At 43.7% G+C, this 1,096,045-nt stretch overlaps 14 protein-coding genes across 35 annotated transcripts; 5 read left to right on the top strand and 9 right to left on the bottom strand.

The window, feature by feature from the left end:
- Window positions 1–14,788: 14,788 nt before the first annotated feature.
- JTB (jumping translocation breakpoint) lies at window positions 14,789–54,610 on the bottom strand. Of its 4 annotated transcripts, none has more exons than XM_033924877.1 (6): window positions 54,480–54,610; window positions 48,872–49,026; window positions 46,459–46,499; window positions 40,295–40,383; window positions 35,532–35,611; window positions 14,789–16,303 (listed from the first exon to the last, which is right to left on the bottom strand). In XM_033924877.1, exons 2-6 carry the CDS (start codon window positions 48,955–48,957, stop codon window positions 16,147–16,149), a joined length of 453 nt encoding a protein of 150 aa, XP_033780768.1. In that variant the 5' UTR covers window positions 48,958–49,026; window positions 54,480–54,610; the 3' UTR covers window positions 14,789–16,146. The 4 variants fall into 4 exon arrangements, with proteins under 4 accessions (XP_033780768.1, XP_033780769.1, XP_033780771.1 ...); XM_033924878.1 differs by having other exon boundaries at window positions 48,872–49,051; window positions 54,480–54,555; XM_033924880.1 differs by lacking the exon at window positions 54,480–54,610 and adding an exon at window positions 51,621–51,759.
- Window positions 54,611–59,865: 5,255 nt separating this feature from the next.
- On the bottom strand, window positions 59,866–94,802 carry RAB13 (RAB13, member RAS oncogene family). The gene is made up of 8 exons (XM_033923578.1): window positions 94,573–94,802; window positions 80,977–81,037; window positions 77,588–77,648; window positions 76,112–76,189; window positions 75,385–75,474; window positions 73,232–73,297; window positions 63,196–63,243; window positions 59,866–62,005 (listed from the first exon to the last, which is right to left on the bottom strand). The coding sequence occupies exons 1-8, from the start codon at window positions 94,694–94,696 to the stop codon at window positions 61,934–61,936; spliced, it is 600 nt and encodes a 199-aa protein (XP_033779469.1). The 5' UTR covers window positions 94,697–94,802; the 3' UTR covers window positions 59,866–61,933.
- Window positions 94,803–101,281: 6,479 nt separating this feature from the next.
- Window positions 101,282–110,312, top strand: RPS27 (ribosomal protein S27). Its single transcript, XM_033923579.1, has 4 exons — window positions 101,282–101,430; window positions 101,740–101,848; window positions 103,227–103,337; window positions 110,100–110,312. Exons 1-4 carry the CDS (start codon window positions 101,425–101,427, stop codon window positions 110,126–110,128), a joined length of 255 nt encoding a protein of 84 aa, XP_033779470.1. The 5' UTR covers window positions 101,282–101,424; the 3' UTR covers window positions 110,129–110,312.
- A 324-nt stretch (window positions 110,313–110,636) lies between these two features.
- LOC117349890 (nuclear pore membrane glycoprotein 210-like) lies at window positions 110,637–292,533 on the bottom strand. 3 transcript variants are annotated; one of them, XM_033923574.1, is made up of 40 exons: window positions 292,402–292,533; window positions 282,430–282,561; window positions 282,242–282,335; window positions 273,296–273,446; window positions 262,280–262,412; window positions 258,653–258,811; window positions 257,645–257,713; window positions 248,331–248,440; window positions 241,418–241,558; window positions 226,504–226,641; window positions 225,894–226,049; window positions 216,566–216,761; window positions 215,452–215,597; window positions 215,005–215,226; window positions 214,584–214,757; window positions 204,010–204,202; window positions 203,523–203,611; window positions 201,955–202,059; window positions 197,854–197,955; window positions 197,602–197,730; window positions 197,280–197,407; window positions 196,071–196,203; window positions 194,747–194,809; window positions 192,620–192,799; window positions 192,361–192,441; window positions 188,719–188,850; window positions 188,473–188,631; window positions 171,150–171,241; window positions 165,957–166,131; window positions 165,160–165,335; window positions 155,059–155,279; window positions 154,836–154,972; window positions 154,634–154,757; window positions 154,389–154,538; window positions 132,884–133,134; window positions 132,110–132,311; window positions 125,590–125,694; window positions 115,460–115,525; window positions 113,668–113,797; window positions 110,637–110,917 (listed from the first exon to the last, which is right to left on the bottom strand). In XM_033923574.1, exons 1-39 carry the CDS (start codon window positions 292,499–292,501, stop codon window positions 113,703–113,705), a joined length of 5,409 nt encoding a protein of 1,802 aa, XP_033779465.1. In that variant the 5' UTR covers window positions 292,502–292,533; the 3' UTR covers window positions 110,637–110,917; window positions 113,668–113,702. The 3 variants fall into 3 exon arrangements, with proteins under 3 accessions (XP_033779465.1, XP_033779467.1, XP_033779468.1); XM_033923576.1 differs by lacking the exons at window positions 262,280–262,412; window positions 282,242–282,335; window positions 282,430–282,561; window positions 292,402–292,533 and having other exon boundaries at window positions 273,296–273,402; XM_033923577.1 differs by lacking the exons at window positions 248,331–248,440; window positions 258,653–258,811; window positions 262,280–262,412; ... (2 more) ...; window positions 282,430–282,561; window positions 292,402–292,533 and having other exon boundaries at window positions 257,645–257,657.
- Window positions 292,534–309,944: 17,411 nt separating this feature from the next.
- Window positions 309,945–400,842, bottom strand: LOC117349776 (nuclear pore membrane glycoprotein 210-like). Its single transcript, XM_033923370.1, is given in 40 exon segments — window positions 309,945–310,475; window positions 318,355–318,420; window positions 318,789–318,893; window positions 323,066–323,270; window positions 325,354–325,604; window positions 329,765–329,914; window positions 330,010–330,133; window positions 330,212–330,348; window positions 330,435–330,655; window positions 331,403–331,578; window positions 332,684–332,858; window positions 338,737–338,828; window positions 342,586–342,744; window positions 342,832–342,963; window positions 343,355–343,435; window positions 343,615–343,794; window positions 344,091–344,153; window positions 347,525–347,657; window positions 348,516–348,643; window positions 348,834–348,962; window positions 349,100–349,201; window positions 352,230–352,334; window positions 356,693–356,781; window positions 357,182–357,374; window positions 358,809–358,982; window positions 359,239–359,460; window positions 359,686–359,831; window positions 372,665–372,860; window positions 373,863–374,018; window positions 374,452–374,632; window positions 379,030–379,160; window positions 381,483–381,592; window positions 383,236–383,307; window positions 383,974–384,132; window positions 385,462–385,594; window positions 386,186–386,336; window positions 387,504–387,597; window positions 387,706–387,837; window positions 394,866–395,002; window positions 400,700–400,842. Coding segments are annotated over 40 exon segments (5,610 nt in total). The 3' UTR covers window positions 309,945–310,398.
- A 12,947-nt stretch (window positions 400,843–413,789) lies between these two features.
- ATP8B2 (ATPase phospholipid transporting 8B2) lies at window positions 413,790–521,716 on the bottom strand. 2 transcript variants are annotated; one of them, XM_033923723.1, is made up of 28 exons: window positions 521,560–521,716; window positions 514,229–514,296; window positions 510,534–510,592; window positions 508,707–508,820; window positions 508,503–508,601; window positions 496,714–496,775; window positions 496,210–496,282; window positions 495,921–495,991; window positions 495,556–495,635; window positions 486,432–486,590; window positions 486,164–486,252; window positions 471,932–472,128; window positions 468,117–468,325; window positions 466,522–466,565; window positions 465,537–465,702; window positions 454,964–455,152; window positions 454,377–454,492; window positions 454,115–454,279; window positions 453,173–453,284; window positions 451,743–451,848; window positions 445,673–445,817; window positions 432,300–432,483; window positions 431,377–431,600; window positions 430,113–430,196; window positions 426,308–426,553; window positions 426,080–426,218; window positions 417,517–417,647; window positions 413,790–415,544 (listed from the first exon to the last, which is right to left on the bottom strand). In XM_033923723.1, exons 1-28 carry the CDS (start codon window positions 521,682–521,684, stop codon window positions 415,272–415,274), a joined length of 3,729 nt encoding a protein of 1,242 aa, XP_033779614.1. In that variant the 5' UTR covers window positions 521,685–521,716; the 3' UTR covers window positions 413,790–415,271. The 2 variants fall into 2 exon arrangements, with proteins under 2 accessions (XP_033779614.1, XP_033779615.1); XM_033923724.1 differs by lacking the exon at window positions 521,560–521,716 and adding an exon at window positions 521,006–521,088.
- Window positions 521,717–528,276: 6,560 nt separating this feature from the next.
- Window positions 528,277–548,912, bottom strand: HAX1 (HCLS1 associated protein X-1). Of its 2 annotated transcripts, none has more exons than XM_033923726.1 (7): window positions 548,361–548,912; window positions 541,814–542,010; window positions 536,949–537,142; window positions 536,648–536,708; window positions 533,903–534,018; window positions 531,171–531,324; window positions 528,277–528,772 (listed from the first exon to the last, which is right to left on the bottom strand). In XM_033923726.1, the coding sequence occupies exons 1-7, from the start codon at window positions 548,408–548,410 to the stop codon at window positions 528,657–528,659; spliced, it is 888 nt and encodes a 295-aa protein (XP_033779617.1). In that variant the 5' UTR covers window positions 548,411–548,912; the 3' UTR covers window positions 528,277–528,656. The 2 variants fall into 2 exon arrangements, with proteins under 2 accessions (XP_033779617.1, XP_033779616.1); XM_033923725.1 differs by having other exon boundaries at window positions 541,805–542,010; window positions 548,361–548,682.
- Window positions 548,913–555,616: 6,704 nt separating this feature from the next.
- UBAP2L (ubiquitin associated protein 2 like) lies at window positions 555,617–764,688 on the bottom strand. 8 transcript variants are annotated; one of them, XR_004537187.1, is made up of 31 exons: window positions 764,531–764,688; window positions 746,230–746,359; window positions 737,137–737,214; window positions 730,506–730,616; window positions 729,768–729,933; window positions 729,157–729,252; window positions 728,265–728,310; window positions 727,271–727,380; window positions 726,468–726,527; window positions 724,612–724,664; window positions 714,014–714,099; window positions 708,663–708,834; window positions 697,344–697,545; window positions 696,931–697,202; window positions 687,212–687,384; window positions 677,400–677,589; window positions 675,220–675,259; window positions 668,715–668,859; window positions 668,513–668,588; window positions 652,333–652,528; window positions 640,133–640,221; window positions 625,688–625,741; window positions 625,140–625,221; window positions 603,644–603,861; window positions 601,757–601,862; window positions 599,972–600,039; window positions 599,662–599,853; window positions 599,402–599,455; window positions 598,150–598,191; window positions 587,683–587,797; window positions 555,617–556,211 (listed from the first exon to the last, which is right to left on the bottom strand). XR_004537187.1 is itself a non-coding variant. In XM_033923051.1 (30 exons), exons 2-29 carry the CDS (start codon window positions 746,317–746,319, stop codon window positions 558,077–558,079), a joined length of 3,252 nt encoding a protein of 1,083 aa, XP_033778942.1. In that variant the 5' UTR covers window positions 746,320–746,359; window positions 764,531–764,688; the 3' UTR covers window positions 555,617–556,211; window positions 558,045–558,076. The 8 variants fall into 8 exon arrangements, 7 of the variants coding, with proteins under 7 accessions (XP_033778942.1, XP_033778944.1, XP_033778941.1 ...); XM_033923051.1 differs by lacking the exons at window positions 587,683–587,797; window positions 598,150–598,191 and adding an exon at window positions 558,045–558,106 and having other exon boundaries at window positions 599,402–599,452; XM_033923053.1 differs by lacking the exon at window positions 587,683–587,797 and having other exon boundaries at window positions 599,402–599,452.
- On the top strand, window positions 764,081–796,383 carry C16H1orf43 (chromosome 16 C1orf43 homolog). 2 transcript variants are annotated; one of them, XM_033923054.1, is made up of 7 exons: window positions 764,087–764,764; window positions 767,601–767,702; window positions 787,453–787,570; window positions 788,914–788,967; window positions 789,244–789,410; window positions 789,918–789,976; window positions 794,958–796,383. In XM_033923054.1, exons 1-7 carry the CDS (start codon window positions 764,231–764,233, stop codon window positions 795,154–795,156), a joined length of 1,233 nt encoding a protein of 410 aa, XP_033778945.1. In that variant the 5' UTR covers window positions 764,087–764,230; the 3' UTR covers window positions 795,157–796,383. The 2 variants fall into 2 exon arrangements, with proteins under 2 accessions (XP_033778946.1, XP_033778945.1); XM_033923055.1 differs by lacking the exon at window positions 767,601–767,702 and having other exon boundaries at window positions 764,081–764,764.
- Window positions 796,384–804,771: 8,388 nt separating this feature from the next.
- C16H1orf189 (chromosome 16 C1orf189 homolog) lies at window positions 804,772–815,318 on the top strand. Its single transcript, XM_033925195.1, has 4 exons — window positions 804,772–805,057; window positions 808,399–808,439; window positions 809,176–809,305; window positions 814,854–815,318. Exons 1-4 carry the CDS (start codon window positions 804,953–804,955, stop codon window positions 814,953–814,955), a joined length of 378 nt encoding a protein of 125 aa, XP_033781086.1. The 5' UTR covers window positions 804,772–804,952; the 3' UTR covers window positions 814,956–815,318.
- Window positions 815,319–841,381: 26,063 nt separating this feature from the next.
- Window positions 841,382–899,472, top strand: TPM3 (tropomyosin 3). 6 transcript variants are annotated; one of them, XM_033923150.1, is made up of 10 exons: window positions 841,382–841,610; window positions 843,606–843,731; window positions 870,302–870,435; window positions 870,965–871,082; window positions 871,356–871,426; window positions 873,593–873,668; window positions 875,030–875,092; window positions 877,157–877,226; window positions 877,470–877,548; window positions 877,984–878,140. In XM_033923150.1, the coding sequence occupies exons 1-10, from the start codon at window positions 841,497–841,499 to the stop codon at window positions 877,985–877,987; spliced, it is 855 nt and encodes a 284-aa protein (XP_033779041.1). In that variant the 5' UTR covers window positions 841,382–841,496; the 3' UTR covers window positions 877,988–878,140. The 6 variants fall into 6 exon arrangements, with proteins under 6 accessions (XP_033779041.1, XP_033779040.1, XP_033779038.1 ...); XM_033923149.1 differs by lacking the exon at window positions 873,593–873,668 and adding an exon at window positions 874,230–874,305 and having other exon boundaries at window positions 841,383–841,610; XM_033923147.1 differs by lacking the exons at window positions 841,382–841,610; window positions 843,606–843,731 and adding an exon at window positions 856,845–857,058.
- A 5,382-nt stretch (window positions 899,473–904,854) lies between these two features.
- Window positions 904,855–987,164, top strand: IL6R (interleukin 6 receptor). The gene is made up of 10 exons (XM_033925695.1): window positions 904,855–905,498; window positions 919,585–919,830; window positions 923,262–923,385; window positions 934,501–934,679; window positions 940,939–941,099; window positions 947,073–947,214; window positions 956,446–956,492; window positions 970,191–970,263; window positions 972,606–972,711; window positions 984,936–987,164. The coding sequence occupies exons 1-10, from the start codon at window positions 905,417–905,419 to the stop codon at window positions 985,090–985,092; spliced, it is 1,317 nt and encodes a 438-aa protein (XP_033781586.1). The 5' UTR covers window positions 904,855–905,416; the 3' UTR covers window positions 985,093–987,164.
- A 23,924-nt stretch (window positions 987,165–1,011,088) lies between these two features.
- Window positions 1,011,089–1,053,124, bottom strand: SHE (Src homology 2 domain containing E). Of its 2 annotated transcripts, none has more exons than XM_033925201.1 (6): window positions 1,051,990–1,053,124; window positions 1,044,161–1,044,287; window positions 1,022,179–1,022,523; window positions 1,021,544–1,021,703; window positions 1,021,034–1,021,153; window positions 1,011,089–1,011,266 (listed from the first exon to the last, which is right to left on the bottom strand). In XM_033925201.1, the coding sequence occupies exons 1-6, from the start codon at window positions 1,052,401–1,052,403 to the stop codon at window positions 1,011,251–1,011,253; spliced, it is 1,182 nt and encodes a 393-aa protein (XP_033781092.1). In that variant the 5' UTR covers window positions 1,052,404–1,053,124; the 3' UTR covers window positions 1,011,089–1,011,250. The 2 variants fall into 2 exon arrangements, with proteins under 2 accessions (XP_033781092.1, XP_033781091.1); XM_033925200.1 differs by having other exon boundaries at window positions 1,011,089–1,012,538; window positions 1,051,990–1,053,121.
- Window positions 1,053,125–1,057,323: 4,199 nt separating this feature from the next.
- On the bottom strand, window positions 1,057,324–1,087,188 carry UBE2Q1 (ubiquitin conjugating enzyme E2 Q1). The gene is made up of 13 exons (XM_033925136.1): window positions 1,086,885–1,087,188; window positions 1,077,492–1,077,596; window positions 1,076,783–1,076,887; window positions 1,076,323–1,076,373; window positions 1,075,892–1,076,032; window positions 1,074,346–1,074,430; window positions 1,073,870–1,073,930; window positions 1,071,598–1,071,688; window positions 1,071,447–1,071,505; window positions 1,070,536–1,070,584; window positions 1,067,657–1,067,752; window positions 1,060,003–1,060,069; window positions 1,057,324–1,057,724 (listed from the first exon to the last, which is right to left on the bottom strand). Exons 1-13 carry the CDS (start codon window positions 1,087,047–1,087,049, stop codon window positions 1,057,693–1,057,695), a joined length of 1,107 nt encoding a protein of 368 aa, XP_033781027.1. The 5' UTR covers window positions 1,087,050–1,087,188; the 3' UTR covers window positions 1,057,324–1,057,692.
- Window positions 1,087,189–1,096,045: the final 8,857 nt, after the last annotated feature.

The raw sequence follows: 1,096,045 nt of genomic DNA on the forward strand, positions 1-1,096,045 counted from the left end.
CTGGCCCCTCCCATGTCCAAAAGGTGTTTGGGACTTGGACAATTTTTGGGACGAGAACGTGGTATAAAGATAGAAATACTAGCAATCTGGATGATCAAATGGCTGGACGTAGAAATAGAAGATAAAAAAAAAATAATAATAAATTTTGGACATACTTTTCGACAATGAATTTTTGCCACTGCCAACTTTGGGCGACTAGCACCCTAGGTCCAAATTTTGTTTATGCCCCTCCATGGTCCTACGTGTTTGTGTTACAAGACAAAGTAAAAAAAAAGTCTTAAGAAGTGTTTTTTAAATTTAGGAAATGATTGTTTGGCTCATACATGTGGGGGGAGATAATTTTGTAACTTAGGCAACAAGAAGAAGAAAAACGCTGACTGATGAGGCAATATTTGAGTTCAGAGATTGTATGAGGAGCCGCTGAAAAGTTCTCAGCCCAACCAAGAAGAGAATGATGTGGAGCCATGGTAAAGTTGAGTTATTCCACAGTTTTCTTTACACTTTTCGTTTCAATGAGGCAAATGCATCTAGTAAATGGGCACAAGTATAGGGAAACTAAGCCATTGTGACATCACTGATGAGATTGGCTCTTAGGCATTGGTGGAATGAGGATTATGACATTACAATACGATGAGCCGCTGAAAGGTTCTCAGCCCAACCAAGAAGAGAATGATGTGGAGCCATGAAACTTACGAGTTATTCCACACTTTTGACATTTTTTGTTTCTCAATGATATGAAATGAAATGAAAGTGTGGAATAACTCGTAAGTTTCATGGCTCCATATCATTCTCTTTTTGGCTGAGCTGAGAACTTTCCAGCGGCCTCTTGTAATGCATGTGATGATGTATATGGGATAGTGAAAGATAACAGATATGAAGACTGGCCAAGGTAACAGACTTAATGGTCCTGATTCTAAACGGCACCGGCACCGCTCAACGCAGTTGTCAATCAATCACTAGGCCCCGTTTGTAGAATTGCAGCACCTAACAACTCAAGCACCAGAGGGCCTCATGATTGTATAATAGGTTTTGTTTTTTTTGCTTCATTTACTGGAACTTAAGATTGACGCCTACCAGCACCCCAGGCAATCCATACCCAAACTCTACCCCTAACCACACCTACTTTTTGGGTAGGTATGAGTTGGCGTCTCATTGCAAATGCCTACTTGGTACCTACCAAGTTAGGCACCTACCCAAAAATTATTTTTAATTGGGTTTCAATGGCATTGTTCAATTAACAGTGCTGATTGAACCATTTAATTTAAGTTAGGTGCCTAGATCAGTTAGAGTAGGCATTTTTTATAGAATCAGGGCAGCTAATGAAGATGAGAGAGGAGAGGAGTAACATTGATCTGATTTTCTTGCTTTACAAAGTACCCTAATTGCTATGTTTTGAATCGTTTGAAGATGTTTGATTTACAGTGGTATTAATAAATAGATGATATTATAAAGCCACAAAGAATACCAGATATTTACAATAAATAAATACAGCAGGTGGTAATATAAAACCACAAATGTACTAGATATCATTGAACTTTGTTAATCTTCTGGAATGAGAACTGCACCTCAAACAGCTGCAGGTTCATGCAGGCTATCAATATTGCTCTGGGAAAAGAGACCATTCCCAATCCCAGGATGAAAGTTTGATGCTGCATTTTTTCCCAGCACATCCAGGAACACAAGACCGTGTCCTTCCATGAGCTCTGCCCAGGTACTTCTGTCCTGACCTTCTGTGATTCACACACACAAGGTATCTCAGTTCTGACTTGCGTGCCCTGACAATTACTTTTACAACTTGTTCCCAGTCAATCAAGCAGGTGGAACAGAACCTGTAAGTTGTACATGAAGCTCGCAGTGTGCTCACTGTTTGCATCCATCTGGGTTCAGAACACAGTTCTAAATATTTCCCTTCTTTGCTGAGATATGTTGCTGTCACCACTGCGGTACTCAAATGAGATGGAGCTGATGTAAGGCAGAAGAAAAACAGATGCATTCACAAAACTCTCCTGCTCCATCATGGACTGACCTCAATGTTTTGCAAGGGACAGCAAAGAAATCCCCTTTCAAGTTTTTATTTAAAATTTGATATACCACTTTAAATAAATTGTTTAAGCGGTTTACAATATTAAGACTATTAAAATCCAGGAGAATACATTAGATAACAAGACTTTACTGACTTACAAGATTTAAATTGGATTTGGGGGGGGAAGTACAATTTATAACAGGAAAGAAAGAACGCAAAAGGTCAACACACCAGGAAGGGGATATGATCTTCCTTCTATATGCGATCTAGCATCTACTTGTTATATACATCTTTAAAGAGGAAGGTCTTTAAGTTATTTTTGAATTTGTCCAATGAGATTTCTTCTCGAAGGTGAGAGGGCAGGGAACTCCATATTGTTGGTGCAGTAACCAAAAAGATTTTCTTTCTGGTGGTTTCATAGAATAAATGCCACGGGGAATGGACCACCAGAAGATTCTGGTTGCTGGATGTTAGTGTTCTAGTTGGGCAGTGTGGGATAAGAAGTCTATCTATGAATCCCGGGGTATGTGTTAACTTTGTTTTGAAGATAAGTAGTGAGATTTTATATGCGATTCAATGATTGATTGGGAGCCAGTGTGGTTTTATAAGCAAGGGGTGACATGATCACATTTTTTTTGCGTTATATATTAGTTTAACTGCTGTGTTTTGAATGATTTGAAGTCTTCTTATCTCTTTTTGAGAAATACCTTGATACAGGGAATTACAGTAGTCAATTTGGGATATTACCAAAGATATTGAGAGAAGAGGTTTCTAGAACGCTCATAACTGATCTAATCATTCTGTTTGTAAAAATTTTCCTGACCACTCTGTTGGTGGAAGTATAATTCAGACAGTATTGTTTGTTTCTAAATTCAGCATGCAATATTTACACTAGAAAATGACATAGGGAAAATATTTATCACCATTCCAACCCCGTCAAGTCTCCGAGAGCTCAGTCCCTGTCCTGCAAACTGTCAGATCCCATCCACACAAGCTTCAAATAGTTATGATTTTATACTGAACTTATTTTATTAACGTATAAAGAGACAATATTCTGTACAATTGTCATTTTATAAACACAAATAATACAGAACAAGGATCAACAAAACCCTTGTCTTCCCTCCCTTTCACAAATATCCCCTCCACTATTGTGAAAACTGAACAAACCAAATTACTACAGAATGTTACACAGAAAAATCAAGTTAACAGAATACTTCAGTCACAGGAATAGTGTTAGGGGAGAGCAACTAGGGCAACTGCCCCCGGTCAGAGAGAGCCCTAAGCCAGCTGGCAGCTAAAGAAGCACAGCCTGAAATATTCTAATCACAAAATATAAAATAAATTTATTTTTTTCTACCTTTTGTTGTCTGGTAATTTTATTCTTCAAATCACATTGGTCGCAGGCTTTGGTTTTGGGTTCCTTCTGTCTTCATCATGGCATGGCTGGCTCCTGAAGGTAAAATAGGCCCAAGAGGAGCTGGGGAGGAGATGCCGAGTCTGACATGGGCGCAGTTTTTTTTTACCACAGAAGCAAGACTTTTCACCACTCCCACGGGGCAGTGAAAGGCCTTGTCCCCATTCCTGCGGTAAACCAGTTGTAAATGTCTCCATTCCTGCGGATTTACTGTGGTGACCACAGTTTACTGCAGTAAATGGTCCCTGTCATTCTCTAATTTACACCAGACAGGTTAGTCATTAGCCATCAAGTTGAATAGAGGGTGTTCTCACTTTTCATATTTTCACAACTTTCTAGTCACTCACAGGCAACAGATCAGCATGGAGGCATCAAACGTGAACTTATTTCACCCACATTTGTTTGTAATTATAGATTGTTGCTATTTGTTTAGATAGTTGTGCTTTTACAAATAGGTCACAATTCCAGACCATTAAATGCAACCGAGTTGACATGCAAATATAAATGCAATCATATTTAATTCCCAACCTTATCAGCACCCTCCTGCTCCACCACCCTTCATCATGCTCCTCTCAGCCCCCCTCCAGCTCTTGATCTCCTGCTAATTGTCAGGCATACTTTCTTGCAGGCACGTTCTCCTCTCAATGTACATGCCCAGCAAAATCACTGATATTTCTTTTTATCACATTCCAGTCTCACTTGCAACCTCTTCTCTTTAATCTCTAGCACTGCTTGATAAAGGGGTGGGGTGGGGGTGGATATATTTATGGGGATATTTAGATTAATAAGAGAAAAGGTAGATTCCTTTTTTAAAAAATAAACAAAAAACATTTTTATTAGAATAACAGCAAAAGAACCAATACAAAACCAGAATACACTCCAACAGCCACAAACAACAATATAGAAACATAGAAACTGACGGCAGAAAAGGGCCACGGCCCATCCAGTCTGCCCACAACAATGACCCACCCCTACCTTCCTCTATGAAGGGATCCCATTCCCACGTGCCAATCCCAATATATCGCATATAAAAACCAACAGGGTCACACATAATACTAAAGATGTACCAGAACTCTTTAGTACATGGCTCAAAACAACCCCCACCCCTAGCCTAGTCTTCAATCAAGAGAAAAGGTAGATTCCAATAGAATTTGGGTCAGTGTCTCTTTGCTAGTCCTCCTAAAGATCTGTTGATAGGGAACTTGGTAACTTTCAAGGAGAAGAGTTTTTGAAAAAACTAAAGAAAACAGAACAAGAGAACTGCATTCAAGACGTACAGAAAAGATTACCAGATTAAACTCAAAAGATGCGAACGGGGAATAATGCTGAAGAAAACATGACTAAAGATGTAGAGAGAGGTATTTTCATTTTAGGATGATGATGTATGACATATAAAGCAAGCCACAATTTTGCCTGTCCATGATGGTAGAATATAGATAGAGCTGATTTCCTAGTTAAAATTCTGGCGACCAGTATAATGTGGACCGGATCATGGTGGTTTAATTACCTTAGATATGTTTCAATGTATTCTATGATATTCATTAGTATTTGTTATATTGTAACGAATAATCAAAATAAAAAATAATAATAAAAAAAAAAAAAGATGTAGAGAGAGGCGACAAGCAAACAACAAACCAAAGAAAAGCACACGGAGGAACACAAGTCTCTGGAGGTCCAGGAAATATAAGTTTATTCAAATGAATTAAATAAAAACAATCTCAGGATTTATATCAGGTACAATATTAATTGTCGCTGATGTTTAGTGCTCACGAAGTGAGGCTTGAAGCCTACATAATCTGTGTTTTGCTACATTCAGCCTTCCTCAGGATTCAGAGGTGACACAAATTATGCAGTACCTGAAGCCTTGATAAACCATTGAACAACCTCATTAAACTCTCCAGGAGAATGAATGATGAACTTTGCTGTGCCATGTACTTTCACCTCAACATCTGTCCTCATACTCCTTATGACAAAGACCACCGACCATTTTAGTAGCCTTCCTCTGAACCAACTCCATACCGTAAATGGCAAGACAGATCAGGATGGGCTGGAGTTAGCATTTGACAGCAACTCCAGCAGTGAGGCCGTGTAGCCCATGTCGGACGGATTTCTACAGTCTATGTCCTATATGTGGGGAAAGACAGATCAAAAGGTTTTGATAGCACTTCGGTAGCTGGGGAAGTAGGGCTAATGCAGAGCAGACATTTTTAAAGATTGAGCCCTGAAAATGGCAAGGATGGATCAGGAGCAAGTGTCGTCGGAGGACAGGTCTTGAATATCTTGGTGGGGGAGGGGAAGACATCTTATAGTGGAACTTAGTAAGGACAATGTAATAATGTTGGTCCACCATTGTCTTGAGAATGAATGTGACTGTTGGGCAGACTGGATGGACCAAGCAGGTCTTATCTGCCATCATTTGCTATGTTACTATGAAGTATGTGAGAAATAGATCAGCAGCATACAAAGAAACTCTAGAAAGTGTTTGGTAAGTATCAATTTATTTTCTTCCTGGCCAGAAAGGTTGTCTGGTTTGCATCACAAGAATGACAAAGAAGGCACATGTTTTCTGAATAATAGGAGGGGTGCTGAAAAGGTCTCAGTCCACCAACCAACTTCCTAAATTCTGAGTGTTATTTTGCCATTATAGCCGAAGAGTGTTCTTATTTTGTTAAGTGCCAATTTGCAGAAATGAAATTCTCTGTTTTGACATTGTTTCATAGTAACATAGTAAATGACAACAGATAGAGACCTGAATGGTCCATCCAATTTGCCCCTTAATCACACGCATTACCACTTCATGATTAAAATTAAATATATTGTTCTTTGTTATTTCTGGGCCCTAGACCTTAGAAGTCTACTGGTACTGTCCTTAGGTTCCAACTATTGGAGCTGCCTTTGAAGCTCTCCAGCCTAGCCAAACCATCTCCTTTGCTGGATGCAGACCATGAAAAGTTTGCTCATTCATATTCTAATTAGCAATCCTCTGTATTCATCCCATGCTTTTCTGAATTCCATCATAGTTTTCCTCTCCACCATCTCCCTTGGGAGAGCATTCCAGGCATCCACCACCCTCTCCATGAAAAAGAATTTCCTACGGTTACTCTTAATCCTACCATCTTCTAGTTATACCAATTTCTCTTCTCTGAAAAAGATTTGGTCTTATAGTAATACCTTTCAAAAATTTAAATGTCTGCATGAGATCACCCCTGTCCCTTCTTTCCTTCAGAGTATACATGTTGAAGTCTTGTAATTCTTGTAATTCTTATGGCGCAAATTCCCTACCATTTTCATTGCTTTCCTCTGGACCACTTCAAGTCTTCGTATATCCTTGACCAGATACAGCCTCCAAAGCTGAACACAATACTCCAAGTGGGGTCTTACCAATGACCTGTATAGCGGCATTAACACCTCCTTTCTTCTGCTGGATATGCCTCTCTCTATACAGCCTAGTATCCTCCTAGTTACAGTCAGCACCTTGTCCTACTGCTTTGTCACCTTCAGATCTTCAGACACTATCACCCCAAGCTCCATCTCCCCATCCGTGCATATCAGTCTCTTGCCTCCCAGCACATACATCCCCTCAGATTTCTACTCCCCAAATGCATCATTCTGCACTTCTTTGCATTGACTTTTAGTTGCCAGACATTAAGACCATTCTTCCAACTTTTGCAGATCCTTTGACACGTTTTCCATTCTGTTGCCAATCTTGGTATCATCCGCAAAAAGGCAAACCTTTCCTTCGAACCCTTCAGCAATATCTCACAAACATACTGAATAAAATCGCCCTAGCACCAATCCTTGAGGCACTTCACTACTCACCTTTCCTTCCTTTGACAGAAAGGGTGGTAGATGCATAGAAGAGTCTCAAAGAAGATGTGGTTGAGACTGTGTCTGAATTCAAGAAAGCCTGGGATAGGTACGTGGGATCTCAGAGAGAGGAAGAGATAATGGTTACTATGGCTGGGCAGAGTGGACAGGCCATTTAGCCTTTATCTGCCATCATGTTTTCTCTGAGCAATTTCCATTGATTGAACCATATCCATATCAATCTCTTTTTGGCTGGGCTGAGAACTTTTCAGCACCCCCTCGTAATACCAAAAAGTGAGCCTTTAAAGAGGTAACTGTAGGGCTCTGTTGATGCCTGCTAGAGAGCCCCTCCAATCTTTATTGAATATCATTTTTGTATATTTGTTTGCTTGGCCATTTTCTTTTCATGCAACATAAATTCAGCACAGTAGAAACTTTCCACCACAAAGTTCTGCTTTTTTTTCTTAATTCCTTTGCCTTGACAGGTTTTCATTCCAATACCCAAAATCAAATTGGTGGCTGCCAAAAGGTACTTTTCTGGCGATTACTGAAGCAAGCCTTTCTCATTTCTGCTACAGTAATAAGTACTCGATTCTGGAATCAAGCTGTTGCACTCAAGCATGAAGTGTTTGCATAAGAGAGTTGCACGGGGACAGAAATCCCACCCGTCCCCACCCTTCCCCGCCAAAGTCCCACCCGTCCCCGTGAGGACTCCTACCCATCCCCGCAAGGAATCCCTCCGTTCCCGCCCGTCCCCACGAGGAATCCCCTACATCCCTGCCCGCCCCTATAAACTTCAGAAATAGTTATTTCAGTTAATTATGCTACTGAATTAAAGGCTCTGGTAGAAACCCATTTAAAAATAAGCAAAAAGACTTTATTAATTTGGAAATATTAATTGGGAAGAATACATACTTTGTAAACAGGTTTCTACCAGAGCCTCTAATGTTTATAAATTTTTATCAACACAACTAATATACTACTTTATCCTGAAGCAAAAAAAAAAAAGAATTTTTTTCCCTACCTTTGTTGCCTGGTTTCTGCTTTCCTCATGTTCTCATTCAATTCCTTCCATCCACTGTCTCTCTTCTCTCTGCGTCTTCCATTTGCTCTGTTACTGTGCCTCTCCCTTTCTCCCCCTTCCAAATTGGTCTGGCACCCATCTTCTTCCCTCCGCTTCCCCCATAGTCTTGCATCTCTGTCTTCTTCCCTGCCAGCGTCTTCTCCCCACTTTCTTCCCCATTTTCTTTCAGCATCCTTCTCTCCCCTCATCTTCCCCATGTCCTGTCAGCATCCTTCTCCCCCCCTGTCTTCCCCATGTCCTTTCAGCGTCCTTCTCCCCCCCCCCCGTCTTCCCCATGTCCTTTCAGCGTCCTTCTCCCCCCTCAGTTTTACCCATTTCCCTTAAGCGTCTTTTCTTCTCCTCTCCACCTTTCCTCCCTTTCTCCCTCCCTGCCCCTTACCTTTGTGGCGCTTCCCCACCCGACCGACAACAGAACAGGCCCGGTCTGACAAACCTCCCTGCCCTGTAGCCGCGAATCTAAATTACTTTTACACTACTGCCATTGACTATGACACACCAAATAAAATTGACAATTGGGCTTTTACTGAATTTGCAGTTAGGCCTACTGCAAGAACACACAGATCATCACAATACTCAAGGAGAATTTTTAAACCCAAAGTAAACTTTGCCCTCATAGATGACTCCCACTCCATTATTCGGGGGGGGGGAGGGGCATATTTAGCAACAGGGTAAGCAAACACATATGGGTAGACACAGCCCTACAAAATGTACAATGGCAGGGGTGGGTTTTAGCCACACAAGGCACTTCTGGCAACATTCAAGAAACACTCCAGGTTAAACAAACTTACTATTTTGCAGGTATGAACCCCATCTGATACTCGGAAAGAATCAACAGGTGCCCTAACTGGTAATTGACCACTGGAGAGATTAACAAAAATGATTAAAAAAATCCTTAAAGATAATAAACAGAGCATAAAATATCACAGAGAGAATAAAAATGCGATGCACTACTTAAATCTTAGCCGAAAGCTTTCTGAAAATCCCAACGGTCGGGGGAAGCGCCACAAAGATAAGGGGATCTGACCGGCTGTGCACACTTCCCCCTATGGCTGCACCCGGGGCAGACCGCCCCCCTTCGGTACACCACTGCCTTTTTCCTACCTGTCCTGCCGCACACAGCCGACCAGAAGTCTTCCCGATGTCAGCGCCGACGTCGGAAGAAGGGAGGGCTTTAAGCCCTCCCTCCGACGTCAGCGCTGACATCGGGGAAGACTTCTGATTGGCTATGTGTGCTGCAGCAGGGCAGGCAGGAAATGGAAGAGAAGCCTCGCAGCAGGACAGGTAGGAAAATTAGACGAGCCTCCTATTGAACCCTGAGGGATCCCCGAGAGCACAAGGGGTGACCCCACGGGATCCCCGCGACCCTAGGGGGTGTCCCCACGGGATCCCTGCGACCCTAGGGTGCACGGGATCCCCGTGATCCGAAGGGGGAACCCGTGGGATTCCCGCTGTCCCCGTTCCCGTGCAGCTCTCTAGTTTGCATATAAGTGAAGAACAGCGCAGCTCCTTTCCAATCTAACACTAGACTTTAGGGCTGCTCCCCACTCCTTGCCTGCTCTTCAGCACTGGGGACAGCCCTGCTTCCAACTGGGGTTTTGCATCTCTTTCCCTCTAGGGGTCTCTACAGGATGCGTAAATCAACTTCCAGCCCAGTAATCCTGGACTTACTGAACATAAAAGGGTGAGCATAACTCTCTAGTTTTTCTAGTATATTAGAACAGACACAGACTCGGCCCTGGGCTACTCACAGATTTAATATCCAGTGCTATGGAAGAAAAGCAGAAACGGTAGGTGGTGAAATTTTTACTGCTCTAACAATTTAGTGGTAAGAGGCTTTAGTTTGTATAAAAGTGGAGTGGAGAATGACACGGTGACAAAATTCATCACCGTTCCCGTCCCCGTGGATAACCGCAGGAAACCATCTTCATGTCACTCTTTAAGGAGAGAGGGAAGAATTGGAGTATGAATGGGCCCAACCACTAATCCTCAAGCCTTGCATTGAAGAATGCTGGATTGAGGTTGAGAATGACTACAGAATGACAGTCTTGGGTATCCAGAGCAGATTTTGTGATGTCATAATGCCTCATTCCACCAATAAAAGCCAAGCTTATCAGTGATGTCACAATGGCTTCATTGTCCTATACTTGGCTCAGATAAGAATCAGAGTATGAATGGGCCCAGCCACTGACCCTCGAGCTTTGCTTGGAAGAATGCTGGTGTAGAAGGACCGAGGTCGAAATACACACTAGAAAATGACATGGGATTATTTCCCGCGGCTATCCGCGGGGACAGGAATGGTGATGAATTTTGTCACCCGTGTCATTCTCTATGGTTCAAACAATTTTTATTGATGCAAACAACAAGGTAAGCATAACAAAGCACACAAAGGGTGCACATCACATATTTAACACTATATCAAGCAGCAAAAGGAATGAGTTACAGCAACAACCCCCCCCTTCCAATTACTCATGGCAACGAGGCCAGAGTCGACGGAATGGAACTGCGAGGCCCTGGACTCTGATGGGCCCCTAAGATGCCACTCCACCTCCCGCCCCCCACTCATCCCCATAGAACATACCTGACTAAGTACCAGAACCATGCAAAACACCCCCCTCCCCTTCCCACGTCTCCCCCATCCTCCCGCAGTACTCTCCACCCCGCCATTGCTCACCATTGCCCTCTCACCCCTACAAACTGAGCGCCCAATTAGGGACATCCATTGTAGAACCTCACTACGTCCCTTTGGATGCAGGGAATGGAGATATGGCTCCCAGATATTCAAGAACACCATCTTTCGCTTCTTAGACCCTCCCGCATCCCTCGCCTCCAAAGTAACCATGTCATTCTCTAATGTGGAAGCAGTGCAGCCTAATCGCATCTTCTGCAGAACATTTCCGTCTAAAGAGCATAATTTCAAACTTCTTGTGAAATCACAGAACTGGAAAGATATAATCAAAAATCTAGATTCCACAGGGCTTTACTCACCATGACCCTGCTTGTGTTCGAGAGATTTTCTTTGTTAAAGATGAAACTAAATCTTTATTGGTTGCAGTTTAAACCTTTGCAACATGTTAAAGCTTGCTATACCAAAACTGGAACTTGTTTCTGAATGAAATGCCTTTTCTGTAGCAACAACCTTTTTGTTTAAACGACTTTGCAAAGAATGCACTAGAGTTAAGTTGTTGGTTTTTATTCTTGTACACAGGTAAAAAAAACAAGATGCTGTACTGTACTGGGTTATGAGGCTGGACAGGACCATCCTGAAGCCAGAATCGCACGATATTAGAGAGGTGTAATGAGCTGAAAGTGGTAAAATTGTCATGATTTCAAGAGAATGTCAGATGTAAAAGCAGGGAGCACCTACAGACTAGAGGTCCGTGTTCACCTGGACAACAGAACACCAAACCTCATGACACATGGATAAGGAACATGTGTTCAATAAACTAGAACATGATATGGACACAAAATTTTCCCCATTCTCTAATACAAACTTTATGACAATGGTTTGAAAAGTTTGGTAAAAAAGGAAGTTAAACAGTCTCCATCGAGGGCTATACACTTAGTCCAGTGAGTTTCCAGTTTTTTCATAAGCTATTTTTCCTACAATATGAAAAAAACAGGAGACTTGCTGGACCCCATATATACTCAAATATAAACAGACCCGAATATAAACTGAGGAAAAAAGGTTGACTCGAATATAAACCGGGGGAGGGGAGGGGGGGTTAATAGTCAAGTGTAGTTCCTTGCCTTGCCCTTCTAGTCTCTGTACCCTGTTCCCCCTCCCTCGCTGCTCTGCCAGGCTCTGCATCCAGCCTCCTCACTCCCTCCCTTCCTGTCTCTGCACCTAGCCCCCCTCCCTGGTTCTGTTCCCTTTCCCCCTCCCTCCCCGATACCTTGCAGGCCTCAAGTTTATTTATTTTTGATATACCGTCTATCAAAACAACTGTCTAGATGGTGTACAATATAAAAAGATAGTAAGGGACAGTTAAAATAATAAATAAAAGCAATATTTTATCATATATTAAAAAAAACCCAAAAAACTACACGAATTCGGATTAACTTTCAAGAAACGGAAGAAAAGTAGGGGAGGGCAAGGAGGTTTAAAATACATCAAAGTAAAATTAATAAAAAAGGAACGGGAAATGGGAAGTGGAAAAAACATTGGGAGGGGAATCATTTCAAAAGAAGGATTAGATGTTTCATAGCTTCACATGAATCAAGAAATTAAGAGGCTGAAGCTGACATTAAAGAATAAAGAAATCTTTAAAAAGGAAGGTTCTAAGTTTTGCTTTAAATTTTTCAAGCGAGTTCTCTAATCGAACATCTAATGGGAGCGCATTCCACAAAGAGGGGGTGGTAACTGAAAAGATGGATTTGCGAGTAGTATCATAAAATAGTTCCCGTATGGAGTGTATTCTATTGTGTATTCTACTCCCAATAAACTAATTTGGTTTCCCTTACCCTTTGTATATTACCCTTAATTGTTCTTCCTTTTCTATCAGAAAATGTAGTTCTTTCCCTTCCATCCTAATGTTTCCCGTTGTATTTTGTCTATGTTTAAAGATTTTATCTTTTTATTCAATTTTGTTCTTGTTTACCCAATATTAATATTTTATGTACATCGCTTAGTAATTATTGATAGGCGATTGATCAAATAATGAATAAACTTGAAACTTGAGTAAATTTTGATTATTTGATCGGAGGGTCTTGGATGATGAATAAGGGATCAAAGTTTATCTATGAATGCCGGTTGGTTAGAGTTTTTTGTTTTAAAAGTGAGGAGGAGTATTTTATAGGAGAGACGATGAGTAATAGGTAGCCAATGTGCTTTGCGGAGGAGAGGAGTGACATGGTCCAGCGCTGGCAGGGGCAAGAGGAATCCCTCCTGCCTCCTGTCCAGCCGATTCTACGTACTAGAGAATGACACAGGGACTCATTTTTCTCTGCCCCCGCGGGAACTCATTTTCCCATCCCGGAGAGTTCTTTTCCTGTCCCTGTCTCATTCCTATAAGCTCCATCCTCATCTGCACAAGCCTCAAACAATTTAAAATCCTAAGTTCCAACATTCTAGAGCTCAGATTGTGATGTCATAATGCCTCATTCCACCAATGCCTAAGCTCCGTTCTCATCTGCACAAGCCTCAAACCCTTTAAAATCATAAGCAACAACATTCTAGAGCTCAGATTGTGATGACATAATGCCTCATTCCACCAATGCCTAAGCTCTGTCCTCATCTGCACAAGCCTTAAACACTTTAAAATCATAAGTGTTCGAGGCTTGTGTGATTAAGGCAGAGCTTACAGGAATGGGGCAGGGATAGGAACAGGGACAACACTAAAACTCGTGGGGATGGGGAAATTGAGTTCCTGCAAAGATGGGGAAAAATTTGTTCCTATGCCATTCTTTACTGCACACCTTTAGTATCCCTGGTGGCTAGCTGATTGACTGCTGTGATTCTCGCAGTCCCACGAGAACTCACGACAGCCAATCGGCTAGCGACTCTGCTTGGGCAGGAGCAATGGAAGGTCACTCCTGCCGTGGTTCTCTGCTGGACCACCAGGGATACTAAAAGGTGCGCGGGGGAGGCGGGAGGGAGGTAAAAATTTTTAGAATCAGCTGGGACAGGAGGTGGGAGGGATCGCGCCTGTCCCAGCCACCGTGGACCACCAGGTCTCACGGTAGGCCCATCAGAGGCATGCAACAGGTTCAGAAGTGGAGGGGAGCGAGTCAGCGCTGACCCAAACATAACTGAGACACTTTTTTTGGTTTATATTTGAGTATATACAATGAGACTACATCGTTTAACTTGCTTTTTTATCAAACTTTTCAAACCACCCTCAATTTATTCTAGACAATTTGCTACATATTGGCATCACTTTAAACTGCATTCTTAAAATGTGCAAATACTTACATAAGAATAGCCCTACTGAGTCAAACTGGCCCATCTAGCCAGTATCCCATTTCCAACAGTAGCTAACCCAGGCCACAGTACCTAGCAAAAAACCAAATAAGAGCAACAGTTCATGCTACCAATCCCAGGGCAAGCAGTCGTTTCCCCATGTCTGTATCAACAGCAAACTATGGACTTTTCCTCTGGAAACTTGTCCTAACCTTTTTTAAACCCATTGCTGGGCAAAATGGTAGAGACTATTATAAAAACCCAAAATGACAGAGTATACTGTATATATAAGCATGGATTAATGAGAGCCAACATGAATTTAGTCAAGGGAAATCTTGCCTCACCAATCTACTATATATTTCTTTGAAGGGGTGAATGAACATGTGGATAAAGGTGAGTCAGTCGATATTGTGTATCTGGATGTTCAAAAGGCATTTGACAAAGTACCTCATAGTAAATGACAGCAGATAAAAGACCTGAATAGTCCATCTGGTTTGCCCAACTGTATACACATTATAAATTCATGATTTAAATTGTCTTTTTTCTTAGATATTTATATTCCTGAAGTACCTAGACAACTGACCCGCACACCTCTCTCAATAACGGTTTTCTTGACCTATTCTCACTCTCTTCTCTCTTAAGTTCTCTCATTTTGTTCCTCTTATAATCTTTTGTAAACCGCATAGAACGTCACGGTATTGCGGTATATAAACTGTTATTATTATTACAAAGAGGTCTACCCAGTACTGTGCTTAGGTTCCAACAACTGGCATCGCCATCAAAGCTCATTCAAGCCTATCTAAACCATCCCAGCCATCGAATCCTTCCCCAGCCTATCCTCAACTTAATGGCCATATACGTGACAGACCATGGAACTGAATAAATCTCACCAATCTGGCCCCTGGTGAGAAGAGGTGAGGCATGAGATCAGCCTTTACCTTCTGGAGGACATTTCCCCCCCCACATGTGACTTAGTGGATTCTTCCTGCTCATGCGGGCTTCCAGCTGGGGGTCCCACAACAGGTCCCTCCAGAACCCTGCAGTCACAGGTCCTAAATGTGCCCAGTAGTTGCTGCTATTGGGTGATGGCCAGTTCCTCCCATAGCATTAGAAGAGAGAAGATTGAAGAGAAAGACAGAGAAGGAAACCCCAGAGTCCTTCCCTCCCCACAAAGGAGGACATTGAACAGGCCCCTGGGTTTTCGCTATGTCTTTTAAAATATTTTTGGAACACATTTTTTTCCGCGTGATCCCATAGCATAAGGGCCTCAATTAGCAATAAAGCTGTATGATTAATCTGCCATAGGCATTGAGTCAATGTCATATACTCCTATTCCTGGGCTTCTGTGTCTAATCTCCTCTACATGTTGCCAATGCTTTCAGACTCCCTCCAAGACAGATGTACAAAAATAAAAAGGGGCTATGAAAGTGTGATACAGACAAGAGGAGTACATTCCAGCTCCTACAGATCATCTGTGGCACCTCCCAGGTTAACAGATGCACCGAATTCTGAAAGATGGACGTGTAGAAGGTTGGCTCTTTGCATTCAGTTTCTAGCATCTATTGTACATGCTTCAGAGCTGGATTACCTTCAGCAGTAGAGTGCTGTGATGCAGAACGAGAAGCCTGCTGTCAACTAGCCAGGCCGTTCTGAATATACCATGTACTTGTCACCATTTTAATGCTCCACAGTGGGATCAGATCAGTCAGCACTGGCTATTCTGTTCTTCAAATCACGAGTCAAAGCATGGTGTGCTGTGAAAGAGAGAAGTCCCTCCTCCACACTGCATATGTCACATGCTTGCTGTCATAGGTCTAGTTTAACATAGGAAAAGGAACCAGGCAAAGCCGTGCATCTTTCTTCATTCAAGAGGGAGGCCACAGACACAGAGCCACCAGAAGTCATATGAAGTCCAGACACTAAATGGACTCAATCTGCTTGCGCACTTTCTCCAAAGCTCGTCTGTCCAGTGTCCGCTGCCGAAACACAACCACAAGGGCAAAGAGAAAGGAAGCACCAATCATACTCCCCACAAAATTCCAGAAGGCATGTCTCTCCATCAAAGCTGAGCGGCAGCTGCAGAGCAAAAAAAATAAGAAAACAAATTAAACAGCTGGGTCCCCTCAGTTTCCCCCTCCATGCAGGAAGCCCCAAGGGAAGATAGATCCAAAGAGCTGCCCTAGGGGCCATCTAGCCTGGTATCCTGTTTCCAACAGTGGCCAGACTGGGCCGCAACCTAGCCAATAGGGGTGTTTGGCCAGAGATAAACATGTACAGCAGCAGTCAGAAATAAACAGGAAAGAAATGTTTATTCTCATAAAAACACTCTCAGAACTATAGAGCATAGATGAAGGCAGCACCAACAGCCAATGCTATCACTAAAGGTATCACTAATTCATGGGGCATCCATGCCAAACCCTCATCCTACTCCATTACCCCTCCCCATATACACAGAGAATAATGTCAAGGACCCTCTAGACCAGTATTCTTCAACCTTTTGACACCTATGGACCGGCGGAAATAAAATAATTATTTTGTGGACTGGCACCGGTCCGTGGACCAGCAGTTGAAGAACACTGGCCTAAGTCGTGGGCCAGACCCTGCCCATCTCCACCCAATCTCTGCCCCAGACCCCACCCCCATAATAGTACTAATTGTAACACCATTTTTCCCATTCATTTTTCATATATATATATATATATATATATATTAACACATAATGGTTAACCACAAAATTAAAATATACAAAGAACAATGTATGCTTCTCAACATTCATTCCTACCAGAAAACAGATAACCCCATGCAAATGCAGGACCAAAAACTAAAAGTACTAATATTTACAAACAAACCCTAAGATGCAAGACTCTGCAAGCAGTACAACCCCAGAGGAAAAGAAACAAATGCATTTCTTCCTGAACAGACAGCAGATGTAAATCATCAATCACTAAATAAAAAAAATAAAAGCATTCCCCCTACCGTTGTTGTCTCTCTCCCTCCATGCCTTGCCTTCTGGCCTGCCCCCCCAGTGTTATCTCTTGGGCAAAATGTACCCGGCAAAAGCTAGCGTAAACCCGCTCTCCCCGTGATTTAAAAAAAAACAACCTTATTTTTCAGGGACACACCATTACATGCAGGAAATCAACCTGAGTAGGTGCCCCCAAAGGCCCTTCAATCCCTTCGCTAGCCGCACCTCCTTATTATCTAGTTGCACTAGCTGTCACCGCTGGTCGCTATCCTCGCCAGTACAAAAATCAGAAAGCCATGGTCAATGTATTTGGGGTCAAGGGTGCGAGTTTGGATTAGAGGGATATAAAACATGTGAAAATACATGGGAAGGGGAGAGTTACGGCTCTAACATGCTTAAGAGCCAACTATTACAAATGACTGGGGGGGGTGCTAAACCCAGTGGAAATTACCCCCTCCCCAGCCACAGTCAAGGAGTTTGCTCCATACTGGGGGAGGGGGAGCTCAAGAACCCAGCAGAGCTGCCTCCTATGAACTTCTGGGGCCGAGGTAACCAGCGGCCTGGGATTGCGCATAGTCTGGCCTCTTCCTTTAACCTTCCACTAATCAAAAATGAAAATTGCTATTTGTGCTTTGAGATGGCAAGGGGAATGCATCCAGTGCCTCATCTGGAAGCCTTCCCTCTGAAGTTGCGACGTCAGAGAGAAGGCTTCCGGGTCAGGTGCAGGACGCGCGTAGGAGCCTTTTCCCACAGCTTTGTGCACTGCAGCACTCAGGGAGCCGGCCCGATGGACGTGCTGGCCTTGTGGACCAGCAGAAAATTTCTGCTGACCGGCACCAGTCCATGGACTGGCGGTTAAGAACACTGCTGTAGACCAGTGTTTCTCAACTCGGTCCTGGAGTACCCCCTGGCCAGTCAGGTTTTCAGGATATCCAGAATGAATAGGCATGAACGAAATTTGCATATGATGGAGTCAGTGTATGCAAATTAGGTTTATGCATATTCATTGTGGATTTGTTTTTGGTTTGTTTTTGTTTTTTTTATAAATCTTTATTCATTTTTACATCTTACAATAAGTGTATCAATAATTGAGTTGAAATGAAATAGATCACTTGAATTTCTATCATATTTAACAATACATAAAATTTAACTCCTTCCCTCCCACTCCTACCATAACATATGCAATCAAATATATCTTCAAAAATATTCTTTTCTGCTGATCCAAACATTTAAATAAAATTCAGAATTCCCCCCCTCCCACCCTTCACTTATATTGTACATATAATGGAAAAATGGTTATCTATTCATTACAATAATTTGTCAATGGCCCACATAGTAGATGATGGCAGATAAAGACCCGAATGGTCCATCCAGTCTTCCCAACCTGATACAATTATTTTTTAATTTTTTTTCTTCTTAGCTATTTCTGGGCAAGAATCCAAAGCTTTACCCTGTACTGTGCTTGGGTTCCAACTGCAGAAATCTCCGTTAAAACCTACTCCAGCCCATCTACACCCTCCCAGCCATTTAAGCCCTCCCCAGCCCATCCTCCACCAAACAGCCATATATAGACACAGACCGTGCAAGTCTGCCCAGTACTGGCCTTAGTTCAATATTTAATCTTATTTTCTGATTCTAGATCCTTTGTGTTCATCCTACGCTTCTTTGAACTCAGTCACAGTTTTACTCTCCACCACCTCTCTCGGGAGCTCATTCCAGGCATCCACCACCCTCTCCGTAAAGTAGAATTTCCTAACATTGCCCCTGAATCTACCACCCCTCAACCTCAAATTATATCCTCTGGTTTTATCATTTTCCTTTCTCTGGAAGAGATTTTGTTCTATGTCAATATCTTTCAAGTATTTGAACGGGTTCATAGACAGTAAAGCGGAAGACAAAGGCGCGCGCCGACAACTGAGCGCAAGACAGAGCCGCGCGCCAAAGAAAAAGACTGTTTTTAGGGGCTGCGACGGAGGGTTTTGTTGGGGAGCCCCCCCACTTTACTTAATATATATTGTGGCGGTGTTGTAGGGTTGTAACCCCCCACATTTTAGTGAAAACGTAACTTTTTCCCTAAAAACAGGGAAAAAGTTAAGTTTTCAGTAAAATGTGGGGGGTTACAACCCCCCAAACCCCCCACAACACGGCACGATATGTATTAAGTAAAGTGGGGGGGTTCCCCCCCCCACACCCCCTGTCGTAGCCCCTAAAACAGTCTTTTTCTTCGGCGCGCGCCTCCACACTGCGCTGTTGTCTGCTCGCGCCTTTGTCCCGGCGCGCTTTTGACCTGACACCATTTGAACGTCTGAATCATATCTCCCCTGTCTCTTTCCTCTAGGGTAGACATATTCAGGGCTTCCAGTCTCTCCTCCTATGTCTTCTGGTGCAAGCCTCCTATCATTTTCGTCGCCCTCCTCTGGACCGCTTCAAGTTTTCTTACGTCCTTTGTCAGATACGGTCTCCAAAACTGAACACAATACTCCAAGTGGGGCCTCACCAATGACCTGTACAGGGGCATCAACACCTTCTTCCTTCTACTGACTACGCCACTCTTTATACAGCCCAGCATCCTTCTGGCAGCAGCCACTGCCTTGTTACACTGTTTTTTCGCCTTTAGATCTTCGAACTATCACCCCAAGGTCCCTCTCCCCGTCCGTTCATATCAGCTTCTCTCCTCCCAGCATATATGGTTCCTTCCGATTATTAATTCCCAAATGCATTACTCTGCATTTCTTTGCATTGAATTTTAGTTGCCAGGCATTATTAGACCATTCCTCTAACTTTTGCAGATCCTTTTTCATATTTTCCACTCCCTCTTCGGTGTCTACTCTGTTACAAATCTTGGTATCATCTGCAAAAAGGCACACTTTTCCTTCTACCCCTTCAGCAATGTCACTCACAAACATATTGAACAGGATCGACCCCAGCACCGAACCCTGAGGGACTCCACTATTCACCTTTCCTTCCTCCGAGTGACTTCCATTAACCACCACCCTCTGGCGTCTGTCCGACAGCCAGTTTCTAACCTAGTTCACCACTTTGGGTCTTAACTTCAGCCTTTCAAGTTTGTTCAACTTGAACTGTATGAGGAACTGTATCAAAGGCTTTGCTGAAATCTAAGTAAATTACATCTAGCATATGTCCTCGATCCAGCTCTCTGATCACCCAATCAATAAATTCAATCAGGTTCGTTTGGCACGATTTAGCTTTTGTAAAGCCATGCTGCCTCGAATCCTATAACCCATTAGATTCAAGGAAGTACACTATCCTTTCTTTCAGCAACACTTCCAACAACTGAAGTGAGGCTCACCGGCCTGTAGTTTCCTGCTTCATCCCTGTGACCACTTTTATGAATAGGGACCACATCCGCTCTCCTCCAATCCCCAGGAATCACTCCCGTCTCCAGAGATTTGTTGAACCAGTCTTTAATAGGACTCGCCAGAACCTCTCTGAGCTCCCTTAGTATCCTGGGATGGATCCCATCTGGTCCCATCGCTTTGTCCACCTTCATTTTTTCAAGTTGCTCATAAACACCCTCCTCCATGAACAGCGCAGAATCTACTCCATTTTCTCGTGTAACTTTGCTAGACAATCTCGGTCCTTCTCCAGGATTTTCTTCTGTGAACATAGAACAGAAGTATTTGTTTAGCACATTCGCTTTCTCCTCATCACTTTCCACATATTGGTTCCCAGCATCTTTTAGTTTAGCAATTCCATTTTTCATCTTCCTCATTTCACTAATATATTAGAAAAAATTTTTGTCTCCCTTTTTTATATTTTTAGCCATTTGTTCTTCCGCCAGACTATCTCTCTCTTGGCTTCTTTCAGTTTCACCCTGTAGTCCTTTTTGCACTCCTCTTCTTGGGTTTCTTTATATTTCACGAACGCCAACTCTTTCGCCTTTATTTTCTCTGCCACTAGTTTGGAGAACCATATCGGCTTCCTTTTTCTCTTGTTTTTATTGATTTTCTTCACATAAAGGTCTGTAGCCATTTTTATCGCTCCTTTCAGCTTAGACCACTATCTTTCCACTTCTCTTATGTCCTCCCATCCTAACAGCTTTTTCTTCAGGTACTCTCCCATTGCATTAAAGTCTGTACGTTTGAAATCTAGGACTTTAAGTATCGTGCGGCCGCTCTCCACTTTAGCCGTTATATCAAACCAAACCGTTTGATGATTGCTACTTCCCAGGTGAGCACCCTCTCAAACATTAGAGATACTCTTTCCATTTGTGAGGACCAGATCCAATATTGCTTTTTCCCTCGTGGGTTCCGTCAACATTTGTCTGAGCAGGGCCTCTTGAAAGGCATCCACAATCTCCCTACTTCTTTCCGATTCCGCAGATGGAACATTCCAGTCCGCATCCGGCAGGTTGAAATATCCCAAAAGCAGATCCTCCTCTTTCCTTCCAAACTTTTGGATATCCACAATCAGATCCTTATCAATTTGCTGCGATTGAGTTGGAGGTCTGTAGACCACACCCACGTAGATAGAAGTTCCATCTTCTCTTTTCAGAGCGATCCATATCGCTTCTTCCTCTCCCCAGGTCCCTTGCATTTTGGTGGCTTAGATATTGATCTTTACATAGAGAGCTACTCCTCCACCTTTTTAACCATCTGTCTTTTTATATTATTTTAATTTTTTTATAATTCCCTTTTTGTACTGCTATTGTTTTCTCCATCTTATAGATGGGTTATTCCATGTCAAGTGATCAAGGGCTCCCTGCATGACCATCACGGATTTTGATAAAACTTTATGCACAAAGTCCCACATGTATCAAATGAACTTTGGTGAAGTTTTAGTTTCGCCTGTGGAATATTTGTGGAGATATAGCCATTTGTTTGACCCCATACAGCAATGACATACAGTACGACAGTGACATTCTGACAACTTTGAGACACAATATCTCACGAGCTATGTTTCCAAAAAACTGAAACTTAGCTACCCTGCACAACTTTTGGAGCTTGGCTTAGATATTGATCTTTACATAGAGAGCTACTCCTCCACCTTTTTAACCATCTGTCTTTTTATATTTTTTTATAATTCCCTTTTTGTACTGCTATTGTTTTCTCCATCTTATAGATGGGTTATTCCATGTCAAGTGATCAAGGGCTCCCTGCATGACCATCACGGATTTTGATAAAACTTTATGCACAAAGTCCCACATGTATCAAATGAACTTTGGTGAAGTTTTAGTTTCGCCTGTGGAATATTTGTGGAGATATAGCCATTTGTTTGACCCCATACTGCAATGACATACAGTACGACAGTGACATTCTGACAACTTTGAGACACAATATCTCACGAGCTATGTTTCCAAAAAAACTGAAACTTAGCTACCCTGCACAACTTTTGGAGCTCTATTCAGTGCTACCAATAATAATTTTTGTCGAGCACTGAGTGAATGGCTGAAATACAGTAAACTTGGCCGAAAAAATTAGTGCTCCAAAAAAAGTCAAAGTTTGACATTACTTAGCTCCCACAATAATTGAGTAATAAATGCAAAATTTGGCGCATAATGTCTCAGTACAACGTTGTTTTCAAAAGTACAATTTCAACCTCCAAGCTCTTTCCATTAGTTTACAAATTAAGTGTAAAGTTGCTAATTTGTGTAAAAAGGCCCAAAATAGGGGATTTTCAGCCTGTTTTTACAGAAAAATACCTTTCAGAAACTCTTTCAAATCAGTCTCATTAGAAAGAGCATATTTCAAACCCCATAGAAAAGTGGGCTTCATTTTTCAACACAGGTTAACAATGCCCGAAAAGGGGGACAAAGTTGGGAGATGTCACCATGGCAACGGCCTACGTTAAAACTTACAATTATGTCATTTTTCACACTGTTTTTCCCTGTTTATTTTTACTCAAGCTTTGGGTACAATTATAGTGTTCTTAATTAATGATTATTCCTAACTAGAAATTGAGGTGATAATTTTGTTGCATGCAGATCACAAATTACAACTTGTTTTTTTTTTTCAGATCCACATTATTATTAATTCAGTTTAAAATGGATACCAACGAATCGATGCCAACAAAGTGGACTTCACTTCGGCTTGGGAACCATATAAGATACCCAATTTAGGCTTGGGAACCTAGGATAAGACACCCTAATCATTGGCTTTGGAACCAGAAAGATACCAACAAAAGGCTTTGGAACCTTGACAAAGAAACCAAATGCGAGGCTTGGGAACCTGGATAAAGTGGTCCACCCGTGGCTGGTATTGCACAGCTATCGGGCGTGACCCCTATGGCGATGGGATTGCCAGTTCAAACTCTTGAATTGGTAGTGACAATGTCACCATGGACCAACGCAATAGAGTAGTAGTAATACTACGTCAATACAAAACTGTAACTTTAAAAATGACAGAACTATGTTGAAATAGAGGTTGTTGCCGTGGCAACGTCTCTCAACTTTGTCCCCCTTTTTCAGCCATTGTTAACCTGCGTTGAAAAATGAAGTCCACTTTTCTAGGGGGTTTGAAATATGCTCTTTCTAATGAGACTGATTTGAAAGAGTTTCTAAAAGGTATTTTTCTGTAAAAGCAGGCTGAAAATACCCTATTTTTGGCCTTTTTACACAAATTAGCAACTTTACACTTAATTTGTAAACTAATGGAAAGAGCTTGGAGGTTGAAATTGTACTTTTGAAAACAACGTTGTACTGAGACATTATGCGCCAAATTTTGCATTTATTACTCAATTATTGTGGGAGCTAAGTAATGTCAAACTTTGACTTTTTTTGGAGCACTAATTTTTTCGGCCAAGTTTACTGTAATTCAGCCATTCACTCAGTGCTCGACAAAAATTATTATTGGTAGCACTGAATAGAGCTCCAAAAGTTGTGCAGGGTAGCTAAGTTTCAGTTTTTTTGGAAACATAGCTCGTGAGATATTGTGTCTCAAAGTTGTCAGAATGTCATCGTCGTACTGTATTTCATTGTGGTATGGGGTCAAACAAATGGCTATATCTCCACAAATATTCCACAGGCGAAACAGCACAGTTACTTACCGTAACAGGTGTTATCCAGGGACAGCAGGCAGATATTCTTAACACATGGGTGACGTCACCGACGGAGCCCTCGGTACGGACCTTTTTAACTAGAAGTTTCTAGTTGGCCGCACCGCGCGTGCGCGAGTGCCTTCCCGCCCGACGGAGGAGTGCGTGGTCCCCAGTTAGGATAAGCCAGCTAAGAAGCCAACCCGGGGAGGTGGGTGGGACGTAAGAATATCTGCCTGCTGTCCCTGGATAACACCTGTTACGGTAAGTAACTGTGCTTTATCCCAGGACAAGCAGGCAGCATATTCTTAACACATGGGTGACCTCCAAGCTAACAAAGAGGGAGGTGGGATGGTTGGCCATTAGGAAAATAAATTTTGTAACACAGATTGGCCGAAGTGTCCATCCCGTCTGGAGAACGCATCCAGACAGTAGTGAGTAGTGAACGTGTGAACTGAGGACCAAGTGGCCGCCTTGCAGATTTCCTCGATGGGCGTGGAGCGGAGGAAAGCCACAGAAGCAGCCATAGCTCGGACTCTGTGGGCCGTGACAGTTCCTTCCAGTGAGAGACCGGCCCGAGCGTAGCAGAAAGCAATACAGGCAGCAAGCCAATTTGAAAGTGTCCGTTTGGAGACAGGACGACCCAAACGGTTGGGGTCGAAAGACAAAAAGAGCTGAGGGGCTGTTCGGTGAGCTCTGGTACGATCAAGATAGTAAGCAAGGGCACGCTTACAATCCAGCGTGTGCAACGCCTGTTCCCCAGGATGCGAGTGAGGCTTAGGGAAGAAGACGGGCAGCACAATGGACTGGTTGAGGTGAAAAGCTGAGACCACCTTGGGAAGGAATTTAGGGTGGGTACGCAGAACAACCTTGTCATGGTGAAAAACAGTGAAAGGTGGGTCGGCAACCAGTGCATGCAGTTCGCTAACCCTCCTGGCAGAGGTGATGGCAATTAGGAAAAGCACCTTCCAGGTAAGAAGCCTGAGAGAAGTTGTGGCAAGAGGCTCAAACGGAGGTTTCATGAGAGCTGAGAGAACCACATTCAGGTCCCAGACGACAGGAGGAGGCTTGAGAGGCGGTTTGATGTTGAAGAGTCCTCTCATGAATCTGGAAACCAGAGGATGAGCCGTGAGGGGTTTTCCGAGAATAGGCTCATGAAACGCAGTGATGGCACTGAGGTGGACTCTGATGGAGGTAGTTTTGAGGCCAGCGTTGGACAGTGAGAGCAAATATTCCAAGACAGTTTCCACCGCTAAGGAGGTGGGTTCTTGATGATGCCGGAGACACCAGGAGGAAAATCTGGTCCACTTCTGATGGTAACATTGGAGAGTGGCCGGTTTCCTGGAAGCGTCCAAAATGAGGCGGACCGGTTGAGATAGATTCTCCGGAGAGGTCAGCCCGAGAGAAACCAAGCTGTCAGGTGGAGCGAAGACAGATTGGGATGTAGCAGAGACTGATGTTGTTGCGTAAGTAGAGTAGGAAACACAGGAAGTAGAATGGGTTCCCTGGAGCTGAGCTGGAGCAGGAGTGAGAACCAGTGTTGGCGAGGCCACCGAGGTGCGATAAGAATCATGGTGGCGTGGTCTTTGCGGAGTTTGGACAAGGTCCGCAACATCAGAGGAAGTGGAGGGAAGGCATACAGGAACCGATCCCTCCAATCGAGCAGGAATGCATCCGGGGCCAGACGATGAGGAGAGAAGAGTCTGGAGCAGAATTGGGGCAGCTGATGATTGTGAGGTGCTGCAAAGAGGTCCACCTGCGGAGTGCCCCATCGAGCAAAGATGGAGAGCAGAGTCGGAGGGTCCAACTTCCACTCGTGGGGTTGAAGGATGCGACTGAGATTGTCGGCCAGAGAGTTCTGTTCGCCCTGGATATAGACCGCCCTGAGAAAAAGATTGCGGTCCGTGGCCCAGGTCCAGATGCGCAGAGCCTCCAAACAAAGGGGGCGAGATCCGGTGCCGCCTTGCTTGTTTATGTAGTACATGGCGACTTGATTGTCCGTGCACAGGAGGAGGACTTGAGGGCAGAGAAGATGTTGGAAAGCCTTGAGGGCATAGAACATGGCTCTGAGTTCCAGGAAATTGATGTGATGACGACGCTCCTGTGGGGTCCAAAGTCCCTGGGTGCGTAGATCTCCTAGGTGAGCTCCCCACGCGTAGGGGGACGCATCTGTGGTGATGATCATAGAGTGGGGGGGCAGATGAAAAAGCAGACCCCTGGAAAGATTTGAGGAGTTCAACCACCATTGGAGAGATTGCTGAAGAGATGATGTCACAGAGATGGGATGAGAAAGAAGGTCCGTAGTCTGTGACCATTGGTTGGCGAGAGTCCACTGAGGCGTACGAAGGTGGAGGCGTGCCAGAGGAAGGACATGCACCGTCGAGGCCATGTGACCCAGTAGGACCATCATCTGTCGGGCAGGGATGGAGGGGTGCATGAGTACCTGACGGCAGAGATGGAGCAGGGTCCGCTGGCGATCTGAGGGGAGAAAGGCCCTCATTAGCGTGGTGTCCAGAACTGCTCCAATGAATTGAAGTCGCTGGGTGGGAAGCAAGTGCGACTTGGGGTAGTTGATCTCGAACCCCAGGAGGTGGAGGAGAGAGATGGTATGATGAGTGGCTTGTAGCACGAGTTGAGATGAAGGTGCTTTCACCAACCAATCGTCCAAGTAGGGGAACACCTGGAGGTTGTGAGACCTGAGGAAGGCCGCTACCACTATAAGGCACTTGGTGAAGACCCTGGGTGAGGAAGCTAGGCCGAACGGTAGCACCTTGTACTGATAGTGGTGGTGCAGTACCTGGAATCGTAGGTAGCGGCGAGAATTCTGATTGATGGAGATGTGAGTGTAGGCCTCTTTGAGGTCCAGGGAACATAGCCAGTCGTGTTGAGAAAGAAGAGGGTAAAGCGTGGCAAGGGAGAGCATTCTGAACTTCTCCTTGACTAGACACTTGTTGAGGTCCCTTAGATCGAGAATGGGACGGAGGTCTCCCGTCTTTTTGGGGACCAGGAAGTAGCGGGAGTAGAATCCCTGACCCCTTTGATCTGGAGGTACTTCTTCGATGGCATTGAGAAGGAGGAGGGATTGAACCTCCCTCAGGAGGAGGGGGGTTTGAGATGAGTGTGAAGCAGACTCTACGGGAAGGTTGTCCGGAGGCAGAGTCTGGAAGTTGAGAGAGTAGCCGTGGCGGATGATGTTGAGGACCCACTGGTCCGACGTGATGACTTCCCAACGGCTGGAGAAAATGGTGAGACGACCTCCGATGGGTTGTGGAAGAGGTAGCAAGGGTGGATGACTGGCTATGCCCTGGAGAGAAGAGTCAAAAGGGCTGAGATTGTTTAGCAGGCTGAGGAGGCTTAGAGGGTTGAGTGGCCTGAGATCGAGCCTGAGCATGATGTTGCTGTTGACGGGGTCGCCGAGATTGCTGGGGAGGCGGGTTGAGTGGTCTGGCTGAGAACCTCCGTTGATAAGATGTTTGTGGCCGATAGGGTCGGGCAGGCGGTGCCTTCTTTTTCGGCTTGATCAGGGTGTCCCACCTGGTCTCATGGGCAGAGAGTTTCTGGGTGGTGGAATCCAGTGACTCTCCAAAAAGCTCATCCCCGAGACAGGGGGCGTTGGCCAGACGATCCTGGTGGTTGATGTCCAGGTCGGAGACTCTGAGCCAGGCCAAGCGACGCATGGCTACGGCCATGGCAGAGGCCCGAGAGGTGAGCTCGAAGGAGTCGTATATCGAGCGGACCATATACTTGCGCATTTGGAGAAGGCCAGAGATGTGCTGTTGGAATAGCGGGACCTTGCGCTCAGGAAGGTACTTTTGGAGGGCAGACAGTTGTTGGACCAAATGCTTCAGATAGAAGGAAAAATGGAAGGAATAGTTGTTTGCCCTGTTTGCAAGCATGGCATTCTGGTAAAGCCTCTTGCCAAACTTGTCCATGGTTTTACCTTCTCTGCCAGGAGGGGTAGAGGCATAGACACTGGAGCCCTGAGTCTTTTTTAAGGTGGATTCAACCAGAAGGGACTCATGGGGCAATTGAGATTTGTCGAATCCAGGAATGGGAATGACACGGTAAAGGTTGTCCAGTTTACGGGGGGCTCCCGGTACCGTGAGGGGATTTTCCAAGTTTTTGTAGAACGTTTCCCGTAGAATGTCATGCACGGGAAGCTTGAGGAACTCCTTAGGAGGTTGCTCAAAGTCTAAAGCCTCTAGAAAGGCTTGAGACTTTTTTGAGTCCGATTCCAGAGGAAGGGACAGGGCAGCAGACATTTCTCTCAGAAATTTAGAAAATGAGGACTGCTCTGGTTTAGAGGTGGCATCGGGTGCCGATGGTTCCTCATCAGATGAGGAGGGATCATCCTCGGTACCGAGAGGAGTTTCCTCCCATAAGTCAGGGTCCCTGACTTCTGGTGCATGTCGAGACACCGGGGTGGAGGGCGCGGTATGGCGAGTTTTGGACAAGGACTTTCCAGAGCGCACCGAAACGGTACCAGGGGAGGACGACCGGCGTCTATCTCGGTCCCGAGAAGAATGCCGTACCGCCTGGTGCCGAGGAGGATCCAATGTGGCCTGAGAATGAACCACCGGATCGCCTTGAAGTTGTTGGGCCGAAAGGATCGGCATGGATGTGTTCACTGGTACCGAAGGGGTGGACACCGGGGGCTCGGTACGGGGCTCGGGCCGGTCTGGTACCGGAAGGAGCGGTGCCAGGATAGTGGGCAACAGTTGTTCAAGTTGTTTCTTCAACTGTTCTTGGAGTTGAGCCTTTAAGATGGCCGAGATACGGTCATCTAAGGGTGGCATCGGAACCGCTTTCTTTTTCTTCGGTTCCTTGGATGCCGCTCCACGCCCCGGCGATGAGGAGGCCGATGACGAGGCACTCACCGAGATCGGGGCGGAGCGTTTGCGGGACCGGTGCGATGCCGGTAGGGACGGTGTCGCCACCGTAGCTGGAGGGCGCTCGAGGGAAGAGGAAGGCTTCTTAGCCGGCTTACCTGGCGCCAGTGACGCCGATGCGGGGTCGGTCGGTGTCGAGGACGACGGTGCCGATTTTTGAGGTACCGCTGTTGAAGGTGAGGAGTCCATCGCCGACTCGGTGCCGAAGAGGAGAGTTTGCTGAATTCTTCGGTTTTTAAGGGTTCGTTTTTGAAGAGTAGCACAGCGGGTGCAGGAGTCCGCCCGATGCTCCGGACCCAGACACTGCAAACACCAATTGTGTGGGTCAGTTATGGAGATCGGGCGTGCACACCGCTGGCACTTCTTAAAACCGACCTGCGGGGGCATGAAGGGGAAGATAGCCTCCGCAAAATCGAAGCCCGAGGCCTGTATACTGGCAACAGGCCCCGCCGGGGCAAAAACGAAAGAAAAAAGGGAAAAAAGCAAAGTTTTTTTTTTTTTTTTGCAAATCAAAGAAAAATAAACCCGAAGGTAAAGAAAGAAAAAATAAGGAAAAAAGCGCGAGCGGGAAGGCAAAAAAGTGGTTTCAACGGCCGTTGAAAAAACACACGCGTCTTCTTCGCTCCGCGGAAACGAAGAAACTGGGGACCACGCACTCCTCCGTCGGGCGGGAAGGCACTCGCGCACGCGCGGTGCGGCCAACTAGAAACTTCTAGTTAAAAAGGTCCGTACCGAGGGCTCCGTCGGTGACGTCACCCATGTGTTAAGAATATGCTGCCTGCTTGTCCTGGGATAATAAAACTTTACCAAAGTTCATTTGAGACATGGTGGACTCTGCATATGAAGTTTCATCAAAATCCGTGATGGTCATGCAGGGCACTTTCCAAGAATCTGATCACTTGACATGGAATGACCCAGATATGACACAACGAGTTCCACCAAAAACTATAATTAAGTCTGCTCCAATTTTTCCAATTATTTGTGATCTGTTGTATGGCGACTCCTGTCATAATCAATAAAAGCTTATTATTATTTGATGAAATTTGGCTTTTTGTTCTCACTGACATCCCAAATAGGATCGGATCGTACGATAAAGCCACGGGATTTATCAATTTATACCACTGTGCAGCCTGGTGTCCCAAAAAGTCCACCTGAAAGCATAAAAACTCCAAACTATATTGATTGTTAAGATTTTTCCATTCAGGGAACCCCGCCTGAATGGCCTGCTTCAGTTGCAACCATCTGAAACTTTGTGATTTATTAAGACCATATTTATGTTACAACTGTGAAAAGTCAAGCAGTTTACCATTAGAAATAATATCATCCAACATCCGTATCCCTGCAATCATCCAATGCTTCCAGATGACCTTAAAACCGCCAATTTGAATCTTGGAGTTTAGCTATATAGTCTGATTTGTCGATTTATGTACTGGAATAGGTGTTAAGTTACTAACATATAGTAATGTTTTCCATGTATCCATGAATATTCTGTTTTCTTTATATAGTCTAGGCCAGTGTTCTTCAACCTTTTTACACCTGTGGACCGGCGGAAATAAAATAATTATTTCGTGGACCGGCAAACTACTAAGACTGAAATTTTTTTTTTAAAACCATCGCCGCCCCGTCCCCGCGAGCCCGGTCCCACAAACCATCTGATCCCATCCGCACAAGTCTCAAATAGTTATGATTTTATATTGTACATATTTTATTAAAGTATAAAAAGAAACAATATTCTATACAATTGTCATTTTATAAATACAAATAATACAGAGCAAGGATCAACAAACCCCCTGTCTCCCCTCCCCTTCACATATATCCCCTCTACTATCAAGAAAACTGAATAAGCCAAATTTCTCTAATCTTTCGCTGTATGGCAGCTCCTCCAACACCTTAACCATCTTAGTCGCTCTTCTCTGGACCCTTTCGAGTAGTAGTACCGTGTCCTCCTTCATGTACGGTGACCAGTGCTGGACGCAGTACTCCAGGTGAGGGCGTACAGCGTCATGATAACCTTCTCTGTCTCTTCAGTCCAGCATCTGCCCCTTCCATTCACTGTCTGTCTTTCCCTGCCATTTCTCTTCCCCCCCCCCCCCAATTTGGTCTGGCATACATCATCTTTCTTCTGTTTCCCTCATGGTCTGGCATCTCTGTCCTTCCCTTCCCCCTGTGGTTTTTAGCATCTCTCTCTTCTCATTTCCTCCACTCAGATCTGATATCGTTCTCTGCTCTCTCTTCCCTTTTCTTCTCTGGTCTTCCTTCTCTATTTTCTGCCTCCATCTAAATTAAATTCTTTCTTACTATTTAGTCCTGTTTCCCTCTTTTCACTGTGTCTACCCACAGCTTGTCACCCCTCCATTATCTTACTATTTTCTTCCCCCTTTATTTATCTCCTCCTTCCATCCAGTATGTGTTCTTTCCCCACTTCCAATTCAACATCTGCTCTCCCCTCTCAACTGACATCCATCTGCCTTCTGCTCTCTCTCCCTTCTTCTCACTTCCATCATCTGTCTCCTTCTCTCTCTCATCTCCTCCATTCCATCATCTGCCCCTTCTCTCTCTTCCCCCCCCAACTTCCATCATCTGCCCCCCTTCCCCTCACCTTTGCGGGTCACTTTCTTTCCCCTGAGGGTGGTTCATGTCAGAGGGGAAGCTTTGGCCGAGCATAACTGCTTGCAAGGAACAGTGGAACTTACTTGATGTCATGCTGGGGCCCGTTGCCGTTTGAAGAAAAAAAAAAAAAGGGACCTCCAAAGGTGAGAGGAAGGGAAACCTCCAGGACAGCTGCTCTTTGCCCTCCTTCAGCAGCCCAAGAGTCTTTAGGCAAGCGGCAGCTCTGTGTGCTTTTAACTTCGGCACAGAGCTGCCTCTAAGCAGTAGTTTAGCGCGGTTTCATGAGGCAGCCTCGAGGCCTCTGCTAGGCCGGCCCACATCGCATCATCGAAGCGGGCCGGCCTAGCAAAGGCCCCGAGGCTGCCTCATGAAACTGCGCTAAACTACTGCTTAGAGGCAGCTCTGTGCCGAAGTTAAAAGCATACAGAGCTGCCGCTGCTGGTCGGGAGGTGCGAAGACAAGGCAGGAAGCATACGCTGCAGGAGTCCCGGCGAAGGCAGAAGTCCCGGCACAGCGACGGCAACAGGAAGTTGCAAGTCAGCTGACATCGGCACTTTTCGTTGCGGTGGGGACCCGAGTCCTTCGCGGACCGGCAAGATTTTTTTGCGGACCGGCACCGGTCCGCGGACCGGCGGTTGAAGAACTGTGGTCTAGGCCACAGTTCTTCAACCGCCGGTCCGCGGACCGGTGCCGGTCCACAGGAAATTTTTGCCGGTCCGCACAGGGCCGGCAAGACTGACTGACTTCAACTTCATGCCGGTCCGCGCAGGGCCGGCAAGATCAACATCCGAAGTCTGCGCTGGGACGGAAAGATCTTGGGGAGCCTCCGACAGTGGCTTTCTCCCCTCTCTGCAGCTCTCCTTTACTTCCCAGTGCAGCGATTCACAAAGGCAGCCTCGGGGCTTTTGCTGAGTCGCGGCTGCCTCTGATGATGCAACTTCCTCTTTCCTCAGAGGTGGCGCGACCCAACAAAGGACCCGAGGCTGCCTTCATGAATCGCTGCGCTGGGAAGTAAGAAGAGCTGCTGGGAGGGGAGAAAAACACTATCAGAGTCTGGGAAGCTGCTGGGCAGGGGGGGGGAAAAAGGGACAGCTGCTACTGGAGAGGGAGGAGAGATGCTTCTGGGAGGGGAGGAGGGAAAGGAATCTGGGAAGCTGCTGGGCAAGGAAAAAAAGGGACAGCTGCTACTGGAGAGGGAGAAGGAGAGATGCTGCTGGGAGGGGAGGGAAGAGAATTACTGCTGGACAGGAGGAGGAGGGAAGGGAGAATGAAAAAAGGAAGGAAACAGCTGGCAGAGAGATTAGAGGAGGGGAAGGGGAGACCCAGGCATGAGAAAGTAGAGAGATTGGTGATAGGAAGGGGTCAGCAGAAAAATAAGCAGAGAGGGACAACGATGATAGATCTGGTGTAGAAGAGATAAAAATGAAGAGCAGTGAAGCTGGAATGAATCATGTAAAAAGGAGAGAGGGGGCACAAGCTGGATGGAAAGGGGAGAGGGGCATAGAAAGAAGACAGATACCATATGGAAGGGGGAGAGGACAGACAGTGGATGGAAGGGGCAGATGCTGGATTGAAGAGACAGAGAGGGCAGATGCTGGAAGGAAGAGAGTGAAAAGAAGATTGAAAGCAGAAACCAGAGACGACAAAAGGTAGAAAAAAATAATTGTATTTCTATTTTGTGATTAGAATATATCAGATTTGAAATATATATCCTGCTAGAGCTGGTGTTAGACATAACTGGGGACTGCAAAATCAGCTGGCTTAGGGCACTCTCTGACCAGGGGGCAGTTGCCCTAGTTGCACTCCCCTAAAACTATTCCTGTCATGTGTGACTGCAGTATTCTGTTAGCATGATATTTCTGTGTAGCATTCTGTAATAATTTGGCTTGTTCAGTTTTCTTGATAGTAGAGGGGATATATGTGAAGAGGAGGGGAGACAGGGGTTTTGTTGATCCTGCTCTGAATTATTTGTATTTATAAAATGACAATTGTACAGAATATTGTTTCTTTTTATACTTTAATAAAATACATTCAATATAAAATCATAACTGAGGCTTGTGTGGATGGGATCAGATGATTTGTGGGGACCGAGCTCGCGGAGATGGGGCGGAAATGGTTTTTTAAATTTTAATCCTAGTAGTTTGCCGGTCCACAAAATAATTCTTTTTTTTCTGCCGGTCCACGGGTGTAAAAAGGTTGAAGAAAACTCGTCTAGGCATTTTGATACTGAGAACATGACATAAACGCAAAGGAAACATGAGTCGCCATTCCAACCACAACTAATCTGGGATATTATCAATGAGCTCTGGGAGGACCCAATACATACCTTGGCGAAGAATATAGACTTGATGATACCTATAAAAATTGGGAAAATTTACCCCCCTCTTTGTAATTGGTTTTTGTAAAGATACTAAAGCGATTCTAGGAGTTTTACCCAGCCAAACAAATACTGTTTAACTTTTTATAAAAGGACCCCAGTGGGCCTGTTAGGAGAAGGCCGAGCAATTTAAAAAAAAAAAAATACAGCGAAAATTACATTTCAATCTATAATAATAAAATGCTAAGCGCGCATGCGCACTCTTACCGCGTGTTCCCTGATCTGTAGGTCAGTGGTCGGTAGAGTGCGCATGCGCGACACCAGGACTCCTCCTCCCGAGCCCCAGACATGCTGATCGCCTTCGGTCCCGCAGGCCTCTCAAGCAGCGGCGGTGGCAGGGATGGCGGAATCGTTAGAGGCGGCTGTCGGCACCTACAGGCCGCAGCGGCTTGAGGCGGCTGTCAGTGGAGGACAGACCCGAACGGAGGTAAGGGGTGCTGCTGGACAGGGGAAGAAGTGCTGATGGACATGGGGGGGCAGAAAAAGGAAGGGAGGCGTACTGCTGGACAGGGGGAGCAGGAAAGAGGTGCTGCTGGACTATTGGAAAAATGAACAAATGAATTTGACATGTGGATCTGTTAGAACAGTACAAAGAAAAATGTGAAACCAGGTAGGAAGGTGCCATACCAAATAGTGATTTAAAAACAGATACAAGAAAATGTAAATAAAACACAGAAAAACAGTACAATATTTCAATAGTGAAAAATACAATAAGAAACTAAGAGGTCCTTTTATCAAGCTGTGTTAACTGGGTTAGCATGGACATTTCATCATGCGCTAACCTCCACGGCCGGCTAAAAAAATAACGCGTTAAACCCCTAAGACACAGTCATCAATCAAGTAACAAATTTTTTGAACGAATAGGTCTTAACCAGTTTTTTAAAGGTGCAATAAGATGCAGGTTGTTGAATCAGGTCACCTAACCATACTTGAACTTTACCTGCTTGATAAGCCAAAGATCGATCAAAATACAATAAAAACAAACAAACAAACACACTGTACCAATTACTAACTTACATATAAAGTCTATCTGGAAAACCGAACTGGCAAGGGGGTACTCCAGGACTGGTTTGAGAAACACTGTTCTAGACATTTCCTCCACTCCACTCACCCCAGAGAAAGCACGAGATCCTTTATCAACTCCAAACCACCCCCTCTCATCATCTTCCAATTCCACCCTTTGCAAACAATTCTTGCACAGAGCAAGGTGGCGGCAATGGCAGAAAATGTATTATGTTTATACACTTCAGGGACTGGACTATGCCGGTGGTTCTCAAACCAGGTCCTGGAGGCACCCCAGCCAGGGTATCTATAATGAATATTCGTGTACGAGATCTGCATGCACTGCCTCCATTGCACACAAATTTCTCTCATGAATATTCATTCATGACTGACCGACTGGGGTGCCCCCAGGACCAGGTTTGGGAACTACTGGGCTATGCCACCATCCCAGACTAACTGAGGCCTTACCTCCTGGTTTCTTCTCTTTTTGAATGAACACAGTTGATTTTCTCAATGAAGTTTGTGGTTCGGCATTCCTCTATTGTCTTCTGCAGACACAAAAGAATCAAATTAAGAGCTGACATCCAACTGTCCGACAAGAAGAGGCCTTCCCAAACCCAGGAGCCACCTTCTCTCTTCAGAAATAACTTTCACATTTTGTCAAGCATAGATTTGATAAACCTCCATTCTATGGTACAAGCAAAGCGGTTTACATATATGACATGCAGGTGCTGTTTTAACAGTTTACAATAACAATATCAGCAACAGCAGAGAAAGGAGATGTTACATCTCAATTCAAGAAAAGGTAAGATGTAAATTATGACATCCACAACTTAAAGTATCAACTTTTCTGGCTTCTGAGAGTACAAGCAAAACTTAAAAATTTACTCTCTCCCTGCTTTCCCAATTTATTACTGATGCTTCCACATGTATTAATTAGCCAGGTATTAATCACATGTATTAATTAGCCAGGATATCAGCCAGTACACAGCTCAGTAACTAACAAAAGCAAAATAAATTCAGTGTCAGAATTTGTATTTTTATGGGGCTTATAATCAAAAAAAATGAAAGACTTTAAAAAACAGCCTAAGTTGGCGCTGGGACATCCATGTGCCAATAATCAAAGCCCCTTTTCTGGACAACTAGCGAGACATTTCTCCTGCTGTGCATCCAGAGTTCCAGAGGGCGGGCTGGGAGACGTGTTTTGGGCAAGCTTTGGGTGTGCTTAACTTGGATGTCTTGCGGCGATAACTGAACCTTTCCCAAGACATCCTGGACGGAACTTAGATATTTGGAGCTCCTCCCAGTGTTGAAGCATCTATTTTTATTTATTTATTTATTCATTCATTCATTCATTCATTCAATTTTCTATACCGTTCTCCCAGGGGAGCTCAGAACGGTTTACATGCATTTAGTCAGGTACTCAAGCAGTTTTCCCTCTCTGTCCCAGCGAGCTCACAATCTATCTAACATACCTGGGGCAATGAGGGGATTAAGTGACTTGCCCAGGGTCACAAGGAGCAGCGTGGGTTTGAACCCACAACCTCAGGGTGCTGAGGCTGTAGTTTTAGCCACTGCGCCACTCTAGAAACCAAAATGTAGTAAAAGTGAGCCAAGTAAAGGACAATGAAGCCATTGTGACATCACTGATGAGGTTGGCTCTTAGGCATTGGTGGAATGAGGCATTATGACATCACAATGCCAGCTCTGGTTATCAGAGGCTGAAACTGTTCACACTATTTATTCAATTTTCTATACCGTTCCTCCTAGGGAAGCTCAGAACAGTTTACATTAATTTATTCAGGTACTCAAGCATTTTCCCTCGTCTGTCCCGGCGGGCTCACAATCTATCTAAAGCACCTGGGGCAATGGGGGGATTAAGTGACTTGCCCAGGGTCACAAGGAACAGCGGGGGTTTGAACCCACAACCTCAGGGTGCTGAGGCTGTAGCTTTAACCACTGCGCCACACTCTCCCCTAAATGCCACAAAGGTACCCAAACTGACCAGATGACCACTGGATATATTAAGGTATGACACCTCCCCCCCCCCCCACTGCTCACTAATCCTCTCTCACTCCCTAAAAATCTGAATGAAAAAGAGTACAAACCTGTCTGTAGGCCAGCAGCAGCTTATGGGAAAGCCTAGTAAAGCATCACATCGATGTCTTAAGTAACCTGGTGGATGGGCTAGTGAACCATAGAGAGGAGGAGCCAGGCCTATAAGTCACTCTAACCACTACATTTATGGTGGGACAATATAAGCTCACCAAAACCCTATTCTACTCTCCATATAGGTACCACCTGTAGCCATGAGGGCTATTGGGGTGGTAGACAGGTAGATCTAGTAGGTTTGGGGGCGAGGTTTAAAGGGCTCACCATAAATTATAAGGGATATATGGCGAGACAGAGTTAACGGTAGGCTAGAAGAGGTATGCAGGCAGATTGATAGGCTTAAGAGCGATAAATCCCCGGGACCGGATGGTATCCATCCGAGGGTCATCAAGGAACTGAAAGGGACTATAGCTGAACTGCTTCAACTAATAGCCAATCTGTCGATCAAATCGGGAAAGATTCCGGAGGACTGGAAGGTGGCGAATGTTATGCCGATCTTCAAAAAAGGTTTGAGGGGAGACCCAGGAAACTATAGACCGGTGAGTTTGACCTTGGTACTGGGAAAGATGGTAGAGGCGCTGATAAAGGACCTCATCATTGATCACCTTGACGGACATGGTCTGATGAGAACCAGCCAATATGGTTTCAGCAAAGGCAGATCTTGTTTGACAAACTTGCTGCACTTCTTCAAGGGAGTAAACAGGCAGTTAGACAAGGGCGACCTGGTCGACATTTGTATATCTGGATTTTCAGAAGGCGTTTGACAAGATTCCGCATGAACGACTACTTCGGAAAATTGCGGGCCATGGAATCGAGGGTGAAATACTCACGTGGATTAAAAACTGGCTGGAGCATAGGAAACAGAGGGGGGCAAATGGACAATACTCGGACTGGCAGAGCTTCACCAGTGGGGTGCCGCAGGGCTCTATGCTTGGACCCGTGCTCTTCAATATCTTTATAAATGATCTGGACATAGGTACGACGAGTGAGGTAATTAAATTTGCGGATGATACGAAGTTATGCAGAGTAGTGAAGACACAGGGGGATTGCGAAGATATGCAACGTGACAATCAGGCTTGAGGAATGGGCATTGACATGGCAGATGAGGTTCAACGTGGATAACTGTAAAGTGATGTATTTAGGTAACAAAAATCTCATGCACAAATACAGGATGTCCGGGGCGGTACTTGGAGAGACCTCCCAGGAAAGAGACTTGGGAGTTCTGATCGACAAGTCGATGAAGCCGTCCAAGCAATGTGCGGCCACGGCGAAAAGGGCGAACAGAATGCTAGGAAAGATAAAGAAGGGTATCACAAACAGATCATAGAAGGTTATCATGCTGCTGTACCGGGCCATGGTACGCCCTCACCTGGAGTACTGCATCCAGCACTGGTCGCCGTACATGAAGAAGGACACAGTACTACTCAAAAGGGTCCAGTAAGAGCGACTAAGATGGTTGCCGTACAGTGAAAGATTAGAAAAACTGGGTCTCTTCTTCCTTGAACAGAGGAGATTGAGAGGGGACATGATCGAAACATTCAAGGTACTGAAGGGATTAGACTTAGTAGATACAGACAGGTTGTTCATCCTCTCCAAGATAGGGAGAACTTGAGGACACACTCTAAAATTGAAAGGGGAAAGATTTTGTACGAACATAAGGAAGTTCTTCTTCACCCAGAGAGTGGTAGAAAACTGGAATGCTCTTCTTGAGTCTGTCATAGGGGAAAACACCCTCCAGGGATTCAAGACAAAGTACAGACAAGTTCCCGCTGAACCAGAACATAACCAGGTAGGGCTAGTCTCAGTTAGGGCTCTGGTCTTTGACCAGAGGGCCGCTGCGTGAGCGGACTGCTGGGCATGATGGACCACTGGTCTGACCCAGCAGCAGCAATTCTTATGTTCTTATGTACCTCTGGCACTCTTTATGTGACGTTCAGAGCAGTGTCCTAAAAGGTGTCCCACTGCTCTTTTGGCACATCTGTATGACCAGTCCATCACAATGAGGGCCACTCCCACATCAAAACGGTCTGGATTTGGACACTTTCATCTTTGATGTTTATTTGCTCGAAAATGGGGTATAAAGTTAGGCGTCCTAACGGTTGGACTTCCTGTCGGCCTAGATGCCCAAGTAGACGGTTTTCATTTAAAAAATAAAAATGGATGTTTTTGTGCTTCCGACTTTGGATGTTTAGCGGGAAACTTCCAAATCGAACTTAGACGTCCTTTTCTTTTTTAAATTTCTTTATTCATTTTTTCATATTACAAGTGTATCAGAAAAATACATATAATCTTATAAACACACACTTGATTTTCCTTCATGAATACTTTAAGTACAATATATCATATTCATATTTTTATAATGTTTTAGATAATATGTAAATCATTTAATATGTATGACAAATATAAATAAAATACCCCCCCAAGCCCTCCCTTCCTATTTCAGAAAATCTAACCTAATACTTCAAAATGCATTAATTAATTCATACATATTATGAGGTAAATACAATAATACCCACCTAGATCCCCACTTAACAAATCTCTTATTATGGGAAAATGTTATTAATCATTACAAAAATCTGCTAATGGTCTCCAAATCTTCAGAAATTTACCAAAATAACCTTTTTGTGTTGCTATTGTGCGCTCCATTTTATATATGTGGCATACCGAATTCCACCAAAAGTTATAACTTAATCTGTCATAATTTTTCCAGTTACATGTTATTTGTTGAATTGCTACTCCAGTTAATATGAATAAAAGTTTATTATTATGTGACGAAATTTGACTTTTTGCTCTCATTGTTGTACCAAATAAAATAGTATCATAAGTCAAGGTTACTGGATTATCCATCATCCTATTGATTTGAGGCCAAATTGATTTCCAAAATAATAATATATATGGACAATAGAATAAAAGATGGTCTAATGTCCCAGCCTCAAGATGACAGTGCCAACATCTATTAGACTTAGAGCTATCTAATTTTTGTAAACGAACAGGGGTCCAAAAAGCTCTATGCAAAAGAAAAAACGGCCTCCTACTTCTTGTTTCTACATACAGTATTTGGAAGCAGAAATGTAGGTCGAAAGCTCTGGTTCTCTGGGTGCAATGCGAGCAGTACTTACAGACTCAAACGAGGTACACAAAGCACACTCTTTGGAAACCACATACTCCTCATCACGCCAGCACTGTGTTGGTGCCACCACCATACTTTCTGTAAAAGAAAAGGTCAAATCTAAGCACCTGAAATCCTAGTCACCCTGTAAGCCTGAAAAGCCCAGTAACAATACAAGAGAGACCATTCAAAAGCAAACTTGTTACCAGAGGTTAAAACCTTCCTCAAAATGGTATCGTTAAGCCCATGAAAAGGCAGCATCCTATATCTTTTCTACGTTTCTGTATTAACCTTTAAAGTGGGCTTCTACTTTATTCTGCAGGATATTGAAAACCCAAAATGACAGATGTGCACAACACCCTTGCGGCTTTCTGTTCAGCTTCCTTTTCCTCTAGGGCACATCTTGGGACACACCCAGCCAGTTAGGTTTTCAGAATATCCAAGGAAATTCTAACAGGTTTTCCTTGTGGGATATATATTTCTTGAATTAATAAATTAACCCACATTACCAAGATAGTCTAAGTGGGTTACAATCTCACATACATAATTAAAACCAAACAATTACAAAATGTTATAAATATTTTGAAATATCAAAACTGGCAACTTTTATCATTCACTAAGCCTAATGGTACAATATTGCCAAAAAAAAGTCTTAAGATGGTTCCTCAAAGAAAGTAAAGGTTTTTTGCATGAACTCCAAAGTTGAACATGCAATAAACATGCAATGAAATATACTGTCATGCTCAAAGATGCATCATTATGCAACATTTCTTTTATTTTTTATTTCTTTTATTCATTTTTAAAACACATTCAGTAAGTGGAAAACACAATAAATTAATCATTTTAAACTATAGACATCACTTAAATTTTTCAAGATTCATACATATTAATATCCTCCCCCCGCCTAACCCAATCTTTTCCATTAGAACAACTATAAAATTTTCCCATAAGTTTAGTATTATATTATACATATTTTAAACAGAAAATACATTTATATATACATTCAGACTTATTTTTCAAACCACAAAATTTATCATCCTTCCCCATTACCATCCGTAAAAATAGTCAATTAAAGACCTTGTATACCTCCCACCCCTCCCCCCTCTCTGGATGTGCATATTATCTAATAACAGACCATAATTATAGAGATTCTTCAAAGGACATCAATGGGCCCCAAATTAATTTAAAATTTTCATTATTCCCTAATATAACAGCGTTCATTTTCTCATATTTATATATTAGACATAAACTTGCCCACCAGAATGTAAAGTTGAGACGATCCCAATTTTTCCAGTTTCGTGTAATCAATTGTATAGCTGTACTTGTCATAATTAAAAAGAGACGTTTTTCATGTTTATTATGCAACATTTCAAAAAACTGATACCATAATTTTAAACTGTATTCATCAAATAGGCAACCAATGAGATTTTTAAAACAGACCTAATATGGGTCATCCTAGACCAGTCATGGGCAAACTACGGCCTGTGGGCCATATCCGGCCTTCTGACCATCCGAACCCCGTCAACTGCAAGCCCTACATTTCTCCCTCCAGAGCAGTGTTGGGACGGCAGCATTCTAAACAGGCTGCTTCGCTGCCTTCTCTCGTTGGGGAATTCCCTCTGCTGCATCACTGATGATGTCAACAGTAATGTGGCACATGGAAGGCCCCAACGAGAGAAGGCCGCGAAGCAGCCTGTTTAGAGTGCTGCTGGCCCGATGCTGCTCTGGAAGGAGGTAAGTAGGAATCGTGGTTGGCGGGGTTCGGATGGGAGGGAAAGATGGAGGGTCAGCAGGGGTTCAACTATGCAGCGGGGGCAGGTGCTAAAGGGTTCTGCTGCTCAAGGGATGGGAGGGAGTGAAGGAAGCATGGAAGCTGGGCACGGGTTCTGCTGCACAGGAGGATGGGAGAGATAGAAAGATAATTTGGTCCAGCCCTTCTGTCAAATTTAAGAATCAATTGTGGCCCACGAGTCAAAAGGTTTGCTCACCCCTGTCCTAGATCCACCAATAATTAATCATACAAGTGGCAGCATTTTGGGGAACTTGCAGAAATTTTCAAAGTTTATGTTCAATATATAAATACTAGTGTTTAAGCCCGTTCCATTAACGGATGCTAGAGTAGATGTCTGTCTGGGTTTTTTTTTTTCTTTGTCTCTCTCTTCTTGGACGCTGTCTGTCTGTCATTATTTCTGGTTGTGTCTCTCCCTGGCCCCCTGTCTGTCTGTCTTTCTGTCTCCCTGCCTGCATTTCTCTGTTGCGCAATGCCTGCCTGTCTCTCCGTGGTCCTCCTTCCTATGTCCAAAGTGTCCCATCCTATGTCCTTAGTGCCCTCAGCGTCGTACTTAGTGCCCTCAGTGCCTTCTATGTCCTTAGTGGCCTCAGTGCCTCCTTCCTATTGCCTTAGTGCTCCCAGTGCCTCCCTCCTGTGTCCATAGTACCCCCAGTGCTTCATTCCCATGTCCTTAGTGCCCCCAGTGCCCCCTTCCCGTGTCAGTGTCCGCTCTCTCTCTCTGTTCTATATGGAATCTCCTCCTTCCTTTTCCCTTGGTCTGGCATACCTTCCTCCTTCCCTCCATGTCTTCTTCCCTCCAAACCATTCTCTCCCCCTCTGCTCCCTTTCCTCCTTGAACTTCATCGGGCAGTAGCAGCAGCATTCACAATTCATTGCTGTTGCTGGCTTCAGGTCTTCCTCTCTGGCGGGTCCTGTCTTTATGAAAACAGGAAGTAGTTAGGACCCGCCAGAGAGGAAGGCCTGAAGTCAGCAACAGCAGAAAATTATAAACGATGCTGCTGCTGTCCGAAGAAGCCAGGCCTTGAAGCACTCAAGGCAGACCGCTTCTCTCCCCTCCCAGCCCAACCCCCGCTGACTCTCCTATCTCTCCCTCCCAGTGAGTGACTTTAACAAGAAACCTCCCTCCAGCGTTGGCAGCCGCAGCACACTAAACAGGCTGCTTCGCGGCTTTCTCCTGCCGTTGAGTCCCTCTGTCGCGTCACTGATGTCTAAGATGTAAAATGTTTAATTTACTCTATTATCACTTATTGAAAGTGTTTAAAAAAATATGCAGATGTTACTGATTAGGGAGGATAAATTCTGATATGGATTTTAACAAAATATTAAGTATTGTATCTAAGTTTAAAATGTTATATATGCTGTTACATTTATTGTAAAGTTTTTAAAAATGAATAATAATTTAAAAAAAAAAAAGAATTAAGAAATTCTCAAAGGAGATTGAGGCAATCCACAGAAGAAAGCATTATAACAGTCCACATATAGCATTTCCAAATTTGTATCACTACATGAAACTTCTCAATAGATAAGCAACTCAAGAGATCATTCTAATCTTGAGAAACTGTTTATGATGGCACAAATCTGGGGCATAGAACAAAGATGAATCAAGCAATTCCTAGACCATGAATGGGCAACCTCGATACTTGGTGGCCACAATGAATATGCATGAGATCTATTTGCATGCAATGCCTCCACTGCATGCAAACAGATCTCTCACACACACACATATATATACAGTCATGTGAAAAAATTAGGACACCCCATGAAATATTCAGTTCTTTCTTAAGAAATGTTCACATATCAATGTCAATTTTTTTTTTTTATCTCTGGAAAAGAAAGTGATATAATTGCAGGTAAACAACAAAAATTTTCCTTGATTTACTCATGAAGTAAGATATTCACAAAAATGTGTATTCTGAGTAGAGAATGACACGGTGACAAAATTCATCACCGTTCCCATCCCTGCGGATAACCGCGGGAAACCATCTTCATGTCGTTCTTTAAGGAGAGAGGGAAGAATCAGAGTATGAATGGGCACAACACTGACCTTCAAGCTTTACTTTGAAGAATGCTGGTGTAGAAGGACTGAGATTGAAATAGACACTAAAAAATGACATGGGATTATTTCCCGCAGTTATCCGTGGGGACGGGAACGGTGATGAATTTTCCACCGTGTCATTCTCTAATTCTGAGGAATAAATTAGGACACCTCCACATATCCTCCCACTTAAAGTGGCTCAAATCACACACAGGTATATCACATCAGGTGCACATGATTAGAACACCAATATTCAGCATTTGAAAGAGGTTTGCCCTCCTTAAACCTGAGACATTTAGTTTGGTGTGCTCTTGACTGCTGAAGTGAGAATCAAGTTTAAGTTTCAAGTTTTATTAAAATTTTGATTAAATTGCAATATCATAATTCAAAGTGATGTACAAATAATGAATCCATCCTGTTGGTACTTTGTTCCCACTTATCAACTAATTTAGCTTCCAAATGTTTAATTTCTTTCTCCAAATCTGAAAATTGTTTTTTAAGAATTTTTTCTAATATATGCCAAATACAAAATAATATTTCCTCTCATGGTAGTCTTAAATGCATCCCATAATGGTTGGATTGGTAATTTCTTCTGAAGTATTAATTTGAAAAACTTCAATCATTTTTAATTTAAATTCTTCAAGGAAATTTGAATCCCCAATCAATGTATTATCGAATCTCCAAATAGACCTGCTATACTCTTGCTGCTCAAACTTAAATTCAATCCATACACCCCCATGATCAGACAAAATGATAGGGTCTATGGATGCTTTTGTCACTTGTTGTACTATTTGATTTGAGACAAAAATATAATTTATTCTTGAAAAGGATTTATGAACTTGTGAACAAAAAGAAAATTCCCGCCTTATATCTCAAATCACAAGATTGTATCAGATTATCTAATCCTAAGGACTTCATAATTTTACTTGTTTTTTTATCCATTAATGAATCTACCACAGCATTGATATCTCCAGCCACTACTAAATTAGAAGCAGCCAGTGGGAGTAATAATTGTTGTAACTTCTTAAAAAATTCATTTTGATTCATATTTAGGGCATACACATTAAACAATTCCAGGGTATTATTTCCCATGCTCATTTTCATATGTACCCACCTACCCAAGGGATCAGAATCAATCAATTGAAAATTACCTGAACATTTTTTTTATTTATTGGTATGGCAACCCCAGCTTTTTTCCCAATTGCAGAGGCAAAAAAAACACTGTTTAACCCAACCCCCTTCCAACTTTTTTGACTCTAGCATTGAAAGGTGTGTCTCCTGTATATAATATATATCAGCGTTTTGTTGTTTCAAGAAGGCAAGCATTTTTTTCTTTTTATTTGATGGTTAAAGCCATTAACATTTAATGAGAAAATTTTAATCTCCATTATAAGTTTTTATTTCCAAAAATGTAATCCAACATAAATATTTAGATTTATTTAATATGACTAGACACCATTACCCATTTTTAAAATACATTTAAATTGGATTTTTTAAATAAATGCTTTTTTGAGGAAAAATCTACATCAACTTATGCCTAGATTACTGCAACTCGCTACTCTCAAGCTTTCTGCTTAGTGATCTCGCTCCCCTCCAATCTGCCCAGAATTCAGCTGCACGACTCATATTTCAAGAGAGCTGCTATACTTATGTTACCCCTCTCCTAAAGTCACTTCATTAGCTTCCTATCCATTTCAGAATACAGTTCAAACTCCTCTTACTGACCTACAAATGCACTTACTCAGCTGCCCCTCACTATCTCTCTTCATTTATCTCCCCCTATGATCCCCTCCTCCCATGAGCTCTGCTCAGCTGGTATGTGTCTCCTATCTATGCCCTTCTCTTCAACTGCCAACTACAGACTCCGTCCTTTCTGCCTTATGCTTGGAACAAGCTGTCTGAATTCCTAAGACAGGCTCCATCTCTGACAGTGTTCAAGGCCCAGTTAAAAGCCCACCTCTTTGAGAGTGCTTTCAACTCCTAACTCCTTTTTACCTTGGGCTCTGCCTTATATGTCATGTGTGTCTGTCCAAGTTAGACTGTAAGCTCTTTCAAGCAGGGACTGTCTATAAATGTCAAAACGTACAGCGCTGTGTACGCCTTTCAGGGCTATGTAAGTGATAAATAGTAGTAGAAATCATTTGTTTTTGGGAAGGAACTTTTATTACTGACTACACTGAAAACAGAATGAGATGAGAAATGTGTACGGGAGAAGGGGATGATCCCATTCTTGCAAACTGCCTGTCCTCCCCACCCCCAGGAGCATAAGGGTTGAGCCCAATCTAAGTGATCCTCAAAGATCATAAGTCTACCTGTCTGAAAATATTCAGTCACTGCATTCTCTTACCTGACTGCATCTTGTCATCTGATACTGAACCCTTGGCAAATCTGTAAAGAAATAACACACAAATTCACTTGTGGGTTAATGCAAAGTGAATGCTAAAAGCATGGCCTGTTTCTCACTCATCCCTCCACTGTGGAAACCCTGGCATTTTATGTTTAAACATTTTTATTGAGGAGAGTCAGAAAGTACAAACCACAGCACAGTACTGAGCAACCATTATCATCTTTGATAAAATAAAACCCAAACTACCCCCTTCGAGTTATTCCACCAACTTTAGTAACATAATAGATGACAGCAGATAGACCTGAATGGTCAATCTAGTCTGCCTATCTCCTTAGCTATTTCTGGGCAAGAATCCAAAGCTCTGCCCAGTACTGTTCTTAAGTTCCACATACCGAAGTCTCCGTCAAAGCTCACTCCAGTCCATCTACACCAGGGGTCTCAAAGTCCCTCCTTGAGTGCCGCAATTCAGTCACATTTTCAGGATTTCCCCAATGAATATGCATGAGATCTATGTGTATGCACTGCTTTCAATGCATATTCACTGGGGAAATCCTGAAAACCTGACTGGATTGCAGCCCTCAAGGAGACTTTGAGATCCCTGATCTACATCCTCCCAGCCATTGAGGCCCTCTCCCCAGCCGATCCTCCTCCAAACGGCCATATACAGACACAGACCGTGCAAGTCTGCCCAGTACTGGCCTTAATTCTTCAATATTTACTATTATTTTCCGATTCTAGATCCTTTATGTTCATCCCACGCTTTTTGAACTCAGTCACCGTTTTCCTCTCCACTACCTCTCTTGGGAGTGCATTCCAGGCACCAACCACCCTCGCCGTAAAGAAGAATTTCCTTACATTGTTCCCCAACTTTATTGCAAAACCTCAATAAAATTCCAACCCATCAGCCCTCGCTCCACCTCCACCCCATATAAGAGAAATTAAAATTCGAGAGTCATGTCATCCTGGTAACAAGGAATAATCATCCCCCCTGCACTGGTAATCAGTCCTGGTAAGCAGATTCATTAATAGTGATCATCATGACATCATAATTGGTTTACAAGGATACTTTGTCCCTGGCACTTAAAATACTCAGATATGATTCTACTGTACTTTCTCTGTTCCTAGAGATAAGAAAATGTGGTAAGTGTTTGTGTCTGGCAATTACAATTTGACAAGAAGATACTTTACGGCTTAAAGTTCTTTTAAGATATTCCCAGTGCCCATGTCTTCAACTTCTGCTGATATCCTAGATTTCTCTGAAATTATTAGTCTATAGTTAATTTTTTTAATTTCTTCCTCACTAGTCTCTGCTCTTGCTTGCATCCAGGTTAACATGGCCCATGACATGAATTTCCCTGGACCACATAATCTAGCAGAACATGAAGGCTCCAAAATTTATATCAGGGTTGTTCAACATCGGTTTCTCAAGGGCCACAATCCAGTCGGATTTTCAGAATTTTCCCAATTAATTTGCATGAATTGCTTCCACTGCATGCAAATACATCTCATGCAAATTCATTGGGGGGAAAATCCTGAAAACCCAACCTGGCGAAGGCCGAGGATGGACACCCCTGATTTAAAATTCCATCACATAACACTCAACATAGAAGAATTTTAAAAATTTAATACTGAATTAATACTGAATTTAATACTGAAGATGAACCCAAGCAAGAAACAACTGCTACAAACTACTGAGTAAGAACAAAAAAGATCCTGGGCCAACTTCCCCATCTATTGCTTTCAGATGAGAGAAATCCATGAGGCATTCAGTTAGCCTAGAAAGAGTAGGATAAAGGCAGTGTTTCACCTAAAGTTAATTTTATCACCTGAACAGGGGAGGGGTGAGGGGCCCATGGCAAAAATCTCTGGTGTTATGCATACAAATTCCCATAAGGAACCCAATTCTCCAGTGGTAAAATCGCTGCTGGGTAGACTTTAAGGGCCATTTTGGTCTTTATCTGTCGTTACCTACCTAAAAGATGATGTGGGGCCATGGGAAGAGCATAAATTGCCCACACCACTTGCTGGCAGACTAGAAAGGCCATTTTGATCTTTACCTGTTATTATCTATCATTACAAGAGGATGTGATGCAGTGGGAGCAGAGCACAGATGACCCACTCCACTCGCTACCTCACTGCCATTCAGTTTTATAGAAACATAATGACAGATAAAGGCCAAATGGATCATTCAGTCTGCACATCCACTATCTCCTTCTCTAACAGATCTCGTGTGCCTGTCCCAGACTTTCTTGAATTCAGACAGTCTTTTGTCTCCACCACCTCTACCAGCAGATTATTCCACACATCTACCACCCTTTCTGTAAAAAATTTCTTCCTTATGGCAGGATCAATATAAAGACCTTTCCAAACTAATTCCTGAGTAGCAAGACTTCTTGCTTATACTTCCACCTACCTCATATGAAGCACCATCATACACAGTACTATGTATTGCAGAATATTTTCCAGAACCAAGGGGGACATGGCCAAAAGCAGCTTCATCCTTTGGAGCCAGGAAATGCGTTCTCAACCACGGGCACCAATCACTGGTTTTCTCACAGGGAGAAAAGACTATGCAGAGAAGAGAAGAAAAAGCCTAAAGCAGGATACAATAAGAAACCATCACAGGCCAGAATGTCTTATGTGAGACACCCAAAAAGGCAATATGACATCTACAAGCTTTTATAAAACTGGCTCCCCACACACACTATTACATCAAATCCCACACAGAATTAAAAAAACAGATGCATTTATGGAAATCCACTCCATGTCCCTGGAAATGCCCACGTGTGGCAGACTCAGAACTATGTATCATCTCATTGGTACAAAGGAGAAGATCACAGTGGACAGAGTGGTGTCAGAAAAGGAGAGTGTGCTCTCAATTCAGGAACAGATACAGTTTGAATTGTTAACATTGACATTTAAGATTTTGCTGATAAAGAAGCTGTGTTGGTATCAGCTGGGTAGAGCCGAAAGATGAGCCAAGCAGCAGAGGTTGAGGGAGGATTCCATAGCTCTCCAAAGAGTGAGTTTCCAGCTGAACTAAAGCATATGGTAATTTATTGATGTTTTGGAAGAAACTGATGACTGACTTTCCTGGGACACGATGCTGATCAGTCATATGTCATGGAAAATGGTTTTTAAGGCTTACATTCAGAACTGGGGAGACCAACACCTATCCATGTGTCAGGTTGCACAAGTTGACTGGGGAGAAGTAAGGTTACAATCCTTGTCTTTATTGTACTGGTTTGTATTGTAATATTTTTTACTGATGAGATGTTCTTACTTTGTCTTTAAATTTTTTTTATCATAGACCACATCAAAAAAGGATCCAGCTTTTTGCAATAATCTAAAGAATTACTTTTTTATAGAAAGGTTGGTAGAGATTTTGTTAACATTAGCTTGTGGCAAAGAATATGGGTGCATCATGGTTTATTGTACTATTCTGTGTTGGTTGGTTCATGCAATTGTACTGCTTTTGAATGGCTCAATAAAAGTTTATGAAAATAAATAAATAAAGGTTGGTAGATACAAGGAATAGCTTCTCAATAGAGGTGGTGGATATATGAAATTTCAGCATTTAGCAGATGAAGCACCATTTTGATATAGCTGCGAGTTTGGATTCTCTCGTATTTCCCCCCAATGCATTTTTGCAAAACAGGGTATACTCCTGTCAGTTTTGGGGGCTGGTTTGCTGAACTGTGATTTGAGACTCGTGCTATGAGGATGACAGATGAAGATTTCTCTGCAAGTTAAGTACTGTTTTATGTCCCTGTTCTGCTGACGTGCGAGAGAAAAGTCTTCCTGCAATTTCTTCCCAGAAGTTGTATTAATAACTAAGCTGTGTTCTTGGAAGTGTTTTTGTGGAGTTTTATGACCTATTTTAAGCTGTGCCTGGCTAATTTGGAGTTTATGCTGGTATTATCAGAGTGCAGTCTGTACCGAGGTCTTTTTCTCCACATTTACATGTTGCAGCAGTCCTTCAGCCTTTCTGGAAGTGAGTGGTGTTACAGTGTTTAAGTTACTGATAGGTTTCCCACTCTGACCCTACGTAAATTTCTGTGGTAAGTTTACCATTCCCATGTGCTCCTGACACTTCCTTTAAAACACATTTATTGTAGAACTATGTTCCACTGTATATGTACTGACAAAGAAGCATGTTTAGCAGATCCCTAAACTTACCTAGGAAGATTCCAAATGGAAAACAGAAGAAAAAAGTATTTTCCATAAACAGGAAAGATGTAAAAGATGGCACTGTCAAGCAGAAATCCATCAAGTTTCCATAGAACAGGAGCAACACTGTATGCACGTTGACAAAGTAAAATTTTTAGCAGAACCCTAAAGTTCATCTAGGTCAGGGGAAGGCAATTCCGGTCCTCGAGAGCTGGAGCCAGGTCAGGTTTTCAGGATATCCACAATGAATATGTATGAGATGGATTTGCATGCACTGCCTCCTTGAGAAGCAAATCTATCTCATGCATATTTATTGTGGATATCTTGAAAACCTGACCTGGCTTTCGAGGACTGGAATTGCCTACCCCTGATCTAGGATGATCACAAATGAAGAACAGAAAAAAAAAATACCTTTCTATAAAACAGAAGCAACAAAGAATATAAAAATAGCTATACCGGGTCAGACCAATGGTCCATCTAGCCCAGTTTTGTTTCCAACAGTGGCCAATGCAGGACACAGAACTGTCAAGAAGGAATCAAGCAAGTTGCACAGGGAATACAGTCAAGGAGGAAGGAATGATCAGATGATAGGATGGTGAATCCGTTTAAAGCTCTTTGGGTAATAGTGAGAATGAACTAGCAGTCAGTGCTCATGGTACAAAAAGGTGCCATGATTTAATTTATATGTAAGTCCTTAAGCTTCAAACAGCCATATTTTGAATTCACTAAAGTCATTTGATCTAAGTGGGAGACCTGCATTTACAGTTAGTAATACAGTGTTTCCCGAAAATAAGAACTAATGTATCCCAAAAATAAGCCCTAGCATGATTTTTTTTAAGATGTGCCTAATATAAGCCCTAGTTAAGATCGAACCCCAAACCCCCCCCCCCAAATGTTCCCAACACTCATGCTGCCCGATTTGCCAAAACAAACAAAAAAAAATATCAGATTTGTCAATTCAGCGACCCCCCACCCGGTGAGACCTGACATACCTCCACTCTGATGCCTCTTAAAGCAACAGCGGTGGCAGCGCTCTGAACGAGCTGCTTCGTGGCCTTCCCCACCAGTGCCTTCCCTCTGCCGCGTCACTCTATGACTGTCGAGCAGAGCATTCAGTGTGCCAGCCGGCACTAGAACCTCTTCCGCACTTTTGTAAAAAAAAAAAAAAAAAAAGGAGGGGGGTTAGTTCTGCAGTAAGGAATGTTTCCATATGGTGCTCTGGATCGAATCCTATTGGACGCAGGTGAACTATGTGTGTCCAATCAACATACTGAAGCAACTGGGAGAAGATAAGGTTTTTGTAATTTTGTACAAATAAGCTAAATTAGAAACAGAACAAAAGTTGGTAGGTGAGGTGGGACTAAACCAAATTTCTGGTTCCTTGACTTTTATTCTATATAACCAAGTGGATTAACATGGCAATCAAAACCTTCTGCTCAAAAGCAAAAACAGGACATATATTTTCACAGAAAAGAATGGTGGATGCCTGGAACTCTGTCCTGGCGAAGGTGCTAGACAAAACTGTGATAATTCAAAAAGATATGCGATAAATTCTTTGGGATATACTGTAATTTAAAACTATTTATTCCACGCACTTTATGCACCACAAGCAATCCAAAACAGCAACTAAGAGGTTTGCAACTAAATAAAATCAGTGAGGGAGCAGACATAGGTTGGAGCAGTGGTTCCCAACCCTGTCCTGGAGGAACACCAGGCCAATTGGGTTTTCAGGCTAACCCTAATGAATATGCATGAAGCAAATTTGCATGCCTATCACTTCCATCATATGCCTCTTCCCAAGGTCGCTTCCGACACCATCATCCTCAGGAAGGCAACCGCAGCGGTCACTTCGCCAGATAACGAGGAGTGACGAGGATGCACGTCACAAGAGTGAAATCGAAACGCCAAATCTCTAAGCCCTAGCAGAGATAGGGTTACCTGACAGCTCCAGGAAAAGGACGACGGATTGAGGCATCTGGGTTTTACTTCCTTTGCTTTCAGTGGAAAGCAAACTCGGATGTCCTCAATCTGTCCTCCTTTTTCTGGAGCAATAGGGGTAAAAGCTAAAAAAGTATTGAATATGAACAGTGAGGCAATTTGGAAAACTCCCACAACAACACAGAGCCTCACAGGGTTCAATTGCAATGCCGCTTTATAGAGCAATGGTCAGACCACACTTGGAATACTGTGTCCAACATTGGTCTCCCAACCTAAAGAAGGATATAAAACTGTTGGAGAGGGTGCAGAGACGAGCAACGACGTTAATAAGAGGTATGGAGAACTTGGAATATGAGGAACGACTCAAGAAACTGGGACTGTTCTCCCTTGAGAAGAGGAGGCTGCGAGGGGACATGATCGAGATGTTCAAAATGCTGAAAGGCATCGATAAAATAGAGCAGGAAAATAAATTATTTACACTGTCCAACGCGACACGGACAAGAGGACATGGTTTGAAGCTAAGGGGGGACAAGTCCAGGACAAATGTCAGGAAGTTCTGTTTTACGCAGCGAGTGGTAGACGCCTGGAATGCTCTCCCAAAGGAGGTTATTAAGGAATCCACTGTGCTAGGATTCAAAGGCAAATTAGATGCACATCTCCTTATGAGAGGCATAGAGGGATATGGGTGACTAAAACTACATCAGGTGTATACCTGACTGGGCCTCCGCATGTGCGGATCGCCGGACTCGATGGACCATGGGTCTGATCCGGAGATGGCAGTTCTTATGGCATATAAGCCATCAATTCTACTAGCGCGTAGCTTATATTATTGTCTTTCTTCAAAATAAATAAAGACTGGATAACAACATACGTTTCATTTTTTACTTATCATTACATGCAGTGCCACTAGCTAGAGGTAAAAAGCAACAAATGAAACATATGTTGTTATCCAGTCTTTATTTATTTTGAAGACAGACCGTAATATAAGCTACACCAGGGCTGCCTAAGTCCGGTCCTCAAGGTCTACTGGCAGGCTAGGTTTTCTGGATATCCACAATGAATATGCATGAGAGAGAGATTTGCATCCCAAGAAGGAAGTGCAGGCCAATCTCTCTCATGCATATTCATTGTGGATATCCAGAAAACCTGGCCTGCCAGTAGACCTCGAGGACCGGACTTGGGCAGCCTTGAGCTACACACTCTTGGACCCTAGCCAGTGAGGCTGTGTTGTAGCAATAGGGCAGGGGTGTCCAAGGTCAGTCCTCGAGGGCTGCAATCCAGTCGGGTTTTCAGGATTTCCCCAATGAATATGCATGAGATCTATTAGCATACAATGAAAGCAGTGCATGCAAATAGACCTCATGTATATTCATTGGGGAAATCCTGAAAATCCGACTGGACTGCGGCGGCCCTCGAGGACCTACATTGGACACCCCTGCAATAGGGGTAACTTTAAGCAGAGAGAACTTAGAGGGGGGGGGAGGAGCAGCCAAAACAAGTTCCAAGCCAGTCAGCTGATTAACCGTTCCAGTTTGTCTGTCTTGGCTGTTTAGACTGTAAGTTCTTTGGAGCAGGGACTGTTTGCTTGCGCTTTGTGTCTCTGTACAGCGCTGGTGGCGCTATAGAAATAAAGAACGAAGCCAAAACGAACGAAACGGTGGGAACTCAACCGTTCTCGAACTCTGGGGCCGATTTGATTCGAAATCTTCTCGACAAAAGCGAGCGCGGCAATCTCCAAAGTTCGAGAACGTTCAGTTCCCACCGTTTCGTTCGTTTGGAGGGTCGAAGAGGCCAGGCTGCGGCTCCCTCTCCCTCGGGTGTCTTTCCTCAGAGGCCACGTGACCTCACACGGCTCAAGGAAAAAAAAGGAAGTCGGGGACTTAACAAACGGCTTCTTCCTCTTTCCCACCTACCGGCAACCCCGCGGCTTCTCTTCTCCGCTGCACGGCCCCCTCCGGCTCCCAACCTCTCAAGTCGGACGTCCCGCCCTGCCGGAAATAGAAAACTACGGGCCGCCTCTTTTGTCCCGTCATCTAGTCTGCGCAGTCGCAGTAACTCTCTGACTTGGGCTGACGCGTGCGCGCCGGTCTGGTCTACTACGCGTGGCGGTCCAAACTCAGGAGGTGGGGGGGGACTAACACGCATGCGTAGACTTGGAGGCGGACTTAATTGAGTCCCTCCTTGTATAGAATTTAAGCCAACTAAATAGACAGGAATGGTGACTTTATAAAGTTTAAGTTAGTTTAGTCAAAAAAAGGTATCTTCTTGTACTTTCTTCACGCCTCTGACTTTGTGTGTCCAAGTGACCTTTCAACTTTCTTATCTTTACTTCTTATTTATTAACATGTCCCTTCCATGCCCCGCCCCTTTCCCCGCCCATGCTCCTTTCTTGCTCCGCACCCTCCCTTTCCCAGCCTCACTCCTCTTCGGCTTATTGTCCACCTCAGGATTCCCATCGTAGCAGAAAACAGCATGTCCTAATCTACACTATAATTACTTCACAAATACTCAGAACGTTGTTGTAATACAGGGGTGTCCAATGTCGGTCCTCGAGGGCCGCAATCCAGTCGGGTTTTCAGGATTTCCCCAATGAATATGCATGAGATCTATTAGCATACAATGAAAGCAGTGCATGCAAATAGACCTCATGTATATTCATTGGGGAAATCCTGAAAATCCGACTGGACTGCGGCCCTCGAGGACCGACATTGGACACCCCTGTTGTAATATAATGCAGCTCCCTGGACTCACATTGCAACAATCCTACCTAGGGTTACCATATGGCTCCAGCAAAAGGAGGATGGATTCAGACATCCGGCTTTTACTTCCATTTCTTTGCTGTCAGTGGAAATAAAACTCAGATGTCTCAATCTGTCTTCTTTACTTCCATTGCTGTCAGTGGAAGTAAAACCCAGAAGTCTGTCCTCCTTTTTCTGGAGCCATATGGTAACCATGAATGGTGGCCCCTCCCACATCTAAATGATGCCAATTTGGACATTTCTAACTTGGATAGCTTTGTGGTCAAAAATGGCGAATAAAGTTAGGCGCCCAGGTGTTCTAGACATTTTGGCAGCCAAGGCATCCAAATAGGTGATTTTCAGCAGAAAAAAAATCATTTGGATGTCTCTTTCAAAAATGAAAGGTTTTTCTGCCTTCTGTCTTTGGATGTTTAGCAGGAAACGTCCAAGTCGGACTTAAACATCCTTTTTGAAAATGATTCCTCACATCAGACACAGAGATGAGGGAATGGAAGACACCACAATGGCACCTCACAAAAGTGGAAAACTGAGACGGCTGTAGATGCCATAAGAAAAACTTTATTGTGGAACTCGGGTCAGTTTTGGATTCTACATTAAAGTTTTTCTGTTTGGATCTCCAGATTTTACAATAGTTAATTTGATTCTAGCTGTCGTAATTTTAAGCAATTCAACATACTTTTTTCTAACTTTTTCCATCCATCTAATCTAACCAATTTCTGTTTTTATCTCACAGTTTTTACTTGTTATGTTTCATTTTTTTAACGAACTGTAAACCGAGTCGAGCTTCTTAGGGAGTAGATTCGGTATATAAAATGAAGATTAGATTCTTCCCTTCATGGAATGGGTCAGGAGGGAATAATGACACATGAACAGCAGCCATGGGAAACAGCAGAAGACAGACAGGAAAGCAGAAAAGAGAAACAGGGACTGACATTATTGAAAAAATAGAATGCTCAGACAATAAAGGTTGAAAAAATATTTTTTATTTTTTAAATGTATTAATTGGAATGTTAGCTTTGAGGAAACATGCATCAGAGATGTTTTTGCATTTTGTTCAGTACAAGAGGAAATATATTTCTGTTGAACTTCAGGACTTCTAAGAAAGGGCTAAAGAGCTATTGTTTTTCTTTAGTCTTTAATGATTTGTAGACTCACCCTTCTGTGCAGGATGGGGAGAGAAATGCAAGGACCAGGTTACAGCACAGGAGACGTACTCTTCTTTTTTGTTGGGGGGTATTCTTTCACAGTAATTGTAAACTGTTATTTCTTATATAAACTAGGTCTGTTTTTATTTGTAAACCACTCTGATATGTTTACAGTTCAGAACAACAGGTGTAACAATAAGAAATGCTAGGTATGATATGCATATAGCTGCCATGCTGTGAATAAAGCATAAAAATTCATTGGAAAAACTGTTCACATTAGCACACAAGTAAGTAGGTAAGTAAAAAGTTTAATGCACTTCCTGCCACTTACATTTAGTTATCTGCTTTGTAGCCCTTATAGGTGAGAAGATCTGTCAGACTTTGAAGTCCGGTCTTTCAGCCCCCTATTCCGGGCCTGCCACTGTCAATCCTTTCAAGAAAACGCAAACACAGCTCTGTCTCCCATCTGGCACCTCCCAGCTTGAACACAACCCAAGAGATGAGTGAAATCATGTCACCCCCCCTTCCACCCTAGCACCTCATTCCCAGCTGTTGCCTCATCTCACCTCAGCCCCAGCCTTCTAGTCAGCATGATTAGAACACCTAGGGATGCCTGTACTCACCTCCAGGGACAAGTAAAACTAGGGTTACCAGAGGTCCGGATTTCCCCGGTCATGTCCTCTTTTGGGGGGCTCCGTTGGATGTCCGGGCATCTTAACCACTGGTTTCTTAGGGTGCAGTTTCATTGTTGTTTACATATTCTATTTTTAGTTTGCAGTTACACTCTCACCCAGTATAGAATAAGTATCTGTGTTCTGTGTGTGTGAAAAAATACATGCTTTTCTGTTGGAATTGACTGTGAAGGATCAATTTGTACTCATCTGGCGTGTTTAATTTTACAATGGGTTCTAGTGCTCACGGCAGTGGTTAAGATGCTGCATTTTCCTAGGTGTGGCTCGTGGATTATTACAAAACAAAAATTTCATATAGAGGAAAAGGTGTTAAAAATGATTGGCCCTGGGTATCAAATATGCTAGATACGCCACTGCCAGCTGGACTTGTAATTCCAGACCCGATCCTGCAGTAGTAGAAGGTTTTTGGTTTTTTTTTTTGGGGGGGGGGGAGGTTGACAATCACTTTGGAAAGAATTAACAGCAGAAAGCCTTTAAAAATAATAAAAATTAAAAACCCTATGCATTGCTCCAGTCTGCTGTAGAGTTTTTCTGCTTCTGTTTTGGAGCAGGGAAAAGAAAGGGGACATAATTGTTCTGTTGTGTGGTTAAAGTAAGGGACAATTTAATGGATTAGCAGCCTAATAGCGTAGCTGATTGTGTTCCAGGAGAATCAGGTTCAGTTCCCACTACAGTCACTTAATCCTCCATTGCTCCAGGTAGAGAACTTAGATCGTGAGCCCACTAAAGACAGAGGAAGTGCTTGCATACTGTAAATGTCAACTCCTTTGGTTTTACCCACAGAAAGGTGGTATAACAAACCCGTGACCATTTACCCAACTTTAGGGTCAGGGTGGTGATTAAGCCCTGGTAGACTGGGTTGTGAATGATGTCTGTAAAGGCTCCTCTTCAAGTGCCTCCATTTTTTTTTTATTTAAGTAACGTTGAATTGATTCTTAAACATGTCCCAACTGAGTTTCTAGAGGAATCCCAGGATGTAATTCAGCCTAGATCTACCTTGATAATATCGTGTGCAAGTGAGGTTGATAAAGGACTGATCACGAGAACCAAAATTTTGTGGAGATACCGTGTTAATATTTCCAGACGTGGACAGGGCCACACAGTTGAAAAGAAAAGCATTTCTTTTATTAAACACTAGAGTGTTGGCACTGGGAGCCACGTATTTCTTAAAATTTCCATGTAAATGTCTTCTTCAGTTTAAAGATAAAAATATATGTTCTGGGATTCACTTCAATTAGAGACCTTCTTGAATTTACATGAGCAGCATAAAGAATAGAAGTTTGACTGTTATTTGAGGAGTTAATAAAGTAATTACCAAGAATTTGGAGGATTCAGATCTAAGAAAGTGAAATTTACTATAGTATTGTTATTTTACTTGTTTCATTTCAATTAGAGAGGTTTCCTCTATTTCCCTTTTGTTTCCTATAGAAATGGAAGTATATCCTCTCATAATGTGGGCTAGATGAAAAATTTGAGTAAGAAATATTTTGTTTTCTTTTATTATTCTTAAAAATTAATTCTTTACTGTTCCTTAAAATGAACTGTGCTGTGAAAATTTATTTTTAAAAAAGTCCCAAATCCTCCCCTCAAGAGAATAAAACAAGAGGCTGCTGGGTGAAAACGTTCATTATTAGACCCAACAGTTGAAGAGAAGCAGAGAGTAAGAGTGAGAATCCCGGGCAAGGCCATCTCACCTGGAATTACAGCTTTTCTTAAAAATCTCAGACATTAAAGAGCTGAAAAGCCCCAGGTGCCTCCCCTGGAACCATACATCCCTTCTATTAAAATGAAAAGTGTCACTATCACAGGGGAAATAAAACCTAAACTTTTACTGTTGCTACTCCTTAAAAAAAAAAAGAAAGAAAATCTCCAAGTTTCTGCCTGAGATATAAACTTGTAACAGATATGAATTGTTGAACATTAAAAAGTTTCCTATCAGTAATTAGCAAGACAGTAGATCTACATTGCTGGTCCTTCGTCACAAGACCTAGAAAATACAGCAATCTGGAAATACCAGTAGCTAAAAACAGCCCTACAGAAAGAAGAGGGAATGTGGTAGAGCTGTTTTCCTCACAAAGTCTGACTTAAAAAGCAGCCTTTTGCTATGTTGTGTGGCAGAAGTTTTGGTATAGATAGATTAAGATAATGATTCAAAATGTTGTGTGATCGTGGCACCAAGGTACCCTCCTCTTCAAACCCAGCATGCACCCAAAAAGAGGGAGAAAAAGCCTCAGACTAATGTAGCAGTATAAAACCAAAAGGTACAAATCATAACTGCTTTTGATACTATCAGTGGCAAAAAAAAAACTCCCTCACAGAACAGCTCAGGTTTAGAAAAGGGCAAAGTCACCCGGAGGCAGGTTTAAGGACAAAAGACGACTTGAGCTCCAACGCTGTCACATCTTCTCCAATCTTCCCAACAAGCGACCTTGTTTCACCAATGTTTGGCTCATCAGGGGAACAAACAATACCGCCTTGAAAAGTGCACCACGCTGAGACCAGCCCCAGAACAAAGGAAACAGACAAGTGCTCTTTTGTCAGCTAAGTCCTTGAACGTGCCTCCGGGTGACTTTGCCCTTTTCTAAACCTGAGCTGTTCCTTGAGGGAGTTTTTTTTTTTTTGCCAGTGGAAAGTATCAAAAGCAGTTTTGATTTGTACCTTTTGGTTCTATACTGCTACATTAATCTGAGGCTTTTTCTCCCTATTTTTGGGTGCATGCTGGGTTTGAAGAGGGGGGTACCTCGGTGCCACGATCACACAACATTTCGAATCATTACATGAACATATTATATGTTGTGCGTCCTCGTATAATTTGTTAATATATAGATTAATACAAAGGGAGCAGAAACAGGAGTGTTACATGAGTCACTGCAATGGGCGTAGAAAGGGGGGGAGTCCGCCCCCGGGCACCATCTTCCTTGGGGCACCGGCACCCTTCCTCCTCTCACTGCCACATGCATGCCCCTTCCCCCGTACCTTTGTTTACTTCGGTGCAAGCTGACTGTGTCGGCTTCGACGCTCTCTCTGACTCCATTCCCGGGACCCGCGCCAAGGAAGTGATGTCAGAGAGAGCGCCGAAGCCAACGAGGCTGGCTTCTCGCAGTGAAGTTAAAAAGATATGCGGAAGGGGTGGCGCCGCCACTCACCGTATCTTTAGGGTAATATCCAGGAAACAGAGGCAGGGGTGTTACATGGGTCACTGTTTCAATGGAAGTAAAACCCGGATGTCTCAATCCATCCTCCTTTTTCTGGAGTCATATGATAACCCTATCTAGGGAAATACCCAGGGAGCACAGACAGGGGTGTTTAGGTGGGTCACTGTATCTATGGAGTCATTCTCAGGGAGTGGAGGCCATCGAGCTATTTATTTAGTCATTGGTTACAATGTCTGAATCTTTCCCTCTTCCCAGAAGTGTGTCTAGTGTTGTGAATCGGGGTTATTCTCTCACTATTGCAGTCACTGATTCCCTCTGCAATCATTATTCCTATGTGAGAGGGTAAGGATGGAGCCTGGCACTCACGTATTGGGCTGTAGCCTGCCTTTCCACTGCTCCGGGAAGGAAGCGGTTTCTGATCTCAGCACTTTCTGAATGCAAGCTATAAGGTGACGTCAATGACATGGATAAAGCTGAGGAACCAGTGAAGCTCCCACCCCCCCATTGAAAGAATTCTTGTGAAGAGCAAACGTGTTGGGCTAAGGAATTCTAATTCTTAAACTAAACAAGGCTCCACCATGGGTTCCAGCAGAACCTCTCACTCCCCAAGTCCGACAGCAGAGTCTAGGAAGCAATTCTGCCATTTCTCGTATTGTAGGAACAGAGACAAATGTATCCCATATTAGGGACCTTGCTATTTGACCTGGGCCCCTCCTCCGCCATGCCCTTTCTTGAGTTATTCAAAGCAACTGCAGGCCCTCAAAACCAGGCTTGTACCCTATTACATCCAGGACCTCATTCTTATAGAAAACAGAAGCCCCCCAGTGTCCTGGCGTATCCCAAGTTGCCATCATACTTCCCACTCCAGCACAGGTCCAAAGAGCCCTCCTACTCTCTTCCATTCTGGTTGCAGCCAGGGCTTTCCCTTTGTTTCCAAGACCCTGCGAATTGTCCCCCAGGAGTTCTCCTCTGTCTGCTCACAGCATATTAAACTGTAGGAGGGATGCCGAACGCTCCACTAACAGCAGACAGTGGGATCAGTTGCTCTGGCTGCTAATGTAGAAGTCCTCAAGGAAGGCTTGACCAAGTGTGGGCAGTGCCCCAGGTGCTGCTTATTGTGTCTTTCGCATTCCTAAATAGCAGGAAATGCTATCATTTTGACGCATTTGATACTCAGGTTTCTGTTGGTCCCTCACTTTAGTGTTCAGTGCTCTCGAGTTTCAATAACAAAAAAAAAAAAAAAAAAGAAATTCAGAACTACCAAAAAGAAAAAAAGGCTCCCAGCCAGCAGCTGCTCTAGTTCTGTGTGAGAAGTGAAGCTGGATATGTGCTCAGAATAAACAGGAAGGTGTTCCAGGGATTGAATCCAAACCACAGATTCAGTCCAGTCTCTTCTCCCATCCATGCCTCAGAAGAACGATTCATTTCTTTTGGCAAGCTGCAGGATACAGACCGACATATTCACCCTGTGACCTGCACAGGGACGGAGGAGGTCAATGTTTTGGAAGAATCTGCAGCAGCATTGTGTGATAGGAATAGAAACTCGGCATGGAAGATTTTCTCCTTCATTCAGTCCCTTGACTTTCAGCTCTCATGAGTGGCTGTGGGCTACTGCCTCAGAGCAACAAACATTTACCGCTTCTCTTCTGAGGACTCTTCATGTCCAGCTGAGCCTTACTGCTGGGACCCTGTTGGAGAGAACCAAAGAAAAATAAAGTGAGAAAAGACATGACACGAACGCGTGTATTAAAGCAAGAGGATGTGTACTAGCCCCAAACCAGAACCAACATCTCTCTGCTCCCATCATCAACTTTTCCTCAAAATGCAAAGACCCCTTTCAAATCCTCTATCATCCCTTCCACCCCATCCAAAATCTATTAACTTCTAGCTCCTTAGTGGTCACTCCATGATCCCTTCTCAACAATTTCCTACACCCCAAAATCCATCTCACACCTCTTTGCTCCCAATTTCTCAGTGACTACTCCATCATCCCTTCTCAAAACTTCTTAACACTTCATTGACTGTGCCATCATTCCTTCTCCACATTTCCTTTACACCCTGAAATCCATCCAAAATCTCTTCACTCGCACTTCCTCAATGACTGCTCCAATATCCCTGGTCAACTCTTGCATTACACCTCAAAATCAAACTCTCATCACTCCCAGCCTCTCTTCAACTGCTTTGTCATCCCCTGTCAACACTTTTTTTATACTCAGAAATCCATCTAAAATCTCTTCACTCGCACTTCCTCAATGACTGCTCCAATATCCATGGTCAACTCTTGCATTACACCTCAAAATCAATCTGACATCATTCCCGGCCTCTTTTCAACTGCTTTGTCATCCCCTGTCAACACTTTCCTTATACCCAGAAATCCATCTAAAATCTCTTCACTTGCACTTCCTCAGTGACTGCTCCAATATCCATGGTCAACTCTTGCATTATACTTCAAAATCAATCTGACATCACTCCCGGCCTCTCTTCAACTGCTTTGTCATCCCCTGTCAACACTTTCCTTATACCCAGAAATCCATCTAAAATCTCTTCACTCGCACGTCCTCAATGACTGCTCCAATATCCATGGTCAACTCTTGCATTACACCTCAAAATCAATCTGACATCACTCCCGGCCTCTCTTCAACTGCTTTGTCATCCCCTGTTGACACTTTCCTTACACCCAGAAATCCATCCAAAATCTCTTCACTCCCAGTACGCCAGTGGCTGCTTCATCATCGCTTTTCCCCTTCCACATAGGAATGTGACATCTCTTCACTCTCAGCCCGCCATCGACTGCTCTGTCATCCTATCTCCACAATTCCCTTCCATCACAAAATCTGACTGCAGTCCTCTAAACAAGCCTCATTCCTACAGTACTCACCCTCTTCGATGTCTTTTGTAAAATATCACGAGCCAGTGCATTGAAAGCCTGGAAAAAGAAGAGAGGCCGAGGGGTTAGGGTGAGGTCATGATGCTCTGCGGGAACCTAGCTAGTCATCCTTGTGCCAGTGCTGAATTTCTACCTATAATGTGCTCAGTAGAAGTTACAAAAAAGTTGGATTTGAAATTTCACAGTACAAAAATTCAAAATTAGAACCAGAAGTGGAATTGTCTAATTCAATAAGTGATATTTATTGTTATTTAATGTGCCCAGAAAGGTTATCTTAAATAGTCATTTATTATATTAACCAAATGTCTTGTAATGTTCTGGAGCAGGGGTCTCAAAGTCCCTCCTTGAGGGCCGCAATCCAGTTGGGTTTTCAGGATTTCCCCAATGAATATGCATGAGATCTGTGTGCATGCACTGCTTTCAATGCATATTCATTGGGAAAATCATGAAAACCCGACTGGATTGCGGCCCTCAAGGAGGGGCTTTGAGATCCCTGTTCTGGAGGGAAAAAATACCTCAGATTGGCTAGTCTTTACAAACCAGCGAAATAGCTGTTCATCTAGATTGAACCATATGGTCTCCCTCCACCTCCATAACTCATCAACTTTGCAGAATTTTAGGTATACACTTCAAATTTATAAATTAATGGAAGTATCTAGACAGCTTATCTTGTGGTTGAAGAAACATTCGTTCTAAATGCTGATTCTGACGGGCCCATTTCGCCCACTGCTTCGTCAGAGAATCAGTACCAAAGGTCAGAACTGCAAATATTACAGTCTGCCTGCTTCAATGGCACCACTCCCGCCGTGAAAGCACTCTTCCTCTTCCTCCCCACCACAAAGGCCTGCTCCCCCAGCAAAGACCTGCCCACTCCGTCACAAAGGCACTCTTCATCCTCCTCCCCGCCGCGAAGGCCTGCTCCCCCCCACAAGCCTGCATGTTCCCTCAGCTTCCCTGCTCTTACTTTAAACTGCTTTGTGCTATAGCGGCACATTTTCTCTGCCACGATCCTGCTCCTGACATCAGAGTAGGGGCAGGACCGTAGCAGAGAGAACATGCCGCTGAGGACGACGGGCAGCTGCAGGGATCGCTATAGCACCAGCGATCCTGTAGGCTGCTGTATTAGCTGCTTAAGGTAAGAGTGTGGAAGCTGGGGGAACATGTAGGCCTTTCTGACTGACCCTTCCCCCTCAAGCAGGAGTGGCAGCGGACGGTTAGCAAGAGGCAGCGCTGCCACTCCTGCTTTAGGAAGGCACGGGGGAAGGGTTGGTCATCGAATCGGGAGGCTGATTTTTTTTTTTTTAATTGAATTGATTAGAATTGATTCACCCGATCCGAATCGGTGAATTGATTCGACTCGTGAATCGGGCAGCACTAGTAGACACCCTTCCACCACCTAACAATGGTGATAAATAGCGTAGTGATTGACATCATTTATAACCAATTAAAATCTAATTTAAAAAAGAAAATGTAAGTGCTTTCAAGCGCCTACAAACGACAGTATCCAACTCCCGTCCATACAGGCACCTAAATCTTTTTACACTGGTAAATGGGAGTAGGCATCAGTAGCCGCCTCTATGGTCACAATTCTCATCAAAAGTAGGCACCAGAAATGTAAGCCTGTATAACCCTGACTTACATTTCCGGTGCCTACTTTTGACATGGCTGCGATTCTCGAAACGGTGCAGTCACGTGACTGACGTGGTCAGCGCTGCTTTGTTGTGGCCACCGCCAATGGCGTCTTTAGAGAATCCACACCAAAATAACTTTTTTTTAAAAAATAAATCTTTATTGAGTTTCTAAAGCTAACAAAAATACAATACAGACACTTCCCCCTCCCTATTTGCAGTTTTGGCACTTGTGGATTCACATATTCGCAATTTTATTTTTTTTGGGGGGGGGGAACCAAAAAAAAACCATAGTTTATGACGTTCCTGCCTCCCTCCCGGCATCCCGGCCTTACCTGGTGGTCTATTGGGCTTTCAGGGCAGGAGCGATCTTCCTACGCTCCTGCCCCGTGTCAATCGCCAATAGGAAATGGCTGCCGTGAGCTCCTGTCATAGTCTCGAGAGACTACGGGAACTCATGGCAGTCATTTCCTATTGGCGGTCTCCACGGGGCAAGAGTGTAGGAAGATCATTCCTGCCCCGAAAGCCCAATAGACTGCCAGGTAAGGCTGGGATGCCGGAAGGAAGGTGGGAGGGAGGCGGGGGTGGGTCAGAACCAGACGAGAAGTTATTCACATTTTTTCTCAATTCGCGGTCCGGCTCTGCCCCTATCCCCCCCGAATACTGAGGGAGAAGTGTATCTATACAAACAATATTAATCATATATGCATTTATAATCAATCAAAATCTATACAACAATAAAAAACCCCACCCAACCAACATTTCATAAGGGAATAGAACCATACAAAGAAATACCCCCCTCCCACCCTCCTTCCCCCTGGATGTGTGTGCAATATACCAACAGGAACAAAGGGAAAACCAATTATAATTAATCCATAAAAGATGTCAAAGGGCCCCAGATTAACTTAAATCTCTTAGTATGGCCCAGCATATTCGCATTCATTTTTTCAAATCTATGAATTAAACATAAATATTTGCCTACCAAAAATTAAAGTTAAGGCGATCCCAGTTCTTCCAATTGTGCATAACTATTTGTAACTTAATTTCCTCAGCGTATTTCATGAGGTAATTTGTCGCATGCCTTTCGAAAATCCATATACACAATATCGACTGGCTCACCTTTATCCACATATTTACTCACCCCCTTCAAAGAAATGTAATAGATTGGTGAGGCAAGATTTTCCTTGACTAAATCTATGCTTATATCTATGGTCTGTAATTTTGTTATTTATAATAGTCTCTACCCATTTTGCCTGCCGCCGACATCGAACTAACTGGTCTATAATTTCCCGGATCACTTCTGGAAACTTTTTTTTTTTTTTTAAACGAGATATTCTGGGACATGATGTTAGTGGATTTGATTCCAAATCATAACATTAAAAAAATGTTCTTGTAAAAGTTTCAAGTTCAAGTTTATTAAAAATGTGTTATACCGCCAAATAATAATAATAATAACAACTTTATTTTTGTATGCTGCTATACGACAAACAGTTCAAAGTGGTTTACAGGGGAAGCCTTCAAGGCTGTGTACATCTAATAATTACTGTTGTACTAATCACCTTTGTTTTACTTCAAGCACAAATTACAACACAAGTTGATGTGGTTAAGTGAACACTCAGACCCACAGCTGAGGTCCGGTGAAACAAGTTCACGGAGCAGCTATTAAGGAGACCATCATTGTTGATCACAGTCTCCTCCACCAAACAAAGACTAAATAACAGCACATAAACTTGAAGAAAATAAAATAATAAATTACAACAGTGATTTATAAGTATCACCTTGGATAAAAATATTCCCTTGCTGTTTTTTGATTACATCTAATAATTAAAATATTAAAAATTATTGAATTACCTGTAAACCGTGCCCAGCTCTATCTTAATGGAGATGATGCGGTATACAAACTTAAGGTATAGTTTTAGTTGAAATAACTTAACTTAAATGGAAGCAAAACTGCAAACAAGATATCTCTAAGTTCAGATCTTGAGCAGTTTTTTGGGTCTGTTTTTGCCATAGCTAGGGTTTCCCTGGACACCTCTTCCTTTTGCCAGAGGATGTGGTTACAGCTGTTAGGGGGGTCTTTTACTGAGGCACGCGAGCCGATTCAGTGCTTGCTAAATATCTGCATGCGCTAAATGCCAATGCGCCCATTATATTCCGTGGGTGCGTTGGCATTTTGCGCGCGCTAAATTGGCTAGGGCGCCTTAGTAAAAGGAGCTCTTAGTAGCAGGTTTAAGAAAAGTTTGGACAAGTTCCCGGAGGAAAAGTCTCTATTGAGACAGACATGGGGGAAGCCACTGCTTACTCTGGGATCAGTAGCTACTATCTGAGCTCCACGAAGAAAACTATCAGAAGACTCAGAATGATCCAGAACACCGCTGTCCGCCTTATATTTGGCCTGAAAAAATGGGAACCATGTCACCCCTTTTTACCACAAACTTCATTGGCTGCCATTGGAATCCAGAGTCCTATTTAAATTCGCCTGTTTCTGTTACAAAACAGTATTCGGTCTAGCCCCAAACTACATCGACCCACACTTCTTCCTGAATCACAGAAACAAGAACTCCCGCAGAATCCAGCTATTCGCCTTCCCCTCCCTAAAACTCTTGTCACTCCAATAAATTCCTCGACAAAACCTTCGCCTTCCAGGCCGCCAAACTAAACCCATGGATAGCCCAATTAATAATAATAATAACTTTATTTTGTATACCGCCATACCCAGAGAGTTCTAGGCGGTTCACAGCAATTAATAATATTACAAAAGAAAATAACATTGGGAATTAAACATTTTTTGGAATGAACATGTCATTTAAGTTGACAAGAATTAACATTTTTTGGGGTGTACAGGTCAATGAAGTTGACAGAATATACAATGAAGTACAATTGGAATATACAAGCGTGTACAATAGGAGGGAAAAATACCGGTCCGTGAAGTTAGTTGGTTTGGAGGGTACATTAGGAGGGGAAGGTGGAGGTTCATGTGTATTGAAGGGAGTAGAAGGAGCGAGTGGGAGTGTTAGGGATTCTGTCTAATCTAATCTAATCTAATCTAAACCTTAAGTTTATATACCGCATCATCTCCATGAGAATGGAGCTCGACACGGTTTACAAGAACTTAAAATAGTGGGTAGAGAAGAAGAAAAAGGATTACATGAACCAGTGGCGTACCTAGGGTATGTGGCACCCGGGGCCCATCATTTTTTGACACCCCCCCCCCCCCTCATGTAAAATTTTTTTTTTTTTTTTTTTTTTTTGCAATAACCATGAAATGGAATAAATGGTCAGAATAGAAACAGGCAGTGAAAATTTTCTTTTTTTTTTTCCAAAGTATTTTTATTGAGAATGGCAAAAGGTCCAGACAAGCAACCATGGTCTGTACAGAAACTTATACATTATCAAAAAGAACACAGAATGAGAGTAACAGCAACAACAAGCATGAACAAGCCTCTCCCAAGAGAAAATTGCCAATGAGAGGCATAGCAATACACAACAAAAGGCCAAAACTTGGGGCAAGCAAACAAATCCCACCCCAGAACCCACAAGAATAATAAGCCGGACTAGACCCTCAGCCATATTTTATAATGAAAAAAACCCCCACAAGCAACAACACCCAGACCGCTCACCAGACACACCAATCCGCACAACAAGCACCCAAGAAACACCCAGCCACCACCCAGACAAAACTACCAGACACACCTACCCCACCAAGCCCAGACCCAACCCCCCCTCCCCAGAGAGTGCAAGCGCAAAGTGGACCGTGAAAAGGGCAGCTGCAGAAGTGGAAAGCCCCAGATAAGTAGGTTAGCTAAAGAAAGCCCACAGATAGAAGAAATCAGGATAACAGAAGTTCCAACAAATGCTCCCACAGAAAATTTTCTTTTATTGAACCTCATTTATGTAACCATTATTCCAAACATAACATAACATAAATTATGTCTGAATTGTCATGACATCAGAAGTACATATGGAGTAGTTGCAGGTGATGCTTGGGACAGTTCTGATTATGTTAGTTTGGTTTTATGTGTTTTTTTAATAGAAGGGTTTTTATTTCTTTTTTTAAGGTTTTGTAGTTTGTGGTCGAGGTCAATAGGTTGTAGAGTTGGGGGTCAAGTGTTGCAGCTCGAATGGCTAGGAGGTTGTCGAACAGTTTTTTTCTTTTGACGTTTTTGGTTGGAGGGTGTGTGAATGGTGCGTGAGTTCTCCTATGTCTGTTTGAAGTGGATTGAATTATTTAGCTGAAGAAATTAGTTACCCCCCCCCCATTCCACACACATTAATTCTCTTCCATTTTTGTTCCCATTATAAAAAAACACTGATAAGTTCCCAGGAAAAAAATACATTAAAATAAGAAGTGAAAACAAAGGCCCCTACAGATGAGAACATAACATAAGAATAGCCTAACTGGGTCACACCAATGGTCCATCATGCCCAGTAGCCCATTCTCATGGTAGCCAATAGTGCTGCCCGATTCAGAGAAAAATATTTCATTCGATCCGATTCACCCTGTTGAATCGATTTTTCGATTAGATTCACTGTTAATGACACCGCTTTTTAAGTTTAAACAAAGTATAACAATAAATTTCACAACAACAATAAATTTCACAAAGTACTTAAAAAAAAAAAAATCACATTTTTCCATTAAAGCAGTTCTGGAGACATTTGCTTGAACAGTCTTTTTTCCCAGTCCATAAGCAAGCAATATGAAAAAGATTTCCTTAATTATCTACTCAAACATTTTTGCTATTTACTTTCATTGTACCTATACTATTATTCAGTAGAAAAAATGGACTTAACTGTGCAGGAAATGAATCTCCTCATACACCCACCATATAGTGCAAAAATGTGCAAAGGTCTGTTTTTTTCTTTCGATCACTACATAGCCTAATGCCACACAAGCAGCGCTGTTACAAACATATTCTGAAGGTCAATGCTAAGGTTGACAAAGTTTCCTTCCTTGGACCAGAAGGAGATACTGACAAACCACTGGAAGAGATTCTAAAACAACTACCCAGAAATAACACCCAAAGACCCACTCAGTGTGTGAACCAGTTGAGTGGAGTGGACTAACTGGGGGTGGAAATGGGCCCAGAGTTTGCTCAGCAGAATTTCCCAGACTACCTCTTCCTCTCAACACACTGACATGCTACCACCACCACCAACACTAGGAACACCTCACCGAGTATGCCAGCAATGCTTATAAACTTTATAAAACACATTATTATATTTTCTTATAAAGCATATATTTTAACTGAACTCAGCCTTGCCATTCACAAAAATAGAAAAGTTCCCATTTCAAGCTGTCTCATGTACACTTTTCAAATCTAACATATTGTAATCACAAAACAGAAAATAAAATTATTTTTTCTACCTTTTGTTCTCTGATCAATATTCAAATCTTGTTGGTCCCAGGCTCTTGTTGTCTTGCTTGCCAGGGTCTCCTTTCTCCGTGCTAACCATCCGTCTGCCATCTCTGTTCTCCCCTTCCGTTTCCCTTCCCTCTCCCGGAGATCTGGCATCTTTCCTTTTTTTTGTCTCCATCCACAGATTCACCTTTTCTCAACTCCCCACCACCCCAGGATCCACCATCTCTCCCTTTCTGTTCCCAACTATCCTCCTATCCAGTATCTCTATCCCCCCTCCACACCATCCCCTGTTTCCAAGTTCTCTCCCTTTCTGTTCCTTCCCTCCCTAAATCCCATTATGCACCATCTCTCTCCCACTCCTCTGTTTTTAGACCCATTATTTCTAACCCCCAAAGTCTGGCATATGCATGTATCTTTGAACCCCCCCTTCCCTCTCTCCCTCTGTGTACTTTTACACCAGGACCCCCCTCCCCCGAAGGTCTGTCCCCCCTCCGAAGGGCTACACCCCACCCCTGAAGACCTGCACCCCCCGAAGGACTTTACCTCCCACCCGAAGGTCTGTCCCCCTCTGAAGGCCTAAACCCCACCCCTGAAGGACTGCACCCCCCCCCCGAAGGCCTGCACTCCCTTGAAGGTCTGCACCCCCCCGAAGGCCTGTCCCCCCCTTGAAGGCCTGTCCCACCCCCTTGTAGGCCTGTCCCCCCTTTAAGGCCTGCCTGCCTGCCTTTCCCCCCCTTGAAGGCCTGTCTCCCCCTTGAAGGCCTGTCCCCCCCCTTGTAGGCCTGTCCCCCCCCTTGTAGGCCTGTCCCCCCCTTGAAGGCCTGCCTGCCTTTCCCCCCTTGAAGGCCTGCACCCCCCTTGAAGGCCTGCACCCCCCCTTGAAGGCCTGCCTGCCTTTCCCCCCTTGAAGGCCTGCACCCCCTTGAAGGTCTGCACCCCCCCAAAGGCCTACACCCCCCCCCGAAGGTCTGCACCCCCCTTGAAGGCCTGCACCCCCCCTTGAAGGCCTGCACCCCCCCTTGAAGGCCTGTCCCCCCCCTTGTAGGCCTGTCCCCCCCCTTGTAGGCCTGTCCCCCCCCTTGTAGGCCTGTCCCCCCCCTTGAAGGCCTGCCTGCCTTTCCCCCCTTGAAGGCCTGCACCCCCCTTGAAGGCCTGCACCCCCCCTTGAAGGCCTGCACCCCCCCTTGAAGGCCTGTCCCCCCCCTTGTAGGCCTGTCCCCCCCTTGTAGGCCTGTCCCCCCCCCTTGTAGGCCTGTCCCCCCCTTGAAGGCCTGCCTGCCTTTCCCCCCTTGAAGGCCTGCACCCCCTTGAAGGTCTGCACCCCCCCCAAAGGCCTACACCCCCCCCCCCGAAGGTCTGCACCCCCCTGAAGGCCTGCCTGCCCCCCTTGAAGGCCTGCACCCCTTGAATGTCTGCACCCCCCCCGAAGGCCTGTCCCCCCTTGAAGGCCTGCCTGCCTGCCTGTCACCCCCTCCCCCTTGAAAGCCTGCTTGCCTGCCCGCCCGCCCCACCCTGAAGGCCTGATGCCCCGACCCACCCCGAAGGACCGCTCGCCCCCCTGGCCTCCCCGCACCACCTATGAACAGCCGCAGCAGGATCGCGAAGTCAGCGTCGGGTACCAGCCCTAAGGGGGTGTTCCCGGCCTTGCCGTTCAGTCCCCCGCCACCCCCGAAGGACCGCTCGCCCCCCTGGCCTCCCCGCACCACCTATGAACAGCCGCAGCAGGATCGCGAAGTCAGCGTCAGCGATCCCTGCTGCTTCCTGCGCCACGGTCCCGCCCCTCCTCTGACGTCAGAGGAGGGGCGGGATCGCGTCGTAGGAAGCAGCGCAGGGATGCTGACGCTGACTTCGCGATCCTGCTGCGGCTGTTCATAGGTGGTGCGGGGAGGCCAGGGGGGCGAGCGGTCCTTCGGGGGTGGCGGGGGACTGAACGGCAAGGCCGGGAACACCCCCTTAGGGCTGGTACCCGGGGCGGCCCGCCCCCCCCGCCCCCCCCCTAGGTACGCCACTGACATGAACTTATGTGTAGAAGGGGTTAGGGTTAGGGTCATGGAATAAGTGAGTTTTGAGTTTTTTTCTGAAGTCCAGGTAAGTGGGGGCATCAAGTATAATTTGGGCAAGCCATGAGTTTAGTTTGGCCGCCTGGAAGGAGAAGGTTTTGTCGACGAATCGTTTGAGTTGACATAGTTTTAGGGAGGGGAAGGCGAACAGATGAATTCTGCGAGAGTTCTTATTGTTGTGATCTAATTTAAAGTGGGGGGATGAGGTAGCTTGGGGATAGACCAAACACCGTTTTGTAGCTGAGGCATGCGAACCTGAACAGGACTCTGGATTCGAATGGCAGCCAGTGCAGTTTATGGTAGTAAGGGGGTGATATGCTCCCATTTGTTTAGGCCAAATATAAGGCCTCGAGGCTCCCACCTACCTCAGTTTTAGAAAATTACTCAAAAACACACCTCTTCCAAGGCCAGGACACTTAATTGCCCCCTCCTCAAAGAACCTAAACCTCCTCCCTCCCCCTTTATTACGCCCCACCCCCACCCCCCCTTGATCCACTCTATCCTGCTCCCCAATTTCATCTACTTCGTTGCCTGCAACTCTGTTCAATTAATACCTAACTGTATGTAACTATGTTTAATTAATGTGAACCGCCTAGAACTCACTGGGTATGGCGGTATACAAAAATAAAGTTATTATTATTATTATCTGGGTTTCTGCCAGTTGCTTGTGACCCGGATTGGCACTGTGGAGATAGAAAACTGGGCTAGACGACCCACTGACCTGACCCGGTACGGCTATTTTTATGTTCTTCTTGTTTTTGGACTGAATAGAACGTGGGAGCTAAAAGCCACTTCTTCAGCTGAGGACAAAATGAGCAATTGGGGAAAGCCTGGTGCACTCCCAACCCTAGGGACACACGAGAATATGCACGATTGTAGAAGCCGCTTCTGTTCCCACTGATTCTGCCTGTTATTTATTTTTAGCGAGAGCGCCGACAGCCTGGTAAAGTGACAACATATAAGTCTTTTGATCTCTCACCTCTTCTACGTTCACGCTGGACTTGGCGCTGGTTTCAAAAAATCGAATCCCGTACTCCTTTGCTAGCTGAAATGAAAGAGAGCGCTGAGGGTCTTGTGTCATTAGTGAGCTGTTCTAGAAAATGACACAGGGACAAATTTTTTTCCCATTCCCGCAGGAACTCATTTTCCTGTCCCTTCCTGGCAAGTTCTTTTCCTGTTCCTGTCCCACTCCTGCAAGCTCTGTCCTCCTCTGCATAAGCCTCAAACTAGAGAATGGCACGGTGGCTGTTACCCGTGGCTAGAGAAAAGACATGGTCGCAGCGGGTAAGGCCATTCACTGCCCTGTGGAGTGGTGAATGGCTTTGTCTCCGCAGTGAAGGGTGGGAACACGTGCGGTCATCGATCGCGCTCCCTCCCTCCATACTGATAGCTGCTGCTGCCAAAACATCTCCCTCCATCCCTTCTGATCGCTGCTGCCTGATTGCCGCTGCCGCCCGATCGCTGACACTGCCGTCTGAGCATCTCCATCCCTGCTCCTTACCTTCGCAGCAGGCAATTTCTCTAAATGTGGTTCCTACCAGCAACTGGAGCGTTGAAATCGCGTGTGGCTGCCGTAAAGGTCATCTCTGACGCAACTGGAAGATACTGAAGGGAACTGGGGAAGGTGGGATGGAGAGGAACAGACACTGAAGGGAACTGGGGAAGGTGGGGTGGGGAGGAACAGACGCTGAAGGGAACTGGGGAAGGTGGGGTGGAGAGGAACAGATGCTAAAGGGAACTGGGGAAGGTGGGGTGGAGAGAAGCAAACACTAAAGGGAACTGGGGAAGGTGGGGTGGAGAGGAGCAGACGCTGAAGGGAACTGGGGAAGGTGGGGTGGAGAGGAACAGACACTGAAGGGAACTGGGGAAGGTGGGATATGGAGGAACAGATGCTGAAGGGAACTGGGGAAGGTGGGATGTGGAGGAACAGATGCTGAAGGGAACTGGGGAAGGTGGGATGTGGAGGAACAGACGCTGAAAGGAACTGGGGAAGGTGGGGTGCGGAGGAACAGACACTGAAGGGAACTGGGGAAGGTGGGATATGGAGGAACAGATGCTGAAGGGAACTGGGGAAGGTGGGGTGGGGAGGAACAGACGCTGAAGGGAAATGGGGAAGAGAAATTCCAGACTATGGGGGGCGAGGAGGGAAGAAGAAGGGTGGCAGACCAATTGGGGTGGGGGTGGAGTGAAATATGGAAGGGAGAGGCATAGTAATAGAGCATATGGAAGAGACAGAGAAGGCAGATAGTAGATGGAAGGAAATGAATAAGGAGAAGAGGAGGAAAGCAGAAACCAGACAACAAAGGTAGAAAAAGAAATTTATATTTATTTTTTTTTTTGCTTTAGGATTAAGTAGTATATTAGTTGTGTTGATAAAAATATTTATAAACAAAGCCCTGCCGGCTGAACATCTCTTTCTCTAGTTCAGCAGCTAGAACTTTGATTTATAAGGAATAAGCTAAATATTGCAGTACTGAGGCTTGTATGGATGCTGCAGGGTTAGTTGTTGTGGGGATGGGGCGGAGACAGAGGTCACGAGGACGGGGCGGGGACAGGACATTGACAGAGACGGTGGTCGCAGGGATGGGGACAAATTTTTTCCCCATGTCATTCTCTACCTCAAACCCTTTAAAATCCTAAGTAGCAAATTCTAGAGCTCAGATTGTGATGTCATAATGCCTCATTCCACCAATGCCTAAGCTCCATCCTCATCTGCACAAGCCTCAAACCCTTTAAAATCATAAGTGTTCGAGGCTTGTGCAGTTAAGGCAGAGCTTACAGGAATAGAGAAACTCATGGGGACAGGAAGGAGAAATTGAGTTCCTGCTGGGATGGGGACAAATTTGTCCCCGTGTCATTCTCTAAGCTGTTCCCCCCACCCACCCCATGGAAGAAGATACTTCCTGGCCTCATTTCCTTCTCTTCCCTACTCTCTGCCCATCCCCTTTCCCCCACCTCACTCTTTTGCTTTTTCTCTCCGCCTCACTTCCCCTCCTTCCCTTCTCTTTCCCCCTACCCCATCCTTTCCATCCTCTTGTCTCTGCACCTCTCCTATCCCTTCCTTTCCCCACATCCTCACCAACTTTGTCCTTTTCTCGGTTTCCATTCTCTGCCCTCTGCTCGTACACCAACCTTCTCTGCTCTTTCCATGGGAACCTTCCGTTTGTTTTCAATATCGCACTTGTTTCCCAGCAGAAGTCTTTCCACTCCTGCTGAAGCATTCTGTGGAGAATAAAGGGTACAGCAAGGGGGTCAGCTCAGCCTTTCACAGGGGGGGCCCCCAGGCACCATGGGGGTTCTTTTTTAGGTGCCCCTGACACTGCATGGTGAAAACCATTTGATAACAGGATCTGGGTACTTAATCCAGTTTTGGGGCGCTGCCATGTTTCCTTCCTCAGTTACAGCAGCCATAAACCTGGTGTAAATGCAGCATGGGTGACAGAGTAGTTACTCATGTTACATGGAAGCCTCACCCATATGTCCCATGTGCATGCCCCCCCTCCGTTCCCAGCAAAAGGGCTAATATTCCATACATTTATGTGCATCTGTTCTGCTGGACTCAACAGGACAACAAAAGAATTGACCCGTTATATCCACATAGGGGTAAGAGTCCAAACCAAACAGTGGAGTCCCGATTCAAGTTGTGGATGTACTTAACTGATTCTAAGATGGTGAACACCTTCCTTCTCATCTTAATAACGCCGACATCAGTAACATCAGACTCCACTGTTTGGTTTGTTTTGGACTCAACGGGACACCATGAATGGTGGTGGTTGTTCCCACATGCTTCCCTCCCAACTCACCTTGCCGGAGTAACGTTTATTCATGCTCAGTGGCACCAAATACTGTGTACGCTCACCTCTTTTATGCTTTTCATCCAGTTCTGGATATTTTCGTAAGATTTCTCATCTGTGATGTCATACACAAGGATAATTCCCTAAAACAAACAGAGAAACTGCTGTCGGATAACATACCACCTGGCCTGTCCATCCGCACCAACTACTAATCTCTACAATCCCTTCCTCTCCCTGACAGATCATAGAAACAGAGAAATATTAAGGCAGATAGAGATCATATGGCCTATCTAGTCTGCCTAACCATGTCGTCTACTATCCCCTCCTCTCCCTTAGAGACAATGTACTTGTCCTAAGCTTGCTTGAATTCAGATACACTTTTTGTCTCCGTCACCTCCTCCATACATAGAAACAGAAAATGACATGGATAAAGACCATACAGCCTATCCAGCCTGTCCATCCACACCAGCTACTAATCTCTCCAATCCTTTTGTTTCCCTCGGAGATCTTTTATACATACTAACATGCAAATGAAGATCATGGGGCATCCAGTCTGTACATTCACACCAGCTCCTAAGATCTACAGAAACATAGAAACATGATGGCAGATAAAGGCCAAATGGCCCATCCACAGCATCCACTATCTCCTCTTCTCCCTATTGGCTAAGGCTCTTAACATTTGCATCTCCTCTTCCTATAGGCTAAGGCTCTTTACACCTGCATTGTGATGTCATAGAACTTTATGGCTAAAGAAACATGATGGCAGATAAAGGCCAAATGGCCCATCTAGTCTGCTCATCCGCAGTAACCATTATCTCTTTCTCCCTCTATAATCCCTTCCTCTCCCTGACGGATCATAGAAACAGAGAAAAATTAAGGCAGATAAAGATCATATGGGCCTATCTAGTCTTATTAGCAATTCTTGCTTGTAGTCGTAAATAATTTCGGCTCCAATCAATCCAGCAAAAAAAAATTCCCAACGGGAAACCAGCAGCATCTCCGGGGGAACCGCAAGCGAGAGAAACATTAGCACACTGCCACATGCAACTAAGTGTTCTTCCCCATGTCCTGTACAAGTAAGCCCCTCTAAATAATTTGATAGCTCACCTTTCTAGTTTTGCAGTGTTTGGATATTACTACAGTGCCTTCGTTCAAGAATAATTTCTTTCTTTCTTTGAAAGACATTGAGCTGTTTTGCACTAGAACATAAGAAGTTGCCTCTGCTGGGTCAGACCAGAGGTCCATCGCGCCCATCAGGCCCATGACCTGTATGGTGATCTTTGTCTGAACCCTTATATCCCCCTTGGTCTCTATCTATACTCTCTCTATATCCCATCTCTACCTCTATCTGTATCCCTCAATCCCCCTATCCTTCAGGAATTTATCCAATCCTTCTTTAAAACCCCGTAGTGTACTCTGTCCTATCACAACCTCATATTACTTCTAACACCAGCAGAGGCAGGAATCTTTGGCAGCCAGCATCAAGCAGGCTAGAAATGCCTCCGCTAGACTTATCCACAAGTGCACTGTAACCTACGTACCATGGCTCCCCGGTAATAAGCTGTTGTGATGGTTTTAAATCTCTCCTGTCCTGCTGTGTCCCTGAAAAAGACAAGCAAGAGTTACAAGTTCGCAGAAAGACTGTACGATAGTTATTTACCTTGTCAGCATGCTGAGTTCAGTGAGCTAGCAGTGAGGGATACCAGTACCAGTGAGCTGCTGGTGAACTAGCAGTGTGGGATACCAGTGTCAGTGGCCAGTGAAGAGAACTAGTGCCAGTAAGCTGGGGAACACCAGTGCCTCTGGTCTACCTATCACTCATTCTGTGACCTTCAAGAATTCACTTAAATGCCAGCTGCTTTAGGATATACAACTTTCCCAAGGGCTCACATAGTGCTCATGGCATTCACATTGAACTTTAAATTAGGAAGAATTATGGTCAGAGACATGAAGGTAAAAGAGGAATGACGTCCCCCAAAAACCTCACCACCCAATCGTTGCTCGTTCTTCCAAAACAATGGCAGTTCTTAATTGTATTCGTTCTGGTAATGCAGAATGGTTACTTTTAAAACAACTCAAATCATTTTCCTCTCTTAGGTTTCAGATTTTTATTTAAATTTGATGGATCGCTTATTCAAAATGATTAAGCGATTTACAGCTTCATAAAATGGGTTACAATGAGTAAGCAACAAACAATAGTCTTAGAACTAACAATTTTTAAGACGAACATGAAACGTAAGGATAAAGGGGTAAAGTTACATCTTTATAGCTTGAGAGAAGAGAGAAAATAAGGGATGAAACAATGGGAAGGGGTAAAAGATCTGAGCCCTCATGTTTGTATCTAAAGATGATGGCTAAAGATTGAACGCGTCTTTAAAATGACAAGTTTTAGGAAGTTTCTTAAACTGATTGAGGTCTTTTTCTTCTCTGATAAAGTGAGGGAGAGCATTCCACAGTTGTGGAGCCATTACTGAAAACATATCAATGTGAAAGCGACGAGCACTAGGTGTGCCCTTGGGAAGTAAGTTCCCTTTGCATTCAATTACATTCAATCTTCCCATATCAAGAAGTAATTAGTATTTCCTCCTTTTTGGATAAGCAGGAATCTTGCAATCCTGGGATCTACAGAGCTCTCTGGGGCTGTGTATCTTTATTTGGTGACAGATCAAAAGCACGCACCGACAAAGGCGCGCCAAGACCCTGAGCGCAAGGCGGAAGCCCGCGCCGAAAAAAAACAGTGTTTTAAGGGGCTCCGACGAGGGTGGGGGGGAACCCCCCCACACACACTTTACTGAATACAGATTGCGCCGGCGTTGTGGGGGGCTTGGGGGGTTTTAACCCCCACATTAAACTGAAAACTTCACTTTTTCCCTAAAAAACAGGGAAAAAGTTAAGTTTCCAGTATAATGAGGGGAGTTACAACCCCCCAAACCCCCCCACAACACCGGCGCGATCTGTATTCAGTAAAGTGGGGGGGTTCCCCACCAACACCCCCCGTCGGAGCCCCTTAAAGCACTGTTTTTCTTCGGCGCGGGCTTCCGCCTTGCGCTCAGTGGTCTTGGAGCGCCTTTGTCGGCGCGCGCTTTTGACTATGAACCCTTTATTTTCACGCTCCACAAAGTTTTAACGTAGAGAAATGCAAGGTCATGCATGTAGGGAAAAAGAACCCGATGTTCAACTACAAAATGGGGGGAACACTGCTAGGGGTGAGTAACCTGGAAAGGGACCTGGGGGTGATGGTCGACTCATCACTGAAACCATCGGTGCAATGTGCGACAGCCTCAAAGAAAGCAAACAGAATGCTGGGCATCATCAAAAAGGGTATCACAACCCGGACGAAGGAAGTCATCATGCCGCTGTATCGCGCAATGGTGCGCCCGCACCTGGAGTACTGTGTTCAATACTGGTCGCCGTACCTCAAGAAGGACATGGCGGTACTCGAGGGAGTGCAGAGAAGGGCGACTAAGCTGATAAAAGGTATGGAAAATTTTCCATACGCTGACAGGTTAAAAATGCTGGGGCTGTTCTCCCTGGAGAAGAGGAGACTTAGAGGGGACATGATAGAAACCTTCAAAATCCTTAAGGGCATAGAGAGAGTAAATAAGGACAGATTCTTCAAACTGAGAGGAGCCACAAGCACTAGGGGTCACTCGGAGAAATTGAAAGGGGACAGGTTTAGAACAAATGCTAGAAAATTCTTTTTTTACGCAGAGGGTGGTAGACACATGGAACGCGCTTCCGGAGGAAGTGATAGGCCAGAACTCTGTACAGGGATTCAAGAAGGGTTTGGATAGGTTCCTGGAGGATAAAGGGATAGAACTTGAGGTAGGTTATAGAAGTGGTCAGAAACCACTTCATAGGTCGCAGACCTGATGGGCCGCCGCGGGAGCGGACCGCTGGGCGAGATGGACCTCGGTCTGACCCAGTGGAGGCAACTTCTTATGTTCTTATGACAATGAAGCCGACGCGGACGCTAAAAGAGCGAATAGAATGCTAGGTATAATCAAGAAGGGTATTACTACCAGAACGAAAGAAGTTATCCTGCCGTTGTATTGGGCGATGGTGCGTCCGCATCTGGAGTAGTGCGTCCAATATTGGTCGCCGTACCTTAAGAAGGATATGGCGTTACTCGAGAGGGTTCAGAGGAGAGTGACACATCTGATAAAAGGTATGGAAAACCTTTTCTATGCTGAGAGATTGGAGAAACTGGGTCTCTTTTCCTTGGAGAAGAGGAGACTTAGAGGGGATATGATAGAGACTTACAAGATCATGAAGGGCATAGAGAGGGTAGAGAGGGACAGATTCTTCAAACTTTCGAATAATAAAAGAACAAGAGGCCATTCGGAAAAGTTGAAAGGGGACAGATTCAAAACAAATGCTAGGAAGTTCTTCTTTACTCAACGTGTGGTGGACACCTGGAATGCGCTTCCTGAGAGTGTAATAGGGCAGAGTACGGTACTGGGGTTCAAGAAAGGATTGGACAATTTCCTGCTGAAAAAGGGGATAGAGGGGTATAGATAGAGGATGACTGCACAGGTCCTGGACCTGTTGGGCCGCCGCATGAGCGGACTGCTGGGCATGATGGACCTCAGGTCTGACCCAGCAGAGGCATTGCTTATGTTCTTCTTATGTACCCACGTTCTCAGAGCTGGCAGCAGACAGCTCTTTGAGCGATGAGTTTTATGTCATTTGAAGCGAGCCCTACGTTAGTGTATTTCCCTTTTTTTATCTCAACGTATTTACAATCTTACCTTCCCCCATTTCCCCCCTCGTCTCATGTACGTCAGTGTGATTATGCCCCTGTACATTTTAACTCATGATATATTTCTTTTATTTTATGACATTTTATTTTTTAAACCTCATTTTATTGTAAACCGTCTGATCAAAAATAAGGAAAACCTGAAACTTGTCTTCCGACTCTTCCACTTACCAGACCTGCAGTTTTATTTTTTTACCCTCAATGTCAACTGTTCGGATCTTGAAATCGATTCCTGTAACGTACAAGAAGCAAAACTGAGTCTGGGCTAAAAAGTTCCACACAAACATCCCATGATGCTGATCACTGAGTTTTAAACATAACAAACAATACATGAAACAGAACGAAAACAGAGATCACCCCTTTATTTCAGGAAGATTTAGCACTGTAGAGCCCCAGATTTGCATTCAAATGTAAATCACTATTTGACCAAATATGAATTATGTATTGGGGCCATATCGAATCAAATATGAATATTTGGCACAGGCCTAATATTCATACTAAAATGATTCTTGCTGTCAGGTAATATTTCCGAGTCACCAAGGGGTGACCATCCGATAGGATAAGATTCAGCGCCAAAAGTGTGAGATTTTTCACAAAGTGTATTGAGTGCTTTGAAAATGAAAGATATTTGTCTTTCTTTGGTGTACACACAGAGAGCAGCCAATGTGAGGAGAAGTTTCAAAGGAGTTTGTCCAAGGAAGCAGTTTCTGTGGATATGCAATTCCCCTCCAATCGGTGTCTTCCAAATTGTGAGCATAGGTGCTTTTGACCATTCCTCTTACAAACAACAGAACAGGACGTTTCTCTCCTACAAGCGCACGGAGAAAAGAGAGGCAAAAGTAGAATATAGGACCAGGTCTACAGCGGTCAAAATGGCAGTTAGGGAGGCAAAACTTCGAGTGGAAGAAATTCTGGCAAAAAACATTAAAAAGGGGGATAAATCCTTCTTCAGGTATATTAGTGACAGAAAAAGGAACACAGGCAGGATAGTACGCCTTAGAAGACCGGACGGAAGTTACGTGGAAGCAGATTCCGATAAAGCCGAACTACTGAATGAATACTTTTGCTCAGTCTTCACCTGTGAGGCACCGGGACACGGTCCGCAGTTGAAGGCAACACAAAGCACAGAAGACCCGTTTCAGAATTTTGAGTTCACACCAGGTGAAGTTTACAGTGAACTGGCAAGACTCAAGGTGAACAAAGCCATGGGACCAGACAATTTGCACCCAAGAGTGCTCAGAGAATTGAGCGATGTCCTGGCGAAACCGTTGGCTGAGCTATTCAATCTCTCCCTAAGTAAGGGGAAAGTTCCCCTGGACTGGAAATTAGCTAATGTCGTTCCTCTGCATAAAAAGGGTTGCAGGGCAGAGGCTGCGAATTATAGACCGGTGAGTCTCACATCAATAGTGTGCAAACTCATGGAAACACAAATTAAAAGCAAATTGGACACGATCTTGAATGAAGGGAATCTTCGGGATCCCAGTCAGCATGGATTCACCAAGGGTAGGTCCTGCCAATCCAATCTCATCAGCTTCTTTGACTGGGTAACAAGAAAGTTGGACTTGGGAGAGTCTTTGGACGTCGTTTACCTGGACTTCAGTAAAGCTTTTGACAGTGTCCCACACCGCAGGCTGCTAAGCAAGATGGAATCGATGGGGTTAGGAGAGACACTAACTGCATGGGTCAATGATTGGCTGAGTGGCAGACTTCAGAGGGTGGGGGTTAATGGTACCCTCTCTAAAACATCGGAGGTGACCAGTGGAGTGCCGCAGGGCTCGGTCCTGGGTCCACTCCTTTTCAACATATTCATAGGGGATCTGACTCAAGGGCTTCAAGGTAAAATAACACTATTCGCCGATGACGCCAAACTATGTAATATAGTAAGTGAATGCAATTTACAGAATTATATGGCGCAGGACCTGCTTACATTGGAAAGTTGGTCCTCAACCTGGCAGCTAGGCTTCAATGCTAAGAAATGTAAGGTCATGCACCTCGGAAGCGGAAATCCATGCAGGACGTACTTCTTGAACGGAGAAACTTTAACTAGGACTTCAGCAGAACGAGATTTAGGAGTAATCATCAGTGCAGACATGAAAACTGCCAATCAAGTGGAGAAGGCTTCATCTAAGGCAAGGCTGATATTGGGTTGTATCAAAAGAAGTTTCGTCAGCCGAAAGCCTGAAGTCGTAATGCCGTTGTACAGGGCCATGGTGAGACCTCATCTGGAGTACTGTGTGCAATTCTGGAGGCCACATTACAGTAAAGATGTGCGCAGAATTGAATCGGTTCAACGGACGGCCAGGATGATCTTGGGGCTCAAGGGTCTCTCGTACGAAGAGAGACTGAACAAATTGCAGCTCTACACTCTTGAGGAACGTAGGGAGAGGGGAGACATGATCGAAACATTTAAGTACCTCACGGGACGTGTCGAAGTGGAAGATGATATTTTCTTTCTCAAGGGACCCTCGGCCACAAGAGGGCACCCACTCAAACTCAGGGGCACCCACATTTAAGTGGCGACACCAGAAAGTATTTCTTCACAGAGAGAGTGGTTGATCATTGGAACAAGCTTCCAGTGCAGGTGATCGAGACAGACAGCGTGCCAGACTTTAAGAATAAATGGGATACCCATGTGGGATCCCTACGAGGGTCAAGATAAGGAAATTGGGTCATTAGGGCATAGACAGGGGGTGGGTAAGCAGAGTGGGCAGACTTGATGGGCTGTAGCTCTTTTCTGCCGTCATCTTCTATGTTTCTATGACGTGTGAGTGATCACATCTAGGGTTGCCAGATTTTCCGATCGGTAATCCGGCCTCCTAGCCCCGCCCATCCACGCCCTAATCTTGCCCCCAGTCTCATCCTAGCCCCGCCCCATGCTGACTGCTCTTGTCGGGCAGGGGGGGGGGAAGACTGTGCTGCCTGACGCGATTTGAGGAGGCTTTTCAAAACTCGGACAAAGTGCCGGGTTTTGAAAAGCTGTCCAGACCTCTGGACGTGTCCTCAAAAGAACGACATGTCCGGGGAAATCCAAATGTCTGGTAAAAGGAGGTATTGATGCCCCTATATAAGACTCTAGTGTGACCTCATTTAGAATATTGTGTACAAATTCTGGAGACCACACATTCAAAAAGATATAAACAGGACGGAGTCAGTCCAGAGGAAGGCTACTAAAATGTTCTGTGGTCTTCATCATAAAATGGCTATCAGACTGGCGCATAGTTTACACCATAAGCCTGGTGAAATGGGACTTAAAGAGGGATTTGATAAAAACCTTAAATAGTTAAAGATTTTAGAACGAGGGCTGAAGGGGCAAGACTCGAGGGTGATGGTGGAGGCAGAAACTGAGAGAACATTCAGGAAAAACCAGGACAGGCTCGGAAGAGGTTCAAAGAAAAGTTGTACCTGCTATCCCTGCATCCAGACTCCAAAGGACTGAATTTCACCCTAAGAACATAAGAAGAGCTGTAGTTCTAAGTCCACTAGGCCACTTCTTCCTCCTATCAGCCGTCTCTTTTCCAAGCTGAAGAGCCCTAACTTTTTTATTCGATTTGAAAATCTTTTCGTTACTTCATAGAAAAGTACAATATCCAACCAGAACAGCAAAACCCAATCCCATCCCCTCCCCAAACTCCATCCCCACCGAACCCCTCTACTTCACCAACCTTCTCCCCCCCCTAAATACTTACCCTCCCATCCCAATAAGATACAATAGGCAACCCAAGCAAACAGTCCAGAAAAAAAAGCACAAAACATCCGTTACAGCAGTATCATCATCAAATCACAGAGTATTGAAAATCAAAGTGCGACCTCTCGGAGTCAGAACACTCAAATAGGGAGTCCACACTTGTAGGAAGGCCTTACGTCGCTTCTGGGAGCAGCTGGCTACTACAGCAAGGTATGCAGTTTATTCCTCCTGTACCAGATAGGAGGCTGATCAGACAGCCAATGATTCATAACACTTTTTTTTTCCCTCTGAACTGATAAAACTTTTGAAGGGGATGCGTGTAGATTTAAAAATTCTGTTCCAGGAGCAAAGATAGATCCCCATACTTTGTCTAAAAGCAAACTTCATCACAGCAACTAGAGAACTAAATTTCCCCCATCCCATCCCTGTGCATTTTGTCCCTGTCCCATTTCTGTAAGCTCTGCCCTAACCGCACAAACCTCGGACACTTATAATTTTAAAGGGTTTGAGGCTTGCGTAGATGACAGAGCTTAGGCATTGGTGGAATGAGGCCTTATGACATCACAATCTGACCGCTGGAATGTTGCTACTTATGATTTTAAAGGGTTTGAGGCTTGCGCAGATGAGGACGGAGCTTAGGCATTGGTGGAATGAGGCATTATGACATCACAATCTGAGCTCTAGAATGTTGCTACTTATGACTTTAAAGCATTTGAGGCTTGCGCAGCTGAGGACGGAGCTTAGGCATTGGTGGAATGAGGCATTATGACATCACAATCTGAGCTCTAGAATGTTGCTACTTATGACTTTAAAGCATTTGAGGCTTGCGCAGCTGAGGACGGAGCTTAGGCATTGGTGGAATGAGGCGTTATGACATCACAATCTGAGCTCTAGAATGTTGCTACTTATGATTTTAAAGGGCTTGAGGCTTGTGCAATGAGGACGGAACTTGTAGGTATGGGGCGGGGGCTGGAAAAGAATTTGCTGGAATGGGATGGAAAAATGACTTCCCATGAGGATGGGGAAAATTTTGTCCCCATGTCATTCTCTAACAGCTACCTCTGCAGCTAACACTAATCTGCTTGTTGTCTGCAGCCCGAGGTGGGCTGTGAAATGCTGGACCTCACACTGGCTCTACACTGCAGTGTGGCAATCTGGATCCTGCAGGACTGAAGGCCTCCTCCTGTGCTTACGGTCAGTTCTGCCTTCTCGTCCACACAAGGACTCCTGGGGCTTTGGTTTGGTCCCTTTTGCTCTTTATTTTCTACAAATGCATTCTTTCTTTAAATATCAGACATGTGACATTACTTCCTGCACATCTACATCTCTCACCCAAAATGACTTCTGGACATTTCCTCGCTTTGTGAGACTCACTGTCTGTTTGTCAGCATATGGGAAATGTGTTGGCTTCCAGTTGCAACATCTTCAGGAACTCTTCCAGTTTCGTGTCATGTGGTTTGCAGTGGGCACACGTCAGCTGTGGCTGGATGTGGAAAAGGAGCAGCTCCCCCCCCCCTTCCCCACCATCTTGTTTAGTGCAAGCCACCATTTGCCAAGCTGCCATGAGCAAACAGAAAGCAGCCATGTGGCAAATGATACAGGCTTCAGACATACGGAGATAAGAGTGCAATCAGGAAATTAAAGCTGCCACCCCCACTGTTTCCTAGCTGATGCTTAGGGTGTCCTTAATAAACACAAAAATTGAATGCTAAGAAATCTAATGCATGTTGCAGCTGTAAGAAGGAAGTGGGTACACTTGGCCATCTTTTGTTTTCCTGCCCACTGGTTCAAATATTTTGGCTATTGGATGTTTGTATACCTTTTTCATATGGCTTGGTGATGTGGAGCACGTTATACTTAAACTGTTCTTGATACTATCTGGAGTGGCAATACATAGAAACATAGAACATGACGGCAGAAAAGGGCCACGGCCCATCTAGTCTGCCCACACTAATGGCCCACCCCCTAACTACCTCCATGAAGAGATCCCACATGCCAATCCCATCTTTTCTTGCAAAGACTTCACATTTTTATTTATTTGGATTTCTATCCTGTTCTCCCGGGAGCACAGAACGGGTTGCAATTGACATTCACACAGTAAGATGCAGGACAAAATTTGTAGAGAATTTGTAGAGAGATAGGTGAGAAGAGGGGGAACAAGGGGAGTGCGGCAGATAGTATGTCTCTTTTATAGATATGAAGCTAACTTAGCTGAAAAGTCTGGGAATATGGCCTCATTTAAGGATGTATGGAGCCCTTTAGAGGGTTTTATTAAGCTGTATGAATGACCTGCCAGACAAAGGGTGGGGGTTTGGGTAAGGGAGGATAAGATATTGATGTGTTATTGTTAAGAATGTCTTAATGTAAGTATACATAGTAACATAGTAGATGACGGCAGATAAAGACCCGAATGGTCCATCCAGTCTGCCCAACCAGGGATTTCCTTCAGCTCCCATACGTTAGGGTTACCAGATTTTCCTTTGGGAAAATCCAGACCCATGGCCACGCCCCCAAGACTGCCCAGTTTCGCCTCTTTCCTGCCCTGTTCCGACCCACCTCCAGAGGACATCCACGGACCTATCATATCTGCCACTGGTACACTCACACAGAAACTATCTGGACTTATAGAGGGGATTTGTTTTTTTTTGTTTGCTGTATTTATTTATCCAAGCCCTTATCCCGGCTGAGTTACACACTTACATACAAAAATGTAAAATTACATATAACAGAAAAGTCGAATCAACGACAAACATACCTACAAACGGGGAAAAAAACAATCTGGACAGTAAAATACATCAGTGACCATCAATCTCTACTCTTCCTCATTCATTCAATCTCAGACCCTGTATTTCATCTAACAAAACAAATGCCTTTTGAGCAATCTCTTGAAATTCTGTATATTCTCCTATTGGCGAATGTACTCAGGGAGGTTATTCCATTCCCTGGGCCCAATACAATGGAGAATACTATTTCTGGAGAATGTTAACCTCAGTCTCTTAATTTGCAGATCAAAATGTTCTGCTGGCCGCAGCACGTGGCAGGATACTCTGGAGGAGAAGTTTGGGGGCCAAGTTGTGTAGGCACATGCAAACGGTAACCAATAACTTATAACGTACCCTGTCCTTCAGAGATTCTTCTAGAATTCAGGGGTGTCCAACCTTTTGGTTTCGCTGGGCCGCATTGGCCGAAAAAAAATGTTTCTGGGGGCCGCACAAACATGCAAACGCTGCAGCAAGACAGAGGAAGGAGCCGGCAAGACGGTAAACACCCGGGGGCAGCAGAGGAAAACACTGCATCGCCCTCGACCAGGGCCGCACAAAATACTTCACTGGGCCGCAGGTTGGACACCCCTGTTCTAGACTCAAACAATTTTTATTGACGATACAAAAATACAACCATGAAAACAGTTGAAAAGTACATATCAAAACAAGAACGTTGACAAGAACTGCAAATAACTATAGGAATATCATCAAATTTTGAACCCCACATCCACCACAATAATTCCCACCCCCCCTTGAACAAAAAGAAAATCCCCTCTCCCCCATGACAACAGGCCAGCAGGTTACAGCAAATGAGAAGTAGCCAGGGTCCTGGTTCCTTAAAGACCCCGGCCCAGGAAGAAAGGAAAAACAAAGGGTCACAGAAGTCCCAAAACATAAACAAATCCCAAAAACAAGGAAAAAGAAAATAAAAAAAAAAAAAAAGGGGGGGGGGGGAGGTGGTCCGCCTCTTCCGCAGCAACCGCCCCCCAACCCATGACGGGTGGGGAGAGTGCTCACCTCCGGAGTGAAGGGACACAGACCAGCAATCATACTAGTAAGAATCCAAACGAATTAAGCACTCAGGCCCAAATTCTGTAACCAGCGCCTAAAGTTAGACACCAATTTCCAAGGCGCCTATCTAAATTGAAGAACGCACCATCGCTCGATACAATGGCATGATGACGCGGGAAGTCATCATGCCATTGTATCGAGCGATGGCGCGTCCACATCTGGAATACTGCGTTCAGTATTGGTCGCCGCACCTCAAGAAGGACATGGCGGTACTTGAGAGAGTCCAAAGGAGAACAACGAAACTGGTAAGAGGGCTGGAACACTGCCCATACGCCGAGAGATTGGATAGGCTGGGGCTCTTCTATCTGGAGAAAAGGAGGCTCAGGGGAGATATGTTAGAGACCTTCAAGATCATGAGGGGCATAGAGAGGGTGGATAGGGACAGATTCTTCAGACTGAAGGGGACAACAAGTACGAGGGGGCATTCGGAGAAACTGAAGGGAGATAGGTTCAAAACAAATGCAAGGAAGTTTTTTTCACCCAGAGGGTCGTGGACACTTGGAATGCGCTACCGGAGGAAGTGATCAGGCAGAGTACGGTACAGGGATTCAAACAGGGATTGCACGGATTCCTGAGGGATAAAGGGATCGTGGGATACTGAGGGAGGAGCTGGGATGTAACACAAGTATAGAAAGCTAACCAGGTAATAAGTATAGAATAGAAACCCAACCAGGTCGTGCATGTGCAAGACCAGAGGGTTAGGACTTCGATGGGAAGATAGGACTCAATGGGAAACCAAGGTGGCAAGGGAGCCCCTTCTGGTGATTCAGACAGGTCGTGACCTGTTTGAGCCGCCGCGGGAGCGGACTGCTGGGCAGGATGGACCTATGGTCTGACCCGGCGGAGACACTGCTTATGTTCTTATGTAACAAGCTCAATTAAGCTTTTTAATTAGCACTGATTGAAACCTAGGCGCCTATCAAGAAAGCGCGATTCTGTAACAAGGCGCCTCTAAACACCGAGGCGGCCTTCAAAAAAAAAAAAAAAAAAAAGGCGCTGTGCATGGTAGGTGTGGGCGTGGCTACATGTTAGGCGCCTTGTTGCAGAATCGCCGCTCTTAAGCGTGCTTAAGCGTTCGCACGGGCGCCTAACTTTGAGTTGTGCCTAGAGCTGGCCTAGTTCTTGGGCGCCTCCAAAATAGGTTCCGCTCAGCGTGATTCGCTAAACGGCGCCCGATTTTACTTGAATCGCGCTGAACAGCGCCTAAGTAGGCGCCTAACGTTTGGGCGCTTCTTATAGAATTTGCCCTTAAACTTCTAGCTCTGTGTGGCAAAGAATCAAGGTAGGGACCCAGATTTTCAAAAAAATATATATATATTTTTCTGTTTAAAGGAAGTATGCCTCTGTTCCCTTTCCATCAACATGAGAGCATAAAGGCGATTCCGCCAAGCCCAAAAGGAAGGGGGGTTCAGCAACAGTCCATACCTGAAGGATCACCTTCTTAGCCAATACCCCGGGGGTTCATAGACTACCCCGCGAAAGACAAAGGCGCGCGCCGAAGAAAATTACAGTTTTTAGGGGATCCGACGGGGGGTTTGTTGGGGAGCCCCCCCCAGTTTACTTAATAGAGATGGCGCCGGCATTATGGGGGGTTTGGGGGGTTGTAACCATCCACATTTTACTGTAAACTTAACTTTTTCCCTAAAAACAGGGAAAAAGTGAAGTTTTCAGTAAAATGTGGGGGGTTACAACCCCCCAAACCCCCCACAACGCCCCCACAATGCGGCGCGATCTCTATTAAGTAAAGTGGGGGGGTTCCCCCCCACACCCCCCCGTCGGAGCCCTAAAAACAGTAATTTTGTGAGGCGCGCACCCCCGCGCTGCACTCAATTGTCTGGGCGCGCCTTTGACCTGACACCTACCCCGGGCCTTCTGTACCAAAAGCCAGTGAAAACGATTAGAGTCGGAAAGTCTCATATTTATCTAACACAAAACCAGCCGGAGAAAACACCAAAGGGAAAGCCAAAAGACCCTCCCAATAACGAACCGCTCTCCTCCAAAAACCACGCACCACATTGCAGCTCCAAAAAAGCGTGAAAAAAAGGACTTCACCCCCTTGCCCGCATTTTTCACAATCAGGTGACTCCGCGAGACCCGCCTTAAAAAGACGGTCTCTAGTAAAAATAAGCCCGATGTATCACTCGGAATTCCCTCAGGGGCTGATCCTATAAATGGTACCTAAATTGGCCAGCGCCTAAAAAAAAAAGGTGTCTGGCTGCAGATGAATCACGCTTAGGCGCCATTTACGGAATTGTGGCAAGTTCCGCCCACTGGCGTAGTAAGGGAGGGCGGTCGACACCCCTTCCCCTCTCTGCCTCCCCTTCCCCTCCCCTGTACCTCTTTAATTTCGGTACGAGCTGCCACCAACTTGCGGCCCGCGTCAACTTCTACGGATGTCGCTTCCGGGAAGGAAGTGACATCAGAGAGAGCGTAGAAGCCAATGCGGGCCGCGAGTTGGTGGCTGCTCGTACCGAAGTTCAAAAGATACAAGGAAGGAGCGGGCGGGTGGGGGCAGGGAAGGGCGCAATTCAGCCTCGCTACGATGCTGGTGGCGCCTATATAAAAACTTAGGTGTCTGAAAGGTAGGTGAGGGTTTTAAAGGCGTATATTTCAGGCGCCTAAGTTTTTGGAGAATCATGCTTAGTCACGCTCCACCCTTAGAAATGCTCACTTAGGCATTAAGAACATAAGAAACGCCTTCACCGGATCAGACCCTAGGTCCATCTAGTCCGGCGACCCGCACACGCGGAGGCCAAGCTAGGTGCTCCCTGATGGAGACCTTGATTTCCCGTATCCCTCAATGTGATTTGCAAGAAGGTGTGCATCCAACTTGCGCTTGAATCCCAAAATGGAAGTTTCCGTCACAACCTCCTCCGGGAGAGCATTCCAAGCGTCCACCACTCTCTGTGCGAAACAGAACTTCCTGACATTTGTCCTGGGCCTGCTGCCCCTCAGTTTCAGTCCATGACCTCTTGTCCGTGTCACATTTGAGAAAGTGAATAACGATGTTTCTTGCTCTATTTTGTCAAATCCTTTTAATAGACCAAGAAACATCGTTATTCACTTTAGGTGCCGCTAAGCGCGTTGCAATAGGTGCATATCTTTTATAGACTCGGATAGGTCCCTATCATTCAGCTTCCACCCCTTGCAGACAAAAAAAAAAAATTCATTATATACTGCTAAGCCACATGATACCATCGTATCTGCTCTGACGGCCCAACAGACAGAGACAAACGCATCAAAATTCTGACTGAATCCTTCCAAAAAGTTACAACCCCAAAATAACCTCCAAGAATATTGTCTCTTCCGTTTAAACGTCCAGGAGCAGATACACAAAACCTCGGTGCACCGGAGAAACGGGTCTGATTTTAGCCAACACTAACAGCATGTAAATTATATGCATATTTTTGGTTTTCAGCATTGGTCAATAAAGGGGTCGGAACTTCCTGGGGCATGTCCATAAGAGTTGTGCAGGAGGCACAACTAGGTGACACTGGGACAAATTTTTCCCCATCCCTGCGGGAACTAATTTTCCTGTCTCGTCCCCCGTCAGTTCTTTTCCTGTCCTTGCCCCCATTCCTGCAAGCTCCGTCCTCATCTGCACAAGCCTCAAACTCTTTAAAATCATAAGTGTTCGAGGATTGTGTAGTTAAGGTAGAGCTTACAGGAATGGGGGAGGGACAGCAACAAAACTCATGGGGATGGGATGGAGAAATTAAGTTCCTGTGGCGATAGGGACAAATTTTTCCCAGTGTCATTCTCTAGGCACAACTCTTGTGTGCATATCCAGAGACCCTGACTCCCCCCCAACTAAAAAAAAAAAAATCCCTGGTAGTCCAACAGCCCCCCACCCAACCTCCTCCTAGCCCGTTCTCTCATTGCTTACAACCCCTCTGGTAGGCCAGTAAATCCATCCCAAACCCCTCCTGGAACCCCCTCCTCAAGTTAAAAAAAAGTCCTTATGTCTGCTACGGGAGGGGGGGGGGTTAGCTTGGCAGTGGGATTGGGTATATCTTCCGCTTCAGGGAGGTGTTGTGTGGCAGCAGGAGAGAATGGCCATCTCTCCCTCTGCTGAGGGGGCCAAGCAAACTCCCCCCTCCGCAGCAGGAGAGATGGCCATTCTCTCCCATGCCACACAACACCCCACCCTGCAGCGAGAGATATGCCTACTCTCTCCCAATGCCAGTGACCCCCCCCCCCCCAGCATCAGGAGAGATGCTCACTATTCCCTCTGCTGAGGGGGATGGGTTGCTTGGCAGCGGAAGAGAATGAGCATCTCTCATTCCGCTGCTAAGCGACCTCCCCAGCATCGGAAGTGGGCATCTCTTCTGCTGCAGGGGGGGGGGGGTTGCTTGGTACCGGGATGAGAGATGCTCATTCTCTTCCGCTGCCAAGCCACCCATCCCCCTCAGCAGAGGGAATAGTGAGCATCTCTCCTGATGCTGGGGGGGGGGGGGTCACTGGCATCGGGAGAGAGTAGGCATATCTCTCGCTGCAGGGTGGGGTGTTGTGTGGCATGGGAGAGAATGGGCATCTCTCCTGCTGCGGAGGGGGGGGGGGGAGTTTGCTTGGCAGCAGGAGAGAATGGGCATCTCTCCCGCTCCTGGGGGGGGGGAGAGTGTTGGTTGGCAGCGGGAGAGGTTGAACATCTCTCCCGCTGGGGTTTTTTTTTTTCTTTTTGCGTTTTTTTTCTGCACATGCAAATTTAGCGAGTCTTCGCTACTCTCCGCCAAACTCATTGACATGAGCGTTTTTTTGTGAGAATGACTCGCTTTTTTCAAATTCGTTACCAGAACAGCTGCGATAGCAGCCCATCATTTTTTTTTTTAATGTGTTTTTTTGGTTTTTTTTAGAATCTAGGCCTCACTGATAGCACAACTGTGCGTAATACTGAAATATAACTGGATGTGGGGTATCGGGTTTTGGAGAGGGGGATTTCGGTAGATCTGGGTTGGACTCGGTCTTACTTGCACAACAGTGGAAGATGATATTTTCTTTCTCAAGGGACCCTCGGCCACAAGAGGGCACCCGCTCAAACTCAGGGGCGTTAAATTTCATGGCGACACCAGAAAGTATTTCTTCACAGAGAGAGTGGTTGATCATTGGAACAAGCTTCCAGTGCAGGTGATCGAGGCAGACAGCGTGCCAGACTTTAAGAATACATGGGATACCCATGTGGGATCCCTACGAGGGTCAAGATAAGAAAATTGGGTCATTAGGGGGTGGGTAAGCAGAGTGGGCAGACTTGATGGGCTGTAGCCCTTTTCTGCCGTCATCTTCTATGTTTCTATATTTAGGTACTGCTGGTGGAAAGAAAAGGAATTTGGAATTTAGCTTGTGTCTTTTTCATTAGTCGCTACAAGAATTCCTCTCTCTCCAGAGGCCTCACCATCTCACCAGATGATAATCAAAAGTACACATCCAGTTAGTGGGTGCTGCTAAGGTGGTCCATGGATGGAGCCAGAGGAGATTCAGATAGCCAACCATCAAATTAGGACAGCAAAAAAGGTAATGCTAACTCTGGCTGGTAGGCAGTTTAAACAATGCCGTTCACGGGAAGGGCCAGCTGAAGGGACTATGGCATCCTGAGCCAACTTTTCTATTGGCGCTCCCCCACCCTCTCCACCTGCGATCCAATGTCTCCCCCTCTCTCTCAAGTCTCCCCCCTCCTACTGGACTAGGGGTAAGGCACTGGTGACAAAGGGTGCCAAAATCCCAGCCCAGCATCTATATCTTCCAGGATAGGTGTCCAACTTCGACCCTCGCCCGGTCAGGTTTTCAGGATTTCCCCAATGAAGAGGCATGAGATTTGCAAACAATGGAAGCAACACATGCAACTAGATCTCATGCAAATTCACTGAGGAAATCCTGAAAACCCGACTGGATTGCAGCCCTCGAGGACTGGACTGGGACTTTGTCACCTTTTGTGACCAGTACCTCGGGCGGCCTGACTCTGGGATCTTCAAAACTGTTCAGTTTTTGGACCCTGCAGCTTTATACCCGCAGTGCCTGCCACTTTTACGATCGCTGGCTGCCGTGGCCTGAATTTCAGCCTCTAAATTTGTTCTGAAACCAGTGAAAGGGTTAAGCGACTTGCCCCAGTTGCCAAGGAGCTGCAGTGAGATTCAAAGCTGGCTCCCCTAGTTGGTAGCCCTCTGGTCATTAGGCGACTCCTGTACTCCAGCCAGCATTGCTGGGGGAGGGGAGACTGACTCAGAGTTTGGGAAGGCAGATCTCAGTCTCACTCACCGATGGTGGAGATGTAGGTGCTGTTAAAGTTATCCTCTGCGAAGCGGATGATAAGACAAGTCTTCCCAACTCCGCTGTCTCCGATTAAAAGAACTTTGAATAGGTGATCATAAGCTTTCGCCATTTTGCTCCGGGATCCTTTTTTTCCCTTTTCAGAAAATGAAAAACTTTCAGCGGCTCCTCCCCTACCTCCCACTCCCTGAGCTGCTGGAATGAGGAACTCCTCCCTAGGAGCAGAGGAAGCCCTCCCTAGCAGGGAGAGGGGCTGATCCTCTGCAGAGAAATCATTCCCCAGCCAGGGAGAGGGGCTGACCCTATGCAGAGAGAGAGAGGGAGTCCACAAGCCAGGGAGAGTGGCTGACCCTGTGGAGAGAGGCCATTCCTCCCTGATCACGAACTCCTCCCTAGGAGCAGAGGAAGCCCTCCCTAGCAGGGAGAGGGGCTGACCCTGTGGAGAGAGACCATTCCCCGCTGATCACGAACTCCTCCCTAGGAGCAGAGGAAGCCCTCCCTAGCAGGGAGAGGGGCTGACCCTGTGCAGAGAAATCATTCCCCAGCCAGGGAGAGGGGCTGACCCTGTGCAGAGAGATCGTCCCCCCAGTCAGAGAGAGAGGCTGAGCTTCTGCAGAGAGACAGTCTACCAGCCAGAGAGAAGTGGGAGGCTCAATTTTACATTCAGACTCGGGTATCTTTATTGACTGGAAAATGAACAGTGAGGCTAACAATTCCCAGGTTTTGGTCTTCATTGTTCTGGTCACATTGGTCAGGTCACATTTCTTGGCTAGTGGCAGGATACAATGAAGTGTTGCAGCTAGAGCTGAATTGTCTTCTCTCCCCCCTCCCCCAAGGATTATACACAGAGTTTTTCCTCTCTCAATTTTAGGAAACGTACCTCTCTAATCTCTTTATATTTTGCCAAGTACAGGAAGAATCGCACGTCTATTTACGTTTCTCTAAACTAAAACTAAACTAAAGCTAAACTAAAGCTTAACTTTGCATACCGAGTCATCATTCGGAGAAGGCTCGACTTGGTTTACAGCGATTACAGGGAATGATTTACAAATGATAAATAGAAGATGATAGCAAAATTTCAAAAGAATTAATTTTAAAAATGTTTGGCAAATAGAGTAGTTTTTAAAGATTTATGGAACAATTGAAACAAACTGGAACTCCTTAAAAAAAAGAGGAGATCATTCCAGAGTTGAGAGAATTTAAACACCAAAAATTGACTGAAGATCTTGACTTCTTTAATCCCTTTTTTAGAAGGAAGGGAAAGTTTAAATTGTTGGATACCTCTTGCAAAGGAGAATCGGTAAACGTTCCAAAATAAAGGAATAAGAGGATTAAAGATACCATGTAGAATTTTAATTGAATTCTAAAATAAACCGGGAGCCAATGAAAACGCTGAAGCAAAGGGGTCACATGGTCAAATTTACGTTTTCCAAAGATCAGCTTTGCAGCAGTATTCTGAATTAATTGTAATCTATGAAGACAAATTTTTGTAATGCCAAGGTAGATAGCGTTACAGTAATCAAGACGAGATAATATAATTGAGTGAAGTAAGATAGAAAAATGACAGTGATGAAAAAGATGTTTAACCTTCCTTAGCATTCGCAAACTAAAGAAGCATTTCTTGACCAAGGAATTTATTTGGTCCTTAATGGAAAGAGAGGAATCAAAAAAGGACTCCCAATATCTTGGCGGAGAACTCAGTTGGTAAGGAAGACCCAGATACCAGAGCTACAGTAGGAGGAAGACAGTCCAATCTCAGACCTAACCACAAAAGCTCCATGGTTATACAGAGTTTACCTGCTCATTCTTTGAATTTCTGTCTCTGATTTGGGAAATATGCATCTCTGGTCTCTGTCATTATCTCTGCAATATTTTCCCATAATTCAGACTAGGTACTTAATTTCCTTGTAACTGTTTCATATTACTTGTGATCAGGTAGTCACTATCTTACGCCATCTTTACTTTTCCATATTCTTTCTGTATCCTACCCTCTTGTTTCTATACCGTTTGGGGTTTTTTTCCCTTAAGATATTATAAACCTTTCCTGCCCCTTTGTGTCTAGTTTGGTTAATTTGTTTGTGTACTCTTCCTCTTTTTTTATTTTAGCATTGCCCACTGTTTTTTTAAATTAATTATTAACACTACTTTGATTTGACGTTTTGCTAAAAATGGCTGGCTGTATATAAAATAAAATACAGTAACTGTAAAAAAATAATAATAAATAACTGTTTAACTGGAGGAAATGCATTTCTGTTTCTCCTTCCCCCTCAGGATTATATTTACATAATACTTCTTCACAAAAAGGGTGGTGAACTCATGGAATGTTGACCCAGCCGACATGAAGATTATCTGGATTGAAGAAAGCTTGGGACAAGCGGGAGTAGATGGATGGCCTGGATAGACAGAATGAATAATATTGTCTTGATCTGCCTTCATTTGTTCCGTTAGGAATTGTATTTGTTTGTGAGTACAGCACAGAACGGTTTGCTAATGTTACCAATGACACACGTCCCTCTGTAATTATTTGGGGTTAGTGGTGCCTTCTGTTTATAAACTGGTGTAAATTCAGATAATTTCAACTTGTACATGTAAAAATAAAATTAGAAACATAGGGGGACCCTGTGCTGGGACTCTTCCCCAGCCCAAAGATTCAGAGAATTTGATTGCAGGGGTTGTGCGAGTTCAAGTCTATAAAACAGACTCTCCAAACTATTCCCAGTAGTGTTTAAAAAGCATAACTTTGTGCATGTATGAATGTAATTTAGAAATCGGCATGAATAACACTACTGTATCACAGCTCCCCCCCCTCCAAATGACACCCCTAAGAATGCCTGTCAACATCTTATTTATTTAAGCATTTATATACCACTTATAGGGCCTGTTTTACAAAGCTGCGCTAGCGGCTGCAGCGCGGTAACGGCCCCGAAGCCCATAGAGATTTAAAGTGCTTTGGGGCTGTTGCCATACAGCGTGGCTTTGTAAAACAGGCCTATAGTCTAAGTGGTTTACATTCAGGTATTCAAGCATTTTTCCCTCTCTGTCCTGGCAGGCTTTCACTCTATCTAATGTACCTGGGGATTAAAGGTGACTTGCCCAGGGTCACAAGGAGCAGTGCGGGATTTGAACCCACAACCTCAGGGTGCTGAGGCTGTAGCTTTAACCACTGCACCACTCTAGAAATCAAAATGTAGTATAAGTGAGCCAAGTAAAGGTCACTGAAGCCATTGTGACATCACTGATGAAGTTGGCTCTTAGGCATTGGTGGAATGAGGCATTATGATGTCACAGTACTAACTCTGGTTATCAGAGGCTGAACTTGTCACACTATTTAATTTTCTATACTGTACTGTTTTCCCAGAGGAACGCAGAATGGTTTATATGAATGTATTCAGGGACTCAAGCAGTTTTCCCTAACTGTCCTGGCAGGCTCCCACTCTATCTAATGTACCTGGGGCAATAGGGGAGATTAAGTGACTTGCCCAGGGTCACAAGGAGCAGTGCGGGATTTGAACCTACAACCTCAGGGTGCTGAGGCTATAGCTTTAACCACTGCACCACTCTAGTAATCAAAATGTAGTATAAGTGAGCCAAGTAAAGGTCACTGAAACCATTGTGACATCACTGATGAAGTTGGCTCTTAGGCATTGGTGGAATGAGGCATTATGATGTCACAGTACTAACTCTGGTTATCAGAGGCTGAACTTGTCACACTATTTAATTTTCTATACTGTACTGTTTTCCCAGAGGAACGCAGAATGGTTTATATGAATGTATTCAGGGACTCAAGCAGTTTTCCCTAACTGTCCTGGCAGGCTCCCACTCTATCTAATGTACCTGGGGCAATAGGGGAGATTAAGTGACTTGCCCAGGGTCACAAGGAGCAGTGCGGGATTTGAACCTACAACCTCAGGGTGCTGAGGCTATAGCTTTAACCACTGCACCACTCTAGTAATCAAAATGTAGTATAAGTGAGCCAAGTAAAGGTCACTGAAACCATTGTGACATCACTGATGAAGTTGGCTCTTAGGCATTGGTGGAATGAGGCATTATGATGTCACAGTACTAACTCTGGTTATCAGAGGCTGAACTTGTCACACTATTTAATTTTCTATACTGTACTGTTTTCCCAGAGGAACGCAGAATGGTTTATATGAATGTATTCAGGGACTCAAGCAGTTTTCCCTAACTGTCCTGGCAGGCTCCCACTCTATCTAATGTACCTGGGGCAATAGGGGAGATTAAGTGACTTGCCCAGGGTCACAAGGAGCAGTGCGGGATTTGAACCTACAACCTCAGGGTGCTGAGGCTATAGCTTTAACCACTGCACCACTCTAGTAATCAAAATGTAGTATAAGTGAGCCAAGTAAAGGTCACTGAAACCATTGTGACATCACTGATGAAGTTGGCTCTTAGGCATTGGTGGAATGAGGCATTATGATGTCACAATACCAGCTGTGGTTATCAGAGGCTGAAACTTGTCACTGTATTTAATTTTCTATACTATACTGTTTTCCCAGAGGAACTCAGAATGGTTTATATGAATGTATTCAGGGACTCAAGCAGTTTTCCCTAACTGTCCTGGCAGGCTCCCACTCTATCTAATGTACCTGGGGCAATAGGGGGGATTAAGTGACTTGCCCAGGGTCACAAGGAGCAGTGTAGAAGGAGGGGCAGTCTTGTGGCTTTACACATCATGTATCTCATGGGCAATGTTAAAACAGCACTTTATATTTTTTTCGGGAATTTTACAAGAAAATAAGGCCATCTTTTACAAACTTAATTACTGTGGCAGCCCACGGTAATTGCACAATAGCTACTAGTGTGTCTTTGTGAAAAGGGAAGGGGTAAATCATTTGATTAGGAAAAGGATCACAATTTATATTATTAACAAGAAGCAAAATATTTGCACTTAATCTTAGCCAAAGGGCCGAGAAGCCATGAAGCAAAATATTTAAACAGGACAAAATGTTTGCAGTAATTATCCTGATATCAATGCGAGAAATTCCAAAAAGAATTTGAGTTCACTAAACTTCTGTACGTCTTCGTCCTCTCCCACGCAGATTACTGCAATGCACTGTTCAACTGTCTCACAGCAAAGAATATACACCGTCTCCAACATGTTCAAAACACAGCAATCAGACACCCCCAGGCCATGCCCTTCAACTACAGAATGCCAGATGACGATCCAACTCCCATTTCCTACCAAACTACTGGAACCAACTACCCCCCCCCCCACACACACACAGACAGATCAGATCCCTCAAAGGGCTCCTGAACTTTAGAAAAGCAATAAAAACACATGTCTTCACTTAATTCCTTGCCTACTACTGTATCTTTATAAAAAATAAAGGTACAGTATACTGGAACCGGTCTCTCTGTATATGGTATACTAAGACATTCACATTGTATCATAAACATGACATATTGTAACCATTCAGACTGTATTTTATGTATCTACGTTTAACCTGTAAACCGTCTTGACTGTATGCATGTTTAACCTGAGCTTGTTGGGGGAAAACAAAATAAATAAAGATGAGACTAATTTCCTTTTTTATTATGAAACTAAGAGAAAAAAAAAAGAGAGAAAAAAAATGTAAGCAGCGCCAATAGGAGAGGCAAGCCAAAGGGATTTGGAACAGTCCTAGTATCTGGAAAATGTTGCGGACATATTGGATCAACACATAACTACCGTATTGCTCTGGTATTTCACAATACATTTGCAAGGAAACTGTAGGAAATAGTCAAGCTCTGGGACTGTGTGCCAGAGCAAGTGGTAAAAAGCAATGCACCTAGATGGGTTTAAAAAGGTTTGGATCAACTTCTCGAGAAGTCTGTGAGGAAAAAGCAGCCGTTTGTCCTTGGGATTAAGTGCTATGGAATGTGCCATGGATTGATGACTGTTGGTCTGACCCAGTAGTTTTTGTTTGTCTGTTTATATATATATAGTGGTTTTACATTTAGGTACTTTATCATATTTCCCTATCTGCCCCAGTGGGTTCAAACTCCATCTAGTGTACCAGGGGCAATAAGGGGATTAAGTGACTTGCCCAGGGTCACAAGGAGAAGCGAGGGATTTGAACCCACAGCTCTAACCCCTGTGCCACATTTAAACGCCAATGCCATAAAATATTAACTCAATATATATTTGAGCTCTGGAACTCATTGTGAAATGATGTGCAGCGGGGTTTAAAAAAATTGGTTTGGACAAGTTCCTGGAGGAAAAGTCCATAAACCATTATTAAGACAGACCTGGGAAAGTAGGTTAACGAGGTATCTTGCTGCCTTTGGGGTGACCGAAATTATCTCTGCTCCTCACCCTAAGGAAAAGGAGAAACGATGTTCCTCCTTTTTCCTCTTCGCTAGTCCAATCTTCATCGTGACAGAAGAGAGGCTCCCCCAAATCCTTCGTGGCTGAGGCAGCCTTTGCACTCCTAAGGAGGAAACGGTGGGGGGGGGGGCCCTACCTGCACCGTCAGGCAGTCTCGTCGCCCCAGTGCGAGTAGCATTGCACGAAAAGAGAGCACAACGATCCGCAGACTGGGGAACGGTGTTCAGAAGCTGCTGCCATTAGCGCGCGCCTTTCTACGGCGAGAACGGCAGGGAGGGAACGCGTGCTTGCATTGTCGCGCGCGCGTTCCCATGGGAAAGGAGAGGGGGCGGGGCAAGCGACGCGACGCGCTTCTTGCGCCTCGAACGCAGCGTCTCGGGAGCGAGGCTGCCCTTCGCAAGATGGCGGCACCGCTGCTGCACGACGTAGCTTCCGGCGGCGCGGCGCGTGCTATATAGGGGCGGCCGCTTCCGGTCTCTCTCCTTTTCAGCGGCGGCCTTGCGTGAGTGAAGATGCCGGTGAGTGCGAAGCGGGAGCAGGGGGGGGCTGCCTGGGTGGGGGGGGTGATGCGTCTGTCCGACACGGTGAGCCACAGCCGTTGGGGGAGCTACTGGTGTTGGTCTGAGAAGCAAGATGGCGCCGGGGCCTCGGCCTGAGCGACGTTGGGGGAACCGGGACTACCGCTGGGGGGGAGGGGTTAAGGAGCCAGCTCGAGCGCAGCTATTGACTGTATTGCATATCAGAGTTTAGCACCCCCCATTCTTTGAGACAGTGGGCTAGGAAATGGGGGTGTTCCTCCCCCCTCTTACTCTCTCCTCCTCTTGCAGCTGGCCAAGGATCTCCTGCATCCGTCCCCCGAGGAGGAGAAGAGGAAGCACAAGAAGAAGCGGCTGGTCCAGAGCCCCAACTCCTACTTCATGGACGTCAAGTGCCCAGGTGAGAAGACAGGTCCCCCCACCTAGTACCTTGTGTACAGTACACCGTAGCTGGTAGGGGCCTCCTGGTCCTTCTTGTGGACTGCTTTTGTGAAATTAAAAAGAAGCCCTTCCTTTTTTACTCTTTAGCATCAGAGTAAAGGGGGCAAATACCCTCTGCGCTTTCACTATTACTGTTCATGATCAGGTCAGACACAATGCCTTTACCCAAGATACCTGTCCTTCCACTGCACTGGTCCTTAAACCTGTCCTGACCCCCAGCTAGTTGGTTTTTCCAGATATCCCTAAACTATGCATAAGGCAGATTTGCATACAATAGAGGCGACAGGTATAGATATCATTAAGGATATCTTAGACGACACTCTCATAATGGAACCACATCTAGCCTTCGGAAAAAGACCATCTACACAATGCGTCAACTGTGATTCACAAGATCATACTTCTACCCACACCACTTTGCTCTGATTGTCCAGATGATGATTCTGCCTCAACTAGACTATTGCAACTCCGCCTACCTTGGCATCAACACTACTTTAATCCACAAACTGCAACTAATCCAGAGCACAGCCGTTATACTAATCTACAAATTAAAGAAATTTGATTCAATCACAACCTTCATCAGGCAACTACAATGGCTTCCAATATCAGCCTGAATAATTTTCAAATCGTCATGTATCCTACACCAGATTCTATAAAGAAACTCAGCAGCCCCTCTCATCCAATTATTCTCTACTGTTTGGTCGATATCATAAAGAATCCTTAACAGAATCCAACTAAACCTGCCGTCCACAAAATACCTTCACTACAAGCAAATTTTCCACTCTTAACTTATCTGGGGGTAAAAGCTGGAATGACCTACCTGAAGCTATCAGGAAAGAGACAAAATACACCACATTCAGAAAAAACCCGAAGATTTCACCTCTGATCATTAACTGTCTTAGTTTCTGAACAGCTCCCCCTACTTCCATATTCACTCCTCTAGCTTCTCCATACCCCCTTCCCCCTCTACTTTCCCTTCTCTTAGATCCGTCGCCTTGAGCCTGCATAGGTATGTGCGACTCAAAAATGGAAGATTAGTTTAGAAAACCCAATTAGCTGGGGGTTCCCAAGGACATGTTTAAGAATCACTGTTCAACTGTACTTCATCTCTCAACATCTAAGATCCACAGTGTCCCTATACCAGCAAACATTTTTAGGTAATTAATTTGCTTCTCTTGGAGAAGGCATGGCGCAGGGTAGTTGTACTCACCACTGAACTTTCACCTCTTTTACTTTGGTGCATTAAACTAGTTTTAACCTTGCTTGAACTTAGGCACTGGACACAATAGCACAGTGTTAGCTGTGCAGAAGCTGCTAATTTGTTCTTGGTTGCTTTTCAGGTTGCTATAAAATCACCACTGTATTTAGCCATGCCCAAACTGTGGTTCTTTGTGTGGGCTGCTCAACTGTGCTTTGTCAGCCCACTGGTGGAAAAGCAAGGCTCACTGAAGGTATGGTTCTTCTACTTGAAACTCACAAACTTCCATATATAAAACGTTCTGAAAGAATTGAAACTTGTCCTGGAGAAATTGCTTTTGAAAGTCTTATTGTGTGAAGAGAGATAAACAAAAGAGGGAGGGGGATTACAATACTTTACTAAGGAGAAATTAGGTTCTTAACCTGCTAATTTTCTTTTTTAGTCCCTCCAGACTGCCATAGAAACTGATGGGTTATTGCTCACCTCAACTAGCAGGTGGAGACAGACACAAACTTTTGGCTGTCGTATAAGTAGGCTGTGCAGTCCCAAATACAATCAATCTGACGAATAGCCAAGCAGAATTTAAACTAATTAACTGAACTATAACATTAACTTCATCAGGGGGCTGGGATTCTGGAGCTATATTTCCTTAGCTGGGTAAGTCATAAAAGATGGGCTACCAGTGCTTCGGAGTTTGTTTTTTGTACGAGTCAGCTCGAATCCAGGGATTGTTTCTGGTAAGGGTTCTTTATTTTGTTTTGGGACTAAGGGATTTTTGAGGTTTTGATGGGGATTGTGGGTTTTGTTATGGGAGTTGTAATGATGTATAAGGTGGATGGGCTGTACAAACCATGTAGTATTATTGTTTGTATTTATTTGGATTCCTTTCTATGCATTAATATGTTTTGTCTATCAAAAACAGATTTGACAGCAACAGCAATTTCACTCTCAGGAGAATAGCAGCGAACAGAGAGAAATAGTGTTGGATATTGATTAGAATAAGAATCTTCAAAAACATCCACACAGCTCACCAGCTACGCTAGACAAACCAAACGCTGCTGTTCTTTTAATCTCCCCTAACAACCCAGACAGACATCACAGGAAAAAAGTACTCTTTAGGCAAAACTCCAAATAAAAACGACAGGCAGGTCTGTGCCGGTCTGGAGGGACTAAAAAAAATTAGCAGGTAAGAACCTAATTTCTCCTTTACTGTCCCTCCAGACTGGCACAGAAACTGGGAAGTGCCCATCATAGGTGGGACCCCCGAAGGGCAGCCATAACAACACGCTCACTGAACACCGTGTGCAGATGCGTCTGAATACAAGATAGTATCGCAAAAAAGAATGGAGAGAAGACCAAACCGCAGCTTTACAGATATCCGCTGGAGATACGAGAAGACTCAGCCCAAGAAGCTGCCTGACCCCGAGTGGAATGAGCTTTGAGAAATTCCAACACAGGCTTTTTTTGAAGAAGGTACGTCGACAAGATAGCCACCTTGGAAGCACTGTCCCCCTTTTTGAGGACCCGCTAAGAGGACAAAAAGATCAGATTTCCGGAACTCCTGGGTCCACTGAACTGTGTAACTGTCTCTGCTTCAAAGAGCCCTCCAGACTACCCAAGACGGAGAGGACCGCGGACTGGTTGACATAAAAAGACAAAGCCACCTTCGGCAGAAAAGAGGGAACCAGCTGCAATATGATCGCTCCCTAAAGAACTCCAGGAAGGGAGGACAACACGAAAAGGCCTGCAGTTGGGAAATGTGTCTCGCAGAAGTAATGGCAACAAGGAAGACAGCCTTAAGAGTAAGGTCTTTCAATGTGCAGGAGCCAACAGGCTCAAAAGAGGGTGCACGAGCATGGAAAGAACTAGAATGAGATTCCATGCTGGAACCGAAGGCTGCACTGGAGAATGGAACAATTATGCTGCTCTTAAAAACTGAATCGCATCTGGAGAAGAGGCCAAACCCGAACCATGGAACAAACCGTGAAACGTAAACAAAGCCGCAAGCTTAACACAGGGAGGACCAGGCAAGTCCCCCGTTCAGACCATCCTGCAAGAACTCCAAGATGTAAGGCAAGTACGAAGGAGAACCACACCACATATGGAACACCACTACTCAAAGAAACGCCAAACTTGCATGTAAGCCCGAGAGTGGAAAGTCTCCAGGAACTCAAGAGGGTGGAGATCACCTTATTTGAATAAGCTTTTTTAGTTAGATGTTCCCTTTCAAGAGCCAAGCCTTAAGACAAAAGGGACTCGGATCAAACATTGTAATGGGAGGGACTCTACATCAGAAGATTGAGCGAGAGGGGCAGCAGAAAAGGATCTGCCACGAGATGAACCAGATGTGTACCACGGGTGCCTGGGCCAATCTGGAGCTACCAGGATCACATGGCCCATGTGATGAGCAGTGTGAAGGAGGACTCTGCCCATTGGCCATAGGGGAAAAATATAGTCGGCATCCTTCGGCCAAGGCTGCACCAGAGCATCCAGCCCCTCAGCTTGGTAATCTCTGCACCGACTGAAGAACCTCAGCGCTTTGGCATTGACATTTGTGGCCATCAGGTCCATGGCTGGTTGGGCCCAAGCCTGCACAATCAACTCTGCTGCAGAACTGAGACACCACTCGTTGGGATCCAACACGTGATGACTATGGATGTCCGCCTGGACATGCTCCACTCCCGCTATGTGGGAAGCCAAGAGGTCCAGAAGATGAGTTTCTTCCCAAGCCATGAGCAGAGAAGCCTCCTGCGCTACTAGACGACTCTTGGTTCCCCCCTGACGATTGACATAAGCTACCTCAGAGAACCAAACCAATTTGCCCTTCAGCAACATCTGGAACGCTAGCAATGCCAATGGGATGGCTCTGGTCTCTACAACATTGATCAACCAGGATGCCGCCTCCAGAGACCAGCTGTCCTGACCCAAGCAACTGAGACATTGAGCTCCCCAACTAAGGAGACTGACGCCACTGAAGCTGATTCTGAATCACTCCCTGCACCAGACCAGACTAAGACTAGCCACCAGCGAAAACTGTGACTAACTAACCCCTGAAGAGGAACGAAAGAGGCCAGATCGTGCATTTAAGGCAACCACTGCCGAAGAGCATACTGAAGTGGGCGCATGTGAACCCGAGCCCCCTTTACCATGTCTAGGGAGGCCGCCATCAACCCCAAGATATGTAGAAAATCCTGTACCCGAGGACACCGAAAGTCCATCAGGAAGCGAATCTCGGACTGCAACTTGCACACTTGGGCATCTGGAAGGAAGACTCTTCCTAGGCAGGTATCGAAGAAAACTCTGAGGTACTCTAAGCGCTGAGATGGAGCCAACTGGCTTTTGGACAAGTTGACCACACATCCCAGAGATTGCAGGAACTCCATAACCTGAGTCATAACCCGGGAGCTCTCCTGAAAGGTCTTTGCTCGAATGAACTAGTCCAGATAGGGATGAACCAGAATGCCCTCCTTGTGTAAAGCTGCTGCTGCCACCACCACCATAATCTTGGTGAAAGTCCGTGGAGCCTTGGCCAGACCAAAAGGAAGCGCACCAAACTGATAGGGCTTTCCCAAAATCACAAAGCAAAGGAAATGCTGATGGAAGGCCCGAATCAGAACATGCAGGTAGGCCTTTGTTAGATCGAGAGAAGTCAAAACTCCCTGGGCTGGACCGCCAGAATGACAGATCTCAGGGTCTCCATGTGAAAAGACAGAATCCGGAGTGCCCTGTTCACACCTTTCAGATCCAAAATGATCCAAAAATACCCCTCTTTCTTGGGCACCATGAAGTAAACGGAATACCTGCGGGGGTACTGAGACCACCGCTTTAAGGTCAAGCAACCTTTGCAGTGTCTGACAAAAAGCCTGCTTCTTCCAAGCTGCCTGATGAGAAGAGATGAAACAATCTGGCAAGGGCCAGGAAAACTTCAGAGTTATATAACTAGGACCCACTGATCCGTTGTGATCTCAGCCCACCCCTGGTAAAACTCTCGCACAATGGCTCAAACAAGGGGAAGGGCCCGCAAGAAGTCATTGGGTGGGCAGCGGAGGGGCCTCTGGAGGATTCACAACCCCTCCCCAGTGGGCACCCTGAAAGGACTGCATGCGCTGAAATAAAACGGCACCTGGTGGGAAAATCATGCAAACATCCCCAGGCAAAGACGGGGCACCTTAGTCAGTCAAGGCCTGAACCAGCATGTTCAAATCCTTGCCAGAGAGCCTCAAAAAGGAAATTTACTAAGCTTAGCCTTAGATGCCGCATCTGCTTACCAATCTCGGAGCCACAGCGTACAGCAAGAAGCCACTTTGAGAGTCATAGACTTGGCCTAAGTCCACAACAGATCATACATGGCATCTAGATGATAAGAAGTGCCAAGCTCAATCTTAGCCATCTCCTCATCCACTAAGTACCAGTCATCAGACTCGTGGTCAAGAACTCGATTGGACCACCGAAACGAGCCTGGGCCACCAGACTGTCACAAATCACTGCCTAGACTACCAAGACAGCTACGTTAAAACTTTGCTTAAGAAGAGACTCAAACTTTCAAGGCTGAACCACCTTAAACATAAATAACATAACATAAATGTTTCTTTATATACCGCAAAAGTCTTTCGGTTCTATGCGGTTTACAAAAGAGATGGGCTGACTATTGACAGTGAGCTACAATAGATAGAATATTGGCATCAACAAGTTAACAATAGTTTCACATCAGTATGCTGCTTTGAAGCGATTACAAGAATTTTGAGAACAGATGGGTTTTTAATAGCTTTCCAAAATGCATATATGATATTCTAACCATTTGGCTCAGAGCAGCTTAGTATGAAGAGTCGATTAATGAAGCACCTTATGCCTGTATGTGATAGCAGAAACCACCACAGGAGATTTAAAGATATCCCTTTCCCCATCAGGAATGGGATAAAGCCGAGCCATGGACTGCGCCAAACGAAAGGGTGTGTCTGGTGACTTCCACTGCGTGTGTACCACATACCGAATATCCTGATGCATAGGAAAAGAACAGGAAGCTGCCCAGATCCCCCGAAGCAGGGGGTCTACGTCACGCAGGGGTTATTTAGCGTCATCCTCGAAGCACAAAGCTGATGAAACCTGAAGAATAAGTTCTTGAAGCTCTTCATGTTAAAAAATGTGAACTATCAACACATCCTTGCCAGCCAGTGTCTCCAACAAACACACGGCGTCTTCTGTCCCGTCCTCCCCCGAGAAGATATTGGAGGTCCCAAAAGGGGTCCAAGTCTTCAGTAAGAGAAAACGCATCCCCAAACAAAAAATCCTCGCCGACGCTGAGGGGGACTGAATGAGAGTAGACGTGGAAGTCAAAAGTCTCCCCTCCCCCCTGAAAAACCAGAGACCCGTGGGGAAGAAACGACCCCCAGCTGCCTGCAAGTATGCCTTGTACATGGCCAAAACAAAATCTGGGGCAAACCCCTATGGCGGCAAAGCAGAACTCGCTGCCAAGGCAGGAAACCCACCAGAAACCTGTTCTTGTCTCTCTAAGACAGGGGAAAGGTCAGATGAGGCTGCAGACAAGATGGATAAGCTTCCCGGCAAAAAACCCACCAAAAAAACTCCCAGGGCCTGCAGTGGCAAAGAGGTCTGAATAGACACAGCTGCTAAACAGGCAAGCTGGCAGTCGCGAAAAGGGAGTTCCCAGCATTCTCAGCGGCTGTGGAAATCCGTCTGGGTGGTAGGGGAAGCCCACTGCTGATGAGCGGTACATGTGTGAAGGGGAACTCTGCTCACCGGCACACGAAGGCGAAGAGGATTCCCCTTTACAGCGGCTGGTGCACTTTGCACAAGCTGGCTGCATCAACTGCGAGCCTAGAGCACAGTGAGCACTTTTTAAATTTCTTGCGTGTTTATTGCAAAAACTGCTACAAGGGAAAATAAAGTGCCGGTTAGCAATAAATCAATTGAAGGCTAAATTAACCTTAATTGAAGGCTTCTCTTCAGACCGGCACTGCCTCAGGACTTTTTTTTGTTCAACACAACTTTAATTTAATTTGAACAAACCACCACTAGCTTCAAAGCTATATACCTTGCTGGTAGTTGGTGGGGGAAATGGGGGTTGGGACTCGACCAGTCGAGTGTGGTACCCCCAGAGTCAGATAAACCCCCGAAAGGGTCCCCCAAACTCAATCTGGCACCACAGCCAGGGACAAGAAGGCCAATTTAAACAACATCCAACAGCCTTGCACCAAGGAAAGACTGCACAGGCTTACCATCTCCACTTACTGGAGACTGAGAGCAGACTGTACTGGGGACTGCACAGCCCACTTATACTACAGCCAAAAGTTTGTCTCAGTCACTTCCTGCTTGTCGAGGTGAACTACAGTCATGTGAAAAAATTAGGACACCCCATGAAATATTTAGTTCTTTCTTAAGAAATGTTCACATATTGATGTCGCATCTTTTTTTTTATCTCTGGAAAAGAAAGTGATGTAATTGCAAGTCAACAAAATAAAAATTTCCTTGATTTACTCATGAAACAAAAGATATCCACAAAAATGTGCAGCAGACTTCGATGGGGCCAGGGGTGGCGGCAGGAGAAATCGGGCATCTCTCCTGCAGCGGCCAGTGTTGGGTGGGGGGTTTGGAGATGGCAGCAGGAGGAATTAGTCATCCCTCCTGCCACGGACAGTGTTGGGGGGGGATGTCTGCTGCTCAATTGATTGCTGCAGGGATTCCCTTGCTGCGATCAACTCAGCGGCAACGCGGTTCTCTAATTGGTGCCTGTGACATGGGCACTGGTTAGAGAATCGGTGGGGTTAGGGCAGATGCAATTCTCAGCCATTTCTTAAGGCAGTTGCAGAAACTGGCGTCATACAGAATTTTCCCCATAATGCAATCCTGTAAGCATAAACAAGATTTTGTAAAACAGAGGGGTATATAGTCCCTAGTTTCTCCATTCACTTTCAGGTTGGATGTGGCTCTTAAGTGATAATTGGTGTACTGGTGGCTTCTTTAGTTGTGCTAAATGAATATCATCTTTCTGTTATAGGATGTTCCTTCAGACGGAAGCAGCACTAAGCCCAGCCTGTGTGTGTACTGTGGAGGGATGGGTAGGACTACTGCACAGTTTGCCCCAGAGCATGTGATGATGGTGGTCCTGAAGTTTAATGTTTTCAGTATCCCATGCTGACAAGGACTTTTGCTTTTCACATACTGTTCCTGTAGTCTTACCTATCTAATAAATTTTGGATACAAAAGCTCACAAGCCTATGTCATACTTTTTTTTTTATCTGTAGCACTGCTGTGGAGACACTATTTAGTATTTGAGTGTGAAATGCCTTAGTAAGGGAAGGACTGCAGCCTGTACATATTTCTGCATAATACAAAGGAAGGTTGTATCTTGTAGAGCTAGGCAGTTGCAGTTTTCTGTTACTAATATGGGTTGGTTGGGGAATACAGTTGGGTTGAGCTTGTAGAAAAGCAGGTACACGGGAAGTTGAGTTACCCTCCATTGTCTAAGAACCAGCAGGACTTTTCTTTATTCTTTGTAACTGTTTATTCAAAGTATCAATCGGAAAATATACAGAACAGGTACAAAATTTTCCATTTTGATGTACAGCTGAAACAGTCTTCGCCTATTGCTGTACAAAAGGATAATAGAGAGTCCAGAACTTGGCTCTTATGACCCAGACTCAACGATAAGAAAAATACCCCTACAAAGAACCCTCCCTTCCACCCCACCGGCAGAACTTTTATTGAAGCTTTCATATGTATCCTCTTTTGCCAGCAGTTACCTTCAACTCTATAGCCAGTTCTGCAGGCGTCCACGTGAGTTGAAGCACACTGGAGTTGAATAGGAGCTGTAACCTGAAAGGGAGGGGATAGTGTGTGCTTAGGTCAGATTCTTTAATTCAGATCACTTACTAACATCAGAATTGCAGCAGCCTAGGTCAGGGGTAGGCAATTATGGTCCTCGAGAGCCAGATCAGGTTTTCAGGATATCCACAATGAATTATGTATGAGATGGATTTGCATGCACTACCTCCTTGAGATGCAAATTATCTCATGCATATTTATTGTGGTCTCGAGGACCGGAATTGCCTACCCCTGGCCTAGGTTAATTTCTCACTGAGCATTCAGATCATTTTATAGATGGCTTATTCAGCTTTAGTTCATGCCTGTTCATTGTAAATGGTGTAACAAGTTTCAGCTATTAGCTGTAGACAGCAGGGGAATGTAGCCACACTTGTTGGGGAAATCTCTTGACTTGTGTCTGCTCGCCCTAGCTATAATAAGCTTTAAGTCCTCGAGACCCCTCCCCTTCTCCTGTCAGTTATGTCTCTAGCAATAGAAGCAGCGGAGATGAGGGAATGGCGGGCAAGTGTGGCTGCATTCCCCTGATGTCTACAGGTAAGCAACTTTGCTTTTCCTAGAGGGCTTAGTGTCTTGCAAAGATTGCTTGATTTGACTTTGTGATGTAAAGGTTGACGGTGGAATTCAAGTTGAAATTTATTCTTCCTGTTCATTCTTTACTTTGAATCCTGCCAGACTAATCCAGATTCGAGTATTATCCCCTTTTTACTTTGGCCCAGTCATAACAAGTGGCATATATTTAAAAATTGTTGCAGTTGAATGGGATCCCAAAAAACGAATTCAGTATCTTGTATCTTAACCAAGCATTTACAAGGAAACTTTAAATAGAATGATGCTTCAAGTGCTAGTATTCTATTTTTCAATTTCAGAAATTCTTTTCTTCTAAACTGAGTAGCTCTTGAAACATCTGGAAATATACTAACCAAATCCCCACAGAACTTGGTCAGTCTATTTTTAAAAAATAAAGTTTCATTAACAGCATTTTATCTGTCTCACTCAAACATGTTAGAATCATTGTGGACCGAGTCTGAATAACATCTTGAGAATCTTCAAAAAACTGTCAAGTTAACATCATCTGTTACCAGATGGTTCACATCCTATACAGTTTCCTTTTTCTTCTGGGGAATATAATAACAATTATTTATTGGAAAACTATCCGCATTGGGTAATCCCAGTATTTCCTTAAAATACTTAACAATATTTCTGGTAATAACAAATGAGTCACAGGGAAATTAACCAAGCGGAGATTCTTTCCCCTGTGCATATTTTCTAACATTTCCATTTTTAAATGCAATGACGTAGAATCTTTTACAGCAGATAGTGAAACAGCTTGCAATGTGTTACTTTGCGTTTCAATCACACCTAATCTAATTTCCAAACAATTTAAATTTGCGTCCACATTCTCAAACTTTTGAACCACAGACTGTGAGAAATCAGATGTTTGTTTCGTTGATTCTCTGAGAAACCCCTCAACTCTAGAAATACCTAACCAAAGTTCCTTTAAAGTGATATCCTGTTTTTCCACAGCTAGTGGTTGGTCATCCACTACACTAGTAAACTCAAGTGATTTACTTGTTGAAGTGGATGATACCACAAGACCTGTGGAACTAGTGGGGGTTATATTCCCACTTATACCTGATATTGGATGAAGGGGGATGTCCTTTGTAGAGGACTCATCGATGCTCCGGCTATGGGAGAATTCAAATCAGATACATTTTGTGCTGGAGAATCTAAGGAAAAAGTCAAATGTTTATCCATAAGACCTGAGACAACAGGTGTCGAACTCTTAGATTTAACTTTCCTTTTCCCCATAATCAATTAGCTTATACGACCTGGTATCCTGCTCCAAGGGGCTCTGTGGCAGCAGACCGCAATTTAAGGCAAAAGCCCGAGGCACAGAAGACGGACCCGATGACGTCAGGGGTCCATCCTCAAGGATGCCTGTCTGTTTTTCAAATATAGTAGGGAATGATTTGGGTTCATTGGAATTCAACCCATTTCTTTGTTTTCCTTTTAAAATTTAGTTGATAAATAAGCAACATGTTTCCCCTCTTAGTGGGCTTGTAAAGGATTGTTTTTTGCATTGTTTGTTGTATTGAAAATTTGTATGGAAACCTTTTTTTCCTTGATATCTTCATGATATTGTAAATGTATTAAATTCAAATTAAAAAAATATATAAACAAACAAAAAAAACATTTATATAACGGCATCCATTCATTACAGTAAGCTGTCAATGGCCCCCAGATCTTTATAAATTTATTATAATTATCTCTTTGTATAGCAATTATGCTTTATATTTTATAAATGTGACATAATGAATTGGTTTTTAATGATTATATTTTTGCTTATTTGCTAGTCCTGTTTTATTTCTTTTTGGTCTGGCATCTGAGTGGAAACCTGTATAGTTGACTGCTTTCCTATATTGTTACTATATCTGTACCTTTTAGTGGTTCTTGTGATTATACTGTTGCACTAATAAAGATATGTTTAAAAAAAAAAAAAAAAAAGAGAGAGGTACCACACTGGAGTGGAAATGGAGGATGATGAAGGGGGAGCTGCTGATGTTAGGGGTGAGAGAAGGGGGAGCTAGAGCTGGTTGGGGGGAGTTGCCACACTGGTCTGGAAATGGAGAATAGTGAAGAGAGAGATCAAATCAGCTATCAGAAATAGATTGTTCAGATCAGAAGTCTATAAGCTAACTTCTCTTAAAAAATTTGCACATTTGGAATTGATGCACACTTACCTCCCTTACCTCTCATGGGACTAGAAGGTACTTCCTTAAGTCTTGAGAGGTGGGGACAACATTAACAGGGCCTTTACAATAGTCTTGTCTGTCCTCACCTTAGGCACCGCTTTGTTGCTGCCTTCAGATCCTGTGGGAGAGAAGTAGCTGGACTTGTGTATTAATCTGCACACCTGCTCTGCTGTCATAAAAACTTAACTCATTGTGGAAAAGTAGCCTAATGGTTAGTGCTATAAGATAAGCACCAGGGAGCCCGGTTCAAATCCCACTGCAGCCTCTTGTGACCACAAATTTAGATTGTGAGTTTCTAGGAACAGGTAAATACATAATATAGGGTGCCCACCAAAACATTCCTTGAGTTTAAATGGTTACAAAACCAAAATTTATTGGAATGTTCTTTCACCTTTGAGGCTACAGTTTCATCAACTCAAGGTTTCATATGGTATCTGTTGATTACATACACTTGATGTGCACCCCACTTGTTACTCGAGCTTGGACAAGACTCTCCAAAGCATATCTGGCGTGATCACATTTATAGATTCAGTGATGCATTCCTGCAGATCAGCCATAGCGGGTAGTGGAGGTACGTACACTCTGTCTTTCACATACCCCCCCAAAGGAAAAAGTCACAAACAGTAATGTCCGGTGATCTCGGGGTGGAGGGGGGGGGGTACTTGAGGAACATCTGGTCATTTTGTCGCATTGTATTGGCTGAAGGTTATAACTTCTGCACCAATTGCAGCTTATAAGGGTGAAAGTGCAAGCGATTGTGTAAGATCTTGCTAACTGTTCTTTTTGGGACTTGTCATCTTATTTATAAACATTCTACTAAGTTTTGATTTTGTAACCATTTAAAATCAAGGAGTGTTTTTGTGGGCACCCTGTATAAGTAAATTTAAGTCACCATGAGTTACAGCTGAAAAGGTGTAGCCAAATCCAAACTGATATCAAAGTAAGTTCGTCCAAGCATTGTGAAGGCATTTATCATCCAGCCTGGAACCTCAGTATGCTTGATCTGATAACATTTCCACCCCCATGCTGCTACAAGTTAGCCTCACTGAGCCTGTCACCTAGGTACAGGTGGTCTTGTGTGACACAATTACCACCACTATCATAACCTTTGAAAGTTGTAGGGCTTGAACTGATAGTACCTATTAAACAGAAAGAGAAGTCATCTTTGAGCCTCTTAAGGCACACTGAAGGATCACGTCTCCATTCAGAAATGAAAGCCATAGATGTTTGATTTAAAACAGGGGATGTCAAAGTCCCTCCTCGAGGGCTGCAATCCAGTCGGGTTTACAGGATTTCCCCAATGAATATGCATGAGATCTATTTGCATGCACTGCTTTCATTGTATTCTAATAGATCTCATGCATATTCATTGGGGAAATCCTGAAAACCCGACTGGATTGCGGCCCTCGAGGAGGGACTTTGACACCCCTGATTTAAAATACCCTTCTGTCCTATTCACCTTATTAGGGAGCAACAGTAAATGGAATTCCACCAACCCTTCCCTCTCTCCTCAGACCACTGCCTTTAGATCCAATAAGTTACATGCCTATTTTGAAGATGCAAAACACAATGATTGGAGTGGCTATAGCTACTGGAAAAGTGGTCCTTTGTCTCCATCTGCTGGTAGGAAGACAACTCTTACCTCTGAACTGGTCAGGCAGGATGATTGTTTTACTGCTGAAAAGGCATGAGCTAAATACAAAGAGATTCTGAAAATATTAGCAATATCTAGCTTTGGTAAAGTAAATTAAGCATCTCTATACATGATCTTGTCACCCACCTGCTGGTGCTGTTGGAATATAAACCACAGGGGCAGTTTGCAGCCGATTCTGAAGTGCAGAGTAGGCTGTGGAAAGAAGCAACATAAAGGGTTTGGTTTAGAACAAAACAGCTCTTCCATAGACTCTGTAAAATTCTGCCTAATGTGTGAGTATCAGAGGTGTGTGCTGGAAAAGTTTTCCCTTTAAAAAAAAAAGAGGGGGGGATAGTGAGAAGCAGAAAGTGCAAGACATACTGGAGCTGAATTTCTTTTTTTTATATATAATCTTTATTCATTTTAAAACATTTTCAATAAGTGGAAACAGAATAGATTAAACATTTAACACTAGACATCCATTAAAATTTAAAAGATTCATACAGATCATTACCCTCCCCCACACAACCTAATTTTATCACCAAAGTAAGTAAAATTTTATAGTTTCAGAAATACATTATATATATTTAAACCTAAATTACACATATATAATCAATCAGACTTATTTATCAACCTCAAAAATATCCCCCTTCCCCCCTATTACCATCTGTATAAATAATTATAAGAACATAAGCATTGCCTCTGCTGGGTCAGACCAGGGGTCCATCGTGCCCAGCAGTCCGCTCCCGCGGCGGCCCCCATGTCCTTTACCTAAATCGTGTATTCCCTATTCATTTAGTGTCCTGTATAGTTACCCTCTATCTGTATCCTTCAATCCCCTGCACCTTCAGGAAGTCATCCAATCCCTTTTTGAAACCCAATATTGTACTCTGTCCTATCACCTCCTCTGGGAGCGCATTCCAGGTGTCCACCACCCTCTGAGTGAAGAAGAACTTCCTAGTATTCGTTTTGAAATTGTCTCCTTTCAACTTTTCTGAATGCCCTTATATTTTCTGAATGACCTTATATTCCTCCCATCCCCCCTCCCTGGATGTGCATTTTCTAACAACAAAAATCTTAGTTATAATAATTCTACAAAAGACGTCAATGGGGCCCATATTAATTTAAAGTTTTTATTAATATTAATGGATACATGGAAAACATTAAGATATATTAGTAATTTAACACCTGTTCCAATACATAAATCAACAAATCAGACTATCTGGCTAAACTCCAAGATTCAAATTGGCAGATAAAAGTATAATTAGAATAATGGGGAAGGGGGGATATATTGCTACATTATTAGTTTATTATTATTTTGAACTTATTACATGTATATGTTTGGTTTACATTATTTGTGGAAAGGGAGGGATTTAAAATATGTATTGAAATAATAAGAAATAATTTTTTTTTTTTAAATCTTTATTCATTTTCCATTCTTTCAACAAGTGTACAATGTTATAACATATAATTCACATAACTCACTTAAAATCCTGACCAATACTGTCTTAAGTACATTAAAATCCCCCTCCCTCCTCCCATCCCTTCCCAAATCAATAATGTACTCAAACAAAACATATATATATACCCCCCTTTTCTTATAATACTTCTAAACCATAAAGGTGTCTAATCATTTGAATATACAATCAATGGCCCCCAAATCTTTTTAAAATTATTATAATTTCCCTTTTGTATAGCAATGACTCTTTCCATCTTGTATATATGACATACAGAATTCCACCAGAAGGTATAATTGAGTCTTGTATAATAATCCTTCCAGTTTCTAGTAATATGCTGAATGGCAACTCCTGTCAATATTAATAACAATTTACTATTAGATGCTGAAATTTGACTTTTATATCTCATTGAAGTTCCGAATAAAATTGTATCATATGATAAAGCAACAAAATTCTCTAATAAAGAATTAATTTGGGGCCAAATTAACTTTCAGAATACATTAATACAGGAACAAATAAATTAAATGATCTAAAGTCCTTGCTTGCTTCCTTATTACAATGCCAACATCTATTAGACTTTGAACTATCAAATTTTTGTAAACGTACTGGGGTCCAAAAAGCTCTATGCAGCAAGAAAAACCAAGTTTGTCTCATAGATGCCGACATTGTAGATCTAATTCTCCAAGACCAAATTCGTGGCCATTGAGATGCAGAAATTTGATGCTTAATCTCAATGTTCCAAATGCCCCTAAGCCCAGTTTTCTGTTTTTTATTCAAATACCCATATAACAATTTGTACCACTGTGCGGCTTGGTGTCCCAAGAAATCCGCCTGAAAGCATAGGGATTCCAAACTAAACTGATTATTAAGATTTTTCCATTCAGGGAACCCCTCCTGAATAGCCTGCTTCAATTGCAACCACTTAAATCTTTGTGTCTTATCTAAACCATATTTATGTTGCAATTGTGAAAAACTAAGCAGTGAACCATTTGAAATAACATCATACAAAGTTCGAATACCACCAATTATCCAATGCTTCCAGACAATTTGAAATCCGCCAATTTTGATCTTGGAGTTTACCCAAATAGATTGATGTAATGATTTAGAAATTGGAATAGGTGATAAGTTACTAACATACCGTAAAGTTTTCCAAGTATCAATTAAAATCCTATTCTCTTTATATTTCCTAGGTATCTTTATGCTAATCAAGTGAACCAGATGTAAAGGAAACAGGAGTCGCCATTCTAAATATAACCATTTTAGGACATTCTCCATGAGCTCTGGGAGGATCCAATACATACCCTGACGTAGAATATAGGCTTGATGATACCTATAAAAATTTGGAAAATTTACCCCTCCCTCCACAATTGATTTTTGTAGTGATACTAAAGCAATTCTTGGCCTTTTACCCAACCAAACAAATTTCGTAAGAATACCATTTAACTTTTTATAAAAGGACCCCTGAAAAAAAACTGGTATCATACTCATTTGATAACAAAACACAGGTAGAATCATCATTTTAACAGTTTGAACTCTCCCCCACCATGATAAATGCAATAGATTCCACTTCTCACACATTTCTGTTACTTTTTTTAACAAAAGCTTCTCATTCTCCCTCACCGTATCCTCAACATTATTTTTAATAATAATGCCTAAATATTTTAAACCATCATCTTTCCAAACAAAAGAAAATGAATCAAATAAACTTTTGGCACTGTGAACATTAAGCGGAAGGACTTCAGATTTACTCCAATTAATCTTATATCCTGAAAACTTTCCAAATTTCTCAATCAATTCAAGTAAGCATGGAATGGTGGTTTCCGGATTCCTCAAATAAAGCAGAATATCATCTGCATAAGCAGAGAGTTTATATTCCCAATTCGAATAAGGAATGCCATGTATCCCCTTCGCTTGATTAATAGCAATTAACAAGGGTTGTAAAACAAATCAAAAAGCAAAGGAGACAAGGGACAACCCTGTCTAACCCCCCTCTGCAAGTGAAACCGATCCGATAAACTATTATTAATGTATAATCTTGCACCAGGAGAGTTATACAGCGTCTGAATCATTTGAATGAATCCAGAACCCATCCCAAACCACTCCAATGCTTGATATATAAAATTCCACTCAACCCTATCAAAGGCCTTTTCTGCATCTAGAGAAACCAAGAAAGTCGGATCATTAACCTTCTTTGTTAAATTTAAAGTATGAAAAGCCAATCTAGTATTGTGAGAAGAATGTCTCCTTGCAACAAATCCTGTTTGGTGAGTATCAATAATAAAAGGGAGAGCTTTTGCCAATCTTAAAGCCAATATTTTGGCAATAATTTTCCCATCTATTAATGAAATAGGCCTTTAGTTTGAAACCAAAGTGGGATCTCTGTTTGGTTTTGGCAAAACAATAATTAAGGAATCTGCCATAGTACCTGAAATACAACCTTTAGTCAGCTGATATTGATATAAATTTAACAAATATGGTAAAAGGGTAATTTGAAATGACTTATAGAATTCTACAGTATAACCATCACCACCTGGAACGGATCCAGCTCTAAGAGATTCAATGCTATTTCTAATTCTTTTAGATTTATAGGTTCTTCTAAACTTCCTTTTATATGCTCAGGAATTTTTGGTCCAATAATTAAATTTAGAAATTCCAAACTATCATGTTCTTTGTTTCTATAAGTCTCAGAAGAATATAGGTCTTTATAATAATTAAGAAAATGTTGTAAAATATTCTCATTTTTAGTATGTACTTCACCTTTATTATCTTTTATTACAATAATTTTTTTTTCTTTCAGATAATTTGCTAATAACTTCCCTGCCTTATTTGAATTTCCATAATACTGAGCTTGCTGATAAAACAAATCATTTCTTACAAATTTTGAAGATAATTCATTATATTTGCCTTTAGCTTTTAATAAAATTTGTAATGTACTCTGATCCCATCTGCTAATTAATTTATTTTCCAAAATCTTAATTTCTTTTTCCAAATCATAAAATTGCTTTTTAAGTTGTTTTCTAATATATGCCGAATAAGAAATATGTCCTCTCATGGTTGCTTTAAATGCATCCCATAACACTTCAATATTAATATCATCAGAGGTATTGATTTGAAAAAATGCAGTTATTTTTAATTAAAAATCTTCAAGGAATTTTGAGTCTGCAATCAAAGTATTATCAAACCTCCAAATCGGCTTAGCATTATCACACTCATCCACTTATAATTCAATCCAAACACCACCATGATCAGATAAAATAATAGGATCTATGATGGCTTTTATCACCTTCTGAGCTATTTTATTGGAAACAAAAATATAATCAATTCTTGAAAAAGAGTTATGAACCTGTGAACAAAAAGAAAATTCCCGATCATTAAAATGAAGAATACGTCAAATATCTATCAAATCACAAGATTGAACCAAATTATCTAAACCTAATGATTTCTTAATCCTACTTGGACTCTTATCTACTATTGGGTCCATTACAGCATTGAAATCTCCAGCCACTACTAAATTAGAAGCAGCCAGTGGGAGTAATAATTGTTGTAAATTTTTAAAAAACTCCATTTGATTCGTATTTGGAGCGTAAACATTGAACAAATCAAGGGTATTATTTCCCATGCTCATTTTGACATGTACCCATCTTCCTAAGGAGTCCGAAGCAATCATTTGAAAATCCTGAACATTTTTTACTTATTAAAATAGCAACCCCTGCTTTTTTTCCAATTGCTGGAGCAAAAAAACTTTCAGAAATCCAGCCCCCTTCCTGCTTCCTAGATTCTATAATTGACAAGTGCGTCTCTTGAATGAAATAAACATCAGCATTTTGCTTTTTAAGGAAATCTAACATTTTCTTTTTCTTAATCATATGATTAAGGCCATTGACGTTTAATGAAAAAAACTTAATTAACATCTAAATATATGTATATACCAATAATAATATGCATATTTGATCAATTTGAAATGACTAGACACCAACACCTTCATGAAATCTAATAATAAATAAGTTAAATATCCAATCCCTTTATTCCCTAAAACCATCTTTATCCATATTATAGAAACCCCCCATCCCCCAGCCCTCCCAAACCCACCCTACAAATGGAAGAACTTGTAACACGCATAGGATAAGTAACCCATACACTCCCCCCAGGCAACGTATAAACCACTTCATCTTTTAATATAAATGAAAATATAAATCATTTCATTAATGCCATAAATATCCATACCTCAAATCATATAATTCATGAGATAAATAACCATAATATAAATCAAATTCATGTACCTATATAAATCAAACTATAAACTCATAGAATAAGTTAATACCCCCAAATACTAATATTTGTCCCAATTCAAGTTATATTTATCTTTTAACAGCAAAATTTTAAATATCCTTATAATATATATTCTATATAATTTGCTTAAAAGCCTTTTTTTTTAAATCTAATACTCACCATCCCTGCCATATTTAATTCTAAATAAATCCTTAAAAACCCTCAGCAAATCCATTAAAATGAAAAATTATATATATATTTCATATCAACTCTCATATCCAAATACTTCTCATACTTTCAAGCAATACAGAAACAATATTTTAATTGCAAAGTCAAATTAAAATTTCATAACTTCCATACTCCAAAATCAATTATTTAGAACAGCAACAATTAACCTTAGACTTATAATTACTAAGGAAATTATCAATGATACCTCCCAATTCCAAGCACAACTGATATATCATACATATAACCGGAATCAAAATCAATATAATTAAATCTCATATGTCTAGATTATCATATAGAAAATAATTAAAATTCAAAATCATATTTATCTATATTTCATTGTAATCTTGTATCTCCAATTAATAATACCTAAACATAGCTCATAAACCAAATAACATACAACATTCATGACACCACCAACACCAACATAACATATCACATACTCAAAGGAAAGAACAAAGAAAGAATAATAAATAAACAAAATCAATTCCTATAACATCTTTGAAAACAAATAATAACTCCCTTGGACATAACAAAAATACAATAATGATGCAGCATTAATCCTGTCCTTCCTCTTCTTTTCTTGAAAAACCTTTATATAGACATTGGTTCTGAAGTGGCCAAGAAATCCCTCAGCTTTTCCGGATCCTCGAAATAAAGAGATTTATTCCCAGTGGATATTCTCATTTTTGCAGGATAGTATAAACCATATTTGTATCCTTTTTCCTTTAACTGAGGTCTAAGTTGAAGAAATTGCTGCCTTAAAGCCACAGTGCTCTTTGCAAAATCCGGCAAGAATAAAAGCTTACAGCCTTTATAATTTAAGTTTTTATCCGCCTTTGCTAAGCTTAATATTTCAAAGGCTTGTTGAAACCGCAAGAGCTTGAAAATAAGAGGTCTGGGCTTAGAGTTGTTAGCAGACCGTTGAAAAGGAATCCTATGTGCTCGTTCAATCTCTAGGGGGTACTTAGAATTCAGTTGCAATAACTTTGGCAGCAAATTCTCCAAGAACTGAATTGGATTTCCCCCCTCCAAATTTTCTGCTAGCCCAATGATTTTTACATTTTTCCTCCTCCCACGGTTTTCATAGTCCACCAGCTGTTTTTGTAGTTCCTTGATGATTTTAGTATCCTCTTTAGACTGAACTGCAGTTATTTGTAACTGCTCTACTCTGGATTCTAAAACGGTCATTCTTTGACTTAACTATCTCCAGCTGTCTATTTGTGTTTAAAACTTCTTCCTTCACCTCTTGTATGCTTTCCGCATTTTTCTGTATCAGCCGTGAAATCTTTTTAAGCTCAGCCATTATATCTTTTTTTTCAATTTCCTCGTCGTCCGGAAGTGGGGCATTAGAAGCTGTAACACGATCCTGTTTGAGATGCTTCGCCGTGCCAGATGTCGCAAAAGCCACATCAATTTTCCCTTGCCGTGTACTGGCCATCTCTGCACGGCACACGAACCCACCAAAACTTATATTTATGGCAAAAAGGTATTTTTATCTTCAAAAACCGCTGCCTGGATAAATGGAGCGACGCGATCACACGTCCATGTTTTGCGCGCGCCAAGCCACGCCCCTCATAAGAAATAATTTCTAAGTGATGCATAGGAATTAACTGATGTAATATTGTCCACTTCGTGTAAGATGAAAAAATGAATAAAGAATTGGAAAAAAAAAACCAAACCCCAACAAATTGGCAGATATAAGGTCATCTGGAAGCATTGGATGATTGCAGGGATACACATTTTGGATGATGTTATTTCTAATGATAAACTGCTTGACTTTTCACAGTTGCAATGTAAATATGGCCTTTTTTTAAAAAAAATTCTTTATTCATTTTTAATCTTACATCAAGTGTACAAATAATAAAACATTTCATATTAAATACATCCCTTGAATTTCTTTCTAATATAACATCAAATATATAAATTTTTTCCCTTTCCACCCCCCCCTTTCCTTTAACATTTAATCAAAAATATACAATATAAATATTTTTCTTTTGATTAAACCCACAGTAAACTATAAACCACCCTCCTCCCCCCATTTGCAAATATACTTTCACTGGAAAATGGTGTCTATTCATTACAATAAGTTGTCAATGGCCCCTAGATCATTTATTATTCTATTGTCCCTTTATCATGGCCTTTTGGAAATCAATTTGGTCCCAAATTAATTGTTTATTAGAGAATCATGTAGCATTATCATATGATACGATTCTATTTGATACATCAATGAGAACAAGGAGTCAGATTTCATCAAACAACAATAAACTTATTGATTATGACAGGGGTCACCATTCAAAATATCACAAGTAATTGGAAAAACTGCAGGAGATTAAATTATACCTTCTGGTGGAATTCGTTGTGTCACATTTATAAAATGGAAAGCATAATTACTACTCAAAAAGGGTATTATAATAAATTTAAAAAGGTCTGTAAATATAGCCTTAATAAATCGCAAAGTTTTAGATGGATGCAACTGAAGCAAGCCATTCAGGCTGGATTCCCTGAATGGAAAACTCTTAATAATCAATATAGTTTGGAGTTCTTATGCTTTCAGGTAGACTTCCTGGGGCACCAGGCCACACAGTGGTATAAATCGATAAATGGATTAGTAAAAAAGAAGCCTAAAAATGGTCTTAGAGACATTTGGAGGATTGAAATTAAGCATCAAATTACTGCGTCTCAATGGCCACGAACTTGGTCTTGGAGGATGAGATCTACAGTGTCTATGAGACAAACTTGGTTTTTTCTCTTACATAGAGCTTTTTGGACCCCAGTTAGATTACAAAAGTTGAATAGCTCTAAGTCTAATAGATGCTGGTATTTATTATTCTATTGTCCCTTTATTTTAGCCTTTTGAAAATCTATTTGGAGCCAAATAAATTGTTTATTGGAGAATCCTGTGGCTCTATCTTATGATACAATTCTATTTTGTACGTCAATGAGGACATAGAGCCAAATTTCATCAAAAAATAACAAGCTTTTATTGATTATGACAGGGGTCGCCATTCAACATATCACATCTAATTGGAAGAATTGAAGTAGACTCAGCTATTGTTTCTGGTGGAACTCGTGTTAAATTTATAAAATGGAAAGAACAATTGTGATATAAAAAGGAAATTATGATAAATTTAAAGAGATCTGGGGGCCAATTGCAATGAATAGATACCATTTTTCCATTATAAGTACAAGTGTGGTTGGAGGGTGAGGGGAAGGATGTCTGAATTTGATTAAATTTTAGTTCATTGGACAAGAATTTTTATATGCTATATTTGAATGGATACAGGGTGGGAAGGAAGGGATTAAATCTTATGTATTAAAGTTGAAATGATAAGAAATTCAAGTGATGTATACAATATGTCAATTATTTATGCACTTGATGTAAGAGATAAAATTAATAAAGAATTTTTTTTAAAAAAGAATTTTACCTCCCTAGCATGCCCCAATATATTCAATGGATAAATGTAATTGGGTTATTGTATTACCCAGTTTGTTAGCACTGGGGTCCGGTTTACATGGTTGCCATTAAAGCATTATTTTCAGCTTGAAAAAAAATATAAAATTAAAAGTTTATAATATTCCCTAACAAATCAGCGTTCATTTTCTCATATTTATAGCTTAGACATAAACTAGCCCACCAGAATGTAAAGTTGAGACGATCCCAGTTCCTTATAATCAATTGTATAGCTGTATTTATCATAAGATGTCTTTTATATTTGTCTAGGGGATCTTTGATATGCAAGATGGTACCACAAATTACAACTTCAAACGTTAAAGGAATCTCTGATTCTAAAATATTATTAATATGTCCCCAAATTGATCTCCAAAATATCAGAATTTTCGGGCAATAAAACAGAAGATGATTCAATGTTCCTATGTCAAGGTGACAGTGCCAGCACCTATTAGATATAGAATTATCTAACTTATTCAATCTAACTGGGGTCCAGAAAGAACGATGTAGCAAAAAGAACAAAGTTTGTTTCATAGATGCTGATGCTGTACACCTCATCCTCCAAGACCAAATACGTGGCCATTGAGATGCAGAAATATATTGCTTAATCTCAATGCTCCAAATATCTCTAGAGCGTTTTTGGTTTTTTTATTCATAAGTTCAGATATTCATTTATACCACTTAGCAGAATGTCTAAGATTCATCGTTTCCATTATGCAGTCACTTCAAGGAGCTGGAGATTGCACCTCTGATGAGTTTGCAAACCATAACCAAAGCTTTCTTGGAACCCAATTTCACACTCTGTAAATTAGCTAAAAAGTTTCCTGAACCGGTCACTTCATTGCAAATAACTGAAGCTGTTGCTGAGCCCTTACCTAGAAAGATGACAGCAGTGGAAGCCAGCACTGCAAAGAGCGTAAAAAGCAGGACCTGGTAGGAATTTATGAGCTGCTGCACAATGCCTGGATCCTCACACTGATCTAAAATGGGAGAAATGATGCTTGCTGACTATCTGTACACTCAAGTTTGTGTATATTTTCCACCCCAGCAATGAACAGTCTATGGTTAGGATAAGAACATAGTAAATGACAGCAGATAAAGAGCTGAACGGTCCTTCCAGTCTGCCCAAAAGTCACATTCATTATACATTTGTAGTTAAATTATCTTTTCTTTAGCATCTCTCCAGACCGGTACAGTTCACTGATAGGTAATAGCTCACCATGACTGGCAGGTGGAGACTGAGACAAAACATTTGTCTGTAATACAATAGCTGTGCTTCCCTCCAAAATAAAGTCTGTTCTCAGTCTCTCAGTAGGTGAGGTAAACTGTTTTCAGTCTTCCCTTGGTTAGTGTAGGGCTGTTGGAATTTGTTTAGAGGCCTTCTTGTCCCTGTCTGGTGCCGTACTGAGCTTGGGGGGACCCTTTCAGGGGTCTATTCGACCTTGAGGACTGTTGCACTTGACAGGTCACTAGTTTAGCCCTCCCCCCATTTCCTCCACATCCCCAAAACTTATAGAGGTGCCTCAGCTGTAAGCCACCGATACTGGCAAGGCATATGGCTTAGAGAGCCAGTGGAGTTGGTTCTGACAGAAAAAAAAAATCCTGAGGCAGTACTGGTTTGAAGGGAGCCTTCAGTTCATTGTTATTGATTTTTATTGTTAAAAGGCACTTTTTCTTTTAGCTAGGTCGCGTATTGCGCAATGAGCACTTTTAAAAGAGAAAAAGTTCTCCAGACATTAGGTCAATGCGGCTGGCCTGTAATGTAATGTAATTTATTTCTTATATACCGCTACATCCGTTAGGTTCTAAGCGGTTTGAAGAAAATATACATTAAGATTATAAATGAGAAGTAAGAAGGTACTTAAAAAATTCCCTTACTGTCCCGAAGGCTCACAATCTAACTAAAGTACCTGGAAATTAATAAAGAAGAGAAAATAAAGATGGTTGAAAAAAGAAAAATTCTATGTGAACTTATAGGATGGAAATTAAACTGACAGTGAAGAACTGTATGAAAAATACATATGAATGCAGTTAGAGAGGGTAGGTTACAATCTATTGATGGTATTTGTTTAATTGGAAGGTGTTAAGGTGGGTAATTTGGGGGAAGGTTATCTGAAGGTAGGTGAATCTTCTGGAGGTAAAAGAGGAGGGGTTAAGATATTTGGATGAATTTTTTGAAAAGCAGGGTTTTGATTTCTTTTCTGAATGTTTTGAAGTTGTCTGATATTGTCATAAGATTGGAGATGGAATGGTTGATTTTTGCTGCTTGTGTTGCCAGAAGGTTGTCAAACATTTTCTTGCGTTGTGTGCCTTTGAGTGGGGGGAAGGCGAAAGGGTTCGAGGTTCTTCTGTGTCTTGAGGTGGAGATTTGGTTTAAGCGGTTGTTTAGATAGGAGGGGGAAGAGCCGTGTAATGCTTTGAATATCAGGCAGTGGAATTTGAATTGGATTCGTGCTTGTATGGGTAACCAGTGAGAGTCTAAGAAGGCAGTTGTTATGTGATCATATTTTTTGAGTGAGTAGATCAATCTGAGGGCGGTGTTTTGTATGGTCTGGAGTTGTTTTATCATAGTGGCTGGACAAGGAAGATATAGGGAGTTGCAATAATCCAGCAGACCTAAGACTAGGGATTGGACGATTAGTCTAAATTGTGCTTGGTCAAAGAATTTTCTGATTTTACGGAGATTTCTCATGGTTAGAAAAGCTTTCTGGGTTGTTTTGTTGATCTGGGGCTGCATTGTGCAACATCTGTCTATCGTAATTCCTAGGAGTTTTAGTTCGGGTTGTGCTGGCCGCCACAAAGGAGAATCCTCATTGGCTTTGGGTGCCGGCATCCATGGAACCCCTTCACGAGTGCCTTGCATGCCGACAGCTGATGGAGGGGAAGCCCAGGCTTCCCTTGCTGCCCGCACAGAGTTCCCCCAGCTGCCGACAGTCAGGGAAATAAGGTTTCCCTAACTGCTGATGGTGCTGGGAACTCCCTTACAGCTGATGCCAGCTTGCCTGCTTTAGCGGCTGGGGTGGTTCAAGCCTCTCAGCCACTACAGGTCTCAGTGGCGTTATTCTCAGTGGGCTTTGCTCTGATTTTGGTGGGAAGCGCCTCCATTTTGACTGTAGCCTCAGGTGACCTTCCCCCCTGTATTTGAGAGATGGGCAGGTTTTTGCTAGGTCTTCTGCTTTGGCAGTGAGTGCCATTGGGCCACCAAGGGGTTTTCCCCTAATTTTGTTTTAATCTTGTGCAATCTTTATCGTCAAGCTGCTGGGGGTCCTGCAGCCGCCCCAGGGGTCATGGGAGGGGGAGGGGTTCCCTCTGCATCCACTCTGGTTCAGCCCCCCTCAGTGCCAATTTCGTCCCCATCTCCTCTTTCGTCCAAGTGGCTGAGGGTCTCTTAGGACGATGATTTTTTGTATGGAAAGTAATTTTTACTTGATGAGGACCTGGACCCCTTTGTGGTCCTCCAGGATCCTCTCGGTGGGATGGATGCCACTGGCGGAAGTTTTTGGGTCCCGCCAGCTGGCGAGGATGTCGGTGGTGCACATCTTTCAGCGGGAAGAGCTCCAGGAGCTTATTCGTCAGGTTCCCTCGTTGTTGTGCTTTGAGGAAGATGCGAAGGAGCCCCCGTGTGTGGTGGACCCCCTGCTTCTGGGGATCCGCTTAGCTTCCAGCTCTTTTTCTATGCATCAGGATACTGTGCTTGCACAGTGGAAGATGCCACCCTTTTGTTTTGCGTGCTCTATGGCCCACCTGTATCCCATCCTGGAGGGGGATAGGAATACCTTGAAGTAGCTGATGGTGGTAGACACAGTGGTTACGGCCATCGCAAAATGGCATATGGTGCCGGTTGAGGGTGGCTCTGCTTTGAGAGTCTCTGAGGAGCATAGGTTGGATTCTCTTCTTAAGCAGAATTTTTATGTCACTGCCCTAGCGGTCCAGGTGGTGATGTGTGGCAGTCTGGTGGCTCAGGCTTGTTTTAGTTGGACCGAGTGTGTTCTTGACTGTGAGTCTGATGACTGGGCCTTGGTAGAACAGAAGTAGCCAAAATTGAGATGGGTGCTTCTTATCTTTCTGATGCCATGTATGATCTGTTGCAGGTGTCGGCCAAGTCCATGGCTCTCGGGGTGGCCACTCATTGTACGCTGTGGCTTCGGGCTTGGTCGGTGGATGTGTCATCTAAGGCTAAGCAGACGAAATTTCAGGAGAGCTCCTGAGTTACGGCTCGGGTTGTGGAGTTCCTGCAGTCGCTGGGATGGGAGTCAACCTGTCCAAGAGTCGGTTGGCTCTGTCTCAGTGCCTGGAGTACCTTGGGGTTCTCTTTGACACCAGCTTGGGGAAGGTCTTCCTGCCAGGGGCCCATGTGGTCAAGTTGCAGTTGCAGATTTGCCTTCTGATGGCTTCGGAAGCAGGATTTTCTCCAGGTCTTGGGTTCGATTGTAGCTTCCCTGGATGTGGTTTGGTGGGCCCAGGCTCACATGCACCTGCTTCAGTATGCTTTGCTGCAGTGGTGGTTGCCCCAGTTGCAGAATATGGACTCTCCCATTCCTCTTTGGGGGTCGGTTTGTTGCAATCTCCATTGGTGAATCTGGATCAGCCCCAGTGGACAGTGCTTCTCATGGACTCCAATCTCCTCAGCTGGGGAGCTTAGTGTCTCAGTCACTCAGCTCAGGGCAGCTGGTCTCCAGAAGAGGCGTCTTGGATGATCAATGTTTTCTCCCTCCCACTCCACTTACCTATGTCCAATAATTTTCTCTTCCCTCACCCACTGCCAGCATCTCTTTCCTTCCCTGCCTAACCCCCAGCTATGCAACCTCTGTCCTTCCCAATCCCCTCCCAGCCCATGCAGAATCTGTTCTTGCTTTCTCAACCCCTCCCAGCCTGTACATGTCCTTCACCATTCCCAACCCTAGCCCTCCCCTCTCAATTGATTCCTACCATATGACAATCCCCAGTTCCTGATTCCCCCACCCACCATCTTCCTGCCACTGAAATTTAAAATCTTTGAGCAACCAATGCGAAACCAGCCTCCTACCGTCAGCCTGCCCTGGAAGTGTTTTCTTCATCACTTCCTCTTGCCGCATAGGCAAGACACTGCAGAAAGAACACTTCCAGGGCAGGCTAGTGGCAGGAGGCTTGCTTTGCATTGGCTACCCGAAGATTTTAAATTTCAGCAGCAGAGAGGTGGTAGATGGGGGAGTTGGGAATCAAGGGGGTTTCTGGAGAGTGTAATGTGAGGCACATCGTGGGCTGCATAAACGGCAGGCGGGCTGGATTTGGCCTACGGGCCTTGTGTTTGACGTGTGCTCTAGATGATAACTCAAAGGCATCATAGGAAGATCTTGCCAAATACTTTCTAGCTTGAGAAGAGTACGAAAGATGTTGTGAAATTCCTGTAGATGTGCAGGAATATATTTATCAAACGAAAGTAACTTTCGTACAAGATGTTTTATGTAGCATGATATTTAGAAATTATAATTAAGGACCCTGTTCGCCAACATGGAATTTTGATAGAGGCAACATCCAAATTTGTCCATAGTATGTCCCTCACGCCCTGGTTGTGTTGAAGCATAGACCATAGAAGCAAAGGACTTTAAAGTTGATTCTACCACCAATGATTGATGCTGAAGCTGTGGTTTATCAAAACCTAGAGAAGAAATGATTCTATACAGAGAATCCAACTTCCTGGGAGCCACTGTAATAGTCAAGGACGTCTCCCAATTCTTATGAAGAGTCTCTGAGAATACCATGCAATGGCAATTTGAGAAGCACCTTGGGAGGCTCATCATAGTCCAAAGCCTCTAGATATTTAGCACTGAAAGCAGAATCAGCTTTCAGTTTAACAGGTAGATCTTTGCCTAAATGCCTTATAAATTTAGTGAAAGATAGTCTCTCTGTAGGAGATCTCGTCTTTGGTGGAAATTTCTGAGAATAAGGATCTGAAGGAGTATCATAAGCCTCATTTGCAGAAGCAGAGAGATCAGCATCTGTATCAGTCTGTAAATCAGTCATAAAAAAGCTTTGGTGATGGTGTGCAACGACGGGATTGACGCTTACAAAGACTCCAGTACCGGTCTGTAGGAGGAGGAGGTCCGATGGGAAGCTCTCTTTCATTTAGAAGTTTGTGATGAAGAACAGTGTTTTCCTGACTTTGAACGTCTAGAGGAAGAAGAGTAATGTTGATGTCTCAATGAAGTGGATCAATGCACCGATGGAGAATTTGACTTCCAATGTGATGATTGATGTCGAGGCGTAGAACGTTGAGAGGAGGGATGGTGCATGGATGAGTGTCCATGCTGATGTTCTACAGGAGAGCTGGCTCCTGTACCACAGGGCCTGGTGGCAGTATGCTCTGACTGGGCCTGTACCGAGGGAGTCGATGCTGGTGCATGGAGTTTGAAAAGATCACTCAGCTTATCGAGCTTTTCCTGAAATGAAAGCACCGGTACCTGTGGCTTGTCTGCCAGTACAAATGGTGCAACAGCTTGCCTCAGACAGGGTGACCTCGACGAGGATGCACACCTTGAAGGAGAGACAAGCCGCAATAGTAAGCATCACTGCTTGTCTGCATCAATGGACTTGATGCTGTTGCGACCTGTGATGCTGGTTGGGAAGCTGGCGGCATCTTAGCTGGCTTACCTGACGGTGCTGATGTTGATTTCTATGTCAATGGTTGCAAGGTCTTATCGATGTCCTTGGAAGCCCTGAACAATATCTCCTGCTGAAGTTTACAACTTTTAATGGAGCACTTCTGCAAGGTGGAACACCGTGCACAGGTTTCCACCCAGTGTAAGTGTGAAGCCTTCAAGGAAGAAGAGAGAGTCTCTTCTCATTTTATTTTTTTTACTGACAAAAAAAGGGAAAGAAAAAAGACTAAGAAAAAATAGAAAAATTTTTTGTGAAGGCAAGGCACAAAAAACTGAGCAAAATTCAGAAACATGACTTTGTTCCGCAGAAAACGAAGAACTGTGGTACCGCAAGCCTACGTCTGGTGGGAAGGTATTTGCACATGCACGGTGTAGGCAGTTGCAAAGTTTCTAAAAACTTAAAGTGGCAATACACTCAAAGCTGTTCGTATTGGGGCTCTGTGGATGACGTCACCCACATGTGATAATATGCTGCCTGCTTGTCCTGTGATAAAAAATGAACTTTTCTCTTTGAAATATAAGGGGACAATGTTAATTGGGGATCCCAGATTACACCCAGGGAAGTCATCACATTCTTAATAGCTGTAGGACATTGCTGAATCTTAGGAGTAAAAAGAGCAGTTTCTGAATCTGGGATTAAATATACATTCTCAAAACATTTTTAGCAGGTAACATCTCTAAATGTGAGAAAGGTAAGATTGGCAGATTTGTTATTGTACATGGCAGTACTGCTCACTGAGAGAATTGTTCCACTTACCAAGCTTGCTGTGTTCCTCTGTTACAGCTGTCACCACCACAGCCACCCTCTGACCGGTAAAGGAGCAGGAAATGTTAACAAAGACTGGCATTGTCTGCTGCAGGGAGCCGAGGTTCAGTACCTGCACCGGGTAGGCATACATGCCCAGGGTGTCGAAAGAATGAGGGCGGCCCACCAGAATGGCAGGGCAATCTGAAACCACCTTAAGAAACAAACAAATCACAGCAAAAATACATTACCTTTGCCTTAGAATGAAATTGAGGGTGATCTAGATCAAACCTGGTTACCCCCTACAGTCCAGCTCATTCTGACACAGGTACTTTAACACACTGAGGGTTACAAGTAGGGTTACCAGATGTCCAGGAAAACCCAGACATGTCTTCTTTTTAGAGGACTGTCTGTGCTCCCGGACAGACTTTCCAAAACCCGGCGAGCGCCAGCCACATCTGGAAGACCTCTTAGCATGCGTGGATGATGTTGCACACATCCGCCTGTGCTCCAGGCCCTCCAGATGTGGCTGGAGCTCATCCAGAAGAATAGAGGAGGGGGGGCTGGGGCAGAACAGATGGGTTGGAGGTAGAACAGGGCGGGGTCATGTGTCTGGGGTTTCCTAGAGAAAAATATGGTAACTGTAGTTACCAGTAGGAGCTTTAGTTATTCACTGGACCGCGTGTCATGCCTATAACACGGTAGGTATAGATTTGTTTCTAGTGGAAGGGGGTGCTACCTGCATACGGGAGGTAAGTTACTAATGGAAGGAGTTGTGTCCTTTACCTCTAATGCCTGGAGTACTTTTTCTCTCCCCAGCACTCGGATATGATCTGTTTCTTGTTGGCTGCTGAAGATCAGCTGTGTCTGGTTGACGAAGAATGCAGGGAGAAATGGGATAATATGTTTCTGGGGTCCCCTTTTGTGGTGATCACCCAGTATGGTGGCACTCAGGATGACCGACGTTCTGGCAGTACTGAGAGCCTGCAGTACAGCTTGAGACTGAGGCCGGGATTTGATCACACACATGTAGAGGCCTGGAGCAAGAAGAAAAGCATATAGTAATTTGCTGCTCTTACAGAAATCCAAAAGCAGTAAAGAGTTAGGACATGAGGGCAGCTGCAGTAATAAGGAAAGGAAGTGACTTGAGATGCTTACTTGTAATGAGTTCTCTGTAGACAGCAGATGATGCATCCACAGAAACAGGTGAAGGTGGCTCTCTGGACTAAGTCCTGCATTCCTGTGTACCTGCAATGTCAGCTCTATGCTGGGTCAGAACGTAGCTACAGGTCCTCTTATTTTAGAGAAGAGGGGTTGGGGAAGAGAAGGAGAAATTAGGTCCTTACCTGCTAATTTTCTTTCTTTTAGTCCCTCCAGACTGACACTAAAACGGATGGGTTTATGCTCCTCTGCCAGCAGGTGGAGACTGAGACACTGACTTTTGGCATCAGTACAAGTGGGCTGTGCAGTCTCTCTTACAATCAGTCTTTATGAATAGCCAAGCAGAAATCAACTAGATTGATTCAGAACATATGACTCCACACTCACATGGAGATAAAAACATAAGCCCAGCCCAAGCAGACCAAGAAAACACTGTTGGATTAGAACAAGAACCTTCCCCAAACATCCCCCAGTTTGCCAGCTAAACCAGCTGAACCAAATGCCGCTGCTTTTGTAACTCCCAGAACAACCAACAATCAACACCCGCAGAAAAAAACCATACACTTCGTGAAAAACACAGAACACCATGACAGGGCAGAGTTCTGTGCCGGTCTGGAAGGACTAAAAGAAAGAAAATTAGCAGGTAAGAACCTAATTTCTTCTTCATTATCGTCCCTCTAAACCAGCACAGAAACTGATGAGTTGTACCAAAGTAATACCCATCATGGGTGGGACCCTCGAAGGGCTGCCACTAGAATGTGCTTACCGAACACTGCTTCTTGACGCGCCTAAACGTCCAAACTGTACTGCCCCACAAAGGAATGGAGAGAAAACCAAACCGCAGCTTTACAGATATCAACTAGAGGTACAAGAGAAAACTCTGTCCAAGAAGCTGCCTGACCCTGAGTGAATTGAGCTTTGAGAAATTCTGGAACAGGCTTCTTTTGAAGAAAGTACGTTGAAGCGATAGTCTCCTTGATCCAGTGCGCAATCGAAGCACCATCTCCCTTTTAAGGACCCGCTAAAAAGATGATCCGATTTCTGGAACTCCTGGATCCTCTGAACATAACAGCGAAGGACTCTACGGTCATCCAGGGAAGAGGACAACTGCTGACCATGTAAGAGCCCACAAAAAGATGACAATGCGGCAATCTGCACCCTAAGAGAGGACCAGGCAAGGCCATACTGCAAAAACTCCAAGATGTGAGGCAAAGCAGCGCGGAGGGGCTGAACCCCCTGCGTGGAGCACCACTCCTCAAAGAGACGCCAAACACACACATAAGTAAATATAATATGAAAAAATCGCATAATATAAAGATTCCTATGAGGACTGCTACCATACGTTAAAATCGTGTGGCACTCTGAGGAATTTATGCGTTACGGCTTGCCTAAAGCCCATTATTTTGGTGGCTAGTTAAAGTTTTGTTAATGGACACGATAATTTGTGCACTAGTTTGTTTTTGAGTTTCAGACCAAAGGGAAGCACACAAAACTGTAATACTCTCCCAAGATTATAAAGCGAAGATCATACATGGCATCAGAGAGATAAGAAGTGCCTAACTCAGTCTTAGCCACTTCCTGATCCACTAAGGACCAGTCAGCGGACTCGCTGTCAAGAACTCTCTCAGACCACCGGAAACAAGCCCAGGCCACCAGACCACCACAAATCGCCATCTGGACAGCCAGGGCAGCAACATTAAAACTGTTAAAACAGAGCCTCCATTTTACGGTCCTGAGGGTCTCAAGGCTGAACCGCTTTCCACTGGCATGGTATATCTGCATGTGATAGCCAAGACCATTGCATCAACCACAAGAGACTTAAAAGTATCTCTATCACCATCAGGGATGGAGTAGAGCCTTGCCATAGACTGTGCCATGTGAAAAGGTGCATCTGGAACTTTCCACTGAGCGTGCATTACATCCCGAATATCCTGATGCATAGGGAAAGAGTACGATGCTGAATGGATCCCTCTCAAGAGCAGGTCTACAGCTTCCTCTTCAAAGTATAAAACCAAAGACACCTGAAGAATGAGCTCCTGCAACTCTTCCCACTGAAATATGTGCACAACAGATGTGTCCTTGCCAATCAGCGCCTCTAAATTCTCCAGCCAAAAAAAATCAGGCCCCCCCCTGACAGATCTGTAAGGTTCTCTCCAAGATCCCATTCCTCATCCGGAGAAAACTGATCAGCCATATAAGAATCCTCATCCCAAGATGCCCGTGGCCACTTGGACGAAAGCTTAAGGGATTGGACAGAGGAGACTGAATGGGGGCAGCCATGGAAGGGACAAACTCCTCAGATGACCCCAAGAACCCCAGCACCAAAGAGCCCATAGTCACCTGTAAATAAGCCTTGCACAGGGCCAACACAGCATTTATGTTAGGAGCAGAAGACACATGTAAGACCTGTTCCTGCCTTTCCAAAACAGGAGGAAAGTCGGCTGAGGCCATGAGCAAATTAGATGCCCTTCCCGCTAAAACTGAGGGAAGGGCTGTTGCTAAACTGTCACCAGAAAACATGCGTGGCACCAAAGCTGACCCCGCTGCTAAAGAAAAACTACCAGACCCAGCTGCAGCTGAAATAGAATCCCCAGCCTCCCTGGTGGACTGCAACACCAAATCCAATAGACCGGCGGCAGGTGAGGAAAACTCGGCGTGGGTGACAGGGGAAGCCCACGAGCGATGCACGTGTGAAGGAGAACCCAGAACGCCGACACCTGAAGCCGGGTCTCCCTCGAGGTGGTTGAAACATTTCATGCAGCCATTAGCCGCATTCACCAAATGGCACCCACAAAAAACGCAATTTTTCAGTTTTTTGAAGTGCTCATAATGAAAGTGTCAAAACCCCACTCACAACAATACCATGTAAAAACAGCAGCCTCAGGCCTTTTTTTCCCCAATATAAAGCTTCTTTTATTTTTTTGTGTATTTTATTTTCTCTTTATTTCTGCCGAAGGTGGTTTCGCCTTTTCATGTCAACCAGGACGTGGTCTGGCAGAAAACAAGCAGACCCCACAGGCACTCTAAACTGTAGTCAGTGCCGGTATTGGTGGCAAGGCGTACAATTGAGGTTCCTTTAGATTCAGAAAACCCTGGGGAGGTGGGGGAAATGGGGGGAGGGACTCAACCCTTGAGGTTGGTAGGACTCCTGAGAGGGTCCCCCAAGCTCAGTCCGAACAGACAAAGGGACAAGAAAGATTCACTAACCAGATCCAACAAGCCTTAACAAACCTCAGCACAGACTGCACACAGACCACTCCACTTGCTGGAGATTGAGAAAAGACTGATTGTAAGCGGGACAGCACAGCCCACTTGCCTTGATGCCAAAGTCAGTGTCTTAGTCTCCACCTGTTGGCAGAGAATCGTAAACCCATCCATTTCTGTGCCGGTCTTGAGGGATGATAAAGAATCCACCTTTGTTCACGAGAAACAAGGACCTAACACAGTCCGTGTTTAGATTAAAACATTTTCCTTTGGGGTCTGAGGCAAAATACAAGGAATCTGGTGCCTCCTTCATGGCTTTTATCCCGACAACATTAGTAGGTTGGTTGGGTTATGGGATAGGCATCATGCATCATGTTCTGACGTGCTTTAGTGACTAATGTGCACAAAGCAAAGGCTTTGATTTTTTTCCTGTGGATATGAGAGGCAATGGCCAGAAACTGTTCAGTTAGACAATCTCTCAGTTCCTATTAAATCACAGCTCAATTACTTATTTGGCTTTAAAACTGAACTCGTGGTTGATCATGAAATCGTGAACTCAGTTATATGCTCTGGTTTATTTGCTTTTTTTTCTTTTTAATGAAAACATTACAGCGGTTACTTCCTCTTTTTGGATCAGTTTCATCTTTATACTGCATTTCAGCCTATGATTTTCCCTTGTCTTGATTATTGTATCATCATTTTAGTAGAGTTGCCTGCATTGATTTTGAAGGCTCTGCAATTCAGGATACTGGGCTAGATGGACCATCAGTCTGACCCAGTATGGCAAGTGGTGCATCTATGTAAAACGTATTTAGACATGTAATTTTGAATAAATATTGGTTAGAGCATGTTACTTTGTATGTGAACTTGACTTTCATATTAAATTTAAAGGGATGATGATGGTATTTAAATTATTACAGGGCTTGTCAGCAGACCCTTTGCTTTTGCAGGCTTATAGTTTTTGGGTTTTTTAAAATAATCTCTTTATTGAGCAACAGGGAAACAACAAACAATAGACAATAACAGCACTCAGAACAAGCACAAAAGGCTCTAAAGGAAATACATAAGAATTATACAACAAAACAGAACAAGTATGATTAACACAGTTCATTACTCGCAACTGCGCGAATAGAATTGAGTGCAAAACAAAAAAGAAATATCCAACACCCATTGCCCAATATAAATTTTTTCCATATTTCAACCCAGCTCCCACCAAACTCCCCAACCTAACCCATATCCCCCCAGTGTGTGACACTAGAAGTGAGCTGATTCACAAAGAACAGTGTGAGGCCTAACCTATCAACAAAAGAGACAGAAAAAAAAAGAAAACAAAATAGAGGGAAAGCAATTCCAGAACCTCCCCCGGACAACATTTACAAATTAAGGAGGAGACTCTGTGCCCTATGGGGTAATGAGGCCCAGTACACCTCCCAAATATCCTGAAATTTTTCCTATCCACCCAGCATCCTACCCGAGACTGCTCTATGCTCAAGCAGAGCTAGTTCGAGGACAAACTGTTTCCACTGACCCACAGAAGGAGTAGCTGCCACTCGCCAGTACACCAAGATCACCTTCTTAGCCAGCAGTAAGGCCTTAGACACCAAGAGTCAGTGACCACTAGATAAATCCCTCAGATCACTCCCAACATAAAAAAGTGCAAACTGGGGCAAACAGACAGGCAGAGAGGGCAACAAGGACACAAGAAAAGCCCACACCCGAGCCCAAAACGTATATTAGGGCAAGTCCAAAACAGATGCCCCAACGTGGTGCAGCTTTGACCACACTTGAGACATTCATCCTGCTCAGCAAACCCAGCCCTAAACGCCCGCCAAGGTGAGATAAAAGCTCTATGGAAAAACTTATACTCCTGCTCCCTATGGGTCATATTACAGGAGACCACTGCAACATGAAAGAGAGTAGTGGGTCTATATCAACAGTTAAATCCACACTCCAAGCCCACGCCAACCTATGGGATAGTGTATCAGGGCGAAGAGTCAAAAGAAGAGAAGTAAAATAACATAACTGAGGTGCAGCCGGTTCCTACATTGCCAAGTACTGTCCCAACCGTTCAGAAATAGTGACCGTCATAGCAGAGCTGGCCAAGCTGGATGCATAATTTTGAAGCTGTAGATATCCAAACATATCCAAAGAATCCAAATCATAAAGAGACATAAGCTCTGAGGGAGTGAGAATACAACCACGTTCATGCAGAACATCCCCAACCTGCTTAATTCTCTTAGCTTGCCAAGCATGAAAAGTATGAGTCCCATTACCCGGGACAAAATCTGGATTCCCCACAAAGGGCAGAAAAGGGGACACAATAAAATTCACCTACAAGGCCTTACACAGCAATTTCTAGCTCCTACGCATAATGGACCAAACAACATGTTCTTTCGGAGCAGTCAAGTGTGAAGAGGGAGAATGTAGAAGATATAACTCTGAAAGGGGTGCCAACAGATCCCATTCGAGCGAGAAATTAAGTGAAACAGACATTTCAAGGCACCAATCGCGCAATACCCGCAGTCCACAAGCTAAATTATAGATCATAAGGTCCAAAAGACTGAATCTCCCCTAGCCACAGGAATCATCAGCACTTGGAACGACAACCAAAGCCGTTTACTCCCCCCCCCTAGAAATACATGAAGTTCTTTATATAAGGCATCCGGATCACGCCGTTTGAGCCATAAGATCAGGGTCTGCATAAGATATAACCAGCGGGGAACCAGCATCATATTATATAGATAAATACGACCTGTCAGCGATATAGTGAGGGAGCCCCAAACTCTCAATAGATTTTTTGAGTAACGGGCCCACATTAAAGTCACATACCTTCCCCAGATCCAAAGGGATGTAAGAACCCAAATATTTATCCTGAATGGGCGCCTCTTTCAAAGGGAAATTGGGCCAAACCGAGGATAGAGTAAGATGAAGAGACAGAGCTTCTGATTTAGAAACATTGAGCTTTAAACCAGAGACCTCACCAAACCTATGGAACAGATCCAATATGACAGACAGAGCACCCTCCGGTCGAGTGAGAAGCATCATTATATCGTCTGCAAAGGCCAAGCAGAGTATCAAAGACTCGCCCACCTCTACCCCCGGCAAGTCGGGATGTTGTCGAATTTGTATCAATAATGGTTCTAGAAATAAAATAAGCAATAAAGGGGAGAGCGGACAACCCTGTCACAATGGGCCATAGTCAATAACAACTTACGGACATTATGCCCCACCTGACGGCCCTTCACAAAACCAACTTGATCCTCACCCACTAGCTGTGGAATAAGAGGGGCCAAGCGATCCGCCAAGATTTTTAAATCAACATTTATTAATGAGATAGGTCGATAGGATTTGACTAGACCAGGGGTAGGCAATTCCAGTCCTCAAGAGCCACAGGCAGGTCAGGTTTGCAGGATATCCACATTAAATATGCATGAGATAGATTTTGCATCACAAGGAGGCTGTGCATGTAAATCCATCTCATACATATTCATTGTGGATTTCCTAAAAACCTGACCTGCCTGTGGCTCTCGAGGACCAGAATTGCCTACCCCTGGACTAGACTATGATCTTTACCTGGCTTAGGCAAAACTGTAATTAAGGCCTGGTTAGATACTGCAGGAAACTGACCCCTCTCAATAGCCTGTTGATAAAACCGATAAAGCGGGTCAGTGATATGTCCCTGAAGGAGCCGAAAGAGCTCACCACTGAATCCGTTGGGTGATATACACAAGGGTAACTGTTTTATGACCCCATGAACCTCCTCCCGTGAGATAGGTGAATTCAAGGATGCAACATCAGGGACAGATAACTTAGGCACACCCAAGGAATCAAGAAAACTATCAATGTCTCCTGATTCACCACCTCAGCTGTATAGAGATATTGATAATACTGGTCAAAGAGGTTCTCCAAGTGGGCCTGCTGGGTAACCACCACTCCTGATGAATTTTGCAATGAAGAGATAGTCGAAGGGCCCATCTAGTTTTTGGTCAATCTGGCCAACAACCTCCCAGGCCTATTGCCCCCCCCCATACTGCCCAAATTACCAGACCCAAAATAACAGAACCCTCCCCAACAAAAAATTATCCAAGACCTTCGGCCGCTTGGACAAATCTGGGGGTGACTGGGTGGGAACCGGCACTGGGAGTGGGGGGCGACCGGGAGTGGACATGGAGGGCAAAAGACTCCCCAAAAATCTGAGATCCCCAGGGATGAAACAGGACCCCCAGCCACTGAAGATAAGCCTTGCACAAGGCTAACACAAAATCTAGGGAAAACCTCCCCCTGGCGGCACTACCAAGCTGGAAACCCAGTAGAAACCTGCCCCTGTCTTTCTAATAGAAGGGGAAGGTTACCTGAGGCTGCAGACAAAATGGAGGAGCTTCCCGCCATAACCAGTGCAAAACCCACCAAAAACCTCCCCCGAGGCCTGCAGCGACAAAGAGGCCTGAACCGCCCCAGCCACTAAAGCAGGCAAGCTGGCAGCAGTGGTAAGGGAAATCCCTGTGTGGACCAAAACAGCATCCTGAGGGGAGGGAGCCATAGATAATTATGCAGCTTTGCTGGTCTTCTGGTTTCCTTCTCAGATAGCTGCAGAAACTGGAAGCTGTTTTTTTTTTTGTCAGACAGGCTAGTCACTACCCTCCCCCGCCGGATCAAAACAGGGCCCTGAGGGGAGCTGAAGAGATATGTTGTTGCTTCGGTGGCTGTTTCACAGGTCTGATGTGTTACCTTGCAGTCGGTGGGAGTTCTCGCAGTTCAAGTAGCCACTGTGAAGAAAAAATGTCCATCAGCAGTGGCGTTAGCCTCTGCCTGTCAGAAATCCTGTTGTTTTTAGTAAGGCGCCACCGGAGTTGAAAACTTTTTAGTCTGTCACCTGTTGCTGTTTGACACTACCCTCTCCTGCCGGTGCCGAAACAGAGCCCTGCTTTTCTAACTCTTCCTTTTGTACCGGCTTGAAGCAGCATTGTGGGTAAGTTGTGAGACTTAGCGGGTGTCTTCGCAGTCTCAACTGCCACTGTGGAAAAAGCCGATTTGGTGCTCTACAGAACTTGGTAGGGAAACTGACAGCCGAGTTCTGCTTTGATCTATTTTTCTTGTTTTGTATTAATTTTTAATACTTGGAGTCTAAAGAGTTGTTCTTCAATAATTTATTTTAGTTGTAGAAGAGTAAGAACTCTGCTGTTACAAACCTCTGATGTTAGTGAGCTTGTATAATAGACTGAAGCTTAACTCAGAAAAAAACAAAATTCTTTGTAACCTCGCCACACCAACTTGACACTAAAGCATCACTATGCATCAATAAACTCAGTTACAATATTCAACCTACAATGAAGGTACTGGGGGTAAGACTGGATCAGGGCCTAACCATGAAAGACCAAGTGGACTCCTTGGTCAGAAAGGGTTTTTTTTACTCTCTGGAAGCTTTGGTCCATTAGAGCATATTTTAAGGCTTCTTCATTCAGAATTCTGATACAATCCCTTATACTGAGCCATCTCGATTACTGTAATATCGCCCATCTGGCAATTTCCCAGAAGAATATGTAGAGATTACAACTGGTGCAAAATAAGGTGGTCAGACTGATTTTTGGGTTGAAGAAGTCTGATCACGTAACCTCTTCCTACAGACTCCTGCACTGGTTGCTGACGGAAGCACGTGCAAAGTTTAAATTTGGCTGTTTTTGCTGCAAGGTACTATTCGGTTTAGCACCCAAATATATAACTGACCTTTTCTCTTTCTCAACCAATAGACATAAGAAAAGCTCACACCTAAAGTTTGTCTCACCACTGGTTAGAGGATGTAAATTTAAGAAACATCATCAACATCTTTTCTCTTATCAAGCTGCATTATGGGGAAAAGATCTGGAACAATTACTTATGCATGCTAATAACTATGGGTAATTTAGGAAGCACCTAAAAACATATCTGTTCCTGAAGTACTTAGGTAGCTGAACTGTACAATCTCCCACAACAAATGATCTCCAGTCACTAATCTCTAACTTTGTTAGTTCTACTCAATCTGTAGCATTTTTAATCATTGTAAACCGCATAGAACTTCAGGGTCCTGCGATATATAAACCGTTGTTGTTGTTATTATTATTAATTAATTAATTTATTTTTAATGGCCTAAAGACAAGAAAGCAAAGGGTTTCTATTCTAAAAAAGTATTATAACTATTATTTAGAATCTAGTTTTCCTGAAGAGAAAGGGAGAGCCACGAAAAAAACTGGCAGGAAGAGGGGAGGGGGATCGAGGGATAGGGCAATCCTGCACATGCTCAGTAAGTTTAAAAGCTTACTATAGCTAGGGAGAGCACCGATGCATTAGGCTCAGTCAGAGACTTCACCATCAAGTGGGGCTGCATATCCCCTGCCTGTCTTCGGAGAAGCCTGGGCTTCCCTCCTGCCTGTCACCGACACACGAAGGAGAACCCTGCTAGCCGGCATTTGAAGCCGACAAGGATTCCCCTTTGGTGGCCAGCACACTGCGAACACACAATGAGCACTTTTTCCCTAAAATGAAAAACAAAGTGCCAGTTAGCAATTAAGGTCAATTGAAGGTGGGGGTGTGGCTTGAGAGTGCTGGTTAATGGATGCATAATTAAGTAGCTCCATCTACACAGGTTACTTTTATTGATTTTCGATTGCGGATAAAACTTTTAAAACTTTTTTAAAAGGCAACAAAACTTTGCTGAATATGGCTGCCTCTAAACCAGCAGTCTCAAACACGCGGCCCGCGGGCCACATGTGGCTCTCCAGATTTTATTTGCGGCCCGCGGTCTGGAGGCGATCATTCTCTTCCTTTTGGAGCAGCAACCGGCTCATTCGTTCAAAGTCGCGGGTTGGCGGCTCCTTGCGCTATCCACTCCTGCATCGGAAGCCTCTCTGATGTCACAACATCAGAGAGGCTTCAGACGCAGGCACGGATCTCGCAAGGAGCCGCCACCTGCGGCTTTGAACGAACCAGCCGGCCAGACACGCTGCTGCTCCAGTGGCGTACCAAGGGGGGGCGGTCCACCGTTCTCCCTAGAGTGCAGCTCGCGGCTCGTCTAGAGCAGTGGTGCCCAACCTGTTTCCCTTCCCTTCTCACTGCTGCCATCGGGGATCAGGCCGGCACCATTTTTCTTTGATCTCCCTGCTTCTCTTCCCTGCGGGGCCGACCAACTCTCGCGGCCCGACGTCAATTCTGACGTCGAGAGGACGTTCTGGCTAGCCAATCGCTGCCTGGCTGCCCGGAACATCCTTTCCGACTTTAGAATTGACGTCGGGCAGCGAGAGAAACTACTCTGACGGAACTTGTAGTCTCTTATTTATATCAACTGTTTATAAGAGTTTGATTACAAGAAATACATTGGATAGTTAAAGTATGATCCAAATATATGTGAGACAAATTATAATAGTTTCGATGGAATTAAATCAGTTCTGCACCAATTTGCTTTACACTGATCGCTACTACGGAAGTTTACCCCCAGGCGCCGGGCCCGGAGAAGGAGACAAGAAGGGACACCGAGAGCCAGTGAGAGCTGGCCAGAACCACGCCTCCGCCACACCGCAGCGAGCGCTGGAGCCGTGAGTGATCAGCAGCTGTGACTGTGATTCCTTTTTGTGATTAAATGTTCTGAGGATGGTATAATTTATAGCATAGTAGGAATGAAATCGGGGATTCCAGAGAGATACAAAATAGATTGTGAGATACTGGAATATCAAGAAATGCAGCGGCTTGAGTTTTATGCCATCCACTTATTGCACAATGCACTACAAAAATAGCATCTTGGTCATAAAGTAATAGATGTCATCTGTTATCTGATCATGATGATTGGCATTCATATGCTTCTCGACTTGGGATCCAAGAATGAAGATGGTCACACATTTATCAACATTATTAAATACTACTTATGATATACTATCTAACATCATTTTATTGAGTTACACATAAAGAAAGGAAGTTCCATTTATAAAAAAATAGTTAAAGCAAAGTGGATAACGCTGTTTAAGGTTCCCAATTCCTAGAAAATATCTATATAAAATTATCACTTCTCAATTAATTAATAATTTATGTTTGTGAGAAGAATCCGAATTTTAAAATTTATAGCAAATGTAACATAACTTTCAATGAAATATAAAATAGTAAGAATGTAAAGATGTATGAAGTAGGATACATAATAAATATATATGGTAACCTTCTTACTATGAAATGGGAAATTGATTTATCTCAGACATTCATTTAAAGTTAAAAAATTGAGGTCGTTTTAATAGGATATGATATTAAGTCATATAATATGGGGTATTTTTATCTTGAAATATAACTTTAATTGATCAATATAATTCAATATTTTAATGACTAAATTATTAATTATAATTTATTATTCATAATTAATTTGAAAGTTTGTTGAATGAATTAATGAATTACTAATATTCAAAGATAACAATTTTAATAATTCTTTATAGAATGATTTTATCTTCTATTTTGATCTGTTTAAATATAAGGATGTAATAGTTTAAAATCTTTTTCAATTTAATTTATTAAAACTGATACGTTATTTTAATTTAATATAAATAATATGTAAGATATTATGGTGAAAATCTTTCAATTTTTCTAATATGATTATTTTTATATGCCTGGGGAACTTGTTAATTGCTAGTCTTGATAAGTGCTTTCAAGTATTTGTATTATTTAATGGGTTGGGGGAAGGGAGGGATGTAGGGAGGGTGGGCCCTGGATGTGTATGGTTTATAATATAAATTGTAGCATGAATAGGAAACTAATTATAAATTTAACATGTATATGAAATTATTTACATTAAATGTCAATGGCCTTAATCACCCCATAAAAAGAAAAAAAAACACTTCATTTTCTTAAAAAACAAAATGTGGATATTTATTATATTCAAGAGACCCATTTGTCTAATATAGAATCTAAAAAGCTAGAAGGAGGTTGGGTCAAACAATGTTTTTATGCTCCTGCTGTAGAGAAGAAAGGGGGAGGTTGCTATATTAGTAAATAAAAAATGTAATGCAAAATTTAACTTGATTTTGGCTGATCTATGGGTAGATGGGTACATGTGAAAAGGATACTCTTGACGCTTTTCAATATTTATGGTCCTAATTCGAATCAAATTGAATTTTTCAAAACGCTCCAACATATTCTTCTACCTCTGGCTACGACTAATTTAGTAGTGGCAGGAGATTTTAATGCTGTTGTGGACCCTATATTGGATTTAAAAAAACCTAGTAGAATGATAAAATCATTAGGACTGGACAATTTGATTCAAGTTTGTGGGTTGAAAGATATCTGGAGAATTTTACACTTTAATGCTCGGGAATTTTCTTTTTGTTCACATGTTCATAAATCATTTTCTAGGATTGATTATATTTTTGTTTCAGATAATCTAGTACAACAGGTCAGAAAAGCTATCATAAATCCAATTATTTTATCAGATCATGGTGGAATATGGATAGAATTTGAATTGGAGGAACAAGATGGAAAGAGACCTGTTTGGAGGTTTAATAATGCATTGCTTGAGGATACAAAATTTATAGAAGAATTCAATATAAAAGTAGAGGAATATTTCCAAATAAATTCCTCAGATGAGATCTCATTGGAAACTTTATGGGATGCTTTTAAATCTACCATGAGAGGGAATATAATTTCATATTCAAATATATTTTATTGAGCTCAACAAAAGCATCAAACATAACATAAAGCAAGAATACATAAGCTCAACATTTTAAGAAACAAAACTCATCCCTACATAAAACCCCACCTCAACACAACCCATCCCAAAGTAAGAAAACCCCCCCAGTGTCCTCCTTCCTAGCACATCTCAACCAGAAAATCATACATGAATTAAGCAAACTAGGTATAGCAAAAAAAACAAAATATAAAGATTCTTCACAACTTCTTCATAACTTCAAGGTTCAACTGTTCAGCAAGCGGCTCCGTGCCAGCGGGGTCATTGTTGTCCAAAAGGGTTCCCAGTTTTTTTTAAAAACTCTGCCTTGAAGAGAAGCAAAGTCCAATACATCCCTCCGTTCCCACATCAATAAGGTAATCATCCGACATCGCCAAAGAGAGTAGTCGGGAGCAGTATCTTCAAGCCAGTTCAGCAAAATACATTTCAGGGCCACCAAGACAGTCCATTTTAGAAAAGCTGCTGCTTCCCGCACACTAGGGAAATAGTGAGTAACAGTTCCAAACAATAACAAAGGGGAGCGGCGAATGTTAATTTTCCAAATACGCTCCACAAAAACAAAAATAGCATTCCAAAAGGTTTGAACAGCAGGGCAAGTCCAAAACATGTGACCCAAACCCGCTTCCGGAGCTTGGCATCGGAGACAGGCAGCAGTTTCTTGAAAATGGGATAAATATGCCCTCTTAGGAGAGATGTACAATCGGAAAATCAACTTATAATGTTGTTCCCAAAAAGTGGTGTATTTTCGAAAGGCCGGCAATCTACGAACACCCTACAAAAGCACATCCTCCGGCAAAGACACTGCAAGATCACGTACCCAAGCCTCCCTTACAGAAGAGTGATCAAACATGGGGGACTCATCCTTCAAATGGCGATGATGAAATGTGAGAGGAACTGGTAGTTGAGAACCAATGGTAAAAGCCGTAGAAAGTAACTCATAACATGAGGCTTTCAAAGAGCTGGAGGGTAAGGAAGAAACATAATGGTGAATTTGCATATAAGCAAAATAATCTGTGGAGGGGATACCAAACTCCTCTTGCAACTGTGCAAAAGGCTTAATTTTGCCATCATCATCATCGACCAAATGAAACACATAATGAATTCCCCTTGTTTCCCACCGAGCAAAGCTCGGCCCATCTATTCCAGGTAAAAAGTAGCTATTAAAGCGGATAGGCAGAAGCAGAAATAGCATGAAATTTACAGACCCAGCGCCAAACTTTCTGCAAGGGACGGTGAAGCACTTTCGCAGAGAGAAATTCAGGTTTAAGAGAGGAAAGAGAATGAAGATAGGCACTAAAATGAGTGGAGCGAAAACAAATAAGTTCCAAAGAAGTATTAGTGAACACTGATATTCGGCACATGTTAATACTCAATCTAAAAAGGATTTCTTTGAATTGGAGAAAAAGATTAAAGAATTAGAAGCAAAATTAGTAGTAAAATGGGAACATGATACATTCAGTCCCTTTTAAAAGCTAAATATAAATACAATAAGATCTCCTCTAAATGGGCTAAGAAAGAATTATTTACTCAACAAGCTTTGTATTATGGAAACTCGAATAAAGCGGGAAGGTTACTAGCTAATTATTTAAAAGCAAAAAAAAGTAAAGTAAAGATTGTGGCTATTGCAGATAAAAATGGGGTTACTCATTCTCAAATTGCTAATATATTAAAACAGTTTTTGAAATATTATAAGACCTTGTATTCTTCTGAGCTTTATTCAAATAAAGAACCTGATGGTTTAGAGTTTTTGAATTTAATCGAGAGTCCTAAAATTCCCGAGCATATAAAAGGATCTCTTGATGCACCTATTACATTAAAGAAGATCCAGACAGCATTTAAGTCCCATAAGAGTTGGATCCGCTCCAGAAGGGGATGGATACACTGTGGAGTTTTATAAATCATTTCAAAATACATTACTGCCTTATTTATTAAATTTATATCAGGCTCAACTGAATAAAGGCTGCATTTCAGGTACTATGGCAGAATCTTTGACCATAGTTTTGCCTAAGCCAAACAAAGATCCTTTATTGGTTTCAAATTACAGGCCAATATCTTTGATAAATGTTGATGGAAAACTGTTAGCTACGTTATTATAGGTATGCACCAAACCGGATTAGTTACTCATAGACATTCCTCACATAACACTAGATTGGCTCTTCATATGTTGACCTTAACAAAATCCATGGAGGATCCAGCCTTCTCTGTATCTTTGGATGCAGAGAAGGCATTTGATCGTGTAGAATGGACTTTTATGTACCAAGCAATGGATTGGTTTGGGGTGGGTTCTGGATTTATACAAATGATCAAAGCTTTGTATAGCTCCCTGTTGGCCAGATTGTATATAAATAATTCTTTTTCAGACGGTTTTCGTTTGAAAAGGGGAGTTAGGCAGGGATATCCCTTATCTCCTCTGTTGTTTGATATTGTATTGGAACCTTTACTATTGGCTATTCAACAAGCAGAAGAGATTCAAGGTATTCCTTATGCTGGTTGGGAATACAAAGTTTCTGCATATGCAGATGATATTTTGCTTCATTTGAGGAATCCTGAATCTACTATTCCACATTTATTGGACTTGATTGAAAGATTTGGAAAATTTTCAGAATATAAAATAAATTGGAATAAATCAGAAATTCTTCCGCTTAATATACATTCTCAAAAATAACTTTTTGATCAGTTCCCTTTTCTTTGGAAAGAAGAGGGTATAAAATATTTAGGAATATGGATTTATAAAACACTGGAAGAAACAATGAAAATAAATGAAAAATCTTTATTGTTAAAGGTTACAGAAATTTGTGAGCAATGGAATCCATTACATTTATCTTGGTGGGGGAGAGTTCAAACAGTGAAAATGATGATTCTGCCTGTCGTATGTTACCAAATGGGAATGTTACCAATTTATTTTCAAGATTCTTTTTATAAAAAACTGAATAGTATTCTTATCAAATTTATTTGGATGGGCAAAACTGCTAGAATTGCTTTAGTATCTCTACAAAAACCAATTGTGGAGGGAGGGGTAAATTTCCCAAATTTCTATAGGTATCATCAGGCCTATATTCTGCGTCAGGGTATGTACTGGATCCTGCCTGACCTCATGGAGCATTATCCAGAGTGCTTAATTTTGGAATGGAAAATTATGTTCCCAATGCGCCTATCCCATGTATTGGACATTAAATTACCTAGTTATGCTAAGGATAATAACATTATTTTGGATACCTGGAAGACCCCAAGATGTATAAATAAATTAACTGAAATTCCTATAGAACAGTCTTTATGTCAATCCTTATGGCTGAACTCCAAGATACAAATAGGTGGGACTAAAATTGCCTAGAAGCAGGGACTTTGGATCATTTAATATTTTATTGTCCCTGTATCATGGTCTTTTTAAAATCAATTTGGTCTCAAATTAATTCTTTATTAGAAAACCATGTAGCTCTTGGATAGATTCTGTCCGGACCCGGGGATTTGTCAGTTTTTAGTTTTTCTATCTGCCTTGAAGATGTTCGCAGGCAGATAGAAAAACTAAAAACTGTCAAATCCCCGGGTCCGGACGGAATCCATCCAAAGGTTCTTAAGGAATTAAAGGAGGAAATAGCGGAACTACTGCAGCAAATTTGCAATCTATCCTTGAATACATGCATAATCCCAGAGGACTGTAAGATAGGCAACGTTACGCCCATCTTTAAAATGGGATCAAGAGGTGACCCGGGAAACTACAGACCGGTGAGTCTGACCTCGGTTCCGGGGAAAATGGGGGAAGCACTGATAAAAGAAAACATCGATGAACATTTTGAAAGAAACAAACTTCTGATAATCAGCCAACATGGTTTCTGCAATGGGAGATCATGCCTAACAAACTTATTGCACTTCTTCAAAGGAATTAACAAATGGATGGACAAAGGAGACCCCATAGACAACATATATCTAGATTTCCAAAAAGTCTTTGACAAGGTGCCCCATGAACGCCTACTCCGGAAACTGAAGAACCATGGGGTGGAAGGAGACGTATATAGATGGATCAGAAACTAGTTGGCGGGTAGGAAACAGAGGGTAGGAGTAAAGGGCCACTACTCGGACTGGAGGAAGGTCACAAGTGGGATCCCGCAGGGCTCGGTGCTCGGACCGCTGCTCTTTAATATATTCATAAATGATCTAGAAACAGAGACGAAGTGCGAAATAATAAAATTTGCAGATGACACCAAACTATTTAGTTTAGCTCGGACTAAAGAGGACTGCGAAGAATTGCAAAGGGACTTGAACAAACTAGGGGAATGGGCGACGAGATGGCAGATGAAGTTCAATGTTGAGAAATGTAAAGTATTACATGTGGGAAACAGAAACCCGAGGTACAACTATACGATGGGAGGGATGTTATTAAATGAGAGTACCCAAGAAAGGGACTTGGAGGTAATGGTGGACATGACAATGAAGCCGACGGCACAGTGCGCAGCGGCCGCTAAGAAGGCAAACAGAATGCTAGGCATAATCAAGAAAGGTATTACAACCAGAACAAAAGAAGTTATCCTGCCATTGTATTGGGCGATGGTGCGAAAGCATCTGGAGTACTGTGTCCAATATTGGTCGCCGAACCTTAAGAAGGACATGGCGTTACTCGAGAGGGTTCAGAGAAGAGCGACGCGTCTGATAAAGGGGATGGAAAACTTTTCATACGCTGAGAGATTGGAGAAACTGGGTCTCTCTTCCCTGGAAAGGAGGAGAGTTAGAGGGGATATGATAGAGACTTAAAAGATCATGAAGGGCATAGAGAGAGTAGAGAGGGACAGATTCTTCAAACTTTCGAATAATAAAAGAACAAGAGGGCATTCAGAAAAGTTGAAAGGGGAAAGATTCAAAACAAATGCTAGGAAGTTCTTCTTTACCCAACGTGTGGTGGACACCTGGAATGCGCTTCCAGAGAGCGTAATAGGGCAGAATATGGTACTGGGGTTCAAGAAAGAATTGGACAATTTCCTGCTGGAAAAGGGGATAGAGGGGTATAGATAGAGGATTACTGCACAGGTCCTGGACCTGTTGGGCTGCCGCGTGAGTGGACTGCTGGGCATGATGGACCTCAGGTCTGACCCAGCAGAGGCATTGCTTAGGTTCTTATGACACTATTCTATTTTAATGAGAATAAAAAGTCAAATTTCATCAAATAATAACAAACTTTTATTGATAATGACAGGAGTTGCCATTCAACATATTACCATGAATTGGAAAAATTATTCTAGACTTAATTACACTTTCTGGTGGAATTCGTTGTGTCATATATACAAAATGGAAAGAACAATTGCCATGCAAAAAGGGAATTATAATAATTTTTAAAAGATTTGGGGGCCATTGTTAAACTATTGTGATGATTAGACGCCTTTTTACTCTGAAAGTATATTTATAATTAGGGGAAGGGAGGCGGTTTTTAGTTGTATTAAAGATTTAATTAATAATTATGAATGTAATATTTATATGATATTTTGACTACAATATCTGTGGAAAGGGTAGGGGTGAAGAAAATAAATTTATGTATGTAAGATGATAATATTAAGAATTTCAAGTGATGTGTATAAGTTCAATTGAAATAATATTTGTGCATAAAGAATTGGAAAAAATGAATAAAGAATTTGAAAAAAAAAATTAACTGAAATTCCTATAGAACAGTTTTTGTGTCAATCCTTATGGTTGAAATCCAAGATACAAATAGGCGGGGCTAAAATTGCCTGGAAGGATTGGATGCAAGTAAGCATAAGAACATTAGAGGATGTTATTTCAAATGGGAAATTGCTTGAATTTTCACGGTTGCAACAATCTTTTGGTATTTCAAAATTTCAATTTTATAAATGGTTGCAACTGAAGCAGGCTATTCAGAAAGGATTTCCTGAGTAGCGTAATTTAAAAATTTTTTACAGCCTGCAATTCCTCTGCTTTCAGGCAGACATACTAGGACATCAAGCCGCTAAGTGGTATAAATTAATATCTGAACTTATGAATAAAAAACCCCAAAACGCTCTTAGAGATATTTGGAGCATCGAGATTAAGCAATATATTTCTGCATCTCGATGGCCACGTATTTGGTCTAGGAGGATGAGGTGTACAGCATCAGCATCTATGAAACAAACTTGGTTGTTTTTTTTTTTGTTACATCGTTCTTTTTGGACCCCAGTTAGACTGAATAAGTTAGATAATTCTAGATCTAATAGATGCTGGCACTGTCACCTAGACATAGGAACATTAGATCATTTGCTGTTTTATTGCCCTAAGATACTGATTTTTTGGAAATCAATTTGGGGACATATTAATAATAATTTAGAATCTGAGATTCCTTTAATTTATGAAGTAGTAATTTGTGGTACAATTTTGCATATCAAAGATCCCCTAGACAAATATAAAAGATGTCTTTTTTTAATCATGACAAGTACAGCTATACAATTGATTACAAGGAACTGGAAAAACTGGGATCGTCTCAACTTTACATTCTGGTGGGCAAGTTTATGTCTAATCTATATATATGAGAAAATGAGAGCTGATTTTCTAGGGAATATTAAAAAAATTTTTTTTTTAAATTTCTTTATTCATTTTATAACTTACATCAAGTGTACAGTAAATATCAAACAATTATAATACAACATCACTTGAAAATCTACAAAATCATACAACAAGATGCACATCTGGGGGGGAGGAATATAATTTTTTTAATTGATTATTTTTAAGGATGGTAATTGGGGGGGAAGGGTGGTATTTTTGAGGATTGATAAATGTCTGAATGGTTATAAATGTGTAATTTATGTTTTAAAAATGTATAGTGTATTTTGGAAACTAAGATAAAATTTATAGATATCTTAATGATAGAGAATAGGGTAGGTGGGGGGAGGGTATTGATCTGTATTAATCCTATAATATATTAAGTGATGTCTAAAGTGTACAATGTTTAATTACTCTAGTCTCACTTGTTGAAAGTGTTTTTAAAAATGAATAAAGATTATTAAATTTAAAAAAAGGTCAATTGAAGATTTCCGTTCAGACCGGCACTGCCTCAGGACTTTTTTTTTTTCAAAGTAACTTTACTTTATAATATAACAGACCCCACTGGTTCTCTATGCCAATGATTCCCAACCCTGTCCTGGAGGAACACCAGGCCAATCGGGTTTTCAGGCTAGCCCTAATGAATATGCATGAGAGAGATTTGCATATGATGGAAGTGATAGGCATGCAAATTTGCTTCATGCATATTCATTAGGGCTAGCCTGAAAACCCAATTGGCCTGGTGTTCCTCCAGGACAGGGTTGGGAACCACTGCTCTATGCCATGTACCTTGCCGGTATCGGTGGCAAGGTTTATAGCTGAAACACCTCTACTGAAAAATTTTGGGGAGGTGGGGGAAATAGAGGGAGGGATTCGACCCATCGAATGTGGCACTCCTGAGGTCAGATGGACCCCAGAAAGGGTCCCCCAAAGCTCAATCTGCCACCACAGACAGGGACCAGAAGGCCCTCAAAACAAAATCTAACAGCCCTACACTAACTCAGGGAAGACTGCACAGGCTTACCACCTCCAAATGCTGGAGACTGAGAGCAAACTGATTGTACTTGGGACTGCACAGCCCATTTGTACTAAAGCCAAAAGTTTGTGTCTCAGTCTCCACCTGCTGGTCATGGTGAGCTATTACCCATCAGTGAACTGTGCCGGTCTGGAGAGACGCTTAAAGAAACTGTTTTGAAATCAGTTGTGATGAGAACAATGGGGATGATTCTGAAAGCTGCAGTCTCTGCAGATTTATGTGTTGCTCCCTTCTCTAATGGCAACATCTCAACCAACCAAGTTACTTTGATGTTTGATGAAAGTAGCTGGATGTGTTGATTCCAGTGGACATTGTAAAGGTCTTCTGTGGAACCTCACCAGTGGAGATGTGGGAATCGAAGTTGACATGCAGCTCGGGATTTTTAAAATTTTGTGAGCTGTGACTACTTTGGCCTTGCAGCGATTGTGAAGATGTTTACTAGCAGCAAAACACCATTACTTGCCCTCAGTTTGGCAGTAGTATGCTCCAATAAACAAACTTATTGAACAAAGTGGAAATGCAGCCCTGAATGTATGTAGTGATGTAACTATTCCAGATCCTCGGGGGGGGGGGGGGGGTTCTGTGGCAACTGGAAGAACATGCTAGTGGTGATCATAATTATAATTAAGTGTATGACCCAATCTATGCTAACCCTGCTACAGGCATTCAACGAGAAAAAGGCTTACCCTTCTCAATACTGAACTGAGACCTGAGGTGAAAGATTTTGCTGGCAGGAACTTCCAGACTGCTATTACTGAAGCGTACAGTACAGCCAAGATGCGCTGCTGGGGTTAGCACAGTCAAAATTATGTTCACCTGGGCAGCACTGCAGACTCCTGTAACAGGGAAGGAAAAAGTTTGCAGTTATTCAGGTACAGGCTTCCTGTATCATGAGGGGACCTGCGCGCTGGCACTACACATGGATACTCACCTTTTAGGCTTTGTTTTCTATTTGTAGAAATGAGGAGATATGATTCAGTGAAATTTGGGGTGTTGGTTAAGTAACTTTTGGGGCCAAATTTGAGATGTAATCCAGAAGAACCATGAACCACTACCTAAAAAATGAAACACAGGCATTGGCACTGGGAGTGTCACAGGCAGAGACATCAGCTCAGAGCAGAGAGCAGCATTACCTCTTTGAATGTCTTAACTATTCCAGGGATATCATGGAAGACTGAAACTGTCCCTGTGCTTCTCACTACTGCCACCCCCGTTGCCACATGCGTGTGAAGGATGTCACCAGAGGAGACCTGCCATGTTCCCATTTCACCTGCAGAGGAATAAAGGTACAGCCGTGTTATTGCTGGTGTTTCTAAAGCTTGGCACCCACGCTCACCCTGTGCTCACCACACCGACCTTCTTGGTTGACCAGGTGAGTGCTGAAACAGATGACGTCCCCAACAGTCACTGGATCGGAGAGGTTTGGGGCAATGGCATGCTCCACCACAACAGGAATGTAATCTGCCATGCCTGGATGCTTCTGATCTGAAATGCCCAGCAGTGTAACACCCTGATTCACAGCCTGGGCAACATAGGTGTAGTTCTGATGGCCCGGTCCAATTAAGAGCAGGTCATCTCTAAAATCAAACAAGATTTTAAATCTGTTAGCTGAGAAAGTCTCAAGAGCCCTATCCATCCCTCAACTGCCTCACCTGATGCACCAAAACAAACCTTATTCCCTGAAACACCAGCAACCAGAAAGCAAAGTTGCTTACCTGTAACAGATGTTCTCCGTAGACAGCAGGGGGAATGCAGCCACACTTGATGGTGAAGTCCCTGGACTGAGCCTGTGCCGTGGCAACTCTCCCATTTTTTTTTATACCTACTGAGCATGTGCAGCAACCTTGCCTGTGTAGCTCCACCCCCGAGTTTGACAGTTTGTCTCTAGCTCATTAATAAGTTGACATGCGGGGATGGAGGATGGGCAAGTATGGCTGCATTCCCCTGCTGTCTACGGAGAACACCTGATACAGGTAAGCAACTTTGCTTTCTCCGATAGACAAGCAGGGTAAATGCAGCCCCACTTGATGGTGAGTAACTAGCCTGAACAAGAAAATGGGAGGAGGCAAGTCAAAAGTTTTGTTTTTTAATTTGACAGTGGAAACAAATTGCAAAGAACAGATTGTCCAAATTGAATGTCTTGTGTGGAACTGTTATCTAAACAATAATGCTTGGTAAACATATAAACTGAAGACCAAGTTGCTGCTTTGCAGATATCTTGTATGGGAACTGCTCTTATGCTCACAACTGAGGAAGCCATCGCTCATAATTGATGAGCCCCAATGTGACCCGAAGGAGACATGGAAGCTTTCTTATAATAATAAGTAATAATAAACTTTATTTTTGTATACTGCCACACCATGAGTTCTAGGCGGTTTACATCAAGAAAACCTGGGCAATCAGTGAATCACATTATACATCACATAAAAGATCTCATAAATACAATGTTAAAATAATTAAGACATAAATTTATCAAACAGGTAGGTTTTAATGCTTTTCTAAAAAGAAGATAAGATTGAGCTTGAGGAATTAAGGTACTCCACCAGGTATTCATTTTACTAGCCTGGCATGCTAAAGATTGATCCAAAAATCTTGTGTATCGACAACTTTAGGTGATGGAAACGCAAACCAATAAGATTTGCGTGTATTCATGTTTGTTCTATGAAATTCAAAATGAGGGACAAGATAAGCTGGAGCTAAACCAAATAGTACTTTAGAGCAAGTACAGCCAAATTTAAATAAAACTCTTGCATCAAACGGCAACCAGTGAAGCTGTCAATAATAAGAACTAACATGGTCATATTTTTTCAGACCGAAGATCAAACGAACCGCTGAGTTTTGTATTATTCTTAGTCTATTAAAGACTTTCTTGTGGGATCCTAAATAAATTATATTACAATAATCCACGATAGACAGAATTGATGATTGAACCAAAAGTCTGACTGACACTGGATCAAAATATTTCTTAATCATGCGCAGTTAAGCATTTTTTTATCATTAGATCTGTCTGATTGTCTAAAGTAAGATGACGATCTAACACAACACTTAATATTTTAATAGTTTTAGATATCGGGAAATTGTGTCCATTAAGTTGAAGTACCTTTACCTTGATATTATCATTTGGACAGGCTAGAAAAATTTTCTTTTTTTTCAGGGTTAAGTTTAAGTTTAAAATTAATGGGCCATTTCTCTAATTGTGCCAGAATTACTGAAATCTGATTTTTTATATCTGCCGTGAATGACATCATTGGAATGAGTATAGTAATATCATCAGCATAGATGAAAAATGTAACTCTAAGATTTTGTAGTAAGAGAGATGCAATTAGCAATCCAAGATGATATAGTTTGTTTAGAAACTGCATGTCCTTGAGTAGCTGCGTTAAAGGAAACAAATAATTGATTGGTGTTACGGATAGCAGCAGTCCTGTCCAGGTAATGTATGAAGAGTTTGCTCCAATGGGATCCCATGCGGAGGAGGAAAGAATGATGGCAAAAAAATGGATTGATTGATGTGAAAATTCGTGACTACTACTGGAAGAAACTTTGGATGTGTACGAAGAAGCACCTTATTGGGGAAAAATGGAAGATATGGCTCATAGATCACCAGAGCCTGCAATTCACTAACTCTTCTAGCCGAAATAAGGGTTACCAAAAAAGCCGTTTTCCAAGTTAGGAACTGTAGTGTAGCGGATCCCAAGGGCTCAAAGTGATCCTTCATCAGTTGGTCCAAAACAAGGTTGAGATCCCAGGCTGAAGGTGGCATACGAAGAGGAGGCCGGAGATTGTTAAGACCTCTCAAAAATCGGGAAACTAGAGGATTTTAAGAAAGAGGTTTCCCTTCCAAAAAAATGGTGGTAGGCTGATATAGCTGAAAGGTGAAGATGTACAGAGTTGGTCTTAAGACCTGAATTTGATAAATGCAGTCGTAAGTCAGAATATGATCCACAGGGCAGCGGAATGGATCTTGATCCTGCGATTCTGCCCAGCTGGAAAACCGTTTCCTTTTCAACTGATATGACTTCCTATCCATCACCGTGTCATTTATAAAACTCTTTTATTTACTTTTAAAACAAGAAACACTGGACAGCCAGAATCCATTAATAAACTTTTGTTTTGTTTTTTTTAAATTCTTTATTCATTTTAAAAATCTTTCATCATGTGTACAATATTCATAATCAACACAATGAAACAAGGCACTTGCATATCTTACATTATAATCTAAACATATAAATGTAACCCTCTCCCCACCCTCCCTCAAAACCCTTCATTCATATAACGAAACCTATCTTTGTATTCCTCCCCCCTCCTATTATTATATGATGTCTGACTAATAGGAAAATGACATTTAATCATGACATTTAATCATTAATAAACTTTTGATACCATACGCTACATCGCATTTTCTACGTTCCTCGGAGCAAAATTTATTAGCAATCCCAACCCTGAACCATATTAATACTAGAAGAAACACTATCTTTTCAGTAGTTGCCCCAACCCTCTAGAACTTGGCACCAAATGCACTAAGAGAGATAACTAATCTTTTTTTTTTTACAAATCTTTATTCATTTTGCATCATATAACAAGTGTAACAATAAATAACAGTTAAAATTGAATACAACACTTGTAACTTTATCATATTCAGCATTAACACATTATAATTTTAACCCAATCCCTAATCTTGAGAAATTTAAATCTCTTCTTAAGACATTCCTTTTCAAAGATGCCTTTCAAGTGTGAGTGTCCTTTTAAGGATTAAAATTTTTTTTTAATCTTTTGAGTCTGCTTGTATTGGACTTACTTGTTTTTAACCCTGCCCTTTTGTTTATACCTTTATATCTTATTTTTCTTTAACTATTGTAGTTCTCCCCTTTTTTTCCATTCGTACCCGTTTGTCCAGTTGTGTATGTTATTTTTTTGTCTAATCGTGTATGTTAATTTTGTTAAAGTTATGTTAAGTTTTGAAAGGTTCTGGCATTTAGCTACAGGCCTGTTCATTAGTGGGTGTGTGTGTGTGTGGCTTCTTCGGGGCTCAACAGAGTCCAGGGTCCCTGAGTGCTCTTCCATCTCCTCTGGCCTCGCTTGCCCTGAGTTGAGTAGAAGAGGGGGGGGGGTTGGCTGTTGTTACACTTATCCTATACATGTTTGATATCATGTTGTCTATGATGCATCATTGTCTGTACTATGCACCCTTTGTGTGCCTTTGTATTGCTTTCGCTGTTGTTTGCCTCAATAAAAATTGTTTGAACCTAAAGTTATGTTAAATTGTTTTATTTAGTTTTATCCTATTTTAAAATGTATAACCACCTTGAAATAAATGATAAGGTGGTATATCAAATTTTAAATAAACTTGAAACTTCCTGGTAGATGGTTTTCTAGTTGCAAGAAGTATGGTTTTTACTGCTGATGAAGCTGCAACATCCATGAGGATTGCCTGCTCAATCTCCAAGCTGTGAGATGTAGGCTGTAAAGATTGGGATGGAGTAGTTAGTTGAGTGTCCTGTTGGAACAAATGAGACAGATGATCCCCTAATGGAATTGGGTGAGCATCCAGTAGGTCCAGAAGGATGGGATACCAGATCTGTCTGGGCCACCGAGGCACTATGAGAATCAGTTGAACTCCGTCTCTGATGGTCTTTTGGAGAGCCTTGGAGATGAGAAGTATTGGTGGAAATGCGTACAACAGATTGGAAGTCCATGGAATTGAGAAAGCGTCACTGGCTACTGCATGAGGAGCTGGTCGTAGGGAGCAATATGGGCACACTGAGAATTGTTTGCGGTAGCAAAGAGATCCATCACGGGAGTGCTCCACTGGTGAAAAATGGATTGTAGTACCTTGAAGAGGCCGCTGCTAGTCCCTTCAATGTACTTTAATGACCTCACACCGACAACCCAATTGCTGTATATAATATATGTTTATTAGTAATAAACAAAAGTCAGCTTACATGGAATAAATTGTATCCAAGCAGGATATAACAGCAGCAGTTAGGCCAACGGAAGAATAACACAGTGCCGGCAGTCTGTTGATATCATTCCATCCTGCCTTTTAAGGAACTAAGCTGGACCTTTTATAACCAAGCTTAGTAGCCTGAGGTTCGGAGTCTTGCATAGCTACTAATTGCATACTTAATTTCCATTGGATTTTCACACTTTATCATGTTTAATGATTGGATGATATATATAATTGCAGTTGAGTCATAATGAAGCTTGGTGCCACCAACTGTCAAATATGACTTCTCTATTTTCCCTGACAATGCATTCTTAATACTAAGGTCAATGATCCCTGAGGGTGGGCACCCTCACCCTCCCTCCTAATCTTGCTTGTAGATTGTCAACAGCTTTATTTACAGATCATGTCATTTTGACCATGTCATCTTGACCTGACATTGTGGCTTTCTTGTGGCCCAAGCATTTCTTGGAATGTCCCAGAATAGAACATTCACAATTTGTCACAGACAGCAGATGTTTGCCATCTTCTAGGGCAAAGATGAAGTCCTCTTGCAAAAGTATTATTTGTGCTGACAGGAAAATATGCACTTTTTGCACAGTTCATAGACCTTATGGTAGGTTTGATTCAGTAGCATAAATACCCTCCTAAGGGTCTTTTTCCTTCTCAACCTCCCTGTTTGAGGTCCACTTGTGAGGGTCAAGCTTTCAACTCAGGGAATCTGCAATGATATTCATTTTCCCTGGAATGTATACTGCTTGTATCTCTGTAGAGAGGGAGAGAGCAAATGTCCATAGACAATGAGCCTCTCTGCAAAGGGGTAAGGATCCTGAACCCCCTTGTTTGTTCAGATAGAACATTGCTATCTGGTTGTCTGTTTGAACTAGCAGTCGTGTGTTGTGGCAGTCTTTATGTCTTCACTAATGATCACCCCCAAGTCACGTTCTGCTACAGTTTAGCAAGGACTGTAGCAGAACGTGACTTGGGGGTGATCATTAGCAAAGACATGAAGACTGCCAATCAAGTGGAGAAAGCTTCATCCAGGGCTAGACAAATCATGGGCTGTATCCGTAGAAGTTTCATCAGCCGTAAGCCCGAGGTCATAATGCCGTTGTACAGATCCATGGCGAGACCCCATCTGGAATACTGTGTACAATTCTGGAGGCCGCATTATCAAAAAGATGTGCGAAGAGTTGAGTCGGTTCAGCAAATGGCCACCAGGATGGTCTCAGGACTCAAGGATCTCCTATATGAGGAACGACTGGGTAAGTTGCAGCTGTACTCACTCGAGGAATGCAGAGAGAGGGGAGACATGATCGAGACATTCAAATATGTCACAAGCCGTATCGAGGTGGAAGAGGATCTCTTTTTCCTTAAAGGTCCCACAGCAACAAGAGGGCATCCGTTGAAAATCAGGGGTGGGAAATTTCATGGCGACACCAGAAAATATTTCTTCACCGAAAGGGTGGTTGATCGCTGGAATAATCTTCCACAACAGGTAATTGAGGCCAGCAGCGTGCCAGATTTTAAGAAAAGATGGGATTGGCATGTGGGATCTCTTCATGGAGATAGTTAGGGGGTGGGCCATTAGTGTGGGCAGACTGGATGGGCCGTGGCCCTTTTCTGCCGGCATGTTCTATGTTTCTACATACTCGCTGAACGCTCTGAGGGCATAATAAATTGCCCGACATTCTAGTAGGTTGATGTGGAAGTGAAATTCTCTTTCTGACCAGACCCCTTGAGTCTGAAGGTGGTTGAGATACGCTCCCCATCCCTTGTTGGAGGCATTTGTAGTCATGATGAAAAGAGGAGGTGGAGGCTGGAATGGGCATCCCTGTTTGAGGGCCGAAGACCAAATCCACCAGGATAGAGATTCTTTTACCTTGTTTGAAAGTGGAATCAAGGTGTTCAGATACTGGGAATGTTGATTCCAGTTGAGTTTGAGATGCCATTGTAGAGGATGCATGTGCAGTCTGGCATGTGGCACTAGAGGAAGAGATGCCGCCATGTGACCCTAAAGACGTAATACGTCGCGTGCTGAAAGAGTGGAAGTTTGTTGCATGTGATGTGCCAGAGTGATGATTGCTTGATGACGTTCTTCTGGCAGATAAGCTCGTGCAGTGGCAGTGTCGAGTCGTGCGTCTATATACTTGAGGCAACGCATAGGTTGTAGGTATGATTTCTCAAAATTGATGAGAAAACCCAGTGCTTGGAGAGAATGCACTGTGTCTTGAATAGTCAGCAAGAGATGCTCCTTGGAGTGAGCTATTAGGAGCCAGTCGTCGAGATAAGGAAACACCATGTGATGTTATTTCCGGACGTTGGCTGCTACCACTGCTAGACATTTTGTGAATAAGCGTATTACTGATGATAGGCCCAAAGGCAAAACTTTATACTGGTAGTATTTGTTGAGACACATGAATCTGAGGAATTTCCAGTGGGCAGGATGAATCGGGATATGTTTATATGCATCTTTGAGATCCAGGGCAGCTAACCAATCGTTTTGGCTGATCAGAGGAAGGATTGTTGACAGAGAACTTCTCTGATATGAGAAAAAAATTCAATGGAAGGAGGTGTAGGATAGGTCGGAGACCTTATGTCTTCTTGGGAATGAGAAGAATTTGGAATAGAACCCTTGCAACTGTTCGTGCTGAGGTACTTCCTCTATTGCGTTGTTCTGTAGCAGTGATGCAGCTGATCAGCTGCGGAATGTGATGATGTGGGATGTTGGATGGCGGAGGAAGATGGGAATTGATGTGACAAAGCTGGAAATTGAGTGAATAGCTTTGAGAGATGATAGTCAGGACCCACTGGTCTGTGGTGATGTTCTGCCATGTGGAGAAAAAATGTGTTAGCTGCCCCCCCCCCACTGAAAGGTGGTCAAAAACTAGGAGTTTTGAGTGGAGGAAGCTGAATCACTGGCTGTTGCTTACGGTCTCGAGGGTGTTGTTTCTGTGACACTGTAAAAGATTGATTTCATAATGCAAGAGGGTCAGAGCAGGGAGTACAACACCTCCTAGGGTAATATTGCTGGAAAAATTGTTGATGGTATGATTTCCGGAATGCTAAAGAAGAGGAAGGTTTAAAGTAAGGTTGCAGATTATCTTGAGCATGTGCAGACAGTTCTCGCATAGCTGTAGAATCCTCTTTAAGTTGCGAGACCGTAGCTTTAACTTGCTCACCAAACAGACTATCTCCCACACATGGAGCATCTACCAGTCTATCATGAAGATCCAATCTGAGGTCCGAGGCTTTGAGCCATGCTGAGCAACAAATCACAAGTGTTATCACTGCTGTTCTGGAACTCATATCATAGGCATCATAATTGGTTTTGAAGAGATAAGTAGATTCCTGCAGTGCGAAGTGTAGATTCTGCACTTCTGCAGGTGAAGCTGTGTCCATTTGTTGCAAAATGGAATGTTGGAAATGCAGAACTTGCAATTGATGTGCTAAGATCTTCGAGTTGAGCATTGACCCTTGGTAAACCTTACGCCCAACTGAGTTGAGGAGGCGGTGATCCTTCCCTGGAGTTGAGTTGAACTGGCTTCTTGAAGATTTGATTTTATGAATGGCTGACTCTGCTACAATGGAGTGGTGTGGAAGTTGTTGGATATCGTGACCAGGTGCTTGTTCAACCTTGTATTTCACCTCCAGGCATCTGGAGAAAGTAGAGATGGATTGGGGTTTTTTCCAATTAGCTAATTGTAGGTCTTGAAGAATGATGCACTGGGAGTGACACCTAGTTCTTTGAAGGAGTTATACAAGACTGCAGGATCGCTTGGAAATCCTTATCAGCTGGAGTCGGTACTTGAGAAAGGCGAATAAGGTTGGAGACCTTTTGAAGAAATTTAGGATATGAATAGTTCCTTGGTCTGGTTGCAGAGCAGGCTGAACAGGAGAGGGAGTATCTGCAGCCGCAGTGGTGACATCAGGAGAATCGACCCAATCATGTGAAGGAGAAGACTGCTGCTGAGGAGAAGGACAGAGCGACATACAAGGGGACCAGAGAAGATTCGGTGGGTCACCAAGAGGGTCTGGACAACAGACGTTTGAAAATACAGACTTGTCTGGCTGAAGAGGAGACTGTTGGACCATCAGTGAAAGTGCTGGAGAAGAAGTGCTGATCTGAGGAAGAGAGGATCTGTCTCTTATGAAATCCTGTAGCAGTGAGAAGAAATCTTGAAGAGTCCCCATACGGGGTTGAGAAACAGCTGCTGACATGATTTGGGGCAGAACTGCCTGTTTAGGTGAGGAAATTCCCTCAACCACAGTGGGAGGAGGAATAGCCCTCTTTCTTGCAGTTGAAGATGGTTAGGACTTTGAAGACATACCTGAAAACTGCTTATCTGTAGCCTGGGCTGACTGCAGTTCAAGTACAAAATTCATTGTCTGTTGAGCTTTACTCTTGAGAGGCAAAGACACAGGCTGAGATTTGGAGCTGTGACTTGCTGTAGAAAGTAGTGAGGAGGCAGTTTTTTCAGCCTTCCCTGTCTTCTTTTTTAAATTTTCCGCTGCAGCCACCTTCTTTTTGTCTGACAGCTGCAGCAAGGAAGACATGCCTGCCTCTGAAGGTGCTATTTGTGAGCCCTGAGGGGGAGGAGGAGTGACAGATGTAAGCAGCCTCGGTGAGCTTCCAGCGCCAGAGGTGAGAAGCGGAGCCGGAATAAAGCACTGTCCATCAGTCCGACTTCACGGTATTGAGGGACAGTTGCCACGATTGAACTATTTATGATCGCAGTACTTTGGCGCTTGTTTTTGTTTTTTTTTTAAGTTCTTTATTCATTTATAATTTACAACAAGTGTACAATAAATAACAAACACGCAAGATACAGCATCACTTGAAAATCAGCAATCTTTCAACAAGAAAATTTAACCCTCCCCCCTCCCATATCACTTTTCCAACAAAATAGATATACCACATAAATATAATATCTTATCATAATGTAGATTATAAATTGATTTGAAGGATTACCTTTCTGTGAGGAAAATCTGATTGTATTTTTTTAGCATTGATCCTAGCGGATGAACTGCTTAGTTGTTGAATGTAATTTTGAGATCGATGTAGTCAGTTGACAGTGAGTTCTATTCTGTTTAGTTTTTAGTCGGGCAGGCAAGGTAAAGGGGAGAGAATGATCTGCTTAGGCTGGAAGGGAAAATAAAACTGTCAAACTCAGGGGTGGAGCTACACAAACAAGGTGGCTGCACATGTTCAGTAGGGGAAGAGAACTAGGGGAGAGTTTCCACGGCACAGGCTCAGTCCAGGGACTTCACCAACAAGTGGGGCTGCATTACCCTGCTTGTCTATCGGAGAAAAGGGATTAAGGAGGCAGTATGAAGAGAATGGATCCCTAGAGGCTGTATGAGGGGAAGCAGTGAGAGGGAACTGCTGGAGGTTCCATAAGGGGAGAAAGGTTTCTTGCAGACTATGGGGAAGAGGAGGAAGAAAGGGGATCATTGGGAGCTGTATGATGCAAAGAGGAGAGAGAAGGGACATCCCAAAACACTCTGCTAACCTGTTCAGAGCAAGCTGAAGCTGTGTGTTTTGTGCATGGAATCTCTCTCCGATGCTGTCATAGAAGTGAACAGTGAAGGTTAATGTGATTCCTAGAGGAAAGGATGATAGGGTGGTCCCACGTGAAGTGTAGAGCCGAGGTGCAGTGCTAATTCTCAGGTACAGCACCGGGGCCACCTATCAGAGGCAAAACTTATGGAGAGTTAGGAGACGCAGAGAGAGCACTTTAACTGCAGAACTGGAGGAGAGCAGAGCTAAGACAGAGCCAGTAGATCATGGAAACATGTAGGATATACTTTAGATACATTTAATGCAATTAACTTATTCTTCCATTATTATTTTTTAGCCCATCCTCCCAAGGGAGCTCAGAAAGGGTTACAAATCAGGTACTCAAGCATTTTTCCTATCTGTCCCGGCAGGCTCACAGTCTACAAAACCTGAGGCAGTGGAAGATTAAGTGACTTACCCAGGGTCACAAGGAGCAGCACAGGGTTTGAACCTCAGGGTTCTGAGGCTGTAGCTCTAACCACACCACTCTCTTATCATATTGATAGAAAATGAATAGATGAGATGAGCTCTAACCACTACACCACACTCTTATCATATTGATAGAGAATGAATAGATGAGATGAGCTATCCAGGAACTTATTTTTCTCCAGAAAAACCTATCCTAAATAACTTGCTCATGGCCCAGACTTCTCCTGTCTCCTTCTGTCTTGGCCCACTCTCTGTTCAGAACCCAGACTTCCCCTGCCTCATTTTGACTTGACCCACTCTCCAATTAGAGCCCAGACTTACCCGGACTCCAGTTATGATGCTCTGATTGACTCCAAATGGCTCCAGCGAAGTCACTTCCAGCACAGCAGAACCAGTTATAGCTCCAGCAGTTAGGAGACCTTGCCCGTCCTCTTCCACCACAGAGGAGTTGGAGGTACACTGGAGAATCTGATAGGTTACAGACGCAACCCCTTCTCTGAAGACCCAAAACACAAGTCAAAACAAGGCTTTGAATACAAACCAATAATATACAGTGACATTACACTAATGTCAATGAAAAAGGTTAATGTTCCGATAGACAAATTACAAACAGCCCAACAATTGGCTAATTGTTTCATAGAAAAATTACAGGGAATTAAATATCACTTTTTACCTGTTCCCAAGGATTGGGGAATATCTATAACAGGGAATCCAAATAATGTTTTGGCAGATCTACATTGGCATACATTTGAAAAAGTAAACTGGGAGGAATTTATAAAAGTATAAATAGATATGTTAAATAATTTTGTCATACTTTTTTTTTTAATATTCTTTATTCATTTTTAACACCTTCAATAAGTGAAAACAGTAAATAAAACATTTTACATGTTAAACAACACTTAGCATCCTTACATGACTTAAAGAGTAAAATCCCTCCCCCCACCCCACATTATCAATCAAATTATTCATTGGTTCTCATAAGTACCCTATAACAAATATGTCTTATCCATATATTACAGTTGAAACACAAAGATAGGCTGAAAAACTTTAGAGCGGGATGAATGAGCGGCTTATGGTGAGTAAATGTAAAAATGGGGCAAAAGTAGGCTTTAAAGTAAGATATTGCTGGTATTGTACTGATATGATCTATCATTTATTTGTAGTATGGATCCCTGACGAAGCGGAAGCAAAACATGTCGAGTCCTACCGCTGCATTTTAGAGATAAGTACAATCTCAATGAGTTAAGTATTAAGATTGAAAGATTGAAAATTTATTTAGAAAAATTTCAAAGTTGGACCGGTGAGGAGATATACACTCAGTACTCCCCGTTTAAAAAGCATATTATAACGGTTGGAGGTGGATGGTTCTGAGGTCCATTAGAAAATCATTAGAAATGCTTATATATCTGAAATAAAAGTTGAATAATACTGTATACGGAGGAAGAAGCTTGGGATGTGAATGAGGTTATCCATATATTAAACATTTAGAAACTGTTATCAGAACCCGAAAAATACCCTCCCCCCTCCCATACCCTCAAGAAAGATAAGAATTCATTTTAGAAACCTATATTCCCACCCTCCCCTTCCCCTGGATAAACACTGATTTTTTTTTTTTCAAATTCTTTATTTGTTTTTCGTCTTACATCAAGTACACAATATTACATAATTTAAAACTTTTACACATCACTTGACAGTGGTATAAATTGATATCTGGATTTATGAATAAAAAAACAAAAACTAGTCTTTGGGACATTTGGAGTATTGAGATTAAGCATCAAATTACTGCATCTCAATGGCCATGATTTTGGTCTTGGAGGATGAGATGTATAGTATCTGCATCTATGAGACAAACTTGTCTTTTTCTGTTACACAGAGCATTTTGGACCCCTGTTCGTTTACAAAAATTAGATCTCTCTAAGTCTAAGAGATGTCATCTCGAAGCTGGGACTTTAGATCATCTATTATTCTACTGCCCATTTATTTTGGCTTTTTGGAAATCAATATGGGCCCAAATAAATAGGTTATTAGAAAATCCGGTGGCTTTAACGTTTGATACTATTTTATTTGGCATGTCAATGAGAGTGAAGAGTCAGATTTCTTCAAAAAAACAATAAGCTTTTACTTATTATGACATGAGTTGCCATTCAACAGATTACATTTAATTGGGAAAATTGGAGCAGATTAAATTACCATATTTTCTCGCATATAACGCGCGCGTTATACGTGGTTTTTACGTACCGCGCATACCCTTGCGCGGTATACACGTGAGCGCGTTGTACAAAATTTTTTTTACATAGTCCCCCCCCCGACGTCCGATTCACCCCCCCCGCAGGACCGCACCCCCACCCCGAAGGACCGCTCGCATGCACCCCCACCCCCACGGACCGCTCGCACGCACTCCCACCCGCACCCCCATCCTGAAGGACCGCTCGCACCCCCACAGCCGCCCGACCCCCCCCCCTCATCATGTAGAAGCTCCTACCGGTGTCCTGCTGCTTCCTCTTGGCGGTCCCGACACCCGACACGATCGGGGCAAGAGGGAGCTCAAGCCCTCTTGCCCCCCCGACTCCTCGACACGATCGGGGCAAAAGGGAGCCCAAGCCCTCTTGCCCCGCCGACTCCCCAACAATATCGGGCCAGGAGGGAGCCCAATCCATCCTGGCCACGGCGACCCCCTACCCCCACCCCAAACTACATTACGGGCAGGAGGGATCCCAGGCCCTCCTGCCCTCGACGCAAACCCCCCTCCCCCCAAGGACCGCCCCCCCCAAGAACCTCCGACCGCCCCCCCAGCCTACCCGCGACCCCCCTGGCCGACCCCCACGACACCCCCACCCCCTTCCCCGTACCTTTGTGTAGTTGGCCAGACAGACGGGAGTCAAACTCGCCTGTCCAGCAGGCAGCCAACGACGGAATGAGGCAGGATTGGCCCATCCGTCCCAAAGCTCCGTCTACTGGTGGGGCCTAATGAGCCTGGGCCAATCAGAATAGGCCCGGGAGCCTTAGGTCCCACCTGGGGGCGGGGCCTGAGGCACATGGGCCCAACCCGACCATGTGCCCAAGGCCCCGCCCCCAGGAGGGACCTAAGGCTCCTGGGCCTATTCTGATTGACCCAGGCGCCTTAGGCCCCACCAGTAGGCAGAGCTTTGGGACGGATGGGCCAATCCGGCCTCATTCCGTCGTTGGCTGCCTACCGGACAGGCGGGTTTGGCTCCCGTCTGTCCGGCCAACTACACAAAGGTACGGGGAAGGGGGGTGGGGGTGTCGTGGGGGTCGGCCAGGGGGGGTTGCGGGTCGGCTGGGGGGCGGTCGGAGGTTCTTGGGGGGGGCGGTTGTTGGGGGGAGGGGGGTTTGCGTCGAGGGCAGGAGGGCCTGGGATCCCTCCTGCCCGTAATGTAGTGCGGGGTGGGGGTAGGGGGTCGCCGTGGCCAGGAGGGTTTGGGCTCCCTCCTGGCCCGAACAACTAGCGGGAGGGGGGGGGGGATGGTCGCCAGGGCCAGGAGGACTTGGGCTCCCTCTTGGCCCGATATTGTCGGGGAGTTGGGGAGTCGGTGGGGCAAGAGGGCTTGGGCTCCCTTTTGCCAAGATCGTGTCGGGGAGTCGGGGGGGCAAGAGGGCTTGAGCTCCCTCTTGCCCCGATCGTGTCGGGGGTGCCGCGGTTGGCTGGGGCAAGAGGGCTTGAGCTCCCTCTTGCCCCGATCGTGTCGGGGAGTCGGGACCGCCAAGAGGAAGCAGCAGGACACCGGTAGGAGCTTCTACATGATGGGGAGGGGGATCGGGAGGCTGTGGGGGTGCGAGCGGTCCTTCAGGGTGGGGGTGCGGGTAGGAGTGCGTGCGAGCGGTCCTTCGGGGTTGGGGTGCGGGTGCGTGCGAGCAGCCCTTCAGGGTGGGGGTGCGAGCGGTCCTGCGGTGGGAGGGGTGAATCAGACGTCGGGGGGGGGCATCAGGCTTTCAGGGTGGGGACAGGACTTCAAGGGGGAGAGGAGAGTCGGGGCGGGGGAGAGGAGAGTCGGGGTGGCCAGAGGAGAGTCGGGGCGGGCGAAAGGAGAGTCGGGCGGTGACGGGAGAGTCGGGCAGCATGCGCGGTATATAAAAATTTCTGTACATAAATTTGTGTTTTTCGCGCGCTATACCCGTGTGCGCGTTTTACACGGGTGCGCGTTATCTACGTGAAAATACGGTACAGTTTTTGGTGGAATTCTTTATGTCATCTATATAAAATGGAAAGAACATTAGCCACACAGAAAGGATATTTTAGTAAATTTCGAGATATTTGGGGACCATTAACAGATTATTGTAATGAGTAGTGAACATTTTCTCTTAATAATACAATTGAAATGATGGGATAGGGATGGGGGGGTTCTGATTCTTTATTAAATGTTTGGATTAATAGGAAAGATTATATTGTATAATATATGTGAATGCATATGATATGGGAGGGATAGGAGGGAGGGGGTTATAATTTCATTAATTTAAGTTGATTGTAATAGAATATGAAGTGATGTTTTTAAGTTCAAATGTTATTTCTTGATACACTTGTTGTAACATGAAAAAAATGAATAAAGATTTGTTGTTGTTTTTTTAAAAGAAGTTTCCGGCTCTTGATGGAACATTTCTGCAGGGTAGAACACTGAGCACAAGATTCTACATGGTACTCCAGGCCAAGGCACTGCAAGCACCAACCGAGGGGCTCAGTGATGGAAATTTGCCTTTAGCACCTGCAGCACTTTTTAAAATCCGTTAACGACCAGGACATCGAAGAAAAGAGCGCCTCAGCCAAATCGAACTCAATGGCTGAGGAAAAGAAAAGGCTTCGTCGGGCAAAGCCTGCAAGACAAAAACAGAGGAAAAAAATTTCCCCACCTTTTTTTTTAAGTAACATTAAAAGAAAAGAAGAATAACGTGTGAGCGGGAAGGTAAAATACACAAAATTTGAACAGCGTTAGAAAACACGACTTTTTAGCTCCATGGAAAACTAACTGAGGTACTGCGAGCCTGTGTCGGGCGGAAAGGCACTCGCGCATGTGCGATGAGGGCAGTTTGTGAACTCTCTTAAGTTCTTTTTTAAATTCTTTATTCATTTTACATCTTACAACAAGTGTATCAAAAAAAATAAAGTAGTGATGCACTTTTAAAGCTGTCTGTACCGGGGCTTCATGGATGATGTCACCACATGTGAGAATATGCTGCCTGCTTGTCCTGGGATAACACTGTTTACATGGCCAACAGGAAGATACTGGACTGGCAAGCTAAGTATTAAAATATTCCCATATATTTTCAGAATACTGCAAATAATATTCTGGTCATAGTGAACTATTACCCATCAGTGAAGTTGTGCCGGTCTGGAGAGATGCTTAAGAAGAGAGAATCTTAGCATTTGTAATGTAGAATGGAGAGGCAGGACTTCTCTCTGCCACTGAAGTTATTCTCAGTAGTACATCTACTATCAGCCTGAGAAGATCCTCACAGCAGTAGAAGGAAATGGCTCCAGAGTGGAGCCCACTCAGCTGTTACCTGTTTGTGTACAGTTTCAGTTGTGAGTTGGTCGACATCAGAATCTGCTCAGCAGGACACTTGGGAGTGAGGAGACGACGCTTATCAAATACCTGGAGGAAAACAAAAGGAACAGTTAACAGGACAGGGCAACAGAGCAGAGAGCAGTCCAAGTACTGAGCGTAGTATCAAAAAGGGCGGGCAGCAAGTTCAGGCAAGAGAGACAGTATATGTAGTGCAGGCAGTCAGCTCAGGTAGTCATTATGTAGCATCTTGGCAGCAGGTTGTATTGAGAGCACTGGTAGCAAGCTTGAATAGGGAAGGGACCTTATTTCAAGGTATTTTTATTTTACAGCTACTGGTAATCTGATTCTTTTTGTTGACTAGATGACCAGAGAGTTTGATTGGAGGAGAGCACTAGTCATGGGGGTATTGTGACTTAACAAAACCCTTCGCACAATGCCGCATTGTCAACGTGTGCATAAACTGGTTAAGAGGGAAGAAACAAAGAGCAATGGTAACTGGCATCTACCTACTCCAAGGACAGAAGTGCCAGTTACTGTTGTGCTGATTTCACCGGCCCCCTTCAACACTTTTGTAGGTTATGTTGCTGAAGGGCTGTCTGCAAGGTTTGCTTCTCTGGGGATGATACCAAAATCTGCAAAAGGATGAGGAATGACCTGGCAAAGCTTGAAGAATGGTCTAGAATTTGGCAACTAAGATTTAATGCCAAAAAATGCAGAGTCACGCATTATGGGCTGCAAAATCCTTTAAAAAAAAATCTCTTTTTTTTTTTTTTTAATTCTTTATTCATTTTATAATTCACAAACAAGTGTACAGTAAATATCAAACAATTAGAATACAATATCACTTGAAAATCTACCATATCATACACCAAAAAGATATAACCCCCACCCCCTCCCACTTCCATATACAACAAAAAATATACCACATGAATATAATATCTTATCATTCATATATATTATTAATAGAAATCCAACCCCCCCAATCCACATGTAAGAATTAAAATTGGGAAAGTGTAAATTATTCATTATAATAATTTAAAAATGGCCCCCACACATCCTTAAATTTCTTATAGTAACCTTTTTGAACTGCCAACGCTATTTCCATTTTAAACACATGACATACTGAATTCCACCAGAAACAATAATTCAATAATTCCTCTCCACCACTTCCGTCTGGGGAGGGTAGGGGAGGGGGAATTCCAGGCATCTGCCAATCTCTCCGTGAAAATGAATTTCCTTACATTACTCCTAAGTCTTCCTCCCTGCAACCTCAAGTTCTATAGAGTGTGACCATTTTCCCTTCTCTGGAAAAGATTAATGCACAGGACTCAAATCTCTTGGGATTAAAAGGAAGCTCTAGAATAGGGGAGTATAGAATGAAGATGAAAGGACACAGACCACCAGCAATCTAAGAAAACACGTCTGTACAGAAAAGGTGATGGATGCAGAGAAAGGCCTCTCAAGAGATGGTGGAGGCAAAGACTATCTGAATTCAAGAAAGCATGGGAGAAGCTAAGGGAGGAGAAGGTATCGTAGAAATTAATAGTCAATATGAATAGACAGACTAGATAAGCCAAAGGGTGGTGGTATTTGCCACCCTTTGCTACCCTTTCTCTGCCTTTATCAAAGGAGGGGCTAGAAAACAGTCCCTTCCCAGTGCTTGCAAATATATCTCATGCATTTGCATTGTGGATAGCCTGAAAGCTAGACAGACTGGGAGTTCTTGGGGACAAAGTAGCCCATTGGTTCTCAACCTAGTCCTTGGGGAAGACTTGTACAATCTTTCCAGTTATACGTTATTTGTTGAATGGCAACTCCTGTCCATATCATCAAAAGCTTATTATTATTAGCAGATATTTGAGGCTTAGCTCTCATCAGCATGCCAAATAAAATTGTGTCGTATGATAATGCTACATAATTTTCCATTAAATTATTTATTTGATCCCAAATAGAAATCCAAAAATTTTTAATGAATGGACAATAAAACAACAAGTGATCTAAAGTTCCAGCATCAAGGTTACAATGCCAACACCTATTAGACCTAGAGCAATCCAATTTTTGTAAACGAACAGTGGTCCAGAGTACTCTATGCAACAGGAAAAACCATGTTTGCCTCATAGAAGCAGACATTGTACACTTCAACCTCCAGGACCAAATACGTGGCCTCTGAGATGCATTAATTTGATGCTTAATCTCAATGCTCTTTTTATAGCTACTGTATTGCATTTTTGTTAGCTTTAGAAACTCAATAAAAAAAAAATCTTTATTGAGTTTCTAAAGTTAACAAAAATGCAATACAGTAGCTATACAAATAATATTACAGAAGTTGGACAGCTCTAGGTCTAATAGATGCTGGCATTGTAATTTAGATGCTGGGACTCTAGATCATTTACTTTTTTTCTGTCCCATTGTCAATGCCTTTTGGAAGTTAATTTGGTCCCAAATTAATTCAATGTTAGAAAATCATGTTGCCCTATCCTATGATACTATTTTATTTGGAACATCTATGAGATTAAAGAGTCAAATTTCATCAAATAACAATAAACTTTTGTTAATACTGACGGGGGGTTGCCATTCAACATATTACTGGAAATTGGAAAGATTATACTAAACTTAATTATACCTTTTGATGGAATTCAGTCATTCATATTTATAAAATGGAGAGAGTGCTTGCTATACAGCAAGGAAATTATAATAGTTTCAAAAAGATTTGGGGGCCATTGATTGCATGTTCTAATGATTAGACACCTTGGACACCTTTTTATTATATAAGAGTATAATTAGTGTGGGATTAGGGATGTATGATATGTGTTTTAATTGGTTTATTCTTTTTTTTTTTATTCTTTATTCATTTTAAATCATAAACAAGTGTACAATAATATATCCATTAAATTTCAATTTAACACTTGAAAATCTTAAATCATATCATCAAGAACAAAAGTATATATCCCCACCCCCCACCCTACTGAAATTGTATGTTTGAAAATGATTCATGAATTGGTTTATTCTTAATGGATGGGATGGGTGAGGGAGGGGTTCTTTTATATGCTTTTGATAATAATAGATAAGACTGTCAAGTGATTTTTTTTTTTACTTGTTTAACATTTTTATTAATTTTTTCATTTTACAACAAGTGTGTCATAAAGATTCATACAATTACCTTAAGTATACACTTGATATCTTCATAACATATTGTACATACAATATATCTTATATAATCCTTACTATAATTTTAGACATCATATAAAATATAATAATTTTATCAACTATTATTCAACTATGAAACCCTTTCCCTCCCCTTATTTTTTTTTTTTTAAGTTTTTTATTGATTTTTTCACATATCAACAAGTGTTATAAATTTTCCATACATTTATCTTAACAATACACTTGATATCTCTATAATGTATTTTATATAAACCATATTTTATATTATTTTTCTTATGAATTTATATAACATATATATTGTAATGATTTTATCAATTATTATTTAATTATGAACCCTTTTCCCTCCCTTTATCACATTAATTTCTCATAGGACTATCATTCATTCATTATGATATATTTTTTATAATGTATAATAAAGAGAATAAATTCTTTACCCCTTCCCTCCCTCCCTTCTTTAACCATTATCTTATTATGGGAAAAAATTAAAATCAGTCATTGCAAAAATCTGTTAATGGTCCCCAAATCTTCTTGAACTTATCCATATATCCTTTTTGTGTTGCAAATGTACGCTCCATCTTATATATAGGGCAATGAGAGCTCGAAGTCAAATTTCATCAAATAACAATAAACTTTTATTTATAATGACTGGAGTAGCAGTACAGCAAATTACACATAATTGGAAAAATTATGACAGATTGAACTATAATTTTTGGTGGAACTCAGTTTGACTGTCAAGTGATTTGTAAGAATTCTCTGATTGAATATTATATACTTGTTGTAAGATAGGAAAATGAATAAAGATTTTTTTTTTTTTTTTTTTTTTTTTTTTTTAAATTTTTATTTATAAATTTTCCATTCTTACAATATTTGAGTAATATAATATACAATAAAGTTTTTTTACATATTTAAAATATTATCATTAATAATACATCATATTTAAAATATAATATGATAAAGATTATACATTAGTATATAAAATATAATTCCCATCCCCTTTTTATATAGTATATTTCCATTAATTAGTCAAATCCCACCCCATTCATATATAATTATTTATCATTGTGCTAAGAACTAATCATTAGAATATTTTGTCAATGGTTGCCAAATTTTGTTAAAATTAAGATGATTTCCCTGTTGTAACGCTATTATTTTTTCCATTTTATAAATATGACAAACAGAATTCCACCAGAACGTATAATTTAATTTGGTGTAATCTTTCCAATTTTGAGTAATTTGTTGCATGGCGACTCCTGTTAGTATTAGTAATAGCTTATTATTATTTGCTGAAATCGGACTCTTAGTTCTCATTGCAGTACCAAATAATATGGTGTCATACGAGAGTCCTACGTGATTCTCTAGTAACTTATTAATTTGGGGCCAAATTAAATTCCAAAATGCGTTTACAAAGGGACAAAAAAAGATTAAATGATCTAACGTCCCTATTTCCAATTTACAATGCCAGCATCTATTAGATCTAGTACTATCTATTTTTTGCAGGCGCGTTGGGGTCCAGAATACTCTATGTAATAAAAATAACCATGTTTGATTCATAGATGCTGACCTTGTAGATCTTAATCTCCAGGACCAAAATCGTGGCCATTGAGATTCAGAAATTGTCTGACCTATCTCAATACTCCAAATATCCCTAAGACCTGTTTTCTTTTTTTTATTTAAAAATCCATATATCAATTTGTACCATTTTGCGGCTTGGTGACCCAACAAATCCGTCTGGAAACATAGAACCTGTAGACTATATTGATTATTTAGATTTTTCCATTCAGGGAACCCTACCTGAATGGCCTGCTTCAATTGCATCCATTTAAAATATTGTGATTTATTTAATCCAAATTTATTTTGCAATTGTGAAAAACTAAGCAGTGAACCTTCTGATATGATATCATTCAATGTTCTTATTCCTGCATTTATCCATTGTTTCCAGACGATTTTAAATCCGCCAATTCTGATCCTGGAGTTTATCCATATTGATTGATTTAGAGATTTAGCAATAGGTTCAGGTGATAGATTACTAATATATCTCAATGTTTTCCAAGTGTCAAATAAAATTCTGTGGTCTTTGTATCTTTTAGGCATTGTTATAGTTATTAACTGTTCTGGATATAAAGGGAACAGGAGCCGCCATTCTAAATATAGCCAATCTGGTACATTTTCAAGAAGCTCTGGGAGGATCCAATACATACCCTGTCTTAAGATATAGGCTTGATGATACCTATAAAAATTTGGAAAATTTACCCCCCCTTCCATAATTGGTCTTTGTAATGATACTAAAGCGATTCTTGATCTTTTCCCACACCAAACAAATTTTGTAAGAATATTGTTAAGTTTTTTATAAAATGACCCCTGAAAAAATATTGGAATCATACTCATTTGGTAACAAACCACAGGCAATATCATCATTTTAATTGTTTGAATTCTTCCCCACCAAGAAAGATGTAATGGATTCCATTGCTCACACATTTCTGTTATTTTTTTCAATAAAAGTTTTTCGTTCTCTTTGACTGTGTCTTCAATTGTATTTTTGATCATAATTCCTAAGTATTTTATACCATCATCTTTCCAAATAAATGAATATGGGTCAAATAATCCTTTGGTACAATGAACATTTATTGGGAGAATTTCAGATTTATTCCAATTAATTTTATATCCAGAAAAAGTACCATATGTTTCTATTAAATTAAGTATACATGGAATAGTAGTTTCCGGTTTTCTTAAATATAATAATATATCATCTGCATATGCAGATATTTTAAATTCAAAATTGTTAAATGATATTCCCTCTATCTCCTTAGTTTTGTTTATTGCAATTAATAAAGGTTCTAGGACAATATCAAAAAGTAAAGGAGACAGAGGGCATCCTTGTCTAACTCCCCTGTGCAAGTTAAATTTATTTGATAAATTATTATTAATATATAATCTTGCTCCAGGAGAGCTATACAATGTCTGAATCATTTCAATAAAACCGGATCCTATACCAAACCATTGTAAAGCTTGATATATAAAATTCCATTCCACTCTGTCAAAAGCTTTTTCTGCATCTAAAGATATTAAAAAAGCTGGATCATTTATATTTTTTGCTAAATTTAATGAGTGGAATGCTAATCTAGTATTATTTGATGAATGTCTTTTAGCAATAAATCCTGTTTGATGTACATCAATAATGAAAGGAAGAGCTTTTGCCAATCTTAATGCTAATACTTTAGCCATTAATTTGTTATCCACATTCAATAATGAAATAGGCCTGTAATTTGAAACCAGAGTAGGATCTTTGTTTGGTTTTGGTAAGACTATAATTATCGATTCTGCCATAGTACCAGAAATTTTTCCATTCTTTATTTGATATTGATATAAATTTAACAGATGTGGTAATATGATATTTTGAAAAAATTTATAAAATTCAACAGTATACCCATCTCCACCTGGAGCGGATCCAACTCTAAGAGACTTCAATGCTGTTTCTAATTCTTTTAAAGATATAGGTTCTTCTAAACTTCCTTTTATATGATCTGGAATATTTGGTCCAATATATGAATTTAAAAAAGTTAATCCATCTTGTTCTTTATTTTTATAAGAATTGGAAGTATATAATTCTTTATAAAAATCAAGAAATTGTGTTATAATATCTTTTGTGTTGGTATGTGTGTTACCTTTTATATCTTTAATTGCAATAATCTTAGATTTTCTTTTCTTTGCTTTTAGAAAGTTTGCTAATAATTTACCAGCTTTATTTGAATTTCCATAATATTGTACTTGTTTATTGAAAATGTCTTTCCTCACAATTTGAGAAGAAATTTCATTGTATTTAACTTTTAATTTTAATAATTCTTGTAATGTATTATTTTCCCATTTCTCAATTAATTTATTTTCTAATAATTTAATTTGCTTTCCCATCTCAATAAATTGTTTTTTTTTTTGTTTGTTAATAAATGTTGAATATGAAATAATATTTCCTCTCATAGTTGCTTTAAAAGCATCCCATAAGATCTCAGCATTAATATCATCTGATTCATTAAATTGAAAGAATTCTTGCATTTTTATTTTGAAATCTTCAAGAAATTTTGAATCCGCTAATAAATCATTATTAAATCTCCAAATTAAATCAGAGTTTTCAGCATCATAATTTTGAAGATTAATCCACACACCAGCATGATCTGAAATTATAATGGGATCAATTACTGCTTTTAAGACACGCTGCGCTATATTATTAGAAACAAATATATAATCAATTCGTGAAAAGGATTTATGGACCTGAGAACAAAAAGAAAATTCCTGATCATTAAAATGAAGAATTCGCCATATATCTACTAAATCACAAGATAGTATCAAATTATCTAAGCCTAATGATTTCATAACTTTACTTGGTTTTTTATCCAATATCGGATCCATTACAGCATTGAAATCCCCTGCTACTATTAAATTAGATGTAGCCAGTGGTAAGAGCAATTGTTGAATTTGTTTAAAAAACTCCATTTGATTCGTATTAGGAGCATATAAATTGAATAAATTCAGGGTAGTATTTCCCAGAACCATTTCGACATGCACCCATCTTCCTAAGGGATCATAATTAATTAGTTTAAAATCTGCATTACATTTTTTATTTATTAGAACAGCCACTCCAGCTTTTTTCTTTAAAGCCGGTGCAAATAAACATTTAGAAATAAAACCTCCAGATAATTTTTTTGATTCAATTTCCGAAAGATGAGTTTCTTGAATAAAATAAATATCCGCATTTTGATTTTTAAGGAACGATAATAATTTCTTCTTCTTAATAGGATGATTTAAACCATTGACATTCAGCGAATACATTTTTAGATCCATCTAATTAATAATTATACTTAATCAATATTCTATGATTGTTTACATGATTAGCTCCTAGCACATTCATTGAAAATTTATCCCTTAACCCACCCATTATTTTCCCTCCCCTCCCACCCATTATCTTATTCTGATTTGGAACACGCATTGGTCATGCAAAATCTACATCTCCATCTCCAGGCAACTAATAATACATTATATTATTTAAAATATATTTCTGAATTCAATACATTCTATATACTTCCACCCTTATATTATTAAAAATTATATTCATTTAATCTATAAAATTTTATAAATTTACTGAGAATTAAATATATTTGAATTATAAAATTAAATTCAATATCATGCATACTTGTAATATAATATTTCTAATAAATAAACATATTTCAAATATAGCTCTTATTCTCTATATATATCTATATCTATATCGTCATATAACTTAAATATATCCAGTATTATATAATATATAATATTAATCTTAATTATAATGCATTTCAATCGTTTTCATAGATCATCTTCATACTGAATTAATTTGAATGAATAATTGATTAAAATATACATTTTATGTCAGTAAATAAGTTTTATAATAAATTCATCTTTTATTAATTATCTATCATTCAAATACATTATTTTCTTATTTTTCATAATAAGTTAATATGACTGAATAATTAAATCAAATAAAAATTTTATATTAGACATCTATTTTATTAATTATTTCTGTCAATAATCAATTATTTTCTTGTATATATTTCATAAAATTATAATTTTCTTATACAGTGTTAAAATATTGTTTTATAATAATTAATATAATATAATATATTTCATTTTTAAATCTTATTCTCAATATAACAATTATAAATTTTTCCTTTCAATATTTTAATGATAATTTCATTGTAAATCATTTCATTAATCCTTTATCATAATAATTTAATATGCTATATAATTGAATATATTATCTATTTTGATTAAAACTTATATTTTATATATATATTTTTTTTTTTTTAAAATAATTAATTTATTTATATTTTGATAATATTAATATATATTTTTTTTTTTTAATAATATTAATAATAATTAATGATATTAATGATTGTGGATGCTAATTTTTAAATATTGTTATATTATTGCATCCATTATTTCAATAAATTATATTTCCAGTTTATAACATTCTTTTAATAATCTTCTTTATTTTCCCTTCTTTCTTCTTTCTTCTTTCTTCTTTCTTCAGCTGAATTGTTCTGTTTTTTATATAAACTTAGGATCTTTTTGTGTCAGAAATTCTTTCAGTTTTTCCGGGTCTTGAAAGTATATGGATTTATTTCCACTGGATACTCTCATAGTGGATGGATAATATAATCCATATATGTATCCTTTTTCTTTCAGCTGCTGTCTGTATGTGAGGAATTGTTTTCTTATGTTAGCAGTATATTTAGCAAAATCCGGTACTAAAATCAGTTTTGATCCTTTATAGTTCAAGTTTTTATTTGCTTTTGCCATTTTTAATATTTCTTGAGCTTGTTGATACCGTAATACCTTGAATATCAAAGGTCTTGGAGCAGCCTGATTTACTGGCTTTCTTGTGGGGATTCTGTGGGCTCTTTCAATTTCTAACGGCCATTTTGAGTTGAGCTGAAGCAGTTTAGGTAACAGATTTTCTAGGAATTGTACAGGATCTCCTCCTTCAATATTTTCAGCCAGCCCCAAAATTCTTATGTTCTTTCTTTTTCCTCGGTTTTCCATGTCCACCATTTGATTTTTTAAAGCTGCTATTTCTTTTTTATCTTTGTCATATTCCTGTGTGAAAGATTCAAACCTCTCCACTTTTTCTTCCAGCACTGTCATTCTCAGTCTCTCAGTCTGGATTTCTTGTTTCATGTTAAGAAGCTCTTCTTTTACTTCAGATATTTTGTTGGAGTTTTCAGTCAGCATAAGTTTTATTTTAAACAGTTCAGTCATTATATCAGCCTTTTCAGTGATTTCTTCAGTCTCCATCGGGAACGGCACACTCGATGGTGACAGGGGAGTAACTTTTGTTCTTTTTGCTGATATTCCCGATGTTGAAGGTTTTTCAGCTTTCCCCTGCTTTATATTCGCCATCTCCGACGTTGTTTAATGTATTTTATTTAGCGATTTGAAAAAGTAGAAGTTTTAATTTTGTTCCGTTTGTTGCCTGGATACGGGAGCGCTGTATATATATATGCATTTATAATCAATCAAAATGCATACAACAATAAAAAAAAAAAACCTACCCAACATTTCATAAGGGAATAGAACCATACAAAGAAATACCCCCCTCCTACCCTCCCTCCCCCTGGGTGTGTGTGCAATATACCAACAGGAATAAAGGAAAAAACAAGTACAATGAATCCATAAAAGATGTCAAAGGATGCAAAATCCTGAGGGAACGGTATAGTTTAGGGAGTGAAGAACTTTTGTACACAAAAGAGGAACTGGACTTGGGTATGATAGTACATGATGATCTTAAGGTGGCCAAATAGATTGAAAAAGCTAGAAAGATGCTAGGGGATACATAGGGAGAGGAATGACCAGTAGGAGAAAGGAGGTATTGATGCCCCTGTATAAGACTCTGCTGTGACCCCCCCCCCCATTTAGAATATTGTGTACAATTCTGGAGACTGCACCTTCTCAATATGTATACTTTGGACGAAAGGTGGGAGAAAGGAGACGTTTAAATATCTATGTGGCATAAATGCGCATAAGGTGAGTCTCATTTAAAAGGAAGCACCATAACGAGAAGGCATAGGATGAAGTTAACTGGTGTTAATCTAAGGAAATACATTTTTACAGAAAGGGTGATAGATGCATGGAATAGTCTCTGTGGTAGAGGTGGTAGAAACATGTGAAATCTCTTAGGGAGAGGAGGATGCTGCAGATGGGCAGACTGGATGGACCATTTGGCCTTTATCTGCCATCATGTGTCTATGTTTCTATAACCATAAAGTTCTATGACCTCACAATGCAAGTGTTAAGAGACTTATCTTATAACAATAATGCTCTGTGACAGTTGTCTCAAACTCAAACCCTTTGCAGGGCCACATTTTGGATTTGTAGGTACTTGGAGGGCCTCATAAAAAATAGTTAATGTCTTATTAAAGAAGGAGAAATTAGGTTCTTACCTGCTAATTTACTTTCTTTTAGCTTCTCCAGACCAGTAGAGGTTAACTTTACGAATGGGTATATATCTAATCATGACCAGCAGGTGGAGACTGAAAACAAAACTTTGGGACAGTATATACTATCCTCCCTTCTCTATTTCCCTCAGTCTGCCGAATAGCCAAGCAGAACCAAGAACTGGAAAACAGGAAGAAAACAATACTCCGAACAGGAGTAACAAATAACATACCCAAATGCTGTTGGAAAATGCAGAGGAGAAATACCCGAAGGAAAATGTCCCCACAGCTCGCCAGCTAAGCCAGCCGAGCCACAGCCGCTGTTCTTTAATTCTCCCCGGCCCTAGAAAAATACTAGAACCCGCAGCAAAAAACAAAAACTGCCCGCGAAAACAGCCCCAACAACAACAACAACAACAGACAGGGTGGGGACCTCTACTGGTCTGGAGAAGCTAAAAGAAAGTAAATTAGCAGGTAAGAACCTAATTTCTCCTTCTTTAGCACTCTCCAGACCAGTAGAGGTTAACTTTACGAATGGGACGTACCAAAGCAGTCCCTCTCACGGGCGGGACCCCCGAAGGGCCGATACCAGAACACGCTCACCGAACACCGCGTCCCGACGCGCCTGAACATCTACCCGATAATGTCTAACAAATGAATGCAAGGAGGACCAAACCGCAGCCTTACAAATATCCACCGGAGGCACGAGCGACGACTCAGCCCAAGAAGCCGCCTGACCCCGAGTGGAATGAGCCTTGAGAAACTCCGGAACAGGCTGCTGTTTCAGAAGATAAGCGGAAGCAATCGTCTCCTTGATCCAGCGTGCAATAGTAGCCTTAGAAGCGCCAGCTCCCCGACGAGGACCAGCCAGGAGGACAAAGAGATGAACGGACTTCCGGAATTCCTGGGTCCGCTGCACATAAGAGCGAAGGACCCGACCGACATCCAACTTGCGCAGCTGCCGTTGCTCAGAAGAGCCCTCCCGACCACCCAAGACCGGGAGAACCACCGATTGATTGACATGAAAAGGAGAAACAACCTTCGGCAGAAAGGAAGGAACAGGCCGCAAGACGACCCGCTCCCTAGAAAACTCCAAGAAGGGAGCCCTACAAGAGAAAGCCTGCAGCTCAGAAACACGCCTAGCAGAAGTAATGGCCACCAAAAAGACCGCCTTCAAAGTAAGGTCCTTCAAAGAACAGTCGTCCAAGGGCTCGAAAGGCGGGCGCACCAAAACAGAGAGAACCAGATTAAGATCCCAAGAGGGAACCGAGGGCCGTAGGGGAGGCCTAAGCAACTTGGCCGCCCGCAGAAACCGAATCACATCAGGAAGAGCCGATAAACGCTGACCTGACACCAACCCTCGAAAGGCCGACAGGACCGCAAGATGAACCCGGAGAGAAGACCAAGCCAGGCCTCTATCCAGGCCATCCTGCAAGAACTCTAGAATGTTAGGCAGAGAAGCGCGAAAAGAGGTCACTCCCCGCGCCCGACACCATTCCTCAAAGAGACGCCAAACCCGCACATAAGCCCGAGAGGTAGAAAGCCTCCGGGACCCCAACAGTGTAGAGATCACCTTGTCTGAATATCCCTTCTTGCTAAGGCGACCCCTTTCAAGAGCCACGCCGTAAGACAGAAGGGAGACGGGTCGAACATGGGAATGGGACCCTGCATCAGAAGGTCGTCCGAGAGAGGCAGAGGAAGAGGAACCGCCACCAGGTGCCTCACCAGATTCGCATACCACGGACGTCGAGGCCAATCCGGAGCCACCAGCACCACCAAACCCGGATGGTGAACAATGCGAAGAAGCACTCTGCCCACCAGCGGCCAAGGAGGGAACACATACAACAGCCCCTCCGTTGGCCACGGCTGGACCAGAGCATCCAGACCCTCGGCCAGCCCTTCCCTGCGACGACTGAAGAAGCGGGGCACTTTGGCGTTGCCACTCGTGGCCATCAGGTCCATCAGGGGCTGCCCCCAATCTTGCACTATCAACCGAAACGCTCCGGCGCCGAGAAACCACTCTCCTGGATCCAGGAAGTGACGACTGAGGAAGTCTGCCTGAACATTTTCTACCCCGGCTATATGAGAAGCCGAGAGGTCCAGAAGATGGGACTCCGCCCAAACCATGAGCCGAGCCGCCTCCTGCGCCACAGGAGTGCTCTTGGTGCCCCCCTGACGAATGACATAAGCCACCGCCGTGGCATTGTCCGACAGGACTCTGACCGACTTGCCCAGCAAAAGGGAGTGGAAAGCTAACAGCGCCAGCCTGACCGCTCTGGTCTCCAACACGTTGATCGACCAGGAGGCCTCCTCCGCGGACCAGGTGCCCCGAGCTGAGTGGCCCATAAACTGAGCCCCTCAACCGAGGAGACTCGCATCCGTAAGGAGCACCGTCCACTGCGGGAGATCCAGACCCACCCCCTGAACCAGGTGAGGGGTCCGGAGCCACCAGCGCAGACTGCAGCGCGCCAAGCCTCGCAAGGGAACCGGAACATCCAAATCTTGCCTCCGGGGAGACCACCTCCGGAGCAGAGCATACTGAAGAGGACGCATGTGGGCCCGTGCCCACCTCACCACGTCCAGGGACGCCGCCATTGACCCCAGGACTTGGAGGAAATCTCGCGCCCGAGGACCCCGGGACGCCAAAAGCAGGCGAATCTGAGATTGCAATTTGCTCACCCGGGCCTCTGGAAGGAAGACCTTCCCCAAGGAGGTGTCGAACATAACCCCAAGGCACTCCAGACGCTGAGCCGGGACCAACCGACTCTTGGAAAGGTTGACCACCCAGCCCAGCGACCGGAGAAACTCCACCACCCGAGCCGTAACCCGGGAGCTCTCCTGCAACGACTTTGCCCGAATCAACCAGTCGTCCAGGTAGGGGTGAACCAGGATGCCCACCGACCGCAAGACTGAAGCGACGACCACCATTACCGTGGTGAACGTCCGAGGAGCCGTGGCCAGACCAAAGGGAAGCGCACAGAACTGAAAGTGCCGCCCCAAGATCGCAAAGCGAAGGAAGCGCTGATGAGAGGCCCGAATTGGAACCTGCAAGTAGGCCTCCGTCAGATCGAGAGACGTAAGAAACTCCCCCGGCTGAACCGCCAGAATGACCGACCGCAGCGTTTCCATGCGGAAAGACGGAATCTTGAGAGCTCTGTTGACCCCTTTCAAATCCAGGATGGGCCGAAAGGTCCCCTCCTTTATGGCCACCACAAAGTAAATGGAGTACCTGCCGGTGCCCCACTCCGTAGGGGACACCGGCACCACTGCCTCGAGATCTAGCAAACGCTGAAGGGTCTGACGAAAAGCCTGCGTCTTCCATGGAGTCTGACATGGAGAAGCGAGGAAAAGGTCCGGCAGAGAGCGGGTAAACTCCAGAGCGTAACCGTCCCGCACCACCTCAAGGACCCACTGATCGGACGCGATCTCGGCCCATTTGGGGAAAAATTTGCGCAGCCGGGCCCCCACCGGAACCAAAGGGGGCGCCGGCAAGGAGTCATTGCGCAGGACGGGAAGCGGGGGAACCGGCGGAGGGATTCCCTGCCCCCCGACGGGCCCCCCGAAAGGGCTGCATGCGCTGGAAGAACCGACCCCGGGAAAAAAACCCTGAGCCGGGAAAGAAGCAGCCCCACGCCCCGGGCGATACTTGCGAAATTCCCGCAAACGCCCCCGGGCAGCCCCACACCTAGACGCAGGGCGGGCACGGTCCTCAGGCAGACGGGGCACCTTCGAGTCCGTCAGAGTCTGAATCAACTCATCTAATTCCTCTCCAAACAAAAAGACCCCCTAAAGGGAACTTTAGTAAACTTAGCTTTGGACGCAGAATCCGCCGCCCAAGCGCGCAGCCACAAAATACGCCGCGCGGCCACGCCATAGACTTAGCCGAAATCCGCACCAAGTCATAAAGAGCATCTGAGAGGAACGAGGCAGCCATCGCAATCTTCGCTACCTCCTGATCCACTAGAGACCAGTCATCAGACTCCCGATCCAGGACACGCTCAGCCCACCGAAACACGGCGCGAGCGACTAGCTCCCCACAAACAGCCGCCTGGACCCCAAAGGCAGAGACATCAAAATCATACTTAAGAAGTGTCTCTAACGCACGCGCCTCCGAGACCCTAAGAGCAGAACCGTCCATAACAGGCACGGTATGCCGCTTAGGAAGTGCCGAGACCACCGCGTTCCCCATTGGCGAAATTAAGGTAGCCCTACCTCCCTCCGGGACGGGATACCCAAGAGCCAAGGCGCACACCAAACGAAACTGCGCCCATAGGCCACTGCGCCAACACAAAATCCCGCAAATCCTGACGCACAGGAAAAGAGCGGGAAACAGGACAGACCCCCTGAAGCAGAGGGGCCCCCATACGCGGGGTCTCCGGCGGCGCCACTGCAAAAATGCAGCACCAAGGAGACCTGCTACACAGGTCTAAAAGCTCATCCCTCTGAATAAAAAGCGCACCACGGACGCATCTGCTCTGGAAGACGGGAAACCCGCCGCCCCGCTGCCAACAGGCGTCCCCTCTAGAGGATCCTGGAAGCCCGCCAAAGCAGCCAGGTCCTCAACCAGGCCAACACGCTCCTCCGCCCACCAATTCGCAATCCAAGCCCCCCCGCGGGCGCTTGGATGAGGGAGGAGGAAGAGGGGACGCCAAACGAAAAGAGGGAGGCAAAGCCATAGGGGGCGTGGAGGGAAACCCCCCCGAAACCCCCCAGGCGCACGTGGGACCCCCAAAAGTCCGCACAAAGAAAGAAAATAAATTGGGGGCAAAAAACCCCTGGGGGTCCCCAGGGACTCCCTGCCCCAGCAGGGGTCCATGCTGAAACCTGCCCCTGTGTTCGCCATACAGGGGGAAGGTCACCTGAGGTTGCAGACAAAATGGAGGGGCCAGACAAAGAAAATGGCGAAGTTCCCGCCAAAAATGCTCCCTCCATGGCCTGTAGCGGCTGAGAAGACTGAACAGTCTCAGCCGCTAAGACAGGCAAGTCGGCATCAGCTGTCAAAAAATCAGCTGAGAGGGAATCCTTCGGGGAATCCCTCCGTGGGCGGTTGTGGAAGACCGGGCTTCCCCACTGCTCCAAGCCGACTCGCGAGGCACCATCGGCGGGGAGCTCTGGGCGCCTGCAGCCGCTGCCGACGGAGCTCCACCACCTCACCGACCCAAACCGCCGAGTTCAGGCCGGCCGCGAGTGCCTCGCGGCTGGACTCAATTGTGTCCTACTCCCCCGGAGAAGGGCACAATTGCTCCATACGCGACCTAGTTATAAAAAAGTGCCGGTTACATGAAAAAATACAGTAAAATACAGTTTTCTTAAAGGGAAACAACCCTTCAGACCAGCACTACCTCAGGATTTTTTTTTTTTTTTTACAGAACAGACTCCACAGGCTCTCGAAGCAATATGCCTTGCTTGACTTAGGGGGCAAGGCTTACTGCTGAGGCTCCTCTAAAAAAATGTGGGGAGGTGGAGGAAGTGGGGGGAGGGACCCCGCTCGTGACCCGCCGGGTTTGACACCCCCGAGGTCGGACGGACCCCCAAACAGGGCCCGACCAAGCTCCGTCCGGCCAAAAACAGGGACAATAAACCCCTAAACAAATTCCAACAGCCCTACCAAGAGAGATGGGTACAGATCACTCAACACCTGCTGGAGACTGAAAGAAGACTGAGGGAAATAGAGAAGGGAGGATAGTATATACTGTCCCAAAGTTTTGTTTTCAGTCTCCACCTGCTGGTCATGATTAGATATATACCCATTCGTAAAGTTAACCTCTACTGGTCTGGAGAGTGCTAAAGAAATGACAATTTTGCATGAGGTAAAACTCTTTATAGTTTATAAATCTTTCGTTTTGGCTAAGTCTTAATAATAATAATATTGTCTTTTATAGCTAAAGAGACATATGATCAAGAAACTGTTTTAGTTTATTTTTGTGATTATGATAAACATACCGAGGGCCTCAAAATAGTACCTGGTGGGCCGCATGTGGCCCCTGGGCCGCAAGTTTGAGACCACTGCTCTGTGATCTCACAATGCAGATGTAAAGAGCCTTGGCCTATAGGGAGAGAAGGAGATAGTGGATGCTGTGCATAAAAATACTTATATCTTAAATGAGAATGACATTACTCCTGAGCTTTGCTTGAGCGAGGACTGTTTCCTGGGATAAACTGGAGAGCCCGAGACTGGTGAGAGTCACTTACCAGTATCTGCACTTCATCACACAGTTGTGTGATATTGCCTTCAAACTGCCCTGTGGACACATTCAGGGTCTGTACCATCACTTTAAGACCAGTTCTACCAGCAGCCACTGTTTGCACGATCATGGCAAAGTTATTCTCTGCGAGAAGCTGTAGAGACACCTGTGGAGAAAAAAATCAATGCTTATACCCCAGGATCTGGAGAGTGCCTATTCGAGGAACAAGCATGACGTCTGGGGGATGGCCTACCTCTTTGTGCCTTGTCACCAGGTTCATGACATCTCGTTTGCTCATTGACCAGTGAAACTTCAACCTTGGTCTTGAATTACTGAAGGAAAATGGAGTCTGGGTGCTGGTTACCCCTACGACATAGACAGGCATCTACAAGGGGAGGCATCATGAAGAGTTTCCAAGTTTTATTTTTATTTTAATTTTTTATTCATTTTTACATCTTACAACAAATGTATCAGAAAATATCATTTGAACTTACACAATAACATTTGATTAGCTTTCATGTACAACTTATAGAATTTAAACCCTCTCTCCCATCCCTACTAATTCATATATCATATTGTATAATATTTATAATACTCTAAACATTTAATATTATACCAAATCAAAAAATCCTCCCTCCCCATCCCTCACTTTACAATTGTATTAATAAGGGAAAAATTATATTTACTCATCACAATATTCTATTTATTGAAATTTCCTTTTTGCATAGCTAATGTTCTTTCCATCTTATATATATGACATAAAGAGTTCCACCAGAAACTGTAGTTAAGTCTACTCCAATTTTTCCAATTAAACGTAATTTGTTGAATGGCTACACCTGTAATAACATTATTTTTTTTGCAGAAATTTGACTTTTCCTCATTGACATTCCATCCAAGTTTTATTTGATTAAATGCTTATATAATTTCTTTTTTTTCCAAATTCTTTATTCATTTTTCCATCTTACATCAAGAACACAATATTACATCATTTAAACCTTATAAATATTACTTGCATTTCTTCTAACATCATCTTAAAAACATAAATTTATACCCTCCCCACCCACCCTTCCCACAAATATTTTATTCAAAAATATCATATATTATATTCTTAATTATTGATCATACCTTTAATATAACTTTATACCCTCCCCCCTATGTATAAGAGTACTTTCAGTGTATAATGGTGTCTAATCATTGCAATAATTTGTCAATGGCCCCCATATCTTTTTAAAAATTGTTATAATTCCCTCTTTGTATGGCAATTGTTCTTTCCATTTTGTAAATGTGGCACAACGAATTCCACCAGAAGGTATAGTTAAGTCTGCTGTAATTTTTCCAATTACTGGTAATATGTTGTATGGTGACTCCTGTCATGATCAATAAAAGTTTATTATTACTTGATGAAATTTGACTTTTTGTTCTCATTGATAATGCTACATGGTTTTCTAATAAAAAATTAACTTGAGTCCAAATTGATTTCCAAAATGCCATGATACAGGGACAATAGAATATTAAATGATCTAAAGTCCCTGCTTCCAGATTACAATGCCAGCATCTATTAGACCTAGAGCTATCTAACTTTTGTAATCTAACTGGGGTCCAAAATGCTCTAGGTAAAAGGAAAAACCAAGTTTGTCTCATAGATGCGGACACCGTACATCTCATTCTCCAAGACCAAATTCGTGGCCATTGAGACGCAGTAATTTGATGCTTTATCTCAGTGCTCCAGATGTCCCTAAGTCCATTTTTAGGTTGTTTTTTTTATTTATAAATCCGTTTATCAATTTATACCACTGTGTGGCCTGGTGACCGAAGAAGTCCACCTGAAAGCATAAGAATTCCAGACTATACTGATTATTGAGATTTTTCCATTCAGGGAACCCCTCCTTTTTTTTTTTTTCAAGATCTTTATTCATTTTTCATCTTTTTTTTTTTTAATATTTTATTTATTAATTTTTCATTCTTACAACAATTGAATCACACATAATATAATTAATAATTTAATTCATTTTTCATCTTATAAAAAGTGTTCAATATTACAACATTAAAAAAATTATACATGTCACTTAAACAACTTTCAATTAAAATCTCAACAAGAAAAATTTATTCCCACCCCCCTACCCAACAAGAATTATGAAAATCTTTATTCATCACTCCATCCAATATTAAGATCACAATATAGTAACATTGATATCATATACACATCTCATGCAATTCTTTAAATCACATCTAGAAACACATTTATACCCTCCCCTCCCTCCCTCCTTCCCACCAATATTATAATCAAAAGATTCATATCAATATTAACAATTGATCATCCATAATCGCCCCTATGCATAAATGTATTTTCTATGAATAAAGGTGTCTAGTCATTGCAAAAATTTGTTAATGGCCCCCAAACCCTTTTAAAATTATTATAACTACCGTTTTGTGTGGCAATAACTCTTTCCATTTTATAAATATGGCATAGCGAATTCCACCAGAATGTATAACTTAATCTATTGCAATCTTTCCAATTGCTGGTAATATGTTGTATGGCGAACCCTGTCATGATCAATAAAAGTTTATTATTACTTGAAGAAATTTGACTTTTTGTTCCCATTGACATCCCAAACATTATTGTATCGTATGACAATGCTACATGGTTTTCTAACAAACAATTAACTTGAGACCAGATTGATTTCCAAAATGCCATAATATAAGGACAATAGAATATCAGATGATCTAGCTTGCTTCAGTTGCAACCATCTAAAGCTTTGTGATTTATTAAGACCATATTTATGTTGCAACTGTGAAAAGTCAAGCAGCTTACCATTTGAAATAACATTGCTCAAAATTCGTATACCTACAATCATCCAATGCTTCCAGATGACCTTAAATCCGCCAATTTGAATCTTGGAGTTTAACCATATAGTTTGATTTGTTGATTTATAGATTGGAATAGGCATTAAATTACTAACATATCGGAGAGTTTTCCATGTATCCATAAAAATTCTGTTTTCTTTATATAATCTAGGCATTTTAATACTAAGTACATGACATAATCATAAAGGGAACATGAGTCACCATTCCAACCACAACCAATCTGGGGTATTATCAATGAGCTCTGTAAGTCAGTACATACCCAATACATACCCTGTCGCAAAATATAGGCTTGATGATACCTATAGAAATTTTATTTATTTATTTATAGAAAATTTTATTTAATTTATCTCATAGAATATTTGTCATTATTTTTATTATAATTGTTATGTGTATTGGGAGGGGAGGGAAAAGAAGGATTTAAATTTTAACAACAATTATTATACATATTAGGTAATACAGATATTTTAGGTATTATTGTTTATAAATACAGAATAATATATTGTATTTACAGTGATACATGAAAGGAATTCAAGTGTATGTTTTATGTGATCTTTTAAAATTTCTCTGTTACACTTGTTGATATATGAAAATAAATACAAAATTTAAAACAAAAAAAAAAGAAATTGGGAAAATTTACCCCACCCTCCGCAATTCTAGGAGTTTTGCCCAACATTCCCATCTGATAACAAACTACAGGCAATATAATTTCTAAGCAATTTACATTAAAAATAATATTTACAAAGAAGACATAAAAACAATACTAATGTTAATACTGACTTACAAGAAGCATAAGGACAGAAGGGGGAGAACTACAATTTTAAAAGTAAAGAAACATTCAAGGTAAACACACTAAGGGAGAGGAGGGTTTTTTTTAAAGCCTTATAAGGCTAGTTTCTGGTATTTTAAAGAGTCTATCTATATATCCCTGTTAATGGAGCAAGGTGAGGGAATGACTGGTCCCCGTTTACAGCATTCTGTGGTAATCTGTCGCTTCAGGGAGGCATACATTATTGCTGAAGGCTTTACTAACCTTGGTTCCTGTTATCAGACGTGTTGCTGGTGTATGAATTCTTACTGCCCGCAGCTGAACAACTTCAACTTCTATAGAATCCTACAAAGGAGAGTGTGAATCAAGCAGTGAATTAAGGGGATGGTGGGTGTCTCAGAATGGACCATATAATCTCACAAAAGGAGTATTGGGAGTATGTCATATAATGTGACCCTCCCACGTAAAAGAGGAATCTCAAAAGAGAAATGAGGGGTAAGAGCAGATCATGACTGATGGCTACCTGTGAGAAGACGATAACTCTGCCCGTGTCCTCATCTACTGCCTGAATGGTCCCATTCACTGTGGCTGTGCCAATCTTTAGAGCTGTGACCTGCCCAAGACGATTCACCACAGCAACTGTCTTGTTACTGATGGAAAAGTGAATGATGGACTGAGGCTGAGGTCCTCCTTCTGACATCACCTGCAACATACAGAACCTTTATTCCAGAGTTGCTCTGTATCCCACAGCTCAGACTTCCTGTACAGTCCTACAAATGAAAACATTTACTCATCAACTCCCTTCTGCAGTGAACATAAGCCTTAATGTGTCAGACCAATAGTCCATCAAGCCCAGTAGCCCGTTCTCACAGTGGCCAATTCAGGTCACTAGTACCTGGCCAAAACCCAAGGTGTAGCAATATTCCATGCTAGCAAGCAGTGGCTAACCCCGTGGTCTTTCTCAATAACAGACTATAGACTGCTTGATTTTTCACAGTTACAACATAAATTTGATTTTTTTTTTTTCAAATTCTTTATTCATTTTTCCATCTTACATCAAGAACACGATGTTACATCATTTAACCTTAAAAACATCACTTGTATTTCTTATAACATAATCTTAAAAACATAAATTCATACCCTCCCTACCCATCTTTCCCACAAATATTTTAATCAAAAATGTCATATAAATATTGTATTCTTATCTATTAATCAAATCTTTTTGTCATGATTAAATGCCATTTTAGTATTGGGAGGGGGAGGGATACAAATATAGGTTTCTTATTATGAATGAAGGGCTTTGAGGGAGGGTGGGGAGAGGGCTACATTTGTATGTTTAGATTATAATGATAAGATATGCAAGTGCTCTGATTAATTGTGTTTATTATGATTGTTATACACTTGATGAAAATTTTAAAAATGAATAAAGAATTTAAAAAAATAAAAAAAAAATCAAATCTTTAATATAACTTTATACCCTCCCCCCTCTCCCCTATGTATGAGAGTACTTTCATTGGCTAAATGGTGTCTAATCATTGCAATAATTTGTCAATGGCCCCCAAATCTTTTTAAAATTGTTATAATTCCCTCTTTGTATGGCAATTGTTCTTTCCATTTTATTTGGAATGTCAATGAGGAAAAAAAGTCAAATTTCTGCAAAAAATAATAAGTTATTACTTATTATGACAGGTATAGCCATTCAACAAATTACATTTAATTGGAAAAATTGGAGTAGACTTAACTACAGTTTCTGGTGGAACTCTTTATGTCATATATATATATATATATATATTTATAAATATAAGATGGAATGAACATTAGCTAAGCAAAAAGGAAATTTCAATAAATTTCAGGAGGTTTGGGGTCCATTAATAGAATATTGTGATGAGTAAATATAATTTTTCCCTTATTGATACAATTGTAAAGTGAGGGATGGGGAAGGAGGGTTTTTTGATTTGGTATAATATTAAATGTTTAGAGTATTAGAAATATTATACAATATATTATATGATATATGAATTAGTAGGGATGGGAGAGAGGGTTTAAATTCTATAATTTAAGTTGTACATGAAAGCTAATCAAATGTTATTGTATAAGTTCAAATGATATTTTCTGATATATTTGTTGTAAGATGTAAAAATGAATAAAGAATTAAAAATAATAAAAAAATAAGACCATGGACTTTTCCTCCAGGAACTTGTCCAAACCTTTCTTAAAACCAGCTACGCTATCTGCTCTTACCACATCCTCTGGCAACACGTTCCAGAGCTTAACTATTCTCTGAGTGAAAAAAAATTTCCTCCTATTGGTTTTAAATGTATTTCCCTGTAACTTCATCGAGTGCCCCCTAGTCTTTGTAATTTTTGATGGAGTAAAAAATTGATCCACTTGTACCCGTTCTACTCTACTCAGGATTTTGTAGACGTCAATCATATCTCCCCACAGCCATCTCTTTTCCAAGTTGAAGTGCCTGTCCCATAACCAAGAGCTCCCCTCTGTAGCACTGTCTTTAATCCAAAACTTACTTAATTCAGAACTCCCTACTGCAATAGCATAAGAGCCATTCATCTCGGGATGAATGGATTAATGATGAAAGGAAATAAAGGAGAGGACGGAGCCCCTGTCTTGTGATTCATTTTTTCAGCCTCACCTGCATCATGTTCTGGGGAATGAGAGTCATTTTCTGAGGGATGAGCCTGAATGGTGGAAAGACCTAGAGAGGAAAGTTGCATAAACTGAATTGGTCAAAGGAATTTAGCATTACCATTGTGCTAGATATCAAATCACCAGGTGCAGCACCCAGTATCTATGGCTGGGAAGTTATGCTGCCTGCTTTACCAGGAGATCAGAGCATGTGCTTCTGACTGCATGTGGGAATTGGAGAGTGGTCCCCGTGGCTGTATGAGGTGAGGGCAATCAGACAGTGGCCACAGTGGCTGCATGAGGCGAGGGCAATCAGAGAGTGGCCACTTTGGCTGCATGAGGCAAGTGCAATAGAGTGGCAACCATAGCTGTATGAGGTGAAGGCAATCAGAGTGGCCACAGTGGCTGTATGAGGTGAGGGCAATCGGAAAGTGATCATATTAGCTGTATGAGGCGAGGGCGATCAGAGAGTGGCCACCGTGGCTGTATGAGGTGAGGGCAATCAGAGAGTGGCTGCTTTGGCTGCATGAGGTGAGGGCAATCAGAGTGGCCACAGTGGCTGTATGAGGTGAGGGCAATCGGAGAATGGCCACAGTGACTGTATGAGGTGAGGGCAATCGGAGAGTGGCCACAGTGGCTGTATGAGGTGGGGGCAATCGGAGAGTGGCCACCGTGGCTGTATGAGGTGAGGTCAATCAGAGAGTGGCTGCATGAGGTGAGGGCCATCAGAGTGGCCACAGTGGCTGTATGAGGTGAGGGCAATCGGAGAGTGGCCACAGTGGCTGTATGAGGCGGGGGCAATCGGAGAGTGGCCACAGTGGCTGTATGAGGCGAAGGTGAGGGAGATCAGAGAGTGGCAACAGTGGCAATATGGGGAAAGGATGAGATCAGAGAATAGTCACCATAGCTGTATTGGGTGAGGGAGAGCAGAGAGTGGCCATAGTGATTGTACATGTAAGGGAGATTGGAGAATGGTGGCCAGTACGGAGTGGGTATGAGGGAGATTGGAAACGATGACTGCACCTGGGAATTAGAGCTTGGAGAATAGTGACAATGAGTACACCTGGGGATCAGAGATTTGCCACAGCGACTGTAGGGGTGGGTACAGAGGTGAGGAAAATTGGAGAGTGGTGATGATGACTGCATCCTGGGATATAAGAGTGGCCACAGCGATACTACAGGATGGGAGTGGGGTGAGAAATCAGTGTGGTGATGGTGACTTCAACCTAGTATTGAAGTGTGGCCTCAGTGGCTATGGGATGGGATGAGAGTGGGGATGAGGGAGATTGGTTATGGTGACAGCATCAGGTGGCTGGTGCTACTGCTGTTACCTCCACTCGTCGCGGAACTGAATGGAGTTTTCTTCCCATCTTATCTCGGGCTGTGAGTAGAAGAGTTGTCTGTCCCACAGACACTGCTCGAAGCAGGAACGCAGATGAGCTTTTATCCTGATCATCCATTGCCCTGGAAAAGAAAGACTTGAGAGCATGTAGGAAACGCCACAAATTTGAAAGGAGTGGGGGAGAGAGTCATCAATCCAAACACAGAGCTGGAAGACAGAATGACATATCAGTTCACAGCCAGATCCAGAGGCAAATGCCATTCCACATCCTGAAGTGGGGGCTCTAAGTCCAAGGACGGGGCAGAGATAGTTCACAATCAGTGTCACCACATGGTGTCATACCCAGAGCTTGGCAAAGGAACAGAAGCCGGAGGTGGAGTTTGAATGGTTACCAAGGGGATAATTTAGAATGACCCACATTTGCCAGTTTTCAAACAGAAACCACTCTGTTATGTCATACGCTAAAAATTAGTGGCCATACAATGTGCACCATTCCTGTCCCCACAAATAATCGTGGGAAACCATCTCCATGTCATTCTTTAAGGAGGGAAGAATCAAAGTATGAATGGGCACAACTACTGACCCTCAAGCCGTGCATTAAAGAATGCTGATGTAGAAGGACTGAGGTTGAGATAACTGAAGAATGACACGGGATTGTTTCCCACAGTTATCCATTTTAATTTCCCCAACCTTTTGTTCTTCTCTTTAAGTCTTTTCTTTTCTTTCTATCAATTGTAGTTCTAACCCCTTCTTCCCTTCTGTCCCTTTTCGTATGTGTCCTCAAATCGTTTTTTCTCTTGGTTTGTTTTAGACTAAATTATATTTTAATTGGTATATAGTTAAGGCATTTTTGAACACCGCCTAGAAGGTTCGAGTAGGCGGTATAATAAATTTGAAATAAACTTGAAACTTGACGGGAACGGTGATGAATTTTGTCACTGTGTCATTCTCTAGTACACTGCCCTGACATCACCTCTTTAATCTGGCTACCTATCCACACACTATGGAGCTTGGCACAGGAGGGAATTTCAACTGAGCCATATTACCCAGGTACATGGGTTGAGAATTATCCTGCCACACATGGCCACATTTTTTGGAAGATCAGCTTTGGCTAAATATCTGACAAGAAAATGTGGCAGGCAGTTATGGATCTCTTTCACTATTCTGCTCAAATGATGTTCAAATAAATCCGACTCACGCCAGTGTAACAATGGAGGAGGCAGCCTGTAGCTTCAAGTACATGTTCCTGAAATATTTATTCAGGAAAGGTTGTTTGTATGTGTCAAGAACTCTCAGGGTGACTATAGCAGTCTTGCCAATTTCAATCTGGAAAATAAATAAAAAAATTTTGCTGGATTTCTCTAAACCAACATGATGATACTGGGCAAAAGATCTGTTCAGGTATCACACAGTGCAGAGGAGCAAATTACAATTGCTCACAAATTATAGAAATTTCAGAGGAGAAAGGATGAATACATACATTGCATAATCTTACAAGAGTTATGCTGAATATGCCTCACCTTGTCAACTACATCCACATCCAGGTCAAATATATCTGAGACACGCAGTGATGCCAGTGCTGGCCCCTCAAAGGCCAAACACAAGTCATAGACAGCCATGGTGAGAGCTCCAGGATGCACGGGCGTGACCTGTAGAGGACAAGACAATGCAACATCTCTATTTAGATTCCCAGATCAAGAGCATCATCACTGACCCTCACTGAGACAACAGCAACTCGGAGCTCACTCCAAACCATCCTCTGCCCATCTCACCTGAACCCAGCTGTCAGTTTCCTTGTAAGAAATGTTCACAATTTCATTGTCACTAACATTCACCAGGAAGTAGCCTGACCCCTCCACCAGCAAAAAGATCTCCTATGACAAAAAAGGACAGTTTTATAAATCAAACACTGGCTCTCCCTCCCCTTTAGTTGCAGAATCCAGGTATGTTTCTCCTTCCCCTCCCCCCAGTTGTGGGATTTAGGCATGGCCTTACCCCCTTGCCATGTGACCCTCTACTCATATCACAGCATCAGTCATGAGATTCAGGCATCCCTCCCCAGGCACATCATCAGATAGTGTCCAGCCCACTTTCCCTTATCAGTTCCTTTATTCAGGGTCTGCTCTTTACATAGCAGTAATGAGATCCAGGTACAGCCTTCCATTGATTTTAAAAACCAGACACGGCCTCTCCCACCCTCCCCTTACTAGGACTCAGGTAAAGGCACCATTTTCCTGTTAGTGATCTGTAACCTATTGCTAAAATTGTCCTTAGTACCTGGAGACTGGCCAATGCTAAGCTGATTTTTAAAAAAGGTTCCAGGGTAGGGTTTCCAGATTTAAAGAAGGAAAAACCTGGACACAAGGTCCCGCCCTGTCTTGTTCTGTTTTCAACCCACCCCGTTCTGCCTCCAGCCCCACCCCCATAAAGCCACTTCTCTTTTACCCGACCTCCAGGCTGCATCTGTAGGGCCTCCAGCATACGCAGAAGCAGGCAACATCATCTGTGCATGCTTGTTGAAGGCCCTCCAAATGCAGCCGGAGCTTGGAGGCTTTCCAAAACCTGGACAAACTGACAGGCTTTGGAAAGTCCGTCCGGAAACCTGGACAGTTCTCTAAAAAGAGGACATGTGCAGGTTTTCCCAGATGTCTGTTAATCCTATTCCAGGGGCGATCCGGGAAATTATAGACTGGTATGCCTGACTTCAGTGCTGGGCAAAATAGTGAAAACTATTTAAAAGATTAAAATTATGGAACATATAGAAAAACATGGTTTAATGGGACAGAGCCAACATGACTTCAGCCATAGGAGGTCTTGCCTCACCAATTTACTGCCTTTCTTTGAAGGTGTGATAAAGGTAAGTTGGTTGACCTAGTGTATCTAGATTTTCTGAAAGCTTTTCACAAAGTTCTTCATGAGAGACTCCTGAGAAAATTAAAGGGAAGGGTTAAATGGCCATTCTTCTCAATGGAGGAGGGTAAATAGTGGAGTGCCAAAGGGATATGTACTGGGACCGGTGCTATTTAACATATTTATAAATGATCTGGAAATCAGAATAAGTGAGGTGATTAAATTTGTAGATAACTCTAAACTATTAAAGGTTGTTAAACACATGCAGACTATGAAAAATTGCAGGAAGACCTTAGGAAATTGGAAGACTGGGCTTCCAAATGGCAGATGAAATTTAATGTGGACAAATGCAATGTGATGCACATTGAGAAGAATAATCCAAATCATAGTTACCAGATGCTAGGGTCCACCTTAGGGATGAGCGCCCAAGAAAATGATCTAAGTATCATTGTAGACAATATGCTGAAACCTTCTGCCCAATGTGCGACAGTGGCCAAAAAAGCAAACAGGATGCTAGGAATTATTAGAAAAGGAATGGTTAATAGAGAATGACACTGGGACAGATTTTTCCCGGTCCCCATGGGAACTCATTTTCCTGTCCCCGTGAGTTCTTTTCCTGTCCCTGCCCCATTCCTACCAGCTCCTTCCTCATCTGCACAAACTTCAAATAATTTAAAATCATAAGTGTTCAAGGCTTGTGCTGGGACATTAGATCATTTGATATTTTTTTGTCCCTGTATAAATGCCTTTTGGAAGTTAATTTGGCCCCAAATTAATTCATTGTTAGAAAATCATGTTGCCCTTTCATATGATACTATATTATTTGGTACTTCAATGAGATTTAAAAGCCAAATTTCAGCAAATAATAATAAACTTTTATTAATATTAACAGGGATTGCCATTCAGCAGATTACAGGGAATTGGAAAGATTATACTAAACTGAATTATACTTTTTGGTGGAATTCAGTGTGTCATATTTATAAAATGGAAAGGGTATTTGCTCTACAACAAGGCAATTATAATAAGTTTTAAAAGATTTGGGGGCCATTGACGATTTATTCTGGTGATCAGACATCTTAAACACCTAAATATTGGACAAGATAAGGGGGGGTGGGATTATGAAGGATAATAATTGATAATTGTTATTTATTAGTATAAGGGTGGGAGGGGTGGGCTTCTTATATAATTATTTATTTGGAATGTTACAAATAAGAATGTCAAGTGATTAATTAAGATATTTATGAATGATTGTTGTACACTTGTAATTTTTGAAAATGAATAAAGACTTTTTTTTTTTAATGTCTTTATTTATTTTCAAAAAATTACAACAAGTGTACAACAATCATTCAGAAAGACCTTAAATCATCACTTGACATTCTTATTTATATTATTCCAAATAAATAATTATATAAAGAAACCCATCCCACCCTCCCAGATACCAATTTATGTTACTTCAAATAAATTATTATATAAGAAGCCCCCCCCTCCCACCCATATACCAATTAATAACAATTGTCAATTACAAATTTATCCCCATATCATTCTCTAATGGTTAACAAAACTAAGGATATTATGCTTCTGTATTGCTCCATGGTGTGATCTCAACTTGAGTATTGTATTCAGTTTTGGTCAGTGTATCTCAAAAAAAGATATAGCGGAACTAGAAAAGGTTCAAAGAAGAGTGACCAAGATGATAAAGGGGATCAAACTCCTCTTATGTGAGGAAAGACTGAAGAGGATTAGGGCTGTTCAGCTTGGAAAAGAGATGGCTGTGAGGAGATATGATTGAGGTCTACAAAATCCTGAGTGATGTAGGACAAGTGAATCAATTTTTTACTAGGGGACACTCAGTTAAGTTACAGGAAAATACTTTTAAAAACCAATAGAATAAAATAATTTATCACTCAGAATAGTTAAGCTCTGGACCTCATTGCCAGAGGATGTGGTTACAGCGATTAACAAAGATGGGTCTAAAAAAAGGTTTGGACAAGTTCCTGGAGGAAAAGTCCATAGTCTTGTATTGAGACAGACATGGGGGAAACCACTGCTTGTCCTGGATTGGTAGCATGAAATGTTGCTATTTGGGATTCTATCAGGTACTTGTAGAAACATAGAAACAAGATTTAATTTAATTTAATTCTTATATACCGCTAATAACCATGAGGTTTCTAAGCGGTTTACAAAAATGATACATTAAAAGATACAATAAATAAAAATAAATAAGATAGGTACTTGGAAATTCCCTTACTATCCCAAAGGCTCACAATCTAACTATGGCAGATAAAGGCCAAATGGACCATCTAGTCTGCCCATTTGCAGTAACCATTATCTCTTTCTCTCTCTGAGAGATCCCACGTGCCTATCCCCAGCCCTCTTGAATTCAGACACAGCCTCTGTTTCTACCACCTCTTCCGGGAGACTATTCCACGCATTTACCACCCTTTCTGTAAAAAAGTATTTCCTCAGATTACTCCGGAGCCTATCACCTCTTAACTTCATCCTATGCCCTCTCATTGCAGAGTTTCCTTTAAAATGAAAGAGACTCGACTCATGCACATTTATATTGTGTATATATTTAAACGACTATCATATCTCTCCTCTCCCGCTTTCCTCCAAAGTATACAGATTGAGATCTTTAAGTCTGTCCCCATACGCCTTATCACAAAGACCACATACCATTTTAGTAGCCTTCTTCTGGACTGACTCTATCCTTTTATATCTTTTTGAAGGTGCAGCCTCCAGAATTGTACACAATATTCCAAATGAGGTCTCACCAGAGTCTTATACAGAGGCATCAATACCTACTTTTTCCTACTGGCCAAACCTCTCCCTATGCAACCTAGCATCCTTCTAGCTTTCGCTGTCGTCTTTTCAACCTGTTTGGCCACCTTAAGATCATCACATACAATCACACGTGTGATCTGGATTGGCCACTGTGGAAACAGGATATTGGGCTAGATGGACCATTGGTATAACCCATTCTCTCATACTCTGGAATCTGGAGGGCTCCACTGCCCTCTTACCTTGGTATCAGGATGGTTGTACAACGTAGCATTGTTGGGTACCACTGTGACATCATCCACCAGCACAAGTTCCACAGCTGCAGAGGCCAGTGGCGGGAAAGGAACCTAGGGAGTCAAAGTCATACACAGAGATGCCAACACAAACATTTCCTTCATAGCACCAAAAACGTCACTATTTTCATTCGGTAAATTATTGATTTTGTACAACATCCACAGCAAATGTCACACTAAGCTTCTTATTAGCGTAAATCAAATTCTATTTACAGACACATAAGTAAAACACACATGTATTCAGTTTCTCTTGGAGTCTCCTTACACACACACACAAGCCATACATTTTCCCCATACATGCACAGTCTTCCTTAATAAAGGCTAACTTAATGAAAAGTTGTTCTTTTAGGCTTCTGGGCTGGCATCATGCTTGTAGTTTTTCAGGTCTTGTTATGTTATATCTGGTCTTATATCCCGCTGAATCCTCCACATTGGAGTTCAAGGTGGATTTACATTCATTATACTTATAGATACATATATAATATACAGAGTTTATGCTTAGTAACTCTACAGTATGGGGTCAGGCTCGGTCCTCAGCGATTTCTGAAAGAACCACTTTTTCAGTTTTTTCTGAATTTGGGGTATGTATTAGTGGTGTCAATCATGAATATGCATTTCCAACACCACAAAAAAACAAAAGGATTTGACCCCAAAATATCCACAAAGAAGAAAATCCAGAGAAAACCAAAAAAAACTGTGGAGTGACGATGTTCCCAAATGGACTTTATTTGAAAGTGTCAAAGTTCCAAAGGTACACTGAAATCATCCACATAAAACAATTCCATCCACATAAAAATAAATCATCCATATAAGAGCCTTAAAGGACCTAGTCCGCTAGGGATACAGGACCCAACATGGTCCGTGTTTCGACAAAAAGTCTTCTTCAGGGGTCCCTGGGGGTCCTATAAAGGTGAGTACGTGGGAAACAATTGTGTGGTGAGCCAGAAGCAGTGTCTCATATACAACACACGGGGATCTGAGGCTCAGCCCCTTAGATAGTAACTAAAAGGAATTAAGTTTATGAGCTATTCATAGTGGATTTACACCTATGGATAACTTGGTCTAAGAAAATTGAAATGACACTTGAGAAGGTATTTTTGGGGATTAAGTGACTTTCCCAGGGTCACAAGAAGGTTGTATTTGAACCCAGAAACTTAGGGTGCTGAGGCTGTGGCTCTAACCACTGCGCCACACATTTAGCATTGTATGGATTTATCTGCATAAAATTTGACATGTTCTAACTGCATAATTTATACATAGAGCAGCTGAATTTCACTACTCTGATCCTGACCCCTCCTCTGCCTTTATGTATTCCTTGAGAGGCAATTTGAAACAACCAATTTGTGTGGTTGGTACAAGTGGTACTAACTATCAGTCTATAGAGTTTTCGATTACTAATATGATCTCTGATGTGTTCAGAGCTCCCTGTACACAAGCATACACTCACTCTAATACCCACGCCCCAAGTGCCTTATGAACTGCAGCACTGCAAGTGAACTGCTGAAAGTATCACTCACCGTGGGGAAGATTCCTTCCTCATATCCCATGCAGCTCACTGTGACTAGCAGGGACCCTTTCATCTGTTTCACCTCCAACTTATGCTGTCCTGCAAGGTAAGGACAGAAAACAATGAGAAATTGAAGTGATCGATATATTCCTCCTTCTGGAAGTGACATCAGGAAGCAGGAAGACCACAGTGTTTCATATTCTCCTAACTTGGGGGGGGGGGGCAGTGGAGCACCTTTTTGGATGATTTAGTTCCCCACCGCACTCTGCTGAATATAGTACAAGATTTCATGTCTCCCTAACATGAGGGCAGGAGGCATTGGTTCTTATGTCTCTAAATGTACACACTGAGGAGGCAGCGGAGTCTGTGTTGTCTTGTGTCCCACTCCTTCCAGAAATTTCTGCAGCTTTCAGTGGTTAGCAAAATGGTGCTTCAAAATTTGCAAAATAAAATTCCCTGAAATCCATGCTCTCCTGTCAGCAGCACATTACACTTGCCATGCAGACGTGTCTGTCCTGTGCCATCATCCTTTGCCACCATCTGCATGGACATGGCTGTAGAGAACTGTGCTAGGGTGTCATTGGAGAGTTTCCATATCAATAACAGTGAGGTGAAGTTATCAAACTTGCGCCGATGCTTATCAAACACAGATAACTCCAGGATGGTATTACGAGAACTGGAGATAGGAACCTGCAGTCACATGAGAGACAATTGGTTAGCACAAGTCTGAGGGTGAGTGATCACTGGCTGAAAAGCAGATAGTGGTAAACAAGCCATGAGTGGACAGTATCTCAAAAAGACAACATTCCCCAAGAGTGGCTCTACCAAAACACAGATCGAAGAGCCTGGCTGAAATCTACATCAGATGTTGTGATTTCAATTTTATGTGAAATAATTGGATGAGCACAGGATTAGCTAAAATTCTCCAAGAGACAAGCAGGGTAATGCAGCCACACTTGCTGGTGAAATCCCTGAACTGAGCATGCCTGACAGAACTCTCCCCTAGCTACAGTAGTTTGCTGGGGGTTATTTTTACTACTGAGCATGTGCGACCACCTTGCCTCTGGAGCCTGTCAGTTTTTTCCCAAACCAACTGAAGCCAGTTACAGCTCTCCCCTTCTCCATGCCTCTTGAAAACAAAAGAAAAGAAACATCAAGACCGATGACAGTGGCTCAATTCCGGCGATACTCCGTGCCAACGGCGCTGCGAGCTTGCCAAGGCTGCTTTTGTCCTTGATTCCTCTTCTCCCTCAAGGCCCAGGAGAGGTTCTGCCAGGGGTTGGCAACTCCTCTTCACTGCAGCCGTAGGACATACAGTCACTGGCTCAGGCGGTGAGTGATGCATACAAGCAGCCAGTGGAGGATGTATCCAGCACTCTCCTGGCTCCAGTAAAAGCAGTTCACAGCTCACAGAAACAGACCGCGACTGCTTCACTACAGAAGGACAAAATCTGTGAGACCTCCTGCGGGCACTGTTCCTGCCTCGCAGACCTCCCAGAACAAAACGTTGGATGCTCCAGGTAAGTCTTTGTGTTATCTCTAAAGATGCCTCTGCCACAAAGAAGTCAGTGTCTCCTTCTAATATTTCTCAGAACTTGCCACCTCCTGCCAGGCTTTTATACTTCAGCTACTGCCAGTAGCAACCCTACATCCTCCTATGGATACTATTTTGGACCTTTATTTTTTCTCTTTTAAAAAAAAAAAATTATTATGACAGGCAGTTCTACATTTCTGTAGTTCACCAATGTTGACCAGTGTGCTTCTGCAGCAAAATCTCCGTACCCTTCTTTTTCAGGAGCAGTTCACCAATGACCTCTTATGTTGACCAGTGTGCTTCCTCATGTATGTTGTGTCCGAACTCTCTATCAGACATATCCCACACATGATTGGTGTGATTCTCCTGTTACTACACTTTTAGACACAGATCCTTCTTCTCACACACCAGACGAAGAATTTTCCTATCCTACGGGTCTTAAAAAAAATAAAAAATTCCAACTTCCTGCACGTTTTTCAGGCTGTCAGGCTGGCAAATAGGAAGGATTTTCAGGCAATCCTCAAATCTTGCAAACTCTCTTGGAAAGATTTGTTACACTTCCAGTGCATTAAATCCTTCAAGATCTTCAATTGGCTAATTGGCAAAAGCCCCAATCCGTGTCCACTTCTTCCAGATGTCTTGATCTGAATCACAGAGTAGTAAAGGCACCTGGACCTGATCTTCAACAACTGACCTATCACTCCATGGTATCTGAGTCAGTCATTCATAAGTCCAAATCCTCAAAGATCCAATTTAAATCACCTCCGGAGAAGAATTTTGGTTTCCTGGATTTGATTAGATGTAAAGTTTATCAAGGATCCATGCTCACATCAAAAATCTTAGCATCAATTGCAGTTTTTACAATTTCAACACTCCATTTTACAGCAATTGGACACTGCCTCGCCTGTAGAAATTCAAGATCTCTACCTGGCATTACAAGAGTGCACTTATCTAAAAAAATGAATAAATAAATAAATTATAATAATCCTTAGAACAGATCTTCATGACGGATTACCAGATTCCCCATGTTTGGGAGATACTCTTCTTAGTGAAAGGGAAAAAGATACGGTCTCGCAGCTCAAAGAGGATTCTATAGACATGCAAGAGCTCTCAGCACATCCTCAGAACCAAGTTCAACTCTTGCACAGGTCTTCTTTTGTTTTCCCATATTATACATCACACCACCAACAATTCTTTTCAACAATACTACCTTTAGAAGCGTCGCTCCTTAGGCTACAGCTTCTAGTTTGAGATTTCAGTCTCTTTTATCGCCTCAAAAACAAGGCTCACGGGATCATAAACAACATCCAGCCAATCCATTTTTTCTCAATATGGCAGGAAATCACCACAGACAATTAGGTCCTCACCATTATGGCTCAGGACTACTCCCGCAACTTTCCTTCCTCACTATCCCCACTCTGATATTCCCCCGCCATCCAAGATTCTGCATCATTACATTCTTCAGCTGAAGGAGAAATTTTCACTATTACTACTGAAGTAATGCCACTTATTTTATCTCAGTGGAATGACTACGAGACGGCATTGTATTTTCCAAAACAGACAATATTTTCTATTGTTAGTATAAAGATTTACAAAATTACAGCAGCAAAGGCATAGTAGAAAGAAATATATTGTCAGTTTAGAATATGCAATGGAGAGTAGAACTTACACTCATATGCTTAGCAGGGGGCTAGCACATCCCCGCAGCATAAGCAAGTGAATCTCTCTCTGGCTCTACCTGTGATGCACGTTTTGTTTTATACAGAGAAATTCTTTCTTCATTCCAAAAAAGCACATCCCCGAACTCTGGTCATGTACTTCCCTATTGGTACAAAAATGTATACCTAACTATTCCTCCCCCCAGTCCACGCCTCTCTCACTTCTCCCCCCCCCCAGGAGGGGGGCCCGAGCAGAAAGAGAGAAATTCTTCGTGAACTTTCTTCCTCCAGCTCTGAGATCCTTATCACCTTGGAGATGCTAATTTGTGGTTTTACAATGCTGTGCATCTTTAGGATGGTGTCCTTGTAGATAGTCTTATGCAGAAAGTTTGCAAGGGTGACCTCCAGCACCCCAGCTGTGCTTGGTTCCCATAACTTGCTTCAGAGACAGGCCAGCCTGGGTAAGAGTTCTGTCTTGGTATCAGGCTCCTACATCTCTTACTCCTCTTTCATCCTGCAGGGAATGTTGCTTGTTATAAATGTTTTATGGCTTTCCAGGGTGCCTGGCATATGTGAAGTCATACAGCACTGATAACAGCTCAGCAGAACCTTAGAGAAGTATCCTCCCAGCAGGGAATGGAGACAGGAACTTTGCAGCAAAGGCCAGCTGGGTTAGCATTTCAAAGGATACATGTGTTCACAGACAGGCTGTTCCATCTGAAAGGAAAGCTGGTTTAGGCTACGGGAAAATATAGGTTAAAAATGTCTATAGTGTCCAGCATACACAAGTGAGGCCAGTATGTCCAGTTTATCCATCTGTATGTCCAGGTTATCCATCTCACTACAGAACAACACAATCAAGGAAGTTCCCAAACAACAACAGTTCCAGGGATTCTATTCCAGGTTCTCTCTCATTCCTGAGGACACAAGGTCTTTGACCTACCCTCAACCTCCATCCATCTCGCACCAGAAAAAGTTCGGTTTTTCAGTCTCTCATCAGCTCCATGGGTAGTCATAAAGGGTTTGGTGGTGGAAGCAGCTGACCTCAAGAAATGATGTCACATATTTCCTTACCGGGATGACTGGTTCCTAGTGGCACACTCCAGGAAGCAGTTATTGCTTATTATTCAAGCCATGGTGCACTCTCTCCAAGCACTGGTTGTTTCTCTTCATTTTTAACAAATCAAATCTCCAGCCTGTGCGTTCCCTTATATATATTGGCGCACAACTCGACACTGTCTCTGCAAGGGCTTATCTACTAGAGAAGCGTCATCTAGCAGTCATTACTCGAAAATCAGATGAACCAGCCTTCCTCTCTCCCAGCATGCGAGGTGTCTTAAGTCACATGGCGGCATCCTTCCTAAAGTGCCACATGCCAGTCTATACATGTGTCCTCTGCAATGACGTCGACCTAAAAGCACAGTTACTTACTGTAATAGGTGTTATCCAGGGACAGCAGGCAGATATTCTCACTGATGGATGTCGTCACCAATGGAGCCCTGGTACAGACCACTTTAAAAGTGCATCGCTACTTTAAGAATTCAAAAGTTAGCGATAGCCTGAACTGCGCATGCACGAGTGCCTTCCCGCCCAATGAGGGCACGTGGTCCTTCACTTAAGATATGCCAGCTAAGAAGCCAACCAGGGGAGGTGGGTGGGTTGTGAGAATATCTTCCTGCTGGATAACACCTGTTACGGTAAGTAACTCTGCTTTATCCCAGGACAAGCAGGCAGCATATTCTCACTGATGGGTGACCTCCAAGCTAACAGACATGGGATGGTGGGAGAGTTGGCCAAAGAAAATATATATTGAAATACAGATTGGCCGAAGTGCCCATCCCGTCTGGAGAAAAAATCCAGACAGTAGTGAGAAGTGAAGGTATGAACTGAGGACCAGGTGGCAGCTTTACCGAGTTCCTCAATGATGTAGATCTAAGGAAAGCAACAAAAGCTGCCAGAACTGTAACTCTGTAGGCTGGGACATGACTTTCTCGTGTCAAGCCAGTCTGAGCATAGCAGAACGAGATGTAGGCAGCCAGCCAGGCGGATATTGTTCCCTTGAATACAGGATACCTTAACTGGTGTGGATCAAAAGAAAAGTAAGGAGAAGGTTGTTGTGGCTTTGGCCGGTCAAAGTAGCAGATGAAAGCCCATGTACAATCCAAAGTATACAAAACAGGTTCTCCAGTAGGAGAATGAGGTGAAAAGTGACAACTTGTAGAAGAAATTGTGGATGTGGACGCAGAACCACCTTATCATGAGGAAAACTGTGAAGGATGAATCTGCTACTAATGTTTGGAACTCACCGACCCTCCTGGTAGAGGGAGAACAGTAAGAAAAAACTACTTTCCAGGCAAGAAACTGAAGAGGATCCATGGCCTCAAACAAACTGGAAAGAACTACATAAAAGTCCCAGAGGACATGAGGAGACTGCAGAGGTGGTTTCACAGGGGAAAAAAGCCTACCAGAAACCTGAAAACCAAGTGGAAAGGACCACAATAGGGCCCAAACGACAGGAAAAAACAGGAGTTGTGGTTACACGTGAAAAACCCCTGTCATGAATCTGGAAACCAGAGGATAAGCAGTAAGAGGTTGACCCTCGACTGACAAACCAAAACTGCAATAGCACTGAAAATAAGTCTGAGAGATATAGACTCAAGACTAAAATCAAATAAAAGAAGAAAATAATCGGTGAGCAATTCCACTATGTAGGAATATGGAACATGAAGATAAAGAAGACATCAATAACAAAAACCTAGATCACTTGTGATGGAAACATTGTTGAGTGGCTGGTTTCCTGGAGGCCCCACCAAGCCTAACCGACGATGGTAAAAGAAAAAATAAAGAAGCTAGAAATGTTTAGTTGGGTTTTTTTTAAATTAAAAATGAAAGAAAATAAAAAACTGACTAAAAAGTCAGAAAACCACAAGAGCGGGAAGGCAGTGAAAAGAAAATTTTTCAACAGCCGTTGAAATGTGACTTCTTAGCTCCACAGAAACCAAGAAACTGAAGGACCGCGCGCCCTCATTGGGCGGGAAGGCACTCAAGCATGTGCGTTTCGGGCTATCGCTAACTTTTTGAATTCTTAAAGTGGCGATGCACTTTTAAAGTGACCCGTACCAGGGCTCCGTCGGTGACATCATCCATCAGTGAGAATATGCTGCCTGCTTGTCCTGGGATAATGGATATTACCATACTCAATCTCTAGCCATCTTGGTTCTTCTATCAGCTAGAATCAATGCTTCCCTGTCTTGGGGGATTCACTGTTCTGGCCTCAAACAAGGGAGTCTGTGCTAGTCTCCACCTCCTCTTCACACCATTACCACAGATCCATCAAATAAAGGCTGGTGAGCACATCTCACCCACCTCCAGATTCAAGGTCAGTGGTCAACAAGAGAACTCCATTTTCACATCACTCTACAGGAGCTTTGAGCAGTTTGGCTTTGAGCAATTTATTCTATACTTTGAACATTTAACCAGTGGGTTCGCAACACACAGCTTCTTATTCAAACAGACAACCAAGTAGCGCTGTTCTATCTACACGAATAAGGCAGTTCAGGGTCATTACCCCCTCTTTGTCTTTGCAGACGGGCCCATTGTCTAGGGGTTTTTGCTCTATCCCCCTCTCCATAGAAGTGCAAGCAATATTCATTCGACAATGCAATTTTTCAACAATGGGGCACTCCTGTGATGAATCTATTTATTTCCGCAAACTAGGTTCAAGTTGTGCATTATTGCTCCTTCTGACCTGCCCCTCATGCAGGTGCAAGATATGTTTTCTCAAATGCCATGTACTTCCAATAGGTTGTACACGCTCCCGCAGTTTTCAATAATCTCCAAAGTTCTTCAGAAGACCATCAGAGATGGAGCTCAACTGTTTCTCTTAGCGCCCTGCTGGCCAGACAAAAGCTTGTCTCCCATTCTTTTGGACCTTCTGGATGCTTCCCAAATCTCTCCCAATGGAACAGTCATCTGTTCCATTCCAATCTTTGCAGCCTCCATCTCACAGCATGGGAATTGAACAACCCATCCTCACTGATGTTTCAGTCTCGTCAGCAGTACAAATGATACTTCTTGCAGCTAGAAAGCCATCTATCAGGTAGTCTTTATCAGTTGAAATGGAAAGGTTTTTTCCATCTGGGCAGGCTCACAAGATCAAGACTCATTCTGCTACCATGAGGATCAAATCTTAACTTACTCACTACACTTATCAAATTCAGGTCTTCAGACCAACTCTGTACGCCTTCATTTTTCAGCTAAATCGACCTATCACTATTGTTGTGAATGGAAAATCACTTTCATAACATCCTCGGGGTTTCTCAGATTTTGCGAGGTCTTCAAAATCTTCGACCTCCATTTCGTACTCCACCTTCAACCTGGGATGTCAACATAAGAACATAAGAAGTTGCCCCCGCTGAGTCAGACCAGAGGTCCATCCTGCCCAGTGGTCCACTCCCGCGGCGGCCCATCAGGCCTAGTGCCTGAACAGTGATCCCTGATTAATTTACCTCTAATCCCATCCCTATAATATACCTCTACTCTTATCTGTACCCCTCAATCCCTTTGTCTTCCAAGTACCTATCCAAAGCTTCTTTGAACCCCTGTAGCGTGCTCCTGTTTATCACATCCTCCGGTAGCGCGTTCAATGTATCCACCACCCTCTGTGTGAAAAAGAACTTCCTAGCGTTTGTTCTAAACTTCTCCCCTTTCAATTTCTCTGAGTGCCCCCTTGTACTTGTTGATCCCCTTAATTTGAAAAATCTGTCCCTGTCTATTTTTTCTATGCCCTTCATGATCTTGAAGGTTTCTATCATGTCTCCTCTAAGTCTCCGCTTTTCCAGGAAGAAAAGCCCTAGCCTTTTCAGTCTGTCAGTATATGAGAGGTCCTCCATACCCTTTATTAGCTTAGTTGCTCTTCTTTGAACTCTCTCAAGTACCTCCATGTCCTTCTTGAGGTAAGGCGACCAGAATTGAACACAGTACTCCAGGTGCGGCGCACCATAGCACGATACAGTGGCAGGATGACTTCCTTCTTTCTGGTCGTGATACCCTTCTTAATGATACCCAACATTTTGTTTGCTTTCCTTGAGGCTATTGCACACTGTGCCGACGCCTTCAATGTTGTGTCTACCATCACTCCCAGGTCTCTTTCAAGGTCGCTCACCCCTAGCGCTGATCCCCCCATGGTTTTGGACTACAGGTAGTTGCTGAAGGATCCCTTTGAATCGTTGGGATCTGCTGCACTACAGTTCTTCACATGGACAACAGCTTTTTTAGTGGCCCTTACTTTGACCAGAAAGTTAGCGACTTGCAAGCACTGATCATCTATGACACATATCTTTTATTTTTTCCCGACACAGTACTTCTTAGTACTCTTCCAAAGTTCTCCAAAGGTAGTTACAGATTTTCACTTCAATAAATCCATTTCTTTGCCATTATTCTTTCTTCTTCCACATCATTCTTCAACGGAGCAAACTCTTCACACACAGGACTGCAAAAGAGCGGTACTTTCCTACCTAGACAGGACTGCTTCTATCTGTACCACCAATCAACTATCTGTTTATTTCAATGCAGTTACTCAAGGACATGCAATTTCGAAACGAGCTATATCTTTGTGGATTGCTCATTGCATCTCTTTTTCTTACAAGATAGCTTCCATGTCTCCTCCAGGTCACATTGAAATGCATCAGGTACGAGCGACAGCTTCATCAGTTGCAGGCTTGAGAGCAGTTCCCATACAAGATATCTGCAAAGCAGCAACTTGGTCGTCAGTTAATATGTTTTATTAAGCTTTATGGTTTAGACCAGAGTTCAGCACAAGATGTTCAGTTTGGACAATCTGTTCTTATAAAAAAAAAACCACCCACCAAACAAACAATCAAAGAATGGATTTACCTCCTCCCATTTTTTGTCAAGCTAGTGACTTATCAACAAGTGGGGCTGCATTACCCTGCTTGTCTATCGGAGAAAGCAAGTTGCTTACCTATAATAAAGTGTTCTCCGTAGACAGCAGGGGAATGCAGCCACACTTGCCCGCCCTCCATCCCCTCTAAACAGCTTTTTGAATGAGCTAGAGACATACTGACAGACTCAGGGGTGGAGCTCCAGAGGCAAGATGGTCGCACATGCTCAATAGTAAAAAAACCAAAACCCAACAAACTATTGTAGCTAGGGGAGGAGTTCCGTCAGGCATGCTCAGTCCAGGGACTTCACCAACTGTGGCTACATTCCCCTGCTGTCTACGGAGAACACCTGTAACAGGTAATCAACTTCGCTTTCCCCGCAGTGTTGTTCAAAGTACTTGGAAGTACTTAAGTATTACAACAACACATATATTAGTACTTTTCCTTAAGTACAGTGAAGACTACATTATAAAACTTACTTAAGCAAAAGTTATTGCTGCTGAATATTAGCATTTAACGGATATTGGCCATATCACGTGACTTAGCAGGCTATCTGTGAAATTTAAAAAGCCAGCCAGTGACATTTATCAGCCAAATTGGGCTGCACAAATAGCTTGCTTATCTTTGGCCACTATTAACTAAGCCAGCCAGTGCTGAATATTGCCTTAGCTGGTTAAATTTATAGCGGCCAAAAATCAACCGGATATTCAATGCCGGTCACCAGAAATGGCCCAGCACTGAGTATTTGGGTTCAGCATCAACCTCGGGAGTCAGCACAGCTAACTGCCACAGTCTGAATATTGGCCTCTCTAGGCTTATCGCAGACTTTACCCTTCACTCACCCCCAGCTAAGGATCCTCTGAGATTATCCTAAACTTTACCCCTCCGTTCTTCCTCAGCTAAGAGTCCTGTGTGCTTCTAAACTAAACTAACTAAACTAAACATTAGGTTTGTATACCGCACCATCTCCGCATGCGCAGAGCTCGGCGCGGTTTACAGAGGTTAGGATGGAAGGAAATTACAAAGAAGGGATATAGGAGAGGGACTGAGAAGATAGAGAGGGGCAAGGGAACCAGAGAACGGGAGGAGATTAGATTTTTGAGAAGAGCCAAGTTTTCAAGCGTTTACGGAAGGATTGGAAGGAGCTAGAATTTCTGAGCGGGGATGAGAGGCTGTTCCAGAGTTCCGTGGTTCTAAAGGGGAGGGATGTTCCAAGTTTTCCTGCGCGGGATATACCTTTTATAGATGGGAAGGATAGTTTCAGTTTTTGGGAGGGTCTAGAAGAGAGCGGGTTTGAGGAATTCCAGAGGAGTGGGATAACGGGAGGAAGGACGCCATGTAGAATCTTGAAGGCTAAGCAGGCACATTTATGGAGGACTCTGGAGTGTACTGGGAGCCAGTGAAGCTTGGAGAGGAGTGGGGAAACGTGATCGAACTTACCTTTTGCGAAAATGAGCTTGGCAGCGGCGTTTTGAATTAGCTGAAGTCTATGGAGGTTTTTCTTAGTTAGGCTTATAAAGATGGAGTTGCAGTAGTCTAGTCTAGAGAGGATGGTGGATTGGACGAGGATTGTGAAATGAGAATGATGGAAGCAGGATCTTACTTTTCTTAACATATGGAGGCTAAAGAAGCATTTTTTTACCAGGGAGTTGAGGTGATCGTTGAAGGAGAGAGAGGAGTCTCCCAGACTTTGTTCCTCTCTCCCCCCCACCCCCCAGTTAAGGATCCTCTGTGCTTAACTCAAGCTTTAACCTTTACCCCACAACCCCACCCCAGCTAAGGATCTTCTGTGCTTCTCCCAAGCTTCATAACTCACCCCCCCCCACACACAGCTATGTACTTACCCCTGATTTATTCCTGACTCTGCATCATAGTACAGGGTCTAGCTGGGACCCAGAAAGAGTAATGAGGGGTAGTTTTCCTCAGGATACAGGGATTGGATAGGGCACTTTTCCTCTGATAAAAGTTATACTTACCAGTTGTTTGTTGTGCTCTGGCAGAGGGCAGGGTTGGGCTCCCACATGCACTTCATAGACTGGTGCCACCTGCATGCTGGAGGGAAATGTGCAAATGAACCTCACTTGTACTTGCTCTGTAGCAGGTTTGGGGTTCAGCACCCCAGGATGGTTCCCAACTCGGAAGGTGAGAACCTGCAAGAAGGAAAATTTATATACATGACTTAGCATGATACTAAAAGCAACCTTCCAGACACTCTAAGTGCTTTGATTTTTTTTTTTAATAAGCGGCACCATGCCGGTCCATCAGAGTGAAAAATATCTATAGACAAAATGGAGAGTTGGGATAAAGTTCATTTCTGTCACCAGGTAAAGGGAAATGGACTTACAAAGGCATGAACAGTCCAGCCCCCTTTCCAACCTCCCAAGACAGGGCTCTCACCTGGTCCCACAGCTCCAGGCACAGGATCCGGTACACATACTGATCCTGTTTTCTGGAGTTGGACAGTCGCACCCGGGTAATGTGAATTTTCTGCTTGTTCTCTGCTTTCAGTTCCACGAAGAATCGAGAAGGTTCCAAAATCCAAGGCCTCGGGCCCCCCTCAAATACCATTTGTTTCACAGACTGCAATGTCACAAGTGCGATTTCCACTGGGTTCACTGCCTGAAAACAAGAAGCAGCACCAGGGGTAACATCTGTGTTGGCTGCACCGACTTTCAATCCTCCCATGTACAGGATGCCTGTTGCTACTCCCATTTTCTCACTTATCCAAAGTCCAGTGTATACCTCCCCTGCCCCACTAGAGGCCTTTACCGAGTCTCTGCCTTGGGCACACAAAGAAAACACAAAGCACCTTAAATCCCCCAAATATAGTAGTGGACCTCTCACCCGTAGGGACTGGTAAGCTGCAAATGTAGCACTGGCATCAAAATACTCCTGGTACACGATGGCACTCACAGTCACCAGAGCATGTCCCGGCGATTCTGCCATCAGCTGAATGCTAGAGCAGAATGTAGGGCCTGGTTTCTGATGACCTGTGCACAAAGGATGATACAATACATTATTTCCTTACTTCCAGCACAATGCATAACCCCCAAAAGATCACCCCTTTTATAAACCCGCCCAAATGGCCACTTAGCAAGTCCAAAACCCTCAAAGTTAGCCTCCCTCTCCCAGAGGACAACAGAAAGACCCCTTCCTTTTCTCCTGCAGTAAAGCCATAAGCAGTGGCATATGAGAGCATCAGACCATGTGTGGTTTTGTCTCCACCATCTCTGAGGACAAAGCAGAGACAGAATTCAAAGATGATGGAATCAAAGCAAATAAACTTAGATGTCCTTTAGGATTTTAGAGAGAGCATTAAGGGGCATAGGTTGCAGAACGGCTAGCTTCTATTGTATTACCATGCTTCTAGGTTACTCTGCTTTTAAGTTTATTTAGGAACTTGGGGAGGGGGAAGATGGTATGTGCAAAATGACGATGACTACTATTGTACTGCTTGAAATTCTTTTGCCGTCATATGCCAAGTCATCAACACAATTGTTTAAAAAGTAAAATAAAAAAATTCCACAGAGAAAGAGAAATTGACGTCATACGTGGAGATGAGAGCTTTATACTGGGCTCCTGAAAGCTCATTACAAATGGTGGAAGTTGATCAGCAATGTTTGAGTCTGATTTTAGATTTCTTATTTCTTTTTTTTTTTTTTTTAATTCTTTATTCATTTTAAAAATCTTTCATCAAGTGTACAATAATCATAATAAACACAATAAATATGTTTAGATTATAGATTTCTTATTTCTCAGTGGAATTAGAAACCAACAGCAGGATTTCACTCACTTGGAAACTTTTAACGTCGTGTCTACAGAATCAAAGGTCTGTGCGGAAATATTTGTTCATTAAACAGACGAGAGAAGCAGTAAAAGGCAGTATAAGAGAAAGGTACAACACTGTTTCTCAGGGGCTGTAAGTAAATAAAAGAGCCTGACTCCACTGCATCCTTACCCTCAATGAAGCTGAAAACACCTTGTTTATCCATCTTGATGTTCAGCGTCAGCAGGGAGCAGTCGGTGAAAGCCACCGTTTGCTTTGTCTCTTTATCTATGTTATACATGACCAATGGGACATCGATAGGATGTCCAACTTCTACGTCAGCATGGACAGGATCCAGCTGCATCTTAGTCAACTTAAGGATGTAAACCTGACAAAAGAAAGGGTGAAGGAAATTCTCAGAGAAGCAGAAAAGGCGCATCTGGCTAAGACTACAGCATAGAGAGAATAGTGAAAGAAAAACAGAACCCCTGACATCTACCATTACCACTTAGATAAAGAATGAAAAAGAACATTCAATATTCAGATGTGTGCACATCAGGAGAGACATCATACAGAACACACTCAGAGAAAGAAGGAGCAAGTCACAATATCCAGCTGTGAACACATCAGGACATATCATACCAAAAATACTCATGAGAAAGGAAGAATGAGTCCCAGCATTGAGCTATGAACACAAGGAGGTACACCATACAGAAAATACTCAGAGAAAGGGGGAGCGAGTCCCAGTATCCAGCTGTGAACACATCAGAAGGCACATCATACATAAAATACTCAGAGAAAGGGGAAATGAGTCCCAGTATCTAGTTGTGAGCACATTAGGACATATCATACTGGGGCGTAGCTTTGGAGCGTTCCGATATTTTTTAATTTTTTTAAAATTTAATTTAATTCTTATATACCGCTAATAACCGTGAGGTTTCTAAGCGGTTTACAAAAATGATGCATTAAAGATACAATAAATAAAAACTAAATAAATAAGATAGGTACTTGGAAATTCCCTAACTGTCCCAAAGGCTCACAATCTAACTAAAGTACCTGAAGAAACAGTATAAAAAATAAAATAAAAAGACAGAGGTAGAGATAGAGATAGAAATGAAATATTCCAACAAGTAATGAATAAATAATTTAAAGATAGAATTAAAATAATAATTAAAGTAAACAAAATAGAGATGAAAATAAGCATAGAGAGAAACAGAAACACACTCCAAAAAAGCATCAAGATCTTTGACTTGTAATTATTATGATTATTTAACACCAGATCTTAAATGCCTTTCCGGAATACATCATATCCCTATCCCTCTCCATACCCACCTCCATCTCCACCCCAATTCACTTCAACCACCATTCCCATTCTATTCTTTAACTGCCGTCAACCCCAGTTCCGATGGCTATCATCTGGGTCCCGAGTTTCCTCCAAGAACAGGCGACATCTCTGGCAAGGTAATCTCCACCGCTGCCGCACATGATGCGAGATCCTCGGAGGTAGACCCTTCGGAAAGGGGATATGGTCGGGTAGTTGAGGAGCTCTGTAAAATCAGGCTATTTATGGTATTTTAAAGTATTAAAAAATCACGAGTCACATCAGTAAAGTTTTGTTTTCGGTAGCGGAATGGCTTCGGGCAAGCAGTGTAAAAGCGCGTCAGCGGGAGCAGGAAGTGTCAAGAGGTCAAAGTTGGAGCCGACATCTCCTGCATTAGTTCCACTTCCAACAGACGAAATAGAGAACAGAGACCTCATGAAGGAATTGCAACAGATTAAAGAGATAGTGTTAAATAATGCAAAAAACATAAAAGAGGTCAAAGAAGAGGTAGAAAATTTAAATAAAAGAATGCAAGTAGTAGATTTAAAAATTGAGCATATAGAAAAACGTGTGGAGAAAACTGAGGCAGAAATAACACAATATAAAAATGATCACAAGGAGATAGAGATATTAAAGAAAGAACTGGAGGATTTGTCTAATTGCGAAAGACGGAGTAACTTAAGGGTGCTTGGGTTACCAGAGGGGATAGAAAAAAATGATCCCATAGCCTTTCTCACTAATTTTCTACCAAAAATTCTGCCAATAAAAAGCAAGTATCCATTGGAACTGGAAAGGGCACACAGGGTCCCAATAAGGAGGTCTAGTAATCAAAAAGGACCGCGTCCCCTGATTTTTAAGATGCTCAGATACCAACAGGTGGAGGAGATTATTAAATTGGCTAAGGAGAACAGAAACCTCAAATGTCAAGATGCAAAGATACATATAGTACAGGATTTTGCGAAGGAGACTTCTTATAAAAGAAAACAACTGTTAGAGTTATGGCCACAGTTAAGAGCGTTGGGAGCCAGATATGGTTTAATTTATCCAGCAATTATGAGGGTTACTCATGAAAATAAGACTTACAACTTTGAAGATTCTGCTAAGTTAAAAGAGTTCCTGGATAGGTGTGAAATGCCTATGGCCACATAGGAATGGAACTGGGTTTTATATCTTTTTCCTATTTCTTTAGTTTATTATAATACTTTGGTTTACTTTTGGTGGTTGGTGAAATATATTTTAAAACCTGGGTAACTCTGCAGTTAATTTTGAATTGGCTCAACATTCTGACAGAGGAATGTAGTCAGTGGAAGCAGCTGCATGGAATGTGGCTGTTTAGTGAGAGGTTTTAAAGGAGAGTTCTTCCTAATGCCAGAACTGAGCATAATAGATGTGAATATGGCATAACATTAAGGGGACTATGTGAACTTTTTCATTTCTCTAAATGGTTGGAGAGAAGATTTTAAAGAAGGCTAAGCTTGGGTTTGAGAATGATACAAGTCATATGGAGCAGGAACAGATTTAACAATGCTCTGGATGTTATTCAGTAATTGGCAATGGTAAGGATGTGCTTTGAGATTCTTCAACACTTTTAGACTCATTCCTCCAAGTGCATTAAAATTTCCTATATGTAGTGTTTTTATTCCTGCAGTACTTCTGTCAGAATTTAAAAAAACTACATTACGAGGTACAGGAGAGTAGACGACAGTAAAGATGTTTGTATACATCTTAATCTGCAGTGGTTTAATTAAAGTACTGAAGGAAGTGGATTCTTATACCTGTAAAGAATGTCAAATGATTTGCAAATTGACATAAAAGGTTGGCAGATTAATGAGAGTTTTCTGTAATATGGTGGGAAGTAAAGGATGTTGGGTATTGTAGTATGAATGGAATCAGTGCATGTATGATACGGTCTGATTCTCATCTTATACCCTGATGATATTTTTTGCTTTCCATGGATCCTAATATATTTTGATGCACAATTAATTTGGAGGAAAGAAGACTATGAGAAATACAGATTTTTAACTCAACAGCTGTATGCTGATTTCCATAAAGTTAATCTTGGGATATGCTATATTCTATAGAGTTATGGATTAATATATACAGATACTATATAAATGTATGATGATTACTGTATTAAAGAAGTCTACTGGAGTAAGCAGTATACAAAGAAGATTTTTTGAAGAAAGAAGAAGGAGGATGATGGAGAGCAGAACTGATGATGAACAGAGATTTGGATATGGTATTTATACCAAGTTGTGGGAATAATTGCATGTTGTTAACATAAGATAGATGGGAACTGATGGCTTGTAATTACTAAAAGTGTACGTGCTGGATGTACTTGGGTTCTGTTTAACTAAATGTGGTGTGAGAAATGAAAAGGAGATTTAATATAATCTTATTTTTATTTTTTTTGGAGAGTATGTTATAGATTATTCTTCGAAAAAAAAAATAGATTTATTAAGTTTTAACTATTTCTTTCTTTTAATAAGTGACTTGTATATATTGCTAACTGTGATTTGAGTAAATACTTATTGGTTTTTGGATATGGCCTGGGGGAGTTTCTCATTTACTTGATCTGATATGGGCGTTTCAAAGTTAGCATTATGGAGATGGGTGGGTGGGGTGGGATGGGTTGAGGGAGGGTGGGGATGGGGAATGGTTAGGGGGTTGGGGTTAAATTTTCAAAGTAGGGGAATTGATTATATAATAATTGCTATATGGTATTGTATATTATTTGTGATTAATCAATATAATGGGTTTTAAAATCTTTTCTTTGAATGTTAATGGCCTTAACCATCCGGTTAAAAGAAAGAAGACGTTATTATATTTGAAACAGCTGAATGCGGATGTTTGTTTCATTCAGGAGACTCACCTGTCTGGGGAGGAATCTAAAAAGCTAATAGGCAATTGGGTGAAAGATTGTTTTTTTGCACCTGCTGTAAAGAAAAAAGCTGGAGTAGCTATCCTAGTTAATAAAAGATGTTCTGCAATGTTTAATATGGTGGCTGCAGATCCTCTAGGCAGATGGCTGCATGTAGACATGAGTATGGGCAATAATACCATGGTGCTTATGAATGTATATGCCCCTAATTCAAATCAAATTGAGTTTTTTAAGACTCTACAACAATTAGTTTTACCACTGGCTGCTAGCAATTTGATAATGGCGGGAGACTTTAATGCTGTAATGGATCCTTTATTGGATAAGAATCCCAGTAAGATTATGAAGTCACTGGGTTTAGATAATTTTGTAAACTCTTGTAATTTAAAAGATATATAGCGCTCCGGTCTGGGACAATTTGTCTCCGGGTGCCCGAAGTGCCCTTCTGAATTTCTGACACTGGAGTGCTTGGGGGGTGTGGGGTGGGGTTGGGGGGGGTTTGGGGGGTGGGTTCTTCTTGGCTTTTGCTGAGTATCTTTTGTCTCCGCGCAGAAACCACGCGGTAGACCCTCTAGTCTGGTGTTTTACTTTGTTCCTGGTTCTTTGTATTCGGATTGTGGTTTACTTCTTTGTATACTTCTTTTCTTAATAAAAAGAAAATTTGAAAAAAAAAAAAAAAGATATATAGCGTATTCTTCATTTTAATGATCGGGAATTTTCGTTTTGTTCGCATGTTCATAAATCTTTTTCTAGAATAGATTATATTTTTGTTTCTGATCAGTTGATACAACGAGTAACGCAAGCTTCCATAGATCCAATAATTCTGTCGGATCATGGGGGTGTATGGATTGATTTAAATTTTGTTGATCAAGATAATTCTAAGCATGTTTGGAGATTTGATAATGCATTGCTTACGTACCCAGAATTTTGTGAAGATTTTCTTTTTTTTAATACTTTACTCATTTTAAAAATCTTTCACCAAGTGTACAATATTCATAATCAACACAATGAATCAAGGCACTTGGATATCTTACATTATAATCTAAACATATAAATGTAACCCTCTCCCCACCCTCCCTCAAAACCCTTCAATTAAAAAATTTTAAATTGATGAGTATTTTCAAATTAACAACACTGAAGAAATCTCTATAGAAACCTTGTGGGATGCTTTTAAGGCAACCATGAGAGGTCAAGTTATTGCATTCTCAGCATATATTAAGAAACAATTAAAAAAGCAATTTATTATTATAGAAAAAGAAATTAAAATCTTAGAATCAAAATTGATTAGAAAATGGGAATATTCTACATTGCAAGATCTTTTAAAATGTAAATATAAAGATCTTTTTAAATGTAAATATAATGAGATTTCTTCTAAATTGGTTAGGAAGGATATTTTTTCTCAGTAGGTTTTGTATTATGGAAGCTCAAATAAAGCGGGAAGATTATTGACAAACTATCTTAAAGCAAAAAAGAGAAAGACAAAAATAAATGCAATTAAGGATGAAAAAGGAGATATTCAATCTCAAATTGAACCTATATTAAAACAATTTTTAAAGTTTTATAAAGACCTTTATTCTTCTGAGCCTTATTTAGATAGAGAAAAAGATGGTTTAGAATTTTTAAAATTAGTTGAGGGTCCAAAAGTTCCTGATCATATAAAAAGAAATTTAGAAGAGCCGATATCGCTAAAAGAACTACAGACAGCATTGAAGTCTCTTAGAATGGGGACCGCTCCAGGTGGTGATGGTTTTACGGTAGAGTTCTATAAATCATTCCAAATTACCCTATTACCTTATTTATTAAATTTATATCAGAATCAACTGAATAAAGGTTATATTTCAGGCACTATGGCAGAGTCGTTAATGATTGTTTTGCCTAAGCCAAATAGAGATCCTGTGTTGGTTTCAGATTACAGGCCTATTTCTTTAATCAATGTAGATGGTAAACTTTTAGCTAAAAGTTTGGCCATGCGTTTGGCTAAGGCTTTGTTGCTCACAGACACTCTTCCAATAATACCAGACTGGCCTTTCAGATGTTATACTTAACAAAAGACATGAATGATCTGGCCTTCTCTGTGTCTTTGGATGCAGAGAAAGCTTTTGATAGGGTAGAATGGACCTTTATGTATCAGGCCATGGAGTGGTTTGGTATTGGTTCGGGATTTACACAAATGATTAAAACCTTGTATAGCTCTCCTGTTGCTAGATTATATATTAATAATAATTTCTCGGAAGGTTTTAAATTGCAAAGGGGGGTTAGACAGGGTCGGCCTTTGTCTCCTTTGCTTTTTGATATAGTACTGGAACCCTTGTTGTTAGCTATTCAACAGGTATGGGAGATTCAAGGTATTCCACGTTCTGGAAAGGAGTATAAGGTATCTGCATATGCGGATGATATACTCCTTCATTTGAGGAATCCTGAGGTAACTATCCCATGTTTACTGGATTTGATTGAGAAATTTGGAAAATTCTCAGGATATAAAATAAATTGGTCTAAATCAGAAGTCCTTCCTCTAAATATACATTGTGTAAGAGGTTTATTTGATTCATTCCCTTTTATATGGAAGGAGGAAGGAATAAAATATTTAGGAATTTGGATAAAAAATACACTAGATGAGACAATGAAAGTGAATGAAAGACTTTTATTGCAAAAAGTAACAGTTATGTGAGCAATGGAATCCTTTACATTTGTCTTGGTGGGGAAGAGTCCAAACTATTAAGATGATGATTTTGCCTGTTGTTTGTTACCAATTGGGGATGATACCAGTTTTTTTCCAGGGGTCTTTTTATAAAAAATTGAATAGTATTCTTACTAAGTTTATTTGTCTAGGTAAAATTGCAAGAATTGCCTTAGTGTCTTTACAAAAGCCAATTAAGGAGGGTGGGGTAAATTTTCCAAACTTCTATAGGTACCATCAATCCTATATTATGCGCCAAGGTATGTATTGGGTCCTCCCAGAACTCATGGAAAAGCTACCAGATTGGTTATGGTTAGAATGGCAGCTCATGTTTCCCATTAGGCTTCGTCATCTTCTCAGTATTAAAATGCCTATGCCTATAGTATTGTTTTAATACTGTAAAAACAATAGAATATTAATGGACACATGGAAAACTTTACGTTATATTAATAATTTAACACCTCTTCCAATTCAAAAATCTAACGTATCAAAATATATGGCTAAACTCCAGGATCCAAATAGGCGGTTTTAAGATTGTCTGGAAGGATTGGATTAAAGCAGGTATACGAACCTTAAATGATGTCATTTCTAATGGTAAACTGCTGGATTTTTCACAGTTGCAATATAAATTTGGCCTTGATAAAAAACAAAGTTATAAATGGTTGCAACTGAAGCAGGCTATTCAGGCAGGGTTCCCTGAATGGAAATCTCTTAATAATCAATTTAATTTAGATTTCTTATGCTTTCAGGCAGATTTTCTGGGTCACCAGGCCGCACAGTGGTATAAATTATTATCTGGCTATTTGAATAAGAAACCAAAGACTGGACTTAGAGATATTTGGAGCATTGAGATTAAGCATCAAATTAATGCATCTCAATGGCCACGTATTTGGTCTTGGAGGATGAGATGTACAATGTCTGCTTCTATGAGGCCCTGTAGAAGGCAGAGAAGAGGCAGAGAAGCGAAAGGAGAACAGGGGAGCAAAGAAACACAACCGGAGGAGAACAGCAGGAGCGGAGGAAGCAGGATCGACTGGGGCAGCAGCGAGAGTTAGCTCCGCCCACCCCTGACGTCATCCGGAGTAGCTACCCCTTAAAAGGGGAGGGGAGGGGCTAACGGCGCTCAGCCGTTCGGCCCTGTAGAAGGCAGAGAGGAGGCAGAGAAGCGACAGGAGGAGAACAGGAGAGCAAAGAAACAAAACCGGAGGAGAACAGCAGGAGCAGAGGAGGCAGGATGATTTTATTGTACACTTGTTGAAAATGAATAAAGATTTATAATGAATAAAGATTTAAAATGAATAAAGATTTATAAAAAAAAAGGACATATCATACCAAAAATACTCAATACAAAGGAGGAATGAGTCCCAGTATCCAGCTGCAATCACATCAGGACACATCATACCAAAAATACTCATGAGAAAGGAACAATGATTCCCAGTATTGAGCTGTGAACACAAGGGGGCACACCATAGAGAAAATGCTCAGAGAAAAGGGGAACAAGTCCCAGTATCCAGCCAAGAACATATCAGGAGACACAGCATAAAGAAAATACTCAAAGAAAGGGGGAGTGAGTCCCTTTATCCAGCTGTGAACACATCAGGAAAAACCACACAGAAAATATTCAGAGAAAGGAGGCATGAGTCCCAGTATCCAGCTGTGAGCACATTAGGACATATCATACCAAAATTACTCATGAGAAAGGAGGAATGAGTCCCAGTATCCAGCTGTGAACACATCAGGATACATCATATCAAAAATACTCATGAGAAAGGAACAATGATTCCCAGTATTGAGCTGTGAACACAAGGGGGCACACCATAGAGAAAATGCTCGGAGAAAGGGAGAATAAGTCCCAGTATCCAACCAAGAACATGTCAGGAGACACAGCATAAAGAAAATACTCAAAGAAAGGGGGAGCGAGTCCCAGTATCCAGCTGTGAACACATCAGAAGGCACATCATACATAAAATACTCAGAGAAAGGGGGAATGAATCCCAGTATCTAGTTGTGAGCACATTAGGACATATCATACCAAAAATACTCATGAGAAAGGAGGAATGAGTCCCAGTATCCATCTGTGAACACATCAGGACACATCATACCAAAAATACTCATGAGAAAGGAAGAAAGAGTCCCAGTATTGAGCTGTGAACACAAGGGGCACACCATACAGAAAATACTCAGAGAAAGGGGGAGTGAGTCCATTTATCCAGCTGTGAACACATCAGGAAAAACCACACAGAAAATATTCAGAGAAAGGAGGCATGAGGCCCAGTATCCAGCTGTGAGCACATTAGGACATATCATACCAAAATTACTCATGAGAAAGGAGGAATGAGTCCCAGTATTGAGCTGTAAACACAAGGGGGCACACCATACAGAAAATACTCAGAGAAAGGGAGAGTGAGTCCCAGAATCCAGCTGTGAGCACATCGGGAGACACACCATACAGAAAATACTCAGAGAAAGGGAAGGAGTGAGTCCTAGAATCCAGCTGTGAGCACCACGTTGGAAACCTAATATATTCATAGCTCCCAAGTAATTTACACAAATGTTGCATTTGTCATTAATTCAGACACTCATTAGTAGCATTGCTCCTCATGGGCTAGAGACCCTCTGTGTAGGAAACGACAAGAAGACTTACCTTGATCTCTCCATAGTGGAAAGGGTTCAGCACATCTCGGGCCTGGATGACAGTCTGCCCTATGATCACACCTGTTGTTACTACACCTCGTACGGTAACCATGGCAACACTCTGATTGGAAGAGATCCATGTGAAATTGCCGCTCCCTCCATTCACCTATTGAGGAAATAAAGCAAGATCATAAAGCTGTACTGAGGAAGCTCACTTCGGTCTACGAGTCTTACTATGTTTCCACTCGCCCAGCTCACGAGCAAAGCCACTATCATATTGAGGTACAGCTAGCTCACCATGTCTTTCTGAGGTACAGCGCACTGTGGCACATGAGAATAGCTCAGTCAGAATGAGACACACCTAACACTGCCTCAAACTGAGATGAAGCCCACTATAGAACACAGGGGCACAACCATGGTACATAGAACAGAAGTACAGCCTATCACTGCGAACAAGAGCCACGGCTGGAATGCAGAGCCAAGTCCTTCGTGGTAGAAAGGACACAGGCGGTGATAGAGCATCATACAAAGGTTTGGCACAATGTAGATATGAGGAGATCCCTTGATGAAGATCTCATCTTCCAAGCGTTACCAGATGATAAACACTAACAGCAGCTTACCTGGATCTGATAGCGATAAGCAACTTCACGATGGTGGTGTGGGAATGCGAGGAAACTAGGCAGAAGGATGATAGGAAGAAAAATTCTCACTTCCTGTTCGTGAGAAATGGGGGATGCTAAAGTGCTGAAAATGCCAATCTGCAAAAACAAGAACCGCACCTCATCATTCTGGAAAACTCTTTACCACACTGGTCTCATTTTTTAATTTCCCTTAGGCAGTGGCCTATCAAAGGACGTGGACAGAGCAGTGTTTGCTTCCCTCATACATATGCACAGACACGCAGTCCCACCATAGAACAGATGCATCACAACTGTACCCTTATATATACAATTATTTGAATATTATAATTTTTATTTGTTTAATACTGCTTTTATCCAAAGCGGTTTATATTGATTAGTAATCAGAGTAAGGAAAAATTATGTTCTTATCTTGCTAATCTGCTTTCTTGTAAATGGGACTGGTTGTCTCAACCATCAGGTTAAACTCCCATTAGTTGCGAGAGTTGTAGAGAGCCACGGAGCACAAGTCGCAGCAAAGAAAAAAAAAGATACATTCCTGCCGGCCCACTGTGGTATTTACAATCAACAGCTAAGAGCATATCACTTCTAACAACAGCAAAGATAAGTGCCGCTAAGTTTCATTATAGTGTTACAATAGTATCCATTAAAGAGTAACAGTTGAAATTAGTTTGAACAAAGGAAGTGAGATGTATTAGGGACTGAAAAGTGACATGATGGTCCCGGTTTTGTTATCCTAGCGGCTCGTGTACGCAGGATACAGAGACACTGAACACTTTTCACAAAACTATTTAAAGTTTGGTATTTCATAGGGTCTTTAGGGGTGGGGGAGGTATGGCTGTGGTATGCTTGGTTCATTTAAAGAGGGATGGCTATACGGGGGACCTGCTGGAGGGGGCCGTTGATTTTTATTGTCTGGGGGAGAGGGGGGTCTTTGCGTGTTGATTGTCGGAGAGTATCAGAGTACAGATCTCTGACGAATATGCCTGCTGGTTTCTTTATACTTGGGAGGTTGGGGATTGTTTAGGGAGGCTATTTCCTTTCTACTGGTTCTTGGGAATTATTACCTGCTGTTTCTATTTGGCTGTTCCTATTCACTGCGTTTGATTGGGGGGGGGGGGGGGTCTCTTCTCTCGTGGGTTGAGGGAGAAACATTACGCTTGATCATTTTTGATGACTGCCTATTAGCCGTATATTACTCCTCACATGTTACATCTGTTCTGTGTTTTTATGGTGTGGGTTTGGTGTTTGTTTGGTTTTGGTTTGTCATCAATAAAAAATGATTTGACCTAAAGTTTGGTATTTATTATAGTTCTAAAAAAATATATGCTTTATTTTGCTTGCACTTTTAGTAGAACATGCTTATGTTGTTTTGGGGAGTTTCCCTGCACCCCTCTTATGTTTGCATTCTAGGACTGGCTAGAAGCTTTGGTACGACTGATGGGGTGGAGCTCATCCCAGAGTGATAAGAGGTGCTACTACAAACCTCAGCCCTGAGAGTCAGTATCTTCTTGCAGCCAGAGATGCCCTGGGGTGACCGGGATCCTCTGTAGCACCGAAAGCCTCCGACCGGATAATAAAAACCCAAAACTAAGAAATATTACACTCAAGGAGGACAGACAGAGTATTGGAAGGTGGAGCATGAAAACAAACAGTGGGCACTCTACAACCCTCGCAACTAATGGGGGTTTAACTCGATGGTCAAGACAAGAGTTTATGAAGCTATTTCAACAAACTGTAAAGTCTTAGCACCATTCTCTGCTATTTGAATATTCTAATGAGAGTTTATTAAGATATTTCATTGTGTTGTAGAAACACAATATATCTCTTATTTGAATATTCTTCCATGCTATCTATAATGTTATTGTTATCACATTTCAGTTATTTGACTGTTCTGTGAGCTCTTCAATGCTTGTATTTCTGATACACTGCCATGTTAGTCCTACTCCTAGGTTTCAATTTGCCATTTCCACATTTATCTCATTGTTTCTATTTATGCTTTTATTTTATCATTTTACTATTATAAGTTGAATGTTAAACTGTATCTGCTGTACAATAAAGGTGATTAATAAATCCCAATCAATTCATAAAGAAACTGCCTTAAAAAGAAAAAAAGGTGCATGTCTGTGCGTCCAGTCAAAAAATTAGCAGTTGCTTACCTGTAACAGGTGTTCTCCGTAGACAGCAGGGGAATGCAGCCACGCTGACTGAGCCTATGTGCCGGAGCCCTCCCCTAGCTAGTTAAACTTTTAAAACTTTCTAGGCATGTGCAGGAGCCCGTATATTCACCGCCCCTCCCTTGTCAGTTTTGTCACATTCAAGAAAGAAAATAAAAGAAGAAGGGATGGAGGATGGGCAAGTATGGCTGCATTCCCCTGCTGTCTACGGAGAACACCTGTTACAGGTAAGCAACTTTGCTTTCTCCATAGACAAACAGGGGAAATGTAGTCACACTTGCAGGTGAGTCCCAGGCTGAAATAATAAATAGTGGGTGGTGGAAAATGAAATTAGAGTGTGAAGAGGTTCCGTAACACTGATTGTCCAAATCGCATATCTTGAGCAAAACTCTGAGCCAGGCAGTAGTGCTTTGTACACCTATGCACTGAGGACCAGGTTGCAGCTTTGCAAATATCTTGAATAGGAATGGATTTTAGAGTTCCAATTGAAGAAGCAATAGCTTTGGCTTTATAAGCTCCAATTTGTCAAGGTGAATGAAGTTGCTGTTTTTTTGTAGCAAAAGGTGGTGCAATGTGCTATCCAGGAGGATATAGCTCTTTTTGATACTGGGTTTCCTTTTTGATACTGGGTTGTAGGAAATGAAAAGCTGATTTGACTGACATAAGGGAGTAGTTGCTTTAAGGTAAAAAAGTAATGCTCTTCTGCAGTCCAAGCTATGAAGCATCTGCTCCACTGAAGAGGAGTGCGGAGGAAGAAAACATGAAGGCAGAGTAATAGTTTGGTTGAGATGAAAATCTGTGAGGACTTTAGGAAGAAATTTTGGATGAGTTCGTAATTGTACTTTATTAGGAAAGAACTGGAATCTGAGTAATAGGTGACCAGTGCTTGAAGTTCACTAACCTGGCTGAAGTTAAAGCTGTAAGAAAAACAGTTTTCCCAAATAAGAAAGGAAAGCAAAGCATATCCTAATGGATTCAAAAGGGTCATGCATTAAAACATCCAGAACTGTTTAGGTCTCATGCTGGAGGAGGATTCCACAGTCGAAGGTTATTAAGACCTCTGATAAAATGAGAAACCAGTAGATGATGTGAAATTGGTTTATCATTTACAAAGGGAATGAAAGCCAAGCTTGCTGCCAGATGAAAATGGACTGAGTTGGATTTAAGTCCAGAATCCGACAAATGTAGGAGTTATGATAAAACAAAGTCAAAAGGCCACAGAAGAGGATGCTGCTGGTGCTGCTGTGACCAGATAGAAAAACGTTTCCATTTGGATTGATAGGACTTGTTAGTAGACGGGCGTCTAGATGCAAGGACAGTCTGCACAGGTTGAGATAGGGGTAAACTTGATAAGTTTGAGGCTTCAATTTCCAGACTGTCAAACTGAGCCTGTGGAGGTTGGGATGAAGTAACTGCCCATTTTGTTGAGAAAGAAGAGATGGATGATTCCCCAAAGGAATTGGAGGAGCATCGAGAAGATCCAGGAGTGGATACCAAATTTGCCTGGCCCAATGAGGAGCAATGAGTATGATGTGAGCTGAATCTCTGGAGGCTTTCTGAAGTACCTTGGAGATGAGCAAAAATGGAGGGAAGGTATAGAGGAGGCTGTTTCCTCAATGAATGGAAAAAGCATCTCTGGCAATGGCTTGAGGAGCCAGGCGAAGAGAACAGAACTTGTTGCATTTGATGTTGAACTAGGAAGCAAATACATCCAGTGTGGGAGTTTCCCAAAGGTGAAATAGTCGTTTCAGGACAGACTGATGGAGAGACCATTCGTGAGGGTCTAGTTTCCTGCTCAAAGAGTCTGCCAGGATATTGTGCTCTCCAGGAATATATACTGCTTGTAGATGGACCCGAAGAGTCAGAGCATAGGTCCACAGGCGGTAAGAGAGGAAGAGAGCCCAAACCTCCCTGTTTGTTTACATAAAACATTGTTACCTGATGTCTGTCTGAATCAGAATGCATTTCCTGCTAATCCAAGGGCAGAAAGCCTGTAGCGCATAATACACTGCCCACAGCTCGATATGATTGATGTGCAGGGAGAGTTCAGTGATGGACCACTGACTTGAGTTCACAAGTGGTTGAGATGTGCTCCCCAGCCCAGATTGGAGGCATCTGTCGTGATCATGAGAAGAGGCGGCAGAGGATGAAAAAGGCAGCACTCCTGCAGGGATGGAGAGGAAATCCACCAAATGAGGGAATCTTGAATCTTTGAAGGTAAGGAAATCATCTTTTAAGAGGGTGATGCTTTTGATCCCAGTGCAACTTCAGGTGCCACTGTAAAGGCCGCATGTGAAGTCTTGCATTTGGCACTAGACTGATTGAGGCTGCCATGTGACCCAAGAGATGTAGAATAGTATGGTCTGGTAGAGCTGGAGATTGCCTGAATTAAGCTGCCAGAGCGATAATGGCCTGATGTCTCTCTCTTGAAGACAGGCCCTTGCTGCAACAGAGTCCAGAAGCACTCCAATGAACATGAGGGAGTGAGTTGGATTGAGGGTGGACTTCTGGTAGTTGAGAAAACAGAGACTGCAGCATTTGGACTGTAGTCTGAATCGTGAGAAGTAACTGATTCCTTGAGTGAGCTACGAGAAGCCAATCGTCCTCGTACGGAAGCACTATGTGGTGTTGTTTTCTGAGATGCACTGCCATCACTGCCAGGCACTTTGTGAAAACTCTTGGAGCTGATGATAAGCCAAAAGGCAGTACCTTGAACTGGAAATGTCAAGTCAAAAACTTGAAGCATAGGAAATGCCAGTGAGATGGATGAATAGGAATGTGAGTGTATACGGCTAGCCAATCGTATTGCTTTAGTAGCTGTAGAATTGTTGGAAGGAAGATCATTCTGAATTTTTCCTTCTTGAGGCAGGCATTGAGTAGATGGAGATCAAGAATAGGTCAGAGACCTTGCGTCTTCTTTGGGATAAGGAAAAACTTAAGAGTAGAAGCCTTGAGTCACTGTAGAGTGTGGAACCTCTTCAATTGCATTGCTGTTGAGAAGAAGAGAGACTTCTGATATAAGTTGCAGAATGTGAGAACAGGGTACATTGGATGGAGAAGGAGGAGGTTGGAAATGAATGGAACCAGGATGAAAGTTGAGGAAGTATCCCTTAGCAATAATGCAAAGAACTCACTGGTCTGTCGTGATAGCCTGCCAGGCAGGATGGAAATGGGATAGCTGCCCATCCACTGGTAGATTGTCAAAAACTGGGGCTAGGTTGAAGTGCAGGTAGCTGAGGTGTAGATGACTATTTTCTATCTCTTGTACGCGGCTTCTGGAGGGAAGGAGTGGACTGTGACCTCTGCAGAGGAGGACGAGTATAAGGAGGAAATCTAAGTTGTGGTTAATATTGCTGGAAAAATTGTTCATGGAAAGCTCTCCTATAAGAAGAAGTAGAAGAACGTTGAAATTGATGACAGTGTTCTGAAGAATGTGCTGAGAGTTCTCTACTTGTCGAGGAGTCTTCCTTAAGTTGAGACACTGTAGCTTGCACCTTTTCTCCAAATAAGCTGTCTCCCAAGCAGGGAGCATCAGCCAACCTATCATGCAAATATTCCCTAAGATCCGATGCTCTGAGCCAAGCTGAACACCAGCTGTGTGGGCTGTCATGTCATATGCATCGTAGTTAGTCTTGATGAGATGATAAGTATATTCTTCAAGAGCAACCAGAAGGGCAGGCATGGTATCTGGGGAAGCAGACTCAATCTGTTGAAGTACAGAATGTTGAAAATGGAGAATTTGGAGTTGGTGTGCAATGATTCTAGAAGAAAGCATAGACCCCTGGTATACCTTACAACCAATGGAATCATCCAACATATTACTAATAACTGGAAAGATCATACTAGATTGAATTTCAATTTTTGGTGGAATTCATTATGCCACATATATAGAATGGAAAGATCAATAGCGATACAAAATGGAAATTATAATAATTTTATTAAAATTTGGGAACCATTAACGTCTTTTTGTCATGATTAAATGCCATTTTTCTATTAGTCATACACCATATAGTAAGGGGAGGGATACAAATATGGGCTTCTTATTATGAATGAAGGGTTTTACCTCCCAGATCTCATGGAAAATGTACCTGACTGGTTATATTTAGAATGGCGACTCATGTTCCCTTTGCATTTAGAACATCTAATTAGTATAACAATGCCTAGGAGATATAAAGATAACAGAATTCTACTAGATACATGGAAAACACTAAGATATATTAGCAATATATCACCAGATCCATTGGCTAAATCATTAAATCAATCCATTTGGGTAAATTCCAGGATCAAAATTGGTGGATTCAAAATAGTATGGAAGCAATGGATAATTGCAGGTATACGATCTTTAAATGATGTTATAGTAAATGGATCAATGCTTAGTTTTTCACAATTGCAACAAAAATTTGGATTGAACAAGTCACAATATTTTAAATGGATGCAATTGAAGCAGGCTATTCAGGAAGGGTTCCCTGAATGGAAGAATCTTAACACTCAGTATAGTTTGCAAATCCTTTGCTTTCAGGCGGATTTTTTAGGACACCAAGCTGCTAAATGGTATAAGATTTTATATGGATTTTTAAACAAAAAAAAAAGAACAGGGCTTAGGGACATTTGGAGTACTGAGATAGGACAGACAATTTCTGCATCTCAATGGCAAAAATTTTGGTCCTGGAGGATACATACTACAAGGTCAGCATCTATGAGTCAAACATGGATGTTTTTGTTGCACAGAGTTTTATGGACCCCTACGCGATTACAAAAAGTAGATAGTAATAGATCCAATAGATGCTGGCATTGTAAGATAGAAGTGGGGACATTAGATCATTTAATTTTCTTTTGTCCCTGTATTAATGCTTTTTGGAAAATAATTTGGCCCCAAATTAATAATTTATTAGAAAATCATGTTGGACTATCATATGATATAATATTATTTGGAACAGCAATGAGAACTCAAAGTCCGATATCTGCAAACAACAATAAACTTTTGTTAATATTGACAGGGGTCGCCATTCAGCAAATTACTCAAAACTGGAAGGATTACACTAAGTTAAATTATACTTTTTGGTGGAACTCAATTTGTCATATTTATAAAATGGAAAAAGTGATGGCATTACAACAGGGGTATATCCATAAGTTCAATAAAATTTGGGGACCATTGACTAATTTCTCTACTGATCAGATATCATAGCACATGGATAGAGCATATAGGGGGGCTAGGGAGGGTAAACTTTTGTAAGAATATTCTGATATAAAATTCTGATAAAAGGGTTTTCTTTAACTTACAATATAAGTATATTTGATTGTAATTTCAAGTGTTTGTTAAAACTGTATGTATTACATATATTTCACTTGATGTAAGTAATAAAAAAGAATAAAGAATTATAAAAAAAAAAAAAAAAAGAATGTTTGGAAATTTGAATGAGGGGGGAAGTATATAATAAAGAATTATAGTAAATATGGGTATTTAGGGTATTGAAGAATGGATTGACTGCAGGAGAATTTAGTGTTGGTTGTTTGAAAGATTAGAGAAAGAAAAATGAGCATGTTATTGCCTGTGGGGAGTTTATTTTTTGCTCAGTAATATGTGCGTTTCGAAGTTTGCATTTGTGTTAGGGGAGGGGAGGGTGGAGGATGGGAATAGGGGGGGATGGGGAAAGAGGGGAGGGGGGAGACTCATATATTGGTTTAAGGAAAAAGAAAAAATGTATATTTTATGTTTGAGTGGATTATATATGTATTTTATATTTTATTTGTAAAATGGGTTTTAAAATTTTTTCTTTGAATGTAAATGGCCTTAATCACCCTATAAAAAGGAAAAAGGTATTGGAATATATTAAACAACAAAATATAGATATATGTTTCTTGCAAGAGACACATTTGTCTGGAACAGAGTCTATAAAGCTGACAGATAAGTGGATAAAACAATGTTTATTTGCACCAGCGGTAAAAAAGAAGGCAGGAGTTGCAATATTGATTAATAAAAAATGTCCAGCAACATTTAATATGGTTAAGGCAGATCCTCAAGGAAGGTGGTTACTTGTTGACATGAGCATGGGCAGTAATACAATGGCGTTACTAAATATATATGCACCTAATTCGAATCAAAGTGAATTCTTTAAATCTCTACAACAATTAGTTTTACCACTGGCTACTACTAATTTAGTGATGGCTGGGGATTTCAATGCTGTTATAGATCCAATAATGGATAAAAAGCCTAGTAGAATAATGAAATCAATGGGATTAGATAATTTGGTACAAGTATGTAATTTAAAAGATATATGGCTTATTCTTCATTTTAATGATTGGGAATTTACATTTTGTTCACATGTTCATCAATCGTTCTCAAGAATTGATTATATTTTTGTTTCAGATCAGATGGTACAGCAAGTTATAAAAGCTGACATAGAACCAATAGTAATATCTGATCATGGTGGTATAAGGATAGAAGTTAACTTAGTAGATCCAGATAATTCCAAACCTGTATGGAGGTTTGATAATACATTGCTTGCTGATTCTAAATTTTGCACAGAATTTCAAAATAAAATAAATGAATATTTTAGACTTAATGATTTAGAGGAAATTTCGATTGGAATTTTATGGGATGCTTTCAAAGCAACTATGAGAGGACAAATTATATCATATTCTGCATATAAAAAGAAACTGTTAAGAAAACAATATGTGAATTTGGAAAAAGAAATTAAGAATTTGGAATTAAAATTGATTAATAAATGGGAACAGGAGACATTTCAAATATTGTTAAAAAAAAATGTGAATATAATGAAATTTCCTCTGGGTTAGTAAGGAAAGATATTTTTGCTCAGCAGGTGGTGTATTATGGTAGTGCAAATAAGGCTGGAAGATTATTGGCAAATTATTTAAAAGCAAAGAAAAGGAAGGAGAAAATAAGCATAATTAAAGATGAGTTAGGAAATTCTCATTCTCAAATTGGAAATATATTAAAACAATTTTTAAAATATTATAAGTCATTGTATTCTTTGGAGTCTTATTTAAATAAAGAGAAAGATGGGATGGATTTTTTGAGTTTAGTTGAAGGTCCTAAGGTTCCTGATCATATAAAAAGAAGTTTAGATAAACCTATATCATTAAAAGAGTTACAAATGGCATTGAAATCCCTTAGAGTTGGGACCGCTCCAGGTGGAGATGGATTTACAGTAGAGTTTTATAAAGAATTTCAAATTTCCCTATTACCGTATTTATTAAAATTATATCAGGATCAACTGAATAAAGGTTGTATATCAGGCACTATGGCAGAATCTTTAACTATTGTTTTGCCAAAGCCAAATAAAGATCCAACATTGGTTTCAAACTACAGGCCTATATCTTTAATAAATGTAGATGGTAAATTATTAGCTAAGATTTTAGCATTAAGATTGGCTAAAGCTCTTCCGCATATAATAGGAATGAATCAAACTGGATTTGTTGCTCAAAGACACTCTTCTAATAATACTAGACTGGCATTTCAGATGTATTATTTAACAAAACAAATTAATGATCCGGCTTTTTCGGTTTCACTAGATGCTGAGAAGGCTTTTGATCGTGTAGAATGGAGTTTCATGTATCAAGCTATGGAATGGTTTGGTATTGGATCCGGATTTATACAAATGATACAAGCATTGTACAGCTCCTCAACTGCTCGCTTATATATAAATAATAATTTTTCGGATGCTTTTAAGTTGCAGAGGGGAGTTAGACAAGGTTGTCCATTAATCTCCTTTGCTCTTTGATATAGTTCTTGAATCCTTATTACTAGCTATTCGACAGGCAAAGGACATACAGGGTATTCCATGTGCTGGAGTGGAATATAAAGTATCTGCTTATGCAGATGACATCTTGCTTCATTTGAGGAATCCGGAAACAACAATCCCATGCCTACTGAAGGTCATAGATACATTTGGAAAATTCTCAGGATACAAAATAAATCAGAGATTTTACCTTTAAATGTGCATTGTACAAAAGGTATACTTGATTCTTTCCCTTTTATATGGAAAGAGGATGGAATAAAGTACTTAGGTATTTGGCTGAATAAAACACTTGAAGAGACAATGAGAATAAATGAAAAATTTTTATTACAAAAAGTTACAGAGTTGTGTGAGCAATGGAATCCTTTACATTTGTCCTGGTGGGGAAGAGTACAAACTGTTAAAATAATGATTTTGCCTGTGGTTTGCTATCAATTGGGAATGATACCAGTGTTTTTTCAGGGGTCTTTCTATAAAAAATTAAATAGTATTCTGGTTAAATTTATTTGGCTGGGTAAAATTGCAAGAGTGGCTTTAGTGTCTTTGCAAAGACCAATTGAGGAGGGTGGGGTAAATTTTCCCAATTTTTATAGGTATCATCAGGCCTATATCATGCGCCAAGGTATGTATTGGGTCCTCCCAGAGCTTTTGGAACAATTACCAGAGTGGTTAAGGGTGGAGAGATCACTTATCTTTCCACTTAGGCTTGATCTTTTGCTTGGTATAAAAGTGCCTAGAATACGTAAGGACAATAGAGTATTAATGGATACTTGGAAAACATTAAGGTTTGTAGACAAATTAACTACTGATTCTATTTTAAAATCGAAACAACAGACTATTTGAGTAAACTCCAAGATACAAATAGGCGGGTTTAAGGTTGTCTGGAAAGATTGGATTAAAGCAGGTATAAGATCATTAACGGAAGTAATTGATAATGGTAAGATGCTTGAATTTTCACAATTGCAACATAAATATGGTCTGAATAAAAAACAAAATTATAAGTGGTTGCAATTGAAGCAGGCTATTCAGGTGGGGTTCCCTGAATGGAAATCTTTAAATGATCATTACAGCTTAGAATTCTTATGTTTCCAGGCAGATTTTCTGGGTCACCAGGCTGCAAAGTGGTATAAAATTATATCTAATTATTTGAATAAGAAGCCTAAAAATGGATTAAGAGATATTTGGAGCATTGAGATTAAGCATCAGATTAATGCATCTCAATGGCCACGTATTTGGTCTTGGAGAATTAAAGGTACGATGTCAGCATCTATTAGGCAAACATGGTTCTTTTTGTTGCATAGAGCATTCTGGACCCCTACTAGATTACAAAAATTAGATTGCTCTAAGTCTAATAGATGCTGGCATTGTAAAATTGAAGTTGGAACTCTAGACCATCTTTTATTTTATTGTCCATGTATTCAGGCATTTTGGATATCAATATGGGATCAAGTTAATATGTTGATGGAGAGTCATGTGGCTTTATCCTATGACACAGTGATTTTTGGAATGTGTATGAGGGCCAAATGCCAAATATCTGCAGCAAACAATAAATTATTGTTGATTCTTACGGGAGTGGGAATTCAACAGATAACAACTAATTGGAAAGACTGTTCTAGATTGAATTGTAATTTTTGGTGGAACTCAGTTTGTCATATGTATAAGATGGAAAGATTTCTTGCGATACAGAGAGGGTATTTTAAAAGATTTCAAGAGATGTGGAGGCCATTAATTGAATATTATAACGAGTAAAGTTTATTCTTTTTCCTTAGGGGATAATATATAGAAATGGGATGGGATGGGAGGGATAGGGAGGGAAAAATATTGGAAATATGTTGTTATGAAAAATAAGGAGATATATGTAATAGGATGGGATATTTATTGTTGTGCATTACTGGGTATAATAAAATGTTTAAAGTGTTTGAGGAAGGATGGTGGGAGGGACAGATTTCATGTCAGATTAATTGTATTATCAAAAAGGGATGTATAATTATATATAAATTTGGAAGGAATATTTTATTGATATGGAAAAGGGTGGGAGGTGGGGGGGGAATAAAAACATGTATAATAATATTATTTAAGAATGCCAAGTGTGTTATGTAAATTAATTGTAATAATACTGTACACTTGTTGAAAGAAATAAAAAGGAATAAAGATTAAAAAAAAAAAAAAGAATGAAGGGTTTTGAGGGAGGGTGGGGAGAGGGTTACATATGTATGTTTAGAATATAATGATAAGATATGCAAGTGCTCTGATTAATTGTGTTTATTATGATTGTTGTACACTTGATGAAAGTTTTAAAAATGAATAAAGAATTTAAAAAAAACAACAACAACCAATGGAGTCCAGGAAATGAAGGTCTTTGTCTGGAGGTGCACTTAGTAGTGATTCTGACACCATTGAGTGGTAAGGCAGCCGATGAAGGTCATGACCAGGCGCTTTCTGGATCTTATACTTCAATTCAAGACATTTTGAATCTGTAGAAACCGATAAAAGGATTTTGCCAGTTAGACAACTGGCAAACTTGTAAAACTTGTTGTACTGAAAAGGAAATCAGCTCTTTTACTGGGGTCTTACAAGAGTGAAGAATTGCTTGAAAATCTTCACTGCCCATAGGTATCGTGTCTTGATTGAGACTGAGCAATGAAGACACCTTCTGTAGAAATTTAGGATAGGAGAGTTCTTCAGTTGGAAAAACAGACTGGTCTGGCTGAATGGATTGACCTGGATCTGAGAGAGGCAGGACTTCTGGAACTGACCAGTATGGTGGTGAAAGCGCCCCTTGAGTTGGTGAGGAACAGATAGGGGTGCAGAGCCCCCAGGCCAAATTTGGATCCTCTGAAGAGAAACGAGCCACACAGGGTGAACAGTGCTGGGGCTACAAAATAGGAGGTTGAGGAGCCTGCTGCAATAAAGTTGAACTTTTTTGAACCAGTCTCTGAAGAAAAAACATTGGAAAGTGCCTGGTTAGAGGTATGGTCCATCTGACTACTTAGTGGAGATGGGTGTTTTGTAGGAACAGGGTCCCAAGGGGAAGGTGGAGAAGCCCCCCACTTGGTCTTTGAAGATTTTCCAACTTCAGCAGACGTACCTGAAATAATAGAAGTCTTCTGCTTCTGGCCAGGAGAGGATCGAGAGGCTGAGACTGAGCCCATGAGAGCCTTCTCTGAAGCCACTTTAATATGTAAATCCACTTCTTGCCCCGTTAGAATAGTGGTGACAGATGAAGGAGAAGGAGTAGTGAACTGATCAGTTGCTAGAGCTTTCCTGCGCTGGCCTACCAATTCTGCCATTTTTTGTGGTCTCGTGGCATCGGAGGCAGGTGGTTTCCCTCCCATTGCAGTGCCGAAACAGAGCCCTGAAGGGTGGGCACAAGCGGCATTGAGTGCTTTGATGATTTCTTCAGTACTGCAGCCTGCAAAGCGCCGGTGTGGGAACCACTATCCATCGCAGTCCCATCAACGCTGAAAAGAAAAAAGGTTCCTCCCGGTCCTAGCGTCTACCTTGTGCAGAAAGCAGTGCTCCATAAAGAGAAGTTTGCTGGGGAAGACGCTATCGGCACAGGTTTTAAAGTATTTTAATTCCGTTGTCCTGTAGACTCGCTTTGCTCCATGAAACTTTCAGGGTTTTTTTTTTTTTTGTTTGTTTGTTTTTAAACAGCTAACTAATTGAAAAAACTGAAAGCCTTCAAAGGCTGAAAAGTCATTTTAACTTAAAAAAAAAAAAAAATTAGTAAAAGGTTCCCTGAGAGAAAATATCTCAGTGAGAGAGGGGAGAGCTTGTGACCTGTCAAGAGTGGTAAGAGAAAAAACTGACAGGTTAGGGGAGGGGCGGTTAATGTAAGGGCTACTGCATATGCACAGTAAGTTTTAAAAGTTTAACTAGCTAGGAGAGAGCTCTGGCACATAGGCTCAGTCAGCGGACTTCACTTACAAGTGTGCCTGCATTTCCCTTGTTTGTCTGTGGAGAAACCCTCTATCTGATCTAGCACAGACTATGTGAGGCATCTGCTGGAGCCGATCAATGCAGAGTAAAAGAAAACGTTCTCTTGTGCAAATGCACGGTCGGGGGGGGGGGGGGGCACTGTTCCCTCTAAGCTGAGTGGGTGTCTTCCAACTCCATTGCTACCAGTAGGGGGGTGCTTCAATATTGTGTTTTCATTCGCTAGAGAAAGGCAGGTTCCATGCAGTCCAGCAGAACTTTCCTGTCCCTCATGATTGAACATGTGATGGTGAAACAGCACCTCCTACTGGCAGGACTGTAGGTGGAAGACTACCGTTCAGCTTAGAGCAGGGGTGTTCAAAGCAAGGTCAGGTTTTCCCCAATGAATATGCATGAGATCTATTTGCATACAATGAAAGCAGTGCATACAAATAAATCTCATGCAAATTCATTGAGGAAATCCTGAAAACCTGACTGGATTGCAGCCCTCCAGGATATACATTGAGCAACCCTGGCTTAGAGGGAACAGTGTTTTTCAGCTACTGAAATTCATCAGCAGAGGCAACAGTAAAAACCCTCCCCTCCCCAATCTGCGCTTCTGAATCAGGCTGCCTAGTTTATTATGTTTTGTTATCTTTGATATTGTTTTATTAATTTAAATTACTTTATGTATGGTTTTATTTAAGGTACCTAGGGAGGAAGGATAAGGCGGAAAATATTTTAAATAGTCTATTGCAAATGTGAATTACTGCACACTTTGGAAACTTCAGGTGAACTTTTTGCTGGAATTGATGAATGTGCCATGGAGAAGTTACCAGATGTGAATGATTTGAATATATGGCATTTCCATTATAAATGGAGCAGGTTAGTGTAATGAGGGTGAAAGAGTATGCCGAACATTTGGGGAGAATCTCAAGATAGTGGTTTATATGCAAGAATTAATCTGACATTTCGTAAAACAAAATTTACACAAAGTGCAGCCCTGGTACTTCAGTGTTCTTGCCGAGTCATCTCAGCCCCCACCTGAGTCAGCACTCCTATCAGTGTAGCTCTAATGATGGTCGTGCCCTCCTGTCGAACAAGGACCACGTGATAGGAACCATTCAAAGAGGATGCCAGCACATCAAAGTGCATAGCAGGAAAGAAAGATTTTATCTTTATATTCTGTAGAGAGAAACACAAAGGATTACCTCAAAACTCCAGGATCTTGCTGTACACAGATTTAAATCTAGCCAATTAGGGTCTGGTTGGCTGAATTGAGGACCTTTTTCAGCAGGAAACCAGCTAGTTTGATTTTGCCCTGCTACCTGGCTGTGGTACCTTCCTCAAACCATACCCAGTTCCCACAATGCTATGGGACAATGCATAACGGCCAACTTTGTCAAAGCCCAATGGAAATTACCCCTCACTGGACATATGCAAGGGGTTTACTCAATATTGTGGATGCTCAAGCACCCACAGAGCTGGCTCCTATGAGATGATGAATAATGCACCCACATTGGTGCTGTGGATCTGGGAAACTCATAGGATCTAGCTCTGTAGGTGATTGTGCATGTCCAAGATTATACAACTCCTTCACTGTGTCCAATGAGGGGGGAATTTGCTTTGAATTTAGCACCCCAATCATTCTGAAAAGTTGGCTCCTGTGCTTTTTGTCAGTGCAAATACAAATGGACTATATTTAACAGAAGATTTACTTATAATCTACTCAGGATAATAAAGATGAACTGAAAATACTTTTGATAAAGGAAATGAAGCAGTGACCTCTCACACATTCACATCTTAATACATTCTCAGTTGTTTGAGCATCCTCTGGAGCCGGTGTCAGGGCTTAAGTCTGTAGGGTCGTTTGGGGTTCTGCAATAGCGGTCACTTAACTTCATCATGCTCAGTGTCCAATCTGTGTAATACAGAGCTTCCAAATTTCACTCTGGCTTCCTCAGGAATTTACACTGTAGCTGAATACGCAGCGGCAAATGTACCATGTGCGGTACTGAGTCAGTCTTCTAACATCGACATTATATGTGAATAATAATGCGGAACATTTGCTGCTGTGTTTTCAGCTATGGTGTAAGTTCCTGAGGAAGCCAGACTGAAACACGGAAGCTCCACAGAACACATAATGGACAATGAGCATGATTACCATGGAAGTTAAGTGGTGATTTTTCTTTTTTTTTTTGCTGTAACGGCTACAAAGAAGTTGATGTTTATTAGGCATTAAAGAGGTTTTTCTGACTGATGATAGCTTCTAAAGGAGAAGACAGGATTAAATACTTGTCACTAAAAAGCACTTGAAGTTTTTTCCTCCTTTTATCACATTTGATTATTTCTTGAGATGATTGCTTGATATATTGAGGACTAAAAGTAAGTGTTAATAAATTTATAAAGAATGACATGGTGACAGAATTTGTCAGCGTCTCCGTCCCCGTAGATAACCGTGGGAAACCATTCCCATGTCATTCTTTAAGGAAAGTTTCAAGTTTATTTAAAAATTTTATAAACCGCCCAATCAGTCTTCTGGGTGGTGAACATTATGTTGTTAAAAACATTTAAAAACAATACAAAAACAGAGTACAGAAGCAGAGTATGAATGGGCAAAGCCACTGACCCTCAAGCCTTGCATTGAAGAATGCTGGTGTAGAAGGACTGAATTTGAAATAGACACTAAAGAATGACACTGGATGTTTAGAACATAGGCGTTGCCATAGTGGGATAGCCTGAAGGTCCATCAAGCCTAGTATCCTGTTTCCAAGTACAGTACCTGGCAGAAACCCAAAGAGTAGCATCAATCCAAAGTTGAGATTGTGATGTCATAATGCCTCATTCCACCAATGCCTAAGAGTCAACCTCATCAGTGATGTCACAATGGATTCATTATCCTATACTTGGTTCAAATATGAATCAGAATATAAATGGGCACAACCACTGACCCTCAAGCCTTGTACTGAAGAATGCTGAAGTAGAAAGACTGAGATTGAGATAGAAACTAAAGAATGACACGTGATGGTTTTCCGCGGTTATCCATGGGTACAGAGATGGTGATAAATTCTGTCACTGTGTTATTCTCATTGGGTGGCCCTAGCCACTGATTATTGTAAGTCAGTTGACTTTTGCCAATAATTCAAGCAAAGATACGTACTTAATTTTGCTGTAATTAGTACCTGAGAAAGATGGTTGCAGAAATCTTCCCCCTCCTCCTCCCCACTTCCTGCAGAAGCTTTTTTCCTTTGGAAACACCAGGAACTCATTTGAGTAAAATACTGCTTTTTTCATGGAAATGGCTTGGAGTGATCACCCTCTAAATTTAGCCACTGGGCAGGAGAAAATGTCACTCAGACAGAATTAATTTTCTAATAGTTGCGCAGATCAGTGTGAGAGAGGCTCTCCAAAGTGTGCAGAATAGAGACAGGGATGCAATGACTTTAGAGGCTCTGAAGGAAAAGCCTGCAGATACAGCAAATGTTCAAAGTTAACCTCTCCATTACATTTCCCTCTGAAAATGTACATAATGAAGTCTCCCTTTCTTCAAGATAACTCATGAAGAAAAGCACCCCCAAAGCACATATAAAAAAGCTCAAACCAGAAAAGTATTACTGCTAGGGGATTCCATCATCAGAGGGATTAACCTTGGAACACAGGACAAGGAACTGAAAATAGTGGAATGCCTTCCAGGATCCTCAGCTAACAGGAATGTAATTACGGAAGAAGCAAAGATTTTGAATCCCAATGTTGTTATCCACCTTGGAACAAATGACCTAGCCAACAATAACCTACCTGCAGCACAGAAAGCTTTTTCGGGAGCTTGGGGAGGGGTTAAAACATTTTGTAAAGACTGTAGCTTTTTCAGAAGTATTGCCTACTTCTGGAAAGGGTGAGCAAAGAGTACAAAACATTGAGAACTTCAATAGGTGGCTCAAAGTCTCGTGTCATCAAGAAGGTTTTAGGTACATAGGAAGATGGGGCAACACATGGAAGAACAAGAGACTATATTGTAATGATTGGCTGCACCTTACCATGGCAGGAAAAAGAATCCTAGCTGAGAAATTCAGGCAATGTTTCTAGGCATTTAAACTAGAAGGTTGGAGTGGTGTATGTATATGGAGGTTACTTCCGGTGGCCACCTCCAACAACAGATAAGATTTGATGATAATAAAGATAGCAATGAAAACAACAAAATTAGCAATTCACTTCCTAGCAATGCAACAGGAAATGAGCTGAAGTTAATAACTATACAAAAAATGAGATTGCTGCGGAATAGTAGCTGGAGAGCAATGACCACAAATGCTCACACTCTAAACAACAAAAATCAGGATCTGTAAGCCCTGATGTTAGAGGCAGACTTGGATATCGTTGCTATCACAGAGACATGGTTCAGTGATTCCCATGGATGGGGTGCCAACATATCGGACTATATTCTTTTTAGGAAGGACAGAAATTATCAAAAATGTGAATGAATAGCTCTCTATGTAAAGACAGATATCCAAGCGACTGAAATGCATGGGGCTTGGGGAAAGAAGAAGCAACATGGATTGTTTTGAAAAGAGAAGATGGAACTTCTATCCACTTGGGTGTTGTCTACAGACCTCTGACTCAATTGCAGCAAATTGACAAAGATCTGATTACGGATATATAAAAGTTGGGAAAGAAAGGGGAGGTGCTGTTGCTAGGTGATTTCAACCTGCCGGATTCGGACTGGAAAGTTCAGTCTACTAAATTGGGAATAAGTAGAGAGATCATGGATGCCTTTCAAATGGTGACAGAACCCAAGAGGTGAAAAAGCAATACTGGTTCTGGTGCTCTAATGTCCAACTGGGAGCCCACCTGGGAAGTAGCAATCATCATACAGTTTGGTTCAATATAACAGCCAAAGAGGAGAATGGCCACACAAAACTCAAAGTTCTGGATTTCAAACATGTGGGCTTTAGTAGCATGAGAGAGTACCTGAAGAAAGAGCTGATTGGATGGGAAGACAAGGGAAATGGAACAACAGTGGTCCAAGTTGAAAGGTGCAATAAATAGAGCTAATGACTTTTATATGAAGAAAACAAATAAAACCAAGAGAAAAAGGAAACCAATATGGTTCTCCAAACTAGTGTTGGAAAAAATAAAGTCAAAAGAACTGGCGTTCATGAAATATAAAAATTCAAGAGTACAGAAAGTAATAACAGATAAAACTGAAAGAAGTCAAGAGAGAGATACGTCTAGTAAAAGTGCAAGCGGAAGAACTAATGGCTATGAATATAAGAAGGAGAGACAAAAATATTTTCAGGTATATTAGTGAAAGGAGGAAGACAAAAAATAGAATTACGAGACTGAAAAATGGTATGAACCACTATGTGGAGAGTGATGAGGAAAAAGCAAATGTACTAAACCAGTGCATTGCAAACTGTGTCCTGCGGCACACCAGGGTGCCTCCTGAGATTTCAGGTGTGCCACAGAACACTGGGGAGGAGGAGGCACTGGCGCACTGCCTACAGGACGTGCCTCTCGCGAAAAGAGTCACATCCTGTAGGCAATCAGCCGGCACCAGCGCCTCTCCTTCTCTCCGGCTGGCCCTTTTCCTTGCAGGTAGCCCCTACTGCTGGTGCAGGGCCCGTTTGTAGGGCCTTTGCACATGCGTGGACATCAACGAGATGACATCACGCACTTCAAGATGTCTCAAGCCGGGGACACTAGGTATAGTGTGCCCTGGCTCAAGAAAGATTGCGATACACTGCGCTAAACAAATACTTCTGTTCGGTGTTCACAGAAGAACATGGAGAGGGACCATGATTGGTTAGCAAAGTTATACCTGAGAAAGGAGTGGATATCACACTATTCACGGAAGAAAGTGTTTACGGAGAACTTGAAAAATTGAAGGTGGACAAAGATGGGTCTGTACGGGATCCAACCCAGGATATTGAGGGAGCTTCGAGAGGTTCTGGTGGGTCCTCTTAATGATTTGTTCAATAAATCTTTAGAGACGGGAGAGGTTCCACAGAACTGGAGAAGAGCGGATGTGGTCCCTCTTCACAAAAGTAGTTGCAGAGATGAAGCGGGAAACTACAGGCCAGCAAACGTTGCTGAAGGAAAGGATAGTGAAATTCTTAGAATCTAATGTATTACAAGATCTGAGGCAACATAGGTTTACTAAAGGTAAATTATGCCAAACGAATCTGATTGAATTCTTTGACTGGGTGACCAGAGAATTGGATCAAGGACGTGTGCTAGATATAATTTATTTAGATTTCAGCAAAGCCTTCAACACGGTTCTTTATAGGATCCATGGGCTGAAGTTAGGGCTCAAAGTGGTGAACTGGATTAGAAACTGGTTGAAAGACAGATGTCAGAGGGTAGTGGTTAATATAATTCTCTCAGAGGAGGGACAGGTGAGTAGTGAAGTGCCTCAAGGATCGGTGCTGGGACCGATTCTGTTCAATATGTTTGTGAGTGACATTGCAGAAGGGTTAGAAGGTAAGGTTAGCCTTTTTGTGGATGATACCAAGATTTGTAACAGAGTGGACACCCCAGAGGGCGTGGAAAACATGAAAAAGGATTTGCAAAAGTTAGAATAGTCTAGTGTCTGGCAACTAAAATTCAATGCAAAGAAGTGCAGAGTAATGTATTTGGGGATATAAATCCAAGGGAACCATATGTGCTGAGAGGTGAGAGGCCGATAAGCACAGGTGGAGAGAGGGACCTTGGGGTGATTGTGTCTGAGGATCTAAAGGCATCTAAACAGTGTGATAAGGCAGTGGCTGTAGCCATAAGGATGCTAGGCTGTATAGAGGAGTAACCAGCAGAAGAAGGGAGGTGTTGATATCTCTGTATAGGTCATTGGTAAGGCTGCATTTGGAGTATTGTGTTCAGTTTTAGAGGCTGTATCTGGTGAAGGATATAAAAAGACTTGAAGCAGTCCAGAGGAAGGCAACAAAAATGATAACCAAAATAAGTATGAGAAGAGACTGGAAGACCAAAATATGTATAGTCTGGAAGAGAGGATGGGACAGGTGAAATATGATACAGATGTTTAAATATTTGAAAGGTATTAATATAGAACCAAGTCTTTTCCAGAGAAGAGAAAATGGTAAAACTAGAGGGCATAATTTGAGGTTGCAGGGAGGAAGACTCAGGTGCAATGTTAGGAAATTCTTTTTTATGGCGAGGGTGGTAGATGCCTGGAATGTCCTCCCGAGGGAAGTGGTGGAGAGGAAAGCGGTGATGGAATTAAAAGTGTGGGATAAACAAAGGATCTCTAATTAGAAAACAAAGAATGTAAATTAAAGAACCAAGGCTGATATTGGACAGACTTGCACGCTCTGTGTCCCATATATGGTGATTCAGTGTAAGATGGGTTGGGATGGGCATCAATAGGAGCTCCATTAACTTGGAACATGAGGATGTTACTGGCCAGACTTTATGGTAGAGATCGTGCAAACAACGGGATGGTTGGATAGGCTAGAGTGAGCTTGGACAGCAACTTCAGCATTTGGAACCTAGGACAATACCAGACTTTATAGTCTACAGTTCAGAAATATCAAAGAGGAGGCATGTTGATTTAATCATGTATTTTTTAATGGGAATAACTAATGGGCAGAGTGGATGGACCATTCAGGTCTTTGTCTGCCGTCATTTACTATGTCCCTTTTATATATTGGGGAACTTTTGCCTGTGGTGAAGAAGATGCCAGTTTTCCCACTTCCTATTTCAGTGGGTAAATTGATGTTCTCTTTGGAAAAGACTCCAAATTTTTGTTCCCATGTTCAGAGATGGGAAGTTGTAATATAGTATATTATATAAATCCTCTGGTCCTCTCTTGCTTCTTCTCCCATACATACAGTGACCTGTTGTATTGGCAGTATGGAGTCACCAAAGTTATGAGGTAACATTAATGTCCATGCCATGTACCCTGCTCTTCTCTCATTCACAGCTCTATTCACGGAGATCAAACACTTACATCTGCAACATAGACTTTCATGCTATTCTCTCGCTCATAGATCTCCACGCTGATTTCATACTGCCTTCTCACTTCAAGAATCCATCTGTCTCCAGGGACAACTACAAACCCTAAGGGGGAAAGAGATGCACATTTCTTCTCAGTACACACTGTTCATGAACGGATATTTCCAGTTGGCTATAGACCTTATTCCTTAGACTCTACAGTCTGTCTACTTATGTCACAGCATTAAACAGATTACTTAGGGTCACTTCTCATCCAAGCACCAAGTCCAGAAAAGTCAATGGAACAAATAGTGTGTCATGCTGGTAACAGTAAAGACCCATTGAACCTAGCATCTCATTTTCAACAATGGCCAGGCCAGGTCAGATCAATAGAAAGTCCTTGAAAGAGCCCAAAAAGAAGATCCATTTCTTGTTGCTTACTTCCAGGGCTAAGCAATGGATTTTCCCAATCAACCTGCTTAATAATTGTTTTTGGACTTTTCCTTCAAGAACTTATCCAAACCCATTTTAAACCCAGCTATCTGCCTTAAGCTAGCTATCTGTGTCAACTATATCTTCCAACTACAGATCAGTCCAGAAATTATGGGTTATGCCCATCTGTCAGTAATTGCTCCAATTCAGTTATCCCTATCTCCACTAGGCAGTAGATGGTTCCCAGTGAAGCTTCAGAACCTCTCTTGAGGCTTGCTCTTGCTTCATTGTTTCCTGGTTTCAGTTGAGCAGGAGGATAGGTGGTCTCCTGACAGACAACTTTAAGGTATACCTGTTTGTGCTGGGTCCCTCCCCTCCTCCTTGTGATGGGCGGAGTATGCCTGCTAGCAGTGTTCTGATCTGAAGCTGATATAAACCATGATTCTTAATTTAAAACAGGAATTGGTGAATCTGGTATTATTCAGCCTAGAAACACCAGAGGAAGCAGGAGCGCAGATAGCTCTCTCATACAGTGCACACGTCCTGCTAGGGACTGGCCCTTTAAACTCCAGGAGGAGTCCAGGAGGAGAATCTCAGAGTCCTGAGACAAACTTCTATACCTGTGGGTTGGGGGTACAGCACTAGGTTCTTAAACACAAGAGCTCTTAGGGAGGAAGGAGGCAAGGTGGAACAGACCAAGGAGAGGTAGAACAGCCCAGACAAAGGAAGCAGTCCAGGAAGATGACAAAGGAACCTTAGGGCTGAGTGCTCAGGTAAAGGGTAAAATACCCATAACCATGGAGCTACAGGAAGCAGGAGAGGAGGCTGCAAGCTATGAGAGCTTTCAAAGCTAAGCCATGGAAGTACAGCCCTATCCAGACCAAACCAATGCAAAGTTGCAGGAAATGGAAATTTGCTGTGCGTATAAGGCAAGTGGAAACTATCACTTAATTACAGAACAGAAGTAAAGTTTTGTGGAAAAGTTAAAATTGTTTTCATAAACCCCTTTTTCTGCTTGTTACCCTCTGCAAGTGACTGTTCATTTGAACCAGAGACTGTTTTGCTATACAGAACTGTTTGTTAAGAAAGTCTGCTACCATTTATTTTTTGTTCTCCTGCAAGTAGTGGGTGAGTTGAAGACTAGATCTCAGGAACGTTGCCTGGGAAAATTGCTGTGTGTTCCACTGAGGTGAAATGTTTGAGGAAAGTTTTTGATTTTACTTTTGTTACCAGTGCTGTAACGGACTAATACTCTTTTGCTGCAGAGCACAGAGAACCAGAACGCTATCTGGAATATTTGCTGAAAAGCTTAACTGTTTTATCTTGTTTGTTTGTTTTTGCACAGGACCTGATGTTAAGCTGTGCTGGATATTGCAAGGACTGACAGAAGAGTCCTGGAATGCTATTGCTGGTGTCAACTGTTTTGTTTGATCTGAAACCATTGCTGGAAGTTTTATATTTGGGAGCATTCTGACAAAAAGAACTGAACTTTTGGCTTTAGGTTTTGATTCCATGCATCTGGTGACTGAAAAACCAAATTCTTATGGATTTTGCACTGTTTGATTCAGCTCCAATACCTGTGTGGTGTTCATGTTTGTACTCCCTAGTCTCCAGAATTCCAGTGCACCCCCTAGAGGTGCGCAACAAAACTGTCACGTGCCACTCGAATTCAGCCCGAGGGTGGCTGCGACACCCTTTACTTCTCAGTCTGGGCTCTCCTTAAAAAAGAGAGAGGTACTCCACACTTGGGCGCTGTTCTATACAGGGAAGCCTTTGCTAGCCGTGCTAAAAGGGTAAAAGGTCATAGATCTGATATACTGTGGTAGGTTATACATGTATATTTCATGCAGGTATTTTCTCTCTCTCTCTAATGGGCCCACAACTTAAGCTGTGTAAACAAGGCAATGGAGGATTAAATTACACTTCTCCCTCCATATTCGCAGGGGATGAGGGCGGACCATAGGCACGAATATGGAAAAACTGCAAATAACTTTTTAAATGTTATTCGCGGTTTTTAGAAAAAGCCTTCATTTTTATTATTGAAACCGCGAATATGGGTTTTATGACATTAGGATGAGTAGTTACAAAAATATTTGGAAAGGGAGGGAGGGGAGGTAATTTATGGTATAAGATGATTGTAAAGTTTCAAGTGAAGAATGTATAATATGACTTGATTTATTGTACACTTGTTTGTATAATGTAAAAAGGAATAAAGATATTTAAAAAAAAAAAAAGAAACCGCGAATAACTTTTCTACTGTTATTTGCGGTTTTTGAAATAAGCCACTATTACTACTATTGAAATTCTCAAATTTTTATTATGCAACAATACCTATACAGTCATATTCTCAGTGCAAACAAAAGTTCAACACAATGTAATGTACTGGGCTTGGATTAGGCAAGCGGTGATTTCTGGGCAGGCAGCGATTTCTGGGCTTGGATTAGGCAAGCAAGCTGGGAAGAAGCCTTTCTCTCTATGGATGCTGGGAAGCAGCATTTTTCTCAGTGCACACTGGGAAGCATGGCACAGCAAATTTGTGGGAGAAAGCATGGAAGCAGCGATTTTCAGAGTGAATGGTAAGTGATAAACTTTTTTATCGGTACAGTAAAAGGAAAAAGAACTTCAGTGATGATGTAATTTTGAGGAGCAGAGTAAGCATCTGAAAAATCACGAATATGGAAACCGCGAATACAGAGGGATAAGGGCCACAAGGAGCCGCAGTGGGAATCAAGCCCAATTTCCCAGGGTCTTAGCCCATTGCACTAACCATTAGGCCACTTGTTTTGCTTCTTTAAGCATCTGGCTTGTTAATCTTTCTCCCTCCCACACTAATGATGGCCCCTGCTGAAATGGCAATATGCTGATCCAAGTGTAGAGCCCAGACACAGCTTCAGGACATTGTACTTCTAGCCTGCTCTCTTCCTAGCATATATATGAGAAGCCAACTACTGAATCAGCTGAGACACCATGAAACAGGGGGATGGGGGAAGAAGGACTTTAGCAACGCTGCTGTTGTTTCAGTTATCTCAGGTAGCATGGGAACACTGACCATCTTGAAAGCTGCTACTACTTATCATTTCTATATTGCTACTAGGCATACCAAACATGGAATAGACAGTACCTGCTCGAAAGACAAAGTGGAAAAAAAAAAGGTACATCTATACACAGTGCTCAGATGGGGAATTACAGAGGGAATGAATAACAGATGGGTGCTAACAGATGGGTTGGAGTTAGGAATTGAAAGCAATTTAAAAGAAGTGTTTTTTGAGCATGGATTTGACTAGTGCCAGAAACAGAGCTTGACATATTGAGTCAGGCAGCTTGTTCCAGGCATATGGTGCAGCGAAGTAGAAGGGACACAATCTGGAATTGGACATAGAGAACAGATGAGAGACTTACCCCCTCTTCTGCGAAACCACGCTAACGGTTTTTAGCGCAGAGAGCCATGCTGAATGGCCCGCGCTCCTCCCTCCGCTCATTGAGTTCCTATGAGCGGCGGGAGCAGCATGGGCCCTTCAGCACGGCTCCCCGCGCTAGAAACCGCTAGTGCGGTTTCGTAGAAGAGGGGGATAATCAATGAACGGAGTGCTCAGTGGGAAGTGTGATGAGAGAGAAGAGATACTGAGGAGCCGCAGAGTGAATACACTTGTACGTAAATAAGAGGAGTTTGAACTGTATTGGAAACTGATAGGGAGCCAATGAAATGACTTGAGGAGAAGGGTAATGAGGGCATAGCATGGCATGATTAATTCTTCGAGGGCCCCTAGGCACACAAATACACTGGGCCCCCCTGGCCCTGCCCATGCCCCGTCCCCATCTATCTGTTTTCTTATTTACTTCTTTATTTCCACTTATACTGTATTTCTTTTTTTAAATTCAAAACAAACAAAGATTAGCATACCAGTGAACAGTTTTTAAGAACATAAGCAATGCCTCTGCTGGGTCAGACCTGAGGTCCATCGTGCCCAGCAGTCCGCTCACGCGGCGGCCCAACAGGTCCAGGACCTGTGCAGTAATCCTCTATCTATATCCCTCTATCCCCTTTTCCAGCAGGAAACTGTCCAATCCTTTCTTAAACCCCAGTACCGTACTCTGCCCTATTATGTCCTCTGGAAGCGCATTCCAGGTGTCCACCATACGTTGGGTAAAGAAAAACTTCCTAGCATCTGTCTCCTTTCAACTTTTCCGAATTCCCTCTTGTTCTTTTATTTTTCGAAAGTTTGAAGAATCTGTCCCTCTCCACTCTCTCTATGCCCTTCATGATCTTGTAAGTCTCTATCATATCCCCTCTAAGTCTCCTCTTTTCCAGGGAAAAGAGACCCAGTTTCTCCAATCTCTCAGCGTATGAAAGGTTTTCCATTAGAGAATGACATGGGGAAAAAATCTGTCCCCGTCACTGCCCCGTCCCCAGTCCCCTTCACCGCTCCGTCTCCATCACCGCCATCCCCTTCACCGCCCCGTCACCATCACTGCCATCACATTCACCGCCCCCGCAGCATCCATATAAGCCTTAGTACTGCAATATTTAGCTTATTCCTTCCTTATAAATCAAAGTTCTGGCTGCTGAACTAGAGAAAGAGATGTTCAGCTGGCAGGGCTTTGTTTATAAATTTTTATCCGAAAACTGCAAGGGAACTTGCTTCTCCAAGGTGATAATATAAATAACTCTATTACTAATCACCTTTCTTCTTTACTTCAAACACTGATACTTATTTCAACACATAGCTGGTATGGTTAAGTGAACACTCAGACCCACAGCTGAGGTCCGGTGAAAAAATCACGGAGCAGCTGTTAAGGAGACCATCATAGTTGTTCACTGTCTCCTCCACCATACAAAGACTAAATAACGTCAAATCAAACTTAAATCAAAAATGAAATAATATGTGTAACAACGACTTAACTTTGAATGGTGTGTGTGATAAACATAACTGCTCCGGGCTCCTCCTTTATTCTCATTACCGACCCCCCTTTTTTTTAACCTAGGTTTCAACACAACTAATATACTACTTTATCCTAAAGCAAAAAATATTTTTTTTTTGTTTTGTAAATCTTTATTCATTTTCTTATGTCACAACAAGTGTTTCAATAAAATTCATTAGAAACTTGAACATACACACTTGGTCATCTCATATATTAACATCAAATTTAACATTTCATTAGAAAGCAAAAAATAAATAAATAAATAGAATTTTTTTTTTCTACCTTCGTTGTCTGGTTTCTGCTTTCCACATCTTCTCATTCAATTCCTTCCATCCATTGTGTGTCTTCTCTCTGCGTCTTCCATTTGCTGTTACTGTGCCTCTCCCTTCACCACCCCCAATTGGTCTAGCACCCGTATTCTTCCCTTCGCTCCCCCATAGTCTAGAATCTGTCTTCTTCCCTTCCAGCGTCTTCTCCCCACTCTGTCTTCCACATTTCCCTTCAGGGTCTGTTCCTCTCTACCCTCTTTCAATGTCTGTTCTATTCCTTTTCACCACCACCCTTCCCTCCCTCCTTTACTATCTGTTCCTTTCTACCACCCTTCAGCTCCTCTCGCGTGGCCTATCTATCTCCCTCCCTCTTATTTTCGTGGCACGTTACAATGTAATTTGTGCAAGCCGCTGGAGCCTGCGAGCTCAGTCCCTGTCCCATCCCCACAAACCATCTCGCTTCTGTGTTCCTATTTTCCCCATTTCTAATATCTCTCCTATGCATCTGGCATTGCCCACCCCCCTGTGTCCATATACCATCCCCATGGCATGTCCCCTTTATGTCTCTGTCCCTATGCCCCCATGCACATAATATCCCCTCTTTCAGTTACCTTCCGGTGTCCAGATTTCCCCTATCTTCCTTTTCCATACCAGTGTCTCTTCTTTTCAACCCCATCTAGCTTCTTTCCCTCTTTCTTTCCCCGCCCCCCTGTTTCCAGCATCTGGCTCACCTGCCTGTCCTCCCCTTTCTTTCCTGCTGTGGGTTTCTTTCTTTCCCTCTTCATTCCCTTGGCCCAGAATCTTTTTCCCTTTCACTCCCTCCTTCCTAGTGTGAGCCGGGAACACGCGCGATCGTGCGGTCCCAGCAGCCTCCACCCGCCCGATTGCAGCATTCAGCCAGTTCCCTCCCTCCACCTCACCTTATATTCCGAGTTTGCCGGCTTTTTTTTTTCGCCGAGCCGCACACTTTCAAAAAGCAGCCCACGCGCGGCTGCTCAGTTGTTCAATCTTCTGCTCTGACGCAACCAGAAACAGGAAGTTGCAGCAGAGAAGATTGAACAACTCCAGCAGCCGTGTGCGCGCGGCTTTTTGAAAGCGTGGGGCTCGGCGAAAAAGAAAGCTGGCAAACTCGGAATATAAGGTGAGGTAGAGGGAGGGAGGGAGGGAGCTGTCTAAACGCTGCGATCGGGCGGTTGGGGGCTGCTGGACCGCGCAATCCTTGATTGCCTCACTGCAGAGACAAGACTATTCATCGCTCCACGGGGCAGTGAATGGCCTTGTCCCCATCCCCACAGCGACTACTATTTTTCTTTCCCCGTTTCGGCGGGTTACCCGCGGCTAGCTGTGGGTAACAACTACCGTGTCATTCTCTATTTTCCATACCTTTTATCAGACATGTCGCTCTCCTCTGAACCCTCTCGAGTATCGCCATATCCTTCTTAAGGTACGGCGACCAATATTGGACGCAGTACTCCAGATGCGGGCGCACCATCGCCTGATACAATGGCAGGATAACTTCTTTTGTTCTGGTTGTAATACCCTTCTTGATTATGCCTAGCATTCTATTTGCCTTCTTAGCGGCTGCTGCGCACTGTGTCATCGGCTTCATTGTCTTGTCCACCATTACCCCCAAGTCCCTTTCTTGGGTACTCATTCAATAACATCCCTTCCATCGTATAGTTGTACCTCGGGTTTCTGTTTCCCACATATAATATTTTACATTTCTCAACGTTGAACTTCATCTGCTATCTTGTCGCCCATTCCCCTAATTTGTTCAAGTCCCTTTGCAATTCTTTGCAGTCCTCTTTAGTCCGAACTCCACTAAATAGTTTGGTGTCATCCGCAAATTTTATTATCTCACACTTCGTCCCTGTTTCTAGATCATTTATGAATATATTAAATAGCAGTGGCCCGAGCACTAAGCCCTGCGGGACCCCATCGTGACCCTCCTCCAGTTCGAGTAGTGGCCCTTCACTCCTACCCTCTGTTTCCTACCCGCCAACCAGTTTCTGATCCATCTATGTACATCTCCTTCCACCCCAAGATTCTTCAGTTTCCGGAGTAGGCGTTCATGGGGCACCTTCTTCTATGCAACCCCCAAACATCTCTGAACAAATCCCCCTTCCTTCCCTTTCCACCTACTTACCCAGGACATTAACTCTGAATCCTTTCAATACGTATATAAAAGCGTCCAAATATATTGTAAAGCAGTAATACTATCCGAAATATAAGTCTATATTAATAACCAAGTTTACATCGCCTAACTGCCTCACTCTACATCAGGGGTGTCAAACTCAATCACATAAGGAGCTGAAATCTGAAAAAAAGGCTGTCGCGGGCTGAATTTTATTAAGGTACACTAAACGATTTTGAGCACACTAAATGTGCACCTTAATAAAAGGACCCCTAAGTGATTAAGGCTTGGTCGATATTTTTAAGCTTTTGTAAAGCCTTACCCGACTTTACTGACACAGTCTCAGGAGATGTATGAGAAGATCGGTGTCGAGATGTTTGCGACATCGATTGTTTGACCAAACGAGGCGGGATCGATGGTGATTCCGAGACAATCAGTACCGACGTGGAAAGCTCAGACCGAACTGGGACTGACACTGGAGGCGCTGGTGTCGCCATTACGGGAAGTAAAAGTTAGAACTGCTCCCGTTCCTCTTGCTGCAGCAATTCCCTAATTTGCTGTTTCAGCGAGTGCGCCGGTACCATTGGCTTTTTCGCCGGTACCGTGGGTGCTGCTCTGCGCTCTGCAGATGAGGAGGCCGATGATGAGGCACTCATCTGAATCGGAGCCGAGCAATTTTTAGGGCGCCTTGAGGTCAACAGGACTTAGCTCACTGCAACAGAGACCTGAGGGCCCAAAGGGGTGGGGGAAGGCTTCTTAGCCGGCTTACCCACTGGTAACGACACTGAGGAAGATTCCAGCGACATCAAAAGTTGCAGCATCGACTTCGATGTAGATCCCGATGTCAGGGCTGGTGTTGGCTCACCCTCCATAGTGACACCAAAAAGAAGACGTTGAATTTGACAATTTTTTAACGTTTGCTTTTGAAGAAAGGACAACGAGTGCAAGCTTCAGCACTGTGCTCCGGCCCCAGACCCTGAAGACACCAGCGGTGCGGGTCTGTGATGGAAATAGGGCGAGCACAGCAACCGCACTTTTTAAAACTCGTTTGAGGTTGGGACATTGAGGGGAAAATCGCTTCAGTAAAATCGAAGGTCGAGGCTGAGGAAGCGGAACAGGCCTCACCGGGCCGAACCGGCGCAAGAGAACAAGTAAAAAAATTTTTTTATTTTACAAAAAGAAAAACAATAAAGAAAGAAAAACAATAATGACTAAAAAGTCAAAAAAGAAAACTGCGAGAGTGGAAAGGCAGCAAAAAATACTAAGAGATGTTGATGAGCGACTTCTTAGCTCAGTCCGGTACCAGGGATGGGGACAAGAAGACCACTAAACAAATTCTAACAGCCCTACACTAAATCAGGGAAGACTGCATAGGCTTACCACCTCCACCTGCTGGAGACTGAGAGCAGACTGAGTGTACTTGGGACTGCACAACCCACTTGTACTACAGCCAAAAGTTTATTTCTCAGTCTTCACCTGCTGGTCATGGTGAGCTATGCCGTTCTGGAAAGATGCTTAAGAAACTTCCTATAACCTCACTAGAGAGCCCAAATCGCTAAGTCAGACTTTAGTTACCTAAGAATCCAGGCTCCACTACGTAAATGGTACAGTTTGGCAAGTGAGCAGCCCCTCGCATGTGCACATCTGAAACATGTTTCAGGAATTCAGACACAGACTTTGGTGGGCTGAATGAGGCCAGCTCCAGCTTACAATAAGGCATAGGATCTGGAGCTCTCACATTCCTGTGTGCAGCATCTCAGCAGAGCACATCATCCCCCTGTACCCATCTCCCCATCCTCTTTTCCCTCCCTCATACACTCTTATCTCCTCTTCACTGACACATCCTCTAGATCAGTGTTCTTCAACCTTTTTACACCTATGGACTAGCAGAAATAAAATAATTATTTTGTGGACCAGCATCGGTCCGCAGACCGGCGTGTGAAGAACACTGGGCTAAATCGTGGGCCAGCCCCTGCCCATCTCTACCCCAATCTCCACCCCAGACCCTGCCCCTGCCCCTATAGTCCTAATTGTAACACTATTTTTTCCATTCACATACACACAATATAATCTTATTAACAACGCATCGATCGCACCGCGGACCGGCAGTTGAAGAACACAGTTTTGGGCCTGATGCACATGCCGGCCCTGTGGACCGGCAGGAAATTTCTGTGGACCAGCACCGGTCCATGGACCGGTGGTTGAAGAACACTGCTCTAGATTAACCCTCATACACCATATGCTCTTCCCCCTTTTTCCTTATTTTCTTTCCCCTCCATCATACATACTCTATCCTTTTCACTCACACATCACATATCCTCTATCCTCCCTCCGAGACCCACATAACCTATTCTCTTTACTCATTCACCTATTCTCGCCCCTGACCCGCCCAGTCCATTAACTTACTCACGCTATATTCTACCTCCGCTTTACCCAGCTGAGTCTAAACCTTAAATGTTTGCATTTCTAAGCAATATTTACGTCCAGAGACGAGCAATCTTGCCTCCTCACTCACACCTTCAAATCCCAGGATCTCACCCTTTCCCCCCAGTTTCCCTATTTACTTTTAGCACTGAAGGATACTCTTGTAAATGAACACCAAGTTAGCATGTCCCAACTGCAGTGCCGTCACCGTCAGGGTCGTTGTATCGAGCCGTGCTACAGACTTGTTAAGATTTCCACCTGGTGCTGCAGTCTGATCCTGCAGCTGAAGGTCATAATTAGCCAGAGGCAACTCCATCTCTGCAAGAAAACCAGAAATAGGAGATGTAAGTGCCCTCACATTCCCTACTGTATCCTCGCATGTCTTTTCTCCCAGGTATATACCTCCCACACATCTGCCAGTGACACATCCCAAAAATCATTCCCCCACCACCACTACACACACACATGTCCTGATTGAGATCAAGTGAGGTCAGGTGGCTTTTAATGAAACAAGAAAATAGCAAGGTGCACTGAATCGGCCAGACAACCAATTTAGTGGTCTATGTTGATCAGCTCTCCAGTACACTTTAGCTTTTACACAACTCTAAATGTGGCCCACAGTGCCAGACTCACCACAGTCTCTTCAGCAAAACTGAAATTTTCCAGGAAACATGTGATGAAGGTGTGCTGGAATGAGGTACCATCAGTACATAACATTAACTGCATTTTTTTTAAGTGGAACAGATAAAGAAAAGTTTAATAAAGCTTTCTCCATGTCATCAACCTCAAAATGAATCCCAAATTCTTTCTCCCAGTTCACTCGATAAAGAGTGTACTGTGGCATTCTTTTCTGCTGATATATATAAATACAGTGGTGCCTCACACAACGAACTTAATCCGTTCCAGGAGCAAGTTTGTTATGTGAAACGTTCGTTGTGTGAAACGCGTTTTCCCATAACAATACATGTTAAAAAAAATAATTCGTTCTGTAGCATAAAATATGCTAAGATGACATAAAAAAAGATAAATTTTTGGTTATTATTTTTATTTAGATACATCTAAAAACATAATTGTTTTTTAAAACAACACACATTTTTTAAATTTAAAGACAGACTAAGTAGAGTCTAATTTTACAGTGAGAGGGCAGAGTCTCAGCGGCAAAAACTGGGACTTAACTGTTCATTTTTTTTTTTTTCTACCGTGTTTCCCCGATGATAAGGCAGGGCCATCAAATAAGACAGCCCCCCCTTTTTAGAAAAAAATGTAAAATAAGGCACCCCCCCGCAAATAAGCCACCCACCGATACCTGCGCTTACCCGAATCGGGTGGTACGGTGGGTGACTCCGTGTAGTCCCTGGCACCCCCGACACGATCGGGGCAAGAGGGAGCTCAAGCCCTCTTGCCCCCCCCGACCACGATCGGGGCAAGAGGGAGCTCAAGCCCTCTTGCCCCCCCCGACTCCCCGACACGATCGGGGCAAGAGGGAGCTCAAGCCCTCTTGCCCCCCCGACTCCCCGACACGATCGGGGCAAGAGGGAGCTCAAGCCCTCTTGCCCCCCCGACTCCCCGACACGATCGGGGCAAGAGGGAGCTCAAGCCCTCTTGCCCCCCCGACTCCCCGACACGATCGGGGCAAAAGGGAGCCCAAGCCCTCTTGCCCCGCCGATTCCCCAACTCCCCGACAATATCGGGCCAGGAGGGAGCCCAAGTCCTCCTGGCCACGGCGACCCCCTAACCCCACCCTGCACTACATTACGGGCAGGAGGGATCCCAGGCCCTCCTGCCCTCAACGCAAACCCCCCTCCCCCCAACGACCGCCCCCCCCAAGAACCTCCGACCGCCCCCCCAGCCGACCCGCGACCCCCCTGGCCGACCCCCACGACACCCCCAACCCCCTTCCCCGTACCTTTCTGTAGTTGGCCGGACAGACGGGAGCCAAACCCGCCTGTCCGGCAGGCAGCCATCGACGGAATGAGGCCGGATTGGCCCATCCGTCCCAAAGCTCCGCCTACTGGTGGGGCCTAAGGCGCCTGGGCCAATCAGAATAGGCCCGGGAGCCTTAGGTCCCTCCTGGGGGCAGGGCCTGAGGCACATGGTCGGGTTGGGCCCATGTGCCTCAGGCCCCGCCCCCAGGAGGGACCTAAGGCTCCCGGGCCTATTCTGATTGGCCCAGGCGCCTTAGGCCCCACCAGTAGGCGGAGCTTTGGGACGGATGGGCCAATCCGGCCTCATTCCGTCGATGGCTGCCTGCCGGACAGGCGGGTTTGGCTCCCGTCTGTCCGGCCAACTACAGAAAGGTACGGGGAAGGGGGTTGGGGGTGTCGTGGGGGTCGGCCAGGGGGGTCGCGGGTCGGCTGGGGGGGCGGTCGGAGGTTCTTGGGGGGGGCGGTCGTTGGGGGGAGGGGGGTTTGCGTCGAGGGCAGGAGGGCCTGGGATCCCTCCTGCCCGTAATGTAGTGCAGGGTGGGGTTAGGGGGTCGCCGTGGCCAGGAGGACTTGGGCTCCCTCCTGGCCCGATATTGTCGGGGAGTTGGGGAATCGGCGGGGCAAGAGGGCTTGGGCTCCCTTTTGCCCCGATCGTGTCGGGGAGTCGGGGGGGCAAGAGGGCTTGAGCTCCCTTTTGCCCCGATCGTGTCGGGGAGTCGGGGGGGCAAGAGGGCTTGAGCTCCCTCTTGCCCCGATCGTGTCGGGGAGTCGGGGGGGGCAAGAGGGCTTGAGCTCCCTCTTGCCCCGATCGTGTCGGGGAGTCGGGGGGGCAAGAGGGAACCAGGCGGAGAGAGGGCAGTTAAGCGCAGTGCCTGCGCGGAAGGATGCAGCTCGGGCGACTTCGTTGTGTGAAACGAAGTTCGTTGTACGGATCAAGACATAAAGTTCGTTGTGCGCAGCGTTCGCTGTGCAAGGCGTCCGTTATGCGAGGCACCACTGTATAAGAAATCAGCCCTCTTAATGCCTCTGGAATCTTCACATAAGTCTTCCAAAAGAGAGTCATCCCATAGCACAATATGCTTGATATGGGCTGCGGTCGAGAAATGCTGCACTTGAATATATGCATACAATGCTTGGAGAGGAAGTTGATAGTCTTTAGAAAGAGTACAACATGGGATCACTGTCTCATCGGCAAAAAACTGCCCCCAAGTTGCCAAACCCAAGACGATCACACCAATTTCTGCAGTGAAATTCATCACCCTGAACCCTATTTCCAGCTACAGTTTCACCTCTGCTCATCATTTCCCTCCTCTAACCCCCCCAAACCCCCATTTTATTCACTTGATTGTCTACCTGTGCCATCCAGTAACTTGAGAAAAAAGGTTCTGGGTTGTTCATGCTGGCACAAACCCTCACCAGCACTAGCTCTGAAAAAATTAGCTGCCTTATTCCTCCTCTGAGCACATGCTAAGTCCACAGCATTAGAAAACTGGATTTAAGGTGAAGGACTTTGTTACCATTGGATTTATATGGGTTCTGTGCCAATTCTTATGCAATCCTCTGTGCAGTTTTCTTTTGCTAAACTCCTCTGTGCATAGAGAAACCACAATTGTGCAGAAAACTTTGAGGAAAAGAATCTGTGCTAAGTCTCCTGTACTTTGTTCCATCTGTCTCAATCTCCTACCGATTAAGGGCCTGTGATATTTATTTCACTACATGATCCAGTAGGAAAAGGTTATCTCCCAGGTACAAGAACAATACAATCAGACGAGACTGCAATTCAGAAAGCAGCCCTCACTGCCTCTACCATACCCCTTATATTCCTTCCCCACTGCCACACACACACTTCTAGATCAGGTACCTGTGATTTTTCCTCGCACTAGTTTTGTGACCCTGAATGTAATGTAAGTCCCAACCAGCAGGTAGGTATCAGCAGATGGGATAAGGAAAATGTTCTCCAGTACCAGCAGACGCACCACAGCAGCCTTAACTCTCTACAGGAAGAGAAAAGAAAAGAAAACCTCACTTGTTGGTGAAGTCCTTAGACTAATCCTGTGTGTTGGTGCTCTCCCATAGAAAAAGTAAGCCTTTGGCTTACTGAGCATGTGCAGGAATTTCTGCCTTCAGTGGCTCCTCCCCTTGATCCCCAGTTTTTTTCTTAGCTGTTCCAATCAGGTCACAGCTCTCCCTGTCTCTCACGTACAAATTAAAAAAATAATAATAACAATAATATCTATATACTTTTGTTATTTCCTCCTTTAGATATAGAGATAAAACCATCATTTCTTGCTTAATAAAAAAAAAAAAAATCTAATATTTTTTCTCCTCAGATGGCTCCTCAGGAGCCCTTACCAGAAAAAGATAAATTAATAACTAAATATCTAGTGATATGAGAACTGGAGGAAGACCAACTTTTTTTTTTTTTTTGGGGGGGGGGGTGGAACAATCATAATTATTTTTCAACACGGCCCCTCAGCCACCCAAGATGTTTTCACCGGCTGCATCATTGGCTCCCTCCCCCAGGGCCTGGTTTAGGCTTCGCTGGAGAAAATGATTTGCCGTTCCCGGCCTTTATATCCAGGTGGTTATGGCACAGCACAGCACAACACAATCTCGTGGCAGAAGATCAGACAAACGCCGCTGGAATTTGTACTCCAGCCTCACTGAGTGGATAGCAGCTGCCCTCAGCATAGCTACACTAGCAAAACACAACCAGCGCTGGGACCCTGCAAAATCCCAAAGCTTTCTCTTCACCGGCATGGCTTCGCCACTCCTGCCAGTTGCGTCAAGGACTCCCTTCCCCTAGGACCTAGTTTTGGCATCATTGGGGGAGGTGAATCGCTGCTCCCCAACGTGCTCAGATCACGCAGCAGAGAAGGCATGGAAACGACCAAAAGCTCCACCTCTTTACTGCCAGCTGACACAGTACTGGCATCAGGAGGAATTCTCTCAGCATATTAAGGAAAGAGGCTCCTGTGGGCCCAGATTAAGCTTTGCAGTCCTCTCAACCTGACCATGAACAGCCTTCATCTGCACAAGGTAAGGTTTCTAACTTCTCCAGGCAGCAGCTTTGATACTAGGTCTCAATACCAGACCTACTTCTTCTGTGGAAGAACATCATCAGTATACAACCCCTCCCTAAATATCATAACTGCTTGCAGTACTATATTGACTTTTTGTTAGAGGACAGGAGGGGTGGGAAGGGAAGGGGGGAGGGGGAAGTGTGGTCTTGTAGGGGTTGGGGGTTTGAGGACATGATGGGTCTGATTCATTGTTACAGAAATTATTGTTCTTGTATGGATGTTTCTACTTTTCTTCGATTTCAATAAAGAATATTAAATAAATAACTGCTTGCAAGCTTCTTGCCCCCACCCCCAGGGCTCAGGTTTGACAATGCAGGGGGTGGGGGGGAAGTGTAATCAGCACCATGCACGGATTTTCAACTTGAGGTGCTAAAAACTTTTCAGCATGGGTCTATACCACCGTCTTTATACTATCGGCATATAGACGGGCTGTCATTCCTGTATGACTCCAGGAAAAGGATGGATTGAGACATCCGGGATTTATTTCCATGGCTTTCAATGGAAGTAAAACCTGGATGTCTCAATCTGTCCTCCTTTTTCTGGAGCTATATGATAACTCTAGTCATTCCTCCATTATGGTTCTCTGTACCAGGGGGCTTAATGAACATAATTGCCACCTGTGTTACATCATATACAATATCATCTGCTTAGCCCTCTAGAAGGGAACAGGACTAGTGGGACAACAATCCTCTAAACCTGTACACTATTGTCATTTTTATTCTGTGTGTACACACTACATTTTTTAAAAATCTGCATTTTTATTTACACTTTATGGACCAGAAATATCATTTGTTAAAGCTCAAGTCATCAGATTCTGTTATATATAAGTGTGTGTTTAAGATTATAGTACCTATCTATAGGTATATCTGTATATATATAGATATATATTTTCTGATATTACAGATTGAATGGACCGTAGGGTCTTTCTCTACCTCCCTTTTTCTATGCATCAATTCTCCCATGTTTTCTAGAATTTTATTGCTATAAAGCACAGTTACTTACCGTAACAGTTGTTATCCAGGGACAGCAGGCAGATATTCTCAACAGGTGGATGACGTCACCGAGGGAGCCCCGCAGCAGAAAGCCTCGCAAGCAGACTTGTTTGAAGATCTTTGTAAGAGCTTCCGAGTGCTGCATTGCGCAGGCGCGAGTGCCTTCCCGCCCGAGTTAGGGCGCGCGTCTCCTGTGAAGTACCTCAGTTCAGATACCTAGCTAAGAAGCCAATCAGGGGAGGAGGGTGAGTTGTGAGAATATCTGCCTGCTGTCCCTGGATAACAACTGTTACGGTAAGTAACTGTGCTTTATTCCAGGACAAGCAGGCAGCATATTCTCAACAGTGGGTGACCTCCAAGCTAAGCATAATGGGATGGAGGGAGAGTTGGCAAGTTAAGAGAAGAGATTTTGCAAAACAGATTGGCCAAAATGGCCATCCCTTCTGGAGAAAGTATCCAGACAGTAATGAGAGATGAAAGTATGAACCGAGGACCAAGTTGCAGCCTTGCAGATTTCCTCAATAGGAGTTGACCTGAGGAAAGCTACAGACGCTGCCATTGCTCGAACTCTGTGGCCCTTGACTCGACCCTGCAGAGGGAGACCAGCCTGAACATAGCAGAAAGAGATGCAAGCAGCCATCTAGTTGGAGATGGTTCACTTCGAGACAGGATACCCCAACTTATTTGGATCGAAGGAGATGAAAAGTTGTGGGGCTGTTCTGTGAGGTTGAGTGCGTTGCAATAGAAAGCCAAGGTACGCTTACAGTCTAAAGTATGGAGCGCCACTTCTCCAGGGTGAGAATGAGGCTTTGGAAAAAATACTGGAAGAACAATAGATTGATTGATGTGAAATTCTGACACAACTTTAAGCAAGAATTTGGGATGAGTACGGAGGACCACTTTGTCATGGTGGAAAACTGTGAAAGGTGGATCCGTAACCAAAGCTTGTAACTCACTGACTCTTCGAGCAGACGTGAGGGCAATCAGGAAAACTATTTTCCAAGTAAGGTACTTGAGATGAGCCTTATTAATTGGTTCAAATGGAAGCTTCATCAATTGAGCCAGGACAACATTGAGATCCCAGACAACTGGAGGTGATTTGAGTGGTGGATGAACATTAAAAAGTCCTTTCATAAAGCGGGAAACCACAGGGTGTGCAGACAGAGGTTTCCCATCAAGAGGCTGATGAAAAGCAGCAATTGCACTGAGATGGACTCGGATAGATGTAGACTGGAGTCCAGATTGTGATAAGTGAAGTAAATAATTCAAAACAGAAGACAAGGAGGTTGACAGTGGCTCCATATGGCAAGTGGAACACCAAGCAGAAAATCTAGTCCATTTCTGGCCGTAACACTGCCTAGTAGATGGCTTTCTGGAAGCTACCAAAATATCCTGTACAGACAAAGAACTGTAGAGAGTCTGTTAGGTTGAAAGGTACCAAGCTGTTAAGTGTAGAGACTGCAGGTTGGGATGTAGCAAGGACCCTTGACTCTGAGTAAGCAGAGAGGGAAAAACTGGGAGAAGGTGAGGTTCCCTGGTGCTGAATTGAAGTAGAAGGGAGTACCACGGTTGTCTGGGCCACCGAGGAGCTATCAGAATCATGGTGGCATGTTCTGTCTTGAGTTTGACAAGAGTCTTGAAAATCAGAGGGGATGGAGGGAAGGCATAGAGAAACTGACCCGTCCATTCCAGGAGGAAAGCATCTGCCTCGAGACGCTGGGGAGAGTATATTCGGGAGCAGAATTGAGGAAGTTTGTTGTTGAGGGGAGAGGCAAAGAGGTCTATTTGAGGAGTCCCCCATCAAGCAAACACTTGATGTAGAGGCGAGGAATTGAGTGTCCATTCGTGTGGTTGCAGAAGACGACTCAATTTGTCCGCCAGACAGTTGTGCTGACCTTGAATGTAGACAGCTCTGAGAAAAATGTTGTGATGGATTGCCCAATCCCACAGCTTCAGAGCTTCTTGACAAAGGAAGTGACATCCCGTCCCTCCCTGTTTGTTGACATAGTACATGGCAACTTGGTTGTCCGTCCGAACAAGGACTACATTGTCGTGAAGAAGGTGTTGAAAAGCTTTGAGAGCATTGAAAATCGCTCTGAGTTCCAACAGATTGATGTGACAAAGACGGTCCGCAGGAGACCAATGACCTTGGGTACGGAGACCGTCTAGATGTGCTCCCCATGTGTAGGTTGACAAGTCTGTTGTGAGAACCTTCTGATGAGGGAGAGTGTGGAACAGCAAACCTCTTAAAAGATTGGAAGAGAGCATCCACTAGTGGAGAGACTGCTTCAACAAAGGAGTTACTGTAATTTGTTGAGAAAGTGGGTCGGTAGCTTGTTGCCACTGAGATGCCAGGGTCCACTGAGGTATGCGAAGGTGAAGTCTGGCAAAAGGTGTCACGTGAACTGTAGAAGCCATGTGACCGAGCAGAACCATCATTTGTCTTGCTGAAATTGATGTGAGATGAGACACTTGATGGCAAAGGCGAATAAGGGTATCCCGACATGGTGGAGTTAGAAATGCTCTGAGTTGGACTGTGTCCAGAGTGGCCCCAATGAACTGAAGAGACTGAGATGGGGTCAACTGGGATTTTGGAAAGTTGACTTCGAACCCCAGACATTGGAGGAACATAATAGTCTGTTGGGTTGCTGCAATAACCCCTTGTTGAGAGGGGGCCTTGATGAGCCAATCGTCCAGGTATGGAAAATATTGAAGACCCTGGGCGTGGAGGGCTGCAACCACCACCACCAAACACTTTGTGAAGACTATGGGGGATGAGGCGAGGCCGAAAGGAAGAACTCTGTATTGTAGATGAAGATTCCCCATCCGGAATCGAAGATATTTGCGAGAGGCTGGATGAATCGGGATATGAGTGTATGGCTCTTTGAGATCCAGAGAGCATAGCCAATCTCCATGATCCATCAGGGAATATAAGATTGGTAAAGAAAGCATCCAAAACTTCTCTGACTAGAAATTTGTTGAGGGCTCTGAGGTCCAGAATGGGTCGCAAATCCCCCGTCTTCTTTGGGACTAGAAAACAACAGGAGTAAAAGCCCATGTCCCGTTGGTTTAAGAGAACTTCTTCGACAGTTCGAAGGCGAAGAAGAGCTTGAGCTTCCTGAAGAAGAAGGGGAAGTTGCGACAAATTTGAAGGACATTCTTGGAGGGTGATCTGGAGGCACCTGAAGAAAGTGAAGTGAGTATCCCTCCCGAAGGATGGTGAGAACCCAGAGATCTGAGGTGATCATCTCCCACTGGTGATAAAAATGGTGAAGACGACCTCCTATTGGCAGAAGAGAAGTCTGATGAAGGGAGGTTGGTATGCTCAGACTGGGAATGTCAAAAAGACTGAGCTGGTTTAGCCGCAGCAGGAGTCTGAGCTTTCTGCTGTTGTTGCTGCTGTGGAGGCTTTTGAGGCGGAGGCCTGGAGAAAACTGGCATCATTTTTTGAGGATAACGACGTGGTGGTTGTTTGTATGGCCGAGCAGGAGGCTTAGGCTTTGGCTGAATCAAGGAAACAAAAGAACGCTCAGTAGCAGCTTCAATAGAATCATCAAAAAGTTCATTTCCCTGGCAAGGTAAGTTGGCTAGACCAGTGGTTCCCAACCCTGTCCTGGAGGACCACCAGCTAGTCTGGTTTTGAGGATAACCCTAATGAATATGCATGAGAGAGATTTGCATATAATGGAGGTGACAGGCATGCAAATCTGCTTCATGCATATTCATTAGAGCTATCCTGAAAACCTAACTGCCTGATGGTCCTCCAGGACAGGGTTGGGAACCACTGGGCTAGACGGTCTTGCAAATTGGGATCTATATCAACAATGCGAAGCCAAGCTAGGCGACGCATGGCTACTGTAAAAGCAGAGACCCTGGAAAAAGCTCAAAGGCATAGTATGTGGCTTACAGCATGAAGAGTCGAAGTTGAGACAGAGTTCTGATAATCTGTTTGAATTCTGGAAGACACTGCTTCTCAAGAGCTGGGTAGAACTTAGGCATCAATTTGAGGAAATAGTTAAAATAAGCAGTGAAAAGTATAGTTGTAATTTAGAATTCTGTTAGCCATCATGGAATTCTGATATAACCTGCGGCCAAACTTGTCCATGGTACGGCCCTCTCTGCCTGGAGGGACCGCAGCGTAGAGCTTAGATGGTTGAGCTTTCTTTAAAGAAGATTCCACAACCAAGGACTGGTGGGACAATTGAGATTTCTCAAAGCCTTTGCAGGGTACTGTGCGATACCTGGATTCCAGCTTGGATGGAATGCCGGTAATGGAATAAGGAGTTTCCATATTCCTGAAGAAAGTTTGCTTTAATACTGGAGTCATAGGAAGCCTCAAGGTCTCCTTGGATGGATGAGGCAGCTCCATGTTGGCCAAGTATTCAGGAGTGTACTTGGAATCAGAGTGAAGATCCAGCTGAAGAGCTTTCCCCATGTCAAAAACAAATCTAGCAAAAGAGGCAGACTTTGAGGTCGAGGCACTTTCAGGAGAAGGAGTGCAAGACTTAGGAATCACCGAATAGGAAAGAGAAGCCTCTCTGGAATACTGAGAAGGAGGCTCAGAATCCAGGCGCACAGTGATTGAAGAAGCTCCACTACCCGTAACAGGAGGAGTTAGAGAGTGCTTGCGCTTCAAAGACCTCGATGGTGAAGTTCCCGGGGTTCGAGGAACAGAGTGGGTCAAGGCAGGAGGAGAAGGCTCCCTCGGAGTCAGTCTCGATGGAGGAGTCTTCGACTGCGAGGAGAAGCAGCCGGTGTAATAGCCTTGCGAGACTTATGTTTAGATTTAGTAGAAGTCTCGGTAGCCTTTGATAAATGAGGCATAGAAGACTCAGTATCCAGATGAGGAGAGGGTTTCTGCTGTAGAAAAGTCTCCTGATTGAGCTTGGAAGTGAGATGCCTCGAATGCCTCGAGCGATGCCTCGATCGAGGCTGAGGAGACTGTGTCCGAGAAGTAGGCGAAGAGTCACTGGATGAGAAACGTCGAGACTTCCGAGGCTTTCCTCGAGGTGCTTCCACAGGGGTCTCAGACTGCCGCTCAGGCTGGCTCGTAGGAAGCAGGGTCGAGGCCGGGAGGAGCTGAGCCACGACCAAGGAAATCTGAGTGGTCAGAATGGCTTTCAACATGTCCTCAAACATGGGCACCGAGACAAAAGGATCAGGTCTCGAAGGTGCAGCAGTGTGCTCCAAGGAGGGCGACCTTGAGGATGAGTATTCCCGATGCTTGGAGGCATGCTTAGCTGGAGGTGTCGAAGAGGCTGGCAGGACCGCGGACACGGCCTGGGATGCCTGAGACTCTGGAGGCTTCTTAGGAGTGGTACCTGAAGGAGAGACAGGAGACTTACCCACCGAGGAAGACTTCTGAGGAACTGCCGACGAGGCCTTCGAGACTGGAGATGTCGAGGTCTAGGCCTTGGTGGAGGCAGATGGGGTTGTCAGGGTCAAGGTCTTGGAAGTCGAGGCTGTCCCCGAAGCTGAGGTCGAGACCCTCTCAGCAGATGGTTCCATGGTGCCAAATAGTTGAAGAAGCTTGGCACGGCGTCTGCAATGGGCCCAAGGTTGAAGGGTAGGTAGCACAGCGCGAACAAGCGTTGGGGCAATGTTCAGGACCCAGGCAAGCAATACACCGACTATGAGGATTGGTTATTGAGATGGCCTTGGCGCACTGGCTACACTTTTTGAACCCGGTAAGAGGCCAAGACACAGAAAAAATAAAGGCCGACGTAATGAACGAGGTAAGCGGCCAGTCCTAGGAAATTAAAAAGTTTTGTTTTTTTTTTTATAGAAAAGAAAGATTAAAAGAAACGTGAACACAGCGACTAACAAAAAATAAGAAAGCTGCGGTGAGAGAAGGCAACGAAGGCTGTAGAGCTGAAGTGAAGAGGACTTCTCGGCTCCGCGGAAAACTTTGAACTGAGGTACCTCACAGGAGACCCGCACCCTAACTCGGGCGGAAAGGCACTCGCGCATGTGCAGTGCAGCACTCGGAAGCTCTTACAAATATCTTCAAGCAAGTCTGCTTTCGAGGCTGTCCACTCCGGGGCTCCATTGGTGACGTTACCCACTGTTGAGAAAATGCTACCTGCTTGTCCTGGGATAAAAATTGTTTGCATGGATAGAACGGGTTCCTACTTCTACCCCTCATCATCACATTCCACTTCTGGCAGAAAACCTGACCCTTTGCTTTCAACGCAAAACAGTACAGAAAGTATCTGAAGATCAGAAAGCAAAGGCTTCTATAAAAAAATAAAATAAAGTACATTTCAGGGTGTTTTCACTCCCAAAGACTTCCAGTCTGCTCTACATCTTACAGATGTCTACAGCCACATCCATCCAACCCACTGGTACTACCTTCTTTTCAGGTTCTTCAACAATTATTCTTAATTCATGCCACTAGCCTGTTATTTTACTTCTACACCAAGTGTCTTCACAAGGTATCTAGCTGTTCTCACTTTACACCTATCTAAGACACACCACTTGGTGTTTCTATACCTAGACAGACTGCCTCCTACTTGTGCAAGCAAGATATTGCTCACTATTCGGGAATCCCCAAACATCTTTCAATCTCTGGGGTTTTATCATCACCTTTCCAGCTTACTCCCTCATATTTATAGGAACAACATCATTTTTCTGCACGCCGGATCTTGTGTCTATAGAGACACATGACAGCGTCTCTCTCTCTCTCTTATTTCGCATACATGTTTCCACATACGACCTTTACAATGATGCCTCAGCCTGCCCTGAAATCCAGATTCAACTACCAAACTCAGTCAAGCAGTCTCTTCAATACTGTCTCCACTCTCCTTCTTGGAAGAAGGATTGCCCTTTTCAACCTCCTCCACCTCAACTCACTTACAACCTAGCTTGAGGAGCACACTTAGGTTCTTTTTAACCCAGTCATTAGAACCCAGCTGGGCTAGGCCTCTTCCATCAATCACCAAAGATTATATGCAATTTTTCTATGCCTTTTCTTACAAGAGGATGGAATTCCATAGACCTGCATGCTAAAATGCGATTGTGCCCGAACTCTCTCTCAATTACATAGGTCTCCTATTCACAGCCACTAGCTCTGCGCTGACATATGCACTCATTGGGTGATACAGACCAGCAGTCAACCTGGGAGTTCATCATTAACCCACATTTTAGCCATAATGAAGAACAATCAACAAACCTCTATATAGTTATGCTAAAACATGGCACCACACCAGTAGGAGACCTTGCTCTCCTGAAACCAGATGGTAAAGAGGCACTTCAGAGAAAATTAGCTCTTTCTCTTTCAGTCCCTAATCCAGACTTGTGCTATCAGGGACATGTCAGGCACAAACAACATGGTTTTTACATTTATTCCCTCAATCCTGTCAACCTTGCAGCTGATACTTAAATCACATGACAGCCATATAGAGGAGCCTCAGAATGAAAAGAGCAGATTCCACTGCTGTTTCCATATAATTTTTTCCCATTGTATGGATTTCTGTTCTTAACATGTCAATCACTTCTTCATAAGATTAACCTACAACAACTTCCTCAGTGGCCTCCACCGTGGACCCTTAAACAGAGCATATTTGTCCTCAGTCCTTTATTTGCAACTCCATTCCAGTTTATACCAAGACATGATATAAGTCATGACTTTCCAATTTTCTGTCCTCACCACTCTATTTTTCTCCTTCATATATCACCATCACCCCTTTCTACAACAAGTAGCTAGGGACTCACCAACAAGTTTGACTACATCTCCCCTGCTTGTCTCCGGAGAAAGTGAAGTTGCTTATCTGTAACAGGGGTTCTCCGTAGACAGCAGGGGAATGTAGTCACACTAACCCTCTCTCCTTCCACTCTAAGATATGTATGTATGACTGCTTCAGCTAGAGACAACACTGAGTATCGAGGGGCCACTGAAGGTGGGAATGCCTGCACATGCTCAGTAAGCCAAAGGATTACTTTTGCTATGGGAGAGCACCGACACACAGGATCAGTCTAAGAACTTCACCAACAAGTGTGACTACATTCCCCTGCTGTCTAAGTAGAACCCCTGTTACAGGTAAGCAACTGCATTTTCTTCTTTTCCAGCTTTTTTCTCATACTCCTTTGCACATCCAGCTTACTCAGAACCAGGAATGATCTCTGGCTCTTCAGCATTCATTTGCAAAAACCCAAAAGCTTTCATCTCATTCCATGTCCCTTCTCAACTCACTTTAACCAGTCCTCAGTAAGGAACACGCACTGAGACACCTTTCATCATATCTAGTCACTAGGTGTCACTGTTGTATGATGATTACAGCGCCCTCATTCTGTGAGCCAACCCAGGGAAAAAAGGGCCTAAGCCAGGGGTGGGCAACAAGGGCTGGAATCTAGTCGGGTTTTCAGGATTTTCTCAATGAATATGCATGGATCTATTTGCATGCACTGCTTTTCATTGTATGCCAATGATCTCATACATATTCATTGGGGAAATCCTAAAAACCCGACTGGATTCCAGCCCTCGTTGCCCACTCCTGCCCTAACCCAAAAATGGAACCCAAGTTTTTATGCATGGCAGAACCACTGGGCATCAGCTCAGTCTTTGTTTCCTAAAACAAATGTAGAGAAGGCAAAGGGGAAGACTAGCAACATGGCGAAATATCCTTTTTGCAAGTGGTATGATAGAAGAGCTGGTGAAACATTCTGAGCCTACTTGTGCTGCTGGGTTCTGGTTGGTAATGGGCTATGAGTAAGTCTAGGTAATGAGTATTTGGAGTTGTTAGGAAGTGGGAAAGTAGGAAAACCTGGGACTGAGTATAAAAACAGATCATAACAAAAGCTTACCTTATAAATTGCTTCACTAATTTTAACCTTCATGACTCCAGCACCAGTTCGAATTCCTGACACCAGGATTTTGTCCCCTTGTTTATCTTGTGATTCCATGAGGGAAATGTAATCTGGCGGGATGTACTCTGCTTCCGAGTATTTTAAAACCCTAAAACCAAATCACAAGTGTTAAATCTAGGTAACCAATCTAATTCCAAAATTGCATAGCTTCTGCCTCCCATGGAATTGAGGCCTACTCATTGCAGGCCATGATCTCTGTGCTTCCTGGGATATAGGGCTACAGAATGCCCTCACGTCAAGACATCAGGGATTCCAGACAAGCCAATTCCTCTATGCAGAGAAATCAGTGTTTCTAGATCATCTGCCCAGTGACAGAATTCTGTATGTTTATTAATAATAATAATAATAATAATAACTTTATTTTTGTATACCGCAATACCACAAATCAGTTCAGAGCGGTTTACAGGTTAAGAGACTGTACATTTACAGCGAAGTTACAGCATATCAGAAAAACAGTTCAGATCAATTTATGCATTGCAGGTGCAGAGAATAGTTAACAATTATTTGGTATAAACCAGTGAACAATTACAAAATGATCCAATAATTGTTGCATGGGGGGTGCAACCGGGGAGGGTAAGGGTAAGGGAGGGAGGCGAGGTTGGGATTATTGGTTTGGTAGGGGGGCGGGGGTTAGAGGAATTTATCAAAGAGGTATGTTTTGAGAGATTTCCTGAAAGATTGATAAGTAGGGGCAAGAGAGATGAGAGTGGACAAGCAGTCATTCCATTTGCCAGCTTGGAAAGAGAGGGTCTTGTCGAAAAATCTTTTGTAGATGCATCCTTTTGGGGAGGGGTAGGCAAACAGGTGGGCATTGCGTGTACGGTTAGTGCCTGGGAAGGCGAAGTGGCGTGACAGATATATCGGGGCTGAGCCAGTTAGGGTTTTGAAGCAGAGGCAGGCGAATTTGAAGATGATCCTTGCTTCGAACGGTAGCCAGTGAAGTTTTCTATAGAAAGGGCTAATATGGTCTGACTTTTTGAGCCCATAGATGAGGCGGACGGCGGTGTTCTGGATAGTGTTTATACACTAATGAAAACTGATTTTATTACCTGATGGTACAGGAAAGGGATTGAAGTTATACAATCACACTCAAAGTGCTTTACATGTATACAGGGGCAATGGAGGATTAGATGACTTGCCCAGGGTCACAAGGAGTAGTCCTGGGATTTGATCCCACAATTTCTGGGGGCAGAAGCAGCAGCTCTACCACTAGGCCACACCTTACCTCTTTGGAACACTGGAAGATGTCATGGGGCAATTCAACAAATTGAAGAGAAGCAAATCACTTGTACTGGATGGAGACAGTACTGATAGAATTGAAAAATTAACTTGCACAGCTATTGTTAATAATCTGTAATTTATCTTTAAAATCCAGCATAGTAACCAAAGACTGGAGGGTGGCCAACATAACACCAGTTTTTTAAAAAAGGGTTCCAAAGGTGATCTGGGATGTTATAGACTAGTGTATCTGACACTGGTGGCAGGCAAAAGGAGAAATTAGGTTCTTACCTGCTAATTTACTTTCTTTTAGCTTCTCCAGACCAGTAGAGGTTAACTTTACGAATGGGTATATATCTAATCATGACCAGCAGGTGGAGACTGAAAACAAAACTTTGGGACAGTATATACTATCCTCCCTTCTCTATTTCCCTCAGTCTGCCGAATAGCCAAGCAGAACCAAGAACTGGAAAACAGGAAGAAAACAATACTCCGAACAGGAGTAACAAATAACATACCCAAATGCTGTTGGAAAATGCAGAGGAGAAATACCCGAAGGAAAATGTCCCCACAGCTCGCCAGCTAAGCCAGCCGAGCCACAGCCGCTGTTCTTTAATTCTCCCCGGCCCTAGAAAAATACTAGAACCCGCAGCAAAAAACAAAAACTGCCCGCGAAAACAGCCCCAACAACAACAACAACAACAGACAGGGTGGGGACCTCTACTGGTCTGGAGAAGCTAAAAGAAAGTAAATTAGCAGGTAAGAACCTAATTTCTCCTTCTTTAGCACTCTCCAGACCAGTAGAGGTTAACTTTACGAATGGGACGTACCAAAGCAGTCCCTCTCACGGGCGGGACCCCCGAAGGGCCGATACCAGAACACGCTCACCGAACACCGCGTCCCGACGCGCCTGAACATCTACCCGATAATGTCTAACAAAAGAATACAAGGAGGACCAAACCGCAGCCTTACAAATATCCACCGGAGGCACGAGCGACGACTCAGCCCAAGAAGCCGCCTGACCCCGAGTGGAATGAGCCTTGAGAAACTCCGGAACAGGCTGCTGTTTCAGAAGATAAGCGGAAGCAATCGTCTCCTTGATCCAGCGCGCAATAGTAGCCTTAGAAGCGCCAGCTCCCCGACGAGGACCAGCCAGGAGGACAAAGAGATGATCGGACTTCCGGAATTCCTGGGTCCGCTGCACATCAGAGCGAAGGACCCGACCGACATCCAACTTGCGCAGCTGCCGTTGCTCAGAAGAGCCCTCCCGACCACCCAAGACCGGGAGAACCACCGATTGATTGACATGAAAAGGAGAAACAACCTTCGGCAGAAAGGAAGGAACAGGCCGCAAGACGACCCGCTCCCTAGACAACTCCAAGAAGGGAGCCCTACAAGAGAAAGCCTGCAGCTCAGAAATACGCCTAGCAGAAGTAATGGCCACCAAAAAGACCGCCTTCAAAGTAAGGTCCTTCAAAGAACAGTCGTCCAAGGGCTCGAAAGGCGGGCGCACCAAAACAGAGAGAACCAGATTAAGATCCCAAGAGGGAACCGAGGGCCGTAGGGGAGGCCTAAGCAACGTGGCCGCCCGCAGAAACCGAATCACATCAGGAAGAGCCGATAAACGCTGACCTGACACCAACCCTCGAAAGGTCGACAGGGCCGCAAGATGAACCCGGAGAGAAGACCAAGCCAGGCCTCTATCCAGGCCATCCTGCAAGAACTCTAGAATGTTAGGCAGAGAAGCGCGAAAAGAGGTCACTCCCCGCGCCCGACACCATTCCTCAAAGAGACGCCAAACCCGCACATAAGCCCGAGAGGTAGAAAGCCTCCGGGACCCCAACAGTGTAGCGATCACCTTGTCTGAATATCCCTTCTTGCTAAGGCGACCCCTTTCAAGAGCCACGCCGTAAGACAGAAGAGAGACGGGTCGAACATGGGAATGGGACCCTGCATCAGAAGGTCGTCCGAGAGAGGCAGAGGAAGAGGAACCGCCATCAGGTGCCTCACCAGATCCGCATACCACGGACGTCGAGGCCAATCCGGAGCCACCAGCACCACCAAACCCGGATGGTGAACAATGCGAAGAAGCACTCTGCCCACCAGCGGCCAAGGAGGGAACACATACAACAGCCCCTCCGTTGGCCACGGCTGGACCAGAGCATCCAGACCCTCGGCCAGCTCTTCCCTGCGACGACTGAAGAAGCGGGGCACTTTGGCGTTGCCACTCGTGGCCATCAGGTCCATCAGGGGCTGCCCCCAATCTTGCACTATCAACCGAAACGCTCCGGCGCCGAGAAACCACTCTCCTGGATCCAGGAAGTGACGACAGAGGAAGTCTGCCTGAACATTTTCTACCCCGGCTATATGAGAAGCCGAGAGGTCCAGAAGATGGGACTCCGCCCAAACCATGAGCCGAGCCGCCTCCTGCGCCACAGGAGTGCTCTTGGTGCCCCCCTGACGATTGACATAAGCCACCGCCGTGGCATTGTCCGACAGGACTCTGACCGACTTGCCCAGCAAAAGGGAGTGGAAAGCTAACAGCGCCAGCCTGACCGCTCTGGTCTCCAACCCGTTGATCGACCAGGAGGCCTCCTCCGCGGACCAGGTGCCCCGAGCTGAGTGGCCCATAAACTGAGCCCCCCAACCGAGGAGACTCGCATCCGTAAGGAGCACCGTCCACTGCGGGAGATCCAGACCCACCCCCTGAACCAGGTGAGGGGTCCGGAGCCACCAGCGCAGACTTCAGCGCGCCAAGCCTCGCAGGGGAACCGGAACATCCAAATCTTGCCTCCGGGGAGACCACCTCCGGAGCAGAGCATACTGAAGAGGACGCATGTGGGCCCGCGCCCACCTCACCACGTCCAGGGACGCCGCCATTGACCCCAGGACTTGGAGGAAATCTCGCGCCCGAGGACCCCGGGACGCCAAAAGCAGGCGAATCTGAGATTGCAATTTGCTCACCCGGGCCTCTGGAAGGAAGACCTTCCCCAAGGAGATGTCGAACATAACCCCAAGGCACTCCAGACGCTGAGCCGGGACCAACCGACTCTTGGAAAGGTTGACCACCCAGCCCAGCGACCGGAGAAACTCCACCACCCGAGCCGTAACCCGGGAGCTCTCCTGCAACGACTTTGCCCGAATCAACCAGTCGTCCAGGTAGGGGTGAACCAGGATGCCCACCGACCGCAAGGCTGCCGCGACGACCACCATTACCGTGGTGAACGTCCGAGGAGCCGTGGCCAGACCAAAGGGAAGCGCACAGAACTGAAAGTGCCGCCCCAAGATCGCAAAGCAAAGGAAGTGCTGATGAGAGGCCCGAATTGGAACCTGCAAGTAGGCCTCCGTCAGATCGAGAGACGTAAGAAACTCCCCCGGCTGAACCGCCAGAATGACCGACCGCAGCGTTTCCATGCGGAAAGACGGAATCTTGAGAGCTCTGTTGACCCCTTTCAAATCCAGGATGGGCCGAAAGGTCCCCTCCTTTATGGCCACCACAAAGTAAATGGAGTACCTGCCGGTGCCCCACTCCGTAGGGGACACCGGCACCACTGCCTCGAGATCTAGCAAACGCTGAAGGGTCTGACGAAAAGCCTGCGTCTTCCATGGAGTCTGACATGGAGAAGCGAGGAAAAGGTCCGGCAGAGAGCGGGTAAACTCCAGAGCGTAACCGTCCCGCACCACCTCAAGGACCCACTGATCGGACGCGATCTCGGCCCATTTGGGGAAAAATTTGCGCAGCCGGGCCCCCACCGGAACCAAAGGGGGCGCCGGCAAGGAGTCATTGCGCAGGACGGGAAGCGGGGGAACCGGCGGAGGGATTCCCTGCCCCCCGACGGGCCCCCCGAAAGGGCTGCATGCGCTGGAAGAACCGACTCCGGGAAAAACCCTGAGCCGGGAAAGAAGCAGCCCCACGCCCCGGGCGATACTTGCGAAATTCCCGCAAACGCCCCCGGGCAGCCCCACACCTAGACGCAGGGCGGGCACGGTCCTCAGGCAGACGGGGCACCTTCGAGTCCGTCAGAGTCTGAATCAACTCATCTAATTCCTCTCCAAACAAAAAGACCCCCTAAAGGGAACTTTAGTAAACTTAGCTTTGGACGCAGAATCCGCCGCCCAAGCGCGCAGCCACAAAATACGCCGCGCGGCCATGCCATAGACTTAGCCGAAATCCGCACCAAGTCATAAAGAGCATCTGAGAGGAACGAGGCAGCCATCGCAATCTTCGCTACCTCCTGATCCACTAGAGACCAGTCATCAGACTCCCGATCCAGGACACGCTCAGCCCACCGAAACACGGCGCGAGCGACTAGCTCCCCACAAACAGCCGCCTGGACCCCAAAGGCAGAGACATCAAAATCATACTTAAGAAGAGTCTCTAACGCACGCGCCTCCGAGACCCTAAGAGCAGAACCGTCCATAACAGGCACGGTATGCCGCTTAGGAAGTGCCGAGACCACCGCGTTCCCCATTGGCGAAATTAAGGTAGCCCTACCTCCCTCCGGGACGGGATACCCAAGAGCCAAGGCGCACACCAAACGAAACTGCGCCCATAGGCCACTGCGCCAACACAAAATCCCGCAAATCCTGACGCACAGGAAAAGAGCGGGAACCAGGACAGACCCCCTGAAGCAGAGGGGCCCCCATACGCGGGGTCTCCGGCGGCGCCACTGCAAAAATGCAGCACCAAGGAGACCTGCTACACAGGTCTAAAAGCTCATCCCTCTGAATAAAAAAGCGCACCACGGACGCATCTGCTCTGGAAGACGGGAAACCCGCCGCCCCGCTGCCAACAGGCGTCCCCTCTAGAGGATCCTGGAAGCCCGCCAAAGCAGCCAGGTCCTCAACCAGGCCAACACGCTCCTCCGCCCACCAATTCGCAATCCAAGCCCCCCCGCGGGCGCTTGGATGAGGGAGGAGGAAGAGGGGACGCCAAACGAAAAGAGGGAGGCAAAGCCATAGGGGGCGCGGAGGGAAACCCCCCCCCGAAACCCCCCAGGCGCACGTGGGACCCCCAAAAGTCCGCACAAAGAAAGAAAATAAATTGGGGGCAAAAAACCCCTGGGGGTCCCCAGGGACTCCCTGCCCCAGCAGGGGTCCATGCTGAAACCTGCCCCTGTGTTCGCCATACAGGGGGAAGGTCACCTGAGGTTGCAGACAAAATGGAGGGGCCAGACAGAGAAGATGGCGGTTTTCCCGCCAAAAAAGCTCCCTCCATAGCCTGAAGCGGCTGAGAAACCTGAATAGTCTCAGCCGCTAAAGCAGGCAAGCCGGCATCAGCTGTCAAAAAATCAGCTGAGAGGGAATCCTTCGGGGAATCCCTCCGTGGGCGGTTGTGGAAGACCGGGCTTCCCCACTGCTCCAAGCCGACTCGCGAGGCACCATCGGCGGGGAGCTCTGGGCGCCTGCAGCCGCTGCCGACGGAGCTCCACCACCTCACCGACCCAAACCGCCGAGTTCAGGCCGGCCGCGAGTGCCTCGCGGCTGGACTAAAATTGTGGCCTACTCCCCCGGAGAAGGGCACAATTGCTCCAGACGCGACCTAGCTATAAAAAAAAAAGTGCTGGTTACATGAAAAAATACAGTAAAATACAGTTTTCTTAAAGGGAAACAACCCTTCAGACCAGCACTACCTCAGGATTTTTTATTTATTTATTTTTTTTTTTTACAGAACAGACTCCACAGGCTCTCGAAGCAATATGCCTTGCTTGACTTAGGGGGCAAGGCTTACTGCTGAGGCTCCTCTAAAAAAATGTGGGGAGGTGGAGGAAGTGGGGGGAGGGACCCCGCTCGTGACCCGCCGGGTTTGACACCCCCGAGGTCGGACGGACCCCCAAACAGGGCCCGACCAAGCTCCGTCCGGCCAAAAACAGGGACAATAAACCCCTAAACAAATTCCAACAGCCCTACCAAGAGAGATGGGTACAGATCACTCAACACCTGCTGGAGACTGAAAGAAGACTGAGGGAAATAGAGAAGGGAGGATAGTATATACTGTCCCAAAGTTTTGTTTTCAGTCTCCACCTGCTGGTCATGATTAGATATATACCCATTCGTAAAGTTAACCTCTACTGGTCTGGAGAGTGCTAAAGAATGGTAGAGATTATTATAAAGAACAAAATGACAGAACATATACATAAGCATGGATTAATGAGAGAAATTCAACATGAAATTAGTGAAGGGAAATCTTGCCTTACCAATCCACTTGCCTTCAAAGAGGTGAATAAACATGTGAATAAAGATGAGCCGGTCGATATTAAGTATCTGGATTTTCAAAAGGCATTTGAAATGTACCTCATGAAAGACTTTTAAGAAAATTGGGAAGGTAATGAGATAGGAGATAATTTCCTACTATGGATTAAATACAAAAAGGAAGCAGCAGATATGACTAGAAGACTCAAGCTATCAGAGATGTAAATACTCATGAACATTATTTATTAGAAACCAACATGTACAGTATAGTGTTCTTAAAATATAAAGAGAACCCAACATAGGCCGTGTTTCAGCATGTGTGTCTGCAACAGGGGTCCAACATAATGGTTTAGATCTGGGGTCTCAAAGTCCCTCCTCGAGGGCTGCAATCCAGTCGGGTTTTCAGGATTTCCCCAATGAATATGCATGAGATCTATTTGCATGCACTGCTTTCATTGTATGCTAATAGATCTCATGCATATTCATTGGGGAAATTCTGAAAACCTGACTGGATTGCGGCCCTCGAGGAGGGACTTTGAAACCCCTGGTTTAGATGAATGGAGAACAAAATTAGTTTGCTGAACAGATATAAACAAACCTGAAGGTTTGGTTGAATTTGATATGGCAGATAATAATTAATGTGAGTAAGTGCAAAGTGATGCATGTGAGAAAGAGGAACCCAAACTATAGCTACATGATGCTGGGTTCAATGGGTTCTATGAAGAGAGTGTGGCGCAGTGGTTAGAGCTACAACCTCAGCACCATGAGGTGGTGGGTTCAAATCCCACGCTGCTCCTTGTGACCTTGGGCAAATCACTTAATCCTCCACTGACCCAGGTACATTAGAAAGACTGCTGGCTTGTCTTGGATAAGAAAAGTGCTTAAGCCATTATTAAGATGGACTTGGGGAAATCCACTGCTTATTCCTAGGATAAGCAGCATAAAACCTGTTTTACTACTTGGGATCTTGCCAGGTACTTGTGACTTGCATTGGCCACTGTTGGAAACATGATACTGGACTTAGACCTTTGGTCTGTCTCAGTACGGCAATTCATAGGTCATCGGCCTAGTGATAGCATTCTGTACATTTAGGCCTGGATTCTTCATACGGCACTGATATTGGTGGCTGCCTAAAAAGTGGCTGCCAATCATGTGTCAATCATGCAATGGTTGATGCAGGAAATGTAGGCCAGGGTTTTCCAAGCATACATTTCTGACGCCTATTTTTATCACAAACTGCGCCTACTTAGGCGCTTTACGGCGCCTAATGCCACTTCCAGCGTTATCCACGCCCATAGTGGTGTTAAGTGCAATAAAGTGCCTATGTAGGTGTGATTCTGGGGCCTATTATTTGGTGCGGGTAGGCGCTTTAATTTTGCTCCTTTTTGGCATTTTAAATAGCGTGTCAATTAACTTGTTTCTAGAATTTCCGCCTTACTGTATAATACTTAAGAAAACAGAGATTTTTATTACCTGATGGTAGTGGAATGTTCTAGATTATCTGCCTCTTTATCCTTGACAACATTCCACTCAAATGTTATCCCAGCCAGGCTGCTGAAGGTGTTTCCTGCACAAAAAGTTAATCAGACTGTTTTTCTAAGTTAACTGATGTTTGCTATAAAACATTATCTAGGTCTTTGCAGATGATGAACTGTCCCTACCTTCCTGGTCTAAAGCTCTCACAGCTAGCTCTACTGGAGAATTGTCCACATACAGTTCTCGTGTCCTGGAGATGATTTCAATGCGGTTCACAACATCGACAATCACCTCACAGCGCACTAAGTGACCGGTGACTGGATAAAGAGAGAAAAGAGGTTAATAGTAGGTCAATCTTTATAAATCACATTCATACTTTTACCTACTGGCTCATGTCTGACCTCTCTCATCGCCTCAAAAGCCCATTACAGATAAGAAGGAAATATATTGCTAGGGCATCATTTCTACTCTATGGTCTGCCATCAGAAATGTACACAAAGGAGAAATTAGGTTCTTACCTAATAATTTTCTTTCTGTTAGCTTGTAGACTGGTATAGTAATATGCCTCACTGCTACCAGCAGGTAGAGACTGAGATCAAACTTGTATATCAGTATAGCATGCCCCTCTTGCTACTTCAGTTTGCCGAATAGCCAAGCAGAACCTAGAAAATTTCGTAATTGAAAAACAGTAAATGACACGCCAAACAGGAGTGTAAGAAAACAACAAACATCTTTAAACAACTGTTGGAACATATATAGAACTTGATCCTGAAAGTAAAACATCCCCATAGCTCACCAGCTAAGCTAGGTGAGCCATCGCCGCTGTTCTTAATTCTAAATACTAGAACACGCAGAAAAATTCAAAATCTGCACACGAGCAAAAACCCACAATCACCACACAAAGACAGACAGTCTACAAGCTAACAGAAAAAAAATTAGCAGATAAGAACCTAATTTCTCCTTCTGTATCGCTTGATAGACTGCTATAGTTCTTATGAATGGGATGTACCAAAGCAGTACTCATCAAGTATCATAATAGTTGTTACATTGTGTGCAATTAACAAAATAAGGGGAGGGAAAGGGTTTCATAATTGAATAATAGTTGATAAAATTATTATATTTTATATGATGTCTAAAATTATAGTAAGGATTATATAAGATATATTGTATGTACAATATGTTATGAAGATATCAAGTGTATACTTAAGGTAATTGTATGAATCTTTATGACACACTTGTTGTAAAATGAAAAAATTAATAAAAATGTTAAACAAGTAAAAAAGAAAAAAAAAGAAAAAAAAAAAGAGTGGAACCCCTGAAGGACCGACACCAGAACACATTCACCGAATACTGCTTCTCCACGCATGTGAACATCCACACGGTAGTGTCTGACAAAGGAATGTAGAGAAGACCAAACTGTAACCTTGCAAATATCCACTGGAGGCACTAGAGAAGACTCAGCCCAAGAAGCTGCCTGACCCCTAGTGGAATGAGCCTTGAGAAAGTCAGGAACAGGCTTCTTCTTCAGAAGCAATAATCTCCTTGATCCAGCATGCAATAGTAGCCTTAGAAGCGCCACCCCCCTTACGAGGATCCGCTAGAAGGACAAAGAGATGATCTGATTTCTGATCTCCTGGGTCCTCTGCACATAAGAGCGAAGGACCTGACTTGACATCCAACGTGCGCAGCTGTCTCTGCTCATTAGAGCCCTCCTGACAACCCAACACCGGGAGGACTACAGATTGATTGACATGAAAAGGAGAAACCACTTTTGGCAGAAAGGAAGGAACAGGCCTCAAGACAACCTGTTCCCTAGAAAACTCCAAGAAGGGAACCCTACAAGAGAAAGCCTGCAGCTCAGAAACACATAGGTCCTTCAAAGAGTAGTTACCCAACGGTTCAAAAGGAGGGCGCACCAGAACCAGATTCAGATCCCAATATGGAACAGAGGGTCGCCCGCAACTTGGCTGCCCACAAGAAGCAAATCACATCAGGAATGGTAGTCAAATACTGACCTTTCAAAAACACCCAAAAGGCTGAAACCCAGAGAGAAGAATAAGCCAGTCCCCTATCCAGGCTATCCTTTAAGAACTCTAAGATATTAGGCAGGGAAGCGTGAAAAGAGACCACTCCATGCGCATCACACTACTCCTCAAATAGACACCAAACCCTCACATAAGCCTGAGAGGTGGAAAGCCTCCGGGACCCCAAGAGCGTTGAGATCACTTTATCAGAATACCCCTTCTTACCTAGGCAACCCCTTTCAAGAGCCAAGCCATAAGACAAAAGGGACCTGGATCGAACATTGGAATGGGGCCTTGAGTTAGAAGGTCGTCCAAAAGAGGCAGAGGAAGAGGATCCACCATTAGATGCCTCACTAGATCTGCTTACCACAATCGTCGAGGCAAATCCGGAGCCACCAGAACCACGAGGCCTGGATAGCGAATTATGCGGAGAAAAACTCTGCCCACTAATGGCCATGGAAGGAACACATACAACAGCCCCTCCGTTGGTCATGGTTGAACCAGAGCATCCAGGCTCTGCGACGACTGAAGAAGCAGGGCATTTTGGCATTGATACTTGTGGCCATCAGGTCCATGAGGGACTGACCCCAAGACTGCACTATCAACTGAAAGGCCACGGGGCTTAGATACCACTCTCCGGGATTTAGCATGTGACTTAGGAAGTCTGCCTGAACATTCTCCACTCCAGCTATGTGGGATGCTTAGATCTCTTAAAGGTGCGACTCCGCCCAGACCATGAGCAGAGTCGCCTCCTGCGTCACTAAAGTGCTCCTGGTGTCCCCCCCTGATGATTGACATAGGCCACCACCATGGCATTGTCCGACAGAACCCTGACTTAATAGAAACATAGAAATAGACGGCAGATAAGGGCCACGGCCCATCCAGTCTGCCCACCCCAATGACCCTCCCCTACCTTTCTCTGTGAATAGATCCCACGTGTCTATCCCATTTGGCCTTAAAATCAGGCACGCTGCTGGCCTCAATAACCTGAAGTGGAAGACTATTCCAGCGATCAACCACCCTTTCAGTGAAAAAGAATTTCCTGGTGTCCCCGTGCAGTTTCCTGCCCCTGATTTTCCACGGATGCCCCCTTGTTGCCGCGGGACCCTTGAAAATGAAGATATCTTCTTCCACCTCGATGCGGCCCGTGAGATACTTTAATGTCTCGATCATGTCACCCCTCTCTCTGCGTTCCTCGAGTGAGTACAGCTGCAACTTATCCAGCCATTCCTCGTATGGGAGATCCTTGAGTCCCGAGACCATCCGGGTAGCAATTCTCTGGACCGACTCCAGTCTCAGCACATCCTTACAGTAATGCGGCCTCCAGAATTGCACACAGTATTCCAGGTGGGGCCTCACCATGGATCTATACAATGGCATAATGACTTCAGGCTTACGGCTGACGAATCTCCTGCGTATGCAACCTATGATTTGCCTTGCCTTGGATGAAGCTTGCTCCACTTGATTGGCAGTCTTCATGTTCTCACTGACGATCACCCCTAAGTCTCGTTCTGCTTCAGTTCTTGTTAGGATCTCGCCATTAAGGGTGTAAGTCTTGCATGGATTTTGGCTGCCCAGGTGCATGACTTTGCATTATTTGGCATTGAAGCTGAGTTGCCAGGACCTAGACCAGCGCTCCAGTAGGAGTAGGTCGTGCATCATGTTGTCGGACTTTGAACTTATGTCTGTTGTGCTTTTGCCCACTACATTGCTTAGTTTGGCATCATCGGCAAATAATGTTATTTTACCTCGCAGCCCTTCGAGGTAAAATAACATTATTCGCCGATGACGCCAAACTAAGCCCATCAGAAAGGGCTGGAAGGCTAGCAACGCCAGGCTCTGGTCTCCAAAACATTGATCGACCAAGAAGCCTTCTCTGTGGACCAGGTGCCCTGATCCAAGTGACCTAGACACTCAGCCCCTCAACCGAGAAGACTGGCATCTGTGAGCAGCACCGTCCACTGCGGCTGATCCAGACTTGTCCCTTTTACAAGATGGGAGGGTCTGAAGCCACCAGTGAAGATTGCTCCGAGCTAAGCCCGAAAGTGAAACAGAGTGATACAGTCTGTGTCTCTGAGGTGACCACCTGTGAAGAAGAGCATACTGAAGAGGAAGCATGTGGGCCCGCAACCACCTCACTACATCGAGGATGTGGAGGAAATCCTGCACCCGGGGATGCCATAAGCAGGCAAATTTGAGATTACAATTTGCTCACCCGGGCCTCCGGAAGGAAGACCTTCCCCAAGGAGATGTCGAACAGGACCCCAAGATATTCCAGGCACTGAGATGAAGACAACCGTCTCTTTGCAAGGTTGACTACCCATCTCAGTGACTGCAGAAATTCCACCACCCAAGCTGTGACCCGAGTGCTCTCTTGGAACGACTTGGCTCGAATCAACCAGTCATCCAGATAAGGATGAACAAGAATGCCCTGTTTGTGCAACACTTCCGCAACAACCACCATCACCTTGGTGAACGTCTGCGGAGCCGTGGCCAGACCAAAAGGGAAGTGCACAGAAATGATAGTGTTGCCCTAAAATTGCAAAATGCAAGAAGCAATGATGAAAGGCCCGAATAGGAATGTGTAAGTAGGCCTCGGTCAGATCGAGAAAGGACAGAAACTCCTCCGGCTGAACCGCCAGAATCACAGACCGCAGAGTTTCCATGCGGAAGGAAGGCAAGTGAAGAGTCCTGTTGATCCCCTTCAAATCCAGGATGGGTCGAAAGGTCCCTTCTTTCTTTGGCACCACAAGGTAAATCAAGTACCAACCTGTGCCCCACTCCCGAAGGGGAACTGGAACCACTGCGTGGAGAACCAACAATCTTTGAAGGGTTTGACGAAAAGCCTGCTGCTTCCACGCCACCTGCGAGGGAGAAGTGAGCAAACGGTCTGGCAAGGACCGGCCAAACTCTAGAGCATAGCCGTCCTAGATCACTTCCAGAACCCACTGATCAGACGTGATGTCTGCCCACTGTGGATAAATGTCTCTCAACCGGGTGCCCACCGGAACCAAGACGAGCGCCAGCAAGGAGTCATTGTGCAGGATGGGCAGCAGGGGACCCGGCGGGAGCGCTACCTGCACACCGGCGGACCCACGAAAGGACTGCATGCGCTGGAAGAACCTGCTTCTTGAAAGCCCAGGAGACTGAGAAGAAGCAGCCCCTCAACCGGAGCGAAAACTGCGGAAATCACGCCCACGAGCAGCGCCGCTTCGAGTCAGCGGCCTAGGCCAATCCCCAGGCAAATGAGGCACTTTAGAATCAGTGAGAGTCTGAACCAACTTGTCCAGGTCCTCACCAAACAAGAAAGATCCTTTATAAGGAAACTTCGGCAACTTAGCTTTGGACACTGAGTGCGAAGCCACAAGATACAGCGTGCTGCCACTCCTAAGCCCAGAGACTTGGCAGAAGCTCACAAGAGGTCATACATGGCATCCGAGAGATAAGAAGAACCCAATTCAATTTTGGCAACTTCTTCAGGCAAGTCCCAATTCTCAAATTTATCATCAAGTACATGCTGGGCCCAATGAAAACACGCCCGAGCCACCAGTCCGCCACACATAGCCGACTGGACTGTAGAAAGATTTATAATCCACTAATCAGTTACATAACAAATACGTGCCTGTTAGTTTCTAGGGAAGACCATATCTCATCCAGGTTCAACTTTCTTAGCCTACTTACACGACCAGACCCAGGCTAATGAGAAATATTTTTATTATGAAAATAGAAAAATATAATTCACAAGCCAGCAGCAATATCTAAATATTGTTCACAAAATATCTGATTAAATATATGAAACTCAGTACATAATTATCACAAAACACTTGCTAGATAAATAAGTAACTAATTCTTACACACACTAAACAATTCCTTATAATAACAATTCCTGATTAGCAGCAATCTATTACAGTTATCACCAAGAGTAGCTTTACAAACCTTTTCCTATATCACAATAGGATACTTTATCTAACCCTAGCTGATAAGATAAGTTCCTTATCTCACCATTCAATTAGGCCTTAGCACAGAATCAGGTGAAATGGAAGACGTCTCTCCTCAGCTCAGCAGATAAGAAAATCCTTCTGTTACAGGAACAAGCGTTCATCAGCCACTGGCCCAGCTGTAAATTTAGGTTGGCAGCTGTAAATTTAGGTTTCCTTGATGTGATGGAATTCAAATCTGTTTAAGGTCCGATTCACTCTCTCTCAGACAGAGAGTCACATGAGGTAACTGTTCAGGTCTTAATTATTATAAAAGAGGTGTGTGGAGAACACCTGTGATGAGATGCGAGTTCAACCACATCCTAACACAGACTAAATTATAATTAGCACCTTTTCACTTGGATCTCGTCAGATGACTTCTCCGGACCAATCCAAAAACAGAACTTAGATGAATAGCCTTTCTGTATAAAGTCTCGTACTATCTGGGAGACAGAGGCGCCTTCGATAGATAAGCACCCCGAGGTTAGATGGATCCCCAAACAGAACTCGCACAAGCTCTATCTGGCACAAAAAGGGGAACCAGGAGTCCACAAAGTTCTAACAGTGCTAAGTGGGGAGCTGAAAAGCCTTACCACCTGCTACCGGAGACTGAGAAAAACTGGAGTAGCAAGAGGGGTATGCTATACTGATATACAAGTTTGATCTCAGTCTCCACCTACTGTTAGCAGTGAGGCATATTGCCCATTCGTAAGGACTATACCAGTCTACCAAGCGATACAGAATATTGAATCGGATGGCAGTCAAAGATCTCGAGACCCATCTAGACTATGCTATATAAAGATACAGACCTCAGCTGATTCCCTGCCACCCCATCTTCTGACCACCAGATATCCTCTGGGTTTTCTTCACCTCTCCTTTTGTCTCACCACCACAGCTCCTGGGTGGCCATTTCAGGCACTTAGCACCCTGTCTGTGACAAAACCATTTCTAATGCTGCTCCTGATTCCCCAGAGCAGCTAAGTTACCAAGATCCAAGAGGGAAGTTTGAGGTCAGCCTGCCCTAGATCTGTAACGATGCTATCTTGAAGCATTCTGGAACTGAAGCACCAATTTCACTGGACAGTTTCAGGGACCATGACTATTACACACTTCCTTGAGTTATCTGTCTTGTATGCTTTATTCCATGCTTTTATTGGTCCTTGACTTAATTACTGTAACATTGTGTAGGCAGGAATTTTCAAATCTAATATTCATTTTTCTGGCACCTTGAATACAAAATCTAAAGGCCTCAGTGATGCCACTTTTTAGGACACAGATTCAGCTTACAGTTTTATTGTACCACATGACTATCCTAATGGACTTGGCACAATTGGTAATTAAAAAGAACTATTTTTGGTATCAAGAGGCTTTTTATCAGCAAATCATGAACATAAGAATAGCCTTACTAAAGCACAGTTACCAGACCGCTAGTACATCTATCTTTGTATTACATTCTTGTACAAAAAATCATCTTAAGTCCCAAATGCCTAGAACAAGACCTTTTGGACATGGGAGGGGTCAGCAAAGTGATGGACTGGCCACTCAGACATGGCAACAGAGTAGGGGGGCACCTTACATGGCACTGCTGTGAACTTCACAAAAAGGGTGCCACATAAACATATCACCACAACTCCCTTGCAGATCATGGTAATCCCCCAAAACCTACTATACCCACCTGTCTACAACCCCAATAGCCCTTATGGCTGCAGGTGCTATCTATATGACAGTACAGTGGGGGTTTTGGTGGACTCACATTTTCCATCATGAATGCAGTGTCTTATGGGCCAAGGCCCTCCTCTCTATGGTTCACTAGCCCACCCCGCAGACTACTTAAGCCAACTCTGTGCAGCTTTAATAGGCTTTCCTATGCAAAGTGTTGATGTTCTGGAGACAGGTATGTATGATTTTATTCCAATTTTTATGGCGGTGTGGTGGAGGGTCAGTGATCACAGGGGGAATGTGTGGGGGTCTGTACTTTGTGTCTGCAGTGGTTACCTGGACCCTTTGGATACCTTCTAGGCACTTGGATTTGTTTTTAGATCACCTAAGTCACAACATATGAGTTCCATCCAGGCAGTCTCCTAAACTTTTGAAAATCCCTGTAGTACAACTAAGTCTAGGTCGGCCCACATCCCGCCCTAACCACTCCTTCAAAAACGCCCCTTTCAGCTCTAGGTGCACAGCAGGATTCAGAGGCCTAAAAAGTCTCTGGATATGTCTAAAAACCCGTTTCAATTATCGGCACTTGGACGACCTGTCTTTTAGATTGGCCAAGTGCCGATTTGGATGTGTTTTTAGATGTATTTCTGTTTCAATTATGAGTCCACTAACCTCTGATTTGTGTAGTTCAATTTAAAACCCAAAAAGTCCTCATATTCCCGAAAGCTCTGTAAAAGAGTTGCCAAAGATAACTGGGGACTGGTAAGATGCACCAAAAGGTCATCTGCAAAAGCAGCTATGGTAAATTACTCCCTTCCCAATCTCACTCTAGTAATCTCTGGGTAACTGTGCATTTCTCGTATCAACGGGTCCAGCATCAACACAAAAAGCAGGGCAGAGAAGACATCCTCGCCTAGTACCCTGACCTATGGTAACGGGATCAATAATGATTCCATTAACCCACACCACATCCTGAGGGCTATGAAGATACTGGGTGTAATACTGGACCAAAACCTGACCATGAAAGACCAGGTTGACTCCTTGATCAGAAAAATCTTTCACACCCTCTGGAAACTTCGGTCCATCAGAGCTTACTTCGATGCCTCATCATTTCGAATTCTAGTACAATCCCTTATTCTGAGTCAACTCGATTATTGTAACATCGCCTACTTGGCACTCCCCAGAAATACATGTGGCGATTGCAACTAGTTCAAAATACAGCAGTTAGACTACTTTGTGGACTGAAGAAGTTTGATCAAGTGACACTTTCCTATCGACTCTTACACTGGCTACCGATGGAGACACGTGTGAAATTCAAGTTTGGTTGTTTTTGCTTCAAGGTACTCTATGGCTTAGCCCCCAAATACATAACAGATCTTTTCTCTTTCTCAACCAACAGACACCAGCGACGCTCACGCCTGAACTTCGTTTCTCTATCGGTTAGAGGTTATAAATTTAAAAGTCATCATCAACATCTTTTCGCACATCAAGCAGCACTATGGAGTAAAGACCTTGAACAATTGCTTGTGTCTACTACCTATGGAGAATTCAGGAAACGCCTGAAAACACATCTATTCCTGAAATACTTAGGAAACCAACCTATTCAATCTTAGTCCTTAACAACCGAGCGCAAGAACCACCTGTCGCTAAATCTGTACTTTGTTTATTCATTCAATCTGTAACTTTGTTTATTCACTCAATCTGTAACATTTCTAATCATTGTAAACCGCATAGAACTTCACGGTTCTGCGGTATATAATCTGTTATTATTATTATGATAGAGGGCCCTTACCACATACTGAAAAAGGCCTCGCATACCATAAGCCTCCAAAGTCCCAAACAAAACAAACCCAAGAAACTGTATCAAAATATTTTCTAGAATTGAAACTTACATCTCTGAAGAAGTCAGGTAGCAAATCTGCTGTCTAGGTTGAGATGTCTTGCTTTTGATTTTGAATAAGAACACAAAATGAATTCTTTAAAAATTTGCAGAAAATAAAAATTTGGAGGAAGTTTTTGACAATGAAAGTGATACAAGAGCCTAAGAGGGAGCTACATATCAAGTTCAAGGTGGCTTCTGAGGTCTTGTTCTCCCCGATAAAATGCAATTTAAACACGTATACAAAAATCCTCCTCTTGGCTATGCACAATTAGGACTTACTGTAAGGGTTTTTGGTGCAGACCACGCACTCATGATATTGCATAAGGTGAAACCATGGAAGCAGTGGTTATTATAAAAATGACATAGAAATAGAGGGAAATACAAATTGCGAAAAAAAACCAATCTTTCTCTGGACCACATCTGCTCTTATCTATCCCACTTTACTCATTCAACCTCTAGGTCTGGATGCAATATTCCACGCGAGCCCTCACCAGTAACCCTAGTACATAAGACTGCATTTTAAACAGTGAACAGTCACTTTAACTCTGTTCAGAGTATTACTTCTGGATAATGCAGTAAATTTAATGCTGCTGGGATTAGGAGCATTTCACCTACCTATTTCCTCTGCTATAATAACGCTGCTGAGTCGTATGGGCTGTGTGGACTGGGCAGACAGAAGGGCCTTCTGGGAACACAGGCTATTGTTTTCAGGCATGGGTGAAATAGACACTATGTCAGGACGTGTAGACAACCTACAAAACACAGAAATATAGGTCTAATTCCACATACGATGGAAGACAGAGAGCTGCTACACTGCAGGGTTATTGGAACAGAGACAGAAACCTAAAGATAGAGAATGTCACGGGGACAAATTTTCCCTGTCTCCGTAGGAGCTTATTTTACCATCTCGGAAAATTATTTTCCTGTCCCTGCCCCATTCTTGCAAGCTCCGTCCTCATCTGCACAAGCCTCAAACACTTTAAATCATAGGTGTTTGAGGCTTGTGTGGTTAAGGCAGAGCTTAAAGGAATGGGACAAGGACAGTGATAAAATGCACAGGGACGGGGAAATTGAGCTCCTGCAGGGATGGGGAAAAATGTGTCTCCGTGTCATTCTCTACCTAAAGAATAAGATAGGAGAGCTAGAGCACATAACATGAAAAGGTAGCTATAATAGGCATCTCAGAGATCTGGTGGAAGGAGGACAATCAATGGGACACTGTGTTATCAGAGTACTGTACAAATTATATATCAAACTGAAGGTGGGGTTGCGCTATATACAATTCAATACAGAGAGGGACAGACGTGGAGAAGAATTCTTGATGGGGAGAGAAAATGGAAACAGGGACATTGCTTGAAAAGGAGCAATTCTGACAGAGGGATGATGGAAGCAGGGGAATGAAGAGGAACACAGAGGAGAGAAGCTCAGGATAGAGATGGTAGGGGACAGATGCTGGACAGATGGGGACAAAATGTAAAATAGGTGATCCTGGAAAGACAGTTAAAAAGCCCCCCCCCCCAAAAAAAAAACAAAAACCCACAAAACAAAGAAAAGCAGAAAAGGGAATCTGGGACATAAGTGAATGGACTGGACAGCCTTCCTGCCAGTGCCAGGGAATGTCTTGGGGGGGAGGGTGATTCAAGCAGGAGGGACTGGGCATCCCTCCTGCCGGGGGATGTCTTGGGAGGAGGGAATTGGTGGCAGGAGGAATAGAATACTCCTGCCACAGACATTAGTGGGGTTGGGGGACTTTGGGGTTTCTGGCAGGAGGGACTGGGCTTCCCTCCTGCTAGTCATCTTCATGGAGGGACGGGTTCCCTGCCGCAGCCGATAAACTGATTGCGGCAGGGAGATTACCTTGCTGTGATCAGCTCAGCAGCAACCCGATTCTCTAACCCGTGCCTGTAACATGGATGCTGGTTAGAGAATCGTGGTGGTTAGGCAGGCTTAGGCTTCTATCCGTGAGGATAGACACGTGTGCAATTCTCTAAAGCAGCTAAGGCTGAGACTAGGTGTCATATACAGAATTTGGCCCATTATGTTCAGAAGTTTGAAGAGCTTTTAATTTTGGGAAGTACTTTTACATTAAGTGCTTGTTTTTATTGTGTTTTTCCTGAATGTTTTGTATTTGAGTTTTGGTCTTTTGTACACCATTATGGGATACATAGTAACATATTAGATGACGGATGGTCCATCCAGTCTGCCCAACTGATTCAATTTAAATTTATTTAATTTTTTTAATTTTTTTCTTCTTAGCTATTTCTGGGCAAGAATCCAAAGCTTTAACCTGTACTGTGCTTGGGTTCCAACTGCCGAAATCTCTGTTAAAACTTACTCCAGCCCATCTACACCCTCCCAGCCATTGAAACCCTCCCCTGCCCATCCTCCACCAAACGGCCATACACAGACACAGACCGTGCAAGTCTGCCCAGTAACTGGCCTAGTTCAATATTTAATATTATTTTCTGATTCTAAAACCCTAGGAAGGCTTTTAAGGTGGACATTGAAGGACTGGAATTGCAGACTTATGCACGGCCTTACTGACATCTGAAGTGATAAAAAATCCTATATAGTAAAATGTTAGTGGCGCATGCGCTTTTAAAAAAGCGTGATCCCTGCCGCAGTGGTGTGTGATCCGTGGCCGTGTTCCATTTTAGAACTCGGCCAGGGATCACTCAGGCCACTCCCCGCCCTCACTCACCAACCCGAAGCAAGCTCGAACACACCTCCCGCCCCCACTTCACCAACCCGAAGGAAGCTCACCTCGAACACACCTCCCGCGCTCGCTGCTGCCGCTGGTCCTCCTCTTCGGGGCAGCCTGCGATTGTGGCCAGCTTTGGTGGGCCTCGTGGGACGCTTTCCGGCCTCTGTGGCACGTTCCCTCTGACGCACGCGATCGCGTCGGGAGGGAGCATGCTTCCGGGTTGGGGAGCGGCCGGGATGGAGGGAGGGTAAGCAGGGGGATCAATACAGGGGGCCAGAGGGAGAGGGAAAGGGGGCTGCTTTGGGGGGAGGGATGTGCTGAGGGGAGACAGAAAGGGCCATGGAGAGATAGGGAGAGAGGGCTGCTTTGGGGGGAGGTGTGCTGGGGACAGACAGTTTTGCTCTGGGGGGAAGACAGAAGGGGCCATGGAGAGACAGGGAAAGGAAAAGGGGGCTGCTTTGGGGGAGGGGTGTGCTGGGGGGAGACAGAAGGGGCCATGGAAAGATAGGAAGAGGGAAAGGGACTGCTTTGGGTGGGAGGTGTGTTGGGAACAGACAGCTTTGCTCTGGGGGGAAGACGGAGCCATGGAGAGAAAGGGAAAGGGGGCTGCTTTGGGGGGAAGGGTGTACTTAGGGCAAACAGCTTTGCTCTGGGGGGGAAGACAGAAGAGGGCCATGGAAAGACAGTTAGGGAGAGGGAAAGGGGGCTGCTTTGGGGGAGGGGTGTGCTGGGGGCAGACAGCTTTGCTCGGGGGGGGGGAGAGACAGAAGGACACAGACAGCGGCCAAGGAGAGAGAAAGAAACACAGACAGACACATCTATTCTAGCACTCGTTAATGTAACGGGCTTAAAGACTAGTATATATATATATATATATATATATATCCATCGTCCTCATCGTTATAAGAGTCATGAGACAGTGAAATTTTAAAATTTATAGATGATCAGGGGAAATCCAGAAGATCCGTTAAATCCGTGTTTTACCTTTTGCCCCCCAATTATGGCTCTTGATTTTCCATCCATCCCATAGAGCACAGTTACTTACCGTAACAGTTGTTATCCAGGGACAGCAGGCAGATATTCTCAACAGTGGGTGACGTCACCGATGGAGCCCTGCAACGTACAGCCTCGAAAGCAGACTTGCTTGAAGATTTGTAAGAGCTTCTGAGTGCTGCACTGCGCATGCGCGAGTGCCTTCCCGCCCGAGTTAGGGTACGCGTCTCCTGTGAGGAACCTCAGTTCAGATACCTACTAGGAAGCCAACCAGGGGAGGAGGGTGGGTTGTAAGAATATCTGCCTGCTGTCCCTGGATAATAACTGTTACGGTAAGTAACTGTGGTTTATCCCAGGACAAGCAGGCAGCATATCCTCAACAGTGGGTGACCTTCAAGCTAAGCATAATGGGATGGAGGAAAAGTTGTAAAGTTAAGAAAAAAGATTTTGCAAAACAGATTGTCCAAAATGGCCATCCCTTCTGGAGAAAGTATCCAGACAATAATGAGAGGTGAATGTATGAACCGAGGACCAAGTGGCAGCCTTGCGGATTTCCTCACTAGGAGTTGATCTGAGGAAAACTACATTGCTCGAACTCTGTGGCCCATGACTCGACCCTGCAGAGGGAGACCAGCCTTAGCATAGCAGAAAGAGATGCAAGCAGCCATCCAGTTGGAGATGGTTCGCTTCGAGACAGGGTGTCCCAACTTATTTGGATCGAAGAAGAAAAATTGTGGGGCTGTCCTGTGAGGTTGAGTGCATTGCAAGTAGAAAGCCAAGGCACGCTTGCAGTCCAAAGTATGGAGAGCCACTTCTCCAGGATTAGAATGAGGCTTTGGAAAAAATAGATTGATTGATGTGAAATTCTGAAACAACTTTAGGTAAGAATTTCGGATGAGTACGGAGGACCACCTTGTCATGATGGAAAACTGTGAAAGGAGGATCCGCAACCAAAGCTTGTAACTCACTGACTCTTCGAGCAGACATGAGGGCAATCAGAAAAACTACTTTCCAAGTAAGGTACTTGAGATGAGCCTTATCAATTGGTTCAAATGGAGGCTTCATCAATTGAGCCAGGACAACACTGAGATCCCATACCACTGGAGGTGGTTTGGGGGGGGGGAAGAACATATGGAGGGCAGCAGCCACCACCACAAAACACTTCATAAAGACTCTGGGGGATGAGGCGAGGCTAAAAGGAAGAACTCTGTACTGCAGATGAAGATTCCTCACCTTGAACCTTAGGAATTTGTGAGAGGCTGGATGAATGGGGATATGAGTGTAAGCCTCTTTGAGATCCAAAGAGCATAGCCAATCTCCCTGATTCATCAGGGAGTATAGAGTTGGTAAAGAAAGCATCCGAAACTTCTCTTCGACTAGAAATTTGTTGAGGGTTCTGAGGTCTAGAATGGGTTGCAAATCCTCCGTCTTCTTGGGAACTAGAAAATAACGGGAATAAAAACCCTTGTCCCGTTGATGTAAAGGGACTTCTTCGACAGCTCAAAGGCACAGAAGAGCCTGAGCTTCCTGAAGAAGGGGAAGTTGCGACGAATTTGAAGGAGACTCTTGGAGGACGATCTGAAGGTACCTGAAGAAAGTGTAGAGAGTACCCTTCCTGAAGGATGGTGAAAACCCAGAGATCTGAGGTGATCAGTTGCCACTGGGGATAAAAATGGTGAAGACGACCTCCGATGGGCAGAAGAGAATTCTGATGTAGGGAGATTGGCATGCTCAGACTGGGAACGTCAAAAAGACTGAGCTGGTTTAGTTGCAGCAGGTGGTTGAGCTTTCTGCTGCCACTGTTGCTGTGGTGGCCTTTTAGGTGGAGGCCTGGAGAAAGCTGGCGTCGTTTTTTGAGGATAACGACGTGGTGGTTGTTTGTATAGCCGAGCAGGAGGAGTCTTAGGCTTCGGCCAAATCAACGAAGCAAAGGAGCGCTCATGTTCAGAGAGGCGCTTCGTAGCAGCTTCAATGGATTCATCAAACAGTTCATTTCCCTGGCAAGGCAAGTTGGCTAGGCGGTCCTGCAAATTGGGGTCCATATCAACAATGTGGAGCCAGGCTAGGCGACGCATGGCTACTGCAAAGGCAGAGACCCTGGAAGAGAGCTCAAAGGCATCGTATGTGGCTTGTAGCATAAAGAGGCGAAGTTCAGACAGAGTTGTGATAATCTGCTTGAATTCCGGAAGACACTGCTCCTTAAGAGCCGGGTAGAATTTAGGCATCAATTTGAGGAAGTAGTTGAAATAAGTAGTGAAAGTGTAGTTATAATTCAGAATTCGGTTAGCCATCATGGAATTTTGATACAACCGACGGCCAAACTTGTCCATGGTACGGCCCTCCCTGCCTGGAGGGACCGCTGCATAGATTTTTGATGGATGAGATTTCTTTAAAGAGGATTCCACAACCAAAGACTGGTGGGATAATTGAGATTTTTCAAAGCCTTTGCAAGGTACTGTGCGATATCTGGATTCCAGCTTGGATGGAATAGCAGTAATGGAATAAGTTTTCATATTCCTGATGAAAATTTGCTTCAAAACTGGAGTCATAGGAAGGCGCAAGGTTTCCTTGGATAGATGAGGCAACTCCATGTCCGCCAAGTATTCAGGAGTGTATTTGGAATCAGAATGGAAATCCAGCTGCAAAGCTTTTCCCATGTCGAAAACAAACCTGGCAAAAGAGGCAGACTTTGAGGTCGAGGCATCTTCTAGAGGAGTGCGAGACCAAGGCACTGCAGAGTAGGAAGGAGAAGCCTCTCTGGAATACTGAGATAAAGGCTCCGAGTCCAGGCGTACAGTGATTGAGGAAGCTGCACTACCTGCATGAGGAGGAGCCAGTGAGTGTTTGCGCTTCAAAACCCTCAATTGTGAAGTTCCCGGGGTTCGTGGAACAGAATGGGTCGAGGAGAAGACTCCCTCAGAGGCGGTCTCGATGGAGGAGTCCTCGACCTTGATAGACTTTGAGGAGAAGCAGCCGGTGTAAGACCTTTTCGAGACTTATGTTTAGATTTGGAAGAAGTCTCAGGAGCCCTAGATAAACGAGGCATAGAAGTCTCAGTATCCAAAGAAGGCGAAGGTTTCTGTGGCAGAGATGTCTCTTTAAGAAACTTTGAAGTAAGATGTCTCGAATGCCTCGAGCGATGGTTCGGTCGAGGCTGAGGAGACATTGTCCGAGGAGTAGGTGAAGAGTCACTGGATGAGAACTGGCGAGGCTTCCGAGGCTTGCCTCGAGGTGCTTCGACAGGAGTCCCAGACTGCTGCTCAGGCTGGCTCGAAGGAAGCAGAGTCGAGGACGGAAGGAATTGAGCCACGACCGAGGAAATCTGAGTGGTCAGAATGGCTTTCAACATATCATCGAACATAGGCACCGAGACAAAAGGATCAGGTCTCGAAGATGCAGCAGTACGCTTCAAGGAGGGCAACCTCGAGGATGAGTATTCCCGATGCTTGGAGGCACGTTTAGCTGGAGGTCTCGAAGAGGCTGGCAGGACCGTAGAATAGATACGGCCTGGGATGCCTGAGACTCTGGGGGCTTCTTAGAAATGGTACCTGAAGGAGAGACAGGAGACTTACCCAAAGACGACTTCAGAGGGGGTGCCGGCGAGGCTTTTGAGACCGAGGGTGTCAAGGTCTAGGCCTTAGTGTAGGCAGAAGCTGGTGTCAAGGACTTCGATGTCAAGGCCATCCCTGAAGCCGAGGTCGAGGCCTTCTCAGGCGGTTGGTCCATAGTGCCAAAAAGTTGAAGAAAATTGGCACAGCTTCGACGAAAGGCCCAAGGTTGAAGGGTAGCACAGCGCAGACAAGCGTTGTAGCAATGTTCAGGACCCAAACAAACCATACACCAACTATGGGGATCGGTGATGGAAATGGTCTTGTTGCACTGCTTACACCTTTTGAACCTGGTAAGAGGCCGGGACATAGAAAAAATAAAGTCCGACGTACCAAATGAGGCGAGCAGCCGGGTCTAGGCCCAAAGGCCGCTGACCTGAATGACAAGAGAAAAAAGTCAAATAAACCTGGTTTGTTTGTTTTTTAAAGAAAGAATGGTAAAACGCGAGCACAGCAACTTAAATATAAAATAATAAAAAAGCCGCGGTGAGAGAAGGCAACGAAGGCTACAGAGCTGAAAAGGACTTCTTGGCTCCGCAGAAAACGTTGAACTGAGGTTCCTCACAGGAGACATGCGCCCTAACTGGGCGGGAAGGCACTCACGCATGCGCAGTGCAGCACTTGGAAGCTCTTACAAAGATCTTCAAGCATGTCTGCTTTCGAGGCTGTCCGCTGCGGGGCTCCGTCGGTGACGTCACCCACTGTTGAGAATATGCTGCCTGCTTGTCCTGGGATAACGGCTGTTACCACTTCATCCAGTGACCAAGGACAGGCCAGGGCCAGGAAAACCCCCCCAAAATAAGACAAACAAGGGGAGTGGAGGCAACTTCTCCAACTGCCTCTCCCAGCGCCATCTTGAAAAGACTCTCTTCATAGGCCTGGGTCAAGGCTGTCACCACTACCGTGATTGGGAGAAGAACGATGATCCTATTAGGGTAGGTGCATTTTCTTACTTTAGCTCAATCGGGTCAAAACCCAAAAATAAAGTGAGAACATTAAAAACTAGACCCCCCCCCCCAAATAAGACAAACAAGGTGGGAGGAGGCACCTTCTCCAACTGCCTCTCCTGGCGCCATCTTGAAAAGCCTCCCTTCCCAGGCCTGCGTCAAGGTTGTCGCCACGACCGTGATTGGGACAAATACGTGGATTCTCTCTTAGCGTAGGTGCATTTTCTTACTGTAGCTCAATCGGGTCAAAACCAAAAAATAAAGCGGGAACATTAAAAACTAGGAAAAAAAACCCAAAAATAAGACAAACAAGGGGCGAGCCATCTTGAAAAGACTCCTTTCACAGGCCTGGTTCAAGGTTGTCGCCACAACCGTGATTGGGACAAATAAGTGGATTCTCTCTTAGCGTAGGTGCATTTTCTTACTGTAGCTCAATCGGGTCAAAACCAAAAAAATAAAGCAGGAACATTAAAAACTAGGGGAAAAAACCCCCAAAAATAAGACAAACAAGGGTCGAGGAGGCAACTTCTCCAACTGTCTCTCCCGGCGCCATCTTGAAAAGACTCCCTTCACAGGCCTGGTTCAAGGTTGTCGCCACTACCGTGATTGGGACAAGAACGAGGATTATCTTAGGGTAGGTGCATTTTCTTACTGTAGCTCAATCGGGTCAAAACAAAAAAAATAAAGCGGAAAGATTAAAAACTAGAAAAAAGAAACCCAAAATAAGACAAACAAGGCACCTTCTCCAACTGCCTCTCCCGGCGCCATCTTGAAACAAAGCCCCTTCCCAGGCCCGCGTCAAAGTTGTCGCCACGACCGCGATTGGGACCAGCGCGTGGATTCTCCCCTTAGGGCGGGCGCGTTTTCTTACTTTAGCTCCACGGCGGGGGAAACCCAGAGCAGTGGCTGCACCTGAAATCCCTCTTGAGCAGACGTCCAAACGGTTCTTTAAAACCTACGTTTTCTTTCAGCTCTGCGCGTGTGCTCGGATGGCGGCCTGGGGTTTGTTTGCTACAGGAAGGAAAGGTGCTTAGCCCCCCCACCCCTTTTTTTTCATCTATTTGTTTCTTATCTTTGATCTTAGTTGGACTTGTAACTGTTATAGCATTACACGGACGGCGATTTTTATTTTTTTTATTGTGAACTGCTCCGATGTGCCATACAGAAAGCTCGTCATAGACATAAACATTCCCCTCCCCCCCTCCTTTCTTGGACTTAATGGGGCTATGCAGTATATCTAGGCACATGCATACAATTCTTACCAAGTGTAACAGCCCTCAGCCTCTAACAAAAACCCCGACTTCACATCCCTGGAGAAGGGCAGCAGCACCTTCGGCACGTTAAGCTTGCTGGAAAGGGTAGGGGACAGAAGCCCGAGGAGGAGGAGGAGGAGGAAGAACCAATGCTGCCCCATGCCCATGTTTACATATGAAAATCTAGGGAGAGGAATTCACACTCCAACTCCTAGCACGGAAGCTATTTATGACATCAAAGATTCACATTAAGCAAGGAAGGTTGTCCCAGCATGATGTCATGGTCAAGAGCTTGGAACTGGCCCTTTGACTGCCTCTGGGTTCATGTTTTCTCTCACCCATTAAACAACAAAAGGAAGAAATCCAACACAATCTGCAGTGAATAGAAACACAAACCAAAACAAAGAAAACTCCAGACAGATGTACATAGTAACATAGTAGATGACGGCAGATAAAGACCCGAATGGTCCATCCAGTCTGCCCAACCTGATTCAATTTAAATTTTTTAATTTTTTCTTCTTAGCTATTTCTGGGCAAGAATCCAAAGCTTTACCCGGTACTGTGCTTGGGTTCCAACTGCCGAAATCTCTGTTAAGACTTACTCCAGCCCATCTACACCCTCCCAGCCATTGAAGCCCTCCCCAGCCCATCCTCCACCAAACGGCCATATACAGACACAGACCGTGCAAGTCTGCCCAGTACTGGCCTTAGTTCAATATTTAATCATATTTTCTGATTCTAGAAACTTTGTGTTCATCCCACGCTTCTTTGAACTCAGTCACAGTTTTACTCTCCACCACCTCTCTCAGGAGCGCATTCCAGGCATCCACCACCCTCTCCGTAAAGTAGAATTTCCTAACATTGCCTTTGAATCTACCACCTCTCAACCTCAAAGTATGTCCTCTGGTTTTACCATTTTCCTTTCTCTGAAAAAGATTTTGTTCTACGTTAATACCCTTCAAGTATTTGAACGTCTGAATCATATCTCCCCTGTCTCTCCTTTCCTCTAGGGTATACATATTCAGGGCTTCCAGTCTCTCCTCATACGTCTTCTGGCGCAAGCCTCCTATCATTTTCGTCGCCCTCCTCTGGACCACCTCAAGTCTTCTTATGTCCTTCGCCAGATACGGTCTCCAAAATTGAACACAATACTCCAAGTGGGGCCTTACCAATGACCTGTACAGGGGCATCAACACCTTCTTCCTTCTACTGACTACGCCTCTCTTTATACAGCCCAGCATCCTTCTGGCAGCAGCCACTGCCTTGTCACACTGTTTTTTCACCTTTAGATCTTCAGACACTATCACCCCAAGGTCCCTCTCCCCATCCGTGCATATCAGCTTCTCTCCTCCCAGCATATACGGTTCCTTCCTATTATTAATCCCCAAATGCATTACTCTGCATTTCTTTGCATTGAATTTTAGCTGCCAGGCATTAGACCATTCCTCTAACTTTTGCAGATCCTTTTTCATATTTTCCACTCCCTCTTCGGTGTCTACTCTGTTACAAATCTTGGTATCATCTGCAAAAAGGCACACTTTTCCTTCTAACCCTTCAGCAATGTCACTCACAAACATATTGAACAGGATTGGCCCCAGCACTGATCCCTTTCCTTCCTTCGAGCGACTTCCATTAACCACCACCCTCTGGCGTCTGTCCGACAGCCAGTTTCTGACCCAGTTCACCACTTTGGGTCCTAACTTCAGCCCTTCAAGTTTGTTCAACAGCCTTCTATGAGGAACTGTATCAAAAGCTTTGCTGAAATCCAAGTAAATTACTTCTAGCATATGTCCTCGATCCAGCTCTCTGGTCACCCAATCAAAAAATTCAATCAGGTTCGTTTGGCACGATTTACCTTTTGTAAAGCCATGTTGCCTCGGATCCTGTAACCCATTAGATTCAAGGAAGTACACTATCCTTTCTTTCAGCAAAACTTCCATTATTTTTCCAACAACTGAAGTGAGGCTCACCGGCCTGTAGTTTCCTGCTTCATCCCTGTGACCACTTTTATGAATAGGGACCACATCCGCTCTCCTCCAATCCCCAGGAATCACTCCCGTCTCCAGAGATTTGTTGAGCAAGTCTTTAATAGGACTCGCCAGAACCTCTCTGAGCTCCCTTAGTATCCTGGGATGGATCCCGTCTGGTCCCATCGCTTTGTCCACCTTCATTTTTTCAAGTTGCTCATAAACACCCTCCTCCATGAACGGCGCAGAATCTACTCCATTTTCTCGTGTAACTTTGCTAGACAATCTCGGTCCTTCTCCAGGATTTTCTTCTGTGAACACAGAACAGAAGTATTTGTTTAGCACATTCGCTTTCTCCTCATCACTTTCCACATATTGGTTCCCAGCATCTTTTAGCCTAGCAATTCCATTTTTCATCTTCCTCCGAAATATATCTGAAAAAATTTTTGTCTCCCTTTTTTACATTTTTAGCCATTTGTTCTTCCGCCTGTGCTTTCGCCAGATGTATCTCTCTCTTGGCTTCTTTCAGTTTTACCCTGTAGTCCTTTCTGCTCTCCTCTTCTTGATTTTTTTTATATTTCACGAACGCCAACTCTTTTGCCTTTATTTTCTCAGCCACTAGGTTGGAGAACCATATTGGCTTCCTTTTTCTCTTGTTTTCAATTTATTAAACCAAACTCATGAATGCGGTTAATGTTACCACCTTGAACCAAACCAAAGGACCCGACACGGTCCTCGTCGGGTCCTTTGGTTTGGTTTAATAAATTTAGCCTGCATCTTTGTACATCTGTCTGCAGTTCTCTCACTGATTCACATGGCAGATAGTACATACAAGCCTGTGGCCTAAATCACAGACGCCAAATCTTGAACATTAACGGTGGAGAGGATGTCTTCCCTTATGGCACTGGAAATAAACTAGAGGAGTAGGGTTTTCCTTTGGTCCTGCTTCCAGACTGGAGCAGCATCACAAGAAAAAAAAAAAAATCGCCACAGGATTCTTTTCATGTCAACAGTAGAGAAAACAATTTAACAGATTCTACTTAAAGGAGGAAAAGGCCTGTTATCAATCAGTCCTGTGGACGAGAAGATCTTTCTGAAGATAGTTACAATGTCACACAACTGTTGGCAAGATCTTTGGAAGAAGAGTGTATTATATCTATGCTCTTAGTGACTTTTTGTTTTTGAAACCAATAAGGGCTGGCTGATTAGGCTTTATTTTTTATTTTTTTGCATAACCATGATAAATTGTATTTGGGTGGGAAAGTTTAGGGTTTCCCCCCGATATCTGTGGAGAACATGAAGCAGTTTTTGTCAATGTGCCCTTTGGCTTTATCTGTGAGTGTCAAAAATATAATGCTGTAATCCTTCTTATTATTTTTTAAACATATTTTCATATGCTTTCTTAATGGATATAGAGCATTAAGAAATCATAAGAAAATATTTTTTTAAAATAAGAAGCATTGCAGCATGTACCATACTCTCCTATAAATCTAAATCAGTACACTTAATTTTGAACCCTTTTCTTAAACCTTTATCTGACAGTGGTTTAGAAACTACCCTCAGGTAAAATTCAATTTACAAAAATCACCAGCCAGTGTAAGGTCACCACAGGAATAAAAACAGACAACTGGCTATCATGGTGACTTACAATAAAAAAAAATCCCAACCTGCAATTTTCTCCCCCTCCCAACAAGGATACGTAATCCTATGAGGACAAGGACATCCAAAGCATAATTAATAATAATAATTTTATTTGTATATACTGCCAAAGCCATAGTAGTTTGAGGCGGTTTACAATAAGAAGAGCTGGACAGTCAGCGAAAAATAACAATGAAGTCTTTGAATACATGAATATTTGTAGGGAGGGAGAGAGACAGAGTAAAAGTCACAATGTAGGGACATCGAATACATGTAAGAAGAATATAGGGATGAGGCTTTAAGAGTTCTTGGTTACAAATCTGTTAAACAGGTTGGTTTTAACTAGTTTTCTGAAGCTAAGATAGGATGAGGAGTGATTAATTCTGTTGACTTGCTTATAGAAGCAGGTCTTCATGATCTGCTAGCCAATGAAGGTTGGGCCTCATTGAGGAACTCTGAGGTTATGACAACAGTCTTATTACATACTAAATATGCAAACAAAAACAAGGGATAGGTAAATAGGATCTCTCAAGACAGATGGACAGTGTGAGAGAGAGAGGGAGATATGTTGCCAATAGGGGTGGATGAGAGAGGAAGAAAAGTTGGACTCGTGGAGGGACAGAAAGAGATGTTAGGGAAGGGAAAGAGGTCCGGAGGAGAGGAAGCAGAAAGAAAGAAATATTGAATGCAGTCAGAAAGAAGTGCAACCAGAGACTCATTAAATCACCTGCAACAAATGTAGGAAAAATGATTTTATTTTCAATTTAGTGATTGAAATGTGTCGGTTTTCAGAATTTATATCTGCTGTCTATATTTTGCACTACATTTGTCTATTTTTCTATAGTTGTTACTGAGGTGACATTGCATATTTTAAAGTTATCTGCCTTGACCTCTTTGAAAAAAAACCCAAAACAAATATAAATGATACTGTAATTATCTTTTTATTTATCAATTTTTCACATTTCCAAGCATAACATCTTGTACAGTAAGATTGTAATTAGGAACTTCAAAAAGAAAAGAAGAAAAAAACAAAAACAAAATAGGAGAGATACTAACATATTCTCCTTACAATTAAGCAATCAATAGTCTACAATTTGTTGTGATCCAAGACTTCAAAAGAATGACTATATAACAAGTAAGAAAAATCAATTTAAGCAATTAAAAAAAATCTAAGTGACTAAGGTCTAAGTGACATGTGTCTCAATTGTTACTTCCATTATTCCACCTTTCTCAAGACATTTCAAGGCTACAAAATTTGTTAGATGTGTCGGTTCAAAGCAAACATATTTATCTGAACCATAATGAACAATACATTTACAGGGAAACCTAAGAAAAAAATTTCCCCCCCCCACTGAAATTACTCCAGATTTTAATAACAGGAACTGCTTTCTCTGCTTTGAGTCTCTTTGGTAACATCTGGAAAGATTTGTACTTTCTGACCCAGAAACTCTTTGGTTCAACATCTTCATTATCAAGTTCTTATCTGGTGCCAATGCAACAACAGTCACCAACAATGTTGCTGGTATAGCTAGTTCTCTTATTGAAGTTTCCAATAGAGTAGTAATATCTAATTGTGGTTCCTGTTGTCCCTCATTAGTCAATTGCTGGTCCAATTTTCTAGCAGGCAGATAGAATACTTGTGTGAATGGTGGAATTAGTTCCTCTGAAACTGAAAAATTTTCCAGGAAATATTTCTTTAGCATTTCCCCTGGGGGACATAGAAAGAATCCTAGGGAAATTTAAGAACCGCAAATTATTGGCACGGTGGCCATTTTCAATCATTTCCAGTTTCCGCCTAATGTTAATAATGTCTTTAATCACAACTTCTTGTACTTGTTTGACCCCTGTTATTTCAGCTTCATTTTTTTGAGACTTAGTTTTAACTGAGGTCATTTCCAATTGTAATAAACTCAGTTCTTGTTCCTGTTTATCAATTTTCTTTTCCAGCGTTTTAATTTGTGGATTCAAAGAGTTTCCCGGTTTTACAACTAAGTCCCAGAGAGACTCCATTGTAATTTCAGTGGGTTTTTCAACCATGAAAGAAGAAATCTCACCTCCCAAGTTTGTAGTTTGTTTGTAGTTTGTGCCTCCCTCTTCTTTGATGTTCCAGCTGCAGTATCACTCTCCAGACTAAGAAAGTCTTTCAGTGTGTCTGTCGCAAAGATCCCAGATGAACAAGCCTCCCGGGTTACAGGCACTCTTATTGGACGTGCCTGATTCCCGCGGTGAGCTGGTATGCTGTGGTTGGGGGGGGAGTGTCTCTTGCTTCAGGGCTCAGCGTGACCTCTAACCCAGGGATTCTTACGGCGTCACTCTGTACCTACGAATCCAACGGGCGATTCCCTGAAGTTTTCGGCTCCCTTTGAAGATGGTTCAAGAGCTGCTTGATAGTGAAAGGAGGGGGCTTTTCAGAGCGCCGCGAGGCTCCAGCGGCACTTCTCCCTCTCCTCTTAGGCATGAGGAAACACTCAGGCAAAGCTGAGAAGCAATAAGGTAAAAATTTCCAATTTTACCGAACGCTCAAGAGACGCTTCAGCCACTCGCAGCCATCTTGAATCTCAAAACCCTTCTAAATGATACTATAATTAACGTTTAACGTTTTCTCTGTATTCCACAAAAAGGAAAACGCAACCCCACATGATATCAAAACCAAACAAGTGGGGAAGGGACTGAACACATCAGCCTCTAGAACAAATGAAGTTTATTAAAAATAAGCATCTATTAAAATATAACATATATATAAATACAAGCCTATATATAAATACAAGCCTATTATAAAGTCCTTTTTCTATTAGCGTTGGACATGGAAAGCCTTCATCAGGTTAACTGGTGATACAGTAGATGGCACTGAGTTAACGTTTCTCTAAAAGAACAGCTCCAAACTTGTATCTTGAAAATGCAAGTTTCTAACGCTACTTAAGAATTCGTATGCAAGCAGCGTTATTATTTTTAATAAACTTCATTTGTTCTAATCTAGAGGCTGATGTGTACAGTCCCTTCCCCACTTGATTTTTGTTTAATATATTTTCTCTGCATAGTGTGATGGTTTTTTTTAATTTTGTGGTTACCATTATATATTAAGATTATATTGTGTGTACTGTATATGAAAAATGAATGGAAGAAATTGCATTACAAGTGGTACTATTATTAGGGGGGTCAGGGGCGGAGCTTGGGCAGGATACTTGGTTGATATTTGTTAGGGGGTTACTTGGCTTGAAGAAGTTGAGAAACACTGGAGTAGGCGATTCTCCAGCCCACCGTACTACAAAAGGGGTGCTGGATTGTAGTTGGGGGAGGCTTGTTGCAGGGGTTTCGGCAGGAGGGAGTGTCATTCCTTCTGCCGGGAGACTTCGATGGGGGGGGGGCAGGAGGAATTGGGCATCCCTTCTGCTGCAGACAGTGTCGGGGAGGGGGGGTTGTCTCTGCTGCTCAGTTGATCGCAGCAGGGAGATTCCCTTGCTGCAATTAGCTCTGTGGCAATGCGAATCTCTGGTTAGAGAATTGTCGGGGAGAATAGGCTTCTGTCCCTTAGGGCAGATGCAATTTTGTATAGGATGTCAGTGTGCGATTCTCAGCCGCTACTTAGGCGGTTGCAGAAACCAGTTTCTTATTCAGAATTTTCCCCATAGTGCAATCCTGTAAGCATAAACAAGATTTTGTAAAACAGAGGGGTATATAGTCCCTAGTCTCTCCATTCACTTTCAGGTTGGATGTGGCTCTTAAGTGATAATTGGTGTATTGGTGGCTTCTTTAGTTGTGCTAAATGAATATCATCTTTCTGTTATAGGATGTTCCTTCAGACGGAAGCAGCACTAAGCCCAGCCTGTGTGTGTACTGTGGAGGGATGGGTAGGACTACTGCACAGTTTGCCCCAGAGCATGTGATGATGGTGGTCCTGAAGTTTAATGTTTTCAGTATCCCATGCTGACAAGGACTTTTGCTTTTCACATACTGTTCCTGTAGTCTTACCTATCTAATAAATTTTGGATACAAAAGCTCACAAGCCTATGTCATACTTTTTTTTTTTTTTTTTTTACCTGTGGCACTGCTGTGGAGACACTATTTAGTATTTGAGTGTGAAATGCCTTAGTAAGGGAAACACTGCAGCCTGTACATATTTCTACATAATACAAAGAAAGGTTGGATCTTGCAGAGCTAGGCAGATGCAGTTTTCTGTTACTAATATGGGTTGGTTGGGGAATACAGGTGTGCTGAGCTCGTAGGAATGGAAAGGAGAAAACAGTGGGACCGGACAATGGTCTTTCCAACAATCACCAGACATCCGGATTTCCCCGGATGGCTTTTCAAAACCCTCAAAATCGCTGTCGGACAGGAGGGCAACACGATGACGCATATGGTAAAACCTTAGCAAGGACTACAGCAGAACGGGATTTGGGGGTGATCATCAGTGAAGACATGAAAACGGCCAATCAAGTGGAGAAGGCCTCATCCAGGGCTAGGCAAATGTTGGGTTGTATCCGGAGAAGCTTTGTTAGTCGGAAGCCCGACGTCCTAATGCCCTTGTACAGAACCATGGTGAGGCCTCATCTGGAGTACTGCGTACAATTCTGGAGGCCACATTACTGTAAAGATGTACTGAGAGTCGAGTCGGTACAGCGGATGGCCACCAGGATGGTCTCGGGGCTTAAAGATCTATCATACGAAGAAAGACTGAACGAATTGCAGCTATACTTTCTCGAAGAACGCAGGGAGAGAGGAGACATGATTGAGACGTTTAAGTATGTCACTGGTCGTATCGAGGGAGAAGATGATATTTTCCTTCTTAAAGGACCCTCCGCCACAAGAGGACACCGCTGAAAATAAAGGGCGGGAAGTTTCATGACGACACCAGGAAATACTTCTTCACCGAAAGAGTGGTTGACAGCTGGAACAAGCTCCCAGTGCAGGTGATCGAGGCCAGCAGCGTGCCGGATTTTAAGAACAGATGGGATGCTCATGTCGGATCTCTAGGAGGGAAAGGTCATCAGAGAGTGATTAAATAGGGGGGGGGGTCAGCGGTGTGGGCAGACTCGATGGGCCTCGGCCTTTTTCTGCCGTCACTTTCTATGTTTCTATGATGTCATCGCACTGCATGCGAACATGCCCTCCTGCCTGACCAGAGCAGGCAGCAAGGGACAGGGCTAGGGTAGGATTGGGGGCGGGACTGGGGCAGAGATGGGTGGAACTGGGCAGGCCTGGGGGCAGGTCTAAAGGGTCCAGATTTTCCGAACGGAAAACCTGGTAACCCTAAACAGGATGATAAAGTGTTATATTAAAAAACTTTAACATCATCCTATTGGCTTTGATTAGTGGAAAGTCCATTGTCACGTTCCACTGTTTTCTCCTTTCTGTTTTGCCTGCATGGGTTCATTTCCTGCTGGACTTCTTGTGGCATCTGAGCTTGTAGGAATAGCAGGTACACATGAAGTTACCATCCTTCGTCTATAAGTGCCAGCAGAACTTTTTATTGAAGTTTTCAAACGTATCCTCCTTTGCTAGCAGTTATCTGGTGCTCCACAGCACATTCTGTGGACAACCACGTGAGTTGAAGTTCGCTGGAGTTGAATATGAGCAGTAACCTGAAAAGGAGGTGAGAGTGTGCTTAGGTCAGATTCTTTAATCCATATCACTTACTAACATCAGAACCGCAGCAGCCTAGGTCAGTTTCAGATCATTTTAGAGATGGCTTATTCAGCTTTAGTTCATGCCTGTTCATTGTAAATGGTGTAACAAGTTTCAGCTATTCGCTGTAGACAGCAGGGGAATGTAGCCACACTTGTTGGGGAAGTCTCTGACTGAGCCTGGTGTATCTGCTCTCCCTAGCTATAGTAAGCTTTAAGCCCTCGAGACCCCTCCCCTTCTCCTGTCAGTTATGTCTCTAGCAATAGAAGCAGCGGAGATGAGGGAATGGCGGGCAAGTGTGGCTGCATTCCCCTGATGTCTACGAAAACACCTGTTACAGGTAAGCAACTTTGCTTTTCCTAGAGGACTTACTGTCTTGCAAAGATTGCTTGATTTGACTTTGTGATGTAAAGGTTGACGGTGGAATTCAAGTTGAAATTTATTCTACCTGTTCATTCTTTACTTTGAATCCTGCCAGACTAATCCAGGTTTGAGTATTATCCCCTTTTTACTTTGGCCCAGTCTTCCAGTGTGTTATAGCAGTCATAACAAGTGGCATAATTGTGAATAGCTCAATTAAAATCTATAAGCAGAGTGGTATAATTTACCCCAGTGTACTACTCTTCCCCCATCTTTTCCAGACATTACTACCAAGGGAAGCAATGGAAGGGGGCAACCAAAAAAGCAAACAGATGGTAAATAAGACCAAGAATATTATAATGTCTTTGAACACTCTATGGTACAACCTCGCCTTAAACATTGCATTCAAATTCTGTTCACTGTATCTTAAAAAAAACCCCAAAAGATATAAAAGGTTCAAAGAGCATCCAAAATACTTAAGAGGATGGAACTCCTTCCATATGAGGAGGAGGCGGCTCTTCAGCTTGGAAAAGAGACAGCCTGGGGGGTGGGGATATGATTTGAGATCTACAGAAAGCTGTGTGATATAGAATGGGTGAAAGAGAAAAAGACTAGGTACATGGAAGTACCTTTAAAACAAATAGGCAAAATCTTTTCACTCAGTCAATAGTTTAACTCTGGAACTTGTTGCTAGAGGATGTGGAAACAGCAGTTAGCATATCTGGATTTTAAAAAAAGAGGTTGGATAAATCCATAGTCTGCTTCTGAGATCGATATGGGGAAGCTACTGATTTCCAAGGGCTCAATTGCACGGATTGCTGCTATTTGACTACTTATGACTTGAATTTCCTACCATTGGAATCAGGGTGATGGGCCACTAGTCTGACCCAGTTTGGCTATTATCTTGTGACTTTCTCAATTATTCTATTGATCAGATATAATAACACATGTATAGAACATATAGAAGGGGTAAGGAGGGAAAACTATTGTAATATTAATATGATATAAAATTCTGATAAAGGGTTTATTTAATTCACATTGTAAGAACATTTAATAATAATTTCAAGTGTTTTTTCATAATTGAATGTATTACATGTATTTCACTTGATGTAAGAATTTAAAAAAAGAATAAAAAATATTAAAAAAAAAAAAATCTTGTGACTTTCTTATCTTCCATGCTAGATTAGTTCAGATGAGGAACCCTATCAGCAGATAGCAACAGAAAAAAAGCTGAGCCTGACCTCATTCTTATGGGGGGGGGGGGTGGTTGGTGTTGCCTTCATCTCACTGCTATTTCTGTCTGCAAAACAAAAATCTTACACCAGGATTAACTGACATACTACTCATCCCAAGTTTATTCAAGATTTTGATGGATTGCTTAATCAAACTTCAAAGTAGAGAATGATGTGGGGGAAAAAATTTATCACCATTCCCGCCCCTGTGAGCTTTTCCCCGTTCCGTCCCCCGCAAGCTTGGCCCCGTCCCCACCCCATCCCCATGAGCTGTCCTCGTCCCTGCTCTGCAAACTGTCAGATCCCATCTGCATAAGCCTCAAAAAGTTATGATTTTATACTGAACTTACTTTATTAAAGTATAAAAAGAGATAATATTCTGTATAATTGTCATTTTATAAACACAAATAATACAGAGCAAGGATCAACAAAACCCCTGTCTCCCCTCCCTTTCACAAATATCCCCTCCACTATTGTGAAAACTGAATAAATTAAATTACTACAGAATGCTACATAGAAAAATCAAGCTAACAGAATACTTTAATTACACATGGCAAGAATAGTGTTAGGGGAGTGCAACTAGGGCAACTGCCCCTGGTCAGAAAGAGAGCCCTAAGCCAGCTGGAAGCTAAAGAAGCACAGCCTGGGCTTTGCAGGTCCCCAGTTATGTCTAATACCAGCTCTAGCAGGATACATATTTCAAATCTGAAATATTCTAAATCACAAAATATAAAATAATTTTTTTCTACTTTTTGTTGTCTGGTAATTTTATTCTTCAAATCACATTGGTCTCAGGCTTTGTTTGGGTTCCTTCTGTCTATATCGTGGCATGGCTGGCTCCTGAAGGTAAAATAGGCCCAAGAGGAGCTGGGGAGGAGATGCCGAGTCTGACATGGGTGCAATTTTTTTACCACAGGAGCAAGACTTTTCACCACTCCCATGGGGTAGTAAAAGGTCTTGTCCCCATTCATGCGGTAAACCAGTTGCAAATGTCTCCATTCCTGTAGATTTACTGCGGTGACCACAGTTTACAAGTTCAAGTTTATTAAAACTTGATGTACACGCAATGTCAAATATTTCACAGCGTATTACAAATTAAAAGCGTATTACTGCGGTAAATGGTCCCCATGTCATTTTCTACTTCAAAGCGATGTACATAACTAAAAGCCATACATCTTTCGGGGGAACAAAACATGCCACATATAACCTGAGGAGTGTGTGGCGCAGTGGTTGGATCTACAGCCTCAGCACCCTGGGGTTGTGGGTTCAAACCCCGCGCTGCTCCTTGTGACCCTGGGCAAGTCACTTAATCCTCCGTAGCTCCAGGTACGTTAGATAGATTGTGAGCCCACCGGGACAGAGAGGGAAGATGCTTGAGTACCTGATTGTAAAAACCGCTTAGATAACCTTGATAGGCGGTATATAAAAATCCTAATCCTAATAAACCTCAAGGTTCAAACCTCAAACAAGACTTACACATAGTGAGGAAAGAGGGAAAGAAATACAATATTTTAAAGAAAATAAGACAAAAAGGGACTGGACAAAAGGGAGGGTGACAATAATAGAAAAAAAGTCGCATAGCAGACCCTAAGGAATGAATCAAGACAAGTGTACTAGCAGTTGAAGGGATCTTTAAAAAGAAAGCATTTCCACTTACTCTTGCTCTAGTAATCAATTTCTCCTACACGTTCCCTCATGAAGACATATTTTCTACGATACCACTTGGAAGTGAATATTTTCAGTTACCGCCCCTACCCTTTGGAACACACTTCCACTATACTTACGGGAAAAGACCAATCTTGAAAAATTTAAGGGAAACTTAAAAACCTTCCTATTTAAGGATGCTTACGACCTCTGACATCCCAATTCCCACCGATTCCATCAAAGGAAGAGCATAGCTACCCCTCCCTAATGTTCTATCCATTGTCATTCTTCTATTCTCAATTGTAGTTCAGCCTTCCCTTCCTTTTGTTCCTGTACATCGTGCTATGTCTTTGGTTTATTCCCCCCAATTTTTTTTTTAAACTTTTTATATTGTAACCTTGTATACTGCTTAGATAGCTATTATAAGCGGAATATCACATTTTAATAAACTCAAGGAAAGCAAACAAAATGTTGGGTATCATTAAAAAGGGTATCACGACCAGGTCGAAGGAAGTCATCCTGCCACTGTATCGTGCAATGGTGCGGCCGCATCTGGAATACTGTATCCAGTGCTGGTCGCCGTACCTCAAGAAGGACATGGCAGTACTTGAGGGAGTCCAGAGAAGAGCAACAAAGCTGATAAAGGGTATGGAAAATCTCTCATATACTGACAGATTGAAACAGTTAGGACTGTTCTCCCTGGAGAAGCGGAGACTTAGGGGAGACATGATAGAAACCTTCAAGATCCTGAAAGGCATAGAGAAAGTAGACAGGGACAGATTTTTCAAACTAAGGGGAACCACAAGTACAAAGGGGCACTCGGAGAAATTGAAAGGGGACAGGTTTAGAACAAACGCTAGGAAGTTCTTTTTCACCCAGAGGGTGGTGGATACATGGAATGTGCTTCCAGAGGCTGTGGTAGACAGGAGCACTGTACAGGGCTTCAAAGAAGGTTTGGATAAGTTCCTAGAGGACAAAGGGATTGAGGAGTATAGATAGATGTAGAGATGGGTTGTAGGGATAGGAGTAGAGGTAAGTTACAGGAATAGGAGTAGAGATAGGTTATAGAGCTAGTCAGGGACCACTGCTCAGGCAATGGGCCTGATGGGCTGCCGCGTGAGCGGACCGCTGGGCGAGATGGACCTCTGGTCTGCCTCAGCGGAGGCAACTTCTTATGTTCTTATGTTAAATAGTGCAAACAGAGTAAGCTGCTCCCATGAAGACTGTGGAGCACAAAGTCTAGGAGATGTTTTGAAATAAGTGCTGCTGCTTAAGGAGCTGTTTCCTCCTCGCCTTCCCAAATTAAAACAAAAATGTCACTTAGCTAATTGTAAGTATCCATTGTGAACATGGATGTATGGGAATCTTTCATTCCCTGATCTCCTGAAGAAGCTCTGGGTGAAACGGGCCCCGTTGAGATCAGAAACATATTCAGATCAGAAGTCTACAAGCTAAGTAAAAAAAAAAAAAAAAAAAAAATTAAAAAACTGCACATTTGGAATTGATGCACACTTACCTCTCATGGGACTAGATGGTACTTCCCTAAGTCTTAAGAGATGGGGACAACATTAACATGACCTTTACAATAGTCTTGTCCTCACCTTTGTTGCTGCCTTCAGACCCTGTGGGAGAGAAATAGCTGGACTAGTGTATTAATCTGCACACTTGCTCTTCTGTCATAAAAACTTACTGCCTCTTTCCTTTTCCAAAGCTGTGCGGCAACGGCCCCCCAAAGGCCTTTAAATCTCTATGGGCTTTGGGGCCATTAGCGCGGCTTTGTAAAAGAGGTCGTTAGATTGCTCTCATTGTGGAAAAGTAGCCTAAATGGTTAGTACTATGAGCTAAACACCAGGGAGCCTGGTTCAAATCCCACTGCAGCCCCTTGTGACCACAAATTTAGACTGTGAACCTTATAGGAACAGGTAAATCCTATATAATAAAAGGCTAACTCGCGCATGCGCAGTCTTATTTGCGTGTTCCGTGCGCTGTAGGTCTGTGGCCGAATGAGTGCGCATGCGCGCGAATACGTCACCACCCGATCGCCTCCACAAGCCGGACCGCAGCCAGACGACGTTCTCCGTTTCTCCTGTCGCCGCCGCCGATCTCCGTTTCGCCTTTGCCGCCCACCCCCTTCTCTTCCCGCGGGCCCGAATGGCGATTCCAGCAGCGTGTACATCAGTCTCCACACGCTGCTTCGGACCCTTCTGCCCTGATTTGCTCTGTCGCGTCTCTGATGATGTCATCAGGGACGTGCCAGAGTAAATCAGGGCAGAAGGGCCCGAAGCAGCGTGTGGAGACTGATGTACACGCTGCTGGAATCGCCACCTTTGTAGTCCGGCCCGCGGGAAGGGGAAGGGACAGGGACAGGGGGGGGGGGGTAGAGGAAACGCTAATGCTGCTGCACAGGGAACTGGTGGGGGGGGGGAGGGAAATGGAGGGGAAGGGAATGCTGCTTTGGACGGACAGACAGACAGAGAGAGGAAGGGAAACACAAAGAAAATAAGAAATACACAGGGGCAGGTGCTCAGTGAACTGGTGTGGGGGGAGGGAAATGGAGGGGGATGGAATGCTGCTTTGGACAGACAGAGAGAGGAAGGGAAACACAAAGAAAATAAGAAAGACACAGGGGCAGGTGCACAGGGAACTGGTGTGGGGGGAGGGGGATGGAATGCTGCTTTGGACAGACAGACAGAGGGAGGAAGGGAGACAGAAAGGAAAGAAGAAAGACACAGGGTCAGGGAGATACACAGAAAGACAGACAGGCAAAGGGGGCCAGGGACAGAGACAGACAGAAAGGACAGCGGGAGCCGCGTCAGGAGGGGTGCGGGATGCGGCAGTGGGAACTTTTCCAATGGGTGCAACTGGGCAGCTGTCGGGAACCTCTGATCAGGGGCAGAGCAAGGTAAGAGTATCATAGGGATAAGAAGGAGGAGGGAGGATAAAAAAGGAAGGGATGCCTACTGCTGGACAGGGGGAGAAGGAAAGAGATGCTGATGGACAGGGGAGGTGAAGAAAAAAGAACGGAGGACTAATGTTGGACAGGGGGAGAAGGAAAGAGGTGCTGCTGGACAGGGGGGAGGTAAAACAAAGGGAGAAGGGCTGCTGCTGCATAAGGAGAGCAGTGAAGGGGTGGTGGTGGACACAGGGGAGGTAAAAGGAAGGGAAAATGGACAGGGGGAGCAGACAAGGGGTGGTGATGGACAGCCAAGGAAAAAGAAAGGCAGAAAGAAAGAAAGCGGCTAAGGAGAGAGAGAGAAAAAAAGACAGACACACACACATATGTTCTAGCACCCGTTAATGTAACGGGCTTAAAGACTAGCACATAATATAAGTAAATTTAAGTCACAACTGAAAAAGGTGTAGCCAAATCTAAATTGATATCAAAGTAAGTTCCCAGGTAGTCCAAGCATTGTGAAGGCATTTATCATCCAGCCTGGAACCTCTGATAACACTTCCACCACATGCTGCTGCAAATTAGCCTCATTGAGCCTGTTACCTAGGTACAGGTGGTCTTGTGTAACACAATTACCACCACTATCATAACCTTTGAAAGTTGCAAGGCTTGACTGATAGTACCTACAGTACCAAACAGAAAGGGAAGTCATCTTTGAGCCTCTTGAGGCACACTGAAGCAGCACAAAGTCTCCATTCAGAAATGAAAATGCCATAGAGGTTTGATTTAAAAGAACCTTCTGTCATATTCACCTTATTAGGGAGCAACATAAGAAATGCCACTGCTAGGTCAGACCAGTGGTCCTTCATGCCCAGCAGTCCGCTCACGCAGTGGCCCTTTGGTAAAAGACCAGTGCCCTAACTGAGACTAGCCCTACCAGCGTACGTCCTTGTTCAGCAGGAACTTGTCTAACTTTGTCTTGAATCCCTGGAGGGTGTTTTCCCCTATGACAGACTCCGGGAGAGCGTTCCAGTTTTCTACTACTCTGGCTGAAGAACTTCCTTACGTTTGTACGGAATCTATCCCCTTTCAACTTTAGAGAATTCCCTCTCGTTCTCCCTACCTTGGAGAGGGTGAACAACCTGTCCTTATCTACTAAGTCTATCCCCTTCAGTACCTTAAATCTTTCGATCAAGTCCCCTCGCAATCTCCTCTGTTCTCTAATCTTTCGCTGTATGGCAGCTCCTCCAACCCCTTAACCATCTTAGTCGCTCTTCTCTGGACCCTTTCGAGTAGTACCGTGTCCTTCTTCATTTACGACGACCAGTGCTGTACGCAGTACTCCAGTTGAGGGTGCACCATGGCCCGGTACAGCGGCATGATAACAGTAGATTTAATTCTATCAACCCTTTCATCTCTCCTCAGGTGGTACCAGGACCACTACCTCTAGATCCATTAAGCTACATGCCTGTTTTGAAGGTGCAGAGCACAATGATTGGAGTTGCTTTAGCTACTGGAAAAGTGATCCTTTGTCTCCATCTGCTGGTAGGAAGACAACTCATACTTCTGAACTGGTCAGGCAGGATGATTGTATTACTACTGAAAAGGCATGAACTAAATACAAAGAGATTCTGAAATTATTAGCAGTATCTAGTTGTGTTAAAGCAAATTAAGTACAGTATCTCCATGCATGATCTTGTCACCCACCCGCTGGTGCTGTTGGAATATAAACCACAGGGACAGTTTGCACACGATTCAGAAATGCAGAGTAGGCTGTGGAAAGAAGCAACATAAAGGGTCTGGTTTAGAACAACAAAGCTCTTTCATAGACTCTGTAAAATTCTGCCTAATGTGTGGGTATTGGAAGTTTGTGCTGGTGCTTGAAAAGTTTTCCCTTTAAAAAAAGAGGGAGGGGGGTAGTGAGAAGCAGATAGTGCAAGACATACTGGAGCAGAATTTCTAAGGTTCATCGTTTCCATTATGCAGTCACTTCAAGGAGCTGGAGACTGCACCTCTGATGAGTCTGCAAACCATAACCAAAGCTTTCTTGGTACCCAATTTCACACTCTGTAAATTAGCTAAAAGGTTTCCTGAACTGGTCACTTCATTGCAAATAACTGAAGCTGTTGCTGAGCCCTTACCTAGAAAGATGATGGCAGTGGAAACCAGCACAGTAAAGAGCGTAAAAAGCAGGATCTGGTAGGAACTCGTGAGCTGCTGCACAATGCCTGGATCCTCACACTGATCTAAAATGGGAGAAATGATGCTTGCTGACTATCTGTACACTCAAGTATGTGTATATTTTCCAATGAACAGTCTATGGTTAGGATAAGAACATAGTAAATGACAGCAGATAAAGACCATGAATGGTCCTTCCAGTCTGACCAACAGTCACACTCATTATACATTCATAGTTAAATTGTCTTTTCTTTAATATTTCTGGGCAATAGACCCCAAAAGGCCACCCAATACTGTCTGTAGGTCCCCACTGCAAGAGTTGCCATTGAAGTCCACGTCAGCCTATCACTGAAGCTTCTATCAAAGCCCTCCCCAGCTCATCCTAAACCAAATCGCCATGTACGGGACTCAGGACTGCCCAGTATCAGCCTTAGTTTTCTATAATTCATTTTCTAATTAGAGATCCTCTATGTTCTATAAGACATAGAACAAAGTATCAGAGGTTTTAGTTCCCTGTCCCAAAGAGCTGCTTGATAAGCAAGCAAGACAATGATGGAATTTTTTTATACCGACATCCTTTAGTTGAAGGAAAGCTGAACAAGCTATAAGTACTTCGCTGATGTTTGGATCCAACAATGGAGAATGATCGCAGAGGCGGAGCTAATGCTTATTCTAGAGCTGAATCCCAAAGCTTGGCATATCAGTCCTTGGCACTTGTGTTTTTTATGCAGGGGAAAAGCTAACATTTTATTCATTACTTTTCATGTGTTCTACCACCTTTCAATGTGGTAGGTCTACAAAACACATTTAGGTATCTGAAACATTAAGACAACATCAAATGACAAGGAATTAACACAAAATGGAGGGAAATGCGTTGCACAAAAATTTTTTATCGATTCAAGTGATCAATGTCAGAACACATGTAGAATTAATAAAAATGCATAAAACACATTAAAAAAAAAAAAAAGATTAAAATGCAGAAACATTCACTGCTCTTCTCAAAATCAGCAAAAACTTGGCATGATAGGCTCATTCCAATGCATTAAGGAGCTGATTCTATAAAGGTCTCCTAACTTAATAGGCAAAATACCCTTAACAGCCTTAATAATTGGTAAAAAAAAATTTAATTGGACAATAGGTGCCTATCGCAAAATGCTTAGCAAAGCCTAATGCCTAAGTGGGCATTTCTATAGGCAGAGTGTGAGTTAGGTGCTGCTAAGCACGATTCTCCAAAAACGTAGGCACTTGAAATGTAGGCCTTTAAAATCCTCGCCTACATTTCAGGTGCCCAAGTTTTCACATAGGCGGCACTAACCATGATTCTGTAAAGGGCACCTAAGTGTGATTGGCATGCAGCCAGTGCCTTTTTTATGGGCGCTGTCTGACTTGGGCGCCATTTATAGAATCAGTCCCCAAATGCCTGTCTAAATATCCAGGTTTTCAATCTGGACTTAAATTTCTGATAGAAACTTCCTGCTGAAATTTCAGAGCAAAGAGTTCCCTAAAATCAGTTCATAGTAAGAGACTGAGCCACAAGCTTTTGAGTGATGCATGACGGTCTTAGATACTTTGGCCCTGATTCGATATCAAGTCCATCAACAAGCCTAGCCTAGCTTAATGTGCACTGATATTAGCACTTAACAGCTCATAATGACATTAACTGGACTTAATTGAAAGTTAGATTCCTAACTCAAAAAACATAATTCTATAAAAAGTAGGTGTCTAGTCCAAAAAGCCTACTTAAAAGTGGGCATGGTTAGGGGTGGATCACAGGTGTGTTTTCAAGTTAGGCATTTGTTTTTGACTTAGGCATTCAGAGATTAGTTAAGCTCTGGAACACGTTGGCAGAGGTTGTAGTAAGAGTGGATAGCGTTAGCTGGTTTAAGAAAAGTTTGGACAATTTCCTGGAGGAAAAATCCATAGTCTGTTATTAAGAAAGACATGGGGGAAGCCTCTGCTTGCGCTGTATCGGTAACATGGAATATTGCTACACCTTGGGTTTTGGCCAGGTACTAGTGACCTGGATTGGCCACCGTGAGAACGGGCTACTGGGCTTGATGGACCATTGGTCTGACCCAGTATGGCTGTTCTTATGCTCTTATGTGTGCCAAGTATAAGGCAATCAAGGCATTGTAACATCACTGATGAGGTTGACTCGGAGGCACTGTAGAATGAGGCATTATGACATCACAATCTCGGTTTTGGAATGTTGCTCTCATTGGGGTTCCGGAATCTTGCTATTCTTTGAGATGCTGGAATGTTGCTATTCCTTGGGTTTTGGACAGGTACTAGTAACCTGGATTGGCCATCGTGAGAACGGCTACTGGGCTTGATGGACCATTGGTCTAACCCAGTAAGGCTATTCTTATGTTCATTTAGGCCAAGAAAACCCTGGCAAAAGCCGCTTAGGTAGGGCTAAGCGTGATTCTCCTTAGTGCACCTAACTTTTATAGAATCTAGTTGGCGCTGTTATTTTAGGCAACCCATATAGAACTGTGGGTGGGAGGGTGCGACTACTAAGGGAGGAGTCAAGAATAAGGACAAAATGGTGTTCCTGTATAATAGGCCCAATGTTCCTAAACTAGGCCTTTGCATTTCATTCGCGCCACAAGTGGCTATACTCTCTCGAAGAGGGGAGACATGATTGAGACGTTTAAGTATATCACTGGTCGTATCGAGGTAGAAGATGATATTTTCTTTCTTAGAGAACCCTCGGCCACAAGGGGGCATCCGCTGAAAATAAAGGGCGGGAAGTTTCATGGCGACACCAGGAAGTACTTCTTCACCGAAAGAGTGGTTGACAACTGGAATGAGCTTCCGGTACAGGTGATCGAGGCCAGCAGCGTGCCAGATTTTAAGAACAGATGGGATGCTCATGTAGAATCTCGAAGAGGGGATGGGTCATCGGAGTGCGATCTCTCAAAGGGTAGCTAGGGGGGGTGGGTCAATAGAGTGGGCAGACTTGATGGGCCTTGGCCCTTTTCTGCCGTCACTTTCTATGTTTCTATGTTTCTATGTTTAATGATAAGTAACCCTACAGCTGTATTTTGAACCAGCTGCAAATGTTTTCTTTGGTATTCTGAGCAACCCCCAAGCAAGGAATTGCAACAATCAATTCTACTAATCACTCACTAGCCTGTGTAGTAAGATTTCATATCTAAAAATTGCTTTAGGGAATGGAGTATTCTAAGGTTAAAAAAAAAAAAAAGAAAAGAACTTTTGTCTTTGATATATAAGGGGGCAAAGTTGATTGGGAATCCCAGATTACACCCAGGGAAATTACCACATTCTTAATAGCTGTAGGACATTGCTGAATCTTACGGGTAATAAGAGCCGTGTCTGAATCTGGGGTTAAATATCCATAGGGTTACCAGACATCTGGAATTCCCCGGACATGTCTGGAAATCTGGATGGCTTTACAAAACCCGGCACTTTGTCCGGGTTTTGAAAAGCTTCCTCAAAATCGCGTCGGGCACGAGGGCGTCCGTGCATTCGCGGATGCCACGCGATGACATCATGTGCCTATGCATGTGTGCGTGACATCATCGCGTAGCGTGCGCAGATGCCCTCTTGCCCGACGAGAGCAGGCGGTGGGGGGGGGGGGGGGTTGGGCTGGGGCATAACAGGGCGTGGATGAGTGGATCTGGGTGAGCCTGGGGATAGGTCTAGGGGTCCGGATTTTACCAAAGTAAAAACAAATAATAATAATAATCTGGTAACCCTAAATATCCATTCTCAAAACATTCTTAGCAGGAAACATCTCTAAATGTGAGAAAGGCAGGATTGGCAGATTTGTCACTGGAACCTGGCAGTATGGTGTCAGGTCAAAAGTGCGCTGGAACAAAGGAGCCGCGCGCGCTGAACAAAATAACTGTTTTAAAGGGCTCCGACAGGGGGTATGGGGGGGGAACCCCCCACTTTACTTTATACAGATCGCACCGCGTTGTGGGGGCGTTGTGGGGGGTTGTAACCCCCCACATTTTACTGAAAACTTCACTTTTTCCCTAAAAAACAGGGAAACAGTATAATGAGGGGGGTTACAACCCCCCCACAACGCCGCCGCGACCTGTATTAAGTAAAGTGGGGGTTCCCCAACAAAAGCCCCCGGAGCCCCTAAAAACACTCTTTTTCTTCGGCGCGTGCTTCCATCTTGCGCTCAGTTGCCGGCACGCACCTTTGTCTTCGGCGGTTTTGTCTATGAACCGGCAGTACTGCTCACTGAGAGAACTGTTCCACTTACCAAGCTTGCTGTGTTCCTCTGTTACAGCTGCCACCACCACAGGCACCCTCTGACCGGTCAAGGGGCAGGAAATGTTAACAAAGACTGGCACTGCCTGCTGCAGGGAGCTGAAGTTCAGTACCCGCACCGGGTAGGCATACATGCTCGGGGCGTCGATGGAATAATGAGGGAGGCCCACCAGAATGGCAGGGCAATCTGAAACCACCTGAAGGAACAAACAAACCACAGCAAAAATACATTCCAGCTTATGATTTATCTTTAATCTTATCTATTGTTTTGCCTTTTGTCTTTGTTTTGTTCTATTTCTATCATTTAAATTTCTCCAGAATTCTACTGTTCAACGGCTCCCCCTTCTGCTTCTATTCCTTTCTCTCCTCTCTTCTACCTTCCAAAGTATTTAGATCAATGCTGTCTTGTTAAAATGTTTATTTTATTTTTCTTTCCAGCTTATGATTTATCTTTAATCTTATCTATTGTTTTGCCTTTTGTCTTTGTTTTGTTCTATTTCTATCATTTAAATTTCTCCAGAATTCTACTGCTCAACGGCTCCCCCTTCTGCTTCTATTCCTTTCTCTCCTCTCTTCTACCTTCCAAAGTATTTAGATCAATGCTGTCTTGTTAAAATGTTTATTTTATTTTTCTTTCCAGCTTATGATTTATCTTTAATCTTATCTATTGTTTTGCCTTTTGTCTTTGTTTTGTTCTATTTCTATCATTTAAATTTCTCCAGAATTCTACTGTTCAACGGCTCCCCCTTCTGCTTCTATTCCTTTCTCTCCTCTCTTCTACCTTCCAAAGTATTTAGATCAATGCTGTCTTGTTAAAATGTTTATTTTATTTTTCTTTCCAGCTTATGATTTATCTTTAATCTTATCTATTGTTTTGCCTTTTGTCTTTGTTTTGTTCTATTTCTATCATTTAAATTTCTCCAGAATTCTACTGCTCAACGGCTCCCCCTTCTGCTTCTATTCCTTTCTCTCCTCTCTTCTACCTTCCAAAGTATTTAGATCAATGCTGTCTTGTTAAAATGTTTATTTTATTTTTATTTTTCCTCTAACTCTACTTTCCACTTCTCTATTACCCTCCAGGTACTTTAGTTAGATTGTGAGCCTTCGGGACAGTAAGGGAATTTTTCAAGTACCTTTCTTATTTCTAATCTTAATGTATATTTTCTGTAAACCGCTTAGAACCTAACGGATGTAGCGGTATATAAGAAATAAATTACATTACATTACATTACATTACATTACATGGACCATTTGGCCTTCATCTGCCATCATGTTTCTAGGTTTCTATAACCATAAAGCTCTATGACATCACAATGCAGGCAAAGAGCCTTAGCCAATGGGAAGAAGATATGCAAATGTTAAGAGCCTTAGCCAATAGGGAGAGGAGGAGATAGTGGATGCTGCAGAATTCTACTGTTCAACGGCTCCCCCTTCTGCTTCTATTCCTTTCTCTCCTCTCTTCTACCTTCCAAAGCATTTAGATCAATGCTGTCTTGTTAAAATGTTTATTTTATTTTTATTTTTCCTCTAACTCTACTTTTCACTTCACTATTACCCTCCAGGTACTTTAGTTAGATTGTGAGCCTTCGGGACAGTAAGGGAATTTTCCAAGTACCTTTCTTATTTCTAATCTTAATGTATATTTTCTGTCAACCGCTTAGAACCTAACGGATGTAGCGGTATATAAGAAATAAATTACATTACATTACATTACATTACCGTTGCCTTAGAATGAAATCGGGGGTAATTCAGATCAGCCCTGGTTACCCCCCCCCCTATGGTCCAGTTCATTCTGACAGGTACTTTAAAACGTTGAGGGTTACGAGTAGGGTTACCAGATGTCTGGGGAGACCCGGGCATGTCCTCTTTCTAGAGGACTATCCGAGCTCCCGGACGGATTTTCCAAAACCCAGTATCTGTCCAGTTTTAGAAAGCCGTGACGGGGCTCCGGCCGCATCTGGAGGGCCTCTGGGCATGCGCGGTTGATGTCACAGACATCCACGCATGCTCCAGGAACTCCAGATGTGGCTGGATTTTATCCAGAAGAGAAGAGGCTTTGTGAGGGTGGGGCTGGAGCAGAACAGGGCGGGGTCAAGTGTCTGGGGTTTCCCGGAGAAAAATATGGTAACCGTAGTTACAAGTCCAACAGGAGCTTTAGTTAGTCACTGGACCACGTACCATACCTAATACATGGTAGGTATAGATTTGTTTCTAGTGGAAGGGGGCGACACCTGCATACCTCCCCCATAAGTTACTAATGGAGGGATCTGTGTCCTTTACCTCTAATGCCTGGAGCACTTTTTCTCTCCCCAGCACTCGGATATGATCTGTTTCTTGTTGGCTGCTGAAGACCAGCTGTGTCTGGTTGACGAAGAATGCAGGGAGAAATGGGATAATACGTTTCTGGGGTCCCCTTTTGTGGTGATCACCCAGTATGGTGGCACTCAGGATGACCGACGTTCTGGCAGTACTGAGAGCCTGCAGTACAGCTTGAGACTGAGGCCGGGATTTGATCACACATATGTAGAGGCCTGGAGCAAGAAGAAAAGCACATAGTAGTTTGCTGCTCTTACAGAAATCCAAAAGCGGGAAAGAGTCAGGACCTGATGGCAGCTGCAGTAATAAACTTGAGATGCTTTCCTGTAATGAGTTATCTGTAGACAGCAGGGGATGCATGCACAGAAACGTGATGGTGGCTCTCTGGACTAAGTCCTGCATTCCTGTATGCCTGCAATGTCCGCTCTATGCCGGGTCAGAATGGCTAAGGGTCCTCTTATTTTAGAGAAGATGGGGTTGGGGGAAGAGAAAGTTGGATGCATTCCCTGCTATCTAAGGAGAATTTCTGTTACAGGTAAAGGACTTGATAAACCTTTGCCTTTGAATGAAATCAGGGGGTAATTCAGATCAGCCCTGGTTACCCCCCTACAGTCCAGCTCATTCTGACACAGGTACTTTGATTAACACACTGAGGGTTACAAGGCCAGCAGGAGCTTTGGGGCCTGTAACGGCCCCGAAGCCCATAGAGATTTAAAGGGCTTTCGGGGCTGTTGCCGTGCGGCTTTGCAAAACAGGCCATTAGTTTTCCACTACTGCTATTAATTATTTCTATAGCGCTGCACAGAGTCACAAAGAATAATAAAACAGTCCCCGCTTGGAAGAGCTTACAATCTAAACAGACACAAAGGATGTCATGGACACAGTTGAGGTCATCAAAGCGGTTTACATAGGGCAATGAAGAGTTAAGTGACTTGCCCAGAGTCACAAGGAGCTGCAGTGGGAATCGAACTCACAACCTCAGGGTGCCGAGGCAGCTGCTCTAACCGCTAGGCCTTTCCTCTATTGCAAGCAGCTTCCTTTTCTCAGTGACATCACTAGGTTTCAAGGTTTATTAGCATTTGATCAAATCACTTAACAAATGTTTCTAAGCGAAATACACCAATAAAAAATATAAGAACATAAAATTTCCTACAGTCTAAAAAAAAACCCCCCCAAACTAATCTCAATTAAAAAACATTAAAACAAAACGAATACATATACTAACTGGTACGTAAGGAAAAGGGGCGTAGAACTAGAGAAAGAGAAAGATAACATATATGGAAAGCATTGTTCAGAGACATATTGCTTCACGGCTTTGATCCCGACAACATATTTCCCATCATTACAGGCACCAGTAACACCTCGGACCCCTGAGGAAGATGTTTTAATCGAAACACGGCCCATGTTTGGCCCTTGTTTCTCGTGAACAAAGGTGGACTACTTTGTAAACAACATTTTATTGATACAGTAAAGCGCCTGCCTGCATTAAGTACATGAGCTCTGCAGTAGAGAGTTGCACGGGGACAGAAATCCCACCCATGCCTGCCAGGATCCTCTCTGTCCCCACCCGTCTCCACCAGGATCCTCTCTGTCCCCACCTGTCCCCGTCAGGATCCTCTCCGTCCCCACCCATCCCTGCCCGTCCCCATAAAAAGTAGCAATTGCTTCTGACAGGATCATCAATTCCACAGTTTCTTTTGTGTTTGTGCTGCTGTTTTCCTTGTGGAATCTCTTTGGTGGAACACTCTTTTTGTTTTCTGTTCAGGTAATTAACTTATAAACCCCCTCTTTTACTAAGGCTGACGTGTCCCATTATATTATATGGATGAACCCTGCTTCCAAAGCCTTCCATCCCCGTGGGAGTCCCGTTGGCTAGAAGGGGGTCCCCATGGGAGTCCCGTGGGCCAGAGGGGGGTCCCCGTGGGAGTCCCGTGGGCCAGAGGGGGGTCCCCGTGGGAGTCCTGTGAGTTAGGGGGAATTCCTGCGATCCCCGTTCCCGTGCAGACCTCTACTCTGCAGCTTCCGTTTTTAGTTTTCTTTTGGGAGGTTATTGCTGCAAAATGTATTTGCCCGAGTGTGAATGATTTCAGATTGGATGAAAAAATTGGGTTGTGTTTCCCAAAAGACTGTTTGGGTCCAGTGCTGGTGAAATCAACCAAGTTTGACATGGCCAGTGAGATGATACTAGAATTACATTTTTTTTGTCCCAAATGATTTTATGGTTCACACTGATTGATATGAGCTCAAATGAGGATATCAAACCCCCTCCCCCCCTAAAACCCAGAGCAAGCCATGGTTTACGAAGACGGATAAGGCATAACGAGCTGGCCTTTGAGTTTATCTATTGGAGCATCAGAACATTTCTTGTTCTGAGATGTGAAGAGGTCTTCTTCAGGGACACCTCAGTTTTTGAAGATGGTTTGGATGAATGAGTGGTCTAGGAACCACTAGGGCTGATCCAGTCTGTGACTCTGGCTGAGGTGGCTGGGTGGATGGCCAGTCTCTAAACTCTGTTTTGGAATTGACTGTGTTGAGAACGACAGGGATGATTCTGAAAACTGCAGTCTCTTGATGAAAGTGGCTGGATGTGTTGATTCCAGTGGACATGAGCTAACATTGTAAAGGTCTTCTGTGGAACCTCACCAATGGAGATGTGTGAATCGAAGTTGACATGCAGCTCGGGATTTTTTAAAATTTTGTGAGCTGTGACTACTTTGGCCTTGCAGCGCTGGTGAAGATGTTTACTAGCAGCAAAACACCATTACTTGCCCTCAGTTTGGCAGTAGGATGCTCTAATAAACAAACTTATTGTCCAAAGTCATTCAAGGTGGTTTACAAATAGCTTAAAACTGTGGAAATGCAGACCTGAATGTATGGAAACTGTAAGGAATGTGATGTAACTGTTCCAGAACATCAGTTTTTTTTTCCTGTGGCGATTGGAAGAACATGCTAGTGGTGATCATAATTATAATTAAGTATATATCAAATCAGAACCATGGTCCAACCCATGCGGAGTTCCACAAGGATCACCTCTATCACCTACGCTCTTCAACCTCTTTATTTTCTCCCTCGGAGCCACTTTAGATAACTTAAATGTTACATCCTTCAGCTACGCAGACGACATCACCATACTCCTCCCCTTCGACCCATCAGAGCCCAAAACTACAGCAAAACTGGAAATAACCCTAGATGCAGTGGAAAAATGGATGGTAGACCACAAACTGAAACTAAACTCAGATAAAACAATATTCCTTCTGCTCGAAAAGGCCAAAACTCCCACCATTACAGAACTGAAAATTAAAAACACCAAATACCCAATACAGCCCGAACTCAAACTCCTAGGAGTAACGATAGACAGATGCTGCACAATGCAGTCCCAAATCAATAAGACATCCCAGAAAGCTTTTTTAATTATGAGAAATCTACGTAAAATAAGAAAATTCTTCGACCCAGCACAATTCAGGCTAATTGTCCAATTCCTAGTCTTAGGTCTACTGGACTATTGCAATTCCCTCTATCTACCTTGTCCTGCCAACATGATAAAACAACTTCAGACTATACAAAACACTGCCCTCAGACTGATCTACTCCCTGAGAAAATATGATCATATTACATAACTGCCTTCCTAGACTCTCACTGGCTACCTATGCAAGCACGAATTCAATTCAAATTCTACTGTCTATTATTCAAAGCATTAAATGGCTCGCCCCCCCCTATCTAAACAACCACCTAAAACAGATCCTCACCTCAAGACAAAGAAGAACTCCAAACCCTTTTGCCTTCCCTCCACTCAAGGGCACTCAGCGCAAAAAGATGTACAATAACCTTCTGGCGACGCAAGCAGCAAAACTTAACCACTCCATCTCCAACCTGTTGACGGCAACGGGCGACTTCAAAACTTTTCGAAAAGAAATCAAAACCCTACTTTTCAAAAAATTTATCCAGATATCTTAACCCAACCCTTCCCCCTCCTCCTAGTTAAATTCTCCCCCAAAACCTCCACTTAAATAATCTCTTCCTCCCCAAAACACCAACCAAGTATTCAGATCCCTGAAATGTAACGTAATCTTATTTGTACTCTAACTGTAATCTATTTGTTATATCACACAATAACGTACAGTCAATTTAATATCCAATTTGCAAGTTCTTCCGGAATTAATCCAGCTACCTCACCTCTCTTGTAACCCTCCCCCCAAAAAAAACAAAAAACAAAACAAAAAAAAAAACCTGTTGTAACTTCACTGGAAATGTCCAGTTAGCTCTTTTGTAATCCGCCTTGAACTGCAAGGTATAGGCGGAATAGATGTCCCTAATGTAATGTATGACCCAATCTATGCCAACCCTGCTATTGGCACCCAAGGACAAAGAGGCTTACCCTTCTCAATACTGAACTGAGACCTGAGGTGAAAGATTTTGTTGGCAGGAACTTCCAGGCTGCTGTTACTGAAGCGTACAGTACAGCCAAGACGCGCCGCTGGGGTCAGCACAGTCAAAATTATGTTCACCTGGGCAGCACTGCAGGCTCCTGTAACAGGGAAGGAAAAAGTTTGCAGCTATTCAGGTACGGGCTTCCTGTATCATGAGGGGACCTGCGTGCTGGCGCTACACATGGATACTCACCTTTCAGGCTTTGTTTTTTGTTTGTAGAAATGAGGAGATATGATTCAGTGAAAATTGGGGTGTTGCTTAAGTAACTTTTGGGGCCAAATTTGAGATGTAATCCAGAAGAATCTTGAACCACTACCTAAAAAATGAAACAAAGGCATTGGCACTGGGAGTGTCACAGGCAGAGACATCAGCTCAGAGCAGAGAGCAGCATTACCTCTTTGAATGTCTTAACTATTCCAGGGATATCATAGAAGACTGAAACTGTGCCTGTGCTCCTCACTACTGCCACCCCCGTCGCCACATGTGTATGAAGGATGTCACCAGAGGAGACCTGCCATGTTCCCATTTCACCTGCAGAGGAATAAAGGTACAGCCATGTTATTGCTGGTGTTTCTAAAGCTTGGCGCCCACGCTCACCCTGTGCTCATCACACCGACCTTCTTGGTTGACCAGGTGAGTGCTGAAACAGATGACGTCCCCAACAGTCACTGGATCGGAGAGGTTTGGGGCAATGGCATGCTCCACCACCACAGGAATGTAATCTGCCATGCCTGGATGCTTCTGATCTGAAATGCTCAGCAGTGTCACACCCTGATTCACAGCCTGGGCAACATAGGTGTAGTTCTGATGGCCCGGTCCAATTAAGAGCAGGTCATCTCTAAAATCAAACAAGATTTTAAATCTGTTAGCTGAGAAAGTCTCAAGAGCCCTATCCATCCCTCGACTGCCTCGCCTGATGCACCAAAACAAACCTTATTCCGTGAAACACCAGCAACCAGAAAGCAAAGTTGCTTACCTGTAACAGATGTTCTCCGTAGACAGCAGGGGGAATGCAGCCACACTTGATGGACTGAGCCTGTGCCGTGGCAACTCTCCCATTTTTTTTATACCTACTGAGCATGTGCAGCCACCTTGCCTGTGTAGCTCCACCCCCGAGTTTGACAGTTTGTCTCTAGCTCATTAATAAGTTGACATGCGGGGATGGAGGATGGGCAAGTATGGCTGCATTCCCCTGCTGTCTACGGAGAACACCTGATACAGGTAAGCAACTTTGCTTTCTCCGATAGACAAGCAGGGTAAATCTGTTAGCAGAGAAGGTCTCAAGAGCCCTATCCATCCCTCAACTGCCTCCCCTGATGCACAAGAACAAACCTTATTCCATGCAACACCAGCAACCAGAAAAAGGATTATTCAAAAACAGTGCTGGGGAGGGGTAAAGCATGAAGAGAATGGATCCCTAGAGGCTGTATGAGGAGGAAGCAGTAAGAGAGGGAATTGATGGAGATTCTATAAGGGGAGAAAGGTTTCTTGCAGACTATGGGGAGGGGGAGGAAGAAAGGGGATCATTGGGAGCTGTATGATGCAAAGAGGAGAGAGAGGGGACATCCCAGAACACTCTGCTAACCTGTTCAGAGCAAGCTGAAGCTGTGTGTTTTGTGCATGGAATCTCTCTCCGATGCTGTCATAGAAGTGAACAGTGAAGGTTAATGTGATTCCTAGAGGAAAGGATGATAGGGTGGTCCCACGTGAAGTGTAGAGCCGAGGTGCAGTGCTAATTCTCAGGTACAGCACCGGGGCCACCTATCAGATGCAAAACACAGAGAGTTAGGAGACGCAGATAAATCCCTGTAACTGCAGAACTGGAGGAGAGCAGAGCTAAGACAGAGTCAGTAGATCATGGAAACATGTAGGATGCATAATGTGACCATTTATTTTTTTCATCAAAAGGGGACATCTATTAATTGTCAGTCCCGGGAGCTACGCTGTGATTTTGCAGCAAAAATCAAAAGAGGATGGGAGCCATCGGTGTTCTTCTCCCCCGCGCTTCTGATTGGTCGACTAGCTTCCGACACTCCTTCTCAGTGGGAGGCACCCTGTAAGTTTGGCCGCTGGCTGGAGCAGGCTCTTTTCCAGATTGGTCGTTAGCAACAGTCGCATGGATCGACTGGAGAATTGTCAAGCTCCTCCCCCTTCCCCATTTTGTTGGAAATGGAGGCTGACGCCAATCGCCTGGAACTTCCTTTCCGAGGGAGGTAGTTTTTAGCGTGGCAGAGAGGGAAAAAGATCACCAGTCCGTTGTCCTTGCGCACAGCTTCGGGACGCTGTCCCTGAAAACGGGGCATTTCGGCGTCCTGAAGCCGTGGTCGGGATAATGGGACGGTCGGTCCAATAACGGGACGATCCCATTGAAAACTTAAGGATGCACCTTAAGGATGCACTTTAGATACATTGAATGCAACTAACTTATTCTTTCATCATTTTTTTAGTCTATCCTCCCAAAGGAGCTTAGAATGGGTTACAAATCAGGTACTCTAACAGGGCTCACAGTCTATCTAAAAAACCTGGGGCAGTGCAGGATTAAGTGATTTACCCAGGGTCACAAGGAGCAGCACAGGATTTGAACCCCAAACCTCAGGGTGCTGAGGTTGTCGTTCCAACCACTACACCACATTCTATCACATTGATAGAGAGTGAATAGATGAGATGAGCTGGTATGAAAAGATCAACAGGCTCAGTGCTGGCAGTGAATTATCCAGGAACTTATTTTTCCCCAGAAAAATCTATAACTTGCTCAAGGCCAGGCTTCTCCTGCCTCCTTCTGGCTTGACGCACTCTCCATTTAGAGCCCAGGCTTCCCCTGCCACTTCCTGGCTTGACCCACTCTCCATTTAGAGCCCAGACTTACCCGCACTCCAATTATGGTTTTCCGATTGACTCCATATGGTTCCAGCGAAGTCGCTTCCAGCACTGCAGAACCAGTTATAGCTCCAGCAGTTAGGAGACCTTGCCCATCCTCTTCCACCACAGAGGAGTTGGAGGTACACTGCAGAATCTGATAGGTTACAGATGCAGCCCCTTCCCTGAAGACCCAAAACACAAGTCAGAACAAGGCTTTGAGTACAAACCAATAATAGACAGTGACATTACACTAACGTCAATGAGTCGGTTAATACAAAGAAAAAGGTTCAAGTTCCGATAGATAAATTACAAAGAGCTCAACGACTGGCTAATTATTTCGTAGAAAAATTACAGGGAATTAAATATCACTTTTTACCTGTTCCCAAGGATTGGGGAACGTCTATAATTAGGAATCCAAATAATGTTTTGGCAGATCTACATTGGCATACATTTGAAAAAGTAAATTGGGAGGAATTTAAAAAAGTATATAATACTTTTTATATACTTTTTTATATATAAAACTTTTTATATAATAAAATATAAAAAAGTTAAATCATTTTGTCATCTTGATACATGTCCATGTTTTAAAGGAGGCTCCTTTACCATTTAAAGTTATGGTTTTTAACTGGATGAGATGCTAGTAATTTGAAAGATATAATGTTAACACCAATTATCAAAGATACTAAAGTTAGGTTAGATCAGGTATCTAATTATAGACCAGTGGCATGTATACCTTTCTTGGCAAAGTTAATGGAAGACTTGGTTAACAATCAATTGAATCTATATCTTGATACGTTTAATATTTTACATTACACACAATCTGGATTTCGTAAAGATCATAGTATGGAAACCATCTTAGGTTCTATGTTAGACATCTTAAGAACCCAAATATCAAAAGGAACTAGGGTTATAATTTTACAACTTTTCGAGTGCTTTTGATTTATTGGACCACGGTCTACTTTTAAGAGTGATGGATCTCATTGGAATTACAGGAAATGTAGCCAATTGGTTTAAGAACTTTTTGAAAAGAACGTATAAAGTTATAATACTGTCTAAGATATCTGAAAATTGGCAGTCTTCATTTGGAGTCCCACAGGGCTCCCCAATATCTCCAACTCTTTACATCCTTTGAGCTATGAAATGGAGACATTTAATTATACTATATTTATATATGCGGATAACACCACAGTAGAGAGTGGCACGGTAACTGTTACCGCAGGCATTTCATTGTTACCGAGGTAGTTCCCGCTGTAATGGGAAAACATTGCCAATTCTGTCAGGTATTACTACAGCAATGATTGACCGTTCCATGGTCATGCTGCGGGAATGGCAACCTAGGGCACCCTCCCCCAAGCATACCTGTTAACATCCCCAGTGGTCTAGTGGTCAGGGTCACCTGGAGCTGCAAAAAAAAAAAAAAATCCCCTGCCTCACTGACACTTGCCCACCACAGATGAGTCAATTTCTCCTTGCAAATCACATGATCTTTAAGAACAGCACAGAAATAGCTGTTAGTGGTATGGCTCATTGAAACTTAGAGAACTTTAGACCTGTATGTCGACAGAAGGCCTTGCACATATGCAAACCCACAAACTGTTCTTCTGAGGAATGCGGAATCAGCACGGGTATGGGTCGTTCTTGGAAAGGGACTGAGGTCATGCACAGATAACCTCTAGAAAAAGCCCCATAAAGAAGGGTGTGAGGGAAAGATAATTTCAGGTGGTTTTTGACCATCAAACCAATCTGATAATGACATACATAAATGGAAAATGACTTTAAGGACATACGCAAATGCTAATGAATGTCACGTCAATCAGGGATATAGCCAATTATATGTATCTGTAACCACTGAATTAATTTTGCTAATGATGCTAACAAATCAGACTAGCAACTGATCACTTATGCTAATGACCGCTACCTATCAGAAACTTTCCAATAGATTGTAAGATAAGGAAGTAAAACAGACAGGGTATTTTTCTGTTATTTCTGCAGGTGTGGAATTATATCTACTCTCTGTTTCACTTCAAATGCTGTCAATTTATTGATCTGATCTTCCTTGTATGTTGCCATTTACTATAGAATAAATTCCCATTTTCTGAGTAAAAAAAAAAATAGATAAATTAGATTGGATTTTATTAAACAAACCAGCCATTTTATTTATTTATTTTTACCATAAAGGACTCAGACCACACCTGGAATGCTGTTACCACGCAACTGGTGGTCCCTTCAACCAGCCCTGCAATTTCAGTCGGGTAAAGAAATTACCAGACACTCACGCCGCTGAAAACAACCTTCAGGCGGCCCCCGATGGTACTCGCTACCAGGCAGGACCCGAGTTAATGCCCTGCTGAAACTCACTGATCAAGCAGGCACTTTGATACTCACTTATCAAGCAGAGACTCGAGCGCACTGTGTGAGAAGTAAAAGGTTAATAAAGCATGCGCAGGTAAGGGAGAAGGAGGCCAAAGACCCCCCCCTTCACATCCCTTGTTCTCGGCCTGCAGCTCTATTAGGTACAGCTAATACAGAGAGCACATATCTATATTTGCTGTACACTACCTAATCTTTGGCAACTCAGCCACTTACTACAGGCTAGCAGAGCTGAAGTAGAGAATGACACGGTGACAAAATTCATCACCGTTCCCGTCCCCGCGGATAACCGTGGGAAATAATCCCATGTCATTTTCTAGTGTCTATTTCAACCTCGGTCCTTCTACACCAGCATTATTCAAAGCAAAGCTTGCGGGTCAGTGGTTGTGCCCAATTATACTCTGATTTTTCCCTCTCTCCTTAAAGAATGACATGAAGATCGTTTCCCGCGGTTATCCACGGGGACGGGGACGGTGATGAATTTTGTCACCGTGTCATTCTCTAAGCTGAAGCTTGGTGGCCATTTAGCAACCTATCAAAAACACTAACGGCCTCTTTTATTATTATTATTATTATTATTAGGTTCTTATATCCCGCCATACCCAAAGAGTTCTAGGCGGTTTACATCCGTTACATTAGGATCCGGTCTGAACCCGGATTTACAAAAATTTTGTCGGAATTGCAGGTAGCGCGGAAGGAGGCAAAGTAGTTTTAGCACAGGTTTATCATAGTTGGGTTAGAAGATAAAATGGAGGGAGTGGGAAACCAGAAGAGGGGGGGGGAGAGGGAGGTGGGGGTGGGGGGGGTTGGAGTGTGTGCGGGGAGTAAGGACTAAGGGTCTTGTTCGCGGAAGAGGTGTGTTTTGAGAAGTTTTCTGAAGTCTAGGTAGGTCGGGGCCTCTAGCATCATTTGGGCTAGCCAAGGGTTCAGGCGAAGGTTTTGTCGATGAATCTTTTGAGCTGGCATGATTTTATGGAGGGGAAGGTAAACAACTGGATTCTGCGGGATTTCTTGTTGGTGCAATACATATTGAAATGTGGGGAGAGGTATTTTGGTGAGAGACCAAATACTGTCTTGTAACAGATGTAGGCGAACTTGAAGAGGACTCGGGATTCGAAGGGTAGCCAGTGCAGTTGGTGGTAGAAGGGGGTGATGTGTTCCCATTTGTTAGCGGCTGCCACGTGGAAACGGCCCCAAAACCTTTTAATTCTCTATGGGCTTTGGGGCCGCTAGCGCGGCTTTGTAAAAGAGGCTGTAAGGCAGGGATGTCCAACCTCTTGGCTTCCCTGGGCCGCATTGGCTGAAAAAAAATTTCTGGGGCCTCACAAACACTGCAGCAAGACAGAAGAGGGAGCTGGCAAGACAGTAAACACCTGGGGGCAGCAGAGGAAAACACTGCATCGCCCTCAACCAGGGCCGCACAAAATACTTCACTGGGCCGCATGCGGCCCTCGGGCCACAGGTTGGACACCCCTGCTGTAAGGTTTATGGTTGATAGTAACCTCAGGATTTTTGGTTAGTGCTGCTGAAATATCATTGTTTACATGGCCAACAGGATGATACTGGACTGGCAAGCTAAGTATTAAAATACCCCCACATATTTCTGGAATACTGCAAATAATATTCAGTTTAATATGTTGTTGTTCTGAACATTGTTTTGATTTTTTTTGGTACAAATGTTACATCCTTGGATTGTCCCAAAATGTTATTGTGTAAATTGCAAACATTACATTAGATTGATGTAAGGATTGAAGAAAGGAGATGGGATTTTGCCATTTAAGGTGGATGGCGCTAATTGTATTAAGCAGGATATAAGGGGGGGGGGCCCATAACCCAATCTGTATGAGACACCCCTTTTCTGAGAAATATGAAAAACACTAATATATATCTATATAAAAATATGAAGCTGAAGGATAGAAATGCTTCAGAGTTACAGTAAAATAATGTTGCATGGTTAGCAAATTGTTAAAGTTTTAAAATAGATGAGTCCTAGCAGGTCATTATGTTCTAAGTGACTATGTTGTTACCCCCCTTCCTTTGGAAGCTAGGTTTAAATTTTTTTTTTAATGTTGTTTAAAATAAATCAAGGGCTGATATCCGATTATATGCCTCCATTGTTGCATTATACAAAAAAAAGGGATTTTTGAGAGAAGAATCTCCCTTTCGATTTCCTGAAATTAAGGGCATAAAATATACTAGAATGTTTAACTCTACAAAGGACTATCAAGCAGCTAAATCTTGGAAAACCTTATCAGATCAGGCTAGCCAGCATTACGATTATAAACCTTTTTAAAAGGTCTTAAAGACTTATCTGTTTAAGGAATATGTTCTTTAACAAGTTTTAATTCGGATTAAAGTAGTGATCTAACGTATTAGTTTATTTTTTTTTTGTTCTATGTAAACCCCTGTGAACTTCTGTAAGGTATTGGTGGTGTACAAAAAAAAATATTACGGCTCTTCCTGGATTTGCTGCTGGTTATGTTCTCTGGTGATCTGTTCCTGTGTGGAAGCTGAATTGTGAACTTATCTTAGGTGTTAAGTAACCTTCCATTGATCTTCTCCATTCCTACATAATGGTTCAGAAGTATTAAGCATTGTAATTCATTAAATAGCATTTAGCTGCTAGAGCTCCCCGAGTAGTGTGTGGTGTGAAGATTCAGTGGGAAAGATATGTGGACATATTCCTCCTGTAGCCCACTCTGTACACTAGCAGAGTCCATGCTCTGAAGGAAAGAGAGAACCTTAGCATTTCTGATGGAGAGCCAGGACTTCCCTCTGCCACTGAAGTTATTCTCAGTAGTACATCTACTATCAGCCTGAGAAGATCCTCACAGCAGTAGAAGGAAATAATAATAATAATAATAATATTTTATTTTGTATACCGCCATACCCAGGGAGTTCAAGGCGGTTCACAACAGATAGATGAATTACATACAGTGCGATTAGAAAAAAGAAGAACATAACAAAGCAATCGTAGGGTCAAACTCGTTTACATTAACAATTTAGGTGAGGGAAGGGCCAAATACGGGGTACATACAGAGTGTGCTGTAGTAGGATACAATTAAGTTTAAGAGAGGGGGGGAACCAAGCATATTAGCTGGAAAAAAAGGGGGGGGAGCAACAAACTTAGAAGGGGGCGGGCGGAAAAGTAAGGAAGAGGAGAGGGGGGGGTGAGATGGGGGAAGGGGGGCGTTAAGGGATAGGTCTGTTGCAAAGAAGGGTTTTAATCTGTTTTCTAAGGTGGAGAAGGGGAAACGTTATGGCGGAAGAGGGGAGCGTTAGGGATTTGGTCCGTTAAAAAGTAGAGTTTTGAGCTTTTTTCTGAAGGGGGGGATATGAAGAGCAGTCAAGTATGATTTGGGCGAGCCATGAATTTAGTTTGGCCGCTTGAAAAGAGAAGGTTCGTTCGAGGAATCTTTTAAGATGACACGATTTCAGTGAGGGAAAAGCGAACAAAATTGATCTGCGGGAGCTCTTCTTATTATAGTTCAGGTTGAAGTGGGGGTAAAGATAGGCTGGTGACATACCAGATACGGTTTTGTAGCAGATGCAAGAAAACTTAAATAGAACTCTGGATTCGAATGGCAACCAGTGCAACTTGTTGTAGAAAGGGGATATGTGTTCCCATTTCTTCAGGCCAAAGATAAGGCGGATGGCGGTATTTTTGAGTGGAGCCCACTCAGCTGTTACCTGTCTGTGCACAGTTTCAGTTGTGAGTTGGTCGACATCAGAATCTGCTCAGGAGGACACTTGGGGGTGAAGAGACAACGCTTGTCAAATACCTAGAGGAAAACAAAAGGAACAGTTAACGGGACAGGGCTACTGAGCGTAGTATCACAAAGGGCGGGCGGCAAGTTCAGATAGGGTGGACAGTACATGTAGTGCAGGCAGGGGGCTCGGGTAGTCATTATGTAGCATCCTGGCAGCAGGTTGTTTTGAGAGCGCTGGTAGCAAGCTTGAATAGGGAAGGGACCTTATTTCAAGGTATTTTTATTGCATTTCATGGACAGACATGAGGGGAAGCCACTGCTTGCCCTGGATCGATAGCATGAAATGTTGCTACTATTTGGGCTCCTGCCAGGTACTTGTGCCCTAGATGGGCCAACTATAGGACAATTCAGCCATCGGGACATCACCGATGAGTTTGGCTCTTAGGCTTTGGTGGAATGAGGCATTATGACATCACAATCTCAGCTCTAGAATCTTGCTACCCAGAATGGCTAGTCTTATGTCGATATTATTAGGTGTATAGAGTAGAATTCTAAATGGTTCAAGAAGTGCAGAGGGCAGGTGTGGTTCCTCTTCACAAGCGAGGAGAAAGCTGGAAAGTAGAGGTCGGTTACTCTGACCTCTGGTGTGTAAATTAACGATAAAACTAATATGTATAGGGATATAGTTGTAAATATCTAAAAAAAAAAACCTTATTTGTCCAAAAGGACTTCATTCATTCACATCAAAAGATACGACAGACAAAAAAATATAATATAACAAAACGGAGAAAAACAAGCCTCATACACAGGCAGCAGGGACTACACAAATACCCTAAGCCACCTGTATCTTTACTGGTTTGAAAACAACTCCGTACATAAATATATAAATATCTTCTCATTCACTTCAAAGTTTAAACTTCAAAATTCATTTTGTCGTAAGTATCAAAATATGTATAACGAAAGAGATCCAGTCCAATCTGTTTAAAACTAATTGTAATGGCAACAGCCTGGTATAAATATAGATGGAAGCACTTCTTAAGAGTAACGTGAAAGCAGTCAATATAGAACTTGGAAAAACTTATCTCAACTGGCAGCAGCAAAACATATTTTCATCCAAATGGCCGCTTCCCGACAGAAAGCACTTCTGTTTTGCCTTAAAAGGCTACTTCGGGGAAAAAATATAATCATTTAGATAGATGTTTTCTCCAAGCACTTCACCGTACCAAACTTATCGGGCTGCTTCTTCTCAAAATGGATGTGAACGAATGAAGTAAACTACAGTACGTTTTTGGACAAATAAGTTGTGTAAATTCATGAAACACTGCTTACCAGACTTGGTTCTGAGATCCAGTGGATGACAGGATCAGGGCAGCATGCTTTTACAACTAATCTGATTTTTATTTTTTTTTTTACTAGGTGACCAGAGAGATGTATTGGAGGAGAGCATTAGACGTTGTGTGTGATGACTTGACTTAAAGCTCTTCGCACAATGCCGCATTGTCAACGTGTACATAAACTGGTTAAGTGGGAGGCAACAAAGAGCAATGGCAACTGGCATCTACTCCAAGGACAGAAGTGCCAGCTACTGTTGTGCAGATTTCACCGGCCCCCTTCAACACTTTCGTAGGTTATGTTGCTGAAGGGCTGTCTGCAAGGTTTGCTTCTCTGGGGACGATACCAAAATCTGCAAAAGGGTGAGGAATGACCTGGCAAAGCTTGAAGAAGGTCTAGAATTTGGCAACTAAGATTTAATGCCAAAAAATGCAGAGCCACGCATTATGGGCTGCAAAATCCTTTAAAAAAAAAATCTTTATTGAGTTTCTAAAGCTAACAAAAATGCAATACAGTAGCTATACAAATAATATTAAATCATATATGCATTTATGATCAATCAAAATCCATACAACAATAAAAAATCCCACCCAACCAACATTTCATAAGGGGATAGAACCCTCCCGCCCTCCCTCCCCCTGGGTGTGTGTGCAATATACCAACAGGAACAAAGGAAAAAATAATTACAATGAATCCATAAAAGATGTCAAAGGATGCAAAATCCTGAGGGAACGGTACAGTTTAGGGGGTGAAGAACTTTTGTGCACGAAAGAGGAACTGGACTTGGGTGTGATAGTTAGTACATGATGATCTTAAGGTGGCCAAATAGATAGAAAAAGCTAGAAAGATGCTAGGGTACATAGGGAGAGGAATGACCAGTAGGAGAAAGGAGGTATTGATGCCCTTGTATAAGACTCTGGTGTAACCCCACTTAGAATAGTGTGTACAATTATGGAGACTGCACATTCAAAAATATATAAACAGGATGGAGTCAGTACAGAGGAAGGCTACTAAAATGGTCGGTGGTCTTTGTCATAAGGAGTAGGAAGACAGACTTAAAGATCTCAATATGTATACCTTGGAGGAAAGGTGGGAGAAGGGAGATATGACAGAGACGATTAAATACCTACGTGGCATAAATAAGCATGAGGCGAGTCTCATTTGAAAGGAAGCGCCAGAACGAGAAGGCATAGGATGAAGTTAAGAGGTGTTAATCTAAGGAAATACATTTTTACAGAAAGGGTGGTAGATGCATGGAATAATCTCCAACGGTAGAGATGGTAGAAAGAAAGACTGTGTCTGAAATCAAGAAAGCGTGCGATAGGCATGTGGGATCTCTTAGGAAGAGGAGGAGAGAGTGGATGCTGCGGATGGGCAGACTAGATGGACCATTTGGCCTTTATCTGCCATCATGGACCACGACATGGCAAATGAGGTTTAACGTGGATAAGTGTAAGGTGACGCATGTCGGTGACAAAAATCTTATACATGAATACAGGATGTCTGGTGCGGTACTCAGAGACCCCCCAGGAAAGAGACTTGGGAGTACTAGTCGACAAGTCAATGAATATGCGGTGCAATACGCGGCAGCTGCGAAAAGGGCAAACAGAATGCTAGGAACGATTAAGAAGGGGATCACAAACAGATCGGAGAAGGATATCATGCCGCTGTATCGGGCCATGGTACGCCCCCACCTGGAAAATGCGTCCAGGACACAGTACTACTCAAGAGGGTCCAGAGAAGAGCGACTAAAATGGTTAAGGGGCTGGAGGAGTTGCCGTACAGTGAGAGATTAGAGAAACTGGGCCTCTTCTCCCTTGCAAAGAGGAGACTGAGAAGGGACATGATCAAAACATTCAAGATAATGAAGGGAAAAGACTTAGTAGATAAAGACAGGTTGTTTACCCTCTCCAAGGTAGAGAGAACGAGAGGGCACTCTCTAAAGTTGAAAGGGGATAGATTCCGTACAAACGTAAGGAAGTTCTTCTTCACCCACAGAGTGGTAGAAAACTGGAACGCTCTTCCGGAGGCTGTTATGGGGAAAGACACCCTCCAGGGATTCAAGACAAACTTAGACAGGTTCCTGCTGAACCAGAACGTATGCAGGTAAGGCTAGACTCAGTTAGGGCACTGGTCTTTGACCTAAGGGCCGCCATGTGAGCGGACTGTTGGGCACGATGGACCACTGGTCTGACCCAGCAGCGGCAATTCTTATGTTCTTATGTGTCTATGTTTCCATAACCATAAAGTTCTATGACCTCACAATGCAGATGTAAAGAGCCTTGGCCTATAGGGAGAGAAGGGGATAGTGGATGCTGTGATTGGGCTGACTGCATGGACCATTTGGCCTTTATCTGCCCTCATGTTTCTATGTAGTTAACCCTGCATAAAAATTCTTATATCTGAAACGAGATTGACATTACTCCTGAGCTTTGCTTAAGAGAGGACTGTTTCCTGGGATAAACTGGAGAGCCTGAGGCTGGTGAGAGTCACTTACCAGTATCTGCACTTCATCAGACAGTTGTGTGATGTTGCCTTCAAACTGCCCTGTGGACACATTCAGGGTCTGTACCGTCACTTTAAGACCAGTTCTACCAGAAGCCAGTGTTTGCACGATCATGGCAAAGTTATTCTCTGCGAGAAGCTGTAGAGACACCTGTGGAGAAAAAAATCAATGCTTATACCCCAGGACCTGGAGAGTGCCTATTCGAGGAACAAGCATGACGTCTGGGGGATGGCCTACCTCTTTGTGCCTCGTCATCAGGTTCATGACATCTCGTTTGCTCATTGACCAGTGAAACTTCAACCTTGGTCTTGAATTGCTGAAGGAAAATGGAGTCTGGGTGCTGGTTACCCCTACGACATAGACAGGCATCTACAAGGGGAGGCATCATGAAGAGTTTCCAAGTTTTATTAAAAATTTGATTAAACGCTTTTATAATTTCTAAGCGATTTACATGAAAAATAATATTAACAAAGAAGGCATAAAAACAATACTAATGTTAATACTGACTTACAAGAAGCATAAGGACAGAAGGGGGAGAACTACAATTTTAAAAGTAAAGAAACATTCAAGGTAAACACACTAAGGGAGAGGAGGGTTTTTTTTAAAGCCTTATAAGGCTAGTTTCTGGTATTTTAAAGAGTCTATCTATATATCCCTGTTAATGGAGCAAGGTGAGGGAATGACTGGTCCCCGTTTACAGCATTCTGTGGTAATCTGTCGCTTCAGGGAGGCATACATTATTGCTGAAGGCTTTACTAACCTTGGTTCCTGTTATCAGACGTGTTGCTGGTGTATGAATTCTTACTGCCCGCAGCTGAACAACTTCAACTTCTATAGAATCCTACAAAGGAGAATGTGAATCAAGCAGTGAATTAAGGGGATGGTGGGTGTCTCAGAATGGACCATATAATCTCACAAAAGGAGTATTGGGAGTATGTCATATAATGTGACCCTCCCACGTAAAAGAGGAATCTCAAAAGAGAAATGAGGGGTAAGGAGCAGACCATGACTGATGGGTACCTGTGAGAAGACGATAACTCTGCCCGTGTCCTCATCTACTGCCTGAATGGTCCCATTCACTGTGGCTGTGCCAATCTTTAGAGCTGTGACCTGCCCAAGACGATTCACCACAGCAACTGTCTTGTTACTGATGGAAAAGTGAATGATGGACTGAGGCTGAGGTCCTCCCTCTGACATCACCTGCAACACACAGAACCTTTATTCCAGAGTTGCTCTGTATCGCACAGCTCAGACTTCCTTGTACAGTCCTACAAACGCCAGCATTTACTCGTCAACTCCCTTCTGCAGTGCCTGTCCCATAACCAAGAGCTCCCCTCTGCAGCACTGCAAAACCCAGTCTTTAATCCAAAACTCACCTCCACTGTCCCTTAATTCAGAACTCCTTACTGCATCTTGGGATGAATGAATTAATGATGAAAGGAAATAAAGAAGAGAAGATGGAGTCCCTGGCTTGTGATTCATTTTTTCAGCCTCACCTGCATCATGTTCTGGGGAATGAGAGTCATTTTCTGAGGGATGAGCCTGAACGGTGGAAAGACCTAGAGAGGAAAATTGCATAAACTGAATTGGTCATAGGAATTGAGCATTACTATTATACTGGACATCAAATCACCAGGTGCAGCACCCAATATCTATGGTTGGGAAGTTACGATGCCTGCTTTACCAGGAGATCAGGGAAATGTGCTTGTGACTGCATATGGCCACTGTGGCTGAATGAGGCGACGGCGATTGGAGAGTGGCCACCGTGGCGGCACGAAGCGAAGGCGATCAGAGAGTAGCCACTGTGGCTGTGTGAGGCAAGGGCGATTGGAGAGTGGCCTCCGTGGCTGTGTGATGGGCCCCAAAGTGGCAGGCTATGTCAGGAACTGGTTAAGTGGAAGACAACAGAGGGCAGTGGCCAATGGAGATTGCTCTGAGGAAAGGGATGTTACCAGTGGTGTTTCTCAAGGCTCTGTTTTTGGGCCTGTTCTTTTTAACATTCTTACAAATGATATTGCTGAAGGGTTAACAGGTAAGATTTGCCTCTTTGTGGATGATACTGAAATTTGCAATAGAGTAGACCCCTGGATGGTGTGAATGACATGAAGATCTAGCGAAGCTTTAAGAATGGTCTGAAATTTGACAGCTAAAATTTAATTTAAAGAAATGCAAGGTCATGCATTTGGGCTGCAAAAAGCCAAAGGAACAGTACAGTTTATGGGGTGAAGAAATTTTGTACACAACAGAAGAGTGGGACTTGGATGAGTTTATATGTGATGATCTTAAGCTGGCCAAACAGATTGAAAAGGTGACGGCAAAAGCTAGAAGGATGCTAGGTTGCATAGGAAGAGTTATGGCCAGTAGGAAAAAAGAGGTATTGATCCCTTGTATAAGACTCTGATGAGATCTCATTTAGAATATTGTGTACAATTCTGAAGGCAACTAAAATGGTGTGTGGCCTTCCTCATAAGGCATATAGGGACAGACTTAAAGATCTCAATATGTATACTTTAGAGGAAAGACAGGAGAGGGGAGATATGATAGAGACATTTAAATACCTATGTGGTGTAAATGCACATGAGTTGAGTCTAGTGCTGCCCGATTCACGATTCGAATAAGTTCACCGATTCAAATCAGGTGAATCGATTCGAATCGGTTCGTTTTTGTTAAAAACCGGACTTACCGATTCTGCTGCAAGACGAGTTCGGGATATTTCACGCCACTGGCCGCCGGACTTTACCCATCTAATGTAACTTCCGGTTTTGTGAAACCGGAAGTTACATCGGAAGAAATGAAAGGAGTGGGAGAGTCAATTGGCGAGCAAGCGGTCCTCGTGCAGACGACCTCGGCAGCAGCAAATACTATTTTTGGCTGGCTCTTTCCCCGCATTTCTTCTCTCTTCCCCGCAATTTAATATCCAGTCCAGTAAGTAAATGAATCGGAATGGGGGCTGGTGAGTCTTGGGGGCTGGGGATGGTAGCTGAAATTGGCAGAGGGGCTGGTGAGTCTTGGGGCCTGGGGATGGAAGCTGAAATGGGCAGGGGGTTTGGTGAGTCTTGGGGCCTGGGGATGAAGGTGAAATCGGCAGGGGGAACTGAGAATCAGCAGGGGGGCTGGGGATGGAAGCTGAAATCGGCAGGGGGGCTGGTGAGTCTTGGGGCCTGGGGATGGAAGCTGAAATGGGCAGGAGGGCTGGGGATGGAAGCTGAAATGGGCAGGGGGGCTGGTGAGTCTTGGGGCCTAAGGATGTAAGTTGAAATCAGTAGGGGGGCTGATGAGTCTTGGGGCCTGGGGATGGAAGCTGAAATCGGCAGGGGGGCTAAGAATTGGCAGGGGGGGCTGAGAATTGGCAGGGGGGCTGGGGTTGGAAGCTGAAATCGGCAGGTGGTCTGGGGATGGAAGCTGAGAATCAGCAGGGGGGCTGATGAGTCTTGGGGGCTGAGGATTGAAGCTGAGAATCAGCAGGGGGGCTGGTGAGTCTTGGGGGCTGGGGATGGAAGCTGAGAATCAGCAGGAAGGCTGGTGAGTCTTGGGGGCTGGGGATGGAAGCTGAAATCGGCAGGGGGGGCTGGTGAGTCTTGGGGGCTGGGGATGGAAGCTGAGAATCAGCAGGGGGGCTGGTGAGTCTTGGGGGCTGTGGATGGAAGCTGAGAATCAGCAGGGGGGCTGGTGAGTCTTGGGGGCTGGGGATGGAAGCTGAAATCGGCAGGGGGGCTGGTGAGTCTTGGGGGCTGGGGATGGAAGCTGAGAATCAGCAGGGAGGCTGGTGAGTCTTGGGGGCTGGGGATGGAAGCTGAGAATCAGCAGGGAGGCTGGTGAGTCTTGGAGGCTGGGGATGGAAGCTGAAATCGATAGGGGGGCTGGGGATGGAAGCTGAGAATCAGCAGGGGGGCTGGTGAGTCTTGGGGCCTGGGGATGGAAGCTGGGAATCGGACGGGGGCCTGGTGAGTCTGGGGGGCTGGGGATGGAAGCTGGGAATCGACAGGGGGGCTGGTGAATCTGGGGGGCTGGGGATGGAAGCAGGGAATCGGCAAGGGGGCTGGTGAGTCTGGGGGGGCTAGGGATGGAAGCTGGGAATTTTTGATATATTGCCTTGGTTAAATAAAATGTTTAAACTTAAAAAGCTGTGTCATTAACAGTGAATCGAATCGAATCAAAAAAATAATAATAATAATTAAAAAAAAAAAAAAAAAATCGATTCAACAGGGTGAATCGAATCGAATCAAAAAAATAATAATAATTAAAAAAAAAAAAAAAAAAATCGATTCAACAGGGTGAATCGAATCGAATCGAAATATTTTTCTCTGAATCGGGCAGCACTAGTCGAGTCTCTTTCATTAGAAAGGAAACTCTGCAATGAAGTTAAGAGATGTTAGGCTCCGGAGTAATTAAAGGAAATATTTTTTTACAGAAAGGGTGGTAGATGTGTGGAACAATCTCCCGGAAAAAGTGGTGTCTGAATTAATGAAGGCGTGGAATAGGCATATGCGATCTCTCAAGAGAGAGAAAGAGATAATGGTAATGGTTACTGCAGATGGGCACAAGATGTGGCCTTTATTGGCTATCATGTTTATGTATAGGATGAGGGAGATCAGAGAGTGGCCATGATGATTGTACATGGTAAGGGAGATTGGAGAGTGGCCACAGAGAAAGTACAGAGTGGGTGTGAGGGAGATCAGCGACGATGACTTCATCTGGTGATCAGAGATTTGCCACAGTGACTGAAATGGTGGGTATGGAGGTGAGGAAAATTGGAGAGTGGTGATGGTGACCGCATCCTGGAATCTAAGAGTGGTGATACTACAGTATGGAAGTGGGGTGAGAAAGAGTGTGGTGATGGTGACTGCAACCTGGTATTGGTATTGAAGTGTGGCCTCAGTGACTATGGGATGGGAGTGGGGGTGAGGGAGATTAGTGCTGCTGCTGTTACCTCTACTCGTCGCGGAACTGAATGGAGTTTTCTTCCCATTTTATCTCGGGCTGTTACTACCAGAGTCGTCTGTCCCACAGATACTGCTCGAAGCAGGAACGCAGATGAGCATCTATCCTGATCATCCATTGCCCTGGAAAAGAAAGACATGTAGGAAACACCACAGATTTGTAGGGATTTGGGGAGAGAGTCACCAATCCAAACACAGAGCTGGAAGACAGAATGACATATCAGTCCACAGCCAGATCCAGAGGCAAATGTCATTCCACATCCTGAAGTGGGGGCTCTAAGTCCAAGGACGGGGCAGAGATAGTTCACAATCAGTGTCACCACATGTTGTCATACCCAGAGCTTGGCAAAGGAACAGAAGCCGGAGGTGGAGTTTGAATGGTTACTAAGGGGATAATTTAGAATGACCTACATCTGCCAGTTTTCAAAGAGAAACCATTTTGTAGTTTCATACTCTAAAAATTAGAGGCCACACAATGTGCACTGTGGAGAATGACATGGTGACAAAATTCATCACCATTCCCGTCCCCACAGATAATCGCGGGAAACCATCTTTAAGGCAGGAAGAATCAGAGTATGAATGGGCACAACCAGTGACTCTCAAGCCTTGCATTAAAGAATGCTGATGTGGAAGGACTGAGGTTGAGATAGACACCGAAGAATGACATGGGATTGTTTCCCATGGTGATTTGTGAGGACAGGGACGGTGATGAATTTTGTCACCGTGTCATTCTCTAGTACACTGCCCTGGCATCACCTCATTAATCTGGCTACCCATCCACACAGTATGGAGCCTGGCACAGGAGGGAATTTCAACTGAGCCATATTACCCAGGTAAATGGGTTGAGAATTATCCTGCCACACACGGCCACATTTTTTGGAAGATCAGCTCTGGCTAAATATCTGATAAGAAAATGTGGCAGCCAGTTATGGATCTCTTTCACTGTTCTGTTCCAATTATGTTCAAACAAATCTGACTCACGCCAGTGTAACAATGGAGGAGGCAGCTTGTAGATCCAAGTACATGTTCTTGAAATATTTATTCAGGAAAGGACGTCTGTACATGTCAAGAACTCTCAGGGTGACTATAGCAGTCTTGCCAATTTCAATCTGGAAAAGAAATAAAAAATTTTTTGGTGGATTTCTTTAAACCAACATGATGATACTAGGCAAAAGATCAGTTCAGATATCACACAATGCAGAGGAGCAAATTACAATTGCTCACAAATTATAGAAATTTCAGAGGAGAAAGGATGAATACATGCATTGCATAATCTTGCAAGATTTGATCCAGCCTCACCTTGTCAACTACATCCAAGTCCAGGTCAAATATATCCGAGACACGCAGTGATGCCAGCGCTGGCCCCTGAAAGGCCAAACACAAGTCATAGACGGCCATGGTGAGAGTTCCAGGATGCACGGGCGTGACCTGTAGAGGACAAGACAATGCAACATCTCTATTTAGATTCCCAGATCAAGAGCATCATCACTGATCCTCATTGAGACAACAGCAACTCAGAGCTCACTTGCCCCCCACCACTCCAAACCATCCTCTGCCCATCTCACCTGAACCCAGCTGTCAGTTTCCTTGTAAGAAATGTTCACAATTTCATTGTCACTAACGTTCACCAGGAAGTAGCCTGACCCCTCCACCAGCAAAAAGATCTCCTATGATAAAAAAAGGAGTTTTATAAATCAAACACTGGTTCTCCCTCCCCTTTACATTACATTAATGGCTTATATTCCGCCTGTACCTTGCGGTTCTAAGTGGATTACATCAAAAAGATAACTGGACATTTCCAGGAAGAGAAATACAATTAAAGACGTTGGACCTAGTACATCAAAAAGATAGCTGAACTTTTCCAGGAAGAGGAATACAATTAAAGGCGTAAGGTCTAAAACAATTTTGAAGTAAGGATGTTAAGAGGGGGTGAGAGGGGAAAAGGAAGGGGTTAGGACATTTGGGTGTATTTCTTGAATAGTAGGGTCTTGATTTCTTTGTGGAAAGCCTTGAGGTCAGTTGAAGCGGTCAGTAGGTTGGTGATGGTGGGGTCCAATTTAGCTGCATGTGTTGCTAGTAAGTTGTCATACATCTTTTTGCGTTTAGTTCCTTTAAAAGGGGGGTAGGAGAAAGGGGATTGGGTTCTCCTCTGTCTGGTTGAGAGGTTCCTGTTTAGACGGTTGTTTAGGTGGGTGGGTGCCGTTCCGTTTAATGTTTTGAATAACATGCAGTATAATTTGAATTGGATGCGGGCTTGTATTGGAAGTCAGTGTGAATCTAGGAAGGCGTTGGTGATGTGGTCAAATTTTCCAAGGGAATAGATCATTCTGAGGGCAGTGTTCTGGACGGTCTGTAGTTGTTTTATTAAGTAGGTGGGACAAGAAAGGTAGAGGATATTGCAATAATCCATTAGACTTAGGACTAGGTATTGGACTATGAGTCTGAATTGTTCTTTGTCGAAGAATTTTCTAATTTTGCGAAGGTTGCGCATGGTGAAGAATGCTTTTTGTGTGATTTTGTTGATTTGCATCTGAAGAGTGCAACCTCTGTCTACTGTTACTCCAAGGAGTTTGAGAGTGGGCTGTATGGGATATTGGTGGTTTTTATTTCTAGTTCAGTTATAGAAGGGGTTTTATCCTTTTCAAGTAGTAGAAATTTAGTTTTATCTGGGTTGAGCTTCAGTTTGTGATCTGTCATCCATTTTTCCACTGCTTCTAGTGTTTTTTCCAGGATGTCTGTTGTGGTGAGGTCTTGTGTGTCAAAGGGGAGGAGTATGGTTATATCGTCTGCATAGCTGAATGAGGTTACTTTGAGTTTGTCTAACATGGTACCGAGGGAGGAAATGAAAAGATTGAAGAGCATGGGTGACAGTGGGGAACCTTGAGGTACTCCGCAGGAATTGGTCCAAGGCTCCGATATAAAATCCTTTGTTTTTACTCTGTATGTTCTTGTTTTGAGGAATCCTTGAAACCAGTTGTATACTTCGCCTGAAATCCCTATTGCTTCTAATATCTGAAGAAGTATAGTGTGGAATCCAGGTATGTTCCCTCTTCCCAGTTGTGGGATTTAGGCGTGGCCTTACCCCTTGCCATGTGACCCTCTACTCATCACAGCATCAATCATGAGATTCAGGCATCCCTCCCCAGGCACATCATCAGATAGTGTCCAGCCCACTTTCCCTTACCAGTTCCTTTATTTAGGGTCTGCTCTTTACCTAGCAGTAATGAAATCCAGGTAAAGCCTTCCATTGATTTTAAAAACCAGACCCGGCCTCTCCCACTCTCCCCTTACTAGACCTGGGGTAAAGGCACCTTTTTTGCTGTTAGTGATTTGTAACCTATTGCTAAAATTGTCCTTAGTACCTGGAGACAGGAGGATGGCCAATGCTAACTAAGCTGATTTTTAAAAAGGGTTCCAGGTTAGGGTTACCAGATTTAAAGAAAGAAAAACCTGGACACATGCCCCACCCTGCCTTGTTCTGCCTTCAGCCCTGCCCCCCAAAAGCCACTTCTCTTTTTCTTGACCTCTAGGAGGGCCTTCAGCATGTGCAGAAGCATGTGGCATCATCTGTGCATGCTTGTTGAAGGTCCTCCAGTCCAGATGCAGCCGGAGCTTGGGGGCTTTCCAAAACCTGGACAAACTGCCAGGTTTTGGAAAGTCCGTCCGGGAACCTGGACAGTTCTCTACAAAGAGGACATGTTCAGGTTTTCCCAGATGTCTGGTAAGCCTATTCCAGGGGTGATCTGGGAAATTACAGACTGGTAAGCCTGACTTCAGTGCTGGGCAAAATAGTGGAAACTATTTAAAAGATTAAAATTATGGAACACATAGAAAAACATGGTTTAATGGGACAGAATCAACATGATTTCAGCCAAAGGTCTTGCCTCATCATTTTGCTGCATTTCTTTGAAGGTGTGGCTAAACATGTGGATAAAGGTACGTTGGTTGACCTAGTGTATCTAGATTTTCTGAGACTCCTGAGAAAATTAAAAAGTCATGGAATAGGAAGCAATGTTCTGTTGTGGACAGAAACCAGAGGGAAGGGTTAAATGGCCATTTTTCTCAATGGGAGGAGGGTAAATAGTGGAGTGCCACCATTTATAATTGATCTGGAAATCAGAATAAGTGAGGTGATTAAATTTGTAGATGACTCTAAACTATTGAAAGTTAAAATGCATGCAGACTGTGAAAAAGTGCAGGAAAACCTTAGGAAATTAGAAGGCTGGGCTTCCAAATGGCAGATGAAATTTAATGTGGACAAATGCAACATGATGCACATTGGGAAGAATAATCCAACAAGATACTGAGTTAGATGGACCATTGGTCTAATCTAGTGTAGCGGGTTTTCAGGATTTCCCCAATGAATATGCATGAGATCTATTAGCATACAATGAAAGCAGTGTATGCAAATAGATCTCATGCATATTCATTGTGGAAATCCTGAAAACCCGACTGGATTGCGGCTCTTGAGGAGGGACTTATTCACCCCTGCCCTAAAGTAAATGTTGAAGACCAGCCTCTTTGACCATCTCCCGTTCCCTCCCCTGGATCTGGAAGTTCTGCCTTCCTCTGTCCTCCAGACCCTGAATAAGTCCATCTCCCTTTGCATTTCAGATGATCCATCTTTCTTTGTCTCCAAGGATCCAGAGTATTCTCTCATACTCTGGAATCTGGAGGGCTCCACTGCCCTCTTACCTTGGTATCAGGATGGTTGTACAACGTAGCATTGTTGGGTACCACTGTGACATCATCCACCAGCACAAGTTCCACAGCTGCAGAGGCCAGTGGCGGGAAAGGAACCTAGGGAGTCAAAGTCATACACAGAGATGCCAACACAAACATTTCCTTCATAGCACCAAAAAGTCACTATTTTCATTCGGTAAATTATTGATTTTGTACAACATCCACAGCAAATGTCACACTAAGCTTCTTATTAGCGTAAATCAAATTCTATTTACAGACACATAAGTAAAACACACATGTATTCAGTTTCTCTTGGAGTCTCCTTACACACACACACAAGCCATACATTTTCCCCATACATGCACAGTCTTCCTTAATAAAGGCTAACTTAATGAAAAGTTGTTCTTTTAGGCTTCTGGGCTGGCATCATGCTTGTAGTTTTTCAGGTCTTGTTATGTTATATCTGGTCTTATATCCCGCTGAATCCTCCACATTGAAGTTCAAGGTGGATTTACATTCATTATACTTATAGATACATATATAATATACAGAGTTTATGCTTAGTAACTCTACAGTATGGGGTCAGGCTCGGTCCTCAGCGATTTCTGAAAGAGCCACGTTTTCAGTTTTGGTCAGCACGTGATATGTACAAATGAAATTAGAAAATAAGGGACAGCTGCACCTAACTGTATGCACAAGAATTTGTCTTCTAAGTGTCCTATAAACCGCACCTAACTTTAGGTACTGTTTACAGAATAGCGCTTAAACAGTTTTTATAGGTGCTATATAGCACAGTTACTTACTGTAACAGGTGTTATCCAGGGACAACAGGCAGCTATTCTCAGATATGGGTGACGTCATCGACGGAGCCCGGATGCCTCACAAGCAGACTTGCTTGAAGAAACTCGAAGTTTTGAGTCGCCCGCACCATGCATGCGCGAGTGCCTTCCTGCCCAGCCCAGGGTGTGTCTCCTCAGTTCAAATAGCTAGCAGAGAAGCCAACCAGGGGAGGTGGGTGGGTTGTGAGAATAGCTGCCTGCTGTCCCTGGCTAACACCTGTTATGGTAAGTAACTGTGCTTTATCCCAGGACAAGCAGGCAGGTATTCTCACATATGGGTGACCTCCAAGCTAACCAGAATGGGATGGTGGGAATGTTGGCAATTTAGGAGAATAAATTTTGTAATACTGTTTGACCAAACTGTCCATCCTATCTGGAGAAAGTATCCAGACAATAGTGAGAAGTGAAGGTATGAACCGAGGACCAAGTAGCATCCTTACAAATTTCCTTAATAGGTGTAGATCTGAGGAAAGCTACCGAAGCTGCCATAGCTCTGACTTTATGGGCTGTGACTTTACTGTGAAGGGGTAATCCAGCCTGGGCATAGCAGAAAGAGATGCAAGCCGCCACCCAATTGGAGATAGTACGCTTAGAAATAAGATGTCCCAACTTATTTGGGTTAAAGGAAACAAAAAGTTGAGGAGCAGTTCTTTGTGGTTTGGTGCGTTCCAAGTAGAAGGCCAAAGCACGTTTACAGTCCAGAATATGAAGAGCTGATTCTCCAGGGTGAGAATGAGGCTTTGGAAAAAAACACTGGAAGTACGATGGATTGGTTGAGATGAAATTCTGAGACCACTTTAGGTAGGAATTTCGGATGAGTACAAAGAACAACTTTGGCATGATGGAACACCGTGAATGATGGGTCAGTAACTAAAGCTTGCAGCTCACTGACTCGTCGAGCAGAAGTGAGGGCAATAAGAAACACCACTTTCCAAGTGAGATACTTCAGATGAACCTTATCAATTGGTTCAAATGGAGGCTTCATGAATTGAATAAGGACAACATTAAGGTCCCAAACCACAGGAAGCAGTTTGAGAGAAGGTTTGACATTGAAAAGGCCTTTCATGAATCTGGAAACCACCGGATGAGCAGAGAGGGGTTTCCCTTCAATAGGCTGATGGAAAGACGCAATTGCACTGAGATGGACTCGTATAGATGTAGACTTGAGGCCAGAATTGGATAAGTGCCAAAGATAGTCCAAAACAGAAGATAAGGAGGAATGCTGTGGCTCCTTATGATGAGAAAAACACCACGTAGAAAATCTAGTCCATTTTTGGTGATAGCATTGTCTAGTGGTAAGCTTCCTAGAAGCTTTAAAACATCTCATACAGACTGAGAAAACTGAAGAGGGGTTATGTTGAGAGGTACCAATCTGTCAGGTGTAGAGACTGCAGGTTGGGATGAAGCAGAGATCCTTGACTCTGTGTAAGCAGAGAAGGAAAAACTGGTAAAAGGTATGGCTCACTGCTGCTGAGTTGAAGTAGAAGGGAGTACCAGGGTTGTCTCAGCTACCAAGGAACGATTAGAATCATGGTGGCATGATCGTTCTTCAATTTGACCAGAGTCTTGAGAATGAGAGGGAATGGAGGAAATGTGTAGAGGAAAAGATTTGTCCATTCCAGAAGAAAAGCATCTGCCTTGAGGCGGTGAGGAGGGTATATCCTGGAGCAGAACTGAGGCAGAGGGTTTATCCTGGAGCAGAACTGAGGCAGTTTGTAGTTGTGGGAGCTGCAAAGAGGTCTATCTGTGGCATTCCCCACTGTGAAAAAATGTGATGAAGAGGCGAGGAATGGAGAGTCCATTCTTGAGGATGCAGAAGACGACTCAAGTTGTCTGCCAAGCAATTCTTTGCCCCTTGAATATAGACAGCTTTGAGGAAGGTGTTGTGGCGGATTGCCCAGTCCCAAACCTCCAGAGCTTCTTGACAAAGGGAGGCAGACCCTGTCCCTCCCTGTTTGTTGACATAATACATGGCGACTTGGTTGTCCGTCCGAACGAGGACTACTGTGTCGTGAAGTTGATGTTGAAAAACATGGAGAGCTTTGAGGATCGCTCTGAGTCCCAACTGATTGATATGACACTGACGATCCGTACTGGTCCAGAGGCCTTAAGTACAGAGACCATCGAGATGAGCGCCCCAAGCGTAGGTCGAAGAGTCTGTCGTGAGGACCTTCTGATGAGGGGGCGTTTGAAAAAGCAAGCCTCTGGAAAGATTGGAAGATAGCATCCACCAACGGAGAGACTGCTTCAAAGAAGGAGTGACTTTGATGTGTCGAGAAGGAGGATCGCAAACCTGCATCCAATGAGATGCCAGGGTCCACTGAGGAATTCTGAGGTGAAGTCTGGCAAAAGGAGTCACGTGTACTGTGGAGGCCATGTGACCCAGGAGTACCATCATGTGTCTTGCTGAGATGGAAGATCGGGAAGACACTGTCTGACAGAATTGAAGTAGAGCTTCCAGACGTTGCTGTGGAAAGAATGCTCTGAGTTAGACAGTGTCCAGAACAGCTCCAATGAATTGTAGAGTCTGTGAGGGTTGAAGCTGAGATTTGGGAAAATTGATCTCGAATCCCAAACTTTGGAGGAACCAGGTAGTCTGTTGGGTCGCTACAATAACCCCTTGAGACGTGGAATCCTTGATGAGCCAGTTGTCGAGCTAGGGAAACACCTGAAGACCATGATTCTTTAGAGCTGCTGCTATCACTACCAGGCACTTGGTGAACACTCTGGGAGAAGAGGCCAGGCCGAATGGTAGTACTCTGTATTGATAATGCAGATTCCCCACCCGAAATCTGAGGTACTGATGGGAGGCCGGATGAATGGGAATATGAGTGTAGGCCTCCTTGAGATCCAGAGAGCATAACCAGTTGTTCTGCTCGAGAAGGGGATAAAGAGATGCCAGGTACAACATTCAAAACTTTTCTTTGTCTAGAAATCTGTTGAGAGCCCTGAGATCCAAAATGGGTCACAGATCGTCCGTCTTCTTCGGAACAAGGAAGTAACGGGAGTAAAACCCCCTGTTTTGCTGCTCCAAGGGAACTGGTTCGATGGCATGGAGACGAAGCAGAGCTTGAGCTTCCTGAAAAAGAAGGGCAGTCTGGGATGGATTGGAAGAATACTCTCTTGGAGGAAGCTCTGGTGGAACCTGAGTGAAATGAAGATAGTATCCTTCTCTGAGGATGGTAAGCACCCAGAGGTCGGATGTAATTAACGTCCATCGATGACGTCACCCATATGTGAGAATACCTGCCTGCTTGTCCTGGGATAAATATATATACACACACACACAGTATAGAGAAAGAAGTCAGTGTTTAGCATTGTATAGATTTGCATAAAATCTGACAGCTGAATTTCACCACTCTCTTCTGATCCTGACCCCTCCTCTGCCTTTATGTATTCCTTGAGATGGCAATTTGAAACAACCAATTTGTGTGGTTGGTACAAGTGGTTCCAACTATCAGTCTGAATCGAATTTTCGATTACTAATACGATCTCTGCTGTGCTTAGAGCTCCTTCTATTCAAGCATACAGACAGAGCTTCTATAAACACACTCATTCTTAACACCGACGCCCCCAAGCGCCTTCTAAACTGCAGCACTGCAGGTGAACTGCTGAAAGTCTGAAAGTATCGCTCACCATGGGGATGATTCCTGCCTCATATCCCATGCAGCTCACTGTGATTAGCAGAGACCCTTTCATCTGTTTCACCTCCAACGTATGCTGTCCTGCAAGGTAAGAACAGAAAACAATGAGAAATTGAAATGATCAATATATTCCTCCTTCTGGAAGTGACATCAGGAAGTAGTAAGACCACAGTGTTTCACATTCTCCTAACTGGGGGAGTAGTGGAGCACTTTTTTGGATGACCTAGTGCCCCATCTTACTCTGCTGAATATGGTACAAGATTTCATGTTTCCCTAACATGAGAGGAGGCATTGGCTCTTATGTCTCTAAATATACACACTGAGGAGGCAGCGGAGTCTATGTTGTCTTGTGCCCCACTCCTTCTGGAAATTTCTGTAGCTTTCAGTGGTTAGCAAAATGGTGCTTTTGTGGGGCTTCAAAATTTCCAAAATAAAATTCCCTGAAATCCAAGCTCTCCTGTCAGCAGCATATTACACTTGCCATGCAGACGTGTCTGTCCTGTGCCATCATCCTTTGCCACCATCTGCATGGACATGGCTGTAGAGAACTGTGCCAGGGTGTCATTGGAGAGTTTCCATATCAATGACAGTGAGGTGAAGTTATCAAACTTGCGCCGATGCTTATCAAACACAGATAACTCCAGGATGGTATTACGAGAACTGGAGATAGGAACCTGCGGCCATATGAAAGACAGTTGGTTAGCACAAGTCTGAGGGTGAATGATCACTGGCTGAAAAGCAGATAGTGATAAACAAGCCTTGAGTGGACAGCGTCTCAAAAAGACAACATTCCCCAAGAGTGGAAAAGCTACAGGAACTATTCCTCAGTGGCTCTACTAGAACACAGATTGAAGAGCCTGGGTGGAATCTAAACACCAGATGTGATTTCAATATTATATGAAATAATTGGATGAGGATCAAGTTTTTGCCGAGTGTGTCGGTGCGCGATTAATTCCAGATTTATACAGGCTTGTTTCTTATCAATTCATATTGTGGTTTATTTCAAACCTTACTAATCCTGGACCCCTGAAGAAGGCATGTTTACCGAAACACGGACTGTGTCAGGTCCCTAGGTTTGTTTAAAGGGTGGTAATATTAACCACATTTATATCTGATACAATAAACATAGCCTGCATCTTGTATGTTCTTGTCTGCAGTTTTTTTTCTTGTTTTCTCGTCTGTTTTATTTTACTGCAGCCTTTGTTGGATTTTTTCCTTATTTGAACAACAATAATATTGCCACTAGTAGCACAAGATTAGCTAACATTCTCCACAGAGCAGTGTTGTTCAAAGTACTTGGAAGTACTTAAGTATGAGAAAAACATATATTTTTACTTCTACTTAAGTACAGTGAAGAGTACATTAAAAAATTTACTTAAGTAAAAGTTATTGCTGCTGAATATTAGCACTTAGTGGACATTGGCTATGTCATGTGACTTAGCAGGCTATCTGTGAAATTTAAAGAACCAGCTAGCGACATTGGGCTGCAGAATAGCTTGTTTATCTTTGGCTGCTATAAACTTAGGCAGCCAGTGCTGAATATCGCCTTGGCTGGTTAAGTTTATAGCAGCCAAAAATCAACCGGATATTCAATGCCGGTCACCAGAAATGGCCCAGCACTGAGTATTTGGGCTCAGCATCAATCTCAGGTGTCAGCCCAGCTAACTGCCACAGTCTGAATATTGGCCTTTCTAGGCTTATCCCAGACTTTACCCTTCACTCACCCCCAGCTAAGGATCTTCTGAGATTATCCTAGACTTTACCCCTCCTTCCCCCTCAGCTAAGAGTCCTGTGTGCTTCTCACAGACTTTGTTCCTCTCCCCCCCCCCCCCCCCATTTAAGGATCCTCTGTGCTTAACCCAGGCTTTAACCCTCACCCCACAACCCCACCCCAGCTAAGGATCTTCTGTGCTTCTCCCAAGTTTCATAACTTACCTCCCCCCCCACATACACAGCTATGAATCCTCTGTACTTACCCCTAATTTATTCCTGTCTCTGCATCGTAGTACAGGGTCTAGCTGGGATCCAGAAACAGTAATGTGGGGCAGTTTTCCTCAGGATACAGAGCTTGGATAGGGCACTTTTCCTCTGATAAAAGTTATACTTACCAGTTGTTTGTTGTGCTCTGGCAGAGGGCAGGGTTGGGCTCCCACATGCACTTCATAGACTGGTGCCACCTGCATGCTGGAGGGAAATGTGCAAATGAACCTCACTTGTACTTGCTCTGTAGCAGGTCTGGGGTTCAGCAATCCAGGATGGTTCCCAACTCGGAAGGTGAGAACCTGCAAGAAGGAAAATTTACATACATGACTTAGCATGATACTAAAAGCAACCTTCCAGACACTCCAAGTGCTTTGATTTTTTTTTTTTTTTTTTTAAAATAAGCGGCCCCATGCCGGTCCATCAGAGTGAAAAATATCTATAGACAAAATGGAGAGTTGGGATAAAGTTCATTTCTGTCACCAGGTAAAGGAAATGGACTTACAAAGGCATGAAAAGTCCAGCCCCTTTTCCAACCTCCCAAGACAGGGCTCTCACCTGGTCCCACAGCTCCAGGCACAGGATCCGGTACACATACTGATCCTGTTTTCTGGAGCTGGACAATTGCACCCAGGTAATGTGAATTTTCTGCTTGTTCTCTGCTTTCAGTTCCAAGAAGAATCGAGAGGGTTCCAAGATCCAAGGCCTCGGGCCCCCCTCAAATACCATTTGTTTCACAGACTGCAATGTCACAAGTGCGATTTCCACTGGGTTCACTGCCTGAAAACAAGAAGCAGCACCAGGGGTAACATCTGTGTTGGCTGCACCGACTTTCAATCCTCCCATGTACAGGATGCCTGTTGCTACTCCCATTTTCTCACTTATCCAAAGTCCAGTGTATACCTCCCCTGCCCCACTAGAGGCCTTTACCGAGTCTCTGCCTTGGGCACACAAAGAAAACACAAAGCACCTTAAATCCCCCAAATATAGTAGTGGGCCTCTCACCCGTAGGGACTGGTAAGCTGCAAATGTAGCACTGGCATCGAAATACTCCTCGTACACGATGGCACTCACAGTCACCAGAGCATGTCCCGGCGAGTTTGCTATCAGCTGAATGCTAGAGCAGAATGCAGGGCCTGGTTTCTGATGACCTGCGCACAAAGAGTGATACAATATATTATTTCCTTACTTCCAGCACAATGCATAACCCCAAAAGATCACCCCCCAAAAAAATGGCCACTTGCCCGTAAGCAAAACCCTCAAAGTTAGCCTCCCTCTCCCAGAGGACAATAGAAAGACCCCCTCCTTTTCGCCTGCCTTAGCAATCTATTGGTACTGCAGTAAAGCCGTAAGCAGTGGCATATGAGAGCATCAGACCATGCGTGTTTTTGTCTCCACCATCTTTGGGGACAAAGCAGTGACAGAATTCAAAGATGATGGAATCAAAGCAAATAAACTTAGATGTCCTTTAGCATTTTAGAGAGAGCATTAAGGGGCATAGGTTGCAGAACACGGCAGACTGGCTGGCTTTTATTGTATTACCATGCTTCTATATGATTATATTATCCTACTACTATATTTCTAGGTGACTTTAATATCACTATTATTGTATTACTGTGTTTCTATAGTACTATGCCATTATGCGATTATTTTGCCATGTTTCTAGGTTTATGTTTATTAAAACACTTCATATAAAAATGGAATATTCTGAACTATGATCTCTTGACTGAGTATTTTATGTCTGCAGAAGGATGACAGTTAGTTTTTAAAAATATATGCAATTACAAAAGATAGAGTTTGCATACTTGTTTATTTGCTTATAATAACTTTAGGTGCACTGTTTACATAGAAAGGATCTTGAATGAAATTTTTCATATGAAAGGATTTATTTTATTAAGTAATTGAATGTATGTTGTATTTTATACCTAGGGGTATTCAGCTCATATTAATTAATTTTGTTCTCTTGAGTGAGATGGATCAACTTTTGAATTATATATTTATTTATGATAAAATAGGATAAATGAATTTATTAGATCAATTACAAAATGAATAATATTTATGGAAACAAAATTATATATAATAACATATTTTACTTACTAAAACTACTAAAGTAATATATTTCAGCATTAATTTGGTTATAATTTAATAGTTATTTTGAAACAGTTCCTAGGGGCTGATCTTATTTTATTTAGGAGATATAATCTTCAATATTGAGTGAATATAAAATGATAGTAGATTTCAAAGGTTTATTGATTATGATTTCATATTATATTACAAATAGGATTAATATGAAATTGATTATTTTAATATAGAAATGATTTATTTTTGTGGTCTGTTGGGGATTTATCTTGATTTGCCTAATCTTATATGTGCGGTTCCAAGTCTTCAATGTCATTATTTAGGGAGGGTAAGGGAGGGAAGGGTGATAATAAAAGTGGTGGGAATGAATTGATGAGGGGTATTATGCAAGATGAAACAATTTGGAAAATGGTGTATATTTATATTTTAATATTTATTTTATTCTATGATAAATGGAAGTGTTTTATTATATTTAATTTATATAATGGAGATTAAACTCTTTTCTCTTAATGTTAATGGCCTCAATCACCCAGTAAAAAGAAAAAAAAATGCTTGCATTCTTGAAAAAACAAAGGGCTGACATATATTATATACAAGAGACGCATCTTTCGGCTATAGAATCAAAGAAACTCGAAGGGGAATGGGTGAAACATTGTTTTTTTGCCCCTGCAGTTGGGAAAAAAGCAGGGGTTGTCATCTTAATAAATAAAAAATGTTCAGCTTCTTTTCAAATAATAGATTTTGATCCCTTAGGAAAGTGGATTAATGTAGAAATGAGTATGGGAAATAATACCTTGGCTTTATTTAATGTTTATGCCCCTAATTTGAATCAAATTGAATTTTTTAAGAACATACAATTATTACTCCCACTAGCTGCTTCTAATTTAGTTGTAGCTGGAGATTTTAATGCTGTAATGGATCCTTTTATGGATAAAAAACCAAGTAAAAATATAAAATCATTAGGGTTAGATAATTTGGCACAATCTTGTAATTTGAAAGATATATGGCGAATACTTCATTTTAATGATCAGGAATTTTCTTTTTGTTCACAAGTTCATAAATCATTTTCAAGAATTGATTATATTTTTGTATCAAATTCACTGGTACAACAAGTGACACAAGCTTCCATTGATCCAATTATTTTATCTGATCATGGAGGGGTGTGGATTGATTTTAAACTTGAAGATAAGGATAAAAATAGATCAATATGGAGGTTTGATAATACATTGGTTGCAGATTGAATCTTCCTTGAGGAGTTTAAATTGAAGATAATTGAATTTTTTCAAATAAATACATCAGAAGAAATTAGCAAAGAAATATTTAAAGCCACTATAAGAGGTAATATTATTTCATATTCTGCATATATTAAAAAAAACAACTTGGAAAACAATTTTCTAATTTGGAAGAAGAAATTAAACATTTGGAATCTAAATTAGTAGATAAATGGGAACAAGACACTTTACAGGCTCTTTTAAAAGCAAAGGGTAAATATAATGAATTATCTTCAAAACTAGTAAGGAAAGATTTATTTTCTCAGCAAATCATGTATTATGGAAGTTCAAATAAAGCGGGAAGATTACTGGCAAACTATCTTAAAGCAAAGAAAAACAAAAATTATAGCAATAAAGGATGAAAAAGAAATACACACACTCAGATAGGAATTATTTTAAATCAATTTTAAAATTTTTATAAAGACCTTTATTCTTCCGAGTCTTATATTGATAAAACTCAAGAAGGTTTAGAATTTTTAAGGCTTATTGATGGCCCGAAAGTTCCTGATCGCATAAAAAAAGTTTAGAAGAGCCTATATCATTAAAAGAATTAGAAACAGCATTGAAGTCTCTTAGAGTTGGATCCGCTCCAGGAGGGGATGGTTTTACAGTGGAATTTTATAAATCATTTCAAACTTCTCTATTACCTCATTTATTAAATTTATATCAGTCTCAACTAAGTAAAGGTTGCATTTCAGGTACTTGGCAGAATCCTTGACTATTGTTTTGCCAAAGCCAAATAAAGATCCTACTTTGGTTTCAAATTACAGGCCTATTTCTTTAATTAATGTGGATGGAAAATTATTAGCTAAAGCATTGGCAATGCGGTTGGCTAAGGCTCTCACTTTTATCATTGATGTGCATCAAAATTGATTTGTTGCGAACAGACATTCATCTAATAATACCAGATTGGATTTTCACACATTAAATTTAACAAAAGACATGAATGATCCAGCTTTTATGGTATCTTTGGATGCAGAGAAAGCTTTTGATAGAGTGGAATGGACATTCATGAATCAGGCATTGGAATGGTTTGGTATAGGCTCGGAATTTATACAAATTATTCAAACTTTGTATAGCTCCCCTATGGCAAGATTATATATTAATAATAATTTATCAGAACTTTTTAATTTGCATAGGGGAGTTAGACAGGGTTGATCAATATCTCCTTTGCTCTTTGATATTGTTTTAGAACCCTTATTATTAGCTATTCAACAAGCAAAGGGAATACAGGGTATTCCCCGTAAAGATTGGGAATATAAAGTCTCTGCATATGCAGATGATATATTACTTCATTTGAGAAATCCAAGAATAACCATTCCATGTTTGTTGGAATTAATAGAAAAATTTGGAAAATTCTCAGGATATAAGATAAATTGGAGTAAATCTGAAATTCTTCCACTTAATGTACATTGTACAAGGAGTTTGTTTGATACATTCTCATTTGTATGGAAGGAAGATGGACTAAAATATTTAGGTATTTGGATTAAAAACACACTAGAAGATACGGTGAAAGAGAATGAAAAATTTATATTAAAAAAGGTAACAGAAATGTGTGAGCAGTGGAATCCTTTGCATTTATCTTGGTGGGGGAGAGTTCAAACTGTTAAAATGATGATATTGCCTGTAGTTTGTTATCCAATGGGAATGATACCAGTTTTTTTTCAGGGGTCTTTTTATAAAAAATTGAATTCTATTCTTACAAAATTTGTTTGGCTAGGTAAAACTCCTAGGATTGCTCTAGTATCTTTATAAAAAACAATTAAGGAGGGCGGGGTAAATTTTCCAAACTTTTATAGGTACCATCAAGCCTATATTTTACGCCAAGGTATGTATTGGATCCTCCCTGAGCTCATTGATTACACTCCAGATTGGTTGTATCTGGAATGGCGACTCATGTTTCCTTTACATCTTTTAAATATATCCAGAGGTACAATCGTATCTAATCAAAAAAAAGATGTGGTTACAAACGTATTGTAAATAATATGTAGCAGCAGGGAGTGTGAATGTAGTGGAAACAAGAATAATAATGAAATTTCTGTCCATAGGGAAAGTATATAAAAATATGGAGCATTTTAGGCAACTGCTCAAGACTTATTAAGTTGGGAGGGATGTTCTGTTGTGGAGCTCGCTATAAAAAGATATTGGGATTTATCCCAGGCAGATGGGTAACCATATGGGGTCTCGCCTGCATGTTTTTTTTTGGCACGGAAACTGAAGAGGAGATCTCAGTGTCCACAATTTACAAAAGCTTGAGGAAGGTGGAACCCTGTAAGGAGGTGGGAATCTACAGGACGGGCTGGAAGAAGGACTTGCTTGTGCCTTTGCAGGAATGGGATCTTTTGGCACATCTTAAGGGAGTTCCCTTCTCGACACGTTGTGCAGCTTTGCAGGAGTGTTATTATAGGGTGCTGTATAGAGCATACTTAACACCTAAACAATATTTTTACTGTGGGGAGCAGCTAATCCCTTGTGTTCAAAATGTGGGACGGAGGAAGGAAATGGGCATATGTTTTGGGGGTGTAGTACTATTCAATCGTATTGGAGGGACATTTACGTTTTATACGTCAAGGTCTTCACCTTGCCTTGACCGGTACCCTGGAGCAATTAGTGCTGGACCTACCTGAGGCGTTTGGGGCTCTGGGAGGGGCACGTCGATTATTGTGTCGCAAGCTTGGTCTGGTGGCTCATAAACGTATCATGAAACATTAGACTTCAAGTGAGCCCCGTGGGTTTTGGCGTTGGCAGGCAGATGTACATCAATTGGCTTGCTGGAAAGCGAGGGGTTCCAGGAAAGGGGGGTCAGCGATTTTTGTAAATTTGGGATCCATATTTATGACAGTTACATCCTAAGGGTCATAGTCTTATTTTGAATGTACTGTGAGTGTTGTGGTATGCGACTGGTGAGTAATGGTATTGGGGGGTTGGGATTGTTGTGGGTCTCTGGGTGGGAGTGAGGTTGGTGAGGAGGAGTTAATAGAATGTAGTGGCTTTCTATTGAACCATGTGATCTTCTGGGATGGGATCTCTTTTGGCTTGTGGATATTTGGAGCTGGGGAGGGAAGAGGGGGGGTATGGTGGGGTGGGTTGCTACTGCTATTGCTGGTGTAATGTGGTGGCAGGGGGGTACGTAACTTGGTCATGTTTGGTTGTGGGATAGAGGTTTGGGATTATCAGAACACAGATCTCCGAGCCTTTATGTTGTGGTAGGGTTGCAAGTAATGGGTTGTATCTTCTGGATGAGCAGTAGTTGGGGAGGGGGGAGAGTTGGGGGGATTTTGTTCTTTGCTTGTATTCTTGTTTATTGAAAAATTAAATAAAATGTTTCAACACTAAAAGATGCTGGGATTCAGTGTCAATGTGCATAGCTGTAACGCTTGTCTTTTCTCGGAATGAACTGAGTATGTTTCATTGTAACCCATCTAGGTGTTGGGAGGACAAGAGATTTTAAAATAAATAAATAAATTCCCTTGTTTTTTTATATTTCTCACTGTTATCCCAGGACAAGCAGGCAGCATATTCTTAACGCATGGGTGATGTCACCGACAGAGCCCCGGTATGGACATTTTTCACTAGAAAGTTCTAGTTGGCCGCACCGTGCATGCGCGAGTGCCTTCCCGCCCGATGGAGGAGTGCGTGGTCCCCAGTTTCTTCGTTTCCGCGGAGCGAAGAAGACGCATGTGGTTTCAATGGCCGTTGAAAACATCCTTTTTGCCTTCCCGCTCGCGCTTTTTTCTCGTTTTTTCTCTTTTCCCCACTTCGGGTTCTCTTTTTTATTCAATTAAAAAAAAAAAATCTCTCGATTTTCTCTATTTTTTGAAACCGGCCCCAGCAGGGCCTGTTGTCACCATACAGGCCTCCGGTTTTGATTTTGCGGAGGCCGTGTTTCCCTTCATGCCCCCTCAACCAGGCTTTAAGAAGTGCCAGCGGTGTGCACGCCCGATCTCCCTCACTGACCCAAACAATTGGTGCCTACAGTGTTTGGGTCCAGAGCATCGGGCTGACACCTGCACCCGCTGTGCCACTCTTAAGAAACGCACCTTAAAAAATCGGCAGATCCAGTAGAACATCCTTTTCGGTACCGGATCTGATATGGAACCTGCAGCGACGTCGACGGTACCGCAAAAGACGGCACCGACCACTTCGACGACGCCCGATCCTTCCTCGGGGTCGCTGGCACCAGGTAAGCCGGCTAAGAAGCCTTCCACCTCCCTTGAGCGCCCGCCTGCCACAGTGGCGACGCTGGTCCTCCTGGCCTCACGCCGACCCCGCAAACGCTCCGCCCTGATCTCAGTGAGTGCCTCGTCATCGGCCTCATCGCCGGGGCGTGGAGCAGCACCTATGGAACCGAAAAAGAAAATAGCGGTCCCGGTGCCACCCCTGGATGACCGCATCGCGGCCATACTCCATGACAAATTGCAGGAACAGCTGCAGCAACAACTCCAGCACCTGTTACCGACCCTCTTGGCACTACTTCTTTCGGTACCAGACCGGCCCGAGCCTCGCACCATCCCACCGGTGTCCACCCCTTCGGTGCCACTCAACACTTCCATGCCAGTCCTCTCAGCTGAACCACCCCGTTCTCATCCTGTGGTACAGACCCGCTCTGAGGTCGATCCTCCTCGGGACCAGGAAGGGCGCCGGTCTCCCCGGGACCCAGAATGTCACCGCTCTTCCTGGGACCGGGATCAGCACCGGTCTTCCTCTCCCGGTACCGTCTCCATGAGCTCTGGCAAGTCTCTTTCTAAGACCCGCCACCCCTAGCCTTCCACCCCGACATCTCGGCATGCGCACACTGATATCAGGGACCCGGACTTATGGGAAGAATCCCCACCCGGTACCGAGGAGGACGCATCATCCACAGACGAGGAACCCTCAGTGACCGATACCACTTCCAAGCCTGAGCAATCCTCTTTCACCAAATTCCTCAGGGAGATGTCGGCGGCTCTTTCTATTCCTTTAGAGTCCGACTCCAAAAAGTCCCAGGCCTTTCTGGATGCCTTAGACTTTGAACAACCTCCCAAAGAGTTCCTCAAGTTACCCGTCCATGACATACTGCGGGAAACTTTTTATAAAAATTGGGAAAATCCACTCACTGTCCCCGGAGCTCCTCGTAAGCTTGACAGCCTATACAGAGTCATCCCAATTCCGGGTTTTGACAAACCTCAATTGCCCCATGAGTCTCTCCTAGTTGAGTCTACATTAAAGAAAACTCAGGGCTCCAGTGTTTATGCCTCCACCCCTCCTGGCAGAGAAGGCAAAACGATGGATAAGTTTGGCAAACGCCTTTATCAAAATGCCATGCTAGCCAACAGGGCGAATAATTACACATTTCACTTCTCATTTTATATGAAGTATCTCATACAACAACTATCCGCCCTACAAAAATACATCCCTGAACGCAAAGTTCCACTCTTTCAACAACAAATTTCCAGCCTCCTTCAACTGCGGAAATTCATGGTGCACTCTATTTATGATTCATTTGAGCTGACCTCCCGAGCGTCTGCCATAGCTGTTGCCATGCGACGTCTGGCCTGGTTGAGGGTATCTGATCTTGACATCAACCACCAAGACCGCCTAGCTAACGCACCCTGTCTTGGGGATGAACTTTTTGGGGAGTCCCTGGATTCAACCACCCAGAAGCTCTCAGCACATGAGACTAGATGGGACACTCTGGTAAAACCTAAAAAGAAGGCTCCACCTGCTCGTCCTTATAGACCACAGTCCTCTTACCAGCGCAGGTTCTCGGCCAGGCCTCTCAACCCGCCCCAACAGCAGCCTCGCAGACCTCGTCAACAACAACTCAGGCTCGCTCTCAATCTCACCAACCTGCCAAGCCTCTTCCTCCGTCAAACCATCTCAGCCCTTTTGACTCCTTTCTCCAGGGCATAGCCAGTCTTCCACCATCATTACCTCTTCCTCAGCCAATCAGAGGACATCTCCAACTCTTCCTCAACCGTTGGGAGGTCATCACATCAGACCTGTGGGTCCTCAACATCATCCGCCATGGCTACTCTCTCAACTTCCAGACTCTTCCACCAGACAACCCTCCTATAGAGTCTGCGTCCCACTCCTCCCAGTCCCTTCTCCTCCTAAGGGAGGTCCAATCCCTCCTTCTCCTCAATGCCATCGAAGAGGTTCCCACAGACCAAAAGGGTCAGGGATTCTACTCCCGCTACTTCCTGGTTCCCAAGAAGACAGGAGACCTTCGTCCCATCCTCGATCTCCGGGACCTCAACAAGTGTCTGGTCAAGGAAAAGTTCAGAATGCTCTCCCTGGCCACGCTTTATCCTCTTCTCTCTCAACACGACTGGCTATGTTCCCTGGACCTCAAAGAGGCCTACACTCACATTCCAATCCATCTGAATTCACGTCGCTACCTCCGATTTCAGATACAGCACTGCCACTATCAGTACAAGGTGCTACCATTTGGCCTCGCATCATCGCCCAGGGTGTTCACCAAGTGCCTTATTGTGGTGGCGGCCTTTCTCAGGTCTCACAACCTCCAGGTGTTCCCCTACTTGGACGATTGGTTGGTAAAAGCACCTACGTCTCCACTTGTGCTACAAGCCACTCAGTACACCATCTCCTTCCTCCATCTCCTGGAGTTTGAGATCAACTACCCCAAGTCGCATCTGCTTCCCACACAGCGACTTCAGTTCATTGGAGCCGTTCTCGACACCACTCTCATGAGGGCATTTCTCCCCTCCGACCGCCAACGGACCCTGCTCCACCTCTGCCGCCAGGTGCTCCTTCATCACTCCATTCCAGCTCGGCAGATGATGGTCCTCCTGGGCCACATGGCCTCGACAGTCCATGTGCTTCCTCTGGCGCGACTCCACCTCAGGACACCTCAATGGACTCTAGCCAACCAATGGTCACAGACCACCGATCCTCTTTCTCATCCCATCTCTGTGACATTGTCTCTTCAGCAATCTCTTCAATGGTGGTTGAACTCATCCAATCTTTCCAGGGGTCTACTCTTTCATCTACCCCCTCACTCCATGATCATAACCACAGATGCCTCCCCCTATGCATGGGGAGCTCACCTGGGAGAACTTCGCACTCAGGGACTCTGGACCCCTCAGGAGCGTCAACATCACATCAATTTCCTGGAACTCAGGGCCATGTTCTATGCCCTCAAGGCCTTCCAGCACCTTCTCTACCCTCAGGTTCTGCTCCTGTGCACAGACAACCAAGTCGCCATGTACTACATAAACAAGCAAGGCGGCACCGGATCTCCCCTCCTCTGTCAGGAGGCCATCCGCATCTGGACCTGGGCCACAGCCCGCAGTCTCTTCCTCAAGGCTGTCTATATCCAGGGCGAACAGAACTCCCTGGCCGACAATCTCAGCCGCATCCTTCAACCTCACGAGTGGACTCTGGATCCCCCCACACTCCGCTCCATCTTTGCTCAGTGGGGCACCCCTCAGGTGGACCTCTTTGCAGCTCCTCACAACCATCAGCTGCCCCAGTTCTGTTCCAGACTCTTCTCTCCTCATCGTCTGGCCCCGGATGCATTCCTGCTCGACTGGACGGATCGGTTCCTCTATGCCTTTCCTCCACTGCCTCTGATGTTGCGGACGTTATTCAAACTCCGCAGGGACAAAGCCACCATGATTCTCATCGCCCCTCGGTGGCCTCGCCAACACTGGTTCTCCCTCCTGCTCCAGCTCAGCTCCAGGGAGCCCATTCCTCTTCCTGTGTTTCCTACTCTACTTACACAGCAGCATCAGTCTCTACTGCATCCCAATCTGTCCTCGCTCCACCTGACAGCTTGGTTTCTCTCGGGCTGACCTCTCCAGAGAATCTATCTCAGCCTGTCCGTCGTATTCTGGATGCCTCCAGGAAACCGGCCACCCTCCAATGTTACCATTAGAAGTGGACCCGGTTCTCCTCTTGGTGTCTGCTTCATCATCACGATCCCACCTCATTGGCGGTGGAAACCGTACTGGACTATTTGCTCTCTCTCTCCGACGCTGGCCTCAAGTCGACCTCAATCAGAGTCCACCTCAGTGCCATCACTGCGTTCCATGAGTCTATCCTCGGAAAACCTCTTACGGCTCATCCCCTGGTTTCCCGGTTCATGAGAGGCCTCTTCAATGTCAAACCACCTCTGAAGCCTCCTCCAGTCGTCTGGGACCTGAATGTGGTTTTATCAGCACTCATGAAACCTCCGTTTGAGCCTCTTGCCACAACTTCACTCAAATTTCTTACATGGAAGGTGCTTTTCCTCATTGCCATCACCTCTGCCAGGAGGGTTAGTGAGCTGCATGCACTGGTTGCCGACCCACCTTTCACTGTTTTTCACCATGACAAGGTGGTTCTGCATACCCATCCTAAATTCCTTCCCAAGGTGGTCTCGGACTTTCATCTCAACCAGTCCATTTTGTTGCCTGTCTTTTTCTCTAAGCCCCATTCTCATCCTGGTGAACAGGCATTGCACACGCTGGACTGTAAGCGTGCCCTTGCTTACTACCTTGACCGTACCAGGGCTCACCGCTCATCTCCTCAGCTCCTTTTGTCCTTCGACCCTAACCGTCTAGGTCGTCCTGTCTCCAAACGGACGCTTTCCAACTGGCTTGCTGCCTGCATTGCGTTCTGTTATGCTCGGGCCGGTCTCTCACTGGAAGGTGCTGTCACGGCCCACAGGGTCAGAGCTATGGCTGCTTCTGTGGCTTTCCTCCGTTCCACGCCCATCAAGGAAATCTGCAAGGCGGCCACTTGGTCCTCAGTTCACACATTCACTACTCACTACTGTCTGGATACCTTCTCCAGACGGGATGAGCACTTCGGCCAATCTGTGTTACACAATTTATTTTCCTAATGGCCAACCATCCCTCCTCCCTCTCTGTTAGCTTGGAGGTCACCCATGCGTTAAGAATATGCTGCCTGCTTGTCCTGGGATAAAGCACAGTTACTTACCGTAACAGGTGTTATCCAGGGACAGCAGGCAGATATTCTTACGACCCACCCTCCTCCCCGGGTTGGCTTCTTAGCTGGCTTATCTTAACTGGGGACCACGCACTCCTCCGTCGGGCGGGAAGGCACTCGCGCATGCGTGGTGCGGCCAACTAGAACTTTCTAGTGAAAAATGTCCGTACCGGGGCTCCGTCGGTGACGTCACCCATGCGTTAAGAATATCTGCCTGCTGTCCCTGGATAACACCTGTTACGGTAAGTAACTGTGCTTTATATACTGTAAGTGACAATGTTGTTTGGACCGATACCTCTTGTGGTTTATGGTTTCTGTTTACTCTTATTGCCACCTGCTTGTAAGTTCATTTAGGTACTGGAGGAGGGGGGAGATGGTATTATGTACAAAATGACGATGACTACTATTGTACTGCCTGAAGTTATTTTGCCGTCATATTTAACAAGATTTCTATCCCGTCCTTCCAGTAGCTCATAACGGGTTACAAGCAAATATTCACAGAGGAATACATTTGGACAGTACAAAGACTATACAGCAACTTAAATACAGGTTAAGAATGGAGAAGAGAGTGCAGAAAGGAAGGGGGAATTTAAGGGGGCGATGGGGGTTGATTGCAGTTGGAATTTTAGTTGAAGAGAAGGGTCTTTACCACTTTCCGGAAAGTCATCAATGAGTTCTGCCGAGTCATCAATACAATTGAAAAAAAAAAAAAAATTCAACAGAGAAAGAGAAATTGACGTCAGATGAGAGCTTTATACTGGGCTCCTGAAAGCTCATTACAAATGGTGGAAGTTGATCAGCAATGTGTGAGTCTGATCTTAGATTTCTTATTTCTAAGTGGAATTAGAAACCAACACTTAGAAGCTGGAACTTTAGATCATTTATTGTTTTATTGTCCATTTATTAAAACTTTTTGGATGTCTATTTGGGACCAAATAAATCATTTATTGGAAAATTATGTAGCATTATCATACGACACAATTTTATTTGGCATGCTGATGAGAGCTAAGCCTCAAATATCTGCTAATAATAATAAGCTTTTGATGATATTGACAGGAGTTGCCATTCAACAAATAACGTATAACTGGAAAGATTGTACAAGGTTGAATTATTGTTTCTGGTGGAATTCAGTATGTCATGTGTTTAAAATGGAAAGAGCGTTGGCAGTTCAAAAAGGATACTATAATAAATTTAAGGATGTGTGGGGGTCATTTATAAGTTATTATAATGAATAATTTACACTTTTCCCAATTTTAATTTTTTTTTTATTTGTGGTATGGGGGGATGGAATTTTATGAATAATCTATATGAATAATTAGATGCTATATTCATGTGGTGTATTTTTTTTGTTGTTGTTGAAAATGGAAGTGGGAGGGGGTGGGGGTTAAATCTTTTTGTTGTAATATTGAAGATTTTCAAGTGATCTTGTATTTTAAATGCTTGATATTTACTGTACACTTGTTGGTAAATTAGAAATGAATAAAGAATTTAAAAAAAAAGAAACCAACTGCAGGATTTCACTCACTTGGAAACTTTTAACGTTGTGTCTATAGAATCAAAGGCTGTATGAGGTCTGTGCGGAAATATTTGTTCATTAAACAGAAGAGAGAAGCAGTAAAAGGCAGTATAAGAGAAAGGTGCAACACTTTTTCTCAGGGGCTGTAAGTAAATAAAAGAGCCTGACTCCACTGCATCCTTACCCTCAATGAAGCTGAAAACACCTTGTTTATCCATCTTGATGTTCAGCGTCAGCAGGGAGCAGTCGGTGAAAGCCACCGTTTGCTTTGTCTCTTTATCTGTGTTATACATGACCAATGGGACATCGATAGGATGTCCAACTTCTACGTCAGCATGGACAGGATCCAGCTGCATCTTAGTCAACTTAAGGATGTAAACCTGACAAAAGAAAGGGTGAAGGAAATTCTCAGAGAAGCAGAAAAGACGCATCTGGCTAAGACTACAGCATAGAGAGAATAGTGAAAGAAAAACAGAACCCCTGACATCTACCATTACCACTTAGATCAAGAATGAAAAAGAACATTCAATATTCAGATGTGTGCACATCAGGAGAGACATCATACAGAACACACTCAGAGAAAGAAGGAGCAAGTCACAATATCCAGCTGTGAACACATCAGGACATATCATACCAAAAATACTCATGAGAAAGGAAGAATGAGTCCCAGCATTGAGCTATGAACACAAGGAGGTACACCATACAGAAAATACTCAGAGAAAGGGGAAATGAGTCCCAGTATCTAGTTGTGAGCACATTAGGACATATCATACCAAAAATACTCATGAGAAAGGAGGAATGAGTCCCAGTATCCATCTGTGAGCACATTAGGACATATCATACCAAAAATACTCATGAGAAAGGAGGAATGAGTCCCAGTATCCATCTGTGAACACATCAGGACACATCATACCAAAAATACTCATGAGAAAGGAAGAAAGAGTCCCAGTATTGAGCTGTGAACACAAGGGGGCACACCATACAGAAAATACTCAGAGAAAGGGGGAGTGAGTCCATTTATCCAGCTGTGAACACATCAGGAAAAACCACACAGAAAATATTCAGAGAAAGGAGGAATGAGTCCCAGTATCCAGCTGTGAGCACATTAGGACATAACATACCAAAAATACTCATGAGAAAGGGGGAGTGAGTCCCTTTATTCAGCTGTGAACACATCAGGAAAAACCACACAGAAAATATTCAGAGAAAGGAGGAATGAGTCCCAGTATCCAGCTGTGAGCACCACGTTGGAAACCTAATATATTCACAGCTCCCAGTAATTTACACAAATGTTGCATTTGTCGTTAATTCAGACACTCTTTAGTAGCATTGCTCCTCACGGGCTAGAGATCCTCTGTGTAGGAAACGACAAGAAGACTTACCTTGATCTCTCCATAGTGGAAAGGGTTCAGCACATCTCGGGCCTGGATGAGAGTCTGCCCTATGATCACACCTGTTGTTACTACACCTCGTACGGTAACCATGGCAACACTCTGATTGGAAGAGATCCATGTGAAATTGCCGCTCCCTCCATTCACCTATTGAGGAAATAAAGCAAGACCATAAAGCTGTACTGAGGAAGCTCACTCCGGTCTACGAGCCTTACTATGTTTCCACTCACCCAGCTCATGAGCAAAGCCACTATCATATTGAGGTACAGCTAGCTCACCATGTCTTTCTGAGGTACAGCGCACTGTGGCACATGAGAATAGCTCAGTCAGAATGAGACACACCTAACACTGCCTCAAACTGAGATGAAGCCCACTACAGAACACAGGGGCACAACCATGGTACATAGAACAGAAGTACAGCCTATCACTGCGAACAAGAGCCACGGCTGGAATGCAGAGCCAAGTCCTTCGTGGTAGAGCATCATACAAAGGTTTGGCACAATGTAGATATGAGGAGATCCCTTGATGAAGATCTCATCTTCCAAGCATTACCAGATGATAAACACTAGCAGCAGCTTACCTGGATCTGATAGCGATAAGCAACTTCACGATGGTGGTGTGGGAATGCGAGGAAACTAGGCAGAAGGATGATAGGAAGAAAAATTCTCACTTCCTGCTCGTGAGAAATGGGGGAGGCTAAAGTGCTGAAAATGTCATTCTACAAAAAAAACAAGAACTGCATATCATCATTCTGGAAAACTCTATGCCACTCGTCTCATTTTGTTAATTTGCCTCAGGCAGTGGCTTATCAAAGGATGTGGATACAGTAGTGCAAACTTCCCTCATACATACATACACACATACAGTCCCACCATAGTACAAATGCATCACAACTGTTCCCTCATATACACACATTATTTGAATATTATAATTTTCTTTATATACTGCTTATATCCGAAGCAGTTTACATTGATTAGTAATCAGAGTAAGGAAAGATTAGGTTCTTACCTTGCTAATCTGCTTTCTTGTAAATGGGACTGGTCATCTCGACCATCGGGTTAAACTCCCGTTAGTTGCAAGGGTTGTAGAGAGCCCAGTTTGTTTTCATGCTCCACCCCATCAGTTGGTACCAAAGCTTCTAGCGAGTCCTACAGCGCAAACATAAGAGGAATGCAGGAAAACTCCCCAAAACTAGATAAGACTGTTCTACTAAAAATGTAAACATTAAAGAACAATGCTTGTTAACTACAACTAAACAAAACAAACTATTACTACTATCCATTTAGTTGTGTCTGACCCTTGTATATTCTGTAGACCAGTCCTCACCATGTGTCCCTGTTGTCCACGGCTTCTTCTATTGTTTGATGTTCATTCCCATGTTGTTCTTGATGGTATCCAGCAAAAAAAAAAAAGTGTTCAAATGAAAGAAACAAGGTAGTAATAAAAAAGAACCCACCTACCTGTGTGTCAACAGTTCTGTAGCTCTTATGAATGAATTCTTCATTTCTGACCTTACAGGATATGCAACAGAAATGAGACATCTGACTGAACAAGCATGTCTAAAGCAGAAAGCAGGCTAGTATATATCTGACAGAGTGGGCGTTAAGACTACCATACTTGTTTATAAGAAAGAAGATTAGCAAGGTAAGAACCTAATCTTTCCTTCTTGTGCAACAAGCCTGGTAGTCTTAACTAGCGGGACATATCAGAGCAGTCCCAGGTTTCTAGGGTGGAACAGATGAGCCTGCTGTCAGTACTGAGGACCCAACAATAGTGTCTATCCCTGCTGCTACATCCACCCAGTAAAACTTGGTAAATGTGTGAAGATTGGACCAATAGGCTGCCCAACAAATCATTGCAGGTGACACTATTCTAGACTCTCCCCAAGATGATGCAACACTACAAGTGGATAGTGCCTTCACCAACACTGGAGATTGCTTTCCACATCCATTATAGGCAGAAGATATGGCCATCCTGATCTACCTGGATATGGTCATCTTTGATGCCAGTCTCCCCTGACATACCATAGGCTGTAATAGCTTTACTCACTGTGCCATGCTTCTGTGCTGGAACTGCTACTGAGGTGGATCGCGTCAGAGGGAACATGCTACTGAGGTGGACAGCGGCCTGCGAGGTTCACTATAGCCGGCCGCGAACCTCAGCAGGCCATTTTAAATAGGAATGGCAGCGGTGACAGGAACCATGGATGGAGGGAGGGGAAGAGGAAAAAGAAGGGCCATGGAGCAGGCAGGATAAGGGGCTGCTTTGGGGGGAGGGGTGTGCTGGAGGGGAAGAGGAAAAAGAAGGGCCATGGAGCAGGCAGGAAAGGGGGCTGTTTTGGGGGGAGGGGTGTGCTGGAGGGGAAGAACTGGAGGGGAAGAGGAAAAAGAAGGGCCATGGAGCAGGCAGGAAAGGGGGCTGTTTTGGTGGGAGGGTTGTGCTGAGTGCAGACAGCAATCATAGGGGGGGGAGGAACAAAAGGGGGCATGGAGCAGGTAGGCATTGCAGAACAGGGGGAGAGGGAAAGGGAGCTGCTTTGGCAAGCAGGGGGGCCAGGGAGACAGACAGAAAGAAAGACGGACAGACAGGGGACCAGGGAGAGACACAGACACAAAGAATGACAGACAGACAGCGTCCAAAGAGAGAGAGACAAATTTAAAAAACCTAGACGTACAGACATCTACTCTGGGCAGTGGAAGGAAGGCAGTACGGAGTGCTGCTGGAAGTGGCTGCTGGGAGGAGGGCTTCGAGGCGCAGAAGACTGTCCCCAAAGCCCCTGTGGAGAGTTGAGCCAACCTCTCCTTCCTCACCAACGCCGAAGAAGCTGCAGGCCCTGCTCCCTCTCGCGCTCTGAGCACTCACAATTGGCTGAAGGGTGTCGTGCCAGTGCTGCAGGTACAGGGGGATGCTTTTGTTGGAGAGGTGTGCTGGGGGGTAGACGGCTTTGCTGGGGGGGAGGGGGAAGACACAAGGGGGTCAGGGAGAGGGAAAGGGGGCTGCTTTGGGGGAAGGGGTATGTTGGGGCCAGACAGCTTTGCTTTGGGGGGGGGGGGAATGACACAAGGACACAGACACAAACAATGACACACAGGGGGCCAGTGAGACAGACAGAAAGGAAGACATTCAGGCAGCGTCCAAGGAGAGACAGCCAGCGTCTAAGGAGAGACAGCCAGTGTCCAAGGAGAGAAAAACAAATAAACATAGACAGACAGCGGCCAAGGGGAGAGAGAGAAAGAAAGAAAGACAGACACATACATCTATTCTAGCACCTGTTAATGTAACGGGCTTAAAGACTAGTTATGTATATTGGTATTAGATCACTTGTATGTGTTCAGTTAGGATAAAAACTTGTATTGAAAAACTTTGCACTGTATCTATGGCAAACTGTAACCCGTTAACTGTATATTATGTATTCTAACCTGTAACCCGTTCCGAGTTCTTTGGGGAGAACGAGATAGAAAATTAATTTAATTAATTAATTAATTAAATCTGCCTCAGACAAGCCTGGAGTTCAATAGATGGCTTGTTTCTATGGAATGCCAACACATGGAACTGGACTCTCAGACCCCTGCCATGCAACGTTGGGGAGGGGGGGAATGCATTCGGCCCCGATCCTGAATAAAACAGCCACAGGAACCACTCAAGTCTACTGCAGATGAACCTTGGGCGAGATTGCTCCCAAGGGGGTACAGACCATGAGCTCCGAGAACTACCAATTCAGACTGGCCACAGGAATCATGCAAGGCATGTGCCTGTGGGCTACAGACCTCAGCCCTGTATCTTCTTGCAGCCAGAGATGCCCCGGGGTGACCGGGATCCTCTGAAGCACCAAAAGCCTCCGACCAGATAGTAAAACCCCAGAAATAAGAAATATTAAATTGAGCAGGACAGACCGGCTCCCTACTCCTCGTTTGTAGAGAGTAAGACTGAAGGGGCAGAGCTCATCCCAGAGTGATGGGAGGTGGAGCATGAAAACAAATAGTGGGCACTCTACAACCCTCGCAACTAATGGGGGTTTAACTCGATGGTCAAGACAAGAGTTTATGAAGCTATTTCAACATACTGTAGTGTAAAGTGTTAGCACCATTCTCTGTTATTTGAATATTCTAATGAGAGTTTATTAAGATATTTCATTGTGTTGTAGAAACACAATATATATCTTATTTGAATATTCTTCCATGCTATCTATAATGTTATTGTTATCACATTTCAGTTATTTGACTGTTCTGTGAGCTCTTCAATGCTTGTATTTCTGATACACTGCCATGTTAGTCCTACTCCTAGGTTTCAATTTGCCATTTCCACATTTATCTCATTGTTTCTATTTATGCTTTTATTTTATCATTTTACTATTATAAGTTGAATGTTAAACTGTATCAGCTGTACAATAAAGGTGATTAATAAATCCCAATCAATTCATAAAGAAACTGCCTTAAAAAGAAAAAAAGGTGCATGTCTGTGTGCGTCCAGTCTTAAAATTACCCTCTATCTGATCTAGCACAGACTATGTGAGGTGTCTGCTGGAGCCGATCAATGCAGAGTAAAAGGGAATGTCCTCTGAGTGGGTGTCCTCCAACTGAATTGCTACTAGTAGGGGGGTGGTGCTTCAATATTGTGCTTTCATTCGCTAAAGGCAGGTTCCATGCAGTTCAACAGAACTTGCCTGTCCCTCACTATTGAACATGTGATGGTGAAACATCACCCCCTACTGGCAGGACTGTAGGTGGAAAACTACCACTCAGCTTAAAGCAGGGATGTTCAACGCCAGGTCAGGTTTTATTTAAACTACCTACGGTGGAAGGATAGGGTGGGCTAGAAATATTTTAAATAAATACAGTCAATTGCAAACGTGAATTAATGAATACTTTGGAAACTTCAGATGTACTTATTTGCAGGAACTGATAAACCTTAAATAAGTGTGCCACGAAGAAGTTACCAGATGTGAATGATTTGAATATATGGCATTTCCATTATAAACAGAGCAGAAGGTTAGTGTAATGAGGGTGAAAGAGTATGCCGAACATTTGGGGAGAATCTCAAAGATAGTGGTTTATATGCAAGAATTAATCTGACATTTCGTAAAACAAAATTTATACAAAGTGCAGCCCTGGTACTTCAGTGTTCTTGTCGAGTCATCTCAGCCCCCACCTGAGTCAGCACTCCTATCAGTGTAGCTCTAATGATGGTCGTGCCCTCCTTTTGAACAAGGACCACGTGATAGGAACCATTCAAAGAGGATGTCAGCACATCAAAGTGCATAGCAGGAAAGAAATATTTTATCTTTATATTCTGTAGAGAGAAACACAAAGGATTACCTCAAAACTCCAGGATCTTGCTGTACACAGATTTAAATCTAGCCAATTAGGGTCTGGATGGCTGAACTGAGGACCTTTTTCAGCAGGAAACCAGCTGGTTTGATTTTGCCCTGCTACCTGGCTGTGGTACCTTCTTCAAACCATCCCCAGTTCCCACAATGCTATGGGACAATGCATAACGGCCAACTTTGTCAAAGCCCAATGGAAATTACCCCTCACTGGACACATGCAAGGGGTTTACTCAATATTGTGGATGCTCAAGCACCCACAGAGCTGGCTCCTATGAGATGATGAATAATGCACCCACATTGGTGCTGTGGATCTGGGAAACTCATAGGATCTAGCTCTGTAGGTGATTGTGCATGTCCAAGATTATATAACTCCTCCACTGTGTCCAATGAGGGGGGAATTTGCTTTGAATTTAGCACCCCAATCATTCTGAAAAGTTAGCTCCTGTGCTTTTTGTCAGTGCAAATACAAATGGACTATATTTAACAGAAGATTTACTTATAATCTACTCAGGATAATAAAGATGAACTGAAAATACTTTTGATAAAGGAAATGAAGCAGTGACCTCTCACACATTCACATCTTAATACATTCTCAGTTGTTTGAGCATCCTCTGGAGCCGGTGTCAGGGCTTAAGTCTGTAGGGTCGTTTGGGGTTCTGCAATAGCGGTCAATTAACTTCATCATGCTCAGTGTCCAATCTGTGTAATACAGAGCTTCCAAATTTCACTCTGGCTTCCTCAGGAATTTACACTGTAGCTGAATACGCAGCGGCAAATGTACCATGTGCGGTACTGAGTCAGTCTTCTAACATCGACATTATATGTGAATAATAATGCGGAACATTTGCTGCTGTGTTTTCAGCTATGGTGTAAGTTCCTGAGGAAGCCAGACTGAAACACGGAAGCTCCATAGAACACATAATGGACAATGAGCATGATTACCATGGAAGTTAAGTGGTGATTTTTCTTTTTTTTTGCTGTAACGGCTACAAAGAAGTTGATGTTTATTAGGCATTAAAGATGTTTTTCTGACTGATGATAGCTTCTAAAGGAGAAGACAGGATTAAATACTTGTCACTAAAAAGCACTTGAAGTTTTTTCCTCCTTTTATCACATTTGATTATTTCTTGAGATGATTGCTTGATATATTGAGGACTAAAAGTAAGTGTTAATAAATTTATAAAGAATGACATGGTGACAGAATTTGTCTCCGTCCCTGTAGATAACCATGGGAAACCATTCTCATGTCATTCTTTAAGGAAAGAGGGAAGAATCGGAGTATGAATGGGCACAGCCACTGACCCTCAAGCCTTGCATTGAAGAATGCCGGTGTAGAAGGACTGAGGTTGAGATAGACACTAAAGAATGACACGTGATGGGTTTCCGCGGGTACGGAGAAAATGATAAATTCTGTCACTGTGTTATTCTCATTGGGTGGCCCTAGCCACTGATTATTGTAAGTCAATTGACTATTGCCAATAATTCAAGCAAAGATACGTACTTAATTTTGCTGTAATTAGTACCTGAGAAAGATGGTTGCAGAAATCTTCCCCCTCCTCCTTCCCACTTCCTGCAGAAGCTTTTTTCCTTTGGAAACACCAGGAACTCATTTTAAAATCTCATTTGTGGCCCAAACAATGAGGTTCTGGAACAGTCAACTTGACATGCATTGAAGGTGACCTGTTCTGGAACAACCCATTTGCCCAAGTAAAACACTGTTTTTTTCATGGAACTGGCTTGGAGTGATCACCCTCTAAATTTAGCCACTGGGCAGGAGAAAATTTCACGCAGACAGAATTAGTTTTCTAATAGTTGGGCAGATCTGTGTGAGACAGGCTCTCCAAGGTATGGAGAACAGAGACAGGGATGCAATGGCTTTAGAGGTTCTGAAGGAAAAGCCTGCGGATACAGCAAATGTTAAAAGAGTTAACCTCTCTGTGATATTTCCCTCTGAAAATGTACATAATGAAGTCTCCCTTTCTGGGGAACTTTTGCCTGTGGTGAGGAAGATGTCAGTTTTCCCACTCCCTATTTCAGTGGGTAAATTGCTGTTCTCTCTTTGGAAAAGACTCCAAATTCTTGTTCCCATGTTCAGAGATGGGAAGTTGCAATATGGTATATTATATGAATCCTCTGGTCCTCTCTTGCTTCTTCTCCCATACATACAGTGATCTGTTGTATTGGCAGTATGGAGTCACCAAAGTTATGAGGTAACATTAATGTCCATGCCATGTACCCTGCTCTTCTCTCATTCACAGCTCTATTTACGGAGATCGAACACTTACATCTGCAACATAGACTTTCATGCTATTCTCTCGCTCATAGATCTCCACGCTGATTTCATACTGCCTTCTCACTTCAAGAATCCATCTGTCTCCAGGGACAACTATAAACCCTATGGGGAAAGAGACGCACATTTCTTCTCAGTACACACTGTTCATGAACCGGATATTTCCAGTTGACTATAGACCTTATTCCTTAGACTCTACAGTCTTTCTACTTATGTCACAGCATTAAACAGATTACTTAGGGTCACTTCTCAACCAAACACCAAGTCCAGAAAAGTCAATGGAACAAATAGAGTGTCATGCTGGTAACACTAAAGACTCATTGAGCCTAGCATCTCATTTTCAGCAATGGCTAGGCCAGGTCAGGCCAATAGAAAGTCCTTGAAAGAGCCCAAAAAGAAGATCCATTTCTTGTTGCTTACTTCCAGGACTGAGCAATGGATTTTCCCAATCAACCTGCTTAATTGTTTTTGGACTTTTTCTTCAAGAACTTGTCCAAACCCATTTTAAACTTAGCTAAGCTATCTGTGTCAACTATATCTTCCAACTACACATCAGTCCAGAAATTGTGGACCATCTGTCAGCAGTTGCTCCAATTCAGTATATACCTATGTTCAGTAGGTGGTAGATGGTTCCCAGTGAAGCTTCAGAACCTCTTTTGAGGCTTGCTCTTGCTTCATTGTTTCCTGGTTTCAATTGAGCAGGAGGTTAGGTGGTCCCCTAACCACTTTGAGGTATAGCTGGTTGTGCTGGGTCCCTTCCTTCCCCCTTTACTTCTCAGTCTGGGCTCTCCTCTCTCCTTAAAAAAGAGAGAAGTACTCCACACTTGGGCTCTGTTCTATACAGAGAAACCTTTGCTAGCCATGCTAAGGGGGTAAAGGGTCATGGGTCATATATAATGTGGTACAACCAAAATAATTATACATGTATATTACATGCAGGAATTTTCTCTCTCTCTAATGGGCCCACAACTTAAACTGTATAAACAAGGCAATGAAGGATTAAATTCCTTGCCCAAGGTTACAGGGAGCTGCAGTTCCCTAGGGTCTTAGCCCACTGCACTAACAATTAGGTCACTCCTCCACTCAAGTGGGTGAGTACCCTTGTTTTTCTTCACTATCTCTTTAAGCATCTGGCTTGTTAATCTCTCTCCCCCTCCTACACTAATGATGGCCCCTGCTGAAATGGCAAAATGCTGATCCAAGTGTGGAGCCCAGATACAGCTTCAGGACATTGTGCTTCTGGCCTGCTCTCTTCCCAGAAGATATACGAGGAGCCAACTACTGAATCAGCTGACACACCCAGTCTGAGTTTGGACCATGAAACAGAAACAGTGGGGATGGTGGGAGAAGGACTTCAGCAATGTGAGAGGTCGTAACAGCCATTTTAGAAGGCAGGGGCGAGAGGGCTGCGCTCCTGCCTTAAAGACTCCCGCTGGATCACCAGGTACCTCGGTAGGCCTGGGGGAGGGGGAATCGTGGGGTTGGGAGATTAAAAGGTCGGGGCATGGAGAGGTGAAAGACTTGGCTATGGGTTGGGGGAGGGAGGAATGAGAGGTGCAGAGACTTGAAAGGAGTTGGAGGGGAGAGAAGCTACACCTTGTGGCTCTTTGTAAAATTTAGGTCAGACATTTTGGATAAATTGGCTCTTTGCTGAAAAAAAAGGTTGCCGACCTCTGACCTAAACTGAACTTCAGTGAAACTTCCTATGACGACACCTCACCCAAATCGCTAAGTCAGACTTTAGTTACCTAAGAATCCAGGCTCCACCACATAAATGGTACAGTTGGGAAGCAAGTGAGCAGCCCCTTGCATGTGCACATCTGAAACATGTTTCAGGAATTCAGACACAGACTTTGGTGGGCTGAACGAGGCCAGCTCCAGCTTACAATAAGGCATAGAGAGATGACTCCCAATATCCAGGACCTGGAGCTCTGGCATTCCTGTGTGCAGCCTCTTAGCAGAGCACATCATCTCCCTGTACCCATCTCCCCATCCTCTTTTCCCTCCCTCATACACCCTTATCCTCTTCACTTACACATCCCTCTAGAATAGATTAACCCTCATACAAGTTTCAAGTTTATTAAAGTTTTGATATAAACGCAATATCAAATATTTTCAATGCGTATACACCCTATGCTCTCCCCCCATATTCCCTATTCTCTCTCCCCTCCATCATACACACTCTGTCCTCTTCACTCACACATCACGTATCCTCTATCCTCCCTCCGACACCCATATAATCTATTCTCTTTACTCATTCACTTATTCTCGCCCCTGATGCACCCATTTCATTAACCTACTCACGCTATATTCTGCCTCCGCTTTACCCAGCTGAGTCTAAACCTTAAGTGTTTGCATTTTTAGGCAATATTTACGTCCAGAGACGAGCAATCTTGCTTCCTCACTCACACCTTCAAATCCCAGGATCTCACCCTTTCCCCCTGTGTCTCCCAGTTTCCCTATTTACTTTTAGCACTGAAGGATACTCTTGTAAATGAACACCAAGTTAGCGTATCCCAACTGCAGTGCCGTCACTGTCAGGGTCGTTGTATCGAGCTGTGCTACAGACGTGTTAAGATTTCCACCTGGTGCTGCAGTCTGATTCTGCAGCTGAAGGTCATAATTAGCTAGAGGCAGCTCCATCTCTGCAGGAGAACCAGAAATATGAGATGTAACTGCCCTTATATTCCCCCAACAAACAACGAACCCAATAGAGAAAGAATGGTTTAAAACTGTATATAAGGATTATTCTTTCGAAAATGAGTTCACTGGGAGATATCATTCATAAACACCACCCTATTGAATTATATATCAAAAGTTCAAAAAAATAAACAATTCATAAGGTGTAGGGAAAGGTCACTAAAAGAATAATGAAGATGAAAAGTGAGGCAATTTGGAAACTCCCACAACAACTATGAACCTCACTGATTAGAGTTCAATTACAATGTGGCATATGAGCCATCAGTTCTACTTGTATGTAGCTTGTATTATTGTCTTTCTTCAAAATAAATAAAGACTAGGAAATAGCATATGTTTTATTTTTTACTTATCATTTAATGCAGTGTCTCTAGCATGCCCCGATGGAACCAGTTTCGCCTATAAGGGCTTTTTCAAGGGTTCTTTGAGGAACTCTTTTCTTAGCGTCCTCACACTTCTGAGGCTAGGACTATTCTGCCTCTGGAATCTTCACATAAGTCTTCCAAAAGAGAGTCATCCCATAGCACAATATGCTTGATATGGGCTGCGGTCGAGAAATGCTGTACTTGAATATATGCATAGAACGCTTGGAGAGGAAGTTGATAGTCTTTAGAAAGAGTACAACATGGGATCACTGACTCATCGGCAAAAAACTGCCCCCAAGTTGCCAAACCCAAGACGATCACACCAATTTCTACAATGAAATTCATCATCCTGAACCCTTGTCCAGCCACAGTATCACCTCTGCTCATCATTCCCCTCCTCTAACCCCCCCTCCAACCTCCCATTTTATTCACTTGATTGTCTACCTGTGCCATCCAGTAACTTGAGAAAAAAGGTTCTGGGTTGTTCATGCTGGCACAAACCCTCACCAGCACTAGCTCTGAAAACATTAGCTGCCTTATTCCTCCTCTGAGCACATGCTAAGTCCACAGCATTAGAAAACTGGATTTAAGGTGAAGGACTTTGTTACCATTGGATTTATATGGGTTCTGTGCCAATTCTTATGCAATCCCTCTGTTCATAGGAAGACCACAATTGCACAGAAAACTGTGAGGAAAAGAACCTGTGTTAAGTCTCCTGTACTTTGTTCCATCTGCCTCATAATCTCCTACAGATTAAGGGCCTCTGGTATGGATCCAGCAGGAAAAGGTTATCTCCAAGGTACAAAAACAATTCAATCAGAGACTGCAATTCGGAAAGCAGCCCTCACTGCCTCTACCATACCCCTTATACACCCTTCCCCACTGCCACACACACACATCTAGATCAGGTACCTGTGATCTTTCCTCGCACTAGTTTTGTGATCCTGAATATAATGTAAGTCCCAACCAGCAGGTAGGTATCAGCAGATGGGATAAGGAAAATGTTCTCCAGTACCAGCAGACGCACCACAGCAGCCTTAACTTTCTACAGGAAGAGAAAAGAAAACCTCTGCTATCTTACTTTCTTTTTTTTCCAGCTTTTTTCTCATACTCCTTTGCACATCCAGCTCACTCAGAACCAAGAATGATCTCTGGCCCCTCAGCATTTATTTGCAAAGACCCAAAAGCTTTCATCTCATTCCATGTCCCTTCTCAACTCACTTTATCCAGTCCTCAGGGACATGCACTGAGATACCTTTCATCATATCTTGCCACTGTTGTACGATGATTACAGCGTCCTGATTCTGCGAGCTAACCTAGGGAAAAGGGCCCTAACCCAAGAATGGAACCTAAGTTTCTATGCACGGCAGAGCCATTGGGCATCAGCTCTGTCTTTGTTTTATAAAACAAATGTAGAGAAGGCAAAGGGGAAGACTAGCAACATGGCGAAATATCCTTTTTGCAAGTGGTATGATAGAAGAGCTGGTGAAACATTCTGAGCCTACATGTGCTGCTGGATTCTGGTTGGTAATGGGCTATGAGTAAGTCTAGATAATGAGTATTTGGAGTTGTTAGGAAGTGGGAAAGTAGGAAAACCTGGGACTGAGTATAAAAACAGATCATAACAAAAGCTTACCTTATAAATTGCTTCACTAATTTTAACCTTCATGACTCCAGCACCAGTTCGAATTCCTGACACCAGGATTTTGTCCCCTTGTTTATCTTGTGATTCCATGAGGGAAATGTAATCTGGCGGGATGTACTCTGCTTCCGAGTACTTTAAAACCCTAAAACCAAATCACAAGTGTTAAATCTAGGTAAACAATCTAATTCCAAAGCTGCATAGCTTCTGCCTCTCATGGAATTGAGGCTTACTCATTGCAGGCCATGATCTCTGTGCTTCCTGGGATATAGGGCTACAGAATGCCCTCACGTCAAGACATTAGGGATCCCAGACAAACCAATTCCTCTATGCAGAGAAATCAGTGTTTCTAGGTCATCTGCCCAGTGACAGAATTCTGTATGTTTATATACTAAAGAAAACTGATTTTATTACCTGATGGTACAGGAAAGGGATTTGTATATTGCCTTTTTGAAGTTATACAATCACACTCAAAGCGGTTTACATGTATACAGGTACTTACTTTGTACTTGGGGCAATGGATGACTTGCCCAGGGTCACAAGGAATAGTCCTGGGATTTCATCCCACAACTTCTGGGGGCAGAGGCAGCAGCTCTACCACTAGTGAAGTTTGGATAATGGATTATTGTTAAGGATTATGATTGTGGATTATAATTTTTTTCTTTTGATTTTCTGCTTTTTGTTTTGGCGTTTTGACACTAAGCACTTTGGACTTGAAGTGTTGTGAGCCCAGGACGTAACAACTGTTCCAGCTATGATAAGTACTCTTCAGTCTTTTTGAACTTTTTCATCTTGTTCAAAATTGTGAATATTTAGAACGTCAGTAGGGAGAGAGGGGTGCTATGATGTATTCAAGCCTGAGCTGGTAGAGTCCTGTGCCCTTAAACCAAAAGCTTGTTTTGGCTTTCACTGAGCACTATCATTATTTATTAGGCTATGTTTCAATATGATATTTTAAAATTCTCGTTTTAGTAAAAATCACGCAATGGTGCCAGATTGTGAATTCTGCCTCTGGGATAGAAAGGTGCTGGAAACGTAGGCTAGGATTTAACAGGGCCTACATTTCCGGCGCCTATTTTTATCATGAACTGTGCCTACTAAGGTGCTTTATGCCACCTAATGCCACTTCCAGCATTATCCACGCCCATAGTGCCTAGGTAAGGGGGAGTGATTCTGGGGCCATATTATTTGGTGCTGGTAGATGCTTTAATTTTGCTGCTTTTTGGCATTTTAAATAGCGTTTGTCAATTAACTTGTTTCTAGAATTTCCCCCTTACTGTATAATGCTTAAGAAAACAGAGACTTGTATTACCTGATGGTAGTGGAATGTTCTAGATTATCTTCCTCTTTATCCTTGACAACATGCCACTCAAACGTTATCCCAGCCAGGCTGCTGAAGGTGTTTCCTGCACAAAAAGTTAATCAGACTGTTTTTCTAAGTTAATTGATGTCTGCTATAAAACATTATCTAGGTCTTTGCAGATGATGTCAGAGAGATGATGAACTGTCCCTACCTTCCTGGTCTAAAGCTCTCACAGCTAGCTCTACTGGAGAATTGTCTACATACAGTTCTCGTGTCCTGGAGATGATTTCAATGCGGTTCACAACATCGACAATCACCTCACAGCGCACTAAGTGGCCGGTGTCTGGGTAAAGAGAGAAAACAGGTCAATCTTTATAAATCACATTCATGCTTTTACCTCCTGGCTCATGTCTGACCTCCGTCATCCTCCTCAAAAGCCCATTATAGATAAGAAGGAAATATATTGCTAGGGCATCATTTCTTCTCTCTATGGCTTGCAATCAGAAATGTATACAAATATTGAATTGTCAAAGATCTCGAGACCCATCTAGACTGTGCTGTATAAAGATACAGACCTCAGCTGATTCCCTGCCACCCCCATCTTCTGACCACCAGATATCCTCTGGGTTTTCTTCACCTCTCCTTTTGTCTGTCACCACCACAGCCCCTGGGTGGCCATTTCAGGCACTTAGCACCCTGTCCGCGACAAAACCATTTCTAATGCTGCTCCTGACTCCCCAGAGCAGCTAAGTTACCAAGATCCAAGAGGGAAGTTTGAGGTCAGCCTGCCCTAGATCTGTAACGATGCTATCTTGAAGCATTCTGGAACTGAAGCACCAATTTCACTGGACAGTTTCAGGGACCATGACTATCACACACTTCCTTGAGTTAACTGCCTTGTATGCTTTATTCCATGCTTTTATTGGTCCTTGACTTAATTACTGTAACATTGTGTAGGCAGGAATTTCCAAATCCAATATTCATTTTTCTGGCACCTTCAAATTCATTCAGAGTTTGGATCAAATAATGCCTATATCATGTACTCTGAATACAAACTCTAAAGGCCTCAGTGATGCCACTGCTTAGGACACAGGTTCAGCTTACAGTCTTATTGCACCACATGACTATCCTAATGGACTTGGCACAATTGGTAATTAAAAAGAACCATTTTTGGTATCAAGTGACATTTTATCAGCAAATACAAGAACATAAGAATAGCCTTACTGGGTCAGACCAATGGGTCCATCCAGCCCAGTAGCCTGTCTCCTTGGTGGCCAATCCAGGTCACCAGTACCTGGCAAAAAAACAAATTGTAGTAACATTCCATATTACTGATCCAGGGCAAGCAGTGGCTTCCCCCATGTCTGTCTCGATAACAGACTATGGACTGTTCCTTCAGCAAATTGTCCAAACTTTACTTAAAACCAACTACGTTAGCCACTCTTACCACAACCTCTGTCAATGCATTCCAGAGCTTAACTATTCTCTGAGTGAAAAACATATTTCCTCCTATTGGTTTTAAAAAGTATTTCCCTGTAACTTCATCAAGTGACCCCATGTCTTTGTAATTTTTGATGGAGTGAAAAATTGATCCACTTGTGCCCGTTCTACGCCACGCAGGATTTTGTAGACTTCAATCGTATCTCCCCTCAGCCGTCTCTTGTGGTGATAGGGGCCACTCTACATGCAGCAAGATTTCAACAAAGTTTTTTATATCCATCTATACACTTTGCAAAGATTAAGCTGTGGAAGAGGTTTTTAGATTATTTTTTTCTTTGGCATGGATCACTATTGGAATTAAAACTGTTTATTATCTGGTTGAAATTATTGGACTCACATATTTCTTTCAAGATGTCTTACTTACCACGAAAAGAGAATAGAGGTTTTGGATTTCCCGATAATAAAGGACCAGAGTCACTTGTTCACAACTTTATATAGAAAACCAGTAGAGAGAAATAATCTGCTACATTTTTCAAGTTTTCTCTGCCACTGTCTTAAACACAATGTACCAATGTAGTGCAATAAGATGGACAGCTGAATCTGTGTGCTAAGCAGTGGAACTACTACTGAGGTCTTTAAATATCTTATTCACAGTAAATGATATAGGAATTTCCAAATCAAACCTAAAAAGACTTCAGGCACTACAAAAGTCAGCTGCACATGTCCTAACTTCCCTTCTCAAGAAGCTTCATTGGCTCCTGGCTTAACAAAGAGCACACTTTACAGTGTTATCACTAACTCATAAGGCTCTTCATACATAAGGCTTTCAATCCCCTGTACACTGGTAAGCTTCCTCTGCTCCAACAGGAACGAAAGACTCATTCTCCCGAGCCCTGCCAAGGCATACTGGGAATCTACCAGAAAGAGCACCTATTAGTTTTTGGCGCCTTTCTTTGGGAATAATTTACCTCTCCATCTACAATCAGAGTCCTCTTACAGAGAGTTTAAAAAGGGGTTATAACCCACTTGTTTTCCCTGGGCTTCCATTGACCCACAGTATATGTTTTCAGAGTAATCAGTTGTCCCGTGTTTACGGGAGCAGATGTCCCATAGAAGAGTGATTGTTTTTATGAATGGGAGCGCATGGCGCAATGGTTAGAACTACAATCTCAGTACCCTGAGGTTGTGGGTTCAAACCTCCACTGTTCCTTGTGACCCTGGGCAAGTAATTTAATCCCCCCCATTGCCCCAGGTACATTAGATAAATTGTGAGCCCATAAGGACAGGCAGGGAAAAATGCTTGAGTACATGAATGTAATCCACTTAGGCTATAAGTGATATATAAATACGAAAAATAAAAATGTATGCCTATTTGCAATCTAATATAAGATTTCTGAATCGCTCTAATACCATTTAGTACAAAGCGATTTACATCAAAAAGAAGACAATAATTCTATGAGAAAATACAATTCCTTGGATAAAAAGATGTCCTTACAATTCTTTAACTATAAGTATTAACTTTACAATCTATCACATAAAAATGTTTTCATCATTCTACAAAATTTCCAATAACTAACTTTTGTCCTTATTTGTATAGGTAAATCATTCCAAATAACAGTAGCAGCATATGTAAAAGAATTAAATTGATGTTTAAAATGTATACTTCCAAAAGGGGGGAAATGCAATAAAAATGTCCTAGTTGGAGTTCTTTTCTACCTTTAAAATTTTTATTCTACATTGCGTTGATTTATTTTATTTTAAAAAAAAGAGAGGCTATTTTAACAAACAACAATATTTGGATGTACATTAAAAGCAAGACTGGTTGCAAAACTCTCCTCCCAGAACTGGGTAACTTAGTGGCATTGCTCCCACCTTGCAACCTGTTGCTCTAGATTTTTTCACAGTTAAAAACAAGGTTTGTTCCTGGGACTTACACAATACTTTTCAGGTTTCTTAATATCTCTTATCATATCAGCTGTCTCTCTCTTCTTGGGCATTTACTGGCACTCCTAAATGCAGAGACAACTCTCCTCCAAGTTATATAAATCAGTCCTTGTACATGAGCAAAAAAAACTTCTTCAGCCTAAAGACACTTATTTTATTATTTTTAGGTTTATCAGGGAGAAAGAGTCCTGAGAAGCCTTCTTGCAGTTGAAATTTAGCTCCCTTGTAAGCCCTTGCATCTCTTTCATGGTCAAAACCTTTCCCAATTTTTCTCTTCTGCAAATTTGTAAAGCATTCACATTTTGTGTTCTTGCTCAATATAAAAAGCAAAACTTATCTCACATCCAGACAGAGGCTGCTGTTTTGGTACCTGGCTTCTTTAGAGATGTAAGTTAGAGAATGACACTGGGAAAAATTTTTCCCCATCCCTGCAGGAACTCAATTTCCCTGTCCCCGCAAGTTTTGTCGCTGTCTCTGTCCCTTTCCTGTAAGCTCTGCCTTGACCACACAAGCCTCGAACACTTATGATTTTAAAGTGTTTGAGGCTTGTACAGATGAGGACAGAGCTTGCAGGAATGGGGCAGGGACAGGAAAAGAACTCGTGGGGATGGGGGAAAAATTTGTCAAGTTTCAAGTTTATTAGTTTTTAATATCCCGATCATAAAACGAATATCTGACCGGTTAACAATAAAATTTAAAATAGGTAGAAGGGAGAATAGTTAGGTGTATTGAATATTTAGAGTAAACATATATAACGTATACAGACAAACTAGAAAGTGAGGATAAGTGGGGAGGTGAGGAAAAGTTACATAATATTAGAAGAAATGAGATAGAGGGAAGGGGTAGAACAAGAGGGATGAGGGTATATGGTAAAAGTGATATGCGCTGAAGAAAAGTTAGATTTATGAATAGTGAAGGTTTAGAGTTGAAGCAGTGAGTCAGCAGGCATAACAAAAACCGAGCAGTCCCCGTGTCATTCTCTAATGTAAGTTTCAATTCTAGAAATTTTAAAAAAACATCTTACTGTGCCTTCATGAGCCGATTCTAGCTCTCTTCTTACACATTTCCACACCTCTGATATGATATCTTAAATGTTATCAAATTGCTCACATTCAAAATCAGCCAATCGAGGCATTTTGATGTCACATATCAATTCAACTCCTTATTGCAGGATTCTGGAGTTTTACAAAACTGAACTCCATTCTATATTATTGTTTAAACCAATCCATTGTGAAACTGAATTGATATGTGACAAAGTGACATGTGATGACATCAAAGCACTGCGGTAAGCTGTTATTGGAAAGTTATTCTAAGATGTTTTTATCGAGAACCAACAACAAACTGACAAATCCTTAGCAAGTAATACAATTTCTACAGGTAACTCTAATATGTCCTGAATAAGATCTCTGGTCCCAAGGTTATATAACAATTTGTAGTCCAAAACTATTACTCATTCTCCCCTCCCACCTTATTCTAGAGATCAAACACTCCATGTGTGCAACATGTAATGTCCTTACCTCAGCAATAAATAAATTAAAGCTTCATATAACCATTTGTCAAGAAATTTATTGCTTAAATAACAGCCAGACAACGATAGCTATATTCTCTTTCCCTCACCAGGGCTTTTAAACATTCTTCTGTCCCTGCTGATGCCAACAAAAGAGACAAAGGATCTGCAAAAAGGATGGTTGGATAGGCTGGAGTGAGCATGGACGGAAACTTCAGCATTTGGAACCTAGGACAATACCAGGTGGACTTTATGACCCAGAAATATAAAAGAAGAGACAAATTAATTTAATCATATATTTTTATGTATAACTAATGGGCAGACTGGATGGACTGTTCAGGTCTTTATCTACCGTCATTTACTATGTTACTATCTCTCAGTGGCACAGAAGTGCATCAAAGTCCTTTGGGAGAATAATTTCTTACAGAGCTTTATGATAAATAGAGATCTGATCGTGATCTAAATGATCCTCCTTCAATAGCTCATCCAACGGGGTACCTATGTGAACCTGAGACCTACAATCTAATGACTTAATATAGCGAGCCACTTGTATGCAAGCAAAGTGATTTCCCCCTGTCTCATGGTGGAGTCTCTCACTATGAGATGCAAAAGGTATTGAAGAATCATCATCTCTCAAAAAATGTTCAAGCCGGGCAAAACACCACCTTGTCCAGCTCTGTAAGGTTCATGCCCATCCCCGGAAGAAACTGTCTATTACTCACTAATAAAAATAATTCACCAACTCGGAGAACAGCCCCAATGAGACACTAAATAACACCAAAGGTGGCATAGGGGGTTGTAAAAAAACACTATTTTTCTTCTCCATGGGGGAGGGGGGCTAATTGGTCCAATGACACATGGAGCAAAAAGACCAGGTTCCAAGGGTCAAAATATGCTTGTTCAAAGTGAATAGGGATAAGGGTAAGTGGGAATGGGACTTGCTATATTGTTTTTCTGTATGTTTTTACACAATCAAAGTGGTTTACATGGGGGTAATGAAGTGTTAAATGACTTGCCCAGAGTCAGAAGGAGCTGCAGTGGGAATCAAACTCACACAACCTCTAATCACTAGGCCACACCTCCATTGCCCTTACTCCAATCACCAAAATGACGAAGCACACACGTTGACAAAGTGATTCTCAGCGTAAGCTTCCTCCCATCCCACAAACACTTTGCAACAAGCCGCTTCGACAACCACCAATCTTTCCAGAAAAAAAACACAACAGAAGAATCTGAAAAACATAAAGCCACTGGGGGATAACTATATAACAGAGGTTCACCCTACCAGTTAGAGAGCCAAAGAACTCCAACAGGTTAATTGAATTTTAGTATTGCCTAACAGTTTAGCTATGTTGGCCCTATACAACTGCCAAGTATTAGACGTGAGAATTACACCTAAATATTTAAAGGAACCCTGCCCATTGCAAGAGAAAAATACCCTGCCAAGTAGTTTGGACAATCAGATCTATAACCATAGCCTCTCATTTGTGTGAAACCCAAAAAAGTCCCCGTATTCCCAGCTGCTCTGTAAAACAGTTGCCAAAGATAACTGGGGACTGGTAAGATGCACCAAAAGGTCATCTGCAAAAGCAGCTATGGTAAATTACTCCCTTCTCAATCTCACCCTACTAATCTCTGGGTAACTCTGAATTTCTCGTATCAATGGGTCCAGCATCAACACAAAAAGCAAGGCAGAGAAGACAACCTTGCCTAGTATCCTGACCTATGGTAACGGGATCAATAATGATTCCATTAACCCACACCACATCCTGAGGGCTATGATAGAGGGCCCTTACCACATATTGAAAAAGGCCTCGCATACCATAAGCCTCCAAAGTCCCAAACATAACAAACCCAAGAAACTGTATCAAAATATTTTCTAGAATTGAATCTTACATCTCTGAAGAAGTCAGGTAGCAAATCAGCTGTCTAGGATGTCTGATGTCTTGCTTTTGATTGAGAACACAAAATTAATTCTTTAAAAATTTGGAGGAAGTTTTTGACAATGAAAGTGATACAAGAGCCTAAGAGGGAGCTACATATCAAGTTCAAGGCAGCTTCTGAGGTCTTGTCCTCCCCAATAAAATGCAATTTAAACACGTATACAAAAATCCTCCTCTTGGCTATACACAATTAGGACTTACTGTAAGGGCTTTTGGTGCAGACCATGCACCCATGGTATTGTATAAGGTGAAACCATGGAAGCAGTGATTATCATAAAAATGACATAGAAATAGAGGGAAATACAAATTGCGAAAGAAAACCAATCTTTCTCTGGACCACATCCGCTCTTATCTATCCCACTTTACTCATTCAACCTCTAGGTCTGGATGCAATATTCCACGCGAGCCCTCACCAGTAACCCTAGTACATAAGACTGCATTTTAAACAGTGAACAGTCATTTTAACTCTGTTCAGAGTATTACTTCTGGATAATGCAGTAAATTTAAAGCTGCTGGGATTAGGAGCATTTCACCTACCTATTTCCTCTGCTATAATAACGCTGCTGAGTCGTATGGGCTGTGTGGACTGGGCAGACAGAAGGGCCTTCTGGGAACACAGGCTATTGTTTTCAGGCATGGGTGAAATAGACACTATGTCAGGACGTGTAGATAACCTACAAAACACAGAAATGTAGGTCTAATTCCACATACGATGGAAGACAGAGCTGCTACACTGCAGGGTTATTGGAACAGAGACAGAAACCTAAAGATAGAGAATGTCACGGGGACAAATTTTCCCTGTCCCCATAGGAGCTTATTTTCCCATGTCGGAAAATTATTTTCCTGTCCCTGCCCCATTCTTGCAAGCTCCGTCCTCATCTGCACAAGCCTCATAGGTGTTTGAGGCTTGTGTGGTTAAGGCACAGCTTACAGGAATGGGACAGAGACAGTGACAAAATGCACAGGGATGGGGAAATTAAGTTCCTGCAGGGATGGGGGAAAAATGTGTCCCCGTGTCATTCTCTATCTAAAGAATAAGATAAGAACATAAGAATTGCTGCTGCTGGGTTAGACCAATGGTCCATTGTGCCCAGCAGTCCGCTGCCATGGTGGCCCTTAGGTCAAAGACCATTGCCCTAACAGACTAGCCTTACCTGCGTACGTTCCGGTTCAGCAGGAACTTGTCTAACTTTGTCTTGAATCCCTGGAGGGTGTTTTCCCCTATAACGGCCTCTGGAAGAGCATTCCGGTTTTCCACCACTCTCTGGGTGAAGAAGAACTTCCTTACGTTTCTACAGAATCTATCCCTTTTTAACTTTAGAGAGTGCCCTCTCGTTCTCTTTACCTTGGAGAGGGTGAACAACCTGTCTACTACTAAATCTATTCCCTTCATTATCTCGAATGTTTTGATCATGTCCCCTCTCAGTCTCCTCTTTTCAAGGGAGAAGAGGCCTAGTTTCTCTAACCTCTCACTGTACAGCAACTCCTCCAGCCCCTTAAGCATTTTAGTCGCTCTTCTCTGGATCCTTTCGAGTAGTACCATGTCCTTCTTCATGTACGGCGACCAGGCGGGGGCATACCATGGCCCGGTATAGCGGCATGATCACTTTCTCCAATCTGTTTGTGATCCCCTTCTTAATCATTCCTAGCATTCTGTTCACCTTTTTCGCAGCCATCACGCATTGCGCGGATGGCTTCGAGTTGTCGTCCAGTACTCCCAAGTCTCTTTCCTGGGTGGTCTCTCCGAGTACCACACCAGACATCCTGTATTCGTGTATAAGATTTTTGTTACCGACATGCATCACCTTACACTTATCCATGTTAAACATTACATTACCTTAGTGATTTCTATTCTGCCATTACCTTGCGGTTCAAAGCGGATTACAAAAGAAGATATCTGGCAATTTCCAGAGGAGATAAAGAGTAGAGCAGGTTGCTTCGGGGAAATGGGAAGATTCTTGCGGTATTAGTTCGTTTTCAGGGATTTCTTGAAAAGTAGTCTTTATTTCTTTTCTGAACGTTTTGTAGTCTGGGGTCGTTATCAGTAGACTGGAGATTTGGTTGCCTACTTTTGCAGCTTGTGTGGCTAGGAGGCCATCATACAGTTTTTTCCGTTTAACTTCTTTGATTGGAGAGTGCGTGAATAGAGTGTGAGATTTCCTATGTCTAGTTGAGGTAGTTTGGATAAGGTGGTTGTTCAGGTAGGTTGGGCTGTCGTCGTTTATAGTTTAAAATAGTAGACAGTAGAATTTGAACAGTATTCTTGCCAGAATTGGAAGCCAGTGTGAGTTGAAGTATGCCTCTGTGATGTGGTCATGTTTCCTCAATGACTAGATGTCTCAGTTCTGTGTTTCGGATTGTTTGTGGTTGATTTCTCATTGTTGTGGGGCAGGGGAGATAGAGAATGTTGCAATAGTCTAGAAGACTTAGGATTAGGGTTTATACTAAGAGCTGGAATTGTGGTCTGTCGAAGAATTTTAGAACTTGTCTTAAGTTTCTCATAATTGCGAATTATTTTTCTGTTGTTTTATTGATTTGTTGTTGCATGGTGCAGCATCTGTCTATCGTCATTCCTAGTAGTTTTAGGGTGGGCTTGAGTGCAACGTGCAGAAATCACAAGGTGCTGGCGTGCGCCGCAAGAGGCTTGAATATAAGTGACATGTACCGGAGTTAAAGGGGGCGGAGTCCACAGCGTGCTGCCGCTACGCGGCGGCAAAGAGGTCAGAAATCAAACTGTAGAAAAGAATTAAGAGCAAATAAAACAAATAATATCTTAAACAAGCATTAAAATAAGCATTAAACCTTTTAAAACCATTAAAGCAAAGTGCAACGTACAGAAATCACAAGGTGTCTTTCTTCACATAAGGAGACCAGAATTGGATGCAATACTCTAGGTGAGGTCGCACCAAGGAGCGATACAGGGGCATTATAACATTCTTAGTTTTGTTAATCATTCCTTTTTAAATAATTCCTAGCATCCTTTTTAAATAATTCCTAGCTTTTTTGGCCGCCGCCGTTTCATCATATTGTCTACAATGACACCCAGATATTTTTATTGGGCGCTAACCCCCAAGGTGTACCTTAGCATCCGGTAACTGTGATTTGGTTTGTTCTTCCCAATGTGCATCACTTTGTACTTGTCCACATTAAATTTCATCTGCCACTTGGACATCCAGTCTTCCAATTTCCTAACATCTGCCTGCAATTTTTCACAATCCGCATGTTTTAACAACTTTGAACAGTTTAGAGTCATCTGCAAATTTAATCATCTCACTCGTCGTTCCAATTTCCAGATCATTTATAAATAAGTTAAATAGCACTGGTCCCAGTACAGAACCCTGTGGCACTCTACTGTTTACTCTCCACCATTGAGAAAAATGGCCATTTAACCCTACCTCTGTTTTCTATTTGATAACCAATTCCTAATCCACAACTGAACTTTGCCACCTATTCCATGACTCTTTAATTTTCTCAGAAGCCTCTCGTGAGGAACTTTGTCAAAAGCTTTCTGAAAATCTAGATACACTACATTAATCAGCTCATCTTTATCCACATGTTTATTCACACCTTCAAAGAAGTCAAACAAATTGGTGAGGTAAGATCTCCCTCAGCTGAACCCATACTGACTTTGTCTCATTAAATCATGCTTGTCTACGTGTTCCACAATTTTATTTTTTTATAATTGTTTCCACCTTTTTACCCAGCACTGAAGTCAGGCTTACCAGTCTGTAATTTCCCAGATCTCCCCCGGAACCCTTTTTAAAAATCAGCGTAACATTGGCCACCCTCCAATCTTCAGGTACTACAGATTATTTTAGCGATAGATTACAGATCACTAACAGCAGGTCAGCAATTTCATGTTTGAGTTCTTTTAGTTCCCTGGGATGTATACCATCTGGTCCACTTTTTAACTTGTCGATTTGGCTTAGTACATCTTCCAGATTCACTGAAATTTCTTTCAGTTCCTCCTCCACATCATTATTCTTGAAAACCATTTCCAGTTCAGATAGATCTCTTACATCTTCTTTCATAAAGACTGAAGCAAAGAATTCATTCAGGCTCTCTGCTATGGTCTTATCCCTTTTGCTCCTTGATCATCCAACAGTCCCACGGATTCCCTCACAGGTTTTTTGCTTCTGATGTAACTAAAAAAAAATTATGAGTTTTTGCCTCTTTTGCAAGTTTCTCTTCATATTCTCTCTTAGCTTTCTTTATCAATGCTTTGTATCTAACTTGCCAGTGCTTGTGTCTCTTCTTATTTTCTTCATTCGGAACCTTTTTCCATTCTTTATAGGATGCTTTTTTGGCTCTAATAGCCTCTTTCACTTCACCTTTTAACCCTGCCAGCTCTCGTTTCCTCTTCTTTCCACCTTTGCTGATATGTAGCATACATCTAGTATGGGCTTCCATGACGGTATTTTTAAATAACATTCACGCCTGGTTTACAGTCCTAACCTTTGCAACTGATCCTTTTAGCTTCTTTTTAAGCATTTTCCTCATTTTATCATAGTTGCCCTTTTGAAAATTAAATGTCTTTACAGTAGATTTCTTTTGTTACATCACTCCCGGAATCAGGTTAAATTTGATCACGTTATGATCACTGTTTCCCAGTGGACTCAACAGTTAATTCCTGTACTATGCCTTGCATTCCACCAAGGACCAAATTTAAAATAGCTCCCCCACTTGTTGGTTCCCGGACTAGTTGCTCCAAGAAGCAGTCATTTATGACGTCTAGGGATTTTACCTCCCTAGCATTCCCCGATGTAACATTTAACCAATGTTGGGGTAATTGAAATCACACTAGTTATATATAGTTCTTGCTCAAAAGTAAAAAACAGAAGATCGATGTCTAACACTGTGCACTATAATAGTCAAACCAATCTCTAGCAAACCACTGGGTGGGAGGAAAAAAGGCCTCAGTTTGGCTTCATGGGCCCAAAACAAGTCCCAGACTTCCACTGGTACAAGATACACACCTTTGTGCTGTTAGATTTCATACAGTTCAAAAGTCTCTTTAAATCCTTCGGCACAATGCAGGTTTTTACTTCCACAAACGTAGCAATGGTAGAAAAAATTAAACAGTTACATAGCTCGCTCCAATTTCCAGCCGTGCTCTGTCAGACATTATATCCACATTCCAGCAACGGAGATCTCTGTGCTGGATTTTGCAGTTTTTTTCTACTGGAGACGCTGCTGGAAGTCTTCAATGCAAGGCTTGAGGGTCAGTGGAATCATACTCTGATTCTTCCCTCTCTCCTTAAAGAATGACATGAGGATGATTTCCCACAGTTATCCGCAGGAATGGAGATGGTGACAAATTCTGTCATTGTGTCATTCTCTATAGATAGGGTTGCCAGATTTTATATACAGCCTCCACACTCTCCATGATGAGCTACCCACAAATCATGTTGTCTTCTCCAAACAAAAATTAACAAACTAAAAAAACAAGACAATAATAACTGATCATCAGCACAGTCAAAGTAGTGACCACTGCAGGCTGATCATGCTCTTCTGAACTCGATGGCAAGTAAGCAAGGGCTAGAAAGCTCAGGTAGCCGATTACCATATGATAGCTGCTCACGCAGATCTCAACTGATTACTTTCAGGACCTGACGCCAGACTAACTCTAAGGTAGGACAACTGTTTACCCTCCTTGGCAGCACCTGTTGGGTAACTTCCAGGTCCACCCTCTCTCTAGAAGTGCAGCCTCCAAGCTTACTCCCGGCAAGCCAACCACAGGGAGCGGCCTCCACCGCACTTCGCTGCAGCATACCACCAGGTACCGGTAGAATGGCTCTTGATTTTCTGTAAATCCCATAGTGGCTGACACTACTTTATCCAGTGGCTAAAGATAGGCCCACTGCCATTGAGACCATTAGAACCAATGGTCAGACCCCAATGAAATGGAATAGAATTAAATTCCCATCCAGCCTCGACAGTTCAAAATTGGGTCAAAAACAAAAAAATAGACAAAAATAAAGCAGGAAGATTAAAAACTCACTTAATTTGGTGATAAAAACTAGAAATAAAATCAAAATAAGACAAAGGGGGAGAGGCACCTTCTCCAACTACCTATCCTGGTACCATCTTGAAAAGATCGCCTCACAGGCTTGAATCAAGGGTGATTCCTGTTATCACCATTACTGTGATTGGGACACATATGAGGATTCTCTCTTAGATATGATGCTCAGGGTAGGTATATTTTCTTACTTAGCTATTAAAGCATTACATGGATGACAATTTTTTATTGTGAACTGCTCTGATGCTGATGAGCAATATAGAAAGTTCTTCATATACATATATATTTCTTGAAATTAATGGGACTATGCAGTATATAAGAGTTGGTATAGGCACATGTATACAATTCTTACCAAGTGTAACAGCCCTCAGCCTCTAACATGAACCTCACCCACACATCTCTGGAGAATGGCAGCAGCACCTTTGGCACGTTAAGTTTGCTGGAAAGGGTAGGGGACAGCAGCCAGAGGAGGAGGAGGAACACGGGCTGCCCCATGCCCATATTTGCATATGAAAATCTAGGCAGAGGCATTCACACTCTGCTCCTGTCACTGAAGCTATTTATGACATCAGATATTCACATTAAGCAAGAAAGGTTGTTCCAGCAACTAGTTGGTTGGAGAGTGCTTGCATGATGTCATGGTCATAGCTTGGAACTGAATTGATGCATTCTCTCACTAATTCACAGGGCAGATAGTACAAAAAAGCCGATGCTTAAATCAGATGCCAAATCTTGCACATTAACGGTGGAGAGGATGTCTTCCGTTATGGCATTGGAAATAAACTAGAGGAGCAAGGCTTCCTTAGGTTCTGCTTCCAGACTGGAGCAGCATCACAAGAAAAAAAAAAATCACCACAGGATTCTTTTCATAGTAACATAGTAGATGATAGCAGATAAAGACCCGAATGGTCCATCCAGTCGGCCCAACTTGATTCAATTTAAATTTAAAAATTATTTCCTTCTTAGCTATTTCTGGGCATGAATCCAAAGCTCTACCTGGTACTGTGCTTAGATTCCAACTGCAGAAATCTCCATCAAAACCGACTCCAGCCCATCTACACCCTCCTAGCCATTGAAGCCTTCCCCAGCCCATCCTCTCCCAAACGGCCATATATAGATAGACACAGACTGTGCAAGTCTGCCCAGTACTGGCCTTAGTTCAATATTTAATATTGTTTTCTGATTCTAGATCCTCTGTGTTCATCCCTTGCTTCTTTGAACAGTAGAGAAAACAATTTAACAGATTCTAGTTAAATGAGGAAAAGACCTCACTTATCAGTCCTATAGACGAGAAGATAGTTTGAATATCACTCAACTGTTAGAAAGATCTTTGGAAGAAGAGTGTATTAGATCTACGCTCTTAGTGACTTTTGTTTTTCAAGTTTTTTTTAATTAGGATTTTTGAAACCAATAAGGACTGGCTGATTAGGCTTTTTTTCCCCATAACCATGATAGATTTTATTTGGGTGGGAAAGTTTGGGTTTTCCCTCCGATATCTGTGGAGAACACGAAGCAGATTTTGTTTTCACCCTCCTGCTTTAGCTTTGGGCAATCATTTCTTTTAGCATTTACCATGTAAATACTCAATTCAGTTAGGTTTGAATAGATACCTTTTCTACTACTACTTAGCTTTTCTATAGTAATACTAGACATCAAAACAATGCTGTGCATCAAAACAAGAGACAGTCCCTGCTCAAGAGAGCTTACAATCTAGTCAAGACAGACAAATTGGACAAAGGTGCACCTATACACAGTGCTCAGGTGGGGAATTAGAGAGGGAATGAAAAGATAGATATTGGTGCGTAGCAGGTGGGTTGGAGTTTGGAATTGAATTCTGTGACTCAAAACAACCAAGTCTTTTCTTGATAAACAGACATTCTGTTCAGCTCCCTGTGCGCTAAGAGAGTATAGGGTAATGAGATTAGGTCAATATGAGGACATCAAGAATGTAAATATTGCCTAGGATCTGATCTTTTTCCTAAGTTAGCCTCTTTCCTACTGGATCTCTCCCTTTTAATTGTGGGCTTACAGGAAGTTTAGTGATATTATTCTATTTTAGCAGATGTAGCTTGCATATGCTGAGGAAAGTTAGATCACTATTCCATCAAGAGCATTATGCAGTGCTGGTACAGTCTACTATGCTTGCTCAACTAGATTACTGTAATTCTGTTTACTTGGGCATTAAACAGGGTAGTCTAGATCGGCTACAGTTGATACAGAACACAGCAACTAAGCTTATTTTTGGAAAGAGAAATTATGATCATGTCTCCCCGTTGTTGATAAAGCTTCATTAGCTTCCAGTCCGTCTTAGGATACAGTTTAAGTGTGCAAGTGTTCTTTTCAAATTCCTTTACAGAATATTTGACTCTTTAATTCCCCTGTATTGGAATACTACTAAAACTTGTAATTCAAGAAACACACAGATTTACAAATTATCATTTCCCTCTATGAGAGGACTTAAATTTTTGGGGAAGCTTAGTAATCTATTGGCTCCTTTTACAAAGCCGCGCTAGGGCCTTAATGCGCGGAATAGCACGTGCTAAATTTTCGCACGCACTAGCCGCTACCGTCTCCTGAGCAGGTGGTAGATTTTTGGCTAGCATGCGCTAAAACGCTTAGCGCATCTTTGTAAAAGGAGCCCTATGGTGTTCAAATGAGTAGAAATTTGGAATAAACTCCCTGACTCTGCAAGATTGACAGGTCAGCTACAACAGTTTTGGAAAAGATCTAAAAACTTGGCTGTTTACACAATGCCTTAGAGGTTCGTCTAACTGAAATGTCGTATTACTAGTATATTTTATCTTTCTAACTCTCTTTTAAGCTTATATTTTATTATTTATCCTAATCTAACTACTTGTAAACTGAGTCGAGCTCCTTCGGGAGATGACCCGGTATATAAACCGAAGATTAGATTAGATGTCGTTATCTGCTTGTTCTTTATTTATTCAGTTTTCTATACCATTCTCCCAGGAAAGCTCAGAATGGTTTACATGAATTTATTCAGGCACTCGAGCATTTTTCCGTCTCTCCTGGTGGGCTCACAATCTATCTAATGTACCTGGGGTAATGGGGGGATTAAGTGACTTGCCCAGGGTAACAAGGAGCAGCGGGGGTTTGAACCCACAACCTCAGGGTGCTGAGGCCTTAGCTTTAATCACTGGGCCACACTCTCTCCTAAATCTAAATCAGTACACTTTAATTTTGAATCCTGTTCTTAAACTTTTATCCGACAGTGGTTTAGAAACTACTCTCAGGTAAAGTTCAGTTTACAAAAATCACCAGCCGGTGTAAGCTCACCACAGGAATATTGTGCAGCAAAACAGTCTTAGAATGGAACTTTACAAAAAAACAGACAACAGGCTATCATGGTGACTTACTGGAAAAAAAACATGCAATTTCCTCCCCTCCCCAACGAGGATAATCCTATGAGGACAAGGACATCCAAAGCATAATGCATGTAGACGCAGGTCTTCATGATCTGCTAGCCAGGCTTCGTAATGAAGGTTGGGCCTCATTGAGCAACTCTGAGGTTATGACAACAGTCTTATTACATATTAATCCTCTTTACTAATGCGTAGCACGAGTTTTAGAGCCGGCAGTGGCAGTAACTACTCCGATGCTCATAGGAATTCTAAGAGCGTTAGAACAGTTACCGGCGGTAAAACCTGCGCTACGCTTTAGTAAAAGAGGGAGTAAATATTTAAACAAATAAAAACAAGGGACAGGTAAATTTAAACCTTAATGACAAGTCATATCTATCAAGACTTTACCTTACCTCCCCTCTTCGGAACTTGAGCTCTCTACAAGTTTTCCGCAAACATCTGAAAACCTGGCTTTTCTCAAAAAATGTAAGTCTCCCTCCAACTTAGGAATCAAGGAAACTCTTATATCTTGGCATCCCAAGTCCTCTAAATTTTCTTCACACTTCTACCTCTAACCCTCTGTTGTAGTTCCTTCCTATTTCTCCTACTGTAAACCGCGTCGAGCTCTACGAACGTGGAGATGATGCGGTATACAAACCTAAGGATTAGATTAGATTAGATTAGTGCAGATGGCCTTTTAATCTGCTTGGTAATGTCAATTTTTTTACCAAACTAACCTGAATATTATAAACAATGAGGTCCAGTTCAATACCGAATCTTCCACCTGGTAATGAGTTGTTTCTTTGTAATTGTGTAGCATTCACAAGAACATTTTTCCTTGAGTGACATATGCTTGTATGATTTAAAATGCAAATTAAAAATAAAAAAAACACCACCACCACAACCAGAAAACTGAAAGCCTATCAGTTGTGCGGAAACCATTATAAAGAATACAGGACTTTTTATTAAGGTGAACTAACCGATTTAGCTCACGCTAAATGCTACGATGCCCATAGGAATACAATGGATGCCTTAGCATTTAACAAACGCTAAATCAGATAGTGCACCTTAATAAAAGGACCTAAAAATTACTGAGCACAAAACGTGTCTTAATGCGACAGAACCAGCCGGGATTCAGTCAAGGGAAATCTTATCTCATCAACTGAAGGCCTGACCAAACATACTGTGTGAAAAGATACCTAAAATGAGGTATGTGACAAATAGCAAAAGATAGAGGGATATCAACTGCTCTTTAAAAAATGAAAAGTGTTTATCAAATTTTTTAAAAGTATGATTTGGGGGAGAACATTTGAAAAATAAGCTCAGGTATGAACTAAATATATCTTTAAAAAATGAAAAGTGTTTATCAAATTTTAAAAAAGTATGATTTGGGGGAGAACATTTGAAAAATAGCTCAGGTATGAACTAAATATATCTTAAAAAATTAAAAATGTTTTATCAAATTTTAAAAAAGTATGATTTGGGGAGAACATTTGAAAAATAGCTCAGGTATGAACTAAATATATCTTAAAAAATTAAAAATGTTTTATCAAATTTTAAAAAAGTATGATTTGGGGGGGAACATTTGAAAAATAGCTCAGGTATGAACTAAATATATCTTAAAAAATGAAAAATGTTTTATCAAATTTTAAAAAAGTATGATTTGGGGGGGAACATTTGAAAAATAGCTCAGGTATGAACTAAATATATCTTTAAAAAATGAAAAATGTTTATCACATTTTTAAAAAGTATGATTTGGGGGGAACATTTGAAAAATAGCTCAGGTATGAACTAAATATATCTTTTAAAAATGAAAAATGTTTATCAAATTTTTAAAAAGTATGATTTGGGGGGGAACATTTGAAAAATAGCTCAGGTATGAACTAAATATATCTTTAAAAAATGAAAAATGTTTATCACATTTTAAAAAAGTATGATTGGGGAGGAACATTTGAAAAATAGCTCAGGTATGAACTAAATATATCTTTTAAAAATGAAAAAATGTTTATCAAATTTTTAAAAAGTATGATTTTGGGGGGAACATTTAAAAAATAGCTCAGGTATGAACTAAATATATCTTTAAAAAATTTTTAAAAAGTATGATTGGGGGGAACATTTGAAAAATAGCTCAGGTATGAACTAAATATATCTTTAAAAAATGAAAAATGTTTTATCAAATTTTAAAAAAGTATGATTTTGGGGGGAACATTTAAAAAATAGCTCAGGTATGAACTAAATATATCTTTAAAAAATGAAAAATGTTTATCAAATTTTAAAAAAGTATGATTTTGGGGGGAACATTTAAAAAATAGCTCAGGTATGAACTAATATCTTTAAAAAATTTTTAAAAAGTATGATTGGGGGGGAACATTTAAAAAATAGCTCAGGTATGAACTAAATATATCTTTAAAAAATGAAAAATGTTTTATCAAATTTTTAAAAAGTATGATTTGGGGGGGGACATTTGAAAAATAGCTCAGGTATGAACTAAATATATCTTTAAAAAATGAAAAATGTTTATCAAATTTTAAAAAAGTATGATTTTGGGGGGAACATTTAAAAAATAGCTCAGGTATGAACTAAATATATCTTTAAAAAATTTTTTAAAAGTATGATTGGGGGGGAACATTTAAAAAATAGCTCAGGTATGAACTAAATATATCTTTAAAAAATGAAAAATGTTTTATCAAATTTTTAAAAAGTATGATTTGGGGGGGGACATTTGAAAAATAGCTCAGGTATGAACTAAATATATCTTTAAAAAATGAAAAATGTTTTATCAAATTTTTAAAAAGTATGATTTGGGGGGGGACATTTAAAAAATAGCTCAGGTATGAACTAAATATATCTTTAAAAATTTTTTTAAAAGTATGATTGGGGGGGGGAACATTTAAAAAATAGCAAACTGAAAACATCTCTCTAATCCAAATTTATCCATCCAAACTTTATGGGCTCCTTTTACAAAGGTGCGTTAGGTCCTTAGCACGCGCTAGACCTTAATGCCAGCATTGAGCTGGCGTTATTCTAGAAGCGTACTGCGCGGTTTAGCACGCGGTAATTTTGTGTGTGCACTAAAATCGCTAAGTGCACCTTAATAAAAGGAGCCCTATAATCTGTTGTTTGTTACCTTTCTGAGAAAATTAAAGAGCCGTGGGACAGAAGGCAATGTTCTGTTGTGGATTAGGAAGGGGGAAAGGGAGATATGGGCTGAAAAGATACAATAGTGCTTCTATTACTACTACTACTGAAGATTGACTATGGGCTCCTTTTACAAATTCGCGCTAGGGCCTTAATGCGCTAAAATGCCGCACGCCCGAGCCGCTACCGCCTCCTTTTGAGCAGGCGGTAGATTTCCGGCTAGCTTGCGATAAAACCGCTAGCGCGGCTTTGTAAAATTTCCTGCAGTATTTTGCTATCTTTAGTGGGCTAATGTATAGCTTGGTTGTGGTGTACTGAAAGTATTTAATGTATGTTGTCCTCTGAAGCATTGTGAATGTTTTATTTTATAAACCATTTAGTTATAGGCGGTCAAGAAATTTTAGAAATAAATACATTTTATAAGAAACTTCATTGGCTGCCTATAGAGTTTAAAACTGTTTGTCTGATTCATCATATTATACAGGTAGAAGCTTCTGGTCATCTCACTTTGTTCTTTTCATGTTTGGATTAGGGGGGACATGATAGAAACTTTCAAGATCATGAAGGGCATGGAGAAGGTAGACAGGGATAGATTCTTCAAACTACGGGGAACCACAGGCACAAGGGGGCACTCAGAGAAACTGGAAGGGGAGAAGTTTAGAACAAATCCCAGGAGGTTCTTCTTCACACAGAGGGTTGTGGACACATGGAACGCGCTCCCGGAGGAAGTGGTCGGGCAGAGTACGCTACGGGGATTCAAAGAGGGATTGGATGGATTCCTGAAGGATAGGGGGATTGAGGGATACAGATAAGGGTAGATAAGAGTATGGAAAGAGTATAGATGAAAACAAGGAGGCTATAGGGCTAAATCAAGATAACATATCAGGTCATGGACCTGATGGGCCGCCGCAGGTGCGGACTGCTGGGCGCGATGGACCTCTGGTCTGACCCAGCGGAGGCAAATTCTTATGTTCTTATATTCTTATTATTCATTTAATAGATTAATTCATTTTTATTGCAGTTCCCTTTTTTAGAGGTATACGTCTTAAACGTCAATTTAATTCTTCTTTTACATATGCTGCTATTGTCGTTTGAAATGATTTACCTATACAAATAAGGGCAGAAGTTAGTTATTGGAAATTTCGTAGAATGTTGGAAATATTTTTATATGATAGTACTTTTAGTTAAAGAATTGTAAGGACATCTTTTTATCCAAGGAATTGTATTTTCCCATAGAATTATTTTTTTTCTGTAAATCATCTTGAACTAATGGCCTCTTTTACAAAACCGTGCTAGCGGCTGCTCTGCGCTAATGGCCCTGAAGCTCATAGAGAATTAAAGGGCTTTGGTGCTGTTTCTGGGCGGCTTTGGAAAACATACCTTAAATGGTATTAGAGCAATTCAGAAATCTTGTATTAGATTAGACTTGAATGGCACCTTTTTTGTGGTTACATATTCAAAGCGGTTTACGTGTACACAGGTACTTATTTTGTATCTGGGGCAATGGAGGATTAAGTGACTTGCCTCAGGTCACAAGGAGTCGTGCTGGGATTTGATCCCACAACAGCAAAAAATGCAACTATAGGTGCCACAATCCAAAGAGTACAACCAAAGAAGACCCAGTAATTAAAAAGCACGTCAACACAAATCATATACATCAGGGGTGTCCAACCCACAGCCCGGTAAAGTGTTTCGTGCGGCCTAGCTTCAGGGCGATGCGGCATTTTGCTCATTTCCGCCCCTAGGTGTTTACCTTCCTGCCAGTCATTTCTCTGCCTACAGATGCGGGCAGTGGCTCCTTGCGTATCCTGCAGCTGAGCCAGAAGCTTTCCCTCTGACATTGCTCGAGAGGTTTTTGGCTCAGCTGCGGGATGTACATAAGAGCCGCCGCCCACGCCTTTGTGCAGAAAAATGACTGTGGAAGTGAGGAGGAGGGAGCCGGCCAGAAGGAAAACGCCCGCTGGTGGGAGGTACATACTTGAGGCACAGAACGGAGGGAGAGGGGCGTGTTGGGACTTGAGAGAGGGAGCACACGCTTCAGACAAATGATGGAAGGAGGGAGGGGGCATGAGCCATAGGATGGAGTGAGGGAAAGAGATTTCGAGGTGAGGGAGGGAATAGAAAGGGAGAATTGGTTGTCAATAGGGGGAAAGAGATGGTGCATATAAGGAGATGAAGAGAATTGTTGGGCTTAGGGAGAGAGAATTATTGGACATGGTGGTGGGAGAGCAGTGAGGTAGATGCAAGGGGAAGAGAGAGATGAGGGAGTAATGTTGGTTGGGGTGGTGGTGGAGAGGGAACAGTGGGATGGATGGAAAAGGATGCAAGAGGAGAAGAATACTAGGATCTAAGTTACATACAAATTTAACTTAAGAACGGTTTAAAAAAATGGAACCCGTTCTTAACCCGGGGACTGACTATTACTTAGGCTGGGGTAATTTATTAAGATTTGAAGAGGATGTGAGAGCTGAGTTTGGAGAGCCTTGGTGAACCTAACACCCTATAAAGTGCAAAAAAGGCATTTATAATAATAAAATCCCCTGCAGCCAATTGTGATGGGGCAGTTCTACAGGTGAAGGGTAGATTTTTTTTCAATGGGATATTCATTAAAATGCTGAGGGTCAACACGATAATGTCTCTAGCGTTACTGAATATCTCATAGGCTGCTGTTATTTACAAATTTGTAAAAAAAATATAAATAAAAATCTACTCCTCACCTGCAGAACTGAATCTGGGCCCACAGCTACAGTATGAGGGGCCCAGATCATAAACAGCAGGATCATATGGTACCCCTTCCTACCCTTTTTATTCTGTATGTCCCCTCCAAGGCTTCTTGCTGTTTTCATTTCTCTGACTGGAATTCAGTTTATGTATTTATGAATAAGGTTTTTGATTTCTTATACAACTAAAAGTGCTCACTTGACTTAAAAATTAATCTTGGTAAGACATTCTTTGTGTTGGATACCTCCCCATATTGTAAACCATTATCACTTCCAAAGTTGGCTGGAAAGGAGATTTCTATAGATTCTAGTTGACAATGTCAGAGCAAGTACACGGAAAATGACTTATGAATCACATTAACATTGAAAATGTTACAACCAATTAAACATTTTTTTTAGATTGGACAATTACCTAAAAAAAGAAAACAGACTACAATGCTATTAGCTGTCAATTATCTAGCAATCCTAAATATACAATCTCTCTATAGAAATTCAGATGTATCTGTGTGCATGTATATATGTTCCAAGAAACATGAGGTCACCCATATTAGGTGGAGGGTGCTTGAAACCCTGAACACCCAAGGAATGGAGGGAGATTTGGAGGCTAAATTAAATTACCTGGAGCAAAGGTGGATATATCGCCTGGATACTGTGGTTCCCCATGGGTTAAACCTTGAATTAGAATGGTCATCCCTCCTGTGATTCTCATTGGGAGCTTTATGATATCCCCCCCACAAATGTTACTGGGAGAGGTAAACATTGATTAATACTTGGAAAAAGTATCCCTTAGGTCTAGGGGTGATGCAAGGGATCGGGCGATTAGCCCCTCCCCTTTACATCTCACTTCCGGGTTTAGGGGGATATAAGGGAGATCTGTACCACGCCGCGGCCATGTTAAAAGACTCAGTTTAGGTGGTCATATCGTGGATAAAGAATTGGTACTAAAAAGGTAGGCATGTATGGCTATTCATTATAGTGTGCATGGTGTTGATGTATATACTTGGCGTTTCTCTGATTAAAGTGAGGATTTCTTATTGCAGGGATAGTAGCCCTGAAGAAACCCCCTCTACGGGTGAAACATGTTGGCTCTGTAATCCCTTGCTAACCAACAACCACCAGTGAAGCTAAGTATTTAATCTACAAAACAATATTCTTTAAAACTATTTATTGTTTTAGAATAAAAAAAGTCAAAAATAGATAAAAATTAGAGATGGACACACACTATATATTGACCCGATGAGGATCAGGTGCGTAAAGCCAGAGGATATGATAATGTGATCTTCTGGTGGCGTCTCTGAGGGTCTGAAAACAAACGTTACACTTTCCTTTGGATACAAGGGAGAAAGGGTGAACTAACAGTTTCACCTTAGATGATTCTGTATATATGTTCCAGCATAACTCTGAAACACATGGAGAGATTTCAACCAGACTTGGTATACAAATCACTTACTATCTGGGAAAAAATACTGTGGGGGTGGGAAGGGTGTGACATGTGTTTTATATAGAATGGAGCTGCTTTGACCAGTTGTATGAAGCTTGGGGAATGATGTCACACAGTCAGTTAACAGTATATAAGGCAATGCAGCTGTGGTGACGTAATCTTGAATACAAGTCTATCGATACCAGAAGATTGGGATAAATAAATATCTGGGAAATGCCGGGTGATGAGCTAGTATTAAAAAAAAAAAAAAAAGACTGCAGATCATCCAAAATGCTGCAGCAAAATTGATATTTGGTATTTGGCAGTGCCAGTTGTGAACTTGACAAACTTTATTGATGAAATTACACTGGCTTCCTTGTAAGGTCAGGGTTGAATTCTAGTTGTTGTTCTCTAAATTTTTTGGGATTTTTTTAAAATTATATGGGCGCTGGTTATCTTCAAAACTTAATTTATAATCAACCAAGAAGACCCCCTTAGGTCAATTGATATTAGATTGACACTTCCTATGACATCTACATGTCAATTAAATACAACTTAACAGAACTATATTAGGAAATGGCTTTAACTTTGGAATACTTTGCTTAAAATATCATATCAATCTATGTGAGTTTCTGACGTGCTGTAAAGTTATTCCAAACGTTCTTTAGACTCTAATATTATTAATTCTGGAAGTATTTAAGTTTGTTACTTTTTAAAATTTGATGTTTGTGTTGTTTTTCTGTGTGTATATATATTTTATTTTGTTGTGATGTACCCAAAACTATTTTTTGGACAAGCAGAAAATAAGTGCCAAAATTTATTAAACTTCACTCTCTAAAATGACCATCACCTATATATCCCATGTAAGAATCAGTCAGAAATAGTGAATTTTACAGTATTGCTCCTCATTTCATGTCCTGACCTGAGGAAAGGGGTTTTGGTCTCTGAAAGTTAGTAAAAAATGTATTAAAATTAGTTTAAGAAAAAGATTACCGGTACCTTATTTCCATTTTCTATTTATAAACTTTTATCAATACATGTACAATACTACTTTATACTAAAGCAAAAAAAAAAAAAAATCTTTTTTCTATCTTTTACCATTTCTGGTTTCTTCATCTCCTCTTCACTTTTTTTTTCCATTCAGCATCTGTCCTCTCTCCCTTCCATGCAATTGCCTTTATTATGCCCCTTCCATTCACTGTCTGCCCTCTCTCTTTTCCATCCACTCTCCACCCCCTCTCTCCATCTGCTGTCTGCTCTCCCTCTCCCTTCATTTCCTCTTTCTATGCCTCTTCTATAAACTGTCTATCCTGTGCCCTTTCTCTCCTTTATACATGATTGATTTCAGTTTATGCCCCCTCCCTCCATCCTCTGGTATCTCTCTTCTCATTTTCTTTCTTCCTTCCCACCCAACTGTCTGGAATCTCTGCCTCCTTCCCTTCTCTCCTCTGTGCCCTGGCATCCCACGCTGCTCTTGTGACTCTGGGCAAGTCACTCAATCCTCTATTGTCCCAGGTACATTAGATACTGTGTTTCCCCAAAAATAAGACAGTGTCTTATATTAATTTTAGGCCCAAAAAATGCACTAGGTCTTATTTTGGGGGTATGTACATAATCATCTCTCCCTTCCTCTCCTTCACCCCAATTCTTACTCTTTCCTTTTTTCTTCCCTACATGTGCAGCATCTTTCCTCCCCTCCCTCCCTCCCATCCTTCGTGTAGCAGGACCCTTACCCAGCTTCTATCCTTTCTCCCTCCCATCCCTCGTGCAGCAGGACCTCCATCCTTCCCTCCCTCCCATCCGAACCCCGCAGATCGCAAACGAGCTCTAGTACATACCTCCCTAAGCAGCATCGGGCCGGCAGCACTCTAAATAGGCTGCTTCGGCCTTGCAGCATATGAATTCACTCTGCCGCATTACTGATAAGGCCAAAGCAGTCTGTTTAGAATCTGCCGGCCCAACACTGCTTAAGGAGGTACTATATGTAGGGCTCGCTCGCAATCAGCGGGGTTCGGATGGGAGGGAGGGAAGGATGGGGGGGTTGGCTGTGCGGTGGGGACAGGTGCTCGTGGGGTGGTGCTCGCTCAAGGATTCTGCTGCACAAGGGATGGGAGGGAAGGGGTACTGCTGGCGAATTCAGGGACTAGGGTTTATTTTTGGGGTAGGGCTTATATTAAGACCTAACCCGAAAATCCTGCTAGGGCTTATTTTTGGGGTAGGTCCTATTTTCGGGGAAACAGTAGATTGTGAGCCCACCAGGATAGGGAAAATGCTTGAATACCTGCTTTGATAACTTTGATAGACAGTAGATAAATACCTAAATAAATCTCTCTTCTCTTTCCCTTCCATCTCTCCCATCTCCTCTTCTTCCTTTCCCTCCCTCCCTCCTTTCCCCCTGTTATATTCAAACGAACACGTGAACTAATTTGGTTTCCACAGCCGTACTATCACCTCATGGTGTCAGCTGATATGTATGGTACAGTAATTATGTAATAATGAGACACCAATAATGAATACTATGTGCTGGATAATGGTGTTTTGATTAAGGAAATTGTCTTTTGGAATCTGTATGGCATTCCAAAGAGTGGTAACAATGTGCAGGGTTTGAAGGTTATTCTCTTATGGGACCAGCTTAGCTCTGCTTTTATCACTGGTGCAAACGTATGGGTGAAGTCTACACACAATTTGCACTAGTGTAAGCAGACTGATTATATTCACTGAATGCATGTGTTAGGTGCGTTGGCGACAGTTAACCTATCTTCAAATTAACTCCTGCCTAATAAACATGAGAGAAAATATTTTCAGAAACAAGCTTTTTATATAAAAAAAATGCATATTCTACCAACAATACAATATGCTAATATAGAAATATGTAACAAATTATACGGAATGTTCAGTAATTTCAGCCAAACTGAACTTTGCATATACCTCTTCCTCTAAAAACAGAGAGAGAAGCTAAAAAAAAATGTGTTCCTTTATCGATATATACACATAAGAAACATATGAAAAAAGTAATGTACTCTTTGGTATAAAAATTAGAATCTGCCTCTCTTTCAGAGAGGTAGACATTATGAGACCATAGTTAAACTGTATGTTTAGGAATACAGTATATATAGATACCTTTTACTATATTTCTATGTAAGCTCTTAGAAAGATTTTGACACCAACGGGCTGTGATTCTCTCTCATTCCTGGCTTCTTTCCAGCTATGTATTATTTGCCACCATTTTTATTTATTTATTTTTTTAAATTGACAAACCCAAAGAAGAAACGGATGAGGCGATTCCTTTTATTCTCTGCACCTGAGGCTAGGGTGGAAGAGAGAAGGAAAAAAAAAAGGGCCAGCAGTAGCTAACACCTTCCCTTCAGCTACTGAGGCAGGGCTTCAAATCCTGCTCTTCTCCCTCCCCACAGCCCAGAGACCCAGAGGCAGGGCTCAGCTTCCTTTAAGGAGAACAACTGTGGTCCAGTCTTGCCCTACTGATTCTAAATACCTGTATTTGTGTGGCATTAAGCTTTCTCTCCCCAAAGTCCTTGAAATGAAGACAATGTCATGATACTTGGCTCAAAGGTAGAAATGATAATTCTAAGCTGTAGGTGTAGCAACAAACTGAAGGAGGTTTGATTTTGAACTGTTTCTTGCTCGTGAGAGATGAATCACAGTGAGCAGCATGACAGTCATTGTAGATACTGATGTGTGATCAGATCAGGATTGTTCTAGCAGCCACTACAGAGAGAAAAGGGAGCATGTCAAACTAATTTCTGCCCCCTCCTCCTCTTGTTTCAGAGAAATAAGAGCTATCCATTTAAAAGGACTTGCTTTCCTCATCCAGCCTGCAAAACAAAAGCTGGGTGCCTGTGTTTACACTATTACCAGGTGAGTCTGCATGTACTGTGCAACATTTAAGGTTCCCCCATTTGTACCAACTCTCCCTGGGAAACCAGAAACAATCTTGTAATTTGCCTGTTCTGCATTATTACTAAGAAACTCCCATTATCTTGATTTGGGTAGCTAAGCGCGGAGTGAGTGTACTATGATCTGTTGCACAGCACCTGACTTCACTGTTCACATCCCTGAGCTCATCCCATCTTTGGTGTCTGTGATGGTTCATGGTGCACAGTCACTTATGGGACAGAGAAGTTGATAAGAACGGAGCTCACAGGGCAAGAGGATCTGAGGTAACTCTTGCTTCCTCTCCTGCTTTGCTTATTTACTGAGCCTTTCAGTTCCTATCATAGAAACATATAAGGCTTGAGATGCAGCAAGGACTCATAGGAATTCCTTTTACACCTTCACTGTCTTGTCTCCACAGGGACTACTGCTGGCGTCATTCTTCTTCTTCCTCAAGGTGTCTATCCAGCTAGAATTGGATCGGGTGGTGAAGCTGGACAGTGCTAGTGAGCTGAGACGCATGTTCATTCCAGACATGATGAGTTCACCAAATCCTTCCTGGTGGGAGAAAGCATACCCAGAACGTCGGGACCCTGTACGACCAACCCTCCGCATAGCACGCTGGCGTGGCTTCTGTTTCTTTCGGACCAGTTGGGTGTATCGGACCTAAGGAACGAGAAGACAGTGAGTAGTAGCTGCAAACTAAAACTCAAGAGATACTCTTCCGAATTTAGATTTTACAAGCATTTTAACACAAGTAGTAGCCTTAGAAATACACATAAGTGCCCACTCGTACAGCCTAAAGTAAGCTATGTATATCTGTTTTCATGTAACTGTCCTACAAGAAGGCAGAGAAGCCATGACATTCTTGTTGCTCCAAGTTGATATAGTTTGAAAGAGAGGAAAGGACCTGCGCAGAGTCACACAGTGGTAGAAATCCAGAACCTCTCTGCCACTGAAGACCCCTGAACCATGAAAAGAATCAGTACAACTTTAGTGATTTGGGTTAAATCAGGATAAATGTGATGGGAAGTTCCTTTATTTTCATCTCACAGCTAAGATTTGAATATACAGCTTTAAGACTCATCTACTCATTGAGAAAACATGACCATATCACAGAAGCCTACATCAACTCACATTGGCTACCAATCCAAGAAAGAATACTATTTAAATTCTACTGCATGTTATTTAAAACTCTTAACGGAGACAGCCCGTCCTACCTGAACAACCGCCTCATCCCAGCATCCACAACCAGACACAGAAAAACACACTCCCCATTCATTCCCCCCCCCCCATCAAAGAAGTAAAACGATCAAAACTACACGACGGCCTCCTAGCCACTCAAGCAGCAAGACTGGACAACTGGATCTCCAACCTTCTGATGTCCACCCCAGACTACAAGACATTCAGAAAAGAACTAAAAACTATACTTTTCAAGAAATCCCTAACTTCACGTACTCTCAACAACTCTAAAATAGACAAAGGATCTACCCTTTACTATCATAGCAAGGACAATTGTAGTTTATAAATCTTCTGTTAAGCCTCCCTGTTCTTAACTACCAAAGAAATATCAAAAGATCTACTCTCTACCACTCTAGCAAATCTATTGTTCTCCCATTGTAACCCTGTTTATAAATCTTTTGTAAGCCGCCTTGAACCGCAAGGTAATGGCGGAATAGAAATCCCTAATGTAATGTAATATATTTATAAGCATTACAGCTTAGACCAAAAGTCTTAATTATACTGCCCGATGAGGCTAGAGGTGGGATCGCCTTCTGATACTGTATTGCAGTACTCTGTGCAGAGAAAAAACCCTTGTAAGAGCCGAGTATGCTAAAGATATGGACTATCCCCTTGAGCAGAGTCAGAGCCAGCTTCAGTTTCAAGGGCAGGAAGAAGGGAAAGTCCAAAAACAAGCAAACCTTCCAAATTTCCAATTAATCAGGTTTCCCTCTGTTCACACTGTGCAACTGCTTCGGGATTGAAGGCAGACCAGTTCAAACTTAACCCTGGAGAAGACTCCACAATGCCACTCACATGTATTCGGCACAGTGTCAATTATGTTTAATTCATCAGTGAAAGTGCTTCTCTCTGAGGGACTAGTTTATTCCACAAATAATGTGGAACTCTCTGCTTTTAATCTGATCCAAATGTACAGGTATTAATTATGTAAATGTTTTGGTCTGAAAACCCCCTGCAGGGGAATGGATAATTTCTAGCTATAAGTAGAGACCTAGGGCCAAAACTTATCCAAACAGTGGTAATATTCAGCTGCTATTTTAATAAATTAATCTGTTCAGATAGACCTCACCACTAAATATCAAAGATAGGTAGAATAATGATCTGCCTATCTTTATTCAATAAGGGCTCCTTTTACTAAGGTGCGCTAGCGTTTTTAGTGCACGCAGGAAATTACTGCGCACTACGCTTCTAGAACTAACGCCAGCTCAATGCTGGCGTTGAGGTCTAAAGCGCGTTAAAGCCCTAGCGCACCTTAGTAAAATGAGCCCTAAGTGTCTCTGAATACTGGTGTTCTTGAAGAAAGAGAATTTTTTTTGTACATATAATAAATCCCAATCTTTTCTAGTAGCTAGATATGAGATCCATCACTCGGCCACATGCCCATTTTGTCACTTACCGTGTCGGAGAGTTCAGGTTTCAAGTCCAGCTTCAAGAAACGAATTGCCACCACTGGCATTATACACACTACGGTCGTCAGAGCAATGGTGAGCCAGACAGTGGGCTGTGCTAGTGTGTTCTGAGCATTACCTGGAAACAAAAATAACTTTCTTGTTAGTGCATGACAAATGCAACAGAAAGGTGTCCAGAAGAACGACACAAACTACAAGGTAAGTACTGTCCACAACTAGCAGAATAGTATTGGATATTTGATTAATCGCTTATATCAATTTCTAAGCGATGTACAGAAAATAAAAATATTAAATTACATAATCAAAGGGAGACAAAATTATATAAATATGACTTACAAGACAGGAAAATAGGGAAGAAGGATAAGAAATACAAGTTATGAATAGTAAAGAAGACATATAGGGAGAAGAACATTAGGAAGGGAAAGACAAAAAAACACAAGGGAAACGGAGCCTGGGCTGATATAAAGTTCCTGATTCTAATCTGTTGTCAAATTAATAAACTGGAATTAGTTTTATTCATTGTCAAATGCATCTTTAAAAGGAAATATTCAATCATTTAAATCGGGATGCTTCAAGGAGTCATCGGCAGGGTTACTTGCATACTGCACCCAAAACACAAGTTTAAATCCCACATTAGAATTTATGACAGGTAGCCAGACTCTGGCCAGCTGAGTTATCCATCCATTGGCAAAATCACCCTGCTAACAGTCTGCCAAGAAACCATCATGCAAGTGGCAGCTCCAATAAGTTGTTTGCAATTTGGCTAGGGCTGAGCCTAGCATGAAATTCTGTCATCTGTAAAGACAAATGCGGTTGAACACCTGAGATCACTCAAAAGTGCCCGACAGATGAAAGGAGCTGCCCAGCAGCTGCTCAAATAATTCCCTGGACTTACAGTTTAGAAGAAGCTGAATGAAGGAGAAAAAATATTCCGTTGCCTTCAGGGTCCACCAGGTGTAACAGGATTCCTCAGTTTTAAGAATGAAGGAATACACAGCATGAAGGAAGGGGAGAATTCTCAAATTTCTCCGAGTTATCCACTATCTTAGTACCATTTTTAAAAAAAATCGAAGATGTGATTGTATAGCTTTCCTTTTCTCAACTGGTTACCAGTTCTCCAACTGGCCCAGGACCTGCTTCCAGAACTTACCCATAGCTGCACAGTTAGACCATCCTCCATCTGCTGGAGACAGAGAAATACTGAACATTTTGTTGCTGAATGGTGCCCTTCAGAGGGTGAATCACACAGAACTATTTTGTTTCTTTGTCTACATCTTCTTGTCAACAGACGTAATCCACAGGTTCTGGACTAGTCAGGTAAGTACGCTAAGGAACTGTTTTTTAATGGTTCTAGGTAGACCCTTATTTAGTACCCTTTTCACTTCTGTTTGAAAGAAAACCCACAGTATCAGCATATAATTTCAATAAATCATTACCTCATTGAATAAATTTTAAATCAATTTAATTAAATATAAAGTGAAAAGTGCTCAGTACCCTTTGTCTCCTGCAAGTATGGTGCCGCTAGGAGAGAAATTTTGGGACCATCATGCCACTTTTCAGTCCCAATTCAATTATTGTGGTTTCAATATATATCACTACTCCCTTAAATAATAAAAATGTAATGTAGTGGCATTTATCTTTCTGTTTGAGGTAGCTGATTAGTTTGCAGCAATAGAGCTTTTTAGCTGCCCAGCAGGATATTGCTTTTTTCATTCTTTTTTGCTTCACTGTGGTTCGTGCTCAAAAAGTGAGCAGTCAATTTATTCACTTTTTGAGCACGTACCACAGTGAAGCAAAAAAGAAAAATGAAAAAAGCAATATCCTGCTGGGCCGCTAAAGTGCTCTATTGCTGCAAACTGATCAGCTACCTCAAACAGAAAGATAAGTGCCACTACATTACATTTTTATTATTTAAGGGAGTAGCGATATATATTGAAACCGCAGTAATTGAGATGGGACTGAAAAGTGGCATGATGGTCCCAAAATTTCTCTCCTAGCGGCACCATACTTGCAAGAGACAAAGGGCACTGAGCATTTTCACTATATATTTAATTAAATTGATTTAAAATTTATTCAATGAGGTAATGATTTATTGAAATTATATGCTGATACTGTGATTGACATATAGTGATAAGCATGTAAGATATATTTTTTAATATACTCCTATTGGTATTTTGTGTGAAAGAAAACCCAAACGGGAGGAAAACAATTGTAAGTATACTCCAACTCAGACCACAGCTATTGCTTGGTGCAGCTCACTGAGGAACACAAAAGCATCTAGTCTAAACAGTTTGCTTTCTCTTTGCAGTTCCTTAGATCCCAGCCGATTCTGTATTTTCCCTTCATTGCTTTAAGGGTGAGTACTGATGTTTTTGCTACTTGGGAGCCTGTCTGTTTTTCTAGGTTCAATCTTGGCACCACTCCTTGTGACCCTGGGCAAGTAACATAACCCTCCATTGCCCAAGGTACCATTGTGAGCCTGCCGAGACAGATAGGGAAACACCTAAGAGTACCTGATTACCATTCAATGTAAACCACTTAGGATCCCCTTGGAATATATGAACAGAATAGAAATAATAAAACTAAAAAAAAATAAAAATTATAGTAATAAGCAGGACTAGAAAGCAATGTTACTTACCGTAACAGTTGTTATCCAGGGACAGCAGGCAGCTATTCTCACTAGTGGGTGATGTCATCCGACAGAGCCCCGATACGGACATCTTGCAAGCATGTCTTGCTTGAAGAAACTCAGAAGTTTCGAGATGCCCGCACCGCGCATGCGCCAGTGCCTTCCCGCCCGATGTACCGGGCGTGTCTCCTCAGTTCAGGTAGCTAGCCTGAGAAGCCAACCCAGGGGAGGTGGGTGGGACGTGAGAATAGCTGCCTGCTGTCCCTGGATAACAACTGTTACGGTAAGTAACATTGCTTTATCCCAGGACAAGCAGGCAGGTATTCTCACTAGTGGGTGACCTCCAAGCTAACCCCAATGGGATGGTGGGAGAGTTGGCAACTTAAGAGAACAAATTTTGTAACACTGTTTGGCCAAACTGTCCATCCCGTCTGGAGAAAGTATCCAGACAATAATGAGAGGTGAATGTATGAACCGAGGACCAAGTGGCAGCCTTACAAATCTCCTCAATCGGTGTCGATCTGAGGAAGGCAACAGAGGCTGCCATTGCTCTGACCTTATGGGCTGTGACCTTACAGGGAAGGGATAATCCAGCCTGGGCATAGCAGGAAGAGATACAAGCCGCCATCCAGTTGGAGATGGTGCGCTTCGATACAGGTCGTCCCAACTTGTTTGGATCAAAGGAGACGAAAAGTTGAGGAGCAGTTCTGTGTGGCTTTGTGCGATCCAAGTAGAAAGCTAAAGCACGTTTACAGTCCAGAGTGTGTAAAGCAGATTCTCCAGGGTGAGAATGAGGCTTTGGAAAGAACACTGGAAGCACGATGGATTGGTTGATGTGAAATTCAGAGACCACTTTAGGCAAGAATTTTGGATGAGTACGAAGAACCACCTTGTCATGATAGAATACAGTGAACGGTGGATCCGCTACTAGGGCCTGAAGCTCACTGACCCGGCGAGCAGACGTGAGGGCCACCAGAAAAACCACCTTCCAGGTGAGATACTTAAGTGGAGCCTTGTTGAGAGGTTCAAACGGAGGCTTCATGAGATGAGACAGGACAACATTGAGATCCCAAACCACAGGAGGAGGTTTGATAGGAGGGTTGACATGAAAAAGACCTTTCATAAATCTGGAAACCACAGGATGAGCAGACAAAGGTTTCCCCTGTAGAGGCTGATGGAAAGCCGCAATAGCACTCAGGTGGACTCGTATAGAGGTAGACTTGAGACCAGACTGAGACAGGTGTAGAAGATAGTCCAATACAGAAGATAGGGAAGCTCGCTGAGGTTCCGTGGCATTGGAAATCCACCAGGAAGAAAATCTAGTCCATTTTTGGGAATAGCATTGTCGAGTAGCAGGCTTCCTGGAAGCCTCCAAGACCTCCCTCACTGCTTGAGAGAACTGGTGAGGAGTTATGTTGAAAGGAACCAAGCTGTCAGGTGGAGGGACTGCAGGTTGGGATGAAGTAGTGAACCTTGATGTTGAGTAAGTAGTGAAGGAAACAGTGGAAGAAGTACTGGCTCCCTGCTGCTCAGTTGAAGTAGAAGGGAGTACCAAGGTTGTCTGGGCCACCGAGGAGCAATCAGAATCATGGTGGCATGGTCTGATCTCAACTTGACCAGAGTCCTTTGAATGAGAGGAAATGGAGGAAACGCATATAGGAAGCGATTTCCCTAATCCAGTAGAAAGGCGTCTGCCCCGAGGCGATGAGGAGTGTAGATCCTGGAGCAAAACTGAGGCAGTTTGAAGTTGTGGGGAGCTGCAAAGAGGTCTATCTGAGGCGTTCCCCACTGAGCAAAGATCTGATGAAGGGGGTCGGAGTGGAGCGTCCATTCGTGAGGCTGGAGAAGACGACTTAACTTGTCTGCCAAGACGTTGTCTTTCCCCTGAATGTAGACAGCTTTGAGGAAGGTGTTGTGGCGAACCGCCCAATCCCAGACTCGAAGAGCTTCCTGGCAAAGAGGGGCCGAGCCCGTGCCCCCTTGTTTGTTGACATAATACATGGCGACCTGATTGTCTGTGCGAATAAGGACCACCATGTCGCGAAGCAGATGCTGAAAAGCTTGGAGAGCATTGAAGATGGCTCTGAGCTCCAGAAGATTGATTTGATGGAGTCGTTCCGCACTGGTTCAGAACCCCTGAGTGCGAAGACCATCCAGATGAGCCCCCCATGCATAGTTCGATGAATCGGTCGTGAGAACCTTCTGGTGGGGAGGAGAGTGAAACAGCAAACCTCTGGATAGATTCGAAGAGGTCATCCACCAGAGAAGAGACTGCCGTAGAGCAGGAGTGACTACAACGTGACGGGACAACGGGTCGGACACCTGAGTCCACTGAGATGCCAGGGTCCATTGAGGAATTCTGAGATGTAGTCTGGCAAAAGGCGTCACATGAACTGTAGATGTCATGTGGCCCAAGAGGGCCATCATGTGTCTCGCTGAGATGGATTGGCGAGAAGACACCGACTGGCAGAGTAGAAGGAGAGCATCCATGCGTTGAAGAGGAAGGAATGCTCGAAGTTGAATGGTATCCAGGACAGCCCCGATAAAGGGGAGAGACTGGGTGGGCTGAAGATGTGACTTGGGAAAGTTGATCTCGAAGCCCAAACTCTGCAGGAAACAAATTGTAGTCAAGGTCGCCGAAATGACCTCTGGAGCCGACGGTGCCTTGATGAGCCAGTCGTCGAAGTATGGAAACACCTGAAGACCCATGTTCCGGAGTGCAGCGGCCACCACCACCAGACACTTCGTGAAGACTCTGGGAGACGAGGAAAGGCCGAATGGAAGCACTCGATACTGTAGATGTAGATGTCCCACCCGAAATCTGAGGAACTTGCGGGAGGCCGGATGAATAGGGATGTGAGTGTAGGCCTCCTTGAGGTCCAAAGAGCATAACCAATCGTTCTGCTCGAGGAGGGGATAGAGAGAAGCAAGGGTCAGCATACGGAACCGCTCCTTGACCAAAAACTTGTTGAGGACTCGAAGGTCCAAAATGGGACGCAGATCGCCCGTCTTCTTCGGGACCAGGAAGTACCGGGAGTAAAACCCCCGGTTTTGCTGATCTAATGGAACCGGCTCGACGGCCCGAAGCCGAAGCAGAGCCTGAGCCTCCTGGAGGAGAAGAGCGGTCTGCGTCAAGTTGGAAGGATACTCTCTTGGCGGGTGGTCCGGGGGGACCCGTTGGAAATGAAGAGAGTATCCCTCTCTTACGATGGTAAGGACCCAAAGGTCCGTGGTGATTGTCTCCCATCGATGACAAAAATGATGGAGACGACCCCCAATGGGAAAAACGGGAGGAGACAGAACGAGGTCGGTTATGCTCCCTGGAAGAGAGTCAAAAAGGCTGAGTAGCCTTGGGTGCAGCCGGCATCTGAGGCTTCTGCTGAGGCTTCTGGGGAGGCTGTCTCTTCGCAGGCTGCCTCGCAGGAGGAGTCTGCCTCGGTTGATAACGCCGCTGGTAAATCAGAGGCGGCCTAGATGGACGAGACTGTTGAGGCTTGGGCTTAGGCCGCAGAATAGACTGGAAGGACTTCTCATGGTCCGAAAGCTTCTTAGTAACAGTCTCGATAGACTCATCGAACAGATCCGCCCCCGCACAAGGCACATTTGCAAGTCTGTCTTGGAGGTTCGGATCCATATCAATCGTACGAAGCCATGTCAGGCGACGCATGGCGACCGAACAGGCCGCAGCACGTGCCGAGAGCTCGAAGGCATCGTAGGATTGCATCAGCTGCAGGCGTAACTGGGAAAGGGTTGCCACCACCTCTTCAAACTCGAATCGAGCCTGAGCATCGATAAAAGGGATGAACTTGCGGAGCACCGGCAAGAAGAAGTCCAAATATGAAGAGAAGAAGAAATTGTAATTGAGCACTCGAGTCGCCATCATCGAGTTCTGGTAGATACGTCTACCAAATTTATCCATCGTCCTCCCTTCACGGCCCGGTGGTACTGAGGCGTAAACCTGGGAGGGATGAGATCGTTTGAGGGAGGACTCGACCAGAAGGGACTGATGAGATAGTTGTGCTCCCTCAAACCCTTTGTGGTGGACGATGCGGTATCAAGCATCCAACTTACTGGGAACTGCAGGGATGGAATATGGTGTCTCAAAACAACGCATGAAAGTCTGGTCAAGCAGTTTATGCAGAGGAAGCCGAAGCGTCTCCGCCGGAGGGTGAGGCAAATGCATGGTGTCCAGATACTCCTTAGAATATCGAGAACCAGTGTCCAAAGTTACATCCAAGTCATCCGCCATTTGTCGGAGGAAGGAGGAAAAGGACAGTTGGTCCGCCAGCGCCGGCCGGCGAGACGGACTAGAAGACGTGGAAGCCTCCGGGTCCAGAGAAAGCTGGGAGTGGCAAGGAGAATAGGAGGTAGATGGTTCCTCATACTCCGGTCCCTCAGGCGGGGATAAATCCGACGAGGAGTATCCCATACGCTGGATCTTCTTTTGTGGGGACACCTCCGAATGACGTGAGGAGTGTCGAGATGAGTGTCGAGATCGATGCCCCTCCCGGTGACGGGATGGGGAACGAGATCTTCTATGCATTGCACGATCCCCCGAAGCCTCCAAGGAATGAATGGGACTAGATGCAGTGGATCGCAGAGGTGGCAAGGATGCGGACTCACGCAGTGCCACCCAGGTCTGGTATGGAGTGCGGAAGAACTCTTCCTGCGATGCGGCATGCCCAGGACTCCGATTATCAGGGGCTGACAAAGTACTCTGATGTCGAGGAGGCGTGATGGGCTCCAAAGGCGGCATATCACTAAATGAAGCCCGCCTGGAGGCTCCCGCCGCCCTCCGTCGATCCTCCTCGTCGAGCAGAGAGATCGAACGACGAGGAGGAGGAGGAGGGGGAGGTCCGCCCCCGGGACCGGGAGGTCACCCTGAATGGAGGCGATAAGCCGGGGTCCCATGGACTGCATAAGCTCGACAAACTGAGCTTCCAGCAGGGATCGCAGCGAAGCCGATATGGAGGGATCCGCACCGAAAGGGGGTCCTCCAGCACGGTCTTCGCGCTCCTTTGTGGCCAAGTGCTTCTGCTTTCTAGCTTTAGGCACTTTGATGACCACCGGAGGGACAGTGGAAGGCGGTACCTGAGCCGAGGAGACGGGGACAGGCACCGGTGTCGAACTGGAGGCAGAAGTCGGAGTGAACGATGCTGGCTTCACAATGCCAGATGCAGGAGTTGTCGATGCAGGTTTCAAACGGACCGGCGAAACATCAGCAGACGTTGAAGCAGACGGCTCCTTGGCAGTCTCCATCTTAAACATCGACTCCCAGAGCAAGCAGCGCCGTTTGAACGAGCACGCAGTGAGCGTGGAACAAGGCCGGCACGATTTCGGAACGTGTTCTGGACCAAGACACTGAAGACAGCGTCGATGCGGGTCCGTCAACGAAATCGCACGCTGGCACTTGCTGCACTTTTTAAAACCGGTGATTGGCCGGGACATAGGCCGGAAAATCGTCGCCGCAAGGTCGAAGGCGCTAGGCCTAAGCCACGAGGCCGGCCCGGCCGAACCGCCGGAAGAAATAATTTTAACTTTTTTTTTTTTTTTTTTTAAGAAAATATAAAGTAAAATCGAAACAAATCAAATAAACAAAAAACGCGGTACAAAGAAGGCAAATTTACTGAAATTCAGTCAGCGCAGAATGAAGTGAAACTTCTCAGCTCCGCGGAAAGAAAAGAACTGAGGAGACACGCCCGGTACATCGGGCGGGAAGGCACTGGCGCATGCGCGGTGCGGGCATCTCGAAACTTCTGAGTTTCTTCAAGCAAGACATGCTTGCAAGATGTCCGTATCGGGGCTCTGTCGGATGACATCACCCACTAGTGAGAATACCTGCCTGCTTGTCCTGGGATAAATCGGAGCTATTGCTACACCCTGAATTTTGTGACTCTCATACCCACTCCTCTGGCACTCACCTGTGAAGCGGAATTGGTTGGGGAACATCTCAAACAGTCCATTGCTGTGCATAGCAAAGAGGATAGCAAAGTACATAGCCAGGCTGCCCCAGATAAAGAAATGATTAATGGCTGTCCAATAACCTGTGTCCAGCCCAATCTGCAAAGAGGAGAGGAGAAAGGTCACAGCTAATCTGGCACTGTTTATATGATATAATATACTAATTCTGAATTGTGAACTTGGCACACCTGCATGCTGACTACAATCACTAGTGAGGTTGCTACAGTGACAGCAAAAGACTGATAATCAGCCAGCTGAGTCCCATCATCCCGGGTGGCTTCTACAAAGACCCCATAGGGAATGACGAACATAAACACGGATGTGTAAATGCCCTGAGCAATGCAGATAAAGAACTCCTGCTTGTTAAATAGCAAGTTCAGCTGTCCCGGTTCATAGAGCTTTGGGTATTCAAGACTGCGTTGTTCTGTCACATCCTGAAAGAGAGGAAAAATGAGAGTTGAGAGCACACAAACTTAGGGAAAATGGTAGATAAAGACCATCCATACTAACTCTTAAACTCTACAATCCCTTCATCTCCCCTGGAGATCCTCTGTTCTTGTCTCATGCTTTCCTGAATTTAAATGCACGGAATGGCCTCCCAGTGGAGGTGATATAAATGAGAACTGTATCATCACCCTTTCCATAAAGAAATATTTTCTTAGTAGATAAAAAGCAGTACGATCCATTTAGTCTGCCCAAAATTGTACCTTTGCTTTGAGCAGGTTACTTCTATTTTTAATCTTCATATTTATTTCTAGTGCAAAAGGTATATGAGTCTTGAACCAGTGGGTTATTCATCTCTAATCGCAAGTTGTATAAAAGGCTTCATCTATATTATCCAGCTCCACCTCCTATATCTCCTCAGTTTTACCTTCTACTAACAAGTTGTCTGTCTGATCTGATCTGCTCTGATTTGGGCGGAGTTCTGGGCACTTCCGCCCGAGGAGATTTGTAGAGTGGCTAGGTGGTCCACCCTCCATACGTTCACAAAATTGGACAGAGCCAGTTTCTTTAACTTCCCAAAGTCTCAGTTAAGCACAGGTCAAACACAGCACCAGCTCTCAACACAAACCCTTGCTTTCCTTCAACAGAATTTTGTGGGTTGTGCTGGACTTGCCTCAAGGTTTTGGCTCTCCTTCTCTGAGGCACTGCTGCCAATCCCCATTGCTTCAGCAGTCTCTGGCTGTGTATCAGCCATATGTATTCATGCACTCTCAGTCTCTGCCTCTGCGTCTTTAGCCAAGCCCCTCACCTGTTTAAGGTATGTGTGCCATGAACCAAACTCCCAGGTTGGGGAAATGTGTTCTGGGCTCTATGGCTCCCATTCACACTGGGCTTTTCCTTCTTTGTGCTTTGAGTTTTCCCCTCCCCCACCTGTATTTTTGTAACTTAATACCGAGGGGAATACTATGCTTGTAAGGATAGTAGGCTGGATTAGAAGTGATGTGCTTTACATCTTCTCTGGCTGACTCAGCCCCAGGGTCTAGGTGCGCAGGAGCGCCTGGTGTAGTCAGTGGGTGACAAAGTGAATAATCCACTGGTTTAAGACTAATATGCCTTTCTACTAGAAAGAAGATTATTGAGGCAAGAATCTAATTTTCCCTTCAAGTTTCAAGTTTATTAATATATTTGATGAATCGCTTATTAGAATTACTAAGCGATGTTCAAAATCAAAATAGAGAATAATATAATGAAACAAACATTTTAACAATATACTTTCATAGAATACAAACATGAGTCGGGAGGGAAAGAGTAAAAGTTACAATTTTCAATTTATGGTAGAAAAAATGGAAAAAACAAGAGGGTAAGGGGTAGTTAAACCACAGCATGAATTAAAATCTCACTAAAAATTTAAATATTAAAAGCATCTTTAAATAGATAAGATTTTAAAAGTTTTTTGAAATTTGTGACGTCTTTTTCGTTTCTAATGTATTGTGGCAGGGCGTTCCACCATTGAGGTCCCATCACAGAGAACATGTCAGATCTTCTTGTTCCTATAATTTTCAGAGAGGGAACTGTAAGGAGATTTTGACCAGATGAACGGAGTGGGCGTTGAGTACTGTGTGGTATTAATAATCTAGATATAAACTGAGGTTCATTGAAGGCTAGAGTTTTAAAGATAAGCAACATTATTTTAAAAGTGATCCTATGACCAATTGGAAGCCAATGGGCGTCTATTAACAATGGTGAAACATGGTCGTATTTCCTAGCATTGTATATTAATTTAATAGCAGTCTCCTTTAACTGAAGTCTCCTTTTTTCTTTCTGAGTAATGTTAAGGAGAAGTGCGTTGCAGTAGTCGAGTTTTGCTATGATTAAAGAATGAATTAGTATCTTGATAGAATTAGAACTCAGAAATTTGGCGATTGACCGGATCAGACGTAGTTTAAAAAAGCAATTTTTAACAGTAAGAGAAATATGTTCGTGGTAAAGCAGTTTATCATCAATTATTACTCCAAGGATTTTAACAGAGGAAACTAGGTTAAGTGGAGTATTGTTGAGAATGAATGAATTTATCAGGGTTATATCTTTTTTCCAGGTAAATAACATTGATTTAGTCTTATTTATATTTAGTGCCAATTTGTTTGTATTAAGCCAGTTTTGTATTGTTTCCAGTTTGTGATTGATGGATGTAATATCGTTATTATTTTCTGGGTCCAAGGGGTGAATAAGTTGAATATCATCGGCATAAGAGAAAGGAGTGAAGCCTATGGACTGGCAGATGCTTAACAGTGGAGAGAGAAAGATATTAAATAGGAGAGGGGACAAAATAGATCCTTGAGGGATTCCGAAAGTAGAGGAGTAAGTTGTGGACATTTCGTTATTAAACCTGACAGAAGAAGTGCGATTAGCGAGATATGAGGTGAACCAAGAAAGAACTTTCTCAGTTATGCCTATTGATTCTAACCTTTGTAGAAGTAAGTCATGGTCTATAGTGTCAAAAGCAGCAGAGATATCTAATGAAAAAAGAATTGATATACCACAAATCGTAAAGTTAATCTAAGCGGATGGGGCTCTTGGAGTGACAGCATTGGAGAGCTGTATGTGGCTGAGCTGAGAACCCCGAGAGGACATCCAGTGAGCTGTGGAGTGAAAGCAGAAGGTGAAACTGGATTGAGCCCAGCAGTGTTCCAGAAGACTAAGCCAGCTATCTTTCCCAAAGGCCTAGAACAGACATGGACAACTCCGGTCCTTGAGGGACGGAATCCAATCGGGTTTCAGGATTTCCCCAATGATTATGCATTGAAAGCAGTGCATGCAAATAGATCTCATGCATATACATTGGGGAAATCCTGAAAACCTGATTTGATTCCGGCCCTCAAGGAACGGAGTTACCCATGTCTGGCCTAGATTCACCAGTCCGTCGGGTAAGAGTACCTAAGGGAGACTGGTGAAGGATACAAGGGATCGATAGTGTAGTTGGGAGGTGGAAGTTTGGGCTGACCTCTGTGGTGTGCAAAGAAAAGGGAAGCCGCACTTGGGTTTCTCTTCTTTTTCCCTTCCTTCACAGGTTCATGATAGACGCCCAGCAGCTGCTGTCAATATTGGCCTCGGAGTGGCAGAAACAGTCTGAGGACTTTAAAACGGTTTTGCGGAGCAACCAGGAGCTCTGATGTGCCAACTGCGATGTTATCAGATGCTAACATGAGGAACTGGTGCAGGCGATGGGTGACCAAATGCGGACCCTAGCAAAGTGGCTACAGGGAGCAATGACTAGTACAACCAATGAGATACAGTGGCATCAGGACCTCCGGTAGGACTGAACTTTTTATCCAATCTGAGATAAAGGACTCATAAACGATTCAAACACGCAATTCCATGACTGCGATCAAACATTTCACCATCTGAAACTGCCAGTGACAGTTAATGTAGCAATTCAGGGCAAAAAGATTTTTTCCATAAACAGGGTCACTGCTTTCAAATCGCTAAGTTCAAATAAGTGGAGTTGCAGCCCGTACTTTAATTATTAATTTTACCTACACGGTCGCTTACCTGGTCAAACACTCCCATTGCAAGGACAGGTAGCGATGTATACACAATGTTATAGAGCGTGATGAAGTACTGATCATAGACAGTCTGCAAAAAGAAGAGCCAGTGCAACATTTAACACCTGAGTGCTGTCCATTTTTTCTACAACTTAACAATGTCCTTAAAATACAAGTATACTACACTTAGCAATAATCTCTCTCTCAGTACAGAAACTGACACTAGCTCCCCCCCTCCTCCCAGTGTCAGCACACACAAATGAGGAACCATGAAAAGTATCACTAAAACATAGCAAGAGAAGATACTTCAACAAGGCACTAGCGGCGGGGAGCCCTGGACGCCGGCACCCGCTGCCGATGAGGCTCCTCCACCACATTGGCCCATACACCGCTTACACAGGCCGTCCGCGAGTGCTTCGCGTCTGGAGCAAACTGAGCACTTTTTCCCTTGTAAAGTGCTCATTGCTTCATACGCGACCTAGCTAAGCAAAAGTGCCGGTTAGTTGAAATATACAGTAAAATACGGCAAATTTATAGGGAAAGGAACCCTTCAGACCGGCACTACCTCATGAATTTTTTTTCCACAGAACCGACTCCACTTGGTTCTCAAAGCAGTATGCCTCACCTGAACTAGGGACAAGGCTAACTGCTGAGGCACCTCTATAAAAATGTTGGGGAGGTGGAGGAAAAGGGGCGGGAGGGACCCAGCATGAGACCCACCGGGTGTGAACTCCCCGAGGTCGGATGGACCCCAAAACAGGGCCCACCCAAGTTCAATCCGGCACAAAAACAGGGACTAAGATCCCTAAACAAATTCCAACAGCCCTACTAAGGGAGATTGGTACAGCTCAGTCAAACCTGCTGGAATAGGGAGAGACACCTATTATGTACTATTTCAGAGTTTTGTTTCAGTCTCCACCTGCTGGTCATGATGAGATATAACCCACTTGTAAGATTTCTATGCTGGTCTGGAGAGTTGCTAAAGAAAAAGTATTTTCTAATCTCCTGCATTTCTTTAATCTGTGTGGCGCAGTGGTTAAAGCTACAGCCTCAGCACCCTGGGGTTGTGGGTTCAAACCCATGCTGCTCCTTGTGACGCTGGGCAAGTCACTTAATCCCCCCCAATATCCCAGGTACATTAGATAGATTGTGAGTCCGCCGGGACAGACAGGGAAAAATTCTTGAGTACCTGAATAAACTCATGTAAACCTTTCTGAGCTCTCCTGGGAGAACGGTATAGAAAATTGAATAAATAAACAAAGATGACTCACCTGGGCAGAAAATCCACAGAAGAAGCCAAACCAGAAGTGAACCATGGTGAAAGCAAAGTTCTTGTAGAAGAAATAACAGAGGAACTTGCACATTCGTAAATAGGACCAACGACCATGCACCAAGAGCAATCGCTGCAGAAACTTGAACTGGGAGAAGGAGTAATCAGAGGCCAGTACAGCCTGAATCCCCTCCTGACCACTGATTCCAACTCCAATGTGGGCAGCTGCACAGTAAAAAGAAGGCAGTGCTAAAGAAGGCAATGGCTCTTCACTGTTCCACATCCCAACCATAACCCCACAAAACTCCACTGTACTCTCCACTGCCTCAGGTGCAAACTTAGGCCCTCATTTAAAGTGTGTGTTCGTGTGATTTCATAAAATGTTAAATTTAATTAAATTTGGGTACTCAATGTTCATTTAACAAGAAGAATAAGTTAAGGCAGATTGCTTAACAACCAACTAATATACAAATAGCTAGTAATGTTGGGTCTCCAGTGACAGAACATTCTGCTTTGTTAGTGAAGTTTGTATGTATAATGATTGTTATATTATGTATATATTTCTTGTAATCCGTCTTGGACAAAGGTGGACTAGAAATAATAAATTAAACTAAAAAATGAAGAATCATATGAAATAAATGATACATAAACCCAGATACAAGCAGCAATCATTATTTACTCCTTATGCACATGGATCAAAGTGCATTAACTTAATGCTTGCTGCTTAATGAGGCCTTAAGTCATTAAGTCCTTTCGGATGTGCACCTACCAACTGTGCCTAGATTGATAACTCGCCTTGAGCTTCGATTTGGAGAAGCAAGTAATTAGATCCAGTTCCAGAAGCTGTGACTAATAGCACATTCTGCACTCCATACCCACAGCATTTTCCCTTCTCTTCCCTGGTCTTCCTCATCAGCTGCTTACTTTTGATCATGCTGACATCATTGGCTCCATCACCAATGGCCAAGGTCACAGCCTTCTTGTACTTCTTAACCAGCTCCACCACCTGCGCCTTTTGCATTGGAGTCACCCGGCAGCAGATTACAGCCTTACAGGCACAGGCAGTCTCCAGAAACTCCTTCTCCATGTCCGCTTCCAGTGCATGAGCCTAGGAAAAGTAAAAGAAAGGGATAAAGCTGCAATGTCGGCATGCCCAGTAGATTGGCAGGGGAGCTGAAGAGGACCTGCAAGGTCAGAGCATATAAAATAGTTTGGAAGGATCTCCGTAGAATTCAGGGTAATGCTGCCATCACTTGAAAATGATGTCAGCAGAGATAGCCCATTGTGAAAATTTCTCCCAGCTCAAAGAATCAAAACTTGACATCTCTGAGCAAGCACAGGAGTTTCTACCCTGTCTTGCTCTTCCCAGTCTATAACAAAGCTAAACATAAATAAACTTCAGAGTTATTTTTAAATAAATGTGAGGATGGTGGGTGGGATAAGAGTTGTTGAAAATAACTTTTATATAGACAGCCCTTTACAGACGGAAAAGCAAATAGATTGTGAATACACTGTAAACGTCTTGAATTAGTGAACAGAAAATGATCCAAAAGGTAATTGTGTGCAAGACCATGTAAGACCTTATAACATATACAGCCAAATTTGAAAATTACTCTAGCCTCAACTGGGAGCCAATGTAATTTATGATAATATGAAGAAATGTGATTTGATTTTTTTAAATAAAAAAATCAATCAAAGTAAGAGGCCCCTTACAATTTTTAAGAATTGGGGTGATTATAATATGATCATGGTCTAGTAGAAACAGACCTAATTGCAACATAAATTGTAACTATTTAAAAAGTTATCCTTGGAATTGATGAACCTACTTGTAACAGTTTAGGTCAGACATGTCAAACTCTGGCTCGCGGTGTCATACAATTTGGCCCGCCAGACAATTAAACATTTGTAATTAAGCTGGCCTGCCGAGAGGACAAGGCAGCTGGGAGGACTAGGCGGACCCAAACTGTGCCAGAAGCCAGGAGAGTACAGGCGACCGCAAGCGGCAGTAGAGAGCGTCGGGAGCACAGCGTAGCAGTGTGGCAGCCAAGACTTGCCCACTGAAAAGCATCAGCTGTAGATTCACGCGCCAAGTTTGAGGCGCATGAATCTACAGCTGGTGCCTTCCGGCGGGCAAGTCTTGCGGCCGCCACACTGTGCTCCCGAAGCTCTCTACTGCTGCTCATGCTCCCAGTCTCCTCTCTCCCAACCTTCCCCATTATGGTCCAGCAATTCTTTGTCCCCTCTCCCTTTCCTTCCACCCCTATAGTGCAGCAGCATCCTATCCCCCCCTCCTCTCTCTCCCTTCCCCAGCCCCACAAAGATTGCAGCTTCAATGTTCAGCAGGACAGTGGCTCAGAGAGGACAGCCTACTTGGGAATGTCAGCCTGCTCCAGGAGACACAGCTACAGAAATCCCAATGCTGTGTGCCTTCCCAGATTGTGTAAGCAGCAAACTGCAGACCAGAAATAAAAGCCTGCTAAGTGTGTTGTACCGCCTATATAACCCATAAAGGAGTATGGAGACAAAAAAAGGAAAGATGCCAGACCTCTGGGGTAGGGAAGGGAAACGGAAGGAGAGGACAGAGATGGAAGATGGATGGTTAGCATGGAGAAATAAGGAAATGACAAATGGGCAGGAGACCCTGGCAAGCGAGTTATCAGAAGACAACCAGAGCCTGGGACCAACAAAAGGTAGAAAAAAATATTTTATTTTCTATTTTGTGATTACAATATGTCAGATTTGAAATGTGTATCCTGCCAGAGCTGGTGTTAAGACAGCGAGCGTGAACTAGAACCTAAGAGAGAGAGGAAAAGTCTTTTTTATTTATTTTGTTTACACCACAGAGCCGGTGTGGGGTTGAAGATATTGTCACCCTATACTTCTACTAAGACTAAGCCTTAGCCACTTAGAGGTCAATCTATTAAGGTGCACCTTTAGCGCACGCTAAATCGGTTAGCGTACCTTAATAAAAGGACCCCTAAGTATCTTAATTAAAAATTCGGCCCACGACTTAGCCTTTTTTTCAGATTTCGGCCCTTTATGTGATTGAGTTTGACACTCCTGGTTTAGGTGGACAAGAACCAAAATAACAATAGGAGTGAACATATCTTGCATATAACTTTTAAAAAATTTAAAAAGCAGTCAAGAGATTTAAATTAGCATAATAAAAATCTATAAAAGACTGGAGAATATTTCCATGTAACTGGGAATCTATCTGGCATATTTACCTCAAATTATTTACCTCTGAGTGAAAAAAATTGCATTAAGGCTTCTGAGGCAGAACATTCTTGAGATGTATATTTATAATTATCCACATCTATCAATTTACTAACTAAATTAAACAATTTCTTCGTATCTACCTGAGTTTCCTATAAATAAAGAATTTAATTTTCTCTCCACTGCACCTTTATACTTTCAATCCTAACCTGCTCCTGCACACTCTCTGCCAAAAGCTTACTCACTAAGGCAAACAGGAGGGAAGAGAGAGGACAACCCTGCTGAGTTCCTCTATATAACTCTAAAATCTGAGAAGAGCTCCCATTAATTTTAATACAAGCAAGTGGGGCCATATATATACAACACTTAAATCCAGCTCTTTAACCAGGGTCCTTGTCCCAAGTTTATTAAGCGGGTTTTACATTCAGGTACTCAACCATTTTTTTCAGTCCTGTCCTATCCAAGACTTTACACAAAGGGTCAGAAAACCCACTCACAGCCTTTCTCTGCATCTATGGAGAGCAAAAGCAAATCTTCCTTTTATTGCTTGGTCTTCTCCATTAAAATAAGAATCCTCCTCAAGTTGTCCCCCATCTGCCTCCTCTGCAGGAACTTGGACTGATCTGGATATGCCGACCTAAGAAGCCAGTATCCACTCCCAACAAAAAAAAGTGGACAATATGACCCACAAAGAGTGAGATCCTTCCCTTCCTTAGATAGAACTGTGATTCCTGCCAACCTCATAAAATAGGGGAGAAAGCATCACCTTTTTCCAACAAATTAAACTCCTCCAACATAGGTGGAATCAACAAGTCTTGGAACAACTTATAAAACTTAACAGTAAGCCAATCCAACCCCAGCAATTTTCCTAACTTCTTAGTTCTGAGGGCCTACCAAATGTCAATAGCAGTAATAGGCCTGTCAATCCTCCACAGCCTTAAGGTGACCATACGTCCCGTTTTCGGACCGACCGTCCCGTTGTCCCGACCCACAGTTTTACAGTGAAGGACATGCTCGGCCCAGCGAAAACACGCCCGAGCCACCAGCCCGCCACACATCGCCGCTTGGACCGCCAGAGCTGTCACAACAAAACTCTGTTTAAGGAGGGACTCCAACTTACGCTCCTCCGGGTCCTTCCAGGCTGCACCGCCCACAACAGGCACGATATGCCTTTTAGAGATGGCCGAGACCACTGTGTCCACTACAGGTGACTTCAGAGTGTCCCTATTCCCTTCAGGAATGGGATACAGGCGGGCCATGGAGCGCGCAAAACAAAAGGGAGCTTCCGGCACCTGTGCGAGCATAAAGCAATGTTACTTACCGTAACAGTTGTTATCCAGGGACAGCAGGCAGCTATTCTCACTAGTGGGTGATGTCATCCGACAGAGCCCCGATACGGACATCTTGCAAGCATGTCTTGCTTGAAGAAACTCAGAAGTTTCGAGATGCCCGCACCGCGCATGCGCCAGTGCCTTCCCGCCCGATGTACCGGGCGCGTCTCCTCAGTTCAGGTAGCTAGCCTGAGAAGCCAACCCAGGGAAGGTGGGTGGGACGTGAGAATAGCTGCCTGCTGTCCCTGGATAACAACTGTTACGGTAAGTAACATTGCTTTATCCCAGGACAAGCAGGCAGGTATTCTCACTAGTGGGTGACCTCCAAGCTAACCCCAATGGGATGGTGGGAGAGTTGGCAACTTAAGAGAACAAATTTTGTAACACTGTTTGGCCAAACTGTCCATCCCGTCTGGAGAAAGTATCCAGACAATAATGAGAGGTGAATGTATGAACCGAGGACCAAGTGGCAGCCTTACAAATCTCCTCAATCGGTGTCGATCTGAGGAAGGCTACAGAGGCTGCCATTGCTCTGACCTTATGGGCTGTGACCTTACAGGGAAGGGATAATCCAGCCTGGGCATAGCAGGAAGAGATACAAGCCGCCATCCAGTTGGAGATGGTGCGCTTCGATACCGGTCGTCCCAACTTGTTTGGATCAAAGGAGACGAAAAGTTGAGGAGCAGTTCTGTGTGGCTTTGTGCGATCCAAGTAGAAAGCTAGAGCACGTTTACAGTCCAGAGTGTGCAAAGCAGATTCCCCAGGATGAGAATGAGGCTTTGGAAAGAACACCGGAAGCACGATGGATTGGTTGATGTGAAATTCAGAGACCACTTTAGGTAAGAATTTTGGATGAGTACGGAGAACCACCTTGTCATGATGGAATACAGTGAACGGTGGATCCGCCACTAGGGCCTGAAGCTCACTGACTCGACGAGCTGACGTGAGGGCCACTAGAAAAACCACCTTCCAGGTGAGATACTTGAGTGGAGCCGTGTTGAGAGGTTCAAACGGAGGCTTCATAAGATGAGAGAGGACAACATTGAGATCCCAAACCACAGGAGGAGGTTTGAGAGGAGGGTTGACCTGAAAAAGTCCTTTCATAAATTTGGAAACCACAGGATGAGCAGACAAAGGTTTCCCTTGTAGAGGCTGATGGAAAGCCGCAATAGCACTCAGGTGGACTCGTATAGAGGTAGACTTGAGGCCAGACTGGGACAGGTGTAGAAGATAATCCAATACAGAAGATAGGGAAGCTCGCTGAGGTTCCGTGGCATTGGAAATACACCAGGAAGAGAATCTAGTCCATTTTTGGGAATAGCATTGTCGAGTAGCAGGCTTCCTGGAAGCCTCCAAGACCTCCCTCACTGCTTGAGAGAACTGGTGAGGAGTTATGTTGAAAGGAACCAAGCTGTCAGGTGGAGGGACTGCAGATTGGGATGAAGTAGTGAACCTTGATGTTGAGTGAGTAGTGAAGGAAACACTGGAAGAAGTACTGGCTCCCTGCTGCTGAGTTGAAGTAGAAGGGAGAACCAAGGTTGTCTGGGCCACCGAGGAGCAATCAGAATCATGGTGGCATGGTCTAATCTCAATTTGACTAGAGTCTTTTGAATGAGAGGAAAAGGAGGAAACGCATATAGGAAACGTTTGCTCCAATCCAGCAGAAAAGCATCTGCCTCCAGGCGATGAGGAGTGTAGATCCTGGAGCAAAATTGAGGCAGCTTGAAGTTGTGGGGGGCTGCAAAGAGGTCGATCTGAGGTGTCCCCCACTGAGCAAAAATCTGATGAAGGGGGTCGGAGTGGAGCGTCCATTCGTGAGGCTGAAGTAGACGACTCAATTTGTCCGCCAAGACGTTGTCCTTCCCCTGAATGTAGACTGCTCTGAGGAAGGTGTTGTGGCGAACCGCCCAATCCCAGACTCGAAGAGCTTCCTGACAAAGAGGGGCCGAGCCCGTGCCCCCTTGTTTGTTGACATAATACATGGCGACCTGATTGTCTGTGCGAATAAGGACCACCATGTCGTGAAGCAGATGTTGAAAAGCTTGGAGGGCATTGAAGATGGCCCTGAGCTCCAGAAGATTGATTTGATGGAGTCGTTCCGCACTGGTCCAGAACCCTTGAGTGCGAAGACCATCCAGATGGGCCCCCCATGCATAGTTCGATGAATCGGTCGTTAGAACTTTCTGATGGGGAGGAGAATGAAACAGCAAACCTCTGGATAGATTCGAAGAGGTCATCCACCAGAGAAGAGACTGCCGTAGAGCAGGAGTGACCACAATGTGACGAGATAACGGGTCGGACACCTGAGTCCACTGAGATGCCAGAGTCCATTGAGGGATCCTGAGATGTAGTCTGGCAAAAGGCGTCACATGAACTGTAGATGCCATGTGGCCTAAAAGGACCATCATGTGCCTCGCTGAGATGGATTGGCGAGAAGACACTGACTGGCAGAGTAGAAGGAGAGCATGTAAGCGTGGAGGAGGAAGGAATGCTCGAAGTTGAATGGTATCCAGGACAGCCCCTATGAAGGGGAGAGACTGGGTGGGCTGAAGATGAGACTTTGGAAAGTTGATCTCGAAGCCCAAGCTCTGCAGAAAACAAATGGTGGTCAAGGTCGCCGAAATGACCTTGGGAGCGGACGGGGCCTTGATGAGCCAGTCGTCGAGGTAAGGGAACACCTGGAGACCCATGTTCCGGAGTGCAGCGGCCACCACTACCAGACACTTCGTGAAGACTCTGGGCGACGAAGATAGGCCGAAGGGAAGCACTCGATACTGCAGATGCAGATGTCCCACCCGGAATCTGAGGAACTTGCGGGAGGCCGGATGAATCGGGATGTGAGTGTAGGCCTCCTTGAGATCCAGAGAGCATAACCAATCGTTCTGCTCGATGAGGGGATAAAGAGAGGCAAGGGTCAGCATGCGGAACCGTTCCCTGACCAAAAACTTGTTGAGGACCCGAAGGTCCAAAATGGGACGCAGATCGCCCGTCTTCTTCGGGACCAGGAAGTACCGGGAGTAAAACCCCTGGTTTTGTTGATCCACCGGTACCGGCTCGACGGCCCGAAGACGGAGCAAAGCCTGAGCTTCCTGGAGAAGAAGAGCGGTCTGTGTGGAGTTGGAAGGATACTCTCTTGGAGGATGGTCCGGGGGGACCCGTTGGAAATGAAGAGAGTATCCCTCTCTTACGATGGAGAGGACCCAGAGGTCCGTGGTGATCGCCTCCCATCGATGACAAAAATGATGGAGACGACCCCCTATGGGAAAAAATAGGGTAGGCAGAACGAGATCGGTTATGCTCCCTGGAGGAGAGTCAAAAAGGCTGAGTAGCCTTGGGAGCAGCCGGCATCTGAGGCTTTTGCTGAGTCTTCTGAGGCGGCTGTCGCTTTGCAGGCTGTCTCGCAGGAGGGGCCTGCCTCGGTTGATAACGCCTTTGGTAGATTATAGGCGGTCTAGAAGGACGAGACTGTTGTGGTTTAGGCTTAGGCCTCATGATAGACTGGAAAGATTTTTCGTGGTCTGACAGTTTTTTAGTAACAGTCTCGACAGACTCATCGAACAGATCCGCTCCCGCACAAGGCACATTTGCAAGTCTGTCTTGGAGATTCGGATCCATATCAATGGTGCGAAGCCAAGCCAGTCGACGCATGGCGACCGAGCAGGCCGCAGCACGAGCCGAGAGCTCGAAAGCATCATAGGAGGATTGCATCAATTGGAGGCGCAACTGGGACAGGGTCGCCACCACCTCCTCAAACTCAAACCGAGCCTCAGCATCGATGAAAGGTGTGAACTTGCGGAGGACCGGCAAGAAAAAATCCAAATAGGACGAGAAGAAAAAATTGTAATTGAGCACTCGAGTCGCCATCATTGAATTCTGATAGATACGTCTACCAAACTTATCCATCGTTCTCCCCTCCCTGCCAGGAGGCACGGAAGCGTAGACTTGGGAGGGGTGCGAACGTTTAAGGGAAGACTCGACTAGGAGGGACTGATGAGAGAGTTGAGCTCCCTCAAACCCCTTGTGGTGCACGATGCGGTATCGAGCATCCAACTTGCTAGGCACCGCAGGTATGGAATACGGTGTCTCCAAACACCGCATGAGAGTCTGGTCAAGTAACTTATGCAGGGGAAGCCGAAGTGTCTCCGCCGGAGGATGAGGTAAATGCATGGTGTCCAGATACTCCTTAGAGTACTTCGACCCAGTATCTAAGGTCACATCTAAGTCATCCGCCATCTGTCTGAGAAAGGATGAAAAGGAAAGTTGGTCCGCCAAGGCCGGCCGGCGAGACGGACTAGAAGACGTGGAAGCCTCCGGTTCCAGGGAGAGCTGAGAGCGGCATGGAGAGTATGAGGTAGATGGTTCTTCATACTCCGGTCCCTCTGGCTGGGATAAATCTGAGGATGAGTATCCCATACGCTGCATTTTCTTCTGTGGAGACACCTCCGAATGACGCGAGGAGTGTCTAGAAGAATGTCGAGATCGATGCCCCTCCCGATGCCGGGATGGGGAACGTGATCTTCGATGCATCGATCGATCCCTTGAAGCCTCGAAGGAATGGATTGGACTCGATGCAGTGGAGCGCATGGGAGGCAACGATGCCGACTCACGCAGTGCCACCCAAGTCTGGTATGGAGTGCGAAAGAACTCCTCCTGCGATGCAGTATGCCCAGGACTCCGATTATCAGGGGCCGATGTAGTACCCTGGTGACGTGGAGGTGTAATGGGCTCTAAAGGCGGCATGTCAGAAAGGGAAGCCCGCCTAGTGGGTTCCGCCACCCTCCGCCGCTCCCCCTCGTCGAGCAGAGAAATCGAACGACGAGGAGGAGGAGGAGGGGGCGGACCGCTCTCCGGGACCGGGACCGTAGTATCGCCCTGAATATTAGCGATAAGCCTCGGTCCCATCGTCCGCATGAGCTCAACAAATTGAGCTTCGAGCAGGGATTTAAGCGATGCCGATATGGAGGGATCCGCACCGAAAGGGGGTCCTCCTGCACGGTCATCGCGTTCCTTCGTGGTCGAGTGCTTCTGCTTGGTAGCTTTGGGCACTTTTATGACCACGGGAGGAACAGTGGAAGGCGGTACCTGAACCGAGGAGACGGGAGCAGGAACCGATGCTGAACTCGATGCAGAAGCCGGTGTGAACGATGCTGGCTTCACGATGCTCGATGCATGAGTCGCAGATGCAGGCTTCGAACAGACCGGTGAAACATCAGTCGAAGTCGAAGCAGATGGCTCCTTAGAAGACTCCATCTTAAACATGGACTCCCAAAGTAAGCAGCGCCGTTTAAAAGAGCGCGCTGTAAGCGTGGAACAAGGCCGGCACGATTTCGGAACGTGTTCTGGACCAAGACACTGAAGACAGCGCCGGTGTGGGTCCGTCAACGAAATCGCACGCTGGCACTTGCTGCACTTTTTAAAACCGGTGATAGGCCGGGACATAGGCCGGAAAAGTGACGTTGCTAGGTCGAAGGAGCTAGGTCGCAGCCACGAGGCCGGCCCGGCCGAACCGCCGGACGAAATAATTGTAACTTTTTTTTTTTTTTTTTTAAATAGAAATAAAAGTTCAAAGAAAGTAAGTAAAACAATAAAACGCGGGGAAAGAAGGCAAAATACTGAAATTTCAGTCAGCGCAGAATTGAAGAGAACTTCTCAGCTCCGCGGAAAGAAAAGAACTGAGGAGACGCGCCCGGTACATCGGGCGGGAAGGCACTGGCGCATGCGCGGTGCGGGCATCTCGAAACTTCTGAGTTTCTTCAAGCAAGACATGCTTGCAAGATGTCCGTATCGGGGCTCTGTCGGATGACATCACCCACTAGTGAGAATACCTGCCTGCTTGTCCTGGGATAATATCCTGAATTCCTGATGCCATAGGAAAAGAGCGGGAAACAGAGCGGACCCCCTTAAGTAAGGGGTCCACCGTACACGGGGGCTCTGACACGGTGTCCTCAAAGTGCAAAACTGAGGAGACCTGAAGAATAAACTCATGAAGCTCTTCCCGCTGATAAATGCACACCACAGATGCATCTTCGCCAGCTGGGGGGTGCTCGAATCCCTCGCTGGCAGAATCCAGCCCCCCAAGAGGATTCTGGAAATTTCCTCAAGGGTCCAGGTCCTCATCAATAACATCTTGCTCCTCAGGGCAAAAATCCTCATCCCAAGAGACCCTCGGGCGTTTGGATGAGAGAGGAGTAGAGGGGGGCAAAACCGCAGCTGTGTGGGGACACACCAGGGAAGATGTCAAGGGCAAACCTCCGGAGTGGACACAGAACCTCCAGCCACCAGCATATAAGCTTTACAAAGTGCTAACATAAATTCAGGGGGAAAACCCCCCAGCGGCCCCAAGGGACTCCCTGCCCCAGCAGAGTACCTTGCGTCTGGAGCACGATGAGCATTTTTCACTTTAAAAGTGCTCATTGTGCTGAAAACCGCCCTAGCTGAAAGAAAAGTGCCGGTTAAATGAGAAAATAATGAGCCCTTTAGACCGGCACACTTCAGGATTTTGAATTTTTAGGTTTTTTTTTCTTTTACAGAACAGACTCCATGGCTCTCATAGCTGGAGGGCTGACCAACCAGGGGGCCAGGCCACCGGCTGAGGCACCTCTACAAAAATATGGGGAGGTGGAGGAAGGTACCCTGCCGAGTTTAATACCCCCGAGGTTGGACGGATCCCTAAACAGGACCCATCCAAGCTCTATCCGGCACAAAAGGGGAACCTGGGAGCCCAAAACAAAATTCCAACAGTACTAAGAGGGGAGTCAAATTAGTCTTACCACCTGCTTTAATGGAGACAGAAGAAGACTGAATCGCTAAGCAGATTATAGCCTGATATACAACTTTGTGCTCAGTCTCCACCTGCTGGTAACAGTGAGGCATAAAACCATTCATAGGTCTATACCAGTCTACCAAGCGATACAGAAATAAGAATAGCCTTACTGGGTCAGACCAATGGTCCATCAAGCCCAGTAGCCCTTCCTCACGGTGGCCAATCCAGGTCACTAGTACCTGGCCAAAACTCAAAGAGTAGCAACATTTCATTCTACCGATCCAGGGCAAGCAGTGGCTTCTCTCATGTCTTTTGCAGTAACAGACTATGGACTTTCCTCCAGAAAATTGTCCAAACCTTTCTTAAACCAGCTACGCTATGTGCTCTTACCATAACCTCTGAGTGAAAAAAATTTCCTCCTATTGGTTTTAAAAGTATTTCCCTGTAACTTCACCAAATGCCCCCTAGTTTTTGTAATTTTTGACAGAGTGAAAAATCGATCCACTTGTACCCGATCTACTCCACTCAGGATTTTGTAAATTTCAATCATATCTCCCCTCAGCCGTCTCCTTTCCAAGCTGAAGAGCTCTAACCGTTTTAGCCTTTCCTCATACGAGAGGAGTTCCATCCCCTTTATCATCTTGGTTGCTCTTTGAACCTTTTCTAGCGCCCTCTATCTTTCTTGAGATAAAGAGACCAGAATTGAACGCAATGCTCCAGATGAGGTTGCACCATGGAGAAATACAGGGGCATTATAACATTCTTAGTCTTGTTAACCATCCCTTTTTAAATAATTCCTAGCATCCTGTTTGCTTTTTTGATCGCCACCACACATTGGGTGGAAGGTTTCATCGTATTGTCTATGATGACACCCAGATCCTGTCACGCTGGATTTAGATATATTTAGATATATAATCTATGATTATGCACCTAAAGCCAATGAGGTTTGTCGGGTTAATTTTTCCCATTACTTTACCTCTTCTGAGACTTGTAAGATCCATACTGAATGAATGATTGATAATACAGTGAACAAGAGTATTTTTTGAAAGAAGCTATGAAACCTATCATAAATTAATTGCAATTTTCCAGACCATTGGATAATTTTGTCTGCTGGGTTTAAAAGAATTGTATTACCCACATTCAATAGGATTTATGATAGTATTAAAGCAGCTTGTCATAATGTTAGTGAAATGTGTTGCATAGTGTTTTTGAGGCTTTTTCTCCACTGTTGTTGAAAATACCACATACTCCTCAGTGTTCTCCCACTTTTAGCATAGTAACTTTCAGAATAATTTTGTAACAGACATTTAAATACCACCAAGTTATAAATGCACAACAGGCAGGCCTTTTTCAATGGCACAAAGATCTGGAACATAGGGTCATACAAGAGGGTGCAAGGATGTATGCTTAGGAGTAATTTAAGGAAACATTTCTTTACAGAAAGAGTGATGGAAGCATGAAACAGCCTCCTAGTACAGTTAAGGACAAAAGCAGACGTCAAGAAACAATGGACCAGCAGAGAGGGGAGTAGGAACTATAAAGCTTTTAAAGGAACTAAACGCAAAAAGATGTATGACAACTTACTAGCAACACATGCAGCTAAATTGGATCCCACCATCACCAACCTACTGACAGCTTCAACTGACCTCAAGGCTTTCCGCAAAGAAATCAAGACCCTACTATTCAAGAAATTCACCCAAACGTCCTAATCCCTCCCTTTTCCCCTCTTACCCCCTCTTAGAATCATCTCATCAAAATTGCTTTAGACCTTACTGTCAGCCTAGAGGCTTATGGGAAATTATATCAATCTGACCCTGGCATGGGAAGGCAGATAGACCCTTAGTGCAGGGAAACTGTTTTAAGTTTCCCTGATTGAATCATGACTAGCTAAAAGGTGTTAATGTCTGATTAAGAGGGTGCTTAGGTCCAAGTGCACAGATCAAGAAACAAAGAAGCCAGAGACCTAATCCCATCACCATGCTTGCAGGTATTACACCCTCCTTTGTCAATTAAATTAACCATTGTTTCAAACAGTTTGCAAGTTCTAAACAGAAAGATACTGGGAGATACAATATTTTCTCTAGTCAGAATAAGATTCCAAGGTATAAAAGCCTGCTCTCTGCTCTATCAATATCTCTCTCTTTTTCTATGGAGCTATCAGTGTCTCTTTTTCTATCAAGCTATCATGAGAGGGGTCTTGGCTCTCTCTCTCTCTTTCTATCTAGCTATCTATCTCTTGGCTCTTTGCTTGGCACTCTGGTTCTGTCTTGGCTCTTCCTCTCTCTGTCTATCCTTCCCTTTATCTATGGAACACGAAGCTTCCTAGAACTGCAAGCTTCTATGTCCCTCTTTGCCTCTGACCTCTGTAAGGCAGGGAAACTGCTATGCTCTCTATTTAATTGTAATGCTTAATTGTAATGATTATAAATATTGCTTTTCTGTAAGGCTATTTCTATAATATATTCTTTATGCAAACACCTCTGGCTATGCCTTCTTTATTCTTCTTTCTGGTGAGTCATCTGTGAGGGAACTGAACCTGGGACCTGGCGTCTGTCAGTGCACATTTCACTTAACCCCTCCAACCTAACATTGTGGGGGTGCAACCATCCTTACATTTTACGAAACTGACACTTACGCCTTCAATTGCATTCCTTTTACTGGAAAAGTCCAGCTATCTTTTTTGTTTTACTAGGTCCAACTTCTTTAATTGTATTTCTCTTCCTGGAAATGTCCAGCTATCTTTCTAATGTAATCCGCTTAGAACTGCAAGATACAGGCGGAATATAAGCCAGTAATGTAATGTAATGTAAAGCTGAGCAAGTATTAAGGATGTTCTACATTTCTGTGAAAATCCAAAGGAAAAACAAGAGTCCTAAAAAGCAGATATGACAATCACACACCTCCTCATGTGCCAGACACAAGCACCATACATGTCTCTTATAGAAGTGCATATGTTAGTATTACTTGACTAGCGACAGGTCTCTTACCAGGCTATGCCCATTAATGACCAAGGCATACTCTCCAGTGACAGCTTCCAGTATAGAAGTGATCTGGGATGACGACACTTTCTCTGGGTAGGAAAACCCATTTTCAACAGATTGACAGGTATCTATCATTTTCACCTGTGCTTGCCTGAAAGAAGGAGAAATTAGGTTCTTACCTGCTAATTTACTTTCTTTTAGCTTCTCCAGACCAGTAGAGGTTAACTTTACGAATGGGTATATATCTAATCATGACCAGCAGGTGGAGACTGAAAACAAAACTTTGGGACAGTATATCCTAGCCCCTCCTCTCTATTTCCCTCAGTCTGCCGAATAGCCAAGCAGAACCAAGAACTGGAAAACAACAGAGAGAAAAAAACAATACTCCAAAAGGAGTAACAAATAACATACCCAAAATGCTGTTGGAAAATGCAGAGGAGAAATTCCCGAAGGAAGAATGTCCCCACAGCTCGCCAGCTAAGCCAGCCGAGCCACAGCCGCTGTTCTTCAATTCTCCCCGGCCCTAGAAAAATACTAGAACCCGCAGCAAAAACCAAAAACTGCCCGCGCAACAGCCCCAACAACAACAACAACAGACAGGGTGGGGACCTCTACTGGTCTGGAGAAGCTAAAAGAAAGTAAATTAGCAGGTAAGAACCTAATTTCTCCTTCTTTAGCACTCTCCAGACCAGTAGAGGTTAACTTTACGAATGGGACGTACCAAAGCAGTCCCTCTCACGGGCGGGACCCCCGAAGGGCCGATACCAGTACACGCTCACCGAACACCGCGTCCCGACGCGCCTGCACATCAACCCGATAATGACGAACAAAGGAATGCAAGGAGGACCAAACCACAGCCTTACAAATATCCACTGGAGGCACGAGCGACGACTCAGCCCAAGAAGCCGCCTGACCCCGAGTGGAATGAGCCTTGAGAAACTCCGGAACAGGCTGCTGTTTCAGAAGATAAGCGGAAGCAATCGTCTCCTTGATCCAGCGCGCAATAGTAGCCTTAGAAGCGCCCGCTCCCCGACGAGGACCCGCCAGGAGGACAAAGAGATGATCGGACTTCCGGAATTCCTGGGTCCGCTGCACATAAGAGCGAAGGACCCGACCGACATCCAACTTGCGCAGCTGCCGTTGCTCAGAAGAGCCCTCCCGACCACCCAAGACCGGGAGAACCACCGATTGATTGACATGAAAAGGAGAAACAACCTTCGGCAGAAAGGAAGGAACAGGCCGCAAGACGACCCGCTCCCTAGAAAACTCCAAGAAGGGAGCCCTACAAGAGAAAGCCTGCAGCTCAGAAACACGCCTAGCAGAAGTAATGGCCACCAAAAAGACCGCCTTCAAAGAAAGGTCCTTCAAAGAACAGTCGTCCAAGGGCTCGAAAGGCGGACGCACCAAAACAGAGAGAACCAGATTAAGATCCCAAGAGGGAACCGAGGGCCGTAGGGGAGGCCTAAGCAACTTGGCCGCCCGCAAAAACCGAATCACATCAGGAAGAGCCGATAAACGCTGACCTGACACCAACCCTCGAAAGGCCGACAGGGCCGCAATATGAACCCGGAGAGAAGACCAAGCCAGGCCTCTATCCAGGCCATCCTGCAAGAACTCCAGAATGTTAGGCAGAGAAGCGCGAAAAGAGGTCACTCCCCGCGCCCGACACCATTCCTCAAAGAGACGCCAAACCCGCACATAAGCCCGAGAGGTAGAAAGCCTCCGGGACCCCAACAGTGTAGAGATCACCTTGTCTGAATATCCCTTCTTGCTAAGGCGACCCCTTTCAAGAGCCACGCCGTAAGACAGAAGGGAGACGGGTCGAACATGGGAATGGGACCCTGCATCAGAAGGTCGTCCGAGAGAGGCAGAGGAAGAGGATCCGCTACCAGGTGCCTCACCAGATCCGCATACCACGGACGGCGAGGCCAATCCGGCGCCACCAGCACCACCAAACCAGGATGGTGAACAATGCGAAGAAGCACTCTGCCCACCAGCGGCCAAGGAGGGAACACATACAACAGCCCCTCCGTTGGCCACGGCTGGACCAGAGCATCCAGACCCTCGGCCAGCCCTTCCCTGCGACGACTGAAGAAGCGGGGCACTTTGGCGTTGCCACTCGTGGCCATCAGGTCCATCAGGGGCTGCCCCCAATCTTGCACTATCAACCGAAACGCTCCGGCGCCGAGAAACCACTCTCCTGGATCCAGGAAGTGACGACTGAGGAAGTCTGCCTGAACATTTTCTACCCCGGCTATATGAGAAGCCGAGAGGTCCAGAAGATGGGACTCCGCCCAAACCATGAGCCGAGCCGCCTCCTGCGCCACAGGAGTGCTCTTGGTGCCCCCCTGACGATTGACATAAGCCACCGCCGTGGCATTGTCCGACAGGACTCTGACCGACTTGCCCAGCAAAAGGGAGTGGAAAGCTAACAGCGCCAGCCTGACCGCTCTGGTCTCCAACTCGTTGATCGACCAGGAGGCCTCCTCCGCGGACCAGGTGCCCCGAGCTGAGTGGCCCATAAACTGAGCCCCCCAACCGAGGAGACTCGCATCCGTAAGGAGCACCGTCCACTGCGGGAGATCCAGACCCACCCCCTGAACCAGGTGAGGGGTCCGGAGCCACCAGCGCAGAATGCAGCGCGCCAAGCCTCGCAGGGGAACCGGAACATCCAAATCTTGCCTCCGGGGAGACCACCTCCGGAGCAGAGCATACTGAAGAGGACGCATGTGGGCCCGCGCCCACCTCACCACGTCCAGGGACGCCGCCATTGACCCCAGGACTTGGAGGAAATCTCGCGCCCGAGGACCCCGGGACGCCAAAAGCAGGCGAATCTGAGATTGCAATTTGCTCACCCGGGCCTCTGGAAGGAAGACCTTCCCCAAGGAGATGTCGAACATAACCCCAAGGCACTCCAGACGCTGAGCCGGGACCAACCGACTCTTGGAAAGGTTGACCAATCAGCCCAGCGACCGGAGAAACTCCACCACCCGAGCCGTAACCCGGGAGCTCTCCTGCAACGACTTTGCCCGAATCAACCAGTCGTCCAGGTAGGGGAGAACCAGGATGCCCACCGACCGCAAGGCTGCCGCGACGACCACCATTACCATGGTGAACGTCCGAGGAGCCGTGGCCAGACCAAAGGGAAGCGCACAGAACTGAAAGTGCCGCCCCAAGATCGCAAAGCGAAGGAAGTGCTGATGAGAGGCCCGAATTGGAACCTGCAAGTAGGCCTCCGTCAGATCGAGAGACATCCAGGATGGGCCGAAAGGTCCCCTCCTTTATGGCCACCACAAAGTAAATGGAGTACCTGCCGGTGCCCCACTCCGTAGGGGACACCGGCACCACTGCCTCGAGATCTAGCAAACGCTGAAGGGTCTGACGAAAAGCCTGCGTCTTCCATGGAGTCTGACATGGAGAAGCGAGGAAAAAGTCCGGCAGAGAGCGGGTAAACTCCAGAGCGTAACCGTCCCGCACCACCTCAAGGACCCACTGATCGGACGCGATCTCGGCCCATTTGGGGAAAAATTTGCGCAGCCGGGCCCCCACCGGAACCAAAGGGGGCGCCGGCAAGGAGTCATTGCGCAGGACGGGAAGCGGGGGAACCGGCGGAGGGATTCCCTGCCCCCCGACGGGCCCCCCGAAAGGGCTGCATGCGCTGGAAGAACCGACCCCGGGAAAAACCCTGAGCCGGGAAAGAAGCAGCCCCACGCCCCTGGCGATACTTGCGAAATTCCCGCAAACGCCCCCGGGCAGCCCCACACCTAGACGCAGGGCGGGCACGGTCCTCAGGCAGACGGGGCACCTTCGAGTCCGTCAGAGTCTGAATCAACTCATCTAATTCCTCTCCAAACAAAAAGACCCCCTAAAGGGAACTTTAGTAAACTTAGCTTTGGACGCAGAATCCGCCGCCCAAGCGCGCAGCCACAAAATACGCCGCGCGGCCATGCCATAGACTTAGCCGAAATCCGCACCAAGTCATAAAGAGCATCTGAGAGGAACGAGGCAGCCATCGCAATCTTCGCTACCTCCTGATCCACTAGAGACCAGTCATCAGACTCCCGATCCAGGACACGCTCAGCCCACCGAAACACGGCGCGAGCGACTAGCTCCCCACAAACAGCCGCCTGGACCCCAAAGGCAGAGACATCAAAATCATACTTAAGAAGAGTCTCTAACGCACGCGCCTCCGAGACCTTAAGAGCAGAACCGTCCATAACAGGCACGGTATGCCGCTTAGGAAGTGCCGAGACCACCGCGTTCCCCATTGGCGAAATTAAGGTAGCCCTACCTCCCTCCGGGACGGGATACCCAAGAGCCAAGGCGCACACCAAACGAAACTGCGCCCATAGGCCACTGCGCCAACACAAAATCCCGCAAATCCTGACGCACAGGAAAAGAGCGGGAACCAGGACAGACCCCCTGAAGCAGAGGGGCCCCCATACGCGGGGTCTCCGGCGGCGCCACTGCAAAAATGCAGCACCAAGGAGACCTGCTACACAGGTCTAAAAGCTCATCCCTCTGAATAAAAAAGCGCACCACGGACGCATCCGCTCTGGAAGACGGGAAACCCGCCGCCCCGCTGCCAACAGGCGTCCCCTCTAGAGGATCCTGGAAGCCCGCCAAAGCAGCCAGGTCCTCAACCAGGCCAACACGCTCCTCCGCCCACCAATTCGCAATCCAAGCCCCCCCGCGGGCGCTTGGATGAGGGAGGAGGAAGAGGGGACGCCAAACGAAAAGAGGGAGGCAAAGCCATAGGGGGCGCGGAGGGAAACCCCCCCCGAAACCCCCCAGGCGCACGTGGGACCCCCAAAAGTCCGCACAAAGAAAGAAAATAAATTGGGGGCAAAAAACCCCTGGGGGTCCCCAGGGACTCCCTGCCCCAGCAGGGGTCCAAGCTGAAACCTGCCCCTGTGTTCGCCATACAGGGGGAAGGTCACCTGAGGTTGCAGACAAAATGGAGGGGCCAGACAAAGAAAATGGCGAAGTTCCCGCCAAAAATGCTCCCTCCATGGCCTGTAGCGGCTGAGAAGACTGAACAGTCCCAGCCGCTAAGACAGGCAAGCCGGCATCAGCTGTCAAAAAACCAGCTGAGAGGGAATCCTTCGGGGAATCCCTCCGTGGGCGGTTGTGGAAGACCGGGCTTCCCCACTGCTCCAAGCCGACTCGCGAGGCACCATCGGCGGGGAGCTCTGGGCGCCTGCAGCCGCTGCCGACGGAGCTCCACCACCTCACCGACCCAAACCGCCGAGTTCAGGCCGGCCGCGAGTGCCTCGCGGCTGGACTAAAATTGTGGCCTACTCCCCCGGAGAAGGGCACAATTGCTCCAGACGCGACCTAGCTATAAAAAAGTGCTGGTTACATGAAAAAATACAGTAAAATACAGTTTTCTTAAAGGGAAACAACCCTTCAGACCAGCACTACCTCAGGTTTTTTTTTTTTTTTTTTTTTTTTTATTTTTACAGAACAGACTCCACAGGCTCTCGAAGCAATATGCCTTGCTTGACTTAGGGGGCAAGGCTTACTGCTGAGGCTCCTCTAAAAAAATGTGGGGAGGTGGAGGAAGTGGGGGGAGGGACCCCGCTCGTGACCCGCCGGGTTTGACACCCCCGAGGTCGGACGGACCCCCAAACAGGGCCCGACCAAGCTCCGTCCGGCCAAAAACAGGGACAATAAACCCCTAAACAAATTCCAACAGCCCTACCAAGAGAGATGGGTACAGATCACTCAACACCTGCTGGAGACTGAAAGAAGACTGAGGGAAATAGAGAGGAGGGGCTAGGATATACTGTCCCAAAGTTTTGTTTTCAGTCTCCACCTGCTGGTCATGATTAGATATATACCCATTCGTAAAGTTAACCTCTACTGGTCTGGAGAGTGCTAAAGAAATCAAATGGTAAGGCACTCCTGGATGCTGGAAATCTTAGCTGCTTCCCTAAACATCTATCACTATCTTTCAGACCCTCCTCCACTCCCAAAGTCACTGCTTCCCTTCAACTTCTTCTGCTCCCCTAGAGTCACCAATTCAATTTCTCCCCTCTGCTCCCAAAGATGCTACTTTACTTCAGACCCTTACCTCAACTCTTCCCGTACTTCCAGCACTGTATGTCCAGTGATAATAAATATCTCAGTCATGTCATCTGTCAGCATCTTGCATGAGTAGGCAATATTTACTGCTGTTTCTGAGGGAGGAAGAAGAAATGCTGAGACTAGAAACATACAAACAAATGGATTGAAGTCACAGCCTCTCCCCTTAAAGCTGGGTCCTTGCATGTATCTCCTGCTTTTTTACTGTCTTCTTGATCCTCTGTCCCTCCTTAAAGAGCTACTGCTTATAGCAACTAGATGCCTGGCAAGGTAAAGAAAATGCTTCTTTTTTTAAAGACCACAATTAAATGGATGGTATGATTCAACCTCCCCTAAATACCTTCTATATAAATGTTGATTTTTCAGGCCCTCAGAAGTGCCACCAAACGTTCAATAAACTTTCATAACATTTGGCTTTATGCACCCTATCGTCATCGGGTCACTAGTTTGATAATTTATATCTACAATGGCTATATTAAATATTCGATAAGTTAAGTAAAAGCAATAGCTTCATTAGGTTGTAAAGTAAATGTACTTAGCATGGGTGGTTGACCAAGAGGGATAAAGTCGCCAACATGTTTCACCCTTTGGGGGTTTCCTCAGGGCACAATCCCTCAGTTATATTCGTTTTTCACGACGTGGCCACCCAATATATTAAGGTATTTAGGGGAGGTTGAATCATACCATCCCTTTAATTGTGATTTAGGGTTCATCCTTCTATTGAAATTGAATACTTCAAGTCTAACACAGTAATTTATTAAAATCTTTTTTTAAAGATGCATATGATTAAGGTATCCCATCCAATCTTGATGTATCCTATACAATCTTAATATATTCTTATTTTTTATCAATTTTAAAACTCTTCCCAATCCTTTTCCCTTTGTTTCTTTCTAATTTTTTTAAGAATTGTAATTTTCCCACTCTTCCCTTTTTGTTCTATTCCTTCCCCCCCTTAGTATGTCTGTTGCTGTATTGTTTTTGTTCATAATTTATTTTTCATTTTAGTTGTACAACGCTTTGAAATGTAATCTAAAGCATTTTATCAAATTTTTAATAAACTATAAACAATAGTAAGGAAAGGAGATGCTGTGAGATCATAAGATGACAGCAACTTAGGAGTCAGCTCAAAACCTTGTCAGCTGGAGTAAGCACAGCCAAAATATTTTCAGTTTGTTTTCTGATTTTTCTGAAGTGTCCCTGATTTTTGGGGGCTTTTCAATTAGTTCTACACATTGGTTGTTAATGTGTGGACTGTATGTGAAGTACTTAACAATGAATAGGCCAACTTCTAGGTTGCACAAGTGATTCTGTACCCACTGAAGTTTTTAGGATGTCCAAACAAAGGGAATAATGCTACCCCTATTTCTCAGTGGTACATTCAGGCACAAGTATGAAAGGGTGTGTTGGGGAGCATAATACCCTGTTTGTCTCCAGTCAGAACCCAGATCTTGATGTTAGCAAGTGTCAGGATGGCGATGGTTTCAGGCACTCCCTCTTGCAATTTATCTTCAATAGCTGTCGCCCCCAGCAGCTATAAAACAGCAGAAGGAACATTGGGCTACTTGTAAACACAATACCCACATCAATAACCAACCATTTACAAAACTACCCACATACATTCAGTGAGAGCCATGCCAAGGCTTCCCTACTCAAACAAAGCCACACAACCACAGATGACAGAAAACCAATCTTTGTAAGGACACACCCAATACTGACTTAAAAAGATGTACAGCCAGATTACCAAAAGCTCCCACACAAGAATGGATGTCAGACACTCAATACTCATAAATTACATCCAAGTATTTTCCTAGCACTACTGACATACAATAGGAGGTGAAGCTGGTTAACTTACACTCAATTCCCTGATGAAGCTCGGTTGCGAAACAGGGAGCCCTGTTGGAGATTGTGGAGATATACAGCAAGCGGCAAGGAGTTTGTAGCCACTGTGCGGGTTGTTTCCCGCTTCTATACCCCAGCATTACGATGAAGACTACTATGAACACCATTTTTGCAAAGACAAGTGTGATATTCTATAAAAGCAATTGAAACTTGTAATATATTTTTCCGCTTATCTGGGAGTTTTTGACCAAGGATGTGTCTGCCTGCCTCAAAGTTGGTATTTTGAGAGCGGCTTGTCTATCTGGGCAGTATTTTTGTACCCTTTTAGACACTGAGGTCTTTTCTCCATTTGTTGTGTATGAATGTCAGTAGTGCCAGCCAGATTATCATACATTTAAGAAGATGCAAACCGATAATACTCATATAGACATATCCAGTGATGCATCTACCCTCACACTACTGTCACATGTACATTTCACACTGACAAAGATAAGCACGTTCACAATGAAGAAAAGCGTGTACCATCATATCTTGTTCAATTTCTTCATAGATTGCAGTCAACTTGTCATCACAACCCTCCAAGGCTGTACTAGCATCTTGCAGTCTTTCTGCCCAAGCTTCAAAGTATTCTTCCTCCAGATCCTTATAGGCCAGCACCAGCGTCCGCAGACCATCTCCAGCATATTCCTGTGCAAGAATAGCCAGTAGTGAGGCACATCTGGAGAGAGAACAACTGGATAGACACTCTCATCACCAGCAGGTGCCCACAAAGCCAAAAACTCACATTTAGGTGTTCTGTGGTGGCTATCATTAGTTCATAGTTAGAAGCGTGAAGTCTCTCAAACAAGATGGTGTCAGCTCCTTTACAATACAAACGGATTTTCCCCTCTGGATCACGCACTAGAATAGGCCAGAAATCCTATCAAATTCTGCCGTTACATCTTCTCCCTTCTCCCCTATCACTTTTACACTTAATCACTCCACAGCCTTTCCTTATATAAGAACATAAGAAGTTGCCTCCACTGAGTCAGACCAGAGGTCCATCTCGCCCAGCGGTCCGCTCCCGCGGTGGCCCACCAGGTCCGTGACCTGTGAAGTGGTTTTTGTCCACTTTTATAACCTACCTCTAGTTCTATCTGTACCCCTCAATCCCCCTATCCTCTAGGAACCTATCCAAACCTTCCTTGAACCCCTGTAAAGTGCTCTGGCCTATCACCTCCTCCGGAAGCGTGTTCCATGTAAGTTTTACTATCTCACCTTTTTTAAGTTCCATTTCTAGCTCTCACCCAAGTTCTCCCAATTCACTCCCCAGTGCTCTCTCCTTTGACTCTCAACTCTCACAGGGTAGCTCTATTTCTTTCCATGTCTCACCAATAACAGACATCCTTTTTCTCAGGTTGTTGAAATCCAGGATGGCTAGAAGCTGGTAGGTAATTGGTTTTCCCATCTCATGAACAGTGATAGTCTTTGGTGTGCGGGACCGGAACACAAAGCCAAAATTTCGGGCCGCAGTGACTAGTGCACCTTCATCAGGGGATTGTGCTTTGTAGTAGAGTTTTCCTATAACAAAGAGGCAGACAGTAAAGCATCACAACATCCCACTACTTGAACACAATTATGTAATTAGCGGTATATCATTTAAATCAAATCAAACTCTCTAAACATACCAAGGATTCTAGAAACTCCTGCCTACTCCCAAACTCCAAAGAGCCAGAAAGCACTCCTCCATCCTTCCATATTTCTATGGTAAGTAAATTAATGGAGATACTTTTAAAACACAAAATATTAAACTTTCTGGAATCCAATGGATTACAGGACCCGAGGTAACACAAATTCAACTAGAGAGAGTTCTTGTCAGACAAATCCTATCAATTTCTTTGACTGGGTGACTAGAGAATCAGATAGAGGGTAAGCACTAGATGTAGTATATTTAGAATTTAGCAAAGCCTTTGACACTGTTCAACATAGTCTGAAAACATGGCTTTTCAAGATGTCCCTGTTACGGGCTTAACGAGACTCAGATTCTGTCATCAATACTCTATAGAATGATAATGTTTAGAAATAGCTTGCGGATTTAGATGCCTTGTGTGTATAGACTTATGCCAACCCTCCTCCGTCCCTAGCAGCCTTTTCTTCCTTTCCTGAAATCACTGAAGAGGAAACTGCAGATTTTTTTTCCTCCTTCAAGCTCACTACCTGTTCCTCTGATCTGATTCCTACCTGTCTACTCAGCACCATCTCTCCTAATGTCACCTCTTTCATCTACAACAAAAAAAGTGCTTATTGTGTATAAGGATGACACAGGAAAGTAAAAAGAAAAGAAAAATGTATTTAATAGTAGACACCAGTATCAGAACCTGTTCTGGATTTATGGCAAGACGACACACCTCTTCCATCTGTTACATCCTCAATCTATCACTTTCCAACTCAACTGGATTTTCAGAAGGCGTTCGACAAGGTCCCGCATGAACAACTACTTTGAAAAATTGCAAGCTATGGAATCGAGGGTGAAATACTCATGTGGATTAAAAACTGGTTGGCGGATAGAAAGCAGAAAGTGGGGGTAAATGGACAATACTCAAGACTGGAAAAGCGTCACGAGTGGAATACAGTAGGGTTCGGTGCTTGGACTCTCTAGCACGCATCTTATATAGCTTTAAACACATTAAGCCACGTTCTAAAGTAAGGAAATGTTAATATGAACATACCTGCAAATGAAGAAATTTGGAAGTAGTGTTGCTCTCACCAGGGGCGAGTAAAATTCACGCAAGACAAATACCTGTTACAGAGAAAGTTCTAGCGAGACCAGACCTTTACCTATAACAGACACAGTCAGGCAGCGAAAGAAGGGCGGGTTGTTCTCAGCACATATAAAAGGAGCCAACGTCACCATAGTAACGAAAATGCATTCACGTGACTTATATTCTCAGCAGAAAGAGGCCAGGTAACCATAGTGATAAAAAGCACAGTTACTTACCGTAACAGGTGTTATCCAGGGACAGCAGGCAGATATTCTCACATGTGGGTGACGTCATCCACGGAGCCCCAGCGCGGACAGCTTTTCAAGCAAACTTGATTGAAGTTTCAAGTTTGCACACTGCACCACGCATGTGTGTGCCTTCCTGATCCACTAGAGGGCGCATACCCTCCTCATGGTCCTCAGTTCAGATAGCTAGCAAAGAAGCCAACCTCGGGGAGGCGGGCGGGTTGTGAGAATATCTGCCTGCTGTCCCTGGATAACACCTGTTACGGTAAGTAACTGTGCTTTATCCCAGGACAAGCAGGCAGCATATTCTCACATGTGGGTGACCTCCAAGCTAACCAAAAAGGGACGGAGGGAAGTTGGCAATACAAGAAAACAGATTACGCAAAACCGACTGGCCAAACCGGCCGTCGCTCCTGGACAGAGTATCCAGGCAGTAGTGGGAGGTGAAAGTATGAACCGAAGACCAAGTGGCAGCCTTGCAAATCTCCTCGATAGGCGTCGACCTGAGGAAAGCTACAGAAGCCGCCATCGCTCGGCCTTTATGTCCCGTGACTCGGCAATGCAGCGCGAGACCAGCCTGAGCGTAGCAAAAGGAAAAACAAGCAGCCAACCAGTTGGACAAGGTGCGCTTGGAAACTGGGCGTCCCAACCAATTAGGGTCGAAGGACAAAAAGAATTGAGGAACCGTCCAAGGAGACTGAGTGCGTTGAAGACAAAAAGCCAACGCCCTCTGACAGTCAATTGTGTGAAGCGCCACCTCACTAGGAGGCGAGTGGGGCTTCGGAAAAAAGACCGGAAGAACAATGGAAAGATCGAAAGGAAAGTCCGAAACCACCCTGGACAAGAACTGGGGTTGAGTACGCAGGACCACCGTGTCATGATGAAATACAGGAAAAGACAGGTCCGCAACCAGAGCTTGCAGCTCACTGACTCTGCGAGCAGACGTGAGAGCAACCAGGAAACCCACCTGCCAGGTGAAGTAATTCAAAAGAGCTTCATCAATGGAATCAAATGGAGGTATCACCAATTGAGCCAGGAACACACAAAGATCCCAAACCACCGGAGGGATGTACAATGAAGAAATCCCTCATAAAACGGGAAACCATCTGGTGGACGGAGAGCAGCGTCCCATTTAGCGGCCGAAGAAAGGCAGCAAAAGCACAGAGGTGGACTCGAATAGATGTAGATTTGAGACCAGACCGAGACAAGTGCAACAGAAAATTCAGCACTGAAGGCAAGGAGGCAGAGAGCGAATCCATGCGGTGCTCAGCACACCACTCAGCAAATCAGGACCATATCTGGGAAAAGCATTGCCGAGTGGAGATCTTTCGAGAGGCCTCGAGAACACCCCCACCGACTGAGAGAAACAGAAGGAGGGAGGCACGTTGCGAGGAACCAAGCTGATAAGTGTAGAGACTGCAGATTGGAATGCAACAGAAACCGCAACACTGAGACAGCAGAGACGGGAACATAGGTAGAAGCTGAGTCTCCCTGACACGCTGGAGGAGCAGGGAGAACCATGGCCGCCAGGGCCACAGCGGAGCCATCAAGATCCTGGTGGCGCAGACCGACAGGAGGTATATCAAAGACCCGAGAATCAGAGTAAAGGGAGGGAACGCATAGAGGAACCTGCCCATTCCATCGAGAAGGAAAGCATCCACCTCGATGCGAACCCGGGAGAACATCCTCGAGCAATATCGAGGCAACTAGTGAGTGAGAGGCGAAGCGAACAGAACTACCTGTTGGGTTCCCCACCGAACAACCACATGCCGCAGAGTCCGAGAATGGAGCAACCATTCATGCGGTCGAAAAGGGCGACTCAACGTGTCCAACAGACAATGCTGCACGCCCTGGAAAAACACCGCCCGAAGAAAGAAGCAGTGGTGTAACGTCCCCTGCCAATGACGAAGGGCTTCCCTGCAAAGTAACAGGGAACCTGTACACCCTGGCTTGGTCACAGAATAACGCCACCGAGATGTCGGGACGCACCAGGACCCCGCAATCTTGCAACCCATAACGAAAATCCACCACGGCATTGTAAATGGCCCGGAGCTCCATCAGATTGATGCGGCTGCGACAGTCTGCACCCGACCAAGGACCCTGAGTCCGAAGGCCGTCGAGGTGCACCCCTAAGCCCATGCCGAGGAGTCCATCGGCAGAACCTTCTGATGCAGGGATACGAAGTGGTGGCCCACCAACGAAACGAGCGTGTCCAGGAGGGAGGCACCACAATGTGCTGGGAAGCGGGATCCCGATCCTGCCATCACTGAGATGCTCGGGTCCAGCGGGGAACACGAAGATGAAACCAGACGAACAGCGGGACATCACCGTGGAGACCCCTGATCCAAAAAGGATCAGCAACAGCTCAGCCGAGGCCGAAGACCGCTGAGACACCAGCTGACTCAAGCGCCGACAGGCAGCCTGCCGAGGCAGAGGCAGAAAAGACCGGAGGCGGACCGAGGACAGAGGGGCCACCTTCCGGCATAAACAAACAAGGGCCTCCCCCTGAGGCCGAGACAAGAAGGAGCGCAGACAAACTGGGTCCAGGTCCGCCCCGACGGACTCCCGAGACCGGGGTGGGCAGAGTCTGACCCACTCCCGTACTAGAAACTAGTGCAGGTCACGAAGGGCCAGGACTAGACGCAGAAGGGAGGATGGGAATGCCCAACCGACAGAAGAGAGGCAATACTCCCGGTGCGTAGACACAGAGACACCCCTCCCGAAGGGAGGGGAGGAATCCCCAGAAGGGGAGCAACCCAGAGGCTATGCGAGAATAGTCAAAAGGACGGCCAGGAGTCGCCGAAGCCGGCGGCTGAACCCTAACCCGGCGCTGCTGCAGCTATTGCGGCTGCTGCGAAGGAGGCCGAGATAACACAAGAAAGGTATCCAGAGGGCCCCTCCGGAGAAGGAGACCAACCCACCAAGGCAGACGGGATTTAGCTGGAGGCGTCCCGAGGGGCGAAGGACCGGTCGCGGTCTGAGAGGCGGTTAGTGGCCACCGCAAGAGAGGCCTGAAGAAGCGCAGAACTCACGCAAGTAAAAGCGGCGAGACGACCCTGGAGGTTCGGATCCTCAGCCACACTCTGCGCCAAGCGAGATGACGCATGGCGGGAGCAATAGAGCCGGAGCAGGGAGAGAGTCTCCTCCAGGAAACCAAACTCCGCACAACAAGATTCCGTCACGGCTGCCCGGAATGAACCGAAGAGAAAGCGGGGAAGCCTCTCAAACCGGAGCTGGAGACGCCGAGGCGCAAACCCGCAGTCGACGCCGAGGCCCAATACCTCAGCCGCTGCCGAGGTAAAACGGCCCAAGTGACGTCAAGGCACAAAGCTTCCGTCGACGGCACGAAGCCTCAGCAACGACGAGGCACCGAGCTCCAGCCGACGATGAGGCCCTCAGCCTCAGTCGACGTCGAGGCACAAGCCTCAGGCGACGTCAAAGCACCAGCGTCAAATGACGCGGAGCACACGGCCGCAGCCGACGTTGAAGGTACAAAGACACACAGCCTCAGTCGACATCGAGACCCCAAGCCCCAGTCGACAGTGAGTCAGAAATCAAAGCACAAAGCCTTAGACGACGTCGAGGCACCCAGCCGCATACTACGTCGAGGCACAAGGCCTCAGGCGGTGGTGAGGCACCAAGCCGCAGTCGACGTCGAGGCACAAAGCCTCAGTCGAGGCACCAGGCCCCAGTCGACGTCGAGGCACCAAGCCCCCAGTCGACGTCGAGGCACGAAACCTTCGTCGACGTCGAGGCACAAAACCTTCGTCGACGTCGAGGCACGAAACCTCCGTCGACGTACGAAGCCTCCGTCGAGGTCGAGGCACGAAGCCTCCGTCGAGGCACGAAGCCTCCGTCGAAGCACGAAGCCTCCGTCGAGGCACGAAACCTTCGTCGACGTCGAGGTACGAAGCCTCCGTCGAGGCACGAAGCCTCCGTCGGGGCACCAAGCCTCCGTCGGGGCACCAAGCCTCCGTCGGGGCACCAAGCCTCCGTCGGGGCACCAAGCCTCCGTCGGGGCACCAAGCCTCCGTCGAGGCACGCAGCCTCCGTCGAGGCACGCAGCCTCCGTCGAGGCACGCAGCCTCAGTCGACGCACGAAGCCTCAGTCGACGTCGAGGCACGAAACCCCCGTCGACGTCGAGGCACACAGCCTCCGTCGAGGCACGAAGCCTCCGTCGAGGCACGAAGCCTCCGTCGGGGCACGAAGCCTCCGTCGGGGCACGAAGCCTCCGTCGGGGCACCAAGCCTCCGTCGGGGCACCAAGCCTCCGTCGGGGCACCAAGCCTCCGTCGGGGCACCAAGCCTCCGTCGAGGCACCAAGCCTCCGTCGAGGCACGCAGCCTCCGTCGAGGCACGCAGCCTCCGTCGAGGCACGCAGCCTCAGTCGACGCACGAAGCCTCAGTCGACGTCGAGGCACGAAACCCCCGTCGACGTCGAGGCACACAGCCTCCGTCGAGGCACGAAGCCCCCGTCGAGGCACCAAGCCTCAGTCGACGTCGAGGCACCAAGCCTCAGTCGACGTCGAGGCACGAAACCCCCGTCGACGTCGAGGCACACAGCCTCCGTCGAGGCACGAAGCCTCCGTCGAGGCACCAAGCCTCAGTCAACGTCGAGGCACACAGCCTCCGTCGAGGCACCAAACCTCCGTCGAGGCACAAAGCCTCAGTCGACGGCGAGGCACGAAGCCTCCGTCGAGGCACGAAGCCTCCGTCGAGGCACGAAGCCTCCGTCGAGGCACGAAGCCTCCGTCGAGGCACCAAACCCCCGTCGACGTCGAGGCACACAGCCCCCGTCGAGGCACGAAGCCTCCGTCGAGGCACCAAACCTCCGTCGAGGCACCAAGCCTCAGTCGACGTCGAGGCACGAAGCCTCCGTCGAGGCACGAAGCCTCAGTCGATGTCGAGGGACGAAGCTCCAGTCGACGTCGAGGCACGAAGCTCCAGTCGACGTCGAGGCACATCGAGTTTCAGAAGTCGGCACCGTACCAATGAAACTGGTAATAAAGGTGCAGCAGTGCACTCCATAAGGGCAACCTCGATATGAGTATTCCCATGAAAGGAGGCACGCTTTGAAGGTCTCGTAGAGGCGGGCACGATCGCACTCGATGCCTGGAATGCCTGAGACTCAGCCGGTGGCGTTACCGAGGTAACGCACCTAGAAGAAAGAAAGAAAGAAAAACTTACCGGGGATCGAAGCTGCACAGTCCGATTCCAACGAAGGAAAGAGGGTCCCGGCCATTCTGCTCACACGAGGTGAGCCCAGAGAGAGGCCAGGGAAGAAGAAAAATACAGCTGCAGGCAAATGAGGCCTAGCCGCATGGCTGAGGCCCAAGAAGGGCCTGCCCGAGGAAAAACACAATAAAAAGTCCTCTTTTTTTTTTTTTTTTTTTTTTTGAAACAAAGAAATACACGATCAATTAACAAACGCACAGCGACTCCCTAACAAAATAAAGAAGCCGCGGTGCCAGAAAGGCACTTAGAAGAACGCAGAGAAGAGAGACAAGGTCTTTCTGGCTCAGCGGAAAACTAAGAACTGAGGACCATGAGGAGGGTATGCGCCCTCTAGTGGATCAGGAAGGCACACACATGCGTGGTGCAGTGTGCAAACTTGAAACTTCAATCAAGTTTGCTTGAAAAGCTGTCCGCGCTGGGGCTCCGTGGATGACGTCACCCACATGTGAGAATATGCTGCCTGCTTGTCCTGGGATAAATGCACTTACAAAACCGCAGTCACGTATGACAATGACGTTCCTTACATCCTTACGTGAACGTCTTGCGCGTGATTGTGTTGTTAAAATTTCCTGCGCATGCGCGCATGTGTTATAATTCGCTGCGTGCAATTGTCATGAGCTCAATTGTCGTTGCGCTCAAGTGTCATTTTGCGCAATTGTCTTGTGCAATTGTCCAGGCGCTTTTGTCTTGCGCGCATTTGACTTGCCACCAGAAACCCAAACAAAAAAACAACCAGACATCTGGATAGCTCTAACTGCAGGGATAGTGGAAATCAAAAACAGTGACCGAATTATGCAAATGTAGACTTGATACAGAGGGCAGTAGGAAGAACCTGGATATTACTTTCTGTATGAAAACATGCAAAAAGGAAAATGGAGAAACCAGCTTGGATAAGAAGCAATGGCCTGCAGATGGTCAAACTTGAACTGAGAAGGATTTTAGCTAGAATGAAGAAAGCAGACACAATCAGGCAGACTGGTTGCGCCAACTGGTCGACGATGTCCACTAACATCTGCAGCAAGGTCAATCTTGAACAGTGGTCTCAAACTTGCGGCCCACATGCGGCCCTCCAGATACTATTTTGAGGCCCTCGGTATGTTTATCATAATCACAAAAGTAAAATAAAACAGTTTCTTGATCCTATGTCTCTTTAGCTATAAATGACAATATTATTATTAAGACTTAGCCAAAAGGAAAGATTTATAAACTATAAATAATTTTACTTCATTCAAAATTTTCATTTCTTTAATAAGACATTAACTGGTTTTTTTTGAGGCCCTCCAAGTACCTACAAATCCAAAATATGGCCCTGCAAAGGCTTTGAGTTTGAGACCACTGATCTTGAACATACTTAGTGCCTAAATTTTCAGCTGAAAATAGATCTGCTACTTATTTGCTTAGTTTTAGGAGCCAAAAGCGGTTGCTTAATGGTGAAAATCAGCGGTATGTGGCCCTGAAGCAGTGGATCTAGAACAAAGTCCATGAAACGCTGGTCGCGTCGGTACAGGCACTATATAGGCAATATTAAAAGCTAATGGAACGCCTAAATAACAACGGATGATGTTTAAGATAAGTAATAAGAACATAAGAAGTTGCCTCCGCTGAGGCAGACCATAGGTCCATCCTGCTCAGCGGTCCGCTCCCGCGGCGGCCCATCAGGCCCATTGCCTGAGCAATGGTCTATACCTATCTATACCCCCCAATCCCTTTTTCTTCTAGGAATCTATCCAAACCTTCTTTGAAACCATTTAGTGTTTTCTTGTCTACAACAGCCTTTGGAAGCGCGTTCCATGTATCTACCACCCTCTGAGTGAAAAAGTACTTCCTAGCGTTTGTTCTAAACCTGTCCCCTTTCAATTTCCCCCAATGCCCCCTTGTGCTTGTGGTGCCCCTTAATTTGAAAAATCTGTCCCTGTCTACTTTTTCTGTGCCCTTCAGGATCTTGAAGGTTTCTATCATGTCTCCTCTAAGTCTTCGCTTCTCCAGGGAGAAAAGTCCCAACTGCTTCAATCTGTCGGTATATGGGAGATTTTCCATTCCCTTTATCAGTTTGGTTGCTCTTCTTTGTACTCCCTCAACTGTCAACTGTCAACGATTTTTCTAACCAAGAGAGTAATGCAGTTTGAATAAGTTAAATTTTAGATTTTTAGTATACAATTTAAGCTATACAAAAAATTTTATAAAAAGTCTATTAAAAAAAGTTGAAAATAAGTTTTTAGAAAATTAGGAGAAAATACATTGCATAGTTCGGTTTTTTGGCCTATGACTGGAGCATGGAGCTGTAAAACTACGCTGACTGTTCAGTCCATGATAAGACTATGCGTAGGCTCCGATTCTGAGGCCTTTTCCCGAACAATAGTAAATTATAACTCTGATGCATTTCTCATATTAAGTGATATAGGTTTTATTTATGAGTATGAAACATTTTTCCCCCCTAGCCATTTGTTAGTAATTTACATGCTCACAGTCCCAATCGCACAAGGGTGTGGCATGGCACGGTTTATAAAAATCCATACTGAATTAAAATCAAATGAGTGAATGTAAGCTATTAAATTTAGATGCTCCTGGTGAGGATTTGCGTATCCTCATGTGACATCTTCCGAAACTGACTCGCTCGGTGGTGTTGCAGGAACAGCACTATAAATTCTCGTTGAGACTTTACATTTCCCCATATAAGGCCTTGGTGGCCGGTATTGCTACTCATGCTGAATGCCCTAAATGCCGTTCTGCCCCTGCGGGTTTGTTTCATATGTTTTGGTCCTGTGACAGAATACAAACCTTCTGGTCTTTTGTTGGGCTTCATCTACAGACGAAATTAAAGACAAGACTTCCCCTTGGAGCGAAGGTTTTTCTTTTTTATCACTTTACTTCTTTGGGACTTTCTAGGGGTAATTCCCTGTTGCTGCAGAAGGCCTTTTTGTTATCTCGTAAATGTATCCTCTTGTTATGGAGGCAGGCTGAGGTGCCTACCCTCACAATGTGGAAAAATGAACTGTTTACTTTGCTGAAGTATGAATATTTGGATACTAAGAAAAGTGGCCCTGGTCAATGGAGGAAATTCCGAGCGGTTTGGGCTCCGGTCTGGGACAATTTGTCTCCGGGTGCCCGAAGTGCTCTTCTGAATTTCTGACACTGGAGTGCTTGGGGGGGTGTGGGGGGTGGGTTCTTCTTGGCTTTTGCTGAGTATCTTTTGTCTCCGCGCAGAAACCACGCGGTAGACCCTCTAGTCTGGTGTTTTACTTTGTTCCTGGTTCTTTGTATTCGGATTGTCGTTTACTTCTTTGTATACTTCTTTTCTTAATAAAAAGAAAAATTAATTAAAAAAAAAAAAAAAAAAAATTGAGATGCTCAGCTTCAGCCAGTTTTCAAAGGCCCAATTAAACCATTGTATTATCTAGAAACACCCTCCCCCAAGCATTCACATGCTCCTCCAAAGAGACAGAAACCCAGAGATACAAACCCCAGCTCCAGGATTCACATCTTCAGGCCTTTTGGAAAGTACTGTGAAGGCTTGAACAACCCACCTGCCCCCTAAACGGTTATAAACTCCCAAAAAAGGGTCAAAAAAACATCTTGGAGATTCTTATCAACTACAAAGAGAAAAAAAAAATTAAAGACCTTACACAACCCTTTTGAGTTTTACAGTCTCGAAAGGTAACCGAAATTACATGTAAATCCAGCAGGGACACTTGGAACAGGAAACGAAAAATCCTTTAATCTCACCTTCCTTTTTTTCTTCTGACATAACCGTGTGACATAATGAGAGCAGGCGAAAGAAGTCGTGGACTAGAGGGGACCCCACCTTCACTGCCTCCAGTAAATTTGAGTCCGAGAAATAGAAGTTCTCATCAGCCAAAGGGTTAAACGAGAAATCGGCATGTTCATCTCTCTATAGGGAAAAGAGTAACATATGTGGAGCAAAGTCTGCAGATTTTATACCAATTTTCAAAAGGAACATAAATCTGCACCAGCTCCTTGTTTGAATGCCTTGTCCACGTAGTTATGGGTACAAGTTACTTACATTACATTTACACATCCCCCTCCATATTCGCGACTTCAGTTAGTCGCAGTTTTCGTCTGAATTACCCACCTCCACCTCCCGGACCTCTCCACTTACTTGCTTTTTAAAACCTGGTGGTCTAGCAGTGAAGCAGGGCAGGAGTGAACTTCCTATGCTTCTGCCCTATGCAGAACTGGGAACAAAAATGACTGCCATGAGTTTCCATGGTCTCACAGGAACTCACGGCAGCCATTTTTGTTCCCGGCTCTGCACAGGGCAGGAGCATAGGAAAATCGCTCCTGCCCCGTTTCACCACTAGACCACCAGGCTTTAAAAAATAAGTACAGTGAACTGGTCCAGAAAGCGGGGGTGGGTCAGAGTCATCCCTAAAGTTATTCACGATTTTTCCATATTCACGGGCCGGATCTGCCCCTAACCCCCACAAATATGGAAGGAGAGGTGTACTGACTTTTATTCCTCCTTAACATTACAGTTCTGGGCAGATTACAATAAGAAATGTCTGGCCATTTCCAGAGAATTACATTGTCAATCTAGTACAGGGCAGTCATTGGGTTAACATAGCTTGACATATTTCCTTAACTTGTGTCATAGAGAAGAGCATGAAATGGAACAGAGAGGACCGACATGGTCAATGTGAAGCACAGGTAGATGAAAACAGAAGCAAAGAGCAAGGAAAAGAGCACTCACCTCACAGAAGTTGTCTTTGGTTCCCAGAACTTCAATAGCATCACCTAAAAAGCAAAGCTTAAGTGATCTTTGCTGAAGGGGTTCCACAAAAAGAATACTGCAAGCTTTCAGTCTGGCATCATAAGCATATTCACATCCAACTTTAGTAATGAAGGATTTCAGTTGAAAACAATCCTAAATTTAGCAACTTAAAATGTAGGACTGGAATCAGGGCAGGGTGTCAAATCCCCTTGGGCCTAAGTGAACTTCAGATGCACTCTTCCCTACCCTCCATTAAGGATAGCTCAAGGCCTTCAACCCCTATTTCCAGTATCTTCATTTCTCTACCATTTCATGGTCCACCATCATTCCCATGGCATCCAGCATTTTTTTCCTTCCCTAGCTCCCTCCTTCTCCCACCCCTGTGATGTACAGCATCTCTCTTTTTCACTACTTTCCTTCTGTCCATAATCTCCAAGATCTCTCTCCTTCCTTCCCTCTCCCCCACTACCCCACCAATTTCTATTTATTTATTTTCTTTTTTTGCTTTAGAATAAAGTAGTATATTAGTTGTATTGAAAAAAATTTATAAACAAAGCCCTGCCAGCTGAACATCTCTTTCTCTAGTTCAGCAGCCAGAACTTTGATTTATAAGGAAGGAATAAGCTAAATATTGCAGTACTGAGGCTTGTACGGATGCTGCGGGGATAGTAGTCATGGGGACGGGGCGGTGACAGGGATGGTGGTAGCGGGAACGGGGCGGTGACAAAGACAATTTTTTTCCCAGTGTCATTCTCTAGTCAGTAGGCAATTATTGAGATGGCTTGGGGAAATCTACTGCTTATTCCTAGGATAAGCAGCATAAAATCTGTTTTACTACTTGGGATCTAGCTAGGTACTTGGGACATGGGTTGGAAACAGACCGTCGGTCTGTCCCAGAATGGAAATTCTTATATTCTTGCTCTAACCTGGTCCCATAGCTGTGTACTTTGTAGGAACATAAATCTAGGCATGTAGTGAAGTCCCTAAGGCCCCCTTTTATCAAGCATGGAATATTGCTACACCTTGGGTTTTGGCCAGGTACTAATGACCTGGAATGGCCACTAGATTGGCTACTGGGCTTGATGGACCATTGGTCTGACCCAGTAAGGCTATTCTTATGTTCTTAAACCGCGTTAGGGTTTTAATCACAGGCTGCTGCAGTAAAAACTCTGGCTCTCATAGGAATTCTATGAGCGTCGGAGATTCTACCACGGTGGCCGGCGATAAAAAAACCTAATGCGGCTTGATAAAAGGAGGCTTAAATTTGGGAACTCAGTTCAAGATTGTTTTCAGAAGGTTTAAAACCTTTGAAAATTGATACCTAGCTTTCCACTCGGGATGAGTAAGAGACACTACACATTTAAATGAGCCACCATAACACCTCTTGGCTCCCCCAGCTTTCAGATGCTATCAGCTCTCTATTCCCAGCAGAATTCAACTCCCTGTTGCCAGCTCCCACCAAAATGCTACTCCTCAGTACTAGCGTGTGGCATTTTCAGCATCTTTTCCTGGCACAGGGTTCCTCCTTGCTCTGGTCTCAGCAAGGTCAACAGTGTCTCCTAGTGATGACTCACCATAGCTTCTGCCATTGATAGAGCACTTATTGAAGAGCATGATGTTTTGCGTTAGAGTCCCAGTCTTGTCAGAGAAGATGTACTCCACCTGTCCGAGCTCCTCATTCAGGGTGGTGGTCCGTGCCTCGGCGGCAGTGTTCCTTCTCATGCAGAACATCCGACGATCCCAGTTAATGAAGTAACTGTGTCCAAGTCGGATAACTTCCACACTGCAGAAAAATAAGCAAAAGAGAACAGTGTAACTAACCCAGTTAGAAACAACTGTAGAAGACAGACCTAACACAGTATTTATTTCTATTTCTGCTGAAATCTATGATATGCAGTCTGGCAGAACCATGTACGAGGGTCTTAAGAGGGAGGCACACTGACAGAACTGTATGCAAGGATGAGGTCTCAGTATTGTTCTAGAAGACCTGACTGGGATTCTTTGGTTGAGCTCTTGAAAATACTCTGTAGACCATCATAAAGATAGGCATGGAGAATTCCCAGGGGTGAGCTACAGCAGGAACTGTTAGTCTAAAGGTAGCTGCACAGAAGTGTTCTTACCTCAAGGTTAAAATTTATAGAACTCATGAAAAAAATAGGAGGCAGTGGTAGTGAGGATGGGCTCCCACGCACAAAAGAAAGAATGGATAATGCTAAATTAAATAAGAATGAAAAAATGTCTTAAAGAGAATAAAAGTGAGACAGAGACAAGCTCAGTCCGGCAACAAAAAGGGACAAAAATTCCTAAACAAATTCTAACAGCCCTACCAAGGGAGATGGGTACAGGTCACCACACCTGCTAGGGAGGTGTCACATGATATGTACAGTTCCAAAGTTTTGTCTCAGTCTCCACCTTCTGGTCATGATGAGATATATACCCGCTTGTAAGATTAACCTATGCTGGTCTGGAGAGTTGCTAAAGAAGTTGATTTTCAGCTATGTGAAAACATGCATGTACTTTTATAACATACAAGAACAAGAGGCAGTGCAGATGCATGTATTAAATTACGTATATACGTCACAGTCTCAAAGAAACATGATGGCAGATAAAGGCCAAATGGCTCATCCAGTCTGTCCATCAGTAGCATCCACTATCTCCTCCTCTCTCTAAGAGATTCCACTGCCTGTCCCATGCTTTCTTAAGCGGACTTCCCGATGCAGGGGGTCCATCACACGCAGGGGTTCCTTTGCGTCTTCCTTGAAGTGCAACACCAAGGAAACCTATAGAATAAGCTCCTGGAGCTCTTCCTGTTGAAAGATGCGCACCACTGACACATCCTCGCCAGCTGGTGGAACCGAAAAACCTCTGTCAGCGGCATCCATATCCCTCCAAGAGGATCCTGGAGGACCCCCAAGCGAAAATTGCTCCCCATACAAAACATCATCGTCCCAAGAGACCCTTTGTTACTTGGACGAAAGAGGAGACAGGGACAAAACCGGAGTGGATGCAGAGGGAACACCCTCCACGAGACCCCCGGGGTGGAAGCAAGACCCCTGGCTGCCTGAAGATAAGCCTTGCACAAGGCTAAAACAAAATCAGGGGAAAACACTCCTGGTGGCCCAATGGGACTCACTGCCAAAGCAGAGGACCCAGCAGAAACCTGCCCCGTCTCTCCAAAACAGGGGGAAAGATCACCTGAGGCTGCAGACAAAAAGGAGGTGTTTCCCGCCAAAATCAGAGCAAAGCCCACCAAGAAAAACACCCCTGAGGCCTGTAGCAGCTGGGATGCCTGAACCACCCCAGCCGCTAAAGCAGGCAAGTAGGCAGCAGCTGTAAGGGAGCCCCAGCAGCTTTGACGGTAAGAGACTTTCAGTGCATAGACTTACTTACCAGATTTTGCTCTATCTATTTTCTGTTTTCAAACCTTAAAAATAGTTTGAAAGGGTGACAATTTTGAGTGATTCAGAGATGATTGCAGCAGCAGAGCAATATTTCAGTGACTAGACACCAGAGTATTTTTTGGAAGGGTTACAGAAACTTCAGACGTGATGTGCCAAGTGTGTTGAAGTTAGGGATGAATATGTGGAATACTTTGTAAGTTTCATGGTTCCACGTCATTCTCTTCTTGGCTGGGCTGAGAACTTTCCAGCACCCCTTCGTATATGAGACCAAGAAGTCGACAGACCCAGCAGCAATAAGCCTAACATAGGAAATGAATAGCATACCTAAATCCAGATGACCAAGTTTTGGGTATCAACTGTCTGCTGAAAACTTAGAAGCCAACATCAAATGTGAGTGTTTTTTTTTTTTTTAAATCGTCTCTTTGGATTCAGTACTCAAAACTTCCTGCACTGGTGCAAAGCCAATAGAGACTTCTGTGCAGGATTTTGTTTTTGACGATTGCTCCTGGAAAATTTAGCAGAGCTTGTATCCACTTTGTGTGTAATTCTTCCATCATAGAAACGCGTGTAGCTTTTATTATACAAAACCACATACGTATCTCTAATCTTTGCTCTCAGCATCACCCGTTCATTTATCAGGTAAAAGCATGTACATCATTTGACAATGGGCATACATTTTAAATAATAATAATTTTATTCTTATATACCGCCATACCGAAAAAGTTCTAGGTGGTTCACAACAAGATGAGCTAATACGTGGGTTACAGATAAAATACAAATTAGAATAATGGACTTAAAAACAGATAAATGACATTACACTGGGGGTTCCTGAACTGGGCATTAGGGTTTTTTTATCACTGGCCACAATGGTAAAAGCTCTGGAATTCTATGAGCGTTGGAGCTTTTACCACTGAGGCCAGCGATAAAAAAAACCCCTAACACAGCTTCATAAAAGGGGGGAAGTAACCAGTATCTAATTAAAATGCACAGTAAAAGATATAATAATAAGATAACAAGATGACTAGCTTTGACCTCGTTCTGTTCAACTTCCATTGTGAGACCACTCTATGCATAAGTAAATAAGAAAATAAATAAAAACCATCCTATTCAAGACATCCTTGAAGACAAACTAACACCGCAAGACTCATCCCAATTCTCTGTAGCATCTCGCTCTACTCTTCAATTCCTCTGGAAATGGCCAGATAACTTCTTTTGTAATCCGCCTTGAACCGCAAGTTATTGGCGAAATAGAAATCACTAATATAATGTAATGTAATGTAATAAAGACAGAAAGCATTTACAATATAATGCAGAAAATACCGGCATGGCAGGGAAAGAAGTAATACATAGAACAGATAAAATGCATCAAGTTGAATATAAGGAACTTGATTGAAAAAATGAAGCAGAATGCATTAAGATACCAGCCTATCAAAAAGTTGAGTCTTCAACAATTTTCTAAAATAAAGATAGGAAGAGACCTGTAACATCATTTTTCCAAGCCATACATTCAATTTAGCGGCTTGAAATGAGAGGGTTCTCTCAAGGAACTTCTTATAATGACAGGATTTTATGGAGGGATATGAAAACAAGTGCACTCTACGTGTGGTCTTTTTGGCGTGACTCAAAGAAAAATGAGACACAAGATAACCTGGTAACAAACCCGAAACTGATTTATAACAAATACAAATACTCCCTCCTTAACATCTGCTGATAAACCGCTACTGGTTATTGCCCATCCTGTGACTAAAATTTGTATCCTGGAAGGCTGTTTTTAATGTTGACTCTTCCTATCAGCAACTTGAAAACTTACACCCCTCAAGATCTTTTATCAAATATTGTTATTGCCTCTTTTCTGCTATGACTGTAAATAAGATAATATGGCTATGAACAAGTTGTGTCTTAAGGACAACACACCAGGGGCACCCTGAGTTTCCCTCTAACATTAGCGAGAGGTTGCATGCTGACGCAGCCTGGAGAACTTTGCCTACCTGACATAGAGGGAGATTGGAACCACAGTGTTGAGAATAATGATGTAAGACCAAAAGGAGAGGAAGCCGGAGAAGAAGGCACTGTCCACTGCTACATCCCATGGCAAGTAGATCTGGAAATGCACTCCAACTTCATACTCCCAGATGGAATTCCCAATTGCCAAAATAATACCCATGCAAACCAGGAATCCAAAAATCTGTCAATAAACACAGTCAATGAGAAGCATGTCAATGTACAGCCAGCCAATCAGATTTACTCAGCAGCCAACCTTGGTAAAAGACAGTGTTAAAAATTAATGAATCAAATCTAACAGCTGCTTTACATTTCACATTTTATTGTTAATATACTGCAAATTACAAAAGTAGCTAAGCAGTTTCCTGAATGTTTGCTCACTGCAGTTATAAGATATCATTAGTAGGGCAGGTGCAAGGGTATCAGCCACCCAAAAAACCCAACCCAAACCCAATCATGATCACCCCTACACTACCCCCTCCCAAAATAATCGGGGTAAATGGGCCACTTGAAAAGTGCCCACCCTCCAGTTGCTTTTGGATTTATTGTTTTGTTCTGACTGCAGCTACTCGTTGGTGCACCCAGAAGCTGCTGCCCTAGGTGACTGCCTATCCTTTCCTAATGGTCGGGCCGGCCTTGATCATTAGCATATTTCTCACTGGTGGATTCCTGGTGTTCCAAACTTGGGCTGTGAGGAAGCTGTCGACTAATAATCCAGAAGGTGCATTGCAGCATGAATGTGTCACCTCCTATGTCAGTTATTCAGAAGCCCAGTATCTAGTTCGACTGAAAGCATTACTGCAGATTTAACATGGTTTGAACTGACTAAGCAATGCAGGAAGGGTTTCAGCTTGGGAGACAATTCTCACAGAAATCCTTACTGCATATAGCAATTAAAAAAAAATAAAAAAATATATATATATATCTAATATAATAAAAACCTAAGCGCGCATGCGCACTCCCACCTGCGTGTTCCATTTTCCGTGCGCTGTAGGGCTCTTCAGGTAGGAGTGGACATGCGCGCTTAGGCGGAGGCTGTTGGCCGCGGCGGCTGTTAGCGGCTGTAGGCCGCCGCGGCTGTCGGCGGAGGCCAGACGCGAGGTAAGGGGTGCTGCTGGATAGGGGAACAGACGAGGGGGGGAGAAAAAGGAAGGGAGGCCTACTGCTGGATAGGGGGACAGGAAAGAGGTGCTGCTGGACAGGGGGGAGATAAAAAAAGGGAGAAGGGCTGCTGCTGGATAAGGGGAGCAGTGAAGGGGTGGTGGTGGACACAGGGAAGGTAAAAGGAAGGGAGAATGGGTGGACAGCCGAGGAAAAAGAAAGAAAGACAGAAATACAGAAAGCGGCTAAGGAGAGAGAAAGAGAGAGAGAGAAAGAAATAAACACAGACACACACACATATATATTCTAGCACCCATTAATGTAACGGGGTATAAGACTAGTATATATATATTTCACTTTGCACCAGGTTCAGAGCAGTGTAAAAGTTTGATTGAGAAGAGTGGGTATCTAGCAGCATCACTTTATCTCCCTCCATCCCGATCATCCTGCCCAGACTGCTTTCCACAAAGGTTCCACCTACAGTAGTTTCCCTCCCCAACTTAGAACCCCCAATTAAAAAAAACAAAAACCTTTCACTGGTAACCCCCACTTCTCCCTCCATCTGTCTGTCCCTCTGACTCCTTCCTGTCCCTGACATTAAACATCCATGGTAGTTTAATGACCCCTACTCCATCCCTAACCAGGCTCCAGTCCCCGATTTAAAAAAAAAAAATAAAAAAAATCAATAATCTCTGATGTCTAATGCCACCTCTTCCAACACTCTCCCAAGACCCGTACCTCAAGAGGCAGGAGTGATACCCACTTGCCCCTGCCACCTTCAAAATAGCAGCACTAAACCCCTTGTGCTGCATAGAAGCAGAATTGTACACATGGTGCAACTATATATATCAGCTATGATATATCAATAACAGGTGTTCTCCGTAGACAGCAGGAGAATGCAGCCACACTTGAAGGTGAAGTCCAATGACTGAGCCTGACTGGCAGAACTCTCCCCTAGCTAATGGTAAACTTTGAGCTTACTGGGCATGTGCAAGGGGACCCTACTCCTTTAGCCCCTTCCTCTGCCCTGACAGTTGCATCCCTAGCAGTAGAGAATGGAAGAAATGAGGGGACGGTGGGCGGGCAAGTGTGGCTGCATTCCCCTGCTGTCTACGGAGAACATCTGTTACAGGTAAGCAGCTTTGCTTTCTCTGAAGGCAAGCAGGGGATATGAAGACAAGGTGCTGAACTGGTTTCGTGGCTTCCTTACATCCCGCACCTATCAGGTACGCTTCAATTATGAGCTTTCCAATATCTGGAGCAATCCATCCAGTGTGCCACAAGGGTCACCATTGTCTCCATTGCTATTTAACGTCTACATGTCCTCTCTGAGCTTGCAATTAACTCAGCTGGGGATAAAACTATTCAGTTATGCAGATGACTTCACGATTATCTCGGAAACTATTCCCAAGGCTTCAGAAGCCATAAACATGATGGAGCAATGGATGACAAACTTCAAGCTCAAACTTAATTCAGAAAAAACAAAATTCTTCATTGCTTCACCACATCCGTTTGACACCAAAACACCTCTATGCATAAATGAACTTAATCACCCCATCCAGCCCTCCATAAAGATACTAGGTGTAACTCTGGATCAATGCCTAACCATGAAAGACCAGGTGGACTCCTTAATCAGAAAGGGTTTCTTCACTCTCTGGAAACTCAGATCCATTAAAGCTTATTTTGATACGTCGGCATTCAGAACCCTGGTCCAATCCCTTGTACTAAGTCAACTTGACTACTGTAACATTGCCTACTTAGCTATTTCCCAAAAAAATATGCGACGTGTACAACTAATGCAAAATGCAGCGGTTAGATTAATCTTCGGACTAAAGAAATTCGATCATGTATCACCCTACTACTGGCAGTTACATTGGCTACCGATGGAAGCATGCATAAAGTTTAAATTCGCCTGCTTCTGCTTTAAAGCGCTAAACGGACTTGCCCCTAAATACATAATTGATCTTTTCTCCTTCTCTGCCAACAGACACAAGAGAAGCTCTCATTCCTACTTCGTTTCACCCCCAGTTAGAGGTTGTAAACTGAAAAAACACCATAAACACCTTCTTTCACATCAAGCAGCATTGTGGGGTAAAGACCTAGATCAACTGCTTTCGCCCACTACTTATGAGGAATTCAGAAAACATCTAAAAACTCAACTGTTCCTAAAGTGTCTAGATAACTGACCCACTCATCTTCTTTCTCCTCCATAGTGATTCCTCTGTCCTATTAATCTCTTTCTCAACAACGTATTTCCGGTCCTATTAACTCTCCTCTTCCCCCCTCTTAAATTCAATCAATTTGTACCTCGCTTAATCTATTGTAAACCGCATAGAACTTAAAGGTATTGCGGTATATGAACTGTTATTATTATTATTTAAAAGCAAACTTCGTGAACTTAGCTTTGGACGCCAAATCCGCTGACCAAGCGTGAAGACACAAGATACGGCGTGCTGCCACTCCTAAGGCCAGAGACTTGGAATTGCTTGCAAGAGGTCATACATGGCATCCGAGATAAGAAGCACCCATTTCAATTTTGGCAACTTCTTGCCTTAGCAAGTCCCAATTCTCAGATTTATCATCACGTACATGTTGGGCTCAATGAAAACATGCCTGAGCCACCAGCCGGCCATACACAGCTGCCTGGATGGACAGAGCGGTCACATCAAAACTCTGTTTAAGGAGGGACTCCAACTTATGCTCCTCCGGGTCCTTCAAGGCCGCACTGCCCTCAATAGGCGACTTCAGAGTATCCCTATCCCCTTCCGGAATGGGATACAGGCGGGCCATAGAGTGCGCAAAGCGAAAAGGGGCTTCTAGCACCTGCCACTGTGCAAGCATGATGTCCCGAATATCCTGATGGAGAGGAAAAGAACGGGAAGCAGAGTAAATCCCCTTAAGCAAGGGGTCCACCATACGTGGGGGCTCCGACACGGGGTCCTCAAAGTGCAAAATCGAGGAGACCTGAAGGATTAACTCATGGAGCTCTTCCCACTGAAAAATGCGCACCACAGACGCATCTTCACCGGCTGGGGGTTACCCAAACCCCTCGTTGGCGGAATCCAGCCCACAAAGAGGATTCTGAATTCTCCCCAAGGGTCCAGGTCCTCATCAATCACCTCGTGCTCCTCTGGGAAAAAAATCCTCATCCCAAGAGACCCTTGGGCGTTTGGATGAGAGAGGAATAGAAGGGGGAAAAACCACCGCTGTGTGGGGCCGCACTGGGGAGGACGTCGAGGGTAAAACCTCCCCTGAGAACCCCGGAGTGGACACGGAACCTCCTGCCGCCAGCACATAAGCTTTACAAAGTGCTAACATAAATTCAGGGGGAAAAACCCCAGGCGGCCCCTAGGGACTCCCTGCCCGAGCAGGGGACCCTGACATACCTTGCCCCTGTATTTCCAGAACATGGGGAAGGCCACCTGAGGTAACTGAAATGAATGAGGAGGTTCCTGACAAAACTGAACCTGAAACCACCAAAATCAAAGCTCCTGCGGCCTGTCATGTCCAAAAAGCCTGGGACTTTCCTGACGCTGAGGCTGAGGAACCGACCGATGCGAAAAGGGAATCCTGTGCTCCCTGACCATCGGCGGCTGGGGAAGCCCCTGCGTGGGTGTCAGGGGAAGCACAGGCTTCCCCACGATCCAAAGCCAAACCGCGAGGCACATGCGGGGGGGTGCCCTGGCCGCCAGCATCCGATTCAGACTAGGCTTCCCCACTGCTCCGGCTTGCACAACGTTTGTACAGGCTGGCCACGAGTACCTCGCACCTGGAGCACTTTTCCCTTTAAAAGAGCTTATTGTACTGAAAACCGCCCTAGCTGTAAAGAAAGTGCTGGTTAGTTGAGAAAAAAAAGGCAGTTATAAAGGGAAATGAGCCCTTTAGACTGGCACACCTCAGGATTTTTTTGTTATTTCTTTTTACTTAGTCAGAACGGACTCCACAGCTCTCAAAGCTGGAGGCTGATCAACCAGGGGGCCAGGCTGCCTGCTGAGGCCCACTACAAAAATATGGGGAGGTGCAGGAAGGTGTGGGGAGGGACTCAGCATGAGACCCGCCGGGTTTAACACCCCCAAGGTCGGACAGATCCCCAAACAGAACTCGCCCAAGCTCTATCCGGTATAAAAAGGGGAACCAGGAGTCTACAAACAAAGTTCCAACAGTGCTAAGAGGGGAGCTGAAAAGCCTTACCATCTGCTACCGGAGACTGAGGAAAACTGGAGTAGCAAGAGGGGCATGCTATACTGATATAAATTTGATCTCAGTCTGCACCTCCTGGTAGCAGTGGGGCATATTACCTATTCATAAGGACTATACCAGTCTACCAAGTGATACAGAAGAGTCAGTTATGACTTTCCCAACTCGCCCACCTACCTCCTCCCCAACCGTTGTAATTTTAAATCTTTGGGCAGCCAGCAGCAGCAACAAAGTGAGCCTGAAGATGCTGGTAGCATCCTTGAGCCAATGAGGTGCCAGCATCTGAGGCTTAGGGAACCTGATGTAGCTTGCCAAGCTTGGGAAAAAAGATTTTTGGCCACCTTCAGTGGAAGTCTTCAGCTGACAAAGCTTGAGGGTGCTCATCTGCTGGAGAATTTCTATTTTTTTATTTACATTAGAGACTCTGGCAGAGACCCATTTACAAAGTATGTTTTCTTCCCAATTAATATTTCCAAATTAATAAAGTGTCTTTGATTATTTGTAAATGGATCTCTACCACAGCCTCTAATTCAGCAGCATAATTAAATGAAATAACTAGTGAAGTTTACGGGGACAGATGAGATTACTTGCAGGGACGGGCGGGAACGGATTTGATTCCAGCAGGGATGGGTTTGATTTCTATCCCCACACAACTCTCTATCTTGTTTTCCTTTGCCTTGCACACTGCGGTAAAACAGCTGTGCTGAACTGGCCGCAATAATATGGCCACACTGAATAATCCTAGACCCTCTCTAAAAGCCCTCTAAAAAGCTCTACCTAGCAGGGAAAAAGGGAGCCACCACACCTAATTCAAACACAAGAACTCGGTCGTAAAGAAGGAAAAATAAATGACATGTTCACATAGTAAATGACTGCAGAGACAACCAACATGGCCCATCAAGGCTGCCCAGGAAAGGTGTTGAGGCTGTACCTGCTGTGCAGGTTACCTTCTTTATCATTTCTTAGTAGCGCAAAGGTTATTATATAGGTGTTTTGAGCTGAAGTGCTCGATGCTTGGTTTACATACTCTTGCCTTTTAGAGATCCACTGCATAAATGAAAAGCAAAAGGAAAATAAAACCATTACGATTCTCCAAGGAGGTGGCTGGCAAAGTAAGGGTTAAAAGGCAATAAGGAGTTCTGAAATCCACCCCAGCAACTGCAACAAATGCGAAATGGCTTGCCTGCCACTGACTTGGTACCTGTGAGGCAACTATCCACACTTGGATGAACAAATCGATGTGCCATGGTGAGACCGAAGAGCAGAACCTGGAACTGATGGCGGTTTCCCAGAGCCATAAACCACTGATGTACTTTCTAGAGCAGAATGTGTGGGAACATATCCTTGAAGTCCTAGGAAGTCAAGAGCTCCTACTTTTGAACTGCCGCAATCATTGAATGCAACGTCTGTTCGCTTAGCAAGGGAGTTTAAGGGATACATTACATTAGTGATTTCTATTCCGCCATTACTTTGCGGTTCAAGGCGGATTATACAAGAGTTGTCAGGTTACAAGAATTGTAACATTACATAAGAATTGTCGTGAGAATTACATAAAGAATTGGCGAGAAGTTAAGGAGATACATGTTGGGTAATTAGAAAGTCTCTTTCTTAGAACAGAAAGTCTCTGTTACAGTTCTTAGGCTACCATTTAAACGGGCTATTTTAAAATTGCTAAAATATCAGTATAGACTGCAGCTAATAGACACAGGGTGGGTCAAATTGGTGGAGGAGTAACATTATACATTAAGGAGAGCCTTAAATCGAATAGACTAAAAATTCAACAAGAACCTAAACACACCTTGGAACCCCTTTGGGTAGAGATTCCATGTGTAAAGGGGAAAAGGATAGTGATAGGAGTGTACTACCATCCGTCTGCAAGGATGAACGGACAGATGCTGAAATGTTATCAGAAATTAGGGAGGCTAACAGACTGGATTAACAATAATAACGGGTGATTTCAACTACTGCAATATTGACTGTGTAAATGTAAGATCATGGCATGCTAGGGAGGTCAAATTTCTTGATGAAATCAAGGACTGCTTTATGAAGCAACGGATTCAGGAACTGACAAGAGGCGAGGCAATTCTACATCTAGTCTTTAGTCCTTAGTGCAGCACGTGATAAGGTACAGAAGATAACGGTGCTGGGATCATTTGATAATAGTGATCATAACACGATCAGATTTGATATAATCTCTGAAATACGCACAGAAAAGGAGAAGGAGACTATGATAACATGAGGAGAATGGTAATAAAGAAACTGAAAGGAGCAGATGCAAAGGTCAAAAATTTAAATCAGGTGTGGATGTTATTCAAAAAATACCATCCTGGAAGCTGAGACCAGATATATTCCATGTATTAAAAAAAGAAGGAAGCTGATGGGTTGGGAGGCCCGCATGGCTTCCTCCTCTCATCGCAGGAGTCGAGACTTTGTCAACATTTGGTCTCCTTATTTGGACATTTTATTTCCAAGGAGTTGTAGTCATATTTTAAACAGTCTTCAACTGTATCCTCACCTACCTGTCTTATACTAAGTGCTCTTTGTACTGTTGAATTTGGGAATGGGGGGGCAGGCAAAGGTTGGAGGGCTTTGGGGGGGTGGACCATTTCGGGGGGGGTGTCTTTTTCTGTAGCTATTGGGGACATAAGAGTCCAGTCCTCGATGGCAGGTTGCCCTTTTTTTTTTTAATATAACAAAACTTTACTTGTCCTGTTGCTGTTTGTGTTTTCTTTCTTGTTAATAAAAAAAGATTTAAAGTAAAAAAAGGAAGGAAGATTAAACGGCAGTCAGCGTGGTTGACAAGTGAGGTGGAGGAAACTATTAGAGCTGAAATGGAAGAAGGATCTGATTGAAAATAATAGAAAAAGCATAAGGAATGGCAAATCAAATGCAAGATACTGATAAGAAAGGCAAAGAGAGACCTTGAAAAGTGATAGCTTTGGAGGCAAACACACATAGTAAAACTTTTTTAGGTATAAGCAAGAAGATGACAAAAGAATCAGATGGACTACTAGATGACTGAGGGGTAAAAGGGGTACTCAGGGAAGACAAGGCCATAGCAGAGATATTACATGAATTCTTTGCTTCAGTCTTTACCGAAGTTGTAAAGGAGATACTGGTACCAGAAATGGTATTCAATGCTGATGAGTCAGAGAAATTGGGCACAATATTTTTGTACTGTAAGAGCAAGACTTTTTACCACTCCCACAGGGCCATGACCGCACTCTTATCTTGTAATTGGGATTGTGGATAGTTGCGACCTAATAGTCAATTTTGTTTGTAAACTGATGATAATCCTCCGTTACTTAGACAGTTACGACTCTGTTTCTGTTGCTTTTACCATTGTATGGATGACCGCATTTTATATTGTCTGCTTTCCATTATCATCATTAAAAACATTCAAACATAAGACTTAGCAGAGTAGAAGCCTTTTGCAGGAATTTGGGATAAGAATATTCTTCCGGTTGATCTGGTTGCAGTGATGACTGTGCTTGGGAAGGAGCAAACTTAGGTGGATCATACCAATCTTGTGTAGGAGATGTCTGTTGTTGAGGTGAAGGTCAGAACGATGTGAATCAAGAGCAAGCAATATCTGGAGGATTTGATCAAGGTTTTGGGCACAAAAGGGCCGGAGAAGGATGCTGGTCAATGCAGTCAGGGTACTGTTGGATATCCACTGAGGTGGCAGGAGAGGGAGGGGGTTGGTGTAGAAGAGCAGCACTATCCTTCATAAAATTTTGAAAGAGTGAGAAAAAATTTACTACGGTAGTTATGGAACTTTGTGCCTGTGGAGAAACTGTTGGGAGCAAGTGAGGCATAGAGAACTTTTCTGGAGATATGGGGTTGGCAGGAACCTGTGTTGGAGACAGTGGCCGTTTAGACCCCATTTTCTTGTGAGAATAATTTAAAAGTTTACCTGCAGCATCCTGTGTGGGTTGTTTCTCTGGGCCTTGTGCTGGCTTCATGGAAACCGGTGGGGGAGGAGTTTTGCATGCCTCCGGAGCCAGTTGCTTCTTTGTAACGCAGATGCCGTTTTTGTTCTAACGGTGGCAGCAGTGAAGGGCTTCCATCCCCTGGCGGTACCTGACTTGGGCCCTGATGGAGAAAAGCGAGCGGCAAAGAATGCGGCATCGGGGATTTTACGGCACCATTGGCGCGAAGCTCTGCTCCATAAAAGAAGAAGTCTTTGTGGTCCTAGCAACCACCCTGTTACTACCAGTAAAAAGTTTGTCGGCTAGTTAAAAAATATCAGCGGTGTCTTTGTGAGTCTTTCATAAACTACAAAAGATTGCAGAAAGAAGACAGGCAAAAATATCTGGAAAAGTTAAGAGAGGTTGATCAAGTAGTCAGGAAAGCAAAGATGCAAATGGAAAAAAAAAATAGCCAACATGGTAAAACGGGGAAGCAAGACTTTTTTTAAAATATATTAGTGATAGGAAGAAGTGCAAATGTGGCATTGTGAGACTCAAAGGTGAAAGGGAGAAATATGTAGAAGCTGATAAAGATAAGGCTGAATTGATTAACAAATATTTCTGCTCTGTGTTCACAGTTGAAGCACTGGGATCATGGCCACAGAAGACAAAAGCAAATAGGGATGGAGTTGTGGCAGACCCTGGTCAATTTTCAGAGGATTGTATTCGTGAGGAGCTAGGTAAAAGTGGACAAAGCAATGGGGCCAAATGGTGTACACCCGAGGGTACACTGAAGGAATTTAGGGAAGTTCTAGTGGCTCTGCTGATTGACCTTTTCAATGATTCTCTAGAATCGGGAGTGGTACCAGAGGACTGGAGCAGTGCAGATCCCTCTCCATATAGTCCCTCTCCCACAAAAGTGGAAGTAAGGAAGAAGTAGAGAACTACAGTCCGCTAAGTCTGACTTCGATCAATTTTATTGATTGGGTGGACCAGAGAATTGGAAAGAGGGAGTGCACTAGAGTTGGCATATTTATATTTAGCAAAGCCATTGACAGTGTTCCACACAGACATCTGATAAACTGAGTTGCACTCAGGATGGACCCCAAAGTGACAGACTGGGTCAGGAACTGATTAAGTGGAAGGCAACAGAGGATAGCAGTCAATGGAGATCGCTCTGATGAAAAGGATGTTACCAGTGGTGTACCTCAAGGTTTGGTTCTTGGGTATGTTCTTTTTAACATTTTTGTAAGTGATACTGCTGAAGGGCTATCAGGTAAGATAAGCCTCTTTGCAGATGATGCCAAAATCTGTAATAGAATAGACACCCCTGATGGCGTGAATAACATGAGAAAGGACCTAGCAAAGCTTAAAGAAGGGTCTGAAATTTGGTAGCTAAGATTTAATGCTAAGAAATGTAAGGTCATGCATTTGGGCTGCAAAAACCAAAGGGAACGGTACAGTTTAGGGGGAGAAGAACTTTTGTGCACGAAAGTGGAGTGGGACTTCAGTGTGATAGTATGTGATGGCCAAACAGGTTGAAAAGGTGACAGTGAAAGCTAGGATGCTAGAGTGCATAGGGAGAGGTATGGCCAGTAAGAAAAATTAGATATTGATGCCGCTGTATAAGACTCTGGTGAGATCTCATTTAGAATATTATGTGCAATTCTGGAGGCCGCACCTTCAAAAAGATATAAAAAGGATGGAGTCGGTCCAGAGGAAGACTACTAAAATGGAGTGTGGTCTTCGTGATAAGACATATGGGGACAGACTCGATCTGTATACTTTGGAGGAAAGGCAGGAGAGGGGAGATATGATAGAGATGTTTAAATACCTATGTAATGTAAATGCGCATGAGTTGAATCTCTTTCATTTGAAAGTAAGCTCCAGAATGAGAGGGCATATAGAATGAAGTTAAGAGGCGATAGGCTCAGAAGTAATCCGAGGAAATACTTTTTTATAGAAAGGGTGGTAGATGCATGGAATAGTCTCAAGTTTATTAAGTTTTAATATACCGACCATCGATGGACACCTGGCCGGTTTACAATGTTAAAAATGAAAGGTTAAAAATAAATCATTATAAAAAGGGGGGAGGTGTAAACATTAATTAGTCAAATTACAAGAACAAACGTGAGCTTGAGGATAAAGAGAAAAGGAAAGTTAATAAATACATCGATAAAAAGAAAAACAATTTAAAAGGGAGGGAAGATGGGGGGAGGATATAACATCAGGGGAGGGGATCGCTTCTTAAAAGTGGTTTGTATTTAATTTGCTGGCTGTTGGAGAAGAAAAATATTTAGATGGTGCGGTATGCATCTTTGAATACAAACGTTTTTAGTTTAATCCTGAATTTGTCAAGAGAATTTTCAAGACGGAGTTGAAGTGGCATGGCGTTCCATAAAGTAAGAGCTACGACAGAGAAGTTAGTTTTCCTAGTAGAAGTGGTGGAGACAAAGACTATTTCAGAATTCAAGAAAGGTGAGACAGGCACCTGGGATCTTTTAGGGAGAGGAGGAGATAGTGGATGCTATTGATAGGCAGACTGGATGGGCCATTTGGAATTTATCTGCCATCATGTTTCTGTGTTCCCATCTTCACTATTCTATGTCCCCATCCCCTCCTTCTGTGTCCAGCATCACTCCTCTGTGTTCCTATCCCCCCCCAAGTCTAGCATCTCCCTTCTGTGTTCCTATTCTCCCCCCTGTATCCATATACTCTCCAATGTCTGTCATTGCCTTATTTTGTGTCCATTTATTACCCCCATACAGTGTTCCCTTTTGTGTCCCTGTCCCTATACTCTCATCCATGCTCACCATCTCCCCTTTTTTTTTATATATCTCCGTGTCCAGCTTCTCCCCTCTCTTACACCAATGTGTCTCTCATGCTCTCTCTTTCCTCCCTCTCTTTGCTGTGTTCAGTATTTTACTTCCTCCTCCTTCATTCCCTTGGCTCAACATCTTTCTTTCCTTTCCCTTATCTCTCTCCTCCCTGCAGGTCCAACATCTCTCTTCCTTTCCTCCAGCTCGTCCTTTCCTCAAGTCCCACCCAACATGGGTCCAGCATCTCTCTCTTCCCTCCATCTCTAGCACCCCCCCAAACACACATGGGTCCAGCACCTCTCCATTCCTTCCAGATTCAGTCACCACCCCTGCAGGTTCAGCACCTCTCTCACTTCCATCTATCCCCCCCCCAGCAGGTCCAGCACCCTTTTTGTCTCTTCCCTCCAGCTCCAATCTCCCTTCCCCCAGCCCAGGTCCAGGACAACTTTCTCCCATCCCTTCAGCTCTGGACCCAACCAGCCAAGCTAGCACCCCCCCTCCATGGGTCATAGCAGCAGCAGAATTCCCACTCCCATGAGTCCAGCAGCCCTCCTCATGGGTTCAGCGGCATCTCTATGCCTTCCTCCCCAACCCCCCTCTTGTCCTGCGCCTATTTAACCTTCAGAAGACTCAGCAATGGAGAAGAATCTTCAAAGGCCTGCTCCAAGCCCTTTTTTCTGCCGAGTCTCTCCTTGATGTACCGGTAACTTCCTTTGCCGCCCGCACCCCCCAAGTCCAACATCTCCCTTTCGTGCTCCCATTCTCAAGGAAGGACTCTGAGCCAGCCTCTGAAGATTCTTCTCCGTGGCATGGCTGAGGCTCCTGAAGGTAAAATAAGTGTGAGGGGAGTTGGGGAAGAAAGCTTAGAGATGCCGACATGGGCACAAATTTTTTTTAATTGTGAGAATGGTAAACTGGCTGCAATTTTTCCCGTTCCTGCAGTTTACCCCGAGAACCTGTCTTCGTGTTATTCTCTACTACTGAGCTGAGTTTTGGAGGCTGTATCTGCCAACCAATTTCAGAGCAACAAAAGCCATCTAGCCAAAACCACAACCACAATGCCCTTGGCTGAATCAAATCAGGTCATACAGTGCATCTGCAATATAAGTGAAGCTCACCTTTAAACAAACTGCTCTCTGCAGAACTTGATCCTCCTCCTCCTGAAAGTCCACACAATAGAGATGTTTAAATACCTATGTGGCATTAATGCACAGGAGACAAGTCTTTTTCAGTTGAAAGGAAGCTTAGAAATGAGGGAGCATAAGATGAAGGTGAAAGGGGATAGACTAAGAAGCAACCTCAGAAAATACTTTTTCCACAGAAAGAGTGTTGAATTTGTGGAATGGTCTCCTAGCGGAGGTGGTAGAGATGAAGACTGTCTCTGAATTGCAGAAAACTAGGGATGAATACATAGGATCTCTAAGGGAGTGAAAGCGAGAGCAGATGGCATGGATGGGAGACTAGATAGGCCATGTGGCCTTATCTACCTTCATTTTTCTCTGTTTCTATGAATCCTCACCTGAAATACTGTGTTCAGTTTTGGAGGATACAAGAGGCTGGAAATCGTCCAAAGAAAAGCAATCAAAATGGTGTATGATCTGCATCAAAACACATACGAGTACCTAAATTTCTCTAATGTAGAGGCACATAATACAGATGTTTAAATGCTAAAAGAAAAATAAGTTGTAGAGCTGGGGAAAGTAGTATGAAGTTGCAAGGAGGCAAACTCAGGAGCAATTTCAGGAAATACTTTTTCCACAGACAGGATGGAGGATGCCTAAAATGCCCTCCCAGAGTAGGCTGTAGAGATGAAACATTGATTGAATTCAAAAAGGTCACTTAACCCTCCAGATTATGAGCCCTCCAATATCTACTGTACCTGAATGTATACCTTTTTGATAGTTTTCAGGCTGTAGATGGTATATAAGAAAGCTGGTTATGACCCCTTAACAGCAAGAGAAGAAAACCGAGCACCGGGCATTTCAGCTCAGAATATCAGTAAAATGGACTTTTCCGTATGTCACAAAAAGAGGATGGGTTATTTGCACAGATCATCAGTTATGATCTTAACCACCTTACTGTTCAGATTAGGTGAACCATTTTGATCTTTATCTGCTATCACAACTTCTATACACTCAAGATTCCTGGCAAGGGATGTGCCACCATCTTTGAAAATATAATGCCAACATACCCAGAGCACGAGGGTGTTCATCAGACGGTCAATGCTTGTCCGCTTAAACTTAGTCCTCCCACTGTTCTGCATCAATTTGGTGTCAGGACCTAAGGACAAAAGTTGGATATTTGGAAATGCATTCTGGCAAACCTTCTCCATCAGCCCCAGGGCACCCCTAGTGTTGCTGTAAAGCAAGCAAATACTTCTGAACATTTCAGCACAGAGGACTATAGGAGGGTTGAAAGAGAAGGGGATCACACCTGCTCCTCTGCCTGAGATCTCTCACCTGCAAAGATGACCAGGCCAAAGCACCACTCTGTGTTCCTCACCATACAGCCACGAAGGAGCATATTCTGGTTACTGAGGGAGTATTTGCTCTCCTTCCAATACAGAATCCCACAAAATTTATCCAGTTTATTATTAGGAGGTTCACAGACCACTTCCCCTGAAGAGAGGAAAAATGAAAGAGGGGCAGGTAATACAGATATCTTTATAATAAAGTCACAGTAAATTACTACTACTACTACTATTATTTATTATTTTTGTAGCACTGTATATTAAACACCCAAGACACGGTCCCTGCTTGAAAGAGCTTACAATCTAATTATGAAAGATATAAAGGAGCCAGAAGAAGACAAGCAAAACTGTCTGGTGAGAGAGGAAAAAGTATCACAAACGAACCAACCCATGTATTTCAGCGTCAAGTTTGGCAAGACAAAGAATGATATCTCAAGAATATTTGTCAGAAAATTGAATTTGAACATGTAAATGGAAAAACCAGATTAGCTTTTCAAGAGATTGAGGCAGAAATTCCAACCTTGACTGGGGATGCTTATAAAGACGCCAATGGAATGATACTGAATGATCCAGAAAGTATTAAAAAGAGATGGAAAGAATATATGAAAAATTTATACAAACAAGGCAATGGGATAACACTGGGGAAATTGAACTGGAAACTGAAGTTGAAGAACCAGATATTTTAAAAGAAGTCATAGCAGCGATTAAAGCTTTATCAAAACAAGTCACCTAGTATCAACGGTATTCCAATTGAATTAATAAAAGGTTTAGAAGGTGCTGTCATGACCCTCATTCGAGTGTCAACAGATTTTGAAGGAAAAACATGGCCAACCGATTGGAGAAGATCACTGTTCATACCTATACCAAAGAAAGGTGATGCCAAGGACTGTAATAACTACAGAACAATTGCATTAATTCCACATGCCAGCAAAATAATGCTGAAAGTAATACAACGAAGGCTTCAATCATACGTTGAGCAAGGACTACCCAAAGTTCAGGCTGGTTTCAGAAAAGGTTGAGGAACAAGAGACATTATTGCTAATGGATGGATATTGGAAAAGAGCAAAGAATGCCAAAAACCCCTATACCATTGCTTCATCGACTACAGCAAAGCTTTTGACTATGTGGATCACAATAAACTACGGAGAACTCTAGTGCAAATGGGAATACCCAAACACATAATTCAGCTGATAGAGTGCCTAAATGAAAATCAAGAAGCTGCAGTGAGAACTGAATTCAGCAACACTGATTGGTTTCCATTAAAAAGTTACACTACTCCAGATAACCAGCCACTGAAACTTACACAAGATACTCACAAAAAGGCAGAACAAGTCAAAAGGTTCTAAGAGTGGATGTCAACACGACTTCAAACTAAGATAATATAATAAATATTTAGTGAAATTGGGTAACCTCAGTGTGGAGGATCAGCGAAGGGAGAATTTCTCCAGCGCTTCACACAACAAGGCGGAGGCAACTATGCCTCTGCCTGCACACCATCATCGGGTACCTCATGTGTGCCTTAAATCAAAATGTGAATCAAACCACAGTGAAATAACTAATAAAACACAGGTGAAATCGATCATTGAGACCACTCTGAGAACCCCCCAGCCAACTCCCCAAACAATGACAACGGACTTAGCTTCAAGTAGTCTTCATAATTCGTGCAGCAAGGACAGGGGGAAATAGGTAGTCAATACACCACTGAATACCAGGTTCGACCAAGCCCAGTTTCGGGAGCTCAGTGTCCCTTCATCAGGAACCAGCAGATGGAAAAAAATCAATGGCGTAAGTCCGAGCCGCCCTCCTTCCAGCCGGAATCTGGACTTGGAGGATGAGATGTACAATGTCAGCATTACATTACATTATATAGAGCATTATGGAACCCTGTTCGGTTACAAAAGTTGGACAGCTCTAAGTCTAATAAATGTTGGCATTGTTATCTCGAAGCAGGGACTTTAGATCATTTATTGTTCTACTGTCCATTTATTTTGGCTTTTTGGAAATCAGTATGGGGCCAAATAAATTGCTTATTAGAAAATTCAGTGGCATTATCCTATGATACTGTGCTTTTTGGCATGTCAATGAGAGCTAAAAGCCAAATATCATCTAAAAATAACAGGCTTTTATTAATAATGACAGGAACATAAGAAATGCCTGCACCGGATCAGACCTTGGGTCCATCTAGTCCGGCGATCCACACATGCGGAGGCCCAGCCAGGCCTACCCTGGCGAATACCTTAGTTACTCGTATCCCTCAATGTGTCTTTCAAGAAGATGCGCATCCAACTTGCCCTTAAATCCTTGGATGGTGGTTTCCTCCACAACCTCTTCCGGGAGAGTGTTCCAGGCGTTCACCACTCGCTGTGTGAAGCAGAACTTTCTGACATTTGTCCTGGCCCTGTCCCCCCACACCTTCAGTCCATGACCTCTTGTCCGAGTCACCTTTGACAATGTGAATAAAGTTGTTTCCTGCTCTATTTTGTCAAATCCTTTCAGAATTTTAAAAGTCTCTATCAGATCCTCTCGCAGTCTCCTCTTCTCGAGGGTGAATAATCCTAGTTTTCTGAGGCGAACTTTGTAGCTTAAGTTCTCCATACCCTTTACAAGCTTCGTCGCTCGCCTATGCACCCTCTCCAGTAGTATTATATCCTTCTTTAGGTAGGAAGACCAATGTTGGACACAGTATTCCAAGTGTGGTCTTACCATTGCTCTGTAAAGCGGCATTATGACATCATCAGATCTACTCGTGATACCCTTCTTTATCATGCCCAACATCCTGTTTGCTTTTTTTGCCACCGCTGCGCACTGAGCCGACGGCTTCAGGGTCCTGTCTATCATTACCCCCAGGTCCTTTTCTTGTTCGCTTTTGCCCAAAGTTACATCAAACAAGGTATACTGGTGCTCCTTATTTTTCCTGCCCAGGTGCATCACTTTGCATTTTTCTACAATAAACTTCATTTGCCCATTTCTCTAGTTGTCTCAAATCTCTCTGGAGTTCCTCGCTGTCCATCTGTGACCTGATTGTCCGACACAGCTTTGTGTCATCAGCAAACTTGATGATTTCACTGGTCGTTTCTTCTTCCAGGTCATTTATGAAAATATTGAACAAGATGGGCCCAAGAACCGAACCCTGAGGCACTCCGCTAGTCACTTTCTCCCAGTCCGAGAACTTCCCATTTACGCTCACCCTCTGTCTTGTCTTCCAGCCATTTTCCTATCCATACAGTTGCCATACAACAAATTGGACGAGGCTTAAGGAGAAATTAGGTTCTTACCTGCTAATTTACTTTCTTTTAGCTTCTCCAGACCAGTAGAGGTTAATCTTTACAAATGGGTATATATCCAATCATGACCAGCAGGTGGAGACTGAAAAACAAAACTGTGGGACAGTATATACTATACTCCCTTCTCTATTTCCCTCAGTCTGCCGAATAGCCAAGCAGAACCAAGAACTGGAAAACAGAAAGAAAACAATACTGCAGGAGTAACAACTAACATACCCAAATGCTGTTGGAAAATGCAGAGGAGAAATACCCGAGCCACAGCCGCTGTTCTTTAATTCTCCCCGGCCCTAGAAAAATACTAGAACCCGCAGCAAAAAACAAAAACTGCTCGCGAAACAGCCCCAACAACAACTACAACAACAGACAGACAGGGTGGGGACCTCTACTGGTCTGGAGAAGCTAAAAGAAAGTAAATTAGCAGGTAAGAACCTAATTTCTCCTTCTTTAGCACTCTCCAGACCAGTAGAGGTTAATCTTTACAAATGGGACGTACCAAAGCAGTCCCTCTCACGGGCGGGACCCCCGAAGGGCCGATACCAGAACACGCTCACTGAACACCACGTCCCGACGCGCCTGCACATCAACCCGATAATGTCTAACAAAGGAATGCAAGGAAGACCAAACTGCAGCCTTACAAATATCCACTGGAGGCACGAGCGACGACTCAGCCCAAGAAGCTGCCTGACCCCGAGTGGAATGAGCCTTGAGAAACTCCGGAACAGGCTTCTGTCTCAGAAGATAAGCGGAAGCAATCGTCTCCTTGATCCAGCGCGCAATAGTAGCCTTAGAAGCGCCAGCCCCCCGACGAGGACCCGCCAGAAGGACAAAGAGATGATCGGATTTCCTGAACTCCCGGGTCCGCTGCACATAAGAGCGGAGGACCCGACCGACATCCAACTTGCGCAGCTGCCGTTGCTCAGAAGAGCCCTCCCGACCACCCAAGACCGGGAGGACCACCGATTGATTGACATGGAAAGGAGAAACTACTTTCGGCAGAAAGGAAGGAACAGGCCGCAAGACAACCCGCTCCCTAGAAAACTCCAAGAAGGGAGCCCTACAAGAGAAAGCCTGTAGCTCAGAAACACGCCTAGCGGAAGTAATGGCCACCAAAAAGACCGCCTTCAGAGTAAGGTCCTTCAAAGAACAGCCATCCAATGGCTCGAAAGGCGGGCACACCAAAACAGAGAGAACCAGATTGAGATCCCAAGAGGGAACCGAGGGCCGTAGGGGAGGCCTGAGCAACTTGGCCGCCCGCAAAAAGCGAATCACATCAGGAATGGCCGACAAACGCTGACCTGTCACCAACCCTCGAAAAGCCGACAGGGCCGCAAGTTGAACCCGGAGAGAAGACCAAGCCAGGCCTCTATCCAGGCTATCCTGCAAGAACTCTAGAATGTTAGGCAGGGAAGCGCGAAAAGAGACCACTCCCCGCACCCGGCACCACCCCTCAAAGAGACGCCAAACCCGCACATAAGCCCGAGAGGTAGAAAGCCTCCGGGACCCCAAGAGTGTAGAGATCACCTTATCTGAATATCCCTTCTTACTAAGGCGACCCCTTTCAAGAGCTAAGCCGTAAGACAGAAGGGAGACGGGTCGAACATGGGAATGGGACCCTGCGTCAGAAGATCGTCCAAGAGAGGGAGAGGGAGAGGGTCCGCCACCAGATGCCTCACTAGATCCGCATACCACGGACGTCGAGGCCAATCCGGAGCCACCAGAACCACCAGACCCGGATGGTGAACATTGCGAAGAAGTACTCTGCCCACTAATGGCCAAGGAGGGAACACATACAACAGCCCCTCCGTTGGTCACGGTTGGACCAGAGCATCCAGACCCTCGGCCAGACCGTCCCTGCGACGACTGAAGAAGCGGGGCACTTTGGCGTTGCAACTCGTGGCCATCAGGTCCATCAGGGGCTGCCCCCAAGCCTGCACTATCAACTGAAACGCCAACGGCGCCGAGACACCACTCTCCTGGATCCAAGAAGTGACGACTGAGGAAGTCCGCCTGAACATTTTCTACCCCGGCAATGTGAGAGGCCGAGAGGTCCAGAAGATGTGACTCCGCCCAAACCATGAGCCGAGCCGCCTCCTGCGCCACCTGAGTGCTCTTGGTGCCCCCCTGACGATTGACATAAGCCACCGCCGTGGCATTGTCCGACAGGACTCTGACCGACTTGCCCAACAAAAGGGAGTGGAAAGCCAACAGCGCCAGCCGGACCGCTCTGGTCTCCAACACGTTGATCGACCAGGAGGCCTCCTCCGCGGACCAGGTACTCTGAGCTGAGTGACCCAAACACTGAGCCCCCCAACCCAGGAGACTCGCATCCGTAAGGAGCACCGTCCACTGCGGAAGATCCAGACCCACCCCCTGAACTAGGTGAGGGGTCTGGAGCCACCAACGCAGACTGCAGCGCGCCAAGCCTCGCAGGGGAACCGGAACATCCATCCCGTGCCTCTGGGGAGACCACCTCCGGAGCAGAGCATACTGAAGAGGACGCATGTGGGCCCGCGCCCACCTCACCACGTCCAGGGACGACGCCATCGACCCCAATATCTGGAGGAAATCTCGCGCCCGAGGACACCGGGACGCCAAAAGCAGGCGAATCTGAGATTGCAATTTGCTCACCCGGGCCTCTGAGAGGAAGACCTTCCCCAAGGAGGTGTCGAACAGCACCCCAAGGTACTCCAGACGCTGAGCCGGGACCAACCGGCTCTTGGAAAGGTTGACCACCCAGCCCAGCGACCGGAGAAACTCCACCACCCGAGCCGTAACCCGGGAGCTTTCCTGCAACGACTTTGCCCGAATTAACCAGTCGTCCAGGTAGGGGTGTACCAGGATGCCCTCCGACCGCAAGGCTGCCGCGACGACCACCATCACCTTGGTGAACGCCCGGGGAGCCGTGGCCAGCCCAAAGGGAAGCGCACAGAACTGATAGTGCCGACCCAAGATCGCAAAGCGCAGGAAACGCTGATGAGAGGCCCGAATGGGAACATGCAAGTAGGCCTCCGTCAGATCGAGAGAAGTGAGAAACTCCCCCGGCTGAACTGCCAGAATGACCGACCGCAGAGTTTCCATACGGAAAGAGGGAATCTTGAGAGCCCTGTTGACCCCTTTCAAATCGAGGATGGGCCGAAAGGTCCCCTCCTTCTTGGGCACCACAAAGTAAATGGAGTACCTGCCCGTGCCCCACTCCGGAGGGGGCACTGGCACAACTGCCCTGAGATCTAGCAAGCGCTGAAGGGTCTGGCGAAAAGCCTGCGTCTTCCCAGGAGTCTGACATGGAGAAGCGAGGAAAAAATCCGGCAGAGAGCGGGCGAACTCCAGGGCATAACCGTCCCGCACCACCTCCAGGACCCACTGATCGGACATGATCTCGACCCATTTGGGGAAAAAGTCGCGCAGCCGGGCCCCCACCGGAACCAAAGGGGGCGCCGGCAAAGCATCATTGTGCAGGACGGGAAGCGGGGGAACCGGCGGAGGGATTCCCTGCCCCCCGACGGGCCCCCCGAAAGGGCTGCATGCGCTGGAAGAACCGACCCCGGGAAAACCCCGGAGACTGGAAAGAAGCAGCCCCACGCCCAGGGCGATACTTGTGAAATTCCCGCAAACGCCCCCGGGCCGCACCACCCCGAGACGCAGGGCGGGCACGGTCCTCCGGCAGACGGGGCACTTTCGAGTCCGACAGAGTCTGAATCAACTTATCCAATTCCTCCCCAAATAAAAACGACCCCCGAAAGGGAAATTTAGTAAGCTTAGCTTTGGACGCAGCATCCGCCGCCCAAGCGCGCAGCCACAAAACACGCCTTGCGGCCACGCCAAAAGCCATAGACTTAGCCGAGATCCGCACCAAGTCATATAGAGCATCTGAGAGGAATGAGGCAGCCATCTCAATCTTCGCTACCTCCTGATCCACCAGAGACCAGTCATCAGACTCCCGATCCAAGACACGCTCCGCCCACCGAAACACGGCGCGAGCGACCAGTCCCCCACAAATAGCCGCCTGGACCCCAAAGGCCGAAACCTGAAAATTTTGCTTAAGCAAGTTCTCCAACTTGCGCTCCTCGGAGTCCCGCAAGGCAGAACCGCCCTCAACAGGCACGGTATGCCGCTTGGAAATTGCCGAGACCACCGCATCAACGACTGGCGAAGCTAACGTAGCCCGATCCCCTTCTGGAATGGGATACAGGCGAGCCATGCTGCGCGCCAGCCGAAACGGCGTCTCCGGCGTTTTCCACTGCTCTAGAATAATATCCCGAATATCCTGATGCATAGGAAAAGAGCGGGAAACGGAACGGATCCCCCGTAACAGAGGGTCCCCCACACGCGGAGTCTCCGGCGGCGCGTCCTCAAAACGCAAAACCGAAGAAACCTGTTGAATAAGGTCAGGCAGCTCATCTCTCTGAAAAAGGCGCACCACGGACGCCTCTTCACCGACGAACGGGAAACCCGACAACCCGCCGCCAGCTTCCGTCCCCTCCAGAGGGTCCTGGAATTCCTCAGAAGGGTCCAGGTCCTCCTCCAGACCGACACGTTCCTCCGACCACAAATCCTCGTCCCACGAAACCCGCGGACGCTTGGACAAGGGAGGCGGCGGAGGGGACGCCACACCAGACGAGAGAGGCAAAGCCGCAGGGAGCGCGGAGGAAACCCCACCCCCCGAAACCCCCTGGGCGCAACCGGGACCCCCAGCTGCCTGAAAATAGGCTCTGCATAAGGAAAAAAAGAAATCAGGAGAAAAACCCCCCGAGGGTCCCAAGGGACTCCCTGCCACAGCAGGGGACCCAGCAGAAACCTGCCCCTGCATAGACAAAACAGGTCACCTGAGGTGGAAGACAAAATGGAGGGGCCAGACAGAGAAGATGGCGACTTTCCCGCCAAAAAAGCTCCCTCCATAGCCTGTAGCGGCTGAGAGACCTGAACAGTCTCAGCCGCTAAAGCAGGCAAGCCGGCATCAGCTGTCAAAAAATCAGCTGAGAGGGAATCCTCAAAAACCCGACCGTCGGCGGCTCGGGGAATCCCTCCGTGGGCGGATGGAGAAGACCGGGCTTCTCCACTGCTCCCTGCCGACTCGCGAGGCACCATCGGCGGGGAGCTCTGGGCGCCTGCAGCCGCTGCCGACGGAGCTCCTCCACCGCACCGGCCTGAACACTGCTTGCACAGGCCGGCCGCGAGTGCCTCGCGTCTGGAGCACAATGAGCACTTTTTCCCTTTAGAAGTGCTCATTGCTCCATACGCGACCTAGCTGTAAAAAAGTGCCAGTTAGTTGAAAAAATACAGTAAAATACAGTTTTCTTAAAGGGAAACAACCCTCCAGACCAGCACTACCTCAGGATTTTTTTTTTTTACAGAACAGACTCCACAGGCTCTCGAAGCAATATGCCTTGCTTGATTTAGGGGGCAAGGCTTACTGCTGTGGCTCCTCTAAAAAAATGTGGGGAGGTGGAGGAAGTGGGGGGAGGGACCCCGCTCGAGACCCGCCGGGTTTGACACCCCCGAGGTCGGACGAACCCCCAAACAGGGTCCGCCCAAGCTCCGTCCGGCCAAAAACAGGGACAATAAACCCCCTAAACAAATTCCAACAGCCCTACCAAGGGAGATGGGTACAGATCACATCAACACCTGCTGGAGACTGAAAGAAGACTGAGGGAAATAGAGAAGGGAGGATAGTATATACTGTCCCAAAGTTTTGTTTTCAGTCTCCACCTGCTGGTCATGATTGGATATATACCCATTCGTAAAGATTAACCTCTACTGGTCTGGAGAGTGCTAAAGAATTAACATTTTGGAATGTTTTCCCTTTCACCCACCTCTAGTCTGGACACTTACCATCAAACTTGGCGAGTTTATTAGTGTCTCCCAGTTCTGAGGTCATAGGAATAGCTTGACGCACCTTCATATTTGTCTCTCTGAAAAAATTATTAATGAACTGTGTTAGTGAACTGTGATTACAACTCCTAAGATTCATTCCCCATTCTCAGTATATGTACTCATGCATTGGTATTAGTTGGGTGTATATGTGCAGACATGATTGCAAAACTTATATTCTATCAATATTAAGAAGCACCCAGGAATACAGAGCAGTGCCCTTATACTTTTATAGAGGGGTCTGCAAGTTTCTCTCTGTGGATGCATGGATGTTTCCCTAAATGTTTGTATGAGAAAGACAATGGAAAAGTTGAAAGGACACATACCCATCAAGTTCAGCCGTTTCTATGTAACACAGTCCATGAGGTTCAGAACTGGAGAGCAACAGCAGATCCGCCTGTAACCAAGGTATGACCGTTACTCCCAGATCTTCAGCCAAACTCTACATCTAACCACAAGGCCACAGGTCTCATTTGCTTCTGTAAGGCCTGAAGCATCATAGATTACTTTTTTGCTTACTAATGACTTTACTCTGTCCACAAGAGCATTAAGTTATTTTATGCTCCAGCTATTAGTTACCCTCCTCTAGCAGCCCCCCATGCATGCTGTTCTTACCGCCACAAACTGATTGTTTTCTAACTTGATGATATCACCAACTCGTACATTCATCCATCGCTCACTCTGAAGGCTGGAGGGGGAGGAACAGCAAAAAGAAACCTAAAAAGATCAACTCTCTGTACAAAAAGAGGCCCAGTATATCTTTCCCTATAGTCCACATTACTCTCAATGACCTTTCCTTGCTTATTGCCCCATCACTCTTCTACCATTTACCTGTTATACCTCCTAAGCTACACTCACCTTTCAAGTTGATTGATATTCCTATTGCCCCGTCACTCAGTTTCCTTACCACCAGCTTAACTCAGCAAGTAGAAGAACCATATCTCTTTCCATCATGACCGCTAGATTCTAACATCCTCAGTCCCCAATTCGCCAACCAGCATCTTAACGTTCCACATTACAGCCCCTTCTCTCTCCTTCTTGCTCTGTGTGAATCCCACTAGCTTCCCCAAGCAGTTCTCACAGTGCCTGTTGCTTATCCTCCTCCCGCCTCATACTTACATTCCATTCATTAACACCTGGGACCCACGACTGTTCACCTGGTTATCACTCTTGTGACGAAACTGAAGAGACATGAAAGGTGGAGAGAGAATATGAGTTGCACAGTATCTGACACACAAAGAGCCAAAGAAATAAAAGGAAATGGCAAAATTAGAAAACCAGAGACTATGACAACTAGGTCCATCCAGTCGGACAATATTTCATCCTTGTTGCAATATCGCAAGTTCTATTTGCTCTAGGACAGGGGTGTCCAACCTTTTGGCTTCCCTGGGCCGCATTGGCCTAAAAAAATGTTTCTAGGGCCACACAAACGTGCAAACGCTGCAGCAAGACAGAGGAGGGAGCAGGCAAGATGGTAAACACCTGGGGGCAGCAGTGGAATACAATGCATTGCCCTCGACCGGGGCCGCACAAAATACTTCACGGGGCCGCATATGGCCCTCGGGCCACAGGTTGGACACCCCTGCTCTAAGACTTTATCTTTACTTCCTTAAGGCTGAACCTCTGCAAGAAAACTGACTTAAAAAAATAAGAAAGAGAAATCACACAGAGAGAAACATTAACAGCCTGTTTTACAAAGCCGTACGGCAACAGTCCTGAAGCCTTTTAAATCTCTATGGGCTTCGGGGCCGTTACCATGCAGCAGCCGTTAGTGCGACTTTGAAAAACAGGCCCTAAGTCATGCACAGATTAAAAGTCTAGTACAGAGAGAACAAGCAGTAGATACTAGAGTCCAACTGAAAAAGACGCCAAAACTAGGCATTTGATTTTGTACAGAATCAAAACTGAAACAATATAAAAAGGTCTGAGTCAGATTGTGTGGATGTGAACAAATTTATTAAGCAATATTGGACTATTATGGCTTATTAGTATTTGACTAAACCACCTTTTTAACAATGTACAATATGTCAAGGCAATGTACAAGAAAACCAGGAACAAGAAAAGAACTGCATTAAAACATCCATACAATAAAAACATTTAAACTTCTCTACAATTTCCCTTCATACTTCAGTCAAACAAGTGAATAATAAAACTAATAGTGTAAAATAAAACTAATAGCTTTTCAGCATTCTCCCCAAACAAGCTGGTGGAGCAGACAGGTACTTGCTGGCAGCTACTTCCAGACTTGGAAACTGATTACAGTGCCAATAGCCAAAAATGTTGGTGCAAAAACTTTTAAATATGCTTCTAGATCTTGTTCATTCAAAGGTTCCTATTCAGTCCCAGTGATCAGCATGCTGTCATGAGCTTCCCACAGACCTGCTGATATTGATGCAGACTCAGACTGCTGGGTAGAAACAGAGAAATATGATGGCAGATAAAGGCCAAATGACCCATCCAGTCTGCCCAGCTTCAGCATCCACAATGTTTGCATTATCTCTGGATGGTGCTGATTGCAGAAATTCTAGAATTTCAATGTTGGCAGCTTGGTAAGGGATGCATCTTTAAAGCAATGGTGTGAGAAGTTTTTAACACAGACAAAATATCTCTTCATGGCGTCACATGTAGAGTAAGCTTCATCTGTAATAGGCCATGAACATCATCAGAACTCTGCATCCTGACATATTGAGATAGCCCAGTCTCCCAAGGTCCTCTTGCAATTTTTAACAATTCTTTTGTGACTGAACAATTTTGCATCATCAGTAAATTTATTACCCACTAGCTATTCCCATCACTAGGTTCATCCTCCCTGTCGAAGTAAAGGCCAAGACAGAGAAGCTCACATCCTGGAAATGAATGTGTGGCTACATGGATGGTGTCGTTGAGAGCGTTTTGGCTTCCTGGATCATGGGATGATTTTCCTAGAGCTGCTGAGTAGAGATGGTGTGCATCTATCAAAGAAGGGAAGAAGTGTTTTTGGCGGCAGGCTGGCTAATCTACTGAAGAGGGCTTTAAACTAGAAGTGATGAGGCATGGTGATCAAAGCCACCGGGTGAGTATAAACCCTCAGGTAAGTAAATCACTGAATACCTCTAAATGGATGGGAAAAGGGGGCAATGTCTGGAAAGCAGTATATACTAATGCTCGAAGTATGGAAAACAAGATTCTGGATCTAGAAGCTGCGATGAAAGAAGATGAGTTGGATATAGTGGCGATCACAGAGACATTGTTCACGGAGAACCATGACTAGGATATAATTATACCGGACTATAATCTGTTCAGAAAAGACAGGGTAGGAAGAAAATAATAATAATAATAATAATAATTTTATTCTTATATACCGCCATGCCCATCGAGTTCTAGGCGGTTCACAACAATTACATTAGGATCCACATTGACATGCCGATTTACAAACAATGTATTGGATTTACAACACCTTCAGCCGAACATGGCTGAAGAAGCGGAAGTGGGAAGGAGAGAAGAAGGAAAGCGATCAATAGAGGGGGGGGCAGGGCCGAACTGACCGATTTACCACCATTTATTGGATTTACAACAACTTTAGCCGAACTTGGCTGATGAAGAAGGAGGAGGGTAGGGGAGCTGGAAGACAGCGATCAATAAAGGGGGGGGAAAGGGTCGAGCGTGTGGCCAGGTAATTCCGGAGAGGAGGCGTTACGGGGCTTGTTTGTTGAATAGATAAGTTTTGAGTGTTTTTCTGAAGTCGAGGTAAGTGGGAGCCTCTAGAATCATTTGGGCGATCCATGGGTTCATCTTGGCTGCTTGGAAGGCGAAGGTTTTGTCTAGGAATCTTTTAAGATGACAGAGCTTTAGCGAGGGGTAGGCGAACAGTTGAATTCTGCGGGATTTCTTGTTGGAGCAGTAAAGGTTAAAGAGGGGATTGATGTATCTTGGCGAGAGGCCATTAACCGATTTATAGCAGAAGCATGCGAATTTGAAGAGCACTCTGGATTCGAAAGGCAGCCAGTGAAGTTGGTGGTAGAAAGGGGTGATATGTTCCCATTTCTTTAGGCCAAAGATGAGGCGAAGTAGCATTATATGGAGGGAGAGTAGCATTATATGTTAAAGATCAGATTAAAGCCGCACAATTGCGGGTTCTGCAGGGCAAGGAAGAGGCACTATGTATCAGTTTGGAAAGAGTGAATGGTAAATATATTTACAGGCCTCCTTCACAGACAGAACAAGTGGACAGAGATTTAATAGTAAACATTCAGAATATAAAAAAAAAAAAAAAAGGGGAGTTTTACTAATATGTGATTTTAACATGTCGGATGTTGATTGGGGTATCCCTTTTGCAGGGTCTTCTAGAAGTAGGGATATCCTGGATTCTCTACAAGGAGAACTGTTACAGCAGTTGATAATGAAACCTACACGGGATGGGGGTCATACTGGACTTAGTGCTTACAAACGGGGAAAAGTGTTTCTGATGTTATAATGGGTGATCATCTGGCATCCAGTGATCACTGCATGGAACAATTTTAATATTAAGATGGGTATAGAGAGGGCTCATTAAAAAGTAAATGTTCTTGACTTTTTAAAAAACTACAGTAACTTTGTTCAGATGAGGGATTACGTCAAGGAATTATTATCTGAATGGGAATGTCTGGGAGTAGAAATGCAGTGACAAATCCTTTTGTGAGGCAAGTAAGTAAAAGTTCTCAAAAGTAGTAGTTGAGAAAGTAAGGCATAAGAGGTTAGCTTTCATAAACTACAAAAGATCAAAGAAAGAAGAAGACAGGCAAAAATATCTGGAAAAGTTACGAGAGGCTGGTCAAGAAGTCAGGAAAGCAAAGATACAAATGGAAGAATAGCTGACATGGTAAAACGGGGAGACAAAACATTTTTTAGATATATCAGTGATAGGAAGAAGTACAAAAGTGGCATTGTGAGACTCAAAAGTGAACATAAGATTTGCCGCTGCTGGGTCAGACCAGTGGTCCATCGTGCCCAGCAGTCTGCTCAAGCGGCGGCCCTTAGGTCAAAGACTAGTACCCTATTTGAGTCTAGCCTTACTTGTGTATGTTCTGTTCCAGTAGGAACTTATCCAACCTTGTCTTGAATCCCTGAAGGGTGCTTTACCCTATAACAGCCTCCGGAAGAGCGTTCCAGATTTCCTTCTAACTTTAGCGAGAAGCTGATAAAGAAAAGGCTGAATTGCTTAACAAATATTTCTGTTCTGTGTTCAAGGATGAAGAACTGGGTGCAGGACCGCAGATGACAAATGCAAATAGGGATAGTGGAGTGGTAGAGCCGGAATGATTTTCAGAGGGTTGTGTTCATGAGGAGCTAGCTAAATTAAAGGTAAATAAAGCGATGGGGCCGGATGGTGTACATCTAAGGGTGCTGAAGGAACTTAGGGAAGTTCTGGTGACTCCACTGACTGACCATTTCAATGCTTCTCTAGAGTCAGGAGTGGTACCGGAGAAGGTCTCTGTACACAAAAATGGAAGTAAGGAAGAAGTAGGGAATTACAGGCCAGTAAGTCTGACTTTTGTGGTAGGCAAATTATTGGAGGTGGAGGTTTAGAGTCTGAGGCTTTTCCTCCTCTTTGAAAAGAGTTTGGTTGCTGGTAACCCTTTCCTGGAACTTTTGATCTGAAAGGGGATTAGGTTTAATGTGAACCCCACTATCTACCTTTCTTCATTTAGAAAACTGACTATTTAAGCCTACTCTTCAACTTTTAACCAATTCTTAATCCCCAATAAGACATTACCTCCTATCTTTCTAATTTCCTCCAGAGTCATTCATGAGGTACTTTGTCAAATGCCTTTTGAAAATACAGATACATAATATTGACTGGCTCACCTTTATCCACATGTTTATTAACCCCTTTGAAGATTGGTAGTAGATTGGTGAGGCAAGATTTCCCTTGACTAAATCCATATTGGCTTTGTCTCATTAATCCATGCAAATGCTCTGTAATTTTGTTCTTTATAATAGTCTCTCACTTTATTTTTGCTGTTTTCTGCATTCTCTTCATTGCTTGAAACTGTGGATTTTATAAACACCTGTTTTAAGCATAATCTAGACTGGATGAATCATCACTTACTCAAATTGAATACTGAAAAGATAATATCATAAGAGGGTAGGAAATTATACCCTCTACCTTTAAGTTGTCTTACATTAGATGTATTTCTGTCCCTTTTCAGTCCAATGTGTGAAGTTAGGATGCCTAGATTGATTCTAATTTCAAAGATGAATCTCAGATTCATCATGTAAATGTCTTCTGTTTTAAGTAAATTTTGTTTTCTACGTCAGATTAGGGTATTTTTTTCAGAGGATGATTTGCAAAAAATGGCACATGCTTTTGTGTTATCCAGTCTGGATTATTATAATAGCTTCTATTTGGGTAACATCAAAGCTCTTATAATCAGACTGCAATTTCTGCAAAACAGAGCTGCAAGGATAATTTTGAAGAAAATGAAATTTGAAAAACACCAATTTTGATGGACTTCGCACTAGCTACCTGTGGAAGCTCGTATAGAATTCAAGATTTTGTGTTTTGTCTTTAAACTACTGTATAGTCAATGTCCATCTTACGTGATATCCCTGAAAAAGATCAGATCCATAAAAATAATTTTGAATTTTCATCTAATACTCTACTTGAATTGCTGCTACACAAAATAAATTTTTTTTTTCCAGCGATGTGAAATTCTTTACCCTAGGACCTAAGATGAGATCACAATTCTCTTAGATTTCAGAAATTATTATTTGCAAAATTTTCCCATCATATTAATATTCATTATAGATTGCTCCTTATATTGCCACTCAACTGAATAGATTCTTCTGAATTTGTTAGTTTATTCACATACTTGTAAATCATGCTGAGTTCACGACTGAGACAGTTAATAGGATTGCTGGTTTATCTTATTTTATCTTAGGTGGCTGGTAAATTTCATTACATTACATTAGGGATTTCTATTCCGCCATTACCTTGCAGTTCAAGGCGGATTACAAAAGAATTATCCAAGATGTATTACAACAAGAACTTACAAAAAAAAAAAAAAAAAAAAAATTGGTCATTTTCAAAAAGAGTGAGAAATGGGTAAGGTTATTTGTTTGGGGTAGTTGGCTTTAGTGAGAGGTGGAGTTTGAGACTTGTGGTATTATTTCTTTTTTCAGAGTTTTCTTGAAGAGTATGGTCTTTATTTATTTTCTAAAAGTCTTGTAGTCGAGGGATGCCGTCAGTAGATTGGCGATTTGGTTGTCTAGTTTGGCTGCTTGAGTGGCCAGGAGGCCATCATATAGTTTTTTCCGTTTGACCTCCTTAATTGGGGGGTATGAGAATGGGGTGTGAGTTTTCCTATGTCTGGTTGAGATGTTGTGGATGAGGCGGTTATTCAGGTAGTTTGGACTGTCTCCGTATAAAGTCTTAAATAGTAGGCAGTAGAATTTAAATTCTATTCTTGCTGGGATCGGAAGCCAGTGCGATTGGAGATATGCTTCTGTAATGTGATCATGTTTCTTTAATGAGTAGATGAGTCTTAGTGCTGTGTTTTGGATAGTTTGTAGTTGTTTTGTTATGGTTGTAGGGCATGGGAGGTAGAGGATATTACAGTAGTCAAGTAGGCCTAGTATTAAGGACTGAACTATGAGCTGGAATTGAGTTTTCTCAAAGAATTTCCGAACTTGTCTTAAGTTTCTCATGACTAAGAATGACTTTTGTATTGTTTTATTGATTTGCGGTTGCATGGTGCAGCATCTGTTGATAGTTATTCCTAGCAGTTTTAGGGTGGTTTGTATGGGGTTGTTGATTTCAATGTTGGTTATGGTTGGTATTTTGTTGTTTTCTAGGAGGATGAATTTCATTTTATCTGGGTTCAATTTCAGTTTGTGATCTTTCATCCAAACTTCAGTGCCCTCAGTGTGGGCCCTAAAGTGACTGACTGGATTAAAAACTGGTTAAGGGGAAGGAGACAAAGGGCATTGGTAAATGGAGTTTGCTCTGAGGAAAAGGATCTTGTTAGTGGAGTGCCTCAGGGGTCTAACCTTGGACTGGTTCTTTTTAACATCTTTGTGATTGAAATTACAGAAGGACTGTCTGGTAAAGTTTGTCTTTCCCAGAGGGTGGGAATAACATGAGGTGGGATCTAGTAAAACTTGAAGAATAGTCAGGTAATTGGTAATTAAGATTTAATGCTAAAAAAATACAAGGTCATGCACTTGGGCTGCAAAAATCCAAGAGAATGGTATACGAGATGGGGTGAAGTACTTTTGTGTTTGAAAGAAGAGCGGGACTTGGGGGTGACTATGTCTGATGATCTTAAGGAGGCAAAACAGGTAGAAAAGGCAACGGTCAAAGCCAGGAGGATGCTCGGGTGCAAAGGGAGAGGAATGGCCAGCAGGAAAATGGAGGGGATAGTGCAGTTGTACAAGTCTCTGGTGAGGCCCCATTTGGAACACTGTGTGCAATTCTGAAGACCGCACCTTTAAAAAGATCATTCCAATTTTCCAATCATTATTCCAATTTTGAAAGATTTGCACTAGCTCCTAGTTCATGAAAAAATATCACTTACACTTTAGTGCCTTGCTTTCAAAGCATTTCGGTTTTTACAGCCAGGCTATCTCAGGGAAAAGTTGAAATAACTAAGGCCAGGATTCTCAACAATTCGCGTTAAAAAGCGACAGTCTGCTAACGCAGCCGTTTTGATAGCAAATCTAAAAATGGGAGCCTTTCCTGGTCACAGCTCCTGAAAACGCTACATAGCGAAACACAGTCCTGTGTCAGGTGTGACTTTTGAAAATCTTTGTGAATGAATAATACAGTCATTGGATTTTCTTCCTTGAGTGTGGCATCTAATGAATTGCTATCAGGATGATAGAGACATTGTGTATGAACATTTAAGGACTTGGGAGAACAGCTGTCAGCTGGTGGTTCAAAAATTTAAGCTAATGCTTTATGTGAATGTCTGCTGATGTTATGTGGGGAAGGGAAGGGCTTTCGATGTGATTAATATGTGGTGTTGAAACTGTTATTTATAGTAAAGTATTCAGAAATATATTTTTTAAAATTTTATTAAATAAATGAGAAAGTATTAATGCAGATAGTTTTGGGGGCTTCTCTGTTTATAACTGATTAAATCTAAAAAACCACACATGCAAATGAGGTCGGTGGACAGCAACAAAGATTCACTAAATTTGCATATGCCCATCGCTGGTGATAGCGATAGGCACAGGCAGAGCAAAAACGCTATCAACGCTGTCAAAAAAAACCCCAAAACACAACAACAGCGGGAGAGATGCCCACACTCTCCCGCTGGCCTAAAATCCCAGCCACAACCAGCCCTAGCAGCAGGAGAGATGCTCATTCTCTCCTGTTGCACTAAAATCCCCGCCGCGACCCGACCGCCCCCCCACCTCAGGACTTGCAAACTCTCTTCTGCTGCACTAAAATTCCCGCTACCCCGCAGCAGGAGAGATGCCCATCTCTTCTGCTGCACTAAAATCGATGACACGACACGACCGTGCCCTCCCCCCGCAGCAGGAGAGATGCCCACTCTCCCCCCCCTGCTTTCAAGTGACCCCCCTCCCCGTCTCCGCCACCCCTCCCCTCAAAATAGATCTGGAGGGACGTGGACACTCTCCCCCCAGCTGCTGTGTCATCTAAAATGGGAATTCCCCTCCCTGGTGCATCTTGGGATATACCGAGGAGGGGCCTGAGGCTCTGATTGGCTCAGACGCCTAAAGTCCCTCCCATGGGGTGTCTGGGCTAATCAGAGCTTTAGGACCCTTCCTGATGTATCCAGCTCTGATTGACCCAAGTTGTTTAAGGCCCCTCCCCGGTGCATCCCATGTAGGAGGGGCCTTAAACAACCTAGGCCAATCAGAGCCTCAGGCCCCTTCCCGGATGCATTGGGAAGGGTCCCTGAAGAGTCGGAGGGATCCCGAGCCCCCTGCTTGTTTACATAAAACATAGCCACTTGATTGTCTGTCTACATGAGAATTGTTTCTTTTGGAAATTCACAGATGGAAGGCCTGAAGAGCATAAACTGCTTGGAGTTCTAAGTGATTGATATGCAGGGTCTTTTAAGTTTGTTGACCACTGACCCTGAGTTTTGAAGCTGTTGAGGCGCGTCCCCCCCATCCCTGGTTGGAAGCATCAGTTGTAAGTAGGGAAGGTGGATGTTGGAACGGACATCCTTTCTGAACCCACCACAGGAAAGAACCTTTGAACTTTGAAGGCAGAGGAATCAGCTTTGAAAGTGGATGGAGGTGTTGATTCCAGTGTAGCTTCAGGTGCCACTGTAGTGGACGCATGTGGAATCTGTTCGAGTTGGTAGGGAAGAAGATTGCCTTACTTGGTCTGCTAGCGTGATTATGGCTTGATATCTTTCCTGAGGAAGATAGGCCCTTGCAGATATTGTGTTTAAAAGTGCTCCAATGAACGGTAGGGAACAAACTGAAATTAGCTTAGACTTCTCAAAATTGATAATGAAACCCAGTGTTTGCAAGGTGTGCACTGTGGTTTGAATGGTGAATAGCAGACGGTCTTTGAAATGGGCTATCAACAGCCAATCGTCTAGGCAAAGGAACACTATTTGGTGCTGTCTTCGCAAATGCACCGCTACACAGCTAGGCACTTTGTGACCACCTGTGGTGCTGGCGATAGGCCAAAGGGCAGGACTTTGTACTGGAAATGCATGTTGAGAAACTTGAAGCATAGAGAGTGCTAGTGGGACAGATGAATGGGAATATGAGCGTATGCATCCTTGAGGTCTAGGGCGGCTAACCAATCGTGTTGTTTCAGTAAGGGAAGAATTGCTGGAAGGGAGATCATTCTGAACTTTTCCCTCTTGAGATCAAGGATCGGGCAGAGACCTTGCGTCTTCTTGGGAATTAGCAAATATTTTGAATAAAACCCCTGATTTATTTGAAGGAGTGGTACCTTTTCTATAGCATTGTTCTGGAGAAGAAGAAATAACTCTGCTGCAAGTTGAGGAATTCCAAAGTTGCAGCCAAATCTTCCAGCATGGAGCTGGGAGAGGACCGTAAGGCTGGGAGCCTTTCCAGAAGCATCCACTGTTAACAGTGGCGTCCCAGTGCCTCTCTGTGTGGGACATGCTGCTAAAATTGCCACCGGTGGAGAGGGAGTATCACCTCTCTGGATAGGTTTCTTTCTGTGTCCTGCTTTTTTCACAGAGAGATTAGTTGATGCCTGGAATGCTCTCCCGAGGGAGGTGGAAAGGAAAATCGTGACGGAACTCAAAAAAGTATGGGATGAACACAGAAAATCTCTAATTAGAAAATGAATTAAACTGAAGAACTGAGGCCAATATTGGGCAGACTTACACGGTCTGTGTCCTGTATATGGCATTTCGGAGGGCATCAATGGGAACTTTAGTAACTTGGAATATGATGATGTTGCTGGGCAGAGGTTACCGTATGTATCCTGCAAATGACAAGGTAGCTGGATAGGATGGAGTGAGCTTTGATGGCAATTCCAGTAGTTGGAACCTAAGGACAGTAACAGGTGGACTTCAAGGTCTATGGCCCAGAAATAACAAGGAAAAAAAACCCCATTTAATTTAATCATGATTTTATAACGCATGTAACTAATGGGCAGATTGGATGGACCGTTCGGGTCTTTATCTGCTGTCATTTACTATGTTACATACCCTATAGTTGTGGGTTCAAACAATGGACAAGTCACATAATCCTCCAACGTACCAGGTACATTAGATATACAGGCAGTCCCCGGGTTAAGAACGGGGTCTGTTCTATAAAACCGTTCCTAAGTTGAATTTGTATGTAACACGAATTCTAGTATTCTTCCCACCTTCTCCACTTCCTTGAGGCCCCTCCTGCATCCCTTTCCATCCATCCCACTGTTCCCTCTCCACTACGACATCCAATAGTATTCCCTCTCATCTCTCTCTTCCCCATGCATTTCTACCTCACTTCTCTTCCACCACCATGTCCGCATGTCTCTCCTTCCCTATGCCCAACAATTCTCCTCTTTCTTCATCTCCCCATGTGCACCATCTCTCTTTCCCTCTCTGACACCCAATTCTCTCTTTCTATTCCCTCCCTCATCTCAGTATCTCTTTCCCTCACTCCCTCCATTCTTCCATCCTATGGCTCATGCTCCCTTCCCTCCCTCCCTCTGTGTCCCAAGATCATGTCCCCTCCCTCCCTCCCTCCCTCCATCATTTGTTCAAAGTTTGTGCTCCTTCCCTCCCTGGTCCCAACGTGCTCCTCTCCATTCCTCCCCAGTCCCAAAGCGCCCACTCCCTCCATTCTGTGGGTGTTTACCTTCTGGCCGGCTCCCTCCTCCTTCCTGCCGTTGTTTCTCTGCACAAAGCCGTGGGTGGTGGCTCTGCCCATAAAAATGCCCATTTAGGCGCTAGGCACCGTTAAACGCCATGCAATAGGTACTTATTGCCCTATTAAATTTTTTTCCCTAATATTGAGGCTATTGCCAATTAAGTTATAGAATCAGCCCCTTAGTGTATGTGTAGACAAGTATCTATGCTGGGTCCAGGAGAAGCAACAACTGCTTTAGTTAAATTTAACAACTTCAAACATCTGCAGCTTGGGAAGTCACCTTCATCTGTAATGTCTGCCAAATTGCTAACAATAACATTAGCCCTAGTACTTAACTTAGAGATGGGCACTGTTATCCTGGGTAACATTTACCAGTATGAATATTTCTTTTTTTAATTCCTTTGTACTTAAACTGTAATGCTACTTCACATATTTGGTACAGATTTTATACAGTGGGATCACCACCTGAAGGTTTTCACTGAGACTTGATAACAGCAATGTATTCTCTCCCCCTCAAGGATGCAGAGCAGTTCACCAACGTTACTGCTGAATTTTAAAATGTGTTTCTCTGAACTCTTTGTCCAGGGTTTTAGGTATCCATTTGTTTATAAATTTATCATACTCACATAATCATCAGTGGCATCTTTCACAGCTGTAATGGTGAGAACAAGAACCAAAGGCACGATGGTGGTGAACCAGGAAAGAGAAGAGATCTGTGGAATCAGCTACAAAGAAAATAAAATATGCTATCTGTGACATTTTCTAACTTGAGCACTAACAGTATTCATGACATTTCTCACACTGTCTGCACCTCCCTCCAGCTCACTTACCTGCAGGATAAGTAGAAATAGGAAGTATGTGTTGGCCACTTCCTGAAACTGCTCAAAGAGGTTGACTGGAAGGAAGGTCAGGACATTGTACTTAGATGTCTTGATGCAGTTACTCTAGAAAAAGGAGAAGCAATGAATCATTGAAATCTGTAAAGACAAAACACAAAGCAGAGACAGTAAAGAATGGAAGTGTGACAAGTCAAAAATGCAAGATTTTTATTAGCTGGGTCAGCTAATAAAGATCATGCATTTTTAACTTATTGTCACGCCTCCATTCTTTGCCATCTCCGCTTTGTGTCATCTTTGTGGAGGTCTTTTCTTTTTTGTTGCTCATTTAAATCTGTAAGACAAAGCCCTGAAAGACTCTGGGGTAACAGATGAAAACTCCAGCACAAAAGAATTTGTTGCTGCATCACAAAGAATGGAAGAAGCACTCTGGATCTTCTGTACACCTGGTGCTGAGTGTCAAAGCAAGTGCCATAAGGCAGTGAGAGGGGCCAAAAGAGACTATGAGGAAAAAATAGCCAAGGAGGCAAAACATTTTAAGCTGTTCTTTCGATATATTAAGGGGAAATGACCCATGAAGGAAGCAGTGGGGCCGTTAGATGACCATAGAATAAAGGGAGTACTAAAGGAGGACAAAGCCATCGCCAACAAACTGAACACATTTTTTGCATCTGTATTTACCGAAGAAGATATATCCAATATACCAGAAGCCAAAAGGCCATATGAAGGAAATGAAGACGGGAAACTGACAGGGTCGATGGTCAGTCTAGAAGAGGTATGCAGGCAGATTGATAGGCTTAAAAATGATAAATCCCTGGGACCGGACAACATCCACCCGAGGGTAATCAAGGAACTGAAAGGGGTTATAGCTGAACTGCTTCAACTAATAGCTAATCTGTCGATCAAATCAGGAAGGATTCCGAAAGACTGGAAAGTGGTGAATGTTACGCCGATCTTCAAGAAAGGTTCGAGGGGAGATCCGGGAAACTACAGACCAGTGAGTCGACATTGTATATCTGGATTTTAGAAGGTGTTCGACAAGGTCCCGCATGAAGTCTACTTCGGAAAATTGCGAGCTATGGTTGGCGGATAGGAAACAGAGAGTGGGGGTAAATGGATAATACTTGGACTGGAAACGCGTCATGAGTGGAGTGCCGTAGTGTTTGGGCCCGCGCTCTTCAATATATTTATAAACAACCTGGAAATTGGTACAACGAGTGAGGTGATCAAATTTGCAGACGATACAAAGTTGTTCAGAGTAGTGAGAACAAAGAAGGATTATTTAGACCTACAACGAGACATAAACGCACTCGAGGAATGGGCTGCGAAATGGCAAATGAGGTTCAACATGGATAAGTGCAAGGTGATGCATATCGGTAACAAAAATCATATGCACGCATACAGGATGTCCGGTACTGAACTTGGAGAGAGCCCAAAAGAGACTTGAGAGTACTTGTAGACAAGACAATTAAGCCGTCCACGCAATGTGCGGCGGCGGTGAAAAGGGCAAACAGAATGCTAGGAATGATTACGAAGGGTATCACAAACAGATCGGAGAAGGTTATCATGCCACTGTACCGGGCCATAGTGCACCCCCACCTGGAATATTGCATCCAACACTGGTAGCTGTACATGAAAAAGAACATAGTACTTCTCGAAAGGGTCCAGAGAAGAGCGACAAAAATGGTTAAGGGACTGGAGGAGTTGCCATACAATGTGAGGCTAGAGAAACTGGGCCTCTTCTCCCTTGACTTTGCTATAAACCTGGAGAAATCTCTTAAGTAAACATAGCCCCTGTGGGGACTGAAAAGTCTCACTCACCGCATACTGGAACCTCTCATTGTATTCCCGATCATTCGCTCTCACTCGCCTTTCTTCCTCTGCAATCAGAAGAAAAGAGACTTAGGTTACAGGAAGAACACCAAGACCCAGTACTCAGTACTCAATAGGATGCCCACCTCGCTGAGCCTCTGGAGACCCCTGTGTGCCAGACACCGCGGTCCACAAGAAACTGGCCAGCCTCAGTACTGGCAGTCCTATTCTTAGCCTTGGAGTATTCCTAGGTGTAGCCTAATGCTTCAAGCTGCAGGCTGCAACCAAGGGAATCTTGAGTTTAAATTAGAGAATGACACGGTGATAGAATTTATCACTGTTCCTGTCCCCACGGATAACCATGGGAAGCCATCCCCATGTCATTCTTTAAGGAGAGAGGGAAGAATCAGAGTATGAATGGACACAGCCACTGACCCTCACGCCTTGCAGTGAAATATGCTGGTGTAGAAGGACCATTAGCAGATTTTTGAAATGATTAATAACATTTTCCCATAATAAGATATTTGTTAAGTGGGGATGGGGGTGGGTATTATTTTATTTATCTCATAATATGTATGAATTAATTAATACATTTTGATGTATTAGGTTAGATTTTCTGAAATAGGGAGGGAGGGATTGGGGGGTTTCTATTTTATTTACATTTGTCATATTTATTAAATGTATTACATAATATTTAAATCATTATAAAATATGAATATAAGAATGATATATTGTACTTAAAGTGTTCATGAAGAAAATCAAGTGTGTATTTATAAAATTATATGAATTTTTCTGATACACTTGTTGTAATATGCAAAACTGAATATGCAAAACTGAATAAAGGAATTAAAAAAAAAAAAAAAAAAAAAGAGTATGAATGGACACAGCCACTGACCCTCACGCCTTGCAGTGAAAAATGCTGGTGTAGAAGGACTGAGGTTGAGATAGACACTAAAGAATGACACGAGATGGTTTCCCACGGGAATGGTGATGAATTCTGTCACCGTGTCATTCTCTAGTTCAAATCCTGCTATTCCTACCTCTGCTCCTTGTAACCCTTGGAAAGTCAGTAAGCTCTTTATTGCCTCAGCTAGAAAACAGACTAAAAGCCCTCTTGAGCAAGGAATTGCCTGCTGTACCTGGCAACACCCTGCCTCGAGCAACCAATAAAAAAGCCTGAGATAAATCTAACATGCTCTTTTTGGATTTATGACAATCACCAAGAGGTTAACATCCATTGTACATCTCCACAAATATAACATAGGGTCTAAGGGGATCCTAGTCTTATGCATGCTTACAAACACTGTTTCAGACAGTTTCCAAATTTCCTAGCCTGAAGGAAGAAACATACCATTCACAACTCACATTAACACAAAGGAGAATGTGACCATCCTCTACTGAATTAGCCGAATCTCATGACATGAATCATATGGATATAACTAACACAGAATCTCAAGTTTATTATAATTTAGAAGATTCAGCCACTGAGTGACATGTCTGAAAAGTGAAGGTACTTACTTGTAGCGCTTTAGAAATGCTTTAGTCGTAGTAGTAGTAACAGAAACTACAAGAATGAGAGGGCATACGAAAAAATTAAGAGTTGACAGATTCAGAACCAATGCTAGGAAGTTCTTCTTCACCCAAAGGGTGGTGGATGCCTGGAATGCGCTTCCAGAGGGTGTGATAGGACAGGGTACGGTATCGGGGTTCAAGAAGGGATTGGATGATTTCCTGAAGAAAAAAGGGATAGAAGGGTATAGATAGAGGATCGTTATACCTGCTGGGCCGCCGCATGAGCGGACTGCTGGGCAAGATGGACCTCTGGTCTGACCCAGCAGAGGCACTAGATTACGTTCATCTAATGTCCAAGTTGATAGCTTAGGAGACATACCTTGAGTGTATATCATAAAGTCTGGGACAAATATGTGGAATGGAGACAATTCCAGCACTGAGTGGACGGTGGGGATATTGGGGAAGTTTGGTTCATCTTAAACTTGAGAAATGAGAGCCTCAATCATAAGTAGTAGGAAGGGGGGGGGGTTGGGGGAGGAGGGGTCTAGTTAGCGTCTCTCATCAATGTTAATCTTCAGTACTATTTCATTAACTTGTATCCTTTTGGCATTGTGATATATATTGTATGGGGGTCAATGTTGTCCCCCTGCTTTTTTGTACATTTACCAAAACTTGAATTAAAAAAAAAAAAAGTAAAGGAGCAACTCTGAGGGGTCATGTCTTCTGTCAATGCTTGGAAGTGGGACACCATAATTAATTCTTGCCACAGCTTTCTCTGGCTCTAAAATAGCTCACACTAGATTTGGAGCACTTCAGTACCCAGACTAAGACATCTGCGTCAATAACAGTGCTGCTGACCCAACCATCTCAAGCATACAATTTTCACCCAGTGCACTGTACTATATCACATTCTGATTATAATTGTCCATATCTCTATAACTTTTTTCACATAAATATCCACGAAAACAGAAGGGAATAGAACTGCATTTTTCATTCATATTAGAAACACTATAAAAAGCATGCAATGTGCAAATCAGAGGGGAAAAAAATATACAAGAGTGAGAATAACGAGGCTACTGCTAAGTGACTAGAAAATCACAAAAGCATCAAAAAGTGTCTGTGCAAAAAATACCGCTGTTTCGAACAGGAAGAGGGATCCTGGTGTCCTATCACAAGGTGAAGAGCACGCAGAGGCCGCAGTGTAAGAATGTGGCCCCTACACCTCTCTACCCCTCCCTAAAGTAAGACACTAAAGTCCTGGCATTATATGGTTCCCCATTCCATACCTGTTACCCACACAGCTTGCCTCCGCATCCATTTCTCACATGCTGCTCTCTGACTCCACTTTTCTGGCACCTCCTTTGGGATAGTCATGTTTTCAGAAGAGAGTCAGGAGCAGTGGCTCAGGTTCAGCACGGGCTGTAATCCCATTTCATATGCCTTCTGACAAATGGACAAGAGTTTGGCCATGTCCCCTGCTTCCTGGCAGACTGAATGCCTGAGCTGGGAAGCAGCCCCCTCCCTTCTCTTGCTCTCTGTCAAAACAAGGAGACTGCAAGGCTAAAGCAGTCAGCTGCCGCCGCAGAACAAATCTGCAAGAGGAGAGGGACTGCAGCACAGGAGCCAATGGGAATGCAGCAGTGTCACCATAGCAACCAAATTCAGACTCTCCTTCCCATCCCACGAAGGAGATGCAAGGAATGAGACCCGGACTCATGATGCCAGCTGGGGGGGGGGGGGGGGGCAGGAACTACCCTCTGAGCTCCCCCCAAATGCCAGCTAGGGGAACTGGATTTCTGCTCAGCCCCCTCCTTTTAACCACCCCACAAGCTAGCTAGAAAGGGGAGGCACAGAATTCCAGTGCGTCAAATCCTTGTAACATCCTACAAAATCAGCTGGAAGGGGGGGGGGGGTGAGAACTGCTACTCAATAGCCTATACTTTGCCATCCACAAGGCTAGTTGAGGAAGGAGGGGGGGGCATGGAATGCCCAGTAAGCCCTTCCTAAGAGCCAGCCAGGAGAGGAAGGGACTCAACCTCCTTCTCCCTTTCAACAAAACTAGTTAGAGGAAGGAGGGATGCTCATTCAACTCTCTCACTTTAAACCCCCCCCCCCCCCAATCTCCCTCCAAAGAGACAGGAGCTGCCTAACTCTTCAAACTCTACTAGGAGGACGATATATAGAAACATTACCTGAGAGGCACTTCTTCATACCCAGCTCCATGGGGTCCACGTGCTTTGAGTCTGTCCCATGGGATATCCTGCACAGGAGAGAAAAGAAAAGGATAAACCTGGACAAGAAACTCCACAAACAGGAAGTGAGTGACCTGAGGCAGAAGGAGGGCCACATGAGTAGGAAGTGAGTCACCCAGCAGCAAGAGGCAGAGCAGAAGGAGCAAAGGTCCTCACAACATTACAGAACACGAGTGATCTCTTTAAGAAATATATAACACTCCTGATGTAGGGAATATAGAGCCACTCAGGCCCCAGACAATTCTGAGAAGAGGGAGTTCAAAGCGATATATCAAATAACAATAAAAGATAAATATATCATTCTTTAACAGCGACTCTGTGCGTCCTAAATCCCCATCCTTCAGGTCACTAGGTTCAGGGTCTGACTCCGCTCTCATCAGCTGTTAATGAAACCTGTTTGAGTACACTGGCTGGGAACCAGGCACTGGCACAAGAAAGATGAGGTGGGATGGGTGAGGAGGCAGAGAAAAGAGAGGAATGGTAAGAGAAGAAGCATAAGAAAGGAGACAGAGATGAGAGGAATAATGGATGGAGATGAACTCGGGCCAGATTCTCTAAGCTAGGGACAAGAGGCTAAAGTTCTTCAACCGGGAGAAGAGACGGCTCAGGGGTGATACGATAGAGACCTATAAAATACTGAGTGAAGAAGCAACCACTAAAACTCTGCATTCTACTCAGAAAGCCTCTCCCCTGCAAACCACAAGGCAAAAACATGGGGCTGCAGTTGTTCCGTCAGCTCCTGCTCTCCAATGCCCACCTTTTTCTCATTACATTTCAAATGAAAAAGGAGAGAGAATGTCTGCTCTGAGAAATAATTTATTTAGGTTTAGGTCACACCTTTTCATTGGTAGGTCTAGACAGTGTACCCTTTTTATACCTGTCCCTATCAGAGGCAATACAGGGCGAAGTGACTAATCCATGGAGTACCACCAGCCTGTTGGTCTAACCCAGTGGTCTCAAACTCCAACCCTTTGGATTCACATTTTGGATTTATAGGTACTTGGAGGGCCTCAGAAAAAATAGTTAATGTCTTATTACAGAAATGACAATTTTGCAAGAGGTAAAACTCTATAGCTTATAAATCTTTCCTTTTGGCTAAGTCTTAATAATAATATTGCAATTTATAGCTAAAGAGACGTATGATCAAGAAACGGTTTTATTTTACTTTTGTGATTATGATAAAACATATTGAGGGCCTCAAAATAGTACCTGGTGGGACGCATGTGGCCATCCAGGCTGCAAGTTTGAGACCACTGGTCTAACCACTAGTCTACTCCTCCACATCATTACTAAACCTAGGTATTTCCATCAACAGCACCAGACAGGGCTTCAGTACATGAACAGAGACTTCTTTTATGTCTGGAACTTACTAGTAAACAATGCAAATCATTTAGCCACATTTGGCAGAGCAGCCCAACTATGATAAACCTGTGCCTCCTTCTGCGCTACCTGCAATTCCGATAAAATTTTTGTAAATCCGGGTTCAGACCGGATCCTAATGTAACGAATGTAAACCGCCTAGAACTCTTTGGGTATGGCGGGATATAAGAACCTAATAATAATAATAATAATGAGACATGAAGTAGAAGCCTAGTGATCAGAGCAGCAAGCAGAGATCCAGGGACACTAAGTATCAAATCCCATTTCTCCCATTTGCGTTCATTATGTCCTTGGACAAGTAACTTAATTCTCCACTGTCTCAGGTAAAAGACTTACATTATAAGCTCTCTTGGGAAAGGAACTTCATAATATACCTGAAAGGTAATTCAACTTCATCTCCAATTTGGAAAAGGCAAGTAATGAAATCAAAATTTAAAAAAAAGTCATGTTGCAGGGAGAGGATTGCTAGACCTTGTGGTGATATGATGGGGATGCTGAGCACCCAGGCTAAAACAGGGATTACAGGGTATAGATAGAGGGTTACTATACAGGTTCCTTCAGGATTAGGGTATAAACAATTTAGGTGGTGGAGAACTTACAGATCATGGACCTGGGGGGCTGCTGCGGGAGCATGATGGACCCCTGGTCTGACCCGGCAGAGGCAATGCTTATGTTCTTATGTTAACCCCAGTGGTATAGGGCAAAGAAAGCATGCCTTTGATATTCGGGGGAGGAAGGAAGAGGTGAAGGTTGTACTTACTCTAGTGATAAAACCAATGCTCTTCACCCATACCAAACTGGCTTCCGTTCATACTACTCCACAGAACTCTCTCTACTTGGTCTCACTTCCACTATCTACTACTTCCTCGATCATCGAAAATCCCTTCTTCTAATCTCTTTAGACTTGTTAGCGGCTTTCGACACCGTCGATCATCATCTCCTCCTCAATTGTCTCAAAAACTGTGGTATCACAGGCTCCGCTCTCCTGTGGGTTACTTCTTCCTTCGAAAACCGTAATTTCAAAGTCTACTCAAAAGAAATGACTTAGTTACCAATTTCTCAAACTTATGTTATTCCTCAAGGCTCAATTCTCTCCCCTTTACTATTCAATATTTTTCTAGCCCCTCTTCTTACTCTGGCCCAGTCTATTGGATTCACAATCTTTGCATATGGAGACGACATACAACTTCTTCATCCCATTGATCCCGCCAATATTCGCGACATACAGGAAATAAACTCTAAACTGGACAAAATCAGCGATTGGCTCCATACAAACAAACTTTCTCTCAACATAAATAAATCCTGTGGTATACTCTTCCCGATTAGAAACAACGAAACCATAAACGGACAAATTTCCATCAAATCCTGCCCAAAACAAATGGAATCTAAAATAAAATTTCTTGGAGTCATCTTAGACAAAGATTTAACTTATCACGATCAGATAAGCTCCGTTATAAAAAGTTGCTTTTACAAACTTCGTCTTATCCGCTCCTTAACTTCTATCCTCACAACTCTGATTCACTCATTGGTCATTTCTCATCTAGACTATTGCAACTCCCTATATAACGGGATCACCCAAAAGGAATCATGTCACTTGCAGCTTATTCAAAACACGGCAATCAAACTCATATAAGGCAGGAAAATATGACCATATCACTCCTCTTCTGCGAGAAGCACACTGGTTACACCCATCTCACATCGCACCACATCCTACTGCTGACTTAAAAAAAACAACATGTTTTTTTCAGCCGGAGCAGCTAAGTTCATTTTTGGAGCTAAAGAAAATAGCTGTGGATTAACGGATATTGACTCAGTACAGACATGGCACCATGAATCAACAAAATGTTACAGCGGAAAGAACAGGTGTACGTAATCAACGAAGGTTGCTCTGGTTGCCCATTAACATCACACACACAAGAGCACATTGACAGGGCAGATGCTTGATTAGAGAAGACCGATAGATAATGGTGTCTCAATTGGCTGCAAATTTGGATATCAGCAATGGATCTGCATTTATCATAATGCACGATGACTTGGGATACAGGAAAGTCTGCAAGTTCACAGTCAGGCATAAAGGGCATAGAGGACTGAGAACCCCCTTCAAGAGAAAGGTCAGATTGCTTTCTTTTCGCCTTGGGGCCATCTAAACCTTTACTAGGCACTAGCACCTCATCATGGGATCCCAATAGGGTAAAATCATCCCCTATCTATCTCAACAGGCATTTGGCAGCATTAATAAGGTGGTCAGAGGCTGAACCTGAGTTTCCTGCCTCCCCCAGCATGCACGGAGAATCATGTGACATAAGGGCGCTCTTTGGGCAACCAACTGGCACAAATGTTGCATGAATTCATTTATTGGAGCCCGAGGACTCTATCCCTGGTGGTTAGAATAAAAAAACGAGAGTTTCTGAAGAAGTTTAAGAACTTAGATTTCAAATCAGGAAAAATCCAAGATGGCTGCTGTCAGGATTTCCCACTGAAATAAGCAGCTGTTAACTCCACCGGAGGACCTAAAAAACGATTTTAGGATTTCTGGGGTGGGGGAACAAGGCTACAACAAAATATAACCTCAAAAAACACAATATGTATATGTACGTATCTGTAGTATTTGAGACATTTACCCCCTTTTACAAAACTGTACAGCGGTTTTTAGCACAGGCTGCAGCAGTAACAGCTCCGACGCTCATAAAATTCCTGTTACCATTAAGGACGGTGCAAAAAAAGCATGCTGTTTTGCAAAAGGGGATTAGGCAGTAACATGCATGTAAATATTTGTGCAAATATGATAGAACTGCCCATATATGTCCCCAAGGCAGAGTTTGTGCTCTCAATATGTACTAGGAATTATTTACTGCCTTTTCAAAGATAGTGACTGTTTAGCTTTACTTTCCGTGTATAAGAGGAGACCTGTGAAAAGTAATATGTGTGTGTTGGGGGAGGGGTGCCATTGGTGCTGAGAGGTGGGAAGGGAAGACATGCTGGTGGTCTGTGTGATGATACATATGTGTGTGTATAGGGGGTGATGGTTGTGACTGGTCCCTGTGATGCTGGTAGGTGAAAAAGGAAGACAAGCTGGTGGTCTGTGTGATGATGCATATATGTGATCCCAGTGGTGCTGAGAGGTGGGAAGGGAAGACATGCTGGTGGTGTGTGGGGGGGAAGGGGTTTGTGACTGGTTCCAGTGGTGCTGAGAGGTGGGAAGGGAAGACATGCTGGTGGTGTGGGGGGGAGGGGTTTGTGACTGGTTCCAGTGGTGCTGAGAGGTGGGAAGGGAAGACATGCTGGTGTTGTGGGAGGGGGGGGGGGTTGTAACTGGTTCCAGTGGTGCTGAGAGGTGGGAAGGGAAGACATGCTGGTGGTCTGTGTGATGATGCATATGTGTGTATATAGGGGGGTGAGGGTTGTGACTGTCCCAGTGGTGCTGGTAGGTGAAAAAGGAAGACAAGCTGGTGGTCTGTGTGATGATCCATATATGTGTGCATACAGAGGGGGGGAGGGTTGTGACTGATCCCAGTGGTGAGAAGGGAAGACATGCTGGTGGTCTGTATGATGATGTGTGTGTGTGTGGGGGGGGGGGGTTATAACTGGACATAGTTTGATCAGCAAGCACAGTGGTTGATTTTTGCTCTACAAACTACCTTTCCTGGTGGTTTAAATGCTGCCCTCGAATGGCACGCATTTTTTGTTCTCTAGTACATTTTGTCTATTGGTCTTTTTTTCAGATTCACAGGTTTTTCGCTTTTTTTGATGTAATTCTTTGAAAAGCCTTGCTGCTGATTTCCTTTGCCATTTTTTTTTACATCGTCTGTTCTATTTTCCCCCGATGATGCGACCGGCGTAACAGGGTACACCAGTTGGGATTTGACTTCTACAGCTGAGACCTTATTTCTATGTACATAGTCTTGGACCGGACAGCACTAGATAGGATGCCATTATTTTTTTTTTGGCTGCCATTGATGTACAACTGTGTCTAATTGGTCTCTGTGGACTTACTACTCTGCAACCTGCTATGTGGGGTAGACATGAATACTGCCATTTATAGTGGTAGTTTTTTTCTGACCTATGACTGTTGTATACCTGCTGTATTTGCTTGTACCTTCACAGTCTCACACTAATAGCATGGTTATAGCCCCTTTTGGGGCATTAATGAGGTCTTTTTCTCCACTTGTTACTTTGAGTTGGCTTCTGTGATTCTTGGTCCCCCCCCCCCCCTTTAGCAGTAGAAGAGCAGCTTTTTTGTATCTTTTGATTATTATCTGCTCTTTTCTCTTCTTGATATTATTCCATATGGGTTATAACTGGTCCCAGTGCTGGGAGGTGACTGGGAAAGGAAAACATGCTGGTGGTCTGTATGATGATGTATGTGTAGGAGGGGAGGGGGTTATGACTGGTCCCAGTGGTGCTGAGAGGTAGGAAGACATGCTAGTGGTCTATCAGTGTTTTTGATCTTTTTACACCTATGGACCAGCAGAAATAAAATAATTATTCTGTGGACTGGCATCGGTCCGTGGACAGGCGGTTGAAGAACACTAGTCTAAGTCGTGGGCCAGAGCCCACCCATCTCTACCCAATCTCCAGACCCCCACCTCCATAATAGTACTAATTGCACCTTGCACGTCCCGTGCCTCATCTGGAAGCCTTCCCTCCGACATTGTAACGTCAGAGAGAAGGCTTCCGGTTCAGGCGCAGGATGCCCGTAGGAGCCACTGCCCGTGGCTTTGTGCACTGATGTTAGGAAGAGGGAGCTGGCTCGAAGATAACGCCGCATCGATCGCACCATGGACCGGCAGTTGAAGAACGCTGTTTTGGGCCTTGGACCGGCAGGAAATTTCTATGGACCGGCACTGGTCCATGGACTGGTGGTTGAAGAACACTGGTCTATATGATGATGATGTGTGTGCGTGAGGGTGGGTGGGTTGTGAGTGGTCCCAGTGGTGCTGGAAGATGGGAAGGGAAGACATGCTGGTGGTGGTGGGGGGGGGGGGGGGTTGTAACTGGTTCCAGTGGTGCTGAGGTGGGAAGGGAAGATATCCTGGTGGTGTGTGGGGGGGGGGAGGGGTTTGTGACTGGTCCCAGTGGTGCTGGAAGATGGGAAGGGAAGGCATGCTGGTGGTGGTGGTGGTTGTAACTGGTTCCAGTGGTGCTGAGGTGGGAAGGGAAGACATGCTGGTGGTTCATGTGAAGATGGGGGGGAAGGGAACCGGTCTCCGCGGTCTTGAGGGGGGGGGAAGTTAACTGGGCTCAGCTGTGTTTTGATAAGGGCGATGCTGGGGTGGCGGACGTGAGAGAAAGCGAGGCGGCCTCTGCCACGACACCAAACCTCCCCTTCCCTCCTACCTTCACGGCGGCCCCGCAATTCTTCTTCTTCCAGGGCGTCCCGCCTTCTCTGACGCGAACCCCGGAAACAGGAAGTTGCGCCAGAGGGAGGCCGCGCGCGCGTAGAGCGTCAGGGAGAGACGAGAGGCGGGAACGGGGAGGGAGGGGATTCCGTCAGGCGCGCGAGCCCCCCGCGCCGCAGCTCGAGACGAGCCCTGCTGGGCGCGTGCCCAGCAAAGGCCAAAGCCGCCCCGAGCCGTGGGGCTCGCGCGATTCAAACCGACGTAACACGGGCAGCGGAGCGCGCCCTTTTACGCTTGGACTATCATTTCCGAGTGATGTTTTACCTCTTCTCCGTAATACCCAGTCGACAGTTTACAAAGTTACATGATAAGTAAAATTAGACACAAAATATAATTGCCAACAATTTCTACACAGTATCCCCGACCATTCGTTGAACGCGCGCGTTTCATCGCTTTTTTGAAGCCCTTGTGCATCCTTAATAGGCTTTACAAAAGGATAAAGATGATGCTCCAGCACAAGCACAGTTCAGATAAATAAAATAAACCACTTACCTGAAGGCAAAAGAAAATTCTAGAGAGGTAAGAAACATCCAGGAACAGAAAATTTGTCTCGAGCATACTTTAAAACCATCCCACGGCAAACCTTCAATGCTAAGAAAGAAGGCCAAATGGCTCATCCACCACCACCTCCTCTCCCTAGGTTAAGGCATTGTGATGTCATAGCGACATAGAGCATTGTGGTTCTAAGCTAAGGCTTTTGTGAGGTCATGGAGCAGAGGTGCCCACACTCTTTTGGCTTGTGAGCTACTTTTAAAATGACCAAGTCAAAATGATCTACCAACAATAATTTTTTTAAAAAACACAAAGAAAATGATAATTATCATTCATATTGGGGGGGGGGGGATTATCAAAGAAGTCAAGGCAGATGACTTTAAAATATGCAATGTCACCTCAGTAACAACTATACAAAAATAGACAAATATACCCCCTCCCCTTTTACTAAATTGCGATAGCGCTTTTTAGCGCAAGGAGCTGTGCTCAATGCTCCCTGTGCTAAAAACTGCTATCATGGTTTAGTAAAAAGAACTCTTAGATGATTTCTTATTTCAACTTAGGAGCACTGCTGAAGAATTCTAGGCATCCTGTGTTTGAGTTTGTATGGTATATTGACTGTGATGTTTTTAATCAATATTTAAATTAAAGCCTTGTTTGAAAAATATTAATTCTTTTTTTGAAGAAAGTTTAGTAAAAAGGGGGCCATAGTGCAAGAAAGCACATATTTTGATCACTAAATTTAAAATAAAACCATTTTTCCTTTCTTTGCTTTCTGGCGCTTCTGACTGTAAATCCAATATTTCTTTCTTTCTGCCTCCTGCATGCTTCCTCCCCAGACTTCATTCCATTCCTCAACCAGCATCTTTCTCTGTCCCTCCATGAGTCCAACTTTTTTTTCCTCTCCCTGCCCCCTCCCCTTTCTCTCTCCCTACCCCTCTCCCTCGCTCAAGCCACCACAGCCAGTCTCCCTACTTCCCCGATGCCAGGCCAAGCACATACAAGCGCTGCCCCCCACCCCCCCCCACCCGACATCAATTCTGACATCAGAGAGGATTTGCTGACTTAGAACTTCCTCTGCAACGACAAAATTTACGTTTGGGGAGGGGGGGGAAGGGTGTGAGCCCATCTCTTGTTCGAGCTGTGCCTAGCATCAGCCAAGTAGGGAGAACAAAACGCAAAGGCAATGTGATCTACTGGTTGGGCATTCTGTCATAGAGCATTATGGTTATAAGCTAAGGCTCTTAACACTTGCATTGTGAGATCATAGAGCTTTGGCCCTAGTGATTAAGGCGACAGCCGCATCTTCCTTTGTGGCAAATGCTTGTTACACTCACCTATCTTGAGCATCTGACCCGATTGATAGGGAAGAACCCCAAAAGCTCCTCTCTGGGGTGAATTATATTGCTGATGCTATGTATGATCTTATCTGAGTTATGAGTTAGGTCTTGGCTGATAATCTGGATCAGACAGTGGGCAGGAGGTGCTACCTCTAAAAACACGCTGAGCCAGCTTCCATTTCAGGAGCAAATGCTCTTTGGCAAAGGCCTAAATGACCTGATGGCCAGTGTGATGGACCGTCATCCCAAGTCCTTACTGGATAGCAGACCCGGGATGACCTGGAGATTGGGTTGGGGCAATTTTTGAGGCTCCTGAAGATTTCGTACATATTTGGGAGGCCAAACGCCACAAAGACCCTTTCAGGAATCACATCAGAGATTCAGTGGGGGCAGAAGCCAGCAAGCCTTGGGCTTTCACCCCTCACCAGCCACTAAGAAAGCACAATGATGCCAGGCCAGAGGCTGAGCACCCAGATAGGAGGCAGACTGTTGGCCTTTTGGTCGATCTGGTCTCAGCACAGACTGCTGTGTTCTAGATGTAATCTGAGAGGTGTACATAATCGAGTTCTGTGCTTCCCTGCTAGACCGCTTTGTAATGTCTCCGGCTGTCCAGAAAGAGCCCTCAAAAGTTCAGGCTTCGGTGGAAAGGGTACTGACTCTTTAGGAAATAGAGCCTGTCCCAGACACAGACCTGGGCTCGGGCAGATACTCCATATATTTTGTCCTGCCAAAGGCTCAGATGACTGCAGACCAATTCTAGACCTTGTCCCTCAATGCAACTTTGAAGATACTGCACTTCTGCATGGAGGCCATTCGGTCAGTCATAGTGGCAGTGGCTCCTGGGAAATTTCTTGCCTCCCTCGACCCACTTTAATGGCCCACAGGAGGTATTTGTGATTTCATGTGCTGGATCAGCATTTTTAGTTCTCCGCACTCCTTGTTGGCCTGGCCACGGCACCTTGCACCTTTACCAAGGTGTTGGAGGCAGCGCATCTCTGCATGGCTAGTATTCAGGTGCATCCATATTTGAACAATTGGCTTATCAGAACTCCATCTAAGGAGGAAGGTGATTTGGCGGTTTCGAGAGTGGTGCAATTCCTCCAGAGCTCAAGCTGGATAGTCAACTTCAAGAAGAATCAGCTGGAACCGACTCAGCACCTGGAGTATAAGAACATAAGCAGTGCCTCTGCCGGGTCAGACCATAGGTCCATCCTGCCTGGCAGTCCGCTCCCGCGGCGGCCCAAACAGGTCAAGTCCTGTCTGAATCACCAGAAGGGGCTCCCTTGCCATCTTGGTTTCTCATTTAAGTCCTATCTTCCCATCGAAGTCCTAACCCTCCGGTCTTGCACATGCACGACCTGGTTGGGTTTCTATACTTATTACCTGGTTAGCTTTCTATACTTGTGTTACATCCCAGCTCCTCCCTCAGTATCCCACGATCCCTTTATCCCTCAGGAATCCGTCCAATCCCTGTTTGAATCCCTGTACTGTACTCTGCCTGATCACTTCCTCCGGTAGCGCATTCCAAGTGTCTACGACCCTCTGGGTGAAAAAAAACTTCCTTGCATTTGTTTTGAACCTATCTCCCTTCAGTTTCTCCGAATGCCCCCTCGTACTTGTTGTCCCCTTCAGTCTGAAGAATCTGTCCCTATCCACCCTCTCTATGCCCCTCATGATCTTGAAGGTCTCTATCATATCTCCCCTGAGCCTCCTTTTTTCCAGAGAGAAGAGCCCCAGCCTATCCAACCTCTCGGCGTATGGGCAGTGTTCCAGCCCTTTTACCAGTTTCGTTGCTCTCCTTTGGACTCTCTCAAGTACCGCCATGTCCTTCTTGAGGTGCGGCGACCAATACTGAACGCAGTATTCCAGATGTGGACGCACCATCGCTCGATATAATGGCATGATGACTTCCCGCGTCCTGGTTGTTATGCCCCTCTTTATGATGCCCAGCATCCTGTTGGCTTTTTTCGAGGCTGCTGCGCACTGTGCCGATGGCTTCAGTGATGCATCCACCAGCACACCCAAGTCTCTCTCAAGTCTGCTGTCTCCCAACAATGCCCCCCCCCCAATTTGTAGTTGAACAACGGGTTCTTTTTCCCTATATGCATGACCTTGCATTTTTCCACGTTAAAGCGCATTTGCCATTTGTTTGCCCAGTCTTCCAGCTTGTCCAGGTCCCTTTGCAGGTCCTCACACTCCTCCCTGGACCTAACTCTGCCACACAGTTTGGTATCGTCTGCAAATTTTATAACCTTGCACTTTGCCTCCTTTTCCAGGTCATTGATAAATATGTTGAAGAGTAACGGCCCCAGCACCGATCCCTGTGGCACACCGCTCGTGACTCCCCGCCAATCAGAATATTGGCCCTTCACTCCGACCCTCTGCAGTCTACCCGACAACCAGTGCTTGATCCATCTGTGCACATCCCCTCCCACCCCGTGGTTCCACAGCTTCCTAAGCAGCCTTTCATGTGGCACCTTGTCGAAAGCCTTTTGAAAATCGAGGTAAATGATGTCGATGGGTTCCCCATTGTCCACCCGATTGCTTATTCCCTCAAAGAAGTACAGAAGGTTCGTTAAGCACGACCTTCCCTTACAGAATCCGTGCTGGCTTGTTCTCAGTAGGCCATTTCTCTCAATGTGCTCGCAAATGCCGTCCTTGATCATAGCTTCCACCATCTTCCCTATAATTGAAGTCAGGCTCACCGGCCTGTAGTTCCCAGGGTCACCCCTCGATCCCTTCTTGAAGATAGGTGTGACATTCGCCAATTTCCAGTCCTCTGGTACCTCTCCAGTTTTAAAGGATAGGTTGCAAACATGCTGGATTGTGCCCGCTATTTCTTGTCTTAGTTCCTTCAGAACCCTTGGGTGGATCCCGTCCGGACTCGGTGATTTGCCGCATTTTAACCTGTCTATCTGTTTGAGGACATCCTCCTTACTTACCTCTATGTGCTCCAATTTTTCAGCCTGTTCCCCACTCATGAGCTCCTCTGAGTCCGGTATATTAGATGTGTCTTCTCTCGTGAAGACCGACGAGAAGAACGTGTTCAACCTCTCAGCTACCTCTCTATCCTCCTTAATCACTCCCTTCCTATCCCCATCGTCCAACGGCCCCACCTCCTCTCTCGCTGGTTGCTTCCCCTTTACGTAACTGAAGAATGCCTTGAAGTTTTTCGCCTCCCTGGCCAGCCCCTCTTCGTATTTCCCTTTTGCTTTTCTAACCTCTCGGTGGCATTCCTTTTGGCATTTCCTGTGCGCTTGGTGATTTTCCTCCGTTGGGTCCTTTTTCCATCTCCGGAAGGATACTTTTTTGTCATTTATTGCCCTCTTTACTTCTGTTGAGATCCAAACCGGGTCCTTTGACCGCTTGTTCTTGCCGCCTTTCCTGAAACTGGGGACGTACATTCTCTGTGCTTCCTGCAGGGTGTCCCTGAATAGGGTCCAGGCGCTTCCTACAGTCTCCATCCTAAAGATGTTTCTGAGCCTCCTCCCCACCATTTCCCTCATAGCAACATAGTTCCCGTTCCTGAAGTTGAGCGCAGTTGTTGCGGTCCTCCTTACTAAGGGTGTCCCCCTTTCTAATGTGAATCTGATCGCATTGTGGTCACTGTTGCCTAGTGGTCCTCCCACTTCTACCCCTCTTGCAGGCCCCCCTAATCCGTTCAGGATGAGGTCAAGAGTAGCACTCCCTCGCGTCGGTTCCCTGACTAGTTGCTCCATGAAGCAGTCCCTCACAGCTTCTACAAATCCTGTTTCCCTAGTGCAGTTGGAGTGACCTGTACTCCAGTCTATCCCCGGGTAGTTGAAGTCCCCCATCACTGTTACACTTCCAGTCCTGCACTCTTGTCTCAGTTCAGCTTCCAAGTCTTGTCCGCCTCCTTCCGGCGTACCAGGTGGGCGATAGTACAGCCCCAGTTTTATGCCTGCACCCTTGTTTCCTGGGAGACTTGTTTGACACTGCCTAGGGACAAATGTTTCTTCTGGAGCCATGCAGACTGAAGTTCCAGAAATAGATTTCTGAGCTACTCCAAAGACAGGCTCCCATGGCATTATCTGCAGGGTCTGGGGTTGATGGTGGCGACCAAAGAGGTGGTTACTTGGGATAGAGCGCACACGAGACCTTGTCTCTCACTGGTCCCCTCAGTCACACTTGCTACAATAGCCACTTCCCTGGCTACGTCCAGTGAAGAGCAGCCTGAGGTGATAGTTGAGGCTGGCTGCCCTTTTCAGAAGCATGCCACTTCACATCTCCTCCTGGGAGCTACAAGTGACTGATGCCAGCCTTTATGGTTTGGAGGGAGGGGGGTTCATTGCAATGGACACCAAGTCCAATCGCGTTGGACTCCGGCTTAGCAGAAGTGGTCCATAAATTGCTTGGAAGTTAGAGCCATTCATCTAGTGCTTCAGGCACAAGAGATGTCTCTGTAGGGCAAGCCAGTAAGTCTCAGACAATATGACAGTGGTAGTACCATATGTCAACAGGCAAGGAGGCACCAGAAGCACCCCATTGCATCTAGAAGCTCAACTTCTCTTCTGGTGGGTAGAGGCTCACTTAAAGGCTCTCTCGGCCGTGTATATGACAGAAGTGGCAAATGTGCAGGATGACTTTCTCAGTTGGCAGACTCTCGACCCGGGGGAAAGGTCTCCGTCTCTGTAGGCGTTCAACACCATAGTTTGGCGATGGGGGCCTTCAAAGATGGTCTCTGCAGTGAAGACCAAGATGCCTTATTTTTACCGGGGGGGGGGGGGGGGAAGGGGGTAAAGGTTACTCAAAATGTGTTGATATGCACATTGAGGTAGGTACTTTTCAGAAAAATTGGATTTAATAATCCCTCTCAGGAAACTATAAAGAAAATTTATGTAATGCGGATGTTTTACTGTGTTGTATATGGTATTATGAATGTTATTATTTTAATTATGAATGTACTGTTGTAATCCGCTTTGTGTAAAGGTGGAATATAATAAAATGCAGCTGCAGGGGGGGTTATTACTGAAACTGTACTGCTGTCATTTACTATAGTTTCTGCACTGAATTTTAATTGCCAGTCATTTGGCCATACCTGAAACTTGCTTAGTCCTCTTTTCATTTGGTGTAAATACTGACCAAACTCCTTATCAACCTGAGCTGGAGTCGAACCAGTTAATCTAAAAGGTGAAATGCTTTAATTTAAAATACACTAGAAGAGGGTCTGCTTATATGCAACACGTTCTCCATTGACAGTTGGGGAATGCAGCCATACTGGGTGTCAGATGGTATCACCCCTGCTTATCTGCAGAGAAAACGGTGTTACAGAAAAAAAGTTGGGAACCAGAAAACATTTTTCAAAAATTACAGCAGAAACTTTGAACTTCCAGAAAATAAAAGGCAACTCCAATACTTTAGCTTAAGGATTTAATAAAACAAAAAGCAAGCTTTCAGATATTAGCAGATTTATACACTGGCATTAGTGCTTTTTTGCCCCCAGCCAGGGCTCAGGGACCTGGAAAAGTATGCAGTAGTAGATATAAGACTTCCAACTGATCCTTACTTTGGTTTCTGCAATATAAATAGTTAGACTGTGGCTCAAAGGGAACATAACAGGAGGTATGGATTATGAAAATATCACTGTGGTATATTAAATATAGTCACTTTTTTGTTTAAATTATGTTTGGCTCCTATGTTTGTAGCATATTATATATAACTATTTCAAATTCAGCTGCTTGCAGTCGCTCTGGGTTCAGAAAAAGGCAGCCTGCTTCTCACAAGGCCACACAGGTATCACTTTGAAAACCATCTCTGGAAAAATCTGTCAAGAATTGACACAGTGTCTTTCAGATCCAGAGCATCATTTTCCCTTTTCTGCTTCCATCCATCAGTGAACTGTGCAAGATCCCCTATGGATAAGAAAGAGTCATTCTAAATAGCAGAAATTAATGGGTAATCCTGCCTCCTTACCACTACATACAAAGAGTGGCCAGAAGGGAGAAAACTCTTCAAAAGATCTAGACTCCAGAGCTAAAGTTCAGGAACTAACTAGACATACTGACGCCAATATTCAGCGTTATTTAGCCTGCCGGAAGCCGCTCCCAACCAACTAAATAGCACATAGCCTATGACACTGATATAACCATGCCTATCGCGCGTGACCCCTCATTATCTGAGATTAGCTCATAGCCTGTTTCTTCCCATTGTTCCTCTTTCCCCTTCCACCACAATGGCTTTTGCACTTTTCCCCAACCTCTCCCTTTACCCCACATCAGTCGCTTTTGGAACCTATTACCTCACCTTCCCTTTTGTCTACCACCCTCTTCCCTGCCCTAAAACTTCAACATGTTCTCTCTCATTCGCCGTCCCCATTCTCGCTGTGAGCATTTCGCCTGCTGTGCAGAAGGCCTCCCTTGTTTCCCCCTCACCCATAGCTTCTTGTTCCTTCTTTTGCTCTCTGCTGGGGATATCAACCCCAACCCTGGTCCTCCCAACCAACTCCCACCGTATTCATGTGGATCACACTGTAATGTCACCAATCTTATTTCTGTCCCCCTCCTTTCCCTGTCATTCTCAAGTGCCCTGTAGAATGCCTGCTTTGTGTCCAATAAGCTCGCCTACATCCATGACCTTTTCATCTCTTGATCTTTCCATCTGTTCGCACTGACTGAGACTTGGATCTGCCAGAATGACTACTTCAGCTGCTGCCCTGTTCTCCCATATGCCTCGCCTGGCTTGTCGTGGAAGTGGCACTGGGCTACTTCTCTCACCCTCTTGCAGATTTCAACTTCTTATTCCACCTCAGTCTCACTTCTTCTCTTCCTCTATCCATCTTTTTGCACCTCAACCCCTCTGCTTAGCTGTCATTTACCAACCCCCTCTGACAAGTCCCTCTTTTCATTTCTCAATGACCGACTCCTGGCTTTTCCTCTTTCTTGAAACACCCATCTTCCTCCCTCATCCTTAGTGATTTCAACTAGAGGATGACAGGATGACCCCATCCCTACAGGTAGCCGAAGTAAAACCTCAGGAACAGGTAAAGTCGATATCTGTTCATCACCGGTATGGGGACAAAGCTTTTCACCACTCTATGGAGCGGTAAAAGACTCCCGGAGGATGGATTTTTCCCCCCTCAAAATAAGCTTAAAATATGAGGTGCGTCTTAGGTACCGGTAATCAAAATTATGAGTTGAAATTTCAGTCGTTCTATAACTTCTGGTTTATATTAATATACCGTCACTTGTTTCTGCTCTTTCTCGGACGCTGCGAGGTCTGTGTCACGTTGTTTCTGGGTTTTGAGGATGAAGACTGAAAGTTATCTAACTACAGTGTACCCTAGTTACATTTTTTTGTAGACACAAATATGAAATTAGAACAGTAAATTATGGAAATTCGTGAATATAGAAAATTATTTTTTTCTTAAAAATGTGTCCTATATGCCAGCAAATACGGTATACAATTAAACATTCTTTATGGAACAAATGACGATTAGATGTATAAATCCCAGATGGCAATGAGAATTTGAGCTATTTTGGCGACATCACTGAGGTTCAGAGAGTTATGGAAATTTTGATATACAGACAGTCCCTGGGTTAAGAATGAGTTCCATTAAAAAAAAAAAACATTTTTGAATTGAATTTGTATGCAACTCGGATCCTGTATATGCATCTGTACCTCATGCCTCTCCCATCACCGTATCCAATATTTCTCTCTCCCTCCCTATGCCTAACAATTCTCCTCTTTCTTCATTTCCTCATGTGTACACTCTCTCTTTCCCTCTCACTCAGACACCCTGCCCAACAATTCTTCTCTTCTATTCCTTCCTCTACCTCAGCACCTCTTTCCCTCACTCTCTCCATTCTTCCATCTTATGTCCCAGGTTCATGCTCCCCTCCATCTCTTCATTCTTTGCCCTCCCTCCTTCCTTCCTTTGTTCGAAGTTTGTGCTCCCTACCTTCCTTCTGTGTCTGACCGCAACCTTCTTCCTCCCTTTCATGTCCCAATGCGCCACTCATCTTTCTCTCCCTCTGTTCTGTGGCCCAAGTTCAAGTCTCCCTCCTCTGGCTGGCTCCCTCCTCTACACAAAGCCACGGCTGCGGTTCCTACACGTGGCTAACCCGGAAGCCTTCTCTCTTACACATTTTGCGGTATATAAATAAATACTTATGTTATATCTCACACACATTCACAAAGTGCAGCTGTGACAAGTTCCACACTTGTTACCAGCTCATAATTTTCAGCCTGGTCTTTGCCAATGAGCTAAGCTAGTAGGATTCTCCCCCGTTTTATTGGTCTTTTCCTGCTTACTATCATCCATGTTGATCATCTTCTCTGTGTGCGCCTCCTTTCCCTCTTGGTTCCTAGTGCTGGTGGAGATCAGTGCCTGTTCCCCCTTCCTTCGGGTGACTATGGTCTCTCTATTTCCTTGGCTGTCTTGCAATGTGCGATGTTCTTCTATGCTCTGTACAAAAATAACATTTTAAATATATGTTCAGGTTCTCTGTCCAGGAACACCAAAGCAGCCCAAACTTCCTTGGTCATTATACAGTACACATTGAGTAACTAGGAAATCAGAGCTGCATTTTGATTAAAATTTTTAATTATGATCAAACAAGTATTTCATTTATTTCTGCCATTCCTTGTGACTCTGGGCAAATCACTTGACCCTCCTTTGCCCAGGTATAAAGTACCTGTAATATATAAAGTGCTTTGACTGTAACCCAGAAAGGCGGTATCTCAAATCCCATCCTCTTTCTCTTCCATAAATAACTGATAATCTCCCTTCCAACCCCTTGTAGACATATTCTACTCATGGCCCCTCCAGTTCTGCTTGCAGGTCTACAGCTCACTCCCTTCTACCCACAGTTTGGCAAATGCCCCCACTCCCATGCTTCTGGTCTACCTTACAAGGTGGTGGTCTGTTGGTTTCTAGCAGTGGCAGTGTTGCACATATGCGGCCTGCTCCAAAGCTTTCTCTCTAGTCCAGGGGTGTCAAACTCAATCACATAAGGGGCCAAAATCTAAAACATAGGCTAAGTTGCAGGCCAAATTTTTTATTGAGATACTTAAGGGTCCTTTTATTAAATGCGTACCTTAATAAAAGGACCCCTTAGTCTTAGTCAAAGTATAGGGTTACAACCCCACGTCGGCTCTGTGATGTAAACAAAATAAATTAAAAATACTTTTCCTCTCTCTTTTAGGTCCTAGTTCACATCTGCTGTCTAACACCAGCTCTGGCAGGATACACATTTCAATCTGACATATTGTAATCACAAAATAGAAAATAAAATTATTTTTTCTACCTTTTGTTGTCTGGTCATTATTCAAATCATGTTGTGGCTCCAGGCTCTGGTTGTCTTCTGATTACTCGCTTGCCAGGGTCTCCTTCTTTCTTCTTCCCTTCCCCAGAGGTCTGGCATTTTTCCTATTGGACCGAGATTTGGCCTTCTGTTCCTTCCTTCCCAGCCTCACATTAAAGTTTATAGTTTATTAAAAATTTGCTAAAACGCTTTACATAACATTTCAAAGCATTGTACAGTTAAAATCAGAAATAAGATAAAAACAGTACGAAAACAGACTTACTTGGGGGGGAAGGGTAGAACAAAAGGATAGAAAGGGGGGAAAAATTACAATTCTTAAAAAAAACCAAAACAAGCATAAAGGAAAGGAACTAAGGGAAAAGATTGGGAAATGTTTTAAAATTGATAAAAGATGAAGATAAATTAAGAAGGCGTAGGATACATCAATCGTATGCATCTTTAAATAGAAAGCATTTTAAGCTGCTCTTGAATTTAGCCAAACTTTGTTCTGCTCTTAAATGTAATGGGAGTTGAGTTCCAAATAGACGGTGCCGTTACTGAAAAGATGTATGCACGGCGGGTGCCTATTATTTTTAGTGATGGAACATTAAGGGTATATTGGGATGAGGACCTTAAAGTTCTGGGGGGGATCATATGGAATAAGGATTCTGCAGAGGATCGCCGATCCTAGTAGGCTGTCATCAGCCTCCGTTGCACGTTCCCGTCCCTCCTCTCACGTACGGGAACGCGGCAGAGGGAACGTGCTGCTGAGGCTACAGCAGCCTGCTAGGCTTGCTACAGCCGACCAGCGATCCTATGCAGGCTGTTCTAATGTGAGACCGGGAAGCCGGGTGATGCAGCGATTGGGTAAAAAATGTCTGCCAGGGGACCAGCTTAAGTGCAAATTTGTAATTGTCTGGCGGGCCAGATTTTATTAGACCGCAGGCCAGAGTTTGACATGTCCGCTCTAGTCCGTCCTGCCTCCATTGACGGGCCAGTCAGAGGGAAACCTTCAGACAGCAAATGTATAAAGCTGCTGCTGCCATGGAGCAACAGAAGACAACTTTTACGGTAGACCAGCGCAAGGGGCTAGTGAGGTTGAATTGTAACTGGAGGGAAAGTTGCTAGATCACGTCAAGGACAGGGGTTGGAAGTAGGAAGAGAGCAGGAAAAACACATTTGGAGGAAGACAGGAGATGCAGTAAGATGATTCTTTTTTTTTCCCCAATAGTAATTAATAATGCATTCATTGCAGAGATTTGATATAGCAGCTTTCTGTGGTACAATCTAATCAATTTACATATTATATACAGGATCTTTTGCTGGCCCTAACAGGCACACAATCTAAGATACTTTTTTGGACCCGATGCAGTGGAGAGTTGGATCATTTGCTCAGGGTCACAAGGAGCCACTGCACACCTCCTAATAAAAAGTTACATATGGAACCAGACATTACATTCTATGGCTGCAAGATTTGGAAAATAAAACCAATTAAAAACAGAAGGCGTATAAAGAGCTGGTGCTGTTTCTTAGCATTGGCTCCACCACACAAGAGACCTGTAGGAGCTGCCAGTTAACCATCCATTGACCCAGGTACAAAACGTAGATTATGAGGCCAGAGAAAGTATCTGTTATATAATACAAGTAAACCACTTTGGTTGTACCACGGAAAGGCAGTATATCAAATTCAAAACCCTTTACCCCCTTCCCATATTCCTATAGGCTTTCTGCCCCACTCACCCCATCTGCACCTATCATCTTGGTGACAGAGATGCTTTTGAAAAAGGATCGGGGTTGCAGGTCCTCCAGTCTCAGAGCATCATCCAAACCCTGTGAAGAAGCCTGTGAATCCAGATCTGTAAAAAAATCAGGAAAGGACAAACCATGAGGAGCTGAATGCAGAGCAGCTCTTTTTTCACTTCTCCTCCCTTCCCTCGGCTTTCCTTGTATCTCCAGCTCAATCCGAACCCAGAATGGGATTTTACACCAACAGTCACAACTTTCTGCTGTTTCACATCCTCCATCTCCCCCCCCACTCACACACTGTTAGTATGATCTTAGGCCAGAAGCCATGTACCAGGCCTCCGCCTGGATCTACACAATCCGAGATCCTGCGTCCAAGCACTGGTGTCACCTTTAAGCGCTGACTGGACTCTGCCTGGACCCAAGAAATCCTAAATCCAAGTATTGGTATCTCCAATGGCGCAGCCAGACAGCCAATTTGGGGTGGGAACAATATTTTTTCTGCTCTGCCCTACCTTGGCACCTCACAACTCAAAATATAAATACTTTAGCTAATGAGGATCCCCAAGCTCTGTCAACGGAGGACTTCCTCTAAAGGTGGCCAGAACTCTATTTTACCAAATTTGGCAGACAGCAACAATGTCTCAAAGACATCAATGTCGGTACCCCACACATATATACTTAGCAGCAACTCAAGGACACTGCAGAGCTTAGTAAAAGGGAATTCTGTCTGCCTTTGGAGGAGATCCTCAGCTATTGATGCTTGGAGATCCCCACCAGCTATAGCAAGGGCCAGGGCTGGTGTTAGACATGCTGGGGGCCCAGGACAGAAAATAAAGGGGGGGGGCTCCCCATCCCCTCCAATCTCCTCACCTGCCATTGCTATCATACTAACAGACCCTCACCAAATACAGAACAAAGGATCAAAAAATTGACTTGAGAAACCCAAGAAGTTAAACTGGCATGCACTACACTAGAGAAATAAAAATAGAAATGTATTTCCTTTACTACTAACTTAATACAAAGATATTTCTTATGCATATTTCCCCAAGCCAACACATTTAATACATTCAAAATAAAATGCTTTTTTTCTACCTTTGTTGTCTGTACATTTTATTTTTCCATCATGTTGGTTCCAGTGTCTCTTTTCAGCTTTCCTGTTTCTCTTCTGCTAATTCTCCTTCAAGCAGCTGCTGTCCATTTGTCTCTTCATCTACCTTTGACATATTGATCTTTCCTTTTTAGCTCTTTCCTCTCTTTTTTCTTTACTGCCACTATTCACTCAAACTTCACCCTCTCTCAGCCTTCTTTTTACTTCAGTTACCTATCAAATTTCATTTCCTTTCACCCACTAGCTTTCAATTCCCCATCTCACTCATTCATCCAGCCTTCCATTCCCTATCTTTAATGAACTCCCCATTACCATATTTCTATTCCTTAATCACTATCCTCTCATTCATTTTCTTGCCACCCCCTCCTTTGGCCTCTCCTACAAAGTTCCTCCTTTTCCAGCATCTTCTCTCCACCTTTCTAGCCTAGCACCTGTTCCCTCTTTCTCCCCTCCCCATTCTTGCAGCCTGACATTTCCCTGTGCCTTTCACTCCACCTCCTGCCAGCACTTCTCCCTCCAATTGTCCTGCATCTCTCTTCCCTCCCTTCTATCCCTAAATCCATTGCCCTCTTTCTTCCTGTGCATCTCACTCCCTTCTTCTTCCCCACCCTCATATCCAACCTCTCTTCCCTTCTTTCTCTCCCCTCCCCATGCATCTCCCATTCTCTCTCCTCCATCATCACATCTAACATTTCTCCCTCTCTTGCTCCTTTCCCCCCTTGTGCAACATCTCTCCCTCCCACCCCCAGCTCTAGCAATCTTCCGTCTCTGCAACCCATGTCCAACAATTCTCCCTCTCTTCTTCCCCTACACCCCTTGCAACATCTCTCCCTCCCACCACACATTCAATAGATCTTTCTTCCCCTACACTTCATCCTCCTATCCTATGTCAAACAATTCTCCCTCTTTTTCCCTACACCACCCCATTCAGTATCTCTCACATCCCACCCCCAGCAAATTAACCCTCCCTCTTACCTCTCCCATGTGCAGTCCCTCTGTCTTTCTCTCCATGCATTCTCTGCCAGTCTTCCCCCTGCCTCCTACCTTCACATATTTTTCTATGGAAGGGCTGCTGGCAGTGATTCTCAAATGCTACCCGCAGCTAACCCAAAAGTCTCCCCATCTGCCGCGTACCACCCAAATAGTAAGTTGAGTCAGTAAGGAGACAGAGTACATGTAGCAGAGGGAAGACTTCTATTTAGGTTAGTTGCGGGCAGCATCTGAGAATCGCTGCCCCTGCTGGCGATTTCCAGTTTGCTTCCTCGCTGACAGTGCTGTCAAGGGTACAGAAGTGCTGGTCAGGCCCGAGCCCCCTTGTGTGCTACCCTTAAGCAATGACTGAAGACAGTTACATTGCCTCTAGAGTGTCATCAGCCCCAGTCAACCTGGAAAGTGGAAAGCCCAACTTAAGGACTTGCTACCTTCCCCGCTAAACCACCTGGCAAAGCTGTCCCTGTCTGCTCTCACAAACATGCCAGTTACTGCTGCTCCTTTCCTCAAGGAGGAAAGAGGTTTTGTATACAAATCATCCATCCTTGCAATGCCAGAGGAAGTATCATCTCTCAGGTACACTTCAGATGAGAAGCTGTAATCTCAAAACCCAGAAGAAGCCTTCAGCTCAGTGAACTAACCTTTGTCTTCTTTCATGTCATCATGTCTTGTGTGAGGAAAAATCTTCCAAGTACCTTTAAACTAAGTATAAAGCAAAAAAAAAAAAAAAAATTAAACTAATTAGCAAAGAAAAAAATTAAAAAAGAAGATGGGTCATAATTTCCCAGGCTCAACTGATAATCTTTTCAAACACATACTGCATATATAGGGGCCCATAGATCCCATTTACCTAAGAAGAATCCAGCACCCCCTTTCATCCTCCCATCATGTGACCCCAGGGCTCTCCCACAAGTGGGCACAAGAGAAAGAAGTCCAGCTCACTTTACTGAAAGGGTCCCAGTGAGGACTGCGTTGCACTTGGTCCCGTTGCTCCATCTGCGAAGTTGAAGCTTTGTCCTCGGCATGAAAAAGATGACTGTCTGGATATTTTAGCATAGAATCCCGAATCGTCTGACCCTTCTTTTTATCCCCAGAGGAGTCTGCAGCTGGTGGGGGAGCCTCAATCCTGGGAAGCTCTGAGAAGAAAACAAACACAAAGATGACAACTGAGAAGGGAGAAGTATGTGTTAATTGGGGGAGGGAACATTCATCTCCCTCCTTCATCCTTGGTGATTTCAACATTCATGCTAACGACCCCTCTGACACTTATGCTTCTAGTCCTAACATCCTCATTTGATTTTCAGCTGTGCTCCTCCACCCCTATCTACCAGAATGACCACATGATCTCGTCTTCTTCTCCAACTGCTCTATAACTAATTTCTCCATGGCAGTCCTTCCCCTCTCTGACCATCCTAACTTTCACAATCCATCACCCTCCCCCTCAGCCCCAGCTGATCTCCACTTGTACATTTAGGAATCTTCAGGCCATCAACCCTGACACTCTTTCCACTGCAGTTTCACCCCTTCTCTCTACCACTCTGCTATCCCAAGGCTGTCTCTACCACTATACAAGGCTCTCTCCTAAATACCTTGGACCCTACCTGCCCTTCCAACTACTATCCTGTCTCCCTCCTCCTCTTATCCAAGCTACTTGAATATGCTGTTCACTGCTGTTGTCTTGACTTTCTTTCATCTCAAGTTATTCTTGACCCGCTTCAATCAGACTTTCGTCCTCTTCATTCCACAGAAACCGCCCTTAGGGAAGTCTCCAATGACCTGCTCCTGTCCAAATCCAAAGGCTTCTACTCCGTCCTCATCCATCCGCAGCTTTTGCCAACGTAAATCACCACCTACTCATTGATACACTGTCCTCACTTAGATTTCAGGGCTCTGTTAACTCAAGGCTTTCTTCTTATCTTTCCAATCGCACCTTCAGCATATGCTGTGGTGGATCCCCCTCTACTGCCATCCCGCTGTACCTCAGGGCTCTCTCTGTCATAGGAACACTTCTTTTTTCCATCTACACTTCCCTTGGTGCTCTAATCTCCCACGGCTTTCAGTATCACCTCTATGCCGATGACTCACAGGTCCCTCTCTACACCTGGAATCTCTACAGACATTCAATCCCGGGTTTCAACCTGCTTGTCTGACATCGCTACCTGGATATCTCGCTGCCATCGAAAATTAAACATGGCCAAAACTGAGCTTAGCTTTGCACCTAAACCCGTCTCTCCTCTTCCCCTATTCTCTATTTCAGTGAACAACACCCTCATCCTCACCGTCTCGCAACCTTGGGGTAGTCTGACTTATCTCTCTCCTTTTCTTCACATATCCAACAGACCGCCAAAACTTGTCATTTTTTTCTCTACAATATCACTAAAATCTGATTTTTCCTTTCCGAGTGCACTGCTTAGGGCCTTACCCATACCCTCATCACCTCTCGCCTAGACTACTGCAAACTGCTCCCACTGTCCTTCCGCTAAACCATCTCACGCCCCTTCAATCTCTGCTGCATGCCTCATATTCTGCCCACATTACCCCTCTTCTCGTCACTTCATTAGCTCCCTGTTTCTGCATACAGTTCAAACTTCTCTTAATGACCTACAAGTGTATTCGCTCGGCAGCTCCTCAATATCTCTCCCACACTTTACCCCGGGTATTCCGCTCATCAGGTAAGTCTCTCTTAACTGTACCCTTCTCCTCTACAGCCAACTCCTGCCTCCATCCGTTCTACTTTGCTGCACCATATACCTGGGACAGACTGCCTGACTCGGTACATCAAGCTGTCTCTGGCAGTATTCAAATCCAAACTGCAACCCACATGCTAAGCACCGATATCTGTCTTATCGTTCCCCTATCTGATCACTCTGTATTGATGCACCTTCTTGCCAAGTTTGTAAGCTCTTTGGAGCAGGGACTGTCTCTTCGGTGTTCTGATGTCTAGTAGCGCTACAGAAATGATTAGTAGAAGCAGAAGCTGTCTGAACGTTCAGTGACATCACAATGCATCGGGGTCATACCCAGATTTCTTGATGACTTCATAAATGCAGCTGTATACGGTTCCCCCACCTGATCACTCTGTATTGATGCACCTTCTTGTCCAATTTTTCTGTCTTGACTAGACTGTAAGCTCTTTGGAGCAGGGACGGTCTCTTCTGTGTTTTGATGTTCAGCGCTGCGGTATATCTAGTAGCGCTATACAAATGATTAACGGAATGTTTCTAATGTTTGGAGATTCTTCATGGAATGTTGCTACTCTTTAGGGGACTCCAAATAATAGCAACATTACAGAATCTCAAAGAACAATAAAATTCCGGAATCCTGACTCGATACATTAGGCTCCGTCTCTGGCAGTATTCAAATCCAAACTCCAACCCACATGCTAAGCACCGATATCCGTCTTATCATTCTCGCTGTAATTCCCCCCCACCTGAGCACTGTGTATAGATGCACCTTCTTGTCCAATTGGTCTGTCTTGACTAGACTGTATGCTCTTTGGGGCAGGGTCTGTCTCTGTGCTTTGATGTACAATGCTGCGTATGTCTAGAAGCGCTATAGAAATGATAAGCAGTAGCCTGGACAGGCAAGATGAAAAATGTGGAGAAAATAGTGGGAAGGAAAAATTTTAGAAGCAGCTGAAGGGATCAATTTAAAGGGGGTTTAGATACAGTGGTGTTCAGGGAAAAGTTAGAGAAATAAGTTTCAAACAGGAATTTAGAGATGATTTTTGACAGGAGTAGGAGGGGTTCAAATGATTACCGTATTTTCACGCATATAACGCGCGCGTTATACACGGTTTTTACAAACCGTGCATAACCTTGCGCGTTATATGCGTGAGCGCGTTTTACAATTTTTTTTTACATAGTTACCCCCCCCCCGACGTCCGATTCACCCCCCCCCCCGCAGGACCGTTCGCACCCCCACCCCGAAGGACCGCTCGCACGCACTCCCACCTGCACCCGCACCCTGAAGGACCGCTCGCACCCCCACAGCCTCCCGACCCCCCCCTCATCATGTAGAAGCTCCTACCGGTGTCCTGCTGCTTCCTCTTGGCGGTCCCGTTCCTTCTGTGAGCCCTGCGTCTGCGCTGCTTCGTCTTCCGGCGGTCCCGCCCTTTCTCTGACATCAGAGAAAGGGCGGGACCGCCGGAAGACGAAGCAGCGCAGACGCAGGGCTCACAGAAGGGCCGGGACCGCCAAGAGGAAGCAGCAGGACACCGGTAGGAGCTTCTATATGATGAGGGGGGGGGGTCGGGAGGCTGTGGGTGTGCAAGCGGTCCTTCAGGGTGGGGGTGCAGGTGGGAGTGCGTGCGAGCGGTCCTTCGGGGTGGGGGTGCGTGCGAACGGTCCTGCGGGGGGGTGAATCGGACGTCGGGGGGGGGGGGCATCAGGCTTTCAGGGTGGGGACAGGACTTCAAGGGGGAGAGGAGAGTCGGGGCGGGGGAAAGGGAAGTCGGGGTGGCCAGAGTAGAGTCGGGCGGCGACGGGAGAGTTGGGGCAGCATGCGCGGTATACGGGTGTGAGCGGTATATAAAATTTTTTTTTACATATATGTCGGTTTCCCGCGCACTATACCCGTGTGCGCGTTTTACACAGGTGCGCGTTATCTACGTGAAAATACGGTACATACAATTGGAAAAATCATGATAGGATTAATTTCAATTTTTGGTGGGCAACTGTGTGTACAGCATATAAATATGAAAAGATAATGGGAGAACATTTAGGTACGAGCAAGTCCTTTGATGAGGTATGGGGTCCATTGACTAATTTTATTACGTTATTTTTTTTATGCAAATTTAATATCATATGATACAAGGAAAAAAAGGATCTTAACATAATTTAACAGTATTTATACATAGAAACAAAATTCCTTTCAAAGCCCACAACAATGGGAAGACATGCCACCATTCAATAACGAAAAATAGAAATGGTTCTTGATTCATCCTTATGAATCTTAAACCCTTCCATACTATTTGGGAATCTTACTGCCTCCAATTTCTCAGTTATGAAACACATTAAAGAATAAAACTCATGGTCCGCAAAAGAAAATACAATCCGCCCAGGAGGTGGACCACCTGGTTACTAATGAAATAAATCTGACAGAGTTCTTGGAGGATAGTCAGGATATGATCCAGAGTAGGTCCACTCTGGTAATAACATGCATGAGTGAGATAGATAAAATGTTAACAATGAAAATTTACTTTAAAAATAGATTGACAAAATTTTGTGGAGATTTGGTTAGGATTTTTCCTGATGTATCAAGAGCCACGCAATTAAGAAGGAAAGAATTTTTAAAATTTTATTACGTTATAATTATGATTTTTTTTTTCCTCGTTAGATTCCTTTACACATCCAGGGAGGGTGGGGGGTGGAATTTTTATTTGGAAGAGTAAAATTAATTTTTTTATTATTATATTGATAGTATAATATATAATATTATTGTTTATAATTAAGATAAGGTGATTAAAAAATTGTTCAATGTAATAATGTGATAACAATGTATTTTCATACAGTTTTTACTGATTCTTCAATTGTATACATTATAAAGTTTGAAATGTCAATAAAGATTTACAAAAAAAAAAAAAAAAGAGAGATGTTAATTTGGAACGTTAATGTCAGTATGTCAAGCATTTCTCTTAGCTATAGGGTGTGTGTGTGCACACACAAGCGGAGGAAAATGCTTGAGCGCAGATATCACTGACAAGTGTGTGTATATATCACACAGAGACTTTGTGAACTAAAACACATGAAGAACACAGGTCCTATTAATGTCATGTCTTCCGACTGCCAGTAACTCACCACTTATACCTGTAAAAAGTTCATTGAAATCTCTAAAAAATTCCTCAAAGCCAAAACTATCGTGGAAGCGGTGCCCTCCGGGACCAAAACTGAAGCCAAACGGAAAGTCTCGTGGGGATCCGCTGTCGGAGGAGTAAGCAGAACATTCATCTTCCTCATCGTTGTCTTCCTCATCGCTATGAAAGATGCCGCCAAAGAAAGGGTCTCTAAATAAAGACAAGACATTTATAAATTACAGAAGGGAAATCTTTGCTACTCACACTGTATGCATTTCAGCAGGTCTGCAATCTTGTTCTACAACACACTTTGCAGAATGAGAATAGCAGCAGCAGCAACCCTGGCCATGTGTGATCTAAGTATCAAGTTTTATTTACAATTTGATATACACGCATTGTCATAATTTCAAAGTGTATTACAAATCTAAAAACAGGGGAAGTAGTAATATACTTATAGTAAAGAAAGATTGAACAAATAAGGGAAGCACAACAGGGGAAGTTTAAGAGAAAGGAAGAAAAAAAAATTTAAAAGAAGTTAAAAATTATCTAAGGAGGGGCTTGACCATTAAGGCTGAAACTCTGTAAGAATGGCAGGCTATATATCCAAGGTATAAATCAGACATGGGCAACTCCGGTCCTCGAGGGCCGGAATCCAATCGGGTTTTCAGGATTTCCCCAATGAATATGCATGAGATCTACTTGAATGTACTGCTTTCAATGCATATTCATTGGGGAAATCCTGAAAACCCAATTGGATTCCGGCCCTCGAGGACTGGAGTTGCCCATGTCTGGTATAAATGCACAGGAGGTGGGTCTTATTCAGTGGAAAGGAGACTCTGCAAGAGGGACCACTGACCCAAAAGTAATCTAAGGAAATATTTATCTACAAAAAGGGTACCAGATTCACAAAGCTACCTCCCAATGGTTGTGGAGAAAAAAAAGGTATACCATTTGAATTCAAGAAGGGAGGTGGGGGGACTACAGTTTGCACAAAGGAACTAAGTCATCAGCACTCAGACTTAATGGGGTGGGTCAGTAGAGTGGGCAGACTTGATGGGCTGGGGCCCTTTTCTGCCGTCATCTTTCTATGTTTCTAATGCATTAACATCCCATTCTGTAGCACCTGGTAGAATGGTATAGTCCTTACGAATGGATTATATACCTCATACTTCACTGCTACCAGCAGGTGGAGACTGTGAATAAACTTGTATATCAGGATAGCTTCCCCTCTTGCAATACAGTCTTCCTCAGTCTCCATTAGCAGGTGGTAAGACTAATTCAGCTCCCCTCATAGTACTGTTGGAATTTTGTTTTGGACTCCTGGGTTCCCCTTTTGTGCCATATAGAGCTTGGAAGAGTCCTGTTTGGGGATCCGTCCGACCTCGGGGGTGTTAAACTCAGCGGGTCTCGTGCTGGGTCCCACATTTTTGTACAGGTGCCTCAGCCGGCAGCCTGGCCCCCTGGTTGGTCAGGCCTCCAGCTTTGAGAGCTGTAGAGTCTGTTCTAAGAAAAAAAAAAAAATCCTGAGGTGTGCCGGTGTAAAGGGCACAATTCCCTTTAAAACTGCCGTTTGTATTGTTTTTCTCATCTAACTGGCATTGTTATTACAGCTAGGGCGTTTTTCATCACAATGAGCACTTTTAAGGGGAAAAAAATGCTCATTGTGCTTCAGACTCAAGGTACTCGCGGCCGTCCTGTGCAAGCGTTATGCAGGTCGCAGCGGAGGGGGGTCTCATCAGCAGCGGTTGCTGGCGGACAGGGCACCCCGCCACATGTACCTCGCAAAGGATTCTCTTACTGCTGGAGCGGCTGGGATTCCCTTTTTGCGGTCGGTTCCTCGGCCTCAGCATGAGGAAAGTCCCAGGCTTTTCAGACACAACAGGCCACAGGAGCTCCAATTTTGGCGGTTTCAGGTCCAATTTCAGCGGAAACCTCCTCCTTCCTTTGTTACCTCAGGTGACCTTCCTTCTGTTCTAGAAATACAGGGGCAAGGTATGGCAGGGAGTCCCTTGGGGGCTGCCTGGGGTTCCCCCCCCTGAATTTATATTGGCACTGTGTACAGCTTATGTGCTGGCAGCTGGAGGTTCCGTGTCCACTCCAGGGGTCTCGGGGGGGGGGGGGGTTGTTTGCCCTTGACATCTTCCCCAGTTCTGTCCCATACAGCGGTGATTTTGTCCCCTCTACTCTTCTCTCATCCAAGCGTCCGAGGGGCTCTTGGGATGAGGATTTTTGCCCAGAGGAGCAAGATGGTATTGATGTGGACCTGGACCTTTGGGAAGATTGTCAGGATCCTCTTGGTGGGCCGGATTCAGCCAGTAAACGGTTCAAGGACTCCCCTTGCCGGCGAGGATATGTCTGTGTTGCACATTTTTCAGCGGGAAGAGCTTTATGAGTTAATTTTTCAGGTCTCCTCGGTTTTGCACTTTGAGGACACCATTTGCTCTGTTTAATGTGCCGGAGCTAAAAAGGTTTGAGAGACACTGCTCTAGTGGAATGAAGCTTGATGTCCAGTGGTGGAGATCTGCCTGTTAAGATGTAGGTCAAGGAAATCAAATCTTTCAACCAATAAGCAATCATGACTTTGGAAGTTCGCATATCTTTCTTTGGGCCAGAGAAAAAGGTGATCCGATTGCTCAAACTAATTAGTAAATTCTAGGTACTTCAGAAGCACTCTGGTCATTTGGTAGTGTTACTGAATTATACTCCCTTTCTTAAATCTTAATGATGAAAAAAAGGAAGATATATATATATATATATATATATATATATATATATACAGTGGAACCTTGGTTTACGAGCATAATTCGTTCCAGAAGCATGTGAAATGGCATCCTCCCCCCACTCGCGTTGCCCCACCCTCCACGTCAATGACACTTCCTTTACCCCGACTTGGCACCAGTGCCAGTGCCTGAAGATCCTCCCTCTTCTGGTGCGGCCTGGGCTGGGTGGTGCGTTGGAGATCCTCCCTCTTCTGGTCTGGGCTGGACTGGCTTTGAGCATTTGCGCATGCTCAAAGCCTTCTGGTCTCGCTCTCTCCAAGATTGCTACCTGCACTATAAGCACATTTAGGACTAGGCTTTTCTTAAAACCTTCCTGAAGGAATTCCAAAATAAGGGACAAGAAGACTTAAAAGGAGGCATATTCCTTTAAGAGCACTATGCTTCAAATGTAATGACTCCCTTAGCGTAACACTTTTTTCTTTGTCTAGACTAGAGATGTGCAAAAGGATGGGGACAACGGGAAACCCATGGGGATGGAGACAAGAAAAACTGTATTACCAGATGGGGACGAAATTCTGTCCTCGAACATACCTCAACCTTGCAGCCTTGGTCCCTGACCACCCACCCGATGTGGTATCAACCCAACATGGCTGCTCTCTGCCACCCACCTTCAAAGTTGGTCCTCAGCCCTTCAAGGCAGCAGCAGTCATATAGAAAAACTGCCTGCAGCCTGAACTGGGCCTTGCCCTCTGACCTGGCTGGCCCTTCTAACGTGACTTCCTGTTTTCTAACTATAGAGATGGCTCTGGGACAGGTCACCAGAAGCCACAGAGACAGCTACGGAACAGGCCACAAACAGCCTGGAAGGATTGCTGGCTTGTGGCCAAAGCTAGTAAGATATAGGCAGGAAGCAATGACTAATTGGAGGGAGGAGTGGGGGAGAAAGGATTGCTGGCTGCTACAGGGTGTTGGAAGGACTGGAGGGCAGGGTGGACCCGTGCACAGGTTGAGGGATTTTAGAACATTGTTAGGTCTGAAATTGCACCTCGAGCTATGCATGAAGTCAACCTATAGTTGAGTATATATAGCATTTATGAAGGTGTGAACAAATGTGGTTGAAGTTGCTACTGTGGATCTATTTTAACAAGTGTGTCTTAAGAAACTGCTGATAAAACTAAAAATCCTTGAAATAGGAGTCAATGTCCTACTGTGGAGTGGGAACTGGTTACAAGTTAGGCAACCGAGAGTAATGTTAAATGGAAAATTCTCTCAATATAGGAAGGTGAATAGTGGAGTACCACAGGGATTTGTACTGGGAGCAGTGTTTTAATATACTTATAAATGTTCTGGAAATGGGAACGAGTGAGGTGATCAAATCTGCTTGTATTCATGTGGATTTTGAGAAAATGCAGGAGGATCTTGGGAGACCAAAGGCTGAGCATCCAAATGGCAGATAAAATTTAATATGGACAAGAATAACCCAAATGATAGCTAGACTCCATATTAGGAATCACCACTGAGGAAAAGGATTTAGGTTTCATTGTGGACCATACACTGAAATCTACTCAGAATGCAGCGGTGGCCAAAAAAGCAAACTGAATGGTGGAAAACATTAGAATGAAATAAAGAATATAAAACATCCTGCCTCTGTATCACTTCATAGTATGACATCTCAATAAAGATACAGTAGAATTTGAAAAGCTACATAGAAAGAGCAACCAAAATGATTAAGGTGATGGATGGAACTCTCATATGTGGAAAGCCATAAGAGGTTTGGGCTCTTTAGAGTAAAGATCTATAAAATCCTGAGAAAAATAGAACTAGTAAAAGGTTCCTTAGTTTTCTTTATCAAAGAGTAGAAATGTGAGGAGACACTCCATGAAATTACTCTATATAGAAATACGGTACATTTACAAACGTTTTTCAGTAAACAAACAAACTCTGGCAATCACTGCTGAGGTTACAGTAGAAGCACTTAAGTGTTAACTGTTTAAAACACATTTGTAACTTTGAAATTTTACAATGGTTACAAGTATGGGATACAGCTACCAACGTCATTCTGGTGCATTATAGGACCTGCAGCATTGATTTAAATGGGTAGAATCATGTACTACAAATACTACCCAGCTCGCTGATTAACCGTTTCCCTTAACTGTATCCACGGCATCCTGTTTGTCTTGCCTGTTTAGATTGTAAGCTCTTTCGAGCAGAGACTGTTTTCTTACTTGGAACTGTACAGCGATGCATGCGTCTGATAGAAAGTTAATAGTAGTAGAACACTGCTTTGGGATACAACATTAACACCAGGACCTGCCAAAAGTCCCCTCCTGGAACAGATAATTGAGCAGCTCTGGAAAAACTGACATATTCGTTAAAAGATAACATCAAAAAGTTTAAGGGCCTGTGAAACTTTTTCATGAAAAATTATCCATCCTAATTTCTAAGTTTTGCACTACTGATCAGCGGTGTGCCAAGTGTGAAGCTTCTTTGCATTGTGTGGCTCTGTAAAAGGAGCTCTTTAAAGTTTTTACACTTAGAAATGATACTGCAATTTGAAATATTTTTCAATCTGCAATGAGTTGGTCATACTCAAATCGGTTGCATCAATAGATTATTTTTACTTTGGTAAACTTGACTGAAAAAATCTTGATATTATTTGAAACAGAATTTCAAAATTTTTTGGTGGGTAATTTGTCAGCTATACATTTTATTTTGTTTCTTTTTGCATAAGTCTGCACACACGGCTGTGCATTTGTGACTGATGAAATCACAACATCCAATTATATAATTACAATATTTTCTTATAAAAACAATACCATTTTTAGGAAATCAAAAGAAAACCCAGGTTTGCATGAGCTGTTGCAGATAATAGCCCCTATTTCTGGATAGTAACATAGTAGATGACGGCATATAAAGACCCGAATGGTCCATCCAGTCTGCCCAACCTGATTCAATTTAATTTTTATTCTTTCTTCTTAGCTATTTCTGGGCAAGAATCCTAAGCTCTGCCCGGTACTGTGCTTAGGTTTTGGCCAGGTACTAGTGACTTGAATTGGCCACCGTGAGAAGGGCTGCTGGGCTTCTGACCAAGTAAGGCTATTCTTATGTCCTCATGTTCTGAAGTCTCCGTCAAAGCTCACTCCAGCCCATCCTCCCCCAAACGGCCATACACAGACACAGACCGTGCAAATCTTCCCAGTTCGTCAATATTTACGATTATTTTCCGATTCTAGATCCTCTGTGTTCATCCCACGCTTTTTTTTTAAACTCCGTCACCGTTTTCCTCTCCACGCATCCGCCACCCTCTCCTTACATCAGGGGTGTCCAACCTGCGGCCCCATGAAGTATTTTGCGCAGCCCCGGACGAGGGCGATGCAGTGTTTTCCACTGCTGCCCCTGGGTGTTTACCGTCTTGCTGGCTCCCTCCTCTCTCTTGCTGCATCGTTGGCGTGGCCCCAGAAACATTTTTTGGGGGGGCCAATGCATCCCAGGGAAGCCAAAAGGTTGGACACCCCCGCTAGTGTGACCATATGGCTCCAGAAAAAAAGGGGACGGATTGAGACATCCGGGTTTTACTTCCGTTGAAAGCAATGGAAGTAAGGAGAACAGATTGAGACATCTTGGTTGCTTTCAATGGAAGTAAAACCCGGATGTCTCAATCCGTCCCCTTTTTTTCTGAAGCCATATGGTCACACTACCCCTGCCTTACATTGCCCTCGAGCCTACTACCCCCCCCCCCCCCAGCAGCTTTTGAGGGCCTGAGGCCTTCGCCTGCTCTTGGGGAGGGGGAGGGGCTGCTTAACCTCACGAAAGAGAGACAAGCAAAGAGCGAGCTCCCACCTCCTCCTCGGAAGCCCGATGAAACCCCGGAAGAGATCGTGGAGGCTCATGGGGGGCCCGGGCCGGAGCTTCCAGCTGCAGGGCGGCCAGAGATCGGATTCGGCTCCGAGCTGTGGGCAACTTTCGGGCAGCGCGTGCGGGAGTTTGGGGCCTGGCCGTCATTCGCTGGACAAACCAAGCAATTAGCGCTCCAAGCCTCAGTGATTCAATAGCGTCTCTCGGAGCGTTCCCAGCGAGTCGCGTTCACCCTGTGTACCGAGCCTCATTCTGGTGATCCAATAGCGTTTCTCTTAGCTTTCCAGGCTCGCAGGCTGTGTATTCCAAGCCTCATTCTGGTCATCCAATAGTCTCTCTCAGAGCTTTCCAGGCTCTCAAGCTGTCATTCTGATCATCCAATAGAGTCTGAGTTTTCCAGGCTATCAAGCTATGTATTCCAAGCCTCATTCTAGTCATCCAATAGCGTTTCTCTTTGCTTTCCAGTCTCTCACGCTGTGTATTCCCAAGCCTTATTCTGGTCGTCTCTCTCAGAGCTTTCCAGGCTCTCCCAAGCTATATATTCCAAGCCTCATTCCGGTCTTTCAATAGCGTTTCTCTTTGCTTTTCAGTCTCTCACGCTGTGTATTCCCAAGCCTTATTCTGGTCATCCAATAGTCTCTCTCAGAGCTTTCCAGGCTCTCAAACTGTGTATTTCAAGCCTCATTCTGGTCATCCAATAGAGTCTGAGTTTTCCAGGCTCTCAAGCTGTGTATTCCAAGCCTCATTCTGGAGCGCTTCCCAGTATTTTTAAAAAGATTTTTTTTTCTGCTCATGAAGGATCCTGTGTGTGAGGTAAGTGCTTCTTTGTACTACTGTTGCTGCATAGGGTTACCATTAGTTATGAAGATAAAAAAAGAGCACATGACCCCAATCCACAGTCCCACACTTTCATCCATTTCCTTTGCCCCTCTTCCCATCCTCTTTACCCTTTTAGTGCTTCTCTCTCTCTCCCTCCTAACCCATGGGTGCTTCTTTTTTCCTTCCAATCTCTTCTGTTGTTTCGGTCTGTCTCCTCCCATCCAGCAGTTCCCTACTCCATCCTCTTTTCTCCAGCAACACTCTCCTTTCCTAGGGTTACCATATGTCTGAAAAACCTAGACCTCTCTTTTTAGAGGACTGTCCGAAACGTTTTTTTTTTTGGTTTTAATTGCAGAGTCTGTCCAGATTTGGCAGGACCAGCTTAAAAAGGAATTTGGTGGCTCTCCCCTTCTTATCTCCTCGGTGCTGGAATCTAATTTTCTTTGGGCTACCAGCAGCTCAGTGAGCCTGTTGCTATCGGCCTGCCCTAGAAACCCCCTCTCTGCAGGTCTGGCCTTTATGAACAGGAAGTTACTGCAGAGAAGCATGGCAGCAAGCTCACATCGCTGAGCTGCCAGCAGCTCAGGAAATTGGTAACCCTATCCTTTCCATGCTTCTCCAGCTCTCTCCCCTCCCCATGTTGATTCTTCAGCGCTCCCTCCTTGGACCTCAGATACTGCTTCCCCTCATTGACTCTCTCTCTCTCTCCAGCTCCTGACTCCTCTACCTACCTCTCCCTGGCCACTGCAATTTTGAATCTTCACACAGCTGGCATCAACAATGTAAAATACTCTTTTAAGGGACCTGTGTGGCTTGCAGGCCGTTTTGTCATTTCATTTTCTGATAGGGGTCATAAATTAGACATAGTGCCTTTCTGTTGTATAACTAAAACAGTTCACATTTATTATACATAGATACCTTATAGTAGACACACAATCTTTTACATTTTTGTTTGGTTTTGTACCTGAGGCAATGGAGGGTTAAGGGACTCTGCCGTGCTCAGCAGGAGTCAGAGTGGGAGTCAAACCCAGTTTCCCTGCTTCTCAGCCCACAGCATTAACACCTTTAAACTATTTGTGTTGCTTACAGTAAGTGTTGACAGAAAGGTGAGATACAAAGACAATACTGGCTCCTTCCTACTATACAAGCAGTCCCAGGGTTAAGAACAGCTTATGGTTTGTTTGTTTTTTTTAGACCATTCTTGTTGAATTTGTATGTAACTTGGATCCTAGTATTCTTCCCACCTTCCCGAGACCCCTCTTGCATACTTTTTCATCCATCCCAGTGTTCTCTTTCCACTACCACCACATCCAAAATTACTCCCTCATCTCTCTCTTCCCCATGCATTTCTACCTCCTCTCTCACCATGTCCAATAATACTTCATCCCTATGCCCACCCATTCTCCTCTTTCTTCATCTCCCCTATGTGCACCATCTCTTTCCTAAGACACACAATTCTCCCTTTATATTCCCTCACTCCCTCCATTCTTCTATCCTATGACTCATACTCCCCTCCCTCCTTCTCTTCATTCTGTGTCTCAGGTTCATACCCCTCCCTCCTTCCATCATTTGTCCAAAGTTTGTGCTCCCTCTTGCAGGTGTTTACCTTATGGTTAGCTCCCTCCTACCTTCCTGCCAGTTGTTTCTCTGCACCAAGCCACAGGCAGCAGCGACTCCTATGTGCATCCTGTGGCTGAACCAGAAGCCTTACCTCTGACGTCGTAAAATTTGTATTTTCCAGAATGATTTCAGACCAAAGCAGTTGGATGAAATGCATTTTATAAGTCTGGTTTATTATGCTGAGGATGCAGCAATCCATAGGGATGGTATGCCATACCTTTTACCCCCTACCTGATCCTAAATACAGTCAAAAGCTAAGACTAGGTTTGATAGCTCCAGTTATGGGCTTACACACATCTGAAAAGCTGAAAGCTATGCCAGCAGTAGCTTCAACACTAGTAGGGCATCCCAAGGCAGACAGGTTTCAGCAGAGAGATCAGATCAACAATGCACCACCCATCGGGGCAGTGTTGTAGGTGGAAGATCACATTTGATGCACAGAAGAAAGGCCTGGCTATCTACTTCTGTATTCTGCCAAGAAAACTTGAAGATGAAACAAAGATCATTATGTAGAAAATGGTCCCCTAGGTTAGAAGGCACCGACGATACTCCTAGAAAAGAGCTGACCATCAAGCAGTGTAGATCCAGTGTTTGTGAAGCTGATGGACTAAAACTGCCAGGACATCGCTGGAGAGAAAAGGACAAGCAGAAGTTGTAAAGACATTCTCAGCATAGGGCCACATGAAGGAAATTGGAAAAAAAACAAAATTGATTTGATAGGGATCAGTGAACTCAAATGGACAGGGCCATTTTCAATCAAATGAGCATTGGATGTGCTATGCTGCTTATAAAACACATAACCCATAGGAAAAATGGCATTGCCTGCATTCTCAACAACAAGCTTTCAAAGACCATATTAAAGTACGTCAGTGATAGTCATGATAATCCATCTACAGGGAAAGCTGATCAATGTCCTTAATAAAAATATATGCTCCAACAACAGATGTGGAGGTAGAATTGTTCTACAAACAACTTCAAAATGTAATACAGCAAATGCTGAAACTAAATCTACCAATTTTGGGGGGACTTCAGTACAAAAGTAGGACATACAGCTGAAGATGCAGTGGTTGAAAAGTACGACATAGGAGAAAGAGATGATAACTTAGTATAGTTTTGCAAAACAAACCAACTTTCAATCATGAACGCACATTTCCAACACCACAAACATCACCCATGCACATGGACCTCTCCAACTGGCATGTATTGAAAGCAAATTTCCATCTATGTCCTATGCAGATGTAGTCAATCTGCAGTTTTGACTGCAAGGACTAAACCAGGAGCTGATTGTGGAAGTAACCATGCAAGATTAAAGTAAAGCTTCACAAGAAGATTAGAGACCTCCCAAAATATGACATTGAAAATATTGCTTCAGACTATTGGATAAGACTAAGACAACAGATTTGCCTTTCTTGATACAGGAGCTAGAGAACTCAAAGAGTTATGGAATAACATTAAAACCATTAATTAACAAGGAAGCAAAAACACATTCCAGAAGAGAAAGAAAGCCAAGAAATCACCTTGAATCTCAGAAGAAACCAGAAAAGTAGCAGAACAGAGATGACAAGCAAAACTTTCCAGGGATAGAGAAAAAGTATCACAAATGAACTAAGTGTTTCAATGTAAAGGATATTTGTCAGAAAATTGAATCAGAACATGTAAATGGAAAAACTAGAAGGTGCTATCATGGCCCTCACTCGACTGTCAACAGATTTGGAAGAAAAACCCCCCACAGCCAACCAATTGGAGAAGTTCACTGTTCATACCTATACCAAAGAAAGGTGATGTCAAGGATTGTAACAATTACAGAACGATTCCACATGCCAGCAAAATATTGCTGAAAATAATACAACGAAGACTATAATCATACATTGAGCAAGAATTATCCAGAGTTTAGGCTGATTTCAGAAAAGATCGAGGAACAAGAAACATTATTGCTAACATTAGATAGATATTGGAGAAGAGCAAAGAATACCAAAAGCCCCTATATTTTTGCTTCATCGACTAAAGCAAAGCTTATGACTGCGTGGATCACGATAAACTATGGAGAACTCTAGCACAAATGGGAATACCCAAACACATAGCTGATAAAGAGCTTCTGCAAAAATCATGAAGTTGCAGCAAGAACTGAATATGGCAACGCTGATTGGTTTCCAATAAAATGTGGCATCAGGCAAGGATGCACCTTGTCACCTTACCTGTTCAACATTTACAGCAAAGTCATCTTCAGAAAAAGCAAATTTGGAAGAAAGCATTGGTTTTAAAGTTGGTGGTCAAAATATGAACAACCTGCGCTTTGCAGAGGATACAATGCTCATCACCAGCAACAAAGAAGACCTGATGTATCTACTGAGAAAGGTCAAAGCCAAAAGTCATAATATGAGATTAGAATTAAACATAAACAAGACAAAGATCATGAACACAGATAATGATGAAGACTGAGCTTGAAGGCAATAGAAGTTGTAAAGGATTTCAATCCCCTGATCTCTTTCGTAAACAAAGCAACTAGCTGGGAACAAATACTGCACAGAATAGAACTTGTTTGCTCTTCTATGAAGGCTCTCAACTAGAGAATGACATGGGAACAAATTTTTCCTCGTCCCCACAGAACTCAATATCCCTGTCTCATTCCTTTAGGCTCTGCCTTAACCGCACAAGTGTTTGAGGCTTTTGCAGATGAGACAGAGTTGACAGGAATGGGTCAGGGACAGGAAAAGAACTCACTAGGATGGAACGGGAAAATGAGCTCCCATGGGGACAGGGAAAAATTTGTCCCCGTGCCATTCTCTACTCTCAATGAAGTATTCAAAGACAAGGAAATAACACTTCAAACAAAGATCAGACTAGTCCATGTACTCATTTTCTCAGTGGTCAATTACACATGCGGAAGCCTCTGGTGCACAGAATGGTTTCTGATGGATTGAACGTCGCATTCAGTGCTGGAAATGTATATGCAGATCCAGAGGAATTTCAGTTAGGAGTGTTTTTTTTTGTATGCTTTCCTTAAATCGCTTCCTAGAGTAGAAGCACAAGTCAGATTGAGCTAAGGGATATACCAACTACACTGAATTTTCCTGCTGAAAAGGAAATGGATTAAGGCTTCTTGAATGTTGATTCATATTTGTAAAGTTCTTCGGATCTGTGGGTTACTGTGATTGTTGTGGAGCAGGTAGATAAGAACTATTCCTACCTAAAGAGTCTATGACAGGATGACAACCTGGTATAGGCTCTTAGTGAAGAAAAATGGAGAAGCTTTCATGGTACATGCAGATGCCGCTGGAGCTATAGCCTCTGAAGATGGAAGCAGCTGCTGCCGTTTCCTGTGGTGGTGGTTTGGGGCGGGAGGGGGGGGGGTGAACATCACTTACCTCACTCTGGTGATTTTATAGTGGCTCTGGTCAGCTTACTGCAGACTTCCTTCTTTCTAGAGCGCCTTTTTTAGCTTTATCAGATTGTGACATTTGTATCTCATGTGCATGTTTTTGCCTTTTTCTGCACAGCTACTTAAGGGGAACTTACATATTTATTTGTTTAACTGTTCTGTATTAGTTCTGCTCTAGGCAGGTAACCCCCCCCAAATTGAAATCTAGCACTGAAAGTTACTGGACTAGCTTATTATGGTGTGGCACAACTGTAAGTACGTCTCAGAATTGTAATTACCCAACAAAATGATATCAATACAATGATGTCATGTGGATAATCTATACCTTGCAGGGACAGAAACTACAACAACGATATATAAAGTTGTGATTTGTTCCAGTGTGATATATAGTAGGAAGGAGCCAGTACTGGTTCTTTGTATCTCACCTTTCTTTCTGGCAACACCTACTGCACAGGTGTCAGTCGGTCCTTGAGGGCCAGAATCCAGTCGGGTTTTCAGGATTTCCCCAATGACTATGTATTGAAAGCAGTGCATGCAAATAGATCTCATGCATAGTCATTGGGGAAATCCTGAAAACGTGATTGGATTTTGGCCCTCAAGGACCGAATTTGACACCCCTGACCTACTGTAAGCAACACAAGTAGCTTAAAGGTTAATGCTGTGAACTGAGAAGCAGGGGAACTGGGTTTGACTGCCACTCTGACTCCTGGTGAGCCCGGAAGAGTCACTTACCCCTCCACAAACAAAAATGTAGATTGTGTGTCCACTATAAAGGTATCTATGTATAATAAATGTGAACTGCTTTAGTTATACAACACAAAGGCACTTGTCTAATTTATGACCCCTATCAGAAAATGAAATGACAAAACAGGGTCTGCAAGCTAGACAGGTCCCTTAAAAGAGTATTTACACTGGGCCAATCTCTCTCCCTCACCTTCACTGGTCTTAAAGTCCCTCCTTGAGGGCTGCAATCCAGTCGGGTTTTCAGGATTTCCCCAATGAAGATGCATGAGATCTATGTGCATGCATTGCTTTCAATGCATATTCATTGGGGAAATCCTGAAAACCCGACTGGATTGCGGCCCTCAAGGAGGGATTTTATACCCAGACAGACCTCAAAGGAAGAAGCAGCTTTAAGAACAGCTGAAAGTTACAGTCCACAGTCCTCTACATCCCAAACCCTCCTATTTGTAATGGATGCAGCAAAAGCAGTACAAAGAACACTTCCCTCACACACAGGATCCTTCTTGAGCAGAAAATGTTCAAAAAAGTGGCTTTCCTTTAAACTATAAGACACTTTCAGTCTGACAGCAAAATGATTCCTTAACCCTGAAAGATCCATAACCAAGACACATATCAAGGCATGAAAAAGAGGTAACCCCTGAGCTCCCTAACACGCTGAAGCAAGGAGTCCAGACACCAATGCTTTGGGAGGGGTTTTATATATACAAGACACATTTATCCATTAAATTTAGAACACAGTACAAAAACACTCCACCGAATTCATCATACACTGCTGTTTTATAGCAACCATATTCCTAGTGAAGGGGTCTTGCTGTGGGGGGGAAGGGGATTTTTATTCCTTTATCCTTTGGGGGTGGGTGGGGATTGAACCCTCCCCTTCACCCCCAACAACAAGCACTTCATAATCTGAAGGCAGAAAAACAGAGAGAAAAATACAAATTCTATATTACATATAACAGTAAAAGGTGGGCAGGTAGAGAGACAAACAGAGAGCCATAGGGAGCAGAGCTCCTTCCAGCAAACTTCCACTTCAATGTTTCTTAAAAATGCCAGAGACGTGTGGTTTTCAACTTTTGTTCCTTTTTCTTTTTTTTTTTTGTTTTTTTTTATGATGTTTTTTTTTTTTGGAGTTTTGTTTTTCTTTTTTTGGAAAGCCAGTCGAGAACAGCAAGTAGGCCTCAGTTTGCACCCCAGTTGTAGCTGTTGTAAGCAGACTTGTTAGTCTGTGACTTCTGTGGGATCGAGCTTCCCTGTGCGCGCTGGCCAGTGGCACTCTGCAGGGAAAAAAGCAAGACATGAAACGTTACTTAACACAGGGCAAACACCAGCTGAACATCTGTTAACTCTTTACATCCAGAATGTAATGGAGAAAGCAGCATACGAGTAGCTCGGATAAAAAGTTGTGCAGAACAGAGGCAAGAGGCCAAAGTACCCTTCACCTATCCCATGGCTCTGCCAGTACCCTTTTGCTCCTGCCATGCAGCAGCAGCACTTGCTAGTCTTGTACAGAGCCCTTAAGCCAATATACTACATTCCTGGCTTACAGAGAGCCCCAACTCTCTGTTACACTTCCCCCTCCCTATTTGCGATTTCGATTATCCGTGGGTTGTTTTTTTTTGGGGGGGAGCATAGTTTAGGATCTTCCCGCCTCCCTACAAGACTTAAAATTCAGCATTTCATAGATTATTCCTTACCTGATGTTCTAGCGGGCTTTCAGGGCAGGAGCCATCTTCCTACACTCTTGTCCCGTGTAGATCGCCAATAGGAAATGGCTGCCATGAGTTCCCGTCGTAGTCTCGAGACACTACAGGAACTCACGGCAGTCATTTCTTATTGGCGATCTGCTCGGGGCAGGAGCATAGGAAGTTTGCTCCTGCCCCGAAAGCCCGTTAGACCACCAGGTAAGGCCGGGAAGCCGGGAGGGAGGTGGGGGTGGGTCAGAGCCAGACAAGAAGTTATTCGCGGTTTTCACACTTCGTGGTCCGGCTCTGCTCCTATCCCCCGCAAATACCGAGGGAGAAGTGTACATCAGTACCAAGATCTGCCACTTGGCCCTTCACCCTATACCTGTGGGACAGTATTTGCTGCAACTCCTTCCTGTACTGAGTCATTCTCATTTTTAGCTCACAGAAAATATATCAACATTTCCTTCTACCTTCTGTCCAGATTACCGTTTATTTTTTACACATATGTATTCATTTTCTCCATGGACAAGCACGATGAGATCTACCACATATGGATGACATCACCACAATGCGTCATTCAGATCTGCTTTCAGAGCTCAGAAAAGGCGAGGTGGCTTTCTAGGCATATGTGCCTCATCTGTCTGAAGTTGCTCCTTTCTTACTCAAAAAACTGTCCCCCTGCCAAAGAGGTAACTACTACAATTATGAGGACAATACAGCAAAGAAAAGAAAATGCTGAAACTGGTAGAAATGTGAGGCAAGTGTCCAAAGCCTCAAGCCAGCACAGATTGTCACCAGAAGCCCCTGAGGTCTGCTGGATTATGTGCGAGAGCTCCTACAGGATTTGACAAAGCAGAGACAAGGCACTTAAGCTGAGGGATTGCTCTATCCATAAAGCCAGAACCACAAAGAGGATCAAATCAAAAAACTGCGCAAAGCTTCAGCTGATGCAGTCTCGGAACGTGCAGAGTCTTAAAAGGCCACTAGTCCAGATTCCAATGACCTGGGCTGTCTTTAAAGGTCAACCTACTCATAGGACCAACTTGTAACAAGGTGAAGTTCCACTTGCCAGAATGATTGCCCCTACTAGAAAAACACATCACAGAGCACAAAAAACCCAAAGCAGCAAGGTGCAAAAATTAAATACTACAACGACTGATAGGTCCCATGAATCTTACAGTTTTAAAACTTTGTTTAGCAAGCTTACTAGTGTACAACAGTTATATCCCATCCTGGTTTAGCTATGGCAGAAGTTCCTACAAAGTTATCTCAACCCAGCCAAACAGAGCTCTGTGTTCATGCATTTTTGAGTACGTGGCACATTTACTTTTGCTGTATTGTAAGTGCAGTGCTTGGGTGTCATGTTAGTTGTAATTTTTTACTGGCGATTTGGCTGCTGTGTAAGGAAATATTAGGTCTTACCTGCTAATTTTCTTTCCTGGAGTCCCTCCAGATCAGTCCAGATGCATGGAGTTTACTCTTTCCTGCCAGCAAATGGAGACTGGTTAGATGTCACCACACTATGGAGGGATCTGTGCAGTCTATAACCAGCCAGTATTTCTCTAACAAAAGCAAACTAGCATATCCCCTTAAAGAGTGACAATCCAAATGGCAAATGTTGGGGCTGGGAATGACTTGTCATTAGGGAAAAAGGCTGGGGGATTGAGTATTTTGCTACTGTATACAATTGTATGTGTGTGTGTGTGGGGGGGGGGAGAACGAGTGAAACAGATGATTTTAAAAAAAAATTTCATCAGAGGCTTCTTTTTGATGTTTCCGACTTTTGGAATTCATTTTTTATTCCAGGTACGGCAATAATACTCTGCACGTACCCAGATACCGCAAGATCTAAAACTAATTTCTCTAATCTTTGTACCCGAAGGCAAGCAATTCCACTACCTGATTGACATGGAAGGCAGAATTACATTGGGGAGTAAAAAAAAGGCAGCAATGGTCCTAATAGAAACACCAGAATAATTAAAAAAATAAAAATGCAAAAAAGGATCTCAACGAGAAAGCATATGCAATTCTGAAATCTTTCAACGTAATCTTGAAAGGTTCAAAGGCTGGAGATGTTAAATACAAAACTAAGTTCAGAGTCTAGAGAAGGACAACGCAATGCAGTGGAGGCCACAAAATAGACATTCTCTTAAAAACAACCCAAACATCCGGTTGTGAGCCAGTCCAATTCATTTGTAAAAGGGAATGGAAACAGACAACAGCTGCTAAGTGAAGCTTCAGAGAAGGACAAGCTAAATCCTTCTGGAGTCCATCCTGCAAGAAAGATATAATCTGAGCCACTGACACCTGAAAGAGAGGAATAGTCCTTTTCTGCACTCCAAACCTCAAAAATTCTCCAAAATGCCGCCATACGCTAATGAAGTAGAAGTGGTCTCCAATATTTTCCTTGTAAAAGGCTGCAAATGGACATGAGAAAACTCTGAGGGCCTCCGATTTTAGGCTTACAAATATAATTTTAAATACTAACTTTGATTCTACAAGCATACTGCCATCCAACAGTGCAATATCAAGCAATGAGGGTAAGACAACACAGCCACTACATTCCATTGCTCTCTGTCAGTCCACCTTGGTGCAAAGTACCAAAGACCTCTTCTCTAATTTTAAAACCTATCAAGCCAATATTAAAATGAGAGGTGTAAGTTTACCAACAACCAGTAAACCTGTAATTGCACTTTGCTTAGATTTTCAGGGCTGAGCCAGAGCAGAGGTGCACCTTTGGGAAGTTTTGCCACTGCAGGTAGAGAAAAGGTCCTGCGAAGGTTCGTTGGATTGTGTGCAAATATGTGGTCACAGTAATACACATGCAGTACAGGGAGAGTCACGTTAACTGGCATTTGTGTGCATGTCAATATGACTTTGCAGGCACATGCAACTCAGTGGACCTTCATGGGGCCTTTTTTCTACCTGCAGTAGCAGTGGGGATTTCTGGATACAAATGGACTATGATGACCGCATGTTGAAGACCAAAGTAAAACGCTTCCCAGCCTTCAAAAACAAGGATGCCAATGGTTCTGTATTGCCCTTGCAACATAAATGAGATTTTTCAAGGGTTCAGCCATAAGACAAAAGTGGTAGAGGTCACCAGTAAAAACTGGCCTTGGTAAAGAAGTCTCAAACCTTTTCTGGCCTGCAAATGAATCAAGTCCATATACCAAAAGCCTCTGAGCCAACCTGATGGAACATCCACAATTGTTAATTCTAACAGCACTAGCTGCTTCAATACTCAACCTGAGGCCAAAGGGGACAGATGTACAACAGTTCCTTCAATGGTTACCTCCAACATTCCTGGGTCCTTCCTGCAACTGAAGAACCATGGAACCTTAAATTATGACTAGATGCCATCAAATCTATTGCCAGGAAACCCCAGAGCTTATAGCTCCCTAATCTAGAGGGTTCCTGTTCAAATATTCTTCTTTAACACTGCCAATTCCCACAATATCCACTGCTGACAGTGCCTGACCCAGCAAAAACAATAAGGCTGTCTGTCAAATTCTTTGTTCCTTCCTATCAATTGACATAAGCCACCACTGTATCACTGAGAAAACTCAGAATCCACTAGAAGGAACTGAAAGGGACACAATGCCCTTCAAACAGCACAAGTCTCCAATCTATCAACTATGAAGCTTCAATCAGAGTCCAAATCCTCTGAGCTATCTAGTCCAGACAATGAGCTCTCCCTCTCAAGCTGAGCAGACTGGCATCTGTCATAACTATAACCCAACTAAAGATACCAACAGCATCCCCTTGAAAAGATTTTGATAATTGAACTATCATTGAAGATTAGTCTTGGCAGTCCACAAAAAAGGGAGGCAAATCTCATAAGACTGCCTCTGTGGAAAGCACTTCAACGACAGAAGCCTGCAGAGGATGCATTTCAGTTCAAGCCTAGGGAACCAGAGCAGATACCATGCTTGACGAAGGGGGTATCAAACTGAAATAGCAAGGGGTACTGCAGCACAGGAATGAAGTGTACTGGCAGAGTTCTGGAATAGCTGGCAAAGAAGGGTTTAGAACTGAATAGGCAAATAATCATTTCTCCTAGTAAGTATCAAATAGGGTTTCCAGATACTTGATGCATTGTGATGGTACCAATGTGCTCTTGCTGAAAAAGACGGAACTAATTGGATTACCCAGGACCTTGCCCCTTTGATTCTGCTCTTATGAATCAGTTGTCCAAATAGGGGTGAACCATAAGACACTTTTCATATAATGCTGCCACCATGATTAATCACCACCTTGGAAAAAAAATCCAAGGGCTGTAGCAAGGTCAAAGGGAAGGGATGGAAACTGATACTAGCTTAATACCATAAAATGAAATGTCTGATATGAACCCCAAAATAGAACTTGTAATTATGCCTTTTGAGATCTGGAGTTGTTTGAAATTCTCTCTCTTCTACTGCTGCAACATCTGAACATTAGTTTCCATTATGAGTGAGAGATCTTTAGTGTCTAGTTTACTTAATCAACATCAAGAATTGGATACAAGATCCTTCTTTGAAACCATTCTTTTCTTCAGCAGCTGGAAATCACTGCTCCTGGAATAATTATCCTCTAAGGCAGTCTTGACCATCTCATGACAGAGAGAAACTAAAAATGAACGTGAATATATAAGAGAAAACAATAGCCTGTTGTGATTGGAAACTTAGGTTTTTACCTCGGTAATCTTCTTTCTAAAACATAGGATTCTGTACTGAAGCTGTACTCCTCCGCTAGTCATGAACTTTGCAAAAGGTTGTTACTCATTTTTCAACTCCTCCCCTTCACCAGTGGAGAATAGCTCCCTCTTCAGTTAGTACCAAAGAAGTTAAACCCCACTGAAACAGAAGAAAAGGGGAGGGGCCAGGGTCTTTCCCGAAGACAATATATATTTTTGTTCTGCTCTAACGCACATGAAAAAAGAATAATCAACAGGAACTTGCAGCTTAAGTGTATCCGGGAACCAACCTGCTGTGTGCAACTAGCACTATCGCATAAGAAACTTCAAGGTTAATAAACTCTTATTTCCATCATAGATAATACAGCTCTCCCCCCTTGCTTCCAGTATGTAAGAGTTTTATGTTTCTGAGCATGTTTCACTTTTTCTATATTTAAAATATTTATTATAATTTGTTAAGTATATTTTGAATTATTTTTGTAAGTTTGTGTAGTCCTGGTTTTGCGAGCATCAAAGCAGTGCCTGATGTCTAAGGAGGGACAGATGAGCCTGCCCGCAGCCCTGAGGATCCAAAAACATCCTCCTCTCGAGCCACCACATCTACTCTGTAGACCCCTGTAAAGGTATGGAGAGTAGACTAAGTAGCTGTTCTACAGATTTCATCAGGTGAACAGCCTGGGACTCCACCCAGGAGGCAGACAGTTCTGGTTGAATGCATTTTGAGAGAAATAGGTGGCTGTTCACTACAGGCAATGTAGGAAGAAGAAATTGTCATGCCTTGGAAGATAGCTTGCCCCGTCTTTATTGACTGGTCAGCATAAAAAGATGAAACAGATAAATGTGAATCATTGGTCCTTTCCATGTAATGAAGTAAATCTCTTTGCACCTCCAGCCTCTGCAGAATCCTGTCCTGATTAGCCAAACCTGTAGGGTGTAAAGCGGGCACATGAATCTCTTGGTTGATGTGAAAAGCTGAGACCACCTTTGGAAGAAAGGAAGTTGCTATATGCAGTGAAATACCAACCTCTGTAAACCTGAGGAAGGGCTCGCTGTAGGAGAGAGTCTGGAATTCTGAGATTCACTTTGCAGAGTCTATGGCAAACAGAAATACTGTCTTGAGGTCAAGGTCCAGAAGACATCTTGCAAAGGTTCATATGGGGATTGAGAAAGGTCCTTCAAATGATATTACGGTTCAAAGTTGGGAAAGGCTGGTGCAATGAAGAATGCAATCTGAGTGCCCACTTTAAGAACCAAGTGACATCAGGATGAGACGCCAGCAACTGCCTATCACCTCAAGCCCGAATGAACGAGAGGACTGACACCTGGACTTTGAGGAACACCATTGCTAGTTTTTTTACTAGCTCGGTTTGCAGAAATACCAGGATTACAGGAATTGGTGCCTTGCAAGGCTCTACCTGTTCCTTGGCGCACCATAGTTGGAAAGTCTTCCAGGTCTTAGCATAAGCTGCAAATGTCAGAGGCATCTTTGCTCTAAGTAGAATTGCAACGATTAACCCTTACATATTAGGGCCATGTGCTCAAGAGCCATGCCATAAGACTGAAGTGCTCTGGATGCTCCATGGGGACTGGGCCCTGACTAAAAGAGCCCCAGATGAACTGGCTACAAAGGAGGCAGCCACTGCTGCTTTGATTCCTAAAGCTAGTGTTTCCTTCAGCATCACTCTTCCATCACTAGGAAAGGAAGTACATTTGATCACTTGAGCTACCATGGAATCCCAGAACCACAGGGTAAGAACATAAGAAGCGCTATCTCCGGATCAGACCTTCGGTCCATCAAGTCCGGCGATCCGCACACGCGGAGGCGTAATTTTTAGTCACCCATATCCTTCTATATCTCTCGTAAGGAGATGTGCATCTAGTTTGCTTTTGAATCCTTGGACGGTCGATTCCGCAATAACCTCCTTTGGGAGAGCATTCCAGGTGTCAACAACTCTCTGTGTGAAGCAGAGCTTCCTGATTTTTTGTCCTGAACTTGTCCCCCCTTAGCTTCATTCCATGTTCTCTTGTCCGTGTCAAGTTGGACAATGTAAATAATTTTTTCTGCTCTATTTTGTCGATTCCTTTCAGTATTTTGAAGGTCTCGATCATATCCCCTCACAGTCTCCTTTTCTCAAGAGAGAACAATCCCAGTCTCTTAAGTCGATCCTCGTATTCCAGTTTCTCCATCCCTTTTACTTGTTTCGTTGCTCATCTCTTTACCCTCTCCAGCAGTTTTATATCCTTCTTTAGGTTGGGAGACCAATGTTGGACGCAGTATTCCAAGTGGGGTCTAACCATTGCTCTATAAAGCGGCATTATGACCCTCTCCGACCTACTCGTGATTCCTTTCTTTATCATGCCCAACATTCTATTTGCTTTCTTTGCCGCCGCCGCACATTGTGCTGACGGTTTCAGGGTCCTATCTATCTGTACACCCAGGTCCTTTTCTTGTTCGCTCTTACCCAGAGTTGCACCTGACATCCTATACTCATGTTCCTTATTCTTACTGCCTAAATGCATTACTTTGCATTTCTCCATATTAAACTTCATCCGCCATTTCTCCGTCCATTTCTCTAACTGACACAAGTCACTCTGGAGTTCCTTGCTATCCTTCTGCGATCTGATTGCCCGGCATAGCTTTGTGTCGTCTGCAAACTTGATGATCTCACTGGATGTTCCTTCTTCTAGGTCATTGATATAAATATTAAATAAGATCGGTAAAGCCTGAACATAGCTTTTGCCTTCCGGGAGATTCCCAATGGTCAGTGACTAACAAGGTGATGTATGAATATGCTGGAATGTGCTGCTCATGACTGAACACTGGGAGGTGGAGGGCAGCTGAGGGTCAAACTTCAAATCACAGGGTGTGTCCAAAGAACATGCCAAACTCTTGCGAACTTGAAAAGATAGTCACCCTGATCGAAAGTAGCCACAGCCTCCTGACCTCTAGCCCCAGACAGGGACCCGAAATCATCCAAGGATGCAGATGAGCCTTGGGTTAATAAAAGTATGGAAAACTTCTAGTCCTGCTCCGACTGGTCACTGATGCTTGGAGCCAGTTTGTTCTAAGGCAGAGAAGTCTTCGTGGGAAGGAACTCTCCCTGTTCCACTACTGGCATGCTTGCAGGCAGTGCAGCATTCCCCAAGCCCGTCAAACAGGCTCTCCACAAGAGAATGACCAAGTCTGAAAATCTCTGAACAGGTGGCCCCAAGGATCCCTGAAGGAAATCTAACGGGGTTTTCTGGACCTCCACCTCCTCTAGGCACTGGCATTTTGCACCCTCGTGACTTGTGGCTTCTGAACAGGATCTCTTCCCTGTTGGCCAGACTTTATGAGGTTCTCCCACCTTGGAAGACTAAAAAGGCTGAGCCCGAAGCTCCCACCCATTCCTCATGCACCACACAGCACATGGAATATGGCCACTCTTCTGCAGAGAAAACTGCGCAAACATGACATGATACAGGGACAGATTGGCCTGAGGAATCCATAACAAGTGATGATCTCTGGTCAAAAAGAAGGGTTTTGAAGCAGATGGAAGCCTTTTGATGGTTCCCAAAGCAGGCTGGCTCCACAGGTACCCTAAGAGATTGGCCTGTTAGCAGCAGCCCACTCTTGCGGGTCTGCATCCTTTTTTTTGGTGGAATAGCCCCAAGAAGAGGACCTCCGGGCACCAAAGTCATGCAGAAAACGGCAGACATGAATATCCCAAAATAATAAAAAGAAGCAGAACAGATCAGCACACACTTCAGTTCGCTTGCAGAAGGAAAAACTGAAGACGGAGCTATTCTCCACTGGTGAAGAGAAAGAATTGAAAGATATGAATGACACCCTTCTGCAAAGTTTGCAACTAGAGAAGGACAACAGCTTCAGTACAGAATCCTGTGTCTTTGCAACAGAATTACTTCTCAAAAAATGCAAATAGCTGACTTCCTTTCTGCTTCACCAAGGAGTGGACCTCTTGCCACTTATGTGGACTTAGGTATTTAGGAAACTATTTTATAATCATATCTTGCATTGGTCTAGAAGAAACTCAACGTCCCTCTTCTAGGAGGTGCTGAGTTTTAGCTTCTCCCAGATCTTTACCAAATAACTTCTCTCAAAAAAGGAAGCTTAATGTTTTGAGGCGGAGTTAGCCGCTCAATTGCAGAGCCACAAAAGTCTTCTGTTCAAAATAGACACTGCCTCTGACCTAACAGAGTTTCAATAGGATCATACAAGATTGTTGGCTACAAAGGTTATATCTGGTTCCAGGTAAGCCACTTCTTTACTAATTTTTTTTTTTTTTTTACTTCATTCATTTCTCCAGCAGATTGAATCCATCTAATATGCACTCTAGGGCTACAATTTCAAAAGTTTGGTTAAGCAATGATTTCATCTTGCAGTGCTGTTCTACCCTCCTCTAGGATAGTTTTCTTAGTTACTGCTCTTACTAAAGCATTTATTTCAGCAATTTTAAATTATTCCTTTTCTTCAGGGAGCAACTGAAAGAGTTTGCTCATGGCTCTACCAACTCCAAGTCTGCTCTCCAGTTTCCCACTCAGCAGAAATCATAGTCTGAAGAGCCTGATGTACAGGAAAACCCTTTATGGGTTTTCAAATTTTCTAAAGCATGATCTCCAGATGAAGACACATGCCAACTGAAGAAGGCATTTTCCTTCCCCTCCCTCTTGTTTTTTCCTTAATTGTTCTCTTTTTAAAATATTATAGTTCCTCATCTTTGCTCATTTAACTACTGTAAGGAGCAAACACATCATGTTCCCCAGATATACTTTTGGTAGCCAAAAAATTTGTCAGATGTGAGGGTCAAAGAACACATATGTGGCAGAGTCCAATCTGGGTTTTCCTGGAACCCTGTTCACTTTCACAGTATAACCACTTTAGAAGATGCAGCAAAAGCATTGATTTATGTACAGCTGAGTCTTGTTTCTTCTCAGGCTCAGGGTTCAAAGTAATTCAACACAAGGACATCAATATTTCCACAGACTGAGGCTCTTATAATCATGTGCTTTACCAAGTCCAACTATTATGGTATTCAGGCTCTGTCATGCTCCAGGACACTATTCCATACAGTTTATTCAGCCACCCAATCAGCAATCCACTCAGCAACCATCTCACCTCTTTACTCCCTTTCTTCCCAGAGTTCTACTCCAACTCATGGCTACAGAAATCTTCTCTCTCTGAGACTTCTCTCAGGGAAGTCTGCTCCTTGGAGAGCTCTTTCTCTGGGACCTCCCTGGAATCATCCAGGCTAAGGCATATACCCTCCTCCCTGCCTAAGTCCAGCCCCTCTGACTCAGGATTGCATTACTTCCCTTCTTGTGGCTCAATTCTGAGTTCAGTGCATTCTGGGACATACAGTTCACCCCCCCCCTTTGGGACTAGTGCCCCCTACCACTCAGTTGTATAACTGCAGCCAATAGTGAAGGAGAACCCTTTACTCCCTCACATACCCTCACTGTCAGCTTCCATTCGCTGGGCATCTCTGTTTCAGCTGCTCCTGAACAGCCTGGAGTTCCTCATTTACTTGTGCCACCTGCTTCTGGCACTCCTGGACCACCATACGCTCAGCAGCCAGTTGACCTTCTCCCCCCCCCCCCCCCCCCCCCCAACTTCTGGAACACTACCTCCTTTCTTTTGCCAATTTTCTCCTTCCATTCCTATTCCTCAGATCAGCTGATTCTGTACAGTAGAGAAATGTTCCTGAGCTGCTTCAAGCTCTTTATTTTGTTCCATTAACATTCTCAATTGATCATTAAGTTTGCAAAGTTGTCCCCTCAAATTCTGACATTCCTGAGACTCTATTACTAGTCTCTCTTGCTGCAGCTATTCTACTTTGGCCTCTGTCTCCTCCTGTTGTTGTTCTGCAACCTAGGTAGGGTCCTTGGCCTTTCCCAATTCTTTAACTCTGCTGTCAGATTCTGCAGCATTGCCTGGGTGGTCTTCATACCGGCTAACTGTTCCTGTAGATAGGTTTCCTCCGCCACCTTCTGTTTCTGGCAGTCTTTCAACTTTGCTCTTAACTGAGACACTTACTCAGCCGCTAGACTCTATTAAAGATTTGCTAGAGGATCAAAGAGGTTAGCCAGATCCTGTGGTGGGTTTTGAACCCCTCCCGGGGTTCCATCTGGTAGTTCCTGGGTTTGGATGGTCAGGCATTGCTGGAGCCTGACTTCTGGCTGTCATGCCCGGTGGGTGTTTCATAGTCCTCCTTTAAGCCATTTATGGTTCCAGGGCTGGTAGCCGTCCATATTTACAGGACTCTTGCCATTCCAGTTCCCATACTCCCATCTTGGAGTTCACCAATATCTTGTTCTACTCTGTCAGCTTTTCTTGCCTGCTTCTCTGAGCAGCACTTCGCACTTACTGACTTAATTAGGGAAGACTTCCAGCTGTTCTTCCCTTCTCTTGCACAGCCTGCCTTTACCCTAGGCTCAGCTTGCTTATCAAGTGCCTGCAGTGGCTTACCATTTCTGGTCTGGAGGTATATAAGAATAAATTATTATTATTATTATCTGTACTCTGTAGTACTTCAATCTCTCAGAACAACAACAACAAAAAACAACCTCCTGCTTGTTTGGCTCTAGCTTGCTTATGTTTTCCCTTTCTATCTCAGGTGGAGTTAAACCCCTTTAGCCTGTGAAACAAATATCCTACACTATTTCTAATGAGGTCCTAAGCAGAAACTTAGGTCCCTCACAACATATTTAACTGATTGGTGTCTGATAACACATTTATAGGGAAACCATAAATAAAAGATAGCCCCAATCTGGAGGATACCTAGTTTCTTTAATAACTGCCTACAATGACAGTTTCCTTAGAAATATCTCTATTATAAACAATTTCAACATCCATTCTTTATCTGGGGTTGATGCTACTGCAGCCAGCAAAGCTTACAGAAACATCTAGATTAGTTACATTATGATTAGTATCTTATATTCAATTAATCTTTTCAAGTGCTGTTGGAGTCAATTTAAGCATTTCCAAGTTCTTTTCTAACTGTCCAACATGACTAGTCAAAAGGTTAAGTTCAGATGCATTATCATCGGCCTTAGTCTCTACTTTTCAGAAAACTATTTAGAATTTGAATTTGCAGGGATAATTTCTTTCCCAAGTCTGCTGCTAGTTTCCAAACACAATCCAAAGTCACTTCAATCCAAAGAAAAGGCGGCATTTGTCTCAGATATCTCAGAAATTGAGGAAACGCTACCCGACTCTACCTTGGTAACTAGTTCTTCTCCCACAATGGAAACCTCCACAGCAGCTAATCCACTTGAGGTGCCCACCTCTGCTAAGCTCCCAAAAGATACAGCTAAGCTGGTCCAAATCCTCTCGCAGAGAGGCTGCTCCAGCAATTTCTGGATGAAACGCTACTACTAGCGGTATACTAGAGTCCCACAGCAATGGAGGAGGAGCTCTGCAGTAAGGACTTAAAGAGTAACTCTGTGGTAACCTCCATAATAGAAATTTTAGAAGATAGCAAACTGTGGCTTATAGGTTGCCTGAAAACACTCATTTCAAAGCCTAAGCACACAGTTGCTATATGCTTAGTACTATGAATCAAAACTCTGTCTCAAAGTGCCTTAGACACAAACTACAAGTTCTCTCCCAACCTCAGATGGAAGGAAACTAAACTCCAGCTCCCTGATGAAGAAAAAGTTACCAATGTACCAAAACCTATCTCTGGAAAATGACAAAGCAGCACCACTCCCATTACAATTAATCAAAGGACTGGCCAAAACAAACTCCCTGCCAGTAATGCTGACATTTCCTCACACTCTTGATCAGGTAGAAGGAAGCATGGTTGCAACTCAAGAGTTCCCTCCCAGTTCAATTCCTGTATTCTGACCCTTATCGCTTGAAAGAAATAACCTGTCTTTTTTAATAGCAACAAATCTATATAGAGCTGAAGAGAGGAAGAGGAACAGAAAGGGGGTAGAACCTGAACTCCTCCAGGTATCTCCAGCCATGGGTATCCCTTCTTTCTGAAAATGTCATCTGCCTTGTTCAACTGGGAGACCAGTTATCCAACTGAGACCAGGAGCAACCACACCAGGTTAGAATACACAGGACATCCATCACCATCTGCTGGAGACAGTAATACTGGCTTATTTGAAGCTGCAAAGAACCTCTTTATTTTGTCAACATCTACTGGTTGACGGGTACAACATGAACATTCTGGACTGGTCTGCTTAGGACAAAAAGGAATATATTTCTTTAAACGATCTATGATAATTAACTAGCAAGTTTAGAAAGGGATATTGAGACTTGGAACCTTCTCCGGATAATGATTTGAGTTAATGTAATGTTAATATAGATTTGACTTTGCATTTTGTGTTAGCATTGTTTTATGTTTAATATATTATTATTTTTGACTGTAAACCACTTTTGCACTTTGGCAAAATGTGGTATATAAAATTATCAAATCAGAAACCATGTAAAATTGATAGCATTTCTCATATAGTCTAACAGAATGTCAAAAGACAGCTAAACTCAAGTCACTAGCATTTCTCACACAGCCTAACAATTTGTTTTGGCTCAAATCATCTTTAGAAGCTCACGGCTAGACCTGGGTGACAATCATTGGATTTTATAACTCTTGATGCAAACATCTTGCTAAAAATGGCCATGTCAAGTCTTATTCTTTATGCCACCATCATTTGTAGCTGAGTTTTTATGTTGTGCATCAATTGTTATTGGAACAGTGAAAAGGATATTTTAAACTTAAGGTTCTCTTTTACTGAATTCTGTTGCACCTCCCTTACTTCTGTTATTTCTTGGAGATTTTGAAAGAGCTGTTTCCTTCTTCTGTTTTGTTCACTCAGATGGGCTTTTACAAAGCCAAAAAGTGCACTTTACACGCTGAGCTGCCCGTAAGAATAGAATGAGCAGCTTGGCATTTAGCTTGGTAGAAAGACCTGTTGGATCATTCTCAAACATTCTTCTTTAAAAACATCTTCCAACCAAAAGGTTGGTTGATTTGTTTGTGAATTTAGCATTGGAAACTGGTTGTTTTCCGATTTCACTTAATGTTATTACATTCACTGCCAATCTGAAATATGTTAAAGAATATTGATTCTTGCTCTAATTCTTGGCCTATTGTAAGTAATCCATCTTTGACCAAGATTATGGAGGTGACTGAGATCCCAATTAAAGGAGAATTTAGATAACTTTGATCTTCTGGACCCAAAACAATTAAAATTGAAACATGACGAATGTAGCACTTAGATTTTTTTTAGATTTATACTGGCTAAAGGGGGAGTGAGGACTTTCTTATTAATGCAACTGGATTTAATTTCTGCATACAGTATAGGTCATGCAATGTTACTGAATATGTTAGATACGTTAGGAATTACAGGAGTGGTATGGAAATGGTTTTCTTTATTTTTGAGTGAAATGGTGTTGTGGTAATATCTAGAAATAAAACAAAAACAAAGGAAAAAAAAATGTTAGTCCAATGAAAAAGGTATTAACGTAGTTTATAATTAGCTTTCGAAGGTAACCCCATCTTCCTCAGATCAGAAATAAGCAAATAAGGAAGAAGGGGTTACCTTCGAAAGTTAATCAAAAACTACATTAAGTAGTCCAATAAAAAGGGGCTTTTTTTTCCCTTTATGTTTTTGTTTTATTTCTACATATTACCTTTATTTATTGAAAATTGTTTCTATTAAATCAGCAGAACTGGAATACCTTTAATAGTCTTGGACCCCTGGCTGGGATGAGTTTTCTTCTCTTTTCACAGTAACCACTAAATGACAGCAGAAGACCTGCATGGTCCAACCAGTCTGCCCAAAATGGCATCCAGAGCCCAGCCATCTTATTTAATGTTTTTCTTAGGTCACTTGATAAGGAGAGTCAAATTACAGAATGATGTGGAGCTTATTATCCTGTTTCAAACATCTAAAGCAGAGATGTTTTTAACATGATCTTGGACTGGAAGGCTGTTCATACCCCTAAATATTGAAAACCAAGTGTCCTTTTATGGGTCAGAGATTGGTTGTGGTGTTCTTCCTCTGATGATGTCCATATGAAGTCACAATGTTATCATTGATTCTAAGCTGGATAAGAATTTACAAGTTACTCAAGCTGTGACATCTCATTTTTGTAAACTACACATGCTTCAATAAATTTATAATTATTTTTCTTTGATGATTTGCAGAAACTGCGATTGTCTTGTCTTGCTTTGATTATTGTAGCAATTTGTTTTTAGGTTTGTCTACGAAGGATCCCATTGCTTCAAAGATGGCTGCCAAGCTTATTCTATTTAAAGCTAAGTTAGATATTTATTTGCTTAAAAAGCTGCAGTGGTTATCAGCTGTAGTTACATGAGAGTTTAAACTGTTTTATACATCTTTTAAAATCTCATGTGGTCTGAGTATAGGCTATTTGTTATCTACTTGATGTTTGAAACTATGACTTTCTGCCCAATTGACTCATATGAATAAATGTTGAATTTCCTATAATCACAGATTTTAGATTAATATCAGTTTATAAGAAGTCATTTAGAGGAGCTGCTTCTGGATTCTGCAATGCACTACCAGTTGTATTACGAACATTAGAGATTTCAAATGATTATTTGCTAAATATGTAGAAGGATATTTCCTATACTCCCTCTTGGTCAGGTTTTCAATCCAGTCAAAGATACATCTAACCAGTCAGGTTTTCAGGATATCCACAATTAATCTGCAGGAGATAAATTTGTATGCATTGCCTCCATTGTATGTAAATCTATTACATTACATTACATTACATTAGGGATTTCTATTCCGCCATTACCTTGCGGTTCAAGGCGGATTACAAAAGGTTAGTTTAAGGACAGAATTACAATGAATAAAAGAATTACAGAGTTACAGAATTACAGAATTATATGAATTGTAGAGAATAGCTGGAGAGGTAGTGAAGATCTTGAGGGCTTTTAGTGGTCGTGTTGTTATATCTATTTTAGGAATTTCTTGAAAAGTGTGGTTTTTATTTCTTTTCTGAACGTCTTATAGTCTTGGGTGGTCATCAGAAGGTTGGAGATTTGGTTGTCTAGTCTTGCAGCTTGTGTGGGTATCTTATGCATATTCATTGAATGTATCCTAAAAACCTGACAGGCTGGGTATGCCCCAACGACTGAAGGGAAGATTTTCAAAACTAAACAGTAAAATCTGAAAGGCTGCTACCAAGGTCACTATTGTAACGACTTCAAAAAGGCGAGTCATTCTCAAAAGACCCTCCATGCAAATGAGGTTCGCGGATGTTTATGTAGGCTCGCTAAATTTACATGAGATGACTCGCTGGTGGTAACGATCAGCATATGCGCTGAATACACCAGTATACTTGCATTTTTTTATTTTTTTTTTTAAATATATCGAAGATCAGCAGGAGAGATGCTCACTCTTTCCTGCAGCGCTCACACAAGCTCCAGACACCTACCCCTGGCAGCAGGAGAGATGCCTGCTCTCTTCCATCACATCACACAACCCTCTGATACTGCCCCCCTCCCATCACCCTCCCCCTCCACAGCGGGAGGGATGCCCACTCCCTCCCGTCACCCAACACCCTCTGCTCCTCCCCTACCTAACTGATGAAGTTCAGCCGGAGGGACACTTACCTGCACCGGTTGGCAGGCCTGCCCCTTCCCGGTGCATCCTGGGAGTGCCGGGGAGGGGCATAAGGCTCTGATTGACCCAGGCATTTAAGGTTCTACCTAGGAGGGGCCTTAAGTGCCTGGGCCAATTAGAGCCTTAGGCCCTTCCCCAGTGCATCACAGGATGCACCGGGAAGGGGAAGGCCTGCCATCCAGAATGGGTAGGCGTGTTTCCAGGTGGATTTCATGAATAAGTTGGAGAAGAGTGGGGGTGGGTCGGGCGATGGTGAGAGGGAGTGCGTATCTCTCCCATTGCAGGGTGGGGGATGGGTAGTAGTGCCAGAGGATTGTGCGACGCGGCAGGACAGTGGGTCTCTCTCCTGCTAATCTTCGATTAGGGATTTAAAAAAAATAATATGTATGGGGGCATCTGAGCTGTCAAACCTTAGTTTCCTGTCAGTGCCTGAGCCAAACAACACTCAAGCACTGATCAGAAGTAAGGCTACGACAGCTCAGACCTATTGACAAATTTTGGTTGCAAATGTGGTACAACGAGGTTAGAGAATCACTCAGCAATGATAGAGAATTGCTCGGCGTGCTCATTTTAATATTTGTGGCCTTGTTGTACTACATTTGCATGACAGAATCGGAGACTGCTAGGAAACTCTGAAAAGACCACGGTAAGCCATTTTGATAATCCACCACTAAAACACATGCATGCTAAACCGACTAGAATGGGTTTAGCGAGCACGTTAAAGGCACGTTTAAGTTTTGAGAATCTTCCCCAGAGTTGAGAACCCTTGGTCTGCATGCCTACCAGCAGATGGAGACTGAGAACTATTGACTTGAATGCAACTTGAATGCAAATATTTCTATATCAAGGTCAGATGCCAACCTAAAAACTCAACTCATTGCCAATTTCTTAACTAGAAAAAAAAAAATAGAATGGACCCGACACAGGACACCATATTAATTTTGTTCCTTTTTTTATATATTAATAACAAGGGAAACACCAATTTCCACTGTCCACAAACAATAGCCATACTGAACTCTCCATACTTCAAATATGAACTGATCTAGAGGGGGGACTAAAGGAAAGACATTTAAGATCTAATTTCCTCCCTTACCATCCCTCTAGACCAGTCCAAACACTTGGGAAGTACCACAGCAATGTCCTTCAAGGGTGGGAGATTGCTTGCAAGGGTGTTGGCACTCATGCTCCAAAATCTGCATCTTATCTTACTTATAATGCTTGACAAAAGAATGCAAGAGCATCCATGATGCTGCCTTACAACACCTGACCTCTGGTGGAATGTGGTTTCAATTCTTAGGAAACTGGCCAGTCCTTGAGCATATAAGCCAAAGCAATCGCTTCCTTGAATCATTTTGCTATTGTCACTTTGGAAGCTGCTTTCTCTTTCTTGTGACCTCCAAAAGGAAAAACAAGTGATCTGACGAATGAAAACCTGCATTTCTCTTCAGACTCACAATACCCTCATGACATCTAGACAATGCAACTATGGCTGCTCTTCACCTCCTATCGCTTCTCCCAAGACTGGAATAGAAATACACTGGCTAACATGGAAGGAAAAAAAAGATCTGAATACAGCACCTCCTTTTCCTTATAAAAGATTAAAGGATTGCTCTTGACACAATGCCTGCAATTTCAAAATTCTCCATGTTTAACAAATAGCAACCAGAAAAGACACCTTCAATGTCACGTCTTTCAATGTGGCCACCCTCAAAGGCTCAAAAAATTAAAGTCTCACAGGTGAACGATCAGGCATCTTGGGGGGCCTCAACCACTTAATCACCTTCAAAAATTGAACCATATCCCAGTGAGATGCAAGAGGCGCATCATACAGAAGCCTCAAAATTTCACCAAGGCCGCAATCTGAACCTTTATGGAGGACAAAGCCAAGGTCAACCTCCCTCCACTCCGCCCACCAAAAGACCATAACTGTGAACCTCTATGTTGTCTTCTGGCATTCATCACACAAGGCCTCAAAGATCAGCCAGACTTGTAAGTCAACAAAACAGATCTCCTCTAAGAACGCAGAATGGTAGACATCATCCAAACAGAATATACCCTTTGCTGTAACCTTACCCTCTAAAGGGCCAAGCCAGATCCTGGAGGAAGTTTTGAAAGAGGAGACAAATTCCCTGCTCTCAACATTTACCAAAGTCTTAAACTAGATTGCTTCTAAGCAAACTCCCAACAAGGAAAACCATGGTACGACAGTGGATTACGACTAATAAAACTATGAAAAGCAGAATGTACCTAGAGAAAAGCTAAGACCTGTCACATTTAAACATCTTCAAATTCAAACTTAAGGACTATAATGTCCATCTGAGGAAAGACCAAGCATAATATTTTACTAACCAAATAATAAAGTCCCCAAATCCATCCAGAGAACTTTACATTATTTTTTGCAATTTGACATCCTACTTCTACCATGAAAATACCTCTTCGGGCCCATCGCACATACATCTTTTCAGTAATAGCAACTTCAATTTGGAACTCGCTTCCTTTATACTTAAGATTGGATAAATTTAAGAGTAGTTTAAAATGCTTTCTTTTTAAAGATGCCTATGATTGATTTATCCCATGTCTTTTAAACTTACTTTTATCTTTTTATTTCTAAAAATTAAAACATTTCCCCATCTTATCCTTTTGGTTTTATCCTTAGGTTTTTATTTTTTTTAGAATTGTAATTTTTCCCTTCTATCCTCTTGTTATTCCCCCTCACTCCACAAGTTAGTCTGTCCTGTATGGTATATACTTATTTTACATTGTTTGTTTCAATTTTAGATTTGAAATTTTATGTTAAGCGTTTAATCAAATTCTAATAAACTATAAACTATCGGTGGCAGTTCTATCTAAATATTTTTTAATAAAATCGCTGATTTACAAAAATCCTAACTAGCCCCAATTCTCCTAATGAAACACCTTTAATCTCTTCAGAATCATATCCACGAGAGATCACTACTCTTGTTACCAGAGCCACTAGTTCTACTTTTCAAAACTCTTCTCAAGTCAATACAATACAATTTTTATTTGTATACCAACAATACCTCTTCGAAGTTCACAGTGATTCACAAACAATAAAACATCAAATATTAGGTGCTTAGAAAACTATACTACTTGTTCACTTGATCCCTTTTCTTCCTCCTAAAAATTCCGCAACTTGAACTTCTGCTCAATATCTTGTTGATAGTAAGCAAGTCTTTCATTTTGACAGGTTCCAATCTCTAGGAATCTGCCACACTATGACCAATCTTTAAAAAACCCTTGTTATATCACCAAATTCCAGCAAACTTTCTAAACTATTAGAAAAATATGTGTTCCTTCAAATTTCCTCATATATCGAAAAAATCTTTGACTTCTACTCTAAACTGTCTGGTTTTAGATTTTCTCATAGTACAGAAACAGTCCTAGCTGCTCTCCATAGCAAAATCTAGTCACATCTGGATAAACTTAATATTGCTCTTGCTGCCTCTCTGAATTTATCTGCAGCCTTTGATCTGGTCAACCACTCACTTTTACTTTCTCAACTATCCTCTCTTGGTTCTCTATTTTTGTCAGAATGGTCCTATAAGGTTACTACAGCTTTTTCCCAATTCTCTTCGCCTGTTAACATGTAGAGTCCCCCAGGGTTCAATTCTATCCCTTGCTTTTAACTGGTTTCTAAGTTCTCTTGCTGATGTTATTCATAAGAACATAAGAATAGCCTTACAGAGTCAGACCAATGGTCCATCTAGCCCAGTGGTCTCAAATTTGCGGCCCGGGGGCTACATGCGGCCCGCCAGGTACTATTTTGAGGCCCTCGGTATGTTTATCATAATCACAAAAGTAAAATAAAACAGTTTCTTGATCATATTTTCTCTAGCTATAAATTACAATATTATTATTAAGACTTAGCTAAAAGGAAAGATTTATAAACTATAAAGAGTTTTACCTCATAAAAAATAGCCATTTCTTTAATAAGGCAGTCACTATTTTTTCTGAGGCCCTCCAAGTACCTACAAATCCAAAATGTGGCCCTGCAAAGGGTTGGAGTTGGAGACCACTGATCTAGCCCAATAGCCCGTCTTCACAGTGGCCAATCCAGATCACTAGTACCTAGCAAAACCCCAAATAGAAGCAACATTATATGCTACTGATCCAGAGCAAGCAGTGTTTGTCTCAATAACACACCATGGACTTTTCCTCCAGGAAATTGTCCAAACCTTTCTTAAAACCAGCTACATTAATCACTCTTATCACAACCTCTGGCAACGCGTTCCAGAGCTTAACTATTTTCCAAGTGAAAAAATATTTCCTCCTATTGGTTTTAAAAGTATTTCCCTGTAACTTCATCAAGTGTCTGTAATTTTTGAGGGGAAAAAAAATCGATTTACTTGTATCTGTTCTACACCACTCAGGATTTTGTAGACTTCAATCATATCTTACCTCAGCCATCTCTTTTCCAAACTGAAGAGCCCTAACCTCTTTAGTCTTTCCTCAAACGAGAGGAGTTCCATTCCATTTATCAACTTGGTCGCTCTTCTTTGAACCTTTTCTAGTTCCGCTATATCTTTTTTGAGATAAGACAACCAAAACTGAACACAATTAACAACATTTTTAGTCATTCAGTCTACTGGTATCTCCTTTTATTGTTATGCAGACTATTCTTCTAATCTTTTCCACAAACCTGTTTTCTCTATCAGGCCATTTCAAGAATGTTTGAACATACTGTAGTTCTAATTAACTTCTTGCTCATAAATTAGCACCAAATAAGCAAAAAACAACTGCTTGCCCTAACATCAACCTAAAAATTTGGAATGAGTATTCAGCCTGTAAAATCCTTTCATTACCACGGAATTACCCTCATTTCTCAGCTTACCTTTTCACCACAAATATCTAACTTATGTAAGATTAACCATCCCCCCTAACTGTATCCATGTCTGTTTAAATCATAAGCTCCTTTGAACAAGGCCTGTCTCCTTTGTGACTCTGTACAATGCTGCGTATGTCTAGTAGCACTATAGAAATAATTAATAGTAATAATGAAAAGATAGGCTGCAAATCTTTTCAGACTGACCTCACAATAATCCAATTGCTGTATATAATATTGGTTTATTAGCAATAAACAAAAGGCACCTTACATGAAACAACAAAAGTACAGCACATTGGGCTAAAAGGATAACACATACAAAGTGTCCAGCTTCTGTTCATGGATCCGTTCCCCCCTTATACTTTAGTTCAGTAGCCTAGGATACCACCTACTTACAGATTACATACTCACTTTCCATTGATTTGTCACATGCATCATTTCTATTGGCTGTATGGTCTATACACTTATCATGGAGTCATATTGAAACATGACATGACCTAGTTTCAAAACTGACCTTTCTATTTCCCTGACACTGCAATCTTAATACTAAGGTCCATAATTTCTGAGAGCAGGCCTCCTCTGTCCTGAGTTTGATTGTAGTTCTGTCAATAATTCTGATAATTCTTTGTTAGGACATTTTATCCAATGATGTCACAGTCAGCAGATCTCTGCCAGTTTCTAGAGCAAAGGTGAATCTCTCATAGAGCATATTAGGGAGAAATATGATTGTCCAGAAACTTGAATTCATAAGCACAATGTCTTTCTTAGAAATATAACTTTTTGGGGTCTCAGGGGTCTTCGCCTACATTTTCATGTAGGTCTTATTCCTGATTCTTCCTCATTGCCTACATTTTCATGTAGGTCTTATTCCTGATTCTTCCTCAGTAGTAGTAAGATGGGTTTTTACATCTGCCAGTTATGCTTGGTAAGATAATATTTTTCATTTGATTACTTTACTATATATGCCACCTAACACTTTCCACTCCCTTATTTTCTCACTTCTAATCACCAGGCTAGACTACTGCAATGTAATCTACCTTAGGGCTCAGCTAAAAATCCTGCAATCTCATCAAAATACCATCATTATGACTTCTCTGTTATGCTCAGTAATATGATCATCTTTCTTCCCTCTTTCAAAGATTCCACTGGCTTCCAGTAGAGCAACAATCTTCAAGACTCTTACCTTTACAGCATTAAGAATAGGTCTTCCTCTATACCTATCATCCCTCACAATTTCATATTCCTCAGCTTGTTCCTTCTACTCTTTCAATGACTATCAATACCAAGCCCTAGGAATACCACCAATACCAAGCCCTAGGAAGGTGAAACTTGAATTAGAGAATGACAAGGTGACAAAATTCATCACCGTTCCTGTCTCCGCGGATAACCGCGGGAAATAATCCCATGTCATTTTCTAGTGTCTATTTCAACCTCGGTCCTTCTACACCAGCATTCTTCAAAGCAAAGCTTGCGGGTCAGTGGTTGTGCCCAATTATACTCTGATTCTTCCCTCTCTCCTTAAAGAATGACATGAAGATGGTGTCCCGCAGTTATCCGCGGGGACGGGAACGGTGATGAATTTTATCACCGTGTCATTCTCTAACTTGAATCTACCAGAAACAGCTTTTTTTCCTTTATTGCTCCTTTTCTGTGAAAGTCTCTGCCTTTTTTGATTACAGAAGAACTTGCATTTAAAAACATTTAAAAATGCTCTGAAGACTTGGCTTTTTCAGCAAGCATTTGTATCAGTTTAGGTTTTCAGCAGCCCCTGATCACTATTCTGCTACTTACCTTTGGATCACTCTTTCCCTCTGATTCCCTCATCTTTCCTCTTATCCTGAACAAAGCACAGTTACATACCTGTAACAGCTGTTATCCAATGGCAGCAGGCAGATGTTCTCACATGTGAGTGATGTCATCCAAGGAGCCTGGTACAGATAATGTTAAAGTGTAGTTACTTTAAAAATGTTTGAAGTCTTGAGACTAGCCATACACCTTGCATGTGCTGGTGCTTTCCCACCCAATGTCAGCTCACTGGACCATCAGTTCAGTTAAAAAAAAAAAAAAGAAGCCCAACTAGGGGAGGTGGGAGGGGTTGAGAGAATAGCTGCTTGCTGTCTTTGGATAACACCTGTAAATGTACTTTATCTCAGGACAAGTAGGGCGCACATTCTCACATGTGGGACTCCTTAGCTAAATCAAGTGGGTTGGAAGGAAGTTGGCTGTCAAGGGGAGAATAAATTTTGTAGAACTGCTTGGCTGAACCATCTATCCCATCTGGAATAATTCTGCAGACAACAGTGGGATGTAAAAGTATGAAATGAGAACCAAGTAGCTTCTTTACAGATGTCTTCAATGGAAGTGAAACGTAGATGAGCTACTGACATTGCCATTGATCTAACCCTATTGCTGTGACACAACTTTCCAGCGGCAACCCACCCCGAGCATAGCAGAGAGAAATACAGTCTGCCAGCCATGTATATATGGTTCTCTTAGTGACAGGAGTTCCCAGTCTGTTAGGATCAAATGACATGAACTGTTGAGTGGAATTTCTGTAAGGTTTTGTTTTATGTAAGTAATAAGTTCCCGAGGGGAGCAGGGAGGGATGGGGGGGGGGCTGAGATATATTTGATATCATTGATAACTTGGAAATTCTTAGCATTTATTATAAAATAAGATATATAATGTATAGGGGGCATGAAAGGTTAGAGACTAATGGTTGTAGTCACCTTGTGAGAAGGTAGGTGAGGATCAGTTATAACTGCTTACCTTTTGGTCTTCAGTTTGGTAAGTTAGTATGCAGGAATGAAGAGGCCATCTTCAGGCATGTCTGCTATAGCCAGGAAATGCACAAAGAACTGTGCAAAGATATACGCCTTAGGTACTGCACTGAGCAGCGACACACTAGGCACGTCCCACTGAAGGGACTGAAGATCTGAGGTCACCTGTATTTGTTGAGATAGTGCTCCAGTGGCTTGAGGCCATTGAGTCGAAAGTGTCCACTGAGGTTCCCTGAGTTGTAGATGGGCAAATGGAGTCATGTGCACTGTAGATGCCATGTGGCCTAGAAGAAGCATCATTTGGTGTGCAGTGATGCATTGGAGAAGAGAACTTCTGTCAGATATGAATCAGACTGTCAAGCCTCTGTTGTGGTAGAAAGGCTCGAGCTTGAGTTGTGTTTAGTTGAGTTCCAATGAACTCTAAAGTTTGAGAGGGTTGAAGATGGGATTTGTTGACTGCAAAATTTCTGATGGCAAGGTGAGCTTGTTGCAGCAACAAGGCCTTGATTAACCAGTTGTCTAGATAAGGGAACACATGAAAGCCACAAGAGCAGAGGGTTGCAGCCACTACCACTAAACATTTGGAGAACACTCTCAGTGCTGATGCCAGACCATATGGTAATACTTTGTATTGGAAGTGGCGTGTTCCCACACGAAAGCGAAGATATTTCTTGTGAGCTGGTAGGATGGAAATATGGGTTATGCTTCCTTGAGGTCTAGAGAGCAGAGCTAGTTATTCTTCTCTAACAGTATATCAGGATTCCCAGAGAAATCATGCAAAATTTCTCCTTCAAGTATTAGTTGAGAGCACGGAGATCCAGTATTGGATGAAGACCTCCATTTTTTTCCAGTATCAGGAAATATTTGGAGTAGAACCTTCTCTCCTACAAAGGAACTTGTTCTATAGCATTTGTAAGGGTATATTCTTTATAAGTTTATCTTGCTATGCAGAAATCACAGAAACATTGTCTCTTTTTGTTATCTGTAACTATGACTACTGGCTGTGGAATTTCCCACCCCCCTCCCTGTTTTCATGAGAAACAAACTTATCCTTCCTTATAAGCTACACCCATTATTAGCTTGTGACTGCGCATGTACAAAAGGGGGGACTATAAATATGTGTAGTTGTTCTGAATAAAAAACATCTCTTTGGCTATTTGCTGAGAGCTCTTGGTGAAGGAGGGTCTTCTGATGGGAGTTGAAAAGACTTTTTGAGGTTTTCACTGTAAACAAAGGGCATAGTCCTGACTCACCATCTGAAGGACCCAGTGGTAGGGCCCATCGAAGATATAAATGCGTGAGCAGACTTTCTATGGGTTCAGTCCGAGGTAAAGTTGAGATATACAAGCAATGTTCTCTATTATGGAGTCAAAAGGACTGCTGCTGTTTGGATTGAGACTGCAATTGAGTTTTGTACTGCATCTGTTGTCTAGAATGCCTCTGATTTGAGTGAGTGGATGAAGAAGGCTGGCTATACTTTTGTTGATAGTAAGTTGAGTATTTGTAGGTATTAGGATATCTCTTTTGCACCTTAGACTGAATGATAAGGTGGTCATGCAGTCTGTGCATCTCTTGATTTTTTTATGTTGCTTCTTCTATATTGTCTCCAAAGAGATCATCTCCTACATAGGGTATGTTAGAGAGTTGATCCTGAATGTTGGCATTTACGTCTGAAATCCGAAGCCAAGCCTGCCTAAGCATGGCAATAGAGACTGCTGAAGTGCAAGAGATGATATCAAAAGCATCAAAAGTAGAACACACTATGTGATGTTTTAAGCCATGTAATCTTGCTTCTGAGTAACATGGCAAAGAAGACATATAAGAATATGCTTCTCCATGATAAATTTTAAACAGCATACAGAAAAATTTAAACCAAATTCTGGCTTCTACAAGAAGCCAGTGAAGCTTCAGCAGATACAGTATAATTCTATCTCTTTTTAATCCATAAAATCAAATTGCAGAACTTTGTAAAGTTTGCAATTACTATAATAAGGATTTAGGACAATCTAAATAAATATTACAATAATCTATCAGCGACAAAAACAAAAATTGAACTAGTAAGCGAAAATGATGTTGATCAAAATACTTTCTAATTCTTAACTTCCAAAATAACCCAAAAGATTTCTTGTTAGGTTGACATGAGGTTCTAATGATAGGTTACTATCAAAATGTACCCCCAAAATCCTAATTACTGGTTTTAGTAGATAATCCTTCCTATCGACTGACAAAATAGTTTATTGATGACTTCTAGTGTGAGGATCTAATATAACCCATTCTGAGCTCTTTGGGGAGGATGGGATAGAAAACGAAATAAATTAAAATAGTTGAGTTTTTTCTTGAATTTCAGTTGAAATTCTACCATCCATTGATCACGTAAATTCATGCAAAGACATCTCTCTCCTCAATTAATCTTTAATACCTAAAACAGAATTTCATAATGTCATCTGCATATATGAATGTAGAATAATTAAACTTCTCCAATTCAAATCCTAAAAGATGTAAAAATACATCCGAGGAACCCCCCCATATACTGGTTGCTAACCCTCTGACAACACAGAATGCATCTTAACTTTATATGATCTACTCTAGACAAAAAAACCCTGAAACCATTTTGCCACATTTCCCAAAATTACAATATTATCTTAACAATCTTAATAATAGTGCAGGATCAATTGAATCTACTGGAAAGATCAAATTATAAAATCAAAATTTTATGCCCTTTGGATATTTGCTATCTCATATCATTTTTCCTAAGACTGTCTCTGTACTATATCCGTTCGAAATATGTATTGTAAAGAATTCAAAATAGTTTTTCTTGGGTTGAGGGGTCTAGGACGATTTATCACAGCCAGTTCAATGCAGCTGTTTCAGTGCTGAATCGACCCATGAAATGCCCAGCAATGAACATGCTAGACTGATCTTTCCTCCCCATGATCTGCTAGAATGGGACAATTCAGCATTTAGGGGAGCACTGTTGCCCCCCACTCTGCAAAATTCTATTCTCCCTGCGATGAACAGCCCCATTCCGCATAGTCTCCTTGCCCCGCCAATAAAACCCCTTGCAGAGCGTCATAAATAGTTGTTCATTTCATTATCATTGTTACAAAACTAAAATAAATAGATTCAAAGATAATAATGGGCAATTTCAACTACCCCAGTACTGACTGGTTAACTTACATTGGGGAGTGCTAAGGAGGTAGAATTCCTAGACATGATAAATAATCACTTCTTGGACCAATTGGTTCAGGAACAGACAAGAGGGGGAGCTGTTATAGATCTAGTCCTTAGTGGAATGCAGGGCATAGTACGAGATATAATGATGTTGAGTCCCCTGGAAAACAGTGATCATAACATGATCAAATTTGAGCTAATACCTGGAGAGAAGTCACAAAGGAAATTAATATAGTAGGGAGACTGATAACATAAGGAAAATGGTTAAAAAGAAGCTAAAAGTATCAGCCACAAAGGTTAGGACTTCAACTTGGGCAAGGATGTTGTTTAAAAATACTATTTTGAAAGCCCAGACTAGATGTATTCCACATATTAACAAAGGTGGAAAGAAGAGCAAATGACAACTAGCATGGTTAAAAGATGAAGTGAAACAGCCAAAGGAACATCCTTCAAAGAACGGAGAAAGGATCTAAATGAAGAAACTAAAAAGCAATATAAGCATTGGCAAGTTAGATGCAAAGCACTGATAAAGGCGGCTAAATAAGAATATGAAGAGAAACTTGCCACAGAGGTAAAAACTCACACCAACAACTTTTTCAAGTATATCGGAAGTAAAAGGAATTAATGGGACTGTCCTTCGGCTTCTATGGTACCCTATGGCCGGTTATGTGCACAGGGTAAAAGGAGGGTAAATAAGACAAATATAAATTTACCCTTTACCAGTATATTCAGGTTCTTGGACATTGATCCCCAAAGCTATATGTATAGAGGTAGCTAGCTGCTTACAGGAATTATCTGCCAGCTCCTACAAAACAATTAACCAGAGAGAAACATGCTGTTTCTCCCTCCTCCAAACTTCTACCTTCCCCTTTTCACTCCAACTGCAGTGCTCTCTGCCTTTTTCTGTTTCTGTTCTCAGCCTAAAACACACCTATGAATCTTTCAAAACAGCCAATAGTAGCTCTTTGCTCTTGGCAGTAGGAGGAGTCCACACAGTGCAGACAGCCTCCCTGTTGCCATGACATCAGAGGCAATAGCAGTTTTCTGCTGAATTCCTGCACCTTGAAACCTTACACTCTCCCCCTGCCACAACTGGATGGGTTCCCATGTCCTCCTGTAAGACCAGTGTGGAAAGCACAATTGCTACCTAATAAAGCAAAGTCACCTTGATTAACTAGTTTGAACATATTTACTCATGCGCTCAAGAATTGTCAACCAATCAGCAATGACAGTCTTTGCAGAAATTTGGGTGTCAGGTCAAAACCGCGAAAGACAAAGGTGCGCGCCGACAACTGAGCGCAGCGCGGAGGCGCGCACCGAAGAAAATAAGTGTTTTTAGGGGCTCCGACGGGGTTGTGTGGGGGGGGAACCCCCCCACTTTACTTTATACAGATCGCGCCGCATTGTGGGGGCGTTGTGGGGGAAAAAGTTAAGTTTACAGTATAATGAGGGGGATTACAACCCCCCAAACCACCCACAACACCGCCACGATCTGTATTAAGTAAAGTGGGGGGGCTCCCCAACAAAAACCCCCGTCGGAGCCCCTAAAAACTGTCATTTTCTTCGGCGCGCACCTCTGTCTTGCGCTCAGTTGTCGGCGCGCGCCTTTGTCTTCCGCAGTTTTGTCTATGAACCGAAATTTGAATAGGCTGAATAGAAGGGGTACCCAATTCATCAAAAACAAGTTTTGTGACAGGCTTATGGGTCCTGTCTGACCTGCATACCAATACAGTATTATCAGTGTGCTGACCAGATGTGTCATCTGAAACAGCAGGCATACTGCTGTAACCCCCTTTCTTTTACCTGGATGCTGGGAAGGAACATAGTTATTTTATTTGTTGAGAACAAGAGCTGGGACCAACTTAACAGCTAGAGTCCTACAGCAAGCAAAATCCAAACTTTACTTCTTCTTGCACCAGGAAGAGGCACACTCAAACAGGGAACAGTTACTTTCTGAACATAGTCCAACTATGTACGGATAATCCCTATTCTACACTCCAAGATGTTATTTCTAATTTCCAACTCCAATTACAATGATCATAAGATAGGCTTTATCAGAAGCCAAACCTCTTAAACAAACTTTGAACTGGTCAGTTGGTTGGCTCTGAACCAAATGCAAAATCTACTAATCCATTTGCACTGGTCAGTTGGTGGGCTCTGGTCAAAAGACAAATCTCCTGCCCAAATCTAGTCCTTAAATCTCTTCTGGAATAAGGTCCCAAAATTAGGCCACCATCCGAGAAGACCAAGAGCTGGCTTGGCTTCTCTATAACTTTTACTTAGGCTCTGGAAACTATTAGAACTCATGTTCTGCGTTACTGGCAGTTTCAGAGGTGTCTGTCTGCACGTAGTCTGTGATTCCCATGAAAACTCAGGTGCATGGGCCCTTTTCAAACTCCCTAGGTCACATGTTCACACTATCTAGATCAGGGGTGCCCACACTTTTTTGGCTTGCGAGCTACTTTTAAAATGACCAAGTCAAAATGATCTATCAACAATAAAATTTTAAAAAACACAAAGCACACTGTATGCAGAGAAAATATTAATTATCATTTATATTCGGGGGGTTTTCAAAGAGGTCAAGGCAGATGACTTTAAAATATGCATTGTCACCTCAGTAACAACTATACAAAAATAGACAAATATACCCCCTCCCCTTTTACTAAATTGTGATAGCAGTTTTTAGCACAGGGAGCTGCGCTGAATGTCCCACGCTGCTCCCGACGCTCATAGGGCTCCCTGTGCTAAAAACCGCTATCGCGGTATAGTAAAAGGGGGCCATAGTGCAAAATATAGAGAACAGATATAAATTTGGACACATTTTGATCACTAAATTTAAAATAAAATCATTTTTCCTACCTTTGCTGTCTGGTGATTTCATAAGTCTCTGGTTGCACTTCCTTCTTTTGACTGTGCATCCAATCTTTCTTTCTGCCTCCTGTATGCTTCCTCTCCTCCACACCTCATTACATTCCCCAACCAACATCTCTCTCTGTCCCTCCATGAGTCCAACTTTTTCTTCCTCTCTCCCTGCCCCTCCCCTTTCTTTCTTTCTCTCTCTGCCCCCTTTCTTTCTGTCTCTCTCCCTGCTCCCATGCCACCGACACCGATTTAAACCTGCTTCACTGATGCCACAAAAGCCAGGCCCGTGCAAGCACCGGGCCCACAAGCCTCCCCCCCTCCAAGGTCAATTCTGACTTAAGAGAGGAAGTTCTGGGCCAGCCAGGGAGTGATTGGCTGGCCTGGAACTTCCTCTTCAACGTCAGAATTGATGTCCGGGGGGGGGGGGGGGAAGCTGTGGGCCCAGCGCTTGTACGCGCCTGGCCTGGCATCGGGGAAGCAGGGAGAACAGAACACAAAGGCAATACGAGTCTATCGCGGAGCACTGTGATCAACTCACATTGCCTTTGTGATATACTTTTGGGCACCCCTGATCTACATGTTACTAATTATCACCTATTGTTCTACACCAACTGCCAAACTGTGCAGTTCTAAACTAGGGCTGCCCTCCATAGACCAATACACAGCACTGATAATTTTAAAAACACTAATCTTGCACTTCTGAGAAATAGATGCACCCCTTAACTCCTCACTTCAGTGCATGCTATTTACCCACAGCTACACTCTCCCCCCCAGCACACAAATTAATCTCTTAAAGGGAATAATTTGGGGTATCTTCACCCTAAACTACTTTATGACTATTTTAAAATCAGTACCAGTTGAATGGAAAATATAGGCTGGAACTCTCAAATGCAAATGTCCTGGGTGGCCAGTCCATGGCATAGCATGAGAGATCAGCAGATGACAACCTGACACTCAAACTGATTTTAACACTCACATTGCATCTCCCTAATTTAGGAAAGACCCCTTTTTATTCACATCACACGGAGTTTACCGTGTTGTTACCAAACTTTCACATGTTATCAGTACCACAGATGGAAAACACCGTTACTCTTATAAGTGTTTCTGTAAGTTAGAGAAATGTACCTCCTGAAATGTAAAATTACTGGCTACAAGTCGTGAGAAATGTAATCTTTGAAAAAAAAGAATTGTAGTAGTTGTGATTTGCAAGCCACCATCCCAGTTGCTGCTGCAGTCATTACTGGTAAAAAAAAGAAAAAAAACATTTATGATTTAGCTGTATCCACATGTTACTGTTTTTACCTGTGGCTGCAGGTTGCAGATCATTGATTTTCTGCAGTGGTGCACTCACCCCCAGAAAGAAAAATACCCTTCAGCTGAATCAATTTCAAGCACACAAACAACATAGATCTTAGCTTTATTATAATACCTCACAACTTCCCTTTTGCTAAACACAACTGCAGAACAGAAACATGTTACGGTCACATTACAAACTAACTACAAAACTTCAGGGAACCTATAGAATGCAATTGTATGGTAGTGTACCCCATTAAGGGGACATGGTGCTAGTAATGCTTTTTTTAATCAAAACTCAGGATAAACAGTTAATATTCACTGTAAAGAGTTCTGCAAACAGTTCATAGGACCAGTAGCTCTCTAGGTGGTGTACCATTTGGGATCAAGCTTGTGGGTGCTGGCACCTCCCACAAGCAACTCTGTGATATAAAAGTAACGGGGTTTCTTCATGGGGCTGACTAGGTGTACTGCATTTTTAAAATGCAGTTCTCTCCCAGTCCTATTCCACCTTGCACCGTACTATTTCATGGTTCCGAGTGTATCCTTTGGGCCCTGGGCTAATGAACAAGCATCTACAGATCTCATCCCTCACCCAAATGTCTCGATAGGCATTTACTATGGCTATTACTGGGAGGGGCACATAGGGATGATTGAGCCCTCATACTTGGTAGCCCCGCTGCTTGATGTATTTGTTTGACTGGCTGGGTGCCAGCAGATGGCGTCGTGCTCCCTGACCAGGTTGTACCCAGGGGTCCTGTAAATAAATTTGAGGAATACTTGTGCTTAGAAGCCCTTTTTAGTGCTCCTTCACCTCCTCATGATTCACTTCCTTTCCACTCTGGCAGGTCGGACAGCTGGAGATTCAGTCCTAGCGGTCGCTCCAGTTCAGTCAGTTGTTCTCCCTCCAGATCAATCTCTCCCCAGGCATAGAATATATAAAAAAAGGTTGTCTAGCAACAGATGTCCTATTACTGGATCCTGTGGCAGCTGGACAGAAAAGTCTTGGACCATCTGCAGTACCTTTACCATTAGTTGTTGAGTGGGGGACCAGAAGTGTACCTGGCTCCGAAGCTGCAGAGATACCGGGACCACCTTGCATACCTGTCTGGACCAGGAAAAACCTAATGGAGATGATGGCGATGCCACACTGAACCGCTGGAAGCCCTCTGCAGCAATAGCGTAGAGAATGGAGAGTCAGATTCACTCTTTGACATCAGGCTGGGCTCTCACGTGGCAATCCTCTCCCTCACCCCTTGGGTATCGTTGTGGTGCCATCACTGGCCTCGGGGGACTGCTGTCTCTCCAAGTTGAGATTAGCAAGGCTTTCAGGCAGAGACATGGACTCCACTGCAGTACTGGCATCATACCAATCAATTCCTGATACCACTCCGCTGGAGCTTGACTAGCTCCACAGTTGAGGGGACTCCCTCTAGTTCTCCTTTGGATGAGAAACTAGCCTGATCTCTCTGCTACTACTTCTCGAGTCTCAAAGAAACTTTCCTCACACTTCTCGCTCTTCGGTACCAGGACATGGCAGTGCAGACACAATGAGAATCATATATGATCCATTAACGACCTCCCTCCAGCATGATGATGATATTCCCTTTCAAGTTGTAAACTTGTTCCTCCATCTCAAGGTCTCTGTTTGGGCGCTATTTATGTAACCCCCCCTTTCTTTTACCCAGATGTGGGGAAGGGGGGTACACAAAGTTATTTTATTTGTTGAAGACCAGAGCTGGGACCAACTTAACAGCTAGAGTTCCACAGCAAGCAAGCACCACTCTTCTCACTACTTGAATAATGCAGACTACACCAGGATATAAAGTCCAAAACCAAAATCCATACTTTACTTCTTCTTGAAACCAGGAAGCTGCACAATTGAAAAGGGAACAGTTGCTTTCAGAACACAATCCAATTATGTACAGATTTCTCCCTCTCCTTTGCTACAAGATGTTATTTCCAATTTCTAACTCCAATTACAGTGATCATAAGGTGGGCTCTGACTAGCAGAAGGCAAACCTCTTAAACATACTTTGCATTGGTCAGTTGGTGGGTTTTGACCAAAAGATAAAATCTACTAATTCAATTGCACTGAATGAAAGAAATCTCCCACCCAAATCTAGTCCTTAAAACTCTTCTGGAGTGAGGTCACAAACTGAGACCATCTTCCAGAAAGACCAAGAGCTGGCTTGGTTCCTCTATGGCTTTTACTTAGGCTTCTGGAAAACTGTTATGGGTTCCTGGCAGTTTCAGAGGTGCCTGCTTGCTGGCACGTAATCTGTGTATGAGCCCTTTTCAAACTGCCTAGGTCACAAGTTCATACTCTCTAGATATTACCAATTATCACCTATTGTTCTACTCCAACTGCCAAACTGTGTAGTTCTAAGCTAGTGCTACCCACCATATACCAATACACAGCACTGATAATTTTAAAACACTAAACCTGCAGTTCTGAAAATAGATACACCCCTTAATTCCTCACTTCAGTGCATACTATTTGCCCAAGACTACATTTTCATTGTCAGCTGTGCTCGTATTTTCTTCAGTTACATCACTTAAAGGTAGTGGAGCATTAAATGTCTGCCAAAATTCCCTTATAAGGACTGTTATCAACTGTGAAACCGCTACCATGAGTCTTGCAAAATCAAGAGGTTTGGAGGGAGGTTGGCCTCATGTGAAGAATACATTTTGTAGAACTGCATGGAACTATCCCGTTTGGAATGATTCTCCAAACAATAATGGGATGTGAAGGTGTGGATTGAGGACTAAGGTGGCTGCTTTACAGATGTCCTCAATGGGAGTGAAACGCAGTTGAGCTACTAAAATCATCATTGCTCAAACTTTATGAATAGTGACATGGCCTTAAAGTGTCAGCCCAGCCCGAGCATAGCTAAAAGAGATACGGTTTGTCAGTCATGTGGAGATGGTTTCTTGGCGACAGGAGTTCTAAGTCTGTTAGGATCGAATGACAGTAACCGCTGAGTGAAAGTTCTGTGAGGTTTGGTGCAATCCAACTAATAAAGGAAGAGCATGTTTACAGTCCAAGGTGTGGATTGCTGCTTCACCAGGGTAAGAATGTGGCCTTGAAAATAAAACAGATAGCACAATGGATTGATTTAGATTACATTTTGAGACGACTTCTTGGGAGGAATTTTGGATAAATATGAAGAACCACCTATCGTGGTAGAACATTATATAAGGTGAATCTGATAAAAGCACTTGAAGTTCACTGACCCAGCATGCAGATGTAATAGCTTACAGGAAGACCACTTTCCAAGTGAGATGTTTAAGTGATGAAGTGGAGAGTGGTTCAAATGGAGACTTCATCAGAGCAGAAAGTATAACATTAATATCCCAAGCTACTAGAGGAGGCTTGAATGGTGCTTTGTGTGATGGAGCCTTTCATAAATCTGGCAACTAAAAGATGTACAGATAATGGCTTTTTTTTCCTAGAGGTGTATGAAAAGCACTAATAGCGCTGAGATGAACTCTTGACTGAAGCTGTTTTGAGGCTGGAGTTAGAAAGGTGTAGAACAGTGTTCTTCAACCTTTTGATATCTATGGACCGGCGGAAATAAAAATTATTTTGTGGACTGGCGGTTGAAGAACACTGGGCTAAGTCATGGGCCAGACCCCTCCCCCATAATAGTACTAATTGTAACACCATTTTTTCCATTCATTTTTCATATATACACATACACACAAACACACACAATATAATCTTATTAACACTACATTATGGTTAATCACAAAATTAAACTACACAAAGCGCACTTTATGCTTCTCAACATTCATTCCTACCAGAACACATATAACCCCTATGAAAATATGCGACCACAAACTAAAAGTACTAATATACACAAATGAAACCCTAAAATGCAAGACTCTGCATGAAGTACAACCTCAGAGAAAAAGAAACAAATGCATTTCTTCCTAACAGTGCAAAATACATACAGCAGATGTAAATTCTCAAAATTAACACAATTCAATCACTAAATTTAAAATTAAAATCATTCCCCCTCCTTTTGTTGTCTCCCTCCATGCTGTGCCTTACCTTCTGGCCTGCTCCCGACTGGCCGTTTTATGCCGCCCCCAGTGTTATCTTTGGGCCGGCTCCCTCTTCCTCACCTTCCTGCACCTCACCTTCCTCGTGCATCCCACGCCTCATCTGGAAGCCTTTCCTCTAATGTTGCGACATCAGAGAGAAGGCTTCCGGTTCAGGTACAGGACGCGCTGCCCGCGGCTTTGTGCACTGCGGCAGTGAGGAAGAGGGAGCTGGCCCGAAGATTATGCCACATTGATCGCACCGCGGACTGGCGGTTGAAGAACACTGTCTCGGGCCCAATGCACATGCCGGCCCTGTGGACTGGAAGGAAACTTCTGCGGACTAGTGGTTGAAGAACACTGGTGTAGAAGATAGTCAAGGACCGAAGGGAATAGAAAAATGATTGGATCCAGATTGTGAATAATGACAGCAGCACTGTGTGGAAGGCTTTCTAGAGGCTTCAACAGTTGCTGACACTGGTGCAGATAGTGCAAAAGCATCTATTTGTTGGGAGAGAGATACCATGCTATAAAAGCTAATGAACGCAGATTGGGATGGAGAGCCTTTGTTTTGCATTAGCAAGATTGGAAAGAGTTGAAGAAACTATGGTTGATTTGGCCATTGAGGTGCTATGAGAATCATGGTGGCCTGTTCTTGGCAAAGTTTAAGTAGAGTCTTCCAGACTAGAGGGGGAGGGGGGGGAAGAGAGAGAGAGGCATAAAGAAACTTGCCTTGCCAGTCAAGGAAAAAGGCATCCGACTATGCAATTGGGAATGTAGTCTGGAACAGAAAAGCAAAAGTTTGTGGTTGTGTGGGGAAGCAAAAAAATCCACTTCTGGGGTTCTCCAATTCTTGAATATCTGACCTCTAATAGTTGAGTGACAACTCATGAGATTGTAGAAGGCAGAAGTCTGCTCAACTTGTCTGCTAAGATATTCTGATTCCCTGCCATGTAGACTGCTTTCAGGAAAATGTTGTGCAGAATTCCTTAGGACCAAATTTGAAATGCTGTATCACCTGTTTGTTCACACAGCATATGGCTACTTAATTGTCTGTTCAAATGAGTACTACTTGATTGAGAAGGCGATTTTGGAACATGTATAGAGCATTGTGGATTGCTCGCTCCTAGAGGTTAATGTGAAGAGTTCTTTTGAGGACTCCAGGTTCCCCTTGGGTAAGGAGGCCATCGAGGTAGGCTCCCCAGCCGAGCATGGAAGCATTGGTTGCTAATATCTTCTGATGTGGTGGAGTATGGAATAGGAGGCCTCTGGAGAGGCTGGCTGGTGATAACCACCACTGAAGGGATTTTTGAAGTGTTGTCACCTGTAAGTGTTGGGATAGTAGTCCAGTGGCTTGAGAGTTCATAGGGGTTCCCTGAGATGGAGATGGGCAAACATAGTCACGTGTACTGTGGAGGCGCAGCATTTGGCCTGAAGTGACTCATTGAAGAGAGAAGACTGTCTGGCAGATATGAATGAGAGTATCAAGTCTCTGTTGAGGGAGGCAGGACCGAGCCTGAATCATGTGTAGAAGCAACTCAATGAACTCTAGAGTTTGAGTGAGTTGCAAATGGGATCTCTCATAGTTGAGTGCAAATCTGAGAAACTCCAGAAGACGAACTGTTGCAATCATGGCCTGATGAGCTTGATAAGGTGTGGGGGCCTTGATTAACCAGTCATGCAGGTAGCAGAATATGTGGAAACCATATTGAACAAAGAAGTGCAGCTACTACTATTAAGCACTTCATGAACACTCTGATTGTTGAAGCTAGGCCAAATGGGAGCAGCTTACATTGGTAGTGGCATGCTCTCACTCGAAAGTGGAGATTCTTGTGGGGCAGGGAGGCTTGAAAAATGATTGTAAGCCTCCTTGAAGTCTTAGAGACCAGAGCCAGTTATTTTTCTCTAAATGAGGTGAGCATGATCCCAAGGAGGCCATGCAAAACTTCTCCTTTACTAAGTATATGTTGAGAGCCCCGAGATCTAGAATTGGACAAAGACCTCCAGTCTATTTCGGTATGAGGAAGCATTTGGAGTAGAGGAACTTGTTCTATGGAACTGAGCTGGAGGAGGGCTGAGAGCTTTTGGCAAAGGAGGGTCTGCTGCTGGGAGCTGAAGAAAAACACTTTTGGAGGATGGTTCAGAGGTATTTTTTGTAAACAAAGAGCATAGCCCTGACTCACCACCTGAAAAACACAATGTTTCGATATTATAATGGACATCATTGTTGACAGAGGGTGAGACAACCACTGATGGGTAAAGTTGGGAGGAAAAGTTAAGAAATGCTGACCATGTTCTCTAGAATGGAGTCAAAAGGACTGCTGCTATTTTGACTGAGGCTTTGTGGAAGTCTTTTGTTATCTTTGCTGCTTTGGTCACTTCTGATTTGTTGGGTAAGCATTATTAGAAGATTGGCAGTATCTCTGCTTAGAATAGTATGAGGAGCACTTGGAGGTGTTAGAATATCTCCTGGGCGCCTGAGACTGAGTTGATTTAATGGAAGACAAGGTGGTCATGTAGTCAGTATGGCTTTTAATTTATTGTGTGGCCTCTTCTATACGATCCCTGAACAAATCATTTCCTATACAGAACTGGGGCCTAGATGTGAGATTCTGAGCCATGCTTGCCTGCTAAAGACAACAGAGATTGCCAAGGTATGAGAGGTAATATCAAACGCATCAAAGGTAGAATGCACCATGTATTTTCTGGTCTCTAGGAGATCACTCATTAAATGTAGATAAGAATTGAGATGTTCAGGTGGTATATATTGGTCATAAATATTTTCTGGACGAGAGATTTCATGTAAAATGTAATGTAAAAACTGTAGTTTAAAATTCTATTAGCAGCATGGAACACTCTGTATCCAAACTTATCCAGCATCCTGCTCTCTCTTCCTGGGGAAATGCTGGCATAAGTTCTAGTACTGTTGGCTTTTTTCAAGGTGGTTTCTACTACCAAGGACTGGTGCTGTAACTGAGGCCAGTCAAAGCTTGGGCAAGACTGGATACGGCAGAGTGTTCAATGTGTGTGGAGCCACTGGGACAGAGAATGGAGATTCCCAGATTTTTAAAAATACAGCCCATTTCATATGGTTATGTAGAGGGACCTTTATGCAGTTCTTGGGCCACTCCTTGTAGTAGAGTGTCTCCATAAGCTCTGCTTTAGGTTCTATCTCAGACTCCATACTTATTGGGAGTGCCTGTTCCATCTGTCTTATGAATTTTGTGAATGAAAAACCTTCTGGCAAGGTGGTGGTAGAGATGGATCTGAAGGTATACCATAAGACTAATCTGCTGACCTCTCTGGATAACCACTTTCCAGTGGAGATTGATAAATCAGAGTCATACTCCTCGATGCAAGGCCTCATAGACCGACACCGACAGAGTGAGTGCAAAGGACAGCATCGATGTAAACATGTTAAGTAACCTGAGAGGAGCTTGAACTGGATGCTTGATGTCAGTGTCCGAGAACGATGCTTCAAAGGAGTCTTAGGGCAGTGCTAGAACTGGGTTGAGGATGGATGTGTTAATACAGGAGTTGACACAGAGTGCAACTGCAGCATCCCTGCTAGCTCTTGCAACAACATTTGAAGCTATTCTTGCAGTTACGGCTTCGGTATCAATACTGACAAGGCTACATTAGACACTGGCTAAATTGGGTATCAACAGGTTGGGGACCTCGATGTCGAGGTACGCCTCAGAAAAAACACCAACTGCAAAGATGGAGATCTGGCATCGGTGTGTCGACACTTAGCATGCGTTGATGGTGAAGATGCTTGGGAGATTCCCCTGATGATGGTTGCATTGACAAAGACGTGGAATGAATTGTCGATGCCTTTGGTGCTGGTGTCAATCGATGTTAGTGACCAGGCATAGTCAATGTACGTGAAGTTGAACCGAAAAGCTTCTCAAATTGACCTTGAGCGACCTCTTCTGCATAAAATCAGAGGGTGCAGGAAATATCCTGATGATCAGGACCTAGGCACAGACACACCAGTTATGCGGATCCTTGCCTAAAATGGTCTTGTGGCATTGAGCACCCCTCTTGAAGCCGCTAGGAGCCTTGGACATTGAAAGAAAAACAGCCACCTCAAGTCAAAGGACTCTATGATCAGGGGAAGTTGAATAGATGGTACACCGAAAAAAGGTTGACGCTCCTGGCCTGAAAATAGGTTGAAAAGAGCCCGAAGGCCCAAAAACAAAAATATGGTTAATAAAAATGTATTTAATTTTATTTTTTTTTACTGAAAATAAAATGAAAGAAATACGACAAAAAGGAAGTATTTAAAAAAAAGAACAGAAAGGCACAAAAATATCACGAGTTTGACATGATTAGAGAGACTAAGGAACAGCTTCTCAGCTCCACAGAAAACTGATGGTCACACAAGCTGACATTGGGCAGGAAGGCACCAGCATGCATGTGATATGGGCGGTCTTAAAGTTTTAAAGTGACAGTACACTTTTTGATTGTGTGTGCTGGGTTCCATGGATGATATCACCCACATGTGAGAATATATTTCCTGCTTTGCCCTTGAATAATTTCTTTTTCTTATTGTAGTATTATAAACTGCTTAATACATTTATCATAGCGGTATATCAAGGACAATAAATCCAATCCAATTTCACTGATAACCAGTTAAGTACTTGCTCCACGCAAGCACTGTTGTCAGACTACCTTGGCACTAACCAGACAGCACAGGATGCTCTCCTGCCTGGTTTAAATGCTTTAAAATCTGACGGGATTGTTATTAGCTAGTACATTACCCATGCTGTAGGCAGCTCCACCATAACAGGAAACATCTAAGAACACATCAACAATTTCTGCCAAAAGTTAGCTCTGAATTCCCTTTCACCCAATCTATGGTACTTCCTCCCCCTCTCCCTCAGTCGCACACAAATACAGCAGAACAGCTTTAGAAATGCGTTATTCTTGGACCTGGAAAAGATAACAGTCTCATGGGAAAGTCTCATAGCTTTTTATGCTGCATAACATCAACTGAATTAGCCAAGCTGTTTGAGAACTTATTCTAAATGGCTTTCAGATGGCAATTGATTTGGATATCAATATACCCAACCCCCCAAAAAAAACAAACAAAAAAAACCAACCGATAGTATTTCTGCAGAGACCGTCTTATAGAACGTCTTTACTTAACTTGCTTCAAACTACCATTCCACTACTACTGCAAGCGGTAATCATTCAAAATCAAAATATGACTTTTGCACCCTTAGCCTGAAATCTACCATATGTGGCTGATCTTATTTAGCTTGTCCACAGAGAAAGTAATGTTTATCTGTAATAGGGGTTTCTCCATGGACAAGCAGGATGAGTCAGCCACACACTGGTGACCTCATCTGAAAAAAACATGGATGCATTAGCTTTGCCGGCAAGGTCTTTTAAGGCATTTGCAACCCCTCTCATTGGTATGCCTGCCTATTTCCACCTCAGTCTATCTAACTTGCCAAATGGACAGATCTTCCTGCTCTCCTATTTAAAACCTTTGATTTTTTTTCATCCTAATGATTTCTCTGTTTCTCTGGACCACCTCACTTGTCTTGCTCCAGCCTTAGATATTCGACTTCACCTACCGCTGCAACCTGAGACCCTCTGCTTCCAGCCACAAACCTTTCTTGGTCTAGGGAAGTAGGGCAAAACTAAAAAATATCTCTCCTCCTGTTCTCCTGACTCAGGCTGTGATCACAGCCAGCACAATCCCTTCCACCTCTCAATGTCAAAGTCATCCAAGCTCTAAAATGTCAGAGGAGCCACTAGAACTAAGGCAAAACATTTATGCACATACATAAAGTCTTCCAGACTTGTAGGCTCAGAGAGCACATCCAAACTAGTGCTACTGTAGAAACATCACCCATTTTTGGTTGTCAGCGCCTGCTGTCCACAAAGAAACCCTGTTACAAAGTAAGCAACTTTTCCACTGAACATTATTTAATGAAGACATGTGGCAAACAAGAAAGTTTAAAAAAGTAACCAAGTGTGAAAATATAGGAGTCCCAACCTCTGAAAGAAGTGCAACACCTGTGGTGTGCAGTGCCACAAAAACAAGAGTGCACATGAAGAATGTGACCACTGGTTATGTGAGTGCATACACCTATACACCTGGAGTGACATGTATGTGCAAAGCTGTGTACCAGGCAGGAGTCTGTACTGGAAGCTCTAACAGGGCCATATAAGTAGAGATGAGGTGACAGGCAGGCAGTACCCAAGCAGGAAGGCAGAGAGAAGAAAAGAAATGCAGACCTTCCAGATTACGCTGGATACTCTCAGAAACTTTTAATGTATCTGAAATAGAAAAATTACCAGCACACCAACAAAAAAAAAAAAAAAGGAAAAAAAAAGTCAACAAGTTATTCTGATCTAGCCTGGACCTTACCACCATACCACCATTGTTTTGGATTCATTAGATCACCTTCATTAGGATGTGCAGTAATGAGTGAGGCCCATGGAGTACCCAGTCTATATCAAGGAATAGGGAAGATGAGCCAGGGAAGGGAGTGAAGAAAAGATGAAAAGGAGGAAGCAGAAAACTAGAAGGCATCAGGGGCTGGGAGGAAGGGAGAAGAGACAGGGGAAGGGAAGGTCTAGCCAAAGAATGGCTGGGGCAGGTATGTGGGATTGGAAAGCAGGGGCAGGAGGGTGTGGTTGAAGGATGCTGGGACAGGTCACTGAGCTGTGTGCGCATGTCAGCTGGAGATGGAGAGGGAATACCCTATGGTTGGGTAATGGCAGACAAGGCTGCATCTGTGTTTGGGTTGGTGGAGTACGAGAAGCAAATATTGTATGTATAGTCGGGTGGGGGGAGGAAAGAATGAATAAGCTGAAACAAGTAATTGGGGCCACATGTATGTTTTGAGTTGGAACAAGCAGCGAGTGAAGCTGGAGATGTGGCTGGGCAGGACAAGAAATTTGTAGGCAAAATTTGGGTGGAGGCAGCAAGATCTTGCAGGTATAGTTGGAGTTGGGTGGGGGGGGTGCAAGTGGTACATCCTTGGAGAAGGAGGGAGATAAAGAAGGAGGCAGACAGAGAAGCAGGATCCTGCAAAAATGAGAGGCGGGATAGATGAGATGGGTAACTAATTGTGTCCATACCAGGATGGGGTGACCGAGTTGTGATTATATTGTGGGGGAACGTAAGCATTGCCATACTGGGAGAGAGTGAAGGTCCATCAAACCCGGTATCCTTTTCCTAGCAAATGCAGACATGACTGGGGTTGGGGGAGGGGAGAGAGATAAATAGGACAACTGACTAGGCTGTGTCCATGTCTCAGGGAGGGTGTGGATGGAGAAGCAGGATTCTGCAGGTGTGATGGGTGGGAATGGAGCAGGAAGACTGTGTGCACATCTGGGTAGGAGATAAGATCCTGTGAGTGTGGTAAGAAGATGGAAGGGCAAGTGATCAGCTATGTGCACATCTCAGGGAGGGCGAGGGGAGGGAGTACAGGGCAGGAGTAAATATATAGTAGTGCAATGGACAGTGCAGAACTTCCATTACCTGGTCTTCCTGCTGCAGGTGGTAGCACTGAATCATCTGCAAATATGGCAGCTGCTGCCAAGCGGCAGGATATGTAAAACAAAGGATAAGCTTTGGTAACAGAAAATCACTGATGCGCCTGCAAGCTACACACAAGAGTCTGCTTCTGTGTTCTGAAGGGCTCAGATTCCCTCCTGTGCCCTGCCCCACTTGCTTCATTCCCACTGTCACTGTTGTAAAGACTCTCATGGGGCTGCTCTAGGGTTTAGAAGGGTCCTTACCTGTCCGTCTGGCAGGTGATGGTGCAGGATCTGGGAATGCGGCTGCTGATGCGGGGCCAGGATGTGCATAAAGGGAGCTGGAGGGTAACCAGCTGCCGTGGCTGGGTTCATGGGGCCACCAGTGCCGAGCGCTGAAGGCAGACTAAAGGAGGCTGCTGGGGTTCCAGTGTGAAATCCTTGCTTTTCAAAGGACTGGACAGAGAAAGCAAGAGAAAAATGCTTACCGGTCGATGATCCTTGAACTGTTAGGGAAGCATCATACATGTAGCCCCTTCCCCACGCAGGCAAATTCTAAACTAAAGAAACATACCTGAGTTTTGGAGTAAACTGAACCCGAGATGTCTGGCACTCCTGTGTTACTAGATGTAACTGAAACACCTGGGGGAGAGGAGGGAGGGAAGACACCATAACCAAAACAGAAGGCAACAACAAGGCAGGAGGTGAAGTAACCTAGTGGTTAGAGCACTGCACTGACAACCAGGGAAGCTTGGTTCAAATCCCACTGTTGTTCCTTGTGACCTTGGGCCAAGTCACTTAAACCTCCATTGCTTAAGGTACAAATCTTAGATTGTAAGCTCTTTTGGGATAGGGGAATCCCCAAGGCATAAAACATGTAATAAACTCCAGAGGAGGAGGAGGAGGAGTTAGAGCCCCCCTCCCCCCAAGACAGCAGTCCTTGGGCCCCAGCCCTCCACCCAGGCAGGATCAGTATGCTTCAATTCTTTCCCTCCCAGGCAAGGTGCACATGTGGCACTCCTTGACCACCACCTCCTCCTCTCTCCACATAGGCAAGGTCCTCTTAGAACTCCTCTCCCTTGTGCTTCCTGGGCAGGGTCCAGGAACACTTGGTGTATTATCAGCCCCCTTTCCAGTGCTTATTTGATTGTGCTGTACAGCCAGGCATCTCTCCATTATTTCTTTCAAAGACACTGAAGTTTGAACACAGCAATAGGCCTAAGGGTAAGTAAAGGACATGACTTCCACTTCAAAAAAACGTCTGTGGAAGAAATCCCCCTTCTCCAGTCAACAGATTATACAGCAATGGCAGTGGCTGCCTCCTAACACCATGCACACTCTTAGAAGACAGAACGAAGCAGAAAGGCAGTGCTGTGAGAGGGAGAGGAGATACATGAAGGAGAAGCAGAGGAGTGCCTGATCCGGACACAGCAGCAGCAAGCTTATTCTGAGCGGAAGCAGCCCCACTATATCCACCCTTACCGGGCCCCTGGCTCAAGTCCTCATAGCCTGCAAACAGACACACAGCCGTAGCCCTGAGCTTCAGACAGACAAACAAACTTGTCCTCTTCCCCTTCATCTGGATAGTAGGGTCACGGAAGACAAGAAAAACCAGTCACAAGCATTGCCACCAGTCACTATAGTGTAATGGGGCACTAACCAAACAAGCGCCTTTGGGGGGTCTCTAATCCAAGAGGCATCTGACCCACTCTTAGAATGTGCACGCTGAGCCCTCCCTTACAGCCGCCGCCACCACCACAACCTCTCACTCCTAAGAGCTGCATCAACCGTTTCTTTGCACGAGCAGAGAGAGGGGGAGTTTTATCTTGCAAAGGTAAGAATATCCACATCCGACAGCTCCTGGAGCCAAACATCACACTGCATGGTCTGCCGCCAGCAATTTCCACAAATCTATTTTTCTGTACTGTGGAGACGCCTCCTCCAATATAATGAGTAATGCTGCAATGCCACATCAGAACTTGAAATAAATTTATATTACAAAGAAGCAAAGCAAGCGCTGTTTTTCCTAAGCCATTAACAAGAGGATTGCTATCACGCTGCTGCTGTGGAATTCTAGATGTATCTGTCGCCTGCTGCTGCTGCGGGGCCTGGCAGGAGGGAAAGCACATGGCACAAGGAAAGGACAGGGACAGAGGGAAAAGGTGGAGCAAAGAGAGAAGTGCAAGGACACTAACCTTACCTTCTCACTGGATAAGGTTAACACTGCCAACGTCCCATATTCCCTCGGAGAGCACCTTCCCCTCTAACAAACCCACTTACTACAAGTCAGTATAAGAAAGGGATGTTAAGAGTCCTGGTGATGGAAGTGTGGGTGTGAGGTGGAAGGGTTTCCTCTTACCACTGCTGTATCCATGAGAGCCGTATGCGCCAGCTTGCTGAAAAGGGGTCGCGGATGTATTTACACTCACGCTCACACCATGCTGCTTGGAAGAGGTAGGAGCAACCTGGATAAAAGAGGGACAGTGTCTCAGCCTCAGCAGCTCCCGAATCCTGCAGCACTTTGTGTCATCTTTATAACCTCAGTGAAATGCATGCAGTGATATCAATGGACCCCCCCAAAAAACCTCATTTACTATTGGGGGAAATCCATGGAGAGACACCCTCCCTCCCTTTCTGTTTGAAACTTAAAAGCAAAACATTAAAAAAAAACAAAAACCTTCAGACAGACAACTCCCCTCCCTGTCCTATGAAATGCAGAACCCCTTCCATCCCTATACCAGAAATGCTTAGTTGTGGTGGGCAATGTTGAGAAGAGACAAGATATTTTGGCATTACAGTCTAGTTTATGATTGTTAGTTTGCTTTGTATCTGTTGTATGTGTTTTAGGTTTAATTTTATTTTTGGAGGTGATTTTGACAGACGACAGCTGAGGGGTTTGATTGATAGGATTAAGGTTTTGTCTCTTTCTTGCTTTAAGTTTTACTAATCAGTTTTGTAATCCACTTTATACCCTACTACTGAGGTATAAACAGACTATAAACTCCAAATTAAACCAAGAAACAGAAAACCCTTTAATCCTCTTCCAAGAGACTGCCAATATTTATGATGAAAAAAATTTGCATAAATTTGAAGCAAACTTCTTCCAAGACTAGTGTTTATACTGTCCTGCAGGGGGCAGCCTCTTGCTGTTAAAGCAACTTTTCCCCTTCCAGATCTGCAGAGGCTTTAACAGGACCAAGTTGCCTGCTTGCTGATGATGAGCTTGTGCTGAACATTTAAGGGAACAGTAGGTGCTCCTCAAGGAACCCTGCTCTTCTTTCCTCCTGGGTTCGGTAGAGAATGATCCGGCTGGAAGGTCCACGGTTTGTTGCATCTAGGGAGATCTGACCCCTTCCCTTTCCATGATCACTGCTTAGAACAGAGTTTATCCAAAATGGTGCAGATATCCTTCCTCAATGTTGTACTTGCCCTCAAGTAAGTATCACATGATATGGACACCAGGCATGGGGGAGGGGAGGGGTTTACTCCTTTCCTATCACCTTAGGAGTCCTGTGAAATGCTGTAAACACAATGTGCTGGATAAGATCAGCTATTAGCCCCATTGACATTAGGGAGGTTGGCATCTGTCTAGGATAGAATACCATCACCCAACCATTTATGAAGTAAACTTTCTATGCAAGACCTCTATATTCTTTGTACTGTATATGTAATTCAACCTCTCTTGTACACCACTTTTAGCTCTGACATAATATTCTCAAGCAATCCCCCACCCCCTTCCCAGGCAACATTGTCCAGTGACAGCAGCTTTAAGATTACTTGGGTATTTGTTTATAATTTTTTTTATTGAATCTTATATTTACAAGCATGTAAAAAACAAACATTTTACAACAAGTGAACAGCAGAGAGGAGCAGCTCTTCAGAACACGTGCTATCAATATGAAAGACCGTGGCCAGAAGTTTCTCAAAGGGTACAGAGAGCACAGCTTCGCCCCCTTCCCAGCAGCAGACATGGGACTTAGAAGGGGGCCCCCCTGCTAGTCCCCTTAACATTCAGTCGATAGCAGCTTGAAGTAGGAATCGTGCGATAGCAACCATCATCTGCCTCACATGAATGTTTTTAATGGGAGCAGTTGCAAAACGTTAACGCCCAGTCAATGCACAGAGTGATGAAAATCCTTGAAAAACAGGGCCCAGCGTGGTGACTGTCACTCCTGTAGCTCTCCCAACCCAACCACCCATGCCAAAGGCCCTTCAAACATTAATACTTTTGGAAATGGAGACTCACAGGGAACACAGCGGGCCCATACTGGAAGGTGCTGGGGAGCCCTGGTACCCCTGTGTAGTATGGCAGGCTGGTGTAACTGTAGCCAGGAGGCAGAGCCGGATTAAGGAATGTCTGTTGCGTGGTATGGTGCGTCTGGGTCTGGTTTGGTTGAGGCTGTGCCAGTGTGGTTGCAGGAGCAGGAGAGGAAGCATCACCTCGGCCAAATTTTGCAAGGTCACCTAAATGGGAAGACAAGAGTAAAAAGCTGCTATTACACAGGAGCACATTCAGATCAACCTGTTGAAGGGTGGGGGAAGAGCCTTTTTTTCTCTCTGATGTTTATAGCAAATTCACACTTCCAGATCTAATTAGTGTCTCCCTGAATTTCTTGAGCTATAAGAACCCCTGTAAATGTGAAATCTAAGAATGAACCATCTCCCTGCAGGTTATACTGAAAATGGAATAAATGTCCTTCACTGCTTCTTGAACAGTAGCATAGAAGAAACTCTTCCCTATTCATAAATATGAAGCTAGAAGCAGTCTAGAGACAAGGAACACAATAGCTACAGTGGCAAATGAATCAGTAAGAAAAGGATTTCTCCTCTGCAGGGCTAGTTTATGTAAGATATAGCCCTAGGAATCAGTACCTTTAAGGCACTGAAGACCTGCAAAAGCTGGAAAAAGTTACCTGCTAATAAGAGAAGAGCAGATGTGAAAAACACACTGTAGAGATATGAAAACAATTTTTTTCAGAGAACCCAAAACAGTTCTACCAGGAAGTGGGTAAGAGCATTAACAATGAAAACTATCAACTAAAGCTGAAACAATCATTTTGGAGAAACTTATATATGGACCCTGTAGAGCACAACATGAATTATCGGTTCCATTGTTTCAACCTGTTGTTCCCAATAATTGCATTGGCTGTACTTATTGTAAGCTGCTTTGGGGGGCATTAGAGCTAATAAATGTATTGGATTAGATTCGAATGGCTGCCCTGCATATGAGATAATTTAGAAAAAGCAAACATCAAAATTAAGATATGAACTGAAGTAGCATACTACTACTACTACTACTACTATTTATCACATATATAGCTCTGAAAGGCTTACGCAGCACTGTAACAGAGTTGAAAAGCAGGTTAGAGAGCCCCGGCCTCAGCCCCAGTTAAGTGATCACTATTTGATCAAACCGTTCACATCACTCCACCAAGATCTGGAAGGCTGCAAAAAGATATTATGTACTTACCCTGGTAAGCTCTTTTCCAGTAGATAGGTGAGACATTCTAGACAAGTCATGGGCAACTCCGGTCCTCAAGAGCCAGAATCCAATCGGGTTTTCATGATTTCCCCAATGAATATGCATGAGATCTATTTGCATGCACTGCTTTCAATCCATATTCATTGGGGAAATCCTGAAAACCCGATTGGATTCTGGCCCTCGAGGACTGGAGTTACCCACCCCTGTTCTAGATAGTAGGGTTATTTCCCTTTAGTCGCATAGTTGCGGAAAAAATCCACTCCAGATTTTTCACTCTGTCTCTATAGTACTTCACTGATCAGTTTAGTGCCCAAGAACCGAATATACATGAAGTAGAGGCACCTGTAGCAACAGGCTCAAACCAACTGTTCTGCTCAAGAATTCAACCAACAGTAAAGTGAAATGTCAACACCGGCTTCAAAGAAACTGAGAAACCACTCCCCAATAAATGGAACATATATATATATAAATAATTTCCGGCCCACAAGGGCTGATAGGAATCCAAGAAACGGCTTGGAGAAGCATCAACAGATTGAAAATTGTAAGCAGGCACAGTATCTACTAGGCGGGACTCTAGAATGTCTCGCCTATCTACTGGAAAAGAGCTTACCAGTTCAATAGGATCATAAGAACATAAGAACATAAGAAGCGCCATCTCCGGATCAGACCTTCGGTCCATCAAGTCCGGCGATCCGCACACGCGGAGGCCCTGCTAGGTATACACCTGGCTTATTTTATAGCCAACCATATCTTTATATGCCTCTTTCAAGGAGATATGCATCTAGTTTGCTTTTGAAGCCTAGGACTGTCGATTCCGCAATAATCTCCCCTGGGAGAGTATTCCAGATGTCAACCACTCTCTGTGTGAAGCAGAACTTCCTGATATTAGTCCTGAACTTGCCCCCCCTTAGCTTCATTTCATGTCCTCTTGTCCGTGTCAAATTGGACAATGTAAATAGTTTTTTCTGCTCTAATTTGTCGATTCCTTTCAGTATTTTGAAGGTTTCGATCATATCCCCACGCAGTCTCCTTTTCTCAAGGGAGAACAATCCCAGTGTTTTAAGTCGATCCTCATATTCCAGTTTCTCCATACCCTTCACTAGTTTAGTTGCTCGTCTCTGCACCCTCTCCAGCAGTTTTATATCCTTCTTTAAGTAGGGAGACCAATGTTGGACGCAGTATTCCAAGTGGGGTCTGACCATTGCCCTATAAAGCGGCATTATAACTTTCTCCGATCTACTCGAGATTCCTTTCTTTATCATGCCCAACATTCTATTTGCCTTATTTGCCGCTGCCGCGCATTGTGCCGACGGCTTCAGGGTCCTATCTATCAGTACACCCAGATCCCTTTCTTGTTCACTTTTTCCCAGAGTTGCACCTGACATTCTGTACTCGTATTCCTTATTTTTACTGCCTAAATGCATTACCTTGCATTTCTCCACGTTGAACTTCATCTGCCATTTCTCCGCCCATTTTTCTAACCGACACAAGTCGCTCTGGAGTTCCTCACTGTCCTCCTGCGATCTGATTGCCCGGCAGAGTTTTGTGTCGTCTGCAAACTTGATGATCTCACTGGATGTTCCGTTTTCCAGGTCATTGATATAAATATTAAAAAGGATCGGCCCAAGTACCGAGCCTTGGGGTACACCACTAGTCACTTTCTCCCAGTCGGAGAACTTCCCATTTATGCCCACTCTCTGCTTCCTGTTTTCCAGCCATTTGCCTATCCATCTTTGTATATCTCCCTCTATGCCATGGCTTTGTAGTTTCCTAAGAAGTCTTTTGTGTGGAACTTTGTCAAATGCTTTCTGGAAGTCCAAGTATATTATGTCCACCGGCTTTCCACTATCAATTTGCTCGTTCACGGTCTCAAAGAATTGGAGTAAATTCGTCAAACACGATTTCCCTTTCCTGAATCCATGTTGACTGGGTTTCATCAAGTCATGTGTGTCCAAGTGCTGAACTATGCTATCCTTGATCAGTGATTCAATCATCTTGCCGGGGACAGATGTAAGACTCACAGGTCTATAGTTGCCCGGTTCTCCTCTCGAAAAGTTGAGGAGATGTTCTATGTGGCTGAGTACGCTGTAAGTAATAAGCCAAAGCTCGTTTAAAGTCCAAAGTATGAAGAGCCGTTTCTTCAGGATGAGAATGAGGCTTAGGAAAGAACATTGGAAGCATAATGTAATGATTGAGATAGAATTCAGTGACTACTTTTGGAAGGAACTTCGGATGAGTGCAAAGCACTATCTTGTCATGATGGAACACTGAAAAAGGCGGGTTTGCCACTAGCACTTGAAGTTCACTTACTCTGTGAGCAGAGGTAAGGGATATGAGAAAATCCACTTTCCAAGTGAGGTATGTAAGATGAGTCAGAGAAGGAGGAGGCAGCTTCATAAGTCTAGAGAGAACAAATTAGAAATCCCAAACTACTGGAGGTGGTTTGACATTGAAAAGTCCTTTCATGAATCTGGACACAAGAGGATGAGCAGTGAGATGTTTACCATCAACTGATAGCACTGGGATGACCCCTAATCGAAGTGGTCTTGAGTTCTGAATTGATTAAATGTACAAGATAATCCAATACTGAAGATATAGAAGTGTATTTAACATCATGATAATGAAGAATACACCAGGTGGAAAACTGTGTCCATTTCCACTGGTAACATTGCTGCGAGAGAATTTTGTTCCCCTTGAACGTATACCGTGAGCAATCACCCAGTTCCAAATTTTCTGGGCCTCTTGACAAAGGAGAGAGCCCATGCCTCCTTGCTTATTTATGTAATACATTGCCATCTGATTGTCCGTGCGGATTAGAAGGACATTGTTGGTCACAATGTGTTGAAATGCTTTGAGAGTACTGAAGATTGTTCTGAGTTCCAAGAGATTGATATGGAACGCTGGTCCTGGGTAGACCAGTGACCTTGAGTACGAAGACCGCCAGATGAGCCCCGAAGCGTAAGGTGGACAAGTCTGTGGTCAGAAGTTTCTGATGTAACAAAAACCCATTGGAAAGATTGAAAGAGTTCATCCCCCATTGCAGAGATTGTCAAAATAAAGATGGGTCTGTAATGTATTGAGACAGTGGATCGAGAGGTTGAGACCACTGAGATGCGAGAATCTATTGAAACATCCTGAGATGAAGTCTCACAAATGGAATAACATGCATCGTGGAAGCTATGTGACCCAGGAGAACCATCAGTTAGCTGGTTGAGATTGATGGAAGATGAAAAGTCTGATTGCAAAACTGAATCAAATTTTGTTGCCTTTGTTGAGGGAGAAACGCTCTGTAATAAATGGTGGCTAGCAGAGCTCCTATAAATCTCAGATTTTGAGAGGGTTGAAGTTGAGATTTGGGAAAAATGATTTTGAATCCAAACTGCTGAAAAAAGAGAATTCTCAACCGAGTCACTGCCATAACCCATTACAAGGTTGGATCATTGATCAGCCAGTTGTCCAGACAGGGAAACAACTGGACACCCTAACACCTGGAGACCCTGAGCCCACAACGGTGTTGCCACTAGAAGCAGGCACTTAATGAATACTCTGGAAGAGGATGCAAAGCCAAAGGGCAGAACTCTATTGATAATGGTGCTGCGCTACCTGAAATCTGAGGAATTTCCTGAAGATTGGATACACTGGAATACGAGTATAAGCTTCTTTCAGATCTAGAGAACATAGTCAGTCATTGCGATCTAAGAGGGAATATAAAGTTGCCAGGGACAACATATGAAACTTCTCCTACATTAGAAACTTATTCAGTTCTGCAATAGTTGTTCCAAGCCCTGTGTTATCCACCTTGTGAGGAGGACAGATATTGAGCCTGAAGATCATTTTGTACTGAAAACTGCAATTTATCTTCCAGTAGCAGTTCCATGAATGGCAGTAATTGATTGGCATATGTGACTGGACAAGCTACTGAAAGGTTCAATGGATGTAACACAGGAAGTCTGGGTAGGAGGCTTCTTTATTTAGACTGTTCAACAATATTTGAAGGATCACTTTACTGGGTCTCTTCATCAGTAGCAACTTTAATGTGTAAATAAATACTTAATCTCCATCCCCCAAAAATCTTATTCAGGCCCCTGAGGTCTAAAATTGGACATAGACCTCCTGTCTCCTTTGTGATGAGGAAAAAAACAGGAGTAAAATATCTGATTCTTCTGCAGAGGTGGAAACTTCTCTATTGCTTTGAGAAGAAGAAAAGATGTCCGCTGAGGGATGAAAGAAGACTCTTGGAGGATGATCTAGAGGCATAGTGATGAAGCTAAGAGAGCCTCCTTCTCAATTTTTTTTTTTTTTTTCCAGAGGATGTATTGGCTTCCTCCTTCCCTATAGCCATTCTCAAACCTCCAGGCCTTTCAGAATCAAAAAGGAGATGGAATAAAAAGTGTTGTTGTGAATGTTCATTAAGGAATAGGTGTAGGGGAAAAAATGTGAACTAAATGGATGCCTTCTGGAATGTACTGTATAAACATTGATGGAACAGTGGAAGACATCATTCAAGAAAAAAACCTGGTTGATCCTGGTTCTGAGATTGCAGGAATGTAACTTACAGGCTCTATACCCCTGTTAGATTCCGCCATCTCTTTTTATAATTGTATCGAAGCAACAGGAAAAGAGTCACCTTACAGGCTCTATACCCCATGGTGGAATTCTGAAGCAGTCTCAACTCAAATGATGTATGCCAGTGCTTGCTGAAAACCATGTGGAGGAATCTAACTTTACAGACTCTACACCCATGTTAGATTCACCTGTAGAGCATGGATAAGCAGATTCAGCCCAAAACATTCTAGGCAGGGCAAAGGATTGAAAGATATAATGAAATTCCTGTAGATGCTGAAAAGGAGGGTATCCATCAAAAGAAGACAATTTCCAAACAAGATGCTCCACATAGCAGGAGATATAGAAATTGCAATTTAGTACTCTGTTCACCAACATGGAATTTTGGTACAAGTGACATCCAAATGTGCCTTTAGTGTGTCGTTCATACCCTGGCATAGACTCTTGATTGGGTAGGTTTTTTAATTTTTTAAGTCAACTCTACCCCTAGTGACTGGTATTTTATACATAGTCAAATTTTCTGGAAGCCCCTGTAATGGTGAGGGGTGTTTCCTAGTTCTTATGAAGAGTCTCTTTGAGAAGTTCTTTAGGAGGCTGATCATAATCTAAGGCCTCCAAGTATTCAGCACTGTAAATAGAATTAACTTCTAGCAAGACTAGTAGCTTCCTTCCCAATCACCTAATAAATTTAGTAAAAGAAAGTCTTTCTGTAGGAGATTTAGCCGTTGATGGAAAGTTGTGTGGAGACTTTTTTCCAAAGGAGTGTCATAACCTTCTGTTGTAGACTCAGACAAGTCCTCAGATGAATTAGACTAAGTCAAGAGTCATATGAAGGCCTTGGGGAAGAAATGCATCGAGAAAATTGATGCTTACTCCGAGTCCGGTACCAGTCCGATGACGGGGAAGAGGTATGATGTGAAGCTGTTTTTCTCGTCAAAGAGCATGAGGGAGTGATGTTTTCTCTTTGAAGCATGTGAAGAGGAACAATGCTTATTGGACTGGGAACATTGAGATGAAGAGAAGGAGGACGATGTCTTGAACTGGATCGCAGCCTCAATGAAAAAACTGGACTGATGGTGAGATGATCGATACCTGGGCGTGGAAGGACAATGTCGCTCTAGAGAGCCAGCTGCGGTACCATAGGACCTGGTAGCTGTGTGATTAGGCTGGGCCGGTACCGAGGGAGTTGATGTAAACAGCTCGCCAGCTATACCAGACAAACCAGATGTCACTGCTCTGCAATATCTATTTACACTCCCCCCCCCAAAAAAAAAAGGAAAGGAAAAAAAGAACAAAATTGTCATTTAGCATTCTTGAGAAAAGACGGATTTCACATCAAGTAACAACACTGGATGGGTACTGTGGCAGTCTGAAGGGACTAAAAGAAAGAAAATTAGCAGTTAAGCCCTAATTTTTCCTTCTTTAGCACTTTCCAGACCAGCACGGAAAAATGAGACATCACAGGTGGGACCCCCAAAGGGCTGCCACAAGAACTCACTCGCCAAAAACATCATCCTGATGCGCATGAATGTCCACCCAATAGTGACGCACAAAAGATCGCAGAGAAGACCAAACTGCAGCTTACAGATATCCACTGGGAGCAGGTCCAGGACACCGCTTGACCCCTTGTGGAATGAGCCTCGAGAAACTCTGGAACTGGCTTCTTCTGAAGAAGGTATGTCAAAGCAATAGCCTCCTTGAACCATCACACAATCAAAGTCTTAAAGGCACCTTCCCTATTATATCTGCCCGCTAGGAAAACAAAAAAAATCTGACTTTTGAAACTCCAGAGTCCCTTTCATGTAAACGTGAAGGAGCATGTGAACATCCAATTTATGTAAATGCCTCTGCTCCAAAGTACTCTCCCAACTACCCACAACTGGAAGGGCAACTGTCTGATTCACATGAAAGGGGGAAGCAACTTTAGGCAGGAAGGCAGGAACAAGCCCATCGCACCACACGTTCCCTTGTTAATTCCAAGAAGGGAACTCTACAAGAAAACGTTTGCAATTCTAACATGGCTTGCAGAAATAATGGTTACCAAAAATACCACCTTCAAACTAAGGTCTTTCAGTGTTCAGGAACTCTGAGGCTCAAAAGGAGGACAAATCAGCAACGAAAGGACCAGATTGAGATCCCAGGCTAGAACTGAAGGGCAAACGGGAGGTCGGATCAACTTCGCATCTCTCAAGAAACAGATCACGTCAGGAAGAGATAAAAACCACCAATCGAACAAAGGTTCCCAAAGGAAGGCAAGGCCGCCACTTAAACCTGCAAGGAGAACCAGGCAAGGCCTCACTCTAGGCTGTCCTGCAGAAATTCCCAAGATGTGCGGCAAAAACACATGCAGAGGAACCATCGCCCAAGAGGAACACCAGTCCTCAAAGGGGCACCAGATATACACATAAGCCCGAGAAGTCGAGACCCTCCGAGATACCAAAAAAGTAGAGACCACCTTATCTGAATATTCTTTCTTGCTTAGACATTACCTTTCAAGAGCCAAGTCGTAAGACAAAAGGGACCTGGATCGAACAAAGGGATGGGACTCCGAGTCAGAAGGTCGCTCGAGAGGGGCAGAGAAAGAGGGTCTGCCATGAGAAGACAGACCAGATTCCCGTACCATGGATGCCTGGGACAATCTGGAGCCACCAGGATCATGCGGCCTGCATGAAGCACAATGCAAAGAACTCTGCCCACCAGCAGCCACGGAGGAAAGACATACAGCAGGCCATCCGTTGGCCAATCGTATACCAGAGCATCTGGCCCCTCGGCTTGGTAATCTCTGCACCGATTGAAGAATCTCCGTGCCTTGGAGTTGACACACGTAGCCATGAGAACCATCATCGGCCGACCCCAAGACCGAATGATCAGATCAAAGGTCTCCATCCCAAGGCACCACCTGCCTGGATCCAGCACATGAAGTCTGAAGAAATCTGCCTAGACATTGTCCACTCCTGCTATGTGGGAAGCAGAGATGTCCAGGAGTTGAGCCTTCGTCCATTCCATGAGAAGTGCTGTTTCCTGCACTACCAGATGACTTGGTTCCCCCGTTGATTGATGTAGGCCACTGCCGTGGCATTGTCAGTGAGAACCCAAACAGCTTTGCCCTCCAGGAAGGCCACAAGCAACAACCGAATGGCTCTGGTCTCCAGAACATTGATAACTATGTGGCCTTCTCCGGTGACCAGCTGCCCTGAGCTGAATAACCAAGACTCTGGCATCCGAGGAGACTGGCATCTGTGAGAACTGTCCACTGGGGCTGATCCAGACTCACCCCCTGGACCAGAGTGTGTGACTGAAATCACCAGCACAGACAGCTATGAACTGCCCACAAAAGGGAACCAGAGTGTCCAAATCATGAACCTGCGGGGACTTCATCTGGCAAAGTAACACAAGAAAATGGAGTAGATTCTGCACCGTTCACGGAGGAGAGTGCTTATGAGCAACTTGAAAAACTGAACGTGGACAAAGCGATGGGACCAGACGGGATCCATCCCAGAATACTGAGGGAGCTCAAAGAGGTTCTGGCAGGTCCTATTAAAGACTTGTTCAACAAATCTCTGGAGACGGGAGTGGTTCCTGAGGATTGGAGGAGAGCGAATGTGGTCCCTATTCACAAAAATGGTCACAGGGATGAAGTGGGAAACTTCAGGCCAGCAAGCCTCACTTCAGTTGTTGGAAAAATAATGGTAGTGTTGCTGAAAGAAAGGATAGTGTACTTCCTTGAATCTAATGGGTTATATGATCCGAGGCAACATGGCTTTACAAAAGGTAAATCGTGCCAAATGAACCTGATTGAATTTTTTGATTGGGTGACTGAAGAGCTGGATCGAGGACATATGCTAGATGTAATTTACTTAGATTTTAGCAAAGCCTTTGATATGGTTCCTCATAGGAGGTTCTTGAACAAACTTGAAGGGCTGAAGTTAGGACTAGAGAGCTGCACAGGAATGGGGACGACGGGAATCCCGTGAGTTCCCCCTTCGGGTCACGGGGATCCCGTGGGGACGCCCCTTAGGGTCATGAGGATCCTGTGGGGACACCCCCTAGGGTCACGGGGATCCCCCCTAGGGTCGCAGGGATTCTGCGGGGTTCAATGCAACTCAAGCCATGAGGCTCGTCTTCTTTTTCCTACCTGCTCTGCCGCAGCACACAGCCGACCGGAAATCTTCCCCTATGTGAGCGCTGACGTCGGAGGGAGGGCTTAAGCAAAGTCTTCCCTCCCTCTGATGTCAGCGCTGACATCGGGGAAGACTTCCTGTCGGCTATGTGTGCTGGGGCAGTGTAGGTAGGAAATAGAAGACGAGCCTCGCGGCTCGAGCTCCATTTGACTGAGAAAGTTGCTGGTAATTTGCTTCCAGATGAGGGCTGAGAGGCAAACGCGGAACACAAAAGGGGGGAGGGAGTGCGTTTTTGGACACAAGGTATGAACTTGGGAAAGAGGATGGAAGAAGGGAGGGAAAGAGATGCTGAGGTTGGGGAGGGAGTGCATTTTGAACACAAGGCATGAACTTGGGAAAGAGGATGGAAGAAGGGAGGGAAAGAGATGCTGAAGTGGAGGAGGGAGTGCGTTTTGGACACAAGGCATGGGAACTTGGGAAAGAGGATGGAAGAAGGGAGGGAGATGCTGAGGTGGGGGAGGGAGTGCCCTGTAGCCCTGCACAAAAAGGGTTGCAGGGCAGAGGCTGCAAACTACAGACCAGCGAGTCTCACATCAATAGTATGCAAACTCATGGAAACACTAATCAATCTTGGACGCAATCTTGGATGAGGAGAATCTATGGGATCCCAGTCAACACGGATTCTCCAAGGGTAGGTCCTGCCAATCCAATCTCATCAGCTTCTTTGACTGGGTAACAAAACAGCTACACTTGGGAGAATCCATGGACGACGTATACCTAGACTTCAGCAAAGCTTTCGATAGTGTCCCGCATCGCAGACTGTTGAGCAAGATGAAATCAACGGGGCTGGGAGAAACACTAACTACATGGGTCAATGACTGGCTGAGTAGCAGACTTCAGAGGGTGGTAGTTAACGGTACCCTCTCTAAAACATTGGAGTTACTAGTGGAGTACCGCAGGGCTCAGTCTTGGGCCCGCTCCTTTTCAACATATTCATAGGGGACCTAACTCAGGGGCTTCAAGGTAAGATAACGTTATTTGCTGACGACGCCAAACTATGCAATATAGTGAGAGACGGCAATTCACCCGATAGTATGATACAGGACCTACATTTATTGGAGCTTTGGTCCTCGACCTGGCAGCTGGGCTTCAACGCTAAGAAATGCAAGATCATGCACCTCAGCAGCAGAAATCTGTGCAGAACTTACACCTTGAATGGTGAGACCTTAGCTAGAACTTCAACAGAACGAGACTTGGGAGTGATCATCAGCGCAGACATGAAAACTGCTGATCATGTGGAGAAGGCTTCATCTAAGGCAAGACAGCTTTTATGTTGCATCCGCAGAAGTTTCGTCAGCCAGAAGCCTGAAGTCATAATGCCATTATACAGAACCATGGTAAGACCTCATTTGGAATACAGTGTGCAATTCTGGAGGCCACACTACCGAAAAGATGTGCCGAGAGTAGAGTCGGTGCAACGTATGGCTACCAGGATGGTCTCGGGGCTCAAGGATCTATCGTACGAGGAAAGGCTGAGAAATTTGCGGCTGTACTCACTCGAGGAACGTAGGGAGAGAGGAGACATGATCGAGACGTTTAAGTATATTACCGTCCGTATCGAGATGGAAGAAGAGATTCTCTTTCTCAAAGGACCCTCAGCCACAAGAGGGCATCCGCTCAAACTCAGGGGCGGGAAATTTCATGGCGACACCAGGAAATATTTCTTCACCGAGAGTGCTTGATCCTTGGAATGAGCTCCCGGTGCAGGTGATCGAGGTAAACAGCGTGCAAGAATTTAAAAGCAAATGGGATGCCCATGTGGGATCCCTTAGAGCAGGGGTGTCCAATGTAGGTCCTCGAGGGCCGCAGTCCAGTCGGATTTTCAGGATTTCCCCAATGACTATACATGAGGTCTATTTGCATGCACTGCTTTCATTGTATGCTAATAGATCTCATGCATATTCATTGGGGAAATCCTGAAAACCCGACTGGATTGCGGCCCTCGAGGATCGACATTGGATACCCCTGCCTTAGAGGGTTAAGCCAAGGGAACCTGTCACCAGGAGTGGGATACCTAGGATAGTAGACTTGGGGGTGGGTCAGTAGAGTGGGCAGACCTGATGGGCTATGGCCCTTATCTGCCGTCATCTTCTATGCTTCTATGTTTCTAACTTCGGAAAGAGGATGGAGGCAGGGAGGGAAAGAGATGTTGAGGTGGGGGAGGGAGTGCATTTTTGGACACAAGGCATGAACTTGGGAAAGAGGATGGAGGAAAGGAGGGAAAGAGATGTTGAGGTGGGGGAGGGAATGCGTTTTTGGACATAGAAGGCATGGACTTGGGAGAGAGGAAGGGAGGGAAAGAGATGGTTGTGTACACGGAAATGGAAGAAAGGAGAAGTTTTGGTCATAGGGAGGGAGGGAGGGAGGTACAGATGAGAGGGAGAAATATTGTGGTGGAAAAGGAACAGTGAGACAGATTGAAATGGATGCAAGAGGGAGGAATGTTGGACATAGTGGTGAAGGGAATGGAGGGAGAGATGTGGCATGGTGCTGGAGAGGGGTGATAGAAGGAGAAATGTTGGGCATGGAGCTGGTGGGCAGGCATGAAAGATGAGAAAGGGATAAATGCTGGACCATGGTAGGAGGAACCAATGGACAGCAACAGAAGAATTTACAGAAGATGGGAAAGCGGAAAAAAGAAACTAGGACCAACTTTATGGAAAAATAAGTCTCCAGACAACAAAGGTAAAAAACGGAATTTATTGACTAAAATATGTTAGCTTTGGGAAATGTATATAGCAGATGTCTTTGTATTGTGTTCAAAAGAAAAGGAAATGCATTTCTGGTTTTATTTCTACAGTGTTGAAGTACTTACTGACCCTTGCTGTGACTGGTGGGGATCCCCAAGCACCGCCAGCAGAGGACCTCCTCTAGAGACGGCCAGAACTCCCCTCCACCAAGCACAGCAGTCGCTGGCAGCATCCATGAGCTACTGAGGTGCTAGCATTTGTGACTCAGGGATGCTACTGCTGCCTGCCAAGCTTGGCATAAGGGACCCCCGGCCAACTGCAAAGGAAGTCCTCAGCTGACAATTAATATTTACAAATTAATAAAGTCTCCATGCTTATTTGTAAATGGGTCTCTACCAGAGCCTTTAATTCAGAAGCATAATTAAATGAAATAACTATTTCTGAAGTTTATAGGGACAGGCAGGGACAGAGGGGATTCCTCGCGGGGACGGGTGGGGACGGAGGGATTCCTTGTGGGGACGGGTGGGATTTCTGTCTCCGCGCAAGTCTCTAGTTAGGACCCAAAGTGGTGAACTGGGTTAGAAACTGGCTATCTGACAGACGCCAGAGGGTGGTGGTTAATGGAAGTCACTCGGAAGGAAAGGTGAGTAGTGAAGTCCCTCAGGGTTCAGTGCTGGGGCCGATCCTGGTCAATATGTTTGTGAGTGACATTCCTGAAGGGTTAGAAGGAAAAGTACGCCTTTTTGAAGATGATACCAAGATTTGTAACAGAGTAGACACCGAAGAGGGAGTGGAAAACATGAAAAAGGATCTACAAAAGTTAGAGGAATGGTCTAAAATCTGGCAATTCATCAATTCCACTTACGTTTGAGGCGGTCATATGCAGAACATTATTACATGTTAAACCCCCCCTTAGATAAATGCCATCTTTTCCTTATAGTTACTGGGATAGCCATGCAGATGACAACTCGAAACTGGAAAATCTATGATCATCTGAATTTCCCTTTCTGGTGGGCTAATCTGTACTCCAGCTATGGATATGAGAAAATGAATGCAGAAAGTCTGGGGCACAATATTCTTTTTAAATTGGTTTGGGGTCCGTTGGCATCGTATGTTTCTTCTCTATAGCAGGTTTCTGATTATAAGTCAGGTTTTGTTTACTTTTATATACATCCAAAATAGGATGGGGGGGATATTTCTGTCCTAATTTGACCCTAGAGTAGTTACACTTGGGGTGGGAGGAAGGGTGGGAAAATCTTATTAATATGAAGAGGGTAAGGTTACTGGGCAAATAAATGTCGCAATGTTTTATTGTATAATCATTGAATAAGGTGGGTGGGAGAAAATGAGTGGTTATATATATAAAATTGTAAGTGGATGTGCTTAAATTGATGTTTTATGTGTTATATATTCATGTATTGCACTTCTGAAATATGGAAAACCAATAAAGAATTATTAAAAAAAAAAAGGTTAGAGGAACAGTCTAATGTTTGGCAACTAAAATTCAATGCAAAGAAATGCAGAGTAATGCATTTGGGGATTAATAATCGAAAGGAACCGTATATGCTGGGTAGTGAGAAGCTGATATGCACGGATGGGGAGAGGGACCTTGGGGTGATAGTGTCTGAAGATCTAAAGGTGAAAAAACAGTGTGACAAGGCAGTGGCTGCTGCCAGAAGGATGCTGGGCTGTATAAAAGAGAGGCTTAGCCAGTAGAAGGAAGAAGGTGTTGATGCCCCTGTACAGGTCGTTGGTGAGGCCCCACTTGGAGTATTGTGTTCAGTTTTGGAGACCGTATCTGGTGAAAGACGCAAGAAGACTTGAAGCGGTCCAGAGGAGGGCGACGAAAATGATAGGAGGCTTGCGCCAGAAGACGTATGAGGAGAGACTGGAAGCCCTGAATATGTATGCCCTAGAGGAAAGGAGGGACAGGGGAGATATGATTCAGATGTTCAAATACTTGAAGGGTATTAACGTAGAACAAAATCTTTTCCAGAGAAAGGAAAATGGTAAAACCAGACGACATACTTTGAGGTTGAGGGGTGGTAGATTCAAGAGCAATGTTAGGAAATTCTACTTTACGGAGAGGGTAGTGGATGCCTGGAATGCGCTCCCGAGAGAGGTGGTGGAGAGTAAAACTGTGACTGAGTTAAAAGAAGCGTGAGATGAACACAGAGGATCTAGAATCAGAAAATAATATTAAATATTGAACTAAGGCCAGTACTGGGCAGACTTGCACTGTCTGTGTCTGTATGTGGCCATTTGGGGGAGGATGGGCTGGGGATGGCTTCAATGGCTAGGAGGGTGTAGATGGGCTGGAGTAGGTTTTGACAGAGATTTCGGCAGTTGGAACCCAAGCATAGTACCGGGAAAAGCTTTGGATTCTTGCTCAGAAATAGCTAAGAAGAAAAAATTAAAAAAAATTTAAATTGAATCAGGTTGGGCAGACTGGATGGACCATTCGGGTCATCTACTTTGTTACTAAGTACAGACTGGAGAAGGCACATATGAACAAGCAACCACTGAACCACCTCCAATAAGGCTGCCATTGACCCCAAGACCTGAAGAAACTGGGGGAAACGAGAACCCACAAGGGAGCAAATCTGCGACTGCAACTTCTGCACATGGGCCTCAGGAAGGAACACCCTCCCCAGATTGGTGTTGAAAAGAACTCTAAGATACTCCAAGGCATTGAGACAGAGCCAACCAACTCTTGGAAAGGTTGACAACCTAGCCCAATGACTGCAGCACTTCCATGACAAGGGGCCGTGCCTCGAGAGCTCTCCAGGAAGGACTTTGCTTGAATCAACCAATTGTCCTGTTAAGAATGAACCAAAATGCCCTCCTTGCACAAAGCCGTTGCCACCACTATCATAATCTTGGTGAAGATACGTTGAGCCGTGGCCAGACCAAACGGAAGTGCACAAAACTGCCTTGAACTCCACCAACCTCTGAAGAGTCTGACGAAACTCCCACCTCTTCCAAGTGGACTGTCAAGGGGAAGAGAAAGAAAAAAAATCTAGCAAGGGCTGGTCAAAGTCAAGAGCATACCCATCACAAAGCACTTCCAGGACACACTTATCTAACGTGAACTCAGTCCACTCCTAGTAAAACTCCTGTAACCAGGCCCCTACCTGAACCAGGGGAAGGAACCAAACATCATCATTGTGTAGGATGAGCGGAGGAATCCCATCCCTCCCGCATGCACTCCAAAAGGATTGCATATGCTGGAAAAACTGACCCATGGAAGAATAACCTGCAGCAGATACCTACGAAACTCAAAGACGACCTCAGCCCAATCCTCCTCTACCAGACTCACCCGAGGTCAAAACACTGAAGAAGCCTGAAAAGAATCAGATACAAAAAGGGAATCCCCAATGCCTGCGGTGATAAGGGAACCCTGGGCCCCCCCAACCCGAGGCAGCCACAACGGCTGGGGAAGCCCGAGCCTTTTGTGGTTGGGGAAGCCCAGGCCTCCCCACCACCCACGGCCGACTTTCCCTTCGCAGCCACTTTGGAATCCCTCCTGCCAGCATGTGACACCGACCTTAATGAGGGTTCCCCTTAGCGCAGCCACAAGTAAAAACTACAAACACCGGCCTCATTGAGAGCACACTGAGCACTTCTTAGACCAAGAAGTGCTCACTGTGAACCACGAGGCAGGCTCAATTCAGCTAGAAGGGAGAAAAATTAATGAATGAAATCGGCACTAATAAAACTCAATGGCTCTGCCTCAGGTTTTGTTTGGAGGGGGGGGTAAACGTTAAGTTTTAAAGCAGCAGACCCCACTAGCTCTCCAAGCTGTAGTCAGTGCCCACAGGCAAGGCGTACAGCTGAGGCACCTCTAAATAAAAATTGGAGAGGTGAGGAAATGGGGAGAGGGACTTGGCTGCCCGAGTGTGACACCCCTGAGGTTTAATGGCCGTCCCCCACCCCCACCTCAGGACCCAAGCTCAATCCGGGCAATAAAAGACCAAAAAAGGCCCCTGCCTATCCTCTCCAACAGTCCCAAAAGCAAGGCCATGAGAAGAGATCTCTGAAAATGAGAAAATAGAACAGAACTGCACAGGCTTATCACCTCCACCCGCTGAAGACTAAGAATAGACTGATTCTAAGAGGGACTGTACAGCCCACTTGTACTGCTGATAGAATTCAGTGTGTTCTCAGTCTCCACCTGCTGGTAGAGCAGCATAAATCCATTCGTCTGTGCCAGTCTGGAGGGACACTAAAGATTCAGGGATGAGAGTTGTGGCTTACTCTGGGTGAGAGAAAAAAAGGGATTTTTCCTGTTTGTGGCAGCCGAGCAACTTTTTACAGTTTTGGGTGAGCGGATGCCGGACTTTCCATCCGGCACTAGGAAGGGCTCCTTCTGACATCATTGGGATCCTTCATCCCCTCGACTGAAAAGGATGCCGAGACTGTGGCGCATGTCCGCATGGCATGGCCTAAGGGGCATGCTAGGCCCCTTGGAGCCACGAGTGACAATGGAGTGCTACAGAGAGTTTCTCTCCCCCAAGGAGTTATCGTTTCCTGAACGAAGGCAATACTGTTTATCGTTGTTTTGGATGATGGGAAAGAGGACAGTAAAACCTGAAACTACGACTTCAACTCCACTTGGTCCCATGAACCGGCATTTGAAATTATTAGAAGTGACTTTGCCAACAGGAATCCTAGTGTAGTGGAACCAGTTTAGAGTTCCACTGTTTCTCTGGAAGATCTTCTTGAGCATCAAACAGCTCCTTTACTAACTTATAAAGAGTTGCCTAAGACAGTTTCATCATATGAAGTTTTAGGAGTTCAAAAAAACTCTGGAGATTCCAAAGGATATAACGTTGAAAGATTTATGGTTGATAAATTCGAGAGTAGAGGGGTTTTTGAAGACAGTAGTAAATCAAAATGAAAAATTCTCTCAGGAAGTTATCCAAAAATTTGAAAATGTTGATTCAAAAATAAAACTATTAGATAAAAGGTTGGGGAAATTTGAGTCACAAGTCTTAACTTTGCAGAAGGTATCATCTTCAGCAGTTAAAGTCTTACATTTAATTCATTCCAAACTTGAAGCTATGGAAAATGTTTACAGGTCTAAGAATCTGTGTTTGGTTAATTTCCCAATCACCCATTTACTGTCTGTAATGTAATATTGCTTCAGAAATATTTTAAGGAAGTATTGGGTTTAACCAGTGTAGATTCCTTACTATTTCTAATCTTTACTATATATCCCACAAAAGAAAAAGATATCGTTAGGCGTGGATCAGTTAGTTTCAAATGAATTTGACCTAATGGGGTTCCTTGAGGACTCACAAGATGTAATAACAACTAGATTCACTCTATTAGTGACTTGCTTTACAGAAATTGATAAGAATTTGATCATGAAAACATATTTTAAGAACAAGCAGACTAAATTTTGTGAGGATTTAATAATTATTTTTCCCGATGTGGATAAAGCCACTCAATTTAGAAGGAAGTCCTTTTTGTTAGATTCTATCTTAAATTTCCTTGTAAATATATTATAAAATTTCAAGAAAAGGAATATTTTTTGGGGATTCTGGATTTTCAGGAAAAGCAAAAGAAGTGATAACCGATTTTGATTTGGAGTTATAATAGAATATCACCATGTTTTGTTGGGTTTGTTTATTGTTATGAAAATATATTAAATAAGCCTGTATTATTTTGAAAAGTGTATTAGAATGAAGCTACTCCTCTCTAGATGGGGGCCTGATGGACATTATAGATTTGTGACAATTGTGGAGTTGAAGTATTAATTTGTCCATTCTTATTTTCTTTGTGAAATGTAGTCAAATAAAATTTTTGAAATAAAGAATCAGGGATTCTCAGTCTCTATCTGTTGGTAGAGGTGAATAATCCATTCATTTGTGCTTATCTGGAAGGATGGTATAGAACTTTGCCTTTTTGTGGATACGAAGATCACAGATAAAGTGGATACCCTGGAGAGAGCAGAAACCATGAGAAAAAATATCTCTGAAAATTAGAATAATCAAAGGTCTGGCAGTTAAAATTTAATGAAAAGTAGTGTAGAGCCATGCACTTGAGATGCAGAATTCCAAAGGAGAAGTACCAGATAGGAGATGAGAGACTGATAAGCACAACTTAGGAAAGGGACCTTGGGATGATGGCATCTGTGAATCTCAAGGTGACAAAACAATATGACAAGGCAGTGGCCACAGCCATAAGGATTCAGAGCTGCATACTGAAAATTTATTTATATTTACGCAGAGAAGAGCATAACTAGCAGAAAAAATGGAGGTACTGATGCCCCTGTACAAGTCATTGGTGAGTTCCCACTTGGAGTAGTCGTGCTCAGTTTTAGAGGCTATATCTTGCTAAGGATTTAAAAAGATTTGAAGCAGTGTAAAGAAAAAGTGGCAAAAAAAGTATGGGGTTTATGCCAAAAGATGTATGAGGAACGACGATGATTTGAAGATGTATACCCTAGAGCAGTGTTTTTCAACCGCTGTTCCGCGGCACACTAGTGTGCCGCAAGTTGTTGCCTGGTGTGCCGTACGGTGCAGACACTGATTAGGCCTCAGGCCGGGTCCCGCACGCGCTCCCATGAGACTCCCCCGGTCCCCGCTGCTGTTCAGTTTCGATCTTCTGCTCTGACGCAACCGGAAACAGGAAGTTGCAGCAGAGCAGAAGATTGAACACTGAGCAGCCGCACGTGCGCGGCTCTTTGGGAAAGCGTGCATGTCGCCGAAAAACAAAACCTACAAACTAAGGTGAGGCGAAGGGAGAGAGCTGGCTAAACAGTAGGATCGATTGGGCAGGCGAGTGGTGGCTGCAGGGACCGTGCGATCGCTCGTGTTCCCGGCTCAAATTGGAAGGAGGGAGTGAAAGGGAAAAGGATTCTGGGCCAAGGGGATGAAGACGGAAAGAAAAACCCACATCAGGAAAGAAAGGGAAGGACTGGCAGGTGAGCCAGATGCTAGAAGCAGGGAGGGGGGGAAGAAAGAGGGAAAAAAGCTAGATGGGGTTGAAAAGAAGAGACACACTGGTATGGAAGAGGAAGATAGGGGAAATCTGGACACAGGAAGGTAACAGAAAGAGGGGAAATTATGTGCATGGGGCATAGGGACAGAGACATAAAGGGGACATGCCATGGGGATGGTATATGGACACAGGGGGGGGGGCAATGACAGATACATAGGGGAGATATTAGAAATGGAGAAAATAGGAGCACAGAAGCGAGATGGTTTGTGGGGATGGGACAGGGACCGAGCTCGCAGGCTCCAGTGGCTTGCACAAATTACATTGTAACGTGCCATGAAAATAAGAGGGAGGAAGGTAGATAGATAAGCCACGTGAGAGGAGCTGAAGGGTAGTAGAAAGGATCAGATGGTAAAGGAGGGAGGGAAGGGTGGTGGTGCAAAGGAATAGGACAGACATTGAAGGAGGATGGAGAGGAACAGACCCCGAAGGGAAATGTGGAAGACAGAGTGGGAAGAAGACAGATGCCAGACTATGGGGAAGCGGAGGGAAGAAGATGGGTGCTAGACCAATTGGGGGGGGGGGGGGTGAAGGGAGAGGCACAGTAACAGCAAATGGAAGACGTAGAGAGAAGACACACAGTGGATGGAAGGAATTGAATGAGAAGATGTGGAAAGCAGAAACCAGACAACAAAGGTAGAAAAAAAAATTATATTTATTTATTTATTTTTTGCTTTAGGATAAAATAGTATATTAGTTGTGTTGATAAAAATTTATAAACAAAGCCCTGCCAGCTGAACATCTCTTTCTCTAGTTCAGCAGCAGGAACTTTGATTTATAAGAAAGGAATAAGCTAAATATTACAGTACTAAGGCTTATATGGATGCAGCGGGGACAGTGACGGGGCGGTGAATGGGATGGCAGTGGCGGTGACGGGGCGGTGAAAGGGATGACGGTGACGGGGCGGTGAAGGGAATGGCTGTTGACGAAGAGCTACGTGTGTGTCTTTCTTCGATTCCAGCCAGAATATCAGCTTTGTGTTTAGCCAAACAGGCCCAGGTTTCGCACTGAATAAAGTATTTTATAATTTTTCACTATTCTGTTTACTTAATATTTCATAATAAAGTAATTATAAAATACTTTCTTTGTGTTTTTTGATTCCTATTCAAGAGAATTACTTTATAACATTTTCTAATGGTGGTGTGCCTCATGATTTTTTTCATGAAACAAGTGTGCCTTTGCCCAAAAAAGGTTGAAAAACACTGCCCTAGAGGAACGGAGAGACATGGGTGATATTATACAGACATTCAAATATTTCATATGTATTAATCTACAAATGAACCTTTCTTAGAGACAGAAAGGTGGTAGAAATAGAGGACATAACCAGAGGTAAGTTACATAGATTGTGAGCCCACGGGTACAGAGAGGGAAAAGTGCTTGAGTACCCAACTGTAAACCGCTTAAATAAACTTGATAGGAAGTATATAAATACCTAAAATAAATAACTTAGGTTGGGAGGCAGACTCGGAAATAACATCAGGAAATACTTTTTCATAGAGAAGGAGGTAGAAGCTTGAATGCACTTCTGCGAGAGGTAGCAGAGATGAAAACTGTAAATGAATTCAATAATGCATGGGATAAACACAAAGAAATCCTATATGGAAAGATTGAAGCCAAAAAAAACAAACTTAGCAGTGCTTAAGTGGTGACTCCAGTAATTGGAAAACAAATCCAGTGTTGAGCAGACTTCTACGGTCTGTGCTTTTATTGTGGCTGAACAGATTTGGATGGGATGGAGTGGGGCTCTGAGGAAGAGAAGGAGGAAGAAAAGTGATGCAACTTACTCATTTACTTAAGATTACAGGGAGCATTTTATCTTACCAGAATAAGGATTGCTGGTCAAACTTCCTTCCCTTCCAGTTAGAGCTGTGTTGGGAGTAGGAAATGGGATGCTGTAGTAATCCTATAAAACAGAGGGCGTTATCAGACATGACACTCCTCTCCCTCAGAGCATCACCACAATGGGCTACAAACAGAATGTTCTGGAACCTACATCTTAACTCCTACAGCACAAGCTCTACCAAAGGGGTCCTGTCCTTCCACGACTGTATATATCTACTGTGCGGGTTCCACAAGCGCCACTGTCCCCCCCCCCCCCATGCTCCACCAGGGCTCTGCCCCTCCATACCTGTTGCTGCTTATTGTGCAGGCTTCTAAACTCCTCATCAAGTATAGCATAGACTTCCAAGTGCTAGAGGCATGGAGGGGGTTCCAAAGAGTGTGTGCGGTACTCGGCCTTCTCTCTCCATGCCTCTTGCCAAGTACTGTGCAAACTCCACAAGGACCTTCCCTGTCAATGTCCCTTGCTGAACAATGTTCAAGTATTTTATAAAGCAATTCACTTCCCTTTTAAGAGAACTGGGACTCACCAACGGAAATCTTGTTTGAAGCATCTGAAGGTCATCATACCCGTACACCTGTGGCTACAAAAGATATAATGGATGATAATCACATGCCTAAACCAAGATTCTTGCTCTACCCTGTGTCTTCTTTAACTATTACAATCTACCTGTTAACTAGGCAAGTAACAAAATACACACAATATATTATGATGTACTTTAGGGATGTCCAGAAATACCCAAAGTTGGAAAAACTATGCGAATTGAAGTTTTCCCCATGAATTTGATTGTGCTTGGTCAGAAAATAATTTTTGTAGAATGTTTTAGGTTCATCCTGGGGTCAAAGCCAATGAATATAAAACACCACCAAAATCTGTTTTTCCCCTTAAAATTACTGCAAAATTTTCACTATACTACGGATGTAGATTAAATGTGTAAAACTAAGTAAATCTGACAGATACATGTGAAAGAATTTCTAGGTTACATCATACAGAAATAAAACAGACATTCACAGAACTGACAGCGTCAAATAGGACATTGCTTCAAAGCTGAACACTCTAGTACTGGAACAGTTTCGATTGGGGCAAGCCAGTTTTCAAGCAGGTAAACCACAACATGTCACTGGGAGACTTGGTGGGACCTGAATCACATTTTTTGTTTCACACTCTTGGTATTAACAATGAATGGTTGGCAAAGACTTCTATACTGCTAAACAGTTTGTCAACACAGTGATGTTAACATCACAGCCGAGCGAGATGTTAAACTGATAACTGATGTGAGGCCTTGTTGCAAGGACTTGAACAGTAACACAGGTTTTATCCTATCTCAAGACGACATTGAATGCTTCAGTGTTTGGAATGCCATTGGTAGATGATTAAGAACATAAGAATAGCCTTACTGGGTCAGACCAATGGTCCATCAAGCCCAGTAACCCGTTCTCACATTGGCCAATCCAGGTCACTAGTACCTGACCAAAACCCAAGATGTAGCAATATTCCATGCTAGCGATACAGGGCAAGCAGTGGCTTCCCCCGTGTCTTTCTCAATAACAGACTATGGACTTTTCCTCCAGGAAATTGTCCAAACCTTTCTTAAAACCAGCTATGCTATCTGCTCTTACCACAACCTCTGGCAACGTGTTCCAGAGCTTAAGTATTCTCTGAGTGAAAAGAAATTCCTCCTATTGGTTTTAAAAGTATTTCCCTGTAACTTCATAGAGTGTCCCCTAGTCTTTGTAATTTTTGACAGAGCAAAAAATTGATCCACTTGTACCCGTTCTACTCCACTCAGGATTTTGTAGACTTCAATCATATATCCCCTCAGCCGTCTCTTTTCCAAGCTGAAGAGCCCTAACCTTTTTAGTCTTTCCTCATACGAGAGGAGTTCCATCCCGTTCACCATCTTGGTCGCTCTTCTTTGAACCTTTTCTACTGCCACTATATCTTTCTTGAGATAAGGAGACCAGAATTTAATGCAATACTCCAAATGAGGTCGCACCATGGAGCGATACAGGGGCATTATAACATTCTTAGTCTTGTTAACCATCCCTTTTTTTAATAATTCCTAGCGTCCTGATTGCTTTTTTGGCTGCCGCCGCACATTTGGACAGAAGATTTCATCGTGTTGTCTACAATGACACCCAGATCCTTTTCTTGGGCACTGACCCCCAAGGTGGACCCCTAGCATCCGGTAACTGTGATTCAGGTTATTCTTCCCAATGTGCATCACTTTGCATTTGTCCACATTAAATTTCATCTGCCACTTGGATGCCCAGTCTTCCAATTTCCTAAGATCCACCTGCAATTTTTCACAATCCCCATGCGTTTTAACAACTTTGAACAGTTTAGTGTCATCTGCAAATTTAATCACCTCACTTGTCGTTCCAATTTCCAGATCATTTGTAAATAAGTTAAATAGCACCGGTCCCACCCAGTACAGACCCCTGCGGCACTCCACTGTTTACTCTCCTCCATTGAGAAAAATGACAATTTAACCCTAGCTTCTGTTTTCTATCCGATAACCATTTCCTAATCTACAACTGAACTTTGCCACCTATCCCACGACTCTAATTTTCTCAGGAGCCTCTCGTATGGAACTTTCTCAAAAGCTTTCTGAAAATCTAGCTACACTATATCAACCGGCTCACATTTATCCACATGTTTATTCACACCTTCAAAGAAGTTGAGCAAATTTGTGAGGCAAGATCTCCATCGGCTAAACCCATGCTGACTCCGTCTCATTAAATCGTGTTTGTCTCATTAAATCGTGTATTTTCCACAATAAAGTGCAGATATTGAAGGTTCATTTAATAAAATACTGCAAGATGTTTTGTATAAAATATCTTTTTATCAATGTATTATTGCTGAGTGTGGAGGAGTGTGTGGCGCAGTGGCTGGATCTACAGCCTCGGCATCCTGGGGTTGTGGGTTCAAACCCCGTGTTGCTCCTTGTGACCCTGGGCAAGTCACTCAGTCCTCCATAGCCTCAGGTACGTTAGATAGATTGTGAGCCCACCGGGACAGATAGGGAAACATACTTGAGTACCTGATTGTAAAACCGCTTAGATAATCTTGATAGGCGGTATATAAAAAAATCCTAATAATAATAATAATAATAAAACATAGAAGTAAGAACATAAGAAACGCCTTCACCGGATCAGACCAAGGTCCATCTAGTCCGGCGATCCGCACACACGGAGGCCCATTTAGGTGCTCCTTTTTGGAGACCTGGTTTTCCCGTATCCTTCAATATGATCTGCAAGAAACCCAGCACAGTATTTTCTGCCACCACCTCCTCCGGGAGAGCATTCCAAGCGCCCACCACTCTTTGTGTGAAACAGAACTTCCTGACATTTGTCCTGAACCTGCTGCCATTCAGTTTTAGGCTATGACCTCTTGTCCACGTCACATCTGAAAATGTCAGTTAAACCAAGAAATTTGCTCCACTAAGAAAAATAGCAAATTTTAAGAAAACCAGAGCTTATGTAAATCGGTGGCTTTGAGCAACCCCAGGATGGGCTTTAAACATTTTGAAAAAATTATTTTCTGATCAAGTGCAATCAAATTCATGGGAAATTTCAATTTGCACAGTTTTTCCAATATTAGGATTTTCTGGACAACCCTAATGTACTTTTACCAATATACCTGGAAGGAAGGCAGCAATAATATAAGGAACTCCATGTACTTATGCAAGACTGTGAAAATGCAAGTGAAAAGTTTCAAGCTCTGTGCCTTTGTGATTTAAAGACTGGAATAAAAGAGAAATTGTAGGTTTCTTTATAAAGACAGTTTGAATTTTTAAAAAAGCAAACTTAATTAGATAGTTTCCATATACAGTATAAGTGACTTCCCCCACCATAGTTTTAAGTTTCTATTTCTGGCAGAAAGTCCAAGTTTAACTTTCAAAGCCTACAGCATTAACAGTCTCTAGAAGGCACAGCAGGGCTTAGCTCAGTCTTTTCACACCCAACCATCTTCAACTCCCATTCACCCCTAGCACATTTTTTTCACGTATAGTCCTAGGGATCCTTTTACAAGCTGCGGTAAACTTTTCTACTGCAGGCAAGTGAGGTAAATGCGCTGACGTTCACAGGAATACTATTAACATCGGAGCATTTACAATAGCCTGCAGTATAAACCCCTTACCGCGTGTCTTTATAAAAGCCAGCATTAATTTGCAATCAATTATTCTAATTAGGATTACAAGAGGGAAGTGTTTATTACAGACTCTTATTTCATTACATTGCTTGCTGAAAATCACACACTATACTGTGTGCTTTATTTCACACAATACATCATACATACAAGTCTAAAATTTCTAGTACCTTAACAAGGTTTAAACAAACAGCTCAATAAAGCAGTTACTTACCGTAACAGGTGTTATCCAGGGACAGCAGGCAGATATTCCCACACATGGGTGACATCAGCAACGGAGCCCCGCAGCGGACAGCCTCGAAAGCAAACTTGCTTGAAGATCTCGAACTTTCGAGTGCTGCATCGCGCATGCGCGCGTGCCTTCCCGCCCGAACTAGGGGGCGCATCTCCTGTGAGGATCCTCAGTTCAGATACCAAGCCAAGAAGCCAACCAGGGGAGGTGGGTGGGTTGTGGGAATATCTACCTGCTGTCCCTGGATAACACCTGTTACGGTAAGTAACTGTGCTTTATCCCAGGACAAGCAGGCAGCATATTCCCACACATGGGTGACCTCCAAGCTAAGTAAAAAGGGAGGAGGGAAGTTGGCAATTTACGAAAAAAGATTTTGCAAAACAGATTGGCCAAAATGGCCATCCCTCCTGGATAAAGTATCCAGACAGTAATGAGAGGTGAAAGTGTGAACCGAGGACCAAGTAGCAGCTTTGCAAATTTCCTCAATAGGAGTTGATCTGAGGAAAGCAACAGAAGCCGCCATAGCTCTAACTTTGTGGCCCGTTACTCGACCTTGTAGAGGAAGACCAGCCTGAGCATAGCAAAAAGAAATGCAAGCAGCCATCCAGTTGGAGATGGTACGCTTCGAGACAGGACAGCCCAACCTATTTGGATCAAAAGAAAGGAAAAGTTGAGGAGAAGTCCTGTGAGGTTGAGTACGTTGAAGATAAAACGCCAACGCACGTTTACAGTCCAAAGTATGTAGAGACGCCTCACCATGGTGAGAATGCGGCTTAGGAAAAAATACTGGTAGTACAATAGATTGATTTATATGAAAATCAGACACTACTTTAGGTAAGAATTTTGGATGTGTACGTAGAACCACCTTATCATGGTGAAAAACTGTGAAAGGCGGATCCGAGACTAAAGCTTGCAACTCACTGACTCGACGAGCCGAAGTGAGGGCAATCAAGAAAACAACTTTCCAAGTAAGATATTTAAAATGAGACAAGTCAATAGGCTCAAACGGAGGTTTCATCAGTTGAGCCAGAACAACATTAAGATCCCAAACAACAGGAGGCGATTTAACTGGTGGATGGAGATTGAAAAGTCCCTTCATAAAACGAGCAACCAGAGGATGTGCCGAGAGAGGTTTCCCATCCAGAGGCTGATGAAAAGCAGCAATGGCACTAAGATGAACTCTAATAGAGGTGGATTGAAGACCAGACTGAGATAAATGAAGCAAATAATCCAGAACTGAAGTCAAAGGAGAAGATTTCGGTTGAAGACTATGAGTGGAACACCAAGCCGAGAACCTGGTCCACTTATGACCATAACATTGATGAGTGGACGGTTTTCTGGACGCCAGAAAGACATCCTGAACAGACTGAGAAAATTGAGAAGGATCAGTCAAGTGGAAAGGAACCAAGCCGTCAAGTGAAGAGACTGTAGGTTGGGATGAAATAAAGACCCCTGAATCTGAGTGAGCAGAGAAGGAAAAACTGGTAGAAGCAGAGGTTCCCTGATGCTGAGTTGAAGAAGAAGAGAGAACCAAGGTTGTCGGGGCCACCTGGGAGCTATGAGAATCATCGTGGCCTGGTCCGACTTCAATTTGACCAGAGTTTTGAGAATTAGAGGGAATGCATAAAGAAACTGACCCCACCAGTCCAGAAGAAAAGCATCCGCCTCCAGACGAAGGGGCGAGAAAATGCGGGAACAAAACAGAGGAAGTTTGAAGTTGTTGGGTGACGCAAAGAGATCCACCCGAGGAGTTCCCCATCGAGCAAATACTTGACGAAGTGTAGGGGAGTTGAGCGTCCACGCGTGAGGTAGAAGCAGACGACTCAATTTGTCTGCAAGGCAATTCTGTTGACCCTGAATATAGACAGCCCGGAGAAGGATGTTGTGAGAAATCGCCCAATGCCACAACCTCAGAGCTTCCTGACAAAGGGAGTGGGAGCCCGTCCCACCCTGTTTGTTGACATAATACATCGCTACTTGATTGTCCGTCCAAACAAGGACTACTTGGTCGTGAAGGAGGTGAAGAAAAGCTTTGAGAGCAAGAAAGATCGCTCTGAGTTCCAACAGATTAATGTGACAACGACGATCTGTGGCGGTCCACAACCCTTGCGTACGGAGACCATCTATGTGGGCTCCCCATGCGTATTCGGACGAATCTGTTGTGAGTACTTTCTGATGAGGAAGATGGTGAAACTGCAAACTTCTGGAAAGATTGGAAGAGAGTGGAGAGACTTCTTTAATAAAGGCGTCACCGCTATGTGACGAGAAGGCGGATCCAGGCCCTGTTGCCACTGAGACGCCAGGGTCCACTGAGGGATGCGAAGGTGTAGTCTTGCAAAGGGAGTCACATGTACCGTAGATGCCATATGCCCGAGGAGGACCATCATTTGACGAGCCGTGAGAGTCGACATGGAAACTACGCGATGACAAAGGTGTAGGAGGGTTTCTTGACGATTGAGAGGAAGGAAAGCTCTCATGTGAACCGAGTCCAACACTGCGCCAATAAATTGGATCGATTGAGTTGGAACCAGCTGAGATTTTGGAAAGTTGATATGAAACCCCAGACTTTGAAGAAAAGAAATAGTCTGAAGGGTCGCTTGAGTAACCCCTTGAAGAGAAGGGGCTTTGATAAGCCAATCGTCGAGGTAAGGAAAAACCTGAAGGCCTCGAGCACGGAGGGCTGCAGCTACCACGACTAGACACTTGGTAAAGACCCTGGGGGAGGTCGCCAAGCCAAACGGAAGAACCCTGTATTGAAGATGAAGGTTCCCCACCTTGAACCGGAGATATTTGCGAAATTTCGGATGGACAGGAATGTGAGTATAAGCCTCTTTGAGGTCCAGTGAGCACATCCAATCTCCCTGATCCATGAGAGAATACAAAACTGGAAGAGAGAGCATGCGAAATTTCTCTTTGACTAGAAATTTGTTGAGCATGGAGATCCAGAATGGGTCGTAAATCCCCCGTCTTTTTGGGAACTAGGAAGTATCTGGAGTAAAACCCTAGATTGTGCTCGGAAGGAGGAATCTCCTCCACAGCTCGAAGGCGAAGAAGTGCCTGAGCCTCCCGAAGAAGAAGGGGGAGTTGCGAGAGACTGGAAAGACACTCTCCTGGAGGATGATCTGGAGGCACCTGAAGGAGTCGTAGAGAGTATCCCTCGCGGATGACAGTGAGGACCCAGAGGTCCGATGTAATGGTTTCCCAGACAGATAGAAAAAGGGAAATGCGGCCTCCGATGGGCAGGGAGGAGTTCGGATGCAAGGCGATTGGAATGCTCACCACTGGACCGTCAAAAAGACGGAGTGGGTTTGGTTGCAGCAGGCGTCTGGGACTTCTGAGGACGCTGTTGTTGAGGCCTTCTAGGTGGAGGCCTAGAGAAAGCTGGCGTGGACTTCATAGGATATCTACGAGCCGGAGGCTTGTAAGCCCTAGATGTAGAAGGTTTTGGTTTAGGGCGAATAAGAGAGGCGAAAGAGCGTTCATGCTCCGAGAGCCATTTAGTAGCCGCCTCAATCGAGTCATCAAAAAGCTCAGAGCCCTGGCACGGTAGATTTGCTAACCGATCTTGTAAATTGGGATCCATGTCCACTATTCTGAGCCAGGCCAGACGTCGCATGGCCACTGCGAACGCCGATACCCGAGAAGAAAGTTCAAATGCATGATAAGATGCCTGCAACATGAAGAGGCGCAATTGTGAGAGAGATTGAATAATTTGTTTATACTCAGCAAGGCGTTCTCTGGGCCAGTCTGGGCAAAAGGATGACAACTGCTTCAAAAAATAATTAAAATATGAAGTGAAGACATAGTTATAGTTTAGAATTCGGTTAGTCATCATCGAATTTTGATAAAGTCTTCGCCCAAATTTATCCATGGTGCGACCTTCACGCCCTGGTGGAACTGTAGCAGACACTTTAGAAGGATGAGCTTTCTTCAGGGATGATTCCACTACTAAAGATTGGTGAGAAAGTTGTGATTTCTCAAACCCCTTGCAAGGCACAGTACGATAACGAGACTCCAACTTAGATGGGATTGCTGTCACAGAGTAAGGAGTCTCCATATTCCGCAGAAAAGTCTGCTTTAACACAGGTGGCATGGGCAGACGCAAAGTTTCTTTGGGAGGATGGGAAAGTTCCATATCCGCCAAATACTCAGGTGTGTACTTCGAATCTGAATGTAAGTCGATGTTAAGAGCTTGGCCCATGTCGAAGACAAACTTTGCAAAGGAGGAAGACTTCGACGTAGAGGCTTCTTGAGGAGAGGCAGAGCGAGAGCGAGGCACCACTGAAAAAGATGGGGAGGCCTCGCGGGAATACTGGGAAACTGGCTCCGAACCGAGACATAAGGTAACAGAGGATGCTGCACTACCAGTTAGAGGCGGTGTGGTAGAATGTTTCTGCTTAAGACTCCGAGACGGAGAAGTGCGCGGAGTCCGAGGTTTCGCTAAAGGAGACAGCTCCCGAGGCAAAAGCCTCGAAGGTGGGGTCCTCGACCTAGAATGCCTCGATGAAACCGAGGAGGCAACAGTACTGAGAGCAAGGCACGTGCTTCGAAGAATCTGAAGGCCTCAAGCTCCTCGAGGAAAGGACCTTCGAAGACTTAGAGCGGTGCTTCGATCGAGGTAAAGACCGCTTAGAGGCTCGGTCAGGCGAAGAGTCCGAGGAAGAGACTCGAGATCGAGACCTGCAGCGAGGTGACCGCCGACGAGGCAGAGACTGTTGCTCAGGCTGGACCTGTGAAGACAAGGTCGAGGTCAGGACCAATTGTGCCACGATTGAGGAAATTTGCGTGGTCAAAATTGACTTGAGCATGTCCTCAAACATAGGGACAGAGACCAAGGGACTCGGAGTCACGGGAGGCCTCGTGCGTTCCATTGAGGGCGACCTCGGAGGAAAGTATTCCCTCGATTTGGAAGCACGTTTGGAGGACGGTCTCGAAGACGGAGTCGAACCTGGAGCCCCAGGTTGCGAGGTACTAGACTCCGTTGGCTTCTTAGGATTGGTACCTGAAAAGGAAGCAGGAGACTTACCCCCCAGTCCAGGCTTCGAGGACACCGAGGAGGCCTTCGAGGCCGAGAACCCGGAGGTCTTCGAGGCTGAGGCCTGCAGAGTAGGCGAAGTCGAAGTCTTCGTACTCGAGGCTTGTCCCGAAGTGGAGGGTTTTACAGATGCCTCGGCCGAGGCTACCGCTTTTTCGGGCTCCATTCGAGGGAAAAGCTCGAAGAACCTGTTGCAGCGGCGCTTAAAGGCACGAGGTTGAAGAGGAAGGCAGTCTTCAGGACGATGAGTCGTCCCCAAGCAGAGCATACACCGACTATGGGGGTCAGTTATGGAAATAGTCCTGCCACACTGATAACACCGTTTGAACCCGGTAACAGGCCGGGACATAGAAAGGACAAAGTCCGTGTCGAGAACGAGGGAGAGAGGCCTAGGCCTCAATCTCCCAACCTGACGCAAATAAACAAAAACTAAAAAGTTTAACTTTTTTTTTTTTTACAATTAGAAACAAAAAGAAACACAGCGACCGAACAGAAATAAAAACTACTCAGCCGCGGTGAAGAGAAGGCACAACGCTACGGGAACTAAGTCGACAAGTCTTCTCAGCTCCGCGGAAAACGTTGAACTGAGGATCCTCACAGGAGATGCGCCCCCTAGTTCGGGCGGGAAGGCACGCGCGCATGCGCGATGCAGCACTCGAAGTTCGAGATCTTCAAGCAAGCTTGCTTTCGAGGCTGTCCGCTGCGGGGCTCCGTTGCTGACGTCACCCATGTGTGGGAATATGCTGCCTGTTTGTCCTGGGATAATACTATGATATAGGGATAGATTCACTAACCCGTTTTTCCTGGGCGATCCGTGGCCGATCCTATCAGGTCCGACGAATTCACAACTTGGAAACATTCAAATGAGGGCACTCAGAGGAACGCCCTCATCTGGCCTACACGGATCGCTAGTGTGCAATCACGCGCATGTGCAGATCATCTGTAGATGGTCTGCGCATGCGTCAAGACCCCTGTGAGCTGCAAGTTTTAAAAAATTTTTTTTGTTTTAACTTTTATTTTTACTTTTGTAGCTCAGCGAACTCCGTGGTTTAAAGTGCAGGGAAGGGCAGGAGATTCAGGGCGGCAGGCAGGAGAAATCCGGGAATGAGCAGGGCAGCGATTCGGAGCAGAGCAGGCAGGAGAGATCGGGGCAGAACATTGGGGCAGCAGACAGGAGAGATCGGGGAAGAGCATCAGGGTGGCAGGCAGGAGAGATTCGGGGCAGTAGAGAGCAGGGCGTGCAGAAAGCAGGGCAGAGAGCAGGGCTTCAATGGAGCTGGAGAGTCGGAAACTCAGCAGTCGCTTCTTGGGTTGATCGGCCAGCCCAAAATTTCTTTGGTGAATCGTGTCCCTGGCTACTTTGCATGCGTTTCCCCTCATTTGATGCACAGATTGGAAGCAGGTCGTTTGGAGAGGTTAGTGAATCGAGCCGGAAGGAAAACTGGTCGCAAAGGGGTCACAAACCAATCGGTACACGATCAGTTTGCTTTGTGAATCTAGCCCATAGAGAGCAGTCCAGAAGCAAGAGGAATGCTATCCAGTCTTTGGCACCAAGTGTCACATGTTGGTGAGATGTTATGTGTACTCAATACAAAGAGATTCATGCTCTCAGAGAATGAATCTGTTCTCTTCAGACTAGAGTGGCAGACTTAAAACATCTGAAGAAGACAAAGAAGTACATAGAGGAAATCTACAGGGACATTGTAGAGAAGTTCCACCTCCAGTCTGGCAGTCCCTGTGCTGCTTTGGAGGACGGAGATCTCCTAAACAGTGTCCCTCAAACTTTTGTATTCAGCGGCACAGTAAATTCTGCGCTACAGCTGAAGAGCACCTGGAAATTCACGGACATCGATGTGATGATGTCTGTGCATGTGTGAACGCCCACCAGACGAGGACTGAGACGCCAGTGAGGGGTCCTGGAGCAGGAGAAGCACAGAGAAGAGGAGAGGCACCAGCGAGAAGAGGCACAGTCTTCTCCTCACCAGCATCTCGCAGCACACTTGGAATCTCATTATGGCACAGTTTGCGATACACTGTCCTAAAAGGAGATCAACCCCCTGGTTAAATAGGAAATAATCCTGTAAACAGGACCTGCCCACCAGGAGATGCAATATCCTCTTCCACCAAGATGTGACTCCAGGGGCTTCTGCCCAGGAGGGGTTAGAACAGCTGTTGTAGTTGGTGATTCAATCATTAGGCATGTACAGTAGACAGCTGGGTGGTTGGTGGACTTGAGGACTACCTTGCACTTGCCTGCCTGGTGCTAAGGTGGCAAACCTCATGTGTCAATTAGATAAGATTTTAGAGTGCTGGGAGAGGAGCCAACTGTCTTGGTACATGTAGGTACCAATCTCAGGAAAAATGTGGGAGTGAGGTTCTGGAAGCCAAATTTAGGCTCTTAGGATAGAAAGCTAAAATCCAGATCTTCCAGGGTAGCATTTTTGGAAATTCTCCAAATTCTACACGCAGGACTCAAGAGACAGGCAGAGCTCCAAAGTCTCAATACATGGTTGAGACAATGGTGAAGGGATGAGAGATTTAGATTTGTTAGGAATTGGGCAACATTCTGGGAAAGGGGGAGCCTATTCCAAAAGCATGGACTCTCCCGCATAGAGTCAGCGATAAGCTCTAACAGAACCAAGGGTTTGAACAGCTGGCAAACCATGGTGTCTTCCCTTGATCGAGGGCTACCATTTTATCTTGCGCACTCACACCTGCCTGCGACCCTGCATCTTCCGACATGGAGGGCTCGCTCTATGACAGCAAAGGCAAGCAAATAGACTCCTCATCCTCCGAGTCTCCCTCAGAAAGGCCCACTAGATCCTGGCCAGCCTCCAACACTGAGGCAGATATAAAACCGAAGTGTGCAAGTATAGTACTAAAAATAACTTTAAATCAAAATCTAAGATAGCTGCCACGGGTGCTGATTTTGACTAAAAATAGCTCAGGAAAAATACCAAGAGCCCTCAAAAACAGTGATTTCAGAGGCTGGGGGGGGGGGGGAGGACATACGGAGAAACCTCCCAAAACCCCCTTTTTAAGACCCCCCCTCCCAAATTGCTGATTCAGGCCTATACTCATTGTGACATGTGCTGACTGGAAACACACTGCTGAGACAGCTGGAACAGCTTATAGGGAGATCCTCTGCTTTAGGAAGCAGGCAAGCTGGTCTTCAATGCTTCTCACTGCCTCACCGGCCAGACATCCTTGGTCGGATACCTATGCCTCCTTTGGATATGCCGCGCAGCCACCTGGTGGAGGAACGCAGTCTGGCCTCGATCCTGAGCGCGCCTCCACAGAGCCACACAGCCTGTGCTCAACCCTAGCGGTCAAACCTGGGGTGAGCAAGCTCCCAAGGGAACGGTCCCTGAAATGCAGGCTGTCCAAAGGTCTGCAATCTCCTGCAGTCAGAGCTGTCCCTGCAAGGAATCTCCGCAGCATGAAGGTGAAAACCGCACATGAAAGACTGAATTTAAATAAAATTAAACACAAGCAGAAAAGACAAGCTCTTACAGCCTGGCTTATAGGAAGAAAAACTAATTCTTGAGGGGACAGTGATGAGGTGAGAGGGGTGGAGCTTAAGCCTCTGGTATTTGAGGCTTCCTACAAAGTTCTGGTGAGTAGGCGGAATTAACCCACTGGTCCAGGAATAAAGTGGGATTGTACAAGAATACCTTTTTCATTGGACCAATCCAATAAAAAGATTAGATTAGAGGATTAGAGGCAGTTACAAAATTAGTCAGGGACACTGTTCAGGCAATTAGGCCTGATGGGCCGCCGCGGGAGCGGACCGCTGGGCAAGATGGACCTCTGGTCTGCCTCAGCGGAGGCAACTTCTTATGTTCTTAATCCAATACATTTTATAATGAGCTTTTGAGTTACTCCAATAAAAAAGGTAGTACCTTATTTCTTTGGGGGGTTTTTTGTTTTATTTCCATATATTCATTTACGTGTAATTGAACTCAGGAATTCATTGCCAGGGAATGTGGTGAAACCAGTTAGCTTAGCAGGGTTTTAAAAAAGGTTTGGATAACTTCCTAAAACAAAAGTCCATATGTCATTATTAAGATAGATGTGGGAAAATCCACTGCTTATTCCTAGGATAAGCAGCATAAAATCTGTTCTACTCTTTGGGATCTTGCCAGAAACTTGTGACCTGGTTTGGCCACTATTGGAAACAAGATACTGGGCTTGATGGACCTTCGGTCTTTCCCAGTATGGCAGCACTTATATTCTTATGATGTTTATGCAGTCTGGAGCCATCTGAATATTCATCAGTATTGGACCTGCCACTGCTTGCCCTGGGATCGGAAGCATGGAATGTTGCCACTATTTGGATTTCTGGTAAGTACTTTTGACTTGGATTGGCCACTGTGGAAACAGGACACGGGGCTAGATGGACCATGGTCTAACCCACTATGGCTATTCTTGTGTTATGTTCAAGTTTAATATAGCTTGATATACCAATCAATGAAACAGCTTTCAGAATGGTTCACAATAAATAAAAAAACAAGTACTAGAAAGAGTGGAAGTCTGTTTTTCACCTTCTGATGGAGCAAACAAAATTCTGATAAGAACATAAGCAGTGCCTCCGCCGGGTCAGACCATAGGTCCATCCTGCCCAGCAGTCCGCTCCCGCGGCGGCCCAAACAGGTCACGACCTGTCTGAATCATCAGAAGGGGCCCCCTTGCCACCTTGGTTTCTCATTGAAGTCCTAACCCTCCGGTCTTGCACATGCACGACCTGGTTGGGTTTCTATACTTGTGTTACATCCCAGCTCCTCCCTCAGTATCCCACGATCCCTTTATCCCTCAGGAATCCGTCCAATCTGGCATAAGATTTTTGGTGTGACCAGTGAAGCCTTTGGTTGAGAATTAAGGGCAGTAGGATAGCAGCAGCAAGCGGTGACAGGTCAAAAGCGCGCAAAACAATCGCACGCGGACAAAATCGCACAGACAACTCGGCGCTGAGACAATGGCGCTCACAGACAATTGCGCTAAAGACAATTGCGCGCCACTATATCTCCACGCAAGACAATTGAGCGCAACGACAACTCAGCGCGAGACAATTTAGCGCAAGATAACTCAGCGCAATGACAATTCAGTGCGCCACTAAAGGCCGCTTGCCCATCGAAGGACACGCGCACGTACAGCACGTTAACACGTCATGTGTCACGTGATCACGTCAACGCGTGTTCAGTATGATTCCCTTGACTCTTTGCGTTTTCAATATAAGTCACGTAAATGCATTTTCGTTACTATAGTTACGTTATCTCACACCTCCCACTGCATTAAAAGATACAGTTACTGTAAGTAGTAAGGACCTCAATACTGCCCATTAACAAGCTTAGGATTCCACCTTTACAATCTGTCAGAGTTGGATGTTGCAAGTTTAATCAGATTGGGACTGTTAGCTTGCATCCGGTATCAACTCCTTTTTCTCTAGCATGTGCCATGTCCCCTTCACAGTCAGTGATAGTAAAGGCATCTGGCCATGCTACCATGGTTCTGGATACTTCCAGCACCTGAATACACAAAGAGAAAGTCATCCTTACCGGGTAGGCATGCAGGAGCCCTGGTGCCATGATGTATGGATTAGGTAACAATGGTGGAACACCAGGTGGGAGGTTGGGAGGAGCCTTTCCTAGAAGAGCCAAAGAGAGGATTAACACATCAATATGTGGAAAATAATCCATGAAAAGAAAATTTCAATCTCACCATTTACTCAGTTTAAAAGAACCCCATTACTAATTGCCGCTCTACAATCTACATGCTTGTGCTCCTGGCGCCTTCCTCCTCCACTCACCGCCCTCTAGTACATCAGTGCTCCCAGTCCTCCATCCCTCAAACACAGTCCTATAGCTCACATGTCTGCAATACCCTGCTTCCAGTCCTCTTCTATCCAATCACAGTTGAATAAATTCATGCGACTAGCCCATGCTGGAGGCAACATTCTGTATTATTGAAAGCCGTATAGGAAATGAGGTTTTGGATCTAGAGACTGTGATGAAGAGGCTGATGTGGATGAAGTGGTGGCTCACAGAGAACCATGTCTAGAACAGAGTTATACTGGGGATAATCAGTTCAGGAAAGATGAGGTAGGAAGAAAGGAAGGGGACGTGGCATTTGCAAAGCTTAATTTCTGGGGGAATGGCCAAAAAGCACAGTTACTTACCGTAACAGTTGTTATCGAGAGACAGCAGGCAGATATTCTCAACAGTGGGTGACGTCACCGATGGAGCCCCGCAGCGGACAGCCTCGAAAGCAGACTTGTTTGAAGATCTTTGTAAGAGCTTCCGAGTGCTGCACTGCACATGTGCGAGTGCCTTCCCGCCTGAATTAGGGCGCGTGTCTCCTGTGACGAACCTCAGTTCAGATACCTAGCTAAGAAGCCAACCAGGGGAGGAGGGTGGGTTGTGAGAATATCTGCCTTCTGTCCCTGGATAACAACTGTTACGATAAGTAACTGTGCTTTATCCCAGGACAAGCAAGCAGCATGTTCTCAACAGTGGGTGACCTCCAAGCTAAGCATAATGGGATGGAGGGAGAGTTGGCAAGTTAAGAAAAAAGATTTTGCAAAACAAACTGGCCAAAATGGCCATCCCTTCTGGAGAAAGTATCCAGACAGTAATGAGAGGTGAATGCATGAACCGAGGACCAAGTGGCAGCCTTGCAGATTTCCTCAATAGGAGTTGATCTGAGGAAAGCTACAGACACCGCCATAGCTCTAACTCTGTGGCCCGTGATTCGACCCTGCAGAGGGAGACCAGCCTGAGCATAGCAGAAAGGGATGCAAGCAGCCATCCAGTTGGAGATGGTTCGCTTTGAGACAGGGTGCCCCCAACTTATTTGGATTGGAGATGAAAAGTTGTGGGGCTGTCCTGTGAGGATGAGTGCGTTGCAAGTAGAAAGCCAAGGCACGCTTGCAGTCCAAAGTATGGAGAGAGCCACTTCTCCAGGGTGAGAATGAGGCTTTGGAAAAAATACTGGAAGAACAATAGATTGATTGATGTGAAATTCTGAAACAACTTTAGGTAAGAATTTTGGATGAGTATGGAGGACCACCTTGTCATGATGGAAAACTGTGAAAGGTGGATCTGCAACCAAAGCTTGTAACTCATTGACTCTTTGAGCAGACGTGAGGGCAATCATGAAAACTACTTTCCTAGTAAGGTACTTGAGATGAGCCTTATCAATTGGTTCAAATGGAGGCTTCATCAATTGAGCCAAGACAACATTGAGATCCCAGACTACTGGGGGTGGTTTAAGTGATGGATGAACATTAAAAAGTCCTTTCATAAAGCGGGAAACCACAGGTTGTGCAGACAAAGGTTTCCTATCAAGAGGCTGATGAAAAGCAGCAATCACACTGTGATGGACTCGGATAGATGTAGACTGAAGTCCCGAATGTGATAAGTGAAGTAAATAATCCAAAACATAAGCCAAGGAGGTAGACATTGGCTCCATATGGTGAGTGGAACACCAAGCAGAAAATCTAGACCATTTCTGGCCGTAACACTGCCAAGTGACAGCTTTCAGGAAGCTACCAAAATATCTTGGACAGACTGAGAGAACTGTATAGAGTCTGTTAGGTTGAAAGGTACCAAGCTGTTAAGTGTAGCGACTGCAGGTTGGGATGTAGCAAGGATCCTTGACTCTGAGTAAGCAGAGAGGGAAAAACTCGGTATGGACGAGCAGGAAGAGTCTTAGGCTTCGGCCGAATCAAGGAAGCAAAAGAGCACTCATGTTCAGAAAGGCGCTTTGTAGCAGCTTCAATAGAATCATCAAAGAGTTCATTTCCCTGGCAAGGCAAGTTCGCTAGATGGTCCTGCAGATTGGGATCCATATCAACAATGCGGAGCCAGGCGAGACAGCGCATGGCTACTGCAAAGGCCGAAAGTCTAGAAGAGAGCTCAAAAGCATCGTATGTGGCTTGTAGCATAAAGAGGCGAAGTTGAGACAGAGTTCTGATGATCTGTTTGAATTCTGGAAGACTTTGTTCCTCAAGAGCCGGGTAGAATTTAGGCAGTAATTTGAGGAAATGGTTAAAATAAGCCATGAAAATGTGGTTATAATTGAGAATTCTGTTAGCCATCATGGAATTCTGGTATAATCTGTGGCCAAACATGTCCATGGTACGGCCCTCCCTGCCTGGAGGGACCGCAGCATAATGCTTAGATGGATGAGCTTTCTTTAAAGAAGATTCCACCACCAAAGACTGATGGGATAATTGAGATTTCTCAAAGCCTTTGCAAGGTACTGTGCGATACCTGGATTCCAGCTTAGATGGAATAGCTATGATGGAATAAGGAGTTTCCATATTCCTTAAGAAAGTTTGCTTCAATACTGGAGTCATAGGAAGCCTCAAGGTCTCCTTGGGTGGATGAGGCAACTCCATGTCTGCCAAGTATTCAGGTGTATACTTGGAATCAGAGTGGCGATCCAGTTGAAGAGCTTTTCCCATGTCGAAAACGAACCTGGAAAAGAGGCAGACTTTGAGGTCGAGACATCTTCAGGAAAAGGGGTGTGAGACCGAGGAACTACTCAGTAGGAGGGAGAAGCCTCTCTGGAATACTGAGACAGAGACTCAGAGTCCAGGCACACAGTGATTGAGGAGTCAGTGAGTGTTTGCGCTTCAAAACCCTCGATGGTGAAGTTCCCGGGGTTCGAGGAACAGATTGGGTCGAGGCAGGAGGAGAAGGCTCCCTCGGAGGTGGTCTCGATGGAGGAGTCCTCAACCTCGATGGACTCTGAGGAGAAGCAGCCGGTGTAATAGCTTTGCGAGACTTATGTTTAGATTTGGAAGAAGTCTCAGTAGCCTTGGATAAATGAGGCATAGAAGTCTCAGTATCCAGAGAAGGCGAAGGTTTCTGTTGTAGAGATGTCTCCTGAGGAAGCTTGGAAGCGAGATGCCTCGAATGCCTCGAGCGATGCTTGGTCGAGATGGAGGAGACTGTGTTCGAGGAGTAGGTGAAGAGTCACTGGATGAGAACCGGCGAGACTTCCGAGGCTTGCCTCTAGGTGCTTCCACTGGGGTCTCAGACTACCGCTCAGGCTGGCTCACAGGAAGCAGGGTCGAGGACGGGAGGAGTTGAGCCATGATCGAGGAAATCTGCGTGGTCAGAATAGCTTTTAACATGTCCTCGAACATGGGCACCAAGACAAAAGAATCAGGACTCGAAGGTGCAGCAGTGCGCTCCAAGGAGGGCGACCTCGAGGTTGAGTATTCCCGATGCTTGGAGGCACGCTTAGCTGGAGGTCTAGTCATGGCAGGGAGGCCGGCAGATATGGCCTAGGATGCCTGTGACTCTGGAAGCTTCTTAGGAGTAGTACCTGAAGGAGAGACAGGAGACTTACCCGTCGAGGTCTTCAGAGGAGCTGCCGCCGAGGCCGAAGGAATCGAGGTCGAGGCCTTGGTGGAGGCAGAAGCTAAAGTCGAGGTGGAGGCAGAAGCTAAAGTCGAGGTCGTCCCCGAAGCCGAGGTCGAGACCTTGGCAGTTGGCTGGTCCATCGTGGCAAAAAGTTGAAGGAGCTTGGCACGGTGCTGACAAAGGGCCCGAGGTTGGAGGGTAGCACAGCGCAAACAAGCGTCGGGACAATGTTTGGGACCCAGACAAACAATATACCGACTATAAGGATCGGTGATTGAAAGGGTCTTGTTGCACTGGCTACACTTTTTGAACCCGGTTAGAGGCCGGGACACAGAAAAAACGAAGCCCGACGTACCGAACAGGGTAAGCGGCCAGGCCTAGGCCACAAGGCCGCTGCCAGAAAAAAAAAGAAAAAATAGATAAAAAAAAAAATAATAATAAATATATATATATATTATATAAGAAAGAAAAAAACAATGAAACGCAAGCACAGCGACTAATAAAATAACAAAAGCCGCGGTGAGAGAAGGCAACGAAGGCTGCAGAACTGAAAGAAGAGGACTTCTCGGCTCCGCGGAAAATGTTGAACTGAGGTTCCTCACAGGAGACGCACGCCCTAACTCGGGCGGGAAGGCACTCGTGCATGCGCAGTGCAGCACTCGGAAGCTCTTACAAAGATCTTCAAGCAAGTCTGCTTTCGAGGCTGTCCGCTGCAGGGCTCCGTCGGAGACATCACCCACTGTTGAGAATATGCTGCCTGCTTGTCCTGGGATAAATGCAGTTTCACCACCATTTTTTTAATTTAGCAACCGCCTAATTCCTAAGCGGTATTACAAAAGTAACATACATAAAATAAAAACATACAAGACTTATACAAATATCTTGAATTACAAATGAATAATTACATCTTAGAACCAAGATTTCATAAATCCTCACACTACCATTTATCCTAAAACCAGCATTAAACAATATATCCTTTATTGAAATGCTTCTAAAAATAATGTAGTTTTAGGTATTTTTTTAAACTTCTGAATATCAGATAATGCCCTCCGTGGTCCAGTTAATTTGTTCCACAGAGTTACTCCCATGATGGAAATAGCAGATGTTCTTTTAGACTCTAGGGCAGCAGACGTGTTTGCTCCTGTACCTCTCTTTTGGGAAGCCTGCAGGGAGCAAGAGGGGACGGCATGAACATGGAACGGAGCAGAAGTCAAGATGCTTTATTCCCTAATTCAGTCTCCTCTTTTCCTGTAGCTGCCACCCTTGGCCAATCTGCCCCCTCCCCTGGCTCCACAGTTCCACTTCCATTTTTGCCTATAAATTTAGCCCTGATTATATGTTAAAAACCAACACAATTGCAGGACCTACAGGGTAAAGAACAAGTACCATGGGTCAGTCTGGAACAAGGGAATGAAAAATAAATTTTTAGAGAATGACACAGGGGCAAAGTTCATCCCTGTCCCTGCCCCATCAGCTCTCTCTGTTCCCATCTGCAGAAGCCTCAAATAGTTATGATTTTATATTTAAATAATTTTATTAAAGTATAAAAATAAACAATATTCTCTACAACTGTCATTTTACTGTATAAATCTCAAATAATACAGAAGGAGAAATTAGGTTCTTACCTGCTAATTTACTTTCTTTAAGCCTCTCCAGACCAGCATAGGGTTAATCTTACAAGCGGGTATATATCTCATCATAACCAGCAACAAAACTTTGGAACTGTACATATCATGTGACCCCTCCCTAATTACCTCAGTCTGCCGAATAGCCAAGCAGAACTAAGAACTATATACAGAAAACAAACAGGACTCCGAACAGGAGTATCAACAAATAAAAACAGGAATGCTGTTGGAAAATGCAAAGGAAAAAATGTAAATAGCAAAGGTCTCCACAACTCGCCAGCAACGCCAGCCAAGCCACAGCCGCTGTTCTTAATCTCCTCAGCCCTAGAAAAATACAAGAAACCAACCGAAAAATGAAAATCTGCACGCAATAACCTGACAATAGACAGGGTGGGGTCCTATGCTGGTCTGAAGAGGCTAAAAGAATGTAAATTAGCAGTAAGAACCTAATTTCTCCTTCTTTAGCAACTCTCCAGACCAGCATGGGGTTAATTTTACAAGCGGGACGTACCATAGCAGTCCCCATCATGGGTGGGAACCCCAAAGGGCCGACACTAGAACACGCTCACCAAACATCGCGTCCCGACGCACCTGAACGTCTGACAAAGGAATATAGAGAAGACGAGACTGCCGCCTTACAAATATCCCAGGAGGCACTCAGCTCAAGAAGTTGGCTGACCCCGAGTAGAATGAGCCTTGAGAAATTCCGGAACAGTCTTTTTCTGAAGAAGTTAAGCGGAAGCAATAGTCTCCTTGATCCAGCGAGCAACGGTAGCCTTAGAAGTGCCATCCCCCCTACGAGTACCCGCTAGAAGGACAAAAAGATGATCTGATATCCTGGGTCCTGCGCAAGTAGGCACAAAGGACCCGCTAAACATCCAATTTGCGCAACTGTTTCTGCTCAGAAGAACCTGCCCGACTACCCAGGACCTGGAGGACCACTGACTGACTGACATGAAAAGGAGAAACTACCTTTGGCAGAAAGGAAGGAACATGCCTCAACACTATCTGCTCCCTAGAAAACTCGAGGAAGGGTGACCAACAAGAGATCTAGCAGAAGTAATAGCCACCAAGAAGACCTCCTTAAGAGTAAGATCCTTCAACGAGCAGGCACCCAAAGGCTCAAATGGAGGGTGCACAAGCCCAGACAGGACTAGATTCAAATCCAAAGAGGGAATGGACGATCGCACGGGAGGCTTGAGCAACTTGGCCGCCCACAAGAAGCAAACGGCATCAGGAATGGCAGTCAGACACTGACCCCGTAATAACCCACGAAAGGCTGAATGGGCCGCAAGCTGAACCCGGAGAGAAGGCCCAGCCAGGTCCCTGTCTAGGCCATCCTGCAAGAACTCTAAGATGTTAGGCAGAGAAGTGCGAAAAGTGACCACTCCTTGCACCATACACCACTCCTCAAATATACGCCAAACTCACACATAAGCCCGAGAAGTGGAAAGTCTGAGGGACCCCAAGAAAGTGGAGATCACTTTATCTGAATGCCCCTTCTTATCTAGGCGAGTCCTTTTAAGAGCCAAGCCGTAAGACAAAAGGGACTCGGATCGAATATGGGAATGGGGCCCAGAGTCAGATGATCGTACAAAACAGACAGAGGAAGAGGATCCCACACCAGATGCCTCACCAGATCTGCATACCGCGGTCACCTGGGCCAATCCGGAGCCACCAGAACCACAAGGCCCGGATGTCGAACTATGCGGAGAAGAACTCTGCCCACTAATGGCCAGAGAGGGAACATATACAACAGCCCCTCCGTTAGCCATGGATTAATTAACCAGAGCATCCAGACCTTCGGCCAGACTGTTTCTGCGACAAATGAAGAAGCGGGGAGTTTTGGCATTGACTCCTGTGGCCATAAGGTGCATCAGGGGCTGACCCCAAGACTGCACTATCAACTGAAAGGCCACGTGGCTTAGACACCACTCTCCAGGATCTAACTTGTAACAAATGAGGAAATCCTCTTGAACATTCTCCACTTCAGCTATGTGGGAGGCCGAGATGTCCTGAAGGTGAGACTCTGCCCAGAGCATGAGCAGAGCTGCCTCCTGCGCCACCCGAGTGCTCTTGGTGCCCCCCTAATGATTGACATAGGCCTCCGCTGTGGCACTGTCCAACAGAACCTGGACCGATTTGCCCGTCAAGAAAGAGTGAAAGGATAACAGCGCCAGACGGATGGCTCTGGTCTCCAGAACACTGATAGACTAGGTCGCCTTCTCTGTGGACCAGGTGCCCTGAGCTGAGTGACCTAGACACTGAGCTCCTCAACCGAGAAGACTTGCATCCGTGAGAAGCACCATCCACTGTGGGAGGTCTGGAGCCACCAACTAAGACTGGAACGAGCAACGCCCCTCAGAGGAACAGGGTAATCTAGACTAAGGGTCTGGGGCAACCACCTCCGAAGCAGGGCATACTGAAAAGGACACATCTGGGCCTGAGCCTACCTCACCACGTTGAGGGAAGCTGCCATTGACCCCAAAACTTGGAAGAAATCCTGCACCCGAGGACACCGGGATGCCATAAGCAGGCAAATTCGAATGTGTAATTTGCTTACCCGGGCCTCTGGGAAGAAGACCTTCCCCAAGGAGGTGTTGAACTCCACCCCAAGATACTCCAGGCGCTACGAGGGGGGCCAACCGGCTCTTAGCAAGGTTAACAACCCATCCCAGCGACTGCAGGAACTCCACCACCCAAGCTGTGACCCGGGTGCTCTCCTGGAAGGATTTCACGTTAATCAACCAGTCGTCCAGGTAAGGATGCACCAAAATGCCCTCTGTCCGCAAGGCTGCTGTGATGAACACCATAACCTTGGTGAATGTTCTAGGGAGCTGTGGCCAGACCAAAAGGGAGCGCACAGAACTGAAAGTGCTGGCCCAAGATCGCAAAATGAAGGAAGCACTGATAAGAGGTCAGGATTGGAATGTGCTTGTAGGCCTCTGTCAGGTCAAGAGAGGTTAGATACTCCCCCAGCTAAACCGCCAGAATCACCGATCGCAGTGTCTCCATACGAAAGGACAGAACTCAGAGCCCTGTTGACCCCCTTCAAATCTAAGATGGGCCGGAAAGTCTCCTCTTTCTTGGGCACCACAAAGTAAATTGAGTACCTGCCAGTGCCCAACTCCTGAGGGGGCACTGGAACCACAGATCTGAGATCTAGCAATCTTTGAAGGGTTTGGTGAAAAGCCTGCTTCTTCCACTTGGCGTGACAAGGAGAAGCTAGAAAATGATCTGGCAAGGAATGGGCAAACTTTAGACCTCCGAGACCCACCGATCGTATATGATCTCTGACCATTTGTGAGAAAATTCTCGCAGCCGGCCACCCACCGGAGCCAGAGGGGGTGCCGACAAGGAGTCATTGGGCAGGATGGGTTGCAAGGGAAGCAGCGGGGGGATTTCCAGCCCCCTCCCCCCCCATGGGCTCCCTGAAAGGACTTGCATGTGGTAAAAGAAACGCCCCAGGAAAACCCAGAAGATGGGAAGGTAGCAGCCCCACGGCCAGTGCGAAATCTGCGGAAATCCCGCAGACGACCCCTAGCAGTACCTCCTCTAACTGCCTGACAGGCACTATCCTCAGGCAGGTGAGGCACCTTACAGTCTGTCAAAGTCTGAACCAACTTATCTAAATCCTCTCCAAACAAAAAAGACCCCTGAAAAGGAAATTTTGTGAGTTTAGTCTTGGATGCTGCATCCATCAACCAAGTGCGCAGCCACAAGGTACAACACACGGCCACCCCAAAAGCCATAAACTTGGCAGAGGATTGTACCAAGTCATAGAGGGCGTCGGAGAGGAAAAAGGCCGCCATTTCAATCTTCATGACCTCTTGATTTACCAAGGACCAATCGTCAGAATACACTCGGCCCACCGAACATGGCGCGAGCCACGAGCCCCCCCATAAATAGCCACCTGGACTCCCAAGGCAGAGACATTAAAATTCTGTTTAAGGAGAGCCTCCAATTTACGCTCCTCAGAATCACGTAAGGCAGAACTGCCCTCTACGGGCACAGTATGCCACTTTGAAATAACTGAGACCACTGCATCTACCACTGGCGTCCTTCAAAGTAGCCCTATTCACCTCCGGGAAGAGATACAAACAAGCCATGGAGCGTGAAAACTGAAATGGCTCCTCTGGCGTATTCCACTGCTCCAGAACTATATCCCGAATGTCCTGATGCATAGGAAAAGAGCAGGACGCCGGGTGGATCCCCCAAAGAAGAGGGTCTCAGGTGGCGTCTCCTCAAAACTTAAAACCGAGGAGACCTGCTGAATCAAAAATGGGAGCTCGTCTTTGTGAAAAAGGCGCACCACAGACGCCTCCTCGCTGATAGTTGGAAAAAATGAGGCCCGCTACCAGCGGACGTCCCCTCAAGAGGATCCTGGCGGTCCCCTCAAGAGGCCAGGTCCTCACTGAAATCTGCCAGGTCCTCAGATCACAAGTCTTCGTCCCAAGCCACCCACGGCGCTTGCATGAGGGAGGAGGAGGAAGGAACGTAAAAGAAGTAGAAGGGGGCAAAGCCGCAGGGAGCATTATGTAGTGCATGCTTGAACTACAGGTAAATTGGGCGTGATGCTTTCATTACGTTCAGCCACACTCAGCTTAAGATGTGCACGCTTAAACTATGGGTACGATGTGACGCACATAGACGTGCTCGTACTGCAAGACAACGCTCGTTTATCGAGTTAAAATTTACTAACATGTCTTGCTCCTCTTCCAAAACACTCGCAAACCACGTTACTCGCTATCCAAGGTTTGATTATGTAGATTCAATGAATCTGTGAGCAGTTTACCTAACAGTAAAGACTGATCTTTCTCTATGGAGTGCTGTTCATTTTCGTTTGTTGAGAGTGACCACTGGGGACAGTTTTGACAAGACTGTGATAGGGGTTTTTCCCCTCTCTTGTATTTTTTATTAATAAGAGTCTCCTGTGTAAAAATGTATGCTTATGGTCACAGAATGAAGGTATAGTTTTTCTATAATGAGTTTGTGGAATGAATGAGCATGCATGTGTGATGATTTTGCATTGCGTTATATTTATGCTTTGTAAAATAAATAATATATTTTTGTGGTCTGGTCAGACAAATCTAATTTGACTAGCTGACCAGAGAGTTGGATCAAAGAAGAGCACTAGATATGGTGTACTTAGATTTTAGCAAAGCTTTTGACACAGTTCCACATACAATACTAATAAACAGAGTGTCTTCAGTATGGTCGCTAAAGTAACTGATGTCCTTCCCTATCTGGCAAATTGTATTTCCTTTCTACCTAAAAATGTTTTCGCCTGTAAATTGTCTAGTTCTGCTTTTGTTAGTATTAGAAGTTTAGCAAGTAAAAAGTAAAGAATAAAGGAACTGGTTGAGTGGAAGGCAAACAGATCACTCTGAGCAAAGGGGTGTTACTAGTGGTGTGCTGCAGGTTCAGTTCTTGGACAAGGATTTGCATTTTTTCATTTTTAAACATTTTTGTAAGCAATACTGCAAACCTCACCAGAGAGCCCTTCAACATCTTTGCAGATGAAACCAAAATCTGCACCACTGATGTCATGGATAACATGAGAAAAATGGTCTGGAATTTGGCAGCTACAATTTAATGCTTACAAAAATGCAGAATCATACATTTGGGCTGCAAAAACCTGAGGGAATGGTACAGTTTAGGGGGCGAAAAACTTTTGTACACAAAAGAGGAGAGGGACCTGGGTGTGACCATACGTGATGATCCTAAAGTAGCCAAACAGGTAGAAAAGTCCTTGGTGAAAGCAAGAAGGATCCTTAGGTGAACAGGAAGAGGAATGGCCAGTTAGAAAAAGGAAGTGAAGATGCTCTTGTATAACTCTTGGGTGAGAATACAGTGATGCCTTGGAATCCGAACTTAATCTGGTCCAGAATACTGTTCAAGTTCCAAGACAATTTTTTCCATTGAAAATAATAGAAACTGGATTAATCCTTTCCTGGGTCCCACAAACTCGAATTTTAACAGTAAATATGCTGGATTTTAAGGTAAAATATTAACAAATATTCCAAAGCAGCATCCACATTCTGGGGCACAAACATACATATACAATGTGCAGAGCGTTCAGATTCCAAAGCAGAGTTGGGATTCTGGGGCAAAATTTACTACAAAAAAAGTTCGGATTCCAAAGCGTTCGAGTTCTGGGGTGTTCGGATTCCGAGGTACTACTGTACTATATACAATTCTGAAGACCATCCTTTCAAAAAGATATAAATGGGATGGATTCATCCAAAGAGTAGCTACCAAAACTGTTAGTGGTCTTCGTCATAAAGAGTATGGGGATAGACAAAGATCTCAATATGTAAACTTTGAAAGACAGGCAAGAGAAGGGAGATACAGTAGATATGTTTAAATACCTCTGTAGCATTTAATACATAGGAAGTGAGTTTCTTTCAATTGAAAGGAAGCTCTGGAGTGAGGGTGCATAGGATGAAAAGTACTTCACAGAAAGGGTGGTAAATATGTGAAACGGCCTCCCAGTGAAGGTAGCAGAAATTAAAACTAACTGAATTTAAGAGAGGTTGGGACAAGTTCCTAGGATCTGTAAGGAAGGAGGGGTAGTAAATGGCATGGATGGAAGACTAGAAAAGCCGAATGGCCTCAACTCCCTTCATTTTTCTCTTTTTTCTATGAAAAGAGCATAAAATACAAAAGATGAAAATCTTCCAATACTTCTCCACTAGACTGCAGTGCCTCTCTTTTTCTCCAATATCCCACAACAGTGCCCCACAGTACTTATATTACCTGAACTTGTTGCCACAGAGCTGCGAGTTGAAGCTGTGCATGTTGAGTTACTGTTCAGGCCAAGACCCAGGGTACTGACACTGCTGACCAAGCTGGAAGGGACAGTGACGGTGGGGGAAGCTGGTACAGTGCTGGAGGCTGTGGAGAACGTGCTAGCAGAAGCATGGAGACTAGGTTCACTTTCTGCACTGGTATGCTGTCAAAAAGGAATGATCAGAAGCCCTTAGCACTGTGATGAAAATCACTTTATACACACACTACATACCCAAAATTCCATCATGCAGCTAAACTCTGAATAATTGTGAAAAACAGTATTTTCAAAATCTACCATTTCTCTTAGGTACGGTGCATAAAATATTCATTATACGGACTTTGAAAAATCAGTGCTTACCTTGAGTCTCACTAGACTAGTCTAGAAACTGTAATTATGTCCTCCAACCAGCAGATGGAGACAGAATAAAGCCCTTCTCTATAAGGGCACTCTGCAGTTTTGGGATTTCACAATTTTGATAAAGCAATAATGACCATATGGCAACACAAACTGTATTACTTTTCAAAACAGCAACTTGGAACAAGCAAAATTAGGTGTAAATGCAGTCAAAGGGTAAGAATCAGAACCAGTTCAGTGGAACTCAAAAAAACAGTTAGCAGATAAAACTTATTTCTCTTTCCTTATCCTTCATCAGATCAGAACCAGAACTTGTGGGAGTTAACAAAGAATTACTTAAGAGGGGTGGGATTTAGAACCCCTGCCCTTAGACTCTAAACACCACATCTGATCTTGCAACTACATAAATCCTATAATGATTTGCAAAAGTATAAATTCATCCCTTTAAAAATACCTTCTGGAAAGACAGAATGTAATTCAACCCACAAGGCCGTTATGCCTCTTATTGAGTGAGCTTTTAAAGTTTGTGAAATCTGCTTTCCTGCTAAGAGGGGCTAAATAAATTGTCTCTTTAAAGCTATCTAGCAATTGTGGACTTTGACATAGCCAATACCTTTCTTGTTCCTCTAAAGAGGATAAGTAGTTTATGCTTGTTTATACTTTCTATATCACTTTTTCTGAGAAAACAGGTCAAAGCGGTATAAATAAAAGCAAATCATAAAAGTTCTGAAAGTGAACTCCATTTAAAAACAGACAGCCAACACTCATCAAGACCAGAAGCTCCAAAAAATAAAATAAAATAAAATCTAAGATTCAAAACAGACCTTATGGCCCCAGAGAAACCTCCTGTTCATGGAAACCATCAAAAGCCAAAGAGAAAAATTGAGTTTTTAGCAGAAAAACTTATTAAAAGAAACTTCCTTATGAAGGGATACTCGTACTGGTAATAAAATAAAGGAGAAGTGAAAAAAGAATGCTGATTTCTGTGTAGATTCTAAATTGGCCCGTTGAGGAGGAATGGATAAATGTTGTTCATACACCAATTGTAGTGGATAACTTGGCATCACGGAAGAGATGAGTAATCTCTAGATACTGGATTAACATCCTATGTACATCCAACATGCAAAGGTAATTAAATGCCTTGCTCTCATTCCTGCTGAGCAAGGGAAGACTGAGCGACTGTTTCTAATAAAATGAGGACACTATCTTCAGAAGAAAAGAACTACTGCACAAAATGGAAAGTCTTGCTTCAATGAAACATAGAAAAGGCTCTCTACAAAACCAAACCTGCAATTCAAAAACTCTGTAAGCTGAAGAAATCACTAAAGAGGAAACACCAACAGTAGCAATTTTGGTAGGTTCAACTGACCCAGTGCCTTGAAAACCAAATGCCAATCAAGAAAGAAAGACTCAATTGCACTGGCTTTTCAAAAAGCACAATATATTGAAGAGTCTACAGCCCTGGGGGTCCTCCATACCCACACATGAAAGAAACCCTGAAGCACCAACAGAGAAGAAGCCAATGTGCACTGCACCCTCCATTGAAGGGAGCTGAAACCCCAACCTTCCAAACCCCATGTATGAACCAGATCAACTCGTAGAAGAGAGAGAGAAACGCAGAGATCCCAGGAGCCAAATTGGGAATGAACCCAGTTCCAACACAATATCTCTCAACCCTGTTCTTATTCAACAATATCATGGATGGGACTATTACCCATTAATTTTCCATTTTGAAGCAGATGATTTTTCAATTTCTAGCAAGTATGTTTCTACTAATAGGAGGAAAAAGCCTCAGATCCCTGTTTGCCGCCAAACTTAATCTTTGCCAGCAAACTGGAAAGGGAAAAAAATCCTCGTCGGCTAAAAATCCTCCATCCTCCTCCTCCTATTCTACCTCATTTATATCACATTCTCATATGTTTTTTATATATATTATTTGAAACCCACTTGTGTTTTAAAGTTTGGGAATGACATTGTCAAAGTAGCATCAGTGCTATGGAAGCGCTGGTCTATAATGCAAACATTTAAGGACTGCTTATAGTAGGAATCAAAATCTCAATGAGATCTTATGTTCAGCAGATGTTCCAATTCCAAAGTCACCTTAAATGTGGTAAATGTAAAACTTGTGACTCGACTGCTGAACACAGTGCAATTTTTGTAGATCCGCAAACAAAATGCACATTTTCTCTGAGGCACCTTTGTTGTATACCTAATAAAATGCCCGTGTGACAAGGTATACATGGGACAAACCACCAGACCATTTTGGATGCGGTTTGGTGAGCATATAAGTAGTTTAACATGCAAAAGGAGGATGAGCCTTTAATACAACATTGTCTTCAATATGAACACCCTTTGTCTACACTCAAGTGTTCGGTTATAAATCATGTGCCACCATTTAGGAGAGGGGGAGACAGGAAGAGGCTCTGCTGTGCAGAGAACAGGAATGGATTTTCCAATTGAATTTGGAGGAACCTAAGGGTCTCAACCTTAAGATTGAGTGGCGTTTATTTATTTTTTAATTTGCTTTGTGAACTATATAGTGAGATCATGAAGAGTACATTACATGTCAATTGACAGAACATGGAAATGTTTTGCCCCTAGTAAGCTAATTAGATATCCGATATTAGCTTTCAGGGATTTTCTAGTGCTAAAGGTTTAGAGTAAAATGAATTGAGAAAGCACTAACAGATACAGATTAGAGATTATTTCTAGAATGAATGGGAGGCAATGTAAGAGCAATAGCATCTGTATTGTAATATTTGTGAATATACGGATGTGGAAGATGAGAAGGGTGTCACTCTATGATTGTGGTGACCTTTAATCTTACAATATTAATAATAAGTTCCTTGTTTAACCTGCACATCATGGAATGCAGATAGTAGAGTCTGGAATTCAATGTACCAGTTCTGTCCTATGCGATTGTAGGAACATAGGCTAGTGGGGGCCATTATGCGTGCTTGTCGAACAGTTTATCCCAAAAATTTGAATAAATATAACCCAGTGAGCTTGCGCTTAAGGTAAACAATAGAATTCAGGGAAATTCAATTAATAAAATAAAAACAACGGGAGTGAAAACAATGGAATAAAATTTAAAATAATTCGTAAACTGGGATAAATAAAATCAAATAAGTCTGACAGAAGTCCAATTTCCTGAAACAGGTCTTCCCTCAGCATATTTTAAATAATCCCAAAGGCAAAAATCCAGACATTTTTTTTTCAACACAACTTTGATCAGACCCCACTGGCTCTCAAAGCTATATGCCTTGCCCGTAGTTGGTGGTAAGGCTTACATCTGAGGCACCTCTAAAAAAAAAAAAAAAAAAAACTGGGGGAGGTGGGGAAGTAGGGGGAGGGACTCAACTAATCGACTGTGGCACCCCCGAGGTTGGATGGATCCCCGAAAGAATCCCCCAAGCTCAATCCAGCACCACAACCAGGAACAAGGCCAATTTAAACAACATCCAACAGCCCTACAGTAAACCAGGGAAGACTGCACAGGCTTACCACCTCCACCTGCTGGAGACTTGAGAGCAGACTGATTGTACTTGGGACTGCACAGCCCACTTGCACTACAGCCAAAAGTTTGTGTCTCACTCTCCACTTTCTGGTCAAGGTGAGCTATAACCCATCAGTTTCTTTGCTGGTCTAGAGAGATGATAAAGAACAAGGTATGGCATCTGGATTTTCAGAAGGCATCTGGCAAGGTTCCGCATGATTGACTACTTCGGAAAATTGCGAGCCATGGAATCGAGGGTGAAATGCTCATGTGGATTAAAAACTGGCTGGAGCAAAGGAAACAGAGAGTGGGGGGTAAATGGACAATATTCGAACTGGAAGAGCTCACCAGTGGGGTGCTGCAGAGCTCGATGCTTGGACCCGTGCTCTTCAATATCTTTATAAACGATCTGGACATAGGTACAAGTGAGGTGATTAAATTTGTGGACAATACAAAGTTATTCAGAGTAGTAAAGACACAGGGGGATTGCGAAGATCTGCAACATAGAAACATAGAAATAGACGGCAGATAAGGGCCACGGCCCATCAAGTCTGCCCACTCCAATGACCCAATGTCAGTAACAAAAATCTCATGCACGAATACAGGATGTCCGGGGCGGTACTTGGAGAGCCTTCCCAGGAAAGAGACTTGGGAGTTCTGATCGACAAGTCGATGAAGCCGTCCGTACAATGTGCTGTGGTGGTGAAAGGGGCTGAACAGAATGCAAGGAATGATAAAGAAGGGCATCACGAACAGATTGGAGAAGGTTATCATGCCGCTGTACCGGGTCATGGTGCGCCCTCACCTAGAGTACTGCGTCCAGCACTGGTCACCGTACATGAAGAAGGACACGGTACTATTCAAAAGAGTCCAGAGAAGAGCGACTAAGATGGTTAAGGGGCTGGAGGAGTTGCCATACAGCGAAAGATTAGAGAAACTGGGCCTCTTCTCCCTCGAGCAGAGGAGATTGAGAATGATCAAAACATTCAAGGTACTGAAGGGAATAGACTTAGTAGATAAGGACGGGTTGTTCACCCTCTCCAAGGTAGGGAGAATGAGAAGGCACTCTCTAAAATTGAAAGGGGATAGATTCCGTACGAACATAAGGAAGTTCTTCTTCACCCAGAGAGTGGTGGAAAACTGGAAAGCTCTTCCGGAGTCTGTCATAGGGGAAAACACCCTCTAGGGATTCAAGACGAAATTAGACAAGTTCCTGCTGAACCGGAACGTACACAGGTAGGGCTAGTCTCAGATAGGGCGGACTGCTGGGCATGATGGACCACTGGTCTGACCCAGCAGCAGCAATTCTTATGTTCTTATGTATTTTGAGTCAGATAAAAGCTTTTAAATTCAAATCAGGAAATCCAAGATGGCCACTGTGGGAGCAATTTTAGCACTAAAATGGCCCTCATGAAAAATACTGAAAGTTAAATAAAAATAAACACAAGCAGAAAAACCTAGCTCCTACTGTCTCACTTGTAGAAAGACAACTGGAAGTTGGAGGGCAGTCCAAAGGTATGAGAGGAGGAGCAAAACAGCACAGTTACTTACTGTAACAGGTGTTATCCAGGGACAGCAGGCAGATATTCTTAACGCATTGGTGACGTCACCGACGGAGCCCCGGTACGGACACTTTTAACTAGAAGGTTCTAGTTGACCGCACCGCGCATGCGCGGGTGCCTTCCCGCTCGATGGAGGAGAGCGTGGTCCCCAGTTAAGATAAGCCATCTAAGAAGCCAACCCGGGGAGGAGGGCGGGTCCTAAGAATATCTGCCTGCTGTCCCTGGATAACACCTGTTACGGTAAGTAACTGTGCTTTATCCCAGGACAAGCAGGCAGCATATTCTTAACGCATGGGTGACCTCCAAGCTAACAGAGGGAGGAGGGATGGTTGGCCATTAGGAAAATAAATTTTGTAACACAGATTGGCCGAAGTGTCCATCCCGTCTGGAGAAGGCATCCAGACAGTAGTGAGTAGTGAACGTGTGAACTGAGGACCAAGTGGCAGCCTTGCAGATTTCCTCGATGGGCGTGGAACGGAGGAAAGCCACAGAAGCAGCCATAGCTCTGACCCTGTGGGCCGTGACAGCACCTTCCAGTGAGAGACCGGCCCGAGCATAACAGAACACAATACAGGCAGCAAGCCATTTGGAAAGCGTCCGTTTAGAGACAGGACAACATAAACGGTTAAGATCGAAGGTCAGAAAGAGCTGAGGGGACGAGCGGTGAGCCCTGGTACGGTCAAGGTAGTATGCAAGGGCATGCTTACAATCCAGCGTGTGCAACGCCTGTTCCCCAGGAAGAGAATGGGGTTTAGGGAAAAAGACAGGCAACACAATGGACTGGTTGAGGTGAAAAGCCGAGACCACCTTGGGAAGGAATTTAGGATGGGTACACAGAACCACCTTGTCATGGTGAAAAACAGTGAACGGTGGATCGGCGACCAATGCATGCATCTCACTAACCCTCCTGGCAGAGGTGATGGCAATGAGGAAAAGCACCTTCCATGTTAGAAGTTTGAGCGAAGTTGTGGCAAGAGGCTCAAAAGGGGGTTTCATGAGGGCTGATAAAACCACATTCAGGTCCCAGACGACAGGAGGAGGCTTCAGAGGTGGTTTGACATTGAAGAGGCCTCTCATGAACCGGGAAACCAGTGGATGAGCCGTGAGAGGTTTTCCGAGGATAGGCTCATGAAACGCAGTGATGGCACTGAGGTGGACTCTGATTGAGGTAGACTTGAGGCCAGCGTCGGACAGAGAGAGCAAATAGTCCAGTACAGTTTCCACCGCTAATGAGGTGGGATCGTGATGATGCAGTAGACACCAAGAGGAGAACCTGGTCCACTTCTGATGGTAACATTGGAGGGTGGCCGGTTTCCTGGAGGCATCCAAAATGCGACGGACAGGCTGAGACAGATTCTCTGGAGAGGTCAGCCCGAGAGAAACCAAGCTGTCAGGTGGAGCGAAGACAGATTGGGATGCAGTAGAGACTGACGTTGCTGCGTAAGTAGAGTAGGAAACACAGGAAGAGGAATGGGCTCCCTGGAGCTGAGCTGAAGCAGGAGGGAGAACCAGTGTTGGCGAGGCCACCGAGGAGCGATGAGAATCATGGTGGCCCTGTCCCTGCGGAGTTTGGATAATGTCCGCAACATCAGAGGTAGTGGAGGAAAGGCATAGAGTAACCGATCCGTCCAGTCGAGCAGGAATGCATCTGGGGTGAGACGATGAGGAGAGAAGAGTCTGGAACAGAACTGGGGCAGCTGATGATTGTGAGGCGCTGCAAAGAGGTCCACCTGCAGAGTGCCCCAGCGAGCAAAGATGGAGTGGAGTGTTGAAGGGTCCAGAGTCCACTCGTGAGGTTGAAGGATGCGGCTGAGATTGTCGGCCAAGGAGTTCTGTTCGCCCTGGATATAGACAGCCTTGAGGAAGAGATTGCGGGCCGTGGCCCAGGTCCAGATGCTGAGAGCCTCCTGACAAAGGAGGCGAGATCCGGTGCCGCCTTGCTTGTTTATGTAGTACATGGCGACTTGATTGTCTGTGCACAGGAGAAGAACCTGAGGGCAGAGAAGGTGCTGGAAGGCCTTGAGAGCATAGAACATGGCTCTGAGTTCCAGGAAATTGATGTGATGTTGACGCTCCTGAGGGGTCCAGAGTCCCTGGGTGCGTAGATCTCCCAGGTGAGCTCCCCACGCATAGGGGGAGGCATCCGTGGTTATGATCATGGAGTGAGGGGGTAGATGAAAGAGTAGACCCCTGGAAAGATTTGAGGAGTTCAACCACCATTGAAGAGATTGCTGAAGAGACGATGTCACAGAGATGGGATGAGAAAGAAGATGCGTGGTCTGTGACCATTGGTTGGCAAGAGTCCATTGAGGTGTCCTGAGATGGAGTCGCGCCAGAGGAAGCACATGGACCGTCGAGGCCATGTGGCCCAGGAGGACCATCATCTGTCGGGCAGGAATGGAGTGATGAAGGAGCACCTGACGACAGAGGTGGAGCAGGGTCCGTTGACGGTCGGAGGGGAGAAACGCCCTCATTAGTGTGGTGTCGAGAACTGCTCCAATGAACTGAAGTCGCTGTGTGGGAAGCAGATGTGACTTGGGGTAGTTGATCTCGAACCCCAGGAGATGGAGGAAAGAGATGGTGTGATGAGTGGCTTGTAGCACAAGTGGAGACGTAGGTGCTTTCACCAACCAATCGTCCAAGTAGGGGAACACCTGGAGGTTGTGAGACCTGAGGAAGGCCGCCACCACAATAAGGCACTTGGTGAACACCCTGGGCGATGAAGCGAGGCCAAAAGGTAGCACTTTGTACTGATAGTGACGGTGCTGTATCTGAAACCGTAGGAAGCGACGTGAAATCGGATTGATTGGGATGTGAGTGTAGGCCTCTTTGAGGTCCAGGGAACATAGCCAGTCGTGTTGAGAGAGAAGAGGGTAAAGCGTGGCAAGGGAGAGCATTCTGAACTTCTCCTTGACCAGACACTTGTTGAGGTCTCTGAGATCGAGAATGGGACGGAGGTCTCCCGTCTTTTTGGGTACCAGGAAGTAGCGGGAGTAGAATCCCTGTCCGCTCTACGCTCCGGCGATGAGGAGGCCGATGATGAGGCACTCACCGAGATCGGAGCGGAGCATTTGCGGGGCCGGTGCGGTGCCGGGAGGGCCGGTGTCGCAACCGTGGCAGGAGGGCGCTCAAGGGAAGTGGGAGGCTTCTTAGCCGGCTTACCTGGGCCCAATGACTCCGAGGAAGGGTCCGGTGATGTTGATGTCGTCGGTGCCGACTTTTGTGGTGCTGTCGACGTCGCAGCCGGTTCCATGGCAGATCCGGTACCAAACAAAATATTTTGCTGGATCTGCCGATTTTTCAAAGTACGCTTTTTAAGCTTAGCACAGCGGGTGCAGGTGTCAGCCCGATGCTCTGGACCCAAGCACTGGAGGCACCAATTGTGTGGGTCGGTGAGGGAGATCGGGCGTGCACACCACTGGCACTTCTTAAAACCCAGTTGAGGGGGCATGAATGGAAACACGGCCTCCGCAAAATCGAACCCGGAGGCCTGTATGGTGGCAACAGACCCCGCCGGGGCCGACCTGAAAAAATAAGGAAAACTCAACGAGTTTTTTTTTTGAAAACAAAAATAAAGGGAATCCGATAAGAAAAAAGGAAAAAAAGTGAAAAAATACACGAGCGGGAAGGCAAAAATTAGTTTTTCAACGGCCGTTGAAAACACATGCGTCTTCTTCGCTCCGCGGAAACGAAGAAACTGGGGACCACGCTCTCCTCCATCGGGCGGGAAGGCACTCGCGCATGCGCGGTGCGGCCAACTAGAACTTTCTAGTTAAAAAGGTCCGTACCGGGGCTCCGTCGGTGACGTCACCCATGCGTTAAGAATATGCTGCCTGCTTGTCCTGGGATAAAAGCATATAACCAAGAGAATGTATTTCAATTGACAAGTTCCACATCTTTGCAGTTTGATTTTAAAAAAAAAGAAAACTCAAGAAATGACTGCAGGTCTCAGACTTCTTGCAAAGGGGGAAACACAACAACAAATACCCCATATTTTAACCTATGCTACTAAAATCTGGAAGTCTAATAGATCATCATAAATTCTCAGATAAGAATCCTTCAGATGATTTAAATAATAGACAACACATCTTAAACTGCGCTCAAGCTCTGACAGGCAACCAGAGTTGCATGAATATCTCAATTTTCCAAAAATAATTTGAGTCGCAGTATTCTAATTGGACTTAGTAAAGCAATTTTGCAGCTAAACTATAAAGGCATAAATCAGTGTCTAAAAGATATGTGATCCATATGCTCACTTCTTTTCCCTCTACTATAAATATCCTTGTACATTCCACAAATTGACTACTGCAATTCTCTTTACGTTGAATTACATCAAACACACAAAAGTAGATTACAATTAATCCAAAATGCTGCTATCTGAACAAAACCTAACTACACTACATTTCGTAAGAAACTAAAGACCTTTCTTTTCGACTCCATATGCTCTACCAGCAACTAAGTCTAACTTCCTTCAATTTAGAACTCTTCATCCTATTACCACGTTGTAACCAAATACTCAGCCACACACCAATTAATGACTAATTGGTACTGTACTCAGCTACACATCAGCTAATGACTAAGGGCCTTTCTAACATAAACTGGAGTTCTCATACAAAGCAAATGCACAGCATGTCACATTTATAGCGCCTATATAACACAGGAGTTCTTATACTGCTTTAACATAAGTGCTGGAGTTCTCAAAGAGTGCAAAAATAAAGCATATCACCTATAACTCCTCCCCCCCGTACCTTTTTACATGCCACTTATAGCCTGGTGGTCCAGTGGTGTATCGGCCGAAAGAGCAAGCTTTCTGCGCTCCTACCTGAGCTGGTGCTGCTTCCTGAATGGCTACAGTCATTTCTCGCGAGTCCCGTAGTTAACGCAATTTTAGGAAAATTAAGAATACATAAATTTAACCTGCGGTTAAAATTTTCCAATTGTTCAATCTTTCGTTGGAACATAAGTATCTTTTACCATGGAAGTAGAGAGTTTGTAATGAGGAAATGTCCTTGTTAACTTGGTCAAATTTCGCATTTGTATTAAGCTGAAACTTTTGTACTGAATTGGAAAGTTCATCCAGTTTATTCACGACTTTAGTTGTATCTTCGGCTGATTTTGTAACCGCAGTTTCAAGTCTCTGAAGTACAATCCAGATATTTTCCAGAGTCACTGCAAAGGAGCCAAATCGCTCTACTCCTCCCAATGCTCCTCCCGATGTTGACTTGACATCCTGGACAACGTGGAGGCCCCCTCAGCATGGCAACGCCGGACTCATCGTGGTTTCGGCGTCTCACGTCCTATGTCGTCGTGCGCCAGATAAGGCAGTAATCAAGCTGCAGGGGAGGATAATAAGATCTCTAAGCCCAAGACCCTGGCAGCGCCTTCTGCTGAAGCAACAGCAGGCAAATTTCCCCCTCCAGAGTGAACCGGCGAGCTCATCAGGAACTGGTCCATCAGCGACTGTCCAGGTGAAGAGGAGTCCACCCGGAGAACACCCTTGCACTTAGTATGTGGCATATTGCAAATCCTCACAAAAGGAAGGTAATTTCAGAAAGAAATTGCAAGGTAAGACGGAGCCTTCTCTAACTGCTTTCACTCTGCTACTTTTTTTTTTTTTTTTAAAGACAACATGAATATTTCTTCCTCTTAATGACAACATGACTATATCCTCTCCATGGTTTTTGCGAGGACACACAGCTTTACCATATGTTTTTTACTCCCCACCGTTCCTATTCAAATTTGTAGTTCTACTCCGTATCCTCACTTTCATATTATCGTTTTTAAATCATATACCCATTCCCTTTTTCTCTGATTTTTAGAACTGTAAGCCACTTTGGAAGTTTTTTTTTATCACACCTACTAGGACCACACAAGTCAGAACCCAAGCCTATCAAATATGGTTCCCTAAGGTGCTCTGCTGCCCCCCCCCTCCTATTTAACCTCTACATCAGACCGGTCATTAATATAGCTCAGAAAAACATCATCAAAATCCACTCCTATGATGACGACATTCAACTACTCCTTCCACTAAGTGAAAACCGATCAGCCCAAATTGCCAACCTCCAACTTTGCCTTTCTGACATGAAAAATTGGATGACAAATAAACTGCAGCTGAACACCACTAATACCGAACTCTTATGGATCAGAAAGAAAAACACCAAATACACCCGCCCAACATTATTATAGGAATCTACCTCCCTAACAGCAGCAGACTAGCTACGTAGCCTTGGAGTAACATTGGACGGCCACCTGTCCCTATCCACCCACATCTCCACTTCCTTCTACTACCTCCACCAACTGGGAAGGATCAAACCCTATATCTCCAAATGGACCTAACTCAGCTCCTCTACAGCTATGTTCTCTCTAGGATTGATTACTGCAACTCCATCTTTAATGGAGTAGCCAAAAAGGAACTCAAACGCCTCTAGCAAATCCAAAATGCAGCGATCCGCCTCCTATACAACCTCAACTATCACGACCCCATCTCCCCAGCCCTCCACACAGAACACTGGCTACCAATCAACAAATGCTGCACATTCAAGTCTCTTGTAATAGCGCATAAAAGATTCCAAGCTACACCTGTACTCCCCTACCCATCCCCTCCACTCTAGAACAGAGAGATGACTGTGCCTCCCCCCAGGAAGATCTCTCCTGATGGAAATCGCACACAAACACTCCTACAACCACTTCATCCCACAGCTTTGGAACCAACTCCCCCCACAAATCAGATCACAGAACTCATTAATGACCTTCCAAAGAAATGTGAAGACCTCTATCTTCAACTAAAGGTCCAGTCAGAAACAATCCCCTCTAAACTCTCTCCCGCCAACAACCACTAGTTGGTGACCCTCTGGTCCAATCTACTGTATTACCTTCCCAGGAATTTCCTATGAATGTCCCCACCCAAGCTGCCTTAAGTTACTGTACTGTCCAGCCTGTCATTATGCTACTGTATTGTATTGCATTGCCAAACATACTGTCCAATGTAACATACTGTGAATGTTAGCTTGTAACCCGTTCTGAGCTCCTAGGAGGACGGGATAGAAATCGAATTAATTAAATAAACAAACAAAAATACTGCAGGATACAAAATTTTTAATAAATTTTTTAATTTGGAACTTGCTTTAGTTCATAAAATTTTTTTTTCATCAAACCATTAATCCATATGTAATGAAGACTCCAATTTTACTCCTAAAACCTTAGATGTTTTTTTTTCCATTTTCAGAGTAATTTCCTTATCACTTAAGAAACTATTAGGAATTGCAGTCAAATTTGAATTGAAACATGAAACATAAGTTTTTATCTTCTGCCAGGTACTAATATTTCTAATACACCTATTTATAATTGCTGACAATTTAACCAAATTTGAGTTAACAAGGATCAAGACAAAATGTCATCAGCATGAAAATAACATTTTTCTCTCATTCTTAAAACAATGGAGAAATAGGTGATCCCTGTGGAGCCCCACAAGAAGGGGTCCAAACCTGTGAAAGCTCTCCATTTTTAACTGCCTGATAACATCTGTTCTTCAGGAAAGAGCTAAACCTATAAGAATAGCCATACTGGGTCATACTAATGGTCCTTCAAGCCAAGTAGCCTGTTCTCATGGTGGCCAATCCAAGTCCCCAGCACCTGGCTAAAACCCAAGGAGTAGCAACATTCCATGCTGCCAATCCAGGGTAAGCAGTGGCTTCTCCCATGTCTTTCTCAATAACAGACTATGGACTTTTCCTCCAGGAAATTGTCCAAACCTTTCTTAAAACCAGCTACACCATCCACTCTTACCACAACATCTGGCAACACCTTCCAGAGCTTAACTATTCTCCGAGTGAAAAAATATTTCCTCCTATTGGTTTTATAAGTATTTCCATGTAAATTCATTGAGTGTCCCCTAGTTTTTGTAATTTTTGACGGAGTGAAAAATCGATCCACTTGTACCCATTCTACTCCACTCAGGATTTTGTAGACTTCAATATCTCCCCTCAGCCGTCTCTTTTCCAAGCTGAAGAGCCCTAACCTTTTTAGTCTTTCCTCATATGAAAGGAGTTCCATCCCCTTTATCATCTTCGTCGCTCTTCTTTGAACCTTTTCTAGTGCCGCTATATCACACCATGGAGCGATCGTCTTGTTAACCATCCCTTTTTTAAAATAATTCCTAGCATCCTGTTTGCTTTTTTGGCTGCCACCACATATTGGGTGGAAGGCTTCAGTGTATTGTCTACGATGACACCCAAATTCTTTTCTTGGGCACTAACTGCCAAGGTGGACCTTAACATCCTGATTTGGATTATTATTCCCAATATGCATCACTTTGCATTTGTCCACATTAAATTTCATCTGCCACTTAGATGCCCAGTCTTCCAATTTCCTAAGGTCTGCCTCCAATTTGGCCAATCAGGGACTTCCTTAGGCTCCTTCCTAAGGAAGTCCCTGATTGGCTCAGATGCCTCAGGCACCTCCCAAGGGAGGAGCCTGAGGTGCCTGAGCCAATCAGGGCCTTAGGTCCCTCCCCGTGCATCACATGATGCACCAGGGAGGGGCCTAAGGCCCAGTGTCATGGGGAGGAGCCAGAGGAGGTGTTTTCAGTACCTCCTGCTCCTGTCAGAGGTACAGGGGCCGGGGCTGTGGGAGCTTTCGGTGGCAGGAGGGAGTGGGCATCCCTCCTTTTTCAGGGGGGGGGGGAGATATTTGTGGGCAGGAGGGAGTGTCATCCCTCCTGCCATTTTATTTTCAGGGAGCAGGCGGGTGCCTTTGGGGGCAGGAGGGAGTGTGCATCCCTCCTGCCAGTTCTTTCGGGCAGACAGGCAGGCAGGGGAATGGTGGCTCAGGCGGGCATGTGATTGTTGGCTTTTTTAATGGGACAGATGGTGTGTGTTTAAGTCACACAGAACATCTGTCCCATTAAAAAAAAAGCAGAAGCCCTGACAAAATGACAGGAGGCTGCTTCGCCTGTCACAACTGTCAGGACTCTGCGCATGTCTCAATCGTTCACTGAGCATTGAGTCAGTGGGTTTACATGCAAATCATTTGCTTCACTGAGCATTGAGTCAGTGGGTTTACATGCAAATCATTTGCATGCAAACTTGATAGTGAATCAATCACTGTTTGAAAATCAGCCAGAGAATCAGCCAATAGCGATTGAGTCGCTATCTTTAGTGAATCTAGCCTTAAATCATGCTTGTCTATATGCTCCACAATTTTATTTTTTATAATTGTTTCTACCATTTTGCCCAACACTGAAGTCAAGATTACCAGTCTGTAATTTCCCGGGTCTCCCCTGGAACTCTTTAAAAAAAAAAAAAAAAAAAATTGGCGTTAACATTGGCCACCCTCCAATCTTTAGGTACTACAGATGATTTTAGCGACAGGTTACAGATCAGTAACAGCAGGTCAGCAATTTTATGTTTGAGTTCTTTTATTACCCTGGGATACCATCTGGTCCTGGCGATTTATCACTTTTTAATTTGTCGATTTGGCTTAATACATCTTCCAGATTCACTGAGATTTTTTTCAGTTCTTCCGCATCGCCACCCTTGAAAAAAATTTCTGGTTCGGGTAGATCTCTTACATCTTCTTCCATAAAGACCGAAGCAAAGAATTAATTCAGTCTCTTCACTATGACCTTTATCCTTCCTGAGCGCCCCTTTTGCTCCTTGATCATCCAACGCTCCTATGGATTCCCTCACAGGTTTTCTGCCTCTGATGTACTTTAAAATGTTATGAGTTTTTGCCTCTTTTGCAAGTTTCTCTTCATATTCTTTCCTAGCTGTCTTTATCAATGCTTTGCATCTAACTTGCCAGTGCTTGTATCTCTTCTTATTGTCTTCATTCAGATACTTTTTCCATTCTTTAAAGGATTTTTTTTGGTTCTAATAGCCTCTTTCACTTCACCTTTTAACCATGCTGGCTCTCGTTTCCTCTTCTTTCCACCTTTGCCAATACGTGGAATACATCTGGTCTGGGCTTCCAACATGGTATTTTTAAATAACATCCATGCCTGGTTTACAGTCCTAACCTTTGCAAATGATCCTTTTAGCTTCTTTTTAACCATTTTCCACTTTTTATCATAGTCGCCCTTTTAAAAATTAAATATCTCTAAAGTAGATTTCTTTTGCAACGTCACTCCCAATATCAGCTCAAATTTGATCATGTTATGATCAATGTTTCCCAGCGAACCCAACACAGTTAACTCCTGTACTGTGCCTTGCATTCCACTAACGCCCAAATCTAAAATAGTCCCCACATGCAAAACCCACACCTGCAAGTCCCAATTCTGATCATATAAACAGTAAAACATTATGATTTACAGTGTCAGAGGTAGAAGCAATATTGAATTGGAACAGTTCAGACTGATAGGAGGTATGCAATAATCTAAAACATGCATAGCTCTAGGAGCCACAAATCAACTATGGACCAGTGTATCCATTAACTTCAGAAACCGAGAGCAGCCTTTTCGTAACTGGAATTAGCAGAGTTTAGAAAAGGTTTAGATAATTTCCTAAAAGAGAAGTTCATAGGCCATTATTGAGATGGCTTGGGGAAATCCACTGCTTATTCTTAGAATAAGCAGCATAAAATCTCTTTTTATTACTTGGGATCTAGCTAGGTACTTGGGACCTAGGTTGGCCACTGTTGGAAAAGGATATTGGGCTTGATGGACCTTTGGTCTGTCCCAGTAAGGCAATTCTTATGTTCTTAAGGAAGAGAGAGAGATCCAAGAGTACCTTTACTTACTAATAAAGCAGTTCCTGCTGCCCGGCTTGCAGATGAGGAGGAAGGTGGCAAGCTGTTCTGCTGGATGGATAATGTGCTGTAAGGAGAGAAAAAAAACACACAAACTCTGGAAATGGCTCCATTTTTCTCCACTTCTAAAATGACATTAAGGAGTGCTGTACTGCCTCCAGCCACAGTATCCTTCTGGCATTCAGACTCTCACCTGCTGTGGTCCTCACTGTGAGCACTCAGGCCTGATGAGTGCTGACTGGCTGAGGTAAGCAGTGTTGATGTAGAAATGGTGTCATTAAGAGGTGTGATGCTGGCAGCAGTGGGAGAATCAGGTTTCACTGTAGGACCCGTAGAACCTGGTAGAGCATACAAAGAACAGCACATGTTACCTAGGAAACTAGCAAGTGGGTCCAAGAGTACAAAAAATATTTGGCATGGCAGAAGTTAATCAGATGGCCAAGATTTTCAACTGCCAGGGCACTGCAAACAAGAGCAGATATCCAACAGGAAACTGAATAAAATAATAGTTATTAATATGAACAACAAGGAGAAATTAGGTTCTTACCTGCTAATTTACTTTCTTTTAGCTTCTCCAGACCAGTAGAGGTTAACTTTACGAATGGGTATATATCTAATCATGACCAGCAGGTGGAGACTGAAAACAAAACTTTGGGACAGTATATACTATCCTCCCTTCTCTATTTCCCTCAGTCTGCCGAATAGCCAAGCAGAACCAAGAACTGGAAAACAGGAAGAAAACAATACTCCGAACAGGAGTAACAAATAACATACCCAAATGCTGTTGGAAAATGCAGAGGAGAAATACCCGAAGGAAAATGTCCCCACAGCTCGCCAGCTAAGCCAGCCGAGCCACAGCCGCTGTTCTTTAATTCTCCCCGGCCCTAGAAAAATACTAGAACCCGCAGCAAAAAACAAAAACTGCCCGCGAAAACAGCCCCAACAACAACAACAACAACAGACAGGGTGGGGACCTCTACTGGTCTGGAGAAGCTAAAAGAAAGTAAATTAGCAGGTAAGAACCTAATTTCTCCTTCTTTAGCACTCTCCAGACCAGTAGAGGTTAACTTTACGAATGGGACGTACCAAAGCAGTCCCTCTCACGGGCGGGACCCCCGAAGGGCCGATACCAGAACACGCTCACCGAACACCGCGTCCCGACGCGCCTGAACATCTACCCGATAATGTCTAACAAAAGAATACAAGGAGGACCAAACCGCAGCCTTACAAATATCCACCGGAGGCACGAGCGACGACTCAGCCCAAGAAGCCGCCTGACCCCGAGTGGAATGAGCCTTGAGAAACTCCGGAACAGGCTGCTGTTTCAGAAGATAAGCGGAAGCAATCGTCTCCTTGATCCAGCGCGCAATAGTAGCCTTAGAAGCGCCAGCTCCCCGACGAGGACCAGCCAGGAGGACAAAGAGATGATCGGACTTCCGGAATTCCTGGGTCCGCTACACATCAGAGCGAAGGACCCGACCGACATCCAACTTGCGCAGCTGCCGTTGCTCAGAAGAGCCCTCCCGACCACCCAAGACCGGGAGAACCACCGATTGATTGACATGAAAAGGAGAAACAACCTTCGGCAGAAAGGAAGGAACAGGCCGCAAGACGACCCGCTCCCTAGACAACTCCAAGAAGGGAGCCCTACAAGAGAAAGCCTGCAGCTCAGAAATACGCCTAGCAGAAGTAATGGCCACCAAAAAGACCGCCTTCAAAGTAAGGTCCTTCAAAGAACAGTCGTCCAAGGGCTCGAAAGGCGGGCGCACCAAAACAGAGAGAACCAGATTAAGATCCCAAGAGGGAACCGAGGGCCGTAGGGGAGGCCTAAGCAACTTGGCTGCCCGCAGAAACCGAATCACATCAGGAAGAGCCGATAAACGCTGACCTGACACCAACCCTCGAAAGGTCGACAGGGCCGCAAGATGAACCCGGAGAGAAGACCAAGCCAGGCCTCTATCCAGGCCATCCTGCAAGAACTCTAGAATGTTAGGCAGAGAAGCGCGAAAAGAGGTTACTCCCCGCGCCCGACACCATTCCTCAAAGAGACGCCAAACCCGCACATAAGCCCGAGAGGTAGAAAGCCTCCGGGACCCCAACAGTGTAGCGATCACCTTGTCTGAAAATCCCTTCTTGCTAAGGCGACCCCTTTCAAGAGCCACGCCGTAAGACAGAAGAGAGACGGGTCGAACAAGGGAATGGGACCCTGCATCAGAAGGTCGTCCGAGAGAGGCAGAGGAAGAGGAACCGCCACCAGGTGCCTCACCAGATCCGCATACCACGGACGTCGAGGCCAATCCGGAGCCACCAGCACCACCAAACCCGGATGGTGAACAATGCGAAGAAGCACTCTGCCCACCAGCGGCCAAGGAGGGAACACATACAACAGCCCCTCCGTTGGCCACGGCTGGACCAGAGCATCCAGACCCTCGGCCAGCCCTTCCCTGCGACGACTGAAGAAGCGGGGCACTTTGGCGTTGCCACTCGTGGCCATCAGGTCCATCAGGGGCTGCCCCCAATCTTGCACTATCAACCGAAACGCTCCGGCGCCGAGAAACCACTCTCCTGGATCCAGGAAGTGACGACTGAGGAAGTCTGCCTGAACATTTTCTACCCCGGCTATATGAGAAGCCGAGAGGTCCAGAAGATGGGACTCCGCCCAAACCATGAGCCGAGCCGCCTCCTGCGCCACAGGAGTGCTCTTGGTGCCCCCCTGACGATTGACATAAGCCACCGCCGTGGCATTGTCCGACAGGACTCTGACCGACTTGCCCAGCAAAAGGGAGTGGAAAGCTAACAGCGCCAGCCTGACCGCTCTGGTCTCCAACCCGTTGATCGACCAGGAGGCCTCCTCCGCGGACCAGGTGCCCCGAGCTGAGTGGCCCATAAACTGAGCCCCCCAACCGAGGAGACTCGCATCCGTAAGGAGCACCGTCCACTGCGGGAGATCCAGACCCACCCCCTGAACCAGGTGAGGGGTCCGGAGCCACCAGCGCAGACTGCAGCGCGCCAAGCCTCGCAGGGGAACCGGAACATCCAAATCTTGCCTCCGGGGAGACCACCTCCGGAGCAGAGCATACTGAAGAGGACGCATGTGGGCCCGCGCCCACCTCACCACGTCCAGGGACGCCGCCATTGACCCCAGGACTTGGAGGAAATCTCGCGCCCGAGGACCCCGGGACGCCAAAAGCAGGCGAATCTGAGATTGCAATTTGCTCACCCGGGCCTCTGGAAGGAAGACCTTCCCCAAGGAGATGACGAACATAACCCCAAGGCACTCCAGACGCTGAGCCGGGACCAACCGACTCTTGGAAAGGTTGACCACCCAGCCCAGCGACCGGAGAAACTCCACCACCCGAGCCGTAACCCGGGAGCTCTCCTGCAACGACTTTGCCCGAATCAACCAGTCGTCCAGGTAGGGGTGAACCAGGATGCCCACCGACCGCAAGGCTGCCGCGACGACCACCATTACCGTGGTGAACGTCCGAGGAGCCGTGGCCAGACCAAAGGGAAGCGCACAGAACTGAAAGTGCCGCCCCAAGATCGCAAAGCGAAGGAAGTGCTGATGAGAGGCCCGAAGTGGAACCTGCAAGTAGGCCTCCGTCAGATCGAGAGACGTAAGAAACTCCCCCGGCTGAACCGCCAGAATGACCGACCGCAGCGTTTCCATGCGGAAAGACGGAATCTTGAGAGCTCTGTTGACCCCTTTCAAATCCAGGATGGGCCGAAAGGTCCCCTCCTTTATGGCCACCACAAAGTAAATGGAGTACCTGCCGGTGCCCCACTCCGTAGGGGACACCGGCACCACTGCCTCGAGATCTAGCAAACGCTGAAGGGTCTGACGAAAAGCCTGCGTCTTCCATGGAGTCTGACATGGAGAAGCGAGGAAAAGGTCCGGCAGAGAGCGGGTAAACTCCAGAGCGTAACCGTCCCGCACCACCTCAAGGACCCACTGATCGGACGCGATCTCGGCCCATTTGGGGAAAAATTTGCGCAGCCGGGCCCCCACCGGAACCAAAGGGGGCGCCGGCAAGGAGTCATTGCGCAGGACGGGAAGCGGGGGAACCGGCGGAGGGATTCCCTGCCCCCCGACGGGCCCCCCGAAAGGGCTGCATGCGCTGGAAGAACCGACCCCGGGAAAAATCCTGAGCCGGGAAAGAAGCAGCCCCACGCCCCGGGCGATACTTGCGAAATTCCCGCAAACGCCCCCGGGCAGCCCCACACCTAGACGCAGGGCGGGCACGGTCCTCAGGCAGACGGGGCACCTTCGAGTCCGTCAGAGTCTGAATCAACTCATCTAATTCCTCTCCAAACAAAAAGACCCCCTAAAGGGAACTTTAGTAAACTTAGCTTTGGACGCAGAATCCGCCGCCCAAGCGCGCAGCCACAAAATACGCCGCGCGGCCATGCCATAGACTTAGCCGAAATCCGCACCAAGTCATAAAGAGCATCTGAGAGGAACGAGGCAGCCATCGCAATCTTCGCTACCTCCTGATCCACTAGAGACCAGTCATCAGACTCCCGATCCAGGACACGCTCAGCCCACCGAAACACGGCGCGAGCGACTAGCTCCCCACAAACAGCCGCCTGGACCCCAAAGGCAGAGACATCAAAATCATACTTAAGAAGAGTCTCTAACGCACGCGCCTCCGAGACCCTAAGAGCAGAACCGTCCATAACAGGCACGGTATGCCGCTTAGGAAGTGCCGAGACCACCGCGTTCCCCATTGGCGAAATTAAGGTAGCCCTACCTCCCTCCGGGACGGGATACCCAAGAGCCAAGGCGCACACCAAACGAAACTGCGCCCATAGGCCACTGCGCCAACACAAAATCCCGCAAATCCTGACGCACAGGAAAAGAGCGGGAACCAGGACAGACCCCCTGAAGCAGAGGGGCCCCCATACGCGGGGTCTCCGGCGGCGCCACTGCAAAAATGCAGCACCAAGGAGACCTGCTACACAGGTCTAAAAGCTCATCCCTCTGAATAAAAAAGCGCACCACGGACGCATCTGCTCTGGAAGACGGGAAACCCGCCGCCCCGCTGCCAACAGGCGTCCCCTCTAGAGGATCCTGGAAGCCCGCCAAAGCAGCCAGGTCCTCAACCAGGCCAACACGCTCCTCCGCCCACCAATTCGCAATCCAAGCCCCCCCGCGGGCGCTTGGATGAGGGAGGAGGAAGAGGGGACGCCAAACGAAAAGAGGGAGGCAAAGCCATAGGGGGCGCGGAGGGAAACCCCCCCCGAAACCCCCCAGGCGCACGTGGGACCCCCAAAAGTCCGCACAAAGAAAGAAAATAAATTGGGGGCAAAAAACCCCTGGGGGTCCCCAGGGACTCCCTGCCCCAGCAGGGGTCCATGCTGAAACCTGCCCCTGTGTTCGCCATACAGGGGGAAGGTCACCTGAGGTTGCAGACAAAATGGAGGGGCCAGACAGAGAAGATGGCGGTTTTCCCGCCAAAAAAGCTCCCTCCATAGCCTGAAGCGGCTGAGAAACCTGAATAGTCTCAGCCGCTAAAGCAGGCAAGCCGGCATCAGCTGTCAAAAAATCAGCTGAGAGGGAATCCTTCGGGGAATCCCTCCGTGGGCGGTTGTGGAAGACCGGGCTTCCCCACTGCTCCAAGCCGACTCGCGAGGCACCATCGGCGGGGAGCTCTGGGCGCCTGCAGCCGCTGCCGACGGAGCTCCACCACCTCACCGACCCAAACCGCCGAGTTCAGGCCGGCCGCGAGTGCCTCGCGGCTGGACTAAAATTGTGGCCTACTCCCCCGGAGAAGGGCACAATTGCTCCAGACGCGACCTAGCTATAAAAAAGTGCTGGTTACATGAAAAAATACAGTAAAATACAGTTTTCTTAAAGGGAAACAACCCTTCAGACCAGCACTACCTCAGGATTTTTTATTTTTTTTTTTTTTTTTACAGAACAGACTCCACAGGCTCTCGAAGCAATATGCCTTGCTTGACTTAGGGGGCAAGGCTTACTGCTGAGGCTCCTCTAAAAAAATGTGGGGAGGTGGAGGAAGTGGGGGGAGGGACCCCGCTCGTGACCCGCCGGGTTTGACACCCCCGAGGTCGGACGGACCCCCAAACAGGGCCCGACCAAGCTCCGTCCGGCCAAAAACAGGGACAATAAACCCCTAAACAAAATCCAACAGCCCTACCAAGAGAGATGGGTACAGATCACTCAACACCTGCTGGAGACTGAAAGAAGACTGAGGGAAATAGAGAAGGGAGGATAGTATATACTGTCCCAAAGTTTTGTTTTCAGTCTCCACCTGCTGGTCATGATTAGATATATACCCATTCGTAAAGTTAACCTCTACTGGTCTGGAGAGTGCTAAAGAACAGTTATTAATATAAGCAACAAAAGATAGCTTGACTTGGCCATATTTTGCCCTCAAGGACTCCATCAGGGGGAAACACCAGAAGAGATTAAATTGAAATCACTTCCTTCATGGCACACTCAGCAGTGAAAAAGCAAAAATTGATTCCTCACGAGTGGCAAACAATATCCAATGAACATTCTTTCACACCACAAGTTTCAAGGACTAAAACACCAAAGAGGGACGATAGACCAGAACCTCACAGGAAGAAGCTGGCAGGAATCAGCATACTGTAGCTTACCCTCATGTCTCAGAGCACACATTTAACATACAGTATATGAAAAGACCATCAAGCATTCTAACAGTGCCTCAACTCACCTTCCACTGTTGGTGTCACTTGTGTAGAACTGAAGCCATTCTATGAAGAGAGAAAGTTTGCTAATATCAGCTCAATGTCTGATTTATATTCAGTTCACCAATAAAGTAATTGCAACCTATTACCGTTAATGAGAGAAGGGATTGGCACTAATCTCTGCTTAGAATGTTAGGAATTATTAGGAAAGGAATAGAAAACAAAGATGAGAATGTTATAATGCCTTTATATCACTCCATAGTGCAACTGAACCTTGAATGCTGTGTTCAATTCTGGTTACATCTCAAAAAAGATGTAGCAGAATTAGAAAAGGTACAGAGAAGGGCGGCAAAAACAATAAAGGGGATGGGATGACTTCCCTATGAAGAGAGGTTAAAGTGGCTAGGGCTCTTCAGCTTGGAGAAGAGACAGCTCAGGGGTGATGTGATAGAGGTCTATAAAATACTGAGTGGGTTGGAAAGGGTAGATGTGAATCGCTTGTCTAGGACTAGGACGCATGCGATGAAGCTACTACGTAGAAGATTTAAATACACATTGCAAGAAGAAATATTCTTTCTCCGATTTGTTTTCTAAACTCTGGAATTCATTGCTTTTCTCTTTTGGAATCTTGCCAGGTACTTGGGTCCTAAAATTGGCCACTGTTGGAATCGGGATACTGGCACTGATGAAACTTCAGTCTGTCCCAGTATGGCAATGCTTATGCTCTTTGGCCCTGATTCTCCAAAAGTGCGTCCCGATTTTAGGCAGCTGTAGGCGTCCTACAGCTGTCTAATCAGCCAATCGGGATGCACGTTTTTTTTAAAAAATGCTCCCCAGGCAGGCCTGAAGGCGCCTCCGGGAGCCTAGGGAGACCTGCAAGACGCCTAAGCTCGCCTAAGGGCCTTAGGCGAACCTAGGTGGCCCTACGTGTCTCCCTAGTAGAGGAAGAAACCTTAAAATGTAGGCCAGCAAAATGCTGGTCTACATTGTAAGTAGATGCAGCCGTTATACTTATCGCGGCAAGGGATCTCTCTGCTGCTATAAGTATAGCGGGCCGCGGCCTGCCGATCGGATGCCCCCCCCTCTGACACTACCGACCGCCCCCCCCCCCGACACTACCAACGCCCCCCCCCCAACATTACCAATCTCCCTCCCACCCCGACACTACCGATCGCTGGCAGGAGGTGTCCAATCCCTCCTGCCCGAAGACGCACCCCCCACCGGCGCTAACAACCCCCAAACTAACCTGTTCTTCAGGCCAGACGGTTCTTGCCCGTCCAGCCGGTAAGCCCGCCTCGTCGAAATGAGGCGGGCTCGCCCCTTCCCGGCCCATCCCGCCGAAGCCTAAGGCCTGATTGGCCCAGGCTCTAGAAGCCTGGACCAATCAGGCCTTAGGCATAGCGGGTCCGCCCATCCCCACTAAGTCTAAGGTCTGATTGGCCAATCAGGTAGTGTTGGGGTGGGAGGGAGATCGGTAATTTCGGGGGGGGGGGGGCGGTCGGTAGTGTCAGAGGGGGGGGCATCCGATTGAACAGGCCACGGCCCGCTATACTTATAGTGGTAGAGAGATCCCTTGCCGCGATAAGTGTAGCGGGCCGTGTCTAATCTAACCCGATTCTCTAACCAGCGTCTGTAACATGGACGCCGGTTACAGAATTGGGGTTTTAGTGTAGGCCGATTTTGAATAGGACGCCTCTCCCGGGTGTCCTATACAGAATCAGGGCCTAGGTGTCTTGCGGGCCTCGCCTTCAATATAGGCGGCCTGCCTGGGGAGCATTTTTTTTTTTTTTTAAATGCATCCCGATTGGCTGATTAGACAGCTGTAGGACGCCTACAGCTGCCTAAAATCGGGACGCACTTTTGGAGAATCAGGGCCTGTATGCACCCTCTCCACGGCTAGACAGAATCACTGCAACTCAGCCTTCAACTTTTCATGCTGGTCATCTCTCTAGCACTGGACAACACGGAAGAGGAGCAGGGAACAAATTTCACCTTTCCAAAATGAAAGACTCTGCTTATCCCACTGACACTTTAAATTCCATGGCTGGAACCCTACCCACTATTAACACTGCCTAGAGTTTTCCTTTCATCTGTGAAGGATAAGAGCAATAAATACATTTACAACCACCAGGACACAGGATCAGCAATAGAACAGATCTAGTCATGCCTGATACGAGGAGAGGATTAAGGCACTTTTGTCAGATACCTTGGCCTGAGTCAAGTCCTTCTGGGGAGACGAAGAGAGGGAGTTGGGGTACCGCCGGGTCTGTGTGGACCTCTGCTCATACAGTGGTTCCTGAGTACTGCTTGGAGATGTGTATGTTGCTGTTGGGATGCTGACATTCTGGTACACAGCTTCCTGGTTCTGATTAGATGAAATTGTAGATGATGATTCACTAAAGAGGGAGAGAAAGATAGAACATTCTTTGCTTTATCAGCACATCTTCCCAGTCACATGCTTATTACAGAGACAGTTCACAAATACAACAGAGACCACCACCACGCCTCTACTGGACAAATTTCAAGGCTCATTGGAATGTCTCCATAAACCAAACACTGCTCCAAGCTTTTATCCAATATGACCCCAGTTTTGCACTTGAAAATTCATGTGGCCCATGTGATAAAAGAAAGTTTCTTACCTGTGAGTTTTCTTTCCTCGAGTCCTACCAAATCAGTACAAAATGAATAGATTATGCCCCTCTACCAGCAGAGAGAGACAGAGAACAAATTGTGAAGCCATGCCCCATATAAAATACCATGCCGCATAAACCCAATCAGGATTTTTGATAATATATAGACAGCACCCGCCCCCCCCAATGCAAAAAGGAAATGAATCCTCCCATCAGCCCACACGAGAAACCCACTGGAGTCCCCACTACAGGAAGAGATCTCAAAGCACTAACTCTAAACACAACACAAGCTTCACCTGCAGCAGGGACTGTAATGGTCAGAGAACTAAAGGAAAACAGGAAAAATATTTTTCCTTTTTAATTGATGGTAATACCAATCCAGAATGAATAGGATGAAACAAAGTACCTCATCTAACCAGGCAAACCTTGAATTTTTTTTCTAAGCCACATAGGATGCTGCCTTTGGGACAGCAATGTATAGAGCAAGGATGGTCAATGACAACTGTACAGTCCTGCAAATTTCCACTAGAGGGACTACTCTTTTGATGGAATGGGCTCTCAAGCCTTGAGGAGGCTAATACCCCTTCAGAAGGTACACCAAGACAACCTGCCTCAAAGCCTCTTCAGCAGTCTCACCTATTTTAGGACCTATAAACAGTACAAAAAGCCTAACTTAATTAAATATCTCCAGATACTACAGAAAGACCCAATGATCATTAACAGTATGGAAAGTCCCAAAATCCCCTCCACAATTCTTTTGGCGAAAGGAAAGCAAGAGTCCACCTGATTCAGATGAAAGATGGACATGCTCTTCTGAGAAAGGATCAAAAGTTTAAGTTTAAATTTAAGTTTATTAGGATTTTATATACCGCCTATCAAGGTTATCTAAGCGGTTTTTACAATCAGGTACTCAAGCATTTTTCCCTGCCTTGGAAAAATGAATGAAGCTCTGTAACCTTCATGGCTAAATATTTCCACCAAAAAAAGGGCAGACTTTCAGAGTTCTGCAAATTAAGTTTTCTCCACTAATTGCACTGGAGACACAGATATGACAACCCTCAAGAACCAAACAACATCTGGCTGAGGCTAGAATGGCACTCTGCAGCTGCCCTAAAACAGAACAGTGCTACTACCTGAACCTTCACACAACTGACAGCCAATCCCTTCTGAAGACCATCCTGCAAAAACAGCCAAAATTTGTGGCAAGATAGCTCAGAACAGTGCAGCACCTGGTTCCAAGCACCATGCCTCAAAGAACCTCCAAACTCTCACACATGCCACTGAAGTTCTATGCCTGACAGTCCACATCACTGCAGCTAGATATTCATTATGCCTTAGCCTTGTCCTTTAAAGGGTTAATTTGCTCTTCAACCAGGCAGCCTCTCTCTTAAGAAAGCCTGAGAGGATCCTTCACCTGAAAGCAGACCAAGTCCATGTGCCAAGGCCACCTGGGCTAGTCTGGTGTCTCAAAAACCACCAATTCATGGTATGAAATGATCAAGAGCCAGCCAAGAAGAAGTGGGAGAAACACAAAGGATCCCATTACAAGACCACTGATGTACCAGTGCATCCAGGCTAGCTAACCTCTTACCTTACTGATTACTGAGGCAGCAAAGAACCTTCTCGTTTCACTTTAATGCCATCAAATTCATGACTGGGAAGCCCCAATGGTAGGAGGCTTCCTCTAACAGCTCCAAATTACTAGAGTAGCCTTATGGCTAGTGCATTGGACTGAGAATCAGAGAAACCAGGTTCCATTCCCACTGCCCCTCCTTGTGATCCTGGGCAAGTCACCTAACCATCCTTTGCCTAAGGCATAAAACAAATTTAAAAGCTTAGCTCATGAACCCAAGTATATAATATGTAAACAGCTTTGTTTATATCAAAGAAAGCCAGTACATCAAATGCATGACCCATACCCTAACATATGCCTGCACAAAGTCTGCTTGAACATTTAGAGAGCCTGCTACCACTGAAAGTGCCAGGAGGTAAGATAGCCCAGCTGAATAAGTGAGCAGGCTCTTGTCTTACTGATGCACTCTTCATGCTGACATAGGCCACAACCATGACCTTACCCTGAAACAACCACCAAACGGCCAGCAGAGGTTGCTGAATTTCTTTCATCTCCAGACTAATGGCCAATATTCTTCAGAGGGAGACCATTGGCCCTGAGCCACCGACTCTCCATCCGGTCAGACTGACATCTGTTGTGACAATCACCCACTGTGAAGACTCTAGATGCATTCCTTTGCTTAGGTACTAAGTATTCAGCCACCAGGCCAAAAGTGACAGTGTGAAGGTCTGCGTCTGGGATGATCAGCATTCTAACAACAACTACAATGGTCTCATATGTGCTTGATCATCACTGCCACAAAACTCAAGACCTGCATTTAGTCCCAGCCCAGAACACCTTAGTTTTGAGCATAAGTGCAAAGAACCCAACAGACATCTAGCTTGCGCAGCTTCTGCTCAGAAGATCCCTCCCGACTACCCAACACCAGGAGGACCACTGCCTGATTGACATAAATAGGAGAAACTACCTTTGGCAGAAAGGAACAGGCCTCAACACTCCCCACTCCCTAGAAAACTCCAAGAAGGGAGACCTACAAGAGAGAGTTTGCAACTCTGAAACACGTATAGCAGAAGTAATAGCCACCAAGAAGACCGCCTTAAGAGTAAGGTCCTTCAACAAGCAGGCGCCCAAAGGCTCAAAAAGGGGGGGCACACCAGCCAAGATAAGACCAGATTCAAATCCCAAGAGGGAACCGACGGCCGCAAGGGAGGCTTGAGCAATTTGGCCGCCCGCAAGAAGCAAACGACATCAGGAATGGCAGTCAGCTGCTGACCTCGTAACAACCCATGAAAGGCCGACAAGGCCGCCAGCTGAACCCGGAGAGAAGACCAAGCCAGGCCCCTGTCCAGGCCATCCTGCAAGAATTCTAAGATGTTAGGCAGGGAAGCGCGAAAAGAGACCACTCCACGCGCCCTACACCAATCCTCAAAGATGTGCCAAACCCGCACATAAGCTCGAGATGCAGAAAGTCTCCAGGACCCCAAGAGAGTGGAGATCACTTTATCTGAATACTCCTTCTTACCTAGGCATCTCCTTTCAAGAGCCAAGCCGTAAGACAAAAGGGACCCGGATCAAACATGGGAATGGGACCCCGAGTCAGAAGATTGGGCGAAAGAGGAAGAGGATCCCACACCAGATCCACATACCATGGATGTCGGGGCCAATCCGGAGCAATCAGAACCACCAGGTTCGGGTGACGAACAATGCAGAGAAGAACTCTGCCCACTAATGGCCACGGAGGGAACACATACTACAGCTATGGTTAAACCAGAGCATCCAGGACTTCGGCCTGACCATCTCTGCGACGACTGAAGAAGCGGGGTATTTTGGCATTAAAACTCATGGCCATCAGGTCCATGAGGGGCTGACCCCAAGACTGCACTATCAACTAAAAAGCCATGGGGCTTAGATACCACTCTCCGGGATCTAGCATGTGACTACTGAGGAAGTCCGCTTGTACATTTTCCACCCCGGCTATGTGGGAGGCGGAGAGGTCCAGAAGGTGAGACTCTGCCCAGACCATAAGCAGAGCTGCCTCCTGTGCCACCCGAGTGCTCTTCGTGCCCCCCTGACGATTGACATATGCTACCGTCGTGGCATTATCTGACAGAACCCTGACTGACTTGCCTGTCAAGAAGGAGCGGAAGGCTAACAGCGCCAGACGGATGACTCTGGTCTCCAGAACATTGATCGACCAGGTGCACTGAGCTGAGTGACCTAGACACCAAGCTCCCCAACCGAGGAGACTGGCATCCGTGGGAAGCACCGCCCACTGTGGTTGATCCAGACTCGTCCCCTAAACAAGAGAAGAGGTCTGGAGCCACTAACGGAGATTGCAGCATGTCACGCCCCGCAGAGGAATTGGGAAATCCAGACTGTGCCTCTGGGGCGACCACCCCTGAAGCAGATCATACTGAAGAGGACGTATGTGGGCCAGCGCCCACCTCACCACATCTAGGGAAGCCACCATCGACCCCAAGACTGGGAGGAAATCCTGCGCCCTAAGACACCGGGACACCAAAAGCAGGCGAATCTGAGATTGTAATTTGCTTACCTGGGCCTCTGAGAGGAAGACCTTCCCCAAGGAGGTGTCAAATAGAACTCCAAGGTATGCCAGACGCCGAGATGGGGAGGTGGAGGAAAAGGGGGGGAGGGACCCAGCATGAGACCCACCAGCTTTGACACCCCCGAGGTCAGACGGACCCCCAAACAGGGCCCACCCAAGCTCAATCCGGCACACACCCAAGCTCAATCCGGCACAAAAACAGAGACGAGGATCCCTAAACAAATTCCAACAGCCCTACCAAGGGAGATGGGTACAGCTCTTCACACCTGCTGAGACTGAAAGAAGACTGATAGGAAAAGGTGAAGGTACCTATTATGTACTATTCCACAGTTTTGTTTCAGTCTCCACTTGCTGGTCATGATTAGATATATACCCGCTTGTAAGATTAACCTTTACCGGTCTGGAGAGTGATAAAGAATGAGCGCTTTTTCCCTTTAATAGTGCTCATTGCGCAATAAGCGGCCTAGCTGTAAGAAAAGTGCGCCTAGCTGTAAGAAAAGTGCCGATTAACAAAGAAAAATCAATTACAAAGTATTGAAGGATCTCTTCAGACCGGCACTGCCTCAGGATTTTTTATTTTTTTTTTCAGAACAGACACCACTAGCTCTCTAAGCTATATGCCTTGCCGGTATTGGTGGCAAGGCTTACATCTGAGGCACCTCTATAGAAAATGTTTCAGAGAAGTGTGGGAAAAGGGGAAAGAATTTGACCCACGTGTGACACCCCCGAGGTCAGACAGACCCCCCCAAGAGGGTCCCCCCAAGCTCAATCTGGCACCACAGACAGGGACCAGAAGGCCATTAAACAAATTCCAACAGCCCTACACTAAACCAGGGAAAATTGCACAGGCTTACCACCTCCACCTGCTGGAGACCAAGAGCAGACTGATTGTACTTGGAATTGCACAGCCCACTTGTACTACAGCCAAAAGTTTATATCTCAGTCTCCACCTGCTGGTCATGGTAAGCTATTACCCATCAGTAAGCTGTGCTGGTCTGGAGAGATGCTTAAGCACTGCTTTGAACCTAACTTTGCTAACTGAAGGCAAGTCCAAAAGTAAATACAGTGGTGCCTCACACAACGAACTTAATTGGTTCCAGGAGCAAGTTTGTTATGCGAAAAGTTCATTATGTGAAACGCGTTTTCCCATAACAATACATGTTAAAAAAAATAATTCGTTCTGTAGCATAAAATATGCTAAGATGACATAAAAAAAGATAAATTTTTGGTTATTATTTTTATTTAGATACATCTAAAAACATAATTGTTTTTTAAAACAACACACATTTTTTAAATTTAAAGACAGACTAAGTAGAGTCTAATTTTACAGTGAGAGAGGGCAGAGTCTCAGCGGCAAAAACTGGGACTTAACTGTTCATTTTTTTTTTTTTTTCTACCGTGTTTCCCCGATGATAAGGCAGGGCCATCAAATAAGACAGCCCCCCCTTTTTAGAAAAAAATGTAAAATAAGGCACCCCCCCCGCAAATAAGCCACCCACCGATACCTGCGCTTACCCGAATCGGGTGGTACGGTGGGTGACTCCGTGTGGTCCCTGGCACCCCCGACACGATCGGGGCAAGAGGGAGCTCAAGCCCTCTTGCCCCCCCGACTCCCCGACACGATCGGGGCAAGAGGGAGCTCAAGCCCTCTTGCCCCCCCGACACGATCGGGGCAAAAGGGAGCTCAAGCCCTCTTGCCCCCCCGACACGATCGGGGCAAAAGGGAGCCCAAGCCCTCTTGCCCCGCCGATTCCCCAACTCCCCGACAATATCGGGCCAGGAGGGAGCCCAAGTCCTCCTGGCCACGGCGACCCCCTAACCCCACCCTGCACTACATTACGGGCAGGAGGGATCCCAGGCCCTCCTGCCCTCGACGCAAACCCCCCCTCCCCCCAACGACCGCCCCCCCCAAGAACCTCCGACCGCCCCCCCAGCCGACCCGCGACCCCCCTGGCCGACCCCCACGACACCCCCAACCCCCTTCCCCGTACCTTTCTGTAGTTGGCCGGACAGACGGGAGCCAAACCCGCCTGTCCGGCAGGCAGCCATCGACGGAATGAGGCCGGATTGGCCCATCCGTCCCAAAGCTCCGCCTACTGGTGGGGCCTAAGGCGCCTGGGCCAATCAGAATAGGCCCTGGAGCCTTAGGTCCCTCCTGGGGGCAGGGCCTGAGGCACATGGTCGGGTTGGGCCCATGTGCCTCAGGCCCCGCCCCCAGGAGGGACCTAAGGCTCCCGGGCCTATTCTGATTGGCCCAGACGCCTTAGGCCCCACCAGTAGGCGGAGCTTTGGGACGGATGGGCCAATCCGGCCTCATTCCGTCGTTGGCTGCCTGCCGGACAGGCGGGTTTGGCTCCCGTCTGTCCGGCCAACTACAGAAAGGTACGGGGAAGGGGGTTGGGGGTGTCGTGGGGGTCGGCCAGGGGGGTCGCGGGTCGGCTGGGGGGGCGGTCCGAGGTTCTTGGGGGGGGCGGTCGTTGGGGGGAGGGGGGGTTTGCGTCGAGGGCAGGAGGGCCTGGGATCCCTCCTGCCCGTAATGTAGTGCAGGGTGGGGTTAGGGGGTTGCCGTGGCCAGGAGGACTTGGGCTCCCTCCTGGCCCGATATTGTGTGGGGAGTTGGGGAATCGGCAGGGCAAAAGGGCTTGGGCTCCTTTTTGCCCCGATCGTGTCGGGGAGTCGGGGGGGCAAGAGGGAGCCAGGCGGAGAGAGGGCAGTTAAGCGCAGTGCCTGCGCGGAAGGATGCAGCTCGGGCGACTTCGTTGTGTGAAACGAAGCTCGTTGTACGGATCAAGACATAAAGTTCGTTGTGCGCAGCGTTCGCTGTGCGAGGCGTCCGTTATGCGAGGCACCACTGTAATTACATTGTCTTCTATGCCCAAGACATGCAAGGACTTGGAAATAACAGCAGCAAGCTCAGCCCTCCTTCCTCCAAGATATGCAAAATAGAGGGGTTTCACTATGCAAGAATGGGAGAGAACACCTGACAGCAAAAATCCTAGGCTTCAAGTGTTGCCTATTTGCTGATGTAGGTCCAAGGTGTTTGAGGCATCTCAAAAAGGTACACTACTGGACAAAGGCTACAGGAAGCTCTGGAACAACTTTGAGACCTTGAGTTTTTTGTTGTTGTTTTGGGGTTTTTTTTTGTGTTTTTTTTAAAGCCTTGTGTAGCAGCAGTACAAATTCAGGGGACAAACACTCTCCTTCCATCTGATGAAATTTATAAAAACCTGCTGAAAACACAAAACTGTTGGAACAGCTGCTGTTGCAGTGCTCATGCTGTCACTGAGCTGTGAACACAGAGACAAGGAGCCTGAACTTAAAATAGATGACATTCCCACTTCATCTCTGAAGTAAACAGGACTCTGGAGAGAGAGAGACACAGATTGATATATCAAGAAGGGTATCTATGACATGCAAATGAACCAGCCTGGTAAGTCCCACTATGACCTCATATTCTTCAATGGTCTCTGCAATAGAAACAGTACTTTATGCACACTGCTGGTACTCCACACTCCCCCCCCCCCATCAGCAATAAATGCTTCAGGCAGTTGGCATACAGGCTGCAACTGTGGACTAAGTTTATCACAATATCCCATGTACCTCCAGCTGAGCTGAAGCACCGAGTCCCACCAATACTGGCCATAGAAATAAAGACACACTTCCCTCTGAACAGACCCTGCACCAGTCTCCACAGGTTCTACTGAGTGCGCCCCCTCTTCCGTTGCTTCAGAAATATCAACAGTAACATCTTCTCTCACTAATAATTTTTATACAGAAGAGGATGAATTTACACTGAGGAAATTCAGTGTTGGCAAGTCAAGGTAGCGAGAAATAAGGGTGAAGAAGGTCAGGCATTAAGAACCTATTTCCTAATTTAGGCAGCCAAAGCTTTTAAATTCCATGCTCATCTGGTTTCCAGATAGACACCCTAGAGCTTCTGGCCCAGTTTGCTATCACCATCTGCTGAAGACTGAGAAATCCTGAACACCTGAGGATGCAGGATACCTTTACAGCAGTGGTCTCAAACTCAAACCCTTTGCAGGGCCACATTTTGGATTTGTAGGTACTTGGAGAGCCTCGGGAAAAAATAGTTAATGTCTTATTAAAGAAATTACAATTTTGCATGAGATAAAACTCTTTATAGTTTATAAATCTTTCCTTTTGGGTCTTAATAATAATATTGTAAAGACATATGATCAAAAAACTGTTTTATTTTACTTTTGTGATTATGATACACATAGAGAGGGCCTCAAAATAGTACCTGTCGGGCCACGAGTTTGATACCACTGCTTTATAGGACAGGATACACAATACATTGCACTCTGGTTCTGGACTGGTCTAGAGCTGAACAATAAGGGAAACAAAATTGAAGACCTCCACTTCCTTCTCCTACCACTTATCCAATGTATGAAGGCACCAGCAGCAGCCAATACAGAAGGATAGGAAAAGGCTTGTGAACCTTCACTGTCTCATATATCCCATGCTAATTGCAATTACTGAGTACAAGCCACAGTCAAGATCCAGAGGGAGGGAGAGTACCCTTAATTCTGTGACCTCATCTAATACTACCTACAGTCTGGCAACCACTGTCCTATGATCCAAATGTAGGGCAAAGGAGGACAGACAGTATCCAAGATTAGCTGTTCAATGCTGTAGGAAATCAGATAATGATGTAACTGATCACATCTACGAGCGACATTGTATTTCCTCTGGCATACACTGTCCCCCCTTTAAGGCTACAACAAAAGCCAGAAAAGGTCTACTGGTATGCCATGAACTCCTTTGAGGGCAGTACTGCAGAACTGAGACATACCATGCACCAATATTACACATTCAGGGTTCCCTTCATGCTACAGCAATGTATCGCAAACTATGTGCCATTCAAGATTCCAGCTGTGCCATGCGATGCTGGGCAGGAGAGGTGACAGCTGACTGCCTACAGGACGTGCCTCATCCTGTAGGCAGTAAGCTGGTGCCAGTGCCTCTCCTCCTCCCCAGCGTCTCTCTGTACCCTTCCAACACCCCCTACTGGCGGCTCAGGGCCCCATCTTGAGGGCCTTCCCACATGCGTGTGACGTCATCGTGTCAATGTCCTTTCACTTCTGGGTGCCCTCAAGCCACGGGCACCAGTTTAGTGTGCCGCGGCTTTGCAAAGTTTGCGAGACACTATGCTAGAGGGTCTGGCTACATATCTGCTGTTGGCTCACCATTTTTGCCCCATCTTGTTCATACACTCTATCATACTGTACCTTGCAGTGCTTGTATACAGGCTGCCCTGAGACTGAGTCACAGAGGCACTTGTAGCAGATGTGGCTTCATACTCAGGAATAACAGGTTCCGAACCAAATTGCAAAGCTCCAAACTGCAGGTTCAGCCCTGAAATATCCGCCGAACCAGGCATTTCCACTGCCAGAGCAGGAATCTGCACAAAGAAAAACAGCAGATATTAACTGTTGACTTATTCCACTCTTTGCAAACCACCATAGTGCCCCTCAGAGACTCCAGACTCCGATCAGACTGCTTCTTATTTTCCTGACTTTTTATTAATGGTTTTTTGTTTTTTTCTAGTTCAGCAGTGTGGGGAGAAAACAACATGTAGCCAAGCCCAGTCAGAGGTAGAGGAAGGAACCTGGATTCCTTTCATGTATCCCCTAAGCCCATGAGAGCTCTTGAAGGACCCTGGCTTTCCCCTTTGAAATACTGAACTGGGGTACTAACTCACCAGCTGGGCCCAGAAGCAAGCCCTACTAGCTCAGCTAAAAGCCAGCTGTACAATATGTCTGCCACCCCTTGCTAGGGGCACAATACTGGTAAATCACAAGCTGCTGCTCTCTATAGGGACAGGGCTCACAAGATGTTGATCTCTACTACATTTCCTTTACTGAATTGCCAGGTTGAGAGCAGTGGAAATTAAGTCACAGCTTTCCCTAGGCTGTCCTGCCAATTAAGAGTAAGTGTAGAGTCTGTAGCAAGGGTTTAAAAAGTCTGTAGCAAAGTCTCAAAAGTTTGTGATAGGTGGCCATAAAAATAAAGGTATGTAGGTGTATGTGTGTATCTATCTATCTATCTATATAGTTTATTGTGAGCTTCTATACCACTACTAATGACTAGGGAGTCAATTCACAGTGGTGTGCATGAGCTTCTGTAGAGGTGTTACAATACAGAGTTACAAAGAGCTTCTACGAGATGTTACAATACATGGGCTCTATACAATACAAGGGCTTTATACTGAGTTACAGGGACTTCTGTAGTGGTGTTACAATACAGAGTTATTAATACTGGTATAATTATGCCACAATTAACCATCCTACTTATATGCATATATTTATATCAAATCAATCGTTCTACGTATATTCACATTTAATATTAGGTTTACTATTGCTGCTAAGAACACAATATTTACACACCTCCTAAGGAGATTGGACTATTCAACTAAATATAATCTATATGTATGTATCTGTATCGTGTTTTATGTTTATCTTTGAATTATCTTCCTCCTCAGAATCTAGTTTTCTGGGCTTCTGCACTTTGTCTATTTAGATCCTATTGTGTTCCTGATTGTGCACTGATGTAGTCTGGCCGCTAGATTTTGTGGTTCAGAGAGACGAATGATTTTATGCATCAGCAGTAGGATCTTGAATTTCACCCTGCTTTCAATCGGGAGCCAGTGTAGTTCTTTCAGTAGCAGGGTGGCACTCATTTGCCTCAATTTTCCCAGTAGAAATCTTGCCATTGCGTTTTGTACCATTTTAATCTGTTTAATCATGTATTATGGAATTTCCAATAGGATTGTGTTGTAGTAGTCGAAGACTGACTGTACCAGGGTTATTATTAGGTTGGACATTGCTTGGAGGGTGAGGTAGGGTTTCAGTCCTCTGACCCAGTAGAGTTTGATCAGTGTTGCCATGTCTAGATTTGGGTTCAACCATACTCCTAGATTTCTCACCACAATCAAGGAAGATTTTATGGTGTTGCCATTCAATGCTAGTTGGTAGCTTGGGCTATTTCCTCCCCATGTGTTAATTAGTAATAGCTCCGTTTTCTCCTTGATGGCTACTAGTCCATTTGTTTGGAGCCATCCAAAGATTTTTCCCAGGCGTGTTTTGATCTTTAGTTTAGTTTTCACGTTTTGCATCTTTAGTGGAATGATCAGTTGGATGTCGTCCACATAGATGTAGCATTCCCACCCCAGTTTTCTGATGAAATTCCCCAGTGGTTGGACGAAGATGTTGAAGAACATGGGTGACATGGCTGATCCCTGTGTCTTTCCAGTTGCTTGTATTTCCCTGCCTGATCCCTGTGTCTTTCCAGTTGCTTATATTCCCCTGCCATTCTAACCTTGTTAGTCTTTTTGTAAGAAATGATTCTATCCAAGCCATGACATTTCCTTTAAGGCCTTTAGGGCCATGCATCTTGATTTTAGTAGTGTGTATTGGACAAAGTCTAAGGCTGTTGAGAGGTCCAGGAATCCCAGTAGCACTTCCTCTCCTTTAGCATGGTGTTTGAGAACTGAGTCCTGTTCTGCCTCTAGCACGGTTTTTGTGCTCAGGTGTCTTATGAACCCTGATTGAGCCTGGTCAAGTTTCCACCTGTTTTCTAGAAGTCTGATATCTGAGCCTGGTCAAGTTTTCACCTGTTTTCTAGGAAGTCTGATATTTGTTGGCAGGCTATATATAATGTTTATTTATTAGCTTTCAGAAGCTAACATTCCATAACTCAGGTCAGAATAGTTTCATGTGGCACATTATTGTAAATTGATATGATCTACATCGTCTCCAAACAGCTGGAAAACAAATCAGGGTTTGGCAAGTCAAGAATCCTCCATTAGAGGGTTCAACAGGAATTGACAGCTTGATAAGGAAGGAATCCACTTTTACACAACCCCTCCTGATATCCAAACTGCACAACCCTCAAGTAACTTGCTCTCCCTCTGCTGCCCTTAAATCCTCCCATTCTCCTCACATTTCTTCTGTACCGCTAGGATTCTCTCTTCCCCTCTCAGCCACTCAGCTTGGGAAAGGACAGAGCAGCACAGTTTCTCAGGCTCTTCCTCTAATATCACAGAACAGAAAGGAGAAATTAGGTTCTTACCTGCTAATTTTCTTTCTTTTAGTCCCTTCAGGCCAGCACAGAATGGATGGTTTTACACTCCTCTGTCAGTAGATGGAGACTGAAAACACACTGACTTTTGGTAGTAGTACAAGTGGGCTATGCAGTCCAAGCTACAATCAGTCTGACAAATAGCCAAGCAGGAACTAAGAACCGTGAATTATAAACACACCAACTCCACTCCCATATGGAAAAGACAAAGCAGTTGTCCGGATTGGACAGGGAGACACTGTTGGATACTGATTAGAACAAGAACCTTCAAGGTGTCTCCACAGTTCGCCATCTAAGATAGACAAACCAAACACCGCTGCTCTTATTATACTCCATAAAAAACTAAGACAACAAGATACAAAAGAAAAAAAAACCACACTCAACAAAAAACACCGAATAAAACAAGATCTGTGCCAGTCTGGAGGGCCTAAGAGAGAAAATTAGCAAGTAATAACCAAATTTCTCCTTCTTTATCATCCCTGCAGACTGGCACAGGACAGATGGGGATGTACCAAAGCAGTACCCATCATGGGTGGGACCCCCGAAAGCTGCTACAAGAACATGATCACTAAACACTGCGTCCCAACGCCCCTGAATAGTGGCAAACAAAGGAATGGAGAGAAGACCAATTCACAGCTTTACAGATATCCACCAGAGGCACAAGAGAAGACTCAGCCCAAGAAGCTGCCTGACCACAAATGGATTGATAAAATCCATAACAGGTTTCTTCTGATCCAGAGAGCATAGCCAGTTGTTCTGATTGAGGAGATGATAAAGCAGGACGAGGAAAAGCATCCTGAATTTCTCCTTGACTAGAAATTTGTTCAGAGCTCTGAGATCCAGAATGGGTCTCAGTCCTCCAGTCTTCTTGGGAACTAAGAAGTAACAGGAGTAGAATCCCTGCTGCTGATTGAGGGGAACTTCCTAGATGGCATTCAGCAGAAGGGATTGAACTTCCTGCAGAAGAAGGGAAGACTCTGCAGGGTCCAAAGCAGAATCTCTTGTAGGATGGTCTGGTGGCAGGGTGTGAAAATTGAGAGTGCAACCCTGACGAATGATGGTGAGGACCCAGAGGTCTGATGTTATGAGCTCCCAGCGAGCTATGAAAGATTGGAGATGGCCTCCAATGGGCTGAGGCAAAGTCTGCAGAACGGCGATGTTAGCTATGCTCTGAAGAAACACGTCGAAAACGTTGTACAGGCTTTTGGGGGATAGCCTGCTGATTTTGCTGCTGACCTGGTTGCTGTTGTCTGTCTCCTGGGTTGAGGCGGAACAAGGGTCGCAGGTTTTGCAGCAAACCTCCTCTGATAGGAAGAAGCTGGTCTGAAGGGATGAGAAGGTGGAGGCTTCTTTTTGGGCTTGACCAGAGTGTCCCATCTGGTCTCATGAGCAGATAACTTCTGGGTAGCCGTGTCCATGGAGGGACCAAAAAGCTCATCCCCTAGACAAGGTGAATTTGCTAACCTGTCTTGATGATTGACATCTAGCTCAGAAACCCGAAGCCAGGCCAGACGTTTCATGGCCACTGACATTGCTTCAGCACGTGAAGTGGGTTTGAAGGTATCGTATGTGGAACGAACCATGTACTTGCGGAGCTGGAGCAGGTCAGAAATAAAACACTGGAAAGTAGGAAGCTTACGTTCTGGAAAATATTTCTGGAATGTGGCAACTTGTTTGACTACATGCTTCATGTAGAAGGAGAAGTGAAAATTATAGTTGCCAGACCGGTTGGCTAATATAACATTTTGGTAAAGACATTTACCAAACCGATCCATGGCCTTGCCAGGAGGTACAGAGGCATACACACTAGCCCCTGAGGATTTCTTTAAGGTAGATTCTACCAGGAGAGACTCGTGTGGGAGTTGAGGTTTGGCAAACGCCGGAATAGGCACCACCCTATACAAAGAGTCCAACTTACGAGGAGCTACAGGGATAGTAAGTGACATTTCCAAATGTTTGTAAAATGTTTCTCATAATATATCATGGAGGGGAAGCTTGAGGAGTTCCTTGGGTGGTTGATCATAATCCAAAGCATCCAGGAACTGTTTAGATCTTTTAGAATCAGCTTCCAGAGGGACGGACAAGGTCTCAGACATCTCCCATAGAAACTTAGAGAAAGAAGATTTTTCAGACACTAGAGGAGCCTCTTGAGAAGAGTGGCGAATGGATTCGTCTTCTGAAGAACCCTCATCTTCAGACAGAATTCTTGATCAGAATTTCACCATAGATCTAAATCCTGAGTTGTCCGGGGTAGGTGCCGAGCACTCGGTGTCGAAGGCTTGAGATGTTTTAACTTTCCATACCGCACCGACGTCATTTCAGGTGATGTCTGGGGTGAGGACGACCGGTGTTGGGAAGTCATCTGCGTCGGCTCCCTAGCCAGAAGTGGCAGCACTGATGGAGACTCCAGTGCAGGTGCAACCGGCGTCAAGGGCTCAGACCAGACTGTCACCGGGGGAATCGGTGTCAACACGGGCAGAGTTTGAGTCAGCACCAGCATTTGTAACTATTCACGTAATTCCTCTCTTAGCAACTCGTGGATCTGTTGCTTGAGAATAAGCACCGGTACCGCTGGCTTTTTTGCTGGTACCTTTGGTGCGGCTCTACGCTCCGGTGATGAGGAGGCTGATGTCGAGGCACTCACCGAGATCTGAGTGGAGCGCTTCTTGGGCCTCCTCAAGGTTGGCAGGACTTGGCTCACTGCTGCTTTGACCCGAGGCCCAGATAGTGTGGGGAAAGGCTTCTTAGCTGGCTTACCCACTGAAGTATGTGACACCAAAGATGATTCCACCGATGTCAATTAGTGCGGTGTCAATTTGGCCAGTGCTGCTGACGTTGGCAGCGGTGTCAAATCGCCTTCCAATTCGACACCAAAGAGGAGGCGCTGCTGAATAAGGCGGTTCTTGAGAGTCCTCTTCTGCAGGGATGAACAGTGGGAACTGATTTCGGGACGGTGCTCGGGTCCCAAAAGCTGGAGACACCAGCAATGCAGGTCGGTCACTGAGATGGGGCGAGCACAACGTCCACATTTTTTTAAACACGTCTGCAGGTGGGATATTGAAGGGAAGACAGCCTCGGCTAAATTAAAATCCGAGGCCAAGGTGATCGAACAGGCCTCGCCAAGCCGAACCCGCAAAAGAGAGAAAATTTTTACTTTTTTATTTTTAAACTAAAATGAACTTAAAGAAAATAAAAACAAATCTGACTGAAAAGTCAGAGGTCCGCGAGAGTGGGAAAGCAGCAGAGAAAAAAGTTTCAATGACTGTTGAAAAAACACGACTTCTTAGCTCCGCGGAAACTAAGAAACTGAGGGATCGCACGCCCTACGTTGGTCGGGAAGGCACTCGAGCATGCGCGGTTTGGGCTATCGCAAACTTTCTAAAGTCTTAAAGTGGCAATGCACTTTTAAAGTGATCCATACCGGGGCTCCGTCGGTGACATCACCCATACGTGAGAATATGCTGCCTGCTTGTCCTGGGATAACGCCCGCTTCTTCCACGTTGCCCGACAAGGAGAAAAGAGAAAAAGATCTGGTAAGGGCTGGTAAAACTCGAGCATAGCCTTCCTGAATCACCTCTATGAATTACTGATCTGTTGTGATCTTGGCCCACTCCCAGTAATAATCCCACAAACCGGCTCTCCCAGAACTGGGGAAGGACCCAAAACGAGTCATTGGACTGGACAAGCAGAGGTGGAGCCACTGGTGGAGTCATGACCCTCCCTGGCAGGCTTCTCAAAAGGACTGCATGCGCTGAAAAAATTATCCTCTGGGAAGGGAAAGAAGTTGAGCCCTAGCCAGGGCAATGCCAAAAAAAAAAAAAAAAAAAAAAATCACACAAATGCCTACTGGTGGCACCATCTCGAGACACCGGGTGAAGAAGGTCCTCCGAAAGCCAAGGCACCTTAGAGTCAGTCAAGGTCTGAACAAGCTTATCCAAACTCCTCCCTGAAAAGGAAGGAACCTCAAAAAGGAAATTTACTTGAGCTTAGATCTAGAGGCTACATCCGCCGAAGCCACAGAGTACAACAAGTGACCATGCCGAGGGTCATGGATTTTGTAAATGCCCGCAACAAATCATATATGGCATCAGAAAGATAAGAAGCACCAAGCTCAATTTTAGCCACTGAGTACCAGTCAGCAGACTCCCAGTCAAGAACATGCTCAGACCACCGAAAACAAGCCCGGGCCACCAGACTGCCACAAATCACCGTCTGGACAGCCACGCCAAAACTCTACTCCACCTCAAAACTCTACAGTCCTGAGCGTCTCTCAAGACCAAACCGCCTTCAACTGGTACCATATGCCTGTGAGCAGTGGCTGAGAATACAGCATCAACCAGAGGAGACTTAAATGGGATAGAGCCGGAACATGGACCGCGCCAAACGAAAAGGCATGTCCGGAGTCTTCAACTGTGCATGCAACACATCTCAAATATCTTGATGCATAGGAAAAAACAGGAGGCCAACCGGATCCCCCAGAAACAGAGGGTCCATAATATGAGGTGGGTCCTTAGCTTCTTCCTCAAAACACAAGACCAAAGACACCTGAAGAATAAGCTCCTGTAGCTCTTCCCAATGAAAAATGTGCACAACCGAAGCATCCTTGCCAATTGGTGCCTCTGAAACCCAACCATCCACATTTCAAGAGGAGGGTCAACAAAAAGGTCCAAGTCCTCATCCGATGAAACCAGGTCAGCTAGGAAAAATTCCTCATTCCAAGCAACCCATGAACACTTGGACCGGGGGGGGGGGGGAAGTACTGGCCTGGGCAGATGACGAGGGGATTTGGACAGGGGTAGATGCTGAAGGAAAAGACCCCCATGAAGATCCGGAGACCCTCGAGAAAGAAGCAGGACCCTCAGAAGTCTATATGGCTGAAACAAAATCAGGGGCAAAACCCCACTGGCAGCAAAAAAACATTCACAGCAGTTGCAAAAGCAGCACCTAAGAACTGTTCCTGTCTCTCTAAAACAGGAGGAAGGTCACCCAAGGCCACAGGCAAAATGGCGTTGCTTCCCATAAAAAATGAAGAAAAGCTCATCAAAAAATCTCTCCCGAGGCCTGTAGCAGCAAAGAGGCCTGAATGGGCCCAGCCACTAATTCAGAACTGCAGGCAGCAGCAGGTGTAGTGGTAAGGGAATCTCCAGCACTATCGGCAGTAACGGAAACATTATTTCCTTGACTATCGGTGGCTGGGAAATCCTTGTGAGGGCAGTAGGGGAAGCCCGGGCTTCCCCACTGCCTACAGCTGATAAGCGGTGCATGTGCGAAGGGAAACCCTGCTTGCCGGCACCTGAAGCCGATGAGGATACCCCCTCGCAGCAGCCAGAGAACTTCGTGCACACCCCAGCTGCATCGAGCACAATGAGCACTTTCAGCTTTTTAAAAGTGCTCACTGAGAACCACTAGGGAGGAAAAACAAAGTACGGGTTAGCAATTAAATTCAATTAAAGGTAATTAGAAACTTCCTTTCAGACAGCACTGCCTCAAGACTATTTTTTTTAAATAAAAACTTTAACAAAGGAGCAAACCCCACAGACTCTCAAAACTGTAGTCTTTGCCTGTTTGTGGCAAGGAATACAGCTGAGGCTCCTCTAAGAAAAAGATTGGGGAGGTGGGGGAAAATGGGGGGGGAAGGCATCCAGAGTGTGGTACCCTCAAGGACGGACGGACCCCCAAAAGGGTCCCCCAAGCTCTGTCCAGCAACAAAAAACAGGGACAATAAGGCTACTAATCAGATCCAACAGGCCCTAACTAACCAAAGGAAAGACTTACCACCTCCACCTGCTGGAGACTGAAAACAGACTGATTGAAGATGGGACTGCACAGCCTACTTGTACTACTGCCAAAAGTCAATGTGTCCTCAGTCTCCACCTGCTGGCAGAAGAGCGTAAGCCCATCCATTCTGTGCCAGTCTGAAGTGACGATAAAGAAGCCAAGGTCTGAACTGATCTCTACAAAGCATACCAGCAGCATACGCAACAGAGAATGACAGAGCTTAAGGCAGGACTGCTGTCCTCTTTCAAGCACCAAGTTAACATGGGAGGCTAAGTTACAGCATCAGAGAAGAAAAATGTACGATCACTGCCACTGCTACTCAGGCCCTAAATCTCCAACCAATTCCATAACTCTTACTGTAACATCCCAGAAGGTGAGGGGCCTTAATAATAACTTTTTTACTAATGAGTTAGTGATAAGTGAACAGTTCCATAACCTCATGCTCTTTCACCAAGCCAGTCAGCAGAATTCAGACTTGCAGATGAGGGTATTACTTGAAAGGGTCCAGAGAAGAGCGAATAAAATAGTTAAGGGGCTGGAGGAGTTGCCGTGCAGCAAGAAATTAGAGAAACTGGGCTTCTCCCTTGAAGAGAGGGGACATGATCGAAACATTCAAGATATTGAAGGGAATTGACTTAGTAGAGAAAGGGAGATTGTTCACCCTCTCTGAGGTGAAGAGAACTAGGGGGCACTCGCTAAAGTTAAAAAGGGATAGATTCCGTACAAACGTAAGGAAGTTCTTCTTCATCCAGAGAGTGGTAGAAAACTGAAATGCTCTTCCAGAGGCTGTTATAGGGGAAAGCACCCTTCAGGGATTCAAGAAAAGGATAGATAAGTTCTTTCTGGACCAGAACATACGCAGGTAAGGCTAGACTCAAATAGGGCACTGGTCTTTAACCTAAGGGCTGCCGCGTGAGCGGACTGCTAGGCACGATGGACCACTGGTCTGACCCAGCAGCGGCAAATCTTATGTTCTTATGTTCTTAGTATTGGTTTTTCAGAGCTATGAAACTTGAGCTTTAGCTTGAGAAAAATGGAAAAGCAGAATATGTATACCAGGAGTAGGGAGGAAGATAGGGTGAATGGGTACCTTAGATGTTAAGGAAGTTTTCTTCTTCTGTGGCTTCAACTTCTGCTGAGCTGGCTGAGGACTAGACGACTGGTTGTCCGAAGATCCTGGTGATATCTGAGCAGGAATGCTGGTTTTACTTGGCAGGGGTGAGGAGGGAGGGGCGGGCACTGCAGAAGGCACCACAGGCTGTTTGTCCTGCATAAATACTTCCATCATAGTGGAGCTCGAAGAAAAGTTCTGGCGCTTGGTGAAGGGGCTGTGAACTGATGAATCGGCTGTGTTTTTTACATCTGCATTCAACAGAAACAGCATTTAGCTTTAGGCGTCCTAATGGCAACAATATACGGCACAAGAGAAACAAGAAATGGACTCCGAGCACCTGATACACCACACAGTGAGATGGCACTGCAGCTATCCAATTTGTCACTTACCATACTGGACCAAAGTAGATGACTGTGGTGTGGATGCCAGATCCCAGGATGATGAGCTGTTCCCTCCTCCGGGCTGGGAATGCTGAGCGGCCAGTTGTGCTAGAGCCTGAGCAGTCTTGAACTGCTCCAGGAACTGAGAGCCAGTGGTACTACCGCCTTTACCTTCCACCATGTCACTAAACCCTTTCCCCAGCATGCTCACCTGCGGGTACAAAAATACCAAACAAAAAGAGAACTGAAAAAAAAAAAACCCCAAAACAAAACCACACTACAAAATCTCTTCATATTAAAAGCACTCAAAAACTTATCAGGAGTAAATCAGTGCAAGGAAAAAAAGCAGCAGCAAATGCCAGAAAAAAATAGGAAAATTAAGTCTTACCTGGTAATTTTCTTTCCATGAATGACAACAGATGAGTCCCTGAAGAGTGGGTTATGTCCTTGGAGATAAGAGGATAAAAGCTGAGCTTTGCCCATATATAGGTCAGTCCTTGCCTCAGCTAGCCAGTATTGCAATAACTAAACAAAAAGAGATTCTTAACACAATTGGACTTCTCTGTCCTCACAACAATTTATAACCAGGATGTTCTGCCCTTGAACCAAAAGACAACAAATGAAAACCAGGATGGGAAAACCAGACTCATCTGTTGTGATGATTACCAGGTAAGACAATTTCTCTTCCATCTAGCAACAAATGAGTCCCTGAAGAGGTGAGGTGTGATGTTCCCAAGTAATCTTCAAGAGGGGCAAAAAGTCAAATTTCATCAAGTAATAATAAACTTTAATTGATTATAACAGGAGTCGCCAAACAACATATCACCAGTAATTGGAAAAATTATAAAAGGCTTAACTATACATTTTGGTAGAATTTGCTATGTCATATTTATAAAATGGAAAGAACAATTAACATACAAAAAGGGAACTATAATTTTAAAAAGATTTGGGGGCCATTGACAAATTATTGCAATGATTAAACATCATTATCCACTGAAAGTACATAGGGAGAAGGGGAGAGGGTATAAAGTTATATTAAAGGTTTGATCAATAGATAAGAGTACAATATTTATATGATATTTTTTGATTAAAATATTTGTGGGAAGGGTGGGTGGGGAGGGTATAATTTTATGTTTTTAAGATGATGTTAGAAGAAATACAAGTAATGTTTACAAGGTTTAAATGATGTAAGTTGGAAAAATGAATAAAGAATTTGAAAAATAAATAAATAAGGGCAGGATACCAAGCCTGTGGAGGAAAGAACCAACATCCTGAAGGCAGCATCCGCTCTTGCTGCAATATCCAGCCAATAATGCTTCATAAGAACATAAGAATTGCCATACTGGAACAGTCCGAAGGTCCATCAAGCCCAGTATCCTTTTTCCAATAGTGGCCAACCCAGGTCCCAAGTACCCAGCTAGATCCCAAGTAGAAAAACAGATTTTATGCTTTTTATTCTAGGAACAAGCAGTGAAGTTCCCCAAGCCATTTCAATGATGGCCTAGAGAATGACACTGGGACAAATTTTTCCCCATCACCGCGGGAACTCATTTTCCCATCCTGGTGAGTTATTTTAATGTCCCTATTCCATTCCTGCAAGCTCCATCCTCAAACACAAGCCTCAAACACTTTAAAATCATAAGTGTTCAAGGCTTGTGCGGTTAAGGCAGAGGTTAGGAAAAGGGCAGGGACAGACAAAACTCACATGGACAAATTTGTCCCCATATCATTCTTTTTTAGAAACAAAAGACCATGTTGCCAACCAGCATCTCTCTTCCACAGAAAAAATCACAGAAAAAATCCACAACTCCACCCAGCAAGATGCCTACTGATCATTCCTGGTGAGGAGTGGACCAGTGCCCCATCATTGTTAAAGATGAGAGGCTAGAGAGGTTCTGACCGTCTTGGAAGACCCTCTGTTACCAGTCTGAAAGGGCCGATGTTGCTGTTACCTGGACCTCTGCAAGCCCGTTGTTCTACCAAGGTCTGTGCCGATGCAGTTCCTTGAGACGTGACTGAGACTGCCCTGCTCTAGTCATAGGATGAGGCTTATCTTCCAGCAATTGCTGGGACAGCGCTTAAATCCTTCACCAACTTTTTCAGATTCTCATCAAAACAGAAGCTTACCCCTAAAGGGGAGCCTGATAAGACACTGTTTGTCTGTTTAGATTGTAAGCTCTTGAGTAGGGACATTCTTCTTTGTGACTCTGTACATCGCTGCGTACGTCTGGTAGCACTATAGAAATAGTAGTAGAAGATTTAAAAAAGGTTTGGATAATTTCCTAAAAGAAAAGTTTATAAGCCATTATTGATATGGTTTGGGGAAATCCACTTTTTATTTCTAGGATAAGCGGCATAAAATCTGTTTTACTCCTTGGGATCTTGCCAAACACTTGTGACCTGGATTAGCCAATTGTTGGAAACAGGTTCCTGGGTTTGGACCTCGTACTGTCCCAGGATGGCAATTCTTATGTTCTTATGGCAAGACCACAACAGCCACCGAGTCGGCACTGCTAAAGCCATCTGCTTAGCTGAGGCCCAGATAAGATCACAGAGCACATCAGTGAGGTATGCCAGACCCGTCTTCAAGGCACGCTGCATAGGACTTGTAGACCAAAGCTACCACCTCAAAAGAGAGTTTGAGGGATGATTCCAGTTTCCTATCATGCACATCTTTGAGGGAAATGCCCCTTTCCATTGGTGTCATCATATTTTTCCTGACTGCTGCTACCAAAGCATCCACATTGGGGAGTTGAATCCTATCCAGCTCATCCTGCAATAAGGGGTACAAATACAACATGGCCCAAACCACCTTTAAACCAGAGTCCTGGGTAGACCACTGCACAGTAATAAGTTTCTGCATGGCCTCATGGACCGGGAAGGACCTAGGAGCTTCTTAGTACTGGTCATCATAAGGTTCGTAAAGGCCACAACCAGGCAAAAGTGGGATGCCTGGGTGCCTCAGTAAATCAAGTTCAGATGAAAAAGGCACCTGACTGGGAAGAGCTGCTACAGACTTCAAAGAACCTGACTGAACAGGGCTCACGGCCCGGGTCTGATCCAGTCATGTGTGCATCCAAAATGGCGGCCATTCCTGCAGCTGACTTCTCTGTCAAATCCCCCAATGAGCCCAATGGCCCCAACAGGGAGAGCTCACCGCAGAGTCCAGAGTCCAACAGTCACGCCAAATAGTGTGAAAGCACAGTTACTTACCATAACAGGTGTTATCCAGGGACAGCAGGCAGATATTCTCACATGTGGGTGATGTCATCCACGGAGACTGGTACGGAAAAATGAACTGCCACTTTAAGTTTTAAGAAACTTTGCAACTGCCTGCATCATGCATGTGAGACTGCCTTCCCACCAACTGAGGCTTGCAGTACCTCAGTTCCATAAGCAAGCTAAGAAGCCAACCAGGGGAGGTGGAAGGGATGTGAGAATATCTCCCTTCTGTCTCTGGATAACACCTGTTACAGTAAGTAACTGTGCTTTATCCTAGGACAAGCAGTCAGCATATTCTCACATATGGACTCCCTAGCTTACTGCAGTGGGATGGAAGGAGAGTTGGCCTTCAAGAAAATACATTTTGTAAGACTGCTTGGCCGAAATGCCCATCTCGTCTGGAATATGATTACAGACAGTAATGAAACGTGAACATGTGAACTGAGGACCAAGTAGCTGCTTTGCAGATTTCATTAATGGAAGTGAAACGTAAGAATGCAACTGAAGTTGCCATAGCTCGGACTTTATATGCTGTTACACGACCCCTGAGCTGCAACCCAGCCTGAGCATAGCAGAAGAAAATATAGGCCTCAAGCCATGTGGAAATAGTTCTCTTGGTTACTAGGCGGCCCAATCTATTGGGATCAAAGGAGATGAACAGTTGAGGAGAGGAGATTGAGTCCTTTGTAAGTAATAAGCCAAAGCTCATTTGCAGTGCAAAGTATGTAGAGCTGTTTCTCCAGGGTGAATATGAGGCTTTGAAAAGAAAACTGGAAGCACAATCAATTGATTTAAATGAAATTCTGTGATCACTTTTGGCAAGAATTTTGGATGGGTGCAGAGAACTACTTTATCATGATGAAAAACTGTAGAATATAGGTCCTACACCAATGCTTGAAGCTCACTCACTTGAGCAGAAGTGATGGAGATTAAAAATACCACTTTCCAAGTAAGATATTTAAGATGAGCAGAAAATATTAGTTCAAATGGAGGCTTCATCAGTCTGGTGAGAACAACATTAAAATTCCAAACCACTGGAGGCGGCTTGAGATGTGGTTTGATGTTGAAAAGACTCTTCATAAATCAGAAAAACAAGAGGATGAACCGCAAGAGATTTATGGTTGACTTAACATAGAAAAGCACTGATAGCACTAAGGTGAACTCTGACTGAAGTGATTTTAAGACCCGAGTTGGATAAGTGTAAAAGATACTCCAACACTGAAGGTATGGAGGAGGATGAAACATCTTGATGAAGATCACACAACACTGAAAACAGTGTCCATTTCTGTTGGTAGCACTGCTGTGTAGAAGGTTTTCTGCATGCTTCTAAAATGACTGACTGGATCAGAAAGATAAGCATCTGCTGAGCTCAGGCTGAGAGGTACCAAGCTCTCAGGTGTATGACTGCAGATTGGGATGTAAAAGCCCTTGACTCCAAGTGAGAAGAGATGGAAAGATCTGGAGGGTTACTGGATCTTTGACCTTGAACTGAAGTAGAAGGGAGAACCACGGTTGTCTGAGCCACCAAGGTGCTATAAGGATCATGGTAGCCGATTCTTGTTTGAGCTTGACCAGCGTTTGAGAATGAGAGGAATTGGAGGGAACGCATAAAGGAACTTGTCCCTCCAATCCAAGAGGAAGGCATCTGCCTCCAGATGATGAGGAGAGTATTGCCTGAAACAGAATTGAAGAAGTTTGTAATATCTGATGCAAGACTGCTCCACTCGTCCACGAGCATCCACTAGTGCAGTCGAAGGTGTCTGCTGAGTTTGTCATTAGTGTATTTTGTGCTCCTTGAACATAGACAGCTTTGAAGAATATGTTTTGAAAAATTGTCTAGGTCCAAGTCTTCTGTTTCTTGGCAAAGAGTTAGAGAATAATCAATCCATTTTTGTCATGTTTTGCATTCCAGAAAGCTTACCCTAATGGACTGAAGACGCGGAGGCAGTACAAAAAGTATATGCAATCACAAACAAATAATTTCCTGAAGAAGCTCTTATCATAAGGTTAGAGCGAAACGGAGATCTTCCGTCGTAACACTTCTGGAAGGCCGGGTAGAGAACTACACATGAGGTAAGTATTAACTTTATAAGCAAAAGTCCTATAAAATATAAGGGGCGAAAGAGTATTTGGATATTTATATATTTAAAGAAATACTATATTCTTAAAGAGAATATTGTCTTAAGAGAAGTCCATAGAGACAAATAAAATACAAAAATATATAATTAAAAAAGAGACAGTTGGACCGATGATAGCCCGCATATAGGCTATTAGCCAAGACTGGTTCTAATGGCGAACAGCTGCGGGCACTTGAGATCCACAGTCTCTGATAGGAGTTCAGTAGAGATAAACTCAATCCAGCACTAGCCTATCTTTAGTGGTATTAGAGTTAGAGAACCCATCCCTCCTTGCTTGTTTATGTAATACATTGCAACATGATTGTCCATGTGGACCAGGAGGACGTGATTGGATATAGTGTGCTGAAAAGTCTTCAGAGCATTGTGAATTGCTCCAAGTTCCAAGAGGTTTACGTGGAGTTTCTGTTCTTGCACAGACTAGTGACCTTGTGTCCACAGACCATCCAGGTGCACTCCCCAAGCATACACAGATGAGTCTGTGGTCAGGACCTTCTGATGTGAAGGTGTTTGAAAGAGCAGCCCTTTGGAAAGATTTAACAAATTCATCCACCACTGAAGAGATTGATGCAGCAATGATGTGACAGTAATTTTCTGTGAAAAAGGATCTAAAGCTTGAGACAATTGAGATGCCAGGGACCACTGAGATGTTCTGAGATGAAGTCTCGTGTACTGTAGATGCCATATGATCTAATAGTCTCATCATCTGTCTGGCTGAGATGGACGGAAGATGTTATATTTGACTGCAAAGTTGAATCAGGTTGTCCTGTCTTTGTTGAGGTAGGAACGCCCTGAGCTGAATGGTATCTAGCAGGGATCCAATGAACTTGAGTTTGAGAGGGTTGAAGTTGAGATTTTGGAAAGCTGACTTAAAACCCTAAGTGCCGAAGGAACAGGATTGTTGACTGTATTGCTGGGCGCACCCCTGAGAGACATTTTTTTTTTTTTTTAATTCTTTATTTAATTTTTAATTAAGTACAGAATTGTGCTTAACGGGAAATATTCCGATATTGATACATCCAATAAATTATTGGAATAAACAAAATAAATAAAAAAGGTAATAATACAAATTAATAAATCCAATTTTCTATTGGTTTAAACAGAATAAATCAAAAAGTATTATTTAACTTAAACATAGTCCTCAAGCAAAGTGGAGGAGGAAAACAAAGAAGGAAATTCTTCCAGGGAAGAACACATATTATCATTAATAACAGGAAATTAAAGTGAAACCGATGGCTCAATGATGGACTTGAATTATTCCGGAAATCACTATGGTGCAAATGAAACTCCTTTCCCTTCTAAAAAGAAAGGTAATTTGTCTGAATCATAAAAAATATACCTATTATTTTGAAATACAACAAAACATTTACAGGGAAAGCTTAACTGAAGGAGGCACCTAATGAAACAACTTTGTCCCGATATGTAAGAAATTCTTTCCTTCTTGAATGAGTCCACTTTGAAACATCCAAGTATATATATATTCTTTCTCCCAAAAAAGAAACTTGTTTCAAACTATAGTACAATCTCAAAATCATTTCTTTGTCCTGATGGAATACTAAAGATACTATTAATGTAGCTCGACCAGACAATTCAAGCTTTGATGATTCCTAAAGTGCTGATAAATCTTGTTCAGTAGTTGTATCAATCTCTTTTATTTGTCCTTTTCAAATAATAAATCTTTTGCAAAGGTGGTATATTCACTTCTGTAATTTTCAATATGGAAACTAAAAAGTCCTTGAAAATCTCTCTAGGAGTTTTAAATTTAGACATAGGAAAATTTAAAATCCTTAAATTTAAACTCTGATTTTCCAAATTTTCAATTTTACGAAGAAGAAATAGTTTATCCATTGTTTGCTGCTTATTTACGGATTTAAACTCAATTATAGATTTTTCAATGTCCCCCACTTGTTTCATTTGATCTTGATAGTCTACTTCTAATTTTTTAGTTGAAACATCAGCCATTAAAGATATGTATCCCGTGCATACTTTTTGAAGATTTTCAATTGCTCCCCATAGTGAGTCCAGTGTAACTGCCGGTTTCTCGAGCGGCTTGAGCTGAGGTAGCCCGGGGTCCCGTTCTCCTTCCTGGGTTTCACTTCCCCCAAACTCACCACCGCTCGACTGCAGTGCACCTCCTCCCTCTGCAATCCTCTCCGGAGTCACCAGCAATGACATTTCCTCCTCTCTCAGCTGCTCCCGAGATCCCTCCACACAAAGGCCATGTTCCGTTGTTTCTCTCAGAGGGGGAGGAGGGTCAGGTCCCGACCTGAGAGACATTTTTATGAGCCAGTCTAGATAAGGGAAAAGTTAAAACCCTTGATTTCTTAAAGCTGTTGCCACTACTACAAGGCATTTGGTGAACACTCTTGGAGTAGATGCTTTGTATTGAAAGTGTTGATGGGCAATTTGAAATCGCAAAAACTTTCTGTGAGAAGGATGAATTGGTAAATGGGTATAAAGCTTCTTTTAGATCTAGAGAACATAGCCAATCATTTTGATCCAATAATGGGTATAGAGTTCCTAGAGATAGCATTTGAAACTTTTCTGACCAGGAACTTGTTGAAGTGTCAGAGGTTGAGAATTGGACGTAGACCTCTTGTCTTCTTCGGGATGAGAAAATATCTGGAGTACAGCCCCTGATTTCTCTGAGAGGGGGGCATTACCTCTATGGCATTTAGTTGAAGCACAACCTCTACTTCCCAAAGAAGGGACATCTGCTGCAGGTTGAAAGAGGACTCTCTGGGAGGATGATTTGGAGATATGATAACAAAATGAAAAGAGTAACCTTCCTTGATGACTTTGAGAACCCACAGGTCAGTTGTCGTCAGAGTCCAATGTTGATGGTAGATTTGTAGACGACCTCCAATTGGATGAAGAAGAGGATGAGATGGGAAAAAGCAGCTACTCGTACTCTTGAGAAGCTTGTCAAAAAGACTAAATAGCTTTTGAGGAGCTGCCGCCTGAGCTTTCTGAGACCGCTGTTGCTTCTGCTTCTTTTGTGGTGACAGTCTAGAAACATAAGGTTTAGTAGTACATCTCTTTTGATATGAATAAGAAGGCTTGGCTGCCTGTCTTGAAATTGATGGCTTAGTCTTAGTTCTGACCAAAAAATTCAAACTCATTTCAAGCAGTCAATTTTTGTGTGGCTGCCTCGATGGAATCACAAAAAAAACCTCATCCCCCAAGCATGGAACATTGGGCTAATCTGTCCTGAAGATTGATGTTCATATCAGAAACTCTTAGCCAAGCCAGACGTCTCATAGGCACTGACATAGCTGATGCTCTAGATCAGTGTTTCTCAAGTCTAACAAATAAAGAGTACCCCACCCAAGCTCCGCCCCATAATAACAGTACTAATTGTAATGCAATTTCGGCCATTCATTTTTCACATACACACAATATAATCTTATGTTTAAATATTTTTATTAAATGTCAAAGTGCATGCAAACAAATCCAACACACAATCTGCTGTGAAGGAATATACTGGTCAAAGCTAGGCAATTGTCTTACCAGTTGTTTCAAATAACAGGAAATGTAGGATTGTAATTAAGGATCCTGTTTGTCAGCAAGAACTCTGGTAAAGGTGACATCCAAATTTGTCCACAGTACGACCCTCACACCCTGGAGGTGCCGAGGCATAAACTTTTGCATTGGAAAATTTAAGGGTTGATGTAACCACTAATGATTGATGTTGAAGCTGTGGCCTATCAAACCCTGGACAAGAAATGATTCTGTATAAGGAATCAAGTTTCCTTGGAGCTATTGTGATAGTTAAAAAGCGTTTCCCAATTTTTAAGACGTGTCTCTTTAAGAATGCCATGTAACGGTAACTTGAGGAGTTCTTTGGGAGGTTCATCATAGTCCAAGACCTCCAAGTACTCCGCACTGTGACCAATGTCAGCTTCCAATTTAACAGGTAGGGTGTTGCCTAGCTGCCTAATTATCTAGTAAAAGAAAGTCATTCTGAAGGAGATTTTCTTCCAGGAGGCATTTTTTGTGGCGACTATAAGGCTCAGCTGCAGATAAAGAAGGTGAACAGTGAGTCAGAATGCAAATCTGAATCATGTAGAAGGCTTGGAGACACTGTGTGTTGAGCAGAACATTGTGTACGAGAAGATTTTCAACTTTTCGATACTGATCTGATGAAGACGAGGAAGAGGACCGATGAGTGTCTCTCTTAAGCTTCAAAGTATGAGATCGACACAGTAAGGATCAATGATATCTTGAAGTCGAACGCCCTGAAGAAGAGTGTCGATGCTTCGAAGTAGAGGATCGATGCTTCGATGAGGAGCATCGGTGAGACAAACAGGAACATCAGTGTGAAGATCAATGTCTGGAAGGTGAACAACAGTGTCTCACAGGAGATCCCTGAGGAGTTTGATGCTCCAATGGATAGCTGACAGTGGTACCTTGAGGCCCTGTAACACTATGCTCAAGCTGGGCCAGTACCGAGGGAGTAAATGCTAGCACCGATATGCAGTGCAGTTTAAATATATTACCGAGCTCCCTCTGGAAGAACTCATCGAGTTTCTCCCTAAAAGAAGGCACCGATACTGATGGCTCAACAGCCAATACCATCGGTGCACAGGTTGTCTCGGAGTGGATGATATCGATTAGGATGCACACCATGTAGAAGAGACAACCTGTGAAGCAGGAGAGCGGTGACATTGTTGTTAGGTCTGCATCAAGGGACTCGATGCTGTAGAGACCTGCGACGCTTGTTTGGAAGTGGGTGGCTTCTTAGTTGGCTTCCCCGATGCCAGAATCTCTTGTGATGTCTAAGCTGAAGCTGGAGTTTTCAATGTTGATGCCTGTGAAGATTTGGCGATATCCAAGGCAGCACCAAACAACTGCTCCTGCTGAACGCAATAGGCTATAAGAGAGCTCGACTTTAAAGTTGAACAATGAGTCTCAATTTTGTGTTCAGGGCCTAAACATTGTAGACACCATTTATGAGGGTCTGCAACAGAAACAGACCGCTGACACCTGCCACACTTTTTAAAACCACCAACAATTTCGACATAGACGAAAAAATTACTTCAGTGAGATTTTACTCCATTGTCGCTGAAACTTACAAGAAAAAAGAAAAATTATGCAAAAGCGGGAAGGCATCTTAGTCTGAATGAAGGCCAGCCAAACAGCACTTCTTTACTCCACGGAAAACAAAGAACTGAGGTACCACAAGCCTCAGCAGGCAGGAAGGCAGTGGCATCTGCAATGTAGGCAGTCACAAAGTTTCTTAAAACTTAAAGTGCCAGTTCACTTGTCATACTGTGTATACCGGGCTCCGTGGTTGACATCACCCATATGTGAGAATATGCTGCCTGCTTGTCCTAGGATGACAGCGTTTTATGACCTCATAGCACAGAAACATAGAAAGCCTGAGTACTCGCCCCAATGCCAGTCTTACTGCTCAGAGATGAGTTGTCCCTTTTATTGTCCTAGGCTGGTTCTCACCCCAGCAGAGCCAAGGAAAATCAAGGAACCCCCCCCCCAAACAAATAAACATAGTGCTCCAAATGATACACCGAGTAAAATCTCCCTCTATCTTTTTTTCAAGAGAGGAAGGAGAAACCCAGCTAGAAGGGAGTGGGGAGAGGAAGAGAACCTGGCACTCTCAAGCCAGCTGCCCAAGAGCTCCGCACCCCCAAGCTCAACCAAACTAGGAAACCCAGAAAGGGAGCAAACAACAAACTGAGCCCAGAAAAGCTGGGAGACTGCCTACCATCTGCTAGAAGTAGAGAAATACTGACTGAATGAGGTAAGGACTGGCCTGTATATGAGCAGAGTTCAGCTTTTACCCTCTAACTCCATCTGCAAGTAAACAGACAGACATAACCCACTCTTTAAAGACACATCTTATGCTAGATGTAATGGAATTCACCCATTCCTTCATAATCCCACAAGCAGGAGAAATTTAGAGCCAAGAAGCTACTCAACTTCTCTACATATGCTCCATGGTATTGCTTACCACACTGTGGTGGGAAAACGAACTTCCAGAGCTGGGCTGGGAGATTGGGCTCTGCTTAGAATTACTGAAGACAAGAGGCTGGGAAAGTGAAGGACTCTGGGATGATTCCAGGTTTGTAGACTCATGCTCCAAGGAGGATGATGTTTTTCCCAGAAGCACTGCCAAATCAATCCTACATTGAACAAAGATGAGGAAAGACATCACTCAGATGAGTGTTGTTTCTATTACAGACATTCCCTCCCCTCCTCCAGTTTCTCTTAAGGTCAATTACTTCCCACCACTATTTCGTCAATTTGTAACCTAGCTCCCTTAGGTGTCTTTTTCTTTTGATAGTTCTATATTTTATGTTTAAACTATAAGTACCACTTAGATATCACTGATTTGTAGTATATTAAAGCTGGACCTTGAATCTAGACATAATGGAGGCAAGTCATCATATTGGCTTGATTTACCTAGGTTTTCCATAATTTTTAGCTCAATTCTAATCTAATCATTATGTGATAATACCCCACTCATGTTTCGCCTAATTCTGGGCTACATCGGGTTTCGTTAATAACTTTATAAGATACAAAAACATTTTTAACATTATCCAAGACATATGAATAAAATGGAGATCTTATATCTATCATGCAAATAACCAGCAGAGCTTAAAGCTTAATAAGGTAAGTGTCTCAATTTAACCAAAACTGAAGCGAAAGGCCTCGTTTCTTCTAGCTTCTCACTCTATTAAGCAAAAGCCCTTCATCTGCCAGATCCCCTCCATATATCCCCCCCCCATTCCCCTAACCCCAAACCCAGGGATATGTTCAACCTAAAGGGATGTAAACCAAAATCCACTATGTCAATGAATCTAAATTATTACACTAGTCTGCACGATTTTGGATGACTGAAAACTAATATGTGATATTACCTCACTTTTTTATGCCGATTCCAGAACTGTTCTTAGTTTACTTCTGCATGAACCGCTTGTAGACCCCCAAAAAATCCTGCTTCAACCACTACACATCAAATCGAGCTTGATGAAGCAGTTTGTAAGGGCTCTACCACAGGATGAGCCCTGCTTAAAGTACCTTTCTAAGAAATTTCCCTTCATCACACAAGAAAAATTGAAAGATGGAATTTTTGTTGGTCCTCAAATAAAGAAACTGATTAAGGATGAAGATTTTGATAAAACAATGACTGAGAGGAACATCTGTACTTCATCTCCATTAGGTGAAATTCTTATCAAGACATCTCAAGTTTTATATATGTGGCAAATGCCCTGGAGGATTGTTTTTCTCTGTCCCCAAGCCCTGTTGAACCTGGATAGAGCCACTATAAATCGTGACCTGTAAATCCAAATCTGTGACTTCAAATGCTTGCATCAACATGGATTTCCAATCTCCTATCTTGTAAATCTTTTAAACCAGTATTTTCCAAGTTGATCCTGGAGTAACCACTTGCCAGACAGGTTTTCAGAATATCCACAGTGAATTACACTGGAAAGAGATTTGCATACAATGGAGGCAGAGTATGCAAATCAATTTCATGTGCATTCACTGTGGATATCCTGAAAACCTGACTGGCAATGGGCTACTCCAGGTCCAACTTGGGAAACCTTGCTTTAAACAATGAACTCCCTTCTACTGAGAGCAGGTGCTTTCTCATATTACAGGCAATGTTTTTTATACTGGATTACAAAAATCCCAATTATGTCGTCTGCAAACCCTTCAGAATACGCTGCTTGTTTTCTTCATTGTGCAAAAAAAAAAGTATGATCATGTTGCACCCCTTTTATATTCCATTCGCTGGCTTCTTGTTTAAAATTGTGTGTTTGATATTCAAAGCCTACCACTCTGGTTCTCCAGCTTGTCTTCAGTAATTACTCCTTACACCTCCTCCTACCCTTTGCGTTCTCTCGATGAACACTGCTTATTTCTCCCTGCTCAAAAAAAAAAAAAAATCCCCACTACGAATCTATGCAAAATTTGGCTTTTTATTCCAACCTTGGCACCAAAGATTTGAAAGGTCCTACCTACCTACATAAGATCTGAACCATCATTTGTTCAATTCAAACATTATTTGAACACCTATCTGCTTATGAACCCGAATCAGAATTCATGCAGTATATATAATTTTTTTCTTAATTGTAATTAGCTAGCTTTCTCAAGTTTTATTCTTTCCTGTATTTTCCTTTACTGAATTTTCAATGCTATATTGTACACCACATCAGCCTGATCCCAGAGTATGTGGTATAGCAAGTCATTGAATAAAGGACATAAAACAAGCAACACTCTGCTCTCTATCTACCAGAGCAGGGGTAGGGAACTCCGGTCCTCGAGAGCCGTATTCCAGTCGGGTTTTCAGGATTTCCCCAATGAATATGCATTGAAAGCAGTGCATGCAAATAGATCTCATGCATATTCATTAGGGAAATCCTGAAAACCCGACTGGAATACGGCTCTCGAGGACTGGAGTTCCCTACCCCTGTTCTAGAGAATGACACGGGGGAAAAAATCTGGCCCCGGCCCACCGTCCCTTCACCGCCCCATCACCGTCACCCCCATTACAGCCCCGTCACCATCACTGCCATCCCATTCACCGCCCCCAGAGCATCCATACAAGCCTCAGCACTGCAATATTTAGCTTATTCCTTCCTTATAAATCAAAATTCTGGCTGCTGAACTGGAGAAATACGTTCAGCTGGCAGGGCTTTCTTTATAAATTTTTAGCAACACAACTAATATACTACTGTATCCTAAAGTAGAAAAAAAAAAGAAATATAATTTTTTTTTCTACCTTTGTTGTCTGGTTTCTGCTTTCCTCATCTTCTCATTCAATTCCTTCCATCCACTGTCTCTCTTCTCTCTACATCTTCCATTTGCTCTGTTACTGTGCCTCTCCCTTTCTCCCCCCCTTCCAAATTGGTCTGGCATCTGTCTTCTCCCCTGCCAGCATCTTCTCCCCACTCTCTCTTCCCCATGTCCCTTCAGCGTCTTCTCCCCACTCTGTCTTCCCCATGTCCCTTCAGCATCTTCTCCCCACTCTGTCTTCCCCATGTCCTTTCAGCGTCTTCTCCCCATTCTGTCTTCCCCATGTCCCTTCAGCGTCTTCTCCCCACTCTGTCTTCCCCATGTCCCTTCAGCGTCTTCTCCCCATTCTGTCTTCCCCATGTCCCTTCAGCGTCTTCTCCCCACTCTGTCTTCTCCATGTCCCTTCAGCGTCTTCTCCCCACTGTTTTACCCATTTCCCTTCAGCGTCTGTTCCTCTCCACCCCACCTTTCCTTTCTCCCTCCCTGCCCCTTACCTTTGTGGTGTTTTCACCTCCCCCCCCCCCCACAGCAAGAACACCTCTTAGCCGCTTTCGTCATGCACCCACGCCCCCCCCCCCCCCCGGGACAACAGGTCCGGTCCGATAACTGTGCCAACAAACCTCCCTGCCCTTTACCTTTGTGACCGGCAATCTCTAAACTGCCTTCTTACAGCAGCCGGAGCGTTGAAGTTGCATATGGCTGCCAGAAAGGTCGTCTCTGATGCAACTTCCGGTTGCGTCAGAGATGACCTTTATGGCAGCCATACGCAGCTTCGATGCTCCGGCTGCTATAAAAAGGTAGTTTAGAAATTGCAACCACAAAGGTAAGGGGCAGGGAGGAAGTAGGGAGATGTTTAGACTTGGCAGCAGTAAGGAGGGAAGGATGACCGTGCTGTGGGGACAAGGCCATTCACCGCTCCACGGGGCAGTGAATGGCTTTGTCCTCGTAGCCACAGTGAACACAGTTTTTTCCTCACCGTTTTGGCGGGTAACACCCATCGTGTCATTTTCTACTATCTACTTCAGAAAGCAGGTGAAAGCCTGGCTCTTCACCCAAGCCTTTAATACATAAGGTGAAGACTATACACTCATTCTGCACCAGAAGTAGCTTGCCACAAACACTACTCCCTCCAGCCATTCTGACTGACTCCCCACCCACGGCAAAATGGTAGGAGGGATGCCCACTCCCTCCTGCATGAAAGACCTTCCCCCCCCCCCCCCCCCCCCCCCCCCCGAAGAAAAAAGGCAGGAGGGATGCCCTCTCCTCTCCTGCCACTAAGGTGTCCTCTCCCTCCACCTCCCCCCAAAAAAGGCAGGAGGGATGCCCACTCCCTACTGCCACCTGAGGCCCCCCTCCCCTTCCAGGCCCCTGTGCCCCATATCTTAAAAGTTGTGAACAGGAGGTACTGAAAACACCTGCTCCTCCTGAGGCATCTGAGCCACTCAGCAATTTCCTTAGGAAGGTGCCTATGGAAATTCCTGATTGAGGCCTGATTGGCCTCCCAAGGAAGGAACCCGAGGTGTCTGAGCCAATCAGGGCCTTAGGCCCTTCCCTGTGCATTTCATAATGCACCAGATTGGGGCTTAAAGCCCAGTGTCGTCGGCGAGAGGGGAGGATCAGGAGGTGTTTTCAGTACCTCCTACTCCCAACTTTTAAGGTTCAGGGCACGGAGGCCTGGAGGGGTAGGGGGCCTCCGGTGGCAGGAGGGAGTGGGCATCCCTCCTGCCATTTGTTTTAGGTTAGGGTCAGTCGCCGCATTTGTCTGGGGGGGGCGGAGGGTGCGCGCGACTGTCAGGGGTCGTTGGGGGAGGATTTTTTTTCTCTTTTTTTTTTTTAAGGGACAGGTTTTGTGTGTGTAATACACGCAAAATATCTGTGCCATTGGAAAAAAAAAACCCAACTAAAAACCCAACTAAAAACCCAGGCAGACCTGTCGATAACACAGTTACCAACAGGTCTACAGCAATCGGGTTTTAGGACCGGTAAAACCCGATGCTAAATAGCCAAGCAATGTAAATGAATCACTTGGCTATTTTGCATGGGGTTTTACTAATCTGCGTGGGTTGGATCAGAAAATGGGCGATCAAGGAGAAAAATATGTGGTGGGCCGTTTAGTGAATCAGGTTGGTTAGAAGCATACAGCTGAGACATCTCTAAGAAGAAAATTGGGGGGGAGGTGGGGTAAATGGATGGATGGACTCAGCAGCCTGAGCATGGCACTCCTGAGGTCGAACAGGCCCCCAAAAGGGTTTATCCAAGTTCTAACTAACAACGGGAAAGCATGAACAGGCTTAGCACCTCCACCTGCTGGAGGCTGAGAACAGACTGATTGTAGATGGGACTGCACAGCCCACTTGTACTACTGCCAAAAGTCAATGTGTTCTCAGTCTCCATTCTGTACCGGTCTGGAGGAACAATAAAAAGTAGCTGCTCTTCAGCTGCTGCCAAGCGACAGAGCTAGAAAGCACCAAGCACTGTGATATTCTTTAACATAAGAAATGATATTAGTTCAAAACCAGCCCTCTTGCAGAAGAGATCTGCTGTTTTGAATAGTCTCACCTCTGCCCAGCTGTAATTGTCACATTCTCAGCAGGTAGGGGTGCTGCAGTCACACTGGATGCAGTGAAGATCTTGGTTTCTGAAAGCTAATGACATAAAAGAGAGACTTACCACTAGAAGAGAATACACCCATGCAAAGACACAAAATGAGCTTTGTCCCCATGGTTATCAAGGCCTTTTCTCTCCCAGAAATTACTGGAAAAGAGGCAGCCTGGCTCTTCTCTTTAAATCATTTTTTGACATACAGCTTCTCGAAAAGGGTAGTGACACATCATTAGAATATATGCTAGCTTCTGTCAATGATGAACTCCACTGCCACCCATCGGGTATTCTGGCACTATATCGTTCCCCAATTCCTTGTAATAAATCCTCCGAACTTGTCTTTGAGATCATAACAAGCGCTTTTCTAAAATTTCAACGATTACTGATTATTAGTGATATTAACCTCCATCTAGATCAGTGGTCTCAAACTCAAACCCTTTGCAAGGCCACATTCTGGATTTGTAGGTATTTGGAGGGCCTCAGAAAATATAGTTAATGTCTTATTAAAGAAATGACAATTTTGCATGAGGTAAAACTTTTTATAGTTTATAAATCTTTCTTTTTAGCTACATCTTAATAATAATATTGTAATGTATAGCTAAAGAGACATAGGATCAAGAAACTGTTTTATTTTACTTTTGTGATTATGATAAACATACCGAGGGCTTCTAAATAGTACCTGGCGGGCCATATGTGGCCCCCATGCCGTGAGTTTGAGACCACCAATCTAGATGATAACACTAGTAAGGATGTAACTGAATGCAGCAATTTTCTTACTCCTCTGGGCTTTCCCTCTCTTAAGACCTCTCCAACCCACGAAAAGGGGCACTCTCTTGATTATCATCAGCTTTCTCGACCTTACTGATTATAAAACTTTAGTTGAAGATGTTCGTTGGGAACAAGTCTCTTAGTCCGACCACTTTTTAGGCGCTTTCTGTCTTCCTGTTTTTATGTCTCAAGTTGGGGTTCAATCCTGTGCCTCAAAACCTATTACCTTCCGCAAGAAAATTGCAAGTGAACAGTTCTGGACCCAATTTCTTGAGCAGTTCACTCTCTGCCCTAAGCCCGACGCCTCAGAAGTCAGCTGGCATAAATGGGTAACCCTCTCCTAATCTACTTACTGCTCTCTTGCCCCCCTATTTACTAAGACTGTTTCCTATTCCCGCAAGGCCCCCTGGTACCTTCCTTACCACAGAGAACTGAAGCAGAAATGCTAAGTACTGGAGCGGAAATGGAAAAAATCCAAAGCTCCTGCAGATAGACAGTCTTGGAGGGACAGTATCAGGTTCTATAATACAGCACTAAAGAAAGCTAGAAATTTTTATGGTGACAAAATTACCAGATCCAATAATGAAAGTAGTAATTTAAAATCTGGCGCTCCTTAACTTCTAACCATGATTCATCCATACTAGAGAATGACACGGGGAAAAAATTTGTCCCCATCAACGCCCTGTCCCTGCGACCACCATCCCTGTCACCGCCCCGTCCCCGCGACCACTGTACCCGCCCTGTCGCCGTCACTGCAACCACTGTCCCTGCCCCGTCCCCCCGATCACTGTGCCCGCCCCGTCCCCACGACTACTGTCCACTCCCTCCTTCCTAATGTGAGGAAACATCCCGCCCGATCGCCGCGTCCTGCCATCTCCCTCCCTCCACCTCACCTTAGGTGCCTGCCGAGTCTGACTTTAATTCTTCTCCCAGCCACACGCTTTCGATAAGCCACGCGCACGGCTGATTGAGCTGTTGAATCTTCTCCTCTGACCCAGCTTCCTGTTTCCGGTTCCTTCAGAGGAGATTCAACAATTCAAGCAGCTGCGCACGCGCGACTTATTGAAAGCATGCTAGCTGGGAGAAGAATTAAACTCGGATTCGGCAAGCACCTAAGGTCAGGTGGAGGGAGGGAGATGGCAGGACGTGGGATGCGGCGATCGGGTGGGGATGTTGGACCACGCGATCCGTGCTGGCTTCACTGCGGAGACGAGACCATTCACCGCTCCACGGGGCGGTGAATGGCCTTGTCCCCGTCCCCGCAGCGACCACTAATTTTCTCTTCCCGTTTCGGCAGGTTACCCGCGGCTACTTGCGGCTAGCCGCGGGTAACAACCACCGTGTCATTCTCTAATCCATACATCTTTCCTCCCCAGTAGCAGATGATCTAGCAAAAATTTTTAATGACAAGGTTGCTACTACGGCTTTGGCGGTATATAAGAATAAAATTATTATTATTATAAGAAACTCTTTTCTATCACTGGCTTCTTACAACTCTCTGGTGACCAATGACACCACTTCTACCTTAGTAGACAGAGCCTGGACTACCTTCGAGTATGTATCTGAGGCTGAGGTTTCAAAACTGTATCACAAATTAAGATCTTGTAAATGCGTCTTGGATCCATTTCCCTCATACCTATATGAGAAAATTCCCACTCAGGCTATCTCATCGCTCACCAGACTTATAAATTCTGCCTTACTGTCAGGTCTATTTTCTGAAGAGATGGGCCGCATTGCTCTGTCCCCACTATTGAAAAAAGTTGACCTAGACCCTTCCTCACCGTCTAGATACCGACCCATAGCAAACATTCCCCTCTTGACCAAAATGTTAGAGTCTATCATATCTGCTCAACTTTCGTCATATTTAGATTTTCCATTCTGTTACCTTGTCAATATGATTCCAGACCTAACTTCAGTACCGAATCTCTATTGGTCTCACTAATCTCAAAGGTTCAGCAACTACACTCTTGTAATAAGTTTGCAATTCTATTACAATTTGACCTATCAGCGGCCTTTGACATCAATCACCACGACATTCTGATCTACCAACTTTTTGAGATAGGTATTCATTCTACTGTCTTAGACTGGTTCTCAAAATTCTTATAATCTCGCTCATACACTGTTAATATGAATGGCACCAGGTCATCACCCTGGAAGCCGCTATGTGGAGTCCTGCAGGGATCACCTCTGTCCTCTATTCTTTTCAATATCTATATGTCCACCTTGAAGCTTTTCCATCTCTTCCCCTTTGAAACACTGTATACATATGCAGATGACATCTTCGTCCTTCTCAATTCAAATCTTACTAACCTCACCAAGAATATTATAGAATGCATAACGAAACTTCAATCCTGGGCCCTTACTGTACAAATAAAGCTAAATGAGTCCAAAACAAAACTACTTTGGCTTGGTCCAAAGTTAGATCAGCTACCTCCGTTCATTCCACTGCCTTCTGGACTTTCACTGCAGATTGCATTCTCAAGCAAAGTTTTGGGCATCATTATAGACTCAAAACACTTTCATGTACTGATCATCTTAACTCTCTAGTAAAAAAAAAAATTTTAATGCTTTTTTAGCCTCCATATGTTGAGGAAAGTGAGATCCTGTTTCCACCACCAACATTTTGCTGTCCTTGTTCAATCAATCATTCTTTCGAGGCTGGACTATTGCAACTTGGTCTATTTAAGTCTGACCAAGAAAAGTCTTCAAAAACTTCAGCAGATCCAGAATATTGCAGCTAGGCTGATCTTTGCAAAGAGCAAATTTGACCATGTTTCACTGCTCTTGCTACAACTCCACTGGCTCCCAATAATTTCCAGGATCTACTTTAAATGTGCCTGCCTAACTTTCAAGATCCTCCATGGCTTTCTTCCCCCTTTATTTCCTCTGTCTTGGAATACTGCGAGACCCGACATCACCAGATCTATCCAAAAGCTCAAATTAACTTTTCCCTCACTAAAAGATATTACCTACATTGGAAAACTATGGAAATCTCTTCACTTCAAAACTACACAGCTCTGGAATAATTTCCCTGCCCAGCTGCGCAACCTGGGCTCTTTCCAACTATTCCGTAGACACCTGAAATCTTGGCTATCTTCTAAAATGTAAATTTCCGCTTCCCCCTATCACCAACTCCCACTGTACTTACCTTCTAACTTTTGTAAACCATGTTGAGCTCTATATTTATGGAGAAGATGCAGTATATAAGCTTAAAGTTTAGTTTACTGTACAACTCTCCAGCCAGTGCATGTCTCTGTAAAGACCAAAAGCAATTAGTTTTCTTTCCTTGAGTCCTTCAGACCAGTCCAGAACCAACAGATGGAGACAGAGAAAGCACAGTTACTTACCGTAACAGGTGTTATCCAGGGACAGCAGGCAGCTATTCTCACATATGGGTGACGTCATCCGACAGAGTCCGGATGCGGACGCCTCACAAGCAGACTTGGTTGAAGAAACTCAAAGTTTCGAGTCGCCCGTACCGCGCATGCGCGAGTGCCTTCCTGCCCAGCGCAGGGCGCGTCTCCTCAGTTCAGATAGCCAGCAGAGAAGCCAACCAGGGGAGGTGTGTGGGTTGTGAGAATAGCTGCCTGCTGTCCCTGGATAACACCTGTTATGGTAAGTCACTGTGCTTTATCCCAGGATAAGCAGGCAGGTATTCTCACATATGGGTGATCTCCAAGCTAACCAGAATGGGATGGTGGGAGTGCTGGCAATTTAGGAGAATAAATTTTGTAATACTGTTTGGCCAAACTGTCCATCTCGTCTGGAGAAAGTATCCAGACAATAGTGAGAGGTGAAGGTATGAACCGAGGACTAAGTGGCAGCCTTACATATCTCCTCAATCGGTGTCGATCTGAGGAAGGCTACAGAGGCCGCCATTGCTCTGACCTTATGGGCTGTGACCTTACAGGGAAGGGGTAATCCAGCCTGGGCATAGCAGAAAGAGATACAAGCCGCCATCCAGTTGGAGATGGTACGCTTCGAGACAGGGCGTCCCAATTTGCTCGGATCAAAGGAGACGAAAAGTTGAGGAGCAGTTCTGTGTGGTTTGGTGTGTTCCAAGTAGAAGGCCAAAGCACATTTACAATCCAGAGTATGAAGAGCAACTTCTCCAGGATGAGAATGATGCTTTGGAAAAAGCACTGGAAGAACAATGGATTGATTGAGATGAAATTCCGAGACCACTTTAGGGAGGAATTTAGGATGAGTACAAAGAACCACTTTATCATGATGGAACACAGTGAAAGGTGGATCAGCAACTAAAGCTTGCAGCTCACTGACTCTTCGAGCAGAAGTGAGGGCAATGAGAAATACCACTTTCCAAGTGAGATACTTGAGATGAGCGGTATCAATTGGTTCATATGGAGGCTTCATTAATTGAGTAAGGACAACATTGAGGTCCCAAATCACAGGAGGCGGTTTGAGAGGAGGTTTAACATTGAAAAGTCCTTTCATGAATCTGGATACCACTGGATGAGCAGAGAGGGGTTTCCCTTCAATAGGCTGATAGAAGGCCACAATTGCACTGAGATGGACTCGGATCGATGTAGACTTAAGGCCAGAATTGGATAAGTGCAAAAGGTAGTCCATAACAGAAGATAAGGAGGAAAGTTGAGGCTCCTTATGATGAGAAAAACATCAGGTAGAAAATCTAGTCCACTTTTGGTGATAGCATTGTCTAGTGGTAGACTTTCCAGAAGCTTCTAAAACATCTCTTACAGGTTGAGAAAACTGAAGAGGAGTTATGTTGAGAGGTACCAAGCTGTCAGGTGGAGCGACTGCAGGTTGGGAAGAAGCAGAGATCCTTGACTCTGTGTAAGCAGAGAAGGAAAAACTGGTAGAAGGTATGGCTCCCTGCTGCTGAGTTGAAGTAGAAGGGAGTACCAGGGTTGTCTCGGCCACCGAGGAGCGATTAGAATCATGGTGGCATGACCAGACGAAGATGAGAGGGAATGGAGGAAACACATAGAGGAAAAGGTGCGTCCATTCCAGAAGAAATGCATCTGCCTCGAGGCGATGAGGGGAGTAAATCCTGGAGCAGAACTGAGGCAGTTTGTGGTTGTGGGGAGCTGCAAAGAGATCTGAGGCGTTCCCCACTGTGAAAAAATGTGATGAAGAGGCGAAGAATGGAGTGTCCATTCGTGAGGTTGTAGAAGACGACTCAAATTGTCTGCTAAGCAATTTTCCGCCCCTTGAATGTAGATAGCTTTGAGGAAGGTGTTGTGGCGGATTGCCCAGTCCCAAACCTTCAAAGCTTCTGACAAAGGGAGGCAGATCCCGTCCCTCCCTGTTTGTTGACATAATACATGGCGACTTGGTTGTCCATTCGAATGGAGGACTACTTGGTCGTGAAGCAGATGTTGAAACGCGTGGAGAGCTTTGAAGATCGCTCTGAGCTCCAACAGATTGATGTGACACTGACAATCCGTACGAGTCCAGAGGCCTTGAGTACGGAGACCATCGAGATGAGCGCCCCAAGTGTAGGTCGAAGAGTCTGTCGTGAGGACCTTTTGATGTGGGGGCGTTTGAAAAAGCAAGCCTCTGGAAAGATTGGAAGAGAGCATCCATCAATGGAAAGACTATTTCAATGAAGGAGTGACTGATATGTGTCGAGAAAGAGGGTCGCAAACTTGCGTCCATTGAGTTGCCAGGGTCCACTGAGGAATTCTGAGGTGAAGTCTGGCAAAAGGAATCACATGTACTGTGGAGGCCATGTGACCCAGAAGTATCATCATGTGTCTCACTGAGATGGAGGAGCGGGAAGACACTGTATGACAGAGGTGACGAAGAGCTTCCAATCGTTGTTGCGGAAGAAATGCTCTGAGTTGGATAGTGTCTAGAAAAGCTCCAATGAATTGTAGAGTCTGTGAAGGCTGAAGTTGAGATTTGGGAAAGTTGATTTCGAATCCCAAATTTTGGAGGAACCAGGTAGTCTATTGGGTCGCTAGAATAACCCCTTGAGATGTTGACTCTTTGATGAGCCAGTCGTCGAGGTAGGGAAATACCTGAAGACCATAGTTCCATAGAGCCGCTGACACCACTACCAGGCACTTGGTGAACACTCTGGGAGATGAAGCTAGGCCGAAGGGCAGCACTCTGTATTGATAATGCAGATTCCCCACCCGAAATCTGAGATATTGACGGGAGGCCGGATGTATGGGAACATGAGTGTAGGCCTCCTTGAGATCCAGAGAGCATAACCAGTTGTTCTGCTCGAGAAGGGGATAAAGGGATGCCAGGGACAACATGCGAAACTTTTCTTTGACTAGAAAGTGGTTGAGAGCTTTGAGATCCAGAATGGGTCGCAGATCGCCTGTCTTCTTCGGAACAAGGAAGTAACAGGAGTAAAACCCCTTGTTCTGCTGTTCCAAAGGAACTGGCTCGATAGTATGGAGGCGAAGCAGAGCTTGAGCTTACTGAAGAAGGGCGGTCTGGGATGAACTGGAAGGATCTCTCTTGGAGGAAGGTCCGGAAGAACCTGATTGAAATGAAGAGAGTATCCTTCCTTGATGATGGTAAGTACCCAGAGGTCTGACGTAATTGTCGTCCATCGGTGGTAAAAAAGATGGAGACGACCTCTTATAGGGGAAAAAGAAGGCAGAGCAGAACGACGGAGGTTATGCTCTGTTCCAAGCAGTCAAAAACGCTGAGTAGGCTTAGGTTCAGCAGAAGGTTGAGGTTTATGCAGCTGTTTTTGAGGCTGCTGCTTCTTAAGAGGAGGATGAGTATAAGGAGCCTGCTTCGGAGCAAAACATCGCTGATAAATAGGAGGGCGTACAGGTTTAGCAGGAGTTGACTTTGGCTTAGGTCTGACAATAGAAGCAAAGGACTTTTCATGGTCAGACAATTTCTTGGTGGTTGCCTTGATAGATTTGCCCTCACAAGTAATATTAGCTAGGCAGTCCTAAAGGTTAGGGTCCATGTCAATGGTACAAAGCCAGGCAAGACGACGCATAGCCACTGAAAAAGCAGCTGCTCTAGCAGATATCTCGAAGGCATCATAAGATAATTGGAGAAGATGTAAACGAAGTTGAGATATAGAAGCAATAACTTCTTGAAACTCAAAGTGCTTTTGAGTATCCAAATAACTCATGAATTATGGAAGTAGAGAAATAAGGAACTCAAAATAGTAATAAAATGAATATTATAATTAAGGACTTTAGAAGACATCATGGCATTTTGATAGATGCGACGTCCACATTTGTCTATAGTTTTCCCTTCTCTTCCAGGGGGTACGGTAGCATAGACTTTGGAAGGATGGGATCTCTTCAAAGAGGACTCAACAAACAGGGATTGATGAGATAACTGAGAGTTGTCAAACCCTTTGCGGTGTACAGTTTTATAGCGAGAATCCAATTTTCCTGGAACAGCTGGTAAGGAAAAAGGAGTCTCCATGCACCGACCAAAAGTCTGATTTAAAAGCTTATGAAGAGGAAGCTTAAGTGGCTCAGCCGGAGGTTGAGGAAGATGCATGACTTCGAGATACTCCTTGGAGTATTTGGAGCCAGTATCTAATTTAAGATCCAAGTCCATAGCCATCTGACGGAGAAAAGATGAAAGTGAGAGTTGATCCGCCAGGGCTTTGCCTCGAGAAGGACTAGAGGACGTCGAGGCAGCCTGTGTCAAAGATGAAGCGTCAGCATGTAAAAAGGCATCAGATGAATATGGTGACTTGGACGAAGCAATCGAATGTGGAATATCCGGCGTGGGAGACCTTGAACAAGGAGTACGTGGAGTAGAACGAGGCTTAGTGGAAGAACCATGTCTGGAAGTATGGCTCGATGAAATCCTCGAGTGGTGATGAGAACTGTGTCTGGAAGCAGATCTCGAAGAGCGATGAGACCTCGTCGAAGAATGGAGAGAGGTAGAGGAACCTCAATGTACTCTCAAAGACTCTGCTCCTTGTATAGAGTGTGAGGAATCCTGTCGAGGCATATGCAAAGATTCTGCTCCTTGCTGAACATGCTTAGATGCCAGACCAGACACTCGCAGAGACTTTGCTCTCTGCAAAGAGTGTGGAGGATCAGACTGAGGCAAGGAAAGCGGCTCGACCTCGCGGGAGTCTGCTACATGCCCAGGCTGGATAAGAGGGAGAAGCTTCGGTCCCATGTTAGTAAGGAACTGAACGATGTGCTTCTCCAATAAGGTCTGGAAGGAAGCAGGCAAAAATGGATCTGCGTCTGAAACGGGTCCACTTGCCTTGGCTGGAGGTTCCTTCGGGGTAGTGTGATTGTGCTTCGACTTGGTAGTCTTAGGCACTTTAATCACTACCGCTGGAACAGTCTGCTGAGCTATCTGACCTGAGTAAACAGGGGAAGATACAGCAGATGTCGATGAAGTAAGAGCCGCTGCAAAAGACGAAGGTCTGATGAGGCTCGAGGTAGAAGCAGTAGAAGCTGAAGGACCATCTGCTGAAGTCAAAGCCGAAGTCGTCTTCGAAGTGAAGGCTGAGGTTACCTTGGAAGTCAAGGTCGAGGTCATCTTCGAAGTCAAGGGTTCAGAAGAATCCATTCCGAAAAGCTTGTCCACTAGGATACGACGTTTAAAAGCACGAGGCTGAAGCGTTTGGCAAGGCAGGCACGATCTAGGATGATGCTTAGGCCCAAGGCACTCGAGGCAGCGACGGTGAGGGTCCGTAATAGAGATCACGCGCTGACACTTGCTACACTTCTTGAAGCCCATAGCAGGCCAGGACATAAAAGTGAAAACAGCCACCGCAAGATCGAAGTTGTTGGGCTGCGGCCGAGTGGCCAGCTCTGAAAAACGGACGGAAGAAGGAGAAATTTTTTTTTTAACTGAAAATAAAATAAAGAAAGAAAATAAACACAAACCACGGTTAGAGAAGGCACAAGTAACAAAAAACGTAGAGAGTCGAAGACGGACTTCTCAGCTCCGCAGAAAACAAGAACTGAGGAGACGCGCCCTGCGCTGGGCGGGAGGTACTTGCGCATGCGCGGTGCGGGCAACTCAAAACTTCAAGTTTCTTCAAGCAAGTCTGCTTGTGAGGCATCCGCATCTGGGCTCCGTCGGATGACATCACCCATATGTGAGAATACCTGCCTACTTGTCCTGGGATAATACTGCCTACTGAGCCCTCTCTATAAAAGGGCATCATGCAGTATTTACTCATCAGTATTCTGTCTCCAAAAGATAGCAATAAACATTTCATGCTGCTGGCTCTGAGATAATCCTGGACTTGGCCCAGCTGGAGAGCCGTTTCCTCAGCTAATGCCCAGGGGATAACCCATTAGTTCTGGACTGGTCCGGGGGATAAGGGAGAAAGAAAATTAACATAACATACAGAATTATGGATGTTTTTCACAGAACAGCTTCTCCAAGGAGGTCCTGGAGGAAAAACAGCATGGGAGCAGCACAGGAAATTCTTAAGTGAAGGATATATGAGAGTAATGTTGACACCCCCCCCCCTTTCCTGTAAAAAGTGGATGTACATGCACATCTGTGTTCCATTCCTCTGCCTCCTTTCCTGGGGGGGGCATCTATATTAGGCCTAAATCTCATCTCACTTAGATAGCACTCCTCTGGACTCTACCTACCTTCCTGGAAGATTTTGCCCCAAGAATTTGATAATATTTCTAGAAATTTTTACTATGCTAATTCCACCCTTAATTATGCCTCACTACTTGCATCCCTCTCTTACTAATGTCTATCAGTGTTTAACAACCTTGAGGACAGGCAAGATTATCTCCAAGTAATCAACAGGGTGAGTATGAATGCTTCCATATGTAATATACCCATAAACCTTTGTCCTACTGGCCAAAAAAACTTACATCTTCATTCCAGTCTTCAGTTCCCCATTCCTCTGTTGCTGTCCTCCACGCACCTATAAGTACATCAGGAAAGTTCAAGTGTTATAACACTGCTTTTGCAGAACCTGCTCAACTACAGAAAGGAAACTTTGTACTCAAAAAAGGCAGGACAAGGCAATTAAGGACTCAAAGATCTTCATGCCTCTTAAAAGCCTTCATTCCTTCCACACTGCCCCTCCCCCCAGTCTGTACATGTCCACTCTTAATAAATGTGCCCAGCCAAAATTAATGGAAACAAAAAAGAAACATCAGATCCCAACATATTTGAGGTATTAGCTTCTATCAGGAAAAAAATAACTACACTATTCACACAGGCAGTCAGTCAGTCCTCTGCTCTAGGGTAAAATGTGTCTCAAGAATTAGCAGTTATAACAGCCCCACATGCTGCCTGGAGTAAGAGTTCACATTACAAAATTCCAAATACTTCAGTTTTATGCACAAGAGAGGATGTGCTTCCCAATCTGATCCTTAAAAACTCAAACAGGTTGAGGGTTTAGGATGTTCTCTAACTTGTACATGTTATTGATCTGCTGTTCTTGTTCATTAAAAACATTTCTAACATGTACAAAAATACCCCAACAGGTCTAATTTTTAGGGGATTAACCTGGCCCACTCCAAAAGGCACATCATAAATATTCTTTGCTCATATCACAAACAGCAGTCCTACTGGGGGCTTCCAGGGACAACATGTAAAAGTCAATCTATCTATCTATCTATCTATATATATAAAATTGGAGGTATGTATGTGTGTGTGTATGTATGTACCGCGATCACGCAAAAACGGCTTGACCGATTTGAACAAAACTTGGTATGCAGATCCCTCACTACCTGGGGTGATATGTTCTGGGGGTCTCGTGGCCCACCTGCAAACGTGGGCGGAGCTACAAACAGAAAATCAGATTTCACCCATTCATGTCAATGGAAAAAATGTAAAAAGCTGCCATTCTCACAGTAATTCAAAAACGGCTTGACCGATTTGAACGAAACTTGGTATGCAGATCCCTCACTACCTGGGGTGATATGTTCTGGGGGTCTCGCGGCCCACCTGCACACATGGGCGGAGCTACAAACAAAAAATCAGATTTCACCCATTCATGTCAATGGAAAAAATGTAAAAAGCTGCCATTCTCACTGTAATTCAAAAACGGCTTGACCGATTTGAACGAAACTTGGTATGCAGATCCCTCACTACCTGGGGTGATATGTTCTGGAGGTCTCTCGGCCCACAACTCTATGTTGCTTGCTCAAGGGTGGGTTCACTCAACAATTTATATGTTCTTGCTCCTGGAGGTGAAACTAAAAATGTTGTTTATAATCACGTTTTGCGTTAGTTGTATTGTATTCATTTTGTCAAATATTTCACATTATAATTTGAATATTGTACTTTTTATTAAGCTGTAAAAAAATAATTTCATTCACCACTATAAAGTATCTTTATTTGAATCCATTTACAGTGTTATTACTATAATGAAATACCCGTGCAACTCCGGGGCATCAGCTAGTAGTTCATAAATGATGTTCATAAAATGCTGTTGTGTGGAGCAAATGAAAATTCCCCCCCCCCAAAAAAAACACCCTTCCATAATGCACCAAGGGGTAACATAGGCAGCGAGACAGAAGGGCAGAATTTTCCACCCACTTCATGTAGAGAGCCTTCCAGCACCTTTAGCAGAATGCCAAAAGATGAAGCCAGGATCAGGTCAAGCTACAACACTTCAAATACAGTGCATTTTTAAGAAGTACAAGGGAAGGACACATCCACAGAGATGACAACAGAAGCAAGAAAAAGAAAGATCCGGGGCAGTTATGTATCGTACCAGGAGCAGTGGAAAATTTTCGGGGATAATTTGACCCTTCACCCCCAATGAAATCAAGTCCTGAAACAAAAAAAGACAAAGAAAAACAACCAATCAAACCAAGCAGGTCAGCTGCAGAGTCCCAGGCACACAGTTTGGCTACTGAGCACGGCTCCGATGGAAACACAAAGGGGGCCATGCAGAACAGAAGCAGTTGCTTGAGTATTTACAAGACTACATGAAATATGAAAGTGATGCTGGCATCTTTTGGGTTACTGTACAAATAGCATACATGAGTCGATCCGCTTTATGATTTAATTACAGCAGTGTCTGTTGGCTTCTCCTCCTGCAGGAGTGAGGTAACTAGCAGAACTATGGGAGAAGAGGGTCTCTGTACTGCAACAGCTGGTGGAAGGAGAGGTTGCTGCAGGTCAGATTAATATGTATTGATAGGGGTTGTGCACTGGAGTGGGATCTCAGAAATAAAACAGAAGGTGCTATGGGTTATGAATGAGGTGCCCTGGCAAAGCTGTTGGGAGTTTGGGGCATTGAGGATCACGGAACTTGGAGAATTGAATGTGTTGAGGGAATCATCTCTTGCAGCTCCAGTACCCCTTCTTCCAATGATGCACCTAGGGACGTTTGATGTCATTTCATGGCTCCACTGCCTCTTACAACTTAAATTGTAAGCTCACTTGAGCAGAGAAAGGAGACATAAACTTTTTATTTATTGTACAGTAACTCACCGTGAGCTCAAAATGAAATCTAAAATCCACTATGCAAGTGCTACGCTATTTCATATTAACAGCTGGCTCTTGACATACCTGTCCCATCATCTGGCTCCGAGCTGCCAGAGTTATTCCAGGTGCTGCCGTTATTTCCGTAGCTATCTTCCATGCCTGTGGCTTCCGCATAATCAGCTGGATTAAACGTTCTGAAAACAAAGAGTTTGTGCAATTTCATTCAGTTTGGATAATGTGCACTTAATAATCACTTTCTAACTCATTCTCTTACTGCAAACTTTCATTGCTCTTTTGTCATCTCTCACTTCTTCTCCCTTCACTGGCTCCTGAACTTCTCACCCATCCCTGAACTTCAAGTCTCTCTCTCTTTCTCTCTCTCGCCTACTCTTCCAGTTCTTTCATCCTTCTTCCTGCAGCTTATTGATATCACAGAGAAGAATCAGGATGAATGTGTGATTGCTCTTCATGATTGCACCTCCTCCTCCACCCACTTCATCCATATTACTGGACCAGAAAAAAAGTAGCAAAAACTACCTTGGGCTAAACCTGGAAAGACATTACAAAAATAATAGTTCCTCTCCCATTCTTTCACTTTGCCTTCATCGTCCTCTCTCTCACTTCCTCTGCTTGCTCCCCTCATCTGTGACAGCACCACACACAGCTTCCGAACTCATGGGCTAGCATCTTCTCCCTGCTAATCCTATTCAAGGCAGGACTGGCAGAAGTGCAGGCCCAAGAGTTCTGAAATGGCTCACAGCGTTGGCACAGATTAAACAGGGTGATCAGCTACCACTGCATAACTTGCACAGACTGACATGCCGTAGTTATACCTGCACTTTATCTACGTATAGACTAAGGCTTTTCAACCCAGTCCTCAGGATACACCCAGCCAGTCAAGTTTTTAGGATATCCACAACGAATATGCAGGAGATAAAAGTTTGCATACAAGGAAGCTAGTGCATGCAAATCTCTCTCATGTGCTTATTTAATCTGGAAATCCTGTCCCAAGGACTGGGTTAAGAAACACTGGTGAGGTATCAGGGAAGTCTTACCATAAGCTTCCTAAGTAACTTACCCCATGCCTTGTGCAGAAAACCTTCCTCCTCTCCTGCCAGAGCCACCTATGGTAGAAATGAAAAAAGTATAAAAAGGAAAGAAGAAATCTGGAAGCCTGATCTTCTCCTAATGCATGCATGCATGTATGTATTTATGTATCCCCCTGCCAGGCTCTAAGCTCACCTTGATTCAGACTAATAATCATGTCCCACCTCCTGTCTCTTCTAAAGCTCTTTACCTAGCACAATACTCTTAGCAGTGACTTGCAAAAGCTCATTGATGGGCTAAAAAGGACAGAAGAGCAATTGCAAGTTCAAGCTTTGAAAACTGTGCTCAAGAAAAGCTCATCATTAGAGTTGATGCTACTATGAATCTCACCTAATGGTTCAAGAGGGGTAGCAGGATTTTAAGGAAAAGCCAGAGGGCATCATATCTTGATGCTTACCCCCATCACACTTACAAGGCCTAAGACTGCAGCACATCATTTCAGAAGTAAAACTAAAACAACTTAAATAGCAGCCACCTTATAATGTCACCAAAAGAATGAAAATCCCCTGGAAGGAGCTCTTTGAATACAAGATTCCATAGAACAGCAGGATAAAGAACATTTCACTAACACAATGACAGTACCAACTTAACTGCTTAACACTATCTAAGCCAGAGGTGTCGAGGGCCGCAATCCAGTCGGGTTTTCAGGATTTTCCCAATGAATATGCATGAGATCTATTTGCATGCACTGCTTTCATTGTATGCTAATAGATCTCATGCATATTCATTGGGGAAATCCTGAAAACCCAACTGGATTGCGGCCTTCAAGGAGGGACTTTGACACCCCTGATCCAAGCAGAATGTTCTAACATTCCATCCCACCTCCACTTTCACTGCATACACACAGAAACATAGTGCATTACCTCGGCCTCTTCCACGCCCTCTTCTCCCTCTCTCTGTGCCTCTGCCAGATGGTCCTCCACTCTTTCCACCATCTAGGCCATTCTCTTGGCCCCGAACTGAAAGACACATTACAGCATGACACCTCCATTCTGACTGCTCCTGCCACAGGCAGCATCAGGACCAAATGCAACCAAACCAGAATCCTGTGCGTATGTGGGTGATGTGTCATTAGTCAAAGCAGTATGCACATCACCCCCATGTTTCTGAACAAGTAGACACCCCCCCCCCAAAAGCAGAGCACATTCTGCCAGCTTTCAGACCAGTCAGTGCTGTGCTCCTGCCCAGTGTCAATCTGGTAAGGGGAGCTCAAGGTCACTAGGGCTTTCTTCCATTCTGAGTCTATAAGAGCAAACCTCAGATACAAACACAACAAACATACTACATCAGAGCACATTAACCACCTTCTATAACCAGAATTTGTACTAGAACTTCCAGTATATCCAGAAACTGCTCTGGGGAATGGTAAACTTACAAGACGGAGAAAAGCGTTAACACCTCAGCACAGAATAGCACTTGGCTGAAATGTTACTAAAAACAACTTCTTATACAAAGCCATAAGGATGTGTCGTACACTCTCTGCCACGGCTGGCACCTCTTCCCCTCCTAGGTAGCCCAGCACGCCGCCGGCTATAGTCCCGCTCTCTCTCACGGCTTTCCTTGTTCTCTTCATTGGGTTCTGTCTGTGTATTCTCTTTCTGTCCAGAGACTTTCTTCCGTCCAACCATCTCCCAGGAATGCTAATATAGGAAGTAAATTATCATCAGACATTATGACTGCAAGGTGAAAACATACATGCAAATAAACACAAGCTGAATGATCCTCCTTGTGGAGTAGAAGAGTAATCTAATGGTTAATGTAGTGGGCCAAGAATCAGGGTTCGATTCCCACTATTCTCTGGGCAAGTCACTTAACCCTCCATTGCCACATAGGCCAGGTACAAAATAAGTACCTGTATATAGAGAATGACACAGGGACAAAATTTGTCCCCGTCCCCACAGGGTCTCAATAGCCCCATCCCATCCCCGCAAGTTCTGTCCCTGTCCCATTCCTGCAAGCTCTGCCTTAACTGCACAAGCTTTGAATACTTATGATTTTAAAATGTTCAAGGCTTGTACAGATGAGGACAGAGCTTGCAGGGACAAGACGGGGATAGAGAGATCTCGCATGGATGGGGAAAATTTGTCCCCGTGTCATTCTCTACCTGTATATAATATGTAAACCACTACAAAAAGGCTGTATATCAAATTTCCATCCCCTCTCCCTTTTCTTCCCTTGTGCTAAGATTAAGATTCCCTTTCTATATTCCTACCGTGTCTGGATTGCCCTCCAACAGCACATTGATGGCTCTGTTGAGGTCTCCATTGCAGTCATGAAGAGCAATCACACATTCATCCTGATTCTTCCCTGTGATATCAATAAGCTGCAGGAAGAAGGGAAAAAGTGAAAGCCCCGTACGCAAAACCCCCAAGAACACCAAGTCCCAAGCATGTCCAAGGAACAAGATGACAATCAGCTGGGTTAGAACTAGTAGAATCTTTACAATTTGTTAAGTGCTAGCAGCCAGAACGAAAGATTAGGTTCTTACCTCTGCTAATCCTCTTTCTTATAAATCCACACTTTATTCCGGGACCAATGGGTTATTTCCCTCCACTCGCCAGGGTCTGTAGGAAGCCTCAAAACTTCAGAGGCTTTTTCCCCCTCCTTTACATACCACCTCTCTGAGCATGCTCAACACTCAGTCTGAAAGCAGCCAGGAACATCTGTAGAGGATAAGAACAAGAGAGAGAGAGGGGTACAGAGACACTCTCCGACAAGTAAGTATATTCTGCTCACAATTATAAATGCAAAACAGCAATAAGGGAGCATAATCAAATCAGGATAACAAACATCAGTAACTTGAATGACAATAACAGTGCTAGAAGTAGAAACAAAATGCATTGACAGAAGAGGGCGCCCTAACTGGTAAACCCCCCCCCAACCCCAAACTGAGTGCTAACCCTATTCTGATGGCACTCTAATAAAAGCTGGCCAGAAACACAGCTTACCGGTATTTGTAAAGGCAGACAATTGACGAATCAACAAGTATAGGGCGGGTTCCCGGAATAAAGTGTGGATTTACAAGAAAGAAGATTAGCAGAGATAAGAATCTAATCTTTCGTTCTTGTACAATCCCACTTTATTCCAGGACCATTGGGACATTAACAGAGCACTCCCAAAAATTCAGGGTGGGACTGATGAGCCCGCTGCCAACACAGAGGCACCAAAAGCAGCATCTTGCTTGGCCGCCACATCGATCCTGTAAAACTTGGTGAATGTATGCAAGAAGGACCAGGTAGCGGCCCTGCAAATCTCATCCAGAGAAACAGCAGATGACTATGCCCAGGAGGAAGAAAGGTTGAAGGAGCCTCGACCCCCAAGGAGTCTCTTTTCACCCGCCTCAAACTTTTGAAGTAGCCATGGTAGAAATGGTAGCCGTAGAAGCTGGCTTCCCTCTGTGGGCAACGCCCGCCAAGACAAACAGGAAGTCAGAGAGGCGAAACTCGTTGGTAACCTCCAGATACCACAATAAACTTCTGTGCACGTCCAAGGACCGCAACACCCAGTCCTGCTCCCATGAAACAGAGGAAGCAAAAGCAGGAAGCCAGACTTCCTGATTAACATGGAAAGCGGAAACCACTTTCGGAAGAAAGGAAGGGACAGAACGCGGCATCACCGCGGAATCCGTAATCTGCAAAAAAGGAATCCTGCAGGAGAGGGCCTGCAGCTCTGAAATCCTGCGGGCTGACAACACAGCCACCAGGAAGACTATCTTGAACGTGAGATCCATCTGACACATCTGCTCTAGGGGCACATCCCTGAGGGTGAGCAAGAGAGCAAAGAACTGGATTAAGGTTCAATGGCTGGACAGGGAAAGCGCAAGGGAGGCCTGAGCAGCAACGCTCCCCATAGAAAACGAACAACATCAGGATGGACTGCCAACGAGCTCTTCAGGGAAGGAGGGCCAATACCCAAAAGCCTTGCAATCCGTACCTGGAGCAAAGCTAGTGCTAGACCTTTCCTTAGGCCATCTTGCAGAAACTCCAGGACCTAAAGAAGCGATGGAAAAGAAGGGTCCACAAGCCTCAGGGAGCACCAAGCCTGGTAACACCTCCAAGCCTTCGCATAGGCCGCCACTGTGGACGCTTGCTGTGAAGCAACATGGTAGTCACCGCTGAAAAATAGCCCCAGCTAGTCAAGGCCATGCACTCAAGAGCCATGCCGTAAGATCAAAGCGGTCGGATCTTGCATCGCAATTGGACCCTGTGTGAGAAGGAGAGAATGACAAGGGAGCCTGAGCTCCCGAATGTGCTGGAGCCAAACCAAGTCGGCATGCCATGGCCGTCTCGGCTAATCAGGTGCTACCAGAATCACCAGATCCTTGTGGGCCGCTGTGCACCTCAACAGATGCCCTATCATGGGCCATGGAGGGAAGACATAAAGAAGACTATCCTGGGGCCAGGGCTGAACTAGAGCAGCCAGGCCTTTGCTTCTGGCCTCTTGCCAACGACTGAAGAAACGATTGGCTTTCTTGTTGGCTGCCGTCGCCATGAGGTTGAACATGGGACACCCCCAATAATCCACTATGCAAACGAATGCTCTTCGAGAGAGTGACCATTCTCCAGTGTCTGACGACTGAGAAAGTCTGCTTGGACATTGTCCACTCCTGCCACGTGCACCACAGAGAGCGCCATGAGGTGTCTCTCCGCCCACCAAAAAAACAGCTGAGCCTCCACGCTCAGAGAGGGACTCTTCATGTCCCCAACGATGACGTTTGCCACCACTGTGGCATTGTCCAAGAACACAGACGGCTCGATGACAGAGACGACTCTCGAAGAGAAGAAGGGCCAGCTGAATCACTCACAGTTCCAGGCAATTGATCGACCACTTGCGCAATGAGGGCGCCCACGGACCCTGAACAGGGACAGACATGTACACTGTTCCCCATCCTTTGAGACTCGCATCTGTCAACAAGATCACCCAGGCTGAGACCCGGAGCGGAAGACCCTGGGACAATAAGAGGACGCAACCACCATGCTAGACTGTTGCACGTCACCATCATCCAAGGCAGGGGTGTATGTAACGGGTCCCATTGTGGATTCCAGCGCAAAAGCAGGGCATCTTGCAGCGGATGTAGGAGGGCTCTAACCCAAGGAACAATATGACCGATGCCACCATGGTACCCAGAACCGTCGGGACCGGAGTGGCCAGAAGTTCCCTGATAACTTGCTGTAGCATCTCCTGATGGGACACGGGCAAACACTTTGTTCTGACCCATGTGAAACCGAACTCCTAGGTACTCCAAATCCTGGGTGGGCTCAAGGTGGCTCTTTCTGAAACTGATCACCTAACACAGACGTTGCAGCAATGGAACCACCTTTTGGACAGATTGACACCTTCGAGAAGAGAGGGCACTCTGATCAACCAGTCATCCAGATACAGGTGAACCAGGACACTCATGAAGCGCAGATGGGCCATCACCACCACCATCACTTTGGTGAAGATTTGGGGTGGCTTCGCCAACCCAAAGGGCAGTGCCACAAACTGGAAATGTCGCCCCAGAACATGGAATCGCAGATATTTCCGGTGATCTAGGAAAATGGGAATATGGATATCTGCCTCAGTCAGATCCAGGGAGGCTAGACGCTCCCCTGGTGCCACCGATGCGATCATCGAGCATACCGTCTCCATGCAGAATCGAAGAACTTTCAGGGCTGCATTGACCGCCTAAAGGTCCAAAATTGGTCTCCAATTGTTGGATCTTTTCTTTGCAGTAAAGAAGTATATCAAATATCTCCCAGAGCTCCGGCACGGGTTCTATGGCCGCAATATCCAAACGTCTGCAGACTGTGGCCTTCACCCGAACCACCTTCTTGGGGTGGCTGTCAGGGGAATCCAAAAAATACTCAGTCAGAAGACAAAGAAACTCCAACTTGTTACCACCTCGCAGAACCTCCAGAACAAAGCAGTTGAAGGTGATAGCCTCTCATTCCGCCAAAAAGGCTGAAGACAATGCACGTAAGGGGAGATAGCGGCCTGGCAGCAGAACTGTTTCTTGGCAGCAGCCGCTGGTCAACTTGCCACAGACTGCTGACAGCAAGACCCACCAAAGTGCGGTCTGGAAGACGATGAGGAACAATGACCTGTGGAAGAGCCCAAGTACAGGCAAGAATGCCGAAAGGGATGAAAATTCGAAAGCCCAGAAGTGCAGGACCTGCTCACAGGTAAAGTCTTGGGTTTACGGTCCTGAACAGTGGTGACAAGGTCACCCAGACCCTTACCGAACAGGAGCTGATCCTTGAAGGGCAACTGGCTTAAAGTAGCCTTAGAAGATGAATCACCAGACCATTGCCGGATCCAAAGCATCCTGCAAGCTGAAACAGAATAGGTGCCAAGCTTGGCAAAAATGTTCTATGCAGCCACAAAAGAAGATGCCATCTCCGCTTTGACCCCCAGCCACGGCCAAATCAAACAGACGCTCAAGGATAAAATCCACACCTTGGTCCTGGACGTCCTTCAGGACCATACCCCCCCCCCCCCAATTGCTAGGAAGAGATGGGCACTTGGTGATATGCGCCACCGAAGAATCCACCTTCAGAGAAGTAAAGTGCTTGTTAAAACCATCCGCCATGGGATAAAGCCACACCATGGCTCGAGCACAGTTCAAGGGACCCTCAGAAATCTCACAGATATCTGTAAGAATCCAGACAACATCAGTATAATTAGGAAAATAGGCAGATTGTGGCCTCTGGTCACTCATAAGGGAACATTCAGCAGAGACTAGCTGTTCCATCTATAGCTTCAATTCTTGCAGAAAATCAGATATTAAATCCACAAGGTGTGTGGGTTTGAAGAACCTGTGCACAAGTGGGGTCCCGCCCCCAAATCACAGGCTCCACAACAGTCCAGATCCTGGAGATCCACCAAATTTGCCATGTTTGTGGCTACTGCAGAGCTGCCTTGTGAAAGCAAAGGAATGGAAAGAGTGTCTGGCACAACTGTGGGCTGGTACACTCACAGGAAGACAAGAAGAAAGACCCTGGTCCCTTGGAGCAGGGGTCCCTGTGACCCGCATAGAAGCTGGCAGAAGGGAAACAAGCAGGGACCTTTTAACAAGTATGCCCGATTAAACATGTGCACAAATTCTGCAGGAAAGTCATCCTATGCGGCAGAAGCCAACTGCACCTCAGATTTGGAATGTTTGAAAGAATTATGAGTTTTTTTGCTAGAGCCACACTTACGGTTCAACAAAACACAGCCAGCGCACTACCCAGGGCCTCCTGACGCCAATTTTTGCGGGAGTCAGGGCATAGGCACTTGAAGATCCTCCCCAGAGGTCAAAGGCACCGCATTTGAGCAAATCTCGTCCCCCTCGTGAGCCACAGCGCACGTTGAACATGGCTGCGTAACTGACAGCCATCCGCCACAAATGAGGCATGAATCCATCCCATCCTGCCCTGGGAAGGTCATCTATGTGGTTTTCTTTCAAAAATGAAGCTGGCAAGTATGAAAGATAACTTTGAAATCAAATCTGGAAAAATCCAAAATGGTCACCGAGGACCTGTTTTGACTAAAAATGGCCCAGAAAAACCACAGAGAACCCTCAAAAACAGGGATTTTAGTATTTTAGCTTGCTCTCACATAACCATGTGCTCACCAGAGAAATTTACACTTTTTTATTCACTGTGCTGAATGAGAGAAACTGCATGCAGCTGAACAGCTTGCAGGGAGATCCTTTGCCTCAGTGAACTGGAAATCTGGCTTTCAAGTCTTCTGACTGCCCCAACAGCCTGATCACCATGGCTGGAGACTTCCGCCACCCATGGACACATTGCGCAAATACCTGGTGGAAGGGCATAGTCTGGCTCTGATTCCGGTCGCAGCTCCATGGAACCGTCTCAGCCTGCGCTACACCCACTAGCGGATGAACCTAGGGTGAGATAGCTCCCAAGGGAAAGGTCCCGGAGCCCCGATCTGATGTGCAGGCTGTCAGGGGGCTTACTGCTGAGCAGGGAACCCCCCCAGAGGCAGATGTTATCCAACAGTCTGCGATCTCCCGCAGTTAAGGACGTCCCCACAGGGAACCTCCACAGCATGAAGGCGAAAACCATGAACAAAAAATACTGAAAGATCACAAAATAAAACACGAGCAGAAAAGATGAGCTACTACAGGTTGGCTTTGTAGGAAGAAAAGACTGGTAAGCATGCTCAGAGAGGTATGTAAGGAAGGGGGGAAAAAAGTCTCTGAAGTTTTGAGGCTTCCTACAGACCCTGGTGAGTGGAGGGAAATAGCGCACTGGTCCCGGAATAAAGTGGGATTGTACAAGAAATGCAATTAAGTTTGAGCAGGCTCCTTCCTGAATCCCTCTGAAGTATCATAAGCAGGTTTATTACAGTCACCTTCAAGACGCATGGTGACCTTCTGGATGCCCAGAGGCTGCAGTTTACCACTGCCATAGCAACTCAAGAAAACACTGGTGAAATGTAAACAGGAAGGCGAGAACAATCCATGTCTCGGCCAACAATTCAGATGTAATTTTCACTATTGCAGTTCTTATTAAAAGTTACTGAGCATGGGAAAAATACTTCTATGAAAGCAACACACCAAGACTGGCAGCCAAACAAAAGTACCCCACTAGCACTGCAGCAGGAAAACCCACCAGATACTGCAGCCACCCTTAGGAAATAACAGGGAAATAACAACAAAGTCAGCCCTTCATTTAAAAGAAATTAAACCTGTACATGGGCATATATGTTCATAAAATCACAGAGGCAGAGTTATCTGTTACAGATAATTAAGACTAAGCTCTTGGAGGGAAGGCACTCCCTCTCCCAAACCCACAAGAGCACTGCTACCACATGAACCAGAAACTAAGTACAGAGAACCCCCACCTAACACTTACCTGTTTCACCTTCTCTTCAAAGTCAGCGTCGTTGTGATCCGAAATCATCTGTGCAAGTCGAATCTGTTCTGCAGTGGCCTAAAAAGGATCATATGTCACCTGGAGGATGAGTTGTATCCACATATGCAAAGCTTTGACTTAAATAAGACGTTCACACATGAAGCCAACAAGCTCCAACACTTGGGTATCCTTCATGTATTAAACCACCACCGACTGCCAGGCTGAACGAGTGAAGTTCATTGAGAACAGCATCCTGACAGTGGCACTACATCCTACCCAAGAGAAGTACAGCTGAGAAGAACTTTCATCCAAAAAGGAGCAGACACTCAGATAAGAAATATTCACCACTAGTCAACTGGTAAAACACCAATACTAGCTAGACTATTAACCGACAACCCATAACTAGTCTGCAGTGTAAACTGAAGTAACATCAAAGAAGTTCAGCATCCACAGCAGTTGATGGGGCATTCCATGTTAAGCGGTCTAATTTTTTAAAAAAAGTGCCCCAGCTCACCCTCACGGATTATAATGAAACTTTGTACGCTGAATCTTACATGACTCAAAGCAACTTTGGTAAAAGTTTAAGATTTGCATGTGGAGTACTTATGGAGATATAGCTTTTTGTTTATACTATGCTGCAATTATGTATGGTATTCCTTGCAAAATTTTCACAACTTTCCAAGTCAAAATATTCAATTGGTTATATAAGCAAAACAAATGAAACTTTGCAATCTTATACAACTTTTTACGATCTATTCAATGGAACTAATGTGGATTTTCATTTTTTTGAAACCGACGTAAGTAAAAAGCCTCAAAGTTTGCCAAAAAAAATGAAACTCACTAAAAAATTTCAAAGTTTAGTCTTCTGTGGCTCCTGTAATAATGAAGCTATTCCCATAAAATTCTATTAGTTTGTGAAACGACTTTGTTCTCAAATATACAATTTCAACTTATAAGCTAACCTTGTTTCTTTACAATTTCACTTTAAATTTTGTGATTTAAAAAAAAAAAAAAAAAAACCCATCAGAAATCAGGTATTTTTAATCAGCTTTTACATAAGTCATCGCGAAAAAAATTCTGAATTGTTGAAAGAGCTTGTTTCAGACCCCGTGAAAAAGATGGCTCTGTTTTTCAATGCCAAAACAAGAGTCAAAAGTTTGACAAGCCACTGTACACTTATGATGTATCTTTCAATGTTTGATACCTATATAAATGTATAACGCTATATACTCTTATGTTCGACAACAGTTGGCATCAATTCTATAAATTTAGCAAGAAGCACAAAGTTTTAACATATTGCTGTTTTTTGATTTAATTAGCAGTGCATGAGTTAACATATTTCTATATTACCGTTTGTACTAGGTAGACAATCTTATTGAGATGATGATAATAATACTACTATCTTATTTTTATATACCGCCATACCACAAACAGTTCTAAGCAGTTTACAAGGGAAGAGACTGTATACAGACAGCGACTTTACAGAGAACTTTCGAAATTACATTGGCATGCTAAGGTTAGTCAGGTTTATCTGGAAGTGTTTTGGAAGTATATCAGGTTGAAGTGGGGGGTCAGAGAAATTTGTCAAAGAGATAAGTTTTTATTGACTTCTAAACGTTTGGTACGAAAGTGCATTTGAGATGAAGTTGGTTAAACATTTGCTCCATTTTCCTGCTTGGAATGATAGTGTTCCATCCCTTTAGGGATGGAAAAGCGAACAAGTAGGTACTGCGTGTATTAGTTGTGCCTGGGAATTCGAATTGGTCAGACAGATAGGATGGGGATGAACCTGTCATGGTTTTGAAGCAAAGGCAAGCAAACTTAAAAATGTCCCTTGCTTCCACATGCAGCCAGTGTAATTTTTTGTAATATGGGCTTACATGGTCTGATTTCTTGAGGCCATAAATGAGATGGACTGCAGCATTTTGGATGACTCTCTGTCATTTGATGGCTTTCTTGAGAGATCCCAAGTATATAATATTGCAGTAGTCTAAGGTACTTAAGATCAGGGATTGAACCAGCAGTCGAAAGGAAAAGAAATCGAAGTATTGTTTAATGGTGCGAAGTTTCCATAGAGTGAGAAAGCATTTTTTGACTTGAGCACTAGTGTGATCTTCAAACATCAGGCTTCGGTCCATGATGCCAAGGATTTTGGTTGTGGGATTAATTGGGTAATCTGATCCATTTAGTCTCAAGGAGGTGTTCACGATCTTGTTATTGGGACTTGCCAAGAAGATCTTGATTTTTTCGGGATTCAGTTTTAGTTTGGAGTGCATAGTCCAATGTTCTACCTTGGTAAGGACGGATGAGATGAATTGTTCTGTCTCTTGGGTCAATGAGGTTATGGGAATAATAATTGTTATATTATCCGCGTATATGTATGATTTCAGTTTTAAATCGGATAGCATATTTCCCAGAATAAATTAAAAGAAATACAAAACTCAAATAGGACAGCCCCTTCCCAAAGCCACTCAAAGGAAAAACAGCCATAATTAAAACTATCAATTAAAATCAATTCATAGCAAGGAACCTCCCTAGAAAGACAAAATCACAAATACAGAGACTTGGCCTACTCTATTTTCAATAATTCTTTCCTGTTTAGATTCATACAAAGTATGTATTGGATCCTTCCTGAAGTCTTGGAGCATCTTTCGGACTGGCTTTACTTAGAATGGCAACTCATGTCTCCTTTAAGATTGTTCTTCAGATTGGAAGGGTGTATATTCTCTTACCCCTCCTAACTCTTCACAGTAAATAGTACAACATTTATAGATCCTCAGAAGTACCACCTAGCACTCTTACAAATTCATTGTGTCAGGCTTTATGTACTACTTCCTTACCCGATCTTCCATACTTTGCTATTAAATTTATAAATACTTTTTTCCACTTTAGTGTATAAATAGTTTAAATGCTTAGCTTAAAACTTGTGGTCATGCTTTCAGGGATTTATACCGTCAACCCAGCGGTGTCTACTGCGAGCTGTCAAAGCTTAAGGTTAACAAGGCAATGGGGCCTGACAACCTACACCCCAGGGTGCTCAGGGAGTTGTGTGATGTCTTGGCGGAACCGCTATCCGCGCTCTTCAATCTCTCCCTTACTACGGGTAACGTCCCGTTGGACTGGAAGACGGCTAACATCATTCCACTCCACAAGAAAGGCTCCAAGATGGAGACAGCAAACTACAGACCGGTGAGTCTCACATCAATAGTGTGCAAACTAATGGAAACTAATCAAACGCCAATTGGATATGATCCTGAACAAGGAGAATCTATGGGATCCCCGTCAACATGGATTTACTAAGGGGAGATCCTGCCAATCCAACCTGATCAGCTTCTTTGACTGGGTGATGAGGGAGCTGGATGTTGGGGAGTCCCTGGACATCGTATACCTGGACTTCAGTAAAGCATTCGATAGCGTACCACACTGCAGGTTGCTGAGCAAGATGAGTTCTATAGGATTGGGCGACACATTGACGAAATGGGTTGGGAACTGGCTTAGAGGTAGGCTTCAGAGGGTAGTGGTGAATGGCACCCCCTCCGAAATGACGGAGGTAATCAGTGGAGTGCCGCAGGGCTCGGTCCTGGGCCCGATCATATTCAACATCTTTATAAGAGACTTGGCAGAAGGGCTGTGAGGTAAAATAACATTATTCACCAATGACGCCAAACTAAGCAATGTAGTGGGCAAAAGCACAACAGACATAAATTCAATGTCCGACAACAAGATGCACAACCTACTCCTACTGGAGCGCTGGTCTACGTCCTGGCAACTCAGCTTCAATGCCAAAAAATGCAAAGTCATGCACCTGGGCAGCCAAAATCCATGCAAGACTTACACCCTTAATGGCGAGATCCTAACAAGAACTGAAGCAGAACGTTAGACTTAGGGGTGATCGTCAGTGAGAACATGAAGACTGCCAATCAAGTGGAGCAAGCTTCATCCAAGGCAAGGCAAATCATAGGTTGCATACGCAGGAGTTTCGTTAGCCGTAAGCCTGAAGTCATTATGCCATTGTATAGATCCATGGTGAGGTCCCACCTGGAATACTGTGTGCAATTCTGGAGGCCGCATTACCGTAAGGATGTGCTGAGACAAGGATCTCCCGTATGAGGAACGGCTGGATAAGTTGCAGCTGTACTCACTCGAGGAACGCAGAGAGAGGGGTGACATGATCGAGACATTCAAGTATCTCACGGGCCGCATCGAGGTGGAAGAAGATATCTTCTTTTTCAAGGGTCCCGCGGCAACAAGGGGGCATCCGTGGAAAATCAGGGGCGGGAAACTGCATGGGGACACCAGGAAATTCTTTTTCACTGAAAGGGTGGTTGATCGCTGGAATAGTCTTCCATTTCAGGTTATTGAGGCCAGCAGCGTGCCTGATTTTAAGGCCAAATGGAATAGACATGTGGGATCTATTCACAGAGAAAGGTAGGAGAGGGTCACTGGGGTGGGCAGACTAGATGGGCCGTGGCCCTTATCTGCCGTCTATTTCTATTTAACATGTTTCAACCGAAGGGGTTTTATCAAGGCACCATATCCCTAATATGAGTATGAGTGCTAGGTAGTACTTCTGAGGATCTATAAACATTGTACTATTTACTGTGAAGAGAGTTAAGAGGGGTAAGAGAACATACACCCTTCCAATCTGAAGTTTGAGTTACTTTCTCACAGAAAATTTAACTTGAATTATTGTGCTGTTTGGTCAGTCCTTTAAGATTGTGCCAGATACTGAGTATTCAACTGCCAAGGATTTATAAGGATAATCGTATTCTTCTTGATACATGGAAAACTTTAAAATTTGTTAACAATCTCAAACCTATACCAGTGCAACAATCCACATATCAGTCCTTATTGTTGAACCCCAAGATTCAAATTGCCGAGTCTAAGATCCTCTGGAAGCATTGGATGCAGGCAGGCATACGTACTTTGGATGATGTATCAAGTCTATGGTATCAAGATATAAAACCCCAAAAATGATTGCTGCTAAGTAATCTAAAGATGTATGTGGCATATCATGACAAATATGGAGCTGAAATCGGATCATCAAAAATTTGTGAGCTTAGACCAAAGTGGTGTATAACATTTTGTCTACGTTTGCAGTATACATGTTGCAAGATACAGATATCAACGACAACTTCAAAGTGCTTATGAAAAAACTGTTTGCAATTTTAACTCTAAAGATTGCATGCTACAACAATGCCAAAACCAACCCAGCACTGACAGTTTATTTGGAACAAACATTCAAGAACTGGGATCAAGATGAATCTATCAAATTCAAGCAGTGGGCCCATACTGATCTTGAAACACTAGAAACAAGCAAACTAACAGTGGATGATTTTACTGACAAACTTGCAAACAAAATTTAGAAGCCGACAAGTCACCACTTTGTTTCAAAGCATCGAAGTGAATACTGTACTTGAAATCCTTGAAAGCAATTGATTGTTCTGATGGATTTTGCTGAAAATAACTCTTTGTTATACACACAGGGTTTTTCATTGGGAAAATTTACAAGCTACATTACATCCTTTTGTTGCTTACTACATCGACAAAGTCATAACGTTTGCATCATCAGAGATCACTTGCAAAATGACTCAATATCCATTCATGAATTTATTCAAAACCTGATTGAGTTTTTGAAGACAAAAATGAAAGTTAACAGAATCCACTATTTTTGTGATGGTTTGGCTGCTCAATACAAAAACTACTAAAATTTTGTCAATCTATGCAATCATAAAAGCAATTTCAATATTGAAGCGCAATTAAGGTTTTTTTGGTACAAGCCATGGGAAATCACCTTGTGACAGAATTGGTGGAACGATGAAAAGATTAGCAGCTAGAGCTAAGACTTCAAAAACCATCAAATGACCAAATATTGACACCTATTTAATTTCTGTGACAACATACACGGAATTAAATACATATTTGTTCACAAAGAAGAAATCAACGAAAACAAGGAATTTCAAGAAGAAAGATAGCAAGAAAGCAACACAATAGCTGGAACTAGAGATCATCATCAATTTGTACCACTCTACTCAAGCACCATTCGTTTGAGCAAAGTGTCAAATAATACTACATACTTCATGGCCAGAACTTCCAATAAGGACACTACAATGCCAGACTTGAGAATATCACAACTATTTCCTGATTTTTATATTGCTTGCATTTATCTAATCTAATTAGGATTCCTTAATTGCACTTATCTAGTACAGGTTCAAGGCAATGTACAAGGTTAAGAAGCCCTTGCAGTATCAAGGGGAAAGATGTACAGCAGGGATGCCCACACTTTTTTGGCTTGTGAGCTACTTTTAAAATGACCAAGTCAAAATGATCTACCAACAATAAAATTAAAAAAAAAACACAAAGCACACTGTACGCAGAGAAAATGTTAATTATCATTTGTATTCGGGGATTTTATCAGAGGTCAAGGCAGATGACATTAAAATATGCAATGTCACCTCAGTAACAACTATACAAAAATAGACAAATATAATCCCTCCCTTTTTACTAAACAACGATAGCGTTTTTTAGCGCAGGAAGCTGCGCTGAATGCCCTGTGCTGCTCTCAATGCTCATAGGCTCCCTGCGCTAAAAAACACTATTGCGGTTTAGTAAAAGGGGGTCAGAGTGCAAAATATAGACAGCAGACATAAATTCTCAAAACGGACACATTTTGATCACTAAATTGAAAAAATCATTTTTCCTACCTTTTTGTCCGGTGATTTCATGAGTCTCTGGTTGCACTTCCTTCTTCTGTAAAGCCAATATTTCTTTCTTCTGCCTTTCTTTCTCTCTCCCCCTGCCCCCCAAGCCATCATGCCAATTTCTCCATTTCCCCCGATTCTTTCCCTACCCCCAAGCCACCAACGCGATTTCTCCCTGCTGCTTCCCCGAGCCAAACCTGGTGCGTATAAGCGCCGGGCCCACAAGACTTCACTTCTGACGTCAATTCTAACGTCGGGGAGGAAGTTCCAGGCCAGCCAGGCAGTGATTGGTTGGCCCAGAACTTCCTCTCCAACGTCAGAATTGAATTCAGAGGTGAAGTTTTGTAAGTCCGGTGCTTGTACGCGCCAGGCCTGGCTTGGGGAAGCAGCAGGGAGAAAAAAGATCGCAAAGGCAACGCGATCGACTCGCATTGCCTTTGCGATCTACTGGTCGATTGCAATCGACCATTTGGGCACCCCTGATCTACAGTATAGCGCACTGCAGAGGAAGACTACACTGCTACAATAAGGGAAAAAGTTATAACAGAATGTAGAGGAAGTTTACATTGCAAGAGAGGAAGTAGATGCAACATGTTGAGGATGACTACTACATTGTCATGGAGAGGGTAGTCACTGAGCTGAAAGGAATTTAACAAATAGGTACGTTGTCAGTCTTTTTATGATAACAAATAGTGGATTGGCAACACTGTTGAAGTATCGATGGAAGAAAATGATGTCTTGATAGTTATGCACCCACATAGCCCTGCTAATTCATTTTACTGGCCTGAAAGACAAGACATTTGTTGGGTGCCAGAACATCTCATTTGCATGCTCTCTGCTCCATCGATTACTACATCATCTGGGCAACAATATCAGTTTTCAGAAATTATTTTGGCAAATGCGGCTCTTATATTCAATAAAATGCAATGAAGGAACAAAGACAGAACTTTGGCTTGAGAACCAATAGAAGATACCCACTTTAAGCTTGGAGACCTAGATTAAGCTGCCCAATCATTAGCTTGGGACCCAGACAGATACCCACTCAAGACTTTAGAACCTCAACGAAGAAACCAAGAGTACAGGCTTGGGAACCTGAACCAAGAGGCCCATCCGTGGCTGGTACTGCATGGCTATCAGGCGTGACCTCTACAGCGATGAGGTTGCTGGTTCAAATTTCTTGAACTGCTAGTGGCAATGCTACCATGGACCAATGCAATCAAATATTTTCCTTATAAAAATGCAAAAGAACAGTCCTATAACAAGTACAACTTGACGAGCTACCATATTTTGACGTTAATGTATACCGTTACCACAGAAACTGTTTGCTTACGTTGAAAAACAAAACCAACTTTTTCATGGGGTTTGAAACATGCTGTTTCTAACAGTGTTGGTTCAAAAATGTTTTTAGATGACTCTGCAAAAGCTGGTTGCAAATACCCTTTTTGACGTTCTTTGAAAAATCACAAAATTGAAAGTGAAATTGTAAATTAACGAGATTAGCTTATAAGTTGAAATCATATTTCTGTACAGTCATATCACAAAATAATAGAGAAAATTTTATGATAGCTTTTATTACAGAAGTTACAGAAGGCTAAAAACTTTGAAATTTTTTAGCACATCCATTTTTTCAGCCTACTTTGAAGCTTTTTACATACGACAGTTTCAAAAAGTAAAAATCCGCATTCATTTCATTGACTAGATTGTAAATGGTTGTATAAGAGTCACAAAGTTTCATTTGTTTTGCTTATATAACCAAGGAAATATTTTAACTCAAAGCTGTGAAAATTTTGCAGAGATACTGTACATCAGGGGTGTCCAACCTTTTGGCTTCCCTGGGCCGCATTGGCCGAAAAAAATGTTTCTGGGGCTGTGCAAACGCTGCAGCAAGACAAAGGAGGGAGCCAGCAAGACGGTAAACACCTGGGGGCAGCAGAGGAAAACACTGCATTGTCCTCGACCAGGGCCGCACAAAATACTTCATGGGGCCGCAGGTTGGACACCCCTGTTGTATATGGTATCAAGCAAAGAGCTATATCTCCACTAGTATTACACTGGTGGATTTTCAACTTTTACCAGAGTTTGGTTGAGTCGTGTAAAATTCAACACACAAGTTTCATCAAAATCTATGATGGTGAGGTAGGAAGCCCTAGATAGACCACTTGACAATGAATGACCCTGATGTGAACTGCGTGTGTTGATAAGGTTATACCAACAGCTACTGTTTTAGAACCTTAGAGCAGGTATAATGTTATTAACTTGCCTCCTGAAAAATTCTTATGTTTCAAGTCCAAACGATATAGTTTGCAAAGTATCAGACATTCTGTAGACTATAAGAGAAATGTGCCCGGCCCTTAGCATCCCAGAAAAAGCATGTCCCTATAGTCCTCCTCACCTGTGGCCGTTGCTTGTGCTGTGTCTGGCTCTGTGTCTGTGTCTGTTCCCAGGTTCCCCGAGCTCGGGTCGTGCCCACCGATGTCATCATTTACAGTATATACAAATAACAGTATTTACAAGGTAGAATTCTGCAAAGAGAGTAAGATGACAAATTCCAATTCAAAGCAGAAATGGTTTCTACAGTTGGGAATCCTTCCCTCTCTCTGATGAGACAGGTCATTCATTACATTTGCAATAAGACCAGATTGCTTAGAAAAACTATTAGAATGGTGTAATGCAAGCAGAACTCCAGCTTAATAAATTTGATTTAAAACACTGCTAGAAATTTGGCCTGTGATGTTCCAGATATCACAGAATGAAAGGACCTCCCAGGAGAGTGGTAACTTTCACTTGGTAATAGTGGGATATTATACTTGCACAAAGAATAGTTCCTTTCGTCCATCACTTGATGTCAAGTACTAGCGTGCTTAATGCTAGCCTGGTGCAAAGGTGATAGCCCTCATGCCATCTATAAAGGACTTTAGATAGTGCTGGGGAGGAGCCAGCTGTCTCGGTACATGTTGGTACCAATGACAGGAAGATATGGGAGGGAGGTTCTGAAAGCCAAATTTAGGTTCATAGGTAGAAAGCTAAAATCCAGATCCTCCAGCATAGCATTTTTAGAAATGCGCCCCATTCCATGTGCAGAACCCAAGAGGCAGGCAGAGCTCCAAAGTCTCAATGCATGGTTGAGACAATCGCCCAGGGATAAGGAATTTCATTTTGTTAGGAACTGGGCAATGATCTGGGACAGGGGAGCATATTCCAAAAAGATGACTCAACCTTAATCGGCATAGAATCAGGCTGGTGCTAACATTTAAAAAGGAGCTAGAACAGCTTTTAAACTAAGATGGAAGGGAAGCTGATAGTCACCTAGAAGCAGATGGTTTTGTGTGGAGTATCCTTGAAGGATACTATTGAAACAGGATATTTAGGAAATTCCAATAGAGAGGTTTCAATAATGATGAAAGAAAGCCAGGAGTGTTCAAGAGGAAAGGACAAATTATATTTTTCATTTCTAAGCAGCCTGTAGATGCAAGGAAAAACCACAATTTGAAGTGTTTGTATACAAATGCAAGACGCCTAAAACATAAGATAGGAGAGTTGTGCTATTGTGCTATATGTTAAAAAGGGAATTGAATCAAACAAAATTAACATTCTGCATGACATAAGATAGGCATACATATGGATAGAAATGCCATGTGTGAAGGGAAGGAATAAACAGGTAGTAGGACTGTACTACCGTTCCCCAAGACTAAGCAGACAGATGAAGAAATATTTACAGAGATTAATAAAGCTGATAGGATAGGCAACAGTATAACAATGGGCAATTTCAATTACACTAATATTGACTGGATAAATGGTACATAAGGGTGTGCTAGGAAAGTAAAATTCCTATACATAATACATGACTGCTTCTTGGAGCTGGTCCAGGAACTGATAAGCGAAGGAGCTATTTTAGATTTACTCCTTAATAAGAGGTTACTGTGTTGGGTCCGCTGGGAAACAGTGATCATAACATGATCAAGTTTGAGCCAATATCTAAAGTGACATCACTACAGAAATCTACTGTAACAGCATTTAATTTTTAAAAGGGTGACTACGATAAAGTGAAGAAAATTTATGTATTTCTTTTTTTTTTAATTTCTATACCGTCTAATTCCTAGGTGGTTTACAATATATCCACGTACATAATATTTAGAACAGTACAAAAGAGAGACAAAACATCAGAATTTAAATTCACAGTTAATCTTCAATCAGGACCCTATAAAAAAGCATTAACGAACAATTGTGTTTTGAGTTTTCTTAAAGTTCTTCTGTCAGCACATTTCTTTAACTGCCCTACCAGCAAATTCCATAATTTTACCCCAGCACAACAAAAGGACAATTTCAGATTAATATTGGCCTTTAACAGAGCAGAATTTTCAGAGCGCAACAATCTTTTGGGCTGATAAATGGCCATCTTACTCTTGAAATACTCTGGAATCGTATCAGACAAAAATTGATGACAGATCATCACAATCTTACATGCCACTGGCAGCCAGGGTAGTTGTCGAAGACAAGGTGTAATGTGAGCATATTTTGATGTTCCTGTAAATCAATCTGTTCCTCGCTTAGATGGTCCCAAACTTTTACTGAATTTTAACTCGAAGGTATTCAATAGATATTAAAATTTCAACAACTTCTCCGAGTTTATGTTAGAGCAGGGGTGTCCAACCCTTTGACTTCCCTGGGCCGCACTGGCCCCCCCAAAATTTTCTGGGCCACACAAACGCTGCAGCAAGACAGAGGAGGGAGCTGGCAAGACGGTAAACACCCGGGGGCAGCAGAGGAAAGCACTCCATCGTCCTCGACCGGGGCCGCACAAAATACTTCATGGGGCCACAGGTTGGACACCCCTGTGTTTTATATGAAATAAAACGATTACAAATTATACAAAATACAGCTATAAAATTAATAACTAATTCTAAAAAATTTGATCATGTAACACCGCTTCTCAAAGAGGCTCATTGGCTTCCTGTTAATTACAGAATCACTTATAAGTTATGTATAATTATCTTTAAAACTTTGATCAATAAGACCCCTGCTTTTTTATATAAGGCACTTATTCCATATTCTGTAAAGAGAATTTTACGATCTAGCGAACAAAATCTGCTATCGATTCCATCATTAAAAATTATTAATACGAGGAGACAATTTATTTTTTCTTGTACGGCACCGCAAACATGGAACGCCCTCCCTATTTCTTTACGGGAGGAGAAAGAACTTGGAAAATTTAAAACTGAGCTAAAAACCTTCCTTTTTAAAGATGCCTTTTCAACATAATTTTACGCTTCATGAATTAAATTTTACTTGGTTATACCTGTTTTAACTATTTCCCTTTTGTATTTTCCCTCAATGTTTCTTCTTTACTTTAAAAATTGTATTTCATCCCTCCTTTCCTTATGTTTATTAATGTCAAATTAAGAGTATTTAGCCATTATTTAAATATTGTAAGTATTGTAATGTATTATATTGTTGTTGTTGTTTTTTTTTTAATTGTAAATTTTAAAATGTACATCGCTTAGAATATTTGATTAAGCGATTGATCAAGTCACCTAATAAACTTGAAACTTGAAACTTAGAGTATTCAGCTTATCAAAACACTTAGAAATTTATAAAAAATCCAAAGATTTATCTTAAATCTTACTGCAAGGCCTCAATTACACCTCCTTCGCCGCTCACTGAATATTTTATCTAGTGGGAACTTCTGTGTAAAAAAGTTCCTCACTGGCTTTGGATTTATTTTCACTTATATGTTTTAATAATATTTCTTATAAAGTTTCTTAAGGTATACTGGGGTTTTTTTTTTTAATTAACATGTACTTATATCAAACACTTCTTCATTTTAAGTATGGCCTGGGAGAATTTGGATCCGACATGTTTTGCACGTATGTTTTTTCAAGGATCCCCCAGAGCCGCTTAACGTCATCTGACTCTCCCTCAATATTCAAAGTAAGAACAATCTGGCAGCAGCATTTTGTATCACTTGCGATGCCCTATACCTTATCTTAATCACTTCAAGATACAGGGTATTGCAGTAGTCAAGCCTCAATAAGACCATTGCCAACAACGGCTTCACTCGATACAATAAATGTATTTCTGCAAAACATATCTGTACAGTCTTTACCACTTGACAATTCATTGTGAATCCAGTCTAACCCTTAAGATTGTCATCGATTCGCTCACTGGAAGGACTTCATCGATTACCTTGATCTACTTTCCCCATAAGCATCACTTATGTCTTATCGACATTCAGTTTCAAACCTTGCTCTCCCATCCATTCAACAATGTTTCATATAATTACTCAAGACCTTTTCCAATTCAGTTCCCCATACATATACTGGGAAAAAGAAGATAATGTCGTCTGCACATATGCGATAATCGACCTGCAAGGATTGAAAACAATTGACCTATAGAGGCCGAATAGATATTGAACAGTAATGCCGATAGCACTGATCCCTGAGGGACTCCACTCCTTACAGCATATTCACCTCCTTACATCTATTCCTAACCTGAAAGGAACGACCAATTAGATATGCAGAAAACCACTTTAACAATGCACCATTCATTCCCAGATTTTCAAGACTCAACAGCAATTTGTGAAAATCCACTAAATCAAAAGCTCCAGATACATCTAACGATATCAAGCAATAAGTCACACCTTGAACCATCCCCAATCGTAAGGTATCTAATAAAGATATCAATAATAGTTCAACACTATGTGCTTTACAGAAGCCAAATTGATTACAATCTAAACAACTAACCTTCTGCACAAAATTATTAATCTGGGACAGTACAATCTTTTCCAAGATTTTACCCCAAAATGGTACTGAAATTTTTAATATATTTTAAATCTAAACCTTTCCGCTTCAAAACTGGTCTCATAGTAGATTGCTTACAATTTGTTGGGAAAATACCTTCTTGTAAGGATTTATTTACTATCTCTGTAATTGATAGGGTAACCTTCTCAACCATCTGTTGCATGACAGCTGATGAGCAAGGATCTTGAATTGCCCAAGTTGGGGTACAGCCACGAATAGCTTTACATACCTCCAACTCATCTACCTCATCAAATTCTAGCCATATCTCTCCCCCTTTCTCTTCAACCACCCCAGTGGGCAATCTTTCAGGCAATAGATGTCCCTGACCTCCTTCCATTTTATCAGCAAGAAACTGCATATTTTTCCATATACAAATAACATTCGCCACATCCTCCATATCCATCAACCTAAAAAGAAGCTAAAAGGATCAGCAGCAAAGGTTAGAACTTTAAATCGGGTATGAACATTATTTAAAAATACCTTTGTGAAAGCTAAGACCAGATGTATTCCATGAATTAAAGGAAGAAAGAGCTGGCATGGTTAAAAGTTAAGGGAAAGAGGCTATTAGAGCCAAAAGAACAATGGAAAAAGTATCCAAATGAAGAAAATAAGAAGCAATATAAGCACTGGCAAGTTAGATGCATTGCACTGATAAAGAAGGCTAAAAACCAATAGGAAGAGAAACTTGCCAAAGAGGCAAAAACTCATAGTAACAACTTTTTCAGGCACATGAGAAAGAGAAAACCTGTGAGGGAATCCATGGGACCATTGGATCATCAAAGAGCAAAAGGAGTACTGAGGAGGATAAGGCCATAGCAGAGGTTGAATGAATTCTTTGCTTCAGTCTTTATGGAAGATGTAAGATCTACTTGAACCAGAAATGGTTTCATGCAGAAAATGACACAGGAACAAATTTTTCCCCGTCCCCGCAGAAACTCGTTTTCCTGTCCTCACGAGTTCTTTTCCTGCCCCTGCCCAATTCCTGCAAGCTATGTCTTCATCTGCACAAGCCTCAAACACTTTAAAATCATAAGTGTTTGAGACTTGTGCAATTAAGGCAAAAGTTACAGGAATGGGGCAGGGACAAGGAGTGCGACAAAACTCACGGAGAAAAAAGGACAATTGAGTTCCTGCAGGGACGAGGACAAATTTGTCCCTATCTCAAGCTCTATTTTTAAGGGTGCTGAGAAACAAATCTCAGTGAATCTGGAAAACATACCAAGTCAAATTGACAAGTTAAAGTGACAAATCACCTGGACCGATTGTATACTTCCCAAGGTACTGAAAGAACTCAAACATGAAATTTCTGATCTTCTGTTAGTGATCTGTAACCCATAGCTAAAATCATCTATAGTACCTGAAGATTAGAGGGTGGCTAATGTTAAGCCGATTTTTTTAAAGGGTTCCCCTTTTGTTCCCCTCCCCTCTGTGAGCTCCGCTCATTTGGTAAGTCCCTCCTATCTGTGCCCTTCTCTTCAACTGTCAACTCCAGACTCCATCCCTTCTACCTTGCTGCGAAAATATGCTTGGAACAAACTGCCCAAATCCCTACGGCGGGCTCCGTCTCTGGCAGAGTTCGAGGCCCAGTTAAAAGCCCACCTCTTCGAGAGTGCTTTTGACTCCAAACTCCTCTTACCATGGGTTCTGCATCCCCAACCCTATATGTCATTTTGCCTGTCCAAGTTAGATTGTAAGCTCTTCCAATCAGGGACCGTCTATAAAATGTCAAAATGTACAATGCTGCGTATGCCTTTCAGTGTTATTTAATTGATTAGTAGTAGTAGATCCAGGAAATTACAAACTGGTAAGCCTGACTTCAATGGCGGGCAAAACAATGGAAGCTCATATTTTAAAAAAAGTTACAGAACACGTAGACAATATGGTTTAATGGGTCAGTGTCAACGTGGGTTCAGCCAAGGGAGGTCTTACCACACCAATTTGCTGCATTCCTTTGAAGGTGTGAACAAACATGTGGATAACGATGAGCTGCTTAATGCAGTGTATCTGGATTTCCAGAAAGCTTTTGCTAAGTTGCTCATAAGACTCTTGAGAAAATTAAAGAGTTGTAGGATAGGAGGTAATGGCCTGTTGCATATTAGGAATTGGTTAATGGACAGAAGAAAAAAAAAAAAGAGGGTAGAGTTAAAAGGCCATTTTTTTCAAAGGAGGGTGGGAAATAGTGGAGTGCCCCAGGAATTTGTAGAGGAACTGGTGCTATTGTAAATGATCTGAAAATTGGAACAAGCGAGGTGATTACATTTGTGGATGACACAAAACTATTCAAATCTATCAAAACACATGTGGACTGTGAAAAACTTGCAGGTAGACCTTAGGAAACGAAGACTGGGCATCCAAATGGCAGATGAAATTTAATGTGAACAAATGCAAAGTGATGCATATCAGGAAGAATAATCCAAATCATGGTTACCTGATACCAGGATCCACCTTAGGAGTCAGCCCCCAAGAAAAAGCTCTGGGCATCATTGTAGACACTATGCTGAAATCTTCTGCCCAGTGTGCAGCTGTAGCAAAAAAAGCAAGCAAGATGCTAGGAAATATTAGGAAAAGGATGGTAAATAAGATTGAGAATATTATAAACTTCTGTATCACTTCATGGTACGTCACCTTGAGTTATTGCACACAATTCTGGTTGCCGTATCTCAAAAAAGGATATAGCGGAATTAGAAAAGGTTCAAAGAAAGCAATAGAATGGATAAACGTAATCAAAGCACAGTCTCCAACAAAATTAATATCTGGAATTCATTGCCAGAAGGATAAAAAAAAGAACCAAAATGATAAAAAGGATGGAACGCCTCTCATATGAGAAAAGAGTACAGAGGTTGGGGCTCTTCAGTTTGGAAAGGAGACGGCTGAGGGGAATATGATTGAGGTCTTTAAAATCCTGAATGGTGTAGAACGGGTAGAAGTGAATTGATTTTTTTTACCAGGGTGGATATCAAATCGATGATTAAAAAAAAAATATCAGTCCAAACTTATTCATCATGAAATAAGAATTAGGGTTTTTTAATTATGTAGCATGAGACTATATATTCATGCAATGTTTAAATATTTTGGTAAATGAATTCCATTAATCCATTCATAACGTCATGGACAATTTTCTATCTAGAAGATATCACAGATGCTTGCATTTCTCAACACTATGAATTTGTGTCTGCATAGATAACATGTTTCTTCAAAGCAAACATGTTATACAATATACAGAGTTGAGAAAAAGACCTCAGCCCCATTGTTTCTTTGCAAATCGATGTACACAGATCAACGCCTTACTTCTTAAGTGCTAAGTTTATATATATGCACAAGGAGCTAAATGTGAGGAGAGTGGGTCAGCCAGTAAAAATGAAAGTAAAACCTTATGAGAAAAATTCTCCACAAGTTTTGGGATCTTTATGTATAGCCTGATGCACTGACCTGCAGGGGCGGGAACCTGGGGCAAAGAACCCCCTTCCTCCAAGCAGCATGGGGGGTGCTGGAGCGGTCATGCGTCTATAGTCCAACTCCTCCAGGTAGCTTGGGGGTGCTGGAGTGGTCATGCATCTGTGGTCCAACTGCATGCTGCTGTCGGCTCTGCTGGTCCCCCGTCCCAGAACAGGAAATATACATCAGAGGGGGTTGAAGTCATCAGCCACAGACTCACAACAGTTCCAGCACCCCCAAGCTTCCTGCCCCGGTCCTTAGTACGGCACTGGCCTTGGAGAAAACTTACAATGGCAGCAGGCCATAAGAGAGAAAATTTGAGAAAATTTTTATGAAGTTTCACTACCTATGGGTAAGGTAGTTGTGCGTCAAAATGCAAAAGAACGCAACAAAGAGATGCAAGGCCTGGTAGCCTGAATGAAACATCACGAGAAGTGCTTTGATGAAGATGACAAAAGGAATATGTTTAAATAGACAGGATTTTTAGGTTGGTAAATGTTTTGATTTATCATATTTCTTAAAGACTGTCTTGAGAAACTGTCATATTTGAGCAAAAATATATTTATCATACTGCATGTTACCATCATTTTGATACAGTTGTTATGAAGAAATAAAGAGTTGAAAACAAGAAAATATTTCTTTTTTGGGCAGTACTGAATGGCAGTGAATACAATAGAAAAAAAAAATGATTTACACCAAGTCTTTCTGACTAGTTATTTATATTGTGATTTAAATAAATTCCACTGTGTTTTTCACCCTTTCAAGAAGCACAAAAACCAGGGGACACAATGGAATTACATGGGAATACTTTTAAAACAAATAGGAGGAAATTTTTTTATTCAAAGAATAATTAAGCTCTGGAACTCGTTTATCAAGTTTCAAGTTTAACAAAATATTTTTTTTGACCGCTTTTTCTAATTTCTAAGCGGTTAACAAAATAAAATTACATAAAAACAAATTATAAAATTACATTGAGACGTGTCAGAGGATGTGATTACAGCAGTTAGCATAGCTGGATTTAAGAAAGGTTTGGACAAGTTCCTGGAGGAAGTGACCATTGAATGTTATTGAGACAGACATGGGGGCAGCCACTGCTTGCCCTGGATCGGTAGCATGAAACGTTGCTACTATTTGTTTTTCTGTCAAGTACTGTAACCTGGATTGGCCATTGGTGGAAACACGAACTGAGCTAGATGGACCACTGGTCTGACCCAATATGGTTGTTTTAAGGTTCTTATGTAGAACACAGGGCAAAAGATTCAATGGACCTTAATCACAAAGGTTTTGTGGAAAAATCTTTACATCCATCTCTCATTAGTATAGTGGCTTACTTTTTCTGAACAGACATCCAATGACTCACAGCATTCCCAAATGAGCAACAAAAGCAAACTCTAGGCAAGAATATACCACTAGACAATAACTTGCATCCATTTCCCATTTAGAGTTCACTGCATGCATCAGGAAAGCAGAAGAAGCCATGAGGAAGATTAACAGCCCTGAGCATAGGATCCAGCAGTATGGGTGCTATGGACATTTAAGCACCTCAAATATTGGAATAACTCTTCGAAAGCATCTAGGGAGGAATAATTTCCATTGGGTTTAGCACTACCAATAATTTTCAAAAGTTGGGTCTTATGACCTTGAGTGCTCTGGCCTACCACTTGTTCAAAGCAGCTCCCAGTCCTCCCCAAGAAATGAGAGAATCAGACATGACTAATCCTGTCATAGCATTGTTTATCAAAATTAGCAAAAGCATAAACAAAAACAAGAAGTGGCACTAAAGAGCTCGATGCAGACAGTCTGCTACCTGCATGCATGATCTGGCTGGCTCATTTACAAATGGATGTATATTAATACAAAAGTAGACAGAGTGAACAAAAAGCAGGCGTTGCACTTAAAATTAACCTAAGGCTCCACCCCATTTGCAACCCATCAGTACCTTGATACCAATTATACCTGCTAAAAGTCTTCCACAGACATCTAATGATTTAACAACTATTCATCAAGAGCAAGATTCAAAGCTGAGTCCAACTACCAAAATTGGTAAATGTGATAAATCTGCACGAATCATAAAATAGTCACAAGAAGCAGTAGCCCTCTATGAAAGGAGAAATTAGGTTCTTACCTGCTAATTTTCTTTCTTTTAATCCCTCCAGACTGGCACAGGACGGATGAGTTTACACTCCTCTGCCTGTAGGTGGAGACTGAGAACACATTGGCTTTTGGCAGTAGTACAAATGGGCTGTACAGACCCATCTACAATCAGTCTGACAAATAGCCAAGCAGGAACTAACTAAGAACTACAGAATCATGAACTATATACACACCAACTCCACTCCTATATGGAGAAGGCAAAGTAGTTGTCCGGATTGGACAGGGAGACATTGAACATAAGAACTGCCATCTCCGGATCAGACCTTCGGTCCATCAACTCCGGCAATCCGCAAACGCGGAGGCCCAGCCAGGTGTACACCTGGCATAATTTTAGTCACCCATATCCCTCTATGCCTCTCGTAAGGAGATGTGCATATAATTTGTTTTTAAATCCTAGAACGGTGGATTGCGCAATAACCTCCTCTGGGAGAGTATTCCAGGTGTCCACCACTCGTTGCGTGAAGCAGAACTTCCTGATATTTGTCCTGGACTTGTCCCCCTTAGCTTCAGTCCATGTCCTCTTGTCTATGTCACATTGGACATTGTAAATCATTTTTTTTCCTGCTCTATTTTGTCGATTCCTTTCAGTATTTTGAAAGTCTCGATCATATCCCCTCGCAGTCTCCTTTTCTTAAGGGAGAACAATCCCAGTCTCTTAAGTCATTCCTCGTATTCCAAGTTCTCCATACCTTTTATTAGCTTCTTTGCTCATCTCTGCACCTTCTCCAGCAGTTTTATATCCTTCTTTAGGTTGGGAGACCAATGTTGGACACAGTATTCCAAGTGTGGTCTGACCATTGCCCTATAAAGCAGCATTATAACTTTCTCCGATCTACTCGCGATTCCTTTCTTTATCATGCCTAACATTCTATTTGCTTTCTTTGCCGCTGCCGCGCATTGTGCCGATGGTTTCAAGGTCCTATCTATCAGTACACCCAGGTCCTTTTCTTGTTCGGTCTTTCCCAGAGTTACACCTGACATACTATACTTGTGATCTTTATTTTTTCTGCCTAAATGCATCACTTTGCATTTTTCCACATTAAAATTAATCTGCCCACTTCTCCAATTGATTCAAGTTGCTCTGGAGTTCCTTGCTGTCCTTCTGTGATCTGATTGCCCAGCATAGCTTTGTGTCGTCTGCAAACTTAATGATTTCACTGGATGTTCCTTCTTCCATTTATGAAAATATTAAATAAGATGGGTCCAAGTACCGAGTCACTTCTTCGCATTCTGAGAACTTCCCATTTATGCCCACTCTCTGTTTTCTGTTCTCTAGCCATTTGCCTATCCATCTTAGTATATCTCCCTCTATTCCATGGCCTTGTAATTTCCTGAGAATCTTACATGTGGAATCTTGTTGAACGCTTTCTGAAAGTCCAAGTATACAATATCCACCGGTTCTCCACTATCAATTTGTCTGTTCACTGTCTCAAAAAATTAAAGTAGGTTCGTCAAACATGATTTCCCTTTCCTGAACCCATGATGACTGGCTCTCATCAGGTCGTGTGCGTCTAGATGCTGGACTATGCTATCTTTGATCTGCGCCTCAACCATCTTTCCAGGGACAGATGTGAGACTTACAGATCTGTAGTTGCCTGGCACTCCTCTCAATCCTTTTTTAAATATCAGCGTGACGTTTGCTATCTTCCAGTCGTCCGGTATCTGTCCTGTTTTGATTGACAGGTTGGCAAGTTTTTGCAATAGTTCTCCGATTTCAAATTTCAGTTCTTTTAGGACTCTCGGATGAATTCTGTCCGGTCCAGGAGATTTATCACTTTTAAGTTTGTCAATCTGGTGGTAAATCTGGTCCAAGTCCACTTCTACTGTGGTGAGGCTATCCTGTACGACTCCCTTGAACACTTTCACTTTGTCAGGTATTGTTGCGGTGTCTTCCTTTGTAAAGACAGACGCAAAGAAGGAAATCAGTCTGTCTGCAATTTGTTTGTCATCCTTGACGCACCCTTTTCCTCCCAGGTCATCCAGTGGTCCCACCGCCTCCCGTGCGGGTTTTTTCCCTTTTACGTATCTAAAAAAGTTATGAAGGTTGTGACTAAAAGCTAAAGGTATTTTATTCATTTCACAATAAAAGCCCAGCTCTGTTTTATAAAACAGACTAAGGGGTCCTTTTACAAAGGCGCGGTAGCGGTTTAACGCATGGAATACCGCGCGTTAAACCACCTGCCGTGCTAGTACCTAACGCCTCCATTGACGAGGTGCTAAGATTTTAGGCTGCCGTGGTGGTTAGCGTGTGATGAAATGTCCGACGCGCTAACCCCCGTAGTGCGCCTTGATAAAAGGAGCCCTAAGTTCTACTTCTTGAAGCATTTGATTCCTCTCTCCTTTTCCACTCAGATCCAACAAATTGCTAAAGTCTTGTTGTTTATTCCTCTATATTACCAAAATCCGACCTCTTTACTAAAACCCTTATCCACACCCACCTCACTTAAGACTACTGCAACTTGCTTCTCTCAGGTCTTCCGCTCAACCATCTCTCTCCCCTTAAATCCGTGTGAAATTCTGCCACACGACATATTCTGTGATAGCTGCCACACTCACATTACCCCTCTCAAGTCACTTCATTGGCTCCACATCCTTTTCTGCATACAGTTCCAAACTCCTTTTACTGACCTATATGTGACCTATATGTGCATTCACTCTGAAGCCCCTCAATATCTTCCTCTAAGCTCCCTCCTGTAAACTCTGCTCATCAGGCAAGTCCCTCTTATCCGTACCCTATTGCTCCACTGCCACCTCCAGACTCCATCCCTTCTACCTTGCCTGGAACAAACTGCCCAAATCATTGTCAGGTGCAGTCTCACATCCAAGCTGAAAGCCCACTTTTTTGATGCTGCCTTCAACTCAACTCCCACTCACAAAAAAATTACCTATTCCATCCTATCATTCTCTCTGCAAGAAACTCCCTAACCTCTGAATGTCCTGTCCTGTCTGTCCAATTAGATTGTAAGCTCTTCTGAGAAGAGACCATCTATTGGATGTTTACTGTACAGAGTTGCATACACTTTTCTGTGCTACAGAAATGATAAATAGTAGTACTATATGAGAAAATCCTCTGTAGTCAGGACCCATATATTCACTTTTAACCCCAGCATAAACTCCACAAGAAGCCATATATATACACAACTATTTTTTATTTAATGGCCGAACACGGAATCTTGCACAGATATTCAAAGAAGAATTCCTAGTGCTTCATTTCAGCTCCATGTGGGCTTTTAATTGAAGAAAAAAAAAAAAAGGGTTATTCAACAATAACAATCATAACTCATGACATCAAACTAGCATATCTATCTACTGTTACATAAAGCCACTAGTACTGGTAAAACTGCTACAACTTCCCCCTCAATGTGTCCAAATCTGTCCAGAAGCCACTACTCCATCTTTAATAGAGGAATAAATGCAGAACTATTATGAGCGGCTTCTCCAGTGGCCATAACAGTTCTAGGTCTTATAATCTTATTTCTACATAATGCGATGAATTTAGTCATCAAATTTACATAATCCATGCTTAATAACTGTGCCCATATCAGGATCACTAGTTCTTTCCAGACTGCTGCCAGTACCAATCTACTAGCCATAAACACACTTATGATCATGGCTCAGGACCCCTGGAGGTTGTATATTAAGCTAACGGTCCATCATTGTGAGTATAGTTAGTCCCATAACCTGACGTGATTTTTTTTATAATAGTTTATTAATAGTTATGTATAAAAATCATAGAAATAAGAGAAAATCAAAGCAGATAAAGACCATATGGCCTGCCTAACCATGCCTTCTACTATCCCCTCCTCTCCCCAAGAGATCCAACATACTTGTCCCAAACTTTCTTGAATTCAGATACACTTCTTGACTCCACCACCTCCAGCAAAAGGCTGTTCCATGAATTCATGGTGGTTATTTTCAAGTCTATCCCCTTTACCTTCATCCTATGTCATTCCAGGATTTCCTATCAATTGAAAAAGACTCACCACATAAGTATTTAAATATATTTTTCCATATCTCTCCTCTTGTGCCGTTTCTCCAAAATATACATATTGAGATCTTTAAGTCTGTCCCCATATGCTATATGACAAAGACAACTGATCATTTTAATAGCCTTCCTCCTGCTTATATCTTTTTGAAGGTGTGGTTTCCAGATTTATATACAATATTCTAAATGAAGTATCACCAGAGTCTTAGACAGGGGCATCATTACCTCCTTTTTCCTACTGGCCATTCCTCTTCCTATGAACCTAAGCATCCTTCTAGCTTTTGTCATTGCCTTTTCACGTCCCACTCTTCTTTTGTGCACAGAACTTCTTCACCCCTAAACCAGTGGTTCTCAACCCTGTCCTGGGGGACCCCCAGTCAGTTGGGTTTTCAAGATAACCTTAATGAATATGCATAAGACATATTTGCATGCCTGTCTCCTCTATTATATGCAAATCTCTCATATGCATATTCATTAGGATATCTTGAAAACCCAACTGGCTGGGGGTCCCCTAGGATAGGGTTGAGAACCATTGCCCTAAGTACTGTTCCCTTGGGTTTTTGCAGTCTAAATGTATGACTTTACATTTCTTGGCATTAAATCTTAGGTGCCAAATTCACAAATCTTCAAGCTTCGCTAGCCATCAATAGTCTCCACACCATTGGGATGTCTACTCTATTGCATATAACAATACAACTTCTCAACAAAGAAGAATCTGAATTATGACAAACAGAATACAACTTAGCAGGAACAATAGGAGCAAGTCAAATGGATATCTAGTGTTGAACAGTTAACAGAGATATTTGCATTTCAAATGTATGTTTATCAAACAGTATTCCACTAGAATTGACAAGATAAGAAGATGCAACTTGCTGTATTATTTGCAAAGTTAATACAATTAAACTGAATTGACCTTCCTTTAAAAAGTCACAACACACGTTCTCCAAATATAACTGCTGTAGTTACTTCAAAAGAACACACATAAAGAGCAGTAAAAGTCAATGGGTTCTTAAAAGGGACCAACCTGCGTACTTGAGCACTAGTGAAAAGACAATAAATAATCAAACGATGGCTAAATTTAATCAGTGAAACAGGGTGTCCTCAGTGTGAGAGGTCAGCGAAGGAAGAGAATTCTCCAGCACTTTACACAAGGCACAGGTTAGGCCACCTCTGCCCGCACACCATCACTGGACACCTCACGTGTGCATAAATTAATTTAATAGTGCATAAGTAAAGCAGGATGTCCCGCTGAAAGAGCCCCCCAGGTTATGAGGTTCTGTAGGAATACCGCTCTCCTCGCTTTTTAACTGACTAATGGACGCATTTTCAAGCTAAGTCTGAGCTTTTTGTTAGGAGTTGACTGCGGGACATCCTGCTTTACTTATGCACTTGTATGATTGATGAACTTCTAATATCACTGTTTAAGTTCTAACACTATTAAATTAATTTATGCACACGTGAGGTATCTAGTGATGGTGTGCGGGCAGAGGTGACCTAACCGTGCCTTGTTGTGTAAAGCGCTGGAGAATTCTCTCCCTTCGCTGACCTCTCACACTGAGGACACTCCATTTCACAGATTAAATTTAGCCACCGTTTGATTATTTATTATCTTCTCACTAGTGCTCAAGTACGCGGGTTGGTCCCCTTTAAGAACCCATTGTTTTACTGCTCTTTTTGTGTCTTCCTTTTAAAAAGATTAACCAAGGAGTGGAAAATGATTATGTTTAATAATTCTTTTATAATGTGAAAGATTCCCTGAATTTCCTTCTAGATTGCTGTTCCAAAATGGCTGAATGGCTAAGTATTCAAAGGTTGGAAAATACTCCTTTTCCAAACCTAGGGTTTGGAGAGTAGAAAACACTCAATGAAATTACCTTTAAAACAAATTGGAGGAAATATTTTTTCACTCAAATAGTTGAGCTCTGGAACTCGTTGACAGAGGATGTGGTTAATAGCAATTAACATAGCTGGGTTTAAAAAAAAGGTTTGGACAAGATCCTGGAGGAAAAGTTCATGATCTGCTATTGAAACAAATATGGGGGAAGCCTCTGGTTGACCTGGGATCAATAGCATGGAATGTTGCTGTTTATGTTTCTGACAAATACCTGTGACCTGGATGTGCCACTGTGGAAACAGGATACTGGGCTAGAAGGACCTTTGGTCTGACTCAATATGGCTACTCTAACTTACAGCATGTTTTTATGATCGTACCACAAGGATACATTTGGGATATCAGAAAAAAGGCAGGAGTAAGTCTAGGCCTGAGCTCTAAAGGCCAGGTGCACAGAACTCTGGCAACCCAGTGGAAAACAACTAGAAGCGACTTTCTTTTCTGGATGATGCTCACCACAGACAGCATTTAAATTATATGCACGCTGTTTTATGCTGAGTACCGCAGTGAAAGGGGGAGGAACTGTGTCTGGCACTCCCACAAAAGTAATGAGCGGTAGGTGCAGCTCTTGTGTGCAGGCCCAGCAGAGTGCAGGGCTATGAGCACCAGACCAGAGCTCTTAGCTGAGGACCCCCCGATGCTCAAAAGCTTACCATGTTGTACCAGCCTCCATTGCACGAAAGGGTTCTCAGGACTTTTACTAATCATGTAAACAGTCACCGAGAATCCTAAGCAAATGTATTAGAAGGAGTTTATTAATATTAAAATGAGGACTCCATACACAGAAAGGAATGCCAACCTTTTACCATGCAAACTTTTCTAGCAGGCCTGGAGCTATCTGTAGGTTCAGCAGGAGCATTTTGCTTGAATTTAGATGTTTGTGCCCCATACTTAACAGCTGCATAGCCAAAGGCATGGGATACCCACACATATAAACACGCACAATGGTTGTGTCCAAAATCAAAGTTAGAAGGAAAAAAAAGACAGACTTCGGAATTTCAGCTGAAGCCTCTGTGCTACAGCAGTAACTGAAAAGTTGTGTCCCCCTCCCAAACTGCTGCTTACTTTATTAGGAGCTTGGGCGATCACTGCACTTTGCTGGGCCTGCACACAAGAGTTGCGCCAACCACACAGACATCAGGCACAATTCCCCCTCTTTCAGTGCAATACTCAGCACGGTGTGCATGCTGTTTATGTTAAGCATCACCCAGAAGATGAAAATTGCTCTCAAGCTGATGATTTTCACCAGGTTGCCAGAGTTCTGTGCATTTGGCCCTGAAGCAAGCAACAGCCTGGAGGAAAAACCACAACGTTTCAGCTACTGCCATAGCAAAGAGACTTGGGCTGAAGATCAGAAGTCTTTTTTTGTTTCCAGTGTGATTTTGGATGCAGCTGTTGTTCATATTTTATGTGCATATGTCTTGTACCTATGACCAGGACGCAGCTGTTAGGCAAAGGACACATGCAAACAGAACACACACATAAACCATTCCTAATTCAAGCAAAATGCTCCTGACGAAATTACAGAGCTTTTTTTTTCTGTGCATTACATGGAGTGTAATAGTAATGAGCTCCTTGTAAATGCATTTGGCTGCTACCGCAATCGGTAAAAGCCCCCCCCCCCCCCCCGAACCCTTTTGTGCATCGGAGACCGAGCTAGCTGGCAAGAAGCAGTCTTATTTGCACGATAAGCTTTCAAGCATCGGGGTCTTAAGTGCAAGAGAAATATGGCCCCAAGGTTTGAGAAATTAAGGAATCCTGAAACGTGGCTTCATTTGTAGACCTAGCTGTGCTGCTACCCAGCACCGGGGGAGGGAAGCAACGGCCCTGTAGAACCCGTACGGGTTCCCAAGAAGAAGGGAACAATTAACCTATCCACAAACTGGGCGTGGATCCCACCAGCAGAGCAGATGATTTGGGAGATAAATCCCCCCCCACTCCCTCCCACCCACGCTGATGGAGTTTGCTTAAGCCCCCGGAGGCTCCGCAGCAAGTTTGTCAGGCAGAGCGACGCCTTCGCCTTCCCCCCCTCCCCCCAAGCTGGGGCCCCGACGGAGAGCAGCGCCCGTGCGCCAGCCTCATCCAGTTCCCATCTCGCGCCTTCCAGCTCCTCTCCGAGCCGAGATGAAGGATGACGCGGGCAGGCCGGGAGAGCGGGCGCGAGCGTCCTCCGGAATCGACTCGCCCTGACGGGAAGAGCCTCCCTACCCTTCCCCTAGGCTTGGCCGGGCCTGCTAGGCCGCAACCCCCGCCGCCGCCAGCTAGCCCCGCAGCGTGCGGGAAAGGCGGCGGCGGCGCCGGGAAGCTGCGGCGCAGCCTACGCGCCGCCCCCTCGCCTCCCCGGCGCGGCCCGCGCCGAGCCCCGAAGGGAAGAGGGACGGGAAAGGCGGCGGCGGCGCCGAAGACAATGAGCCGCGGCTCGCAACCATACCTGAAGCGCTTCCACACTGACACCCCCGCACCCCCGGCACGTGACCTGCAGGCGCCTGGCGCTGCCGAGCGGCTTCAGCGCGGCCCCCGTCACGTGAGCCCCACACGCAGTGAGGGAGGCGGGACTCCCGCGCTTCCCGAGCCTACGCGCTCGAGCGGCGTCGTAATGGCGTCGTCCAATAGCAACTGGCTCTCGGGAGTGAACGTGGTCCTGGTTATGGCCTACGGGAGTCTGGTGAGTGCTGTCCGCCCGGACTGCTCCGCTACTTCATCTCTCTCCGAGGACCAGACTAACCCTTCCCAGCTCAAGACTAGCCCTTTCCCTCCCCCATACCTCCATCCCAGATTAACCTTTTCCTTCTCCCACATCTCTATCCCAGACTAACTGTTCCCCACATCCCCAGTCCCAGACTAACCCTTTCCCCTCCCATATTCCAACCCCCTCTTCCCCTCCCCTCCCAGACTAACCCTTCCCCCACACCTCCATCCCAGCCCAAGACTAGCCCTTTCCCTCTCCCATATTCCAGCCCCCTCTTTCCCTCCCCCATCCCAGACTAACCCTTTCCCCACACCTCCATCCCAGCCCAAGACTAGCCCTTTCCCTCTCCCATATTCCCCCATACCTCCATCCCAGATTAACCTTTTCCTTCTCCCACATCTCTATCCCAGACTAACTGTTCCCCACATCCCCAGTCCCAGACTAACCCTTTCCCCTCCCATATTCCAACCCCCTCTTCCCCTCCCAGACTAACTCTTCCCCCACACCTCCATCCCAGCCCAAGACTAGCCCTTTCCCTCTCCCATATTCCAGCCCCCTCTTTCCCTCCCCCATCCCAGACTAACCCTTCCCCCACACCTCCATCCCAGCCCAAGACTAGCCCTACCCTTTCCCTCTCCCATATCCCAAAGGGCAGACTTGCACGGTCTATCTGTGTAGACAGGTTGGGCAGACTGGATGGACCATTTGGGTCTTTATCTGCTGTCATCTACTTTATTACTATATGGTTGTTTGGAGGATGGGCTGGGGAGGGCTTCAATGACTGGGAGGGTGTAGATCAGTGGTACTCAACCCTGTCTTGGATGACCCCCCCAGCCAATTGGGTTTTCAAGATAACCCTAATGAATATGCATAAGACATATTTGCATGCCTGTCTCCTCCATTATATGCAAATCTCTCTCATGCAGATTCATTAGGGATATCTTGAAAATCCAACTGGCTGGGGGTCCCCTAGGATAGGGTTGTAGATGGACTGGAGTGAGCTTTGACGGAGACTTCAGTAGTTGGATCCTAAGAACAGTACCGGGTAGAGCTTTGGATTCTTGCCCAGAAATAGCTAAGAAGAAGGAAAAAATAACCAACAAATTTTTAGATTGAATCAGGTTGGGCTGGATGGACCATTCGTCATTTACTATATTCGTCTCTTCCACACACTTCTAGCTCAGACTAACTGTTCCCCCATACCTCCATCCTAGCTCTAGACAAACCCTTTCCCTTTCCCTCTCCCATATCCCAGTGACAGTACCCCCCCACACACACACACACACACACATGTCTTTCCCAGATTAACCCTTCTCTTCTCCCGTATCCCAGGGATAGTCCCCTCCTCCACATCTTTATCCCAGACTAACTCTTCCCCCACACCCCAATCCCAGCCCTAGACTAACTCTTTTCCTCTCCCATATCCTAGTGACAGTCCCCTTCCCCACACCTCTATCCCTGACTAACTCTTCCCCACACCTCCATCCCAACCTCAGACTAACCTTTCCCCCTCTGAAATCCTAGCCCCCACCTTCCCCTCCCCCACATTTCTATCCCAGGATCATACTAACCCCCTCTCCCTGATGCCAATCCCAACCTGCCCCCTCCCTAACACACCTCCATCCCAGTATCATGCTAACTCCCCCCCTCCCAAACCCCAGCCTCAACCTGTCCCTCTCACACCTCCATCTCAGCTCCAGACCAACCCTTCCACCACACCTCAGTCCCAGGATCAGACTAGCCCTTCCCTAATCCCAGTTTCAACCTGCCCATATCTCTGTCCCAGCCCCAGACTAACCCTCCTCTTTCTGCTCTCCAATGCCAGACCAAATCTTTCCCCTTCCGTTATATCTCTATTACAAGACTGGTCTGACCTTTCTTTTTTTCTCCAATCCCAGCCCTCACCTTTCCCCTTCCTATATCTATCCCTGGAGTGGTCACATTCCTCCTCCCCCCTTATTTCCCTTACATCTTTGGTATAGGACTGGCCAACACTCTTCCTTCTCCTCTCTAAAACCAGAACCAACCTTCCCCACTTCTCTCTTTCTATATACTTCTATCCCACGCCAGACTAACCCTTCACTTTCCCTTGCACCTTTATTCTAGGTCTCATCTAATGTTCCTTTTCTTTAATCCCAGTCTTGGCTTTCCTGTTTCTCCATCCCAGGTCTGATCTAACTCTCTCCCTTTTCTCCTCTCTAATCCCAGGCCTACCCCCCCCCCTTCCTTTACACCCTTATCTCAGGTCTGATCTAACCCTTCTCCCTCTCCTCTCTAATCCCAGACCTTATCCCTCCTACTTACCTGTACCCCAGACCTGATCTAACCATTCTTCTTCCCTTCTCTAATCCCAAACCTGACTTTTTCCCTTTCTTGTTTCCAAGGCACAATCTTCTCTCTCCTGTGCAATCCCAGATCTGTCCTCCTTTCCCATACACCTTTATCGCAGGCCTAGTCTTAACCTCTCTTTCCTTTCCTTTCTGAAGTCCTGGACCTGGCCTTTCCTCTCTTCCTTTATACCTCAATTCTGAACCCGGTTTTACTCTTCTAACTGCTTCCCTGATCCAAAATCAGTTTCATCCCTCTCTTTGTGTTCCGCCCTCCCCCATCCCAGACCTGGTATTAATCTTGGCCTCCTTTCATTTCACCCCAGTCCTAAGCCTGGTTTTACCGCATCTGCTCCTTTCCAGACACCCTAGTCTTGGACTTAACCTTATCTGTCTTTCCCTTGCCAGCTTGGTTTTGGTTTCTGTTCCACAGTGCATTGATATTGGTTTGTAGTTTGATTTCTTAATTTCCTTGCATTGTTCAGGTATTTGTTCTACTGTTTATCTTTGTGAAGAGACAGATCATGCGCTTTGCCATGAAATCCCGTAGGGGTCCCCATGTTCCAGTGGGACACAATGCACCCAAGGTTAGTGTTGTTTTGCTTACCCATAGATTCAGTGCATGCTTGATGGAGAGATCACAGAGCTCTTAGAAACCAGTTAGAAATCAAGAAGTTGTCACCTACCATTTTTTTGATCTTAATTGTTATTTCTTTCACATAAATGATTGTAGTTCCACTCTTCTTCCCTTATGTCTCAGTCTGTCATGTATCTACCCAAAGTATTAATAATATTCTTCCAATTTTATATTTTTAATGTTATGTACACTGCTTTGACAATTTTTAAGGTGGTATATCAAATTTTAATAAACTTGGATACCGTTCTCCCAGGAGAGCTCAGAACAGTTTGCATGAGTTTATTCAGGTACTCAAGCATTTTTCCCTGTATGTCCCGGCAGGCTCACAATCTATCTAATGTACCTGGGGCAATGGAGGGATTAAGTGACTTGCCCAAGGTCACAAGGAGCAGCGTGGGTTTGAACCCACAACCCTAGGGTGCTGGGCTGTAGCTTTAACCACTGCGCCACACTCCCCACAGTTACCGTATATATTCGAATATAAGCCGAGATTGGGGGGCCCAAAAATGGGGGTTGACTTATATTCGGGCCATTGCCTACCCACCCCCTCCCAGACCTATTGCAGGCCTCCACAGGGCCTGCCACAAGATCCATCTCCCACCCTGGTCGAATTCAAAACCTCTCGCCTCCCCTGTGTATCCCTCGACTTCTCAGCAGCCTCACGTTGGGCAGGCAGGAGGAATCCCTTTAGCCTCCTGTGCCTGCCAAAATTGGACATCCACACCTACCTCCCACCTCCCCCTCATACCTTTCTGGTCCCATGTGGTCAGCTGGTGCACGGAGCAGGAGCGATTTTCCTGCCCTCCTGAGGCTACTGGCTGATTCCTCCTGCCCTGCATTCCTTTCGGGTCCCTCTTAGCTAGCCAGTGCATGGTGCAGGAGCGATCTTCCAGCTGTCCCGCTCCATTTGAGTCCGCTGGCTGATTGGCTGCTGTGAGTTCTCGACTCGCGAGAACTTGCAGCAGCTAATCAGCCAGTGGCCTTGAAATTTGACATCCACACCTCCCCCACATATCTTTCGGGTCCCATGTGGCCAGCCGGTGCACGGAACAGAAGCAGTCTTCCATCCCTGTGTAGTTTATACCTAACACCCCTTTCTTTCCATAGTTATCCTCAAAGCTCTGTAGTACTTCAAACTGCTACCAGTACTAGGGCAAGGTGGAAGGTAACCTGCCTCCCAAACCCCCTTTGACTTATCTGGATGACACCTTGCCACAATCTCTATCAGATGGCCTTGTAAGTGTTAGTGTGTAGCAGTTGAGAGCCACAGGTCTATGGCTTGTCATTGATTCTACACAATCTCAATTCACGCTTCAATCAGCATTTCCTGCCAGCCAGATCTGGCTGCAGTTGACCTGCTAGACTAACCTAGCTACAGTCTTTCATTATACTAGACAAAAAGGTTTTTGGTTCTTCAACACTTTCGAGTGTATCTTACAGATTTTTGGCTGCTGATCACGAAAATCACGTTTAAAATTATGTATCCCATTTCTTGTTATACATACTTTCAGGTTAATGCAATGAATTCTTATCCTAATTCTTAATATAGTTCTATTGCTCATTATAACTTGCTGGATATAGCATGGGCATGTCCAGGCATACATTCAGGGCAGGTTGTTTAACGTCCATGGAAATGATGCACTCTGGGCATGCCTGGGCATGCTTGTACATGGACTTGATAAAGCTATATAAAAGCAGCTCACATAGAAGGATAATCTTCATTACGTGTCTGTCAGTTTGGATGTATTTTGATGTTTCAAGGCATAGTATTGTCTATGTAAGTAACTTATTTAGTAAGACAGTTAATTATTGCTATAAGACAATTTGTGGCAGCAGAAATGTCTTGCTGATGTCGCAACAACTGTGATACATTTTGCTACATTTGTGGCAAGTACACACTTAAACCTCAAGGACACACCATGACTCGACTTGTTAAGAAAGCATATGAGCTGTACTTCAGTTGCAAGATTGGTGATCAAGATAAACCATGGGCTCCTCACATTTGTTGGCCAAGATATGTCATTGATCTTACAGCTTGTCTCGGAGGTACTCAGAAGTCAATGCCATTTGCTATCCCAATGATATGGCGAGAACACAGAAGGATCACTTGACAGACTGTTACTTCCATCTGACAAATGTATCTGGTTTCTCTAGTAAAATAAGAAATAAATATCCCAATGAAATAAATGCCCCAAAGAATAAGAAATAAATACCCCAATCTTCCTTAAGCCATGAGACCAGTGCCTGATGATGAGTTTTCCGGTACCAGTGACAGTGACATTGATCCTGATGTTGAATCATGTACATCTGGTGAGCCTCATCTTATAACACAGTCAGAATTAAATGACCTGGTCAGAGACTTAGGTTTGGCAAAAGCGAAAGCAGAGTTATTGGGCTCAAGACTGCAGAGATGGTGTTTGCTCTTGCCAGGTACAAAGATTTCTGTCTTTCGAAGCTGCCAAGACGATTTAACAAATTTATTTGCACTTGTTGAAAACCTCTTTATTTGCACTGACATCGAAGGGTTGTTCACAGCTTCAGATTGTACTCATGACCCACAGGAGTGGTGTCTTTTTTTTTTATTAATTCATCAGTGTTAAGCCTCAAGACTTTTTTGTTACACAATGGCAATGTCTACCCGTCGATACCTATTGGCTATACTGCACACATGAAAGAAACATATGAAAACATGGAATTGCTGTTAAAGCATACCCAATACACAAAGTACAACTGGAACATCTGCAGTGATCTTAAAGTACCCCTCAGCTCTTTATTTCTATCTCAGAGTAGAACAAGGAAAAAATCTAACACAAAAGTGTAGTTAAATATTTAAGGCCTTGAGGAGTGTTTTGACCTCTTATTAAATTGGTAAGATGACAGCCAGAAGTCTCCCCGAATTACAAGTGGCTGGCCATTTTATTGGGACAATGACATAATTAATTCATTATTAAACATACGTAGTTGGTACATCTTCCAATTACAATCCATTTGCAAATTGCATTCTTCAGCCATAGTCTATCGGTTCTATTCAAGTCACATGGTTTCCAGTTAATCATACTTCATTAGTACTTTTCCTTAGCAACAAGTAATGACTTAGCTCGTCACATGCTATCAGTTTCACCTCTATCAGCAATAGAAAGAAGTGAATAACGTTCATCGAAAGGACATGCTCTATTCTATTGCAAACATCTATTTTACAAAAACTTTAATATTTGCTAGACAATATACTTCTGTGGGTTACAATCGCCTAGTTACAGTCACATGATTTCCCCTAACTCTACAAGTGACATATGTTAGTATTGACTCTTAGCTTATTTTCAGGGAACAATCATGTTAGGCTTCAGCATCTTATTCCAGACATGAAACCAAAATATCTCTATCTGTTTCAGTGGTAATAAACAATGTTCTCTGCGTGCTATCCGTATTATGCTATGTCAGAAGTCTCTGAAGCATGTCTGTTATTCAGTTATGGGGCCCCCTTATATTCAGCTTAATACAATTAGCACAATCACCTCCAGTACCTTATAATCATTGTCGTAGAAATCCAGCAATAGGGATTTGCACTACCTCCTGCCAGCAGGCCTCGCCTCTGCAAAATGGTGAGCCTTCCCAGTGCATTCTGGGCCAATCAGGGCCTTAGGCCCCTCCCAGTGCTTCCCAGGATGCACCTTGCCATTTTGCAGAGAAGGGGGTCTGTCGGCAGGAAGGAGTATAAATCCGTCTTTCCGGATTTCTACAACAATGCATACAACAAGGTACAAGGGTGTTGGGGGTGTCCTTGAGCTGGGGATTCTGACCTGAGTCCCCCCAGACCACCAGGGCCTTCTTTTGGAAACTTTGGTGGTGTGTTGGGGGGGGTTGGAAGCACTAAAACATGATGTTGCCGAGACAGGAGGGAGTGGGCATCCCTCCTGATGATTTCTTTTTTAAGTATGGGGGTCAGAGGTGGGGAAGGGGAGGGGTTCCTGGGGATAGGGTGCAGTATGGGGGGGGTAGTTATTCGGGGGGCCACCCAGTGGCAGGAGAGAATAGGTATCCCTCCTGCCTCTTTTTTTCAGGGCCGTCATGGGGGGGGGGAGGCGGCACAACTTTTTAAAAATAGGGAAGAGAAACCAGAATGTGCAATATAGAGCCCAAAAATAAAGCCATCTGTTGCCAAAACCCTTGAGCCAAAGAACACGCCCACAGCCAATGGACACTTCTACGTTGCATTTTAAACAAAGCTGCGTGGCTACATTCCCCATATGATAAGCTTGAGTCTGGGGTACATAAGCCCACAACATAATGCGATAGTAGTTCTCCTTTAGGTCCGCACTGCCCTCCAACCCTGGGATTCCCTGTATGGCCTTCAGTAAGACCCGTAAAGTTAAGGTCCAAGTAAGATCTCTCTGCAAATTATGGAGGATATCAGGAAAAGTGCCCCTCAGCAACAAGGTAAGTAATCCCTTATGAAAATAAGAGATGAGACTCTGGTCTCCTCCAAGGCCTCCAAAAATTCTTCAAAGCAAACCCCAAAATCCCAAGACAGAGAACCCACTGGGAGAGACCCCACATAATGTTTATGCTGCTGGTATGCATAGTGCGCCCCCAACGCTGGAATCCCTCATGCTAACAGCCTCATAAGAGAGGAGAGAGCCATCCTCATCTAAAACAGGACAGAGTTGGAAAATGCCTTTGCCCCTCCACTGGCTGAATACGGAAGGTGGGAGACTCGAGGGGGAATGTAGTATTGCCCACCAAAGGCATAAAAACACTCAGATGTGGGTCCTGCCCCCAATATGACAAAACCTGTTTCCACACCGCCCAAATATGGTCTTATTGTCGTGCTGCAACCTTTTCCCCTGGTGTAAGGCACAGAGTACCTCGACCTTGTGATGGTAGTTGAGGCGACAAATCACCACTCTGGGCAGATCCATACACTCCCGGCACTGGCCCAACCGGTGTGTCCATTCGATCTGCAGGAGACCCGAAGACTGGGAAAGTTGCAGGGACTGAGGTAACAATTTCTCTATAATTTCCCCCAGCTCCCCTTCTCTGATGCTTTCAGGCAGGCCCACAAACCTCAAATTATTGCGCCAGGATTGGTTTTCCAGGTCCTCCACCTTTGCTTAGAGCGCAGCCAATGAAGTGGTGTCTGGGCAGTCTGTTCCTGGGTTAAGCGTTGTAGGGAGTTCTCCGCAGTACTAAGCTGCTGCTGGGTCTCTTTTACTTCCGACGTTAGGGAGGCAAACCTCTGGTCCAGCATATCCAATTTATCCAGGACACGCTGAAATTTATCACCCCAGTGTGCTCTCGATCACCGCCTGAACCTCTGCTGTAACCTCTGCCACCCACAGCGAACTCAGGGACTCCGGCAAGGAAGGAGCCACGTGCGCCACCATTTTAGGATCCACCTGCTTGCTCCAATCCTGGGTTTTGCGGGTAACTTTCACCATCATCCAGCTCTGGAAAACAATAAACACCGCTGGGCATCCCAGGTGCAGATTGCTCCCATTATCGTGGTGGCATAAGGGAAACATGCCGATTATGTGCCGATCTGTGGTCGGAGGTTGCGGAGCTGCAGGAGTTAGATGCCTACAGAGCCATGTTTCCGTCGGAAGTCCATCCAGCCCAAAGACTTTCTAATACACTGTAGTTTTTGGCTTCTTCTCTTGTTGCCACTTTTGTGAAGAGGAACCACATCCACTCTTCTCCAGTCCTGCTGAACCTGTCCCATCTCCAAAGATTTATTAAACAAATTTTTAAGAGGACCTCCCTCAGTATCCTCAGATAGATCCTATTTGTTCCCTTGGTTTTCTCCACTTTCATAGACAATATGCTGAAATATTTCAACCAATGTGTGCTAGGTGGCCAAAAAAAGCAAAAAGGATGCTAGGAAAGGGAAGGTAAATAAAACAAAGAATATCATAATGCCTCTGTATTGCTCCATAGTCTGACATCACCTTGAGTATTGTGTTCAATTCTGTTTGCCATATCTCAAAACTGTTATAGCAGAATTAGAAAAAGTTCAAAGAAGACTGACTGAAATGAAAGGGGATGGAACACCTCTTTAAAAAAAAAAAAATGAAACCATTCAAACCAATTTAAAAACATCCAATATAGACAATTCAACAGAGAAGAATACACTAAATCATGTTGCAACCGATTTCTTGGCGCAACTAAAGGTATCAATTATCCATAAACTCTTTATATCCTACCCCTACCCCCTCCCATACTATTCCTCCTTCCTCCCCCCCCCCCTCGTGAAAGGATATGTGCGGAATTATCATGGAATACTAAGCACTAAAGGTTTTAAAAATCAAAAGTCAATGGCGTTACCTGCTCAGGAGCTAATTCAGGCATCATAAGCTCCCCAAATGGTGCAATAACTATGTAGTTGGTTTTTCCGAAGAGCAGTCAATTTGGACATTTGTTATATAAATTGCACTTTAGTCAACAATACTTGAAATGCCCGAAGATCTGGTTGTTTCCAGGTAGATGCCAAAACAAGCCGACCTGCTGTGAATACCAAATGTATCCATTTCCTCTGTTTAGTACACACCCAACTGATGGATTATCTGGATCAGTTCTCTCTCCTACATGAAACTCAATCCAGTTTTAGACCGTTATTCAGTACTGAGACAGTAATTGTGGCTATTTTAGACAATCTGCGCCTACTGTTTAGTAAGGGCCTTAATGTCCTGGTTATGCAATTCGATATGAGTTCTGCCTTTGATCTAGTAGACCACGGGAAACTGCTGCAATGCCTAGACGCCATTGGTATCAGGGACGAGGTGCTGAATTGGTTCCGTGGCTTCCTTATGTCCCGCACTTATCAAGTATGTTTTAATTATGAACTTTCAGATACCTGGAGCAATCCATCCGGTGTGCCACAAGGGTCTCCGCTATCTCCATTGCTCTTCAACGTCTACATGTCCTCACTAGGCACGCAGCTAACCCAGTTAGGGATAAAACTATTTACGGTAGTTATGCAGATGATTTTACGATCATCATCCCATTCGTTAATTCTATCTCTGAAACTATTCCTAAAGCTTCAGAAGCCATAAACGTGATGGAGCAATGGATGACAACCTTTAGGCTCAAACTTAATTCAGAAAAGACAACTTTCTTCGTTGCTTCGCCACATCCGCTTGACACCAAATCACCACTATGTATCAATAATCTTAATTACCCTATCCAACCTACCATAAAGATACTAGGTGTAACTTTGGATCAGTGCCTAACCATGAGAGACCAGGTGGACTCCTTGATCAGAAAGGGATTTTTCACTCTCTGGAAACTCAGATCCATTAAAGCTTATTTCGATACAGTGGCATTCAGAACCCTAGTCCAATCCCTCGTACTGAGTCTACTTGACTACTGTAACATCGCCTATTTAGCAATTTCCCAAAAGAACATGCAGCGTTTACAATTGATGCAAAATGCAGCGGTCAAACTGATCTTTGGGCTGAGGAAGTTTGACCACGTGACACCCTACTACCGGCAGCTGCATTGATTGCCAATGGAGGCGCGTGTAAAGTTTAAATTTGCCTGCTTCCGCTTCAAAGCACTACACGGACTTGCCCCTAAATATATAACTGACCTTTTCGTCTTCTCAGCCAACAGACACAAGAGAAGCTCACATTCCAACTTCGTTTTCCCCCCCAGTGAGAGGTTGTAAACTGAAAAAACACCATGAACATCTTCTCTCGCACCAAGCAGCATCATGGGGTAAAGACCTAGAACAATTGCTTTCGCCCACTACTTATGAGGAATTTAGGAAACGTCTGAAAACACACCTGTTCCTAAAGTATCTAGATAACTGATCCTCTCTTCTCTCTCCCCTCTATAGCGATTAACTTGTTCTATTGATCACTCTCTCCCTCAAAAATGGATTTCCTGTCCTATTAACCCTCTTTCTTCCTCCCCTCTTAAAGTCAATCAATTTGTATCTTTGCTTAATCTTTGTAAACCGCATAGAACTTCACGGTATTGCAGTATATAAGCTGTTATAATTATTATTATTATTATTATTTAGCAGGTAAGACAGCAGGTCCCACATTCAGTAGGCAACACTCTATAATCTTAGGCACCGAAATGCCCAACACTGCCTCGAGGGAGGAAATCACTCTATCCCAATAAATCTGAGCTTTAGCACAATACCACCAAATGTGCTCAAAAGTACCCAGCTTCCCACATCCTCTCCAACATTCATCCGATCCATCCCCATACATAGCCTGCAATCGTTCTGGGGTATAATACCAACAGAAAAACATTTTATAACCCTTTTCTATCATATTACTGGCTATGGAGACATGTAGAAGGGAATTAAATATTTTAGCCCATTCTTTATCAGAATAACATTTGCTAACAATCTCTTCCCAGCGACGCCTATATTTCAAAGGGGGATGAGAGCCTGTAGAGCCTAAAGCTCTACAGGAGGGACAGGACCCACAAGAAGGGGGGAGGCATAGCACTATATATAAAGGACTCTATCTACTCGGTCGGGATGGATATGGCAAAGAAGGCAGAGGGGCTGGAATCGCTATGGGTCAAATTGCCGGGAAACAAGGGTGCAGGCATAAAACTGGGGCTGTACTATCACCCACCTGGTATGCCGGAGGAAATCGGATATGACTTGGAAGCTGAACTGAGACAAGAATGCAGGACTGGAAGTGTAACAGTGATGGGGGACTTCAACTACCCGGGGATTGACTGGAGTACGGGTCACTCCAACTGCACTAGGGAAACAGGATTTGTAGAAGCTGTGAGGGACTGCTTCATGGAGCAACTAGTCAGGGAACCGACGCGAGGGAGTGCTACTCTTGACCTCATCCTAAACGGATTAGGGGGGCCTGCAAGAGGGGTAGAAGTGGGAGGACCACTAGGCAACAGTGACCACAACGCGATCCGATTCACATTAGAAAGGGGGACACCCACAGTAAGGAGGACCGCAACAACTGCGCTCAACTTCAGGAAAGGGAACTATATTGCTATGAGGGAAATGGTGGGGAGGAAGCTCAAAAACATCCTTAGGATGGAGACTGTAGGAAGCGCCTGGACCCTATTCAGGGACACCCTGCAGGAAGCACAAAGAATGTACGTCCCAAGTTTCAGGAAAGGCGGCAAGAACAAGCGGTCAAAGGACCCAGTTTGGATCTCAACAGAAGTAAAGAGGGCAATAAATGACAAGAAAGTGTCCTTCCGGAGATGGAAAAAGGACCCAACGGAGGAAAATCACCAGGCGCACAGGAAATGCCAAAAGGAATGCCACCGAGAGGTTAGAAAAGCAAAAGGGAAATACGAAGAGGGGCTGGCCAGGGAGGCGAAAAACTTCAAGGCATTCTTCAGTTACGTAAAGGGGAAGCGACCAGCGAGAGAGGAGGTGGGGCCGTTGGACGATGGGGATAGGAAGGGAGTGATTAAGGAGGATAGAGAGGTTGAACACTTTCTTCTCGTCGGTCTTCACGAGAGAAGACACATCTAATATACCGGACTCAGAGGAGCTCATGAGTGGGGAACAGGCTGAAAAATTAGAACACATAGAGGTAAGTAAGGAGGATGTCCTCAAGCAGATAGACAGGTTAAAATGCGGCAAATCGCCGGGCCCGGACGGGATCCACCCAAGGGTTCTGAAAGAACTAAGACAAAAAATAGCGGGCACAATCCAGCATGTTTGCAACCTATCCTTGAAAACTGGAGAGGTACCAGAGGACTGGAAATTGGCGAATGTCACACCTATCTTCAAGAAGGGATCGAGGGGTGACCCCGGGAACTACAGGCCGGTGAGCCTGACTTCAATTATAGGGAAGATGGTGGAAGCTATGATCAAGGACGGTATTTGCGAGCACATCGAGAGATATGGCCTACTGAGAACAAGCCAGCATGGATTCTGTAAGGGAAGGTCATGCTTAACGAACCTTCTGTACTTCTTTGAGGGAATAAGCAGTCGGGTGGACAATGGGGAACCTATAGACATCATTTACCTTGATTTTCAAAAGGCTTTCGACAAGGTGCCACATGAAAGGCTGCTTAGGAAGCTGTGGAACCACGGGGTGGGAGGGGATGTGCACAGATGGATCGAGCACTGGTTGTCGGGTAGACTGCAGAGGGTCGGAGTAAAGGGACAATACTCTGACTGGCGGGGAGTCACGAGCGGTGTGCCACAGGGATCGGTGCTGGGGCCGTTACTCTTCAACATATTTATCAATGACCTGGAAAAGGAGGCAAAGTGCGAGGTTATAAAATTTTGCAGACGATACCAAACTGTGCGGCAGAGTTAGGTCCAGGGAGGAGTGTGAGGACCTGCAAAGGGACCTGGACAAGCTGGAAGACTGGGCAAACAAATGGCAAATGCGCTTTAACGTGGAAAAATGCAAGGTCATGCATATAGGGAAAAAGAACCCGTTGTTCAACTACAAATTGGGGGGGGGGCATTGTTGGGAGACAGAAGTCTTGAGAGAGACTTGGGTGTGCTGGTGGATGCATCACTGAAGCCATCTGCACAGTGTGCAGCAGCCTCGAAAAAAGCCAACAGGATACTTGGCATCATAAAGAGGGGCATAACAACCAGGACGCGGGAAGTCATCATGCCATTGTATTGAGCGATGGTGCGTCCACATCTGGAATACTGCGTTCAATATTGGTCGCCGTACCTCAAGAAGGACATGGCGGTACTTGAGAGAGTCCAAAGGAGAGCAACGAAACTGGTAAGAGGGCTGGAACACTGCCCATACGCCGAGAGGTTGGATAGGCTGGGGCTCTTCTCTCTGGAAAAAAGGAGGCTCAGGGGAGATATGATAGAGACCTTCAAGATCATGAGGGGCATAGAGAGGGTGGATAGGGACAGATTCTTCAGGCTGAAGGGGTCAACAGGCACGAGGGGGCATTCGGAGAAACTGAAGGGAGATAGGTTCAGAACAAATGCAAGGAAGTTTTTTTTCACCCAAAGGGTCGTGGACACTTGGAATGCGCTACCGGAGGAAGTGATCAGGCAGAGTACGGTACAAGGATTCAAACAGGGATTGGACGGATTCCTGAGGGATAGGGGGATCGTGGGATACTGAGAGAGGTGCTGGGATGTAACACAGGTATAGAAAGCTAACCAGGTAATAAGTATAGAAATCCAACCAGGTCGTGCATGTGCAAGACCGGAGGGTTAGGACTTCGATGGGAAGATAGGACTCAATGGGAAACCAAGGTGGCAAGGGGGCCCCTTCTGGTGACTCAGACAGGCTGTGACCTGTTCGGGCCACCGCGTGAGCGGACTGCTGGGCGGGATGGACCTATGGTCTGACCCGGCGGAAGCACTGCTTATGTTCTTATGGTCTTATGTTCTTAAGATGCTGTAATTGTGCATTATACAGTCTAGTAATACTACCTCTCCCACTCTCACTCGTCAAAGTCCTCCCCAGGGGCTGTTCAGGAGAGGCCAAATCCCTGTGGGCCACTTTTCTAATAAAACTTTCAATTTGCCTATAATAATATAAATCTCTCGGAAGAAGGCCATAATCCTCCATCAACACCTCGAAGGGAATAACTTGTCCATCCTCCAACAGTTGATACAATGTTTTAAGACATTACATTACATTAGCAGTGTTCTCCCCAGAAATTTTTTCCAACCGGGTGGCACAAAAAAGTAGCCGGGTGGGGCGGGATGGGGAAATTTGGTGGTGCAAATTTGGTGCTATGCAAATTACCCCTCCCTGCTCTCGGTGAAGGAGTAGGGCAGGGTTGTCTAACCTTTTGGCTTCCCTGGGCCGCATTAGACGAAAAAAAATTTTCTGGGGCCTCCCAAACACTAATACTAGCTGATGAGCAAAAAAAAAGGATGAGCAGGTCCCAAATTTGCAATCACTAATATAGAAGATGTACATATCTACTATAATAAAACCCTAAGCGCACATGCGCACTTCAAACTTCGTGATCCCTGCGTCCGTGATCCGTAGATCCATGCCAGTAGAACATCGGAGTTTGTGATCACGGACGCAAGGAGGAAGAGAACATGCCGGCGACTCCCCCCTCCAACCCTCACTCACTCTAAGACGGTAATAAATCTATTCATTCGCATCTGCCCTCCTCTTCAAAGCAGCCTGCTGAGGATTGCTGGCCGGCTGTAACTAATCTCGCAAGCCGCTCTCCACATCGGTAGCACGTCAGAGGGAACGTTCCCTCTGACACAATCCCGCCCCTCCTGTGACGTAAGGGATCACGTCAGAAGGAACGTGCTACCGAGGTGGAGAGCGGCCTGCGAGGTTCGCTACAGCCAGCCGGCGATCCTCAGCAGGCTGCTTTAAAGAGGGCAGACGCGAATGAATAGATTTACTACCATCTTAGAGTCTTAGAGTAGTCTAATAATAAACCTTCATTAAAGGGACACTGTGGAGAGGAACGAAAAAAGCAGTAATGCTTACCGTGACTGAGTGATTCTCTACATATACTGCTGACAGTGGGAGCAGCCACAGGCTTCCGCATCCCCATTCTGATGAGCAGGGATGCATACTCCTGGTTTTCCCATTCACATCTATTACAGCTACAGTGAGCCTCTTCAGAGGTGAGCCTCATCAGAATGGGGATGCTGAATCAGCTGTCAGCAGCGCACGTGGAGGATCGTTCAGTCAGGGTAAATATTACTGCTTTTTTTGGGCCTCTCACTTTGAACTTAGGCTCCTTCAAAATGAACATCTCTCCTGCTGTAGCTAGTAGGGATCCCCAAGTTTCACCAATTGACGGCCACCTCCTCCCTTCCAACTTCTCAAGTTCTGGAGCTGGCAGCAATATTGCAGAGTTGCTGCCTTCCCTGCCCCCTCCCACCTTGGCTTTCATGCATGCATGAAAGCAGTGGCAGCTTGAGGATATTGCCATTGGCTGCAAAGCTTGGAGATTTTGGGCTGTCAGACTGGAGGAAGATGTCTTCAGGTGGCAGGGCTTGGGGATCCCCAATAGCTCTAGTATTTGTAAATTGCACTCAGGCGAGGAGAAACTTTGGTGCCCATCCACTAATTTTGGGCTCCAGTCCCTCCCTTAAATCAGCTGTATATTACTACGCCACTGAATACAAAAATAATTGTGATTCACATATCCCAAAGCTAACATATTCCAGTTAATAAATTCAGAATAAAACAATTTTTTCTACCTTGTTGTCTGGATATTTTGTTTCTCCATCATCTTGGTCCCAGTTTCTCTTTCTGCTTTTTGTCTCTTCAACTAATTCTCTTTCCAGTGCCTGCTGTTCTTTATCTTCTTTCAATCCCTAGCTCTCCCATTTCTCATCCCACTCCTTTCCCAGCCTTCTATTTCTTTCTATCTACTCCTCACTCATCTTGTCATCTCCATTTTGACCTCATCCACATGGCTCACCACTTTTAGAATCCCATCCCTCTTTCCACTGGTCAGGCTATAACTCCCTGTCCCTTTCTTTCCATCCCCTTTCTTATCCCAAATCTCATCCCTCCTGCCCTCCCATGGGTCCATCTCTCCTACTTTATCCCCATGGTCCAACATTTTGATCCCTCTCTTTTCTGTTTTTCTTCTTCGCTCCCCTTTTGATGCTGAACAATGAAATGGAGGAAAAAAAAGAGAATGCTGCAACTCTGCCTTCCATCCACACTACCGAAAAGATGTGCTGAGAGTAGAGTCGGTGCAACAGATGGCCACCAGGATGGTCTCGGGGCTCAAGGATCTATCGTACGAGGAAAGGCTGAAAAATTTGCAGCTGTACTCACTCGAGGAACGTAGGGAGAGAGAAGACATGATCGAGACGTTTAAGTATATTACCGGCCATATCGAGATGGAAGAAGAGATTCTCTTTCTCAAAGGACCCACAGCCACAAGAGGGCATCCGCTCAAACTCAGGGGTGGGAAATTTCATGGCGACACCAGGAAATATTTCTTCACCAAGAGAGTGGTTGATCCTTGGAATGAGCTCCCGGTGCAGGTGATCGAGGCAAACAGCGTGCAAGAATTTAAGAGCAAATGGGATGCCCATGTGGGATCCCTTAGAGGGTTAAGCCAAGGGAACCTGTCACCAGGAGTGGGATCCCTAGGATAGTAGACTTGGGGGTGGGTCAGTAGAGTGGGCAGACCTGATGGGCTATGGCCCTTATCTGCCGTCATCTTCTATGTTTCTTGTGTATGTCCAGGATGTGCACAATCTCCAGAATAGGCAAAAAAGTGAAAAGTTTCAAAAGTCTTTCTACACAGGAGTCCTGTTGTCGGACAAAGAACTGGTAGACATCTTGCCTTGTTACCCTCTGGATGAACTCATAGCCTGTCATTATGTTGCCCAGCTGGTCGGAGCCACCAATCTGGATCTGGCAGTCATAGTGCTGGTGCAAGAAGTAGAAGTCATAGGCCTGGAACATCTGATACACAAATTGAACTAGGCTCATGCCTATTGGGCACTGTAGGTGAGACTGCACACTATGCCAGCTCAGCAGCGTGCCCATGCGAAAATGGCAACCCATCGAGGCCAGAAACTCCATGGCTCTACGTTCCTCATACCAGGCGGAGTTCAGGATACTCAGGCTGTTTCACACCTTTTCCCTCTGCCCTCCAACCCAGCCAGCAATAGTTCCCCTTAACAGTATCCACGATATCCTGTTTGTCTGTGTCTAGATTGTAAGTTCTTTGAGAAGGGACTGTGTTTGTGACTCTGTACAGTGCTGCGTATGTCTGGTAGCGCTATAGACATAGTTAATCATAGTAGCAGTTTTTCAACGTAATTACATTTCGATTAGATCCTTTTTTTTTAAACTGCAGTTGAAGTTCAGATTCGCAGCGTGGCTTTGTACATGGCTCGCTGCTCCTGCACTCTTTTCGATCCCCTGACTCGCCCCTCTCTGACTCTCTTAGGCTGCTACCTGGTCGACGGTCTCCGACTCCCGCCGCGCCCTCCCTGCGTTGAGCTGCACTCTGCCGTAGTGGCTCCGGAGCCCGGTTGCTCACCGGCCTGGTGCGGCTCATGGCCACCAAGAGGTTGGATTCCCGGCTGGAGACGGAGATCGAGCGCTGCCGCTCCGAGTGCCAGTGTGAGCGGATCCCCAAGCTCGTCAAGCAGCTTTCTGCCAAGCTCATCGCTAACGGTACAGAGCGGGCCTGGGCCTAGTCAAGCCGCGAAGCCTCGGACTTCCTTGCCAGGCAGACCCGGGGAGGGAGTGTTAATGGAAGCGCCCATTCACTTCTTAATATTTATGAGGGGGGGAAGTAATTACAGGTAGACAGACTGGGCTTCAGCAATGGGAACTTTACAAAGTAAATCTGCAGGGGAGTTTGGGTCAGGGCAGAAACGTCAGCAGAACATAACATAAAGAATAGCCTTCCTATAGGGTTATGGCGCTGAAAGTACAGGAACGCCAGTTAGCTGGCAAGTGGCCCACGTATAAGGAGTCAGCTGTGGGTTCAAAACCACAGTACACCGTCTGTGCGCCGCTCTGCAGTAGAAAAAAAGTCAGGCTGAGGCGGGAGTCAAATGTTGAACTTCCGGCTCTTCAGGCTCTGCCTGGGGAATCCCCAAGCCGGTGAGAGGGTGTTTAAAAAAATATATTTGAGCAGCAGGATTTGCGACTGAGATGACAGCCGGGCGGTCATCTAAATTAGCTGGGCGGAGCGCCCGGCTAAAAGGCTCTAGGGAGAACATTGCATTAGTGATTTTTATTCCGCCATTACCTTGCTGTTCAAGGCGGATTACAGAAGAGGATTTCTGGACATGTCCAGAGGTGTTACAGAGTAGAGCGGGTTGCTTCAGAGGATTGAAATGTTTTATACGGTGTTAGTTAGTCTTCATGGATTTTTTGAATAACGGTGTTTTTATTTCTTTTCTGAAAGTTTTGTAGTCTGGGGGTCACGATTAGTAGATCAGAGAGTTGGTGATCTAGTTTTGCTGCCTGTGTGGCTAGTAGGCCATCGTACAGTTTTTTCCCCTTTGATGTCTCTGATTGGAGGGTATGTGAATGTGTCTGGGTTCTCCTGTGTCTGGTTGTGGTAGTTTGGATTAGGCAGTTGTTCAAGTAGGCTGGGCTGTCACCATTTATGGATTTAAATAATAGACAGTAGAATTTAAATAGTATTCTTGCTTGACTTGGGAGCCAGTGTGAGTCGAGGTATGCCTCGGTGATGTGGTCGTGTTTTCTTAGTGAATAGGTTAGTCTCAGGGCTGTGTTTTGTACTGTTTGTAGTTGTTTTATCATTGTTGCGGGGCAGGGGAGATATAGGATGTTGCAGTAGTCAAGGAGACCTAGGACTAGGGACTGGATCATGAGCTGGAATTGTTTTCTGTCGAAGAATTTTCAAACTTGCCTTAGGTTTCTCATGACCGCAAATGATTTCTGTATTGTTTTGTTGATTTGTGGTTGCATGGTGCAGCATCTGTCTGTCGTCATTCCCAGAAGTTTTAAAGTGGTTTGACTGGGGTATGTGATTGAGTTTATTATTAGATTTGTTATAGTTGGGGTTTTATTTTTTTTCGAGAAGTGTGAATTTTGTTTTGGTTGGGTTCGGTTTGTGGTCTGTCATGGTGGGCGTTGGCTGATCAAAAGGAAGGAGAATGGTGATGTCGTCTGCATAGCTATAGGAGGTTAAGCCTATTTTGTCTAAGCAGGTGCTGAGGGATGCAATGTAGAGATTGAAGAGTGTTGGGGTTAATGGCGATCCCTGGGGTAAGCCACAGGGGATGGACCCTTACTTCCCCACAGGTGGAAGGCCATATCAACTTCACCCAGGACAAATATGTAATAGCTGCCCCTAAGAAATAACAGAATTACAGAATTGGTTCCCAAAACATCGCCTGCGCACCTGAACCCACAGGTCAAGAGTGTGTCATAATATGGGGTTAGACGTCTTAGCTATATCAGTGAGCAAGGAGAATTGAAGCCAAGGTATGAAGGAACACCTCTCACATGAGGAAAGGCTAAAGAAGTAGGGGCTCTTCAGCTTCGGAATACTGAGGTCTAAAAAATCCTAAATGGTGTAAATGATTGGCCACTGTGGAAATAGGATACTGATCTAAATGGACTATTGGTCTGATCTAGTATAGTTATTCTTATCTTCAGAGAATCTATTATCTCAATGGCAGTATCAGTCATATGTAGTGGATAAGGGGAATAGACTTCACTAGTATGCGAAAATACCATGGTCTTAATCTTTGAGGGATTAAGTATTAATGTGTTGTGAAAGCCAATCTGCAATAGTTGCTAGTTTAATATTAAGTAAACAAATGCCGGCTTCTTTAGAAGGGTGAATATCATCAGTATAAATAAAGGTAGTAAGGTTTAAGGCCTGAATAAGAGATGCTGAAGGTGACAAGAAAATATTAAAATAAGATAGATGCAAGCACTGACCCTTGTGGAACACCACAAGGGAGATGATATTGTGCAGAGAGAGAATTGTTCCAAAGAACCACATTGGTGTGCTAAGTTAGATAGGCATGAAATCAGGCATAGACTGTGTCGGTGATGCCAGTGAGAGAAGACCAACATAGAGTATGGTCCACAAGATCAAATGCTGCTGTCAAGTCCAAAGACAGCAACACTTGTTGATGTTGATCTAGACAGGTATAAATATAAGAGGCTGTCCCCAGTGGGACAGTCTCGGTATTCTGAGGTGCTCAAAAACCATTTCACAGTGATGAAGGGAACCAATTGATCAGCCATTATGTGTTCTGTCAGCTTAGCTATAAAGGGTAGATTTGAAACTGTATGATAATTGGTCACATCAGCATCAAGCGCAGCGATGGTCTTTTTAAATTTGACATATATATACTTTTTTTCTAGTCTTGGAGAACAATTCCAGATTAGAGTAGCGTCAAGGATGTGCAGATAAGACAGACAAAACAATTTAAATTAGGGCTGTATTTAATTGTGGGACATAGCCAGCAGTCCATGGGGAGGGCACAGGAGAGAACTGGGTGGCCATGCATTTCTTCTCTTTCCTCCCCCCCTCCCCCCACATTAGGTAATTAGGTATCATACCTTTGCTGGTGGAGATGCTGAAGTCCAACTAGTCGGAGAAATCTGCTGCCTGAGTCGCCCCCTTCCTCCTTGTACTTCTTCAGGAATGAGGAAGTCAGCGGTGTGTGTCTAGCCACTGATGCATGCTTGATAGTGCAAGCGTCCGTGACTGGAGGAATCTACTACTGACAGGGCCATTATTTGGGGCTATGGAAGAGAGGAATGCTGGGAGGGAAAATGCCTGGAAACAAAAGAGGGACGAAAGGGAATGTAAAGAAAAGTAAACATATAAAAGCAAAAGAACCACAAAAGAGTCACAAGATATCAGCATAGAAATATAAGCAGAAATTAGTTGTCATCTGCTAATTTTCTTTCTTTTATCCCAAGTGATCAATCCAGAACTTGTGGGCTAAGTGTGCAGCTGTTCCAATTAAGTATTTCAAGATCCTGCACCTGGAGCAACCCATCCGGTGTACCGCAAGGGTCTCCACTATCCCCATTGCTTTTCAATATCTACATGACCTCACTGGGCGTACAATTAACCCAGCTGGGGATAAAATTATTCAGTTACGCTGATGACTTTACGATCATCATCCCATTTGCCAACTCCATCTCGGAAACCATTCCCAAAGCATCAGAAGCCATAAAGTTGATGGAGCACTAGATGACAGACTTCAAGCTCAAGCTCAATACAGAGAAGACAAAATTTTTCTTTGCTTCACCACACCCGCTTGACACCAAAACACCACTAGGCATCAACAAACTTAACTACCCTATACAGCCCACCATTAAGATACTGGGTGTAACTTTTGACCAATACCTAACCATGAAAGACCAGGTGGACTCCTTAATCAAAAAGAGTTTTTTCACTCTCTGGAAACTTAAATCCATTAAAACATATTTTGACAACTCTTCATTCAGAATCCTGGTACAATCCCTCGTACTGAGTCAACTTGACTACTGTAACATCGCCTATTTAGCAATCTCCCAAAAGCATATGCAACGCTTACAATTAATGCAAAACGCTGCGGTCAGACTCATCTTCGATCTAAAGAAATTTGATCACGTGACGCCATACTACAAACAACTACACTGGCTGCCTTTAGAAACTCGTGTAAAGTTTAAGTTCGCCTGCCTTTGCTTTACGGTCTAGCCTCTAAATACATAACTGACCTCTTCTCCTTCTCAGCCAACAGACACAAGAGAAGCTCCCACTTGCACTTCGTTTCTCCCCCTGTTAGAGGCTGCAAACTAAAAAAAACACCATGAACACCTTCTCTCACATCAAGCAGCTTTATGGGGTAAAGACCTAGAACAACTGCTCTCGCCCACCACTTACGAGGTATTCAGGAAGCGCCTCAAAACTCACCTAACCCTGAAGTATCTGGACAGCTGACCCGTTCCTCTCTTTCCCCTCTATAACGGTTCTCTAGCCCTATCCCCCATCTTGTTTTCCCATCCCTTAAGATTTCTCAACTTGTACTTCATTATTCTTTTGTAAACCGCATAGAACTTAACGGTACTGCAGTATATAAACTGTTATTATTATTATTATTATTATAGCCTCCTGGACTTGTCCAGAGCTCCCAGAGTCACATATCCTAGATAGTACATGCCTTGAAAAATACTACTGACCTAGCTTTTGAAAGTGATTTTTTTTTTAATGGAAAAGGTATCCCAATCTGTGCTATTGAACCTGCCATCTGATTACCATTCAGAAAATTGTGATCCTAATTTGAATGATGAGTTTCTTCTATTTTGTTCATTATTGTACAGGATTTGAAAGAAGAAATAGATATCCGACTGTCAAAAGTACAGGATGTAAAATGTGAACCCCAGTTGCTGGCTGATGATGACGAACGACTATTGCAACTGGAGACCCAGAGAGACAAAGGTACTTAGGTTATACATACACACATCTCGCACGTGTACATACACATATACACTTGTCATACTTCTATGGTCTCCCCCCCCCCCCACCAGGTCACCCATCCCTTTGCATAAAACAGCATAGAAGGTCCTGATTTCTTCTTCCTTTATCAGTCGGGGTGGGAGGAAGTCAAAATTATCAATCTATCAAATAAACAGTCTATGAATTAATATTTCCCAGGAAAATTGAAAAATAAATTCTCTCGAGACTACATTTCTCTAGTACTCTTAGCAACTAGTTGGCTAATTATGCAAATTAGTCTTTTATACAAATTTAGTCTTATGTAGATTAAGTTTGCAAGTTTACCCTGAGGCAAACAAGATTTGGGCCAGAATAAGGATGAACACCTTTACTCAAATGAAAACTGTCGCTCAGATTGTAAGGACACCTGGTGTCTAAAGGGAGAAATTCACCACCCTCACAGAACAGTTGAAAGGTTCTTCCCATACTCTTTCTTCTCTTTGTATTGTGATACTTGTGGAACAATTTCTATGTCCCATTCCTAACTTTCTCTCACTCCTGGGGATTCCCATATCATTTCATCCTTCTCCTTCCCCTGGGTAAGCTTCTTTACCCTTAATTCTGTTCTTTTACCAATGTCATTTCTTTTCCAGCTTCTTTTTTCTGCTTTAACATTTTGTAAACTGCCCAGTGGAAATAAATAAAATAATAATTAACTTTCCATATATGAAATGGGTTCTGTGTTTGTGCAAGGTGGGTTAATAAATTCTATTTCTTTCAAACCTTGAAATCCGCACCTCCATGACTTCTCTTTTCTAGAAAACTATGTCTTTTTATTTAAAAGGGGAAGAGGAAGAACATCCTGAGTGGGCTGAGTTACCTTAGCTTTAGTGGCTGACCAAATTTCAATTTTGGGTTCAATTTTAGATTTGGCAACAAAACAAACCTGAAATCCGGGTTTGGGTTTTGGTTGAAAAGGCCTGTGCATTTGTAATGGAAACTGAAACCATAGCCTCTTCCCACCAACTCTTCCCTGCTTGTCATTCCAAAATAGTGGCCATGACCTCCCATAACAGTCTGCCCAGCATTTTCACAACAGCTAGTGGGGGCATGAGTAACTTGAGATGCTTCTGCCCCAAAGAGGCCACTAGACTACAAAGGTTTTTAAAATGTAGGCCTGGGGAGGGCCTAAGGAGGAAGGGGAAGAGAGTGGAGTGTCTTCTACTGGATCTATTTTTGTGCATCCTATCACAGTGATAAACCACAGCACCTTATTAGAAATATTTGTATCAGACTGTGGTCTTTTGATTTCAGAGCTTTCTTCTAATACTTATTTTTCTCTTTAGGTTGCTATAATTATTTGTATAGAATGAAAACCCTGGATGCTATCAGATCATCAGGTAAGCCAGAGCTCTAGTCTTGTGTGTACTCAGTATTAACCCTGGTTTACTCTAAGCCTGCCCTTGACGTTTTCTCTCGGGCACTTCTTGGTTGCTCCCATTGCTACCTGTGGCAGGAATGTGCAAATGTACTGGTTAAAATTATTTTGTCTCCAAAGCAAATCCTTTGGACAGTTTTATGTACACTGCTGATTTTCCAGACAAAGGTTTTTAATCTAACTATAGGAGGACATGGATGTATCCTGGCACTCTTGTCTCACTTTTTTGTTTGCGTAGAAATTCCCTTTCATGATGGTGGAAGATTCTCAAAGCCTTTATTAGGAAAGAATTTTCGCTCATACCTGGTAGAGCTGAGAAACTCCAGCACACCATTCAAAGGTGTCCGAAAAGTGCTAATTGACACTCTGCTGGATGGATATGATGCAGCTCGCTATGGCACTGGGGTAAGGGGCTTCAAAGGGGAGACTGTAGAGAGGGGACACGTTTCAGCACCAAAACAAGAGTACTTATTTGGAAGAGCTTATCCCTTGGCTCCAGGATAAGGGGACACAATGGAGTAATGAGACTTACAGGAGCATGCTTGCCTTAGTATTAGGATCAGAGCCTCATGAGGGTGGACAGCATATTTTAGCTGATAGGTGTGAGTAAGGGACCTGACAGAGGCCTGATAGTAGTATTGGGGTAAGGAGCTGGTCATGGTGAGGTTGGATAAGAGTGTAGTGCTTAAAGCATTTAGAAAACAGCAATTTGCAACACTTGAATAAAGAGCTTCTTTTTTATTTAAGAGATTTTCCTGTCAGGATTGCTAGAGCCATGCAGATGAGGAAAATTGGAATGATACTTGAGAACAGTAGATACTCATCATAATATTAAAAATTTCTGCCATAAAGCACTATTGGTTTTCTTTGCAGTAGAATTCTCACGCCATACTCTTTCTATCTGTAATGCAGGTCTTCGGAAAGTCAGAATACCTGAGGTACCAGCAGGCACTGAATGAGGTGGCAGCAATGTAAGTGGAAAGGCACCTCTCCATCCGACATGTTTTTCATTCTCTGCATTCTGCTTATGTCAGCCCTTGGGATAGCAGAGCATGTGCCTTTTTTTCTGTTAGATTCTTTACACCACTTGCAGTATGTTGAGTACTTGCTTGTAGCAGTGTTTCTAGATGCAGGAGAGGAGGTTTGTAGTCTCCCACCCTGGCTGTAGACAATATATCACATAACTATTCTTCCATAGCGCTGCTTCACGCTATTCCAGAACTTGTGGATAGTTGTGCCTATTGACTAGCAGGTGGAGATAGGACACAGTGATTCTGTGTTCTCTATAAGCTCTCTGTGGACCCTCAGCTCTTCAGTATTCTCTGTCTCCAGCAGGTGTATGGTCATACCTGGGACAAATTCTGTGAGGGCTGCTCTTGGTCCAGGTGGTGGTCTGGCTCCCACTTGAGCTTTATGAGTGCTTCTCTGGTTGGAGCTCATACCTGATGGTGCCAGGCCCTTATTGCTTTGCCCCACTTTTCCGCCTTCCATCACCTTTTTCCAGGATCAAACTTGTCACTCTTGAATTAAAAAGAATCAGAAAGCAGTCAAGAGGGTGGTCTTGGAAGACTTCTGTAGAGGCTCAATTACCTGACAGGTTCCCTTCTGCTCTGAAGATTGAACATGGTGCACTCCTTTTCATCAGTGGCAAAGGCATTGAGTTTCTGAGGTGAGCCAGTCAGCAGGGGTAAGTTGGACCTGGTTCTTGCATGGTTGGTCACGAAGCAACTCCAAAGCTTGCAGATTCCTTGGATACACCTGCAACTACTTCTCACCAGCAGAGCTCAGGAACGTTGGTCATGTTGCAACCACTGTTTCAGCAGGAAAACTGTGTGGTGGTGATTCCCACACTTTCCCAGAGAGAAGATTTGGGGCCTCATAAGCATACAGGGACTCCTTCTGCTTCAGGTGGGAGATGTTCTCGCCTGCCAAACTTGTGCTGCTGTTTCACCAAGCCTATCCTGAAGCAGGAGCAAGTCCCTGCTCAGATTCTGGCTTCTCCAATGCCTGTGGCTCCTCGGAAGCGGGCATGTTTGGAGGATTTATATGAGCTGAAGTTTCCTCATTCACTGTTAGATGAGGCCTCAGTGGTGTTGGAGAAACCCGCCCTGTGAGAGCCATTTGGAGGAAGGGGTGCTTCCTCCTGAGAAAGCTAATGACTCCAAGGTTCTGTATCTCTTTCATAAAGAACTCAGTACACTCATTTCTGAAGTAGTGTCCTATCTATTGAGGACTCCTAGGCTTCTTTCTCAAAAGCCTCCAGCTTGTCCTATATATACCGACATCCTGACTTAATTTCAGCCAAACGGGCTCAGCTGAATTCCAGCTTGACGGATGGCAGAGCTATGGCTCCCCTTTGGTCCCTGAGGAGAAGGATCAGTTGCAGCTTCCCAGAGTGGATGCCTTGGTCATGGCTATGATTAAGAAGAACACCTTTCTTGTGGAGAAGGGGTATTGCCCTGAAAAATCTTCAGGACAGGAAGATTGAAAATGCCCTGAAGTAGATGTTTGAGGTGACTTTGCTAGATCTACAGGCCACAGTTTGTAGCTCCTTTGTCACCAGGGCATGCCTTAAATAGCATTAGTCTTCAGCTCAGGGCCTAGCCTATCCTGCAAATGCGATTTATGATTTGCTTAGAGCCTTTGCCCATGAGATGGCACTGGCAATCACAGCACGCAGCTATGATTACGACATTGGTCAGTGGATGTGGTGGCTCTGGTCAATGGATGTGATGGCTCTTTGTGGAGGACCTGAATAATTTGGTAAAGTTGCTGGGTGAAACCAAGCCACAATACCTGTTGGAGAACAAGCTGAAGGCTACCTTTCATTCAGCAACAGGAGCTTCACATAGTTGGTTCAAGAAGTACAGGCCTAGTAAGCAGCAGTTTTCAAGGTAGCATTACCAGAATCAACTACCTTCCTTTCATATGGCCATTTAGTTCACCAATTTAGTTGCACCCAGAATCAACAGCCTTCCTTTCATATGGTCAAACAGCCTGGTAGCCAGTCCATTCAGCCCTCCGCTCCCACTTGCACATTGCAATGAAATGAGGTTAGCCCCCTCTTTGCATCTGGTAGGTAGAAGTCTTCTGCAGGATGACTTCAAGGAATGGGCCAATATCACATCTGACCAGTGGGTCTTGAGTTCACCATTTAGTCACCCATTTAGTTACAGTCTCCTTGTTGAAGGAATGACAAAATGGCAGTGGTCCATGCAACTTTGGACTCTCTTCTGGCTCAGGGGGCCATTTGTTCTAGTCCCTGTGGAGGAGAGGGGGCAAAGATAATTCTCCTTTGAGACAACAAAGTAAATTGAGTATACCTTTCATCTGGCGTTAGACCTCAAGGACCTGAATCCTTGTCTTTGAGAGTCACATTTCAGAATGGAGACTTTACAGTCTACCATTGCCTTGGTTCAGAGTGGGGAGTTTCTCACCTCTTTGAATCTGAAGGAGGCATATTTTCATATTCCTGTCTGATCCCCTCACCAGCGTTAAATGAAATTTGCCATTCTTGGTAAGAATTTTCAGTTCCAGGCCACACCCTTCGAATTGTCAACTGCTTCAAGGACCTTCTCCAAGATTATGGGGTTGGTTGCTACTTTCTTGCACAAGCAGGACATCAGAGTTTATCCGTACCTCATTCAGGCATCATCCATGTAGGACAGCCAATCTGTCATCAAGCTTGTGGTTTGTCATCTGCAGCCCTTAGGATGCATAACCAGTTTTGTCAAGAGCTCCTTGACACCTTGTTTCCTGGAGTATCTGAGTGATCTTTTGACATGGATGAGGGGAAGATCTTCCTTCCACAGTACAGATGATCAAAGCTCCGATAATAGGCTGGCTGCTCCTTTAGCACATGCCCCAAGTGTGGAATTGTATTCAGATTCTAGATGAAGGCAGTCCCTTGGGCTCGGGATCATATATGTTCACTTCAGAGGGTTCTTCTTTCACGTTGGTTGCCAGTCTCTTAAGATTACAGCATTTGCCTCCTGTTGTCATTGGAGACCGAGTGGTATTAGATGTTGGATGTTGGAATGCAACCTCACAAATCGAGTTCTGTTTCCCATGATGCATTGGGAGGTGGTGACAACAGATGCCAGCCTTTTGGGATGGGGGGGGGCACATCATTGGAGCCATGTAACATAAGGGCTTGTGTCCACGACACAGGCGAAGTTCTCAGTCACTCTTCTGGAGCTCATTGGCAAAGACCAAAAAATTTGACAGTCTTTCAATATTGTGATTGCCATTAGGTCTTTAGGAAGATAAGATAGCAAAGCACATATTTATATTTGATTATGCTTGTAGATGCTTATATGGCAGAGTTAAATAGCTGAACAATGGTATAAAGAATTATTTGGTACTCATGGATGCTAAAGGGTACATTGCTGCAGATACTTAGGAAAAAGCAATTGAGCACAAATGGGATAATGAACCAAATTAAGTACTTTTTCTTTAGAGTGGGTCAACAGGGATGAAGTGGGGGTTATTTAGAGAGGGGGGTTGGGTATTTTGCGTTGGGGAAGTGAGGGATATAATGCCATGTTTCAAGTTTTTTTCTTTTTGTGATTGTACAAGAGGGGGAGCTGGGGGGGGTTGTTTGGAGTTTTATATATAGATGACATGCATTGTACTGTTACATCGAGTTGTTTCCTTGCTATAGGGTCATCAATAAAAATTGTTTTATATAGAGTAGGTAAACGGATAATGGCATAATCCTCACTGAGTCCCATTGTGTATTTTAATGCCCTTTCATAAGGGGGTACAAATATATATAAATCTTCTCATCTTTGTTTTGCATTCATTTTCTATGCTTTAATTATAGGCTAAGTGCTTAACAATTATACAAAATTTACAGCAAGGAAGCAGATGAATCGTGATCATACATTTGGCTGACAGACTGAATGTTGGTCAAATGTCTGTTCTGTGAAATGTCCAGCCACGGTATTTTTGGTAGCCATCGTTTCAGCATGCCATATTTTAGAGCTCTGAGCATTTTCTTGCCGAGAACCTTTTTTGGCATATCCCCAAGGTCCAGCCCTTCCTTTCTATCAAAAGTGGTGTCTGTGTTTCACATGAACACAATTGATTGAGCTCCTCCATCGAGAGGATTATGGGGATCAGTTTTAGGCTTTATGCCCCTTGAAAGTGAGAAGGATCCCTCTTGGCTATTTGAAGGTCATCAATGAGTTTTGAAGGTCAGACAGATTTTGTCCTTTTCAGTACATAGAGGAAGATCTTAGAGGTGTCAAGAGTTGTGGTGGGCAAACAACCACCTTGCAGGCACATTCTGTAAGGTATATTGCAACCTCGTGGGCGGAGGATCAATTAGACTCTCCAGCTGACATTTATAGGGCAGTGACTGGGTATCACTTCATACCTTTACTAAGCATTGACTGGACGTGGCAGCTCGTTCAGCAGTTTTTAGGACTGCAGTGTTGCAGATGGTGGTACCAGTATCCCACCTTTGGAAGGGTTTGCTTTTGAACATCCCACAAGTTTTGGAATAGTGTGAAGCAGCACTATAGAAGGAGAAATGGTCTTACCTGATAGATTTCTTTCCATTAGTGTTTCACACTATTCCAGAAGCCCACCCATGGTTCTTCTCATTTCTCCTATTTAAGGGTTAGTTATTCCCGTGTCAAAATTCTCCTCACATTCAGAGTATGTGCATCTTTGCTGGAGGAGTTATAAAATAACCCCCCTCAACTATATGCACCACTCTTGTTCAGGATTGTTGTTGGCTCCTTTCTTTCTCTGCTTGGCTGTTCAAATACTGAAGAGCTGAGGGTCCAAACAGGGCTTATAGAGAAGACAAAATCACACTGTGTCCTAACTCCACCTGTTTGTCGATGGACAAAACTATCCACAACTTCTGAAATAGTGTGAAGCACCAATGGAAAGAAAAATATCAGGTAACATAATTTATCCCATTGCTTTGGTTTTTTGCAGTATTAAAGCACGGGGCATTGGCAGTCTGAGGCAACATCAGTTTGCAGCAAAGGATCTAACAGTGTCGCCTGAAGCTTCCTCTACACCCACTATCCAAGTGACCTACTTACCTTCCAGCCAGAAGAGCAAGCGAGCTAAGCATTTCTTGGAGCTCAAGAGTTTTAAAGACAACTACAATACCCTTGAGAGCACCCTGTGACACTCCACTGCCTCCTGAGAGCCAGGACAAGCAAATACCCTTGAGAGCACCCTGTGACACTCCTCTGCCTCCTGAGGGCCAGGACAAGCATAGTTTAAAGAAACAAGACTGTTTTGCCTTGTGGCCTCCTGGTGAAGGGAGGTACCTGCCTCTCTCTGTATTTGTCCTACTTAAACAGAGCTAGTGCTTTTCAGTAGGTGGTTCTGGATCCTTCAAACATGTACCTTTCTCAAAAGTCTCTCTTTCAAAGTGTCCTTTTTTGGCATATTTGACCCCCCACACACACTTTTTTTTTTTTAATGGTTTTGTTTGCTCCTATCCCAGGGACTAGGACACATGAAAATGTCTGTCCCATAGCTTAGATTTCTATGGAGGAATACTGCAGTCTACTACAATGCACTATGCTAACAGCTGAAAGCTTGGAAGCTGGTGAAGTGGTTTAATAATGTCAATGTTGAAATGCCCTGACTAGGCATGGCTTCCATTGCCTCTGTGAAATTAAGAGGGTTTGAAAAGGAGACAAATTGCTTTCTTCAGAACTCTGTGCGCAATGTTAAGTGTGACCAGTTGTCTGAACTGCCTTGAGAAAACAAGGCTTTGAATGTTTTTCAGCCTTCAGAAGTGCGAATATGACATGCCGTTCTAGTCTACAGTGCTTAAGCAGGTATAATGAAGGTGACTCAAAGTCTAGCACCACCACAGTGTTTGTATTCCACAACTATCACAGTACTGTTTCCAAAGCCTGTGTGCATGGGGAAGTGGCTAACAAAGCCAAGAGCTCCAGCCTGTACGAGCTGGGCCCATTTGCTTTTGAGTTGTAATCTTTAGCTGAACGTGTTTTCATGTTTCTACTCAGTACTGCATACAGGGTCCTGGGGCGGCTCAAAAGAAAAAAGAAAAGCTGAAAGATGTGAATGAACTGAATGTTGTCCTATAAGGCTCAGCATTGAGATTTTATGTAAAACTTGACATAAAACTTGCTGTGTTCTTCAGATACTTTCTTTTCTGGGCAAAAGGATCACATTGTCAGCATTCTCAAGCTCTGTGAATGTGATTGGAGACTGTTAACACCATTCCCTTGACGTTCTTCTCACATATGTGAATGGTTTTTGGATTTTTTCTTTTTTGGTTACCCTATGTATTATGTGAAGTTGTACAATTTATGTTAAAATTTTTGATAATGTGCAAATTTAGATCATATATTAAATAAGCAAAAAAGCAGAGGTATAACCAGGCTAAATTTGCATAAAATCACACTTCAGGAAGTGGAGTAAATTTGATTTCAATCACTAGTCCAGGAGATTCTGCACTGATAAAAGTGAAACTGTAAAATAAATGTCTACTTTATTTCAACTGAATTTAAAAACAAAACAAAACATGCTATACCATAATATAGCTATTTCAGGAGCTCACCAAAAAGTTAGAGCCTTGGATGACATTTAGAATATTTCCTAAACAGAAGATCTGCCTGCTTGCAATGATGCAGGGGATACCATATGGCCTCCTAGTTGATTCAGTCCTCAGAGTGGCAGCAGAGGCGGGTGGAACCAAGGCACTACTGCTCCCTTCAGTTTGGTGGGGGGGGGAGGTGAGACAGGCAACGAGGGTTGGATTTTAAAAAATGGAGGGTTTTTTTGAATTCTTTATTCATTTTATAATTCACAACAAGTGTACAGTAAATATCAAACAATTAGAATACAATATCACTTGAAAATCTACCATATCATACAACAAAAAGATATAACCCCCACTCCCTCCCATGTCCATATTCAACAAAAAAATATACCACAAGAATATAATATCTTATCATTCATATATATTATTAATAGAAAGCCACCCCCCCCGATCCACATTTAAGAATTAAAATTGGGAAAAGTGTAAATTATTCATTATAATAATTTAAAAATGGCCCCCACACATCCTTAAATTTATTATAGTAACCTTTTTGAACTGCCAAAGCTCTTTCCATTTTAAACACATGACATACTGAATTCCACCAGAAACAATAATTCAACCTTGTACAATCTTTCCAGTTATACGTTATTTGTTGAATGGCAACTCCTGTCAATATCATCAAAAGCTTATTATTATTAGCAGATATTTGAGGCTTAGCTCTCATCAGCATGCCAAATAAAATTGTGTCGTATGATGCTACATAATTTTCCATTAAATGATTTATTTGATCCCAAATAGAGATCCAAAAATTTTTAATGAATGGACAATAAAGCAACAAGTGATCTAAAGTTCCAACATCAAGGTTACAATGCCAACATCTATTAGACCTAGAGCAATCCAATTTTTGTAAACGAACAGGGGTCCAGAGTGCTCTATGCAACAGGAAAAATCATGTTTGCCTCATAGAAGCAGATATTGTACACTTCAACCTCCCTTTCTAAGAAAGGAAGCTGAGTGAGATAGGGAATGTATATTGACATCTGGAGAAGGGCTGGAGCTGGGGAAGGTCCCTGCTCTCCCATTATCCCTGTCCCCATCCCCATGTTATGTTGTATCCTGCCTTGAACCTTAAGTAAGGTTCAAGGCAGGATACAAATCTGATGCATAATGTCGCTAAATTATTAAAAAAAAACATTTTGAAAACAAAGAAGTCTTCAGCAATTTCCTAAAACTATAATAACTATCTGAAATACAGTTTTCTAATGGAAAGCTATTCCCTAACTGTACTGCAAGATACAAAAAATTAGGACACTTAATGAAATATTCATTTCTTTCTTAAGAAATGTTCACATATTGATGTTGAATCTTTTATTTATTTATTTATTGAAAAGAAAGTGATGTAATTGCAGGTAAACAACAAAAATTTTCCTTGATTTACTTATAAAACAAAAGATATCCACAAAAATGTGTATTCTAACTAAGGAATAAATTAGGACACCCTAATAGCTAGTGTTACCCCCTTTGGCTAAAATAACTGCAATGAGATGCTACTTGTAGCCATCTACCAGTCTCTGACATCAGTCTGAGGAAAGTTTGGCCCACTCCTCAATGCAGAATTCTTTCAGTTGTGAGATGGTTGAGGGGTTTCTTACATGTACAGCCCATTTCAAATCACCCTACAGCATCTCAATGGGATTAAGATCAGGGCTTTGACTTGGCCACTCCAGGACTCTCCATTTCTTAGTTTTCAGCCAGTCCTTGGTGGATTTACTGTTACGTTTTGGGCCATTATCCTGTTGTAGGGTCCAGTTCCACTTCAGCTTTAATTTTCTTACAGATGGTCTCGCATGTTCCTCAAGCACCCTCTGATACACAGTAGAATTCATAGTGGAATCTATGATGGTGAGCTGGCCAGGTTCTGCTGCAGCAAAGCATCCCCAAACCATGACACTTCCACCTCCATGCTTCACAGTTGGTATGAGGTTCTTTTTCTGGAATGCTGTAGTTGGTGTACGTCAAACATGTCTTCTTTTCTGGTGTCCAAATAATTCAATTTTAGCCTCATCTGTCCATACAACACTATTCCAGAAGTCCTCGTGTTTGTCTATGTTCTCTCTGTCAAACTTCAGTCTGGCCTTGATGTTTTTCTTAGAAAGCAAAGGTTTCCTCCTTGCACTCCTCCCATGCAAGTTAAATTTGTGCAGTCTCTTTCTGATTGTAAAGGCATGCACTTCCACATCAACAGTAGCAAAAGCCTGTTGTAGGTCCTGTGATGATACTTTAGGGTTTTTGGAGACTTCTTTTAGCATCTTGTGGTCTGCTCTGGGCGTCAACTTGCTTGAATGGCCAGACCGGGGCACGTTGGCAGTTTGGAAAGTCTCTCACTTGTACACTATTTTCTGGACCGTGGAATGGCTAATGTCAAATTCTTTTGAGATCTTTTAAAATCCCTTAACCGACTTATAAGCTGCTACAATCTTCTTTCTGAAGGCCTCAGACAGCTCTTTTGATCTCACCATGGTGTTCACTCTCACTGCACTAGTCAATCATGAGCACACCAAACTAAATGTCTGAGGTTTAAGTAGAGCAAACCTCCTTCAAAATGCTGTATAACGATGTTCTAACCATGTGCACCCGATGTGATATACCTGTGTGTGATTTGAGCCACTTTAAGTGGGAGAATATTGTTCAAGCCAAGCTGGAAGATTTGAACAGCGGGGCAAAACTGAATCATTCTCCCAACATAATTGGGCTAGAGCCTCCGTTCTGTGAATTCAAATAACAGACATGAGAAAAAGCCATGTAATAATCAAATAGGTTTATTAATGTTTCTCAGGTCAGGGGAGAGCTAATACATGCCATCACAATTTCAGTGCTCTCCAAGGGGAGAAATTAATGACAGATTTATACCCTATGTGACATCCTCTTTAATAAAACCCTAAGCGCGCATGCGGCAGGGAACACGCTGGTGACTCCTCCTCCTGCCCTCACTCACCAACCGATGCCGCTCCTTATTAAAAAGTAGCCTGCTGAGGTTTGCCGGCCGGCTGTAGCGAACCTCACAGGCTGCTCTCCACCTCGGTAGCACGTTCCCTCTGATGTGATCGCATCAGCAGGCTGCTATGAAGAGGAGCAGCAGCATTTCGTGCAAGTGGGCCACAAAAGCTACAGAAATGGCATTCTGCTCCACTCTAATGGAGAAATGCAAGGCAGGGAAAAAGATTTTGTCGCCAATAGAAGTTAAGGAACCAATGGACATTTACCTACAGGCTATGAAAGTGTTAAAATTATCAACAGGTGCAAATGTGAGTACTGTTTCTTCCTTAGAAGCTTCCCTTTCATCTGGGGGTCATACTCCAGATCCACATTCTGTTTCAAATATGGAGTTGCATTGTGCAAGAGGAAGAGGGAAAGGGGGTTGCTTTGGGGGGAGGGGTGTGCTGGGGGGCAGGCAGCAATTATGCTTTGCTGAGGGGGGGAATAGATGGGGGCCACAGAGCAGGCAGGCATGGCACAACAGGGGGAAGAGGGAAAGGGGGCTGCTTTGGGGGGAGGGGTGTGCTGGGGGCAGACAGCAATCATGTGTCCCATGCTGGTAAGAAGTGGAGAGGGAAAGGGGGCTGCTTTGGGTGGAGGGGTGGCCTGGGGGACAGACAGCAATCATGCTTTGCTCTTAGAGGGGGGGAACAGATGGGGGCCACGGAGAGACAGGCAGACATGGCACAACAGAGAAATACAGGCAGGCAGGGAGACAGACAGAAAGAAAGAAAGACAGACAGGGGCCAGGGAGAGACACAGACAGACAGACAGCATCCAAGGAGAGAGAGACAAAAGAAAAAAACACCAGACAGACAGACATCTACTCTAGCACCCGTTAATGCAGGGGTAGGGAACTCCGGTCCTCAAGAGCCATATTCCAGTCAGGATTTCCCCAATGCATATGCATTGAAAGCAGTGCATGCAAATAGATCTCATGCATATTCATTGAGGAAATCCTAAAAATCCGACTGCAATACGGCTCTCGAGGACCGGAGTTCCCTACCCCTGCATTAATGTAACTGGCTTAAACACTAGTTTGTAATAATTGGAATACAATGGCACAGTTGATTATATGACTTCCTTTTAGGAATACCTTATGTCAATTTTACATTTAAATCCTTGATTTAATGTTAAGTCCATTCTAATGTTAAGTTTTTAAATCCAGCAGGTGGCAGTGTTTCACTTTTTCTTCAAATGACTTCTAAATAACTTTTGAAACCTTTAACCCTTTCAGACACCAATCATGTCAGTAAAAGGCCTGCATCCTGCAGACACATCCTAACTTCTGTATGAACTCCCAATTAGCTTTGTGTGTTCTAATCTATAAGGACCAAGTTTTCTTGTTTTCTCTGAGAACCTTATCTTTAATTCCATACAATACATCCTCTTGTATATGATCAATAGTTCTAAATTCACCCTTGTCTTAAAAGTCACAGCAACCTTTTCAACTTCCTTAGCATAGCTAGAGTGCAGATACAGTAATTTAAACATCAATCTTTAATTACAAAGTCTCAGGCTTTTTCACTAGATCTCTCATCTGAGTTCCCAAATTTTAATATATAATCACTTAATTTTAATTTATCATAAATTTAGTTTTCATATAATCTGTGACACCTATACAATATGTGGGTGTGTCCTAATTTATTCCTCAGAATATACATTTTTGTGGATATCTTTTGTTTCATGAGTAAATCAATGAAATTTTTTGTTGTTTACCTGCAATTATACCACTTTCTTTTCCAGAAATAAATAAAAAAATAGATCTGCCATCGATATGTGAACATTTCTTAAGAACGAAATATGTCATGTGGGGGCCCTCATTTTTTCACATGACTATATGTAATGTGAGCCTAGAGGTGGGTTCACAGTGTGGCTATGAAGACTATCTCAAGAGGTCTGCTAGAGGTTAGCATATACTTTGTCAATGAAGCCTTTTTCTTGAAGTAAATATCCCTGGTAGAATAGGCAGAGTTAGGAGAGTTCTGAGCTGCCATCACAAGTGAGAAAGCTGACAGGTGGGTACAATGAGTATAGGAGTCTGCAGTTAAGGCCTCAAGCAAGCAGGGTTTTTTCTTTGGGGGGGGGGGGGTTCTGAAAAGAAGAGACAGCCATCCCTGAGGACTGACAAGAAAGGGAAGAGAGGTATGCAAAGTGCTGAAAGGGAGGAGACTGGAATGCAATGCTAATTTCAATGTACTTTAAAATATATACATAATAGATTCATTAATGCACAAAGAATTACAAATGTACTTTTTTCAGAAGTAAATATCCCTGGTAGAAGAGGCAGAGTTAGAAAAGAGTTCTGAGCTGCTAGCCCAAGTGAGAAAGCTGAGAGATGGGTAGAATAAGTGCAGGAGTCTGCAGTAGAATAGCTGGGTTAAGGCTTTATTTGCATGGGTGGATTGAAGAATGAGTGATCGTGCACAAAACCACGCAGTAAGCTGTTTTGTGCATCGGGTCAGCAAATTTGATCATCACTAAACCAAACAAAACCGGTTTAGCAACGATCGTTGGATGATCACTGACTTTAGTGCATCTGTGCCTAAGATCTGAGTTTTCTATCACATTACAAACCATAAAATTATTGCTTTATCACCCTCTTAACATCCATCCATCTCTCTCTGTTTCTTACCTTGCCCACCTCTTACCTTCTTCCTGTGAGCTTGTCACTGGAATACTTTTATGCTTCAGTTATGTAATCTATTTATTAACATTTGCTCATTCCTGATCTGAAAGTTCACCTTTGAAAGCTAATCAAAAACTGTGTTGTTAGTTCAATAAAAAGGGTATCATCTTATTTTCTTTATTTTGCTTTATATGTATATTATTTATATATTTATAATGATTAGAAAAATAATGAAATACATGTTGGATAATTGTTGTGGCAGAAGACAATGAAAGCGGTAAGGGCATGATGCCTAAGGCCAAAACATCTGTGCTCCCCTTCCTCTAAGTTCTTAAATATTTTGCTTAATGGTTAACCTAGGGCTGCAACTACTGGAGTTACTGGACGCCCACTCCATCTTCTCCCAATCTTTCCTGTCATATATGGGACACAGGCCCAGATGCACTGAAGTTGGCAATTGTCTAACAATCGTCGCTAAAGCAGAGGGAGGGGCCTTAGGCATCCGCGCCAATTGGGGGCCCTTCCCTGTGCATCCCAGAATGCATTGGGAAGGGGATAGCCCATCATTTTGCAGTGACAGCCTGCAGAGCTAGAGGAACTGGGCATCCCTCCTGCTGTCATCAAATTACAAGGTACGGGGGAAGGACATCTGGTGGCAGGAGGAAGTGAGCATCCCTCCTGCCAATTTTTTTTTTTTTTTTTACAGAGGGGAGAGGACCTGCGGGGGTGGGGGGGGGAGGTTAAGTTTGGCAAGGGGGTCACTGCGGCAGGAGGGAGTCTGCATCCCTCCTGTTGATCTTCAGTTGGGGGGATCAGTTTGGGGATTCGGGAGGGCAGGGGCCAGAAGCAGGAGGGAGTGGGCATTCCTGCCAATCACATTGTCAATTGTGTCAGCAGGAGGGAGGGACTGTCAGGGGGGCAGATATTGTGCATCTGTAACATGCACAACATCTGTACCATTACAAAAATTAAAAAGCCCCAATAGCTGAGTGACTGGAGGCTGCCTTGGGGCTTCCCCAGACCAGCTCAGACCATGTGTGAGTAGCTCTCAAATAAATTACTTACTCTCACAGTGACTGATCGTTTGCATGGAAACTTGTTGGATCAGCAGTCACTGTTCCAGAGTCAGCCAAAAACACTTCACACGGTCTTAATGACTATGTTTTGTGCATCTAGCCCATAGAGGGTAGAAGTCTGCCCAACATTGGTCTGATGTTGCCATTTAAGAGCCACTTGACATATCAATACATATGCAGTCATTTAAATTTATGTTAAAAAATCAAGTCTCCATGTTTTATTTTAAAACTAGCAGATTACCCAGAGTTGCACGGATATTTATCCCAAAATGTCCGTCCCTCCACCCCCAATGTCCAACAGGAATGTCCCTCTCTATGGGGCTGAACTTGGATTTAAATGGTATTGGGAGTGTCTATTCATCTCAGTGAGCCTGAAAACTATGGGTTACACACTAATATATGTCATTTTCGATCATTTTTACCTGTCGTCCCTGTCCCACCCCCACAGTGTTGTTTCCAGATAGTAAGTGATATGTTACCAAGTTTGGTTGAAATCTGTCCATGCATTTCAGAGTTATGATGGAACACACACATTCAAATATATATCAGTAAAACCTTGGTTTGTGAGCATAATTCATTCCAGAAGCATGCTTGTATTCCAAAGCACTCATATATCAACGCAAATTTCCCCATAGGAAATAATGGAAACTCAGATGATTTGTTCCACAACCCAAAAACTTTAATACAAAATACTATACATACTCGTATTGCAAGACTTTGCTCGTTTAGAACAGTCACTACACTCCCGCAGCGTCAGAGAAAGAAGAACCATCGACTCAGTTGTGATGATGTGACGCGTGTATACTGTATGTACTCATATTGCAAGACTTTGCTCGTTTAGAAGTCACTACACTCCCGCAGCGTCAGAGAGAGAAGAACCATCGGCTCAGTTGTATACTGTATGTACTCATATTGCAAGACTTTGCTCGTTTAGAAGTCACTACACTCCCGCAGCGTCAGAGAGAGAAGAACCATCGGCTCAGTTGTGATGATGTGATGCGTGTATACTGTATGTACTCATATTGCAAGACTTTGCTCGTTTAGAAGTCACTACACTCCCGCAGCGTCAGAGAGAGAAGAACCATCGGCTCAGTTGTGATGATGTGATGCGTGTATACTGTATGTACATGTATTGCAAGACTTTGCTTGTATATCTAGTTAAATTTTAATAAAATGTTTTGCTTGTCTTGCAAAACACTTGCAAACCAAGTTACAGTACTTGCAATCCAAGGTTTTACTGTATATAGATTCTGTAGAAAAGACTGGATTTTATATAGGCTTTTGGGTCAGCTGTTTCAGGATCAGATGCCACAATTTTGTTTAGCAGTGTGAGTGAGATAAGACACGTTAGACAGGTTTAGGTTTATTAAAGGCAGGTGAGGGAAAAGCATGAGCTGACGCGGTGACCCTTTAGACGTGTAGAAGCCAAGCACGCGCGCGCTGCCGTTCGGTGGGGACGCGCGAGGCCGATCCAGCGTAAGGGCTCAGCACGAGAGGCCACGCCCTGCTTGGGTGGGGAAGGGGAGCGACTCGGCGACGCGAAAGGCGAGTCTGTTGGGACTTTTCCTAGTGTTGAGGGATAGTCGGTGAACGGTACAATTCACCGAATTTGGTCAGAAAAGGCGGCACGTCGCATCGCTGGCTTGACAGCCTGGTTGCCATGGCGACTCGACGCCGCGGAGAACCCGTTAAGAGGAAGATCCTCCTCGTCTCGCATTTGCCCCTGACGCGTCAAATGGAGGAACAGCACCAGCGAGACATCCAGGTCAGGATCAAGCCGTGACACCTACAAAGGGAAGCAGATGCCAGAGAGGACTTACCCGCCTCCATCTTTTTCTCTTTAAATGCCACACTCCCAAGCCCCACCATGCCTTACTCCAAATGTTACTCTAGGAACCTCCTACTCCCACCATGCCTTTACTCTAGGAACCCCCTACCCACCACACACACATGCCTTACTCTAAATGTTACTCTAGGAACCCCATACCCTTCCACGCCTACTCTAAATGTTACTCTATTAACCCCCTACTCCCACCATGCCTTTACTCTAGGAACCCCCTACCCACCACACACACATGCCTTACTCTAAATGTTACTCTAGGAACCCCATACCCTTCCACGCCTACTCTAAATGTTACTCTATTAACCCCCTACTCCCACCATGCCTTTACTCTAGGAACCCCCTACCCCCCCCCACACACACACACACATGCCTTACTCTAAATGTTACTCTAGGAACCCCCTACCCCCCCCCCCACACACACACATGCCTTACTCCAAATGTTACTCTAGGAATCCCCTACCCCCCACGCCTACTCTAAATGTTACTCTATTAACCCCCTACTCCCACCATGCCTTTACTCTAGGAACCCCCTACCCCCCCCCCCACACACATGCCTTACTCTAAATGTTACTCTAGGAACCCCCTAACCACCCCACACACACATGCCTTACTCTAAATGTTACTCTATTAACCTCCTACCCCCCCACACACACACACACACATGCCTTACTCCAAATGTTCCTCTAGGAATCCCCTACCCCCCATGCCTACTCTAAATGTTACTCTATTAACCCCCTACTCCCACCATGCCTTTACTCTAGGAACCCCCTACTCCCCACACACACATGCCTTACTCCAAATGTTACTTTAGGAACCCCCTACCCCCCACAAACACACATGCCTTACTCTAAATGTTACTCTAGGAACCCCCTACCCCCCACACATGCCTACTCTAAATGTTACTCTATTAACCCCCTACTCCCACCATGCCTTACTCCAAATGTTACTCTAGGAACCCCCTACCCCCCCACATGCCTACTCTAAATGTTACTCTATTAACCCCCTACCCCACCCACACACACATGCCTTACTCTAAATGTTACTCTAGGAACCCCCTACCCTTCCACACACACGCCTACTCTAAATGTTACTCTATTAACCCCTACTCCCACCATGCCTTACTCCAAATGTTACTCTATGAACCCCCTAACCCCCCCCTACACACTCATGCCTTACTCCAAATGTTACTCTAGGAACCCCATACCCCACCCACACACACATGCCTTACTCTAAATGTTACTCTAGGAACCCCCTACCCCCCCACACGCCTACTCTAAATGTTACTCTATTAACCCCCTACTCCCACCATGCCTTACTCCAAATGTTACTCTAGGAACCCCCTACCCCCCCACACACTCATGCCTTACTCTAAATGTTACTCTAGGAACCCCCGACCCCCCACACATGCCTACTCTAAATGTTACTCTATTAACCCCCTACTCCCACCATGCCTTACTCCAAATGTTACTCTATGAACCCCTACCCATGTGTCTTACTCCAAATGTTACTCTATTAACCCTCCTCTCTCCACATGCCTTACTCTAAATGTTACTCAATTAATCCCCTCCTCCCATCATGCCTACCTCTGTGAACCTCATCCCCCACCATGCCTTACTCCAAATGTTACTCTGTGAACCCCTACCCACGTGTCTTACTCCAAATGCCACACTATGAACCCTCCCTCCACATACCATACTCCAAATGTTACTCTATGAACCCTCTCCCCCATGCCTTACTCTAAATTAGACAGTTGCGCGGAGACAGAAATCCCACCCATCCCCGTGAGGAATCCCTCCGTCCCCACCCATCCCTATAAACTTCAGAAGTAGTTATTTCATTTAATTATGCTACTGAATTAAAGGCTCTGGAAGAGACCCATTTACAAATAAGCAAAGACACTTTAGTAATTTGGAAATATTAATTGGGAAGAATACATACTTTGTAAATGGGTTTCTACTAATCCCTCTAATGTAAATATAAATACTCAGCCGAAGAGAACTCCCAAGCTGTCAGCTGAGGACTTCCTTTGAAGTTGGCCAGGGGTCCCTTTTGCCAAGCTTGGCAGGCAGCAGTAGCGTCCCTGAGTCACAGATGCTGGCACCTCAGTAGCTCATTGATGCTGCATCCCTTTCATTCTTGCATCCCTTTCAATCTGTCCCACTGTTCCCTTTCTACCACAACATTTATCCCTCTCAATCTTTTTCTTCCCTATCTGTATCTCACGCCCTCCCTATGACCAAAAATTCTCCTCTTTCTTCCATTCCCCGTGTACACCATCTCTTTCCCTCTGACACACTCGCGCCCAATTCTCCCTTTCTATTCCCTCCCACACCTCAGCATCACTTTCCCTCCCTTCCTCCGTCCTCTCTCCCAAGTTTATGCCATTCAACAAGTTATGGACGTTAAAACTAGCTAACTAGCTTGCTATAAAAAGCAAAGGCCTGTAGATAGTTTCCCTTCCTTCTCTGCCTTGTTGTACAATGTACAGGAACGCCCCCCCCCCCCCAAAAAAAAAAAAACAACAAACAAACATCCAACTCAAGCAGCCAATCTTTCCTCTTTCCATTAATGTTGCTCCTCTCTTCTTTTCCCTGCCTTCTGTGTTCAAAAATGCACTCTCTCCTGTGTCCCGCGTTTGGGCCCCTCCCACATCCCAAATGATTCCTCCTAATTACAACACATGCTTGCCCGCTTGCTTGCTCCCTCCCTTTCTGCCCCCTCCCGCAAGATTCGCTGCTTCCTTCTTTCCACTCCTCTGTGGCACATGAGGCGCAGGAGCTGTTTACGTGCAACAGCTGAGAGCGTGCACGGCGACCTGAGGGGGTGTCCCCACGGGATCCCCACAACCCAAGGGGGCATCCCAACGGGATCCCTATGACCTGAAGGGGAAACCCACGGGCTCCCTGTGGGTCCCGCGGGATTCCTGTCGTCTCCGTTCAGCTCTCTACTTTAAATGCCACACTATCAACTCTACACCCATTTCTTATCCTAATGGACCCATCTTCATTTGTGCTTCATCCCCCACACCTACCCTCAATCACCACTTTCTCCAAATTTCACGGAGTGGGAGAGAACAGGGTGGAGCCCCCAGGGAAGGACAAGGGATAGGGATCTGGTCTAAGGGTAACATAATGCATGCATACTTTCCATTGTAAAGAACAAGTTGCTCATCCATCAACAAGGGGGAAAATTTCTGTGCCTTTTGTTTCAGATGCAGAACAATTCTGCTGGAAATTTGATTCTTTATCATTTCCTTCCAACAGAGAAATGCAGAGATTAGAATTGGCAGAGCAAATATTCAAAGGTAAAATGCTTCTTAACAACTACTTTTTTGACCATAGTAGCTAAAATCACAGTAAAGTTTAATGCAGGAACTGTGATAACCTGCAATGAGCCTCCTCTAGCCAATCAAACAGCAGAGATTTGCATTCTCATATCAAACAGGCTTTTCTGCACATTCCTGATGCAGAGACACTACTTAAAGAAGATTGCAGGTCTCTCCTCTACAAATATACTGTAACTCATCCTCGCAAAGTGTGCTCATAGAGGCAGACAAACCCTTCCTAGGAAATCAGCAAGCTTTTTGCTTTGTAATTTAAATCATCACGCTCTTACACATGTACTAAAAGTCACCAGACCTTTTTTAATAATGGTATTTCTAGACAATTATTAAGAAAAGTCCTACCTGCAAAGCAGCATGCAGGTGAATTATACAATAGTAAAGGCAGGGTAGCATCCTGGAGGAGAGTGTGGCGTAGTGGTTAGAGCTACAACCTCAGCACCCTGAGGTTGTAGGATTAAACCCCATGCTGCTCCTTGTGATCCTCAATCCTCCACTGCCCCAGGTACATTAGATAGACTGTGAGCCCACCAGGGCAGATAGGGAAAATGCTTGAATGCCTGATTGTAAACCGCTTAATACACCTTGTCCAAGTGTAGCAAATCCCAATCCTAAATCCTGCTGGAGACTCCCAGAGTAGCAAAACATACAGAAAACTCCTCAGCCTATTGATTTCACAAGTTGTTTTTTTTAATGGCAGAGAAGAGAACCTGCGGCATGAGGCAGAATGGCGAGAGGATATAAAAGGCAAAGTTTTCAACCAACTTCAACAAGAGAAAGACAATGAGTTGAAACGTGAACTGCAGATGGCAAACAGGGAGCTGGTGATGGTAAGCCATAAGAATGACCAACAGTTCTCTGTCTATTAGAAATGGATAAAGACCATATGGCCTATCTAGTCTACCCATCCATGCCATCTACTATCCCTTCCTTAGAGATCCTTCCTTAGAGATCCAATCTACTTCTCCCAAGGTTTACTGGGGGTCATTTAGTCCAGTATCCTATTTCCACAGTGGCTAATCCAGGTCACAAGTACCTGGCAGAAACCCAAATAGTAGCAACATTCTATGCCACCGATCCGAGGGCAAACATTAGCTTCTGCCATGTTTGTCTCAATTGCAGACCATGGACTTTTCCTCCAGGAACTTGTCCAACCTTTTTTAAACCCAAGTACGCTAACCACTGTTACAACACCCTCCAGCAACAATTACTAGAACTTAATTATTAATGGAGTGAAAAAATATTTCCTCCCTATTTGTTTTAAAGGTATTGCCATGTATCTTCATTGAGTGTCCCCCTGGTTTTTGTACTTTTTGAAAGAGTAAAGAATCGATTCACTTTTACCCATTCTACACCACTCAGGATTTTATAAATCTAAATCAGCCTCATCCATCACAGCCTCTAAATCCAGAACTTTATTTCCCATACTATGACCAATAGTATAAACTGCTTTCCAGATTCTGCCCCTTTTCCTTTATATTTTGTTATTTTACAATTAAAAAAAACCTCAATCAGTCTAAATAAAAACAAAAATCCCCATAACAGCAAAGGATATGCTGTGTTTCTTCAGTACGAGGTTTAGTAGACAACAAATGATAATCCCCTTTCCTCCCTCCCAATAGTCTTCTCATCTCTTGCAACCAAAATCTACCCCCAAAACCTCCCCCCCTCCCCCACCCGCCAAGAAGGATCAACTCCATTGTTCAAAACATTTAAGGATGTCTAGGATCATCTTTACTATTACAGCGCCTCAGACTTGGAATTCACTCCCATTTTACTTAAGAGAGGAAAAAATCTGGAAAAGTTTAAGAGCAAACTCAAGAGTTTTCTTTTTAAAGATGAATTCAATATTTAATTGAATTGCTTACTGTTCTTTTATTTATTTTTAAACCTCCTATTCAGTTTTGTCTTTCCCCTCCTGTTGTTTTTAACCTCTAATTGTTGACTCCTACATTACTTAGATTGTATTTCTTTCCCTGCCTTGCCTACTGTTTCTTTGTGTTTGAAAATGAGTTTTGTGGGTTTTTTTAAAATTATGTCTTGCTGACTCAGTCCTTCTATTAGTTATGTATGTTTATTTTATGTATATTTTAATCTATGTATTTTGCTGATTTGTACATCGCTTAGAATTTGGAATAAGCAATTAATCAAATTATAAATAAACTTGAAAAATACTTGAAAATCAGTGGTTCCCAACCCTGTCCTGGAGGACCACCAGCCAGTCAGGTTTTCAGGATAATCCTAATGAATATGCATGAGAGTGATTTGCATATAATGGAGGTGGCGGGCATGCAAATCTGCTCCATGCATATTCATTGGGGCTATCCTCAAAACCCAACTGGCTGGTGGTCCTCCAGGACAGGGTTGGGAACCACTGGTCTAGATATCACCAGAGAGTCTATTAAGAAACTCATGAATTACAGTCCAACCGCTTGAAATAAGGTCCCAAAGTTTGTAAACTATCTCAGTTTTTCCATAATGCTGTGAGTTTGGACATCAGGTAAACATGGACAATCTTAGTGCTAGTGCATTGTGTCTAGTGGTGCTGAACACTAGGCTCTTGTGTCTGAACCAGCAAGTTGCTTACAGAAAACTGTCAATCATGTTTTCCAACTTGATCTCCTTCCCAGGGAGCTGCTCCTGCCCCCTCAGTTTGTTTTCTGCAAGCAAGTTGCTCAGAAATGTTTTTGATCTGCTCTGCGGTTTTATTATTTTGTGGTATTTTTCCTCAGTGTTCTTTGGAGGCTCGGTGCCCGGAGGTTCCCACTTGGTGGGACCTCTGCCTGGAAAAAGATGCAAATTTGCATGGCAGAAGCCTGCTGTTAACAGGATCAGCCCCTCGGGACACTTAGCTAGCCTACATGCAAGTATATTTTCTAGCTCAAGGGCTGTCCCCTACAAAGCTGCTCACATCTCTGAATCAGTCAGGAGCTTGAGTGCAGACTATGTGGGCTCCTTTCCAGCTCAACCAGAACTAACAGTGGGCTAGCTATGCAGTCCTTCCCCCCATTTCGCAATGTGGTTTTACAGGGGTTGAGGTTCAGTCCAACCTCAGTCTGATTGGCAGGCAGAAGACCAGGTTTGTCCAGTGAATCTGTGAGGCAAATTTCTTCTCCCTTTGATTCCATCTGGAATCCTATGCTGAAGCAGGCAGGCACCACATGGCACAGTGAGTAAGGCCTAGGGCCAACTTGTATCCAATGGAACCAGATTTCCAGCAGCTGTTTGTTCATATGAAAGTGGATTCACTGGTGGTGCAGGTCACTAAACGAACCTCCCTTCCTAGTGAAGGAGGGGTGATATTAAAGGATCCTCAGGACCGCAAAGAGGACTTGCTCCTTAAGCGTCAATTTGAAGTTCTGGCCCTAAGGATTAAGGTGGCAGCTGCGTCTTCCTTTGTGGTATATGCTCATCACACTCGCCTGTCTCAGGCCTCTGACCCAATAGATAAGGAAGACCCCCTAATGCTCCTCTCTGGGGTGAATTATCTAATCTAATCAGGATTTCTTAATCACACTTATCCAGTACAGTTTCAAGGCAATTTACACAAATAAGAAGCCCTTACAATATCGTAAAGGAAGATTAGAGGCAGTCCTTGGGTTAAGAACGCGTTATGCTTTTAAAGCTGTTCTTAAGTCAGATTTGTATGTAACTCAGAACTTGTAGATTTTAAGATATTTGCTGCTTACTTTTGTTCCCAGCTGAAAAAAAGGGCCAACTGTCCCTACCAGTGTTTCCTCTAAGATACAGCAAGCACAACCACACGCTGTTCTTAATATGGCCATGCATCATTCCTGAATCTGCTGCAGGAGACGTTTAGGAGTCTATGCCACTGGAAATACTGCTCAGTGACATCAAATGAAGCCGCAACTGTGTTCTGATGTATGAGTTGTACTTAAGTCGGGTGTTGTAACTCGGGGACTGCCAGTATTAAATTTGCTTTGTAAAAAAAAACTAGGTATTACAATCAACTTTTGAGGAAAAATAGCACTTTTTTAGGTGTTTTGAAGTATATAGTTTCATGCTTACAATCTGTCTTGAATTATAAATTGAGCAGGCTATTTCTGCCCGACAGATGCTCTGGATCAGACAGTGTGCAAGAGATGCTACCTCTAAAGCTAAGCATGATTCTATTTCAGGGGCAGATGCTCTTTGGCAAGGGCCTTGAAGACTTGATGGCCAATGTGACAGGCCATCGCCCCCTGTCCTTACCAGACAGCAAACCCTGGACAGCCCAGAGTTTGGGGTGGGCAATTTTTGGAGGCTTCTAAAGATTTTGTATGTATTCAGGAGGCTAATCGACTCAAAGACCCTTTCAAAGATTGTATCAGAAAGCCTCGGGCTCTTGCCCCTCACCAGCCATGAAGAAAGCACTGATGCCATACCAGAGGCCGAGCTACCCCAAATAGTGGGCAGGCTGTCGGTCTTTTGGTTGGTCTAGTCTCAGATTAGCACAGACTGCTGGGTTCTAGACATCATCAGGGAGAGGTACAAAATTGAGTTCTGTGCCCTCCTGCCACATCACTTTGTAATGCTTCCAGCTGGTTGGCTGGAGAGGACCCTCAAAGTTCAGGCTATGGTGAAATTGCTACTAGTTCTTCAGGCTATAGAGCTGGTCTTGCTCTCCAGACTTGGGCACATACTCCATATATTTAATCGTGCCAAAGAAAGGCTCAGATGACTGCAGACTGTTCTAGACCTCAAGTCAGCCAATGCAGCTCTTAAGATAGCGCACTTCTGCATGGAGACCATTTGGTCAGTCATAGCAGCAATGGCTTTGAAGGAATTTCATGCCTCCCTTGAGGAGGCCAGTCTTCACATTCCCAGTTTCCCGGCCCACAGGATGTACTTGAGATTTTATGTGCTGGAGCAGCTTTTCAGTTCTCCATGCTGCCCTTTGGTCTGTCCACAGCACCTCGCACCTTTACCAAGGATTCAGATGTGCCCATATTTGGACAATTGGCTTATCAGAGCGCCGTCCAAGGAGGAAGACAAGCTGGCGGTTTTTAAGAGTGGTGCAATTCCTCCAGAGCTTGGGCTGAATAGTTATACTGCCTCCATTTATGGCTTTTACAATGAGGGCTTCCTCAAGTTGAGGTTCACGCCAGACCCTCCTTAAAAGGTCCATAATTTGTCTATAGGAAAATCAATCCCATTGCCCCAACTCATAGTCCTCAGCAAGATGTACAAATTCCACAAATCTGCCATCTTCCAACACTTGACCTTAAGTTTCTAAACCATTTACCTCCCAGATCTTATAGATAAATCAACTTTCCTTGGGGAAAATACTCTGCATAGTTCAGAAATATAACCCATTTTTCAGGAGTTTATAATGGGTTTTCAATCAAGAAGTCAATGTCATCTTTAATATGGGGTTGGTAAACCAAAAGAATGCTCATAATTGCAGCAAAGAAAGCCAGGGGATTACCCACTTTGGAGGGAGGGTCACCTATCAAGGATTGCTCCATCTGCACCCAGTTTTTAAGCATGTACTTAAGATGAGTTGCACGAAAGTATAACTGAAAATTGGAGACACATACCACTATGAGCTCCAAACTAAAACAATATTTTATGCTGCAGCCTTGTGGGCTTTTGTTTTCAAATGTCCTGGAATACTCTTTTATGAAGTGTCCTAAAAACTACTTCTGAAAGGGGAACAGGCAAAGCTGTAAATAAGTAAAGCAGTTCTAACTAGCCAAGAGATATTCAGATGCTGCCATCTCTCCAAATTTTTCTAAAGGAATTTCATGAAAGGAGGGTAACTAGCTTGATATAATAAAGTCTCTAGATTATTGTTTAGCTCAGAGAAAAGGGAAGCTTTGTCTAATTTTATTCCTCTGCACTTTGGGAAGCAAGATATTCCATATCTCTGACCTATTCATATTAGCTCTAAATCCTGAGAAGGTACCATAATCTCTTGAGTTTTTACAATCTTTGACAGTGAGTCATATGACCTTGTAACAGTAAGAAGTTCTTGATCAGCAAATAACATTTTTTTGTGTTGTATGCCACCACAGGAAATAGCAGAGACTTGTCAGTTGTGGTGCACCATTTGTAACAGTGGTTCCATTGCTAAGATGTTCCCCCTTTCCCATTTGTGTAGAGGTGTTTAATGCTTCACCTACCTGGGGGCTTTGATCAGTCAGCCCCAACAATTCTAGCTTAAAGCCCCCTTGATTAGGCTATCCAATCTGCTGCTGAAGAAACTTCTTCCTTTCTTTGACAGATGAATACCATTTCTGTTCAGGACAGCAAGATCTCTAATTATTGCTATAGGAGGTCTAGGGAGTCATAGAGGCTCTATAACTGTTAAGAGATCAAGGTCTCTGAGCTCCCCAGACCCTGACAAGGGCTGATTGTACTTTTGTTTTACTTCAGGTACGCAGAGCAGCCCTGCAGCAGCAGCTCAGCTTGGATTATCAACAATATCGACATGACCTAAACTGCAGGGGAACAACCTTTTATATGCAGAGACTGTAAAGCACACCCACCACCAATTGCTTGGAGAGATATGAATGTGTGACACCAGCTTAAAAAAGAGTTTGAATGAATGTTAGAAGTTGCAGAAGTGCAAAGTTGTCCAGTTCCAAGAGGCAGATATTTGGCCAGTCCTTAATTTGCATTTTTTTGCTCTGCCTCCCATCTTCCTGGACTGTCCTCCAATTCTTCAGTTGTATCAAAGCAGATAGTCAGCCCTTAGGATGGGTACAGGGGCACTCTCTGAGAAATATGTCTGTTCTGCTCATGTCATTAAATATATCATTCAAGGTATCATTAAACATGTAACAGATAAATAAAACTTAAACAATTTGCAATACATAACAAGGTGAAAAGAACAAATGTTTATGTTTATTTATAGACCACTCTTCGCTACAACATCATAGTGGTTTACAAAAAAATGTAAAACAAAAGGAAAAGGAATTCCATCATCATAAGAAAAGTAAAAAAATAAGAGACTTTAAATATGAAAATGTAAGGGCCTAAGAGTTTCCTGCTTATGAATGTAGGGTTACCAGATACTTTAGTAAAATCAGGACCCGCCCCCCCCCCAGGCACACCCATCCCTGCCCCATTACACCCCAGTCCCGCCGTAGCCCTGCTCTCGTTGGGCAGGAGAGCATTCACGCATGCACAGATGCCCTCCTGCCCGATGCGATTTAGGGAAGCTTTTCAAAACCCAGACAAAGTGCAGGGTTTTGAAAAGCCCTCCAGACCCCTAGACAGATCCTCAAAAAGGGGAACAAGTCTGGGGAAATCCGGATGTCTGATAACCCTACATGGATGTAATTTCTCTCGGATTGTTCGTGCTGCAATCCGCACTGAATCTTATCGACATATTGCAGAATATAAGACAGTTTTTGCACAGCATAATTAGGGTTACCAGACGTCCGGATTTACCCGGACATGTCCTCTTTTTAGAGGGTATGTCCAGGCATCTGGACGGCAACCCAGCACTATGTCTGGGTTTTGAAAAGCAGATTGCGTCGGGAGAGGCATCCATGCATGCGCAGATGCCCTCCCAACAGAGACGATCAGGCTGAGGGGGCGGGACTAGGAGTGAGTCTGGGGCACGGTGTTGGCATAATGGGGCAGGGATGGGTAGAACTGGGCTAGGCAAGGGGGTGGGTCTATGGGTCCAAAGCATAACTGAAGGCAACTTATACTATATTTATGCACAATAGGCATTTCCCCATCTTCAAAGGGCAAATGAGCTAAATTATGTAGATGAAGCAGGGAGGGAAAAAAGTGATTTTGCCAGCATTATAGTTTTCCTGTGTGAGCTGTGGGATTTAGGGGAAGGAGAATGGGACTTGTATGCTGCCTTTTTGTGTGGTTACACATTCAAAGTGGTTTAGATATATCTAGGTATTTTCATTGGACCTGGGGCAATGGAGGATTAAATGACTTGCCCAGGGTCACAAGGAGCAGCACTGGATTCAATCCCACAACTTCAGGGTGCTGAGGCAGCAGCTCTACAACTGTTTGGTTGATTCAGTTAGGGTTACCAGATGTCCGGATTTCCCCGAACATGTCCTCCTTTTGAGGACATGTCCAGGGGTCTGGATGGCTTTTCAAAACCTATTATTGGATCATTGATATTAGTTTTTGCAAAACACTCAATTAGCTTTACATGGTGAAAATTATATCTTTAAATGTCAAGGAGTTTAATAACCCTATTAAATGTAAGAAAATATTGGACTATGTTTAAAAAAAAATCCCCTGACATAGTATGTTTTCAAGAAACCCATTTAACTATGGAGGAATCAGCTAAACTCAAGACAAAATGGTCCTTGCCAGTAATTGCCTCACCTGCATTGCAAAAGAAGAATGGAACACTTATACTCATTAGAAAATGTGACAACATCAAATATCATTAAATATATCATTCAAGGTATCATTAAACATGTAACAGATAAACAAAACAACAATTTGCAATACATAACAAAGTGAAAAGAACAATTGTTTGTTTATTTGTAATTATAGACCACTCTTCGCTACAACATCATCGTGGTTTACAAAAAAATATAAAGGAAAAGGAATTTCATCATCATAAGAAAAGTAAAAAAATAAGAGACTTTAAATATGAAAATACAGATTACATTTTTACATTTTATTTTGTATTTTATAAAGTCTGCAACTGAATATCTCCACGACAAAGTTCAAACCAGCTTAATGCTAATTATCCTTTAGAAATAAATTCGACCTAAGATAATGCTAAACCAAAAAGATAAGTTTTTAATAGACTTCTAAATTTAATATAAGAAGATTCACTATGTAACTCTGTTAGCAGAGAATTCCATAGATAGGGTACAGAAGCAAAAAAGGCAGAATTATGTGTAGAGGTTAGTCTTACCAAATGAACTGAAGGCAAGCATAATCGATGACTATTAGAAGAAAGCAGATTTTGAACTGGTTTATATGGTACATTACATTACATTACATTAGTGACTTCTATTCCGCCTGTACCTTGCAGTTCTAAGCGGATTACAGTAGAACAGGGGTGCCCACACTTTTTGGGCTTGCGAGCTACTTTTAAAATTACCAAGTCAAAATGATCTACCAACAATAAAATTTTTAAAAAACACAACGCACACTGTACGCATAGAAAATGTTAATTATCATTCCTATTCCAGGGTTTTTCAAAGAGGTCAAAGCAGATGACTCTATGCACTATCACCTCAGTAACAACCATACAAAAATAGACAAATATACCCCCCTCCCTTTTTACTAAACCACGATAGCAGTTTTTAGAGCGCAGGAAGCTGCGCTGAATGCCCAGCGCTGCTCTCGATGCTCATAGGCTCCCTGCGCTAAAAAACTCTATTGCGGTTTAGTAAAAGGGGACCTTAGTGTAAAATATAGACAGCAGATAAAAATTCAGACACATTTTGATCACTAAATTTAAAATAAAATCATTTTTCCTACCTTGTCTGGTGATTTCATGAGTCTCTGGTTGCACTTTCTTCTTCTGACTGTGCATCCAATCTTTCTTCCCTTTTAGCCTGTATGCTTCCTCTACTCCACACCTCATTCCCTCCCCCAACTTTTCCTTCCTCTCTCCCTGCCCTTTCTTTCTCTCTACCTCCCTTTCCTTTTTTTCTGTTTCTCTTCTTTCCTTCTGCCTCCCTGCCTGCCCTTTTTCTTTCTTTCTCCCTGCCCTCTCCCAAGACACTGCCACTGCGATCGGGGACCAGGACCCAAACTGCCACCAATAACAGGCCCGAAAGCCGACGCCAATAACACGCCCAAAAGCCGACGACGCCCCAACCTCTCCCTGCTTCGGCCGACCAGCATCGCGACCAGCATCGCGAGGGGGAAATGCTGCCGGGTTCTGCCTTCGCGGAAACAGAAAGTAGGCAGGACCCAGCAGCAAGAAGAGGAAATGCTTCACTAACATGTCTCCCGCCTTAGCCCGTAGCGAATGCTTGCTTCAGGGCTCTCAACATGTGCGTGCCGGCTTCCCTTCTCCCCCCCCCCCCCCGGACATAACTTCCGGTTTCGGAGGGAAGAGAAAGGAAGCCGGCACACACACGTTAGAGCCACGGAGCATAAGTTCGCTACGGGCTGAAATCTCCAAGCCAGTTTTTTTTGTGTTTTTTTAATGTTCAGCAGCGGCGGCAGCAGCAGATGACAGCTGGGCGGACCGCCCAGCTAAAAGGCCCTAGAGAGAACACTGGAGAGGAAGGCTGATCGGCCCGGTAGATCAGGATGGCAACACGAGTCTATCACGGAGCCCGGGTTGGGCTCCGCGATCGACTCGCGTTGCCTTCCTGAGCTACTGGTCGATCACGATCGACGTGTTGGGCACCCCTGCAGTAGAAGATAGCTGGACATTTCCAGGAAGTTACAATTTAGGGTCGGTTACATAGTAGAGGCATTGGTGAGAGATAGAAGGAAGGATGGAGAATTGAGGTATACTTGTAGGGAAGATGCAGTTTGGGGTTGGTTAATTGATAGATTCATTAAGGAGATATTAGTAGAGGGGTAGGAGGTCAGCTGGAAATTTGCAAGGAGGAGGGAGGATGCGAGGGGGGGTAAGAAGGTTGTATAGATTTTTTGAATAGCAGAGTTTTGATTTCTTTTCAAAATGATTTAGTCACTTGTCAGCAGGTTGGAGATGGAGGGGTCCAGCTTCGCTGCATGCGTCGCTAGGAAGCCTTCGTACATCTTCTTACGCTGTGTTCCCTTGAGTGATGGATAGGAGAATGGGGTCTGAGTTCTTCTTAGTCTGGATGTGCGGTTACGGTTTAGACGGTTGTTTAGGTAGGTGGGTGCAGTTCCGTTTATTGCTTTGAATAGTAGACAGAAAAATTTTAATTGGATTCAGGCTCATATCGGTAGCCAGTGTGAGTCTAGGTAGGCATTGGTGATGTCAAATTTTCTGAGTGAGCAGATCAGTCTGAGGGCTGTATTGAATGGTCTGTAGTTGTAGGGCATGGTAGGTATAGAATGTTGCAGTAGTCCACTAGTCCTAGGACAAGGGATTGGACTATGATCCTGTAGTGATCTTTGTTGAAGAATTTTCTTATTTTTCGTAGGTTGCGTATGGTGAAAAATGCTTTTTGAGTAACTTTGTTGATTTGGACCTGCATTGAGCAGCATCTATCTATCGACACTCCAAGGATTTTGAGAGAGGGCTGTATGGGGTATTTGGTGACCTTTATTTCTAATTCTGTTATGGATGGAGTTTTGTCCTTTTCAAGTAGTAGAAATTTTGTTTTGTCCGAGTTCAGCTTCAGTTTGTGGTTTAACATCCATTCTTCCACTGCTTCCAGTGTTGTTTCTAGGTTGCCTAACGGGGTGGGGTCTTGGGTGTCGAAGGGGAGGAGTATGGTTATATCATCTGCGTAGCTGAAAGATGTTATGTTTAGGGTATCTAGAATGGTGCCTAGGGAGGCTAGGAAGAGGTTGAAGAGCATGGGTGACAGCGGTAACCCTTGTGGGACTCCACAGGGGTTAGACCAAGGGTCTGAATTATGGTCGTTTGACTTGACTCTGTACGTTCTTGTTTTTAGGAATCCTTGGAACCCCTCCTGAGATCCCTATGGCGTCTAGTATCTGAAGTAGTATGGTGTGGTCTACCAGGTCGAATGCAGTAGAGAGATTGAGTTGAATTAGCAACATCCTTCTTCCTTTGCTGAGGTGCAGTTGGGCTGTGTCTAGTAGTGTTGCTAATAATGTCTCTGTACTATAGCTGGTTCTGAATCCTGATTGAGAGGGGTGAAGTATGTTATGGTCTTCTAGGTAGCTGGTGAGGTATTGTGGTACTAGACCTTCTATTAATTTAACATGTAGAGGGATTGAGGCGAAGGGTCTATAGTTGGAGGGGGTATCTATTGGGCCTTTGAGATCTTTCAGTAGTGGGGTGATTATAATCTCACCTAGTTCAAATGGGAATTGACCTTCTGTGAGTGTGGTTTGAATCCATTGCATGAGGTTGGCTCTGAATTTAGGGGTAGCGTTTGTTAGGAGATATGAGGGGCAATTATTCAGGTCGCATGATGCTTTGCTGTATTTTTTGTAGAGACGGTCCATATCAGACCATTGAACTAGTGGGAAGTTATTCCAGGTCCTGTCGGCCGCTGTGGCTTCTTCTATAGTAGGTTTTGTTATTATCTCGTCGAGGTGGGTTGATGAGTTATTGAAGGTGGATCTGATTGTGGTGATCTTGCTTTTGTAGTGGTCAGCTAGTTGAGAGGCTGTTGGTGGGCGGTTTCCTTGAGTGGCTAAGAGAGGCTTGGTGTCAGTGAGGTTCTTTACTAGGTTGAAGAGCATTTTTGTGTTCCCAAGTTAAGAATGAGTTACATTTTTAAAGCTGTTCTTAAGTCATATTTGTATGTAACTCAGAACTTGTAGATTTTAAGATTCTTGCTGATTACCTCTGCTCCCAGCTGACAAAAGGGTCACTGTCCCTAGTCCAGTGTTTCCTCTAAGGTACAGCATGCACAACCACGCACTAATGTGGCCATGCATCATTCCTGAATCTGCTGCAGAAGTGTAGGAGTCTATGCCACTGGAAATACTGCTCAGTGACATCAAAAGAAGCCACAACTGCGTTCTTTATTTATTTTTTTTTTATATATATTCTTTATTCATTTTAAAACTTCAATTGTGCACAAAAGATGATGCATTACATAAATTATTATCATTACAGCACAATATACTTAATAGAAAAAAGATAAAACTTATTTTCTCCCATCTACTTTCCAATTTACAAACTTCTCATGAAAATACTTATATACAACCCTTCTTTACTTCTTAATAAATGCCAAAATGTACCCCCCCCCCCCCTCTCTGGATGTGTAAATTTTCTTCACTTATACAAATAAGTCAATCTTTACAATATTTAGTTAATGGTTCCATAAATTTTTTATAATAACCCTTCTGAATAGCCAGAAACTTTTCCATTTTAAAGATATAACAGGGATTCCCACCAGAATGAATAACTTAGGGGTCCTTATATCAAGGCATGGTAGGGGAATACCGTGCTTTAAACACCTGCCGCACTAGTTGCTAATGCCTCCATTGACCAGGCGTTAGTTTTTTTTGCTTGCCACAGTGGTTAGCACGTGATGAAATATCCAACGCGCTAACCCTGCTAGCGTGGCTTGATAAAAGGAGCCTTTAATGTATCCCAATTTTTTCCAATTTTTTAAAATAAGTTGCATGGCAACTCCCATCATTATTAAGTTTGTTATTTTTTGCCGAAATTTGACTTTTTGCCCTCACAGATGTTCCAAATAAAATGGTATCATACGATAATGCCACTGGATTTTCTAATAAATTATTAACCTGATCCCAAATTGATCTCTAAAATTTTTGAATCAGAGGATAATAGTAAATTAAGTGATCTAACGTCCCAACTTCCAGATGACAATACCAACATCTATTAGATTTAGAACTATCTACTCTATGCAAACAAACTGGGGTCCAAAATACTCTATGTAATAAAAAAAACATGTTTGTCTCATAGATGCAGACATTGTACATCTCAACCTCCAAGACCAAATTCGTGGCCATTGAGATGCAGAAATTTGATGCTTGATCTCAATGCTCCAAATGTCACGCAGACCATTTTTTGGTTTCTTATTCAAAATCCAGATATGAATTTATACCTGGTGACCCAGGAAGTCTACCTGAAAACATAAGACCGGCAAGCTATTTTGAACCTCTAAATTTTTCTATTCAGGGAACCCTTCCTGAATGGCCTGCTTCAACTGCAACCATCTATAGTTTTGTGTTTTATTAAGGCCAAATCTTTGTTGCAATTGTGAAAAACAAGCAACTTACCATCAGAAATAACATCATCTAAAGTGCGTATGCCTCCAAACATCCAATATTTCCAGATGACCTTAAATCTGCCAATTTTAATCTTGGAGTTTAGCCATATAGTCAGACGTAGATTTATATATAGGAATAGGTGTTAAATTATCTACAAATGTAATGGTTTCCCACATATCTAATAAAAATCTATTATCTTTATATAATCTAGGCATCTTGATACTCATATCGTGACATAATCTCAGTGGTGACAGGAGTTGCCATTCCAACCATAACCAATCAGTATGAGTTGTACTTAAGTCGGGTGTCTGTAACTTGGGGACTGCTTACAATCTGTCTTGAATTATAAATTGAGCAAACACATTATTAAATTCACCTTTTAAAAAAACCCAGCAGTTTGTTCTACCAATTGTTGTAGACTCCATATCAAATTTGCTACTACAAGGAAAGGTTACCCCAGCCTTACATTCCCCTTTTTCCCACTTGCATGTCATACTGCCTCATTTTCGATCATTATCATTTTTCCCCCATGTACATTACATTACATTAGTGACTTCTATTCCGCCTGTACCTTGCAGTTCAAAGCGGATTACAAAAGAGCTAATTGGACATTTCCAGGAAGGTTACAATAGGAGGTTAGTCCAGGTGCTGAACTTATTAAACCCTCCCCTCCCCCTAAGCTTTTCCTCTTATCCCTCCAGTTCCCGAAAACAGATCTCATCTCTATCCCTAACCCCCTTACAATAAAACCACTAAAAATAACTCACCCAAACTCAACAAAATCCAGAATTCCCTTTTTGTCCCAGCCCTTCCCCTTATAATATTCCTCCTAATCAAAATCCCTCCAAATGATGAGGGCAGATCACAACAAACACTCAGAATACCCACCCCTCCAACCCCCATAACACTCTATCAGAGATCTATTCCAAAATAATGTAGGATACTTCAGCACTCACCTAAGTAAAACCAAAATACAATGATCTGTGATTCCGTCCAAGCAATAGTCAATAGAAAGAGTTTACATCTCAGTATAAACTGATATCTGCAATACAAAAAAGGCATATTGTAAAAATTCAAAGAGAGCAATAATGTCAGCACCTCACAACCTGCAGACAACACAAATTGAACGTATTGTATGACCAATATTACTGCTTAACATCATCATCAATAAAAGAATATAAGATTAGCCATACTGCTTCAGACCAATGGTCCATCTAGTCCTGTATACACTAACAACTGGGGAGATATACAATATTATTCTGTGATGATTATTAAATCAACTCTCAAATTAATCACAGCTATATGTTTTAAATATGATAAATTAAATATAATTATTGTGAAGTGTTCAGACCAATACCCTTAAATTCAGTGATCTCACTGAACTGGAGTATACTCGGGACCATCATATCACTCCAATGTCCCTTTGCCACCCTGCTCCATTTGTACAATACAATAGATCTTGCTGTATATAAAGATAAGTAGATAGATTACACTTATCTTTGAAATGACTTCAGTGGGCTTGACGGCAATCTCCTTAACCTCCAGCTGCGATGGAGTAAAGTGCAGTAAACTTAAAGTGCTGTGTGCTACTTGTGCTTGCCTTAACGGACGTGCTTGCTAAAATTGTTGATACTAAGCCCGACTCCCCGACTCGAGTTTCGGGTCCTTCGTCAGGAGGTGTCCCTATGAGGCTTTCTACTACTGGGTTAACACCCCCTATTCTGGATCTCAGGGCTCTCAACAAATTTTTAGTCAAAGAAAAATTTTGAATGTTATCCCTGACATCTCTTTATCCCCTTCTTGATCAGAACGACTGGTTATGCTCTCTGGATCTCAAAGAGGCTTTTACTCATATTCCCATTCATCTGGCCTCCCGTCAATATCTCAGATTTCGGGTGGGGAATCTGCGTTATCAATACAGAGTGCTGCCCTTTGGCCTGGCTTCATCTCCCAGAGTGTTCACCAAGTGCCTGGTACTGGTAGCAACAGCTCTGAGGAACCATGGTCTTCAGGTATTTCCCTACCTAGACGACTGGCTCAAAGATTCAACATCTCAGGGGGTTATTGTAGCGACCCAACGGACTACGTGGTTCCTACAAAGTTTAGGATTCGAAATCAACTTTCCCAAATCACAACTTCAACCCTCTCAGAATCTACAATTCATCAGAGCTGTTCTGGACACTATCCAACTCAGAGCATTCCTTCTGCAACAACCTCTGGAAGCTCTCCTTCAACTCTGTCATATAGTGTCTTCCCGCTCCTCCATCACAGCGAGACACATGATGGTACTCCTAGGTCACATGTGACTCCTTTTGCCAGACTTCACCTCAGAATTCCTCAGTGGACCCTGGCATCTCAGTGGACGCAGGTTTGCGACCCACTTTCGACACATAGCAGTCACTCCTTCATTGAGATAGTCTCTCCGCTGGTGGATGCTCTCTTCCAATCTCTCCAGAGGCTTGCTCTTCCAAATGCCATCAGAAGGTCCTCACAACAGATTCTTCGACCTACGCTTGGGGCACTCATCTCGATGGACTCTGTACTCAAGGCCACTGGACCAGTACGGATCGTCAGTGTCACATCAATCTGTTGGAACTCAGAGCGATCTCAAGGCTCTCACAGCTTTTCAACATCTTCACGACCAGGTAGTCCTCATTCGGACGGACAACCAAGTCGCCATGTACTATGTCAACAAATACGGAGGGACGGGATCTTCCTCCCTTTGTCAAGAAGCTCTGAAGGTTTGGGACTGGGCAATCCGCCACAACACCTTCCTCAAAACTGTATACATCCAAGGGGCAAAAAATTGTTTGGCGGACAACTTGAGTCTTCTGCAACCTCACGAATGGACACTCCATTCCTTGCCTCTTCACATTTTTTCACAGTGGGGAACGCCTCAGATCTCTTTGCAGCTCTCCACAACCACAAGCTGCCTCAATTCTGCTCCAGGATATATTCTCCTCATCGCCTCGAGGCAGATGCTTTTCTTCTGGAATGGACGAATCTCTTCCTGTATGCATTCCCTCCATTCCCTCTCATTCTCAAGACTCTTGTCAAGTTGAAGAACGATCATGCCACTATGATTCTGATTGCTCCTGGTGGCCGAGACAACCTTGGTACTCCCTTCTACTTCAACTCAGCAGCAGGGAGCCATATCTTCTACCAGTTTTTCCCTCTCTGCTTACACAGAGTCAGGGATCTCTGCTTCATCCCAACCTGCAGTCTCTACACCTGACAGCTTGGTACCTCTCAACATAACTCCTCTTCAGTTTTCTCAACCTGTAAGAGATGTTTTAGAAGCTTCTGGAAAGTCTACCACTAGACAATGCTATCACCAAAAGTGGACTAGATTTTCTACCTGATGTTTTTCTCATCATAAGGAGCCTCAACTTTCCTCCTTATCTTCTGTTTTAGATTACCTTTTGCACTTATCCACCTCTGGCCTCAAGTCTACATTGATTCAAGTCCATCTCAATGCAATTGCTGCTTTCCATCAGCCTATTGCAGGGAAACCCCTCTCTGCTCATCAGGTGGTTTCCAGATTCATGAAAGGACTTTTCAATGTCAAACCTCCTCTCAAACCGCCTCCAGTGGTTTGGGACCTCAATGTTGTTCTTGCTCAATTGATGAAGCCTCCATTTGAACCAATGTCTTCGGCTCATCTGAATTATCTCACTTGGAAAGTGGTGTTTCTCATTGCCCTCACATCTGCTCGAAGAGTCAGTGAGCTACAAGCTTTAGTTGCTGATCCACCTTTCACTGTGTTCCATCATGACAAGGTGGTTCTCCGTACTCAACTTAAATTCCTCCCTAAAGTGGTTTCAGAATTTCATCTCAACCAATCCATTGTTCTTCCAGTGTTCTTTCCAAAGCCTCATTCTCATCCTGGAGAATCAGCTCTTCATACTCTGGACTATAAACGTGCTTTGGCCTTCTATTTGGAACGCACCAAACCACAAAGAACTGCTCCTCAACTTTTTGTCTCCTTCGATCCAAACAAGTTGGGACATCCAATCTTTAAGCGTACCATCTCCAACTGGATGGCTGCTTGTATCTCCTTCTGCTATGCCCAGGCTGGATTACAACTACAGAGTAGAGTCACAGCCCATAAAGTCAGAACAATGGCAGTTTCAGTAGCTTTCCTCAGATCTACACCTATTGAGGAAATTTGCAAAGTTGCAACTTGGTCCTCGGTTCATACTTTCACTTCTCACTATTGTCTGGATGTTTTCTCCAGATGGGATGGCCATTTTGGCCAGAGAGTATTACAAAATTTATTCTCCTAATTTGCCAATGCTCACACCATCCCATTCTGGTTAGCTTGGAGGTCACCCATATGTGAGAATACCTGCCTGCTTGTCCTGGGATAGTTACTTACCCTAACAGGTGTTATCCAGGGACAGCAGGCAGCTATTCTCACAACCCACTCACCTCCCCTGGTTGGCTTCTCTGCTAGCTATCTGAACTGAGGAGACGCGCCCTATGCTGGGCGGGAAGGCACTCGCGCATGCGCGGTACGGCTGACTCGAAACTTCTAGTTTCTAAAAACAAGTCTGCTTGCGAGGCTTCCACATCCAGGCTCCGTTGATGATGTCACCCATATGTGAGAATAGCTGCCTGCTGTCCCTGGATAACACCTGTTATGGTAAGTAACTGTGCTTTCTGGGTGTTTGGGACATGGACAAAATTTTGATTGAAAATGTGGTATAATGATAGACGTCCTGGCAGTCTAGGCATCTACACTGCAACTTGCCAGTGTCCAAAAACAGATGCCAACAGCTTTAGAATAAGTGGCAGCCTGGGATAGTCGATTGGGGGGTGAGGGGGGGGGGGGTTGAAGTTAAGGCCCAGGAGAGCTAGAGTTTTCACCTCTTGCTCATATTGTGGTGTTATGTGATCATCTTGTCTATTGTTTTAACTAAAGGTTGTATTGTTCTTTGTCTAGAAAATGTGGATTACTACTGCAGGAACAGCTTAGAATGACTGCCTGGCTCTGAGGTGCCTCTGTTTGACCTTGGTTTCTCAGCCACAAGGGAAATCAATTTCAGAGCCTGCTTAACTTATTGACAGGATTCGATGGAAAAAAGCAGAGCCCTACAGAAATACATTTTTCATTAGACAGTTGTCCACGTGAATCAGATCAACTGGACTTCACACTGCAGAAGTCCTCAAGAGCTAGTGCTGGAAGGAGGATAGGGGAAGATCAGTTGGCAGAGCTTCAAGGACAAATGTTGCTCTGGGTGCAGCAGTTGTCTGCCTCATCTAACACTGGAAAGTCTCATGGTCATGTTGCAGGGAAAGCAACATATTTAATTTGAGTCTTTGCAACTGAAGAAATTTTTACAGAAGCATGAGTATAATTTTGGTAGTTTTTGGATAAGGAGTATCCTGGGTGGCTGCTATTTACCTGGATACAGGTTCAGGAGAAGGGAGTTGTAGTAATTTGTAAAGTCATAGGTATGAGGGATGCTGAAAAGTTCTCAGCCCAATCAACCAACTTCCTAAATTCTGAGCATTATTTTGCCACTGAAGCTGAAAAGAGTGTTATTTTATTTTGTTACATGCCAATTTGCAGAAACAAAATTCTATGTTTTGAGACACTGCTTCAGATCATTGATTGAACCATATCCATGTCATTCTCGGTTGGGCTGAGAACTTTTCAGCACCCTCTCATAGCAACATTCCAGAGCTGAAATTATGATGTCATAATGCCTCATTCCACCAGTACCTTCGAGCCAACTTCATCAGCCCAACCAACCAACACCCTAAATTCTGAGCGTTAGTTTGCCACTGTAGCTGAAAAGAGTGTTATCTTATTTCGTTAAGTGCCAATTTGCAGAAACAAAATTCTCTGTTTTGACATTGTTTCAGATCACTGATTGAACCATATCTACATCATTCTCTTCTTGGTTGGGCTAAGAACTTTTCAGCACCCCCTCGTATTTCAAAAGTTAGTTTACTTTGACTCTTAATAGTTGGAAATTACTTCTTTAAATTTAATGCTCTTCCTCTCCGTTGATATGGGCTATCATTGATGTTTTATTTCCTTTTGTTATATATTCCAGTCATTGTATTTCAGTGAGTCTGTTAATATTTGTATATTTTTACTTTGTTATGTATGGGAACTGTAAATTTCAAAAATACAATTAAAAAAAATATAACATTGAACAGTTGGAGTTTTTAGACTGGATAAGGAGAAGGAACATCACATTCACTGGTTTGGGGGAAGGTGGGAGGACAAATAATGGAGGTAATTCTATTTATTTATTTAATTCGGTTTCTATCCTGTTTTCACCCAAAGAGCTCAGAAAGGGTCACTGATTAAATAAACATAAATAAAATACAGCTAACAGATTATAATATGACATAATTACAGTACAAGTTTATGATACAAGGTTGTGTCCTAATTCGATACATACTAGGGAGTTTAATACCAATAAACATAATATAGAATTTACAGGTTACAATTTGCCATAGTTATCCTTAATAGTACAAGTTTTTTCAATATAAGTTTTTATCCTAGGGAACTAATACCAATATACATTTATTTTTGTAATCCATCGGTCATTATATTACTGAAACTGGAAACCCATCTTTTCAATACATAATCTCCTCTCTCTCATTGCTTCTCCCTTCTACTTCCCCCTCATATTCTCCTTCCTCCTCCCTCTCCTAATCCTTCCTCTCTTGACATCGCCTTGAGCCTTAATAGGTATATGCGATACACAAATAGAAAATTAGATTACGTTAGATTAGATATTATAAACAGAGAATGACAGATGAAGATGTTTATTAAAAGACTTGATATATCGCCTTATCTTCATAACAATCAAAGCAGGTTACAAAGTGCAAATAACATAAAAAACAATTGGCAATTTTAATTCAAGCTTACAAAGCACACATAGCATAAAACAACATCTAATGGAAGTACAAAACATCAAGAACAAAAATGAAACTTTTAGCCCCATCTCCCACCCAGGAGTCCTAATCTCCACTTATGGATGGTTCTTTATGGTCTTATTTGTTTATTTTTTCTTGATTTGCCATTAGGTTTGTTTCTATTAATGAGCAGATTACACAAAGGCACCCTAAGGATGTTCAGAAGGAAACTTTCATACCAGAGGATCAGAGAAATACAGTGTATGAATGAAGGTCAAAGCTGATCTCACATCAAACTGCTCATCAGGATTCTGAGTTTCATCTCTTGGTCTTAGTCTCAGTATCTTACTTGCATTTTAGGAAATTATGAAACTTATTTTCTAAATTTATATAGAATAACATGTGTTTAGATTGTGTGTTTTGATTTGTGTAATTAATTAGCTGATAATGTTTAGCTTTAGTCTTTTGTAAACTGCATTGAACCGAAAGGTTTTGTAATATATAAATACATTTTTATGTTATATCGATTTTTAGGGTAACTCCACATATCGATCAACTAATGTAACTCTGAGGGCAATGGGCAGCATTGACAGATCAATAAATTACAATTAATGCAACTTGGCCCAGCGCTTATATATGAATCAAGCAACCCATAATGCCAGCCAGAAAATCTGTTCCCTTTCTCCAGTCTGTCTGCTTTCCTTCTTTCTTTTACCAAACTTATCTTGCTTTACAAAGGTTCATTAAATAGGTCTAATTTTCTCAAGGAAGAGCTACCGGTGCTTCCTGCTGTTCACTTTCAAGACAAAGATGCCAGGTCTGCATGAAGCTGTCTCCTCTATTTGTGGAAAGGAGTATCTCTCTTCTGCTGCCCCTCTGTGTGTTACCAGTGCTCACTCGCAGCTATGGGTTGTTTCTTCCTGTAAGTCTGTAACTGTGTTCCCTCTCTCTGAGGACACAAGCTGTGAGCTGTCTCTCTCAGGATACAAGGCACAAGCTATGAGATGTCTCTTTTCCCATATGTGTTATTGTGTTCCCTCTCTCTCAGGACTCAAGCTCTGAGCTGTCTCCTCTCCTTCCCTATAGCTATCTTCCCTCCACTTTCTTTCCTTCTTCTAGTTCAAGCAAGTACATTGGATAAGTGGCTTTCCTGGAAGACAGGTAATCCAGAATCCCCTTGCACCAAAGGTAAGAATTTTTTTAAATACAGTGGAACCTTGATTTACGAGCATAATTTGTTCCAGAAGCATGCTTGCAAACCAAATTACTCGTATATCAAAGCGAATTTCCCCATAGGAAGTAAGGGAAACTCGCTTGATTCATTCCCACCCCCCACTCCACGAAGCCAGTGGCACTGCTCCACCCCCCTGAGAACTGGCATCGCTCCCCCCCGCTTGTGAATGCTCCCCCCCCCCGCGTGAACTGGCATCCCCCGCCAGCCCGAACAGAAGCATTACCCTATCTGGCACCGGCACACAGCCCCAGGACATGCTGGTGAACGAAGATCCTTCCTGTTGCCTGGGCCTTGAGCATCTGCGCATGCTCAAGGCCTTCTGGCTCTCGCTCTCTCCGAGATTCTCATACACAAATGATATAAGGTTGAATTTATAAAGCCTGTTTATTAAGTACTAGGTATATTGAATTATAATCACAGGGAAGTTTAATTTACTCCATAGTGTCTGGATTGAAATCTTAATACTGTATACCTAAAAATGTTTTTGTTTCCAGTGCAATCTTCTTTTCAAGGTCTCTTTGCCTTCCTTATTAGCACCTTGCATTTGACTTGCCAATCCTTGTGATGTTTACAATTATTTTCAGACAGATTCTTCTTCCACTTTCTGAAGAATTCTCTTTTAGCTCTAATAGATATCTTCACTTCACTTAATAACCACACTGGCTGCCATTTGGTCTTCCTTCCTCCTTTTTTAATACATCGAATATATCTAATCTGGGCTTCTAGAATGGTATTTTTAAATAACGCCCACGATTGATGTACATTTTTGACCTTTGCAGTTGCTCCTCTAATTTTATTTTTTACCATTCTCCTCATATTATCATAGTCTCCTTTTTAAAAGTTAAATACTGCTGTGATCATGTTATGATCACTGTTATCAAGCGGCCCCAGCACCATTACCTTCCCCACCAAGTCATGTGCTCCACTAAGAACTAGGTCTAGAATTGCTTCACCTCTTGTCAGTTCCTGAACCAGCTGCTCCATAAAGCAGTCCTTGATTTCATCAAATAATTTTAGCTCCCAACATGCCCTGATGTTACATTTATCCAATCAATATCAGGTAGTTGAAATCACCCATTTTTAATGTGTTACCCAATTTGTTAGCCTCCCTAATTTCTGTTAAAAAGACAGATACACAGAGATGCGCACTGTGATGCATTCCCCCAGAGGTATATCTTTCTCCCCTGGTTCTGTTTGATATGTTTGATATTAGGTTGTTTTATTGAAAACCAACTAAATATCAAACGTATTCCTATAGCGCCAGGTGTTTTCCACACCTCTTCATAGCAGGGGAAGAGATCAGAGGTCAAGGGAGGATGGATGAATGTGTACTAGCTGCTAGCCAATAGAAGATGCTCTATATCCACTATAATAATCGTGGTAGCAAAATAATCAAAAAATCACCCAAAATACTACCAGCCAGGAGTGGGCTGGCCTGAAGAGATATTAATTAACAAATACAGGTGGAGAAAAAGCCTCAAATAATCACATATAACGATAGCAGTCCAAAAGGACTTCAAGCTGCCACACTGCTTGTCATTGGCATAAAAAACTCCATCAGGTTAAATATTCAACTCAAATTGGGCAATCATCCACCACTGTGCACAAACAGACAAAAAAGAAATAGCTTTTACTTAGCTGAAGAAGAATGCTCTGCGCTGTCCACCAGCGTTCTAGTTGTCAAATACACCCATTCTTCTTACACCTCCAACAAGAGCCTTGTTTCACCGTTAACCGGCTGCCTCAGGGATTCTATAACAACTGACTTTTCCTCATGTGGTGCACAAAAGGCAAAGAAAATATAGCTGATTTTAAACGGAACAAATTGGAAGACTTTTGGCTTAACGTGGAAACCAAAGCGTCATCACTTCAGTAAAGGAAACCAATCACAGGAAGGGAACACGAACCCAGCCGGCAAAAAATATCAGAAGGTACGTGCAAAAAATTCAAACTATATCATAGGTCTATGTCCACTGCCTTCACACCAGAGCAGTGTGAGCCATTAACATGAGGAAGATGGCTAAGTCACAATTTTTAGAAACAATAGTATTGAGGTAACATTATTGTGAGATGTATTAGTGCAGGTATTTGTTTTAGAGTGATAATAATTTACGATGTAGGTTATTGTGAGGTTTGAGAAAAAAAAAAGTTTAAATCGCACTGTTAATAAGTTTTGCAGGGTGTCTCACTCATTCAGCCAAAAACCATACAAATTGAAATCATAAACACAAAAAAAGTGGGGAAAACAGGCCTCAAACACAGATCACTGGTACAAACAGTACCGTAAGCAGTCTGTATCATCTGTAAAAAAAACTCTACACATAAATATAGTTTTTAGTCTCTCATACATCCATAAGACTTTTATGGCTAAAAATATGCTTTCAAGCAGAATGATACTCCAGATTCCACTGCAAAAAACTTTAGCAAAGATGACTAAAGCTGAGTAAATGAATAAATGTTCAATTCAAATTTACAAATAGAGCATGAAAATAACGCTTATCTCCTTGACAAGAGTCTTCCGTCTTTTTCTATATCAGCCCTGTGTCCAGCTTTCTTAGTTGTTATCCTATTTGTAATATTGCCTAGAAATGTCCAATTCTTATTTGTTATTTAATTCGCAATATCTCCTGGAAATATCCAGCTCTCTTATCTCACATGTAACCAAAAAATTGTAACTATCCTGGAAATGTCCAGTTAGCTCTTTTGTAATCCGCCTAGAACTGCAAGGTACAGGCGGAATAGAAGTCACTAATGTAAAAAGAATAAGGTGACCATACGTCCCGTTTTGAACGGGACAGTCCCGTTTTCAGACCTCCTGTCCCGTTGTCCCCACAGACAGCTTCGGGATGCTGAAATGTCCCGTTTTCAGGGACAGCGTCCCAAAGCTGTGCTCGGGGACAACGGGACAGGCGATCACTTCCTGTCCCTCCCTGCCGCAAAAAGAAAAAAAGTAAAGCCTCCCCATCTTTCCACCTGTCTGTTGCTCTTACCGCCCAGCCGCTACAGCAGTGACAGGGCAGTAAGAGCAGCAGACAGAGGGAAAGATGGGGAGGTTTTTTGTTTTTTTTTGTGGCAGGGAGGGAAGGAGATAGGTAGGCAGGCAAGCAGGCTGGCTTTGGCTAGGGAGGGAGGGAAGGAGAGAGGTAGACAGGTAGGCAGCCTGGCTTTGGCCAGGGAGGGAGGGAGAGAGGTAGACAGGCAAGCAGGCTGGCTTAGGGGGGGGGGCGGGAGGGATAAAGTGTGGAAGGCAGTGAGAGGGACATAGGAAGGAGGCACTGGGGGCACTAAAGACATGGGAAGGAGGCACTGGGGGCACTGAAGACATGGGAAGGGGCATTAAGGACTTGGGAAGGAGGCACTGGGGGCACTAAAGACATGGGAAGGAGGCACTGGGGGCACTAAAGACATGAGAATGAAGCACTGGGGGAACTAAAGACAGGAAGGGGCACTAAGGACATGGGAAGGAGGTACTGGGGGCACTAAAGACATGGGAAGGAGGCACTGGGGGCACTAAAGACAGGAAGGGGCACTAAGGACACAGGACGGAGGCACTGGGGGCACTAATGATACAGGATGGAGGCACTGGGGGCACTTAGGACATAGGACAGAGGTACTGGGGGCACCAAGGACATGAGAAGGAGGCTCTGGGGGCACTAAGGACATGGGAAGGAATAGAAAGGGACAATTGTTGGGCCTGAGTGCAGAAAGAAACAAAAGAAAGGATACACAGACAGAAGGAAACGCAACCAGAGACTCATGAAATCACAAGACAACAAAGGTAGGAAAAATGATTTTATTTTTAATTTAATGATCACAACGTGTCAGTTTTGAGAATTTATATCTGCTGTCTATATTTTGCACTATATTTGTCTATTTTTCTTTAGTTATTGAGGTGACATTGCATATTTGAAAGTCATTTGCCTTGACATCTTTGAAAACCTCCCCAAATATAAATGATAATTAACATTTTCTCTGCGTATAGTGTACTTTGTAGTTTTTTAAAATTTTATGGTTACCATTATGAATTAATAAGATATGTGTACATGAAAAATGAATGGAAGAAATTGGGGGCGGGATTGGGGTGAGGTGGGGCTAGGGTGGGATTGGGGCGGGGCTAGGGTGGGATTGGGGGCGGGACTGACAATTAATAGATTTCCCCTTTTGATGAAAAAAATAAATGGTCATATTATGTAAGAAGGTACTCCTGTTTCGCAACTCCGACGTTGCTACATCAGGGGAAAAAATACAAAAATCTTCATCTGTCTCACATATTCATGCTTGCAAAAAGCTTCATGCAACTGGGGTCTAGTTTTGACAAAACAATAATAAAACAAACATGACAATTATAATAAACAATATCAGTAAAATTATCCTATTCAGGTAGGTTATAGGGATAGGAGTGAGAGGCAAGTTATAGGAATAGTCAGGGACCACTGATCAGGCAATAGGCCTGATGGGCTGCCGCGGGAGCGGACCGCTGGGCGAGATGGACCTCTGGTCTGCCTCAGCGGAGGCAACTTCTTATGTTCTTATGTTCTAATTCTTAAAATCTTAAAAAGATTTCATTTTGCCATAGTCTGTCAGAATTTTTGCTTCAGGCAAATGCTTTAATAAAGAAATGCATTTTAAGTAGTTTCCTAAATTGTAACCCAGCCAGCTGATTAACTGTTCCCCTTAACTGTATCCATGTCATCCTGTTTGTCTGTCTTGGCTGTTTAGATTGTAAGCTCTTTCCAGGAGGGACTGTTCTCTTCTTCTTTGTGACTGTGCAGCACTGCGTGTGTCTGGTAGCGCTATAGAAATAATTCATAGTAGTAGTAGTAGTAGTGTGAAGAGTTTCAGTCTTTGGGAAGCAGAGCTGAGCTCGTGATGTCATAATGCCTCATTCCATCAATAAGAGCCAACCTCATCAGTGATGTCACAATGGCTTGATTGGCCTGTACTCCTTTCTGCGCTCCAACCCAGCCTGCCGGTTAACCCTTCCCCTTAACTGTATCCATGACATCCTATTTGTCTGTCTTGCCTGTTTAGATTGTAAGCTCTTTCGAGCAGGGACTGTTTTCTTCTTCTTTGTGACTCTGTGCAGCGCTGCGTGCATCTGGTAGCGCTATAGAAATAATTGATAGTGGTAGTAAATGATGGCAGATAAAGACCTGAACGGTCCATCCAATCTGCCCATTAGTTATTCTCATTAAAAATACATGATTAAATTAACTTGACTCTTCTTTGATATTTCTGGGCCATAGACTAAAGTCCACCTGGTATTGTCCTAGGTTCCAACTGCTGAAGTTACATTACATTAGCGACTTTTATTCTGCCTTAACCTTGCAGTTCTAGACGGATTACAAAAGAGGTGACTTGGACATTTCCAGGACAATGACAGGATTAGGTGCTAATTATAAGACTGTGGGCTCCTTTTACTAAGGTGCGCTAGCGTTTTTAGCGCACGCAGGATTTTAGCATGCGCTACACCGTGCGCTATGTGGCTAGAACTAATGCCAGCTCAATGCTGGCGTTAAGGTCTAGCGCGCAGCTATTCCGCGCATTAAAGCCCTAATGCAGCTTTGTAAAAGGAGCCCTGTGTCTAGAACTGAAATGAGGGATGCATTGGCATGGCATTAGTTAATTAAAATTTTTGAATAGCAGGGTCATCTAAGCTCACACATTCTTGCACAATCTAATTATTCCTAATATACCATTTGAAAAGGAGGATTTTATAGTGTTAACAAACTTTACCTCATCTCTTTGTCGTGAGTCTCATAACATATCATTTTCTAATCTTAATGACCTAACTGGTCGATATATGGCTAAGCATTTAGTAAAATACCCTGGTAAAATACCATAAATTCCTTGTTGGACTATCTTCAAAATATGCACTCAGTGCTGGTATGTTTTAGAATTTATTACATGTATATTCATTAGGATATCTTGTAAATATGGGCTACTTGTGGTCCTTGAGGACTGAACTTGGACAAGCCTGATCTAACTGAATGTATATGTAAAACAATGTTCTACACTCTGAAATTGCTTATGAAAATGTATTTCATTCAGTGGTACAGAGCTATACAATAATTTTTAAATAATATATTGAAAATGTTATAAGCAACAGACAGACCACCAGCACATTGAAAATGCATGTTCAACAAGAAATATTTCAAAACAATGAATTAACAGGCTCATAATTGAAACTGAAATACATCTAAAATCCTGCCCAAGTCGGCACTTGGATGATCTAAAAGACAAGTTGTCTAAGTGCCGATAATCAAAACAGCTTTTTAGACAAATCCAGGAACTTTTTAGGCCTCTGAATCCTATTGTGCGCCCAGAGCTGAAAGGGACATTTTTGGAGGAGTAGTTAGGGCGGGATGTGGACTAACCTAGACTGTTGTCCTGCAGGGATAATCGAAGGTTTGATGAGCCTGCCTAGACGGAACTCATACATTGTGACTTTACTTAAGACATTTTGTCCTGTCTAGTACCCCTCTATTTTGTCCTGTCTAGTACCCCTCTAACTATACCCTCCAATCCCCTTTTCCTTCAGTGTTGGATAAGTTCCTGAAGGAAAAGGGGATTGGAGGGTATAGTTAGAGGGGTACTATACAGGACAAAATGTCTTAAGTAAAGGATCACTTACAGGTCCCTGACCTGGGGGGCCGCCGCGGGAGCGGACTGCTGGGCGCGATGGACCTATGGTTTGACTCGGCAGAGGCGATGCTTATGTTCTTATCCAAAGTGACCAAATAACCACTGCAGGGACAAAGTAAAGACACCCACACACACTGTGTTCACTGACCCCATCGCAACCCCACAAAGTTCAGAATAAAAACTTACATACCTACCTCTGGAACATCAGCATCTGGCATAGGAAAACCTAGTAATAATAATAATAATAATAATTTTATTCTTATATACCGCCAAAGCCATAGTAGTTTGAGGCGGTTCACAATAAGAGGAGCTGGACAATCAGCGAAGATAGATACAAAGAAGGTTTTAAAGTACATGAAGCGGATACAGGAATAAGAGAGCAGGAGCCTGCTGCAAACAATCAGCGAGAGTGGGGTACTGGACAGACATCAATTCCAGTAGACCGAGAGCAGAGCGGAAATGACAGATCGTGGTAAAAATCAGATGGAGTAAAGTGATAGGGCAAAGGGAGCAATTAGGATACAAATCGGTTGAACAAGTTTGTTTTTACTAGTTTTCTAAAACTTAGATAGGAGGAAGAGAGCTGCACACAGGTGGCTTAAGAAGTTTGTGGGGTGGGCTAGTGAACCATAGAGAGGAGGACCCAGGCCATAAGCCACTCTAACCATTACATCAATGGTGGAAAATGTGAGGCCACCAAAACCCTATTGTACTGCCATATAGGTGCCATCTGCAGCCATTAGGGTTATTGAGGTTGTAGATAGGTGGGTTTAGTGGGTTTTGGGGGTGTTTGGGTGGGACTCCCCATGAACTATAAGGGAGTTGTGGTGAGATGTTTATGTGACATCCTTTTTGTGAAGTTCACAGTAGTGCCCTGTAAGGTGCCTCCCTGCTCTGTTGCTGGGTGGCCAGTCTATCACAGTGCTGGCCTCTACCACGTCCAAAAAGTCTTGTTTGGATATTTCAGACGGATGAATTTTTGGTTGAGAATGTGGTGGTCTGGACGATCAAACGCCTGGATGTATAGATGATCTTTGAAAAATATATTTTTGGACATACTTTTCAAGAATGGACATTTTGCTGCTTCCGACTTTGGGCGACTAATGCCCTATGTCAAAATCAGACTTAGATGTTTCTTTTGATTATGCCCCTCCAAGTTTCCATCCCAACAGATGATAAAGAAAGAATATCATCAAATTCAATCACTTCCACTGAAGAAGACATCAAAACCTCTTATAGCCAGTCTACAAAGAGCCCACTTCTCTCATCTCCCCCAGAAAGAAGCTATCACCTTCCGCAAAAAAATTACGAGCGATCTGTTCTGGACCAATTTCCTTAAACATCTCTCCTCCGTTCCCAAGCTCGCAGATTCAGAAACCAATTGGCACAACTGGATTGCCCTCTCTGAATCCACCTACCACTCTCTTGCCCCATTATCCACTAAAACCATCTCCTACCCCCCTGAGGCCCCCTAGTACCTTCCATTTCACAGAGAACTGAAGCAGAAATGTCGAGCTTTGGAGCGCAAATGGAAAAAATCTAAATCCCCTGCAGATAGACAGACCTGGAGGGTCAATATTAAGCTCTACAATACAATATTAAAAAAAGCTAGGAAGAACTACTACGGAGACAAGATCTCCAGATCCAACAACCAGAATAGTGCATTGTTTAACATCTGGCGCTCCTTAACCTCTAAAAACAACTACACCCTGCTCCCCTCTTCTCCGTCAGCCGATGTTCTAGCAAAATTCTTCTATGAAAAGGTTACTTATCTAAGATGCTCCTTCTCACCTACAGTCTCCTACAACTCCCTGGTGCCCACCAATTCCATCCCTACCCTACCTATCTCCAACCCCATCCCAGCTGACAGATCCTGGACTGCCTTTGAACTCGTATCTGAAACGTAGGTCTCTAAACTCTGCCTCAAACTAAAAACTTGCAACTTTACCTTGACGGAACTTGGACGTTGTGACTTAGACCATGTAAAACATGGTCTAAGTCACAAACACCCACCTAAACTCACCAGATAAGCACTGCAAACACATAACACAGACCCCCCCACACTACCCTAGTGATCACCAACCCCCCCCACCCCCATAACATTTTTATTCACAACTTTAAATTTCAGCCTCCAGACCATCATCACCTGGCATAGGAAAGCCTAGTCGTCCAGCCCAGAGGCAGCTGAAGATGTCTTGGGGGTGGGTTAGGGACCCATAGAGAGGAGGACCCATGCCCATAAGCCCCTGTAATCACTGCATTGATATTGAAACATGTGCACTGCCCTATACACCCCCCAAAACCCTTTTTTACTGGCATATATTTGGCTCCTGCAGTCATACGGGCTATTGGGGTGGTAGATAAGTGGGTCTAGGGGATTCTAGAGGTGGTTTGGGGGACTCACCATCACCTATAAGGGAGCTGTAGTGAGGAAAAGCCATGGCACCCTTTTTGTGAAGTTCACAGCGGTGCCCTGTAAGGTACCCCACTATTTAGGTGGCCTGTCTGGGTGTGCAGTCCATCACTTTACAGACCCCTCCCACATCCAACAGGGCTTGTTCTAGGCGTTTTGGACTTGGACAGAATGTTGGATGGAAATGTGGTATAAAGATAGACGATTTAGTGGCTTGGATGATCAGATTGGCAGGACGTATAATTAGACGATTTTCGAAAGTAAAAAAAAGTTGGACGTATATTTCGAAAATGTGTCTTAGGCTCTTTTTAACTTTGGACGACTTGCGAGATGGACGCATATACATATTATAAATACAGTACTAAATGATCAAGATATGAATTTATCAAACAAATAGGTTTTCAATACTTTTCTAAAAGAATGATAAGATTGAGCTTGAGGAATTAGAGTACTCCAACAGGTGTTCATTTTACTAGCCTGGAATGCAAAAGTTTGATTAAAAAATCTTGTATAACAACAAGATTTAGGTGATGGAAAAGCAAACCAGTAAGATTTGTGTGTATTTATGTTCATTCTATGAAATTCAAAATGAGATACAAGATAATACTTTAAAACAGATACAACCAAATTTAAACAGAAGTCTTGCCTCAAACATCAACCAGTGAAGTTGTCTATAATAAGAGCTAATGTGGTTGTATTTTTTTAGACCAAAGATCAAGTGAACTGCTGAGTTTTATATTATTCTTAATCTGTTAAAAAATTTTTTATGAGATCCCAAATAAATTATATTACACTAGTCCAGGATGGACAAGACTGAAGACTGAATCAATAGCCTAAATGATGCTAGATCAAAGAATTTCTTAATGGTCCAAGTGAGCCCGGAGATACTTGACAGCATTCTGGCAGCCATACCTGGATCATTTGTAGCCTATCCATGAGCCAATGAAGGAAGATCGTATTTGGGACATTCCTGAAATCAGCAGCAAAATTTCCAACAAATGATTTCCAATTAGGAAAAGGTAGAACTTTTGCAAGACATAACTAACCCCCCCCCTCCCCCAACAAACCAGTGCTAATAACCTGGGAGATGTGCACCTCCAGGCTAAACTTCAATACAAAATTTACTGCAAGTTTTACAACATGACTGGGACAGGGTCAGCTGAAGACATCCAAGAACATTGTACCCTAGTCTGAGACTCAGGAGTCATAAAAGCCAGTTCTGTGGGAGCTTGAGCACCGCCAATATTGAAACTTCTTGACTGTGTCCAGGGAAATGTAATTTTCATTTGGTTTAGCACCCCTAATAATTTTGAAAAATTGGCTCCCGTGTCAGGAGTCATCAGAACGGAAAATGCACAAAAACTGAGCAGGGATGCAAGTTCAAGCTGGAATGGTGGAGGACAGGGTTTATCCAATCAATAGCTATTTTAATTTCTTTGCATCCCAGTGTTTACTGTTTAAAACCTGAAATCAGAAGCCCTAACTAAAAGGTTGTGTTGAGGACTTCTCAGCTTCTTCTACATTAAAGTCCCCCTTCTTACCAGTCTTCTCTCATGGTGATATGAATATTTTTAATTATCTGTTGTATTCTCCTGCTTGAAGGGGATTATAATGGCTGTTATCAGCAAAGGTTTATTTAAAGGACATGTGTCAGTGAATCTGCACTGAAACAAAAGCTCCCTGAGAATAGAATGGCATCAAGCCAAGACTGCTTCACCCACCCCAAAACCCCAGCCATTTGTGAGCAGCAGCGGTGCTTTTTATAACCAGTTCCTGCTATCTCCAGAGAGTCCAAATATGGCTGTGCTGCTGGAGTCAAATAAGAGAACCCACCAGAGAATAAAAAGTATACAGAGGAGGAAGGGGGGCAAGGTGGGACTTTCTCCCAGAAAGAACCTGGAGGGGAGGAGTCACAGTTCAGCAGGGCAAGCTCGGCACAGCTAGAAAGGCATATAAGTGACCAGTGCCTGGGGCGTGGGCCTGAGCTCTTAAGCTTCAGCAAGCAAGACAGAATCTTTGCCCAGCTTCCCCTCAGTGTTCTGGAAAGAGCCTCAAAAATCCAGCAAACATGGAAGCCATCAAGAAGAAAATGCAGATGCTTAAGCTAGACAAGGAGAACGCGTTGGACAGAGCAGAGCAAGCGGAGGCTGAGCAGAAGCAGGCAGAAGAAAGAAGCAAACAGGTGAGAGAGGAGGAAAGAGATGTCCAACAGGCATTTGGGGCTGTTTTCCTCATGCTTTTCCTGAGAAGGGGACTAACAATGAAAAGAGGTGGCCATTGAGGTCCTTCTGTAAGACATGCTTTGGGTTCTAAAAGGACCTAACCTGGAAGCCTATCAAATGAGGATCTTTGAATGTGGTCCAGTAAAACCCCAGCCTATACCATACCAGAACAGAGAGAGAGAGAGAGAGGAATAAAAGCAAACTGGGTCAGAACCAGCAGATCTGGAGGAGAATTAGCTGTTCAATCTTAGTGTCATTTATGGCTGTGTATTTCAGAGAAATGCTGACAGAACGTCTATTGATGTGTCCCCAAAACTAAGAGCTTAGCCATGCTTTAAAATCAATTTAAAATGCTAACATTCTCCTCCTGGTTCAAGGGCATAACATCAGTTTCTAACTGGTGAAATGAGTGGTAAAGCTACCCCTTTTTGGCACTCTGTGGTTTCTTGTGCTTTAATGGAGGTACACTGTCACTTGGAATAAGTCAGTGACCTCCAGAGAAAAACTGTGCTTGTTTATGATAAATGGCACCCAACAAAGAAGAGGGAGGGTCAGGAGGAAGTCCTTCCTGACTCCACCACAAGGGACAGAAAGGAGCTCAAAGCCCATAAGTTGAAACTTTTCCATGTTCAATAGAATAACTGAAATAATTTTATTCTAGAACTGTCCAGGAGAGGAAATAAATCTGTATACCACAAAATATTCCAATAAACCTGGTTAAATGTGATACTGACATAGAAACAATGGTAATAAAATCCATTATTTCACCACTAAGGAAGGGAAAGATCAAAAGCAAGAGTCAGTGGGAATGCTTTTAACACTCTTGTGTGTGCTGACTCCTCACACATGCTGACCGTTTCAATTTCCATGATGAAAAGAGCGAGCAGAGGGAGAGGAAGGTAAGAAAGCAGGAGAGAGGAGGGACAGCAGAGGGAGAGGGAAGACAGAACACAGGATAGAGACAGGAAAGCAGTAGAGGGATGCAAGAACACAGGGGAGAAGGCGGCATGAACACAGGGGAGAAGAGGGAGAGGAGAGAAGAGAGGAGGGAGAGGACGCAAAGAGTGCAGGAGAAAGGGAGGTAGGAATACAGTAGAGAGGAGGGAGACAGAGGAAAGAACATAGGACAGAGGAGGCAAAAAGTGGACAGAGAAAAGGAGGTAAAGGAATGGGAAGAGAGAGAAAGAGGGAGGCAGAGAAACTATAGAAGGAAGGAAGGTCTGGTAGAAGGGAAAGAGAAAAGAGAAGGGAAGGTGAAGCAGGAGGTGAGAAGAGCTTCCCAAGCCTGTCCTAATGACCTTCAGTCAATCCAATTGTCTGCATATTCATAACAAATATGCATAAGATAAATTTACATACATTGAAGACCCAGCAAAAGCAAGTATGTTAACTGTAAGTAGCCTAAAAGCCCAATGGGCCACACCATTTCCAAAAAGTCCCAGGTGAGGGTTAGAAAGCAGTGAGCAGCTTCATCGCCTCCTAAAGGCAGCTTCTGGCTATGGAAAGGGCAGGATGTCTGCAGAGATTTGTGTTGTGGAATTCAGGTTAGTTTGGGGAAGATTTGCTTCTGGGATTTCCTGTGCATCTCTCAATTTTGCAGAACCTCGAACTTTTTTTTAGCTGTCTTTGCACTAACCTATTAGGGTTGTGGAAATATAAATACTGTATATTTAAAAAAAATGTGCCCTGGTGCTTTCCCCACTTCTTTTTCCTGCGTTCTTAAGAGTGACAGAAAATTTCATCCGTCTTCAACAAGTCAAAAGGCATGTGAGCCGGCGGAAGTGTAAGGCCTCCTGCTCACCAACTGACCCCCATCAGGGACAGTGAGGTGACAGTAACTCAATGCAGTATGGCAAGAGAGAAATGTTCTCTATGACTTTACGATGCCTTTAGCCATACCTGCAGTCCCAGATTATCTCCTGCCCTGACTCTCATCTGGTGCTCATCTTTTGCAGCTGGAGGATGAACTGGTTGCTATGCAGAAAAAGCTAAAGGGGACAGAAGATGAGCTTGATAAATACTCCGAAGCCCTGAAAGATGCTCAGGAGAAGCTGGAGCTGGCAGAGAAGAAAGCAGCTGACGTATGTACACAGAGCCAGGAGTGCATGTATGATGCACATAAGATTGGCCCAGGAGTGCATGTATGATGCATATCCGATTGTCCCAGGAGTGCACGTAAAACATATGTATGTCTGGCCCAGGAGTGCATGTATGACATATGTATGGAAAGCTCAAGACATGCGAACCTACCATGACTGCTTTATATATACAAACCGCAAACCTTCACAATCAACACTGCATGTATACAGCTCTTGTATGCACTTCTATAAACACAAGTTTACATGCACAGATTTTCAATTAATTACTCACTTTTTTAAATCTGACTCATTATCATCACTAATTTTCATTGTGGCTTACAATATAAGGGCTAGACCTCCTAAGTGTTTCATTCCCATAGTTAATTTCCAGTGGTGAGCAGTGGATTTCCTAAGTCTACTTAATAATTCTTCATGGACTTTTCCTCCAGTAACCTGAATCCCATTCTAACCAAAACTACTCATCCACTTATATCTAAGCATGCATCTTTAAGTCACATTAAACGCCCTAATGGACATATGCACACACTGTGACATATACTTGTACCTGTGGTATGTTATGTTAATCAGGTTTTCTATTCCGCCTTTACCTATTCAGTTCAAGGTCTGATACATTACAAGAGGTTGGGTCAGTTACCCAGGAAGTTACAATTGACAGTTTGACACGAATATTCAATAGAGTTGCTAGTACCTATAAAGTGTATGCACACATCACTCCTCTCCAGTGGGTATGTTTTGTGTATATCATGACAGGAATGAACTTCACTCCCAATCAGGCTATGCTGGGTATAATTTTAATCTGTTAATCAATCGGAACCATATACTGAGAAGCCCACTCTCTAACACATAGAGTGTGATGAAAGGAGGGAGAGGATCTCAGAAACCAGCTTGATAATTGGTACTTAAACCTCAATCAAGACTTATAAGGTTCCCACATTTCAATCATCGATCCTACTATCCTCCTCCTTCCAATTCTAAATATTCATTTTCATTTACAATTATTTCTTTAAATTATTGTTAAAAGTTAGAGAAATTTATTCATTTTACTCCCTTAATGTCCAAGTATATATCAGATAAAGGAGTTAGATCACTTATCTTCTGTTTGATGATCTAGGCAGCCACAGCCCGACGGGACCCGTTTCGCAAAAACTTAATGGCTTTATCAAGGGCTCATATTACTTGCCGCCTATTTCATGAGCCGCTGCACTTCATTCTTAGGGCTGGGTGCTCATTTGCTGCTTCAAAGGATGCCTCATTGCAGTGGGGGGAGAGACCGACAATTTCTCCTAATGCATTAGTTTTGTGCATATCATGACAAGAGTGAACATGTGCTGTCCTATGTTGAGATTTATGGACTATGGTGTACAATAATTTAAATATATAACTTGAAATTAGGTAACTACAAATACAAATATTTTAAACTAAATTTATCTGAACTCTATGTACTTCACTTAGATTATAAGAAAGTAAAGGGCATGAGAAAGGATTTAAAGCCATACCAACTGCAATGTGCATCTATGCCCACATGAACCTTTCACACCTCTCCTGCTTTCTTCAGTGCTACAAAAATTGTCATGTCAGCTCCACAGACCAAGATGCAGGATATAAGGGACACATCAACTTATTATCATACCCAGGACAGGATTAATTCGTCGAGGGCGCGGAACCAGTTGCATCAGTTGGCCATCTGGGAAGCACGAGATGCAGGAGGGGCTAGGAAGTGTAAGCTGTTGTTCTTAAATATTTGGGAACCCTACCTTCAAGCTTTGCATCCTAAGGGACGTGCTGCGGTCTTGAGATGGGTGTCCTAATGTGGGCGCCAGGATTGTTGGGCTGGGAGAGTACTGGCAAGTTTTGGTGGGGAGGGGTGGGGAGTACCTTTGGGGGGGAGGGGGGATTGGGGTGGGAATGAGGGGTGGGCAGGTTCTGGGGTTTTGATTCGGACAGGGTGGAGGGGATTCAGTGGGGGGAGGGAGTGGTGCGGCATTTTTGAGGCTCATCAGAGTCCAGGGCCTCGGAGTGCTTTTCTGCTCTCCTTGCCCTTGCCTGTTTTCAATGGTGTGCATTGGGGGGGGGGGGGGGGACTTTGGTTGATGTTCCTTTTGTTTTGTCCTTGTTTGTTTTTCTATTTTATATGATGCATATTTGTCTGTACTGCGCACCTTGGGGTGCCTTGCTATTGATTTCTTGTTGTTTGCATCAATAAAAAAATTGCTTGAACCTAATTCGTCGAGGGCCCCTAGGCACACAAGCCCACTGGGCTCCCTTCCCCACCCTGCCCCCTGCTCTAACACTGCGCGTGCCAGTTTCCCTTCTCGTTACATCATGGGAAGCTGGTGCATGAAGTGTTAAGAGTGAACTGAACCCAGGCGGGGTGCCTACTGGGCCTACCCTTTAATCCAGCCCTGATCATACCCATGCCTAGACTGCCCCCTGCATTGTACAACTTAAAGATGCCTATACTGCACTGTTTCTAGCAGTGCTTGAGCTGCGTATACTAATTCTGGTTGTGATTCCCTGTTGCCATCTTGATTGTCAGCGGAGTTCATATAACTATTAAGCAAGTAGCTGGATTTTATTTTTGGTTGCAGTGTTATGGATGGAGATTATGTTATCAAGCAGGTTTCCCAGCAGACAATGAAGGGACTGCTGCAGGCTCATCTTTCTTTGGTCAGGCAGGCAGCTAAAGGTCAGCAGAATGCAGTCCAGCTGCTGCCTGGAATTAGGACAAGATTAAATGCTCTGTTGTATCATCAGTAAATATTTTTGGGAATCTGACACAGTTGCTGTGTCCTTGAACACTTATGTTATGACTTAAATCATTGGGAGTCAGGGTATCAGAATTCACACTCCTAGGAAGAGATGGAGGTGGGAGGCAGGGTTGCCAAGAATTCCATGTCAGGTGGGACAGCTTGATTCAGTCCTGATTTTATCATGTAGCATGCACACATTTATAGGTCAATTTATCTAATATTTATTTAGCTCACACCTGTTCCATAATTCCAAATTTATGGTCCACTCATCCATCTTTCAAGGTAGTTAAATACAAAAAATATTATCAGCTACCAAAGTGCCAAGGTCTGGAACAATTTACCTATTCAAATCATAAGAACATAAGAATTGCCGCTGCTGGGTCAGACCAGTGGTCCGCTCATGTGGCGGCCCTTAGGTCAAAGACCAGCACCCTAACTGAGACTAGCGCTACCTGCGTACGTTATGGTTCATCAGGAACTTGTCTAACTTTGTCTTGAATCCCTGGAGGGTGTTTTCCCCTATGACAAAACATCAGAACATTCTAGAATTTATTGTATTTTTTGTAAACTCTTGAAAACTTATTTGATAAATTATGTAACTAAACCCCCCTTTTTGCTCCAATGCTCATATAATTCCTATGAGTGTTGGAGCAGCATTGGAGCATTTAGTGCCTCGGTCTGCAGTAAAAGCTTAGTAAAAGAGAGCCTAAGAGTTTCCTGCTCAAGAATGTAGGGTTACCAGATTTTACTTTAGTAAAATCAGGACCCCCCTAGACCCGCCCCCCCAGGCACACCCATTCCTGCCCCATTACACCCCAGTCCCGCCCTAGCCCTGCTCTTGTTGGGCAGGAGAGCATTCGCGCATGCACAGATGCCCTCCTGCCCGAGGCGATTTTGGGGAAGCTTTTCAAAACCCAGACAAAGTGCAGGGTTTTGAAAAGCCCTCCGGACCCCTAGACATATCCTCAAAAAGGGGGACAAGTCTGGGGAAATCCGGACGTCTGGTAACCCTACATGGATGTAATTTCTCTTGGATTGTTCTTGCTGCAATCCGCATTGAATCTTATGGACATATTGCAGAATATAAGACAGTTTTAGCACAGCATAATTAGGGTTTCCAGGCGTCCGGACGGCAACCCAGCACGATGTCTGGGTTTTGAAAAGCAGATTGCGTCGGGAGAGGCATCCATGCATGCGCAGATGCCCTCCCAACCGAGACCAGCAGGCTGAGGGGGAGGGACTAGGAGTGAGGCTGGGGCGTGGTGTGGGCATAATGGGGCAGGGATGGGTAGAACTGGGCTAGGCAAGGGGGTGGGTCTATGGGTCCAAAGCATAACTGAAGGCAACTTATACTATATTTATAGGTATTTCCCCGTCTTCAAAGGGCAAATGAGCTAAATTATGTAGATGAAGCAGGGAGGGATAAAAGTGATTTTGCCAGCATTATAGTTTTCCTGTGTGAGCTGTGGGATTTAGGGTAGATAATGACACAGTGACAAAATTCATCACCGTCCCCGTCCCCGCGGATAACCGCGGGAAATAATCCCATGTCATTTTCTAGTGTCTATTTCAACCTCAGTCTTTCTACACCAGCATTCTTCAAAGCAAAGCTTGCGGGTCAGTGGTTGTGCCCAATTATACTCTGATTCTTCCCGCTCTCCTTAAAGAATGACATGAAGATGGTTTCCCGCGGTTATCCGCGGGGACGGGAACGGTGATGAATTTTGTCACCGTGTCATTCTCTAATTTAGGGGAAGGGGAATGGGACTTGTATGCTGCCTTTTTGTGGTTACACATTCAAAGTGGTTTAGATATATCTAGGTACTTTCATTGGACCTGGGGCAATGGAGGATTAAATGACTTGCCCAGGGTCACAAGGAGTAGCACTGGGATTCAATCCCACAACCTCAGGGTGCTGAGACAGCAGCTCTACAACTGTTTGGTTGATTCAGTTAGGGTTACCAGACGTCCGGATTTCCCCGGACATGTCCAGGGGTCTAGATGGCTTTTCAAAACCTGGCACTTTGTCCGGGTTTTGAAAAGCTTCTTTCAAATCGCCATCAGACAGAAGGGCATCCATGCATGCACGGATGCCCTCCTGCCTGACAAGAGCAGGCAGCAGGGGATGGGCCTAGGGTGGGATTGGGGAGCAGGTTTGGGGTGTGATGGGGCAGGGATGGATGGAACTGGTCGAGACTGGGGGGCGGGTCTAGGGGGGTCTGGATTTTCCAAATAGAAAATCTGGTAACCCTATTCACAGTAAATGGGGAGAGCTGGGTTTCGGTTGATGCAGTGATTATTGGGGGGAGGGGGCTATGTTTTGGAGGTGTTTTGTTTGAGTTAGAGCAGTGTTCTCAAACCCAAACCCTTTGCAGGGCCACATCTTGGATTTGTAGGTACTTGGAGGGCCGCAGAAAAAATAGTTAATGTCTTATTAAATAAATGACAATTTTGCATGAGGTAAAACTTATAAATCTTTCCTTTAACTGTGAGTGTGCTTGACAATGGAAAACCAAATATTCAAAATAATCAGGGTGGGATACATGCAACTTCAAATGCTTTATAGATTGAAGCCAATATGACCAGCATATGATTTCCGTACTGTGGTTCAGACATTGACCCTGAGTAGGGTGGATTATTGTAATTCACAGGGGTTCCAAGGAGTACCCATATAACTCCTGTGTTGAAGAAACCACACTGGTTACCTATGCAACAAAGAGCGCAGTTTAAGATTGTTGCGATTATACGTCTGACATTATATCATGCTTCCCCAAAGATCTTACAAGAATTCTTTGAGATCTATCAACCGAGAAGAGAGCTTAGAGATGTAAATGGGATGAAATTAAGTTTGGAGGGTAGAATGTCGACTATGCATGCTAGGATCGGAGCATCAATGATATCTGTGGCTGGCGTAGAACTATGGAACGCCTTGCCTGGTATCCTGCGGTTTTGTGTGGGGACGATGAATTTTAAGAAAATGCTGAAAACTCAATTATTTGCCAATGCCTGCTTATGCTAAGGCAGGGCTGCCTAAGTCCGATCCTCAAGATCTACTGGCAGGCCAGGTTTTCAAGATATCCACAATGAATATGCATGAGAGCTTTGCCTGCATTGCCTTCTTGGTATGCAAATCGCTCTCTCATTGTGAATATCCTGAAAACCTGGCCTGCTAGTAGATCTCGAGGACTGGACTTTGGCAGCCCTGTGCTAAGGTATATTTCAGTTGATAATCGCCATTTAGAATTTTTTTTGACAGCAATGTATGATTTAAAGCTTCCTTGTATTTTTGAATTGATTGAATTTGCGCTCTATCCTTGTTTATAACAGGGATGATTAATGATGTTGTTTAGACATGTCTATGCTATATGTGATAATCATAGGGAAACAAGATTTTATGTATATGATATGGAAACCGCATAGTTGGATGCGGTATATAAATTTTTTAATAAATAAAGAGTTTTACCTCATGCAAAATTGTTATTTCTTTAATAAGACATTAACTATTTTTACTGCAGCCCTGCAAGTACCCTAGTTTTTTCTGCAGCCCTCACAGTTAAACATCTTTCCTTTTCCTTTGAATTAACAAAAGATTATAACAGGCATCTGCAACCGCCTTCAGCTCTCACCTCCTCCAGCATTGGACACACACACAAGCTGCACTGCCTCCAACCATTGCTCCAAGCTGCACTGCCCCCAACCATTACTCCAATGGTTACCTTACATTCTGGAACATTGACTGCTTCACGCAAACGCTTTCCTGCGTCTGAATGCATTTGGACTTCACCTCGCAGGAAAACGCTTGTGTGAGGCTACAGCGACAGCTGGACACTTGTGGAGTGGACAATTGCGTACAGACTGAGGACCTCAAAATAGTACCTGGCCCATGGGCCGCAGTTTTGAGACCGTTGAGTTAGAGTAATGGAGGAGGGGAAAAGGGGGAAGTGAAAGGTGGTGGGACATGTATACCGCCATTTTAAAAAAATATATATATTTATTAAAGTTTGCAATAAAACATAATGCAAAATAATACAGATCCAAAAAACATACTCAGATAGAAAACTCCAAACAGTCCCCTCCACAACCTTCTCAACCCTCCCCCATCCCAAAAATAACACCCCCAGCAAAAGAATCTTAATGTGATCGTTATCTCCATTGAACATACGAGTCCTATATTTTAGAGTAGTTCAGCAAAATATTATGGCATAGAGCCGTTAATCTAGACATCAATTGTAAATAGCCTAAACGAGAGTAAATAATGAGAAGATTCTGTATAACAGGAGTGAGCCACATTTCGCCAGAGCAAGAAGGGCCGCAGTAAACATAAAGGCCGCAAATTTCTGCTCAGCGGGAATAAAACCAGAACTCCCACATTAAGTAAACAACATTCCAGCAGAGCACAACAAGGTTTATGAAGGATTTTAACCAATAAGCAACCCACCTGCTGTCAATATAAGCGAACTGCTGGACAGGACCCCAAATATGAAGAAAGTCCCCTCTCATTCCACAACCACACCAACAGCGATCCGTGCCCCCCAGAAAAATTGAGGAAAGTCGCACAGATGTACAATACCACCTATAGTACATTTTATAACTATTCTCTACATAATTAATAGATAGAGTCAATTTAAATAATCGTTTATAAATAGTTTCCCAAGGCGGTAAACTACGGCCACCTGACAAATCACCCTCCCAACGAGCCCGATATGGATCAAAGGGAGCCTCCCGTTTCAACAATGCTCTATACACCCGTGACACACCACCTCTCCCAGCCCCAGCCTGACAAGCTCGCTCCAGCCAGGTATCCCCTATAGACAGGTCCCAAAAAGCCCGCTGATTTTGAAAAATACACAAGCGCATATAAAGAAAAGAATCCCTATTCTCCAACCCAAATTCTTCCAGCAAAACCAATAATGGGCGCATAGACATATCCTCCCAAAGCTGCCCTAAGGTATGGAGGCCAGCCGGGATCCATTTACGGCACACAGTAATGTCCCTACTGGGCGAACAAGCTGGTAAAGACACTATCGCCATCTGAGCAATAAACAAACACTCCGGAAACATCTGTCGCCGAAGCACATACCAACATTGCAAAACTACTTGCAAAAACGGATTAGGAGTACGTGTTGCCAGACGTAACTGTGCAAGCGGGACCTAAGGTAACATCTAAAGAGAAACCGCTGCTCAATATGAATCCATGGGCGATTTTCATAATTGACCCACATAACAATTTCTTGTAAAAGGGCAGCCTGATAGTAAAGTTGAAAGTTGGGAATATCCATCCCCCCATCCAATTTAGATTGATAAAGAATCGTGCGACGTACCCGAGGAGGCTTTTTGCCAAATGAATGCAAAAACCTTATGCGACAAAAGATGAAAAAAAATTGCCGGCAATGCTTTGGGTAGGGCCAAAAAAGCACAAAGCAATTGGGGTAAAAGCATCATTTTAATGGCCAAAATATGGCCTATCCAACAAAGCTGTAACCCCTCCCAACGCTCAAGTTCCGCAAACAAAGCATGAAAGCAAGCCAGAAAATTATATTTATACAATTGACTATGATCAGCGGTCAAATTCACTCCCAAGTAAGTAATATAGTGGGAAGCCCATGTAAAGGGAAACGCAACCTGTAAATGCCGGACCGCATCAGTCGCTAAGCTGATATTAAAAATTTTCGATTTAACCATATTAACTTTAAAACCTGAAAGCGAAAGCTGTTGTTCTTGAATATCTGGGAGCCTTATCTGCAAGCCTTGCATCCAAAGGGCCGCACTGCGGTCTTAAAATGGGTGTTCTAATCTGGGCGCTTGGATAGTCGGGCTGGGTGAGTACTGGTGGGGCAGGGTGGAGAGTACCATTGGGAGGAAGGGGGGGGATGTGAGGGGTAGGGAAAGCCACTTAGACACGGACATGATAAGAGGGCTTTGGTGGGGGGAGGAGGTGGTGCGGCATCTTTGGGGCTCATAAGAGTCCAGGGCCTCGGAGAGCCTTTCCACTCTCCTTAATTTGTTTGCCTTATGTAGAGTAGGCTGAGGGGGGAGGTTGGTTGATATTACTCTTCTTTTGTCCATGCTTGTGATAATATTATATATGATGCATCCTTGTTTGTACTGAGCACCATTGGGGTGCCCTGGTATTGTATTTGTTGTTGTTTGCATCAATAAAAATTGTTTGAACCTAAAACCTGAAAGCGGTCCAAGTCACCTAACACAACAGGCAAAGACAACTCAGGGTGATGCAAAAGAAGCAAAATATCATCAGCATAAAGCAAAATCTTATATTGCTGGGCACCCACTTGAATCCCCTCCTGATGGCGAACCCGACTCGCCAGCAGTTCCATGGACAACGCAAAGAGCAAAGGGGAAAGGGCACAACCCTGTCGCGTTCAATGTGCTAACGGAATAGCAGATAATAAAGTACCATTGACTTTAAATCGGGAAAGGGGAGCATCATATAACAACTGAATCCAATCAAAAAATCTCTGACCAATACCCATTTTACGTAAAATATGAAATAGGTACCCCCAACTTACCCGATCAAACGCCTTTTCTGTGTCGAGAGAAAGAACTAAAGCCAGAGAGCCCTCACGGCGTACTTGCCATATTAGATGTAAAGCCGTTTTAATATTATCAAAAGTCTGTCTCCTGGATATAAACCCAGCCTGATTAGAATGTACCAACTGAGGCATATAGGGCTGCAATCGAAGAGCTAAAATTTTTGTAAAGAGTTTATAATCCACATTTAGTAATGAGATTGGTCTATAAGCCGCACAGGAAGTGGGATCTTTTCCCGGTTTATGAATGAGTGTAACCGCTGCTGTACGCCAAGTTTGAGGGAGGAGATGAGCAGCATCAAAACTATTAAATACTTGAACCAATAAGAGGACCAGCAACTGTTGAAAAGTCTTATAAAATTTATTAGTGAACCCGTTCAACCCAAGGGCAGTATGCAGCGACAAAGATTGAATAACTTCTTCTATTTCATCAACAGTAATAGGTTGGGACAAGCAAGCCGCCTCCCCTTCTGAAAGATATCCCAACGGAGTCTGAGCTAAATATTGTTCTATTTCATGATCTAGAGAGGCAGGATCAGCTTGATAAAGATCAGTATAAAACTGCAAAAAAGCATTCCCCATATCTGCCATAGAAGTACAATAAGTACCGGCAGAGTCAAAAACTCCCAAAATATCATTGTTTTGAGGCGATGAGCTAAGAGTTTACTGCTACGATCATTGAACTCAAAATATTCAAAGCCATTTCAATACTAGCAAGCTCAAGAGTCTTCAATTCCAAAAGCAATTTAGCCAATTGAGCAGACTCTTGCGCAGTTCGGCGCTGCCCTTTTACCCGCCTCCAGATCACAAAGTTCCTGCCGCTTTGCCAATTCAGTTTTAACCTTCTCCTTCCTAACAAAAGCCTGCAGGGCAATCACCCTCCCTCTAAGCACTTCTTTCAGCACTTCCCACAATAAGATAGGATGAATATCATCAATATCATTAATCTCCAAATAATCTTTAATAGTAATAGTTAGCTGCTCTACAGAAGAAGAGTTCGCCAGGAGACTATCATCAAATCTCCATTGAGAAGCTAGACGAGGCGGCCTAGGACCCGGCAAACGTTAACTCAAAGCAGCATGATCCGCTAAAGTAGTAGTATGAATCTCACAAGATTGAACAGCCTTATTTAAAGCCCCATCTCCCAACCAATAGTCAATACGGAAATCTACATCATGCACTACAGAATGATAAGTATATTCTCGCTCTCCCGGATGATGAACCCTCCAAATATCCAATAGCCCCCAATGGGATAATAACATCTGCAAGACCTTACGATCTGTGGCCACCACAGAAAATCCCCGAGAGGAACTATCCAAATGGGGATCTAACACTAAATTACAATCTCCTCCCAACAACAAGCCTAAGGGTGTCATCAAGCCGCGAAAAAAAGTCCCCCTGTCCCGTATTGGAAGCATATACATTACAAAGGGTATACAGCTGCCCAACAATAGAAACGCACAGCAAAAGATAGCGCCCTTCTATATCTCAAATCTCCTTGAGCACCTGGACCTGCAAACTATGATAAAAAAAGTATAGCTACCCCTCTAGTTTTTTTTATCCTGTTGATTAGAAGCAAAATAAAGGCCACAAAAACCCAGGGGGCATAACACATGCTCATGTTTAGACAGCAGGTGGGTCTCTTGCAGAAATACAACATGAGCTTTATACTGCGCCAGCTCCCGATAAAGGAGGTGACGTTTCATTGGAACATTAAGACCCCTAACATTAAGAGACAAAAATATTAAATCACCCATATGTCCAACAGCAAAATATCCACACAATCAACAAACACACCACACAGCCATCCAACCGTTCCCTTCCCCACCCCCCAATCCCTACCACAAACCCCCTACCCCCAAACACCCATCTACCCCCTCCTCCTCCCACTCTCACCCAAAACCCCCCAACCCCCCTCCCTCAAAAACCACCACCCATGTAGTAAGCTCTGCCAGCCCATCACTCACTACAACCACAACCGCATACCCACCCGCAAAATTAAAACATCAAATGCCCCCGAAAACAAAGTCTCCAACAGGGAGAGCCTCAGAATAAACACAAATAAGCGAGGGAGCCTAAACCCATCCCGAATAGTTAATCCAAAAATCAGGAATCAAAAATCAGGACCACCAGCCACCTCCCGCTCCACAGATTGTCGCTTCAAACGGCCGCCATCTCGTCGAACCCGTTGCCAATGGGGTCGTGATGGAAGAGTTAGGCGTGCACAGGCATCCAGCTGCGGAACAGAAGATCCAGAAGAAATGCTACCAAACTGAACATCAGGAAATAACTCAGAAGCTTCCTGCAAAGTTTTTACAGATCTCAAAGCACCATTCAAATAAAACAGCACAGCAAAAGGATGGTGCCAACGATATCGTATCTTCTTCTCATTAAGATGGTGTAGCAATGGTCTCAGGTCCGCCCGTCTGTGCAATGTGGCAGCAGAGAGATCCTGGTATATCTCTATATCATAGGTATCCCATTTAAGCTCAGACAGACCTCTTGCCGTTTGATAAAGCAATTCCTTCACTTTAAAATCTTTAAAACACACAATAATGTCTCGTGGTTTATTGCCCCTGGGGGCCGCCAGAGCTCTATGTGCTCGCTCAATAAGAATAGGATCAAGAACTTCCACGGCCGTCTGTTTCCTCAAAATCATTTTAGCAATTTGGCAGACCACCAGTTCACAATCCTTATAATATTGTACTACAGGGAGCCCCCTAATATGAAGATTCGATCTAGGACTGCGATTTTCCAAATCTTCTAATTTATCTAGAATACTCAACTGCTGTACCTGAAGTTCTTTACAGCGCGAATCAAGGTGACCCACAGTCTCATGTTGCTTATCCACATGAGTTTCCAGATTGCCAACCCGGGTGCCAAGCGCCAGTAATTCCCCCCGCAGTTTCTTCATATCGTGACTGAGATCAGCAAACATGACTCGTACCTCACCCAATGGGTTCGCTGTCTCCTGCTGATGAGTTGAAGCCGCCTCTGCTGCCCGCGATATCCAGTGGGGGGCGTGGCGTCAAGTGGAGGAAAAGGTGCCATTTGCGATGCAGGCCCCACCGAGCCGAAAGCATAATTGCAGAGCGTTTTGCGTAGTTGAGATGTCATCATAAAGAAAAACTCTGGAGTGCTATCCCCCACCTCCAAGCAGCACTGGAAGCTCCCCACACACGCCGCAAACGGGGCTAAAAAGCAACTTAAGAGAAGGGCATGCGGAGCGGATGATTCAAACGTCCATCTTGGGCGATGTCATTTTGTGGTTACACATTCAAAGTGGTTTACATATTTACAGTTGCTTATTTTGTACCCAGAGCAGTGGAGGATTGGGTGATTTGCAACCTCAGGGTGCTGAGGCAGCAGCTCTACCACTAACTGGGCCTTTCCTCACCTGGCTTCCTATTAACCCCAATGAATATGCATGAGATCTATTAGCATACAATGAAAGCAGTGCATGCAAATAGATCTCATGCATATTCATTGGGGAAATCCTGAAAACATGACTGGAATGTGGCCCTCGAGGAGGGACTTTGACACTCCTGTATTAAAGCCATCACTGAGAGGAGAGAGATGCTTCTCCTCGCCCCCTCGTTTCTAGGTTCCAAGCTCTCTGCACAGCCAGTGAAGGTCCCGGCTCCTGAAGATGACACTGGGAGAGCGAGGACCTCGCACCTCGCACACTACAGCAGCAGCACGCGCTCAGACCCTGCGGACGTCTGCGTGAGGGATCTGCGCATGTTCCCTGCCGTCGCTACTGGCGTCGGTTCTCGGATGCTGAAAGCCCAGTGCGCACCGTGTGTAGTGCGTGCGTCATTTCCGGAGCTTCAGGGCAGGCGAGGCCGGAAGCAAGAGCAGTGCCGGGAAGAGACAGCCATGGCCGGGGCGAATTGCATCGAGGCGGTGAAGCGCAAGATCCAGGTCCTGCAGCAGCAGGCCGAGGAGGCGGAGGAGGTCGCAGAGCGGCTGCAGCGGGAGCTGGAGGAGGAGAAACGGCTTCGGGAGCAGGTGAGCGACAGAGGGGATGGAGACGAGGGGAGAATCCCCCAGCTCCGTCACGCCCTTTAGGAATGGGATAGGGGGAGGGGGAGGGGAAGGGAAAAGGAGTAAAGTATCCATCACAACCCCAGTCGTTCTCTCTGGGAATGTAGGGAGGAAGGAAGAAAGTTAAGTGTGCACCCGCCTATCATGCCCTCTGGAAATGTGAGGGGAAGGTTAAAAGTGTGTAACTCCCCCCCTCTCAAGTCTCACCCTCTTGGAATGTGGGGGGAAAGGAGAAGGTTAAGAGGGTGCAGCTCCCTCTCCAGTTACACCCTCTGGGAATGTGGGGGAGAAGGTTAAAAGTGCAAACCCCCTAGTCACGCCCTCTGGGAAAGTGGGGGAGAAGGTTAAAAGTGTGTGTCCCCCCCCCCCAGTTAAGCCCTTTAGGAATGGGGGGAGAGGGAGAATTTGCATTCTCAAGGGGAATGATGTGCCTCCTCTCCACGAGCTCTCTGAGAATGTAGGAAGAAGGGGAAAAGCCTGCCCCTCCCCAGTAGCGCTCTCCAGGAATGTGGGGGGAAGATTAAGTGTACAACTCCTCCCCACCAAAAGTCATGCCTTTTCAGAAATGGGGGAGGTTAAATGTGTGTAACCCCCCCCCCAGTCACGCCCTCTGGGAAAGTGGGGGAGAAGGTTAAAAGTGCAAACCCCCTAGTCATGCCCTCTGGGAAAGTGGGGGAGAAGGTTAAATGTGTGTCCCCCCCCAGTCACACCCTCTTGGAATGTGGGGGGAAGGGAGAAGGTTAAAAATGTGTATTCTGGGAATGTGAGGAAGGGAGAAGGTCCCCCCCCCAAGTTGTGACCTCTAGGATTGTGGGGAAAAGAGGAGTGATGTGCCTCTGGAAATGTGGGGAGAGGGGATAAAGTATTGCCCCCCTCCCCCCGTCATAATAATAATAATAATTTTATTTTTGTATGCCACACTACCACATAGTTCTAGGCGGTTCACATACAGTACTAAAAATATACAGTCGGTGAGTAAAATACAATATTCTAAGAAGTTGAACTAAAATTATACAATAGGTGAATAAAATACAATATACTAGAATACAATAAAATTTAGCAAAAATGTACTAGCTATAAGATCAATATATAATTTACCAGTCAATAATCTGGGACATAAATTTATCGAATAAATCAGTTTTTAGTAATTTCCTGAAGGACATATATGAATGAGCTTGAGAAATAATGGTACTTTTTTTTTTTTTCAAATTCTTTACCTGCCTGAAAACCAAGCAATTTATCGAAAAATCTCTTGTATCGACAGGGCTTAATAGTTGGAAAAGTAAATAAACGTTGCCCTCGTGTATTCCTATTAGGTCTATATCGCTCAAAGCATAAAGACAAGTAATTAGGAGCCATACCAAACAATACTTTAAAACAGGTACAACCAAACTTAAACAGTATTCTAGCTTCAAAAGGCAACCAGTATAACTAACTGTCTGTAGAAAGGGGAAACATGATCATATTTTTCAACCCAAAAATTAGACGCATCGCCGTATTCTGTATGTCTTAATCTCTTTTGAAGCTTTTTGTAAGATCCCAGATATATTATATTACAATAATCCAGTATAGACAAAATAGATGATTGTACCAGTAATCTAAATGATGCCCTATCACAAATTGTTTAATCGTCCTAAGTTTTCACAAAGTTTTGTAACATTTTTTACTAGATTTGTTTGATCTTCCAGAGTTAGCTGGCGCTCCAATATGACGCCCAGAATTTTACTAGAAGCAGAAATTTAAAAAGTTTGACCATTCAGATGTAGTTCTTTTTCCTTTATATTATCTGAAAGGCTAGCCAGAAAAAATTTTGATTTTTCCGGATTCAGTTTTATTTTTGCCCTCTTTGTTCATTGCTCAATATGAATTAATAATAGAGATATTTGGTTTGTTACCTCCCCTGTCAAGGCAGTAAATGGAATTACTATGGTAATATCATCAGCATAGATGAAGAATTTAACTTCCAGACTATACGCTCTGTATGGATGAATGTAGGGAAAAGGTGTGCCCCCACTCCCAGTCGCACTGTGGGAATGTGGGGGGAAAGGAGTAGGTGTGCCTCCCCTGTTATACTCTCTTGGAATTTGGGGGAAGGGAAAATGTGTGTCCCCCTTCAGTTACAATCTCTGGAAATATGGGGAGAAGGAGTGTCCTCCTAGATACTCCCTTTGGGATTGTGGGGAGGGAGGAGAGAGGTGTGCCCTCCCTTTCATGATCTTTGGGAATATGAGAAGGGGAAAGATGTGCCCTCCTCCAATTACCATATGGGAATGTGGGGAGAAGGTGAAATGCACACCCTTAGAGATGTTGGGGTTTGGTGCAGGAGGGATCTGCAATCATGAACTTGTCAATAGCTAAAATGGAAGGTGGAAATGCCACGATTGTGCTTGAGCCAGTACTTTTTCTTCTTTAAGGGAAAATGTAGCTTTGTAGTTAGCTGTCAAAAGTACTGTTTCTCAGCTTGCAGTGTTCTCCCCAGAAATTTTTTTCCAGCCGGGTGGCATGAAAAAGTAGCAGGAGCGGGGAAATTTGGTGGTTAGAATAGGATCATTAAATCCAGTGGCGTACCTAGTATATATGACAGCCAGTGCTAATCATTTTTAACAACCCTCTCCTCTGTATAAAAAAGTTATTTTTAGTAATAATCCAGGGTGCACCTAGGAAAAGGCAGCATCTTAAACACTGCAGTGAGCACTAGAATACCAACACATGCATTGGAAAACTAAACAAGCCAGATCCTGCACAGTCAATTGTCAATGCTAACAGAAAACCATGTCTTTTTCATACATACAGATACACCCTCGCCCAATATGGAATAATCACAAACTAAAAATAGAAATATGTAGACAAAAGTTAAACTGAACCGCCAAGAAACCAGACTCTGCATACAATGTAACACCACAGAAACAGTGACACTTATCCCCTAATACTGTGCAAAATATAAAGACAATAGATGTAAATTTGAAAAAACTGAAACATAGCAATCACCACTTTACAAATTAAAAATAGAAATAAAACAAATAACAAGAAATAAGAAAAAACCATTTTATTGGACTAATCCATTTTTCAATTAGCTTTCAGAGGCCAAATCTTTCTGCTGTTATGGTATCCTGTCCTGACTTGAGGAAAGGAGTTTAGTCCCTAAAAAATCGCCTTATTTCCATTTCCTATTTATAAACTTATCAATACAGTTACAATACTACTTGATTCTACATAAAGCAACAAAAAAATTTATTTCTATCTTTTGTCATTTCTGCTTTAATCTTCTCTTCGCTCTCTTCTTTCTATACAGCGTTTGTCCTCTCTCACTTCCATGCAATATCTGCCCTCTATTTGCCCCTCCACTCAGCCTCTGCCCTCTCTCTCTCTGCCCCTTCCATCCACTGTCAACCCTCTCTCTGCTCCTTCCATCCACTGTCCACCCTCTCTTTCCAAACGGCATCTTCCCTCTTTTTATGCCCCTTCAATAAACTGTATATCCTGTGCCCTGTCTCTCCTTTGTACATGATTCATTTCAGCTTTACCCCCTTTCCATTTTTCTGTCTCCCCTATGCTCTGGCATCTCTCTCTTCTCCTTTCCTTCCTTCCTTCCCACTCCACACCATGGTCTGGCATCTCTCTCCTCTCCTTCCATCTCCTCCTCCATTATCTCTCCTCTCTTTCCTTTCTCTCCCTCCCTCCTTCCTTCCTGCCCACCCCAAAGGCTTCCATTAGATTGCCATTGATCAAAAGTTTAGCTGTGGAGCAGAGTATAAAGCCCTTAAAGCCTTCAAAAACCACCCCCCAATTCCAACAAATTCTACTGTTTGAAACAAGTAATGCCATTACACTTGATCAAAGGCTTTAGCTGCGTCTAAGCCCATTAATACACCCGGTATGTTCATAGATTGGACTCTAGACATTGCCAGCAAAGCTCTTCGTACATTCAATAACAAATGTTTACCTTGTACAAACCCCACCTGTTCTTCAGAAATAAGGGTTGGCAACAAAGGGGTCAAACGATTGGCCAGCAAACGGGCTAAAATTTTGAGGTCCACATTTATTAAAGAAATGGGGAGGTATGATTCTACCTCTTCCCTCGGTTTATTAGGTGTCAGAATCAATGTAATGGTAGCCTCATTCACATAGGGAGGAAAGATACCATCTTCCAAAGCCCTGGTATAATAGTGGAAAAGAAACAATTGTGGTGATAACATTTTATAAAATTCAGGGGAAAACCCATCAGGGCCCGGAGCAGTGCAAGAACGTAATTGCTGTATCGCTTTCTGAATCTCCAGGCCCTGGATGGACTTATTTAAAACTTCACATTGTTGATCCGTAAACTGAGGCATACCCGCGTCTTCTAAATAGTCCAGAATATCTGGACCCTGGTAAGGACCTGGGGTAGTATAAAACTGTGAAAAATTTTGGTAAAAAGCGTCCGCAATGTCACGGGGCCTGGTCGAATAGGAATCTGCCCCCCTCTTAATCATAGCTATATACCTGTCATACTCTTCAACATATTTATAAACAACGAGCGTGGTGATTAAATTTGTAGATGATGCGAAGTTATTCAGAGTAATGAAGACGCAGAAATATTACGAAGACCTGCAACGTGACATAAATATGCTCGAGAAATGGGCTGCGACGTGGCAAATGAGATTTAACGTGGATAAATGTAAGGTGATGCATGTTGGTAACAAAAATCTTATACACGAATACAGGATGTCCGGTGCAGTATTTGGAGAGAGCCCCCAGGAAAGAGACTTGGGAGTACTGGTAGACAAGTCATGAAGCTATCTGCGCAATGCACGGCAGCGGTGAAAAGGGTGAACAGAATGCTAGGAATGATTAAAAAGGGGATCACGAACAGATCGGAGAAGGTTATCATGCCGCTATATCAGGTCATGGTATGCCCCCACTTGGAATACTGCGTCCAGCACTGGTCGCCGTACATGAAGAAGGACATGGTACTATATGAGAGGGTCCACATAAGAGCGACTAAAATGGTTAAGGGGCTGGAGGAGTTGCCGTACAATAAGAGATTAGAGAAACTGGACATGATTGAAACATTCAAGATAATGAAGGGAATAGACTTAGTAGATAGACAGGTTGTTTACCCTCTCCAAGAAAGAGAGAACAAGAGGGCACTCTCTAAAGTTAAAAGGGGATAGATTCTGTACTCGGGTAAGGCTAGACTCAGTTAGGGCACTGGTCTTTGACCTAAGGGCCGCTGCATGAGCGGACTGCTGGGCACGATGGACCATTGATCTGACCCAGCAGCAGCAATTCATATCGTCTTAGTCCTTTGTAAGTCACCTCAAGGTCGTGGTCTCCAACCTTTTTCATGTAAAAGCTGCAGTGTGAATATAAGAGAGCTGTGAGGGCCACCAAAAGATTTGGATATGGTAACTTTGCAACAACATGTTTATGAGAAATGCAAAGAATGTTTTTGATAAATCTGAGCTGTATGTCTTATGTTCTTATGTAAACCGCTTAGACCAGCGTAAGTTACAAGAACTTCTTGTTTAAGAAATACAGTAAGAATAATATGTATGTAACATCACAATTTTAAATCCAAAATAAAATTTTTCCTTCCTTAGACTACAATTAAGGGAAGTTAAACAAGAGAAATGATATTTTAAATTATATTGTTTTAAGGAAAGGCATAGCACTATTAGTCGGTCCCTTTTTTTTCTTTCCATCAGTTTATACTGAGGTGATTTTCTTTAATTTCAAAAAGGCCTTCAATTGCTCTGGGATAAAGAAAAAGCGAAGTTACTTACAAAAGTGGGGCTGACTTATACTGCTTGTCCATGGAGAACATATTTCACTTCTGCATATTTAATAATATACCTGCAAGGATATGCTAATAAAAAGGTAGCCCCCCAAAGCCCTTGTCTCTTGTCGCCTAGATAGAAATTGTTTTCTTCTTTCTTTTGTGGTTTTCGTAGCATCTAAGTAAACCCAGATTCTTTTTCCATGAAATCCACTCTTAGAGTGTCAAATATTGTTTCATAAAGTCATTTAAGTCCTGTTCGAAGCCAAAGGGGTAGTCCTTACCGAAGAGTCTATAATAGATTCTTCAAGAATAGCTGAAATGTCCTTCAAATAAATCTATTTGAGAAGATTGAATATTTTCTACTTCAGGGCTGCCCAAGTCCAGTCCTTGAGATCTACTGGCCAGGTTTTCAGGATATCCGCAATGAATATGCATGCGAGAGATTGGCCTGCACTGCCTTCTTGGTATGCAAATCTCTCTCATGCATGTTCATTGTGGATATCCTGAAAACCTGGCCTGCCAGTAGATCTCGAGGACCGGACTTGGGCAGCCCTGTTCTACTTCATTACTCCCTGGGGTTGTTTAGAGCAGTGGTCCCAACCCTGTCCTGAAGGAACATCAGCCAGTCAGGTTTTCGGGATAGCCCTAATGAATATGCATAAGAGAAATTTGTATTTCATGGAGGTTGCAGGCATGCAAATCTGTGCCATGCATATTCATTAGGACTATCCTGAAAACCTGACTGGATGGTGCTAGTGTTGAATTTAAAAGTTTATATGGGATTTTTTTCCCCCATTGCTCACTCTTGTTTTAACTCTCGCTCTTTTTAAAAACCTCTTTCAACTAGAGCAGGGATGTCAAAATAACACCAATTTGCCATTCATTTTTCATATATATACACACACAATATAATCTTATTAACACATAATGGTAATGGTTAACCACAAAATTAAATTACACAAAACACACTGTATGCTTCTCAACATTCATTCCTACCAGAACATAGATAACCCGTATGCAAATATGGGACCAAAAACTAAAAGTACAACCCCCAGAGAAAAAGAAACAAATGTATTTCTTCCTGAGCAATGCAAAAGATAGACAGCAGATTAAAATGCTCAAAATTGACACAATTCAAACACTAACTTGAAAATAAAATAATTCCCCCTACCTTTGTTGTTTCCCTCCCTCAATGCTGTTCCTCCCTCTGGCGGGTGTCTAACCTGGCTGGCTCCAACCTGGCTGTTTTATGCGGCCCAGGGTCCGATGCCCCCCAGCTCCCTCCTCCTGAACCGGAATCCTTCTCTCTGACGTCGCAACATCAGAGGGAATGCTTCTGGATGAGGTGTGAGACGCACGAGGAGCCGCTGCATGTGGCTCTGTACACATTACGGCTGTGAGGAGGAGGGAGATGGCCACAAGGTAAAACTGGGGGCATCAGACTGAGGGCTGCATAAAATGACCAGGCGGGCTGGATTTGGCCTGCGGGCCTTGAGTTTGACACCTGTGAACTAGAGTAATACATAAATTTAAATTAGTGGTATTTCCTTTCATTAGAGGTACTCAAGCTTTGGACAGTCTTTCACACTCTATGGCAGTGGTTCCCAACCCTATCCTAGAGGACCACCAGGCCAGTCTGGTTTTTGGGATAGCCCTAATGAATATGCATGGAGCAGATTTGCATGCCTGTCACCTCCATTATATGCAAATCTCTCTCATGCATATTCATTAGGGCTATCCCAAAAACACGACTGGCCTGGTGGTCCTCCAGGACAGGGTTGGGAACCACTGCTCTATAGCATTTGCCTTGGTAAAGATTTGGAATGACCTCCCTTCAGAAATTAGACTCCTTTCCTCTTTGACATGTTTTAGAAAAACTCTGAAGATGTATTTGTTTGATAAATTTTTAGTTGACAAATAAGAGACTAGCATATGTTCTTCTTGTCCAATTATTGTTTTCCTATGTACTTTTGAGCTAACTTTGTTAACCAGTTCGAGTCCAATTTGGGAATGGGATTAAGAACATAAGAATTGCCGCTGCTGGGTCAGATCAGTGGTCCAGCAGTCCGCTCACACGATAGCCCTGAGTCTGGCCTTACCTGCGTACGTTCTGGTTCAGCAGGAACTTGTCTAACTTTGTCTTGAAACCCTGGAGGGTGTTTTTCCCCATAACAGCCTCTTGAAGAGCGTTCCAGTTTTCTACCACTCTCTGGGTGAAGAAGAAGTTCCTTATGTTTATACGGAATCTATCCCCTTTTAACTTTAGAGAGTGCCCTCTCGTTCTCTCTACCTTGGAGAGGGTAAATAACCTGTCTTTATCTATTAAGTCTATTCCCTTCATTATCTTAAATGTATCGATCATGTCCCCTCTCAGTCTCCTCTTTTCAAGGGAGAAGAGGCCCAGTTTCTCTAATCTCTCACTGTACCGCAATTCCTCCGGTCCCTTAACCATTTTAGTCGCTGTTCTCTGGACCCTCTCGAGTAGTACCGTGTTCTCCATTATGTACGGCGACCAGTGCTGGACTCAGTATTCCAGGTGGGGGTGTACCATGGCCCGGTACAGCGGCATGATAACCTTCTCCAATCTGTTCGTGATCCCCTTCTTAATCATTCCCAGTATTCTGTTTGCCCTTTTCGCCGCTGCCGAGCATTGCACAGACGGCTTCATTGACTTGTCTACCAGTACTCCCAAGTCTCTTTCCTGGGGTCTGTCCAAGTACTGCACTGGACATCCTGTATTCATGTATAAGATTTTTTTTTACTGACATGCATCACCTTACACTTATCCACGTTAAACCTCATTTGCCATGTCGCGGCCCATTTCTCGAGTGTGTTTGTCACATTGCAAGTCTTCACAATCCTGCGTCCTCACTACTCTGAATAACTTTGTATTATCTGAAAATTTAATCACCTTACTCGTCGTACCAATTTCCAGGTCGTTTATAAATATGTTGAAGAGCATGGGTCCAAGCACCGAATCCCTGCGGCACTCCACTTGTGATGCTTTTCCAGTCTGAGTATTGTCCATTTATCCCCATTCTCTGTTTCCTATCCACCATCCAGTTTTTAATCCACATGAGTATTTCACCCTTGATTCCATGGCTTGCAATTTTTCAAAGTAGTCGTTCATGCTGAACCTTGTTAAATGCCTTCTGAAAATTCAGATATGCAATGTTGACCGGGTCACCCTTGTCTATCTGCTTGTTTACTCCCTTGAAGAAGTGCAGCAAGTTTGTCAAGCAAGATCTTCCTTTGCTGAAGCTGTGCTGGCTGGTCCTCATCAGATTGTGTCCGCCTAGGTCAGGGGTCTCCAAAGTCCCTCCTTGAGGGCCGAATCCAGTCGGGTTGTCAGGAGTTCCCTAATGAATATGAATGAGATCTATGTGCATGCATATTCATTGGGGAAATCCTGAAAACCTGACTGGATTCAGCCCTCAAGGAGGGACTTTGGAGACCCCTGGTCTAGGTGATCAATGATGCGGTCCTTTATCAGTGTGCCTTTTGGTTGGTACCCACTCTGAAAAAAACTCCCTAGAAAAATTTGTACTAAGCCTTTAAAAAGGTTTGAAAGTTTAATAAAGCGCTTTCTTCAGTATTTGGAGGAGATGCTTACTAGAGTATTTGTTCGATAGCTTTTCTTTTCCTATTGTTTATTTCCTATTGTTTATTCCTATTCCTATTGTTTCCTCTTTATGCTTATAAACTGCTGTGATCACAGAAATCCAGGTAGTGTAGCAAATTTTAATATGTAGATTTGGCCACCATATCACCAATTCCTGGGGTCTGCAATTTGAGGGCAGCATTTCAGTTTGGCAGCAGTGCCCATGACTTTTTTTTCCAGAGTGGTTGTTTCTGCCAGCAGAAGGATATTAGTTCATCCTATTTGGACAACTGATTCAAGCTGGTATTGCCCTTCGAACTATCACTCCATCTTCCTCCCCACCCCTTCTTACCAAAGCTTCTTGAACATGCTGTTCACTGCTCTTGCCTTGAACTTTGTCGTCCCTAGCTATTCTGAATTCTTCACTCTATGGAAACTGCTCTTGCTAAAGTCTCCAATTACAGTAGACTCTCAGTTAACCAGCACCCGTGAGGATTGATAGATGCTGGATAAATGTAGTTTTTGGTTGCTTGAGAGTTACTATAAAAAATAGGCCTAATTAGTATTATACCCCACACTATGCCATACCATAAACTGTTCCAGATAAACTACCAGACATGTGGTAGGCAAAGTGTGGGCTTACGCGGGTATGGCGAGCCAAGTTTATATTTAAATGTCCACCAGAAATTGATTTTCTTTTCATTTTTATTTAAAGTATTAAAGTATTTCTTTGATTGTTATTTATTTATTTTTGTCTGCTGGTTGCTTGAGTTCCAGTTAAGAGAGTCTACTGTACCTGTTCCTGGCCAGATTCAAAGGCATCGATTCTATCCTCATCCTTCTCAATCTGTCTAAGTACTGCTTTTGACACTTTAGACCACCACCTTCTCCTTGACATCCTGTCTGCACTTGGATTTCAAGGATCTATTCTTTTTTGGATCTCTTATCTCACATTGCACCTTTAGTATATGCAGTGGTGGATCCTTCTCCAACTGCTATCCCACTATCACTTGGAGTACCCAGAGGTTCTGTCCTGGAACCTCTTCTTTTTTTCATCCATACTCATTCCCTTAGTGCTCTGATCTCCTCCCATGATTTTCAGTATCACCCCTATGCTGACTGTTCGCGGATCTACCTCTCTATACCAGAAATCTCTACAGGAATCCAGATCCAAGTCTGTCTGCCTGCTTGACACTGCCCCCTGGATGTCCCACCACCACTTAAAATTGAACATGGCCAAGACTGAACTACTTATCCTTCCATCTAAACCTACCTCTCCTCTTCCCCCCCCCCCCCTTCTCTATCTCCGTGAATAACATACTCATCCTCTTTCTGAACTTGCAACCTTGGGGTCATCTTCGTCTCCTCTCTCTCTTTCTCTGCTCAAATCCAGCAGACTACTAAAGCCTGCCATTTTCTTCCTCTATAATATCACCAAAATCTAACTCTTCCTCTCTGAGCACACTACCAAATCCTTATCCAAGCCCTCATCACCGCTCACCTAGACTACTGCAACTTGCTTCTCACAAGTCTTCCACATAACCTTCTCTCTCCCCTTCAATCCGTTCAACATTCTGCTGCACAACTTAGCATTCTGCCAGAATTGCTATGCTCACATCACCCTTCTCAAGTCATTTCAAGGACTCCCTATCCATTTCTGCATAACCTTCAAAAAAGAAACAAAAACCCTACTCTTCAAAAAATACATAAACCAATATAATACAACCAAACATACTCTGAACTCCTCCTTGCAATACCAACTACTCATCAGCAAATCAGAAAATGCTCAAACTATTCCCTAAATACTTCTTACTACCTTAACAATATGTGCTTCTTAATACCTTACTCAATTCTTATGTAATCCGCCTTGAACCGCAAGGTAAAGTCGGAATAGAAATCACTAATGTAATGTAATGTAATAACTTTATTCATCAGCCAAGTCTCTTATCTGTATCCTTCTCTACGGCCAACTCAAGACTATGTTCCTTCTCTCTTGTTGCACCGTATGCTTGGAACAGACTACCTGAGTTGGTACGTCAAGCTCTGTCCAGGGCAATATTCAAATCAAGGCTAAAAGCCCACTTTTTCAAGGTTGCTTTTAACGCCTAACCTCCACTTGCTTGTAAAGTACCCATGCCTGAGAAACTCCCTAACCTCCTACTTGTCCTGTTTGATTAGATTGTAAGTTGTACTGAGCAGGGACTGTCTCTTGAAAGTTTTAATGTACAGCATTTCATAGATCTAGTAGCACTATAGAAATGATAGTAGTAGTAAAAGAAAGTGAAGAAGTGACCTCTAAAATCCTGCTATTCCTTTGGTCTCTAGGTTGAGTTGTCATTCTCTGCAAAAGCAGGTTGATCCCCTCTCAGGATCTGGAGTGTTTTGGATGTAATGTTAACACCCAAGTTAAAAAATGGTATTGCTCCCATAGAGAAATTTGGAGCTGCAGACGCAAATTGGATTAATTTTGAGTCAGATAGTTCCCGGGGTACGGGATTGTGTAAATACTGGGATTGATGGTGCAGAGCTACAAGTGGTGTCTGCTTTAGACGTGGTAAATGCAATGCTGTGTGACCTGGTGGTTTCAGACATATCTGTTTTGAGTGAGTCTGCAGCACCACAACTGGCTGGTAGTAATGACAGATGCCACTTTGATCAGGACTAAAAGAAAAAAAAAAAAAAAAGAAAAGAATAATTATCCACACTTAAAATTTTATACATCAAAACTCTTCCCCCTCTGAAAACAATACAGTATCTCCAAAATATAACCCCCCCTTGCCTTTCAGGCCAATATCTTTAAATATCTTTAAATGCGCCTGCCTAACTTTCAAGATCCTACACGGCATCCTTCCTCCCTTATTCCACTATCTTGGAATTCCTCGAATCCTAATACCACCAGAACCACCCCAAAATTCAAACTATCCTTCCCCTCATTAAAAGGCATATCTCATGCAGGAAAACAAGGGACATCCTCTCCTTCAGAATCACAGAGCTCTGGAATAACCTTACTACCCCACTCCGGAATCTGGGCTCCCTCCAACTTTTCCGAAAACAATTGAAAACTTGGCTATTCTCAAAAATGTAATACTTCCTCCCTCTTTGGTATACTAAGACCCTCTAAACATTCTTTATACTAAGTCCTGTAACCCTCCATTGGAGTTCCTTCTCTAAACCAGTTCCTGTAAACCGTGCCGAACTCTACGATTGTGGAGAGGGTGTGGTATACAAACTTAAGGTTTAGCTTATCTTAGGTAGGAGCTTGTTACCTCTAATTAAGATAAACATCCCATACTTTGTGAAAAGTAACCACTTGGCCAGTCCAGACTGCAGTTAACTTGGTCATTTGATAAATAGTCAATCTTGTGACACCCCATTTGTACAGACGGTATGTTCGGTTGTTTCCAGGCTGTTGCTAACGTTAATTTTACTTGTGGTGAAAAGGCTATTTGTAGGTTTGTTTGGAGCTCATTTCTCCTACCTTATGGGATAATGTCATCTTATCTGCACCATAAGGCATCCTCTCCTAATTTAAGGCAGGCCTGGAAACCACCGTGCTAAGGGCATACAAGAGTCATCTAGGCTAGTTGGTTTTTTCATGGTGGTTCCTCCCAGTTTCTGTATTCAGCTGATAGTTTACCACCTTCCAATATTCTCTTGTCTCTTGACATAAATAAATATGTGGGAATTTCTTTCACTGGTGTCTTGTAAACCACTTCATGACTGACATGAAAGGCAGTGTAGCAAATGTACATGAACTGCAATTAGTTTAAGCATACACACTCGGCACACTGCTCTGTGGTTTCTTGGGATTTGAGAAATGATGGCCTCTTTATTTTCTTTCTCAGGCTGAAGCAGAGGTGGCATCCTTGAACCGTCGCATCCAGCTAGTGGAAGAGGAGCTGGATCGCGCTCAGGAGCGCCTTTCCACCGCGCTCCAGAAGCTGGAAGAAGCTGAGAAGGCAGCAGATGAAAGCGAGAGGTAAGGGTGGAGGCAGGGGCTATGCTGTATCGCACGTACTCGGAAGCCCAGAGGGGCATGAATTACTGTGTTGCCTTAGGATGTTCTGGTTCTGCCTGTTTTGGATTAGACTTTTAAGTGCACTCTTAATAGGCTAGTCATATGGCATGAAATGGGATCCATTGTAAATAACTCACTGATGCCTATTAGCATGGTAGCAAGCAAACTACTACTATTTCTTATTTCTATAGTGCTGCAGATGTAAGCAGCGCTGTACATTAAATCTAGCATTTCGGATGTAGGGTGTTCAGATCTGCAGAGAAGTTGCTGATTACCTGTGGGGGATTGTGCACTGCTTGATTACTTTTGACAGTGTGTTTGTGAAGTATTTTGGATACTATAGCTCTAGTTAGACAAATAATTTTATTTCATATCTCTGAAAAAGCCACAATTCTAGTATAGCTTTTGTAGATCTGTTTAAATGGCAAAAGGAAGCTTATTTATTTATTTATTTATTTTTTCTTTTCAATTCTCTGGCTCCCTTGCACAGAGGGATGAAAGTCATTGAGAATCGAGCCCAAAAGGATGAAGAAAAGATGGAGCTGCAAGAAATCCAGCTGAAAGAGGCAAAGCATATTGCAGAGGAGGCCGACAGGAAGTACGAGGAGGTGAGGAATGCTGGGAGTGGACTTGGGCCCACAGCAGCACAATGTGCGGCTGGTGGAGGAGGTGGGTGGAGATCTGTGGCTGGATTTTGGAGGGAAGGGGATGGGAAGCCGAGTATTAGTATGTAGAAGCTGCTGACCTTTGTATGACATTGTTCTGATATTTTGGCATGCCTGTCTTGAAATTTTGCTGCGGGGCCTAATCTCTGGTCCTGAGATTCAGGTCCTACATTGCAGTTTTTCAGAATTGATACCTGTCCTGTATTTCCACTGTAGGTGGCTCGTAAGCTGGTGATCATTGAAGGAGATCTTGAGCGCACAGAAGAGCGAGCAGAGTTGGCGGAGTCGTGAGTATATTGCTGTTTGCTGAGATGGAAGAGATTATCCATAAATGCTGCCTCATGTACAGATAATGGTAGATGGACAAACCCAGCCAGTCAGGATTTCAGAATATCCACAGTACGAATGAGAGAGAGAGACTTGCAGGCAGTTCCTCCCTCATCTTGTGCATGTTCCTTGTGAATGTCTTGAAAAGAAAACTGGATAATTGTGTGCTGAGCACTGGGTTGAAAATTCCTGTTTCTACGTGAGATCAGTTTTTCAGTATTTCTCAGTTTGTGTTCCACAAAGTTTTTATTATTATTATTAGTTTTACTAGGATTTTATATACCGCCTATCAAGGTTATCTAAGCGGTTTTTACAATCAGGTACTCAAGCATTTTCCCTATCTGTCCCGGTGGGCTCACAATCTTTCTAACGTACCTGGGGCTATGGAGGATTAAGTGACTTGCCCAGGATCACAAGGAGCAGCGTGGGATTTGAACCCACAACCCCAGGGTGCTGAGGCTGTAGCTTCAACCACTGCACCACACACTCCTCCTTTTCACAACAGCTCATGGGGTAGAAGGTTGCTACCAGAAGGTCTAAAACCCCCAGGACTGACTGGGTGATAGCTGGGTACCTTGTAGACATCTCACTAGTTTGGGATCTGTTTAGAATAAACATGTGTGGGAGACCCTAGGGCAGTTGAGCTTTGTGCCTACTGCTGGAATCTGTCTTTACTGGTGTCACTGGGCAGACTGGGCAGATGAGCCTTTTGGCTTTCCTGCCATCTCATGCTGTTTTTGCCTTATGTACAGCTCCAACCACAGGCATAAGCTCGGTATTCTACTTACCCAGCTGTTGTGGATGTGCTTTTGCTCGCAGCAAATACACATTGGAAGCAGCATTTAATACTGGCAGCATTGAAGGTTTGTGGCTGTCATATGGTGTCCAGAAAATATTTGGTGGCGGGTTGCTTTGGAGATTGTGGTTATTCTGCTGTCTGCTCCCTCACCCCCCCCCCCAAAAAAAAAAACCAAAAAAAAAAAACCCAAAACCAACCCTCCCAAAAAAGAGAAACCTGGGACACATTCACTGGTGTCCAGAAAATATTTGGTGGCGGGGTAGCTTATTAAGATTGGGAGGCTATTCTGCCTTCTGATCTCCCCCTCCCCAAACACTAAAAAAAAGGAAACCAGGAACACATTCACTGGTATCCAGGAGCTGCCATAAGTCTTTAATACTGGGAGGGAAGTGGGGTAGGGATAAGGGATACAGGGGGAATAAGAAATAGGAGCTGTCCGTGGGGATAGTGTGAGTGGTAGGATCAAGTGCTAGGGTCAATGAGGGCCTAAAGCTAGGGATAAGACAGAGTAGGAACCAGAGCCCTGAATTTAATTGAGGGAAGAGGGATAGGAGCAATCTCTGGGGCTAGGTGGCAGCTTGGGGAGGAGGAAGCAGCAAAAAACAGATTCAGTCAAAGCAAAACCAAGAAGTTCCGACAATTACACACTTGGAGCAATTAAGTTCTTTGGCAAGTTAAAGTATGATACAGTGTTTAGCTGTTAGTTTCCTTCTTTGTGCTCCCACTTTTTTTTCCATTTTTTTGTGTGGTAGATTTAATTCTGTAATGTTTATTATGGATTTGTGAGTCCTGAGACTTCATTAATGGTTCCAGAGCTCTTTGTATGTTCTAAGTTTTTGAAAATTTAATTTTAAAAAGTATGTTGTCAATGATGTGGCTTTTTAGAATTGCAGAATGAGAGGGGAGCTGCCTGCTTAGGGACCAGAAAAATAATTTGTTGAGATGCTCAGTTATCTTGCACTGGCCCTAGTAAGCTTGCAGCTCATGGCATGTAGGGGGGAGAGGGTGTTTTCATGACCTGACACTTGGAGGTGGGGGAGGGGGGGAATGTGAGCTGTGCTGGGGCTGGTGAGAGCTTGCAGCTCTAGGCGGGGAGGTGAGAGGTTATGTTTGAACTGGTATGACTCTGAGAGGGGGAGGGCTGGGGCTGGGGCTGGTGTAACTCTTCACCTCTCCTCTGCTGCTGGGCTTCCTCCATCTTGCACATGCATGTTATGATCATATTTTATTTTCCCAAACCTTCCCCTTTTCACTGCTTCCTATGTATTATGTTGCTGTACTCCCCTCTCCTTTTCTCCCTGGCTTGTTCCTCCATCATCACTAACAGCCGTGCCCGGGAGCTGGAAGAGCAGATCAGGCTGATAGACCAGAACCTGAAGTGTCTGAACGCCTCTGAAGAAAAGGTACTAACTTGACCTCTGCAGTAGAAACATGCCACGCCACTTCCTTCCTCCTCCCTTCAATCCTCCTTTCTTCCTGCATTCATCTACCCTTCCTCATCATATAGCCCTCTCGCAGGTACCTGCATGGCAGTAATCTCATTCTTTCTGTTCCCTTAAATGGGATTGTCCGGTGCATTTATGCGTGTCACCTGGACTGAGGTTTGCAGATGTGTGTAAAAGAGGCCATACCTTCTGCCAGCTTCAAAGAAAATGGCGATGACCTGCTGGAAAGATTGGCCTCGGCCCCGGACAAATATGGCCTGAGCTTTCAGTATGATTCACATTTCCCTCATGCTGTTCTGGGACATATTTAAGTAGGATCAAGGACAGTGCAGCCACTCATAGGTGAACTGTGGGGGCAGGGACTCTGTGTAGGTATAAAGTCTGCTGCCTGCAAGTTCTCCTAACTGTAACTATCGTTAGGTCTTTCTGCATCTGAATTCACTTCATCTCTCCTGTTCCTTTTGTCTTTGATTCTCACCCTACCCTCACTCTTATCCCTTCCTTTTCACTGCCCCCCAGTAAATGTGCTGAACTGGAGGACGAGCTGAAGAATGTCACCAACAATCTGAAGTCTCTTGAGGCTCAGGCTGAGAAGGTAGGGCTGCTCCCCCCCAAATCCAGGCACCCCAGAGCCCTTGGATTGCATTTCCTTGAAAGGAGGCTTTCCTTTAGCTAAAGAAGCGTTATGCTCAGCATTCAGATTGCAGGACACAGCTTAGTTTTCTGCACTGAGATTTGTTCTTCAGAATCCAGGACTGATACTGGTGAAGCATCCTACACAATGCACTTAGAAGCTGGATTCATGTGAAAGCAAGGTCTGAAATGTGGTGAAAAGCTCCCCTAACCATTCACTTCCATTCATGAATGCATTAATGAGTTTGGAATTGAAATGAAACAAAAAACATGAAAAAGATATAATCTAACTGGTGAGAAGTTTGGCCTCGATAGAATGGGCTGGCAGGGCATATTGTCCATGTCAAGCTTAAGAAATTTGGTGTTTTCACATCTGGTGGAACTTGGGTGCAGTCGTAATGAGCCTCAGTACATAAGTCCTTAAAGTAGTGGATTTTTCAGTTTGACACTTTGATGGGAGCCTAAGTTGCATGTCTGGAACCTGTAGGAGTAAAGTGTAGAGTCTTACATTTCACTGATGCACAAGCGTTTGCTCTCAGCAGTGTAGTGAGTGTGCCTGGGCTATAGTATTGGCCTAAATTTCATGATATGGGGGTGCAGGTAGTGATATGCTTGGACCTGGGGGGGTAACAATAGATGCTGTCTGGATTTTTGGTTTTCATTGGTTTTCTTCTTTCTAACCGCAGTATTCACAAAAAGAAGACAAATATGAAGAGGAGATAAAGATTTTAACAGATAAGCTGAAAGAGGTAGGTGGTAAATTTGTGCAGTGCCTGTAATCCATAGCTTGGTGTTCAAAGCACAGGTTCAGATTTTAAATCCAGTTCTAGTCTCCTCTCTAAAGCCAGGGGAGATGCAATAAGGAATGGTGAATGAAAGCATAGAAAAAAGAAGGCCGATCAAGACCATAAGTAACCTGTCCAATCTGCCCATCCCTGCTATCTGTCCCTTCTCCCCCCCTGGCGAATTCGCATCGCCCGCCCAAACCCTTACCCTGTCTGGCACCGGCACGTAGCACCAACCCACAGAACGTGCCGGTGCCTGAAGATCCTGCCTTTTGCCTGGGCTGGGCCTTAAGTATCTGCGCATGCTCAAGGCCTTCTGGCTCCCGCTCTCTCTGAGATTCTCGGGGAGAGCGGGAGCCAGAAGGCCTTGAGCATGTGCAGATGCTCAAGGGCCAGCTCAGCGGCAAGAGGCAGGATCTTCAGGCACCGGCACCAGCATGTCCTGTGGGTTGGTGCTGCATGCCGGTGCCAGATCAGGGTTTGAGTTTGGGCGGGTGGGCGATGCCGGTTTGCGGGGGGGGGGGGGGTGTTCATGGGAGGGGGTGGAAGCACGTCAGTGGCCTCGGGGGTGGGGGGTCTTTTGGGGATGTGGTGGGGTAGGGTGGAGCAGTGCCGGTGGCCTCAAGGGGTGGGGGGGACCAATCAAGCAAGTTTCCCTTACTTCCTATGGGGAAACTCGCTTTGATAGACAAGCACTTTGGTTTGCGAGCATGCTTCTGGAACAAATTATGCTCGCAAATCAAAGTTCCACTGTATAAACTTTGTCTCCATCACATCCACTAAAAGGCTCTTCCATAAATTCACCATCCTTTATGAGAAGAATTTTTCCTCAGTCTATACCTGTTTCCTTTCACCTTCATAGAAACTTGAAAATATGGCCTATCTAGTCTTCATATCCATGCCATCCACTATCGCTTCCTCTTCCTTAGAGATCCAATGTACTTATCCAAAGCTTTCTTGAATTCAGATACATTTTTTGTTTCCACCATCTCCACTGAGACCACTGAGAGGCCATTCCATGTATTTACCACCCTTTCTGTGAAAAAGTATTTTCTGAGATTATTTCCAAGTCTATCCCTTTTCACCTTCATTCTGTACTCCCTCATTTCAGAGTGTCCTTTCACTTGAAAGAGACTTGCCTTGCATGCATTTATGCCTTTTTTAAACTTCTCATCTCCCCTATCCCACCTTTCCTCCAAAGTATATATATTGATCTTTGTCCCTATATTTTGTATCCAAAATTGTACACAATATTGTAAGCAAGGTCTCACCAGAGTCTTATACAGGGGCATCAATACCTCCTTTCTCCTACTAGTCTCCCTAGCAACCTTCTAGCTTTCGCCATCACTTTATCAACCTGTTTGGCCACCTTAAGATCATCACATATGATCACATTCAAGTTCTGCTCCTCTTTCATGCACAAAAGTTCTTTACCCTCCTAAACTGTACCATTCCCTCTGGTTTTTGTATCCCAAATGCATGACCTTGCATTTCTTAGCATTAAATCTTAGCTGCCAAATTTTGCTAGGTCCTTCCTCATGTTGTTCATCCCATCAGGGGTATCTACTCTGTTGCAGATTTTGGTATCATCTGCAAAGAGGCAAACCTTACCAGACAGCCCTTCAGCAATACCACTTACAAAAATGTTAAAAAGAACAGGCTCAAGAACTGAACCTTGCGGTACACCACTGCTAATACCTCTTTGTGAGCCCGATTTACCACTATCCTCTGTTGCCTTCCACTCAACCAGTTCTAACCCAGTCTGTCACTTTGGGGCCCATATTAGTTGTCTGTGCATCAAAGGATTTACTAAAATTTTAAATACACATCCAGTGCTCTCCTTCAGTCCAACTCTGACTTTAACTAGGTGACTGGAATTTGTCTGACATGACCTGCCTCTAGTGAAGCCATGCTGCCTCAGATGTCTGAAGCTGTGCTCCTTGAAGGAGTAGTGTTGAAGGTTTAGGGTGGGGGAGGAGAGGGTATTTTTTTACTAGATGTAGAAAAGTCCTCCTTTTCTATCTGCAGGCAGAGACTCGTGCAGAATTTGCTGAGAGATCTGTAGCGAAGCTAGAGAAGTCCGTGGATGACTTGGAAGGTAATGTTGTGAAAGATTTAATCATTTTGAATTATTCATAAAATAGCTAAACTCATTTCACACACAGCATCAGGCGAAAGCAAGGAGCCTGGGATTGGGAGTGGATGTACTACTCAGGGTATGCTGTTAACCTCTGCTGGTATATTGCAACATCTCAGATTGTTCCTTTTCTTTAATATAATGTCTGATTCCATCACTCTCTATGTCTGACCAGCAGAATTTCGTTTCCTTTCACTTCTTTAGATGAGCTGTATGCTCAGAAACTGAAGTACAAAGCCATTAGTGAAGAGCTGGACCATGCCCTCAATGACATGACTTCCATGTAACTATGCTTTGCTTGTGATGACAAAGCTTTTGCTGTGGTTTTTTGGGGGTTTCTTTGTGATGGAGGGGATGTTGGAAGAATTTACTCCCTAACTCTCTGCACAAAGTCTGGAGTGTACCTTAGGTAAAGTGCTGAGGAAGAGCTAGTACCCAAGGGTAACATCCTAATAGATGCTGCTCTCTAATCTTGTGTTTGCTGGAGACAGTGTGTGATGTACATATCTGAATTGGTTAGTGTGTGTGATAAAAAAGCTGATATCTGGCTTGTGGTTTGCTTGCCTTGATAATCGCTCTCATATTAACAGCCTTTCTCCCCCCATCCTCCCTTCTGGGACACAGCATGACAGCAGCATCACCACCTTGCAGTGCTGGAGCTAAATGTTGTCTTGCATTCCTCTCCCCCACTCTCTCTCTTCTACTTTCTTTCTTACAGATAACCTGGTGGCTTCCCACCCCGATACCTCACCCATGTCCTTCAGCCATGGCGGTTCTGTCTCTTGTGTCCTGCCCCTTCTTTTGACTTTGGGCACAATTTGAAACGATATTGTATAGAAACTGCTGTAAAAAAATAAATATTTTTCCAACTGAGATTAGGAGATAGTGTGTGGTTGCTGGGGGTACATGCCCCCCAATCTCTTAAAAAATAAAACCTGTCCTCGCACCTCGACTACCCTCACCCTTGGAAAGGATATCTGAAGCAGCTGAGCATATTCACAAAGCACTGCCTGAGGCAGGCGTTGAAGCAGAGAGGAACTTTGCTGACCCTGGGGTTCTTTCCTATGTTCTGTAAACATGCAAAACGTGTTAACCTCTAGTCTAGCGTGGTGTCAGAGGTTATCACACTCAGCCAGTCGGATTTTCAGGAGATCCACAATGAATATTCATATGAGATTTGCATACAGGGGCTGCTCCCGAGGAAAGGCCATATTCTGCTAACACAATATCTGCCATGTTTAAAAAAAACAACAATCTGGATTGTAATGGATCAATCGCTGGAAGCAAACCAAATCTGTCACTTGGTTGTGCCTCTGGAAGGAATGTGCTCTTTGGTAGTTACAGCGCAAACAGTTCAGCCACTACAACTTCTAATTTAGCTTTTGAAAGCTTCATTTTTCAAATAGACAGCAATATTAAAAATAGTGACACGGGCAACCCTCCAGGTTTGTATATTAGCCAAGCTGCAGTAAGACCTGGAGGTGTGGCAGGTTTGAGATGGACATGGACAGACAGTGGTAGGAAAATGCAAATTGGGGGGGGGGAGGGCAGAAAGGCACAGGGAGCTGATGTTGGACTGTATATGGGAATTTATGTACATTTCCATCCAGACAAGATTTACACACTTCGGGTACACTTTGTCAAATTTCTTGTCTGCAGACCATATAGGTTGTTTTGGAATTAGCCATGTTATCTCAATAGATACAAATAATGTAACATAAATCCATTGCTGTGCAAACATGAGTTATGGACATCTGAGCCCTTAAGATCTGCGAGGGCCAGTTGGTCAGCTGGAGAGGCATGAGCAGTAGCCACAAACTTTCCAAGTGGTTAAGGTGTGGAATGGCTTTCCTTAGAACTTGGGATATTTTATTTCTGAAGGGTCCAAAGACTTCATTGCTAGTAAATTGTAATTTGATTTTTATGTATGATTACCCATGTCTAGCTCGTATTGAGCTAATTTTTGGTATATGGGGGCTATAAGAATTGTATTGATATTCATCTGCGTGGTAACTCTGAAATGCCTCCTGATGCAGGCTTCAGTAGTCTCTGTGCTTTGGGTAGCTAGAACAGGCTTTTTTCCCATGCTGGCATATTTGACACAGCTTTCAATCCCTTACAGAGGCGCTTTTTCAAATGAACGTTTTGCAGGTTCTCCTCCCAAACTATTAAATCATCTCCAGCAAGCTGTAATCCACCTCGCAACATCTGGTCTGCAGCAAGGATGACATTACGTTGAGAAGCAGAGCTTGCAACACCCTGTCTTGAGAAAGAACTTTGTTTGCATGGAGGTTCCCTGTCTCATGATGCTTGCTTTCTCGGTTTGGGGGGGGGATTAGTTCAGCAGATTTTTGTCTAACCTTCCCCCCGGGGGGGCAGGCTATAACAGTGACACTAATCTTTCATAAATGTGTATAAATCACATAGTTTCTTATAACCACTGTCCATCAGTGACAGAGAAAATGCAGGCACATATTATGGTGATGTCCTCTGCTGGATCCAGTGTGCCAGAGATCTCCATTAGCTAAGTCAAGCCTTTTTTGCAAGACTTCCCGTGCTCAGTGTAGCTCCCCGACAGCTTCAGTTTTTCTACCATTCCAGATCAGTTGCAGCGTTCCTCCTCTCGACACACCTACCTCACAAAAGAAAACAGCCAATCTAAAGCCAGCTTGCTGCTACTTTGCAGCAACAACCGGCAGTGCAGCCACAGGTTAGCCTCTATTGCCAAAGTTCAGCTCCATGCAGAGTTGCATGCCTGCTGTGTCGCACACTACAGCAACAGCACTTCACTCCCTCTCAGCAGTTGCAGACTTCTTACTGATCTGATGAGTAAGCCAGCAGACCACTGCAGGCAGGGGAGCAGCACTGAGCTTGGGAAGTTCCCCACATGCAAAGTAAGCCCTTTCACTAGAGGGAAGCTCCAGCACACTGGGTCTGTCAGAAGATGTCATCAACAAGTGTAGCTGCGTTCCCCTACTATCTATAGAGAACCCCATTACAAGTAACTCCACTATGAGTTACACAACTTCTGGAGAAAATGTACTATAGGCTTTAACTGCTGCCAGCCTTCTTAACTGTCCCTCCCTTTGTGGCTTTGCTGTTGACACCAAGTTGCTGATTTTTGAGCAGACGACACTTAACCAGCCCATCCTTGTCGACAGTGAGGCTCTGTAGTAGGTTGTGCAGCCAACTTCGGATCTCGGTGACCCCTGGACCCACTTCCTCATATGCTACTCCTCAGTTCTAGAGCTTCAGATAGTGTCCGATCTCGGTGCCTGGTTTCCCTTTGCTCATGCTGTCTTGCGGTTTGGAGCTGTTGGCTCACTTAACTATCATGTGGCTGTTTCTTCACGTGTTAATTTTTTGCTAGGACTAGAGCACTACCTTATCACCAAATGAGAGACCCAAAGTATTGATGTTTTGTCAAATGCTTTAAAAAAACAAAACAAAAAAAAACAACCCAAAAACTTTAAATCTTTATTAATTTTGTAGTCTTTATAAAACAAAGAACAGTACTTCAACAGTGAATTCTCTCATCCCCTAACAAAATAAAACAAAGAACAGTACTTCAACAGTGAATTCTCTCATCCCCTAAGAAAAGAAACTAAAATCGGATAAATGTGACCTGTTCCAGCTTCAAAATCATTAAATTACAGAACTGAAATATTGCTTGGCTGGTGGTAGATCAGACATGATAGGGCTATGTTCTAACACACGGCTTCTAGGATAGTAACTTTAATATTTATGCGACGTTCCCAATATAGGTTTGTTCCTTGTTTTTATTTAGAATTTGATTGTACCTGTCCAGAAAAGTGGTCCATCTTTTTGTTTTCCATCTTGCTGTCCATGCCATAGAAAAGTTAAACTTGCTGAAATAGGTTTCCCACATTTTGGGTCCAATAGTCAATACTTGTGGTCCTGTCATAGTATTCCACCTTTTAGCTATCTCCCTTTGGAGGACCTCCAGATATGGCAACATTTTAATCTTGTCACTTGGAATTTTCATCATGTGTAATTCAATAAAATGTTTTGGGTCCTATGGAAATTGAAATGTAAGATTGACAATAAAATATTCTGCCATTCTTCCCAAAATGGCAGTATTAGTAAGAAGGTCCACCATATATGCTTGAATTGTACCTGTGTCTCCACATTTCCTCCAACACTTAAGGGAATATTTGGATGAAAAATGTTTTGTCTTCCAGGACATCTGTACCATCAGTATAACATTTTACGATCATTCTAATAGAGAAATCTTAAGTGTTGTGATATATTTTGCCATTTCTGATCAGTGATGTCTACAACATCTTTTTCCAGGAGTGAACAAAGCTCAATTTAGAATTTCCATCATGTATTAAGAAGTCATATAGGGCCCCCTTTTCAAAACCACCTTAGTGATTCCCATGGCAAATGCAACACAACACATTCTAGTTCCTCTGGGCTGCATCGTGTTTGCCACACCAGGTCTCGCTACTAAATCTTTGTAAAAGGGGCCCAAAGGTAGGTGGTAATTTTGTATTGGTATGCCCCCTGTTCCAAAATCTTCTCCCAAGGGGAAAGATTAGCATTCGGCCATCCTTCTAATGGTCAGGAATGTAGAAAATGGTGTACTGGGGAATTTATAGCTATGCTGCAGTTGCTGAAAAGAAATCAACACATCCCCAGAAAACATCTGATTTATTCTTAATATGCCACATTTCCTGCAATTATCTAGACTTTATGGTTCCACTGGGGAAGGGGGCAAAAAGGAGAGAGGTTGAAGTGGAGTAATCATAAAAATTTGTTTAGACCCCATCAGTTAGGAGCTTCCCACAATAAATTCGACCAAAGCCTTGGCTTAGAATGAAGCGAAGCTCATTAAAATCACTACATTCTGTATCGTTTGGTAGACTGGTATAGTCCTTACGAATGGGTAATATGCCTCACTGCTACCAGCAATTGCAGACTGAGATCAAACTTGTATATCAGTATAGCATGGCCCTCTTGCTACTCCAGTTTTCCTCAGTCCCCGGTAGCAGGTGATAAGGCTTTTCAGCTCCCCTCTTAGCACTGTTGGAACTTAGTTTGTGAACTCCTGGTTCCCCTTTTTGTGCAAGATAGAGCTTGGGCGGGTTCTGTTTGGGGATCTGTCCGACCTCGGAGGTGTTAAACCCGGCGGGTCTCTTGCTGGGTCTATCCCTCCACCTTCCTCCACCTACCCATATTTTTGTAGTAGGCCTCAGCAGGCGACCTGGGCCCCTGGTTGGTCAGCCTGCCAGCTTTGAGAGCCGTGAAGTCTATTCTGACTAAGTAAAAAGAAATAACAAAAAAATCCTGAGGTGTGCCAGTCTAAAGGGCTCATTTCCCTTTATAACTGCCTTTTTTCAGTGTTTTTCTCAACTAACTGGCACTTTCTTTACAGCTAGGGCAATTTTCAGCACAATGAACTCTTTTAAAGGGAATAAATGCTCCAGGTGCGAGGTACTCGTGGCTGGCCTGTGCAAGCGTTGTGCAGGCCGGAGTGGTGGGGAAGCCTCGTCAGCAGCGGATGCCGGCGGCCAGGGCACCTTGCCGCATGTGCCTCACAGTTCGGTTTCGGATCATGGAGAAGCCTGGGCTTCCTCTGATGCCCACAAGGGGTTTCCTCAGCTGCCGATTATCAGGGAGCACAGAATTCTCTTACCGCCGGTTCAACTGGGGATTCCCTTTTCGCATTGGTTAGTTCCTCAGCGTCAGGAAAGTGCCAGGCTTTTCAGACATGACAGGCCGAAGGAGCACCGATCTTGGTGGTTTCAGGTCCAATTTCAGCAGGAACCTCCTCATTCATTTCAGTTACCTCAGGTGACCTTCCCCCCTGTTCTGGAAATACAGGGGCAAAGTATGTCGGGGTCCCCTGCTGGGGCAGGGAGTCCCTTGGGGCCGCTGGGGGATCTTTCCCCCTGAATTTATGTTAGCACTTTGTAAAGCTTATGTGCTGGCAGCAGGAGGTTTTGTGTCCACTCGGGGGGGATGTTTACCCTCGATGTCTTCCCCAGTGTGGCCCGACACAGTGGCGGTTTTGCCCCCTTCTACTCCTCTCTCATCCAATTGTCCGAGGGTCTCTTGGGATGAAGATTTTTTCCCCAGAGGAACATGAGGTGATTAAGGACTTGGATCCTTGGGGAGAATTCCAGGATCCTCTTGGGGGGCCGGATTCTGCCGGCAAGGGTTTCAAGCACCCCCCAGCCAGCGAAGATACATCTGTGGTGCGCATTTTTTAGCGGGAAGAGCTCCATGAGTTAATCCTTCAGGTCTCCTCGGTTTTGCACTTTGAAGAACCTGTGTTGGAGCCCCCGCTTACGGTGGACCCCTTTCTTAGGGGGATTCGCTCTGCTTCTTGCTCTTTTCCTATGCATCAGGATGTTTGGGACATCATGCTCGCTCAGTGGCAGGTGCCGGAAGCCCCTTTTTGCTTTGTGCGCTCCATGGCCTGCCTGTATCCCATTCCAGAAGGGGATAGGGATACTCTGAAGTCGCCTGTAGTGGATGTGATGGTCTCGGCCATTTCTAAGTGGCATAATGTGCTGTTGAAGGCGGTGCGGCCTTGAAGGAACCAGAGGAGCGTAAGTTGGAGTCCCTCCATAAACAGAGATTTGATCTGACAGTTCTGTTGGTCCAGGCGACTATGTGTGGTTGATGAGACAGCTCTGTCAGTCCAGGCGGCTATGTGTGGCAGGCTGGTGGCTCGGGCGTGTTTTTGTTGGGCCCAGCATGTACTTGATGATAAATCTGAGAATTGGGACTTGGCTAAGGCAAGCAGTTGCCAAAATTGAATTGGGTGCTTCTTATCTTTCGGATGCCATGTATGACCTCTTGCGAGCTTCTGAAAGTCTCTGGCCTTACTGTGTGGCTTTGCGTTTGGTCAGCGGATTTGGCATCTAAAGCTAACTTGACAAAGTTTCCTTTCAAGGATCTTGTTTGGTGAGGACCCGACAATTTGGTTCAGACTCTCACTGATTCTAAAGTGCTTCGTTTGCCTGAGGATAGGCCTAGGCTGCTGGCTCAAGGCAGTGCTGCTTGTGGGCTTGGGCATGATTTCTGCCGTTTCCACTCCGGTTGAGGGGCTCCTTCTTTTCAGTCTCCTGGGCTCTCAAGAGGCAGGTTCTACCAACGCATGCAGTCCTTTAATGGGGCCCACCGGGATGCGGGTAGCACCCCCGCCAAAACCCCGGCGGACTGTCCTGCACAATGACTCCTTGCCAGCGCCTGTCTTGATTCTGGTGGGTGCCCGGTTGAGAGACTTTTATCCACAGTAGGCAGACATCACGTCCAATCAGTGGGTTCTGGAAGTGATCTGGGGCGGCTATGCTCTGGAGTTCGCCCGGTCCTTGCCAGACAGTTTCTCACTTCTCCCTTGCAGGTGGTGTGGAAGCAGCAGGCCTTTCGCCAGACCCTTCAGAGATTGTTGGATCTTTACACGGTGGTTCCAGTTCCCCCACTGGAGTGGGGCACAGGTTGGTACTCGATTTACTTTATTGTTCCAAAGAAAGAAGGGACCTTTCGACCCATCCTGGATTTGAAGGGGGTCAACAGGGCTCTTCACGTGCCTTCCTTCTGCATGGAAACTCTGTGGTCTGTGATTCTGGCAGTTCATCTGGGGGAGTTTCTGTCCTCTTTTGATCTGACTGAGGCCTACTTACACATTCCTTTTCGGGCCTCCCATCATTGCTTCCTGCGCTTTGCGATCTTAGGGTAACATTATCAGTTCTGTGCACTTCCCTTTGGTCTGGCTATGGCTCCACGGACGTTCACCAAGGTGATGGTGGTCGTCGCGGCAAAAGAGGGGATTCTTGTTCATCCTTATTTGGACGACTGGTTGATTCGAGCCAAGTTGTTCCAGGAGAGCACTTGGGTCATGGCAGGGATGGTGGAGTTTCTGCAGTCGCTGGGATGGGTAGTCAACCTTGCAAAGGGCCGGTTGTCTCCATCTCAGCGCCTGGAATATCTTGGGGTCCTGTTCGACACCTCCTTGGGGAAAGTCTTCCTTCCGGAGGCCCAGGTGAGCAACTTGCAATTTCAAATTCGCCTGCTTATGGCGTCCCGGTGTCCTCGGGCGGAGGATCTCCTCCAAGTCTTGGTGTCGATGGCAGCCTCCTTCGATGTAGTGAGGTGGTTGCAGGCCCACATGCGTCCTCTTCAGTATGCTCTTCTTCAGAGGTGGTTGCCTCGGAGGCACAGTCTGGATCACCCTGTTCCGGGCTTAGCTCGGGGCAGTCTTCACTGGTGGTTTCAGACCCCCCATCTTGTGCAAGGGGCAAGTCTGGATCAGCTGCAGTGGATGGTGCTGCTCACAGATGCCAGTCTTCTCTGTTGGGGGCTCCGTGTCTAGGTCACTCAGCTCAGGACAACTGGTCCACGGAGGAGGCTTCTTGGTCAATCAGTGTTTTGGAGACCAGAGCCATCTGTCTGGCATTGCTAGCCTTCCAGTCCTTTCTGATGGGCAAGTCAGTCAGGGTTCTGTCGGATAATGCCACAGTGATGGCCTATGTCAGTCATCAGGGGGCACCAGGAGCACTTTGGCACAGAAGGCGACTCTGTTCATGGTCTCACCTTCAAGAGAACTCAGCATCCTACTTAGCTGGAGTGGAGAATGTTCAGGTGGACTTCATAAGTCGTCACGTGCTAAACCTGGAGAGTGGTGCTAAGCCCTGTGGCCTTTCAGATGATAGTGCAGTCTTGGGGTCAACCCCTCATGGACTTGATGGCCACAAATGTCAACGCCAACATGCCCCGCTTCTTCAGTTGTCACAGAGACGGTCAGGCCGAGGGCCTGGATGCTCTGGTTCAACCATGGCCAACGTAGGGGCTGTTCTATGTATTCCCTCTGTGGCAGGGTTCTTCTCTGCATAATTCGCCATCTGGGCCTCGTGGTTCTGGTGGCTCCAGATTGGCCTCGATGACTGTGGTACGCAGATCTGATGAGGCATCTGGTGGCGGATCCTCTTCCTCTGCCTCTCTTGGATGACCTTCTAACTCAGGGTCCCATTCCATTGTTCGATCCGGGTCCCTTATGTCTTACGGTTTGACTCTTGAAAGGGGTCACCTAGGTAAGAAGGGGTATTCAGATAGTGATCTCAATGCTCTTGGGGTCCCGGAGGCTTTCCACCTCTCGGGCTTATGTGAGGGGTTGGCTTCTATTTGAGGAGTGGTGTGAGGCATGTGGAGTGGTCTCTTTTTGTGCTTCCCTGCCTAACATCTTAAGAGTTCTTGCAGGATGGCCTAGATAGGGGATTGGCTTGGCCTTCTCTCCGGGTTCAGCTTGCAGCCTTGTCAGCCTCTTGGGGGTTCTTGAAAGGTCAGTGTTTGACTGCCATTCCTGATGTGATTCGCTTCTTACGGGTGGCAAAATTGCTCAGGCCTCCCATACGACCCTCTGTTCCATCTTGGGATCTGAATCTGGTTCTGTCCGTTCTGGTACGCCCTCCTTTTGAACCGTTGGGCGACTGCTCTTTGAAGGACCTTACTCTTAAGGCAGTCTTCTTGGTGGGCATTACTTCAGCTAGATGTGTTTCTGAGCTGCAGGCTTTCTCTTGTAGGGCTCCCTTCTTGAAGCTTTCTAGGGAGCGGGTTGTCTTGAGGCCTGTTCCTTCCTTTCTGCCAAAAGTAGCTTCTCCTTTTCATGCCAATCAATCTGTAGTCCTCCCAGTGTTGGGTTGTCGGGAGAGTTCTTTTGAGCAGAGACAACTGTGCAAGTTGGATGTCAGTCGGGTCCTTCACTCTTATGTGCAGAGGACCCAGAAGATCAGGAAATCAGACCATCTCTTTGTCCTTCTAGCAGGTCCTCTTAAGGAGGATGGCGCTTCTAAGGCTACTATTGCATGCTGGATCAAGGAGACTATTGTTTCCGCTTATCTTCTGAAGAAGCCTGTTCCCTACTTTCTCAAGGCTCATTCCACTAGGGGTCAGGTAGCTTCTTGGGCCAAGTCTTCTCTAGTGCCTCCAGTGGATATTTGCAAGGTTGCAGTTTGGTCTTCTCTGCATTCCTTTGTCAGACACTATCGTGTGGATGTTCACGCTCGTCGGGACGCAGTATTCAGTGAACGTGTTCTGGTGTTGGCCCTTCGGGGGTCCCACTCTTTATGGGTACTTCTTTGGGACGTCCCATTCGTAAGGACTATACCAGTCTACCAAGCGCTATAGAAGGAGAAATTAGGTTCTTACCTGATAATTTTCTTTCTGTTAGCTTGTAGATTGGTATAGTCCCACACCCTGTCTGTCTTTGTGCGGTGTTTGCAGGTTTTTGCTGGCGTTCAGATTTTGTGGGTTCAAACCCTGCGCTGCTCCTTGTGACCCTGGGCAAGTCACTTAATCCTCCATAGCCCCAGGTACGTTAGATAGATTGTGAGCCCACCGGGACAGATAGGGAAAATGCTTGAGTACCTGATTGTAAAAACCGCTTAGATAACCTTGATAGGCGGTATATAAAATCCTAATAAACTTGAAACTTTGAATTTTTCTACGGGTTCTAGTGTTTTTCTAGGGCCAGGGAGAATTAAGAACAGCTGCGATGGCTTAGCTAGCTTAGCTGGTAACCTGTGGGAATGTTTTACTTCCAGGATCAAGTTCTATACAAGTTCCAACAGTTGTTTAACGATGTTTGTTGTTTTGTGACACTCCTGTTGGAGTGTCATTTACTGTTTTTCAGTTAAGAAATTTCCTAGGTTCTGCTTGGCTATTCGGCAAACTGGAGTAGCAAGAGGGGCATGCTATACTGATATACAAGTTTGATCTCAGTCTCCACCTGCTGGTAGCAATGAGGCATATTACCCATTCGTAAGGACTATACCAGTCTACAAGCTAACAGAAAGAAAATTAACAGGTAAGAACCTAATTTCTCCTTGGTGTAAGTTCATACCAATCAATCAGCCAGCCCTTTTAACTCCCAGAGGGCCAACCTAGACACCCTTGGGGGGTGGGAGGCGCTTCTTCCAGCTGTAAGAAAAATGTCCTCTTTTGTACATTACCGATTGCTGTATCTTTCCAGCAACTAAACTAAGTCTGAAATATTGAAATCTAGTTAAAACCATGATTTTGCTTATTGCTATCCTTTCATGCCATGTGTGGTTAAATCAATGCCATCCATCTAAGGATTGCATGAAGCTTGGAATCAATTCTCTATAATGTAATTTTATGTAAAGCCTGCAGATTAGATGAAGTTTGGCTCTTAAATCTTTAGCATATTCAAAAAGCAACCGAGTCTGAAGCTGATAAGCTTGTTGAGGTTTCAAGGTTAAATTCTGATTTGGTGGCATTCATCTTGAAGCCAGACAGCCAGCACCATATGATTGTAGTTCTACCCACAGTTAATAATGTCCTATGCCAAAAGAGATTTTATACTCCCCTCTTACTAGTATGCCACTAATCTTTGAGTTTGCCCTAATTTAGGTTACCAGGGATTTTGCTAGGGCAAACAAAATGGGTGAAAGTGAGCACCCCATGCAGGTTCCTCATTAAATGAAAGTATCATAATTGCGCCATTAACCCTAATTCTGGCTACTTGGTTGATGTAGAGAGTTCAAATCCAGGCACATAAAATGACTAACCTGTCAAATGCCTTTTCAGTGCCGATGGCTGAGAAACAAAGGCTTTTGCCTAATTTTAGCCTGCCAGATTAAAAAGTTAATAAAGTGAGACGCGCACTAAATTTAAAGTTTAATATAATGTGTCTGGTATTTAGGTATAACGAGAGTTCACAAAAACCCAACTCCCAAGATGAATCAACTACTAAAGAAAAGAACGCTAACTGTCATAATCTTACTCCTGCTCCTAACCAACAGAAAGACAAATGCAAACTACATCTACTCAATACCAGTCATCACAACTACAAACAGAAACCACCACCCAGTCTGGTCTGTCATAGGGAACACAAACACCAATCGCCAGACCTATATACAACACACCATCACTCCAACATGGAAAGGAAGACCTTCTCACCTCCCCAAGTCCAAATCATACACCTACCCAAGAACACTCATATACTGTTTAATAACAACTGGTCCACAAACAGAATTCACCACTCTTACTTGTGCCTACCTCAACATAAGAGCCCTAGGCCCAAAAACAGAACACATAAAAGACTGGATAAAAAACGAGAACATAGACTGCATATTCCTCACAGAAACCTGGCTAACATCAGACGAAGACCCCAGGGTTACTGAAATCTGCCCAAAAGACTACAAAACAGCAGGGGTTTGCAGAGAAAACAAAAGAGGAGGAGGTCTAGCCATTATAATCAGAAAATCACTTAACATTAACTCACTAGACAAAATATCCACTCCTTACATGGACCTTCTAGCATGCCAGCTCTCATGCTCCACACTAAAAGAATCCATGACATGCAAACTATGCTATATAACACCAGGAAACTGGAACACTGCAAAATCGAAATTCGAAGATTTCATATACCGAAATTCACTATTGACCCCATACAACCTTACATCTACAGCCTTACAACCTACATCTTGTAGATCACTTATCCAAACAAGGAGAAAACCTACTATCCTTTCTCGAAGTCTTAACATACAAGATCCTAGACCCACAAACCACCCATGAAAAAGGTCACCAAATCGACATCGCAGCCTTCATGACACAACAGCCCCTTCTCCCAGATATTCAGACATCAAATGGAAAGTGGTCTCGTTCACTATGGTCAGACCACTACACATACTCCTTCAATATCAACTGGGCCAAAAACAAATTTAAACCAAAATCCCAAAAACTAACCTACAACTCACGTAAACATATCGACCCCTCCAAATTCTGGTCAAAATCAGATGAATTAATACAAGAATCTAACCCCAAAGACTTCATTTCACAATGGAGCAGCTTAAGTAAAGCCACCTTAAATGAGCTAGCCCCAATGCAAACAAAAAACAGAATCAACAGACGATAATAACAACAACAATAATAATAATAACAGTTTATATACCTCAATACTGTGAAGTTCTATGCGGTTTACAAAAGATTAGAAAGGTACAGAATAGTTGGACTTAAGTGGGGAAAGAGGGAGTGAGTAAGAGGTCAGGAGGACCGTTATTGAGGAGAGAGAGAAGAACGGGTCAGTTGTCTAGGTATTTCAAGAACATGTATGTTTTTAGGCGCTTCCTGAATTCCTTGAAAGTAGTGGGCGAAAGCAATTGGTCTAGGTCTTTACCCCATAAGGCTGCTTGGTGTGAGAGAAGGTGTTCATGGTGTTTTTTCAGTTTGCAACCTCTAACCGGAGGGGAAACGAAGATTGAATGTGTGCTTCTCTTGTGTTTGTTGGTGGAAAAGGAGAAAAGGTCCGTTATGTATTTGGGGGCTAGTCCATATAATACTTTGAAGCATATGCAGGCGAATTTAAACTTTACGCGTGCTTCTGTCGGCAGCCAGTGCAACTGCCAGTAGTAAGGCGTCATGTGATCGAATTTCTTTAACCCGAAGATAAGTCTGACAGCTGCATTTTGCACTATTCGAAGACATTGCATATTCTTTTGGGAGATTGCTAAATAGGCGATGTTGCAATAGTCAAGTTGACTTAGTACGAGGGATTGTACTAGGATTCTAAATGCTGACGTATCGAAATATGATTTAACAGATCTAAGTTTCCAGAGAGTGAAAAAACCCTTTCTGATTACGGAGTCCACCTGGTCTTTCATGGTTAGGCATTGATCCAGAGTTACACCCAATATCTTCATGGTGGACTGAATAGGGTAACTAAGTTCATTGATACATAGTGAGGTTTTGGTATCAAGCGGGTGAGGAGAGGCAATGAAGAATTTTGTTTTTTCTGGATTAAGTTTGAGCTTGAAGTCTGTCATCCATTGTTCCATCACATTTATGGCTTCTGTTGCCTTGGGAATGGTTTCCGAGATGGAGTTAGCAAATGGGATGATGATCGTAAAATCGTCTGCGTAACTGAATAGTTTTATTCCCAGTTGGGTTGATTGTGCGCCCAGGGAGGACATGTAGACATTGAAAAGCAATGGGGATAGCGGTGACCCTTGTGGCACACCGGATGAGTTGCTCCAGATATCAGAGTGATCGTAGTTGAAATATACTGATAGGTATGGGATGTAAGGAAGCCATGAAACCAGTTCAACACCTCATCCCTGATACTGATGGCGTCTAGGCATTGTAGCATTTTCCCATGGTCTACCAGATCGAAGGGAGAGCCCAAATCGAATTGCATGATCAGGGCATTGAGGCCCTTGCTAAACAATAGGCGCAAATAGTCTAAGATAGCCGCAATTACTGTCTCCGTACTGAACAAAGGTCTAAAACCGGATTGAGTTTCATGTAGGAGAGAGAACTGGTCAAGATATTCCATCAATTGGGTGTGGACCAATCCTTCCATGATTTTTACAATAAATGGGATAGATGCTATAGGCCTGTAGTTGGTTATTAGCGCTGAAGAATCTTTTCTATTTTTTGGGATAGAGGTTATTATTACGTGACCGTTGTTAGTGAGGAAATTCCCATTTTTTAGGTTGTGGGCTAAGTAGTGTAGCAATGATAGTTTAAATTCTAATGGCGCCGCTTTCATAATATCCGGGTGGCAAGAGTCCAGAACGCAGTGAGATCTAGAGTATTTGTTGTACAGTTTGTTGTAGTTATTCCATTCTAAATCATGAAAGGAACTCTAGATCATAGAAACATAGAAAAATGACGGCAAAAAAGGGCCAAAGCCCATCAAGTCTGCCCACTCTAGTGACCCTTCGCCTTGAATTTGTTCACCACCCCCTGCCTTTACATCATTAGAGATCCCACTGAATATCCCATTTATTTTTAAAATCTGCCACGCTGTTGGCCTCAATCACCTGCAGTGGGAGTTCGTTCCAATGATCGACCACCCTCTCGGTGAAGAAATACTTTCTGAAGTCACCATGAAATTTTCCTCCCCTAATTTTCAGCGGATGCCTTCTGGTGGACGAAGGTCCTATAAGACAGAAGAAAGCCTCTTCCACCTCGATACAGCCCGTGATATATTTAAATGTCTCAATCATGTCCCCTCTCTCTCTTCGTTCCTCAAGTGAGTACAGCTGCAATTTATTCAGCCTTACTTCATACGGGAGATCCTTGAGCCCCGAGACCATCCTGGTGGCCATCCGCTGAACTGACTCTATTCTCAGCACATCTTTCCGGTAATGTGGTCTCCAAAATTAACACAATATTCCAAATGAGGTCTCACCATGGATCTGTACAGTGGCATTATGACTTCTGGCATCCTGCTGATAAAACCTCTACGGATGCAACCCACCATTTGCCTTGCCTTGGAGGAAGCCTTTTCCACTTGATTGGCAGTTTTCATGTCATCACTAATGATTACTCCTAAATCCCTTTCTTCCGTGGTCCTAGCTAAGGTCTCACCATTTAACGTGTAAGTCCTGCATAGATTTCTTTTACCCAGGTGCATCACTTTACATTTTTTTTTTTTCCATGAAAATTTTATTGATTTTATAATAAAACATTTTTTAGCATTGAAGTTGAGCTGCCAAGTCGATGACCATTGTTCCAATAGTAGTAGGTCCTGTGTCATACTGTCAGGCATAGTGCTTTTACCTACTATGTCTGTTGGTATTTCATTACCTTGTAAGTTAGCTATTTGGTGATCACTAGGGGTGTTTGTTAAACAGTTATTTCTTAGGTTTTTGATTTTAGAATCAAAATGTAGGGCTAGGTCTTTCGCAGAGGGTAACTTCGTGTTGTGCACAAGTATAGTGTGGAGGGTGGTGTCAAATAGATTTGTGATTAGGTTGAACAGCTCTTTTGTATTGATTCTTTGTGAACCATTGCAAGATAGGTTGATTTTAGTAGAGTAGAATGCTTTACGTTTGTCTTTTATCAGTTGTTTGTAGATTCTTACGTTGGCTCTCCAATTGTTATGGTCTGCCAATTCTTCTGTTTTTTTTCCAAATTCTTTCCAGTCATCTAGCTAGCTGTTTCGTTTAGTAGTTCAATGTCAAACCATTTATTATATTTGTTTGCATTGCTTTTGCTTTTATGTATAGGGGCAATTTTATCTAAAATGAATGTGCTGGTTGTCATCCAGTGATCCCAGAAATCAATTCCTTCCTCCATCTCCATGACAAATGGTTTGACAATGAACTACTCCTTCTCAAAAGACAATGCAGACGACTCGAAAGAAAATGGAGGAAACCAACCAAGAACCCACAAAAATTGCATGGAAAATGCCCATCCTACAATACAAGCTACAATTAAAAGACAAAAGAAAGACATACTACACCAACCTAATAGGCAGACAAACCCAAGACACTAAAAAACTATTCCAAATACTGAAAGAACTCACAGACACCAAACCTTACCTGGTCACTCATTACACCCCTACCCCCTCAGCCACCACACTAGCAGAACACTTCAAAAATAAAATCACAAATGCCAGGACCAACCTCGCTGGAAACCCAACTCTCCTAGATGAGATCACTATAATCCCCTCGGACAAAGAATCTACAGCAGCAGATAGAATCTGGTCCTTCTTCCCCACTATACAATGGTCAGACTTCAACAAACTCTACAAAAAATAGTCATGCAGCCTGTGACCTAAACCATTGTCAGTATAAAATTCCACTCTCTCCTCCTACAATGGATGCAAACACTGCTCACAGACGGCCTTTTCCCACAAGACCTCAGCAAAATCATTGTCACCCCTATCCTAAAAGACCCTAAAGGAGTAACGGATCAACCTTCCAATTACAGACCCATAGCATCAATACCACTTTATGTCAAAATAATGGAAGGCCTAGTAGCCAAATTCCTCACTGACTATCTAGAAGACCACAACATACTCTACCATACACAATCTGGCTTCAGAACCAATTATAGCACTGAAACACTATTAGGATCCCTACTGGACACAGCTAGACAACATCTCAGTACAGGAAAAAAAATATTCCTCATACAACTAGATCTATCCGCAGCTTTTGATCTGGTTGACCATAACATTCTTCTACAAATTCTGGATGCAATTGGTATCACAGATAAAGTGCACACATAGTTCCAAGGATTCTTAAAGACCAGATCCTACAGAGTAAAATCAAACAATGAAAAGTCAGAACCCTGATCCAACCCCTGTGGTGTACCTCAGGGATCCCCTTTATCCCCCACACTCTTCAACCTCTACATCGTGTGTCTCGGCACCTGTTTAGATAAATCAAACAATCTCCTACAGCTACGCAGACGACATGACCATAACATTGCACATGTGTGATCATCTTCTAGTTTATTTGGCCATTTATAGACCCCACAGAGGTGTCCAGAAAAAATTACAACTATAATGCAATAGTTCTGATCTTCAGGAAAGCAGGAGTCTTTGTAAGCTGCAAATATACCGAAAAAATGTTAGAGCCCTACCAGAAAGAAGGAGTTGTGGTAATTGAGCTTCCCTAGATGTATTATGAGGTGTGATAGCAGACTCTTCATGTAACGGTGCTCTGAATTCAGAGGCATGAGGGACTTTTGGGTCATGATTCAGGGCTGGAGGAAGTAGCTTTTGGCTCTTTATACAAGGACTCCAGTGCTGGGAAATGTGAGAGGATGGTGGCAAGAGTTTAGAGGAGCGAGATCAAAGAGGGGTCTGCCGTATTTCGGCATGTAAGAACATAAAGGGAGGGATGATGACTTGACTCTGCTCTTTATCAGTTTTGCTGAACCTTTCCTTCTGCGACTGCTGCTCTGCATCATTTCTTGGACTTGATTCTACTTAATCCATGGTTGTTGGGGGGGTTCTCAAACTGCAGAGGATGTGAAAGGTCTGTGCGTCTTAATGTCACACTTGTGCAGGAACAAGTGTTTAAAATTTGTAGACGTCCAACATTAAGCACATGAAGAATAATATTAGGAACAGGGGCTTGGGTGTCTAGCAGTCCTTGATGGTATATTTCAAGGTCACCTTTCACTGAACAAGCTACTGTCTCTGAAAATTAGCAGAGACATGGGATTTTCCAGGGCCACATTGAGGTAGATTAGAAGATAATTCTTAGTTGTATGCACAGAGAACTCTTAACTGCAGAAAAAGGCAGGGGCAAAGAAAATAGGGCCTTTCAGAGTGCTAGATGTAGTCTTGTTGTGAAATGTTATACCCCAAGTGCCTAATGCTGTTTGGAAATGCTCCTGTGTACGTATTTGTATCAGACACACCCATGAGCTGCTCTTCGTTGACCTACCAAAAACCATGTTACTCTGCTAGAAGCAGCTGGGAAAGATCTCTTGCTTTCAGCATGTAGGTTGTATTCTGATCTGTCAGTATTAATGATGAGGCCAAAATTTAGCCTGACCACCACTGGCTGAATTGGGATGTCTACACTGGATATTTGGAAGCTTTCATGGCACCCGGAAGCTCTGCAGGTAGGTAGGGCCAGTATTCAATGCCATACCCATATAGCTGATTGGACAAAGTTAGGCCATAGAAAAAGTAGCCTATTATGTCCTAGTCAGCAATCTGTGTGCCAGTGTTGAATATCAGTGGTGCCCAGATAATGCCTGGCTCCATTGTGACTCTCCCCAGTTTGACTACAGCATTAACTGGAGAGTGCTGTGTGGTCAGAATAGTGTTCAGCTCGCTTCCGTACTTCACCTTGGCTATCAACCTAGATATTTTTACTCTTAAGATAGCCAATGCTTTTATCGTTGTAAATCGCCTAGAATCTAAGATAGGGGTTTAGTCAAATTTTAAATAAACTTATATTAAGGGGAAATTCTACAAACGGCGCTTAAACTTAGGCATCAGTAGGTGCTCTACTGGCGCCTAAGTTAATTAAGAAACTCTATTTAAAACGGCAAAAAATGATAAAGCCCCTAAAACTCATGAAAGATGCAACACCTGAATTCAAAATGGATCTATTTAATTGGTTAACTATTGCGCTACAAAGGGGGTCATTTTACGAGGAAATGGGACATATCTTGATTTACTCCTATCCTAAAGACCAAAAAGCATCAACTGCCCAGAAATCCAACTATAGGCCCGGTCAACTTAGAATTAGCGAACTACTTAGACAAATTTAATATCCTCAATGAACACCAATCAGGATTTAGGAACAGTTTAGCACAGAGACAGTTTTAGCTTCAATTTTAAACCACTTGTATGGTCTTTTTAGCACAGGCACTAGCGCCTTAATCTTACAGCTGGACCTTAGCAGCGCTTTCGACTTGGTTGACCATGAAACAATGCTTCATTGCCTGGATGCAATGGGACTCTCAGGAAGAGTCTGGAATTGGTTTCAGGGTTTCCTGATGAAAAGAACCTATTGAATGATTAGCGAAGGAAAATACTCTCATACATGGAGCAATCCATCTGGGGTAGCACAAGGTTCCCCGTTATCTCCCACATTGTTTAACGTCTACATTTCACCCCTAGGACATCTACTACAGAAGTTGAACTTACACTTTTATATATATGCAGATGATATCTCCATTTTACATCCTCTAAAACAACATAACTAATGAAATTTTAGAACAAATCTCTCAAATTATGAACGAAATAGAACAATGGACAATCAATTTCAGACTGAAATTAAATACAGAAAAGACAAAAATCTTTCTAGCAAGTCCAAACGATAAAATAACTGCACAATCGCTTCATTTAAACGGTCATGATTACCTAATTTCAAAAACGATCAAAATTTTAGGAGTCACTTTAGACTCCCACCTAACAATGGTAGAACACACAAATTTAGTGGTAAAAAAATGCTTTTTTTGCCCTATGGAAATTAAAAACCATCAAAAATTATTTTGACCCTCCATCCTTTAGACCAGGGTTGCCCAAGTCCGGTCCTCGAGATCTACTGGCAGGCCAGGTTTACAGGATATCTACAATGAATATGCATGAGAGAGCTTTGCCTGCACTGCCTTCTTAGTATGCAAATCTCTCTCTAATGCATATTCATTGTGGATATCCTGAAAACCTGGCCTGCCAGTAGGACCGGACTTGGGCAGCCCTGCTTTAGACTATTGGTGCAAGCACTATTATTATCTATACTGAACTATTGCAACATAGTGTATCTGGGAGCACCAAAGAAACTATTGAGAAAACTGAGAATAGTGCAAAATACGGCTGTCTCCTGATATTTGGGCTGAGGAAAAATGATCACGTCAGTCCCTATTATCGATTATTACACTGGTTGCCAGTAGAAGCACGAGTAATATTTAAGTTTTCTTGTATTTGTTTTAAATTGGTCTGGGGACTGACCCCTAACTACCTGTTACCTCATGTCGTGCTATTAAACCCTACCAGGATAACCAGGAACTGCAATTTATTTATCTACCCCAGGATCATTGGCTGTAAATACAAGTCTTTTTTTGACAGGATGCTAGCATTCCATGCAAATAAACAACAATCCTGGTTGGGCAATTATATCAACGGAACCATGCAATCTTACAGCGCATTTTGAAAAGGGATTAAGACTGCACTATTTGATAAATTCATTTCTTAACTGAAAGTCTCATTATAACAATACTTTTAATCTGCCTGTACTTTAGATAACATGCTGTACTTCTTTTCTCAATACTTTGTACTTCGCTGATTGACCAGTTCTGTGTAAACTGCCTAGAAGTCAATTGTTGGCGGTATAGAAGAATAAAGTTGTTGTTGTTATTGGCACCAGAATTGTGCCACTATGGGCATGGCTAACATCAAAAGTAGTAGTAGGCTGTCTAAAGCGCCTGCGTAGGCATAATTCATGACAAACATAGGCACTGGAAATGTAGGCCTGGAAAACCCTGGCCTACATGTCCAGCACCTATCTTTTCCGGAGGTGTGATTTTGTATACGGCGCCATTGCCTGATTGACATGTGATCGACGGCCACTGATAGCGGCGCCATATAGAGAATCCGGGCCTAAGTGTCTTAAGTACCCCTCTCGATCATTCTGCTACTTGTAGACGGCACATCCATCAAGTTCCCCCCCACACACACACACACCTCCCCCAAGAAACAATCCTGTCTCTTTGTTGTAAAACATGCGGACCCAGTCCATCTGAAGCTGTCTACTTTTGCATACTGTAGAGAGGTTCTGCTCCTTGTCTGTGACTTCATTTCTAATGCTTTGTGCTTTTTGTTTTCAGATAAAATGAGGTGCACCAAAGAGGAAAACTCCAACATGCAGCGGATGCTGGATGACACCCTGCATGAGCTGCACAACTTGTAAAAAGACATCAGAGGACAGCCATTCCTGGACTGGGCAGGGTAGCCCAGCCCACCGCCAATCCCATCCTCCCTTCCCTTGCCAATTCATCACCTGAAGGTGGACCAAGCCTTCGGAACAACTGTGAGGAAAGGCAGCAATGTACCGTTCTGCAATAATGTTTAAAAGCATGGGTGAGGTGTACATATTCCAGGATTAGAACTTGCTCTTCTAGAAGCCTTTCCTAGTAGGAAGCTGCACAAATAGAAATACAGAGTCCAAGGATTTCATGTTAACGTTTGTACTTGGCAGAGCGAATTTTCATTACTTGCAGTACCATGTTTCTCTCTAACTTTTCCAGCCAAGTGTAGTGAAGCTTTGACTACTATTACAGCTGCCCTCTCTGTGCCCTGTACTAATAAGTTATCAAAACCCGGAATGAACCTTTTTAACAGTTTGCCAAAAAGAAAATAGCTTTATTGCACCTTTCTAGTGCTTTATGCTAGAAAAGCTGGAGACAGCTGAGTAAAGAGGGAGGGGAGGAGAACATACAAACAGGGCGTACTTTATTTAAAGGCCACATTCCCACCCTCTTTTCTAGGACCAAATCAGGCATGGTGGTGAATGTATATCCTGACCGGGGCCAGGCTTTCTAACCACCCAAACCATCCTTCTCTGTCTTAGCTATATAGAAACAGCAGTGCCACTTGTCTTCTGCAGTGGTGACATTTTCCTCTTGCCAGAAAGCTGCCAAATTCTGGGTCTCTGCTCCTCCTTTACTACCATTTGTGGGAGAAGCAGAGCTGCTGGAGAAGCTTTTAAAAGAGCCCCCTAACCCCACAGTACCGAGTTGTTCAAACTAGCACTTGGGCACTGAGGTTTGAGTGTAGGGCCAGAGGCTAAGAAATAGTTAGAAACCTTACTCAATCTGGAATCTTCACGCTGAAATTGAATATGAATTTATTTTATTTTTGCTTCTTAAAAATAAAGGACTGTTTCCACCAGGCTGTTTTTAAATCTTCTAACAGACTTTGATTTTCCAAGAATAAATTACAAGAATAAAGCTGCTACCTTGAGCCCAGCTGTGTCTTTTTGTTAAGTATAAAGTGAGGTAATGGGAAAGTGGACTTTACCGAGTGGTGGTGGTTGGGGGGAGGTGCAGGATCTTAGCTACTCATAGATGTCAGATCTGGCTTTCATTCCCCCTAGAGTTCAGAACAACCTAAACAACTTTTCTAAACATGTATGGTCTTTCATCTGTCCAGCTGTTACAAGCTCCAAACAGGAAAACTTTCATGCTCCCCACTCCCCCCCCCCCCCAAATCCATCTATTCTGTATCGCTTGGTAGACTGGTATAGTCCTTACGAATGGGTAATATGCCTAACTGTGCTACCAGAAGGTGGAGACTGAGATCAAACTTTTATATCAGTATAGCATGCCCCTCTTGCTACTCCAGTTTTCCCCAGTCCCCGGTAGCAGGTGGTAAGGCTTTATAGCTCCCCTCTTGGAACTTTGTTTGTGGACTCCTGGTTCCCCATTTTGTGCCGGATAGGCAGGTTCAGTTTGGGGATCCGTCCGACCTCGGGGATGTTAAACCTGGCAGGTCTCGTGCTGGGTCCCTTCCTCTATCTCCCCATATTTTTGTAGTGGGCCTCAGCAGGCGGTCTGGCCCCCTGGTTGGTCAGCCCTCCAGCTTTGAGAGCTGTGGCGACTGTTCTAGCTAAGTAAAAAGAAATAACAAAAAAATCCTGAGGTGTGCCGGTCTAAATGGCTCATTTCCCTTTATTAACTGCCTTTTTTTCTGTGTTTTTTCTCAACTAACCGGCACTTTCTTTACAGCTAGGGCGGTTTTCAGCACAATGAGCTCTTTTAAAGGAAAAAAGTGCTTTAGGCGCGAGGTACTCGTGACTGGCCTGTGCAAGTGTTGAGCAGGCCGGAGCGGTAGGGAAGCCTCGTCGGCTGCGGATGCCGGCGGCCAGGGCATCCCACAGCATGTACCTTGTGGTTCAGTTTCACAGCGTGGGGAAGCCCGGGCTTCCCCCTACACCCATGAGGGGGGTTCCCCAGCCGCCAATGGTCAGGGAGCACAGAATTCCCTTTTCGCGTCGGTCGGTTCTTTGGCCTCAGCGTCAGGAAAGTGCCAGGCTTTTCAGATACAACAGGCCATAGGTGCTCCAATTTTGGCGGTTTCAGGTCCAATTTCGGCAGGAACCTCTTTATTCATTTCAGTTACCTCAGGTGACCTTCCCCCTGTTCTGGAAATACAGGGGCAAGAGTATGTAAGAGTATGTAAGAGTCCCCTGCTGGGCAGGGAGTCCCTTGGGGCCACTGGGGGTCTTTCCTTTTGAATTTATGTTAGCACTTTGTAAAGCTTATGTGCTGGCAGTAGAAGGTTCCATGTCCACTCTGGGGGGGGGGGTTTCTATCCTCTACGTCTTCCCTGATGCGGCCCCACACAGCGGCGGTTTTGCCCCCCTCTACTCCTCTCATCCAAACGCCTGAGGGTCTCTTGGGATGAGAATTTTTTTTTCCCAGAGGAGTACGAGGGGATTAATGAGGACCTGGACCCTTGGGGAGAATTCCAGGATCCTCCTGGGGGGCCGTATTCCACCGGCAAGGGGCTCGAGCAAACCCCCAGCCGACGAAGATGCGTCTGTGGTGCGCATTTTTCAGTGAGAAGAGCTTCATGAGTTAATCCTGCAGGTCTCCTTGGTTTTGCACTTTGAGGACCCCGTGTCGGAGACCCCGTGTACAGTGGGCCCCTTGCTTAAGGGGATTCACTCTGCTTCCTGCTCTTTTCCTATGCATTAGGATATTCGGGACATCATGCTCGCTCAGTGGCAGGTGCCGGAAGCTCCTTTTCGCTTTGCACGCTCCATGGCCTACCTGTATCCCATTCCAGAAGGGGATAGGAATACTCTGAAGTCGCCTGTAGTGGATGCGGTGGTCTCGGCCATTTCTAAGCGCCATACCATTCCTGTTGAGGGCGGTGCGGCCTTGAAGGCCCCGAAGGAGCATAAGTTGGAGTTCCTCCTTAAACAGAGTTTTGATGTGACAGCTCTATCGGTCCAATGGCTCAGGCATGTTTTCATTGGGCCCACCATGTATTTGATGATAAATCTGAGAATTGGGACTTTCTAAGGCAAGAAGTTGCCAAAATTGAATTGGGTGCTTCTTATCTCTCGGATGCCATGTATGATCTCTTGCGAGCTTCTGCCAAGTCTCTGGCCTTAGGAGTGGCAGCAAGCCGTACCTTGTAGCTTCTCGCTTGGTTCGTGGATTCGGCGTCCAAAGCTAAGTTGACAAAAGTTTTTCCTTTTAAAGGATCTTTCTTGTTTGGTGAGGACCTGGACCAGTTGGTTCAGACTTTCACTGATTCTAAAGTGCCTCGTTTGCCTGAGGATAGGCCTAGGCCGCTGGCTCGAGGTGGCACTGCTCATGGGCTTGGGCGTGATTGCCGCCATTTCTGCTCCAGTTGAGGGGCTGCTTCTTTTCAGTCTCCTGGGCTCTCAAAGGCAGGTTCTTCCAGCGCATGCAGTACTTTTGTGGGGCCCGCTGGGGTGCAGGTTGTGCCCCCGCTAGGTCCCCTGCCACCCATCCTGCACAATGACTCCTTGCCGGCACCTGTCTTGGTTCCGGTGGGCGCCCTGTTGAGAGACTTTAATCCACAGTGGGCAGACATCACATCTAATCAGTGGGTTCTGGAAGTGATCCATTGCTACTCCTTGGGTTTTGGCCAGGTACTAGTGATCTGGATTGGCCACAGTGAGAACGGGCTACTGGGCTTGATGGACCATTAGTCTGACCTAATAAGGCTATTCTTATGTTCCTGTATCTTCGCCTGCTCAGCTCTGTAGTATAGGGAGCTTAAGGATTTGGCTTGCTATTGGTCCATTTGAATAAAGATTTGGCTTGTCATTGGACCATTTGAATAGTTGCCTTGAACCAGCATCTAGCTAGGAGGGGTCATTTCCTGGGACAAAAGCCTTGATGGGAGAATGTGCTTATAGTACTGCAAATCTCTAAGAACTAAGTAATCCTGAATTGTATATCCCTGATTTTGCTTTTAGCATAGAATCTAATACTTTCCCTTCAATCTTCTGCACTACTTTCAGCAAGCAAAAATTTAAAACCCTCTTTTCCTTTAATTTTTTTTAGGAAGTTTGATTATTATCTACTTGGTTCTCTGCTGAATTAGTGATTTTAGCCTCACCCACCCTAGAGTTTACTACTGATATATATAGACAACCCAATAATCAAGTATACTTAGCCAATTCCCACACCAACAATCAGGATGACTTATTTAGAACAATTATTGTGGTGCTTTAGTTTTAAGGCACACTACTTGGAGATTTAGAGCCTGCCCTATCTTTCTTCAGCTTTCTAGTATTAAGGAAGAGCTCTGTAAGGATGAAAGCATAAAACAAAAAATCAACAAAATGGATGTACTGGTCTGACTCTATCACAAATTCTTAGGGGCTAATGGTAGATAAAGGCCTTGGCCCAGCTAAACTTAATGATGCGGTAATATACGATTAAACTAGACCCCAAGGGTTATTGCTACAACCGAGGATAGTTGCACATATAGTTATAAAAAAAGAAGAGAAATAATAATCCTTTATTTCAAAGGTGTAGGTATCGCAAATTCCAATTTATGTACATATCTACCCCAAAGAATGGCAAAGAAATGGACCAAATGCTTTAGTAGAAACAAACCTGTAGTGAAATCCGCCTATGTGACACCCGGAAAATACAGCATATCATAACTTACGGCATATTTCGCCAACAAATCCCTCTTGGTATGTAACCCCCCTTTTTCTTAGGACTCGGAGCAATTTTTTAATTTTCTTATTACAATCACATTTGCTTCACACAGTTAGATGCACCTTTTACTGGTTTCCATACATTTTCACCAACTCTTTTAACTGTCCAAATTATCACATGACCAGCCTCAACACCACAATACCACTCTTATTGCATGGACTGCTCCCCTTTCATATTGTTTCATAAATGTTTTCCATGCCCTCTCTTTCTTCACATCAGTAAATATTATATGACATGGCATATGGATTGTTTCACTTTTATATTGTCCAACAATCGGTCATAATTCACCATGGGTACTGTGACACACAAATCCTTCACATTCGCAAATATCATGTGATATGGAATAGTCCGTTTCACCATTACTATGCACTGCTCTCACTGGTCACCGTTCACGCTTCCACATAATTAAATATACTCGTTCTTATTATACATTGCCTTGTATCAACCTTATAGGACCCTTGAGGAAGGCTTGTTTGCCAAAACACAGCCCGTGTCGGGTCTGTCCAACATTGCTGTAACCAATGTGGATATATTTTGAAATTGAAGATTTTTGCAAGAAATAAAAGGAAAGTCAAGAACATTGTAGTTTCCACAGTTCTTTGGATTGCTCCTATAGTTGAAGTACATGATCGTTCAGCGGTTTATTTCTAATCTGTAATACATGCACCTAAGGCATGTGCTTTTGAGATTCCCCCCCCCCCCCCAAACTATTATAGTACTGTAATTTATGTGAATGGTATATTTTTTTTCTAAATTTTATCATGCGCCACAGCCAGAAACATATGCCAGATGCGCTTTTCACAGTACTGGCACCCCCCGACTAGCCAGTAATTTTTGGTCATCAATAGCCGGCGATGATAGAGAATTGCCCAGAATGTTAATTTAAATATTAATAGGTCCATTTTACTACCATTTTAATATTAATGACCTCATTGTAATTCATTTGCATGGCAGAGTTGGAGGCTGTTAGGAAGCTCAGAAAAGACCACGATGAGCCGTTCTGATAATCGGGCGGTAAAATACTGCCACGCTAAACTGGCTGAAGCTTGTTTAGCGTCTGTCATTAAAGGCGGTTTTGCGAATCTAGTCCTCAGTGTTTAAACTCTAGAATTTGTTGCCAGAGAACTTGGTGAAAGCAGTTAACTTAGCAAGGTTTAAAAAAAGGTCTAGATAATTTCCTAAAAGTAAAGTCCATAAGCTGTAAGATATCTTGGGGAAATCCTCTGCTTATTCCTAGGATAAGCAGCATAAAATCAGTTGTAATCCATGGGATCTTTGCCAGGTGCTTGTGACTTGGGTTGGCCACTGTTGGAAACAGGATATTGGGCTTGATGGACCTTCGGTCTTTCTGAGTATGCCAACTCTTATATTCTTATGTAATGTTTTTAAAATCTCAGGATCCATGGCAGTTTGCTCAAGGAAAGTCCAAACCTGGGGGAGATTGAAATAACCTGACAGTTTGTTGGGTTTTTTTTTTGTTTTTTTGCAAGGTTCATTTTATAAAAGAATTATCCTTGACCTTTAAAACGCTTGGTTAATAATTTAGGGGACTAATGACCAGCACTGTAGAGAAGTTAGTGATTAATCTATTGCTCAGTCAGTGCCATCCTGCTCCCATGTGTCTGAAATTTTGTTTGTTTTCTGAAGCTCCTGTGAATGTCTACTGCTCCATCACAAAGCTGAAAGGCTCCTTCTGACCAAGAATTTTCTGCAGTGAAGGTTGAGCTAACAGATTAGCAGTGAGAAAGATGAATCTTGTTCCAGTGTGGCCAAAGTTTTGCAGCTTTCTCCTTCTTTGTGGAGAAGTAAACTGGGTTTTTCATGAGTTCTTCCTTCTATTGTGGTGGTGATAAAGAAAGCTTCTAAGCCATCAGCAGTTCTGATTTTCACAATGATCAGTGCAGCAGCCTGAAGTCTTGTTAGTTCCTCCTGTGTTTTCCTGTTGCTAGAGCTGCTTCATTTTATGTCTAAGTAGCAGAGGGAGGGAGTGTGCAAGCAAGTGTGTCTCATAGCACCCTGCCCAGCATAAAGTATTTCAGACTACGGATGCCAGAAGCCATTCTAGACTCTTACCAGAAACTGATCTGAAGATACAAAGCTTACGCAGGGCTAGAATATTTCCTTGTGTTCTCTGGGAACTGCGGGGTCTCTACAGCGGTGTATTATGCTTGAAAGTGGAGTCTGGAATCTAAATCATGTGGCCTCTGGCTTGTACCATGGCTATTTCTCTGCTTCTGGCCTCAAAGAGTTTCCAGATGAGGCAATGTCCCAAACCAGGTAAAACTCATATCTGAATGTCCTTTTTAATTAACTTCATTCTTTCCACATCTCTAGAGTTGTGAAGTCTGAGGGTACGGTATTTTTATTTTTTTTAAGTGATTCATTACATTTCCTTTCCCAGCAACTGGTGAGGAAGGTAAACTGTTACATATGGTGTTCAGGGGTTTGCTGCTTTACCGACCTCCCTATGGACGAGATTGGGAGAGGATGAGAACACAGTGTATTCACAAGCGCTTCTGCAGTGGTGAAAGAAATCTATCCATCACTGGAAATCCAGCAGCAGGCTTTACATCATAGGTTAGCACGATGCTCTAATGTTAGCTGTTTCCTACCCATCATGATCTTTCCTCTGAAAGCTTTACCCATTTACTTGAACTGATTTGGTGGTGTAACAGTAACTACTTCAGGCAGCCGAGGATTCTATACTTACAGCTCGGCCCATTCAAGTCCAACAAGTGAAATCGGCTATTGCTTAATCTTTTTGACTAAGAGCAAGTGTAAATCTAAAGGGGGTGGGGGGTGGATATTGATGTAGAAAGCCACATGATAAACCAGCATACCAAGGGCTAAGTACATGGCTTCTACCATACGATTAATGAGATATTCGCAAATGAGAAGCACATTCAAAGGGGGCAGAATTTTTGTGCTAGGTAGGGAAAGCCTGTCAGATGCATGCACACAAAGGTTCTGCAGTAAGGATGGCTTCTCTGTTCGTATATCCAAGGGGAAAACAAGAAATAGTAAACTGCAAGTGAATTTATATTTCCAGCTTGTCATTTTTTCATTTGTAGATATATATACTCAGATTTATCGAATCATAACAAAATAAACAGATTTATACTAAAATAAAGTCCTAGTCTGACAAATGACATGTTTGACTTTCTACATTTCAATGTTCTTCAGGTGTCTCTAGAGAGTAGGTCTCAGTGTGTGACTTAGTATAACTTAGTGGGTGTCTCCCCGAGACATTTTCTAGGATGGGGGGTCAAGTTGGCTTGCAGAGAAATGAGATGGAGTTGTACACCAAGGCCTGCTCACTACAGTAATAACACCTGAAGAACATCTCAGATAACATGACTTTAGCTTGCTTTTCCTTGAAACAAAGAATAGCATGCCATCTCTTTTTGCTATAAGAACATAAGAATAGCCTTACTGAGTCAGACCAATGGTCCATCAAGCCCAGTAGCCCGTTCTCATGGTGGCCAATCCAGGTCACTTGTACCTGGCCATAACCAATGTCTGTAACTCTTCTGTATAGAAAGACTTAAGACAAAAACACCTAAAAGTGCAGATGTTGGTGGGAAATCCAGCTGACCTTTTTTCTCACCTAGGTTTCTGTCCTGCAAATATTTTTGCACTACACAAGCAGCTGGAGGTATTCTAGAGTGTTAATTCTTATTTTGCATGTCTCTGAATTGCAGAGCCTAGAAATGGTAGGGTAGATATGTTCTACTGTGGGTCCTAATTTATAGCCTCAACGTAGGGTTACCAGATGTCCAGCTTTCCCCGGACATGTCTGGGTGTCCAGAAGGCTTTTCATAACCTGGCACTTTGTCCAGGTTTTGCTTAGAATCCTGCTTGACTCCACACTTTCCTAAAAAACTCAAATATCCAACCTCGGGGGGGGGGGGGGGTACTGCTTGTACAGCTTAAAGCAACTAAGGCTGATCAAGCCTTACTTCTATGGCAACCACTTTGCAATTCTAGTTCAGATACTAGTCCTAATACAGCACGACTATTGCAATTCTCTGTATGCGGGCATAACTTCCTCCCAAATGTACAAACTCCAACTGATATAGAACACTGCAATCAGGCTAATTTTTGGCCTAAAGTAGTATCCAAGGGTGTGAAATACAAGTGGATATTCAACACCCTCTTTACGTACGTTGCTACAGGAACCTGGAATACCCTTCCAACATTCATAAGAACTGAACAGAACTACCTCACCTTAGGAAAAGATTAAAAACTTATCAATTTGATCAGTTCCTTTTAACTCAGGGACTCTGCACTCTCTCCTGATATTGTATCTGCTCTCCACAATACAATGTAACTGCCTCCCTTCTTGCAACAATGTTGCCGCCCTCCAAAGTATTCTGAGATTTCTCTCTATTGTAACAGTTCTACCCTCTCTACTTCCATATGATATAACTGTTCCCATGATGTAGCATGGGCCTCCTCCACAATGTATTGTAACCCGCTCCCTTTTATGACAGTTCTACCTTCTTCTATCTGATGTAACTTTTCTCTATGATGTTGCATGGGCCTCAACTTGTAAATTGTCTTGAACTTATTCTAGAGAAGCGTGATTAAAAAATCCTGATTAGTATTAGCTCAAAGCGAGTTATATTCTAAAAAGCTTACAATCTAAGGAGCCTATTGTATACTTCTGGCCTTCTTAGCCTTTAGCATGCGTTATGCTTTTGTAAAAGACTCCCTTACCTGAGGCAATGGACATTTAAGTCATTTACCCAAGGTGGAATATGAAATAGGCTTCCCTGGTTCTCAGCCTTTAACCATTAGGCTACTGTCTAGGGCAGTGTCTCTCAAACTGTGTGCCAAGGCACAATGGTGTGCCCCGAAGAGATTCCAGGTGTGCCATAAGAGATTCAAAAATGTTAATTTTAAAAATACTCTTCATAAGTATACACTAGAATAAATGACATGTATGTCGCAATGTTATGAGCGTCTGTGTGCATAAGGATACAACCACCCAGATAAGCATCATTCTTTGACGTGATCAGTCCTTGAAAATGCAGTAGTTATCCTAATGAGCAACAAAGCGATCGAGGCTTTGTTACTGTTTGGATCTTCTTATTTTTGCGAACTTCGATTTTCAGCTCTGACAGAAAATAAATTGAAAAAAAGAGAAAGACTGCAGATGGTGGATGATGAAATGCGTGTTTGCTTGTCGATTATTGCATTTTGAGTTAATTTGCACTCAAAAACAAGCATATCCATCGCATTGATTAGCAATTCTATTCTATCTACTTTAGTTTCACCGTTGTTACAATTACTCATATATAACTTAAAGAACTTTAAATAAATAACGCTCAAGTTTAATTTTTTGTTGGTTTGCAATTTTATAATTTAAATTATAATGTGCCACTACAAAACATTTGCTCTGTTTAGTGTGCTGAAGCTAAAAAATAGTTTGAGAGACACTGGTCTAGTGGAAAAAAATCATTAATCCTCTATTGCCTCAGCTATAAACTTACCCCATCTTTTACTAAAGCCAGCAAAGTGGGCTGGCGCAGTAAATACTCTGATGCCTATAGAGATCAAAGGATCATTTGCCACATGGCACTTGCGCCTGTGACTTAGTAAAAGGAGGCCTTAGATCAACGGTTCTCAACCTGTGGGTCGTGACCCCTTTGGGGGTCGAATAACCCTTTCACAGGGGTCGCCTAAGACCATCAGAAAACACATATTTCCGATGGTCTTAAGCAGTGTTCTTCAACTGCCAGTCCATGGACCAGTGCCGGTCCGGAGGGCTGGCACGTCCATCAGGTCCAAGACAGTGTTCTTCAGCCGACGGTCCATGGTGTGATCAATGCAACATCTTCGGGCTGGCTTCCTGAGTGCTGCAGTGCACAAAGCCATGGGAAAAGGCTCCTACGCGCAGCCTGCGCTTAATCCGGAAACCTTCTCTCTGATGTCGCAATGTCAGAGGGAAGGCTTCCAGATGAGGTGCGGGACACTGCCCACAACTTTGTGCAATGCAGCACTCAGGGAGCCGGCCCGAAGACGCTGCATTGATCGCACACTGGACCAGCCCAAAGATAACACCGTGGGGGCAGGCCAGAAGGCAAGGCACATCAAGGGAGAGAGGCAACAACGGTAGGGGAAATGCTTTTATTTTTTTTATTTAGTGATTGATTTGTCTGTTCAGGAAGAAATGCATTTGTTTTTTCCTCTGGGGTTGTACTGCTTGCAGAGTCTTGCATCTTAGGGTTTGTTTGTAAATATTAGTACTTTTAGTTTTTGGTCCTGCATTTGCATGGGGTTATCTGTTTTCTGGTAGGAATGAATGTTAAAAAGCATACAGTATGCTTTGTGTATTTTAATTTTGTGGTTAACCATTATGTATTGTTAATATAATTATATTGTGTGTATATATGAAAAATTAATGGAAAAAATGGTGTTACAATTAGTACTATTATGGGGCGGGGTCTGGGGCAGAGATTGAGTGGAGATGGGCATGACTTAGCCCAGTGATCTTCAACTGTTGATCCGCAGACTGGTGCCGGTCCACAAAATAATTATTTTATCTCCACCAGTCTATAGGTGTCAAAAGGTTGAAGAATAGTGGTCTTAGGAACCGAGACACCGCTTTTCTATCTATCTCCAGGCGGGTCCGCCCACATGCAGATACACCCACATACATTTATTTCTAATTAGAAATAAATATTTTGCAGTATATAATTACATATTGTTTTTGTGATTAATCACTATGCTTTAATTATGTTCAATTTATAACAATGAAAATACATCCTGCATATCAGATATTTACATTACGATTCATAACAGTAGCAAAATTACAGTTATGAAGTAGCAACAAAAATAATTTTATGATTGGGAGTCACCACAACATGAGGAACTGTATTAAAGGGTTGCGGCATTAGGAAGGTTGAGAACCACTGCCTTAGATTATAAGCTTTGATGAAAGAGAAATACTTAGGTCTGCTTTGAGTTTAAGCCCAGCAGTGTCTACGGTGAGCTGTCAAAGCTCAAGGTTAACAAAGCAATGGGGCCGGACAACCTGCACCCCAGGGTGCTTAGGGAGCTGAGTGATGTCTTGGCAGAGCCACTGTCCGCGCTCTTCAACCTCTCCCTTAGTACAGGCAGCGTCCCGTTGGACTGGAGGACGGCTAACGTCATTCCACTCCACAAGAAAGGCTCAAAGATGGAGACAGCAAACTACAGACCAGCGAGTCTAACATCGATAGTGAGCAAACTAATGGAAACTCTAATCAAACACCAATTAGATAAGATCCTGGATGAAGAGAATATACGGGATCCCCGACAACATGGATTTACTAAGGGGAGATCCTGCCAATCCAACCTGATCAGCTTCTTTGACTGGGTAACGGGGAAGCTGGATATAGGGGAGTCCCTGGACATCGTGTACCTGGACTTTAGCAAAGCATTCGATAGCGTACCACACCGCAGGTTACTGAGCAAGATGAGTTCTATAGGATTAGGTAACACATTGACGAAATGGGTTGGGAGCTGGCTTGGAGGTAGGCTCCAAAGGGTGGTAGTGAACGGCACCCCCTCCGAAATGACGGAGGTGATTAGTGGAGTACCACAGGGCTCAGTCTTGGGCCCAATCCTATTCAACATCTTTATAAGAGACTTGGCAGAAGGGCTTCGAGGTAAAATAACATTATTCGCCGATGACGCCAAACTTAGTAATGTAGTGGGCAAATGCACAACAGACGAAGATTCAGTGCCCGACAACATGATGCACGACCTACTCCTACTGGAGCGATGGTCTAGGACATGGCAACTCAACTTCAATGCCAAAAAATGCAAAGTTATGCACCTGGGCAGCCAGAATCCATGCAAGTCTTATACCCTTAATGGCGAGATCCTAGCAAAAACGGTAGCAGAACGAGACTTGGGGGTAATCGTCAGTGAGGACATGAAGTCTGCCAATCAAGTGGAGCAGGCTTCGTCCAAGGCAAGACAAATCATGGGCTGCATACGAAGGGGTTTCGTCAGTCGTAAGGCAGAAGTCATTATGCCATTGTATAGATCCATGGTGAGGCCCCACCTGGAATACTGTGTGCAATTCTGGAGGCCGCATTATCGCAAGGATGTGCTGAGACTGGAGTCGGTGCAAAGAATGGCCACCCGGATGGTCTCGGGACTCAAGGATCTACCATATGAAAAACGGCTTGACAAATTACAGCTATACTCGCTCGAGGAGTGCAGAGAGAGGGGGGACATGATCGAGACGTTCAAGTATCTTACGGGCCGCATCGAGGCGGAGGAAGATATCTTCTTTTTCAAGGGTCCCACGACAACAAGAGGGCATCCGTTGAAAATCAGGGGCGGGAAACTACGAGGTGACACCAGGAAATTCTTTTTCACTGAAAGAGTGGTTGATCGCTGGAATAGTCTTCCACTACAGGTGATTGAGGCCAGCAGCGTGCCTGATTTTAAGGCCAAATGGGATCGGCACATGGGATCTATTCACAGGGCAAAGGTAGGGGAGGGACATTAAGGTGGGCAGACTAGATGGGCCGTGGGCCCTTATCTGCCGTCTATTTCTATGTTTCTATGCTTTTACTAAGGCTACATGAAAAATATTAACGTAAGCTCTATGGAGGCGTGCACACCTTAGTAAAAGGAGCCCTTAGTGTATCTGAATATAGCTCAATTTGAGCTACTACTAAAAACATGTGAGCAAGACCCAAATAAATAACTATGAAGCAATCATTTGTATATTAAAAAAAGTGTTAAGCAGTTAGTTTTGACAAGACAATTAACTGAAACAAACACAGAAAAGGAAGTGAGCAGTGAATCAGTAATATCAGAGACTGTCAGCTCAGCAAGAATTAAAAAAAAAAAAAAGAAGTTAGAATAGAGGAAGAGAGTGAATCTGAAGAAATCTTGCTGAGATTGAATTCTTATCTAGTTGTACAACTGACCTAAATTGGTAACAGAACCTATAGAGAGTGATCAAACTCGGATTTATAAAAATACTCAGAGATATTGAAACTCTATAAGGAAGGCTGAAAAACCTCCCTTGGGTGAAGAGTTCACCTTCCAATCCTACTGAAGCTAAGAGCAAATTGCATTATATATACCATGCAGTGACTTTCAAGTATATCAGCAAAAGAAAAAACTTAGGCGGCTTCTGAGACCAGGTGTCCTATACAGAATCCAGCCCTTAGACCTGGTTTTATATCATCTAAGTCACAACATATAAGTCCCGTCCAGGCAGCCTGGTAAAACTTTTGATTATCCCTGCAGTACAACTAAGTGTAGGTTGGCCCATATCCCACCCACCTCCTGCCCTCACTACTCCTTCAAAAGTTCCCCTTTCTGCTCTGGGCACACAGCGAGATTCAGAGGCATATACGACTGAAGTGTGCTATTAGATGCACTATCACTGATTTAATTGTTGAGAGTTCTGCAAGGATCAGATCCGATATGTCTTGACTTTCATGTGTTGATGCCATTTTCATCAGGGTAGGTGTGTCCTGTTTCAGTCTTTTTCCAGTATTTCCTAAAGCACAAGGAAATTCATTCCTATATTGTTTGTTGGTAGCTGTACTTAGGTTTCAGTGTGGTGAATATGAGTGCTGATATCAGGAGTAGAGAATGACACGGGGACCGTTTACCGCAGTAAACCGCGGGTCACCGCAGTAAACCCACAGGAATGGAGACATTTGCAACTGGTTCACTGCAGGAATGGGGACAAGACCTTTCACCACCCCATGGGAATGGGGGACAAGACCTTTTACCGCCCCATGGAAGTGGTGAAAAGTCTTACTCCTGTGGTAAAAAAAATTGTGCCCGTGTCAAACTCGGCATCTTCTCCCCAGCTCCTCTTATGCCAATTTTACCTTCAGGAGCCAGCCATGCCACGATGAAGACAGAAGGTACCTAAAACCAAAGCCTGAGACCAATGTGATTTGAAGAATAAATTACCAGACAAAAAAAAAATTTAATTTATATTTTGTGATTAGAATATTTCAGATTTGAAATATGTATCCTGCTAGAGCTGGTATTAGACATAATTGGGGACCGCAAAGTCCAGGCTGTGCTTCTTTAGCTTCCAGCTGGCTTAGGGCTCTTACTCTGACCAGGGGGCAGTTGCCCTAGTTGTACTCCCCTAACATTATTCTTGTCATGTGTGACTAAAGTATTCTGTTAGCTTGGTTTTTCTATGTAGCATTCTGTAGTAATTTGGTTTGTTCAGTTTTCACAATAGTGAAGAGGATATTTGTGAAAGGGAGGGGAGATGGGTTTTGTTGAACCTCTGTTGTTTTTCTAAAGCGCCGTGATGGTAAGGGGGTGGGAGGGAAGGAGATAGATTTGGCCAGAGGTAGGGAGGGAAGGAAGGAAGGGGCCACACACGTGATCGGTGACCGTGCGCCTTCCCTCCCTTAAGTTTCTTTACGCCGTGAAGGTAAGGGGGAGGGAAATTCTCAGGACGCTGAAGGGTGGTGAGGGTAGGGTGGATGCTGTGGGGATGGGGCGGTTAAGGGGACAGCAGGAATGGGGACAGGGCAGTGTAGGACACAGCGGAAATGGGGTTGGGCAGTGAAGGGGATGGCAGGTTCGAGGTCGGGGTGGTGAAGGGGACGGTGGTCCAGTGACGGGGACAGATTTGTTTCCCTGTGTCATTCTCTAAACATGAGTAATCTGGTTGAAAATTTAAGATACTATTTGACAGAAAAAGATAAGTCTTCCTTTGACCAGCACTGCAAGAAGCAAAACAAAAGAAAGGCAAAGCCGATGTCACAATGCAACACAAGGGATTTTATTGAAAGTTCCTAAGAATAGCCCCAACTAGGATTCTGGTTTCGGCAGAACACTGAATATAAGAAGTTGCCTCCACTGGGTCAGACCAGAGGTCCATCGTGCCCAGCGGTCTGCTCCCGCAGCGGCCCATCAGGTCTATGACCTGTGAAGTGGTTCCTGACCATTTCTATAACCTACCTCTACTTCTATCTGTACCCCTCAATCCCTTTATCCTTTAGGAACCTATCTAAACCTTCCTTGAACCCTATCACAACCTCCGGAAGTGCGTTCCATGTGTTAACCACCCTATGGGTAAAAAAGAACTTCCTAGCATTTGTTCTAAACCTGTCCCCTCTCAATTTCTCCGAGTGACCACTGCTTTCCTCAGGGGATATATCAAACTGATAACAGGATATTACAGTGGTATCTCTATTTCAGGTAGTCTTGAAAAAGACCTTTAGTAACGTACTGAAAGAAGTACTGACAGCCAAATTTCTCAAGGAAATCATAGTGCAAAATAAATTTTTTAAAAACTTTTATATGTAAAATGAACAAGATGGAATTAATATCACATGTTATATGAATATGGAAAGAATAAAATCAATACATATATATTGCACATATAATCCAAAAACATTAAGAAATACATAAATAAAACTGATGTAAAATAAGGTTAAATTATAGAATACAGTAACGCGGTTTGCAAGTGTTTTGCAAGACGAGCATTGACTCGATTTGCAAGCCCCCACCCGTTCCTGGGAATTGACAGTATTGCTCCCCCTGAAGCCACCGGTGCTTCTCCCTCCCTTCATGATCGCCATCTCCCCCCCCCACACACACACACACTGACCGGCCCTGTCTTTACCTGTGCGCCGTCGGTGTTAGAATGTGCCTGCCGCCAGTTTTCTGCTGGGATGCTGCTGGGCCTTGAGCATCTGCGCATGCTCAAGGCCTTCTGGATCTCACCCTCTCCGAGATTCTCATGAGACTCGAGATCGCGATGGGAGGGAGAAGCACCGGTGGTCTCTGGGGGAGCAATACTGCTGATTCCCGGGGTCGGCTCAGGGGTCGGATGGAATGAATCATCCGAGTTGCCATTATGGCCTATGGGGAAAGTTGCTTTGCTATACAAGTACTTTGGGTGCGAGCATGCTTCTGGAATGAATTATGCTCGCAAACCCAAGGTACCACTGTAATTATACAACCTGGTCACCACTAACTTCTTGAAATCAATGCCAAATAGATTGTGTAATAAATATAATTGATAAGCTAAAAATATAAACATACAATACCATTGACATATTAAAAGATAAATTGAAAACACAAACAAATAAAATATATTAATCCTTTTGAAATCTTGAAAGAATAAAGCAATCCAATCTATACTGAATTGTGAATTTATGATAAGAATTCTAAAACCAAAAATATATTCTGATCCCTAAAAATTTTATATATATAATATATATATTAAAAAAACCCAGATGTAATTTTGCAATACATGGCTAATTATGTAGTCCTTTTACTAAGGTGTGGTAGCCGATTTAGTGCACGCTAAATGCTAATGCATGCCAACACATCCATAGGATATAATGGATGCATTGGCATGCAGCCTCTAAGGGTGTTTTTAAAACGTACAACAGGGCGGGGGGGGGGGGTAAAAAGGTACTGGGGGGTCAGGGTGCATAGCCTGGCAGGGAGTAAGAGAGGCTGGGTGCAGAGCCTGGGTTCAGTATGGTTTTTTTTTTTTAATTGTTTTCCTCTAAATCTAGGGTGCGTTTATGATCAGGTGCGTTTTATGGAGTGAAAAATACGGTATATCAAAATCTTTTGAGTACATGTTATCATCACTGTAGAATGTACATACACAAGCTGGTGGCGGCAGTGTTATGGTCTGCAGAATGTTTTCTTGGTGTGATCTGGGTCCTTTGATATTTCTGGAAGGCATTCTCAGCTGATATGGGCATCTCTCCATCCTTGCCGATCAAGTACACCCATACATGTCGACGGTCTTCCCTATGGCATCTTTCAACAGGATATGTCATACCACCAGAATTGTTTGCGAGTGGTTTGCAGAGCACGACCAAGACTTCCAGCTACTTCCCTGGCCTCTAAATTCCCTAGACCTTAACCTAATTGAGCATATTTGGAACCACCTTGATTTGCATGTTTGACGACTGGATCCACCACCACACACCTGTCAGCAACTGTCGGATGGCTTCAGATACCTCTAGCAACCACCCAACATCTTATTGATGCTGCTGTCCATGCTGCCAGAAGCAGTTATTCTGGATATTAGCAGGTGGTCATAATAATGTGACTGAACTGTGTATCTCAAAAATAAATTGATATTTGATTAGGAAAATGATTTAGGCGTCATTGTAAACAATGCCTGAAATCGTCTGCACAGTGTGCACTGCCAGTCATAAAAGTAAACAGAAAGTTAGGTATTACTGAGAAAGGAATAAAGATTAAATGAAGAATAACCTAATGCCTCTGTATTGCTCCATATAGAAAACACACACAAAAAAACAATAGGCAAAAGGCTTACTCACAAAAGAATATACTGATAATTTATTTATATATTGTCCATCAAAGTTATCTAAGTGGATTACAATCGGGTATCTCTTCTGGTGGGCTCACAATCTAACGTCCCTGGATAGAGTGACTTGTCCAGGGTCACAAGGAGCAGTGTGGGATTTGAACTCACAACCTCAGGGTGAAAAGGTTGTTGCTCTAACCACTAAGCTACTCCTTTCTCCTCCTTCCATTAAATATTGTGGAATACTAATTGATTATTGGGAGGAAAAGACTTGAGGAACTCTATCACTGCTCTTAAAATCAGTGCTCAGAGAACAAAATTATCAATCCATCATTAATCAGAAAAACCTCCCAAATCAGAAAAACCTCCCATAAAATCAACTAATGTGCAAACTCTCCATACAAAATTCTATTTCAATTACACATTTTTATATACATGTCTCACATAACATAGTAACATAGTAGATGACGGCAGATAAAGACCTGAATGGTCCATCCAGTCTGCCCAACCTGATTCAATTTAAATTTTTTAAGTTTTTTTCTTCTTAGCTATTTCTGGGCAAGAATCCAAAGCTTTACCCTGTACTGTGCTTGAGTTCCAGCTGCCGAAATCTCTGTTAAGACTTACTCCAGCCCATCTACACCCTCCCAGCCATTGAAGCCCTCCCCAGCCCATCCTCCACCAAACGGCCATATACAGACACAGACCGTGCAAGTCTGCCCAGTACTGGCCTTAGTTCAATATTTAATATTATTTTCTGATTCTAAATCCTCTGTGTTCATCCCATGCTTCTTTGAACTCAGTCACAGTTTTACTCTCCACCACCTCTCTCAGGAGCGCATTCCAGGCATCCACCACCCTCTCCGTAAAATAAAATTTCCTAACATTGCCTTTGAATCTACCACCCCTCAACCTCAAATTATGTCCTCTGGTTTTACCATTTTCCTTTCTCTGAAAAAGATTTTGTTCTACGTTAATGCCCTTCAAGTATTTGAACGTCTGAATCATATCTCCCCTGTCTCTCCTTTCCTCTAGGGTATACATATTCAGGGCTTCCAGTCTCTCCTCATACGTCTTCTGGCGCAAGCCTCCTATCATTTTCGTCGCCCTCCTCTGGACCGCCTCAAGTCTTCTTACATCTTTCGCCAGATACGGTCTCCAAAACTGAACACAATACTCCAAGTGGGGCCTTGCCAATGACCTATACAGGGGCATCAACACCTTCTTCCTTCTACTGACTACGCCTCTCTTTATACAGCCCAGCATCCTTCTGGCAGCAGCCACTGCCTTGTCACACTGTTTTTTCACCTTTAGATCTTCGGACACTATCACCCCAAGGTTCCTCTCCCCGTCCGTGCATATCAGCTTCTCTCCTCCCAGCATATACGGTTCCTTCCTATTATTAATCCCCAAATGCATTACTCTGCATTTCTTTGCATTGAATTTTAGTTGCCAGGCATTAGACCATTCCTCTAACTTTTGCAGATCCTTTTTCATATTTTCCACTCCCTCTTCGGTGTCTACTCTGTTACAAATCTTGGTATCATCTGCAAAAAGGCACACTTTTCCTTCTAACCCTTCAGCAATGCCACTCACAAACATATTGAACAGGATTGGCCCCAGCACTGATCCCTGAGGGACTCCATTACTCACCTTTCCTTCCTTCGAGCGACTTCCATTAACCACCACCCTCTGGCGTCTGTCCGACAGCCAGTTTCTGACCCAGTTCACCACTTTGGGTCCTAACTTCAGCCCTTCAAGTTTGTTCAACAGCCTCCTATGAGGAACTGTATCAAAGGCTTTGCTGAAATCCAAGTAAATTACATCTAGCATATGTCCTCGATCCAGCTCTCTGGTCACCCAATCAAAAAATTCAATCAGGTTCGTTTGGCACGATTTACCTTTTGTAAAGCCATGTTGCCTCGGATCCTGTAAACCATTAGATTCAAGGAAGTACACTATCCTTTCTTTCAGCAAAACTTCCATTATTTTTCCAACAACTGAAGAGAGGCTCACCGGCCTGTAGTTTCCTGCTTCATCCCTGTGACCACTTTTATGAATAGGGACCACATCCGCTCTCCTCCAATCCCCAGGAAACAAAAAGTTGAGGAGCAGTTCTGTGTGGTTTGGTGCATTCCAAGTAGAAGGCCAAAGCACGTTTACAGTCCAGAGTATGAAGAGCTGATTCTCCAGGATGAGAATGAGGCTTTGGAAAAAAACACTGGAAGAACCATGGATTGGTTGAGATGAAATTCCAAGACCACTTTAGGGAGGAATTTCGGATGAGTTCGAAGAACCACCTTGTCATGATGGAACACAGTGAATGGTGGGTCAGTAACTAAAGCTTGCAGCTCACTGACTTGTCTAGCAGAAGTGAGAGCAATGAGAAAAAACACTTTCCAAGTGAGATACTTCAGTTGAGCCTTATCAATTTGTTCAAATTGAGGCTTCATTAGTTGAGTAAGAACAACATTGAGGTCCCAAACCACAGGAGGCGGTTTGAAAGGAGGTTTGACATTTAAAAGTCCTTTCATGAATCTGGAAACCACTGGATGGGCCGAGAGGGGTTTCCCTTCAATAGGCTGATGGAAAGCCGCAATTGCACTGAGATGAACTCAGTCTTTTTGTGCAGTGTCCCCATGACCATGGCCAAATAAAATTGATTCCCCCTCCTCCCCATACACATTTAGAAGTATAGAATAAAGATGCACCAATGGAGAGCCCACTCAGCTCATGGTCCCAAACATGAATTTTGTGACTCCATTTGGGGTCCTGACACACACTTCAGGAAACTCTGATTAAGAGTCTTGCAGAGCTCTTATTGGAGGATTATGGTGGGATAACCTGGACTGATATTTTAGCTGACGTTGCCTTATGATGCTAGGCACAAAATTAACCCATCTGGAGACATAACTCTGAAGGAGCAGCTGTATGCTCCAAAATCAGAACTTCAGGCTATCTTAGGAGATCTTTGATAGCTTTTCTTTTGTTTAGCTGCAGTTCATCAGTCTCCACACAACATGTCTGCCTTTTTATAGCATCTGTTGTTCACATTTATCTGTGCAGTGCTTCCTGCAGAGGCCTGGCTAAGGCCAGCTGGAGTGGATGTTAACCTGACATGCCTGAATGAGAAACCAAATAACTCCTCCATTTCCTGGAAACTACAAAATCGAACTCTGCCTCTGAAAGCTTTGAACAGGGTGATGATGAAAGAGCAACTACTCCTGAAATCTGTGAGGTCCACAGACTCTGGAAACTACAGCTGTTATAGGGATGGTCAGCGGGTCTGTAACATTCAGCTCTTGGTAGGAGGTAAGTGGAGACAAAATGGTACATGGTTTGAGAAGCTGGGAAAACTGCTTTCACTGAGCAAAATATCCTTATTTTGTCAATTTGTCTAAATTTAAATTCTTAATCCAGAACACTTAAATAATTTAATCTATGTTGCAAGAGTGCTGAAATGTAATTACAATGTTTCTTGTTTGGTTTTTTTATTTAGGTTGGTTGTGCTTAGCACTGACCTGTGGAGGTCCTTGATGGGATACAGGGGAGGGATTAATGTAAGTGCGCCTGAGTCGAGTCTCATTTGAAAGGAAATGCTGCAATGAGAGGGCATAGAATGAAGTTAAAGGTGATAGACTCAGGAGTAATCTAAGGAAATACAGTGGTGGAAACTACGAAGCGATGAGAGTAATGGTAAGAAAGAAACTTAGGAACAGCTCAAGGAAATCACAGACTGTAGAGCAAGCCTGGTCATTATTCAAGGACTTGGTGAGCGAAGCGCAAAATCTGTATATCCCCAGATTTAGAAAAGGATGCAAAAAGAACAAAACTAAAGACCCGGCGTGGATAACTAAAGAAGTGAAGAAAGCAATAGGAGACAAGAAATATTCATTCTGGAAATGGAAAAGGTCAAAACCGGAGAGAACTGGAAAGAGCACAGGAAACATCAAAAAGAATGTCACCTCGTAGTCAGAAGAACAAAAAGAGAATATGAAGAGAAGCTAGCCAGGGAAGCGCAAAATTTTAAACCATTCTTTAGATATGGTAAAGCAGTGGTCTCAAACTCAAACCTTTTGCAGGGCCATATTTTGGATTTGTAGGTACTTGGAGGGCCTCAGAAAAAAATAGTTAATGTCTTATTAAAGAAATGACAATTTTGCATAAGGTAAAACTCTTTATAGTTTATAAATCTTTCCTTTTAGCTAAGTCTTAATAATAATATTGTAATTTATAGCTACAGAGACATATGATCAAGAAACTTTTATTTTACTTTTGTGATTATGATAAACATACCGAGGGCCTCAAAATAGTACCTGGCGGGTGCATGTGGCCCCCGGGCCATGAGTTTGAGACCACTGTGTTAAAGGGAAGCAGCTGGCAAGGAAGGAGGTGGGATCGCTGAATGATGGAGATAGGAAAGGAGTGGTAAAGGAGGAAAAAGAAGTGGTGGATAGATTAAACATGTTCTTTTCATCAGTATTTACAAAAGAGGACACATCCAACATGCCAGAACCTGAAAAAATCTTCACAGGAGATCAAGCAGAAAAATTAATATCAATGGAGGTATGCCTCGAAGACGTACATAAGCAGATAGATAGATTAAAAAGTGACAAATCTCCAGGCCCGGACGGCATCCACCCTAGGGTTTTGAAGTAACTAAAGGAGGAAATAGCGGAACTACTACAGCGGGTTTGTAATCTATCCCTGAAAACAGGCGTGATCCCGGAGATTTGGAAGATAACTAATGTTACGCCCATCTTTAAAAAAGGATCGAGAGGTGACCCGGGGAACTACAGACCGGTAAGTCTGACTTTGGTTCCGGGGAAGATGGCAGAAGCACTGATAAAGACAGCATTGATGAGCATCTAGAAAGAAATAAACTGATGAAAACAAGCCAACATGGCTTCTGCAAGGGAAGATTGTGCCTTCGAAGGAATAAACAAACAAATGAACAAAGGGGACTCCATAGACATTGTATACTTGGATTTCCAAAAAGTCTTTGACAAGGTACTCCATGAATGCCTACTATGGAAACTGAAGAACCATGGGGTGGAAGGAGACGTACATAGATGGATCAAAAATTGGTTGGTGGGTAGGAAGCAAAGGGTAGGAATGAAGGGCCACTACTCTGACTGGAGGAGGGTCACGAGTGGTGTCCTGCACCGCAGGGGTCGGTACTCGGGCTGCTGCTGTTCAATGTATTTATAGATGATCTAGAAACAGAGACGAAGTGCGAACTAATAAAATTTGCAGACGACACCAAAATATTTAGTGGAGTTGGGACTAAAGAGGACTATGAGGAACTACAAAGGGACCTAAACAAGCTAGAAGAGTGGGCGATGAGGTGGCAGATGAAGTTTAATGTAAAGTCTTGCATGTAGGGAACAGAAACCCAAAATACAGTTATATGATGGGAGGGCTGGTAATGGGTGAAAGTACCCAAGAAAAGGACTTGGGGGTAATAGTGGACAACACAATGAAGCCGTTGGCACAGTGCGCAGCGGCCTCTAAGAAGGCAAATAGAATGCTAGGTATTATCAAGAAAGGCATTACAACCAGATCGAAAGAGGTCATCCTGCCATTGTATCAGACGATGGTGTGCCCGCTTCTGGAGTACTGCGTCTAATATTGGTCGCCGTACCTTAAGAAGGATATGGCGATACTCGAGAGGGTTCAGAAAAGAGCGACGCGATTGATAAAAGGTATGGAAAACCTTACATATGATGAAAGATTAGAGAAACTGGGGCTATTTTCCCTGGAAAAACAGAGGCTTAGAGGGGACATGATAGAGACTTACAAGATCATGAAGGGCATAGAGAAAGTGGAGAGGGACAGGTTCTTCAAATCTTCGAAAACTACAAGAACGAGAGGGCATTCGGAAAAATTAAGAGGGGACAGTTTCAGAACAAATGCTAGGAAGTTCTTCTTCACCCAAAGGGTGGTGGATGCCTGGAATGCGCTTCCAGAGGGTGTGATAGGACAGGGTACAGTATTGGGGTTCAAGAAGGGATTGGATGAATTCCTAAAGAAAAAAGGGATAGAAGGGTATAGATAGAGGATCACTATACAGGCCGCCACGTGAGCGGACTGCTGGGCAAGATGGACCTCTGGTCTGACCCAGCAGAGGCACTGCTTATGTTCTTATGACAGACTGTCTGAATTCAAGAGGGCCTGGGATAGGCATGTGGAATCTCTCGGAGAGAGAAAGAGATAATGGTTACTGCAGATGGGCAGACTATATGGGCCATTTGGCCTTTATCTGCCATCATGTTTCTATGTTTCTATGTTAAGCATCATGTTACAGATGTTCACAATCTGCAGCATTATATACGTGGGAAGGGGCTTTTAGATTTGTGCTTTTTCTATATTGACAGCTTTTAAATGCTATAGTATAAACTGCAGAGATACTCATGATGATATGCAGTATGTCAAATAAAATAAACACATAACTCAAATTTATATCTAAGTTACAGATTTACTATGGTTCCATAGGGCAAAGAATCTGTGCTCTACAAATATCTTCCAGTTACATCTTAAAATAAATTTGCTTGAGATTATATAATGGAGTTCATTTCATTTTAAGAAAGACCCAACTAATCCACATTCAAGATACACTCATAATCTAAACTCACACTTTTGATCAATCTTCCAATCAACACACACAAAAAACAAACAAAAATGTATAAGGTCAGTCATGTGCTCCTCTGTTTCCCAATCATTAACAGGCTCTCTTGTTTCAGAAATCCTGGAAAAGCCAAAATTGACCTGCTATCGAAAGTTTCCTGTCAGTAACATCAGATGTGAATGGAAACCTTTGAAGAGAATTTCCACTGTTACAAAGGCTGTTTTGCAAGTACAAAAGGGGTATGTATGCATATGGAGGGAGGGCGGGGGAGGAATGGATTATATTACCTCACTCATGGGCAATGAAATATACCTGCATCTTGTACCTAATTTTCAAAGGGAACCTTATCTGTGTACTTTCTCTTTGAAAATGCTACAGTTATACTATAGAGCAGGGGTGCCCAATACGTTGATCGCGATCGACCGGTAGATCGCGAAGGCAACGCGAGTCGATCATGGAGCCCATCCTGGGCTCCATGATAGACTCGCGTTGCCTTCGTGATCTACCAGGACGATCAGCCTTCCTCTCCCCGACATCAATTCTGCCATTGGAGAGGAAGTTACGGGCCAGCCTATCGCTGCCTTGCTGGACGGAACTTCCTCTCCGACGGCAGAATTGACATCGGGAAGAGGAATGCTGTCGGCCCAATGCAGCGGTGGCTTGGGGGCCTGTTCCCCGATGGCAGCAGCAGTGGCTTGGGGGAGGGCAGGGAGAAAGAAAGGGGGCAGGCAGGGAGACAGAAGGAAAGAAGGGAAACAGAATGAAAGAAAGGGGGGACAGGGAGACAGAAAGAAAGGGGACATGGACAGAGAAAGAAAGAAAGGGAGGCAGGGAGACAGAAAGAAAGGGGGCAGAAAGAAAGAAAGGGGAGGGGGCAGGGAGAGAAGAAGAAAAAGTTGGGGGAGGGAATGAGGTCTGGATGAGAGGAAGCATACAGGAGACTGAAAAAAGGGAAGAAATATTGTATGCACAGTCAGAAGAAGAAAGTGCAACACGAGACTCATGAAATCACCAGACAACAAAGGCAGGAAAAATTATTTTATTTTCAATTTAGTTATCAAAATATGTCCATTTTGAGAATTTATATCTGCTGTCTATATTTTGCACTATGGCCCCCTTTTACTAAACCGCAATAGTGTTTTTTTAGCGCAGGGAGCCTATGAGCATCGAGAGCAGCACAGGGCATTCAGCGCAGCTCCCTGCATTAAAAACTGCTATCGCGGTTTAGTAAAAAGGGAGGGGGTATATTTGTCTATTTTTGTATGGTTGTTACTGAGGTAACATTGCATAGAGTCATCTGCCTTGACCTCTTTGAAAACCCCCCAGAATATAAATGATAATTAACATTTTCTCTGTGTACAATGTGCTTTGTGTTTTTTAAAAACTTTTATTGTTGGTAGATCATTTTGACTTGGTCATTTTAAAAGAAGCTCGCAAGCCCAAAAAGTGTGGGCACCCCTGCTTTAAAGGCTTTCTAGTTTGCAGATGGCCCCAAGAATCCCTCCCCTAAAGGCAGCCTAAAATAGTGGGTGCAATGACCTAGCTAGCATATGTGACACCTCCCCTCACATATATGAAAAGCATGATTTTTAGTAACAACTAAACATATCGCACAAGAAGTAAAAGGCAACATCTTACATAATGCAGTGAGCAGTAGAACATCAATACATCCATTGTAAAGTTAAATAAGCCAGACTAGTACAGATTGATCCTGCACAGTCAATGCTAACAGAGAACCTTGTCTTTTGTACACACAGAACACAGTAAACACCTTCGCCCAGTATGGAATATGTAATCCTAAACTACCCCCCCCTTTTTTTTTTTTTTTTACAAAATCGTAGCACGGTTTTTAGCACTCGCCACAATGTAACAGCTCCTATAGTGTACATGATACTCTGCCTTGTTGCTGTTTCCCAGCTAGCAAAATGTTCATACACAAATACCTCAAAAAACAATTTAAACTTGTCTTCTCGGGGAACTCGGCAGTGTTGCTACATGTACGGCGGTGTTGCTAAGTGTCCAAGTACACGCAGACTATACACACCCAAATCGATCATCATCAGTACTGCTGGAAGTTTATGCCTATATATTGATGTTTCCCAGTTAGGCCACATACAACTTCGGGTTTTCAGTCTCACTTCTTTACCATGCCATGCCTGACCTGTTCCGGCTAAGTCCCAGTCCTAGCTTCTACTGGCCCAAAACTATCGTCTGGATGCTTGCTTATCTGGGCTCCAGTGGCTCTGCAGCTGTGACCCAGTGAAGTGCAAACTTCAAGTGCAAAATTCAAAAGTACAGCAGGTTTAAACATGGCAGGTTTAAAAATAAATAATCAAATGATCTGGGCTCCAGATCTTTTCCTTGGGTGCTCACCCCTAAGGTGGACCCTAGCATCTGGTAATTATGATTTGGATTATTTCTTCCCAATGTGCATCACTTTACATTTGTCCACATTAAATTTCATCTGCCATTTGGATGCCCATTCTTCTAATTTCCTAAGGTCTACTTGCAATTTTTTACATTCTGCATGCATTTTAACAACTTTGAACAGTTTAGTGCAGGGGTAGGGAACTCTGGTCCTCGAGAGCCATATTCCGTCTGGTTTTCAGGATTCCCCCAATGAGTATGCATCAAAAGCAGTGCATGCAAATAGATCTCATGCATATTCATTGGGGAAATCCTGAAAACCCGACTGGAATATGGCTCTTGAGGACCGGAGTTCCCTACCACTGGTTTAGTGTCTAATCTAATCTAATCTTCTATTTGTGCATTGCACATACATATACAGGCTCAAGGTGACAGATCAAGGAGGAAGGGGGAAAATAGTAGGGGAAAGTAGTAGGGGAGGGGGTATGGAGAAAATAAGATAGGGGACATAGAAGTAGGGGGAGTTATACAGAGATTAAGACTGTTAATTGTCAAAGAGGTGAGTCTTCAGGTTTTTTCTGAATGCAGTATAGTTTGTCTCTGTCCTGATAACTTCTGGTAGGTCATTCCAGGTTTTTACACCCAGATAAGTTAGCATAGAGTGGAAAATTTGCTTGTAGTGAAGGTATTTTGTGGATGGCAGGTTTAGTTGGATTCTGCTAAGGATTCTTTTTGATGTCGACTAAACATTAGAGAATAATTGGATGAGAGGGGCTGCTGAGCTTCCGTATAGGATCTGGTAAAAGGACCGATTGGGAACTCTGGGACAAAGGGGCTGAGAGGGACTTTTTGGACAAAGGGACTGGGAGGGAACTTTTGGACAAAAGGGATAAGTGGAAATCTTCAGAAAAAGGGCCCACAGATGCAACAGGAGAGCCAGGGGACCATCCAAAAAAGGGGATACTGGCTGGGGGTAGAACAGACACGCCACGGGAGGTGGAGGACCGAGTAAAGGCAAGCCAGGTGGGAGCGCCGAGCCAAGGAAAGAAAACAGCAGGGCGGGCGACAAATCAGGACCTATATTGCCTCTACACGAATGCGAGGAGCCTCAGGGCCAAAATGGGAGAGCTGGAAATTATAGCCAGTCAAAAAGCCCTGGATATAATTGGAATCACAGAAACATGGTGGGCTGATGACAATAAATGGGATGTGGTCATACCAGGGTACAAACTTTACAGGAGAGACAGAACACACAAGAAGGGTGGAGGAATAGCGCTATACATAAAGGACTCCATACCCTCAACCAAAATGGAAACAACAGTAAGGTCGGAAGGCTTGGAATCAATATGGGTTAAACTACCAGGAGGATCTGGAGCAGACATCAAATTGGGCCTATACTATCGTCCGCCTGGCCAATCGGAAGAAATCGACCGGGACCTGGAGACGGAACTGCGGCAGGTATGCAAAAATGGAAGTGTGGTGGTGATGGGGGACTTCAACTACCCTGGGATAGACTGGAGTATCGGGCACTCAAGTTGCGAGAGAGAGACCAAATTCCTGGAAGCCACGAGGGACTGCTTCCTGGAACAGCTGGTCACGGAACCTACACGAGGAGTAGCCACTCTTGATCTAATCTTCGGTGGACTGGGGGGACCTGCAAAGGAAGTAGCAGTATTAGACCCACTGGGGAACAGCGATCACAATATGATCCAGTGCAGACTAGAACTGGGATCAACCAGGGTGAAAAGAACCACAACGACAGCGCTCAACTTCAGAAAAGGGAATTATGATGCAATGAGGAAAATGGTGGGGAAGAAACTCAACGGCAGCACAAAGGAGATAGAGTCCGTAGAAGGAGCCTGGTCCCTGCTCAAATGTACGGTGCACGAAGCACAGAACCTGTACGTCCCCAGGTTCAGAAAAGAGTGCAAGAAAAATCGAATTAAGAACCCAGCATGGATAACGGCTGCGGTAAAAAAAGCGATCAGTGACAAGAAAGCATCGTACAAAAAATGGAAACAGGACCAAACGCAGGCCAACCAAAAGGAACACAAGGAAAGCCAAAAGGAGTGCCACCGAGTGGTTAGGAGAGCAAAGAGGGAATATGAAGAGAGACTAGCGGGAGAGGCAAAAAATTTCAAATCATTCTTCAGGTACGTAAAGGGAAAGCAGCCAGCGAGGGAGGAAGTGGGGCCCTTGGATGATGGGGATAGGAAGGGAGTATTGAGGGAGGAAAAAGAAATAGCGGACAAGTTAAACGACTTCTTTACGTCGGTCTTCACGAGGGAGGACACATCCAACATTCCGGAACCAGAGGAAATAGAAAATGGAGATCAAGATAGCAAGCTGGTCCAATTAGAGGTGAGCCAGGAGGAGGTCCTCAGGCAGATAGACAAGCTAAAGAGCGACAAGTCGCCAGGCCCGGACGGCATTCACCCAAGGGTGCTCAAGGAATTAAGGAATGAAATAGCAGAGACACTTCAGCAAATATGCAACCTATCCCTAAAAACTGGAGAGATCCCGGAGGACTGGAAAATAGCAAATGTCACGCCCATCTTCAAGAAGGGTTCGAGGGGCGACCCGGGAAACTATAGGCCGGTAAGCCTCACATCGGTCCCGGGAAAGATGATGGAGGCGCTGATCAAGGACAGCATCTGTGACCATATCGAAAAAAATGGACAGCTAAGGTCGAGCCAGCATGGGTTCTGCAAGGGTAGGTCGTGCCTCACAAACTTATTGTACTTCTTTGAGGGGGTAAATAACCAGGTGGACAAAGGTGAACCCATAGACATAATCTACCTAGACTTCCAAAAAGCCTTCGATAAGGTACCACATGAGCGGTTGCTCAAGAAGCTATGGAATCACGGGGTGCGAGGGGAGGTCCACCGATGGATCAAAAACTGGCTGGCAGACAGGAAGCAGAGGGTTGGTGTAAAGGGCCACTACTCGGACTGGCAAGGGGTCACGAGCGGGGTTCCTCAAGGGTCAGTGCTGGGACCGCTCCTGTTTAACATATTCATTGACGACCTGGAGGCGGGAACAAAATGCGAGGTCATCAAATTCGCAGATGACACCAAACTATTCAGCAAGGTTGAAACCACGGTAGACTGCGAGAATCTCCAAAGGGATCTTACGACATTGGAAGAATGGGCGAAAAAGTGGCAAATGAGCTTCAATGTAGGGAAATGCAAGGTCATGCATATAGGGAGAAGGAACCCGATGTTCACTTACAAAATGGGGGGATCAATGCTAGGGGTCAGTAACCTTGAAAGAGACCTGGGAGTGATGGTAGACACGACACTGAAGGCGTCGGCACAATGCGCCACAGCCTCGAGGAAAGCAAATCAAATGTTAGGTATCATTAAGAAGGGTATCTCGACCAGAATGAAGGAAGTCATCCTGCCACTGTACCGGGCTATGGTGCGCCCGCACCTGGAATACTGTGTACAGTACTGGTCACCGTACCTCAAAAAGGACATGGCAATGCTTGAGGGAGTCCAGAGAAGAGCAACTAAACTGATTAAGGGTATGGAAAACCTTACATACACTGACAGACTGAAGAAGCTGGGGTTGTTCTCCCTGGAAAAGCGGAGACTCAGAGGAGACATGATAGAGACCTTCAAGATCCTGAGGGGCATCGAAAAGGTTGACAAGGATAGATTTTTCAATTTGAAAGAAACCACAAGAACAAGGGGTCACTCGATGAAATTGAAGGGGGACAGGTTTAAAACAAACGCAAGGAAATTCTTCTTCACACAGAAGGTGGTGGACACATGGAACACCCTTCCGGAGGCCGTAATAAGAAATAGCACAGTACAGGGTTTCAAGGATGACCTGGATAGGTTCCTGGAGGACAAAGGGATTGAGGGGTACAGATAAGAGCAGTGGAAAGTTTAGAGATAAGTGTTGAGGTAGGCATAAAATTAGTCAAGGATCGCAGATCAGGCAATATGCCTGATGGGCCACCGCGTGAGCGGACCGCCGGGCTAGATGGACCTCTGGTCTGCCCCGGCGGAGGCGACTACTTATGTACTTATGTACTTATGATATTGGGAGCTAATGTAGTTGCCTGATGAAGGTTGTAATTGAGTCAAATTTCTTTAATTTGTAGATTAGTCTAACTGCTGTGTTCTGGATGAGTTGTAGTTTGTGGATTAGAGAAGTGTTGATGCCAAGGTAAGCAGAGTTGCAATAGTTCAGTTGAGGTAGGACCATCATCTGAACGATCAGAGCAAAGTGGTGTGGGTGGAAGTATGATCTTGTGAGTCGCAGTTGATGCATAGTGTTAGAAATTTGTGGTTCCATTGTGAGAGTATCGTCTAAGATGCAGTCTGGTGGATTTTTCCATTATAAGAGTGATGCCTGATGGAAGAGTGAGGTTAGGTATGGCATTCTGTTATGCGGTGCGGAAACCAATGGCTTTGGCCTTAGTGGCGTTCAGTTTCAGCTTGTTGTTCGATGCCCAGGTTTGAATTTTATCTATATTGTTTGAGATTTTTTCAGCAATATTAGGATGGTTATTGGTTATGGGAATGAGGAGGAGGATGTTGTCGGCATACGATAGTACCGTTTCATCTTCCAATTTGATATGACCCAGTGAGCTCATGAATAAGTTGAATAGGATTGGGGATAATGGGGTGCCTTGTGGGACGCCACAGACTGCCTTCCAAGGGTTGGAGTATGATTCTTGCCTTTTGACTAGGTATTCACGATTTTGTAGGAAGTTGGCGAACCGATTCAGTACAGTTCCTGTTATACCGATTTCCGAGGGTTTGATTAGGAGTAATTGGTGGCCACTGAGTCGAAGGCTGCGGAGATATCAAATTGGAGTAATATTGCCTGATGACCCAAACTAAACAACTGTTTGATTTTTGTGATTAGGGTGATGATGAGGAGCTTGGTGGTGTGCTTTTTTCGGAAACCATATTGGGATGTATGAAGGCAGCTAACCCTCTATGTAAGAGGGTTAGCTGCTTGCTGACATGGAATTCGAGGATTTTAGTGAGGACTGGAATGCCAGCAATCGGTCTGTAGTTAGATACTATGGAGAAGTTTGCTTGGACTGTTTTCGGTATAGGGGTTAAGGCTATTTTTCCCATTTCTTTGGGTAGGTGCCCTTGGTTCAAGGAACTATTTAACAGGTTGGTGAGCCAGTTGATGATATGATGCATAGCAGCTGAAAGAAGGTAAGGAGAACAGTTGTCTAGGGGGCTGCTTCATACAGCTAGCTTTGATATTAGCTTATTGGTGTCGGGGATGGATAGGTTAGTGAATGAGGACCAGATCTGGTCTGCTTTTATGTGTTCAGTGTATTCTGTATAGTTGTGTTAGGAAGTGTTTGTTGAGGCTGTCCTAGCAACTTCCAATTGGACCAACTTGACTTTGTTGAGAAAGAAATCTGCAAGTTCTTGGGCTGAGATTTTATTAGAGAAGGTTGCAGATTCTTGGTTTGGGGGGGATGTCAGTTGTCATACTAGACGGAACAGTTTTTTGCTGTCGGTTGTGTTGCTTCCTTTATGTCTGGCATAGTAATTTTTCTTTGTTTCGGATACCGTATTTTTCGCTCCATAAGACACACTTTTTCCACCCCCAAAAAGGGGGTGGAAAAGGGGATGCATCTTATGGAGCAAATACACCTCCGTGTCCCCCCCCCACCCCGGCGTTCTGCTGCTGCTCGTCACCACCCCACCATCTTTGGACTTCTGAGAGGTGGGCAGTGCTGCAGTTCCTGGGGTGGGGCCTTGAGGATCGTTCCTGTGGCAAGTTCAGGGGTGTGTGTGCTAGTGGCACTGGTGTATGGCTTGGGAGGTTAGCCTTTGGTTATTTGGGGTAGTGGGGTGTTGGTAGGTTGGGGTTTACCAGGGTTTGGTGAAGGGTTTTTTTTTGTGCTCCTTATGGCACCTGCTAAAAAGTCTGGTTCCAGGGGAGGGAGGGGTGGTGGAGTTCGGAGGGGTCGTTCTGAAGCGGTGGCAGCGTCTGTTAGCGGATCAGGGAGGAAGAATTGGTGTGGCAGGGAGGAAGAAAGGCTTTGTGGAGCTGCGACAGCAGTGAGCGAGTGGCGGACCAGGGAGGAGGAATCGGTGTGGCAGGGAGGAAGGCATGCAGTCTTCAGTGTGGGAGGGAAGCAGGCAGTCAGGCTTCAGTATGGGAGGAAGGAAGGACAAAAGCTGGAAGGCAGTGAGGGGGAGGGGGCAAGAACTTGGGAAGGAAGGAAGAAGGGAGGGAGGGAATAGAAAGAGACAATTGTTGGGCCTGAGAAAGTAAGGAAGGAAAGAAAGATTATCTAGTGCAACCAAAAATCACCATACAACAAAGGTAGGATTTCAATTTAGTGATCAAAATCTGTCTGTCTGTTTGTCTATTTTTCTAGGGGGCTGGGTTCAGAGGCACAATTTGGTTCAGAATATTTTCTTCTTGGTTTTTCCTCCTCTAAATCTAATAATAATAATAACAGTTTATATACCGCAGGACCATAAAGTTCTATGCGGTTTACAAAGATTAAAAGATGGTACAAATAGATTGAACTTAACAGGGTGGAAGCTAGTGATTAACAGCTCGAGTGATTAGTTATTGAGAAGAAAGAGTTGTACGGGTCAGCTGCCTAGATATTTCAGGAACAGATATGTTTTTAGGCGTTTCCTGAATTCCCCATAAGTAGTAGGCATAAGCAATTGTTCTAAATCTTTACCCCATAATGCTGCCTGATGTGAGAAAAGATGTTGATGATGTCTTTTGAGTTTACATCCTCTAACTGGAGGGGAAATGAAGTTCAAATGTGAGCTTATCTTATGTCTGTTGGCTGAGAAGGAGAAAAGGTCAGTTATGTATTTAGGGGCTAGACCTTATAGTACTTTAAAGCAGAAACAGGCGAACTTAAACTTTACATGTGCCTCCATCGGTACCCAATGCAGCTGTCGGTAGTAAGGTGTCACATGATCAAACTTCTTCAGCCCGAAAATCAGTTTGACTGCGCATTTTGCACTAATTGTAATCGTCGCATATTCTTTTGGGAAATTGCTAAATAGGCGATGTTACAGTAATCAAGTTGACTCAGGATGCATCTTATGGTCATGTGCATCTTATAGAGTGAAAAATACAGTATATTGTCCTTATATTTATTTATGGCTGCTCTCCATTGTGTTCTGGTGTCTTGTTTTTCCTCCATTTCCTCTCTAGACATCTGCATAGTTGTTTGTCTAATCTTAAGGACTCCGTAAACCAGGGCAAAGTTCGGTTTGATTTTATTATGCATAGGTGGAGGGGGGGGATACAGTATCTAGGGTTTTGGATATGATTTTGTTCCAGTTGAATATCATTGAGGTGGTGTTATTCGAGGGGGAGGGGAGTGATTTTGACACTATATTCCAGAAGAAATCAAGTCTTGTTTTCCTGCGGACTAGTCTTGTGTCTTTGGTGGCTTTGGAATTCTGGTCTATGTTGGTTAAGTTTAGGCAGAATTTTAGGAGATAGTGATCTGCCCAGGGAACTGGGAACCATTTAGCCCCACTGACTATGTTAGGGGGAGAGGATGCAAACAGGTCTAGGGTATGGCCTTTTTCATGGGTGGGGCCTAAAGGTGTGATTGTGATTTGGCAGTCAAGTAGAGACTATGACGGGAACTCCCCGCAGCCATTTTCTATGAGTTATCTGCACAGGACAGGAGCGTAGGAAGATCGCTCCTGCCCCGAAAGCCCGCTAGACCAGCAGGTAACCTAAGATCTCTTAAAGCCCTATCTCTTTATACTCTAACCGATTTGTAACCAAGAACTCTCAAGCCTTCTCAGTATTCTACTTACATGTATTCGATGACTTTACAGTGTGCCTATTTTCGCTAATTGTTCCAGCTCCTCTTATCTCTATATCCTACTTAGATGTATTCAATGACTTTACATTGTACCTATCATCGCTGATTGTCCAGCTCTTCTTATTATAAACTGCCTCGAACTATTAAAGCTTTGGCGGTATATAAGAATAAAATTATTATTATTATTATTACAAGGTCATGACTAGTCATGCTGCCTTGCTCAAAACCTCTTCCTGCAATATAACACTTTAGCTTTTTAATTGCAGGGCACAATACTTTTAGATTTTGACCTCCCCTTCTCAGCAAACACTTTTGCCACATGAGGACTCCTAGCAGAGCTCCATGCCCTCCTCACTGGCTACTCCAGCACTCTCTTCTGACTCCATTTCAAAAGAGCTTAGCTCCTCATTCATCTCAAATTGCTCCATATCAAACTCCACAATATCTTCTGCTTTAAAGGCTTTTACCTGGGAGTCCTGAGTCTGCAGTTTGCTGCTTTGAGATGGAGAAAAACTCTTTTCCATGGCAGTCAAAGTTGTCTTGGGAGATGGTGTGTGTTTCCTCCTACTCTGACCTCATTAGCTGAGTTCCCCTGCCTCATGTCAGCAGCATTCTGGCTTTTCCTCAGCTAAGACCTCTCTCACTTGGGCTGGTTGTGTTAGCTGTTCCAGCCCCTGTCTTTATTCCTCCCTGATTAAGGCATGCTGGGACTTGTAGTTCCCTGCCTTTCCCTATTATCAACTGCTTTGGGAAAGCTGATCATATATTAGGTGTCTTTGTAACCTTAGAACTAGGAAGGAAGGAAGGCTTTGCCTCTGCAGTGCTTTAGGCATAATTTTAGGGGCCGATGCTTCAGCAATGAGTGCTTTGCCCTTATCTGTATCCTCATTTTCTGAGTGCTGCAGGGCTTCCTTTAAAGTCACAGGGGTGTCACTGTGACAACACACACACACACACACACACAAATATACATTCATACTCTCCCTGTACCTGGATTTATACACACATTTATACACACAATCTGTAGATACACACACATTCTCTGTACATACAGTACATTCATATACACAGCTTTTCTTTTAGGCACCAGATTCTGTAAAGTTTAACAAGATTTCTACTTGTTTCTTCAAACGGTAGCATTAAGGGATGTTAAGTGTAACGTTTTACTTTTGGATTTCTGTAGGTTTAATGATGATGACTTCTTCACTGAGAAATGTACTTATTACCAAAGTACACAGACATTCAGCTGCAGACTGAAAAACAGAGAGGAAGACGATTCAACTTATGTGGTCTCCATCTGTGTCATGAACAACGTTGATAGCCAATCCAGCAATAAGGAAATGTTCACAGGAAACAATATCCGTACGTAATGTGTGCAGTGAGAAAAACACATAGTTACATCTATGAACCCCAACAGGCAGCATGGGGAAAACATTATTACAGTTCACAAGCTTGAAATCAGATGGTAAGCAAAGGAGCCTGCACAGTACCAGAAGCGGATTCATGACACTTCTGGAAGCAGGAAAAAAAGACAGTCATGTGTATGTATGTGGAGAATGTATTTGTTGCTTTTTTTTGGTATTCCCATTCCCTGAAGGAAGCTTCTTGATCCTTCTACTATCTTCCTTCTCAGATGTGTTCTGCTCACCTTGTTTCTCTTAATGAATTGTAAAGGGTATCCCATAATAGCGGAACCTGGAGCGGCCTGCTTTCCCAATGCAAACACTTCCCCCCACCAAACATACCTCTAACCATTCCCAATGAGACACTCACTCCTATGTGGTAAAACTTGGCCACAGCCCTGTTTATTGCAAATTAACATATATCTTAAATAACATATTAATATATTTAAACAAACACAATGGTATCATCATAATGACCTTGATCCCGAGCTACAGTAACAATTTAAATGGCCCCCGACCCCGCCGTCCAAACAAGGGTCCGAGGGGTGGCATGTCCCCACATACCCCATTGTCCAGGGTCATCCGACCCACCAGGCACAGCTCCCAGCCGGCCCACCTCTCATCCCTTGATGAGCCCAGCAGCCAGTAGCTCAGGATACTGCCACCCTAGCTACCTTAACACCCTCCCAATGAGATTGCAGGCAGGCGGGCAGGAAAGCTGCCTCAGAGGACCAGGAAACCGCTAGGACTCGATGGGCTATAGCCCTTTTCTGCCGTCAATTTCTATGTTTCTATGATCCTCTGAGAACCCTCCCCCCTATACCCCCTACTACAATTCCCTACGGCCACGGCCTCCCGCCAATCAGTGGTCAATTCCCACGGCGGGAAGACCTCCACCACTGAAGCGGTCCCTACCACCCTCCTACTCTAGCCTAACCCTCCCCCCCTTTCTTGTCCTGACAGGTGACCTCGCAGGCCTCCCAGTTCCGCGTTAGCAGTCGCCCGTCGAGACGGGGCTATCGGGCTTTCCATTCTCAAAATTGAACATAGTTTATCATTCAGTGGGTGAGAATATACATACCTACTCATTGGTATTCTGAATACATCAAGGCTCTGGTGCTGCTGGGAGCTTCCATTTTGCCTGTCACCTGGAAGAAAAACTTCCTGGAGGACATAAGATTGTTGTGCTGCCAGAGAAACAGCATCCTCAAGATGAAATTTTAGTTCAAAGCCTGCCTAATTTCAAAACATCACCAAATGCTCTTATACTCTGCAAATGCTCCACACAGTTCTATGCGAATTACAAACAATAAAAACAAGGCAATCCCTGGAAAGTAACAATCAGAATTTGTCAGTATTTGCACTTTTCTTTTAATGCTGCCCCTCTGGCGTTTAGAAACATGATGGCAGATAAAGGCCAAATAGCTCATCCAGTCTGCCCATCCGCAGTAACCATTATCTCTTCCTCTTTCTAAGAGATCCCGCAGGCTTTCTTGAATTCAGACACAGTCTCTGCCTCCACTACCTCTTCCGTGAGACTGTTCCATGCATCTATCACCCTTTCTATAAAAAAGTATTTCCTTAGATTACTAATGAGCCTATCACCTCTTCACTTCATCCTATGCCCTCTCATTCCAGAGCTTTCTTTCAAATGAAAGAGACTCGACTCATGCATATTTATATTATGTAGGTATTTAGACGTCTCTATCATATCTCCCCTCTCCCACCTTTCTTCCAAAGTATACAGATTGAGATCTCTAAGTCTGTCCCCATACGCTTTATGATGAAGATCACGCACCATTTTGCTAGCCTTTCTCTGGGCCAACTCCATCCTTTTTATATCTTTTTGAAGGTCTCACCTAAGTCTTATACAGGGGCATCAATACCTCATTTTTCCTACTGACCATACCTCTCCCTATGCACCCTTCTAGCTTTTGCGGTCACCTTTTCAACCTGTTTGGCCACCTTACAATCATCACATACAATCACATCAAAGTCTTGCTCTTCTGTCGTGCATATAAGTTCTTCACCCCCTAAACTGTACTGTTGCCTTGGGTTTTTGCAGTCCAAATGTATGACCTTGAATTTCTTAGCATTAAATCTTAGCTGCCAAATTTCAGACCATTCGTCAAACTTCATTTGGTCTTTCTTCATATTATTCACACCATCCTGGGTATCTACTCTATTGCAGATTTTGGTATCATCCGCAAAGAGACGAATCTTACCCGACAGCCCTTCAACAATATCGCTATAAATATGTTAAAAAGAACAGGCTCAAGAACAGAACCTTGAGGCACACCACTGGCAACATCCCTTTCCTCAGAGAGATCTCCATTGATCACTACCCTCTGTCGCCTTCCACTCAACCAGTTCTTGACCCAGCCCATCACTTTGAGACCCATCCCAAGGACACTCAGTTTATTTATTAGACTTCTGTGTGGAAGTCTGTCAAAGGATTTGCTAAAATCTAATTATACCACATCTAGTGTACTCCCTCTATCCAATTCTCTGGTCACCCAGTCAAAGAAATTAATCAGATTTATCTGACAAGACCTACCACTAGTGAATCCATGTTGCCTCCAGTCTTGTAATCCACAGGATTCCAGAAACTTCACCATTCTCTGTTTTAAAAGCGTTTCCATTAATTTTATTACCACAGAAGTCAGATTTAATTGCTTGTAATTCCCTACTTCTTCCTTACTTCCACTTTTGTGGAGAGGGACCACATCCGCTCTTCTTCAGTCCTCCGGTACCACTCCCTACTGTGGACACTTATTGAAAAGGTCAGTCAGCAGAGCCACCAGAACGTCCCTAAGTTCCTTCAGCACCCTCGGCCCCATTGCTTTGTCTACCTTTATTTTAGCTAGCTCCTTACAAACACAACCCTCCTTCAGGGTCTACCACTCCTCCATTCCTATTCACGTTTGTCTTCTGCAGTCCCACTCCCAGTGCTTCAGCCAAAAACACAGAACAGAACAGAAATATTTGTTAAGCTATTCAGCCTTTTCTTTATCAGCTTCTACATATTCCTCCCTTTCACCTTTGAGTCTCACAATGCCATTTTTACACTTCTTCCTATCACTAATATATCTAAACAAAGTCTTGTCTCCTCGTTTTACAGTGTTAGCTATTTTTTCTCCCATTTGTATCTTTGCTTTCCTGACTACATGACCAGCCTCTCTTGACTTTTCCAGATATTTTTGCCTGTTTTCCTCTTTCTGTGATCTTTTATAGTTTATGAAAGCTAACTTCTTATTCCTTACCTTCTCAGCTACTACTTTTGAGAACCAAAGGTGCCTTCTTTTCCTTTTACTTACTTGCCTCACAAAAATGTTTGTCGCCCTTACAATCGCTCCCATCCAGATAATTCTTCGACGTAAACCCCCATCCGAACAAAGTTAGTTTTTTTAAAAGTCTAGAACCTTTGCTTTTGCATGAACCCTCTCTATACCTATCTTAATATTAAACCATACTGTGCAGTGATCACTGGATGTCAGATGATCACCCACTGTAACATCAGAAACGTTTTCCCCGTTTGTAAGCACTAGGTCCAGTATGACCCCATCCTCTGTGGGTTCCATTACCAACTGCTGGAACAGTTCTTCTTGTAGAGAATCCAGGATCTTCCTACTTCTAGAAGATCCTGGAATTGAGATACCCAATCAACATCCGGCATGTTAAAATCACCTATTAGTTTGATCTGGGATATGTCCTTACTCATTCCTCAGCAAGGGCTGGCCAGAGGCACAGTGACAGCACATCTATTGAGGAGCTGAGCTTAACTCCTAGGCCAAGCATTCCATTTCCTGGACTAGTTGGGGAGTCCTTAAAGGAGTCACCATAATTACAACAGAGTTAGGGCATAAGATTTCAGAGTGGTGACGGAATCCTGCTATGTGGCCATGCACTTCTGTTCCAACGATTACATAGAAACATAGAAATAGACGGCAGATAAGGGCCACGGCCCATCCAGTCTGCCCACCGCAATGACCCTTCCCCACCTAACTCAGTGAATAGATCCCACGTATATATCCCATTTGGCCTTAAAATCAGGCACGCTGCTGGCCTCAGTGACCTGAAGTGGAAGATTATTCCAGCGGTCAACCACTCTCTCAGTGAAAAAGAATTTCCTGGTGTCACTGTGCAGTTTCCCTCCCCTGATTTTCCACGGGTGCCCCCTGGTTGCCGTGGGACCCTTGAGAAGGAAGATATCTTCTTCCACTTCGATGCGACCCGTGAGATACTTGAACGTCTCGATCATGTCTCCCCTCTCTCTGCGTTTCTCGAGTGAGTAGAGCTGTAACTTATCCAGCCTTTCCTCGTAAGGGAGATCCTTGAGACCCGCGATCATCTGGGTTGCCATTCTCTGCACCGACTCTAGTCTCAGCACATCTTTTCGGTAATGCGGCCTCCAAAATTGCACACAGTACTCCAGGTGTGGTCTCACCATGGATCTATACAATGGCATAATGACTTCAGGCTTACGGCTGACGAAACTCCTGCATATGCAACCTATGATTTGCCTTGCTTTGGAGGAAGCTTGCTCCACTTGATTGGCAGCCTTCATGTCCTCACTGACGATCACCCCTAGGTCACGCTCTGCTTCAGTTCTTGTTAGGATCTCGCCATTTAGGGTATAAGTCTTGCATGGATTTTGGCTGCCCAGGTGCATGACTTTGCATTTCTTGGCATTGAAGCTGAGTTGCCAGGACCTAGACCAGCGCTCCAGTAGTAGTAGGTCGTGCATCATGTTGTCGGGCATTGAGTTTTTGTCTGTTGTACTCTTGGCCACTACATTGCTTAGTTTGGCGTCATCAGCGAATAATGTTATTTTACCTCGTAGACCTTCTGTCAAGTCTCTTATGTAGATGTTGAACAGGATCGGGCCCAGGACGGAGCCCTGTGGCACTCCACTGATCACCTCCGTCGTTTCGGAGGGGGTGCCATTCACCATTACCCTCTGAAGCCTACCCTCAAGCCAGTTCCCAATCCATTTCGTCAGCGTGTCGCCCAATCCTATAGAACTCATTTTGCTCTGCAACCTGCGGTGTGGTACGCTATCGAATGCTTTGCTGAAGTCCAGGTATACGATGTCCAGGGACTCCCCAACATCCAGCTTTCTCGTCACCCAGTCAAAGAAGCCGATCAGGTTGGATTGGCAGGATCTCCCCTTAGTAAATCCATGTTGACGGGGATCACGTAGATTGGACTATAACATAAGGCAAAATCCCCAGGACATTATGAAATGAAGATTCATAATGATGAATTCCAATAGAGTTTGGTTCTGATTGAGCTGGGATCCTAAAAGAAGCAGCAAAAAAAATCTGCTGAGCTAAAACACACACACACAAAGTCCAAGACTGCGTTCAATATTGGTCGCCGTACCTCAAGAAGGACATGGCGGTGCTTGAGAGAGTCCAAAGGAGAGCAACGAAACTGGTAAGAGGGCTGGAACACTGCCCATATGCCGAGAGGTTGGACAGGCTGGGGCTCTTCTCTCTGGAAAAAAGGAGGCTCAGGGGTGATATGATAGAGACCTTCAAGATCATGAGGGGCATAGAGAGGGTGGATAGGGACAGATTCTTCAGGCTGAAGGGGTCAACAGGCACGAGGGGGCATTCGGAGAAACTGAAGGGAGATAGGTTCAGAACAAATGCAAGGAAGTTTTTCTTCACCCAAAGGGTCGTGGACACTTGGAATGCGCTACCGGAGGAAGTGATCAGGCAGAGTACGGTACAGGGATTCAAACAAGGATTGGACGGATTCCTGAGGGATAGGGGGATCGTGGGATACTGAGAGAGGTGCTGGGATGTAACACAGGTATAGAAAGCAAACCAAGTAATAAGTATAGAAATCCGACCAGGTCGTGCATGTGCAAGACCGGAGGGTTAGGACTTCGATGGGAAGATAAAACTCAATGGGAAACCAAGGTGGCAAGGGGGCCCCTTCTGGTGTCTCAGACAGGCCGTGACCTGTAAGGGCCGCCGCGGGAGCGGACTGCTGGGCAGGATGGACCTGAGGTCTGACCCAGCGGAGGCACTGCTTATGTTCTTATGTTCTTAAGACAAAACTTAGCTATGAGAAGTCTTGACTCAACTTAGTACTGTTCTTTATTTCAATGATAAGCAAGCTACAGTCATGTTATCTGAGAAATTCTTCAGGTGTCTTTACTGTAGTGAGCAGGCCTCAGAGTATGACTACATTTAATTTCTCTACAGTTCAACCTGACCCCCCAACAAATGTCACAGTGAAAGCAGTTGAGAGATCCCCCCAGAAGTTAATTGTGACATGGAGTTACCCACTGACTTGGAGAAATAATTATTACAGGCTTAAATTCAAGATCCGATACCGGGCAGAGTATTCAGTGGTATTCACAGTGGTAAGTTCATCAATTTTTCTCTCTCTTCTTCCATTCCTTTTGGGTCACTGTTTTTCCACTATCTTTTTCTCTTTCACATTTTTGCTACTTTCTTCTTCACTATGCCACAAAGAACAGGAAACTTACAGGAGACCTGCTTATAGGCTTTGTGCCCCTTGATTTGTGATTATGAGAGTCTAATTTACAATGGAAAAAAATAGGCTTAGAAAATCACACTTTTTAAGTTTGTTGCTGTATCTGTGCACACTTGAAGGTATCCTATACATATGAAGGGACATTTTCAATAGTGCATCTAAGTCCAACTTTGGACATTTCCCATAAGATGTCCAATCGTCAGGGTGGGGAAATGTCCATTTTGGAAACTGCTAGACGTCCAAATTTATTTTTGAAAATGATCTAGTCGCCATATCTCAAAAAAGATATAGCGGAATTAGAAAAGGTATAGAAAAGAGTGACAAAAATGATAAAAGGAAAGGGACCCGAATTATTGGAAACTTCTGAGGAAACACTTGTGAAACCAGCAACGTTATTAGTAACAGTGGCGTTAGCGCCTGATAAGAACTGGATAATGAGGTTATTTTTTAAGAATAAGTCAAAAAAATTTTGGGGACAAAAAATATTAATGTTTCCTGATGTCTCCAAAGATACTCAGAGAAGAAGAAGAGAATTTTTGTTGATGAGACCAGCAGTAACTTCTATTGGTGGTGTTTTTTTCCTGTGCTACCTATGCAAATGCATAATTAGATATAAATCCTATAAATATGTTTTCTTCGATCCATCCCAGCTGACTGGATTTTTGACTCTAAAACGCCTTGATAAAGAATAAGACATAACAACTTCTAAATGTAGAATTAATCTCCTACCATTATAGGTTGTCTTCTTTCTCCTTTTAATATATGTTCCTAATATTATGTTTAGTCACTTAATGAATTTTGGAATCTTTAATGAGGACTTGAGAATGACAGAATTGTTTGATTTCCTGAAGTTTGATTTGGTATTTTCCTTTGATTTGTGATTTTATTTCTATCAGTCTTTCTGTTCATGATGATTATGCTTGGAACTGAATTTTGGAAAATTAAATAAATAATAATAAAAGAAAAGGGATGACTTCCCTATGAGGAAAGGCTAAAGCGACTAAGGCTCTTCAGCTTGAAGAAGAGATGGCTTAGGGGTGATATGATAGAGGTCTCTAAAATACTGAGTGGAGTGGAAAGGGTAGATGTGAATCGCTTATTCACTCTTTCCAAAAATACTAGGACTAGGACTGGAATTTGTTGCCAGAGAATGTGGTGATAGCAGTTAGCTTAGTGGGGTTTAAAAAAGGTTTGGATAATTTCCTATAAGAGAAGTCCATAGGCCATTATTGAGATGGCTTGGGGAAATCCACTGTTTATTCCTAGAATAAGCAGCATAAAATCTGTTTTACAATTTGGGATCTAACTAGGTACTTGGGATCTGGGTTGGCCACTGTTGGAAACAGAATTCTGGGCTTGATGGACCTTTGGTCTGTCTCAGTATGGCAATTCTTATGTTCTTATGTCTTGTCCCTTAGGATGTCTAACTTTTATGGTAATTTCTGAATACAAAAACGTCGAAGTTCATAACATCCAATCAAGGCCATATGGACGTGGGAGGAATCAGCATCTTAATGGACTGGCCAAACAAACATACCAACAGGGCAGTAAGGCACCTTAGGGGGCACTGCTATGAACTTCACATAAAGAACATAACAACATAAGAATTGCCGCTGCTGGATCAGACCAGTGGTTCATCGTGCCCAGCAGTCCGCTCCTGCGGCGGCCCCTAGGTCAAAGACCAGTGCCCTGAGACCAGCCCTACCTGCGTACATTCCGGTTCAGTAGGAACTTGTCTAACTTTGTCTTGAATCCCTGGAGGGTGTTTTCCCCTATAACAGCCTCCGAAAGAGCATTCCAGTTTTCTACCACTCTCTGGGTAAAGAAGAACTTTCCTAGGTTTGTACGGAATCTATCCTCTTTTAACTTTAGAGAGTGCCCTCTCGTTCTCCCTACCTTGGAGAGGGTGAACAACCTGTCTTTATCTACTAAGTCTATTCCCTTCAGTAACTTGAATGTTTTGATCATGTCCCCTCTCAGTCTCCTCTTTTCAAGGGAGAAGAGGCCCAGTTTCTCTAATCTCTTGCTGTACGGCAACTCCTCCAGCCCCTTAACCATTTTAGTTGCTGTTCTCTGGACCCTTTCGAGTACTACCGTGTCCTTCTTCATGCACGGCGACCAGTGCTGGACGCAGTATTCCAGGTGAGGGTGTACCATGGCCCGGTACAGCGGCATGATAACCTTTACCAGAACTCCCATATGGTGAGCCCTCCAAAACTCCCCAAAAACCTACTATACCCACCTGTCCACCACCTCAATAGCCTTTATGGCTGCAGGTCTCACATAAAGGCAGTATAGTAGGTTTTAGGTGGGTTTTGGTGGGCTAATACTTTCCACCATAAATGTAGTGGGTAGCTTGGGACATGGGCCTGGGTCACCCTGTCTATGGTTCACTGCCCACCATGTTACTCCAGCCACCTCCTTGCTACTCTACTAGGATGTCCCATAATCTGGAAGCTTCGGTCCATTAGAGCATATTTTGATGTTTCATCATTTAGAATCCTAGTACAATCCCTTATACTGAGTCAACTAGATTATTGCAATATCGCCTACATGGCAATTTCCCAGAAGAATATGCGGCAATTACAATTGGTACAAAATGCGGCAGTCAAGCTAATTTTTGGGTTGAAGAAGTTCGATTATGTAACACCTTCCTACCGACTTCTACATTGGCTACCGATGGAGGCACGAGTGAAGTTTAAGATCGGATGCTTTTGCTTTAAGGCACTATTCGGTTTAGCCCCTAAATATATAACTGACCTCTTCTCTTTCTCAAACAACAGACATAAGAGAAGCTCACACTCGAATTTTGTTTCCCCACCGGTTAAAGGATGTAAATTTAAAAAACACCATCAACATCTTCTCTCACATCAAGCGGCATTATGGGGCAAAGATCTGGAACAATTGCTCATGCCTACTACTTATGGGAAATTTAGAAAACACCTAAAAACATACCTGTTCCTGAAGTATTTAGGCAACTAACCTGTACAATCCTACTCCTCAATAACTGATCTCTAGCGATGTTAATAACTAGCTTCTAACCTTGTTAATTCTAATTAATTTGTAACATCTTTTAACCATTGTAAACCGCATAGAAATTCACGGTCCTGTGGTATATAAACTGTAATTATTATTATTATTATAATATCTGCACATATCATAGAGGCTGGTATGTACTGTTTCTTTCACATCTTTAGGTGGGATGAAGGGGGATCAATGACTACTGAGGGAGTGAGTGTGTATTGGGGGGCATGCTTTCATCCCTCCAGTGATTATCTGGTCAGTTTGGGTATCTTTATGGCACTTAGATGATTTGAAAACAGGTCTAACTCTGAATATCCAAATGATATCCTGGATGTTTTGAAAAATGGTTTGATTATCCCTGCAAAATGTCCAAGTCCAAGTCCAACACTACCAACATATAAGAGATGGCATGAAAAGCCAAAAAATTAGCTAAAGCAGAAACCAAAAATGGCTTACTTGTAACAGGTAATAGGTGTTAATTGTATATGAGAGGAAAAAGGATCTCAGAAAGCCACTCAGAGACTGATGAAATAACAAAGATTTAAGACTGAGACTTATCAGTTCCAGATTTCGATCATGGATCCTATAAAAAGCCTCTCATATTTTCAGAAACACCAACCTAATGTATAAATAAATTTATACAAAAATTATGCTACCTTGCTGTGTGTTTCTTTTACATTATTATCCTTGACATCGGAGATAAGTTCATAGGCACTTATTAGGTTTAGCATTTCATTGGCTGACTATCTTGAGTTTGTTACCTTTTATTTATAAGGTTTCCTCTATAACCATACTACTGTTGCCATGTGCATTTAGATCTGCTTTAAGTGTTACAGACTAAGCAGTAAGGATAACTAAGTAAGCAGTATGACTATGGATGACTAAGTAAGCAGTAAGGACAACTAAGTAGTAAGGAGACCCGGGAAACTACAGACCGGTGAGTCTGACATTGGTACCGGGAAAGATGTTAAAGGTGCTGATAAAGGACCGCATCATTGATCACCTTGAAGGACACAGTCTGATTAGGACCAGCCAGCACGGTTTCAGCAAAGGCAGATCTTGTTTGACAAACTTGCTGCACTTCTTCGAGGGAGTAAACAAGCAGATAGACAAGGGCAACCTGGTCGACATTGTATATCTGGATTTTCAGAAGGTGTTTGACAAGGTTCCAAATGAACGACTACTTTGGAAAATTGTGAGCCATGGAATCGAGGGTGAAATCCGTGGATTAAAAACTGGCTGGAGCATAGGAAACAGAGAGTGGGGGTAAATAGACAATACTCGGATTGGAAGAGCATCACCAGTGGGGTGCCGCAGGGCTCGGTGCTTGGACCCGTGCTCTTCAACATCTTTATAAATGATCTGGACATAGGTACGACGAGTGAGGTGATTAAATTTGAGGATGATATGAAGTTATTCAGAGTAGTGAAGATGCAGGGGGATTGCGAAAATCTACAACGTGACATAATCAGGCTAGAGGAATGGGCATCAACATGGCAGATGAGGTTCAACATGGATAAGTGTATAGTGATGCATGTCGGTAACAAAAATCTCATGCACAAATACAGGATGTCCGGGGAGGTACTTGGAGAGACCTCCCAGGAAAGAGACTTGGGAGTTCTGATCGATAAAGCCGTCCACACAATGTGTGGTGGCGGCAAAAAGATGAACCGAATGCTAAGAATGATAAAGAAGGGGATCATGAACAGATCGGAGAAGGTTATCATGCTGCTGTACCGGGCCATGGTGTGCCCTCACCTGGAGTGCTGCGTCCAGCACTGGTCACTGTACATGAAGAAGGACACGGTACTACTTGAAAGGGTCCAGAGAAGAGCGACTAAGATGGTTAAGGGGCTTGGAGGAGTTGCCGTACAGCAAAAGATTAGAGAAATTGGGCCTATTCTCCTTCGAGCAGAGGAGATTGAGAGGGGGACATGATCGAAACATTAAAGTTACTGAAGGGAATAGACTTACTAGATAAGGACAGGTTGTTTACCCTCTCCAAGGTAGGGAGAATGAGAGGGCACTCTTTAAAATTGAAAGGGGATAGATTCCATACAAACATAAGGAAGTTCTTCTTCACCTAGAGAGTGGTAGAAAACTGGAACACTCTTCTAGAGTGTGTCATAGGGGAAAACACCCTTCAGGGATTCAAGACAAAGTTAAACAAGTTCCTGCTGAACTGGAACTTATGCAAGTAGGGCTAGTCTCAGTTAGGGCACTGGTCTTTGACCAGAGGGTCGCCGCGTGAGCGGACTGCTGGGCACGATGGACCACTGGTCTGACCCAGTAGTGGCAATTCTTATGTTCTTATGTCTTTCAATTATTAACACATCAAGAGTATAAAACCAAAATAGAAAAAAGAAAACACAAGATAATAGTGTAAAAGAAACACACAACACACAGCAAGATAGCATAATTTTTGTATAAATTTATTTACACATTAGGTTGGTGTTTCTGAAAATATGAGATTTTTTAAAATAGGATCCATGATCAAAATCTGGAACTGATAAATCTCCGACTTAAATCTTTGTTATTTCATCAATCTCTGAGCAGGTTTCTGAGATCCTTTTTCCTCTCATATTCAAGTGCTAAGCCCACCCAAAACCCGTCCTTTACATGCCCCCTTAACATTTAGACGTCCTGGAGGGTGAATACCCTGCAAGACATCTATAAACGTAGTTTAAAAAATCAGCACTTGTCCATTTTGGCAATTAAAATGTCCAAGTACAATTTTATGCCATTTTTTTTGGATATCTGCATTTTTTGAAAATGAGCCCCATAGTCACAGTACTTATGTTCATGTTGCCTCTAGGTTTACAGTCAGAAAACTTCCATCTTGATCACAGATGCATGGATGGACAAAAATAACATAATCCAGGTGCAGGCACGTGAAGAGTTTGATCATGGCTCATGGAGTACCTGGAGCCATGAGGTCACGGGCATACCTTGGACAGGTAGCATGGGGTAGATGCATTTGACTGGGTAATAATATAGTCCTTTGCTTTGGGTAATGCTTCCTTGCTGTTTGGGGAAAGAATGAGCTTTGCTTATGTTCAGGATACAGAGCAGCTTTTGTAATACTTGAAATTCTTGGAGGGAAAGGTTTGGTTTTGCTTTATTTTCAAAGCATATGGATGTCTCAAAGTGCCCAAAGGGGCATCCATGTGCTTGGACTATCCACATCCTGATTTTGCAAAGGCAGATAAGAGATGTTCAACACTGCAGTATGTCCAAATGGCAAGGGGTGGGGGGGTGGGGGTTGGGCAGGGTCCAAACTCAGGATGTCCAACAGTGATTACTGAATGGGAAGAAATAACCAAGCCTAAAAAGAAGGATATTTGTCCTAAGTTGGACCTCTGTCAGTCATGTCTAGGGTACAAAAAAAATGTTCTGATTGAGGGTTTAAGACATGCTCCCTTCCCTCTCCTCTGAAAGTGAAAATTTATGACAATTTCAGGCATTATGGGTGTTTTTAGCAAAGCATGAATTAGTCTGAGGAGTAACCTTAGTACACTGGACTGTGGTTTAAATTCCACTTTAGATCTTTTATTTATTTTTATTCTGAGCCCTCGAGAAACATAAAAATACCTTCTATACTTAAATATACAAGACATCTGCAATCTAAAGGCTACTGAAGGGTACATAGACGAAACTGCGTAAGAGAAAGCCTTACGGACAATGGAGCGCAAACAATCGCACGCAGGACATCTATGCACTAGATTTAAACAGTATTGTAAAGCTCTCTGAGGGGGGGTTGGGGCGAGGAAACCCTCCCACTACTTAGAACTGTTGGCGCTCCCATTGTGGGGGGGTGTTAAGGGGGTACGCCCCATTATAAAGGAAACAGGCTTTTTCTATGTTTTTTAGGGAAAAGTACAGTTTCCTTCCTCCCAACGGGAGCGCCAACAGTTCTAAGTAAAGTGGGGGGTTCCCCCCAACAACCCCTTGGAGCGTCCTACGCGCGATTGTCAGCACTCCATTGTCTGCGCGGCTTTGACCCGTCACCTTACTGAATTGTCTACATTCAGGTACAATAAGCATTTTGCTGTTCCTGCAGGGCTCACAATTACAAAATACTTAAAGTGGGATTTGAACCTGGTCTCTTGGTTTAAAGTCCACTGAACTAACCACTAGGCTTCTTCTCTGCTTTGCAAGGATGTCTGTCTGTCCATTCTTCTAAGAACGCTGCCAGATAGAAGTCATTGTGCTTGCTTTCTTACTGTTAATATGTTGGATGTTCCAGTCTGTAAAATGTCTGATCATGCCCTCAGCACACGGATACCCATCTCGCCTATTTTCAAACAGGAAATCCTGACACATTTCCTGTTGGAAAATGTATGTGAGCTGGATATCTGTTTTGGATGTTATGATCTGGATGTCTCTAAACTGATTTGGACGTCCTTTTGAAAATGCCCCTCTAAGCTTTGTATGCAATACTTGGAATTCTTGGAGGAAAGGATTGGTTTTGCATGTGTTCAGGATACTGAGCTGCATTTGTAATATTTGGCCTTGAATTGTATGTGCAATACTTGGAATTCTTGGAGGAAAGAATTGACTTTGCATGAGTTGAGGATACTGAGGTGTTTGGAAAATTTGTAATCCTTGGAGGAAAAAAAAGCACAGTTACTTACCGTAACAGGTGTTATCCAGGGACAACAGGCAACTATTCTCACATATGGGCGACGTCATCGATGGAGCTCGGATGCGGAAGCCTCGCAAGCAGACTTGCTTGTAGAAACTAGAAGTTTCGAGTCAACCGCACCACGCATGTGCGAGTGCCTTCCCGCCCAGTGCAGGGCGAGTCTCCTCAGTTCAGATAGCTAGCAGAGAAGCCAATCAGGGGAGGAGGGTGGGTTGTGAGAATAGCTGCCTGCTGTCCCTGGATAACACCTGTTATGGTAAGTAACTGTGCTTAATCCCAGGACAAGCAGGCAGCCTATTCTCAAATATGGGTAACCTCCAAACTAACCTGAATGGGATGGTGGGAGAATTGGCAATTTATGAGAATAAATTTTGCAATACTCTCTGGCCAAAATGGCCATCCCGTCTGGAGAAAGTATCCAGACAATAGTGAGAGGTGAAAGTATGAACCGAGGACCAAGTAGCAGCTTTGCAAATTTCCTCAATAGGTGTAGATCTGAGGAAAGCTATTGAAGCTGCCATGGCTCTGACTTTATCGGCTGTGACTCAACTATGTAGTTGTAATCCAGCCTGGGCATAGCAGAAAGAGATACAAGCAGCCATCCAGTTGGAGATGGTATGCTGAGAGATTGGATGTCCCAACTTGTTTGGATCGAAGGAGACAAAAAGTTGAGGAGCAGTTCTGTGTGTTTTGGTGCGTTCCAAATAGAAGGCTAAAGCACGTTTACAGTCCAAAGTATGAAGAGCTGATTCTCCAGGATGAGAATGAGGCTTTGGAAAGAACACTGGAAGAACAATGGAATGGCTGAGATGAAATTCTGAAACCACTTTAGGGAGGAATTTAGGATGAGTATGAGGACCATCTTGTCATGATGGAACACAGTGAAAGGTGGATCAGCAACTAACGCTTGCAGCTCACTGACTCTTCGAGCAGAAATGAGGGCAATGAGAAACACCACTTTCCAAGTGAGATACTTCAGATGAGCCGTAGGCATTGGTTCAAATGGAGGCTTCATCAATTGAGCAAGAACAACATTGAGGTCCCAAACCACTGGAGGCGGTTTGAGAGGAGGTTTGACATTGAAAAGTCCTTTCATGAATCTGGAAACCACTGGATGAGCAGAGAGGGGTTTCCCTTCAATAGGCTGATGGAAGGCAGCAATTACACTGAGATGGACTCAGATAGATGTAGACTTGAGGCCAGAGTGGATAAGTGCAAAAGGTAATCTAAAACAGAAGATAAGGAGGAATGTTGAGGCCCCTTATTGTGAGAAAAGCACCACGTAGAAAATCTAGTCCATTTTTGGTGATAGCATTGTCTAGTGATATTCACTGGTGTCCGACTATTTTCAATTGTAAGATGTAAAATAGTTAATTTCTTATAATTCAACCTATGTATAATTTTCCTTTCAACCACCTTGTATTCATCTACTGTAATTCGCTGATTGTACTGCTCTTCTTCTTTGTGAACCGCCTAGAAGTCGCAAGATGTGGTGGTATAGAAAAATAAAGTTATTATTATTATTAGTGGTAGGCTTCCTAGAAGCCTCTAAAATGTCTCTTACAGGTTGAGAAAACTGAAGAGGAGTTATGTTGAGAGGTACTAAGCTGTCAGGTGTAGAGACTGCAGGTTGGGATGAAGCAGAGATCCCTGACTCTGTGTAAGCAGAGAAGGAAAAACTGGTAGAAGGTATGGCTCCCTGCTGCTGAGTTGAAGTAGAAGGGAGTACCAAGGTTGTCTTGGCCACCAAGGAGCAATCAGAATCATGGTGGCATGATCGTTCTTCAACTTGACAAGAGTCTTGAGAATGAGAGGGAATGCATACAGGAAGAGATTTGTCCATTCCAGAAGAAAAACATCTGCCTCGAGGCGATGAGGCGAATATATCCTGGAGCAGAACTGAGGCAGTTTGTGGTTGTGGGGAGCCGCAAAGAGATATATCTGAGGTATTCCCCACTATGAAAAAATGTGATGAAGAGGTAAGGAATGGAGTGTCCATTCGTGAGGTTGCAGAAGATGACTCAAGTTGTCTGCCAAGCAATTTTTCACCCCTTGGATATAGACAGCTTTGAGGAAGATGTTGTGGCGGATTGCCCAGTCCCAAACCTTCAGAGCTTCTTGACAAAGGGAGGAAGATCCTGTCCCTCCATGTTTGTTGACATAGTACATGGCGACTTGGTTGTCCATCCGAATGAGGACTACCTGGTCGTGAAGAAGATGTTGAAAAGCTTTGAGAGCCTTGAAGATCACTCTGAGTTCCAACAGATTGATGTGACACTGACGATCCATACTGGTCTAGTGGCCTTGAGTACGGAGTCCATTGAGATGAGCGCCCCAAACGTAGGTTGAGGAATCTGTTGTGAGGACCTTCTGATGGGGGGGACGTTTGAAATAGCAAGCCTCTGGAGAGATTGAAAGAGAGCATCCACCAGTGGAAAGACTGTCTCAATGAAGGAGTGACTGCAATGTGTTGAGAAAGTGGGTCGATAACCTGTGTCCACTGAAATGCCAGGGTCCACTGAGGAATTCTGAGGTGAAGTCTGGCAAAAGAAGTCACGTGTACTGTGGAGGCCATGTGACCTAGTAGTACCATCATGTGTCTCGCTGAGATGGAAGAGCAGAAAGACACTGTATGACAGAGTTGAAGGAGAGCTTCCAGACGTTGTTGTGGAAGGAATGCTCTGAGTTGGATAGTGTCCAGAACAGCTCCTATGAATTGCAGATTCTGAGAGGGATGAAGGTGTGATTTGAGAAAGTTGATTTCGAATCCCAAACTTTGTAGGAACCACGTAGTCCGTTGGGTCGCTACAATAACCCCCTGAGAAGTTGAATCTTTGATGAGCCAGTCGTCCAGGTAGGGAAATACCTGAAGACCATGGCTCCTGAGAGCTGCTGCTACCACTACCAGGCACTTGGTGAACACTCTGTGAGATGAAGCCAGGCCAAAGGTCAGCACTCTTTATTGATAATGCAGATTCCCCACCCGAAATCTGAGATATTGGTGAGAGGCCGGATGAATGGGAATATGAGTATAAGCCTCCTTGAGATCCAGAGAGCAAAACCAGTCATTCTGATCTAGAAGAGGACAAAGGGACGCCTGGGATAACATTAGAAATTTGTTGAGAGCCCTGAGATCCAGAATTTTAATTTAATTTAATTCTTAATTTAATTTAATTTTTATATACTGCTAATAACCGTGAGGTTTCTAAGCGGTTTACAAAAATGATGCATTAAAGATACAATAAATAAAAACTAAATAAATAAGATAGGTACTTGGAAATTCCCTAACTGTCCCAAAAGCTCACAATCTAACTAAAGTACCTGAAGAAACAGTATGAAAAATAAAAATAAAAAGACAGAGGTAGAGATAGAGATAGAAATGAAATATTCCAACAAGTAATGAATAAATAATTTAAAGATAGAATTAAAATAATAATTAAAGTAAACAAAATAGAGATAAAAATAAGCATACAGAGAAACAGAAACACACTCCAAAAAAGCATCAAGATCTTTGACTTGTAATTATTATGATCATTTAACACCAGATCTTAAATGCCTTTCCAGAATACATCATATCCCTATCCCTCTCCATACCCACCTCCATCTCCACCCCAATTCACTTCAACCACCATTCCCATTCTATTCTTTAACTGCCGTCAACCCCAGTTCCGATGGCTATCATCTGGGTCCCGAGTTTCCTCCAAGAACAGGCGACATCTCTGGCAAGGTAATCTCCACCGCTGCTGCACATGATGCGAGATCCTCAGAGGTAGACCCTTCAGAATGGGGGAAGAGTGAAGATGGTGTCGGGTACCCTGCTGGAACGGGCTCCCGAACCGACCGTTGGTCTGAGCGTCGGACTGCAGCTCTCCTCTGTCAGCTCTCCCCTGCTGGAATGGGGGAGGGGTGTTGATGATGCTAGGTGCCCTGCTGGAAAGGGCTCCCGATCTGGCCGTTGGTGCCGAGCGCCATCAGCACTGCTCCTCCCGTAGTTCTCTCCCCTGCTGGAACGGGGGAGGGGTATAGATGATGCTAGGTGCCCTGCTGGAAAGGGCTCTCGATCTGGCCACTAGTGAAACTGGCAGTTGGTGCCGAGCACCGTCAGCGCTGCTCCTCCTGTAGTTCTCTCCCCTGCTGGAACGGGGGAGAGGTGTAGATGTTGCTAGGTGCCCTGCTGGAAAGGGCTCCCGATCTGGCCACTAGTGAAACTGGCAGTTGGTGCCGAGTACCGACAGCACTGCTCCTCCTGTAGTTCTCTCCCCTGCTGGAACGGGGAAGGGGTGTAGTTGATGCTAGGTGCCCTGCTGGAAAGGGCTCCCGATCTGGCCACTAGTGAAACTGGCAGTTGGTGCCGAGCACCGTCAGCGCTGCTCCTCCTGTAGTTCTCTCCCCTGCTGGAACGAGGGAGGGGTGTAGATGATGCTAGGTGCCCTGCTGGAAAGGGCTCCCGGTCTGGCCACTAGTGAAACTGGCAGTTGGTGCCGAGCACCATCAGCGTTGCTCCTCCTGTAGTTCTCTCCCCTGCTGGAACGGGGGAGGGGTGTAGATGATGCTAGATGCCCTGCTGGAAAGGGCTCCCGATCTGGCCACTAGTGAAACTGGCAGTTGGTGCCGAGCACCGTCAGCGCTGCTCCTCCTGTAGTTCTCTCCCCTGCTGGAACAGAATGAATCACAGATCGCCCGTCTTCTTCGGAACAAGGAAGTAATGGGAGTAAAACCCCTTGTTCTGCTGTTCCAAGGGAACTGGTTTGATGGCATGGAGAGTAAGCAGAGCTTGAGGTTCCTGAATAAGAAGGGCAGTCTGGGATGGACTGGAAGGATACTCTCTTGGAGGAAGCTCTGGTGGAACCTGAGTGAAATGAAGAGAGTATCCTTCCTTGATGATTGACAGCACCCAGAGGTCAGATATGATTGTCTCCCATCGGTGGTAAAAATGATGGAGACGACCTACAATGGGGGAAGATAGGGCAGAGACAGAACAGTGGAGGTTATGCTCTGTTTTAAACAGTCAAAAAGGCTGCGAAGATTTCTATTGCTTCTGATTCTGCTGTTTTTTGAGAGGAGGATGAGTGTAAGGAGCCGCTCTCGGAGCAAAACGCCTCTGGAAAATTGGAGGAGGGCATGCAGGCTTGGCAGGAACTGGCTTAGGCTTTGGTCTGACAATAGAAGCAAAGGATTTTTCATGGTCAGACAATTTTTTGGTGGCTGCCTCGATAGATTCATCGAAGAGGTCATTGCCTGCACAAGGAATATTAGCCAAGCGGTCCTGAAGATTAGGATCCATGTCAATGGTGCGAAGCCAGGCTAGGTGGCACATTGCTACAGAACAAGCAGTCGCCCAGATGTTATCTGAGTTGTGACAGAGTAGCTATGATTTCTTGAAATTCGAAGTGCTTTTGAGTATCTAAATAGCTGAGAAATTTAGGAAGGAGATCAATGAGGAACTTGAAATAAGTGACAAAATGAAAATTGTAATTGAAGACTTTGGAGGACATCATGACATTTTGGTAGAGGCGACGTCCAAACTTGTCCATGGTTTTTCCTTCCCTTCCAGGAGGAACGGTAGCATAAACCTTGGAAGGATATGATCTTTCCAAGGAGGATTCCACAAGTAGGGATTAGTGAGACAACTGTGAATTCTCAAGTCCTTTGCAATGTAGAGTTTTATACCTGGAGTCCAACTTTCCTGAAACAGCAGGAATTGCATAAGGCGTTTCCAGGCAGCGTGTAAAAGTCTGAGACAAAAGCTTGTGAAGAGGAAGCTTAAGTGACTCTGCAGGAGGTTGAGGAAGATGCATGACTTCAAGATACTCATTAGAATATTTAGAGCCAGCATCCAATTGAAGGTCCAGGTCAGCAGCCATCTAACGAAGAAAAGAAGAGAAAGATAGCTGATCCGCTAATGCCTTGCCTTGAGAAGGACTCAAGGACGTTGAGGCAGCCTGGGTTGAAGATGAAGCTTAAGCAGAAAGGTAGGCATCAAAGGAATAAGGAGACTTGGATGAAGCAATAGAAACCGCTGAGTCCTCGAGGTCTGGAAGCGGGGACCTTGACTGAGGAGTCGGTGGTCTAGTAAAGCTGGAAGGCGTAGATCGAGGCTTAGTTGAAGACGGGTGCTCCTTGGAAGAAGAGCTATGCCTGGAAGCATGCCTCGAGGAAGGTCTCAATCATCGGTGAGAGTGGTGCTTGGAAGCATACCTCGAAGATCGAGGAGACTTCGCCCCGGAGATGGAAACAGACGTTGCTACCAAGGAATGGATAGGGCTAGAAGCTGTGGATCAAAGCTTAGGAGGCTTGATGGAGGAATCTGGAAGCACTCCCAAGAACTCTGCTCCTTGTATGGAATGTGAGGATTCCTGTCGAGGCACTTGCAAAGAATCTGCTCCTTGCTTCAAGTGCATAGATGCCAGACCAGACACTCGCAGAGACTCTGCTCCCTGCATAGAGTGTGAAGGTTCATTGCAAAGGACTGGAGACATAGAAAGAGGCTCAACCTTGCGGGAGTCTGCAGAATGCCCAGGCTGGATTAGAGTAGTGAGCTTCGATCCCATATTGGTTAGGAACTGAATAAACTGCTTCTCTAACATGGTCTGGAAAGAAGCCGGCAAGTGCATCTGAAACCGGACCACCTGCCTTGGCTGGGGGTTCCAGGGTAGCAGTGGAAATGTGCTTCAACTTGGAAGTCTTAGCAATCTTGATGACCACCGCTGGAACTTTCTGCTGAGCTATCTGACCTGAGGATGCAGGGGAAGATACAGCAGTTGTAGTCGAAGCAAGAGCCGCAGCAAACGAGGAAGGCTTGATGATGCTTGAGGTCGGAGTCGTGGAAGCAGGAGGGTCCTCGGTAGAAGGTGGAACTGAGGCCGCTTTCGAAGTCTAGGGAGTGGTCAAAGATTCCATCCCAAAAAGCTTCTCCACTAAAATCCAGCGACGTTTAAGGGCTCGAGGTTGAAGAGTAGCACAGCGCTCGCACGACTTCGGTTGATGGTCCGGCCCAAGGCACTTGAGGCACCAACTGTGTGGGTCCATGAGGGAAATCGCACGCTGGCACTGGCTACACTTCTTGAAGCCCGTTGGCCGGGATAAAGGAGGAAAAATAGCTGCCGTAAAGTCGAAGCCCATGGGCTGCGGCCGAGTGGCCTGTCCCAGCAGCCGAACAGAAGAAATTAATTTTTTTTTTTTTAAACGAGAAAAGAAAAGAAATAAAAGAACATAGCGATTCGTGAAGAAGTCTGCTTGCGAGGCTTCCGCATCCGGGCTCCGTCGATGACGTCACCCATATGTGAGAATAGGCTGCCTGCTTGTCCTGGGATAAAGAGTAGTATTTGGGACATTTGAAACATCAGTTTGGGTGCTAGTAGAATATAATATGTTTAGGGTAGAATAATTTATTACTTAGGAAACAGGATCCATGGGCAGGGGGCAGACCAGATGAACCATTTTGACCTTTAGTTGCTGTTGAACATTATGTTACTACATTTGTGGCAGTGAGGAGCTATGTTTGATAGCTAATAATGATACTTTGTTGCTATCATCAATCCAGGTTACCAAGATCAAGGAGACCCAGTGATGGAACCATCCCCATCAAGGGTAAGAAACTTGAGTATTTGACCAACATAAGTCAAAAGATTTTCTGAAGATTTCTTAGGAGGTGTTTAATCATGAAGAACTGTAATTTGTTTAATCACTTACTCAAATGTAGCAAAAGATGTAGCTCATTCCGCATGCTCAGATTTTTTTTTTCTTTAAAATCATTTCAAAACATGAAACAAAGAAATTTCCATATTATTTACAAGACAAAGCAAAACAAAAAAAATTATACAGCCCCAGTCAAGAGAATCATATGGAAAGCTCCAAGAAAATAAGCACAAGAAAATAAGCACAAATCAATGCAATGAAAAAAAAATCAATACAATGGTGTAAAACTTTCAAAATAACATAACATAAAACTCCATTTGTATACTGCAGACACCTTGCAGTTCTATGTGGTTAACATAAAGAGAAATGTGCAGTCACAGAGAATTACAAAATAACAATGGAAACATCTACATTATTCCCCCCAAAATTGCTTAAATAAGTAACCCCCCCCTCATTTTACAAAAGCATAGTGTGTTTTTAGCACCGGCCACAGTAGTAACAACTCCTATGTTCATAGGAATTCTATGAACATTGAAGCTGTTACTGCCGTAGCCAGCGCTAAAAAACGCACTACGCTTTTGTAAAATGAGGGGAGGGGGTAAGTTTTTAACATTTTCCTATAATGATCATAAGATACAGATGCTTGTATTAAACGGCCTAGTTTTCTTTCCCAATTAGTAGCATGAAAAGCCAACATATTTTCCACATGTTTCAATTTAGAGTAGCCCCTTACTGTAGGAAACATAAAAAAATACAGAAAAACGTGAATGGCACCTCAATATATTGAAAGCATATTGATTAATCAGATAACATGGCAACAAATCATAAAGCGCCTTATAACAAAAACAACCAAATTTGAAAACTACCTTGGCCTCATTAGAAGCCAGGGTAGTTTATGAAAATAAGGAGTAATGTGAACTTTTTTTTCTTTCAAATTAAAATTCAATCATACTGGGGGCGTGGCATGAAAGTGCTGTGGAATGGTCAGGTAAATTTGAAGCTCCTCACATCCAGGCTATTTTCAACTTTAAAAGTTATTTTTTTTTTTAGAAAAATCCTTTCACATCTAATAATAGATGATGGCTGAAACAAAAAAACTAAATTAGAGGTGGCTTTTGTGTCAGGAAGAAAGAGCAAACATGTGAAACAGGATCAGGTTACTCCCTCCAAGATTCCATTGCCTGACATTGATGGAGAAATTGATTTACTGGATCTGATGGCAGAGCTGAAAGCTATTAAACTGATTACTACAAGCAATGCTGAACAGCTTGTAGCTGTAAGAGAGGAAGTCTTCAGTTTAACAAAGCAAATGACTTTGGCCAATAATAAACTGGATCAGCTAGAGCAGGGTCTCCAAAGTCCCTCCTTGAGGGCCGAATCCAGTCGGGTTTTCAGGATTTCCCCAATGAATATGCACTGAAAGCAATGTATGCACATAGATCTCATGCATATTCATTGGAGAAATCCTGAAAACCCAACTGGATTTGGCCTTCAAGGAGGGACTTTGGAGACCCCTGAGTTAGAGAATCATGTGGCTACTTTAGAAGAGGATCAGACACGCTGTAAGAAGAACTGTAAGTTGCTTAATGAGACGGCAAAGTAGCTAGAAAATTTTGAAAACAGATCACATAAATGTAATGTACATGTTCTTGGTCTGGCAGAGGGTTTGGAAGGAAAGGATGCTGTTTTATTTTTGTAAGAGGTAATTCCCAAATTACTTCCAATGTCATTAAAGTTCCCTTTGGAGATAGAAAGGGAACATAGAATCTCATATAGAGGTTCAAACAGTAACTCTGGTCCCAGGCCACTGATATTCAGTGTTTTAAGATTCCAGCATGCCTTAGAAATTCTCTGATTGGCAAAGGAAAATAGAAATTTGAGATATAAGGATTCAAAACTGCTGTTTATTCCAGATTTTGCTAAAGCAATGGCAAATCGGAGGAAGCAATTTTTATCTCTAAGGTTGGATCTACAACAAATTGGGGCAAGATATGGCCTTATCTATCCTGCCATTATGAGGGTTACCCATGCAAACCATACAGTGCAGTATGAAGACCCTGCGAAGTTAAGGGAATACATCACTTAGCAAGCACAGCCTATGTCCTAAAGTTTTCCACTTAAGGCTTTTCTATGTGACAAGTTTAAAGAACATGGGGTGATTTTATTTTTTATATAATTCAAATGGTCTCACATAGAAATGATTTCAAAGGTTCATTTATGCAATGTGGAAAGGAAGAAAGAATCCCAAAAGGAGAAAAGGTGCATTCAACATAATTGGAACCCATTCAAGGGTTAATTGGAATGTTGAGCTAGTTGTTATTATTGAATTCAGCATGGTCTTTCATGCAGAGACTGAGCAGGCTGACAGTTTAAAGTATTAGCATTTTACAACTTACAACAGTTTCGCCTTAAAGAATGTCCGTTTGGCAGCTATGGTGATTGTTCTGGAACATGGATGTGTCAGAGGAAGAGAGATCCATGGATACAGTGGAACAGAAGGGACTGTGCTGACATAGCAGAAGGAAGTACTATGAGGTTTCTGTTGTGTAAATGGAAGTATAACTGTTTACAGATGAAAATGAGGTTTGAATCTCCCGGTTCTAAAGTTGCAGATAAAGGTTTTTGGAGCCTTTTATCAGAAGTTTGCTGCCGCCGAAGATAATTGGTTGGTGGATATAGTAGGGAAATTGTTGTATGGACATTCTTAACAAAAGGAGGAGGAGTAGGAGAGTTTTGTCTGGAAGCTTGTGTTATGGATTGCATGAGAGATTGCATTAATTGAGACCTTTCTTCATTATGACTTGATAATTGACTGCAAAGTATAAAATATTAAATGAATTGATGATCGATATTCTTTAAAAACACATTCGAGGGTTAATTGTTATTGAAGGAATTTAGATGGGTTTGTTATTAACTAAGAAGACAAAGTTGGACAAGTTCCTGCTAAACTGAAATGTACGCATGTGAGGCTGGGCTCATTTAGAGCACTGGTCTTTGACCTAAGGGCTGCCGCTTGAGCGGACTGCTGGGCACGATGGACCACTGGTCTGACACAGCAGCGGCAATTCTTATGAACCGTTTATTTATGTATGATAAAAGGTGAGAGTGGGTTTCATTGAATGGCTGATGATCTGAAAGAATGCTATGATTGTGACGATGCTGTGGGAACTAAATGATCTTTTTTGTTTTCTTTTCTTAGTATTAACAATAAAAGTACCCATTTATTAATTAAAGGGATCATGGGAATTTTAATGGAATCAAAAAGGAATATTTATAGTAAGGTTTGATGATTGGGGGTTTCATCGGCTGAATGTATGGGGAAGGAATGTAGGTTAAATGATTGAGATAAGTCAAAGGTATTTTTATTCCTATGGTTCACTAACAAGTTAAATAGAGCTGATTTTAAATAGTTTTATAAAAAAAATAAATTAAAAAATAGATGAGCATATGTCTGTGCAGATAGAATAATAGGAAGGTAGATAATGAAGTCTTTAAGGAGTTTGGTTTCATAATGAAAATTATATATATTTTATAGAGATGTTTAGATTTACTTTATTAGAATAGCTTAAAGGAAATGTGTTAAGACATATCCAGAATAGATAATAAAGCTGCAGCTCTTTTCATATAAGGCCTTGAATTTTAGATTAATTTATATTCACTTTATAATATATAGATAAATTATTAATTAAATAGTGATGAATATGAAGGAGTATATATAAAATTAAGGTATCATTATAAACATCTAAGATGCATTATAATTAATTAAGAATGACTAGCTTTTACTATTTTATGAATTATCAATATTAAGTTAATTTATTCACATGGGTACTAATTTAATGATAATTTATGTTTGTATTTGATTTGGAAAGAAGGTTGATTCTTGTGGAATATAATATGAGATGCCTGGGGAAGAGCTTTGAGTTCTGATCAAAATTGGTGCTTTCAGGCATTTGTATTATAAAGGGTGGTGGGGGAGGGGTGGTATTCTATATAGAGAATTAAGGATGTGTATTGTTTATATGAGGTTAGGTGGGGTTAAGGACATTGCAATACATTTTCAGGTCCCCTTTAATTAGAATGCTCAGTATGTTGCAGTTATATTCATTAAATGTCAATGGGCTCAATCATCCAGTCAAGAGAACTAAAATTCTTAATTTCCTGAAACAACAAGACGCTGATATATATTACATCCAAGAAACTAATTTGAGTGCTTTAGAATCAAGTAAGTTAACAAAAGGGTGGGTTAAACATTGCTTTTCCGCTCCTGCGGTGGGAAAGAAGGCTGTAGTAGCTATTTTAATTAACAAAAAACATATGGCTTCATTTAAATTACTCTCTTATGATCCTTCAGGGAGGTGGGTTAAGGCCAGTACGAGCTTGGGGGAACATGTTCTGATGCTTATTAACATATACGCTCCTAATTCAAATCAAACTGAATTTTTTAAAGGTCTTCAACAGTTGATACTACCACTGGCTACCTCTGATTTAGTGGTGGTAGGAGACTTCAATGCTGTTATGGATGCAATACTAGACAAAAAACCTAGTAGGATCTTAAAATCACTAGGACTGGATAATTTGGCTCAATCTTGTGGATTAAAAAATATATGGCGAATTCTAAATTATAATGCTCAGGAATTTTCCTTTTATTCCCATGTTCATAAATCTTTTTCACATATAGATTATGTTTTTGTGTCTGATTCATTTGTGAAACAGGTTATAAGGGCCACCATTGATCCAATCATTCTATCAGATCATGGTGGAGTGTGAATTGAATTTAGAGTTGGAGAGCAAGAATATAGTAGACCTGTGTGGAGGTTCCATAATGCATTGCTGGCAGACTCTAGTTTTATGGAGGAATTTCAATTAAAAATGAATGAATATTTTCAAATTAATCCGGGGAAATTTCATTAGAAACATTGTGGGATGCTTTTAAAGCTACCATAAGAGGCCACATTATTTCATATTCAGCACTTACTAGGAAAAACTAAGATTAGAATTCTCTAATTTGGAACAAAATATTAAAGTTTTGGAAGCTCAATTGGCCTTGAAATGGAAGCAAAATATTATCCAGGCCCTTTTAAAAGCTAAATATAAATATAATGAAATTTCCTCTCAATTGGCTAGAAAAGAGGTGTTTTCTCAGCAAGCTGTATATTATGGAAGCTCGAATAAAGTGGGGAGAATATTGGCTGACTATCTTAAAGCTAAAAAATGGAAAGTAAAAATTGTGGCTATTAAAGGTGAGAATGGGAAAACATTCTAAAATTTAAAATATTTTAAAACAAATTTTGAGCTATTATAAGTCTTTGTATTCTTCTGTGCTTTATTCAAATAAAGAAAAGGATAGATTAGAGTTTTTAAAATCAGTTAAGGGTCCTAAAATTCCTGAGTATATACAAAAAACCCTTATTGCGCCTACATTAATGAAGGCATTACAAATAGCATTGAAGTCCATTAGAGTTGGATCCGCTCCAGGGGGTGACAGTTTCACTGTAGAGTTCTATAAAGCATTTCAAAGTATCCTATTACCTCATTTATTAAATTTATATCAGGCTCAACTGACTAAAGATTGCATTACAGGTACTATGGCAGAATCTTTGACTATAGTTTTGCCGAAGCCAAATAAAGACCCTTTGTTGGTGTCAAATTACAGGCCTATTTCTTTAATTAATGTAGATGGAAAACTTCTAGCTAAGTTATTGGCTTTATGCTTGGCCAAGGCTCTCCCTTATATCAATGATATGCACCAAATGGGGTTCGTTGCTCAAAGACATTCTTCAAATAAATCTAGATTGGCTTTTCATATGTTAAACTTGACAAAAGCTATGGATGATCTGGCCTTCTCTGTATCCTTGGATGCAGAGAAGGCCTTTGATCGTGTTGAATGGACCTTCATGTATCAAGCAATGGATTGGTTTGGTATTGGCTACGGATTTTTTCAAATGATTCAAACCTTGTATAGTTCCCCTTCTGCCAGATTGTACATTAATAAGTTTTTTGAACATTTTTGTCTGGAGAGGGGAGTTAGACAAGGATGTCCATTGTCTCCTTTGCTTTTTGATACTATGTTGGAACCCCTGCTATTGGCTATTCAGCAGGCATAGGAGATTCAGGGTATTCCTTATGGAGGTCGGGAATATAAAGTCTCTGCATATGCAGATGATATTTTGCTTCATTTGAGGAATCCTGAATCTACTATTCCGCATTTACTGGATTTGATTGACCGATTTGGCAAATTTTCTGGCTATAAAATAAATTGGAGTAAATCGGAGGTTCTTCTATTGAATGTGCATTGTCCAAAAAGATTATTTGATTCATTCCCCTTTCTTTGGAAGGAAGAGGATATAAAATACTTAGGTATTTGGATAAAAAGTACACTGGATGAAACAATGAAAGTAAATGAAAAATCATTATTGCTGAAGGTAACAGAAATGTGTGAGCAATGGAACCCTTTACATTTGGCTTGGTGGGGGAGAGTACATACTGTTAAGATGATGATTTTGCCTGTGGTTTGCTATCAAATGGGTATGTTACCAGTGCTTTTTCAGGGGTCCTTTTACAAAAAAATAAATCGTATTCTCACTAAATTTATTTGATTGGGAAAAGCTGTGAGAATTGCTTTAGTATCTCTACAAAAGCCAATTGGGGCAGGTGGGGTAAATTTTCCTAATTTTTATAGGTGCCATCAGGCCTATATTATGCGTCAGGGTATGTATTGGGTCCTCCCTGAGCTCATGGAAAATCTTCCAGACTAGTTGAGATTGGAATGGCAGCTCATGTTTCCACTGAGATTAATCCATGTTCTGAGCATCAAGTTTCCAAGATTATATAAGAACATAAGAATTGCCGCTGCTGGATCAGACCAGTGGTCCATCATGCCCAGCAGTCCGCTCATGCGGCGGCCCTTGGTCAAAGACCAGCGCCCTAACTAAGACTAGCTCTACCTACATACGTTCTGGTTCAGCAAGAACTTGTCTAACTTTGTCTTGAATCCCTGGAGGGTGTTTTCCCCTACAACAGACTCTGGAAGAGCATTCCAGTTTTCTACCACTCTCTGAGGACAATAGAATTTTACTAGATACATGGCAGACATTGAAATATATAAATAATTTGACACCTATTCCAATACTTAAATCCAACTGTCAGGAGCGTGAGATCAATTAAAGATGGCGTCGGAAGCGGACGCCTGAGAGGAGGCTCTGCTATTGAGCCGCGACGATCTGGCAGCGCGATCTTCCCCCTATTTTGGAATGGGGAAGAGAAAGGGCATGACCCACATTAACCCTCCGGCAGCGACGGGGACCCAGCAGCGGATTGTCTAGGCGACTTTGGCGGAGGTGTTCTCCCGCTCAGGTGAGTCGGTGTGACCTACCTTGGGAGGAAACCCGGGATTCTCGGGTGACCCCGTGCAGGGAGAAGAGGCTTCTTTAAGCCCTGAACAGCGGATGGTGCCGCTTCAACCTGGAAGCGCACCGGTAGTGGGAGAGCTGGAGAAGTCATTCCTTGAGATGGAGGCGTCTTTTTCAGGCTTGGGAGGGAGTACAGCTCAAGCCTTGGTGGAAGAGGGCGAGTCTGGAAAAGAACATCTACCCCACACCGGATTGCAGGTGGAAGGTGCTTCAGGAGGAGTCAGCTTGCAGTTTGGAGTGTTGGAGAGACCCGCAAAGATTGATATGGAGGCACTATGGCAAGCTATATCAGTGATGAATGCTAACCTTAAATTAGCTATTACTACTTTATCTACTGATTATGGAACAGTCTTTTCCAAGCTTGAGCAACAAGGGGTAGATATTGTTCAAATGAAAGAGAATGTAGGGAAACAAGAGACAAAACTCTCCGAAATTGAACAAATAAATTTTGAATTACTAAAAGAAAGAGTTTATATGGCAAGGAAAATGGAGAGTTTTGAAAATCAGCTGAAGAAGAATAATTTGAGACTTTTGAACTTTCCTAAATCTCCAATGATTTCTCCTAAGGAGATGGTTAGGAAGTACTTTAGGGAAATATTGTGTATCCCTCTGGATAATTTACCTCCGATTGTAAGAGTTAATTACTTGCAGTTTAAAAGTACTGTGGAAGTCTCTACTCCTATTGAAAATCAAGGAGATAAAAAGGGGGAACTAGATTTGACAACATTCCTAGAGAGTTCACTGGAGGTGGTAACTGAGAGAAGAATTCTACTAGTTACTTTAGCTTTGGAAAATGACCGTGATTATGTTATGCGTTTATATTTTCATCATTTGAATGATCAGTTTTTTGGGGCCAAAATTAGTTTATTTCCTGATATGTCTCAAAAGTCCCAGAAGCGAAGGAAGGAGTTCTTAGCATTAAGGCCAAGAGTCCAGGCTTTGGGAGGAATATTTCAGTTAAAATTTCCTGTAAAATGTTTTATTACTTATCAAGATAAGAGTTACTTATTTTTTGAACCCAAACAGCTGCTGGAATTTATTGAATTGAGAGAAGGAAGAGCAATTGTGGCCGATAGTATTTAGGTTGCTATACCAGTATTAGGTAACACAGAGTTATGCTGCTTCTTAATATTTTGTACTACTTTATTTGAATTATTTCCTGTTGATTTCCTTAAATATTGTGGACTAAATATCCAATAATTAGTTATTTTTCCTGATTTTATGAATTCATAAGTATGTTATATTGATCTATTCAAGTTGTATGTATTTCGCTTGATGAAATTTGAAAATTGTAGAAAAATAAATAATAAAAAAAAGAAAAAAAAATCCACCAGTCAAGCCCTCTGGCTAAACTCCAAAATTCAAATTGGCGGATTTAAGGTCATCTGGAAACATTGGATGAAGGCAGGTATAAGCACTTTGGATGATGTGATATCAGATGGTAAGCTGCTTGAATTTTCACGATTGCAACAAAAATTTGGCCTTAATAAATCGCAAAGTTACAGATGGTTGCAGTTGAAGCAGGCCATTCAGGAGGGGTTCCCTGGATGGAAAAATCTTACAAATCAATATAGTTTGCAGATATTATGTTTTCAGGTGGACTTCTGGGGCACCAGGCTGCTCAGTGGTATAAATTAATATCCAAATTTTTGAATAAGAAACCAAAAACTGACATTTGGAGCATTGAGATAAAGCATCAGATTACTGCGTCTCAATGACCACAAATTTGGATATGGAGGATGAGATGTACGGTGTCAACATCTATGAGGCAAACTTGGTTTTTCTTATTACATAGAGCTTTCTGGACCCCTGATCGTTTACATAAATTAGATAGTTCCAAGTCTAATAGATGCTGGCATTGTCATCTTGAAGCCGGGACTTTAGATCATTTACTTTACTATTGTCCCTTGATACTGCAGTTTTGGAGGTCTATTTGGGACCAAGTAAATAATTTATTAGAGAATCCAGTGGCTTTATCTTATGATACTATTTTATTTGGTTCTCTTATGAGAGCTAAAAGTCAATTATCTGTGAGAAATAGCAAACTACTTTTTGTAATGACAGGGATTGCCATGCAGCTTATTTTGAGAAATTGGACAAACTGGGATAGGTTGAACTACACATTCTGGTGGGAATCCCTGTGTTATACTTATAAAATGGAGCGTTGCATGGCCATACAATAGGGATGCTTTAAGAATTGTATGGATGTTTGGGAGCCATTGACTAAATACTGTAAAGAGTAATAATTAATTTAATTTTATAGACAAGTAAACATACACATCCTAGGGGGGAGGGGGGAGTAAGGGAAGGGAATAGAATTGGAATTGATTCAAGGAGTTTATGAATAGTTTCATGAAGGTTTTATTATATTTGTTTATTAGTTGGGAGGGTAGGGGAAATTTCATTGTGCAGCAATATTTGTAAGTTTTGTTGCGCTTATTATGTAAGGTGCAAATATGTGAATCATTTATTGCGTATTTGTAATCTGAAAAATCAATAAAAAATTTTTTTAAAAAATTCAATCATACTGTGGAGCTCTGAATTAACCGCAGTTTCCAAAAATTGTTTTCTAGACCAGTGAAATATACTATGGGCCTCTTCTATCAAACTGTGCTAGCAGTTTTTAGCGCAGAGAGCTGTGCTGAATGGCCCATGCTGCTTCTGATGCTCATAGGAACTCTATGAGCGTCGGGAGCAGTGCAGGCCATTCAGCGCAGCTCACCATGCTACAAACTGTTAGCGCAGTTTGATAGAAGAGACCCTATATTACAATAGTCCAAAACTGATAAAACTAAAGACTGCACCAATAATTGAAAAGCGTAGAAATGAAAAAGAAGCCTTAATGAACGTAATTTCCATAGTACAGAGAATCCCTTTTTTACTACAGCATCCACTTCTGCTCGCATAGTAAGATTTCTGTTCATGAGGATTCATAATATTTTTTAAAGTAGAAAGAACACAATATTGTACCCTATGTAACGACAAACAATCCTCAGAAAGTTTAGCTGTAGTAGCAAAGAACAATTTTATTTTATTCTAATTTAATTTTAATTTAAATTCACTTGACCACTCCTCGACAACCAACATCACCCTTGAGCTGCTACTTTTATTACCCTAATTATTACAAATACTCCTCCTAAGGTCTGCCATTTATCCGGCAGAAATTTCTCCAAATGACTAGGGTCAAAGTATATGTATTGTACATTCTGTTATACAATAATGCATTTACAAGGAAATTTCAAGAAGAATGAGGCTTTCAAGGCCAGAACTTTAGATTTCATATCCAAAAATTTCCTCCTTTTCATCTGTGTGGACCTAACCACATCTGGAAAAATTTGCAATTTCTGTCCACAAAAGTTCTCATTTTTCTTTTTAAAATAAGCTCTCAAATTTCTAAACTTATCTATCTTACTAGTCAAAGTTACTAGGAGGGTAGCCTTATGTTTAAAGTCATCCTGTGAAGTTTCTAAATATTTAATCAGGTGGAAACAGGAAATCGCTTTGGGGGAGGGGACTGTGCTGCTTTTGCCTTCCCTCATAGGGAAGTCATGCCATCCCTTTTATCATTTTTGTCACCCTTCTCTATACCTTTTCTAATTCCACTAAATCTTTTTTGAGACATGGCATCCAGAACTGCACACAATATTCGAGGTGCGGCCATTCCATAGAGTGATACAAGGGCATTATAACATTTTCATCTTTGTTTTCCTATCCATTGTTTTCCACGAATGCTTGGTGTAATGTTGTATGTCTCACTAGAAAGTACAAGGAAACTATTGTGATTAAAAAGACCAAGCTTCTTAATATTTAAAAAGGTTTGGGTGCTTTTAGATTTGTATTGTCATAATAGTAAGATATGAATTTTGAATAACATCTCAGCTTATTTGTAATATGAGACAATGTGATGTACTTGTATAACCCTGGATTGTTGCGGCAGGGAGGACTGTATTGTTTGTTTTCTTTGTTAATAAAGAGGTTGAATTAAAAATACGAGGAAATATTTATTGAGAGAAACTGTCTTATAGAAAGGGATGAAACAAGGGGATGATTGTGTAATATAACATAGTAAATATTGACAGAAAAAGACCTGCATAGTCCAAGTCTGCCCAACAAGGTGGCCAGAGTTGTATTTGGCACTCTACACAGGTTACACCTCTTCATGATTAAACACTGGCATTGTAAACAGAGCTGTTGGCAATATGTCACCTTGCCAATCTCATATAAACAGTTTATATGATGCAATCTTGGAACATAACTCCAATGCACTGTTGCTTTCAACCATATGAATGTCTTCTCCTCTGCCATTGCTAAACTCACATCATTTATTTGTTAATATGAACTTTATGATTCTCCCCCCCCCCCCCCAGAGATAAGTAGCTTCTGCAAGCATAACATATGCTTTGAATGTGATATAAAAAGAGATTATGGGGCTCATATTCAAAACTTAAACATGTCTAAAAACCCGCCCAAGTCGGCACTTGGATGACCTAAAAGACAGATCGCCCAAGTGCCGATAATCAAACCAATTTTCTGGATGTGTCAAGGAACTTTTTATGCCTCTGAATGCCGCTGTGCACCCAGAGCTGAAAGGGGCTTATCTGGAGGAGTGGGTAGGGTGGGATGAGGGCGGGATGTGGGCTGACCTAGTCTTATTCATCCTGCAGGGATAATCAAATGTTTTACTAGACATCCTGGACGAAACTTAAACATTGTCAATTAGACAATGTAAAACATACTCCCCCAGTGTTCACTGACCCCCTCACATCCCCACAAAGATCAGAATAAAAAAATACATACCTGTCTCCAGGACATCAGTACCTGGTATAGGAAAGCCTAGTAGAGCTACACACAGGTATCTTAAATAGCTAAGACGCTGGGCTAGTGAACCATAGAGAGGAACCCAGGCCCATAAGCCACTCCAACCACTACATTTATAGTGGAACATGTAAGCCCACCAAAAAAAACCCCAAACCCTATTCTTCTGCCATATAGGTGCCACCTGCAGCCATAAGGGCTATTGTGATTGTAGACAGGTGAGTATAGTGGGTTTTGGGGGCTCACCATAATCTATAAGGGAGTTCTGGTGAGATGTTTATTACATTACATTACATTAGGGACTTCTATTCCGCCTATACCTTGCAGTTCAAGGCGGATTACAAAAGAGCTAACTGGACATTTCCAGTGAAGTTACAACAGTTTTGGGGTTTTTTGTTTTTTTTTGGTTACAAGGGAGGAGAGGTACCTGGATAAATTCTGGAAGAACTTGCAAATTGGATATTAAATTGACTGTACGTTACTGTGTGATATAACAAATAGATTACAGTTAGAGTACAAATAAGATTATGTAACATTTCAGGGATCTGATTACTTGGTTGGTGTTTTGGGGAGGAAGAGATTATTTAAGTGGAGGTTTTGGGGGAGAATTTATCTAGGAGGAGGGGGAAGGGTTGGGTTTATCTGGCACACTTTTTGTTCAGTTCACAACAGTGCTCTGTAAGGTACCTCACTGCTCTGTTGCCATGTCTGGGTAATACAAGAATGGCCCCTCCCACGTCCAAATATTCTGGGCGTTTGGGACTTGGAAGAAATTTGGTTGAAATTGTGGTATAAAGATAGCCAGAACATCTCTATGGCAGTCTGGATGAACAATAGCCTGGACGTCCAGATAGATGATTTTCAAAAAATATATACATTAATAAATATATATATATATATTCTAGATGTATTTTTTGAAAATGGGCATTTTCCCACTGCTGACTTTGGGTATCTAGCGCCATCCACCCAAATTGAACTTAGACGTGTGTTTTGATTATGCCTCTCCACATTTTCTTTACCAGTAGATAGGTGAGACATTCTAGACCAGGGGTGCCCACACTTCTTGGGCTTGCGAGCTACTTTTAAAATGACCAAGTCAAAATGATCTACCAACAATAAAATTAAAAAAAAAACACAAAGCACATTGTACGCATAGAAAATGTTAATTATCATTCCTATTCCGGGGTTTTTTCAAAGTGCCGGGTTTTGAAAAGCCATCTGGTCCCCCTGGTCATGTTCTCAAAAGGAGGACATGTCCGGGGAAATCTGGATGTCTGGTAATCCTATGCCTCTCTCTCTCTATGCAGCCTAGCACTCTTCTGGCTATATTTTGTTGCTCATGTGTCATAGAGTGGGGATGAAGATGCTGACATGTTTCCTATCCCACTGCATTATAAACCCAGGCCTGTGGACTCTTCTTTTTCAGTTTTATGATTACACCGAGGATGTGACCTATACTTACTCTGAGGAATATTCCAACCTGGAACTAGATCCAAATGGTGAGAGATCTGCTGACTTGATAATAAGGCAAACATATTAAGAACATAGTGGCCTGTTGTGACAGACTAATAGGGTAAAGGGTCATGGATTTGATAAGACCACCTTTCTATGGTACAATCAAAGTAGTTTACATATTTATATACTGGTAACTTCTCTGGGTCCCTAGTGGACCCAATCTAAGGTTTTGTCCTAGGGAAATGGAGGGTTTATTGAATTGCTCAGGATCCCAATGAGTAGGGTTACCATATGGCTCCAGAAAAAGGACGGATTGAGACATCTGTGTTTTACTTCCATTGCTTTCAATAGAAGTAAAGCCCAGATGTCTCCATCTGTCCTCCTTTTTCTGGAAAAGTCAGTTAGATGTAATACTTAAATAATCTACTCATAGACCTCAGCGGTGCTACTGTGTGTACAACAGTTTCTACACACAGATCAAAAACACCAACCTACTCCTGATAGAATATTACGATATGGGTAACATGGAACCGGCAACTTAAAGGGGGATTTCCTTGAAACAGCCTGTGGCGAAACATAGTTCTATGTCGGAATATGTACCTCTAGCCGTGTTTACAAAGATGAATATTTATTTAAATTTAGAATGCATTATTAAACACTTTAAAAGGAGTATCAAATTGCTAAAAAGTTAAAAAATAAAAATAATAATAATAGACTGATAAAGAGGTTAGTGTTTTTGATCTGTGTGTAGAAACTGTTATACACACAGTAGGACTGCTGAGGTCTATGAGTAGATTATTTAAGATATTACATCTAACTGACTTTTCATAGAGATAGACCTTAAATTAAATTTTTCTAAAGTTTTGAAGCTTCTTTTTCTGGAGCCATATGGTAACCCTACCAATAAGCTGCAGTAGGAATCAAACCCAGTTTCCCAAGTTCTCAGTCTACTGCATTAACCAGTGGGCTACTCTTCAAAAGTTCATCAAGCCCAAGATTTGGCTGACAGTGGCCAATTTAGGTCACCTGGAAGTAGCTGTCAGATTTTACTAGCAAAGTCCTTTCCATATTGATCAGTCCCAGAAGTAAGCAGTGAAGAGATACCCAATAATTAGTTATGGCCTGCCCTCCAGAAATTTGTCCAAATCTTTTCTAAACTAAGTAAAAACTGAAAATATTTTCAAAATTAATTTTTAATTTACTACTAGTTTCTTTAATCTACTGTTCTCTGGTACTAGCATTATTTGTTAGAGCAAACAGCCCTTTAATATTAATTTATCTCACACTACACATAATTCTATTATATAGCTCAACAAAGTGTGGGTTCCAGATTGCCATGATGCCCAGAAATTACCCCTGTTCCCTTGGGCCTTTCCTGTTTTGAATGTCCTTATTTGGGACAGGTGCTGCTAACATATACTCCTGGAATTGCCTCTTAATATCTGAATTCTTGCACTGGTTTCAGTCTCTTAATGTTACTGCAAGTGTTTGAGTGCCCACGTATTTTGAACTCATTGAAAGTTGCACTAGTGTTTAACGTAGAGAGGGGCTATTCTGGTTGTAGCCAAGAGTTAAAAAGTTATTTTGCTTCATCAGCACTGTTAGCTGCAGAGAGGTAGGGTAAGATGTCAATAGTGACAAGGAAGTCATTCAGGCTGACAATGTCTGTAAACCAAGAAGTGGCAGCAACACATTATAATGAGAACACAGGGTTTTTGCCACTCTGTCGATGGTAGTGAAAGGAGGACCTGGTGTGAGAAGCAAAAGTTGGATGTATTGGGCACTGCTGTCAAATTCTGTTTGACAAATAACCTCACAGAATGAGGGAACACACGTCAACCTAGCAATTATATAAAGCAACTAGTGTGTATTTTATTATTTTCCTTTCCTGCTGAGGATATAGAAAAACAGTCTCAAAGACTCAACAAGCATAGAGAGCAGGACAACTGCCTAAAAGAACTATGCTTTTCTGGAGCACAGAAAACTATCACTGGCTGATGTTGCCAGAAAAAAAGAACACAACTAAAAATAAAATAAGCAGCATGCTATGCTGTAAGAATGGCATGAATTGTAATAAAGACAGCTTGCATTGGAGCTTCTGGGGATAGGAATCCCAGCTATGGTGGAATAGAGAAGCCAAGCTGGGGAGAAGGGAGGATGGGGAACTGGACTGGTGGGGATGAGGCAGGAGAGTTGAAAGAGAGGGAAGAGCAAGAGAGCGAGAGTGGAGAAGATACACTCTGCTGAGAAACCCACACTTGTGAAATGTGACAGGAGCTAGTGCTATGTCTAAGGTTTTTCAGACACTGCATTTTCTCTTTGAATATAGTCTTACATTGTCCTGAACCATGAAATAATGTCCACATGCATTTTCCTCTCTCTGCAGAGAACACATTAAGTATGAAGGAGTCAATGGTCCCCTGGCATATTTTCTTCCTGGCTGGAGCCAGTCTGGTTCCTGGTATTATTTTGTTCATGGGAATCATCATAAGGTGAGAGGTTAATCCTGCTATGGGTACCATGCAGCAGGGAGGATAATTAGTAGTAAAAGCACAATAGGAGCTAGCTCTGTGGGTGCTGTGGGGGCTTGAACACCCTCAATATTGAACAAACTCCTTGACTGTATCCATTGAGAGGTCATAGTAACATAGAAACATAGAAAGTGACGGCAGAACAGGGCCAAGGCCCATCAAGTCTGCCCACTCTATTGACCCCCCCCCCCTAGCTACCCTTTGAGAGATCGCAACTCATGTCTATTGAGTTTAGCACTCTCAATAATGTTGAAAAGTTGGCTTCTATACCTCTGATGTATATAGTCTGTCTCTTTTGGAACCACTGACAAAACTCTCTATAGTCTTGGGCTAAATATCTGAACATTCCCAAAGCTCTAAGTGCTGGATATTTTGAGGTTTAGTCTATAAATTATGTAAATGTTCAGAATACTAGCATTTACACATAGCATACACTGGACTGCCAGGGCTGTACGGTAGGCATGGTGGGGGGATGTTGCTCAGCAGAATGGAAGGAGGAAGTGGAAGTTTCTGGTTTGAGGGGAGGGGGCGGCAGCCGAGGAGCAACACCTCTAGGAAGAAAGGGAATTAAAGGAATGCCAGATACCATGAGGGAGTCCTGAATATAAACTGAAATTCAATTTTTATGTCTTTTTTTTGGCCACAAAATCTTGGTTTATATTTGAATATATAAGGTAACTCCTTGTGTTCACCAAGAGAAAGGAAAATGGCAACCTTACCTCTACCTAAACTAATTCATTACTGGAAAATATTCAGGTGCACAGTCTGTTACAAATGCACTTGTTTAAAAGTTCCCATTTCCTTTGGCTCTGCCATGTGTTCTTCCCGGAGCAACTGAGGATCCCCTCAGGCATGGGAGAGCACTCTGCCCCTCACTGACGCTCCAGCCGCTGAGCCAGTTGGAGGGCTCTGCCATTTTGTTCTTCCTGGAGCAACTGAGGATCCCCTCGGGTGTGGGAGAGCACTCCGCCCCTCACTGACAATCCAGCTCCTGAGCCAGTTGGAGGGCTCAGCAGGAAACCTTGCTTGTCTAAAAGCTCCCCTTTCCTTTGGCTCTGCCATTTTGTTCTTCCCACAACTGAGGATCCTTTTGGGTATGGGAGAGCATTCCGCCCCTCACCAACACTCCAGCCACTGAGCCAGTTGGAGGGCTCAGCGGAAAACCTTGCTTGTTTCAAAGTTCCCCTTTCCTTGGCTCTGCCATTTTGTTCTTCCTGGAGCAACTGAGGATCCCCTCGGGCGTGGGAGAGCGCTCCGCTCCTCACCGACGCTCCAGCCACTGAGCCAGTTAAAAGCGCACCATCTAAGGCGCAAGTCCCAATCACTTGCCACCAACAAACACCTAGAGAAAGATCAACTATATAACCCCCAGGAAATCACCTACAACCTCACTCCCACCAACTCCCTACCTCCTATCTTTCACAATGAAAGCTATACCACAAACACAAACTATCCTACTGATCATCTTGCTCCTAATCAACTGGAAGGTTGCAGCAAACAACATCTCCCCAATACCAATTATTTCAACTAAAAATAGAATTCACCACCCAGCCAGGACATAAGAACATAAGAACATAAGAAGTTGCCTCCACTGGGTCAGACCAGAGGTCCATCTCGCCCAGCGGTCCGCACCCGCGGCGGCCCATCAGGTCCACGACCTGTGAAGTGGTTTCTGAATACCTCTACAACCTACCTCAAGTTCTATCTGTACCCCTCTATCCCCTTATCCTCCAGGAACCTATCCAAACCCTCCTTGAACCCTTGTACAGAGTTCTGGCCTATCACATCCTCTGGAAGTGCGTTCCATGTGTCCACCACCCTCTGGGTAAAAAAGAACTTCCTAGCATTTGTTCTAAACCTGTCCCCTTTCAATTTCTTCGAGTGACCCCTAGTGTTTGTGGCTCCCCACAGTTTGAAGAATCTGTCCTTATTTACTTTCTCTATGCCCTTTAGGATTTTGAAGGTTTCTATCATGTCCCCTCTAAGTCTCCTCTTCTCCAGGGAGAACAGACCCAGCATTTTTAACCTGTCAGCGTATGAAAAATTTTCCATACCTTTTATCAGTTTAGTCGCCCTCCTCTGCACTCCCTCGAGTACCGCCATGTCCTTCTTGTGGTACGGCGCCCAGTACTGCACACAGTACTCCAGGTGCGGGCGCACCATTGCGCGATATAGCGGCATGATGACTTCTTTCGTCCTGGTTGTGATACCCTTTTTGATGATGCCCAGCATTCTGTTTGCTTTCTTTGAGGCTGTCGCACACTGCGCCAATGGTTTCAGTGATGTGTCCACCATCACCCCCAGGTCCCTTTCAAGGTTACTCACCCCTAGTAGTGTTCCCCCCATTTTGTAGCCGAACATCGGGTTCTTTTTCCCTACATGCATGACCTTGCATTTCTGTACGTTAAAACTCATTTGCCACTTGTTTGCCCAGTCTTCCAGTCTCGTTAGGTCCCTTTGCAGGTCTTCACAGTCTTCCGTGTTTCTAACCCTGCTGCAGAGTTTGGTGTCATCAGCAAATTTGATAACCTCACATTTTGTCCCCGTCTCCAGATCATTTATAAATATATTGAACAGTAGAGGTCCCAGCACTGACCCCTGCGGAACTCCGCTCGTGACCCATTGCCAGTCTGAGTATTGGCCTTTTATTCCAACCCTCTGTTTCCTGCCTGCCAACCAGTGTTTGATCCATCGGTAGATATCCCCTTGCACCCCGTGATTCCACAGCTTTTTATGTAGCCGTTCGTGAGGTACCTTGTCAAAGGCTTTTTGGAAGTCAAGGTAAATGATGTCTATGGATTCCCCCTTATCCATCTGGCTGTTTATTCCCTCAAAGAAGTGCAGCAAGTTCGTGAGGCACGACCTTCCCTTGCAGAAGCCATGCTGGCTCGCCTTCAGTTGTCCATTGTTTTCTATGTGTTCGCAGATTGCATCCTTTACCATTGCTTCCATCATCTTTCCCGGAACCGAGGTCAAGCTCACAGGCCTGTAGTTTCCCGGGTCACCCCTTGATCCCTTCTTGAAGATGGGCATGACATTTGCTATTTTCCAGTCTTCTGGGATCTCCCCAGTTTTTAGGGAGAGGTTACATATTTGTTGAAGTGTCTCTGCTATTTCGTTTCTCAGTTCTTTTAGTACCCTTGGGTGTATGCCGTCCGGGCCTGGTGATTTGTCGCTCTTTAGTCTGTCTATCTGTCTGAGGACATCCTCTTTACTTACCTCTAGTTGAATCAGTCTTTCGTCGTGTTCTCCGTTTATAAACACCTCGGGTTCTGGGATATTGGATGTGTCCTCTCTGGTGAAGACTGACGAGAAGAAATTGTTTAACCTGTCAGCTATCTCTTTTTCTTCCTTTATCGCTCCTTTCCTGTCTCCATCATCCAGTGGTCCCACTTCCTCTCTGGCTGATTGTTTCCCTTTCACATACCTGAAGAAGGGTTTGAAGTTTCTTGCTTCTCCTGCCAGTCTTTCCTCATATTCTCTCTTTGCTTTCTTGACCTCTTGATGGCATTTTTTCTGGTGTCTTTTGTGTTCTTCCTGGTTTTCCTTTGTTGGTTCATTTTCCATTTCTTGAAGGATGATTTCTTGTCGCTTATCGCCTTTTTAACTGCAGTTGTTATCCATGCTGGGTTTCTAGTTCGATTTTTTTTGCACCCTTTCCTAAACCTTGGGACGTACAGGTCTTGTGCCTCGAGCACTGTGCCTTTAAGCAGTGTCCAGGCTTCCTTTACGGTTTTCACCTTCCCTGAGCTGTTTCTGAGCTTTTTCCCTACCATTTTCCTCATGTCCTTGTAGTTTCCTTTTCTGAAGTTAAGTGCTGTCGTTGTGGTTCTTTTCACCTTTGGTGTTCCCATGTTTAATTTGTACTGGATCATGTTGTGATCGCTGTTCCCTAATGGTGCTAGTACCACCACTTCCTTTGCGGGTCCCTCTAGCCCGTTGAGGATTAGGTCTAGAGTGGCCTCCCCTCGCGTTGGTTCCGTGACTAGCTGCTCCATGAAACAGTCCCTTATCACCTCTAGGAATTTAGTTTCTCTCGTGAAATTTGAGTGTCCAATGTCCCAGTCTATTCCCGGATAGTTGAAGTCTCCCATAACCACCACCCTTCCACTTTTGCACTCCTGCCTCAGTTCGGCCTCCAGGTCCAGGTCGTTAGCTTCTGGCTGTCCTGGTGGGCGATAGTACAGTCCCAATTTGATGTCAGCTCCTTCCCCTCCTGTCAGTTTAACCCATAGTGACTCCAAACTGTCTGCCCTTGTTGTTTCTGTTCTGGATGAAGGAATGGAGTCCTTTATATACAGGGCTATTCCTCCCCCCTTCTTGTGTGCCCTGTCCCTCCTGTAGAGTTTGTACCCTTGCAGGGCCACGTCCCATTTGTTGTCCTCTGACCACCATGTCTCTGTGATTCCTATTTTGTCTAGGTCCTTGTTTCTGGCTATAACTTCTAGCTCCCCCATTTTAGTCCTTAGGCTCCTAGCATTTGTGTATAGGCAATTTAAGTCCCAGTTAGTTACCTTTTCTTTAGGATCTACTCTTGATTTGTTGCTCCTGCTGGTCTCCTCACGGGCTGCCTGTGGTGTGTCTAACCCGTCCTCTGCCCGCTTCTTAGTTCTTTGATAGCCCTCTGGTTTCGTCTGTTTCCTCCTTGTCGTGCTTATTTGCTCTAATTTCCTCTCAGGTCCCTGTACTGCATCTTTGGATTTATGTCCAAAAAGTGTCCATTTTATCTCTGGTCCGCAAACGCCATTTCCTGTTTCAGTATCCTTGCTTGATACTGTGGCCCGGTGTGTCGAGGTCAGATCGACTATCGGCTTTCCCCTCGTTGTCAGTTTAAAGTCATGTCTATGCAGGTCTGGATGTTACGTGCCAGCATCCTCGTCCCAGCCGTGCTCAAATGCAGTCCGTCTTTCCTGTAGAGCTTGTTTTTCCCCATGAAGGTTGACCAGTTTCGTACAAAGAGGAAACCCTCCTCCTCGCACCATCGTCTCAGCCATCCATTTGTTGCTTGCAGCTCGGTCTGCCTCCTCGCATCTGCCCTTGGTACTGGCAGGATCTCAGAAAAGGCTATCTTCCCTGTCCTCAGCTTCAGCTTCCTCCCCAGGATATTAAACTGCTCGGTCAGTGTAGTCATGTTGAAATTCCTTCTGCTGACGTCATTTGTTCCGACGTGGACAATCACTGCTGTTTCCTCCGTCTCAGCTCCCTCCATGATTCTCTCGATTCTGTCGGAGATGTCCTTTGTCCTCGCCCCTGGGAGACATGTCACTAGGCGATCCGCTCTGCCCCCTGCTATGTGACTGTCCACCTCTCTCAGGATTGAGTCTCCCACAACGATAGCAGATTTTCCTTTTCTCAGCTTCCTCCTGGGTCTCAGGTCTGTGTCGATGATTGGGTCCTCCAATCCTTCCTCCTCCTGAATGGTTCCTCCGCAAGGTTCCTCTCCCTCAGCTCCTGGTGGGTCCTGGCGGGTCTTGGTGGCTCCTGGCGGGTCCTGTCCTCCATCCGTTTGTTCCCTTCTGAAGATCGGGTGATCCTGTGTCTCTACCATCCTGCAGGCCTCTTCGATGAATCTCTCGAGCTCTCTGACCTGTTCGTTGATGTGGATTTCTCTGGTGGTGTCCTCAGTTGGTTCAAAATCCCTTGGTTCCTCTATGGAGCGGAGTCCCTCTAGCTCCTGCACTTTGATCTGCAGTCTCCCGACCTCCTTCCTTAGGCTAGCCAGTTCCTGACATCGACCGCATATGTAGGCCTGCCTCCCGGAAGGGAGGTAGTCATACATGTGACAATCAATGCAGTATACTGGAAAGCTTCGCTGGCCTTCTGCTGCCTCCATTTTTCCTTCCTTGTGAATTTAAGTTGGTGCGCTGGAGTACGCCCGACGTGTATCTAGGTGGAGAGGTAGAGAGAGAAGAAATAGTAAGTATAGAAGAAAGGGTAAGAAATTTTTTTTTTTTTTTTTAGTTATTTAAGAAGATTGAAGATGGATTTTGCTGCTGAGCAGCCTGGACGCCTGGTTCCTTCTCTCGGCTCCTTCGCGAAGGCGGCCCTCGCTAAGGCGAGCGCCTTTGCCGCTCGCCTTCGCCGCGCGCCGGACAGCCGCGCGCCGTTGGCTCTCCCTCTTTTAAGGGGGAGCCCGGGCTCCGAAGCGACCTCTGACGCGGTGGGGGTGGGCGGAGCTCTCTCTCGCCGCTGCCCCAGTTAGTTTCTGCCCCTCCTCGCTGGCTGTCTAGCCCTGCTCTGCGTCCCGGCTTTCTCCCCTCAGCTCTCCGATCCTACCTGCTTCTCCTGCTTCTCCTACAAGCAAGCAAAGACAAAGAGAAAAGGTTTGAACGCCGCCGCGGTCTGCCTCGTGGTCCTGGCTCTCCCTCTTTTAAGGGGGAGCCCGGGCTCCGAAGCGACCTCTGACGCGGTGGGGGTGGGCGGAGCTCTCTCTCGCCGCTGCCCCAGTTAGTTTCTGCCCCTCCTCGCTGGCTGTCTAGCCCTGCTCTGCGTCCCGGCTTTCTCCCCTCAGCTCTCCGATCCTACCTGCTTCTCCTGCTTCTCCTACAAGCAAGCAAAGACAAAGAGAAAAGGTTTGAACGCCGCCGCGGTCTGCCTCGTGGTCCTGGCTCTCCCTCTTTTAAGGGGGAGCCCGGGCTCCGAAGCGACCTCTGACGCGGTGGGGGTGGGCGGAGCTCTCTCTCGCCGCTGCCCCAGTTAGTTTCTGCCCCTCCTCGCTGGCTGTCTAGCCCTGCTCTGCGTCCCGGCTTTCTCCCCTTAGCTCTCCGATCCTACCTGCTTCTCCTGCTTCTCCTACAAGCAAGCAAAGACAAAGAGAAAAGGTTTGAACGCCGCCGCGGTCTGCCTCGTGGTCCTGGCTCTCCCTCTTTTAAGGGGGAGCCCGGGCTCCGAAGCGACCTCTGACGCGGTGGGGGTGGGCGGAGCTCTCTCTCGCCACTGCCCCAGTTAGTTTCTGCCCCTCCTCGCTGGCTGTCTAGCCCTGCTCTGCGTCCCGGCTTTCTCCCCTCAGCTCTCCGATCCTACCTGCTTCTCCTGCTTCTCCTACAAGCAAGCAAAGACAAAGAGAAAAGGTTTGAACGCCGCCGCGGTCTGCCTCGTGGTTACAGACAGAAACATAAACTCCCAGACCAACATATACCACATCATCACACCAACATGGAGGAGAAGACCAACAAACCCTTCCAGGATTAAACCACACCCCCAACCAAGAGCACTTGTCTACCCAAAAGCAACAAATAGTGCGCAAATAAAATACACCACACTAACATGTGCCTACATAAACATCAGAGCTCTAGGCCCAAAGAAAGAACACATAAAAGACTGGATAAAAACCAAAAATCTAGACTGCCTCTTCCTCATTGAAACCTGGCTAACCTCAGACTCGGACCCCAGGATAATGGAAGTTTGCCCGAAGGGATACAAGATAACAGTGGTCTGCAGGGGAAAAAAAAGAGGAGGAGGTCTAACCATCTTAATCAGAAACTCCCTAAACTTAAACTTACTAGACAAAACGTCCACCCAATACATGCCAACTTTCATGCACCACACTAAAAGGATCCATAACCTGCATGCTACATAACGCCAGGGAATTGGAACACAGCAAGAGCAGAATTCAAAGATTTTATATACCGAAACTCACTAACGGCAACTTACAACCTAATCCTAGGAGATCTAAACCTTCATCTCAAAGACCATACCTCTAAGCAAGTAGAAAACCTACTGTCTTACCTTGAAGTCTTAACCTACAAGATCTTAGACCTACAAACCACACACGAGAAAGGTCACCAACTAGACTTTGCAGCCTTCATGACCCAACAGCCCATTCTACCAGAGATTCAAATCTCAAATGAAAAATGGTCCAGATCTATCTGTTCAGACCATTACACATACACCTTCAATATCAACTGGGCCAAACATAAGAACATAAGAAGTTGCCTCCGCTGAGGCAGACCAGAGGTCCATCTCGCCCAGCGGTCCGCTCCCGCGGCGGCCCATCAGGCCCATTGCCTGAGCAATGGTCCCAGACTATCCCTATAACCTACCACTACTCTTATCTGTACCCCTCAATTCCTTTATCCTCTAGGAACCTATCCAAACCTTCTTTGAAGCCTTGTAACGTGCTCCGGCCTGTCACAGCCTCCGGAAGCGCGTTCCATGTGTCCATCACCCTCTGGATGAAAAAGAACTTTCTGGCATTTGTTTTAAACCTGTCTCCTTTTAATTTTTCCGAGTGCCCCCTTGTACTTATGGTTCCCCGTAATCTGAAAAATCTGTCCCTGTCTACTTTTTCTATACCCTTCAGGATCTTGAAGGTTTCTATCATGTCTCCTCTAAGTCTCCGCTTTTCCAGGGAGAACAGCCCCAGCTTTTTCAGTCTGTCAGTATATGAGAGGTTTTCCATACCTCTTATCAGTTTAGTTGCTCTTCTCTGGACTCCCTCAAGTACCGCCATGTCCTTTTTGAGGTACGGCGACCAATACTGGACACAGTACTCCAGATGCAGTTGCACCATTGCACGATACAGTGGCAGGATGACCTCCTTTGTCCTGGTCGTGATACCCTTCTTAATGATACCCAACATTTTGTTTGCTTTTCTTGAGGCTGTGGCGCACTGTGCTGACGCCTTCAAAGACGTGTCCACCATCACTCCCAGGTCTCTTTCAAGGTTACTTACCCCTAGCAGTGATCCTCCCATTTTGTAGCTGAACATCGGGTTCTTTTTCCCTACATGCATGACCTTGCATTTCCCTACGTTAAAGTTCATTTGCCATTTTTTGGCCCATTCTTCTAGCGTCGTTAGGTCCCTTTGCAGATCTTCGCAGTCTTCCATGGTTTCAACCCTGCGGTAGAGTTTGGTGTCATCCGCAAATTTAATAACTTCGCAATTTGTTCCCGCCTCCAGGTCATTAATAAATATATTGAACAGGAGCGGTCCCAGCACCAACCCCTGCGGAACTCCGCTCGTGACCCCATGCCAGTCTGAGTAATGGCCCTTCACTCCAACCCTCTGTTTCCTGTCTGCCAGCCAGTTTTTGATCCATCGGTGGACCTCCCCTTGCACCCCGTGTCTCCACAGCTTTTTAAGCAGCCTTTCGTGCGGTACCTTGTCAAAGGCTTTTTGAAAGTCAAGGTAAATGATGTCAATGGATTCCCCTTTATCCACCTGTCTGTTTACCCCCTCAAAGAAGTACAATAAGTTTGTGAGGCATGACCTAACCTTGCAGAAGCCGTGCTGGCTCGACTTTAGCTGTCCATTGTTTTCTATGTGTTCACAGATACTGTCCTTAATCAGTGCTTCCATCATTTTTCCCGGGACCGAGGTCAAGCTCACCGGCCTGTAGTTCCCCAGGTCCCCCCTTGAACCCTTCTTGAAGATGGGTGTGACATTTGCAATTTTCCAATCCTCCGGGATCTCTCCAGTTTTTAAGGATAGGTTACATATTTGGCGAAGTGGCTCTGCTATTACGTTCCTTAGTTCCTTGAGTACCCTTGGGTGAATGCCGTCCGGACCTGGCGATTTGTCGCTCTTTAGTCTGTCTATCTGCCTGAGGACATCCTCTTGGTTTACCTCTAGTTGGACCAGCTTTTCATCCCGATCCCCATTTACGATGTCCTCCGGTTCCAGAATATTGGATGTGTCCTCCCTCGTGAAGACTGACGTGAAGAACTTATTTAACCTGTCTGCTATCTCTTTTTCCTCTTTTACCACTCCTTTTTTGTCTCCATCATCCAATGGCCCCACTTTTTCCCTTGCCGGTTGCTTCCCCTTCACATATCTGAAGAACGATTTGAAAGGCAAAACCAAACCAAAATCCCAAAGCTTAACCTTCAAATCACGTACATATATCGACCCCTCCAAATTCTGGAACAAAACAGATGCTACAATCCAAGAATGTGACCCCCAAAGACTTCATCTGACAATGGTGCAATATAAGTACCTAGATGAGCTAGTCCCAATACAAACAAAAACCAGAATCAGCAGACGATCAGACAAATGGTTCGACATCGAACTACTCCTACTCAAAAGACAATGCAGACGACTAGAAAGAAAATGGAGAAAAAGTAACCAAGAACTCACAAGAGCAGCATGGAAAAAACTCAACCAACAATACAAACTAAAACTAAAAGAAAAAAGAAAGACATACTACACAAACCAAATAAGCATAGAAGCTCAAGCCACAAAAAAACTATTCCAATTACTAAAAGAACTCACAGACACCAAACCCTACCTAGCCAAAAATGACAACCCTCCCCCTTCGGCCACCCTTTTAGCTGAATATTTTAAAAACAAAATTACAACTGCTAGGACAAACTTCGCCGGAACCCCAACCCACGTAGAAGAGATCAAAATGTCCCCAAAGGAAAAGAATCAGCTACAGCAGATAGAACCTGGTCCCACTTCTCCACAATACAATGGTCTGACCTTAACAAACTCTATAAAAAATACAGCCACGCAGCTTGCGACCTCAACTAATGCCCTCCATACCTATTAAAAACTTCCAGCCTAAAAATTCTGCACTCTCCTCATGCAATGGATACAAACCATGCTCAAGGCCTTTTCTCACAAGACCTCTCCGAAATCATCATCACCCCGATCTTAAAAGACCCAAAAGGAGCAATAGATCAACCATCCAACTACAGACCCATAGCCTCAATTCCACTATATGTCAAGCTAATGGAAGGCCGGCCTCGTAGCTAAACTCCTCATCAACTACCTAGAAAACCACAATTTGCTCTACCCTACACAATCTGGATTCAAAATCAACTTCAGCACTGAGACACTACTAGGCTCCCTTCTGGACACAGCTAGACAACACCTCAGCACAGGCAAAAAAATGCTGATTATTCAACTAGATCTCACCACAGCATTTGACCTGGTAGACCACAACATCCTGCTACAAATACTAGAAACAATAGGAATCACAGGCAAAGTACACACATGGTTTCAAGGATTCCTACAATCCAGGACCTACAGAGTAAAGACAAACAAAGAAAAATCAGAACCATGGTCCAACTCCTGTGATGTACCCCAAGGATCGCCATTATCCCCAACACTCTTCAATCTCTACATTGCATCCCTTGGCACTTGCCTAGACAAAATAGGCTTAACCTCCTATAGCTATGCAGACAACATCACCATTCTCCTTCCTTTTGATCAGCCAACGCCCACCATGACAGACACACTACACAGAACTCTAGAAACAGTGGCAACATGGATGAAAGACCACAAACTAAAACTGAACCCAGACAAAACAAAATTCATACTTCTTGGAAAAAATAAAACCCCAACCATAACAAACCTAGTAATAAACTCAATCACATATCCCATTCAACCCACTCTAAAACTTCTGGGAATGACGATAGAAAGATGCTGCATCATACAACCACAAATCAGCAAAACAATACAGAAATCATTCGCGGTCATGAGAAACCTAAGGCAAGTTTGAAAATTTTTTGACAGAAAACAATTCCAGCTCATGGTCCAATCCCTAGTCCTAGGTGTCCTTGACTACTGCAACATCCTATATCTCACCTGCCCCGCAACAATGATAAAACAACTACAAACAGTACAAAACACAGCCTTGAGATTAATCTATTCACTAAGAAAACATGACCACATCACCGAGGCATATCTCAATTCACACTGGCTCCCAATTCAAGCAACAATACTATTTAAATTCTACTGTCTATTATTTAAATCCATAAATGGTGACAGCCCAGCCTACTTGAACAACCGCCTAATCCAAACTACCACAACCAGACACAGGAGAACCCAGATACCATTCACATACCCTCCAATCAGAGATCTCAAACAGAAAAAACTGTATGATGGCATTCTAGTCACACAGGCAGCAAATCTAGACCACCAAGTCTCCAATCTACTAATCGCGACCCCAGACTACAAAACTTTCAGAAAAGAAATAAAAACCCTGCTATTCAAGAAATCCATGAAAACTAATACTGTATGAAACATTTCAATCCTCTGAAGCAACCCGCACTACTCTGTAACACCTCTGGACATGTCCAGAAATCCTCTTCTGTAATCCGTCTTGAACCGCAAGGTAATGGTGGAATAAAAATCACTAATGTAATGTAATGTCTGAGCAGAGCAATAGTTGTTTAATGGTGTAAGATATTATGAAATATTGCTAAGATCTTACAATTTGTGGTTGTTTTTTTTCAAGGTATAAGAAAAAATGGAAGCAAACTCTTAAGGAAGAAAAACTGAGCATTTTCCTTCAATATTCCCCAATTCAGTTGGTCCTTGAGAGATGGAAGCCAAATTCAAATGCTACAACCATCTTTCCTCCTTCAGAATCAGCCCCCAGTGATACATCCTGAAACTCCTCTCCTGCATCAGCCCCTAGCAACTCACTTCAGGTTTCTCCTGTGGCTCCAACTCCCAGTGACTCGCTCAATGACACTCCCAGCACAAACCTCCAGTGACTCGCCCCAAATTTCACTTTCAGCACCAGCCCACAATGGTTCAACCTACGTCTCATTTACTGGTGATTCATCTTGTCCCACTTTCAGCATCAGCCTCCGGTGATTTGCCCTATATCTTACTTCCATCACCAGTCTTCTATAATGCCAGTACCATAGACATAGATGATTGCTGCACAGAAGAACCTTCCAATCCGGTTTAATGTATTAGATGCAGAAAGATAGATGTTTAGAAATAAATTGACTTTATGGGCATTGCATCTTATGAAAGGATGTCTAGATTTAATAGCTACACAGAGGTTTTTTATACAGTATTTGCTAAAGAAAACATCCAGAGTTAGTGATGTTAGTCTGCAAAAAATACAGAGGATGGTGTCATGTTAAAAGTCAAACTGTCCTCCAATGATTATGCCCTAGCAAATCATTTAATTCCTAAGGTTCCATCACCCTCTTTCCCTTTCAGCTGACATTATACTGACACTTTTTTCAGTTCAATATGTGACCTACTTTTTTGTCCCATGTTTTCATAATACTTAATAGATGTTTCCTAAGAACAATGTACACTGTAATTCTTCTATCCTTTCAAATTATATTCAATATCTGAGATACCTAGGGCTCCTTTTACTAAGGTGCGCTAGCGTTTTTTAGCGCACGCAGGATATTACTGCATGCTATGCAGCTAGAACGAATGCCAGCTCAATGCTGGCATTAGCGTCTAACGCGTGCGGCAATGTAGCGCGTGCTATTCCGCACGTTAATGCCCTAACACAGCTTCGTAAAAGGAGCCCCTAGTGTACGATTGATGGACAATGAACCAGAAGGCTGAGGTTCAAATTCTGCACTAACGCAGCTTCTTAAAAGGAGCCCCTAGTGTAAGATTGATGGACAAGGAACCAGAAGACTGAGGTTCAGATTCTGCTTCTGTCACAGACACTATTTTCTTAAATGTGCATTTGTTAGCAAGCCTTACAATACTAGGTAGTAGATTTAAAACAAACCAGAACCAAATCCCCTCTTTAAAACTCTGGCTGAACTCCAAAATAATGATAGGAAATTCAAAAATCCTATGGAAGCATTGGTTAATGGCAGGTATTGGAACATTAAATGATGTAATTATGGATGGGAAATTGGCTTCTTTACGTCAAATACAGCAATCATTTAATATATAAAAAACTCAGGGTTATAAATAGTTACAATTAAAACAAGCCATTCAGAAAGGGTTTCCTGGTTGGCGTTCTATAGTAAATCAGCATAGCCTGCCCGTCATATGTTTCCAAGTGGATGTTCAAGGTCATCAGGCCTCCAAATAGTATAAATTAATATATGTGTACCTTTCAAAACCCCCGAAAATGAGCTTAAGAGATATTTGGGGCTTGGAAACACAACAAAACATTTCTGTTACTCAATGGCCACAGATTTGGACTCGTAGGGTGTGTTGTACACCTTCAGCATCTATGACACAAACTTTGTTTTTTCTGTTATATAGAATATTTTGGACTCCAGTAAGACTGCAAAAACTGGACAACACAAAGTCAAATAAGTGCTGGCATTGTCATTTTGAAGTGGGGACACTGGATCATCTTTTATTCTGGAAATCAGTTTCTGGAAATCAGTTTGGGGCAAAATTAATTTTGTTTTAGGTGTCTCTATTTCATTGTCATACGATGTGATTTTATTTGGGACAAAAATAAGGATAGACTTCTTCTTATAATGACGAGGGGTGGCCATACAACTTATCACTAGAAATTGGAAAAATTGGGATCGATTAAATTTTACTTTTTGGTGGGAAACACTTTGTTTATACTACCGTTATGAGAGAATGTTGGCGGAGCAGTCTGGAAAAATTAGGAATTTTAAAGAAATTTGAAGTCCATTGGAGTCATTTGTTACGCATCTTAATGACTGATAATTTACCTTCCAGATCTTAGTTCCACGCACATCCAGGAAGGGAGGGAGGGAGGGGAGGGATGGGTAAATTGTTTTCAGTTAATTGCAAGTATGTAAGTGTTGTATATTGAATTTTGATTGTATAACTGTTGCACTGTATATATGCTTAATAAAAATTAAAATAAAAACTCCCAAAGAAAATATTTCTTCACTCAGGCCCTCTTTTACTAAGCCGCGATAGAGGTTTCTACCACAGCCTGGAGCGCTAAATGCTCCTATGCTTTTAGGAATTCTATGAGCATCAGAGCAGCGTTGGAGCATTTAGTGTTCCAGGCTGCAGTAGAAACCTCTACTGCAGCTTAGTAAAAGATGGGGGCCAACATATAATTACACTCTAAAATTTGTTGCCGGTCAGTGTAGTGAAAGCAGTTAGCTTAGTAGGGTTTTAAAAAGGTTTGGATAACTTCCTAAAACAAAAGTCTATACGCCATCATGATGATGGATGTGGGGAAATCCACTGCTTATTCCTAGGATAAGCAACATAAAATTTATTTTACTCCTTGGGATCTTGGCATATACTGGGGACCTGGGTTGGCCACTGTTGGAAACAAGTACTGGGCTTGATGGACCTTCAGTCTGTCCCAGTATAGCAACTCTTATGTTCTTAATTAACACAGATAAAGGAAACCTATGCACATTAATAAGTTCTAATACACTGAAAAGTATTATTGACAGAAATGTGTAAAATAAATTGAAAAAGAAAACAAACAAAAAAAAATCCAGAAAAATGTTACTAATTCAAAAACAACTAGGGGATACTCGATGAAGTTACAGAGTTTTAAAACCAATAGAAACATAGAAACATGACAGCAGATAAAGGCCAAATGGCCCATCTAGTCTGCCCATCCGGAGTAACCATTATCTCTTTCGCTTTCTGAGAGATCCCATGTGCCTATCCCAGGCCCTCTTGAATTCAGATATAGTCTGTCTCCACCACCTCTTCTGGGAGATTGTTCCACGCATCTACCATCCTTTGCGTAAAAAAGTATTTCCTCAGATTACTTCAGAGCCTATCACCTCTTAACTTAATTCTATGTCTTCTCATTGCAGTTTCCTTTCAAATGAAAGAGACTCGATTCATGCACATTTATATTATGTAGCTATTTAAACATCTCTATCACAGCTCCCCTCTCCCGCCTTTCCTCCAAAGTATACAGATTGAGATCTTTAAGTTTGTCCCTATACGCCTTATCACAAAGACCACACACCATTTTAGTACCTTCCTCTGGACCGACTCCATCCTTTTTATATCCTTTTGAAGGTGCAGCCTCGAGAATTGTACACAATATTCTAAATGAGGTCTCACCAGAGTCTTATACAGAGGCATCAATACCTCTTTTTTCCTACTGGCCATACCTCTCCCTATGCAACCTAGCATCCTTCTAGCTTTCGCCATCACCTTTTCAACCTGTTTGGTCACCTTATGATCATCTCGTTCAATCATACCCAAGTCCCGCTCTTCCGTCGTGTACAGAAGTTCTTCATCTCCTAAACTGTACTGTTTCCTCTGGTTTTTGCAGCCCAAATGCATGACCTTGCATTTCTTAGCATTAAATTTTAGCTGCCAAATTTCAGACCATTCTTCAAGCTTTGCCAGGTTTTCTTCATGTTATTCACACCATCCGGCATGCCTACTCTATTGCAGATTTTGGTATCATCCACATATAGGCAAATCTTACCCGACAACCCTTCAGCAATATCATTTATAAAAATGTTTTTAAAAAACATGCCCAAGAATTGAATCTTGAGGCACACCACTGGTAACAACTCTTTCCTCTGAGCGATCTCCATTGATCACTACCCTTCCACTCAACCAGTTCCTGATCCAGCCCATCCCTTTGGGACCCATCCCAAGGGCACTCAGTTTATTTATTAGACATCTGTGTGGAACACTGTCAAAGGTTTTGCTAAAATCTAAATACACTACATCTAGCGCACATCCTCTATCCAATTTCTTGGTCACCCAGTCAAAGAAATTGATCCGATTTGTCTGACAAGACCTACCTCTAGTGAATCCATGTTCCTTCTGGTCCTGTAATCCACAGGATTCCAGAAACTTGACCATTCCATGTTTTAAAAGCGTTTCCATTAATTTGCTTACCACAGAAGTCAGACTTACTGGCCTATAATTCCCTACTTCTTCCTTACTTCCACTTTTGTGGAGAGGGACCACACCCGCCCTTCTCCAGTCCTCTGGTACTACTCTCGACTCTAGAGACTCATTGAAAAGATCAGTCAGCGGATATACCAGAACTTCCCTAAGTTCCTTCAGCACCGTCAGATGTACACCATCTGGCCTCATCGTTATGTCTACCTTTATTTTTGCTAGCTCCTCACGAACACAACCCTCTGAAAATTGATCAGGGTCTACCACTCCTCCATCCTTATTCATGTTTGTCTTCTGCGGTCCCACTCCCGGCGCTTCAGCCATGAACACAGAACAGAAATATTTGTTAGGCAATTCAGTCTTTTCTTTATCAGTTTCTACAAATTCCTCCCCTTTACCTTTGAGTCTCACAATACCACTTTTGCACTTCTTCCTGTCACTAATATATCTAAAAAATGTCTTGCTTCCCCATTTTACTGTGTGAGCTATTTTTTTCTTCCATTTGCATCTTTGCTTTCCTACACGACCAGCCTTTCTTAACTTTTCCAGAAATTATTGCCTGTTTTCCTCTTTCTGCGATCTTATGTAGTTTATGAAAGCTAACCTTTTATTCCTTACCTTCTCAGCTACTACTTTAGAGAACCAAAGCGGCCTTCTTTTCCTCATACTTTTACTTACTTGCCTCACAAAAAGGTTTGTCACCCTTACAATTGCTCCTTTTAGTTTTGCCCACCACATTTCTACTCCTTGCAGATGTTCCCACTCAGACAATTCCTTGACGTAAACCCCCATCCGAACAGTTAGTTTTTTAAAGTCTAGAATCTTTGCTTTTGAATGAGCCCTCTCTATACCCATCTTAATATTAATATTGTATAGATCCATGGTGAGGCCCCACCTGGAATACTGTGTGCAATTCTGGAGGCCGCATTATCGCAAGGATGTGCTGAGACTGGAGTCGGTGCAAAGAATGGCCACCCGGATGGTCTCGGGACTCAAGGATCTACCATACGAAAAACGGCTTGACAAATTACAGCTATACTCGCTCGAGGAGCGCAGAGAGAGGGGGGACATGATCGAGACGTTCAAGTATCTTACGGGCCGCATCGAGGCGGAGGAAGATATCTTCTTTTTCAAGGGTCCCACGACAACAAGAGGGCATCCGTTGAAAATCAGGGGCGGGAAACTACGAGGTGACACCAGGAAATTCTTTTTCACTGAAAGAGTGGTTGATCGCTGGAATAGTCTTCCACTACAGGTGATTGAGGCCAGCAGCGTGCCTGATTTTAAGGCCAAATGGGATCGGCACATGGGATCTATTCACAGGGCAAAGGTAGGGGAGGGACATTAAGGTGGGCAGACTAGATGGGCCGTGGGCCCTTATCTGCCGTCTATTTCTATGTTTCTATGTTTAAAAAAATGTTTGGACAAATTCCTGGAGGAAAAGTCCATAGTCTGCTGTTGAGACAGACTTGAAACAATAGTATGGAATGCTGCTACTATTTGGGTTTTTGCCAGGTACTTGTGACTTGGATTGGCCTCCGCAAAGATGGGATACTAGGCTAGATGGACCATTGGTCTGACCCAATATGGCTATTCTTTTGTACTTATGTGAACCAAGTATAGGACAATCAAAACATTGTGACATCACTGATGAGTTTGGCTCTTAGGCAATGGTGGAATGAGGCATTATGAGATCACAGTCTCAGCTCTGGAATGCTGATACTCTTTGGGTTTCTGCCGGGTACTTGTGATTTGGATTGGCCTCTTGTGAAGACAGGATATTGGGCTAGATGGACCACTGGTCTAACTCAGTAAGGCTATTGATAATCTTTTCCCTATGCACAACCTTTCTGCACAATTAAGAATAGATTCAGGAAAGGGTCCCAAAAATAAGGCATGAAAAGTATGGGCACTAAGCACAAAGTCTATAACAGGAACTGTACGTGAAATTGTGAGTATAAAGAATAGAGCATAAATTGTTACAGGGGAAAACACCCTCCAGGGATTCAAGGCAAAGTTGGACAAGTTCCTGCTAAACTGGAACGTACGCAGGTGAGGCTGGACTCATTTAGAGCACTGGTCTTTGACCTGGGGGCTGCCGCGTGAGCAGACTGCTGAGCATGATGGACCACTGGTCTGACCCAGCAGCGGCAATTCTTATGTTATGTTCGTCATGTGTGCGTCTAACTTTAGGTGCAAGCACATACGTATACCATGACAAATGTGCGTATCAGGAGTGTGTCTTGCGGTTACACTTGTAAGTTATAGCATACTATCATGCATTCAACTGCTGACTTTAGCATGCATGATAGTATGCTATAACTTACAAGTGTAACCACAAGACACACTCCTGATACGCACATTTACATGACCATTTGTAGCTGTGCACTTTAGCATTTAGGCGCTGTGTTTATAGAATATCACCAACGTGCATTTATACACAAATTTACAAATTACTGCCAGCTAACGCCAATAGGGACTATTATTGGTACTTAAGGCCAATAGGCATCTAATTTAACAATTAAATGGGGTGAACAGCTGACACTAGTTTATGACTTGTGTGCCCAAAGTTGTGCACTAGTCAGAAATTTAGATGCTCAAGTTCAGAGAATCCAGGGGTTAATTCTGAAGTCACCTGAAACCAAAGCTTTAAATGCAGGAACATAAGGGTTGCCATACTGGGACAGATTGAAGGTCCATCAAGCCCAGTATCCTATTTCTAACAGTGGCCAACCCAAGTCCCAAGTACTTTGCAAGATCCCAAAAGAGTCAAAACAGATTTTATGCTGCTTATCCTAGGAATAAGCAGTGAATTTTCCCCAAGTCCATCTTATTAATGGCTTATGGACTTTTCTTTTAGAGAAATTATTCAAACCTTTAAAAATAATTTTTTTTTCTTCAAAATGGCACCTGGTTAGGTTGTGAGTTGTGGTGCCTCCCTCCCATTTTATGTTTTGTTTTCTGTTGTTCTTGCATCTTTTTGATCTATTTTTGCTATTCTGGGTTGTTTTGTTTTTTGACTTGGTCCAAATGAGTGATCCTTGATTGATCATTTTTTCCTTTCTGGCTGGACTGCCCTTGACTGGCTGTTAACGGCCGAGTTATTTCATCTTACTCGCCTGCTGTGGTGGTGTCTATGTCTGGTGGTACGGATGAGCGGCGTGTGGTGTTCGGCATGCGGTACAGTGTTGGGAGTCTCTTCTGGTTTCTGTCGCTTCTCCCCTACTGTTGTTGGGTCCTCGTCGGATACTCAACGTCAGACCCTTTCCTTCACGCCTGGGGGGGGAGTTTGGTTCAGTGGTGGAGGCACGCTAGTCTGGTCCAATGTCGGCCAGCCTGTGCAGATGCTGATGGAGAGTCTGTTGCTCGTCCCTGGGTCCTTGATCTGGTCTGCAGCCGATGGCCGTGGCATGTGGCCCTGCCTGGTGTAATTTGGTTTGAAGCTGCCTCCTGCATCAATGTCGCAATGGCCTTGCACTGAACAGAGACGGATTTGATTCGTTACTGGATTGGATTGATCCTATATTTTTTTTAGATTGGACTTAATTTTATTTCATTTCAATTTTATTTTTTGCTGCTAGAGTTTTGTTTATTTTGGCCTTTCTGTTTTACTCTTTTTCTTTGAGATAGATTTTTTTATTATTATTCTCCTATATATTGTATTCACTTATATACATATTATACATTTCATATTCTTTATTTCTCAGGCACTTTAGTTTAGATTGTGAGCCTATTTAGGACAGAGAGGAAAGTTCTATGTGCTTTCAATGCTATATACAAATGGTTTTAAGCGAATTATAATTGCTAATAATTTTATTGTATGTAACCCACGCAGAACTGTGGATGCTGTGGGCTATAAATCTTTAAATAAATAAACCCTGCTAGACTAACTGCTTTCACAACATTCTCTGGCAATGAATTCCAGATTCTATACATAATGTATCTGCTTTATAAACAGGAGGCCTACTTACACTAATTACAAATAGGTTGATCATACTTACATAGTAAGTGCTGCCAAGTAAGACTAGCATGGTCCATCCAGTCTGTTCAGTAAACTGATTAGGATTGTAAATGCTACTCTGTGCAGGCAACCTCCCCTTTATCCCCTTAACCTTTTGTTTTGAGCATTTAGGAATATTCTATACATTTTTTATTTCATTTCTACTTCTGTCTCCATACAAATCAGTAACATTCTCATTCAAACATTTACAGCCCCAATATCACATTTCATGATATTCCTTAGACATCCTCAGTTTAATCTCACTTACAAGCAGCTATATTGAATCTCCTTAGTGCTTTCTTTAATCAAAGCCTCTAATTTATTTTAGCTAGACTGTAACCACTAAAGCAGGGTTCCTCAAACTTTTTAAACAGGGGGCCAGTTCACAGTCCCTCAGGCAGTTGGGGGCCGGTCTGTAGTTTGAAAAAAAAAAAAATACATGAACGAATTCCTATGCACGCTGCACATTATCTTGTTTGTAGTGTAAAAAACCATGAAAGAACAATATAATATTTAAAATGAAGAATAATTTTAACCAACATAAACTTACCAGTATTTCAATGGGAAGTGTGGGCCTGCTTTTGGCTGATGAGATAGTCAATGTCCAGTTCCATGTTTGTCACTGCCAGTCATAACAAGTGATATAAGTGTACATCAGCTAGTCTGGATCTGGTTAGAGATTCCAGATGTTTTCATTCAAGAAAATGTCTGTTCACAGATATAGGTGCTGCCAAAGATGGTTGCCATTTTGAACGCATGGTTCTTGAGATTAAGATATGTCTCAGAGGGGAGAGATGCATAGAAATTAGTAAAACTGCTTGACTTGAATGAGTCTTTCAGAGAATCACAATTCTATAATTCGGCTAGTTCCATTTGGTAAATCGAATCAACAATTTCAATGTCAACAGAAAATGGATTCCAGAAAATCTGTATGTCCTGTTCATGGAGATAAAGCTCTACAAATTTCATTTTAAATTCTCTTTGCAACATTTCCAGTGAATCCACACATTTTTTTGTTTGGGAATGCAACTGCTGGTTTCTCAGCCAACAGCTTTTGAGTAGTGGGGAGATGGCAGAAGTTTTCCTCCTTCACATGTTTAACGAGGAGGTCCAATTTTACTTCAAATGCTTTCATGTGTGAATGTGTATTACAGATGAGCTTCCCTTTTTCTTGAAGTTGCATATTGAAACTGTTGAGTAGCTCTGTTACATCTGTCAGAAAGGTAAGGTGCTATTCTGCATCTTTAAGCTCTGGTACTTTGTTTTCTGAAAGCAGAAAAGCAGAAACCTGTGGAAGTAAGTCATAAAAACATTTCAAAACTCTCCCTCGACTCAGCCAACAAACTTTTTCATAGGCAACATTCATCTCAGACAGAAACTCCTGAAACTGTCTGTGATTTAGTGCATGAGGCCTAATGAAGTTAACACAGGACACTACAACTTTCATGACAGAGTCCCACTTCAGTGATTTACAACACAGCACTTGTTGGTTGATGAGGCAGTGTATGGCTATTAGACACGAATGGTTGTGTTTGTCCATGTCTTGGTTAATGCGTGCAACCACTCCTTTCATAGACCTCACCATGCTAGGAGCATCATCAGTTAGTTTAGCCCAGTCCAGCTCCAAATCATTCACAGTTTGGCAAACCTTTTTATTGCTATCCTCTCCTGTTGTTGTTCCTTTGATGCTTTACAATGTAGCAAGCTTCTCTGTAACTTTGAAACGATCATTTGCCCCACGAATGAAATTTAGAAGTTTTGCAGAATCACGAACATCATTGCTTTTGTCGAGTGCCAATGAAAAATAACAAAGTTTTTTTGAGTTTTGCCAATGCTGATGCAAATTGTCCCCCATTTCTTCAATCCTTTCTGTAATTGTAGGTCCTGAAAGACTCACTCTACTAAATAAATCAGCCTTCTCTGAACACATCTCTTTGGCAACAGAAAGAAGACATTCTTTAACAAATTCTCCCTCTACGAATGATCTGTCAATGCACACTATTAGTTTGGCAACTTGAAAACTTGCTCGCAGTGATGAAATATTTAGCTGCTTCTGCTTCACTAAAGCATTTTGCTGAGATGTCTATCCATTTTTCAGTTTTAATATTTTGTCTTTTCTCACTTGTCCAACCAATCATATTTATCTTTATGTTGAGTTTCGTAGTGTCAATGCAAATTGTATTCCTTAAACACAGCTACTGAATCCTAGCATACCGGACAAACAGCTTTCTCCTTTTACTGCATGAAAAAGTAATCATAAGTCCACTGTTCTTTGAATATCCTGCATTCAGAGTCAATTTTTCTTTTCCTTGACATAATTGTTTCCTAAGGATGCACAATGGCTGTTACTTCTTTGGGATGGGTACGTGTAGCTATCATGTCTGCTGCTGGCCTGTGCTTTTGGGTACTGGGTGGCAGGAGGTAATGAATCTTCACACTTTTTGTTGGTGCTGTGGGGCTCTGGTCAGGCCCAGACCAATTTTGGCCTGCTGGCCTGAGCTCAGGGCCTGACTGGCGGCATTGCTGGCCTGCTGTTGTGTAGGCAGCTAGTAACTGAGGGAGAGTAGGGGGCCCTGCTCTGGGCCTGGATTTGTGTGCTTTTGTGTGCCTTTTTGCTATGTCATCCTTCACACGTCATCACGTTGTTACGTGAATGACGTCTTTTGCCGGCAGCCCCTCATTGGGTAATGGCTTAGCGTCTTCAGTGACCGACGCCATTTTTAAGAAATATTTTGCTAAGGATTCAGGTCATTTTTGGCTCCGTAAGTTTGCTGTATTAAACACTGATTTATAATCTCTTTATGATTTCAAATATCTTCAAAATGTTTATTTATTTGTCATCTTTTTCAGGCACTGTTTATGTTTTCCCTTGACGAAGCCAGTCCAGGGGTTTTGAATACAGTGCTGACATCTTATTAAGATAAGTGCTTTGTTTGAATATGTGCACTATCTAAATAATTTTTACGATGTTTGATGTCTGACACAAGATGTTTTTACATCTCTCTTAGAAAAATATTTAAACAATTTATTCAACAATTATTTAAAAAATACAAAAAGTATAAAAATTAATTAGTACTACAGGTACATGCCATTGGCCAATGATTGAGACTCTGACCGAATGCTGTATCCAGCAGTTTCTGCTTGAATACTCGGTCTCTGAGGCATGGCATAAAATCACTGTGTGATTTTTCACAGCGTTTATCTTTGGAAGTGAATTTGTTTGCTTATTATTTGATTCACACTTCTTTAGTATTTGATTTTTGGTAATATCCCAGGTGATCACATCTGCTTTGTTTTCCATAATTCTGTTGGGCTTTCTAAAAGGGACTCTTAATGTAGTCATCATTAGGACATAATAGTTCAGAAGTACTGTAGGGGCGGGATATGGGCCGACCTAAATTTAGTTGTCCTGCAGGGATAATCGAATGTTTCACGAGACTTCCTGGACAAAACTTATATGTTGTGACTTAGACAACGTAAAACCAGGTATAAGTGCCAATACAAAGTGACCAGATAACCACTGCAGATACAATGTAAAGACCCCCACACACTGATCCCTTCACACCTCCATAAAACCGTACATACCTGTCTCCAGAACTTCAGCAACTGCTATAGGAAAGCCTAATAGAGCTGCATACAGGTGTCTTAAGTAATCTAAGGGTGGGCTAGTGAACTATAGAGAGGAGGACCCAGGCCCATTAGCCACTCTAGCCACTACATTCATGGTGGAAAATGTGATCCCACCAAAACCCTACTATACACTCCTCCCTCAATATTCGCGGGGGTTAGGGGCAGAGCCGGCCCGTGAAAATTGAAAATTCACGAATAACTTTTGGGCTGTCTCTGACCCATCTTCACCTCCCTCCCGGCATCCCAGACCTTAACTGGTGGTCTAGCGGTCTTTCGGGGCAGGAGCGATTTTCCTATGCTCCTGCCCCATGCAGATCACTCATACAAAATGGCTGCTGTGAGTTCTCGTAGTCTCTCGAGATTATGATGGGAACGCACGGTAGCCATTTTGTATGAGTGATCTGCACAGGGCAGGAGCATAGGAAGATCGCTCCTGCCCCAAAAGACTGCTAGGCCACCAGGTATGGTCCGAGGTGGGGTGATTCTGGTTTTAGGAAATCGCGAATAATCGAAATTGTGAGTCCTAAAATCATGAATCGGGAGGGGGAACTGTACTGCAATATAGGTGCCACCTGCAGCTATAAGGGCTATTGGGGTTGTAGACAGGTGGGTATAGTGGGTTTTTGGGAAGTTTTGGGGGGCTCACCATAAACTATAAGGGGGTTCTGGTGAGATGTTTATGTGGCACCCTTTATGTGAAGTTCATAGCAGTGCCCTGTAAGGTGTCCCACTGCTCTGTTGCCATATCTGGGTGGCTAGTACATTACAAGATTGGCCCCTCCCACATCCAGATGGTATTGTTAAGGGTGTTTGGGATTTAGACAAATTTTTAGTTGCAAATGTGGTATAAAGAGAGACATACTGGTGAACTGTAAGGGGTTTACCTTCTACTAGTTGATGAAAAGCTTTGATAGCACTGAGATGGACTCTGATGGATATAGATTTGAGGCCAGAGTCAGATAAATGAAGAAGATAATCCAAAACTAGTGAAACAGAAATAGATGTCGGATCATGGTGATGAAGAAGACACCAGGACGAAAACCGTGTCCAATTTTGCTAGTAACATTGTTGTGTGGCTGGTTTTCTGTAAGCTTCCAAAATGAGCCTGACTGGTTGGACAGATGGAGATCAGTGGAATTTAGTCCGAGAGGTACCAAGCTGTCAGGTGCAAAGACTGAAGGTTGAGATGTAGAAGAGATCCTTGACTCTGCGTAAGAAGAGATAGAAATATCAGCAGGGTTATTGGCTCCTTGATACTGAGTTGAAGTAGAAGGGAGAACCAAGGCTAACTGGGCCACTGAGGAGCTATGAGAATCAAGGTGGCCAACTCCTGTTTGACTTTGATAAGCGTCTTTAATATGAGAGGGTTGGTGGAAACGCATAGAGGAACTTGTGCATCCAATCCAGAAGAAAGGCATCTACCTCTAGACGTGCCAGATGTTGAAGGAGCAGAAGTGGGGGTAATTTGTTGTTGTGTGGAGACACAAACAGATCTACTTGAACAGTCCCTCATTGAGAGAAAATGGGATGGAGAGCTGCAGAATTGATCATCCATTTGTGATGTTGAAGAATTCTGCTGAGTTTGTCTGCTAAGAAATTCTGCTCCCCCTGAATGTAAACAGCTTTGAGAAAGACATTGCAAGCAATCACCCAAAGCCAGATCTTCTGAGCCTCCTGAAGGTAGATGTAGATGAAGGAGAAAGGTCTGGATTGGAATCATCCTGAAGGTCAGAGTAAACAAGGACAGAAGTATGAGGCTTTAACCAGTGGCTATCTGGTGACGAAGGATCCTTGGAATGTTTGTGAGAAACCTTCTTGGATTTAGAAGAACTCCTACTTCTTGAAGAAGACTGATGTTTTGATGATGTAGATCGGTGTCTAGAAGACCGATGCTTCGATGCATGACTGGATGGACTTGAGTGGAGTCAAGAATCCTTGCGATGCACCAAGGAAGCATCGACGGTGCAGGAGGTTTTGGCAGTATTAGGCTGGGCTGGCACCGGAGGAGTCGGAGCGCCTACGTCGGGTGGGAAGGCACTCACGCATGTGCAGTACAAGCTATCGCAAACTTTCTAAGTTTCTTAAAGTGGCGATGCACTTTAAAAGTTACCGTGCCGGGGCTCTGTGGATGAGAACATGTGAGAATATGTTGCCTGCTTGTCCTGGAATAAAGGGGCAGTGCATGGGCAGAGATGGTACTAACCAGTTAGTGGCAATATTCAATCCACTAAATAGCAAAGCAAGCAGAAAAAATTAGGACAGCAAAAAAAAAAAAAAAAAGCTGCCCAATGCCCAGTTAACTTAGAAGTGATTGCACATACCCAGATATTCAATGCCAGAGTCCAGACATGACATGGCAGCACTAAATATCCAGGCTCAGTTTTGCCTATAGCGATCAGTGGTTTAAAACTGCTGACCACAACAGATTGAATATAACCCCCTTTATTTTATTTTTTAGAAAGAAGACTATTAAAAATGTACCAGGATACTTTTTGCAAAGTTCTGCAGATTGCTTTTTATGCCCTCTTAGTTATATCTGTGAAACTTTCTTTCTGAGGGTCTTTTGTTCATATTACAAAATATTTCAAATACCCTGCTTTGATTTCTGTATATTAAAAAATTAAGACACAAGATATTTTATAATTTGACCTTTTGGGACATGGCTAGGGCCTCACACCAGCCTGACATAACGGAACCAGGGAGTGGTGCGCTTGTAGAGTTATGTAATGTACTTGGGGGACATCTATTCCCAACTCTTCCTGTCACATTGCCGGAAAACCACAGCTGAGAACTGTAGCAACTGCTTTTCACCTTTGAATACCAAGTTCCCCTTTTAAGGGCTCTTCCTCCCATAAGGGGCCACACAGGACACAGATGGCCTCATAGGGCTAGGACAATAGGGAAGAGAATTTTAATTAATTTGTTTTAATAGCTGCTCTACATCTCACCCACTGAGGGTTGCTGATGGGGTAGGATCACTCTGCATTATCTATCATCAAAGTAGCCTCTTGTGTGGCAAGGCACAGGTGGTGGATCATGACAGATTGGGAATGTTTTGTTGACTAATAGCTCTCCACTGAGCTACCAATCTACTGGGATTTTGGATTTCTGTATTTGTACTATTCAAAAAAAATAAAACAAGATAACAAAGCCCAAGTACTTTTACCTCTCTACAAAGCACTGGCAGAGCAATAACACCAACCATTTATTTTTTTTTCCTGCAGTGGCCTTCTCATTACCTCCAGTACAGCATTCTGAGTCACCAACTTCCTTTCTAACATCAAAACAGATTTAGGTGAAAACCCAGAAAACCAAACAGATGCAGAAGAGAGAAATAATGTTTGAAAGTCAAGTTCTAAGTATAATTTGCACAGCTCCTCCTAAAGCTACTTTAAGAACATAAGAATAGCCTTACTGGGTCAGACCAATGACCAATCCAGGTCACTAGTACCTGGCCAAAATCCAAAGAGTAGCAACATTCCATGCTATCAATCCAGGGCAAGCAGTGGCTTCCCCCATGTCTTTCTTTAAATAGTGATGTGCTTTTGTTTAGTTATTTTTGTATTATAACAAAATCTGTCCATCTTAATGCAACAAAACTGATTCAGTACATTAGTGCCTTTTAACTTATTTATTTATTCCAGAACAAATTGACCCGTATAATGCTGTGGAAGTACTAAATCTACGCTAATTGCAGGTTCAATGATTTTCAGCTAGCAATTTTTGATTTACATATGTAGAGCCTCAGGTTTTGCATAGTACAGCAAACCACAGCTAGTTCTAAATATTTTCCCTCATTCTGTCTGTTTCCAGAGCTGTACAAGTCATTGAAATGGAGCAGACTCTACATCAGGGGTAGGGAACTCCGGTCCTCGAGAGCCGTATTCCAGTCGGGTTTTCAGGATTTCCCCAATGAATATGCATTGAAAGTAGTGCATGCAAATAGATCTCATGCATATTCATTGAGGAAATCCTGAAAACCCGACTGGAATATGACTCTCGAGGACCAGAGTTCCCTACCCCTGCCCTGGAGCATACACACTCAAGTGAAGGAACCAATAACCATATCCATAGTGCACTGGGATACCTGCATTGGATGACAGTTATCCTCATTTACTGCCATCTTCATAGCAACTTAAAGAAATGCTAACATATACCACTCTCCTTTCCACCTCCAACTCAAAATCCTACACTGAAATATTAGACATGCCAAGAGTGGCCCATCCCAAATAGTGAGGTGGGGCTTGGGGGAATTTCACAGCCGGCTTGCAGCACTACAGATTTGGGAAAGCCTCTTGTATTTTGCTGCTCCTACCCCAGTTCTTTGACTGTTGAGCCTATCCTCGGCACCATAGCTTTGGAATTCCTTCTTGCATCCTGATGCTCTCTCACTACAATATTTTGGCCATGGCGCCTGGGGAACCCTATGACAGCTCAGCATTGCTTTTCTGCTGCTAGTTTCCAGAATGTTACAGGAGGGTTTTTTTGTGTATTTACATGAGATCTCCTCCAATCATGTGTCACACACATATGTATGACTTGGCATCTCTGAAATATTAATCTATACCAGGGGTAGGGAACTCCAGTCCTCGAGAGCCATATTCCAGTCAGGTTTTCAAGATTTCCCCAATGAATATGCATGAGATCTATTTGCATGCACTGCTTTCAATGCATATTCATTGGGGAAATCCTGAAAATCCAACTGGAATATGGCTCTCGAGGACCAGAGTTCCCTACCCCTGATCTATACACAGGCAGAACATGCTTTAGGTAAACAGAATGTATAGGGCAGGGGTAGGGAACTCTGTTCCTCGAGAGCCGTAATCCAGTCAGGTTTTCAGGATTTCCCCAATGAATATGCATTGAAAGCAGTGCATGCAAATAGATCTCATGTATATTCATTGGGGAAATCCTGAAAACCTGACTGGAATACAGCTCTCGAGGACCGGAGTTCCCTACCCCTGGTATAGGGTATTTCTTTATGGAATTAAAAACACATTGATGTGGCAGATTATGTTGCATTTTCTAACCCCACTGTGGTCAGCGAGGTGGTGGTGTTTTGATTCTAGCGAAGTAGTCCTGGAATTTTTCTACGACAGTGGTGACACACCCAGATAGCTTTGAATGTTTGATGATATCAAGGAATATCATTTTTTTTGTTGTGTTATTGTCCCATAAGAACTTGCCTCCGCTGAGGCAGACCAGAGGTCCATCTCGCCCAGCAGTCCGCTCCTGCGGCGGCCCATCAGGCCCACTGCCTGAACAGTGGTCTCTGACTAATTTTATAAATTACCTCTAATCCTATCCCTATAACCTTACCTCTACTCTTATCTGTACCCCTCTATCCCTTTGTCCTCCAGGTACCTGTCCAGACCTTCTTTGAAGCCCTGTAAACTTTGAGTTTACGCCCAGCAGTGTCTACGGTGAGCTGTCAAAGCTCAAGGTTAACAAAGCAATGGGGCCGGACAACCTGCACCCCAGTGTGCTTAGGGAGCTGAGTGATGTCTTGGCGGAGCCACTGTCCGCGCTCTTCAACCTCTCCCTTAGTACAGGCAGCGTCCCGTTGGACTGGAGGACGGCTAACGTCATTCCACTCCACAAGAAAGGCTCAAAGATGGAGACAGCAAACTACAGACCAGTGAGTCTAACATCGATAGTGAGCAAACTAATGGAAACTCTAATCAAACACCAATTAGATAAGATCCTGGATGAAGAGAATCTACGGGATCCCCGACAACATGGATTTACTAAGGGGAGATCCTGCCAATCCAACCTGATCAGCTTCTTTGACTGGGTAACGGGGAAGCTGGATATTGGGGAGTCCCTGGACATCGTGTACCTGGACTTTAGCAAAGCATTCGATAGCGTACCACACCGCAGGTTACTGAGCAAGATGAGTTCTATAGGATTAGGTAACACATTGACGAAATGGGTTGGGAGCTGGCTTGGAGGTAGGCTCCAAAGGGTGGTGGTGAACGGCACCCCCTCCGAAATGATGGAGGTGATTAGTGGAGTACCACAGGGCTCAGTCTTGGGCCCAATCCTATTCAACATCTTTATAAGAGACTTGGCAGAAGGGCTTCGAGGTAAAATAACATTATTCGCCGATGACGCCAAACTGAGTAATGTAGTGGGCAAATGCACAACAGACGAAGATTCAGTGCCCGACAACATGATGCACGACCTACTCCTACTGGAGCGATGGTCTAGGACATGGCAACTCAACTTCAATGCCAAAAAATGCAAAGTTATGCACTTGGGCAGCCAGAATCCATGCAAGTCTTATACCCTTAATGGCGAGATCCTAGCAAAAACGGTAGCAGAACGAGACTTGGGGGTAATCGTCAGTGAGGACATGAAGTCTGCCAATCAAGTGGAGCAGGCTTCGTCCAAGGCAAGACAAATCATGGGCTGCATACGAAGGGGTTTCGTCAGTCGTAAGGCGGAAGTCATTATGCCATTGTATAGATCCATGGTGAGGCCCCACCTGGAATACTGTGTGCAATTCTGGAGGCCGCATTATCGCAAGGATGTGCTGAGACTGGAGTCGGTGCAAAGAATGGCCACCCGGATGGTCTCGGGACTCAAGGATCTACCATACGAAAAACGGCTTGACAAATTACAGCTATACTCGCTCGAGGAGCGCAGAGAGAGGGGGGACATGATCGAGACGTTCAAGTATCTTACGGGCCGCATCGAGGCGGAGGAAGATATCTTCTTTTTCAAGGGTCCCACGACAACAAGAGGGCATCCGTTGAAAATCAGGGGCGGGAAACTACGAGGTGACACCAGGAAATTCTTTTTCACTGAAAGAGTGGTTGATCGCTGGAATAGTCTTCCACTACAGGTGATTGAGGCCAGCAGCGTGCCTGATTTTAAGGCCAAATGGGATCGGCACATGGGATCTCTTCACAGGGCAAAGGTAGGGGAGGGACATTAAGGTGGGCAGACTAGATGGGCCGTGGGCCCTTATCTGCCGTCTATTTCTATGTTTCTATGTTTCTATGTAGCGTGCTTCTGCTTATCACATCCTCCGGTAGCGCGTTCCATGTATCCACCACCCTCTGGGTGAAAAAGAATTTCCTGGCGTTTGTTCTAAACCTCTCCCCTTTCAATTTCTCTGGGGAGAGGTTTAGAACAAACGCCAGGAAATTCTTTTTCACCCAGAGGGTGGTGGATACATGGAACGCGCTACCGGAGGATGTGATAAGCAGAAGCACGCTACAGGGCTTCAAAGAAGGTCTGGACAGGTACCTGGAGAATTATTTGACAATGTGTCTTTATTGTGTGACATGTTATTTGAGAATAAGATAGATGCTACTTGGACAGTTTTGTTAGGGGATTTCAATGTTTGGGTTCATTGTAATGACCCAGATTTGCACGTGTCAACATTTTAAAATATTCTTGAGAGGTTGGAATGGTTTCAAAATTGTCAAGTCACCCACTCATTAGGCTGGTCACATTTTGGACTTGTGTTTTGTTAATTTTCCTATGTTCCAATTGGCCTGTGTTATTGGGCCTTCTTATACAGTTCCATGGTCAGACAATCTTGTACTTTCTACTGGTGGTGGAGGTACCCTGTAAGCAGAAACCCCTCTTTCATTATTAGGGAAGAAGCTGATTTAAGTCAACTTAAATTGAAATGGGTTCCTCAGTTAGATGCTATTGCTCAAGGTAAGATGAGATCGCTCCTCTGAAGGTGGTTAATATGCGTCGTAGCAATTGCATACCATGGTTTTCTGATGCGTTGCATCTAGCTAAGCGTGAGATTCATGGGTTCGAACAAAGATGGTGGAAACAACCTACTCCCGAATCTTTAAGCGTTTACCAGGTCTCCTTACAAAAGTATAAAGTGATGACTTTGGGTGCCAAAAAAGAATTTTTGAATCGCAAAATTGATCTCAAAACAAATTCGCCTAAGGAATTGTTTAATGTTGTTCAGAGACTTATGACAGTTCCATTAGGTAATATAGATTCTTCTTTCTCTAGTACTAATACTATGGGAAGCAATATCTAATTTGCAACCCTCTTTGGGGACCCAAATGCAGCAACTTACAGCACGTTACACCACTGTTGTTTCAGAAAATTTGGAGTTGAAAAATAGATTATCTAGCCTGGAAAATAAAGTGGATGGACATGAGACCAAAATAAAAACTATGGAGTCCCAAGCATCAGTGTGGGTAAGGGACAGTGGAAATTTTAATTTTAAGGTGGAAATGCTAGAGAACATGACCAGGAGATGTAATCTTCGGATTACAAATTTTCAAAAATTACTACTTACACCAGTGCATGATACATTTAAGAAATATCTGAGAAAAGTTTTGAAAGTTCCTGAAACCTCGTATCTGCCTCTCTCAAAAATCTATTATTTGCCAACTAGATCAACAATCCAGAACCCAAACCAGCAGAATTTATCTTCTGACAGTTTGGATTTGACAAATTTCCTAGAGAGATCTGATAATGAGGCGCCAGAAACTGCTATGCTGCTTGTACAATTTGCAATGACTCGGACAGAGAATGGATGCTCAAGTTGTTTTTCAAATTTAAGGACATTCTATTTATGTCCAAATTAGTGACAATGTATCCACGTAGCTAGTGGTGGACACCTGGAATGCTCTCCCAGAGGAAGTAATTGCAGAATCCACTGTTCTAGGATTTAAGGATAAACTAGATGCACATCTCCCTTGAGAAGCATACAGTGATATGGGGACTAAAACTATGCCAGGGTACACATGGCAGGGCCTCTGCGTGTGCAGATCACCGGACCTGATGGACCCAGGGTCTAATCCGGAGATGGCAATTCTTATATTCTTATGTGTCACGATCTACCCAAAAAGAAGGAAACAGTCCCTCATATTGAGACCCTGGGTATTACAGCTGGGTGTGATGTTCATTCTTAGATACCCCTGTAAATGTGTGATGGTCTATCAAGGGGATATGTCTTTTTTGAACCTCAGCAGTTGCCAAAATTTATTTCTGCTAAGGAGCAAATTTAGTATTCCTGACAGATTCCCTGCCTCAAACCTGCTCAGTAAGGTATAATTCTAGAGCCCAATCAGCCACTTCTTTATTTTCCTTTGTATATTTCAATTAGTAAAGTTCAGTGAATTCACAGCTTTCTCCCCCTTTAATTGAGGACTAACTATACAAACCAGTATATTTGATTTCTGGGTTTAATTTTGTACCTTTGAATATATGGAATTGTTTTATTTGATGTAATTTGTTTTGCCATATATTTTTTTTGTTATCCAAAGATGTTAAATCTGGTATTGTATTATTGCTTGTTTTTGACTAATATTTTGTCAAAAGGATAAAATGAAAATAAAGATTTTTTTTTTAAGATAATTGTCCAGCTATTTTACGTGCCATGTTGCAATTTTACCAGCTGGAACACATTTTGCAATCTGCTGACAGGAAATGATTGCTAGTACCATCTTTGAATATTATGAAGCTATCTGTTAGTCACAAAACAATGTTTTCAGTGCAGGGACCAGTGTGTTGAAATACCCTTTCCTTGGAATTAAGACAAGTGTCCACTTTATTGCAGTTCAAGAAGGAATTAAAAACTGCTTTGTTTGAACGTTGTTTTGTCAAATAAAGTGAGCTGCAAGCAGCTTGAAAACAGGTTTTCTGTTGAGTTGTTAGTTCTAAGGTATTTTGTGTGTTTTGTCGTCGAGTGTTTGTGTTTGTTATTAAGGGGGAGGGGTTTGTTTTATGAATTTGTGTGTACTTTTCTGCTTTTATCATGTTTTATTATGTATGTAAGATTTTTGTTATCCGCTTAGAATTGTGGATTTGCGGGTTATAAGTAGTTAAATAAAATAAATAAATGTATTGGTTATGTGCAACTTAATCTTGCTGTACACCACTTTGGGTGATTTTTTTCCCCAATAGGCAGTAAACAAATCCTAACGAATGAATACATTGATAGTGGTACGTGATTTGAAGCATGTGTTTCACACACCATATGGATTATTACCCTTTGCAAAAACCTGCATGTCTGCATTTACTGAAGGGGTGGGAAGCAGGCCTAGTACCATGGGCCATACTACTGCATATGAGACCTAACTATGTTCAGGTAAAAGTGGTGAACTCAGACCCTGGGAAGGAAGAAAAGGAGGATAGCTGCTGCTGCAGATTCAGAAGCCACACAAAAACAGCCTGTAAATTCTCAGACAAGTGAACAACTATTGAGCTGTTTGCATGTTATTCAGGAAGGTGAGATCAAAGATGGAAGGAACCCCCCCCCCCCCCCCAGAGATGAGGTGGTAGCCTGGTGGTTAGAGTTGCTGCCTCAGCACTCTCAGCCTGCTCCCTCTGACTCTCTGGGTAAGTCACTTAACACTTCATTGCCCCAGCGATTGATTCACTATCTTTTTTGCATACAAATGATTTGCATGGAGGAGCAAATCACTTGCATGCAAACTCTTAGACTCAATTGCTCAGTGAGCAACTGAGTCAGAGCAGAGTCCTGACAGTAGTGAAAGGAGAAGCAGCCTCCTGTCACTGCTATCAGGGTGTATTACACATGCAAAATATCTGCCCAATTAAAAAAAAAAAGCCCCCCCAACTTAAAAAAAATGCCCGCTGCCACCGCAACAAATGAATGGCCCACTTTCCACCACCGGCCTGCTTGCTCCCCAAAGGGACCGCCAATGACTCCGTCCACTTTCTACCACCAGTAGCGTTGCCTACAAAACTGCATACTTTGCAGCGCACGCCATATTGCTTTTCTCTCCACTGCTTGCTGGCTCACTGCACTCTCCTTAACAAACCTCTCCTTGACACCATACCTGGATTTTTCTTTTTCTTAGTTCTTCCAACATTGCTCACCTTGTAATTGTATTTTCTTTGTACTTATTTTAAGTTAATTCAATTTTACCTCTTTTTAACTAGTTAGTATTGTTTTTTTTTTTACTTAATCTATATAGTTTTACTCTTATATACTTCTTGCGTTGCTTACCTATATCCGTATGTCTGTTTTACTTGTCTTCTCTCCTATCTTTACTATCATTTACTTCATAACTTGTTCTGCTGTCTACTAATGTTTGTCTACTTTGATTTTGACAGGCCTGCTGACTCCGCCCACTTTCCACCACCGGTAGCGTTGCCTACAAAACTGCATACTTTGCGGCGCACGCCATATTGCTTTTCTCTCCACTGCTTGCTGGCCTTACCTCTACGATACACTATTATCATGACCATCAAAAATCTGTTATTCTCATTTCCCTGGACCTGTCCGCAGCCTTCGATACTATCGACCACTCTCTTCTTATTAATAGACTTAAAGACTGTGGTATCACAGGCCCAGCTCTTTCTTGGGTCACATCCTACTTTAATGAACGCAGCTTTAAAGTCCATGTAAAGAACGAAACTTCTCAACCTGTATCTCTAACATATGGTGTCCCACAAGGTTCAATTCTCTCCCCACTACTATTTAATATCTTCCTGTCTCCTCTTCTTACTTTAGCACAATCTATTGGATTTACAATTTTTGCCTACGCTGATGATATATAACTCCTTCACCCAGTCAACACCACAAACATCTCGGACATAAAAGACATAAACGATAAATTAGACACTATATATGATTGGCTTCTCTTAAATAAACTCTCCCTTAATATCGATAAATCTCGTGCCATCCTAATTCCAACTAAAAACTGTGCCCCCTTACCGGGACAACTTTCCATTAATTCCATTCCAATACAAATAGAAACAAAAATAAAACTATTAGGCGTCATCATTGATAAAGACCTCACCTACCATGACCATATCAGTTCAATTGCAAAAATCTGTTTCTTCAAACTTCGTATTATTCGGTCACTACTCTCAATCTTAGAGACCGAGTCAATCAATATCTTAATCCATTCTTTAGTCATTTCTCACTTAGACTATTGCAACTCTCTCCTCAACGGTCTCCCTCAAAAAGAAATCCGACGTCTACAATTAATACAAAACACAGCAATAAAACTCATTCACAAAATAGGCAAATTTGAGCATGTTACTCCTCTTCTCAAAGAGGCCCATTGGCTCCCCGTTACCCACCTTATCACCTATAAAATCGTACTACTCTCCTTCAAAATAAAACACTCTCATCAACCCTTATTTCTCGATAAACTTCTCATTCCCCAATGTTCCCCACGCACTCTAAGGTCAACTGATCAAAAACTTCTCTTCATTCCCTCCATAAAAGACTTTTACTACACCCGGAAAACAAATTTCGCAGTAACTGCCCCAACATTATGGAACTCTTTACCACAGCAACTCCGTGACGAACAACATTTAGACAAATTCAAGATAAGCCTAAAGACTTTTTTATTTCGTGACGCTTTTGGCTACGTTTAGACTTATCTTTAACTCTCTCCTTTTTTTTATATATATATATATTTTTTTTTGCTTTTTCTATTCTCTCTCTCTTTTCCTTTTCTAATACAACCAACCGCTTTGATAAAGCGACCCATCCTATATGTTCTTTCCCCTTTCCCACTGTCTTCATTTCTTCTTCAACATGTAACTTTTCCCTTCCCATCCCTTTTACCCTCACTTTCAAGTCTGTCCTGTCGATGTTATTTATGTTCACCTAATCATTTTTAATGCCTAATATTTTATCTTACTTTTATCTCTTTTTAGATTTATTGTCAACCGTCCAGATATTCTTTGATGGTCAGTATATTAAAAACCAATAAACTTGAAACTTGAACACCAACGCCCCCTGTCCCCTCGCCGTACCTTAAGTTGGGAGCAGGAGAAGTGCTCAGTCCCTCCTCCAGTCTCCAGCGAAGAACTACGGACCTTAGGCCCTGCCCCTGCCCTGGTGCATCATGTGATGCATGGGGAGGGGCCTAAGACCCTGATTGGCTCAGACACCTCGGGCTCCTCCCTTGGGAGGGGCCTGAGGCACCTGATCCAATCAAGGACTTCCTTAGGGAGTAGCCTAAGGAAGTGCCTGATTGGCCATTGCTTTGGTTAGAGAGGTTTAGATTGCTTTGGTTACAGAAGATTAAAGGTTAGGGCTCTTTAGCTTGGAGAAGAGATGGCTGAGGGCAGATATGATTGAAGTCTACAAAATCCTGAGTGGGGTAGAATGGGTACAAGTGGATCGATTTTTCACTCCATCAAAAATTACAAAGTCTAGGGGACACTCAATGAAGTTACAGGGAAATAGTTTTAAAACCAATAGGAGGAAATATTTTTTCAGAAAATAGTTAAGCTCTAGACCGCATTGCCAGAGGTTGTGGTAAGAGCGGATCGCGTAACTGGTTTTAGAAAGGTTTGGACAATTTCCTGGAGGAAAAGTCCATAGTCTGTTATTGAGAAAGACATGGGGGAAGCCACTGCTTGCCCTGGATCGGTAGTATGGAATATTGCTGCTCCTTGGGTTTTGGCCAGGTACCAGTGACTTGAATTGGTCACTTTGAGAACAGGCTACTGGGCTTGATGGACCATTGGTTTGACCCAGTAAGGCTAGTCTTATGTAACATTTTCTCTGCTTTGTGTTTTTTCTAATTTTGTGGTTACCATTATGTATTAATAAGATTATATTGTGTGTATATGAAAAATGGATGGAATAAATTGCAGTACAATTAGTACTATTATTATGGGGGTGGAGTGAGGAGCAGGGCTTAGGCAGGGGTACTCAGTTGGTATTTGTTAGGCTTAGGGGGTACTTGGCTTGAAGAACTTGAGAAACACTGCTCTAGAGAAGGGCAGCAAAATGTTAATGCATCATGGATCTAAGTACTAAACACTATTACATGCATCTGTGGTAAAATACTTTTTACATGGGTTCATTACTAGGCAACTTGGCACCCCATAAGAATCCATGGACAGAAAGTATGGTGGTCAGGACCCCTGCCCCAAAGTTCCAGCTGTTTGTGGAAAGTCCTTCCAGCTGTTTGTAGCAAAACTACCTATGGTTCTCCTCTAATACAGTGGTAGGAGATCTAAACTCTGTACTGCTGTTCTACTGGCAGCAACAGCATAGAGCACTGGTACCTCACCCTGTGTTCCTTCAACCCAAGCATCTGAAGCAGTTGCCCCTCTTGCTTATTTTTTCCACCAGCCCTGGATCTAGGTTCCTAAAAGTATAGCATTTCAAGTGTTAGTGTCACTATTTAATCCTTCACAAACAATATTTGTTCTATAAATTCTACAGAACACATTCTGTTTTGGTGTACAAAACTGAAGCCATAACCTCCTGAAGCATCAAGTTCCAAAACAACTGTAGGCTTTTTTTTTTATTTTTATTAAACATGCAGGTTTGAGCGTGGTTCAGCACCTCAGTGACGTGCTATGCAGCAGAGACCTTGATTTTATTCCTTTTTCAGATCTTCTGCTCCCCTGGATCAGTGAGGGCTGAGGAAGCTGCAGAATCAGCATTTACAGCTTCTGGAATGGGAAGATGAAGTTCCTGTCATAATGCAACAGTGACATCTAGTGTTTGGATTTAGAGGTCTTGCTTGTGGGGCTCCAAATAGAGCAAAATAAGACGGAGAACAAGGGAAAAATAAGCAGGGTAAATGTTCATGGCACCTAATCCCAGTCCTGGTTCGGATTAAAATGGAAGCCCAAATAGAGCAGGAAAAAGTTGCTGGGTCCAAAAAATAAGGGTATTTCAAAGACACCTGCAGATATGCATGTCTAGTTTGGTCTGGAGACTAAATATGTTAGGTCAGAAAATGAATGTAAAGTTTCTTCTGACATTTGCATACAGTTTGAAGAGAAGAGAGCTAAGGGGAGATATGATAGAGGTCAAAGTCATGAGTGAGGTAAATTAGATAAAGGAGGAAGGGCTGTTTACTTTTTCATAGTACTAAAATTTAGGAAGCAGTGCATGAACCAATAGGCAGCATATTTTAAACAAAGTGGAGAACGGGTTTAAAATGGGTTCAGACATGCTCCTAGGGGAAAAGTCCATAAAAATATGATAAGATGACTTGAGAAAGCCTCTGCTTATCCGTGGGTACTAGCAAAAAGGGATGCATCTAGTACTTGGGATTCTGACAGGTCCTTCTGACCTGGACTGGTCCTTCTCAGAGACATGATGCTGGGAGTGATATATGTTTGGCCTAAACCAGTAGGACATAGCATATGTTCTTACTATAGGAGTTTTCATTTTGCAATGCTGTCCCTGGCTACAGCCTCTGGCACTGTGACAGAAGAAGGTTTCTGATAGGTTGATCATGCACTGAAGCAGTTGTTAGACAGAGTTCAAAAGGTAAGGATGGAGTCATGAGCTGAGAACAGTCTTCACTCCTTGCCTTCAGGCTGATGAGTATTTGTTACCTCACCCTATCAGGGACAAGAAAATGCTATGACCACGATCAGTTCAGAAGATTAAATGTCTCACAAAAGAAAAAGAAACCACAAGTTGCCCAACTGTATTTCTGTCCTCTTTTTCTCCAACCAGATACTCAACATTTTGCCCAGTGCCAGCCAAATTATGTGTATGCCATGGGACCTGTGAGAAGACATTAGTACAGCTTGCTGTGCAAGGGGAAGAGCAGAGTCATGTGGTCAGCTCCTTTGAAGGGAAGCTTTTCAGTGGAGTAGTAGTGTACAACTTCAGGGATGGTGCAAAATACGGCACTTGGCTGGTTCAAAGTGAATTTGTTGTCTTTGGTCTGGGCCACAATAATGTGAACACATCCTTGACTTGTTCTGCAAAAAGAAGAGTCACTATGAATAAGAGAACACAGAGAAATCTGGCACCACTGGATAGAATGTGATGGCAACATTTTCACACATCTCACCTTTAATTCTGATAAATATTAACTTAATGTTAAGAAACAGCTTACCTATAACAGATGGTCTCCACAGACAGCAGAACTAATAAGGCACACAAGTGGCTGATGTCAGCCACACAAGTGGCTGGGGTCAGACCAATGATCCATCTAGCCCATTATCCTATTTCCACAGTAGCCAATCCAGGTCAAAAACACCCAACAGAACCCAAATAGAAGCAATATTCCATGCTATCAATCCAAGGGCAAGCAGTAGCTTTCCCCGTCTATCTCAATAGCAGAGAAAACCTTTTATAAACCCAGCTATGCTAACCACTGTTACTACATCTGCTGGCATCGAGTTCCAGAGCTTAACTATTCTTTGAATGAAAAAATATTTCCTCTATTTGTTTTAAAGGTATTTCCATGTAACTTCATAGAATGTCCCCTAGTCTTCGTAATTTTTGAGAGAGTAGAAAACTGATTCACTTTTACCCTACACTTATATTTATTCCCTATACTACACCCCGTAAGCTACATTCATTGGGCAAGTCTGTCTTGTCGATGCCCCTTCCCCCACTGTCAACTCCTGACTCCATCCTTTCTGCCTCACTGTGCCGTATGCCTGGAACATCCTTCCTGACTCTGTGTGTCATGCCCCATCCATCGCTGGTGATGTTCGGATCCAGACTTAAACCCCACTTCTTTGAAACTGCGCTTATATCCAAACCTACCAACTTGTAAAAGCACCCATATCTGTTGTCATTCCCGCCTTACTCCCCTACCTCTAAGTTCTTTATGTTTTCCCACCCGAGTTGCACATATAAATCACTTTTGTCCTGTATGTCTGTCAAATTTAGATTGTAAACTTTGAGCAGGGACAGTCTCTTGCATGTTTGTTGTACAGCGCTACGTGCATCTGGTAGCGCTTTAGAAATAATAAATAGTAGTTCAACACCACTCAGGATTTTGTAGACCTCAATCATATCTCCCCTCAGCCATCTCTTTTCCAAGAGGAGGAGCCCTAATCTCTTTAGCCTTTCCTCATATAAGAGGAGTTCCATAACCCTTTACCATTTTGGTTGCTAATCTCTGAACCTTTTCTAATTCCATTATATATTTTTTTGAGATTATAGCAACCAGAATTGATTGCAAATGCAATATTCAAGGTGAAGCCGCACTATACAGAGGCATTATAATATTTTTGATCTTATTTAAAAATCTCTTTCCTAATCATTCCTAGCATCTTGTTTGCTTTTTTGGCAGGTTTTGGGCAGGTTTCAGAGCATGGTCTATGATGACACCTAGATCTTTCATGAAAACAGAAAGAACCATACTGCGATCCCAAGCAACAGGTGGAGGCTTGATAGGTGGTTTTGTGTGAAAAAGGCCTTTCATGAAATGGACTACTAAAGAATGAACAGAGAGAATGTTTGTCTAGATATGAGTGGAACACACCGATAGCACCAAGATGAACTCGGGGTTGGATTTTAGACCTGCATTGGAGAGATAAAGAAGGTAGTCTAGTATTAAAGGAAGAAGACAGGTAATGGGTTCCAGAAAATGCAATGCACAGCAGGAAGAGAATTGTATCCACTTAAAGTGGTAACAGTGCTAAGTGGAAGGTTTGCTAGATGCTTCTAAGATAGCAGATACTTCAGCCAAAAGGCAAAATTTATCTGTTTGGAGAAAAAAAACAAAAACCATGCTGTTAGTGGGAAATGCATACAAGAAACTGTTTCTCCAATGGAGAAGAAAGGCATCCAAAGCAATGTGGTTGTGTGCAAAGAGTCTGGAACAAAATTGTGGAAGTTTGTTTTGAGGAGAAATGAAGAGATACATGTGCAGGGTTCTCCACTGAGCAAAAATCAGATGCAAGATGGCCAAGCTGAGACCCCATTTGTGAGGCTGAAGAAATCTGCTCAACTTGTCTATGAGAACATTCTGTTTCCCCGCTAAGTAAACCATCCTGAGAAGTATCCAACAAGCAGTTGCCCAAGTCCAATTTTTATGGCTTCCATACAAAGGGGATGGGATCTCATTCCCCCTTGTTTGTTCAGACAGAACATAGCAACTTGGTTATCTGTATGGATAAGAACTACCTGGTTGTGCATATGGTCTAGGAAAGTTTAGAAAGTGTTCTCTATCACTTGAACCTGAGAAGATTGACATGGAGGGTTTGTTCTTGGTGAGACCTCACTCCCTGAATGTGTAAACTGTCCAAATGAACTTCTCAGCTTAGCACTGAAGCATCTATTATCAGGAATTTTTGATGCTGAGGGGGCTGGATAGGCAGACCTCGAGTAAAATGGTTGGTACCATCCATCACTGGGGAGAATGATATAGATTCGGGTCACACATATTGGAGCAGACAGCTGCGTAGCACGGGTTTAGCGCGCGCTAAAATGCTACGTGCGCTAAAAACGCTAACGCAGCTTAGTACAAGCCCATAGTCTCTTGCTTTTCCATTATTATCCCATCTTCCTATGTACCTAAAACCTTCTTGATGACACCAGGCTTTGAGCCACCTATTGAAATTCTCTATATTTTGTACTCTTTCTTTTCCCTTTCCATAAGTAGGCAGTACTTCTGAAAATGCTAGTCTTTACAAAAGGTTTTAACCCCTCCCCCAGCACCCAGAAAGCTTTCTGCGTTATAAGTGGGGTATTGCTGGCCAGGCCATTTGTTCCCAGGTGGATAACAACCGAACCAAAAAGTTTATCGCACTGAATTTGTTAAGCTTTGAGTGATCTCTTTTGCATATGCAGACAGAGTTCACAACGGATATCCTGATGTTCAGGACCTAGACACTGAACACACCAATAGTGGGGGTCAGAGCCTGACTTGGTCAGATTAAGTACATTTCTTGAAGCTGTTCAGCACCCTCTTTGACATGGAGGGAAAAATGGCTGATGAAATCAAAAGGCTTGATGGCCCAGAGAGCTCAAAAAGAAAGTATACCAAAAAACGCCAACACTCCCTGGTTTGAAAAGGTGCCTCGAAGTAGACCAAAAAATTGAAAGGGATGAACCAAAATCGAAGAAAATACTGAAAAATGATAAAAATAAAGAATTATGAAAAGAATGATAAAACAATATCGGGAAGGCACAAAAAAGACTTCAAAGCTTGACACACTGAGGAGATACCAAAAATATAGCTTCTCGGCTCCATGTAAACTTTGAACTGATGGTCTGCGAGTTGATATTGGGTGGTACGGCACCAGCACATGTGCGGTATGGGCACTACCTAAAGAAATAAAGTGACAATGGAACTTCTCTCGTGTGAGGAAAGACTAAAGAGGTTAGGGCTCTTCAGCTTGCATAAGAGATGGCTGGGAGAGATTTGATTCCATGAATGATGCTACCCATAGGATATTCAAGATTTTCACACTTATTATACCAGTACTAAAAAAGTTGCACTGGCTACCAACTGACCACAAGATATGCTTTAAGATCTTTTTACTGATTTTTAACGTGATTACCAATCACGTACTCTTAATAACTCTAAAATTGACAATTGATCTACTCTTTACTTCACTAGTAACAACAATTGTGCTTCCATTGTTACCCCCTTTTAATTCTTTTGCAAGCCGCCTTACCCTTAACAACCCGAGAAATGTTAAAAGATCTACTACTTACCTCACTAGTTAATCAATAGTTCTCCCATTGTAACCCCCGTTTTATTAATCTTTTGTAAGCCGCCTTGAACCGCAAGGTAATGGCGGAATAGAAATCCCTAATGTAATAATGTCAGTAATGAATTCTTCAAATTTTAAGTTATACCAGCCTTCTAGAACCTTGAGATTAGCAGTACCATCAGTACAGTTAATAAAGTTGGATGAATTTATAACATTGAGGAAAAAAACAACAGAAGCCCACAGTGAGAAATGGAAAGACAAAAACAAACCGAGGAAAACTGTGGAAAACAACGTTCTTGAGATGTTGTTTTATCATCGGTTCAAATTAAAAGTTCAGTAATTACATCCACTTGAGAGCGAAATGACCCAGTTGTTCTAATGGGATCCGACACGGCCCATGTTTCAGTTGAACTGAACCTTCCTCAGGGGTCTGACATACATCTCATATGTTACAGATGGTCAGTGAGATGTACACACCAATAACAATAAACATACAAGATATTACCACAGTGGTTTCAGCTCTCATTCCTGGCATCTCCACATCCAAGGAGAATTGTAATCTCTTGTATGTTTATTGTTATTGGTGTATAAATCCCACTGATCATTTGTAACATATGAGACATTATGTTGGACCCCTAAGGAAGGTTCAATTCAATCGAAACACGGGCCATGTCGGGTCCCGTTACAACAACTGGGTCATTTCGCTCTCAAGGATGTAATTACCTTGAATTTTTAATTTGAACCGATAATAAAACAATATCTCAAAAACATTGTTTTCCACTGTTTTTCCTCTTTTTGTTTTTGTCTTTGAATTTATAACGTACACATTTTTTGTGGCAGGACCAAAATTATGGAATGCTTTACATTTGGAGATCTGAGAATTACAAACACAGAGTCAGTAAAAAAAAAAAAAGAGTTGAAAACTTTTCTAACAAACTAAGTACAGCTAGGAAGATTAATATATTACAATGGGCCTGCTGGAATTGTTTACAAGTCTACTATAAATGTCTTATTTTGTTTTTAAAAAGATTGTTTGTGATTTTGCTATCTGCTTAGAATATAGTATATAGAATATAGGTATACGTATTCTAGATGATGTTATTTCTGATGGTAAACTGCTTGGTTTTTCACAGTTGCAACATAAATATGGTCTTAATAAATCACAAAGTTTTAGATGGCTGCAACTGAAACAGGCTATTCAGGCGGGGTTCCCTGAATGGAAAAATCTTAACAATCAATATAGTTTGGAATTTTTATGCTTTCAAGTGGACTTCCTGGGACACCAGGCCGCACAGTGGTATAAAATGATAAATGGATTTTTAAATAAAAAGCCTAAAACTGGTCTTAGGGATATTTGGAGCATTGAGATTAAGCATCAAATTTCTGCATCTCAATGGCCACGAATTTGGTCTTGGAGGATGAGATCTACAGTGTCCACATCTATGAGATAAACTTGTTTTTTTCTTTTACATAGAGTATTTTGGACCCCAGTTCGATTACAAAAGTTAGATAGCTCTAAGTCTAATAGATGTTGGCATTGTAATCTTGAAGCAGGGACTCTAGATCATTTATTATTCTATTGCCCATTTATCTTGGCCTTTTGGAAATCAATTTGGGGCCAAATAAATTGTTTATTGGAAAATCCTGTGGCATTATCGTATGATATGGTTTTATTTGGAATGTCAATGAGAGCAAAGAGCCAAATTTCATCTAAAAACAGGCTTTTATTGATTATGACAGGGGTCGCCATACAACAAATCACAAGTAATTGGAAAAATTGGAACAGACTCAATATCAGTTTTTGGTGGAATTCGTTGTGTCATATTTATAAAATGGAAAGAATAATAGCAATACAAAAGGGAAATTATAATAAATTCAAAGAGGTTTGGGGACCATTAACCATTTCTCCTTTATTAATATAATTGAAAATGAGGGGGAAGGGGTGGGGATGGGGGAATTCTGATCTTTTATTAATGTTTAGATTAATCAAAAAGAATATATTATATGATATAATGTGATTGGATATGATATGGTAGGGGTGGAAGGGAAGGGGTTAAATTTTATTACTTTACTTCATTATGATAGAAAATCAAGTGATGTTTTCAATTTCAAATGTTACCTTGTGCTACACTTGCTGTAAGTTGTAAAAATGAATAAAGATTTATAAAAAAATAAATAAAAAAGAATATAGTAGAACAGAAGTTTTTAAATAATTAAACAATGCCTGCTTGTCTTCAAAGAATGCCCTAATTTCCTTGGGGGCACTGCAGAACTGTAGAATGGATTGGAAATCTTTCTTATTGCCTCCTTCCTGAAAAAAAACCTAAGAAGAATGCCTTAGAGATTTTCTGTAGAACTTTGAATAGGATTGTTTCTCTCCTGGTCCTCTGAATGAGTTTCCTTTGAAACAGACAGTTGATGTTTAAGGGTATGGGAAACTTCCCCTGAAGGGAAAAGGTCCCATTGATGGAAACAAGGGCAAACAGTGGAAGGATTCAGAGTCAACCCATCTGAGGAACTCTTAGGTTTCTGGGGTTCTCCATGAGAAAGGTTAGAAGAGTGTGGTGCTTGCAGCTGATCTATGGACAGTTGAGGCTGGTAAGAGCTTTCAGAAGGGAGATACTTGGGGGAGATATTGGAGGACTAGAGAATCACTGTTATGCTCTACAAAAATCTTCAGCAGTTGTTTTCAAAGTGTTCTGTGGGCTGGCTAGAATGGCCCTGGTTAGTTTTGAAGAGGGCTCCAAGGAAATGAGAGATATGGTCTGGATTGAAGATAATCCCTTCATATGTTTGACCTGTCATGCTCTTTTCAAACTGCTGTCTCGGATTCTGTGGCTTTTCCAACTCACGGCGCTGCGAGATGTACACTCTGATGATTTTTTTCTACTTGTCCTTCTAGTTTTGGTATGAGTCACTTCTCTGCAGCATACCTGAGGCTGGGCAGCCTTATGAGAAGACAGTTTGATTGTCCATGCCATGGGTAAATAGGAGGAGCTACTTGAGGGAAGGAAAAAGGGCCCTTTTTCTCTGTCTGCAGTTGGACAGGAAAATAAATCCAGAAGAGCTGGGGGTGAAGCATCAATCTCAGAGCTGCGAGCATGTGTCTCCTACTACTGAAGCATGGGAAGTCACTACCAGATCACAGCTGTGGAAGAAGTTGTTATTTCCTTGCCGGTGTATGCACTGAACTGTGTCAGGGGTCTGAATCGATAGAGAAGTAACCATTGCAGGCACTATAAAAATGAGGCAGAAGGCACAGAATCTGCGTTTGGATTTATTTCCTCTGTCCTCTCTGTGTGAATTGATTAAATTTAACTGTTGTCTTTCTTGAGGTACAGGAGATAGGAGGAAAGGAGCTACTGTATTTGTCTGTGGATGAGGAAGTCAGATTTGGTGGTGGGACTTGGTGTATGACACTGCTTCTGAGGTGGAGGAGAGCTCCAGCACAACAGCTCCGTTCTCAATATTTCTTGGGCCCACCGAGTTAGGAGAAGCAAGTGCTGGCACTGCCGCCATTTTGGACTCAGGTGAGTGAGGTTTATTCTTTGCAACTTTAGCAGTTTTTGTCAGCATACCTTGTCCCTGGAGCTCAAGATATACACCGCGAATCATGGCTCCATTAGATCTTTCTAATAGGATCCAAACTGAGTCAGGGTCCCATGTTGGAAGGGGAGAAGACTGAGAGGGGATTTGATAGAGACTTTTAAAATATTAAAAGGATTTGATATAATAGACCAAGAAGCAGTATTGCTAACATTTTCTGATGTGACACAGACAAGAGGTCATAGCCTGAAACTGAGCAGCAGCAGGTTCAGGACAAATGTCAGGAAATTCTGTTTCACACAGCGCGTGGTGGGTGCTTGGAATGCACTCCCGGAGGAGGTCGTGGCAGAGACTACTGTACTGGGATTCAAGCGCAGGTTGGATGCACACCTTCTTGCATATCATATTGAAGGATACGGTAAAGTCGGGTCTCCAGAAAGAAATACCTAAATGGGCCGCCGCGTGTGCGGAGCACCGGACTACATGGACCTCGGTCTGATCCGGTGAAGGCATTTCTTATGTTCTTATGGGATTTTTTAGTGGATTCTCAGGCTGCTGGCCATGGAGCTCAGCGAGACATATCTTGCCAGGTCTAGCTCATCAAGCGACTCCCACAACAGCTCTATCAGTAATGTCACCCTGAAGTATGCCTGCTTCTGATCCTTGCTTGTCTGTGAAGAATGATCATAGCCCCTTTTTTTCACAGAAAATGAAGGTTACAGTGCTAAAAGCAGATAAATCAGTATAAACAAAATTTGATTGAGAACTCAGAGGGACTTGTGTAGTCACCTCCAGGGATGCAATGCTTGTGAGAGAACCAAGTGGAAAAAAATACTGGTTATCTTGCTGAAGGAGAGAGCGCTAAATTGAGATAGGTGCTCACAGAGCAGTGGGATGTTTTGCTCTAGAGCTGTTTGTTTGTTTTTGGACTCAGCAGTTTTCGTAAACTCTCATAGGCCTTCCAGCTCAATTAGAACTTGGAATCTGGCATCAAAAGCCTTCAAATCACAAGTACCCACTTATTTGTTCCCCTATTCTCTCTCTCTCTCCAATGCACCTAGTTTGGTCGTTGCAACAACAGTCCTGAGCCACAGGATAGGCACCAGGGTTTCTTCTGGAATCCTGTATGGTGGTCTTTAAATTTAATCATTAAGTGTCACTCTTGAGTGATAACTAAGACTTCTGCTGCCCCCTCCCCCACCGGGCTGTGAATGACATCTTTTAACATTTTGTTGAATCTCTCTGCTTACTTCAGTGCAATGGAATATTTGCTGTTTCCTGATTCACTGTTCCGCACAAGATAACTTGCTTCCTTACATGCCTGGAGGCGGCTCTCAGCCTCCATTCGTGAAATGGCTCCATGATACCAGCTGCAATGAAAAGGAGCAGAAACATAAAGATAGCACAAAATCCAAATTCTAGCTGGAGGAAATCACAACCTCTACACATGCTATGCAATGAATAGAGAAGTATATCAGTCAGATTTATCCAGCATACTTAGAACACTAAGTAGTGATCACTTCTCTGGGAAGCACTCCTCTAGTATCTGAAGTATAACATCTTCCCTTATCCATTCACCCTCTTTCTTGTATCTTAAGTCTCTAACACATCTCTCCTATATCTCAGGGCTGAAATGTTTCCCTATTCATTAACGCTCTCCTGTATCTCACAGTTAGATATTATCTAAGTCATCCTTCCCTTTATACAGACATGGCAAGAGGTACTTGGCAATCCAACATGGCCAAAAGGATCACACTTACGGTTGTTTTTCTAGAGGGACAGTTGGCTCCACTCTTTCCATCTCACTGGACTCAGACACTGTTTGCTTCAGGATTTTGTGTGTCCAGCTCTTCTGACGCTGATGCTGCCACCCTGTTTCTTCTTTGGGAGAAGATATTTTTTCTGACCCCTCAAACTGAACTGCAAGGAAGCATGGTTTAATACATGGCTGTTAGCATGTAATCTCGGATATAGAAAAATAGGTCTTTCTTGGTCTAGTAACCTCTGCATTGTCAGTTATCTAATGGGTCTCTTATCCATTTTCTCATCTTTCAATTTTCCACCAAACTTTTCCTCTATACTTCCTTATCTCTGTTTAGTCAAACCTCTTTTCTCAGTCTTCTCATTTTATTCCTCCTGAAGTTTTTCCCAATTTTTTTACCAGCATTGTGAAGCGTCATATACCTCTTTTTCTCTCCTTGTCTGAAAACACCTCTCAATACCTCTTATTTTTCCACAAGCATCTTTTTCACTCCTGCTAGATGTTTACTTATCTACCCTGTGGTAGTCATTCCTCTTTTTCTCTAAAGGGGTTCCTATCTCTCACTTGAATTTCTTCTTACCCAAAAGGACCATTTTCCTTCTCTTCCACTTAGCTTTCAGCAGGGTCTCTCACCTGACAAAGCTTTCACAATGTGCTCTTTCTTCCACTCCCATGGCTGCTCATATTCTGCTGCGGGTCGCTGGTCACTTTCAGGCATTCTGTTCTCTGCAGCATGTGCCTTTCTTTCTATAACACAGCTTGGCAGCTCTTCCTGTTTGGCATCATCTCCTCCTTTTGTTGGTTCAAATGGTGTGTCATACACTTGTGGGAGCTTTTCCAACAGTTCTTTGGAGCCTGGTCTCTTCATGGAGGACACTTCAGATTTACTGCTATTTCCACTGGGCTCACCAGGGCCGTCTAGCTCCAGCAGGATTACGGTTTTCCCCACAGGGTCCTTGGAGCCTCTCCTGCGAATTTCTGGAAAAAGAAAACATACTAAAAGCAAGCTGTAAGGGGAGAAGATTAGAACAGAACCCTCTTATCTCACTGAATATCCTTACAGGACACGTAGGCACTATTCTGATAGTGTTGGTGTAATGTGTGAGTGGAGCTGCAATCATCCAGACAGCAACTATATTCAGACCTCTACCCAGATGATTACTTGAATAAAGATAAGAAATTCCTATCTAAGGGCTAGATTCACAAAGCAAATCGATCGTATACCAATTGGTTTGCGAGCCCTTTGCGACCCGATTTCCCTCTGACCCAATTCACTAATGTGTGTAGCGATCCCATCCCAATCCGTGCATGCAAATGAGGGAAATGGCATGTAAATTTTGGAGGGCAGCGATTCACTAAACAATTTTTTAACACCGATTGGGCTTGCCGATCAGAAAAGAAGCAACTGCTGAAGACCAGTTGCTTCTATCCTGGCCGACTCTCCTGCTCTTTAAAACTACAGGCTCACAAAGCTTTTTAGCAGAGCAAGCCCATGGTTTTAACCCGAAATCCGCCGACACCGTTGCCACTGCCATCGGGCCTGACGCTGCCCACCCCGTCCCCGCAAATATGGCAGGAGAGATGCCAACTCCCTCCTGCCATCGCAAAACCTCTATCGGCCCGGCCCACCCCTCCCCTCCGTCCGCAGCTCTTAAAATTATGGCAGGAGGGTTCCCACTCCCTCCTGCCATATCTACTGCTACTAAACCTCCCCTCCCAACAAGTGCCCCGAACACTTTCCCTCCCTCCTCAAACACCCCAAAATAATTTGCCCCGCAGTCACCATTTAAAATTTTGGCAGGTGGGTTCCTACTCCCTCCTGCCATCGGTCCCACCCACCCAAAAACTAACGGCAGGAGGGATGCCAACTCCCTCCTGCCACCCCCTGGATGCCCCCTCCCCGTACCTTTAACAGAGGACGGGTGCTCAATCCCTCTTGCTCCAATGCCTGCTGCGAAGGCATCATCCCTTGGGAGGGGCCTGGAGCACCTCAGCCAATCATGGACTTCCGTAGGGAGGAGTCTAAGGAAGTCCCTGATTGGCTGAGTTGCCTCAGGCCCCTCCCAAGGGAGGAGCCTGAGGCGCTTTAGGCCTTGCCCTGTGCATCACATGATGCACCGGGGCGGAACCTATGACCTCAGACTCGTCGTGGGACGCATTGGAGCAGGAGGGATTGAGCACCCTTCCTGTTCCGTTAAAAGATACGGGGAGGGGGCATCCAGGGGGGTTAGTTTTTGGCAGGGTGGGACTGATGGCAGGAGGGAGTGGGGACCCTCCTGCCAAAATTTTAAACGGTGGCTGTGGGGCAAATTTTGGGGGATGTTCGGGAGGAAGGAGTGTTCGGGGCACTTGTTTGGGAGGGAGGGGTTAATTTTTTTTTTTTTTTTTAATCGGGCAGATTTTGCGTGTGTAAAATACTCAAAATATATGTCCAATTAAAAAATATATATTTTAAAGCCGGCAGAAGCCCTGACAGCAGTGACAGAAGGCTGTTTCTCCTGTCACTACTGTCAGGGCTTTAGCAATCCGTGCAGTTTCAAGGGGGCATGCCAACGATCGTCTCCATGCAGGCCTTTAGTGAATTTGTCAGCCTGCATGCAAACAGACACAGATTGGAGTTAGTGAATCTAGCCCTAAATGTCATCTGGTTAGCTATCTGGATAGCAGTTTGAATACTGCCACTAACTGCACAGCAGGGGCACTCATACCTCTAACTGGATATTCAGTGTCACACAATATCTGGATAATGATGCTGAATATTTATGCTTTCTTTAGCTGCTGCTGTTGGCATTTAAAAACATTGACTTTGGCAGCTGAATATAGACTTGTTGGTTTTTGCTCAGGCTTTATTTTTCTTTAGACTGTGTCTAAGCCAAGCTAATTTGCTGCATTGAGCACAGATAACATTTGGACCCATGCTTAGCACTAATTGTTGGAAGCATTTTGGTGCATTTTCCATCTATTAATGAATCTGTATAACAGGAAGAAGACAGGTAATGTAATGTATCCAGAAGACAAAAAATTCCCAACAGTGTGCCATATAGCAGTTACCTGTAAGTAGGTGTTATTCAAGAACAGCAGGCAGGTATTCTCAAATGTTGGTGACGTCATCCATGGAAGCCGGTATAGAAAGTATTAAAGTGTACTATCACTTTAAAAAATTTTCAAAGTCTCACGACTGCCCATACTACGCATGCGCCAGATGTCTTCCTGTCTGACGTCGGCTCATGGGACCATCAGTTCAGTAAAAAAAAAAAAAAGCTAAGAAGCTAGCTAGGGAAGGTGGGAGGGTAGTGAGAATATCTGCCTGCTATTCTCGGATAACACCTGTTACAGCAGCATATTCTCACATGCGGGACTCTCTAGCTGCCATGATCATAATTCTGAGCCTGGCAAAATTTAAAAAGGGTTAGAGGGAAGTTGGCATCTAAATAGAAAATAAATTCTGTAGAACTGCTTGGCTGAACTGACTATTCTGTCTGAATGATTCTCCAAAGAGTATGAATTAAGCACTAAGTGGCTGCTTTACATATGTCCTCAATGGAAGTGGCATGTAGATGGGCTACTGAAGATGCCATTGCTCTTACTTTATATGCAGTGACACAACCCTCCAGCGTCAGCCCAGCCCGAGCATAGCAAAAGGAGATAGTCAGCTAGCCACGTAGAGATAGTTCTCTTGGTGACAGGACAGGAGATCTAAGGAGAAATTCTATAACCAGCGCCAAATTTAAGCATTGGTAGGTGCCCTGCCAATGGTCAGAAACAGCAGGGTTGAAGTGCATACCGACGCCTAAATAAAGGGCGGCTGAAATGGCCGCTGGAATTGTGACTAGGAAGTCGCTTTAGGCCGCAGAACAAAGTAGGCATGGCTAACCCCCAAAGTGGCGTTAGGCGATCTAAAGCATCTACCCAGCCGCGAATTATGCCAAGATAGGTGGCTGAAATGTAGGCCTGGGAAACCCTAGCCTACATTTCAGTCACCTATCTTTGTCTAGACCGCAGTAGCCGATCACGGCAGGGAAATTTCCCCCTCCCCCATCAGCTGAGCATCAAGGATTCCCCAAAGCCGCGATTCTTTAACCGGCACCTAAATTCTGGGCACTAGTTACAGAATAGTGGCTTTGGGGAGTCCCTGCTGCTCAGCTGATGAGGGCGAGGGAATTTCTCCTGCTGCAGCAGGGAACCCCCAAACCCCACCGCAAATCAGCCAGCAGAAGAGATGCCTATTCCCTCTTGCTGGCACCCCTCTCTCCACTAACATCCCCAATACTTGAGCGCTGGTTACAAAATCACAGCTTTGGGGAGTCCCTGCCGCTCAGCCAATTGGGGAGGGATCCCTCTGCCACAATCAGCTGCTGTGGCTGCAGTCTAGCAGCTAAGATAAGCGGCTGAAATGTAGACCTGGGTTTTCTTGACGCGATTCTGTAACCGGCGCCCTGGAATGATTGACAGCCAATTGGCGACTGCTTTTAAGGCGGCCATCGACTTAGGTGCCGGTTACAGAATCTGGACCCAAGTCTATTAGGATTGAAGGACAAGAACAGTTGAATAGAAATTCTACGAGGCTTGGTCTGATCTAAGTAATAAGTAAAAGCACATTTACAGTCCAATGTGTAGAGTGCAGCTTCACCAAGGTGAGAGTATGTCCTGGAGTGGTTCAGATGAAATTCCGAAACAACTTTCGAGAGGAACTGCGGACGAGTATGAAGAACAACCCAGTATTGAACAAACGCAATATGTGGTGGTAGCCACAAAAGCAAACAGGATGCTAGGAATTATTAGGAAAAGGATGGTTAAAAAATACCAAGATTATTATAATGTCTCTATTGCTCCATGGTATGACCTCACCTATACTGCATTCAATTTTTGGTCACTATCTCTAAAAAGATATAGAGGAACTAGAAAAGGTTCAAAGAGTGACCGAGCTATTATGTTAATCAGATTTTCTATTCCGCCTTTACCTATTTTCAGTTCAAAGTCGGATTACATTACAACAGTTTGGATCAATTACCTAGGAAGTTACAATGGACAGATTGACACGTACATTCAATATGGTTGCTGGTACAGGGAGACCAGTACAACTATTAATACAATTAGGTTGTAGTCATAAGTACATAGTTACAAGTACAATTAGGTCATCATTGGCTCTTCATTTTGTCCAAAGAGTTGCATTAGACAGTTTAGAAATGGGATTTTACAATTGCCATTCAGTTACTTCAGGGTTAAAGCCCTGTCTTGGTAGAGAAATGTTATTAAAAGTTTTCTAAACCTGAGATAGTGGTCACAAGATCATAGTGTAAGCGGTAGTTGGTTTCAGCATTTTGCTCATTGATAATGGAAGGATAAAGAAATTTGCCTTTATATTGCTGCATGCTGGGAATTTTAAGTGGAAAAGATTTCTGATGGAATATCTGTTAAAAGTTGTTAAAATGCATGCGGTTTGTGAAAAATTGCTGGCAGATCTTAGGCAATTGGAAGACTGGGCATCCAAATGGCAGATGAAATTTAATGTGGAGAAATGCAAAGTGATGCACATTGGGAAGAATAACCTGAATCACAGTTACTGGATGTTAGTGCCCAAGAAAAGGATCCGGGTATCATTGTAGACAATACAATGAAACCTTCCGCCCAATGAGCGGCGGCGGCCAAAAAAGCAAACAGGATGCTAGGAATCTACTATAATAAAACGCTAAGCGAGCATGCGCACTCTTACCTGCGTGATCCGTGATCCCTGATCTGTAGGTCCGTGGCTGGCAGGAGTGCACATGCGCGCATACAACATTCCTTCTCTCGCAGACCCCAAGGTGATGTGCGGTCTGGAGCCGGCCAGACCGCACCCCTCAATGTGAGACAGCAGTTCATCATCGTCGCCCCCCCCCCCCCCGGTACATCCCTCCACGGTGCACCCGTATCCCCATTGAGCAGACCCTCCCACCGCAAGACTACCACGAACCTCCCAGCTCCATCAGCGTCCACAGCACTCTAAACATGCTGCTTCATGGCCTTCTACTGCCCTGATTTCCTCTGCCACGTCCCTGATGACATCGAGATAGAGATGCGGCAGAGGAAATCACGGGCAGTAGAAGGCCGTGAAGCAGCGTGTTTAGAGTGCTGTGGAGCCGGGAGGTTTGTAGATCATCTCGCGGAGGGAGGGTCGGATGTGAGGGCCAGTGGGGTCTGCTGCACGGCGGCGGTAGTGGCGGGGGAGGAGAGATGGAAACATGCTGCTCAACGGTTCTACTGCACAGGGGGATGGGAGGGAGGGAGGGATGGATAGAAAAATGCCGGGTTCTACTGTATGGGGATATGGGAGGGGGGTGGGGTACAAATGGAAAGATGCTGCTCAAGGGTTCTACTATGTCTAGACTACAGGTTGTAGTAAAGCATTACAAAAACTGCATGTCAATGACTAGCACTAGAGGAATGACATGGGGAAAAAAGTTATCACCGTTCCCGCCCCGTCCTTATGAGCTTGTCCCTGTCCCTGCCCCGTCCTCCCAAGCTCAGTACCCATCCCTGTGAGCTCAGTCCCCGTCCCGCAAACTGTCAGATCCCATCCGCACAAGCCTCAAATAACTATGATTTTTTTTACTGAACTTATTTTATTAAAGTATAAAAACAGACAATATTCTGTACAATTGCCATTTTATAAACACAAATAATACAGAGCAAGGATCAACAAGACTCCTGTCTCCCCTCCCTTTCACAAATATCCCCTCCACTATTGTGAAAACTGAACAAACCAAATTACTACAGAATGCTACATAGAAAAATCAAGCTAACAGAATACTTCAGCCACACATGGCAGGAATAGTGTTAGGGGAGAGCAACTAGGGCAACTGCCCCCTGGTCAGAAAGAGAGAGTCCTATGCCAGCTGGAAGCTAAAGAAGCACAGCCTGGGCTTTGCGATCCCCAGTTATGTCTAATATCAGCTCTAGCAGGATACATATTTCAAATCTGAAATATTCTAATCACAAAATATAAAATAAATTCATTTTTTTCTACCTTTTGTTGTCTGGTAATTTTATTCTTCAAATCACATTGGTCTCAGGCTTTGGTTTTGGGTTCCTTCTGTCTTCATCGTGGCATGACTGGCTCCTGAAGGTAAAATAGGCGCAAAAGGAGCTGGGGAGGAGATGCCAAGTCTGACATGGGCACAATTTCTTTACCACAGAAGCAAGACTTTTCAGTGCGGTAAAAGGTCTTGTGCCCATTCTCACGGGGCGGTGAAAGGTCTTGTCCCCGTTCCTGCTATAAACCAGTTGCAAATGTCTCCATTCCTGCAGATTTACTGCGCTGACCACGGTTTACCGCGGTAAATGGTCCCCATGTCAATCTCTAACACCTTCAGAAAGACACAAATTAACATGTGCAGGCAACAAGCAAATGTGTTTGCTCTATAAACTAGCATCAAATCAGATAAGAGTCTCCAGTCCTGCTCATTTCATATACATTTCTTAGGACTTCCAGCCACTTTGACTAAAGTGCAAAATAAGGCAGCCTGTTTTGTAACTAGTATGAAATATCAAAAACACATCCTCCATCATTAATTGCTCTACATTGGCTGCCCATTGTTTCAAAGGAAAAATTTCACACACTTGTAATGATGTTTAAAGTTTTGAAACTAACGACCTCTTTTACAAAGCCACGCTAGCGGCTGCCACGCAGCAACAGCCCCAAAGCCCTTTAAATCTCTATGGGCTTCAGGGCCATTAGCGCAGTGCAGCCGCTAGCGTGGCTTTGTAAAAGAGGCCGTAAGTCATCACCACTACTATTTTCATCAGCTAATCATTGTCCAACTACAGCATTACACTGACAAACTTAATGGCTGGTTAATAAAACATCGAACATAAAACTACCTAATACTGTTTGCAAGCATATGAAAAACAATTTTTTTTTGGGGGGGAGGGGGCTATCAACAAAGAGGCTTACCAATTTCAGAGGTACTTCAAATAAAGTCCTCTGCAATAGTCATCACCAGTCCCATTCCATTTTTTTTTACTTTGTACATAATTTTTTACATTCTCATTTCAATATTTATTTAATAAACTTATGAGTGAAAAAGACTTATCATAGGAAAGAGCAAGAGAAGCACCAACAATCATGTTTTGAGCATGGTGGCTCTAATTCAGGGTACAACTTTTAACCTTAAGCGCACTCACTCTATTTCGCCATCAGAATATTGGGTGGTTATATGTTTGATGCTTTGCTTATGTTCACGCATTTTGGACATTTATAATCAGTGGTTAATAAAACAAATATTTGTAATCAGATCTGTTAAACTGTAAGTCTTCAGTATTTATTACCTCTTCATATAAGGCTAGGAAACACCTTAAATTGTTAAAAGAAAATAAACATATTTTAAATTGGAGAATCATTTAGTCCACAGGTGTCAAAGTCGGTCCTCGAGGGCCGGAATCCAGTCGGGTTTTCAGGATTTCCCCAATGAATCTGCATGAGATCTATTTGCATGCACTGCTTTCAATGCATATTCATTGGGGAAATCCAGAAAACCCGACTGGATTCCGGCCCTCGAGGACCGACTTTGACACCCCTGATTTAGTCTATAATCTGTAAATAGATCAAATTACTGATCTGCTAAAAGAGACAATGTTATATCTGTGTAATGTTGATTTTATGTTTGGTGCATTATTGTTACTGTTTTTATTGTAACCTGCTAAAAACTTTGAGACTAGCAGAATATTAACTTAATATATTTGAGACTAGCAGAATATTAACTTAATATATTTTTATTTTGCACCAGTATGCTTGACAACTTAATGGAACTGCAAAGCTCCTGGCTAAGATAATTACTATGCAGAGGCACGTTGTAGGTTAAAAAAAAAAATTATCTTTGGGAAACTTTCATGGACCAGCAAGCATTGCTATTTCATTTCTTATTCCTATTTTTCTAGAGCCCCCCTCCCCATTTGAAATATTTTTGTTTAAAATTGGAAATAAAATATTGTTTCTGCATCTCTGGAGAGGCTGTAATGTGTGTGCACCAATACCAAGTACTTAAATAAGCAAAACAATTGAGCAGTGGAGTCTGCATGTTCTTGCAAGACATCACCAGAATGAAATACCAAGCATCTGTTCCAATACATCCAAAATTACTTGAAGACCAAAATATATTTCACTAAATTAGTGTTTCAACTGATCTCTAATATACATTTATGTACAGAAGGAAAAACCTCAGAAACTCTGTGGCATTAACATTCATTGCTCTTGTACATTTCCAATCATTGGCACATAAACCTTCTGCTTATGTGGATATTTTCTTCAAAACCTTATATTATTCAATGTGAAAACTCAGATCAAGCATAGAAACATGATGGCAGATACAGGCCAAATGGCACATCCGCATAATCCACTATCTCCTCCTCTCCCTAAGAGATCCCACGTGCCTGTACCACCACCTTTTCTGTAAAAAGTATTTCCTTAGATTACTGCTGAGCCTATCACCTCTTAACTTCACCCTATGCCCTCTCATTCTGGAGTTTCCTTTCAAATGAGACTCATCTCATGTGCATTTATGCCACATAGATATTTAAACATCTCTATCATATTTCCCCTTTCACACTTTACCTCCAAAGTATATATATTGAGATCTTTAAGTCTGTCCCCATATGCCTTATAGGAAAACCGCCGAACATTTTAGTAGCCTTCCTCTGGACCGACTCCATCCTGTTTACATCCTTTAAAGGTGTGGTCTCCAAAATTGTATATAATATTCTAAATGAGTTCTCAACAGAGTCTTATTCAGGGCCACACATTACACATTTAACTGCTTCCAATGATGTTCACAGAATCAGAAGCAGTTAAAATGTGCAATGAATGACTGGTCTTGATGCAGCAGTGATGATATTGAGAAACGCTGCCCACCGCTGGAATTGACTCTGAGGACATGGAATTGACTGTCATTTGAACTCTTCTATGAAACTGCGTCAGAAGCAGCGTGGGCCATTCAGCGCGGCTCTCCGCTAAAAACTGCTAACGCAGTTTAATAGAAGAGGGGGTAAGTGCTATTTTTTTTGAGTTTTCACTTTGAATAATTTAAGGTTTTGAAGAAAATATCCACATAAGCAGAAGGTTTTTATGCTAATGATCGAAAACATACAAGAGCACTGAATGTTAATGTCACGGAGTTTCTAAGGCTTTTCCTTCTGTTCTTAACATAAATGTAGAAATTAGTGGGACACACTAATTTAATGAAGTGTATTTTGGTTTAATAAAAACCTATTCCATCTATTTACTCTGGTTCTGTAAAAATACAATTTAATAAATTTCCAGCAAATTCATAGTTAATAACTTCTGCTTTAAGGGATCTCACTATAATGGAAAGCTACATGCTAGTTTTCACTTTTCATGGATTCAAACAGGGATTGGACGGATTCCTGAGGGATAAAGGGATCGTGGGATACTGAGGGAGGTGCTGGGATGTATCACAGGTATAGAAAGCTAACCAGGTAATAAGTATAGAAACCCAACCAGGTCGTGCATGTGCAAGACCGGAGGGTTAGGACTTCGATGGGAAGCTAGGACTAAATGGGAAACCAGGGTGGCAAGGGGACCCCCTCTGGGGATTCAGACAGGTCGTGACCTGTTTGGGCCGCCGCGGGAGCGGACTGCTGGGCAGGATGGACCTGTGGTCTGACCCGGCGGAGGCACTGCTTATGTTCTTATGTGTCTAAGCAGAGATTGTCATTCCATTTTCAAGAAATCAGAATAAGTGCAACAAACCTGAGACCAACAAACAGCTCTTTCCTGCCAGGAGACCAGGCTCCGAGTACAGCTCCAACAGGAAGCAGGACTTTGGAGAAGGAAGTGCAGAGGAAACTACACCCAGGCTGGCTTGATAGGGCCTATTCAACACCACATACAAGAAGACAGAGTTCTGCACAGACTGCTAACAAACTCTTTAGAAGAGGAGATTCTGGATGGCTGATCTAGAAAGTATAGGGTAAAAGGGCATTCTTTTCTGCTTCCCATCTTAACAAGATCTTATTCAGCTGAAGAAAATCAGAGATGTTTCCTTTTAGTGTCAAATAACCCTCTTTCCTATTAACAGAGGACGGCAGAGATTAAGTGCCCCATTACAGGGATCCATAGCATTCAAATTCTGCATGGGAAGAATTTAGACCCATCAATATCAGAATATCAGTTCATGTGTGTCTCATAGTGGGGTCTATCCTACTTTCCATCCATCTACCCAATTCCTGTACCTATGATTATAGGATATTTGTATCATATATTGAAGACATGGCTTCTATTTGGCATGTTATGATACTTTACCCTGAACACAAGCTCCAAGCTGCAAATGACTAATGTGGACTGCCATAAGCATGACAGATTCCATGGCATGCTTTGAGTTTGGCAAGGGATACCAGCACTGTCTCCAGACTATTAAGCGTTAATCCTCTTCTCATTCTATAACTTTACTGACTAAATATAAGGGCTATTTGTGCACTAAAATGAAAGAATACTAACAACCACTTACCATATCAGTTTCCTTTTTCTCTTGCTTTTATTTATTTTCCTCAGATAAAAGCTACCGATCTTTATGTGGAAGTACTGATCAACAAGTCAATGAAGCTATCCGTGCAATGTGCGGCGGCGGTGAAAAGGGCAAATAGAATGCTAGGAATGATTAAGAAGGGGATCATGAACAGATCAGAGAAGGTTATCATGCCGCTGTACCGGGCCATGGTACGCCCTCATCCAGAACTGGTTGCCGTACATGAAGAAGGACAGAGTACTACTCGAAAGGGTACAGAGAAGAGCAACTAAAATGGTTAAGGGGCTGGAGGAGTTGCCGTACAGTGAGAGATTAGAGAAACTGGGCCTCTTCTCCCTTGAAAAGAGGAGACTGAGAGGGGATAATGAAGGGAATATACTTAGTAGATAAAGATAGGTTGTTCACCCTCTCCAAGATAGAGAGAACGAGAGGGCACTCTCTAAAGTTGAAAGGGGATAGATTACGTACAAACGTAAGGAAGTTCTTCTTCACCCAGAGAGTGGTAGAAAACTGGAACGCTCTTCCGGAGGCTGTTATGGGGAAAGACACCCTCCAGGGATTCAAGACAAAGTTAGACAAGTTCCTGCTGAACCAGAACGTACGCAGGTAAGGCTAGACTCAAATAGGGCATTGGTCTTTGACCTAAGGGCCAACGCGTGAGTGGATTGCTGGGCATGATGGACCACTGGTCTGACCCAGCAGTGGCAATTCTTAGGTCCTTATGTTCTTAAATAAAAGCAAAGCAAAAAAGAGACTAATATGGTTCTCTAAATAAGTGGCGGAGAAAATAAAGGCAAAAGAGTTGGCACAGCAGGGAAGAGTGGGAGAGGGAGCTTGGTGTGGCAATGCCAGGCACCACTGCCCCGGGCACCAACCTCCCTCACTACACCACTGCTGGCTGACAAAGCATATGTGAATGGAGTGGATACAGCACCGATCACAGAAGAAACTGTTTTATGAACAACTTGAAAAATTGAAGGACAAAGCCATGGGAACAGACGGGATCCATCCCAGGATATTGAGGGAGCTCAGCAAGGTTCTGGTGGGACCTCTTAAAGATTTGTTCAATAAATTCTTGGAGACAGGCAATGGTGTAGCAAGGGTAGGAGGCGCCCAGGGCAATGGCACACCCCCTTCCTCTCCGAGTCCCCATGCACTCTAACCTCCCATGCACTTCGCATCACCAACGCCACATTTGTGCCCTCCTTTCCCACCCCTGTAACTCTTTAAATCTTCACCAGCTTAAGCAGCTTCTCCGGTCTGCTGCTCATGTTGGCACTGACTTTCCCTCTGTTGTCATTTCGTGGCCCCACGACCTAGAAGTGATTTCAGAGGGAGCCTGGCTGGCTTGGGACTTTCTCTCCGATGTCAGAATTGATGTCGGGGGAGGGGGGTTGTCTTGTGGGCCAGCCGCTGCACGTGGCCATGGCCAGTCCCTGCTACGGAGTTTCTGCTGGGGGAGGGATGGAGTGTATCGGCTCTGGGGGGTGAAAGGTTGTGCAGTGGGCATGCAGATGGAGGCACAGAGAGATCCCTGGAAGCAGCCAGGCCACATACCCCCAACAGACGGCCCAAGTACCCCCTGGGGTTTGCATACTACAGGTTGAGAAACACTGGTTTAATTCATCCCAATTAGGTGGGCTTTATTGGAGGGAGGCAGGCAGCTGATGGTATTTAAAGGGTTTTGAATTTACAGTGGCAAGCTAGATGGGAGGGATCTCTGTGGGTGGCGGTGGATACTGAGAACACGTTCGATCGCGTGGATTGGAAATTTATGACATTGACTCTTTGGCACATGGGTCTGGATGCCAGATTTATATCTTGGATATTATCATTATATAATAAATCTTTAACTTGTGTAAACATCAATGGGGTTTATTCCTCATCTTTTGAACTTTGGTGAGGTACGAGACAAAGGTGCCTGTTATCCCCATTATTGTTTGCTTTAGTGATAGAAGCTTTGGCGCAGTGAATACATCAGTCGGAAAGGATAAGGGGTATCTCGGTCCAAGGGGTGGAGCATAAATTGTCCTTATTTGCAGGTGATATTCTTGCTATTGTGGAAGGTAAAGAATCCTCCTTGCAGGCTCTCCAGGACCTAATGGGAGAGTATGTATCTCTGTCGGAGTTTAAGGCTAATCTAACGAAGACTGAGATCTTGAATATTTAGGTCCCTGTTGGCGATGTCCTTGTGTTACAACACTTGCCGTTTAGATGGATCAAGGAACCTATTCAATATTTGGGTATACAGCTGGGAATTGATTGGCGGACATTATATCAAATGAATTACGCCCTTTTGATTGTGTCTGTCTCTCGGAATCTGAATCTGTGGGATAATTTGTATCTTTCCTGGTTGGGTAGAATGGAAGCAATGCGAATGATGGTTTTGCCTAGGTTTCTCTACTTGTTTCAGGTGCTACCAATTGAGATATCCTCTGCATGCTTTGCAAGGTGGCATAAAAAAATTGTGTTTTTTTTTTTTGGGGGGGGGGTTAAACATCCAAGGGTAGCTAGATAATCAATGTTTAAGTTTAAAACTGAGGGAGGGATGGGGGTCCCCAACTTAGAATTGTACTATAGAGCAGCTCAACTTCGGGCTATCATTGATTGCCATGCTCTCCCCTTGAAGCTGTGGGTGATGGCAGAAAAGGAGATGTCTCTTCTTCCTAGAGGTATTACCTGCCTCAGATACTTACCCTGAGTGGGACTGAGTAGCACTGAACTTTTATTTATTGATAACCCCAGCTGACTTTTTGTCCAGCTGACTTTAAAAGTTTGGAGGGTGGAACGTCACAGGCTTCTCCTCGCCATCGGAGGGCTACATTTCCTACCTTTCCTACATGCCCCTGATTTTGCCCCAGGGAAGGATAGGGGAATCTTTACACGCTGGGGGAAGATAGGATTGCATTGTTTTGGCCAATTTTTAGCAGGGAACCGCATTAAGGAGTTTGCTGATTTGCAGAATCAGTATATCTTACACTCTAGCGATCTCTTCCCCTATCTGCAAGTGAAGAATTTGCAAAGGGCTAAATGTGCAGCGCTTGATTTTCTTCAGAGATCTGTTTTTGAGCAGAATCTCGAGAAGCCGGAAAGCAGGGGGTGCATTTCGGGATTGTATAAACTACTCAATTCCAATACATCTAGAACAGTGGTCTCAAACTCGTGGCCCGGGGGCAACATGCGGCACGCCAGGTACTATTTTGATGCTCTCGGTATGTTTATCATAATCACAAAAGTAAAATAAAACAGTTTCTTGATCATATGTCTCTTTAGCTATAAATTACTATGTTATTATTAAGACTTAGCCAAAAGGAAATATTTATAAACTATAAAGAGTTTTATCTCATGCAAAATTGTCATTTCTTAAATAAGACATTTTTTTCTGAGGCCCTCCAAGTACCTACAAATCCAAAATGTGGTCCTGCAAAGGGTTTGAGTTTGAGACCACTGCTCTAGAAAGGCTGCATATATGTTAGAGTGGGAGGGGGATCGGGATAGACTCTTTACTATGCAGGAATGGGGATATATTTCCAATTGGTTACATCATATTGAGGTGGTGCCACTGTTGATTGAGAATGCTCTTAAAGTATTGGTCCGATGATTCCAGACCCCTGCTATTATTGGCAAGATGAAAGGGGCAGTAGGAGCTATTTGTTGGACAGGCTGTGTGTCTCAGGGGACATTTTATCACATGTGGTGGAAATGCACTAGCATTCACCAGTATTAGGGGGTCAGTCTTTGCTTATGTGAGCAAGTTCCTTTCTACTACAGTACCTATGAGGGCAGAGATAGTGCTCTTAGGAGTACCGATGGAAGGGCTGGATGTTATGCAAGATCAGTTTTCCTTATTAGTCCTTCTTTGTCCCTTATGAGGGAGTTGGGTTGGGTATGCCAACGATATCGACTCTTAGCAATTTTGACTCATAGGTGGCAACAGTTTGTGGCCATCTGAGGTTGATATCTGGAGGTGGAGTGTGAAGAAGTTAGAGATACTGGTTAAATATTTTTATGGCATGGGGTTATTGACATCCAACTTTGGCAAACTGGTGAGTGTTAATGGATTGTTAGGTACCAGTTAATGGGCTGTCATTATGACTTTTATGTGGGATGACCTCCCAAGGCCTTCTGGGTTGTCTCTATATAGAGGGTTTTAATGTTTTACACTCTTGTGCCTGCTGCAAGTCAACATTAGTGGGAGTATGGGTACGTTTTCAGAATTCAATGGCACAGTGATATGTGTATACAGTTGGGGGGGGGGGTTTCAGCGGGGATTTAAGGGTTTATATGTATATTTGCTGTTGTGACTTTCCCCCTTGGTGAGGGGGTTGATGTCTTGTGTTTGCTCTGTGTGCATCGATACCTACAAATAAACAATTTTAAAAAAAAAAGGAATTTCAATGCTTTTGCATCTCTCCTGTCCCTCCTCTTCTCCAAGGTATATTTATTTAGGTTTCAAGTCTCTCATGTGTCATTTGGCACAGACCTCCATACCATACCATTTTGGTCTCGACAGCTTTGAACCCTTGGAAGATACATCCTCCTCTTAATGTGGGGTAATTTCTGCATAATAGCTAATATTTAATAGGCCAAGAATGGGTGAGGAGTGCATCTTACTGAAGTGCGAGTAGTTACCAACATTAAGAACATAAGAATAGCCTTACTGTTAGACACTGTTAATGCAGTGGAAAATGTGGTGGCATTCTCAATAGGTGTAACTAAACTGCATGAGGTTATCTACTATTCAGGGTATGTACAGCAAAGAACTTTTCTTTGATAGTTCAATTTTTTTAACATGTCTTTATTGAATTGTTCAAAGTCCACACATAAGAAAACTAATTACAGTGGTGCCAAATGTCAATGCATCCTTGAAAAGTAAGCTTTTGCAACCTCCATTTTACAAGTTTTTATTTAATTCCAACCCAAAAAGAGGTTTTGCTTAAATGGGAGAGAAAAACAGGATATTACCCTTCTACTAGAGTCAACCACAGTACAAACCTAAATGAAGAGATCCACCTTCTTAAAGAAAAATAATTTTTCCAAAGTACCCATCTTGCTTGATAGTTCAGATTTAAGCAAAAATGTGAAATTCATTTTAACAGAATAAAGTTGTACAATTAAGTTTAATTTTGAACTACTTGTACTTTGGTTTTGTGTTAATGTGTTTGGGTGAAAAGGTGAAAATTAGTTCCTTTTATAAGCGTATAATAAGCTTGCACTATGCTGTTATACTTATGAATATATAATAAAATTTATGGTTACTTTATGGAAATATTGGAAATTCCTGAAAGCTCTTTACCTCCTCTTACAAGGGTATATTATCTTCCTATTAAATCCCAAGTCAAAGAAGGAAAAGTTGAGGAATCTCGGGAAAGACCACTGGACATTTCCGCAATATTGGAACAATCGGATAGAGAATTGGCTGTTCCAGCCACTCTCTTGTTGTCTGTGGCTTTGGCTCCAGACAAGGATTGGATATTAAAACTTTTCTTTAAAAATAGGTCCAAGGACTTCCTGGGATATCATATTCAGATATTTCCCGATATCTCTAGAGAGACTCAAAAAGAAGAAGAGAATTCTTAATCTTGAAACCTGGAGTGACCCAAATAGGAGGTATTTTCTTTTTGAGATATCCATGTAAATGTGTAGTTAGATACTGTTCTTTGAAGTGTATCTTTACAGAGCCATCTCATTTGATAACTTTTCTCTCAATGAAACGTCTTGAGAAAGGAATAGCTGCGCCTAAGGAAGTTTAACTCTTTGTACTGCAGTAGACATATGGCTTTCTTTGACAAATTTTCTTGAATTATTATGTTCTACTCTTTAAATTTTGGATCCAATTATTGAGGACTAGTGTGTGATCAAATGAGTCTATATTATGTACTTTTATTCTTTAGTTTAACTGTGTTTTTCAATTTTGAAAAATTTAAGTTAATTTGTTTTTTGATCGTACTTTTCTGTACAAGATGTTTATGCTTGGTAATAATATAAAACTGTATAAATAAAAAAAATAAAAAAAATTATGAAAGAAAAGAAAAATATTTTTAATTATTCCACTTCAAGGCCAGTACTGAGCCAAGCACTAAGCAGGAAACCTTTTCTTCTCTGCTTCCGGCTGCACAATCTGACAAGAGTGTGTATCACCAGGGGATCTTAGCCCTATTTATGAAGAATGGGAAGGATGTTTTCAGTCACAAGGGATAAATAAAACAAGGACACCTCTAGTTAACAAGAGAGAGAGGAATAGTTATTAATGACACATAGTAAAGGAATAATGTATGGTTTTGGTTGAAAGGTACAGGAAATGATAAAAGTATGCATTATTTGCTCCTAATGCATGTTAGTTTGCTGCAATGTGAACAAAATATTGTAATATGAAACATACAAATGCATGCAAAACTCATCATCATTATGCAAATAGAATAACACAGCTTGTGTTTAACTTCACTTGGGACTGGGGTTATCCTTCCTCGCCAGCAAGATTGGGTCACTAAAGCATAGCTTGATGCTGCCAGAGAACCTCTTAAAGAGGCTGTGAAAAAAAAAATCTATGACTTCTCCCCTTCCCCTCCAAATCTACCATCTGGACTTCCCAACATCTACCAGAGCTTTTGCTGGTATCTAGTGCTTCTGGTATATGGTACCTTGGCAACTAACTGTTTTAAGCGGATATGATGAATTTAATGTTTTGTTTGAGTTGCATAACTGCAGCTAACAGTCTGGTATATTTGTTAAACTGTTAAATTATTAAATTTGTGAATTTATGGATGTGTGTTTTATATGCAATTCACTTAGGTTTAAAATGGAATAAAAAATTTTTAAATTAAAAAATAAATAGCAGGAGTTAGCTCTTTATTTGGCAGCTTGGCCCCCTAGAAGGAGGACCACAAGATTATCACTTAGGGCTCCTTTTACTAAACTGCACTAGCATTTTTAGCGCGCGCTAACCCCGTGCTACACAAAAAATACTAACGCCAGCTCTATGGAGGTGTTAGCGTGTAGCATGCGCTAAAACCGCTAGCACAGCTTAGTAAAAGGAGCCCTTAAGGTAACAGCACCATTTTGAACCCATGTGCATAATGGCACAGGAGTGACTGGGGTTAGAGAAAAACACAGGGACAAATTTGTCCCTGTCGGATCTCAATATCCCTGTCCCATTACTGCAAACTGTGTCTTAACCTATGTCTTTAAAGTGTTTGAGGCTTGTGCAGATAAGAACAGAGCTTGCAGGAATAGCTCTGGTAGGTGCTAAGGAAGAAGCAGGGGTCTGGAGGTGAGAAGCCATTACTTGGGGGGGATCGGTGTCAGAGTGGTTATGGCAGGTTTTATCCCCATGGCCCTTTTACGAGATAGTGAGTAAAACTTTGGCTCACTATTTGCATTATTGTAGCTAGGACAATATGATGTTCCTGTCTGCAAGAACACACATTTATATATACCATGAGAATCAGCAACTTGTGGTACTGAGGTACTACAGATTAATGACTCACAGAGTCAATACGGTTGCAGTAAAATGTGTTGTTTCACTGCAGCTTTGCAACTATGCTTCAGAATCACAATGCCAAACATTCCCCTCCTCAAGGTTTTTCTACAGAAGGTTCACTTAGTCAGCACTGTCTGGTGATCATAGACAGGTTTAACTAGAGCCAACTACAGATTGCTAGAACAAGGACTCTGTGAAACCAGAGAAAGCAAGTGGTAGTATCCAATTAGTCTTTACACTCTTTTGTGATATATTAGGTTATCTCCCAGAACCTTTTCTATAGGTAACTCGCATGCACCTTATGGGGGGATATGAAGCCTATCTGTAGACATGCATAAATTATCCAGCCCTGACGCTCTTAGGTGTAGACCCCACTACACCAGTTCTTCTTATATTATATGATATCACTGTATGTTGATCTCTGCCATCTGGAGGCCATAAGGCATATTTATAATACTTTTTCAGAACACATGGAGGATAATTTTCTAACAGTTACCTAACTTGTGTGCCAGGTACATATAAAAGCTACACCAATTTTCAAATGTGCATACCTTTCCTTTGGTGAACATTACTGCACAGAATAATTTCTTGGCTTATTTTGCAAGCATGCATGTATATTTCATGGTCTATTTCTTCTCTGAAACTAGCAACACTTACTGACACTTGCAGCTGAGCTTTTTCAATCAATGTACTTAGGTCATGGAATTCAATACCCATTTATATTTGCAAAGAGAACAACTACTTGGCCTTTTGCAAAAAAAAAAAAAAAAAAAAGTGAAATCCTATTTTTAAATGAATTGGCCTTTATTTGGAGGGCTAGTTTTACACCTATTCTCAAATTAAGAGCAAAGAACACACTTTTGTTACCAGTAGCAGGCTGTTGGACATGGTGTGATGTCCAAGTCTACTACTGGTATCAAGTGTGAGAAAGTTGAGGATAGTTGGACGGAGTTTTCAGAAGTATCAAAACTAGAAATTGATAAACTTTTTTCTACAAGTCATTTGTCTGCTATTTCTTTAGACCTTATTCCTTATAAGTGTTTGTCACAGTAGAAGGATATTTTGACTCCTTTCATTATTTATTTAGTGAATTTATCACTTAAAATAGGGTGCAATTAAAAAAGGCAGTTCTTAAGACTGAGAAAGTTGGAAATGGAGATTTGTGGTATGTAAAGAACTGTTTCAAACTTATCTTTATTAGCAAAAAACCTGGAGAGAACGGTATTGAATCAGTTGTCAGGCTACTTAGAGAGAAATCAGTTGCTACATAGTAGACAATTTAGATACAGAAAGCACCATAGCACAGAAAAATTAATGGGTTCAATTGGATGTAACAGTGGCGTTTGACACAATATCACATGAAAAGCTTCTTGGTTTACTTCATGAAGTGTGATTAGGGTCCACTGTGTTAGTTTGGTTTGACTTTTATTTGAAGGGTAGGTACCAAATATTTAAATGAGATGGTCCATTTAAATGAGATTTGGGGGCCATTGATTGCATATTCTAGTGATTAGACACCTTGGACACCTTTTTATTACATAGTTTGTGGAATAGACTGCCAAATGAATTACAATCTATGGAAAGTTACTTGGAATTTTGCAAGTTACTGAAAACGTTGCTTTTCAATTAATATTTTGGTACTTTGAAGTAACATATTATGAAAAGGTATGTGAATTTAAAATGCTACAGTTCCTTTTTACTGAAATAATTTATATTAAGTGGATTTCAATGAAGGTTGGAATTATATGATCCTTTTAGTTGGGTGGTATGTGGATGAAAGGATTTTTTGGTATAATGGTAATTGTTATTATACAAGACGATGTTATTAGAATTTTTACATTTATGTATGATGAAATGTACTTATAGTTGTAAACCGCTATAACACTACAGTTTTTAGTGGTATATCAAGTATTAAAATCAAATCAAATTAACATATTATTGCCATATTTATCATCATCACTTTTGTAATCCACATTGATCATATTTGTTGGTTATTAGTCATACATTGGCTTAGGTGAATTTCTTCATAAAAGTAGTTAATACCAATAAATTAAAAATAAACACACATAATTTGTGGAATGAAAAACAAAAATAAATGCAAACCCTGCTTCCATAAATGGCTTTACCAGGTCAGATATACAGACATGTTTAAGTGTTGATACTTACATTTCTATGCATAATTTGCTGTTTTACTTATGGAAATGTCTTTTAAAGCAGTGGTTCCCAACCCTGTCCTGGAGGACCACCAGGCCAGTCAGATTTTCAGGATCGCCCTAATGAATATGCATGAGAGAGATCAGCATATAATTGAGGTGCCAGGCATGCACATCTGCTCCATACATATTCATTAGGGCTATCCTGAAAACCTGACTGGCCTGGTGTTCCTCCAGGACAGGGTTGGGAACCACTGTTTTAAAGGCTCACAGGATTGATTTTTTTTTTCCTTACAGAATCCATTTGATATCCTACCAAAAATTATGCCTTAAATTTGGCTGAGAAGGAATACAATAATAATGATTTCCCCATAGTATGCAAGACTGCAATTGTCCAAGCATAATAGGTAGAAGCGTGCTTTACATTTATAAAATGGCATTCTGAGCCCTGTCAACTTGTGTTTGGGCCTCTCCTCTCTTCTATCTCCAGCAATTGTTATCTACTGCATTATTACACATCCTAGTGCTACATACAAATTGGGTGTATGTACAGATAAACACTGGGATAATTAGTTTAGTTCCAGCAGGAAAAGGGACTGGGCAGGAAGGGCACTCGGCTGCTTCCTGCAGCAAAGGGGGAAGAGATAAGAAGCAAAGCTTAGGAGGGAGGAATCTGATTATGTTTTCCATCTCAGTCATGAACTCTGACCTCTAATAGACTCCATGCATGAGAGAGCACCACAATAGGGCCTATCACATGATATGGGAAGATTACAAACCCTGTATTCAGGACTACAAAGTGTTTCTTAGGTTACAGACTAAACCAAATGCCAGACAACAGGAAGGATAGTTTTCAAAGCCATTTCTATACAAAGAAGCATGTTTTACCAATGGAATTGGACTGTTAGAAAAATGCACATCCAATATGTGAGTACGTGTATGCATGTATAATCTATATGAGCATGCTTCTATCCACATCAATCAGACAATTCTGACAATTCAAACAATGTGCGTAATTTTCACAGAAAACCCTATGTGCACCAAATAGCAGGTGTATGCACAGTAATTTGAAAATTTGGACATTTGCTTATAGCATAAAAGTACACATTTGCTTTTCAATGATGTAGGCAATTATAAAATTACTCCAAGAGTATTCTCTCTTTAACCTGAAACAGAACCTGAGAGAAGATAAGGACCGTAAGACCCATTTTGGCACCTTTAGATCTGTATTACTTATTAGAAGGATAGAAAAAAGCTGACATTCAAAGCAGTGGGCATTGGAGGACTGAGTGACTTGCCCAGGATCACAAGGAGCAGCACTGGGATTTGATCTCACAAGCTCTGGGTGCAGAGGCAACAGCTCTATCAGTGAGTCACACCTTCCCACTAAGTGAATCATGTTTTCTGTTTTTCAGTTATTTTTTCAAGCAGGAGTATTAGTAACTAGCAATGCCATTACACACCTGTTATCATCTGCTGTGCATCATATGGCTCCATGTAACCATCATTGTCCCCAGTCCGCTCAGCATCTCGCTGGCCCTTAGTGCTTTTGGCATCATAGGGATCAGCATAGTCCTCTACGATAATGATCTACAAATAACCACATACATACAAATTGTTCTTTTGCCTAAAAATCCCAAACAATTATAAATCAAAGTAATGTGATTCTCTCTACAAATAATCATGCCTGGAAAATTAGAAGACCACCATCAGGGTAAATACCGCTGACTTTTTTACTCTTCGTTGGTCCAATCTTTATTATTGATTTTTTTGTTCATTTTTTTGTTCTTTTTATCCATGTTTATAACTTAATTTCCTTAAAATTAATAATAACATCACAGCTTTTAGCTTATAGTGAAGAATGGATAATGTCACTATAAGCTAAAAGCTAAGTGATGTTATTATTAATTTTAAGGAAATTAAGTTATAAACATGGATAAAAAGAACAAAAAAATCAATAATAAAGATTGGACCGACGAAGAGTAAAACAGTCAGCGGTATTTACCCTGATGGTGGTCTGAAGGTCCATACATGTAAAGATTGTTCACTGTTGTATGAACTTTGCTGTGCTGTGAAATCATTTTGGACAATCCACTGAGTTAGATATTATCTGAAATACAACTGAGGCCTATATCTTTTATTGGAAAACTAGAAGGCATAAAACAGAGACACACATGGAAAATACAGCAAAGAAAGAACAAAGACAAGAACTGTTTTAAGTAAATGAATAAAGGATTTCAACTGTTTTATGGAATCTATGATTTTCAGCAAATTATCTTGCCTAAAAAAATAAATACTGTATTGTATTTTATTAAGAGAATAACAGTTGGCCCAGCCCACTAGTGCCAATGGAAAGTTGTCAATTTGATCCAATGGTTCTTAATCTAGAGATGAGCAAAGAACCAGGGAACCCAAGAACAATTAGGAGGCGGCATGAAAAGCAAAATGTTTAAAAAAAATGATCACTCTTTAAATCACAGCTCTAATTTTCTATATACAGTATTATATAAAATTGTTTGTAAATCAACAGTATCCCCTTCCGAGGAAGAGTCTGCGAAATTCGAGTCGGGGGGCCATCGATTTTACTGTGGCTAGAATTTCACTTTAATGCATGTTTGAGCACTAGCACTTTAAACCAGACTATGGTTAACAGAGATCAGCTGTCAACAACCACTCGCTGGTTCAGATAAGTTAAACAGCTACTTGTATTTATTTATGAATGGTTTACAGCGAGTGGCGATGGGACCGTAAACAGCGATGATGGTCCCATATGAACCATAGTCTTGTGTTATCACAATAAAGTTGGTTACGGATCTGAGCACTTTACAAACAATTTTATATAATATATAGAAAATTAGAGCTGTGATTTAAAGAGTGACATTTATAGTTTCATCACAGAATTAAACAAGTATTTCCCTAGTTATTATTAGTAAAAAAACATTATCCCCACATCTTTCACTGACATTCTGACTTCAGAAAAGTCACTATGGGGCTCATTTTTGAAAAAGAAAAATGTCCAAGAGGTATAAAGGGGCAGATGCACGTTTTTACCACCAAACCCTTCCAATTTGCTGTTTTTGAAAACCATTTTCTAGATGTATTTCTATGGTGGTTGTCTGAAGTGCGTCTAAATCTTAAGGAGGCATGTTAGAAGTGTGGTTTGGGTAGACTTAGACATTTTGGACATCTGGGGCTAGACCTCTTTTAACAACAAACAAGTGCCAAAAAGGTACCCAAACTGACCAGATGACCACTGGAGAGATGAAGGTATGAACCCCATACTCCCCCAGTGGTCACTGACCCCCCCTCCCACCCACCCCCAAGATATGAATGAAACAGTACATACTTGCCTATATGATAGCTTCAGAGGTGACGGGATAATCGCGCGCCAGACACCAGCGCGCCGATAATTCAGCGCAAGAAAGAAGCACGCTGCCGAATTACTTATTTTTTAAAGAGCTACGATGGGGTGCGTGTGGGGGAACCCCCCACTTTAATGCATGGTGTTCGTGCTGCCGTTGGGAGGGTGGGGGGAGCAGCCCCCCACATTGTAGAGAAAATGGAACTTTTCCTGAAAAAAATTGGAAAAAGTTCTGTTTCCTCTACAATGTGGGGGGTTGCACCCCCCCAACAGCAGCATGAACACTATGCATTAAAGTGTGTGGGGGGGTTTTCCCTCCCCACCCCACCCCCCGTTGGAGCTCTTTAAAAATAAGTTTTTCGGCGGCTTTTGGCAGCACGCTTTTTTCTTGCGCTGAATTGTCAGCGCTGGATTTTCGGCATGCTGGTGTCTTGCGCGCCACTGACTATGAACCGCTTCAGATGTTATGGCCAATCCTAGTAGAGCAGAAAACAGGTTCCTAGAGTAGCCTAATAGGCAGTGCAGTGGACTACAGAGATGGGGACTCAGGCCCATATCCAACTCTAATTACTACACTTATAGTGGACACGGACCTACGGCTGGAGAGATGGACATACACCAGGGACACGGACCTAAGGCAGGAAAATCAAGAGAAGATAGAGAGGACAGCAATCGTTGTGGGGGACTCCATCATCAGATAAGTTGACAGTCACATAGCGGGAGGAAGACTGAATCGGCTGATGACCCGCCTACCAGGAGCCAAGTGAGCCGCATCGACAGGATCATCGACTTTGTGGAAGAAGAAGATATGGCGGTGGTGATCCATGTGGGGACGAATAACGTGAGCAACAGGAACTACAACAGTGAAGTATTGAAGGACCAGTTCCGAATGCTAGGAAGGAAGTTGAAGACCAGAACGCAGAAGATAGCATTCTCGGAGATCCTGCTGGTACCCAGGGCCGATGAGAAGAGGCAGATGGAGCTGCAAGAAGTCAACATGTGGATGTGCCGCTGGTGTGAGGAAGAAGGATTCCACTTCGTGCGCAACTGGGCGACGTTCTGGGAGAAGAGCAAGCTATTCAGGAAGGATGGACTCCACCTCAGCAGAGACAGAACGAGGCTACTTGCAAACAACAACAAGAGAGAAGTTGAGAAGTTTTTAAACTAGGAAGAAGGGGAAAGCCGACAGTTGACCAAGAGAAAAAGTCGATGGTTTGGGAACTGGTATACCCGTTCCAGGAAGATAGAGGGTAAGACTCACCGGATCACAGGCAAAACAGATTGAAAGGGACACAAGAGGGAAGAAATGCAAGAAAGGAATGGGTCGTAAACTCAAGTGTATGTACACGAATGCAAGGAGCCTAAGGAATAAGATGGGTGAATTAGAAGCACAAAAAAATAACGTGGACATCATCGGCATCACGGAAACATGGTGTACTGAGGAAAACGTCTGGGACACTGTGCTATCGGGATACAAACTATACTGCAGAGACAGAGTGGCTCAAAAAGGTGGGGGCATTGCCATATACGTCAAAGAGGGAATTTAATCTACTGGAGAGAACATGCCACAACAGACGTATAAGTTAATCTCTATGGGTCAAAATTCCGGGAACAAATGGACTGGAAATGAAGATTGGCATCTACTACCGACCCCCAGGGCAGTCCGAATAAATTGACAGAGAAATGACGGACGAGATTAAATGCAACTGCAAGGGAGGCAACACAGTTATCATGGGTGACTTCAACTATCCTGGGATAGACTGGAACCTATGCACCTCTGGCTGTGCTAGGGAGACCAAGTTCCTGGATGCTGTAGGCGATTGCTTCCTGGAACCACTTGTCAAGGAAATGCAATTCTGGACTTAATTCTAAATGGACTGCGAGAACCGGCACAAGGTATAGAAGTAGAAGGGACGTTGGGAAATAGCGATCACAACATGATCCGTTTCAACCTGTACTCAGGGGCGAAACATCGGCCAAGTACGACGGCCATGGCACTGAACTTGCAATAAGGGAATTATGAAGGGATGAGACTCATGGTGGGGAAGAAGATTAAGAAGAGGATAAGCACTGTAAAAATGCTAGAGCAAGCTTGGTCCCTTTTTAAGGACACAGTCATCAAGGCGCAAAATCTATATATACCGCGTATCAACAAGGGATCCAAGAGGAAAAAGAACAAGCGTGGCTCACTATAGAGGTGAAGGAAGCGATCAGAGACAATAAAACTTCATTTAAGGAATGGAAAAGGTCAAGAACAGACAAAAAGTGGAATAAGCACAAACATCATCAACGCACGTACCATAAGTCTCTATCATATCTCCTCTAAGTCTCCTCTTCTCCAGGGAAAAGAGACCCAGCTTCTCCAATCTCTCAGAATATGACAGGTTTCCATACCTTTTATCAGACGTGTCGCCTTTCCTCTGAACCCTCTCGACTATGATTAAGAAGGGGATCACGAACAGATTGGAGAAGGTTATCATGCCGCTATACCAGGCCATGGTACGCCCTGATCTGGAGTACTGCGGCCAGCACTGGTCGCCATACATGAAGAAGGACACGGTACTACTCAAAAGCGACTAAAATGGTTGAGGTTGGAGGAGTTGCCGTATAGTGAGAAACTGGAGAAACTGGGCCTCTTCTCCCTTGAAAAGAGGAGACATGATCGAAACATTCAAGATAATGAAGGGAATAGACTTAGTAGATAAAGACAGGTTGTTCACCCTCTCCAAGATAGAGAACGAGAGGGCACTCTCTAAAGTTAAAAGGGGATAGATTCCGTACAAACGTAAGGAAGTTCTTCTTCACCCAGAGAGTGGTAGAAAACTGGAACGCTCTTCCGGAGTCTGTTATAGAGGAAAACACCCTCCAGGGATTCAAGACAAAGTTGGACAAGTTCCTGTTAAACTGGAACGTACGTAAGTGAGGCTGGACTCATTTAGAGCACTAGTCCTTGACCTGGGGGCTGCCGCGTGAGTGGACTGCTGGGCACGATGGACCACTGGTCTGATCCAGCAGTGGCTGTTCTTATGTGAGCCTTCCAAAACCCACCCAAATCCTACTGTATCTATATCATATAGATGACACCTGGAGGCATAAAAGGCTACTGTTGTGGTGTACATTTGGATTCAGCAAATTTTGGATGGGTTTTGGAGGGCTCACCATACACTATAAGAGGGTTATGATTAGATGTGTACCTGGGCCTTTTAATATGAAGTTCACTGCAGTGATCCCTAAGGTGTCCCAGTGCTCTGCTGGGATGTCTGTGTGGCCAGTCTACTAAAAATGTCGGTTTCTGTTACATCCCAGAGGGGAGCCAGGCTGGCATGAGTAGCAGGCCAGAGAAGTTGCTCGCACTGGCGAAGATTTAAAGAGGTATGGGGCGAGGGAGGGTGTGGCCTGGGGGGCAGAGAGGTGCCGATGCCCCCACCAAGACGGCACCCAGGGTGGTCTGCCCCCCTCCTTACAACACCACTGCACACTGAGGACAAGCACATCTAAGAAATGGCAATTTTTGAAACAAAAAGATGGATGTTTTTCTGTTTCGAAAATGGTCATGTGCGCTACAGGATTTTTGAGCATGTTCTGTACAATGTCCAAACTCGGATTTGGACATCATATTGAAAATGCCCCTCTTTACATCTCTTTCCTTGCAAGCTCTTTTGAAAGGAACACATTCTACCCAAATATTTAATGTCAAGTAGTGCAATAGAATGGTCAGTATTATGCAGAAGAGACTGCATTCACAGCACTTTTGGGGTGGCAATGTGGTGGTTATGGTCACTCTTAAGACTACCACCATTTGGCTGTATTTAGGGTTCAAAATACAAACTTTTGGAAATTGTCACAACAATATGAGAGGCTGCTGAAAAGTTCTCAGCCCAACCAAGAAGAGAATGATGTGCAGCCTTGAAACTTAATGATATGAAATGAAAAGTGTCAAGAAAAGTGTGGAAAAACTTTGTACGTTTCATAGCTCCACATCATTCTCTTCTTCTTAGTTGGGCTGAGAATTTTTCAATAGTCACTTGTATGTCCCTGTATCATCACCAGAGATTTTCAGAATGATTTCATTAATCTGAGCTGAAAAATAGGTGTGTATACATCGTACACAAGTTAACAGAAAAGATATTGAATTAATTGCAAGTTTGAAACCTTTCAGCTGAAGCACCAGAGCTGAAATCTTGATGATCTGACAGGTTTAAACTTGGACTGATTCAACCCTATTTGTGTAAAGAGACTGAAAAATATTACACAGGCATCATATAATATACCCTGGAAAGTCCGATCGACATAAAAGGAGAATGGTCAGTGCATTTACTTATAAACTAGACAAACTGCAGCTTAGGACTTCAGATTACATAGGGCTTCACACTACAAAACAAAAATGTATAAATAATGAAAATTACAATATAAAATAATTCTATTGGACCTGCTATTCAGAAAATTAGCTTCCTAAGGGCCCCTTTTACAAAGCCACCATAGTCCCATGTGGCAAATGTGATGCAGCCCATTCAATTCTTATGGACTGTGTTGCATTTGTTGCACCAGGACTTGCTGCTGTGACTTTGTAAAAAAAGGGCCCTAAATATGTATCCTATTTTCAGCCAAACTTACCGTAGAAGCACAACTTTTCAGCTGAAAAATCATCTTATTTTAGGAGATTAAAAGTTACGCTCATAAATTTAAGCTTGCCATTTGTTTGCCTAGATTTTTGAGTTTAGTAATGAAAATCAGTGCTAAGTTGCTAACTTTTTTTCCTCCATCCTAAATCCACTAGTTTGCCATCCCAGTTTTTGCTCCTAAATGTAAGAGTTTAATTCAACAGTAGTTGGAATCTAAGGACTGTAATAGCCAAACTTCTATGGTCTATGGCCCAGAGATATCAAAGAAAAAAAGATGATTCAAATTAATCATGAATTTATAACAAGTGTAACTAATTGGCACACTGGATGAAGCTTTCAGGTTGTTATCTGCTGTCATTGTCTCATATAACAAATAAGTTGAGATTTAATTGAGTTTAGTGAAATTTTGAGTTAAATCTAGGCACTTGCCCTAGTAAAATTTCAAAGAGGCCTATTTATGAGCAGAACTCTCAAAGTTAGGAGCATAAATAATTTGAATATGGGGCCCATTACTGTCTTATCAACTACTATTGATTGTTTTGTATTTATATTTTTGCCCTGTCATCCATTAAACCTAAAATGTACTTTTATTCAGTGAGAGAGATTTTTTTTAAACATTACAGCTTAGGTGCCATAATATGCATAAATGACCCTATCCACTACATCTCCACAAACATTAAAGCAATGCTGAGGTATTACTGTATCACTCCTCTTTCAGATGCACTTTAAGGAGTTAAGACATCCTTCTTCCTATACCTTTTCAGACATTTTTTAAGGTAAGGTTAAGGCCTCATTGTCTCTTTCTTAGATGCACCTTACAAAGTGGGAGAACCTCTTTTCCTCCACTTGTTGCTCTTTTATTTAGAGCTGAGACCTCTTTCCCTCCCGAAATGCACTTTTATGCAGTGCTAAAACCTTACTACTTGTCCTCCCTCCTTTTCAGATGTACTTTTATGTGGTTTGTGGTTCTGGACCCTCTCCCCTTTCAGACGCCTATGGAATGCTGCGGCCTCATCACCTCACCCTCTTTTCATATAATTTTATGCACTGTTAAGCCCCTCTCCTACTGTTCAGGTAACTTTATACAGCACTAATGCTTCTCCGTGTGTGTTAGATGCCATCGACTCATGCTCGAGTCCTAGCGATTTGATGAATTACAGATCTAAAAAGAAATCATCCACACTTTTATCCAGTGTGGCAACCTTTCTCCCAATAATGCTAGTCAGATCTGTGGGCTTAATGCTTCCACTTTTCTTGTCAAATATATTTTGCAGTCCCGTGGCCCCTTTTCCTCCCTCCTTCTCCTCACCGTGTGCTGTTGTTGCTGCTGCTGCTTGGGGCTTTTCCCCTTTTCATGCTCAGGCACAGGTCCAGCGGGTCCCCTACTTTTTTCTTGCAAGACGGGATCTACCTTGATGAGGCGGCCGATATACGCGTTGCTGTTGGAGCTCCTTGCGCCACCAGCCTCCTCCTGCAGCCCTGACCCAGCTCGAAGACTCTTGTGTCCCTTGGTACCAGGTGTGGGCAGCAACAGCCCTGGCAGACTCTCCTGAGACAGGCGGCCCTCCTTGCCTGAGGGTTGGCTTTTCCTAGCCTCCACGGCCGAGCTCTGGCGCGAGGCCTTAGGATGACTCTTTCCGGCAGAGGTGCCCAGGCCACTGAACCGTGCCCGCTCGGACGTGGCCTTCAGGCTCAGCGGGAACTCCTTGAACCACTTTGCCATGTTCAGGACTCAGTGCCAGCCGGGACCCATTGGGAGGGGGGGGCTGGTGTCTTGGGGGGGGGGTCTTCTCCAGAAGCCCCTTCCCTTCTCTATGATTGCTCCTGGAGTCTCTTTTACAGCCCCCCACCCTTAATTATCCTTCTCACATTCCTCTCCTGAAGTCCCTCTCACCCCCCTCACCCCTTGCAGTGTCTCTGTTCAGCAACTCCGGCGATGTCAGTCTCCTCTCAGTCTTTTCCTCCTCAATGTCTCACTTTCTTTCTCCCTCCTCAGTCTCTCTTCAGAAACCTCAGCAGTCTCCCGCCCTCAGTTCCTCTCTGCGGGAACTTACACACGGTCTCGGTCTCTCACTTTAGTCTCGGGTCTCCTCGCTCTCCCTTCTCCTCAGTCTCTTCCCGGCAACTCCGGCACTCTCCTCACTCTCTCTCTCCGTCGGTCTCTTCCCGGCAACTCCAGCGGTCTCCTCGCTTTCTCTCTCCTCAGTCTGGTTCCCGCTATTTCCGGAGGTCGCCTCGCGCTCTCTTCCCGGCAACGGACAAACTCCTCAGTCTCTCTCGCCTCCTCGCGCGCACTGAGCGGTGGCGGCTCGGGCTTGCACGTGGGGCGGCGTCAGAGCGCGAGGGCGTGGCGCGAGGCCGCGTTTGCCTAGGCCGCCAGGAGGCGCCGCGCGCGCGGCCCTTCTGCGGGGCGGAACGTGAAAGACGCCAGGTCGTGAGGGCTGCGCCTTCAGTGGGAAGGGAACGGGTTACATTGGGAGAAACGGGATGGTTATTATTTTGTGCATGTATATTTCTTCCAGGGATCTCAAAGTCCCTCCTTGAGGGCCGCAATCCAGTCGGGTTTTCAGGATTTCCCCAATGAAGATGCATTGAAAGCAGTGCATGCACCTAGATCTCATGCATATTCATTGGGGAAATCCTGAAAACCCGACTGGATTACGGTCCTGGAGGAGGGACTTTGAGACCCCTGCATGCTCTCTTACTCTCTCCTGATTTCTTTGAGCTTCCGCCTCCATCAGTTCTTGTCTGGGACAATTACAGAGATATTTTCCAATGTACAGTACTTTGTTACTGTAGCAGCCAGATACCAAAAGTCCCCTTCCCGAATCCTGCACCCAGCCATGTGACTGCAATTCTTGGGTGCTACCTGTCCCTTCAGAGCAGGGGTCTCAAAGTCCCTCCTTGAGGGCCGCAATCCAGTCGGGTTTTCAGGATTTCCCCAATGAATATGCATGCACTGCTTTCAATGCATATTCATTGGGGAAATCCTGAAAACCTGACTGGATTGCGGCCCTCAAGGAGGGACTTTGAGATCCCTGCTTCAGAGCATTGTCCTGGCCTCCTTTTGGGAATGAACCGCTGAAATTACCCTTAGTTGGATTTTCACTGCTCTAGGACATAATATAACCAGTTACCTATAATCCACTTTAAGGCACTTAGTGCCAAGAAGGTATTCTTTTTTATTATGTATTTTCATTTATTTTAGTATTTATATTCCACTTATAACTTAAGTGGTTTATATTCAGGTTACATGTAAACAAATCAATAAAACAAAATGGGAAGATCGAGATGTTCCAGTAGGGGTCTTTATTGTCAGTAACATAAAAACATTCGACTCAACGCTGCATGTGTTTTGGTACTCAGGGTACCTACCTCAGTAGTCTTGAAATTCGTTGTTTAAGAACCAAACAGTTGCTTTTTAAAGGTACGTTTGGAAAAAAAAAAAAATTGCCTCTCTTATAAAGATTTAGGATGGCTCTCAATAAACCAACGTAATGAAATTTTTTTGGCTCACTGGTGCATAAGGCTTCGCCGCGTTTGATCCTTGGCAGGAACTCAAAAAGGTACTCAAGCATTTTCCCCTTTCTGTCCTAGTGGGCTCACACTCTATCTAATGCACCTGGGGCAATGAGGGATTAAGTGATTTGCCCATGATCACAAGGAGCAGTGTGGAATTTGTACTCAACTTCAGTGTGCCAATGCTGTAGTTCTAATTCCTCTACCAGCTCTACTAGCCCTCCTACTGTAGATAGAGCACTTTAGCTATACGATATGCACACGAGTAGGAAGGACAAGTAATCATCTCACTACCCACATGCAGTTTCAGCAAGACCAACTTCAAACAACTATTGCAATCCATCTCATCTAGCTGTGCAACAAGGATTATCATAGCCATTGTTCTAAGGCTCACATCAAAAGTGACAGAGTAACATAGTAAATGATAGTAGATATAGAGTATCAGTCTAGGTGGACTGCCCACAGAAGTGGCTAGAGCTGAACCTGCCAGTTATACATATTACACTTCTCTGTGCCTTTATTTAGGATTGCACCTGCCATTCTGCAGGCCCCAGCCCCATGCCTTTGTGGAGGGTGTACCTGCCAATCTGCACAGGTATACATTTTTGGTTTGTTGCCATCTTCTTTTTGAATTTCATAAGAACATAAACTGAGGTAGACTGAAGATCCATCAAACCTCCAACAGTTGCCAAACCAAGTTCAAAGTATCTAGCTAGATCCCGAATAGTAAAACAGATTTTATGCTTATTTTGCTTTGTAGTGCAACCAGTAGATTATTTGTCTACCATGTCCAGGGCCAGAGTTTGAATCCTGCACTGAGATTTCTTTTAGATAACATAGTAGATGATGGCAGATAACAACCTCTGACCCATTCAATCTGCCCAAGATAAATTCATAAAGTATGATGTGAAACTACTTGATTTGTCCTGGCTATTATAAGGGCCCCAGTGCTGGAATTGCTATCAAAAGCTAAGAAAGCCCATCCTGATCTGTCTTGCTAACTCAGCCATCCATCTACTTTTAGGCAGCAAATGAATACCAGTCTGGGTGGGTGGGGGCAGCCAGAGTACCACCTCACATAAGTCATTTGCAACTTGATATTTGCTTTGCTTTTGCTCCACTATCTCTCTGAGGCCTTTTCAGGCATACACCACCCTTTCCATGAAAAGGTAGTGCTATTGCTACTCAAGTTTATCTTCTTGCAACTTCAGGGTCATGTCCTTTAGTTCTACTTGTCCCTGTGCTTAAAAAATTTGTTCATTCATTAATACCTTTCCTCTACAATAGACAGATTTAGCTCTTCAACTTTCTTCTCATACGTCTTCAAGCGTAGCCCCATAGTATTTTTCTTGCCTTTCTTTGAACTGCTCCAAATCTTTAGCAAAACACAGACGCCAAAAATGAACACAGTATTGCAAGTATTCTCCCTTCTACTGGTTATGCCCCCTCCCTCTCTCTGCAGCTTAGCATCCCTTCTGGCTTTTAACACTGTCTTAGCACATGTTTTGCTACCTTGAGATACTTGGACACTTTCACCCAAGGCCCTACCTGGTCCATCAGCTTCTCTCCACATATTTCATAAAGCTTATTTGGATTTCTGCATCAAAAATACCTCAAACTACGCTAGGCCTTCATGGGGACAGACTTGAAGATCTCGGTCTGTATGCTTTGGAGGAGGAGTGGGAGGGGGGAGATGTGGTGGAAACACTTAGATGCCTGCATACTGTAGATGCGCACAAGTCGAATCTCTCTCATTTGAAAGGAAACTCTGCAATGAGAGGGCAGTGGATGTAGTTAAGAGGTGACAGGCTCCAGAGTAATCTAAGGAAATACTTTTTTACAGAAGGGGTGGTAGATGTGTAGAACAGTCTTCCGGAAGAGGTGGTGGAGACAAGAGACTGTCTGAATTCAAGAGGGCCTGAGATAGGCACATGGGATCTCTCAGAGAGATAAAGAGATAATGGTTAGGCTCCAGAATAATCTAAGGAAATACTTTTTTACTGAAGGGGTGGTAGATGCGTGGAATAGTCTCCCAGAAGAGGTGGTGGAGACAAGAGACTGTCTAGGATAGGCACATGGGATCTATCAGAGAGAGAAAGAGATAATGGTTACTGCAGATGGGCAGACTAGATGGGCCATTTGGCCTTTATCTGCCATCATGTTTCTATACACATGTGCAGTCTTCTTCATTAAATTTGAATGACGACGATATTGTGGAGGAAGATAGGTGAAAGCAGTTTAGTTAACTTTTTGCATTTTCTGAGTCACAGATGTCTAAGAAAAAAAAAAAAATCTATACTGTGCTGATGCAGGGTTTGGAGGACACAGGGAAAAGGAGTAGAAAAGGGAGAAGGAAGCAATTTGCTATTGTTCCCTGCTGCTGGTCATCCTTAGCCAGACGGTTGCTGAAAAATGTTGTGCATGTTCCCAGCAGGCTGTAAGGCTGAAATGAACTTTAAACGTTGCTTACAGCTATGTCACAATCGATCAAACCTAAAACTCCCCAAAACTGTTTAAAAAGAGCGCTAAACATTTAAGCAATGCATGTCGGAGCAAACGAAAGAAAAAGCCTCAGTCATAACAGTGAGGGAAACCCACTCTACCAACCACACATCACGGGTGTAAAAAACATTTGTTGCTGAAACTGTAGCAAAGCTTAATAACTAAATACAGTGATGAAAAATACAAAGCTACATAGCGGTTCAAAATTTGCTCAAAAACTCCTAGCAACTATGTGCTATTTTGAACCGCTATGTAGCTTTGTATTTTTCATCACTGTATTGAGTTATTAAGCTTTGCTATAGTTTCAGCAACAAATGTTTTTTACACCTGTGATATGTGGTTGGGAGAGTGGGTTTCCCTCACCGTATGACTGAGGTGTTTTTTTTTCGTTTGCTCCGACATGCATTGCTTAAGTGTTTAGCGTTCTTTTTAAACAGTTTTGTGGAGTTTTTTTTGATTAGCAGTATTGAATTTTCACCCCCTCTCCTTTTGATTTTGTGGTTATTTACACAAGATTAAACAGCATCAGATTTTAACTGGAGGGAATTAGGCAGCGCTCTGCAGGTATCAACCTCAAATCCTCCAACAGCCACTGAACAAACAAGGACAAGGATGCAAGAGCTTCAAATTAACAAGTTGTAATTTTCCAAAAGGTATATTTCCAATACACATCCATCATACATTGTAACAAAAAAAAGAAAAACATACAAATCCAGCATACATGAAAAAAAAGAAAATAAATTAAAAATTTATAGCACAAGTGACAAAGATGTTCTGTGTGGTAAGAACCTTAAGAGTAATACAAATCCAGCGCTGCAAGAGGCTCAAAAGTTTCTTTCCAAGGAAGAATGCCTTTTGGGCAAGGATCTCCAATAGCCACTATTGTCCTGAAACAGGCTGTTTTTTTGTCCCAAGAACAAATGATAGAGGATGGCCAAAAAGTTGAGACGCTGTTTTAAAATGGGACGAGGAACCCCATCGTTCCTCTCTGCTAGCCATCTTCCTTAGGAGGTGTATACCAACCTGAAAAATAGAAAAAAAATCTGGTTTCAGGAGATAATTTTTACATCATTGTTATGTTATTGTGCAATTCAAAGCCATTACAACAGGCAGTCTCCGAGTTAGATGCCTGACTTAACTACAACTCATACTTAAGAACGCGGGCCTTTTCTCCATCGAACAGAGGAGATTGAGAGGGGACATGATCGAAACATTCAAGGTACTGAAGGGGATAAGACTTAGTAGATAAGGACAGGTTGTTCACCCTCTCCAAGGTAGGGAGAATGAGAGGGCATTCTCTAAAATTGAAAGGGGATAGATTCCGTACGAACATAAGGAAGATCTTCACCCAGAGAGTGGTAGAAAACTGAAACGCTCTTCCGGAGTTTGTCGTAGGGGAAAACACCCTCCAGGGATTCAAGACAAAGTTAGACAAGTTCCTGCTGAACCAGAACGTACGCAGGTAGGACTAGTCTCAGTTAGGATGCTGGTCTTTGACCAAGGGCCGCCATGTGAGTGGACTGCTGGGCACGATGGACCACTGGTCTGACCCAACAGCGGCAATTCTTATGTGACTTAATTTGATTTCACTGAGCAGTATTTCCAGTAGCATAGACTCCTACAAGTCTCCTGTAGCAGATTGAGGAATGATGCATGGCCACATTAAGAACAGTGTGTGGTTGTTCTTGCTGTACCTTAAAGGGAATACTGTTAGGGACAGTTGGCCCTTTTGTCAGCTGGGAGCAGAGGTAAGCAGCAAGAATCTTAAAATCTACAAGTTCTGAGTTACATACAAATCTGACTTAAGAACGTTAACTTGTTCTTAACCCGGGGACTGCCTTTGTAGAGGGAAGTGCAGCTTCTCTGGAGTCAGGTTTTTGATACTGGTAACAAAAAGGTCCAGCATTTGTTAAGGAAGAAAAATTGCTAATTAAATTTAAAGATTGTTAAAATGCTGGCTGTATAAGGATGCCTTTGAGATATAATCATTGCAGAGTGTTTTCTTGGCCCTGCACTGGTTCCTTGATTCCAGGCCTCGAGAAATTAAAGTACTTTTAAAGTTTTTTTACCCTCCCGATGTTCTTACCTTTTATATCTTCTTTACTGTAGTTCCCCCCCACTTCCCTCATGCATAAGTCTGTAACGTCTATGTGTTTGTTGTATTTAATAATTTAGACCCCGTTTTTAATTGTAAATCGCTTTGAATTTATGACATTGCGATACATCATAATTTTAATGAACTTGAAAAACTTGTCCTCACTCACTTTTCTAAGGCAATGCCGCTCAATGGGAACTAATTTTACCGAAAACACACTATATTTAAGTTGACTTTGCTGCTTATTAAATTAGTGGAAGTCACATTTAACTAAAATATAATTAATAAATATCTTAATAAAAGGTTTTATACATTTCAACGGAAAATCAAAGCAGCTTTAAAGGTCAATGTGGCTGAACTTTTTGGATTGTTTAGAGTTGCTGTCATCCTCACTAGCAAACACCAATTTATGGATTTATTGTTATCGTTCTTTAGAAGTCAGAAAGAACATTTTTCACTTGGAAAACGTGACAAATCTTGGGTACATAGGAGAGAAATGACCACCAGAAAAATAGAGGTGATAATACTTCTGTACCATTTAGAATACTATATAATTCTGGAAACTACAACTTCAAAGATATAATAAACAGGATGGAGTCAGTACAGAGGGTGGCTACTAAAATGGTCAGTAGTCTTTGTCATAAGTGTATGGGGACAGACTTCAGGATTTCAATATGGAAGAAAGGCAGGAACGGGGAGATATGATAGAGATGTTTAAATATCTCCGAGTCTCTTTCAATCGAAGGAAGCTCTAGAATTAGGAGGCACAGGAAGAAGGTGAGAGACTGAATTTGTAGCATTGCCTCCCTGTAGAGGAGACAGAATTGTACCTTAATTCAACAAAGCTTGGGACAAGTAAGTAGATGGCATGGATGGGAAGGCTGGATAGGCCATTGGTCACTATCTGCAGACATTTTCTATAATTCTAAATCCATGTGTTAATTGGCTAAAATGTACAGTCTGAATAAGGATGTCCTCTTTCACCCAAACATCTTCTCGTTTCTATAAATGTTTGAAGCAAACACATTCAGCATTGTTTTCCATTCTAGTTTATGTAAATACTCATTCAAAATAGAAGCGAGATGAGGCTATTCATCTTTGCCCACTTTTCCAACACTGCTATTGCCCTTTTCAGTATGCCAACCACCCCTGAGCAAAATATAAAAGGACACTATTTCCCAAATGAATAATGCTACACATGCATACCATTCTTTTCATGGATCTGAACCAAGGACTTGTAGGACTGCTGCGCTCTGGTCAGGCTGTACTGAGACTGCAAGAGAGACAAAAAGGGGGTGAGAAACTTCAGGGGGAAAATGTGTTCTAATTAAATGGAGCATGATCTTCCCTAACATGTAAAATCTAGAACAGTTTTTAGAGAACATCTAGATACACAAAACATATTTTAATACTCATACCACACACACACAAAATCCTTCCACTTACTCCTTGACGATAACATAAGAACTGCCATGCTGCGTCACATCAAAACTCCATCAGTCTCAGGAGCCTTTTTCTCCAGAGCGTCAATCCAGATTCTTAGGAGTAACTGACAGAGCCCAAAGAGTAAATCTAAATCTTGCAGATCACTCCCACAAATGAGTGCTGTTTTTTTTCCCAAGTTTACTTGGCTAACTGTCCTCCAGAAACATGTTTTAATCTCTAAATTCAGCTATGTAAACTACCTTGACCACATCCTCTGGCAACAAATTCCACAGTTTGAAAGTTTATGGAGTGAAAAAAAAATAATGTCTCCAATTTGTTTTCAATCTGATGACTATTAAATTCATGGGTTGTCATCTTATTTTATTGTTTAAAAGGGTAAACAATGGTCCCTATTTAAACCATTGCACTCCACTTGTGATTTTTGTGTTTCTATGTTGGTGTGCATCTTCTCTTTTCCATCCTTTTTGATATTTTTGTTGCCCTGCTCTAGATCTTTTTCAGGTCCAATGCATCTTTCTTGAGATGAGGCAATTAGAATTACATATAGTACTGAAGCTGCAGTTGCACCACGAGCTTTATACAGAGGCTCAGTTTTATGCTCCCTTCCTGTCTGAATAATTCCTAACATTCTATCTGCACATTCAATTTTGATTTTTCCTAGGTGGTAATTCTTAATAAGAAACCTAGGATCATGTATCTGTAAGTTAAAACTATTTTACCTATGTACATTGCTTTCCATTTGTTTACAATCTGGCAGATATTCAAAATGATTTAACTGGATGGGAATGGCCATCAACCAGTTAACTTGCTTGGTTGTGGCTAGCCAGTCATTTTCATTGTCAATTAACTGGTTATTCTTGCTGAAAGTGACCAGTTAGTGCTAAACGCAAAAGTAGCTAACTTGTGGGCCATTTAAGGAGCATAGGTTTTAGGGAGAAATTAGGTTCTTACCTGCTAATTTTCTTTGCTTTAGTCCCTCCAGATCGGCACAGAAGAGATGGGTTTATGCTCCTCTGGCAACAGGTGGAGACTGAGACATTGACTTCTGGCTGTAGTACAAGTGGGCAGTGCAGTCCCATTTACAATCAGTTTGACAAATAGCCAAGCAGGAACAAACTAAGAACTGTGAACTAGAAAACACCAACTGCACTCCCCTAAGGAGAATAGCAAGTAATAGTACAGATTGGAGAGGGAAAACACTGTTGGATATTGATTAGAACAAGAACCTTCAAAAATCCCCATGGCTCACCAGCTATGCCAGATGAACCAAACGCCGCTGCTCTTACTACACTCCCTCAAAACAGAAACAAAATCACGCAGAAAAAAACGTGCTCTTCGTGAAAAGACACCGAATAAAAATACGACAGGGCAGGGTCTGTGCTAGTCTGGAGGGGCTAAAAGAAAGAAAATTAGCTACTCCTTGGGTTTTGGTCAGGTACTAGTGACCTGGATTGGCCACCATGAGAATGGGCTACTGGGCTTCATGAACCATTGGTTTGACCCAGTAAGGCTATTCTTATGTAGCAGGTAAGAACCTAATTTCTCCTTCTTTAGCATCCCTCCAGATCAGCACAGAATGGATGGGACGTACCAAAGCAGTACCATCATGGGTGGGACTCCTGAAGAGATGCTACAAGAACACGCTTAACCGAATACCGCATCCCGACGGTAGTGGTGAACAAAGGAATGGAGAGAAGACCAAACCGCAGCTTTACAGATATCTACCGGAGGCACAAGAGATCTCTCAAGCCAAGAGGCTGCCTGACCCCGAGTGGAATGAGCTTTGAGAAAATCCAGGTTTCTTCTGAAGAAGGTACACTGAAGCAATAGCCTCCTTGAACCAACATGCAATCATAGCTGTAGAAGCACCATCCCCCTTATGAGGATTTGCTAAAAGGACAAAAAGATGATCTGACTGATGGAACTCCTGGGTCTGCTGAACATAAACATGAAGGACCCTACAGACATCTAACTTGCACAACAATCTCTGCTCCAAAAAGCCCCCGACTACCCAAGACCGGAAGGAGAACGGACTGGTTGACATGAAAAGCTGAAACCACGTTCAGCAGAAAGGAGGAAACCGGCCACAACACAACCCGCTCCCTAGAGAACTCCAGGAAGGGAGGCCTATAAGAAAAGGCCTGCAGTTTGAAACACGTCTCACGGAAGTAATGGCCACCAGGAACACAGCCTTCAGAGTAAGGTCCTTCAATGTGCAGGAGCAGAGAGGATCAAAAGGAGGTCTGAGAAGCATGGAAATGAAATCCCAGGCTGGAACCGAAGGGCGAATCGGAGCCTAGCAATTTTGCCGTTCTCGCGAATCGAATTACATCCGGAGAAGAGGCCAAACGCCACCCATGCAACAGACCGCAAAAATAAGACAAAGCCGCAATCTGAACCCTGAGGGAGGACCAGTCAAGGCCCGTCTAGGCTATCCTGCAAGAACTCCAAGATGTGAGGCAAAGACACATGAAGGAGAACCACATGTGGAACATCACTCCTCAAAAAAGATGCCATACTCGCATATAAGCTCCAGAGATGGAAAGTCTCAGAGAACCTAAGAGAGTGGAGATCACCTTATTTAGGCAATCCCTTTCAAGAGCCAAGCCGTAAGACAAAAGGGACTCGGATCGAACATTGGAATGGGACCCTGTCAGAACGTTGGGCGAGAGGGGCAGCAGAAGATGATTTGCCATGAGAAGACGAGATCCGCATACCACGGGTGCCTGGGCCAGTCCGGAGCCACCAGATCACGCGACCTGTGTGCCGAGCAATGTGAAGATCTCTGCCCACCAATGGCCACAGAGGAAAGACATACAGCAGGCCATCCATCAGCTAAGTCTGCACCAGAACATCCAGTCCTTCGGCCTGGTTAATTCCTGCACCGACTGAAGAACCTCGTAGCTTTGACGCTGACACTCGTGGCCATGAGGTCCTTGACTGGTCAGCCTTAGGCCTGAACAATCAACTGGAAGGCTTCCAGACCGAGACACCAGTCTCCAGGATCTAGCACATGATGACTGAAGATATCTGTCTGGACGTTGTCCACTCCCAATATGTGGGAAGGTGAGATGTCCAGCAGACGAGTTTCTGTCTATTCCATAAGAAGAGATGTCTCTTGCACTACCAGATGACTCTTGGTTCCCCCCTGATGATTGACGTAAGCGACCGTGATATATCCAAGAGAACCCAAACCGACTTTCAGCAATGCCTGGAAAGCAAGTAATGCCAACCGAATGGCTCCGGTGTCCAGAACATTGATTGACCAGGATGCTTTCTCCAGTGATCAGCTACTCTGAGCCAAACAACTGAAACACTGAGCTCCCCAACCAAGGAGACTGGTGTCTGTAAGAGGCACTATCCACTGGGCTGATCCAGACTCACCCCCCAAACCAGATTGGAAGGCTGTAGCAGGCTGCAACGAACTAACTCCCGAAGAGGGACCAGAGTCCAGATCTTGAAAGCCTCCTTGACCACTGTCAAAGGAGAGCATATTGAAGGGGACGCAAGTAAGCCCAAGCCCACTTCCAGGGAGGCCACCATTGACCCCCAAGACCTGCAGAAAATCCTGCATCTGAGGGCAATGACAATCCATCAGGAAGCAAATCTGTATCTACAATCTCAACACCCTGGCCTGGTGTCGAAGAGAACTCTGAGATATTCCAAAAGCTGAGATGGAGCCAGCCAGCTTTTGGACAGGTTGACCATCCAACCCAGCGACTGCAGGAACTCCACAACCTGCGTCGTGACCTGGGAACTCTCCTGAAAGGACTTTACTTGAATTGTTGCAGGCTGCAACGAACTAACTCCCGAAGAGGGACCAGAGTCCAGATCTTGAAAGCCTCCTTGACCACCGTCGAAGGAGAGCATATTGAAGGGGACGCATGTAAGCCCAAGCCCACTTCCAGGGAGGCCGCCATTGACCCCTAAGACCTGCAGAAAATCCTGCATCTGAGGGCAATGACAATCCATCAGGAAGCAAATCTGTATCTACAATCTCAACACCCAGGCCTGGTGTCGAAGAGAACTCTGAGATACTCCAAAAGCTGAGATGGAACCAGCCAGCTTTTGGACAGGTTGACCATCCAACCCAGCGACTGCAGGAACTCCACAACCTGCGTCGTGACCTGGGAACTCTCCTGAAAGGACTTTACTCGAATCAACCAGTCATCCAGATAGAGATGAACCAGAATGTCCTCCTTATGCAAGGCTGCTATTGCAACCACAATCTTGGTGAAAGTCCGCGGATCCATGGCCAGACCAAAAGGAAGGGCACAAAACTGATAGTGCTTTCCCAAAATCGCAAAGTGAAGGAATCGTTGATGGTAGGTCCAAATAGGAACATGCAGGTAAGCCTTCATCAGATCGAGACAAATCAGAAATTCCCCAGACTTAAAGGCCAGAATGACAGATTTCAGGGTCTCCGTGCGAAAAGACGGAACTCCAAGCACCCTGTTGACACCTTTCAGATCCAAGATGGGCCAAAAATACCCCTCTTTTTTGGGCACCACAAAGTACCTGCTAGTACGAAACTCCTGAGGAGTCAATGGGACTACTGCTTTGAGGTCCAGTAACTTTTGCAGCGTCTGATGAAAAGCCAGCTTTTTCCAATTTGCCTGACAAGGAGAAGAGTGGAAACGATCTGGCAAGGGCCAGGAAAACTCAAGAGCAGTCATCCTGAATCACCTCTAGGACCTACTGATCCATTGTGATCTTGGCCCACCCCCGGAAAAATTCCTGCAACCCGGCTCCCACCAGAACCGGGGAAAGGACCCGCAATGTCATTGGGCTGGACGGGCAGAGGAACTCCCGATGGAGTCATGACTCCCCCTTGTGGGGTCCATGAAAGGACTTCATGCACTGAAACAACCAACCTCTGGAAGGAAAAGAGGCCGCACCTTGGCTAGGGCGGTACTGACAAAAATCACGCAAACATCCTTGGACGACGCTAGCCCCATGACACCTGGCAAGGACAGTCCTTTGGAAGCCGGGGCAAGGCTTACAGCTGAAGCACCTCTAAGCCAAAAAATTATGGGGAGGTGGGGGCAATGGGGGGAGGGTCTCAAACAGTCGAGTGTGGCATCCCTGAGGTCAGATGGACCTCTAAAAGGGTCTCCCAAGCTCAATCTGGCACCCACAAACAGGGACAAGAAGGCCTAATCAAATTCAACAGGCCCTATACTAAACAAAGGAAAGATTGCACTGTCTTACCATCTCCACCTGCTGGAGACTGAGAACAGACTGATTGTAGATGGGAGTACACCACCCATTTGTACTACAGCTAAAAGTCAATGCATTATATGCTGGTCTGGAGGGACTCTAAAGAAGTAGCTATTCACATGAGAAGACATTCAAAATAAAAGGCTCGCATTCATATTTTTCTATGAATGTAGTACATATGATCCAAAGGAAAGAATGTGAACAGGTATATACCAAAAATTGAGGATGCTCAGTCATCAAAAATTGAGGGCATAAATCAATCTTCATAGACTTACCATAAACTACTTTTCTTAAAGAAATTTACAATAAAAATGCTTTAAAAAAAATCCATGTTCACATAGGAGTGGAAAATAATTGAAATTAGAACACTTTCTGAGACTGACATAAAAGGATGCAATAAAGGCATGGGGGCCCAGATTCTTTAACCGGTGCCAGTAGGTCCTCAAGTTCAGTAAAAAAACAAACAAACAAAAACACTGTTTAAGTTTTTAATGGAGTTTTCAAGGCGCCTAAAAAAAAAATCAGCGTCAGAATCATACCTCTGTAGGCGCTTTAGGCCGCCTAACACCACTGTGGGCGTGGCTAACGTCAGAAGTGGATGAAAAGTGAGATGAAAAGCGCCTGCAGAGGTGCGATTCACATCAAAGGTAGGTGCCAGAAAAGTAGGCCTGGAAAACCTTGGCCTACGTTTCCGCACCTCCCTTTGGCAGAGACATGATTCTGTATCGGGCGCCGTTGCGCGATTGACACATGATCAGTAGCTGCCGTCAACGGCACTGATTACAGAATCCAGGCCTGGGTGTCTCAACCTTTATCAGATACAAGGCTTTTGATCTGTAAAATGTCTCTGCCTCATCTCCTAATCCCTTTCACTGAGCTATACTAACATAAGCAGACAACCAAAAATCTTAACAAATCTATACTTTTTAAACAAAGTGTAACTTATTTATTATATCACCTACAACCTGATTATTTACCTTTATTTCCACAAGCCAAGAGTTAAAAACTAGGACTACCTGGGTGGTGGTCACATTCTGCATCAGAGTATATAATTTAATAATCTATTTGTTCAGCATTTCCTTTATCCACTTTATAAGCATGTGCACTTTCTCTGTCTCTCCCCTCCCCTTCCCATCTCTCTCTTTAAGGTGCCTTTTTTTCCTTTTCTGTGTGGTGAGAACAGAATGAGTAAAATTTTTTCTATCACCTCTATGCTGACAACTTTTCCATCTCTACCTCTTCCATGGGTTTTTAACATCTGTATGTCTCCATGCTATCCAAAATTCAACCAGTTGAAAACTTCTCTCCTACTGTCATGTTTCCGATCCCCCCTCCCTCCTCAAAATGTTTTGGCAGCCTTCTCATCTGCTGGCCTTGCCTCACTCTCTCTCAAATGGTCAGAAAGCTTCTTTCATCTCCTTCCCTATTTCTACCCCTGTATGTCTTGTCCACTGTTCCACTTTCCGGGTGGCTAGGAAGTCCTTAACAACTATCAGAAAGTACTAACATATATGTGTTTTAGTTTTTTGGAGGTTTTGTTTTAAATTCCTTAAAATTATTAGCATTATATGCACTGAACCTATTTATAAAAAAAACTTTCTACTAACCAAGAAACAAATTAATTTGTTTGTTATCAGGAACTGGGGTAGAATTTATGAAATGTTCTTTTTTTTTTATTTAATTCTTTATTCATTTTTAAAACTTTCATCAAGTGTACAACACTTGTGTACATTTTCATCAAGTGTACAACAATCACAATTACTCAGAGCACTTGCATATCTTATCATTATAATCTAAACATAAAAATGTAACCCTCTCCCCACCCTCCCTCAAAGCTCTTCATTCATAATAAGAAACCTATATTTGTATCCCTCCCCCCTCCCAATACTATATGGTGTATGACTAATAGAAAAATGGCATTTAATCATGACAAAAAGACGTTAATGGCTCCCAAATTTTAATAAAATTATTATAATTTCCATTTTGTATTGCTATTGATCTTTCCATTCTATATATGTGGCATAATGAATTCCACCAAAAATTAAAGTTCAACCTAGTATGATCTTTCCAGTTATTAGTAATATGTTGGATGGCAACTCCAGTCATTATCATTAAAAGTTTATTACTCCTCGATGATATCTGACTCTTTTATGAAACGTTCTTAAGCACTAGTTCTCAGAATGCAGTCTCTTACTTTATTGGCTCCAAACTGCACCCGTGCTTTGCCTTTCACCAACGTGGCACTGATCTGCATGATGACAGACTCAATAGAGTAGGCACTGCTCCAGCCCTGCAGACAGCACAAGATGGATGAGCAGGTACCCACACAGTAGAAACTGCACACACAGACCTAACTGGTACTCGCCTTCCTTTTCACATCACATCACAGCTACAAATACAAATGTCTAGACATATTCAGTATATTAGCAATTGTCCCGAAATAGTCAGCTCAAAAGCTTTTTGTTTTCTGTTAGAAAACCTTTGCTTGAGGGAAGCTTTGCTGTTTATTATTGTCAGAGCACTGATTTTGTGAAAAGTGGAATCTTAAATGTTTTTATTGTGTGTTTTGCATAAGCATCTAGTTAATATGGATGACTCGTTAATGCACATCAATGCACTGAAATAAAGATGTCGCCTTATTTTTTTTTTTTAATGTTTGCTTAGTCTAGCTCAGTATATCGCAAACTGTGTGCCTTCTGAGATTTCAGGTGTGCCGCGGCACACTGGGGAGGAGGAGAGGCGCTGGCGGACTGCTTACAAGATCTGCCTCTCACCATGAGGTACATCCTGTAGGCAATCGGCCAGCGCCTCTCCTTCTCTCTGGCCCTCTTCCCTGCTGGCGCCTCAAGGCCCATCTGAAGGGTCTTTGCGCATGCGTGGATGTCGACGTTATGAAATCACATATGTATGTGACGTCATCATGGTGACACCCGTGCACTTCCGGGAGCCTCGAGCTGCGGCCACTACCTTTAGTGTGCCCCAGCTCCAAAAAGTTTGTGGGACACTGGTCTAGCTTAATAAGAGTACTTAATTATATTTTGTGAGTCACTCCTTTCATCAGGACCCAACAGAAAGCAGCTAAAGCATTTATATATTTGGGTAACATTGTATGCCTTAAGCAACCTTTCTTGTTTGATTCAGATGATGGAGTATCGATATTCAGCCCTTGGCAATCAGGTTTTAAGTCACCAATAGAATCAAGCCAGGACATTCAATGCCACTGAATATTTGGGGTCAGCTGATGTTCAGTGATGGCACCTGCAAAGCACAGGACTGCCTTTTGTGACACTAAAAGTGGCCAGTGCCCATGTGACAGCCAGCTCTTTCCCCAGCACTCAGAACCCATATTCAGAGGCACTTAGCAATAAGTACTTCTAAACACTGGAGTCCAGGATTTAGCTTCTCCTACCCTGTAAAGACATTTGGAGATTGATATTCAAAGTGATTTAATTAGTAGGGTGATTAGTAGTAGTGATTTAATTAGTTTGGCTGTTTTATTGAACTCTAAACAACTAGAATGGATGTATGCTCTGTTTTCAATAAGTTTTTAAATCAATCTTGCCTCTATTTCAAATCCAGCTCCTATGCTCTGGAATTCAATCCTATTAGATCTCAAATTATAAACCTCTTTAAACAGCCTAATGATTAGTGCAGTGGACTGAGATCTTGGGGAACTGGGTTCAATTCCCACTGAAGCTCCTTGTGACTCTGGGCAAGTCACTATAACCTTTCATTGTTCCAGGTACCAAAAAAAACACACCACTTAGATTGTGAGCCCATTAAGGACAGAGAAAGTACCTGCATGTAATGTATACAGCACTTTAGAAATGATTAGTATAGTAGTACAGCTCTCCCTTACTATTCGCGGTTTTCCTATTCGCGAATTCGATTATTCACAATTTTTTTTGCTTCTAAGTTTCTTCTAATTTTCATCTATTTGCAGGCTGCCCGAACCTCCCCGGACCTTACCTGGTGGTCTAGTGGTGACGTGGGGCAGGAGCGATCTTCCTACGCTCCTGCCCCGTGCAGAGCCGTCATCAAAATGGCTGCCCTGAGTTCCCGTTGTAGTCGCATCACGGCTAGACCACCAGGTAAGGTCCATGGATGCAGGAGGGAGGTGGGGGTGGGTCAGAGCTGGCCTAAAAACTTATTCGTGATTTTTCCCTATTCGCGGGCCAGATCTGCACCTAATCCCCGCGAATACGGAGGGAGAAGTGTAGTACATTTAACCCCACACAAGCAGCAGTGTAGGGTTTGGTTTAAATTGATTTTTTTTTTTTTTGTCAGTCTCTATCTTTTCTATATATTATTATAGTTTTCATTTCTTTTGATGTTATTTGTTGTAAACTGCTTTAATAGGTTTCTTCCAAAGTGGTATATTAAGTCTTCAATAAACAAACTTAAAAATTTGTGTCATCTCTGCCTCCCACCTCACCCTTCACAGCACTGAAGGTAACTCTGTATCTATAAGATATTTTTGAGGTTCGGCAGAAAAAATCATTCCGGTCACTATCAGCAGCGTAAAAGGAATCTATTACAGTTATCATATTTCTCATGGTGCAGGCTTTTCTCTCAAAATTCATCTCAGCATAGTGTTCGGATGGATATGTCATCATTTTATTAACTGTCAAAGTAGAAATACTAACAATCCAGTAGAACCAGGGTGAACAAAAATAAATGATTAAAAAAAAAAAAAAAAAAAAAAAGCTTTTTGGAAGAGACAAAATCTATCTAAAGATAGTTTTCTATTTAAGATACATTATAGTCCAAAAATTATTTATCATGAAATAAGGATTAGTTTTTAATTATGTAGCATATGGCTGTTTATTCAAGCAATGTTTCAATTTTTGGGGTAAATGGATGACATCATCCATTCAGAATGTCACAGGCATAATTTAAATCAAGTCTTTCTGATTAGTGATTTAAATCAAATCCACCCTGAGTAGAACATCTGCTACTACTAAAAATATATATATATTTTTTTCCTACTAAAAATATTTATTTCACAGTGGCTATTGTTGATGTAGGTAACTATTAAGAGATGTTCTGCAGATTGTATAGACAGTATCTCACCTGCTTGGTAAGTAGCTCCATACAGATAGCTCCACCACCTAACACATACCTAAAAATAACAAAAAACAAACCTCATTGCTTGCAATTTACTGTAAAAGTACACATCTCTGTGACATTCCGATGTCCAATTCCCTTGTCATGAAGCTAACAGCTCCATTAAAAAGCCTTTTTCATAGCAAAGCCAGATCTTGCTGGACTTCATATTTCGGAAGTATCAAAAGACACCTGCAGATCTGGGAAAATAATATCTGAAAATGAAGAACTGAGAATAAGGGGATGTAAAAAAAATGTGGCAACTGCAAACTACATTTAAAAAAAGATTAGTTATTGAATCATTTTACAGCATTTAAATACTCCAAAAGGGAAATTTAATACTGACAGCAAGACATGCAGCTGCAGGCACTGTATCTACTCAATGCCACAAGTGAAAGAGCCTGTCAAAGGCAGACAAGAGCTAGTTAATATGTGGCGATCTACAGGTACCCCAGCCTCAAAGACTATATCAGTGTCTCGCAAACTTTATTTAGCTCCGGCACACTAACGGAACAAATATTTTTCGTGGCACACAAAGAAGAGGACATGTGGCCCCACCCTGTTCCATCCCCCATCCTTGCCTGGGCCTTCAAGCACACGCGGACGTTGATACAATGACATCACATGCATGTTATGTCATCACATCTGCGCATGCTCGGAGGCCCATGTGGGGGCGGCCCTAGGCTCTCATGCTGGCAGAACATTTACGGAGGTACGCCGGGGAGGAAAGGAGGAGGGGGCCAGCGATGGCAGTGACAGACTCACTACATGTCATTCCCTGAATCTCGCCGCAGGACACAGTTTGCGATACACTGGACTACATGAAACCTCAGCTTGTACTCCAACTGGGAAAAAAAAAAAAAAGTTATCTTACTTACCCCCCAGAAAGCACAGGACATACAACCCTTACAAAAGGAGGATCAAAGGGAAAATTATCCTGAAAAACAAGGGCAGAGTAGATTAATGCAAAGCCTCCATTGTAACTGAACTCACTTAATAATGTTTGAAGAAAAAGAGCAAAGGTTTTACTTTAAAAGAGAAATTTAATAAAATGAAGTCTGCCCCTTCTTTTTCTTTCAGCATCTGGAGGTCATTGTGCAAAGCGCTATCCTGGTCAACCCTAGAAGAGAAGAGGTCAAATTTTATTAGCAATTCTCCAATATCAACGCAAACCCCCCCCCACCACACACACACCATTTTTAACGTTTCCAGTCTGTTCCACTCTGCCGGGGGAAGTATACAGTTTTATCAAACTCATTTATATCACTAGAGAAGAGCTATCAAAAGTAAAAGCAACAACAGCAATACAGTAAAGGAGCATGGGCTCTGTAGACCTTTCCAGAAAAAATAGAGGATTTGCCATTTTGATTTTATCTGTAGTATGCAAAAGATTACTGTTAATAACTAATGCAAAGAGTGAGCAGGCCAGCCACCCTGGAGGTGCATGGCCCAGAGCATTCCTCCTGCACTCAGACTCCAGACATGCCAAACCACATGCATCCAGTCCTTCTCCAGCTCACATGCTTAAGGGGCCTGACTGATCTCACACACTGGCATTCTGTGCTGTGGGTCAGGCATCTCTCTCCCTTTGGCCTCCTCTCTCCCTGCGCAATCTGGTATCTCTTTTTCCTTGCTGCGATCAATCTTTATACGCTGCCAAGGCTGCTTCAACCAACCTGGGGCCCTTCCTTCAGCTGCATTCCGCCCCTATCGAAGCAACTTTATTTTTCCTCAAAAATGGGGCACAGCTGAAGGAAGACCCCCCAGGTTGGCTGAGGCAGCCCACTATTGCTAATGGCTCCAGCCGGCAAGGAAAAAGAGGTACCAGAGTGAGTGTGGGGGCGAGAAAGAGGACAAAGAGGAAGACAGGTGCTGCATTGTGGGGAGTGGGGCAAGGAAAGAGAGGTACCAGAGTGTGCAGGGGGGGACTGAAAGAGGATAAAGAGAAAGGTGCTGCATTGTGAGGGGTGGGGTGAGGAAAGAGAGGTACCAGAGTGTGCAAAGGGGGGAAGAGAAAGTGAACAAAGAGGGAGAGAGGTGCTGCATTGTAGGGGGTGAGGCAAGGAAAAAGAGAGGTGCTGGAAAGGAAAGTCAGCAGAAAAAGAGATTTAATGAAAGGTGAGGAAGAGAGGGTAAAAGGTGCTGGACTTGGAGGTGGGCAAGAAAGGAGAAGTGCCAGGACTTGTGAGGAAAGAAGGAAGAGGAAGTGGTGCTGGTCCTGCAAAGGGCGAGATAGAACTGGAACGAGGAAAGATGGAGGGATATATGCTGGCATGTGGCAGGAAGGGCATAGGGACAAAGAAGAGTTATGTTGGACGAGGCAAGCACAGAGATGGGAGATGCTCAACACGGCAGAAGACAGGGGTGATGCTGGGTGCAGAGAGAAGATGGATGGTTGACATGAAGAGAAAAGAAGTGGCAAATGGACAAGGAGAGAATTGGGCAAGACAGTTAAGAGAAGAGGAAAGCAGAAAACAGAGACTGGGACCAACAAAATGAGAAAAATAGTGAGCAGACATCAAAGGTAGAGAAAATAATTTTATTTTCTATGTAATGATTAGAACTTGTTGATTTTTTGGAATGTGCTTCTGCCAGAACTGGTTTTAAACATGACTGGGGCCCACGAGAAAAACCTCACCTTATCGGCCTTCAATCTCCAGCATAGCGGTGATAAATCTCCAGCTTTGGGATGGGCCACCCTTGGCGTCTCTGTGACACACAGCAACTACATTTCAGAAAAGCTGAGTCTGGACCCCAGGTTTGTAATCACTGCTCTGCCACTGACTTGCTGGGTGACCTTCTCATTCTTCTTACGTACATCATCATTCCCTCCACCCATCAAAAGCAAAGTTACTGTTAATGCACACCACCAGTCAGCAGAGAGCTTGAGGCAGGCTGACAGAAGGGTGCAAGTACCATCCTGGGATCAGTACCAGAGTTATGAGCATATGCTTGGGACCGGGATGGAAAAGTTCTGGGAAATAAAATGAGATTATTAGCACTTGCAGCTAAGCTACAGAGAAGAATGGCTACTATGGTCCATTGTAGCCTTCTGCTTTAGGGCTGCAAAAGAAATGAAATACGGCTGTGATTTGGCTCAAGCTCTGCTATTGGACCATGAAGCGTTTTATGCATTGTCAGTGTGGCCCAGGCAGGTTAAGACAAGACTGGAGGGAAGGACTAAGAAAGGAAAAATAAAACAAATTCCCACTTCAAAATATTTCAAGTGGTGCCCATTTTAAGCCATTTTTAGTGTCCTGGGTTGGGATGAGATTACTGTAACAGTCATGATAACACTTACTTTAAGAGTTTCACATCCCAGTCATAGAGATTGTCATTTACTAGTTCAACTGCATAGTTACCTGAAGGGAAGATGACAAGTGTTAGAGAGCAAAGCAATCAGTTTTATGATATGTCCTGCTTTAAAAAATGTTACACTTCCAATTAGGGCTGTATTTTGATTAAAATTTATTCATGATTTAAGGGTATATTTTTCTTTTTCCCCACTGCAGCTCTTTGTGATTCTGGGCAAGTTACTTAAGCCTCCATTGCCCAGAGCCACAAAGCGCTGCAGCGGAGAAAAACAAACCAACCCCAAAACATACCTTTAGTCATGCCATTAATTCCAATTACAAATTTTCATCAAAAAGCAGCCCTAAAAATTAAAGAATAAAAAGATAAGAAATACAGGATAGAAATTTAAAAATTACAAATTAAAAGAACCTAAAACAGTTTGCGGAATAGTCTTTAGAGTCTACTTACAATGCAAACACTTACCGAATTTGAAACTGTCTGATCGGTATATATCCCTGAGCTCTTTCATTAGACGATCAGTAGCCTGCACCGAGCCAGATACTGCTCCCTAAAAGAACAGCAACACAACGGATGCATTACTGAGATACCACTGCATCATATTCCCTCCAACTAGTGCCAAATACAACTCCCTATGCAGCAGAATGCACTTAAATTGCATCCTAATTATAAAAGGGAATATGTGTTCATCTGCCTTTTATAAAGGAATCCTAGGAAAGGCAGCATCTGCTGCTGGCAAACATTCCAGTTTATATTACCGTATATACTTGATCTGAATATAAGTCGAGACCCCCATTTTCCCCCCCAAAAATGGTTTACTTAAATATGACGGGATTTAATATTCAAGTGCCATGCCCTGCCAGGATCTGCACCCAGTGTCCCCTCCCTCATGCCCTCCCTTGTCAGGCTCTGCACCCAGCCCTCTTTCCTCCCTGCCCTACCAGGCTCTGTACCCAGCCCCCCTCACTCCCTGACAGGCTCTGCACCCTGTCCCACCTTCCTACCCTGTCCCCCCTCTGGTGGTCTAGTGGAAGGCTGGGACAGGAGGAATCCCTCCCGTCTCACTAACAATTTAATAACCCCCCCACCCCATCTCCACGCGTACCTTTTTTTGCCATTTTTAATCCCTGGTGGTCCAGTGGTGTATGGGGCAGGAGCGATCTTTCCGCTCTCCTACTCCGTGCTGAGCCTCTCCCTCCCTGGATGTCTGCTTCCGATTTCGCGGTGCACCCAACAGGACCAAGCTGTTCGTGCTCCCTGCTCAGCCCTGCACCGCTCTCTGAATGGCTGCTGCCAGTTCTCATCCTGCGAGAACTGGCGGCAGCCATTCAGAGAGTGGCGAGGGGCCAAGCAGGGAGCACGAAAAGCTTGGTCCTGTCAGGTACACCACTGGCCGCGAAATCAGAAGCAGACATCCAGGGAGGGAGAGGCTCAGCACGGGGCAGGAGCGTGTAAAGATCGCTCCTGCCCCATACACCGCTGGACCACCAGAGATTAAAAACAACAAAAAATGGTGCACAGGAGGGGATGGTTTAAAAAAAATTATTAGTCGGCCGGGACGCGAGCGAGGGATCTCTCCTGTCCCGGCCTACCAGATCATGGCCTGCAACAAGTCCAGGAGGGGGTTGGGTCTTCACTGGGTCCCAATATCTCATTTTGGGCCCCAAAATCTCATCCTATATTCAAGTATATATGGTATGTGACTCAGGCTTTGTTTTCAGGAATGCCTATGTTTCTTCTGATGTATACCCAGGAAGGCTGTCCACCCCATACTTTTATGTGTGTATTTCCTGCAAAATAAGGTCTTTCTGTGCACAAAACCCTACACAAAAGGCTTATAATTCAGGTTCTAAAGCAGGAAAAGCAAACTAATCTGAAGATTGCCAGGCATCACATTTCCCTTTTCCAACCTCCCAGTCCCCTCCATTAAAGGTTTTTGTTCTCTTATCGGCCGCAAAATCTTAAGACAGCCAGCAGCATTGCCACTGTTTTATTCTCAATAGAAACACACGTTTAGATAATCTTGTCTCTGGTTCTTCTTTATTTTTTCTAATATTGCCAAGTTCTCCTTTCCAATGCCCTCATCTTCTGACTTCTTTGCCTCTGCTGGTTCCTCCTCTTTCATCTCATAATGATCCAAATCTTCTGTGTCCTATAGAGAGAGAAAGAACTTGAGACAGACAGAAAGCTGCTGTCATTTCCTACCACTTTGTGCATCAAAAGAGCACTGAATGAATTCACTCCCAACGGCATTTTACAACTTATAGAAGATGGAAAGATATAATAGGATTGGTGTGCAGCACAACACATTCTATTCTACCCCTTCATAGAATGCTAGTCCAAGGGGAGGGGCTCTTCCCCAGTCCACTTACACATGAAAAAAGCAGGTTTTCGGGAGCAATTTAATCCTAAAAAAAAGATAGCTAGGATCCACAGACCTACCTCTGGCATCTCCTCATCTTCCTCCTCCGAGGACACATCCTCCTGAGTGCACTAAGGAAGGATAAAAGCAATGATCAGATTGCTTCTCCTTTGCACGTGAGCGATGACGCAGCAGCAGCTTCTAAACAGATAAAGTAATGAGAAAGAGAACTAGCTGCCTTCTTGCTCATCTTCAGTCTCCCTCCCTCTCTTAGCCTCCCCAGCAGAATTCTGTCATGAAGTTGCATGGAACTTCCAACTTTTAAGAGTCACTTAGCCTGTGAACTTACAATAAAGGCCTTAAATGCCAGCCTCGCAGTTTTATAAAATGCTCATCTCAACATTGTACTCTTCAGAAATCTGATTTGGTTTAATAACTTGAAGCTCCATTAATGTAGGAGCACAACAGGGAAAACGTTTATCAGCCACACTGTGTAGCTTTAGATAAATCCCAGAATTCGGCAGCTTTGTTAGAATTTACCTGGTCTGTCGGTAGGGGTTGGTCCAACATCTCCAGGTCAGGATGCTGGGGAAGATTGTACAGTTTACACAGGTCTGAGATTATTCGTTTCAGATGCTGCAGCAGCTAAAAAGGAAGAAACCCAGATCATAAATTGAATTTCATTCTACAAACAAAGAAAGTTAGGCAGACTTTTTGCCACTAAACTAAACTAAACCTTAGGTTTGTATACTGCATCCTCTCCACAACTGTAGAACTTGGCACGGTTTACAAGAGTTGGGAGAGAAAGGAACTCCAATGAAGGTTAAAGGATATGGTGAGAAGAATATGTGGAGGGCTTAGGATGCCAAGATAGAGTAAGTATTACATCTTCGAAAACAGCCAGGTTTTCAGAGGTTTGCGGAAGAGTTGGAGAGAGCTTAGGATCCGAAGCTACCAAAACCTGTACATCTAAGCCCTATAACTTGCTGTTAGTGTTCAATGATGAAAACCTGTACTTATTTTCCGTCCAACTCTTGTTCTAATGCCGGTTGAGCCTGAAAGGCTTAATGCAGAAGGAAATGAATCTTAGAAACTGTTCTAAAGGGATAAAAGTGGCCTCAGAGTGGCCTCAGTGGCTGCTGCAGCACCTGCAGTGATCATGGGAAGCAGACAGGGTCTGGAAAGAGGAATAACCTCAAGAGGAACTGCTGTTGCAGGACCGAAACCCAACATCTCAGCCTATGTTTACCAGTGTATTTCTTTTCTTCATCTCCACTAGTCTCTCCAGGATAGCGGCCAAGCTTGGGTCATCTGACTCAACAGACCATATTGGGGGAACAGCAGGGTAAGACTCCTGGAGATAAGAAAACATTCATTAAAGAGAAACCAAAGAAACACTGTGGAGAGACGATGTTTCTGAAATGGACTTTATTAAAAATGCATAAATATGTAGCAATCCATATAAACACCTTAAGGACCTAGTCCGTTGGGAACACTGGACCCAACATGGTCCGTGTTTCGACAAATGAGTTTTCCTCAGGGTCCCTGCTAGTCCTAGGGTGAAAGATGCGTAGAAAGGCTAAACAATCCAAAAGTACTATTACGTGGAAGCTCTGCATGAAATGCGCTTCAATGAACCTGATCAAAAACATTCATTAATACACATGGTATCTGCAATATACTTTATGGTGACAAAATGGGAGGGGAAAAAAAAAAAGACACCATGCTCCTTTCTCTACTGCTTCATCTTCTGTCCTGGCTTTTATATGAACTCCACAAACCAGTCTTCAAGATGTTTTCAAAGAGGAACATCTTAACTGGGTTATTTCAGATAGCTATAAGAAATAATCTGGTTAAGATGACCTGGTTTCCTGCAAGGCAGTCAGAATCTCATTTGGCGTTTCCGATTGTTTCTCTGCTAGATTCTTGCATCTATTGTCAGTACAGAGAAACTAGGTCTTTCTTACCTGCTAATTTACTTTCCAAGTCCTACCAGACCACTTCAGACACATGGGTATGCCATCTCTTGCCAGCAGATGGAGACTGAGGACCATTGAAATCACATTATAAGATTGGGAGGGGGGTGGAGGGAGCATGATGACGGCATATATCTGAGGAAGCAGAGATTGACAACGCTAGTTCCTTTTTGCTTTGTTCACATTTTTCCTTTAAAACTAAACTAAACTAAATCTTGGGTTTGTATACCGTGCCATCTCCATATTTGTGGAGCTCGGCACGGTTTACAGGAATTGTAATGAGAAAGGAACTCCAAGGAAGGGTTGGGTGACGATCGGAGAAAGAAGAATGATTGAGGGCTAGGATGTCAGAAGAGGAGGGAGTGTTAGGTTTTTGAGAAAAGCCAGGTTTTCAGATGTTTATGGAAGGGTTGGAGAGCACTCAGGTTCCGAAGAGGGGAGTTAAGGTTGTTCCAGAGCTCGATGAATCTGATGGGGAGGGAAGTCCCCAGTTTTCCTGGGTGGGAAATGCCTTTTAGTGAGGGGAAGGATAATTTCAATTTTTGGGTAGTTATTAAGATTTGAGGAATTCCAAGAAAGTGGAATTAATGGAGGAAGGATGCCGTGGAGGATCTTGAAAGTTAGGCAGATGCATTTGAAGTGAACTCTGGAAATTATCGGGAGCCTTTAAAGAACATGCCCCATAAATTATCGGGAGCCTTTAAAGAACATGCCCCATAAAAGTAAGGGTTTTTTGAGAGCCTCCACTGCAGACTCCTCTCATATATTGGGGCAAATGAAGATTTCTGGATTTCTTCAGAGCTCTTCCACTGGAAGGGCTTCAGGTATAGCTCTGGCTCCAGACTCGCAGAGCGGAGGTACTGGGATCTCATTAGTCCCTCTCCCTCTCAGAATGCTGGCGCAAGACTGCTGCCGATGCAGCGAGAGGTCCAGTGCTTGAGAGCATGAAAATCCAGCAACCTGAGGCGGTAGCAAGTTCCATGGATGTGGATGATGTTCTGGATCATCAAGAAAGAGCTGGGAGGTGAAGCAACCATGGCAGCCTGACAAAGGAATGAGTCATGACAGCTGGAGAGTAGATACAGCTTCAGCACTCGCCTCAGTGCTCCCAACACTGCTAGTAATTTCTAGAGACAATATTTGGACTGCGTGGGCGAGAATACATGATTGACAATTTCTTTAACTTATTAAACAAAAGTAAATTAAGTGTGGGGCAGTTGGCCCAGAACTTTAGTGGTTCATTGCGACGTGAAAAAAAATGGTTGAATAACATTTGGAAGAAGTTATAAGAGTTCAGACAGAACTAATTACATAGAAACATAGAAACATAGAAATAGACGGCAGATAAGGGCCCACGGCCCATCTAGTCTGCCCACCTTAATGTCCCTCCCCTACCTTTGCCCTGTGAATAGATCCCATGTGCCGATCCCATTTGGCCTTAAAATCAGGCACGCTGCTGGCCTCAATCACCTGTAGTGGAAGACTATTCCAGCGATCAACCACTCTTTCAGTGAAAAAGAATTTCCTGGTGTCACCTCGTAGTTTCCCGCCCCTGGCACATAACCAGTTACTTCCTGGCAGAATTCTACACAATGCAGAATTTGTGCATAATTCCCCAGGGATGGATAATTCTCCAAGGTCTGCGCAGAATTTGGTATCGGGCCATACTCCCTCTTCAGATCGCTACCAGCAACAACTTTGGGCAGCCTGTGTGGACTCTACAGGCTTCCCTCTAATGCAGTCCCACCCTCGAAGTCATCATTTCCTTCTTCTTTGGCAGGACCGCGGTAGAGGGAAGATTGCAGAGCCAATGACAGTCTCCCATTGACCGGAATCGGTGCTGCTGAGGCAGTGGACAATGGGAAGTAAGTGAGAGAACCTGGCTGAGGAGAGGAGATATGCTGGTTTGGGAGCAAGGTACTGGCTCAGGGGATAGGGGGAGATAGCGTGAGATGCTGATGGGGATGTTGGAGGGGACAGAGAGAAATTCTGGCTTGGCTTGGGATAAGGGAGAGTGAGAGGGATGAGTGAGAGATGCAGACTTGAGGGGAGAGAGGCTTACTCAGGGGTGGAAGATCCTACATAGGGAGAGGCATAGAAACATAGAGAAGAGATCCTAGAAGAAGACTGAGCGTAGAAACAGGGACACAAAAGCAAAAGCTGGACACAAAAAGGGAAAGACATAAAGAAGAATGCTTGATGGGGAGAAAGAACTGAGACAGGGGCATAGAAAGACTGCTAGACACAGGGACATTGCTTGAAAAGGGGTGATTCTGACAAAAGGGATGATGGATGCAGAGGTCTTAGAGGGGAGAAGCTCAGGATAGGGACTGATACTGGACAGGACAGCTAGGGTCAAAATATTAAATGGGAAGATAGTTATGAAAAAAATCCCAAAGAAAAGCAGAAAAAGGGATTTGACAAGGTACCCCATGAACGCCTACTTCGGAAACTGAAGAACCATGGGGTGGAAAGAGACGTACATAGATGGATCAGGAACTGTAGGAAGCAGAGGATAGGAGTGAAGGGCCATTACTCGGACTGGAGGAAGGTCACGAGTGGTGTTCCGCAGGTGTCGGTGCTTGGACCACTACTATTCAATATATTTATTAATGACATAGAAACAGGGACGAAGTGCGAAATTATAAAATTTGCAGACGACACCAAACTATTTAGTGGTGCTCGGACTAAAGAGGACTGCGAAGAATTACAAAGGGACCTGAACAAGCTAGGGGAATGGACGACAAGATGGCAGATGAAGTTCAATGTAGAGAAATGTAAAGTATTGCATGTAGGAAGCATAGTATAGTATCCCTCCCATAGTATCCATAGTATAGTATCCCTCCCATAGTATAGCTGTATAGGTACAGCTATACTATGGGAGGGATGTTATTGAGTGAGAGTTCCAAAGAAAAGGACTTTGGGGTAATAGTGTATAAAACAATGAAGCCGTCGGCACAGTGCGCAGCGGCCGCTAAGAGAGCGAATAGAATGCTAGGTATAATCAAGAAGGGTATTAAAAGCAGAATGAAAGAAGTTATCCTGCAGTTGTATCGGGCGATGGTGCGTCTGCATCTGGAGTACTGCGTCCAATATTGGTCGCCGTACCTTAAGAAGGATGGCATTTGGTTGTCTTACTAGTCAAAATGTCCAAGAGGGCATTTTTAAAATTGACTTTTTAGATATCTTTCTGGGTGTTTTGTTTCCAGTGCATCTAAATCTTAAGGAGGCATGGGTTTTTTTTTTACGGGATTAGGGCAGGCTTAGCACTTGGAGTGCCAGTTATTTGAATACCGGTTAACTGTAACCATAATGTTCTATGACCTCACAATGAAGGTGTAAAGAGCCTTAAGTCTATAGGGAGAGGAGATAGTGGATGCTGCGGATGGGCAGGCTGGATGCGTCATTTGGCCTTTATCTGCTATCATGTTTCTACTTGTGGTAGAAAGTGTGAGCCCACCAAAACCTACCAAAAAACCACTATACTGCTATACAGATGACACCTGCAGCCATAAGGGCATTTAGGGTAGTAGGCAGGTGGGTATAGTAGATTTTGGGGGAGCTTTGGAGGGCTCACCACATAATGTACAGGGATTATGGTGAGATATGTACCTGGCACCCTTAATGTAAAGTTAACAGCAGTGCCCCCCAGGGGGCCCCACTGCTCTGCTGACATATCTGTGTGGCCAGTCCATTAAAAATGCTGGCCCCTCATACATGCAATGGCTTGTTTTGGACATTTTTAATTTGGACTTTCTTTATTTTCAATAATGGCAAAAAAATTAGACATCTAGCTGGACAAAACATCTAGAGAAGCCATTTTTGGGAAAAAAAAAACCCTCCAAAATGATTCCTTGGTTCACAGAATTAGTAAATAATCATAGCTTAAATTTATGCTTCATGAACTTTCCTTAAGTTCTGGGCAAGGCACCGAGGAACCTTTAAAGAAATATTTGGTGGAAGTGCCTCAGATCTCTGAAGCCGAGTTTCTCTCTATATGCAAAGTTTACTATTTACCTAGGAAAGTCGGACCTGGGATCTGAAGAAATAACATCCCCTGATAATTTAGATGCAACAGCTTTACTGGAACATTCATGTGTAGATGAGTAAATAGAGCAACCTTGTTGATGACTTTTGTATTCACAAGTTTTACTCATGGGTCAAAAGATTTGGTTTTTTCTTGATGTGACTAGACAAAATCAATTGTGTAGAAAAATATTTCTTGCAAAGCACCAAGGGGGTTGTTCACTTGGCATATCATAGGGTTTGTTTTGCTTATAACTCTTGTAATTTAACTAATTAAATACGTCAGCCATCCAACTCTCTACCAGTAAAAACACAGGTGGGTTCTGATTTGGTTTGGAGGAACTAAAAAAAGTAAATTACCAAAAAAGACTTAATTTCTCCTTATTGACCCTCTAGATCAGTCCAGATGCATAAAAGTACCCAAGCAGTATTTACCAAGGGTGGGATACAGCACTCTAGTCCCAAACGCTGCATACTGAAAAACCCATACATCTAAGCAGTAATGATGCACAAACAAAAAATAAAAAAAAAAGAGTGAAACAACGAACAGATACTAACACTACAAACCTCCTGCAGCAGATTTAAACTACGAGGGCTGCTCAAAAAGTATCAGACCTTTTAATTTTTCTTGCGTAAATAAATAAAGCTAGGGAGGCGTAGTTTGGTGCACGTATGTAGGTGACCTTAATGCGCATGCTTGAATTTTTTCCCCTGAATTTTTTCCCCACCTACAGAAATTGTCAGTTGCCGGCAGACCGCCAATGAGTGAGGAAGTGTAAGTGAGCGCCGTTGGATTTTTGTTTTTGACAAAATATCAGAAAAAGTTGAACGCTACTGCATTAAATTTTGTGTAAAGCTTGGCGATTCCCAAGTGGAAACGATCTGCAAGATTCAACAGGCCTTCGGGGACGAAGCAATGGGCACCACACAGATAAAGGAGTAGTACAACCGCTTCAGAGATGGCTGCACATCAGAGGAGAGTGAAGCACGTTCTGGTAGGCCCTGAAAATCAAGCTGACCATCTTCTTTGACTCCAGTGGCATGGTTCATCACGAGTACGCACCACAAGGCACAACCATCACCAAGGGATACTACCAAGAGGTTCTGTGTCGCCTTCGTAATGCTGTGAGATGCAAACGGCCAGACCTGTGGGAAGCGGGCAACTGGCAGCTGCATCACGATAATGCACCTGCCCATTCTTCACACTTGATATGGAGTTTCCTGGCCAAACACAACACACCTGTGATTCCTCAGGCTCTCTATTCTCCCAACATGGCTCTGTGTGACTTCTGGCTTTTCCACAAGCTGAAAATGCCCCTGAAAGGGACTAGATTTCAATCAAGAGAAGACATCATGCAGAATGCAATGGACCAGTTGTGAGCAATCTCAAAAGAGGCGTTCCAGCGCTGCTTCCGACAGTGGCCGAACCGTTGGAAGAAGTGTTTGGCAGCCCAAGGGGACTTATTTGAAGGAGACTAGTATAAGATTGTTGTATCTACATTACCATTAATCGCCTGAGGCTCATCCAAAACACCGCCGTCCGCCTCATGTACGGCCTCAAAAAGTCAGACCATATTAGCCCTTTCTACAGAAAACTTCACTGGTTACCTATAGAATCGCAAGCAAGGGTCATCTTCAAATTCACCTGCCTCTGCTTCAAAACCTTAACTGGCTCGTCCCCGATATACCTGTCACACCACTTTGCATTCCCAGACATCAATCGCACACGCAATACCTATCTGTTTACCTATCCATCCCCAAAGGGATGCATCTACAAAAGATTCCTTAACAAAACTCTCTCATTCCAAGTTGGCAGATGGACTGATTGCCTGACCACCCTCATCTCATCTGCTCCATCCTATCCATACTTCAGGAAATCTCTCAAATCTTACCTCTTTGATAATTTCTCTAACCCCTTCCCTCCCTGCCTAATGACCTATCTCTAACTGCCTCCCTTCCTCCCCGATCTTCCCCTTCCTCCTGCTTCTCCTTCCCCTCTTGGTATTCTCCTGTAATTGAAATTGGTTCCATTATACTTGTCAATCAATTCTCTGTACCCTCGCTATATACATAGTCTTTTGCACTATATCTTCGCTACATATGTACAGTCTCTTTGCATTGTAAACCGCTTCAACTGCATTATACAGTCTCTTGCATTGTATCTTCGCTGTATATATATCTTCGCTGCACATGTACAGTCTCTTACATTGTAAACCACTCTCAATTGCATTGTTCAGTCTCTTGCTTTATATCTTCGCTGTATATGTACAGTCTCTTGCATTGTAAACCGCTCTGAACTGTTTGTGGTATTGCGGTATACAAAAATAAAGTTATTATTATTATTATCTGAATATGAGTATTTTTTTATGATAAAGGTCTGAAACTATTTGAACAGCCCTCATATGTTTGGCCCATGACGATGCTTGGCTTCTGGTAGAATGGGTCCTCAGCACCAGTGACACCTGATGTCCCTTATCAATACACCAATGAGACCCACCGTTGCCTTAGAGACTGTGATATTGGCAGGGGCCAGAAAAATAAAGCAATCAGTGCCAAATGCTGCTAGTTGTAACAGTGTTCTACACTCCCATTTGATATCTTTGCACTTCCTGTGCTTTTGAAATGTACCTCTATTTACAAGCAACCATGGTATCACAGAGGGTTACATCTCCTCAAACATCTGACAAGAGAAATATATTTGAAACCCCAGCCATGGTCAAACTTTGTAACAGATTTTACAATTTTCAGAAAAAAAAAAGAAGAAGCCTACTATAGTCACATGATAAATAACTCTGATGTTGTACAGAGATTTACTTGTCCCCCTCCAAAAACTCTTTTGGCTATTCCTTTGGGCACACTCGCCGCTAGTTTTCAGGACAAAATATCATTATTATGCAATTCCTTAACATCAGTTGCCTCTCCCATTGCATCCTCTCTTGAGATTGCTATGCTACTCTCCTTCCAGTATCTGCCTGGAATAAATTATCAGTCCTTTCTCTTACTTTGCTCTCTATCCTATCTTCTCTCTGCATTACAACTTGTGCTTTGGACCCTCTTCTTTTTTCATGGTTCAACCATTCTAAACATGATATTCTGCTGCAGTAACTTAAGATAGAACATAGCGTCTCCACTGGTGAGGTACCCACTTTATGGAAGCAAGCTATAGTTCACCCAATTCTCAAAAAAACGATCTGTATCCAATCTGGTTTTTATCAAAATTAACTGAAAAAGTTATTTTGATTTGTTTAAAACACAGGTTTATTCTTCATACTTTTCAAGCCAGATTCTGATCAAACCATAGTACAGAATCAGTAATAATTAATTAAGCAATCTTTGCTCATCTTGAAAAAGCCAAATCATGAAACAAGATGGCTGTGGTCTAGTTTTACTGAGTGTCACGCGTCGGTGAGCTCGCTACAGACCAATACTTCTTTTAAACTTTACCTCAACAACGATGCCCAAACGGAGAGGAAAGAGTTTGGCTGGGGCCTCATGGAGCTCCGGAGTTTCTGCTTCGGGAACTATAGAGGAGCTCTTTTGGCGCATGCAGGGAGCCCTTCAATTGCCGGTGACAGCTCCTGATTGGGTGAGGCCCGATTTTAGTACAGGAAGAAGCAGTCGGAGCATACAGCGAGTGATTTCCTTCACTCGCCGGCGCTCCAGCAGCCCTCTCCCATCTCCCCTGCCTAAAAACTGTATTCACGGTTTTTCGATATTCGCGGGGGTTCCTGGAACAGAACCCCCGCGAATATCGGGGAGGGGGGGGAAGTACTGTATATTGCAAACAAGAGGAGGAAAAAATAATTTTGCCTTAACAATATCACAGAAATCCAGAAACAAAGGCAAAAGAGATGTCAGAATATCAACCAAGGGAACTCTTTATTAAGTCAATACAACGAAAGTCTTAAAAATAGATGCAGTCTATACTATAATGTCCATCTCGATATAAGTTCAACTAAGTCTAGGTCAAACCTAGATTGTCCCAACAGGGATCCCGGTTTCAGCATCCATAGATGCCTTCATCAGGGGATGAACGGACACCGCCGTGAGAGCCTGCAAAAACTGGCAGGACACTGACGACAAAGCACGATGACAGCGTCTGTCAGGGCAAAAATGCGTCTCTTTTTATGACTTTCGTTGTATTGACGTAACCTTTTCCTATTGTAATAAATTTTACGTTACGCTGGTTCCAATCGTAATTATTTTAGCAAAGTTTTGTATTATTCACCGTTCTCGTTTACGGCTATTGTAAACATAATGTAAATAAGTCACAAGTCTGTAAATTCAAATATTTTGTGTTCCTGGCGCAACATGTTTGGAATGTCCCGCAATCCGGGACACACGATAGGAAAAGGTTATTAAAGAGCTCCCTTGGTTGATATTCTGACATCTCTTTTGCCTCTTGTTTTTAAACTATAGTGCAGCAACAGTTCTGTTGCATAGGATTTTTTTTAGCTGATTGTATTATTATGCCTCTGTGTTATTTTTTTTGTATGATGTTCTGCTTATCTTCGTAGCCAAAAACTTCATCCCCAGACAAACACGTCAGCTCTGCTGTATCCCGGCCTCTCTCCGGTGGGGGGAGGCCCGGTACTTCCGCTACGGACCGGATACGGCAAAAGGCATGGCCGGTGTCCTACCGTAATGTTACAGTGGATTCGGACCCGCTCTTCCCCGCGGGTAACGAACTCGCAGCTGATCTCGTCCAGGCAAGCGCTGGCGATGCGGAACCGCTCGTGCCTCTTATGGAAAATGGACTCCAGCAGCTTCAGCTCCCGCCTGAGGGAGCAGACCGAGCCCGACATCTTCCATTGGGAGTCCGCCCGGGGTGAGTGGGGGGGGGGGGGGAAGGTAGCTGTCGCCGCTTGCCGCGCTCCCCAACCACCGCTCGCCAAAATGGCGGCACCAGCAGCTCCGGATCTTCTCGGCGGAAGCGCTCCCTCCGCTCCCGGAAGTGTTCGGCTCCGGGCCCGTTACCCGGAAGGACTCGGCTGCGAGGCGTTGTTTCCTCGACGCCCTAGTGGGGAAAAGGAGGGAAGTGGGAAGGGAAGGAGTGAGCGCTCAGCCGTTTTATCACGACTCAAACCCTTTGCAGGGCCACATTTTGGAAAAAAAATAGTCAATGTCTTATTAAAGAAATGACAACTTTGCATGAGGTAAAACTCGTTACAGTTTATAAATCTTCTATACACAGCTGAGAGGAATGCAACATGCAGGAAGTTTTTCACTTCCTGCATGTTGCATTGCTTTCAGCTGTGTATAGCTGAAATTATCAGAAGCAATTAAGGAAAGATTTATAAACTATAAAGAGTTTTATCTCATGGAAAATTGTGATTTAGATTCTAAAGTATCAACTGCAAGAGACAAGATTTTGGTGTAGAGGAGGAGAATCAATATCCGCCTTGTGCCTTAAGTGTCCAGTGGTTGCATTCGCAACCACCTTCAGCTCTCACCTCCTCCAGCACCGGACCCAAATGCCATCTTACATCAAGCAGTCACTGCCAGGAGAGGTGCCGAATTTCGCTAGAGTTCACAAGATTACATACACACACAAGCTGCACTGCCTCCAATGGTTACCTTACATTTTGGAACGTTGCCCGCCTCACTGCTGTAACTAGTGCTACACGATTCAGGGAAAAATTTTCCATTCGATTCAGCCTATTGAATCAATTTTTCAATTCGATTTTCCTGCTCAATTGGGTGTTTTATTAAACATCCTGGTTGGTTTATTTTATAGCCTTTTCACCCACTCCACCCCCTTTGCCCTCTCCTACCCACACTGGTGCTATGGTTTAGTGCTGCCCGATTCACAATTTGAATCAATTCACTTCAGGTGAATCGATTCGAATCGATTTACCCCACCCAAAAATCGGCCTCCCAATTCATTGACCGACCTTCGCCCCTAAAGCAGGAGCGGCAGCACTGCCTCTTGCTGGCCTGCCGCTCCTGCATTAGAGGGCGAGTGGGGAGGGTCAGTCAGGAAGTGGCTTCCCCGCTAGTGTCCAGCTTCCCGCAGCAATTTACCGAAATTCAGCAGCCTGCCCTACAGAAGAAGATCGCTGGCTCTAGCAATCTTTGTAAGCTGCTAATAAATGGCAGATGAACTTCAATGTAGGGAAATGCAAGGTCATGCATATAGGGAAAAGGAACCCGATGTTCAGCTACCAAATTGGAGGATTAGTACTTGAGGGAAGTAACATTGAAAGAGACTTGGGTGTACTGGTGGACACAACAATGAAGTCAAAGGCACAATGCGCAGCAGCCTCGAAGAAGGCAAACAAAATGTTGTGTATTATTAAGAAGGGTATTACAATCAGAACAAAGGAAGTCATCATGCCGCTGTACCGCGCGATGGTACGACCACATCTGGAGTACTGTGTCCAATATTGGTTGCCGTACCTAAAGAAGGACATGGAGATACTTGAGAGGGTTCAGAGAAGAGCGACAAAAATGATAAAAGATATGGAAAACCTCTCATACGCAGAGAGGCTAGAAAGGCTGGGGCTCTTCACCCTGGAGAAGCAAAGACTCGGAGGAGACATGATAGAGACTTACAAGATCATGAAGGGCATAGAGAAGGTGGAAAGGGACAGATTCTTCAGCCTATTGGGAACTACAAGAACAAGGAGGCACTCGGAGAAACTGAAAGGGGACAGGTTTAGAACCAATGCAAAGAAATTTTTCTTCACTCAGAGTGTGGTGACACCTGGAATGCGCTTTCGGAGGATGTGATAGTACAGAGAACATTTAAGAGGATTAAAAGAGGGATTGGACAAGTTCCTGAAGGATACGGGGATTGAGGGATATAGATAGAGGTATAGATAGAAGAAAAATGGGGGATTAAAGGGTTTTTAGACAAAGGATCACCTACAGGACCACCACGGGAGCGGACTGCTGGGCGCGATGGACCCCTGGTCTAACCCAGCAGAGGCAACTTCTTATGTTCTTATTAAAAAAGGAGGAAGGAAGACCAAACAGCAGCCAGCGTGGTTAATGAGTGAGGTGAAGGAAGCTATTAGAGCTAAAAGAGAATCATTTAGAATGTGGAAGAATGATCAAACTGAAAATAATTATAAATAGCACAAGAAATGTCAAGTCAAATGCAAGGCACTAATAAGGAAGGTGAAGAGAGATCTTGAAAAGAAGATTGTGCGGGAAGCAAAAACACACAGTAAAAACTTTTTTAGGCATTATTAAAAGCAAGAAGCTGGGAAGAAAATCGGTTGGACCACTAGATGACCGAGGGATAGAAGGAGCTCTCGGAAGACAAGACCATAGCAGAGAGTGTAAATTAATTTTTTGCTTCGGTCTTCGCAGAGGAAGACATAGGGGAATTGCTGGTGCCAGAAATGGTGTTCAATTCTAATGAATCAGAGAAACTCATACAAATCTCTATAACACTGGATGATATAATGGGTCAATTTGACAAACTGAACAATAGCAAATCACCTGGACTGGATGGTATTCATCCCAGAGTGCTGATAGAATTGAAAAATGAACTTGCAGAGCTATTGTTAGTGGTTTACATTCAGGTACTCAGCATTTTTCCCTTTCTGTCTACTCTACCTAATGTACCTGGGGCAAATGGAGGATTAGGTGACTTGCCCAAGGTCACAAGGAGCAGTGTGGGATTTGAACCCACAACCTCAGGGTGCTCAGGCTGTAGCTCTAATCACTTCACCACACACTCCCCATAATTTTTCTTTAAAAACCAGCATAGTACCAGAAGACTTGAGGGTGACGCTGATTTTTAAAAAGGGTTCCAGAGGTGATCCAGGAAATTAGACTGACTAGTATTTAAGCCCATTACATTAACGGGTGCTAGAATAGATGTGTAAACTTTTAGCACAATGGGGCGCTGAGGCGTTTCTTTCTTTCTGTTTGTCTTTCTTTTTCTCTCCCTGCCCCACTTTCTTTATGTCTGTCTTTCTATGGAGGCACGGAGTTTCAAGTACGCATGTGTGATTATTATTGATAAAATCATTTTCCCTACCTTTGTTGTCTGGTGACTTTATTTTTCTGTGCTTTTAACTATGTTTCCAGGGCCTCCTGCATGCTTCTCCTCTGGTCCTCCTTTCCTCCACCATCTTCTCCCTTCCTTTTACCCCCCCCCTCCCTTGTTCAGCTGTACCCCTTATCCCTTCCCTGCTCCCCCTGTCCAGCAGCACCTCTTCTCCCTTCCTTTTACCTCCCATGTCCAGCAGTACCCCTTCTCCCTTCCTTTCACATCCTCCTGTCTAATAGTACCCCTTCCCTGCGCCCCCTGTCCAGCAGTAGCCCTTCTCCCTTCCATTTACCTCCCCCCTGTCCAGCAGCACCCCTTCCCTGCACCCCCTGTCCAGCAGTAGCCCTTCTCCCTTCCTTTTATCTCCCCCCTGTCCAGCAGTAGCACTTCTCCCTTCCTTTCACCTCCCCCCTGGCAAGCAGTACCCCTTCCCTGCTCCCCCTGTCCTTCGTCGCAGAGGGAAGGCAATCTGTAGCACACGGAGAAGTCTCCCGGTTTTCGTGGTGGTCTGCAGTAGTGTTGGGCTCGCAGCGTCACGGAGGGAAGGCAATTTTTAAGCCGCTGCAGGCTCCTTGTAATGGGGAAACTGCAGCATGAAACCACAGCATGCTCTACTGTGCATGCGCAAATCACCGAACGAAACAGCCGCACTCTCCTCCTTCTGCGCATGCGGAGGCACGGATCACGGAGATTGAAGTGCAATTTACTGCATTTCTTTGAAGGGGTGAATGAACATGTGAATAAAGGTGACCCAGTTGTTGTATATTTGGATTTTGAAAAGGCATTTGGCAAAGTACCCCATGAAAGACTTCTGAAGTTATTAGAAAGTCATGGGATAGTAGGTAATGTCCTATTATGGATCAAGAACTGGTTGAAAGACAGAAAACAGAGAGTAGGTTTAAATAGTCAATATTCTCAATGGAGAAGGGTAAACACCTACTACCACTAATCATTTCTATAGCGCTACTAGACATGCAGTGCTGTACATCAAAACACAGAAGAGACAGTCCCTGCTCAAAAGAGCTTACAATCAAGTCAAGACAACAAACTGAACAAGAAGTTGCATCTTCCCTAGGGATCTGTCCTGGGACCGCTTCTTTTTAACATATTTATCAATGATCTAGAGATAGGAATAACTAGTGAGATAATTAAATTTGCTGATGACACAAAGTTGTTAAATCGCAAGAAGATTGTGAAAAATTGCCAGACTGGAAGACTAGGCATCAAAATGGCAGATGACATTTAACGTGAGCAAGTGCAAAGTGATACATGTGGGAAAGAGGAACCTGAACTTTAGCTATATGATGCTGGATTCTATGTTAGAAGTCACTGCCCAGGAAAAGGATCTAGGTGTCATTGTTGAGGATACATTAAAACCCTTAGCTCAATGTGTGATGGTGGCTAAGAAAGCAAATAGAATGTTAGGAATTATCAGAAACAGAATGGAAAACAAAAATGAAAATGTTATAATGCCCTTGTATCGCTTGTTCACTCTTTCCAAAAATACTAACTAGGACTAGGGGGCATGTGATAAAGCTACTAAGTAGTAGATTTAAAACAAACCAGAGAAAATATTTCTTCACACAACGTGTAATTAAACTCTGGAATTCGTTGCCAGAGAATGTGGTGAAATCAATTAGCTTAGCAGGGTTTTAAAAAGGCTTGGATAATTTCCTAAGAGAGAAGTCCATAGGCCATTATTGTGATGGCTTGGGGAAATCCACTGCTTACTCCTAGGATAAGCAGCATAAAATCTGTTTTTCTAAATGGGATTTAGCTAGGTACTTGGGACCCTGGCTAGCCACTGTTGGAAACTGGATACTGGGCTTGATGGACCTTCGGTCTGTCTCAGTATGGCAATTCTTATGTTCTTACCTTAGGCAATAGAAGGTTAAGTCTTCACTGTTCATACTATAGCTGGAGGTGCTATCCTATGCTCAGTTTGCTGCAGTCCACAATTCACTTTAGTGCCCTCCATAGCCTAGATTTCTTTGAAATATTAATCATACACATTCACATGGCTGGTCAGATCTCTATAGCAACCATTCCAGAGAGAACCATGAAGTAAAAAGTGGAAGGTCTGCATCCCTCAGACAGTGTATTAATTGCATGTAATGCAAGACTGTCCGCTGTTCCTATCACACAGATAATGAATAGGGCTTTGAACAAAAAAGATCTTACACACACAAATACATAATGGGAAGTTCTCAGAAAAGGTAATTGTATCCTTATTGCTAACACTGATACAAAAAAAGTGAGAGATTTGTCTTTGTTCAGTGATACCTAAGATCATATATATATATATATATATATATATATATATATATATATATCTTTAGTGTGTGAGTGTCATCCATTTGTGCTGTGGAAATTTAAGGTAGTGATAATAGGGGCTAAAAAACCTAATGTGTACCAAAACGCACGGGGATTAGCTGAAGGTTGCACAATGGTATGAGAAAGCAGGGGCCAGATGAATTAAAGACTGCATGGAGAGATATTAGGAGCAAAGATGTGATAAAGCCTCTGTACATTGCTGAGACCTCACTCAGAATATTATGGCCAGTTTCAGAAAATGTGTTTCCTGAAGGATATAAATGGAATAGAAATAATCCACAAACGTCTACAAAATGGTGCTGAATTTGCACAAACAGCCCTATGAAATGAGGTTTAAGGATGTAAATACATGTACCAGAGAGTGGAGAGATGGGGGAGGGGTGCATGACTCAGATATTCTTATACATTGAAGGTATTAATAATGCTTGAAAAACAAGGGTTTTTCAGTGGAAAGGAAATCTAGTAAATAAGAATTGCCTTACAGTCCCAAGTGATTTGATAAGCGTAGCTGGTTTTAAAAAAGGTTTGGACAATTTCCTGGAAGAAAAGTCCATAGGCTTGTTATTGAGAAAGATATGGGGGAAGCCACTCCTTGCCCTGGATCGGTAGCAAGGAATGTTGCTACTCTTTGGGTTTTGGCCAGTTACTAGGGACCTGGATTGGCCACCGTAGGAACAGGCATCTAGGCTTGATGGACCATTGGTCTGACCCAGTAAGGCAATTCTTATGTTCCCAATGTGCATCACTTTGCATTTGTCCACATTAGATTTCATCTGCCATTTGGATGCCCAGTCTTCCAATTTCTTAAGATCTTCCTGCAGTTTTTCACAGTCCACATGTGTTTTAACAACTTTGAATAGTTTAGTGTCATCTGCAAATTTAATCACTTTACTCATGGTTCCAATTTCCAGATTATTATTTTTTTTTTTAATTATAAATTGATGCAATTAAAAACATCCAGTTTATATATTCATACATAAAGCAATACATTAAGACGTTATATAACTTATTTTTTAATAAATACAAAAATATCTATATTGACCATCATATCCCTACCCTCCTTCTCCTTCCCACCAACCCCGTTTGGAGGATATGTGCAAGAGATTCATAGAATACAAAGGGAAAAGATGGAAAATATCAAAACTCAATGGGACTATCCTTTTGGGAATTCATCCAGATTTCATACGCACCCCAAGAAGTATTGTAATTATGCACCTGATTTCTCCGAAGAGCAGTCAATTCTGACATTTGTTGTATATATTGGACTTTAGCCAATAATACCCGAGGTCTTGGTAAATCTGGTTGTTTCCAGGCAGATGCCAGGACGAGTCAACCTGCAGTCATTATCAAATGTATCCATTTCTAATGTTTCAGATGCAGGGCGACTGCTCCCTTATTCAACAAGCAACTTTGCATTCCAGATCATTTATAAATAAGTTAAATAGCACTGGTCCCAGTACAGTTCTCTGCAGCACACCATTGTATACCCTCCCCCATTGAGAAAAATGTCTATTTAGCCCTACCCTCTGTTTTCTGTCCGATAGCCAATTAATAATCCACAATTGAATATTGCCTCTTATCCCATGACTCTTCTATTTTCTCAGGAGCCTCTCATGAGGAACTTTGTCAAAAGCTTTCTGGAAATCTAGATACACTACATCAGCTGGCTCGCCTTTATCCACATGTTTATTCACACCTTCAAAGAGGTCAAGTGAATTGGTGAGGCAAGTCCTACCTCAGCTGAACCCATGCTGACTCTGTCTCATTAAATCATGTTTGTCTACATGGTCCACAATTTTATTTTCTATAATTGTTTCCACTATTTTGCCCGGCACTGAGGTTAGGCTTACTGATCTGTAATTCCCCATATTCCCCCTGGATAGTGTTCTAAGAAGTTTGTTGTGATCACGAGAAGCATCTGGCATTTGTTCATATTAATATATGTGCTGTATTGTAACAGCTTTGGGTTGAACCTTTTTCAAGGAGGGCTTTAAATAAATGCAAGATAAATTGGAGGAGGGAAAATATAGACACGGCATTTTTATTTTCAAATCCCTGCAGATTCTGCACCTGCTCCAAAAGCAATTGTAAAATATCCAGATAAATGGGTCAAGGAGTCTCCAAAGATAACTTAAATATGCTGGGGCTCACAAAATAAATTGTGTGAAACTGGGGATATGGCACATTAACACAAAGGGGGTCCTTTTATCAAGCCGCACTAGTGGGGTTAGCGCATTGGACATTTAATCACGCGCTAACCCCTGCGGCAAGCTAAAAAACTAACGCCTCGTCAATGGAGGCGTCGGCGACTAGCGCGGCAGGCGGTTTAACGCGCGGTGTTCCGCACGTTAAACTCCTACCGCGCCTTGATAAAAGGACCCCCAAGTTTAATAAAGCGAGGGGAGTGGAAAGGGGCACAAAGTAACATAGTAGATACAGTAGAGAACAACCTCCATAGTCAATTTGGTCTGCCCCATAAGATAAAACTCATAGCATGTATAGCATTCTGGATCTGTCCTTGCCATTTTCAGGGCACAGACTATAAAAGTCTGCTGGCCCTGGACATACTCCCCCATCCCCATTCCAACCCATCCAAATGTGTTGTAGCAGACTGGATGGACTGTTCAGACAAAGGCCAGACAAATGCTGGGTTGCCTCAGAAGGAGCTTTATCAGCCGAAAGCCTGAAGTCATACTACCGCTATACAGAGTCATGGTAAGACCTCATCTGGAGTACTGTGTCCAGTTTTGGAGGCCGCATTATCAAAAGGATGTGAAGAGGATGGAGTCGATCCAGAGAATGGCCACTAGGATGGTATCAGGACTTAAGGACATCCCATATGAAGAACTTCTGACCAGGCTGCGCTTATATTCTCTAGAGAAGCGCAGAGAAAGGGGGGACATGATAGAAACATTCAAATACATCACGGGACGCATTGAGGTGGAGGAAGAAATCATTTTTTTTTTTTAAAGGGTCTCACGGTGACAAGAGGGCATCCGCTGAAACTCGGGGCGAAGATTTCATGGTGACATCAGGAAGTACTTCTTCACCGAGCGGGTGATTGATCAATGGAATAGTCTTCCACACCAGGTGGTCGAGGCCAGTAGCGTGCTCGACTTCAAGAAGCGATGGGACAAACAGGTAGGGGGTACCACAGAGTTATGCTTAGAAGATGGATACCCCAGGGAGGGAGGGTTAGTCTTGAGTGGGCAGACTTGTTGGGCCGAGGGCCCTTATCTGCCGTCATATTCTATGTTCAGGTCTTTTATCTGTTGTCATTTACTACGTTTTGGTTTTGTTGTTTGTTTTTTTTATTGGAATTACCATAAGGCAAGCACTACTAACTTTTGTTTTGCTTCAGTTCTCTTTCCATATGGGACTGCTTTGTGTTTAACCTCTAACAAATATTTTCAAATTATAGGTTTTGAAATCTGTAGATTCAGAGAGAGAGGTAACATTTGA

This window comes from Geotrypetes seraphini, chromosome 16 (genome assembly GCF_902459505.1).
Source record: "Geotrypetes seraphini chromosome 16, aGeoSer1.1, whole genome shotgun sequence".
In the NCBI taxonomy this organism is placed as follows: Eukaryota; Metazoa; Chordata; class Amphibia; order Gymnophiona; family Dermophiidae; genus Geotrypetes; species Geotrypetes seraphini.

What these genes read in the sequence shown, in the direction of transcription:
- JTB (XM_033924877.1), bottom strand. Translation starts at nt 48,957, where the DNA reads ATGAAGCTGCTTTTGGCCATGTCCCCCTTGGTTCTGGAAAATATTCTG. An exon ending in ATGATGGTGCTTCATATGAG is followed by an intron (nt 46,500 to 48,871) that starts GTAGGTGGAAGT and finishes ATTTCTTTACAG; the next exon opens with ATTTGCCAAGGGTTCAGTAT. An exon ending in AAAAGAGAAGAAACCAGGAG is followed by an intron (nt 16,304 to 35,531) that starts GTAAGGCCTCAG and finishes TTTGCTCTGCAG; the next exon opens with CTGCCGCTCAGCTTTGATGG.
- RAB13 (XM_033923578.1), bottom strand. Translation starts at nt 94,696, where the DNA reads ATGGCGAAAGCTTATGATCACCTATTCAAAGTTCTTTTAATCGGAGAC. An exon ending in CCAGCGTGAACGTAGAAGAG is followed by an intron (nt 63,244 to 73,231) that starts GTGAGAGATCAA and finishes TTCTTTTTCCAG; the next exon opens with GCTTTCAATGCACTGGCTCG. An exon ending in TACAAAAGACATCGAAGAGG is followed by an intron (nt 62,006 to 63,195) that starts GTGAGTACTGTA and finishes TCTCTCCAACAG; the next exon opens with GGTCCCAGCAGTAAGGCTCA.
- RPS27 (XM_033923579.1), top strand. An exon ending in CATGGACGTCAAGTGCCCAG is followed by an intron (nt 101,849 to 103,226) that starts GTGAGAAGACAG and finishes GTTGCTTTTCAG; the next exon opens with GTTGCTATAAAATCACCACT. An exon ending in AAAAGCAAGGCTCACTGAAG is followed by an intron (nt 103,338 to 110,099) that starts GTATGGTTCTTC and finishes TTTCTGTTATAG; the next exon opens with GATGTTCCTTCAGACGGAAG.
- LOC117349890 (XM_033923574.1), bottom strand. Translation starts at nt 292,501, where the DNA reads ATGCCTGAAAACAATAGCCTGTGTTCCCAGAAGGCCCTTCTGTCTGCC. An exon ending in CAGCTTACCAGTCCCTACGG is followed by an intron (nt 215,227 to 215,451) that starts GTGAGAGGTCCA and finishes TCTTGTTTTCAG; the next exon opens with GCAGTGAACCCAGTGGAAAT. An exon ending in CTGAAACTGTACACAAACAG is followed by an intron (nt 166,132 to 171,149) that starts GTAACAGCTGAG and finishes TTGGGTCTTCAG; the next exon opens with AGAAGGGGTTGCGTCTGTAA.
- ATP8B2 (XM_033923723.1), bottom strand. Translation starts at nt 521,684, where the DNA reads ATGAGCCATTTGGCCTTCTTTCTTAGCATTGAAGGTTTGCCGTGGGAT. An exon ending in TGATGTCAGCATGATCAAAA is followed by an intron (nt 431,601 to 432,299) that starts GTAAGCAGCTGA and finishes TTTACTGTGCAG; the next exon opens with CTGCCCACATTGGAGTTGGA. An exon ending in TCTGTGGATTTTCTGCCCAG is followed by an intron (nt 430,197 to 431,376) that starts GTGAGTCATCTT and finishes TTCTTTTTGCAG; the next exon opens with ACTGTCTATGATCAGTACTT.
- HAX1 (XM_033923725.1), bottom strand. Translation starts at nt 548,410, where the DNA reads ATGAGCCTCCACGATCTCTTCCGGGGTTTCATCGGGCTTCCGAGGAGG. An exon ending in ACTTTTTACAGGTATAAGTG is followed by an intron (nt 537,143 to 541,804) that starts GTGAGTTACTGG and finishes TTTTCTTCTCAG; the next exon opens with AGCTTCCCAGGATTGAGGCT. An exon ending in GATGATCAACATGGATGATA is followed by an intron (nt 528,773 to 531,170) that starts GTAAGCAGGAAA and finishes TCTTATCCATAG; the next exon opens with GGGATCTTGCACAGTTCACT.
- UBAP2L (XM_033923046.1), bottom strand. Translation starts at nt 746,319, where the DNA reads ATGATGACATCGGTGGGCACGACCCGAGCTCGGGGAACCTGGGAACAG. An exon ending in ATGGGCCCGCTGTGTTCCCT is followed by an intron (nt 601,863 to 603,643) that starts GTGAGTCTCCAT and finishes TCTTTTATCCAG; the next exon opens with GTTGCTCCTACCTCTTCCAA. An exon ending in ATCACCTGCCAGACGGACAG is followed by an intron (nt 599,456 to 599,661) that starts GTAAGGACCCTT and finishes GCCGCTTGGCAG; the next exon opens with CAGCTGCCATATTTGCAGAT.
- C16H1orf43 (XM_033923054.1), top strand. Translation starts at nt 764,231, where the DNA reads ATGACGCGGGCAGGCCGGGAGAGCGGGCGCGAGCGTCCTCCGGAATCG. An exon ending in GGAGACCCAGAGAGACAAAG is followed by an intron (nt 787,571 to 788,913) that starts GTACTTAGGTTA and finishes TTTTCTCTTTAG; the next exon opens with GTTGCTATAATTATTTGTAT. An exon ending in CAGCTCGCTATGGCACTGGG is followed by an intron (nt 789,411 to 789,917) that starts GTAAGGGGCTTC and finishes TCTGTAATGCAG; the next exon opens with GTCTTCGGAAAGTCAGAATA.
- C16H1orf189 (XM_033925195.1), top strand. Translation starts at nt 804,953, where the DNA reads ATGGCGACTCGACGCCGCGGAGAACCCGTTAAGAGGAAGATCCTCCTC. An exon ending in GGCAGAGCAAATATTCAAAG is followed by an intron (nt 808,440 to 809,175) that starts GTAAAATGCTTC and finishes TTTTAATGGCAG; the next exon opens with AGAAGAGAACCTGCGGCATG. An exon ending in CAAACAGGGAGCTGGTGATG is followed by an intron (nt 809,306 to 814,853) that starts GTAAGCCATAAG and finishes GTTTTACTTCAG; the next exon opens with GTACGCAGAGCAGCCCTGCA.
- TPM3 (XM_033923150.1), top strand. Translation starts at nt 841,497, where the DNA reads ATGGAAGCCATCAAGAAGAAAATGCAGATGCTTAAGCTAGACAAGGAG. An exon ending in CAGAGAAGAAAGCAGCTGAC is followed by an intron (nt 843,732 to 870,301) that starts GTATGTACACAG and finishes TTTCTTTCTCAG; the next exon opens with GCTGAAGCAGAGGTGGCATC. An exon ending in GCAGCAGATGAAAGCGAGAG is followed by an intron (nt 870,436 to 870,964) that starts GTAAGGGTGGAG and finishes TCCCTTGCACAG; the next exon opens with AGGGATGAAAGTCATTGAGA.
- IL6R (XM_033925695.1), top strand. Translation starts at nt 905,417, where the DNA reads ATGTGGCCTCTGGCTTGTACCATGGCTATTTCTCTGCTTCTGGCCTCA. An exon ending in GTTCACAGGAAACAATATCC is followed by an intron (nt 934,680 to 940,938) that starts GTACGTAATGTG and finishes ATTTCTCTACAG; the next exon opens with TTCAACCTGACCCCCCAACA. An exon ending in CACGGGCATACCTTGGACAG is followed by an intron (nt 947,215 to 956,445) that starts GTAGCATGGGGT and finishes TCATCAATCCAG; the next exon opens with GTTACCAAGATCAAGGAGAC.
- SHE (XM_033925200.1), bottom strand. Translation starts at nt 1,052,403, where the DNA reads ATGGCAAAGTGGTTCAAGGAGTTCCCGCTGAGCCTGAAGGCCACGTCC. An exon ending in CATTGTGAAAGCTTTGTCAG is followed by an intron (nt 1,021,704 to 1,022,178) that starts GTGAGAGACCCT and finishes GCTTCCTTGCAG; the next exon opens with TTCAGTTTGAGGGGTCAGAA. An exon ending in GTCCCTCTAGAAAAACAACC is followed by an intron (nt 1,021,154 to 1,021,543) that starts GTAAGTGTGATC and finishes TTTTCATTGCAG; the next exon opens with CTGGTATCATGGAGCCATTT.
- UBE2Q1 (XM_033925136.1), bottom strand. Translation starts at nt 1,087,049, where the DNA reads ATGTCGGGCTCGGTCTGCTCCCTCAGGCGGGAGCTGAAGCTGCTGGAG. An exon ending in AAGATGAGGAGATGCCAGAG is followed by an intron (nt 1,076,033 to 1,076,322) that starts GTAGGTCTGTGG and finishes CTCTCTCTATAG; the next exon opens with GACACAGAAGATTTGGATCA. An exon ending in AGAGACAAGATTATCTAAAC is followed by an intron (nt 1,074,431 to 1,075,891) that starts GTGTGTTTCTAT and finishes CTGTTCTTTTAG; the next exon opens with GGAGCAGTATCTGGCTCGGT.